Source organism: Trachypithecus francoisi, unplaced genomic scaffold (genome assembly GCF_009764315.1).
Source record: "Trachypithecus francoisi isolate TF-2019V2 unplaced genomic scaffold, Tfra_2.0 Lachesis_group21, whole genome shotgun sequence".
NCBI lineage: Eukaryota > Metazoa > Chordata > Mammalia > Primates > Cercopithecidae > Trachypithecus > Trachypithecus francoisi.
Window position 1 is genome coordinate 6,505,123 of NW_022681467.1, and position 1,023,911 is coordinate 7,529,033.

The 1,023,911-nt window shown below is 43.1% G+C and overlaps 3 protein-coding genes, 4 long non-coding RNA genes and 2 pseudogenes across 23 annotated transcripts in view; 4 read left to right on the forward strand and 5 right to left on the reverse strand.

Moving 5' to 3' along the window:
* The window catches only part of RIN2 (Ras and Rab interactor 2), a 250,681-nt gene extending 212,227 nt beyond the window's left edge, over positions 1–38,454 (reverse strand). For 2 of the 6 annotated variants that reach the window (XM_033185482.1, XM_033185484.1), the window contains exon 1: positions 37,935–38,046. The gene's annotated coding sequence lies outside the window, so the exon portion shown is untranslated. Of the gene's footprint in view, positions 1–21,975; positions 22,854–37,934; positions 38,049–38,322 lie in introns of those variants that run through there. The other 4 variants (XM_033185474.1, XM_033185472.1, XM_033185473.1 and 1 more) reach the window with 4 other exon arrangements.
* Positions 38,455–70,069: 31,615 nt separating this feature from the next.
* On the reverse strand, positions 70,070–584,877 carry SLC24A3 (solute carrier family 24 member 3). 6 transcript variants are annotated; one of them, XM_033185486.1, is made up of 18 exons: positions 583,986–584,877; positions 520,043–520,171; positions 279,767–279,843; positions 215,947–216,021; positions 210,960–211,044; positions 210,475–210,578; positions 141,613–141,687; positions 129,619–129,644; positions 121,691–121,744; positions 111,829–111,962; positions 109,840–109,887; positions 109,460–109,620; positions 108,421–108,682; positions 100,397–100,563; positions 96,968–97,082; positions 95,194–95,306; positions 75,272–75,337; positions 70,070–71,971 (listed from the first exon to the last, which is right to left on the reverse strand). In XM_033185486.1, exons 1-18 carry the CDS (start codon positions 584,425–584,427, stop codon positions 71,822–71,824), a joined length of 2,283 nt encoding a protein of 760 aa, XP_033041377.1. In that variant the 5' UTR covers positions 584,428–584,877; the 3' UTR covers positions 70,070–71,821. The 6 variants fall into 6 exon arrangements, with proteins under 6 accessions (XP_033041377.1, XP_033041376.1, XP_033041382.1 ...); XM_033185485.1 differs by having other exon boundaries at positions 109,840–109,890; XM_033185491.1 differs by lacking the exon at positions 583,986–584,877 and adding an exon at positions 583,881–583,974 and having other exon boundaries at positions 109,840–109,890.
* On the forward strand, positions 85,573–101,312 carry LOC117068396. The gene is made up of 3 exons (XR_004431101.1): positions 85,573–85,790; positions 89,663–89,722; positions 100,360–101,312. It is a non-coding gene; the product is annotated as an uncharacterized LOC117068396 (long non-coding RNA).
* On the reverse strand, positions 398,774–411,559 carry LOC117068398. The gene is made up of 3 exons (XR_004431108.1): positions 411,549–411,559; positions 399,880–399,884; positions 398,774–399,448 (listed from the first exon to the last, which is right to left on the reverse strand). It is a non-coding gene; the product is annotated as an uncharacterized LOC117068398 (long non-coding RNA).
* On the forward strand, positions 584,866–588,181 carry LOC117068397. Of its 6 annotated transcripts, XR_004431106.1 has the most exons (6): positions 584,866–585,346; positions 586,082–586,196; positions 586,561–586,681; positions 587,033–587,069; positions 587,148–587,404; positions 588,083–588,181. It is a non-coding gene; the product is annotated as an uncharacterized LOC117068397 (long non-coding RNA). The 6 variants fall into 6 exon arrangements; XR_004431102.1 differs by lacking the exon at positions 588,083–588,181 and having other exon boundaries at positions 587,148–588,010; XR_004431104.1 differs by lacking the exon at positions 588,083–588,181 and having other exon boundaries at positions 587,204–588,010.
* A 145,514-nt stretch (positions 588,182–733,695) lies between these two features.
* Positions 733,696–743,476, forward strand: LOC117068399. The gene is made up of 4 exons (XR_004431109.1): positions 733,696–733,922; positions 736,866–737,181; positions 740,780–740,866; positions 742,099–743,476. It is a non-coding gene; the product is annotated as an uncharacterized LOC117068399 (long non-coding RNA).
* Positions 743,477–946,025: 202,549 nt separating this feature from the next.
* Positions 946,026–948,513, reverse strand: LOC117068400 (annotated as a pseudogene). The gene has a single exon (XR_004431110.1). The product of XR_004431110.1 is annotated as an ATPase family AAA domain-containing protein 1-like (transcript).
* A 27,085-nt stretch (positions 948,514–975,598) lies between these two features.
* Positions 975,599–976,259, reverse strand: SCP2D1 (SCP2 sterol binding domain containing 1). The gene has a single exon (XM_033185493.1). The coding sequence runs from the start codon at positions 976,173–976,175 to the stop codon at positions 975,705–975,707; it is 471 nt and encodes a 156-aa protein (XP_033041384.1). The 5' UTR covers positions 976,176–976,259; the 3' UTR covers positions 975,599–975,704.
* Positions 976,260–999,128: 22,869 nt separating this feature from the next.
* LOC117069085 lies at positions 999,129–1,004,782 on the forward strand (annotated as a pseudogene).
* The last annotated feature ends 19,129 nt before the right edge of the window (positions 1,004,783–1,023,911 follow it).

Genomic DNA, 1,023,911 nt, shown 5'->3' on the forward strand with positions numbered 1-1,023,911 from the left:
CTCATTTGGTCTTATAGAGAAGGGGATTTGCTGTCACGTGCATCTCAATAGTTAGGCTGTTTTCCATACTAGAACCCCTTCTAACATCAGACTGTATTGTTTTAGATCTCTGACACCCTTATCTCATGGGCAAAATAGAGGGTAATAAAAGCTGATCATAATATCCAACTTTCATTAATATTGCTCAGTAGCATCCACTGGTATTTAAAACTAAGTTTTCTGAGGACCTGAGGGGGAAAAAACTCACCAGGCAAAATGCTATTGGTCAACTTCCAAAGGAGTTTTTACTTTGAAAACTACAATAAACAGTCAAACTCAAACAACCTAAAAAATAGACACAAAACTGAACTTGCACTGAATATGTATGATGTATAACATCTTACAGAAATTAAGATATCACTACACAAATTAAAACACTATAGCCACTTACAAACAGTGCTTTTCCATAAGAAGAAATATAATCACCTATTAAAAACAGAAACAGACTGACTGAGACTTCCCTGCGAGTCCGGGCTAAGCAGCTGGAACAACTTGGGATGCTGTCCTGACCTTCCTGGGCCAGTGTCACCACATGTGTACACAAGAGCATTTCGTCAGCAAAGTGCCTGTGCTTTAAATGGGTTATTGAACTTTAACAGGGTTGTGTTCCTAACAGAAATGCAAATTCATTTAAAACTTATATTGGCTTCTCAACAAACCAGAATTTCTCTAAAGACAACTAACGTGTTTCTACCTTTGAGAATTCTAAATTGTCTTAAATTTTAATTTAATTTTTCTATGGAGGAAAGCCAAATTTATGAAGGGGATTGTCTTGATCAGAATTATTCATGAATTAACCAATGTTGATCAAACACCTAGTAGGTGCGAGGCGTTGTGAGAAATTCTGAGTCGCCGTTCTCATCAGAAACCTTGAAGTCCTTATAAAGAAATTTATAAATTAAAACCTACAAGGTAATAACAGGTTGAAGAAAATGAAATACCAACTAGGTTTAATTTTTCTTAATCCAGTAGTCACAACTCTAGAAACTGAAGTAGTTGCTTATTTTTCCGCAAATTTTGATAGCATCATCTAGAAGGTTCATATGTACGTTATTCATCATTACCTAGTATCACTGAATCTTTTTTTTTTTTTTTTTTTGAGACAGGATCTCACTCTGTTGTTTAGGCTGGAGTGCAGTGGTGCGATTTTGGCTCACCGCAACCTCCACCTCCAGGGTCCAAGTGATTCTCCTGACTCAGCCTCCCAAGTACCTGGGACTACAGGCACCTGCCACCACGCCTAATTTTTGTATTTTTACTAGAGATGGGGTTTTGCTATGTTGGCCAGGCTGGGCTCTAACTCTTGACCTCCGGTGATCCACCCGCCTTGGCCTCCCAAAGTGCTGGGATTACAGACGTGAGGCACTGCACCCAGCCCACTGAATCTTTTTGAAGATTTGCACATGCAGGCCACTTGCTGGGTGTCATTTTGAAATGCTGCTATTGGTGGAGTTCATCTCTCACTAAAGCCTTTCTTTTCTATTCTGTACGTGTTGACTATAGATGCATTATTCTTTGGATCCTTAATTGTGATCCTGGGTATATTATTTTCCCTGATCTTCTCTTAAAGGAGGTAAAATTGGTTCAGTTCATCCTGCCTTAGTGTATCCAAGCTTCACAGATGAAAAGATTCAGTAACCAATTTGACTGATTTTCGTTAAGTACTTAATCCTGCCCGTGTTATCTTCATGACGGGACCCCATCTCTGGTGTTGGCTCAGGCTAAGAATTTACTCACCCAGCTATGAGCTTTCTCATTTCAATTCCCTGTACTTCCCTATCTAGCAACCCTAGCAATGCGTCAGTAGCTACCATGGGGAGCCCAAATCTAGGCTTGTCCAGTCTTTTCCCACAGCTTTTCCTATAAAACAATGAATTCCCAACCTTAGAAAGCGTTAAAACATTGTTCTGTAATCCTAATAACCTGGAAAATTTGGAGTTACTCAAAGTAAAATAAGCTTTTTTGTGCAAGATTTCTAGAGCATCTCTGCTAGTATAATCTAACAGGGTCAAAGAATGTCCCAGCATCTCCCTAAACCCTTTGAGCTTTCATTTGTGAAAACCTCAGGATTAGGCCAGCTGTGAAGATAGTGCCCTGGAGTACTTATTTTCTCCCTCCCTTTTTCCTTTCCTTTTTTATTTTCATTAAATTAATTGTATTAGAGAAAGGCATTGCCATCTCCCTCTCTGGGGTACGAGAGAGAGAAAGACTAACATTCAAGGAAAACGATGCTATTATCACAGGAAAGCCCCTCTATGGCTGAGCCATCCAACACAGCAGCCACGGGCCCTGCATGGCAATCGAGCACCTGAAATGTGGTAAGTCTGAATTGGGATGCTTTGTAAGTAGAATATATGCTCCAGGTTTTGAAGACTTAATACAAAAAAAAAAAAGTAAAATGCCTCAAAAATAAATTTTCATATTGATCATATGTTGAAATATTGAATTAAATACAATATCTTATCAAAATTAATGTTACCTATTGCTTTTAACTTGCTAAAATGTGACTACAAAAAAATTTTAAATTACATAAGCAGTTCTGTTGGACAGTGCTGCCTGATCGAATAATTCCCAAAGTCTTGCTGGTCATCAATACCTCTTGGCTGGGCTGGTGTATTTGCTGTATTCTGAACACAAAGACACACAAACACAAGGCTATATTCTGAACATCATACACACACATACACACACACACACACACACACACACACAGTGGCTGCTTAGCCTAAAATATCTTGCCCTCTGCAGTCATCTCCTGTTACCTTCCTGCCCAACCTTTAAGATCCATCTCAAAATGTAATAGGCAATTGCTAGCAGGTCTTCAGAAGAGATTCCATGCCAGGCACTATGCTGAGCCCCTCCTCCCTCAAATCACCCTGGCAGCCTATGAAGGTGTAATAGAATGTGCTCATTTTGTAGCTGGAAGAGGTGAGGTGACCTGCTTAATGCTACGTGCTGGTCAGTGGCAAAGCTGAGTCTTCTTTGGCTTGTCGGTCACCAAATCACCTTTAGCCCCCATGGTGGCTCTTGCCTCACCTCCCCATGTGTGCTCTAAGTACTCAATGGCAGGCACCCCTTGCTCCTGTGAGCTTCGCTTCCCTCAGTTTCCAGACCTTAGTTCAAGTGTCTTTCTCACAATACCCATCACTCATTGCATCCTATTACCACTGCTTTGACATTTTGTTTCAGGCACATGATACCCTCTGATGACCCCGGTGGATTCTGCTCTTGTTTAAATGTTCATGAGAAATGACACTATGAGGTCTCAGTCAATATTTGATTAAGGTAAACATGTTATATACTTGATTATCTTCCTTTCACCATCTTTTAAAACCATATATTTTTGCTGTTAAAAGTGGGAATTAAATGCATTGATGAGGGTGATCATTACAGACAGGTAGACCCTAAAAAGCCAAGCCAAACCACGCTGGCTGGAAGTGTAATTTCCCCTGTGGTAGAATTTGACGCTGAAGATCTTCACAGCCAGTTCCTCTGCCCACAAATAAGAATTTCTTTCTTTCAGCTCATACTGTCAACTTGACCTTGTCAACTGCTCTGGCCATGTCCCTGGAAGGAGTCCCACTTGTCCTTCCTCTTCCCCCAACCATGGAAAACCACCTGAGAAAAAGCTGGATGGGGGAGGGAAGGAAAAAAATTACATATGTCCTTTTCAACATTATTAAAGGAATGAAGATAATAATTACGGGTAATTCTAAAACATGAACATTTTAGGTAAGTTTAGATGACTTTATTCGTAAGGAATAAAGTCCACTGTTGCCTGAAGTGGACACAATACAGGCAAATAAAGCCTTGCTAGTTGCATTGCACTAAGACAATCCCAATGCTGATTTTGCATGAGAATATGAGCATTTTCTCAAAATGCCTCCTGTTAACAGTTATAGGAATACTTATTTCAAAGAATAATTTATCTTTGGAAAAAGAAAGTAAGGGTCCTATAAAAAATGAGGATTTATATGTGTTATATTTTTCATTCCCTTTCCAAAGACTTTTGTGTAATGAAGAAAATTTAGATTACTTTAAAATGAACTTCTTAGTTAACTTTCCTCAACTGATGGTCTCTGCTTTCCCTGGAGAAGTCATCTTATTGCAAGTTTATGAAGTTTTTCTCAGTTCCACGTAATAATATCTGAGGCAGGCGGCACATCTCCTCTTTGGCAGATCAGGTATTCTTTCAAAGATCAAGCTAAGAATTTTGTTGACCTTAAACTATCTAAGCCTTAGCACTATAACTCCCAAATTATATTCTTTGGTGTCTTCTTAAATATGTAAGAGTAAATTAAATAACATCCACAGAATTGTATTTTAGTTATTTTCTCAAATAAATTCATTCACTTTTTTGGAAAACTTATCTTTAGAAATGACCAAGAGTTTTAGAAATACATATATATCTGTGATAATTTTCCAATCATTTCTAATTTCTCTTTTCCCAATTAAAGAAATGGGACAAGTAATTCATTTGTTTATTCAATTTCAAAATCACTTGCTGATTTTGTTCAAGGTCTAAGCTATACACTACAGGAACGCACATGAAGTCCTGTTTTTCTATATGGGCCATCTGAAAGAGATGCCAAAGATGAGTGTAGTTTTGGCTGGGAAGTGTAGGGAAAGGCATTTTAGTTTAGACAGGACCACTTGGTTTAAAGCAGCTGTGCCAAGGTACAACCATTAGAACACTGGTTAGCCCTTGGGGCACTGAGGATTCATATGGAAAGGCAGGCCAGGTCACAGTCTGGACAAAGGGAAGGGTTTCCATTTTACAATGTAAACCAATGGAAGCTGGTGACCATCTCAGAGTAGGAGTGGAGTGCTAGAGGTGGAAGGACCACTTAGGGCAGGTTAGAGAGACCTGAACTAAGGAATATGGGCTTGAACTAACAACAAAGGTGACAGACATGAAGAAGCGCCAGATAAGGCCACCCAAAGGAAAAGGAAGTTGGGAGGGGGAACTGGTTTGGGCAAGTGGATGATTATTCTATTTTTATTAATTTTTTACTGCTGGGGTAAAAAGGCAGGCACTGAACTCCTCCTGGACTCAAGTCATCCTCCTACTTCAGCCTCCAGAGTAGATAGGAGCACAAGCACAAGCCACAGTGCCCAGCTTATCCTATATTTAGATAAGTTAAGTCCAACTTGAAAAGTCCAACATTAGTTGAAAAATTAACAGGAATAAATGGATATTTTGTATTGGGATAAAACCTCCCCTTCCCTAAACCCACATACACAAATAGAGAACGAAGGCTGAGTGGAGTAATAGCTGCCCCCTAAATAATAAGGCTAGAGATCAAGTTATCTGAGTGGGAAGTAGGCAACCTGACTTGCTGGCCTTGTAAGACTGGGGCAGTTGCTGGTGTCAGTGGATGTATGATTATTTCATTTTTGGATAAATTGAGTCCGAGGTTTCCAGGGAGATCCAGATTGAGAAATACAAAAAGCAGTTGAAGAATTACTAGAGACAAATAAATAAGTCTATATTCAGAAAACAACACATCTACAACGAGGGAAATCATGGTGTATAGAGGCCAGATCACCTTCAAGCCTTCTGTTTGATTCTGGGTGCCACATTTTGATAGAACTGTAATAAAAGTGGGGCCTGTCAAGAAGTAGATAGAAATGAAATATGTAGGCCGGGCACGGTGGCTCAAGCCTGTAATCCCAGCACTTTGGGAGGCCGAGACGGGCGGATCACGAGGTCAGGAGATCGAGACCATCCTGGCTAACACGGTGAAACCCCGTCTCTACTAAAAAATACAAAAAACTAGCCGGGCGAGGTGGCGGGCGCCTGTAGTCCCAGCTACTCGGGAGGCTGAGGCAGGAGAATGGCGTAAACCCGGGAGACGGAGCTTGCAGTGAGCTGAGATCCGGCCACTGCACTCCAGCCTGGGCGACAGAGCGAGACTCCATCTCAAAAAAAAAAAAAAAAAAAGAAATGAAATATGTGACCGTGTTTAGGAAAAAATGTTTGAAGGAGTCTTGGATGATTGACTTGGAGAAAAGAAAAAGCAGGGAAGGCTCTGTCATGTGAGTGGAATCAGACTTGATCAGTGACATACAAGAGGAGAACCAAAGGGCAGAAATTAGAGGAAGACAAACTATAACTAGAGATAAGGAATCTCTAGCTAGCACTTTGGGATTGGTTGATTTTCTCCTCATCAAAATATTAAAGCACAGACTGAACAACAACCCCTGGGGATGCAGGGAGGGGACTGAAGCACACGGCAGGGAACCAGGCAACAGGTGGATGTCCCTGAGAGCCCTATGACCCCATGGGAGAAGGCAGATTGGAACAACAGATACAAGACTAGAAGCCACCTACAGGGAGCAAGCAGTTAAAACTACAAATAGGTAAGATGCCCAAGATACCAACTGTAGCAAGAGAAAATAAGTAAACTGCAGAAAGAATCTTGTACGAAATAAAGCAAACTAGCCGAGATAGAGAAATCATAAAGGACTAGGAAGAAAATTAAGAGTGTCACACAACAAAAGACAAAGGAGAGGAAATTCTATTGAAGTATAATTAACATACAGTAAAGTGCAGACGTCTTAAGCAAAAAGTACTAATTTAAAAAATCTTTGCATATTCCAAGTTCATGAAGATATTTCTCTTATATCTTTTCTAGAAGGTTGTTTTAGTTTTAACATTTAAACCTATGATCCATCATAAAATCATTTTTGTGTATGGCATAGGAATCAAGTTTTATTTTTTTCCTCAGGAACATCAACTGACTAGCACCATCTGTGGAAAAGACTCTTCTCCCACCTCCATGCCTGCTTAATTGGAGTGTAGCCTCTGTTGTAAGCCAAGATACTGCATTATCTTGTAGATCTGTCTCTGAACTCTCACTTCTGTTCCATTTACCTATTTGTCTATCCTTGTTTTGATGCCACAGTCTTCATTATGTAGCTTTATAGCATGTCTTGATAATTGGTAATGTAAGAGCTACAGATTTGTTGTTGTTCTTAAATAAGGCTTTGAATTTTATAATTATTTTTCAGTCACCTACATTTTGGAATTAACTTACCAATTTAAACAGAAAATAACTCTGCTGGACTTATTTGAAATTTTGATGAATCTGTAGATCACTTTGGGGAGAATTGACATCTTTAAAATATTTCAATCCATGAACATGGTATGTCCTTCTATCTACTTAGATCTTCTTTAGTTTCTCTCAATGTTTTGTAGTTTTAGTGTGGTGTTCTTGCACATCTATTGTTAAGTTTATTTTTGTATGGTACTGTAAATCCTATTTTCTATTTAATTTTCTACTTGCTACTAGTATATTAACTCCTGAGTAATGGCAATTTTAATTTTTTTTTTTTTTGAGACAAAGTCTTGCTTTGTTGCCCAGGCTGGAGTGCAATGGTGCCATCCCAGCCTGCTGCAACCTCTGTCTACTGGGTTCAGGTGATTCTCCTGCCTCAACCTTCTAAGTAGCTGGGATTACAGGTGCCTGCCACCATGCCCAGCTAGTTTTTGTATTTTTGTTTTGTTTTGTTTTTAGCAGAGACAGGGTTTCACCATGTTGGCCAGGCTAGTCTTGAACTCCTGACTTTAAGTGATCGGCCTGCTTCTGCCCCTCAAAGTGCTGGGATTACAGGTATGAGGCAAAGCACCCAGCCAATTCTTATTTTCTAATTTTAATAAGATTTCTTTCTTTTTCTTGCCTTAGTGTCCTGGTAAGACTACCAGTACATTGTTGAACACAGGTGACAGAGTGATAGGTGCTATAAGGTGAGAGTGAATAAAAGTGATAGGGCACACTTGTGTTATTCCATACATCAGAATGAAAGCAGTAAGTATTTCACCATTCAATATGGCTTGCACATACCCTTTGTCAGATTCAAGTGGTTACCTTTCAATGGTAGTTTGCTGAGATCACACTAGGTATTTTTAATCTAAATGTTAAATTCTACAATAAAAACACAATAACTTATTCGGAAATTCAAGTTAGGGAGGGGTGTAGTTCTTCACACTACTGATAGAGGAAGTCTTCCTCTATTTGGAAAAGACTATCACCTTGGACAGATGGAGTAGATCTGAAATTGTCTTGTGTAATGCATAGGGTAGTAACACGGTCGCCAGTAACACATGCTTGAGTCAAGCAATTTAATCTCTGAACTGTCTATCTTCCCCTTATTAGATCTATGTTTCTGGATCTGGAGTTTAAAATACAAAATCCAGAGAGCATAACATAATGATAACACTAGCTACCACTTATTGAGCACTCAGTATATGCTTAACATTGTATTAAGCCATTCATGTCTATTATTTCATTCAATCCTTGCTATAACCATCATAACAATAGAAGAGGGAACAAAGGCATGAGAAATAAATTTAATTTACTTGCCCGTGGTCACACAGCCAGTAAGTAAGGGAGCTAGGATTCAAACCGTCTGACCGCATGACATTAATCACTACACTTTCACCATCAGGAATAAAACCTTCTCCCCCTAGCCCCCATTTGAGGTAATTTCTCTTTTTTAAATTTTTTTTAATTTTTTTTATGATGGAGTCTTGCTCTGTCGCCCAGGCTGGAGTGCACTGGCTTACTGCAATCTCTGCCTCCTGGGTTCAAGCAATTCTCCTGCTTCAGCCTCCTGAGTAGCTAGGATTACAGGCGCATACCACCATGCCCAGCGAATTTTTGTATTTTTTAGTAGAAATGGGGTTTCACCATGTTGGCCAGGCTGGTCTCAAACTCCTGATCTTGTGACCCACCTCGGCCTCCCAAAGTGCTGGGATTACAGGCATGAGCCAACGCGCCCGGCCAGTCTTTCTCTTTATTATGGCCTAGAATGTTAAATATGTTTGCTCACCACAGAATTAGCCTGAGAGCTACCCAATGTTGGGCTTTATTAGAAATCCTTGAGACCAGCAGCCACCTTCTTAGTCCCTATGTCCTTTTAGCTTTATCCCATCCAGAAACAAAATAAACAGCTCTCTCCAGTACCCTATCCTATCATTTACTTTCACCAAAAGCAATGGATACATAAAGCTTTGCAAGTACAAAAACAGAAAATCACTGGAAAATAACTCAATTCTTTTCCACTGGAAGGGTTAGCTTGTAAGCTAAATCTAGAGAGGAATATAATTCTTCCCAAAAGAGACATGTCTTGTCCTATCAACTTCCTCTATAAAAATTATCCAAAACAACACTACCGCAAAAGGTATTAGGCACAGTCACAATGCCTTCCCTAGAAATGATGGCTTCATGCATCTTTACGCTTCAGGCATCCTCATTATCTATTGCTATATAACAAGTCACCGCAAGACTCAATGGCTTAAAACAATAACCATTTTATTATTGCCATGGTTTCTGAGTGTCTGGAATCCAGGAAGGGCTTGGCTGGGTAGTTCTGGCTCAGAGTCTCAAATGTGGTTGCAGCCAGATGGTAACTGGAGCTGGAACAAAAGGCAGAGTGTGTGGGGGTGGGGAGCAGGAAGGCACTGCTGAAACAGCTGGAGACTGCTAGGGCATCTCTCTTTTTTCATGTAGCTTCAGGGCTTTGTCATATGATCTGTTTGCCTGGGCTGGTTTGGGTTTCCTCATAGTATGGTGGCCTCAGAACCTGCTTGCATGGCAGCTCAGCACTCCAGCAAGAATGCACCAGACAGCAAGGTGAAAATTGCATTATCTTCTTCTTTTCAAATTATCCTCAGAAGTAATGCGGTATTATTTTTGCTGCATTCTATTGGGTACAAGTGAGACACAAACCCACCCAGACTCAAGGGACAGGCATTCAACTTTACCTTTTGATAAGGAGGTGCCTAGGAGAAGGTGTGGGATGGGTGATGACATTGTGGTTATGTTTAGAAAAATACAATCTGTCCCACAGACTGAAGTTAGCAATGCACTGGAAATGTCACAGAGGGGAAAGCCATTCCCATTCTCATTTTTCACATGTATAAACCAAGGCAAAGCATTTCTAAGCTACTTATGGTCACACAGAGGCAGGGAAGAAACTATCATATGTGTTACTTTGACTTATCTACAACTTTAATGATGAATATAATGTATGAAAATTACTTTTTAAAGTATAAAATACAGCATGATTTATTATAGTCATTCATTATAATTTGGAAACATCTCTGAAAAGTTTATCTCTGAAAGTTCGACATATTACCGAGGAGAATGAAGCTCTCCTTGGAAAGTTTAATCCACTCAACTTGATTTTCCCTGGGAAAGTATTTGGGTATTTCCTACAGTCTCATATAATAGAGAACTTGGGAAGTAAAAATGATAGCCAACATTGGCTTTTCACAGTGTTCCCCACTGAAATAGCCAGTACGCTTATGGATAAGAAATGCTTGCCATGGGCTGGGGTTTAGAAAACATAGGCCCGTGGATCGGAAAAGGCAACAGAGAAAAGGTGCTAAGTTCTGATCCATTCACTTTCCGCTGGAAAGGATGTCCCGTCTGGCAGCACAAGTATCTGCAAACTGAATTTCTCCATGTCCTCTCCGGAGTTCAGTCAACTCTCATTTCACATCGTCCTAGGTTTTGCCCATTTTAGTTCTGGTTTTTTTAATTAAAGGTTGGGTTTTTTAACATATGAAAATTCTTATGTTAGGACATTTAATTAGTGTTGGAATGCCATTACAGTTTTCTTTTGCTCTGGTGTGTGTGTGTGGTGTGTGTGTGTAGGGGGGTGAGAACACTCACTAGCTGAAATGCTTAGATTCATAAACTCATTTCTTCTGATTGCAGCTCTGCTTGCACGTTGCCTGCCACTTTCTGCTCTTTTTGTCATCTGTTTTCTTTATTGGATTGTGGGTGAGAGTTGATGTAGGCAGGGGACAGTGTGTGGGTGGCTAACTAGGTTTCTTGATTCAGACGCGCCCTCTACCGTTAACAGAGTGAAGTGTAATTTCTTCATTGTGCTTACTCTAGAAGAGGGGGAGCATGTGTAATTTTCTGGTTTTCTTTGATCTGTAAAGCACCCTTTATTTTATTCTTTTTGTTTTCTTTCTGAATATCACCAAGTCTCCAAGGGGCAGTTCCCTTCCTAGTTTCCCTCGTCTCTCCCAGTAATCTCGCCTTTCCTACGGCTGTAGCCTCCAGTCTCACACTGTCTGGTATTCCCACTCAGGATGGGGCCTGTCTTTCCATGGGTGACGTGATCTGGGCTGCATCACCCCAGGCTCTGCACATTCCTGCCCATCTCCACTTGTCCTCTGTGGTCCCCGCCCGACGCTCTAGACGGGGTGGGCTCCGGAGCCTGCCTGACTGGACCTGGGTGCTTCTCTCACTACTTACAGGACATTTGAAGTCTGTAGAATTTTGTCTCCTAGTAATCCTGGGGGCTTGTGTAAACAATGGTTTTATTTGCTCTATTTGTTGATTTGGGTAAATTTTTTTAAGTTAAAGTAAGAGATTTGGATGTAGGCAACCACCATTATTCTACTGAAACTCAGAGTTCCCCATGCGTTTAAATAATAATGCCATTTACTGTGCTAAAACATCCATTTACCCAAATCTATTTGCTCTTCACAATACAAGCATTTCTTAGTACAACAGTATATATAGCTTTTTAAACAAGGAACCCTTTGTAATAACTAACATGCATACACACACATACACACACACACACACACACAATTGTTTAAATTCCTTTCTGACCGCTATAGCATACTTGAAGCTACAATTCTTACATATCAGCCATCACCAAAACAAGCAAACTTCCTACCTCAACTACATCAGCAAAGGGCACAGCGCCCTTGATAGCATCTGCTGTCCTGAATAAAACTACAGGTTGCAGGAGTTACTGGCAAAGCCACATCTGATTTTCAAGTTGCCTTGGGGTAGCAGGCAATTTGCCAATTTCAAGCAGCGCCATCCAGTGCCATGTGCCAGCCCTGCTCGGACACACTGTATCCGCCAGTGTCTCACTGTGCTAACCTGGCCTCCGCCCCGGATTAGACACTGCAGGTGCTGCTCGCATCCCCTCTTCCACGACAGCCTCCTGGACTCCACACTGCCAGCATCCCTGTCTCCTTGCCTGAGGGTTCCTCTGGCTCTTGGAATGAGCTTTTCCCAGGGAGAGGCCTGAAATGCTGGGAATCAGTTCCCAGACCCCAGTAGCCCTCAGCCTACAACTGATGAGAGTGAATGTGAACACCTGCCCTGCACCTCCCACACCTCCACCCCTAGTGGGACAGTCAGCTCCCCGGCACGGGTAAGCTCTAGCTGTCCATGGGGTAAATGATTGATAACACTCTTCATATTGTTGCCTCCCTCCCCTGCCTCCCCTCCCCTCTTCCCTAGGGGTTTCCTGGGACCACTCTCCCAATCAACTACTTGCATTCGAATCAAATCCTTGTTCAGAGCAGGCTTCAGGAGGAATTCAGATCAACATAGTCCCCCAGCTCAGGGCCTCACCTCCAGCCACCCAGAGCCTTTGCCTGGACAGGAATCACCCAGGTCAGAGACTGGAAGACAGTCTCAGCCGGGTCCCCATCCAAACAGGGCAGGAATGAGAGGGGGTTTTGGATGTGATGTCCACAAACCTGGGGGTCCAGGGAAGCCCATGAGAAGGCCTTGACGGGAGTGTGCAGAGAACCCTGGTGTGGCCATGGCTGAGACTCAAAGGGGCAGTGATGGGGAGGGCCATCTACAGTTCATGACAAAGGCCTGTGCACACAGGAACTTCTATGCCGATGTTTGTGGGATTAATAAATGAGCAGGAATTTAGTTTGAGAAAACCGTATGAAAATAAACTCTGTTAAACACGGAATGTTTTTCCAGTTACCACTCTAATGTAACACATATTTGTTGTGTTATGATCTGATACAGCAACACACGACCACCAGGATGAGCAACAGTTGGGATTTATAGACTCCCACCCACCACCACCGTGGGGCACTCAAGAGAACCCACCACTGACCACAGGCAGCCGCTTCTTTGAATTCCTGGGTGGGGTCACATACTAAAAGGAGAGATGGAAATGGTTTGAGCTTTTCTTCATACACTCACTGTCCAAAGCTGCTAGACATTCGGGCCCCCCCTGTTGCAGGCCTGAGCTGGGCAGCCAGCACACAGGTAGGCAGGAGATGCAGTCAAACGGTCAAACACCTGTTGAATGGCCGTGAAGTCAATACATCTGTGTACCAGGGGGAAAATAATTGTCTTAATAAATGTCTTAATAATTAAGACAAGGGACAGATCAACCTGGGTAATGCTTTAGAAGAGGAAGAGGCGAGACTGGCACATGAAGCTGATGAGTTTGGTTCATGCCAAGTAGGAGCAAGGGAGGCATTTAGAACACAGGAGAAGATGCACATTTACAGGCAGAATCAGGCTTTTTCCCATTCTTGGGGACATCAGTTAATTAAATCAGCAGTTATTTTTAAATTTTGTCATTCAATAATAACATTTTAATAGTTAACTGTTTTTTTTAAGACAGTCTCATTCTCTCACCCAGGCTGGAGTCCATCTCAACTCACTGCAAGCTCTGCCTCCCAGGTTCAACTGATTCTTGTTCCTCAGCCACCCAGGTAGCTGGGACTACAGGCGTGAGTCACCAGGCCTGGATGATTTTTGTATTTTTAGTAGAAGCGGGGTTTCACCATGTTGGCCAGGCTGGTCTCAAACCCCTGGCCTCATGTGATCCACCCGCCTTGGCCTCCCAAAGTGCTGGGATTACAGGCATGAGCCACCATGGCTGGCTAACATTTTAAAATACATATCTCATGCCTGACATTGGCTTAGGTGCTAGGCATATGGCAAGGAACATATAGACTTGATCTGGACCTTTCCTTCAAGAGTTTTAGTGGGAAAGACAGACCAATCTAGTGTGATCAATCCAGTGGATATTTCATGAATAATTCTCCATTCAACTTTGTCTGATATGTTCCTGTGGATCCCGGTCATGTGCAAGCCCAGATAAGGAAGGGTTAACCATCTTGGCATGAACACCTCAAACAATAAAACAGATTTTTAAATTGGGGCTTAATTTAAAATGTAAAGCCAAGTAACCTATCATGGGAAATGGAACCATTCTTTGATGACGCATGGTCATCAATAACCTTCAGTACATATGTTTTAGGTTTTGTATCCCCAGCTGTAGGGGGCACAGTAATTGCAAGCACAGAGTTAATGAAGATTGGCCACAGATGAATACCTGGAGATACTTTTCTTGAAAAAAACAAAAAACAAGATATGATCTTCCTTCATAGCTCTTTGCCTCACTTATAAAAAGCTTGGTAAATAGGCCTTGCGCTGTGGCTCAGGCCTTTAATCTCACCACTTTGGGAGGCCAAGGCAGGTGGATCACTTGAGGTCAGGAGTTCGAGACCAGCCCGGCCAACATGGGAAACCCCGTCTCTACAAAAAATACAAAAATTAGCCAGCTGTGGTGGTGGATGCCTGTTATTCCAGCTACTCCAGAGGCTGAGGCAGGAGAATCACTTGAACCCAGAAGACGGGGTTTATTTTCTTATTTTCTCTTTTAAGTTACTTGTAATTTCCTTATCACACTAACTCGAGCTTTGTAAGCAATACATGGTATACTTTTGAAAGCCAAGGCATGACTAGATTGTCTAACCACTGAAAGTCTTATTTTAGAAAATCTCAAAGTGTTCAAGTAAGAAAAATACTAATACTTGTTTTTCCAGTGCTTGGGTCTGGGGACATTTATCTGAGGCTCTCTGCTTGGCTGCAATTTGACAAGCATGGCCCAGAATGAATCAGTTTTTCATCCTGGGAGTCAACATGGATCCTGGAATTTGGACACATTTTCTTATTCAAATCCCAGCTTCCACATTCTCTTACTTCCTTACTTTCTTACTCAAATCTCAGCTTCCACATTGCTCATCCTAAGCAAGTTAGTTATACCCCACTGAGGTGCAGTTCTAGTGACCCGTGCCCTGAGGACTGTGCTGTAAGAATGAGTTGAGACGATCTCTCTGGAATACCCAGCCCAGGGCCTGGCCCAGAGAAGAGCACTTAGCTCAGCACCTGCGCATGGTAGCACTCAATAAATATTAACGACATTATCAATAATTAGGAGGATTTTTTTTCATCTGTGCTTTGAATGCCTGTTATCACCTTGACACACAGGATACAGCATTTGCTATGTAAAACTGGCAGGATTTAGGTTAGAATTGAGCCAGAAGTCAAACACCCTTCAATCCTCTCACTGAGACACCTTTCTGAGCTGGATCTGGAATTGCAAGAATATGGCTCAGTCTCCTTTTTACAGATTTGTGATGATCCAAGAGGATGAATCCTCCCGTCACTACCATTACTGCTCTCGCTGGATCACCCACATGGCCTTATTTTCTCTTTTAAGTTACTTGTAATTTCCTTATGGACATTTCTGCCTTTTGACTTAGTGGTGTTCTTAGTCCAAACTCTACTCTGTATCAGGACCCAGATGCTCCGATGCTGGTTTTCGGCTGTGAGGATATGGAGAAGGGGAACCCCAGGAGTTGTAGCAGTTGGAGGACTGGGAGTACAGTCCCAGGCACTAGCAAGGCAACTCAGGTGGTGGCTCTGGGACTCGGTTTCCTTCTTTGTACCCCACAGGGCCCTCCGAGGTCCCAGAAGTTCCCTAACTTCAGAAGAGATGACCTTCCTCCAACTGTCCCCAGCTCACCGTCCCATTACTTGGTACGGCCCAGTTCCTGGCCCCAAAGAAGCTCAGGGTTTTCACCACCCAGCGTCTGCTCCAAGCTAAGAATCAGCCCATGTTTGAGATGTGTCATGGAAAGTCTATGCTGGGCTTTGCAGTCAGCACTTCTAGTTCCAAACCCCGGCTCTGGCACTACTTATTAGGTTTGTGACTTGGGACCAGTTCACTTAACTTCTCAGGGCCTTTGTTTGCCCATCTGTAAAGTGGGGATCAAGGCATTCACCCCACAAAACTGTGAGTACCCTAAATAAAGTAGATAAAGTTCCCACCACAGTGCCTCACACACAACAGTCCCAAAATAATAAATGCTCTAAGTACAAGGACTTGGGCACATAATTTGACATTTCTAGGATTTAGCGTCTCCTTCTGTAAAAGTGGGTGACATGATTCAGTGATTTTTAGGGTCTTTTGTTATCGCAAATTCTGAGTCTATGTAAATGCTCATGCAACTGGAATTCGCCATCTTGTCTGAACCCTTAACACTACTTCCTCTGTGGCACCTGGCAGGGAGCCTTATGCATGCAGGCAATTTATAAATGCCCGGGGCAACGCCCTCTGCATTTCTAAAGTTACCGCTTCTGTATCAGAGGACTTTGTTTTTCCTTCCCAAGCAAATGAAGAATATATTCAGGTGGACCCCAAACAAAGGCATGCATTTTTCCTCCTTTGAAAATACAGCTTCTGTAGCATTGTTTGCCTTTTTAGGAATTTCTTTGGATTTGGAACACACCAGTAAGACTGTGGATTGTAGCATGTGTTGATTGTAATCACACATCCAAAGCCTCCCCAAATTCAATTACATTTTGGTGGCTCCTAAAAAAGTGACATTTGACTTTTTAAAACGGCAAAATTAAAAAACCAGGAAGGCCACAAAACAAGCCTTTGCTCCACACCAGTGTTTTGAGTGTTTATTCACAGCATTTCACAATTCGTCTGGAACGAACACTAAACCAGAGAAATTAAAAATTCCATTTGAATAGAAAATCCCCTGTTTATTATTGTAAGGAAGATCTCTTCTCAGCCAGAAATGAATACAAACTAATATAAGAAAAATCATGGTGAATGTCTCTGCTCTGCAGCAACACAGCCCCGATTTACTTGAGGAATTAGTTTTAAATGGTCATTTCCTGGAACCATGAGGCGGCGCAGAGGTCAGGTCTAATCAACAATTTATAAAAGCCTATTAAGTCCTATGGGTCAGTTTTATAGTAACTAGGAGTGCGGAATTTTAATCTCCTGGCATGGAGGGGAAATGTGGAAGAATGCAGAGCTGAAGCTCTGAAACAGCATCTTTCTTTGTAAGATACATGGGGCTCCCCCACCCTAGGCTTCTCAATAGGTGGGACCCTGCTCCAAAGGCCCTAGTGGGGCAGATGAGCATGAAGCAGAAGGGGCCTAGTGGGGTGAAGAGGGAAAGAGATTCGGGCACTTGGAGCCTCTTCCCCTGAGATTTCTATGGGTTCCACCTGTGCCCTTCCCTGTGTTCTCTGGCCCTGAGCACACAGTTCTTCTAAACCTCCTACATTTAAAAGGACCAACACTCTACCATGAATGATGGAGGGAGAAGCCAGGATAAAACAATTCCCTCCGGGATGGACCCACCCCGAACACCTCCTCCTTCCTCCCTCACTCCTTTTCCTATTTTATCTGTCAATGAAAAGAGTCCAACTCCGTAAAACATCTGAAGAGATTTATTCTGAGCCAAATATGAGTGATCAGTGGCCTGAGACAGAGCCCAAGGAGATCCTGAGAACATGTGCCCAAGGTGGTCAGGCTACAGCTTGGTTTTATACATTCTAGCGGGACATAAGACATCAATACATGTGAGACATAATTAATACATGTAAGATGTACATTGGTTTTGTCTGGAAAGGCAGGAAAATTGGAAGGGAGGGGGCTTTCAGGTTGTGGGCAGATTGGAAGATTCTTTCTTTCTTTCTTTTTTTTTTTTTTTTTTGAAGGGGTCTCACTCTGTCGCCCACGCTGGAGTGCGGTGGCTTGATCTCGGCTCACTGCAGCCTCTGCCTCCTGGGTTCAAGCAATTCTCCCACCTCAGCCTCCCGAGTAGTTGGGACTATAGGCACCCGCCACCATGCCCAGCTAATTTTTGCATTTTTAGCAGAGATGGGGTTTCACCATGTTGGCCAGGCTAGTCTCGAACTCCTGACCTCAGGTGATCCATCTGCCTTAGCCTCCCAAAGTGCTAGGATTACAGGTGAGAGCCACAGTGCCTGGCCACATTCAAAGATTTTCTGATTGGCAATTGGTTGCAAGAGTTATTATCTAAAGACCTGGAATCAATAAGGGGTTGTGGAAAATAACGTTTTGTCATGCAAATAAAACCTCCAGGTAGCAAGCTTCAGAGAGAAGAGATTGTAAATGTTTCTCATCAGACTTAAAGAATCTGTTCTAGGCCGGGCGCGGTGGCTCAAGCCTGTAATCCCAGCACTTTGGGAGGCCGAGACGGGCGGATCGCGAGGTCAGGAGATCGAGACCATCCTGGCTAACACGGTGAAACCCCGTCTCTACTAAAAATACAAAAACTAGCCGGGCGAGATGGCGGGCGCCTGTAGTCCCAGCTACTCGGGAGGCTGAGGCAGGAGAATGGCGTAAACCCGGGAGGCGGAGCTTGCAGTGAGCTGAGATCCGGCCACTGCACTCCAGTCCGGGCAACAGAGCGAGACTCCGCCTCAAAAAAAAAAAAAAAAAAAAAAAAAAGAATCTGTTCTATCAGTCTTAAGGTTTCTGTGTTGATGTTAATGTTGGTCAGCTGTGCCTGAATTCCAAAAGGGAGGAGAGTATAATGAGGCATGTCCGACTCCCACTTCCCATCATGGCCTGAGCTAGTTTTTCTGGTTAGCTTTGGAATGCCTTTGGCCAAGGGGAGGGGTCCATCAGTTGGTTGGGGGACTTAGAATTTTATTTTTGGTTTACATACCAAGGAAATGAGAAGAAGTTAATGGTTGACTTTAGGGTACATAAAAGATTGAGGCCAGAGAACCCCTGGGTAAGTCTTTAATAAGCTATACACGTCACAAAAATATTTGTTAGTATTAGTATTTCTATTTCAGAAGGAAACTGTAAAACCAGATTGCCTGGGTATTTTTCTGCAGTTTCAGTGGGAGCGAAGCTGGAGGCTCTGACCGCCTGTGGAGGGTGAGGCTTCTGACTGCAGTTGGGTCCTACACTCAGCTAAGCAATGGAGGGCCCCGGGGCGGACATGCTTCTTAGGCTGTTGGCTTCAGGAGAAGCAGTACAGCTTGGCACTTAGGAGTCTGGGCTCTGTCAATGGACAGAGCTGGTCCAAGACCTGTTCTACCACTGATTAACATGAACTTGAGCAAATGCTTGTGTTCTCTAAGCTTCTGTCTTTCCAGTGTAAAATGGGTAGGAATACTCATCTTCAAGACCGGTGTAAGTATACAATAAATAGCACATGGACTGTGGCAAGTATATGAGTGACACACATGTACTTAATAAATCTTCGGTTTCATGACGTTCATTACTGATCTCACCTCTCAGCAGTCTACCTACAGTCTCTTGTTGAAATCAGGTGGTGTCCTCAGCCCCAAATTGGAAGGGCAGGCATACCTCCATCAGTCAGAAACCCACTGCAATAGAGGGAGCCAAATGCTAACATCCAAAATACCCATTTCAATGGGGGCTCCATTTGCAGGGAAGATATGCAATTTAGCAAAATGAACCAGTAGTCAACCCTTGCATTGCCACGTTTTCACCGACTTTGGAGGCCATAGTTAGCAACATAAGATTTTGCACTTATTGCCATCCTGTTACACGAGTTAATCCTAGGATAACATTTCCATATCCTTTTCTTAGACAATTTTATCCTCTTTAGGCTTTCTATATACTGAAAACTACTGACAATGCATTTGTAGCCCAAAGCTCTCTTTCAAGCTCCAGACTCCCAGATCTTTAATACCTCCTTGGGTTTTCACAGGCTCATCAAACTTAACACATACAAAGTGGAACTCTGTATTGCTTTGGCTTCTTTTCCTCCCAGATTGATCATCTCCTTAAATAATGCCTCCATGAACGTGGGTGGTCAGTAATGGGCCATCCTTGCCTCTTCTGCTCTCCTCACATCTAATTCATCACAGCTTTGCTGGGTCATTCTCCAAATTTTGCCTCCAATTCTTTCCTGGAGCCCAGGACCAGTCTCGGAATGATCACAGCCTTCCGCCATCTGGTCTCACTGAGGCCACTCTTGCTCCACTGAAACGCTGTCTGTGATCATCAGTCAGCATGAACTTTGTAACACCAAATCCTATGACATCATCCTATTCACAAGAAAGAACAATGGCTTGGAATGGGACAATGGCCATGGAGATTCAGGGAAGTACAAAAGCGGGTACCCTGCCTGTTCGATGCCTGACAACATAATTAGTACTCAATAGTGATCTGATGAGCAAATGCATGGATCCCACTCCCTTGTGTCCTTTTTCTACAATATGAATGATTTTCTCAAGGCCTTTTCAATTCCTTTACATGCCACAGTGGCAGAAGACAAGAGAGACTCATGGCTTTTTCTGACTAAAGATTCTCTTGGAATTCCTCTCTGCAATCTCTGGCTCTTAATCTTTTTCCCGCTTCTTCTCTAGTTGCAAAGATATTGCTTTTATAATATGCTACTGTAAGAAAAATACAACGTACCCAGTCCACATTTCTATCTGACTTCCTTTGGAGAAATCAATCAGAGTTGGGTTGTGTTGAGTTCTTTATGCAACCTCATCATCCTGTCCTCTTCAGTAATCCTAGGGCTCTCTCCTGATTCAGTGAACTGGTACTTGGCTGCTTGGGGGTAAGAGGGGAGATACATTCATATTTATGTCATTTTAGATGCATTATGTAAATTGAGTTCAGAACCCTAAGCTCTGTCTTTAAAAATTCCCTGTGAGATAAAAGAGAGGAGCCTATAAAGGCCTCCACCCCCTGCCTATGGTAGCTGGTTGACAGCCCATAAACACAGTTGTTCCATGGGACAGAAGCTCCAAGGTCATGGAACTGGGTGCTGGTCAGGGGCAAATCAAGGGCATGATGGTGAATTTTATATGAAGCTAAACTTATTTCTTTTATCTTTATTATACGTATATAATATTTTATAATATTTATCATCTAGTGCATCGTATTACTTTATTTTTATTATCACAATCCATGGTGTGATTTTAATAGTGATTGTAACCAGAATCACTGTATTATCAGGCATTTTGAAATTGTACTGCACATCTCCCAAATACAGTCATTTGGCCTCTCATGCACCTCGGCCAGCAGGAAGGAGAAGTTGCAGTTCATTAAGCATCAACACCTCTAAAGAGGTGTACCTGGCACCCAGGAGTACCATCAAGAGATCACAGAAACCAGCCAGAAATCATAGACAGCACGCCACCAAACCAAAGTTCTGGAACCACCCACCTCACTTGGCCCTTTCTTTAAGCCTTCAGCTCCCATTCTCTGCTTTCACCCACCTCAGAAGGTGCTAAGGCCTCCCCAACAACAGCAGAACAAGGCAAGGAGGCAACTCATACCTGGCCCTTTGACCTGTAATAAATATTTACTGCTGAGAATGCCTGACTCTGTTTTCTGATTGCGTGCACTGGTCACACTTCCTGGATATTTGGTCAGTTTCTAATTTTACACCTAGTTATGGGTTGAATTGTGTCCCTGCAAAGAGATATGTTGGCGTTCTCACCCCAATAGCATTGGATATTACCTTGTTTGGAAATAGGGTCTACGCAGATTTAACTAAATTAGATGAGGTCATCAGATGAGACCCAATCCAACAGGAAAGGGGAAACCTGGAGGACCATGTGAGGTCCTCTGGGAGAATGTTGTGTGAGCATGGAGGACTGGCGGGATGCATCTACAAACTAAGGCATGCTTGAGGCTTCCAGAAGCCGGGAGAGAGGCCTAGAACAGCTCCTTCCCTACCACCGTCAGAGGGAGCACAGCCTTGTCAACACCTTGATTTCAGACTTCTGGCCTCCAGAACTGTGAGACAGTAAGTTTGTTGTTTCGAGCCATCTTGTTTGTGGTATTTTGTTACAGCAACCCTAGAATATTAATGCATGCCTGTATTTCTACACAGATACATTCTGAGGTTATTACAGTCATTGCTACAAGTATAGGTCCTGGTGTTTGACAGACCAGGAGTGAATTGTGGCTCCCCACTTTCAAGCTTTGTGACTACAGACAAATCACTCCATCTCTCCGTGCCTCAGTTTCTATAATTTGGAAAAAAAAAAAAGCACAAAACGACTTCATGCGTACCGCGGCGGTGACGCACGAAGTGATCATCTCACAGGCTGGTCAGGGTTCTGAGATGAGGCCAGCCCACGTGAAGTCCTGAACAGAGGTCTGGCTCAGGCGGTGCCGGGACCCTTGTAGCTGCTGGAATTATTCCTTGGGATCTTGGAGTGCTTGGCAGTGGAAGCTCGTGTCTCTTGTGACATGAAACCCAAGATCAGCATGGTTCCAGGGCTGGCTTCGTGACACCCAAACTGTTCAGTCACACAGGGCCCTGCATTCAGAAGGGCCCCACCCTTGGTTTAATGTCAGATGCTGCTAGAAAATCACATCATATGGGGATCAAAGACTGACCACTGGATTTAAAACCGAGGGGGTCATCGGTGACCTTGTGAAAATCAGTTCCGGGCCAGTATCCTGGCTAGAGTGGTACAACAGAAGAAGCGAAGGAAGGGACCTGGGGACAGTGAGCACTGACGCTCTCGTAAAGAGTTCTATGTAGAATGAAAGCTGAGAAAAGAGATGGGAGCTGGAAGTAAATGTGGAGTCAAGAGAAGGTTCTCTAAAGATGAGCCACACTACAGTATGAATGTACCTGGATGGAAATGACCCAGGAGACAGGGTGAGAAACTGGTGACCCAGCAAAGAGCGGGACAATTGCTGCTGTAATGCCCTTGAGTATCTCAGAGAAGCCTGGGTGGACTGCGTACCCAAGAGAGCGCATCTGTTCTATCCACGGAAGCCCGGGTGGACCGCATTACCCGAGAGAGCGCATCTGTTCCATCCACGGAAGCCCGGGTGGACCGCCTTACCCGAGAGCGCGCATCTGTTCCATCCACGGAAGCCCGGGTGGACCGCCTTACCCGAGAGCGCGCATCTGTTCCATCCACGGAAGCCCGGGTGGACCGCCTTACCCGAGAGCGCGCATCTATTCCATCCACGGAAGCCCGGTGGACCGCCTTACCCGAGAGCGCGCATCTGTTCCACCCACGGAAGCCCGGGTGGACCGCCTTACCCGAGAGCGCGCATCTGTTCCACCCACGGAAGCCCGGGTGGACCGCCTTACCCGAGAGCGCGCATCTGTTCCATCCACGGAAGCCCGGGTGGACCACATTACCCGAGAGCGCGCATCTGTTCCATCCACGGAAGCCCGGATGGACCGCATTACCCGAGAGCGCGCATCTGTTCCATCTTCGGAAGCCCGGGTGGACTGCCTTACCCAAGAGCGCGCATCTGTTCTATCCAGCAGGAAGCAGGAGGGAGCTGGAGCCTAGGGTCGGCCTGCAAGTGGCTTGGCAGTGTTTGGGAGGGGTTTGGGAGTTCTGGAAGTTCTGCGGATTAGTTCTAGTTTCTTTGCAACAGAGCAAGATCCTGTCTCAAAAAAACGAGGAGAGCAGGAGGAGGCAGGAGACTTGAGAAGGGAGGGACAGAGTGGAACAATCATCCAGGGCATGTTTTTTTCAAAGCCCATTTAGTGGGTTGTGAAAGCAATTTAGAAAAGCTGCTGTCAGAGCATTTTTAATGAAATGAAAGAGGATAGGATCAGAGAGAAGAAAAAAGGAAATACCAAAGTAGTAAGTGTTAGTTCCCCGAACTCTCCTTCACTCCTACACAAATAAAAATGTCATTTTAAAAAACAAGTATGTCGAAGATGGAGCTGAAGAGGTGTGTGGATGGACCAAGAAAAGGGAGCTGGACCCCCTGAGACCGACAGCTGTGAATCCCTTAAGGAGGCTGTGGTCTTCCTGGCCGTGTCCGTCTGCCTGGTGCAGGCACAGCCCAGGGCAAGTATGTTTCAGCAGGGGTTGGGGTTGAGCCCAGGGAGTGCCCTGAGAGAGACCAGGCAAGAGAATTGAGGAATACGCGAAGGAGGTGTTATGTGATATATTATGAAACATATACCTGGTCTTTAACCCTGTTTCCTGCCATACAACTCCAAAAATCCTTAGACTCTCCAAAGATGCTTCTGCATGTTAATGAGTGGATTGACGGATGGCAGTCCCTCGTTACAGGAAAGAGCAAGGCCGGATTAGGGGACTGGGACTTTGAGCCACTGTCTCACTTGCAGGGACAATAGAGGGGCTGAAGGTTAAGTTGATCACCAATGGCCAATGGTGTGACCAAGCAGACCTAAGTAATGAAGCTACCACAAACACGCCCAAGGCCTGTGTTCAGAAAGCTTCTTGGAAGCTGGCCTCCCCTGTGCTTCTCTTCATCTGTATCTTTTGCAATATCCTTTGCAATAATCCAGTAAATATTTGTGTTTCCCTGAGCTCTGTGAGCTGCTCTAGCAAATTAATCGAACTTGAAGAAGGGGCTGTGGGAACCCCGGCTCGATGCCGGTCGGTCAGCAGATCCGGAGGCCGGGATTTGTGGGAAGGTCGGGGCAGTGGGGCGGTCTTACGAGACTCAGCCCTAGCCCTGTGGGAATTGAGCTGGAGGATGCCCAGCTGATGTCCACTGCTTGGTGTGTGGGGAAAACCCCCACACATTTGGTCACAGAAGTCTTCCATGTTGATGATTGTTGCGAGAGTAGAGGAAAAACACGTTTTTGTTTTGTTTTCCACGTACAGGTTATACGTGAAAACATGGAATTCTTGCTGGGAAGGAGGCAGCAGGAGATGGAAGAGGGACAGAGGCCGGGGCAGAGCTATGGGTTGCAGGGCTTGGTGGTGACTGAGCGGAAGCAGCTCCGCAGGGAAAACAAAATTTAACATTTCCTCCTCCAGACGGAGGGCAGGGGAATTGTGTCCCCTTAGAAATGCTCATTTGCCAAGAGGTTCTGTTAAATGGCTGATGGGGAAATGCTCTAAGGGTCAGAGGCCTTTCTCCTTGCCTCTGCACTGGGCTTTTCACATGTCATGTAAACACTTTTGAAGTCAAATGGTATCTTAGCTGGGTCAGTTTCTCCAGCACTCACCCAGCATTGTTTTCCTCAAAGGAAATTAAATTAAATAATCCTTCCTTCAGCTCAGTCAACCTTCAACAGCTATTTTGCTAAATTTATTACTTTTTATCTTTGCTTCGGGAATGATATTTATTTTATAAAAGCATCATAATCCTTGTGAAATATGAAGTCTTGGTTCTTATGCCAGGCTCTTTTTGTCTCTCTAAAAAACTTGAGCATAGCTTTCTCTGGAGCCTTTTATACCTTCATTACACCATCTTCCATGAGAAATAGAAATAATTCCTCAGAATGTTAAAGACCAACTACAACCAAGAGATTTAAATGGGCTTATAGGAAAGTGTAGCTAAAATATTCACTTTTTCTTTTCTGCTGTTCATTTTCTTTCGCTCTAAGGGTTGATAACTTTTTCTCTTACAATGATTATTTTTATCGTTTATTGATTCTTTTTTTTTTTTTTGACAGAGAGTCTCACTCTGTCGCCCAGGCTGGAGTGCAGTGGCGTGATCTCGGCTCACTGTAAGCTCCTTCTCCTGGGTTCACGCCATTCTCCTGCTTCAGCCTCCCAAGCAGCTGGGACTCCAGGCACCTGCCACCATGCCCAGCTAATTTTTTGTACTTTTTAGTAGAGTGGGGGTTTCACCGTGTTGGCCAGGATGGTCTTGATCTCCTGATCTCATGATCCGCCCGCCTCCGTCTCCCAAAGTGCTGGGATTACAAGCATGAGCCACCGCACCCGGCCTATGGTTTATTGATTCTTAAGCTAAATGAAATATACCTTAGTAAAAAACTTTTAAAAGAGGTTGATTTCTACCTTATATCAGCAGTTCAAATTAGACCTTATCATGATCTACCTCCTGAGGTCTTGAAACATAGTATTTAAAGTATCTGATTCCATATGGCCCTGTCATGTTATTCTGCTTTCTCAGCCATTATTCCAGCTGCTGCATGCTCAGAATAGCAGACACATGGAATTCTTACTAGTGGTTTGTCACTGGTAGGACCTTCATGTTAAACTGCAGCCGCCTGGTAACAACAAAGTGCTTCATCTCTGAAATCTCTTGTGATTTGCTAGCTTGAAGTAATTTACATATCCAACCCTGTTACACTTCACTGGCAGGGCCTGTGCAACCTACCAGAGGTGGAGGGGTGATGATGATGACGACAGCACAAAAAGGATGTAGGTGGGAAGGTGCCTATGCATTCAGATACTCATGTGTATTTGAGCAAGGATTTGACAAACTACTAGCCTGGGTGGTGACGGTATGTGCTGCCATGCCCTGACCTGGTTAGGAGATTCTTCTTCGTATCTTCACATTCTCTGGTCTCCTAGACCCAAAGCTCTCAGTGTCCTCTGTCCTACTCATTACTTACCCTTTAAGGAACTCAGAGCCAATAATAACAGAAACAGAAAGCTGGCTGGGTGCAGTGGCTCATGCCTATAATCCCAGCACTTTGGGAGGCCAAGGCGCGTGGATCATCTGAGGTCAGGAGTTCGAGACCAGCCTGGCCAACATGGTGAAACCCTGTCTCTACTAAAAATACAAAAATTAGCTGGGCGTGTTGGCGGGTGCCTGTAATCCCAGCTACTCAGCAGGCTGAGGCAGGAGAATCACTTGAACCCAAGAGGCAGAGGTTGCTGTGAGCCGAGAGTGCACCACTGCACTCCAGCCTGAGTGACAGAGCAAGACTCAGTCTCAAAAAAAAAGAAAAAGAAAAAAAAAACAGAAACAGAAAGCAAACTATTTCCAAGAAGGATATATATACACACATACATATACACACACACATATATACACACACATACACACACACACACATATATATATGTATATTGTAATTATATTAAATATTTCCAATAAGGTCTAAAGGCATAAAAGTCAGCACCAGAAGTGTGAGAAATAAGCACGTATAGGACAGGTGGTTTCTGGTGGGTCAGCATAACTTCTGAGGGGCCAGTAAGCCACACTTGGCATCATGCTGTGTAATGTCAGTAAGACACTCCTGCTCCTCATATGATCAGGAGGTCACAAGAAATGACAATGAATTATTCATAACAATCCACCCTGTCTGCCTGTGTGAGGATGAGAACAGGTATCCCAGTCTGGCAAATGCTGCCAGCGCCCTGTCCCTGTGCCTTCAGAGTCCTAAACCATTTTCATTCACATTTGCACTCCACAGCCAGCACCTGGGTCTCTGTCAGAGGACAGCTCTCTATGGGACTTGCTTTGCCTGCCTGCAGAGAGAGCTGGAAGCACTTAGGGCAACCCTTAGTCTGACTGATGCAGGGGTATAGCGTCTCCAGTAAGCTGGCCTCCAATCTGGCTACTCTTTTTTTTTTTTTTTTTTTTTTGAGACGGAGTCTCGCTCTGTCGGCCAGGCTGGAGTGCAGTGGCGCGATCTCGGCTCACTGCAAGCTCCGCCTTCCAGGTTCATGCCATTCTTCTGCCTCAGCCTCCTGAGTAGCTGGGACTACAGGCGCCCGCCACCTTGCCCGGCTAGTTTTTTGTATTTTTTAGTAGAGATGGGGTTTCACCGTGTTAGCCAGGATGATCTCAATCTCCTGACCTCGTGATCCTCCCGTCTCGGCCTCCCACCAATCTGGCTACTCTTGTGGGGTCCACACTGTCTACAGAGCGTTCCCGTTTGCACCGCTGCTCAGCTTCCTTGCTTTCTGGCCCCGTTTCCCCTCTCTCCTGTTTTCCTGTGAATATTTCTTCATCCATTTTCCATGAATCCTCACCTCAGGGTCTGCTTCTAGGGAACCTGGTCTGAGACCTTCCGTCATCTCCTGTTATAGACAAGGAGCCTGAGATTCTATTTAGATCAAAACACAGGGAACACAACCAGGCAGAGCCTAAGCATTTGTTTGTGGACTATACTGTTTCCCTCACGGACTTTCTCCATCGTGACACACAGTCTGGATCATTGGGACGTGACGCTCTCCTAAGTTGTCCTCCACTTGTCCCGCAGTTACAGTTCTTGCCTGCCTCCCCGGACTGAAGCCCTCAGAGAGTCTGGGTCACATCCTCCTCTCTTTCCATCTTTCGCAGGAGGCTTGCATTGATTTTTTTTTTCTTTCTTTTTTTTGAGACAGAGTTTTGCTCTGTTGCCCGTGCTGGAGTGCAATGGCACGATCTCGGCTCACTGCAACCTCCGCCTCCCAGGTTCAAGTGATTCTCCTAACTCAGCCTCCTGAGTACCTGGGATTACAGGCGCCCACCACCACGCCCAGCTAATTTTTGTATTTTTAGTAGAGATGGGGTTTTACCATGTTGGCCAGGCTGGTCTTGAACTCCTGGTCTCAGGTGATCCACCCCCCCTTGGCCCCGCAGAGTGCTGGGATTACAGGTGTGAGCCACTGCATCCGGCCAGGAGCCTCGCATTCTAAGTGGTGCCATAATGAACTCGTGGGAGCTCAGAAAACAATACCCCAAAATGAGGGCCTCAGAAGCAAAAGTCATTCTCTGACCTTCTGCCCTCTGGTCGCAGCCACATCCTCCCTGAGGCTAGCCAGAGAAACTAGAATGCTCCTTCAAAGTGGGTCATAGGACCCATAACCTCTTTTCCCCAGAGCCAGCCACAAAACCTAAACGTACTGCTCTAACTTTCCCTCCACCATTCTGTGTAAAAACTGGCCATAAAGAAACTGTCTGACCTGCTGTGACTAACTGTAGGTTATGAGTGCATTGCAGAGAGGGTCTGGCTCCATACTTGGAAGAAAGGAATCTGCTCAGAGAGACCAGGAGGAATCTAGACAGACAGGCCTTGCTGGGTCTCCCCAAGCAGTCTGTTCGCACTCAATCAGACTCTCTTTGTCCAGTCACATTTCTACATGGCTGTCCATATTTGTTGAACCTAAACATAAACACAACTTCCCCTGTATTTTTGGGTCTTCATTCTGAAGGCTCCTCTGTATACACTTTAAGTAAATCTGTATGCCTTTTCACCAGTTAACCTGCCTTTTCTGAGTTGATTTTACAGCAAACCTTCAGCAGGTGAAGGAGAACTTTTCCCTTGGCCCCTACAAACTACACGTTCCTTCCCTAGGTGCTCCAAGCCTCTCTTGTTTCTCACTCTTTTTTTCTTTCTTTTTTTTTTTTTTTTTCTGAGATGGAGTCTCATGCTTTTGCCCAGGCTGGAGGGCAGTGGTGTGATCTCAGTTCATTGGAACCTCTGCCTCCTGGGTTCAAGCAATTCTCCTGCCTCAACCTCCCAAGTAGCAGGGATTACAGGTGTCTGCCATGACGCCCAGCTAATTTTTGCATTTTTAGTAGAGATAGGGTTTCACCATGTTGGCCAGGGTGGTTTCGAACTCATGACCTCAAGTGATTTGCCTGCCTCAGCCTCCCAAAGTGCTGGGATTACAGGTGTGAGCCACTACACCGAGCTTATTTCTCACTCTTTGCTCTTACCGCTCCTGCCTGGAACCCACGTGTTACTAGTTAACACTGATGATTCCATCCACCATAGCTTAGACATCCCTTCCATTGTGAATCCTTTTCTGATGCCCAGGAAAGGATGAAGTACCCCTTCTGTATGCAACCACATTGTCCTTGAATAGAAAGCGGCCTGGGAACCAACCTTGAATCTGCCCTTTCCTAGCCCCGTTCTTTGAAATTACTCTACCTCTGATCCCAAGGTCCCATGGAAGCACAGTTTAAAACAGGGAGATTGCCTGAACCAACACTAAAGTGTAGTAGGTTATTTGTATTATTTAGATCATATATGTAGTCTAAGGTCATCCTGTAAATGGTTTAGGGAAAGACATTAGCTACAAATATTAGGGAAAACTGGGGTATGAGATGTGCCCAGAGAAAGTGTTTGTCACAGGGAACACACACCATCTGTTAAGGCAGGAATCCCGGAAAACAGAGAGGATGGGTGGGTTCCCCATGACAGATGGCCAGGAGCGGACTCCCACCATGGGGGAGGGACAGGGAGCTGTCTGACTGTCACTTCATACATCAGACCTCCCCCGACGGAGGGGATAAGAAGCTTTGAAGAAGCCACCCTAATAAAGCACCTTCGTCAACCTAGGAGGACCATTCTCCCCATCTGTGCCTAGTCCGCCCCACTGGCTGTCCCTCCTTCCCTCCCTCCCTCTGTAGGCTCCTTTGCTCAAAAGCCATGAAACCTTCCAAAGGGTCTTGCCATCCATAAGGATGAAGTCTCCTTCCTTCAGCAACATTAGTCTAGCAGAGAGCCAGAGGAATCTCCTAAACCCACTCCATCCCACCCCCAAGGTCCCTGTGCTTACTTCATAAAAGGAAGAGGGATAAATACCTTTTCTTTTTTTTTGTTTTTGAGACGGAGTCTCGCTCTGTTGCCCAGGCTGGAGTGCAGTGGCCGGATCTCAGCTCACTGCAAGCTCCACCTCCCGGGTTTACGCCATTCTCCTGCCTCAGCCTCCCGAGTAGCTGGGACTATAGGCACCCGCCACCTCACCCGGCTAGTTTTTTGTATTTTTTAGTAGAGACGGGGTTTCACCATGTTCGCCAGGATGGTCTTGATCTCCTGACCTCATGATCCGCCCGTCTTGGCCTCCCAAAGTGCTGGGATTACAGGCTTGAACCACCACGCCCGGCCGATAAATACCTTTTCTAAAAAGACAAGAGCCTCCGACTTTGTGGGATCCCTAAATTGTCAAGGAGAAAAACCATTGCAAAGGACAGCAACAAAGCACTTGAATTAGGGGTTTTCCAATTCAAATTCAACACAAATATGTCTGTCTCTCGAGTCAAGCACTGACCACACTGTCCTACCCTTCCCAGTCTAAGTATCCCCTGCTAGGCTGCGAGGTCCTTTAGGCCTGGAATCTTAAAGGAGTGCCTGCACACATGAGTGCAAATGAATCTTTGGACCAGCCAGAATCCCACACCTCCCAGCAGAGCTGAAACCAGAAGCTGGTCTTGTCCAATCTGGGTTTGTGCCTTCCTCACCAGCCACCCCAGGGATCAGTGTGCACATGTGGCCTGAACACATACAATCAATGCCCACTGGCTCTAATTCAGTGTCATGGTTTCCCGGAAAAAGAGGATCCTAAACTTTCTTTCTGGTCTTCGCAAATTAGGCTTAATATAATTCCAAACAAATAGCCTGGAATACCATTTCACTGGAAGAATTAATGAGTGAATTTGCCAAAAAAATTTGGGGGTGGGGGAGAAGATAAAAGGATAGAAAGTGGCCGGGCACGGTGGCTCGCGCCTGTAATCCCAGCACTTTGGGAGGCTGAGGCAGGTGGATCACTTTAGGTCAGGAGTTCGAGACTAGCCTGGCCAACATGGTGAAACCCCGTCTCTACTAAAAATACAATCTGGTAGGCAGAGGTTGCAATGAGCTGAGATCATGCCACTGCACTTCTGCCTGGGCAACAGAGCAAGACTCTGTCAAAAAAAAAAAGAAAGAAAAGAAAAAGAAAAACAGAAAAGAAAGGGCAGAGAGTGAAGTGGGACTTGCCCTTCCTAGTATACTTTGTATGTATTATGGAGCTGGGGAAAGGCAGGTTTATTCACCAAATGATGCTAGACCTGGGGGAAAACTATGGGGAGAAAAGAATAAGCTTTTGTTCCTACTTTATAAACTGCTTACCAAATGATCCCAAATGAATTTAAATAGTAATCTAAAAAACTGAAAGCAGAAACATTGGAGGAAAATATAAAAGGCTAGGTAATTGACTGAGAAAGTGGAAAGGTTTTCTATGCAGAGGCGCCATTAAGGAAATTTTAAGAAAAATCACAAACATTTGATGAAGCAAAAGGTTAAAGATTTTGTATAACAAAATGTATATCACTGAAGCAATAAACATTCAGCACTTAAACAAGGAAAGTCTGGACAGCAAGACAATGAGCGTTTAGGTTCCACGTCCCTCATCCGGACACGGGTGTGCTGAAGTCAGACACACTGGGACTGCTAGGTCCTGCACAGACAAGGTGGCTGGTCTCAGCACTCAACTCCTGGTGTGGGATCCTGGCTGACTTTCCGAGACTCAAAGGTTTCCATGCAATCTGACTAGTGCAGCTGCCCTCAGTTACCTCAGTTACCACACAGGACAGACATCTACTTCCATTCATGTTTTAAAAGTATTCTTATAATCAAGCCATAGTTAAAATGCAATGGGGGAGTTCAGTATTTGGGAAAAATCTGTAACAATTTCTTAACAACTAAAGTTCATCTAAGCTAACTATTTAAACTAGCTATTTTTTAAATTTTGAATTCCTGATCTACCAAATAAAATCAGATACATAAAAAACAAAAAGTCTCTTTATCCAACTTACTGAATTAAATTACTTAAAAAAAAGACTTCACTCATTAAAAATACAAATGTTTCCAAATTTGCTTTTTAAAATGACTCAGATTTTGAGAATTTTCAGCAAGTGGGGAGTTATGTATTAATATTCCATGTACTATCACTTGGCCAGATGGCATCATCAAATAAAAATGAGATATACACTCCTAGTAGGAGTTAGAACACCTCCCAGATTCATTTCTCATTTGGGTACTATAAAACCCAGCAATGTCTTTTAAATCACTCTTAGGATGATTTTTAAAACAAATCAGCATACCTTTATAGCCTTTCCTACATCAAACTGAATCAGGGGCTCTAAAGCATGGACCATCAATTTTTGGGGTAATTCAAAGTTAGTAATGGAGGTTCTTACAACCAAAGATTTTTGACCAGAATAAGATATCTCACACAGGCTGGAATAAGATATCTCACACAGGCTGGAATGCCTACAGCCTTAAAAAAATCCAATTTTATTTTCTTAGACTCTTTTACAAAATGGGAGTGCTTAAACTTTCACCTAACCATTAGTGAGTTTAAAAACCATTTCTGCTACAAAAAAAAAGTGTCATTTAATCATTCATTCATTCACTCATTCATTATGTGATTATGCTATTGAGTGATTTTGCTAGTGGCTGTGTTAACTTGTGTGGTTCTAGTCACACTTTCAGCTGACATTCCACACTTCTCTGTGCTGATATACATATATATCTTTTTATTTTTATTTTTTATTTTTTGAGACAGAGTCTCTGTTGCCCAGGCTGGAGTGCAATGGAGTGATCTTGGCTCACTGCAACCTCTGCCTTCTGGGTTCAGGGGATTCTCCTGCTTTAGCCTCTGAAGTAGCGAGGACTACAGGGGCCTGCCACCAGGTCCAGCTAATTTTTTTGGTATTTTTAGTAGAGGCGGGGTTTCACCATGTTGGTCAGGCTGGCCCTGAACTCCTAACCTCAAGTGACCTGCCCACCTCAGTCTCCCATAATGCTAGGATTACAGGCATAAGCCACTGCACATGGCCAGGACTTTAAAACTCAACAGGTTAAAAATCACACTTAGGCCTGTGCACAGTGGCTCATGCCTGTAATCGCTGCATTTTGGGAGGCCGAGGTGGGTGGATCACCTGAGGTCAGGAGTTTGAGACCAGCCTGGCCAACATGATGAAACCCCGTCTCTACTAAAAATACAAAAAATTAGCCAGGTGTGGTGGCAGGCACCCGTAATCCCAGCTACTCAGGAGGCTAAGGCAGGAGACTCGCTTGAACCCGGGAGGCGGAGGTTGCAGTGAGCTGAGATCACACCACTGCATTCCAGCCTGGGCAATAAGAGCGAAACTCTGTCTCAAAATAAATAAATAAATAAATCACACTCAGTATTTCCTCCCTACCTTCTCCCTTGTTCACACAGCACAATGACATGTGCATGCTCACACACACACTTGAACTCCATGGCTTGCCTAATGACTCATCAGCCTTCTAGTCTCTTCTTCAACTCCCCTTGTCACTCCCCATCCCGCCCCATCTGATAGGCCCATTTTTCTCAAAACACTCCTTCCCTTGACTTCTGTGACACCACCCTGTTTAATACATATCTCCAAATGAGACTTTTTACTTTTTGTGCTTTGGAAAAATCTACGAAACAAATCTTGAGATATATTTGCTCAGCACTGGAGACCTAGAAATGTCTGCAGATGAATGTTAAATTTGCACAACCATGCCTCTTTGATCACTTTCCAAAGGCTCCTCCATTAGCCCACAATACTCCTTTGACTCCCTGAAATTCTAACTCCAACTTCCCCACTTCATCTCCTTAATTGCAATAACGCCTCAATAGCTGAGGTTATTGGTCTGTGGCAGGTGCTCTAACAGTAGATTGAAGGCAAACTCTAATTTAAAAATACCTCATTTCAAATTATGGGTGTTTGCGAACGGGGGCTGCAGCTCATATGAGGAGGGATTGCTATTAGCAGGCCTCTGTTCCGGGTCTGAGACACCAGAGAGTGACGGTTGCTACCTTTTCATAAGTAAATGTCCACACGCACTTAGACACCCTAGAGAATTCACTTGGCCAGCACCCAGGGAGACAGGAAGTGAGAGAACTGAAAATTCACTGAGCAGGAGTACTTTCTCACTCAATGGATGTAACTAGCCACGATGAAATAGTGATCTCAGGACAAGAACCCTGAAGTTAGCACCCCATCTACAGAGCTGTGTTTGACGACATTCTCAGAGTTGGGAAGGCTGGTTGAGATCTGAAGGCTTCTGGGCAGCAAAAAAGCAGTGCTCTCCAGGGGCTGGGGTTCCCTCAGATCATGTCTGATCAAACCCAAAGAACCTACTCATATTAATCGGATGCATGGAAGCTAGTTGAGTTAATTGGATACACAGATCAACAATCCACTCTAAATTTACAAGGGTGGATTATTATGCTTTTCTAGTGTCCAGAATACACATTTCTGCTATCCAAAATACCACATATTACTTGGAGTCAACATTCCTTGGAAGCTGACCCAGACATTAGAAGATTCTGGGAGAACTGAACAATTCCCAAGGTGAATTCCTTGGAACAATGGATCCAGAAGATGCTTCATGAGAAAGAGTGTTCTGTGGCCAAATAAAGTTGGCAAGCATCCCATACTATGGTGTCATTCTAGAGAGTCCCAATATATGGTATAATAATAAAGACTCCTTAAAGTCCTGCCATAAAAATCAGATTAACATTAGCATTTCCCTAACATATTTTATCACTGTAACTCATTAGTGATTGTTTAGCAAAACTGCATCCTAAAACACAACTCGGTGAATCCTGCTCTGTATACACACTGCATGGAGTGTGCCTCTGGGCAGGTTTGCTTTTAGCAAGTCCACTGTGCTGCGGCAGAATGACAGACTACTTTTAGGCCTCCATTTCCTCACCTACAAAATGCAATGAATACTACTGCGGTGGGAACGGCTGAGATACTATCTGTAAAGCCATTTTATAATGTGCTACGAAAATGTTATCTTCTTTCTTCAGAGGCATTTCAGTCCTGAGGGTGTACTTCTTGCTGTGCAACTCCTCAAAATGCCTTGACAAAGGGATACTTTTGCTCATTCATTCATTCATTCAACACCCCCTCCTTTACTGGTAGGTCTTAAGGGCTATGGCCTGGTTTTGAACCCTGGGAGGCTTACAGACAGTGGGCAAGTGAGGTCCACTGCATTGCTTTAAGTGATACACACACACACACACACAAAGAATTCTGGTGGTGGTGAGGGGGTGTCTTACCAGGGAAAGCAGGACGGGGTCAGGGAAATCTTTCTTGCTGAAACTATTAGGATTCTTGAAGGATCATTAGGAAGGTTGGATGTACAAGGGGAGTTGGGCACAAGGTCAAAACACTGTAACACGGAGAGTATGTGAAGAATGGGCCTCCCATTAATGGGTCACATGAGCATGGACCTCCCAGGGTACCATACCCTGTGTTTCATCTGTGATACCTGATTCATCTGTGTCCTCCAAGCAGAGGAAGAGGATTTAGCTAAGCGAGGAGGTTCTTCCTGGAAAGTGGAAGTCCTGAAGTGGGTAGTGGCCCTTGACTTTGGATAAGGTATGTGGCAGGGCACCTTGGGTGGGGATAAGAGTGCTGCTGTGAAGTTAACTTTAAATAAGCACGTGCCATAGCCATCCTGGGAGTCAAGCTCCCTCCCACCTGCCCTACACTAGAGGTCATGGGCTATTTCAGTTTCCTCCTCTGCTCTGATGAACTGTCTGAAGGAGAATGTTTCCAGACAAGAGAGGTCTTGATAGCAGATTGGTTTTCCCCATGTCTCCAGCCTCCAACTATTGAAAGCCTCCAAACCCAAAAGCTCCTGTCAACAGCCTTCTTCCCAGGTTCCAAAAGCAAGGGCCCTTCGCTGTCCCAGGACCCTACCAATCCCTAGCTTGTGATGCTCTCTCCAGAGGTGCCAAAGCATGGGAGTGCACACTTTGGGTATTCCAGAGGCAATATTAGAACCTGAGGCAAAAAGGAAAATTAGTACCTCTATATCCACTTATGACAACATCCTCCCATATTTGAATTAGGTAAAAAGTTAATAAAAGCTCTGCAGTCAGTGAACATGACTACATCTGAAGCCAGAGTTGCTCAATCTGTTGCATGCCACTGTCAACTCTCAAACCACCAGGCAAGGGAACAGACAAATGAGGAGGGTGGGGAAGGGAAACTGGATATGATTGTTCCCACTGAACAATAAAGCAGTGTTTTTTGTTTTGTTTTGTTTTGTTTTTTTAGAGAGAGAGTTTCACTCTGTCACCCAGGCTGAGTGGAGTGGCACAATGTCGGTTCACTGCAACCTCTGCCTCCTGGGTTCAAATGATTCTCCTACCTCAGCCTCCCGAGTAGCTGGGACCACAGGCACGTGTCACCATACCCAGCTAATTTTTGTATATTTAGTAGAGATGGAGTGTCACCATGTTGGCCAGGCTGGTCTTGAACTACTGACCTCAAGTGATTTGCCCACCTCAGCCTCCCTAAGTGCTGGGATTACAGGCGTGAGCCACTGCACTCGGCCTGTGAAGCAGAGTTCTAGTAACACCCACCTTTATTTAAAATGTTGGTTTTAGCTAATCATGAATTTTTTACATTCAATTTGGTTTTGTTAAAAAGATCGTATTAAAATACTATTTATCTTAATGATGGAGTGCTGCCCTGTGTGTTCCTTGTTTCCCAGTAAACCCTTTGCACTCCTAGCAAGTGTTTCTTTTTGCTTCGGTATTTACAGTCCTTTTGGTCGAAGAGTATTCTGATGTTTCCTTACTGATGACACCGTGTTCCTGAGAAACCCCAATGTGCCCAAAACCGCGCAAGGAAGGGCGGCTACGCTGCGGAATTAGGAAAACCCCAGGGATTTGAGAGCTGTGAGAAGAGAGGCGCCTCTCAGGGCCCAGGGGACCGATCTTGCCCTGTATTTCTTGGCAACATATCACAGGCTTTAAAGCTGAACTTCTGCAAATCCTGCTGTCCCCGCTCCGTCGAGGGGCGCGCCACCGCCGGTGGGTGGACGCGGAGCCGGTGGGAGCCCAGGCCAAGGGTGGAGGCCAAGCCCAGAAGGGGGCGGGGAGGCCTCAAAGTGGGAAAGTGGCCCCGTCCCTTCCCGGCAGGAATCCGGGGCTCCTCCTCCGCCCGCTGTGCAGCCATCAATCACCGCAACAGCCCAAGTGCCCCCTGCCCGGACACAACACAACAACCCTCCTGCTTTTCCACCCGAGGGAGGAAATCTCCGGTCGGAGCATCTGCCCTGCACACTGGCTGGACGCACCAGTGGGGTCCGCGCTGGAGATCAAAGCTGTGAGACACCGGGTCTGGCCCGCGCGCTCAGGCGCGGGGAGCACTTGATACACCACAGGCAGCCCTGCAGGTAGAACTCCACAAAGGACCCTACCAAACTCCGTCCCTTGCACACGCACGCACACCCGCACCTCGAGCCATAGTGCCCTCCAGCTGCCCCTCACCCCAGCCCCGCACAGGTCAGCTGAGGACACCCGGTGACCCTGCCGGGACCTGCGGCCACCTCGCGCTCCGGAATGTCACCCTGACCCTTGTCCCCACTCCCTGATCCCCCTCCCCGCTTCCGCCCCCACGATCCCCGAGGACGCGCTCTGGCTGTCTTCCCCAAGTCCCCTCCGGAGTGGGGAGAGAGTACGCGCGGCAGCACCCGCGTCTGGAACCCCAGAGAGCCCCGCCCGTACCCGGAGCCTCTCCGGGCTCTGGGTGCGGGCACAGGGGGTGGGGTCTCCGCTGCCACCGCCCCTTACCTCGCGCGGGCCCTCCCCGCAGGTCCCGGAGGCGGGGGCGACCGGTGGCCCCAAAGATGAGCGCGGGGCTGGGTTTCACCGCCCAGGAGGAGCAAGAGGAGGAGGAGGAAGAGGAGGAAGGGGGAGAAAGGAGGGGAGGAGAGGGGAGAGGAGAGGAAAGAGGAGGAGGGGAGGGAAGGGCTTTGTGTTTGCCTCGGGCCGTCCCTCGGCAGTAGGGAGCCATCCCCCTCCCCCAGCCACCTTCCAGAGCTCGCAGAGGGGATGGGGCGGGGGTGATCGGATCGGAGGCAGCGACCAAGGCGCCTGCGCGACCCCAGGTCCGGCCCATCCCTCCACTCCCTCGTACCGCAAGCCCCCGCCCCTCCTGACAACCACCCGCTACGCTTACCCGGTTACAAGGAACCCAGGCTGCAACCAGGAAAAACTGCCATCAAAAAGTTTATCTAAGCAGGAGCAAACTTGGCTGGACCGGCCCCTGACCCGCCTTGACGCCGCCGCCCCCGTCTTCTGCGCTCCCAGGCCAGGCGAGGACCAGAGTTTTGTTGTCGGAGATTCTTGCCTTTCTTGTTTTAGCACAAACGCGCACGCACCCCTTTCCCATAACGAGCCCCTCCGCCCAACTACAGATCCCGAGATCTGTCGCTGTGGCTGGAAGAGCCCCACTCCAGAAGCCTGAGCTGGCTGCGGCTCTTGGTCCCGGGGCAGGTTCTCCAGGGTTGGACACGCTCTGGACGCCTGGGCGGGTTGTTTTGCTTCGGCCTCGCTGGCCGGGGGCCCGCCCACCCCGCCTGGAACGCGGTTTGGATCGGTGCTGGGAGCCCTCTGTAACCCCACAGAAGGCCTCGCAGGCAGGCGGGGACGCGAGAGCCGCGGGGTCGGTTCCCCGCCAGCATCCAGCCTTTTCGGAATCAGGCGCGTCCCTGGTGATTCGCTGGGTTTTCCCACTTCCCACGAGGACCTCACCTTTGGGAATTAATTGCAGACAGTGTTAGAGTTACAAAGTAGTCGGTGTCACAGAGGGAACCTCAAGGAGACAAAGGGACACCTCAAAGGTGTCAGAGAGACCGTTGTTACGGGCAGAAACAGAACAGCGAAGCGGAAAGAAAGCAAACGTTATTTCTGTTCTTGTTCCACTTCAGACAGTAGCAGGGGAGACTTGGATTCATTGGTGTTGGTTTTCGTGATTCCTGCCTTCTAAAATCCCAAGACTTATTTATCATTTATCATCAGCTCACATCCCGAGAAAACAGCCCTCTGCACTTCTGTTTCTGCTCCAAGACACCCATTAAATAAATAATTGAACGCCTGCTGGTGCCAGGCGAAGTTCTAATGCTTGGGATGTGTCCTTAACAAAGCGAAAGTCTCCCTCACCTGGGGAAGCTAAAGTCCTGCGGGCAAGAGGTGGGAGAGAGAGGGTAAACCATGGCCATTCCTAAGTCAATTATTTGGGGTGTTGGAAGAGGTCGGTGACAGGCAAAACGAGAAAAAGGATATGGGGGCCCAGAGTGCTTGTGTCTGGAGCAGGTCACAGAATTAAACAGGTCACCGGTGTGGTCAGGGTCGTCCTCGGGGAAGGTGGGATTTGAGCCTTAAGGGTTTGAGCAGAGGATGACCTGATCTGTTATTGCTGAGAACTCAGTCTGATGCTGTTTGGAGAGCCCATTGTCCAGGTAGAGGTGGAAATAAGCCAGGAGGCGATTGAAATAGTTCAGGCTAGAGATGGTTGCTGGTAGCAGGCTCAGAGCAGGGGTAGTGGAGAGAGGTAGTAGGATTCTTATTTACTTTGAAGGTCGAGCTGACAGCAATTCCTAAGAGGTTGGATACATGGGCAAAAGGGAAAGGTGGACAGAAAGGTAGACCTGGCCCCATCTACCTTTCTCTTCTCTTCCTTTTTCAGCCTCAGAATAACCCAGTTTTATAGACAAAGGGTGCCAGGTAAATGCTGAAGACATCTGACCTCTGCTCCTTTCTTCCTGTCAAGTTTTCCTTTCTCCCCTTCCACCCACTCTCTTGAAAACATCCTTCCTCTGCCCACATTGCACCATAGATGGTCCCAGAGGCTCAGTCTCCTCCAGAACTTGGGGGCCATTTTGCTCTGCCCTTCCCCAGAAAAACATCTTTTACTGTAGAAATGAATTTGGGGGTTATTTATTCAAAACTACTTATTGAGTACCTACTATGTGCCAAGCACTGTCATAGGCACTGGAGCTACAGCAGTGTACTAAACAGAAAAATCCCCATGTTCTCTGCGAACTCACAATCTAATGTGGAGGGAGAGGCAATAAACCAGACAAACAAGGTGAATGTGTAGTACTCAAGCCGTAGAGAAAAGCTAAACCAGGAAAAGGAAGAGAGAGTGCTGGGGAGGCTGCACTTTAAAACAGCCACTCATCAAAGAAAACCGTGAGGCCACATGGACTTATCTCATTTTTGACAGACTTGACCTCCCATCCCAGGGTCCCAAGAGACTTGAGTGGCTGCTTCAGTCAGCTGTAGAGAGCACAAGTGCTCCTGGGGCACTTTTGCAAGCTTGGGGACCGGCTAGCCAATAAAATGTCATTTCTAATGAAGTTATTTGCCCTTTAAAGTAAACCAAGCTGTGTTGGTTCTGGAAGCATTGCCCAGAGCTGGCAACTCAGCAATTTCTTTCTCTCCTCTGTTGAGCAGGGCACGTAGAGGTGAGTGTCATGTGTAAATGATTTGAAAAGTGCAATTTTTTACTGTGGGGTCTGAGCTGTAAAATAATCATCATAATCATGATGGCAATTCTTGTTTATTGGTGGCTGCTGATAGTGGGTAACATCACCCTGCTCAAGCCCCATAGCATAGCCATCCCAGAAGATAGTAGAGAATATCAGTAGATACTTAACTATTTCCATGTATTAGAAATTACCTAAACAGTGTTTATATAACTCTGCATCTCCCTCTCCAAAGATTTGGTTCTCAAAAGAGAGGAGGTTCTAAAAAGGAAGGGACATTGAAAAGGATACATTCTTTCTACTTTTTAACTTACATCTTTGTTTCAGAATCTAAAAGAGTCAGTGATTATCCCTGGAGTGTGGGATTATTGGGGCCTTAACATTTTTTTTTTTTCTTTTTTCTTTTGGAGACAGTCTTTCTCAGTCACCCAGGCTGGAGTGGAGTGGTACAATTTTGGCTCATTGCAACGTCCACCACCCAGGCTTAAGCGATCCTCTTACCTCAGCCTCCCAAGTAGCTGGGACTACAGGTAAGCACCAACATGCCTGGCTAATTTTTGTATTTTTCATAGAGACAGGGTTTTATCGTACTGCCCAGGCTGGTCTCAAAATCCTGGACTCCAGTAATCCACCTCCTTTGACCTCCCACAGTGTTGGGATTACAGGCGTGAGCCACTGTGCATGGCCTGGGCCCTTAACTTTTCAAGTTCCATGTTTATGAATTATTTAAATATTTAAAATATTGTATGAATCCTTAGTTAATCTGAAGAAAAAGCATTACCGGAAAGGGATCCCAATCCAGGTCTCAAGAGAGGGCTCTTGGCTCTCACGCAAGAAAGAATTGGAGGCAAATCCATAGAGTAAAATGAAAGCAAAGTTTATTAGTAGCTGCCTGTGCTACTCAGCTGCTTATACTTATTGTTACTTCCTGATTATATGCTAAACAAGGGGTGGATTATTCATGAGTTTTCCTGGAAAGCAGTAGGCAATTCCTGGAAGTGAGGGTTTCTCCCCTTTTTAGTTCATATAGGATAGTTTCCAGATGTTGCCATGGCATCTGCAAACTTTAATGGGGCTAGTGAGAGTGTCTTTTACCATGCTAATGTATTATAATTAGCATATAATGAGCCATGAGGACAACCAGAGGTCACTTTCATCCCCATCTTAGTTTTGGTGGGATCTGGCCTGCTTCCTTACCACATGCTGTTTTATCAGCAAGGTCTTTGTGACCTGTATCTTCTGCTGACCTCCTGTCTCATCTTGTGACTAAGAATGCCTTAACCTCCTGGGCATGTCACCCAGTAGGTCTCAGCCTTATTTTACCCATCCCGTATTCAAGATGGAGTCGCTCTGGCGAGAGAATTGAAAGCACAAGTGTGAAGGCAATCTTATCTATAATTACTTAAGATTTTGGTAACCTCTTTGACTTTAGTATTTAAATCACTTTAAAAATTTCCAAGTGTTGAGATTTCTTTGTTGTTGCTCCTTAAATTTTTGTTATTAGTTTCCAGGTTTTTTGCATTGTGGTGAAGAAATGTAGCTTGTTCAATTTCTGGTTTTTTTTTGAAATTAATTGGGGCTTTCTTTGTGATCTAGTGTATGATCAATTTTGAAAAAAGATTTCCATAGTTATCTGAACAGAAGGCATATTAAGCAAGCCCCATAATCTAGTTCTAGGCTGAGCATATAGTAGTTGTTAAAAAATTGTTTATCAGTGAACATGAGCAATAGTTAAATGTTCATTCATCTTGCATATTTATTCTAAGTCTTTACGTCATTTACTTTATTATTTCATCTTCCAGTCTTCTAGACTATACTCTGCCTTCTCCCCTACCCATCTTTGTGAAGAAAATGGATTTAGGATGGGTGTATTTGAAAGAACACATTCCTCCCTATATCACAGCCTTGAGCCCGACACATCACATCCCCCCATATGCCTCCACTTCCTGGGCCCGACACAAACACATTCCTCCATATATCTCAAAGAAAAACAACACCTGGAGAATCTCCGATAAGGTTACAACCGTTTGTAAAAGCACAGGAACCAATAAGAAAGCTGCTAAAAGTATAACTTAATACGTTAACCAATTGTAATGCTGTAACCAGAAGAATTCCCTTGTAACCTTACATATCCTGTTTTCATCAGGCTATAAAAAGTGAGCACATGCATTGTTCGGGGCCCTCTTGTATGTTGTAGAACGGAGGGACCAAGTTCGAACTTGCATTAAAGATCCTTGCCGATTGGCTTTGACTCTGGACTCAGGTGGTCTTCTTCGGGGAATAAACGGTCTGGGCATAACATATTAACATCTTCCATTTCAATCACAATTCTGACATTTTTCTTTGACTTTCAGCTGCTCTTATTCCAGCATTTTCATGCTGTGTTACACAGTACAGAAATATGTATATGTACTATCACGTCACCATGGGCTACACAGTTATTGGTGTAATAAAACTCCTTTATCCCATTCAAAGTGTTTCCTTTAATCTTTTCCTTGACTGAAATTCATATCATGATCCCTGCTTTCTTTGCCTTTGCATCCACATAGTACATTTTTGTCCATCCTTTGTTTTAAGTCTCTCTGCAGCATTTTATTTTGGAGGAGTCCATTTAAAGCAACATATACCATGATTGGATTTTGTTTTTAAACCCAACTAATGAATTTGGTTTAATTTCTGCCATATTGTTTTATGCTTTTGGGTTTTATGAAACCCTGAGAATTCCTAAGTTCAATGTTTTTGGTTAAACTGACTGTGCTCTTATTTCTTTATATATTCTCCAGTCATTTGGAAAGTATTTGTTGTTTTAACCATAATGCTTCTTTTTTTTTGAGATGGAGTCTCGCTCTGTTACCAGGCTGGTGTGGAGTAGAGTGGTGCGATCTTGGCTCACTGCAACCTCCACCTTCTGGGTTCAACATTTCTCTAGCCTCAGCCTCCCGATTAGCTGGGAGTACAGGTGCTCACCACCATGCCCAGCTAATTTTTGTAATTTTAGTAGAGTCGGGGTTTCACCATGTTGGCCAGGCTGGTCTCAATCTCTTGACCTCCTGAGCCACCCGCCTCGGCCTCCCAAAGTGCTGGGATTACAGGTGTGAGCCACTGAGCCTGGCCTCATTTCTTTTTTCAATATAGAACTTTTGATTATCTCTGGGGTGGCAGGCACTGTCCTTGGTACTGTGGATATGTGATGAAACAGATCAAATCTTTCCTTTAATGTACTTATCATCTAACGGGTGGCATACAATAGACACATGAACAATTAAATATGAAGATATGCAGGGCATGATGCATACCATTAATAAAACAAAGAGAATAGTGTGAGGAAGAGTGGCTGGGGGCTGACTTAATTTGGCCTATCAGAGAAGACTTCCCTGAGAAGGTTATGCTTAAGCTGAGATAAATGACAACAAGGATGCAGAGAGTACCTGAGAAATTTTCCAGTCTAGGCAGAAGGAACAACCAGAGACGAGGCCTTAAGGTGGGTGTCAGGGAATACAAAGAAGCCCACTGGCGCTGGAGCTAGAGGCTTAGGAAGAGTCCTCGGGGACGGTTCCAGCAAGGAATGGCTCAGTCAGCTTTGTATGTTTAAAAATGGCCACAAAGAAGGCTGTTGGGGGAGAAAGGATAGCAGGGAGGAGATGAGCAATGAATGGCAGAAGGAGACAAAAGAGGTAGACTTGCAGTCCCCAGGCAAGGGATGGTAGATTGATTAGGTAGAGGGTTAGAGATGGAATAGAATGGGTGAATTCAAGGTAAGCTTTGAGGGTAGGACCCACTGGGCAAGTTATTTTACATATCCCTCCTGTAGTACATTTGAATACAATTTGGATTATACTTCAGTTGAATTTAGCTATCAAATTTAGCTATCAATAAATTTATTAAACTTGTAGGGTGACTTAAAGTACCAAGTATTTGTTTACATTAACTGAAAATACATTGTCTCCTTTGAGAATGTTTACAATAAGAAGTTATAATGAGATAGTGGCATTAAAAAATGTGTGCGTGCATGTATACATGCCTGTGGGTATGTGTTTACACCTTGTGATGGTTTGAATGTTTGTCCCCTCCAAACCTCATGTTGACATTTGATTGCTACTGCAACAGTATTAAAGGTGGAACCTTTAAGAGATAATTAGATCGTGAGGGCTCAAGGTGGGATCGAGGCCTTTATAAAAGGGTGAGTTTGCCCCATCTTGTTCTCTTTCGCCCTTCCACCTTCCGCCATGTGATGATGCAGCAAGAAGGCCCTTGCCAGATCCCAGCTTGACCTTGGGCTTCTCAGTCTCCAGAGCTGTAAAAAATAAATTTCTGTTCATTATAAATTACCCAATCTCAGGTATTCTGTTATAGCAACACAGAACAGACTAAGACATACATTAAACGTTTCCTGCAAACGTTCAAAGGATAAGGTTTCAGGGCATGTTCAGGGGAGGAAAAGAGAGATCACACATGGATTTAGACTTTCTGCTGAGTGCCTGGGTGAATCGTGGGTCCATTAATTGAGATGGGAGCAGTTTTAGGGGGTAGAAAATAGAGTTCCGGTTATCTTTAATTTATTTGAAAACTGCCTACCTTAACTACTAGGATAAAAAATACATGGCTTTGCCCATGTCAAGATGGAATCTATCATGCTTCCCAGTTCCCTACTCACAGCCTATGCCCAGCCTCTCTCTTCTTTCTTCAGTTTTTTTTTATACACTCTGAGCTTTAAAACAGATATTTGGATTAATGAATCATTATTTTTAGACTATATGACTCGTCTTTCAAGAATTATTTTGTATCTACAGATTTCAATTCTATTTATAACAATTACTTAGATTTAATTATTTATTTAAACTTGTTTCAATATCTACTCCCCCCTCTTTCATATCTTGTCTTTGCCATTCTTAATGATATACCTTTTCATCAGAATAGAAAGAATATAACAAAATACTTTTTCAAGAAGAACATAAAGATCATAAGTTTTCTAAGCATATGTGTTTCTGAAAAAGTTTTTCTTATCTCTTTACACATGAATGTGTATGGAATTCTTGTTTTCTGTGGTAGATTTTCTGTAAAAATGGTCCTGACAGTTTTTCCCATCCTGGTATATGCACATCTACCACTTTTCTCATTAAGAGGTTGGTTTATTTCCCCTCTATTTGAATCTAGTCTTATTTTCTGAATTGCTTTGACCAAGAGAATGTGGCAAAAATGATGCTGTGATACTTTTTTGCCTTGGGACTTTAAAGCTTTGGCTACTCCAATTTTTGTCATCATAGGATCCAAAACGAAGTAAAGAAACTTGGGAAAGACTACTGAATGATAAGATACCATGTAGGCAGAGAGAATGCTAGACAGCTTTCTCTGTCTAGCCATCTGGTTACCCTAGTTGAGGATCTAGACATCTTGGATGATCCAACCCTCAGATGGAAACCCTCAGCTGAGTTTCCAGCTGAATGCAGCCATGTCAGTGACTCCAACAGATAACACAGGATGCAGAAGAAGCACCAGCTGAGCTCGGCCAACCTGTATAATGATGAAAAATAAGTAATTGTTGTTTTAAGCCACTAAGTTTTGGGGTAGTTTGTTACACAGCAATAGATAACTGATACTATTTCCCTTCAAAACTCATTAGACGCTGCTTTATTACTTTGTAATGTTTCATCTCAGTGACAAGTTTGGGTTCAACCTGTCTTTCCTCATTATTATAGACACTAATTTTACATACTTTAAAAATTTGTTGGCCGGGCACGGTGGCTCAAGCCTGTAATCCCAGCACTTTGGGAGGCCGAGACGGGTGGATCACGAGGTCAGGAGATCGAGACCATCCTGGCTAACACGGTGAAACCCCGTCTCTACTAAAAAATACAAAAAACTAGCCGGGCGAGGTGGCGGGCGCCTGTAGTCCCAGCTACACGGGAGGCTAAGGCAGGAGAATGGCGTAAACCTAGGAGGCGGAGCTTGCAGTGAGCTGAGATCTGGCCACTGCACTCCAGCCTGGGCGACGGAGCCAGACTCCGTCTCAAAAAAAAAAAAAAAAAAAAAGAAGAAAAAAAAAGAATTTGTTTTATTTTCCTACTTTAACCTGTTTCCCAGTATGTGTTGGAGTATGAATACTTCTTCGTTGATTTGGTATAAAACAGAGTTAAATTTTTGATATTATTTCAAGGATTTCTTTTTCAGCTCTAAAACATTTTCTTTAGGGAAACCTTTGATTACTGCATCGGTTCTAATTGTAATGATTCTTTCATCTAGACATGGGTGAGCAACTGCAGCCTGCAAGAAACCTGGCCTGCCACCTGTTTTCATCAACACAATTTTACTGGGGCCCAGTCATACCCATTCATTTATATATTGTCTATGGCTGCTTTCACACTTCAACAGCAGAGTTAAGTAGCTGCAACAGAGAACATCTGTATTAAGCATGTTTTTCTTTTTTTTATTCTGAGGCTTTGACATACAGGGCTTTGCAGACACTGGAAGGGACTGCCTCTCTCAGAGTTAGCTAATTCCTAGAGATAGCAAACAACTCTGTCCAGGAATGCTGCTTTCTAATGCAAATCAACCCATCTGAAACCCATACCCACCACCTCTTTTGTTGGGCTCTCAGAGTTGGACCACTATCCACCCGCCCTAATCACCCCAGGGCCAGGCACCAGACAACTAGGGACAGTCACTGTGCCCCAGAGCCCACCAAAATTATTCAAACCAGCTTGTCCTGAGTCTGTTTACCTTGACTTGCCCATTCACTGAAATTATTCAAACCAGCTTGTCCTAAGCCTGTTTACCTTGACTTGCCCATTCCTATGAAACCACACACACACAAACACACACACACACACATACACAGAGGCTCCTGCCCACATTTTCCCCTCACGTCCTCGGCCTCCTGACCAACCCTGATACTTCACGGTGTGACCTCCCTCAATTGCATGATGTGCTCCTCCTCTTGGGAACTGTAACAAACTATCTTTTTAATGGCAATCATCTCATTCAATGACTTGTTGGCTTCACCATACATTAATAATAATTAAACCTACATTTAAAAAAAATCATCTGGGGCTGGGCGCGCTGGCTCATGCCTGTAATCGCAGCACTTTGGGAGGCCGAGGTAGGCAGATCACTTGAGTCCAGGAGTTCAAGACAAACCTGACCAACATGACAAAACTTATCTCTACTAAAAATACAAAAAATTAGCTAGGCGTGGTGGTATGCACCTGTAGTCCCAGCTACTCAGGAGGCTGAGGCAGGAGAACCGCTTGAATCTGGGAGGTGGAGGTTGCAGTGAGCCAAAATTGTGCCACTGCACTCCAACCTGGGCGACAGAGCAAGACTCCATTTCAGTAAAATAAAATAAAATCATCTGGCTCACAAAGGCTAAAATATACTATTTGGCTGTTTACAAAAAGTTTGTTCACTGCTGCTCTAGATCACCTATAATTCTTAGACTGTGTTACTCTTGTCTATGTTATTTGTCTTGGCTTCCTCATCTACCATTTGCTCTTCAGCCTGCTCCAGTCTGTCCCCAGTACTAGACTAAAATGGCTTTTGTTGAAGTCACTACTGTCCAAGATGCTGCTAATTCTGACTCCCAGGTGGAGGAGTTGGAAAACTTTATCCAGGAAGAAAGGGAAGGCTTCAGGTGGGCCTTGATAGAGGCTGTTGTGATGAGGAATCTGTAGGTGGGCTAAGGGAAGAAGGTTGTCCCATGTGGTTGGTTAGAAGTGCATATTTAGTTCTCTCTGGTGTGTCCTTAGTTGGAAATTAGCAATAAAATGAGGGAAGCTGTCTGTGACTAATCAAGTCCTGGCAGTGTGAGACTGACTGTTACAGGGGTTATCGTTTGGCTCCTTGGACCAGTTGTTAGATTTGGTGGTCTGACTTCCTACGTAAGATTGACTTGTAAGTAGCAGACTGGCTTCCTGGGCTGGCTCCTACAGATAATTGGTTGATTTCCTGGGCTAGCTGCTGCAGGTAGCTGGTTAGAGTTCTATTTTTACAGATGGTCTGGCCGTTGTCCCTTTATATGTTGAGACTTGCAGCTCCCTAGGAGACCTGCAGTCCCGTACCAGGTAGCTATCTACATGGGCGCTTCTTCAGGGTCAGCAGAAGAGCATCTCTCACTCTTATGCATTCTGGGAAGATGGCATTTTATGACATGCCATTACATAATCACGGGAGTGACATCCCATCACTGTTAACACATTCTGTTGGTTAGAAGCAAGTCACAAGTCCTGCCCACACTGAAGAGGGAGGATTCTTTGGAGTATAACTCTGGGTCTGGAGATCATCAGGCATTTTGCCTACTACTTAGGATAGTGCCTAACACGAGAGGAGAGAGAATGAACCCACAAGGAGAGTCCAGGTCCTGGAGAACAACTGTTGGTCACTGCCATTCATCGGTTTTCCACCAGATGACATCCGTGCTTGGGATTTCACCTTTAAACTTGTAGAAAAAGGAGCACTGGAAAGAAGCCAGTTCCACTAGTGCTGTGCCGGCTCTCATTTCAATGGTCCTCCAGCACAGAGGGTTGTGTGCTGCCCTGAGAGCCTCACTCTGACACCTGCAGCTCGGTGGCTATGGCTGATTTCTGTGTGAAAGAGGCCAGGAGCAGAAATTAGAAGATTCCTTTCAAACTCTTCTCTCAGTGCCCTACCTGGACCCGTCTATCCAGTTAGCAAGAATTAATCTCTAATTCACTCCCTGGTTCTCTAGCTCTCTAATACTCTAAGTGAAAAACTCACGCTCCCAAAAATGTCATTGTTTGCCTCCATGGCTTTCCATGTCTCTTCTACTATCTCCTAAGTGTGGGGTCCTTCAACCCCTGGTACAGAGCCCGTCCCCTTTAGTGCTCTGTTCTATTGTGGGGCAGTGGGCTCAACGCTGGCTGTATATTACAGTCACCTGGGGAGTCTTAAAATCCTGATGCCCAGGTCACACCCTAATTAGAGCCTCTAAAATGGGACCCAGGCATAAGAAATTTTGTAGCTTCCAGGTGGTTCTAATATGTATCTAAGGTTCTGGAAGTGTCACTATTTAAAAGCTGTAGCCTTGCTGGGCACGGTGGCTCACGCCTGTAATCCCAGCACTTTGGGAGGCTGAGGAGGACGGATCACAAGGTCAGGAGATCGAGACCATCCTGGCTACCACGGTGAAACCCGGTCTCTACTGAAAATAAAAAAATTAACCGGGCACGGTGGCGGGTGCCTGTGGTCCCAGCTACTTGGGAGGCTGAGGCAGGAGAATGGCGTGAACCCGGGAGGTGGAGCTTGCAGTGAGCCGAGATCGCGCCACTGCACTCCAGCCTGGGCAACAGAGCAAGACTCCGTGTCAGAAAATAATAATAAAAATAAAAGCTGTAGCCTTTAAGCAATTCTTGATCACTGGAATCACCCCAGAGGCTCTAAAAGACACTGGTGCCTGGGCCTCACCCGTGGAGGTTTTGATGTAATTGGTCTGGCGTGTGGCCTGGGTGTCAGGACATTTAAAAGCTGTCTAGGTGACGCTAGCACACCCTGGCTTGACATCCAGGTAGCAAAACGCTCACAGGGACTGAGTCTCATTTTTCTGCTCTGCTCAGTAAGGAAAGAGGCAGGTGTTCAAGTTTAAATGTCATTAATAAAATGGTGGTCAGAAAATAAGGCTCCGGATTGCTTTTGTTCTGAAAGTTGAAATCATCGAGAATATTAATTCAAGCATAGATCAGATTCCCTGCTTTCAGGAAAGTTTTCCAAACAAGCATTTGAAATTTCCCTTTGATACTAAATTTTGCATGTGTTTTGATTTTCATAAGCAGTATTAAGAGCACATTATTCAGATTCTCCATCTGGTATGTCAGTTTGAGTTTGTGAAGCAGTCCCAAAGCATCCTTTTGGTTTCAGCAATGAGATCACTGTAGACTAGGTTGTCAAAGGAGAGAGCATGGAGAAGCTGGCCCTCAGCTGGAGCCTGAGGGTAGGCTTGGCTAGGCTGGGGGAAGAGGCTGAAGTTCAAGGTCAAATGTGTGAAGGTGGGATTGGGCATGACTGTTGAACAAACAGTATAACTTAAAGGATACAAGAGAGGAGAAAATTTATGGAGAACAAATGTTTTCTGACTACCTTAATTGATATAACTCTTTCTTCCTATTCTCTCTGTCAGCTTCAGATTTACTATAACGGGCACAATCTGCCCTATAATCCCAATTCTGTTTTCTAGACCTTCTTTACAGGTTGATTCTGTTTTCTAGACTCTGTTTACAGATGGTGTTCAATAAGCCATCATATTAACATCATTGTAACTGGTGTTCACTATAAAGCCTTGTAGTGGGCTAAAATTCAATTTTTTGCTCTGTGAATTATACATTACTATTTCTGTAACATTTAAAGGGAAATGTTCCTAGCATCAAGGTCAAATAAATTCTCTTTTCTTGCCATCCTTCAATTCCTCAAAATCACAACCATGCTATATTTCAGCTTGCTTCATGTTTTAACCATCGTTTTCTTAAATGGGACCTCTGCTAAAGTCCCTCCTTCCCTCCCTCCTTCCCTCCTTCCTCCCCTCCTCCCTCCCTCCCTCCCTCCCTCCTTTCCTTCCTTCCTTCCTTCCTTCCATTTATATTGTCAACAGAGGACATTTATCATTACACATCTTCAAAAATATCCAGTTATTTAATCACACTAACTAAGGGATTTACTTGCTGTTTAAAGACATGTTCCCAGAGACTCCTGCATTTCTGCTCCAATCTAAATTGGCTGTTGTCTAGACCTGCTGGGAGCTATAACCCCAAGGCATTTTTTTCCCTTCGTACTTCTGGGGGTAAATCTGTTGTTTTCTAGAATCTCAAGTCTTCCTCTTTTGTTTTGTTTTCTCTCTCATTTTATTGCAGAAAAGGCTTTCAGAGGCTCTGTATATCCGAGAATATATATTATTCGTGTTCAGTAGTTATTTTGGCTAACAATGACATTTTAGTTCAAAATATTTTTCCCTCTTAATTTGAAGGCATTTCTCCACTGTGCTTTACTGACTGGTGTTGATGAAAGAAATCTAATCAATGTTAGTCTGAATCTCCTTCTCCTTAGAGCTGATCCGATTTTCTTTTCCTCTGGAGAATTTTTTTTTTTTTTAATACCCCCAAGTTGTAAAATTCACAAGAATCTGTCTAGACTTGATCTTTCATTCATTGCTTTGTTTTATCCATCATTATCCTCATATCTGCTTGTGTTGTCATTTAATTTACCGTAGTTTCACAGTTCTTGGGGAGCCGCATACAGATCCCATTATTGTTATGGATTTAATTCCTCTTGCAGCTCTTTACTTTCATTCTAAGGGATTTGGGGAGGGGAGGGAGGCAAATGCAGGTGATTAGTCTACCATTTTGAACTCTACTTCTTCAGACATTTTATTTGGATATTAAAGGAAAGGATGATCCCAGAAGACTGAAGGACTCAGAGATCCTTCAATGACCTCCTGGGGAAACTCTGGCTCTGTCAGTGGTGACCTGAAGAAGTGACATCAAGGGGACTTCCATGTGCTCTGCCCTTAAGCAAACTATGACATCACTTTTTAACTGAATAGAAAAGAATATTCCAATATCTTCTGGGCAATTTCCACTAGTCCTGTGCTTATATTTATGCAGAATGGAAATTATATGGGCAGCTTACTACCTAAACTCTACATGTCCAGTACTTCTGGAAGGCACCTGAAGCTGGTCCAGGCATGCATTTGAGTTCTTCCATTTCAGTGCAATTTGTACTTGGCACTTGAGTTGCATCCTAAACTTAAACATTATGTTACTTATTCAAGTGTGAAATAATAAAAAATTAACATGGGATGGTTTTGACCAGACACTGTGTAAGTTTAAGCCCTCTGGAGAAAAGCCTCGGGTGCCCTTTACCCTGGTAAGTCCTGATTGTGATCAGGAGGAATTACAGATTCCCTACAGAGAATGAGGAACTGAAACTAGCAGGGCATCTGCGTCTCCTTTCCAGGCTGGTGCCCAGTGATGTGGGAAGACTGTGGCGCTCTCTTTCATTTAGCATGGTGTGGGGTCAGAAGAACTATGGATGAGGGGTATTGAGGCACACAGGCCTAAGACAGTGCCATAGGATTGCCACTCCCTCTGGATGGCTGAAGAAACCTACATGAACCAATGAGGAAAGGGCGGAGGAAAAAAGGGCATCTCTACAGAGTGAATAAATAATGATAACCACCAGTAGGATGCCTCCCAGGATGTGGACTGGGGCCACTATGGGAGAAATGGAATTGACTGATATGTAGTCTTCTCCATGGGTCTCCTATGTGGGCGGGTCCAACACACTTGTGTTTTGGAGAATCATACCCTGGTCTCCAAAACTACGGCTCACTGGGCAAATGAATGCTGAGAACAATGGCTCTCTCAAGCTAGAAGCCCCCTTGGGGGAACATTTGATGCCTACATAGCAGAGTGGGAAATGGGCCACTGTCTGCCCCAGTTCCCACATGCTTTGCATCCTTACTTGCCTTCCAGATGTCCAAAGGCTGGAACCGTGATCGTCCTATCCATCTGGGTGTCTGTCCCTGTCTCACCCTGGCTCCGGTTCCTTCCAAAGGAGCTCAGTACCCCTTGGAGCTCATGTTTCCTAGAGACAGCCCACTCCCCTGTCTGTCTGCCTGCTGGCCAGTGCCCTTAGCTCTCTTACGTAAGAGTGCATGGCAGCAGAAGCTGCAGAAGCTTTCATCTCTCTTATGCATCCCATCCCCACTAGACGGTGATCCTGCCGCCTCGTCTCAGCCCCATCCCACAAACCCATGGCCAGCCTCAGCCTTTGGCAGAATCACAGAGGGATCTGATCCCATCCTAGGGGTTGGAGGGCATATGTGTGTGTAACGCCGGGCAGTAGTTTTGTGGTCCTGGCATCTCCAGGTGCTATCTAGTATGGATCTCCCACAGAAATGCTACTTCAATAGTAGCAAAAGCAGAGAGTTCTGTTTGTCCTGTTTATGCCATGGCCCTGCCCTGGAAATAGATACAGAGGGCTTAAACAGGATTGTAAAATATTCTCACCTTTATCGATAGTCACAACTCTTTCCTGTAAGTAGTCAAGCTCAAATTACAAAGACTTGGTGCATCCATCAACTTGGGATGGTTTCAGGGTAGGATCTGAATCACCACTGTGCTTGTTTTCCCAGGGCTGCTGTCACGAATTACCACAAACTTGATGGCTTCAAACAACAGAGCCATTTTTGCTTACAGCTCTGGAGGCCAGAAGTCCATAATCAGTCCATGTTGTTTTCTTCTTGGGGCTCACAGGGAGAACCTGTTCCATTCTCTCCTAGCTTCTGGTGATGGCTGGCAGTCCTTAGCATTCCTCAGCTTGTGGCAGCATTACTCCACTCTCGGCCTCTGAGGTCACCTGGCGTTCTCTCTCTGTGTCTGTGGCCACATTTCCCTCTTCTTTTTATTATTTACTTCTTTTTATTTATTTATTTATTTATTTTGAGACGGAGTTTCTCTCTTGTCGCCCAGGCTGGAGGATAATGACACAATCTTAGCTCACTGCAACCTCTGCCTCCCAGGTTCAAGCGCTGCCCTGCCTCAGCCTCTCGAGTAGCTGGGATTACAGGCACATGCCACCAGGCCCAGCCACCAGGTCCAGCTAGTTTTTGTATTTTTAGTAGAGATGGGGTTTCACCATGTTGGCCAGGCTGGTCTTGAACTTCTAACCTCAGCTGATCCACCTGTTCCAGCCTCCCAAAGTGCTGGGATTACAGGTGTGAGCCACCATGCCCGGCCCACGTTTCCCTCTTCTCGAAGGGGCATCAGTCATCCAATTAGCACTTACCCCAATCCCCTAAGACCTCATCTTAACTTGATCATATTTGCAAAGCCCTTATTTCCAAAGAAGGTCACATTCACAGGTTCTGAGGGATAGGACTTTAACATATATTTTTTTTTGGAGGGGGGACAATTCAACCCAGAATAATTATCAAAGTAAATTAAAAGATAATTAAACACTAAAATAAGATACATCTTATTCTTTCAACAACAGTGTTGTGAAATTTTCTTAGGCTCCCAAATAGCCACTTTTTCACATACACAAACACCGGTTTATAAATACTCAGATTACTGAAAAATGGAAAAATAAGTGCTTTCACCTCTCTTAAACTACTAATTAGTGCATATAAGAAGAAAAAGAGTTATAAAGGCAAATACTCCTCTATAATAAATGGCAAAACAAATATAGAGAAATCAGTTTCATATAAGCATGAAACAAATCAGTTTACATCGCTTTAAAAATAATAACTAAAGTTTGTCCTTGCTGCATCTACTTTAAAGATAAAAAATCTCATTAAGAAGAAAGATAATATTTGAAGATAACCTTTACTTTCAAAATTCTTTAATTTCTTTTTTTTTTAAACTGTAGAGTTCCAAAGAACAGAGATGGACAATATAGCATGTGAATTTTGTTTTTTTTTCTATTTTACATTGTTTTGTATATGCATGACACTTAGAGAAACATCAGAGAACTTTTAATTCTACTGATAAATGAAACAGAAAACTTTTAATTCAGCACAGGAAAACATGCCTGCTTCAGCCTGACCTATTTCCAGAACACACTCAGCTCATTTTTCCTGCTATGCTTTCCTGCAGCTTTGAGTGAAATGTAGCACCAAGGAGAAAGAGGAAAGGCATGTTTAGATGAAAGGAATTTAGCTGCTTGCATTAAGTTTCTTTGAATTAATATCTTATCCTGTACATAAGTATACAGTATAAGGCTGATACTTTGGAGTATAGGATTTCAAAAGGGGACATTTCAGGAAGGACAAAGGCTTGTAATGAAATTTCCAGGACACTAGAGGCATTTCAGGCCTGCTTAGCTGAAGCACTTATGAACATGCATGTATGAGGAATGATTTCAATTGAAACCAGTAGTAGTTTCACATAATTACCCAGCACTTGGAAATAAGGACAAGAGAGGGTTAAGGTTAGGGTTAAGGTTAGTTTCTCCTTTCAGTGGCATACTGAAACATTGCTCAACAGACACACCCAAGGGTTGTTGTGAGAACTAGGAGAGTGCACCTCTGACTCACTCTTTACTGTCGATCGAGGACTCACACTTTATGAAGTTACACTTCAACATGTGTATCTTGTCTGGGAAAGGCAAATCATTTCTATCAGGTAACGAAGATTGTGAGGGGTTATGAGTGTGGTTGCATTGGAGATCATTAATTAGTCTGAAATCTAGCACTCTTCACAGTCTTTGTATATACCTATACATCCTGACGTCCTCAACACGCTTTTTGAGCTACATTTACCACCTTACTGATTACTGTGTTAATAAACTAAGAAATCTCAAACCTTTACTTATTTTATTTTTCCGTGAGAGTAGTCTTGGAAAGATTTTTGAGTTTTGTGCTTTCACACAATTTTGGATTTTTAATCCGTATCCTTGTTTTGCTGGTGGACTACAAGAGGTTATTCTATTTTTTATTTCTTGTTCATTTCTTTTTTTAGAGATAGGGTCTCACACTGTCACCCAGGCTGGAATGCAGTGGTACAACCATAGCTCACTGCAACCTCGAACTCCTGAGCTTAAGTGATCCTTCTGCCTGAGTCTCCCAAGTAGCCAGAACTACACTACAGGTGCATGCCACCATGGCTGGCTAGTTTTTAAATTTTCTGTAGAGTGGGGTCTTGCTATGTTGCCCAGGCTGGTCTCCAACGCCTGATCTCAAATAATCCTCTGACTTTGGCCTCCCAGAGCACTGGGATTACAAAGGTGAGCCACCTAGAGAGTTAGTTTCTCCTCTGCCCCATCAGCTTAATAGATTAATTTAATAAGAGGTTATTAAGGCCAAGTGTGGCGTCTCACGCCTATAATCCCAGCACTTTGGGAGGATGAGGTGGGCAGATCACCTGAGGTCAGGAGTTCGAGACCATCCTGGCCAACATGGTGAAACTCTGTCTACTAAAAATACAAAAATTAGCTGGGCATGGTGGCAGGCACCTGTAATCCCAGCTACTCAGGAGGCTGAGGCAGGAGAATCACTTGAACCCGGGAGGCAGAGGTTGCAGTGAGCCGAGATCGAGCCACTGCACTTCAGCTTGGCGACAGAGCGAGACTCCATCTCAAAAAAAAAAAAAAAAGATTATTAATAAAAGCACCAAGGGTGCGTTTTCTTGTGTCAGGCCCTTGTTAGTCCTGGGAAGAGGCCACAGACCAAAACTCCTCACTGCCCTGTCGTTATCTGTATGTAGAATAAAAAGAAATGCCAGAATAAAATGCCTTATTTGTTTTCATCTTGAATTTTTTTTTGCAAATGAAATTCTGTAATGATGGCCTGAGTAGATGTGAAAGAGGCATTTAGAACCAATTCCCAGTTGTTTGGTTTTATATTTGGATTAGGGGTGCAAAATGGGCAAGAGAGGGTTGGGGTGTAGTAAAGGTAACAGGAGGTCCCAAGGAAAGGAAAATTTAACTTGAAGGAAAATTCAGGGATTGTCTGAGCTAAATATCCAAAATTTGTCATGCAGAGAGCTGTGATTAATTTCTTTCACAAGCTGCAGAAGAACAGATTTCCATTCTCGCTCACACAATTGAACTTGGTAATGCCTACACAACAGATGATTATTGCTACTCCCCTGGGCAAAGAAATTATCCCGCCTCTGGTGCCCTGTGGGCTGAGTCATCTGCTCCTCCACTTCCTGGCTGTGTTTGCTCCTGGCGTCAAACCTTGCTGTTATCCAGCTGGGTTCCAATGATCATTTCAAAATTAACAGCCTAATGTCGTCCCGATGGGACCTGTCCCCACACTTATTACAAAAAATTGCTGTTACATAAACCACTTTTTTCTTTGTCCTATTTTCTGCCCCCTTTTCTAAATGTGTTGAATTTCTGGGTTGAGGCTTTTTTGTTTTTTGTCCCCCCTCCCTAAGCCCCCAAAGAGAAATCTAGCTTGCTAGTGAAACACAGTGTCACAGGGCTACGGGCCTGTTTTGTTTGTCAGTACAGCTCAGGAACTTTCTATGCTAGCAAGATATCTGATGTGAGTCCCCTTCTAAAGAAACAACTGGAATGAATTTGAAAATCAAGTAGGAAACACCTTGAGTTAGATCTTTATCTTTCAACTGAGCTCTCTAGCGTGTTCTCTGCCCCATCAAAACAAAGGCTCATTGGAACTAAAAGATAACCCTTTTGCCCTTTAAACTGTACCAGTCTGTCCCCAATTTCAAATGTGTTGCTCTCCATAACTCTTGTCTGTCCACATTTGGCAAGTCTTGTAATACACACGGATACCCGTGACTTAATATAGAGTGACCTCCTGGACAAGGCTTCTGTGCAACCGGCTTCTTGTCTTCTGAAGAGCAGAGCAGACAGCTATTGGCAGCTCATCTCAGACTTGACTATTCTCAGAAATCACCTGGGGATCTTGTTAAAATGCAGGCTCTAATTCAGGCGGTCTGGATGGGGCCTGAGAGTCCGCATTTCTAACAAGTTCCCTGGTGATGTTGTTGCTCACGCTGCTGGCTCTGGGACTATCCTCTGAGAACCGTTGCTCTGAAGCATCCCGTCTGTTTCAGGGCAGATGGCCTCACGACCTTTGCCAAAGGCAGAAGCAATGTTCTCTGTACACCACGGAAGAAAGTCTAGGGCCTTTGTTGGCCAAGTCGGCCCCTCAGTACACTCTGTCTGCTCTGCGAATATCGGAGCCCCTAATTGCATATGGTTCTTTAAATGCAGATTTAAATTAAAGATAAACAAGGTTAAACATTTTGTTCCTCAGTTGCATGAGCCACATTGCAAGTGCTCAACGGCAACAAGCCTCTAGTGGCTATTGTACCAAGCAGCAGAAGTAAAGAATATTTCCATCATCATGGGAAGTCCTGCCGGATAGTGCTGTTCTCCTGGAACTCCAAAAATCATTTCTCCCTCTCTGTCTCTCTCTCTCATCAAAGCTGCTGGGTTAAGACCCACTCACACTGAGTAGCAAAGACCGGCAGGACACAGGGCGTTCCTTTTGGAATCTACACAATGAAAGATCCCAAATGGTGTGATTACGCTTCCTTAAGCCAGTGGTTCTGAACCGTGGATACATGTCAGAAATACCTGGGAGTCCCAAACAAAAGCTGAGGTCCTGTGGTATGTCAGACACCAAAGAACCCAAATCAGGATGGGCTGGGGGTTGGTGGCTGGGCCTTGGTATTCTTAAACGCATCCTAGGTGGTTCTGATGTGGACCCAAAGTGAGGAATCAGTGCTTTCCACCTGAATTTAGTGCCATGCCCAGAACTGACACATGGTGTGAGGAGGGCTAGGAGACATTTTCTGAGCTTCTCAAAATACTCCGCTTGTTTTTAGCACCTCATGGCTTTTTCAGTGCCTCCATTTTCAGGTGAAGTCTCCGAGAAACTGGACTGAAGCTTTTAAAAATAATAACAATTTTAAATTTCTAATAGAGACTAAGAAACGGAGACAGCTTCACTGTGACATTCTCACACGAGAAGAGGTGTTTGGCAGGCGTTGAAGGAACACTGAGATTCATTTTGATCTTTCTTTGCTTTCAAGCATCCCCGTATTGAAACCTGCCTCATTTATGAAAGTCAAGAAGGGAAAATAAAACATCTTTATGTTAACACATTTCTTACACCCATCAATATTCCCATTAATGCTCCAGTCACTGGGAAAAGAATAGTGCCTGGGCCAGGCAGGCCCACGAAAATCATGCAAATAGTTACAGGTGAGGAATTTCATCTTTGGTTGGATTTGAATCTCCATGTGATGAGTATCTGTGGATATAAGGGACACATTAAGGGTTTCTCCTGAGATTTTGAACTCTCTGTGCTAGATGCATACATTAAGAAAATACATTTTGGCTGGGCCTGGTGGCTCACGCCTGTAATCCCAGCACTTTGGGAGGCCAAGGTAAGTGGATCATGAGGTCAGGAGTTAGAGACCAGCTTGGTCAATGTAGTGAAACCCCATCTCTACTAAAAATACAAACATTAGCTGGGCGTGGTGGTGCGTGCCTGTAATCCCAGCTATTCAGGAGGCTGAGGCAGGAAGATCGCTTGAACCTGGGAGACGGAGGTTGCGGTGAGCCAAGATCGCACCACTGTACTCCAGCCTGGGCGACACAGTGAGAGACTCCATCTGAAAGAAAAATAAAAAATAAAAATAAAAATAAAGAAAGGAAAAGAATACATTTTATGAAGATTTAAAAGCAAAGTTTCCTGGTTTCTGCCTTATGCTCATGTAACTGCATTCAGAAAAATGGACAGGGAGGATAGAAAGACCTGTTTAGAAGCAGCACCAATTACAGCAAAGACAGTGCAGGCTTTTCAGCTGAACTGGCACTTGTACTGCAATAATGACATGGTCCAGATGATGGACCACATCACTGTGAGTACCTGAGCTGTCATAGGTCCACATACACTTGACATGCTTCCAAAGTGTCTTCTGTTTTGTTAGCAATCACTTAAGGTCTTTTCTTGGCAGTTGACCACAGAGATTCCTTTTGCTGGATTGAAAAATATACTGAGGACCAGGCCTATTTGACATTGTGCCTGTGTATAATCCACACATCAATTTAAAAATCAGGCCTATAAACAGGCATATGAAAACCTGCTCAACATCACTGACCATCAGGAAATGCAAATCAAAACTACAATGAGATATCATCTCAACTCCATTTAAAATGGTTTTTATCCAAAAGACAGGCTATAACAAATGCTGGTGAGGATGTGGAGAAAAGAGAGCCTTCATACACTGTTGATGGGAATGGAAATGAGTATTAATACAACTGCTATGGAGAACAGTTTGGAGGTTCCTCAAAAAACAACAAATAAAGCTACCAGCTATCCCACTGCTAGGTCAATACCAAAAAAAAAAAAGGAAATCAGGATATTGAGATATCTGCACTCCCATGTTTGTTGCAGCTCTGTTCACAATAGCCAGGATTTGGAAGCAACCGAAGTGTCCAACAACAGATGACTGGAAAAGGAAAATGTGGTACATAGACCGGGCATCGTGACTCATGCCTGTAATCCCAGCACTTTGGGAGGCCAAGGCGGTGGATCACGAGGTCAGGAGTTCAAGACCAGCCTGGCCAAGATGGTGAAACCCCGCCTCTACTAAAAATACAAAAATTAGCCAGGAGTGGTGGTGGGTGTCTGTAATCCCAGCTATTTGGGAGGCTGAGGCAAAGAATTGCTTGAACTTGGAAGGCGGAGTTTGCAGTGAGCCGAGATCACACCACTACACTCCAGCCTGGGCAACAGAGTGGGACTCCATCTCAAAAAAAGAAAGAAAAGAAAATGTGGTATATATACATCATGGAGTACTGTTCAGCCACAAAAAAAGAATGAGATCTTGTCATTTGCAACAACATGGATGAAGCTGGAGGTCATTATGTTAAGTGAAATATACCAGGCACACAAAGACTAACTTTACATGTTCTCACTTAATTGTGGGAGATAAAAATTAAAACAATTGAACTCATGGAGATGGAGAGTGGAAGAATTGTTTGTTACTAGAGGCTGGGAAGGGTAGTGTGGAGGTTGGGAAGGGAAGTGGGCATGGTTATTGGGTACAAAAAAATAGAAAGAATGAAAAAGACCTAGTATTTGCTAGCATAACACGGGGACTGTAGTCAATAATAATTTAATTGTACATTTTAAATAACTAAGAGTATAACTGAATTATTTGTAACACAAAGTGTAAATGCATGAGGTGACAGATACCTCATTTACCCTCATGAGATTATCACACTTTGTAGGCCTGTATCAAATATCTCAGGTACCTTATACATTTATATTTCTACTATGTGCCCATAAAAATAAAAAATAATAAAAATAGAAATAAAGGAAAGACAAAACCTAAGCCATGTCAAAGGACCCCTGGTCAAGGGTGACTTCCATGCCTGATAGGTGTGGATAGGTTTTCCAATTGCAGGCATCACTGCTGTTTATCCCTCGTCAGACCAGGCCATTCAGGCATGATGCATAGTTTACATTGAAAAAATGCACTGAGGTCTCCTGAGAAGCTGCTAGCACGATACTTTACTAATGTATTGTGCAGATTTTACCATTCGTGACTCTGATTTTCACTGGGGGAAAATTCCTCCCAATTTAGTAAGCGTTCAAGAAAACACTGTCTTTTTTTTCTCCCCCATGGCTGACATTGTCTAAATAGAAAGCATGGTGGACAGATAGCTATTTTCCACATCTCAAGCCCTGCAACTGTTATTTACAAATATTTATAACATTAAGCATATTTTGCCTTGAGGGACAAAATTGTCCCTCATTTTGTCATTGTACTACATGAAATATTAAATTTTAAGTGTAAGCAAAGAAAAAAGTAACTTAGCTTCTGGTGAGCCTAAGACACACAGAGCACTGTAGGAAAACAGGTGACCTGTCACCAGCAGGGACGGCAGCATTTTCTCTGCTTTATGCATTATCCATATTTGAAATACTTTTTGTCTGTCCCTAAAGTGACTTACATGCACAAAGGGAGTGAACTGAGAGGTTCTTGACCTTGCACGCGTGTCAACATGGCTTGCGGCGCGCATTTAGGCTGCCTGGCTTCCTGTCCACACCACCAGCTCTGCTGGAACATTCTGATGCCCCGTGCCAGCCCAGCTCCAGCCATCTCTGCCTCTTGGGAAGCTTCCTGTCCCCAAGATGACCAGTTCTTGGAGATTTTTTTTTTCCAGAGGCCCAGAACTCAAACTGTGTATGATGATGGAAAGGATACATGTAGCCATTGCCAGGCAACAAGCACACACTCTACATCTCCTTTAAAATAAATGCATGTTTGGTCTCCAGAACCCCAACAATGCTTCCCGAGAAGGACAAAGGGATGGGACTTTACAAACAGGTTGTTTTTCTTATAGATGATGTCCAAAATTATAGACATTACAAAACCCCAACTACAATAAAGATGGAATTTCAGTCACAGAGCAAATGACCAGAAGAACTTGTGAAGTATTTTATATCAAAACTCATGCCAGTCTTGCTGTATTTACATATCATATATATTATTATTTTTGATTTCTGGAGGGAAATCATCTTCTCTCTTCTAAGTTAATACACTGTTCAAGCTGGCAGGGACCTCGGTGACCATGTGTCCCGATGCATTCTTCCAGGACTGGCCAGGGTTCCTGCCCTTGAACCCAGAGCCTGCTGGCCCCCTGATTATGGCTTTCACGAGAAGCAGGATCATATCATGGCCACTGCGTATTTATCTAGAGTTCAAAAGTTGGGTTAGAAATATTCCCTGTTTTGGCCGGGCGCGGTGGCTCAAGCCTGTAATCCCAGCACTTTGGGAGGCCGAGACGGGCGGATCACGAGGTCAGGAGATCGAGACCATCCTGGCTAACACGGTGAAACCCCGTCTCTACTAAAAAAAAAACACAAAAAAATTAGCCGGGCGAGGTGGTGGGCGCCTGTAGTCCCAGCTACTCGGGAGGCTGAGGCAGGAGAATGGCGTAAACCCGGGAGGCGGAGCTTGCAGTGAGCTGAGATCCGGCCACAGCACTCCAGCCTGGGCGGCAGAGCGAGACTCCGTCTCAAAAAAAAAAAAAAAAAAAAAAAAAAGAAATATTCCCTGTTTTCATTTCATGCGTCACAGAACCTGGGTAAGCCATGACCCCAGCTCTCCCCATTTTGGGGTCTCTTGATGGTGGGAGTAAGCTTTGCAGTTCAGCTGATGATGAGAACCCTTGAGGATCCTACATCTGGCCACTGCCAGGCCAGCAAAAGTGAGAGAAGTCACATCAGACTGCCCGAGACCTGTGAAAAGGGGCCATGTGGGAACTCTCAGGATGGTGACGGAGGTAAAGCGAGCGAGAAATGAGCAAGCAAGCAGGATTTAGGACCTCCTGGCTTCCTACACCACTGAGTCACAGAGGGAGCTCTCAGAAGATACAGCAAAGCCAGCGTGGTTCCCCGATGAGGGCCAGCGAAGAGCTTGTCATTTACCTTCAAAGGCTACCTGGTCCCAGAATTCATACATATAAATTGTGAAACTTTCGGCCAGGCACAGTGGCTCATGCCTGTAATCCCAGCACTTTGGGAGGCCATGGCAGGCAGATCACCTGAGATCGGGAGTTCAAGACCAGCCTGACCAACATGGAGAAACCCTGTCGCTACTAGAAATACAAAATTAGCCAGGTGTGGTGGCACATGCCTGTAGTCCCAGCTACTCAGGAGGCTAAGGAAGGAGAATCGCTTGAATCCAGGAGGCAGAGGTTGCAGTGAGCTGAGATTGCACCATTGCACTCCAGCCTGGGCAACAAGAGCAAAACTCCATCTCAAAAATAAATAAATAAATAAATAAATAAAAGAATTGTGAAACTTTCTGTGTAGCCAGTCAACCCATGTTAAAATATTAAAAGGACTATATTAGTCCATTTTTACACTGCTGATAAAGACATACCCAAGACTGGGTAATTTATAAAGGAAAAGAGGTATAATGGACTCACAGTTCCAGGTGGCTGGGGAGGCCTCACAATCATGGCAGAAGGTGAAAGCCACGTCTTACCTTGGCAAAGAAGGAATCAGAGAGTCAAGTGAAAGGGGTTTCCCCTTATAAAACCACCAGATCTCGTGAGACTTAATAATTCCCTGAGAACAGTATAGGGGAAACTACTCCCATGATTCAATGATCTCCCACCGGGTCCCTCCCACAACACTTGGAATTGACCAGTGTTCAAGACGAGATTTGGGTGGGGATACAGTCAAAACATATCAGGGACATAATTCCTAATGAAACAAATAATAAAGTTAAAAATTTGGAACTGTATTAGATTCCCTTTGAGAGCAACACAAGTAACTCTGTTAATGCCCATTCAAGGCACAGTACGTACCAACACCTTCGAATAATTGATCTGCCTTATGTATGACAGACTTGCCTCATTTTTAACAGATGAGTGAATTTCTTGGCATGGATCTCTTCTGTGTTTTCAAACTTATTGGTTTCCTCCTAAGAAGTGCCAACAGTTAACATTTAGGTGACAGATTAGATTCTGTCTAGAAGTGTAAGCAGGCTGCCTCCATCACAGAGGGTTTTATTTATTTATTTATTTATTGAGACAAGGTCTTCCTTTGTCACCCAGACTGGAGTACAGTAGTGTGATCTCGGCTTACTGCAATTTCTGCCTCCTGGGCTCAAGTGATCCTCCCACCTCAGCCTCCCAAGTAGCTGGGACTGCAGGTGCAAGCCACCATGCCTGGCTAATTTTAGTACTGTTTTTTTTTTTTTTTGAAGAGACGGGGCTCTCGCCATGTTGCCCAGGCTGATCTCAAATTCCTGAGCTCAAGTGATCAGGCTGCCTAGGCCTCCCAAAGCGCTGGGATTATAGGCTTGAGCCACTGCACCTGGCCCACAGGGGGGTTTAGAAATAGGAAGAAATATCTTGCATTCCATTGTACAGTGGCAAAGGGGTCTCACAGTAACAATGCTACCACAGAAGAGTGGGCTTTTTTGTTTGTTTTGTTTTGGAGACAGGATCTTGCTCTGTTGCTCAGGCTGGAGTGCAGTGGTGCCATCATAGCTTACTGTAGCCTTGAGCTCCTTGGCTCAAGTGATCCCCTTGCCTCAGCCTCCAGAGTAGCTGAGACTACAGGTGCATACCACCACACCTTGCTAATTTTAAAAATTTTGTAGAGATGGGATCTTGCTATGTTGTCCAGGCTGGTCTTAAATTCCTGGGCTCAAGCAGTCCTCCCACCTTGGCTTCCCAAAGTGCTGGGACTCTAGGCATGATCTCCTACTGCTGGCCCACGTTTCTTGATTGGCGATACCACCACTAAGAAGAGAGCCACACTGGTTTTTCAGAGCATCCAGAGATTTGAGGGTGAGGTCTCACACCTCTTTGCCTTTGGGCTGATTACCCCTTTGCTGGCTCAGGCCAAGCGTGAAATGTTCTATTTCTAGAGAGAAACACTTTACCCATCCTCATTGCCTGGCCCACCCTGGGTTCCGCTTGCCAATATTTATACCACTTCCTGACTCAGAGCAAAACTTTTAGTGAACTCTATAAAAACTGTGGCTTTTACCAGGTCATTTTGAGCCCAGTGCATCCTCTGAGTTCTTGTGGATAATGCAAGAGCCCACGCCCAAGTTAAGGTCTGGCCATAGACACAAGCCTGCCTGTCTCTGTCTCTCAACTGGGAGTCTCAATCATTTTCCACTTGGGAGCTGACCCTTGGTCACAGCCTGTCCATAGAGGTTTCTGAGTCCTGGGCAAGAGACACGTGGCAGGGTGTGTGCTGCTCTCATTTCGTGTGATGATCTGAAGCACTTGGTGGCTCACTCTTGTGCAGGACTATTATTTGTTTTCTAAACCATGACATATTTCCTGGATTGATGTGCATCAAAATAACACATTTAGATGAGAAGGTTAGCTACACATAGTTGTAATATGCAATTATGAGTTCATGTGCAGAAAATTTCTCCTATATGCAGCATTACTTTTTCTCATAGTTTATAATGAAATCCTTTTTACCATAAATGAAATTGGTAGTCACCTGCTTCCATCTCTGCAGAGTGAATATCCCACACAGAATCTTGGCTTTCCTGTGTCTTTATCTTAAATCATTTACTTTCATCTGATTTGGTTTTAATTTAAAAGTTCTTTGGGGATGGGAACAGACTGCAGAATGGTAGAAAATGGAGATTATGAAGAATTAAACATACTATTTTCCCACTTTCAGCTATTCATAGCTCTCAGTGGAAGTAGAAGGAAAAAAAATTCTGAAAAATGAAATAAATAGTATCTGTGTGCATATGTGTATGCTTTTCATAAGTTGTAAACCTATGATACTGGTAGGGGCTGGTGTAAGAAAAGTGTGGGTTTATGGGCAAATGATTTGGACCAGTGGTTCTCAAAGTCAGTTCTAGACCCAATAGTGGTAATGTGTGGGCACTGGTGAGAAATGAAAATTCTTGAACTTATCCTTCAGTCTACTGAGTTAGAAACTCTGGGATGAGGCACAGAAGTCTCCAGATAATTCTGACGTATGCATCAGTTTGGGAAACATTGATTGAGATAATATGATGAATAAATGCAGGTAAACATGTTTTTCACATGTGACGTTGGATTGAATATTTAAGCAACTGTAAGAAACAGTTCCACCTGCTATGACATTACATTTTTAGAAAAGCTAGAACTGGTATATCAGAAATCTGTAACCAGCAGACAAAATCCATTCTCCTAAGAAAAAAGCACTAGTCATTTGGTGGTGACAGCAATGACGACCAAACACAGTACAGATTTAGTATGTAGTATTTCAAAAATTAATCATCATTCATTAATCATGGGAGAGGGATGAAACGTCTAACTTGGCATATAAAAATAAAGATGTAAAACTGAGTGGAGTATACTTTATTCTGCAAGAATTAAAAAGCATTAGTTTTGTACTGGAAGCACCTTCACACACAAGCATCTCTCTTTTAAGCAATGATTTATAAACACGGCTCAGAAGCACTGAAAAAAGCAATTGCAAGGATTCTGAAATTCCTCATCACATTTCATTCCAAGTTTTGTGTGTAGTTTTCTTGAATCAGTTACTGGATTGATTGTCCCAACAAACCAAAAGATGTGACATCACCAAATTCAGCTTTTGATAAATAGGGTAAGTTGGAAGTTATATAAAGAAGAAACATAATTTATGTATACATGCATATGTTTATGTAAATTCGTTCAAGTAGAAAAAGCCTTAAATGGCATCTGTGAAAGCCAAAATTGTAGTTTTAAATCTTCCCTTTCCTCCCTCTTATTGCAAAAACAAAGACCAAGGCCAAAATGAGTATTAACTGTGGCTACTCACTAGGTTTAAATCTCTGTAACATAGCAAGAATGTTTGCTACATTAAGGTTTAGTAAGAATTTCTTAAATTCATGGGACTACTGAGTACTCGTTTTTAAAGAAATAAATGGCCTGAGTGTAACAGTAAGCCATCTGAAAGACTTTGGTGGAGTTTTATTACTCTGCCCTGTGTTGTAAGCATAAAGTTCAATGTGAAATCAATTCTGGGGCCTGGCATTATCTATCTCATGTACATTGCTAATCTTCTCTGCTCTCCACAGCTCAGCTCCTCACTTTTCAGCATCTCAGCAGGGCCCACATCTCTGGATGAGGAGACAATGAACATAGAGCTTTTTCTTTATCAGAGAAAAGTTTGCTGAATCTGCCTCTATTATTCTTGCATAATAATAGACAGATGGAAGAACTTTTTTGAAAAAATTGCAATGATCCACTGGCTTGTCTTCATACAGAGTTTTGGTATCAGATAGATGGTGTGTGTGTGTATGTGTGTGCACACACGTGTGTGTGTATGGAGAGTCATTGCACAAGATAACAAAATAAATGAGACTCATTAATTAGTATGAGACTACAAAATCCAATATGAAAATACCTATTTCAAAACAGTTGATGGAAATGGGTCAGAATAACTGGATAATTATTCTGTTAAAATGGGATAATTATTCTGTATTTAAAAAGTGAAAATAAATCTTGGAAAAAGCACCATCGTCATTATCAGTTTCTCACTTCTAATTTTTCCCAACAATCTGAATATTTTTAAGAACAATTAGGTAAAATTCTAGGACACTCTTTTGTTACATTTATTCTAAGTTGGATATTCTTATTTTTATATACCACAGCTTAAAATGGTCTGGATTTTACAATGTTATCACTCCTTATCTTTTTCTGAACATTCATTTTTTTGAAGCTGGAATGGTTAAAATGAGTTCAAATTTGCTGCTTGAGTTACACGGCGTCTCGGATCCCTAGTATGCAAATCTATGACTGTAAACTATAAGGGTCTGCAGCAAAAGACCTAGGAAAATATCAATGGCTTCTATCCACTCACCCTGCATGCCAGATATCTTTTGGAGGTGAATACAAAACATGTGCCTACAAAAGTGAGCTATTACTAAAAAGGTAGGGCCAGCAGTTTTCTGTAGAAGGGGCAGATGCTATCTTTCCATTGTGCCTGGAAATATCCCCTCGTAGTGACCTCTCTGTGTATCTGAGGCCACTTGAGGGCCTCAATGACTCCTCCTGGTAGTGACTCTCAGCAAGGTGGGAAAAGAATCTCCAGGAACAGAGGGTCTTCTCCAGGTGCCAGCTGGTGGGGCCACTAGGATGCACTCAGGAGGAAGTGTGAGCCCCAGTGCCCATCTTCCCTTGGCCAAGACCAGGGAGACGTCCCACTTGTGCACAGCTGCAGCCTGGGGAGTTCAGCCTGCTCAGAAAATTGCCATGAGGGTTTCTCTAGTAGACATTGTCAGGTTTGGGGATATTGACCTATCCCAGCCCCATCTTAAGTCCCAGCTCAGCAGAAACTGTGAAAAGAGCAATCCGGCATCACTGAACAGCCGGCTCATGTCAAACCCCACTCTCAACTCACAACCCGAGACAGCTGTGCATGCCTCAGATCTAGGCAGAAATAGTCTAAATTCTCATTTCAGAAGGGAAACCCCCACAGTTTCTGGGCTGGCAATCATTATGCATGGAAACGTGAAAACTCTACGTAGTCCCAGAATTCTCACTTTGAGAAATTCAGCCATGAATTACAGTTTCTAAAGATTTCACAGAAAACGTATTTTTTTTTTTTTTTTATAAATCAAGCTTCTGACTAAATGTCTTTGCTTAATGTTAAAAGTAAAACTAATCAAGACTAGTCTAACAAGATACTTAACATGAAAGTATCTAATGCTTTGTGGGCACTGATCAGCATAATGAAAATACCCTGCCCTGTGTCCAAGGTATATTTGTAAAATACACAAATATAGTAACACAACATTTGAAGATAGAAACACTGAAAACATGCTAAGTACCTGGTATTCCTCCCACCCCAGGAATATGTAGTTTTCAACAGTTAAAAAAAGTTGGTGCTGTGGATTAGTGGTTATTTTTCTTCTGCCTCTTATAAACAAATTTGCTGCATTTCTGGTGGAAGCTTAGCTGTCTGTGTTTACTAATTTAGATCTGGGTAGTTATTTCTTGAGCATCACCTAGCATCAGAACACAGCTTATTACAACTATGTTATTGTCACTTTTAAGGAATCAGCTTTGGAGAAATCTTAATTTTCACAATTAAGAACTACTAAAATCAGACAGAATGGAGAACTTGGCCACTCCAGAATGTCATCGTCAGTCCTATGATGCTCCTTCTCTCATGTTCTACGGAAAGAATGAATTCCTAACTAATGTATTCTAGGACAGGTAGAGTTCTAGAATTCTATGACAGGATGATAGGCCTAAAGTCCCTTCAAGATTTAGAGGGGACCCACAGCTGGCCACTTCCTTCTCGTAATCTGCCACACATACGCCAGCTTTCCAGGTGAGGCAACGCAGAAACAGCAGGTGGCAAATACCTGGACACATAGTGACTGCAAACATTTTACCTTGCATCCATTTTCCTCAACGAAAAACACACAGCCTTCCAGGGGAGAAAGTAATGCACTCTGCTCTGGGAAGGATAGAGAACAGAGAAGTTTATTTTACACTATCCGTCCAAGAAAACAATTGCCATAAACCAGTGCAAAATGTGCAACAGAATCAATAAGTGTGTCTTAGCTCTGAGAGCCCAAATTGGTGATTTCTTCTCCTGTTCCTCAGTCGGGCACGTGCCCTGTTCGTTAATGCTGGCTCGCATCATAGACAGAAACATTCAACCAATTTGTAGCAGGTTATTTTTTACAAATTCATACCAGAATGTGTACAAGGGACAGGGAAAACCATACCGAATGAATGATAAGTGATCAGTGCTTAAAGTAAATACAAGGGACAGCACGGGCAAGAATCCACAGTTTCAATAAATACAAGTGAACAAGCATGGGTGTGTCTTGACTGGGTGGAATTAGTCTGCGTAATAATTCAGCATCATACAAAATCTAGCAGGGCTGTTGAGCAGTGATTGGCAAAAACGTTCACAATAACTTATGCCCTTGAGCAAGTCTGCATGTAACACATTCTGTGGTTTCAAAGGTGTCAGTTCTCTGTTTTCTTCTTCCCTGGCCATCCCTCCAGGAAGGGAGGGGTGCAGCTGGGCCGGCTTGGCGGAGGCGCCCCGTGAGGAAGGACGTTTGCCCAAGAGCCAGCGGTCAGGGTCCAGTGTACTCAATACCAAGTGGCAAACTGGGACTTAATTGACGATGTCTGTGCAAAGTGCGCTTCTCTCCATTTTCCAAGAAACCAGTGTCTGTAACTCCTGCATGAAAAGCAGTGGTGGCTTCTGGGTCACTCCCTGTCACCCCAAATGCCAAACAACAAGAGCGCATCTCAGGGACTCACAAGTCGGGGAAGCTTCTGTTGTTGACTGCCTGGCACCTCATGGATGGGTAGTTTAACTGGGGCCCCCTTGTCCAAGGCAGGCTAGAACTATTGCTTGAAAACTAGAAAGAACCTAGTGAGAAAGAGATGGTGATGATGGACATGAGGGAAGTTGTCTTCTTCCTCCAAAACCTTGTGACCCCCAACCCCAGGGGACGCCCATAAGACTTTAGCGAGGCATCCTTGGCTATAAAATGTCATGCATTTGTTCTCGGTGGCCTTGCCCAGTGGCTCCTCTAAAAAGCTCTACATCCATGCATACTCCAACACGTCTGGGACACAGGCCCAGACAACACGGCAGGTGCAACCTTTGGGTCATTGATTAATCCGGAGCCCAGTGGAAGAAGATGCAAGAGTAGTTCTTGATCTCTGGAAGAAAAGGAGTAAAAGGGGAAGGCCCCCAAAAGAAAACAATCCCCCCAAATCCAGTAACCTAGGCATCATCTCCAAACCAAACAAAATCCCGAACACTCTCTGTAATCAATGGACCCCCTCCTCTCTATTTCTTCAACAGTCTCAGGTCACAAATTAGGTGAGTCTTCCATCAAATAACTTAAAAAGGAGGAGGAATTGGAATCAGTGTTGCCTGGCTCGGGCCAGTTAGCAGCCAGTTTTTCTGGAATCTCAGTCACTGTTCCAAAATGGAGCTGGAAAAGTCACGTGGATGCTGGATGTCTTCACACGGAGGAGGCAGGAAAGGGTGGGTGGGCATGACCCTAGGATTGGGGAAGTGACGATGGGGCAGGGGACAGCCTGGGCCACCAAAACAGGAGTGGAGGCCTGAGGACAGCACAGGAGAGACGAGCGCCGTGGCCCCGGGGTCCTGTGTGACTCGGGGTGCGGCCAGGTCTCATATTGCACAGAAAAGGAGCTGAGCCTCTGCGGGCACCCAGCGGCTCAGTGGTCTCCGCACATGGGCAGGTTCACGAAGGTGAACACGTTGAACTCAGTCATGATGGAGAAGCACAGGAACACGCCATACAGCAGGAGGCACCCACAGCCCAGCTTCTTGTCCAGCTGCCACTTGTTCAGGTGGACGCCGAACACCTGCAGGGCACAGAACAGGTTCAGAGGGCACCAGGAGGAGGCAGCAGCCTCTGGGGGGTTGGTAGGGGAACCCAGGGGACCCAGGGAAGGACTGCTGACTGTGGGCCTCGGGCAAGGTTCTGATCCTCTTTGAGCCTGCAAAATCCACCTCTCGTCTTGGACTGTGGGAGGTGAGAACATCAACATCAGGAAGAAAGGAAGCCAGAAGCTGCTGGTTGTAGAAAAATAACTAAAACAAATGGCAGGACTCACAAGCACATCCCAGCAGCCAACCCTCTTCCATGGAGCTCCAACACCACACCCCTGTGGGCCCTTCATCTGTTCTGGGCCTTCCCCATCTTGCTGTAAGCAGACCCCTGCTCCCCTGGGCACACTGATCCCTCAGTCCTCAGGCGGTGGTGGCTGCATCTCTTCCCATGGCTGTTCTGGAGGTAAGGAAGTTGCTCCCTCCCCACAGCTCCTCATGGCTGCTTCCAGACCATTTTCCTTCTCTCCTCCCTAAAAACACTGAGCCTGGAATCTTGGTTCTTCCCACAGTTACTCTTGGTTCCTCCTGTCGTAGCCAACAATGTAACCCCGGCCACTGCCCATCCTTGAAGCTTTCTGCCCCAGCTCTTGCCCATCTCCTCTGTACTCCTGCTGACTTTCTCTGTGATTTCAATCCCCCGGAGGGGAGAGGGTCTTTCCAACACCCTGCCCCATCAAGTCCTGCTACAGCCAACCGTAGCCAGTGGTACTGTCCAGCCCAAGTGCAGGCCATTTCACTGCAGAAAGGTCTGCGGGGTGGCACTGGGGCCTAGATGTTGCTATTGGCACTGACAGAAGCATCTGTGTTATCTTAGTGTCACACATCCCACTTTCTGACTCCAATCTCTTCCTTTCTCGTTTACTCCTCCCGATTCCCCAGCTCCCACAACTCTGCAAATGCCCATAGTCCACACCTAATTGATACCATCACCACTTCTCTAGGCTTCACCCACTTTGCCCCTTTCCTTCTCTCCTTTCTCTGCTTCAATTCCACCCACACTTGCTAGAGTCACTCCGGGGCATCCACCCTGATTCCCTCGCCTCTCTCTTGCTCGGTTGTCCTTGCTTGGTCAAGCCACAGCCCTCCAGTTCAAGTCAGGTCCCAATCTGGTTCATGCCGCATCCATGCAGCTGACCATCAGGGCTGGAGGAAGTCAGCCAGCCATGCTGATGGGTCTTATTTTACAAATCGAGACCACTGACATTAAGTGGGTCATTCATGCTTTTCAGCAGGCATCTCATCCTTCCCTAGTCCCTTGTCTCTCCCTTCCCCAGATGGCTACTTCACACCTCTCCCCTCTCTTCCAATCTCCGACACTCGCTTCCCCGTCCTCACTTATCCCCATGGCACAGAGCTCCCAACCCCACCTCCCTGCCTTCTCTCCTGGCAGTGAGCTCAACTCCACCCTGCATGCCCCAGATCCCATCTTCCACCCTGCTTAAGGACCTGGTTCCAGCAACTCCGTCTCTTCTAGCCACATGCCCCAGCTCCATCCCTGGATTATTCTAATTGGCATACAAAGATTCTGTTATCTCACTCATCTTAAAATAACACTTTTTTCTGAATTTCCATTTTTCTCCTTTCTTTACAGTCAGATAACATGAAAGAGTTGTGAATGTCTGCTCACAGTCTCCAATGTCACTCCTTCCATTCTTTATTGACTTATTCCACTCAACTGCACAGCACTACCCTCTCATCAGCACCAACGGTTTTGCATTGCTAACTCCAATGACCAATCCTCAGGGCTCCTCTCCCTGACTCAGTCGATAGCTCCCTCCACCTGTAAAACCCTCCAGCAGGTGGCTTCCAGGACCCCGCATTCTCCTGGTTTTATTCCTGCATCTCCAAACTGTTCCTTCTCTGTTTCTTTCGGTGTTTCTTCCTTATCGACCTGACCTGTGAGTGTCAGACTGCCTCAACACTGAGATCTTGGGCCTCTTCTCTCTTTTGTGTGCACTCACTCCCTTGGTGATCTCTCCCAACTGTAGGGCTTTAAATACCATCTACACTATGGTGTCTCCAGACTGAACATCTCTTGTGAACTTAGGCTTATATTTCCAATGGCTTTCTTGACCTCTTCCCTTGGATGTCAAACAGGCATTGCAAACTTAAGATGTTTAAAATTGCTTTTCCTCCCCCAAACTTGCCTCTCTTCAGCATTTTGGCAACCTCATTTTGACAGCCCAGTTAGTGGTTAGCCAGGTCTCCTGTAGATGGTATAACTATAGCATAGCCTAAAAAGACACACGGTAGCTATGAGTGTGCACCTTGGTGTCAGCTGGCTTGTTCCTCCATTCACTCGGTGTCAATAAAAATGAGTCAGTTTCTCTAGGCCTCAGTCGCTCATCTGTATAATAGGCTGACATTAGTGACACCTCATGGGGGGTGTCACTCCAAATGGGAAAATATGTATACAAAACATTAAGTATATGGTGTGTGGCTACTACAGCTGTCACCACTCCAAGTCATAGAAGAACTGCAGGACCTCCTAAACCATAAGAGCACGAATGATGTCGATTTTCACTTTTGCATAAGGCAGTATTTGCTTTGGTGAAATCTTGGCATTCAATTCACACCCTGATCCTATAAACTACTTATTTTGCTTCCTGCCTGTCCTTCTGAATTCCCATTCTCTGGCATATTTATGCTAACAACATGCCAGGTGTAACTCAATGACTATTTCCTTGAAAAATTAAGGAAAAAACATATTGTGTCTCAATGCTTATTAATGCCAACAGCATATTTGTATGTTAATGGATGCTTCATGTGGATGAGTCTATGCATTGGTGTGAACTTGTTCCAAACACATCAGTTGAGTTGGGAATATTAAAGTGCACAAGTGGGCGTAATGGCTGAGACAGCAGTGGAATGGCCTCAAAATGTACTGTCAATAAAATATATTTTTAGTTTCCAAGTATTAGTCAAATTCATGGATTCATGTGGAAACCTGGAACAATCAACGAATTGGAATCTACCTTTCCAAGACTAATATTGCAGACAAAGTGGCATCTCCTCTTTGCATTTGGGAAAACAGTGTGTGTTCTACTTAAGATAGGGTCATGCCTCTGAGAGGAAGGCCGGCTTCTTTCAGAAAGGGAGAAGGTGTTCTAGTGGGTTACTAGGACTCACTTCTAGAAGAAAGAGCCAGGAGATGGGACATGGTGGTTGCTTGTCTCCAGTCACCAGGAGGCCAAGCTCATCTGGTCTCCAAAGAACCCAAGGGGAGGAAAGAACAGGCAAACACAAGTATGAGGAGACAGCTGCCAACTTACCGTGACAAAAACAGAGGCCAGGAGCAAGCCCACGGAGTAGATCAGCCCCCTGCTATTCAGCCGGATCTGTAAGAGAGGGTTAGAGTTAGACTTCTGACAAGCTAGGCTTCCAAAGCAGAGTTAGGCTTTGGAAAAGGCACCTGCCCACACGACTCTGAGTAGCAGTGGTTCCACGTCTCCCCTCTAGAATGAAAAACCAACAGAGAGCTTCAGCAATGAAAAACCAACAGACAGCTTCAGCAGCCAGCTCCGCAGCTTACACTTGAGACGTGTGCTCTTCTGGAAACCCAAGGCTTGTCTTTGTCTTGTCCACTCTCAGTTCCATCCTGGCCTTAGCCTCAACAGCAGGGCCCTGGCTGGAGTGCCCCACGGCCACCTGAACTCTCCATCTGGGACTGTGAGATTCTTGTGGCCCACAACATACCCCTGTCCACACATTCCTTTACCTCCAGGGAACTTTTGCTTTCTCAAACCCGTACTGCTTTTAGGATGAATTTCATGACATGGGCAATGGAAAAATATGAATAAACTTTTCATCTCTTTTGTACCAAAATGTCTCTGTCCTTACCCTAACTTGATGGGAAGAAGTGGAGGAGGGTTGCTGTTGTGGGCAAACAAAACAGAAGAAAAAGTTAAAATTCCATTTCTGATGTTAGTAAAGGGATTTTGGGAGGTTTGTTTTTCACAGAATGGGGAAAACAGCCAATGAAGGGAAAGAGAGAAACGTATTTGGAGTTCCTTCTTTTTTTTTTTTTTTGAGACAGGGTTTCACTTTGTTACCCAAGCTGGGGTGCAGAGGTGTGATCTTGGTTCACTACAGCCTCAACCTCCCAGCCACAAGTGATCCTCCCACCTCAGCCTCCCGAGGCCTATAGGCACACACCATCACACCTGGCTAATTTTTGATTTTTTTGTAGAGGCTAGGTCTCACTATGTTGCCCAGGCTGGTCTTGAACTCCTGGAAGCAAGTGATCCTCCCACCTTGGCCTCTCAAAGTGCTCATTAAAAGCATCCCAAAGTGCTCTCAAAATTTCCAGCCTTGGAGTTTCTACAGAATAGCACTGACCAGCAGCACTTTCTGTGGTGATGGAAAGGTTCTATATCTGTGCTCTCCAACATGGGAGCTATTAAGTACATGTGGCTGTTAGGCATTTGAAATGTGGCTCATGCAACTGAATAAAAAAAAGCAGTTTTAATCTCATCCTTAACCAAATTTACATTTAAAGAGCCACATGTGACTGTGGCTACAATATCAAGCAGAGCAGGTAGAGAGTACTGGAGTGCTGACTTGGCTGACAAAAGTCAAATAGTTTCTTTCATGACGTAGAGAAGACACTGCTTCTGCCTTTGACCAAAGTCACGAGGCCGGCTGCCCCAAAATAGAAGAGATTCCTTAGAGCAATGGTTCTCAGAGGGTGGTTTTGGGGCCAGCAGCAGCAGCAGCAGCATGCGGGAACTTGTTAGAAATGCAGGATCTCAGGCCCCACCCAGAACTCCTGAATCAGAAACCCTGGGGCAGGGCCCATGAATCTGTGCTTTAACTCCAGGTGGTTCTGATGCACAGGAAAGTTTAAGAACCACTGATTTAGAGAAAGTATAAAGCTCAGATCCACTTCTTCTGGTCTCCAAGGGTTCTGGGGAAGGGATCTTGATATTCATTTTTCACATGCTCTCTTGGAAACCCTTGTGTGCATTCAGGTTTGAGGACTACAGGCCCCAACCAATATACACTATCCTGCAGGGAGTGAAAAGCTTCTCTGTGTCCATGGGAAGGGAAAGTGAGGCTGGCTGACTTCTGCATTGTTTTCATTAAACACCTAAGTGGTGATTATCGAGTAAGAGTGGTTCTGGGCCCTTCTGACATGGTTTAAGGTACCTCTTGCCATGATAGCACCAGTTCACTACTGGAGTGTGCATATGGGACGGTGTCTCCATAGATGGGTGTGTCGGGTTTATTTTCTGACAGGACAGAAAATATGGACACCATATGCCTTAAACAGCCAACCCTTTCTGTGAAGATGTGACTTAGGGATGTCCTGTCACGGAGGGATTTAGCTGGACTCTTTCTCCAGTGATCTGCAATCCCTGCGAGTTAGCCATTGGCTGGCCCCCAGCTGGAACATGCTTCCCCGCCACCAAATGCCTTCCTGCGAGTAAGGAAAGACTCAAGTCCTATCTCTATGACACTAGAGCAATGGCTTAACCTGGTTAATTTGGTGTGGAAAAATGGCAGATTGACCCCATCGCAGTCCAGCTGGTGACTTCACTTCATGTACACACTCAACCTGACTGTGGGTAGACTGTCCTACTTTCATCAGCTGGGTTGGTGTAAAGAGGCCAACACACAGGACTGCATCACAAACGTGTTGTATTGAAGGAGTTTTTCTTCCTCCAAGTATTCTGTCCACACTGACTATGATAATCCCCTGTGTTCTGGTCACTGTTGAAGGGGAGAGGTGGGCTCCTCACAGCAAGATGGCAACCCCTAGGAGAGAGGAAGAGGCTCTTGGAGCTATCCTCAGTCACCCTTGGGTAGATGTGAAACTGTAGATAAACACTCAGGAATCCTTTTGAGCTCTTAACTTTCAGCACTGCACACACAGATGTCTTCTATGAGGGGCAAAGCATTTCCAGCACGGCTTGCCCTCTGAGCTCCAGGGTCAAATCCTTGTCAGCAACAAGAACTTAGTAAAGTGATTTCACGCCCTTAAGAAACCAAGAGACAGTGACAGCGAAGCTCCTAGCAGGAAAATTCTCTTTGGCCAAACATTTTCAAAAGGAATCCTGTTAAACCAAAGTTTTTCAACTTTACTCTTCCTGTGTTCACATGAAAACTTGAACAGTGTGGCTGAAATTCTAAATTTGGCTCCAGAGGCCAAAGGCAACTCACTATTTTGTGGAGTTTCTTTGTGTTTTTAACTTCTCACCTTTTTCTCTATAGCCTTCCTTTGGTCATGAACTGCTACACGCACCCAGGGGTGTATTTTTGTGTTTTCACTGTTAGAGACCTGGGCTCTCAAAGCCTGTATTTACTCCTTGCTGTCTGACCCTTGTACTTCCACAAGGATGTGACAGGCAGGAATGAGGGCTCCTTCAGCTGCCTTCTGGCCCAGCTCGAACATCTCCCAGCTGCTGCAGCTATGGATGGTTTGGGGCAGGAGTCACTGCCTCTTTTTGTTTTTTTTTTTAGAGACTGGGTCTCGTTGTGTTGTCCAGGCTGGAGTGCAGAGGTGAAATCACTGCTCACTGTAGCTTTGAACTCCTATGCCCAAGTGATCCTCCTGCCTCAGCCTCCCAAGTAGCTGGGACTATAGGCACACACCACTACGCCCAGCTTATTTGTTGTTGTTGTTGTTTGTAAAGATAGGATCTTGCTATGTTGCTCAGGCTGGTCTCAAACTCCTGGCCTCAAGCAATCCTCCAGCACTGGCCTCCCAAAGTGCTGGGATTACAAGCATGAGCCACTGCATCTGGCTGCAGCCTGTCTTTGTAAACACAATTTTATTGGAACTCAGTTCATTCATTTATGTATCATCAATGGCTATTTTCACATGACAGCAGCTGAGCTGAGTGGTTTTGATGGAGACAGTATGATCCACAGGGCTTAAAATATTTCCTCTCTGGCCTCTAATAGAAAATGTTTGCAACCCTCTGATTTAAGGCATGGACTCCAGAGCTAACTTCCTGGGTTTTGAATCTCTGCTTGGTCACTCACTTGCTGTATCATCGTGGACAGGTAACTGAACTTCCCTAAGCCCCAGTTTTTCAAAGTGTAAAATGGGGATAATACAGTTCCTGCTTTGTCGGTGCTTATGAGGTTGAACTGAATTGATCCATGTTAAAACGGTTGAAGAGGGCCTGGGGTGTAATACATTCTCGGTAACTGGGGACTGGGTCCACTTCCTTGCACCCGAGGCTGCTTCTTTTCTAAACCTATCACTGAACAATAGCTTACTAGATTGCAGACACTGCAAGGGTAGGAACCACATCTGACTTTACCCTCCACCTGGCACAGGGCTGGGCCCAGACCACATGCTTAAAATGTAATTGATGAATGAATAACACATGTCCATGAGATCGCATTTTGAATATGCATTATAAGGAGGCCAGTGTTCTGTGGGGCAGTGGGGACTGGTCAGAGTGAGGCTGGAAGCAGAGAGACCCCAGATGCCACTCCCTGGATAATGTTCCAGAAGCAATGTGGTCTCTGCCCAATGTTCTCTCTCTCCTTTCCCCACCTTACTTAATTTATTTTGAGTCTATGTCGTGTTTTTAAACCCAGAATGCTGCTATGAAAGTTTTCAAGCATTTAGGAAAGTTGCAAGTATTATACCATCTTTTTTTTTTTTTTTAAAGCAGGGCATGTCCACATGTGCTTGTGGGGACTTCAAAGTAAACTGCAGGGACCAGGCCATTTCACCCCTGAGCACTCCTGCCTGCATCTCATTAAGTAGAGTTCATTCACAGTTCATGGGTCTTTTATTCTTAGATGCCATTTTTATATGGTAAAATTCCCACAACAAAATTGTACCATTCAACAGGTTCTGAGAAACGCATACACCCATGCAACCCAAACTCTACCATGACACAGAACACTTCCGTCATTCCAGAAAGTTCTCGGGTGCCCTCCTGCAAACCTCGCCCGAGGCAGGCACTGCCCTGTTTCTTCACCACAGGGCAGTTCAGCCTGTCCTAGAGCTTCATAGCAACGGAATCCTGCAGCGTGTACTCTTTTATGTCTGCATCATTTTAAAAGACTCTTTCAATGTTTTCATTGCATCAACAGCTCATTTATTTTTACAACAGTGTAAATATGCCATGGTGTGTTTAATTATGCTCCTGTTGATGGACATCTGGGCTGCTTCCAATTTTGGGCTATTAATATATATTACTTTTATAACTCAAAAACAAAATGAAAAGAGGCCTGTAGGGCTCCTCCTTCCTGAGAGGCTAGCCATTAAGGAAGATGCGAGGGGGGCCAGGAGCTCTGTTAAGGACCTCATGTCACTATCTCACATCCTAGCACCCCTTCTCTGTAGTTGGCACCTTAAGCACACTCCTGAACCCTCTTTGAGACTTTCGGTCTAGCTAGGTGGGGTTCTCACCTCCTTCCCACCTCTACTCTGCTCATCCCGCCCTAAGTCCTTCTGTCTCTTCCAAGTTCACCATTGTCCATATGGTGCTGATGTCATCCTGCTTGTGCTTGGGTTGGGGCACGTTCTTACCAGACCAGCAGGTCCAAATGATCAGAAGGCAGATGCCTGGCTTGTGAGTTTTTCCTCACTCTAGCACCTAATTCCCTCACCCCTCCAGTCCCTGGCTCCACATACTGTATGTTTAAATGAGCATCTGGGCCAGGTGTGATAACTTATGCCTGTAATTCTAGCACTTTGGGAAGGTGTTGTGGGTGGATTGCCTGAATCTAGGAGTTAAAGACCAGCCTGGGCAACATGGTGAGATCCCATCTCTACAAAAAAATAAAAATAAAAATTAGCCAATTCTGTTGGCATGTGCCTGTAGTCCCAGCCACTTGAAAGACCGAGGGGGGAGGATCACTTGAGCTGGGGAGGTCGAGGCTACAGTGAGCTGTGATCCCACCACTGCACTCCAGCGTGGGTGACAGCAAAACCCTTTCCCAAACAAACAAAAAAATGAGCCTCTGCTGCCAGGTGCGGTGGCTCACACCTGCAACCCCAGCACTTTGGGAGGCCAAGGCGGGTGGATCATGAGGTCAAGAGATCGAGACCATCCTGGCCAACATGGTGAAAACCTGTCTCTACTCAAAATACAAAAATTAGCTGGGCATGGTGGTGCATACCTGTAGTTCCAGCTACTCGGGAGGCTGAGGCAGGAGAATTGCTTGAACCTCGGAGGCGGAGGTTGCAGTGAGCCGAGATCACGCCACTGCACTCCAGCCTGGCGACAGAGTGAAACTCTTGTCAAAAAAAAAAAAAAAGCATCTGCTGGTGATTCTTAGCATGCGTGTGTGTGTATGTGCATGTGTTTGCATGTGAGCATGCACGTGTGTGCGTTTCCCTGCATATGTTTGCATGTTTGCATGCATGTGTGTGCGTTTGCCTGTGTGTGTTCACATGTGTGGATGTGTGTGTTTTCTTGCATGTGTGCATGCATATGTGTGGCGTGTTTGCATGTATGCATGCATGTGTGCACATTTGCATGTGCTTGCATGTGTGTGTAGCACATTTGCCTGCATGTGTTTGCATGTGTGCATGTGTGCGTGTGTGCGCGTTTGCCTGTGTGTGTCTGCATGTGTGTGCGTTTGCCTGTGTGTGTCTGCATGTGGGTGTGTGTGTGTGCATTTGCCTGTGTGTTTGCATGTGTGGATGCATGTGTGTGTGTTTGCCAGCATGTGTTTGCACGTGTATGTGTGTGTGCCTTTGCCTGCGTGTGTCTGCATGTGTGCATGCATGTGCATACTGGGAGGCAATGAGGCTGCATAGCAAAGGGCAAGAGTGGAGAGTTGATTGGGAGACAGGCCATGGTGAGGGTTGGCTTTAAGCTGATCTCTGCAAGTAACAAAGCAAGAGGGCACCAAATTGTTTTTTAATTGAGGCATAATTTGCAGAGAGTAAAATGCACAGATCTTAAGTGTTCTTACTATTGGATGAGTTTTGACAAATGCATATACTCATGTAACCCACACTTCAACAAAAATATAAAACATTTTCATCATCCCAGTAACTTTTCCTGAAGGCAGCAAAATACTTTCTTGTGGTATGCTAAGCCAAATGATATCACCAAACCCTTCTCATCCGTGAATGACCTTTGGAAAGGCCTGCACAGTGTTGAACTAGATCATCTCCCTCCTCCCTGCCTCACAGACACAAGGAACATTAAGTGCCAGTGCAAAAATCTTCAAGGCAATACTGATCTGAGAGCATGTGAAGCACATCTTGGATTGTTCAGTCCTGACATTTAATGCTGTTTTCATTGCTTGCCTTAAGAAGCATGCATTTTCATTCTCTAATTCCCTCTTGGCAGTTGTTGTGCAGGAAACAGGAGGGTGGCTATTTCCAAAGTCAACAGGAATTTAGCCCACAGTGCATGTATATTTTTTAGTACGGATGCGGACATAGATACTCATTCATACCAAGTTTCATGCATACTTGCTGTTCATAAAATAGTTCTTTGAACCCTATTACCTTTGGAGAGCCAACACCCCCACCCTAAAAGATTCTGATTTCCCCAGTACTACAGTTTAAAATCTCTCTATGGCTTGTGGTCAGCTCGACTCAACCAACAAATTCTTTTAGGAAAAATAAGAAGCCCCGGGATTTTTCCTAATTTATTTCTAACTTGGAACATATGTGGCATGTGATTTCACATTTTCTTATTTGGGTAGTTTTACACTTGTTTGGGTGTAGTTTCCAAATGGACGTTCCCAGCTGTGGCTTTACATTGTATAATATCACTGGGTGGGAATCTCTTTGTTTGAACAATTAAATGAGGTAAGACAGTGACCAAGCCCACAGAAAAGAAGCAATTTCATGACAGTTGCATCCCTAAGTCCTTTAGTCATTTAGTACAACAGTGCGTTTAGTTCTAGTGGCCACTCATGAAATATGCAGAGTGGGTTTTGTTCTCCCCATTTGAAAGACGAGACAACTGAGGCTCAGAGAGGTTAAACCACTTTGTCAAGTTTATGAAGTTGGTGAGGGGTCAGGTCTGCACTTAGAGTTGGGCTTTGCACCCTAAATTCTCAATCCTGTTGTATTCTGCCAGGCACAGCAGAAAGCCAGGTTAAAGCCTTCCTTTACTCTCTAAGAGCCCTCAGAAGTGCATCTGGACCTTTTCTGCCTAGCAATTTTTTTTTTTTTTTTTTTTTGAGATGAAGTCTTGCTGTGTCACCCAGGTTGGAGTGCAGTGGCATGATCTCAGCTCACTGCGACCTCCGCCTCCTGGGTTCAAGTGATTCTCCTGCCTCAGCTCCCCAAGAAGCTGGGACTATAGGTGTGTGCCACCACACTTGGCTAATTTTTGTATTTTTAGTAGGGACAGGGTTTTACCATGTCTGCCTACCATGTTTGTAAGAGTCCTGAATGAACTTTAAGAATCACAGATGCCCCTGCAGCAGTTGCCATCAGTACTCACCCACGTCTCCCCATCTCCTGAGGTGTCATTTTGGTGGGTGCCAGCTGCCTCCCAATAGCCACTCCTGCCTCTGTGCCTTAGGACTTTCTCCTGAACCACAGAAGTGCCAAGAAATGAACAATCCTAGAAGCTGTTCTCCGTCAATGACTCTGAGGAGTGGGTGCAAGCTCCCTTGCCTCTCGGATGGAGTCATTCTGAGACAGAGGCTGTCCCCTGTTTCCCAGACTCTCATTGTGGGAGTCAGCCCTGGTTGCCCACTGTGGTAATAGTCTTGCTAGATAGAACAGCTGCTGTGGGCTGCCTTCCCTCCTTCTCCCTCTCCACTGTCATACTGCTCCCCCTCAATAAACTCTTTACCCTGGATCCTCATCTTAGAAATGAATAGTTTCTGAGGGACCTCAACTGTGATGAACAAAGAGACTGATTCGGCTTTCTAGGTAAGCCCTTCCACAGTAGGATCTGGAGGAACCCTTCCTTCCTCCGGGCATCACCTAATTTTCCTAACATAGAGCCTGAAACTCAGTGGTCAATATTAAGGGGATTGGGTGGTGATACTTTTGCTCCCAGGAGCTATGTTTGAATAACCTTGAGAGGCCTCATTCATTAAGACATCACCACACAATCCCCAAGTTACCTATCTGGTTCCTGTGGGGATAGTTTGTAGAAGACCCTAGCAGTGGCCTTCTGACATGGTCCTGTTTCTATGGTGTAAATACTGCCATCACGGCTGATTTCAGACTACCAACGTGGCATTACCAGAGGAACCTACGAAGAGCTGCACTTCGTATGATGGCTTCTCTGGAGGCTGTATGGGGTGGCTCCAGCACCCTACTGTCCCTGGGGGAGAGGGAAGGAATTTGCAGAAAAGGGAAGACTGGCTCTAGCAGAGAGAGCAGTGTCCTGGTGCTGGGAGCCTGAATTGGGAATGGTTGCCATACAAGGTGAGAATGAAAGACATGGGAGACATCAATAACTAATGGGTTCATTGATTCATTCCACAGAAAGCCCTCTGGTAGGTGTTAAGGAGCACGAGTTGAGTAAGATACAGTTCCTGCCCTCAGGGAGTTAAGGGGGAGGCACACACATCACAGAATATACCCCCATGCAGGGTACTAAATTTGGTGGAAGGTAGGCTTCTTGGAGGAGGTGATGGTTGGTTGAAAGTGCTGGCCTTAGAAGGAGGACCTTGGACAAGGTCTGATAAACTTGGCTGCTCCAACCTCCTTATAACTTTCTTCTGGCTCTGTGGCCCCCTTTCTTCTGATTCTCCACATCTCTGGCTGGCCCTTCCTCAGTCTCCTTCAGTGAATGTTTGTTTCTTCCCCCATCCAACATCACAACATGTTCTAGGCCCTCTCCTCTATCTACACTTACCTTCTTACTTTGTTACTTGCAATTAATGCTCTTGACTCCCAAGTTCATATCTGCAACCAAGACCTTGCCTCTGAACTTCAGACTCATCATTTCCACTACCTGCTTGACATCTCCATTCCGATGACCCGCAAACATATCAAACTTTATTTGTCCTAAATGGAACATTTGGTATTTCATCTTAAATGTGTTCCTCATCTCCCAGCTTGTCTCCCCATCTCCATGAATGGCACCACAATACACTTAGTTGCCCAAGCAAAGAATCATATGTTACTTAAGATTCTTCTCCTTCTTATCCTCTTCATACATCTGTCAGAAAACCTTATTAATTCTTCCTTAAAAAGAATCTATTTTTGTCATCAGCTCCTTGACCTGTCTCCCCTCATCCATTCTTGCCTCCTATGCATTTACAAACAGCATCAAATGGAATCTTAAAATGTAAAGTGAATCATGCCCTTGCCTTGCTAAAATCCTCAATTGTAGTTATAATAGCACCCGGAAATTTTGCAATAGTTTACAAAATCCTTGCCTCTCCTGACTCACCTCCGCATGAACAGCTGTTTAGGGGCTAAAGTTAAACCAATTACCAGGTCCTGTTATTTTTTTCTGTAGTCTCTTGCTTAGCTTTCCACTGATCTCCAGTTTTACAGCTACTGTGGAGGCAGAGCAAACTGCTGGTCTCACTTCCTCTCCCCATAATAGGTTTTACGTCCACACACTTTCCATAACCTCATGGTGGGTGGATGCATTTTTTCTGCTTCCTGATTTGGGGCTTGGCTGTATGATACTCTTTGGCCAATGGTGTTAGCTGACCTGATATGAGCCTGAATCCAAAATGTGTTTCTGAATCTGGGTGCGTCTTCTTGTGTTCTTGCTTTGAGAAGAGCAAAACAGGATGTGTGTCTTCTTTGAGACACATCATGAGAAGACTGTCTTGAGAAGCCAGTGGTCCAAAGAGAATGAGAGGCACATGGAGCAGACTCATATGAAGCCTGCAGCCAAGCCCAGATCAGCCACACACTTGTCAGCCACAAAGGTATGACTGAGAAATATATGCAAATGGATGCATGCCTTTTGTTACTTAGCATCAATGGTAACCATAGCTAACAGATACAACTATCCTAATCCAACCACCCTATTTTCTCTCTCTTGCAAATGCCTTATAACTGATCTTGTTGCCATCAGTCTCGTCAGGCTCCAATGCTTTCTCTATGGAATTGTCAGAATCTCCTTTCTAAAAGGCACACATGACCATACCTCTCCTTCTCATATACGCTTCATTCTTTCCATTACCATGGCCTTTACCATGCAGCTTCTCTCTGTCTCTGGTTTCATTTCTGCCACTTTGTTTCAGCTCCCCAACTCCTCACCCTTCCCATACTCCTCCCAGCCACAGAAGCAGCCCTTGGGTCCTTCAGCGCAACAAGTTTTCCCATATCTTGGTGTTCTACAAGCTCTTATTTCTATTTGGAAAAAAATTTTCTCTCTCCACCTGCTTGTTCTGATAATCTTGGATTCTTAGAATAACTGTCATTTCCTCCCCAGCATTCCAGATCCCCTGATCACTGCCACACATTGCCTAAACTTCTGTATAAGCAGCCCTTAGGAAAGCAGGCATCATATCTTGTTTTGGAATTGCTTGTGCAGTTCTCTCCTTCCATAGCTGTATGTCCAGGAGCACAGGCTTCTGCCTGTCTTGCTTGCTGCACCATCTCCAGTGGTTACTAGTGTAGTACACAGAAGGCACTCGATTAATGCTTGGTCAAATAAAGAATAAACCAGGCAGACAGTGTGGGGTGAGAATATTTCTGGACAGCTCTTCTCTTTGTGTCTGTTTTTTCTGGACTCTGGTGGTCTTGCTTGGAGAGAGAGAGACAGACACCCTCCCTCCATTGCGTCTCAGATTTATTTTACATTTCTAAGCCCTAGCTTAGAAGTATGTGCTTTGCCCTGGCTTCCTGGAGCCTGTATGAGACTTTCTCAGCTCTCTTAAAGCTTGTGGAACAGACGTTTATCACCATAATGGAACAAGAAGTGCTCATTTTCCAAGCTTTGACTTTTAGAAAGATGTCTTACTTTGGGCACTTAGGTAACTAGCTGCCTTCTGAGCAAGCCTCAAGGTGCTAAGAAATGTCAAAATCTGTAAAACTGCATTCATCCTTCCCTGCCAAATGCTTAAACCTAATGCCATGCACAAAACAGCTGTCGGATGGTAATTATCAGATAATTATGACTTGGAAATCCCATCTAGATGAGACGGAAAAATTGCTTCAAAATTGTTGGCAGGTCCCTTTTGAGGTTAGGAGAGGCCATTAAACCCACGGTGGCTGCTCAGTTCTGATGTCAGAGATGCAGAAAGATGTCATGTGGTTGCTAGCATGCTACATGAAAGGAGGCTTTCGAGTGTCTTTTTGGAAATTAAGCCTCTCCTAGGAAAAGCTTGTGGTGGAGAAGAGGGCAGATCAAAATGCTCTCAGCAACTAAGCCCTAGATTTGCTTTTCCATGAACCTGGGATTATTTTTCCAAATAACGTCTGCATTTCGGCATGAGCTTCATGGTGATGTCCCCCAACCCTGCCCAGTGTGGCTGAGCACGAGGAATTGGCCACTTGAAGGCACCCAAAGAGAGCCAGGGAGGGACCAGGGACTGAACAAAGGATCCAGAGCAGTTCCTCCAACCATTAGACAGAAACTCCCTGTAGAAATATCAGTTACCATGGCCCAGGGCAGCAATGAGGGCAGCCCCCATGATGCCTGTTGGTACTTTTGGGATAGAAAACAGGATCAGAATTTGCTCCCCTTCTAGCTCCTCGCTTCTTTATATGAAGTTGAAGAGGCCACCTAAGCACTAATAAGCAGATCCTGCCCTGTCTTTTAGCAAAGATACCAACTCAGGGATGGATCTGGTCTGAAATGTCTCCTCTGAGCCCAGAGTTACGCAAGGGTGACCGCTGTGGCATGATTTGCTTTGGCAGTAGTTGTCAGTGCTTTGAGGAAAGCACTCCTTTCTGCCTCTTTCTGGTTGTGTGATTTAACCTTTGCCACTTGGTTTCCTAATCTGCGAAATTGAGGTAAGAACTATATTGGATTTAGCATGAAACCTGAGCCCTGTGGCCAGTCTTGGTGGCCCAATATGACCCCTGCCCACCTTACTCCACACTACCCCTGCCCAGCATGCCTCTCGTTCTAGGACACATCCTGCCTCAATGCCTCTGCAAGTACAGTTCCTTTTCAGAATGTTCCCCTGCTCTCCACACACCCCTCTCTTCCTGTGGCTGGCTCTTGTCATTCATGACTCCACACAGAACTTAATCTCCTGTTCAATAAATACAGAGTGACACCTACACCTCACTCTCTAAAACATCACTTCATCTCATCATCTGCATAAGGCTTTTGTCCTCTGAAGTCAGTGCAATCAGGCATTTGTTCATGTATGTACTGTCTATCCTTTCCCACTCAATGTCTACTCTAAGAGGAAAGGTCCTGTCTACCTTGTTCACTTCTGAATCCCTATTGCCTTGACAAGTTCCTGGCATATAGCGGGTGCATAATAAGCCCTGGTTGAAAGAATAATCATTTCCTTATGTAGGCGTTGGAAGGATTAGATGAGACCATGCGAATAGTGTCCCTACAGTACCCTGTGCAGACTAGATGCTCAGCGAATTCTAGCTATTCTTTTTGCTATTGTGCTTGCCCCCTGCTCTCTTCTCAAGTCACCCTACTGCTTTGCTCTTCTTTGCTCACACATGTTCATCCATCCATCCATCCATCCATCTCTCCATCTCTCCATCCATCCATCCATCTGTCCATCCATCCCTCCATTCTTCTCTCCATCCATCCATCCATCCATCCACCCACCCATCTCTCCATCTATCCATCCATCCATCCATCTGTCCATCCATCCCTCCATTCTTCTCTCCATCCATCCATCCATCCATTCATCCATCTCTTCATCCATCCATCCATCCATCCATCCATCCATCCATCCGTCCATCCAATATTTTTGGAATATGTTACAAGTGCCAGGCACTGTGCTAGGCATAGAGGAAATAAAAAATGCATAAGATGAGCACAGTTCTTGTCTTCAGGGAGGTCACTTCTCCAGGGGGAGACTCAGCTCAAGGGGTAAAGGTAAACACTCTGATGAGAACTGCTGAACACAGGCATGACACCTAGTCCAGGCTTGGGAAATCCCAGTTCAACATCTGTATTGATACCTGAAGGACGAGCTAGAGAAAGAAAGAAGCCCCTGGTGGGGGCCCCTGTAACCAGGTAGTCTGAGTCCAGAGGGCCATTTTCTGGGACCGCCAGCTTCCAAGAAAACCAAAAGGCATAGTTTGGTTGGGCCAAATACTGTTACTATTTTGACCTAACATTATTAGTCAAAGAGGCATAGTCTGTACAAGCAAAAGCTTCTGGAAAATTTAAGTCTACCTCTCTATAGGCTAATTCCTTAACTATTTTTGATGAAATATTTCACTCTGAAATAGATCATACACTTGATGCTTATCCTAGAGGATATGAGATACAACTTAACTTTTGCTTGAATGACTCAGGATCACCACCATTAATATAAATTATTTATCTGGGCTGACACATGGCAAAGATCTCAGAAGCTATTGATGTACAAAGGGATTGCTTACTGTTGCAATTGAAAAATAAAATTTATTCTCTATTTAAACAAATAAAATGTCCATCTATGTGTGTGGGCGGCAAGCCACCCACGTGCCGAGGCAAGAGACCGAGGGCACGAGCTGTTCCAGTATAATAAAATATATAAAATAAGAATAGTTATACTAGATATAGATAACAGATATGATTATATATGAATATCATTCATCATTAGTTTGTAGCAATTACTCTTTATTCCAATATTATAATAATCCTCAATCTATAATCATAACCTAGGAAAAACCGGGCCATTACAGAGATAGGAGCTGAAGGGACATAGTGAGAAGTGACCAGAAGGTAAGAGTGCGAGCCTTGTGTTATGCCCGGCCACGGCCACCAGAGGGCTCCTTGGTCTAGCGGTAACACCAGCATCTGGGAAGATGCCCATTGCCAAGCGGACTGGGGTCTAGTGGTAGCGTCAGTGTCAAGGAAAAACACCCTCTACTTAGCAGACTGGGGAAGGGAGACTCCCTTTCCCCGGAGGAGTTTAGAGAAGACTCTACTCCTCCACCTCTCGTGGAGGGCCTGACATCATTCAGGCCCACTCGCAGTTATCCGGAGGCCTGTCTCCCTGTGATGCTGTGCTTCAGTGGTCACGCTCCTAGTCCACTTTCATGTTCCATCCTATACACCTGGTTCTGCCTTTTAGATAACAGTAGCAAAATGAGTGAAAGTACTAAAAGTCTCTGATATGCAGAAATAATGGTGTAAGCTGTCTCTCTCCCTCTGCCGCGGCTGCCAGGCAGGGAAGGGCCCCTTGTTGAGTGGACATGTGACCCACATGACCTTACCTATTACTGGAGATGGCTCACACTCCTTACCCTGCCCCTTTGTCTTGTATCCAATAAATATCAGTGCTGCTTGGCATTCGGGGCCACTACCAGTCTCTATGTCTTGGTGGTTGTGGTCCCCTGGGCCCAGCTGTTTTTTCTTTTATCTCTTTTTCTTGTGTCTTTATTTCTACAATCTCTCGTCTCTGCACATGGGGAGCAAAACCCACCGATCCTGTGGGGCTGGACCCTACATATGTGTAAGATGGATATTGGTGCAGTGTGGGTGGCAGACGAAGTGGATGAGGCCTTAAACTCAGACTCTAACAGCAGAGAGAGATGTGGTAAATAATTGTGAAACAAGGAGGAACGTGGATGGGTCAACAGGGATTTGGAAAGAGATTATGTGCAGTGTGAGGATGCATTTGGGGAGAGCTTAGAAGGATTAGAGGATTTAGGATGTGGGGAGCATTTGGGGTTCTTCTGTTCATAGGGATTCTTCCCTTATTAAATGCCCTCTCAAGGAAAGAAGCAAACTACTTGAATAGAAGAAGAAGAAAGCAAAATATTAAAGCATGCCACTAGGATCCGGGGCTGATTTTATGACTCTCACCTCCCTGATTCAGTTCACCAGGTTAATCTGTCCCTGTTTCCTGTTCATTTACATTTTAGTCTTGACTCAGGATAAAAACTTTTCCAATAGTGGAAGTTAGCATTACTTATGAAATGCAACATTCACAGCTTTAACCAAATCATGGCTTCCTAGTAGTTCCTAGGTTGTGATTATTACTGAAAAATAAGCTAACCAGAAATTTTTCCATTGAATTTTTAAAGCTCGAAATGAAATCTCTTTTTAAACAGAGGGTGCTGAAACAACTATATATCCATGTGCCAAATAATAAAATTGAATCCCTACCTCATACCATATATCAAATGGAATCTCCTTGACTTCCCTGGAGTTCATAAACAGTTTATTGATTATATTACTGATTTTCTACTTTCAAAAGAGTGGTCTACATTGGATGTTTGTATCCCCAGAATAAAACGATCTTTTTTGTTTGTTTGTTTTTTGCACTGATTACAGAAACAGCAGCATTTGGATGGAAACACAACACGACACACATTTCTCTAGAGTCTTCCTAACCAAGTCTCCCCCAAGAGGACTCTTGTGTGTGTCATGGCTATTGATCATAATAAGCCAGAGTGGTTTCTGCTCCTGCATTTCCCCCTTGACTCCAAGGATGAAGTAGATCTTCAATTTCAAGACTTAACATGGCTCTTGTACAATTCCAGCAGAATGACCACAGTGATCCAATTATGTCATCTTCAGATGAAAAACATGAATTTGGGCCAAACATCCACTAAAGCCTGAATTTTTGTTTTCATGATGTCACCGTGTCAGTAGACATTGAGATCTGGAAAGAGTATGCTTTCATAGCTCTGGGAATTACTGATAGAAGAGTAACGTTTAGTTTGTTCTCTAAAGAGTATTGGGGGAATGTCAGAAGGAGAGGAAAGGAGGAGAGATCATTAGGGGAATGATTTACGGTGTGCTGAATCGAGTTGGAATTTCAGGCCTGATATCCATGTCTACTCAGGAAGATTTCAAAGTTGGTAAGAGAAACTAGTTTGCTTCTGGGGTGAGTTTTCATTTTGTTTTGAAAGTTTTTGATTTCACCTTCTATGATTGTCCCCTTTAATCAAAGTAAAATAAGAAATAATATCATGGATCTGAAGGCCATTGAAAGTTTCTCATTCTCTGGTCCTGCCTGTCTCTCTCTCACTGGAGAGTCATCCTGGTAAAAATATATTATGCAGGGATGAATTTATCAGGTTGTTTAGAGCCCAGTTTTTTCTTCTTCTTTTTGATGTCATTTTTTAACCACTGTCTTCTAATCCTCAACAGAGGGACACAAAGCAGTTAAAATTGAGATAGGTCTGATTTTTAATTCCTCATAACTTTGATAAGAGGTAAATGGGGAAGTGAAACAAGCTGAGGAATAAACCAGATGGACTGCCAATGAGTTTATCAGACCCCTGTATGCAGCACTCTGAATTTGGCTAAGGAGCATCTTTATTGGCTTCCTTGTCAAGTATGACCAAGTAGGAACAGAAAGTCACTAAATGCTTTTAAGGAAGTTAGGTTGTGTTAACTGCAAAGTGTTTGTTCAGAGCATGATATGCAAGCTTGAGTTCAGAGCTGAACTGCTTGATAACAAGGGAAGACTGCATTACTGAAGAAACCAGTAATCTCCTATCTCCACCCTTTGCTCATGAAACATTTTATCACATCTTGAAAATAAATGCTGAAATATTTTTTTAAATAAAAATATGTTTTGGGGGGCACCAAGTTACAAGGTTATTCATGCCCTCATGTCTCAGCCTGGACCTGAAGTGTCCCTCTAATTCATGAAAGGTAACTTTCACTGCTGGTGAAAGTGAATGCAAAGGCCATGGAAGAGCTAAACATGGATTCCCATTTATTCAACAGGCTTTTCATGGCTTGAGTATGTGCCTGCCCCATACTCTGTGCCATGAAGAAGACAGACAAGTGAAAGGTTCAATGTCAGCCTTCGTGGAGCTTCCTGTGGTCAGGATACGAGGGTGTCATAAAGATGTTCCAAAACTTCAGGAATGAATCTGGACAAATAACCACGTAAAAAATATTGTCATTCTGGAATGTCAATCTGTCATTCTTTTATATAACTTTTCCAACACTGAGAAAAATCATCTAAAAAAACTTGAAACGTAAACTTGAAAAGTATAGATCTATGTACAACTCTAAAACCTATAGATTAATGTACAAAGATGTCTGTGGTGTCACTACTTGAAACAGTGAAAGATTTGAATCAACGTAAGTGTCCAAGATCAGCAGCATGATTATGTAAATTCTGGAATATACTGTAACAATAGGTCACCTTGAAGATGATGTTTCCCATGAGATTTTGAGGAAAACATGTTTGATATAACAGGAAGTATAAAAAGCAATGTATAAAATTGCCTTTATAGGATCATCTTAGCTATACAAAGTAACCTAGAGAAAGAAAAATATGCTGAAATGTTAACAATAGTTATCTATGGATTAGACTCTGGGGGATTGTCATTTAATCCTCTACAGCCACAGGGTCCAACAGTCAGCCACAAGCTACATGTGGCTATATGAATTTCAGGCACAACACTAAACTAATTACCTGGATCCTTCTTGCATCCAAGTGGGTACATGTAACTTATGTGGACAATGGGATGGGAACAGTTGGGACAGATACCACTTCTGGGCGTCATCAGAAAATGGTCTACATAATATTCCATGCCCTTGCCTTCTCTGCTTTCTGTGTAGCTGTGGGAGAAGGACTTTAAGATGGTAGAACCACTGGATAGACTGTGCCACAAACCCTGAGTTTCTGCTTGAAAGAGCCCATGGGAGCTGCCAGGATGGGAATATTTACAGTGGAATTTGAGTAAAAAACCAAACCCTTGTTGGGCTACTCCAGTGGAATTTTGGGGTTTTTGGTAACATAGTAGCTAGCAACATTTACTCTGAAAAATAAAACAATAATTTGATCTTCTGTGTGAAAGTTGTTGACACAGCAGGCCTGGTTAGCTAATCCTTGTATACCTCCAGGAGAGTCCAGAACCATGGTTGACCTTTGGCCAACCCCTCTGAATGTGACCCTTGGGATGTTACAATTGATGACACTGGTTTGTACCCCAGAAGCAATAGGCTATGCTGTACCAACTTGTCAGGATCATTTGGCAAACTTTATAATGTCTACCTGGTATCTATGCTGTGGTTCTGAGACTCAGGCATCATGGCTGCTCGTGCAGCAGAAATGCACCTACCAGACCAGCCCTCCCCAAAAGCCTCAGCCTCCAGTGGACTTCCCTGGACAGAGACATCTCATGCATGTTCCCTGCAAGGGAGAAAGCACGTTCTGTGTGACTCATTAGGGAAGGAATTAGAGACCTGCAGCTGACCACGGTGGGCTTCTCCTGATGCATTTCACTTTCCAGCTCCTTTTATCCCATATCCTGTGCTATAATAAACCTTAGCCATGAATGTAATCTGTGAGTACTCCTGAAACACTGAATTAGAGGATGGTCATAGGATGCCCAAAATAACTCCCACATTAGGTATTTCTCCAGGAATATAGAGAACATATCATCCAAAATAAGCATATGCTTTCTGCACAGCCCTTATATATCTTACCATCTGTTACTACCATCTGTTGACATTCTATCCTAGACATCAAACTCTTGTGAATTTGGCTGATGGGAGTCAATTCGTAAAAGCCTGATTGCAAAAGTCTCACCCTCTGGGCTGCAGAACTTAGAAGCGTTATTTGGAATTCTGTGACCCCCCGTAGTGGGCGATGCCCTTTCAGTGGCCAACCTGGATGGCATCTCTCCAATGTGTCTCTGACATGCATCACTTAGCCTGTAATAAGGTGAAGCAAGTCTAAATACACTAAAGTAGGAGTCGGCAAGTTATGACCCATGGGCCAAATTTGGCCCACCAATTGTTTCTGCATAGTCCATTAGTGAGGAATGGTTTTTACATATTTAAATGGCTGGAACAAAAATCAAAAGAAGTGTAATATATCATGACATATAAAAATGATATGAAATTCAAACTTCAGTTTCTATTAGGAAAGTTGTATTGAAACAGACATGCCCGTTTGGTTATTTGTTGTCTACGGCCATTTTTCTGCTACAGCAGCAAAGCTGAATAGCTGTATAAATATCCTCTGGCCCACAAAGCCTAAAATATTTAGTATTTGCCCCTTGACAGAAAAAGTTTGCTGGCCCCTGCTCTAAAGTCCTGAATGTCCCTGCAAGCCTGACTTAGGAAGGCCTTTGACAAGGAGAATTTGTTTTCCCCTCAATATTATGATTTCTACACCCACTTTGCCCCTAGACAAAGACCCTGTGGCCAAGGCTGTTAAAACAGAGTCCACGTAGCCCTGGATTTCAGGAGAAGTCCTAGAGAAAACCACTTACGTAGGATCCGTAATCCACAGCCAGTGTCTGTAGAGCCCAGGGGAGACCGAGGCCAATCAGAATGTCAAACACGTTGCTCCCAATCGAGTTGGACACGGCCATGTCTCCCATCCCTGCAGGGACAAGAGGTCACTTAAGTGAGGGAAGGGAACCCAGGAGAGTGCAGGGGCCCCACATAGGACTCTCCCAAACCTTTAATCTCACAGCCAGAATGTGGTTCTGCAAGCTCACATATGTGCTTCTCTTTCAAGGCCATCACGCATGTGAAAGGATGACACCACTTATCAAGCATAGAAACACACGTTTTATTGAATGGTTGACTTTTACTTCAAACATGATCACTGATTGAATATAAGTGATTCAAAAAACCAAATACAGTGATATGCTTTGTGTCTGTGTCCCCACAAAATCTCATGTGGATTGTAGTCCTCAGTGTTGGAGGTGAGGTTTGGCAGGAGGTGATTGGATGATGGGGGTGGTTTCTTATGAGTGGTTTAGCACCATCCCCCATTGCACCAGCTTTGTGACAGTGAGTGAGATCTCGTGAGATCTCGTTGTTTAAACGTGTGTAGCACCTCCCCCCACCCTCTTGCTCCTGCCATGTAAGGCATGCCTGCTCCCCGTTCACCTTCCACCATGACTGAAGTTTCCTGAGGCCTCCCCAGAAGCCGAGCAGATGCTGCCATGCTTCTTGTACAGCCTGCAGAACTGTCAGCCAGTTAGAGCTCTTTTTTGATAAATTACTCAGCCTCAGGTATTTCTTTACAGCAATGTGAGACACACTAATACAGATGATTTCAATGATTCTGGAGATTCTGAGACATCCTTATGGAAAGGAATAAACTCAACCATTCTAGAAAGTGACTCCCGAGATCACACCTGCACACTGGGTCATCTTCCAACTGCCCTGCACTGCCTCCAGGCCTTCCTCAGAATAATTGAACAATAGTGTAGACAACAGTAGAGCTTCGTGAGGATGTCTATGGGACACTGGGCTAAGTTTTGTAGCTCAACACACATTTGTTTGAAACAAATGCCCTCCAGCATAAATCAGGCAGATACATCAGAATGAGTGCTGCAGAAGGGTATGGCCATCTGGGGCATCTGTCTGGGAAGGTGAGCTGTGAGCCTGTGAGCTTGGCTTTGAAGGAGGGAAGGATCTGTCACACTCTGAAAACTGACCTCTGGGACCTGTCACTCAGAGGACACTGCAGGTAGGTCAGCCTTAGGAATGGGGTCTAAGCCTCAATTTTCTTGTCCATAAAGTGGGGGTATGATTGTGCTTACTTCACAGAGCTGTTGTTTAAATCAAATAAGATAGTGCATGCAATGCTTTGCTCAGCAAAGGTTAGCTGTCAGTACATTTCCCACTACTTTGAATAATAGAAGGATGGTGATACAGCCTCCAGAAGGGGCTACGGGTGCTACCTAGGAAATGTCTTTGCTTTCCTCAGGGGTGGGACCTTCTGGATCATTTCTCTGTTCTTCTGATCCCAGGAAACCTTTCAACCAACATGGCATCACCCTCCCTCCTTCCAAACCTTGTTAATTGCCAGGTGGGTACCCCAGGTAGAGAGGCCCGCCCTCCCTTCCTTCCTTCCTTCCTTCCTTCCTTCCCTCTTTCCTTCCTTCACTCCCTCCCTCCCTCTTTTCTTCTCTTCTCCCTCCTTCCTTTCTCTTCTCCCTCCTGCCTTCCTTCCTTCCCTCCCTCCCTCCCTTCCTCCCTCCCTCGTTTCCTCCCTCCCTCCTTCCCCATTGCCACTGGAAGTCACACCTTGTCTGGCCACAATGAGGCTGGCCATGCAGTCAGGCACGCTGGTCCCGGCAGCCAGGAAGGTGATCCCCATGATGACATCAGGAATCCCCAGGGTGTAACCAATGATTGTGACCTAGAAGGAGCAGGAGGAGATGGTGAGCTGAGGGTCACCTCAAGCCCCACCTGCCTATGGTTCTTCTGATGGAGACTCACAACAGGGTACTGTCTGGGCTATCTCTGTGGGGTGCAATGTCTGCTCTCTGTATCAATACTATGTGGATGCCAGCTGGGAGCTGCAGGTCAGGGGATGGTGCTATAATAGGACCCATGCTTTCTAACAAAACACTGGTCTTTTCACTTGTTCTTTTCAGGTGAGGTGGGTGGTTTGAGAAGAGAAAATAGAATTTCTTAATATTGGGACAGAATATTTGAACTACGGGTGGCCCTCAGGAATCCAGAATGGATGGATGCTTTGCTTGGAATTTGAGTGTCCATGTCAGGGGGGGATGCATAATGGGAATTTAGAAGAAGTGCAAAGGGGCTGGATTTGACAGTATCCATGCTTGTCAGAAAAGGCATAACTCTAAGGTTGGGCACAGTGGCTCATGCTTGTAATCCTATCACTTTGAGAAGCCAAGTTGAGAGGACTGCTTAAGTTCAAAAGTTCTAGACCAGCCTGAGCAACATAGTGAGACCTTGTCTCTACAAAATTTTAAAAATTAGCTGGGCATGGTGGTGTATGCCTGTGGTCCCAGCTCCTTGAGAGGCTGAGGCAGGAGGATGGCTTGAGCCCAGGAGGTTCAGGCTGCGATGAGCTGTGATAGTGCCATTGTACTCCAGCCTGGGCAACAGAGTGAGACCCTGTCTCAAAAAAAAAAAAAAAAAAAAAAAGGGAAAGCCGTAACTAGCATTTCCTTTTCTCTGTTCCTTGAAGCTTGGTAGCAATTCGCTGTCCTTGTCAACATCTTCATCATAATAGCTTCTGGGGACCATTATCTTAAGTGAAACAGCTCAGACACAGAAAGTCAAACTCCACATGTTCTCACTCATAAGTGGGTGTTACGTAATGTGTACACTTGGACATGGGTGTGGAATGATAGGCAATGGAGCCTCAGAAGGGTCAGGGGCAGAAATGTTGTGTTTCTGCATCTCATTTTCCTCCCTGGAGACTGAAAGTCAGGAAGACCAGAGGCCACCCCAGTTTAAATTCAGCACAGAATGAAGTGGGGTGGGTGATGACAAATTACTTAATGGGTACAATGCACATTATCTCAGTCATGGATACATTAAAGTCAGGACTTCGTCACTTCCGTCACACAATATGTCCATGTAACAAATTGCACTTGTACCGCTTAAACTTATGCAAATATAGAAAAGGCAAACGTAAGCATGCTTAAAAAAACAAAAGCAGTTGATGAGGCAGATGATGAGGGAGCTGGTGGCAAAAAAAGAGGTAAGTGGAAAAAGAGACACATTCCCTGCACGTGGGCCCAAGGAGAAGATAACTCACAAGAGTTGAAACGGTTAGATCATTTTAGGATGCCACTTTCCATAAAACTACAGGAAATGCAAACCACATGTTGTGAGGAGCACGTTCTTCTCACAGTTCCTCCTGGGTCAGCCCTTGAGAGACACCTACACCCGGAACCCTGACTTCACTCCAAAGGCCACAATCCCTCCTTCCCTGTTCAAAGACTGGGGGGATGTGAGTGAAATCCATAGAGATGCCTGCCTTGCCTCCTTTCAAACCAGAGAATGCAGCTCATTTCTGTTCAGTACTGAGCAGAACTGAACAGAATTAAACCTGGGGTGGCCACAGGGCTTTCTGACTTCCAGTCTCCAGGGAGGAAAGTGAGCTGCAGAAACACATGCTATTTCTATTTTGTTGCTTTGGAGCAAATGGAGCTACCAGCATCCTGGCCAAACCTTGTTTTTCCTTTTTAACCCTCAGCTCAGTCCCTGTAGGAATCTGGTTTGGCTCAGCCGGCCTTGGCCTCCGGCTCGTCATTTTCATGATCATATTTGTGGCTCGGTCTGGAGTTCAGGGGAGCAGACTGCTCAGGTGGCTGGGACCAGGTCTCCGGCTTCTCCTAGTTTTCTCCCTTAGTCCTGGGCATTGATTGGGACTTATTAGAACCTCCGCTGGAGGGAAAGAAAGCAAACAGAAGGAGGTTGAACCTCAGATGAGTCAGGTCAGTTACACTGCTGGTTATGGGACTGCACAGAAAATCACGTAGCACCTTAAGGTCAGAGACAGCCGACACTGTCCCCCAAACCCAGATAGGAGGCAGCACTTGGTGCGTATGTCAGATAAAAACATTAGTGAATGCAGGATGAGGTAGAAACCCCGGCTATAAACCTTGGGTTTTAAAAAAATGTTTGTGATATTGAGGAAAGAGATGATTATGAATTAGTTGTGTCAGGTCTACCAATTTGCAATCCATGTAACAAAATTTTTCTGGGTATTTTTGGTCCTACCAAAATACATTTTTCAGAATCTTCTTTTTAGCTCTTGAGTGTAATTTTCCAGATTTATATTGCATTTCTGTCCAACACTCAAGGCAAGATTAATTTGGATTTGCATCATTTTGCCATGCCTTTTAATTTCTGGCCAATTCTAATGATTTGGAATTGCTCCCCCGTTAAAAAGTATAGCCATAAATGGGCAATGCATTCTGGAAGGCTGGGTTTCCTAAAATGGCTTTGTTAATGTCAAAGCCACTGAATCAATGTCAATCAACTAATGTCAGTCAATGTCAATCAACCAATGTGAATCACTGACTCATTATTTTAGCCTCAGAAGGGACCCTTGAGTGATCACCTAATGCAATGCCTCATTGTCTGGTTGAAGAAACTAAGATGCTGATAGGGATTGATCACCATTTCCCAATTCTTCATGCCTTTCCTCCATGTCCTTTGCCCTGCGACATGGCTGTCCTTCCCACTGGAGCAGGTGGAGTACATTTCCCCTATGCCATTGATGTGGGGCTTGGCCAGTAAAATGTGAGTGGACGTGATGGTAAGTCAGGGCCAGGAGAAGACCAGGGAGGCATCTCGTGTTTTCATGTACTCTCTTGCATTCTAATGGTGCACTGTGAGAAGAGAATATCCCAGGTAGCTAACCTCTAGTACCAAGAAAATGAGCAGACACATGGAGTAGACATGGACCCCACCTGCTGCCTGAATCAAGCATGAGCACCCTGAAGCCTGAGAGAGAGCTGCATAGCAAGTCCCAGCTAAGATTAATAAATTTACAGTCAACCTGAAGAGGTGTGAGCAGGAGAATCGATGCCCGCAATTCTAAACTACTAAGTTTAGGAGTGGTTCATTGTGCAGCTTATTGTAGCAATAGCTGACTGGTACAGTTATAGGCTGAAACCCTGACTCATTCCCTTCATTTTCCTCTAAAGAGGTTTAACAGTGCCATGGGGTCCCGATTGCACTCACCATCCACACCATCATGTAGGAGAAGGCTGCGATCCACAGCGTGGAGGAAGCAAACGTCACCATGAACCATTTCTCCCAGCGCGGCTTGTTGCAGTTGGGTACAGTGAAGTATAAGACGAAACTCAGTGGCCAGGTGAACGCCCATTTCACTGTTTCCAGTTTACCCGCTGGAAAAATGAAAACGGCCAAAAAGAAATAAAAAGAAAAAAAAATAACAAAGAACCCCAGTTAGCTTTATTTCCCTGCGCTGCTAAGTGTCTGTACTGCTTTCCCCAGAATTAAACCTTATTATATTGCTCTTTTCCTAAAACATTCAAATGACTTTCCATCACCAGCGAAACCTGACATACAACACCAAGCAGAATTTAAAAAATATTATCCACTGCCCACCTGCTACTTAGGTCTCCGAAATGACAGGGTGAATCGCTTCTTAGTAACACCAGACTTGGGGGATGTTTGGCAGATGGCCAGGTGGGAAAAAAGAGGAGGATACTCAGGACAAAAAAGAGGCGGAATGTGTGTAGGTGTAGGGGGTCGAAATGGGGGTGGGGAGCTAGGAAGACCACCAGTGGGCTTCTGTTTTCCACGTTTTCTCCCCATAATACAGCGTCAGCAGACGCAGTGCCACCTGGTGGAATTTCTCAGCATGGTCTGTCAGCGCGCCGGAATCTTCAAAGAGGATTTGAAGGCTCTCCCTAGACTTGTATTACTGTTCTGATTAACCGCTAATTCACCTCTAGAAAGAAATACGCATACATATTTCCATGTACTCCTCAATGCAATCTAGATACACAGTGTCTCTACCTTCCAGAAAGTTTCCCGTGCCTCTTTCTAGTCAACTCCTCACCCTCTACCACCATAGATATTGTTTTAACTGTTCTCCAACTTCAAATAAATAAAACCATATAGGATGTTTCGTGCCTACCTTCTTCTGTTCAACCTAATATGACTGAGATTCATGTTGCATGATCCATTCCTTTTAACTGCTGTGTAGTATTCCATTCTATGAGTGTGCTACGATTTGTTATCCATATGGCAGTGGGTGAGCATTTGTTTGTTGCTAGTGTGAGGGTATTACAAGCCAGATGACTACGAACACTGTTGTACAAGTCTTTTTGTGGGGCATGTTTCATCTCTCTTGGATGAAGACCCAGGAGAACTGCTGAGTCATAGGGTGGGTATTTATTTAACTTTATAAGAAACTGCCAGTTTTCCAAAATGACTGAACTATTTTATATTCCCACCAGAGTTAAGGAGGAATTTTTATAACATTTAACAGTAATTAAATGTTTAATAAAATGTATCTTATAATTTTAGACCAGTATCCAGTATTTGTTTCATATATCCTACCGATCTCCCAATAGTTTCTAAAAACTGCATAGATAGAACAATGATCTAACATTATTTCGGGCACCCTCTGGCCTCTCTTAAATGGCCAAGGTACAGTGTCTATGGGAGGCAGAGGGGTTTCTCATCAGATGGTGCTGGGCTCTGGTCCCTGCTCTGTGGCTGATGAGCTGAATGACTCAGTTATTTAAATTCTCTACACCTCAGTTTCTTCATCTATGAAAACATGTATACAGCAGCACTGAGCTGACAGAGTTGCTTGGAGAATTAAATAAGATGATATTAGGACGATGGCTGGGACAACATGAGCTTGCAAATCGTTCCAGTCAAAATCCTGGGAGTCATTCTTGATTCTTCCCTTTCTTGTATCCCCCACAGCCAACCCTGGCAACCTGACAGGGTATTCCCACCATCTCATTATTCCCACAGCCTCCACTGGGGCCAGGTTCACCAAGCCTGGCTGACAACCTGGCTTCCTAAGGGGACTACTGCTCCAATGCCTGTCCTATCTCCATCTGTTTGCTACCAGTAGCCAGAGGAAAGAGCCTCAAAAAGCAAATTGTTCTAGAACCTTCCATTGGTCTCCACTGCCCTTACAGTAAAACCAGGTCTCCCCACCATGGTCTGTAAGGCACTGCCTGATTTTGCCCCAACTGCCACTCTCCCTGCTCACATACTCCCTGGTCTTGGCTTGCTTTCTGTCCTCAGACACTCCAAGCCTTTTCCTGCCTCAAGGCCTTTGCCCTCGCAGGTCTTCTGCCTGGATCTTCTCATGGCAGAGTCTGCCCTGTCACGCAGACCACTTCACTGCTCAAATGTCATCGGGCCCTCAGAGAAATCTAAATATAACCCTTATCATCTCAGTCCTGCTTTTCTATACCCATTTTTATTTGTTTCATCCAAATATTTCCTGTCTTAAACCATCAGGGTTGTTTGTTTCTTAATTTATTTTCAGTCTCCATCAAATTAGAATAAAGTCTATGAGAACAGGGGTCTTCTCACTTGTTTAGCACCTGATTTTGAAAGGCAGGAATAGTCCTGAGCCTATATCACATTTTCAGTAAATATCAATAACAGTTGTAGTAACAATGTTATTATGAACAATCTAATCAGACAGACCAAAGAAAATTACTTGTTTTTGAGAATCTAAGGCTATCCAAAATACAAGTACAGAGTAAAGCAAGCAAACAAAAAAGTACTAAGAAAGGAGAAGTATTTTCCTATGAGCTGCTATGAATCTTGTTAGATTTAAGATTTGGAGATGGTCAAGTGAATGATGAAAACACAGAGACTGTGCTTGCTTTGTAAACCAGGAAGCCTGGCGGAGAGTTGTTTGGAGGGGGGCTTCCAAATGTTGCAGAATCCAGGATATGGGCAGCTCTTTGGATCCCAAATGCATCCTGGAATTCTGCACATTCCTAAATCCTGCAATGTGCTGATAAGGCATTCACCCATGTGGAACTCTTAGAATCTCCTCAATGGCCTTCCATATGGCTGATGCCCTCACACGGACAGAGAGACTTGGTTTAGTTTAAAATGCACACCCAATCAAAGATTACAAAGAAACACATGAAGAGGAGGAGAAATAATCCCAACTTGGCTCTTTTACATTTTTCAGAAAATAAATAAATAGAGGGAAGAAAAAATGAAGTCAGAACTTACAAGTGCAAGAGCTTGGAAAATGATATTGATTAGACAAAGTTGCAAGAAGTGTGAGTACCAGTGAATGTTGAGTTCTTATCAACTGTTTTAAAAATTTCTGACTGGACACTGGGAGGGCATTATATCTGGAAAATGTCATTTTCAATGATATATATGCTTGCTTTAAGTTATTGTCCCTTTGTAACAACCACCACCTTAAAACTAGAAATTCAATGAACATTATCTGAATCATATATTTAAAAGTAACACGGCAAATATAACAAATACAAGGTACAAATATAAGGTGTCTTTTAAAAATGATTTTGAGGAACAAAGACAGTCAAATAAAGATTACCCACATTTTAGCTGGTCTTAATTTTCCTTCTTCTTTTTTTTTTTTGAGACAGAGTCTCACTCTTTAGCCCAGGCTGGAGTGCAGTGGCGCGATCTCAGCTCACTGCAACCTTTGCCTCCCAGGTTCAAGTGATTCTCCTGCCTCAGCCTCCCGAGTAGCTGGGATTACAGGCGTGCGCCACCATGCCTGGCTAATTTTTGTATTTTTAGTAGAGATGGGGTTTCGCCATGTTGGCCAGGCTGGTCTTGAACTCCTGAACTCAGGTGATCCGCATCCTCCGTTTGCCTCCCAAAGTTCTGGGATTACAGGCGTGAGCCACCGCGCCCAGCCCTTAATTTCCATTTCTGAATAAAGGGGTTAGAAACGTTTCCTTTCCTCTTTGAGTTAACAACATTTCTGGACATTTTTTCCACCTTCTGCTCTATTACCATTGGGTCAAAATAGAGCAGCAAGGGGGATAGGTTTACTGGTCATTCATTCATTTAATACATATTTGTTGAATGCCCTCTATGGCATTTTGTGCCGGGCACTGCTGCAGGTGCTGGGGGTACAGCAATGAATTAAGGGAAAAAATTTCCCTGCACGTGGACCTGATGTGCTGGTGATTACCTGATTTCACAAAAGTCAGCCAGCAACTGAGAGCTGAAGCCAGGGGCCTGAGCATGATAGTATCCCTTTGGGTTGGACTTGACTTTAGCAAGCAAAAAGACTTGTTTGTAAATTATGTTCCTCAGTCAGCTTTAAGAAAGCTGAATTCTATCAGAGAGAGAAAAAGTTATTGCACAGTATTTTAGACCTAGACCTAATTATATACATTTGTTCTGATAATATAGACAATAAAAATGTACACTGTTTTAAGGTAAAAAATACAGAAAAAATATAATTTTGCATTGGAAAAATCTACTTATATTTTGGTGTATTTCCTTCTAGTTTTTCTTTCCCGTGGAAATGTGTTTACCTATATACACAAGAAAAGGTTTCTTTTGCTGTCTGTCAACCATAAAGCCTTCTTCACCCAAGAGATAACAACAGCTGCACGTTTATATGCATGTATGTGCATATACCAAGTGTAGGAGTATATATGTATATTATGTGCATATAACCTATAATATAGTATATACATATATAAACATAAATATGTTAATATCTATGCATATATTATATATGTATACAATATATTAAGTGTATACAGTACACATGTGCATGTTAATATGTTATATCAATCTCAAATTGCACACTGTACATATATGTACATATATGAACTCACAAACACTATTCACATACTCCTAAATAATTACTTTCTTGGTAATCATCATACCTACTCTAGTCAAGTCCTGAGAGAAGAAAGCGCTGCGGCTGGGTGCGGGAAACACAGGGTACTCACGCCTTGCAGGGTGATTAGGAGAGTGAAAAATGTCCTCATCGTGTGGGCGGACCCTTTTCAGGCCACAGGAACTTGACTTGATAGGAACCCATCGTGGGGCTCCCAGAACTGACTCCCTGGCTTCTCGATGCCCTCTGCTGGCCAGAAGCACCCCTCAGGCTTCTCACCCATAAGCAGAGGCCTGTCTGCCCCCGCAAGGGGCCTGGCTGGGCATTCAGTCCCCTTGCCTTAAAATGGAGTTCCTAATTCTGGGCCTGGGATTCCTTAGCAGCTGGTAGAGGGGAAGAGACAGTCGTAATTGGGAGAGTTCACTCTTTTCAAACGCAGACTCGGGCTCTGAACAGGCTTTCCTGCATCTTAGAAGAACTGGGATGATCGCTGAGTGCCTCTAGGTCTCTAGCCCCTCGGTGCTCCAAGTGTGGCACACAGACCAGCAGCATCAGTGTCGCAGGATGCGGGGGGTTCTTGATTAGCAATGCAGACTCGGGCCTCACCCTAGACCTCCTGAATCAGAACGTGCATTTCATTAAGGAAGCCCAGGTGAGAAGGGCTGGTAGAGAAGAACTTGGAATTCCGCTTTCTATCTTGGCAGCTGGGGGTCCTTGAATGACATGGAGACCCCACAGGATGGTATGACCACCCAGAATATCATCTCCTCTCTCTTGCCTATGCTTCAAGAAGGACACGGGAGGGGATGTGGGGTTCCTGAGCCTCGGGTGCAGCATTTGTTGGGGTGAGATGCCTGCAGCCATGTCTCCTAATACACAGGAGCCCAGAAGGTGTGGCTGGAAGGTCTGAGGCCTCCATCATCTGCAACCTAATCACAGTGAGACTAACGGTTGGGAGCAGGAGTTTCAAAGACCTTGAAACCACACAGTGAACTCTCATCTAGAAGAGAAATATGGAACCAAGGATCTGAAGGGGGTTCTGGGTCCCAGTCGTAACGAGGCCCAGGCACTGGGCCAGACTTGGTCTCATCTCACACATGCATCTTTCATTGGGAGGGGTGCACTTGGGGATTCTGGGCTCCCAAGATGCTAACATAGAACTTGGCCACTTACAGACCTTCCACTGGCTCGACTGTTTCTTTAATTAGTGAAAGAGTTTAGCAAAATAAGCATTACTGGAGCTTGGTTATGGCTAGTCAATGGTGGACTCTGAAAACAGGGGCTGAGTAGGCGGAATTCTAGACATGGGTCCCTAAGATTCTCAGGGTCTGTGAGTGGGATGAGCTATCAGCCTTGTGACTCTGCTGTGCTGTATGGCACAGTTGACCTTTAGGTAGAGAGATTGTGCAGGTACCTGATCTAGTTGCAAAGAGTTCTCAAAAGCAAAAAGGGAGCCAGAGAGATTAGGAATGATGGTGGGAAGAGGTCCACACGTCCAGGTGAAGGTGGAGGGGCTCTGTGGCTTTTAGGAACAGTGGGACATCCCCAGGTGACAGCCATCAAGGAGCTATACAGCCACAGTGAACCGGTGCCTGGTAATGATTTCTCCCAGGGCCTCTGCAAAGGGATGTATCCCTGGCTACACCTTGATTATGGCCTGTGAGACTAAGAATCCAGCTGGACTTCTGACCTACAGAACTGTAAGCTAATCAGTGGGTCTTGTTTTGAGCTGCAAAATATGTGGCATTTTGTTAGGCGGCAACAGAAAATGAATGGAAGGGTTTAAAAGGGAGGAAAGGAGTGTTTTGTCATTTAATTCTTAAGATGTTTCTGTCTTGGTTGATGGGAAAGGTTGCCAAGAAATATATCCGATGGTGGCAAAATGGATAAATTACGAGTGTACATTTTTTCTATGAAGATAATGTACTAACAAGTGATGATTCAGCTTTGGGTGGGAGGTGAGGGAATGGGGGTGTATAGGAATGTGGATGAATATTTTCTGATTTGTTTTGGTAAGTTCTTGATGAGGTTGACATCTTGGGTGCCCTGAGTGGGCACAGGGCAGCTCTGATTCAAGTTTTACTTGCTGTCCTCTGGACAGAAAGGAGCTCCCCTGGAGCACAGCCAGACCCTGCATCTGAAATTAAGACAGGACTCTGACACTCGGCACCATGTCCTACCATTAAATGGGCTTTCAAGTGGATCAAACGTATCCTCAGATAATCCTGCACATTCAAACATCCCAAAGAGGTTGCTGCACATGTATACTGAGCCTCACACACTTGACAGTCAATGTGAATCAGACTAGTGTACTCTTCCCTGAAACACAGAAGCTTCTGGAAGGTCCAGCAAATAGGTAGAATTCTTTGGGCTTGGTCCACCTGCTCTGATAATGGGTGGGGTGGGGTGAAACAGTTTCTGGAACAACCAAGTGCTTGTTGGAGGCAGCAGTTGGGAGAGGAGGACACTGCCCTGGCGGCTGAGGTCCTGAAAGCTTCTTCAGGCCTTGGCGTCCACCAGGGCTGACCTTGGCAGGACAGCTCTCCTGGCGAGGTGCAATGGGATGGGTGGAGGTGAGTGATGTGCCTCTCCTTTTGTGTACCAAACTGCCTTGCCCACAAGGGTCATGGGCATTTCCTCCTTCATACCAAAAGTTCCTGCAGAACAGCTAAGTAAGATAAGACCATCTCCTGAAACCAGTCCAACTGTCCCATAGAACTGATGTTTATAGTTTCTTTTGAATTAATATAAAAACTGACTCTCAGCTTTAAAACTTGAGAAACGTTCATTTGTCTTCTCTGAGCTCTTTTCTCAGGAAACGGACCATTAGGCCTCCCAGATGGCATCAAGGAACTGAAACTCACCAGATCATTGTGTCTGGACAATGAGGAGTCAGATCTCTCCTTCATCGTGATGCCTGATGGACTGCCTACTTCCTGCGGAGCAACTCCTCTTCCTTACTTCTCCCTAATTCCTATTTGCCGGAAGTTGTCTACCTTCCTTCCCTGCTATATAAATCCACGAGATGGATTTGAGACTGATCTCCTATATCCTCAGCTGCAGCACCTGATTAAAGCCTTTTTCCCTGGCAATATTCGTTGTTTCAGTGACTGGCTTTCTATGCACTGATGAGCAGGACCTAGACCAAATCCCTGGCATTTCAGTAACACTTCCACAAAATACAGCTGATTAAAGAGCTCACATTTCAACCAAAGATCATGGACCCCCATCTTGGCCATCTTGGAACTTCTACAGCAAAGTCCTGCCCAAAGAAGACTTGATATACATATTCTCATGTTCATACAGAGATTTAAAAAAATTGAATGGTAAAAAGATCATTCAAGTCAGGGGCATCTACTCAGTGGCTCAAAATAGCTCCCAACCCCAGCCCAGACATAGAACCTCTTACAGGGGGGGTCGAATGGTGTGTATGGTCCTTCATCATCATCTTCGTCCTCCTCTTCCTCCTCATCATTCTCATTGTCCTCATTTTCATTCTCTGTTTCGTTGCCAGCCTCAGCCACAACATCGTCCCTCCGTGTCCCATTCACACCCCTGTCTGGGGCACTGCTGGGCCCTGTCCCATTCTCCACGGTGTGCTTAATTGGGATTTTGATGGCCACCTCAGATTCCCCGTTGGTATAAGCCCTGCTGTTTATCAATCTTTGTCTCTGGAAAGAGAAAGGCGCACTTTTACCACGGTCAGCGGGATTGCAAATACCTTACACTCAGAACACGAACTGTTGAGATTTTTTCCTGGCAGCTGATGAGATGCTTCCAGAAGACCCTGGAGTGAAGTTTTAAGGGGCCTCTCAATGTGATAACCAATCCCAGACAACTTCCTTCTGGGAGGAAAGATTAGTCTTTTATGACCCATTAGAATTTGCAAATCCCCTTAGAGGAAAATTCTTGTGTCTGGGATGTGCAGTTCCTTGATACTCTGTGTACTGTGGTGTCATCTTTCTTCCCCAGACTGCAGGAGTTCCTGGGTCCCTATGTGAGAAAGCTGAACAACTGTGTTTGGACTAGTGTATCAATAAGGCTACACTCCAGAAAACGAATGCACAGCAAACTTCAAGTTAGGGACTCTTTAAATACCTTAGTATTACTTTAAACTAAGGTAACCCTTAGTTAGTAACAATTTCTGTGCAAGTTCACATCAGGAAGCTTTATTAAAATGGAACAATAGAAGAAAAATATGGGTGAAAGGGAGAAAGAACAGAGGAGTTTTCTATATAAATGGGAATTAGTCCATGTCTCAACACGTGGAGGGAACAGCAAGGGCCAGATACACAGCTGGTCCGGGGAACTAAGATTGGGAAATGGCTGAGGGATGCTGTGGTGTTCAACTTTGAGTTAGGTGCTGCTTCTTTCAAACAAGAAACGTTCTCTCTTTCCCAGAGTTTCCCACCCCGTCCATTGTCAGTGGACAGTGCTTTCCAAGGTACCTCATTGATCAACATGCGACTGGCCATGGAGAGCCGGGTCTTGGGGGGAAAGTGGCTGGTGATCATGATTCGAAGGCCAGCCTCAGAGAAAGAAAGCTGATGTGGGTAGGCCGACAGCAGCTCGTCCACCATGATCACTGATGCTTTGCGGTGGAAATTTGCTAGGGAAATGGAAAACATAAGGTAAAATAACATTGAGGTCAGGAGCAGGAAAGAGGCATTCATTTATTCTTCCTTCCCTTCCTTTCTCTTCCTCCCTTCTTTCCTCCCATCCATTCACCCATCCATCCATCCATCCATTCATCCACTCTTCTTTCCTTATTTCTTCCTTCCTTCCACCGATCAATCCATTCATTCTTCTTTCCATCCATTCAACTCACCTATCCACCCATCCATCCACTCTTCTTTCCTTATTCCTTCTTTCCTTCCTTCTTTCCATTCATCCAGCCAGCCAGGAAGGGTTGCAGTGAGCAAATTTTGAACAAGAGTCAAAATCTCCTTTCCATGGGTGTTAACGTTAAATCTTTTGAAAGGACTTGAAACAATTTAAGCATCATTCATTGACATGGTAAGAATTAATGATACCATAAGAGAATTCCTCCTTGTCCACAAAGGATTCTTTTCCCACCACTCAGATCTGGGGCACAGAGAAGACTCTAAGAACTTTCTACCCCATACGCCCTTCAAATGTCAGCAATATTCATACTGAGCTGTTAAATGCTACTGGATTGACGTTAGTGCAGTTCTGCACTGGGGGACATGGTGGTGAAATGTACACATTCCCTCAGTGCAGTCTATGAGCAGAGCTGACAAGGGGTTGGTGAGTTGTTCATGTTACAGAGAAACGAGGTCAGAAGGGTGCTTGGGACAAATCCTGTGTGATAATTCACCAGAAGGCCTAAAAAAATGTTGCACGAAGGGTCCAGCTCCCTCTCTGTGAATGAGCAGTATATGCACACAGCTCAAGGGTACTTGGCTGCAGCCTCTTGTAGTACTAGCTCCTGTTTTCCAAGTCACTAAAGCATGAAGGGATCTCTGGAAACACTGGCTAATCCTAGGTAGCTCTCTTTGGCATATTCCTTTTATGATTATAAACTACCCAGAAGAAAATAAACTCAATAAAATCCTCATGTGAAATGGCACTAAATCACTTAAGTCATTTGTTAAACATATGTATAATCATTCACAAAAATATATCAAATATTTAATTTTGAAAATCTAATAATGATGCAGTGATGTCAGAGATATATTCGAAAATAACCCATAGATGTATTTGAAAATAACCTTTCTAATTTCTTTTTTTTTTCCTTCCTGCAAAGCAACCATATGGGAACAAGAAAAAATAAACTCTTACACTTCAAGAGAAAAGTTTAAAAAGTTAAATAAAAAACACACTCCAGGCAAAATTCAATGATAATTTTCTGAGTTCCTCTAAGAAAAAATATTATATATTTGAGAGCGCCATATTATTTCTCTTAGTATCTCAGCTGTTTTGTAAGACTCGATTGAACATAAGAATTACTTTGAAGGGGAAGGTACTTTTCTATTTCTATTTGCAGCTTGAAAACTGAGTTAGTGTAGCCTTAAAGTGAATTTGGATCTAGTAATACACTAATAACACCTGTCATTTATAGAGCATTGCATTAAACTCTTATACATATTTATCTGCTTTGCTTATTACAAAAATGATTCTCATATTTCAGAAGAGAAAATTGAGGCTTAAGAGGTTATATAACCCGCTTCATGGTCACACGGCCAAAATAGGACAGAACCGGTATCTCAGAACCTAGGATCCCCTTTCCTTTGCCGTCCTGTTCTCTGCAGCACTCCCAGCAAATGTGTTGCCTGGAAATTTCCAGGGGGCTTTTTGAGCTCCAAGGGGCTTACCAGGTATGAGATGGCTCCATGACATTGTAGTGAAAGGGAGGGTTGGAGGACTGGAAACTTCTGCTCCATCTTGGGGCAGGGAGTGTCCTCTCAAGGCCAGCTGGGACACCCCCTGTGTGGCTATGACAGTGGGCAGATGGCTCATATTCTAGCACTTTCTTCTCGCACACAGTATCCCCTTGGTTACCTTTCTTTTCTTTTCTTTTCTTTTCTTTTTTTGAGATAGGGTGTGGCTCTGTTGTCCTGACTGGACTGCAGTAGAGCAATCTCGGCTCCCTGCAACCTCTGTCTCCTGAGTTCAAGTGATTCTCATGCCTCGGCCTCTCATACAGCTTGGATTACAGGCTTGGGCCACCACTCCCGGTTAATTTTGTTGTATTTTTAGTAAATATGGGGTTTTGCCATGTTGGCCAGGCTGCTCTTAAACTCCTGGCCTCAAGTGATCCTGCTGCCTTGGCCCCCACAGTGCACTCCTTGGTTACCTTTCTTAAGTAGCACCACAGTTGCGTCACAGTTGCTGCTGTCATCAATTTCAGCATTGTTGGCCAATCCGTTGACCATGTTCCCGGCACCTTTTGTCCTCCTCTCAAAGCACTGATGTATGCAAGCGTTATATCTGAGCAAAGTAACAAGTGGGCAGAGTCCATCAGTGTTTGCCATTCTCCCATGTCTCAGCTCCCACCAAGTGCTCCTGGGAGCTCTCCCAGTCTGCATGTACAGTCCCCAGGGCTCAAGTTGTTATTGTTCTAATTTTCTCAACCCATTCCCCCTTAGAATATACAACCTGTCCCATTTCCCAATTTATGAACAAATGGTAGGTGAAAAGAAAACCACCATTATAGAAATAAACCAGATCACATTGCTTACTTTGCAACCTCTTTCATGCCAGTGGAGGCCTCTCTGGGATTGAGCTCCCCTTCTCAGTCTGCACATGGAAGGACTGTGCTAAGACTCAGTGGGATGGTCAAGGTCTACCTCCTCTGGGTCACATCTCCAGGGCCTTTGTAATCAGGGACCAGTTTTTGGAAGAAGGAGAAGCTGCCTCATCCACACCACTCCCCAGGAGCAGTGGCTGTGTGTCACGGTCTATGTGCTACAGGTCGGTTGGCCATCTAGGTCTCTATGTCTTCGGTTTCCTGAGGTCACGGATTGGGATTCTGTAAATTTCTATGACTATCGTGCCTAAGTTCCAGATCCATTGGGCCCTTGGCTTTATGAAAACTTCTAGGCTAGGATCCTCCAGATTGATCAAGTGAATACATTGTACAGTGTTCCTTACATGCCCCAGCAGGCTCAGGTGGGAAGGAAAGAAGTTTGCACAAGTTCCAAGGATGGTTTTTTGCGAGTAAATGTTCCAGTCTCCCTAGCTTTAGTATGAGAAGATTCCCACAGAGGAATTCTAGAAAACTCATAAAAACTCATGGGCAAAGACAGCCAGGGACAGTTTCCAGGTCACAGAAGGCTGCTATTGCTTTTTCCCACTCCATCGTTTACTGGCCATGGGACAGCTCACTGGGGGCCTCCAGTTTGACCTCCAGCCTCCCATAGGAATGGCAGCTAGGCATGGTGACCTTAAGTTGACAGCTGGAAGGCCACACAACCTGGCAGTGGGACAGCTCACTGGGGACCTCCAGTTTGACCTCCAGCCTCCCATAGGAATGGCAGCTAAGCATGGTGACCCTCAGTTACCAGCTGGAAGGTCACTCAACCTATGTTTCTCTTCCCCTCCTCATCTCTTTCGCTGCTACAGACATGAAGCTCTCTGAGTTCCCTCCCAGCTATCTCCCTTGCGCCTGATTCTTCAGTGGGGGCAGCTCTAGGGTGGCTGGCTTATGGCAACAAGACCTCAGAGAGACGAAGAGGCCCTCTGTAGCTGGACCGTCTCATCCATGAGTTCTTTCCTGTACTCTCTAGGAATATGCAGTTACTACATTGCATAAGAGAGAACAGAAAACTAGTCTAAGTGATGGGTGCCATTTGTAGTTTATAAGACACGAAGCATAGAATTAGAACAGCACTATTTTGCAACCCAGATGAAATAATGGATCCAGATACTGAGCACTGATGGCGGCCAACATTACAGAGAGAGAAAGGCAGACGTCGCCGTGCTTCCTGATGATGGAACTCGCCACCACTTGAGACATAGTCTAGCCCGAATCAGATCAATTACAGACATACAGGAAACACAGAGGCCAAGGGAACAGACTGCGCCACAGCATGGGCTGTAATCAACACTTTCCAACCCCGGGCAACTCTGCGGAGCAAACAGCCAAACTTCATCAAAGAACAAAGTGCAAGGAAAATGCACACAGACATGCACATACAGACACACAGAGACACACAGACACAGACACACACACACACAGACACACACAGATGCACAGAGACACACACACACACAGACACAGACACACACAGACACATACACAGACACAGAGGCCAAGGGAACAGACTGCACCACATCATGGCTGTAATCAACACTTTCCAACCCCGGGCAACTCTGCGGAGCAAACAGCCAAACTTCATCAAAGAACAAAGTGCAAGGAAAATGCACACAGACATGCACATACAGACACACAGAGACACACAGACACACACAGACACATACACAGACACAGAGGCCAAGGGAACAGACTGTGCCACATCATGGGCTGTAATCAACACTTTCCAACCCCGGGCAACTCTGCGGAGCAAACAGCCAAACTTCATCAAAGAACAAAGTGCAAGGAAAATGCACACAGACATGCACATACAGACAAACAGAGACACACAGACACAGACACACACACACACAGACACACACAGATGCACAGAGACACACACACACACAGACACAGACACACACAGACACATACACAGACACAGAGGCCAAGGGAACAGACTGCGCCACAGCATGGGCTGTAATCAACACTTTCCAACCCCGGGCAACTCTGCGGAGCAAACAGCCAAACTTCATCAAAGAACAAAGTGCAAGGAAAATGCACACAGACATGCACATACAGACACACAGAGACACACAGACACACACAGACACATACACAGACACAGAGGCCAAGGGAACAGACTGTGCCACATCATGGGATGTAATCAACACTTTCCAACCGTGGGCAACTCTGCGGAGCAAACAGCCAAACTTCATCAAAGAACAAAGTGCAAGGAAAATGCACACAGACATGCACATACAGACACACAGAGACACACAGACACAGACACACACACAGACACACACAGATGCACAGAGACACACACACACACAGACACAGACACACACAGACACATACACAGACACAGAGGCCAAGGGAACAGACTGTGCCACAGCATGGGCTGTAATCAACACTTTCCAACCGTGGGCAACTCTGCGGAGCAAACAGCCAAACTTCATCAAAGAACAAAGTGCAAGGAAAATGCACACAGACATGCACATACAGACACACAGAGACACACAGACACAGACACACACACCACAGACACACAAAGAGACACCACACAGACACACACACAGACACAGAGACACACACAGACACCACACACACACCCCAAACACACAGACACAGACACACACACAGACACACACAGATGCACAGAGACACACACACACACAGACACAGACACACACAGACACATACACAGACACAGAGGCCAAGGGAACAGACTGCACCACATCATGGGCTGTAATCAACACTTTCCAACCCTGGGCAACTCTGCGGAGCAAACAGCCAAACTTCATCAAAGAACAAAGTGCAAGGAAAATGCACACAGACATGCACATACAGACACACAGAGACACACAGACACAGACACACACACACACAGACACACAAAGAGACACACACACAGACACACACAGACACAGAGACACACACAGACACACACACACACACCCCAAACACACAGACACAGACACACACACAGACACACACAGATGCACAGAGACACACACACACACAGACACAGACACACACAGACACATACACAGACACAGAGGCCAAGGGAACAGACTGTGCCACATCATGGGATGTAATCAACACTTTCCAACCCTGGGCAACTCTGCGGAGCAAACAGCCAAACTTCATCAAAGAACAAAGTGCAAGGAAAATGCACACAGACATGCACATACAGACACACAGAGACACACAGACACAGACACACACACACACAGACACACAAAGAGACACACACACAGACACACACAGACACAGAGACACACACAGACACACACACACACACCCCAAACACACAGACACAGACACACACACAGACACACACAGATGCACAGAGACACACACACACACAGACACAGACACACACAGACACATACACAGACACAGAGGCCAAGGGAACAGACTGTGCCACATCATGGGATGTAATCAACACTTTCCAACCCTGGGCAACTCTGCGGAGCAAACAGCCAAACTTCATCAAAGAACAAAGTGCAAGGAAAATGCACACAGACATGCACATACAGACACACAGAGACACACAGACACAGACACACACACACACAGACACACAAAGAGACACACACACAGACACACACAGACACAGAGACACACACAGACACACACACACACCCCCCAAACACACAGACACAGACACACACACAGACACACACAGATGCACAGAGACACACACACACACAGACACAGACACACACAGACACATACACAGACACAGAGGCCAAGGGAACAGACTGTGCCACATCATGGGATGTAATCAACACTTTCCAACCCTGGGCAACTCTGCGGAGCAAACAGCCAAACTTCATCAAAGAACAAAGTGCAAGGAAAATGCACACAGACATGCACATACAGACACACAGAGACACACAGACACAGACACACACACACAGACACACAAAGAGACACACACACAGACACACACAGACACAGAGACACACACAGACACACACACACACACCCCAAACACACAGACACAGACACACACACAGACACACACAGATGCACAGAGACACACACACACACAGACACAGACACACACAGACACATACACAGACACAGAGGCCAAGGGAACAGACTGTGCCACATCATGGGCTGTAATCAACACTTTCCAACCGTGGGCAACTCTGCGGAGCAAACAGCCAAACTTCATCAAAGAACAAAGTGCAAGGAAAATGCACACAGACATGCACATGCAGACACACAGAGACACACAGACACAGACACACACACACACAGACACACAAAGAGACACACACACAGACACACACAGACACAGAGACACACACAGACACACACACACACACCCCAAACACACAGACACAGACACCACACACACAGACACACAGATGCACAGAGACACACACACACACAGACACAGACACACACAGACACACACAGACACAGAGGCCAAGGGAACAGACTGTGCCACATCATGGGATGTAATCAACACTTTCCAACCGTGGGCAACTCTGCGGAGCAAACAGCCAAACTTCATCAAAGAACAAAGTGCAAGGAAAATGCACACAGACATGCACATACAGACACACAGAGACACACAGACACAGACACACACACCACAGACACACAAAGAGACACACACACAGACACACACAGACACAGAGACACACACAGACACACACACACCCCCCAAACACACAGACACAGACACACACACAGACACACACAGATGCACAGAGACACACACACACACAGACACAGACACACACAGACACATACACAGACACAGAGGCCAAGGGAACAGACTGTGCCACATCATGGGATGTAATCAACACTTTCCAACCCTGGGCAACTCTGCGGAGCAAACAGCCAAACTTCATCAAAGAACAAAGTGCAAGGAAAATGCACACAGACATGCACATACAGACACACAGAGACACACAGACACAGACACACACACACACAGACACACAAAGAGACACACACACAGACACACACAGACACAGAGACACACACAGACACACACACACACACCCCAAACACACAGACACAGACACACACACAGACACACACAGACACACAGACACAGACACCACACAGACACAGACACACACAGACACATACACAGACACAGAGGCCAAGGGAACAGACTGTGCCACATCATGGGATGTAATCAACACTTTCCAACCCTGGGCAACTCTGCAAACAGCCAAACTTCATTAAAGAACAAAGTGCAAGGAAAATGCACACACACACACATATATGCACACACACACAGACACAGCAACCAGTCAAGGGCCACCAATTCTAATGAGTGGAATTTATTTGGATTCTCATCTTTTAAATATTTATGATATTCATGAAACTAAAAGAAAACAATCAAAAAGACATTTGTGAGACCACTGAAAATTTGAACACTGGGTATTTTATAACATTAAGGAATTAGTATTAATTTTAGGTGTGATGATAATGTTGTGGTTATGTTACAGAAAATAGTCCTTTTAGAATCCTAAAAGAGTATCCAGCTATGTCTAGAGAAGTCCAGATGTATACTGGAATTTTTGTAGATGAACTAGTATGATGTCTGGGACTTCAAAATTATAGAAGAAAAGGGAAATGAATATAGTGTGGATGGGGCAACTGTGGGTTGATGGTTTCTGCGGCTGGTGATGAGTGCATGGGGTTCATCATACTATTCTGTTGACTCTTGTGTGTATTCCAAATTCTCATTAGTGAAAAGACCTCCACACTTTATAGACTCAACAAGGATGCCTTGCCCCACAGAGCGACAGGGAAAGAGGCAGTGTTTCTGTCATCTTGACTTAGAATCCATTTCCCTGAAAGAAATATTGACTTGCATAAAGGTTTGCTTTTTTTTTTTTTTTTTTTTTGAAACAGGGTCTTGCTATGCTGCTGAGGTTAGTCTCAAACTCCTGGCCTTGAGCAATCCTCTCACTCTGGCTTCCTGAATAGTTGGGATCATAGGCATGCACCACAGTGCCCAGTGATTAGGTTTTGGTTTTAAAGTACAAAAGCAAACCCATGTATTATACATTTATCAGGGTTTAGAGAACAGGATGATAATACTATACAGTGAGGGCTTTCTTGAAACTGGATGCAGAGTTAAACTAAGCTTATCTTAGCTTGACAGCTTAACTAAGCTGTCGCATTCCGTTCTCATGGAATATATATAATAATAGTAGAAATCATTATTAATCTTTTTTTGCAGAAGAGGAAACTGAGATTCAAGATGGCTGAATAACTTGGCTGAGGTCCCACGGCTGTCAGTGGCGGGGGGCTCCGCTGTCAGAGCTGAATGTGAGGCACTGGTTCTTAACCACCAGCACACGTAACCCATCTAGGGAACAAATCCCAGAGCAGTGACCTGGGATGTACAGAAATCAATCCTTGCCAAGACCAGGCATGCTTCATGCTCCCTGAAGGTTTCTACCAACCTGGACAATCTGAAATTGCTTTCTGACCTTCAGACAGAACTTTTAAAGTCATTTAAAAACTCTCCACCTAGGAGGCAGCTGACGATTTTAATATATGCTGTTTTTTTTTAACTACTGTTGCTGTTTTATATTTTTAATTGAATGTTTTAAATTTTGTGCTTGCACCCTGAAGCTATTTTATTGTGAAGCATGCAATTTTATAAATCAGATTTGATAAAACCCAATGATTAAAGCCTCTGATTGCAGAGGGGGATGGCTAAAGAGCAGAGATTTCAATTTAGAACTTAGGACCAGAATTTATGCAGAAAATTTCATGAGCACAGTAGCTTCCATTCCCGGTTTTGTTTGTATCCTGCTGGTTTGAACAGCTGGAATGTTGGTAAAAGTGAGGCATCAGCAGAAACACACCTCATTAGCTTCCACATTTGGTATGGTTTGGGGAAGAGGAGAGGATGTGTTCGCTGTTCTATCTTATTGTCCACGTGTTCCGCCAGCAACTCATGGGCTTCAGGGTGGCTTAGAAAGGGGAGCAGGGGCCATAGGATGCATGACAGCAAAATTCCTCAACTCTCCTTCCCTCTGGTCACATCTGTTTTTGAAGAATAGTTAACTCTGTGAAGCCCCTAGTGAATTCATTTTGAAACATACTTTCATGAAAATTAAGATTCAAGACCCAAGATTAATGTTGGGCATAGAGCAGTCACTGTACAGTGATTCTTCCAGAATAATCAACTAATCCACTTTTGGGAGCTCAATCAGACCCTCAAAATGTTAAAAAATTGAAACAATGCACTAGGAAACAACAAAGGAAGATGTGTGAGTACACACACAGACAGCAGTTTGAGGCTTCCCCACTTGGCACTGATTTGCTATATAGCTTTGCTGTTTGAGGCAAAGAGGCATAAGATGGGTGCTCTGATCTTTAAAGGCTTTTCCTTCAGGGGCTGGAAACTTTGGAAAGGCTTTGGGTCAACTCTGGCTTTCACGAGAGCTCATCTGTCGGTATGTGACTTCATGATCACTAATGAAGAAACTTCTGGTTTCTTCATTAGTTACCTTATGGTACCAGGACATGTATGAGTAAGGTCCTACTCTAGGAATGCCCTTCTCCACTAAGCTCCAGATGTGCTTGCTCCTGTGATATTTGCCAATGTCCACACTGATTTCTCTCAACAAGTGTCCCAGTCACTGGTCACCAGAATTAACTTTTGTCAGGCCTCAACAATAAGAAACCTTAATGTGTCAGTTCCAGACTGCTACCTGATATGTCCAAACTGGCCATTGTTGATGGATTTCTACTTTCTTGCCCCTAGAGAAGGCAGTCACTCCTACAGCTACATATGCTGGGGAAACATGGGCTAATTTAGAGGAAAAGAAGCCGCTCCCACAGGGGTGGGCAGTTGTAGCACAGAACATCTCTGCATTATTTATAACCTCCTCATCCCAGTGGTGCCTGGCAAAAACATCAACCAGCAGGCTCACAACCATGGTGCTTACATGGTACTTACAACTTAGAGCATGGGAAACATTGGCCACATAATTTTTTTTTTTTCAACGAGATGGAGTCTCACTCTGTCACCCAGGCTGGCATGGTGGCGTGATCTCAGCTCACTGCAACCTCTGCCTCCTGGGTTCCAGAGATTCTCCTGCTTCCTCCCAAGTAGCTGGGATTACAGGCATACACCACCACACCTAGCTAATTTTTGTATTTTTAGTAAAGACGGGATTTCACCATGTTGGCCAGGTGGGTCACGAACTCCTGATTTCAAGTGATCTGCTCACCTTGGCCTCCCAAAGTGCTGAGATTACAGGCATGAGCCACTATGCCTGGCAAATTCTTGGTATAAATAAGCTACCCCAACTCCAGGAGGGAAAAGAACATATGACTTGGTGGTTTTAAAATATATCAACAGTTCTTTGACACTCTTACCTTCACTAGGTGATGCCAGCCCTTTGAGTGTGGACTGGACTTAGTGACTTGCTTCTAATAAACAGAATACGGTAGAAGTAATGGCATGTGACTTCTGGGATATTATAAAAGGTGTTGCAGGGCCCTTCTTGCTCTCTGCTTGAATCACTTGCTCTGGAGGAAGCCACTCAAGCAGCTCTAAGGAGGAGCCCACGTGGTGAGAAACTGAGCCTGCCAGTCAAGAGCCAGCATCACTTGAAGGCAGGTTCTCCCACACCTGTCCGGTACATGATGGCAGCTCTGGCTGACTTCTTACCTGCAACCTCATGAGAGACTCTGAGCTAGAACCTTGCAGTTAAGCTGCTCCCGGATTCCTAACTCTCAGATAATGTGTGAGGTAATACATGTTTGTGCTTTTAAGTCATTAAGTTTTGGGATAGTTAGTTATGCAGCAGTGGATGACTAATACCACACAAATAATGGAAGTCCACAGATATTTGATCCATGATTTCAGTTGTCTCTTAACTAACTCTTCATCAGTTACCTCACAATAATTCCGTGCCAGGATATGTTTGATGAAGGTCCTACCCTAGGAATTCCTTCCGTAAGCAAGCCCTAGATACTGGGTCTACACAGACCACCGGAGGCTGGCTCACGTTGGCTGCCACATTGAGTAGACTGGCAGCAGACTACCTTGCATCTTCCCTCACCCTCTATTGCCGTGTAACGTATTGAGTTGTATCTCCTTTGTGTTAAGAAAGAGAGTGAAGAAACCTCCCAGAGCTAGGCTGCCAGATCCTGAAGAGAGATTAGGGGTTCTAGAGAGTTCTCAAGCGAAACATTGAAGCTTTGAGTTTATCATTGTATATGGGCTGGAAGGGTCACTACAATTGATACTAATCAAAATTATAGTGACTCACAACAGTCTGGCAGGGAGCCAAGTGACTGTGATGATACACACTGAAAAACCAGTCAGATACCCACCCCAACCCTCTTCCCATGTCATCACATAATGTGGAATGCAAGAAAGAGTTTTGGGAAAGAAATGAAGAATTTTACTTACTTCATGATGACAATGTAGATAAGATACATCAGCACAAGGACTAAAGACTCCCACCTGCATGTAAACCAAGAACAGTTAAAGACAGTCATAGACATCTGTGAAACTCACCTGCCCCCTTTTTAAAGACACATTTGATGCAAACGGCCAGGATAGTAAGAAGGCAGACGTCGCCAGTGATGGATACTTCCTGGTCTAGAGACATTCTCTATGCTGCACGAGGCTGTCAACCATCTTTCTCTTCTCTCCTCATCTAAAGGGAAAATGCCCCTTCCTCTCTGTTATTTGTCACTCAAAAGAGCTCTTCGAAAGCAACAAGCCTGTCATACATGTTGCTGAATATAGGTCAATGTGTACACATCTGGCCTCAGCTTAATCATTCACTGAAACTATTCAGATATATTTACAAGGGGAAACTAAAATGAGAGGAATTGATGGGGGTGCTTGAGGGATTGTTGGATATACAGGAGCCAGGCCAAAAGGGTAGAAGGGGAGAGAGAGGCAGGCAGGCAGACAGATGGAACCTGGGCAGGGAAGGTACCAGCCGAAGAGTAAGAAGGAATAAGTGGGAAGACATTCCACAGGAAGGAAGAAAAGAAAAACCCACTGGAATGCGCCTTGAGCCTCTAATAGTCTGAATACTTCTGTTTTCTTTATCTTAGTGGCTAACAACTAAAAACCAGGAACTTGTTTTCCCGGTTTCACTTTAGCTACAGAATTAAATTGGCTCATTGAGGGAGTAATTTTGGCTTCAACGTAGGTTGAAGTAGGTTACTGGAGAATGGTTGGATGAGGAAACTCCAGGTTATATCCATCCTTCCTTTTCTCTTTTCAAATTCCATGTCTAGAAGCTGATTCTAGAGAAATATTTGGTCAAATGTGAAAAGGATACATACACAAGGGTTTTTCTTGCAGCAGTGTTTATAAAAAAGTGAAAAGCTGGAAAGAGGCCAGATGGTTATAAAATGGGGCACTGGGTACATAAATGATAAGTATGTTCATCTATTCATTAAGAATGATTATGCAGCCTGGGCATGGTGACCCGCTCCTGTAATATCAGCACTTTGGGAGGCCGAGGGGAAAGGATCACTTAAGTCCCCAAGTTCCAGAACAGTCTGAGCAACATAAAAAGATCCAGTCTCCAGAAAAATAATTTAAAAATTAGCCAGGTGTGGTGGTGTGCCCCAGGAGTCTCAGCTACTTGGGGAGGCTGAGGCGGGAGGATTGCTTGAGCTCAGGAGATGAAGGCTGCAGTGAGCTATGATCACACCACTGTACCGCAGCCTGGGTGACAGAGTAAAACCCTTTCTTCCTTGTCCCCTCCAAAACAAATTATGCAAAGACGTATGTATTTATTCTAGAAAGTGCTCAGGATGCACTATCGAGAGAGGAAATCAGGGTATCCAACCCCTTTCAATTTCCGCCACATTTCTCAGCTTCCTGCATAGCAAAACTTCTTAAAGGGCTGTGCACACTGCATTTCAGTGCCTCTCATTCAGCTGGCAAATTTCTGTAGCCTAACTTCCACACCCACCGATCTCTTGAATCGCCTGTCAAGGGCACCAGTGATTTCCATCCACACCAATCCAAGAATGAGTGGGTGGTTGTCCGTCATCCTGTTCCATTTCTTGGTAGCATCTGAAAGGAGATCATCTGCCCCACTTCATAAAACCCTCTCTTCTGACTTCTGAGAGGCCACACCCCTGGCTTCCTTCCTGCCCCCAGCTTCTCCTTCTCCATCTCCTTTGCCTCCTCCACTCCTTCAGTTCATCCTCTCATTATTAGGCCATCTTTATCGCCTATGCTTTCTCCCTAGGTGACCTCATCCTGACCGATTGCTATAAAAACCAAATACGTGATAATGACCCCCAATTTGCACATCCACGCCACACCTCTCTCCAGCCCCAGATTCATACATCTGGCCTCTGCACCTGGGAGTCTAAATGTCTGTCAGAACGGAATTCTTCATTCTTACTTCCTAGCCTCCTTAAAAAAAAAAAAAAAAAAACCTGGGCTTTGTCATTTCAGTCAACTGTACCACTCCCTGCCCAGTCAAGCCCAGAATCTGGAAATCAATAAGGAGCACTCCCTTTTCCTCACTCCCATATTCATCGGACTCTGTGACTCAAGTATTTCATCAGTCATCGATTCTTTCCTCTCTACTGCGCCCTCCCTAGGTCATTTTCACTTCAACCTCTGAACTGGTTTCCTTGATACTATGGGAGCATGTCACTGTACTTCTTAAAATCTTTACTTACTTCCCAAAACGCTTAAGAAAAAATGGAAAGTTTCCTTTTACCTTGCAAATCCTGGCCTTTTCTTGTGTTTCCAAGTTGTCTTGTGTCCTGTCTGTGCCCCACCTCACTGGCCTTTCATTTGCACACAGCCATCTCCTTCCCTCTCCCAGAGCCTTTGCACTGAATGTTCTTTGGACCAGGAACACCTTTCTCTTCACTCCTTTGCTGGCCCCTTTTATCCTGCAGATACCAACTTTTAAATATCACCTCCTTCAAGCAATCTTCCCTGCCTGCCCCTGCCCGACTTTCTCTCACATGACCCCGTTTATGTTCTTTAAACCTCTAAGCAGTCTGTGATTATCTTGTTTATATATTTATTACTCATTTATTATCTAACACAAACCTGTTTCTAGCAGTCACTTGACACCACTCCTCACACCTGACACCTTCCCTGGTATCTGGTGTCTCATTTTCCAGAGATTTAAAATGCCGACAGCTGATTTCTCCCCATGCAGACACCCTCGGGTCTTGCCCACTCGCCTCTTCTCCCCAGCACAAAGCAACCCTCAGCTCATCTGTGCAGGTGACACTCCCTCCAAACATCAATTTTCGGTTGCAAAACGCCTCCAGTGGCCTGAACATGGTTCTTATCTCATCGAAACCAATGTACACGTAGCATACACTTCATGGTGAAAAGTAAGATTCATTCACAGCCCATTCATTTGGAAGGAACAGACTCCCAGGATCTGAAGGGGTGTCATGTTATTGCTTAGATGCATTTTAATAGATTCAGTGAGAAGTCACCAGAAAATGAATCAACTTTAATGAAATATTGTAGTCAGACTGAATTAAGTTCAGCACTTTCTAAACATGTCTATGTATGCTGTTTCTAATTCTTTTAGATCTTTTCAATTTTTAACTCATCAAAAGCCCTTCTGTTGCAATATTCAAACCAGGTTCTCTTTGGCCATTTTGCAGAGATGCCTGTAGGATGAGATTCCTTGCTTTTGTTGACATTTCAAGTTTGCTCTGTTGGCATTCAGACACAGGACTCACCAGGCTTTCTCCCCAGTGAACCCAGTGGGCTCTAGGAGGCCTCTGTGCGCCCCACCTACTGTTCCTTGTGCATTTTTGACCTGACTGAGTTTGGATCATCAAGCCTTGGCCTAATGCTCTTCAGGACCCCTTCCCCCCACCCCCTCTCCCCAGTGTGGTGAGCCTCTCCATGTGGCCCCATAGTTACACGTCAAGGGTCTACATCCCTCCAGCCTGAGAGAGCTCCAGGTCAGGCCAGCTCTGGTTTTGTATGACATGTTTCCCTGGTGTAGAGGAGGTGCTTAGGAAGTCACTTAGCTTTCCTTGGTCCCCTTTCTCGCCCTTTCACCTAGGACGCTGTGCACCTTCTCCCCTTTCCTTCTGAGCACACCTCACCCGCTGTCCTCTGAGGATCCTGTTCTGTGGCTGATCTGGGTTTGTTTCTTCCCTCCCCAAGCTTCCATTTTGAATCATTTTCAACGGATCACTGATTCTCACCAAAGACGGTTCCTTCTCAGATGAGAGGACTGCTCCTCTCCTCACCTGGGTACACCATTTGCTCAGGTTTCCTGAGCACAGCCCTGAACAGCAAAAGCTGTTCTCCAGCCCCACTGGGAAGAGTTTCCAGGTTGCAATCCCACGGTCTCTTTTCTCTCCCAAAGTCACAGCTTTGGACTCAACAGAAGAAACCAAACCATCGCCCTGCATTCTTTAGTTTTCTTGTTGGGTCTTCAGACTCCCTGGAGGCACATTCCAAATTCCGTCCAGCAATATTATGGGCCTTGCTCTGTGAGTCGAGCATACATCCTAATAGGTGGGCCTCTGACACTATTTTTTCTTTTTTTTGAGATGGAGTCTTGCTCTGTCGCCCAGGCTGGAGTGCAATGGCACAATCGTGGCTCACAGCAACCTCCGCCTCCAGGGTTCAAGCTATTCTCCAGGCTCAGCCTCCCAAGCAGCTGGGACTACAGGCATGCATCACCACACCTGCCTAATTTTTGTATTTTTAGTAGAGACGGGTTTTCACCATATTGGCCAGACTGGTCTCAAACTCCTAACCTCAAGTGATCCGCCTGCCTCAGCCTCCCAAAGAGCTGGGATTACAGGCTTGAGCCACCATGCCTGGCCGATGCTTCCTATTTCAATGTCTTTTAGCGCATAGGCACCTAACCGAAAAGTACTCACCACTATTTCCCTGCCTTTTCCCTGCTAAGGGAACCCCAACCACTAGTTCGAGGCAGGATATGGAGCCCTTCTGACCTCAAAGAGGGTGCGCCTTGCCCCTAGGCCCTGAGGATGAATCATGATTGGTCTAAAGTGGTCATTCTAATCTCCCTGGCTGCTCAGTGGTCAAGGCAGACCCCGCAGTGACCAAAGACATGCAAGGTGGAAGTGTGCCAAAAAGAACAACGGTGCCCCCTTCTTCCTCCCTCCTGCCTTCAGGATGAACTTGGTGGCTGGGACTGCAGCAGCCATCTTGGGACCATTAAGCAAAGGTCAGGGGAAATGCAGAGCCATGGCACCACGTACATCCGGGGCACTGATATGTAAGAAAAATACACCACTATGTTTTCAATACGCTGTAGCTGGTTCTTCTAGTACCTGCTACTAAAATCATTCCTGACTAACTGTCAACTGCCATTTTTTGACTGAATGTGACTTCCTGCAGAAGGCTGCTTCAGGAATGGTGAAATAATCTGAACTGTATGACAGAGGTCCTTTGTCCTGGTGTATTTGTATTTGACAAAGCTCACTTCCTCCTAAGGAGTACTGTAGCTTCAAAATAAACACAACTGAAATTTGTTTCCTTTTGCGGATTTTGGGGGTTGAACTGGTTACCTGCCTTGAAATGGCCATGCTGGAATGTTTTATAACAAGGAATGGAACTCTCTGTTAAAGGTATTTTCAAAATGTTACTGTGCTTTAATTGCACAGACCGAAGACTCTGATTTTAAAGAGAGAAATCGGCACCTAGACGTACCATTTCAGCAAAATGAATGGTCATGATTGGCTTGGTAAGAAGATAGAAGAAGTGAAGAGTAAAAAATTCTTAAACTTCCATATATTTTTCATCTACTAAATGAGAAGTTGAAATCCCTGGGAGTCCGAAGGTAGATAAGGGCCAGTGGCACAGACTTTAATTTCTCAGCCTCACTCATGTGCAAAATGCTCTTCATCAGCCCATGCGTGTAATAACAAGTGACACGACAGGCCAGTGCTCTGGGAAGAATGGCGCTCTGGTGCCACCAAGGCCTCCCAGGCCAGTTCTTCCCTGGAATCCACAACTGTGCACGACTTATGATTCCAACACCCCCCAGATAGATCAAGACACTCCTGGGGATTCGCAACTCATGTATCCATGGCCCTCCCAGCCTCTCACTCCTAACTGGATGTGAGGGAGCCTCAATGCTCAGGGCAAGGGCTCTGATGACTTGTGGCTTCCAGAATCTAGACCCATCTGCTGCAAACTTGGGCACCTACCCTAGGATGGGGGTACCTAACATCACTGGAAAAGTCTTAGGAATGAAGATGAAATAGACACTCCTTTCCTTGCTCCAAACCATCTGAACTATCCCGAGGTGTTTTGAGGATATGGAGTGAAATGGGCTGATGGTGAAGCCTGCTTTCTTCACTTGCCACGGCTTTCATACAGCAATGCCACGGAGGTAGTAGAAAAGACAGCTCCCTCCAAGGCTGACAGCAAATCATCCTGGGTAGCCTTTCCTAACATGTTTCTGCACAACAGCAGCACACACATTTCTGAGATCAACTGTGATCACAACTTGTTTGTCTTTTGGGGAGTGTCATTAGCAAAGACTAGCAACACTGAGCAATGATGAAGCACCTACTGTTTGCTAAGGCAGAGCAGTGGTTGTGCTAACTATGCCATCGCCTTCTGGAAGTTTTCTTGTGCGGTGCTTTATCCCCAAGGACATGGGGGAAAAATACTCCACACTGCATTTGGCAGCCACCTCCAGGATGATATAACAAGGAGGCTCTCTGATCTGGGGTGCTCCTGGGGAGGTCAATTCCTTTCAGCCTATTGGTCACGATCATTCAAAGAAGATCTCCTTCTTATTTTCTCCTAGCTGTCTCTCCTCCTCTTCCTTCTTGCACAGAGGAGAGAGAGTTAGCAAAAGTATCTTAATACCCTGACATAGCACGTAACATGTATTATCAATGTGATGGGTTCTCCACCTCCCCCTAATCCTGAAAATCAGAGACGTCCTCAGACACAGAGAGGCTCACTCCAACAAAAGAGTTAGCAGTCATTTTGCAGAAAGTGAAGCCTGGTGGACTCTCTAGCTTTCAATAATAGGGAAATTTTCTACCTACGTGTATTCCTAAGATGTTATTTCACATTGGTTACCTCTGTAGATCAAATAGTAGAAAATATGCAACGAAAATGCACAATACACTCAACTTCCATTTCCATTTAAAACATGTTCGACTTGCTCAGAACCCATCTCAAAAACGGGGATTTGAACAGTTGGCCCAAATGAAAATGTCTTCTCATATATTTAATTTGGGCAACAGTTTCTATCTATCAAAATAAAAAATCCCCAACAACACCAATTTTCAGAGCTCTAAGATCTTTTGAAAGTCAGGAGGAACTTTAATGGGTTAATGGTCACTGAAGTGCCTGGGTCCTAATTCTTAAAATAAACATGGGATTGGAAACATGGAGCTTGGTTTGGACACAATTTTAAAAGATCAGTCAAATCTTTTTTTTATTTGAGACAGAGTCTTGCTCTGTTGCCCAGGCTGGAGTGCAGTGGCGTGATCTCGGCTCACTGCAAGCTCCACGTCCCCGGTTCACGCCATTCTCCTGCCTCAGCCTCCGGAGTAGCTGGGGCCACAGGCGCCCGCCACCATGCCCGGCTAATTTTTCTTGTATTTTTAGTAGAGATGGGGTTTTGCCGTGTAAGCCAGGAAGGTCTCGATCTCCTGACCTCGTGATCCGCCTGCCTGGGCCTCTTGAGTAGTGTTGGAATTATAGGCGTGAGCCACCGCACCAGGCCTTTCTTTTCTTTCTTTCTTTTTTTTTTTTTTGAGATGGAGTCTCGCTCTGTCCCCCAGGCTGGAGTGCAGTGGCACAATCTCGGCTCACTGCAAGCTCCGCCTCCCAGGTTCACGCCATTCTCCTGCCTCAGCCTCTTGAGTAGCTGGGGCTATAGGCACCCGCCAGCGCATCTGGCTAATTTTTTGTATTTTTGGTTTCACCGTGTTAGCCAGGATGATCTCGATCTCCTGACCTCATGATCCACCCGCCTGGGCCTCTCAAAGTGCTGGGATTACAGGCGTGAGCCACTGCACCGGGTCAAAAGATCAGTCAGATCTTCACTCCGCCCTAGCACATGGCTGACTGTAGAAAGACACAGCTAAGCCATGATGTCCAGACATAGGATGATAAAGACATTTAGATATTAGCATCTCAAATGGAACCCCGTCACTCTAGCCCAAGAGAAAAGGTCTTTACTCTGTGAAAATGAATTTAATTTCTCTCCTGGGGTGTGCAAAGGGTTCTCAGGAAATTCTCCTCATTATAAGCTGTCATGACGTTTCCCTTTCTTTCTTGAATCCTAACTCTGGTCTTCAATATATTTGGCTCTACAACACAACATTCGGAAATGAGAAGGGGGAAAAAGAGGTACTTACCAGGAAACTTTTTCATCATAAATGAACTGTGAAAAAATAAAAAGAATAGAAGATTAGAGACACACACACACACAACACACACACACACACCATACTCTTTAAGGCTGCACACAGTGTCCACCTTGTTCCTGGCATGGTATAATCAGGACTGGGTTGTCCTGAGACCTGGAGTCCCTGTGAGTAAACTCCTCTCTGTACTGGTTTTGCCTTTGGCCAGTGTTAGTGGAAGGAGGTGCTGGCAGATCAGGGTGGGCATGTGTGGAAAGGAGCAGCCTCAGGTAATTCCCTTCTTCCTGCAATTTCTGTACAACATCAGAGTGACAGGGAAGTGTGACTAACCTGCTTTGTAAAGCAAGACTCATTGTAGAATCTTAGATCTGCAAGGGGATGTAGGAGCTCAGCAGGTACTTCCAAATATTAGTCTGTAAGATTCCTGCATGTCTGTGCATCTTCAGTTTTTATGTAAGTGCTTGGACTTCTATGGGCTCAATTTTTTCTTTTAATAGATTTTTTTTGGTTTCCTTAAAATAATTTATTTTCAAAGGAAACTTCACATCACAACCAGAAGTAGGGGATGAACACCCCTTGCCATCACCCTGAAAAGTAAGTGCAATAACAACAAATGGTGTTTGCAAATCCCAGTTGGACACTGTTGGCTGCCCAAGCCCTGGGTATGGTCTGCCCTGTCAGTAAGGAAGACTGTTAGGGGTCAGAAGCAGTCCAAGGCACACTGGCATCCCACTGAGGTTTACTCATCAGTTGGGACTTGAAAGAGAATACAGAGAGAATACACGGCAGGATTTAATCTACTTAAGTCCTGGTCTACATGCCATCTAAAATCATTTCCCACCTTGTGGGGTGGAGGTGGGGGAATCTAGTGTAATCCTTTGATTATACAGGGAAACCGAGTCACAGAGAACATAAGTAATTTTCCTGGGGTTGCTCCATCTGCTGCAGAATTGGCTCGAAAACTCAGCCCCAGCTCTGAATTTGGTGTCCTTTTCAGGACACATATGGCTAATGACATGTTGCCGAAACCGAATGAGTACACCTGTATCTCATAGAAGCAGGAGGCTGAGGACATGGTTCGTAGCTCTTTCTTCCCACACTCCTGAAGGACGACTGCTTTGAGTATGGTCGTCTCAGAGTGGCCTTTCCTTTAGAGGCAGCAGCCCTCTGCAGACTGAAGCAGACACTTGCAGGACACTCTGGGTGTCAACCGCCATCACAGCTTGGAGATGAGAAACTCAGTTAACAAAGTGGGCATGGCATCAGCCCTCAGCCAGGGCAGTAACCATCAGCTGGGTAGAGATGTAGAGAACACCTTAGGGCACAGATCACGAAGCGCATAAAAGGAACTCTTTCCAATTATCTTGAAGGTCAAAATGAGGATGAGGAGGAAGGAGCTGTGCCCATTTGTAACTCATTCTTCCTAACAAGCCATTGGAAACGTGGGCTTCATCATTTTTGTTACTTTCATCTTTGTTATCAGATTCAACAAGTTGACATTGGGATGAAAACGTCAAACTAGAATGGGCAGAGAATTAAAGAAATATAGGCAACAATCTCATAATCCACGTTGAGTGGCATGGAAGCCATCTCCTAGAAGGCACTGACAGCTCTTTTGTATAACCCCCTTTCTTTTTATGAAAAAAGATTGTTGTCAAAAAATCATGGAGCAGATCAAATTATTTAAGATAGAAAACATTTTCTATTAATTGAAGTTAATTCAATATCAGTCCTTGCAGCAGGCTGGAACAATCAATTTGTAGCCACTTAAGAGAACAGAAGATATTGAGAAAGAGTTTATTAGACCAGGCCAGTTTAATTTTCTTCTATCGGGGAAGGCAGGCAATACTGTAGAATATGAAAGCAGCTTTCAGAAAGCCCTGATTCTGTGTGATCCTCCCCATAGCTGGGACACAGATTCTGCAAAGGAAAAGCTTGGAGATCACTCACCCTGGAAGAAAGTGATCTTCCTGTCTGCTAGCAGTCAGCCGTGAGATTCATAGGACTTTAGCTACTCATCATTTCAATGATCATAGCAAAGAAAAAATGAGATTGGGCTTAGTTGTATGAGGGACCCCAAATAGGCACACAACAATCAGAGAAACAGAGAAACAGTGGGTGAGATTGGACAAAACAGGTGAGACTGGACAAAATATGCTGTTAGGGCCAGAGCTTCATGACCCTGGAGTCAAGAGAATGGTTGTGGCTTGAGGAGCTGTGGTTGGGGATATGGTTCAGGGAGGCAGACAGGGAAAGAGAAATGCAGGTGATCTCACTACAAGTACTAACCAATGGTGGAGATCTGGAAACATGCAAATAACTGATACAGTTTCCCCTTTGATCTCTGCCTGGTGTGAAGATGCCCCATCACTCAGAATGCATAAGGGTAGAGGAGGAGAAAGAGGAGGAGGAGGAGGAGGAGGCGGAGGAGGAGGAGGAGGAGGAGGGGGAGGCCTCCACAAAGCCAGGTCTTCTTTACCCTGTGCCTGACGGCAAACATCATTCTGGTTTATCCCTCTCCTTTAAGAGGATTGTGCAGAGGAATGAGAGGACTTAGAAAAGAACAACGAAATGAACAAAAGGGACTAGAAGATCTAAATTGGCTTGTCACAGTGGCTCATGCCTGTAATCCTAGCACCTTGGGAGATCAAGGTGGGAGAATCACTTGAACCAGGAGTTTGAGGCTGCAGTGAGCTATGATCTGACCACTGCATTCCAGCCTTGGGGAGACAGCAAGACCCTGTCTCTAAAAACACTCTAAACAGAAGCAGGGCTTCCTCATCATGAGAAAGGAATTGGAGGTGAGCTATGAACTGCCTGTGAGTATTCCGTGCTGTTATTTGGAGAACAAATAGCTGGTCATCGCCTCTTTGGAAGACTGGAAATGAGGACTGGTACTGTTTGCAGAATGTTCCATCGGGAGGGTACCTTGCTGGACCATCTTGATGGAGCATTTGAATCGCTCTCTTGGAAAACTCTTCAAACAAGGATGAGGTTCCTTTCACTCGAGTTTGCTGAAGGTTAGGAAATGAATTTGTTATTCCTTAAAGATTTAATGTTATTCAATACTCTTAATACACGTGTTGTATATCCCTCTGTAGTTTATGCTCTACTGGCTGAGAGTAAAAGAAATCAAAGCAACATCCCCCATCCCTTAGATCAGTGTTACCAGTGTAGAAGAAAACTTGAAATCATTTTTTTCTAGACTAGAAGTTGCACCCACAGTTCCCCCCAATGACCACTAGGCGGTGCTCACGTTCCAGTCCTCCCTCCATATCCAGCCTGCCAAGGTAGTGAAGTTGAAATGAAGTCAGTTCAAGTCCATTTTCGCAGCTCTATTAAATTTCCTGGAAGGAAGGGAAGCACCTCAAGGCAGGCAGCCTACTGAAGGCGGCTTCAGCTGCTGCTGTCATGGGGCAAGGTGGTGTTCCGGGGCAGGTCCTGCCTGGTGCTCTGTCCTGCGGTCAACACTCAGTCCTCACGACGAGTTGCACTTGAGGGACCTCCTGTTGTGGGTTTTGGAACTGATTCAGCTTCTTCCCCATCAGATTTGTGAAAGCAAGCCACGGGTAAGCAGTTCTTCTCTCTGTGCCCTGTTGGTTCTGTTTGGGGGCCAGGCACTGTGATAGCCCAGAGACCACCAAGGGTGATACTGATAGCTGGGTCTCAGGTCTCAGATCTGCTGAGCACCAGCTGATCAGGGGGCCTCTGCCCTCTGACCCACATGTGGTTCATCCAAAGTCACCCTTGGCTTCACCCTAAGGTTTCCACGTGTTCTGCCGCTGAGCGAAATGTTAAACAGGAATGAATTTGAAAAAAGCACTCATTTCCTCCAGGCTTCAGAGAAACGGCTGGGTACCATGGAAACCGGCATTTCATTCCTGGTGTCTGCTCCAGAATTCTTCCAAGCAAAACGGGCTTACATCAGGCTGGCGAATCCCTGGATATCAGAATAACCCAGATAGCTGCCAAGGGAATGGAGTGCTCAACATGGAGAAGCAGGGGAGGAAGAGCCAGGAGCCCCTAGTATATGCAGGAGAAAAGAGCTGGCTGAGCTGGGAGGCAGGTGGCTGTCTCAACATCGCCATGTCAGCCCCTGGGTTTGCTTACTGTAAATTGTAACCATGAAGCAGGAGAGGCCGCACTGCTGAAGCCAAGACTTCATAGCATGTATTGTAATCACTGGCACCATGAGAATTTTAAGCAGTGAAAATAATAGGAGAAAATCAACATCATCATTTTCTTTCAAGAGACTGAAACCTGACACTCTTTCCTTCCTTGCTGTAAAGAAAACAGTCCCCCGTAGATTTTTCCCACTCAACATCACGGGAATTCCCTTGAGTGGGTGTAGTTCTCACTTCTTCAGCTCTCGGGTGGGGGTACAGACAGCTTAGCTAAGGCCATGGTGATTTCATCTGAGGAGAGGGATCCGATGGTATACGTTGGGAAGCTGGCTGTTAGGCACCAGTATCGCTTATATTTCAAAGTTAAGCGGGAATTCCTACTTCAGGATGTCTTGTAGGCTGGCTTGATTGATGAAGGCTGTGGTTGCAGGAGGACAGGGAATAAATGACCTAAGGGCAGGGCTTTAGCAGAGCTAATCATGTTGCATAAATACATAAAGGCAGGCTACAGGGAAGAAAAAAGGATAAGTACTGAGGATATAGGAGATGGGGGTAGTTAGACCAAAAAGACTATGTTTGCTAGGCAGGGAAAACCAAAATTAAACATGTAGCTAAAGTTTCCAAGTTGTTCTTGTTAGAGATGAGAGGCTTCCCTCTGGGGTCTCCAGGCCAGCGGATGCACTTCTCTGTTCAAGCAGCAATGAGAGTGTAACCGGTCTCCTAGTTTACCCAGTGTCATTAAAGCAGGCCTTTCCTTCCTCCTGTCTACAGCAGGCGACCTTTGTAAGACCATAGTTGATTTGTTTAAGGATCTTAAAATTCTGTCAAAGTCAGAATTCAAAGTGAGGATCTTCTAGCTACCACAGACATTTCGACTTTGCCAGAAAGAGAGCTGAAATGTAATGAAGGCACAATGAGCTGAAGGACCTCAAGTTTTCTAGTATGAGAATTTCTTAAAGAACTGAAAGTAGATCTACCCTTCGATCCAGCAATCCCACTGCTGGGTATCTACCCAGAAGAAAAGAAATCATTCTATCATAAAGACACCTGTGTGAGTATGTTTATCACAGCACAATTCACAGTTGCAAAGATATGAAACCAACCTGAGTGCTCATCAGCTGATGAGTGGATAAGGAAAATGTGGTTTATATACACCATGGAATACTACTGAGTCACATAAAGAAGCTAAATAATGTCTTTTGCAGCAACTTGGATGGAGCTGGAGGCCATTATTCTAAGTGAAGTAACCCAGGAATGGAAAATCAAATACCGTATGTTCTCACTTATAAGTGGGAGTTAAGCTTTGCGTATGCAAAGACATACGCAGTGGTATTACGGACTTTGGGGACTTAGAAGAGGGGGTGGGAGGAGGGACAAGGGATAAAAAAACTACATATTGAGTATACTGTACACTACTCGGGTGAAGGGCATGCTAAAATCTGAGACCTCACCACTATATAATTCATCCATGCAACCAAAAACCACACGTACCTCAAAAACCATTGAAATAAAAAAATGAGAACCCCAAGTTTTCTAAATTGGAGAGAGAAAAGCTTAACTCCCATGAAAAATGTGTGCAGGAGGGGAGGGTGATGGCTCAGAGGGGCAGGGCCTTGGAGGCCAGCCAGCTGCCGGTGAAGGACAGCCTTCCACACGACCTCTGAGATGTCTTTTCTCTCACAGAAAGGGCAAGATACAATCATTTCCAGATTATTTCAGATTGGTTATTTTAATGAAAAAATTCTAGCAGGGGGGTGGCTGAAGCCATTTCCTTCTGCCGAAAAGCTAGACCGCAAAGTTAGTGAAGGTGACGCTCATCTCTAACAGGGGGAGTGGACGGTGGGGTAAGGATGATTTTAAAGACTGTAAGAGGAGGATTTTACTGGAGGGAAAGTCCAAATTCTATATTGGGGCAGTAGAACTGCACCATGTCAGACACCTGCTCTGGCAAACTCGAGGTATTACCAGTCCCTGACCTTGGGTGAACCATTTAACCACCGGAGCCCTGGTGATGCCATCTCTAAGGTGGGACTCACAAAATAGCTTTCGTGCATAGTCACAAGTATTAAACTAAAAAGTCATTATCAGTAGATCCAACACAGTCCCCTCTTGAGGATCAAGTCTATGCTTGTTAAAAATTAAAATTAATAACATAAAAAGTGTAGTTCCTTGGTTCCACTAGTTGTCTGTCAGTAGCCACATGTGACTAGTGGCTACCACATTGGACAGCACAGATTGCAGGCCATTTCTATCACCATGTAAATTCTGCTAGAAGTGCTGGGCACCTGTGGCAGGTGAGTCAGCTGAGCTCTCTCATATCCCCCCTGGGTTCCATCCACTTGGGGCCATGATAATGAATGTTCCAAGGAGGGAAGGAGATGTGTTGGCATGAAGGAACCTTGCTGCTGTGCCAGTGCTCGGGCTGCCCTGAAGAGCCCCAAACTGCTGCCAAGGGCTCACCTGGCCCATCAGCAGATAGGCAACACTTGTGAATTTGGAGTTTCAAACCGGTCCACCTTACCTGGGATCTGTCCCATAGGCCTATCTGCTTCCCCTGGGGGCTGCCCTCCTCTCCACGTTCACAATCCCCATCCTCCGGAAGAGACGAAGGGTAAAAATAAAGTATTTCTTTTAGAGCAGCTGTTAGACTGCCTATGTAATGAATCATTTGCATTTATGTAAATTACCTGATTATGTAAATTACAGTAACATTTCAATACAAAAAACTGTCGGCCTGCTGGAATTTGGAGAAAAGAGAGGACTGGGAGGCCGGAGATACCCGTAGTTGAAGTGCTCACTGGGGGCAGAGGAAAAGCAGTGACGAATCTGCAATGACTTGCACTTGGCTGTTGGGTGGATGGGCACAAGAAAGGGCTCTAAAGAACCTAGAACTCTTTCAGGACTTAAAAGGTGATGCCTGTCTTGCAAAAAGAGACTGAAGGCATTGGGGGAGCCTCCTCAATGCTTTCAGCGCCACTGTCCAGCCTCTCCACGGCTGGCCAGGTGTTTCAAAGTATGAAATGTCACTGGGACTAAGGGAACATTGACTGGGGCCGGGGAAGGGCCCCGAGAAGCACACGCTTTATGTTTTTGAAATTATAATTGCTTTGGACACTGACAAAATTCATTTCTTTTGCTTCTCCTTCAAACAAACAGACTAGAAAATAGCACAGAGGAAAGTTTAGGTGAAACACCCGAATAGGGAAGTGGATGGCCCCGCATCTCCCTCTGAATGAACTGTGGTGAGCTCTGTTGGTTTTGGAATGCACGTGCGCTTCCTGCTCCTGTGGTTTTGCTTGTCTGCCCCCACCATGTCCCGCCTGCATCAGCTGACATTTCAGCCATTTTGAATCCAGGTCATAAGGACTCTATTAGCACTTTCCTGGCCTCCTCTGAACCCTCGGCCCCTCAGCAGCCATCAGCGTCTCTGGAGAAGTCGAGGTGCCTCTCTGTGGGTCTCCAGGCCCCAAGGTTTGTCTCCAGGGCTCCTCTGCTGAGGTCTGAAGAACCCCTTGGTGGGCATGTACACAGAACAGCATCTGGTCCTGCCTAATCCTGACTTGCCCTCTGGGTGAAGGAGATCTTTATTGCACAACCTCAGGACACTGACAGTTACGCCTTCTGAACATTTCAGTGCTGTATAGTAGGGAGGGGGGTTTGAAAAAGCCCGAATAGTTGAATGCATTGTTTGGGAAGGTTGGTAATTATTTGGTGGGTAGGAGAAAGGGCCTTTAAATAAAGGAATTTCAAGTGCTCATTGCAGAGTCCTATGGAGAAGCTTAGTATTACCTAAGGGAAACCAGAGGAAAAATGATTTTGTTACCATGATATTAGGGGAAATAGAAAGAGGAGAATAAGAAAAAAGACACAGAGTGTGTGTGAGCTGTAGCCTCTGGCTGGGGGCATGGAATAGATGTGGAGACATTGTGAGAGGTACTTTGTGAACTGCAGCACTTTTGGGCGTGAAACTCTGTTTTAACCCTCATGGACAGTTTCAAATCTCATGTAAAAATGACCCTGGGAGTCTGGCCACCACTTAACAAGAGTTAAGAGTCTACTCAGGGCCGGGCGCGGTGGCTCAAGCCTGTAATCCCAGCACTTTGGGAGGCCGAGACGGGTGGATCGCGAGGTCAGGAGATCGAGACCATCCTGGCTAACACGGCGAAACCCCGTCTCTACTAAAAAATAGAAAAAACTAGCCAGGCGAGTTGGCGGGCGCCTGTAGTCCCAGCTACTCGGGAGGCTGAGGCAGGAGAATGGCGTAAACCCGGGAGGCGGAGCTTGCAGTGAGCTGAGATCCGGCCACTGCACTCCAGCCTGGGCGACTGCGAGACTCCGTCTCAAAAAAAAAAAAAAAAAAGAGTCTACTCAGACTAGCAACAGTCAGAAATCCAGGCAACGAAAGTTACTTAGGCTGCTATGATTCCTTTCCTTTGGGAATCTCAAAACTGACTCTAGAAATTGTCATTTCTATGTCACAGATGAATACCCCAAGGAAACAGTTTCCAGCCATATTTACAGTTGTGTTTCTCAAGATGCAGTGTGGTGCTACTGGCATCAGAATCCCCTGCGGTTGAGGGAAGATGTTGGTTAAAATGCAATTTCCCAGGTCCTAACCAAGAGGCTGTTGAACTAAATAGGCATCCTGGGTGTTTCCAGTGCAGACTGAAGTTGGAGGAACATCAGTTAAAGTAAAAAGAACCAAGACCTAACCTTGAGGACTCAAACTTTATCTTTTCTATTTCTTCTTAACAGTGGAGAGATGCAGTTTTTCTCAAATCACAAAACTCTAGCCTTGACACCTGGTCTGTAAATGTACAGTCCACATCTTCAGGTAACAGCAAAGAATCATTTGCTTGTGTGGCTTGTTGCTGTCTGAATGAAATATGGAGCTGTCCTGGCAGCCTGTGTGTTCAGCTAGCTCAGCTCTGGGGTTTATATGCTGCACCCTGAGGACAGATGATTGCTTTGCCCAAAGACCAGACTCGGTGAGAGAGTTACTCAAAGCCCAAAGAAGAAAAACCTCTTTACTTCTTCACACGTCATTAACAACAATTATATTCATTTTATCTTGGATATATCCAGATACACTGAACAGAAGACAAGTGATTTCACACATAATCCAGTTAGTGTCTATGCGGAAAACAGGGAAAGAAGCCAATACCAGCAGAACTGCTGTTGGGAATGTGTGGTTAAGTCTGTGCTCCCAGGAGATCCGAATCTGCTCTGTTCCGTTCCACCACTTTGTTTTCATGAGCACAGTCATTTCCTTCTGGAATTCAGCAAAGTAGAGGGCTGTGTTCAGTGACACTGTTTCCTAACCATGTCTTTTTTTAAAAAATAATTTTCAAAAATCATCCCAACATTCCGTAATGGCAGAAGAGCAGAGGGCACACAGTCAGTGTGGGTTTGTGCATAGAAGGATAAAGCTCACTGGAAGGGGTATTAGAGAAGTCTGGGAAGAGTCTTTGGGTTCCAGGTGATCATACCCTTTTCATGGGTAATAACTGATAATAAGAACATAGTTCATGTATGTCCTTAAATCTCCTAACCAGAAGCTTAAAAGATGAAGCATGTCTTCAGTTCCAGCATGACATTCCGAACCTCTCTGCTCTGTGGGGTGGGTTCCAACCCTCCCAATGATAAAGGGCCCCTGGAATTAGGGGAGCATGGCAGGTCCAGTTCTCTTCCTGTTTTAATCTGTGGATGCTGGAGGACAAGGTTGAGAGCACATTTTAAGGGAACATTGACCAACTGGCAAACCTTGTGATGTTTTGTAAACTCAAGATTTTCAATGTCAGAAACTGCCGGTCACCGAAGTACCTGTCTGGTTCCTCAGGGAAAATCTCACATCAACCCTCGTGTTCATTTTATTTATATAAAGATTTACAATAAAATAATCTACTGTTAAGAGCTTTGTCAAACAAATGAGTAGGCCCTTTAGTTGATCTATCCCCATTGTGTAGGTAAGAAAACTGAAACCTAGAGAGATTGATTTCTCCAAGGTCATGAGAGCCAGTGAAGGCTGCATTAGTCAAGGCTCTTCAGAGACACCGAACCAACAGAAGACATATATATAATGGAGATTTGCTGTGAGGGATTGGCTCACAGTACCATGGATCTGAGATGTCTCATGATCTTCCATCTACAAAGCCTGTGGTGTGGTGCAAGTTTAAGCCCGAAGGCCTGAGAACCAGGGAAGCCAGTACGGTAGATCCCAGTTTGAATCCAAAGGCCCAAGAACCTGGAGCACTGATGTCACTGATGTCTGAGGACAGGAGAAGATTCATAGCCCAGCTCAAGCAGAAAGGGCAAATTCACCCTTCTTCTGCCTTTTTGTTCTATTCGGGCCCTCAGTGAATTGAATCATGCTCATCCACTGTGGGGAGGGTGATCTTTTAGGATTCAGACACTGATCTCTTCTGAAAAGCACTCTCACAGGCAGCCAGAAATACGTTCACCAGCCCATCTGGACACAACTTAGCCCAGTCAAGTTGACACATAAAATTAACCATGATGGTAAAGGGGAAAGCAGAACTAGGAGTCAGATCTCCCGACTCCTATTTCAATCTTCTTTCCAATTTTTCACCCTTTTTGTGGATAGCCCAGCTTGCCATGCTAAAGAGTATGAGTTTTTCCCCATAGATGACACAGAGCCACTAAGCAGTTGAACAAGGGATAGAAGCATTTGCAGGGGTTCTTTGTGGAGACGCCACTTGGATGGTTGTGAGGACTGGCTGGGGGTAGAGAGAAGCGGGGAGTAAGCAGTGGAGATGCACTGCACAGAAACACTGACCCGCCATGAACTGCAGCAGCTGCTGCGTCAGGCCCGCAATGCAGAGAGCCTCAGCTGAAGTGAGCTCTGGAGGAATGCACTGAGGAGATTGTGGTAAGCGGAAATCCACAGTACAATTAAGCCACATGGGTATGCTGGGAGTTGAGGGAAAGGTCAGTTTAATCTCATTCCCAGTTTGTGGCTAAGATAGGAATGGGGACTGAAATATATGGAAAGGCAAGTCCTGGGGAAAACATCAAAAGTCTATTTAGGGGCCGGGTGCGGTGGCTCACACCTGTAAATCCAGCAGTTTGGGAGGCTGAGGCAGGCAGATTGCTTGAGGTCAGGAGTTGGAGACCAGCCCAGCCAACATGGTGAAACCCTGTCTCTACTAAAATACAAAAATTAGCCACGCATGGTGGTGCATGCCTGTAGTCCCAGGTACTCAGGAGGCTGAGGCAGGAGAATCACTTGGACCTGGGAGGCAGAGCTGCAATGAGCCAAGATCATGCCACTGCACTCCAGCCTGGGCAACAGAGCAAGACTCCATCTCAAAAAAAAAAAAAAAAGGAAGGATTCTATTTAGGGACGTGTTGAGTTGGGGCATGGAGATGTTTAGTAGAGAGTTCTTTATCCACCACGGGACCTCAGGGAGGTGTCACTGCTAAGTAGCTAAGTATACGGGTGTTGATGTTGGCACAAAGCTGGCCACGGTAACTGGCTCTGTGGGAGGGCAGGGAGTCCTGGCAGAGCATACAGAGTGAGAAGGGGGAGAAGTGATGTCCAAAGCTAGGGACGCCAATGAAGTGACAGAAGAGTCATGCTCAGCAGGGTCTCAAGAGAACAGCCACGGACTCTCACAGACCCAGATAACCCAAGTCTAAATGCCGGTCCTGACCAGCAATTGGTCAGGCTGAGTTCTGGGTGATCAAAGTAGCTGAAAGAAAGAAATCTGTCTCCAAGCAAAGACACGTATCACGCACTCGCCACCGGTGACCTCTAGTGAATTCCACGCGGAGGAGCCGCACACCACCCCTGGTGCTTAAAAGAGCACTGATGGGAGCTGAAATGGCCAGAGCGACTCACCACGATGAGCGCGATCACAGACAGTGTGTAGTAAATCGAATCCCTCAGCAGGCACCAGGAGGAAAGAGCCACAACCTGCAGGAGAAGAGAAACAAAGTCAAACAGGATATAGACTGTACAAATGAGACGGCGGGACTCCTGCAGGCTCAGCCAGCTTCCTGTCTAGGCCTCCTGTCCTGCACCCAATCAATCTGCCAATCAGTAGGAATTTATTCAAGTATTTAGGCATATTAGTCTGGATCTTCTGAGAGGCAGACATGAAGATGGACTTAAACCTGCAACAATTTTGTTAGGGGGAAACAGCTGGTGATAGAAAGTGGGGCATTGGGGGAGCTGGGCATGCAGCCTGTCCAACGGTGATGCGTGTCTGACCCCCGCAAAGGAGACAGGGATGGTTGGGTGCACTGTCCCAGCTGCCAGCCAGTCTGAGGAAGGTGCAGTGAGGCCCAGGGAATCCTTAATGCAAAGTTGCCTATCAGAGGAGACTCACGTGCCCCAGGAACAGGCCTGCCTTGACATCCATCACGTCCAGGGGATAGGAGGAGCAATCCTAACCTGTGCCTTTGTCATGACTCTGCTGCAGCCTGTCCCGCCCCGTAGAGTGAGCAACCTGTGCTGGGCTGCCGCTGCCGTCCTTCAGAAGGGGTGTGGACAAGCCTGTCTCTGCCAGACCTTCTTCCCTCATCTCTATTATATGCCTGGTCTTGCTGGCATTTGACCCCTGGTTTAATCAGAAGCTTTGAAAGGTTGATTTGCACACTGATCCAGGGGAAAATGTTCTTCTTGGCATTTGGAGATGTCCCTTTTTAAAGAGATGCTGGCTCTGCTGAGACGAGGCTGATAGGCACATTGCTGGAGGCTAAATAGCCTTGCCCTGCAAGAGGAGGGGGCTGCCAGGTCCAAAGAAGGGCAGAGGAGCCAGGGCTAGAAATGGTGGGGAGAGTTTGAGGGGAGGGGAGAGAGCTCTGGATGTCAGGTTCAGGCTTCTGTTCTGGAGAAAGAATCATTTCTCCCTGGAAAGTTCTTCGAAGTCTCTTATTAAGGAATATTTAGTATTTTTCTGTCTTTACAGTGTAGGTTCACTTTGGCAGACCTTACAAAGAAGTCTGGGAGAGTTCACACACCTTGTCCCAAGGGTTGTCCCTGGCAAGTCCCTTTCCCTTCCCTAGAAGAGTACCGACTACCCCATGGGCACAGGATGTTTGCCTGGCTACCTTTGCCCTTGGCCTAGTAAGTGAAAAATGACACAGCACAAGTCAACACTCTCAGCAGGGGTATGACAGGCACATGCGACACCAAACACAGTGGGAAAAACGAACCCCAGGGACATGCAGTCCCGGAGCCTCTACCCTCCCTGACTGCTGTGCAAGTCTGTAAAGATCAGACCAAGTCAAACTGGAGGTTTTCTGGATTCAAATAACATGAAAGGCATGACTTACATAGGACCATAAATGAATAATGAGGCCAGTCTCTTTCCATTAACGCATTCCCCACTTCTTATATGAACACTTAGTTATTTCCTGTAGCTAATTTTGCCTTATTAGGTGAAGCATTTGCAGGTCTAAGTCACACATGACAAAGTTGTCAAGAAGAGAACTCACATCAGAAAAAACATGTTAGAATAAATATAAAGTATTCTTTATCCTTTTATCATTCTCTCTCAGTACTGTAAACTCTTAGTATCTGTGGCCATTACTCACCATTTATGCAATAGATTAAATTGGACTAAATTGTTCATTTTCCAGCAGGTCATAAAAGGTTGTATTTATCCACTTCATTATAATCAGACAAATGGGCTTAAAACGTGGCAAATATCCATTTTGAATTTCTTTAACACATTACTTGGGCTTTTAGTTAACAACAGCAGATTGAACACACACCATTACCGTTCTTGTTATACCATAACAAGATAATACTAAAGGGTTTTTTACAAACAGGTCATAAACCCACAATGCAAAAGGAACAGAAGAGCTGATCAGAACTACAAAATCTTGGAAGCTGGAAAGCAGAAGAAGAATTGGGAATGTTCTAAAAGTTAGAATACAGATGGGCCTGAAAACAGAACAATCAAAAGACTGTTTAAGAATTTATTCTCCAAACCTCCTTCCTTACTTCACACAGCCCAGTTAATGCTCATTCTCTACCTTAATAGAAAATAAGAGATCCAGTATTTGAAGAATTGGAGTTCCAGAAAACAGAGAACACAGAGGGAAGAAATGATCAAATAAATAAATTCAGAAACCATTCCAGAAGTTAAGGACATGCATTTTCATAGCAAAAGGGTTCTCTGAGTTTATCTCACTGAGTGCACAATAAACAAAACAAGACGTACATCAAGGCAGATAATCATAAATCTTCAGAACACTGGAACAAATAATAGACCCTAGAAATTACCAGACAGAGGAAAGCAGGTTTATATACAAAAAATAAAAACCAGAGTGACATTTTGTACTAACAAAGACATGGAAAGTTAGCAAAAAATGGAGTAATGCTCTCAAAATTAGAAAGGAAAACAACTGCATTTCTATGCCCAATCAAATTATTAATTAAAAATGAGAAAAGAATAAAAATAAAATTTTAGTTGTCTCAGAAAATTTGCCTCCTATGTGTCCTTTCTGAAAAAGCTACTGGAGAATGTACTCCACCAAAATAAGGGAGTAAAGCACTTGTTACATATAATTATGTTACAATAAAACATAATACCAAGCAACCAGAATCTATGATGATAATTAAAGGAGATTTCTAGAATGACAGTGAAGGGAGAATTTAGAAGGATGATAAAAGGAAATTCCAAAATGAAATTTTTACAGCAGGCTTAGAGAACAACCTAGCCAGATTTGAGTGACTCAGAAGACTACAGAAAAAATGTTGCCAGAAGGACAAAATTGATGGAACAGTTGATAATTTTGAACCTACGGAAAGAAGATTAGAGAGCTCTAAGAAGAGAACATAGAAAACTAAGCAAGCAAACAATAAAAAAGACAATTATAAGCCACAAGTTAAACATAGGACTGTGCCCCAAAGAAGATGAACCATTGTGTATTAATGGCTCAACTATGAAGAGTGGTCATAAAGTGATAATAAACTAAGCAGAATATTGTCTAACCAAACTTATAACTCTTTAGGGGAAGATGGGGGCTGGGTAGTGAGATGGGTGGGGCTAAAAGAGACGCAAACCCTCCTCTTCTATACTGTGAAATAAATGGAGAACACCTGTAACTGAAAAAATCAAGTAGCTGCCATCTAAGTAGGTTATTTAGAGATACTGAGCAAATATCAGGAAGAGGAAAACTAATGGAAAGTAGTTACCTTAGAAGAGTGGGGAAATGGTGGTGGTGGGAGTGGAGGATGGCTGTTTTCCATAATAAGCTTTCTAGAATGGGTTGCCTCTTTAAGCTCTGTGCCCATATAACTTTAATAAAAATAAAGATAGGAAAGCATATCATAAATTATCCACTTAGTTTTACTTCTGCAAGAAATATATCTTGCACTAGGTCTAGATGTCAAATGTGGGTGGATAGTGAGATCCTTTTTCTTCTTTATAAATAGAATAGTTTTCAATGTCTGGATTGTAATCAAGTTTCAGCCCCATATTCAGAGCCTACCCTTAGCAAAATCTTTTTTTTTTTTTTTTTTTTGCATAGAGGTGACAAACTGGAGCACAGGTAAGAAGGCATCAAACCAAAGAATTCTTTCCACACTCCAGAAGGAATTTAGAAAGGCACACACCCAAATAATTTACAATTCTATGTTACTTAACAGTGAGAACTGTGATCATGAACTCATGTCCACCTCTGACTTACCTTTCTGACACCATCACTCACCACAAAAGCAATATTTATCTGACCCTTCCTGCAAAGAAGAAGGTTTAGAAGGGTTCTGTATCCTTGCAGAGGCCAATACCATTTGACTTACTCTCATTTCCCAGCAACCTGGGCTTGATGAATTTGAGTACTAAGCCAGGTTGGTAATACTAGCAGTGGGAAAGAGTTTGGGATTTGAATCCAGGAAGCCTGGGCCTTGGGTCCCTGTTCCCAGACACTATACTATAATGCTTCACTACAGGCAAAGGTGAAAAGCAGGCACTCACTTGCGATTGTCTCCCATGGGGATTTTCCTTTCTCCCTCACTGTAGCCATTAAAACAAATATAATAGAAATTGTAGCCAAAAAAGAGAATAGTTCAAGCCTGAGAGACAAAAAAAAAAAGCAAAAAAACAAACAAACAAAAAAACAAACCAGTGACCACAGCTACATTTTAAAATAAACTGCTTTCAAGAGAATTGAGGTAAGTGATCAAAGCAAAAAAAGAGTTACTATAAAAACTGTAGATAGGAATGTAGATATGGAAGGCATATATTGTAGATATGGATATATTCTAGGAGGAAGAGAATCAGTTAAATAAACACTGAAACTACCTGTCCATTTGACCTGTTTAATTTACAAAAATAAAACGCCACTACAGCTCATTGTGGGTTGAGTGTTTCACTGTTTCACAAACATGAATACCCTGGTCTTCTGGACTCCATGTGGTTCCCTTTGCCTCTCAGTGAAGGATCACTTATCTCTAGATGAAGGCCGGAAGCCATGTGACTCAGCCTTGAACACATCTCCTGGCAGAGGGAGACATGTTAGCATCTCTGCATCAAATGGGAGTCTCTTTGCATCTGTTGGCAGGTGTCCCCCAAGCCACAGCAGGCTGATGAGAAGACAGGTTACCTTCTGTAGCCCTTTGCAAAATGATTGCATGGAAGAAAGACAAATCACTCTGGCAAAGAGACCAGATTAGAGGTCCCAGGAGAAAACCAACAGTGAGTAATTCTGTCCTTGACCTCACTGATCAATAATATAGATGGTGCAGATTACAGAAGTCCATCCACTCCTCCACAGATTCAGCCAGAGGCTCTGTTTTCCCCCTATAGTTCTAGGAATCCCACCCAGCTGGAATTTCATCCTGATATTTCTTTTTCTGTTTATGGAATGCATTTCACACATTCTCCATTGAATATGCAGCTTCAGTTTCCTTCTTATACTTTCATTTAGTTCCAGAGTGGCATAATGCAAAAAATAATTCACACTTTCAAAACAACACATTCTCTTCTGAAATTCTGGCTCCCTCTAGGAGGTTAAAAGTAATTGTTTATGATAAAACCATACACTTTCTGGGTACAGATATGCATTGTGAATCTATATACAACTATTTGTATATATGATAATACACATATAGTATATATGAAGATAGACTGTGTATCTGTAATATGATACAATATTTATGAGAACTTTTCCTGATGAACAATATCACCTGACACTGCAGGCACCTTTTAAAAGGCACAAATACTCTCAATTGGTGAGTACTTGCTTTTAAAAAAAACTGTTGAAGCAAACAAAACAACGTAATAGTTAACATAACATAAAACATAAAGCTGTTACTTTCTATGAGGAATGTTGTTATTTCACACAAATTTTATGGAAAAGGGATTTGAGAAATCATAACATGAGTTTTGTTCCAAGCTTTTGAGCTGACACAATTTCTACAGCCAATTCTCATCTCAGGAAACACAGCCACCTGATCTGCAGTGAGGATGGGGCTCTGGGGTGTCCCTGAAACCACCTGAGGACACCAAGTGCTGCTGAAGTTCAGACAGGCCTGATGGGGGTTTTTCCTCCCACAGGGAAACCTCAGTGCTACTGTCTGCTCATGAAGTACACTTTTAAAAAACTTCTATGCTGGGAAAAATCACTGAAATACAAATGACTCTTGTTTTCTAGAAGGTCACTATCGAAAATGGACAGTAAAATTGGGCTATGTAAAAAGACAATAACATACTTTTGCAAAATACAGTGAACTGCTGCTTACTAATCTTCCCAACCAGGCACACAAATAAATTCACATTTTTAATTTAATGTTTTAAAGAAAACTCATTTTGAGTTCTAGTTTTGTGTAAGAAAAACAAATGACAAATAAACAAGCTTCTAGTGGAGACAGATTTAAATAAAAATAAGGCCACATCAGGACAGTGCAGACATAGAATAATCTCTTGAGTGCTCTTCATTGATCTTGCTGAACAATAAACCATGGATGCTCATAATGACCTGGAGATGCCTCGGGACTCAGACATGCCTTCTCAATCATCCACAAAATTATGTGCAGTTTTCATGTTAAGTGTAAGTTATTGCCTGCTAGGCCTTCAAAATTTGGTAGCTCAGAGTGTTCCCCTACACATCAGAATTCACAGGGAGTCAGCTCTGCCGTAGGGAAGAAAATGCTGGACTTGAGGCCACAGGGCTGTTCCCTGCAGTGCCCCTGGCTCCCTTTGCCCATTCTGGGTACTGGGTGTAAGGACATCTGCATTCACTGCCAGGCATTGATGTGCCAGCACCCGGCACAGCATTTGGCAGTACTAGGTACTTGATACAAATTTGTTGAATAAATGTAGGGCATTTAGGGTAATTTAATTTAACCAAATATATTAGCTTGGATTCACCCAGAAATAGACCCAGATTTGAGTGCAAATAGTTTATCTGGGGAGGTGATTCTAGGATAATTGTTAGGAGAGTGGGAAGTGAGGCAGGTGGTGGAAGGAAGATAATAACCAAGTCATGGCAGTGGGCAACTGGGGCTCCATTTTAGTGGGGACCCTGGGAGACTATGTGGATGGAACATGCCTCTGAGCGGAGAGGGAGCCAGGGTATTGATCCACCCACTCCCATTGGTCATTGGTTGAGAGATGCACCTAGGAGTGTAAATTCTCTGGCACTTCCTATCCCAAGGGCAGAAAATATGGGCTTTTGTGACCAGGAGGAGCCCCCAGACAAAGAAATGCAGGTTTTGGCTATTGGAAGTCAGGCCAGTGGGAACTGAACTGGCAAGGGTGAGAGGCCACGGGTGGGGCATGAGCACTGTCTACTGTAGCCAAAAACATGGACTGACACAGTAATCCAATATTCAGAGAAAGCATAAACACAAACACACACACACACAGACACACACGCAGAGAATTTTGTAATTTTTAAAGTACAACCCAATCACGTTTGTATAAGACGCAAAAGCAGTCCACACTAATTCATGGTATTTTAAGTCAGGAGTAGTGTTCCCCTGGAGGCAAGGCTAGTATCTGAAAGAGGCCACGAGGGGCTCTCAGAGGCCATGACTGTTCTTCCTCTTGATCAGGGTGCTGGTTACCGGGTGTACCCACTTTGTGAAATGCCATGGAGCTGGATTAGGACAGGTGCACTTTCTTAAGTGTATGTGGTGCTTCAACAAAAATGCTATTCAAACAAAACACAAATGTAATTACAGTGTTAACTGTTATTGTTAATATTACACATTAATTTTAATAGTAATTACTCCATCACAACGTGGGGTTGGCTTATTAGAAAAGTTGCCAGGTAAAATACAGGAAGCCCAGCAAAATTAGAATTTCAGGAAAATACCAAGTCATTTTTAAATACAAATAAAAATATCTTGGATATTTGAGATAAGCATATCTCAAATATCACATGGAACATACAGTATACTAAAAATAGTATAGTTGCTTATCTAAAATGAAAATTTAATGTAATATACTGTATTCTGGTTTGCTAAATCTAGTAACCATACTTATTAGATTTTGGATGTTCATTAAAATAACTATTTTGACTTTCTTTGGATAAGTACAAGATTGGAAGTCTAGTGATTTTGAACTAAATATTCTTAGGACAAAGGGCAAGTTGAACCTGTTCTACTTTGCCTATTTATCTTATGCTGGATATTAACCACTATTTTTTTTTTTTTTTTTTTTTTGAGACAGGGTCTTACTCTCGTTGCCTAGGCTGGAGTGCAGTGATGCAATCTCGGCTCACTGCAGCCTCAACTTCCCAAGCTCAGGTAATCCCCCCATCTCAGTCTCCCAGGTAGCTGAACTACAGGCACATGTCACCATGCCCAGCTGATTTTTTGTATTTTTAGTAGAGATGGAGTTTTGCCACGTTGCCCAGGCTGATCTGGAACTCCTGGGCTCAAGCAATCCATCTGCTTTGGCCTCTCACAGTGCTGGGATTACAGGTGTGAGCCACTGTCCTCAGCCTTAGCCCCTATTTTATTTTGGTTGTTTGGCCTGATTAGAATTTTTTCTTTGTTTCTTGTTAGTTGAAATAGTTGCTAAAGTGCACATTGCATTTTTTTTTAAGGAGGGACGTCCACAACATCAAGACTTTTGGTTTCTCTTGGAAAAATCTGAAGACCAGGCAACTTGTGTCACTGTGGAGCTGCTCAGCGGTGCCCTCTTTAGATGGGATGTGCGTTCATCTGCTTGCATGGGTCACCCACCTCTTCATTGCCCCCAACTCCTAAGGCCAAGAGTCAGATGTCATATACTACTCTCTTTCTGCTATTATTGTCCTTAGACCCAACCACTCCACTTATATGTTCTATACAGCTGAGGCTTGCAGGAATATGCATTTGTGATCCCTGATCTAAAACAATTATATTAATTAGCATCAACAATGTTGAACACAATCAGTTGCCATCTCTTCCACATTTGACATGGTGCTCTGGGGTTCTTAAATATTTTCTGTGCTATGCACCCCTTGACACTCTGTGGATCCCTTTGCAGAATAGTGTGTTAAAAGGCATAAAATAAATAACAGAATTACTAGGAAACTGATTTATTGAAATCTAGTTATCAAAACATTGAAAAATAGAGATTCATAAATATATGTGTTTCCTTATTAATAAGAGCCAGTAAATTTCTTTATTTTTTTTCTTTCTTTATTTTTTTTTGGGGACGGAGTCTTGCTCTGTCGCCCAGGCTGGAGTGCAGTGGCCAGATCTCAGCTCACTGCAAGCTCCGCCTCCCGGGTTGACGCCATTCTCCTGCCTCAGCCTCCGAGTAGCTGGGACTACAGGCGCCCGCCACCTCGCCCGGCTAGTTTTGTTTTGTATTTTTTAGTAGAGACGGGGTTTCACCGTGTTAGCCAGGATGGTCTCGATCTCCTGACCTCGTGATCCGCCTGTCTCGGCCTCCCAAAGTGCTGGGATTACAGGCTTGAGCCACCGCGCCCGGCCCAAATTTCTTTATTATAAGAAGAGTTAGTCATTCACTCTGAAGTAGTGATGAATGAGAAGAGCTCTGAGATAACTGCAGTGACTGTAATCCAGCACGTGATTGCTCACATTTCTATCGGAGACAACATCACAGATACAGCTGATGTGACTATGGTTGTTGCCTCATGTATAATGAGACCAAATGCTAGATAAAAGTGCTTAGTGAAAATAAGGATGTATGTATTTTTTCTCATTCATGCTCACCCACCCCCTAATCTAGTTTTCAGAGATGGAAGCCCTGAGGTACTACTACTTTTTAGTTCCTGGCATTTGGTCATCTAATTGTCTTCTGGAGAAGGGGACAGGAGGAAATGGGCTCTCAGCCCATTCTGGCTATGTTGATAAAAATTCAGGTGGAGGAGGTTAAACTAATGGCAAAAACACTGTTTGGGGTTATCTGTAGATTTTGATTAAGAGTGCTCTCTGTTAAATTCATTATCATAGAGAGAAACCTGGTTATATTTACAGTTTTGCGGGAAGAATGAAAGTGGCTCACAATATTCATTCTGTTATCTCAGACTGGTGAGTGCAGAACTGGAGTCATTTCTGTGAGGACTGAATAGACACTCTCCCCACAGCTAAGTGTGTGCCTCCTGCTGTTTATCCCCAAACACATGGGCACAGTGGTGTCGGCATCGCCCGGAAGCTGGTTAGAAAAGCAACTCTCAGGCCTCCCTCCAGACCTGCTGCATCAGAACCTGCAGGCCACCGAGGTGCTCAGGTGGCTCAGGTGCTTATTGTAGTGTGAGTCCTGCTGCCTTAGAGAACAGAGAATTCAGGGTCTGAGTCACACCCATGAAACCGGAAATGCAGAGTGAGAGGCTGAGGAGGAGGTCCCCGGCCCTCCCCATGGGAAGTGGGATCTGGACGCGATGCAGCAGGCACAGAGAGTCATCTGGGACCTTTGGGACACCTTGCGACTCCTTGCACAGGCTGAAGTTGCAAGTTAGAAGCACCACTTGTATGGGGCTTCATACTTCATCTATTTTGAGCAGCAACCCTGTTGAAGATGCTGGGGGAAATCATCCTTTTGTACAATGGATAGAACCATGTTAGAAAATTCCTGCTCCCCCCAACCCTTCCTATTCTTTCCACTCAAAAGATGGTATAAAGAACTCCAAACCAGAGGGGTGCTGAATTTATCTTAAAATGTATACCTGTCAGATTAGTAGCTAGATCTATGTGGGGAGCAAATATTTATTTCCTTGTTTTATGAATTACAAAACCTAAGAGCAATGTCTAGCTTGAGGAATCCTTTTGGCGTGCTGATCTGAATCCACCATCATAGTACTTGATCTCCAAAATAGTGTGGAGTTCACTCAGCATTACATTTGAAGTGCTGACAAAAATGGAAGTGAATACATACCAGGTGAGTTCAGAAATCAGACAGTTAAGACTATGCATTTGAGTTTAAGCTTTTGGAAGTAAGACCCTGCCTAAAATTACATACATCATTACACTAGCATTTGATGTCTATAATATTATCGGAATGCAGAAGCTGATATTTTTCATGGTGTTAGGAGAGCCAGTAACAGAATCACATGGGACAGATGCTCCATTTTTCTCTCATCCCTCTAAAAATCAAAATGTTAAAAACAAAGAGAATAGAAAGACAGAAGAGCCAGCTATTTTTCAATTCACAGGCTTGGATGTGGATTTAGAAGTTTCTGGTTCATATCTGGAAGGATCCAAGGTTTTCTGGTTTCATCAATTAACAACCAAGAAGAAAAGTTGATTCTGCTTTTAAAATTAAGATTTCTACCTGGTGTTTGGCAGTGAAGGGGACTTTCACAGTATCAGGAGCTATTCTGGCTTAAAATGGAGCATGTGTTTTAAAATGTGGGTGACTCCTCCCAACCCCCCAAGTAAAACCCTTCCGCATATTTGGTGTGAGCTCTAGGTTGGAAGGGAAACACCTGTCCCCCTCAGATGCAGATGCCGGCCACCCTCTTCTCTTAGGGGCGAACACTGATATTTTTATACTAAAGGATATTGATTGCTAGGACTGTGTGGCTCATCTGGCCCCAGCTGATCTTCAGATGATCTATTTTAAGTAATTTCTATGACTCAGGGTAGGGAAAGCAGGTGACACTCATGAATCAATTCTGCAACCAGGGCAAATGGAACACAAGAACACTTCTTTAATGTGTGCTTGGAAGATATTTCCCCCCTGCATTAAAGAAATTGAGAATTAAAACAAAGTACCACATCAATAACACATCTAGGTTTGATCTGTGTTGGACAATAAAGAAGAGAGCTGAGGGAATTGGGTGACTAAGGCAGCCAATAAGTCAACCAGCCAACAAAGAACCCTTCCTTAAGGAGCTGAATATTTTTTAGCCAAAAACATAGGGGAAGATTGTGTTATCAGAGTATTTATGTGGATTTTCAGTTTGCAAATGCAGACCATCTGAGCAGAGTGTAGTTAGCACTTTAGCTGTTCATGGGATCAGAAAGGTAATCAATTTGCAGCCTGGGAAGTACAGTGATAAAAATATGTGCTTATATTGTGCAGAGAAGGCTGAGACAAGGGATAATGGGTTCCAGCTGCAGCCTCACCTCCTTCCTTTATTTTCCTCCACATTTTAGGGTGTGTGTGTGGGGCCTGGAGGCCTGAGCTTCTCTTCACCGTCACCCTTCATGTACTGTGTGATCAAGAGTGCTGCCTATGCACTTCCTCACTTCAGTTTTCCACCTGGAACGATAATATTTACCCATACCAGATGCTCAGCAATGTGTAAGAATCCATGCAAAAATGTATGAGAAGATTCTAAGATTTCAGAATGAAAGGATTACTGTGCATATACACATAAGGAACAGCAAACATTTGCAAATAGTGGCCTTGACTATAGCACCTTATCTCATTCCTAGGGAAGAAAAGACCTCCCTGAATGATTTGGGGCTGTCAGGAACCTCTTGTTTTCCAGGAGGTCATGGACTGTGCTGACGCCTCTCCCTGCAAGAGCCAACATTTAACAATTGGTTCTTAAGTGTCAAACACTGTGCTCAGCACTTTACATGCCTTTGTTTTTCTTGCAAACTTTTAATATTCCCATTTCGCAGATGAGAAAACTAAGACTTGGTGAGGTTCATAGTTTGAAAGTGATAGGACTACATTTTGAGCCAGGTCTGAATTACTGCAGAGTGTACATGGTTAGCCCCTTGTTGAGGTAAGACTCTAACTTACATCATTGTAAGAATGACCTGGGTCTCTTTGATAAGTACAGATTCCCAGGCCCACCTACCCCAGACCTTCTGAATCAAACTGTTTCAGGGAGGCCCTGGTTTTCAACTTTGGCTGTACATTGGAATCACCTAGAAGCTTTATGAAATACTCATGCCTGGGTCCTACTCCCGGAGATTCTGATTTAGCTGAGCTGTGCTGTGGCCCAGCCACTAGGGTTTTAAAATACCCCCAAGTAATTCTAACATGAGATAGAGACTGAGACCACTGCTCCCTACTGCTACACTCTGTGAGGCTAATAGATGTGAGACAATAAAAAAATGAGAAATACCCTAACACTCCCCAGTCCCACACAACAGTGAAGGAAGCCCCATCTATGTGGATGAGATTTCGAGAAGTCACAGTGCATTTTGTGCATGCTTCAGGATTATCTCAGAGTCCACACACCAGCAGCACTGCTATCCATCACTCTGCCTCTGAGGCAGATCTGTTTTAATATCCCTTTTATGTTTATAACAAAAATTTACTTTGAGAGTTCCATCAGCATAAAACAAGATGTGTGGAATTGCTGGGTTTAATTTTATAGCTGGGAAGACTCAGAGGCTTGGGGCTGAAATCGTCTGAAGGTTTGTATGCCAGAATGACGACGGGTGGCAGACACTGACTGTGGACAGGGATCTCAGATGGGTCTATCGGCCGAACTTGCGGCCAGAGTTTCCTTACAGTAGGGCAGCCTCAGGGTAGTCAGACAACTTAAATGGGGGCTCAGGCTCCAAATGCAAGTGTCCCAAGAGAACAGGCAGAAGCCATATAGTCTTTTATGGTGTGGCCTTAAGGGTCAGATAGTCTCACTTTGTACCTGATGCACAAGACTGGTAAAATCTAATTACTGGCCTTTAAAAACTGAATAGAAGTACTGGCAAGAAAATTTAAATATGTTTTCCTTCAAAAGAAACAAACACCTAACATAATAAAATATTTAAGTCAAATTTCCTAAGGGTGCATTTGGTTGCAAAAATCATGCACCCATACAAATTATATCTCCAATCTTAGGAGACAAAAGGGTCATAAACTGAGTTTTCATCAATTTCTTCCTATTTCTATCTGATTTTAATTTAAAAGTTCAGTGATAATTGTAAGTTTTGTATGACACAAAAATAAAAAAAAAATATATTTTCTGAAACAGATTCTTGCTGTGTCACCTAGGCTGGAGTGTAGTGGCGTGATCTCAGCTCACTGCAACCTTCGCCTCCTGGGTTGAAGTGATTCTCCTGCCTGAGACTCCCAAGTAGCTGGGATTACAGGCACCCGCCACCACACCTGGCTAATTTTTGTCTTTTTAGTAGAGATGGGGTTTCACCATGTTGGGCAGGCTGGCCTTGAACTCCTGACCTCAAGTGATCCGCCCTCCTTGGCCTCCCAAAGTGCTAGAATTACAGGTGTGACAAAAATATTTTTATTTAAAAATGATATTGATGTCCTTTGTAGGGACATAGATGAAGCTGGAAACCATCATTCTCAGCAAACTATCGCAAGGACAAAAACCCAAACACCGCATCTTCTCACTCATAGGTGGGAATTGAACAGTAAGAACACTTGGACACAGGAAGGGGAACATCACACACTGGGGCCTGTTGTGGGATGGGGGGAGGGATAGCATTAGGATTATACCTAATGTAAATGACAAGTTAATGGGTGCAGCACACCAATATGGCACATGTATACATATGTAACAAACCTGCACGTTGTGCACATGTACCCTAGAACTTAAAGTATAATAATAACAAAACAAAACAACAACAAAAAAAGAAAACAATACTACCTATACTGTACTTTCGATCCTCATCCTACTAGTACTTCCTATGACCAGCTTCTCTTCTTCCAACAGATCCTTAAGAAGAATCGTACAATGCCTAGTTGACTTAGTTGTGAGATCACTTGAAAGCTGAAAGACTGCTGTTACTCCAACCGAGGAAATTTACAGATCTTTGTGGATCCTGTCACAAAGGTTAGAATCTTTCCCTGAGGTCAGGAGTTGGAGACCAGCCTGGCCAACGCGGCGAAACTCCATATCCACTGAAACTATAAATATTAGCTGGGCATGGTGGTGGGCGCTTGTAGCCCCAGCTACTTGAGGGGCTGAAACAGGAGAATCACTTGAACCCTGGTAGTGGAGATGGCAGTGAGCAGAGATGGCACCACTGCACTCCAGCCTGGATGACAGAGTGAGATTCCATCTCATTAAAAAAAAAAAAAAAAAAAAAGATTGGAATCTTCAAGGACTGGTGAATTAAGTCCTGTTTTCTGCTTCATTTTTGCCACAGATCTGGACTCTGTTCAGATTATAAGAAAGCTTTCAAGTAATAAAACTCTGAATATCTTCAGGGAAAAAAATGATATTGATGATTATGGTTAAAAAAATCAAGCAGGACAACTGAGTATAAAATAAAAGTAAAAAATCTCTGGCCCCTCCTTCCCTCACCTCAGCCTTCCTCACTGGGGTCAGCATTCTTAAAATTTCTGCTTTTCCTTATTTCAGGTGCCAATAAACTAACCCTAGTATTTTGCTTCTACTTCTTATCTTGTTTTCTATTGATGTCTTGTTAGAAAAGACAAAAAAAATGACACACTTGTGCCTGCATTACTGCTACTACTTGTCTGGCCTTGAGCAAGCTATTAATTATGTCTCTGTGCCTCTGTTTCCTCATCTTCAAAATAGGGATAATAGCACCCCCTTAAGGTCTTTATGAGGATCAAATGCACTGACATATGTAACAGATTTAGAACACTGCCTGGCGTGTACTAAAGTTTATATGATAAGTGACAGCTGCTCTCATTGCTTCTCCTCTCCCTCACCCCACTCCTCCTTTCTTGGGTATTTGAAATTGACTTCCTCAAGTGGTTATCTTAAGGACTTTATTCCCATATTAAATCAAATTAAATTGCACATATTACAAAATTAAATAATACTTAAGGGTTGATAATGAAAAACAACTGTTCCTTATCTCATCCCTCCTATATCGCAGCAGTATGCACTTTTATTTATTTTCATTTTGGGGTCTTTGAGTTCTTATTTATATAATGCCAAATAAAAAGAATCATAATAGGCCTTTCTAGATTTATGTACTTTTAGTATCATCTATTGAATCCCACTATGAAAAATAAGCCATCGTCCTCAGCAAACTAACACAGGAACAGAAAACCAAACACTGCGTGTTCTCACTCCTAAGTGGGAGTTGAACAATGAGAACACATGGACACAGTGAGAGGTATATCACACACCGGGATGTCAGCGAGTGGGAGTCGAGGGGAGGGAACTTAGAGGAAGGGTCTATAGGTGCAGCAAACCACCACAGCACACTTATGCCTATGTAACAAACCTGCACGTTCTGCATATGTAAATAAAATAAAAAGAAAAATGAAGATTTAGCTAATTTATATTATGCACTACATTCTCTTATACTCCTAATCTATTTGATAGTTATAATTATTAGGGTTATATCTTTGAAGCTTTCTCCTCTGTATCACATACTATTAGCTTTCAGGAATATCTTTTGATTCTATATTAGGTAGAACAAAAATGTTCACATTCTTATCTTCCAGCCACCTCCTCTCTTCATCTTCGCTCTTAATCTTTTCTTAGATATAACTTGATTCTTACATTGTCAACATTGAAAACATTTACATTCCAGTCTGTCATCTTCTTTCAGTTGTCTATGCCTTATCTAAGGATTGGCTTTAAATGTGGATTAAACAATAAATAGCAGTTATATTATTGCTACTAGTAAGCGAATATGGCTCACAGTGGAGCCAAATAGTGTGCTAGTAACATAATTTTTTTGTATGGATTCAACATGCTGGCCTACTCCCTATTCAAAAGATTATGTTCTTATGTTAAGATAAAACAGAACCTGTTATCTGAAACATCATCTTTAAAAAAATATTCTGTATGTCTCTCAAGTCTCTATTTTGGTCATCACCATATCAATTCCACTATTTTGGTCCTTTTCGTGATATTTTACATTTTGGAAGTCACACTTAAACATTTTAAGAACAATTTTTTTTTTTTTTTGAGACAGAGTCTCACTCTGTTGCCCAGGCTGGAGTGCAGTGGCACGATCTCAGCTCACTGCAACCTTTGCCTAGTGGGTTCAAGTGATTCACCTGCCTCAGCCTCCCAAAAAGCTGGGATTACAGGCATGCGCTGCCACATCTGGCTAATTTTTGTGTTTTTTTAGTAGAGACAGGGTTTCGTCATGTTGGCTAGGCTGATCTTGAACTCCTGACCTCAGGTGATCCACAGTCTCGGCTTCCCAAAGTGCTGGGATTACAGGCGTGAGCCACCACGCCCGGCCAACAATTTCTTTTTTACTGCTTACTCCTTCTGCTGTCTTCTTCTTTTTTTTTAAATAGCAGCTTGTTCTTGTTTTATGGCTTCAATATCCCTGTGAAGCTCTGTGAGGATACTAATTAAAACTTTTAGGAAGTTGATTTCTATTACTGGAATTATCTTCGGTTACTTGGTAGACAGCTGCTCTGTTTACCCATTTTGGTCCTTCCTTTGGGAAGGATCCTTAGACGCCTGGTAGCCTGAGGAAGCAGCCTCGTACATATGGATTAGTGGCGAGGATGAGTGACGTGGCAGCTAGCATGAGTTTTCTTTGCAGGTGTATAGGTCTGTTTGCCCAAATTCCTCCAAACAGGAAGGCTGATTGCTGGCTCTGTGGAGGTAAATAGGATGTGTAGACTGGCAAGCTTCACTGTAGCGTGTGTGGTCAGTGTGGTAGGCTCAAAAGCCAAAATAAAGAAAAATGTAATACTTAAGTGTGCTCGGCTCCTGGTTAGACCCCTGCAATATTGAACATTGTGAAAGTTCAAAGATACCCCTTTTTTCTCTCTCAGTTACAAACCTCTTCAGACAGATCTTCATTTGCCTTAAAGAGCATCTTTCTGGTACTGTCTTGGGAAAGCCATTAGTCTGTTGATAGTGATGAGCAAGGACCAACTGATCCATTTCCTCCATGGATGGAGGTTTTCAAATATGGCACACATTCTTCGACACTCCTCTCATCAAGAGTTGGGGATCTATGTCTCCTCCTCTTGAATAAAGGTGGACTTGTGGCGTTTTGACCAATAGAGCATGACAGAAGTGGTGTTATGTCACTCTTGAGGCTAGATCATAAAAGGCCTTGGGAGATCTTTCTTATTTTCTGGAACATTCACTCTCAGAGCCCTAAGCTGCCATGAAAGTAATCTGATAACCTGAGGCTGCCATGATGTAAGGAGGCCCCAGCCACATAGAGTGAACATACAAAGGTGCTCCAGGTGACAGTCCTAGGGGAGCCCAGTCTTCAAGTCACCCCAATCCAGGTGCCAAACATGTAAGTGAAGAATCTTCCAGATGATTCCAGCTCCAGCCATTCATGTCACTTCCGGCTATTCCCATATTTCCGGTGGAACAGACGCAAGCCATCCCTGCTATGATTTGTCCAAAGTCTTGGACCACAGAGTCACTGAGAAGAATTATGTGGTGGTTGTTTTACATCACTAAGTTTGGGGTTGCTAGTTACACAGCAATAGATACCTGATGCACAAAGATTTGTTTAAATAATTAATTAACCTGATTACTCCTTGTCCATCAATCTACTGACACACCAAATCTTCTGATTCTGTGCTTTAAGTTCAGAGAGACCCTCTAGGATCCCCATTTCAGCTTTTTCCTGTGTGTGTTTTAGTTTAAGGATTTTCATACTCCAGATCAATACAACCACATCTTATTTCTGTTCTCTGGAAATTCATTAAAAAATTCTAGACTAGTCTTTCTATGCATTCTTGGTATTTGGGCAGTGATGAACTCATCTTTCCCCTTTGTGTATCAGGCTGTTATTTCAACGAGCTTGTAGACCAGGGAGGTAAGTGTCCGTTCTGAGAACCAGCAGTGAGATTCTTCGCAGAAAGAGATAGATCCTCTACTCAAGTTGGGTACATTTCACAGCCATCAGTGAGTTAGAAGTAGGCTGTGTCTATGACATAACATGCACAAATATGAAAAATGTAGTCAAATGTCTTTTTCCTAAACATACACACTGTGAAGATAATTAGATTGATTTTCTTCTATCTTGGTTGGATGGTGTTTTATTTGTTGATTGGTTTTTAAATAAAATTTTTGCAGTATCATTTATAAGCAACAAAATTTATGCATATAAGATATTGCATGCCCCTGTAACCACCACCTCAGTCAAGACATAGAACATTTCTACCATGCAGAAAAGTGTCCCCGAGTGGCTTCCAGTCAATCACCTCATTTATCCCCACCCAGCTAACCACAGATTGGATTTCTGTCACTGTAGATTAGTTTTCACTGTTCTAGAACTTCATATAAGTGGAATCATACGGTATTCTTTTGTGCTTGCTTCTTTCACTCAGCATATTTTTGAGCTTCATTTAAGTTGTGTGTATCAGCAATTTTTTCTTTTATTGTTGAGCACTATTAGATTTGTTCACTGATTTCTCTATTGATAGATATTTGGGATATTCTTGGTTTTGGGGTATTCTTTTTAAAGTTGATATAAACATTTTGGGATAAGCCTTTTGATGAACACTGTAGGAGAGCTTCAGATCTATATATTTTAAAGCCCTTTGTTTCCTCCTTAAATGAACTAGAGTCTCCCCAGCAGAATTTCTGGTGGCAGCTGGGCAACCAGTATCTGTAAGTGAGAAGATGCTGGCTCCCAGGAGTGGGAGAGAACGAGCTAATCATATCAAAAGCGGTCTGTGAAAATCAAAGCCAGCATTACTGCGCTGGAAAAGTTGACTCAGGCATGCTTTGATAATAAGCATTTCAAAGAGATAGGCAGCTTCCCTTTAAGTAGCACATCAACACCACCACTACGGAGCACAAGCTGACAGTGCTTCCCCTTTGACTGCTGATGTCTCAGTATTTAGGAATGGCCATGCCTATAAAAACAAATGCTGAGTAGGGAACTTGAAAAGAAACGGAAGGCATAAGAATTTTTTTTTCGGCCGGGCGCGGTGGCTCAAGCCTGTAATCCCAGCACTTTGGGAGGCCGAGACGGGCGGATCACGAGGTCAGGAGATCGAGACCATCCTGGCTAATACGGTGAAACCCTGTCTCTACTTAAAAATACAAAAAACTAGCCGGGCGACGAGGCGGGCGCCTGTAGTCCCAGCTACTCGGGAGGCTGAGGCAGGAGAATGGCGTAAACCCGGGAGGCGGAGCTTGCCGTGAGCTGAGATCCGGCCACTGCACTCCAGCCTGGGTGGCAGAGCAAGACTCCGTCTCAAAAAAAAAAAAAAAAAAAAAAAAAAAAAAGAATTTTTTTTTCTTAGAAACATGAGAACTATTTTATGGCAGATATAGAAAGAGGTGGGAGGGGGTGTTGGACAACTTCCTTTACAAACAATAACAGCAGCAGCATTTTTTTGAATATTTATGAATGCCAGGCATCATCCTTGGGACTTTCCTCTGCATGCTTTAATTAATTTAATTCTCACACAACTCCTTAAGACGTGTGCTTGTCATGGGGGCATCTGTGCCTTTCTCCCAGCCCAATTCATGAGTTGTAGTCCTAACCCTCACTACCTCAGAACGTGACTGTATTTGGAGACAGTCTTTAAAGAGGGAACTAACTTAAAATGAGGTCATTAGGTGGACCCTAATCCAATATGACTGGCATTCTTATAAGAATGAATTTGGACACAGATATGTACAAGGTGAAGAACATGTGAAGACACAGGGAGAAGACAGCTATCTACAAGGCAAGGAGGAAGTCTTCGGAAGAAATAAACTCTGCCAATACATTGAGCTTGAACTTCTAGCTTTTAGAAATGTGAAAAAATAAATTTTCGTTATTTAAACCACCCAGTTTGTGGTATTTTATTATGTCAGCCCTGGCTGACTAAGAATATGCTACATAAGGTTGTCTCCATTTTACAGATGTGGAAAGCCAAAGATCACGGTAAATTGATAAATCTGCATATGCCCAGGAATGGAGCCAGCTGAATGACTCAAAAGTCTATGCTTACATGCATTTTATAAAAAAACTATTTTTCTCAAGTAGTAAAAATAAAATGGAAGGTTGTCCGTATCTTGTAGGAGCTTACAACTTACTGCGAAGGCAAATTTCTGCATGGGAGGCAAAGTATACATGGTCCAGTTCTTGAATTCAAACAGCCCGAAGAGTTGCAGGACCAGGCCTAGCATTGTTTAAAAGACTCTCTAGGATGGGATGCCTAGAGCCTTTCAGCACGCCAGAGCTGTTGTCAGGGACACCTATCCTGTAGCAGAGTTGTTCCTTTTCCCTTGTGCTGAGCTCAGTGGTGATGTAAACAATCTCTTTGATGGTCTCCAATAAAAACAGAGTGCCTGGTATGACCAGTTGAATAAGGGGCCTGCAAAGATGTCTGTATCCTACTCCCTGGAATCTGAGGATATGTTAGCTTACCTTGTAAGTGAGACTTTGCAGAAGTGAGTAAGGATGTTGGGATAGAGAGGTTAGTCTGGATTATCTGGGTGAGCTTTATGTAATCACAAGGGTCCTTTACAAGAGGGAAGAAGGAGGATCAGAGGGATGATGAGTGAGAGATGTGATGATGGAAACAAGAGGGTGGAGTGATACAAGGAAGAGGTCGCAAGTCAAAGAAGGCAAGTGGCCGCTACAAGTTGAGAAAAGCAAAGAAATGAATTCTCTCCAAAAGCTTCCAGAAGAATTGCAGTCTTACTGACACCTCAGTTTTAGACTTATAACATCCAGAACTGTAAGAGAGTCAATCTGGGTTGTTTTAAGCCACCAAGTTTGTGGTAATTTGTGATAGAAGCAATAGGAAGCTAATACACCTACGCTGCAGTGGAACTTCGCATGCGAGTTACCAAGTGCTTCTGACTCCACCTACTCCACGCACAGCTAGGGTTCTAAAGGAGGCGTTCCAAATCTTTTCCTGAGAGAAGAAAGGCTTGCTTTCTTTAGGCCAGCTGGTGCCCCCAAACCCTGCACTTGAGGCTGTGCATGGGGAGTGAGTGTCTTTAACGAGCCTGACAAATTTAACTCTTCCAACAATCCTGTGTAGGTTCATGTGGTTACTCCCATTCTCTAGAGAAGGAAACAGAGGATTAGGACACCAGAAAGGCTTGCCCAAGGTCCCACAGTTGAGAACAGCGGAGTCAGAGCCAGACTCACATTTCCCAGAGTCTGAAGCCCACATTTTAGAAAAACTTTTAAAAAATTGTGGTTACACACACACGTGCACACACACACACACTCAAACACACAAATACAGAGATAGTTCCCAGCTTACGATGGTTTAAGATTGTTTTACTTTACTAGGGCGAGAAAGTGATATGCATTCAGTAGGAAAGATACCTCAAAATTTGAATTTTGATCTTTTCCTGGGCTAGCAACGTGCAGTACAATGCTCTCGTGATGCTGGGCAGTGGCAGTGAGCCACAACTCTCAGTCAGCCACGTGACCATGAGGGTAAACAACTGATAGGGTAAGTGTAGAATATGCATTTTTAACTTAAACTATTTTCAACTTACAGTAGATGTATTGGAATGTAATCTCATGATAAGTCAAGGAGCACCTATACTTAAAAATAACGGAGTTGATGTATTTTGGCTTTATTTTAGATATTCCATGATGGATACGTCCTTACAACACTTTGCAAAACATTCACAATGTCTTTTTAATTTTAGTTTTGAGACAGGGTCTGACTCTGTCACCCAGGCTGGAGCACAGTGGTGTGATCTAAGCTTCCTGCAACCTCCATCTCCATGACTTAACTGCAGTCTCCCAAGTAGCTGGGTCTATATATGGTACTATCATGCTTCACTAATTTGTTTATATATATATATATATATATATATATATATATTTATTTATTTATTTTTTGTAGAGAGTCAATTTCGCCATGTTGCCCAGGCTGGTCTCGAACTCCTGGGCTCAAGTGATCTGTCTACCTCAGCCTCCCAAAGTGCTGTGATTACAGGCATGAGCCACTGTGCCCAACACACAGTAACACAATACTTTTATAATAAAATACTTAAAATCCATATTCCACACACATATTGACATGGTCATGGTGATTATGTCTTACATAATGAGGGTGGTTTTTATTCTGAAGCAGCTAATGTGTTCCACCCACACAATTAGTTCAAGGGCCAGCACCTAAATTTCAAGAGGCTGTTTTCAGAGCACCATCCATTGAAAGCCATCCCTCCTTGCTGTTCTGGTCCTAGGGTATGTTTTCATCCTGGCCCGCACTAGGTACAAAGTCAGTCCTTTTCCACTGTAGTCTTTTCCAGTATAGACACTTTTAAAATCCTTTTGGATTAAATGGAGTTTAGCTTATGTCAGAGCTATGAAAATAAAGTTAAATAATAAAATGAGGCGATATATTGTTGAGTCAATTGGAAAAGAATGACTGCAATCCTGTTGTAGAAAAGGAAAACTTTTAGCTAAAGAATAATTGGGGTCAGTTATATGTTATGTCTGGGATCCCATTCTAGAACTAGAATTTGGATCCTTTTCTTTCTCAAATGGTCTCCTTGATCCTAGCTTGTTACTTAATTTCACCATCAGATCTTCTTTCAAAACAAAGCTAGAGTTACCTGATCAGTGTAAGTGGCAGATGACCTGAAGATTACAGAAATAGACTTGGCAAATTCATTTCGTATATCTCAAGTCATTTCAATCATTTAAGTCAAACATAGAGGGATCTCATGAGTATTTGGGTGGCTTCTTCTTGTCCCCAAACTTACTGTTACTAATGTGATTATTGAACAGAAATCTTCAAAATTACTAGCTATCTTAATCTTATTTTCCAACTTTGTATAACGTTTTAACCTTTGACAATCTCCCTCATCTCCATCTGGGCAACTACTCAAAATGGAATCTCTTATGAGAATAAACCATAGCGGCTTTTCACAGGATCTTTTGTGCCCTAAGCCGCTAAGATGATTTCTCTGTACTCATCAATAATTTATAGTTATTGCTTATACCCATGTCTTTATAATTCTATACCAGAATTAAGTGATTTTGCACTAACATCACAATACTATGGGACTCTATAATATATTTGTGTATGTATTTACCTCTACCAGAGAGCTTCCTATTTTTGTATACTTTTGTGTTGCTTTCTAGAATCCTTTTGTTTCTGTGCATGGGGAATGAGTGTCTTTAATGAGCCCGACAAATTTAACTCTTCCAACAATCCTGTGTAGGTTCATGTGGTTACTCCCATTCTCTAGAGAAGGAAATGGAGGCTTAGGACAGCAGAAAGGCTTGCCCAAGGTCCCACAGTTGAGAACAGTGGAGTCAGAGCCAGACTCACATTTCCCAGAGTCTGAAGCCCACATTTTAGAAAAACTTTTAGAAATACTTGAAGGTGTCTCTTCAAGTATTTCTTGTAGGGCAGGCCTACTGGTGATAACTCTCGCAGCTTTTATTTATATAAGAAAATCTTAATTAATGGCAGTTTTTCTGCACAGTGTTCTTGGTCGTTAGTTTTTTTTTTTTTTTTTAGCACTTTGAATATATCATCCCAATCCATTCTGGCCTGCAAGTCTTCTTCTGAGAAATCCATTGATAATCTTATGGATTTTCTCTTGTATGAGACAAGTCAGTTTTCTCTTGCTGCTTTCAAGATTCATGTCTTTACTTTTGACAGTTTGATGACAGTGTGTTTGATGGCAAGGTCTCTTTGGATTAATTATATTTGGAGTTATATGAGCTCCTTGAATTTGTATGTCCATTTCCTTCCTCAAATTTGGGGAGTTATTGGCTATTATTTCTTCAAATAGGCTCTCTGTTCTTTCTCTCATCTCCTTCTGAACTCCCATAATGTGTACATTGGTCCACTTGATGGTATCCTATATGTCTCTTAATAGCTCTTTGCTTTTCTTCATCTTTTAATTTTTTTCCCCTATGACTTGATAATTTCAAATAACCTGTCTTGAAGTTTGCTGATTCTTTCTTTTGCTTGACACAGTATACTGTTGATCCCTTCTGGTGAATTTTTCAATTCAGTTGTTATTCTTTAGCCCTAGAATTTCTGTTTAGTTCTTTTTTATAGTTTCTTTTTACTGATGCTCTCATTTTGTTTGTATATGGTTTTCCTGATTTCATTTAGTTGTCTGTGTGTGTGTGTGTTTTATAGCTCACTGGGCGTTTTTATGATAGTTATTCTTAATTCTTTTTCAGGTAATTCATAAATCTTTATTTCTTTTGGGTCATTTACTGGAGATTTATTAATTTATCTTTTCCTTTTATTGTGACGTGTTTTCTTTTGTTGTTGTTATTATATGTCTTATGATATTATTTTGTTGATATGTGGACATTTGAAAAAACAACCATTTCTCCCAGTCTCTATGGACTATCTTCAGACAGGGAACATCTTCTGCAATTAGCCCCACTAGAGATTCTGCAGGTCTCTCAAATCTTCCCTGGGGTTGCATCATCTCTGGACCTACCAGTATAATTTCCCAGGTGAAGTGGTGTGCCTGTTTCTACTCAGTAGCTCCCCCAGTGTCTGTCTGTGATGCTTTAATTTCTCCGGTAGTGATGTGGCAAGCAGAAGTGCTGCCTTGGATCTCAGTGGCCCCCAGGTGTTCAAAGCCTGCTGTTTCACCACCTGCATTCTAAGTCAGGCAAGAAAGAAACCAGTCCCCTGAGAAGCACCCCCAAAATCCAGACATTGGGTGCATGTTCTACCTTTTTCTTTTACTCCTGAAGGAGAAGCCATGAGTTGGGAGGATGGAATATAGTAGGTAAGTCCAACAAACTTTCTTCCCTCCTCCAATGTGTCTCTTCTCGGTGTTGTACTCACCTGGGGTCCTGTAACCTGTCAACTGGTTTCTGATGTTCTCACAAAGGCAATGTGGTTTATACATTGTTGTTAAGTTATGTCTCCATGGGGGAAGGATCTGGGGCTTCCTGTTCCACCACCTTTCTGAAATCACTGATGCTCTCTCTACTCATCAATGATATGAGTGCTCTCACTTCTGCAGGTTGAGGGTATTTTCCTTTCTCTTTTCCTTTTTTTTTTTTTTTGAGATGGAGTTTCGCTCTGTCACCAGGTTGGAGTGCAGTGGCGCGATATTGTCTCACTGCAACCTTCATCTCCTGGGTTCAAGTGATTCTCCTGCCTCAGCCTCCCAAGTAGCTGGGACTACAGGGGCGCACCACCATGCCCAGATACTTTTTAAAAAAAATTTTAGTAGAGACAGAATTTCATCATGTTGGCCAAGAGAGTCTTAATCTCTTGACCTCATGATCCGTCCGCCTTAGCCTCCCAAAGTCCTGGGATTACAGGAGAGAGCCACAACTCCCAGCAGAGGGTATTTTCTTAAGGTGATCTTCTTGGTGACTGATTTACATTTTCCTCAAAATTACTTCAAATTTGCTCCCACCTGTGCTAATATACATCTCTTTATAGAATCCTTGTCACTTATTACTACTTTGTGTTTATACTTGTTCAATGAATGTGATAGTTAAATGTTTCACAAATCATTCAACAGAACATTCTTCTCAAGGGTGGGCACCATGGTGTTCCTCCCTCCACTAATTCATGTAGTGGAACAATTAAAATAATGTTGATCGGGGTGACTTATTCTTTTCTTTTCTTCTTACAGCTTGTTGTTCCTTTATTTATTTTATCATAATCTCCCTGACTCCCCAGAATATTTACTTGTTTTCATTCTGTGCCTTTTTTCCCCCCATCCTCAGTCCATCTGCCAAGTAAGTATAAGAATCAAGGTTCCTTTGTGTCCATGGAAAGTGTAAGTGGACTTCCACGTAGAATGGTCAAGAATCATGTTAGGTTAATGAGTGCTGAAACAAATGAAAGGAATTCTCTTTTTTTCTCACAAAAGCCCACATCTTACATGTGGAAATACTATGGAGATAGTGGGAGAGTCAAGAAAATGGAGAATTTAGACATAACGGAATAACAATATTTTTACATGTTAAAATGAAGGAGATGGTGGTTGGGAAGAATGGCTCACGTGCAGTTGTACCACTTCTAAGAAACAACACAGACAGATACATTCATCTTAAGGGTAGGCACATATTTGAATAGAATGGGTCCCAAATAGATACTTTCAATTCGTCAGATCTTTCCTAAGTGCCTGTTGCATGCCGACAGCTCAATGAAATGACTCACTTCTACTTTGCAGATAACAAGAGAATCTGATATGCTCTAAGGGGCTTCACTCCTGATCAATCTGCAGATCTCCAGTAGGTCAGCCATTTCCTGCCACTTCGTATAACCTTGTAGGATGTTCTCAGTTAGAAGCAGGAATCCAGGTTCTTGTCCAAGGTCTCCTTTAAGACTTTCCACTGTGATCTTTTCACAGGATTCAACTGGCTGTACGTGACAGCCCATATTCATTTTGAAACGGATGAGGAATGATCAAATAGGCATACTGCCAGTAATCAAAATACCCAAGGCCTTCTCAGTAGAACTGGGGGACTAAGATCATGAAAACAAATGTTTTTTCTCCACATCTACACTGCTCATTCTTACTCCTGGTACTTGATGATTAGGATGCTTATGAGATGGAGTAAGGCCACTAGTGTTATTTTATATGTGTCAGGCTGTGGTATAAACAGAGTGCCAGCATTAAGGACTATATATTTACAAGGAAGCAGTAACTGCTTAAACTTAATCTCTCTTATGTTTTCCTGGGAAGAACTACTTAGAACCCAGGAGAATAGGACCAAGAAATATTCACCTATTCTTGAAATAAGTTGCATAGTTACTCCGAAGGTGGATTTTATTCTGTTCAACTCAACATCCTTTTTTGTCACCTTCTATAACAATGTACAAAAATAAGTGTCTTTTAGAAAAAATTGGAATTTCTTTCTCTATATGTAACTTACATCACAGTTTCATCATCAGGAAGCGATAAGAATATTCTTGCTGTGCTTCATGCCTATCCTGGAACATAGAAAAGGTACTTCCCTGATCTAAGCCTCAGATTTCTCAGCTGAAACATGGAAGTAATAATGCATTTCCTTCTGGACTGACATGAGGATGAACAGGATCGTGTCAAGTCTTACTGTAGAGCTTGGAATGTGGTTTCCTTTCTATCTGAATTCTGATGGATTTTGATTGGACTTATTGACTATTATAAGTTGAAAACTAATGTTTTATGAATCCAAATATATTAAAATATAATAATTATTACTAAAAAAAATTCACAAATAGGCTATAAAGCTATAGCCAGGTGGGCTAAACTCAGGAAAAATGAATAAACTATGGCCCTAGATAAATAGGAAGAAAAACAGAATTCAATAAAGGTGGAGAAAGGAACAACCCAAAAGAAACATGAACTAGACGAATAGATTTACAATGCCTGAAGTAAGAGAAAGTGTTGCATTAACACTCTTGATGGGATGAAATGGGAAACTGGGACTTCAGGAAGATATATATATATATATTTAGGGAGTTACTACTTGCATTCACTTGTGCCCAACTGTTTCCGAATAAATATACCTCAGTAGGAATAAATGACAGAATACATGCTTGCAGTCATTTTGGCTCCCAGAAGGAATGAAACTATAGAAACTTGGATTTAGGGTTATGATTGCAGCTGCTATTGACAGCTGTTATTAGCAGCTGCAACTCCATCCCTTAGAAAAGAACTGACAGGTGGTAATACTGACGATGAAGATACATGGGGATTTTCTTAGTAAATTTAGACCCAGTGAATTTCCCCAGTGAACTGCTGGTGTGACACTGAGTTGGTAATAACTGGCTGCCATTATAGTATATTATATAACTTCAACATACTTTTGACATTGTCTCATCAAGACAGCACATGCAAAGATGTCCCACTGTATAGGGAGCAACTGAGGAAAGAAATATATCTTCCAAACTCTATCTGCACTTAATATATGTCACTCAAGTTGCCTCTATATGGTAAATTCTGGATGGGGACCAAGCCTTATAATGTTATTTCCAGTAATGAAATATATATCCTGGATGCATCTAGTAGATTGCAAAACAAGAATCTGAGACTCTTTGATGATCATTCTAACAAGAGGTGGAGTCTATTCCCCAATTCCTCTTTTGAATCTGATCTCTTGCTTTAATTCATAAGATGCAGCAGACGCTTTGGGGCTTCAGTTCCAAGCCTAGGTTTTAACAGGGCTTGAGCATCCACTCTCATGACAAGAACTTTTCAACTACTATGTGAACAAGCCTGGGACAGCCTGCTGGGGAATGTGAGGTGCAGCCTTCCCAGGGTGAAACATTTAAACAAACCCAGCCAGGATCAGCCCAGATCATAGGAATCATTCCACTGGGTTGAGCTCAAATTGTTGACCCAAAAAATTATGAGCTGTATAAAATTTGTTGTTTTAAGTCAATAAATCTTGGGATAGTTTGTGACATAGCAATAGATAAATGATACTATGTAGAACTCATCCACAGAATCAGAACTCAATGAGTGGGAACTGTATGATTGACTGCCTGCTCATGTCCTCTTCCCAAGATCTAGATAAGTGGTCATGCACAATGTGAACTCACACCCTATTTCAGTAACTATGTAATTTTCTCCTGTGAAACGTAGAATGTGATTCCCAGCCCCTTGAATTTGTGCATGGTGATGTGACTTACTTTGGACACTGAATGAGCGTGGAAGTGATGGTTTGCCAGCTCTGAGCCTAGAATTAAGAGGCCTGGTATATTTTACTTTTCCTTTTGTATTTTTGCCATCACCATGAGAAGACTTCCCCCTGAGTACCTACTGCTATTTTGTCTTGGGCCCCAGAATGACAGATATGTGAGAAATAAATGTTTGTTCTTGTGTACAACTGAGATTTAGGTGCTTTTTGTTACACAGCAATAGCTGTTTCATACATACAATTTTATTTTGATACTGCCACTATGCATGCATTTCCTTCCCAGATAAGTGAGTGTCTCAGGTACTGTTCTAGGCCTGAGCTCCAGAATGCTGGGTTCCAGGATACTTGCCTACAGAGCTGTCACTGAGTCACTTTGGAAAAATGACCTTTAGAGGCCAAAGCAAGATCAAACCAAACACGGAGTCCAATCAAAATATCAGAGAGAAGGAACTGGGAAGAAATGCAGGTGACAGGTAAAATACTTGAAAACAATAGCTTAGAGGTACTTGGGCAAAGCAAGTAAGTTCTTGAAGCAAAGTATAATAATAGGAGTTGAGATCTGAAAAGATTTCTGGAGGCCTTGGCTCTTTTGAGAAAGGGGTGTGCTCTGGCTTGTGATAAGAGGGGGAGTTGTCAGGTAGTTCAGGAAAAAGAGGCTTTTGTGGAGAAGAAAGCATGCTCTTCAACTCTCCCTCTTCTTTCTGAATCACAGGGATGTGGCTGGCCACCAGGTGTTTGTGCTGTTGGTATGTAGCTTAGTCGACCTGGCATCATACTGGTGCAGTCTTTCTTCCTAAGGACACATATTTGCTCTTCTTCCATAAATGTTTTGCTCCTACCCTGGCAGGCCCATTTTCCACCCACCACTAGATATTAAGGCAATGTATGTGATTAGTTTCTAGAGCAGCTGCTCAATAGAACTTTCTGTGATGATGAAAATAGTCCTGTGCTGTCCAATATGGTAGCCACTAAGCAAATGTAGTTATTGAGCACTTGAAATATAACTGGTGTGACTGAGGAAATTAATTTTTAATTAAAAAATAATTAACTTAAGTTTGGGTGGCCATATGTGGCTAGTGGCTACCATTCTGGACAGCAGAATTCTAGATGGCATTGTGCTGGCCAACCCCAATACATTCTGAACCTCTAATAGACATTACTAATGTAAAATCTAAAGCTACTGGAAAGCTAAGCTTCTGCAAGCTAGTCACAGCCTTGATGGTCCTTTGCAGCTCCTGTTTCAGAGCTGAGCATGCTTGATGCTGGTGATGAGCACACAAAGTTCTCAACTGCCAAGAGCCGTTCATTTTGAGAAAGCATTTATGGCATTAGACTTGCCGCCATCTTGATAAATGGACAACAGAAACATGGGCCTGTGGTGCTGGCTTTTTCAGTGTCCAGAGCCCATGGGAACCACTTGTTCAATTAAAGACTCTGAATTCAAGTCACTGTATTTGATAGCTTTTCTTGCTTAAAAAATAAAACCAAACAAAAAACAGAACTTGTTATGGTTTGGATATTTGTCTCCTCTAAATCTCATGTTGAAATTTGATCTCCAGTGTTGGAGGTGGGACCAAGTGGGAGGTGTTTGGGTCATAGGGGCAGATGGCTTGGTGCCACCCCCAATAATGAGTGAGTCTCACTTTGTTAGTTCACACGATAGCCGACTGTTTAAAGAGCCTGGCATCTTCCTTCTTTCTCTCTTGTTCCTTCTCTCAACATGGGATATGCCTGCTCCTCCTTCTCCTTCCTCCATGAGTGGAAGTTCCTTGAAGCCCTCACCACAAGCAGATGCTAACGCCATGCTTCTTGTATAGCCTGCAGAACTGAGAGCCAAACAAATTTGTTTTCTTTGTAAATTACCCAGCCTTGGGTATTTCTTTTATAGCAACACAAATGGGCTAACACACAACTGAACTCATCTGAACTCACCTGTATGCTCCAGGGTTGGAAAATAATTTAGCATGGTTGGAATGTTAAGTTTATTTTCAGATACTCTATTCCCCAGTTTAGCCCAAAGCATGGTGTGTTGTGAATGACCTTCTCAAAAGTCAACACAGGCTCCAAGAATGAGAGTGGAAATGTGTTGAACCATGCTCCCTGAAAAAATTTTTCCTTTTTCGGCTCTTTCTGATCAGAAACCCAGCCTCAAAGGGTGTGAATTATAGCACTGTTTGATGACAAGCAGAGAACTATCATTAACCACTTTTACCAGCTCACTAAAGGACACTCTGGACATTACCTGGCCATAATATCTTGGTTTTTCTCCTTCTCCATAGACTTTGAGCTCTCTGCAGGTTAGCCCTTAATGGCCCCATGCTCATTCCTCCAGTGAGCCTGAGTTCACCCTGGTCTCCACATTGCTTCCTTCTGCATACATCTTAGAACCCAGCTCCAGTTTCTTTTTCTGCAGTAAGCCTCTGATTGTTCCATCTCCAGGCTCCTTTCAAGTTCCCGAAGGTTCGTGGCACTGGTTTAGTGCAATCATGCACTGAAGTCCTTTATTTCTTGCTCTCTCATCTGGTTTTCTTTCTGGGTCCCTGACTCTGCAAATGCACAGAAACTCCCTGAGGAGAACTCCTCAGAACCCATCACCTCCCTGCATGTTGCCTGATGTTGGCACAGGGGATGAGCTCAATCCACATTCAAAGTGGGGTGGACAGGGGCTGATGAGCATGACAGATCTGCATTGGCAACCAGGAGATTTGGCATTTCTGGACTTTAATGCCTCCTAGTAATGATTTTTCATAAACATACCAGCTAAGATGAGTGTTTCTGAAGAGAAGTGGGTGGAGCCAGTGGTTCCAGGGAAGATGGAAAGAGCAGAAGACCGGATATGTCCAACAGGCTGTTCTTTCTTGTAGTTCTGGGTATGGCAGCGGCAGCAGAACCCAGGAGCTGCCATACCTGGAACCATGCAGAATCTCAGGCCCCATCCCAGTCCTTTCGAATTAGAATCTGCATTTTAACCAGATCCCCAGTGATCCATGTGCATGATAAAATGGGAGAAACATTGGTCTAAAAGTAAATAGATATCAGGGACATACCTAAGGGACATGAATTCTACTAAGAAGGGACATCTACTGAATGTGTCTGGAAATTCCCGAGCAGACCAGAACCAACACACTCTGACCAAGAGGGTCAAGAGGGTACCTAGGCGAACAATATTAAGTATCTTTAGTTAAAAACAACTAAACAAACCAACCAACAACCCTCCTACTAATCTACTTCTGAGGCAGTTAGGTCTAAGGGCTAAGGGGTTACTGGTGAGGGGATGAGTCAGGGCAACCATCAAGGAGCTGAGAGACATAAGGAGAAATGAGCCTGCTTTGAGTCATTGATTCGATAATGTAAGTCTCTGGAGATCCACTCAAGCATCCTGCATGACTGCTGCACAAAGAGGAAGGCACAGATGGGGAGATGTCAATCAGGAAGAATCCTTAAGAACAGGAAGTTCAGCGGTTTACTTTTGTGCTTGCTGAAAATTATGCTATTGGCCTCCTTTTGTTACCTGCAAATGATGTGGGTGCAGAGTCTAGAAAATGAACTCTCCATGGCCGTTAAAGAGAGAACAGATGATCTTAAAGTCACCTTTCACATCAAACCCATTCCAAAAAGAATCTGGCAACTTGGAGAGTTTTACTTTTTTAGTAAGAAGCCTTTTCAGAGTAATATTTTCATTCTGCAGAAAATGAAGGTCCCTTGAAAAATGTCTGGGCTTTGCAAACATTTTCTCTGGCAAATGCAACGAGAGCTGGTGAGTCCCATCATTCTCTCCTTCTGTGTCTTTGCAAAGCAGACTGCAAACGAGGCCAGAGCTATTGCTTCCTCCAGCCCCACAAATATTCTCTCCTTTCTCATCTCTCTCCCAGGAGGGAAGCTCAAATTTCATTTCTCAGGTAAGCAACACATGCATTAGCTATCCAGCCGCTCTGTAAACACAAGATAAGACCTGATAATGTCCCAGCAGGTGGGGCCTTATCCGGGTTTCCCCAAGAATGTCCTAGTGTCCCAGTGACAGCAAGGACAACTGGTGTGAATATTCCAGCTGCTTGCTCCCTGATGAACTTCTGCTTTGTTGCCAAGCTTTAATGTCAAACTGCTGAGGGGCTGGCAAGGTCATGTTTCCCTCTTCCAGCTTCTTTCTCTTAATCATGCCTAATCTCTCACCCTCTGTAATGTTTCTCCTTGCAGAGCACTGCAGAATATACTGGTTTTGAAAGAGTCTTGAATTTGAGATGCTTGAGTGCAATTGTTACCTCTTCAAGGTTCCCCCACCAAAAAAGATTGACAACACACAGACACTTAAGACTCCCCAATCATCATTTCTTTTATTCCAAAGGGAAAAGAGTAATCGTTTAATCTTATTTCTAACATGCTGGACGCTGCCCTGATAAAAAGATCTGCCTAACTAGTAAAGGTGTCATGGGCGGATTTGCAGGATTATAGCCTCTTTGTGCTGGGAGACCCTCAGGCTAGATAGACTGATGGGATGTCCAGCTCCTAAATTAACATTGGAGACTGCGGAGTGAGTCAGCCAAGGAAAAAAGTGGTCCAGTTTCTCTGAAAATGCAAAATAGGGCTGAAGGACCAAGGGGGGTGGTCTTGTGACCCTTTTGGTGAGTCATAGGGGATTTTTTTTTCCTGCAGAATAAAGTATCCCAAAACCATGGGTATGTCCCAAACCTTTTTCTTGATAAACTTTCCCCTCAGCCAAGATTTTCCCTTGTCATAGTTTAATCTGTACCCATCGCTTTTTACCTGCACGGCTGTTATATAACTAGACTTGGTCTTCTTTTAAGACCCTATCAACTGTCATTCACCAGCAAACAAAAGTTCCTTCTGGAGGTTTTTAATAACATACACACAACACATACTAACAAAAAAGGATGTAGAGCTCATTAGCATAGATCCACAACTCAATGCACCAAAGGGAGGAGCTGGAGACACTTCCTTGTTTAGAGGCCTTGAGAAACACCCACAATGCCTTGTCTGAAAGTAGCTGGATTTTATCTATGTATCTATGCTCCAGTAATATCAGTTGCTTAAAAAGTTACTCCAAAATGCGGTAGCATAAAACAACCATTCTTGTGATCACAGATCCTATGGATCCATGGGAAAGCTCATCTCTGCGTTAGCTGGCATCGACTGGGGTGGCTTGAGGATTGTAGGCTGAAACCATACGCATATTACATATTATCAGTCTGGCTTCCCAGTTGGAAACATTCAAACAGTTGGGGAGAGAACATCTGAGGCTCCCTGAGCATCTCTCTCCATGTATGGTCTCCAGCATGGTCCCTTCAGGTAGCTGGTAGCTGGGTTTGCTTCATGGTGGCTACCAGCTCTGAAGATCAATGTCCCAAGAAAGGGAGAGAGAGAGAGCAAGTCAAAGGGAAAGCCATAATGCTTTTTCTGACCTAGCCTGGGAGCCATGCAAGGTCACTTCTGTCTCATATTTGCTGTAAGGGAATTGCTGGGCTGGCTCCTTATCAAGGCAAGGGTAATTAGATGCCACTTTTTGGTGGGAGGAGAATAAAATAAATTGCTGTCACATTTTAAGCCTCTGTAATTAGGCAGGGTGAGATGTGGGGCACTGGGGGAGCAAAGTGGGGTAGCTGACTGGAGCTCTGGGCTGTCCTGGTGGTTCACCCTGCTGTGGTTTTACAGTTTGGTTTGTGGGAATCTGAACAATTCAGCACTTTCCAACAGTAAAAATAACTGGTCACACAAGCTTTCTGGATCTGAGGACAAAGTTGGGCATGCCTCGACCCCATGGATCATAAGAATGAAAGGGCTATGCCTTGAGAATTTGCTCAACTTTCATCTGAAATAACAGTTCCCAACACTGTTTTAACTCCTACCTAACTCATGAGGTATTAACTCATTTAATCTTTACAACCCCACTAGGTAGGTACTATCACTGTGCCCATTTTTCATATGTGGGAACAGAGGCACAGAGGCTTGAAAAGCACTTCTTAAGATCACCTAGTTAGTACATGATTGTCATGGGCTGAGTTCTGTCTCCCCCAACATTCATATGTTGAAGTCTTACCCCCTAGTATGCCAGAAGGCAACTGTATTTGGAGCAAGGGTCTTTAAAGAGGTAATTAAAGTTAAAATGAGGTCATAGGGGTGGGCCCTAATCCCATCTGACTGGTGTCCTTACAAGAAGAGGAAATTAGGATACAGACATGCACAGAGGGAAGAGCCTGTGAAGACATAGGGAGGGGGAAGACGGCACCTGCAAGGTGAGGAGGGAAAGCCAGAAGAAAGCAACCCTCCTGACACCTTGATCTCAGACTTCCAGCCTCCGGAAGCGTGAGAAAATAAATTTCTGTTGGGTAAGCCACCCACTCTGCTGTGCTTTGCTATGGTAGCCCAAGTAGACTAACAAAGCAGTGATGTTGGAACCTACGTGTAGACAGCCTGACTCTTACCCATCCCACTGCTGGGGCTGGAAAGTGGGGTCCCCACTAGTGACCTTCTTCCCCATCTTTCCCCACCACTAGTACCAAACATGTTTTAGGACAGGCTGACACTCCTTTCCTTCAAATTTCCAGGTAGATGCTCCGTGGGAATGCTAGGAGGAGAAGTCAATTTAAAGCGAAGAAGGAAAACAAACAAACAAGCAAAAACACAACAGAACCTGATATGAGATCATTTAAAATAAGATGAGAGGCATTTTAAAGCTCCCTGGGATCCGGCTTGGAAGTTGGAGATCAAAAAGAAAGTCCCAGGGCCCTTCAGTCTTTTCATTATGTAACATGCTGCCTCATCTGAACCACAGACTGGAAATTCCTGCTGGGACACCACCATTCTTTTTTATTAAATCCCTCTTTTTATAATCGCTGCTGTGACAGGCAGAAAGCTTATGGGCTAGGGGTGGAATCTGGGAATATGTGGTTTGGGATAGAGATTGTGGGCAGCAAACTTCCCCACTGGGGACAGTCCCTGGCTCCAGACCTCAGAGAGGAAGCCCAAGCCGCCCTCCTGCAGGCAGTCTTGGTTTGCAACAGCAGAGGTTTCACGACTATTTGCCTCCCCAGATCTTCCCTGAAACAAAAGTTATGTACAGTGTCTCCTGAACCTGTGTGAGAAGAAAAGACTGTGCTATCAAGGCCAGCTCCACCAGGCACCTCTAAGCCCTCTAAGTCCCAGGGTGCTGCTCCCTTTCTCGCTGGCCAGTGCTAGAGGCAGCGGGAGAAGGGCCTGGATATATGTCTGTGGCTTCCACAGTCCTGGGAGCTTCGTGCCCAGCACCTCCAGGCGACACTCAGAGGTGCTTTAGGGGCATACTGTCCTTGTCCTTCTAACTACCGGCAGGGGTGGGTGGCACAGCACAGATGCGCTGGCTTGTAGGCCACCAGGCAGGCTCCATGGCCTTGTCTAGATTCTCATACTTCATCAGACTTGAGAGTCCAGGGAAGATGAATTCAAAGGATCTGCTCAAGAGGAGCCCTATGAAGTCAGATTCATTTTGAGCTTTGACTCCTAAGATTGTTTGCTTTCAAGGCTGGGGTCATTCCATTTGACTTTACATGTAATCTCCAGCATCGTGTCTGATGTACCACGTATTCCACGGAATGTAAAGCCCATGAAGGCAGGGACTTCATCTGCTTGGTTCACTACAAACAGGCACTCAGCAAACATTGAATGGATGAAAGAAAGAGTAGGTGTTTGGCCCATGGTTCTTCTGCCCAATGAGGAACTCGGGGCATCTGCAGGAAATGGTTTGCTTCTTTCCTTCCTCCTATTTATCAAACAGGCCCTAAGGGGGGTCCTCAGCTGCCTAAGTAGCACCTTGGACAGAAGCAGGTTAGGGCTCTTGGCTGAAGACATCTTTAGGGGGAATGAGAGGTGGGAGGCATACTAGGCATACTGACATCCCTAAGGGGGTGGCTCATCTTTTCCGGTCAAAACTCCTAAATGGCCCCTAGATCTTCCAATGTCCTCCAGATGATTCGACACTTTCTGGAACCCATTTTCTTGGAGATGATTTTGGCCATGGAAACTTCATTCATAGTCCAAGTGCCTACTGTTTGGGTGGCCCCAGCATTGGTGGGCAGACCTAGGTCAGCCATCTCAGATGGACAGTTGGCCTGAGAACTGGGAGGTCACAGCATTTGTTAAAAAACTGTCAAATGCTCACCCCACCTCCCTTAACATGCTGTCCCCTGCCTAAGTGTTTGTGAGTGTTCAGAGGTCCTGAATGACTCTGTCTAGAGGGCTGTAAAACACAGGTGGCAGGCATGGAGAAGTGACACACAAACTCCCTACAAGGAAGGGTCTGCTGTCCAGCTGCTGATGGATGTGGCCATCAGGTGGCTTCAAGCTGTTGGCTCCACTGGGCTGGGTCAACCTCAGCCGCAGAGAGCTACCTCACCCACATCACGCCCTTCCTGGAAGGCCCACCTCCACTGACACAGAGGCAGTGGCATACATTCCCGGCAATTTGGGCCCAGTATGAACCACATTTGTTCCAGAACTCTTTGTCAGCTTGGCTGGGACTCTGGTAAACCTGCATCACTGCTTGACTTCATTTTCCTCTCCTTTCCTTTCATAGGCATTGTATTAGTTAGGGGTCTCAGAGGGACAGCACCAATAGGATATATGTACCTATAGAAGGAGTTTACTAGGGAGAATTGGCTCAGGTAATTACAAGGCGAAGTCCCACCACAGGCTGTCTGCAAGCTGGGGAAGAGAGAAGCCAGTAGCAGCTCAGTCTGAGTCCAAAAGCCTCAAAAGCAGGAAGGCCAACAGTGTAGCCTTCAGTCTGTGGGCAAAGGTCCAAGAGGACCCAGGAAGCCACTAGTTCAAGTCCCAGAGTCCAAAGGCCAAAGAACCTGGAGTCTGATGTCCAAGGGCAGGAGGAACAGAAGCAAGGGTCCAGTGTGGGAAGAAGAAGAGAGCCAGAAGACTCACCAAGCAAAGCTATCCCCTCTTGTTCTGCCTGCTTTGTTCTGGTGTTGGTAGCTCAATGGATCATGGGGGTGGATTTCTCATGAATGGTTTAGCATCATCCCCTTGATGCTGTTCTCAGGATAGTGAGTGAATTCTTGAGAGATCTGATTGTTTGAAAGTGTGTAGCACCTCCTGCCTTGCTCTCTCTTGCTCCTGCTCTGGTCATGTGATATGCCTGTTCTCCCTTCACCTTCCGTCATGATTGTAAGCTTCCTGAGGCCTCTCCAGAAACCGAATGGATGCCAGCATTATGTTTCCTGTACAGTCTGCAAAATGTGAGCCAATTAAAACTATTTTCTTTGTAAATTACCCAGTCTCAGCTATTTCTTTATAGCAATTTGAGAATGGACTATAACATAGGTATTGATTTAAAAACTTCTTGCACTCAAAACTCCATCTTAGTGTCTGCTTCCAGACAACCCAACTGTTGACAGCATTTAATCAATTCATTTACAACTTCTGGACTCTGATTTGATCTTTCCATGACAGATTTTTTTTTTTTAAATGACTCTCCCCTTCCCCCACCAAAAACATAAGAAAGTCTGAACCAAATAACAACAAAACCAACTGGAGAAGGAATTAAACCACTTGGTGGTTAAGATGCTTTATCCCTTAGAGATCTGTTCAAGGATGAAGCTAAAGACGACATAGTCTGTAAAATTAAAGCTTAAAAGATTATGGCTTTAACAAAAAGATTATGGTTTTGATGATGAGCAAACAGAAGAGATTCACTAATCACAGTGCACACATACACACACACATGTCCCACCAGCAAATTTCAATTTGAGTTGTTAAACGCTAACCCAGTGGATCATTGATCTTCCTTCTAATTCAGTCTCATTATTCGTTACCAGTCTTAGTGTTCTTAGCAGAGTGATCCAGGTCAGGGATCTACCTAGGAAAAGAGGCAAAATCACAGCAGCTGCAGAGTCAGTGGCATTTTAACTTGAATCCACATGGCGCCAACAGAGGCCTCAGTGTCACCGAGTGCACTCTCCCAACTCTACAATTTGGGCTGCGTCTTTGGCTCATAAGAACCTGCTGTGCAATGGCACTTGCTCTCTCCGTGCCCACAGTCCATCTTCGTGGCCCAGAATAACATGTGCTAAGTGGGCAAGAAAGGCAGAATGGGATCTGAACAGATCTTTGCCAGGTTCTGGGGTAAAAACTAATGTCTGGAGAAAGGAGAATCAATGGGCCTGTGGCACTAAGGGACAGCTTCCAGGAGCGGATGGGCTTGGGCCCAGCCCTGCAGGAAGCACATTCTAGGAGAAAGATGTTGCATGTCCAAGAACAGTAACAGGTCCTTTTTACTGAGCACTTTGTATATACCTGGTGCCATTCTAAGTACTCTGAGTGTATTAACTCATTTAATTAATGCAATTACTCCATGTGGTATAGCTATTATTATTAATCCATCTTACAGTTGAGGAAACTGAGGCACAGAGAATTTAATTAATTTGCTCAATGTCATACAGATAGCAAATGGTAAAGATGGATTTTAGTCCCAACAGTCTGGCTGTAAATCTCAAGCTCTTAATCACACTCTCAACTGCAATCTCTTAAAGATTCCAGATGCAAACTGGCCCACCCTCATCACACTGTTGAAACTGCTCATCAGATCTGTGGATATACACAACTGGGAGGCAGAGCCAGCCCCCGCAGAAGAGAATCAAGATTTAAAAAGATGTCAACAGCCTGCGCCAGGACAAACAAGAGTGGTGTAAGTGGGTTGAACACAAAGAATCTCACATCTTAATATAGAACAGGGTGGTGCACGGGAAAAATACATGGAGACTGGAGCTGCTCAGACATTCCCATGAGTCAAGGGTGAGCATCAACAGCTACATAAACCAAGGCAGCCTTCATCTGGGTGAAAAGGTTTTTCATGTGATGGGGAAGAGGTGGGCATCTCTCCATGCTCAGTATTGTTCACTACACTTCTAGAGAATAATATCCTCCAGGTCTGGATCCCACTCTGCAAGGGAGACATTGGCCATGCGTGAACATCCCAAGGAGGAACAGATGTCTTGAGGCCAAGAGGCAGAGAACAGTTTCCATCATAGGTGGAAGTGATGCCCAGGAATTGATCTGAGATTATTGTGATTAAAACGGGGAATAGATGTATTTTGTTTTGGCACAGAATGCAGAAAGGGAACCAACTGCCACACATTCCAGGGAGAATTCAGCATGATATTCTAAAAAGGAACTCTTTTAAAAATTAATAGAAATGCCTTGTAACATGGTAGGCTCTTTATCCCTGAACAATAAGCCATTGGGGATAGGTACTTGATTATGGTGTTTGTTCAGCCATCAGTCAGCCACCAAGTGGATCTTGGGCACTGTTCAGATATTTAGGACACAGCAAGAAACAAAAGTGAGAAACCTGTCTGCTCCATAATACTCACATCCTATTGGAGGAAGGTGTATAATACACAAATAGATTGTAAATTATGCAGCATGTTCATGATGATACATAGGATGGAGAATTAAAGCTTAAAAGACAGAGAAGGGGAACTGGGGGTTCTGGGTGGGGACATGTGTGAACATGTGAGTAGGGTGACCACAAAAGACCTTACCAAGATGGTGACATTTGGAAAGGCATGAGGGAGCGAACATGTGGAAGTCTGGGGCACGGATATCCATGAACAAAGGCAGAGCAGGTGCCAAGGCAGGACCCTGTGGGAAACAGCAAGGTGGTCAGGGAGAATGGAGGGGCCTGAGAAGTGGTGGGCTGTAGGTGAGGAAGTCTGAGGGCTAATGGGGCCTCAGAGCCCTGGAGTTTGCCTTCTACTCTGAGTGCGACGGGGCCCTGGTAGAGGGTGTAAGTGGAGTGGCTCTACTGAGACCTTCCGACATGATTCTGACTGCTTGGTGGGGCACACAGCACCCACCAGGAGATGAGGAAAGAAACAGGGAGAGCCCTGAGGTTTGCCTCCTGCAGACATCCCAAGGAGGGATGACGGCAGCTCAGCCAGGTGGCAGCAGAGGGGTGATCACAGTGGTCAAATTCTGGATGTATTTTTAAAAACATTTATTTTACACACACACACACACACATGCACACATGCACACACACACATATACACACACACTTTTCTTAAGGGTTCTTGAGTTTTATGTTTTTCCTTTTACTTTTCATTGACATGTGATATTAAATAACTGTGCATATTTGTAGGATACAGAGTGATATTTCGATACATGTATACAATGCTTAACGATCACATCAGGGTAGACAGCAGATCCAGCACCTTGAACATTGATCATTTCTTTGTGTTGTGCACATTAAAAATCCTCTCTTCTAACTTCTTGAAAGTATACACTAAATCACTGTCAACCATATTTACCCTGCGGTGCTACAGAACGCCAGAGCTTCTTCCTCCCATCTAGCAGTAACTTTGCATCTGGATGTATTTTGAAGGTAGACCCGCAGGATTTCCTGTTAGCTTTGACATGGGATATGGGGCATAGGGTCAACCAAGGATGGCCCCAAGGTTTGTTGGAGCTGCTGGAAAGATGGAAACACCATTTACTTAGAAGATTTGATGTTGGGAGGAGGGCCAGGAGTGTAGGTCTGGACATATTTGAGAATGTCAAGTAGACAACTAGGGACAGGTGGCTAGCCTCATCAGCACACGGAAGATATTGAAAGCCATAAGACTAAAAGCGAGTGTGGAGAGAGAAAGAACATTGTCAGAAGACAGAACACCTCAGTAGGGAGGAGAGAAAAAGCAACCAAGGTGGGCAGGCAGGGGAGGTAAGAGGATGGCCAGGGCAACGGGGAGCCTGGAGACTGCGGGAAGCAATGTTTCCAGGAGGAGTCAACAAGTGCGCCAAAGGCTGCTTTATGTAAAGGAGGAAGAGGTCAAGGGTCAGTGTTAGACTCAGCCATGCAGGGACCTCTTGCTAAGGGCAGTGATTGTGAAGCAAAGGGACACAACCCGATGGGTGTGGGACCAAGAGCTCCTTCAAGGAGTACTGTACTGGGAGAAAATTTGAACTGAATAGTCCCTAATGTCCTCTTAGAACCCTGAGATTTTTCTGCACTCTTATGATTTCCATTCTGGTCTGGTTAGTGGAAGGGCAGGTGAAGGAACAAACCATCTCAATTCCTGAAAGTCAAAAAAGGCTTTGGAAAAGTTCTGGACTTGGTCAAAGGCTCTGCTGCAGTCAGGTATATTTTCTCATTTCCATCCATTTGTCCAGTGGCTTTATGGATGGAAATGAAGACAATCATGTATGGGCTACTCTGCTTAGAGAGTCCTGAGTGGGGATCAAGAATCTTGGTTGAGCTATCAGACTGACTCCTGTATTCAAAAAGTCTCTCAACGGGTTACAGCCACTTCTTTTCTTCTCTGTCCCAAGAACCACTTCAGTGATAGATTTGACCTTCACTCTAATGACTGAGAAAAAGACAGAGAAGTGAGGAATCTTGCAATGGAGGCGGGTGGAATGATATCCATCTTCTACTCTAAGCTGGATCCGCCCGCCTGTTGAATCTGCATCGTTGAGCGCGTTGATGAGACCTTCCCCACGGGGTCCCTTCTGGGAGGGAGTCACTTGGATCTAGGTCTGTCCTGGCCCTCTAGGACCCCTTCCTACCATCCTTGTTGAGAAGGGAATTTAGCACCCGTGAAGCCAGCATCTTCCTACCTGAGTGTAGAAGAGTCGACGCTCTGCCCTCTGCAGTGTGTTTCTGTGATGTGGTGTGTGGCAGATACAGCTGGTTCCTGCCTGTGTATCGTACCAGCCCTTTCCATGCATGGGAGCTGGACTTTCAGCTTCCAGTGCCCACAACTCTGTCCAAGTGCTCTGGTGGCCTGAGCCCACTCTGCTCTCACATGGGCAGGCTGGATGTGCTTAGGGGTGATACCCTCAAGGGGCAGCACTGACTAATGGGAGCTGGTGTACAAATGTCCCCTCTCTCTGATGCCTCAGGGTCACTCTGACATATGTGTCCCCCACCATCTTCCAGGATTTCCCCATGGGGTCGAACCTTGGTGTCCAGAGCAGTGACTTGCTTAATACACACCTTTGGTTGCCTTCATTCTCTCCTTTGTCTTTCTCTCTCACTCCCCACTCAGTGTTTCCTAGGATCCTATTCCAAATAAATTAACTGCTCTAGAATCTTTATCTGAGGCCCTACTTCTGGGGAATACAAAACTGGATGTGAATAAAAGGCTCCAAGATTTGATATCCCTAGATTCTTGTCAATTCTCTCTGTGGCTATCCCTCAAGAGGCAGGGCAGGCAGCTGCCTAAGGACGTGGCTTGGGGCTGTGCATTTGTAGGACCCCAGCCCAGCCCCACTGTTCTGTCTCTAGGCCAAAGTGGGGTAGACCACCTCATCTCTCGGGTTTATTTTAGCATTAATGTTGTACACATTGGAGAAGAGAAATTATATCTAGGAGATCCCAATGTTTTCCTTTGTAACTGAAACAACAATTTGGTACAAACCAGAATGAAAACCAAAAAGAAAAATAAAAGAAGGGGAGAATGAAGAGAATGATAAGAAGGAAGTGGAAGGAAAAGGAGAAGAAGAAAGCCAAGGAAGAGAAAAGAAACAGGAAAGAAAAATAAGAAAGAAGTACCAACCGTCACGAAAAGTTTTATTTTACTGGAATTGGGGTGATGGACTGTAGTTAGTTCATGAAAAAAAAAAAAAAAACTAAACAAATGAGCAGTTTTCCACCTGAGTTTCTTGGTCTGCGATTCAAGATGTATTGACTCAGTAAGTAGAAATGGAGGATTTGTGGTTAAGCCTAAGATGAATGAAAGCCTGTTCAATTTGTTGGCAAACACTACAAAGTTCCAGTTACTGCTATCACTTCTATCTGACCCACAGGCACACAGCTCCAAACCAAACTCTTTGTGGTCTCAAAGTCCTTTTTCAGAGAAAGACACTTCTCCCATTATTTAAACTTAATAAACATGAGGATAGCTGGTAAAAAAGACACGGTCACGTAAACTACCTGAAATGGGAATAAGCTGCATAAGTAAAGAATGGTTGCGTTGAGATATTATCTTGAAAAGCAAAACATGTGAACCTAACGTTTCCTTAAAAAATTTAGGTTGTAATGAAAACACATGGACACAGGGAGGGGAACAACACACACAGGGGGCTCTTGGAGGTTGGGGGCAAGGGGAGGGAGAGCATTAGGATAAATACCTAATGCATGCGGGACTTAAAACCTGGGTGACGGGTTGATAGGTGCAGCAAACCACCATGGCACATGTATACCTGTGTAACAAATCTGCACATTCTGCACATGTATCTCGAAAGTTAAAGTAAAATTAAAAAATAAATATATCCATACAAAAAATAAATCTAAAAAAATTAAGATTTCTCTATTGTGGTAGGACGGAAATAAAAGTCTTTATAACTGGGGGGGGGAAAAGAAACCAATCAGGTTATAATAGCAACCATGCCCTGCCACCAACTTCATTGTTCCTTAGTGTAATTTCCCCATAAAATGGTAGAAGAACATAAGATAATAACCTCCTCGTTCATATTTCATTTTTCCACATGGTCATAAAGAGAGTTTGGGGAAAAATATTCAAGAGTTTCATCAAGTTTTCCAAGTCTCGATCCTAATCCTTTAATATTAGAATCATTTTCTTTGGAGGAATATAGAACCTGGGTCATCATCCTTGACTTTTTTCTTCCTCGATTGCAGGAGGCTCTTTCATTAATGCCTTTGTACATGGGACGGGGCCATAATTCAACACGTCCGCTTCATGAAACCCTCTATCTCTGCCAGATTTTCAGTTTCAGTTTGCAGTCAGTTTGTATTTTTATGGGAATGTTATAATTTCCAACAGATGCCCAAAACTGGCCTACGTAATGATTAGGAAGAGATGCTATTATTAAGAAGGAAAAGAAGTAGGAGGGGGCCTAGGTTTTTAAAGTGGTTAGTTCATTAGTGAATATTGTGTGTTTTGACAAGTTCACTTTCCTATGCAACCTGCCAACAGCAGCGATTCAGATAATGAATGCTGAACTTAGATCAACGAAGAACCCCTGCCTCCGTTATACATCACACCCTCCTTTTTGACAACTTAAAAAACATATTGTTATTCTTTTTAAAAGGCTTATTGTGACATAGTCATTCTATAGAAACAACCAAAGCATACATGAAAAATGGAGCAAGTATTGCTAATCTGCAAAGAAAAGTTATTTACCTAGTTATGCTTCTTATAGAACTGTGTGTCCTAAATGAGAAGACACCAGCAAATGGCACAGATATTAAAGGACTGACTTTAACTCATGTTGTAGAATGATGCATTGGGATCTTGAAGTCTGTACAATCCATTTGATAATCATTGTAACTTCACATTTCTTGTGGTCTTTAATATGTATTTAAATCTTATGTTGCTAATTAACAGTCACCTGTGTATGTATTTTACTGTACACGCTTACTCCATATCATCATCACCAAAGAAAGCAAATACTAGAACAATCAATTCAGACAAACAAGTTTAGGAGTCTATTAAAGATTATCATAGGCCCACACCAATAACAAGATAAATCCGAAAGAATGCTATGGAAGTTCAAAGAAGAGAAGATTGTGTCCACCTGGGGAAATCAGGGAAGGCTTCTTGCAGGAGGTGACACAGACTATAGCTCTGAAGGACAAAAATGACTTGCACTTTTAACATTGGGAGATGGGTTGAAGTGAACAGAGATGAAAAAGGGCATTCTGGTTAGGAAGAACAACATAAGCACAAGCACACAGGTAAGACAATGAAGGTAAGACACAATAAGCAGTTCAGTTCTGCTATAGGTATGGACAGAGGAAAGCCAGCCAGACATGGGAAAGGGCTACTGGGATGTGACCATCAAAGGGGGACTTTCAGGCAAGAGGCAAGGTCAGAATAGAGGCTCAGGAAACCTTATCAGTATGAAAATGAATTTGATGGAGCAGAGGATAAAGGACAGACAGACAGGGGTGAGGGGACTTTGGTAGTCCAGGTGACCAAGAGTGGAGGTCTGGATTGGATGGTGCAGTGGACTTGGAAAGCAAGGGACAGGATGAGAAATGCTACGATGGAAGAATTGATTAGATTTGACAGCAGTCTGGATGTGGACAGTTGACGATGAGGCTGAGGCTTAAAGGCTGAGTGACAGAAACCACAAAAGTGCACCCAATGCACCAGAAGAACTCAGGTGAAATGGTACATTAATGAGCAAGTAATTTAGTTCATAGTTTAGGCCCTCAATTGGAGACTACCTCAGAAGGCCCAGGCTGGAAAGATCTGGCACCCATTTGCAAACTACATCCTGAGGATGGGAGAAAAATCAAGAATAAGGATGAGGAGTGGGGTGCCAGAGGAGGGGACTGATGTCATGACAGCAGATGAGATCATCCATTTTGAAGGAGGTGTGGCCAAGAGCAGCTCTGTTGGGGAAGGAATGCTACCATTTGGGGTGAGAAAAGAGGGGTTTAAGGAGGAAGAAAGCATTTTGTAGACTAGAGCAGGTGGAGAGGGTGCACAATGAGATTGTTCACTGGATTGGGGTCCAGGAAAAAGATCTATGGGGAGTCTAAAAAATCAGTTTAAATTGAGGATCAGACAGCAGGAGGCAAGTCCCATGTTATGGGATCTCAAAGGATATCTGTGAACTGACTCATATTTCTGGTGGCTTCCTTGAAGATAACCAACTGAACTCATTCACACGTCCAACCCTCTTTTAAGCCTACATTCTCTTCCTTAATTCACAGAGGAGCCTCAGGGGCTGCAGAGGGACAAGGGTTGATAGGTGTACCAAGTGCGAGGCATGGCTTGGTCGCACACTGTCCACATATACACTGGAAGGACCAAAGCAGAACAGTGGGGTTCAAGTCCTAGTTTGACAGTTCTTCACTGTGTGGACTTGCACAGGCCACACCCACTTCTGAACACCAGTTCATTCACCTGCAAAATGAGGGACTGGACCTCCTGGTTTCTGACATCCTTCTATGCCATGGGCATTCTCCTCTGGTTCATGACCTTTCCCGGCCTTCTTCCCTCTGCATCCTCAGTCCTATAAGTCCCTGCTTTTCTCATCTCCCTCCTACATATGAGGGATTCACAAATGCTTCCTATTTATATTTGTGCACAAAGAAGCGGTTACTTCTCTGAGTTTAAAAATTCACTCATCAAAGTCAGATGCAAAGCAGTCATCCAGATTCAAATTTAGTGAGAGAAGTTTTAGAGCTTTACTGGAGCTTAAAATCCCCTGCAAAAATTTTGTTTTTGCATTTCAGCACCAAACATTTTTAAACACCCCGAGCTATAAAATAAAAAATAAAATTAATACCAAATGCTATTATTTCTATGGGTACCGCCTGAGCCAATGTCAATCAGAATCATTCCTGCCATAAAAGGAGCTAATTTAAATATGTCATCCTTCCCCATATTGGAAGCCTCCAGCACTCAGGAAGCAGTAACTAGAACATGACAAGGCTATGCACACTGGCGAGTGGTGTGTTCAACAGGCAGGCAGGCAGGTCTGTCTCACCTGCACCCCTGGGTAATTTTCAGGGAGAGGAATCTATTGAGCACAGCTTAGGGCGTGCTGCCACAGACCCTGACAGAGAGGAAGACTGGGAAACTGGCAGTTTGGCCAACTTTCTTTTGCTCCGCCGCTCATGCTGGCCAAATAGCAAGTCCGGCTGGGGGATATCATGAGACCTAAGCTGAGGATGTTTCTAGGCTTTCAGAATATCTGTTCCCAGACTAGAAATTCAGGGCTGGGTGTCAGAATTGGCTTCAGAAGTGGGCACAGTCATTCAGAGTAGGGAAGACAAGAGAAGTGTAGCCTCTTTCCTTCCCATCTCCCCAAACCTCCTCAGTGGAGGAGTCAGGAAAAAAAAAAGCAGTCTGATAGGTATAATTTGTTTTTCTTTTCAATGCTATTAAATTTTATTAGTTTTCTTTTGGTTTGGCACATTCGATGGGTTGATTCAAGGGGCAAACTCAAGCTTAAAAATGCAGTGGTTGTAACTTTCTGGGGAAGATGTTGAAAAATCAGGTCACTAAACAGAGACTCGATGGGTAGATGTACGAAGGCCTATGCTGAATTAAAAAGAAGACAGCGTCACAGCTCTGAATGAACAAATACAGGGATAACTGATATGGCAGGCTTGTGGGGTTGACGTTAATCTCTTAGTGGCAGCCAATATAAATTCTAAGAATCCTAAGAATCAGTTGATTTTAGCTTCAGAAACTCATATGTTGCTATTAGGTTCTAATACCAAGGATGCGATTTATAAAGAAAAGAAAAGAAAAACCTCTTTCGTAGAGAAAGCTTAGTAGAAGTCTTAATTGGAAACAGATTATTTAGCCAGTAGATGTAAGTGATTTAAAAAAATCACAGGAGAAAGAACTGGAAATAAACACAGTGTAAAAGCCTTTAGACATCAGACAGCTGTGGTTAAACTGGGTGATGATGGAGCTTTAAGTAAATCTGATCAATCATACACTTTATACAAATGGTGAAAGTAATCTCTTTGCTTGATCTTTGACCATCCCACACTCTCCGGGAGTTCCCCAAATCTAGGACCATTCCAGGACTGAGATGAGGCCAGCATGTTTTTTTTCCTAATTTAACTCTTATACTTTAAAATAGCATAAACCATGCTCAGACCGAGTGTTCCAATACAAAAATGGGATGGAAGGGAAATGGTCCCCAGAGTGAGGGTGGCAAATGCTAAAGCCTGGGACCCATTAATCAAAATGGTCACCTGTAAGAGGGGAATGCTCACAGCCTGCGGAAAAAGAATGAGATTTAGAACAAGACAATGAGGAGAAGGCAGTTAAGCCTGACCACCTGCATAGTCTCTCAGGAATGGAACCAAGACTGAGGGAAGGTGAAGTGCTTTGAACTGGGGATGCAGAGCTCCTGAAAGAGGAGGATAGGCAGAGGGTAATGGTGGAAATTCCTCAGAGCCTGCAGTCGGAGGATTTGAGCCAACACTCAAAGGCATCCAGGACTCTGGTGGAGGCTCACACTTGGGGTCGTGTTATTAATGCTTGGTCCATGACAATAAGCTGGTTTAGAACCACTGAGCACCTTCAGAGATTTAGGTTAACACCTGGAGTTCTGACTCCTTTCCACTCTCTGTGATTTCTCATTGCTCCCAAGGACTGCAAGTTCCTAGATCACTGGTCTAATTGTAGCTAAACTCCTCACCGGGGCCCCAGGACCCCCCACCCAGCCCTGCCTAGCCCCTGGCTTCCCCCAGGACCCTGCTCTCCAGCAGCAGGGTCTTCTTTCTGTTCCTCTAACCGCGTCACTGTGTTCCTGCCTCATGGCTTTGGAGTGGGAGTTCACTCCTCCTGGAATGTTCTAGGTCTTCACATGGATCCTCCTTCACACCATGAGGGTCTCAGCCCCAAGATTCCCTCTTCATAGAGGCCTTCGTTCCCTTCCCATCTGTGGTGGCTCTTGCCAGCCCCTCACTCCTACTAGGCCCTGACGTCCCCCTATTTTACTCTCTTCAGACCATTCTTACCAGAGATTACCTTGTTGATTTATTTTTCCTTATTGATCATCTACCTTCCCTCTGGCAGCACAGAGAGCATGGGCCTTTCCTGTCTTGATCACCATCATATCCCCAAGCCCTAAAACTGTCACTCAAAAGATACTCACCTATGGAGTAAGTGACTGGATCACACTGTGCTGTCTGGGGATTGCAGACACCTCTGCTGCCTTTCATGATGTAGTAGCATGGGAACCTCGAGCTTCCTTTCGAACTCCTTACAGAGACATGTGAATGACAGGGCTCAGCACAGACCCAGGGGTAACAGATGCTACCATTGCTCAGTTGCTGTCATATGCACCACCTTGGTGTGCACCAGGATGCCAGGACTGCTGCAGGTGGCACCCCTGGAACTCATAGCCTTTTTTTTTTTTTTTTGAGTATGTGCATAATGTGGCTCCAAGGCCAGCAACAGACAGCACACTTAGTTCTAAAACGAACAATGAATTTAAGGAATAATAAAAAAGAACTGAAAGGAAAATATGTACCCGAACTCTGATAGTTATGGGAAACCTCTTCTTTCTTCTGATAGAGAAAAGACTTCCTGCTTTCAAACAACTGCCAAGTGGTTTGACAACAGCCAGCCTGCTGGGCAAACAGGTGTTCAGACTCAGGAGGGATTTGGTCACAAATAGGAAGTCATTCCGGACTATTTACGGAGTCCATTGATTCTTTCTCTGATGGGCCCACTTGATAGGTGAGCACCAAGAGCAGGCAAACAACCTCAGAAATATCCACCACCAGCCCCCATCCCACACGGAGCTCTTTTCTCTGGAAAAGGGGAGAAATTAGTGTACACAAAGTTGAAGATGCCAAAATTCAGCATATGCCATCACCCCCTGCTGGGCTGCCTGACTCCACAGCTGCGTCTGTTCAGCAGGCAGATGCTGTGGTGTGGCCAGGACTGCCCAGACCAAAACCCCCACAAAAGTTAAGCCAGGACCAGGGAATTCCTGAGTCAGGTCCAACTCTGGTCAAATCAGGGCCAGAGACTCAATTATGTGTGAGGATTTGTTTACTTCTAAATGCCACTTGGGGCTTTGGTAGATGAACTTTGGTTCCATGACTAGTGCCACGCTGTGTGATTTCAGGACTTTAAATGGAGTGACAATTCCAGAGAGACTGAAACCCTGACTTGTTTTACTAGGACTTAACTCCCCATGCACCGTGAACATGCCAGGCTGTTCCTAAGCAATCTTGCGCGGTTGAACCACGGTGTGGGTGTGATAAGCCCACCTCAGCTGGCTGATGCCTCCAGTGGTAGCAGAGAAGGGTCTGCTTGCAGGACATGTGGCTGAGTTTCAACTCCCCACACACCTGCCTGCTGATTCATTAGCACAGAGAGAGAACCAGGGACTCCCGTGCCTTCGCCATCTGGTTTGGACAGGCCTCCTCTGGACAGAGCCATAAGCAGGGATTTCGTGAATGTGATGAGAGACTCTTTTAGATATTGGTGCTTGTGAAGAGGGAGTTCTCAAGTCAAGCCATGCTTAGCATGGGGACTCTCTTGATAGATACATATGTCTTTTGGTAAATATATAATAGCATACAGTGTGGTACAGCTTGGATCCTAGAGTTGGCCAGACCTGAGTTGGAAGTGTGGATTGGACATTTCCTACCTGGATGAAACTGAAAACCAGCTGTGGTTTCAGAGTTTTAAAGAAGAGGCCCAGGGCATCTGTCTGGGTAAAGGAGAAGGTAGAGGGTTTTTTTTTTTTTTTTGAAGTCATATCTTTATAGCAAGGACAGTGTGGGGGCTTGTGTGTGGAGTAGGTGGGCAAAAGCCCTCCCGAGCCATCCACTGGCACCAACACTGATGAGCTACATCTTTGATTTTTCATCTGTAAAATGGGGACAATGATAGTACTTTTTTCAGGGGACTCTAGAAAGGATTAAATAAAATAATGTTTATAAAGACCAAAGCGTGGTGCCCAGGAGCCATCAATACGTGTTAGGTATAATAATAACAATAATAACTTATTTATTTATTTATTGAGACACAGTTTTGCTCTTGTCTCCTAGGCTGGAGTGCAGTAGTACAATCTTGGCTCACTGCAACTTCTGCCTCCCGTGTTCAAGCAATTCTCCTGCCTCAGCCTCCCAAGTAGTTGGGATTACAGGCACCCGCCAACCATGCCTGGTTAATTTTTGTATTTTCAGTAGAGACAGGGTTTCAACATGTTGTCCAGGCTGGTTTCGAACTCCTGACCTCAGGTGATCCACCTGCCTTAGCCTCCCAAAATGCTGGGATTACAGGTGTGAGCCACCACGCCTGGCCAATAATAATAACTTTAATGCTACTACTACTCCGATTACTATTTCAATTATTATTAGTAATAGGAGTCTTAAACATTAACTTGCACCCCTATTTTATGGAAAACACTAGCACCGCAGACCACAGCCAGCCGAGAGGCCATGCATGGAGGGACTGGAGAGATCAGACTTGCAGGACTGTCAGATTCACACTCGCAGCTTGTAGCATGGCCGCGAACATTCTCAAGTCTCAGGAGCCCTTGCATGAATCATGTGTCAACACCATTCTGAGAAAGGGCTACATCTAACCACAGCTCTCTGTGGAACAAGTAGGATGGTATTGGTGACTTCCCTGGTTTTGTCAATTGGGCAGGAGTCAGAAGGGGGAAGCATGGGTTTACCCTGCATCTGTGATCTCCACGAGTGGAGGAGGGATGATGCATATACAGAGGTTGTGGGTGCATGCTTTTTTATTCTTTTCGAAGTGTGGATCCCCACATAAAGGGAATTCCAACTCCTTGAGCTCTTGCTGGCCAGAACAGACCAGGAGACTGGGGCACCAAAGAAACAGAAGATTTCTGAGAGGGCAGCTACAGAGGCTGAAAATAGACCTGGAGCCTCTGGGCAAGAGGCCCCATAAAAAAGTGGATTGGGACCACTCCCCAGAGAAGCTTCTGTGCTGGGCAGAAAGCCCAAGCCACGGTCTTGCTGGCAACAGAGGTAGAGGAAAAGGCGAAAGGGTCTTCTGGGTGTTTGACATATATAAACATATATGAACACCACAACAACCCTTTTAGGTAGATATTATTATCACTTCCATTTAGTAGATGAGAAAACTTAGGCAAAGCAAGGTTAAGTAACTTCTGAAGTTCATGTATTCAAGATGTGGGGAGGCCAAGATTTGAATATGGGCAGTTAGCCTCCAGAAGCATATAAAAAACAGCCTTGGCCAGGTGCAGTGGCTCACACCTGCAATCTCAGTGCTTTGGAAGGCAGAAGTGGGAGGATCACTTGAGGCCAGGAGTTTGAGACCAGCCTAAGCAACATAGGGAGACCCTGTCACCACAAAAACATTTTAAAAAATTAGCCAGGTGTGGTGGTACCTGCCTGGAGTCCTAGCTATTCAGGAGGCTGAGGTGGGAGGATCACTGGAGCCCAGGAGTTTGAAGCTGCCGTGGGCTATGATTATGCCACTGCACTCCAGCCTGAGCGACAAGACAAGAACTCATTTCTAAAATATTTTTAAGAAAGCACACACACACAAAACCCACTTAGCTTAGTGCTTGTGCATAATAATACAATATGACTAATATTTACAATTATTCTCTCTGCCTAGGGCCAGAATTGGAGCTGCACATTTTATATTAAACATTTTTCTTCAGTTCAAACTTGTAGAGTAGCACTTCATTAAAATCCATTTTTATTTATGTGAGATGACAGATGTGCAAAATTCTCTTATTTTATTGTCATAGAAATTAAGGAGATATATTAGATCATGATATTCTTGTTTTTTTTTTATATGAAATTGCAGAGCTGACTTTTTTGATGGCATTTAAAATGGCTCTCAGAGGCCCTCCTGAAGGCTTCATATGAATATGCTGACTCATAGTAGGTGTTCTGGGCTTAACTGCTAGACAGAATTTATGAGTCCAGGGAGAAATGGTGCCTCCTAATGGGGTTTGTCTAGGCCAAGCTGGGAGGGTCTGGAGTTGGAGCTGGGGCCGAAGGGAGGCTGGGAGCGCTGGTTGGGCTCTCCCAACCCCTGCTTGGGAGATCAACCCCTGTTTGGCAGAAAGCCACATGTTTTCCACCCTGACCTGATTCTCAACTCTGTACCAAGGGCACTGAGGCCTTCCCTCAGAAAGACCCCCACAGACCTTCAACCTGGCCCCTGGACCTTCACAGGTAGAACAAGCCAAGCCAAGCCCTCCAAGGACCCCAACACCAACATGTTTCCAAAGCAGGGAAGCACACATTTATCAAGAACATGGCTGAGCTTTGACTCCGTGGGTCATAGAAGAATCTCTTGGCTGCTCCCCTCTCAAGTTTTCCTCCTCATCCCTGAAACAGAGTCAATTCTTCCCAAAGAGAGTAGATGCCAGGAAGAGAATGGGCTGAACAAACTCATCAGGATGAGAGAAGGTGACTCTTCCCATGCTTCGTTCTGCAGAGCGTCCCAGCACCAGAGCGTATTGGTATCAGGAAATGGTATCAGAAAGGCCTCAAATTCCATTTAGTCCCACACTACATTTCAACCCCCGCTAAACTCCATAATGAGCGCATGCATAAACGTAGCTCGGGATAGAGTCTCAGTGTCTAACAGGAGGCAGCATCTTGTGTTCCACTCAAAGACGAGCACCTGGGTAGCCGGGCTCAGCACTGTCTATCAGGTGTTCTAAATCAAAAAGGCCCAGGGACGCATCATACATGCAGTTCTCCAGATGCGCGGGAGGGTCTGCATCATACACGCAGGCCCCCAGGTGCGCAGGAGGGATCATACCATACACACAGTACCCCAGATGCGCGGGAGGGACCGCGTCATACACGCAATCCTCCAGATGCATGAGAGGGATCACATCATACACGCAGTTCTCCAGATGCGCGGGAGGGACCGCATCACACACGCAGTTCTCCAGACGCGCAGGAGGGACGGTATCACACACACAGTCCTCCAGAGGCGCGGGAGGGTATGTATCATACACGCAGTCCTCCAGACGCGCGACAGGGATCACAACACACATGCAGTTCTCCAGACGCGCGGGAGGGACCGCATCACACACGCAGTCCCCCAGATGCACGGGACGGGCCGCATCACACACACAGTGCTCCAGATGCGCGGGAAGGACCGTATCACACACACAGTCCCCCAGATGCGCAGGAGGGACACATCATACACACAGTCCTCCAGATGTGCGGAGGGATCGCATCACACATGCAGTCCTCCAGACACGCGGGAGAGACAGTAGCGCACACGCAGTCCTCCAGAGGCGCGGGAGGAATCGCATCACGCACGCAGTCCTCCAGACGCGCGGGAGGCACCAGATCACGCACGCAGTCCTTTAGATGCGCGGGAGGGACTGCATCACACACAGTCCTCCAGATGCGCGGGAGAGATCACATCGCACACACAGTCCTCCAGACGCGCGGGAGGGATCGCATCATACACGTAGTCCTCCAGATGCGCGGGAGGGACCGCATCACACACACAGTCCTCCAGACGTGAGGGAGGGACCACATCATACACGCAGTCCGCCAAGTGTGCAGGAGGGACCGCAAAATAATCTAGGACGCCCTCCTCCTCCATTTGTGAGACGTGTTCTACAACCCCCAGGACAGGAGCCCCTCTGTCCTGTTTTGCTCCACTGACTCATGTGTGCCCCACAGAGATCAAGAACACAAATTCTGGAACCAAAGTGCCTTGTTCTGTGTTGCTGCTCTTGGCTGTGTGGCCTGGAGTATGTTCCTCAACCTCCCTCTCAGGGCTCTATTTTCTCATCCCTACAATGAAGAAAGCAGAATCTACACCATGGGGTTGATACAAAGATTAAACGAGTTCATGCGTATAATTTTACATTGACTCAACCGAGTTCCCAGTAAAGATTAGCTATTCATATGAAAACTGTTTTTAATTTAAAAATAAAAATAGTAACTGGGAGTAGAAGGGGTGTGTGTGTATATATATATATATATATATATATATATATGTGTGTGTGTGTATATATTTATATATATATATAACACATTTTTATTTATTTTAAGAAAAAGGTCAAGCACAAAGATGCTATGGGGAGGCCAGGACACATGTATTTAGAAGCTGCATGTTGCAGTAATCAAAGACAGAGCAAGAGAGTGGAAAAAGTAAAGTTTCCTGTATAATGACCAAGATCTTAAATGAAAAAGGGTAGGGGTTTAATGTTATCTGACAGCTGTAGCCACGTCTTGAGTCTCCCAGCTGCTGGTACCTCACCAAGTGCCCTAATTCTAATTCTCCATGCCCCAACTGCAGCCACAATTTCATTGTGGGAAAAAGTCATAAGTAAATAAAGCACCCTGAGGCCAGTGTGCTTTACTCTTTCTCATCTCCCAAGGAATGGCAGCTCATGTATATTCACTATAGGGAAGGGAAGAAGGAACTCATCTTCCCTGTCACACACGAGATAAGTCACCCCCTTGGTCGGGTCGGGGAGGGAGAGCCCCCAGCCAACTGCAACACAATCTTACTTTGCCAGTGAAAGCCAGACACGTGGTGTGTGAGCCCTCCCATTGCCCTAGATGGTTTGCACACCATCTGGAAAGGTTAATGGCATTTGTTTCTTTCTCACTTGGAGATTCAGGCTCAGGTCCAGGCTCCAGGTTTCCATTCAAATGCAGGGTGAGATTTCCCCTGCAGGAAAGAGCAGCTGCAGCAGGAGGCCACAAATGTCTTACTTCACAAAAAATAAAAGGAGATTGGCCTAGAAAATAAAAGGATTTGACTAGAGAAGTGTTTTGTCGTATTAAAAAAACCCCAAAACACCCCTCAAACTTTCCTTTGGTTGTGTCCCTCACTTCTCGATTTTAAGACTGCAAACTCAATATTGAAGGAATACGCTGCACTGCCATTTGTTGCGGCTCTGTTCACAGTAGCAAAGGTATGGAATCAACCTAAGGGTCCACCAACGGATGAATGGGTAAAAATGTGGCATCTACATGCAAGGGAATATTATTTGGCCATAACTAAGAATGAAATCTTGTCATTTGCAGCAACGTGGATGGAACTGGACATCATCATGTTCAGTGAAAATAAGCCAGGCACAGAAAGATAAATATCTCATGTTCTCATTCATATGTAGGAGCTAAAAAAGTTAATCGCATGGAGGCAGAAAGTAGAATGATGGATACCAGCAACGAGGAAGGATGGATACCAGCAACTGGAGGGGAGATGAAGACAGGTTGGTTAATGGGTACAAACGTACCATTAGGTAAAAAGAATAAGTTGTAATATTTGATGGCAGAGTAGGGTGACCACAATGAACAACAACGTATTGTATATTTCCAAGTAGCTAGAAGAGAGGACTTGAAATGTTCTCAACATGTAGAAATGATAAATACTGATGATGACAGGCACTCTAAATACCCGGATTTGATTATTATATATTGCATGCATGTGGCAAAATATCACATGTACCTCATAAATATGCAAAATATGTATCCCATATGTGTTTTCTAAAATTACATGTATTTTATTTTATTTTTGGGGTTATTTTTATTTTTGGGTTATTTCACTCTGATGCCCAGGCTGGAGTGCAGTGGTGTGATAAAAGCTCACTGCAGCCTTGACCACCCAGGATCAAGGGATCCTCCCACCTTAGCCTCCCAAGTAGCGGGGAATATAGGTGTGAACCACCACACCTAGCTAATTCTTAAAATTTTTTTTAGAAATGGGGTTTCACTATGTTGCCCAGGCTGGTGTGGAACTCCTAGGCTCAAGCAATTATCCCGCCTCGGCCTTCCAAAGTGCTGGGGTTACAGGTGTGAGCCACTGTGCCTAGCAAAAATTATATTTATTAAAAAATAAAATAAAATTGCAAGCTGAGTCCTTCTTGCCTGATGGATTAATAAGTACAGATAAGGCTTGTCAAGAGCTCAGGGAACACAGAATAAAGACTGCAGCCTAGCAGAGTATGATAAAATATCCAAACTCTGGCTGGACCTAGGATGGGCAGGGAAAGGGGGTGTGAGAAAGCAGAGGACAGAGAAGAAGATGGGTCAATCCACACTGTAGCAAATGCTGTGTATTTCACCTGCTCACATCCTGCTCCACCATATGCAAAAGCATGGCCACCAGGGGTCTATGGAGCTCCTAGGTGCCAATTTCAAATTCATAAAGACTGAGGTTGACCTGGAGATGGGCAGTACTATCCAGGACGTAGGTGTCACTGTATCTGAAGTCCTAGAAGGAGCCAATCAGGGCTTTCGCTACAAGTGCCACCAAGGGAAGCTGTGACTGTAAGAGGGTTGGGCGGCTCAGCAGGTTGGGCAGGGTCAGTGAATAAGATCAACAACTTTTAATTAAAATCTCACCATTTACTCAGGGACCCTACCAACTTTCTGGATCTGACACACAATGGTCGACCTCAGAATGTGTTGGATAACAGGATGCCTACTTTCTGAACATAAGCTGCTAATTGCTCGTAGTGATTTGTACTCATTTGCACAGTCAACATATATTCCTTAACCCATTTATACTGCTTAGGACAAAAATCCTGGACTCTTCCATGATTTTCTCCATCTCATCACTCCTATTTCCAACTGACCTGCAAACCCTCTTGGCATCACCTTCAAAAAATATTCTAAAGACAGCAACCACTTCTTATCTTTACTCCTGACAACGCCACTCAAGTCTTACCACAGGCTTCCTACCTGGTCTCCTGGTCACCATCATGCCCATGTAGGATCCTTTCTCCACCAAGCAGTTGGGGTGATATTCCCAGAATATACATTGCATAATGGTAGTCAACAACTTAAAATTCTCCAGTAGCTTCCCAATGCACCCGCATCCTCAGCATGACCCAAGGCTGGACATGATCTGCCCCTGGCTACCACCTCTCTGAGCACTCCCAGCCATATTCCCCTTCTTCACCAGGCTCCAAACTGGCCTATTCCATGATCCTCAAACATGTCAAGCTTGCTTCTGTATGAACATTTACTCTTCTTCCCATCTGGAAGTTTCTTCTCCCAGATCTTGGTTGGAGTTGCTGTCATGATTTGGGGTTTCTTTGAGACACTTCCCTTGATCACCCTCGCTAAAGCTGTTCCTCCACCTTCTCCACTGTTCACCACCCATCCCATTGTCCAATACATTTCTATCAATAACTTTTGTCTTCTATTATCTGATCATCGATTGGTTCAGATGCTCCTTGCCTGTGTTCTCCCATGGGTCTGTGAGCTCTAGGAGGGAAGGAATCTTTCCTGTCTTGTTCACCTCAGTATTGTGCCTGCCCCTAATAAGCAGTGAATGGAAGTCCACATGAAACCAATAATTCTGTTTCGTGACTGTGTCTCAAATGCTACCCATAGAGTTTGTGCTGTTTCAACTCACCTTGTCTTTGGTGTATCTGGTGGCAACTTATGATATTCATTCATCTATGCACCCATCTGACTACCCAGGCACCCCTAGAATAGGCCCTGAGCACGTCTGTGCCAGCTGATGGGCTCTGTGAACTGATCATATACCTATCCTCCCCTGCCCTGTGTCAAGGGCAGGATATCAGTTAGCCAGACCTTTATCGAAGATGCTTGAGACCTTACCATGTACCACACTACTCTTGGTGCTGCAGATGCATGAGGAACAGGCAGAGATGGGCTCAGTTCTTGGGGAACTCATAGCCTAGCACAGTGATTCCCTCAGCAGAAAAAGTGCATGATGTGTCTAAGCAGGCACAACATCCATTTCACTGTTGTCAGGGATGGGGATGGTCGATGGATATGCCTCTTCCTATTGCCCTTGGCCTTGCTGTTTTCTTACTCTAGCTTGTGAGCCTAGAAGACCAGCATTTTACACTGTTCCTGGGGGCAATGGCTGGCAGTTTGCTGGGATGGCACATTCCTTCTGCTCAGAGAGTGACTCATGTTCAAAACTGCACCAAATCAGAGTCTACATTTTAAATGGTGCAATTTTCTTCACAGAGTGGAATGTCTTAATATTTTTTCATGGCATTATGCTATCAGTGCTTGCAGAGGTGTCTTCCCTGAAAACTCTTTATAACACAGTAACTTCTCTCTTATTGGTTTCATGTGGACTTCCATTCACTGCTTATTAGGGGCAGGCACAAAGCATACCTAGGTGAACAAGACAGAAAAGGTTCCTTCCCTCCTAGAGCTCACAGACCCATGGGAGAACACAGGCAAGGAGCATCTGAACCAATCGATGATCAGATAATAGAAGACAAAAGTTATTGATGGAAATGCACTGGACAATGGGATGGGTGGTGAACAGTGGAGAAGGTGGAGGAACAGCTTTAGCGAGGGTGAAGTACTTTCTTTAACTCTTACCATGCTGTATTGCTTTTTCATAGCATTGGCCACCACCTGACTCCATATATCTTCTCCCTATCTTACTATCCCACTATATTAATATCTTACTCTCTCTCTCTCTCCATCAATCGGTCCATCCATCCACTCACCCAACCACCCACTCACCTACCTACCAATCTATCATCTCTGTTGAGTATTTAACATTTCGAAGCCTGCTACTACAATGTAATTTTTTCTCTAGTGTCTCTTCAGTGCATGCAACTGTGCCTGGCACATAGTAAGCTCTCAGTAAATATTTGTTAAATCAGTGAATGAACTTACTGCCCAAAGAAGACTATAATACAAATTTCTCCCTAGAACACAATCAGTGGACTACGACCCTGGCTTTAAATTCACAAATAATTATGAAACAAACCACCTTTAATTCACATTATTGTGTAAAGACGGGCCTGCATTTTTAGATTTTTAGGTGGTCTCAGGCCTCAGGTGCTGGCGTGGTTCATGCCATAGTTACCTGGACTGTAGCTTCTTGGACCTAGGGCATGAAGTCTGGTCTGCTCTGTCACTGCCCACACAGTGTCCTATATAGGGGATTGATAGGAGGGAAGACCAGGGAGTCCTCAGTGGACACTGGCTGAAGGAACAGAGGTGGAAGCCTTCCCTGCCTGCTACACATACATTTTTGTGACTTGCTAATGTCCTGTGTGCCCTTTTATCAGTTGAAGCTTTCCAGTGCCTCTTTGCTCTGGGGTGGAGTTTGAAGGCCATGACTGGAATCCTTGGCCTCCCCTCACTTGGCGTGCAGGCTGGCTCTGCCTGTGCAGAAAGGACGGGTGTGGAGATGAGAGGTCTCTGTGCTAAGGCTGGGGATGCCTGGGCCCACCCGGCAGTTGTGGGGTTCAGGAGTGAATGGCTGGCGTCCAGCAGGAGAATGCAAGCTCAGCAGATGACACATGTTGCAGCAGTGGAGAAGGAGGCATTTGCTGTGCCGCCAGTCCCTTTGCACCCAAGTGTGCCCCTCTGATTACTCGCTGAGGTGGGTTTCATGGTGATAAGAGGGCACTGAGCTGTGAAGGAATATTGAGGACAGCCACACTGTGGAGGGAGGGTTAGGGCATGAGGCCCCTGGTCTAAGTTGACTCTGGGAGCCGGGCTTGAGGAAGCAGTTACCCTGTCTTGCCTATGTTGTTTAGCTGGACCCCTGTAGCCCTCAATGTCTCCCAACTCACTGGTTCTGTGGCTGACACATTACTCAGCCTCTCTGAGCCTTGGTTTCCTCTTTTCTCAACAGTGTCTTTCTCCAGGAGTTATTAAAAGGATCAGAATGAGTTCACACATGTAATGCTGCGAGACAGTGCCTGCCACAAAGTAAGTACTGTAGGTGTGCTTGTTAAAGGTAAGTATACATAAAACAAGCATCTGCCCCTCTGACTGGCTTTTGTCCTCACTATACTTAACCTTCAACTCAGGTTCAGCTACTTGCCAGGTTCAGCTACTTGCCTGGCTGCCCAGTCTCTACCTCTTTCTGTGATTTTGCTAACTGGTGACCTGGCTTTGGTTCAACTAGCCATGGGCTCACGTGGCAGATTCTTGCTAAGAGCCCCACTTGCCTGTGATAGGAGGCAGTGTGGGGAATATGGTGTCATGGAAAGAAATGACATTTGTGCCCCAAAGATGGACTCTCATCTTGGGACAGTGCTCAGCTGCGATGGTGGTAAGACTCTGGGCTCCTTGTACATTGGAAGTCTTTGCCAGCCAGGTGCGGTGGCTCACGCCTGTAAGTCCAGCACTTATAGGCAGGCGGATCATCTGAGGTCAGGAGTTGGAGACCAGCCTGACCAACATGGCGAAACCCCATCTCTACTAAAAGTCCAAAAATTAGCCAGGCATGGTGGCGGGCACCTGTAATCTCAGCTACTCAGGAGGCTGAGGCAGGAGAATCATTTGAACTCGGGAGGTGGAGGTTGTAGTGAGCCAAGATCGTGCCACTGCATTCCAGCGTGGGCAACAGAACGAGACTCTCTCTCTCAAAAAAAAAAAAAAAAAGAAAGTCTTTGCCAAGGATGTAGACAGTGAATTTCAGGAGGTGAATGTTCCTTCCAGTAATTTTCATGGTGCTCCTTGAAAGTGAGTTTCAAAAGAAACATGAACATTACTCACTTTCAAGGAGCATCATGAAAACTACATGGAAGGAGTCCTCAATGCTGGCTATGAGAGGTTCCTGCTTTTCTCTTCACATTTCTGGAATGATTCATCTCAGATACACCCAGGTGTGCCATACTAAAGGGAAATGATTGCTTCATTTTCTTTCCCCCATTGCACAGTGCTGATTATGAGTACCTCTCTTGCAAACCCAAATCCAAGCAACAGAACTAATAAAACATTGCCATAATCAGTCTAAATCATTTCCAATGGCTCTACCCACTATTGATTTGGCCATGGAAATAAATTAGATGGAAGGACTCAGAGGAGTGCTTAGTCGTGTGTGATGATTTAGAGACTGCCTGGACAATAGAATAAGAAGAGGACAAAACCCCTGACTAACAAATGGGCAATGATTTAAACAGACTTTTCACCAAAGAAGATGGCAAAGAAGTCTGTTAAAAAATGCCCAACATTATGACTCGTCAGGGCAAGGCAAATTAAAACCGTAGTGAGGTGCCACTCATGCTCAATAGAACGGCTAAAATGAAAACAAAACAGAACAGTACTGATAATACTAAGTGCTGGTGATGATGTGGGGCACCTGGAATCCCACATGTAGGTGGTGGAAATACAAATGGCTTAGCCACTTTGCAAAGCTGTTGGTGGTTTCTTACAAACATACTTAGCACACAACCCAGTAATCCCATTCCTAGGTTATTTACCTGAAAGAAATGAGACCATATGTCCACACCAAGACCTACAGTGGATCTATGTGCATTTTTTCCTTTGTGTTCTACCAGCCCAGGGCAAGCAGACGTTGAGGCAGCACATGATATTGCATAGGCTTTGTCCTGTAGTCATTTATGTCTGCTTTTTATAATAAACCAGAAACTGTGTATTTGGGGTGGAAGTGATTAGATTCTTAGCTCTGGAGGGAAGGGAGAAATGGGTATGTGGTTCTTGATTAACCTAAACCAATTGAGTAACTAGTTCCTTTGCCACAATGATTGGTTCAGGGATGGTCAGGTGACCTAAGTTGGCCCAATCAGATTTTTGTTTGATGATGCTATGGGGGGATGGGGAATGAGGTGTGGCGGCCAAGGAGACATCCTCTTTCTCTTTCCTTGCCAATGTGGTACGTGTATACGAGGCCTGAAAATGCTACAGTTATTTTCTGCCATACAAAAAACTAGTCTGAGGAAGAAAACAGAGGAGAGTAGAGATAAAAGAATCACAACAATGGGACTGGAAGTCCTGATCAAGCCATACTTGATGTTCATTTTCCTTTGTGCTTTTCAGAGACACCAATACATTTATTTCATTTAAGAAACCAATTAGAGTTGGGATTTTTTTGTTGTTGTTACCTGAGACTGAAAGCTTCTAATTAATGTAGATGTGGATCTGAGAATGAATCTGATTTCAGGAGATCATATCAAAGAAGTAGAACAAGCAAGACACAAATTTTGTGAGCCAAGGTCAAAGCTAACACAGAGATCTGGGGTGAAGTTGTAGAGGCAATGAAAACAGAGCAGCACAGAGCCAGCTGGGTGGCCTTGGTAGAACTCTCGGCCTCGAACCAACAGCATCTGTCAGGGGGAGATCAGGTGTGGGGCCCTGTCAGGACCTGGCCTTGAGGGGGTTGGAGTGGGGATGACCAAGAAAAGAAACTACGAGGGGATAGTGCAAGAGACAGCCTCAGGCAGATGGTCAGTCATAGGACTGGGGCCTCAGCAGGACTGTCTACCCTGCCTGGACCAACTGCTGGAGGCCGCCTCTCATCCAGGGCCACACTTTGTCTAGGACGAGCCTGCAGATGGAGCTGAAGCAGGTGAGCTGCTTTTCTGATTCAGTTGGCCCGGGGCTAGGGCCAGGGCTCTGTTTCTAACAGGAGTCTACCTCCTGATGCCACAGTCTGCAGAAGATGCCGGGAGAAACCGAGTTTTACTGGGTGTGATGGAATTCACTGGCTGCCTCAGCTGGACCTGACCTTGGCCTTGGTCTACTCCTGCACCACACATTCTGCTCTCTGCTACTCACAGGATCCTGTATAGAAGCACCCTGGCTCCTGGGTGAGGCCTTCTCCCACACCTGCCCCCTTGGTTTCTCGACAGATCACTCATTCTCTTCTTTGCAATTTCATCTCCCTCCTTGGAGTGGATGTTAGGCCTCCAGCCCCTATTTTTAGGTTTGGCAAAACTATTGGCGTGTGGTTTTTGGCCTCCTCTGTCCTCTGTCTCCAGCTTCTTGGAAAATCTGGATGTGTCTCAGGATTGGAACAGGGGAGATGATGTGCTGGGTTTTGTCTGGGGAACAATAAGTTAGAAATCAAGGCATATGGGTAAGCTGGGGTAGCCTGTGGGTCTCCTGCTGTGTTTATTAGCCTGAGTCCTCCATCTGTGGTGGAAGCAAAAGCCCAGCTGTGGGAGATGCCATCTGAGTATAAGAGAAACTTCTAGCTGCACATTGTTTGGGTTAAGTACAATATTAGGTTGGTGCAAAAGTAATGGAAAGTAATGGCAAAAACCGCAATTACTTTTGCACCAACCTAATACTTCCATTGTTGATCATGGGCTACCACCATTTTGCTAATGTGTCTGTTTTCTTGGCATTGACCCCAGCTCCTATGCCCCAAACTTCCAAAGAACACATAAAATCCAAGGCTAATCATAAGAATGCAAAGATAACATCTGGAGATTTTAAAATCATAGATCCCCCATTTGGAAGGAGAATGGAATTTATAACCAACTGATGTGAGCTCAAATTCAGTCTTAACTACCTCACAATAGACCCTTTGCCATCTGGGGGGTACTGAATTCCCCAGTATCAATTTTCTTGCCTGTAAAGAAGGATGATAAGTATCTTAAAACTCAGTGGGTGCATTTCTGCAAATATTTATACAGAATCTAGTGTGGTGCCTGAATGTTAGAGAAGCTTAATAAACAGTAGCTGTTATTTTTAACATTAGAGGAAATTCTTTAAATGCACCATGTCCTGGCCCTAGACACTTTATAGTCTGCCTAGTACTAAAGCTTCTGTTTCATCTAAGGGAGCTGAAGATGAGACCCACCAAGTGGATTGTTTTAAAGCCTTTGTCTTGAGTTCGCAGCAAATGCTTTATTATGAGCTCATTCATATTTCCCCACCTTTACTATTTCAGGCCCTTTCCATTGCTGTCCCTAGATCTCTTTGCCTGGGGGTTTCCCCTAGGCCCCAAAGTCCACTCTGCCTGGGCCCAGCAAGCTTGAATGCTGGGGAATTAATATCCCTTAAGAGCAGTCTTGAAGCAATGAATGATGGAAGCTGGTGGATAAATACTCTGGCTCCCCTGCCTCCTTACGTGAGATAACTTAGTGGCTCTTCCATTAAACTGTCTCCCAGTTCCCACAGAAGAATTAGATCTCAGTTGCCCATAGTGATAACTGGCTTGCTAACACACTTTCCTCCGCTCCTTTCTCTTCCCTGCCTTCCTTCCACACTGTCCCACAAGCACTTCCTGGGATCACCTTTCAAATCAACTGTTTGCACTTGAGTCCTTGCTTAGAGTCTCCCTGGGAAACCCAAACGCAGGCGGATTTCAATTCAGAGGTGCAACCTCTGGGTGCTGCTAGGGTTTGTTTAAACGAGTCAGTATTATTTGAAGAAAGGCAAATCCAGCCAAGATGAGACGGGCCTTGCCAAAGAACATCAGGCACATTTTGACGATGCCAGTAGGGCTGATGTTGGAGCTCTTTATTATAAACTGGAGCCATCTGCCGGCCTGTAATAACCTGAATATGAAAGTCCTAACCTGGGATGCAGTTAAACTGAATAATTTCTGTTTGTGGTTATGCATTTAAATCTTCACATGCTCTGAACGGCAGATTGAAATTCATAAGTACGTTGTTTTACAAAACTGGCATGAAGTCCTTTCAATACAATGCGCAAAATTCATTAGTATGTTGCATCAAGAGCTCAGTGTTTTCTCTTTCTTGTTATTATGCTTCGTTTTTAAATAAAGGAAACTTGTAGGACCACAGCCTTGTAAATGTCTTGCAGTGATGCCAAGAACCTCTCTGTAAGCCACTTTCTAAGCAGCAATTTCCTTTTTGTCCCATAAAACTCCCCAAAGCACCTTAGGCGAACACTGCAGCGAGGGCTATGTTTGCAAACTGCAAATACAGCAGACATTTAATTACACTGAATTCATCAAAACCCTAATTGAGACAGGAACTCAAACCTTATAGCTTAATTACTTTAATTTCAGATGGATAACAGACTTGGTCATGTGCAACCCTCCATGCTGAAATTCGTAGAGGGAGGCCCACGGGCACTTGCTGGTAATTCTCCCAGCCAAATGAAAGTGCAGATCAACATAAATAAAATGCTAAGTGAGACCCATGATTGGATTTATTAATCGCTTCAATTCCCAATATCCAGCCTTTGCCATAACATTCCACTGCACCAACTCCACCACTTGGGAGAGCTTCTCCCTGTGTGAGGCTGGGAAGCTGCCATTTCTTTTTTTTTCCCTCCTACTGATAGACAGCACAGAAGTAAGTAACAGTCTTTTGAGATTGTTTTTCTATGAACATCTCCTTACTTTGATTTCCACTTAGAAGATCTTCTCCCTGACTATCTCTTCCCTTCCCATTGAGTATCCTGTGTCTGTTAATTAAGCTGTAGACACCCTTGACCGTTAGATAAGTTCTATCAATGAGTTGGTCAAATTATCACAGTGACCTCGGTGGAATTTGGAGGTGAGAATCCCAGGGATGCATATTCTGAGCATTGCTAATGGTGTCTCACTGAGACTGACTTACCATGTAGAACAGGTGCTATATTTCATCCTGATGGCAACACTAGGAAGTAGGTATGCTTATACCCACTCTATAGATGAGAAAAATGAGGCTTTGAGAACATAAGTAACTTCTCCAAGGTCTCACAGCCAGAAAATGGCAGAATCAAGATTCAAACCCAGACCCGCCTAATTCCCCAGCCCATGTTCTTCCAAAACATAATTTTGCTTTCTCTGCAAAGACTTGAAGGATCCTACACAACCCTGAGCTGGATGGCCTTGAAAATCTCCGAGTGGCCACAGGACAGGAAAGTCAGAAGGAAAGGTTGGCATCCAGAGTCATCGCGTGGACTGCTTCTCCCAACAGTCATGGTTGTTACTTCTGTCCATGGCTATGGGGTTGTGAGGCGAGCCAGCAAAGACCTTCTGGAGTGAGTGAAGGGACAAACACCAGCATTTTTTGGAGTTCAGAGAGCCCTTTGCCTTTGATGCAGGTGTTCCAACCAAGCTGGGATGAGCCACGTTGCTAATGAGTGATGAGCCACACATGCATCCAAGCCATTTCATAAGTAATTAGTTGTGTGGCACTGACTAGATGCTCCCCAGTCATTTGTTTCATTTCTCTACATTATCTCTCCTCCTCTGGGCTTGCTTTTGAATCAAGCTTCAGGTACAAATGATGAATGAACTAATGACAACACTAATAACAGCTAGACTAATAACCATACAGCTGATGGTGACAATGCCAATTAGGAGAGTGCTAACAGCGACAGACTCTTCTGCTGTTCATCTCTGGAAGGCCACGGGCAGGTGTCCAAGGCAAAGGAGAGCCAGGGAAGTGCAAATAGCACCAAAGGCAAAGGCAGAGACACATTTTAAAAAAAATACTAACTACATTTATGGGAGATTTAGAAAGCACATATTGTGGGTCCACAAAATCTAAGACATGAGCTCACTGACCGAAAGGATGACAAGAGGGAAATCATTCAGTCTAGGGAGCTGAGCAGAGCTCAGTCACCATGTACTGGGAGCCCCTTCTCCTGAAAGAAGGAACCCGTCCACCTGTGGGCCCTGGAGCTGAGTCCCGATGAGATCCAGGTATCCCTCTGCGTGTCACCTGAAAGCAACTGACACACCAGGCAATCCAGACAAATCAACAGACATGAGGATGACGGAAGTAAAAATGGGCAGCGGAGAATGCAATGGTGGACCAGGGGTGTCCTGCATGGAGACCCTTGAGTCTACATCAGCGGAGCGGGCAGCATGGGGTGCCTCTTGCCGCTGTTGTGAGGTGAGGGGCCTGGCAAAGGGTGTGGGGAAGGCTGCCCCGGGCCTTTCTTTAGCCCCCTGACCCAATCAGCTGCTTCTAGTAGAACAGCGCACTGTTCATATCAAGGCTGCTGATCAAGTGATTACGATCAACAGTTTCCTTGATATTATAAGTGGAGTAACCTCCATGAGCTTTTAGAAGTGACTTTTACTGGAAGATACACAAAGTTGTGGGTATTTGGGAAGAGACCTCAAGGTTGTGTTGTCTCTGAGTAAAATTCCTATGGAGAAATTTAGGATATCAGAGTTGGCAAAGCAGTTGCAAACCCTGCAAACAAACCTCCAGGTGCTGCTGCAGTGTCCTGTAGTCTCAGTCGCCCAGAGCCTCCCATGCAGCGGCTTCTGAGCACCTTCCCCAAGCTTTCCAAAACAGACACTAGTATTCATAAAGAACACAGATACCAGGACACCACCTGGAAGTGGCATCAACTCCATAGGTAAACTGCAGGCTTGAAAAGCCCTTCATGACCCCAAAGGCACGCTAAAACAGAGAAATGAAATGCTCTACTATAGTCGAAAAAGGTTAGACTGTGTCCTAAACCATGATGACTGCACATTTTGTTTAGCAGATTCTCACGTATTTTACTTCCACTGGGCAAAAATCATACCTAAAAGTGTTCTAGGCTATTCTAGTTCAGATCAGTAGCATACCAAAATGAGCGTGGAACCCTTCAGATTGTAACCTACATCTTTCAGGCTGGTTAATTATTTATGTGGACCTGAGCATTCTATATTCCATCAACATGGAGACCAACTAATGGTGGCTTACCAGTTTCCACTTCCAGCTGGGCCAGCCTCCTGGGATGTGAGGTCCCAAATCACTGCTGCCCAAACCACTGGGCCCTGATACAAGTTGTGTTCCAGCAAGAAAATCTCCTGCCTAAACTCCAGGACTCCCCTTTCCCCAATATCACATTTGCCATCACAAAGAAGCCGCCAGTCTTACCTGCCCAGCAAAGAGCCCACAGACACCAATGATGCACAGGATGTTGAACACCGCTGAGCCCACGATGGTGCCAACTCCCACGTCGCCTTTGGTGATGAAGACCCCTGAAACACAGATCCCACATCAGCCTGGCTGCTGTGGCCCTGTTGCATTCCAAAGTGGGCATGGGGAACCTTTCATAAGCATTAGATTGTTCTCAGAATCTACAGGAAACAGCTGAGGGTGGAGAGAGCTTTCTAATCTACAGCGGGATGACTGCTGCACAGGAGTGTGGGGGGCTCAGGGTCTGGGACAAGTTCATGCACAGTAAAAGCATCACTTAAATAAAACAACAGCAGATGGGAGGCTGATGTTCTACTCATTGGGGCCCCTGGATTATCATTTTCTATGAGGGGCAGACAGTCTCTGTCTGGGGGCCATCTCTTCCCAGAGCCCCTTTCCTTCAGACAGTGAAGGGCTGAGATGTTCCTCAGTCTGTCACCTACCTATGACCGATGTGAACAGCTCTGGGGCCGAACTGCCCGCCGCCATGAATGTGGCCCCAGCCACATCTTCACTGAGGTGCAGGCGCTACAGAGGAGCAAAGAAAACCACAGGTGAGTTGGGATTCCATCTGGGAAGAGAGGTGACTGTGACAACAAGTTCAAGCCCTGAGAAGCAAAGCCTGGGGCTTCACCAAGAGCAGGAACAATGGAACCTGGGGCTGGTACTTAGTCCCTCTCAGCCCCCTTCTCCTTCTCACAGAGCCCAGCCACTGTTGCCGAACCCCTGCTGAGCCAGAGCTCCTCCTCAAGGGACAGGTTTGGGGAGGGGACTGCATGTCCTTATGAGCTAAAGCCTCTTGGGAAGATCTAGGATTCCCCCAGGGGCTGTGCAGATGACAGTCAGGAGTGGAGGTGGGCCCACGGGAGGCCACAGCAGATGGTATGTCTGAGGCTATGATGGGGGCATTCACCTCTTTTCTATGGGAGCATTGCCCAGTTCCCTCAGTGTGGCCAGATATTCTGATTTTTAAGAGATGCCAATAATCCAAACTTTTATACAAAACTTCCTGATTTTTGTGATACTATGCTGATCTCAGGCTAAATGAGGCTCATGGTAACCAGTTTGTGAGTCTTTAGGAGGTTATGGAGGCATGTTGGGGTATGGATGTGGGGATCACCCTCCTGAAACCCACTCCCCTTCCTTGAGGCAGTCTGGAAACCCCGGAATCAGAGAGTGGGAGGGGGGCTTAAAGCTAAGAAGAAGGTAATGAGGCATCAGCCCTGCCAAGATGGTTTATACAATGAGTTCTCCATGTTACCCTGTTTCTTAAACCAAAAGGTGATTTGCAAGAAGACAAGGCAATTATACATTAGAGGCTGGTTACCAGATTTTGCATTTCTGCATTCAGTCATGACCCAGAAAGTATGCTGCTGGCTGCCAGCATTCTTGGAGTATGACAGTTCCCTCCTGATAGTCAAGCCTGAGTGACATCCTCCTCTTCCAGTGGCACCAACAGCTGCACTTCCTTGCTCAGCCAGAGAGGGGCAGTGTGGCCCTGGTGTAGGTCACTGGCCTCCATTGACTGACTCACAATAGTTTGCAGGAGGAGTCCTATTTGAGGATTTTGATCTAGGATCCTGGGTCGCTTCGCTGTCGGCTGGACAGCGAAGCTTCACATGGGATGCTGAGCAGACCCTAAGATGGAGGCACAGATACTGCAAAGTTGCAAGGTGAGGCTGTGAGGGGTGCCCAAGCACTCCCGTCCCATGGAGCTAAGAGTTTGTGAGTGAGGTAGCCTGACCCACAGCTCGCAGCAACCTGTATGCTTTGCCAAGACCTGCCAGGAGGCGGGAGCCGTGAGTTGCTGTGGTTCTGTCCTGCTGGGGTATTAGTTGTAGTATCCAAACCTTGGGTTCATGTCCAGTTCCCCTCTCTCCTTCCTCCAGCCAGTTTGTTTCTTCCTCTGTATCTTCTCACACCCCTCCATCATCCTCAGTTCACTTCAGCCCTGGCAACATCTCACAGGACTCTAGTCTTCTTGACTCTGGACTCCTATCTACCATGACAGAGCCCTCAAAAGCCCTCCCCAGCTCCTTCCAGAGCTTGGAATAATTCCTAACGCCCAGCCTGGCGTGCAGGGCTGCCGGTATGCTGGTGCAAAACCCCATCTTGGTTTTGCGGCTCAGATGTTCTCTCACCAAATACCCTTCCTCAAAATACTTGGCCACTAACACCTTCCCTCTAAGGGCTGCTCTAATCCTGCCCCTTGCACGAGCTCTTTCTTGATCTCCTCCCAACTCTATCCCTCACAGCATCAATCTCTCCTTCCCCCACTCTCTCTCTGCACTTCTGCACTTGCCAACTCCCCGCCACTTCCTCCAGGCCCCTGTGGGTATTACCCTGGAGCTGCTCTGCAGCTAGGAGCCCTGGGATGGGATGGGACACACTGTGTGTGATCTAGTTTCCTCCCAGCCCCTGGTGTCGAGCTTGGTCCAGGCAGAGCCCAGCTTAGTGCTGGCATCAGAGGGGTGAGTAGTGAGTGTTCCAGACCTATTGTCACATCCTCCGCTGCTCAAATGCCCCACTGCTGTCCTGGAAGCCTCCACATGGGTCCCAAAGCCTCCCACCCTCCCCATCCGACTTCATCCTTCCTAGATGAGCCTCTGCTCCGCCCAGGGCTGCCACCTCATGGTCCTTGGGGATGCCAGGCCCTTCCCCTCACTGAGCTTTGGTTCATGTTCACTCTTCTTCTTGAAATGCCTCTCTCCCTTTCCACCTCAATGCAGCCGAGTCTATCTACTGTGGCTTATAGGATTTCTCTAAACTCTGGAGACCCTCTCTGCATGTCCTGCCATGATATCTCTTGGCTGTTCAAAATCTAGGCGCTGCCATTTCACACAAGCAGAAAGTGAGGTCCAGACACAAGGAGAAAGTGAGGTCCAGACAGGGGAAGGGGGTAGCATGGAGCAGGTGCTTTGCAAGCACCAGGGCTGGACCCCAGTTTCGGATCCTGGATCACTGCCTTTATCTCCTTCTCTTTCTCCCAGTTTCTCTTCTTTGCCTTTTCCAGAACTCCACATTTTTCTGCTTTTAACTTTAAAGTATTTGAGACTGAGTGAGAATCTGCCCTGACCTCCAAGCAATGATTTGTTGAATCGTGTGGATTTCTCTCCCTACTCATCTTTCACAAAAGCTGGAAACAACATCCTTCTGTGTTTTTCTGCCTTACTCCCAGTTTTAGTCTACGAGCAACCATGAAACCCACAATATCGAATCATTAAAAGGTGATTAGGGAAAGCACAGGCAGTAAACAGAGCCCAGGGCCGAGAGGCCCTCTAGGCCACTGCTGGTGGACCCACACCATGATCCTCTCGTCTTGTGAGAAAGTGTAACTGCAGGGAGAATTGATCCCACGACTCTTAGAAGATGTAAACATGTCAGGATCTCTATCTCTAAATACATGTAAACTCTGACCTCAGCCCACCCACCATTCACAGACATAACGTTTCCCCAGCAATTAAGGCTGTTTAAGGTCCATGGAGCCAACACTGTCTTTACAGGAGACAGGCACGGGGCACCTACTCTTGTTATATGAATCTTGCTTATAAGACCAGATTGGGGGTGGAAGCAGGGAAAGCCCAGGAAAAGGTGGTTGCTCTTCTGTGCCCACTCGTCCAGTATCGCTGTGGGTCCAGGCAGTGCAGCCGGTTCTAACAACACCATGACCTGATCCAGGTTCATCTCTGGATAGGGGAGCAGCAAAAAGTCTGAAGACTTGGGACTCAGGCTGACTTGGGCTCAAACAGTGACTCTATCCCTTGACCCAGGGCAAGTTGCTCAGCTTCTCTAAGCTCTGGTTTCCTTGTTTGTAAAGAGGGGATAATATCAGTCACCTGACAGAATTCTTGAGATGATTAAAGACAAGTAGACATAGTCACACACACTGTTTAGTGACTGAACCATATCAGGGACCTAGTAAAATAACACCCCCCATTTAAACATTTTCTTTCCTTTTCCTCTCCTTAAAAGTTTTTTTGTTAAAAGACTCACCCCGCCCTCTTTTTCTGCCATTTTCTGGCTCATTAATTGCCTCCCCCTACAAGGGCATGGGTATTCACAGGTTCTGTGGATTTCCTCAACTGAGTAGAACACATGCTAACAGCTGTACTGACATTTCCAGAATATAATTTTGATGTTCACACCAAAAAATTTGCACAGGAAAGAGAGAGAGTAGTTTTGCTCTGCATGAACAATAAACCACCCAATGGTGGTATTTCAGAGATCACAGAGGACCCCAGTTACAGGTGAGGAACACCTCCTCCCCTTCAACATAAGGTGACCCCACTCCCAGGTGGAAGTCCTTGGACAAAGGGCCTCCCCACCTGCCCACTGTGCATTTCAGATGCCACCTCACTTTTTCTGTGCTACCGTGGAACGGAGCCCCTCCTGTGGCTCTCTAAATATTCTTACTGTGGGACACTTTTTATTTATTTAAGTATCCAACACTAACTTCCAGGATGTAGAAGTAACTGTTTAGGGTATGTAGTTCGCTAAGTCTGTGGTTCCTGGACCAGGCAGCAGCCTCAGCATCACCTGAAAAACGTATTAGAAATGCAAGTTCTACCCCCTCCCACTCTCCCAAGACCTACTGGATCAGGTACTCACGGGAGAGAGAAGGAAAGGGAAGACACAACCAGTTTTGAGAACTACTGGCATACAGAAACCGAGTTCCGGACAGATGTGTCTGAGGGAGATGCCTTCTGGAAACAGGGATTCTGAATTTAAAAATAAATAAATAAATAAAATGGAAAGCTTTCAGATAAAGGAAACTACATTTCCAAACAGACAAAGAGTTGAAAGAGGCAAGAGAATGAAAGAGTTCTAGATCTGCTGAATATTTTTTGATGAAAGGGGTTTAACTTGCTGTTCAGCCTGGCATGCACCGTGATGATTTCTAACAGGGACACTTTCCTGATCTCTGTGGCCAATTCCTTCATGTCAGTGCTTCCACTTGGAGAATTTCTGTATATACACAGAGAGAGGAAGCATGGCAGAGGTATGCGGTTGGAGGTTTTTAATCCTGTGAAGACCCCAAGGATCATCAAAGGAGAGTTATAGAGGCAGAAGGAAACGCAGGAGACAAGGGTAGAGGAAATGACAGAGAGAAAGGAAGAGTGAGTTTAAAAAGAAAAGAAAATGGGGAAGGAAAATACAAATAGCACCATTAGTTAGGTCTAAATGGAGTTGGGGAGGTTGGTCCTGTGGGTTTTCGTCTGATTATTGATGGGTGTCATGAAATGCTCAGTGGACTGATGGCACTTTTGTGCTAATAATGACCATCACTCTCAAACATGCTGATGCCTGGTGTTTCCACCGCAGCTGCCCTGCAAGGGCTCCCCAGGACCTTGGTGAGGAGGCTGGAACAGTACAGGGCACAGGTTCAGTCCCCAGTCTGGCTCACACATACCAAGAATATGAGGCACGTACCTCACAGATCTTTTCCAAGGAAGGGACGAAGAAGTCATCACACACAATGGCCAGCGCATAGAACATGTATATGGCCTGGAAGAGAGGAGATAAAAGGGGTTAAAGTTAGAGCGAGGCAGAGCCAGGAAGATGAGGGTCCAGCCACCTTCTGCTTTGATAATGTCTTCTGTCATCGTGAATTCAACATCTTAAATACCAAGTCTTTGCAATGCCCACAACACTCCCCTGTGACCTGGTCCCAGCTTCCTCTCTGATGTTATCACCTGCCACTCTCCTTTTGCCCACCTCCGTTTCCATGAAACATGCCATGGATTCCTGTCTCAGGGTCTTTGCACTTGTTCTTGCCTCTGCCTGGAACACTCTCCCGCAAGATAGCCCACTGGACCATCACACCCTTCAGGTCCCTGCTCAGATGGCAACCTCTTTCGCCCACTCCCATTTCTCTCTATCTCATTTATCTCTTTGTTTTTTCCTGATATATTATATGTTAAATTAATTCACCTGTTGTCTGTCTCCTCCACCAGAAGTTCATGAGGATACGATGTCATATAATTAATTTCATGTAAGTATTGCCATATCCCCAGCAGTCAGCACAGGGCCTGGTATATAGTAGGTCCTCCATAAAGGTATGTGAAATGAGGGAATAAATAAATGGACACTTCCAACTGAACCTGTTTACTCACCAGATCCCTGCAGGAAAGCTTTGCAAACTTGCTTCTGCATCTTGGTCAGCTATGACCAGGGTATCACCTGGAATTCCACCTTCTGGCCAGAAATTGCCTCTCCACTCTATCCAACCCCTCGTTTCCTCTCTAACTAATGAAATCTTACTAGGATTTCAGTGTTGATTGACCACTCAACATCCTTTTCTCACTCTTTCCTAAGGAGACCCCAGTTTTGTCCAAATATCCACCATGCCGCATGTGGAAGGTGACCCTATCCTTTTCTCCAGGAGTGGATGCTGATTGATCAGTCAGTATGTAGTATTCCTTAGCTGTGGCTATTGGTTCAGAGGTGAGCACATGACCTAGGCTGGCCCAAGTAGAGAGCAGGAAAGGCTTTTAGTTTTTGCCAAAGGGAGCTATTTCTCACCCTCTGTTGCTGGTTGTGGAGGAGGAAGCTGGGAGCCCTCATTGCCGCTGACAGTCATATTGAAGGAATCTGACTTGAGAGGAAGTTGACCCTGAGTCAAAAAAAACCTAAGCCCTTGATAACATCCCTGAGTCCTTGATCAAGTGCCCACCCTACCTCTTGACTTCATAACATACCATGAGCACTGTTGAGGCCAGTTTGATTTAGAACATCTCTGTTACTTGCTTCTCAAAGCATCTAATAGGTGTGGTTCAAGTTCCAGCAACCTCAGCAGTGACATTGCGTTCATTTATTGACCTCCCAGTCTCTTTTCCTTTTGAGAAGTGCTCCTCAGGATGGGAGTCATACATCCTCTCCAACTCACACGGGACGCAGACACATGACCCAGGATAGCCATAGATCATCCATACCCTGTCACACAGTGGAGAGTCAGGGACAGGTTTGTAAGGGGCCAAGCAGAGATAAATGGAGAAGCTGAGGGAGAGACACCCTCTTTTTATGGATATAAACACCCCACATCTGGAGCTGCTAGAGGCAGCTATCATATAGAGAAAACTTGCCTGAGAAGAATGCTGCTCTCACAGTGAGAAGCCGACCCAAGAGATGGGACAGGCACACGCACACACACACACACAGGCACACACACATCCCAAATGACACCATGTGACCCCTGACCCCAGCTCCAGTCTAAAATCAAAGTGGACTTTCCAATTTCATGAGCCAATAATAGGCCTTTTACACTTAAGCACTTTTAAGTTTCTGTCACTTGCAACCGTCCTTTATGAAGCCTTCTGTGGCAGCCCAAGCATGAAATGATCTCTCCTGCCTTTGACTCTTGGCAGTTGCACTAATGTACCCCCAGGGTCCCTGCTTTGCATGAGCTTGTTTGCTTTTTCACATATATGTTTGGTCTCTTCCGTGAGATTGTAAGATTCTAAAGTATACCTTAATGCTAGATCCTGTGGAAATATCAGACAAATGCACAAAGACATATGCACTAGTATTTTCATTCCACAATTGCTGACTACAATGAGTTATCAAACCTAGCAAAATATACCTTGGGGAATGGGTTATATAAACTGTGGTTCCTCATTCAATAAGACGTCCTTAAAAGGGATTGTATAAATCCAATATGAAGTGACAAGGAAAGGCATTCACAATACATTGCTAAATGAAAAACAGCATTACAATCTCTTTTGTATTACATAATCTATGTATATGTGTACATACACACATTATATATTTGCATATAAGAATTTGTAAAGCCATTAATCAAAACGGCGGCTACATTTCTCTCTCGGTGTGACTCTATCTGTATTTTATAATCCCTATCAATATTTTCACTCTGAAATAGTATTTCTTCTGTAACTTTTGTAGGTGATGGGAAACTTTAGAGGTCAGAACTCTGTCTTATACTTCTTTAATTTCTGAGGAGCCTGGGATGCTTGGCATGGAGAAAAAATCTCAAAAATAACTCATTAATAGATCCATTCATAATCTGTACAAAATTATTTGCCAATGGGCTTTTTATTGAAAATGTCAATTAAGAATAATTCTTGCTGTATTTTGTAGCCTGGGAAAAATTGTAAAACACATTCCCAAATTGCAATGGACTCAAACCCTCTTTTGCTGTATGACTTGGCTGATTCAATGATATGCAAGTTTTAAGATTAGCTTTGAAAGGACACTCACATTTGGTAATCAGTTTACAGAATTGCACATCTGTAGATTAATCAAGATCTAAATAAGCTGTCCATAGCTGACATATTCAACTCCCTGAAACAGCCAACACTGCCTAGAAGTCCATAAACCATCTCACCAAGAATATGTTCCAGTATTACGTATTGATCTGGTTTTGTGGCAAGAAGTTCCATCTAAAACACTGTTATATCCATGCTTGGAGGGGGGTGAGAAATGAAATCTGCTAAGCACTCAGGACTTTTGAGGATAGTGACTGTCGAAAGCTGTGTGAGTTCTCATGAGCTGGGCAGCATGAGGCGGGGATGCTCACTGTTAACTGGATGCCCTTTGACATAGCACCTCTGGGCACCCAGAGAGGCCTGGAAGGCGATAAGCCCTTGCCAGCTGCAGAGCCCTTCCTGGCACCTGAGGGTGGGACTGCTACTCTGGCTACAAAACACTCTGCTCTAACTCTCTCTCATGTTATCCACTGGAAAACAGGTTCCTGCAGCACAAGCAAAGAGAACAAAGGAAGAAAACACAGGTTCAAAGTCAAATTTTAAGATGCAAAAAACCTACTGGGAGTGTGACGTTGATGATATTATCAATACAACTAGCACAAATAGCTTTAATAGAGTAAGGCATCTTTAGGTTACTTTGACCATTCTTTTATTTTCAAAGGATATATTAATATCATTGACAATAATAATAATAATCACATTTGCCACTGTTTGTTGAGACAGGAATTCCAGGCATGCTCCAGGTATATCACCTGGACTTTCTCAGTTCTTCTAAATCTTGTATGAGGCAGGGAGTTACTGGTCGCATTTCCCAAATGATGCAGAGCGTGTAGGAACTTGCCCAAGTACACATGGCCAGCAAACGGCAGGGCTTAAATTTGACCCCAGGACTCCCTCCAAGCCTTCCCGCAGAGCCCAGCTATTTCCCTGTATAAAGATCATTTTTGGTTCATCACCCCATCTCCACTTTTTCTGATGTTCAGCTCATCTACTAGTGAGCTGTCTTCTCCAACTGCAGACAGTGAGGGATATTTTTAGAATTCCAGCCATCCACTTTTTGGGGCTGTCTGTCAGAGCCATTGAAGTTCTTTACCAATATTATTATTTTTACCAGATGCACTACAAAATATGAGACAGATTTGAACTCTCGAAAATGCTTGGGCTGGCCCAACACACTGAGGCAGCCCAAACATGCTATAACTCACCCTGGAACCCAAGCCCATGGCTTAGCTACAGTAGCCGGTACAAGTGAATGTGGGGTGCCTTCTGGAAATGATGAATGATGGGCATCTAGAGAAGACAGGGGGTCTTTTGGAATTTCAGCTTTACTCTCATGACCACAAGGCTTCTCTTACCAGGGAATTTTTCAGAACCCTCTGAGTGGGAATCTGCTTTGGCATTGATCATGTGTAGCCTGGACTGTGAGCCATGTTTTATGTTCATGTCTCTGGCCTCCCTTTTGTTTTATGTTCATGTATCTGGCCTACCTTCTACTGAGGGCAGCATCTGTGTCCTCACATATTAATATCCACCCCACCCAAGCGTGGGCTCTCTATATACGAAGTGATGGATCCCAAGGAGGGTAGTGTTCATGGAGTAGCTGGTGTTGCCTTTTTTTTTTTTTTAGAGTGTCTCACTCTGTCACCCAGGCTGGAGTATAGTGATGCACTGCACTCATGGTTCACTGCAGCCTTGTTCCACCAGACTCAAGAAATCCTCCTACCTCAGCCGCCTGAGTAGCTGGGACTATAGGTGCATGCCACCATGCACGGCTTTTTTTTTTTTTTGTATTTTTTTTAAGAGTCAGAGTTTCACCATGTTGCCCAGGCTGGTCTCAAACTCCTGAACTCAAGTGATTCACCCACTTGGGCCTCCCAAAGTGCTGGGATTGCAGCTGTGAGCCACCACACCTGGCCTGGTGTAATCTAGCAAGGGAAATGCCCAAGTAGCATGGACAGGGTACAAGCAGTTGCTAAAAGCAACACAGCCTGGAGCCTTGGAGGAAGCCCGGGGCATGGTGTGGGATCTCCCATCATGTCCTAGACTTGAAATTTCCAAGCTCTGTGACTTCGTGTGACTCTTCTTACCTTGCTTACCCTTCAACATGGGCCTCATCACCGCATGCTCCCTGGTGCTTATAAGGCTGTTGTGAGAAGTAAATGAAAAGCAATGAGCAAAGGGGCTTAGACATAGCGCAGCCCCTCATGCACTGCCATTGTCGTGGCAACAAGAAGGATGCCATGAGAACATGCCCAGGCTAGCCTGCTGGAGGAAAAGAGACATGCAGGGTAGAGACAGGTCACCTCAGTTGTCCCGGCTAAGGCTGTCAGAGATTAGCTGGCAAGCAGCTAGTCCCTAGACGTGGGTGAGCCCAACTGAGACAGGCCCAGCCCAGCCCAAGTTCAACAGTTCAGCTGAACCAGAAAAACCCATGAACCAATGAATTGTTTATTGTATGTCATTGAAGTTGTGAGGCCATTTGTTACACAGCATTATTGAGGCAGTCAGTATGTTGATAGTGTCCTTTGACGTACAGGTAACAGATACAGCCCAGATAATTAAAAGAGCCACAGTGAAAAAAACAATATTGAGTAACTTCCAAGAAGCAGACTTGAAAAATTCCTAACAGACAAAATGACAAAGTAGAACTTTCAGGGATAGCTCCACTCAGCTGAAATAATATTTATATGTTTAAAGCATACACTATTCAGAGGCCACCAAGGAAAATGATGATTCTATTCTGAGGCAGGCCTGCCTTAGGATTTGAAGAGTTATTTACTTATTAATTCAACAACATTGTGTGCAGCACCAACTCAAAGCCAGATGCACTGTTTGGTGGGAAAGGTCTAAGACTTAATAAGTTACTGTCCTTCAACAAAGAAGAATGGCCTGAGGTCCAGTTGGAAGTACCCAACATAAGAAGTTCCCCTTAACTCAGTGTGGAGATCTTAGGATACAGTTCTGTAATGTCGCAGATGCTGTTGGTGACCTATTTGTTACTTATTAAACCTTTTATTTTGCAAACACAACTTCAGTTTTGTTCTGAGTAACGATATGATCAGCTCTTCTGGCCTTCTTGGATCTAGTCATGGCCATGTGACACAGTTTTGGCCAATGAGAAGAAAGCACACATTCAGCTAAAGTCACCTTATCTTCCAGCCTGCAACTTGGATGTGATGTCTGGAATGGCAGCAGCCATTTATGACTATGAGATAACAAGCCTGAGGATACACACCAACATGCTGAGGGCAGCAGGGCACTGAGGACATCATGCACCATCTGGACTCATGCCTGAAATCAGCTGCTTCTGTATTTCTAACTATGTGAGAAAATGACTTCCTTACTTGCTTCACTCACCATTAGCCGGGGGCCCTGTACTTGAAGCCATGTGCTTCCCTAACTGATGTGGGCCACAAAAGATATGCTGGGTAGAGGTAGTGCAAGGAGAAGAGAGAGGAAGTGGCTGTTGACCCAGGATTCTGAGAAATAATTAGTACCTCATCAGGTAATTTCAAAGGTTGATTGGGACTAATAAAACTAAAGAACTTTGTCTACAGTGGTTAAACGGAAAAACACCTAAGATAACAGGAAATCATCATGGCGCATGACATAATAGAGGTGAGCAGGCTCTAGCTGGAATGTTGATCTACATAAGGGCTTCTGAATACTGAGGGCAAATGTATTTGAAAAGCAGGACTTTAACCCTGCTGTTTTATGTTGCATCGACAGTCAGCGGTTTTCACAGACAATTTCTTTTTACTACATCATCTGCACTCCTGTCTCTCTGTCTTTAATTTCAGTGAAGGTATTGTGGAGAAGCAATTTTTAGGGAAGCACTACAGAACTGTGGCCTTGGTGGAAATTGTTCTAAATCTTAAATCTCCCAGGGAACATGGCTGGAATAATAATAATAATAAAACCTTCCTTTTCCTCCTCTTTTTCATAGTTTCAAGTGATTGCATATAATTAAGCTTCGAATAGAAAAGTTACTTTTTAAAATTTATTTTCCCTGATCTCAGGCTCCGTATCTAATAGCCCTATGAGGACAAGGTGGAACTGACCACGGGTCTACTGTAGGGTGCTGCTACCAGTGTGGATATCATTGTTCTGGAACCATTCATTGATTCTAGTCACTAGAGAGAAATGCTCAGTCTCACAGTCCAGGTTCTGAACAAGAGGATTTGAGGTGGGAGTTTGCAGGGAAGAGGAATGTAGCAGAAGGCTGTTGGTGCCCCTTCCCTTCAGCATATTCTTCAGGCCGCATTAATTTAGAGAGCTCCATTGACTTTCAAAGACCAGAGTATTCCTCAATTTGTTTGAAGACTTTTGATTTAACCACACAAAGAAGTCAATAAATGCTTGAAAATTAACACCCATGGGAGCCCTCAAATGTTGAGAGTTGGCATATCAGTACCCCTGACTGGGCTAACTCTATGCTGTCTCCAGAGTTTCCCAGCTGAATTAAGTTTCAGGTGCCCAGAATATTATGTTGCATTGCTGGCTTGGTTATGGACCTGTTTTTTTTTTTTTCTTTTTTTCTTTTTTTAGAGATGGGGTCATGCTCTCTTGCCCAGCCTGGAGTGCAGTGGCATGATCATAACTTACTGTAGCCTCAAATTCCTGGGCTCAAGGGATTCTCCCACTTCAGCCTCCTGAGTAGCTGGGGCTACAGGCATGCCTTGCTAATTTTTTTTTTACACAACATTTTTAGAGGTGGGGGGCTCCTCCCCATGTTGCCAAGGCTGGTCTTGAATTCCTGGGCTCAAGCGATCCTCCCCTCTAAGCCTTCTGAGTTGCTAGGATTAGAGGCGTGAGCCACTGCACCTGGTTCAGGTCATGTACCTTTTATTAGTAGCTTTTACTTTCCTGTCTCACTTCCTATTCCCCTACTGATGTTTTCTTCCTCTTTTCCAGTATCACTTACATTTAAATCCTTGTTTCAGGGTCTGCTTCTGAGAGAGCCCACATTAAAACAAGAGGGAAGTGAGTTAAGGAAGATTGTGAAGGGAATGAAATAAAATTTTAAATCACAGTGGGCCACTCTCAGAAACAACTGCCTTCCTAAGGTATATGGGACCCTCTCCTGAGTCCCACCCTACGGTTATTTAGTCATTTGGCATGGGGAAAGTCTTTGGGAGCCATTACCAGCTGAATTAGTTATCCTGCAGGGGCTCAAATTCCAAGGGAAACGAGCATATGTGAATGTACCTGCACCATTAACATAAATCCTTGGATTATTTTACTTTAAAGGAGTTTAAGGTGCCCAGATGTGTCCTTGGCCATTTAGTGTTCTTCAAGGTCACCATACTGGGGTCCCTGTTTTGGAGTCTTGGGAATGAGAGGTTTGCCATCTCTGGAGAAATGTTTCAGCAGGAAAAGATTCTTCCACTTTCCCCACTTGGTTCTCCTTCCTTTTCTCCTCTCTCTCCCTCTTCCTCATCGAAGATGCCTTTTTCACAGTGTCCGCTTGCTGAGACATTGACTCCTGTGTTACTGAGGAAGTCATTTATTTCTTTTGGTTGTCAGTTTCTTGGGTGATCATTGCTGCTTCCCCTCGAAACCCACTGAAGGAAGGCTCTGGGAACAAGGTTTGTGCAGCTGGGCTGATGCTGATGTACCCCCTACAGGGCTATACCGTGAGTCCAGTACACATCTTCTCCATTTACCTCCCCACCTGCAGCAGGGCACAATGGGCCTCATCTAGCCTCACAGGTGGGAATCTGGGGGCACAGAGAAGTCCAGCAGCTCAGGCCACATGACTAGTAAGTGATAGAGGCAGGATTTGAACCCAGGTGACCCACTGGGTTCAAATCCTGACCACCACACCACACCACACAGCATTCCAGGAAGAGGACAGCCTACTTTCTATTTGAGGAACGTCTACAGCTCTAACCTCCACCAGGCCTCAAATCCCCTTCTGTGGAGACTGAGGCTCTTATCCTGGGGTCCATAAGCCCCTCTATCCTCCAAAGAGCACTCAGAAAGAATTTGTGAGTTTGCTAAGGATGTGAACAAATTACATCTTTGTTCTCACTAACCTGTAATTGGAATTCAGCACTTCCTTCCACTATGAATACAGGTAATATGCCACAGTAATACTGGCAAAACCTGGGAATATGTCCCCAGCAGAAGTCACAGATCTTTCATATCACATTACTCATGTTTCAGAGACCTCAAACTATCATTTGTGTTCATCATTACTTCAAAAATAAGTAGCTATGAGACCTAATGCTACATCTTCATCTAATGTATTAACAAAGTATCCTATGTTTCCATATCACTTTATTTATCCCAGAGTCACCAGGAAATGCGGATAAAATGGGGGTCCCTAGCATCACTCCAGAAGATCTATTTAGTAATCTGGGTTGGGCCCAGGGATCTCCATTTCTAACCAGCACCAGGTGGTGCACGGATTCACACTGGGGACATTCTTGGACATTTCCTGGTCTGTTTCTATAAAACTTCTTGAGAAGGGGTCAGTGATATGGTTTGGCTCTGTGTCCCCACCCAAATCTCATGTTGAAGTGTGATCCTGAATGTTGGAGGAGGGGCCTGGTGGGAGATGACTGAATCATAGGTGCAGCTTCTCCAATGCTATTCTTCTGATAGAGTTCTCCCAAGATCTGCTTGTTAAAAATTGTGTAACACTTTCCCCTGCTCTCTCTCCTGCTGGCCATGTGAAGATGTGCCTGATTCCCCTTCACCTTCTGCCATGATTGTAAGGTTCCTGAGGTCTCCCCAGAAGCAGAAGCCTGTACAACCTGCAGAACTGTGAGCCAATTACATCTCCTTTCTTTATAAATTTCCCAGTGACAGGTAAGTCTTTACAGCAGTGTGAGAACAGACTAATGCATCCAGAATAGTGCGGAGGTCTAGTGTACCTGTCAGGGTCTGGGCAGAAAGCAGAAGACAATTCAAAAGTGTTTGACCAAAGAGAACTCTTTTCTGACTGAAGAGAATTTAATGAAGGACTTATTTGCAGCCGTGCAGTCAGGATTAGGGGAACCAGCAAAGATGGCAGAGACCCCCAGAGCCTAGCAACAATAGGAACCTTTGGCCTGAAGGTGCAAGAGGACATGGAGTTGCTACAGCATGGTAAGTGTGGGGAAGGGATTAAGAGCACGTAGATGATCACAGGAGTGGAGGGAAGCAGCTGCTGCCAGACCCTGGAGAGCCAGGAGGGAGCAAAAAGAAGTGCTCGGGCCTCTCATTCCTCCTGCCCTCCCCTCTCCTGTCGCAGCTTCCCATCAATTGAGGTGAAAGCTAGAGGTGTGGGAGCCCTGGGGCTAAGGTCCTTAGAGGCTGATCACCCTGTCCAGAGCAGGGCAGAGAAGAACGGAGAATGGGAGAGAGGTTGGAGCAGAGAATAACCACCCAGGAAGCTTGAGAAAGGATGGAAAGGAAACAGGAGGCACAGGTGGGACAGGAGGGTCACAGGAGTGGAAGGATGAGGAAAGGGACATGAACAAGTCCTTAAGTCTAACTCAACATAAAGACATCAGGCCTTTATCACTTCCTTGCCTTCACTGCCGATTTACTAAGGCCCTCAAATAAGTACATACATGATGAAATCATTGTACAAAACAAGTACGTGCAAAGCATCAGGACACAAAAAACATAAAAATACAAGTAGTGTGTCAAGAGGAAGAAACAGAAGAACACTGATATGACATCTTGCACTTCACATCCCATGTGGATTTTTGCCACCCAGAAGTGCTGGGGGCTGGCCAGGGAAGGGCAGATCCATTACAGCTGAGCAGGTCTGACCTCCCACAGGGGTTCCCTGACCCACTCTTTCTTGGGTTCCTGAGCTGGACTGCTTCTTGGGATTTGTGAACCATTTCCATTTCTAAGTCAGCCTATGTATTGGTTTTCTTAAGTAAGACAGAGGAGAGCAAACCTGGTTGGGGAATGGGAAGGACCAATATCTCTGGGAGGGGCTGCATCACTAAAAAAGCCTCTGTGTATCTCTCTGTCTATTTTAGTCACTGTTCATATATACGTAGTATATATTGGATGTATCAACATATACAAATATTGTACATATTCCCACATATCTATTACTTTGGATTAAATGTTTTAAACTATTTTTATTGTGGTAAAATAGGCATAACATAATTTACCATTTTAATAATTTTTAAATCTACAGTTCAGTGGTGCATTCATGAAACCATGAAACCATCATCACCATCCATCTTCAAAGCTTTTTTCATTTTCCCAGATTGAAACTCGGTCCTTATTAAACAATAACTCCCCATTTCCCCGTCTCCTTAGTCTCTGGTAACCATCATTTTCCCTTCTATGAATTTGACTGTGCTAGGTACTTCATACAAGTAAAATCACATGATATTTCCTCCTTTGGGATAGGTTTATTGCACCTAGCGTAATATATTCAGGGTTCATCCCTGTTGCAGCATGTGTTAGAATTTCCCTCCTTTATAAGGCTGAATAATATTTTATTATTTGTCTATACCAAATGTGCTTATCCATTTATCTGTCTACGGACGGTCTGTTTCCACCTTTTAGCTATTGTGAATGATGCAATATTCTTTGAGTCCCTGATTTCAATTCTTTTGGGTATAATCTCAGAAGTAGAATTGCTGGATCATATGGAATTCTGTTTTTAATCATTTGAGAAACTGCCATACTATTTTCCACAGCAGCTGCACCATTTTACATTCCTAACTATAGTGTCAGTGGGTTCCAATTTCTCCACATCCTTGACAACACCAATTATTTTCTGATATTTTGATAGTAGTCATCCTAATGGGTGTGAAGTGGTATCTCACTGTGGTTTTAATCTGCATTTCCCTAATGATTAGTGATTTTGAGCATCTTTTTATATATTTATTGGCTATTTATAGATCATTTTTGCAGAAAAGTCTACTCAAGTCTTTTGCCCATTTTGAAATCAAGTCGTTTGCTTTTTGGTTGTTGACTTGTAAGGGCTCTTTATATATTCTGGATATTAACCGCTTATCAGATACATGATTTGCAAATATTTTCTCCCATTCTGTGAGTTGCCTTTTCACTCTATCGACTGTGTACTTTGATGGACAAAAATTTTAATTTTTGATGTATTCCAATTTATTTTTTCAGCCACTCTAATGAGTGTGTGGTGATCCATATATCTATTTTTCTGCTGCAAAGAGAAGGTGATTGAGACATGGTTTTGGAGTTGGTTAAAAGTTTATTTTTTTCTTCTCAACTTTTAGGTTTCAGGGATAGATGTGTGGGTTGTTACATGGGTAAACTGCATGTTGCGGGAGTTTGCTGTATAGACCATTTAGTCACCAAGACGATAAGCATAGTACCTGATAGGTAGTTTTGCAATCCTCACCTTCCTCCCTCCCCCTACCCTCAAGCAGGCCTCAGTGTCTGTTGTTCCCAGCTTTGTGTCCAGGTGTACTCCATGTTTAACTCCCACTTATAAATGAGAATATGCAGTATTTGATTTTCTGTTTATTAATTTGCTCCAGCTCCATCCATGTTGCTACAAAGGACATGACCTCATTCTTTTTTATGGCTGTGTAGAATTCCATTGTGCATATGTACCACGTTTTAAAAAATCTAGTCTACTGTTGATGGACATTTAAGTTGATTCCATGTCTTTGCTTTTTGTGAACAGTGCTGCCTGCAATGTCTTTATGATAGGATGATTTATATTCTTTTGGATGATTTGTAAAATATTCTATATACTAGGTATATACTCAGTAATAGGATCGCTAGGTCAAATGATAAATTCTGTTTTGAGTTCTTGAGGAAACTCCAAATGGCTTTCCACAATGGCTGAACTAATTTACATTCCCAGCAGCAATGTATAAGCATTCTCTTTTCTCCTCAACCTTGTCAGCAACTACTATTTTTTGACTTTTTAATAATAGCCATTCTATCTGGTGTGAGATGGCATCTAATTGTGGTCTTAATTTGCATTTCTCTAACGATTAGTGATGTTGAACATTTTTCATGTGCTTGTTGGCTGTGTTTTTATGTCTTTAAGAAAGTTCATTTTTGAAAAAGTGAAATCCCCTCTCACTGTCGTCCTCCTGAAGCCCTGCTGCCAAGTATGATGGAGAAGCAGAAATGTTCTCTGGTTTTCCTGGCAACCCTCCCCTGGCAAGCGCACACATACTCTGTGAAGCATGATTCTAGAGGAAGATGCCTTCCTGGTTTGAGTCCATTAATTATTTTCCAAGGAAAGGCCTCTCTTGTAGCATAAGGAATGTTAATTCCTCCTACATCTATATGGGTTTCCTTCCTTTTCAAAGTATTACCCAGTAGAAGTCTTCATTTGGTTTATACAAGAACAGGCACAGATGATTGAGGTTCTTTATTCCCATTCTGTGGTTGAGGGAAAGAATGACAGGCACAGGGTGGAGGCAGTGAGCAATGAGAAGTATGGGAGTCCCTGGTGTTGTCAGAGGCTACTGCCTGGGCCATGACCTCAGCTGCCCACGGGAAACAGCAGGGTGTGGAAATGTAGAAATGAATGAGGTAGGGCCCACTGCTCACTAAACAGTGGAGGCCCATCTTTGACTCAGCCAGTTGTTGCAAGAGAATATGTGTTTGGTGTGGGCAAAGCTTCTGATTCTTCAAGAAAAGCTGCAAAACTGGGCTTCTAGATACAATCTCTTGATTTTGAGTAATGGACACTAAGTAGCCACTCTGTTCTCAGATCCTTATCCCTTGCTGCTGCTGCCTCTGTGCCAGGCACACTGGCCTCTTGGCTGTTGCTTGAATGATCTTGGGACAGTTTAGTTTACTTTTGTATCCTTAGTTCCAGAGCAGTACCTGGTACTCTTTCTGGAACTTGAATGATAAATGAATGAATGAGTGAATGAGCTTTCAGTGGACCAAGCCCTGGGCTCAGTGCTTGATGTGCATTAACTCATTTCATCTTCCCAATAACCAACGTGCAGAGGTTGGGCCTACTGAATCTGTGATTCACAAATGAGTAAACTTACATTTGGAGGAAATAAGAAAGATGCCAGATTTACAGAGTCAGCATTCATCCAAATTTAGTGCCACATGACTTCAAAGTCCCTCATCTGAATCACACAGCCTACACTCTCAGTAGACACCAGGCACTGAAGAGTAGAATTCCCTACCTGTCTGGTCACCATCCCATTCATTCATTTAAAGGTGCCATTTAGTGTGTGAGGGAAATTGGCTTTCAGTTGATAGGAATCAATACAAGGAAAAAGGCTCTGAGGTCTTGGTTGGGTTCCTTGGAAGTAGACTCTCAGATAAGAATCCATATGCAATGGGAGACCAATAAGGTAGTGACAAAGGCAAGACAAGGAAGCAGCCAATGAGGGGTGTGATGCCAGGTGACACCACAGCCTTAGTCTCACCCTGCACAGAATGTGGATTGCACCACAGAACTTGTCTCACCTTGAGGCAAAGCAGCTGGAGTTTCCTACTACTATAGCAATCAGTCATTGGTTATTGATCCCCCTGAGAATGCAAATTCCCAGGTGCTTCCCACCCTCAGTGCATCCAGGTGAAGTGGCTCCAGTAGCCTAAGGTAGTTCATTGAAGGTTGTAGGGGTGAAGCATTAGTAGCAAAGCACACAGAGCTGCTGGATAGACACACAAACAAGTAAAGAGAATTCATGTGGATCTACTGGAACCCCAACATGTCTTCTACATATGTAAGTGGAGCCTTTGAAATTAAAGCTAAATCTAGACTTACTCACTGGATTCCACATATGCACAGAGGAGGGACACCTAACCTAGGTTTTAGAGAGTGAGAGGATGGAGGCCGGGTGCGTTGGCACACGATGTAATCCCAGCACTTTGGAAGGCTGAGGAGGGTGGATCACCTGAGGTCAGGAGTTCAAGACTAGCCTGGCCAACATGGTGAAACCCCATCTCTACTAAAACACAAAAATTAGCCGGGCGGGGTGGCGCATGCCTGTAACACCAGCTACTTGGGAGGCTGAGACAGGAGAATTGCTTGAACCCAGGAGGTAAAGGTTGCAGTGAGCTGAGAGTGAGAGGATAATATGGTAGGATTATCTGGAAGAACTGATACTTACATAACATCCGAGAAGATGAACAGGCATTAGCCAAGCAAAGTAGTTAAGAAGGAAGTAGCAAGGGAACAGAATGAGTAATATCATGGTGTCAAAAATTAATGCGGTTTATCTTGAAAACTACAAATTATTCACTGTTGCTGGTATGTAGATTGTGAGTGAGGGAGCACAAACAGATGAGACTGGAGAAACAGGTAAAGTTCATTCTGGGAAGGACCACGCTATTTGGATGCATAAGTTCAGGTTGTCTGTCTTGAAAAGGAATCACTGCTGACTCCACTAGATGAATCTTATCTGATGGTGATAATGAATGAGATTTTGATAGTAGTGGTGATGATGATGGTGATGATAGTGATTGTGGTGTGATGATGGTTGGGACAATGATGATGATGATGATGATGATGATGATGATGGTAATGGTGATGAGGAGGAGATGGTGATGATAATGACAAAGATGCTGGTGATGATGATAGTGATGATGGTGGTATTGATGATGGGACTTCAATCCTGTTTGTGTGACCCCAATCCAAGCCAGAACCCATGGATCTAACCCTGATTGCTTTCTGCAATATGAGAGGAAGCTCAGAATGCCCCTGACCTCTCCTGGTTCATGGGATTCTTTCTTCCCTTTTATCCTCTTCCACTTTTCAATGATACTCCCTCCCCACTCCTCCTCTAAACCCCAGTGGCATACCCTGTGGGAGTTCTGATGATCCCAGGTAAAGACTGGCTGGCTAGAGGCCCTGTTTGCCAACACTGGGATCTTCCTCTTCAGGCTTACTTGAGAAGTGAGAACAATGACTTCTATCTAGGTATCTATTGTAAATATTAGATCATTTAAATTTTCTAGAGGCCTTTTAAATTTCAAAACTCATTCAACAGTTTACAAGATGACAGAGTTCTTTACTTCATGGTTGGTAAGAAACCTGCTTCTTGCCTAAAGGTTCTTATTAGTAACCTGAGCCTTTCTGAGGGTTATCACAATAAGGTAGGAATTTTCGTGCCAGAGTTAGAGCAATGTTTATTGCCCAACATTGTGCTTTTAAAAGATACAAGACTGGTTAAATTTATCAAGATTTTTGCATTCTTGCCTTTCTGTCACTTTCTTGTTCTCTCTGCAAACTCAGACTCGGGAGCTGATGGACATTGCCGCTACCAGATAACATCAGACAGTGGAACTGCTGGCCAATCAAGGGCAAGCAACCAGGACTTCCAAAAACAGAATAGGTCTGGGACACGGGACGCCAGCAGGCTCGTAATCTGGCGCCTCTTCAAGCCCATATTCTTTAAATATTTATTCAACATTTATTCTGTGTAGGAGGGAGGAGAAAACTAATCTTCTATTAATAAAAAAATGTGTATAGAAATAAAGCCTCTTACTAATTCATTTCCCCTGGCACAAGCATAGTCAATATTCTGCAAACAATTCTGCAAAATTTCTCCCATTTTCTTTTCATTGTTATTCTCTTTCAGTTTCTTTTGTATATTTCTCAAGCAGGCAACTTCTTGTGGGTGAATTTGAAGTTTTAATATTTAATATTTAGATAGTGAACACATTTTATGTAACATGGGTAGCTACCATACACTGCTCAATTTTAAAATCTCAGCTGGCGGGGACAATGTGAGCACCTATGAGATATACATAATATGTATATTTAAGCTAGTAACAGTAGAAGAAAAAACGATCCTTCAAGTGGAGGGGATGGGTTTTTGTCTTCAGTTGTGTGGATTAATTTGTCTTCAGTTGTGTAATGACTTCTGTGATGTGGCGATCCAAGTTAAGCAACACCATCTTTCCAGTTTATTATAACGATGTTTGAGTGCCCATTGTAGATCGGCACCCTGAGAAGGTGCTCAGGGGTCACCATGCAACCTAGCTTTGTGCACCCAGCAGCTAAAAGCCATGGTAAGATTCCCAGGTTGGGATCATTTCTTTAACCGCCTCTCTATACTGTATCTTACTGCCAGAACTGACCTAATCCCATAAGATGTGTTCCTGGGGTGGAATATGATTTCTCATTAGTGGTGATGGGCCAACTAGGTCATCCTAGGGTCTCTAGCCTGATCATTCTCATGATAGGTACAAAGAGCTAACAAGCTGGATGGCAGTGGGTAGGGGTCCAATCTGAGGCTGTGTGTGTAAATGAACAAAGCCAATAGACTTGTGTGGGGTTTAAACTCTGACCTTCGGTTTTATTGCTTAAGATTTAGTACAGCTAATGAAGCCAGACTGAACCTTCTTATTACAGCACTTTCAACTTCACACTTCAATGACAACCCATTAAAATAATTACCAGATGATTACGATGGACTTTTAACTAGGAAGTTCAAAACCTCTCTTGTTAGACAATTAGCTTAGTTAGGCACATGGGCTCCTTTGTCTCTGGCTGATATAGGCCAGCTTGAAATTCAGGGGTATTCCAGGGAAACCTTGGTACTTGGACATCAGTACAAATGACTCCTGGTCTCAGCAATCCATTCACCCAGTGTGCCCTTAGAGAGCAATCAGAACTCGAGAGAAAGATGTTCGCAGACAACATTTTGGTTCTACTGTTGTTAGAAGAACAATGTGAGATATTCTCATTGTTAATGAGAAGGATCTACACTTGCAGTTTGCAGATGCTAACACCAATGTTAGGAGCCATGGCTGCAAAGCAGAGAGCTAAAATTTAATCATGCTTCCAGTTACCTTCCCCAGGGCTCAGAAAAAGCAAGAAGCAGAGTCGCAAATGGGAATCCAGGAGATCGTGTAAAGGCACACTGGGGTAAGGCATGCTGAAGCATGAGATAAATAAATTCCCTTGAGGTCATAAAGAGACTGAAGTATAGTGGTAACTTTGAGTTTTTGCCATTCTCTTCTGCACCTTACAAAATAGGAATGGAAGAAATTTGCTAGCTGGTTACCCTTGCTCTCCCCAGATGTAAATAAGTCAGTGAAGGTAGTAACAATACTGTGGTTACGAAGCAGGAATCAGACAGCCTGGGTCCATATTTCAGCTGTGTGACTCGAGGTATTTTAACCTCACTAAGCCTTCAGTTTCCTTTGTGTGTAAAATGGGAAAAATAATAGTGCCAACCTCATATAGTTGTTTTGAAAGTGAATAATGCGTGCAAAATTCTTAGCACAATAGCTGGAATGCTCCAAGCATTCAGTAAGTGCTAGATAGTTTTATTGTTGCTGAGGTCATTATTATTTTAAACAACTTGTTCAAAAAGTGGGACCTACTGAGCAGAAGTGGACTTGGGGAAGTTTCGCATATGTTCTTTACAAAATCACCAGGAATGGTCAGCAGGCTTATTCTTTGACTGCATCTGTGGGGGCCACTTCCATAGAAACAGACACATAGGAATGGTGTGCTGAAGAGGTTGGTTTATTTTTCTTCCTTTGACTCCTAAGAGCTTTTACCCATCCAAAGAAACCCAACCCATATTTCATGTTCTAACAAACACATGATTTAGGATTCCCCAGCGGTCAAAAGGGATGACCAACGCAATGGTAAAAATCCAATCTTACCCTGGATCCGATGTTAATTACAACTGAAAAGCAGATGGTATCTAAATCTAGGCCCATCTGTTCCACATCTGTGGGACATTTCCCCAGCGGAGAAGACAGAGCCATAGCCAATTTCTTTTTGCCCCAAGAAAGACTGGGATTTTGCATTTAAGAAAATATCTTATTATTTGTCATGATAAGATTCTCTCTGATCTACATAACCACAGAAACATTAGGTCAGACATCCAAACAAGGAAAGGTCAGCGGAAATACTCCCGGAATGTAGACGGCTTACTGGAGCTCAAGATGCTACCACAGTGAGACAGTCTGGAGATAAAAAAAGTACTTGAATCTGACTTGCCTATCAGTTTGTGAGACAGCCCTCCTCCCCATCCACACATACTAATAATTCTAATTATTAAGTGGCCTGGATGGAGAAATTATTTCATTGGATTCCACTAATTATACTTACATATATTTTAAGGACTGACAAAGAACTACCCCTTCTTCGAAGAATACAAAATGTACTAATTGAACAGAAGGATGAAAGTCATGCTCCTGTAGGGAATGCCAGTGCCACTAGGGTCTGGTTAGGTGGGGACTTTGAATCCACTGACATCAGGCAATAAAGAAAGCAATATTTAATGGACACCAAAGGTCCATCTTCTTGGTTTTATTTTATCATCAACTTTGCACCAGACAGGGAATTATACTTCTGACTGTGGATCTAACGGGAGGTGTTGTGGAGTAGCAGTGATCCAGTGTTTAAAATGTCTGGTACATGGAGCAGATGTACCCTTCTGCCCACTTCTGACAATGGACAATGTAAGATACACTGGCAGCTTCCTACCCACGACAGCTTCCTACCCACACCTCACCCTGTGACTTTTTACTTTTCTGCCTGCAGCTCCTACCAGTGCTAGAGAACTTTTCTCAGTCCATGTGCAGAGCACCCTGAAAATGTCCAGGTTTTGACAACCCAAGAACAATGATCAACAACAGAGAGACAGGAGTAGGAATCGGTGCCTCAGTGACCTGGTCTTCTCTACCCTCCTTGGGACAATTTTGAGTTGTGGTCTGCACAGTTCATCTGAGACTCTTCCATAGGATCAAGCCCCAATTGTCCTCAGTGTTAGCAGCTCTTTAATTCCCCCTTTGTTGGCTTCCTCTTTTTCTGTCTCATTTCTCTCACTCCCTCACTTTTGGTTCCTGGGGATCACTCAAATAAATTGCCTGCACCTGGGGCTGTGCTGGAGTAGGCTTATATCTCATGAACTGTCGTGAGAGACAATTATTAAAAATTCAGGACTGTTGTAAATCAGTTGATGTAACACTAGTAGTTGAAAATTTGCCATGTGAGTATTTACACTACAGAAATCTGCAAATGCTACATGTCAGGGTATTTATTTATTTATTTATTTGAGGAGAGCCAGTTGTTAAATATTTATGAGCACACTGCTGTCTTCACCCAAGTCCTCAGCTAGGATTTGCTTTTGGGAGCACAGAAACCACAAGTGTGAGCAGCAAGTGCTCACAGAAGCCAACACATGAATATTTATGGTAACAAAAGAATCAAAATTTCTCATAATCATTACAAATATTTCTTCACTGAACAAAGGACTAATGATTCTCAGGGCACTTAACTGGTGGAAGAGAATCTGTTACTAGATTTAGAGTTAAGGGAATAGGTAGAGAAACTAAAAGGAAAATATAGCAGAAGCTGTTGTCACTTGAAAGTCCTCTAGAAGAAAATATAGGAGAAAATCTTTGTGACCTTGGGTTACACAATGATTTATTAGACAGAACACACAAAAGGAAAACGAAAAACTAGGAAAGAAAAAAGATCGATAAAATGAGCCACATCAAACGAAACCAAACAAACAAAACTTAACAATAAAAATACTTTGCTCTTCAAAAGATGCTGCTAAGAAAATGAAAATGCAGGCCATAGACTGGGAGAAAATAATCACAAACTAGATATCTTATGAAGTACATGTATTCAAGATGTATAAAGAATACATATAACACAAAAACAAAAGAAATAATCAAATTAAAAATGAAAAAAAATTTGAGTAAACACTTCATCCAAAAAGATAATGAACAAGAAGGTGATGAAAAGATGCTTATATTATTTGTCATTAAGGAAACAAATAGAAGCCACAATGAGATACCTCCACACACTCACTAGAATGACCAAAGTAAAGAAAGCTGACAATATCAAGTGCTAGTGAGAGCACAGAGCGGCTGGAACCTCAGATATTGCTGGTGGGAATGTGAAAGGTAAAGTCATGTTGTAAAACAGTTTGGTAGTTCCTTATAAAATTCAACCTATACTTACATACCACTCCCAGATATTTACCCAAGAGAAATGAAAAATCTGCACACACTAACTATTGTACATAAATGTTCATAGCATCTTTATTCGTAATACCCCCAAACCAGAAGCAACCCAGATGTTTATCAATTAGTGAATGGATGAATGAACTTTAGTACTTCCATACAATGGAGTTCTTCTTGTTAATAAAAAGGAATAAACTGCCTCTTTACACACAGTACATACATACAACTATACGGATGGATCTCAAAAGCATTATACTAAGTGGTGAAGGTTAACATTATTAGTAATAAGGCATATCAACACCATTTACTGATATGATATGCTGACAGCTGTACAACATTACTGTGGTATTCCTGCTGAAAATCTATAACTTCAATCAAATCATGAGGAAATAGATGACAAACCTAAACTGGCCCAAGCTCTTCAAAACTTTGAAGGTCCTAAAAATAAGCAAAGACCAAAGATCTGACATGGAGAGGAGGCCACTAAAGAGACAACAACTAAATGCACTGTGGGATCTTGGTTGGACCAGACAAAGAGCTCGGTGGGAAAACTGGTGATGTTTAAAAATGTCTGTAGATGTCAACTTTGTGATCTTGATAACTGTACTGTGATTACGTAAGATGTCAACATTAGGGGAAGCTGGGTGAAGGGTACAAGAGAATTCTCTGTGCTTTTTGCAGCTTTTCTTATATCTACAATTATTTCAAAATAAAAAATTACTTATGCCACTGCACCCCCAGCCTGGGTGACAGAGCAAGACTCTGTCTCAAAATAAATAAATAAATAAATAAATAAATAATAAATAAATAAATAAAAAGTTTATAAAAATGATTTTTTTTGCATAAAATTATATGTCAATAAAGCTGATTTAAAAGCTTAGTAAGCCCGTGTTTCTCAAACTGTGACTTAGAGAGCCTGATGTTTCTTCAAGGGCCCTGAAATGAGGACACAGTAAAGAGGGGAAGCCCCATCCTCATTTCCCTCCCCCATCCTCGATTGCAGGTTATAGTTCAACCCATTTAGTTCTATTTTAACATCATCCATCCATCCATCCATCCATCCATCCATCCATGCATGCACACACATACACACATAAATATATTTATTCTGTTATGACTCCATTAAAAATGGGGGATATTATTGCTAACAAATATTTGAAAATTTCAATAACTTTATATTTCAAAACATTCCATTTAGGTCTAACTTTCAGAAACTTGCCTTTGAGAAAAATGAAAGTGGTCAAGTTCAGCTTGGTGGCTCAAACAACACAGATTTAAGTCACTGGTACAATAGGTTTGTCATACTTGATTAGGACACATTTGGCCAAGATTCTCAAGTGATTAGTTTTGTACAGTTCTTCCACTAAGTGGTATTTTCTGTCTTAATGCACAGACAGAACTGTGCTGCATTCTTACTGACCTCAAAACCCAAAGTAATAGAGAAAAGAAGCCTAACTAGAAAACACCACCAGGCAATCATGAAGTCTGCAGACGGCTTATGGGAGCTGAATATTCCCCACACTTGGGGTGGTTTTGGAGACAGCTACTGAGTTTGAGGAAGTGATTTGTCAATAGATGGACACAGGGGTGAGCTTGCAAATGTTTAGTAACTGACCCTGGGGGACGAAACCTTGATTTGTAACATTTTCTGATGTTCATGGTGCAAATGCTACCACCATGGTTGATTGGAGGCTACCCCTGTGATGTCAAAGTCGGGAAGAGTTGTGCATAATTGCAGGTCAGCACAGGCCATCTCCAGCACACCACTGCACAGACATGCTGGGGGCAGGACTCAGTATACTGATAATTGGGAAAGGATCTCACAAGTGTTTGGAGGTGGAAAAGACCTCTTTATCTGGCTGATAAAAGCCATAGAAAAGTCAAGATATCACTAGGACAAAAGAACCAAGATGATAGGAGGAGTAAACAACCACAGTTTGTCCTGCTGAGTGTATGAGCTGCAGACTTCTAAATCCTGCAGGAACCTGAGCCCCACTGGGAAGGACCTCCAAAGGGCTGGGGCTGTGGACAAGCCCAGAGAACCTTGGGCATCTCATTGGCAGCACATAGCAGAGGCCCAAGGAGCAGTCAGACCATGGAGAAGACCTTACATTTTAGGCCACTGGAAATGAAGTGAAGACTTTTTTTAAAAAAATGGGTTTTGTTTTGAGAAGGGTAAGGAATATTCAGCTTCCACAAGCCATCTGCAGACCTCATGATTGCCTGGCGCTGTTTTCTAGTTAGACTTATTTTCTCTCTTACTTTGGGTTTTGAGGTCAGTAAGGATGTGGCACAGTCCTGTCTCTGCATTAAGAGAGAAAATACCACTTAGTGGAAGAATTACATGAAACTAATCACTTGAGAATCTTGGGCAAAGGTGTCCCAACCAGGTGTGACAAGTCGTTTGTAGCAGTGACTTAAATCCGAGTTGTTTGAGCCACCAAGCTAAAATTGCCTTTTCTTTTTTTTCACACACTGGCCACTACAGTGACATTTTTACACTCTAGCTAAAAACAACATCTTTTTCTTGATTCAACATAATTATTTAGGGTTTGCTGGAAGAAAACCCACACATATTAAATGACTTAACTCAATGGTGAAATTATTCAGCTGACTCTAAATTCTCTACTAATTTGGATGATAGGGGTGGGAGAGAGGACAATTTAATAAGACAAATAGATTATTAACACCATGACTGATTTTCCCACTAGAATACTTTGCTAGCAAGAAAATAATTGTATTTTTGGATTTTCCTTATGCCTAAGGCACATAGAGAAGGAGATGAGAAACAGGCAACTCTGGATATCGGTGGTGCTAATGGTCTGAATATGTGTGTCCCCCCCGCAATTTATATGTTGAAACCTAATAACCAATAGGAAGGCATTCGGAGGTGGGGCCTTTGGGAGGTGATTAGGTGATGAGGGAAGACTCCTCATGAACGGGATTAATATCCTTATAAAAGAGGCTCCAGAGAGCCGCCTTGCCCCTTCCACCATGTGAGGACATGGCAGAAAGGTGCTGTCTCTGAACCAGAAAGGCCTGACCAGACACCAAATCTCCTGGCTCCTTGATCTTAGAACTTCCAGCTTTCACAACTGTGAGAAATAAACTTCTGTTGTTTATAGGCACCAGTCTAAGCTATTTTGTTAATTATTACAGCCTGAATTGACTGAGACACATTCCATGTCCTTTTGCACATCTTTGTGACTACCAGCATTTACTTGACTTGGGTTTTTGAAACCCTCGGTGTGGTGTATTTGTCATAGAGAGGAGAGGGGTCCTTCAAAACTCAGAGTAATTTACAATACTCTTCAGTCATGTACAAAGAAGGGGCTTCTTTTGAATGCATAAAATAAGGGAACTGGTTTTACGATGCCCTGTTCTCTGTTAATGGTCTTCAAATCAAGAAACTGAGGTCCATAGAAGAGAGACTCAATTTTCTCAGTGGGGAAGGAACAAGTCACTGGTGCCATTACAGCAGAAGCAGATCTCTTTAAGTCTCTGTTGACCAGTGGTTTTTGTAATACTTCCTGGAGTAATTTGGTGATTAACTACCATTCTAGGATAGCCGTGCATCTATTTTTCTTTCCCATTGTCGAGACTAATGGAAGAAGAAATATGGCCATTCTTGAAGTATAAATCCAGTAGATTGGAACTGGATGAATTTCTCATTCATCAGCATTCCTTGGCCTCAGTATCGTTCCTTTAAGAAGTGTCAAATCATGACCTGGGGCCTCTGAAACAATCTGCTTTTGCTGCCATCACTGAGCCTCTTCAGGATCCTGGGACATTCACTGGTATCTGGTGTACCTTGGTGGGTGGCTTATTTATGAGTAGCAAGTACATAAGTTCTTCTCTTTGTGAGTCTCTTAGCTCAACGCTAAGCATGAGTTTTGGCATCTTTCTCAGGGTTGCTAAGTTCTATTTGAAGATGCATTATTGCTGCAAGTTGCTGAGGCTATGGCTAACTCAGAGTTGGCTTTACAAAACCACGAAGAATTAGGAAATCATACTCCTTTACCTAATAGGAAACCTATCTGCTTAATCCAATTGTATCTGACAGAAGCTTTTAGCAAAACCGGACAGGGCACTTCTTTTATTATTATTATTATACTTTAAGTTCTAGGGTACGTGTGCACAATGTGCAGGTTTGTTACATATGTATACATGTGTCATGTTGGTGTGCTGTGCCCATTAACTAATCATTTACATTAGTTATATCTCCTAATGCTGTCTCTCCCCCCCGTCCCCACCCCATGACAGGCCCCAGTGTGTGATGTTCCCCACCCTGTGTCCAAGTGTTCTCTTTGTTCAGTTCCCACCTACGAGTGAGAACATGTGGTGTTTGGTTTTTTGTCCTTGTGATAGTTTACTCAGAATGATGGTTTCCAGCTTCATCTATGTCCCTACAAAGGACGTGAACTCATCCTTTTTTATGGCTACATAGTATTCCATGGTGTATATGTGCCACATTTTCTTAATCCAGTCTATCATTGATGGACATTTGGGTTGGTTCCAAGTCTTTGCTATTGTGAAGAGTGCCACAATAAACATACGTGTGCATTTGTCTTTATAGCAGCATGATTTATAATCCTTTGGGTATATACCCGTAATGGGATGGCTGGGTCAAATGGTATTTCTAGTTCTATCTAGATCGTTGAGGAATCACCACACTGTCTTCCATAATGGTTGAACTAGTTTATAGTCCCACCAACAGTGTAAAAGTGTTCCTATTTCTCCACATCCTCTCCAGCACCTGGACAGGGCACTTCTAAGTCCTGCCTGCTACCCATCAGGGCTTGTTCTCTGTTGCCATTCTACGCTCCCTTTAAATTGGTGGGTGGCTTTGTCATTGCAGACTGGCTGCAGTCCTTGCTAAACTCTGACTTCTCCACTGAGCTTTCTACTCTCCTTTCACTTGTCCCATCTCCTGCAATCCAATGCATTTAGAAACCTGGCACATTCAGAACTAATTAAAGTTATTTCAGCTCTGCCTGCTGCCTCTGGAGCCCCTGATGTACTACTCTGGGTGGGGGAAAGGAAGGGAAGAAAAGAACTACTCTTTGAGGACCTTCTGCAACATGCAAGGTATCCCATTAGAGGCTTTGCATGGTTTCCTATTTAGGCTTAATGACAACTCCATCAAACAGACATTATTAGCAAGCACCATATTTTACAGATGAGGAAACTGAGGTTTTCTGAAATTATGTAACACTCAATAACCTATACCCAGGAAGTGAACTCTAAGCCCAGTGTAATTTCTACCATCACAATATTATCTCTCTTCCACCTTTTCTCTTCTCTCCACAAACTGTGTTAGAAGTACTTCCAGAGCAAGGCCATCAAAGAGAACTATCATGTGAGCTACATATGCAATGAAAAAACTTCTACTTCTTAAGTAAAATGTTTAGTTCAAAAAGGCTAAAAAAAGATGAAATTAATGTTAATAATGTTTTATTTAACTGAATGTATCCAAATATTATCATTCACTATGGAATCCATATAAAAATATTAATGTGACCTTTTACCTTCTTTATCCTCCTGTTTGCCATCTCATGTGTTCTACATTTACAGCGATTCTCAGTTTAAACTTGGCACTTTCACATGTGCCTGAGCCATCCATGCCTGCTGGCCACCATACTGGATAGAGGATACCCAATTTCCAGTCTCTGGGTTATTTCTTCTTAGACTGCATTGTTGCCATTGGATTCATTCTTCTTGATTTGCATTCAGTGCCTTAGAGTCACTTTCTGCCTTTCCTGAATCATTTTCCTCCTTTTCACAAACTCTGCCTACTACCCTCTTGGTATTCTCAGATTGTCTACTCTGCCAATGTAAGTTATCTACAACTTCACCCCAAAAATGCACAGGCTGGCCTATGTCTTTATATGCTTCCTCTTTTTTGCACTCAAATATATTATGTTTCCCTTGGGGTACATTTTGGAAACATTCTCAGGCACACCTGTACACTCCAATGCATGTCCTCTTGCTCCTCAGTCTTCGGAGTCACCTTCAACTTCATAATGGCATTTACAAGGTTTGTGGTTGCCATATCAGTCAGCTGACATGGACAGCATTGGTGCTACCAAGTGCTTTTGTCAGCATTAGTTTTACACACTTCGCCAGTCATTCTGCTATTATTTACTGAGTACCATGCTGGACCTTTCATCATATGAAAGACACGTTCTGAGGGAGAAAGAAGGATTATTCCAATTTGAACTGTGACCTTTTGAAGTGTACACAGTTGTGTTACAGAGAGGCCATTCTACCCTTCCATACATGAGATTTCTCATTTCCTGAATTGAGTGTATCCCACTCACCATGAAAGTCACCTTACTTCTTTGGTGACGCAGCAAGTCACATACAGAAACTGTGGTCTGTGTACTATTTCCCCATGGTTTTTAAGTGTACTGTGAATACTGGTCATCACCTACATTGATCACACACACAGAAGTGCACACACAAAAAGTGCACACACATACAGAGGTGTACACACAGGTGCACACATACCTAGAGATGTGCACACAGAGGTGTGCACATGGACATACAGGTGCACACAAAGGTGCGGACGCTGCCCTGTGTTCTGTAAGCTGCTTGTGATTTGTCAGAATAACTTTAGAAAGACAAGAAGGAAGGAAGGAAGGAAGGAAGGAGGGAAGGAGGGAAGGAGGGAAGGAGGGAAGGAGGGAGGGAGGGAAGGAAGGAAGGAAGGAAGGAAAAAAGAAAGAGGCTGGGTGCGGTAGCTCACACTTGTAATCCCAGCACTTTGGGAGGCTGAGGTGGGCGAATCATTTGAGTTCAGGAGTTCAAGACCAGCCTGGCAAACATGATGAAACCCCGTCTCCAGTAAAAATACAAAAATTAGCTGGGGTAGTGGTGCGTGCCTGTAGTCCCAGCTACTCAGGAGGCTGAGGCAGGAGAATTACTTGTACCTGGGAGGCAGAAGTTGCAGTGAGCCGAGATCGAGCCACTGCACTCCAGCCTGGGTGACAGGGTGAGACTCCACATCAAAAAAAAAAAAAAAAAAGAAGAAGAAAGAAAAAGAAAGAAGAAGAAAGACAGAAAAAAAGAAAAGAGAAAGAGAGAGAAAGAAGAAGAAAGAAAGAAGAAAGAAAACGACAAGAAGGAAGAAGGAGGGAGGGAGGGAAGGAAGGAAGGAAGGAAGGGAGGGAGGGAGGGAAAGGCAAGCCAGTCTGGGGACCTTGCAAGCCTTGACACTGGCAGGCCCGCACTGCCCAGGACAAATTCCTGCTGGTTGTGGTCTACAGATCGTGGCCCCCTCCCCTTTCCTCTGATGAAGCAAGATGACACAGACGTAGGCTGTCACCTAGTTCTGTCCATATTTGTCATAGAAACTGACACTGGAGGAGTCAAGGGAGGGAGCCTTTGTGTCTGTGAGATTACAGGCCAGGGAGAGTGCAGGCAGCTGAGAAACACCAAATAGGGAGTTTAAGAGGGGCCAGAAAGAACGAAAAAAAAAGAATCCTTTGAAGTGTTGTACCTCAAAGTGAAAAGTGAATGGGATCAGCTGAAATCAGGTGCTGTTTCATAATGAAATTAGATTCAGCCTCCTTGCTGGAGCCCAGAGAACCAGCTGGTAAACAGTAAAGGAATGGTTTCTGTTGTCAACCAAATAATGGCAAGAAATGTCTTAACTTGGGGAAATAGGAAGATTCATTTACTTTTCTGAACTTCTATGTAGATGGCCACACAGGAGCAGCTATATTCTAAAGACCTGGATAATTCAAAGCTGAGGTAAAGTCAGAGTCAGCAGAATGCATTTGCTGGTCTCTCCCCTAGCTGTTGGGCAGCTGTGTAGACAGCAATGTGAGAGGGAGGAGCTCTGCTTGCACAGGCAGGAGGCAGGCTGGGCTGTCCTTGGCGATTTGGGAATGTGGGAGGGGAGCTGTTCAGGGCCCTTTTGTCTCTGCTGGAGAGAGGCTTAGAAGAACCAGCTCACCTGCCCATTTCTGGCTGACGCCTGAGAACCAGAGGACCCTGCGCAATTTTTACATTTTGTAAGGGGACAGAAATACTTCTAGGAATGTACTAATAATGAAAGATTCAAAGAGGGGGGAAACGTTTTCCTAAAGGTAGGGAAACTAAACTCTTTTAGGTGGGAGGTAACTAAACTGAGAAAATAGCTTCCAGGCAAATAAAAGAGCAAGCAGTGGCGATGTGAGTAGCCCCACATATAATCAGTGAAAGAGAAGTTTTGGGTTTTTGGTTTTCTTTTCTTTTCTTTTTTTTTTTTTTTAATGTTTTGGCTTTTAAGAGAGTTTGATGTATTTTGAGCTCCGATAATGGATCAGGCAGCTGAGGGCAGCCTGTCTGGTCCTCTAGGCAGTGGAGGGAAGGAGGAGGAAGGTAATGAAGGAGATTCTTGTAGCCGATTCTAGGACTTGGGAGGAGAGCTGAGAGCATGTCCTATGGGAGGAAAGGAGGGAAGAGCCTTCTGCTGGAGTGTGTCAGTCGGCAGGAGCCAAGGAGCATGGCAGCCCAGGCTAAAGGGCGCACTCTCTCCAACACAGGACAATATACGGTCTGTAGAAGAGGCTAGGAGGAAACCGCACATGAAGAAAAACAAGCGACTCATGGCATGTTATAGCAACTCCACCAAGGCATTTATTTTTCTACACCCATCATGAAGACAATGGAAGGTTACAGGATGTGGGATGGGGAGGGGGGGAGTCATAATTCATTGAAAATACCACTTCTGTTTTAATACTTGGAGGTATCAGTGTACCTGTAGATGATCTTTTAAATACCTGCTTCTCCGTTTCTTGACTTCTTCTCCAAGGTTCTTGTGGTCCACCCAACCTCACTCTCCCCCATTATCATACCATATCATTACGAATACCTACGGTACATTCCTCAACTTCAAATTCATGCATTCCATTCTCATCTCCACTGCCTGCCTTCCTGGTTTATTCCATGTGAGGTCCTGACTCCCACAATCCTTTCACTTCCATCTTGAAACTATGACCAAAGAGAAGCTCTGTTAAGTGAAAAGATGGAAGGGGCTTGATGCATTAATGTAACTGCAAAGGCACTCCACTAGCTTTTGAAGTGGCTCCTCTCTCTGAATCCATTCCCTTCAGAGAAACAGGCCTCTAGGAGTTAGGCCACTCTTAGTTGGCTTTTCTTCTCCCTGTGGTCAAACAGCACTCTAAAGATGCAGAGTCCATGTGGTCCATGCCTTACTTTCTCATCCTCTTTCCTCACCATTCTCATTTGCTCTCAGATTTCACTGCCCACTTGGGTCTAATTTATTTACCATGCTCACCTCTGGCCTCATTTGCTCTTAATTACTGCCTGGCTTTACATTTTTTCAATATGGTTCCTTAATGGGTCACAGCCTTCAAGGCACTTTGCCTCTCAACTAGACTTAGAGGTTTCCTTTCTACACACGTACAATATAAGGGTTGAGCAGGTCACAGATATGCAAAGGCAAAAGAAAAATATATTGGCCAAAAACCTGGTTTCATTATGACACCAAGTAGAAATGCATTTTCCATTTTCCTTGTACACATGCACACCTTCTCTCTCTTTCTCTCTCTCTCTCTCTCACACACACACACACACATATATCTTTCTCTAATTGTGATTTAGTTGCTACACATAAGTCAAGAAGGTAGAATTATTCTTTTTAATTTCTGATTGTTCATTGGCCTCACCCCATGAAAGTCTCTTAACACTACTGTCTGCCTCTCTCATTGGATCTCCCCTTCTTTCTTTGTGAGAAGTGCTAAGTTCTATGGGCTACAACACATTTTAGCTCAATGATGCTATGTATTGCCTGGGATTCTCAAGTGACACATTAGTAGAACAAATGTTTTTCCTCTAATTTTTTAAATCTGTTGCCTTTTAAAGAGCCAAAAAGAAATACATAAAGTAGAAAAATTAAGAGTGCAGAAAAAAGGAAATTTCTGTAATTCTTGAGCTGCATCTAGAACAGCATACGGGACATACTTTTTTTTTTTTTTTTTTTTTGAGATGGAGTCTCGCTCTGTTGCCCAGGCTGGAGTGCAGTGGTGCGATCTTGGCTCACTGCAAGCTCTGCCTGCCGGGTTCATGCCATTATCCTGCCTCAGCCTCCTGAGTAGCTGGGACTACAGGCACCCGCCAGCACTCCCAGCTAATTTTTTGTATTTTTAGTAGAGACGGGGTTTCACTGTGTTAGCCAGGATGGTCTCAATATCCTGATCTTGTGATCCGCCCGCCTTGGCCTCCCAAAGTGCTAGGATTACAGGCGTGAGTCACCGCACCCGGCCCCAGAACATTTTTTAAGACCAAATTTAGTAAATGCTATCTTGGCAACTCAAAGCTTTTATTTGTATTTCTCCCAAACACACTTTTCTCTGATAGGAAGGACTGATAATGATGAAGTGTGACTCAACATAAGATCCTTTAAATAAAATGCCTGGAAGTTTTATTTTCAAATAAATGTCACAATTCAAAGTAATGGTTTTGGAAGGGTATGTAGTTTTTCTCATGTTTTCTATTGTTCAAAACATATTTGGAACTCAGATTTTGATGACGTGCGTTATGTTCTTTGGGACAATCTCAATTGTTTAACCACTCATCAGTTGGAAGTGGATACAACTTTTTCAAGAGTCAAAGGTTTTCTGTTTGTTTTGTTTTGTTTTGTTTTTGAGACAGAGTCTTGCATTGTTGCCCCAACTGGAGTGCAATGGCATGATCTTGGCTCAGTGCAACTTCCACTTCCCAGGTTCAAGCAATTCTCGTGCCTCAGCCTCCCAAGTAGCTGGGATTACAGGTGCCCACCACCACACCTGGCTAATTTTTGTATTTTCAGTAGGCACGGAGTTTCAGCATGTTGGCCAAGCTGATCTTGAACTCCTGACCTCAAGTAATCCGCCTGCCTTGGCCTCCCAAAATGCTGGGATTGCAGGCATGAGCCACTGCACCTGGCCAAGTCAAAGTTGTTTGAGGTTGAATCTAGTAAATACATTGAGCAATTAAATTATGAGTAATACAAATGTTGACATTTTTAAAATGATCTGTCTTTTGGTCAGACTTGAGATATTGATTCTCCAATATCAACTTTTAATCTTGGAGGACAATATACCTCATTTACATGTATTCCTTCCGGATTGTTTCCCTAAAATTCAGTCATGGTAGAGGTAATGTCTAGCTATCTACCAAAAACTGATGCTCTTTTAATCATGGTGTAAAGCCATCACAGAGAAGTGGCTACCCAGCTAAAGACAGCATGTCCCAGCACCCCTTGCAGTTAGGTGCCATCATGTGACTGAGTTCTATTTAATCCAATGTGAGCAGGCAAAGTGACAGGCACCACTCTCAGGCTTGGCCCATAAAGAACTTTTGTCTCATGTGCCTCTGTTTTATTCTTGCTGGCTGGCCGTTAAGGCTGAGAAAGATCTTGAAAGCCACTTGTTGAAAATAGCAGGGCCTTCACCAGTCTATGCCCTTGATTGACTCTATGGAAAGAGCTAACCCTATGCCCTGACCTGCAACTACTTTGGAATATTTGTGTGAGGAAGAAATAATCCCTTATTAGATTCATGCCATGATGCATTGAGGCGTTTGTGGTAGGCAGAACTCTAAGATAACCTTCGATATACTCACACCAAGATGTTGTTCAAATATGAATATAGGTGCTGCTGAAAACAGATATTGCAAGTGTAATCAAGGTCTCTCATCAGTTGACCTTAAAAGAGGAAGATTATTCTTGGTGGGTCCAACCTAGTCAGGGGAGTCCTCAAAAGAGGCTGCACTCTCTCTGTTGAAAGAGATTCCAAGGGTAAGAAGCATTTGCCTTGATGGATATTCTCCTTTGATGGCTGAAACCTTGGCGTTAGCCTTGTGAGACCCTCAGCAGAGAACCCCATCATGCTGTGTCTGACATCCGAGATGATAAATGGGTGCTGTTTTAAGCTTCTAAGTTTGTGGCAATCCATTCCATAGCAATAGAAAACTAACATAGGATTTATCTGTTACTGCAATTAACCTACCATACTAGTACACAGACCTATTTAGAGTCAAATGTCATGTAACATCTCATTGATAAATTTAAAAAACTGCTATAGTGAAAATTCCTAATTAATGACAGCTCTTCCAGGGCCATTATTTACAGTGTTAGCATATGGGAAAACAAAAAACTTACGTTGGAGGCCAAGTCTTCTGATTTTGACAAGTGTGCTACTTGTAAGCAGAGGGGTCATCCAAATACATAATACCAGGTAAGGTATGAGCACCAACACCTCAGGATAGATGCCGGCCCAATAAGAGCTGAGAAGCGCGGAACATCAGCCGTGCTTGCAAATTAGCCCCTTTTCATACCAGGCCCACATTCTTCATGCACTGGAACTGAACTATTCTGCATGCTGACTGAGAAGACTATGTTAATTCAGAGGAGAAAATAATGCAGTCAGAATAAGAACTCTAAAAATAACAAAACTTGGCGGGGCATTTTTGATCTGGGGGAAAAAAATCCTGGACTGTACCACAGTTCCCAATACTTGGTTATTTTGCTAAACTCTGCAGTGATAGCTGCGAAGATGTCCTGATTTCTGGGCTGTGCCCAAAGGAGATCTCTCTAATTAGAGAGAGGACAGAGCTGCAACCAGAGATGAGGGTTATTAGACATCATGAATCTTTCTCTTGCCCTGGCTCTGGAATACCATCAAAGGAACTGCAGTTTCAGCATCTGCATCTGAGCTGGGCTCAGGGCAAGGGGAGGGTGGGAAAGGCAGTTTTTTTTGGCTTGGCCATTCACTCAGCTTCTGCTGATAGTGCACATCTCTTTGCTGGACAAAGGAGAGAGGGAAACATGACAGCAGCCGAGTGAATGCAGTCACCTGTGAGATACGGCTTCATTTCATTTCATTTTCTGAACAGCTTTATTGAGGTATAATTTACATATCATGAAATCCACCCATTGTAGGTGTACAGTTATCATTTTGAGCAAATTTATGAAATCATGCAACTATCACCACAGCCCAGTTTTAGAACACTTCCATCACCCCACAATATTTCCCCATGTCCATTTGCAGCCAGTCCTTACTCCTATCCCCATCTTCAGGCCACCAGTGATTAGCATTTTGCCTCATTAATTTGCCTTTTCTAGAAATTTCATATCACTAAAATCATACAGCATCTAGATGTTTAGACCTAGCCTCTTGCACTTAGCTGAACGCTTATGGGACATTCATGGTGTGTCAGGCACTGAATTAGGCCCTATGGATGGAATGATGAGTGAAATTGACATGGTCCTACCCTTATGGAGATTAAGATTAAGAGGAAGAAAGATGCTAATCAAGTAATCCCACAGTGTATAACTACATGATGTGATAATAGCTACCACAGGAATGGTGCAGAGGGAGACTAGCTCATGCGGACAGGACACAGGATCTGACCTGGGTGGTCATAAACACCTTCAGAGAGGGAGACCTCTCAGCTGAGACCTCAGGGAGGAGCACTAGTTAATTTTCCAAAGAGATTAGTCTTCTGAAGAAATGGAAGCAGGTCAGAGTTGTTGGAGCACCCTGTGGGCATGCAGTGGGTGGGTGGAAAGGGAAGGCGTGGAGGATGCTGCCTCAGTCTGACCCCAGGGTGGACTCTGGAGTGTGAATGCACCAGAGCTGCCCCTCCTGGAGGCAGGGTGACTACAGTGGTCTAGGCAGAAACCAGGCTGTGAAGGCAAGGCCTGGGTTTACTCCCATGAGCAGATGGCTTGAGGGTATTATGTGACTACGCTGCAGGGAATCAGAGAAACTCCAAATTGGAAAGGACCTTAAAAATCACTAGTGTGCCTGCCACCCCCTTCCCCCTCAAAAAAAGGAGGCAGCATTTTCAAGCTGTGCTGTCCAGTTAACAACATTCTATGCAGCTGCCTTGCAGGGAGGAGGTGAAGAGGGGGACAGACATGAGAGCGATGGGGTTCAGGGAGCAGGGCTCCAGTCCTTCCAGCCCACTTTTGTCAAGCAGCTCTGTTTTAGGCATTGATGAAATTTGGTTTGTAATCTATTACTTTAAAAGATGGGAGAAGGCAGGAAAGTGTTTGGGTGTCACAGGAATGTGGCCTGCTTTCTGGCAGTCACTGCAAACCCTTCTCTCATCTTTTGGCTGCGGGTTCCCATACATGCTCAGGGGTGTAGGCAGGGACGATGAAGACTCATTACAGCATCAAGATGCTCCTCTCAGCCATGTCCTGGGGAAGGGAGTGCTAAGAAGGCTCAGGTCGATGACCTGTTTTATGGGTTCTTATAAGGAATGGTGTTTATGTCCAAAGAAATGAAAACACTATTCTAATCAATCCATTTACATCAGGAAAAGTAAAAACAAAACTTACACAGTTCTTTGACTCCAGGAACCTGAAAAGGTACATGCCTCCAAACCAGTCATTGCATTTTGTCCCAGTCCTGGGAAAATACTGCAGGATATGCTCCAGTGGGAGGCAGGTGGTCTCGTGATTAGAACAGAAGATAGGGGTGAGGGGCGGCAACACAGCAGGGCCCAGACCCCTCATGTCCCCATGCCTGTCTCAGAGGGACCTGCTAACATCACTCTCTTCCCGGGGCCAGAGGGTGTGGCTGACCTAGTTGTTTGATTTCTTTCAACTCCACATAGGAGCAAGAGTCAGAAAAAAACAGCCATTTGATCTGGTCTTAATTAAACCCAATCTGCATACAGGGAGCAACTCTGTCCAAGTGTGGACTGCCAGACCAGCTGACTCCAGGGGGAGCACCTCTGAAGAGGAGTCTTGCAAAAGCCAAGCCTTGGGAGATCCATATGGAAACAGGGAATTCCTCTCCTCCTGAGCTGCGTTTGTCCACACTTGCTGTCTGGACTGCTCACGAACTCATATCTGCTCTTGCAGAGCTGGCTAATTGCATGTAATTACGTGCTGCCTTCCCACCTACATTGTGAGCATCTTGAGTTAAGAGCCACTTCATGCATTTCCCATGTTTATTTCCCACTTCTCCTTCTCATCACTTGGAGCCTAGTAAACACTGGAAGCAAAACAATAGAGCTGCATTGTTTTTAAACCCCATGTGATCTATCTTCTTCTAGGTCTTTAAAAAAACTATGAATATGCCCATATAGCATATTCTTCCTTAATCCTTGGATCTGGTGCTAGGAGGAGGCCACATTTCCTTTCCATGCTTCTATTTCCCTGCTCATTTCCCTTACTGGCTCTGACAAGGAAGCTAATCTGAGGTCAGAGTTCAAGTTCATGGTGGCCATGCTTTACTATTGCTTAGGGTTGCTAAATTCAAGCTACCTTGGGTTCCTGTTCGCTCCCTTTCTTTCTGTCCCATCCGGGTTGTCAGGTCCATTTTGCCCACTGCCATCTTGGATCCAATGCAGAGAGAGAAAGAGGAATCACTTGAACCTCAGGCTTGAGTGTATAAATCCAGTTTTTATCGGAATTTTGCACTGGTGGCTATCAGATGCATATCAAATTTCTAATTTTCTATTGTCCTTTGCTAAGGAATTCCCCCAAGAGGAAGAGTGGGTGTTATGATTAACAATCTCCCTTCCCACAATCTTTAACCCTGTGAATTTTAGTCTGGTGCAAAAATGGTATCACTCAGTCAGGCTTCCCCTCCCACATCTGTACACAAGCACCAGAATTTCACATGTTCCTTATGTGCTTATTTTGTTTTTTCTTTCGATCTCTCTGTTGAGTCTGTTGCTGTGTAACATCTGGATAGCTGGAATCTCTCAGAACGAAGGCAGAGAATGAAAAGGGTGTATCTTTCACGCTGATCTATTTCTCACTTTTCAAGGGTTTCTACAGGGCCACGTGCACACTGGGCACCTCTCAGGGGTCCTTGAGGAAGGATTTCTGTAGTGTTGCTCCTGTTCTTGGGAATTGCTTTTACAGCCTGTGGCTTATCCTTTCTAACAACTTCAAATGTGGCAAACTAGGTCCTTAGAGGGTGTTTTGAATTTGGAAAATGGTCTAAAAACCCTGCGGAGGTAAAATATGTGAATCAAGTGGACAGCCAGGCTGGTGAATAATATTTTTGGTTAGAAATGAAGTACAACTGCAGTAACAAATTGAGTCCGACTTTCTGGTAGGACCTGTAAACATTAAAACTCTTCACCTGACGAAGAAGAAGAGTTCCAAAACCGTTTGGGAGAATGGCAAAATCACAGGAATAAATGTGTCGTCACTCAGGACTCTGTTCCAAAGCGGGCAGCACTCATTTCACGGCGTACCTTATGGAATGTCTGTTAAGATAAACCTCATTCTTTACAGCCATAAATTGTACCCGAGGCAGGACTGGATTCTGATGTTCAGAGTTTCGCTACCCTTTTTGCAGATAAGGGTACCACCACCTTTAGGAAACCTAGTTTATTCAGCAATTCAACCAGTATTTACTGGGGGTTGGCTATGCACACAGCATGGTGACTGTTTTCATCCCAGAGCCCAACATGCCGTGCTTCCTCTGTGGCCTACGTGAAGATTTCCCTCCCACCCAGTGGGAATGGGCCCCTCCCTCCCTCTGCTGCTGCAGGAGAACTCTCATGCACCACCACAGGTTGGCCTCCCTCCCCGGTCTGGCAGCTGCATTCTGCTTCAGTGTGGGAGTTTCACTCACTTTTGCATCACCAACACTAGCACCACCTTGGCACACCATAGGACGTCAGTAAGTACTCACTGAATAAATGCTACATAGTTCAGGCCCTCCGGAGGCTCAAATTTACAGCCTAACATCCTTAGCTTTGCCAACATTGTCCGTGACACATCGTTTCAAAACAAAGCTCGCTCTCTCTGCAAAAAGCCACTGGTATCCGGTTTTTTCTTTCCTTGCCATAGGCTCATCTCCAGGGGTAGTAACACCCACGTGAGGATTAGACACGCATGTGGCCACTTCCTGGTACTGTCATTCACTGGATGTATAACCTTGAAGAAGCGATTTCATCTCATGGAGCTTTCAATCTTTATAAAGTTCTTTTTGACTCTCCTGTATAATGGGGACAGTGAGATGAGCCTCCGTGGCTCATCTGAAGAATAAACAAGGCCATGATCATTATAATAAAAATCCCATGTGTACTGAGCACTAACTATGTGTTAGGCCTCCTCATTATCCCCATTGTACAGATGCTAAAACTGAACCTGTGGGACAGCAGTAACCTCCCCAGGTCACTCTGATAAGGAGAATTAGGTCAGCCTGAACTCCATAGACCATCCTGGAGATTCTGAATAAATGTCCAAACATGTCTGGTGTATGGTTGTCTTCTGAAGGAGGCTCCTCCTTCTCTCTCATGGGCTTATGACCTCAGGGGGCTTTTTGATCCCTCCCTCTCCATAGCCCCCCATCCATACTCAATCTCTTGGGTATATTCCTTTTATTTTTCCCTAGGCACAGCCTAAGTCTAGGCTGAACACTTACGAAATTACAGTAGCAAAGATGTGTCAGCTGGCATCTATATACTGAAACATTTCTTTCTCATTTTGGGAGGCAGCTCTCATTCTGGGGTGACTATCAGCCCTCAGACCCAGATTCTACCAATACTCTAATGTTCATCTTGCAGTCATAAGCAACAACAACAACAACACAGCAGGAAGAAAATAAACCTTGGCAACTTCAAAAACAAAGCACAGGTGATTTGACCTGCAAGTCCTGGGCCTGGTTTCCAGTCAATTTACCGCCCTGATGCGGCAGCTCTGCCCTGAGGTTTGCATTCTAATGAAGAGGAAGTCCAGAGACAAAGATTTCAAAATGATGACCAGCAGCTTATTTCAATCTCAAACACATTAATTACTCATCTATACAATTTCAGTACCTGGTAAACATATGCATGCACAGGCTCCCAACTTCACATTCTCTAGGTGAAGATTGGACTACATAAATTGAACTGCAATTTTCACCTTGACCTCAACATTCAACATCAACTCAAGGGTGTTTTCTTCTCTGGGCATTGCCTCTGAACACTGCTCCACCTGCTATCTCTCCCCTCTTAATGCCACCTTCCAGCCTGGCTGCAGGTCCCCCTTCATTTGATTTGATAATACTCTGTGGAGTGAGATATCTTGGATTCTCATTTGGTATTGCGTTGGTTTGGAAAACCTGGAAGGGCAGGAGCTGAGGCTATTTCCTCTCCCTGTTCCTTGCTTCCCTTACTCACAGGCTGACTGGTAGTGCACACAGTAGGAGCACCACAGTGTGTTCTGACTACTTACAGGTAAGGACGTGCAAACCTCGAGAAAGTGTGAGAGGAGAGATGGACCCACAGCCGCACACACCGCCCAACCCCAAAAGGGTGGCTAACTAAAATGCCAACTGGGAAGCACATTTCCCTGACTTTTTTCAAAATAGTGCAAAAATTTTTACAATCTCAGATAGAATTTTTATAGTTTATTAGGAGCATTCTGGAAACGGCAACTAAGTTCTCTAGCAATGGCTTTGATAGAAGTGAGACTATGAATCCTGAGACCCTTCCCAATTTTAAGATGGTAGGGATTTGGGATTCCAAGTGGATGGGGGTGGGGGGCGCGGGGGTGCCCCACATCCTCAGACTACATCAATCCTCTTCCTTCAGCACCTGTTCTAACCCAGGGACAGCACTTAATGGTACGTATAAATAGACATACACATGCTAATACAGAGGGCTTGCAGGAGGAAACAAAAGGGAGGGTGATCCGGGACACGGGCTTTCCTAAAAGTGAGAAAAAAGAGAAGAGAAGGGAGCCAGGCTTCAGGGATGAGCAGATCGCACTGAATGGGGATGGAGGGGTGTTAGGATAGCTCCAACATCTTCCAGAGACATCTCCCCGCTGCAGCTGCTGCCATTATTCTTATTATTCTTGTTATTACCATTACTATTAAGACTTCCATACAAGCCATTCTTTTCTGCCTGAAAGGTTTCCACATGGGTTTTATCCTGAAAGGTACATCTTGCTGTAAGGTTTAAGCTAAATACGTCCACTACAAAGGTAGACTAGAGTAAAAAGCTGCTTTTAAATCAGAAGAACACATGAGCTGTGGTATGGGGTTTTCTTAAAGCAGTTGCCTTTCAAGTCTTCATTTGACATTCCCATCAAGGATCGTTGTGCCGGGTTACCCACAAAAAGTAGGGCTGGGAGAGGGGGAGGATTATTAGTATCAAAATTGCTCCAACATTTAGACATTTCAAATACATCTAAAGTGACGTTGTTATCAAAACAGATTTTCTTTTCACTGACATTTGCAATGGATCTTTGGTGATGTAATGAGTGGGCTAACGCTGCCCTATATAAAGGGATGGAAGATGGGAGATGTTTTGGTTTTTTCCTCTCAACTTCCCTTTCCATTGCTGGAAATAATTTTGGAAATAAAGCAAATCAAATGCACACTTACCCATGAATGCAGCACTGACTAAAACGTAGAAGCAGAATGCCAGGAAATGGGCCTCCCCCGGGCTTCATGCAGTACTAACCGCCCACGTGTAGCGTGTGTGATGTTTACTCCTCACCGTGGCGCTGGCTCTGTCCCTCACACACTGTTTGGAATTTATGATGTGGGGGAGTGGGTGTTACTGGCCTCTGAGAGCCTGCTGGTTTCATCTTTGTGTGAAAGAACAGCTTTTGCGTTTCCAAGGCAGACTGAAGAATTAGTTTGCATTTAAAAATGGGTGCTCAGGCAGAGCCCTTGTGTGGAGGGCTTCTGGGGGCTTCTAGCTGTTCCAGCGGTGGCAGAGAGAGCAGGTCTGTCGTGAGGAGCACCACTCCCTAAATCCCTTTTCTCCCCTTCCTGGCCAAAGGGCTAAATCCTTCAGAACACAAGTTCTGGAGTCAAGGAGATGCTGGTCCAAGTTGCAGCTCTGCACTGAACGTGTTTTACTGCATGACTTGGGATGGGTCATGCTGGGACTCAGAGCATCATATCCCGAAGTGTGGCACCTTGGTATGCTGTGTACTTTGAGCTGAAGGATGCTGGAAGGGGCTCAGAAGCAAGTTCTCTCTGACCTTCTGTCCTCCTGTCTCCCATCCCTCTTCTCCCTCAGAGTGAATCACAGAAAACCAGAATTCCTTTTCCCCAAAACAGGTCTCTCCCAAAAGCAAGCCATACAACCTAGAAAGGTCACTTTCTCCCTTCTCCCATCTCCCTTGAAGACTTTCATTCCAGAAGAGTCTCGCCTCCTACCCAGGTGGAAAAAATCCCAGTCAGAGAGGCTAAGAAGAAGCTGAACAGACAGGCATGCTAGGTTTCCCCTTAATCTTTTGCCATTAGATTACATCCTTTTTGTCCAATCGCGTTTTTATATAGCTGTCCATTTTTCACCAAACGTAACTGTCAAAACAGACACTTTTCCCTGGGTCTTCGGGTCCTCATTTCTGAAGATTCCTGTGTCATATGAAACTTGATTAAATAAATTTGTTACGCTTTTCTCTTGTTAACCTGTAGTTTGTTGTACAAGTGTCAGCTGTGACCCTTATGATGGGGAGGAAAGGCATCTCCCCTTTCTTCCTCTAAAGTCACCTGTCCGGTCTGAATCTGAGTTTTTTAAATCTGTAAAATGGGGTAGAAAACAACGGCCAAAATGAATATGGCACTTACTGTGTCTCAGTGTTATGAGGACAGATGTTTATTAGTCAGAGAATTGCAGGCAGCCTGGCTCCAGAGACGAAGCTCACAACCCCACATAAGGCCACGAGGCTCACAGCTGTGTCCCTGCCGACTTGGAAGGTGTGAAGGAGCTCTGTCCCCAGCTGAAATCCAGCATGGGGTTTCACCCTGAGCTGCTGCCCAGAGGTGGGGAGAGCAGAGTGACCAGAGCTGCCGTGTCACCAGCAACACAAGGATTCTGATGTTATGTTGCCTTCTAATTGGAGTGGACATATTAGAAGTGAATAGCTTGAGTGAATTTTTACACAGTGAATATAACTTTGTAATCTGTAATTAGCCCAAGAAACAACAGAATGTGACTGGCACTCCAGAAACTCTTGCACATCCCCACAGTCTCTAACCATCATCCTCACTTCTATCACCACTGGCTAGTTATGCCTGTTTTTGTGACTTAATAGAAGTGGGATTCATACAGCTCATATTTTTTTGTGTCATGGTAGATTATTACCATTGTTGCATAGTATTCTGTTGTTTGAACACAGCATAATTTATTTATCCTTTCTGTTATTGAGAGACAGCTGGGTAGTTTCCAGTGCTTGGCATGAACAGTGCTGCCGTGGACATTCTAGTACCCTTGGTGCATGTATATACGCATTTCTGCTGATTTGGGGAGTGGCGGTGTTGGATCATGGAGCATGCATATGTTCAGCTCTACTACTTAGTACCAAGTAGTTTTACAGAATAAGTGCATCAATTTATGTTCCTCCAGAAGCAGATGAGAGTTCCAGTTGCTTTGTTTAGATCCTTGTCAACACTTGGTTTTGCTCATCTTTCTTTAGCGATGTTGGTGGGTGTATAGTGGTACTACACTGTGATTTTAATTTGAATTTCCCTAATGAATAATGAAGTCAAACAACTTTTCATGTTTATTGGCCATTTGAACATTCTCACCTATGAAGTTCAAGTCTTTTTGCTTTTTTCCTTAAATGGGGTTGTCTGTCATTTTCTTATTGATTTTTAACAGTTTTTAAAAATACATATTCTGGGTATGCATCCTATGTTGGATGTCTCTATCTCTATCTATAGTAAAGTCTCTTGCTGACCAACTTGCATCCTGGTCTGTGATGAAACAATAATCTACCCACTGACAATCAAATCACACTATTTCCAAGAGAATTTAGATGTTTCTATACAGGCCAGCGGATCCTGAGTAATGTGTCTAGCAGGATATAGACAAGGCTGAACCGCAACCCCGAAATGGCCAACATCTTGCTTTTGAGTGACTGTTGCCACCTTCTTATCAATGGAAACCACACCATGGCTTAACATGTACTGCATCTCGGATAGACACTATGGAGATATCCAATTACCAGACTACCCCCACTTTTTAGCAGCATCCAACCCAGACCTGCCCCACTCCATCATCTGTCCTTAGAGTCATGCATCCCAAAGCCAACCCTCCCCTTACAGAAACACTCCCAAAGTTCCTCTGGGCAGGTCTAACCTTGCTGCCACTTGCTAAAAAATCTAACTTTGTACTGTGTGTGACTACAAATATGTTCCCAGTCATCTTCAGTTGGTGGCCTTTGGGTATATTATTTATTGAGAGAGAGAAATTTAGACTCACTTCCAGCGAGAGTACTGAGGGATGGATTGAGGGGTTGTTTTAGCCCTACATAATCTCCATCAGCAGCATATCTCCCTGCTATGATTTGAGTTCATCCCCCAAAGTTCATGTGTTGGAAACTTGATCCTCAATGTGAAAAATTAAGAGGTGGTTAATGCCATTATTGTGAGGGTGGGCTCCTTAAAACAAACGAACAAGTTCAGCCTCCCTAGCTTCTCTCTCCCTTTCCCTCCCTTTCCCTCTCTTTGCCCTTCTGCCATGGGATGACACAGCAAGAAGGACCTTGCCAGACACCAGGCTCTTGATTTTGGACTTACCCAACTCTAGAACCATGAGTAATAAACCTATATTGTTTATAAATTCCTTAGTCTGTGATATTATGTTATAGCATCACAAAGTGGACTGAGACACCCCTCCCAGCACCCTAAAGAAACATACAATCTAGGTTCAAGATTCTTTTTGTTTATTATGCAGGCACTACTTCAAAAATAACCCCAGTCCTACTCTCTCAAGCAAATCACCTCCCCTAAGACTCTCTTATATAAAAATGTGGAAGCCCCTATTTCTCAAGTTAATTTCTCTTTGACTTGAAAATCATAGCAGCTGGTCTTTTGAATTGCTTTGATCAATAGAATGTACTGGAGGGCAAGTTGTATCAGTTTTAAGCCTAGGTCTCAGTATGACCTTCAGCTTCTAATTGATCTCTGGGAACTCTGTTTGTCTGCCATGTGAATAAACCTGGCTAACCTGGTGAAGGATAACAGAGCATGTGACTCAGTTACTCTCATTGACCAAGCTGACAGCCAACTAACTGTCCAAAATCAAATTGGTCTAACTGCTGACAGCTGACTATAGAAACATGAGAAAGGCAGCCAAGACCAGAAGAACCACCCAGTTGAGTCCAGCCCAAATTACTGACCAAGGGAATCATGAGTTAAATAAACAGCTATTGGTTTAAGCTACTAAATTGTAGCATCATTTGTTATACAGCAAAAGCTAACTGACACAGTATCTCTTCTTTGAGAGCTGAGTTGAGATCAATTAATGAGGCCTGAGGATGGTTAGTCATCATTATTCAAAGTAGAATTCTTTTCAAACTCCTGTAAAATACTCTATTAAAAAGAGTTCTGTGGTCAATTTTGACAGGCCAGCTATTATACTTCCTTTGTGCAGAGTCATGGCCCAAATTAGCATATTTAAAGTTTGTGAGAAACCCTGCATTTAGAAAATACATAGTAAGTTAGCATTTCCTAAACACTTGATTAAGAGATCCTCATTGTCTATACAATACCTATAAGTATCATTCTTTCACTAGTGTCCTAAGAAAACAATTTGGGAAATGCTGGTCTAGATCTACAAATGAGCCTTGGTTTCCAATCTGTACCTTGTACACCTGCTAAGGAGCCTCAACTTACCAAGGCGGTCAGGAGTTTTTACACATAGATGTAGGAATAGTCAAAAATACTTTTTGGGGCCAGGCATGGTGGCTCAGGCCTATAAATCCAGTACTTTGGGAGGTGGGCAGATCACAAGGTCAAGAGTTCAAGACCAGCCTGACCAACATGGTGAAACCTTGTCTCTACTAAAAATATGAAAAAATTAGCCAGGCATGGTGGCGCGTGCCTGTAATCCCAACTACTCGGAAGGCTGAGGCACCAGAATCGCTTGAGCCCTGGAGTCAGAAGCTGCAGTGAGCTGAGACTGTGCCACTGAATTCCAGCCTGGGCAACAGACCAAGATCCTGTCTCAAACAAACAAACAATCTAATTAGAAAATGGAAGGCTGAGGCAGGAGGATCACTTGACCTCCAGCCTGGGTGACAGAGTAAGACTCTGTCTCAAAAAAAAAAAAAAAAAGAAAAAAAACCCAAAACTTTTTGGATGTCAAACAGGACTCTCTACACTTAAAAGGGATTGCCTCTCTTAGTTTCAGATTGCCTGTTGCTTTTTGCAATTGTACCTGTGAGGCCAGTAGACTGGCCACAGGTAGGCAGGGTATAAAACCCTCCCTGGAAAGGGTTGTAATAAAACCAGTGCTGGCTCCAGAGAGTAGACAAGCCACATAGCAGTAACTGCCAACATTCTATATTTACAGAAAACTGGCACTTCACAAATACCAAGCTTTGCTATTTATGTAGCTGTTTCTCATCAATATATGTGGGGATTCTGTAATTATCACAAGTGCTATTCAAAGGCTTCTGGAATTTCAGACAAATGAGCATAACAGATAGAGTCAACTGAACCCTGCAAACACCACTGCCCCAGGGCTTCTGTTCTTTCATGCAGCCTCATTGCTCAGATAAGAACGAAGAACTAGGACAGGGCCAAGGCCAAAGCTACAACAAGGCTTTATCCTGGTAGCTCTTCTTTTAAGATGTGGGACAGCTGGGAAAGGCAGCTGGTCTACCTGTCTTCATCTACGCCATCTTATAGACAGCAAAATCTTTCCAAGATATAGATTGGTTGAGTCAACTCCTTACTTGATCAAATCCCCTTAATGGCCTTCAATGCTGCTGGGATAAAATCTAAACTCCTTAGGCATTGGAGACCCTCAACGATCTAGGCCACAGTGAGTGCCTTATATTTATAAGCACAGGTGCTCGGTGTTCTCTCTCCCCTTTGCCTCTGCATACACTGTCTCGCTGCCTGGAATACCCTTCCCTGTCCCCTTCACCTGGCTCCACATAGGTATTGCCTCTTCTTCTAAGGTTGCTGTGGCAGATGGTTTTCAAAGATGGCCATGGAATTATCACTGCATTCCACCGGCTCTTCTGCAGTGTGACCTTGCCACTCCTCACATCTGGGCAAGACAGGAGTGATGGTGGGCCAGTTTCAGGGGTAGCCACGAAGTACCCAGCAGCCCCTGCTTTCTGCCTCTTGGAGATCCAAGCTTCTGTGTAAACCATTCAGCCTCCTCTCTTAGAGAGAGAAGCCAACTGAAGCAACATAGAGACACTAGCTGTGTGAATGGGGCCATCACGGATGTTCAGCCCCATAGAGCATTCACATGACTTTAGCTCCAGCTGTCGTCTGACTGCAAGTGCATGAGAGACCTCAAGCAGGAGCCACCCAGCTGAGTGCAGTCAACCAATAGACCCAGGATTGATAACAAATTGTTTTAAGCCATTTGCGTGTTTTGTAATGCAGCAGTAGATATCCAGAAAGGTAGCTCACGCTGTGCCCAAGAAGAATCAGGCAGTTCTGAAATTCAGCTAATATGTGTTGGTTTGGCTGAACTGGCTATTGACAGCTGATATCTGTCTGCTTGATCAGCGTCTCTGTTGCCTCCAGTTATTAAATATCTTGAATGACACCCCAATCAGGGGGCTGCCAATGTGCTCTCTCAATAGTCTGTGCTGAACAATTAATATCCTACCTTTCAGCTGTGGCAAGTTACCCTACTTCTGAGACCTTCAGGTCTCTATGGTACCTAGCTCTGATGCTTGCCAGAGTGGAATAAGATGGTGTGTGGAACACCTAGCACAGTGTCTGCACCAAGTGCTCCATGGGTGGAACCTTTCAGCTCTGAACATGTCACCTACCACTGAGATCCCCATTCTGCAGACGCTCAGGAGTACTTGTCAAAGGTAGCAAAATGGATGCTTGGTTTTGGTCCTCTGTTGTCTGCCCTTTTTTCAGAAGATGAACTCAGGTGAATCGCTTGGTGGGAGGCTCTGCCATAGCTACCCCAGGAATTCTCCTCCAGGATAGACAGCTGGGCTTATTTCCAAGATGGGGCCCTAGTGTGGTGCTGACTCCATGAACCACAGTGGACTTGGGCACCAGAGGCTGGGATGGTCTTGGGGATGCAATGCCCCTTGAGGATGAGGGAGCAGTGAGGACAGACCCAGGCACTCAGGGGTCTAGACATGGAGGGCTATGGGGTCTGTCAACAAGTATGTGGCCCTGCTTTGTGCCTGATTTGAGGCTGGCTGATTGGGTGCTGAGAGCAGAGCCATAGTCTCTGTCTCTACCCCTGGCCTCCTGGGTCCCCTGGCTGCATATATGAATCAAAGAATGTTGTTCTTAGATCCATGGTCTAGATCAAAAGCTGAGAAAACTGATCAAACAACATGTTCACTGCTCAAGCCTGGACTTCCTTCTAAGCTGTTGCCATGGGAAGGGGGCTGCCCTCCCCACCACTGGAACATTGGAGCCCCATGGCCTGGAGTCAACCCCCAGTTCCACCATTCGTGAGTTGCATGCCCTGGGAAAGTTGCTTAATTTCTCTGTGCCTCAGTTTCCTCACCTCTAACATGGAGAAGATAATACTTCTGTCACAGGAGGGAAATGCATTTAACCTTTCTGAGCCTTAATTATCCATCTGCAAAATGGACGTGAGAACAGGCACATGTCGGGACACTCTGATCTCCATGCAGGGGCTTGCAAAGCTGCTTTCACTTTTTGCTGTGGTCTAATGTTTCCCAGTTCATACTTTGGGAGATACCAGGCTCCTTAGAGGTGGGGGCCATGTCTTATTTATCTCTCCCTGTCTCCATTCTGCATCACTCATTTACAAAGCTCTTCATAATACTTCTTCATTGATTGAACCTGAGGTATTTACACATACACTGGCTAACCACAATATAAAAAGTTTGTTTCCTTGGACTAATTCCTTCTCCAAGCCTTACTTTACCGATTTATAAAATAGGGAGGATTGTACATTCTTGGATGGATTTTAATCCACACTCTAGAGAGTATGGGGAAAGCCCCAGACACCTCTTGCCACACAGTGGGCCCCGGTCAATGCCGGTTCTCCTCCTCTTAATGGCCTGGGAGCAAAACAACTGAACTACTGTATTTGTACTTGACATATTTCTACGTGCCATGTTTCTTTTATCTCCCTCTTCCTTGTAAGCAACTTAGTAGGACAGAAGACTTCCTAATTACTTGATTGACTACTTTTTCACTTTGTTTTGTTTTTTGGAACTTCTAGGAAAACTTCTGATGCACTCAGTACCCACTTCTGGTTCCTTTTGTGACTGAAAAATAAACTGGGTGACCAGTGGCCTGTTAACCTGGTGGCTGGGCTTACAGCAGAACAGCAATAAACATCAGGGGGCCTTTCTGCTCAGCTCCCATCCTGATGCATGTGGACAGGTTCAGAATTGGCGTGACTACAGCACATGGACAGGCTGAACCACAGCCAACCTAAGTCAGGCACTGGCTAGCGTCTTGCCCTTACCTTTAAGATTATTATTTTGAGGACAATGGCTCTTATTTGTGATAGAGTCCTATTCCTTCTATGGAGCAGCTATGGGCCTTTGTTCCACCCGCACTGGTATATGACTCTGTCTAACCCCAGGGCATGGAGCCATACCTGTTTACTCAGGACAGGTAGGTATGGAGCCTTTTTCCCTGGAGTGCCTGATTAGACCCCAGTGCTCAAGCTAGCAGCTACTGTCTAGGGACTTTTCATCAGGCAGTATCAAGCCTTCTGTTGTTTCCTGGAACTTCAAGCTCATCAGAAGTGGTTGCATTCTGGGGAATCAGACAATGTCCCTGCTGTCTAGGGATGGATGCTTCAGGTCACCCAGGAGCTCCTTCCTCTTTCACTATATAAATCATAGATCTTGGACCTTGAGAACCTTTAGGCTGGACCTTAAGAAGCTTTTCCTCATTCTAAAGATGAAGAAGCCAAAACCCTGAAGGGCAAGTGACATATTCAAGGTCGTAGAGCTGGTCAGTGGTGGCTCTGTGACAGAATGACCCACCACCATTGAGCTATCATGGAAATCAACAAGTTGTTGCTACTGACATCCTCACCCATCCAGACTCTCCGTCTTTTAACCACTGAACCAGTTCCATCACCACCTTCCCACAAAAGACAAACAGAGAGAGGCCCTCGGCACTCAGTTCATTTCAAGACACTCAGAGTAGCACGGTGATTCTGTTGCTGCCCAGTGAGTATGGTTTCTCTATGTCGTGTTATTAGAGGGATCACAGTAGAAAACAAAAGTCTCTGCCCATGTCTTACAGTGCAGGAAACCCCTTTCCTTCCCCTTTCATGCTGTGTCTCCACGCCAACGCCATCACTGAATCAAGTATATATGAATACATTCACAGAGAAGCTTTTTACTTCCTTTTCAACAATCTTTTTAAAAAATAAATAAATAAATAAATAAAGGCCAGCTGGTTTTATAAGGAATGACATAGTCAGTCCATCTCTTTAGTCATGCTGAGCCCTTTTTAGTTTGAACAAATTCCTCTCTGAGCTGACTCAGTCTATCTACTCTACAGTCTATCTACTATAGGAAGGGAGACAAGAAGATTCAATTCTTGCCATTTTTGGTATAGAAAGGCCAGATTCATTTGCCAGCAGAGCAAAGAGTGGAATCAAATTTTCAGGTGGCAGGCTGTTGGTGAGGGTTCACACGCAAGCACAAACTGGGACGTGTATAACAAACGGCACAGGCAGCAGGGCGTAAGGTCAGAGTGATATCAAAAAAAGGGGCTGTACTCATCCAGGTACCTAGGATGAGATGAGCCTGGATTATCTGACAAATAGGAGGAACGTCTGAGGCCCAAGTGCCATGAGGGTAGAGGGGAGGAGGGGATGAACTTGGAAAGATAGTTGGGACCAGATTGTGCAGTCTTGATCCTCATGTATGTTTCTAAAGTATCACATGGAATATGAATGTGAGGGTGAATGTGAGGGTGAGATCCATGAGCTCTTGCCATGGGCAGTGGCCTGATCAAGGGCCATGCCTGTGGAGATGGAGAGAAGGAGATAGGATGGAGACCCAGGTTGAAAGTGGCCAGACCTCGCTGATGGGTGGGGTTACAGAAAGAGAAATCAAAGTTGATTTCTAGGATTCCAGCATGTGCAGTTCAATGCATGGTGGTGACAATTATTGACATGGCACAGCTAAGAGATGAACAGGTTTGCAAGGAGAATGAAACAATCTTGTCTTTTAAAACCTCATAGCTCCATTTGAAACTGCATTCAGACTCCATGTAAACCCAAGAAGTGTTGTATGGGTTGCCATGGGAGACACAAATTTATATGTGTGTGTGTGTATACACATATACACACACATATATACACACATACATGCATATGGCACGTGCATACAAATGTACATTTATTTATTCAGAATCACACTTTAAATAGCTGTGCCTAATATGTTAAAAAGTAGTGTCTATTGTATTTTACGAAAGAGTTGGAGTACCATAAATATATATTGTGTGTGTGTAATGCGTGCACTGAGATCTGAGCAAGGGTTAGATATAAGTATCCTCCAGGGTTGGCCCTCTATAAAGAAGAGTAATGGGTCTTGCCCCAAACTAACTCTGAAAAACCAAAGGCATGAAGTCAAATGAATTTAGGCTTGTGTCCAGGAGAGAATGAGAGGCCCACAAACAGTCAAACTACTGGTCCCATGAAAGCTTCCGATGGCAAAAAGCATTACGCTAACTGCCAAAAATACCCCTCTGCCTAATTTCTGTGGTCCACAGTACAGAGGAAAAGACAGCTGGAACAAGTTCAATAAGGGGAAAAAATAAATCCTCAGGCTTCTACCTTGGTGCATAAAACAGTAGCAATCACAGTGCTAATGAAATAGCTGAAAAGGCAGGTTTCATGACTGCCTTTGGAATCCACTCACGGGCAAGCAGCAGGGAATCTTTCAGTATTCTCAGAATACATCATGAGAATCAGTAAAAAGCATCCAAACCAGGCCAGGCGCGGTGGCTCAAGCCTGTAATCCCAGCACTTTGGGAGGCCGAGACGGGCGGATCACGAGGTCAGGAGATCTAGACCATCCTGGTTAACACGGTGAAACCCCGTCTCTACTAAAAAATACAAAAAACTAGCCGGGCGAAGTGGTGGGCGCCTGTAGTCCCAGCTACTTGGGAGGCTGAGGCAGGAGAATGGCGTAAACCCAGGAGGCGGAGCTTGCAGTGAGCTGAGATCCGGCTACTGTACTCCAGCCCGGGCGACAGAGCGAGACTCTGTCTCAAAAAAAAAAAAAAAAAAAAGCATCCAAACCAAAGTCCCAATAGTGAGGGCCACGTGTAGACCTAATTTTCCTACGTGCTTGGCGATTTCCAAGTAAAAGGACATGCCATCACAAAATCTATTTGCAAATAGCTTCTGGGATTCTTGGGAGAAATGGTGAAGCATCTTAGGAAATAAGGATGGGTTAAGGGCACCAAAGGTAAAGAGATGGGAAGGTAAAGAGATGGGAAAATGGGCACCAACCTGTGTCCCCAGCTTATGGCGAGTGGGAGGGTTGATGGCTGACAGTTTATTACAAATGTTCCCTAAACCAGCACTGTGAGATCTGGTTCCAAATTCCTCAATAAGTTGTTCAAACTGAAAGGGCAAGTTATCTTTGGGACCCTTGAGTTTCTTTAAACTATGAGAACAAAGAAGCACCAGAAATGGGAACAGCTTGGGAGAATTTTCAGGAGCCTTTAAAGAGGACAAAAAAGGATTTAGAATATCGGGGAAACAAAGGGGTCTTAAAGAGCTTGGACTCCTGGGTACTTACTAGGTGACATCTTGGAGCCGGGGACAAACAGGACTGCTTACTTTCTGGTAGCTGCCTCTCAGGCTGAATGGGGTTAGAAAACCAAAGTCACATTTACAAACCTCACTCCAGCCACCCTTAGTTGGTGACGTGTTTGGGTACCTTTTATATGTGGGACAGTGAATTTGACTGCTGAAATAATATCTCAGTAGATAGAGACCAATCCTTTAGGGAAAGAATTTAATTCAATAAAAGTTGGAGAACATTGTGATCCTCAGTAATGATGATGTTTGTTTAGACACTCTGTCTTTGTGCAAACGTTCAGAAAGGGCTCTGAGTCACTGTTAAACTGTGAAATGCACATGTCTTTGCAGGGCAGGGTCTCTGCTGTCCCTGGATCTTTGCAATGCCCAAGCTATCTGTACCTCTTGGAGAGAAAGGGCATGCCACTAGCATAAGAGACTTCTGTGTTCTTACTTCAACTTGCTCTCTCCTGCCTCATGAGCAGGGGTTTCCTGAGTATTTAACTTAGTCCACATCTCTTAAGGAAGGTCTGGCCCCCTAAAGTTCATCTTATTATACTTAGGACTGATGAAACCCCCAGACCCTTATGAAACCACAGCTAAATCATTCACTTACCAGCTTAGGGGACAGACCCTATACTCAGCCACCAAGATCTTAAGCACACTTCATTCATTCATTCACCCTCACACTACACATTCAGTGAGTACTTCTTCCATACAAGGTGCCATGCTGGGCATGATGAGGACATAAAGATGACTAAGGCATGGTCCCAGGTCTCCAACATCATTCTGGGAAGAGGGGAAGGACATGGCACAGGAAAGCAACAAAGGAAAGTGGGAATTTAGAGTAGAGGGAGATCTGTGCTAGTGTAAAATCCCACTCTTCCTTATAGGACGTAAAAGAAAGCTTCAAGGAGGCAATAACTTCTAGCTGGACTTTGTAGTTGAATTTCAGGGAGACCAAAGGTTTTGGAGGCCTAGACAGGAACTGGGAGCAGGAAGGCCCTCGGATTTCTTGGTGGGTGGTGAATAATCAATTTTTGCTAGACCATGATACATGGGGTTTATGAGAAGAGAAAAGCAAGACTGCAAAAATAGTCGTCACATGGATTATGGGCTTACTGAAATAACAATAACGACAATGGCCAACAATTACTGAGTCCTTACTAAATGCCCTGCTGTGCTCAAAGCATTTGGCATGGATTGATTAATTCTCATGCAGAGAGCCCTATGAAGTAGATACTGTCATTATCCTCATTTTATAGAAAAACCAAGATACAGAGAAAGAAAATAACTTATACTCTTACTTTAGGTAGTATGTACCTAAAAAGCGGCGAGGCTGGGGTTTGAACCCAGGAAGTCTAACTCTAAAAACCCACTCTCCTCACCGTGCCATGTGGACCCTCTGATAGTGGGGGAGAAGGAGGAAGGGTAGTTCCGAGCAAAGTTGCAACCTGGACGTCGCTCTCAAGAGGTTGATCTGGTGTTGGTAGAGCTAAATTTTGATTGGAAGAGAACAGATTGAATCCAGGCAGGTCAATTAGATGGCCCCTTTCTGGACAAAAAGTGACCATAGCCTGATCCAGCATAGAAGAGATGAAAATAATATAAGAGCTAACATTTCCTTGTGCTTACTGCGAGCGGGGCACTAGATTAAACATGTTACACACTTCATTGTCTTTATCTCCATGAGGTAGGTGCTAGCCTCATCCATATACACAGATGGAGACATTGAGGTCCAGAATATTAGAGGTCACACAGACAGTACGTGGCATAGCCAGGGCTTGCACTCTTGACCGCCACACTAATCCTGGGAAGTGGTGGGAGGGCCAACAGGACTTGTGAAGTCCAAAATCAGAGCCAGCACTGGCGGAAATGCACTGAAGAGAACAAGTGTGCTTTGGGACCAGTCAAGATGCTTGCTCTTCATGGCTCAGCAGGTAGGAAGGGAAACATGCGGGCTGAATAGAAAGAAAAGCTGTCGGGGAGAGGGGCAGCAGGGTGACACAGCACACCTACGGAGGGTGTGACCATTCCAGGTGGAATGTCGAAGCTGGGTAACTGGATGAGAGGCAGGGCATCCTCTCCCACTCCCCTACGTCCAAGTTCGTTCAGAAGAACTGCAGAAACTCAAGGAGAATCTGCCAGAGCCACCTGCCTCAGGAGACTCCCAGAGGACCCTCATGCGGCATCCGAATCCTCACTGCACAGCCGTGCCTGTGGGATGTGGAGTTGGGGAGAAGACTCAGGGGGAGTCTGCAGGCCGGGAGCTTCAGCTGAAGCCCAGAGGTGGGCACAGGTGCAAGTCTACCCCTCTTTTCGTGGCCCAGCTGGGTGGGACCTGGTGTGTGTTGTCACAGGCACTGTCGGTGCCCATCCTCGTCCTCGGCCACTCACTTTCTGAGTATGTTAACCCCACGACGTCCATTTGTGCAAGGGCTTTGGTGGGGCCAACTAGAAATGCTATGAGTCTGGGACCCGTAAGTAGCCCTGGACAGACGATAGACAGGAGCTGGTGGATAAATGCCCCTCCTCCTCTGCCCTGCTTGGGATCATCAGCTGTGGATGTTCTCCATGACCTGCCAGTTCCCCAGTGGGATGAAGCTCCAGCCTCCTTCTCCCCAGCGGTCGCTGGCTCTCCCACAGACCCTCGGGGCTGCCTTCCTTCTCTGCCTCACGCCCCATAGTGGGCTTCCTGGGACCATCCTCCAAACGAAGTCCCTGCCCTGGCCTCCTTGTCTGAGGGTTGGCTTGCGGGGGAGTCAGCCTGAGACAGTTGTCTTGGCTCCCATAGCTCTTCTGGTGTGGATCCTCAGGAGGAAGTGACTCCTCAAGACACTGACTACAGAACATACTGTACCAGGTTCCTGGGACAGGGCAACTTCTCTGCTGTAAGATCAGGGTTCTTGTTAAGCTTCAAACCCCTATCTGGAGTCTCTATTATATAAGGGGGGCTGGCTCGAGAGAGAAAGAGGAAGGATGGTATAAAAACAAAGCTCCCACTTTGTTTATGCTGAAGTCTCAAGTCATGATAAGCAGCAGGTCTTGTTCTGCAGTTTTCCCAGGTACAAAATTGTCAGAAAACTATTGACAAAGAGACAAAACCATTGAACACCAACATGGAGTCTGTTCTGATAAATTAGAGCAATTGGTTGGCTGTTTTATCCAGATCGATTTGCTGAATATTTGCTAAGACCAGTTCTTTAAGCTATGACATACGATCATTCCAAATAGTAGTACCTCATTATTTACTTAGCTTTTGTACTTATGTTTTTCAGAGGAAAAAATACTCCTGTAAATTGTAGACATAGTCAACACATAACTGTGTTATGCAGATCTGTGACTGCTGCAATGTCAGCCCAGAAGAACAAATAAATAAAGCTTATTTACTGTAAAAATAAATATATAAAAAGGAAATACATGAAGTGTGGGACAGGTGGATCAAGTAATAAACAAATAAGATGAAGAGGAGCATACAGCAGGCTGCAGGTATCTAATCTCCACATGTAAACATTGGTATCTAAGCAATGTGCATAAGCTCTCTATTGCAGGGCAGGGATGAGCTAAAACACAAAAATATGTCTCCCCTACCACCATTTGGTGCCACCATAAAATCAAATTGGAAACTGTCTACTTCAAAGCTCATTCCCCAAACATCTTTCTATCTTGCCCAGGCTCAAGACATTAACCAAACTGGTTGCAAATCAACCAGGATTGTTGATATCCTGATTCTGTATGTCCTGAAGTCTTCGTGGGTTTTGCATAATAATAATGGTAGTTGACATCTATGGAGGCTGTGCCTCAGAAGCAGCTCCATTTCAGTGCATGTCATTTAATTTGGATCCCAGGAAGTTCCAGGAGAGGAGCAGGGAAGTGAGTCAGGGCAGGAAGAGCAGCTAATAAAGGCATGTTACCAAGTGGGGCACTGGGGCAGGCAGAGAGGGCTTATTCCTTTGGGGGGCAGGCTAGAACATGCGCTTCCATTAGCCCAGCTGAAGCAAGAGGGAACAGGCATTAATCCACCACCAATCCCCTGTCTGTCTGAGGCCTTCTACTTGAGGATGCTGATTTCCTGGCACTTCTTGCCTGTCCAATATTCAGGTAGAATAGGATACGGGGGTCCAGAAAATGCCCAGAGTTGCAGGGGCTAGAACTTGAAAGTTGGGTGGGCATGCACAGGTAGCAAGATCTAAGAGGGGGGACAGGTAGGGTATGGTCTACTAAGTGCCAGACACTCTGCCAAGAGCTTCATCCACCTGTTTTCATGTGTTCCTCAAGGCAGCCTGATGAGGGGGGTGTTGTGTTTATCTCCAATGACAGATGAGGAAACTGAGGCTCAGGAAGGCAAAACAGCTTTCCCATGGCTACACGCTAAAGTGGAAAATTCAGGACTACAACTCAGATGGGTTTCACTGCAAGGGCATATGCTCTAAACCGTCACGCTTTATATCCAGCTCAGGTCCTAGGGTATCAACCCACCAGCAAGCCGTGGGGCCTGTGGGGCTGAATGATTAGACTCGGGCCTTCTGAATTAAGTCTCATGACCAAGGGGATGAGGCAGTGATTTAACTCACTGATGTATGGAAACATAATTTACTCTCTTTGTGCTAATCCTCTCTGGACACCAGTTTTAGCTTTGTGTTGACACTGACAAATTAAGGACATGCTCAGCACTTTTCCAAGAGTAAACAGCAAATTCCACAAGCTATTCTAATGATTTTTCTCTTCCAGAATAAAATCCCTTAACTAAACACGTCTGCCCTAAAAGTGAGTTGTTGCTGGGACCTTTCTGACCAGATCATGTAGGTCTCCTGAAATTTTAAACCCCCCTGGTTTAAATGTACTCCTATTTTATTTTTAATGCCATGGTAGATGAATTTGTTTTCTTAATTTCTTTTGAAGACAGTTTGTTTTTAGTGTACAGAAATGCTATCGATTTTTGTATGTTGATTTTGTACCCTGCAACTTTATACTGAATTTGTTCATCAGTTCTAACAGTCTTTTGGTAGCGTTTTTAAGGGTTTCCACATACAAGATCATGTCATTAGTAGACAATTTCACTTCCCCTTTCCTATTTTATAGTTAATAATAAAATGTTTTTCAAAATATTTAAAAGAGATTTTAAATGTTTTCATCACAAGTAAATAAGAATGTGAGATGATCAATATATTAATTAGCCTGATTTGCTTATTCTGCAATGTAATTGCAACATCACATTATACCCCAAAAATATATATGATTAGTGTTTTTCAGTAAAAAACAAAAACAAACAAACAAACAAAACAAAACCAAAAAAAAAAAAACACTGCAGGAGCAGCCTCTCCTGGAGCCCTGGGCACCGGTTGCAGAGAGGCCTCCTGCGCCACCACGTCCTGTTGCTCACAAGGAGGGCAACTGCATCTGAAAGGATTGGGCTCTGGCCCTGTGACAGGAGGTGCTTTGTGGTGGGGTTGGCAAGCACAGTTGAGCTGCGTTTGGTGGCATTTGCGGGGGAAGAGACGGTGAAGATCGAAAACCGAAACACTGACTGAGCACCTACCATGCCTTCCCACTTTACTGATGTGGATATTGAGGTCAGGAGAAGTTCTGGGACTTGTTCCAAAGCAGGAAGCTTGTTGGTCATATACATGTTTTTCTGACTCTTAACTTGGGTGTCCTTCCGCCTTACCAGAACATCTCATCCTGCCCTTGTTTTGGTAAGCCCGGTGGCCTGGCAGTGCCTTCTATACATCCTGCTTGTTTGGATGGCTAAAGCCAGGCCAGCCCTTGAGAGGACTGAGTAAAGCAGCAGTGTCTCTTTGCTGACAACCTTTTCTCCAGCCACCTTTGCTTCTTGATTTCAAGTTAATGACATAAACGAGGAAGGGAAGCTGCTGAATTAGAATTCATCGCTAGGCCTTCTAGGGTGATTCCTAGCCACATGTGGCTATCTACACTTATGTTAATTAAAAAAAAAAGTTAGCTCCTCATTCACACTAGTCACATTTCAAGTGCTCAACAGCTACTATGGCCAGTGGCTACCATGTTAGAAGCACAGATCTAGACTATTGGACAGCGGGGGAAGGTCTGATAGACAGCGATGGAAAAGTTGAGTCTTAGGGCCAAAAAAGTGAAAAGACATCCTTGAAAGACCAAAAAAAAAAAAAAAAAAAAAATACCCCTGGGAATGAGGTGGAAAGTGAGCTTAAATATGCAAAATGCTGGAGGAGATGGGGGCTGGGGATGGGGCCTTCTGCACCTCCTGCTGGGACCCTGGTCTTCTGTCCCCTAAGAACTGGCTACTGCATCATTATTCTCTGGCTCTGAACAAAAGCAATCTGGGCCTGGGAAAGTGCATCTAGGGAAATCATTCTTTCAGATATTAAAATTAAACAGCAGAAATAACTGGAAGGACCTCAGACCCCAGGAAACGACATCCATTTGGTGAGGCTCCTTCCAGAAAGAAGAGCTTCCTCCCCCTCTCCTCCCCCAGGCCTGAAAGAGGAGCAGTCAGCTGGGAGGAAGAGGCCCCTTTCCACTTGGCACCTGGACTCTCCCAGGAGGTGTCCCAGCCTCAGGCTCCTTCAAGAACACATCCACATCAGTCTCCACTCTTGCTGAGGAGGGGAGGGTGGAGTTGTGGAGCTGAGACTCCTCTCCCTCCAGGCCTCCTAAGGAAACCTGTATGATTCAGTCACACTGACTGGTTAAGACCTGAACCAGGGGGAGTCAACCCATAGGGGACGGTCACCCCATGGCCAGGCAGGAAAAGTATGAGCTGGGCCAATAATTAGAGATTTCTGGGGACTATAAATTAGGAAACTGACCAGTGCAGGGAGGTACTGAATAAGCAGGGCAGGTGCACAAAAGGTGACACCAGCTAGAGCCAGGGCCAGAGTGGAGGCTGAGACACACTTCTTCTGAGAGAATAGGGATTGTGTGGGGAGGGACAGAGGCAAAGAAGGAAGGAGGGAAGGAGAACACGGTCCAGGTCACCGAGGTACTCTGCTAGGCTAGGAATACCACAAAATCCAGAATAGACAATGGATCTGAAAACCACAAAGACAGAGGGAGGAGAAGATGTGACTAGCCTCCCTCCTTCCCCAGTACTCCAATCACTTTCATCACTTCTGTACCAAAGGCCGCCCTCCAATGTCAATCAGCTTCCTCTGCAGTTTTCGGGAGCAAGGAGGTCACCATGGGATTATGAGACAGAAAGCACATTCTTAAGTTTAAAAGCTGATCTAGGAATAAGAGAGAATTTGGATGTAAGTTCGTAAGTGAGGTTCCCCAATTCCCAGACCAGATAAAACTCCCTGGGTCCAGGGGCGGAAGAAAGAAGTGTGGACAGGTGTTGAGGTGGGGGACAGGGGAGACCACCAATCTTGAGATCATGCCCTGGACACCCTCACCATGGGGACATCAAAAGGAGTGATGTTAACGGTCCTCTTCCTCATTGTTGGAGAACCTCCACTTGTAGGGGGTGCCAGCTTGAGGGCTCAGCTCAGCACAAGAATCCTGCTTGGATTCTTGGATTCCAGAATGACCCGTGCTGTAGAGAGCCTATCTCCTTTAATACACATGAGCCCTTAATGGGCACTGGACACAGGAGTGTGAAGATGGAGATGTGCACAAGGGAGTCCCTACCACTAAACAGAAGGGGCCTAAGGCAGATGGCCAGGGACCTCCCACGTGGCCAGAACATCCCTTTTGCTGCTCTGAGCAGCCTGAGGATGTCCAGATGGCAGCAACCCCAACAGCTCAGTGGAGGGAAAAGTCCCCTCTGCCTGAATTCCCAAGTTTCCTACGGGACATCTCAGGGCATGCCTAGGGTTTAGAAACTGAAGATGCACATCAAAAATATTCTCCTTGATATGTCTTTCCCCAGCACATCTATTGACAGGTCTGGGTTGCTGGACTAATTAGCAGCCCTCCTACCAAACAGACTCACTTAACAAGAGCTTGCCTTGGTATGGGATACAGAATCATTTTCAAATGTGTGACACCTTCTACTCTCATACACACAGGCATATAGAAATATCTGCCTGCCAGAAGAGAGGAATTACATTAAAAATTGGAAAGCAAGGCTCAAAGCTTAGGAAGAATACTTCTGAAAGCTGGCAGAGCATGCAGAGAGTATTTATTCCTGCTGTGGAGTTTGATCTCTTAAAAGATAGACAGCCACCCACACCAACTTCAAGAAAGAATTCCAAATATTGATTATTTAAAACCTCTTACTGGAAGAGAAATGTGTAGCTTGGCTTATAATCTCCAAGATTCAGCTATTTGTGTCATGGGGATAATGAGCAAAATTTCACAAGATCTTGATAAATCACAAACAAACTACAATTCTAGAAAATTATTCACAGCCTTCTTCTTTTACTTGGGGCAGGCTCAATGAATCTATAGGGTGCAAATTTCCTCACAGACAGGAAATCCTGCTTTTAGTGTTTCACTGTTATAAAAGAACAGATATAAAGCGAGTTCTAAGACAAGTGTTTTCTTGGGGCTATCTTTTGTTGAAAAAGTTATCAAGATCATGAATTTCCCCACTAGTAAGGAAACCATACATGACAAACAGCCAGAAGGAACAGAAACCTTTTTAAAAAGTGCACTCTCAGGCTCAGGATTTTTGAAATACACGAAACATGAAAGATCCAAGGGAACATTCAGAAAGTTGAACGATTCGGGTGTTCGATTCTACAAAGCACACACAAAACAGGGAAGTATCTACGAGGAAAAAAAAAAAGAATGCAAGCTTTGTCATTCAAAGTTTAAAAGAGTGTATCAAGGGGTCAGAACCATCTGTGTCGCCAGAGCTCTACCCAAACTGAGGCTGAAGGCTGCAAGCCTCAGGAGCAAAGCAAACTCGTGGGACCCAGGTGAAAGGGGGCAGGTTGAGTGTAGGTGCCAATGCTGAGTGTGATCAGGTTTCAGATCAAACTGGAGCAGCAAGGACTAGGCCCTCTGGTCCAGATCCATGACTAAGAGCAGTGAACCCCAGGAAAAGACAGCCCTATGGCTTTCTTTCAGGGGAAGCCTGGGGTGGCAGGACACCCCGCGGGGACCCTCCAGCAGAAGGCCATCACTCCCCTGCCTGGATAAGGCAGTCCCAGCTCTTCAGGAGCCTAGAGACAATCTCCTGGGGATGTTCTGTCCTCCACATCCCCTCCTGGATATTCCCCAGGGCCCCTGGGACTCTGGGATCACCTGCCCAAACGGCCCTGAGCCTTTTTCTGTGTCCTGCCTGGGTCTTTCTCAACTGACTATAGGGCAGATGACTCTGGGTCACTTCTGGTGAAGCCTGAGCTAATGCAGCACTAACCCTAGGCAAGGAGGGACGGTGAGGTCAAGAATCTCCCACCACTTCAACGCAGCAGCTAAATCACGTGTGGTGCCTCCCATGTGAGATCCCACTGGTCTCTCCACGCTACATTCGCTCACTCTCCACCACCCACACCCTTGGTTTCTGCTCTCTCTAGACTCCCTGACTCTCACCTCTCTGTGTCTCTGACCATGAGGCTTCCCATTCCTGTGTGGAGTCCCTTTTCTCCATGCTCCTTTGGAATCTGCCTGCCCACTCTTCAAGAACAGCACCACCTGACCTTGCTGACACTGAGGTGCCTCCTCTAAGCTCCCACAGCATAGCAGGCTGTATAGACCCTCATCAGCATTTAGCGCATGGCAGGTGCTGATCATAAGTGGTTCTCTTCACAAGACAGCAGGTTCCTTCAGAGTGAGGCCATGTCCTGAGCATCTAGAAGGACTCAGCCCAGCACTACTCTGCAGGGGCTCAAGAAATGCTTTCTAGATGGCCAAGTGCAGGAAGTCTGTATTTTGCTTCTTGCAGCTTTGACCCATGCATTCATCTGTTTCCTGCTGGCCAGTCAAATGCCAGATGTTACTCTTCCAGCAGTTCTCACATCCAGTGATGTTTGTTTAACAATTTCTGAGCATCCTAATGTGCCGCACAACATGGAAGGTAAAGGGGATAGAAGGAATAATTTACTCTTGCCCTGAACAAAAAGTGACTGTGCGACTCCAGGCATTCAATGACTGGACACAGTATGAAGGGGCTTCTTTCTTGGGGCTTACATTCTGGTGGTGGGGGCTTGTATTCTAGTGGATAGGATAACAAGATTTGGTCTTGGGTCTTGGGGATGGCACCAGCAGGTCCACCCTAATATTTGTCTCTGCCCTGCTGCTCTGCCCACCTGGCCTCACACTGGACTACAGTCATGTATGTTGTGTGTTGAAGCTTGCCCCACTTGGGTCTCTTCCCTCCAAGAGGTGGAGCCAGGGAGGAGACGTGCACAGGCCTTGGCAGCAGGCTCACGGCTATTTGGGTGGAGAATTCTGAGCTTCTGTGTGCTTGGAACATAATCTTGAAGGGGTGGGCACTGGTCTTGGTCCATGAACTCCTTGCCCTGTGGATTCTAAAGTGTAGAGCCCCGGGCAGGGGCTAACAGTGGCACTGGATTCCAGTGATTACAAAGTGCTAACCTGTAGGCTCATGCCCACTCTTAGGGAAGTGTTTAAGGAGGATAGTATGCATTTGTGCCCAAGTTGCCTTTATGCCAGCCTGGAAATGCACTACCACAAACAGCAGAAACCTTCCTGGGTATCCTCGGCTCATGAAGAGCAAGAAAAATGAACCCCCTCCACCTCCAGTTGATGACTCAGTGAGTCCAGAGGGGAGATGGAGGTGGGGAGAAAGGGCCATGCAGCTGCAGGCGACAACATCTCTTCAGGAGGCCGAAAGCACGCAGTGTTTGGGACCAGAGTGGAAATCTCATATCTCAGATGTCAAAGCATCAGGATGCTAATGTCTGCCAGGGAATTCCGGATCCAACTCAGTGCCTGGGGCTCCTCAGCCTTGTGACAGGGTAGCCTCCTTGGTGCCGAAGGTGACATCCATATTAATGGCTCAGTGCACGCAACTTCCCTGAAAGGCAGGGAGGGCTGGGGAGTTGCAAAGCCTCTCCTTACTCATTTGGTATTTTTAGAGAATGTCCTTGTAGAAAAGAGACTTTTCATGCTCCCTTTTTGGGGAGTGGGAGACCAGTTGAAGAGTTGATTGATTTTACCCAGAAAAGGAGTCAAGATCGAGGTGGCCTGTGAGTCTTAAGAGGTCAAGTGTCCTCCCGGAAGTGACACATAAAGCAAGGCCAGCAGAAGTGGGCTTCAAGCCCATGTCTGCTCTGACTCCAGAGCCCAGGCTGTGCCTGCTGACCTGCTCCAGCTGTGGGTTGAAAGCAAGGTCTCTGACCCCTCTGTTGAATCACAGTGGGCTGTGACTGTAACGGTGGAAATTATACCGCGGGACTTCAAGGTTCAGTCACCCTCCCTTTCTGAGCTCTCTGGACTGCCTGAGGCTGCCACACTGTAGAGGTCACTGTAGGTGTTCTTCTCAATAGCCACAGCTGAGCCAGTCCCTCAGCCATCCCACTCCACATACCAGGCATGGGAGAGAGAAACCCTTTAGGACCAGTGGCCCAGCCACGGCCACGGGAGTCGGTCCATCTGAGGCCCTGGATTCCGGGGAGCAGCATTCCCACCCTGCTCCTTCTGAGCACTCACCACAAACAACCCAAAGCAAAACGACACAGTGACTTGGGCATGCCACTACACGTGGGGAGTTCGCGCCACAGCAGTAAATAACTAGAATGGAATTCAGGGGAGAGGGAATTCTGGGGGAGAGGGAATGCCACAGAGATGGGGGAGCAGTAATGTACCTAGTCCAGAACTTGGCTCAGAGATTTCTTGCTGGACAGCTGTCCACTCCTTAGACATTGTCACATGCATGCCTTCCCCCAAACCCTCCAAATGGGGACAAGGGACCACAGACTTTAGAGCCACTGGCTCTGTGGCAGAAGATGCTAGGGCAGTGGTGGAGAGTAAGAGGCCAGATGGGAAGAGAACAAGCTTTTCTTGTTCGCCCTCTATGTGTCAGACATGGTGCCAGATGACATTACATAGAATCCACTCAGTGAGCAAATGTTCTGTCCCTACCACATGCCAATAAGGGGTCTGGGAATGACGTCGTGTACAAAACCAAGTCCCTGTTCTCAGGGGCTTACGTGTGAGTGAGGGTGAAAAGTTGAAAAGCAAGTAACTATGCAATGGCAGGTAGCATGGAGGAAAACAAAGCAGGGTAAGAGGAAATACGGAGGCATTTCAGAAAGGCTGGTTAGGAAAGGGCTCCCCCAAGAGGGTGGTGTTTGAGCAGAGAGTAGGGTTAAGTCACGGAGTGTGGGGCTGTTTGACTTTAGAGCCCACACTCTGGGCACTAACGTGAAGGGAAAGTGCATAACAGATGGCTCCACCTTTGAAAGCTACAGTCTTTCGTCTCCATTTGGTGATGGCCCCCTATAGGGCTCGGGGGACCCCCACCAGGCGTGTGAAGAGGAGGGCAGAGAGACTCCACGGGGGCCTCAGGTGCCTCACCCCACACCCCTAGGCCTGGCCTATGGACCCTCCAGGCAGAGGCACAGAGGGGTACTTACACAGAGCACATGGAGGACCACCGCGCCTTGTCTTCTATCCTCGTTGGTGAAGATGTCATTGGGGAATTCGTGCAGGGCTAAAGAATAGAGAAAGAAAATCGTCTCAGCACAGGTGACCACATTTTCAATGCTGTAGGTCTGGGACAGCATTACCAGCCCCTTTTTAGAGTCTTGGTTTTAACATGGGGTCCATGAACTTGGATGAGGAAAAAACCCTACATCTTTAAGTTCACAAAACCAACCAGAATTGAGTGTTTCTTTCAGATAAGAACGTGGGCAACCAACCACAGTAGTGTTAGCAGAATCTGGGACTCGGCCCCACAGATATTTTCATAACACGTCATACCATCATACTTGTGCAGCTCTCACCCACTGCTTCAATCTTATGGTGGTTGTGAGGTCACCACCTGCGATTTAAAAGTGTTAATGAGGAAGCACGTGAACTACTATGTTGAAAATTTGTTTTCTAACATTTTGACAGCTTCATTTCCACACAGTCAGTTTCCATGTGTAACCTTATGTACTTTGCTGCATGCACGTGCTGTAAACTGCTTTTCTGAGCAGGGGCTGTAGGCTTCATTGGATCATCAAAGGGGTCTGTGGCTCAGACAGATTTGAGGCCCCTGCTCTAAGTGGGTCTCCATTTTGCTCCTTTTCCACTTTGCCTGACCTGGCTTAGCATGTGGGCCCCGTGTGCTATTAGAACAACCCCCTCCCTGCTCCCTCCCACTGCTCCCCTTTCTAAGTTGACCTCAATTTGTGGCTGGACTGGAATGCCAACCACAGGGATGTTCATACCTTCTCAATGTTCCAAAACCTCTCTGCCATGAGATGAAAACTGCAGTCCGTGAACTGACCAAGAAGGTCCTCCACCACTGACCGGGCCTCCTGTCTCTCATAAAATCCAATCAACTTTCTGGGCTAGGTTCTCACATCTCCTCTCCTTTATGAAGCCTCCTGTGGTCCCTCCGATAGGAATCCATGGCTCCTTTGCTGGAGGATGTGCCCATCAGGCGTGGTAGGAGCAGCACACACTACCCCCACCCACAGCCCCACATGGGCAGACATCACTGGCTGTTGAAAGAAGTCTTTTCCTCTGAGCTTGATGAGGTCTCCAAGTCTTTCTCTAGTGAGTTCTTAGAGAAACCGCCACCATTTGACGGGGGAGGATGTGCTAGATGTTAGTTGCTTGCCTCTTGTCTTATTTTGGATTCCCCTAAAAGCAGACCCTCCGACAAGCATGTGGAGGTATGTGGTTTATCTGGGAGGTGACTCCAGGATGCACTGTGCATGAGAGAGGCAGTGCAGCCAGGAAGGGGAGAAGAGACAAAGACAGTGGTGCTAAGGAGTGAGTGGAAAACCTCTGAGACACCCAGGCCCAATTCTGCTGGCGACCCCTGGCTTGCCCAGAGGATTTGTGCAAGACACAAGCCATTGGTCACTGCTCGAAAAGGCTCTGCGCTCTGCATCCAAGGCAGCATTGCTTAAGGCATTGTGCAGGTCTTGGGTTGGAGCCACATGAGGTGTTTGGGCCAAAGGGTACATTTAGTATATAAAGCAAGGCTCACCTTCCAATGTACAGCAAGTGGGGGAGAGTTAAAATTACATTACTAGTAATGTAGTAATAAAATTACTACATTATATACTTGAAATTTGCAAAGAGGGTGGATCTAAATCTTGTCACCACACACACACACACAAACACACACACACACACACATAAATGGTAACTATGTAGAGGTAATGGATACGTTAAGGAACTGAAATGCGGTTAACATTTCACAATGCATCTGCATATCAAAAGCTCGAGTTGTATACCTTAAGCATATACAATTTTTATATGTCAGTAATATCTCAATAAAGTTGTTTTTTGTTTTTAGAAAGCAAGATCCACCTGTATGTCCAGCTAATCACACTCTCTAGTTTTGTATGGTCCTTTAAACATAAAAAAGGAGACAAGAAAAGACGGGAATGTCAAGATTATGCAAGGATTTTTCTAAGCTGAAGTTGCTCTAAACAGGCTGCACGGCGCCCCATTGACCAATGAATAAATAAACTGGGAGAAGCCTGGAGGAGTTTCCCTTGGGGACCAAAATGAAGCCACAATCTGGAAATTAATGTGAGGGGCAGAGGGATGACAACAGCGAACACTTATTAAGCACCTGCTCCCGGCAAGCCCTGTACTTTGCACTTTGCCCCTGTGATCCCATCTTATCCTCACAAACAGGTTATTATTCCAATTCTGTACGTGAGGAACCCAAGGGGAAGACAGATGGGACAACATGCTTGGGTTCCATGGCTGGGAAGTGGGAATAGGGCTGCACACCCGGCAAACTCAGGGCTGGAGACGCCCCTCACACATGCCACCCCTCTCCTGCATGGATCTGCAATTTCATTCTGCCCTCTGACCTCTTCCTTCCGTGACCTCCTCCCAAAAGAGGATTTGATCTGATCTGCATTCAGCTGCCACACTCCTGGAGGGGAAGCAATGGGCTTTTTTTATCTTTGCATTTTTCAGTGTAGCTGCCACAGGGTGTTTTGGCACTCGCGGGTCCTAGGGTTCAAAGGTCACCTCTCTTATTGTTCTCTTAGTCCCAGAGCTGGAAGCTAGAGATGGGATGCTGAGTTAATTTATCAATCACAACAGCCATCACCCACGGGAAACAAGCCAGTCATATGCCCTGGGGCAGTGCCAAGCAAAAGAATCACACGTGGAAACCGCTTGAGGTCCCCAATCATCAATGAGGGGTAGAGGGGGTACAGGTATGTGGCATCCAGTTACCTCTTTACTTCCTGCCTCACAAGCTTCCTCCGCGATCAATAACAAGGGACGGAGGGAGCACAGGAAGGGAGTGAAAGGCACCCCATGAGCATCATCTGCGTCTGCACTGGGTTCTCTCCAGCCCAGCTCCATTCTCCTGCCTCACTGACGCCCCATGCATGAGGCCACCGAGGGCCAGGGAGCGCACCTGTTCCACCAAGGGCACCACGTCAGTAAGTGATAGGCTCGGGTTCTGAATCCAGGCATTCTGATTTTCAGTTCTCCATAACATGAACATCAATTGGCTAAATGAAGCAACGCAGATACACGGATCCCACTGGGCCTGGCTCTCTGGTGGAGGTGGTTTCTTGTCAGGGGTCTCCATGCCAGCCCACATGGTGGCCCCAGCTGGGCCCCTGGGGAAGACACACTGGAGGCTTAGCCCTGGATGGGGCAGGACCCAAAGGGCCCCGTGCTGGCTCAGGGCAGTCCATCTAGAAGCTGCCCAAAGTTCTGGCCAGGCAGGGGTGAGCCAAGGAGAAACCACAGGAGCTTCTTCAGGGTCCTCCTTCCTTGGAGGCTCAGCAACCCTCTCTTCCCTCCCTTCAGGTAGTGGGCAGCTTACCAGTGACCTGATCTTGGTCTGCTCTCCAGGGCCTGCTCTCTGATCCATGCCCAGTTGGGAGTTCCTCTATGAAAAGTGCGCCCCCTGTCAGCAGTCACAGCTGGCCATGAGGAAGTGTGTGAAAATTCTCCATGGGGCAATGAGAGCCTCCAGTTTGGCACAGTCAGTGGCAGAGCCTGTGAATGGAGCGGCCGGCACTGTGGGCGTCCTCACCGAGTTGAATGTGGGTGGAAGGTGGGAGCTCCAGGGTCAGGGTGGGGAAGGCAGAGGACAGTCAGTCTTAGGGTATTGAATCACCGTTCTTCAAGAACAATAAAAAGTCTTATTTGGTGGCCAATAGCAATGTGGAAAGAATGACCAGGTTAAATACTCACCTAACAAACTTCACCTGACATCCAACCACTCTGACCACTTTTTCATTACAGCTCCTCTCAGGAAACACGTATCAGGAAAATGACGAAATTGGAAAAATGGTTTCAAAGGACTCATTCACAACTTACAAAGAATACTACATGTATTTTATTTTCCCTTTTATACATGCATTATCATTTGAAAAAAAAAGTCACAAGGAGAGATTTCATCAAAAAATTGAGCTAAGCCCTCTTCTCCTGCCCTGCAAGAAGTGAGTCTTCCCTCATAGGTTCCAAATGCCCATGCCTTAGACCGGGGCCCTCAAGAGCAGACCCTGAGAGAAAGATTTGAATGACAGCAGTATGTTTGGGAGGTGATCCCAGGAAGCATCGGGAGCAGGGTGGAGAGATGAGGCAGGGAGGGGAAGGGGCTGGCAGAGTGGCCTCAAGCTTGCTGGGAGACAGAGGAAAGCAGGTCTCAGAGTTGTCTACTGCCAGGTCAGCAGTAGGGTGGGGGGCTCCGTTCACTGATGCCTGCCTGTCACTGTTTAGGGCTGTCCCAAAGGCACTAACTCTTCAGTACTTCTGCTGAGCCCTGCACTGGCCAAGCCAAGCATGCTTCCAGGGCTAGAGAAGGCCCTAGAAAGAGTCACAGGTGATATATCAAGAAACCATCCACATGTCTGGGTGTAGGAATGCCCGTGTCTGCCCTAGCCTGATACAACAGAATACCGTAGACTTGGGGGCTTAACCAACAGACATTTCTCTCTCACAGCTCTGGAGGCTAGAAGTCTGAGATAAAGGTGCCAGCATGGTTGGGTTCTGATGAGGGCTATCTTCCGGCTGGCAGAGGCCACCTTCTTCTTTGCAGTATCTACATGTCATGGTACGAATAAGCTCTGGTCTCTTCATTCTCTTATTTGGACACCAATCCCATCATCGGAGTCCCACTCTTACACCTTTATCTGACCCTAATGACCTCCCAAAGGTCCCATCTCCAAATACCATCATTTTGGGGGTTAGGGCTTCAACATATGAATCTGGGAAGTGGGAACAAACACTCAGTCCACAGCATCTCCCAAGCCTCCTTTGCTGAAGAGGAAAGAACTGAAGAGGAGATGCAAGGTATCTTATGTCCAGGAAAGGAGAAACCATAACTTATATACACATAATTAGCTTCAGCACACAGCAGTGGGGCATGGGGTGGAGGTGGCAGAAGGGAGTCCCTCTGCACAAGCATAAAATCAGGATAAACTGTCATTAAGACTTGCATTCTGAATCTAGCATGGTAGGACCCCAATGTTAAGACTTAGGGTTGTAACATGTTCTTATATTACACAACCAATTCCACCATGTTAGAAGCTTCTTTGACTAATCTGCAAAGGGCATTCATTGCCAGATGACCCTGTAGAACAGAATGTAAATCAGGAAGAATCCTATTCTAGAGACCCACTGGCAAAGCAGCTTCGTTTAGGGAGGCCATAAGACTTCTCATTGATCTCTGTCAGCTCCTATGTGTGTGTTATGTACACAGCCTACTATTAACATCGCTATTTCACTCAGTGTTGCCTTGCTGTGGTTCTAAAGTAATTTGGTGTTGCAGTGTTTAGTCTTCCTAAGGAAGGGATCAGCCTGGAGTCAAGAAAAGTGTCCTCAATTGGGAATCTGGAAATCTGAGGCTCAATGCCAACATGCCCAAAGTGTGGCTTTGGTCACCTGTCATTTCATCTCTCTGGGCCTCAATTTGCCTTTTGACCATCTGAAAAATGGCCTCTGAGGATCCTCTGAAAATTCCCATTCCCTGTGGTCCAAACACAGCACACTGCAGTGCACACAGCAGATGCCTGATAAGTCTCAGTAGGATGAAGAACTGAGAACAGACCTCAGGCATGGATGGGGTAAATCCACTCCGCCCAGTTGACCCAGTGGTTCAAGAAAAGAGCTGCAACAGCAGCTGTGCTTGCCTCCTGGAGACTGCAACAGCCCTCCAATTCGCGACCCACTCCAGTGCCTTGCAGGTGTGAGTGGGGCATGCGCTTTTCTGAATAGCTGCAGCTTTCCAAGAAAAGTATGCAGACAGTGTGGTGCACTGGACTGGAAGGCTCTGCCAAGTGCTTCTTGGCCTCAGTTGCTTCACTTCCAGAACAAGAGGTAAGACAATGTGGGACCTCTAGTGCCTCCCACAGCTGATGGCTGGTGCTGATGCCACCCTCTCCAGGTGTGTGTCCTTGCGCCAAATCCAAAAGTACTCAGCGCGCTTTTTAAAGATTGAGCTAGGATGCTTGTTGAATTTGGGAACTAACATTTTCCTTGGGTGATCAGTTAGATTTTGCATAAGATCCCACAGTGGGGAATCAGACTCAGGTCCAGATCTCCTTCTGTGCCACACGGGGCCTCATTTCCTTCATTTGTAGATGGGTGTGTTGATGTCATCCCTGCAGGGTTGTTATGAAGAGTGCAGATAGTGAATGTGAAATACCTACCGCCGTGCTTCTTGGGCTCACATATCAATATTCTAAATTATAACAACGACATGCTGGCCTGGTGTGGGTAGAGGGCACATTCCTCTCTGGCCTTGATGTTGAAATCCACATATTGCCAGTTCCTTCCTTCCTTGCATTGGCATCTGTTTCTCTGGATGGTGGTTAGTCCATGACAGCTGCATGTGCCTCTAGGTAGGTGCTTCCGGTACTCAGCCTGTTGGGGCCACGTGGCCCACGTGGCCTGTTAAGAGCAGCTACCTATGCAGGGAGAACGGAGCAGCCTCATCCAGCTGAGAGTCATTCCCCAAATACCTTCAAGGTCCTCAAAGTCTCTTTCTGCTCCTCTCTTTCATCCCCCAATTTTCCTTTCAGTGCATCCGGCCAGCCCTGGGGGCCTGCAGAAACAAGCAGTGCTGTTCCCATGGAAACCACAGGGACCTGAGTGGAGTGGATTCCCCTTACCAAGGCAACAGCAATCAGCTTCCCTGTTTCTCCCTCCTGGCTGCTTTCATGAGGCTCGAGTTTGATGAGTCTAAATGGAGGTTCGCAGAGGCAGAGTCTTTTCTCCTTTGCTTGAAAAAAATGCAGCAGGAACATTCATTCCATCTTTAGACATATTCATCACATGTTGATCAAATGGAGCAGCCCAAAATGAAGATGAACACATCCTAAAAAGCCTGGCTCCCTTAACATGTCTGAGCAAAAGGAACGTGGGCTGCTGCAGCCATCAGAACACCAGTCTGCCATCCCAGTGACCTTCTCTTGACAAAATACCCAGTGCAGCTTGATGGATTAGTCTGTCAGGAATTGCACCAAAAAATGGCGGTCTGGATGCTACCCAGCTTCCCCCTGCAGTGATGAGTCGCTTCAAGCTTCTGGTTCAGATGCTTTCATCTGTCTTACTTAGTAAAGCCTGTTGCTCCCACTTTTCCTGGGGCATTGTAAAAACTTTGTTTTCCGAGTGCGGTACCTCCTCTGCCTCTCACAAAACCTTCCCTGCCTCTCTTTCTGTGGCCCCATCACATTGTCCCAGTGCTCATCAAATTATTTTCCAACCACACTGTAGGCATTTGCTTGTCCATGTGTACCATGGACTCAGTGGCACCATGAGCTCCGTTCCCTGAGGACAGGAGCCCTGTTGTTTCTCTCTCTGTCATCAGCACCCACCAGGCTGGGATACATGAAAGAGGACAACAAATACTAAGTGTGACTGAAGCAGAGGGCCTTTCTCTCAGGAGGTGGTTTTGTATAAACACAAGACAGACTTATTGGCTGAGAAATGGCATTGGGAGGGACAGCTCAGTCAAACTCCCAACTACTAGATCCCAACTCTGGTGGCAATGAGGGCTGTTCACAAATACCCCATTTCTCATTGTTCCAGAGACCTAGGAGGAGTACTGCTACATCCCTTTCAAAGTTAGGTTAAGGCCATGCAGCTTGCTTTGATTAGTGAAATGTGAGCAAAATGATGTGGATTGCATGTGGCTTTCAAACCAGTGCCTGGCTCACCATTTTGCATTTTCTTGTCTCAGCATTTCTTGAAAAATACATCAGGATGGAATGTGCATCTCCCATCAGCCTGGATTCCTGAGTGACTGAAACCAGAATCCCCAACCCCCAATACACGCATTTTGTGCATGTAGCATGAGTAAAAATAACACTGTTGTATTTGGTAGCCACTGATCTTTGGGGGCTGTTTGTTACCCAGCATATCCTGACTCCTTGTGAGAAATGCATATGGTCCTTGCTCCTTGGCATCCCTACAGCCTTTTGCATGTCAGGTCTTGCCTTGCAGCAATTTTTGGTTGTTTTCTCTCTTCTCCAATAGACTGGGGGAGGGAGGTTAAGGTTGTAGGATGCTTATTCTTCTCTGTAGCCCTGGTATCTAACAAAATATCTGGCACACAAATCACTTAATAAGTGTTGGTTGAGGCAATTAACACATCTGTCATAACTAAAAGGCCACTGAACAAAATTATCCACAGAAGAATCTGTGTGAAAGTACATAAATGCATAACTTAATTTTCTAAATATTTAGTCTTTGGAAATGTTTTGGAGACATTCGATGCATGCTTACATTCAACGAGGTCAAGCAAACCTCAGGCAGGCATGGGAGAAGGCATCTGGCAACAGGAGGTGCTGGGTGTTCCAGGGAACCAATCTGTTCTAAGATCATCTTTTGAATTTTTGTCTGGTTCTAAAGACCATATCTTAATAACACTGGAAAATTTATTAAATCAATACTGTGCCAAAACATCACTACTTTCAGCCCTTACCATCTGCTGGATACCATACTCAACACTAGTTAAAGGTACAGAGCTCTTATCACTGGGGAGTTAACAGTTGAGGTTAGCTTGAGAGCAGGGGGACTCTCTTTGAAATCATCCTAATACCTTAAGTACTCTGAATTTAAGAATGGAAATAACCTTTATCAAGTATTACAAATATATTTATTACTTTTTCATTGCTTCTATATGATAGGAAGCATTATCCCAATTTACATAATGTACAGATAGGTAAGCTGAGGTCCAAAGAGGGCAAGTAACCAGCCCAAGTTTCAGACATTAGTGGAAGAACTGAGATCAAACTAGGGTCCAACTTTCTAATATGTTAATTCCACTGCCCTAGAAAGAACAAACTACCCCGTTTTTTCTTAGTTACTAAGGGCATAAGTCCTTCCCTTCAAAAACCAGAAACGTTCAGATTCAAATGGATTGATGTGTGAATGAAAACAAGGTCATGAGAAGCATCTCTGTGAAGGAAGATGCAACCACAAGTCATGGAAACAGATGGTCTAGAGGGATCATCAAACTGTCAATCAAAATGGTATTGCCAATCACATTTGCTAAGAAAAGCTGGATCAGCCAAATGCTTATGTGGTAACATTTGCTTACCACAGGCAACCAGCATTTTGCAAAAGCCTGAAGGCCTGGATTTGAATCCCTCCTTTACCACTCATAAGTTCTGTGGCTTTGGGAAAATTCTTTAACCTCTTTGAGTCTTAATTGCTAATGCGCAAAATGGGAGAATGAAAACAAGACTCATTTATGTGGTTATTATGAGGATTGATGGTGATGATGCTTATGAAATACGCAATATCTAAAATTGGGCAAGTACCTATCAAATGATAGCTCTGTTTGTTTCTAATTTATTAAAAAATGGAGAGGGAGAAATACGGATAGGGGCGTTTCCCAAGACATCAATACCAGGCCCACAGTCCTGGGGCTCTACCTCTTTTGTACTAAGCACCTGCATCTCTTTACCTGAAAGCTTTCTCCAGAGCTGAGAAAGGATCTCCTGCCCAGGCACTGCAGGCTGGATATGCTGGAGAATTAATACCACTCTTTCTCTCAGGAGAAGCTGTCAACCAAAGTCTGATGAAAGGTGGGTGTATAAATACCCCAGCTCCCTCACTACCTGGATGAGATAATGCTGAGGTGTGTTCTACACTGTTACCAGCAAAATTAAGCTCTGGTTGCTCACAGTGGTAACATGCCTTTGATTGGTTGTCTCTCTGTCATTGTCTCGCTGTCTCACTTCCCAACTCCCATACTTGGGATCATCTCAGAAACAAACAACTTGTACTTGCATCTGTTTCTGGGAGTACTTCTGGAAAACCCACATTTAGAAAAGGAGAGTTACGAATTTTGCACTTTTTCCTCTCTCTATTTCAACAAAGATTTGTTTTTCCAGAAAAGAACTTAAACACATTTGGATGAATTTTTCCCTAAATCATGGCAATAGTCTGTATGGACACTTTGTGGTGGAGTTGCAATCTAGATAGCATTATGGAACTGCTCACTCCTGAATGCAGGTTGGGGAACTGACTGCTCCTTGTTCATGATGCTGAAGTTGATCCCACATCATGAGAAGCCCCTTGGTTCCCACTTAAGAGCTCTTTTTCTCATGTCCGTATTGGCAGAAGATTTTAAACAATCAGCCCACAAACTTTTCTCCTGGAAGAGAACAGACATTCTTTGGAACTAAAGAACTCCAATCATTAGTTACATAGACTATTGGCCTAGCAGAGCACTGAAATGTAATTTGACAAACTAGAAACATATTTCTTTATCAATAATAAAAAGCCATGGCATCAGTGCTGCTCATGTCTTTCAGCCAGCAGCTACTGTAGAAAATACAGCAATCTCATGAATAATGTAGTTTTCTCAGGCCACAAACATGGCAGCAGATAGGAGGTCTGTTTGCAAGGGCAAGAGCCTACGGCATGCATTTGTTGCTCACATGTGATTATCAAGGCTGTGTCACTAATGAATGCTCATTAAAGAAAGTGAAATATTAATGGTAAATTCCCTGTGGTGTTCAGAACTTGATGCTCTTCTTGGACTCCTTTGTTTCTCAGAGTGTCCCTTGGTGCCAACGTCAGAGACAGAATGTTTGAATGGATGACCTAGGGTCTGACCCAAGTGATGCATCTCTCATGTTATGTCTGCTGTTGATCCAGACGAACAGGCTGATGTACCCAGAAACCCACTAAGTAGTTCCTCAATAGGACCCATGGAGGTTACAAGGAATGCCCATTCTTGTTCAATGCCCTCAGAAAGGATGAGATTGCATGAAAAACACTTCTAGAAAAAAATGCACTTGAAGTAGTGCTTTTGGAAAGTAGTAATTCCCTACAAGAATCTACATGGAATGTTTTTAATCTTTAAGCATTTATTTTATAGAAGGTGAAGTGTGTATGCTAAATGGCTGGAGGTTTCAAAACCAGTGACATTTTTTAATGTTAACTCATCAAATTTCAGAGCTGGAAATAACCTTTATGGTTCTGTTGGTCTATAGATGGGAGGATAATAACAGAATTTCACAAAAAGCACAAAAGTTTCCCTCTGCTTCCCCTCTTAAAAACTGCTCGTTTTCTTTTCTCCTGGTGTTGTTATTCCACGACTGCCAATTTTAAGGATAGAAGATTGGTCTCATTCATGTTCATTGCTTGACTGCTAATGATTGACTGATAGGCTGAGTCTTGGATGGGGCTCAGTGTGCCAGAGCATCTCCATCTATTAGCAATGTCTACGATGGTTAGGGGAATGGGAACAGGGACACGTGTGCTCCTTATCTCCCTATACTGAAGCTTTGCTAACCAGGTCCTAAAATGAAAGAATAACTGGCACTCCTTGGTCCTGGTAATAGTGATTCCTGACATCATTTTGTTTGATCTGCACCTATTTTAGAATATAATCCATTTAAAAGGGGGAGAATTACTACTAATCCATCTGCTTGAATGTATTTGGTATCCTCAGGGAATTTATTGAGACACCTTTAATCTTTAGCTTGAATTCTAGTTTATGATAATGAAATAAATATCTAAGAATATGCGTAGCCGTTGTAGGAAGATGTAAATATGCACACAAAATATTGATTAGCTCAGCTGGAAAAAATACAAGCTGTGTTTACTGCTCAGTTTTGGTCTCGGCCACCTCTGGCCCCTCCTTAAGGGGAAAATACAGATGTTAACTGCAGGAAATCATTTTTCCTTTTATGTTACCATATATTCAATATTTTTTGACCACTTACCTATAATTTTAGGTCAAAGCACTAAAGAATCTGCAAATTACACCTGAAACTCTTTTAAGGATAGATTTGAACTCGATAATTTTTTGTTAGATTGCTAAGTTTGTGCATCCAAAGTTTAGAATCCAAACATCAAGGCTCCATCTCTTGGACAACATCTGCCTCTGAATATGAACAGAAATTAAGAAAAGAGCATAATTAATTCAAACCAAAAAAGTAATCACTTTTCTCTATTTCCTTGAACTGTCACGGGGCTCTGGTGGTGGCACATTATAGCTCTGAATGAAACATACTAAGTGCCTTTTGCTTCAACAATGCGCTTTGGTGTCCAGCTAGGATTTTGGGTTACAGATCAAGAACAGGAACTGATGACACGAGAGGTATCTTAGGAAGGGCACTGTGCTGCTTTGTAGACAGCAGAAGAAGACCCGTCAGAGTTTAGAGCAAGCAAGATCAAAGCAAGAGAATTTAGAATCTACTTGATGTGTATCTAGTATTTTTTTTTTTTTTTTTTCTGAGACAGGGTATCACTCTGTTGCCAAGGCTGGAGAGCAGCAGCACTATCATGGCTCACTGCAGCCTCCAACTCCTGGGCTTAAGCAATCCTCCCACCTTAGCCTCCCAACAGGTGTGCATAAACATGCCCAGCTATTTTTCTTTTTCTTTTTGGTAGAGACAGGGTCTTGCTATGTCATGTAAGTTGGTCTCAAACTCCTAGCCTCAAGCTATCCTCCCACCTCAGCCTCCCAAAGTGCTGAGATTACAAGCATAAGCCACTGCACTCGGTCTTCTAAAAATATTTTTACTATATATTTGACTTCATGGATGATGGCTGAGGAGATTCTGGATTCTGTCATCTTCCTCTGAAAAGTGTCGAGTTTTGTTCTAATAGGAAGTTGAATTATTGGAGGATTGTAATTACTAGCCACAAAACCAGAGGTGGTTTTAGGTTTTAAGCTTTGATTGAATTACTGGAGGGTCATCATTTGTGGTAATTTTAGGCCTGTTTTAAGTGTGCCCTTAGTCCCGAGATGTGGTCCCTATAGGCTTTCAATGGAACATCTGAACTGTTTATCAAGCCCCTTTAACTTTAGAGGCTTGCACTTCTCAGTTTGTCTCCCCAGTGCCAGGCAGCAGCTGACATATCTGCTTTAAGCCTTTCAGCTGTTGTTTTCCCTGGGCCGCGTGGAGTCATCCCCAAGCATGTGAGGGTCAGCGGTCAGTCATGGACCTGAGGGAAATTTATATGTCTATTATAGGGCTCTCCCTCTTTGACTCCTTTCTTTCTGAGATTTCCCCCAATTTTCAGCTGCTCTGGGATCCAAGCTCTAATCTCTGATGCCTCAACTGAATAAGACTGCTGCTTCTGCCTGAGTTCTATCTCCCATATGCTGCACACCTGGGGGAGGTTTCAGAGGAGAAAAGCTAACTGCTACAGCCCACTGCCAGTGTAGTTTTCTTCTGAGGTTCATATCCTCTCCAGTCTCTGCTGGCTTTCTTCACTTTCCTCTGGAATATATTCTACATCATAAGCGGCTGCAAATCAAATCCACATTAAAGATTCCCCAAACTCACCCTTAGCCACATTAAGTCCTTCATGGAACTTATGCTGCCTGGAGTCACGGTGTGGCCTGGTGGTAAATAACAGCCTAGGGAAAGTAAAGGTCATTGGGATGGGCTGACAAGCTAGGATGGAAGGCCTGGGAGGTGACCTAATTGCATGCCAACTTACATGGATAAACCCAAAATCAGACAGAAAGAGCAATCAGAACAGTAGGAGATTACAGCAAGAGATGCTGCAGCCTTCCAAAGCTCTCAACTATAAATATTTCAAGGCCAAGTCATCCCAAACAAGCATCTGTGGTGGTTCTAATGTCTCTGACAGGTGATGCCCCAAGGCTCAGAGGCAAGAACGTGTGTTCAAGGCAAAATGATATTGGAAACCAGTTACAGCCAAGAAGGTGAAATTGTGTTCTACTTTCCTTTAGAATCTGTGGGATCTCTCAGATGTTTCCTGTAAGTGTCAGATTTTGATGTCCCATGTGAAGTTGCCAAATTGAAATTCATGGCAGCAGCAAGGTAGGTGTTTAATAAATGCTTTTTGAGTCTAGAGAAACTTGTGAAGCTTTATGAAGAGGAAAGAAAAGTGGGCAGAAAATAAAACTTTTGACCAAGTCTGGCCATTACATAAAGTACCTGAGTATCAACATTTACTTTCTTTATGGAGGAAAGTGAAAATTTTGCTTAGTTGTTGAGTTAGTTAAGACCAAAATGATAAATACCATAATTTATGTTCCAAGCAAGGAGTAAAAGTGGACATGAAGTAGGAGGAAAAGGCTTCACTTTGTTTTTATGTTAGAATGCCATCACGTCACCCATCGTAAGTCAATTACCCCTTGCTCCCCCTCAGAACCTACGAGTTTGTGTCATCGGCACAAAGACTGTCATCTTTGTCTTTCCGTGTACTTATATATGATTGCAGGGTTGGTTGGAGTTGAAAACAGATTAAAAGAGATCCATAAAATACAATTATTACAAGACAAAATAATGCAAGAGGTAGTGGTAGCAACATCCACTCTGTGATGTAATAACCTTGGTCATGATGTCACAGAGGCCTCATGCAAACGTATACATTTACAGTCGTGAGCTAGGACAAATTTCAGGCCCACTTGAGTCAAAGGCTGATCAAAGATACCAACACCCACTCTCCAGCCTTCCCAGCTGAGGAGTGGTTTACCAGGTACTTGAAGAAGCTGCGTTGCACCTCACTGGGCTGTTTGAGTTCTTATAACGATGTTTGAGTTCATGTAGTGGGTGGGATAAAATAACTTAGCAGAATTTTCAAGGATGGAAAGGAATTTAATATCATTACTTCCTTTGATCTTTTCTCCTGTATTATATAACTTTGAATTTCAGGGCATTTCATATAGATTTATGGAGGAAAATTTATTAAAATAAATTCTTTTAGAAAACGACCCTTTCAATGTTTGAGACAATTTTTTATCCAAATAATATTGTATTCGATGAGAGACTCCAATATTTAACTTTTCTTGCCTAGCTCACATAAATATGATCAGACTGTCAATCCTAACTCATAAAATCTCTGATCTCCTAGATAACGCTAAGATGAGGAGAGAAGGAAAAGAGCTGCTTTTGAATCTGAAGATGGAAGCGGCAAATCCCATGGGGATCCTGAACGAGGAGAGGAGGCCCAGCCTAATAACTTCCAAGGCGGTGGCCGAGTATCCACAGCTGGGAGACTGGTGAGAGAGGCATTTCCTTCCACCAAGTCTATGACACAAAAGCAAATCGAGTGACTTATTCTCAACAATTTCAGGTAAATGGTTCTTTCCAAGGATACAGGTTCCTTTGAGAAAGATTCAAGGACCAAAGTGACTCTGATCCCACTTGCATCATGTAGTGAGCTTTTCAGGGACACAGGTGTGCACCACACATTTCCCCATCAATATAACTCAAGGGTTCAGGGCAGAGTTGCTACATCCATCATGTCGTTCTTCAGCTGGCGGAGGGTAACAGGGACTATTCAGCACAGTCTTGATGTCAGGAGTTTACAGCCCAGCTGGGAAGCCAGCTTCCAGCACACACACACACAAATGCACAAACTGGAGGATGATTGAAGAAATCAAGCTATATCCCTAAACATTTATGTATGTATGTATACATCCATGTGTATACATGTATGTAAATATGGGTATGCATGCATCTATGTGTGTGTGCATACGTACAAACATACGCATATGTAAGCATATAGGTGTATATGTGTAGTGGACTGAATGCCCTCCTCCCCAAATTCGTATGTTGAAATCCTAATCCCCAGTGCGATGGGGTGTTTGGGAGGGTGGAGCCCTCACCAATAAGGTTAGTATCCTTATAAAAGTCATGAAACATTAGCTTGGCATAGTGGTATGCAACTGTACTCCCAGCTGCTCAGGAGGCTACGGTGGGAGGATAGAACCACTGCACTCCAGCCTGGGTGATGGAGCGAGACCTTGTCTCTAGAAGAGTCATGAGAGAGTTTGTTTCCCCTCTCTGCTCTCTGCCACGTGAGAATACAAGGAGAAGTCAGAGGTCCATCACCCAGAAGAAGGCTCTTGCCAGAACTTAACCATGCTGCCACCCAGGTTCTCAGACTCCCAGCTTCCAGAACTGTGTGAAATAAATTCCTGTGTTTATAAACCACCCAGTATGGTATTTTCTTAAAGCTGCCAGAACTAAGATAGTATGTATGTATATGTATCTGCATAATAACCATCCTAAGCATAGTGGCTTAAGACAACTGTGACATTTTATGTTATGTCTCACATTTTTAAGGGCTGACCAGCCTCAGGTAGGTGGTCCTTACAATTGCAATCATATGCTGGCTGGACCTGGAAACATGAACACTCAAACACTCACTGCCTGTCTGGCCTCTGGGCTAGGGGATCTCAAACACCTGGGAGCTGGAACAGCTGGGGCTCCATGGCCTCTCCAAGTCTGTGGTCTTGCCATGTGGTCTTCTCAGCTTGGAGACTTCTCACATAGTGGCTCAGAGCTGCACGTGCACATGTCAAGAGAGTGCCAGGAGGAAATCATACAGCCTTTTATAATCTGGCATAGGAAGTCACGCAGAACATTTCCACTGCCTTCTGCTGGTCACGGCAGTTACAAAGATCTAACCATTCTTAAAGGGAGGGGAAGTGGACCCTATCTCTTCATTTTTGGTGGGGGAGGACAAGATTCTAGAAGAGTATGTTGTCTTGGAGTTCTTGCTATGGTCATTTGGGAAGATGCAATCTGCCACTATTTCTCTCTACCTGAACTGATAACCATAGCTATAACCATATTGATAACAATTGATAGCTATTAATATGGATCAAATAGTGAGTGGGAAGTGAGGTCAGGAAGGAAGGTGTCAGCGTGAGCCAGCACAGTGAGTGAAGGCTGCATGGGGTAAGTCAGGCTTGAGTGGAACCTTAGAGAAGGACTGCAGGAGGCAGTCCAGGTGGACAGGGAAGCAGAGACAAGGTGTAGGGGTGGGGGAGGAGCAGAGCCACCCAGAGTTTGAACGAGGTGATGGCTCTTTAATGCTGCGGTCCCCAACCTTTTTAGCATAGGGACCTGTTTTGTGGAAGACAATTTTTCCATGAACTGGTGGGGAGGGAGGGGGTTGGGGATGATTCAAGCACTTACATTTATTGTGTACTTAATTTCTATTATTATTACATTGTACTATATGATGAAATAATTATACAACTCACCTCCATGTAGAATCAGTGGGAGCCCTGAGCTGTTTTTCCTGCAACTAGACTGTCCCATCTAGGGGTGATGAGAGACAGTGACAGATCATCAGGCATTAGAATTTCATGAGGAGTGTGCAAGCTAGATCCCTTGCATGTGCAGTTCACAATAGGGTTCACACTCCTATGAGACTCTAATGCCACCACTGATCTGACAGGAGGCACAGCTCAGGTGATAATGTGAGCCATGGGGAGCGGCTGTAAATACAGATGAAGCTTTGCTCGCTTCACCTGTCCACCACTCACCTCCTGCTGTGTGGCCCAGTTCCTAACAGGCTAAGGATTGGTACTGGTCCATGGCCTGGGGAATGGGGACCTCTGCTTTAATGCACTTCTGCTTGAACAAACAGCCAAGTTCTCCAGCAGAAACAGTAGCATCTCTTAATATGTTAATATTGTTGTTCCCATTGCATGCTCTTTCCCGATCCTCATGAGAACTCGAGAGCTCTGCGTTTCACAGAGTGGGAAACTGAGGCCCAGTTCACAAAGTAAGAAGATCCACTTGATCTTCTGAGGCAAGTGTCCTTCCTTCTACACCACAGCAGCCTCTTCAGAATCAACATTAGACATGGTTTAGCTCACATTTCTCCCCAGGCTCAAAGGGGAAAAAATGTGCCTATGCAAACCCTAACTTTGTTTTTATCCAAAAGAAATGACTGCACCTTGCAAGCATGTGCAAGACCATGTGGAATTGCATTAAATTTCACAGTACATTAGAACCCAAAATGGGACCCAAGACTAAAATTGGCCAACTTCCTAATTAGCCTTTTACTAAGCCTCGGGCTGGAGAAACATGACCCTGGAGGACGTAGCGTCTGGGATTCTGCTCCTCACTGCAGGCCTTGTGGTAAGTATCTTTCTCCAACTAGAGCTTCCTATTCAGATGAAATGGTCCTAGCCCCTTCTACCCAAAAAGGGACTGGTTTGGAGTTCTTGCCTTATTTAAGTGCCGGAAATGTCTACTTGTGTCCCAACATTTGTCATGGGCTAAGAATGAGCTAGGAGCTGACTCAGATTCTCCTGTTGCCTGAGATACATCCTGATGGAAAGCATGTTGGTACCTTTTGTAGGGACTCTTTCTATGCCCCAGGGCCCCTTTTTCACATGTGTACATTTTAAGGCCATGGGGTAAATGACTGTACCCCAATGTCTGCTTGGTGTGTTGGAACCCACAAGAAGGCAGAAAGAGTTGATACTGGGGCTTGCAAAAGAGCCCAACTTACAACAGAAAGCAGTTTAGACACTGGGGAAGAACAGGCCTGATGCTGTTATTGCTCCCATAAACTCCTCTGAAAGCTGCTATAATGGAACAGAAGCTGGCAGTCAGGGTTCTGTCCACCTCGCTGGAAAGCCCTTTCCCATTTTGCTAACTCCAGCTCCCAGACTGCTTCCACACCCAGGAACCAGCACCCAGGGCTCCGTTGTGCTGAAGTTCCCCTCTGCGGGATTCTGCTCGACACCATGCCCTTCTTGACCTCCTACCTTTTCCTGGTCACACTGTGTGCTCTCTCACCAGTTTTTCCAAGGAGCACTTCCAACACGGCTTTCACAGGAATGCTCATGCCAGGCTCAGCTTCTGGCAACCCAGGCTAACTCAGGAGCCACATAAATGCTGCTTCTTCCACAAACATTCTCTTGATCACTCCAAAGGAATCCTGCAATAAATTGCTGTAGAGATTGGGAATCCAACCATGTGAGTGCAGGCGGGAGGGTGGGCGATGGACGGCAACTTGTTCCCCACACCCCTGAGCTATGTGGGGATATGGCTTCATATGCTCCTTTAATGTGACAGGGTCCTGAGTGAACCACACATATAACTCCACAGACCGTCAGCTCCTGAGTGTCTGTTTTTGCTCGGTGGAAAAGCACATTTCCTGTTGAGACTCCAGCATGCCTATGGGGCCTTGCTGCATGGAGACCGGCTGGCTGGTGTTGAGGATGGATTGATGCTAGACTAGGCTTGCTCTGGGAAATCATCAGTGAGAAGCGGGTGAGGCCAGGAGTAGAGAAGCCGCAGAAACAACCACCCGTGGCCAAAGTTTCCATTCCCTGTGCCAGCCAAAGGGAGCCGGGGTGTCCCAGAGGCATGTCTGACTCGTCTGCACTGAGAGGCGGCAGGGAGAGCGTCTTCTCAGTGTTTTCACTGGCTTGAACACGTTCCAGACATTTCTATGTTCTTCTGTCACATCATTTTTTAAAATAATCTTGTTTTCACCGGAAGCTCAGATCCAAAGAACCAAACAGAATCCACTGTGTGGCTATGTATTGGTGTGTTGGAAGGAGGCACAGACTCAGGTGACAACAGAATGCCCAGCCCAAAATCTGGAGTGCTGTGGAGGATGTGGATATTAGAACCACATGGAATGGAAGAAAATGGCAAGTTGGGTTTGAGAATGGAAAAGAATGTACTTTTTTGTGACCATTTCCAAATAACAGAAAGGGAAGTTCTAGATAAAAGGCAAGAGGTGAAGTGAATGGTCAGGGCAAGATTGGGCACAGCTGAGGGAGTCAAGTCTTGCAAATATTATCCACTCGAAAGGTATGGACCACACACATTTTGGCCAGCCTTGCCTTTCCTGGGGGAAGCTGTACTGCCATAAAACGAATGAAATCAGCTCTTTTTATGCTCTCATATTTTAACAAGCCTGGATGAATAGCTCAGTGGCTACATCCACAGCTGGCGATGCTCTACAGAGTGAGGCGTTCATGTCTGACGAGCTACATTCGCTTATGTATCCACCCCTTCCCCTACTTTTACAAAACATGTCTACAAGCTGAGAGGGAAAGGGCTGGAAAGGAAAGTGAGTTCTCATAGACAGATGAATGATGTCTCCTTGTAAAGGTGACAAGAACTTGTACATCCAGCCCAATGTGAAGTACAGGCAGGATAACCACATGACTATATCTTGTAGATGCTGTTGGTGCCCACTCAGAAACCCTTTCTGGGGCTGATGCATCCGCCTCCTGATAAAGGCTAAGAGTAACTTCTCCAGAGTTACACTTGGCCGGTGCATGCAACCTCACCCAGAAATGCCTAGAAGATTAAGTCCTCACTCCAAGATGGGTGGTAGACACTAGGGTCCAAAGGCCAGCTCCTGCCTCAAGGCAGGACAGCTCTGTGGTGCCATTCACACTCCATGGTCTCCTGGGATCCGCCTAAGGCTGATCTGCAGCCAAGACCACTCCTTTGCTGCCTCCTTTCCTGCCTGATCCTGTTTCTCTCGCTCCCCTTCTCTGGAGATCTCTCCAGCGAGAAATGACTTGCACAAGAATCTCTGTCTCGGGGACCCAACCCGAGATAACCTCTTCAGTTGGCTATTGTTCTAAGTCTCCAAAGGAATGGGGCATCTCTTTGAATTGTAAAATGCATCAGAGGTGAGTCCTCTAGCCTTTTAGGGATGGCCAGAGCAAACTTTGCCTCTTAATCCCTGTAAGTCACTGCAGCCCAGAGCTGGATGACTGGGTCTAGCTCTTTCTGTCCCAAATTCCAGGTCCAGCAAAACCCTAGTCCAGGCTGTGCACCCTGGAAACTGACCTACAACACAGAACCAAATTTGGATTAGACACCAAAAAACAATATGCACCCCCAAACTCCCACCCCAAACATCCTTGCAATCGTTAAGATGGGGTAGTATTTCCTTCCCCAAAATCTCCCTTTGAAGCCTGAAGAGGGATTCTGGAAGGGTTTTATATTTTAATAAGTTTGTTTCCCAGATGATTTCATCATTTGGAAGGCAATGAGTCTGGACAGAACCAAGCATCCTCATTGAGATGCTCTAAAGATTCGTGTTTGCAAAGTTTCTCTCCACTAATTTTGTAGCTCTGCTAGATGGAGCCAGTTTACTGCAAGAGTACTTCTCTGTTGAAACATTTTCAATTCTGGAGAAAGATTTTGCTCTCCTTCATCACAAGGACTAAAACTGTCTAAAAAGTTTTCCACAGGCATGATTTATTTGGGTGGGTATGGGCTACAGATGGGCAAACCCATGGTCTAAGTACTCAGATAACACAGGCAGCATGTCTGCTGGGGACATGGGGGCCTGGGGCCGAGGCTGAGCCTCACAGAGAGATACCCATCAAAAGAAGGATCTCCAGTCACAGACCCTCTCACCCTCCATGCAGATCTATGCACCCCAGGCCCTGGGGAGCTGCCCGGAAAGAGCCTGAGCTATTTTGGCTTGGAATGCGGCAAGCTAGGCCAAGGAAGTTGGAGCCAAGAGATACAGTGTCTAGCAAGCACACCCGAGAGAGAGCATTTCCCTCCAAACCAGGTCTGTGAGGAGCCAAAGAGGCAAGCAGCATAGTGGACCATCTGCAGCACGACCCTAGAAAGTCTGCCTCATTGCAGTGTTTCTGGAGTGTGGAGGGCTCAGCCATTCTCTCAGGGCAGGGGATGAGCGGGCCATTGGCTTGAGAAGTGTTTCCCTGACTTGCCCTTAGCCTAACTGATCCCCCCAACTAAGATTCTTACCCACCAGCTCCAGTGTTCCCATTTTATGATCCATCCTCTTTCCCTAAGAAAGCACCCAGATTCTCTCCTCTTACCCACCCTCTGACATCCCATGATTGCTTCACATTTTCAGGCTGTTCTACCCTTTTATCCTCAGCCTGGTCCTAAGAATGAAGAAAATAGTCAATAAAAGGTGGTTGAAGAAGCATACATATGATTATTATATAGTACGGTGTTAGTACTTGGTTTATTCATTCACTTAATTAAAATTTTGGAGTACCAACTCTATAACAGGTGTTGTGTTCATCAGTAAATAAACAGACAATGTTCACCCAGTTTGCTTATCTTTCTTACTCTTTTAAAAACACATCACTGAATTGTGTGTATTTTCCAAGGTATGCATTCTAGACCAACTTCCAAGGTCTTCAGGCCCTCCCACCGGCTATGTCAGAGATAAGATCTGAGATGGTGACTGCTCATGTGACCAATTCAAGGGGATGGAAACGACAGTCAGTGAGATAATTGACAAAGAAATGGCCCACACCTGCGATGCTTCCCCATCCAGCTGGTCACCTGGTCGGCTTGTGCTGATTCCTGTCACCATAGCAACGAGGCCAGGCCAACCATTTAATTCAGACAGCTACACACCAGCCTCACCAGCAACCTCAGGGTCCAGAAATAATTCCATGCCCAGAGTCAGATATCGGCAGTCTGACATATAAAACATTATTGGAAAGGTTAGAAATACCATACTCTGAACTGCTTCTAAACCCCTAGGGCTGTTGAAATCCCATCGCTATGGCTGGATAGCTCTTAAGGTATGAGAAGTACACACAGGATGACTGGAAGCTGCTTGATGTGCTTCCAGGGATGTGTAGAAGAGGATAGGCCATATGAGAACAAACTTTGTAAATGTTAATAGTTATATAATGATCATTTTAATATTATTATAAAAATATCCATACTTATTTATGAAACAGATATAATAAAATTAGCTTTAAAAAGAAATATAGTTTTTGAAAGTGAGTTTAAGGAAAGCATAAAGGAAATAAAAATTCTCCAGGGAGTATGTGGATATGGTGAACATGTAAACATGAGATGCAGGCAACTAAAGCACCAGATCGCTGGCCTCAGGAGTAAAGGGCTAAAGGTCCATAGTGAGTGGGATCCTACCACAGTATTAACTTCCCAGAATCCTCTGCTTCTAGGATGGGAAAAATGAATAACTGTAAGAACTCCCACGAACTGAGCAGGTGTGGTGGGCTGGACGCTGGTGCCAATGCTATGCAAGCATTGTCCCAAATGGCCCTTGGAACACACTGGCAGCTAAGTGGAGTTGTCACCATTGTACAGATGTGGAGATTTGATTCAGAAAGGAAAATAATCTGCCCAAGGCCACAAGACTCAAGTGGCAGAGACAAATCTAAAACCCAGTTTTCTTGGACTCCAGAGCCCAGGCTTTTAACCACAATGTTGTCCTGATTACTATAAAGCAAGCATGTGGCGTAGAGGATAATGAAGAATATGCATGACCTTGTCAAAGCCAGAAGGCTCTGTTTGAAATACTTACAAAGTTTCCTGTCAAAAGGTAGATAACATTCAGATCTAGTGTGCAGTGAACAACCTGGGTATCTGCCCACACCACTGGTTTTCATCTGCACCCCGCTTCAGTGTGCCTCTAGTTTGTAACAGCCAGCACCTGTGCCTTATCTTTGAAGAGGGGTGAAGAGGAGTGCCCTTGAGCACTTCTGGAAGAGCCTGGGCAATAATGACACTGCTGCCCTGCCCAGGTCCCTTAACTAATCACTGATGGAGGAAGGTGTTTGCAAGCCCAGCTCCCTCGCCCAGTGTTGGGACATCCTGGAGGGAGAATTCACACTGAGTACCTGTGGCGTTAAGATGAAGCCTTCCTGGGCAGGGTTTTGACTGGTGTGACACCCTCAATTTGGTTCCTCCTCTTCCTCTTTCCTCTCCCACTCCTTTACCAGCATGTCCTTAGTGATTTGCACACAAGTCCTCCTCTTGAAAGCACTTTCGGAGAGCCCATCCTCACTGGGAACAGAGGAGGGGCAGGAGTGTCTGAAACATGAGCAGGAGGGTAGAGGAGGTGTGGGGGGTGCCAGAATGTGATGGCAGTGCCACTCAGTGCCTGGGGTGACAGGGTCTGGAAAGGCCTAAGCCAGGGTGACTGGAAGCTCAGGCCACCTTTGTCCGAGGACAAGGGTTGGTCATTTCTGCCCTGAGGTCATTGTGCTAAGGAGCATGGAAGACAGATGACACTTCTGTTCAATCAACTCAGGAACACAGCAGACAACACAGATGGGTACTGGGGAACCAAGCACGTTGAAAGAACCATCTTTGAAGAGGTTAGTTACAGACTAGACAGCTAACAAGGAAGAAGGATTCAATGTGCAGGAAACACAATGACCAGGAGGAACCGGAATGAGAAGCATACTCAGAGGACAGGGAGGCGTGCACAGTCCTTCCCCTCTCTGGACAACTCCTACGAGCTCAGGTGAGGGACCTGGGGAAAGAAGGTTGGTGCTGCTATCCCTGGCATCTAAATGCAAGGACGGCAGTGAGGACCCCTCCCCTCTAAGGAATGAAAGGTGGGAAAGGAGGAAAAGGCAAAGGTGAGTTTTGTGACTGTTCCATATTTTAAAATATGAATAAATTACTTTCTGCTCGCTGAGAAGAAACAGAGAAACAGTCAGGGATTAGAAAGTGGCAGTAGTACAGATTGCCATGACGGAGGAGCAGGGAGAAAGAATTGTTTGCTGCAAGCCAGTCATTCATTCCATGCAAGGGCTACAGATGCATATTTTTAAAACCTTCAATGGATGGCAAAGAGCAAGGATGGGGGGTATAAGTCCCCATTTTCCCCCTAGGCAGTTCTCTAGGATTTTGTATGTGTGTACCAAGAGCACATGAAATCCCACATCCCTCAGGAAGGTGGGTCTGAGGTGTGAAACTACCAAACTGAGGAGTGGTGTTCATTTTTAACACTAGAGTGTCTTTGGCAAAATCTTCACCCTAACATCCCAATCTTAATAAAGCTCTAACTATACCAATTACTGAGTCATAATTGTTGTCTTTTAGCAGACATCCAGGTCAGGATTTTTCAGTAGTTCAAATACCACTGCACCTAAAGCTGCTATTTAAGGTGGTTAATGATATACATGGTAACTTGGGAGACTCCTGGGCATCCCTCGCTCCAGAAAGTCAGGGGATTCGGTAACAAAGGAGGCCAGTGGGACTCTTGGGTGCCGACTGCCTCTCTCAGCTTTCTGGATGAAGCGTATGGCAGGAGACATTTTTCAACTGCCAGATTTCTCACGAGCCTGAGAGAATTTCTGTTTTGGGAAAGCAAACCAGGAGCCATTTTTTCAATTCCTTAGGGGCCATGGGCTGTGCATTGGAGGGATGCTACCCCTGGGCTCAAGATTGGTTTCCATCTCATTGCCATCCAGAGTGAGAGATGGGAGGACAAGCGGCCTTGGATCAAAAGGACAATCTGAATGAACTGGCAACAGTTCTGATGGCCAATCTGGCCAACAACGAGTGACAAGGAAGATCTGTGGGATCCAGGGGAGTATTTGGAAGTTTACAAACATAGAGACAGGTAAGCAGTTCAGGATCCCCCCAACCACATACACAAAGGACACAAACTTTCCACATTTCCAAAGACAGTTTCTATTTCCTCCTACCCAGAGCCTCTAAATCTAGTGCTGGATTCAGAAAGAAAATGCGGCAACATTCAACTCCATTCTTCAGAACAGTGAAGGACGGCACATTCCAGAGGGAGAGGCACCCACCATATGTTAACATATGGGCCATCAATTAAAAAGGCCACTTGCTATACTGTACACTTAGTGCTCACTTTTTCCTGAACATATATAATTTGTCTTTGATGTTCTAAAGACAATTCAGGACCCACAGATCCTCAGGGCCACTAGGAAGCTCTCAGCAATGGTTAAAATTCTCCTGATCAGCCCCTCTGTGCCCCCGAATTGTAGTTCCTGGCTGGTCATACACCGGAATGTCCCAAAGGCCCTTGAGCTCATTTGAGAAAGTAAATTGGGAAATAAATCCATAAAAGAGAGAAATATGAAAATGTTTAGAATAGTGTTTATCAAATTGCAGGCATTTAGTAAATGTAAATTGTGAACCAAGAACAAATGATTCATCAACTATAAACAAAGCCTACTTCAAGTATATTACTATGATGTTTGTATTTCTGAGTCATGTGCTGCTTTAACCTGCAATGTTAATTAAAATAAAATAACACACAATAAAATGAGATGCTTGCCATTAAAACCTGTGATCTGAACTCAGGATTCTAAGACATGAAAACCCACATACACTGAGAATATAAAAACCTCATATAGCCAATGAGTCAATCATACCTACAAAGGGTTTGAGATAATCCCTGTGGTAGGGATTGAGAGTCTAGTAATTCTCCGTATTATCGTGGGACAAAGCCCTCTTCTCTTGAGAAATTATAGGCAGTAGGAGTTTTGAATGCATAGACTGAATTAGGCTAGGTGACTTCCCCAGAAATTCCAAGGGCGGCTTTCCTTTCCTGAGTGCATTAAAGGAAAAAAGCAAAGAAGATGTATGCGGGTTTCTGCTCTGTGACTGATCTCAGTAAATACAATTTAAATAATCCACAGGTTGAACATCCCTAATCCGAAAATCCCAAATCCCAACTGCTCCAAAATCTGACTTTGGAACAGTGACATAATGCCACATTGGTGGGCTGAGATAGGGAAACTTTTGCTTGCTCATTGTTCAACGTACACTAACTTTATTTCATGTGCAAAATTATTAAAATATTGTATAAAATTACCCTCAGGGCCAGTGTATAAGGTGTATATAAAATGTAATTAAATGTTGTATTTAGATTGGGTCCCACCCCAAGACATCTCATTATGTATACGCAAATATTTCAAAATAAAAAAAAAATCTGAAACACTTCTGGTCCTGTGTATTTCAGATAAGGGATGCTCAACCTGTACTTGTGGCCACTGTTAACTAGGTTGAAATGTAATTTGGCTAATTTTCCAACTGAAGCATCTCCTGGTGGTAACAGCAACGGAGACTTGAGAGTCCCAGCGTGTTTTATCCTCCTCTAGAAGGTTGTTAGGCTGGATGGAGGTGGGCTCTCATTCTCATTTCTTTCTAGAAAGCAATTCCTAGATCTCAGTCTGAGGGAGAACAGAACCTCACACATAAGGCTCTATAATGAAGCATTGCCCTGATCTTGTTTTGTTTTCCAGTATGAAGGATTCCCATCCTAACTTGTCAGTCCAGGTTATGAAGTAGTAAGTCAGGCAGGAGGAGGTGCAATCCTCATGTGCTCAGCGGGCAAGCAGAGCTGGGATGAGAGGGCCAAGTCCCTTCCAAAGCACTTGCCCTCTGGTCTCTGCCTAGCACTGCTGAGGGGGCTGAGCACTGCCTGAGGTCCCATGATTACAGCTGCAATGGGGGGAAAATGCCAGAGTCAGTAACAACAGTCATGCTACCCAGTGCATGCCAATTCTCTTCTTGTTTGGTATGAGAAAGTCTCTCCTGACCAGCCCCATCAGTTTTCTGCGGAAGGAGGTCCATAAGGGTCTATCTGGGATGTGGTGACATCAACATGCAGAGATGGTCATTGATACATCTTTCAGTTTGGCCACACATTGAAGAAGAAAACAGCCCACATATATTGGTTCATCAGGACAAAACAAACAAAACAAAATTCTGTAGGAATTTTGACAATAAAATGGAAGCAGTAGCTAATCATAAAGAAGCCTCATTTTAAGAAGGCTTGGAACAAAGCTTCATGACCTCCAAGTGGCATCAGTATCTTGGGGATCAGCAAATATTTCTAGAATCAGGTAGCTATGTCTTGCTCTATAAATTCACTGGGATATTAGTATGGCATACAGACCTTTGTCTTCACCTCAGCTCACAGTGACTGACTAGGTGTAGTAGCTGTGATTGAGTCAAGATGGAATTTCTTGATATCATCTAGTACTGATATTATTGTGCAATAAGCTGGGATTCAGTTCTTCAGAGAGCTTTGGGTCCACCAAATATGTATTAGCTTGGGGACCACAGATGTGTCAGGTGCCTCCTCTGAACCCTGGTTTCCTACCAAATCAGGCAAAAGGCATTTTGCTATGGAAATCTGTATGGTGCTGTTGTTGTTGTTATTATTATTTAGAAGCACTGATCTGGTACAGGAAAAGGCAATCAGATTTAGTTAAGGTACAGGGAGGAAAATGGAATAGTAAATATGAAAACAATGAAATATGAAGGGAAAAAGAGAATGAAGGTGGTAAGAAAACAGAGAAGTCTCTTTGTGCTCCCGAAAGGAAACAAAGAGTCCTAATGCATGGGGTCTCCCGCCTCTGAGTCCTTCCTTATCATATTACAGGGCATTTAATTCAATTCAAGAGGCATCAATTTGGCATCTCATGTGTTCTGAGCACTCAGCTCTATGGGAGATGCTAAAGAAGGGTCATAAGTGTACAGTTGATGCTCCACATTCACCTAACAGATCTTTCAAACTCTCCCGTGAAGATATGATTATCCCCACTTTATAGACAAACAAACTGAGGTTTAGGACATTTAAATAACTATGTTCAAGGACTTGGAGCCAGAACTCAATCCCAGGTTTGATGGGCCCCAGTGTCTCTCTACCTCTAACTGTCCTCCAGAGAAGCGGGGCTCCATGGCAAACAGGGAACTTGACCACGGTTGTGTCCAAGCCCATGGGAGCAGTATCTGATGCATTTAATTCCCAGGCTTCCTATGCAGTAGCATGTCTTTATTGATTCTGCAGGGCCTGGGCGCCTGGCAGAAGATAAGTGGAATCCACTTCCTTCCACTTCAGCCACAACATGAGACATACCTCATCACCTCTTTCCTTAGATACTTATAGTCCCCATGATTAAGCCATTGGGTTGACGAGGCATACAAAGATAAAACAGGAGACAAGAATAACCCTCGTGAAGTGGGGGTCAGTGTTGTTGATGGAGTTGGGTATGCAGACAGGAGATAAATGAGAACCACAAACTTTTGTTCCTGAAGTTGAGCTTGTGGGTTGGGTGTGGGGCCATGGCCCCCAAATGGCGGGTTGTGACCCTGAGCTGACACTAGTCACATGACAACAGTTATTTTCCTTATTTATCTCACCAGCAGGCAGATACTTTCTTTTGGAAATTTTCATTTACTTTTTAAATACATACATTCAATAAATGTTACCACTTTTGGCGCACAGTTCTAGGAGTTTTGACAAAGGCTTTCATTTCTTCATTCAACCACCATCACCATCAAGATACAGAGCAGTTCCATCACCCCCTAATTCTCTGGTAGTCAACTCCTAATCCTTGGCAAACACTGATCAGTTTTTCTGTTCTTACAATTTAGGAACAGAATTTACTATGGTAATACTTATTTCTAGTCTTTACAAATTCTGCTTCCCTACTTAGTGCCATGGGCTAGAAGGGATACTTTTCTCCCCTGGGTCGGCAAGCACTTGCTAAGCTAAGTCTAGGGACGTGGTGGGGGCATGCATGGTGGCGAGTGAGCCTGAGGCAGGGCTGTGAGAAGGAGCTGCAACCCCCTCCACCTACCCTCCAGCCCACTTACCTCCCACACCCCCACACTGCAGCAGACCCTGCACCTGCTTACACCAGAGCCCCTGCAGGTAAAGTGCCCACTGATGGCCTCCTCCAAAACCCTCAATGGACCACCTAGGCTAACCCCAGAAATGGAAGGCAGTCAGGTTTTCAGAACAACAGAATGATAGACAACAGGTAATTGTTCCCACTGCCTAGAGGGGGATCTCTTTCTCCCATGGGGCGGCACTTTCTTTCTGCTGAGATTCTAGCAATGTGAGTTAGATCCTTGGAGTAGGTGGGTTTTGGGAGTGGGTGAATCTTGGTGGTTTGGTCCTTAGGAGCTGTGGATCAGAGGCCTTGCAAGAAGCTGTGAGGTCAGTACGACTGGGACCTTCATCATCACGGCCAACTCTAAAAAAGTGTACATATGTTTGAATAAATATATTACATATGCATGTGTTTATTACAAATAAGTAACACATGCTTTCAAAAAGTAGCCATCAAAGGGATAAGAAGGAACGAAGTCCCCAGTCACTCAGCTCCTGGCCCAGATACAACCAGTATACTCAGTCTCTCGAGGCCCTAGCAGGTGTTTTCCTATGAGAATTGTGCACTTAGGCATAAATACAGCCTCCTTTGTTTTTACACAAATGGTAGCTAATTACCCACAATGGTATGTATACTGCAATTTTCACTTAACATGTCTTGGAAATCTTTCCATGTGGACTCATCAGCCCAGCTGCCTCATTCACTGACTGGATGTCAAGGAATAACTCCCTTACCCGGGGCCCCGTGACAGACATCAAGGCCGCTGCCAGTGTTGGCAAACTGGGCTACAGCATCATCCTATGCACACTTCTTTGTGTATCTGGACAAGAATATTTAGAAGATAAATTCCTAGAAGGGAAATCGATGGGTAAAAGTGCTGCACATTTAAAAAAAATTTGACAGAAATAAAATACTATCCAAAGGGCTTACACCAGTTTCACACCCACCAGTCATGCATGAGAGTGAGTGCCTGAGTCCCATGCTATTGCCAACACATTTAATTACGTAACTTTTTGATCCTCTGCCACTATGGCCCAAGAAAAATGCTGTCCACGGTAGCTCTAATTTGCACTTTTGCTTATAACAGAGGAGACTGAGTATCTTTCAGTCTCCTGAAAAAAATACATACCTATTTTTAAAGTTAGTTTTAATTTTTTCTTTTTAATTGTGGTAAAAATGTACACAACATAAAATTTTTCATCATAACCCTTTTTAAATGAACAGCTCAGTAGTGTAAAGTATATTGATGTTTTTTGTGCAGCCACTAGGCAGAACATTTTCGTCCTGGAAGACTGAAACTCTTAACCTATTGATCAACAACTCTCCATTCCCACCACCCCCAAGACCCTGACAATCCTACTCTACTTTCTGTCTCTATGCATTTGACTACTCTAGAGACCTCACCCAAGTAGACTCTTATAGCATTTGCCTTTTTGTGACTGGCTTATTTCACTTAGCATAATGTCTTCAAGGCTCATCCGTTGTGTAACATACATCAGAATTTCCTTCCTTTTTAAGGCTGAGTAATACTCCTTGTACAGATATACAAGTTGAGCATCCTTAATCCAAAAATCTGAAATCTGAAATGCTTCCAAATCTGAAATATTTATGTCAACATGATGTCACAAGTGGAAAATCTCACACCTGACCTCCTGTGACAGGTCACAGTCAAAATGCAATCAAAACTTTGTTTCATGCTCAAAATTATTAAAAATTTGTATAAAATAATCTTTAGGCTACGTGTATAAGGTGCATATAAAACGTAAATGAATTTTGTGTTTAGCATCGGGACCCATCTCTAAGATATCTCATTATGCATATGCAAATATTCCCAAATTTGAAAAAATCCAAAATTCAGAACACTTCTGGTCCTAAGCATTTGGGAAAAGGGATACTCAACCCTTACCACATTTTATTTATCCATTTATCTTTCAGTGGACATTTGAGCCCACCTCTTAGCTAGTGTGACTAATGCTGCCATTCACATAGGTGTGCAAATATCTCTTCAAGATCCTGCTTTTGGATATATACATTCTTTTGGATATATACCTCAAAGTGGAATTGCTGGGTAATTCTATTTTGATTTTTTTCAATAAGTTTTAATGCCATTTTATTTCCAGCTAACCCTTAAACACCAGCCAGACCTCAGTTCCTGGAAGTCTCTTTCGTGGATACTCAAGCCCATCACAGAATTTGTTCGTAGGTTCCTCAGCTCTCTTTGGTACTCTGGGATTTTGACTTCCAGTGTGACCCATGAAGAAAGCCAGAAACCAGAAGCATGGACCCAACCTGGCCCCATAGTTGCAAGAAGCTGGGCTCCTAGCACAGTAACTCCACACAGGCTTAGTCCTCAGGACCCTTAGCTGAGCCTCCTTGGCCATGTAGATCCAGCAGGCTTTTTCCTGTTCACAGTTGCCCTGACTCTGTTATCCACAGCAAATGAGGCACCTCCATTTAGAACATCAGTAAACCTCAGGGCAAGAAAAACAGCTGACACAGCTGGTAAAAATGCCACCTACCCTTAAGAACTTGCCAAATATTCTAAACTCTGAATTTAGTTTTAGTTAACGCATACACACACAATTACTCCACAACCCCACAATCCACTGAAATGTGATAGCCAAATTCTGTGTCCAGTGTCCTGGGCTGGCTGCTGTCAAAATGTATTTTCCATTTATTTCAATTGCAGATAACTTTTCTCAAAAGGGATGCCACTTGTTTGGAAAGCCAAGCTCAGTAAAAAATCTGCCAAGAAGTTATTGTTTGTTAAATAGCAACTTCCCCAGGGATAGGGTGGGTAGGAGGAAAACTATTGGTGACCAAGTGCAGCTGCCTTCTGGAGTCCATGGACAGTGGGACAGTCTGATCAATGAATCAGGACTGATCATTGCCCCTGATGTGCCTGGCCTTAGCAGCCATTAATTACAAGCAAACAAGCTAATCATTAGTAGGTTACTTATTGCTGTCAAGCCTATATCCCTGCAGTGGAGCTAGAAAGTGTGTTGGCACGTAAGCAAAGCCAGCAAAACTACATCATGCACTGAGAGGGAAAGACCACAGCAGCACCATGGGCCATTTCTGTGATTCACCACCTTCCCATCTGCTAAGTTGGTCTTCACACTGAATCATAAACCCTGCAATTGATTCAGCGCACACAGGTGCAGAGCCTCCTATTGACTGAACCATGTGCTTGTGGTGTCCTCAAACTATCTCCAAGAGTTCTTCTCTGAGATCCCACCAAGTGAGGAGCTAAAGGAAAATCTCAGCAGAAGGGTTCTCACCGTCCAGAATATTTCAGCAAGGTATAGATTCCGTCCTCATAGAAGCAAGAACAATCCTCCAATGGGAAAGGAAATGAGGCTATCTCGGGCTTGCTCCATTTATTTAATCATTCACTCATTCATTCAAATAATATTTCCTGAGCACCTGTTACATGCCTGCCAATGGCTGGACACTGGGGACACAGAGAGATTACTATGCATTGGGAAAGCAAGTAGCGATTTAATTTCACTAGTGAATGCAAAGTTTCAACTTGATAAGCACCAGGAAGATGCCCCCAGAGAGTCTAAGACCTGTGCAAGGATGGCTGTAATTCCCCTGGCCTACGTGGCAGAGGGGCAAGAAGATTTGGAGTAAAGTAGGGAGATGTGGAGGACCACTGTTCCAGGAAGAGGAAAAGCCCAGAGAAGCCTGGGGGAGGGAGAACAACATGGTGCTGACACGGCTGAAGAAGGAGAATGAGGCTTGAGGAAAGAGAACAAGGAACGAGGGTGAGAAGCTGCAATGCAGAGGGTGCCAGACAATGCAGGCCAGGTGGGCCAGGTGGGCTGAGAGGGTCAGGTTGAAGTATTAGTCTTCACCCTTAGAGCAATGGGAAGCCATTTGCATTTCTAAAAAGGGGGTGCACAACCAGGTTGAATTTCTTGAAGGATCATTCTGGCTGTCATGTGTAGAGAGTATTGGAGGCAAATGAAGCAACATGGGCCATGGCGGAGTCCAGGTGAGAGGAAGAAGTGCTTGGCTCTACAGTGGAAGTGTGTGCACAGAGAGTGGGAACCTGGGAGGAAGACTGGGTCTGGGAGATGGGTCTAGAGGTCAGTTGGACATGTAGCGTTTGAAAAGCCTATGGCTTTTCCAGAAGGAGGTGTCCGCTGGTTCTAGAGCCTGAGATTATGGAGCTAGAGGTCAAAGGAGAACCCTAAGGGTAGGGGCCAAAGAGGGGAAGCCCTTGCACTCACTCCACAGAAAAGGGTCCTCTGTAGGAAGGTGACTCGGGGAGCACTCCCCGGGCTCCCTGTAGGGGAATGAAATGCTGATCTGGCTTTCCTGACCTCCTCAGGGAATCCCCCTGGACAATCTCCCAAGCTGTCCTGCCAACATCAAACTCTGCTTATTCCAAATCAGACTCACTCTGCTCTCCCCCAGCTTGGAGACCCACTACTCCTTTCGTAGACTTGTGGGACCACCCTTTCTCCAGGCACCAGCTGGAGTCAGAGTCATTGTGAATTTTCCTGAATCTCTGCCAGATTCTTCTGCTATTCATGGGATGGAATTTCTGTTGGGTCTAAAGCCAGCCTCCCAGATTTCCACTGTGACTCCACCACTTACCAGCTGGACAACCTTAGACCAAATATGCCTCAATTTCCTCTTCTAAGACGGTGGCTGTGGCCTCATACACTTCACAGGACCATGTAAACTAAGCACTAGTACATGTGAAGTGCTAAAATGGGTGTCCAGCACACAGTCACTGCTCAATACTTACTATTATTACCACTTTAATATTTTCTTCAACATACTTTGTGCACACTGACAACCAGGACGTAGCAATGTAGCACCTTCTCTTGAGAGTGTTGCCTATGCTATCTATTTCTTCCTCTGGACTGGAAACTTGTTGTGGGCAGAGGCTGTTTCTCATTACTGTTTGGTTCCCAAGTTCCTGTCACAATGCCCTGAATGTGCTCCATAATGACCACTACTTCCATGAACGTGGAGCCACAACAAATTTTATAAGTCCAAGCATGTAGTGGGCAGTGAGAAAAACAAGCATTAATAATGTTCCCGTCAAGAACCCAAAGTATTTTTAGAGGTTTTATATTAAATAGGGTAGTCGATATGCATTTGTTGAATGTTATTGGATTTTTCTTGGCTTACTAAACTCAGTTCTGCTGTTTCAGCCTTTCAGGAGGACAATAAAACCAGTAAGGGTCGGTGTCCCAGGACCTAAATATTCATGAACAATAAACCCAGCTCTTAGATTGAGTCCACTGGCCAAGGGAACTCAGATAAGCCAATTAGTCTTTGGGGGACTTCCCCCTTTCTGGAAGATCAGCACACAGAGTTGCTCTCCCAACCAGAGAAGAAGGGACATGGAGTCTACAGAACGCTCTGGTCTCCTCTGTGAGCAGGGTTCCAGGAACTGAATGGGCTAGTTGTCAGACAAAGGCATAGAACCAAGTCCAGGGCAGAGGATGCCACCGCGTGTCAGGTAGGCAACATGGTGGGCAAGACCCCAACCAGTTTCTGCAGTAGTGCACCTCAAATTGGACACAACTTTTTAACTCCCAATTCGGTCAGCTGTGTGTCTAATGATGTAATATAGTCCCAAAGGCAGGATGGCTCATCTGGGTAAGAGTGGGTTTGGGAAGCCAAGATAACAATGTAGAATATGATATTCATATGTAAGAGTGACCCTTTCACAGAATCATCAATGATCAGAGCCTCTCCTCTGGTCCAAAGGAGAAAACAGCACCAGGGAGGTGAAATTACTTCTCTTAGCTCACTCATCTTAAGACCAGACACCCAAGTGCTCTGTCTTCTAGGAACTGCAACTTTCTGCTGCATGTAGCAGACACCTCATCACACCACACTGAACACACTTCAGTCCAAAAAAGGTAGGAAAAAACGAGTATGATTATAACACTGTTAATGAATCTAATGTCTTTGTGCTTTCTTAGCCAGGCCAGCACTAAGCACCTCATATACATTTCCTGGATTTTGCAACCACTATATGAAATACGCATCATAACAGTCCCTTTTGATAGAGGGAAGGACTGAGTCTCACTGAGTTTCAGCAGCTTGTTCAAGTCCCTGGAATGAGCGGGTATTGAGGTCAAACCCCTTTAACATTTTCTTTCAAGGTTCTCAAAACCTGAGTGTAGCTGGGGCTGTCAGTGTCCCAACCACGTGCCTTGAGCATTGATGTTCCTCACGCAAGTGTCGAGGTCCTTTCCTCACCCAACATGTGGGACAATGGGACAGACCAGAGATAGGGGTTAATGCCCCTGATGCAGCTCCAGCCAATGACTGATGGGAGATGGAGGGTAAAACCCACAGCCTTCCCCTCCCCTACTGTCTCCCGGAGCTCTCCAGCTGGAGAGAGCTTTGGTTGCCCACAAAAGCAATCGCTCACTCACTCACACAACTAATCTTATTCCCTTCCCTCTCTTGTCTCTCTTCCCCACTCACACACCAAACTTCCAGGGATCATCTCCCAAGTAAACCACTGACACTTGAATCTTCACTCAGGGGTTTGCTCCTTGGGGAAGCCATTCCAAGCCAGCATAAGTAAAGAGGACAGTTTCCATTCTGTACCTGTGAGAAGGGAGAAGAGAAGATCTGTATGAAACACTTACAGGAGATGTCAGGAAAGCCAGTCTAGAGGTACAAGCTTCGCTCGTAAATACAGATGTGGAGCAATTACAAAGCCAAGAAGAACTGTGTGCAAAACAGGTAAAGTAGAAGATGGGCAATGAGTAATTAACCTGTGGCTTGCCCACAGTCAGATATTCCTGGTGAAGGTGCTGAAACTAAGTGGGCACTGGCAGGAAGGAAGCATATGGAGATGTCTTAGCCATGAAAGACTAAGACAACTGGTACTCTATGACTCTCTGGATGCACTGATCTTTCAACTTAGGGGTAGTCAGTCACCGAGCATGGCATGGGCCTGTCAGAAGCCTGGGAGAATCCCACACCATCCTCAGGGACCTGCAACATGCTAAGGGACAGCAGAGCAGCTTTTTGTGGAGAAGGAAAGAGAAAGTTCCACAGTCCATGCATGAACAATGCTTTGCTTTTGAAGGAGACCTGCCAATGACAAGCAAGACCATCTATTGGTTAGTTCTGTCAACAGGGGTTGATTGACACTGGGGTGACTGCCAGACATTTGGCTTTATTTTGGAGATGCAGATGAACTTGAGACAACTCCTGTCCTCAAAGTGCGCTTGGGTTGTAGTTCCTCATCATATAACATGAATGAGATAGGCAGAGTTTGAATGGCCTGGTGAGACTAGACTTATCTGTTGGACACAGAAGGCATGCAGGGTTCTTTTACAGCATAAAAGCTCTCGAGTAAGGCCGTGGGCCTAGACTCCTCCTGCTGGTGGAAATGTTCACCCTTCCCCCATAAGGGGCTGAGAAACACTGCTGGTGACTGGGAAGACAGCCACACATGGGCACACTGCAGCTTTGTAAGCTGGAGTAGTCAAGCCACAATGGATGGTGGGCTGTGGTTCTTTCATTCCACTTTTAACAACTGTCTTTGAGGTTATACCTCAGAAAAGCTCCCCTCAAAAGAAGGAGATGTACCTAAACCCCAAGGAGATACTCCATGTCAAACATAAGAAAAAACCATAGCATAAAAGATCATGCTGAGAACAACAGCAGCAAACATTTTATCAGCTCATTTACAGACCTGATCGGGTCAGATGGCCACTTTGGAAATAAAAATAGAGCCCTAAAGAGCCATCAGTTGTTATGGGAAATCAATAAGGCCCTGAGCCTGCACTTCATTTCTCCCAGAGAGTAGAGGGAGGGGGATGCCAGTTATCAATTTCAGGAAGGCTGAGACAGGACCAGAACCAGGGACACAAGGTCATCTCCTGGCTCCTGACTTTGATGAACAATCTCTGGATTCAGATCACTAAATGAAATCCCTGCAAATAACCAAGGTGACAGATGGCAATAAATGAGAATGACTGAGGACCTCTTGCTAGCAGCAAGGATGGGATTCCTGATGGCTTTCCAAAGGGGGAATTGATGTCCAGGGATCTGGTCATTCTACTTCTTGATAGTTTCCTATCCTCTGGTATAGACTATACTTTGTGAAAATGAGAACCACATTCTTTTATTCACTTCTAATACCTGCAAAACCCAACAGTAGTCATTTTGTTCCTTTTTGGATCAATTCTTAATGGTTTTATATCACACACAGTGGAAGCAGTAGGTACAGTGTATACTATATTCATGTGTAAGGCTGGCAAATTGGAGAAATTGTCAGAGAAGCAAGACCATAATCAAGCCATTTACCTTAATTGGGATGTCACTGACACTTTAGGTGCATGGCACGAGGCACCCTCATGCCAAGATAGCACTGCCAGGAGGAGCCAGAGTTGAACCAAAAGCCAAAAACACTCTGCCTGTCCAAGGACTGTGGTGTCTGTGATGCTTAACTCTGGAGGAAGCACTGATCTCTCTCTGTTGAGTTCCTTCCACGCACATATACTGTGGAAGAGAAATTTTGTAGCTCAAAAATACTTCTGGGTAATGACTTTATCTGCTATTAAAATCTCACCTTTTTTGGACTTAGCTTGCCTCCAAATAAATTGGTGATCTACTCCCTGCAGGATCTACCAGCTGCAAACACCTGCCTTTCTCCTGGATTTGTTATTCCTGTAAATGTTAGTGGCATCCACACAAGCTCAGAACAGAGGATCTGGAATCTCTTGGCCTCCTCAGCCTTGACCCAGCCCAGGGTCCAGCCAGTTTCCAAATTTGGAGGCCCATCTCCTGCTGGCTTCGGCAGCACCTCCACTCTTCCTCACCTCATTGCCATCTCCAGGTCCTAGGAAGTCCACCTGCTGGATCCATTATAAAGAAGGAGTATTTCCTTTCCTAGTCTCTTCTGCCTGGGTAACAGTCCTGTGTCAGCTCAGCTGTCAGCAGAGTGAGGACCACAGTCCTTACTATGGCTGGGCACCAGTTCTTATCTTGCCTTTATCCCACCCCAGCTCAGCTGACACCCTTAGGATTTATCCACAGGAAGGAAAATGAGCCCTTAGCTTCCTTGCATTATTATTTGTGTCTAAGTCGTTCAAATGCCCTTATAGTACCCAGAAGAGACAGGAAGGCAAAAGAGTCAGAGGAAGAGAGGATTAATGAGCAAGCAGACATTGCTATGCTATCATTCCTCCTCTGGTGGATGCCTCTGGAATTTTTTGTGCTTTGGGAGAGGAGCCCTCTCTGGGTTCCCATACTATGGACACTGACATCCTTGCTAGGGAAGGCCCCATACTTTCAACTGGGTTTCCCTCCTTTCTGAAGCAACCATCTTCAAGCATTCACCTAACTTTCTCCAACAATATCTTGTATAGTTTTACATATTTCGAATGCTAGTCCTTTATCAGATATGTACTTTGCAAAGACTTATTTCCTAGTCTGTGGCATGTCTTTTTATTTTCTGCATGGTATCTTTCACAGAGCAGAGGTTTTGAATTTCAATGAAAGCCAGCTTAATAAATTTTCCCTTCATGGATCATGTTTTTGCTATTGATCTAAAAAGTTATCACCAAACCCAAAGTCACCTAATTTTCTCCTATGTTATCTTCCAGAAATTTTATGGTTTTGCATTTTACATTGAGGCCTACATTTAATACTGCACAGCAGGAAGAAAAGTCATTTGCTAACCAGTAAGAACACCAGGGATGCCCTTCCTTCTGTTTTTCATCAAGTCCAGGATTTGCACCTGAGGCAAGCTCAGACTTATTACTTTTAACCACAACAGCTCAGATTAATATCAATTGCTCATCAAAATGAATCTCTGGAGGCATTTATATAACCAGCTGCAAGACCAGCAAGGAAGAGGGTGGGCAGGCAGAGGACTCAAGCTCTCCAGCCTGGGAGTGGATTGCATGGGTCTGACAGAGGAATGGGAGATCAAGGAGGATGTTACATACACGGTGAGTTTTCCGAAGTCATTTGCCTATTTTCCCACATGCTTTGCTAAACTGTCCTCCTGTCTGACTTGGCCGAGGTTATTTCCCTTGTTATAGATTAGGCTCAAGTCCTAATGTCAGTTCTGGGCTATCTCCTCCACACCACTCATTGGTCTGGTTTAATGCTGTAGTTTTAATAAAGCACAAAACACATTTCCCAGTATAGAGTTGGAAGAAAATATTTCTTTGTTGTTCTCCATCAAAATATTTTCAGGTCTTTAGGTAAATCTAAAAATAAATCTTTGGGATTTTTAAAATAAACTGAAAAAATCATTTAAAAATAAGTTTCCATCTTTCACCAAACCAAGAACATGTACTAATTAAAATAGTTTTCTTTATGTAGGTTATGCAAGATTAAAGTCAATTCCTATTTTATTATTTCTCTTCTTGTTGTTATAATCCAAATAAAAGATTTAGTGTATCTTTTAATGGTCACGTCCAGTCATTGGAAGAACTATTGGTTTCTGCATATTTATCTTGTGTTCAATCATTTAAAACTTGCTTATTAATTTTAAGAGATTATCACTAGATTCTCATGATTTTCTGTGTCTATCATATTATCTGCAAATAATAGCAGTTATCTTTGTATTTACAATAGCCATCTATTGGACCCTTAAAATGTTACATAGAAATGGGAATAGTGGCCATTCTCTGCCTTAGATGCGATTTTTTTTTTTTTTTTTTTTTGAGACAGAGTCTCGCTCTGTGGCCTAGGCTGGAGTGCAGTGGTGCGATCTCCACTCACTGCAAGCTCTGCCTCTGGGGTCCACGCCATTCTCCTGCCTCAGCCTCCCGAGTAGCTGGGACTACAAGCATCCATCACCATGCTCGGCTAATTTTTTTGTATTTTTAGTAGAGATGGGGTTTCACCGTGTTAGCCAGGATGGTCTTGATCTCCTGACCTTGTGATCCGCCTGCCTCGGCCTCCCAAAGTGCTGGGATTACAGGCATGAGCCATTGTGCCCGGCCTGGAAGTAATTTTTATGGGGTGTGTGTATTTCCTGGTCACCTCTATAGTGAACTGCTAGTGTCAGAGAGCCTTTTTCATATCAGGAGATACCCCTTCCTTCCACATCAAACAATTTTTCAAAAGTTGAATTCACAGAAGCAGAGACTAGAACAGTGGTTACTAGGGGTTGGGGGAGAGAGAAATGGGTAGCGCAATGTTGGTCAAAGGGTAGTTTCAGTAAGAGGACTATGTTCTAAAGATCTGTTGTAGAGCATGGTAGTAATGAGGTTCTGTACACTCGAAAATTGTTAAGAGAGTAGATTTTAAATGTTCTCACCACATACACACACAAATTCCAACATGAGGTGATGAATATGTTAATTAGCTTGATTTAATCATCCCCTAATATACACATATATCAAAACATCATGTTGCAACCCCTACATACATACAATACAGAAAAAATAAAAATGTTCCTAAAATATTTTTCTTTCATATAGTGTTTTTCTCCACGGAGACCCAGTTCTATGATAGATGGCACTGGTAGATATTCTATCATTAATCAGTCTTGGTTTCACCGGGATAAACCCCTAACTGCCCATGAGAGATGATTCTTTTAACGTACTGCCAAATGTAGCCAGTATTTTCCTTAACAATTCTGAATTTTTAATAATTTTCTTTTTGGGTGCTCGCTATCAGATTTTAAAATCTGGGTTGTGCAGTCTTCTTGTGTTGGGAATTAAAAGCCTCCCTCCACCATTCTCTGGATACCAGGCACAGGGAAGTGGGGGAGCCCCGGGGGACACAGGGCCTTCTTGATCACCTGAAACCATGTAACATGCACGCTGGCCTGCTGTGCCTTGCTTCAGGCTGGTGCCGCTGGAGACCAGACCGGGAATTTTAGAAGTAGCTGACACCAAATCCATCCTGACTTCAAAAGAAAAGCTAGACTGGAATTGCCACTGCGGCTGACAGCCTTTATGAAGCGAGCTCCCTCAGGGGCCCATGTTGAGTAAGACAAGTAGAAAATCTCCTCCGACAGTTTAATTAAGTTGAGTGACTTTCACTGTTCTGGAAAATAAACCAAACCATTTTCTCTATTAGCAAAAATGACAATTCAGCATCCAGACAGATTGCTGAATTAATAAAAGTTCATTAGAAAACCCATCTTTTAATTAGAAGTCTCTGCAGATCAAACCACAGAATTAAGGACTGATCTGATTGTAAAGGACAGTGAGAGGTCACTGGGGCAAGGGCCTGGGCCAGGCCAGTCTCACCTACACGGCCTTGAAGGGGTGCTTATCAGAGCCCTTCGTCAGCCTCTGCATAGCAGTGGCCAGACCCTCTGCAGACAGCATTGTCCCTAAGAGAGCCTGGCATGAACTACACAGACCATCCAAGGAGGTGGTTCATGAAGCCAGAGAGAGCTCAGAGGTTGGAATTCAGCTTCTGGGGTTCAGATCCTGGCTCCCCAATTCCCCAGTTACATGACCTCAGAAATGGTAATACAGTACTTAATTACGTCACAGATTGTTGTAGGATAAAAAAAAGAAAGTCACGGAAAGGGCTTAACATAATTCCAGTAAGTGCTCAAGGAGGGTTACCTGCCATTGCTGTTGTTATTACCACCGCCACCACCACTACTGCTATTTCATCATTGTTATTATCTCTCCTGGGCAGGCAGTGTGGTGGATTGTGAGTTAGAAATCTCGAGTTCTGATCTCAGCCAATTCCATAAACCCCAAGCCTCTGTTTTCTTACCTTTATAACGTAAATAAATAATCTCTATCTTGTTTTACAGAGTTCTAAAGAATATGGGCTTTAAAATCCTGAAGAGCCACACAGATACAAGCTTCACGTTCTGCTGAATGGATAACAACAGGAAACATGTAAAAGAACCCTAAGCCTCCAAGTCTCAGGAGCAAAGTCTTTGACTTTGAAAGTGGCAACGCTAGGGTTCTGCGGGTTCAGGAAGGAGGGGAGAGGCCAGAAATACTAACTCTGGTGTCAGATGCATAGCGGCCTCTGTATGTCTGATCCAGCTTTGATCAGTGGCCCCCAAACCCCAGCTAGCAACCACAGTGCCCAGTGGCCAACAAGTGTGCTGTTCAATGGGCTAAACGCCCCTTGCTCCCTTCCCAGCCTCGTTCTTACAAGCAGCTCCCACCACTGCTGATGCAGGCCCTGTACAGACATATGCAGCCACAGGGGAACCCAGGAAGGGGCCCAGGAAGTCTGCATGCCCAAGGGTGTGAACGTGGATGATTGAAAATGGGGTGGTTTTTCTTCCTACTCACTCACCATAGCACACCCCTATATTTCACGCAATGGTAGTGGGGACGTCCACAATCCCGTTCATCCAACAGAAAATCCTGTAGTTCCCAAGAAACCCAGTGTAGGAGGCCTTGGCTCCCCTAGTTAACCAGGAGATTTAGATAAACTATTCCAGAGTCCCCAGGAAGGTCTGGTAAAGGAAACAGGTATGACCCCAGAGATTCATAGATGAAAATGAGGCAGAGCGTCCTCTTGGCTGGAGGAGGGAAGTAACACAGATGGCTTCTGGGTGGGTTCCCTTCCCCACATGTGTGAAGCTGAAGTGTCCTCATCATTGGCACTGTCATCATCAAAAATCTGTGGCAGAGGCTTGCTAGCAAAGCCCACATCCTACCCGCCATCCCAGGGCAAGCCCAGTTTCTCTGGAATGTAAAGAAGGCCATTATATAGACTAAATCTGCACCAACTTTAAATGTGCCTTCAGTTTTAAAACATCTCACTGGACCCCTAGAGCTGGCCACCCATGCATTTTTTATGTGCATAACACAGGGCCCCAGGCAGGTGACATAAGTCATTACCTTTTAAGTGAGGGATCTATTTAAAAATATGTTGAAAGCTACCCACCGTTTCCATAGGGAAAGCACAAGTGCACCACTTCACAGCGTTCACTAGGTTCCTAAACTCCCATCCCAAGGAATCCTTCCAGGGATCCATGGACCTCAAATTAAGAACTTCTACTCTACACAAGAGGAATTTTAAAAGAAACAGTACATTAAATATTTGTAAAATTGAATAATTTTAAAACCCAGGAGAACTTGGGATTTAAAGAACTACATGGCAAATTCCTTTGTAAAGCAATAATCTCTCTGTCAGGCAGAGATTTGCAGACTATTCCTTTCATATTTTCGATTTTCAAATGTTGCTCTTTTTTAAAGGAACAGTTCGAAATTTGGGTGTAGGGAGATAAATTGGCTGCATCCATTCGGCTAAAACTTTTTCTTTTTAATTAAAAACGCAACTAATTATAGACAATGCTGCAGGGGACATCAGGGTATGGAGGGAAGGAAACTTTGGCACCTCTATCTACTGCACACTTTCCTTTCTTCATCCCCACTCTTCCCCCACACGGTGATGGGCTGAGCCATCCTGAACCAGCTTCTGAGGGCCAAGCAGAAACATGCAGGGATGTTACGGGCTAGTTGTTAAATGTCCTTGTCTTGACATTGGCCACTATGAGGGTATTTATACCACAGAAAAAGGGACTTCTCCCACCCAGCCATTTTATCTGGACACCCTGCCCCCACTCCCTTGAACACACACGCAGTCAATATTTAGAAACATTCACAGAGATGGCATCTGGCTTTCCAGCTTCCAGTTCCAAAAGAGAAATGCATTAGCAATGAACCCTAAGGAAGAAATCGGTGCCACGTTGATCTTGATAATATATTCATTAAGGTTGAAATCCTTCAGGACCATATTCATGGACTGACCAAAACAGCAGTTGAGAGTGAAGACTGGGCAAATCTGGGGATCTCTCATGGACAAGAGCTGCACAGCAACGCCAGACACTGAAGGGGCTCTTCCACTAGCTCATCACTCACAGCCCCAGCATGGGGGCTCCCCTCTTACTCCGCTTCTTCTTCAAGCCGTCAACACATCTCTACCCAGAAACATCAAAATACTACACAGCGACCTGAGAACCCCAGACGTGCTCTCCAAGCCCCTGACACCCCCTCTGCTGGGGACTTGTCCTTTCCCAGTCTCTGCTGGCTTGAATCTTAGATGCTCAACCTCGTGCCATCTCCCTCTGAGGCCCTCCCAATGCCTTCTAGGAGAAATCTATCCTGCTCTGAACCCCCACAGTGTTCTGTTGCCATCTCTCTTATGTCATTTACCACACTTGTGTTACAGCTATTGTGTGTGTTTGGCACCTCAGCTAGACTGCACCTCCCTAAATGTCTGGGTCTATGTGAGTTTCACATCATTAACGTGAGTGGGGATGAACTGACAGGTATGAACTGGCATGCATGCGTATGTGATCTACTTGGTGCCAAATCCTGTGTTATGCACAGACAACACAGAAATGAGCGGTCAAAGTCTTTTTCCGTGTCTAATTTCTGGCATTTTGCATTGTCAATGTCAGCACATTAGCCAATAGTAGTCATGTCTATGTGTGTATGTGCGTGTACATACATGTGTGCACATGTACCTGAGTGTATGTGCAAAGGAGGGGGAGAAGTTCAGTGTACAGACTTAATGCTGTGCATCTGAGTGACCATTCCCCAGACTCTGATGTCATCCATATCTTAAGGTCGGAGCAAACCATACTTGGGAGAGAGAAGAACACTCTCTTGATACTCAGGCAGCGCAGCCTGGCCTCCCAGTTTCAGCTCTCCCCCGTTTCAGAGAAAAAAAGTTCACCCTAAAATCCTACACCTGGAGTTGCTGAGATAACAGCCCTGCTCAGGGACCTGTGCAGCCTCCTGTCTCTAATTTGGGCATGGTCATCTCTGAGCCACATTTGAGGCTGTTTCACTGTTGGGAACCAGACACATTGGGTAGCTGTACAGCAGATAGAAAAGAAAGGATATTTGCACGAACATTTGTGGGTAGGACTTTGGTCTCTAGTGTGAATCTCTAACTGGCTGACAAGACAGGTAGAGCTGAACTGGCCAAGGAACTGATCAGGAACATTGGTGACAGGGCATCTTCACACACTCGTGTACAGTTCTAAAACTGGGAATGACCTGAGCTTGCCGGTGGTTCTCAAGCAAGGGTCCCTGGCTGGCCCTAGAGCACCTATAAGTTTGCAGGGAGGAGGTCTACGTGGGCAGACCCCCTACCTTAGTATGAACATGGGTGTCACTATTGCCTGGCAATAATTTTAGGCTTGAAGAGTCGAGGTTGGCAAGGTGACATGCTTGAATGGGCATGTGACCACAGCCATTTCCTTTGCCAAGATTCTTAAAGTGATGGTGTGCTTGCTAGTTTTTCCCAAGGCTTGATGGAGAGAGACCTCAGGCCACTCTTCCCCGACCCAGACATGAAACATCCTGGAAGACTAGCCCAAAGGGGCACCAGCAGAGCTGGACAATCAGATCACAATGTCTTAGTATGTTTGCTCCCTGCTCTTAGAGGTGACAGCTTCATGCTTTCTTCTCTCATCTTGAGTGTGCCATCTTCATCGACTCAGGATTATATCTGGAAGAAAACAGGAGTGACGAGACTTTCATCTTCTCCACCAAATCTCCTAGCCTCCTGGTCTCTATACCCATACTCTCTCCCGCTTGCCGTTAAAATGGAAATGTCCCTGCTGCTTTAGAAAACGGATTGGTGAACTCGAATTCTGAGGCCAGTCCCCGTTTGGATTTTTGACAGCTTTACTCTGACAGCTCCCTCATCCTTGCCACATCAACATCTCCCTTTCTACTCCATCATTTCCATCAGCAAACAAACATGCTCCGGAATCTCTATTCAAAAATATCACTTATCTTACAAACAGATCCCTTTCTTGTTCAGTATCCACTATCTAGCTACCATCCTGTATCTGTGCTCTAGTTTTCAAAGACAAAATTGAAAAAGCGTAACTCTACTTGCTCATTACAGTCACTCTTGACTCATCCAATCCATTTTCCACTCTAAAACTTCCCTCTAAGACTGCTCTGGTCTGCTCCATGGTGCTGAACATCGCAATGATGCTTCTCCAACCTCATGCTCCCTGGTGATCACTCCTTCCTATAGAAGCTCTCTCTCCTCCTGGTTTCTAGGACATACCTCACTGGCTGCTCCATCTTGGTTACCTCTGCTCCTGGATGCTGCAGGGTGAAGAATCAGACGGATTTTTCCTTTTTTTTTTTTTTTTTTTGAGACAGTCATCCAGGCTGGAGTGCAGTGGCATGATCTCGGCTCACTGCAACCTCCACCTCCCAGGTTCAAGCTATTCTCGTGTCTCAGCTTCCCAAGTAGCTGGGCTTACAGGCGTGCACCACCACACCCAGCTAATTTTTGTATTTTTAGTGGAGATGGGGTTTCACCATGTTGGCCAGGCTGGTCTCTAACTCACCTCAGGTGACCCATCCTCCTCGGGCTCCCAAAGTGCTGGGATTACAGGCATAAGCCACCACATCCGGGCTCAAAGGGGTCATTTTCTAACTGAGTTGTCTTTCCAGGTCAGCTCTAGCTTTCAGACAAGCTTATGTCTCCAAAGTGAGTATCTCTAGGCTTGACCTCTAGCCAGACTCTAGGCATATCTACACTTAGATAACAGCCATACTTGGATAATTTAGATAATTGTACACTTGAAATTTCCCCCAAACCTATTCCTTATACATACAACCCAGTCTTCTCTGTCTCAGGAAATGTTATCACAATCCACCAAGTGGTTAAGCCACCCATTTGGAGTTTTACTTGCTTCTTTTCTTTCTGCTATTCTGTCCCAATCACCAGTACGTTCTCTTTTACTCTCAAATACATGTAGAAACATCTGCTCTCTTCTCTCTGTCTCTATCACCACCACCATCTCTTCTTTGGGCCACTCAATGGCTTCTTAATTGGTGTCCTGGCTTTTGCTTTTGTCCGCCTACAATCCATTTTTCCCATCCAAGAGCTACAGTGATTTTTCAAAATGCAAATAAGCTCATGTCACTGCTGTGCTTAAACGATGTCCAATTGCCTTGCTTATTCTTTTCATAGCAATTACCCTGGACGGTCATTACCTTGATTATTTGTTTTCTTATTTAGTGCCTGTATCCAATAACTAGAATGCAAGCTCAGAGGTCAGGGACCCTGTCTTATTCCTCAGTGTGCCCAAAATAAGCCCTGATATGTAGGGGATGATCCAGACCATATTTTTAAATAAATTAATAAACACTTTCTGAGTGGGAGGTCTTTTCATCTAATTTCAGGCCCAAGAAAGTTTCTTGTTGTCAGCAGAATCTCTGTACATTCGAAAGACGAGAGGTGCTTTAAATAGACACCGGTCCTGGCAGAAGCCAGTGTGCTAGGAGAATAGCATCTCTGCAGACCTTTTATCACCCTCAGAAACTGAAAGCCCCTAAATATAGGCCAGCCATTAAAGATTCATGAGATCCTGCAGCGACTTATCAGAGCCATGGAAATTGGACACTTCCATCATGGTGGACGCTTTGACATTTGTTCCTAATCAGTGAATGCACATATTTTATTACCCTTTCAGGGAAGTATGGGGCACAATTCCAGAAGCATAAGAGGCTTCCCTTAGCACTGGGATTACGCTTTGTTCTCCAATCCAAACATGGAACACCCACGAGTCACTTCCACTGCACATTGGCTGCAAAAAGAGGTGGCTCAGACCTGACTCCCTTTCCAGCGTTGCTTCAGGCAACTTAGTTGCTCACTGTCCTCATTTCTTTGGTGCATTTCACTTAATCACCACTCAGGAGAGGTCTGCAGCATCCTTTCGTGTGGCAACCAGACGGTGTGGCTGAAAGAACTATTGCAGAGAATAGGTATGGGTGGAATCAACCTGAAATAATGACATTATTTGACACTTTACAGAAATTCTATTCAGATTTATTATTTAGACTCCTACATTCAAAAAAGGCCAAACTTTTATATATAGTGAAAATACATTTGTACTTTGTCTAATAAACACAATATAGAATTTTATTTAAGGTTTATCCCAGTCTACTTCTAAATGGACCTTTGGGGAATTCACAAGAAAATCAAATACAAAATAAGACAGCTGGGGAGACAAGGAGAAAGGCTACCTAAAGAGGATTGGCTCGCCCTGGATACACAGAAGAAGCTCCTGGAGAGCTTTAAAAGATGTCATTTCTCAGGCTGCATGCAGAGATTCTGGTTTAATTATCCTCGGATGAGGCCTGGGTTTCACTGTGTTATTTGGAAAGCTCTCCAGTGATTCTAATGTGCTTCCAGTGGTAGAAGCACAAGTCCAGAGAAAGTAGGGTGAGATTCTATTACATCACAGAGAGGAACTGCTGAGTGCAACTGGGCAGCGACTTTGCCTGTACATTTTCTGACATCTACGACAAAGGGGAACCTGCTGAGCCACATCAATTTCGTCTGCTAAGAGGAGACCACAGTTGGTCTGCAGAGATAAGATATCTTGTTTTCCTGGAAGCCCCTAGACTCATGCATGAATTGATCACATGGATCCTGTTCTATAGAATCAATAATATAATGGCACATCATCAACTCTGGTTTTTGCAGGAAGCATCTTAAATAAATTTCATTGTTCATTGGCTGGATTGCAGCAAACAAACGTGCATTCTAACAAACCATGTGAAAGAACATTAGTAAAAAGTCTCGTGTTTTTGTGTTTTGATTAAAAAAAAAAATTCCCCAACCCTGCTGGGGAGACGCTTCCAAATGGGAAGTTTCCGTCAGAGGACTGGGCACTGTGTCCACTTCCTTGGCTGTCAATGATGCCCTCAGACCCCCGGGCCTCCCAGGAGTTCCCAGCCCTCCACGCCCCCCAACTTGCTGCCCTGATGGCATCTCTAATGTAAACGAGCCGAGGAGAGCTGGCTATCGCTCCGTGAAATCTGCCCTGGTAAGGACTTTTTCCTTCTCATGTGCTCTGCCTGTGGTCTGTCCAACGTGGTAGCTACTGGCCACCTGCGGCTACCTAAATTTAAATGAGTTAAAGTAAAATTTAAACATAAAGACTTCAGTTGCACCAACCACATTGTGAGTGCTCCACAGCCACACACATGGCAAGTGCTACCACACTGGACGGTACAGGCACAGAGTGCTTTTATCATTCCAGAAAGAGCCACCGGACAGCGTGGCTCTCGGCCTGCAGTATCCTGCCAACTGATGCTAGACAATACTGACTAGGGCTGGAGACATGAAGGAAAATCAAATGTCTAAGTGTGCCCATGATCATACTCTGGGGAAAGGGGGAATCATGGTGCATTTATAGTTATACTATAGTTACGCAAGTATAGTTTATACTTAACCTATAAAGTTTATACTATAGTTTATACTATAGTTATGCAAGTATAGTTTATACTATAGTTATGCAAGTATAGTTTATACTTAACCTGTATAATGGGCATACTCACTCCTTTTTTCTCTTGACCTCAATATACTTAAAGGCTTGCTAAAAAGGGAGTTTAATTGCTGAGACAAATGTACTCTGTATGTAGGTTGTGCTATGACTGTTGCTAATTTCAACATTAAGTACTAACAAACAGCCCCCAGACACCAGGCCCAGGAAGAAAAAAATCACTGAAAACAAATGAGTGAGAATACGAAGAGTTCACTATTTGGTGATCTAAACCAGAGAGAGTTTTATGTGATCACTCCTTTCCCAACTGACTCTAGCTCTCTCTTCGGTCCTGGCTTTGTGAGCACGCACGTGAACGAGCTCAAATCCACAATCCCTCTTACTGGCTTTGTGTGTGTGTGTGCATGTATGTGTGTGTATGCACATGTGCACATGCATGTGTGTGGTATGAATGCATTAATATGCACACATGTGCTCTTGAACTGAGAGCCTCAGGAGTCCTGAAGGGCAGTCACAAAGGAAGGCAAGGAAGTCATGAACCAGAGCCCAGAAGTCAAAGAGCCGGAGCTGTGTGGCAGGAGTGGCCGAGCCAGACACTGGTCCAGCCCTAAGAAGACACAGGAAAGCCATTTCTGGCAGCCAGTGTTGGCCAGAAGGCTGGGCAGGGCCTGACAGCCCCTGTGATGAAGAGCCTTTCATGACACCTTTCTCCTGGTTCTACTGATCTTTTCACTGGTGAGGCAAAACTACTAACTTCCCAATGGCCTAGGTGGCAGTGCACTGCGATTTCGTTCCTGGTGTTTTACAAGTGTTCAGCGCTGGGCTGCTCTGTATGAAAGGCCTTTTATTTTCAACAGGGCTTTAAGAGTAGGCAGAGAAAGCACCAGGGCCACTTCCCACATACTACCAGGGCTGCCCCCCAGCAATCTTGGGAAAGCCCTGTAGGTGACAAGGAGAGTGCAACCTGTGCTGAACCCTTCCTAAGAGGCCTCAGTGTAGCCAGGGGGAGCCCCTTACATCCTGCCCCTGCTTTCCCAGCCCTGATCCCACTTTCTGGCCACCTTCACAAGTCAGGTTTCCCCCTGAATTTCTCAATCTGCACATGTGGCCTGGGAGAGTGCTCCTGTGTGCACATCCTGGCTCTTCAGCAGGGCGGTCAGGGCTGCAAGGACTCTCTGCCCTTGAGTCCTGGCCAGCCCACCACAGTTCCCAGTGTGACTGACCGATGGCCCAGGCTCCAACTCTATCCACATCCTGAGACAATCTCAAATTCATGCTCTGCATTCACTCGGGGACCTGTCTTGAAACAAGTCATGGAAAAGACGTCGAAAGCCCTCCTGTGCCTCGATACTTGCTAATAGAAAAACACAGTGGTGAGGAATAAGTGCTTCAGTGGAGGGATTCTGGGAACCTGTGACATTATTTCACCAAGACGGAAATGTTAACGGATCGAGAGACTGGTGGGCACCTGCGCCCTTGAGTACCTCTCTAGGGAAATACCGTCATTACTGGACCCACTGAATACACTCCCAGGAATCTGTTATAAGGAAAGATGAATGTACAAGGATGCAGTGTGTTTACGATACAGAGAAAACAGGAGTCACCTGAGCGCCTCATAAGAGAAGTCTAAGTAAACAAAGTTGAAGGGTCCACACAGGTAAATGTCACACCGTTACTGAAAGCTATGGAATATTTCTCTTTATTTACAAGAAAAGAGGTTAATAATATGTTGCTAACTGAACAAAGAAACTTACTTGGAAGTCCTTGGGAAACCTGAAAGAGGGAGCAGGACCAGACCCCGGGCAGTGAAGAGATGGGAGGTGGATAAGACACATTTTCTTAAGGCAGGGTGAGTCAGGCACTTAGAAACAGAATCTCAGACTATGACCTGTAAAAATGTGATACATTTGAATTCAAATTCCAAACTGCCAGGGATAGATAGTCCAGTGCCACCTTTTCTAAGTGGGAAAGCATTGCTAGGGATGTGGAAGGCAGGGCTGGGGTCTATGGTGCTCCCTCCAGGCTAATGCATTTCCATCTGCACTTACCATTTTCCAGCTCTGGTCTCATTGACTTCATGGTGATGGCAATGAGAAGCCTCAGTGGTGTCCTGGGCCTCTCTCTGGCTGGACGGAAGCCCAAAGCTCCACTCAGGATGGACTCCCAGGTGATCACCAAGCCAGCAGTGCACAAGCACATGTGACCAGAGACAAAGGGACGCCTCTCCCAGGCTCATCCCAGTGGGGACTCAAGTCTCACCATGTCTGTTAAGTTGCTCACTGAGTTTTGGGGCCTTCTCCCAAGTTTGGGTTGTGTCCAGGGCAGTGGTTCTCAAGTGTGTGTCCTGCCCCACCCCCATGCAGCAGCAGCCCCTGGGAGCCCGTTAGAAAGCCACCTGCCGTCCGCCTCCCCATACCCACTGAATCAGAAGCTCTGAGGACAGCAGTCCAGTCATCTGGGTTTTACAGTCCCTGCAGGGGGCTCTGAGGGGAACTACAGTTTGAGAACTACTGCTTTAATGATTAAGATTTAAGACACAAGATAATGTGTACACCAAACTCCTGCAACATGCACTTATCCATGTAACAAACCTGCACATGTACTGCCTGAACCTAGAATAAAAGTTGGAAAGAAAAAATGATTTAAGACTCTGGAGTCAGAACGCCTGAAATTAAATCCTTAACCAACCACTGAATATTTGTTTAACCTGAGATACTTTACTTAACCTCTTATAAATGGGGAAAAATGCTTGTACTTTCCCTTAAGATTGCTTCTAGGCATAAACAAAACAGGTAGATAAGGTACTTGGAGGCCAGGCACGATGACTCACTCCTGTAACTTCAGCACTTAGGGAGGCAGAAGCAGGCAGATGGCTTGAGGTCAGGAGTTTGAGACTAGCCTGGCCAACATGGTGAAACCCCGTGTCCACTAAAAATACGAAAATTAGCCAGGTGTGGTGGTGTGCACCTGTTATCCCAGCTACTTGGGAGGCTGTGGTAGAAGAATTACTTGGGCCCAGGGGTGAAGGGTGCAGTGCGGTGAGCACTCTAGCCTGGGTGACAGAGTAAGACCCTGTCTCAAAAAAAAAAAAAAAAAAAAAGGAAAGCAAGCAAGCAAGCAAAGGATGTAGAAGACAAGTATCTGGCAAATAATAAGTGCCCAGTGCATGCATATTATATACAGACTATACATAATATGTGTGAACATATATGTATATGTGTGTACATATATGTGTACATGTATATATGTTCACATATGTGTATGTATACTTGTGCGTATATGTATTTTTCTTTTTCTTTTCCCATTTTTCTTCTGGTAGAGGAAATAAGAATCAAATCTTTCTTGGGACAAAATCCAAACTTAAGGTGGAGGACAGGGACTTATCCAAGACCATCTAGAGAACATGCAGTGAACTCAGGCTTGGCATCTTACGCTCCTCCCTGGAGGCTTGTTTGGCTTTTTTAAAGCCAACAAACACAGGGTGAGCTGAGAAGCAGCCTCTGAAAAGGCAGATGATCAGGGGCGTTCTCCAGATATGGAAGTCCGTCAGACTCAACTTGATCTCTTCCGGAAACTGGAGACCCCAATGTGCTATGGGAAGATACCCCCCAAACGCTCTGCTGGCTAAGAAAAATGCTTAGCTTTAAAACAACCAAAGCCTGGTCTTCCCTAGGGCATGACTCTACCAGGAAAATTAAAACCCTTCCCCTCACTCATGGGGACCCTCCCAGAAAGTCCACAACTGGAGGAGGCCTGGTCAATTGTTGGCTAACAACTCTTTTTTTTTTTTCCTGTAACCTAATTTTACTAAATACCAACAGACTTACAAAGAGGAGAGGAAAAGTAGGTAAAAGAACAAGGGAAGGCCTGCAGTATGAGGCTTTGCAGTCTCTCCTTCCACACAGCTAGCATGCTGAAGAGAACATGATTATCCACCATAAACACCCTGGAGGGAAAAACATCCAAATAAAGCAGTTGAGTAGAGTGGTTAAGACACAGCCAGTCAGGGGACTGCCTGGGTTCAAGTCATGGCCCCACTGCTAATTCACTCTGCATCCTTTCTGCTTGCTGCCACAGGACACCATGCACATTGCACCACAAAGCATGCAGAATAAATCATGCTAAAAGTCTTTTTTTAAAAAACATTGCACTATCTGGGCAGCCACAGGGACCCAGCTGTGAGAGAATCCTGCCCACATCTGATTAGGCTGTGGGGGTCGTTTACATGAGCCCATGTCTTTGTCTACAGATGGCTCAGGGAGCAGGAAAGACTGGGTATAGTTGGTCAAACAGGCAGATGTTTCTACTGCACTGGCCTCCAGGGTAACTCAGATCAAACAGCACAACAGACTTCAAATCCCAGGACCAAAATCTTTCTTTCAGAGCCAGGACTAGTGAGAGGTGCCTGAGAGCTTGTTAGAAATGCAGGGCCTTGGGTTTAGCTCCAGACCTACTATGTCATAATCTGCAGAGTGACAAGACCTCCAGGCGATTTACAGTGGCACAGTTGATGTTTGAGAGGTAGCAGAGGCAAGGAAGGGCAGAAACCCCAGGCTCATCTGCCATTTGCCATCTCAGCCTTGGTCCAAATGGGGGAGGGAGGTGATCGAGTGATACCAGCAGAAGGAAGATTCCCCATGGGTTTCCCTGAGTCTCTCTCAGGCCACCTGGAGATCATAAACCTATATTCAGCTTCCAGAGAGACATTACACTGATTATATTAAAAGAAGTATTTATTGACCATTGATGAAATATTTAGCAAAGCTCACACACTATATTTGGATGGAGGAACAACCACCCCGTAAGGTTCCATAGTACGAAGATTCTATTTCATATTGCATTATGTCAATAGAGTCTGTGCAATGAAAATCAATAAACATTTAGATGATGTCTCAAAGACATCCAGAACTTGAAAGCAAAATGTGTCAGGCACATGTCCAAGTTCCTGTTCCTTCCACAACCGGAAGATGTGAAGAACAGTAGTGAGCCAGTTACTAACAAGGGAGGTCAAGAGACCACAGGCAATCCACATATACTGGATAGTTTTATCTGATGGAGGCTTAGATTTCAAGGGGGTTGGAGGCACGTGGTGGCAGGTGAAAAGTTAGGGAAGCACTAAATGGAGACCAGAAGATACTGGTGAATATAACAAGACCGGCCAAGATGTTTAGGGCTATGCTAAATATCTCTTTAAAATATATCTGTAAGTATATATTTTCAATTGAAAGCAACTCAGTAAACCGGGTATATCAACCAATTCAAGTCAACCAAGAAGGATGTATCACGCATATCAATCTTGCAGTCCCCACAGGTAGGTGCTGAGACTCAAGTCCTCCAAAATCTCAGAATATTTCAATGATCCCAGGGCTCATGCTGGAGCGGGGAAGTGAGTTCTAAGCAAATCTGATTATAACACTACTATCTTAACCACTCCAATGGGCCAAAACAAGTGTGTTAACCAGTCCTAAGTTCTCCAGTTTTACTGGTTATAATTCTTAAGTCCATCAAAGTAAGGGACTTGAGAATGCTCGCACAGTGAAAAAGAATAATCACTTTTTCTGCTGCTTCTACCGAATTAAATATAATTCTTATTTAAAAAATGGATGGCCATAGGGTATATATTAACAACAAAAAAGAGACTGCTCAGTCAACTGTGAAAAATACAGTCTGGGATAAAGAAAACGTGGGATATTTATAAAATAGAATATTCTTCTTTAGAAAGAAAGGACTTGCTGAGACATGCTACAATATGGATAAAACTTAAAGCCAGTCACAAAAAGACTAATACTGTATGATTCCACTTATATGAGGTACCTAGAGTAGTCAAATTCATACACACAGAAAATGGAATGGTGGTTGCCAGGGGCTAGGGAGGAGGGAGAAATGGAAAGTTATTGTTTAACGTTGTTTGATAAGTTTCAGTTTTGCAAGATGAAAAGGGTTCTGGAGATAGCTGATGCTGATGGCTGCACAGACAATGTGAATGTACTCAATGCAGCTGAACTGTACACTTAAAACTGTTAAGAAGGCAAATTTTGTATTTACGATCATTTTAAAAACCAGATCTGTTGAAACTTTTAAAAACACAATCTGCTAAAAAATAAGTTTTATATACCTAAACTTAAGGGCTTGGGTGCAAAGCCTGCCTCTGACACTATTCAAGTGAAACCAACAATAAAAAGAATACGGAAATACACATATGCACATAGACGTACGTGTGTGTGTGTGCGTGTGTGCATGTGAGGGAGGATCTTGAAGTCATCTTTTTTGCAGGATATAGAATAAGTCCAGAACACATTCTCGAGCAGAACTTCCAACTTACAAAGCACTCTAGCTCCCACCCCGCCCTGCCAACCTAGGCTTGCAGAAGTCATGGATGAAAGAGCCATTATGAAACGGCAGAGTAAGTTTAACCTGAAATTTCTGGAGGAAAAAGGTGGGGAAGGAATTCATCAACGGTCCTCCAGATGCTCTGTGATTCGCCTGGGGCCATCTAATCCCAAGGCTTTGCCACCTCTGAACCTCATAGCTGGAGCTGCCACTCTCGATTACCATAGGTTGAAGGTAATCCTGCAGAAGCCACGTGTCGTTCTTTCTCTGGGAACTGCTCAGTTCTCACAGCTGACTCCCTCAACCTCTTCCAGATGGGATTCACAGCAGGCCAGAACCACAGACCCAGGGAATGTGAGTCCTCAAATGGAACTTGAGGTTGGGGCGTTAGTCCCATGAGTGATTTGTGGCTGTCAGGACGTACAGGATTTACTTGGCTTCATAAGACAGCCCAGAGATCCAGTTTTAAGGCAGAACGTTAGAAAGCTTCCACCACCGTACCACTTCTCAAATATGCCCAGCTAATGAACACTTCAGAGGCTAAAAAGGAGTGTTGACTTTGTCACTGGCATTTTCCTGTTCAGTAGAGTAAACCATCTAAATAGTAAAAATACATATTTTCTTTTATGGAATTCAATAAAGCATTTTCATCTTGAGTGAAAATTAAGTAGGCTATAAATAATTTTTGTTTTAGTCTGAATTTGTTTCATGCAAAAAGAAAACATTGCTTGAAAATGACCCAACCTAATTCCTTCATTTTCAAGTTATAGCTCAGGGTGGTAACATGATTTGCCCCAGGTTATGCAGCAAATTAGATGCAGAGCTGAAAGCAAGACTCTGTCCTCCTCCATAGTCTCCCCTACCACGACTAGAAAGTCTGGTCATAAAATACGAGACTCCACAGTTGATGGATCTGGAATTATGCCATTAGGGTTTCCCTTTACATCCCAGGCCATAGGTCAGTAAGTACTACATTATTCATTTTTTTCTTGGGTCCAGGCATTTTTCTGGATGCCCTTTGCAGTTTTTCTTTTTATAGCATCAGATAGCTCATGGAGGAGCCATGTCTGGCACACGCCTCCTCTTATATTAATCCCAGGAGAAAGCTCAGGCTCTAATATTTAAGCTTCTAAGACATTAACAGAGGTTCTGGACAAAGTCACAGTATCATCTTTTATCTCTGTGAACACACTGTACACTGTGCCTGCCAGAATGAGTACTGGGGTGTATAATAAGCCCAGAGTGGTGACTGGTGTGTTGCACTGACTCCCAGGTCAAAGTTGCCCAAGTCAGGAAGTCACCACCCAAAGTCACTTCCTTGCCCTGTCAGCCTGTCTTGCCCAGTGACTAGGGTTTGGGATTCATGAGTTAACAGTGGATGTCTGAGCCATTGCTAGCTGCAGAGGGGCAGTGCAGTCACAGCCTGGTCACCGACATCCTGGCCATCTCATGGCAATGTGGAAGGATTTAAAGAATGGGTTGTGTATTAGTCCATTCTCACCCTGCCAATAAAGACATACCAGAGACTGGGCAATTTACAAAATGAAGAGGTTTAATTGGACTTACAGTTCCACATGACTGGGGAAGCCTCACAATCATGGTGGAAGGCAAGGAGAAGCAAGTCCTGTCTTACATGGATGGCAGCAGGCAAACAGAAAATGAGGAACACGCAAAACTGGAAACCCCTGATAAAACCATCAGATCTCATGAGACTTATTCACTACCACGAGAAGAGTATGGGGGAAACCACCACCATGATTCAATTCTCTCCCCCCAGGTCCCTCCCACAACACATGGGAATTATGGGAATACAATTAAAGATGAGATTTGGGTGGAGACATAGTCAAACCATATCTGGTTGTATGTCTCCTCCTGGAAGGAATAAAAGATCTTTCTCTTGCCATAAGTGTTCCTCCAAAGACTACTCTAACTGTGGGGCCCAAATCTCTTTTTCTAAAGGGTCTTTCCTTCAACTTTAAGAAACATGTTACAGATACAGATAAAAAAAAGGGGGGGGCAAACACGGGACTTGTGGAGATTTCACTGCCTGGCAGCACAGAGGACTTCCTGGGTGGGATGTACTTACTTTACCTTCCCCAGTACATTACAAATTCATAGCTCATTCATCTATGTAGAAATATCCAACACTGGGTGTAGTTCCTTGTACACAATAGTTGCCTAATAAATGTTACTTAAGGAACCAATTATATATTATAGCGACACTTACAATTTTAGCCCCTCAACCAAGTAGTTCTAATTATTTAGCTCCATCTTCATTTGACTTCCCCCAGAAGGTGACTGTGAAATTAAGGTAGTGATCACAGGAAGCACCATAATGGAGTGAGGAAGTGAGACAGAGCTCAGAAGGTGGCCCATACATTCATGAGCATGCTACCTCCATCAGCTAGGGCTTGATCCCCCTGGGGATGCTCTGAGAGAGGATGCTGAACTACCTTTTATTGCTCCATGAAGAGGTGAAGAGGCTGGGGTTTACCTGCTATACTCTTATCACTTGCTGATTAAAGATTGATCCTAGGGTATTGGTTTCCACACATTCTCGGCTCTGCCTATGTTTATGCTGAGCATACTTCTTTTTTTTTTTTTTTTTTTTGAGGCGGAGTCTCGCTCTGTCGCCTGGACTGGAGTGTAGTGGCCGGATCTCAGCTCCCTGCAAGCTCCGCCTCCTGGGTTTACGCCATTCTCCTGCCTCAGCCTCCCTAGTAGCTGGGACTACAGGCACCCGCCACCTCGCCCGGCTAGTTTTTGTATTTTTAGTAGAGACGGGGTTTCACCGTGTTAGCCAGGATGGTCTCGATCTCCTGACCTCATGATCCACCCGTCTCGGCCTCCCAAAGTGCTGGGATTACAGGCTTGACCCACTGCGCCCGGCCCATACTTCTATGATCAAAAGATAACATGAGGGAGACAGACGCAAGAATCCGTTTACATACATTTATGAAAAGTATCTACAGGTGACCTCTGGGGTAGGCTGAGGCAACATGGGAAGAGCACTGATAGCATCTAACACAACTTCACATCTCATCCATCTAACCATTAGGTTTATCTGGTTACCTAATAGTGATGATAAGAAATGAGTGTCATAAGATCAGTCAACCCACCAATGACTCAATACTATATCAGGGTCTATGGAAAAAGAAAACAAAAACCGTTCAGTTGCTGTAGAAGACCCATCTGTCCCCTTCCTCCTTTCTAACAGGGTTCCGCTTTTGCTCACAGGATCTGTTCTCCTCCGAGCCTGGTACTCATCAACCAATAATGGTGACTCCATTCTACTTGCAAATGTTTAGCTTGGGAATGGGCATGAAATACGAGGGTCAGGTATTGGGGGGCACTAAAAGTCTGCCTTGTTGATAAAAAAAAAAAGGCATAGAACAAGAGACAGGGAAGGAAGGGAGCGGGAAGGAGCTCTGAGAGTGACACTATCACCTAGACTCAGTGTCTATAATTCTCAGTGGCTGAGAATGTGTATTCAATTTCTAGAGGAACTGCTCTTTAGACAGAGTTCACCCATCCTGCACTTACATTGTTGGTTCCGGGAACTTACATGAGGGACTTTGCATTTAACCTGATTACATTTCATCTCATTCATCTGCAGGTTGTTCAGATAGCCTAAAATCCCGGTTCTTCATTATACTTTGTGGTTACTCCTACAACCCTTGGGTCTTTTGCAAATGTGATAATTACGCCTTTTATGTCTTCACTGAAGTTCTTTATGGCTTGACTTTTCTAATTCTCTATCATTTGTAAAAATGTCAAACTTGTTAGGATCAAGTTCAGACATGGCATTATAGAGAGTCCCCCAGAGCCTGGGCCAGGAACACATTTCTGAAGTGGTTTTCCACCAGTTGCTAACATAGCAGCTGTATACCATCCATAGCAGAGTCTGACCTAAAATGACAGCATAACAGATTCTGCAAGTCCTACCACGAAATCAAGACCAAATATCTATTTCATTGTCCTGAATTACTAGCTTGAAAAACCTATCAAAAATCAGGAAATAAATTATCAGTGCAAAGATGCCCTCAATGAATCTTAAATCCATTATGGATCAGAGGTTTAGAGGCTGGGGAACACAACATTCACGGGTCTTCCCCTCGCTACTCTGATGACAGTTTGACTCCTTAGATGGGCAGGAAGCAGGCAAGGCCAGCTGCCCAGCCTCTCCCCACACCATGGCCATAAATATTCAATTACATCAGACCCGCCTCAAAATCACTGGCTCTGAGCACTGCTTCTTAACCTCCAGCATGTCTGCCTCCTGAACTCTGAGACGGGAATATCTCTAGGCTGGTCAGGCTTCAAGGAATAATTCATTAGCATCTGAAGATAGCAGCTTGTAAAGTGGAAAAATGGCTCTGTCAGCGGTGTTGGTGCTCTTTAGCTCATACGCTTGCAGTCAATGAAGACTGCACATGTATTTTTAGTTATTTTTAAGGCAGTCTGGGAACACCCTAAGCCCCCAAAGCCCTCTCCTGTGCCTCTGTGTTTTGATGTCCTCGTTGTTCTCACAGTGGGCAGGCCCCGCAACAGATCTGGGGAGAGGGAGCCAGCTCCAATGGGGGTGAGGCCATGCTAGAGTGCTGCAGAAAAGAAAGGTGGGGCGGGCGCACAGGTCTGAGCAGAGCCTATGGCAATAGAAGGACATAGGGAGTATCTAAAGCAAATCTTGCGAATATGCCTCAAGCAGAACTTCAACATCGACCATCTGTCTCCAGGCTCCATCGGCCACTCCCGCCCCACTTCTCATGTGTCTTTGGAAAGTTGGCAAATATTCTCCCGAGGCCAGAAGTCAAGGACCTCCAGAGTTTCGTCAGGCTCCCAAGAGACTCTGGTGGTTAACAGCATGTTCCTTGTCTCCACCAATACATCAAAGAGCCTGATCAGGGTGTTGTTGGGGTCAAGTGCAGACATGCCATTACAGAGAGTCCCCCAACAAAGCCATAAATCACCCTTTTTTTGAGGAACAGGCTCTGACTCTGCCACCCAGGCTGGAGGCAGTGGCATGATCATGATCATAGCTTACTGTATCCTCAAACTCCTGGGCTCAAGCAATCCTCCTGTCTCAGTCACCTGAGTAGCTGGGAGTACAGGCCTGCACCATCATACCTGGGTATTTTTTCTTTTTTTTTTTTTGAGACAGAGTCTTGCTCTGTCACCCAGGCTGGAGTGCAGTGGTGCCATCTCGGCTCACTGAAACCTCTGTCTCCTGGGTTCAAGCAATTCTCTGCCTCAGTCTCCTGAGTAGCTGGGATTACAGGCGCCTACCACCATGCTGGCAAATTTTTGTATTTTTAGTACAGACAGTGTTTCACCATCTTGGCCACACTGGTCTTGAACTCCTGACCTTGTGATCCACCCACCTCGGCCTCCCAAAGTGCTGGGATTATAGGCGTAAGCCACTGCACCTGGCACACCTGGCTAATTTTTTATTTTTATTTATTTTATTATTATTATTATTATTATTATTATTATTTGTAGAGATGGGGTCTTGTTATGTTGCTCAGGCTGGGTTTAAACTCCTGGCCGCAACTGATCCTCCTGCCTTTGTCTCCCAAAGTGCTGAGATTACAGCACTTTGAGCCACTGTGCCCCACCACAAATCACCTTTCTGAAGCTGTTTTCAATCAGTTGCTAATATACCAGCTGTATCCCATCCCATCCACAGCATAATTACCTCTCTGGCCTAGAATGATTCACCCAGGACCCCTGTATGATGCTCTATGAAGGGTGGAACATAATGTCCCCACAGACCTCTTATAGAAGGGTCAATTCTTCCCTCTGACTATTTCCAACTCCACCAAGTGCCTCAGTCTTTCCCAGTTAAGGGCCCCAGCGTACCCCATCACTCTCACATTCTCCTTTCCTTTCTCTAAGGACACTCCTCCCCACCACCTTACTTCCCCCAGGCACGTACACATACACACACACACCCCCCACAGGATCCCACATGGGCCACTTACTGTTCATTTTCTAAATTCGCCACTAACAAGTTACAACAATTAGGACAGGAATACTGCTGGGAGCCCAATGGCTAGATAGTAGATTTTGATGTGAACCTAACCTCTCCCCCTTGGTAAATTCTAGCCCTGTTCTTTAAAAAGTACACCATGTCTTCCTCTTGGCTTCTCAAATGTTGGTCTGTGGTTGAAAAAGCACTACTGCACTTGTGGGATAAGCCTTAAGCGCCTCATCTATCACACGCAATGTTTCCCAGGAGTGGAGCTGGGCTTCTTTTGAATTATGTTCTCGCGCTGTAATGAGATGTGGTCTGAGCTTCTGAAAATAGCCACAGAGAGAATCCTGTCTTATAACATGTGGACAGACTGAAGCAAGTCAAGGAAAGTAAACGGGATGGGGAGGGAGGCTCTTGGTAAACATTTCCTTCTTTTGCTTTACTGGGGCTGAAAGCTCATTTCTAGCACTGCTAGGGGAAAAAAAAAACAGCGGAAAAAAAAAAACAGAGACCAAGTTTATTCGCTTTGGTTGGCCTGGGATCTGAGGTGCCAGTGCATGACATGACTGTGTGGTGCACTCCTAAGGCAGGTGTGCAGAGAAGAAGTGAGAGGAACACAGCACCAGAAAGGGACAGAGTCTATGAGAAACCACTTGAAGGTTATTTATCGGCAGCTGAAAATGTGAACTTTCTGATGACCTGAGGATCTTCCAGTCCTACCTCCCTTTGCAGCCAACATTCAAAACATCTCCACGACAGGGAGCTGCCAGCCAAACTTTCATTCATTCACTCTTGCAAAAGCAAAGGATTAGTTGAAGTAACAAAACTCTTGAGTTGGCACAAGTCACCTCTGCACTGTGCCACACAGCAGACTTATCATCAGCAATGAAGGAGATAAAGATTGGCTCCACTCAAAGGGCTACAGAGGCTCAACATGATGATGAACGAACCAAGTGGACAGCCACTGAGAAGAAAGCCCACCGAGGCCAAGAACTGTTACAAAAACCCCAACCCCAGAGACATAAGATGTTGATTCAGGCAAGAATAGTCATGCACAGTTGTGTAGGATGTGTAATGCACAAGGACCTTTGACTGAAGAGGCAACTGGGTGCTGATATCCTGCCACTAGCTCCTCTTGCCAAGCCAAGCTGGAGGAAGGAGTACTTCAAAAATATGTGTTTTCTTTTACCTTTGATCTTTTTGTAAATTTCACTGAAGTATTACATACATACAAAAAAAGCACATAAATCATAAGTTCCACAAATTTTCGCAAACTGAACACAACCATGTACTCAGCACCTGGGTCACGTAATGGAGCATTAACAAAACTCCAGAAGTAGTCTTACAAATTTGTTTTCTTCTTATTTTTTTTTTTTGGAACAGTGTCTCGCTCTGTCACCCAGGCTGAAGTGCAGTGGTGCCATCTCAGCTCACTGCAAACCTCCACCTCCTGGGTTCAAGTGATTCTTCTGCCTCAGCCTCCTTAGTAGCTGGGGCTACAGGCATGCGCCACCATGCCCGGCTAATTTTTGTATTTTTAGTAGAGATGGGGTTTCACCATGTTGGCTAAGCTAGTCTCAAGCTCCTGACCTTGTGATCCACCTGTCTCGGCTTCCCAAAGTGCTGGGATTACAGGTGTGAGCCATTGCACCTGGCCCATTGTTTTACAAATTTGAATAAAAGTATCATCTATTCACTAAGCCAGTGCCCACAAGGCTGTGATGATCATAAGGGGGCACTTTCTAAGTCTGCACAAAAGCACTCTATGAGCTGGTGATGTCTTGAGAAAGGCGGCCACTATCCTTAAGAAATTAGCATAAGGTGAGGGGGACTGGGCAGGTGCAAAGGTGACGAGTGTGTGATGAGAACATCACAAGTGACGTTGCACAGAGGGAAGGCTTCCTCCGCCCACAACCCCTTCAACCTCCCTCCCCTCTGCCACTTCCTCCTCCCCACAGTAAATATCGTAGTATCTCATGATCAGGGCTGGGGAGATGAAACCAGAAGGAGAATCTCACTGGCAATGAGAACAGAAAGAAAGTGTAACAAGTGCCAGGGATGCAACCCTGTCCTACATGAGAGCTGTCTGGAGTCTGAAAGTTGCTGGTTCGTCACTGTCTGACTGCTAGAAGCAAGTCCAGTTTACTGTTTGTGGAGAGGACTGCCATCATGTTGTCTGAAGCTTTCTCACCTAACTTGTTATGAGCCAAAGAAAAGAAGTATGCTATGACCACATTAACTTGTAGAGCCCCAACTCCTCTGAACCACCGTGCTCTCACTTGGCACCTATGGTTGATGTTTTGTGTTGACCCTTTCCAAAGTGGCACACATCTTCTTCTTCTCCTTCCCCAGACTGTCAATGCCTTGAGGTCTGGACACCACAGTTCTGTTTCTTGAAAAAAATGAGAATACTGAATGAATGAATGAATAAATGAGGGCAAAGGTCATTAAAAAAGAAAGGTATTTTATTTTGCCTTATTTTCTACTTAATGCTCCTTTCTAAAAAGTTTTAAGATAAAGTGCATCTGGAATGAACACTCTACTGGCAGCCCTTCAAGGGCTGGGGTTTGGACCCCTAGATACAGAACAGTGGGGAAGATGAGGTTCCTATCAGAGAACTTACTGTAGCAAGTTATTCCTCCCCTTCCCCTGAAACTCCAAGGCATGTGGTTTAAGTCCAAGACTTGCAAACATGACTGCCCAGGAAGAAGTTCTCATTCATTTCATCTGCCAGCCCCTTCTGAATTAGTGGTATGTTCAAACTCAAAGAGAGGAAACGATGGAGGAGACCAGCTGAAGAGCCATGGGCCTGGACAGCCCACAGGGCTGAGCACTGTGGCTGGCAAGACCTGACAACTTTTATTTTCCTGCCAGAGGTCAAGGCATTTTCCAAATTCCTGATTCAAGCCCCAGCCCAGAACTCTGTCAGGTTGATCTTCCTGGAAATGTGTGTCTTCGGCCCCAGAGCCTGGGCCCCATGTGGGGCAGGAAGACCCTTTATTCCACTGTGGCTGAGGCACATCCCACGTCTATGGCAGAATCCCACTGTCAGTGCTGGCAGCACCTCTCAGCTTTCCTGCCTCTGAGCTCTCTCCAAAGCCTGGCAAAGCTGCTCAGTCCCTGGAAATGCAGGGGAGCTGGCCCTCAGCCACCAAGGTTCGGGGGTGGTGGAGAACTCTGCCTGCAGCCACCTCTGCAGAGACATAACTCTGAGAGGCATTTCACCCAGTTCTACTGCCATGGAGGCCCTGGATGTTGGCCCTTGATGGGTCCTTCCCATTTCCCACTTCCCTCTCCCTCCCCACTCGCTTCTTTTTCTTGCCCACTTCATTAATAAATGACTCCTGAACAAAATAGGCAGGTCCCTCTATGTGTCCATCCCAGGGTGCACACCCAGGAGGGGCTGAGTGGCTGCTGTTCAATTGCGCTCTCCCTGCCCACGAAGTGTGGTTTTCTCTCCTTTATTAGTAGGAGAGGAGAAAACGGCTTTACAGCCTTCTGCTTTCTCTCAAATCCTAATAATTTATGGAGCGTTGAGTAGGCGCCAGGTCTGTGCTAAGTGGCTTTGCATGATTTCTCTCATTGACGCTTTGACCACTTTCTGGGAAGACTGGCACAAGTGTCATCCACACTGTACAAAGGGGACAACAGGGATTTCAGAACAATATGCTATTGAATGGTGTGGCCGAGGTTTGACCCAAAGGTAGCCTGAACCCAGTCTCACACCTCCAGCCACGACTGGGAGCCTCACCCTATTCACCATGGACACACACACTGGGATACAATGTTGACAAGGCAAACCACTCAAGACTGCTTCTGGGAGAAAAGGAAAATGGTAACTGTCGGACGCCGTGATTCGAGGATTCAGAGAAATCGTGTGACACCTGGGAAAACACGGTGTTGAAGTTAGGCGGATGAGGCTTGCATTTGGAATCAGCCATTGACCTTCTCTGAACCTCAAGGTTTTGTTTGCACATTGAAAAATGTGAATTATAAAGACTGTCTTACTATTGGTTACTGGAATTAAAAGACAGAGTATACAAAGTAACCACTTCCTTGTGTATGTAAATACTCGATATATAGTAGCTATTGATAATATCAACAATGTTCTTACTAATAATCGCAGATCATGGGGCCCAGCACTGTGTCTGGCTCTGAAGTACCGTTGAAGGTTTGTAGACCAGGTCTAGCAATCCTGGCATGTGCAAGAGGGGCAGTGAAAACCCTGGATCCTGCATTTTGGGAGGAAGGGATGACTGGAGTTCCCCCAGAACCTAGAACCAACTAAGGCTGGAAAAGCTAAATCCACAGGTCAGTTCTGGGAAGAGCGAGCTCATTTTGTTCAGGAAACGATGAAATGCTGGGGTCAGAGGGACCTAAGAAGTCATATGTACCTACCTCCCAACCCTACATTCATTCACGCATGTATGCATTCATTCATTAATTACAGCCTTCACTAAGTACCCACTCTGTGATAATCACTGGAGATCTGAAGGTGGATTAAGTCTACCCCAGAAATTAAGTTCACTAAGGTGTCCCAAGTGCAGAAACAGGGCTCTTCCAAGAGCATAGTGGGGCTAAAGGAGCAAGCGGACCATCTACCTATGGGGCATCCTGGTACAGCTTCACAGAGGAACAACCATCATTGCACCCCACCAAGATGTGCTTGAATTCTCTCAACACCACTGCCAGAAAACTGTGCCTGGCATAACCTAAATACTTCCACTGATGGTAAACCTGCCATCTTCCTGTCTCTATTTATTTACTTGTTTTATTTTACTTTACTTCATGTGTGTGTGTGTGTGTGTCTCCATTTTTTTAGGGCAAAAAAAGCACTTGATTCTATTGAACAAAACTTTGCCTCCCATAACTGCACCTGTTCAGGCTCTGAAACCCTGTCCATTCAGTCTTCCCTTCCTTCCAGTAGACGGACTAGCCACCTAAATGCTCATTCTCCAGAGCAAACAACACTAGGCACCCTTCTTTCCCTCCAGGACAGGAATTTGACACCATGCCCGTCCCTCACCACTGAGCCTGCTCCCTTCCCCATTTGCCGGAGGAGGGCATTGAGAACTGACAACATTGGTCCAAAGGATGTCTGTCTAGCAGGGAGGTGAGCAGCATCAGCTAACTCTGCCCTGGTTCAGAAAGTCATTCCTATAGAAAGAAATGGAACCTGGACAAACCCAAGATAGATTTGAATATCACCTGCCCCACACCAGCCTTGTGACCTTGACCAAATTCATTTGATCTCCTTGAGTGTCAGATTCTTTATCTGTGAAATGCAGAGCTGGGAATACTTACCTAGGAGGGCGGGTGTAAAAATGAAATGAGATAATGAATCCAAATGCAAGAAAATGCCCAGGACATGCCTGTCACATAGAAAGCACTTGGCAAACACTAACTACTGCTTCAGTACATTAAATGCAGACCCAAGCTCATAGTTACTGATAGGTGTGATATTCTTTTTTTTTTTTTTTTTTTTGAGACGGAGTCTCGCTCTGTCACCCAGGCTGGAGTGCAGTGGCCGGATCTCAGCTCACTGCAAGCTCCGCCTCCTGGGTTCCCGCCATTCTCCTGCCTCAGCCTCCCGAGTAGCTGGGGCTACAGGCGCCCGCCACCTCGCCCGGCTAGTTTTTTGTATTTTTTAGTAGAGACGGGGTTTCACCTTATTAGCCAGGATGGTCTCGATCTCCTGACCTCGTGATCCGCCCATCTCGGCCTCCCAAAGTGCTGGGATTACAGGCTTAAGCCACCGCGCCCGGCCAGGTGTGATATTCTTAAGCCACATCCTCCTTGTCCAATGCTTCTGCAAAAGGGCTTTCATCAAACCCAGAGCCCGATTTCATTTTTTTCCACCAAATTTTTTCTTTTAACATGTGTCCCCTCATACAGGCTGCCAGACCTCTGTGAATCCCATTTCTACTCTCATACAATTAAGGCAGAGTCAGCTCTGATTCCACCAAAACCCATGCACTCTACATCCGGGGAATATTGAGCGCTGGTCAATAATACATGGGCAGAAACGATACGTGCCACTTCTCAGCCTGGCCCTTTCAATTCTCCCTTGTGATCCTCCATTCTCTCTCTTCATCTTCTAAGCAGAAGGGAATGCTTGAAGTCTCAGCAGATAATGAGCAGAAAATTGTAGGCTCCTGGCTTCCACTACATGGAAGGCTGAATGCTGAATACAGCATCAGACTTTGCAAGAGTGAGAAATAAACTTCTTTGGTGGTCAGCCATTGAAATGTGGGGCCCTACCTATTACACCAGCTAGGGCTACCTTAAGTGATTCAACAAGGTACTTTCTGCTCATTGCTCCAGCTTTGTGGGATCCATAAAGTGGATGTGTATGCTTTTAGTGCCCTCATCCAAGTCATATGAGAGATGCTGGGGACCGCAGTGAAGTGTCAGGCCTAATGCCAAGGGGAAACCCCTTTAATGACACAAAGTGGGATAAGCTGGTGGCAGAAGTGGGCTGCAGCTGACAATGAGCACCGCAGGTGCATGCGAAAGCCTTTTGGCAAAGCCTCCATTGCCCACATGTTCACTGGCTGCCATGTACAATTAACCGAGCTGAACAGGAGCTCACCAAAAGTCACTCTAAATCTAGAGAAGTCTATAGACTTGTCCAAAGTCCCACAGCTGGCTAGTGGCAAAGCCGAGGTCTCTTTGTTTTCAGCCTAAGTGTTTTCCCTGTAGGCAGACATTCTGGAAGAATGAGTCAAGGTCACATAAAGAGCACTTTCCCTTTCTGACCCTCACTGCCCAAACATCTAATCCAAGTCACCTGAATACAGAGAATAAGAGTAACGCCATCCTTTGCAGAACAATTTCCCCGAACGCTTGCTTCCATTAAAAAGTGCAAAGATAAATCCCTTGACAACAGGCTTCAGCCAGTGGCCATATCCAAGACCTGCTTAAATGCAATCCATGGATGGAGAATTAACCTCTTTTTCCTTATTGCTAGGAAACGGAAATTCAGTAATTATATCACACCTAATGAGAGACCTGGATTTTCAGACTTTTACATGGTTTTTAAATCTGTAAATATTAGCTTTCCCATTTAAGCAGCTTGCTTTCAACCTCTCGTGCTTTTCCATGTTTAATTAAAAGGCTCCCAGAACTCATTATACACTGCCCTCTAAAAGTTGACTCAAAATAAGCTTTCTTTGCCATTACAGACTTTTCCTTCCTGAACGTTCTTAAGGGTTACTGAAGCCACTCTCTGAGCAGCAACTTGGGGTCCTGGGCAGATGAGTCAGAGTTCCAGTGCCGGCACTGGCTACTGGTAAGCACTGAACCCCTATGGGCCTCATTTGGACAATGAAGATAAAGGTAACAACAGTTTCCTGAAGGGTTATTGTAAGGATAGAATGAGATGCCAGGACCTGGTACACAGCACGTAGTCAGTAAGGGTAGTGTTCTTACTTTTTATTCTTTTTATATACCTACTAAATAAGCTAAACCTCAGAGAAAGAATTTTTAATAAGAGGTTTGGGCAGATGCTGTTGGTGGACTGTCCACATCTCCTCAATTTGACCATGTCAGCACCCATCTGTCTGATTTCTGCATGTGAGGACCTACATCTCCCCTCTCAAGGGCAATTTCTGGCTGTCAGAGTTGACTTTGTCTACGTCCAGAAGTACCAGGGGTTCAAACACCTGGGGGCTGCTCTTAACTAACGGCTGATGGGTGTTGTGGATGAATATCCCACTTCCCCAGCGTGCTCTACGTTGCCTCCCAGAGTTTCTAGAGGGATTAAACTCCAGTTTTCCAAAGTGATAACTTCCTTGATAATGTACTTTCTCTCAGAGTTCTTCCCTTCTTTGCCTTACATTCCAATTCCCTGTTCTGCACTGCCAAATAAACTATTTGCCTTTGAATCCTTGACCCTGAGTCTGCTTCTAAGAGATTTCAAACTAAGACAGATGCATTGTTCATAAATACATATCCCTGCATTCCAGACTAGATATTGATCAATTCTGCTGCTATTATCTTTTATTATACTGCTATCCTTTCCAGCTTCCTGAGGTCCACATTGTTGATGCAGGAGTAATCAAGGTTGTCACCCAAATTAGTAGAAGTAATTGGGTTGAAAAGAACACACTAACTTCAAGCCAGTGGTTATATTTAGAAATAAGGGGTGAGGAATGATGCAGACTAATGATGGTGAGAAGACAAGATCCATATTATGTGTAGCTCTGTACTGGATTTTATTGTAAAGAGATAAAGCAGATATAAGGTCATGAAAAAGGTCAGTTCTGGTTGGTGGTTATATAGAGTGTGTTAACTTATCTTTGTATTTCTAAAACTGTTTCAAATAAAATAAAAATAAAAGTAAAATGTATCAAAATGTGTGGGACACAGAAAGTAGTGCTTACAGTGAATGCAGGTATTAGGAAAAAGAGATCTAAAAATCAATAACCTAAGCATCTACCTTAGGAAAGTAAAAAAAAAAAAAAAAAAAGGCAGATTAGACCCAAAGTAAGCAGAAGAAAAGAAACAATAAAAATTAGAGCAGAAATCAATGAAACTAAAAAGGGGAAAAGTAGATAAAATCAGCAAAAATCAGCAAAAACAAAAAGGTGGTTCTTTTGAAAGGACGATAAAATTGATCAAGCCAGGTAAAAATAAAAATAAAAGAAGACACAAATTACTAACATCAGAAATGAAAGAGGGACCATCACTACCTATTGCATTGACATTGAAAGGATAATAAAGGAATATGATGACAACCCTATGCCCAGAAATTTGAGAACCTAGACGATATGGGAGAATTCTTTGACAGACGAAGTCTACCAAATTCAAATAAGGAGAAATATATAACCTGAATAAGCCTGTGTCATTAAATAAATTGAATTAGCAATTAGTAATTTACTGAAAGAAAACCAGGCCTAGATGAGTTCACTAGTAAATTATACTAAGCCTTTAAGGAAGAAATTATATCAGTTCTCTACAATGTCTTCCAGAAGATGAAGCAGGGGGAATACGTCCTAATTCATTCTATAAGGCCAACACTACTTCAATACCAATAAATTACATGAAAGGAAAACTAAAGACTAACATCTCTCATGAACATAGATGCAAAAAAATCCTCAATAAAATATCAGCAAATCAAATCCAATAAGGTATATAAAAAATTATATGCCATGACCAGGTGGTATTTTTCTAGTTATGCAAGGTAGGATTGACATTTGAAATCAATTAATGTAATTCATCACATCCACAGGCTAAAGAAGAAAAATCACATAAACTTATCAAAAGATGCAGAAAAAGCATTTAACAAAATCCAACACTGATTTATGATTTTAAAAAACTCTCAGAAAACTAAGGATAGAGGGGGAACCTGGCAGAAAACACCTATCAAAAGCCTACAGTAACATTAATGGTAAAGAACAAGATGCTTTATTAAGTCTCAAGCACTCCTGGCTTTCTCCACATTATGGGCTGGGCCTTATCCATGGCCAGAGAAAGGCCTTAAACAAGAAGAGTGGATGCCAAGGCAATTATGGCTAGAGCACTCCCCAATTATGGGGAGGGTTTGACAGTAAAAGGAAAGGTGAGAAACCAGGTATTATTCCCCTAAGATCAGGAATAAGGCAATGATATTTCCTCTCACTCCTCCTGTTCAACATCATAATAAAAGTCCTATCCAATGCAATAGGACAAGAAAAATAAATGAAAGGCATGGAGATTGGGGAAGAAAAAAATAAAACTCTCTTTTTACAGGTTTCAAAATTGTCTATATAGAAAATTCCAAACAATCCACAGCAACAACAAAAAACTCCTGAAAGTAATTACAGCAAGGTTGTAGGATACAAGGTTAATTTACGAAAGTCAATTGCTTTCCTACCTACCAGTAATGAGAGATTGAAATTTGAAAGTAAAATCATAATACCATTTATATTAGCACCAAATAATAAAAAATTAAGTTTAAATATAATAAACTATGTATAAGATCTATATAAAAATATAAAACTCAGATAAGACAGGCATTCCATGCTAATGAATAGGAAGACTCATATTATTAGGATATCAGTTTTTCCTGAATTGCTCTATGGATTCAATGCAATCTAAAATCAAAATCATGGCAAGTAATTTTGTGGATATGAACAAACTGATTCCAGAGTTTATATGGTAAGGCAAAAGACCCAGAATAGCCAACACATTATTGGAGAAAAATAATGTTAGAGGATTAAAACTACCTCACTGCACCTCTTCTTACAAAGCTGTAGTAATCAAGATAATGTGATATTTCTGAAAGCAAAGACAGATGAATGGAACACAACAGAAAACTTAAAAACAGACCCATGCAAACATAGTCAATTGATCTCTGACAAGGTATCAAAGGTAATGCAATAGAGAAAAGACACTCTTTAATAAATAGTACTGGGAAAGTTAGACATCCATATGCAAAAGAAAATGAACATAGACATTGACATTACACCTTTCCCAAAAATTAACTCAAAATGGATCATAGACTAAAAGTAAAATGCAAAACTATAAAACCTCTAGAAGACAACATAAGAGAAAATGTAGGTAACCATGGGTTTGGTGATTTTTGAGATGCAGCATACAAAATAAAACAAATTAAAAAATAGATAAATTGAGCTTCATTAAAATTAACCGTTTTGTGAAAGACACTGCTCTGAGAATGAAAAGACAAGCCACAGACTGGGAAAATATATTTGCAAAACAGATATGTGATAAAGAACTAGTAAGCAATCTATACAAATAATTCTTTAAACTCAACAATAAGCAAACAACCCAATTAAAAAGTGAGCAAAAGATCTGAACAGACACTTTGACAAAGAAGATGTACAGATGACAAATTAGCATATGAAAAGATGTTCCAAATCATATGTCATTAGGAAAATGCAAATTTAAAAAAACAACGAGATACAAGTATGTACCTATTACAGTGGCCAAAATCCAAAAGACTGACACCACCAAATGCTGGTAAAGATGTGGAGTAACAGAAACTCGTATTCATTACTGGTGGGAATGAAAAATGGTACAACCATATTGGAAGATAGCTTAGCAGATTTTCACAAAACTAGGCATACTTTTACCATATGATTGATCAGGCGATTGTGTTCCTTGATAATTACCTAAACGAGCTGAAAACTTATCTCCACATAACAACCTGCACATAAATGTTCACAGCAGCCTTATTCTTAATTGCCAAAACTTGGAAGCACCCAAGATGTTCTTCAGTAGGTGAATGAATAAACAAACTGTGGTACATTCAGACAATGGAATATTATTCAGCGATGAAAAGAAATGAGCTATCAAGCCTCAAAATGATATAGAGGAACTTTAAACACATATTCCTAAGTGAAAGAAGCCAACCTGAAAAGCTGCGTACTGTATAATGCCAACTATGTGACATTCTGGAAGAAATAAACTATGAGAGAGAAAAAAGATCAGTGGTTTCCAGGGGTTGGTGGGAGGAAGGGACGGATCAGCAGAGCACTGGGGATTTTTAGGGCAATTAAACAATTTTGTAGGATAGAGGAATGATGGATATAGGACATTACACATTTGGCAAGCTCCACAGAACTATACACCAAGAATAAACCCTAATATGAACTATAAAATTGAGTTAATAATAATGCATCATTATTTGTCATCAATCACAATAAATGTACCACACTAATATAAGACGTTTACAGGGTAAACGGGGGCAGATGGGTAAGTGATGGGGATACGAGACTTTTCGTAGTTTCCACTCACTTTTCTGTAACTCTAAAACTACTCTTAAAGTATATTAACTTAAAGTATCTCAAATAAACATTAAATATATTTCTGTTCCCTGGAGGTTTAAGAAGTGATGATCTGATTAGCAGAGTGGGGACTGTATGTTGAGTCCATGCTAACTGCAGCCCTAACCACACTTCCCTCCTTTGCTTTCAGATGCACAGGACCTGTGCCTAGCGAGTCAACAGCAGGCTGTGCTAGCCCTGTGCGTGACTGTGAGGTGTGAACTGTCATTACTTCCAACCCCTAGATGTGACGCCGGGGCCCAGGAAGATGAGAGATGAGATAACGTAACCAACATAACCGAGTTTGTCAGTGTCAGAATGTGAATTAGAAATGGGCTTCTACAGCCAGGCGCGGTGGCTCATGCCTGTAATCCCAGTGCCTTTGGAGGCCGAGGCAGGCGAATCATGAGGTCAGGCGGATCACGGATCATGAGGTCACCTGGCTAACACGGTGAAACCCCGTCTCTACTGAAAATACAAGACATTAGCCAGGCGTGGTGGTGGGCGCCTGTAGTCCCAGCTACTCGGGAGGCTGAGGCAGGAGAATGGTGTAAATCCGGGAGGCGGAGCTTGCAGTGAGCTGAGATCACACCACTGCACTCCAGCCTGGGGGACAGAGTGAGACATTGTCTCAAAAAAAAAAAAAAAAACAAAAAACACAGAAATGGGCTCCTACGGTGCAAGAAAGGGAAGGTCCCATACAGAGGTCAGCCCATCCTTGGCTTGATGAGACAGCAGGAAGGCTAAAGGGTTCCAGCTTGGTTTCCAAAGCTGCCTCACCCAGGAGTGGGTCCACAGTCTTGTCTGAAACGTGGCTGCAGGTATGCGATATGAAATCCCAATGATGTGAAATCCCAATGATTGTGGACTCTCAGAATCCAGCCTGCTTTCCACTCAGAGAACACATGGCTTTGCTTTTAACCCATCCATTTAAACCCCCCTGTCACTCATATGTGATGAAAACACAGTCCCTCGGTATCCAAACGCACCCTGAGGCTGCTGTCCGCCCAGTGCTGAGCCCTCACCCAGTGCCTTCCACCTGGGCCCTTAAGTTCATCTTCCATCCATCCCTCCAGATGCCTGGCAGAGCCCTGGACACTCTCATTGTTCTTCTTCCTCTGCTAACACAGTTCCTTGGACTGGACTTACCTCTAGTAGCTGAAATTCTACTAAATTCACTCATTCTACTAAATAAATTCATTCTTAAAAAAACAAAAACAAAAACAAAAAAAACCTCAGTGAGGCCTCTCCTCTGGCAACTATTTCTAGATGTTTTCCAAGTAATGAAATCTCTTCTAGTTAGAAAAGTAAGGAAATGTTCATTGTCGCCACCCTCTCTCTCTTACCTCGTGGTTTGGAAGCCAGGTTTACAGGTCAAACGTAGCTTGTCCCTTGCTGGGAAACACTGTAGGGGCTGGGGTGTCAGCCCAAGCTAAGCCATCATATCCCCTGTGACCTGCACGTATGCATCCAGATGGCCTAAAGCAACTGAAGATCCACAAAAGATGTGAAAACAGCTTAACTGATGAAATTCCACCATTGTGATTTGTTTCTGCCCCACCCTCACTGATCCATGTACTTTGTAATCTCCCCCACTCTTAAGAAACTTCTTTGTCATTCTCCCCACCCTTGAGAATGTACTTTGTGAGATCCACCCCCTGCCCGCAAAACATTGCTCCTAACTTCACTGCCTATCCTAAAACCTATAAGAAGTAATGATAATCCCATCACGCTTTGCTGACTCTTTTCGGACTCGGCCCGCCTGCACCCAGGTGAAATAGACAGCTTTGTGGCTCACACAAAGCCTGTTTGGTGGTCTCTTCACAGGGATGCGAGTGACATGGGTTATTACTTTTCTGCCTATCTCTGCAGCATTCAACTTGTAAGGCACTTACTACAGTCAGAGACAAAACAGATCTTTGGACACTCATCCCATTCTGTCTCTCCAGCTGTCTTGCCAGCTCCTTCTGAGATTACATATAGAACCTTCCTACCTAAACACCACACAGCACCTAACTTGACAACTAGGTGTTTGACAGATAAGGTGAGTGGATGCATGGTCAGGTGGGACTAACATGATCAAAGTGAAGTATAAGCTGTGGTGCTGCTCTTAAACTTACACTGGGTATCTCTGAGCTTCGAAATAAGTTAAATTCACCCAGATAAGAAAACGCAAATTCTAGAGTGATGTCTGTTTTCAGTGCTCGCGGATTCTCACGTCACTGTATTTCAGCAAAGACAAATTGTTAAGGGTAAGTTTGATTTCTTTCCCCATATTTGAAAAAGAGAAATATAATAAATCCATAGGAATATGTTTTTCTTGTGTTGAACTAAAACCCCAACACCCCTTCAGAAACCCAGTCACTAACATCCCCCTTCCACCCAAAGCTGGCCACATGCAAAACCAACAGCGCTCTCAGTTTAAGACTGAATTCAACCTCTTTCTCCCCTTCTTATCCTCAGCAAGAGTTAACAACGTCTACACGGAGAGACCATGTCATTGCCAAATCAATCACTCGGATCAGTGAGGCATTCCGTTGTTTTTCATCCACAGACCTCTGAACTTGCCCACTACACAGATCCAAACCATCAGTTGTTCTGACTTTATACAGACATGCTTTATGGATAAATGACCTGGAAGTCTCTTGCTTGGAAGGAAATAAGTTTTGCTTTGTTTTTGGTGAATCAGGCTATTATTAGTAATCATTTCGGTGGTGTGCTAAGAAGTTACTCACATGTGCCAACAAAATTTGTGTGGAGTTATATGTGTTTCACAAATATACTTCTGAGACAGGAACAGGCAAATCTATCTGGGGTTTTGTTTTGTTTTTTGGCAAGGAAGGGCAGGCTTATGTCCCAATATATAATTTTTGTTTACATGTGTGTTTGTTTTCCACAGAAGAAAAAAAAATTTAAACCCAAGCAAAAATACAAAGACAAAAATTTTGTGCCATGTTCCTACAAAGTTTTGAAAGTAAAGGAACATTTCTCAAGATGAGGGAGGCCCGATCCTTAGACCTGGGATAGCTGCCCAGAGCATCCCATGCTCCACTGAATGTGGGTCCTGGGTCACCAACAGGACAGCTGTCACAGAGGGCTAAGGGGGCAGCAGGCTGGTGGAGGGACAAGGAAGATGTGGCAGTGGAGACAAGCACAGCAGTGGAATGGAAACGTCTGTACAGGGTGTGGGGTGCCAGCCTGGAGGCAATCAGCCTTATTTCCTGGGAGGCCACTCTGCATCCCAGAAAGCCACAGCCAAAGGCTTCTTCCCCTAGGTTATGCACTCGTCTCACTGTGCGCTTGTTTCTGGGCATGATTTACCATGCCTCAGGCATCCACAAGTTGAGGACTGGAGAGGGAGGATGCAGAGGCCAAATGCAGCTTGTTGTCTACACTGCCTACCCTATGGGGGTGCCAGGTGCAGATGCCAATGAGTGGCTTAGTGTCTACACCACCTGCCATGTCGGGTGCCAGGTGCAGAGGCCAATGAGCAGCTTACTGTCCACATTACCTACCCTGTGGGGATGCTGGGTGCAGAGGCCAATGAGTGACTTGGTGTCTACACTACCTACCATGTGGGAGTGCCAGGTGGGGAGGCCAATGAGCAGCTTGCTGTTCATACTGCCTACCATGTAGGGGTGCTAGGTGCAGAGACCAATGAGTGACTTGGTGTCTACACTACCTACTGTATGGGGGTGCCAGGTGCAGAGGCCAATGGGCAGCTTGTTGTCCATACTACCTACCATGTAGGGATGTCTTGTATAGAGGCCAGCAAGCAGCTTGCTGTCTACACTACCTACCACCCCCTAAGCAGGTGACAGGCCAGGAGCTAGACATTGAAGATCTCCAAGACCATCTTTATATCACTCAGAAATGACGGCTGTCCAAATCAGTCCTCCCAGAATAAAAGGTGCCCTTTTCAAAGTTCAATTTACGGCCCTGAAGTGGTGAAAAACCCCTTCATTCTAATTCTGTCAGATGACTTTTGTGTGCTCAAAGGCCAGCATTTTCTTTTCACAGCTGAGTGCCTGGTGCCCAGACACCGAGGATGCCAAAACTTGATCCACTTCGTTTTCTCAATTATCATTTCATGTTTTCAAAAACACAGGGGACCTTGAGGCAGTGACAGTGCTTGGGCACTAATGCCAGAGCCTTTCAGGGAAAGCCATGGTGTTCTCCATCAGCTCACTTGGCAGTTAGACTCATGTGCAGAGTTCTGCTCCGAAAATGCAGCAGGCCTTACAATGACCTCATTAATGTCCCTTCACCAGCTTGTGGCAAAATCGTGGTGGAGAATTTTCTGGAATTTTGCTAGAGGGAAGCATGGCCAACCGCTGTGCCCCAAATAGCAGGAGGAACAGGGTGGAGGAGGATGAAGACAGGATCAGAACGCACTTGAGGAGCGCAGGAGCTCGCCGGCATTCCTACCAGCTGTCTTGAAAACCATCTCCCGTCAGGCACATGGGTTTGCTATAGAGAACTGTGGGGCAGGGCCAGGCTGTGGAAACCCAGATGCCCACTGGAATTATCCTGTCCTGGCTGTTTGGGTCAATTGTCCTGGATAAGCCTCATCCCAAAGGTGGGAAGCCCCAGCTTTCTTCCCACCTTCTCATGGGACTCTTGAGGGCGTGACGTTGGCTCCAGCACTTCTTGCTCTGTCTTCTGACTTCTACTAATTCTGACTATATTAGTCCATTCTCACATTGCTATAAGGAAGTACCCAAGGCTGGGTAATTTATAAAAGAGGTTTCAGTGACTCACAGTTCCACATGGCTGGGGAGGTCTCAGAAAACTTACAATCATGGTGGAAGGCATCACTTCACAGGGAATCGGGAGGAGAATGAGTGCCAGCAGGGGAAATGCCAGATGCTTATAAAACCATCGGATCTTGTGAGACTCACTCATTATCACGAGAACAGCATGGGGAAAACTGCCCCCATGATTCAATTACCTCCACCCGGTCCTGCCCTTGACACGTGGGGATTACGGGGATTACAATTCAAGGTGAGACTTGGGTGGGGATACAGAGCCAAACCGTATCACCAACTCTCATGTCGTTCCTCTTATGTATTCTCTCTCCCCTCTACACTGACACAATCCATTTGCTTTTGATGTCCCCACAAGGCCATTTCATTGCTCCTCCAACATTTACATGTCTCATCATGTTATTCTGTTCACTCATTTATCTGTTCTGTCTTTTGGAACCTGATCTCTCTTGTCATGGGTACACCTAGCCCCCACTGCCCTTCTAGCTCTCTCATCAATGGGGGCCGCTGTCCTCTGATGTGACCCCAATCCCCTGGCTGCAGAAATTTGTGAAAAGTGGAGACATGGCCTGTGTTGAACCAAAAATGGTCCTTCACTTTCTTGGCCATTGTGATTGGTCCAGGGAAGGACACGGGTGCCAGATGTAACCAATCAGAGCCCTTCTTTGGGGTTTTCCTAAGTAGAGATGGGGAAAGAGTCCCTTTCTCCCTAGAGGCTGAGATGTGAAGATTGGGTCCAGGTATAGTGGTGACCCTGGACCCGGCTACCTGTGAAAGCAGATACGTGAATACACACCTGGAAAGCAGTAAAAGAGAAGAAGACTGATATGATGAGAGAGGCAGCCAGAAGACCTCCTGGGCTCCTTTGCTCTAGTGCTGTCTACAAAGCTGCCACAAAGCTCCTGCCAGCATCCAGTCAGACACTAGGGTTGAGGTGGGGAAGACATCCCCTGAAGAGGCCCCTGAAAGTACTGGGGTCAGTAAATCTATATGAGCATCCTGGACCTTTTCAGCAGGTAGAGCAGGACTTCTTTCTCACATCTATCTGTGAAGTCCAAGAGACATGCATCTGAGCGTCATGCTAATAACACCAAGATCATGAGCTGAAATTCCACTTGGGTCCTTTTACATGGCTTTTTTAAAGGAAGTCAGAGGAGAGTACTCCCAACCTTTGAGAAAGGACGGGTCAATTAGAAGTTCCGTTAGTGGCTCAGTGCAAACCAATCTCTGCTGCTTCCTCTCCCTAGCCCTGTAACTCTGGGGCTAGGCAGAGAATTTCTCAGGGCCTCAGTTTCCCCAGCTAGGAAAGCATAAGTACTATTATATTAGTATAGGATATAAAAACAGCGGTCCTCACCTCAGGGTATAAGGACTGAATCAACTGATATGTACCAAGTTCTGGACACTATCTGATGCATGATAAATACTCAACAACTGTTAGCTATTAGTATCTCCACTATTTACATCTGAACTGAGGAAGATCTTTAACCAGTCCCCTTACCAAGCACAAGTCAGCACTTGTAGGAAGGACATGCCAGCAGGTCACTTGGTACAGAGAGTTTCAAGTGATTAAGCTGCAGACCCAAGAGACAAAAAAATGAGTGTCTGCATCATTACATCATTCATTGGAACCAGTTTGGGCATCTACTACAATGTGAGGTGTAGGCAGGTCAGTAGGGTAGACTTTTCTCTGTTCTATGTTTCTCCTCTAACCATGAACTGTTATAGGACTGTTCCAACTGGAAGAGACTTTAAATATAAGGAAAGCTATCACAGACTCTCACTAGACAGATGAGAAAACTGCAGTCACCTTTGGATTCTGAGTCTACAGGTCAGTGCTTGCCAGGGGTGGATGCTCCAGCTGGGTCACTCTTTGCCTGGGGAGAAAGCTCCAAAGGTGACCATGAGTACTTCAAGCACATACTAATTGCCCTGGGATACCCCTAACTGTCCAGTACCAAACTGGGAGCACATGATCTAGCCAAGTAGATCATTCTGGATTCCTAACATTTTAGTGGGCAGATGAATCTCCTTCCAAAACATTTCTCCTTGAAATTGTACTTAATGCTATGGTATAGACTATAAGTGGTGACAATGAATGTCTTTTTTACTAAAATCCTTTTCTATGTTGTTTGGTGTAGAAATGTAAAACATATACTGAAGATAAGTCCATTAGATGGCAGGTTCCTGCAAGGGCAGTACCATTTAATCATGTCAGTGAAGTGATGGGGTGGGTGCTGTTATGCTCATTTTACAGAGGAGAAAGCTCAAGTTCTAGAGAGTTAAGTTCCCAGCTTTCTGCAGCTGGTAATTGGCTCTGCCAGGATTTAAACCTGACCTTGCCTTACTTGGAAGCCTGTTCACTCTCCATTGTGCATTGTCTCAAAATAGAGAAGGCAGCATTTGTAAATAATTTTGGCAAAATCCAAAGCTGGAGTAATTGGATCAGTTGATCAACAAGTATCTGTCCAAAGACATGCAGAGCACCTTAAACTAGTGGGAAGGCTAAGGAAAGATAGCCCTTGGCTGTTGCCAAGATAATTCTCAATTGTTAAGTGGCTTACAAAAGTAAGAGACAGAATCTCTGTATGATGCCAGCAAGAGGAAAGAGTTCCTTCCCTTCAGGTTAGGAGTCACCATTCCCCTGGCCCTGCACATGTGACTCTCCCTAATTAGGCATTAAATGAGCCCCATTTCTTTCTAGAAAAAAAAAAAAAGAAAAACCATCCTATCTGTAAGTTCCCATCTGTAAGACTGTAAAATCCCTTTACTTTGTAATTAGCCAAGAATAAATAACCACCCAGAGGCAGCTGTGCTGCCTATTAGACGGATGTAGAGAAAAAAGGAGAATGGTAGATAGCACGCCTCACTGTAGGTATTATTTGTTTCCTTCTGAGCAAAAATGACAAATTCTCAAAAAAAAAAACAACAATCATTTGTCAACAATGCACCAATGGTAAAAGTGCAGACCAGGGTTCTATAAAGTCCTCCATTTTTTCCAGAATTGAAATGTTCTTCCTGCAGTGTACACTTTGTTGAGCTGAGGTCACCTGAAGAATGTTTTCCCATTTGTTCCCACCACGTGCTCAGACTCAAAGTGATGCTCCTTCTCTCTTGCACCTTGTTCAGCTGCCTGCTTCTCTCTAGAGAGCTTTCCCAAGCCCTCGCTGCAGAGTGATCAAAAGGGGCTGATAGATGCCAGGTTTAGGAAATTCCATGGGAGAATACAGCTCAGCGGTTCCTTGGTTTCACTGCCCATGAAAATTTCCCATATATGGGGGTTTCTGTGAGCACAAATGTAGTCCTAAATCTTTACTTATCTTGTTTGATAAACCACTGGCATTTCAGCTCAGTGATGTGTATTAATCATCTTTCATTTCCTGTATTCCGATGCTCTGATACTGCATCTTGCTGACCCTGAGGGACTGCCCCTCCCAGGGTTAACCAGTTCCTAGAGATAGGGAACCCAAGAATGTGCTTTTCAAATACAAACCAATCAATCCAGAGCTCACACCCCAACCATCTCCTTTATTAGACTCTCACTCTCCACTTTGGGACCACTATCCACTGTTCAGATCACCCCAGGGCCAGATGCCAAAAAACTAGTGAGAAAAGAAAAGAACCTTTATGTGAAGAATGTGAGCCCTTTTAAACTATGGGGCCCAGAGAGACATTAAAATGAGACAGTAGTCAGTCCTACTTCACCTTGGAGCTATGTACTCATCTTTTGAAATTGCTTGCTATTGCTACAAACTATTTTTTCAGTGGCAGTTGTCTTCTAATTTGTTGGCCTTACCATACTTCACATTTTCTATTAATACTTTATATTTTTTCAAAGTGAGAGTCTCCACTGAGTCACTTTTACCAAATTCCATGGCCCACCACAAGGCAGCAGAAGAATTTTGGTGGCCTTATCCTTATCTTGCTTTTCAAAGAGAAAAACTAACAACTGTGATTTTAAAAAGGAAGCAAAACAATCAAAGAGATGCAGATGCAAGTTTCATACTCTGCATCTTGGAGAAAACTTACCTGAAGTGACCTGAGTTTAAGCACTGCCTTATTCAAACAAAAAGTCTTGGTGCGTTTTCCCTGCGGAACATTCATTAAAACCACTGCATGATTTCTGAGGATCTGGATTTTGTAAGCTCATTAGTTTGTGTAAGAGCTCTCTGTGATTTGACCCAGTTTCAATCCCCAAACTCTAGAAATAAAATATAAATTTTTATGTACAACAATTTGGTCATCTATCATTAGTCTATTAATAAATAACAGGGTGATACTGCCCCACATATAACCTGAAATGCCTTGGATGATACATTGCAGAGAAAGGGCATATTCCATTAAATTCTGAGTGAGGAGAACTTCCTAGAGAGAGAGCTATTTGCACAAGATAAACATCTATATCATAATTGGAACTACCTGATTAATGAACTATAGTCCTTCTAATGTTATTTAACCTATTTATGCTTGAGGTTGCAATTTTTTGAATTTTTGCAATCAGACCGTGGCGATGACCTTGAGCAACAGGATATAAATAACTGCCACATGCTGATGTTCCAATAATGGAACACTAGGCATAAGTAAAAAGCAGAGAGTTACAACCACCATCATCCACTGAAAGTTCCTCAAAAAAACTGGAAGCATTCACATGAATTTCTACTTTTCATAATTACAGCACTAAGTCAGTGTTTTAAGATGCTTTGGTAAACACGAGGTACGTAATATATCTGGCTACAAAGAGCAAGCAAAGCATTCCCCTTATTAGCCGAGACAACACAGCTGAGCCAGTCTCTGCAGGGCAATATTGCCTGAGTCTCACCCAGGTGACAAGAGAGACCCCAAGCTTCTGACTGAAGACTTTCTTTAGCTGCTGACTTTGGTTGCTTCCCCCCGCCCACCCCCGTTTATGAATGTCCTGGGGCTTTAGATAGGCAGAGAGTGGTAGAATCAGACTTCAGCTTGGAATTCTCCATGGGGTCATCTGCCTTTAGGTGAATTATTGTGGACAGTGAGAGAAAGCTTAAGAGGCGAACTGAAAGATGGTCAGAGAAAAAGAGCAACCTAATACTCTCAAATCAATCAGGCAATTCTTCTTGTCTTCTTTGATTGATTCAACTTTTTAAATTTTAACTCTGAGTATTGTTTATTAGGATGAAAATTGTTTGTTAGGATGATTATGATTATATATAATCTCATATATATATATAAAATATATATATATCTCTTTGATTCTGTAAAAATGATAGTAGCGAACTATCTCCTCCTCTAGGATACCCGCCTTGGGGACTGGCTTTTGCTAAGTACTGTGTTTGCATCGACATTCTGCGTATTTTGTTGGCCTCAGAGCAAAGACCTCTCTCTGCTGTCACTTCATTGGTGCCTTTGATGACCTCAGCCAGATGCTGAGAGGATTCAGGTAGTTTGCAAAGCTAGGACTTCAAAGCATCTTCCCTCAGATAGAGTCACTCAACTTACCTTAAAACGGTACGATTTAAACCGGATTTTTAAGGATTCTAAAAAAAAATAATTCTATGACCCTTTGCAATGTTTAAAGCTCCCCTCACCATCCAGAAAGTCTTTCTTATTTTCAAGCTAAATGCTCCCTGTGGCAGCTCAAAACCCTGACATTTCTCAGTGCTGATAACAGCTGTGCCTCTGTGTTGCCCAGTTGGACGTGGAGAGAGAACTCCTCAAATTCAGATCCTTGTTAACAAGTTATTACTTGAATAAATTTACCTTTTTTTTTTCTTTTTTGAAGTGAATCTATTTCTTGAGTGAATTGTTGATTTTCTGTTTCAACTCAGTATGAAGTTGACTGGGGCTACTGCTTCTGACTCCGGGCTAAGTTTTCAATCTATCTCTTCCATTTGCTCAGTAGTAGTTTGGAAGGCAGCTGGGAGGAGAGGCTCTGGGTGCTCAACTGGCCGGTGACAGGCACCTCACCACTGACCAAAGAGTGACTGAGACCCACGGCCCCATGGACGGGCTGCTCCCAGCCTGTGACTGAGCACAGCAGGAACACCAAGGACTCAGTGATGCCCTGCTGGTCTTGCTGAACCTTGTCTGTACTGCACGGCTGTTCACACATGGACGCTTTCACACAATCTTGCTTCCCTCTCTCCCTCCTTCACTTGGGTCAGATGGCGCAGGGGTCCACCGCCCCTCCCAACCCTCCCGCAGCTCCCTTGCCCTTTTTATAGGCATTTCTCTAAAAAAACCCTTGCATGCTTCATTCTGTCTTGGCATCTGTTTCTCGGAGGACCCAGGCTTGCCCTAGGGATGACCTTGGGATGTCACATGGGGCTGGGTTGAGGGCAGAACCAAAGTCCTCACGGTACTGCTCATCAACATTCCCTTCCCATTGGCCAACCAGCCAGTTAGCATCTTCCCAGGGTGCATAAAAGCTGATTTACTGCCCTGACCCCAAAGCCTGGGTGCTCCTTTTGCCCCCAGCAGAGATATCTGTCTGTGCAGGGGTCCTGAGGGCAGGCAGAGGATGGAGGACATGACCTTGTGCAGACTCCACCACTGATCAGTCATCAACAACCTCAAAGGCCAAGATTCAAAACAGGCAGGATGGAGTAGGGTGTGACTGTGTCTGTGTGTGTGTGTGCATGTGTCCCTAGGTGACTGTGTACCTGCATGTTTGTGCATGTGTGTGTGTGTGTGTGTCTGTGAGTGCAAGTGCCTGTGTGTGTGTGTGTGCATGCATGCAAGTGTGTGAGTCTACCTAGCTGTGCTTGTGCATAGGCCTGTATGCATGTGTGAATTTGACTGTCAGTGTGCACATACACAAATGTGTATGTGTGTGAGAGTATATGGCTACAGGCTGGGGCAGGAGCATCTCAAGGGAGAAGGGCTGCTAGTGTGGATCAGCTGCATTTCTATGCACTATTTTCCCCATCAGCACTTTCCCCGAAGATTACAGAAATCCTATGGTCCACGTTCTGTTTTTAATTTCCACATGAATAAACTGGGAGAATGGCCTTTCCTTCCCCCTTGCTCTCCTTCCCTCCCTGGTCCTTTTCCTCCTTTTCCTCCCTCCCTGTTTTTTCTCTTTCACACCCAGCTTCCCTCCTTCCTTTATTTTCTTTCTTTTGGCATCAAGACCCTGGGTCAGGCTGGAGACTGCACCTGCCTGAGCGGTGAGCCAAGGGAAAACTCTCTTTTGATTATTGATCTTCTCTGCTTTAATCATCGTTTGTCTTCAGTGAGCCCAGAAAACACAAGAACAATGATGCCTTTGGCCATGTCAGTAAGATCAGTGCCAGCAGAGATGACGGCTCCAAGGAGTCAAACCCTAAAGGTTGGCTTTACCCCAGCAAGAGCCAAATCTTAACTCAAAGAAAGACATAGGATTAGGGTGGGGTCAGGGGCTGGGGAAGAAAGATCAAACCAAATCCCTTCCTCCTTCCTTCTCTTTCTCCCTTGGGACTCAGTTCCCAGGGGCTTCCCCAGAGATGCCTTTGTGCAGCCCCTAGGGTGGCTGCCTCCCTACCCTTCATCCTATTAAATCACAGCCCAGGCCTTCCTCTTTTTTTCTCAGCTGTGCAGACAGGCTTTCCCACTGAAGCTCTGGATTAAAAATGAGAGATTTATTGTGAGGAAATTCTCCTTGCTTTAGGGTGACATAACTCCAAATCAAATGACGAGAGCATAATCAGCAACACTGAAGATGCCTTTTATGGGTCAGTCAGAAATAAAAATGGAACAACTGAACTCCTGCTCCCCTAGGAGCACAGATTTATGGCCCTCTCGGATGACCATATATAGAGTCGGCCGGCCCAGAACATTATTTATTTAGCAGATCATCAGGGCTTTGAAGACAATCCTGGAAGAACCTCATTGTCAAGTAGATGAAGCAGTCTATTAAAATGACACAGTAAATTCAAGTCCAACTCCCTCATCTTCCACGTAAATACGTGTCCTTCCCGAGCTAAGCTCGACTCAAGAAAGAACAGTGTCTGCTGAATGAGCGGTAGACACAAAGTATTCGAGATAGTGTGTGTATTACTTCTGCATTTACTCACACCCTTTCCACAGGCTTCTTTCCAGATTTTGTACTATAAAAATGAGAGTTTCAGCATTATGCTGCAATGCTGCCTGGATAACCCTGAACCGAGGGTGTAATTTCTTTTCTCAGAAATAATTAGGTTAAGCATACAAAAATGACATGCCAGAAGTGATCAAATATCAGCAGCCTCCTCTGGGTCAACCCAATACATCAATTCTTTTCTCAATGATAAGAGACGTAAAGGTGAGAACAGTGGAGAATGGTTGAGTGATCTGTGAGGATAGTTGAGCTGCTTGCTTTTGTTTTGTTAAACACAGTTCATACCTCTTTTGCATTAGAACCTTCAAAGGAATGAAAGTTTCTGGCTGCTAATAGTGTATGGGGGGACATTATTTCTGATTTCTAAAAAATAGCATTATATTTCTGTTTTGAATTTCTGGGGGGAAACACTGGAGGGGAAGGGAAGAACCTGAAGATGGAAAGAAGGCATCCCATGCTTGCTGTAGCTGACAAAACCACAATTCACAACTTGTCTGTTACACATTTGCCATATCCCCAACTTGCAAATAAGGATTTCGATACTGATGAAGACAGTTTATGTTTGTAGATTGCATGGCTTGTATAAAGCCTCTTCACACCCACCTCCTGGGCAGGGCAGGTTAAACAGCTACAATTTTAGAGAAAAGGAAGGTGTAGATAAGGAAGCTACAACTTACCCAACACTACATGGCCAAGAAGTGATAGAATCTGGAGTGGGTAAGGACTCAGAACTACAATCTAGGGCTGCTTCTCATCTGTCTCCCAAATGAGGATTAAGGATGGCCCACGCCCACTCAAAGGAGAGAACTCACATGAGCAATGAAACTGTAGCATACTTTGGTCAGTGGCTCTGGCAGTTTTATCATTTGGGGGAAAATAATGTTTGTTGCAAGTGCCAGTGGTTAGACCCCGCCACGCAAACGTGGAACTTCCTCCACATTCCTGTTCTCACCTTAGAATTTCACAGCCCTTGCCGACAGTGCCCTGAACCCCAGTCAGATATTTATTTTTGGGAAGTCCCTCAGAGTCTAATGACTCCTACTTAACACACAGTATTAACACGGTATGGATTGAGTGCTGTGTCCAAGCTCAGTGAATGTTTAAGCCAGCAAACAAGAAGTACAGTGATTGAATTTTACCCATGTGAAATGAGCTGGCTGAGACAAACCAGAAGGTAGCAGAAGTAGAAGCTGAAAGCCACCTGTGAAAGGAACAAACAGCAACTGCAATACCCACAACGAGACCGGGCTCATGCTGCTGCTACTGCATGGAGAGACGGCTGAGGAATGTGCATGAGACACAGCGCAAGGTGGCAAGAATGTATTTTCAAAAGACTGCACTGAAATAAGTCCAAACCAAACGGGGCTGTGTTTTATCGTCATTAAACTGGTGTTTGAGGAAATTTTCCAATTATCTGAGTAATTCAAATAGGAGGAGCACAGCAATGCAAGATCCCCAGTGTGTTGCTGCGAATGTGCTGTTTTGTTATATGTGTGCAGAGAGCAGAATTACTGATAAGCTTCTAAAACTGTGGATTAATTCACTGATATTAAAGTTGTGCATGAATACACAGAGCGAAACATAAACTACCCTCTGGAAATGAAGAGCCTGTTCCCTGACGGGAGATAAAAAGCCCCTTTCCAGACAACCTCTACAGGTCCCACTGGTTCCCACTGCCTGGAGTCCCTCCTTCCAGCCTCCAGCAAATACTTTTTTCCAGGAGAGATCTTTATCCTCCCTGGATCAGCCCAGCACAGGCCTGGGAGGAGGACATGTCGGAGGGCGGGGCCTGTAACAGGCAGAGGCACCGCAGTGGGAATGGACTCGGGGTTCCCGACAGCAGCTTGTTTCACACCTCATTTTTGGGGCCAAGGCTGCATCCACCTGCCTTTTCCCCCAGCACCTAGCGGAACACTAAAGCGTCAATGGTATTTGAAAAGCCGAGAAACATAAAATCGATTTCTTTCTAAACAGTAGTTATTTACATTTTCACATAATAAGCTCAATATATTTTTCTTCAGCCTTCAGATGCCTCTTCAGATGAAATACCTTGAAATTTAAAGCAATGAGTTCACTTGTTCACCTGAGAAAAGTAAAGCAGATGCACCATTTTCCCTGTGTGTCCCAAGCCTGGGGACACTGTGACGTGTGTACTGATCTGATCCACGATCATGGCTTTTGTTGCCTTCTTCATGCCGGTGTCTCACTGCTGCCAGCCCCACCTCCCCTGGTGTTCCAGGCTTCCTGGGCATCTGCTTCCCAAACTCCATATGTTCAGATGGCATTCATTTCTGTGCATGCACGCACACACATCTACACATTTGCACACATATGCATACACATGCAGAGAGACACACGCACAGACACACACATGCATGCACACATGCACACACAGGCATATACACATACATGTATGTCTTCTTCACCCGTGTATTTCCTGTCCTGGTGTGGACACCAAACTGCCTGCTTCCCCTTCATCTAATCACCTGGCAATCTTTTTATCTGGGAATCTTTTTATTCCTTTGTTCTCTGTTCTTTTTATGCCCTTGCTGCCCATGTCCAATCAAGGGCCAAACCTCTAACCTGGCCTCTCCTCTCACTCCCCAGTCCCACTGCTGCAGTTCAGGTATTCATCATCACCCACCTGGATGTCCGCAGTAGCCTCCTGACCCATGCTCCTATGTCCAACCCCATTTCCTCTCAAATCCGTTCTCCAACAGAACCAATACAAACTCAAATGGTATAGCTGGTAGTGAGTGGAATGTGGCAACATCTCACAAAATGACACACATTTGCCCTTCAATGCAGCAATCTTATTTTCAGGAGTTTACCAAGAAAATACATCCATGAATCAAAATAACTGACCACAGCATTATTTGTGATAGCAAAGTGTTGGAAACAATCCAAGTGCCTATCCCTAGGACACTGGCTAAACAATTTTATATAGTGTTCACTTTCGAAATGTAAGCATTTCGCATATCCAAAAAATAAATTGAAAGGTAAACAAGCATAAAGTTGTATATAAACAATTGAATCTAACCACAAATAATATATTTAAGTAATTTTAAACACAGTCCTCTGAGTGTATGCCCATAATGGGACATGTTCTAAGCAGGAAAATATCTCCAAGAAATCTTATATTTTACCTGGTAAGTTTGCCATTGTTGGTGATGTTACCTATATAGTAACCTGGAAACAATGTTGTGCATATTGTAATATAGAGAACAAATAAGTAAATATATTCATATATTTGAGAACCAATGTAGGGATATGGAATGGCAGGAAGTGAGGAAGAATCTCATGTTGAATCGGTGTTATCGGCATAAGCTAGTAAGTTGGGAAAATAGATATTTCTAAGCACTTCCACTTGAAGGGCCTAGAAGCAGCGACATTTCTGTAGCAATAAAGCACAGTCAGCACACAGACCTCGGTTTCTAGTGATTATTCCTCACTAAAAGGAACTAGGGCTCCCTGGAGGAGTGATCATTCCAAGTTCAGGGCAAGAAAGTACAAAGTTAGGCAGGAAGCCTGGAAGTGCGCAAAATTGAGTAAGGACTATCAAGGCACACGAGCTGGCTTGAAGGAGCAACCACTGGCCCAATTTGGGACAATTTGAGCACCAACATGCATAATGAATGACACTAATGAATTATACTGCATTGAATAAAAAAATGAATCCCAGGAGTCTACAGTGATGAGTTAAAGCAGTGGGTGGTGGGAGTTTTTCTTCAGAGAAGAATGCCAAGCTGCAAACGGAGAATGAAAGATAGAACTGTAAAATCACCCTTAATTATGAGGAGTAAGATACATCTTTAAAATGGAAAAACTGTAGAGACACGAAGTGGACAACTTAGGACAGCAATACTGGGATAAGCTGGCACCATGAGCCTCTGGAATCGAGGCAATGGGAAGGCCACCACCTTTCCCATGTGGTACTTTTGCCAAAAGTGTTCGACCTTAATCTAATAATGAGAGAACAACTGCACAAACCTCACACTGAGGGACTTTCTACAAAGTGACTGGCCTGCACTCTTAAGGGATGATAATGAAAAACAAACAACTACAACAAAAAGGCCTGGGCTGGTCATTAAAAGAGACAAAAGAGTCAATGTCCCTAGTAATTCATTTTTTTTTTTTTTTTTTTTTTTTTTTTAGATAGGGTCTCACTCTATCACCTAGGCTGGAGTGCAGCGGCGCAATCTCGGCTCACTGCAACCTCCGCCTCCCAGGTTCAAGCAATTCTCCTGCCTCAGCCTCCTGAGTAGCTGGGATTACAGGCACCCGCCACCACGCCCGGCTAATTTTTGTGTTTTTAGTAGAGACGGGGTTTCACCATGTTGGTCAGGCTGGTCTCAAACTCCTGACCTCATGATCCGCCCACCTTGGCCTCCCAAAGTGCTGGGATTACAGGTGTGAGCCACGGTACCTGGCCCCCAAATTTTTATTAGCAGGTGTGTTTTGCAGGCATTGGCCATTAGTGTTCTTATGTCTTCCTTGATCAGACTCTCGATAAGGAACAGTAGACCTATCAAGTTCCTTTGTGGGATAATTCAGAAAATTTAACTATAGAATGAGTGTCAGATAATAAATTCAATATATTTTCAATGTTCAATTCCATAGTATAGCAGTGACATTGTGGTTATGTAACATAATGTCCTTTGCTCCTAGAGACCCGTGCTCAAGTTGTTGTTGTTGTTTTGTTGTTGAGAAAGGGTCTCACTCTGTCACCCAGGCTGGAGTGCGTCGCACAACCTTGGCTCACCACAACCTCTGCTTCCCAGGCTCAAGCGATTCTCCTGCCTCAGCCTCCCGAGTAGCTGGGATAACAGGCACACACCACTATCACTCAGCTAATTTTTGTATTTTTGGTAGAGATGGGGTTTCATCGTGTTGGCCAGGCTGGTCTTGAACTCCTGACCTCAAATGATCCACCCGCCTCTGCCTCCCAAAATGCTGGGATTACAGGCATGAGCCACTGCACCCAGCCCCATGCTCAATTATTTGGTCATCATGTCTATAACCTATTTTCAAAGTTTTGGCAAAAATATACAGAGAGGAAGAGAAGACCAATGTGGCACCTGTTAACAAGTTGGGAATCCATGGGTAGAATGTACAGTTATTTATGGTACTATTCTTGAAACTTTTCTGTAGGTTTGTAAGTTTCAAAATGAAAAGCTGGAAGGAGCTGGAGTCAAGTCTATGCTCCTGGACCCAGGAAATTGTCTTGGGTATTTGGTTTCTGCTTAATCTCTCAGCTTTGTATCTTGTCACCCCTGGCCTCCCTTGCACCAGCCACCCCCACTTGTCTACTGTTTCTAGATCACACCATGCCTTTCCTCTCTGCTCTGCTATGGCTCATGTGGTCCCTCCTACCACTAAGGGATTCCTTCCTTTTCATGCTATAACTTTGGAATTTCCCTTAAATGTATCTCAGACAAGACTCTTTATGAGAGAAATTCCTTTTCTGCACAGCCCTCCCTTATGCCTCCAGGCTTGGGTGTCTACCTCCATCATATCATGCACTCTGTTGTGGGACATGAACTGCTGACTGCTGACAAACCTGGCATCCTGCACTAAACAGTAAGCTCCCCAGGCAGACCTGGCTTCAAATCCTGAGTGCACTATCAGGACCTGGCACCCTCAGTGTCCACAGAACCGACCTACTGTGGGGGCTGGGTAGGGATGTCTCTAAACACGCAGCCCTCTCTAAATATCAGGATTCCTGCTTCCTTGCTGCCCGCCTTTGCTCAAGCTCTGGATGATGCTGTGTTATTAATAACAACAAATGGGGCTCTGGAAAACCAATAAGTTCAGTGCCTATACCAAAACAGAAACAGAACCCCTGGGAGCAGAGAAAACAATTCTGCAAACCCTCCTGCTGCTTAGCCCCATTAAAAACACCTCCCGGGGGCTCCTGCTTAGCTCATTCTTTGGGAAGGAAAGCATCCTGCAAAGATTTTAAATGGCCTAGCTACATTTTCTTTTGTCCTAATTACCACAGCCATCTTTTTCAGACTGAGCAAAGGCCCCTTATCACTTTGCACTCACCCTGCTGCTAGGGTTCAGTTTCTGCAGTTGGGGCTGAGTGGGCAAGCAGGAAAAGTTACAGGAAGGGAGACGGCCCCTCCTCAGTTCGGCCCCTCAAATGTCTCCCTCTCATGACATCTGGATGACCAGCAGGGCTGAGAAAATCGAACATTCCGTGTTCTGCTAAAGCAGTTTAGTTGTGGTCCAGAACACTGAACCACTCTTGGCCAGACCGGCTGGACGCAGGGCAAGAGCTGCCTGTGTGTCTACCCTGAGCATGCCAGGTGCCCAGCCATAGGAGTTTGCTCAGGTCACATGAATATGCTCATTTTATAAATGCGAAAACTGAAGTTTGGGAATTAAAGTAGCATCACTGATCAGCAGAGTTTTATGGCCAGGAGGTAACACTGAAAAGGGACTTCCTAACTTTATCAGTTACTAATCAATTACACTCATGTGTAACTCTCTTATTCCATCAGAGGCCTGCAGGCAAAAGGGCTCACTCACACATCCCTCTACGGGGCTCTTTCTTCCCCCAACTCAGTGGGTGGGGTTTTGTAAAGAGGTGAGAAATTCCTTCCTGATTGCTAAAATAATACTTTCTTGCAATAGAGACTTCCTGCTTAAGCTTTTAGAACTTTCTTATAAGCTGTGGCTGCTCATTGGAAACACCTGGGGAGATTTTTAAAGCTCCCCCTGCCAGGACTCACTGCAGACCAATTACTTACCTCACTCTGGGGAAGGAACAGAGGCATCAGTATTTTTTAAAATTCTCCAGGTGACCTTAATGTGCAGCCAGGGTTGAGAACTACCGTCAGCATTTTCAACAAAGCTACAGAAGATGTTGAGAGCAGGACAGCCCAGGTCAGAAGCCAGGTTCCTGACAGCCCACTGATCACAAGCGTCCTCAGTTCTTTCTGGGATGCATTATGCCAGAACCATGGAGGTGCAGCCCTACTCCCATAACTGCTTGCTCTCCCGACACACAATACCTGTGTCACTACCTGCTTGACATAGGCACGTCTAGCCAGTAGCAGCCTGCCCTCTCTCTCCAAGTAACAGATCTGAGCTTTATTTAAAAACCCCAAGACCTGTTTAGTGTGGTGGCTACAAGCACAGCACTGTGGCCAGGATAGTCTGGTTCTGCTCTGAGCTCTGCCATTTGCCAGCTGCGTGGGGGAGACTTAGATTCCCTCAGAGATTACCTGCAGACAGCTCTACCCAGTCTGTTCTCTGGCCAGAGAACACGCTCAGTAGGATCGACCAGAAGTGCCAGAGAGTCAGCACCCCAGGAGTGACCCTCAAGCACTGAGGGAAAGAGACTCCCACGTCTTTGTCCCCCGGATGAGACAACTCCGAGGCGTGTTCCTCACAGTCTCCAGGAGGTTCCCAGTGGGACTGAGCTCCAGCTGCCCGCAGTGATAACTCACTCCCTGACACATCCTGTATTGAGACAGTCAGGTGGGAAGGGCTCCCTGGCAAAACTCTAACCGAGCTGGGCCACTGGGGTGGAGCCTCCGGAAGTTCATGCATTTTGCAGAAAGGAGAAGCCTGGCCCCTTTTCTTGCTGTGTGGAACCTGGAATTCAAGCTGTGAGGCGCGAAGCCCATGGCCAAGAAGCACACTCTCTTGCTTCGCTAAGAGTCTCCATCCCCCCATTTTTTTTCCTTTTTGCCCAATAAATCCCATTTTTCTCACTCTTCACATCATCTGCAAGCCTAAATTTTCGTGGGCGTGTGATAAGGACCCCCATCTTTAGCTGAACTAAGGAAAAAGTCCTGCAACAATATTGGCTCTCCTGTCTCATTTCCTTACCTTGCTTCCCGTCTCCTCCTCCTAAACTGAAGCCCTTGTTCAGGCTCAGCTGTTGAAGCAACTCAAAACTCAAAACTTGGCTGTCGAAGACACGGCGAGACCTGGGATTAATGTCTCTGAGCCCATGTGGCCTCCATCTCTGAAAGCCCTCGGAAGTGAAAGGAGATGGTGTGCAGCTTCCAGCACTGCCTCCCAAGGGAAGGCAGGAAAGGGCAGCTGCTGCAAAGATCCTACCCAGGAGGCTGTACCCCCTTTTCCCAGCCCCTTCACATCCCTCCCCTCAGGATCTGCCTGAGGGACTGCAGAGACAGTCCATATGATAGATGGACAGCTGGGTTAAACCTCCAACATTCCTTCTGGGCAGAGATTCAGGAACTTTTGCTTAGAGGCTCTGTATCGGTCATTAAGTATTGAATCCATCACTTGCAAAAACCTTTAAACCAGATCCCTGGTCCTTGCATTCAGTGTAAACTGAGCCTCTGCAAAACATATTCTCTTCTGGCTTAAATGCCTGGGAAAAAGATAATGAGAAGCTAGCTGTTTACTGCCTGATTTGTGCCAGCAGGAGAGGGAGTTTGGCAACAGGGCCTCACAGGTGGTGGTGTGTACTTCCACTAGGAAGCACAAATGTCTGCTTGTCACTCCTTTTGGTGTTAGCAATAATCAGTGATCTTGGCCCAGATCCTTTATTTCACTGGGAGACGCAATGTGGTGAAGTTCACAATTGCTTTCATTCCTTCTTTGTTTATGAGTTGAAATACTTGCATAAAGAGAAACCTTCTCTCATCAACTGTTTGGTTACTTGAACTATAGTTTTACATGAAAGACAAAATAAATACTTGATTCTTTCTTGTTATTTATCAGCTTTCAAAATAATGAGTTGATTTCCTAGCATCTTTCAAAGGTGGCCAACGACTTCTTCTTTTTTTTAGGCATCATAATAGACTCGTGGTTTGAAACATATCTGATGCATTACAGTCATTATTCTAAGTGACGCTCAAATCATTACACCTCTGGCCAGTGGGAATCTCTCCAAATTGGCTCCTGAATCCCACTGACATGACCCAAACAGACTTATTTCCACGACTGTTTTGCTGTTTGGTTTGATATAATGTTCCATCTTGTGCATTTCCTGCCCCAGACTTAGAATTATCCACTTCTCCAAGAATCTCGTTCTTCTCAAGAGGAATGATATTTAGATTAGGGTCTTTTAAAATTCATGGTGGTGGGCACTCAATGAGCCCTTTCAAAGTAGTCAACTCATATCTATGAGCTGGATATTTTCTTGTATATTTTCTTTGATAATTTCATCTCCTCTTCCATTTACTGTTTTTTTGTTTTGTTTTGTTTCTGTAACTTTTATTTATCTGGGTTTTAGATTGCATAGATCAGACCACTAATTTTCTCATTTTTTCCCCCTACTTTATTCCATCCATTGTAGTTTTATTCTATTTTCTGGGAGATTTCCTCGGCTTTATGTTGGCACTATTTTTTTGGACTTTTTGTTTCTGCTATTACATGTTTTTATTTCCAAAAGCTCTATTGCGTTCTCTGAATGTTCTTTTTACATAGCATGCTGTTCTTGTTCCATGGGTGCAGTAGCTTCTCTTAGACTTGAGGCTATCACTTATCCTTTTCTTGATGTTTCATATGTGCTCCACGCTGTCTCTGTTTGTTTCATGTTCCTTTTTGTCCTGCTTTTCCACTTTGGTTTCTGCCATTCCCTTTCAAGTGTCTACTGATCCCTTGTCATTTTTTCATATTTGAGTGAGGAGCTAAAATGCTGTCCGAAAGCTCTGTTTCTGTAAAGGATGAGACTTTTTCCTTCAGGGTTTCACTGCAGAGTGGGCAGGCAGGAATCTAGCAATCTCTCAGGGGACCTCCAATGTCAACATTACGTAGGCCTTTTATTTTGAGCAGATCGGTTTCTCCCAAAAGGATTCTTCCACTCCTCCAACTTCCCACTTACAGAACAGGTCTGGCTTTCATTTCTGGGTGCCAGGCAGGGGTCTCACCATTCAGTATATAGAGTTTCACTTACTCCCACCATTGTAATGTGATGCCTCATCCAGCACCTTCACTCTCAGCTGATGCCTCAGTCAGAATGTTTCTAGTTCAACTCAGAAAATGTGCCTTCAGAGTCATGCTAGGTTTGGGGTGCAGGCCAGTTTCCTGACTGTGTGGTACGGGAAAAGAGCATATCTAGAAGTTTATGTAATTGTTCCTAATAAACAACCTATTCTTCTGTTTTCAGCCCTTCCCCGAGTCTGTACGTTTATGGATACCTGCCACCTTGATTTCTGAACCTTTCAAGGTTTCTCAATGTGAATCAGCTTGCTTCTAGTTGGTGTCTCACCTTTTCCATCCTGCAGAAGCAGGGATCCCACTGTCTCTAGTTCACTGATGAGGTATCACCCTTCCATCCACTTGACATTTTGTAGAACTGAGTTGACATCTCTCATCTGCCCGCTATTGTTCCATTCTGACTGTACTTGTAGAGCAATGCTTTTTTATTTATGTTATTATCATTTCCATGGGTTTTTGGAGAGAACAAAGATAATCACATATATAATGCACTGTGTTTAACCAATAGTTGTCTCCAATCTATTTTCTACACTGCTGCAAATCTGATCATGTTACTTCCTGTTGACCATTCCTTACTGTCTTCAGGATAAAATTAAATTTTTAATGCTAAAGGTTGTTCATGGGTCTTGTTTTTTTCCTACCTACCTCACTGGTCTAATACACCCCAAATTACTTGCATTTCCTCAAACACCTAACATTTATCCTGCCATCGGCCTTTGTGTATGTGGCCTCTGCAGTCTATCTTGTCCTTTCTGTCTCCCTTCATTTGTCTAATTCCTCTTTATTCTTAAAAAATTAAACTGAAGTGCCACCTGCTTCAAGAAGTTATCCAAGATTGTTCCTGTTGGTTCTAGGTTAACAGCTCCCCTTCTGTGCTCCCACAGTACTTTATGCGAGTTTTGCTATAGCACTGGTGGCATTTTATTGTATCTGCATGTTTCCCCCACAGACAGGAAGCTTCTTAAAAGACTCCTTATATCCATATCTCAAGTACTTAGCACAGAGCCCAGGAAGTGGTAAACACTCAGTCTTAATGAAATGACCAAGTAAGGGAATGAGTGAAGGTTCTTGGTTCCAAACCTAAAATTCCTACTCAACTCTCCTATTTAAGTTACAGGCTCTCTTTGGTGAACTGTTAAAACTCCATCTTTTCCTTGAATCTCTCTTGTACTATATCAATTTACTCCACACAAGGAAGTGTCAAGCAAAGAGCACTGATTGGGAACCAGCAGGACAGGGCACGAGCTTGCAGGTGTCCTTGGGCAGAGCCATTCTCCTCACTGGTGTCCTTGTCTGTGAGGGAGAAGGACCCTTATCAGTCAAAGGTCTTCGTTATAAGAGAAAGAAGCCCCTCTGCCTGAGCACAGCAGGACAATTTATTATAAAGATTTTATTTAGCTGGTGAGCCATAAAATAAAAATCTACTGCGAGGCTGGAGTTGTCTTCCCAAAGCTAATATGCTAGAGGCTTGACAACTCGGGAAAGGGCTTACATATGTGAGATTATGTAAAATAAGATCGAAAACTAGGACCTGAAATGGGATGATATGGAGGTCTTAAGAAAGTCTCAAAGCCAGGGTGTCTAAGGCAGAATCTCATTTGACCAGAGGATCAGTGAGGCAGCGTTCGGGTCCAGCCTCAGCTGTGTTAGTTTCTAGGGTCTCAAAGCAAGAACGGATCTCAGTAATCACTGAGCCCTCTGTGACCTATCATTTTACAGATAAGAATCTAAGGTCCTGGGAACTTTCCAGGAACCAATGGGGTATCTGTGGCTGAGCTGGGCCATGCGACAGGCTCTTGACTCTCTGGGACAGCTCTGCCCTCAGAGTCAAATCATCCGCTTTCCCTGAATTCCTTCAGCACTGGTGTTTGTTTCTCATTCTCAAGCACTTGTCTTGGAACATTATTCAAGTTACAACATTTCCTGCCCTAAGGGTGACTTCCTTGGGATGCCACTGTCTGGAGTTGAGAACATCATCATTCCCCTGATCCTTAGGTGATCCTTTGATGCAAATGTTACCAGCCAGGGTGGTTACGAACGTAGGCTCAAGGGGCAAGTTTCCTGAGTTGGAATCTGGGCTCTGCCACTTACAAGCTCACACAGAACTTTAGCAAATGATTGTGTTGTTTTTGTTGTTGTGTTTTGTGCCCTGGTTTCCCCATTTGCCATGGTAGTCCATGGAGCACCCACCTTGGTGAGGTGGTGGGGGACGGGATGAGTCAGTACATGCAAAGTACTCAGCCCAGTGCTTGGCACACAGTGAACATGTAACACATTAACTATCCTTACTAGGTTTATTTACAAATGAGAAAACTGAGGCTCGGTGGAGTTAAATATCACTGCCAAACTCACAGAGCTAATAAGCAGGAGAGAAGTAATTCAAAGCCAGGTGCGTCCGACCCCCTGGCCTTTGCTTAGCTACCATGATGTGCCTACCACCTTTCACATCGAGAGAAAAAGGTCTTTCAAGGACAAGAGAGCCTTGGTGGGTTTTCCTTTTAATTTAAGACATTATTTGGAAGTCTAAAATCATGACTTCAGGTTTATTGTATACCTTAGCTTTCCCTTCCTGGAATTGGGATATAATCAGATGAGATAATTCACCTGACAGAACAAATTCTCTGAAATGCGTGCAAATTTTGAACAATGCCTCACCCTAAGAGAAAGCTGAAATCCCTGACCAGGGACCTAGCTTAAGTTGTTTTTTTTTTGTTTTTTTTGTTTTTTTTTGCTTTATTGAGGTATAACTGATACACAAAATCTTGTACACATTTAAGGTATACATTCTGGTGAGCCCAGAGTTAGTTTGGAAACGTTGTTTTATCTCATTTTTTTTTAAACAGTGGAACTTAGAACACTAACTTAGGGTTTCTTTAGGAAAAATGAATGGTATGGCTGGAAGCAGTTGTTTCCACCTCAACTTTTGTATAGACATGCAGGAGACTGGACTTGAGGGTTTGTCATAAAGTTCTGCCTCACTTTGGTGAGGTGGCGTCTGTCATTCAGGTCACACCGTGCACTGCACAATCAAGACACAGGAGCCTACACAGTTCTGGAATAACATGCAGGCATGAAAAGGTGCAGCCCTGAGGCTTATATTCTACAAATGAACATGAAGGATGAGCAGGCATGTCAGCGGTGTGCACATACCTGTGTATCCATAAGCGTGTCCACTCTCAACACCACTAGGATCCTTATATCACTTCCCAAAGACCCCTGCTGCTGGACAACACATCAAAACTAAATATAGTCAATGCTTTTTACCGACTCTAAAGTTCAATATATACATTTGTAGGTATTATAATGAGAGAACCAACTACATTTAAAAGAAAAAGAATCTGAGGTGGTTTCTAACTAAAGATACACACTACAAGGCTATAAAAATAAATATAAAATTCATGAAGTGATATAAAAAGAGGTGGGAGAAAACTCAATGCAAAGTCAAGATAATTATTTATTTTGGTTGAACATTATAATTGGCCTTAGGTCCTTGACAGCCAACATAGAAAGGGAAACGTGATATGATGCATTATGTAATTTACAGGTTATTTGTCCACAGATTGAGTTCATACTCTAAGATGACACTAAACCATGAGGTCATTGATCTTGACTGAGGGCCTCTCTGAGAGAGTGCTATTCTTTCTTCTATTTTAAGAGGAAAAGATACCCTTTCTGGAAAATCTGGAGAAAAAAATGTTTAAAAAGAAAATAATAGTTCCTTGTAATTGCATTGTCCTGAGATAAACGATGTCAGGATTTAGAGTATTTTCTTCCAGTCTCTTTACAGTTTTAGAAATATATAAAATGATATATAGTGATATTTTCCTATTTTGTTCTACTAATGTTATATCTTAAAAGTTTTTCCATGCCACAAAAAACTCTTTACACACAAACCATATTTAACAGCTCTACATTCCATGGAATGGATAAGCCATATTCATTGAGCCAGTCTGACGATTTGGTGCACTTTGATTCTTTGATAATTAATATTTAAATAAACCAAATGTCTGTAATTAATATCTTTGTATATAAATGAGTTCCCATATTTCTGATGACCTCCTCACGATACATTTCTAGAAGCTGAATTCCTAGGTCAAAGCGTATCCACCTATTTCAAGGCTCTTGATTTATAATGGACTAGTTATTTTCCAGAAAATCTGTGCCCCTCCTGAGTAGCACATGACATTCTACTTCACTGCTCCCTTTCTTGGACCATCATTTTAGAATATTTCTTAATTTGATAGGGCAAATGAGGTCCTTCTGCTGTTTCAATTTGCATTTTGTTCAATACCAAGGAGGGCTGGACATTGTATCATATGCTGATTTGCCATTTGCAATTCCTCTTCAGAGATTTGTTTGTCCTTTACCTGGGTATCTATTTTGGGTCTTAATGTTTTTCTTATTGATTTGTATGCATTCTTTATATATTAGGAATATTAATATTTTTTCTCCAACATATTGATTTCAAACATTTCCCAGCCTGATGCTTGTCTGTTGATTTTGCTCATGAGATAACATTATAAAGAGAAATTTTAAAATGTTATCAAGTCTAACCTATTGATTGATTCCATCATGATTTCTTTCAATACATTTACTTTAAGCCATTCTAGCAAAGAGCTTGAATAAAATATTCCTGTCCTAGGGAACTATGGTAGAATGTCACAGAGACATTTGTTTTTCCTTCTGCTTACCTGTTTTAGAACAAGAAGTTGCAAATTAAAATGTAATCATCAGTCAGCTACAAAGGTGAGGTTGAGGGGAAAGTGAAAGGTCACTACTGGGTGTTCTTGATAGAAACCAAACAAGCAACCTGGAGGGTGGCGGGGGCAATCAATGCAGCTAGAACATTCAGCATGAGGCATCTTTCCAGGCAGGCTCCTTTAAAGAACTGGGCAGCTCAAAGGGCCCACCTGAAACAGTAATCCTTGCTTGAAGAGAAGTTAGAAAATTTTTCTAACTCTTCAGCATTTTCTCCAATTCCTCTGCTCTTTTCCACTGTCCTAGAGACCAAGGACCCAAGTGTCTGGTACCATTTATTTATTTATACAACAAATATTCATTGTATCTTGGTTTTGCTCAAGATACTCCATGAAGCATCATAAACCATGTAATGATGCAAGTTTTCATTTCTCCCTTTTCTTTCTGTTTTCAGAAAATGGTCTGCCTTATGAAAATGTAACTACCTATAGGTCCAGTCCAATTCTGGAAGACTTCTAGTCCTGGCCCTATACTTCTGGGTTTGGTCTTTCTCAATGACTAAGTAGGTAGCCCAAAGGCAAAAGGGCTGAAAATTACTTCAGGAGCTAATAGATCCTAGAAGTGTCCCAGCTGGGCATCAGAAATCTCCAATTAGAGCATTCATACCAAGATGATGCATTCTGATAGCAAGCATCAGTTAGGATGTTCTTCCCCATTTAAGTCACTCTTCCCACTTCAGACTATCTTTTATATTTAGCCCCAAAACATTGTGGTGTTTTTAATAGAGATACATCAAAGAGAAAGAGGCCTCCAAAATAAAATCAATTGGGTGGTTACCGGGAGTTTAGGGGCTGAATACAAGCTATTCAGCTGTTACTGCACATATGAAGAAGTCTAAGGGATTCAGGCCATGAGAAAACAGCCCATTTTCTCTTTTCTTAAAAGATATTCAGTCAAAGTGGCACCCAAAATACGCACCCTATACTATTCTATGGGAGATCTTGAAAGAATTTCATCAGGTTGTGCTGCTGTCTTCGGATGCTCCTCCTTCTCCTCCTGCTCTTCCTCCTCTTGCTCCTCCTTATCTTTGTCTTCTTGCCCTCCTTTCTCCTCCTCCTGCCCCCCCTCCTTCTCCCTCTTCCTCTTTTCCTCCTTCTCCTCCTGCTTCCTCGTGCCCTCTTCTTTTTCTTCTCTTCCTATTCTCCCTCCTCCTCCTCTCTTCCTCTTCTACCTCCCCATTTCCTCTTCCTCCTCCTCCTCCTTTTCTTTTCTCCTTCAATTTGATATTTCACTCATAGGGGAACCTGAATGGTCACAATCTTCTTCATGACTTTCCCATCTTTATCCTATCAAAAGGTTTTTTCCATGAATTTCCAGTTCTGTCTTGCCACCCCAACCAAGCCCGTCTTTCTTTGTCTGGGTCACTCCTGCCTGAATAATTTTATTAAGGCTTAATTTTACTAGGCTTGAAACAAAATGCACAGGATGGATTTGAAGAAAAATAGTAAGAGGTAAATTTGCTGGCCAAATGCACTGAATTCCTAGAATATTGGAGTTTGGAATTTGCCTAGTGGTATACTCAATAATACTGTAATTTCATATCTTCAAGAATTTTCCCTAGCTTGTTGTGGAAGAAGAGGCTGTGATCCTGACCCCATGTACTCACAATTAAAAATACAGTGAAGAAGAAGTAAGGGCTGGGGTTAGGGACTATCATGGAGCTTTTCTTTAGCTCACATTGTGAATTTCTGACACGCTGACAGTCCTGAGATGAACACAAAGGAAGTTCACCAAATATGTAAGAAAAAATCCTCAACTATTTTGGAAGTGTCAAGGGATATTCAGTGTCCTCATGCCCAAAGCTATAATGTGCTACTGGAGATTGACTGCATCAGAGGTTGCTCAAGTGGAACATTTGTGTTTCTGCTCTTCAAAAGCATAACCTACAATTACTCAAACTGACTGAAAGGTGGCCAAAGCTCTGAGGGGAAGCCAGTGAGACCCTCCTCCAAGTGATACCCTGTTGCTCCGTATTTGTTTCGCTCAAATCACTCAAGCTTACTTGACTCACTCATGCATCAGAGCAAGATTGTTTCAACAGTCGGAGTTTTCAGCTGCCTGGGAAATTCAACTCCCTTCTTGCTGCTGGCTTGGATGCACTTGGATCCAGGTCCTAGACTTGGGAGGAAGAAACATCAATCTGCTTGGTGATGTCCAAAGCAAAGTCCAAACATGTCTTGACATTTCCAAAATATTGACATTACTGTCTTGCCAACTAACAGGATATCATAGGTTTCTGAAGACTTGTGTTAGAAAAAGTAAAGTACATGTCACTGTCCCCCTAAAGAAAAACCCAACACTTTCTTTTTGAAGCAGAAATTCAAAGAAAGACCAATTCAGACCCAAGATGGGTAACACCTATTTGGGAACATGGGGAGATTCAGCCTCTAAGGAAGGGGTAATGGGAACCCTGATGCAAAAGTGTGCTCAGGGGGTCACAGATCACACCATTCAGACTGTGATCACCTTGGGTCCAAGCAGGCATCTTCCACAGCAGCCAGCCCATGGGCCATCGGTGTCCAAAATGGCAGAGGGGAACATGACCTGGAAAGCAGGGACCCAGAAACCAAATCGTAAATGCGTGGCCATTCTTAGGCACCAAGGAATGCAGAACAGCGTTATGTGGCCTCTCCCTAGACTTCTACTCAAAAGGCTGGGATGTTTCTAGAAAAAACTCCCACCATAGCTCCCTGTCACAATTGAGTGTGGGCCCACTGAGCTCATCAAATTTGTTGTGAGCCAGTTTTTATTTTAAAGACGGTGTATTTCACAGGAAAATGTTCAATACATGTTTGTAGAGAAAATGAATGAATTGGTAAATGAAGATGTTGCTAGTGTCACCACTTGAGATACCTTCAAATCATGGTTCATTGGATTCTTTCATTCACTTATTTTCAGGGTTTACTGAGCACCTATTATGTGCCAGGCAATGTTCTTGGTGCCGGGGCTATGACCAAAACCAAAATTAGATGTGGTTTCAGCTTTTTGGAATCCAGAGACCTCCCCGAGAGAACCACGCTTGTTTTTTAACCCAACCAGGGATGAAGAGGCATATTTCTTCCAGTTCTGCCATTTTGTTTTCTCATGATCTGATACATACTTATTGTTCCTGAGTGTTCTCTTTCTCTGACCACCTTTCTTGCAGTGAGATAGCCTGAGAGAGCCTAGCAACCCAGGCCAGAGCACAGCACCTTCTGTTTCTCCTCTAAATGTGTCCTCAGACGCATGACAATGAGGCTGCTTCCTTTTTTCTTTTCTTTCTCTTCTATTTTTTGGAGGCCATGACCGCACACTGGGTTCGCTTCCTCAAGGACACTGTCTAATGCCTTTTTTTGTTAAAATGATAATTTATTTTAACCTCTTATTTAATACCTTCTGGGTGCCACATTGCTTGCTTCTTTGTAGGTATTTTTTTCTAGGCCTCTAATGAGGAGTTGGATAAAGTCTCCTGCTTCTTGGGAGGAACTTGCTTCATTACATGGTTCCTTCCAACGTTTTTCTAGCTAATGCCTCTATTCTTCCTGCAGTTCCTTGTTCTGTAATTGAATAACTGTGCGATGAATTTCGTCTGAATTCTGGTATTCAAAAAACTGTTGACATACTTTATTTTTTAGATTTTAGATGTGATGCATGTATCATTAAAAATTTGAAAGATGCAAAAAAGGACAAACATAAAAATTAAAGATAACCACAATTCTACCACTCAAAGACGTCCACTAACAACATTTTGGACCACTCTATGCCAGGACATTTTTTGAATATATGTGTGTGTATATATATACATACACACACACACATACACACATTATATGTATGTTCAAACTATACATAATGGCACAGTTATATAATGGTATATAGTTTTATGTATAGTTTTAGATTTTTTAAAATTTAAGATAGTAGTGTTAGTATTTTCCTATGTTATTAAAATTCTCCACAAGCATGATTTTAAATAGTCACGTAATATTTTATACTTCAGGTCTATCATAATTTATTGCATCATTTTCCTAGCTTGACACTTGGGTTATTCTTCCTTGCTTGTTACAATCATATAAGAAATGTATCTCCCCTACTCCTTCTCCAATGAGACATTTGAGCATAATTGCGCTGCAATCTTTCTGACTCAGTGGCTCATCCACAAAGATGCTCAGAACCTTTTCTAACTCACTTGTCTGATCAGGCACAGAACATTCTCCTCCTTCTCAGGGCATGCATACTGTCCAAAAGCTGCACACCCTGGTCTTCACTTAATGGGAAACATCTTGCCTCTAGACCCTTCAGTGTCAACATCTGCACTCATGTGTTGCTTCCTGAACCCACCATCCCTGCAGCTGTTTCTACTTCCCCTTGTCCATGCACAGAGATCCCCTCCAGGGCCTCTGCTCCTGCTGCGCCTCTTCGTGGGAAAGGCTCCTCCTTCTCCCTGGTCTTCGTAGGGTGTCTCCTTGTGATTCAGTCCCAGCCTATGAATCATCTTCTCAGAGAGGCCTCCTGGATCTACAATCTGAAGAAGCTCTAAGTCTCCCTCCCCACCAATCACACTCAGTAACATAACCCAAGAACACTGAGCTCTTCACGGAACTCTCCCGGAAAATATCTGGTGCTTTGATGTGTTTTCGGGTCGTCTTCTCCCTTTAGCCAAACCCAGTTTCTCATGTGCATCCCTGTGTCTCTTGTGCCCAGAACAGTGAAAGCATAAAGCAGGAGCTCAATAAATGTTTCCTGAATGAACAAATGAATGAAAGAAAGCATGAAGGTAAATCTCATTTCTCTGGTGAAATGCTTTGTACATTATTTGCCACATTATATGGATGTCCCTTACTCCCAGAGGAGTTTTAAATTGTCCATAACCCCTTGACCAGTATTTTGCTTCTAGGAATCTCTCCTAATGACATAGACAAAAATGGAGATGCCAATTTTGGCACAAGGATGGTCATCAGAACAGAATTTTTAGGCTGGGTGCGTTGGCTGACACCTGTAATCCTAGCAGTTTGGGAGGCTGAGGTGGGCGGATCACTTTAGGCCAGAAGTTCAAGACCGGCTTGGCCAACATGGTGAAACCCTTTCTCTACCAAAAATATAAAAATTAGCCAGGAGTGGTGGTGTGCACCTGTAATCCCAGCTATTCGGGAGGCTGAGGCAGGAGAATCGCCTGAACCTGGGAATTGGAGGCTGCAGTGAGCCGAGATTGCGCCACTGCACTCCAGGCTGGGTGACAGAGCGAGACTGTCTCAAAAAAAAAAAAAAAAAAAGTATTTTTAATGTCAAAAATAAACCCTCACATAGAAAAAGGGGGAAATTATTATACAGGTTAATCTCTTAGGAATGGCAAAGCATTATGTAGACTTTAAAAAATGTTTATAGAATTTTTAATGACAGCAGATGTACTAAATGTTAATGGTATATCTGAATGATATAATTAGTATTTTTTACTTGGTACTTCAGTGTTTTATGACTTTTCTCCAGTGAACATGCATGTGTTTCACAGACAAAAGTAAAATATTACAAATTCTCCAGTTTCTGAGTTCAAAGGCATTTGTACTCAACATTTTATTCTCACATTTTATTGAGGTACAGGAAGGCTTCTTTTCTATTCTTAGAAGTGTTTTGCAAACTGTAGGTATTTTTTTAAGTGTTACAGAAAGAATGTTCAAAGAAGGAACCAGTTTTACAGGTTTACTCCCATAAAGCCACAAGGTTTCCTTAGAACTGTTAGCAGCCTTCATCCTTGGTATGTCCCAACCACCACGAATGCAGAAAGAAGTAGGACTTACTTCTATTTCAGTGACACCTTCTGCCAAATTCTTTTGTGGTGGTTTCATGGTTAGCGTGCAGACGCCATGATAGAAACCGACCATTGCCAATATGTCCTTGCTAAAATATAAAAGATTCAGCCATCAATATAATGGAGAAAGGGAATCTATATAACATGGAAAAGAAGAGCACGTTTAAATGACAACTATCATTACTATTGTTGTTCTTGGCTACTTGTTTTCCTTTCTTTTCTTTCTATGTCTGAGATTAGTCAAGAGTAAAGATTCCTAAAATAGACACTTCCGTGATTCATTTATTCTCCATGAAGAGCTTTCTCTGCTGCATCTTTCCTGCAGTTCTCTTCTAAAGCCAGGAAAACTTTGTTGTTATTTTCCCTCCTCTATGTCCAACATGAAAGGTAGCTCTGCTCTGCCAGGTGCCCCTTCATGCCGGAAGCAGCAGGAGTTGCAGCATCAGAGCACGACCTGCCCCGTTCTCAACTCCCAGGAGGAAGACAGGAATGAGGACACAGCACTGGGACACAGAAAAACTAAAGATGGTGAATGCTTTCCATCTGAAGGGCATTTCCAACTATCCAAAGGTCTCCTACCACCATCCTCTCAGTGCTGCTGCTGCCAAACACACTCCCAGAATGATAAACCACGCTGCTTGCGGACTCTGACAAGGAGGAGCTCCAGTCCTTGGATGCCTCCATCGTCTCTGGATTAATACATCCAACAAGCCCCCACCTTCTTACTCAGTTTCCAGAAACGGATCCTCTGGTAATTGTCCATCGATATCCTCTGGATCCCAAACTCATGGATTGGTAGAAACTGCCTGGTTCACCATGTTGTCAGAGATCAACAGAAAAGAGTACCATGATTGGTGAGTGATACATGTCTGTGCTAGTCACAGAGACCTGGCAGTACCACATGTCTGTCAACTGCCATCTCTTACTGGATCCCTCTCTTCACTTCACCAGGGATTGTACTTGTGTCTTGGAAACTTAGGACCTCATAAATGGGGTGCGATATTTCTCTAACTTACAATAGAAGAAACAAACAAATAATCTCACCATGCTTTGGGATGGCAAGGTCATGGCACTGTCTCATTCCAGTTAGGGTGCTGAACTGGCCACTGAGGGCATGGAGCATGCTGTGATGTCTACTGCATCTCCAGGTCCCCAAATATAATGATTTCCCCCTCTGTGCTACCTTTCACTCTTTCTGTCAGGCTCCTGTAGCTCACTCCACTTTTCTCACTGCATTCATCACTCTGTATTGCAATAAATGTGTCAACATGTGTCTTGAGCCCCAGCTAGACTGTAAATTCCTTTAAGGTAGAAATCACATCCTGTTTGTTCGGAGTGGACTGGCAATAAACATTTTTGAATTGAATTGGACTGACTCTCTGGATAAAGATCTAAAAGTCAATTATGTTAGTCTCTGCATGGACATTAAAGAAAAAAGAGGTAGAAAAGCTGTAAAATTGCACTCCAAACCCCTCAAATTCTAAATAAACTTTGCTAATTCTCTATAATTTCACAATTGCCTTCATATATAAGTACAAAAATTCTTACATGGAATTTCAGAAAATTGAATCTTTCCAATGGGGTATGATTTGGTACCAACATTTAGATATGCTTTCTCTCTCTCTCTCTCTCTCTCTCTCTCACACACACGCACACACACACACACCCACACACACACACACACACCATCTTTAAGAGCACTAGATGTTCTAATGTACTAAGCACTTCGGGATGGGCTGCTACAGTATTCTTGAAGGCAGTTAAGCCTCTTAGACTGCATTCTAAGGACTTTCTAAAGCAATTAAATAAGAAGGAAGGGCAGGCCCAAGACTCCAGCAAGTTTCATGAGGCAATTCAAAATCATATTTTCAGAAGCTCCTTTTAGAAATTCCATTTGCTAGCAGAATGTTTATTAACACAATCCTTCAGCAGAGAAAATCATTCATGAAATAAACACGAATACATTTCCAAATCCGTGTGTTAAAAGCATTTCATTATTTTACCCAAAGTTCCTTCTACACCTGCCAAAAATAAGACACCTTCATTTTATACTGTCCAGTGTGTGACCGTCAGCCCAAGAAGCTATACCTTTCAATAATTTTCCCTAGTAGAAATAAAATTTAAATTCTTCAAATTCTTCAAGGCTTGTGATTTTGTTTTAAACTGGTTGGAAACAGCACTGAAACCAAATGCACTATTGGGAATCAGGTTATTTAAGTCAGGATGGTTTTCAATGAAAATGTAGAGGGGCAGTGATTGTGAAGATAGATGTGGCTGAAATTACGCTTCTCCCTTGTGATCTAACCCAAGTTGCTATTCTGCCTTTGGCTTCCATACATGTGGCCAGGGTACTGAAGACATTTTGGTCGTTTATTCCCTGACTCAAAATGAAAAGAAATTTGAGGCAGCTAGAATGCCACTGACAGAAGGCACACCAACATGTTGTTTTTTTAAACACTAATCTTTTTTCCTAACAGTAACTTTTACTTTCCAGAAGAAATGGGAAGACAAACTTGAGACTGACGTGCTTGTAGTTCCTGGTTTTCTCAAAGAGCTAATGGAAGAAGCACCAACATGGGAATCCCAAGTCCTGGTTCAGTCACACCAACTAACCTCTCACTCAAGCCACTGTACAGAGGGGATGCTAGGAGTGGGCCCAGGCCCTCCGGAGTCCTGGGGACTAGGGACTATGGAAAAATGCACTGCACCTTGGAATTAAGATTCCAGAGAAGGTGGGGATTGGGGCAGGGGCAGTTGAAAAGATGTGATTTTTGTCTTTCAGAGAAAGTCGTGTTTAGCAAGAACCCACCCTGTGGACCCAGGACCTCCTGGCTAGTGGTCACTGGGGAAGGATGACTTTGGGGTGTGTCATACTGTCTGCTCTCTCTGTCCTAAGTACCCCGAGAGAGAGTGGAAAAAAACTGACTGGCCTCTTAAAAATAGAACCATTTCAATCCTAATACTCTTGAAAGAAACAAGAAATGCAAGACCATCTTGCTTGGGCACCAGGTGAAAGAACTGCCACTTACTTAAATAGGGAAAGAGCCAGCCTCCTGGGGAAGAGCCCGTTCAGTCCTTCAGCCATGGCCAAGCTCTTGTGAGGAGCTGCATGTATCACGCAGTTGCAAGGGGACATGCTTGCACTCTGAACAGACCACACCCGACAGAAGTGTCCAGCCCGACCTCTGCGCCCCATTAGCAACCACACTGTATCACATTGAAGAATGCATGGAACTGGATTAAAACTCATGCCCAAATCATCAGCTAGGTGCATGTGAACAAATACAGAGAAAGAAGAAAGGCTGATGGAAGGCCAGGGAAAACCCTGGGGTAAAACTAGACCCTTTCGGCTCCAGGGGATTTCTTGTTTCCTGATAATTCCTTTGCAAGCCCTACTTACAAAGTACCAACTGTGGCTCTCATTGCCTATTTGCTTTTCCACTTTTACCTACAGCCCCATGACAAGTGGGTAAGGGAATTTTTATTTGTCCACAGTGCTGTCATAAGAACCTAAGGATTTCTGCAACTAGAAAGGCTATTGGCTTATCCAGCCCCATAGTTCATTGTATTTCATTGTCTAAATACGAACTCCCCAAAATTTAGCTCCACCAGGTGCCATGGTCTGTTTTGTTAACCGAGATATTCCCAGCTCCCAGGAGAGTAGCTGGCACACATAGTAGGCACTCAAAAATACTTGCTGAGTAAAATTGAATTTTAAAGGAGTGACAAGAAATCCCTGGTAGCGGGTTCAGAATTACTGCTTTACAGTAAAGCAGAAGTATCCTTTGGCAGTGGGGCGAGATGACCACAATGCTGATTCCCCCTTGCTCTTATCAAGATATGTGACCTTCACCAAGTCCCAAAGCTTAGCGAAGGCACTTCCTGCAGGAGTACACAGGAGACCTGAGCACAGCTGCTTTTACCTGTTTTATCATGAGGTTACCCATTTTACTTTGTTTGACTAAAGGATTCCCCTGCTAATCATAAGTGGTTGGGAAAACCACTGGGCTCTATTGCCCCAAAAGGCTCTACCATTTGAGGATATTTCAAATTCCATTCTGGCTACACTGCATTCTTATGATTCCTGAAATATATCCAAGTCCTTCCTTCCCCCGGGCCAGTCCGCATGCTGTTCCCTCTACCTGGAATGCCCTTTCTCACCCAGCTGCTGCTACATACCTGCTGGACTAACTCCTGCTTAAGTGCTATTTCCCCCGAAGAGCCATCCCTTCTGTCTTCAGCTATGTCCGAGGCCCTTGTTATTTGTTCCCACAGCACTTTGTCCTCTTTAATGACAGTACCTTTTATAGTTATACTATAATGAAATACATCAATGTGATTACTGGTCAGAGGTCTGTTCTTTTTGCCAGAGGAACATTTCCATGAGATGAAGGCAGAGATGGGGTCTGTTTGTTCACCACGTGGCTCCCAGAGTTGACCTCATGTGTATTACTCAATAACTATTTCTTTAAAAAAAAAATCATTGACTTTTATTTGTGATCCTAGAATCAGGCAAAACTTCATTCTCCAGAACAGAATAAGCATTCTCCGATTTCCTGAAGGGATAATGAATCACAAGTTTAACAGGCATGAAGAAGATGCATAACAGTTCATTACTATGGGGTTACAATCTCATGTACCTTAAGATATTGGACAAACCTGTAGTTTCCAGTGGTCACATTTCTCTTAGAAAAGTACAACAATGACACTGGCCCTTCCCCAGTTCTCTGGCTCATTCTCTGTCCTAGGTGATGTCTCAAAATGGGAGGCCAGTGGCTCCTCCATGACATCTCCCATTACCTGGGGGAATATATTCCAGGCCTGGGATGTCTAATATGGAAGCCCTCACATACACATGGCTAATTATAATCACAGTGATTAAAAGTTAATAAAATTTAAAAATTCAGTTCTTTGGGTACAGTAGTAACATTTCCAGTGCTCAAGAGCCATCTGTGGCTAGTGGCCACTGTCCTGGACACCACTGGGGCAGGTCATGCTCACCCATGCAGAAAGTCCTTTTGGATAGCACTGTGTGGGCCCTGCTAAGCTCAATGCATCCCATATTTCTGGGTCATCTTGAACTACATCACTCCCTATCTAGTGTTTGCCTTCTTTCCTAATGTCATAACTAGAACTTGCTGCAGCCAAATGTTCACTGCTGATCTTTTCTGAAAGGACAGAAGTGAGAAAGATTTTTAAAACTTTCATCTGTCAAAAAAAACAACGTCTCTGATCTTTCCTTCTGCCCAATAGATTTTAAATGTTCTGTTTGTTTTCATTATTTTTACGCCCTTTGCTGGTAACAACTTCTTTCAATGTTGGCCCGCTTAATATTGCTGGACTGTCTCATTCTACTTCTCTTTGAGGACATGGCCTCATTTCCAATGTGCCCTAACTACATGGAGTCTGCAGTGAGGCCTTGGTTGGTTTCTCGTCATTTTTGCCCTTCTGAGACCCTGGTTAGTTTGCTAAATAATAGTTCCAATACCTCCATTCATCCTTCACTCACATTCCTGTAATAGTTAGGGGAAAAAGGTTGGAGAGAAAATCTAAGCAAATCTGTTTTCGTAAACTGAACTCTCTTCATTTTCTGGCTTATTCCTACTGAGATCATCAAGGATTTGATTATTTTGTGATCATTTCCTCCAGGGCTTCTATCTAATCTTTAGATTAGAGCTTCAGAGCAGTAATTCTTTCTTTCCTCTTTCATAACATTACATTAAAAAGGGATTTCTGCCTTAGTTGTTTCTTCCTTTCCTGAAACTTGTAAATTGTCCCCATGTAGCCCCTGCCTTATTTTGGGTTCTTCCGAGAAGCAGACAACAAGACAAGGATTCAAGGGCAAGGATTTTTGGGATGTGAGCCCAAGAAACACCAGTAGGAAGTAGAGAAATGAGACAATGAAGTGAAGGTGGTCAATAAAAGGTGTGTTATCAAACCAGCTACCACTGTAGACAACTGGAGCTCAATCCCACGAGTGAATTCCAGGAAGCAGTGTAAAGCATTTGCTCCTGAGGAATGAAGCTGGGGTACTTATACACCAATTCCTGCAGTCGTCATTTGAGAGTGGTTCTTGAACAAGGGCATTATTTCCCTACACTTTCACGCTTCCACTTGACAGGCAAAACATGCTTTATGAGTCAAAGAAAGCCCTTGGACAAAGAAGTGAAGTCAGAACTTGATGTGGTAAGGGTGAGAAGCTTCAGGCAGGGTCCTGACAGCAGCTGCTCCACTTGCCAGGCAGGTTCCTAATCAATCTCTATTGGGAAATCCTTTGAGACAAGTCACTTAACCTTTCCATTGTTCAGTATTCTCATCAGCCCAAGAATGGGTCCAAAGGAGATGATCCCCAAAGTTCCAGAAACATTTGTTGATTATTTGAGGCTACGAACTACTTTCCAATACATATCTGAGTGGATGCCTTTTATCATCCCCAAGACGGACAGCAGACTATCAGATGCAACAATCGTTTCTATCTAGAAGTCTTTCATCAGTTCCTCTGCCACTCATGCCAGTTTGATGCATGAGCTCTTCTTACTCTCCAAGAATACCCTTGAGAGATGAGAGAGGCTGGTCACTGGCAGCGCCATCCTACTTCTGTGGACTCGTGCTTCAGCCACTGTCTGACTTCAGAGGTTTGCCTAACATTCTAGAAACTGTCTCATTATTCTTTTGACAATCTCAGGAAGAGCAGTTGGCGCCATTGTCTCTTTTGGACCTCAGTCATTTTCCCTCCTGAAATGGAGGGGGGCTTACCAAATGCCAGGCATGCTCTAAGCACTTTACGTTGAACAGCTCACACACTTGATGACAGCCTTAGGAAACATGGGTGAAAATTGAGAAAATCGATGAACTGGGATTTAAACATTTCCCCCAGATTAAGCTTCTGATCAAGATGGAGTAATGGAATGGATTTACCCTCCTACATTAAACAACCAAAAATAAATAAATAAGCAAAATACATAAAACAGTTTTTAAGACAATAGATATCAGGCATAAAAGGGCAGTGATCCCCAAAAGATGGGAAATGAGTAGCATGAGCCCAAGAAATGCCTCCGCTTACTGCCTTGAGAGAGATTCCAAGATGCTACCGCATGGGGAGGAAAACACAGAAGCAGGCTGGCAGGATCCTTGAACTGAGGAAATGGAGTTGAGAGTCTAAGGAGACCAAGACAGCTAGAGTCCTCATGGAAGGGCACTAGTGAGAAGACAGCCGCTCAGACACAGAATTCTAGATGGTTGCAGAGGGTCCCACGGGAGCATTCAGCTGAGCACTGATCAGCACATACAGATGAAGAGCCTACCCGAGAAAGAATCACTCAAGGAGGTTAGAGTCACAGCACTCGGCACTCACGCAGGGCTAGGAATAGTGCCTGTTCTCAACAGCAAGACTGGAAAATGGAAAGATTCCTGGGGCAGTGGGTAGAGCAAATGGAAAGGTCTTGCCTCAGAATGGGTAATAATTAGCCCTGGTGAGCGCTGCTGTGATCCTGCCCAACAAGTTAAAAAAGTAAGATCCAAAAGAATCAAACTGTGTCCAAGTAACTTAACTGAATCTCAGAACAAAACTCAAGAATATTTACAAGAATACAAACATATCCAGCACATAATAAGGTAAAATCCACAATGTCTGTATATCCAATCAAAAATGACCAACTGTACAGAGAAGCAGAAAAACAGGAACCATAAAGAGGAGACAAATCAATCAATCAAAACTAACCAAGAACTGATACAGATGATAGAATTAGAGCAAAGACGTTGGAAAACTTGTTATAACGATCTGTTCTGTGTTCCAAAAGTTATGTAGAGACATGGAAGATATAAAAAAGATTTAAATTGAGCATCTCTAAGTGAAAACCACACTATCTGAGAAAAATATGCTGGACGAGATTAACAGCAGATGAGATATTTCATCTAATAAAAGATTAGTGACATCGAAGATATACCAATAGAAACTATCCAAAATAAAAGAGAACAAAAAGATATTTCAACATCTTCCTCTCAATCACTAATATAACAAGTAGATAGAAAGCCAGTAAGTAGATAGTAGATTTAAACAACTCTACCAACCAACTTGACCAAATTGACATTTATGAAACACTCCATCCAACAACAGCAGAAAGTATATTCTTTTCAGGTGCACACAGAACAGTTGTCAAAACAAACCATATTCTGGGCCATAAAAATTAGCCTCAATTATAATAACTTCAAAGGATTCAGGTGACACAAAGTTTGCTCCCTGTCCATAGTGGAATTATGCTAGAAATCAATCACAAAGGGATAATTGAAAAATCTCTCAAATATTTGGAAACAAAATAATATATTTCTAACTAATCAATATGTCAAAGAAGAATTCTGAGAGAAATTAGAAATATTTTTGAAATGAATGAAAACAAAAACATACCATATCAAACATTGCCAGATATCATCAAGTAAGGGGAAAAATACAGACCTTATCTATATTGAAAAAGAAAAAAGGTTTCAAATCAGTGATCTCAGCTCCCACCCTAAGAAACTAGAAAAAGAAGAGTGAATAAAACTCAAAGTAAGTGGAAGATAGAAAATAATAACGATCAGAGTGTGATCAACAAAATACAAAATAAACAAAGAACACAACAATTAAGAAAATCAATGAAACCAAAAGCTGATTCTTGAGATGGTCATAAAAAATGATAACTATTCAGACAGTTTAGGAATGAGGGAGGTGACATCAACATAGATTCTATATGTACATGTAAAGGATGCTAAGTAGATATTTGAACAACCTTATGTCAATAAATTTGACAACATGGATGAAATGAACAAATTCCTGAACAAACTACCAAAGAAACAGATAATTTGAATAGCTCTCATCTACTAAAGAAATTGAATTTATAGTTAAAAACGTTAATGCAAATAAAACTCTAGGCCCAGATGGCTTCACTGGTAAGTTCTACCAACTAAGAAATAAATAATACCAATTGCACACAAAACTTGTTTAGCTCCCATGTAACTTATTTTATGAAGCCAGAATTATTCTGAAGACTAAAACAGAATAATTAATCTAATAGTGAAAGATTAAATGCATTTTCCAGATATGGGGCAAAACAAGGATAGCTACTCTCCTCACTTCTGTTCAAAATTACAGAAGTTCTAGCCAGTGCAATAAGGCAAGAAAAATAAATAAAATGTCTTTCTTTACATTGGAAAAGACAAAAGTAAAACTGTCTTCATTTGCAAATGTTATGACCCTCTATGTGGAAAATTTAATGTTGTAGACTAAAAGGTATTAGAACAAATATGTGAGTTTCACAAGGTTGCAAGATACAAAATCAATATGCAAAAATCTATCATATTTTTAAATGTTAACAATGAACAATTGAAAGTTGAAATTAAAACAACATATCAAAAATTTAAAAAGCAACACACTTTTTAGCATCAAAAATGGGATAAATCTGACAAAAGATGTGTAAGACCTGCACAATGCAAATTACAAAACATTGCTGAGAGAAATTGAACACTGAAGTAAATGGAGCGATATACCATATTCATGTGTTGGAAGATTCATTATTATTAAGATATCAATTCTCCCCAGTTTGAGCTATAGATTCAACACAATCTCAGTCAAAATCCCAACAGTCTTTTTTAAAGAAGGAGAAAAAAGTTACAGAGCCTTTAAGTAAAGTAATAAAGGTATATCAATGGGGAGTTACACAAGTGAAATCATAAGTCAAAAGGAAATGATTACCAATAGAAGAGAGAAGACTTTAATTCCTGAGATGAGTAAAAAGTAATAATTAAAGAGAAAGAAGCCAAGATAGAAAAAAGAAGTAGAAAACATCCATAATCTCATAAGGTAGGTTATTATTCCTCTAGAGCAGTGTTTTAAGAAAATGGTGTTGGTTTTCTCCATAGAGCTTCTTCCTTGCTCAAGTGGCAGATGAATAGCCAGCTTTCTCATCTCTGTGAGCCTCTCACTTCCTACTGGAATCTCACTTCCTGTTGCCCAAGAGCTCCTCCTCCTTCAGACTCTCACACAACTGCATCAAGAACTAACAGCCCTTTCAACATCACAACAACAGTTCCAAATTATGTTATTTCCTGGAAGCTTCCAACTTATTTAATAGATGCAGACTCTGACTACTTTAACAGTCTCAAACTTTAGAATCTTTACCTTGTTCTCTTTATCTGTTTAATTACCACTCAAAAAAAAGAAAGAAAGAAAAGAAAAAAAAGGCACAACCTTTTCCTTTATAAGCACATTTTGAAAAAAGCTAACATTTTTAAGGCAAAATGAAATAAGAGATATGGAAAAACCATTTCTGCTTTTGAAGACAACAAATGTCTGTTATCCATAATAAGTTGTTTTTAGGATTATGTTTTCCTTCAAAGTTTGAAAACACTACTCAACTCCTGGGCTCAAGTCTTGTTTCCTTTCCAACTGTTGTGGTTTCCAACTACTTTCTTATCTTGATTGGAGGGCTTGGCGTCAAGAGAACGCCATCTCAAAAAATTATTTCATACCTTTGGCAAGAACCTAACTGGTTATGATGTAAAACAAATCACGTGTATATTGAGAGGAGAAAAAATATGGATTGTGGAAGAAATTTTGCTAATGAGAAAAAGATAATGTATGATTTAAGAGTTTCAAATCTGTATCTTAAAAATATGCAAGACATGGAATAAGGGGAAATTTGAAAAGTGGGTATGATATGCTTACATTGAGACCAAAAGAATGAATTCTATTGAGTTGGATTGAAATGCAAACGCATATACAAACACATTTATCAGTGTCTAGTGTATGCTCATGCGTTTTCTACCTCCAGTATTTAGCGATGTTAAAGATCACTTTCTCATTTACCCTTCAGGCCAAGTTCTGTTCTAAATTCAGTCCCACCTATACTAGCACAGGCCATGTGTACATATCCTGAAGCAGAATTCAGTACTGTTGACTGAGATGAAAATGCAAAAGAACATTCACACACAAGGTTGGCAAGTGGAGATGTTAGAGTCTGCATGCATGCTTTGACACATTTTTTTTTTCTGGCACTAATTACCGTGATTTGACATGACTGCATATTTTTTAGACACCATATGATCCTGGCAAATGAAAGTGTCAGTGAAAATTATACTCCATCAGCTTAAACCTTCCTAAATGCCAGAGAAGTAATTTGATCTGCACTATGAACAAAGTCTTAAAACAGTGCTGATACTGATCATGTTTCATTCCAATCAAAGGCTTTGAACAATGTGTGGCTATTATTTATTGCACTTAAACCACTGCATGTTCTAGACTTGTTGTATTCAATAGGATAGCCACTGACAACATGGCTGTTGAGCATTCAAAATGTGAATAGTCTGAATTGAGATGTTCTATAAGTGTAAAATGTACACCAGATTTTGAAGAATTACTATAAAAAGAGAATTTAAATAACTCATTAATAATTTGTATCCTGACTTCATGTTGATGATATTGTCTCAAAACTAAAATGGGTAAAATAAAATATATTATTCAAGTCAAGTTTGCCTGCTCATTTTTACTTTATTTAATGTAGCTATTAGAAAATTTAAAAGTTTATTATGTCTTGCTTTATTGTTACTGTAAACAGTAAAGATTAATAAACCTTGTATACTCATTGTTTGGTCTGTTTTAAAGTGCACCAATTTGAAAGGCAACAGCAAGAGCACATCAACCTTTGCGAGCCAACTCGTATACCCATTAGAAGTTTAAACATCTGGGAACCAGGATATTGGTAATTTCCTTTTGCAGAGCCATAAAAGATCATCTTTTCAAGGGTTATCATACAAATTCTACAATGACAAGTAATTCCTAGTAATCATTTTTGTGTCATGTTGTAGCCAAAATATCATTCTCGTTATTAAAATCAATCAAACAACCATCTCAGGGTTTGGAGGGTGTGGGACCTGTTGACTCAGAGCTAGAAGACCAAAGCCTCAAATAGCCCCTAACCGTCTTCTCCAGGCTCATGACCTGCCACTACCTACTCCACTCCAATTCTTTTTTTTTTTTTTTTTGAGACGGAGTCTTGCTCTGTCGCCCAGGCTGGAGTGCAGTGGCCGGATCTCAGCTCACTGCAAGCTCCGCCTCCCGGGTTCACGCCATTCTCCGGCCTCAGCCTCCGGAGTAGCTGGGACTACAGGCGCCCGCCACCTCGCCCGGCTAATTTTTTGTATTTTTAGTAGAGACGGGGTTTCACCATGTTGGCCAGGATGGTCTCGATCTCCTGACCTCGTGATCCGCCCGTCTCGGCCTCCCAAAGTGCTGGGATTACAGGCTTGAGCCACCGCGCCCGGCCAATCCACTCCAATTCTTGAAACACAGGCATGAACTCTTCATTATTCCCCAAATACACACAACCTTTTACAACTCCATGCCTTTTCACATGCTATTCTCCTTCCTGGAGTGCTATGATCCCATTTTTCCGCCTACAAAATTCCTACTCATACTTTAAAACCAACTGGGATGCCTCCTTCTTTGCAGGTCATCCCCCTCTGGCTCCCGCAGTGTTTCGACATTTTCAACATTTAGTTACTAGAGCACAACTAGGTTTCACCGTAATTATTTGAGTATCTCTCTGCTCATGTGAGCAGGAACCATCTTGTCTAATTTGTAGTTCTCTACATGCCTACAGAACTGTCAGAACAACAGACCTAATTTTGTGTTGGTATGTGTGTATGCACACACACATTTGCAAACACATACACCTAGGAAAGAAAAATCTACAAACTGGATAGAGTTATACACCAAAATGCTAACATTGGTCAGTTCTGATGTTGAGATCATGTGGATCATACGTGACTTTTAAAAATTGTGGTAAAATGCATATGACATAAAATTTACCATTTTAACCATTTCTAAGTGTACAGTCTGTAGTGTTAAGTATATGCACATTTTTGTGCAACCAGTCCCCTGAACTTTTTCATCTTGCAAACCTGAAACTCTATGACCATTACATAATAGTTCCCCTTATTTCTCCCTCCATTACCTGGCAACCACCATCCAACTTCTTGTTTCTGTGAGTCGGCCTGCCTCACATAAGTCGGTCTGCCTCACATAAGTAACACCATATTGTGTTTGTCTCTTAATAACTGACTTATTTCATCCATATTGTAACTTGGGTCAGAACTGTATTCCTTTTTAAGGTTAAATAATGTTGGATGTATACACCACATCTTGTTTATCCATTCATCAATCATTAGACATTTGGATTGCTCCTACATTTTGACTGCTGTAAATAATGCTGCTGTGAACATATGCTGTGAATAATTGCTGGCAATTCCATTTATATGAAATTCTACTTATGTGGCAATTCTACTTTAAATTTTTTGAGGAATCACCATACTGTTTTCCACTGTGGCTGCACCATTTTACATTCCCTCCAAGAGTACACAAAGGTTCCAATTTCTCCACAGACTTATCAACACTTGCTCTTTTCTGTTTTGTTTGTCTTTTATAGCAGCCATCTTAGTAGGTAGGAGGTGATATTTCATTGCAGTTTTGATGTGCATTTCCCTAGTGACTGGTGACATGGAGTATTTTTTCATACACTTGTGGGCCACTTGTACATCTTCTTTGAAGGAATATCTATTCAAGTCCTTTATTGATTTTTTTGGGTTATTTGGGTTTTTTTGTTTGCTTTGAGATATAGGACTTTCTTTATATATCCTGGATATTAACTTATTATCAGATATATAATTTGCAAGTATTTTCTCCCATTCTGTAGGTTGCCTTTTCACTGTGTTGACAGTGTTCTTTAATGGTGAAAGTTTTTCATTTGGATGTAGTCCAATTTATATATTTCTACTTTTGTTGCCTATGGTTTTGGTGTCATATCTGAGAAATCCCTGCAAAATCCAACAGCAGGAAGCTTTACTTATAGGTTTTCTTCTAAGAATTTTATATTTTTAGATATTATATTTAGATCTTTGATCCATTTGACTTAATTTTTGTCTATGGTGTAAGGTAAGAGCTCAGCTTCATCCTTTTGAATGTAGATAGCAAGTTAACCCAAAAACATGTGTTGAAGAGACTGTCCTTTCCCCATTGAATAGTCTTGGAACTCTTGTTGCAAATAATTTGACCATATATGTGAGGGTTAATGTATGGGCTACCTATTCTATTCCATTGATCTATGTCTGTCTTTACACAAGTACCACACTGTTTAGATCACTATAGCTTTGTAACATATTCTGAAGTCAGTAAGTGTGAGACTTCCAACTTCATTCTTTTTCAAGATTGTTTTGGCTATTTGAGGTCCCTTAAGATTCTATATGAATTTTAGGGTGGATTTTTCTAATTCTTCAAAAAACACTGTTACAATTTTGATGAGAATTATATTAAATATGTAGATCATTTTGTGTAATCTTGACATCTTAACAATATTGACTATTCTAATTACATAAACATGGGATGTCTTTTCATATATTTACATTTAAAAAAATTTATTTCATCAACATTTTGTAGTTTTGAATGTACAAATCTTTTGCCTCCCTCCTTGGTTAAGTTTATTCCGAAGTATTTTATTCTTTTTGACAACGTTATAAATAAAATTGTTTTCTTAGTTTCATTTTCAGCTTATTCATTGCTATTTTATAAAAATTCAACTGAGTTTTGTATGTTGATCCTGTATGCAGCAACTGGGCTACATTTCTTTGTTAGTTACAATAGTTTGTTTTCTACATATAAGATCATGTTATATGTAGAACAGAGCCTATGAACAGAGATAATTTTACTACTTCCTTTCCAATACCTTTTATTTATTTTTCTTGCCTAATTGCTCTGGTTAGGATTTCCAGTGATATGTTGAGCAAACCAGCAAAAGTGGGCATCCTCATTTCTAGGGGTTGGTGTGAGTGTGCTTTGTTTCTTTCAGTCTCGATCATACTCTCGAGTACCCTGAATGGCCATCCTGATTTTAGGAAAAACGCTTTCAGTCTTTCATCATAAAGAATGATATCAGGCTACGGGTATCAGTGATTTTTATGTTTTCTGTGTATATTTCTATATTTCATAAGTTATCTGTAAGAGATTATGCATATTTTTAATAATCAGGTTAAAAGTTATTTAACAATAATTTGTTGGCCAGATCATGATTGAACTACTTCACTGAAAAATGTACTCTTTGCTTGAGGATAACTAGGTGTGATCAGAGATAAGAGATAGACAGAAGGTGAGGTATATTTTTGTTCTGGCCATAAAGATGGACAAGATCAGAGGATCTTTCCCCTTTTGACTGCAAGCTCTCCTTTCCCTGCAAGAAGGGAAAGGCTCACTCAATTACTGTCAACAAACTAAACATGTGATCACCTGCCTTTGTTGTGGTCTTTTCTCTGGTAAAGATTTACCCACAAGTCATACTCATATTTGTCATTTGAAATGAAGAAGCATGACAGATCTGTATGTTACAGGGCAATAGTTGATACACTTTCACTCTGGCTTAATGAGGTCATCCAGCTAGGGTAACAGGAGGACCACTGCTTGGCAAATGGGAGATCATCAATCTCAATGGCACATAAAATCATCTTACAATATCATTACCATGGGAGCCAGGGCACATCCTCAGTTTTGTATTTGGTTCTAGTTCTTATTGAGAGAAATCTTGCTTGGTCAGCACCCCCCCACAAACAGCTGAAGAAGCCACAGTAAAGCTCACAGCCAACCCAGAAGTATCCAGGCCCAGCCCTGGGAGCTATGCTGGAACATTTCTCATCATTCCATAAGTCTTCTCTAAAACTTTAAATACTGAGAAGGCTCCTATATCCTCCATTCTCAAGAAACGCTAATAGAACATGCTGGAATCCAAGTGCTTTGGGGCATTTGAGGCAGACTAAGGCATTTTAATGAATTATGTCCCTCCATGACCTCCTTCTGCCCACCTGTACCCACAGGTGATCAGAGGGCTAAATACAAGGGACTTTCAGATGTAACTGTTGTTTGTTTACCCCTTAGAATTACAACTCAGGCTCAGGAAACTGTTAAGATAGAACTCTCAATTCCTCACCTGACCTCTAACATCTGTGCTCCAAGGACCTTTCTTTTTTTAAATCAACAGACATTAATTGCATACCTACTGTGTGCCTCTGACACCTAGGCAAACAGCAAGACTCTATCTTTGGTCTCATGAAGTTAGATTTCTGAAAGGAAGATGGACAATAAACGAAGGATCACTAGTACCCAGAACCTTTGTTCCCTTCTCCAGGCACAAGATTTGGAGACACTTCTTGCTACCCGCCTGCTGACACAAAGTCAATGTAGCAGGGACAGAAGCCAAATCCTCAGAATGTCTCTTTACAGACACAGACCTCAAGAGGCCAAAGGAGTGAGTCTTCTTAGCTAAGGGAAAACCTCTGCATTTTTCTGTGAGACTTTTCCAGATATAGAGGCCATGTAAACTCTCTTGGGGTCAGCCAAGGGCCCTCTCAAAGACTGAAGACTCCCAAAGACTATGCTCTCTCTGGCAACATAGCTAAAAATGCAGTGTTCTGGGCCAGTGGTTCTTGCACTTGAGAGTGCCTCCAAATTTCCTGGAGGCTAGTTATAGCATACACTGCATGGTCCCCTCCCAGCGGTTCTGATTCAGGAAGTCTAGATGGGCCCTGAGAATTTGCATTCCCAAGTTCCTAAGTGGTGTGGCCTGCTGGATGTGGGACACCAGTCTGAGATCCACTGGCTTAGATTTTGTATTTGTGCCCTCAAGAAAAACTGGGCTACAGGAAGCTTCACCTTGGAGATATGAAAAGCCTACCCTCAGACCAGATACTCCTCTACATTCTTCAGGAACACACATATAGACTCACACCTAAGGACTATGAGACACATTCATTAACCCACGGTTACTCAGTTATCAAGAAGTCATCAAGACGCTACTGGTGGTTCACTATGGCCCAGAGCTTGGCTAGTAGCCTTGGAAAATATGAAAAGAAGAAAATTCTCTTGAGGTCTAACCTAAGGCATCAAGAACCGGTTTAGTGGGGTTGGGGTAAAAAGGCTTCCTTGAATCAGTTAAACATCAGAACAAGACAGCTTGGGTTAAATGCCACATGAGTAGTGATGACAAGCCATTCTGGCTCCAGGATGGTCCTACAGCCCCTGATCTCAGACCTGCCCTAGCACCAGGGTGGCTTTGCAACTCAGGGCTTAGAGCTCACACTGGAGACAGGCCAGCCTCTAGAGCCCAAGGTTATAGTCTGGCTCCCAAAGACTCAGCCCTCAGACCTGCTACACTTCCAGGCAAGCCCCTGCAGCCTCAGAATTCAGGGCCACCCAGTGCAAGGCTGGCCTCTGCAGCCCCAAGCTACAACTCTGCATCTGCAGACCCAGTCTTCAGGCCTCCCCAGGCTCAATGTCAGTCCCTTTGGCCTAAGGTACCAGCCCAATACCTGCAGATGCAGCCTCCCTGCCAGGCCTATGCTGCAAATTCCCATGTTGGAAATCCAGCAATTATAGCTGATACAGGAAATTCAGCAAATGTAGGCTCCAGGTCTAGCCAGTCCCTGTGACTCCAAGCAACAGGTCATTCCCCACAGCTCCATGGTCCAGCAAACTCAGCGCTTAATTCTGCCCTGCAGATCCTCACACTGGGTCAACCTCTGTGGACCCAGCCTCTAGGCTTGCTCCAGTGCCAGGCCATTCCTCATGGTCCTATACTACAAGCCAGACACATGGACCTAACCTCCAAGCCAGTCCCTGTGAACCCAGGCACTAGGCCTGCTGAACTGATGAATGAGGCACCAGGCAAGCCTATCAAGGACTTTAGTGGCAAGCTCACCCATGGACCATACCAGGTGGTCCATTGAGCATCTCTGGATCGGCTGACTGGTGAAGGGCTTTTCCAAATGGGCAGATACCAACACGTGGCCACAAGGATCACAAATAATCAGGGAAACATGACACCAATAAAGGAACAAAATGAAAAACATTAACTGACCTCAAAATATAGAAATTAATAAACTGCCTGGCCAAAGAATTCAAAATAATAATCTTAAAGAAACTCAGTGAGCTGCAAGAGATAACAGACAACTAAATAAAAATCAGGAAACAAAAAACCAAAATGATAAGTTCAACAAAGAGCTAGAAACCATAAAAAGGAACCAACAAAAATTCTAGAGCTAAAGAACACGAGGACTGAACTGAAAGTTTTTTCACAACAAACTCAATCAAACATAAGAAAGAATAAGTGAGCTTAAAGAAAGGTCATTTGAGATTACCCAGTCAGAACAACAACAACAACAACAAAAATTTAAAGAGTGAAGAAAGGATATGGGAATTATGGAACACAATCAAGCATACCAATAAGAAAGTTCCAGAAGGAACAGAGAAAGAGAAAAGGGCTAAAAGCATATTAAACAAAAAATGACAGAAAATCTTCCAAATCTGGAAAGGGAAATTAATATTCAGGTATATGAATTCCAAAGAGCTCCAAATATATTAAAAATAAAGAGATCTTCACCAAGACACAACTGTAATAAAATTCTCAAAAGTCAAAGACAAAAAGTAGTAATTCTGAAAACAGTAAGAGAAAAGCAAATTGCCACTTACAAGGGAATGTCTGTTAGACTATCAGAAGATTTCTCACCAGAAACTTTGGAGGCCAGAAAAGAGTACAGTGATATAATCACAAGTGTTGGGGGGGGAAAAAAAAAAACCCAGCCAACCAAGAATATTATACCCAGCAAGACTGTCCTTCAGAAATTAAGGAGAGATAAGGACTTTCCCTGACAGACAAAAGGTATGAGAGTTAATCACCACTAGATTTGCATTATAAGAAATGCTAAAGGGAGTTCTTCAAGTTGAAACAAAAGAACACTAACACCATGAAAGCATATAAAAGTATAAAACTCAATTTAAAGATAAGAATATAGTCAAATTGAGAGTATTCTAATACTGTACTAATGGTGACTAAACCACTTTTAATTCCAGTATAACAGTTAAAAGACAAAAGTATAAAAATAACTATATATACAATAATTTAATAAAGATATAAAATATATAAATTATGACATTAATAACAGAGTTTTAGGGGAAGAGAAGTTAAAATGTAGAGGTAAGCTGTTATCAGATTAAAATATACTGTAATAACTATAAGATGTTTTATTTAAGCTTCATGGTAACAATAAAGATCAATACAAAAGATAAAGAGAAAAGAATCAAAGCATATCACTGCAAAAATAATCAAATCACAAAGGAAGACAGCAAGATTGGAAGAATTGAACAAAGGAACTGCAAAAGAGTCACAAAACAATTTTAAAATGATAGTATTTTAGATTTAAATGGCTTAAATTATCCAATTAAAAGAGAGAGGCTGAATGGATTAAAAAAACAAGAGCTGACCATATGCTAACTACAAAAGATTCACTTTAGTTTTAAGAACACGCATAGGCTGAAAGTGAAAAGATTGTAAAAGAAATTCCATGCAAATAGGAACTAAAAACAAGCAAGAGAGGATAGCTATATTTATATCAGACAAAATAGAATTTAAGTTAAAAACTGTCACAAGAGACAAAGAAGGTCATTATAATGATAAAGGGGGTAAATTCATGAAGAAGATACAGCAATTTTAAATACATTTGCATCCAACACCAAAACACCTAAATATATGAAGCAAATATTAACAGAAGTAAAGGGAGAAATAGAAAGCAATACAATAGTAGGGACAGTTAGAAAAAATAAAGAAAGCCTACTATTTTATAGTACAACAGGGTGACTACAGTCAATAATAACTCAATTGTACATTGTAAAATAACTAAGACCATAATTGGATTAAGAGTATACAAAGGATAAATGCTTGAGGGGATGGATACCTCATTCTCCATGATGAGATTATTATGCATTGCATGCCTGTATCAAAATATCTCTTGTACCCCATAGATATATATACCACTATGAGCACACAAAAGTTAAAAATTAAAAAAAATTAAAAACAATAATATTAGAGGACTTCAATACTCTACTTTCAACAAAAGATAGATTATCCAGACTGAAAATCAATAACGAAACAGCAGACTTGAATAATACCATAAACCAAATGGCCCTAACAGACATATACAGAACACTCCATCCAACAACAGCAGAATACACATTCTTTTCAAGCACACAAGAAATGTTCCCCAGGATAGATCATGTTAGGCCACAAAACAAGTCTTAACAAATTCAAGAAGACTGAAATCATATCAGGTGTCTTTTCCAACCACAATGGTATGAAACCAGAAATTCAAAAACAGGAAAAAATGGAAAATTCACAAATATGTGGAATTAAACAGCACACTTCTGAACAACCAACTGGTCAAAGAAGAAATCAAAAAGAAAATTAAAAAATAACTTGAGACAAATGAAAATGGAAACACAACATACCAAAAATTATGTGATGCAGTAAAAGCAGTTTTAAGAGGGATGTTTATAGTGATAAATGCCTACATAAGTGGAAAGAAAGATCTCAAATAGACTAACTTTACACACCAAGGAATTAGAAAAAAAGAATGAAGCCCAAAGTCAGCAGAAGAAAGGAAGAGTAAAATCAGAGCAGAAATAAATGAAATAGAGAAAAAAGCAATGAAAAGATAAATAAAGCTAAAAGCTGGCTTTTCAAAAAGATAAACGAAATTGACAAGCCACAATTAAAGAAAAAAGAAGGAAAATTCAAATAAACACAATTATAAATAAAAGAGGAAACAATACAATAGATTCTACAGAAATACTAAGGATCATAAGAGACTACGGTGAACAATTACACAACAACAAATGGGATGACCTAGAATAAATGGATAAATTCCTAGAAACATACAATCTACCAACACTAAATTATGAAGAAATAGAAAATCTCAACAGACCAATAATGAGTAAGGAGATTGAATCGGTAATCAAAAAATTCCCCAATAAAGAAAAGCCCAGATCCAGGTAGCTTCATGGGTGAACTTTAACAAACATTTAAAGAAGAATACACACCAATCTTTCTTAAATTCTTCCAAAGGCAAAGACATCACAAGAAAGAATACTACAGGCCAATATATCTGATGAAGATAGATGCAGAAATCCTAAATAAAATACTATCAAGCTGAATTCAACAACACATCAACAAGATTATGTAACATGACCAAGTGGGATTTATCTCTGCTATACAAGTTTGGTTAACCATACGCAAATCAATTAACATGACAAATCACATTGATAGAATGAATAATAAAAACCACATCATCATCTCAATAGATGCCAAAAAGCATTTGACAAAGTTTGACATCTTTTCAGAATAAAAACTTCCAGAAAATTAGGTATAGAGCAAAATTTCCTCAACATAACAAAGATCATTTATGAGAAACGCACAGCTAACCTCACAATCAATGGGGAAAATGGAAAGCTTATACTCTAAGAGCTAGTACAAGGCAAGGATGCCCACTCTCACTACTTCTATTCAATATAGAGGTGGGAGTTCTAGCTAGAGCAACCAGATAAGACACAAAAAGGCATACAGATTGAAAAAGAAGAAGTTAAATTGTCTCTGTTTGCAGATGCCATGATTTTAGGTACAGGAAACTCTAAACACTACACCAAAAAACCCTGTTAGAACTAATAAACAAATTCAGTAAAGTTTCAGAATACAAAATCAACGTACAAAAAATCAACAGTGTTTCTGTACACCAACAACAAACTATCTGAGAAAGAAACCAAGAAAACAATCCTATAATATTTAGAGTAGTATCAAACCAAAATACTTGGAATAAATTTAACCTAAGAGAGAAAAAATCCACACACTAGAAAGTATGAAGCATTGTTGAAAAAATGAAAAATACACACATAAATGGAAAGATATCCTGTGTTCATGCATTGGAAGAATGAATACTGTTAAAATGTCCATACTAGTCAAAGTGATCTACAGATTCAATGTAATCCCTATCAAGATTCCAATGTTATTTTTCACAGAAATAGAAAAATAGGCCAGTGGTTCCTGCCTATAATACCAACACTTTGGAAGGCTGAGGCAGAAGGATTGCTCGAGCTCAGGAGTTTGAGACCAGCCTGGGCAACAGAGTTTGAGACTTTGTCTCTACAAAAATAAGATCCTGGCATGATGGTGTGTGCCTTTAGTCTCAGCTACTTGGAAGGCTGAGGTAAGAGGATCGTTGGAGTCCAGAAGGTTGAGGCTGCAATGAGCTATGACTGCAACACTGCACTACAACCTGGGTGACATAGTGAGACCCTATCTCAGAAAAAAAGAAGCCAGTTCTAAAATTCATATGAAACCACAAAGACCTCGAATAGCCAAATCAATCTTGAGCAAAAAGAACAAAGCTGGAGGCATCATGCTACCTGACTTCAAAACATACTGGAAAGCTCCAATAAGCAAAAGAGCAAGGTACTGGCGTAAAAACAGACGTACAGGTCAATGGAACAGAACCGAAAGCCCAGAAATAAATCTGTTCATTTATAGTTGATTGATCTTCAACGAAGTACCAAGAACACACAATGGGGAAAGAACAGTCTCTTCAATAAGTGGTGTTAGGGAAACATGCTTAATAATGAAATTGGACCATTATCTCACACCATATGCAAAAATCAATTCTAAATTAATTAAAAACTTACCATAAGGGCTGAGACTATTTTACAACTACTAGAAGAAAATACAGAGTAAAAGCTTCTTGACATAGGTCTGGACAATGATTTTGGTTTTTTGGGTATGACCCCAAAATTATAGGTAACAGTAGTAAATATAGACACATGGGATTGCGAAGTAACTAAAAACCTTCTGCCCAGTAAAGGAAACAACCAACAGAGTGAAGATGCAACCTAACAAATGAGAAAAAATATTTGCAAGCCATACATCTGATAAGGCATTAATATCTAGAATGTATAAGGTATTCAAACAATTTCATAGCGAGAAAACAAATAACCTGATTAAAAAATGATCAAGGGACCTGATAAAAATGGCCAGCAGGTATACAAGAAAAATGCCTAATCATCAGAGAAATGCAAACTAAGAGGTATTACCTCACACCTGTCAGGATGATTATTCACAAAAAGACAAAAGAAAACAAGTGTTGGCAAGGACGTGGAGAAAAAGAAACTCTTGTACACTTTTGGTGGCAATATAATTAGTACAGCCATTATGGAAAAGAGTATGATGATTCTTCAAAGAATTAAAATGAGAACTGCTTTATGATTCCCACACCCCATTTTGGGGTATGCATCCAAAGGAAAGGAAATCAGTATGTTGAAGTGATTGCTGCACTCACATGTTCATTGCAGCAGTATTCACAATAGCCAAGATTCTGAATCAACCTAAGGGTCCATCTACCAACAGATGAATAGATAAAGAAAAGGTGGTATACATACACAATGGAACACTATTCAGCCTTAAAAAAGAAGGAAATTCTTTGTTTGCTAAAACATGGGTGAACCTACTGGGCACTATGCTAAGTGAAATAAGCCAAACTCAGAAAGACAAACCCAAATGATAGGACTTCTATATGGAATCTAAAAAAGTCAAGCTCCTCGAAGCAGAGAGTGGAATGGTGGTTGCCAGGGTCTGGGAGGCGGAGGAGATGTTGAGATGTTGTTCAGAGAGCACAAAGTTTCAGTTTTGCAGAATGAATAATTTCTGGAAATTTAACGTACAGCCTGATGACTATAGTTAATAATACTGTGTTGTGTAATTGAAATTTGACAAGAGAGTAGATGTTAAAGATTATTAACAAGAAACAAAAATGTTGACTATGTGAGGCAACGGATATGTTAATTGTCTTGACTGTGGTAATTATTTCACAACGTTTATGTAAGTGAAGACATCATACTGTACAACTTAAACATACATAATTTTATTTGCCAATAATACCTTGACAAAGCTAGAGAAATAAAATTATTTCAAAATAAAAAGAATAGCAAAAGATAAAACTAAAAGCTGCTTTGGACTGAATGTTTGTGTCCTCCCCAAATTCACAATGGAATCACTAATCCCCAGTGTGATGGTGTTAGGAGATGGGCGTTTGGGAGGTAATTAGCTTAAGAGGGTGGCATGCTCATGATGGAATCAGTGCCTTTATAAGCAGAGACAGAACAGAGTCTCCCTTGCCTCTCCCATCTGGGGACTCAGTGAGAAGAAGCCTGTCTACAAGCCTCACGGAAACTGAATCTGTCAGCACCTTGATCTCAGACTCCAGATTGAGAAAGAAATTTCTGTTGTTTGGAAGCCACCCAGTCTATGCTATTTGTTATAGCAGTCCCAATTGACCAAGACAAAAGTGGAACAGATAAATCACACACTATGGCAACTCAGAGGCTGGGCCCCCAAATCCACATTCCTCAGTCCTCTCACGGTGAAGCAGGACAGGCAGAAGGACAACCCAAGGCTTGATGGGTCTGACGGATGAACACAGAACATCGGCAGAAGAATGCAGATGATTACTATGCATATACTATACGTAGCTTCAGGACATTTCACAGGATAAATGGTCATTCAGTTTTGCCTGGGGGTAGTGGAAAAAAAAAATTAACTTCCACAGAAAAATGTTAAAGGAAACAGTTTGCCTCCCATGTCTTTTCTGGCAATTCTTCTGCATTCGAAAAGCCAACAGATTTCTCTTCTTGAAGTACGGGATTAAATAAAAAAATCCAAGACCAGTGATAGAACAGCAGCTGTCTTAAGTGATAATATCTATGGAAAATGGACTGGATGAGCCAAGCAGCATCCAAAGAAATATGCATATCATCGTGATGACCTCCCATTTGTAGTCCAGTCTCTTGGGAGGGTACAGATCAGGGCTGCCAAAGAGGATAAGTCAATTCATTCCAATTAGTCTTAGTGACTTTACCACTTGCACTTTGAGAATCAGACTGGAATCACTTTTAAAAGTGATCATCTCTCTTCTTCTCTCTATTTAGACAGAAGCCTCTGTCAAAAATGGATGGAAAACACGTTTTGGCAGCCGAGTCAGGGGTAATTGTACAGAGTTGAATGCTCACAATTTTGCAGGCTTTGCCATAGAGACATGGAGCGGCCAGACTCGACTGAATATATCGGAGCAAACTGCAACCCCATCATCTATCCTGGCCACAACTAAACAACCTCCCGCTTGAATCCTCTTCAAACCCCAATATGCTATTTTTGTTTACAAATTAATTTTGGGGTGGGAGAAGACAGGCAATGAAGGGAAACTGTAATTAAACCTCGTTCTCTCCTCTCAACATTTGTGCAGTTTGGTTATCCAGTCTTAATGCCCTCCGGAGGTTTTGGTGTTGCCTGGCAAGGCCGGAGAGACAGGAGCCAAGCAGAGAGACAGATGCTTGTTACACCCAGGGCTTGAGCAGCTCCCAAATCAGGAAGGACAAGTAAATTCACATTGCATGTCTGCCAGCCGCCAGGCCCCTGGAACAAAGATAACAGCATCTCTAGGTTGTCTTTTAAAAAGATGAGGAAGTTGCTTAATTTCAATCACTATGATTCTCACGACTATAAAAATAAATTTTTTTTTCTTCCTCCCACTGCAGTAAATTAGACTAATTCTGATATGGCTTCAATTACTCAGATCATCATCATCAACAGTAATCGAGTCTCCAAAATTTTTCACACACTCAGATCATGCATTGTGCACTATCACGCTGGTTTTTGCATTTCCACCCACAGATAAGAAGTGCGATTTTCCTCCACATTTGTAGGCCCTGGCATATGAATTGATCAGCCAAACTCCTAGCATTTATTCACGTGTAGTGAATCATACAAATTGGTGACATGTTTATCAAGACGCTGACACCCTGAAGAATGCTTCCGAGTCCCCAGCTGAGAACTGACACGTGGCAAACGTCTGCATAAATATCAGAAAGGATGCCGGCGGCAGAGAACATCATCTATCGAATGCAGAGCAGACATTTCAAATGCCATGTGAGTGGCTCCAGTTTATCCAAAGCTGTATTTCCTTCAATTGCTACTTCAGCACTTCAACTCCCACTGCTTATTTCTGTTCCGTGTCGAACAGAATGCCTGCCCCTCCAGTCACCACGTTGCTAGACAAATGCAGATTTTTGTCAATGTAGAAAGTTGTCAGAAGAGACACACGATAATACTATGCCTTACTTAAAATCTCAAGACATTTATTCTGGGAACCTTCACCTAGTAGATAAATAGCTGCCCACCTAACCTGTGCTGAAACTGTAGTTGGGAGGTGGGAATAAGAGCCTTAAGAAATAAAGCAAGAAAACTGACCGTGGATGCTACGGTGTCAGAACTGCTCATCTCCTCCCCCTGGAAGAGGGGCCACTCCTGTTACTAAGGGTTAGTAGTTATAGAATAACAGAAGCTCTGGGCACACAGTGGAGGGCACTTCGTCTCAAATCCTGCAAGCATCTTCTGCTGTGGGGCCTTTGCACCTGTTCCATCTTTCCAGTCATCTGCATAGTTCAATCCCTCTATTCAGAGCTTGGCTCACAGTGCCTCCTCAAAGAGGCCCTCTCAGATCATCTTATCCATCATTCTCCATCTCTTTATCCTGCTTTGTGTTTCTCTTCTCAGCTCTTATCACCATCTGCCAGATAATGCATTCATTTATTTAATTTTATTTGTTTATTCTCCTCTCCCAACCAGAACGTGAGCTCCATGGTGGCTGGAACTTAGTTTTTGACATCGTTGAGTCCCCACCTCCCGTAACAATGCATAGTATAGTGGGTGTTCAATAAACGTTCACTGAAACAATGAATTGAATGAATGAATAAATGAATCAATATTTTAAAAGATGAGAGAGCAATACAGTATATTTCTATTGGTAGTAGTGGTGTGTATATTAGTAATAGTCATTATGCTAATAGCTACCATCTATGTAGGACACTGAGTTAAGCATTTTTATACTTGTCCTACCACCCTTTGCCCCCTGACCCTTAGGCTGTTGGTCACCAGGTGTCTTACCTATGTATCCTGGCCTAGCTAATTATTATAAAGGGTCAGAAATCATTCCCCAAGGCTCCATCATTTAAGATTTGCAGCCAAGGAAAACTTCTTACATGTTATTCTGGATAAACTAGGTTTATACTCCCATTTATGAAAAAGGAACTTCACTCTCGTGGCCAAGGTTGGTGGATGGAATCATTTCGGACATCAGTTTACCTCTTAGCACCATAACTCCCATTTTGCCCATTGCTGCTGACATATGATACTCCCTCTCACTCCAGATTTCAAAGAATGTCCCTCCAAATAATCCATCATGCTTCCTTTAATAAATACTCCATGACCAGTGCTTTTCCTCAGAGGCTAGCAGAGACTAAATCAGCCAAGAGCCCCCAAACCCAGAAGAAAAGTGAAAGAAGGAAAACAAATCAGCAGAAAGCCATCGTCAGAGGTTGAATCTTCCCCCTTCTAGTCCACAGCAGCACAGCAGCCAGAGAGACCTTTCCAAAATGTAAATCCAAATGTGCGTCTTCCAAATGTAAATCCATCCTTATTAAAGCACTGCAGCAGCCTCCTGCTGTTCTTCAAATCAGACCCGGCCTCCTTAGCACAACCCACAAGGACTGGTATTGCCAGGTCTCTGCCAGTGTCTCCAGCCCTGTCTCACACCGCACTCTCCTTTTCTGCTTCTCTGCAGTCTTCCTTCAATTCCTCTACTGTGCCTGGCTTCTTTGCACCAACAGGCATTCCCCCGACCTTCACCTGGTCAATACGCTTCCTGTAGATTCCAGACCCAGTGTCAGTTTCTTCTCTGCAAAACTTCTCCTTATCCCCAGACCTGTTGTGCCATCTCATCATATTGCATCACTTACAGTCCTTTTCTAAACGTGCAAGCATAGATTTGAATATTATTTGATTGTTACCTGCCCCCATTATTAAGCTGTAAGTTCCCTGTAGACAGGAACTGGGTTCACTTTTGTTCACTACTTATTCCCAAGCACCAAGTAGGGTATTTGCCATACAGCAATGTGCTTCATATATAAGAGTTAATAAATGAATGAATGCATAGACAATGCTAGCCAGCCCATGTCTGGGTCATAGGTTTATTTTAGCAATTCTGTAAGAATACATATAGAACAAACACTTTACACTTGATGAAAGTATGGACAATCATGTTCTCCTTCAATCCCAAATCCATAGATGAAACAAGCTAGAAGGGGGAAAATCAGATAGTGGTGTGGTGTTTGTCATTGTTGTTGTTGTAAGATACAGTGGCCTGGAGGGAGGAGGGGAGGTTTGTACAGAGATTTAATCATTTTTGACACTATTATGCAGTGGAAACAGCCACTGGCTTAATTCTGCTAACCCCTGACTAACTTCTGGTTAACAAAGGTAACTGGGAGTATTCACCTGTGAGCACAGGTCGCCATGGTCCATGGAGAGCCCTTCCCCAGGACCACTGCCAGCACAAATAACAACATGTCCCAGCTCAGATTCACTACAAATCTAGTGAGACTTGGACTTATCAAACCCCCTCATTCCTAAAACAGTAAAAAATGGCACCCCACTGACCACAGGCTTAAATAACAAACTCAGCAAAACCCTGATCCCACGTGGCTGGCATCTTGGCCTTCCAGCCTTATCTCCAATTATTCTCCACCCCCACCATCCCACTCCAGACTGAAGATCCCTGAAGGCAGAAACACATGGGTGGTTCTCACAAGGGTGCCCCCAGCTCCTAGTACAGTGCCAGACTTAGGGGAGGCTCTGAACATATGTGACTGAGTAAATGAATGAATTCTCACCCAAGATGCCCAGGACATATGATGAAATCAGCAATAATCACATTCCGTAGAGCACATTTTTACCACTCACAGTTCATCTGCTTGTTTCAGAAATCCTCTTGGTTAAATGGTAATTTTCCATTTCTAACAATTATTCCTCATCTGCTCACAGTCACTGTAACCTGGGGTCATTAAGGAACAGTCCAATATAATACAAGCCACTGCCTTGACTTTTTAAGACTCCCCAATTAGGTGGACTCTTGGGGTCTATAATTACCCCCACTGCATCCTTTTGGTTTTTATTTTATTTATTTATTTATTTTTTAAAACAGTAGAGATCTACTTCTCAAGCCTTAGGTGACACCAATTGCATTTGTCTCCTTTCATTAAAAAAGCTATTGATCGCTCTTCCTCAAGATCTAACTCTTTAATTCCAGTAACTGCGGAATGGGAAAGCAGACAGATGAAGAAAATAAATACTTGAAAAATGAAGAAAGACTGAGCTTTGGGACCTATGTGTCTCGTTAGCAAATCCTCCAGAGACTTCCTGCTTGGTCACGTGCATTCATGTTGGGTGGAAGGTAAAGGAGAGAAGGGAAACTTAAACCTTACTGAAGAAACCAGCAGCACAGGGTATCTTCAACAAAATGGCTCATTTAACCCCAAATTCAAAACGAAATTGTTACATCAGTTCAATTTGTTCCTTCATTGACTTAACAAACATTGCCAACCATGTCGACCCAATTCAACCAGATCACATTTACTTTTATCAAAATCAATTAGCTTAGTTTTATTTTCCATGCAGGGCTAATTTATAGCCAGTGGCTCGGAGTTTAAAACAGGAGTCTAGCTTTGGCCACTGATAGCTTCCAGGCCTTATTTATTCCTCTTCTCTTTACAGTGGCTTGGATAATTTTTTAAACTTTAAAAAAAAAAAAAAAACTCTACAAAGGCCAAGCTCTGTGTGCTGTTGTAGATCCATGACAGCACGCATGCCCAGTGAACTCCACAAGATGAACGACAGCTTATCCAAATTGTGACCACGCTTAACCTCAGTACCTGGCTCTACAGGGCTCTCGCTCCCAGAGAACATTCTCTATCCAAAACCTCCACCCACACAGATCTGAAGGGAGAAGTTCCAAAAACAAAGATTATTTAGACCAAGGATCAGGAAACCTTTTCTGTAAAGGGATAGAGAGTAAACACTTTAGGTGGTGGATCAGTCTCTGTAGAAGCTCCTCGGCTGTCTCTGTGGCATGAAAGCAGCCACAGAAGACACATCAACGACTGGCCACATGGCTGTGTCCCAATACAACTTTACTTACAAAAATGTGATTGAGCAGATTTGGCCCAAAAGCTGTAGTGGGCCACCCTGTTTTCAATTCTGCTTCCTTGGAATGAAAGTCTTTTCTGAACAGGTCTGTGAACCGGAAAAGGCTGGGTGGTCAGGAAGGACCACAAACAGATTAATCCGTACCACCCTTTGAAATGAACTGACCAGGGTTCAAAATTCATGGAAGGTCAAAACATGGGAAGATCCTTTCACATTTATTTCACTGAGGGACAATTTCCATGCAAGAATTTGCACAGACTTTAAGTGTACATTCAACAGATTTTGAAAAATATTTACATTCATATGCCCTTTAGCCCAAGAAAGAAAACATTCCCGTTACCTCATAAAGTTCCCTCATGCAGTCACAGACCTGACATCCACCTCCATAGCTTAGTTTAACCTGTTCTAGAATGTCACCAAAATAAATTCATGCAGAATGGGTCTTGAGGTCTGGCTTCTTTCATTCATTCAACTGTGCTTGTAACGCAGTCATGCTGCTGTTGCACTACTGGGTCCTCTCCTTTTGATTACTGTGCTCTACTCCATTGTCTGAACACACAACCATTTATTCCCTCCATCTTCACAACAGGGACACATCGCCTCTGACCCCTAAAATCAAATTCATTTCAAATCAGAAAGAGAATAAATATTCCTAAGAGCCTAAATTGCAAGCAACACACTCAAACGTTCAAATTTTTATGTGGATCAAAGTTAATCCCCCACACACTAAATACCCACCAAATGCCCACCTTGGCTGAGTGGAAAATGGGGAAAATGTACACACTTCAACTAATAAATAATCTCTGCTTCACCAGAATCCCAAGTAGGCAGCCCTGGCAAATTCTCTAGAAACCATGAATGTGTCCTTCCCAAGCTTTTCAACAGCCACGTGATGGACAGGCCAGTGGCATTTCCTCCGCTAACACTGAACTGCATAATTAACACCCAGGGTTATTTTTCAATGCCTGCACCTGGCACTTTTAATTTAATTATCTCTCCATTTCTATAATCCACTGCACGCTGGTGACGGCTCCACCTGGCCATCCTTGCCCCGAATCTCCACTCGCCTGCAGGACTTTTCATCCAGAAATAATGAGGAACACAGGGTCCTCTGTCTCGTGGCCAACTCAGCCGTGAACGCTACTGGACCAAGAGGGAAGTTTTATCTCAGACAAATGGAGTCAGCTCACAGCAGCGTTAAAGGGACAGGGTTGACTTCCAAGTGTTTCTGCTTTGCTGGAAGCTACCGAAAAAAAAAAAGTGGCAATGACCTTTCAGAAAACTTGGAACACTCTGGTTCCGGGAATATCCTTTTCCCTTGGCTGGCTCATGCTGGGGAATGAAATAATGAATTGGAATCTGTCTCCCAGCAGGGCTAGAAAGACAGCCTGCCACAAGTATCCATGCTACGGTACAGATACAGCAGCGCACAAGGTAATCTGGAGATGACTCGAAAGTCTCACTTTGTTCAATAGGTTCCATTAATCCTTTCTTTTTTTTTTTTTTTTTTTTTTTTTGAGACGGAGTCTTGCTCTGTCACCCAGGCTGGAGTGCAGTGGCCGGCTCTCAGCTCACTGCAAGCTCCGCCTCCCGGGTTCACGCCATTCTCCTGTCTCAGCCTCCCGAGTAGCTGGGACTACAGGCGCCAGCCTCATCGCCCGGCTAGTTTTTTGTATTTTTTAGTAGAGACGGGGTTTCACCGTATTAGCCAGGATGGTCTCGATCTCCTGACCTCGTGATCCGCCCATCTCGGCCTCCCAAAGTGCTGGGATTACAGGCTTGAGCCACCGTGCCCGGCCCATTAATCCTTTCTTATCCTTTAGTTACTGTTCTTCACCAGGACGACCAGCAGGCAGCCATCTTGAACACTGAGAGCTCTCCATTTGTCCTTTCGCTCTTTGGGTTCTTGGTGAATGTGGTGCCTAGCACCTAAAACGTTATTTCCAAGTTGGCAGTTTCTTTAATAATAAATAAAATTACAAACAAAACAATAAACAAAAGTATAGGAAGCATTAGTTGAGGTACACAATGTATTCTATGAAACAGTTCTATTTTCCTCTTTCCTTCATCCTTATTTTCTTTCAATGTGTACCCCCACAAGCAAACACATGCTCACACAGTTGCACATATACTTCTCATATTGGTTTAGGACGATCTTATTTTCATAAGTAGTTTCAAAGAACAAAGCCTGGCTGTCCTTGACTTCTGTTTATTTCAGTCTCTCTCAAGACATGCAAGAGAACCTTCTAAGCAGCTGCGGGAATTGTGGAGCTCTTGCCTCATTAAAAAAAGTCCTCCTCACTCACATGGCAAATTCTAGTTCACCTTTGCCAAGTGCAGGAAAGAAACTAATCAGGAAATTTTGACGTGGTTTCTTCAGCTTCTCTGATTTTCGAGGGTGTTCAATAAAGTAGAAACACACTCCACCATGGATGCCTGGGGAGCTCACCTCAGCCATTGGCCAGAGGCACAGCCCAGGTGAGTAAGGGCTGGGCGCCTGGCCCCTGGTTTGACAGACTGCTTCATTTGCAAGCCACAGTGCAGAGATGGCTGCAGCACACTTCCCAAGATTTACAACATCTGTCATGGAGTTTGATATGGCACTTCCTCCTCTCACATAACATAAGGCAATGTGCAGAAGAAATGCAGTCACTCCATGAACCCTTTAACCTATCTGGGTCCAATCTGTCTTCCCAGGCCAGCAGCTCTGACACTGGGGTTTCCTCCTGGGTCACTGCCAGCCAAGTTCTCTTTATGATAAGAAACACAGTGCTGATCTGTGTGGTTCACGAGGGAGTGTATAAGGGAGGGCCAGTTTTCTTTCTCCCAGAGTAAAAGAAAGAAAGAAAAACCATCAACTTTAACTACACGCTATGTACCGCAGTATTGAGACAGGGTGTTCTGAGCATCGGGACACAGCCTGCCTTCTCCCTAAGGAGCCTGGTGAACCTTTATGCCCAGTGGGAAGATGAGAAAAGCCAGGATTTGGTGCCCAGGAATCTGGGGTATAGTGTAGGTTCTCCCAGAAGCAAACTCTGAGGCAAGGATTTCAATAAAAGTGATTGATCTATGAGGTGAAGCAGGGCCAGCTGGGGAGTGAGGAGGTCATACTGGGAAGAGACACCAGCCAGTGAGGCATGAGTGGTTGCATCAGTTATCCCTGGGAGTACCTGGGGCTTCCTACTAGCAGAAACTCTGGGGAAAAATAAAAACACAGACTCAGTATTACCCTGCCCAAGGGGTAAGGGAGCTGGGGTATTTATACACCAACTCCCATCATCAACCATGGGTGGCTCCAGAAAGCATTCATTCCTCTGACTTCTGGTCTACCACAAAGGCTGGCAAGCTACACTTAGGTGACCAGAGAAAGATCTTTGACAAAAGAATGCAGGTGTGCTGATAAGAATGGGTGAAGGGCGGATCACGAGGTCAGGAGATCGAGACCATCCTGGCTAACATGGTGAAACCCCGTCTCTACTAAAAAATACAAAAAACTAGCCGGGCGACGTGGCAGGCACCTGTAGTCCCAGCTGCTCGGGAGGCTGAGGCAGGAGAATGGCGTAAACCCAGGAGGCGGAGCTTGCAGTGAGCTGAGACCCGGCCACTGCACTCCAGCCTGGGCGGCAGAGCGAGACCCTGTCTCAAAAAAAAAAAAAAAAAAAGAATGGGTGAAGGATGCGATCACGGCCATGAGAGCCTATGAATCCATGTTCTGCTGCTGATCAGAGCTGTGACTCAGACATATCCTTTAACTTCTCTGATCCATACCTGAGCTTCACATTGAGAAAACAGTGTCATCATGCCTACCCCATAGGCTTGGGGTGAGAATTAAGTCAGGTAATACTGTGAAAGCACAGTGCAAATTACAAAGGGCAATTAAACCATAAACTCATGGGGATGGGTGGGAGCCCACCAGTGCCCAGAACTCCAGGAGAGACAGGAAAGGTGTGCAGGCTTAGTCTCCCCATGTTTTATAATTGAGTAGAAAAGGGGAGGCTCATTCAACAGTCAGGATTCTGCTCATCTGAGCGCTTAGCAGGCAGACACTCTGCCTAATTTTCAGGGCCACAAATCCAGCTTGCTTCACCAGTGTCCCAGCTCAGGGGAAACATTTGTCATTTTAACAGGGCTATGGTTACTCATGCAAGACCAGAAAGAAATGGCAACTTGAGCATGTGGAGGAGTGATGGCCCACCCTGTCACTGAGAGGGTGGTGATATTTGAGTTATATCTAAGGGTCAGGTAAGCAGAGGAACTGGGAAACTTTCTCACGTTTGAAGCATGATGGAAATTCCTTGCTTTGTCGTCAGACCACAAGATAAACCATTCCTCTACACTTCCCCGATCTGAGGCTCATTCTTTACCGGATCTCAAGCAAAGGCATTTGGCATTAAAGCACCTATGCTACATTACAAAATGATGCTGTGAAAAACTGACATTAGTGGCCAAGTGATAACTACTTGGATAAGGAATCCTTCATTCAGTTATTCAACCCATCCAAGGAAAACCTGAAAGAAACTGTGATTAACCCTACCAGGGATCTAGGGCTCGTAGATAGACACACACTCCTCCCTGCCCACCCTGCTCCCACCGCTGATCTCAGCTTCATTTTGTTTTGACTTAAAAACAGGTCATGCTCTTAGTAGACGCCTCCAAATTCAGAAGCCCACCCACTCTAGGAAGATGGTGCTTAGCAGCAGCTGAAGCTCCTCCTCCACTAAATTTCCTCTCCCACCTACATTGGTCTGGACAAAATCTCCTTAACCTAGGATCCAGGAACTAGGAATCTATAGGGTGGCCTAGACTGTCCTCAAAATCTGTGCAAAATCTAAGTCAGAATGAATAGCCACTATAAGCAGAGGCTCCATGGGCTCAGTGTCTCTCAAGAATTAGGAAAATCATCCCAGACAAAAACATCCTTGGAAAAGGCATGGAGATGGCAAGGATGTGCCTGCTGAGTGCTCAGGCAGCACGTGGGCTGCTCAGACCACCAAAGGGTAGAGAAAAGGGGTGGCTTCTCGAAAGTTCTACCAGGTCTCCCTGATTATTGGAACTTCCCACCCTGACCTCAGTACATTCCAAGGCTCTGCCTTTGCAGAGGTGGTGACCATGGGGCTGGTGCTGGTCAGAACGTGGGGGGGCCTCCGAGAGAGGCCTTGATTTCCCTTGGGGTCTGCTGAAGGAAAAATTAGTTTGCAGAAATCAGATCATCTCTCTCAGGAACTAAACACCAGCAACAAACACAAACCAGACATATAAGCTTCGGTGTGAATAGACAAAGTGAGACAGTCACAGGATTCCGCCTGCAGGCCCCGGCCAGAGCACATTGCCAGGATCTCTCTTTAATACAAATGGGCCCCAAAATCCCAAAGCTAAAGAAGTTCTTCCTTTATTTCTCTTTCGGTAACTAAGACAGGCATGTGTCTTTCTGTGCAATTCATTTCACTTTTGGTCCCATCCAGCCCTGGGGCCACCACAGGAAATTGTGGATCAGAAGAACTTTCCATAGACAGGTCCAAATATTTGCCTTCTGATGCCACCTGATTAAATCTGTAATTCTGGCAGCCACAGAGAAAGATGAAATGTGCTGGTTGTACCCGTGTTCTTTGCTCAGTGGTGCTGAGCTCGGGGAGGGAAAAGCCGGCATTTTCCTGTTTTCTGTTTCTCCCTGGGGACCCTTTCTTCGGGCTCCGTCATTCTTGATAACTAAGGTGACCAGCAGGGCTTGGATAAAGGAATCCCAGTTTTCTCACTCCAGCAGGATTTGATTCCTAGTAAACGGATAGGAAGCTTCTCCAAGGTTTGGTTAGTCTGTTTGTTGATGTGTTCCTTTTTCTGTTTCACCATTTTCCTAAGAAACAATTGAACAACACACTGAGCCTGCTCCCGGAGAGTGCTAATAACAAGGTCACGGCCTTTATTCCCACATAAACCATTTTTTCCTTGTTTTTCAATTTGCTCTTTGCCCTGCAAGAGCATCCCTTACCCTCAGAAAGTGGGTGTGCTGAGCCGGACGGTGAGTGAGAGCATCAGTGAGCTGTGGATGTTCCTGTCTTTCTTGTGTGCCTCATGAGGCTTCACTTGTCTTGAAATGATTCCTCTGTGGTCTCTTTACATTCATTCCTGCCTTCCCTCAACTTCTGCTTCTTTCCCTGAGTTAGAAGATTCCAAGCAAATACAGATATAGCACATGAGGAATTCTGGACACAAGGTATGGAAGCTAAAGCAACTCCACTTTGGATGAAAATCCACCATATTGACTTCTGAGCAACCATAGTTCTAAGGTTTCCAGTTTATTTACTGTCCCTTGTGCAAGAGCATGTCCTTATCATAAATCCTGCCCTTAAGCAATTGTCCTACACAACCCTTCCAAGGCATGTATACCTTTTCCCTATGATATAAAAGCCCTGGGTCTGGTCTGGGGGTGACGGCATGGGGATCTACCATCTTGCCTCACTACCACCTGAGACACAGAGAGCCTCCACAGAGAAGTCTGAGGAAGCTGATGGGCTGAAGAAAAGGCTGGCATACCCACCTAAGATACGGATCCACATCCGTATGCCAGTCTTTTTATTCAGCCTATTAGCTTCCTCAGACTCTGGGGTAGGTTTGCATAGACCTGTACACTGCAGAACACAGGGAGTCTACGGACTTTGCTCAGCTTCACATGGCCGGGGGGGTCCAGATATGAGATCAGAACTGGGTCTGGGGTCCCACCCCAAAAAAGGTGGGGAAATATATCACTAAAAAACATGGACAACCAAAAGCTTTCCCCCGTATGGAGAGTGTGGGGATGTTGTCCCTGTATGTGAGGGATGGTGGGGTTTATTACCAATGGTAGGAACCTGGGACATCCAAACCCCCTTTTCAGGAACTAGCTAGAAAACTACCTGTGTCTTCCCAGCACTGGTTCCCAGGCAGTGTGATTCTAGTCCAAGGCCAGGCTTGGGGTCTTGTCCATAATGCTCTGCTCATTTCCTTCTCTGCTCCCGGCTGTTCCACACACAGGGCCTACACCTAAACAGTGGCGGAGCAGACTCTGCTCGGTGATTTCCAGACCTCCTGGGCCTTTACCCTCCCAGGGCCTGCATTCTCATCTCTCACACAAAAACATTAGTATCTCTTTGCTGAAATGAGTGATGGACAGAAGTGCCTGGAATTAGCTTCCTCCCCTACCGCCCAGTAGTTGGTCTATATGTACCCTGCTCCTTCCCCAGTTGGGGAGGAAATGCTGAGATGCATGTTCTACAGTGCTTTCCAGATCCCATGGAGGACAAACTTCAGCCCAGTTGCCCCCAGAACTCCTGTCCTCATTCACCTCCCAGAGAGATGCACTGCACCCAAATCCTTGCTCAGGAGCTGCTTCTGGGAAGACCCACACCAAGATGGGCAAGAGCCCTGGAAAAGAGAGAAGAAAGCCCAGGTTCTAGTGAGTTAAAATCTCTGATCCTCCATTTCATCATCTTCCAATGAGGGTCCAAATACTGTACTAAAGGATGAGAACCACCACCGGGACCCACCAGGCTGCTGACAGCCCAGTGCCAGCCTAACCAGAGAGTTGCGTTTCTTTCCTTGAGCAACCAGAGCCACAATACTGTGAGAACTCCCATGATGAAGTCTTCAACCTGTTTCCTTGGCCTGAACTCTAGTCCTCAGTTGAAAGATCTGACAATGTGCTCAAACCTCCTATTTCTCTTGCTGGGATAGGTTGGCAGGAAATTTTCACTCTCTCTGATTTGGAGGCAGAGGGATTACAGTGTCTAGAAGCTTCCTGGCACAGGAGGGTGATATAAAAAGCAACAAATACATTCTCCAACCTTTTCAAAACAAGGCAGGGAGCCGGCTGGGGTCCATTAAATGGATACTCCAATCAATGGACTGTCCGACTTCAAGTCATAGGACTATGAGGCTTGCCACTTTCATGCATTAGATGGCAGGAACATTTCTTAGGGTGGAAAATGTTCCCATAGAGGCTGTGGGTGCCTGAAAGTTCTGACCTGGGTCATCTGCTTCTCCCTGAAAACATGAATGTCATTCCAGTCTGTCAGGTCTCAAAGAAGATGAAATGTACTTTACAGTCAATGACATCACTTATCAAACAACAGACAAACATTTATGTTCCACATGATGCAAAATGCTATGAAGGAAATGATGTGTGAGCAGAAAGTAGCGAATCATCAAAAAAAAAAAAACAAAAAACAAAAAACAAAACACAATATGCTTAGTTCAGGGATACTTTGGAATTTCAAAGTAGCTATTGTGGACAGATTTACACCCACTTCTATGGCTTTGCACACAGCGATTTTGGAATTATCTTTTTTTAAGAATTTAATTTGCTCTAATTTAACTTTTCATTGAGGTACAATTTATACATGGGAAAAAGCTTAGATATCTAGCACAGTTTAATGAGTTTTAACAAATGTGAATCCCCTTGTAATCCACATCCCAATCAAGATACAGAACACTTCTGTCAAGTGCAGGGGCTCCTGCTTGTAACCTCAGCACTTTGAGAGGTCGAGGTGGGAGGACTGCTTGAGCCCAGAGTAAAACTCTCAACTCTACAACAAATTTTTTAAAAAGACACGGAGCATTTCCAATATTTTGGACAGTTCCTTTGAGGCCCCAATCCAGGTATTGTGCCCCTGTATACCTAAGTATTTTAGTGTATTTCCTAAAAACAAGGACATTCTATCTCATAATCACTGTGAAATTATCAAAAAATGGAAATTCACAAGGATAACACTACTATTATCTAATCTATATTAGACTTTATTCATGTTGCTCATTATCATTAACATCTTTACAAGAAAAGTAAAAAAAATTGTGGTCCAGGATTCAACAAAGGGTCCCACACTGCATTTAATCATCCTATCTCCTTTGTCTCCCCTAATCTGGGACAATTCCTCCGTCTTGCCTTGTCTTTGATGCCCTTGGCATTTTGGAAGAGTACAGAGCAGTTATTTTGTAGAATACCCCTCAATTTGGGTTTGCCTGATGATTTCTCAAAATGATAGTCAAGCTCTGCATTTTTTTTTTTTTTTTTCCTTATTTTTATTTTTATTTTTTTTTTTTTTCTTTTTTTATTTTTTATTATACTTTAAGTTCTAGGGTACATGTGCATAACGTTTATATCATGTATAACTCCCCAATGCAATCCCTCCCTCCTCCCCCCTCCCCATGATAGGCCCCAGTGTGTGATGTTCCCCTTCCCGAGTCTGCATTTTTGACAGGACGCTGTGCTGCCCTCCAACAGGAGGCAGAATGCAGGTGCCTTCACTGGTGATGCTAACTGCAAGCACTTGGTTAGGGGAGGCGGCCAGGTTCCTCCACTGCAAAGTTACTACATTTTTCCTCTGTAATTTATAAGTATCCTATGGGGATACAGTTTGAAACTATGTAAACATCCTGTTTATCAAGCACTTATCCACTAGTTTTTGTGTTAGTTTAGAATTTTTGCTTGAAACAATTATTATTATGATGATTGGCAAATGGCAATTTTTCTAATTCCATCATGTCTCCTGCTCAAAGGAAGAAATTTTCTCATCTTGTTCATTCATTCATTCACATTGGACCTACAGATTCTTATTTTACTCTATGGATTATAACCTGTTATTGTCATTATTTATTTTGATGCCCAAATTGTCCCAGCTTTGGTCAGTGGGATCTTCTTCAAGCTGGCTCCTGTGTCCTTTTGATATGTCAGAACTGGAAAATTCTCCCGGATGCTGAGATACCACGGACCCCATTTTTGTTTCAGAATAGATGTAATGTTTGTTAAATGCTTGTCTAAATAATGCGTCATTTGGCTACACTGCTGGGTATTGGGGCCAATGGTTGTCATGGCTGCCTGCCCCAGGGAGAGAGGTGAAGCAGATGTACCAGAGACTGCAGATGGAATGGGGGTGGTGCCCCTGAGCACACAGGAAGGAGAACCAAGGCCCAGACCTCAGTTGAATGCAGTGGCCTGCTGCTGGAGGTGCCAGCCAAAAGTATGAATAGAGGGCACACACCAGCCTCTGAAGCCAAGCCAGGCTGGACAGTGCTGCTGGTGGAGATGCAGGGCTGATAGCATGTGCTAAGGAGGACCGTGACGTGACACCATCATCAAGCGGAGTAAAATGCAACTGATCAGGCCAGTAGGGGCACGAGGGACCCAGGGCAGTCTTGGGATCTTGGTTTGCTGCTTTTAACTCTGTCTGTCCCATGTTCTCTCTGGCTGTACTTTGCCTGTCTTAAAGTGTCAGTGTTACTCATTTCCAATTACTGGCCTGTCTTCAGTAGAGATACCAGCCATCCAGCCACGATAGTTCTAAGGTTAAAAGAAGCCCAATATCCCTCTAAATTCTGTCCCACTGACTGTCCCCAACATGTTAACTAAATGTGCATGCACATGGACACACACACACATACACACACTCACATTCATACACACCCTCAAAGCCCTATTCTCTACTTAAAAATTAACACTTCAATAACTACCTTTACTACCATCTATTCCAAGAAAGTGTATTTCATCTTTCCAACTCTATAGGTTATACTCTATGCTAATACATCATGTTTCTTTTGAATCTCATAGCATAAAACATGGAGCCTGTTACTCAGCAGATACCCAGTGATGGCTTCTGGTTGATCATCACTAAGGAACATTCCAGATCAGAACTAACTTTCTCAGACAAACACGGCCAATGCACCAATGCCAAGTGGAACTGGGCCCAGGGCTATCTGTGATCTTCCAGACTTTGTCTGTGGCATTTCATGAGCCTCCCCAACAGACCCTCTCATTAACCTGGCCAACAAGGAAGAAATTAACTAACGTTCATTCCCATCTTCTTCTATCTTCCCAACTAAGGTGTGGCTTAGCAGATGGTAAACAGAAGGCAGGGAGACCACAGCTAGTCTGAGAACCTGGGCATCTAATTAGACAACCGTGACTCCGCCTCTTTCCAAGGCAAGGGGAGCCCTTGAACACTCACAGGTTTCTGGGATTCACACCTATGCAGGGTTTTAAAGAAAAGGCAGGGCTTCTTCTTCTTTTTTTTTTTTTTAGCTCTCTGCTTTCATCCCAAGCCTGTCTGTTAATAATGAAGGCTCTGTTTCATGAACTCAGTGAAAATTTCAAGCCTTGGTTATCTTTGTTTCTTTGCCAAACAATTGTCTTTTCCTCCCTTAGCTTCCATATTTAAAACTGGTAAGGAACTCCTCTTTGGGGAGCCAGTCTGCTCCTGTGACCACTGTCCAGAGGAATTTTCTGGTAGCTGAGGAAGAGAGGACATTGCTCAGGCAACTCCACTTCCTTCTATCCACCTCTGTGCTGTCCAACTTGGGAGCTACTAGCTACATGTGGCCATTTAAATGTAAATGTGAATTAAAGTTAAATTAACTAAAATTCAAAATTTAGTTCTTCCATCATACTAGCCACTTGCCAACTGCTCAGTACACACATTGGCAAGTGGCTGTGGTACCAACAGGACAGAGAATATTTCCACCATCACAATAAGTTATTTTGGATATCAGGGCCGGCCAATTGGTGCATCTGTTTCAAAGTAGAAGGAGCTTGGGGTTGAGTCACTCAAGGACTTCCCAGAATGCTGTCTCCATGTGTACCCATGAATGGTGATCAGGTGCAGGGTATATAGATCTGGCGGTGGGGAGGAGGGAACGGAAGATCATTTGGCACTTATCCTTCTTTTACTGATCTCTTACCTTCCAAATATTTTCCATCCTACATTTCTCAGCAAGTTGAAACGTTCCCCTCAATATGGGGCCTAATTGCTAGCCCCTATTTTTTTTCTTAACTTTTAATAAAGTAAATTTGATTTTACCAAAGATCCCTCTGTGATCAAAGATTCCCACTCATCATTACTCGGGGTCCCATGAAGAGAGATGCATGGTGGTAGGAGGCCCCTTCAGGGGATGAAGAGTTTTGATTACTGCAGTGGTTTACAGGGACAGAAAAACATGTTAGGGTAAGGGCTGGTCATTAGGGATAGATGAGAAGCAGTGGGAGACGAGAGACCGGAACTCACAAATGTGCTCAAAAGCCCATTACGTGGAGGAACTACAAGAAAAGAACTCTTTAGAGGCCTCCTTTCAGTATAGAAGTAATTCACGCTGGAGATAATTATCAATGACATTTAAAGGTCGTTTTTTAAAATAGTCATAGTTGCTTTCACTTTCAGAAGGCTGGGATAACTTTTAGGAACAAGTAGATAAAGATGAACTCATTCAAGGTGTGAATATCCATGAGGGGCCGTAATGCCTGTTTTGCTTTTACAGAAGTGAATCTTCACCACTAAAAATCAAGACCCTTGGCAATGGAAGGAAAAGCAGGACCCCCCCCTCCCCTACCACCACCACCAAAAACAATGACCTTGTCAAATTGTAGCATAATACCTTGAAAAAGTAAGAAAAGATCATGGGGCAATTTAATCATGAGGGTTGGGCAGGTAGAAAGAGATGGATTTCCTGTTCCAGGGAAGCCCCTGCCAAACCTGGAAGGGGTTAGCAAAGGCAGAGTTATTTTTAAGACTTGTAAAGTTTGAATTGGCTTAAATATAGTCCTTGCCTGGAGGCAGAGAAAAAAAAAAAAAAAACAACAACGGATAATAAAGGACCCACATGTCAGGGAAAAATCAGAAATCAAATAAAAGGTTTTGGGCGGGGAGGCTTTATTTTCAGAGGGCAGTGTCCTGAACCAGAAAGCAGGAGAGTTTTGCAATTGGATATGTTAATTATGGAGCCTCAGGGAGGAGCTGGGGGTAATGAGGCTGGAGGTAGCTCTGCCCTCCACAGACAATAGTCATAGCCATTGAAATGAACCATGGACATTTACTCACTCTTACGTAAAGTGTGAACAAAGGCATCATTTAAAACATTTTAGCATTTTTTATTGATCTACAACATATCATTTAAGTAATAACCATGTGCTTTTCTGTATAGCAACTTCAAAAAAAAAAAAATCTCCTAGTGTCCCTTATCAGCCAGATCACTGCCTCAAATGTTCCTAATGCATTCCCATATAGAAACTCTGCTAAAGCCAACAGAAAGGGTGTAGAATGTGAAAGAGATTAAAGAAACGCCCCACAGTGGAATCCCCACCCCATCTGTTTTCTGCAGGAGCTATCATGGTTCCTCTACAGTTGTGCATCTAGAACCAGGTCCACCTGCAGGGCTCGGGAAAACTCAGATCCTAGGGTCCACCTCCAGAGTTCCTGATTCAGTGGGTGTGGGGCGGGGCCTGAGAACGTGCATTTTTCACAAGCTTCTCCCAGGGGAACCTCACTGTTGGTACTGGAAACTCTTTGAGAAACTCTGCTTTAAAGATTCCTACCAACCCCAGAAGCTGGCTTGAGGGAAAGTCAAGCTGAAGGGGCCGGTAGGGGAACATCATTCTCCTTGTATAATGGTACAAAGTGCAAGGCCTCATGGGAGAGCATCAGTCATCCTGGCACAGCTGCATGGCTCCATGGAGGAGGGACTCAACGGATGACGTGCACAAGGTTCTGGGAGACCCTCTCTGTGGTCCATATGGAGGTTGCCTGATGCAGCCCCGGGTGAACTTACTTAGTTCTTAGAACTTACTTTTCTGGCTTTCTTCCTTTCATTTCTCCTGCTGCTCCTCTGTGCCTGCTTTCCTGGTAGGGCCTAGTTTCTTGGCCCTGCAGATAATGGCACTGCCCAGAGAAAATCTGAGGTCTGGGTGGGTTTCCCAACCCAGCCTTGGGGACGCTGAGGCAAGGTGAGCTTTGAAAGTTAACCACTCTTGGCCAGGTACGGTGGCTCATGCCTGTAATCTCAGCACCTTGGGAGGTCAAGGCAAGAGGATAGCTTGAGTCCAGGAGTTTGAGACCAGTCTGGGCAACATGGCAAAACCCCGTCTCTACAAAAAATACAGAAATTAACCAGGCATGATGGTGCAAACTTGTATTCCTAGCTACTCGGGAGGCTAAAGTAGGAGGATCAACTGAGGGGAGTTTGGGGCTGCAGTGAAACATGACTGCACCACTGCCCTGAAGCCTGGGTGACAGAGTGAGACCCTGTCTCAAGAAAAAAAAAAGTTAACTGTTCTTGAGGAACCCAGAGCCGTATGTGGACACCTTATTCCTGAACTGGAATTTCCATTGATCTCAGGGCAACCTTATTTTTGCCCTGAGACCAACGGAGATTCCAGTTCAGGCCATATTTGTACCCCCCATTCTGTTTTCATGACTGTTCCATCAGAATCGGGGAAGGGGAGTGGCTGGCTGCAGTGGAAGCAGCAGGGGATGCAGAAACATGGCTTCAAGTCCTCCATCTACTTTGGGAGACCCACACGGTTGGTGGTCTGCAGGTAACTGAACTTCTCCAAACCCCAGCCATCTCCTTTTGGAAATGATAAAATCCACCACCCCAGGCTGTGGGACAGCTCAGTTCTGTTTCCCATTAGGTTTAAATCTGGAAATCAGTTTTTCAGGAGCCTACGTTCCTACTGGCCAGGGGCAAGGTCATTACTGTACCTGCAGTTCCCACCAAAGACCTGACTGGGCCCTCCCTAAAGACAGCCAATCATCTGACATCAAGCCCACCTGCCTGACCCAGTCTGTCTCCCTGCAGACACTCAGCCTCATTGCTTCAGAGAAAATGGCATCTTTGCAATTGGACCCAAAGGCCCCTCTCAAGTTGCAAACTGACCCTCATGTTGTTTTCATTCTGCAGGAACTATTTTTCCTGGCATACGTGTAACATACAAAGAAAAAAAATCCTTTGCTTTTTTAAAACATCCAATACAAAATAAGCGATTGTTAAGGCTCCAAACAGTCTGTTGTAGTTCTCTAGCATGCTCTAAAAACAATAAGCCACATGAGGGTGTGTGTTCCTTGGCCACAGCGTCTCTCCCAGGGTTGGTGTGAGTATATTGTGTTCCTCTCATGGCCTCTATCTTGCCATAGAGCACCCTGAATGGGCATCCCCCGCAGACACACGCTGGGCTCCAGGGCTCTCCCTTTCAGCATTGATAGAGCACTCAAACAGCAGACATGGTTTTCCAATGGATATGTGTTTTCTTCTTTTATTCTAAAACAAGCCTGGTGGCCAGTTCTGGATAATGAACTTAAGAAGATGGGAAAGTCTTCATTAGAACTTAGATATCTGCATAAAGCTGTCCAATGACCAGGTCTGGGGCAGATTTGATGTCCTGGGAGAATGGTCTGGCAAGTAATACAGCTACTCTTCCTTATTGTGTGTGGGAACTCCACAGCTTTGGCCAAAGAAGGGGAAGAAAAGGGCCCACAGCCCTTCAAAAGGCCATTGTTGCCCTACTGACCCATGCTTGTGCACTCAACCCATGCCCCAATCTTCCTCGCCAGTGCTTGGTGTCAGGTGGAAAGTGAGGGGCCTCGGGGGACGGAGTGACGAGCAGCAGGACGTGCAAACATGGAGCCTCTCCACCTGGGGAGTTCACAGGCCAGGAAAACATCTGTCAGTTCCTATACTGTGATTTCAAAGTTTTGGCAGTTGTAGTCCTAAGCCAAGCTTCCCCAGTGACATATGGGAAGCCCAAATGGACTTAACCATGTTTGAAAACGGCACAGCAAGTTTGCTGAGTGATTTCAGCTGCATTTTCATTGTTCAATCATGGATATTAATAATTTTCAACAAAACTCTCTGTGACATCCAACAGCATGAGGCAATCTTATTTTTGCCCCGAGACCAATGGAGATTCCAGCTCAATTATCTTTGTACCCCTCACTCTGTTTTTGTGACTGTCCCATCAGACTCAGGGGTGCAGGAAGGCTGGCTGAAACAGAAACAGCAGGGGACACAGAGATGTGGGTTCAAGTCCTCCATCTACTTTGGGAGACCCACATGGTTAGCGGTCTGCAGGTAAGTGAACTTCTCCAAGCACCAGCTATCTCATCTGTGAAATGATAAAACAATATTCATTCTCCTCCTTCACAGAAACTTCATGGCGACTGCATCAAAATAACTGAAGCCGAGAACACCATCTGATTAAGAACCTACGGCCGATCAGGCCCTTTAATGTGGTTTGCCTGAATTATTTATTTCCTATAAGAAGCCTGCAGTTTAGATATTACCGTTTCCACTTGTCACAAAAAAGCGATGAGCTCAAACAAATCAAGAAGTGACTTCACGGTCACACACCCAGCAAGTGGTCACACTAGAGTTCAAACTCAGGCAGCTGTAACTCAAAAACCCTTTCTCCAGAACTCTGAGGTGATACATGTAAAAATGCCCTGGAAATGATAAAGCCAGGATAAAGGTAAGCTGATGGGATCACCCACTAACTAGAAATGCTAATTAAAATAACATCTCCTGTGTCTGTGTTGTCAGGGAATGCGAGATTTCACTTAAGTGGGATTTTCCAAGTATCTAAGGTTTACCCCTAATTAAGAATCCACTTTTTTTTAATGCAGATATTTTTAATGGAAAATTTCCAGAAGTAATTATATGCATTTTTGCTGTCTCAACTACACATGAACCAGAATTTAAGATTTCTAAAAATAACCCAGCTCATTAATGAGTATGAGGCATGAAAATGAGATACGACTGAGAGGCATTTTCAAGAGTCTATGATGTGGGTAGAGCAGCCCCCAAAGGCTGGACTTGTTAGTTTTCCCAGCCTACTTTTTCTTTTGGAATATTGTATTAGGAAAATTTTAAGATATGCGTAAAAGTTGAAAAAATGTTACCCACCACCTAGATTCTATGATAACATTGTAAAATACTTGTTTTTTCACACATATATTTAACTACCTAGCCATCAGTCTTTTTAAAAATACATTTCAAAATACATTGCAAACATCAACACACTTTTCCCTGAATACTTCAGCAAGCATATCATATCAATATTTGTTTACAGTATTTTTCTACTAAGATACCATTTAAAAACATACAATAAAATGTACAAATCTGAGGTGAACATTCACCTAGTTTTGACAAGGAGGGCACCTGTGTAACCAAAAGCCCTATCAAAACAAAGAGTATCGCTGTGTCCCAGGAAGTTCCCTGGGGCTAATCCTAGTCAATCCCACTCTCACTCCCTTGGGATCCTACTTTCTACAGCTTTTCCTTTTCTTTCCTCTGCAGTCAACTGTCTCTTTACAAGTGTTGGAGGTTCTGTTTCTAATCTATAGCCTCATTTTATCTGCAACTATCTGGGTGGGATTGTGAGAGGGATTCTAAAGCCACCATCAGAAAAGGGGATGGGTCTCAGGGTGGCCTTTTCCCAGCAAGGATCTGGAAACATCTGAGATATCCAGCAACCTCACTTCCATATAAATGCAGTGCAGTGCTGATGGATTGTTGCAAAGCTTCAGCAGATATCTCTCCACATGTGAGATCCAGTGCTGATCTGCAAAAGGGCAGAATGTCTACAAAAGTTAACATTTCTGTGTGCTAGTATTTCAATAGGGTTTTGAGGAATTGGATTGAGAAGAAAGATAAGGACTCACTCAACCTTTTGGAGTTGTGGTGTTGTCACATATGCTGTGACGTCAAGACACTGTTGAGATGTTGACAATCACATGTTGAGACGTCAAGACATTTGCATGTTATTATGTGCAGACATTCACAGGTTCAGATGTTGTAATATCCACATGTTAAGATACCAAGACATTTACATATTGAAGCTTTGAGGTATCCATAGATTCAGATGCCATAACATTTCCATGTTGAGACATTTTCACGTTGAGAAGTTGACATATTATTCACAGGTGGCATCTGCATGTTGAAATGCTGAAGTATTCACATTCTGAGATATTGAGACATTCACAGATTCAGCTGTTGATGTGATATCCACATGTTAAGATGTAGAGACATTCTCACGTTGAGATATTGGGTCATTTGCATGTTAAAGTTTTGAGATATTCACAGGCCCAGATGTTGAGGCATTTGAAGATTTGGCTGTGGAGATTTTTGCATGTCGACATGTACAGACATCGACAGGATCAGCTGACTCATTCACATGTTGAGATGTTAAGACCTTCTCATTCATGTCTGACTTCAAACATAAGACGGTGTCAGCCAAACCCAAGACATAGATACTGATCATTTCTGGGCAATATCTGTCAAATTCTTCTTCCACACCTCTTTCCTGTTAGCACGGTGTTAGCACTGTTGGAGGTCTTCCCAGTTTCCATCCGTGCCTATGGCTTCCTGCACCTTTCTGCCTGAGGATGTTCTCTGACCCTAGGAGTGTGCTAAGCCTTTACGTGTGAAGACTGGAGTGACAGACCTCAGGAGTGACCCTCAACCAAGGTAGGATGAGATTTGGAGGATAAATACCCCACCTTCCTCACCTATCAGTGCCTCAACACCGAGGGTTCTACACTGTGTCCCAGAGGGTAGTCACTGAAACTGAGACCATGTTGTCCTCAGTGGTAACACTCCCTATGGGTGTCTCTTGGGATTACCTCCCAAACAATCTTGGACCCTAAGCCATCCCCAAAGGACCAGTCCTGTCTCCAAACAGTCAGAAAGCAGAGCCAGAATACCCATCCCTGCTAAAAGAGACATATTTCTCTCTGCAGGCTGTCGTATAACCGTCTACAATCCGTAAGGGTGGCTGAGGCACCTAGGGCTAGGATAGAAATCTATGGAGGTGCGTTAATCTCTATCAACATCCTTCTCAGATTGGGGACATGCTCATTTTCCCCTGACTTTACCCACCTCTCATCACACAGGGACCTGGAAGGGCTGCTTCTCACCCTCTGCACCCAGATGATGTGGGTGACAGGGGCTGGCAGCTCTCTGTTGGGGCAGCCTCCAGTATGGCTCTTCAGTGGGGAGAAAAGGTACTGAAAAGCTACACAGGTCATTCATAGAAAATGTTTCCTGGAATCTCTGGGTGGGAATAAATGAAGGATTCTTTTAGGAACAGAGGAATCTTAAACATGGGAAATTTGAAAGAACAAAAACTTTTTTTTTTTTTTAATTGGGGAAACAATGCATCAAGAAAAACACAAATGGTGCAGCTGTCATGGAAAACAGTTTGGCAGTTCCTCAACAAATCAAACATAAAATTACTATACTGCCCCACAGTTCCATTCCTGGGAATATACCTAAAATAAGTAAGTTCAGGTGTTCAAACCAAAACCTGTACACAAATGTTCACAGTAGCACTATTTACTACAGGCATAAGGTGGAAACACCCAAATGTCCACCAATGAATGAATAGATTAACAAAATGTGATATATCCACACAGTGGACTATTATTCAGTTATAAAAGTGAATGAAGTACTGACACATGCTACAAAATGGATGAACCCTGAAAACACGAGAAGCCAGACACAAAAGGCCATAAATTGTATGATTCCATTTATATGAAATATCCAATCTAGACTAATCCACAGAGAAAGAACACAGATTGGTGATTGCCGGGGGCCTGGTGGCTGGGGAAGTGGGGAGTGACTGCTAATGGATACAGGATATCCTTTGGGATGGTGAAAGTTCTATAACTAGATAGAGGTGATGGCTGTACAGCAACGTAAATGTACTAAATAATACTAAACTGTACACCTTAAAATGAGTAACACAGTAAATTTTATGTTATGTATACTTTACCATGTTTTTTTAAAAGGAAGATACAAGTCTGTGAAACTGGATACCTTTGGATTTCTTAAGTGTCACTGGACACTTTTTAGGAGCTGGAAGGGGCCTTCAAAATGTACTTGTAATCCCATTTGAAAGCTCAAGAAAGATGCAGGGCAGTTAATGACTTGGTCAGGGTTGCAAAAAGTATCAAGAGGGGTCATTTCCTCTGCTAGAGGCTCTAGTCTCCTTTTTCCCAAAATGAGATCAAAGTTTCCACAGTGGAGGTCTATAACAGGCCATCCAGCAAGGAGCCCAGGGCCCAGGTGTGGCGCAGGTGGATGTGTGAGTCCAATCTGAGACCTCAGGGGCTTGCCTTCCGCTGCTGTCCCTAAGGTCACTCATTCACCTCCTGGCTCTTGCATCACCTGCCTCAGCCCAAAGGCACCCCAGATCATGGCCTGCTATCTGGATTTTTGACAGGAAAATACTAAACAAAACTGTCAGGACTGGAATTTTAGGTGCTGCAAATAATAAACTACATGAAGATGACGACACCCTTGGAGCATGACGGAAAACCTGACAACCTATAGCTGAGCTGGAGGGCACATCTGCCTTCATTGGACCTATGGTGGTAGTAACTGAACTGAAAAGTGGTAAATGGTATAAGTGATGACTAAAAAGCACGTGTTAGCAACAGAGAAGTCAGTATCTACAAAAACTCAACATCAAAATCATTAGCATGGCCATTTGGCAAAATGAAGGTTTGAAAGAGCCAACACCTGCTTCCAGTCCAGCGTGCTCTGGCAGGCTATCCGGGATATCTGCATGGCTTTGCCCATTATCTGAAGGGCAAGGCAACCCCTTCCCAGCTGGGGTCTCTCACCCAAGAGGCAGGGACTGGCCACACCCTGACACAGCAGGAGATACTTAGCAGACAATAACAGGATATGTATGTATCTCCAATTTCAGGACAGTGAGGACTTTTCAGTCAACACATGACACAAATCAACAAGGAGAAGAAATGACACATTTGACTACGTTAAAGTTTAAAACTTCTGTATATAAAAAAAAACCACCACCAAAAACAGAAAAGACAAGCCATAGGCAAAACACAATAACAAAAAAGAATTAATATCCAGAATGCATCAAGTTCTTTTACAGTTAATAAGGAAAAATAGGCAATGTTGATGAATAATCAATCCATAGAAGAGGCCATCCCTATGCCCTATAGACTTGTGAACAGAAGCTGAACTTGATCCATGAATTTGCTTCCTAGGCTACTGGAACAAATTACCCCAAACTGTGTCCCTTAAAATATCAGAAATTTAGCCTCTCACAGTTCTGGAGGCCAGAAGTCCAAACTGAAGGTGTCAGCAGGGCCGTGCTCCCTCTAGAAGCTCTAAGAAGGAATCCATTCCTTGCCTTTCTCAGCTTCTGGGGGCTGCCAACATCCCTTGGCTTGTGACTACATCACCCCAATCTCTGCCTCCACCTTCATATCATCTTCTTCTCTGTGTGTCTAATCTCCCACTGCCTCTCTCTTATAAGGACGTTTGTGATCACATTTAGGGCCCACCCAGATAATCCAAGATAATCTCTTCATTTCAAGGTCCTTAACCGAACCACACCTGCAAAATAACTTACCAAAGTAATATTCACAGGTTCCAGGGATTAGGACCTTCTCTATTTGTGGGTACAATTTGTATTATTACTACTGGTAACCACGGAAGGCAAATTAAAACCACATTGAGATACCATCTCATATCATCAGACTGCAGGAATTATTATTATTATTAATACAAAGTCTGAGAATATGAAGTACTGATGACTATGTAGAGCATAGGAACTTACATTCCCTGCTAGTCAGAGTGTAAATCTATCAGAAGAACCATGCTGGAGAATCTGTAGCCACCAAGGATGCACATACCTTATTCCCCAGCCATTCCACTGACAGACAAATTCATCCCACCAGGAGACACCCAAAAGAATGTTCTGAGGAGCACTGTCATTTTGAAGAACTGGAAACAATCCAAATGTCAATCAACAGCAGAATAGCTAGCTTACCTGTGGTAGAGCCACACTATAGGACACCATGCAACATTGAGACTAAGTGAACTGGGGTCCCACACAGTGACACAGATAAACTTCACAAAAAGAATGTCAAGAGGCAAAAGCACATTGCAGGAGAATATACATAGCATGATCTCATTCACTCCAAGTTAAAAAATATGCAGCTGATACTTGGCATTGTTCATGGGTATGTACATTTGTGGAAAAAGCATAAGGATACATACAGGAATCACAAAAGACAATTCTAAATAGTGGTTGCCCTTGGGAGAAAGGAACAGATTGGAACTGTGAGCAGTGGCAAGTCTGCAGAGGATTTCAAAATATATTTGCAAACAGTTTATGTCTTAGGTGAATGATGAGTATATGGATATTCATTGTGTTACTCCCTATATGTTTTTATATCTGAAATGTTTTATCACTTTTTAAAAATAATTTAGGAGGTGGCGTATGCTGCTGGCAGGAGTGGTGACAGGTCACTCATCTCAGTGAGGATACCTGGCAGGTGGGAGAATTTGGTCCTAACCCCAAGGGTTCTTAATCTGGGGTCTATAGACCCCCTAGGTAACTATGGGTAGAATTTAGGGGGTCTCTAAAGTGAACTCAGCTACATATATAAATAACTCCTAACCCAAATGTAGCATTTCCTTCTGATATGAATGTAGGCAGCACACCACACAGTGTTAGCAATTTCTATGACTTTATCACCAATGGCAGTCAGGTATTTTACAGCCCATTACAATGTAGCAGGATCTCAAAATAGCATTTATGCTCATCAACAATTCAAACTGACAGGAGTTATTAGGCCCACTACCAGATCTTGCTACTAATGTGTGGATAAAGAAGCATATACATTCCTTCACCTCCAGGTTGTTTATTCACTATAGGATGGAAATACCTTCTGTTGTTCTATTTTAAGCTATGCTTTTAAAAACAAAATTCTTCACCAGAATGTCATGGAGTTAGAAACCCCTGCATATTCCAGAGGGGCTGCGGATTCTCGAAGGGTCCAGTGGTCAGGTCAGTGGCTAACTAAAGTCCCTGGGGGTCCCTACAGCTCCAGGTGGAGAGGCCAGAGAGAAGAATCAAATCATAAGGCAAGGAAGCAAAGGAAGTTGCACTTGTTCATCTTAGCAGATGGAGAATGCCAAGCCCAGGAATTAAGATCACTTATTTTCGAATGTGTCATCCTTCTTATCCTGTCTTCTTTCTGTCTCATTTTTTGGATTTTAATCAGTGGCTATCATGTGAAGTGTTCTGAACCCAGACATAAATTTAACACAAGAACTCAGCTAGTGGATAAAGTCTGTGAGGGGGCCTCCAAACCAAACAGAATGGAGGGCATAGAGGCTGAATCTGTAATGCAGTGATTGGAACCACATGTAGCTTCCTCCCTTCTGATGCCATGTGGAGGACAGGCATGGAGAGCCAGCTGAGTTCCTGACTCAGCCCAGTCTGAGGAGTGGCACACAGGCCTGATAAAGTCTGACTGGGGTCATAAGGAAGCCAAGATGAAACAGAGAACATGATTGCTTCTGCCAGGAAGCAGCCTTCTCTGATGCTAAGAGGCCACCAAGAAGGTGAGCTGAAGTTGGCATTTTTGCCTTACAGGCATGAGCTTGGAGTTTCTGTACCTTGCTGCTGCCCAAAGGAGGAGAAGGGACTTATCTGAGGGGAGAGGCTGGCAAGAACCTAGCATGCAGTGGGAAAACCCCAAACTGTTTTCCAAGGTGGCTGTACCATCGTACATTTCTATCAATATACTACAGCCCAGTTGCTCCACATCCTTGACAAGACTTGGTACTGTCAGCTTTTAAACTTAAGCCACTCTAGTGCAGTACTATCGCCTGATCAATTGTAGTTTTAATCTTCATTTCCTAATGGCTAATGATGTTGAACATCATTCTATGAGCTTCCTGGGTCATACATACACACAAACACACACACATACATTTTTTATGAAGTCCACCATTTATTGACCGTTTGCTATGTGTTAGGCATGTTTCTAGATGCTTTTTGAAAAAAATGAACTTTATTGAGGTATAATTTATATATAATAAACTGCAACCACTTAAAGTGTACAATTCTGCCACCCCTGGAAGTTTCTTGTCCTCCTCTGTAGGCCAAGCCCCCTGCACCTGACCCCCATACCATTACTGAGCTGCGTTCTGCTCCTATTGCCTCATTTGCATTTCCTAGACTCTTACACAACTAGAGTCACAAAGCATGTATTCTTTTGTGCCTGGTTCCTTTCATTTGGCATGTTTTTAAATTGTTTATTTTTTTCTGTTTTCGAATTGCTTATTTCTAGTTTTTTTTAGTTTAATTTTATTTTTACCTTGCAGCTTCAGCTCAAGAATAGTATGATGTCTGTGAGGTCCGTTCACGTGGTTGTGAGTTTCAGTGGTGCATTCTTTGAAACTGTTGAGTAGCTTTCCATTGCATGGACGTGCCTCTATCGGTTAATCTATTTACCAGTTGGAGGACATCCGGATTTTTCTGGTTTGGAGCTATTAGAATAAAACTGCTATAAACATTCATGTGCACATCTTTTTGGTGACCACACATTTTCATTTATCTTGGTTAAAAACCTGAGGGTGGAATGGCTGGTTCATACGTCTCATAAGAAACTCCAAAGTGTTTTCCAAGGTAGCTGCACCATCTTACATTTCTATCAACCATATATTAGAGTCCAGAGTCTCCACATCCTTGACAAGACTTGGTATTGTCAGCTTTTAAACTTCAGCCACTCTAGTGCAGTACTATCTCATGGCAATTTTAATTTTCATTTCCCAATGACTAATGATGTTGAACATCCTTTTATAAGCATATCAGGTCATGCATTTTTATTAGTCTGGCTAATGTGATAAAGAACCCTGCTCAGGGGAGGTGCTGACTCTGTCTCTTGCTTCCTCTGCAGCCTCCCTGTGTCCAAGAAGTTTTTAAGATGTAAACTTTTTATGCACAAGAATCGCGTCTTAATAGTTATCGCATCTCTAGCAGTTTCTGACACACTGAAGGTACTCAATAAGTCTATTGAAAAAAGATGAGCAAACAAATTCCAGTTAATTCTAGGATGTAATCTGATGACATACTTGGGACCTACTAAAGAGTGTGAAGCAGCAGCTTTCTCTAACTGAATGGCCCAAGGCTACTATTTTTTAAAATAGCTATGATTAAACTGTCTCTCCTTTCACATCAAATCCTCAGCTTCCCCTGCCTGTAGATGACCTACCTTCCAAACCAGTGATTTGAATCTACTGTGGGTTTGTTTGGGAAGCTGACAAAGAAGTTTGTTTTGACTTCTAAATTTACAACTGTATAAATACAGTCATGCATCACTTAATGATGAAGATATGTTCTGAAAAATGCATCTTTTGATGATTTCATGGTTGTCGAACATCATACAGCATACTTACACAAACCTAGATAGTATAGCCTACTACACACCTAGGCTATAAGGAATAGCCTATTGCCCCTAGGCTACAAACCTGTAGAGCACAACACTGCACTGAATACTCCAGGCAACTGGAACACCATGGCAAGTATTTTGTGTATCTAAGTGTATCTCAACATAGAAAAGACAATGCATTACACTATGACATTACAACAGCTGTGAGGTCACTAGGTGATAAGGTTTTCTCAGCTCCATTATAATCTTACGGGACCATCATTGCATAAGTGCTCCATCATTGACAAAATGTTGGTACACGACACATGACAATAAAAGCAAATAGGCCTGCGTGATGACCTTAAAGACTTTAAAAGATGATTGTACAGGAAATTCCTACAGAATGTCTCTTCCCCACCAACAGCTGAGGCTTCACATGTTGCAACAAGTGTCTCTGGTCCAGGCAGCAATTTAACCTTAAGGTTCAATGCAGACTCGTGCTTTGGGAAGAGACACCAAGAAAGAGGGATCTGAGTTCAAATTCCATCTCTTCTGCTTACAATTTAGACCTTAGGAAGTTCCTGAATCCCTGAGGCTCAGAGTCTTCATTTGAAAATCAGGAAAAAGAATAACATGTTTATGGATTGTTTCAATAATCAAATGAGGAGATGGGTGTAGAAGCTCTCCACACTGTACCTACTCACAGCAGCCGTTAATATTGTTAGTTTCCTTTGTTGTGAGACAAGAAGGCTTGGGCAGTTGCTGCCATTGGTGCTGGCCCAGGTCTCTCTTAGTGGTTGGTACCACAGTGCCAGCTGCTGTGAGTGCAGGGCTAAAGCTGGGACTCTCTGCAGAACTGCCCTTCATCAATAGGGCCCCTGGATAGGGCCTCATGGAAGACTGTACCCCCACTCTGCCCCTGGGGGTTTTCAACGACCAACCACTTTAAGTACAAATGCTAAGGACCTTGACTCAAGAAGGGCAACTCTGGGTGTGATTTAAGCCAGAGAACTACCCCCTCCCCACCTCTCCCACCGACAATGGTTCAGGCCAAGGCTGAGCTGCCCTGCTACCCCTTCATCCTCCCTTTGCAGCCCCTCCCCTGCCCTGCCCTGCTTTCCTCCCTTCTTCATAGATATCCCCTGAGAGCTCTCCCTCAACAAAACACAGGCTCCGGAGTCCTAATCTCAGGTTCTGCTTCTAGGAGCCCCACCTATGACACCCAGGAACTTGAGGGGCACCATTTCCTTCACCATGCATTAAAGGCACAAAGGATAACTTTTTTTTTTTTTTTTTGAAGCTGTGCTCTCTAACCACTGGAGTGTGAAAGCATCCCAGATGAAGGCATTTTCTACACATTCTGTGTTTGATTAAACCTATGGAGTCTCTCGATACTACTGTATTCAGCCTGCTTCAAACTAACCACCTGGTGGAAACTGAGGTGAAATCCATGAAGCTTTGGGGAGTGTTCAGAAGAGAGCTGACAAAGCCAAACCTCCAGTCCAACTATTGATAAAAGATGCTGACAGATACCCCAGTAAAGGAGTCCTAGGGGAGGCTGGGAGAGGAAAATGTTACTAACGCTGCTGTTGTACACACAAGGGCCCATGGGAAGCTTAATCACTTAGTTGAGGTTCCACAACAAAAATTGGAAGGGCTCTCCAAGTTGACTCGCAGGCCAGGACATAAGGACAAGAGGGAAGGAGAAGCTGGGGAGGGGATGGTCACAAAGTCAGAGGGAAGAGCTCCTGCTTCAACGCACATCCAGACCGAGAGAAAAGCAGCTAAGCCCACAGGTAGACGATGATACTGTCTGCTGATGATGTGAAGGTGAGATAGAGAGGAAATAATGAGCTTCAGCTTTGCAAAAGTATGCAGGAGTGGGAGATGATCCCCACATTTGGGTGTATGAGGAAATCCAACAGTCTGAAAGGCAAATGAGAACTTCAGACTGCACCAGTGACAAGGCCAAGGTTCTGGGGAGGACTGAGATAAGATGTTGTCATAGGGAACTGTCTCCTCTCTATCACCCTCCCAAGAGACCCTATGGAGGCCAGCCCTGGGTCTGGGCCATTGGCCACCATCACAAAGAGAGCCAAACATCAAAGCATCTAAGGACAGGCAATGTCAATAATGGAGGCTGGACCACGGGGAAAGCCAGTGGCACTAATATGTATAAAGTCCACAGGAGGAGAGAAAAGGTAAGCATCCCATCTGTCCATAATGAGAATTAAACTGCCACTGGGGCCTGGATAGAGGTGAGTGGAAAATCCAGCTTGTGGTTCTACTCTCTTTTGGAGTTCTCCAAGACGGATGGGAAACAGCACAGTCTGTACCCAAGACAGACTCACAACCCATGGAACTCAAGAAGTTGTCCAAGAATCTCTCTTCTTCTGAAGTAATCATTCAGCCTCCTTTCCCTAACAAAGGACAAATGAAAGAAAAAGAATATCAAGTATCTGCCTACATTGGTCTACCTAATCTAATCATTTCCATTAGATCATAGCAGTTTCCTCTCCTATGCTAATACCCATCAATTACCATGGTGCCCTGGAGCTCAAGATTGAGAATGACGCTACAATTGACTATTGATATCTGGCAGGCAAAGTGGCAAAGAGATAGCAACACATGTCTTTTTGTTTAGAATCTTCCAATAGATTCAAAAGCTAAATCAGTAAATGACATCATGTGTATATGCATTTCAAAAAGAAAATCTTATTTCCTAAATGCAATAGCACAAAAAATCATCATAAAAAAAGAGGCAGAAGGAAAAGGAAGGAGAATAATGACAAGAAAGAACAGGAGAGTCAGAATTAAGAAAAGTAGCAGCAAATTCAGACAGAAATAAATTTGTAAAAGTAATTTTTCAAGGTAACTTTGATCTCATCTACCAAATTCTATTTTAATAAAGTGCTCTTTTTACCAACTACAGAACAAAATAAATATCCCATAAAAAGTTATTCCCCATTTTTCATATATAAACTTCCTAGCTATGAATTCAGTCCTTGTAAATAGCAGAATGGGTAACTCTCAGTAATCCCTGGCTTAAGGTAGAGCTACTGCAGCCAAGCGCTTCTCTGTACCGTCTTCTCCAGAACTCCTGGAGGCCTTCAATGGTGCCCATGCTGTCAAGGTTTGCTTCTCACCCTGCCGGGTCCCTGGTTGGACACACCATTTACAGGGATTAGTCTTGTGACATGAGTGAGACAATAATTTCAGCCGAAGAAGTTTAGAAACATATGCCACGCAGGGGTAACCTGTGTAGGCAAAATACCAACCAGAGAATATCAAAGGATGACAAAATCCAAAGCAGCCAGAGAGTTGGAAAGGAAGACTGCTTGGGAGTCATTCAATCTGAATTTGGGTTCCCCAAAAGTAGAGCTCAAGACAAAGATATATGGCAAGTTGTTTCTTGTGAGGAGAAAGGGATAGGGAAGAAAGGAGCCCACAAAGGAGTCAGCAACATAATTTATCAAGCCAGTTACTGCTGTGGGCAACTGAAGCTTCATCCTGCTGGGGGCCTCCAGAAAACCACACAGAGCATGCACCTCAGAGTCATCCCACTGAATAGGCAAGGGAACTGGGATATTTACACACTGACTCATCAGTTCCTGGTCAAGGACTTTTCTCAGGGGTCTTTATTTTCCTGGAACTTCTGGTCTGCTTTGAGGGGCAGGTGGTGCGGTCCTCTTAGGAACTGGAGAATCTCCCAGGCAAAGAGATTCAGGTTCAGGCAATGGGAGGCTCGGGTAATACATACTAGGTAGCAAGGCCTGAGAGATACGAACTAGGTGTGGACAGTGTCTGCTACACAACCCAATCTTCCTAGTCTGCAGAAGGGGACACTCAGCTAGTATGGCTGAATGTTAGTCTGGAGGCACAGAGACAGGAGACTGATGCAAGGAGAGAGGATTGTTTGAGGGAGCGATTCTGTAGTCTCCCAATGTGGAGTCAATGCAAGAATGCTGGCTTGTTCCTATGGAAGTTTAGGAAAGAACTTCTTAGAGAAGAAATTTGGAAATTGTGTCTTGGAAAAGGGGTCTTACAATTTACCAAGTATGTATTGCTTGGCAAGGCACTGGGCTAGCCTACACAGAGGAAGGCCCAGAGAACCTGTTCCTAAGGGAACAAGTACTCCAGGCAGAAGCGAGGCTGGGGGATGCAGACAGACAAACTGTATATGAAGCAGGATGTGCTGGGTGTCATGTGGAAGGGAAACGTAAAGTGTTCAGGTGTTTACCTGAGGGAGAAATTGTCTCTGGTGATATATAAGAAGCATGATACACAATGGAGAAGAGTTTGACCAGGGCAGACGGCAAGTGGATTGTGAAACAGACCTAGCACAGACTGACAAGCTTACTCAATAAACAGCAAGCAGTCTGTGTGTGCACCCCATGCACTCCTGGGCATACCCTGGAGGATGGAGACTGTAAGGTGACACAGGCCGTCGGGGCCCCAGTGAGGCCTTAAGTACCAAGCAGAGGAGTAGCTCTGCCATTTGAGAGGCCGGAGATACAACATGATGTTAGACCTGCTAAAACACAACCCTATCGATCTATCAGGATGTTATTAGGCATTGGGGGCTGGAACTGGGGTGGGGGCGGCACAAACAGCAAGGAGGAATGCAAGCAGGAGATAAACACGGTGGCTAGGGGGAGAGGCCAAATATGCTTTAGATGCTCTGACCAACAGAACTTTCTATGATGACGGAAATGCCCTATGCCTGGACTGTCCGATTCAGCAACAGTTCACTGCCTGTTACCGACTGACAATGGACCTCCAGCTATGACTGTGTTTGCCACATGTGGGAGAATCTATTGGAGGTGCTAAAACGAGAGTACAGAACCTTCCAATCATCTGAGAATTCTCAATTCTCCTTGAAGAAAGCAAATCATCCTCCTGGGGCCCATCTGAAGTGTGAAACGCCTTTTGCCAGCCCATAAAGAATGTTCAGAGTGCCGCAGTGTAAAACCAAAACCCCACATCAGGGAGCCCTTGGCTTCTAGCAGAACCCGAACAGACATCCTCGGGGAGGAAGGTCAATTGCCACCTTGTTGTGACCTGCTTGGGGAACTGCCTGTCATCGGCTGGCAGCCCAGCCACAGAACACTAGCCAAAAATGGCTCAACTGTTGACTGAATCAGAGAAAAACATTCAGGTCAGCACCAGGAAAGGTTTGGAAGCAGGGCGAGGCACTGAGCTCCACGTGCTGGGTGTTGTCTAATTGCTTTGACAGACTTCCTCTCTCTTCACCTTCACAACAACCCCACCAGGTAGGTCTCCCTATCCTCACTTTGCAGATGTGAAGTCTGAAGCTTATTTGTAATTTGAAGTCCCAGTATTTCTCAGAAACAGGCCGGAGGGGACTCAAACACAGTGACCAAGCCCTGAACCGTGCCATGCATGACCTCAAACACAGTATTTTCCATTTCTATAATGTCACCCTTTTGTCTTTCAAACAGAACTCATTTTTTTAACAAGCAAACAATGGATTCTATTCCAATTTATTTTGTAAGTTAACTCACACATACTAATTTTTAAAACTCCAGTCTACGTAATTTTTTTGTCATTTGTCAATAGACCTTAAAATAAGGTCCTAACAAATTCAGAGTGGTTTTGGGAAAAGCTGAACAGAATGTACAGAGTTCCCAAATGCTCCCAGGATAACCAGTTTCCCCAATTACTAACATCTTGCATTGGTGAGGTACATTTGTAACAACTGATTAACCAATATTGATACATTATTATTGACTGAGGTGCAGGGCTAACATTAGGGTCAGTTTTTGATGTTTGACATTTTACGAGTTTTGAAAATATGTAATGTCATGTATCCATCATTACAGTATCATAAGAGAAAAGTTTTGCCACCTTAAAAACCCTCTACACTGCACCGTTATCCCTCCTTCCTCCCTCCCCCCGGAGCCCCAAGCAACTACTTTTCTACTGTCTCTACAGTTTTATCTTTTCCAAAATGTCACGTAGTTGGAATCATACAGTAAGTAACCCTTTCAAATTGGCTTCTTTTGCTGAGCAATATGCATTAAACGTTCCTAATTTTTTTTTTTTTTGTGGCTTGATGACTCATTTCTTCATATCACTGAATAACATTCCATTGGACGTCTGTACCATAGTTTACTTATGTACCTGTTGAAGGACATCTTGGTTGCTTCCAAATTTGGGGTTGTCTATCCTGTTCCATTAGCCTTATTTGTCTATTCTTTTATTGTCTGTGTGTTTAAACAGGGATCTTTATATAATTACTCCTTTTTTTTCTTTTTCTTTTCTTTTTTTTTTCTTACTTTTTATTTCAATAGGTTTTGGGAATCAGGTGGTGTTTGGTTACATGAATAAGTTCTTCAGTGGTGATTTCTGAGATTTCAGTGCACCCATCACGTGAGCAGTGTACACCATACCCCATGCGTAGTCTTTTATCCCTTGACAACCTCCACCCTTTCCCCTGAGTTCCCAAAGTCCAATGTATCATTCTTATGCCTTTGCATTCTCATAGCTTAGCTCCCACATATGAGTGAGAACATACGATGTTTGCTTTTCCATTCCTGAATTACTTCACTTTGAATAATAGTCTCTAATTCCACACAGGTTGCAGCAAATACCATTATGCCATTATTCATTCCTTTTTATTATGCCATTATTTCATTCCTTTTTATGGCTAAGTAGTATTCCATGGTATATAGTAGATACACATTGTTTTCTTTTTTTCTTTTTTTTTTTTGAGACAGAGTCTCACTCTGTTGCCCAGGCTGGAGTGCAGTGGCCGGATCTCAGCTCACTGCAACCTCCGCCTCCCGGGTTTACACCATTCTCCTGCCTCAGCCTCCCGAGTAGCTGGAACTACAGGCGCCCACCACCTCGCCCGGCTAGTTTTTTTTTTGTATGTTTTAGTAGAGACGGGGTTTCACCGTGTTAGCCAGGATGGTCTCGATCTCCTGACCTCGTGATCCACCCGTCTCGGCCTCCCAAAGTGCTGGGATTACAGGCTTGAGCCACTGCGCCCGGCCATATATCATTTTCTTTATCCACTCATTGATTGATGGGCATTTGGGCTGGGTCCATACTTTTGCAATTGCAAATTGTGCTGCTATAAACATGCACGTGCAAGTATCTTTTTTGTATAATGACTTCCTCTGGGTAGATAACCTAGTAGTGGGATTTCTGGATCAAACACCAGATCTACTTTTAGTTCTTTAAGGACTCTCCACACTGTTTTCCACAGTGGTGGTACTATTTATACTGCCACTATGGAAGAGTTATAATTATACTCTTCCAATTCTCCATTCCTGGTATACAGGAAAGCAATCAACTCTCGTGTCTTTGTATCCTGCAACCTTGTTATAATTACTTATTAGTTCCAACAGTGTAAACATGTTCCCTTTTCACTGCATCCATGCCAATGTCTACTATATATATATATATATATATTTTATTATTATTATGGTCATTCTTGCAGGAGTGAGGTGGTATTGCATTGTGGTTTTGATTTGCATTTCCCTGATAATTAGTGATGTTGAGCATTTTTCTAAATACTTGTTGGCCATTTGTATATCTTCTTTTGAGAACTGTCTATTCATGTCCTTAGCCCATTTTTTGATGGGATTGTTTGTTTTTTTTCTTGCTCATTTGTTTGAGTTCTTTGTAGAGTCTGGATATGAGTCCTTCTTTTACCAATACCACATTGTCTTGATTACTGTAGCTTTATAGTGAGTGTTGAAGTCTCATAGTGTCAGTCCTCTGATTTTGTTCTTCTTCAGTATTGTTTTGGTTATTCTGGGCCTTTTGCCTTTCAATATACACTTTAGAATCACCTTGTGGATATCCACAAACTAAACTGCTGCGATATTTATTACAATTGCATTGAAAGTATAGAACAAGTTGGGAAGAACTTGACTCCGACTCTTCCTATTCATGAACATGGAATATCCATTTAGATCTTTTTTTGATTTCTTTCATCAGAGTTTGGCAGCTTTTTCATATCAATCTTGTATATATTTTGTTATAATTATACTCTTCCAATTCTCCATTCCTGGCATATAGGAAAGCAATCAACTCTTGTGTCTTTGTATCCTGCAACCTTGTTATAATTACTTATCAGTTCCAGGAGATTTTTATCGATTCTTTGAGATGCTCTACAGGCAATCGTGTCAGCTGTGAACAAAACTAGTTTATTTCTTTCTTCCAAATCAGTGTGTCTTTTCTTTCCTTCTCTGGTCTCATTACATTGTCTAGGGCTTCCAGTATGTTGTCAAATAAGAATGATGAGAATGGACATTTTTGCCCTATTTCTGATCTTAGGGGTAAGGTACCCAGTTTCTTACCATTACTTTCACTGTTAAGCCCTCCATGTGAGGTGGAGTAGCAGGTGTTCTACCCATTTTCCCTTGGCATTCAATCTTCCTTGTCTGGGAGCTTTCTCTGGCCACAGATCAGGCCCCATCAATTATGTGGAGAAGCCAGGAGTGCCCGGGAGTTAATTTATCCGGAAGCAACCATCAACCAATAGCAGACAGGAGTTGGTAAGTAAATGCTCCACAGTATTCTCACCTGTTTTAGGAGACAAGCCTGTGGTATACCCAACCCAAGACCAAGCCATGTACATATGCAGTTATGGTTTCACTTTATCTACGGTGTAAAAGGTTAGGATTCAGAATTCTCTCAAGTACTGCTCTGAGACAGAGTATCATATCTACTGGAAACCCAGCTAGTCATGTATCTCAACCACATTATTAAACTTCAAAAATAACGTGGTAGTAAAAAATTAAGGAAAGTAAGAAGGCAAACACATTTTAAAAAATGAATTAGCAATACACTTTATTGTGGCTTCAACGTGTTCACTGCTCTTTCCATCATCCAACATTGTTCTCTTTATTCACTGAAGGAGGAGATGTTCACAGATAATCATCTGCTTTCCCCAAACCAGAAACCAATATTCAGAAGAAAAGTCTACCATGGTTCTTCCTAGGTGCAGAAACCAGGGTCTATTACTAAGGCTGTGGCGAGATGGAGGTCCGAAATAGTTCCAGATCATTACTGGCTACAGGTGAGGTCCACAGGAAATATCACCCAATGGCTTTAGAAAACAAGTCTGAGGCCAGGCCCTTTATGCTCTAACATTTCCACCAGGCATATATCACCTGTAAAAATCACGTGCTAATCCCCTTTTCCTTTTTGTGAGTGAGACACCTACCGACCGGTCCACAAGGTCCTCCATAATTTGGCTTCATTGAATGCATCCAACATTATTTCCTAACACTTGCCAGTCCCTCTTTCTGCTCCAATTAGAACTGGCTTTAAATCTTGAGCTCAGAAGAATTGCTCTCACTTGGTGCCACTCTCCCACGGCAATGCTCTCCAGTCTTCCCTCTGTCTGCACAATTCCAAACAGTCCCACAGAGACCCTGTCCTCCGTGAAGTATTACTTCCAACTCGCCATTATTTTTTCTCTTTCAACTCTCAGAGAAGTAAGGCTGTACATTTCTATTGGGTGCAAAACAATATCTGCCTTAATGATGAGATATGATAGACTAAATTATACCACTGTTGGCATTTGTTAAGCACTCACTATGCTCCAGGTGAGGGGTCTAATGGCTTCACGTGTGTTACCTCATTTAACCTTCCTCTATACCTTGGTCCTTTTATTATCCGCATATTACAGATGAAAACACGTAGAGTAGGTGATGTAAACTGACTTGCCCAAGGTCACACAATTGAAATGGTAAAGCCAAGACTCAAACTCAGGTTGTGTGGGTTAAGCATACTGCTCTCAATCTCAGTGGTACACAGCCTTGATAACCAGTCAGTCACCTGAATGTGGTCCAGCTGAAACAGCCAACCAGTTCCAGAACAAACTATGGGTTTTCACTATTCCATGCCTCCACAAATGCTACTCTCATTCCTCTGGATGAAGCTTCTGCCTTTTCTAATTTTTTTTTTTTTTTTTTCTGAAATGGAGTCTCGTTCTGTCGCCCAGGCTGGAGTGCAGTGGCGCAATCTCGGCTCACTGCAAGCTCCGCCTCCCAGGTTCATGCCATTCTCCTGCCTCAGCCTCCCGAGTAGCTGGAACTACAAGCACCCGCCAGCATGCCTGGCTACTTTTTTTGTATTTTAGTAGAGATGGGTTTCACCATGTTAGCCAGGACGGTCTCAATCTCCTGACCTTGTGATCCTCCTGCCTCAGCCTCCCAAAGGCGCTGGGATTACAGGCGTGAGCCACCGCGCCCGGCACTTCTGCCTTTCCAAACTCTTACACATCCATCAAGACCCACCTTCGATGTTATCTCTTCCGTCAAGACACTTCATCTGGCAGAATTAGCATTTCTTTAAAAAATGTCAAGAGATACAAAGATGAAAATAAAAAGACACTCCTTCTTCCACTAGAAACTCATTCTTAACATTTGGCACATACATTTCCATGTTGCAGCTTGCTTTTTGCACCTAAAACAGTTGTCATAAATAAATTCCCATGTCATTCAATATTCAACAACTTAATTTATAATGAGTTCCCCATATTCCAATGTATGATTACTGTATAATTGAATATGATCTTAAACATCTTATCTGTCCAAAGATTAACATGGCCAACTCAGCAGAAATTTGTCATGATGAACGCCTAAGACCTGATTTTTGGAACACTGGCAGAGTATAGGTCTCATAGTTCTGTTCCAGTTTCCCACAGTGCTTGGGCAAGACATAAAGATGGATTTATCAATGGATCCACTCTGGCCAATGGCCCAGTCATCTTTGCCACTGCCAGTATTTTCTGTCTTGGCTTTAAGCTCCAGAAGAACAGAGAGCTAATCAGCTTAACTCACTGTGTAGGCATTACATTAGGAAACTTTTAAATGACTGGCAAAAGGGAATCAGATCCACAAACAACATTGTTACATGACTATTCTTACAGGTACAAATCAAAATTGGTGCCCCATCTTAAGTTTCCATATCAACCTAATGCAAACTGACATTTCAACAGTAACAACAACTAGTATTCTATAAAGTGTTAAAGTGCTTTTAATGCTATCTCATTTACTCTTCCAAAACAAGTCAAAAATAGATATTGTATCTACAAGTGTGGCCAGTGAATTGCAGCCAGATGAGTCCAAGGTCAGAATCACATAGAGACAATGATAAGGACACAGCAGCTGGCACTAGGAGCTGCCCATTGTAGAGGGTATCCTAGATCTGCCAGTCACAGAGATTAGATGACCATACCTTCATTGGCTTCAACTTCTTCATTTGCAGAATGAAGAACTCAGACAGATGATATCAAAAAGGCTGTATTCTGTGGGTCTATGGAATGGGAAACTGCTGCTCTTTGGGGGACTTCTGCAAGTCTCTGTTTAGTTCCAAATGAGCATTCCTGGGTGGCTGGGAGTTGTACCCAGCTGCTGAGTGAAAAAGTGTTTACTCTGTCTTGAGTCCTGAGTCCTTCCCAATGTGACACTATATTTACCCCTGGAATCTTTGAAGTAAGCAGATGACCTTGTTTCCTGGGTAAGGTGTTAAAACACAGGCTTTAAGTGAAGACAACAGAGTGCTTTACTGCCTAGAATTCCTCCAGAACACACTCCACAGGCACAGTGGATGGACTACGTCCAGTTCCCAAACCGATGTGATCCTCAGATGACCTCTGGGCCTTTTGTAAAATACAGATCCCTATATTCCACTCCTGGAAATTCTGATCTGGTATGTCTGGGCAGGGCCCAGGAATCTGTATTTTAGGAATGGCTTCCCCAGGGATTGTCACAAGCCACTGAGAACTTCTGAATAAGCTAACTTCTCCAGGCTGCTGTCAACCTAAAATCCTTTGCTGGTTTGCCTACTGTTGTGGGTCTCCACCTGGAAGACTCAAAAACTCCCCCTACCCAGACCACATCCCAGACCAATTAGTTCAGCCCCTCTAGGGATGGTTCAGGCATTTGTACTTTCAGAACTCTCTGGGTCATCCCGGCCAGACCTTGGTGCACTCATCCTACAGGTAGGAGGCAAGAGCTTACATGCAAGCAAGTCAAGAGTCCTGAACTTGAACTGTGGTTCTATCATTCACCTTGTACAAGTCACTGCCTCCTGCACAAGTCAGCTGCTTCACAAAAGGGGCCCAATGAGACCCCCTTCATTCCGTGGTGGTGGGGATAACATGTGTTCTGCACACAAATTACCCTGTGCAACTGTGCCGCTCCCTCAACAAATCACATCATACAACTGTACTTTCCATATTACCATTGTTGTTATAAACAGAAAAACTAGATGACAAGATAAGAGGCAGAAATCTGAACTTGTCATGTTATTTCTGGATGTTTATTTGAAATACAGGAATCTAAGTTGCCAAGTGGTTCCCAAACTCATTTTGGAGGACCTGGGAATGCCTGGTCCTCAAATTTTGTCACTGACCTCTCTCCACCTCACTCTTCCTCCCTGCCCAGGCTGTGGGGATGGTGGAAACAGGAAAGTGGGGTGATGCAGTGAGAATATCCATGCCTTTTATCATGACACCATTTGTATTTGTTTGCTAGGAATGCTGTCAAAAACTACCACAGACTGATTGGCTTAAACCGTGGAAATGTGTTCTCTGACAGTTCTGGAGGCTAGAAGTCCTAGATCAAGGTGTTGGCAGAGCTGGTTCCTTCTGAGGTTGTTAGGCAGAATTTGTTTCATGCCTCTCTCCAGCTTCTCATGGTTTGCTGCTAAGCTTTGGTTTTCCTCATCTTGCAGGCAGAGCCTCCCAACATCTGCCTTTATCTTCACATGGAGTGCTTCCTGTGTGCATGTCTGTGTCCAAATGTCCTCATTTTATCAGGATGCCTGGCATGCTGAATTAATACGACACTAATAAACTCATTTTAACTTAATTACCTCTGTAAAAACCTTATCTCTAAATAAGGTCATATTGTGAATTACTGGGGGTTAGGACTAAGATGCCAAGATATCTTTTTTTAAGGGACACAATTCAATCCACAACACCATCCCAAACCTGAACACCTGAGCCCACCCCTTGGATCTCCCACATGCCCCAAGTCCCAGAGACAGAAGACAGGCTGCCAAGGTGCAATGTCCTGGTTAGAATGTTACTTCATCAAATATCTCGTTTCACAAACTGCCAGAAGGAACTCTTTTGCAGATTATATGGAACTCACTCAATTTCCCTCTAGAATTCCTCTGCCTTCCTCCCCTCTTCCCTCTACCCAATGTGCTGTTGGTTAAGCCTGATTAATCAAACATGCTTAATAAAATGTTACTGGATTGGAGAGGTGTCCATGTGCATTGGACGAGGGTTGTCTCCAGGTTACCTTGGTACCCCATCTCCTGGTTGGTTTCTGGCCCTCAGTCCCCAAGTCTTGGCAAACTTTGAAGCTCTGGGTTAAGGACAAACTTCTCCCCAGCAGGTAGATCAGGGTGGTAGCTCTCTAAAACACCATGTGGGATGCAACGTGAAATGCAACTCCAGCATTTACTTAACAATTTCTGTTTCTTTTAGCACTGTCATACTTCGGGTTTAGTTTTCCTAACCTGTTTCTTCTACTTTTTCTTATAAAATGAGAAATATTAGAACTCTTGAACAGCTAAATCAGTGAAATGACATTTTCCTCTTTTACAAATGGTTATATAGACTGAGTGATAACTTAGGAATTAATATTCTTATGGATTCTTCATCAAGTGCATTTATTTACATGCTTCCCTCTGCGGTACAAATACCCACAGATGCTGCACAAGGAAAAAAAAAAAAACCAGATACCTGGAGGCAAAAAATAACTGCCCTCTACTCAAATGTAGCCCAGATGGTAAGAATGAGGACTGAACGCAATGATCTGAACTGCAGCTCCGGCCCGAGGGACTCCCCATGGAATTACAACAGGGAGGGTATAAAAGGAAGCTCTGGAAGCATTCAAATTAATTACAAACAGAGTCAGCCTTGTTGGGAGCTGTGTGTCCAAGAATCCTTCTCCATGATTCAGTGAGTTCACAGCTCTTCCGAAGCTTGGCAGTGTCCCTTTGCTGAGGACCAGCTATCCCATTCAAAGTGTGGAACGTCCCTGTGTGAATCAAAAATGACATCTCTGTGACAACCCATGGATGTGCTAAAACTAAGCCTTCCCAGCCTTAAGAAAAGGTGGTGGAGACTCATTTGAAGAGGTGAAACTCGTCATATATGGTGGGGTCAGAATCATAAAAATAATCGTGATAATAACCGCTATCATCGAGTGAGTACTTATTCCACACACACAGGTAAGGTGCTTCTCAAGCCCATGCAATCTTTGCAGCCCCATATCACAAGCACTGTTATTACTCCCATTTTATTGATATAAAACCTGAAGTCCCTTGAGGTCAGCATCTTGCCCAAGGTCACACCTGCATGTAAAGGAGCCAGGTTTCCACGTTGCATTTGACTCCAGAGCCAAGCTCTTAAATGCCTCATACATCTCAACAGTTCATCCAAACAACTGGCTGAAATAGAACAGGCATTGTGATCATATGGGCAGGTTGGCTAGGAGGCCTTGATCCCAGAGGCCAGGACAGTACACTGAGCAGACACGATTCTCACTTCTCAAGTGGTCTCAGCGGCAATCTGCGGAGACAGCCTCAGGGAGTTCCACACATCTAAGAAGTGGAGGACTTGAGGGCTCCTTCATAAACCAATCCAAGGGCTGTGGAACTTGTGAGAATGTCAGAGGAAGAAATCCGATATGCAACCAGCCAACAGGCCCTGAGGTTTGCCGACCCTGTCACGTGAGAGACAAACCCTGGGAGGCAGGACCCAAATTAACCTCCTGCCATGTCAGGGGCTCCGCTGACCAAAGCCAGTGCAAGAGTGACAGGGCAGGGGAGAGCTTGAGTTTGCCATGCAAAACTTCCTAATGAAAAGCTTTATTTCATAGTTTCTTTCTATTAAAGGAAAAGAGTATATTTTCTATTATCTTGGTGAAGGGGTCAATGTGATAGGTAATTACAACATTTTTTTTTTCCCCCAGTTCTCCATTAATCCCTGTATCTACACCCTTTGCAATTGGATTTTTCTCCTCCCATCCTGTGGTGCCTCTATCCCCTGAAGACAGGCCATCTTTGTGACTTGATATGGGCAAGATAATTGAAGGAAGTGACGCTGTGCCATTTTCCAGCCTTGCCCTCAAGAGGCCTCACATACCTCCACACCCCTACCACCAGCCTGTGAACAAGTCTCAGCTGGCTACTGAGTGATGAGAGGCAAGTGCCAGCCAAAAGCCAGCCAACCACAAGACATGCAAGGCCATCCTAATCCAGCCAGCCCCAAGCTGACCACCAGATGATCACAGATGCATGAATAAGCTCAGCAACCATCAGCTGATCCTGGCCCAGAACAACATAATTGCCCTGCTGACCTATGGACTCATGAGCCATAGTAAATGCTTAGTGTTAGAAACAACCACGTTTTAGGGTAGTTTGTTACACAGCTGTGTAGCTAACTGATGTAATAGGGTTCTCAAGGCATAAACAGAGAATCTTTCCCCAAGACACATGGCAAATATGAGTTTGTTCTGAGTGCATAATAAGTCCATCATCTTATTTACTAAAACATGCTGCTTCAAGAAGAACTACCATGTGTGGACTTTTATTTTATTTTATTTTATTTATTTATCTTGAGATAGAGTTTCACTCTTGTTGCCCAGGCTGGAGTGCAAAAGTATGATTTCGGCTCACCACAACCTCCACCTCCCAGGTTCAAGCGATTCTCCTGTCTCAGCCTCCTGAGTACCTGGGATTACAGGCATGTGCCACCACACCTGGCTAATTTTGTATTTTTGGTAGAGATGAAGCTTCTCCATTTTGGTGAGGCTGGTCTCAAACTCCCAACCTCAGGTGATCTGCTCACCTCAGCCTCCCGAAGTGCTGGGATTACAAGCGTGAGCCACTGCGCCTGGCCGATGTGTGAACTGTTAATATGTATGAGGTACTAGGAAAAGCACTTTTAGTCCCTTTGTAATTTAATCTTCACAGCAACATTATCTCAGCAGCCACACACAACGAGTTGAGATTTAATATTCTCAGATGAAGAAACAGACTCAGAGAGGCTAACATGAACCCAAGGGCAACTTATCCCAAGCTCACATGCTTACAGAGTATGCTTGAGAAGTTCTCTCTCTGTAATCAATTAATATGATGGGCTGGGATTTAAAAGTTTCCATCATGGCCACATAGCAGCTTCATGTACATTTTACAAAGAGGAAGTTTTGTAAGTAGTAAGCCCTACCGGTTTTACCTAGTCTAGGAGAGGACAAGCATAGGCGAATCTAACGTGGCTCTCTGTGCCAACAGGAAAGAGTGCTTTTCTTTTCTCCCTGCATAAAAGTCAAAATAAGAGTCCAGGATGGGGCAGGTGGGGCGGAGTATGGCGGGGGGTGTGGCACAGTGGCTCATGCCTCTAATCCCAGCACTTTGGGATGCCAAGTGGGCGCAAATTGAGGTCAGGAGTTCAAGACCAGTCTGGCCAACATGGCGAAACCCGGCCTCTACCAAAAATACAAAAATTATCCAGGTGTGGTGGCAAGCACCTATAATTCCAGGTACTCGGGAAGCTGAGGCACGAGAATCGCTTGAACCTGGGAGGCAGAGTTTGCAGTGAGCCACCGCATTCCAGCTTGGGTGACAGAGTGAGACTCCATCTCAAAAAAAAAAAAAGTCCAGGGCAGGAGTCAGAAAACCTTTTCTCTAAATGGCAAGGTAGTAAATCTTTCAGCCTTGGCAGGTCAAACAGTCTTGAATGCACCATTCTACCACAAAAACAGCCACAGATAACACACAAACCAACAGGTGCGGCTATGTCCAGTAAACCTTTATTTACCAAGTTTCCTGAGCCCTGGCCTAAAGGACAGACAGAGAAGAGGGGAAATACACAGTAATGCTGGTGCCCTCACTCCCTGGAGTTAAGAAACAACAAGTAGTCTATTAAAGTCTCTTACTTCTAAGTGATATCTGAATCACCCATTGTTTTCTGTAAGTTATGACAGAAGTGACTAATTATTTCTTACTGAACATATTCATTTCGATGAACTTGCAGTTATGTACCAGGGATGCTGTGTTAAGAAAGACCCAGGGGCTATATGGTGGGTCCACATGAAAGGGCACTGTGATTGATTAGCAATGTCTGTATTGGGCAAAAGAAGGGAGAAAGATGGCATGAAATGAGTCAAACATCCCACACACTGGTCATGTATGTTCTAATCATCATTACCCATTTTCAATACAAATTAATTGACGCTAACTCAATTTAAAATGAATTGTTGATCATTCAGGCTGCTTTTCAGAAACAGGTGTGAATAATCTTCTGAATACCCTTGATCCAGTGATCTGGTTGCCAGCTTCAATCATTTCACCTTAAACGTCAAGAGCTGGTCAATACACTGAAGCTAGAAAGGACTAGGTAAAATTCCCTAACCACTACTATCTTCAAATATGGGCACCGAACTGGAGGCACAGTTCCAGTAACCCCCTCGCAACAATATTTACCTGAGCAGCCTTTATCTAGGCTAAGTCAAGCACTTGGGCAGTCCTGCAGGAATGGATTCCTTATCACTGAAGGCTCCAGCAATTACTCTTCTCTGCGTGCAGAGCTAGGATGCAGGGCCACAGCAATTTCCTACAGTGGTCCTTGAAAACCCTGTTGAATTTCATTAATTAGCAATTATCTTCAGCTGAGCACACAAAGTCCTATCTGTGGGCTAAGAGAAGCTGGAAACCCATCCAGCTAAAGTAGAAAAGACAAGATTTAAGGGGCAGTGGAAATATATCCGTGGACGCCACTCACTTCATTCTAGCCCTCTTAATTCCTAACTTTGAGACTATGAGACTTTGAGGGATTCATTTTCTAATATTCTATTTAGACTTGCACTATCCATGATGGTAGCTGATAACCATATGTAGCGATTTAAAATTAAACTAAAATTAAATAATATTAAAAATTTAGTTCTTCAGTCATATTCCAGTCCTATTTCAAGCTATATTACTGTACAGTGCAGAGGGAGAATATGTCCATCATCAAAGAAAGTTCTGATTCAGACTAAAGTACCAGGCGCTGCAGCGCTCTGTGCCTATCTCCTGCATATGGCACAGCAGAGGCTGTTCACTACTGACACGCTAACCTTGTGTCTGCATGCAGTTTCTGGCTGGGAGGGGACATTCAGCCCACATGCAGGGGAGGTCAAGCCAGCAGTGCCAACAAATACCCCTAGAAGCAGGGCTCAGCGAGTGGCAGGTGGGAATCTGCAGATGAGCCTCCCAGCGTCCATGTTCCCTGGCTTACAGAGCTCCGAGGCGTGTCCTACAGAGGCTCCCAGAGTTGCCAAATTGCAATGAGTCCCAGCTGCCCACAGCAATCACGTGCTTGCTGAAATTCCCTTAACTGGCTTGACTTGGGTTGCCTTCTATAGGAACCCACCTGAGACAATGAACTTCATTAGTAGTTCACAACTTGTAAGATAGTCACATTGATGTTGGCACTGAATCTTGGTGTTTGAAAACTAGCCAACTTTACCAGTGAAAAAGATGATCATTTATGGAATCAATATATGAGAGCTCAGAAAAAGATTAAGTCTGTTGCCTTACTTTACAGAACTCTTTTTTTTTACTGTGATGATTTACTTTATATACTTTTGTATGCTTTATAGCACTCTTTATTTTTTTTTACTGTGTTGGCATTTCTCAGTTTGATCATTTCATTTAATTACCAAACCCACTTTTGAATTATTTTAGCTATCTCCAAAAATCAAGCCACTCTCCAGGGACAACATTTGACCCCATTGAGAATACTGAAGGGAACACATCCCAGGCTCTGAAAGCTATTCCCACAGTCTGGCTCTCAGGACCGTTGGCCAATAACAAGTCATTAGGACAAGCAGACCATACTCATGGAAACAACGACCACACGTTTACATGTTTTGTTTCCTGTGTGACTTTTACAACCTGATTTCTTCATAGTCGCACTTGTCTATTTCTCTTTGCTGTCTTTTTTGTTCTTAACAGCTTTTCTTCCGATATAATTCGCCTGTCATACATTTTACCCATTGAAAATGTACAATTCCACCTTTTTTTTTTAGTATACTCACAGGATGTGCAGCCATGTTTTTTCTTGTCTTCTTTCACCATAAATGGAAACAGGCAGTTCGACCTCACACATTATTCCTGCTTAAGAACCTTATGGCTACATTCAAAAATCAAAACCCAAGCCATATGCAGTGGAGGACAATTTCCTGCCACTGAGGCTAGGCAACAGAATATGCAATAGTTATACCAATGTTGCTCCTTCCCCTCCATTTTTCAGAATTACCATTTCAGTCATCAGTTCACCTAATCCCCGGGGCAGTAATATCATCAGTTATACTGCACACACACACATGCACACACACACACACACACACACACACACTAGTAAGACTGGACTCACCAGTAACATATTGTTTGCTCAACAAAATACAAATTCCCACACAAAAATGTATTCTTTTAAAAAATTCCATTTCTCCCTAATTCTCTGATTCTTACTGATACCAAAAACCACTTTGGTGAAAGATTCCCTCCTCTTCCCACATCACTCTTGCAACAGGTCAAATCTGTCACTTCCCCCTGAGACTCCTGCATCTGTTGGGGCCACTTAAGCTCCCCCCAGAATCTGCTTCTCAGTTCCTAGTTTGAGCACCCTGGTTGTAGTGGACAGATGCATTAAAGCAGATAAATATTAAATCCGGGGGGAAGATAAAAGGGTACCACTCTTTATAACCAACTGAATGACCACAACTACTGATGTCAGGGATAAATTTCTTTCCAGGGATACCCACTGTCTCACTACATATCCCCTCACTCCTCAGACAGATGACAGATAGACAGACACATGGCTTGAAGTGTGAAGGGTTTACAACCGCTGCCCCTCTTTAAAGAATCACTCACAGTTTTGAAGGACATTTCCCTGGCCCTCCTGGTTTCTGGCAGGATGATGGCACAACAGAACAGCCCTCTATTAGCCACAAAAACCCAGCCACAGCCCCTTCAGCCTGCTAAAGAAAAACTTCAGTTCATCTGACCCTGGGAGGAGCCAAAACCAGAAAGCTATTTAGAGCATCCTCCCTAAATTGTCCTGGCTTCCCTAGACTTCAGAATTCCAAATTCTTGATGACAGTGGCTGGCAACACAGGATAGAGGCAGAGAACAGAATCCACCAACAGGCAGGAAAAGCCACAGCCTCTGTGCCCTCAGAGCATCCCATGTAGTGCTGGAGTATCCATGGGACCAGGGTCCTCTTGCCACCCTCCTATTTTAGAGAGCCCTGGTACCCCCCTCACCAAATGCCTCTCTGAAACCTCGAGGTGGTTTGCTCCCTGTAGAACTGGGTCTCCTCAGTCCTGTTCTGGGTTTCTATTTATTCTTCCCCAGTGCTTAAGACTGAAGGCAGCTCAACAGCAGAAAGAAGTCAGTTGGAGAGAGATGCATTTTTGTCATTCTTGGCATGTGTCAAAGTCATGTTGGAAAAAGAAACCTGGTCAATTTTTAGAGTTGCTGAAAGGCATTGAGTGACTGCACTAAAGACATGTGTTGTATAAAAGAAATAGAAAGAGATGGTGTGCCAGAATCATGCTGTACTCCTAAAGACATCAACCTCATGAAGGTGAGGGCTGGTGAGGGGAAACAAGACTAGGGGGCTCAGGGAGCTGCCCTGCTCCCTGTTGAAGGGTGGCTGTGTCCCCAGCGAGGCTACAGTGGTGGCCCACTGGGTTCTGTTCCTGCTCAATGTCCCACTACAATTCAAGCTCCACACAATAATCAGAGTGATATGTGGAGACATGAATTCATCAATGTCACTTCATTCTTCCAACTTTCCATGACTCCCTCTGCTACTCAGAATAAAATCCAAACTCCTTACCAAGGGAGACAAGACCTTAGATGGTCCAGCCCTGCAAGAAGCTCCAATTCTTCTCCCTCTCTCCCTAATCCCCAGCTGCAATGTCTTTCTCTGTTCCTCAAGAGACTCCGTCTCCCTCCTGCTTGGGTGCCTTTGCAGTTGCTGGTCTCTCTGCCTGGAATGTTCTTCCTTGGCTGGTTATAGGAATGACTCTTTCCCTCAATCAGATTCCTTTTTCCCATGGCTCCTGATCCAAAGGACCCCTCCCATTGATCCCCATCAGACCTATTCCTCGTTCCTTTTTTCCGTAACACTGATCAAAATCAGATGCTTTCGAATTGTTCTTTGTTTATTCCTTAATTCTGACACCTCCTCCTAGAATGGAAGCTTCACAAGAATCAGGAGCTTGTCTGTGTGTCTCACAGCATGAAAGATGGGGCCTGAGATGGACCAACGACCAATCAATCCTGCAAGAAGTCATCAATCAGTCAGTAAAAAAGGCGGTCTTATTTCTTCTATTTTTTTGCAGATAAGTAATTTCAAACTTGTGGAAAAATTACAACAATCTTACAAGGAACTCCCCATAAACCCTTTACCCTGATTCACCTATTGTCAATATTGTACTCATTTTTGTTAGCATTCTGTTTATCTATCTATATCGTTTCTATCTCTATCTATTTTCTCTATCTATCTATCTATCTATCTATCTATCTATGCATTCATCCATCTATCCTATCTATCCATCTATCAATCGTAGCTATTCTAATATATCTACCTACTTACCTATCCATCTGCCACTCCTCCATCCATCTATCTATACCATTTTTCCTCAACTGTTCTAGAGCATCATTGCCCCCACCCTTAAATACTTCAATGCTTATTTTCCAGGAATAAAGGAATTCCCTAACACAACCACAGCACACTCATCAATTCCAGTATATTTATCACTGATACAATTCTTTTATCTAAACTTCTGTCCATTTTCAAACTGTCAGTTGACCTGATAATGTGCACTAAAGCACTTCTCCCTCCAGTACAGGATCTGATCCAGGTGTGGTTAATTAGCTGTCCCACCTCCCTGGTCTCCTCTAATGTGGAACTATTCCTCAGCCTTCCTGTCTTTCACAACTTCAGCATTTTCGAAGAACACAGTCTCTTGCTTCAATAGAATGTTCCTCGTTGGGGGTTTTTCTGGTGCTTCCTCATTACTAGATTCAAGTCATGCCTTCCTTGCCAGAATACTGCAGGAGGGCAGGTGCATCACATGTGGCGGGCACCATGACCATCTGGTCTCCTTGGCGATGTTAACTTTAACAAGGAAGTTTCAGTCAAGGTGCTGTCATATTTCTCACTGTACACTTACGAGAGGCATTTGAAGACCATACAAATATCCTCTTCCTCATCCAAACTTTCCCATGGATTTTGCGTCTACTGATGACTTTTATCAGACCAATCTTTACTGTGATCGCTACAAAATTATGAGTTTCCAACTCAGCACCTTCTCCACATTTAGCAGTTAATAGTCAGTGTTCTACTGAAAGCAAGAGCCCTCCTCCTTCCACATTTGATTCTCCATTGCTTTATTTATTATAGGTAAGAAATTATGGATTCTTACTTCTCAAGATTTATATTTTATCTCCTCTCCTGAAATATCCCACATTTGGTCAGTGAGAGCCTTTTCAAATGGCTTCGGTATAAAAGGGGATAATTTTTAAGTATATCCATAAAATCCTGGTTGCTTCAAAGATGCCCTTTTTCCTCTTTAATGGGGAAATAAGCGTTTCTCCCACATCAAGGCTCTGGACAGCTGGGGGTCATTCAATTGGCTCAGCCACAGCTCTTCACTGTCCCTGACCACCTCCTTTGGGACAAAGAGAAACCAGCCCTGAAGAGTCTGAGTGAGTCCAGACCCAGTGCCTGGAGGCCCTCCTCAGCCCAACCCTGACCAGGGAAATCTTCGGCTAGGAGACAACAGCACCGCATCCCTGCAAGCAACTAAGATGGTTCCATCCTAAGGCATGATTTTGTTTCAGAAGATGAGTGTGTCATCTGGTTAGCCCCAAACTCTTGCTGCAATAAACATGGTGTGAAATGGTCTGTGATGTGTGCTAAGGAGCCCTTCTGAGTTAAAATCATGTGTAGAGACTGCAGATGATGAAAACTAATTCCAACTAGCTCGAGGGGTGTCCAGTGACATGGCAGGCCTCTAACCTGGAACAAGCAAAATTTCACATACATCAGATCACAGAGGGTACTCACATGCTGCCAAGGTCAAAGCCTTGACCTTCGAATAGCACAGGTAAGAGGCTAGCACTCACTGTGTATTAAGTAGATGAGACGAAGCAAACAGCAAACTCCGAACCAAGGAACATGTTTTCAACCACAAACTCACTCACTTGAGTCACTTAGCTATGAAGGGGAAAAAATATTTCTGGGGCAGAAGATTCAGAAGGAGGGATCTTATCTGTTCCCAGAAGAATAAATCCACAATATATCTCACTGCCCTGTAAGCTAGGCAACAAGTTCAATAATACTGCATACAAAATAGCCTTCATAGCTTTATGATAGAATATAACAATCAGATATTATAATGACCAAAGTAATGTGACAAACTTCTTTCTTGAGCATATGAAATGATTTATAAGTGCCCAAGGAATAGATGAACTAAAACTGGACTCGAGAGCATCTCATTGTGTTGCCTATAGGAATAATGAGTGGCTCTGCTGATGGGAGGGAAGGTACGCTCATGGAATGAAGGAGTGCAAGACATGAATTCAGATCAGTTCATACGAAAAGAAAAATGACTCTGTAAAGCCAGTACATTCAGGTAAACAGGACACCATTTCATTAGCATAAAAACAAGCTTTTTTTTCTAACCAGTAAAAAAAATCTTATTCCCATTTTTCGTACGAACTACCATACTACTTAACCTTTCTGTAGCAAAACTAAAAAGAGTTATCAATCTGCTTTGCTTCCAATCCTTCCCCTCCCATCCTCTTTTGGACCCATTACAATCAGAATTTTGTTCCCACCAGCACCACAACTCTTCCCGTCCATGTCACTATGGCCTTGGGGTTGCCTGATGCATCCACAGCCTGCAACCCATCACTCACTCCCGCCTCCCTGGTGCCCAACTTCCAGGCCACCTCTTCTGATCCTCCTCCCACCTTGATGGCTGCTCCTCCCAGCCTCCTCTGCGGGCTCCTCGCAGAGCTTGGGCTGGGCCCTTGGTCCCCTCTCTGCTCACGGTTGCTCCTGTGGGGAATCCCCTCCACCTCGTGGCTATCAGTACAAGCTTCTGTCTTCCTCCCAGTTCCCTCTTGGTATCTCCAGGCTTGACCTGCAGCCTGAACTCCAGATGCACACTCTCATTATCATCCTACTCATGATCTCAACTGGGATACCCAGGACACATCTCAAAATGAGCACTTCCAACACAGGACAGCCGGTCTCCTACAAAGCTCACTCCACCCACTCCTCACCTTCGCCTACAACTGCTCAGGCCAGGAATTGCAGTCTTCTATTGCTCTCTCTCATTCACATCCACTCCTTCAGGGTGTTGTCACTGATTCAAACCATGTCCAATCAATCCTGCAGGAAGGCAAACCATGCCCAGAATCAGATACCTTCTCACCCCGCCCCTGTTACTGCTCTGAACTGAGCCCCAATTATTTTAATACTCTCTGGAGTCTTTCACTTTCCACTCTTGCCCACTACATTTTACTATCAATCCAACACTCTGGTTGTTCCTTTAACAATGTACACCTGGTCACAGGGAGCAAGAGGCGGCTCTCCACTCCATAGTGAATAAAGAAGACCTCCATCAGCCCCCAAGACCCTAAGAGACCTAGTTCCCCACGACCTCTGACTTCCCTCCTACTCCTCTCCTCCTCCCTCATTCTGCTCCAGCCACACTGACCCTCCATGCCATCCTCTGGACACACCAAGTGTGCTTCCATCCCTGGCCTTTGCTGCCCTTCTGCCTGGATGCTGTTCCTCAGAACTCTCCAGGGCTCCCTCTCTCCCTCCTTCAGAGATTGCTCAAATGTCACCTTCACAAAGACCTCAACCTTGCCCTTAAATTGCAAGCCCTCCAAACTCCCGCAACTCATGGTCCCTCTCACCTTGTTCATTTTTTTCTGTATCACTTTCGAGCATACTTTACATTTATTTATGTATGTTTTTTGTTTGTCTTCACCTCCAGCCCCCGCCACCCCAATGGAAACTCCATGCATGTAAGGACTTTCCCTTCTTTGTTTCTTGTCCTTATGTCCCAGAACACATAATGAGCGACACACAGTGGGTATCCAATAAATATATATTGAATGAATGAATGCATTTCTACACAATCTTGTGGAAATGTAGACAAAACAAGAAGGATGCACCCATGCATCAGACCATGAAAGTCGGGGAAACCAAGAAAGCCACAGGCGTCCTGAGGCTGGGAGAAGACAAGCTCACATCAGTAACATCCAACAATGATATGATGACAAAGACCACATGCAAATGGAACAGAGAGTCATCAGAGCAGAACCATATGTTCTGGACCAGCTCCACTTGAGGGAAAGATATGGAGACCTTGCACAACCCTTGTCAGAAGGGTTGTAATGTGTGAAGTCTCATCCTGAGATTCCAGAGGGCGTTCTCGGTAGAGCACTCACTGCCACTTCTCTTGTTTATTCTGGCAGGAGTATGTGAAGTTAACAAATTATTTGTTGCTCATATGTTCCATCCGTTGGCATCTCTACCTGGGGGCGTCTTGCATGGGGAAATGAAAGAAGGATTTTTTCTTGACAACCCTGTGCCTTGACATTTGGGAACAAAGCAGTTGTGGCTGCCTGCTGCTCTGTCTACCCTGCCATGGAGTGAGGACACACGGGAGTCAACAGTGACCTTCTCAGTAGCTGGAGAAGCTCAAGGCATTTCCAATAATCTACCACTCCAGTAATCACCAGAGAAAAGAGCTTTAGAAATTACCTTCCTGGTGGATGAAACAGAACAGGACAAAATGATCCAATACTTTGTAGCTAAATATTAGTAAGATTTTTTAAATTAAAGAAATAAAAAAGTTACATTAAATGTAGAGAACAGTAAACCTTCCTAAAATGGGAAGGCCGCAACTCTTTCCTAGAGCAAAGTCTCCTTCTAATGAGTTTCTAAACAGGACCTAATTATTGGCAGGATTTACATTTCCTGGATTTCCAAATAATCTATTTCTGTAAAACAGAAACAAGCTTTATTCTGTATTCTAAAAAGGAAAACATACTTTAGGAGGCTGAGGCAGGAGGATCACTTGAGGCCAGGAGCTTGAGGGAAGCCTAGGCAACACAGTGAGACCTTGTTGCTACAAAAAATGAAAGTACAAACATTAGCTGCTGTGGTGGCATGTGCCTGTAGTCCCAGCTACTCCAGAGACTGAAGCAGGAGAATCCCTGGAGCCTGGAAGGTCGAGGGTACAGTGAGTTATGATCGTATCACTGCACTCCAGCCTGGGAGACCAAGGGAGACACTATCTCAAGAAAAAAAAAAAAGAAAAAGGAAAGAAACGAAAAGAAAGAAAGGGAAGAAAGGACTGAATGTGCTAGAAATTCTCCTTGTTACCCTGATCCAGCTCTACATACCCTCTGCCCCTAGTTTGTGCCCCAGGGGGCCGAACCTGGCTCCCTTCCCCTCTGGCTTCCAGGTGGATTTGGCCAATGGTAGGAAGTTAAAGAGTGAAAGAAGAGAATAGTCAGGATTCTCATTCTCATAGTTCTCTCCCAGCCCATAGTCCACATCAAGTTCCCAGCGTCCACAGCTCGTCCCTGTCCTCCTTTGCTCCCTTGGGCAGACAGTGGTGATGGCCCCTCACAGTGGCTCCTCTGGGTGCTTCACCATCTGCTCTTGGCTCCCTCGTCCTGCCCACATGAAGGGGGCCCTTCATGAAGTATTACTCCCTTTGCATATCCCATCTGTTGCTTACAGATCCTGGATGCCGAAGGAAGAATGTACGGTCCAGGCAGAACACCACACTCGGAGAGAAATATAGGCTCAAATATAGGTCCCTAATCCTAAAATACAATACCCAAAATGCTCCAGAATCCAAAACTTTCTTTTTTTTAAATTTATTTATTTATTTTATTTTTTTATTATACTTTAAGTTCTAGGGTACATGTGCATAACGTGCAGGTTTGTTACATATGTATACTTGTGCCATGTTGCTGTGCTGCACCCATCAACTCGTCAGCACCCATCAATTCATCATTTATATCAAGTATAACGCCCAATGCAATCCCTCCCCCTCCTTCCCCATGATAGGCCCCAGTGTGTGATGTTCCCCTTCCCGAGTCCAAGTGATCTCATTGTTCAGTTCCCACCTATGAGTGAGAATATGCGGTGTTTGGTTTTCTGTTCTTGTGATAGTTTGCTAAGAATGATGGTTTCCAGCTGCATCCATGTCCCTACAAAGGATGCAAACTCATCCTTTTTTATGGCTGCATAGTATTCCATGGTGTATATGTGCCACATTTTCTTAATCCAGTCTGTCACAGATGGACATTTGGGTTGATTCCAAGTCTTTGCTATTGTGAATAGTGCCACAATAAACATACATGTGCATGTGTCTTTGTAGAATAATTTATAATCCTTTGGGTATATACCCAGTAATGGGATGGCTGGGTCATATGGTACATCTAGTTCTAGATCCTTGAGGAATTGCCATACTGTTTTCCATAATGGTTGAACTAGTTTACAATCCCACCAACAGTGTAAAAGTGTTCCTATTTCTCCACATCCTCTCCAACACCTGTTGTTTCCTGACTTTTTAATGATTGCCGTTCTAACTGGTGTGAGATGGTATCTCATTGTGGTTTTGATTTGCATTTCTCTGATGGCAAGTGATGATGAGCATTTTTTCATGTGTCTGTTGGCTGTATGAATGTCTTCTTTTGAGAAATGTCTGTTCATATCCTTTGCCCACTTTTTGATGGGATTGTTTGTTTTTTTCTTGTATATTTGTTTGAGTTCTTTGTAGAGTCTGGATATTAGCCCATTGTCAGATGAGTAGATTGCAAAAATTTTCTCCCATTCTGTAGGTTGCCTGTTCACTCTGATGGTAGTTTCTTTTGCTGTGCAGAAGCTCTTTAGTTGAATTAGATCCCATTTGTCAATTTTGGCTTTTGCTGCCATTGCTTTTGGTGTTTTAGACATGAAGTCCTTGCCCATGCCTATGTCCTGAATGGTACTACCTAGGTTTTCTTCTAGGGTTTTTATGGTATTAGGTCTAACATTTAAGTCTCTAATCCATCTTGAATTAATCTTCGTATAAGGAGTAAGGAAAGGATCCAGTTTCAGCTTTCTACTTATGGCTAGCCAATTTTCCCAGCACCATTTATTAAATAGGGAATCCTTTCCCCATTTCTTGTTTCTCTCAGTTTGTCAAAGATCAGATGGCTGTAGATGTGTGGTATTATTTCTGAGGACTCTGTTCTGTTCCATTGGTCTATATCTCTGTTGTGGTACCAGTACCATGCTGTTTTGGTTACTGTAGCCTTGTAGTATAGTTTGAAGTCAGGTAGCGTGACGCCTCCAGCTTTGTCCTTTTGACTTAGGATTGTCTTGGCAATGCGGGCTCCTTTTTGGTTCCATATGAACTTTAAAGCAGTTTTTTGCAATTCTGTGAAGAAAGTCATTGGTAGCTTGATGGGGATGGCATTGAATCTATAAATAACCTTAGGCAGTATGGCCATTTTCACGATATTGATTCTTCCTATCCATGAGCATGGTATGTTCTTCCATTTGTTTGTGTCCTCTTTGATTTCACTGAGCAGTGGTTTGTAGTTCTCCTTGAAGAGGTCCTTTACATCCCTTGTAAGTTGGATTCCTAGGCATTTTATTCTCTTTGAAGCAATTGTGAATGGAAGTTCATTCATGATTTGGCTCTCTGTTTGTCTGTTACTGGTGTATAAGAATGCTTGTGACTTTTGCACATTAATTTTGTATCCTGAGACTTTGCTGAAGTTGCTTATCAGCTTAAGGAGATTTTGGGCTGAGACGATGGGGTTTTCTAAATATACAATCATGTCATCTGCAAACAGGGACAATTTGACTTCTTCTTTTCCTAACTGAATGCCCTCGATTTCTTTCTCTTGCCTGATTGCCCTAGCCAGAACTTCCAACACTATGTTGAATAGGAGTGGTGAGAGAGGGCATCCCTGTCTTGTGCCAGTTTTCAAAGGGAATTTTTCCAGTTTTTGCCCATTCAGTATGATATTAGCTGTGGGTTTGTCATAAATAGCTCTTATTATTTTGAGGTACGTTCCATCAATACCAAATTTATTGAGCGTTTTTAGCATGAAGGGCTGTTGAATTTTGTCAAAGGCCTTTTCTGCATCTATTGAGATAATCATGTGGTTCTTGTCTTTGGCTCTGTTTATATGCTGGGTTACGTTTATTGATTTGCGAATGTTGAACCAGCCTTGCATCCCAGGGATGAAGCCCACTTGATCATGGTGGATAAGCTTTTTGATGTGCTGCTGAATTCGGTTTGCCAGTATTTTATTGAGGATTTTTGCATCGATGTTCATCAGGGATATTGGTCTAAAATTCTTTTTTTTTGTTGTGTCTCTGCCAGGCTTTGGTATCAGGATGATGTTGGCCTCATAAAATGAGTTAGGGAGGATTCCTCTTTTTCTATTGATTGGAATAGTTTCAGAAGGAATGGTACCAGCTCCTCCTTGTACCTCTGGTAGAATTCAGCTGTGAATCCATCTGGTCCTGGACTTTTTTTGGTGGGTAGGCTATTAATTATTGCCTCAATTTCAGAGCCTGCTCTTGGTCTATTCCGGGATTCAACTTCTTCCTGGTTTAGTCTTGGAAGAGTGTAAGTGTCCAGGAAATTATCCATTTCTTCTAGATTTTCTAGTTGATTTGCATAGAGGTGTTTATAGTATTCTCTGATGGTAGTTTGTATTTCTGTGGGGTCGGTGGTGATATCCCCTTTATCATTTTTTATTGCGTCTATTTGATTCCTCTCTCTTTTCTTCTTTATTAGTCTTGCTAGCGGTCTGACAATTTTGTTGATCTTTTCAAAAAACCAACTCCTGGATTCATTGATTTTTTGGAGGGTTTTTTGTGTCTCTATCTCCTTCAGTTCTGCTCTGATCTTAGTTATTTCTTGCCTTCTGCTAGCTTTTGAATGTGTTTGCTCTTGCCTCTCTAGTTCTTTTAATTGTGATGTTAGAGTGTCAATTTTAGATCTTTCCTGCTTTCTCTTGTGGGCATTTCATGCTATAAATTTCCCTCTACACACTGCTTTAAATGTGTCCCAGAGATTCTGGTATGTTGTATCTTTGTTTTCATTGGTTTCAAAGAACGTCTTTATTTCTGCCTTCATTTTGTTATGTACCCAGTAGTCATTCAGGAGCAGGTTGTTCAGTTTCCATGTAGTTGAGCGGTTTTGGTTGAGTTTCTTAGTCCTGAGTTCTAGTTTGATTGCACTGTGGTCTGAGAGAGAGTTTGTTATAATTTCTGTTCTTTGACATTTGCTGAGGAGTGCTTTACTTCCAATTATGTGGTCAATTTTGGAATAAGTGCAATGTGGTGCTGAGAAGAATGTATATTCTGTTGATTTGGGGTGGAGAGTTCTATAGATGTCTGTTAGGTCCACTTGGTGCAGAGATGAGTTCAATTCCTGGATATCCTTGTTAACTTTCTGTCTTGTTGATCTGTCTAATGTTGACAGTGGAGTGTTGAAGTCTCCCATTATTATTGTATGGGAGTCTAAGTCTCTTTGTAAGTCTCTAAGGACTTGCTTTATGAATCTGGGTGCTCCTGTATTGGGTGCATATATATTTAGGAGAGTTAGCTCTTCCTGTTGAATTGATCCCTTACCATTATGTAATGGCCTTCTTTGTCTCTTTTGATCTTTGATGGTTTAAAGTCTGTTTTATCAGAGACTAGGATTGCAACCCCTGCTTTTTTTTTGTTCTCCATTTGCTTGGTAGATCTTCCTCCATCCCTTTATTTTGAGCCTATGTATGTCTCTGCATCGAGATGGGTCTCCTGAATACAGCAGACTGATGGGTCTTGACTCTTTATCCAGTTTGCCAGTCTGTGTCTTTTAATTGGAGCATTTAGTCGATTTACATTTAAGGTTAATATGGTTATGTGTGAACTTGATCCTGCCATTATGATATTAACTGGTTATTTTGCTCATTAGTTGATGCAGTTTCTTCCTAGCCTCGATGGTCTTTACATTTTGGCATGTTTTTGCAATGGCTGGTACCGGTTGTTCCTTTCCATGTTTAGGGCTTCCTTCAGGGTCTCTTGTAAGGCAGGCCTGGTGGTGACAAAATCTCTAAGCATTTGCTTATCTGTAAAGGATTTTATTTCTCCTTCACTTATGAAACTTAGTTTGGCTGGATAAGAAATTCTGGGTTTAAAATTCTTTTCTTTAAGAACGTTGAGGCCGGGCGCGGTGGCTCAAGCCTGTAATCCCAGCACTTTGGGAGGCCGAGACGGGCGGATCACGAGGTCAGGAGATCGAGACCATCCTGGGTAACATGGTGAAACCCCGTCTCTACTAAAGAAAATACAAAAAGCTAGCCGGGCGAGGTGGCGGGCGTCTGTAGTCCCAGCTACTCGGGAGGCTGAGGCAGGAGAATGGCGTAAACCCGGAAGGCGGAGCGTGCAGTGAGCTGAGATCCGGCCACTGCACTCCAGCCCGGGCGACAGAGCGAGACTCCGTCTCAAAAAAAAAAAAAAAAAAACGTTGAATATTGGCCCCCACTCTCTTCTGGCTTGTAGAGTTTCTGCTGTAGAGATCTGCTGTTAGTCTGATGGGCTTCCCTATGTGGGTAACCCGACCTTTCTCTCTGGCTGCCCTTAAAATTTTTTCCTTCATTTCAACTTTGGTGAATCTGGCAATTATGTGTCTTGGGGTTGCTCTTCTGGAGGAGTATCTTTGTGGTGTTCTCTGTATTTCCTGAATTTGAATGTTGGCCTGCCCTACTAGGTTGGGGAAGTTCTCCTGGATGATATCCTGAAGAGTGTTTTCCAACTTGGTTCCATTTTCCCCCTCACTTTCAGGCACCCCAATCAGATGTAGATTTGGTCTTTTTACATAATCCCATACTTCTTGCAGGCTTTGTTCATTTCTTTTTCTTCTTTTTTCTTTTGGTTTCTCTTCTCGCTTCATTTCATTCATTTGATCCTCAATCGCTGATAGTCTTTCTTCCAGTTGATTGAGTCGGTTACTGAAGCTTGTGCATTTGTCACGTATTTCTCGTGTCATGGTTTTCATCTCTGTCATTTCGTTTATGACCTTCTCTGCATTAATTAGTCTAGCTGTCAATTCTTCCACTCTTTTTTCAAGATTTTTAGTTTCTTTGCACTGGGTATGTAATTCCTCCTTTAGCTCTGAGAAGTTTGATTGACTGAAGCCTTCTCTCATCTCGTCAAAGTCGTTCCCTGACCAGCTTTGATCCATTGCTGGTGATGGGCTGCGCTCCTTTGCAGGGGGAGATGCGCTCTTATTTTTTGAATTTCCAGCTTTTCTGCCCTGCTTTTTCCCCATCTTTGTGGTTTTATCTGTCTCTGGTCTTTGACGATGGTGACGTACTGATGGGGTTTTGGTATAGGTGTCCTTCCGGTTTGATAGTTTTCCTTCTGACAGTCAGGACCCTCAGCTGTAGGTCTGTTGGAGATTGCTTGAGGTCCACTCCAGACCCTGTTTGCCTGGGTATCAGCAGCAGAGGTTGCAGAAGATAGAATATTGCTGAACAGCGAGTGTACCTGTCTGATTCTTACTTTGGAAGCTTCCTCTCAGGGGTGTACTCCACCCTGTGAGGTGTGGGGTGTCAGACTGCCCCTAGTGGGGGATGTCTCCCAGTTAGGCTACTCAGGGGTCAGGGACCCACCTGAGCAGGCAGTCTGTCCATTCTCAGATCTCAACCTCCGTGTTGGGAGATCCACTGCTCTCTTCAAAGCTGTCGGACAGAGTCGTTTGCGTCTGCAGAGGTTCTGCTGCTTTTTTGTTGTTGTTGTTGTTTAGCTGTGCCCTGTCCGCAGAGGTGGAGTCTACAGAGACAGGCAGGTTTCCTTGAGCTGCTGTGAGCTCCACCCAGTTTGAGCTTCCCAGCGGCTTTGTTTACCTACTTAAGCCTCAGCAATGGCGGGCGCCCCTCCCCCAGCCTCGCTGCTGCCTTGCAGTTAGATCACAGACTGCTGTGTTAGCAATGAGGGAGGCTCTGTGGGCGTGGGACCCTCCCGGCCAGGTGTGGGATATATTCTCCTGGTGTGCCCGTTTGCTTAGAGCGCAGTATTGGGGTGGGAGTTACCCGATTTTCCAGGTGTTGTGTGTCTCAGTTCCCCTGGCTAGGAAAAGGGATTCCCTTCCCCCTTGCGCTTCCCAGGTGAGGCGATGCCTCGCCCTGCTTCAGCTCTCGCTGGTCGGGCTGCAGCAGCTGACCAGCACCGATTGTCTGGCACTCCCTAGTGAGATGACCCCAGTACCTCAGTTGAAAATGCAGAAATCACCGGTCTTCTGTGTCGCTCGCACTGGGAGTTGGAGACTGGAGCTGTTCCTATTCGGCCATCTTGCTCCGCCCCCCAGAATCCAAAATTTTCTGAGCACCAGCATGAAGGCACCAGTGGAAAATACCACACCTGACCTCATGTGACCGGTTGCAGTCAAACTGTTGTTTTGTGTGTAAAATTCTTTGAAATATTGTACAAAATTACCCTCAGACTATGTGTATAAGGTGTATGAGATCCGGCCACTGCATTCTAGCCTGGGCGACAGAGCGAGACTCCATCTCAAATAAATAAATAAATAAATTTCATGTTTACATTTGGGTCCCCCTCCTCAAGATGTTTCTCTCTCTCTCTCTCTATACATATATATATATATATACACACACACACACACGCATATATATGTTATGCACACACATATACATATGTCTCTATCTATATAAACACACATGTATATATACATATATATGTATATTTGCAAATATTCCAAAATCCAAAAAAAACTCCAAATCCCAAACACTTCTGGTCTGAAATACTTCAGATAAAGAACACTCAACCTGGACATCACTAGGGCCCTGGTAGCTGCCTCCTCTTCCATGGAGGTGGTCAGGAAGGAGCATGGCACTGGAAGAAACTACCATCATTTCTAAGAACAGAAAGGACTATTTATCCAACGCAGCACTCAAGGCTGTGATCTGGATTCCCTTTTTAGTTTGTTTGTTTATTTTTGAGGCAGGGTCTCACTGTCATCACCTAGGCTGGAGTGCAGTGGTGCCATTACAGCACACTGCAGCTTTGAACTCCTGGGCTCAAGGGAACCTCCTGCCTCAGCTTCCCCAGTAGCTGGGACTACAGGGATGCACCACCATGCCCAGGTAATTATTATTAGTAGTAGTATTTTGTAGTACAGACAAGGTCTCACCATGTTGCCCAGGCTGGAACTTCTGGCCTCAAGTGATCCCCCTGTCTCAACCTCCCAAAGTATTGGGGTTACAGATGCCAGCCATTGTACCCAGCCTGGGTTCCTTCTCTCCTAAGGGGGTGACCCCACTCTGAAAAGCAACCTAAGGTATTTTAGGAGTGCAAGAGAATGACAAGCATGAGTAAGAACGAGATGGTGTCATCTCAAAAAAAAAAAAAAAAAAAAGGCTCTACCATCCATTCACCTTCCGAGGCTGTCATAACAGCAGAATTCTTGATGTCATGTTCAAGAAACAACAGCTTCTTGAATGTCAACTGCCAGGGTGACGATTGAAAAGTGAAGATAGCAAGAGGATTAACTCGCTAAACAAAAGTCTGAGACATTTCTTAGGAGGGCATGTGTCACAATATTAATCCAAATCTCAGATTGTGTTAAACTCTTTGGGAAAAATAAGATAATTGACTTATCCCAATTTCCAGCCATATAATTGGTATTCTATAGACACAGCCTAAGGGAACCTCAGTAATAAAGCAATAACTTGATTTCCTTTGATTATGCGGATGGGTAAAAATGTCAAACCCTCATGGTGCAGAGTCAGGAGAAGCAGTGAGAAGCGTGGCCAGAGAGCACAGTGAACCCCAAGGCCAGGACAATCCTGGAGGACATGGGATTGTGACACCACTTAGTGCCAACCTGTGAAAGATACGTTCTTAAAAGCAGAACTTCCCACTCATCTGTTAGAGCAGTGAAAATGTCTTGTGATAAATACCACAGGATATATAATTTAGACACGATAATATCTGTGTGACCCAATCTCACTGCGGTTAAGAAAAATATTCAAATAAAAAAAGGTTACAAACCAATCCAGTGAAGTTTTAGCACCAAGGAAAGCAGCATTCTGGCTAATTTCCCCTTCTCTAATGAGGGGAAAGGACAGTCAAATTTGCCTCCCAACATCCACTTGTGACTTATCATCCACCACAGTGAGCAGCCAGGAGATTTCACATGACTGAAACAGGAAGAATTATTTAATGGCTTGGGAAGAGCATTTTTAATTCTGAAGTGTTCCCAGGCCAGATCATGGCAGCAGCCAAGCTTGTTCAGTCATCACCAGCAGTGTTTTCTGGGCTTCCAGTGATGAACGCTCCCTGTGTGTGATCTCGTGTACCAATCAATGACCTTGCGAGGCAGGTATTCTTCTTACCTATGACAGACTAGAAAGCAAATATTCTTAATTTAGCGGACTTTTTTGAAATGCTAATGATGCTGCTGATGATAATAACATCAATTAAATGGTTTGCAGAGCTACCAAAAAAAAAATTTCTTAAAACTGAGTAGTGGAAAGGAGCAATTTTCCAGCTAAAGTTTATTCTTCTGCCATCTCAGCAAATGAAGTTCCAGCTTTCACTTTTCCTCATGGGTCAGTGTGGCTTCCAGCACCTCTCTGATGGAAGGTTCCATAAAATGTATAAATGGTAGCTAAAGTTCCCCTTAGGTCTCGGCTTCCCATATTAACCTCTGGTGAACTCGCTGGATGTGGAGTTCACAGGGGGAAAACTGACAGTGAGGACATCCCCGCAGCAGGCTAGGGATGCGCTGGATGGACAGCTGTCTGGATGTGAAGATTTCGTCCTGTTGGCTCCACAAGGCCTTATTCCATTGGTTCCCGAAGTACCATTACATTTTAAAATACCTTACATATAAAAGAAATGACCAATCTTGCCAGAAACAACCACTCTGGTTGAAACCTCTGTGTCCTAGGATAAATCTGGAACATTTTCAGGCTGGACCATCCAAAAGCTTATGTGGCATGGACCTGCTCGCACTCTAACTTCCGCTAGTCCATGCATAAACTTTGTTCCAGGTCATTCTGCTTATAATTATAAAGCTCTATTCTCAATGCTCTAATAGCTTGAAGAATAAAGAAGGTTGTATTTCTTCTTAATGGAAAATTTCTTTATCCAAAATGTGTTCCTTCCAGCCCCACTGTCTTTATGCCTACCATCTTTTTGCCAGCTCCAGCTGATAAGGAGAGTTCATCCTGACAAGCTCAGAGAAGGGCTTAACCACAGGCCCTGGGTTTGCTGCATTCCAGGAGTTTGTGGCAGTGGGCCAAGGTCTGATGTGCAAATTGCATCTCTTGTGTGTGCAGAGTGAACATGAGGGAGCACTCTGTGTTTAAGACCAGGGCTCAATAATTACAAGATAGATTGCTATAACCTAACTAAATTTCACAGAACAGGTACATGTAGGATAGAGGGAAATTCCAAGCCTTTGAAAGTCAAAAATGCCCCCGCAGGAAAGAACAAGGTGAGTTTTGGAAATTCTGTTAGGACCATGTCAGTTTAAATGGGCTTTTATGTCCAAAATTGGGACAATTTGAGAATCAAAAAGACCAATGAAGACAATGGGTTGAAAAGGGAAGGAAGGAAGGAAGGAAGGAAGGAAGGAAGGAGGGAGGGAGGGAGGGAGGGAGGGAGGGAGGGAGGAAGGAGGAAGGAAGGAAGGAAAGAAGGAAGGCAGGCAGGCAGGCAGGCTGGCTCAATTTGGGAACCCATAATGATACTAAAAGGGGAAGGGATATTTTTAGACAGGAATACCAGCTAAAGTAGAAAAAATTACTGAATAGGAAAATCACCATTTTGCACACCTTTCTATAATAACAGATCTAGGAGAGAATGATCCAAGGATCCTAAAGCCACAGGGGGAAAGGCTGTTGAGAAGCAGGAGCACCTTACATAGACAAAGCATCAACCTGGCGGACACTTCATAACCAAGCAGTCAGAGCTAACAAACATGAGAGACATTGGCATCGTGTGGCTCCTGATGTGACGCACTGGGAAGGGCACCACACCCCTGATGTCAAAGATGTTCATCCTGCATCTAATCAGAGAGAGGCAATCAGTTAATCAGACAAGTTCAGAGCATGGGGCATTCTGCAAGTCAACAGGCCTGGATGCATCCAAATCTCAGTGGCTAGAAGAAAAAGAAAAATGGCAGGAGATTTTCTAAAATGCAAAGTGGGAACCTTGACTAGATTCTAAATTTAAAAAGTAAAACTATAGACTTTTGGGGGCGATTGGGAGAAATAAGAATATAGGAATATATTAGATATTATTGACATTATTTTTGACCAGAAAATGGAACTGTATTTATTCAATGTCTTGGAAGGTAACTATACAAAACTTTACAGCACCTTCTATCCACTGTCCCTTAACAAATGGTTTTAATTATTTTAAGCCCATTTAAATATAACAAGTGTCTTAGAGACCTAAGACATAAGATAATCTTAAGATGATTTGTATTGATTTCTGGATGATCTGACAGTCTAGAGACAGAAGTGGCTTTTAATTTTCTAAGATTTTCCAAGATTGAAGTCATGTAGCATGAGCTTCTCTACATTTCCTTTTCTTTCCTTCACATATTTTCATTGTCTTCACCAATTCATGTTTTCCCTCTGCCTGTTGCCTCCTTAGTGCTAAGTGCAGTGTTCAGCCTATGCCAAGGACTCGGGAAACGCCTAGTCCATAATAAGCCATCGTTGTGCTCGCTCTACCACTCAAGTCCTTAATGTGACAAAAGCCTTATTTGTATTGTTTTCAAACTTCTTAAGGTTACTGCTCCAATGTCTTGAGTGTGATAATGACACCGTGGTTATGAATAGGAATATAATGGCCTTGTTTCTAGATCAGGCTGAAGTATTTAGAGCCAAAGGGTCATGATGTCTGTCTGCAGCTTACTTTCAGATGTTTTTACAAAAAAAAAGTAAATTATATACATAAATACATATATATACACACACAGTGAACCGTCTATATCTGTGGATTCCAAATTCACCATGGATACAGAGGACTAACTGTATATACACATAATACATGCATATGTATGTATACATATACATCCACATATTCAATACATATATGTGTGTACATGTATACACATTCTGTATACAGTCAGTCTTCTGTATTTATGCATTCCACATCTACAGAGTCAACTAACTTCAGATTGAAAATATCTTAAAAATTGCATTTGTACTGAACATGTAGACTTTTTTCTCGTAACTATTCCCTAAACAACATAGTAAAACAACTACTTAGATAGCATTTACATTGTAATAGGTATTATAATTAATCTGGAGATGAGTTAAAGTATATGGGAGGATTGTATCAGGGATTTGGGTACCCTCCCTCAGATTTTGGCAACTGTGAGGGGTCCTGGAACAAATCCCCTGAAGACTCCAAGAGACAACTGAATAGTAATAAAATATGTGCAACATAATGTAACACACATGTGTGTGTCCATAATGCATAAAAGAGAGAGACCAAGCAGATGTGATAAAGCTCCTGCATAGGATGTGGACATAAAGCCAGACACGAGCTGTGTTCATGAGGCCAGCACACTCCAAGCAGAATGACCATCCTATGAACAAAGCAAGGGACAACATCTGTCCCAGAAAAAATGAGCAGATGTCCAAATCCAAGAGCTCCAGAACAGCAATTCAGCATCAATCTCTTAAATAAGGTGGAAATAATATTTTAAGTTCCACTCAGGCATCTCCTCATGTTAATTTCATAACTCGACCTTTATGATGTTAGTAAATTACCATATTTTGAGTGAAACAAAAACACGCGCACACCACTTCCCCAAATGACAAAGCCTGGCCCGTCTGCGCCCGACAGAAAACAAAGCCACGAAGCAGCTACAGAGCAGGACTAGGGACATTGGCACATCTTCAGCTCAGCTTTTATTTAAACACACTGGGCTCCAGGCACAGCCTTGATCTGCCAACAGATTTAAGCAAACATAATTAGAGGTGAGCAAGCTACATGGACTCAGCTTTCCCAATCCATGCTGCAGCTGCCGAGAAGCAGAGCAGATCTAGAAGAGCTGCCCCAGGAGTTTTAGGAGGAAGCTCTGTGACCTCCCCGTGCCTGGCGGGGAGCCACCCACCCTTTGACAAACCCAGTGCACTGATTCCTTAGGTGTGCGTCCCATGACCCCTTGGTCAAATGGGCACAGGCCAGCTGGGGTACACATGTACAGGTGTACCAGCTGTTAAAATACCGAGATGCTCTGTACCAGTTGGTAAATAACTGCCCTCCAAATGCCTCCAGTGCCCCCCTCCTGTGCTTTCGTGCTGCCTTCTCCACCAGCACCTCTCATGATCGCCTCCCCCATGACCCATTAACTCCAAGAGCTAAAATCTCACTACATCCAACCTAGGGCCAAGTACTCTGTCATTGTTGAGTATTTTAAACAGCACTCTGCCTCCTAGACTCTGGTGCTTCCAGGGCAAGGAGTCTATTTTATTCATTTCTGCATCTCTAGCATGTCTTGAAGCCACACCCACAGAAGTACCAGTTCAATGCATCCACCAAGGACCCAAGAGGAGCTTGCCATGAGGCAGGGCTGCTTGTGAGTGAGAGAGAGTGAGCAGCAGCGAGTTGCTGTGGTGGGTATCACACTACTGCATTTGAGCCACATCTAAGTTTCAGGTGCAGGGCTTATGGACCACAATAGGTTTGAGGCACTGATTTATGTATAAGGCAGTTCTGCTGGAAAATGCTTGAGATACACTTCTTAAGTAATAAACACACACACATATTTATGGAGCAAAAATTAAGCCCAGCCAGTGACACCCCTACCAGTGTCATGCTCATGGGACAGTAGAGTCCATGGTTCCTTTAGATTCACTTTGATCTTCTATCTCTACTTCCTTAAACGAAACAGAGCCTCACCCTGGAAAACCAGTCATAAAGTCTAGAGTGGGAAGAGGCAAAGAACAGCAGTGCAGTGAACTCACTGGTAGGCAAAAAGAAACAGAGGCTCTAAAACGTGGCACAAGGGAGCTCTCACATCACCAAGACCAGGATCCTTCTCGAACTTTCTTCTGAGGTCTGGAAAATGCTGGTAACAAGGGCAAGAACTGTGTGGAAGTAAAGACGCTGTCTCAAAAGGAGAAAAAAAAAGGCATCATTTAGACCAAGGCAGCCATTCAGCATGGAACAAGACAGAATATTTATCTTCCCTTGCAGGGCAGGCTGTAACCCTGCAAGTGACAGGGCAGGAGTTCTGGGGACATGACTGCCCCGCCCCCATCAGCCTCTCTTCCAGCCCTGACGAGCATCCCACATGTCCCTGTGCTGTCTTTTCCCACTAAAACGAAGCGTCTCAGGTGCACAACAGTATTCCCTCCCTACACCTACCCTTCTACCTGTGGGATGAGCAAGAGACTAGGACTGGGGATTGCAAGGGGGCCTCTTCATGGCAAAGGAGCACACATGGTGTCTCCCACTCTTGATTTCATACCTGGTAATAAGAGCAGCTTAGTCTCAGGAAATGAGCATGAGGAGAGCTAACTTGGCTTTTCTGGAAAAGTCGTGAATATCAGTACTAGGGATGAGGAAGTAGCACAGCCTCCCCAGGCAGAGGTGCCAGTGTTTCCCCTGGCTCTGGTTTTTCTGGGGTCTTGTCTCTCAGCCCCCTCATCATGGCTAATTCTTCCCTAGGTCTACCATCACCCACCTACAAAAGGATCCAAGTAAATGTCTTGGCTTTCAATCCCACCGAACAGACACTGAAAGTAATGTATTTGGGAGGTGACGAAAGAGGAAGAAGGAATAAAGAAGAGGAAAGGCTGCTCATAAAGCTTGTGTTATCCAGCAGGCTACGGCTGCAGGCAGCTGGAGCATAATCCTATTGGACAACTCTAGGAGACAGTGCAGACTCACGTCTCAGAGCCAGCCCCCTGTAGGGATGAGGGAGCTGGGGTATTTATACACCACCTCCCATCAGCCATTGGTTGAGGGCTGCTCCAGAAGTTATTAAGTCTCTGACATTTCCAGCCTGCCATGCACAAAGCAGTGTGGACTCTGGCATCCAAAGAAAGCCTTTGGGCAAAGGAAAGCAGGTGTGAGCAGGTGGAATGTGGCCAGTGTGCACCAACATGGTAAGAGCAAGGAACCATGGGCAGGCAGGGTGGTGTCTGCTTCCTGAAAGACTCAGAGAATGCAGCTATTACTATACCAGCTGGGATGCCCAAGGGCACCTTTACGTAAAAGGCTTACACTCCTCATGCGAGAGGTGTCCTGTAAACACAAGGCATGCTTATCCACCCAGGCAAGCAATTCTATTTCCCTGGCAAGAAGGGGTGAGCTGGTGAAGGGCAGAACAAAAGAGACCCCTCCCCAAAGGTGAGTGTACTTGTCTACAGCAACTCAAAGGAAGAACAGATCTTCCTCATTAGCTTTCTAAACAGGTGTCCTGAGGGGGGATGGGAAGCTGTTTTACCCTTTGGGCTCACAGGAGTGAGGGGTGGCCTGAGAAGGCATGGCCCATGGGCCTTGCTGTGGCGGCTTTGTCCTGAAGTGATCTTTTTCCTTTTGTCTCTTTTCTGTGGATGCAGGAGGTCACAGGGGAGTCATCTTGCAGAGCAGAGTGGAAATAAAAGTAATACTTGGCAATTGAGGAGAAACAGAAATGAGATGATTCTAAGACCTTGAATGCATGTGTCTGCCCAGCCACCCGGCAGCTCACTTAGAAATCAAGGAGACTCAATTTTTGCTTTCCTTGCAATTGCTTTTGGCATTTTTGTCATGAAGTCTTTGCCCGTGCCTATGTCCTGAACGGTACTGCCTGGGTTTTCTGCTAGGGTTTTTTATAGTTTTGGGTTTTACATTTAAGTTTTTAATCCAACTGGAATTGACTTTTGTTTATGGTGTAAGGAAGGAGTGCGGTTTTTAATTTTCTGCATACAGCTAGCCAGTTCTTTCAGCACCATTTATTAAATAGGGGATCCTTTCCCCATTGCTTGTTTTTGTCAGGTTTGTCAAAGGTCAGATGGTTGTAGGTGTGTGGCCTTTTTTCAGGGGTGGGAGGAGGAAGAGCGCCAGGAAGAATAGCTAACGGATGTTGGGCTTAATACTTGGGTGATGGGATGATCTGTGCAGCAAACCACCATGGCACACGTTTACCTATGTCACAAACCTGCACAACCTGCACAGGTACCCCTGAACTTAAAAGTTGGAAATTAAAAAAAAAAAAATCAAGAGATTCTATTTTTAAAAAAATTTGCAAAGAGAGTTAATTGCGAACACTTAAAAAAGTCTGCCTCCTCAGCAAAGACACAGAGATCATTCTCATTTTCTCCTCAGCAAAGTCCACTTCAGGTCAGGTGACCTCTCTCCAGTCCCTAGGGCCAACCTGGCCTGGACCCCTGGCTCCTGCCCAGGGAGTGTCGCCATGACTTGGTGTCTGGCTGATTTACGGCTCCCATTGTCTTCGCTGAATCCCAGAGTTTTGGAAAACGCTAGACATTTTCAAGATTAGTTTTTTTTTTTTGTTTGACTGATTTACGAGCCATAGCTCGGATTAAACAGGGAAACCCTGTCGTGTCAAAGGAACCATTGTACTTGCTCCCCGCGCGGTGGAGCAAACCCTGATGTTTTCCAGCCCAGCCCCTGACCCAGTGGCCGTAGACACACTGCCTTCCTTGGCTTTTTACGTAAACCCTGGGGACTTGCTTACCTCCTCCGGGTGCTTCTGAGCCTTTATCTCACCCCTCTCACTCCAGCTCCACAGAAGCACCAAGAGGTTGGAACTGTGCAGCCTTGTCTTTGTTCAAACCCCCACTTAACTGGAGCTTCCTTAGTACAGGTGGTCCCTGATTTTCGATGGTTCATCTTGGGATTTCTCCACTTTTTTTTTTTTTTTTTTTTTTTTTTTGAGACAGAGTCTCGCAGTCGCTCAGGCTGGAGTGCAGTGGCCGGATCTCAGCTCACTGCAAGCTCCGCCTCCCGGGTTTACGCCATTCTCCTGCCTCAGCCTCCCGAGTAGCTGGGACTACAGGCGCCCGCCAACTCGCCCGGCTAGTTTTTTCTATTTTTTTAGTAGAGACGGGGTTTCGCCGTGTTAGCCAGGATGGTCTCGATCTCCTGACCTCGCGATCCACCCGTCTCGGCCTCCCAAAGTGCTGGGATTACAGGCTTGAGCCACCGCGCCCGGCCGGGATTTCTCCACTTTATGATGGTGAAAAGTGATGCACATTTAGTAGAAAGTGTATTTCAAATTTTGAATTGTGGTCTTTTCCTGAGCTAGCAATACGTAGTTCAATAGGCTTTGGTGATGCTGGGCAGCTGCAGTGAGCTGCCGCCCCCAGCCATGCCATCACCAGTGTACTCTGCAGCATATTGTACTCAATAGATCTGTGAGACATTCAAAACTCTGTAATAAAAAGCTTTGTGTTAGATGATTCTGCCCAACTGTAAGCTAATGTAAGTGTTCTGAGCATGTCTAATTTAGGTTAGGCTAAGTGACGATGCTCGCTAGGTTAGGTATATTAGATGCATTTTCAACTTCAGTTGGTATTTTCAGGTTTTTTGGCATATAATCCCATTTTAAATTGAGGATCACCTATATTTATGTACACGAGTGAACAAAAGAACTGTGAACTCTGGTTACAGTGCTGTAATGTTCCAGCAGGGTGATGACTCTCCTACCAGAAGAGCCACTGGATCCACAGTAATAGATCATGAAAGTCACCAGCACATGTGTTCTTGGTCATGACCTGAGCACAGCAGTGAGCCCTTCCATGTAATCTCTATGACCACAACCAGGAGGGAGGGACATCAGCATTTTGTTGAAATAATCCATAGCCCAGGGAGGTTGAGGAATCTGCCCCTAGCCATATGACCCACTTAGCTTTCTAAGACTTTCTAAGACCATGACCCCAGGATTTCAGCACAAATCTTGCCTTTTTCCAGAAAACTCCATCCCATTCCTATTTGGTGCTGGGTGGAAAATCCCTCAACCGTACACTTCCTTCTTTGCATCTGAGTGGGGTCTCTGGCACCCCAGCCCCAGTGATCTGGTCCTAACAGCATCATGTTCTGGAAAACCTGCCCTGGGGCCACTGCCAGGCTGTTGCCGCAGCCTCCTTTCCATTTCCCATTTAAAACATGCCTAGGTTGATGGAGAAGAGGGAAATCAGGTCTGCCCAGCACAGAGGAAACCAACCTACCCTGCGTGAACTGTAGAGACAGGTGTGGGTGCAAGGACGGGTGAATCTGAGCACAGTAACGCCAAGGACCCTTTCTTTGCAAAAATAGCAAAAACAGAGGAGATGGAACAGAATGGGGGTGTCCCAGAAGCAAGTGACTTGATTGCCAGCACACTGGCACTACCACCTAGAAAATCAAAGCAAATTTCTTCTTCAGCACTTTTATATGTGGCCTTCGACCAAATGCCAAAACATGCAGTTAATGATGTCAGATGACAGGGTGATACTGCAATTCTTTGCATTTCAGACACCATGTGTAAATTACACATCTGAAACATCAGACTTCCTCCCCGCAGTCAGTAACTCTTGTCCAGACACATTGACAGGCCAAGGCCTGATAACCACTAAGGTGTGTTATGACAAGCTTTGCTGACACTCCTTCTAGAAGACTGTGAGTACGGATGGGCAGTGTGCCGGCATGGCAGGAGTTATAGGCTGCCTGACAACAGAGAACCTTCCGCAGCAACTCCCTTCATACTGCAGACAAGGAATGAGAATGCTCAAGCATCTAGAACTCCAGTAAAGAGGATTTAAAGGTAGGGTGCAGTGGCTCACATCTGTAATCCTAGAGCTTTGGGAGGCAGAGGTGGGCAGATGGCACGAGCCCAAGAGTACAAGAACAGTCTGGGTAACATGGTGAAACCCCACCTCTATAAAAAATACAAAAATTAGCTGGGCATTGTGGTGCATGCCTATAGCCCCAGCTACTCAGGAGGCTGAGGTGGGAGGATCACTTGAGCCAGGGGAAGTCAAAGTTGCAGTGAGCCGGGATTGCGCCACTGCACTCCAGCCTGGGCGGCAGAGTGAGACCCTGTCTCAAAAAAACAAAAAGAGGGTTTAGAATAGAACCAGGGATCAGTGCATCTTTACTCCCACCTTCCTCAAAAAATACTGGCCCACGGAAGAACACCTGTCTTCAGGCCTGGGACCTTACAGCAAAACCACAGACGAAGTTGGGGACAGAATACGTTCACAGGTGAAGGCTTTTGTTGTTTATCAACGGTCCCTGGATTCTGTAAACATGAGCTGGATAAATGACCAGAGTGACCAGTCTGTGAATTTCATCAGGGGATGCCTATAGCATTAATTTTCTCCTTCCCACACCTCAAGACCTGAAGTTCTATAGTTCAGCTCATGTTTCTGGCATCACCTTCTCCCTCTGCCCATCCTTTGAAATGTATCATCTCTTCATGGGGTTGAAGTGGAGTTTCTAAACAAATTTCTAAAGCCTCAGAGAGATTAAACTTGTCAACGTGGTACCTCCCTGTTATTAGTTTGAAAAGGGTAGAAGAAAAGGTTCAAGCACAAGAGAAACTTGCCCTATATCACCGTCATCCCCAGGACCTGCTCTGAAAGCAGGAGCTGTTCCATGTCCACATGGAATCAGCAGCCAGATTACCGTAGCTGAGCTAGGTTTTAACGCCTCGTATTCTTAGTTAAATCTCAAAATCTGACTTGCTAAGTCAACTAAGAAAAGAAAGACCTAGGAGTGGCAGGAGAGGCAAGTTCAGACCTCAGAGCTGAAATGGGCCACTGACCCACAATGGGCTGGGTTCCAGCCTAGCTCAGGTTCCCTGGCCCTACTCAATGCCACTCAGGTACATAGCCTGGAGCAAACAGGGGAGGAACCAGACACCCCACTGCTTTTCCTTGGAAGGCTCTGATTTAATTCCACCTCTGGGTGGAGGGGCAGCTCTGAAATAACATGCTTCATTTCTTCTCCCTTGCCTATAAAGAAGAAGTCATAAAAAAACAAGAGAGGCCGGGTGTGTTGACTCATGGCTGTAATCCCAGCACTTTGGGAGGCCAAGGCGGGCGGATCACCTGAGGTCAGGAGTTCAAGACCCAGCCTGGCCAACACGGTGAAACCCTGTCTCCATAAAAATACAAAAATTAGCCAGGCATGGTGGCGGGGGTGCCTGTAATCCCAGCTACTCGGGAGACCGAGGAGGAAGAATCACTTGAACCTGGGAGGCGGAGGTTACAGAGAGCCGAGATCCTGCCATTGCACTCAAGCCTGGGCAACAGAGCAAGACTCCATCTCAAAAAAAAAAAAAAAAAAAGAACAATAGAAAAGGAAGAATACATGAAAACCCTGGAGAACATTTCTGTTTTCCCTCATCTTGTTGGTCCTGACACTGCTATAAAGTAAACAGGGGAACTGTGCGATACAATGGCCAGGGAAACCCAAGTGGTTAGGCTGTGCCAGCATCACCATTGCTACCAATATCCAGGCTGCTGCCACATAAAGCACACTAGGCCAGTGAAACTCTGAGCTTTGAGCAACCTCAGAAGCACAGGGGAACTTCCTGGTTCCATTTAAGTCCTGGGATAAAACTCACAACCCCAAGGCCCTTCTCCATCACACTTGTCAACATAAAGTCCAGACAAAAGGTATGTGGGCAACAAAACAAAACAACAAAACATCAAAGCAGCAGTTTAGCGAGTCTCAAAATAAAGTGTAAAGTGTATCTCACTGGTGTATTAATAACCTATATACATACTTATGAGTGAATAGGAAGAGGTCATGAAGAATCCCACCCTCTTGGCCTCCTTGTTCACAATGGTCAGTTACCCTTGTGCAGAGTGGCTGGAGGAGGTAAGCTGTAAGTGGAGAATGATTTTAACTGTATAGTTCAGTACTGTTTGGGTTCTCTACGATATGTATGCATTCTTAAATGATTCCCCAAGTTTAAAAAAAATCGACTATATAAATATAAAAACGACATAGACCTATACTGTTCTAACTTACAAATTCCTAGAGCTTTGACCAGTTCCCTGGAACATTGTCCCCTGCACCCTGGGCTACCCACCGATGAAGTCTGGCACACCTGTAAGAGTTTTCCTACATGCAAGAATGAAGTCCTTCACTAAAAGGAAACTGGAACCCTGTGTCTCACACCCCTGAAGAGCTCTTCCAATGCTGGGATCTCACTGAGGGACACCCACTACCACTTAAAAAAGTGTTTTCACCTTAATGAATTAATCAAGTGCCATTTTGGTTCACAAGGCAATTTTCAACCCAGGCAGTGATCTACCTCTGAGTTCATTGTTCTTATATTAGATGCTCATTTCCTGTGTTTGAAACATGAAGTAGAACAAGAGCAGCAAATGGATGCATACAACAGAGGAAAGAGGGAAGGAAACCCTCATGCTACACACAGAGTACTGGCAGCCGTGTTCCTCGGTAGGCCTCGATCCCATCGGGAGACTTCATCCCTGTTTCCTCCACGCCACCCTTTAGGAAAGTAAGTGTGGCAGATGAATTCCCTGCTGGCAATAGGGAAAAAAGACAGCTGCATACTATTGTTGCTAACAGGCTATCTTGATTTCATGGCTTCCACCTCCTCAAATGAGTACCATCATCCTCCCTGGTGAAATCTAATTTGACTGTTTTCCTTTGGAGACACTTGTTGACTCAAACACTGCCTCCTCCGGGAAGCCTTCCTTTACCCTACACTTTCCCATCCATCCTGGCCTTCCGCGGGGGCCAACATGCACACCTGTAGTAGAGCACTGATCACTCTGAGTGGATGTAGCTGGATTCCTCTCCCCGCTACCTTCCGCATGTGATCCCTGATGGCTGGGACTGCATCTCTTCTTTCTCCAAACCTTCCTACCACTAGCAGAATGCCTGGACCAGCATGAAAGCTCAAGGAGCACAGGTCTGTTGAGTGACCTCATCCTGATTTCCTGTGTGTGGCCCCAGAATGATCCACCGCATACAGAGAACCCACCAGCGGAACCTGCTGGCCAAAAGATGCTGACTGCAAGCCTGGGGTTCTCTTGAAGCTGTAAGCCCTTGAATACAGGATTTAGATTCATGCCCAAATTCCTCACTGATCGGAACTCAAGTCTCTACACATATATAAGTAACCAAAGCCCAGGCTCCAGTGGCCCAAATCTGTGCTTCTCCATTAGAGGAAGAAAGGAAGGAAAAAAAGAAAGGTAAGGCAAGGAAGGGAGGAAGGAAGGAAGGATGGAAGGATGGAAGGAAGGAGAGGGAAGGAGGGATGGAAACAAGGAAGGAGAGGGAAGGAGGGATGGAAACAAGGAAGGAAGAAAGGAAGGAAGGAAGATTACATAGAGGAAAAAAAAAAAAGAAATGAAAAACTTTCAGAAAGACTCCAGCAAAACAAATAAACACGATGTTTAATAAGCTCCAAAAAGGTTTTCAGATTTAAAGTACCCTGGCTGTCCTTGGAGCTTGTCTTTTGGCCTTTCCCCCAAAAGTTGAATGTGGCTAAAGAAACAGGTAGTGCAAGAAGGGAGCATGTCCATACATAACATCTGGAAAGTATGACTCCAAAGTGAGGTTATGTGACTGGAAGCTGAAGGCAGTATCAAGCTCTGTTTGCATGCTTGCTGCCCTGAATGACTGCAGCACAGAAAATGACTGTCCCAGCAAGACTTAAGAGGCTGAAGACATCTATAAGGAAGAACAGTGGCTGGAGCAGTAAGTTTCCTTCCCAGGTAGCTGCAGGTCAGTCTTGAAGCAACCCTGACCTTCCAGAGAACTGGCCTGGACTAGAGAAGAGACAGTCCTCATGGAATTCCTGCCCTGATATTGAGCTCCTCATTTCTCAAGCCCTCATGCAGAGCCGTACTGATTTTTATTTCATACACCAGGTTTAACAAAGGAAGAGAAAATTAATATTTACTGAACATACACTACTAGTTCAGCACTTCTCCAAGTCTTCTGTGCACACGACCACTTGGGAACTTTTGAAATTCACTGTCAGACTCAGTGCATTTTCCTGGTGGGGGCTGAGCTTCTGTGTGGCCAATAAGCTCCCAGTCATGCTGATGCCTCTGAGCCTGAGACCACACTCTGAGTAGCAAGGGTTTAGAATGTGGCAGAAACATGTTAGAAGTGGCAATGTGAAAGCAAGGGTCTGTTGGTTCAAGAAAATGAAAAATCAGTTATTGGATGTCATGACACCTAGATGAAGTACCCAGAAGAAGGAATGAACTCCACAAAGAGGCCAGGCACCATCTCCCAGGGCTGCCTCCAATGTCAAGCCCGGCTCTGCTCAGGCCCACTGTGCCTGCTGGACTTTTCACTATGCAGGATGGGGACTCAGGCTGGTCGGACACTGATAGCAGGAAGAATGTGATGCTCTGCCTCCCTGACCTGTCCCAATGACCCAGAGTCACTCCTGGGGCATGAAAGCATGGAGCACAGACTGGAAGCCCAGCTCTCCTAGGGTGTAATGAGAAGTCCCTCGTCTTCGCATCCCCCAAATGATGCTTCTGTGTCGGTATGTAAGAAACGAACAATAAAGGGTCATCTCAAATTAACCTGCCACACAGAGAAGCTTGCAAAAAGTTTCAGCTCTCTTTTCGAAGGCCACTTCTCATGATGCTTAGAACCCCTCATCCTTCCAGAAAATTGAAGCTTTGACAAACTAAAGTTAACATCTTGTTCTCTCTCCCAAAGAGGAGAAAAAACACAAGCTCCAGGCCAGCATTTTCCAAAATTCAGTGTGCATAGGAACCATGTGGGGAGCTAGTTAATATGCAGATTCTAATTCCATAGGTCTGGTAGGTTTGGGTGGAGTATGAGATTCTACATTTCTAACAAGCTTCCAAAAGGTGTTGACGCTTCCAGGCTGGTCCCTGGACCACACTGAGTAGCAGAAGGCAAGAGAACATGCTAACCACCTGGTTAGGCCCTTAATAAACATTAGCTAATTTAATGAACTGGTAATGTCGTCAGGTCAAGCACAGATCCTTTATCTGATAGATGAGGAAGCCCATATTCAGCGAAGTTAGGAAAGCTGATGAAGTTCTGCAGCAAGAAAATGAGAGGAACTGGATTTCAAGTCTGATCTGCCTAACACCAAAGTTTGTGTTCTATCCATAGATCTGCTGTCAGGATGAAACTGTAGAAGATCTGAGGGTGTGAAAATTTTTAAGGTAGACAAACCTAGGATGTAGTGGAAGTGACAGCAGACACAGTGGCAACAAAAAAGGAGGCCCTGGTCTGAATTACAAGATGGTAAAATAACATATGTCCTCTACGAATCCATGGCTTCAATTTTTCACTAGAATGTCCAATCCACATTCCGTGCACTGTGACTCACAGACAAGAACGTATTAAATTTACTTAGAAAGATATCAATCAAATGCTTATCACTTTTCAAAATGGCCTGGCATTTGCAGAGATGTTTCATTTAGTTCATTCAACCACATTCTGCAGACATTTGTCGAGTTCCTAGATGTGGAAGGAACTGCACCCTCAGCAGCAGCCACTTAGGCAGAAACGATTTCCCAACGATGCCAGATAAATGAGGTACTTAAGTCATAATACAGGCTCCTTAACAATGAAATAAAGCCCCTCCTGCAACCCTGTTTAGGATTTCTCCATCCCGAGTTGCAAATGACACAGCTGATTTCAGACACTTTAATAAAAAATCGCTCAATAAAGGTTTGCAAAGTGCATCAAGTATAGAATCTATCCTGATAAGCCCTCAGACAAATTCACAGTAAATGAATGGGGGACTTGGCATGATTCAGCTCTCCAATACCAGCTTTCAGAAGACATCGCAAATGTCCCCTCCCCTCAGCTGGTTGCCTGAGGACGGCGAAGGCAGACTCACACGTTTAATTTCTGCACCCTCCAAACAAAATGCATAACAAAATGAAAGTCATTTCAGTCTTTTGCAGTTTCAGAATGAAGCCACTCCCTGTCTAGCTAGAAGCTTTCCTTTTGCAAGGTCCATTTGAGCAACCTTTACAGCTGTAGAGTTGAAGAAACTAAAAGTCAAGAAGTTGGTGACACCAAAGTTGGTCAATATACCACTAGAGACCTTTTCCTTTCAACGCATTGCTTTATGAGTCCATTAGAAAACATCATAGCGGCCGGGCGCGGTGGCTCAAGCCTGTAATCCCAGCACTTTGGGAGGCCGAGACGGGCGGATCACGAGGTCAGGAGATCGAGATCATCCTGGCTAACACGGTGAAACCCTGTCTCTACTAAAAATACAAAAAAAAAAAAAAACTAGCCGGGCAAGGTGGCAGGCACCTGTAGTCCCAGCTACTCAGGAGGCTGAGGCAGGAGAATGGCGTAAACCCGGGAGGCGGAGCTTGCAGTGAGCTGAGATCCAGCCACTGCACTCCAGCCTGGGCGACAGAGTGAGACTCCGTCTCAAAAAAATAAAAAATAAATAAAATAAATAAAAAAAAAGAACACCTCATAGCACCGAATTAAAATATGATAAATAGGATACCTCCTTAAACAATGGCCAGGTTGAAGGGAAGAAGGATTTACCTGGTTCACCCTCCCACATCCATTTCCTAAGGGTCCTCTGTGTTCTGGTGGAGGGGACCTCTGTGTCATGTGTCATGTAGACATGAGGTCAAGTATGGTTAATAAAGATAACATTTCACTTTAAAAAATTCTTTGCTTCCGTAAATATCAGGCACAAGAAAAATGTAAATCTTCCTGTGCTAAGTTGGCTTATGCAAATCGCTGTCTGCTTAGTCACCACAGAGGCAGGGTTGGTCCCAAGGTGGACTCCTCAGTTTCCCTGCCATGTGTATTCCTGTGTAAAAGGCTTTACAAACAAGACATTTTTTTTTTTGGTTGGCAAAATTTTTCTTTATTTTTATTTTTATTTTACTTGCATTCTGGGATACACGTGCTGAACATGCAGGTTTGTTCCATAGGTATACATGTGCCATGATGGTTTGCCGCACCTACCAACCCATCATCGAGGTTTCAAGCCCCACACACATTAGGTATTTGTCCTAATGTTCTCCCTCCCCTTTCTACCCACCTCCCGACAGGCCCTGGTGTGTGATGTTCCTCTCCCCGTGTCCATGTGTTCTCACTGTTCAGCTCCCACTTAGGAGTGAGAACATGTGGTGTTTGGTTTTCTGTTCCTGTGTTAGTTTTCTGAGGATGAAAGACACTTTTTTAAAACGTTTTATCTTTTCTCATCTACATGAAGCTTTTCATCTACATCAAAACAGATTTTAAAAGATCCCTCTTAAAAGATAAAATCATTCTATTTTGGCGCCAGTAGGAGCCTTAAAGATAATCTAGTCAGTCTGTGCATTTGATATACAAAATCCAAGGATTTTGATATACATTCGACATACACAATCAAAAGGGGGTGACCATTGATTGATCATTGATCATACACCCGGTACTATAAATATTAGGCATGATTGCAAATATTATCTCATTTACTCTTCATGATAACATAGTAATGTAGTTCATATCACCATTTTGAGACGAGAAGATGGATGTTTTCATTCAACTGATCAATGGAAATGCAATGACCAAAATTTAGTCTACAGATTCCCAATTCATTGCTGTTTCAGTTTCACCTAGAACGCTGATCCCACTCCAACCAAAATCCTCACCAGGGAAGAGAACAGCCAGAGCCTTCAGAAGGCTCAGAAGACCTCAAGTCCTTGGGAGACCCAGATCTCACTCAGAGGAAAGGTCAGTGAAAGGTAAACTTCTACTGATAGAAAAGCTATGCAGTGTCAAGTGAGAGGTTTTTTTTTGTTTTTTTTTTTTTAATCTTTTAGTTTAGACTCTGCAGGTACATGTGCAGGTTTATTACATGGGTTAATTGTGTGTTGCTGAGGTTTGGTGTATGAATGATACTGTAACCAAGGTAGTGAACAGAGTACCTGACAGGCAGTTTTTCATCCCTCACCCCCTCCCCACCTTCCCCCTCTAGCAGTTTGCAGTGTCTATTGTTCCCATCTTTATGTCCATGTGTACTCAATATTTAGCTCCCACTTATAAGTGAGAACATGTAGCATTTGGTTTACTGTTCTTGCGATAATTCACTTAGGATCATGGCCTTCAGCTCCATTCATACTGCTGCAAAGAACATAATTTCATTCTTTTTTATGGCTGTGTATTATTCCGTGGTACATATGCACCACAATTTCTTTATCCAGTCCACTTTATCCAGACACCTAGGTTGATTTCATGTCATTACTACTGTGAATAGTGCTGCAATGAACATATGAGTACCTATGTCTTTTGAATATATACCTAGTAATGAGATTGCTGGATTGAATGGTAGCTCTGTATTAAGTTCTTTGAGAAATCTCCAAATTACTTTCTACAGTGGCTGAACTAATTTACATTCCCACAAACAGTAGATAAGCATTCTGTTTTCTCTACAACTTTGCCAACCTCTATTCTTTTCTGTCTTTTTATTAATAACCATTCTGACTGATGTGAGATGGTATCTCATTGTAGCTTTGATTTGCATTTCTCTAATCATTAGTGATGTTGAACACTTTTTCATATATTTGTTGGCCACATGTATGTCTTCTTTTGAGAAGTGTCTGTTTATGTCCTTTATCCGTTTTTAATGGGTTATTTGTTTTGTGCTTATTGAATTAAGTTCCTTGTAGATTCTAGATATTAGACCTCTGTCAGATGCATAGTTTGCAAATATTTTCTCCCGTTCTGTAGGCTGTCTGTTTACTCTGTTGATAGTTTATTTTGCTATGCAGAAAGTCTTTAGTTTAATTGGATCTCACTTGTCAACTTTTGTTTTTGTTGCCATTGCTTTTAAGGACTTAGTCATAAATTCTTTGCCAACTTCAATGTCCAGAATGATATTTCTGTTTCTAGGTTTTCTTCTAGGATTTTTATAGTTTGAGGTCTTCGTTAATTTTTGTAGATGGTGAAAGAATGGGGTCTAGTTTCATTCTTCTGCATGTGGCTGGCCACTTACCCCAGCACCGTTTATTATGTAAGGAGTCCTTTCCCCATTGCTTGTTAATGTTGACTTTTTTGAAGACCAGATGTAGCTTTATTTCTAGGTTCTCTATCCTGTTCCATTGGTCTATGTATCATGAGATCATTCTTAACCCCACAAGTCATACCTGGTGTAAACATCCTAAGTATAAACACTCAAGCAAGGCAAGAATGGAGGTCTAAGCAGAAGCAGCACCCTAACTCTACTCTCCGTCAGGGTGTGGTATTCACTCTTAGCATGTGATGCACCTTTGGCCAAATCCCTTACCCTCCTGGTGGTTCGGGTGCCTCAATTACAAACAGCCTGGGTCTCCAGGGCATGGTGAATGCTGAGAAGGCATTCAAAGAGGTTAGAAACTGCAAGAAGATCCCATAGATGGCTTTCAGAACTACACAGGAAACAACCATCCTCCCACACTTCCTCATGAAAGAGACAATGCTGGGGATTCCTGGGGAGGCTGAGGAATATAATGTCAAGGAAACTAACTCTGGGGAAAAAATGTCACTGCACAGAAAGAATGGCGACATCCAAGAGCCACTCATCCCTCAGGGCCCTTGAGACCATTTTTCCCCAGGGATGTGACAGCCCATGGCAGAGTTGATCCTTCATGGGGAGCCGCTCATATCCCACTTGGGCCTGACGTGAGCAAAAAGTCCAAGCAGCTAACAAGAAAAGTTAAATTTGGAAGCACAACTGTCACTTTGCATTCAAAAAAGAAAGGAAAAAACTCATCAGGTCTTAAAGTTCAGACAGGGCCAAAATAGTCCGGTTCAAGTTTTCAGGGTGAAGATTATTTAAGAAGCCAGGCATTGAGGATGCTCAAGAATAGACATTACGTGTCCTTTCCTCTCTTGTACAATTTCATCTTTTCTAGGAACAATTTTTTCTCTGCTTTTGTCGGTAATCAGCATTTTCTCATACGCTTTTCTCCCCCTTGTAAAATGTTTTACCATTGGCTTTTAGTTGAAAATTTTTCATACTCATGTTCTTTTAAGAAGGGGAAAAAATTAACCTAACCGCAGCTAACAATTACCGGGCATGAATGACGCCACAGGCACAGCGAGGGGTGCATCCTCCTTACAAAAACCCAAAGTACAAGGAGGTGGAGCCAGGGCTTAGGGAGCGGAGCCTATTAACTCAGGGGACCCTCTTTATAAAAAAAAGTCTACCAAATTAACAAATAGGAAATGAGATGAAACGTCTTGGAAGGGCCGTTGCGAGTAAGGACTCCCAGGCTCAGGCTTTCTGGTAAATGTGTTCTGGCAATGAGGCAGGTATCAACAACATCTGCTTTGAAAGATGAGGAAACTATGGGAAGTTACGCAAATTGCCCCTGAGCCTCTCAATAGCAAGGAACAGAGCCAGGTGGCTTAAAGACCACGATGCCATCCCATCCCTAGAAAAGGGAAAATAAGGTCTTTATTGTAGCAGAAATTAGACCATCTTTTGGTAAATTTGTAAAACTTGCCTAATGTTATTCAAAGTCTTATGTATTCAAGACAAGCTAGAAGAAGTTAACTTGTTTAAACTTGCTCTACGGGGACATTATATTCCATTGAAATTTAAGAAGGATGCTAACCAAAGACAGAAATGGCTGCATCCTCCAGGGATTTGTTAGTTTTGGATCCTTGAAGCTGGGAAGTAAGGTCACCCATGGCCTCCTGGTTTTTGTGAAACACGGGACGACCTCAAGGTGGTTGTAATACTTGGTCTGTCTCTTGCTCAGAAGCCATGGGTGAATAGTCAGCAGCCACACAGTAGGGTGACTTGGTAACAATGCTCTTCACACCTAATGGTGACAACAAAAATGGGAGATAGGAAGGCAAGGCCTAGCATCAGGGATAACCTCCTATCATACATGAGTTTTTTTCTCATCCTTGGAACACATCATGGTGACTTCCTTTTGCATAAAACATTTACAGTCTCCTCTAAAAATGATCATTTTCTTTCTGGAGCTTTTAGAAGATAAAGCAGTCCAACATTTCCTTCAATTCACTCCCTTTCCTGAAGGGAGACAACTAATACAGTGAGAAAGACCATTGGTGGAAAGTAGTACGGTGATTCCTCAAAGAAATTAACAGTGATCCAGTGATCCCATTATTGGGTATACACCAAAAGGAACATAAATCTTTCTACCATAAAGACACATGCACGCATAGGTTCACTGCAGCACTATTCACAATAGCAAGGACATGGAATCAACCTAAATGCCCATCAACAGTAGACTGGATAAAGAAAATGTGGCACATATACACTATGGAATACTATGCAGCCATAAGAAAAGAATGAGAGCATGTCCTTTGCGCAACATGGATGGAGCTGGAGACCATTTTCCAAAGCAGACTACCACAAGGACAAAAAACCAAATACTGCATATTCTCACTTATGAGTGAGAGCTATACAAGGAGAACACACAGATACTAAGACTGGGGCCTACTTGAGGTGGAGAGTGGGAGGAGAGGAAGGATCAGAAAAACTACCTGTTAGGTACTATGCTTATCACCTGGGTGATGAAATAATCTGTACACAAAACCCCCATGACACGCAGTTTACTCATGTAACAAACTCACACATGCACCACTGAAACTAAGATAAAAGTTAAAAAAAAAAAAGATCACTAAGTTCATTATCAGGTTCTACAACCTATTAAAACTGATACCTTAAATGGGTCATTTAACTGATGACTCTACGTTTCCTTGCTTGAAAACTTAGGGTGAGGATAATACTAACTACCCACAACAGGGAACTGAAAATAATCCATATATTGATTACTGAGGGGATGGATAAGGAAATGGCAATCAAGTGATAAGGTAGAATACTAGACAGCAGTTAAATGAAGTAGAGTGTACATAGATCTCAAAAATACATCAGTGGAATGAACATCACAAATACTAATACAGTAAAACAACATTTACTTAAATGTGAAAACACATACAATTATTTAGTACTTATGCATATTTATACATGAAGTAAAAATATTAAACACAGGCCAAACACTCCCCAAGTAAAGATGATGGTTGTTTCTGGAGTAGAAGACCTGACAAAGCAAATAAAAAGGATGTCAACTTGATGTGCAATGTTTTATTTCTTATAAATGGAAAAAGATTAGAAACAAATATAAAAATGTTAGCTAACCAAAGACAGAAATGGCTGCATCCTCTAGGGATCTGTTAGTTTTGGATCCTTGATCCTTGACTTTTAGTTGAGAAATTTTCATATTCACGTTCTTTTAAGAAGGTGAAAAATGTATTAATTTGGTGAATAAATACACTGGAGTTTGTAATATTTTCCTTTACAGTTTTCTGTATTAATTTTTGTTGTTTCAAGGTAAAATACTAAAAAATTGTCACAGAGAAGTTACATAGATTCATTCAATCAATCGTTCATTCATTCACCAAAGATTTAATGCCATTACCATTATAGATAGTATCAAGTATTCTCTACAGCCTGGCGATCTGATAGTGAGCAAAACAGCCCCAGCCCCTGCCCACACAGGGCTTAGTACATGCAGGGCAAAGACCACTCCTTATGGAAATATAGTCCATCAGCTTGAGAGTCTTCCTTGAAGTTCCGTTTAGGAAGGTGGTTCCACTTAGGTATAGCTGAGTTTTAACTCCTGTATGCCCTGCCCTTTCTGGGTGTTCCTGGAATGCCTGACTCATGGGCATGTTACTAGAATTAAGGTGATTCTGCAGCTAGAGCCCTTAGCCCCGCCCTGGCTCCAAGGAGGCATTCAACAAATGCCCGGTTCCTTTACTTCATCCCTTGAGAGAATGCAGGGCTTTAAGTGCTAGTTTAGGAATGCTGGGTTTGCATCTGAAATAATTATATCCAACAGCTAAACATGGGCTGAGTGAGGTCCAATTTTTTCACATCTTGTTCAAACATAATAACAGGAGGCTGATTTTTAAGAGCTGAAGAGGAGGTAAGCATTTGGCCCAGAAGGTAACTAGAAGGGAGACGGTGAGGGGGGTCATCAAAACACGTCACTTAAGGGGGCTGCTAAAAACTGAAGAGAGAGAAGCCTGAACAAGGAAGAACTTAATAGCTGGCCTCAAAAGTATGCCATGAGGAACAGAAATACAATTTACTTTATAGAACTCAAGATAGCTCAAAGGAAAATGAGTTTGGCTCGCTACAATGAAGACAATGTTAATAATTCCAGTTGCCCATGGAATAAAATACCTCTAAAAGGAGGTGGTAAGTGAGCTCCCCATCACTGAGGATAACCAAGGACATGACAGAAGAGCACTTTGCAGTGATGCTGCAAAGAAAATCCAAGCATTCTACTGATTTCTGGGCTGCATGCTTTTTTAAAATCTCTGAATGTTGAGAGTTTATGACTAACTCATGGTCTTAAGAGGAGCTGAAACAGCTGGATAGGTGTCCTGCTCCAGCCTGACACAGTAATTGCTCACTAATCCCTTAACAGTAGCTTCCATTTTTGCAACATATTTGGAGATTTTCAAAGTCCTTTCACATGCATTTTCACATTTCTCCCCAAGAGCCCATGAAGAAATGGCAGATCCAATCCTAGGCTGAACAGGGAGAGGTGCAGGGGAGAAAGTGAGAAGAAAGGCCTGTGATTGGGCATACAGGGACCTGCTTTCCACAGAACCAAAGCATTATAAAGGACACTGGGGCCAATTGCCATGCACCCTGAAACTGACTACTTCCTAAGGTCAGAGACTCCGTGTGGAGGTAACAACCTAAAAGCAAGTTAGGTATGCTATGTTGGCCAGAGGCCCAGCACATGGGGACAACATGGAGAACTGTTCCCTGCAGCTGCCAACACCGCTGTGATCTCATCTGGAGGAAGAAAGGCAGCAGCTGCCACCCCCACTTCTCACAGCCAGACAGTGAACAGTCCCTCAACTCCTAACCTGTTGAGGGCAAAACAGCTGGAAACCTCCTGCCTACCTTTAGGTCACAAAACTTGGCAGCAAGCTGAAGACTTCAGGAACCAGAGAGAGACACCCCTCCTCATCTCTTCTCCCCAGACACTGATTTCCTGAGAGTCAAGAAGCCAGTCAGTCATTGAACCAAAGGAAGGAAGTGAATGATGGACAGTGGAGATCCTTTATGAGCCCCAGAAGCTCTTTAGCTTTGTGACAATGAGTGTATGGGTGTATCAGTCACTGTGGCTGCATAACAAACCAGCCCGCACTGGCAGCACAAAACAGCAGCATTCTTTTCTTGTCATTACGTCTCCTGGTTCTGGGTGTGACTAGCCTCAGTTAGATAGTTCTCACTCAGAAATTCTCAAGTGGTTGCAGTCAGGTGGTGACTGAGGATAGGGTCACCTAGGAAGTATCTTCACTCACACCTCTGGTTGATGCTGCCTGTCAGCTAGGACCTTAGCTGAGGTCATCCATGATGCCTGAGCTTCCTCCCAACATGGCGGCTGGGTTCAAAGGGAGAGAGCTGGGTGAAAACTGTACTGTTTTTATGACCCAGTTTTGGAAGGCACAGGACTTCTGCTAAAATCTATCAGTTAGAGGGGACTCACAAAGGCCAGCCATATTCAAGGAAAGGGGAATCAGAGTTCGTTCATATCAAGAGAAATATCAAAGCACTTGTGAGTATGTTTTAGAAGACCACAGGTACAACCCTTCCTCTAGAAACTGTACTCCATCACCTTTGAGGAATCCACACATGACTTCCCAGGGCAGGAATTACCTCTTATTGTGCCTGGCTTTGGGCTAAGGAGCATCACTGAGTTGAATGTGCCCACATTTGGGAAACTCTGGAAATAAGAAATCATGGAAGACCTGAATGCCAGGGCCACAGCGTTCCTGGCTTTAAACATATTGAGTCACTTTCAAAGATTGTGTGTGAAATACAAATTCCATTTCACACAAGGTAGAGCCCAGTGAGGGATTACCCAGTTGCCTGTGGATATAGTTCCATTTTCTTTTGACTCTGAAGCCAGGAAAGCCAGTGTATGCCCCTAAAATAACACACAGGTCAAAGCCTCCAGAACAGACTGTGCTTCTGTGCTGATACCACATCTCCTAACTTCTACTCAGGGCTCAAATGGAGTCTCCTCTCTGCATTTACATAAGTTCCAGGCCCCAGGCCCCAGCAACACTTCTAGAAATAACTCTTTTACTTTTGTATTGCAGAATAAAAAGATCAGTCCAGGTGAAGGGAACCCTTGTGAGTAAAGCCTCTATTTTCTTGTAGAAGGAGTTCAGGCAAAATTTTCTTACTGGCTCTCTTTTTAAAAAAAAATTGACCTGTTTTGAGCTTCCCTGGAGTCCTCAGAAGTCTGACACACGGATGGAGGTGGTAAAAGATGAATGAGGAAAGAGGAAGAAATGTTTTTCCTCTAATTCTAGACCTAGGCCTGAAATGCCTCCTCAGATCACCCGTTCGGCTGAGCCCACTGGTGTGGCAGGATGGCTTGCCAGCAGTCAGCACTTGTACAAACACATGTTATGAGGCAGTGAAAAATAATGGGCTGAGGTTGAGTGCTGGGACTTAGCAAGATGAAAACACACACACACACACGCACACACACGAAGGGGAAGAACTGTTATGTGGTCTTCTTGGTCGGGATGAGCTTTCCACCCCATTCAACAACATTGAAATCATGTAGCTGGGGGAATGTGGGAGCTTAGCAATGACTGTCAGTGCTGGCTTTTCTCCTCTCACCCACAGTGACCCAACTTCCAACTGCCGGCAACTGCACTCTTTTACTTGAAGGCTGTCTTCAGCCATGGGGACTGCTTTTCCTGTGTGAGGGGCAGGCTGGACATGCCAAGTCATTGACACCTCTGGGAACAGCCCCTAGCCCATGACTGATGGAAGTGGTGTATAAATACCCCAGCTCTCTCACCCCTTGAAGGGAGAGCTCTGAGGTATGTGTTCTACATTGTATCCTGGGGCCCCCAGCCAGATTAAACTGAGTTGCTCACAGTGGTAATCGGGAATGATGCCAACTATTTCATCAATTTGCAAAATAAAAAGGTCTGCCCTGGCAAAGGGAACCCTTGTGAGTAAAGCTTCTATTTTCCTGCAGAAGGAGCTTAGGCAGAATTTTCTTTTCAGTTCCATTTTTTTTTTCTTTTTCTTTCTTTTTTGACCTGTTTTGAGCTTCACCTTTCCTTCCTGGTCTCACTTCCCCATCCCCTACTGTTGTTTCCTAGGATCAACTCCTAAATAAACTATACACACCCACATCTTTGTCTTAGAATCTGCTTCTGGGGAACAAGAACTTAGCAGGGCACTTGACGGGCAGAGCAATATATTAATGGTCACCAAGGGTGTGCCACTGCTGTACATGTCATTTATGCATCTCAAGTTACCCACCCCAAATCAACTTGTGTGTCAGGAACCAACACATAAAAAAGAATCACAAAGAAACAAATGAGGATCCACACCAATGAAGAGTTCTGCTGGGACAGAGTTTGTTGGAAAAAATGATGATTGCATTCCTTCCAAAGAGTCTGACACATGCAACTTCCGTGTTCATGCAGAGGGCCTCGTATCCCTACAACTATTCCAGGCATCCATTTCCCAATAAACGTCCTTGAAGAAGGAATTACTTTCTCTCTCTGATGCTGTGTTTGTAATGAGGACGTGGCTGGCCACTGGAAGCAGCTTCCACTACAGAATAACATGGCTGTTTACTCAACAAATCAGACCATTCCCCCACCCTCTTAGCTTCTCTCTTCCCACTTACTGTCACAGCTGAATGTGCAGTGTTTACACCTGAAAGATGTGACTGGTTATAAGACTCAAGGACTAGGGACACCTCCTCCTCCCTTCCTTCTTCCCTTCCCTTCCTAGCACAAGATTTCTGGGTTCAGTTCATGGTTCTGCTTTGGAGGGAAGTGAGAGGGATATTAGGGATAATTGGCCCTTGTTAAGTTACTTTCCGTGGTCAACCAAAGCTCTAAGTTTCCATTTATCACAAAAGTCTCTTTAAAAGTTGACTTGAATAAGTATCTCAGAAAAATGACTAAAATCTACAAGGCATTTCCTGAAGACAAATATATGCAACAAATTAACATTTACCTGGAAAGTCTGTCATGGTGTATATGTCATCAATATGTATAGATGTGTATCTACATGTATGTATATGAGGATGTGTTTGTGTCCAGAATATGACTACACACAAATACGTGGATGAATCTCAAAAACAGAGTGCCAGGAAGCCTTACATCCAAAAGCACATATAGTGGGAATCATGCACATAAAGTTCTAGAACAGGCACAAACTAATCTATGGTGATGGAATCAGAAGAGTAGTTGTATGGGGTATGCTGAGCTGGGGTTCCTGAGAAGGGGCAAGAGAGAACTTCCTGGGATGATGGCATGTCCTATACCTTGACAGAGGCAGGGTGCAAAGGTTTACTATATGTCAGAACTCATGGATGCAACTCAAAACTTGTGCACATCATGTGTATAAACATAACCCAAAGTAGAAGGGTAACGAGTAGTAAACTTTAGCTAATGATATACATGACCTAACAACACATGTGAGAGGGAATGGGTTGACTTCTGAAACTACTTTGAAGTCTACTAAAATAGCATGGATTGATGGATGGCCACAGGGTTGGGTAGAGGGATAAATGTGATAACAGCCAGTATAGTAAAATGTAAACTATAGAACCTAGGTGCTGGGTCTATATGCATTCACTATAAAATTCATTCTAGTTTTCTGTATGTTTCCAAATGTTCATAACAAAATGCTGGAGAAGAAAATAGAGTTGGTGCTCTGTATTCATGGGTTCTGCATCTGTGAATTCAACCAACTGTGGATTAAAAAATTTGAAAAATGTAAGCCATGGTCTGAGAGACTGTTTGTTACGTTTTCAGTTCTCTTGCATTTGCTGAGGAGTGTTTTACTTCCAATTATGTGATCAATTTTGCAAGAAGAAAGTATAATCTGTTGTTTTTAGGTGGCAAGCTCTGTAGGTATCTGTCAGGTCCACTTGATCCAGAGCTGAGTTCAGGTCCTGATTATCCTTGTTGATTTTCTGTCTCAATGGCCTAATATTGACAGTGGGGTATTAAAGTTTCCCACTATTATTGTGTGGGAGTCTAAGTCTCTTTGTAGGTCTCTTAGAACTTGTTTTATGAATCTGGGTGCTCCTGTATTGGGTGCGTATGTATTTAGGATAGTTAGTTCTTCTTGTTGAATTGATTCCTTAACTAAAGTAGTGTTAAGAGGGAAATATATAGCACTAAATGCCCATGTCAAAAGGCTAGAAAGGCCTCAAATCAACACCCCAACATCATAACTAAAAGAACTAGGGAACCAAGAGTAAACAAACCCCAAAGCTAGCAGAAGACAAGAAATAACCAAGATCACAGTGGAACTGAAGGAGACAGAGACATGAGAAATCCTTCAAAAAATCCATGAATCCAGGAGCTGTTTTTTTTTTTTGAAAAAATAAAAACAAAAAAGGCCACTAACTAGGCTAACAAAGAGAGAAGAATCAAATAGACACAATAAAAAATGGGGATATCACCACTAACCCCACAGAAATACAAACAACTGTCAGAGAATACTATAAACACTTCTATGTAAATAAACTAGAAAATCTAGAAGAAACTGATAAATTGTTGGACACATACACCATCCCAAGATTGAACCAGGAATAATTTGAAGCCCTGAATAGACCAATAACAAGTCCTGAAATTGAGACAGTAATGAATAGCCTACCAACCAAAAAAAGCCCAGGACCAGACAGATTTATAGCTGAATTCTACCAGAGGTACTAAGAGGAGCTGGTACCATTTCTTTGGAAACTATTCCAAACAATTGAGAAGGAGGGACTTCTCCCTAACTCATTCTATGAGGCCAGCATCATCCTGATACCAAAACCTGGCAAAGATACAACAACAACGAAAAAAACTTCAGGCCAATATCCCTGATGAACATCGATGCAAAAATCCTCAATAAAATACTGGCAAACTGAATCCAGCAGCACATCAAAAAGTTTATCCACCACGATCAATTCAGCTTCATCCCTGATGCAAGGCTGGTTCAACATATGCAAATCAATAAATGTAATTCATCACATAAACAGAAAAAAAGTCAGAAACCACATGATTACCTCAATAGACACAGAAAGACCTTCAATAAAATTCAACATCCCTTCATGTTAAAAACTCTCAATAAACTAGGTATTGATGGAACATACCTTAAAATAATAAGAGCCATTTATGACAAACCCACAGCCTGAATGGGCATTCATACTGAATGGGCAAAAACTGGAAGCATTCCCCTTAAAAACTGGCACAAGACAAGGATACCCTGTCTCACCACCCCTATTCAACATAGTATTGGAAGTTCTGGCCAGAGCAAAGAGGAAGAAATAGAGGGTATTCGAATAGGAGAAGAGGAAGTCAAATTGTCTCTGTTTGCAGATTACATGAACCTATATCTAGAAAACCCCATGGACTCAGCCCAAAAGCTTCTTAAGCTGACAAGCAACATCAGCAAAGTCTCAGGAAATGATTCTAACATCCAGAACCTACAAGGAACTTAAAAAATTTTACAAGAAAAAAACAACCCCATTAAAAATTGGGCAAGGGACACAGACACTTCTCAAAAGAAGACATTTGTGTAGCCAACAAACATATGAACAAAAGCTGAACATTACTGATCATTAGAGAAATGCAAATAAAAACTACAGTGAGATACAATGTCAAGTCAGTCAGAATGGCAATTATTAAAAAGTTCAGAAACAACAGCTATTTATTGTTAAAACAGATGCTGGCAAGGCTATGGAGAAATAGAAACACTTCCACATTGTTGGTGGGAATGTAAATTAGTTCAGCCATTGTGGAAGAGAGTGTGACGGTTCCACAAAGACCTAAAAACAGAAATACCATTTGATCCAGCAATCCCATTACTAGGTATATACCCAAAGGAATATACATCATTCTACAATAAAGACACATGCATGCATATGTTCATTGCAGCATTATTCACAATAGCAACGACATGGAATCAATCCAAATGCCAATCAGTGACAGGCTGGATAAAGAAAATGTGGTACATGTACACCATGGAATACTATGCAGTCATAAAAAGGAATGAGATCGTGTCCTTTGCATGGATATGAATGGAGCTGGAAGCCATTATCCTCAGCAAACTAATGCAAGAACAGAAAACCAAACACTGCATGTTCTCACATATAAGTGGGAGCTGAACAATGAGAACACATGAAACCGGGAAGGGAACACCACACACTGGGGCCTGTTGGTGGTAAGGAGGAGAAAAATCATCAGGATAAATAGCTAATGCATGGGACTTAATACCTAGGTGATGGGTTGACAGGTACAGCAAACCACTATGGCACAAACTTGCATATCCTACACATGTACTCCAGAACTTAAAATAAAATACAATTAAATTTCTTCTTTAAAGAAAAAGAAGTGTTTATTGACTAAAAGTAATTTTGGCTACAGTAATCAATTAAAATGGTTCAATTTCCATTTATAGATTTTATGAATAAATGCTAGAGCTTTCTGTTAAAAAAAATTGGAAAAAAAATTCCACAAAGTTCCAAAAAGCAAAACTTAAATTTGCCACTTCCCAAGTACTACACTGAATCCATGTAAATGAAGTGGTGTATAGGCATTGTATTAGGTATTAGGTATTATAAGCAACCTAGAGACGATTTAAAGTGTATAGGAGGATGTGCATACGTTATGTGCAAATGCTATGCCATTTTATATCAGGGACTTGAGGATCCATGCATTCTGATATCTGAGGTGGAGGGGTATCCTAGAACCAATCCCCTGTGGATACCAAGGGACCACTGGACCTAAAGGCAAGATTCTTGAGACTGAATGAGGAGACAGAGGAAGCAAAATTTTAAATAAACAGCACATCAAATTGTGGCACTGACGGGACGATAATTCTATATTTATAATGGGAATTACTGAGGAATTCTGTCCCCCTGAGAACCACTAAGCAGAGCCAGGCACCAAGTAATTTTGCTTGGGCATCCTTAAAGGAAATATCCTTTTTTTTTTTTTTTTTTGATGAAGTTTCGTTTTTGTCGCTCAGGCTGGAGTGCATGGCGCCATCTCAGCTCACTGCAATCTCCACCTCCAGGGTTCAAGCGATTCTCATACCTCAGCCTCCCAAGTAGCTGGGATTATAGGTACCCGCCACCACGCCCAGCTAATTTTTGTATTTTTAGTAGAGATGGGGTTTCACCATGTTGGCCAGGCTGGTCTTGAACTCCTGACCTCAGGTGATCCACCCGCCTCAGCCTCCCAAAGTGCTGGGATTTCAGACATGAGCCACTGTGCCTAGCCAGGAAACATCCTTTTCCGAGCCACAGACAGAAAATGATTCCACAAAGGGGTCAATGTCCTGCATGAAACCAGGGCAACTGGGTAAAAATGGCTGACAGTGGGGAGGTGCAGCTGCATTACAACTTTCCTTCCTTTAAAGTCAGTATCAAATAACTCAATTTAATAAATTGGCCTAGTATTTGTGGTTAAAATGGAGCAGGCAGTGGGGAAACTGTGTTGCTGGAATGTGGAAATACATTGTCCAAAGGGCAGCCTCCCACCTCAACAGTCCTACGGATGCAAGAGTGCTATGGTCTTTATGCTTATGTTCCCTCTAAATTCTCATGTTGAATTCCTAACCCCCAAGGCAGGGGGTAGGACCTTTGGCAAGGTGATTAGGAATAGGATTCCTAAGTCTATAAAAGAGACTCCAAAGGGCTCCCTTGCCCCTTCTTCAGTGTGAGGATAGAGTGAGACGGCACTAACTATGAACCAGGAAACAGGTCCTCACCAGACACTGAATCTGCCAGTGCCTTGGCTTTGGACTTCCAGCTACCAGAACTGTAAGAAATAAATTTCTGTTGTTTAGATGACATTCAGTCTATGGCATTTTGTTTTAGCAGCCCGAGTAGACTATGACAAAAAGGTCAGAATCAAGTGCAGATCAAGCCCTCCTTTTCCACCTGCTTCTGCCTCTCCACCTCATCCCTATGACCACTGCTATCCATTCTACACACCCAGCCTGCATACTCGGTCTAAAGATCAAAACCCCCATCATCCGTGATTTTTCTATAAATTTGTCCAGGGCAAGTCAACAAGATTTCAGCAGAAGTGGAATTCCCATTCCCCAGGAAAAGCTCCACAGGGAGGCTCATCTTGACACTGACAGGCTGTTCCTGTGACTGGCTCCTATGCTTTGACAACTAAGACTATTTTTACTTCCCGCCTGGGTTTTTGTAGTATTAGTGCCTGTCAGATTCATTTTACCTGCCTCCCATGGTAGAAAACTCCCATGTCCTAAAAACCAGAGAAAGAAATCAGCAGCATGAATAATAACCACAATCTCCTAAGTGTGACAAACTGAGACTCTGTTTGCAGGACTCCTCAGGACTGTCGCAAAGTGGGTGCTTGGAAAATGGACACCCACTCAGGGACCAAGCACTGGCTGTGTGTTAAAGACTTAACACGCTTTATTCCACCGACCCATGAATGATCCCCACTTCTCAGGGAAGGAAACCAAGGCTTTGAGAGATTACGTGGCCGGTCCAGGGTCCCATAGCCCATGGGTCCTTCCCAGGCCTGTGGTGCCCAGGCCCTACATCTCTCACTCTGCTCAGAAGTACCTACAATTGCAAAATGTGGCCTCTCCTTCTCTGTCTGGAAGGTTTCCTCACGACCCCAAGACAGGGTGGGTACTGTGAGTTCCCATTTATCAACTGAGGTCACAGTCCAGCCTGCTCTTTGGACCCAGTCCTTTGCTCCTTCCAGAATGACCTGTCCCAAGGGTCAGCAGCTTGTCGTCTTTTTTTTTTTCCATACCAGTGTCCCTGATCCCAACAACGTGGACACTGAGTGGGCCCTGAGGTCTCCTGCAGGCCCAGGGCTGGGGAGCCAGGCTGAGCTCCTGGCACAAAGGTTTTGACAGGGATGGATGAGCCACTGGGCTGGGCCCAAATCCATTTTGTTCTGAGTCAGCTTCTAAAAAAGACTGCTAATCTTTAATTCAAGAATTTTATTGTTCTATTACAGACATTTCAGCCAAGCAAAATGGGATTCACACTCTATCAGGAACCTCAGAAGCGCCCATAGCATAGCCTAGACATGTACCTATTTAAACTTACTCTCCAGGTGGCATGTGAACACAGTCCTAGGCCTCAGCGGGGCCTACCCCAAGGCACACAAACTGAGACATGGCGCTGGCCCACTAGCCAGGGATAGACTGTGCTCGGTGCCTCTGTCCAAACCAAAGCGCACCCACTGGAGTAGCTCAGACCATCCCTGACCTTCACAGCCCTTAGCCAGGCCACCCCCATCGTTCATGGAGCCTGCTAAGAAACGTGTCAGGCTGGGAGAGCCTTTGGGGAGAGACACCAGGCCTCCCTGGGCCTCCCTGGGCCTCATCCACCCCAAAGCACCAGAGTCCACCCAGACCTGGGAGTGTCAGAGAGCAGCCGGGAGATGCGCCCCAAGGCCCTGCCCTCAGTCTCATGGGCACCTTGCCCTGTACCTCGGCCAGCCCTGGCTTCTGAGTGGGTGGGAGTGGCAAATGCTGAGGGAACTGAGGACCAGACGGAAAGATTAGACCTACAAATAGGACAAGGCAGGAACATTCCCTCTCGACTTTGATACAAAGTGATTTTAAAATGCAGCTAGGGTGAAACATACCCTGGTGTTTCCCAGGGCAAGAAAGCTTAGAAACAAAACCTGTGGTCTCCAAGACAGAGTAAAAAAACAAATGTTCACAGGGCTTGGGAGGAGTGCTGAACATACATGGACCCTGCTGGAAGACAAGTTTGGTATCTTACATGTGGCTGGAGGTCTCCCTTTATTCATCTGTTTGCCAGCTTGTTGAAGACTCTAGGCCTTGCAAGCCCAGCTATTCTCCCCTGAGCCAGCTTGACAGAGACCACCCATGCACAGAGGTGGGTCGCAGGCCAGCATTCTCACCTGCTGTTCAGGCTGCTATAACAGAACACCATTGACCGGGTGGCTTATAAACAACAGAAATTTATTTCTCACAGCTCTGAAGGCTGGGAAGTCCAAGATCAAGATGCCGGCGGGCTTGGTGTCTGGTGGAGGGCCTGCATTCTGGTTCATAGATGACACTTTCTCGCTCTAGCTTCACACGGTGGAAGGGGTGAGGGCCTTCTCTCGGGTCTCCTTTATAAGAACACTAAATCCCATTCCTGAGGGGACTGATCTCATGACCTAATCGACCCCCCAAAAGCTCTACCTTCTAACACTATCACCTTGGGAGTTAGAATTTCAACAAATGAATACTGGGGGGACACAAACACTCAGACCATCACTCCCTGGAAGCTTGAAAACCTCTGACACCTGCCTCCCAGTTCTAGAGGCTGAGATTTTCCTGGCCTGGGGTGGACCTGGGTTTAAAATCCCCACAGGTGCCTCCAATGAGCTAAGCCAGGGGTCCTCACACTTGAGTGTGCCTCACAAGCCCCTGGAGGGCTTGTTACAACCCAGATGGCTGGGTCTGCCTTTCAGAGGTTCCAATCCAGTAGGGCTCAGGTGCAGCTCAAGGATGAGCATTTGTAACAGGCACCCAGGTGCTGCTGCTGCTGCTGGTCCTAAGACATCTGAGAGCACTTAGATGGGGGCAGAACAGAGCCCACATGGCAACCCAGATTATGTGACCTAAGGCTGACCACACACAAACGAGGCTTTGGGAGACAGGCAACCTCAGAGTCCTGGTCCTTGCTCCAGTGCCAACTAGCAGGGAACCCTGGAGATGCCTCTAGTGTCTCTAAACCTGAAGCTTCATCTGCAAAATGAGATTATCTGTGTAACAATCTCAGTAAGAGATTGAAGAAAAGAGCCCCAAGTCCCCCGGGCACACTGCTGCTCCAGAAATGACTGAGGAATGGGGAGCCAGGTGGGGCGGAGTGAACCCCAGAGGGCTTGAGACATGCAAGGCCACATGTGCTCCTAGGCCGGGAGGAAGCAGCACTATGTGGCTTAACACTGTCACAGGCCACAGTGCAGCCAAGAGGTGTATTGGGACCAGGAGGGGACTTCCCTTGCAGGCTCTCCACTGCCCCAAGGTGGGTGTTCCCAGCACCCCACTATAATACTGATGGCCTCTATACACAGTTGAGTGCATTGCTAACTGCTCCGGGGGTGCCTGTGAGATGAGCCCTGGGGAAAGTGTCCTCGTGCAGAACAAGCCAGGAGTACAGGTGTGCAGCCCTAAGTGGCTGCTTTACTGTGGAACCCCAGAGGAAAGCAATTCCAAGGTAGAATGAGTACTAGACATGTGGTCTGGAGACCCAGATGCTCTGGAGCAAGGGGTATTCCAGGCCCGTGGTTTCAAGCTCTTTTAGGAGGTAAAATTTTACTCCTCAAATAAAATTGTAAACAGGTCCCTAACATATGAAAGGAAAAATATTGGAGTTTTTTGATTGTGAGAAAGTGGGTAGGGGCAGGAGGAGGAGACAGTATCTGAATCACAGACCCCCCAGCCCAGGGATGACATTAAAAATATGCAATATGGCACAGGCACTACCCGGGGGAAGGATCAGGGAAAGCAGAGAGGACCTTGGAAATTTCATGCCTGCCTCAACCTCCCCTGCAGAGCACATGAGGCAACTGTCACAGAGCCTGGAACCAGGGGCAGCAGCAAACATTTCTGTAAACGACCAAGAATAAATATTTTATGCTTTTCAAGCCCTGTGGTCTGTGTTGCAACTACTCAACTCAGCCTTCATAGAGCAAAAGTTGCCACAGAGACACATAAATGGATGTGTGTGGCTGTGTTAAAATAAAACTTTATTCACAAAGACAGTTGACAGTCCCCCTGTGGCCAAGGGCTCTTGTTTGTTGAGCCCTGGCTTAGAGGAAAAGGGTTTAGAAGCCACCAGAAACAATAATCACTGTGCTTGTTTTTGCATGTATGACTGAATTCTCAATTCTTTAACTCAACTTGCTTTGGTCTCAGACTAACTAATCTATCAACTGGGCATCATAATACCGTTTTTCCTGACCTTGAGGTATTTGTTCCAAGGGCCAAATGTGTTCCAATGAGCTAACGAATGTGAAAATGCTTTGAAATGTCTACAGTACTTTACAAATAGATTCACAAAATCTCTGCATCTAAGGGCAGAGTTTTATCATCCTTTACCTGTGTATCAGATTCCAGACACCACTCACCAAATTAGGCTGCCTGGGCTGCTTTTAAAGAACAGTGTTTAAAAAAAATGCCCTAAAGGGATGTCAAAGCTAGAAAAAACAAATGGTGTCTGGCTCTTTCTCCTAGAGCCTGAGACTTTTAAACTCTTCATTAGTATAAAGTAGAAAATCCTCTACTCCCTATTTCATCCTGTTTGTTGACATAGTGGACTCTTAGGCCAGAAACTTATTAGTCAGAAGCCTTGTAGTTAATACCACTGGATGTCTCCTACACGCAGCCCAACCTGTAAGAATGTGGTATTGCTGCTGAATGACACTAAATAATCTCTTCATCATTAAAACAATCTTAATCCCACAGAGTTCTAACGTGCCTGAAGAGAGGTAAAGTCCCCATAAATGATCTCCATCAGTCTACCTTCCACTGTATTTCTGGTAGCAGAGATAATGTGGTTACAATTTGTTAAGCACATATTACGATTGAGGGCACAGCTGCTCTGCAAAGCTTACTTTGCTGAATGATTACCACAAGCCTGGCAAGAAGGCATCTTAATTTGCATTTTACCAGAGGGTGGAAATGAGGTCCAAAGAGCTTAGGAAGCCACTTGCCATCACATAGGTCTAAAGTGATGGAATTGGGATTTAGGATTTACTCCAGAACCCAAGCTCTTTCCACACAATTGCCAAATGACTTCATCTATACAAAAGCATTCATTATTTTCCCCAGGGTTCTTTCATTACCAAAGAAAAGATGCAATTTGCAAATGGCACCACTGGGACAATTTCTACCTCACTGATGACCCCCACAAGGTAAAAAGAGAATCAAATTGTTTCACTTGATGAGGCAAGAATTATGAAGATTAAAGCAAGAGCTATAGTCAGCCTTGGCAGACATAAATTTGGATTATGATTTTTCTATAATGGTGGTATTTGGCTTTTGAAAATGGTATAAGCATAAAGAAAAATTGGGAAATTTGCTTTTTCAAAAGAAACAAGTTTGGGGAAAATTAACGTAGCAGAGACTAGCTAGCAGTTCACCAAACCTGTTTCCTCTTCTGCTTTCTACATTCCACTAATGTACATGGCCCAGCCTCCCTTGAGGTCAGAAGTTGTCACGTGACTGAGCTCTGCCAATGGAATGTGAGCATCAGTGAGCATCTAGTCCCTAAAACCCTGCTACCCCAAATCCTCCATGCTCTTTCCTCTTAACGCAAAGAAGCCCAGCAACCTTGGAAGCCAAGCTGAGGAGGGAAAAGCCTAAAGATAGAAGGATCTGGAGTCCATAGACTCCTTCTTGCAACAGGTGCAACTATAGACTAGAACATTCCATGAGAAAGAAATAAACTTCCCTTGCGTTAACATAGAAATCTGGAGGACTTCTCTGTTACAGCAGCTATTATTACCCTATCTAAGTAATTCAGTAAACAATTTGATACAAATTAAAAAGCAGATTACATTAGTTCCAAATCTGTTACACTTAAGAATGTCAACAACTATGATTTGAATCATTATGAGAATTACAGCTTCAGAAAGAAGTTCCAGTTATGTGAGCTAGTGAAATAATGTCCAGATGAATATTAAGTCTTTAAACTTAGTTCTTTATTGGGTTCAAACCCAGCAATAACCACACTAACCTGATTGCAATTTGTCACTTCTAGTATTTTGGAAACATTTGGTTAAATAAAATATATTATTAAAATTAATTTCACCTGTTTCTTCGTACTTTTGTAATGTAGCCAATAGAAAATTTAAAATTACACTGTAGGTCACATTATGTTCCTATTGGACAGTGCTACTCTAGATAGTGCAGACCTCAGATTTTCTATTCAATTATTAACGGGTATTGAGCACTGCACGGGTGTTGGGTGGCCCTACTTCACTTCTGATAAGCCCTGTGACCTTGGGCAGGTTGTTTATCCCCTCTGGTTCTTGTTTTTTTCATGTAAAAGATGAGAATGTTGGCCCTATCATGCTTTGTAGACTGGTCATGTCCAGCCCTGTGATTTTAAACTAGCCCACTCAGATGCTACAGTTCAAACCCCAAACAGCAGGATCCTGACACTGTTCATGGCCAGTACCATGAACATATTTTCTGCTTGTTGGTCTGTGCCTGGGCTCCAATTCTTGTTTATGGACCACAAGCACCCTTTGAACCTCCCCTCCTGTTACTTCTCTCACATAGACTTCCTGGTTTCCCTCTTCGACTGAAGCTCACATTTAACTGCTAAATGTGGGCTTCTGGCCATTCCAGTCAACACCTGACCTGTAGGCACTCCTGACCATCCCCACAGGGCAGTGCCCAGCCAGCCTGACTTTCTTGGAACACAGGCCAAGCGTCCTCTTCACCTTCTGAGGCCTTAGGCCCAGCTAAGCCAGACAGAGTGGGATGATCCTTTATCAAGGTAAATCCAGTGATCTCGCAGTGAAGCCCACACCAAAGGCCATCATTTTAAATATTTTCCTTCTTCCAAAGTTTATTTGAAAAAAGCACACTGAGGAAAAGCTCATTTCCTTAAAATATCAAAGAACCAAAAACCAAAAGATGATATATTTTTCTGGAGACAGACTGCAAAGTGCAGAATAAATAAAATTCTGCGAAGTATACAAATAAATATTACAAAGAATTCATTTCTGCTACAGTTGTCTACCATCTTCAATACTACATTTAGCTAACTTAATTTTCGGTGGATCAAATTTATTCAAAGTTAAATTTCTCTTAATAGGTCATCTGAGTAAACAAGTTCAAGTGTTACTTGCCAAAAGGAAAAAAAAAAATGTTTCCAGGCTTCAGATGAAATCGGCAGTGTCAGGCTAAGAAAACAACCTTAAAAATTCACAGAGAGCTGGAACAATTGCAAAGAAAAGTTGGAGCCCGGAGGTCAGTCTTGTTCATGCAGTTCTGAAGGAAAAAAAAAAAAAATCACAAATTTCCACCAAAACTGGGTCTTCAAGGGGCAAAGGAAAAATGCCTTTTTTTTTTTTTTTTGAGACAGAGTCTCATTCTGTCACCTAGGCTGGAGTGTAGAGGTGTGATGTCAGCTCACTGCAACCTCCATCTCCCAAGCTCAATCGATCCTTCCATCTCAACCCCTCAAGTAGCTCAGACCACAGACTCATGCCACCACACTTGGCTAACTTTTGTATATTTTATAGAGACGGGGTTTCACCATGTTGCCAAGGCTGGTCTCGAACTCCTGACCTCAAGTAATCCACCCGCCTTGGGCTCTCAAAGTGCGGGATTATAGGCATGAGTCATAGCGCCCAGCGTCATTTTTTTGAAAGCAGAAAATGTATAAAGTAATATATCCTTAAAGTAGCAGCTGTCATAAGAAGATAGCACCCTGGGCTTTCTCTGGCACCAAAACTGGGCACTTTGTGCTCCTGGTTTTCAGACAGAGAGAAAGGGAGAAGGCAGGGGAGAGGGAAGGGGAGGAGGGGAGAGGGAGTAGAGGAAGGCTTGAGGTATGGCATGAAATTCTGCAAACACAGCAGTTATTAAGGGAAATGGGAGAGTGTCTAGGGGAAGAAGTTTTCTTGAATTTCTATTCTTGAAATTTCTTGGAATAAGTGGATTTGTGCAAGGGCAGGGATAAATGTAGCTGAAGATCTATTTTATAGGTGAGGAAATGGTCATCTGAGAGGCAAACCAGCCTTACGCCCCAACAGGGAATATAACCAGAATAGAGGTAACTCTGTCTCCAGTCTCCGAATCTACAGCCTTCCTCTAACAGCATCTAAAGCCAGGATTTCTGACAGCACAGTCCGAGAAGCCCCATGACATCACAAGTGGCAGCTGGGTGTACTTTATGACAAACGCTAAATTAACTCCTGCCTGTGACCTTGCCACCATAACTCAGACAGCCAGGACACACACTGCACCCCAAACACTCAAGTCCCTATGCACTCACTCACTCCTCCAAGCACAGAGGGAAGCCTGCTCCGCAGGCTCTGTTAAGCATACTGCTGCCGCTGACATCATCGCAAATAGAAAGGGAGAGAGTCCAGGAACCACAGGGATCACTTCCTAGCCTCTCTATTTAAGATTTTCGAGGACAGACAGCACTATGTTTAACCGGCACAAGTAATATTCATTGTGCCCAGGGCCTCTTAAGGAAAACTGAACAATGTTTTAGATTGAACCTGTCCTCACCTCACTCCTGCTCAATCATTTCACCTAACAACAAGTTAGAGGTAGAGAAGATGAATATTATTAAAATGATGCTTCTAAATCAGGACCTTATGGGTGCTTTCGCTCTCAACTTTTATCATAAAATATCTGTCCAGTCCAGACCGAGAAGCCATCTTCGACAGCATTCTGGTAAGGGCATGGAGGTAACCAGGGCTCACAGGTGTCTACGGCAATGTTCTGATCCTGTTGTTAGAAATAGTCGATGCAGCAGAGGTGATGGCACTCATTGCCATGCCTGAGGTCTTCAGGGCTTGCCTACGTGGGTAGATGGTACTGAAGCCTCCTGTCTAGATGACGATCTGTTCAGACCTGGGCTACCTGTGGTATGTCCTGCTGACAGACTTGCTCTTGCAGGGAGTAGCTGGAGAATATTGCTCTAGGAATCTTGCAGTGTGCCCCACCCATAATGATGCCCCAGGACAGAAGGTGGGAAATTCACGAATACACTCCTACTATGGTGCCATCAAACCCAGGACACTAAGCTGTTCACACTTTATTACTAATTCTCACAGCAATCATGAAAGGTCAGAATGATTATGTCAACTTCCAGAGAAGCACACAGAGACTCAGAGAACCCGGCTATTTGGTCAAAGTTCACAGCTTCAGGTGAGTGTGACTCTAAGACCCCGGTTAGAGATAAGGCCCTCAGATTTACATATTTACTCTACACCCTTGAGATGTTTGCAATTGGGCTGGAAAGACAGGAGATACGTCCAAAGACAACTGCAAGTTCTGACCACCCTGTCCAATAGCTCTTTCTGTGATGATGGAAATGTTCTGGGACCCGTGCTGTCATCTGTGATCCAACTATCGAGTATTTGACATGTAGTTGGTGCAATTGAGAATCTGAATATTTAATTTTAGTTGGTTTGAATTCATTTGAATTGAAATAGCCATTGAATGTCCACATTTAACAGCACATGTGGAGACATTTTATACCAGCAGTAGTCAGAAAAGAATGCTGCAGTCTGGGGTGGTCCAAGCGAGCTTCATGAAGCACATGGGCTCTGAGCCAGCCCTTGATGTGTTAGGATTTGAACAGAACTTCTGTTTCGGGCATGATCATCTTCCCTGTGGAATTTGGTTCTGAATCAAGGGCCCCAGAAATCAAGCCCAGTCCTTTTGGTCTGCAGGTGAGGAAATCAAGATTGTCCCTCCTGGTTCCATATTCCCTTTGGACCTGCTCTTTGCAACATGACTCAGCTTGCTTTTGCTTCCTTCCAAGTTTCTCCTGAAGCCTTTCCTCTCTTCCCTTTCCCTGTGTGCCCCCTGCCAACACGGGCAGGTCGTGGGTTTGCGTTCTTTTTATCTACCTAGACATTTCCTTTTCTGTCTGTGAGGCTGAGTCATTTCCTCTCTTGGAATGACTTTTAATGCGCTTTATGCTTCTACATCTGTCACTCTGAGAAAGGCATTTCCCAATAAAGAGAGCAATGCCACTCACAGAGAGACCAATCACCTGCCCCCAAAACACACCCCACCAACAGGGAACAGAATCCCCTCATCCTTGCTGGGTCTGCATATGGCTGAACCTAATGCTCAGAACTGGTCACCGTGTCCTGTCTGATTCCATTCTTTTCCATATCAGGAGTGACAACTGGGCTTTCTAATACTATTAGCTGATTAATACTAATCAGCTTATTAGTTGGACAAAGATGTTGAAAACTGACTACAGGACCAGATCTGTTCTTGGCACAGAACCTGTGCCTTCCCTGCCATGCCTTTTTAGGCTAGCCCTTGGAAATCTCTATTTTTTAGACTACACGTGGCTCAGTCCCTCAGTGGGGCATTTGACCCCTTCATATCCATTTTCATTTCTAGCTCACGTAGCTGCCCTTGTGCTGCTTCACTTTCAAGTGAAAAATGTTCCTTGTGAGCATGGAACAACAGCCACAGTAACTTTTGGATTCCCCAGCTTGAGGAACACAGACTATGCAGGATTTTTTTGGTGGTGGAGATGGAACAGATAACCTATTTTGAATTCTTTTCAGCTTTGCTTGAAAGCTGATTGTTAAGAGTCTGAGTATGGTGGGAAGGGCACTTCCACCCATCTTCCCAACAGATCACAGACCTGCAATTCTCTGACATGTCTTCTGTACTCAACAACCTGTAGCTCTTTGGGCTGCAGCGGAGATTGTTTATATCCTTCCATGCTGACACTAAAGATGAGACAGGCCTTTGGATGGAAGATCAGCATGTCACTGAGCTCCTGGGCCCTGGACAGTGGCACACATGAAGTCAATCCCCACCAGGTAAAGACAGAAAGCCCCAGAGGGCCTCGAGGTCCAAGTCAAAGTGGCAAAACATGGCTACAGATCTACTCCATCCCACCGCCTGTTTTGGTACAACCTGTGAGCTAAGAATGATTTTTAAATGGATAAAGCACTATAAAAAATTCGTTTAAGAATACACTACAGATGCAATATGTGGCCTGCAAAGCCTACAGTGTTTACCATCTGGCCCTTTCCAGAACAAGTTTACCAACTCCGGTCTAAACTTTCAGGGACCTCATTCATCCAGAGGGGTGCCTGTCATATCCCTGAGGCTTGGTGGGCTGGGTTCTCACAGCTCCTCGTTCCCTTTGATCTGCTTTGTGTTTGTTTTCTTTTTCAGTTCAGTAACCTCAGAGACAAAATGCTCCATATATCTTTCCGGGGAATGGTGCAATAGATATCAAATCTAACAAACAATAAATGAAAAATCCACCTCTTCCAAGAAGATCAACATCGTGGGTGAGGATCTGGCCCGATCCCGGTGTCTCTACTGTGATAGGACAAGGTTCCTGATTAAAAACCAGCCAGAAAGGACCCAAGCGACCAAAGCAAAGGTAACCACAAAACATCCTCACCCATCCTGCTCCTGCCTTAGTTTCTCACTTGGTAGCACCAGTCTCCACATTCGACCTCAGTACCACATCAGGTGTGTCACTGTCTCTGACTCAGCCCCAGCTCCAGTAGAAAACGAACACAGAGGTCAAAACACACCTTAATAGTCCCTCAGGATGTCACCTGAAAGTTTCTTAGGCTCCCGTCCTAAACATCCTTAGAAGCTCTCTGGATTAATATTCTAAGAAAACACACAGCAGCTGCCTCTTCCTTAGCCACAAGAGAAAATGACAGCTGCCGCCCGTGAGTAGCCAGCACTGTTACCTGGTTCGGTGCAGTTCTTGCCGTTCCGGAGTCCAGCATCTTCGGAAGTCAGAGTGTCGTTCACCTGCATCAGCTTCCTCCCCATCATCCACTTTCTGTCTTCCCCTATGAGGTCCATGAGGTCAAGCTCTGGGGAGACAAAGACAATAACCACAAGTCATTCACAGCTGGGTTTCAGCTTCTGCTGACTCTGCGTGCCCGGTGCCCCGACCAGCCATCACTTGCTCAACCCTGCCTGCACTCCCGGCCACCCTGCCTCTAGCTGCCTGATGGCTTCCTTGCCGCACCAGTGGGATGACTTTGAGGTGTGTGTTCTAAACTGGATTCTAGATTCTTCCCAGTGGGATCAAGCTCCAGTTGTCTACTGTGTAACTCTCTTGATAAAGCACACTTGATCAACTGCTCCCCCTTCCCTGTCTCAATTCCCTGCTCCCAGTGACATCCTGAGAAATGTTTAACAACCAACTCTCGAAGGGGAAGAAAAGCCCTGTTTTGTAGCCACTGGCCAATTTCTGTGGTGTCAATATTCCCACTGTAGCCAATGCCTAGCTACCCACATGACATCATTGAAAATGGGGTTCAGAAGAGATGGACACAATCAGCTCCACTGAGTCAATAACAGCTGGCTCCAGCCTATCGAGATCCAGCCCTTGCCAGTATCTCCTGAAACCAGCCCCCAAATGAACCACCCACCATTGAACATACTTCAGAATCTGCTTCTGGGGGTTATCAAGCGAAGACATAATTTGCCATTCCCAAAGCATAGATTCATGAGTGCCACACAGCATGTTTCCAATGAACAAGAGATGAAGGCATGAACTAGGAAACAGTAGGCTGGGAGAGCAGGTAACAGGGCTCAGGGCTGCAATGACTGTGGGGGTGGAGGTGCCAGAAGAAAGAACACAGGCTAAAGAGCACACTGAAGCGGCCAGTGCAGTACATTCTGTTTGGGGCACGCTGAGTTTGAAGAGTCTGCAGAGCACGGAAAGGGAGGTATGCCACCCGTACAAATGTGAGTGGAGGAACCTCAGGGTGAAAAGCAGAGCCACAGCAAACCTCAGGGAAATCATCAGCAACAGGGAAGGGCGAGAGGCACATGTATGGATGGAGTCTCCCGGTGGAGAAGAGGGGGCACTGGGGAGAAGGAATGGAAGAACACAATATCCTTCAGAGAGGAGACAGAGCAAAAGGATTCAGGAAGGGATCATGAATGGAAGGAAAAGAGCAAGGAAAGCAGGTGTCATGGGAGGTAAGCAGAAAGAGAATTTCAGGACGGAAGGAGTAGCCAACAGCCTTGAACTCCATGGACAGATCAGGTAAGATGAAGGCAGAAGCATGACAGGTGGGACCTGGCATCATGGGGCCATGGAGAGACACACACAGCAAGCCAAGCTGCCAAAGTGGCTCTTTCCAGGGGCTTGGCACTGAAGAAGGGACCTGAGGCAATGCTGCCTCTTGAGTGTCCAAAGTTGCCGCGGGCAGGAAATGGATCGAAACACAAGACGTGGGCCTAACCCACGGGCCCAGTGGCCTTCACAGAAGGCCAGATGGTGCACCCAACCACACCAACACAGTGGCTGAAGTGGTCACTGAAGAGCTGGAGGGCATCCTGCCCTCTCCTCTACTTCCACAGCGATTCTGTTTCCCAAATGATTTCTCCTTTGTTACTGAATTCAGACCTCACAACCCTGCTCAAGAAAGAAAGAGAGAGTGTGGACATTGCCTCTTCAGCACCTGCTCACTGCTGGCTCAGGGTAGGTGCTCAGTAGGTATGCGTTGAAATAATTATTCCCACTTTATAGGTGGAGAAAGTGAGACTCATGGAAGTGTCTGGAAATCACAATGCCTGTGGGCACCTCACCTAAGCTAACATGATGCACATAATATCAGTAGCTCATGAACTGAGGTCTTCCTCAAACACAGACCCTGCTTCCACATGTAAGTTTAGCAAGATATCAAATTACAGTTTATGCATACCATCCAGGAGAGCCCCCCAGGTTTTTTCCCCAAAAAATGGAGGAAAAATGTGGAGTCTAATGAAAAGAAACAATAATTTCAGACTCTTGAAATACAAAATTCTACATGGTGGCCACATGTATCAGCTTAGCCCAGATTATGAGGACAATATCGAAGATAATTCAGGGTTGAAGCAAGGCATTTGTGGAGTCTGGATAACCTGAATGGTGGATTCTCATGATTAAGAATAGTGATGAATAGAGGCAAAAAAATCTCAAAGCCTCATGAAGAAACGATAAGGTTAGTAGCCTTAAACTCCCATATTATCACAAACAATCTGAAAGTGTGGAGAAGGGCATCCCCTCTGTCTCAGGCTGGGTTTCCCTAGAAGCAGTCCCTGAGAGAAGGATTTGAGAGCAGATGGTTTGTACAGGAAGTGATCCCAAGAAGAATCAGTAGAAGAGCAGAGTAGGACAGGAAACGCTAATAGTAGGTGCATTTTAAGTCAGTTGCCAATATGAATAACTAGAAACTGACCTCTCTGGAAAGCTCTGGGGACCAGTGTAGACATGCATCTCGGACACCTAAGAGGTGAGGAAGCTTGGGTATTCATCCAGCTACTCCTGGTCTAACACTGGTTGAAGCTGATGAAAGAGGACATAATCCCCCAGCATTTCCAATCTGCCACATGGAGGTCCAAGGTGATGCCCAGAAAAAGGCCTTGGGCAATGAGAGGCAGGTGTTAGAAGCTGCACTGTGCCAGCTGGCACTGAAGAGGTCAGAACCGAGTAATATACGTTGAGCACCACGACATCTGCCCATCTACACAGTACCTAAAGAGAGAGTCATGCTGTGGCCAGCAGCGTGGCTATTCCACTGTTCTTATAATCTGGGTCAAGGAGACATGCTTTGTGGTACTGTAATCTTAATGTTCAGGAAGACCCCAAAGATTTAAAAAGAAGCAGGAGTATCCCTTCCAATGACTTCCAAGTTCCTTCATATGCCAAGTTTCCATGGTTCTGTAACTCTGAGAGAAAAGCTGATACCAATTAAGAGATGTAAAAATAAAGCCAGCTATTGTAGCAGAAAATTAGAGGATTTTTAAACATAATGATTCAATATCTTCAGGAATTAGACTCTTAAGGCAGCACCTCTGGATTCCAAAATGTGCAAACTTTTATCTCAATAAAAATGTATTTGACCACTGAGGGCTGACATAATAACACAGAGACCAGAGTCTGAGAAAAAAATGATGAAGCAATGCATTGCATCCGTTTCCTTCCCACAGAGAACCAAGTTTGACAATATTACAGCACAGTTCATCCATCCTCGCAAAACTCCTGCTGAGCTAGGAAGAGGCAGTCGGTTCTGGGGTCACTTTACCTTTAGAGTACATAAGTCAGAGGATAAGCGATTTGCTAAGATCAGAGTCAATCCATGGCTACATCAACTATCATTTCGTAGTTAGCATGGCTTCTATTCACTGAATGTCCGTGATGTGCAGAAACCTTTCCATTCTTCACCATGTTTCATCTTCATGGACGAAAGCCCTACATGGAAATACTAGTTCCTTTTTGTAAATAAGGAAATGGACGGACAGAGAGGTTAAATATCTTGCCCAAGGTCACACAGTGAGGAAGTAGCAGAATGAGGATTTGAACCCAGGCCTAGTGAGCTCAAAGGACAAATTCTTGGTAGATCCTGGGACAGGATGAAATCCATCCTGTTTTCATTATACAGCTATAGTAAAGTAGCTCAATAATGCAGCCTGCACCTTATAATAGGTTAGCAATGAAGAGGTAAATAAGTCTCACTGGACTTATTTCAAAGATGGTTGTTTCCCTAGAAGTTACAGTCATGCACTGCAAAATGACACTTCTGTCAGCGTTGGAAGGCATATATGATAGTGGGCAACTGTTTTTTTTTTTTTTTTGGTCTGGCTCTGTTGCCCAGGCTGGAGTGCAGTGGTGCACTGCAGCCTCAAACTCTGAGGCTCACGTGATCCTCCTGCCTCAGCCTCCTCAGTATCTAGGACTACAGGTGCATGCCACCACATTCAGCTAATTTTATTATTTTTTGTAGAGACAGAGTCTCCCTATGTTGCCCAGGCTGGTCTCAAACTCCTGGCCTCAAGTGATCCTCCCACCTTGACCTCCCAAAGTGCTGGGATTATACACATGAGCCACCACAGTCAGCCCCATAAGATTGTAACACCGTATTTTTCCTGTCCCTTTGCTGTATTTAGATATGTTTAAATATACAAATACTTACCCCTGTGTTACAATTGCCACAGTATTCAGTACAGTCAGTCAAGTGCTGTACAGGTTTGCAGCCTAGGAGCAATAGGCTATATCATCCAGGTTTATGTAAATACACTCTATGGTGTTGGTACAAGAACAAAATCACCTAACAATGCATTTCTCAGAACATATCCCCACTGTCAAGGGACATGTGATTGAATTAGGAACAGCAGTGAGGCAGGAGCCTACCCCACGAAAGGTTCACAAACGAAGGACTGAGACACTTCTAAAGTCCCATTGGATGCAACTCACTCTGCTCAGTGTGATTTCCTAGAGACCAGGCTGGTCGCACACATTATGACATGGAGGGCTATCTTCTTGCACTTAGGGAGGAGGGGCACAGGGTGGGCAGCTGGGAAGGCTTGGAGGGTGGGAAGGTGAAGGGGATACGGAGAGGCGCCCACACTGGCTGTCCTCCCTGCTCTCCCCTCGCTCACCTCCCCAGCTTCCTTGGACTTCTCCGCTACAGCAAAGAGGCCGCTCTGCAAAGCTACACTTGAGCAATGTCAACAAAAACACTTGGCCCCTGTCCATGGCATTCTTGGCTCCTCATCTGCCAGGCCCTGGAAGTTGCATGTTGGCCTAATTAGTCAGGGGAGGGGCAGGGGATGAAGAGGGGAGGCAGCAGGCTGACATGTCACATGTCACGAGTGGAGGCAGCCTGCAGGACTGCAGGCTCTGAGAAGAGGGGACAGGAGTGGGCTGTCGGGATAGCATGGGATGCTGGCTGGAAGGGGAGGAAATCAAGCTCTCAACTCAAGAAGCAAGCGCATGCACTAAGGAAGGACACAAAGTGAGGCTGGACGCCAAGTTTCCATTACAGAGCTATGTGCTCACCCTTTTGTGCTCTCTTCCCTCCCCTTCCCCTACCTCCCTCCTCCCCACAACTGGGGCTTAGAGAGCCCAAGGATTTCTGACACCAAGAATGGATCTCCCTGCGTGCCCCCTGACAAACAGCCTTGACTCGCAGCCTTCACCCTAACACTGTCTCTTATGTGAACCTTGTCCCATAGGGCTTGCAACCCTTCCAAACACCAGCCCCAGGCCTGGTGGAGAGGTAGGGCTGCCTGCTCTCTGATGGGAGAATTAACTCCTTCAGACACCTTGGCAGCAGCAGATGAGGAAGTTTGCTGCGTTACCAGCAATATTATCTTTTATGCCCCTCATTATGTGCCAAGCACCCTTCCTGTACCATCTCACTCCATCCTCTTGCAGGAATGCTGATGGGGGTAAGCAGCCAAGCCAGAACCCTAGGCCACAGTTGACTACAAAGCTCAGGTATGTGTTTCTCACCTGTCCCAGAGCTCCAGCAGCCTAGGGAAGTGGTCTTGGGGCATAGCAGCTCCTTTGGAGGGGAGGTATTAACTCTCCCCTCCCTGTGAACTGGAATACTGCTTTTCTTTTTGGAAAATGGGATGCAGAGAACCATCCAGCTGAAACACTCAGACAGCCATGGCAACAGCTTCTCATTTGCAGATGAAGAAACTGAGTCTTGTAAAGCCGCATACAACACTGGAGAAAGAATGTCTAGAACACTCAGTTAACGGCATAAGAAACCGCCAAGGGCGGCAGCACTAACTCAGGCTCTCTATGCTGGCTTGGTGCTCTTCACTAAGGTTATAAATACCCCACCCTACAGTTTACACAGCTGCCTCCACTCTGTACACCCCAGGTCTTCACCCCGGGGTTGGAGGTCAGGTTTGCATAAGCCCGCAGCAAGCGGACGCCTTCTGCAGACTCAAGTGAGCAGCACTGCTCTCCAAATGACCCCTTTCCTGCTCCTCCCCCTAAAGTCTCAGAAGGATGAGCCTGGTGTCCTCACCCTCTGTGGGTGAAGAGGGGAGCAGTAGAGGCCCTGGCTTCGTACAGGTGGATTTTTCTCATGGGTTTTCCAGCTGAAGCAAGAACTTCCCTGTGCTTTTTTGTTCATGGTCCTTGGAAAGGAGCAACAATTGTGGAGAGGTTGCAGTCCTCCAAACGAAGCTCTCCTAACCCAGCAGGACAGGAGGAAGCTGGAGGCTAAAAGGGCCATACATTCATTCCCCTCAATGGCCTCAAAGCTTCCAGAAAGTCAGAGAAGGGAAGATCCAGAGAAGGTGTCTGGGAGAAGATCTCCAAGCCATGGGAGGTGATAGGTTCTGTTTAAATTCTCTTCCATGAACTGTTTCCACAGCCTGTCCAATGGGCAAGAGGACGCTGAGAACACCCCCTTGGGCTGGGTCGAGGTCTCCCACTAATGTCCCCAACTCAGCGACGGCAATCACAGACACCAACTCTTACCTGGATGTAAATTTCTTGCCAGTGTCAAGGCGCTACACCTCCACTCCAAGAGGAAACTTAGGTTGAAAGTTGAGCCTTTTCAGTCCCTCCAATAGGACAGGCTTCCCTTTAACCCAGAGGAGAAGAGGGTAGAAGGCGACCATAGTCACCTGCTCACTTGAGGCAGGGCACTTCGTGCCTAAGGTCAGGGCACCAGCATGGTCAGGTTCTGGTGAGGGTCCTCTTCTGAATTGCATACTGATATATTCTTGTATCCTTACATGGCAGAAAAAGAACCACAGAGCTCACTAGGGTCCCTTTAGCAAGGGTACTAATCCCATTTTTGGGATGTGGTGGATGTATTCTGGTCTTATGAACTAATTACTTCTCAATTGGGAGTTAGGATTTCGATATATGAATTTGACACCAACATTCCATACTTTGTAATGAAAAAACCCATATTGGACATTATATATGTGTGAGCGTGGGAAAGAGATAGAGTTAGAGGGGAAGGGGGAGAAAAAGGGGTGGAAGAAGAGGGACATGATCATGCAATCTTTTTATACCATGCACGTGTCCATTGATTGTCTTTTGGCAAAGAAGTTTTTATTTTTTTTATTTTTTATTTTTTTAATTAATTAATTAACTAATTAATTTATTTATTATACTTTAAGTTCTAGGGTACATGTGCATAACGTTTATATCATGTATAACTCCCCAATGCAATCCCTCCCTCCTCCCCCCTCCCCCTGATAGGCCCCAGTGTGTGATGTTCCCCTTCCCGAGTCCAAGTGATCTCATTGGAAGTTTTTAAAACTGTTGAACTTAGAGATGAATTATGCATTTCTCTCTCATAAAAAGACAAGTGCTATAAATATGCTAACCTTTTCTGGGAAGACATGGTCACCAGCTAACTAAGTGTGCACCTAGCAGATATTTTCAGAAAACACACTGCCCCTCATGTCTACCTTTGCTCCACATCCCTCAAGGTGACTTTTAACAACCAGTGAAAGAGTAGAAGCTTTCCTAAAGAAATCTGCTCTATGGACAGAGCATTTTGAAAATAAATATCAAAACTTTGTATGTCTTCATATGATAAATTATATCAAGAAAACGATAAAAATCAGTACATTCTAAAAACATGTATATGTTCCACTTAAAAATTTGGAATCAAAATTATATAACCTGATTTTAAAATTCCAAAACAAAGAGTTTCAATGACTTTTATTAGAAATTTGAAATTAAAATTCAACGACTTTTATTTTAAAAATGGATTTTTATAAATCCTTTTATTAGAAATACGTAAATGCAACACCTTCTGAAAAGTTGCAAGATTAATCTACTGAAGTCAGAAAAGATGGGAAGATATTAACAACAGTCTGGGTAATTGGTGAATGAAATTGAAAATTTAGTATCTTGATTTAGTAGTTACAGCCCATAATGCTTTTCTTCCATTTGGATCTATATATCTTGGGGAGTTATCTATCACAAGTAGGACAGCCATTAAACTTCAAAATTAAAATAAACTGAACCTTAAATTAAAATAAGCAGACCTTCTGTTAGCTGTATCTCAAAGTGTGGAATTAATATTTTCAAAAATGGTTAAGTATATTCTATCATGTTTTCTCAATAAGATACTACTCATAAAGATAACAACATTAACATCATCATAGTTTAGAAAACTCCACGTTTTGTTCTGTTAAAATGTAAGTAATATATTTTAAATGGTTTATTTCATCGTTATTTTATTCCTATTACATTTATTTTTCATTGTATTTAAAAATCTGGGGCAGATCCAGGTTTTATGGAATCTGCAGTTTATGTAATATTGAGACCACTCTTTTAAATATAAAATTTTATGAATACAATGATAGGTATAAGGCTTAAAAATAATATCTCATTATACATATATATACATAATATATATTACAGTATTTCTTAAACATAATTTCTAAAAAAATATATACTTTCCTAAGGATCACAGTTTTAGATGACATAGTTCATTCCAGCTGTACATATGCCGCCTTGCCTCGGGCTCTGTTGATATACTCTGAACACTTGTATTTTTCACACATCTAATATACTTGCCCCTGCAAACCTGCCCGATGTGTTTCTTCAGTTCTCTTTAAAATTCACTTTTTTGTTTCCAATTGAGTACAACTTGACAACTCTACATCACTTGGCTCCTCAAAATCACTGACATTTCCATCCTTTGTGATTAGATAAACAGTCCAATTTATTCGTGAGTATGAGTATAAAATTGTCTACTGCTTTCTCTCAGGCTGTCTTGTCTCTGCCATTATAGAACAGGGCAGGAAACTAGTCTTTCCTTAATTCTGGGCTTTTCTTAATTCATGCCTAGAGTATAAATATCACCAGTGAGTCAGGCGGAGGGAAGAGAAATGCAGTGATTTCTTCTCCACAATCCTGACTGGAACACCTTTCTTCAAAGATACCAAGTATCAGGACTCTCTAGGAGGTGAGGAGAAGAAGGAGGAGCTACCATGTGAACAGTGAGAAAGCACATTTCATCTGCACACAGAGTAATAAGAAATGTGTCTCCAAACAATTATTACATTGCACTTATCCAAGTATGATTTTTATTTCCCCCATTAGACTATAAGCTTCCTGATGACATCATTTTTTTTTTTCTTATTGGCCCCAGTACTTGCACAGAGAGATTCAATAAAACTCCACTGGGAAATTTAAAGTGTTAACTACACTGCAAGTTTGGTGCTGGCACTTCTGCCTCCCAGCATCCCTTCTCCCTTAGTTAGAACCAACCTCAGATTTTCATTTTAGGAGAGACTCCTCCCTCCTGCCAAGTCTACCTGTTCTAGGAGGAAGCTCCACCCACCCACTGCACCACCAGCAAAGATGCTGCCTGAACTAAAGGCCCAAGTCCAATATCCTATAGGCCATAATGATTGGTTCTGAGAGGTGCCTGTAACTGAACCAGGCCAAAGCAGAGGCCCCAGAAAGAGACTCACCCACTCTGTCCCAGTGACCTTGAACCTGGAAGTAGGAGAACCTGCAGGCTGAGAGTCTGCAGACAGCACATAAAGGTGAGTACACCCAGACCAAAGGGCAGAGATAGGCAAGGTCCTGATGTCATCACATTTCAGCCCCTGATACCTGAAGCCAGACTAATCATAAACTTTTCGATTCCATGTTGCAATGTATTCCCTTTTTAGCCTGAGCCAGATTAGGTTGGCTTTTTTCTAAGAGCAACTGAGAAGCTCATAGCTGATACATGCTTCTACTTTTTTAAAAAATCCCATCCCATGTAAAGTCTGATGAAATCCCAGACAGAACCCCAGTAACGTCTTCCCCAGCCCTTCCTGGCTTCATCCTGTGTTCATCATAGTGCACTGCTGAGCAGAGAGCTATTTCTTTTCTTTGCATGAATGTCCCTCGCCATGCCATGAACACAGAGCCTCTCAAGTGGCTTCTATGAATCAGAGTAATAAAGCTCTAAGAGCCCTGGGGAAATTGTGAATTAAGATGGCTATGGGACAAAAAAGGTTCAAGTACAAGCTACAAGGGGAGAAGCCTGGCCACTGATGGTGGAGCAAGATAGTTGACACCTAGCCCCCCAAAATACCTGGCTAGCCTGGGCCAACTGACAGCACAGGTTGACTCAGCCACACAAACAAAAGCCTCAAATGCCATTGTAGTAGTGCAGTAATGCTTTACGTTGTAACATAGTGTTTGCAACCTTGAAAGGTGTCCTGGTTTGGGTTTTCCAAAAGCCAAGTCTGAGACAAAGACTTGGGTGCAAGTCGTTTATTCTGGAGAGAATCCCAGGAAACAATGAAAGAAAGTGGAAAGCAAGACAAGGAAAGGGGAAAATGCATTACAGAGGTTGCTGCCACTCGTAACAAGAGCAGGATCCCTCTGGAAGCTCAGACACACATTCGGAATGCTTCCCCAAATTGTCCACGTGAAGAATGAGGCTGTGGCTTCCATTCCTCACTAGATGAGGCTTGCTCCAGGAGAACAAACTCCCCAGAGTGCAGGCTGCATTTTTTTTTTTTAAGGTGGAGTCTCGCTCTGTCACCCAGGCTGGAGTCAGTGGCATGATCTCAGCTCACTGCAACCTCTGCCTCCCGGGTTCAAGCAATTCTCCCGCCTCAGCCTCTTGAGTAGCTGGGACTACAGGCACATGCCACCACACCTAACTAATTTTTCTTTTGTGTTTTAGTAGAGACAGGTTTTCACCATGTTGTCCAGGCTGGTCACGAACTCCTGAGCTCAGGCAATCCACCCGCCTCGGCTTCCCAAAGTGCTGGGCAGACTGCACTTTTGAGTGAGTCAGGCTGGCTCCCACCTCTCAGGAAGACCCTGAGCCAGGAAGCAGAGAGACACATAGCCTATGCTTGGGGCAATGCTGTATTGCAACGGGAGTCTAAGCTTACACTGAACTGCCCATGGCACCTGAGGCTGGCACCAGAGGAGAGCCGAGGGGCTGCCTTGAGGGACACCAAGTGATACCAGCCCTGAAGGTAACCTTGACCTCATCTTGGAAACAATGTCTCTTAAAACAAGTGGGAAGATGTGTTTGGTCTAGAGCCATAGAAGTAAGAATTTTTTTGGGGGGGGGTCTTGCTTTGTCACTCAGGCTGGAGTGTAGTGGTGGAAATTAGCTAGCTGGAACTACAGACATGCACCACCACACTAAGTTTTTTTTTTTTTTTTAAGAGATGGAATTTCACGATGTTGCCCAGGCTAGTCTTGAACTCCTGTCTTAACCTCCCAAGTCGCTGGGATTAACCACCATCCCTGGCCCATAGATTTTCTGCTAATGTTTCTCTCTTCTCCTTTCACCATTGGAACTTGACACCAGAACTAAAATATCCTCTCAGTGCCTCACAGTGAGAAAGACAGAACTGAGGGGAGGACAGGCAGTGAAGCTTTCATTTAAACACAAAGCCACTTTATTCTTCTCACTTTTTCCTATTCTTTGGCCCATTGCTTGCAACTTTCCAAGTTGGAAACTGAAACCAGCAATAGGAGAATAGCAAGGTTGAATGGAAAGAAAGAGAGATCCATGCTCTCTCAGTTTCAGCCCAGAGTCTGAGATCCACTGATAGGTAAGGGAAGGCAGGGAAAGGAGAGAGGATGTGGCTCAGTCAGACCAGGATAGGCTGATGCAAGCAGAACTTTCCTGGCCACCACCTGCTCCTGAGAAACAGGGAGACTTGCTTTGCATATTTCAGCCAGAGAGCAATGCCTCTCTCACTCTCATCCCTAGTGAACCCCTATATTTCTAATTGACTAGGCATTTGCCTAAATAATTAGGCTTTGTTTATTTTTCAGACTCCTGACAAGGAGCACTGGTAAACCTAAGTGCAGACTTCCAATAACTTTCCCCCTTGAAAACAAGCAATATTCAGCATGTAGGTTTGGCTGTGTGCCCCTAGCTGAGGGCTCCTGTCCCACTCTCCACAGTTTGCTCCTTGCATGGCTTTCTGTGTCCTTCTCTCCAGCCCATATTCTCTCTTCAAAGCCACATGAGACTGTTGCCTTCTCAATGCTGTGAGCTACCCTGCTCATCACAGCCACTACCAGCCAAGGTCAGCATGTCCTCTGATGGGAAACCAGAAAGAAAATCCTTTTCCATTGTTTCTAAAAGTGAAGGAAACAGGAACAAAGATGGGGGGATCAACAGAAGAACACACACACACACACACACACACACACACAGTATGGGGTGGGTGATGGAGCGAGGGATTCTAGGAACAAAGGAGTGTGTCCGTCTCTTCTGGAATCCCATATGGTCACTCCATGGCAGAAGGATGAGGGGGTGGTGAAAGGGCAAATGGCTCAGGGCAAATATTGTGACTATAAAGACTATAAAGACACACACAGCTTTGTCAGTGCCCAGTACACAATCTCACAAAGGGTAGACATCTCTGAAGTTAGAGCTGTATTACATTCAGAAATAATTGTAGTAGCAAGAGCAGTAGTTATTGTAAAGTGAGTGAGATTAGTAAATGTCCCCATCATAGATACCACAGACATTGTACTTTTCTCAAGATCCCTTCCACCAGTCCCCACTGAGTAGCAGCAGAAAGTTATGGAGAAAGGGGAGAAGGAGTGGCCTGACTTTACCTTCGTTCCAGGGATGGGCCATCATCATTGTAGCATAATTGGGGGTATTAGCATACGGCATCTCCCTGGCCAAAGGGACTGGTTCAGGAAGAGGTAAGTGGCCAGTGACATGGTAGGGGAGGTTTGCTGGTGGCTTCTGAGAATAAAGGCCTCTTACTCTTCAGAGGGAGCTACTGATGTCCTATTTCTCTTTCTCTTTCTGTGTATAGAGGCAATGCTTGCAACTGCTGCAGTCATTTTGCCACCATGGAGGAAGCTGCTTTGGGAATGATGCTAACATAAGGAAGGGAGGGAAAGGAGAAAACAACACTGGGTCCTTCACGACATCACTGTCCCATTGATCCTACCTGCCTTGACACCCACAATCCCTGCAGAAACAGCTGCTGATAAATCTCCCAATGTGTCAAGCATTTTGCATTGTTTTTTATTTTTGACAGCATGAAGTCTCATGACTTATATGTCAGATTAAGCCTTTTGTTAAGAAGATATAAGCACTGTCATGAGAAACACCAGACTTTGGTTGAAATTACTGCTCTGCAACTTTCTGACCCATGTGGCCTCATGAATGCATAAACTTCTTCCTGGAAGCAGGCTCTAGGAGTGGACTATTCCATAGACGAGCCTGCTTGGACACAAAGATTTTTATGAAGGTCAATGAGGCAGGGCACAATGCCTCACGCCTGTAATCCCAGCACTCTGGGAGGCTGAGGTGGAAGGATCACTTGAGGCCAGGAGTTCAAGACCAGCCTGGACAATACAGCAAAACACCATCTTTACAAAAAATAATAAAAAAAATAGCTGGACATGGTGGTGCACACCAGCTACTCAGGAGGCTGAAGGGGAAGGCCACTTGAGCCCAGGAGTTCAAAGCTACAGTGAGCCGTGATCACGTCACACCACTGCACTCTAGCCTGGATGAGAGTGACACCTTGTCTCTAAAAGTGAAGTAAAACATAAAACTGGGACAATGAATGCTCACCACAAAGTCCCCGTCCTCCTCAGGGGTCCACTGTCCATCACATCACATCATGTCTCCATCAGGGCAGCCTGTCAGCCAGGTCTAGTGCCCCTCAGCTCTAAACTGCAGTAGAGAGGGAGGACAGACCAGAATGAGGAGTCTCTGGAATAAATTCCCATCTTTCCAAGGGGATTCCTTGCCTCACAGAGGTTCAGTGAAGCCAGGAAAGGCACTGTGAATGGTGGTGTCTGGTTTGCGAGGCAGCTCGAAGCAAGGGTTGAGCCTCATGAGGAGGGGCTGGGACTTCTGAGGGGCTGTAGAAAGTCTTCATTGCCATCTTCCGCTTCCAAGGCCACCCTGATTTGGTTTCCAATTAGAAACACATTGAATCTGTGACTCGAGCTGATCCCATCCTCTCCAGTGACAGGCTGTCTACTGCCAGATGATAAACAGGAAGTCACTGAGTAAGAGGAGCGTGTCTGTCCATGCCGGAGGGGGTTACCTAACTTGGGCAGGCAAAGCTCCAGTAACCACATCTCATACTGCGAATGATGCTTACGGCAATGATGCCTCGCAGGCCTTCTGCAAAGGGTGGCAGAGGAGGACACCAGTCTCATAGCCTCAACCTTTTTTGGGAAACAGTAAACCAAAACATGCTCTTCTATAGAGACAAGTGCAGCAGCTCTTTTCATAAATTCATGCAGACGGTGCACACGTTGAGAATGGAGAAATTGTATCTCGAGTTCTTTCATTTTCAGTTCAGTTTTACTTTACAATAACTGCTGCTCTTGCTACTATTATTATTTCTAAATACAACACAGCTCTAACTTCAGCAGTGCTTACCCTCAGGGAGATTATGTGCTGGACACTGGCAAGGGAACATGTGTACTAGGAGTCATAATACTTGACATCCTGGGTATGCTGACCTCATACCAGACACGGTTTTGAGTACTTTTTTTTTTTTTCATCTCAACACTTTATTTACTTTTACAACAGGTTTGAGAGCTGGGTGTTGTTATCCTCACTTCTGAAATAAGAAATCAATAGCTCAGAACTGAGTCCAGCAACTTGCCAAAGGTCACAGGCTACTTGTCATCTCTGCATAGGACTACACTGCAGGCAACAATTAGCCCAATGTCAGCCTTAGGACCATCCTAGCAAAATAAAGGTGATCTTGAATATAATGCGGAAAAAAGAGAAAAGAAAAAATAACAATGATGAAGGTGATTATCTCAGGTTCACAGGCTGTGCAGCAGTAGAGCTGGGCCTGGCATCCACCTTCCAGCTCCCACTCCAGAGATCTTCCCTGAATATTTTGCTACCTTAATCTCAGGGCACACAGATTTTTTCCTTGGCTTCACTAACATGCTATTTATCTGGCATGATCTTCCCCTCAATGTTTCCATCTGAGACATGGGAGGGAGAGACCCACTTTGTTAAAAGGAAAACACAACAGGAACATCAAAAAGAGATTTTCCCATGGCAAAGGGGGGAAAAACTATAAATACAGTGAAATGTTAACGGTGAAATCCTGGTGCTGGGTATCTGAGTGTTCACCATCTAATTGTTTTGATGTTTCTGTATGGTTGAACATCTTCATATACAATGTTGGGGGAGAAACAGTGTTTCCAATATCTCAGTGGTACATTAATATTGATAACAACCTCTTGTAGTATCTGAGGGTGATAAGAAGAAAGATCAATGCAACAGCAAGGGCTATGGTCAAGCTCGATGTGTTCCAAGAACCTCTCCCGGGGTGGCCGTGACTGGCTGCCGTGTAGCCACTGTGTGGTCACATCACCTCGCCTGGTCACCAACCTCCAGGTGTTGCTGCCACTCAGCAGTGCTCCGCTTCTGAAACTGTTTCTACTGTGATTAAAGGCCTCTGGGCCTGAACTGTCACCAGCAGAGTGACATGGTGCCAACACAGTGGCCAAGCACATGACAAACATCCATTGTTGACGAGACAACGTCCTGGGGGTGTCAGGCGGGTGGAAACAGCCCATTCCAGAAGGAAGGCTCCTGTGTGCTGGCTCCTTTACTCCCGAGACATCTGTACAGCAGAGTCAGAGCATCCCAGCACCTCAGTGTCTCTCAAGCTGCACACTCGTTTCATTTCCTCTTCCAGAGCTGCAGTGTGACTTATCTTCTCATCAGAGGGGCTTGGAGGGCTTCTCCTACGTAGCAAAGCCATACCAGCAAGATGTCCTCCTGGGAGATCCATGAAATAACTTGGCTCAGGAGCAAATTATCTCTGAGCGGCTCTATTTTCAATCCTTCCTCGAGATATCGCTATTACTAGAAAACTTACCTGGCTCTAATTTAATTGTGAAACAAGGCTTGTCCCTGTGCTAATATTAAAATGGAAATCTTCTAGTGAAATGGCTCATTTCTCTGGTGAATTATTGCCAGAAGGAGATAGCGCCTGAATGCAATTTGCTTAAGTGTCTCACAAACCACTCTGATTCCTGAAGACACTGACCTTATCTTGTGCTTGATCAACCCTGCGCAAGCTCCCTGTCTGCTGCTTGTTCTCTGGAGTTCTCTGAAAAGTCAGTGCTTAGTGGAAAAGCCACAGGAAAACGTTCACTCTTATATCTGCTTCATCATTATAGTTTCTTTCTTCCTTTCTTTCTTTTTTGAGACAGAGTCTTACTCTGTCACCCAGGCTGGAGTGCAGTGGCACCATCTCAGCTCACTGCAACCTCCACCTCCTGGATTCAAGCAATTCTTCCACCTCAGCCTCCCAAGTAGCTGGGTAAAATGGGCGCTTGCACCACAACCAGCTAATTTTGTATTTTTAGTAGAGATAGGGTTTCACCATATTGGTCACGTTGGTCTTGAACTGCTGACCTCATGATTCGCCCACCTCGGCCTCCCAAAGTGCTAGGATTACAGGCGTGAGCCACCGCGCCCCACCATCATTATAGTTTCTATCACCATTCCTCTGCATTTCTAATTATCATCTAAAAAGATGCCCAGTACCCAAAGAAGTTTGCTTTTGCCCAGTTTTCTGGAAAAATGTTCAGGGTGGCTTTTTACCAAAAGCCCTCTTCCCCTTGCCTTTGCCCAAACCCTGAAATGGGGAAGAAGAGTTCATGGGATGGGAAGAAGAGCTGGGAGGGCAGAGGCAGCAAAGGCGCCAGCCTCCAGGAGCTTGCAGCTGGGCCTCCCCAGGACGGCAGTGCTTGTATCAGTTGTTTAAATGAAAACAGGTGAAAAGGGAGGTAAGCCAGTTTAGGAACAGCATTCCAAACAGGAAACTACCTAAGTGCAGGTGCTGCAGAATACAGAGGTGGATAACGGCTCACAGCCCCAGGCCTGAGACTCTTACCAGCCTTTAAGAAGCAGGTGAGCTGGACACAGTGGCACGTGTGCCTGTAGTTCCAGCTACTCAGGAGACTGAGGTGAGAGGATGGCTTGTGTGCAGGAGTTTGAGGCTGCTGTTAGCTATGATCTCCCCCACTGCATTTTACCCTGGACAACAGAAGGAGACCCTATCTCTGAAAATATAAAAATAAAAAGAAGCAGAAGAAGGAGTAAACAGGAAAGACTCAACCTCCCAAAGGAAATACACACCATATCCAGGAGTTTGGGAGATGTTTTGGTTGGATTTGATTTTTATGGACATGAACACACTCTGGTTCTTGCAGGGGTCAAGCTGCTCTGAAAAGAGATATAAGTGAGACTTCTGAATTTCCCTCCAGCACCCAGAAAAAGGAAGGAAACATAACAGGCATTCTTAATTAATTCCTGCAGGAGAACTAAGGTAAAAAGATGCTTCTTGACATCATCCTCAGCCCCGCTTGGAGGTACAACTGGAGGCCAAGATTTGTGCTTTGACATTGAGCATTTTGGTGATCCAAAGGCACCTCCCTGGTCTCCCATTGGACCATAAAGATATGAGAAACCCAAGCACCTGGTCTTGGCTGACCCCAACTGGGAATTTACTGCCCATTCTCCTGGGCCTGATGCTCAGCAGGGCCAGTCTCAGTGGAGTCAACCGTCCAAGAGGAGGATCGACTAAGGAAACCGCTGTTCAGGCTCAGACTATAAATTTTTTGAAACAGCCCCATCCACAGCTGTAGATGGCTCCAGGCTGCTCACGGAGGCAGGAGAAAGTGACGGTCCCAGCTCTTGGGCTTACCTTATGTGACTCTGTGCCTCCTTTCAGGATTTCTCTTTATAAACCTATTTTTGCAAATGGTTTTTTAAAAGACCCAAATGAACTTTTTTCAAGTTGGGTCATAGCCATGATACCAGATGAGTCATCAGAAGTCCAAACCTGGGGATCGTTTTGTGGAAGAATATAATTTTGGAACTAGGAAGGTCCTTAGAGAGGGTTCGGTGCAGCACTCCAACAGAAATATAATGCGAGCCATGCAGGCAATTCCAGATTTTCTAGCAGACGTATTAAAAAGTAAAACCAAACAGGTGACATTAATTTCAATAATATATTCTGCCTAACCTGATATATCCAAAATATTATCATTTCAACATGTAATAATTATAAAATTATTTTATCAGCTTTATCAATACATAGCTTAAGTACCATAAAATTCCTTTTTTTCTTTTTTTTTTTTTTTTGAGACAACATCTTGCTCTGTTACCTAGGCTGGAGTGCAGTGGCGCGATCTCAGCTCACTGCAACTTCTGCTTTCTGGGTTCAAGTGATTCTCATGCCTCAGCCTCCTAAGCAGCTGGGACTACAGGCGTGTGCCACCATGCCCAGCTAATTTTTGTATTTTTTGTAAAGATGAGGTTTCACCATGTTGCCCAGGCTGGTCTTGAACTCCTGGCCTCAAGTGATCTGCCCACCTCGGCCTCCCAAAGTGCTGGATTTACAAACAACAAGCTAGTACCATAAAAATTCACCCAGGTGGAGCGTACAATTAAATGGTTTTTCATGTATTTACAGAGTTGTGTAACCATCACCATCATCTAATTTTAGAATATATTCATCACCCCAAGAAGACACTTTGCATCCATTAGCAGCCACTCCCTGTTACCCTCTTGCCCAGCCCCAAGCAACCATGAAACTGCTTTCTGTCTCTATGGAGCTGCCTGTTCTGAACACATCATATGAATGGAATTATACAGTATGTGGTCTTTGCTGAATTGCTTATGAATTCAGCATAATGTTTTCAAGACTCATCCGTGTTATAGCAAGCATTGGTGCTCCATTCCTTTCCATTGCTATTGTGTAGGTAAAAAATTCTTCTTCTTCTTCTTCTTATTATTATTAGAGACAGGGTCTCATTCTATCCCCCAGGCTGGAGTGCAGTACCACCATCATAGGTCACTGCAGCCTGGAACTGCTGGGCTCAAGCGATCCTCCAGCCTTAGCCTCCCAAGTAGGTAGGACTACAGGCATGTGCCACCATGCCCAGCTAATTCTTATTTTTATTTTTTGTACAGATGGGGTCTCACTAGGTTGCTCAGGATGTCTCAAACTTCTGGCCTCAAGTAATCCTCCCTCGTTGGGCTCTTAAAGTGCTAGGATTATAGGCATGAACCACTGCACTTGGCCAATAAAAAATTACTAATGAGGTATTTTTCATTCTTTTTTGTACTAAGCCCTCAAAAGCCACTGTGCATTTTATACTCACAGCACATCTCATCTAGCAAGTGACACTTCAAGTGCTCGGTTGCCACTTGCGGCTCGTGGCTCCAGTACTGGACAGCATAGATCTAGTCCATCTCTTTTTAAGAAACTAAGTATGGCACTGGAAGGACAATGACTTGCCCAAGGCCACATGCCAGTCAATGGCTCCATCTGAGCTTGAACCCAAGCATTCCTGGGACCATCCAGGGGCACCATGCTTCCTTCTCACCCATCTTTGGGCCACCTAGAGAGGACAAAGATGGAAATCCATCTGGCTAAACAGACATCCATAGAAGTCTACGCTTCTCTCTCAAAACACTCCAAATCTTAATCATCTTTGATTTTCAACCAGGGCGCAGGCCCAGTGGGACAAGCATTGGGGCAGCCCAGCCACAATCATGCTAAAGAGAGCACCTTTCCATCCTATTGGGGAGGGAATTCTCAGCGGTAGCCACCATTGACAGGCAGCAAGAGTTAAACTGATGGGTCACCATGACAAGCCACTCAACTCCCCTGGGGCCCCTTGGCAGAGGAATAATACATACATCTCCTGCTATGCAGGGTTGCCCTGGAGATGACATACAAACACGCCTGTGTAGATGAGGTCTGTTGAGTAATGACAGTCAATGAACTTCTATCCCTTATAAATAACATTGCCACATGGATCCCCACCCAGTGGATCAAAAGCATTTACTACTTCTGGGAAAGGGCAAGGCAGATGCATGCTTCCTTTCGTATATAGTAATGGAAGTAGCTTTAGTCCTAACAACGCTGTGTGAGAGGTATTATTACCTGCATTTAAAGATGAAAGAAGTATGGCACAGAGTTTACATAACTTTCTCAAGGTCACAGAGCTAGTAAGTGGTGCAGCCAGCATTTCAACCCAGACAATCTGGCTCTAGGATGCAGGTTCCTGACCACCATGCTGCCCTGGAGAAACCTGGAACTCCAGGAAACCCTTCCCTGTGAAGTCTCCTCTTCCTCAGTGGAAGCAAAAGACCTCCCAGCCCATGCTGTGTGTCCTCTGGAATCTCGCCTTCCAGCTCCAGGGAACATGTGTGGCCACCCTGACCAGATTTCCCACACTACAGGCATGAGTCAGAAAGACAAAAAAAGTTTTCTTCCTTTGGTTCGTGAGTTATCATTACTTGTCATCATGCATGTTATACAAGCCACAAGGGTCTGGATTTATTAAATTGGAAGGAAAGCTGCTGAGTTTGTTGCTGAGGAATGGCAGACTCTACAACACGTGGACTCACTGCTTTTGTCACCAAAACGTGCCTACCCAACCTGAGCGCAGCCTCAGAAATCTGTGCCTGAAATGCAGCCTCAGAAATCTTCGCTTGAGGTGGCAAGCAACATAGTGAGCATGGGGAGGTTGCTTCCCGGCCGATGAGCTCCCCTCCCCAGCCTCTATTCACCGAACATTCAGTGGAGCCCGAGGCCTGTGAGGGAACCCCTGGACCGTGTGAGGTGACCTCACAAATGCAGCCAGACTCTGGGATCCAGCTGGCGGTAGATGGACATCAGGCTGCCTGGGCAATGTCACTCTGTGGGAGCACACTAGGATGGCACAGCCCAGAGGCTATAGTCTGGATGAAGATGGGCACAGGCATGCTTAGTTTGTTCATACAATGCTATAAAAGATCCCCGATTTCATATAAAAAGCCAAATGTACAGTTTCTCTTAAAAACCAGAAGACCTGGCAACATGGCCAGAGTTCATGCCATGTAAGCCCTGAGGGGAACGTCTATCCCATGTTGGACAGGAAAACCTCCTTTGTGCTCACCACGGGCTCCACTATTCCCTACTGTCTCCCACTGGGTCCTCTGATTCAGACATGGAACATGCACACTGGACTGGGCTATGGAAGAAGACGGTGTGGCCTGGCTCATCAGGCCTATCAAGCTTATCATGTCTTGCTATGGTGTTTTCATCTCACATGTGAATGCCTCCTTTCTCCATCTCCTCCAGAAGCTCTTTAAGGACAGGACTATTCCTTGCACTTCCCTTCTCTCCTTTTCCTGACAGACTGGGTTAGGCCCACAACAGGTTCTCATGCAACATGAGAAGAGTCTATGGGAAACCTGTGAGGACACAGGTAACAATGGGGTGACTTTACACAGCCCCTCACTGGTCAACCCATGCCAAGACCTCAGAAGACCACGGAGGGTGTACAGATGTGGATCCTACAGGCAAAGATGCTGATGATTCAGAATTAACCAGGAAACAATCCGAGAAGCAAATGTCAGAAGCAAATACAACATGGAAAGGGTTCAGGAAGTCTAGAGGATTCCAACTTGAAAGCTCAGAAGAGCTCAGCCCCTGAGAGGAACAGGGGTAACGCCTGGCAAGGGCAACATGAACCTGTGCTGCGCATACCTTCATCAGTCCCCAGAGTCTAAAACAATTTCATGCCTCTCTTGAAGCGAAAATGCCCTGAAAATGACAGACTCCTGCAACCAAGCATGGCAGGTCATTTGCACTCCCTTGTTGAAATTTCCAGGATGTGCCAGCACCCTGGCACATGTTAGGCTTTAAGTCTGTCCCCTCCTGTACCTACTCTTATAGGGATCAGCAGATGAGACCATGGGTCCAAAGCTGGATGCCTTCTATAAATGATACCATCCTGTCTGTTGCCTGGGGGCACTTAGGAGCAGCAGGATTGCCTAAGCCCGTGGGAAGCCCAAGCATCCAAGAATTGCTCCACAAGTTGCCACATGACCTTGCTTCACTCCAACAGGCGAAGCACCCATTGCATAATTACATAAATCTAAACGTACCCAAAGTTCTACCATGAGATTGTGAAATCAAGCACCACCTCTTCTGTGTGTCTCTTTAGAATTTAGTACAGGGCCAGTGACCCATTCACTCTAAACATGCTGACCCCTCCCCCATACTGGAGGCTCCACTGGAGGATCCCAACAAGTTTATATCACGGGAGTTGTTGAGTAAGATCTGCGGAGTTATTCTTTGCCTAGTTTACACAATCCAGTGAGACAAAGTCACACACAAATGAATATACCAAGACGACTGAAGGGCAATTGCAAGGGGTTTCTGGAACAGGCACCCCCCGTCCATTCCAATTTTAGGCTTTTTTTTTTAAGCTGAAAGAAGAGAGAAAAGAGAAAAAGCTTTGAATATTCACTTATTGGAAAAGATGAAACTGAACCCCTCTGTCAGCTAGCTGATTGCAACAGATGACAGCAATGATTAAAGTCATCTGTCTGTGTTAATTAGCGCCTATGACCACAAGTATATTGTTACTCTGTCACCACCATGATTTTTTCTCTTACTCCAAGCCTTGGTGGCAAAGATTTTGCTACCAGCAACTGCTTGGACCCTCACACAGCAAAGGGTCTCTTCAGCACAAAGGTTGTCTGAGTTCACCCTGCCTCCTATCTGCCCCTTCTGCTGTTGAAAGACTGTTTGGCTCCATTTCCAAGCTAGTTATTTTGGCCGCAACACCTCTTTCATCTTCAATTCACGGTTGTCTGGGGGTAACATTTGCTCTGGCTAACATGGCCCACTGTGTCAAGAGGAACAATATTTGCCTGAGATGGTTGTAAAAGATAACAAGGAATTTACTAGGAGCTACACATAACACTCTGTGTTGTCTGGTGGAATCAACCACCACCATAAATTTCAAATCCAGGCTGCTGGGCTGAAACCACTGAGAATGTAGCCGGGCCACAAAGAAAGGCCTTCTGTGGTCTATATATCCCATTAGATGGCATTCAGGATATACAGAATCTCAGCGACTTTCTAAAGTTACGATAGTGGGATCAACTTAACTCTGCTCACCATCAGAGAAAGTTACCCAACAGAGCCAGCTAGAGAGCACACAGACACTGCAGGAGCCCCCTTATGCCCCCTTGGGGACCCCTGCTGCCCTGGTGCAGCGTCCTGATGATAGCTCCTCAACTCTAGGGCTGGAGTCTCCCAGCTCCTCCTGGAGGGCTTTCTGCAGGACCAGCACAGACAAACTGAGAGGTAGATAAGATTTAATTCCAGGAGAGAGGAGGGATGTAGGCAACCCTCAACCTGCAGATCAATACCCTGGCTTTCTTGCCCCTCTTGTGGGACAATTCTGAGGCCTATTCCACAGACTCTCTGAGACCCCAGCTAGGGCTGGGCCCTCGTTGTCCCCTGCAGTGTTCTGCCTAAGAATGCACCTTTATCAGCCCTTCCCCTCACTCTGTTTCATTACCTCATTCTCTCTCTTGTGCTTCTCAGGGCACCTCCTTGCACCCAAGTCCTTGTCTGAATGTGTGCTTCTAGGGGAACCCAAACCAAGACACTGGCGAAACAGACAGAATTTAAATTAATAAGTTCTTACTTTTCTTCCCTGTCTGTGGCTTCTTCCACAGCGAATGCTTTAGTGCTCTCTTACTATCCCTAATATAGAAATAGAGGGCATAAGAAAATGCCAGTATGAAGGAGGGGCACCTTGAATCCAACGGCAGTGAATGGCTACACTGGCCTAAAAGCTGCCCACCAGCATCAGTCTACTCTAAAATCTCTTTGCTTACATTATCTTCCATTCAGAGGGTGAGCTGGGTTTTCCATTCTGAGCAGCGTTCATGGGCAGCAGCATGACAAAAGGCAGGGTGAATACTTAGGTTATCAATTAGTGATGTCTGTAACGGTACCAGGATAGAAGAGTGGTGATCGGCACGTCAGGCATTTTCAATCACTTATATATGGAAAAGTATAACGATTTTGGGATCGGACAAACTAAAAAGTCAAAATTCAGCTCTAACATCAAACAGAAGTAAGACCTTGGGCATCTTAATTTACCTGTGTAGGCCTCAGTTTCCTCAGCTGTGAAAATGCAGATAACAATTTCCATCCTATAAGGCCATTATGAGGACTGCAGATGATATGTGAAAGTCCCTGGCACACTCCCAGATCCATAAACGTTTGGTTCCCTTCACCAGTGGGAGCCAGGGAGCTGCCTTATAAAAAGTGTTTTGGATTTCTTAAGCAAACACATTATTTGCCAAAACTACTTAATACATTTAATGGCAAAGAATCTCAAAAGGATTAAAAAATTTTTTAAAAGCTCTAAGACTATGAACCTCTCTCTCTGGCCATACCTCTCTTCTGGTTGAAGTAGTTTTTCAGTGGAATTTAATGCTCCAGGCAAAGACATCTGATTCTAAATAAACTCTAACATACCCTTCAGAGTATGGTAATTCTCAGGTCAATTAAAAACACTGAAGAAAGAAGATGCTGAGAAATGGGACTGGCTTTACTGAAACATGCTTTGAATAATTAACCAGCAACTATGCAAGTTTAGACTCTGTCCATTAGCTGATTGTTCTGTTTAGAAAAGTGACTGTCCCATTTGGCATGCCAGGACGGAGACTGTATCCCAACCGGAGGAACCTGATGCTCCTGACAGTATGTGCATCCCAGCAATCAAGATAGTGGAAATTTGTGCAAGTAAGAAGTAACTCTAAAACCTTGTGCAAATTGTATAAGCAGTGGTTTAGAAAATATGCTGGAAAGTTAGCTGCCAAAAGCCAAAAATGACAGCAATTTAAGGCACTGGAAATTGCCAGCAAATATGCCAGCACCCAGCACTGAACTCAGCACAGCATGGACACTGTACACATGGCTGTTGAATGACTGAATGACTGCCGACCCCTGCACATCTCCTCTGCACACTTGGAATACTCAGAAGACAGCATGTGAGGACTGCAAATAGGAAAGATGGTCTTTCAGATCACTCAAAAGACAAGAGACAAAGATTCCTCCAAGGAACAACTTTCTGAACATGCTGAGCATAGGCAGTCTTCACTTGGCATAGTTCTGATAGGCATTAATTTAGTGCCCCAATAACACTGTCCAAGTTTCAGTCAGGACGGTATATTAACTGTGAGTAATTGCTAAAAGTGTAAATTTCGCCCCAATGCTTCAGTCCGCAAATCAGCATGCAATTAACATGTGCACCATGATCCATGACTAATACGCTGATTTTTTTTCAAAGTGAGTCACCAGGGGTCACTGTGCATCAGTTACTCAGTCTGCCAACAGATAGCAAATCGTGAAGTTGTGTTGCCTTCCTGTCTCCCGGGGATAAACCCATTTTACAAAGATAGATGACCAAAAGAAACAACTAGCCAACAAGATGAGATGAAAGTGAAGCAAAGAAGTGAAACATGTTCATGCTGGAAATGAAATGTGAATGGAACATAAATGGAGCTAGAGAAGAAGCAGCTGACCCTGGGGATGTTGACACTCCTGAGGTACAGACACTCTAGATTTGGAGTCACAGGAATTAGTCAAGACAAACTTAACACAAATGAAGAAAGTAGTCTTGAGGAAAAGGAGGATGTCTTAAAGAAATGCTTGAAGATATTTCATGACATGGAGAGCACAGAAGATAAGATGTTGGAAGCTGAGCCAAACTTAGAAAGGAGTATGGATGCTTGCCAGGGCTTAGGAAAGATACTCGCTCCACATCATAAGCACTGTTCAAACCACTCTTGGTAAGTTTGTTTCACAAATAAATAAAATACTTTGTTTCTCAAAACTATAATGGCTTTTCAACTGGACATTGACAAATTATAATTGGATCTATTTGTGAGATACAAAGTGATGCTGTGATCTACCTCTACAATGTGGAATGATTGGATCAAGCTAATTGACATATTCATTATCTCAAACACATCATTTATTCCTCCTGTCCAACTGAAGCTTCATATCCTTGGACCAACATCTGCCCATTCCTTCCACTCCCCAGCCTCTGGAAACCATTATTCTGTTCCCTGCTTCTACGTGTCTGGTTATTTTAGATTCCACATACGAGATCAAGCGGTATTTGTTTTTCTGTGCCTGGCTCATTTCACTTAGCACAGTATCCTCTAGGTTCATCCATGTTGTCACAACTGACATCGTCTTTCAAGTCTGAACAGTACTCCATTGTGTATACACACCACCTTCTCTTTATCCATTCATCTGTTGATGGATGCTTCGGTTGCTTCCATATCATGGCTATTGCGAATAGTGCTGCAACAGGCAGGGGAATGGGGATACATCCCTTCAACATACCAATTTCAAAGTCTTTGGATGTATACCCAGAAGTGGAGTTGCTGGATCATATAGTAACTCTACTTTTAGTTTTCTGAGGAACCTCCATACTGTTTTCCATAATGGTTGTATTAATTTACATTTCCACCAAAAGGGTACTAGGGTTTCCTTTTCTCCATGTCAACATTTCTAATGTTCTGTTAAATGTACTGACTAAATATTAGTTTTACTACTTTCCATTTTACTATGCTTCATAACCAATACGAAGAGTTTTTAATGATTTGAGAAAAAAATGCTAAAGTTTACAAAACCATCATAATTTTTTAAATAAATTATTTAGATCATATTGCATAGTTGCAGCTTACATGGTAATATTTACAATTCTGTACTACTGCAGCATGATGAACGGGACATGGGGCACACAGAATTCTCTTTGAAAGTAGAAGCTAGTAAGGAAGACAAATGGCAAAACCTTGCCTAGAGGTTGGTTCTGATGCCTGGCTCCAACAAAGAGGCAACGTGCCAGCAACGCGGTAGATTTTCTCTACTCCCCGCCAACCCCCCCTCCTCCTTTTTTTCTATTTCTGGAACTGTGTCATGCTGTGGAACAAAAATGGACTGAAAAATAAGAAACAACAAACCTATGTAGGTTTTATAAAACTTTACCATTTAGCAAGTTGTCTTTTAAAGGATGGGTTTCTCCATGGAATACTCTCAACCATCTAAGGTAGAGGACACACTTATCACACTTATTTACAAAGGAGAAAACTGAGGCTGAGAAAAAATTAAGCACTAACCCCAAACCACACAATTAGGAATTGGAGGACCTACAACAGTGTCATCAAGTAGAAATAAAATGTCTAAAAAGCAAACCACGTATGTAACTTTAAATTTTCTAGTGTTCACATGTTAGAAGTTTTCTAAAAGAAATTAAGTGTAGTAAATTTTAATTAACCCAATATATCAAAAATATCAATGCAGCACATTCTCAATATAAAATTAATAAGGAAATAGTCACATTCTTTTCTACTAAGTCTTCAAAATCTGATGAATATTTATACCTATAGCAAATGTCAGTTCCACATTTCAAGTTGCTCCATCAGCTACACGTGATTGTTGGCTACCAAACCGGAGAGAATTGGGAACTGTCTTCTCCCTCTAGAAATGAGCATTTCAGTGGCTATGAGCCTCATACTTTTATCCACAACATTATTACCTCAGGATTACACCCTTTCCTCCTAAAGAGTTTTCTGAGAAAGTCATAGATCACTAAAAAGAGCTGAAGACATTTCAGAAATTGGAGTTAAATTTTTTTCTCCATAATTTTCTTTTAGTCAAAAAAAAATTATGCAAAGCAACTGGGGTTGCAAGTAACTTTGGCGAAGGTAGGTAGGAGGGTGGGCATAAGGTGCACACAGAATTGTTTCTGTACCTAAAGAGGAAGGCTCACTCACCAGGCAATGCCCCACTGAGCCATCAGAGAGCCCAGAGGGGTCATTGGCCCTGCTTTCTAAATGCTATGTACTTTTCTATTCACGACTGATGTGGACATATGAAACTGATTTTTGTTTCTAACTCTACTAATTGAATTTATATTCTCTTTTTTATTTAAAAAACATATTTATAAACAAATATACTTCTTATGTTGAGATGCTTTTAACTTCCTTTTTTGACTTATTACACTGATTATAACCACAAATAAAATATTGATTAAAAGGGATGATAATGATCACTCTTGTCTATTCCTGATTTTAAAGGAAATGCTTTTATTACTTCTTAATTGATAATTATATTTACTTTCAGGTTTTGATAAATACTCTTTACTCCCTACTAACCCTGCTTTGCAGACAACAAGATACAGAGACAGAGATAGAGATAGAGATAGAGACAGAGACAGAGATAGAGATAGAGATAAACGAAGAGGCAAATAATAGGTTCAAATTTTAAAGATATTTTTCTGCATCTATTGAAATAATCCTGTTCTTTTTTCTTTAACTGTTTACGAGATAAATTACACTATAGATTTAAATAAACATATTTTAAACTACCGATCAAAATTTTTCGTGTTATACATCTCTCCATATTTTGGATTTCTTATTCAGTCATGTTGTTATATTTTTCTAGAAAAATTGTCAGTCTCATCTGAGTTGCCTAATATGTTGGTAAGAGTCACTTTATCTTTTTAATAATCTCTGCTATAGTTGTACCTATGTCCTCCTCCTTTTTGTGCCTAACATTAGTCATTTTTGCTGATCAAGCTTGTCAAAGACTCTGTGTATTTTATTGTTCTTCATAACGAACAAAACTTCAGTTTTGACCATTCTCCTGATAATAGCTGTTGTCTATTTCATTGATTCTACTCATATATATTATTTCCTTCCTTCCAATTTGTTTAGGTTTATTATTCTTCCTTCTAACTTATCACACTGAACAATTAGTGTATTTAATTTTAGTCTTCCTTTATTGTGATATAATAAAGCAGAAGATGATATATACAATATGCAACATAAGGCTATAAATGTCTCTCTGGACTCAAATAATTTAACTGGTGTGATGTGATGTTGATTCAGTGACTGCTTTTTTTTTTTTTTTTTTTTTGAGACTGTCGCCCAGGCTGGAGTGCAGTGGTGTGATCTCGGCTCACTGCAAGCTTCGCCTCCCAGGTTCACGCCATTCTCCTGCCTCAGCCTCCCAAGTAGCTGGGACTACTACAAGCACCCGCCACCAGTCCCGGTTAATTTTTTGTATTTTTTATAGAGACGGAGTTTCACTGTGATTAGCCAGGATGGTCTCGATCTCTTGACCTCGTGATCCACCCGCCTCGGCCTCCCAAAGTGTTGGGATAACAGGTGTGAGCCACTGCACCTGGCCAATTTAATGACATTTTTTGAGACTTGAGTTATGGCCAGGTACAAGGTGAATTCTTATACCTGTCTTACTGCTTATATATTTTGAAAAATATTATGCTATATTGCTGAGAGTAAAGTTCTATATATGTGCATCAAATCAAACCATTGTTCAAATCTTCTATACCTTAATATTTTTATTATTTGATCTTTTAGTTACCAAAAAATTGTATTAAAATCTCTCAGTCTGATTATAAATTTGTCATTTTTAAAAATTTCTTGTTTCTCCTTATATCTTCAGTTTCTGGTGAAGTTTTTTTTTATTTTAGCACATTGAGACTATGTTACTAAATGTTTAGAAGTTTTAAATTGTTTTATCTTCCCAGCAAACTATACCATTTACCATTAAAATTACCATTAGCATTAAAATTGTCTCAAATAATAATGTTTTGCTCTTAAATCTACTTTATTGGATAGTAATATCCAACCTAATCCAATGGTGTCTTTTAGTTAGTGTTTGCCTACTACATATTTTTCCATTCTTTTATTTTCAACCATTTGTGCCTTTGTGTTGTGAATGTATTATCTTAGTAACTCCCCATTAATTTTAACATACACATTTCATTTAATAAAATTAAATTTCACTCTATATGGACTCTCTTCTTCAAAAATACAAGGACTTAAAATGTTATAATTCTGATCACCAACTTAAATTGATCATACTTATGTAGTCATTATTGCTTTATACAGTCTGAAATACTTAAAATATCTTTTATATAAATATATATGAATATTACTATTTGAAGTTACTTAGAGTTTATTTCTACTGACAGTTTCAGAGAAAATTTCCATTCTTCTTTTAGGAATCCTATGGTGATGACCAGTGTGAAACCCATTACTATAATATGTTAATTTCTTGGTATGAGGTTTCCAGGACCATGAAAGCAGTGTAAAGAACTCCAAATCCACTTGGGGCAAGTCCACAATAACATATTTTTAAAGAAGACTCCCCCAGCCCCACCTAGAGCCCAGATCAAAAGAGACAAACTTTCTAGCATTTTATTTTGTGGGAAGTGGATTTACCGTACAGTCCCGTTTACTCATCAAAAGCCTCCTCTTTCTTGGCAGGGTCACAGATCCAATTCCCCAACCCACTTACACCCCCAGCCTTGTCTTCTGTCCCTGTGCAGTCATTAAAAGAGACATCTCTTGTTTACTGAGATGGGCAAATGCCACCAGGGGAGATGCAGTAGTGAGTGACAACATGATCCTTGGGTATTCAGCTTCCTCTTTATTTACATCTCCAAGGATATCTTTCACCTGCTTCTAAGTTCAGCTCTGCTGTGATATTATCCAGAATTTCCTGTTGCTTTGGATCAGGAGGATTTTCAGGTTATCTTGTCTATTGGACATCACAAAGCAGTCACAATGACCTTCAGAAAAGGCTTACCTGATGGTGTCATTCCCTTCCTGCTTAAACTCTTCAAAGACTCACCTCTGCCCTGAGGTAGACACCTGAATTCCTACTGCAACTTCACATTGCTGGCCTGCTGCCTCCTTCTCCTACCCCAACTCCTCCAGTGTTGCTCCGCCCCTCCTCACCTCACTCTAGCAACAGGCCTTTCATGCTCAGTCTCTCTGACGTGCCATGCCTCTAACCACCCCATAGACTTGACCACTGCTGGGCCTTTGCCTAGTAAATTCTCCCCTCCACCTCGCCTTGATGTATGTCACGCCTCTTCATTCCTCAGATGTTGCGGGAATTCAGGGACCCCGAACGAAGGGACCGGCTGAAGCCGCAGCAGAAGAACATAAATTGTGAAGATGTCATGGACATTTATTAGTTCCCCAAATTAATGCTTTTATAATTTCTTACACCTGTCTTTACTGTAATCTCTGAACATAAATTGTGAACATTTCACAGACACTTATCACTTCCCCAGTCAATACCCTTGTGATTTCCTATGCCTGTCTTTACTTTAATCTCTTAATCCCATCATCTTCTTCATAAGCTGAGGAGGATGAACGTCGCCTCAGGACCCTGTGAGGATTGCATGAACTGCACAAATTGTTTGTAGAGCATGTGTGTTTGAACAATATGAAATTTGGGCCTCTTGAAAAAAGAAGAGGATAACAGCAATGTTCAGGGGAACATCAGAGATAAGACTTCTGGCCACCGGTGAGCTGGACGGAACAGAGCCATATTTCTCCTCTTTCAAAAGCAAATAGGAGAAATATTGCTGAATTCTTTTTCTCAGCAAGGAACATCCCTGAGAAAGAGAATGCACCCTGAGGGTAGGTTTATAGATGGCCCCCTCAAGGCATGCCATCTTTTATGGTCACCCCAGTCTCCTGTAGCTCTCCCAGGCTTATTAGGATGAGGAAAATTCCCGCCTAATAAATTTTGGTCAGATAGGTTGGCTGCTCTCAAACCCTGTTTCCTGATAAGATGTTATCAATGACAGTGAGTGCCCAAAACTTCATTAGCAATTTTAATTTTGCCCCATCCTGTGGTCCTGTGATCTTGCCCTGCCTCCACTTGCTTTGTGATATTTTATTACCTTGTGAAGTATGTGATCTCTGTGACACACACCCTATTCATGCACTCCTTCCCCCTTTGAAAATCACTAATAAAAACTTCCTGGTTTTACAACTCTGGGAACATCACAGATCCTGCCAACATGTGATGTCTCCATCGGACACCCAGCTTTAAATTTCTCTCTCTTTTACTCTTTCCCTTTATTGCTCAAACCAGCCGAGACACCTAGGAAATAGAAAAGAACCCATGTAACCATCGGGAGTAGGTTCTCCCAATACTCAGATGTTGTGTCTGGCCCTAGAGGCTAATGTCCAGTTGCCCACTGCATGTTCTCACCACACCTTCTTTCTAACACTTATTGCAGTTTATGATTAGATGCTTAACAGTATGAGTATCTAATGGATATCTGTCTTCCCAGCATCTTCTTGGCACTGTAGCCCTACCAGGTGGGTCAGCGCCCGGCTCACAGCATCTACTCATAAGTCACTAAAGGAATGCTTATTGAATCAAGATGAATGCAGAAACTATTAGGATGACCCCTTGATGAAGGGATAAAGGCCTGGATTACGGCCTGACAATGGAACAAGTGGAAAGGTCAGATAGGAGAGAGATGGAGAAGAAAGAATTGACAATGTTTGGTAATGGTCAAACAGTTGGATGACAGAATACATTTAAAAGGGAGCTATATTTCATTGGAGGATATTTGATTATCTACATTTCAGCTTCTCTGAGTATTGAGTGTAAGAACATTCAGATGGGAACCTCCAGTGGTCATGGGGAATACTGGAATCAAGCTGGGGAGCAGAATGAAGGTCACAGTCATCTGAATCAAGGTGGGGACTAATTTTCCACATGGGGATTCAGTTCTTGGGGAAGGCTCTGGGGAAAGAGGAACGTGGTGCCTGGGGCTATGTCCTCGGAACCAAGGGGAGGAAACAAGAAAGAGCCAGAGAAAGACATAGGAAGCGGCCCTAGCAGATGAGAAACAGAGACTGTAAGAGGGGTTAAGGAAATGAGGCATAGGTTTCCAGCATGAGAGCTGAGTCTACAATGTCAAAGGCTGCAGAAAGGTCAAGAAGAACTATTTCCACATTACACCAGAAGAAGCTATGCAAGTTCAATTCTGTCACGAATTACCTACTCCTTTCCATGTTCTCCTGTACATCTTTTCAGGATAAACTTTAGAAAGGCAGACAAGATAGAGGTATCTACCCTTTGGGGTCCTTCTGAACTAGGAAAAATGTTAACTTCCATTAAATCACTCTAAAAGTTCTCAGAGATTCAAAAATGATGCATGAAGAAATTCGTTATTTTGAGGAAGTTGCAGTTCCGAAACTATCTAGATGTTTCTGAATGTGTCCTATTCCCTCACCTCCCACAGCCCACCCCATAACAGTTGTGCTTTGAAAACTTCTGTGTTGTTTGAGCTATTATATTCTGGTCACAGATTCATTATTCCAATGTTATTCATATCCCCAGTATCTTACAAATAATATACATCAATCTTATAAATCACACTTTCTAATCATTAATACAGGTCTCAGGAAATCATGTGGGAAAATTTCAGTAACTCTTAAAGTTATTTGGAGAGTAAAAGCCCTACCTAAAATTTAATATCATACAAACAGACATAAAGCACCACAAATAAAAAAGAAACTTTTACTATTGCTTACATATTTTAAAGAGACAGACACTTTCTGAGCAAGTTTAATGATAAAAAATATTGAACTTTACTAAGACTAGTAAAGGAAAAAAAATTGTGTATCAATAGGAAATTATGCATTGTATAGAGCACATCTTTCCAGATTATTCTTACTTTTCATTGCATTTGAGCTCTTTTATGACTATGTAAATTGACAGTGACGCAAAATAATTATCTATACATGCAAATTTTGTCTAGTAGGTTCAATTGACTTCTCTCCCCTACTATGAAAGAAACCAATTTTGCCTCCATTTGCACATTCATTTCAATATTCCTGATCTATATTTGTGTCTGTTCTTTGGATTCTCCTTTGAAATGTCTATAACATCTTACCAGTTTCCTCATTCATAATGAGTTAAAGAAAATCTTCAACACATGTTTATTTTATATCTGTAGGAAGGTCATGATTAACCATTTCTTTAAATGGTTACTTAACTAGGGATGCAAACTTGCCCCATGAATTTAGAGACAACTGACAACTGCCCTGTACTTTCAGATTACAGCCATGTGTGGAAAACATCAGCTGCAATCCCAGCTGCTTTCAGTACAGTCTTGGGAAAAGAGTAAAGAATTGCTTCCTCCCACAACCCAAACCTCTATCGTCCAAACCTTAATCCATGTGGGACATCTCAAATGCCATACAAGCAAAACTGACCTAATCCCATAGCTGCCCGTTGACTGAATGAATAAAGGAATGAGGTTGAAACACCTACAAAGCCTGGGGCTGCTATTTATTCCCATCAGGGCCCAAGCAGTCCGGCTCCAGCTTAAGCCAAGGCCCCTCCCTCTGAGCTGTAAACTAATCTTCCTCTTGGAGCTGGATCTCCAGTGTGCCTATTCACAATCCCACCCCTCACCTCACCTCTTCTGCCTTTTCCAGGAAATTCTTTGAGTTATTATTCTCAAAACTTAACATTCTATTGAAATGAGAGTCCACGATGGAGATCTGATAGCATTGAGGCACAGGGAGATGAGCTGGAGCCAATCTCTTTTTCCAAAGCACCAGTCCTGGGACCTTGAAGGTATAACTGGGTCAACCAAAGGGAACCATTCAGACTCACTGCCCGATGGGATCAAGTTCACTTATTATTCAGCATTTCTACAGCCCTCAACATTCATTTCTCAGCACCCTTTTCCCAGAGACACAAAGGGCAGCCATTTTGCAGTAAAATGACCCCCATTGTCAGGGGAAGCTGATTCATTATTCATCACGATTGCCCTCAATGACAGCTGAGTATGCCAGAGTTCTTGAATTCAGAGCCACCAGCCTGGAAGGAGCATCTCCAATTCAGCCAAGAAGAAATCGAGCCGAAGACACCGTTATCTGTCCACAAGCACCACTGACGCAGACTGAAGTGCTGGTTATAAATCATTCTTATCTACTTGTCAATGCTGGCTTTGGGAAAAGCCCCTGGGCATGCACGGTTAATCTACTTACAAGTACTTTTCAATTTTTGAAAATAATTCAGATGTGGTAGGGCTACCCCAGCCGAGAGACTGGGTGAGATTCTCCTAATCAATAGGCCCACCACAAGAATGGGGAAATGGAGAAATGGAGTAATGGAGTGGCCTGAAAAGGGCCAGGACATCCTAAGAAAAGCATCTTCGGCCTGAGAGGAAATGCCTGGGGAGTGGGGAGTGGACAGCTCTGAGCTACATGGGGAGCTCCCAAGCCCCGTGTATTGTGTGCACAAACCCTGGGGCCTCAAAGTACATGGACAAAGCAGGAACACATGGCTGAGCAGAAATGCCATCCAGAAAGAATCTTGGACAGGTCTGAGACAGGCACGCCTCCCCACACCTCTGGATCCTCCCATCCATGTCCTACCCTGACAGCCACATCTCTGCTTCCCCACTTTGCCCACTGGCATGGTCTTTTTGGACATGATTGGTTTGCTTTCCCCCAATCTACTACAAGATCCCTGCAGGGCTGCAGAGACTTATTCAAACAGTAGGATACAAATCTACACCAATCCTCTTCACAGGGACAGGCTGAGACAGGTGGTAGCCCGTGGCCAGCCAGGCTCACAGGTGGCAGGTGAGGCACTTGTTGCGGGTACCTGCAGATACCCTCGCCGGCCATGCACCCTGCTGCTGTGAGCTCTGGCTGCTCCCGGCTCTCAGCTGCCCCCATGTCCAGAGAAGCCGCTTGCTTAGGAGTCACACATTTCTCCTGCCCCATGCAAGGGGCAGCCAGGGGCTAGTGAATGGCTGACTGGGTCTACAAAAAGTGGTCCCTTTGACCCAAGATAAGATCAACTGTGTGATGTTGCTTGTGCTCCAGAGAACACTATGGGATCAGCCAAACCCAAGCAGGGACAACATCCCAACCTGACCTTCATCCCCAGCCTATCCTTCTTCCCTCCCTCAATTACTCACCTGCCCACAAATCAGGCTCGCTAACCAGAAATAGTGGGTGACCCACAGAAGGAGGTTTAGATTCCTTTTTCATTTCCACCTTCACAAAAGAGATCAGTTACTGCAGCAGCACCTCCTCCGGCTTCCCTGGCTTCCTGAGCCTGTCTGCACATACAGAGTTTGGTCCACTCTGAAGACAGTTTTACTATCCCTAGAGTTCCCTGTCACTTAGAATTTGGAAACTCCTGGAAGGAGAAAACTGCTTTAACAATGCAAACTCACATGCAGAACTACTTCTCCTTCTAGAAGTAGGACAGTGTGGTATTGACGGTCTGCATGTTATTTCAAAGCAACAGGAACCTCAGATGTACACCGCCGAGGCGGCAATGACTCACAAGAACATCACGCACCTCTAGTTTCAGACACCATTAGATAAACTCCAGTAGTCACAGCAGTTGTTGCAGTGTGACCCGAAGCCCCCACTGGCAGTCGTGTGCATCTGTGATGATTTTCAGGGGGGAAAGGAAAAAATGAATGCTTTATTAATAAAGCTTTACTGGTCAACAAGATTTTCCAAGACATTGGAAGAAACTAACAGAAGAAGGCATCAAAACCACCATGTTCAACCTGGTTAAACTGATCATCTCTGCTAGGCCCTTGGGGTTGGGCAGCCTGAAGGAAGACAGAAGAGACTTAGGACAACCACAGATTGTGCTTCTCCCACACCACAGACCATGGGACCCCATACAGTCCAATGAGGGCTATAGGACCTAGAGGGCAGCTTCCCAGCCTTGGACTAGTGCCAAGGCTGCTCACAGGGTCCCCAGGTTGTATCCAGGCAGTTTCCTCACCCATGCCTCCATTCTCCCCAGTTCCCAAAGGCAAAGCCATCGAGGGGGACCTTTGAGATCCCTCAGGCTGGCAGCCTGGACCCTTGGGGTGAAAACAATGTGACAGGGTTGTGTGGATCAAATCAGTTACCTGCTAACATGGCACACCTCTCCAGCCCGGCAGACACGCAACTGATGCGTATCCAAGCTCCTCGGCCACACCCGGCTGAACTGAATGGAGGAAGGAAGGGTCAGCCACCCTGGGGTCACCATCCTCTGATGGGCTAACAAATGTCCCGAGGAAGCGCCCTCTTCTCCAACAGCGCCCAGTGCCTCTTGAGTCCAGCTGGCCCCTTCCAGTTGTTCATGCAGGTCCTCAGGTGAGCAACGAGCTAGGAGTTACCCATCTCCTAGCCCAGCTGTGGGAGACAGCCTTGGGGGTGCTTGGAGAGGCTGCTGGCAGTGGGATCCCCAGTTGCAGGAGGTGGCACTAGAAAGGCAAGGTGCTATTTAGAAAACACACAACCTGTTGCTTTTATCTGAGGGTACTGGGGCTGTTTCTCCCGTTGTGCTTCATTTGGGTTTAGTGTATCTCAAACACTGTGCAAGGAGCATAAGAGACAGACAGGGCTATCTCCAGGTCTGACCCAGACACTGTAATTTTGGAAAGACTCATTCTTACTCTGTGTTTTTTTTTTTTTTTTTTTTTAAATAAGCTTTTCTCAAGCAGCTCCAGTGATTGCATCACACTTCCTCCGGTGTGATTAACACTTTTCCCCACACTGTGATTCCCAACTGCGTCCCAACCTCAGGAGTGGGTCCTCCCACGAATTTGGCGGCTGTGTGTGTGTGTGTGTGTGTGCGCGCGTGCGTGCGCGCATGCACCCGTGTGTGTGCTGGTTGAGGGATGGGAATAAAACTCCTTTTTTGGGTGAAGTGGAGGGGAGAAGGGAAAGAGAAGGAGAGAAGGAGGAGAAAGATCAATAATAATACTGATGATCATTGACGTCCTTGTTGAAACAATCAGCGTCCCAAGGACAGGAGGTGTGCCTTCCGTGTGTCTTGTCTGGCCACCCCCTTTGCATGCTGTAGAGACCCAATACCAGACCAGGGTGGGGACCAGGATACCAGGGCACTGGCGACTGCTCCCTCCCCATGGTTAGGATTCTCTCTTGGCCTCTTGGCTGTGGGTTGCCAATGAGCCCTTTCAATCCAATAAATCTGACTATGAAGTTCAAACCCAAGCATCCACTTTGCTTTAAAATCCAAGTTACATTTTAAATAGGTACCATCCATATTGGAAAACTGTTTATTGGGATCTGCTGCAGCCGAACATAGCATCCCCTCAGACCCTGCCATTCCACTCTGGAGTAAAAGCCAGATCAAAATGCATGCAAGTGATGGCGGAAAAGCACAAACAAGAACGTTCTGAGCTGCACAGCTCATTATAGATGAACACTGGAAATCACACAAATGTCCATCAGTTCTCACAATAAAACTGTGAACGGCAACAATAATGAATAACCTACAACTAGACATGACCACGTGGATGTATCTCACAAGCATAACACTCAGCCAGAGAACAGACACACAGATGACAAACGGCACAAGAACAGGCAGAGCTGCTCTCTGCTGTTAGAAGCTAGGACAGCGGTCACTCTTGCGGGGGGTGACTAGGAAGGACCACGTGCAGGTTTCAGGGATGCAGTTCCTGCTCTCTTTCTTAATCTGGTGGCTGCTGTCTAGTTAGTGAAAATTCATCAAGCTATATATACGTATGATAGATACCCTTTTCTGTACATATATTGAACTTTAAAAAAAGTTTTAAATAAAGTAACAAAATGAATCACATTCTCTCTGCACCAAAACCATCTTTGTCACTTCCTATTTGGGTTGAAAATAGAAAAGGCAGCAGGAAAATGTTACAGCCGCTCAGGCACCCATAAAATCGACTGAAAGCAAAACCGACAGACACGAAACTCGGGCCCAGGCTTAAATCAGAAGGTGAGGTGGAAGCTGCGAGGAAAGTGGGGGAGCAGGCTGCAATTTGGTGAGAAGGAGGCCAAACCAAGAGCCCCTCATGAGAGCTGCATATCTCTCCTGTTCAGTCTCCCTCTCACCAAGAACGAATCTCAATCCAGCTGAATTCAGCCACAGGTCAATGCCCATGCTGTTGTCCATTCAATGACAAGATGCAGGAGAAGAGACAGGTCCTACGCATGGAGAGCAGGGGAAGGATCAGCTTAGAGCCCAGATTCCAGCCTGGCCCTGCTGGTGTTTGGTTGTTTCAGAGAGACTGGACCCAAGTGGAGCTAGCACATGACGGGAACAGATGCTGAACCCAGAAAGCACAGATTCCCGTGACTTGAAAGGGACACCACACCAGGCCTTCTCAGAAGGTAATTCTCATGAAATCCCTTCTCAGGATGACTTACAGATGGCAAAGTGGGTGAAGATGGGCAGCTGAGGCAGGGGAAGAGCAGATGGCCAGCCGGCTAACCAAATCCAGTGCACAACCCCGCCATCCACACCAGACACTGATACCCGACTGCAGGCCCAGGAGCACCAGGTGCTGAAATTCCTCCCAACTTCTCTTTTCATGGCAGAAAGAACTCCAGAAGGAAAGTGAAATGGATGAATATCTGCAGCTCCTGAAACCTAGAGGATCTTTAAACTCAAAATGTGAAGAATCCTAATGAAACAGAGCTGACCAAATGTTTGTTGTGTTGCCATAATTTCTCATCATCATCATTTCAGGCCAAGTGCTATATAGTGTAATGAATATCACATTTTAAAGTTCGTCGCAAGGCTTGGAAGTGTCCAGAGCGTAGGTAGTTCCTTGGAGAATAACAGCCCAGAAAAGAAGAGGAAAACTCTACCGAAAAATAAAGAGTGAGGTTTATAAACATGAGCCACCATCCCCAAGGGACACTTCCTCTCTCCATCTCCACACTTGCATCCCTCTCTCTCCACGGGTCTCTGTCACAGCTGTTGACCTTTCAATATGCCCTTGGTGCTTATGCTAAGTTTGTTTGTTTTTTGTTTGTTTTGTTTTGTTTTTGAGACAGGGTCTCACTTTGTCACCCAGGCTGGAGTGAAGTGGCGCAATCATAGTTTACTGCAGCCTCAAACGCCTGGGCTCAAATGATGCCCCATCCTCAGCCTCCCCAGTGGCTGGGAATACAGGCATGCACCACCATGCCTGGCCAATTTTTGCATTTTTTTGTAGAGTTCGGGTCTTGCTATGTTGCCAAGGCTGGTCTCAAGCTCTTGGCCTCAAGCAATCCTCCCACCCCAGCCTTCCAAAGTGCTAGGATTACAGGCATGAGCCACCATGACAAGCCTGCTTATTTTTTCTCTAAAAGTAGTGTAGAATGGAGGATAGAAGCATACTATGACATATGGGCCAGTCTATCAACCCCCTGGGAGGGATGGAGGCTCCAAGCTTCTCCAGGAAAGCACTGCTGGCTTCCCCCTGAGCTCTCTTGTGGAATGAACCCATATCACTCACTATCGACAGCCCCTGCACACTCCCATGCTGTTTTTTAAGGACACTTTACAGGTGGCATGAGAAACTTTTGATTGTACATGCCTGTTCTCCCTACTGGACTCTAGGTGCCTTCAAAGCAAGGACTGTGTCCCATATGCTATTTAGAACCATATGCTACCAACAGAGCGTGGCTCCCCAATAAAAGTTGGTTGAATTATATCAAATTAAATTATGAATAAATTCAAAAAAAGAAAAGTTCGCCATGAGATAGAACAAGGGGTCAGGACATTGGAGTTAAATTAGGCCTTGAAATTTGACTCATATGTGAGCACTTCATAAGTGTTCAAAGAAAGAGTGAAACTATTTCTTCATTGGGTTTGTCACCCAGCGTTCATGCTGTTAAATGCATTTATGATCAATATGCACCTTGACCCTGAAGACTATGGGCTGGCTCTTCATCTTCAAGGTAGGCTGGAGCAGAAATCTGGAGGCTCCAGGTACAGGCTGCAGGGCTCAGTTGCACCTTGTAGGTAATGGAAAAACTGGGACATACGAATGGATGTTCTGCAGGGGATGCATCTGTTAGCATCTCAAAGCTACTGCAGGAAGCCCAGTCCACGAGATGTGCTGGAACAGTCAGGAGGAAGGGGTTGGGGTCTAGAGGGCCAGACAGGTAAGGAGCCAGAAGGTGCAAGTACAAGGTATCAAGAATCTGGACTTGAGGGGAGATGAGATGGCAGTCCAGATGAGGGGCCATGGGAGAGATGCTGTGAAGGAGCTGGTACACAGACCCAGCTTCCCAGACGCTGCTCTGATGAAGACACAGGAATTCAGGAGGCTCAGGTATTCAACCTAGGTGTGTAAATAGGAAGGGACCCTAGTGTAGGAGGTAAATCCATGAATTTTGCTTTAGATCAAGGCAGAGCACCTGAGTGAAAATAAATGTTTCTTCTTGCACCATACAGGGACCCAGAGCCGCAGCTAGTCCTTTTTACAAACCGGAGAGAGCACCACCCTACCTCACCTTACTCCCACAATGGGTAGGGGCATAGGCAGGGAAGATGAGTGGGTAGCACCTTCACGCACATTTGAAAAAGGCAGCTCAGGCCGGGTGCGGTGGCTCAAGCCTGTAATCCCAGCACTTTGGGAGGCCGAGATGGGCGGATCACGAGGTCAGGAGATCGAGACCATCCTGGCTAACATGGTGAAACCCCGTTTCTACTAAAAAATAACAAAAAACTAGCCCGGTGAGGTGGCGGGCGCCTGTAGTCCCAGCTACTGGGGAGGCTGAGGCAGGAGAATGGCGTGAACCTGGGAGGCGGAGCTTGCAGTGAGCTGAGATCCGGCCACTGCACTCCAGCCTGGGCGACAGAGCGAGACTTCGTCTCAAAAAAAAAAAAAAGAAAGAAAGAAAGAAAAAGGCAGCTCTTGCTCCAAGCAGCTACAGCTCCAGGCCAGGGTCTCAGTCCCACTCAAACAGAAGCAGACGTCCTATGCAGGGCATGCCTTGTGCCACCACATTAAATGGCCCCAATAGAGCACTATTGAGATTTAAAGGACAGTAGAGGATATAAGAAATGAGTCAAGTATTCTTGGGTAGAAAATAGCCGGAGTGGACACGTTAACTCGGCAGCATTTAACTCAGCGTGTGTGAGTTTACAAAGCGGAAACAATGCCAACAGCTTCTATACAGTCACACCGTATTCCAGGCCAGTGCCAGCTAAGGCTGGAGGAACGGAGAGACTTCATGACACCCTCTCCTGGGAACAGATGATTATAAGGAGTGTCTGTCACCACAGGGCTGGAAATCAAAGCCCAGGGCCAACCATCAAAATAATAAGTACTGTGCAACAGAAATGATATTCATTATCATAGGTGCTGTTCCTCTTCCCAGACCCTTTAGAAATACCTTCTGTTCACCTTCTGTTCATGGCCTCATTTCTTCAGAGCACGCCAATGACATCATGGTGCTCCTGTGCACCTGCAGCTCCCTCTGAAGTCAGCAAAGCCACCATCCGTGGGAGACTCAGGAGTTAAGTCTGGAGTAGTGAGGACGCTGGATCCCATCTCATAAAGAAAGGAAACCCATCCTCCTTTCTACCCCAAAAAGGTCTGCATTTTTCTCTCTCGATATTGCTAGGCTCTCAATAAAGTAGCCCGTGCTTCACTAACATAAAAGGGTCTCAATCTTGGCATTTCATCTGAAGTGCAGTCATGCAAGGAGCGAACCATATGCTTGAGTGTGTGACCATGTGCAGAAGGCAAAATCACAGCACCTGCTGGCTGCCCTGTTTCACAGCAGTGCTTCTCAAACTTCTCTTTCACAGGCAATACACGTCAACTGAGTTAAGTAAACTTTCCTGGGTCTCATCCTCAGAGGCTCCCATTCAGCAGGTTGGGGCGGGGCCCATGACTGCATTTCTAGCAAGCTCACAGGGGACCTAGGCGATGCTGAGGCTGCTATTTCAAGGCTCTCACTTTGAAAAACATGGGTTTATACTATTAGCAAAACTTATGACATGCAGAAGAAATCTGAGTTGTGCAATCTCAACGGCTCTGTGAAACCAATAGAAAATAACATTTACAAAAGTAACTCTCATGAAATAAGAACAAATAATGATACAGGGCATGCTCAGAGCAAAACCATATTACTCTGGCTATAAATTAGCCTTAGAAGGTAGCGTCTTTCAGGAGGCTAGAGGTTTAAAATCAATGATCAAATTGGAGAGAAATTAGTGTTACCAATATAAAGACAACTTAGCATAAATGCTCCCATTCTACAGATAAGGAAACTGAGAACAGAAGAGAACATGCAGAAAGTTAACAGCTGAAGTGAGATTAGAACCCCTGTCTCTAGACTCACTGTCCAGCACTCCTGTTGTAGACAATGCCCTTCACTCTTGTGAACCTAGTTTCCTGTCCCTGAATGATTTCATGACAGGAACTACAAAGATGCAGGAGCATCATGAAGTTATACTGTCCTTCATAGCAGAAAATACAGATTAGTCCTGCACAATATCAACATAAAAGATTTCATTCCTGGTGTCTTCTAAAATAAACCCTCACGGTGTGCTGACACTCAGAACATTAATCAGAAAAGTGCATGTGCAGGCAAGTATATTTCTTGTCCCCCCTTCCTCCTCCTTTCCTTCCTACACTACTTTCCAATGGACTTAGAAAACTTTGGAAAACAAACCCCAAGGTGAAAGAGCCATCATGGGACACTTATGGTACCCCAGAATCCTGCAGGAGGATGCCTTCCCATGCAGGACAAGATGTGTCCATGTATGGTTTCCTTGGCTCAAGATGCAAGGATGATGTTCTTGCCATCTTAGGCAAAACAACTGTCCTGAGTTGCCTGGAGCAGACGTCCTTCTCCTCCCAGGCTCGGAGCTGCTGCGTGCAATTCGGTTAACACTGCTGGCTTGTACAACCATGGGGAGCCTGGGGAGCCTGGGGAGATCCCCTCCCCACCCTGGACTACTCATCACTCTTGCGAAACTCGGTTGACAGTTAAAATTTTGTTTTTCCTTCTCAGTTTGTTATCAGAGGAACAGTCAGTATGTAGGAAAACCGAAGCAACTGTCAAGAAGAGAAGATAAGAAAAACAAGATGTCTGTTTAAAAAGTAAAGGTCATGATGTGACGCAGTTAAAGGAGATAATTTAATCTGATACTAATAACCTTCTTGGGGGTTGATTCATTTTCCAAATTGGTAGCTCCTCCTTTGCCATCACTGTCCCATTCATACTGTGCTTTTGCCTACACTTGTCATAGAGGTTCTGGGCTTTTCTGATGAGGAATGAGTTTCCGTAGAAGAAGCACAAGCTGAGGTTGAAGAGACAAGGTGAGGACACCTGATGCCAGGTGGAGAATTCCCTCTAAATAGATTTAGACAAAAATTATAAAAGCATGTAACAAGCCTAAAGGCAGGTAGCTTAGCTGACAGAGTTCTCTATCAACATGCAAAAGCTCTCTAGCTCCAGAGGCCTTGTCAGTGGCTTTCCCAGGTAGTGCAGGCTACTGGACCACCTCGGTGATGCCTGGAGAGTTAACATGACTAACAGCAAATTCATGCACAAAGTTGTTCAGTTAACAGTATTCAAATATCTCAAATAAACTATAATATTTTAAATAACCAACAAGAAATAAGTATGACCTATACAGTCAACAGAGTGCCAACCCGACTGTGAGATGATAATTATTAAAAAATTCAGTGACCTTTATTTCAAATATGTTGTCACAAAAGTGCAACATGAAACATTCTATTTAAAAGTCAAAAATACAACATACAACATTACATTTATTTTGTGATGACCATCTCTTATTTTATTCATAAAAATATTCATAGAATAAAGAGAGTTGAACATCACAAAATAACTAGAATGTCGTATGTTGCATGTTTGACCCTTAAATAGGAATATTTACTACCTACGTGAATAATATTTACACATATGACCAAATGCTAGAACACTGAAAATAAATATTTTGATTGTCAAGCACAGCATAATTTTAACTCAATTTCTTCTATTTCTTATTATTACTTATATAATCTTATTATTACTTATATAATCTGCAGTATTCCACCACAAGATATAAGTTAGCTTCCATTTAGTTGGTACAATGTCACCTTGGAAAAAGTAATCATCCAATAAACACTTGAGCCTCTCCTCTATACGAGGCACTGGGCATACAACCATGAATGCCCCAGACCAAGTTCCTGCTCTTAGAGAGCTGATATTCTAGCTAGGGGAGGGTGACAACAATAACATGAGCTAAAAAATATATAATCAAGTGATAATAAGTTACATGTTAATGTAAATGTCCACGTGGTGGGTGTGCACACACAGCCAATCACTCCAGGACTTCCTGTTCCTGCTCTGCAGAGAGTTAGACCATGGCCAGTATTCAACACACTGGGTGCATGGGTTTCCTATTGCTGCTGTAATAAATTACCACAAACTTAGTGGCTTTCAACAGCCCCATACAGTTCTGGAAGTCAGAATCCTAAAGAAGGCTTGCTAGGCTAAATTTAATGTGTCAGCAGGACTGCATTCCTACTGGAAGCTCTTGGGAAGAATCTGCAGCCTTGCCTTGTCCAGCTCCTGGAGGCATCCACCCCCCCATTCCTTGGCTCATGGCCTCTTCCATCTTCAAGCCAGTAATGACATCATTCTGACCTCGGCTTCTGTTGGCACATCACCTTCTCTGGCTGACTCTCCTGCCTCCCTGTTTCACAGGAACCATGTGATAGCACGGAGCCCACCCTGATAAGCCAGGATCATCTCACGATTCCAAAGTCAGCTAACTTGCAACCTGAATTCCATCAGCAACTTGAACTCCTCCTTACTGTGTAACATAACAAACTCACAGGTCCCAGGGATTCTGACATAAACATCTTTCAGGAGCACTATTCTGCCAACCACACTGGGGTAACTCTTTGTCCAACTTCCTGGCAGAAATATCCAGAAATGTCTTTCCTCAGAGATGTTTACCATGGGGAAAATAGTATGAGTGTTTTCTCAGAAAGTATAAGTTCAAAACTATCCTGTCTACCTGTTTTTCACTTTGGGCAAGTTACTTTAATTTAAATGAGGATAATAATACCGAATCCATGGTTCTGCAGAGATAATTATGTGGGGTAAACCATAGAAACAGGTGTGAGCCTAAAAAATGCTAACACAGAGTAGTTAATATCGGATAGCTTTAGTTGTTCCCAAATCCCAATTTCTTTTTCTTTGTAACAAACTAAACATTTCAAGCTAAAATCTGAACAGGTATTCTGGGATACATGGTAATTAGCCAATGGCATGTGATTCACCCTTTCCCACATTCCCATTGAAGGAAATGCAGAGATGCATAAAAGAAGCTGAGTGTGGATGAGTGCCTAACACACAAGGGATTGTGACACACGGAGTGTGGAAGGGCCCATGGGTCCCCAGGTGTGAATCCCAGCTCAGAAACATGAGGCATTTGCTGCAGAAAGGAACTGTTGTAAAGGGCACCCCCCATCAATATGTCTTTCTATAGCCATCCATTCAGAGACCCCAGTTCCTGGAAAGGCAACTCAACCAGGCAAAGAAGCAAAAGGAGGGTGCTATGCAGCCTTCTGGAGAGTAACAGAATAGAGGGGCGATGGAAAGAGCCACAAGAGGGACCAAACCAGGGGGGCAGACTTTCACCCACTGTCTCTAGATATAAGAATTAGGAAGAAGTATCACTGATCAAAATTATAATGAATAAGGCTCCATCTCGGTATTCTAATTACAAGGCAGCAGGAGCAGGAGATCCCCTCTCAGGCAAGCTGAGTCACCCTAGAAAAGTCAACATAAACACTGGAAGGTTGACCAGGGAGCATGCACATCAACCACCCCTTCAGCGTAAGTGATGCTCACAGCAACCTGACCCTCGTGGCCAGGTGAGAGTGGCGAGGGTGCTGAAGGGACAGGAGCGTCTGTTCACAGGCACACCCCTGGCCTGGACCTTCTCTTTCAAAGGTTAATAACTCAAGACAACTTTGAAAATTCTCTGCAACATCTGAAGTAAAACACTATTCTTCTAAAAAGAAAAAAATACATATTACGGGAAGAAGATGTAAATTTTAGAATCCATTTTTTTATCTTGATATCAAATAAACATACGCTATATGAAAGAAAAACCACTAAATGGAAAAGGTTAAGATTACAAGGGGAGTCAGCTAAGATGGACATGACAAGACATAAAATGGTTAAAAAAACCAGAAATGCAAGCTCAAAACATAAATGGGAATAAGATGCAGCAGACAGCAGACCCAATAGTGCTGAAAATCATATCACCAAGGGGAAAAAATTCATAGGCTCTTACAGAATGAAGAGGAAAAGACAACAAGATGAAGACACAGCCAAATAACTACCCAAATTACAAACAGTTCATGTTCCAAGGGAAACAACCAAAACCAGAACCAACAAGAAGCCACAATTAAAGGTCATATTCTCTGGGCAAAATGAAGTAAAATTAAAACTTGGTGTGTGTGTGTGTGTGTGTGTGTGTGTACACTTTGACAACTTAGAAGTTAAAATTCAGTCTCTCAAATAATTAATTGCAGAAAAAATAAAAACTATAATTACAAGACTATTTTAAATGTACCAATAATGACTGCATGACATTTTATAATTTATAGTGTGAGTCTAAAGCTACACTAAACATCAAATGCATTATAAAGCAAGAAATAACAAAAATGAAATAAAGCATTTAATGCAGGATATTTGAAAATAAATGCGGGTATTAAGAGGATATTTTGAATAAATATTAAAGCTTTATTGACTCAGGGAAAAGGGAAAAAAGAAAAATCAATGAAGAAATACAAGACACAAATTTTCACAAATAGATAAAATACACCAAATACAGTCAGATTTTATCAAGAAAAAAATAAATGAATAAGTTAGTACTGAGAAAAGGTTATATAATCACAACTACAGAACAAATTAAATCAAAAAAAGTACTTCATAATTTTGTTCATTTCTAAAATCTTAATGAAATTAACACTTCTCTAGGAAAACGTAAATTACCCACACAGAAAAGTATCAATGAAAGAAATTAAAGTTTGTTCAAAATTATCTTCATAGAAGACTGTAAGTCAGGCAGCACTGTAAGTGCTTTCGTCAAATTTTCAATATACAAAATTTCCATGCTTCATAAGATATTGCAGAACATGGAGGAACACAGAAATTATCTATTCATTTTGTAAAGTTAGTGTGATCCTGACACCAAAACCTGGCAAAGGAGCTATATGTCTATTTTCTTCATAAATATATATGCAAAAATTTCATAGAAAATGCAAACAAACAAAATCCAATATCATATTAAAAGTATATATCATGCCTTTGTAAGAATTACTTTCAGAAGTGCTTTAGTAAGGACTTATATATATATATTTTCTATATATATAGTGTCATATTAAACACTTTAATAAGTGTTAATAAGGCATTTGATCACATTCAACATCTACGGATAATTTTTTTTTTTTTGAGATGGAGTCTCACTCTGTCACCCAGCCTGAAGTGTAGTGGCACGATCTCAGCTCACTGCAGGCTCTGCCTCCCAGGATCACGCCATTCTCCTGCCTCAACCTCCCGAGTAGCTGGGACTACAGGCTCCCACCACCACACCCAGCTAATTTTTTGTATTTTTAGTAGAGATGGGGTTTCACCATGTTAGCCAGGATGGTCTCGATCTCCTCACCTTGTGATCCGCCCGCCTCAGCCTCCCAAAGTGCTGGGATTACAGGTGTGAGCCACCGCACCTGGCCTTGATTTTTTTCTAATGTAGAAAACCACAAATAAAAGGAAACCTCCACAGCATAATGAAAAATAACCGGTGTCACTAACAGCCAACAGGATCTATACCCCAATGGACAGCACATGGGCTTCCAACAGTAAAAAAACTCCTCAGCTACAGAATCAGTCTAAAGATATTGGTTGATAAAATAAGTTTATTTTCAGTATTGTATAATTTCACATTTTTAAGAAAAAAATAAAGAAGCAATATTTTAAAAGACTATTAAGGAATGAAACAAGAGCAACAACAAATAATAAATACCAGAGTAACCTTCATCAGTAAATGTAAGAAAGAAATAGAGAAATAATCACGAATCTTGACAAATTTTTTAAAAGCCTTTATCAAATGAAGAAGCACACTACGAATAAGAAGAATTAACATTATAAAATGCCATTTCCCATAAATTATTTATAGATTTATCAAAACCTAGAATGATTTGGAGAAAATGTAAAGGATTATAAATTCATCTGGAAAGATAAATGAGTGATAATAATAAATAGTTTTCTTCAAAACAAGAGGAAAGATGTCTTGACCTATCAGATAATTAACATGCTAATAAGTTACAATTAATTAATGAGTAAATATAACAAAATAAATATCATAAAATATTTGCCTCTGGTACATAAGAGAATAGGCATGAAATAAAAGTGATACCACAAATGTGGAGGTGGAGGAAACAGTAGTCAATAAACAATTCTGGAATTAACTATTAAATATGTTAATCCATTTAAACTAAATTTTAATCTTATGCTAAAATAAATTCCAAATGAAGTAAAGAGTTAAATTTTTAAAAAAGTAAACCATGCAAATGGGGGTGGGGTGACATAAAGAATTATGTGGAATAAATACATGACTGAGAGCCTGAATCTACGAATAGGAGGATGAAAAAATACAAGGGAAAGAGATACGGTGTGTGGGCCAGATAACATGAGAATCTTCTCTATGCCAAAAAAAAAAAAAAAGAAAAAGAATGAACAAGACTTTTAAATAGGGTAAAGTAAAATAAAATATATAAAAGCTCTTATAGGCCGGGCGCGGTGGCTCAAGCCTGTAATCCCAGCACTTTGGGAGGCCGAGACGGGCGGATCACGAGGTCAGGAGATCGAGACCATCCTGGCTAACACGGTGAAACCCCGTCTCTACTAAAAAAAAAAAAAAATACAAAAACTAGCCGGGCGAGATGGCGGGCGCCTGTAGTCCCAGCTACTCGGGAGGCTGAGGCAGGAGAATGGCGTAAACCCGGGAGGCGGAGCTTGCAGTGAGCTGAGATCCGGCCACTGCACTCCAGTCCGGGCAACAGAGCGAGACTCCGCCTCAAAAAAAAAAAAAAAAAAAAAAAAACAACAACAACAAAAAAAAGCTCTTATAAAACATTAAGAAAAAACGCTATTATCCCATTAGAAAAAAATGAAGACTGGATATGAACAAACCCTTCTCATAAGAAAATAAATATAAAAGTTCAATAAACATGTAAAATGTTGAAACTGATAGGTAAAGAAGGAAGGCAAATTAAACCAACAGGACACTATCTTTCTGCAATCAAACTGAATTAAAAATATATGAAAATAATTCTGGCAACAGAACATTGAATTGAGCACTCTTAAATACTGCTGTTGGGATTTCAAATTTGTTCCAGTTCATGGAAAGTTACATGGTAGTACGTGTTAGCCTTTACAATGGGCATGCCTTTTGACGCTGAAATACTACCTTTAGAAATCCAGCCTAAAGAAACTGGCAGAGATTGTCAAAGACTTCTGACAAGAACAGTCATCAAAGTGAAGGCATGGAAAATCTCAAAATATGGATCTCAAATAGAACCTGAATAAATAAGTTATGATATAATCAAAGGATACAATGTAATAGTTAAGATCACAGGATGTGGAATCAGACTGCCTGGATTCAAATTATACTTGACCACAAACTTTGTGACCTTGAGCAAGTTATTTAAACTGTTTGTGTCTTATTTTTCTTCGCATGTAAATTGGAGATAATAATGGTGTCTACTCTATAGACTTATTGTGGAGATTAAAGGAGTCAGTACAGGTAAAGCACTTAGAACAGTCCTCAGTCACACTAAATGCTCAATAAACATTACATGCTGCAACATGAAGAAAAATACTGTGATTATTATTACTATTAAGCAGACATTAAAACTAGTTTTTAAGATTAATTCCATGGAGGGATGCCAATGATAAGTTAAAAAGCATGATCCACCAATTGTACACAATGTCTTCCAGAAACTAAGAGGAAGCATCTCCTAATTCATTTTATGGGACCAATATTACCCTGGTAGCAAAACCAGACAGTGATAGTACAAATGAAGAAAATTACAGGTCCGTATCTTGTGTGATCCTAGACACAAAAGCCCTCGACCAACTATGATCAATCAAATCCAGGAAATACAAAATGAAGAACACAGCATGATCAAGTGGGTCTTATACAGGGTATGCAAGGCTGATTCTGTATTTGAAAATCAATCCATGCAATCCACCATATTAACTGTCTAAAGAATTAAAACCACCTCAGCATATCAATTGATACATGAAAAATATTTGTTAAACCAATATCTACCCTTGATAAAAACTTTCAGAAAACTAACATGAGACTTACTCAATTTGATAAAGGCAATCGATGAAAAACCTACAGCAAATAGCATACTTAACAGGGAAGGACTAAATGTTTTCCCCCTAAGATCAGGGACACAAGACAAGGATGTCCATTCAAACTCAATATTGTACTAGAAGTCTTAGCCATTGCAATAAGTCAAGAAAAAGGAATTACAAACCCTGGATCTGAGTGTTTTTAGCAACTCTGTTCATAAATTAACAAAACTAAAAACAACCCAAATATTCTTCAACATTAAATGGATAGACAAACTATTGTATATCTGTATAGTGGAATACTACTCAGCCATAAAAAGGAATGAACTACTGATGGGCAAAACAACTTAGATGAAGTTGAGAAGCATTGTACTGAGTGAAAGAACCCTGTCTCAAAAGATTACAAACTATAGAACTCCATGTATGATGTTCTCAAAAAGATAAAACTATAGTAACAGAGAACAAATTAGGGTTCAGAGATGGAAGAAGTGTATAAATACAAAGGGGTAGCTTGAGGGAGTTTTTGGAGCGTGATACATTGCTCTGCATTCTGTCAGTCAATTTTAAGGGTTTTTCATTTTAAAAGCCAGATCCAAAACATTATATGTAGTATGATATCAATTTAACATATGTAAGGGAAGAAATATTCCACAACACTTGGAAAATACTGGAATTGACCTGTCCTCATGCCCAGATTTACTCAAAGTAGGTACAATGAGTTTTCTTTCTGCACATGGCCCAACAACCACCTGTGATTTTAAACAACCAAACTGCAGAATGCCATTCAAAAGGCCCTTAATATCAACGCTTATGAAGCCTGGGTTCTGAAGGTCCTAGGAAAATTTTATTTCTTTGGAAGTATCTTCAAATCACAACCCAGAATTCCAACAACAAGGATGAAAAAAGTTGAAAACCCGAAAGCTCAAAGACCCCTAACAAAACGAATTAATGGCCACTCATTTTCAAAATGGTCAATCATCCTAATAGTCATATGAGGTTACAACCCAGGTAGAAGGTGGTGAACCAACGATGCAAACTCTCTCCTGAAGCAACCTAGGAGCATTCCAATAGCCAGTGTTTCTGATTAAGCAAATCTCTTTTTTGTCACAAGAAGTGGCTCACTCTGAAAATTCCTAATTTTTCCCATGTACTAACTACACTAAACGCCAAAACATTCCCAGAAAGATTCCAGCATTTCAGAAGAATTTCAGAATTTGAAAAAACTTTTACCAAGAGTTAGTTTGCATTAAATATTTTTTATAACCTTAAGTTTCTGGAGTTTTTAAAGAATTTACTAAGCAAGGAATCAGAAAGCCTGGGTTCTGGCTCCAATTCCAATTTCCTTTGACATTTTACTCAAAAGTAAAATAGGATGTTAAGATTGAATGGTCCCCAAGAGTTTCTCCATCTCTAATACTCTAGGAAACAGATAATGGTGAAAGTAATATTGCAAGGGCCATGGCTAAGCTGCTTGAATGAACAAACTACTCAAATAAGCTATTTTCATGAAGCATTCATTCAGAAATACTGTGCAAATGACAGAAAGAAATTCATTAATCAAAGAAACTGTTAACAAGCCATGCATGGCCTTTATCCAGCACGTAGCTCAGGTTACCGTACCTGACAGTCATAAAAGTACATCCATGGAGAAAATCCTTCATGGTTCAATTTTACTAATGTAGACTGACCTGCCCCAAATTGCAAGAAATCCTTTGTGTAGAGTGCAAAATTATTTGGGGTAGAATTTCCTTAATTCTTGATGTTATACTTTTTAATTGACTTTTTTGGGGAATAAGTGACATAAATTACTGGACTGCTCCTTTTGTACTAAAAGACACATGGGTGTGCAGCATAAGGGATCCTTGTGGTGTTGGATCTGCACAGTATCTTGACTGTGATAACGAATACACAAACCTACACAGGTGATAAAACTGTGTGTAACTCAATACACTCACACACACACACACACACACACACACAAACGTGGGTACAGTAGTCCCCTCATTCATCCTCAGTTTCACTTTCTGCTGTTTCAGTCACCTGCAGTCAACCATGGTCCAAAAATATTAAATGGAAAAATCCAGAAGTAAGCAATACCTAAGTTTTAAATTGCCACTGTTCTGAGTAATGTGATAAAATCTCAAGCTCTCCTGCTCTGTCCTGCCTGGGACATAAATCATCCCTTTGTCCAGCTGATCCAGTCTGCAGCCACTTAGTCACTCAGTAGCCAGCATGGTTATCAGATCGACTGTCACAGTGTGGCAGTGCCTGGGTTCAAGGTGAACAGTAGCCTAACGCTATGTCACAGGCCTACGTCATGCACCTGACTTCATCTCTTTATGTAGGCCCTGTATCATCTCACATCATCACCAGAAGGGTGAGCACAGTATAAGAAGACATTTTGAGAGAGAAGGAGAGACCATATTCTCATAATCTTTCTTACAGTATATTATAATTGTTCTATTTTATTGTTAGTTATTGTCAATCTCTTACTGTGCCTAATTTCTAAATTAAACTTTATCATAGTTATATAGGTATAGGACAAGGCATAGTGTATGTAGCATTCAGTACTATCCATAGTTTCAGGCATTCACTGGGAAGTCTTGAATCGTATCCTCCATGGATATTGAAGAACTACCACAAAAATAACACTGGAGCAATCTGAATAAAGTTAGTGGATTTTATCAATGTTATTATCCTGGTTATGATATTATACTATAGTTTTGCAAAATGTTACCATTAAAGGAAATGGGAAAATGTGTAAGAGATGTCTCTGTATTACTTCTCCCCCACCCTGCCAGGTGGAGTTTGGCTCTTGTTGCCCAGGCTGGAGTGCAGTGGCGCAATCTCAGCTCACTGCAACCTCCGCCTCCTGGGTTCAAGGCTCACCGAAACCTCTGCCTCCTGGGTTCAAGTGATCCTCCTGCTTCAGCCTCCTGAGTACCTGGGATTACAGGCATGCACCAGTTCGCCCGGCTAATTTTGTATTTTCAGTAGAGATGGGGTTTCACCACGTTGGACAGGCTGATCTCGAACTTCTGACCTCAGATGATCCACCCACCTCGGCCTCCCAAAGTGCTGAGATTACAGGCGTGAGCCACTGTGCCTGGCCCTCTGTATTACTTCTCACAACTGTGTGTGAATCTGAAATTCTCAAAAAAAAAATTTCAATTTATAAAAAGGGGGTATGGGAAAGATTAAGCCTTCTCTCTACTTCTTACCATTAGTTCTACCAAGAGGCAGTAGCTCTTCCCAGCTTCATGTGTACAGTAGTTAAAAGAGAAGGAAGGAAGGAAAGGAACGGAACGGAACAGAACGGAAAGGAACGGAAAGGAAAGGAAAGGAAAGGAGTTAAATAATTTGGGATGGCCCTGCTATATATCTAAATAAATAATTTAGCGCTTTCTTACTCATAGTTGTGAGGGCTGAATACATCTTGAGTCTAGGAGACTGTTTCTGTTGAAAAAACCTTCCCCATTCCCAGATTCCTCTCCTATTGGATTCTCAGAAGTAACCATGTCTTTTCCCTCAAGACGGGATACTGAGTGATCTTTCTCTGGGAAAACTGACTCCCCCCGATAGAGATCTAAAACTTGAGATACGAAGCATTGCCCAATAAAATAGCCCAGTTAGATAGCCTTACAGAGATATCACAATCAACGAGACCCTCTTTGCACAATTTCCAGTCATCTTTTCAACAGCACCACCTAAATATGAGTAGTTGCCAAAGATCCCCTGACATCTGAAGAAAGCATATACAACATGAAAAACAAGACAAAACAAAGGAACAACAGCAACTTGAAAAAACAGAGTCCATATGGGGAAAAGAAAACCTCAATACTACTATGAATCTACTTAGGGATATGGGAGATGATATTGTACCACTGAAGCGGAACAGGATGCTACTAAAAATAGCTTCCACAGGAAGAAGAGCTCTTGGAAATTAAAAATATGACAGCAGAAATTAAACACCCAGTATAAGAGTTGGAAGACACGGTTTAAAAAAATCTATAGAAATTAAAGCAAAAGGATGAGATAAATTGGAGAGAAAAGATAAGAAAATTAGAAGGTTAATCCAGGAAGTCAAACACCCAAATGACAGACAATCCAGAAAGAGAAAAGGGAGTACTTAGGATGGAGAATATTATGAAAGGGAAGTTCCCAGACAAGCTTCCAAAGAGAACCTGGTGAAAGATCCAAGAAAATGAATGAAAATAGATCCACCCCAATCATATAATTGTGACATGACTGAAGATGAGGAAAAAACAGACCATTAGGAGCAAAGCAAAGAATAGACATGTTCTTGGGTGGGGGATACAGGCTTCCAAAATGATTAACCAAAGACAGCATCAGATTTCTCAGAGGCAACAATGGAAGCTAGAAGACATTCAAGCAATGCCTTGAAAATTCCAAGGCAAATGAGTTTCAAGCTAAATTCTTGACCCAGCCTATCTTCTAAGTGTAGAGGTAGAAGGAATATATTTTAAAACACATACAGTCTTGAATCTTTACTTTCCACACTCCCTATTGTAGAGGCACCTGGAGGGTATGACCCTCAAAAAATGTACACTGAAAATTCAGGAATAAGCCAAGAAAGATGCATACCTGGGTTCCAGGGAGCAGGGCTTTCATCCCAAGGAAAAGTTAAAAGAAATATGCAGGATGAAACTGAAGGGTGATGGCAATATGACAGCTGGCAACAGACTTTACAAGTGACCTGTCCAGATTAGAGTAGGCCAGAGGAATCTGGTAAAGACTTCCTCCAAAGAAGATGTGCTGGAATACTTAGTGTCCCTGCACATATTGAGAGGAGATGGAAGAGCCAGGTGTGAGGGCTCACACCTGTAATCCCAGCAACTCAGGAGGCTGAGGCAGGAGGACTGCTTGAACCTAGGAGTTTGAGGCTGCAGTGAGCTATGTTCATGCTACTACACTCCAGCCTGGGCAACAGAGCAAGATCCTGTCTCTAAAAAGAAAAGGAAATCTAGGTAACTGGAGAGAAGTTTAAGTTTAAATTTGTGGTGAAGGCTTAGAAAATGAAGCTTTTTCTACACATATTCATTCACATTCAGGACAGGAAACTTAAGTACAGTGTATTCCGTAGCTCAATGATGAACAGCAAAATGTGCTTGTGATAAGGTAAATACTGATCTTCAACCCTTTGGTTCTTAGCTTTGGCTGCTGAGATACACTAGCACCAACTGTATCGCTTTTGTATAAAATCCCAATGCCCAGGCCACAACTGGGAGCATGACAATAGAATTTCTGGGAGGTGGGACTCGGATATGAGTAATTATTAAAGTTCCCTAAGTGATTACGATGTGCAGACGAGACTGAGAAGCACAGAGCTAACCATAGATGCAATATTTACCCTCATGCATACTATTCCAACATCTTTATCTGCAGCCGCAAATGCTTATCATCTTGACTTTCAACTGTCAGCTCTATATTCCACCTGGATGCTCTCAAAGTACAAATCTTCAGAAATAAATGTTTCATATTCTGTTTTAAACATGGCATTATTGACTTGCTGAGGTCGCCAATCCCTTCTCCCACTCCTTTTGTTCTATCGTCAAAGTCCTAACCCAGAAACCTGCTCCTTTCTCTGTCCTCTGAGGGTTCAATTCCATGGCAGACTGGCTGACTAAAGTGAAAATGACATTTGCTGAGATCAAACAATGCAGAAATGCAAAGTGAGAAAGGAAGAGAAATATTTGTTGCAAATATTGCAAATGTAAAAGTTGCAAATGTGAAAATCCCTAAACTAGGTCACAGATGAGCTGACTTTATTTGTTCACTTTCTCCTAAAAATAAATCGCTATTGACAAGCCAACGGTTGCTAGATTTCATGATTTAAATAAGTGATGTTTATTGGTTCAGACAGTTCCAAGAATGATGCAGGTCTTTCCTTGTTCCCTCGAGTTCCCACCTAAGCAACTAAACGTGAAAAAGTCATGACCAACATGCTCCATGGTCCATGGATGGGTCCAGCTAAGGTGAGTTTCTACCCAAGCCTCAAATATCTATGTATAGCCATTCTAATCCCACCCACCTCCCTTTCTACATGTCAATCACATTAAATGGCCAAGGCTTCATTTGGGGTCTATTCCTACAACCAGGTCCCCTGATGGTGGTCCCCCACAGTGTCTGGAGTGCCATCGGACATCCTCCTCTGAAGTGAACTAAAGCAGCTGTGTCTCCAGCACCTGCACAAACCCTTGATGTGAGCCCATGTTTTAACTGACTTTAATCTACCAATCTGATATTGAGAAATGGTATTTTATTATTTTTAATTTGATTTTCTTGTTAAAACTGAGATGAAGTTTGTTGTTTGTGTCTGTTGGTCATCTGCAATTGCTTTATTGTAAATTGCCCAACTGCATCTTTTGCCCATTTTTCTATGTTTGCCTTTGTATCCTCCATTATTCCTTAATCTTATTCCCTTTATTTTTCAGGTTCCAACTTTTCCTGACCACCACAGCCTCCTCCATGCCATGCTGTATTTCTCATCCCGATCTCTCATAATTCATGAAAATTACTTATTCAGCACCTCTCTTCTCAGTCAAGCTTGAACACCACGAGGATGAACATCAGGGTGTCTCTCAAAGACAACATGGCCACCCTAGCAACTAGCAAAGAGCCTGCCATTTGTTGAATGAACAAACGGGTGAAGGTCCCTGTGTCTTACGCAACTGGGGTCCAGGCAGGAACTCCCTCAAGGGATCCCACTGAAAGAGTTTCATGAAGGAACAGTCTACAAGGGTAAGTGTAGGTCTGGGAAACCAACAAGGGATAGTGTGGCCCATCCAGGACTAGCAACAGCAAGGAGCATTGCCTTTCCAGGTTGGAAGTGGAACAGGAAGAGAACAGCAGGGTGAATCTTAGGACACCTGGAGCCCATCACCACTTGGTTCATACAAAGCCTTCTTCCATTTGGGTCCTTAATACTTCACATTCTCAAATCCTACAGGATAATCCTGTTTGTGAAACCATTGCAAACAATAAATATAAATAATTGCCAAACAAGCTCTACAGAAAAAGCAGGCGAAAATGGGCCAGAAAAAAAATCCAAATTACCTTCCTGGCAGCACAACCCATTTGCTTTGCAACTTCGGGAACATTTTCTAACCACCCCATACCTCAGTTTCCCCATTATGAAAGTCCGTGTACTATTATGCCTCCAAAAAGTTCTTTTGCTCAAAGAAAAGAAACCTCCATACAGAAAAAGAAAATTGCCAAAATTTTGTCCTATCAGCCAACTTCCACCAGGCCTTGGAATTCTCAGCAAATAGCTAGTTTTGCAATTCTTTTAGCTTCGCCAACCCTCCAGGGTGAAGAAAAAAAAAAAAAACAACTTCCCACAAGGATTTGAGGCTTGCAAGTGGAGGAAATCTTTGAGAAAAATCTGGGTTGATGAGAAGCTAAGAAAAGCCAAGAGGAAAGAGACATATCTATATATGTTTATGCAAAAAATAGAAAAGGTTGAAAAGCAATGTGTTTCTAAAATACTGCTTCTATGAAACCAACCTTCTGTTACTCCTTACTCCTCAGTTAACTGAAAAAGGCAGGGTGATTCCCCGTCTTCTATTCATGTCCTTCTCCGCAGAGGCTGGAAAATGCAGCAGCACACAGCCCTGACGTAGGTGGACTTGGGTTCAAACCCCATCACTTAACAGACACTAGGCACTGTACTCCCCCTTTCTTCAGCTCAGTGCTATCCCATGAGAAATGGGTAATGATATTGAATCCACTGTACTGAGAGCAGAATTATGTTATCAATGGCAAAACCTTCAGTTACTTTTGCTCATGACAATAAAACCCATGTCAGCCAATGGGCTCCTAACACAAGATGACTAGTTTTTATCACAGGCACTGTAGTTCAGCGATCAAAAGAGCGTCTTTCTTTAACAAATACCTTTCACACTTGCCTCTATGTTTAAGATATTTATATATCTTCTGAGCTCCTACTATGGGGCCAGTGACTGGGGTACAGAGGTGAGGAAAATTCATAGGGTCCCTGACCTCCTGGAGCCTAGAATCTGGGGAAGAGGAGATATCAAGCAAATCATGACCAAATAAACACACAATTACTAATGGTGATAAATGCTATGAAGGGAACATATGGTGTATTCAGAGAGAGAAATGGAGGGACCCAGTCAGGAAGATCTCAAGCCAGGTAGTGAGGAATTCACTAGCGATGGTGGACAAAGCAGTCCAGACAGTGGGACCAGCATGCGCCAGGAATCTGAGATCAGAAGAATCATAGACCTTTTGAGGAGCAGAGGAAAAGCCAGAGTGGGGATGTGTGGCAATAGAAGGGGGAAACAAAGCTGGAGATTCCAGCAACCCTCACACCGGGCCATAAGAAGGATTAAACAGCTGTGGTCATCGCCATAGGAGAAAAGGGCAGCCACAAGGGCAAAGACGGGCTCTCAGCTCTGTAATTTAAATTTGCAGTTCAAATACCCACTGCAACCTCTTTTCCAAATACCACTTCTAGATCCCACACCAGCTAAAATAAGCAGCAATATTTTCATGAGTAGAAGGTATTTCAAAGATAATATACACATACATACATATGTCTGTGTGTATGTCTGTCTGTATATGTTTGTATGTATGCACGTACGTGATATTCACCTTCGCCACCTTGGGAAATGTCTACATTCACTGCTAAGTTACGATCCCTTCGAATCCTCGGGTTTTTAAAAAGGCAGCCACAACAGTATCTCCCACAGCAGAGGCTCTTATAATGTGACCCTACACTCCTCCACTGAATGACTGCTGGTATCTATGCCCTTCTCCTTCAACGTGGGCTGACATCTCACACTGCTTTGACTAACGGAAAATAGTGAAAATGACATTCTGTGACTGTCACTTCTGAGGCTAGGATATAAACATGCCACACACTTTCACCTTGTCCTTTTGGGGTACCTGCTCTCGCGACCCAGATGTCATGCTCTTGGGGAGTTCAAAGTGAGCCACGTAAAGAGATCACATGGAGAGGCCATGTGTGGGTATTGTGGTTGGCAGCCCAGCTCTGAGGGTCCAGCAAACAGCCACGTCGACCTCAGGTGTGGGAGAGGTGTTGCTTCAGATGACTCCAGATGCAGCTGTCAAGCCACCCAGCTTTGCAATCTTCCCAGCTGAGGTCCCAGATGTAATGGAGCAGAGACAAGCCATCCCCATTACCCCTAACCAATTCCTGATCCAAAGTATCCATAAGCAAAAAAATTAAATGGCTGTTTTACACCACTAAGTTTTGGGGTGATGTGGTATGCAGCAACTAGTATAGAAAGGATCTCAAAGTATATACATACATACATGCACATATGTATATGTACATATGTGTATATATATGTAGTGTATATGCATGTGTGTGTATTTTTTTCTTTTTTTCCTTTTTTTCTGTTTTTGAGACAGGGTCGCACTCTGTTGCTCAGGCTGGAGTACAGTGGCACAATGATGGCTCACTGCAGCCTCAATCTTCTGGGCTCAAACAACTCTGCCGCCTCAGATCCCGAGTAGCTGGATTATAGGAATGCACCACCACACCCAGCTAACTAAAAAAAAATTTTTTTAGAGACGGGGTCTCACTCTGTTGCCTAGGCTGGCGTATATTTTTTTCTTAATTACTAATGACCTCCCTGAGAACCTTCTAGAGAGAAAGTCTAGAATTACTCCTCAGTTAGAATCCCTGGGCTTTATCCACACTACTTCTGGAAAAAAAATGGCTGGGTAGTTTACGTCAAAGAAAAATATAACACTTTTAAACCACTCAAAATATCCAAAAGTAATCTATTCTCATTGCAAAAAGGAAAGAAAATCCTCCTCAGCAAATCTAACACCTTATTTTAATTGGCTTTGAAAAAAGAGATCAAAATGAGATCTTCATCCACAACAACTAAATAGGGCAACTAGAGCTCATTGCTTTCCACCACTGAAGGCTCATGTCTCTGAAAAGAGTGTCTGCAGATTAAATAAAATAATACCTATAAGGTGGGCATAGCGCACTGCCTGGCACATAAGAGCCCACCAAATTCCAGTTATTATTATTGCTTTTGTTGTTGTTAGAATTAACATTTTTCTTGATTCCAGCACTAATTCTTCCTGACCTAAATTAAGCAGACCTCATGTTACACCTCAGCAGAAAAGAATCAATGTAGATTCTTACTGCATTTAACCAAACACTGAATATATAGAAAGCGTTTTCAGTATATAACCAAAACTTTTCAGTACATAGCCAAATCTGAGTTTCGTTAGATGTCTAGAAAGGGATCTCAAATTCCATATGATTAGAAATGTTATGAAACATTATATAAGATAAGCATCACACATCTCTATTTTGCTTTGGTAAAAGAACTGTCCTTTAAAGAAGGAAAGAAGAAAGTAAGGAAGGGAGCAGGAAGGAAGAAAGAATGAAGGAAGGCGAGAGGGAGGAAGATCCAACAGAAGGAGGGAGGGAGGGAAAAGTCAGTATGTGTTAGAAAACAAGCTTCTGAAAAGTTACATTTGACAATCATTGCATGGCTTTCAAAGTGACTAAAAGAAAATATTACCTTTGACCATTATGAAGGTACCCCCTACGGGATTATGTAAATATTACAAAGCTACACCCAAATGGTGGTTTCAATACAAGAGGACAGAGTTGGGAACAAAGAACCAGGTTATCTCAGGTTGGTTTTTTCCTCTACTCTTCGAATCCTGTGTGACTTTAAGCTAATCACTCAGCCTCTCTAAGCCACAGGGTCTTCAAAACAATGCTTCACTCCAAACTTCAGTATCTGTACCCAAAGGACCGCTAGGTAGTGTGTGGCCCAAGTTTCCAGGCTAAAAGTCACCATTCAAATGCTTAGGTGTGCCAAATGACAATTCCCCATGCAAAATTGTCATTTGCAGATTCACTACTAATTAATATGTTAAAAATTATCTCGAAAAACCTGTGTCTTGCTGCAAAATACTACCGTGCATCACATACTGAAATCATCAATACCTAATGGAAGAAAAGTGATTGGAGACCATTTCAACTCACACGTCACTCGGGGGCAACACAGGGAAGCTGGCTGGCATCCTCCTTCACACTGTTGGCTTTTGCCTGTTAGATCTTCAGTTACTGGGGTGTGGAGGGGTCCTCAGACCAACAGAGATGAGAAGGGAGGAAGAGGAAGTGAGAGGAAAAAAGAATATGAAAGGTAGAAAGGAGAAAGGGACAGAGGGAGGGATGGGGAAAGGGCTGTGCTATAGAACTAAATCTGAGTCCATGGCACCTAAACAGAAATGTCACTGCCAGGGAAACCATTTCAAAATGACATTCCGGTCCCCAGGTTTCAAGCTTGCAGAGTGTCTGGCCCCCTCTCCCCCAGCCCCCAAATCCCAGCTTTTCGGGGCCCAGGCAGCCCCCTGTCATTGACTGACTTAAGGTCCACCCTTCACCCAGAAAAAAATGTCTTTTACGTTCTTGAAAGTGGTGGGAACTCCACGTCTTATAGAGCCCCAAAATACCAGAAAAAAATGGCCAGCGTGTAATCCACTTGGAATAGCCCTTTCCAAAGGTGGCATGAACTATAAACTGGTATTTCACTAGAAAAAAAAAAGGAAAATAAAAAGGGGATTAGCGAAAACCCCCTTGGTGAGACTCTCCGTGGACTGATGTCTGGCAGATGTGAATCTGCCCTGGGAGAGATTCTGCTTCCCTCACACCGGCACAGCCCCTTTCCTGATGTCAGAACCCAAGGCTACAGGATCTGAGATCCAGGAGAGCAATGGAGAGAGCCGTGGGGTCTTCAACAGCTTCACTGAAGACCAAGACGGACTCTCTGCTATTACCATATATGATGAAGTCCGTCAAGCGGTCTGCTAAGACCTGAACGAAGACTGACGCCTGTTCAGCTTCCCCATCAAGCAGGAGACCAGCCAAGCTGGGGGAGACCCCTTTTTAAATTCATGGCACCTTTGAAAATATTTTATGGTGACTATCAAAATGTCTTTATTCTGCACCTCATAACACCTTGCATTAGAGCTACGTCGACCTTAACACCACAGCACATACTTGACTGTTTTTTTGTTTTGTTTTGTTTTGTTTCTTTCCTCACAATCCTTTACATGGTTGTTTCCCCACGAATCGTGCCACTTCCACAGGCAGAATATAAAACCATTTTACAACAGTTAGTCTCTCATGTCTTTCCTTCGTTTTTTAGACAGCTGAATCACAGGGTAGAAACTGTTTCAGCAGACAACTGTTCTGAGCACACAAGATCTATTTCAACTCAAGAAAGGCCAAGGACAAAGACAAGACAAAAGTTGTGGGTTAAAGGGCAGACCCTGCGCAGAGAAGCGGGAGAGGAGCGGACAGTGAGATGCGTGGTCCACTGCAAGCCATTTCTTCCACAGCCGCAGCTCTGCAAAAGGGACTGCTGGGGAATAAGTCCCTGTCTTCCCAGTGAGTGGTCATTTTAGGGGAACAAGTCCTCTACTAGCCCGTAGCTGGAGGGCCAACACTTTTTCCCTCCCCGAAGTTCCTGGCACCTGTTCTGAAAGGGGGGTGAAGAGCTCTCTACTCGGGCCGTCCCGCCAGCTCTCTGTATGGAGAACATACGGACAACTGTATGTTAAGCAGTCACCTTGAATCCTTCAGCAAGCCGAGGAGTGTACAGGTGGTCACCTGCACAGGTGCCGGGTCTACCAGCACAACTTTATCCCTGGCCTTGGGGGCTGACGGAGGGTAAGACTCTCCACCACCGCCACCAGCAGTCCCTCCAGCTCGCGAGTAAGCAGCGCACAGGCGGGCACAGGTAAATGTTTCCAGGGCGGCCAGGTGGCCAAGCCTGCCGGCTGCTGGCGCTCAGGGTCCCCACCTCCCATGCCTCTGCGTGGAGCAGGGGGAGTCCTCGTGCCCGGCACCCCACTCCCCCCGCCAACCCAGCCCGCTTACCCCGGGGCTCCGGCCGGGCCGCCCGCAGCAGCCCCGCGCCCGGCCCCGGGAGCCCCGAGCCGCCGGAGCCGCAGCGCCCACTCGGGGCAGGCAGTGTGCACTCACCCTTCTGCTCTCGCAGGCTCGACAGCGACCAGAGCAGCAGCGCCACCGAAGCCAGGAAGCAGAGCTGGCTCAGCAGAAGGTCCCTCCGGCGGCGGCGGCGGCGGCGGCGACGCGCGCGGTCCTCGTCGCCGGGCGGCCGCATCCTCGGGCGGCCGGGCGGCGGCCTCGGCGGGCGGCGGCCGCTCCTATCGCGAGCGGCCGCGGCGGGGACGGCGGCAGGAGGCAGCCCTGCGCACAGCAGCCGCGCGTCCTCGCTGCGCTCCCACCCGGCCGCCGCCTCCGCCTCCTCTTCCTCCTCCTCGCCGCTGCCAGTCTCCTCGTCGTCGCCCTCGTCGTAGCTATCGCCCAGTCCCTCCTCCCCTCCCTCCTCCTCCTCCTCCTCGCCGCTCGCCCGCGCCGCCGCCTCCCGGCTCTCGGGGTCCCGCTCCTCCTCGCGCGCCATGGCTCCCACGCTCCGCGCCCGCGCTCGGCCTGGGGCGGCGGCGCGGCGGGGGCGGCGGGGGCGGCCGGGAGGCGGGGGCGGCGGGGGCAGAGGAGGAGGAGCGGGGGAGGACCGACGGGAGGAGGGCCCGCCGCTGGCCAACTCTGCCGGTTGGCGAAGCCACCCCGGGCTGGCTCTGGCCTCGCCGGCTGCAGGAGCGCCTCGCGGGGCCGTCCGCCTATTCCATGGTCCGCGTGCTTGGGACCGGGTCCGGGCCTGAGCGAACAGGGAGCACCGAGAGAGCTGGGAGCATGAGCTAGCGCAGCTCCCGGCAGCCTGCAGCGGCGAAGCTGGTCGGGCAGCGGTTGGCGGGGGGCAGTGCCTGGGACACAGCCCGGCGCTGGCCGGCACGGCGGGGAGGGGGCGCGCGGGGAGGAGACTGGGCTGGGGAGGGATCCCTGCGTGCAGTCCTTCAACCCTTCCGTGCCAGGGGAAGGGGGACGGCGCAGGGTCCCCCCTCTCGGGAAGCACACACGCTGCCTCCCAGAGGCCGATCTTCACCAAGAAGGATTCGCTGGAAACTTTCGGAAAAACCGAGGGGCTCTTCAGCCTCCTCTCTACTTGCTACCTGGAGTCGGGGCGCCGCGAGTGCACTTGGCTGCCCGAGCCCAGCCGCTGGCATCGCCTCTTCTCGCGGGCCTCCCGGGTTTCCCTCTGCCCCCTTGCGGGGATCCCCCTGTGCGCCCGACTTGGGATCTGGAACAGGCCTCCCCAGTGGCTGTTGGTTCCATAAGGGTGTCCGGGCTCCCCCCTCTGGCCTGGGCTCACACTTCGCTTTCTGTTCGTGCTGGACGAAGCCCAACACTGTGGCTGATCGAAGTGGGGACAGCGGGCACGGTCCCTGGAGATGCGGCCTGAAGAGGCTCCTGGCCTTGTGCAGGTAACACCAGCCTGCCCTATCTCCGACGTTAGAGCCTTAGTCCTCCCATTTTCCCCATTCCGGGTCTCCTGCCTCTCCTTGCTGAAGGTGTGGGCTGTCTTAGAGATGGCTGGGCTCGCAACCCTGCAGAAGGTGCCCATTTGAAGGGGACCCCTGGCCATCCCAGACACAGCCCACTCTCCCTCATTGGGCTTCCCTGGACTCTTCCCAGATGCTACCCTGGGGCTGCTGGCTGGGCTGAGGAGGAGATGCCCTTGTGGTAGGGCTGAAAACAAAAGTCCTTGTTGAGAAAGGGATCACCTGAAACCAGGTGTCTGTCTGGGTGACTATCTCCATGGAATGCATTCAGATCAGGAAATCTGGCTTCATACCCTAAGGAGGTGGGAAGGAAGCAGAGAACCTCTGTACAGGGCTCCCCAGTCTAGGTCCGGGAGGGCCTGCAGAGTTCAAAGGTGTCCCCACCTGTGACTGACCTTCTACCACCCCCCGCCACCCCGATCTCCTCCCAGACAATTCCTGACAGCATCTGGAGACAGCAAGGTCACAGCAAAAGGCAAAGGAAGTGGTCATAGGTGGCCTCCTTTCCACAGAAAGGCCATTTCACCCAGGAAGACCAGAGACTTTTCCTTTCTGGGTATATCATTTATTACTGCTGTTCTCAGCCTGGCATCTTCCAGACACTCAGGGTACCTCCCCCACAATGCCTGAGTGGTTTTCCCTTTGCTTTGGCTGCAGATACTAAGGAGGATGTAAAAATATGAGTTCATCCATGCTGGAGCGTGTGGGGAGAATTCTCTAGTTATGTTATCTCCATCAAGCTTTTGGAGACACAGAAAAGAAAGTTTAGTAGGTAAGAAGAATTCAGCTAACCAGGAAAGACACTCAAATAGTGTTTTCTAGTGAAAACGAGGGAAAATAAAAGGTGAGAGAGGGAATCTGGAATTAATTGAGTTAGAAAATGAACACTAGCTCCAGGGCAAAATACCACAGGCTCAAGGAATTGTGTAATCTGGTGATGGAGGGGGAGTTGGGAAGGGAGCCAGGAGGAAGGAGAATAACGAGGAATTGGCAATTTCTTGGAAATTATCTCAGCACCAGGAGAGAGAGAGAGAGAGAAAGAGTGTGTGTGTGTGTGTGTGGTGGGGTGGGGGGTGGAGGGAGAGCACTCCTGTGGCACATAGAAATGATGATTGGATTTCTATTCATTCTGACAGATTTTGGAGTGAAGGGCACCGTTAAAGTAAAGCACAAAGAGCAATTCCTTGGGCGACCAGGCACCACCTAGGGAAGAAAGGTGGGGATCCTGGTCCCTAGGCTGGCAGCAGCTGAGACCTGGTAGGTTCCTCAGTCCACCAGGTGATGGCCAAGTGAGACAGGCTTCAGGGGCTCCTCTCCAAAGAAAACAGTCATTTTTTTTCCTACCTGTCTCTTCCAGTGTTTGAAAGCTCCCCCCAGAAACTGAACTGTGAAAGGAGCAAGAGTGGGAATGAAGAATGTGCTCTGATACTTCAGTCTGAGAGTACTTCTTGCCTGGAAAGAGAGGCATCACTCCCAGATGTGTGGGGGTCTTCACCCTTTCAGGAATAAGACAGGTGTATTTACAGAGCACCTCCCCACCTTGGGCTGGGTGCCAGGGTCACTGTCTACTCCCCCTGATTTGACCTCCCATAAACATTCTATTTTCAGGTCCATGCAGAGACCTTGACTGAGGTGGTGAATAAAGGTGGGTAGCCTTTCTCACAGTTCTGCCTTTAGGACAAAGAATGGAAAGCCTCCCGTGACTATATTCGCTAACTCTCAGCCCAGTCCAGATCACCCACCAGCCAGTGAATGGGACCTCATCTGTGCCCTAACTAGGTGCAGCTCGGTGCCCTCCTGTGGTATTTCCAGCTCTCCAGCCTCCTCCTGCCCCCAGCGCCCAGACCTTGTGGAGCAGTTTCCAGGACAAAGCAAGGTTATGTCTCCATAACACCAAACATTCCCAGGTGTGGCAGGCAAGCCATTGATTTACAAGAGAGGAGGAGAGAGGAAGAGAAAATCAGAAAAGCCACTTTCTTGGTAAAGAGACATCAACTTTCTCACCATGGCTGTTCCATAACACAAGGAGACCTGGCCCATGCTCAGAAGGGAAAGACCCCTGGGTGTTCATGGAAAACCTTTAAGCACAGTGAGACCTAATGTTAGCAGATGGGGGGATGAAAGGGAGAAATTCCCCCATGGAGTATGCCTAGAACAGGCCTTGTATAAAGCATCCCCCTCTTGCCTAGAGACTTGAAGGGCCGGGCTTCCTGTCACTGCCTCACACAAACATAGCCCAGGAGGCCACTACACTGATAGCACTGATCACCTCCAGACAAATCCGCCTGCACCTGCACAGTCACATAGACTTGGACAAAACCCCATCCTTACTAAGGAAGACCTAACAACTTGTATCTTCTCACCCCCATTCTTGTCCACCGTCTTTATCAAAAAGCCAGGAAAGCTGCTTCTTCAGACACTTTCTGAGCTGGCTATATTTTGAAGGACAAAAAAATATATATATTACTCTTTTGAGAGTATTGTGTCTGCAAGGTGGGCTCACATTATTTTTGATGTTCCGTTTATGACTGGAGTTCAAATAGACTGCTTATTTTAGAAGAGTTTTCAATTTTGAATTTTCTTTTTTGCCCAACTGTGTGCATTTGTTTGGTTTTTAACTCACCACATGAATATGACAATAGATTTTTTTTTTCCTAGTGGACCATTGTCAGATTCACAGTTGCCTTTAAAAAAATATTTGTTGGCCAGGCACGGTGGCTCACGCCTGTAATCCCAACACTTTAGGAGGCTGAAGCAGGTGGATCACCTGAGGTCAGAAGTTCGAGACCACCCTGACCAACATGGTGAAACTCTGTCTCTACTAAAAATACAAAAAGTAGCCGGGCATGGTGGCACACGCCTGTAATCCCAGCTACCCAGGAGGCTGAGGCAGGAGAATCGCTTGAACCTGGAAGGTGGAGGTTGTAGTGAACCGAGATCACGCCACTGCATTCCAGCCTGGGTGACAGAGCGAGACTCCGTGTCAGGAAAAAAAAAAGAAAAAAGAAGAAGAAAATGTGTTGAGGTATAACATACATAAGGCAAAATGTACATAGCTTAAGCATTAACTCAATGACTCTGTATATGTGTATATATCCTCATAGGTTCCAGACCAAGACATGGAACATTTCCTGCTCTCCCTGGAAGTCTCCCTTGTGCCAGCCCCTCACCAGGCAGTAATTCCCCAGAGATAGCGCCTCTTCCCAACCCTGTACCCTAGATCATTGTTGCCTGTCCTTGAGCCTCAGATAAAGGGAGGCTGCTTTTGCCCATTTTTGTTTTTGTGATGTCTGTCCACTGCGGGGTGCGTGGCTGTGATTTGTTCTTTTTAATGCTGTGAAGGTGTATGTTGTTTTTACCTAATGCTTCAGTTCCCTTCCAAGTTTAGTATAAGCCAAGAATAATCAAACCACTGCATATGGATCAGAGACAAATAACCTCCCAGATTAGCTAGTTTTATAAGGAACTTCAGTTGAAATTGAAACAGTCATCAGCTGCTTCTCAAATCAGCTACACTACATCAGGAGGAGCCCAAGGGAAACTGCAGGACAACAGGTCCACTGGGAAACTTCAGGGGGCCCAAGCTGTCAGAGACAAGCACAGAAGAATTCCTGCAATGTACATTAGACTTTGAGGAAACTTTTAATGGCAAAAGTCAGTACAACCCATTTCCTTTTTCTTCCAAATCAGAGGAAAGTAGAATAGGTTCCATCAGGAAAGATTCACACCCGGCCATGACAAACTCATGGAGGATCCTGTCAATCAAATTCCTTTCTGCTGGGCAGAAAAAGTTCGTGGGAGCTTCTTAGTAATGTGCATTCCCAACCCTATCCTGAGGGTGTGGGACTCAGGAAGCTCAACAATCTGCACTATTTACAAGGTCCCAAGTATCTTTTCATATTAAGGTTTGAGACCTACTATTTCAGAGAAAGGGACAGCTTGGCATATATTTTTTGGTAAACTCTGTAGGGAAAGTCTAAAAAGCAAAAATATACCACCCAGCTCCTGTTTGTCGATATTTTTAATTGACTTGTTTGGGGTGTTTGGAAGAAATAAAGACAGAGTATGCAAACACACCCTGTAGCAATGTCTATATGTATTTCCTTTTTCACACGAGTACTATGTTTCTTAAAGACTCCTGTAAGAAATAATTCAGAACCCCATAAATAATAAAGAGATTAAAATGTTTAATCCACAGAGGACAAACATTAAGTATTCACAATATTTGTTCATTCTATCAGGATCATTCAGAAAGAAAACATATACATGCCACTAATTTAATTTTGCCCTTGTAAGCTTGGGCAGACAAGGTGCTGAGTGTGGCAGAGGAGCCTGGGGAGAGCCCTGAAGGGTTATTTTTGTGAACATACAATTATTAGGCTTAGGAATCCCATGTTTTTAATCAAGACAATAGATCTAAAAAATGTTTTAGCATTTTTAAATTTCAAAACTTCATCCTAGTAGACCATGATATACAGTATATCTTAAGTGAAAAAAAAATAAGCTACAGTAAGAATTGTATAATCCCATTTTTGTAAAGTTAAGCAAAATCATCTCTCTCTCTCACTCAACCTCTGATTACTTTGGGATGTGGGATTACAAGATCTGGGTTGGGGGTCAGTGAATGAAGAGGGACTTTCACTTTTTATTTTATACTCTTCTATAGCTTTAAAATTATTTTTCTTCCATCAGTATGTCCAATTTTTTTAATTAAAAAAATAAAGAAGAAAGAATCTGTTCATGTGTAAGCAGTTAAGACAAGTTGACTTAAATGAAAGAAATTGACATGGTTTGACTTTGGCAGAGTTGAGCATGAGGCTAGGCTGGGCCTCCAGGCCTGCCTTCCAAGGAGCCACTCCTCCCAGCCTTGGCTGGCAGCTCTATGCCCGAGGCTCATTCAGAGGAACCCTGAGATGGCAGGGGGAGGGCTGCCCACCGAGGTGGTCTGCTGTGGTTGGCTGGTGCAAGAAGCTGGAATTCTGATTCTGATTTGGCCACAGATCTAAAGTGTAGTCCATTCCTCCCCTGTGCCTCAGTTTCCTCAATGGTAAAAGATGATGCCAACCCTTCCACAGAAGGGTGCTTTGTGGCAATGTAGCATTTTGAAAATATAGAACATTCAGAGGAAAGAAATGCCAATGTCAGTTGGCTCTTTGTACTTTAGACAGCCCTGTGTTATTCTGATGGGGATAATCACAGCAAACCCCTCTTGCCCAAGGCCTCAAATCTGACTGCGGAATCCACTTCAAGCCCACCTCAGCTGTCCAGTGCAAAAACTTGAGTGGTAAATACACGACCCATCACCAAGCCGTCATCTCCAGAGAGACCTGAGGCTAATGGGATGGTCTCACATTATACAGTGCTGTGTCCATCTCCTTATCTCAGTTCATCGCCCAGGTTTCCAGCCCCAGAATTGCAGAATGACTGGGTCCAGACGCTCTTCCTGGGATCGCTGTGGCGGTGCGCCCCCTGGTGGCAGCGGTAAATCTCCTCCTGGGAGATTTCTGTGTGCCTGAAGGAGGTATTTCCTATTTGCCCTTGACTGGTTCAGCTTAATCTTTGACTTCACAGCCTCGTTTCTTTCCACATTTCCACTCAGGTGACATGTGACGTTAAGATGACTGGTGTGTCGCATGCAGCTCTTCCTGTCTCCCGAGTTTGTTTCACTGGCAAGAATTTCTCAAATTAAAGAGATCCTTTAGGTACTTAAATATTTCACTTTTAAGAAATTAAGTCCCTTTCTTTGAAAGTTTATGCCAGAAATAGACAGGACTCATGCATAGCATTTTCTTTCCGGTCATTTAAGTTCTTGGTACTCCAAATGTTTTCCCTCGACCAGCAGGCACTAAGAGTTGGTGGCATGACCTGGGAGTTGGTTAGAAAGGTAGACTACTAGGACCACTGCGTTAGAACTTGCATTTTAACAAAATCCACAGATTGAAAAGCATAGATTTGGTTGATATTTCCCCAAAAATGAGATGACTAGGAATTCATAACTACCCGTATTTACAGCTAACTATATGTTGCAGCACTCAAGATTACACATACCTTTTCATTTTTTCAACTTTCCATGTTTCATTTGCTTTTAAACACCTCTTAAATATGGAAAACCATTTAAAGTAATCTACAAGCAATAGCTTCTAAAGTCTCCAAGGAATAAGAATTCCAGCTACAGCATTAGTAATTCCAGCTTACATCATTTAGCTGTGAATAGCAAGACACCCTATTCCATAAAAAATAGAAAAGAAAAATTTCAAAGTTAAATCCCACATCATTGTAAACTATGTTAGTTCAACAACACCAGTGCATATAATGCATTTTAAACACAAAACAGGGTTTTAAACTTAAACTCTGATGAAAAAGTATCATGAGAATTTGAGAACACCTTGGTGAAATCATTTTTAATTTTTCAGAGTGTTCCTACCCGTAGTCAGCATTAGTCATGTTCTCATTAAAATACCAAGTCCAAAAATATCGAGTTTTTGAACAAGATGACAAAAATTATTAAAGGAATAAAAATTAGTCCTTTAAGATGCTAAAAACTGGGTACAACAATTTTTTTTTTTTTTTGAGATGGGGCCTCACTCTGTTGCCCAGGCTGGAGTGCAGTGGCACGATCTTGGCTCACTGCAACCTCTGCCTCCCAGGTTCAAGCCATTCTCCTGCCTCAGTCTCCCAAGTAGCTGAGACATACATGCCACCATGTCTGTCTAATTTTTGTATTTTAGTAGAGATGCAGTTTCACTATGTTGGTCAGGCTGGCCTGGAACTCCCGATCTCAAGTGATCCTCCCACCTTGAGTACAACAATTTTTGTTTAACTTTTATTTTGAGCTAATTTGGGCCTTACAGAAGTCATAAAAGTAGTACAGAGAATCCTAAGGGGCCCTTCATGGATCTCATCCTAATGTTATCACTTTGTGTATGTATGGTAAAATAATGAGAGCTACAAATTAACATAGCAACAATACTACTAACTAAACTACAGACCTTATTCAAGTTTCATAATTTTTTCCCCAGTCTTTCCTTAATGACTTTGACACTTTTGAGTACGGATGATTTATTTCACAAATGCCCCTCAATTTACTTTTGACTAATATGTTCTCATTATCTGGATGAGGTTATGCATCATGGCAATGGCATTATGCCATGTCCTCCTCATTGCCTCATACCATGGGATTTCTGACGTCAATATGTCTTATTACTCGTGTTAACCTTGATAACATGGAGTTAATATTTTGGGAAAGGTACTTTGAAGCTATGCAAATTTTATTTGTCTTCAAAATTTCACCCACTAATTTTAACATCCATTGATGAATCTTATCTGCAACAATGATTACCACGGTATTCAACTGTCATGTAAACAGTTATTTGCCATTTTTTCTGAAGCATTGAATGACAACTAGGAAAGAGAGCTGTGCTCAAACAATGAACAATGAGGAATGGCTAGAGGAAAACAGAAGGACCCCTCTACAAGTTGTATTTCCTTTTTTGTTCTTTGCAGAGACGGGATCTTGCTAGGCTGATCTTGCACTCCTGATCTCAAGCAGTACTCCTGCCTCAGCCTCCCAAAGTGCTGGGATTATAGGCATGAGCCACCATGCCTGGCCCAGGTTGTATTAATAGCAACAACAGCAAACCCTAAGGAAGAGGAAGAATATGATTTTCAGACTTGTCGTGTTATGTTATTGGAGATGTTCAGTTGTCAATGAAAAAATTTTTAGACATGTAAAGAAACAAGAAAGTATGACCCATAACAACAACCACCACCAGAAGTTAACATTCATTGTCTCTAAGGAAGCCCAGATATTGGACATACTAGACAAATACTTTACTTTTTTTTATTTCAGTAGGTTTTTGGGGAACAGGTAGTGTTTGGTTACATGAATAAGTTTTTAATTGGTGTTTTCTGAGATTTTGGTGGACCCATCATCACCTGAGCAGTGTACACTGTACCCAATGTGTAGTCTAGACAAAGATTTTAAGTCAACTATTTTAAATATGTTTGAATAATTAAGGAAACCATGTCTTTAAAAGTCTTACAAAATAGAAACTTTCAATAAAGAGATAGAAACTGCTTTTAAAAATAAGGAAAATAGAAATTCTGAAGTTGATGAGTGCAATAACTGAAATAAAAAATTCACTGGAGGTTTTCAGCAGCAGATCTGAGCAAGCAGAAGAAAGCATCAGCAAACTTGAAGACAGATCAATTGAGACTGTGTAGTTTGAAAAAGAAAAAGAAAAGAGAATGAATAAAAATGAATAGAGCCTCATACCTGTGGTGCAACATATGCATCATAGGAGTCCCAGATAGAGAACAGAGAAATAGCTTGAAAGAATGTTTAAAGAAGTAAAGCCCCAAAACGTTCCAACTTTGATTAAAACGTTATGCACCCAAGAAGTCCAGTAAACTTCAAGTAATATAATGCGATCCACATCTAGACACATTTAAATCAAAGTGTTGAAATACAGAGAGAATATTGAGAGCAGCAAGAAATAAGATATTCTTTATATACAGTGGAGGCTTAATAGTGTTAACAACTGACTTCTCATCACAAACCATGAAATTCAGAAGGCAGTGGAATGACATATTCACAGTGCTTAAAGAAAAGAACTGTCAACCAAGAATTCTACACCAGTAAAGCTATTCTTCAAAATTAAAGAAGAGGTTAGACATTTCCATATTTTTTAAAGCAGAACTAGCAGACTTGTCAACAGATGAAGAGATAAACAAACCTGTCTTGTCAACACAAAGACACACACACAGGAATATCATTCAGCATTAAAAAGAGAGCTCCTGCTGTTTGCCACAATGTAGATGAACCCAGAGGACATTTGGCTAAGTGAAATTAGCCAAACACAGAAAGAAACATATCACATGATCTCACTTATATATAGAATCTTCTTAAAAATTTTAAATATACAGAGATAGGGAGTTAAACAATGGTTTACTGGTCAAAGAGGGAAGGAAATGAGAAGGTATAGGTCAAAGGATACAAAGTAGCAGATATGTGGGATAAATGAGTCTAGATCTAATGTCCAACATGAGGGCTATCATTAATAAAATTGCATTGTATTTGGGATTTTTGTTAAATAAGTAGATATTTACCCACTCTTGTTACAATAAAAAGTAACTATATGAGTTGATATATATGTTAATTTGCTTCACTATAGTAAGCTTTCTACTATTTATATGTAACCCTTACCTCATATTGTAAACCTCAAATATAAACAATAAAATCCATTTTTTAAGCAAAGATATACTGAAGGGAGTCATTAAGCCTGAAATGAATGGACACTAGAGAGCAACTCAAATCTACATGAAGAAATAACACTGGTAAAGGTAACTACATGGATAAATATAAAAACAGTGTAACTATCGTTTTATTTGCAACTTTTTATACTATCTAATTTTAAAGACTATTGCATGAAGCTATAATTACAAATCTGTGTTGTGGGTATACTATGTATAAAGATGTAATCTTGATGACAATAACAGCATAAAAGAGGGGAAGGAAATGGAGTTATATCAGAGTAAAATTTGTATACACTCTTATTATTAAGGTGGTGTTAGTTGGAAACACAATGTTAAGATGTTCTTTGTGATCCCCAGTTTAAAGTAAGTTTAAACACTAGTAAAATAAATGACAATAGAATTAAAATGATATGCTATGAAAATTTCTACTTAACACAAAATAAACTAACAATGGAAAAATAGAGGACCAAAAATGACATAGAGCGTATAGAAAACAAATAACAAATGGCAAGTATAAATCCTACCTTATCAATACTTACATTATGTGGGAATTGATTTAAAACTTCAAGCCAAATGCAGAGATTTGCACAATGGATAGGCAAAAATGTAAGATTCAAGTATATATGATCTACAAGGGCCACACTTTAGGTTAAAAGACATAAATAAGCAGAGAGTGAAAAGATGGGAAACAATGAACCGCGCAAACAGTAACCAAGAGTGACCTGAGTGGGTTAAAAATATCAATCAAACAGACTTTAAGAGTTATTACTGAAGACAAATGACATTTTATAATGATAAAAGTGTCTGTCCATCAAGAAAATATAATTATTCCAAACATATATGTGCCTAACAACAGAGCTTCAAAATACATGATGCAAAAACTAATGTGATTGAATGGAGAAATTGTCAAAAACAATAGTTGGAGACCCCTATAGGCTACTTTCAATAACAGATAGAATAACTAGGATGAAGATCAACAAGGAAATAAATTACTTTAATACTTTAACAACACTATAAACAAACTGTACCTAATAGACATCTAAAGAGCAGTCTTCCCAAGAATGACAGAAAAAATATATTCTTCAAAAGTGTACATGAAACATTCCACAGGTCAGACCGTATATTAGACATCCCCCAGAAAAACAAAAAACAAAAAAAAAGGATTGAAATAATGCTAAATACATTCTCCAACCAGAATAGACTGACACTAGGAATCAATATCAGAAGGAAAATGAGGGAAATTCACAAATCCATGAAAATTAAGCACAGATAAATAAATGGGCCAAAGATGAAATCAGAAAAAAAATTTAAAAAAATATTTTGAGACAAAAATACAAAAAAATGCAACAAACCAAAATGTATGAGATGTAACTTAAACAGTGCTCAGACACAAACATACTCTAAGATCGATTACGTGGCTGGTCATAAAGCAAGTCTCTACAAATTAAAAAAAAAATTGTAATTATACCAGCTCAGACCACAGTGGAACAGAATTAGAAATCAATATCAAGAGGAACTCTCAAAACCATACAAATACATGGAAACTAAACAAATTGCTTCTGAATGACTTTTGGATAAACAAAAATATAAGACAGAAAATTATTTGAAACAAATTTAAATACAGGCAAAATGTACCAAAACCTCTGAGATGCAGCAAAAACAGTGTTAGGAGAAAAGTTTATAGCATATAGCGATAAACACCTATATCAAGAAGATATAAAGGTCTCAAGTTAACAACCTAATGTTACATTTAAGGAATTAAAAAAAACAAGAACTGAATCCAAACTTAGCAGAAGAAAATAAATTACTAAAATAACAGCAGAACTGAACAAAACTGAGCCCCCCAAAAACTTACAAAGGATCAGCAAAATGAAAAATTGTTTTTTGAAAGATAAACAAGATTGATAGACCACTAGCTAGACAGATAAAAAAAAATCTAAATAAGCACAATCAGAAATGACAAAGGTGACGTTACAATCAATCCCACAGAAATACAAAAGATCCTCAGTGACAAAAAAATCCTGTAACCATCTCTATGCACATAAACTGGAAAATTTAGAGAAAATGGACAAATTCCTGGAAACACAAAACCTCCCAAGATTGAACCAGAAGGAAATTGAAATCCTGAAAATACCAACAATAAACTATGAAATTGAATCACCAATATAAAAACTTACCAACCGGCCGGGCGCGGTGGCTCAAGCCTGTAATCCCAGCACTTTGGGAGGCCGAGACGGGTGGATCGCGAGGTCAGGAGATCGAGACCATCCTGGCTAACACGGCGAAACCCCGTCTCTACTAAAATATACAAAAAACTAGCCGGGCGAGTTGGCGGGCACCTGTAGTCCCAGCTACTTGGGAGGCTGAGGCAGGAGAATGGCGTAAACCCGGGAGGCGGAGCTTGCAGTGAGCTGAGATCCGGCCACTGCACTCCAGCCTGGGCGACAGAGCGAGACTCCGTCTCAAAAAAAAAAACAAAAAAAAAAACAAAAAAAAAAACTTACCAACCAAAAAAAGCCCTTGAACAGATGGATTCACAGCTGAATTCTACCAGACATACAAAGAAGAGATGGTACCAATCCTGCGGAAACTATTCTGAAAAATAGAGAAGAGATTCCTTCTTGACTCATTCTACAAGACCAGTATCATCCTGATATCAAAATCTAGCAAATACAACAACAAAATAAAACTATAAGCCAATATCCCCAATTAACATAGATGCAAAAATCCTCAACAAAATACTAGCAAGGCAAATCCAGTAGTACTTCAAAAATATAACCCATTACTATCAATTAGGTTTTATTAATGGGATGCAAGGATGGCTCAACATACACAAATCAATAAATTGAATAACCATATAAACAGAATTAAAAACAAAAAAAAATGATCATCTCAATAGACACAGAAAAAGCACTCAATAAAATCCCAAATCCCCACATGTTAAAAACTCTTAACAAACTGGGCATCAAAGGAACACAATTCAAAATAACAAGAGCCATCTATGTCAAATCCACAGCCAACATTATACTGAATGAGCAAAAGATGGAAACATTCCCCTAATAACTGGAACAAGACAAAGATGTTCACTTTCATCACTCCTATTCAACATAGTACTGGGAGCTTTAGCCAGAGCAATCAGACAAGAGAAAAAAAATAAAAGTTTGTCAAATAGGAAAAAGGAAGTCAGATTATCACTCTTGACTGACAATATGATTCTATATCTAGAAAACCTTAAACATTTCACCAAATAACTCCTAGTGCTGACAAACAACTTTGGTAAAGTATCAGGGTATACAATCAAGGTACAAAAATTAGTAGCATTTCTGTACACCAATAATGTTCAAGCTGAGAACCAAGTCAAGAATACAATCCCATTTACAATAGCCACAAAATAAACTAAAATACCTGAGAATACATCTAACCTAGCATATGAAAGATCTCTGCAAAGAGAACTACAAAACACTGCTGAAAGAAATTACAAACAAATGGAAAAATATTCCATGCTCATAAATTGAAAGAAGCAATATCATCAAAATGTCCATGCTGCCCAACATGATCTGCAGATTTAGGGCAATTCCTATCAAATTATCAACATCATTTTTCATGTAATTAGAAATAACTATTCTAAAATTCATATGGAACCAAAAAAGAGCCCAAATAGCCAAAGCAATCCTAAGAAAAAGAACAAAAACAGAAGCCAGATTACATTACCTGACTTCAAACTATACTACAAAGCCACAGTAACCAAAACAGCATGGTACTGGTAGAAAAATAGAACCTAAATATAAAGCTGTGTACCTACAACCAACTAATCTTTGACAGAGTTGACAAAAAGAAACTATAGGAAAAGGACACCTTTTGAATAAATGGTGCTAGGAAAACTGGCTAGCTATATGCAGAAGAGTGAAACTCCACCTCTATCTCTTACCACAAACAAAAACCTAGGAAATATTCTTCTGGATATTGGCCTAGACAAAGAATTAAGAATTATGTCTTCAAAAGCAATTGCAACAAAAACAAAAAGTGAAAACACATACAAGTGGCCAACAAACATTTAAAAAAGTGTTCAGTATCACTAAACATCAGAGAAATGCAAATCAAAATCATAATGAGATACCATCTCACACTAATCAGAATGACTGTTTTTAAAATGTCAAGACCAGGCGTGGTGGCTCACGCCTGTAATCCCAACACTTTGGGAGGCCAAGGTGGGTGGATCATGACTTCAGGAAATTGAGACCATCCTGGCCAACATGGTAAAACTCCATCTCTACTGAAAATACAAAAATTAGCGGGGTGCGGTGGTAGGCACTGGTAGTCCAAGCTACTCAGGAGGCTGAGGCAGGAGAATTGCTTGAACCAGAAGACGGAGGTTGCAGGGAGCTGAGATCACGCCACTGCACTCCAGCCTGGGTGACAGAGCAAGATTCCATCTCAAAAAAGAGAAAAAGAAAAAAAAAATGTCACAGACATTGGCAAGGTTGCAGAGAAAAGGAAATGCCTACATATTGTTGGTGGGATTGTAAATTAGTTCAGCCACTATGGAAAGCAGTTTGAAGATTTCTCAAAGAACTATAAATAGAATTAATATTCTATCCAGCAATTCCATTACTCAGTATATACCCAAAGGATAATAAATCATTCTATCAAAAACACACCTATACTTCCATGTTTATTATAGTGCTATATAATAGCAAAGACATGGAATCAACCTAGGTGCACATCAAGAGTGGATTGGATAAAGAAAATGAAGTACATACACAGCATGGAATACTATGCAGCCATAAAAAGACACCAAAATCCTGTCTTTTGCAGCAACATGAATAATACTGGAGGCCATTATCCTAAGTGAATTAATGTAGAAATGGAAAACCAAACACTGCATGTTCTGACTTACAGGAGCTAAACATTGGGTGCACATGGACGTAAGGATAGGAAGAACAGACACTCCAAATAGACAGTCCTTTGGGGTACTCCAAAAGGGGGACAGATAGAGGTGAGCAAGAGTTGAAAAACTACCAATTGAGTACTATGTTCACTACCTGGGTGACAGTTTCAGTTGAAACCCAAACCTCAGCATCACACAGTATATCCATGTAACAAACCTGTACATGTACCCCTTGAATCTAAAATTTTTTGAAAAATTTAAACCAGACTACATGTTTAGAAGAAAACCATCCCAAAGTCAGTAATCTTGCCAGGAATCAAAGTGCCTAAGAGTAAGACTTTAGAGTCAGAATGTCTGGGTACAGATCCAGGTACTGCTGCTTACTAACTTTGTGACTTTGGCCAAATAACTTAATCTCTATGTACTCAAGAATCTCCATTTGTAAAATGTAAATAAAATCTTTGTACATCTTATAGGGTGGTTATGAACATTAAGTGAGATAACACAAGTAGAGTGCTTGGCAAGATACCTAGCAAATAATTCTAAATACTCAGTAAACGTTAGCTGTGATTATAATACTGATTTACTGTCTCAGGGTTCGAGAACCTATGAAAAAAAGGGGAGCTTCAAAAAAATTTCAAAAGATGCTTCTAAAGACAATATACTAGAAAGAAGGTCCTTTAAAAAACACATTGCATTCCCAGAATTCACATGACCACCACCTACAGATTTGACCCTAAATCTTAGACAAAGGAGTCAGATGCATCTTTGTGAATAATATTTACAAATTGTCAATATTTGAACACACTATCTATTAGAAACATGCTATCATTTTCTTTTTAAACGTTTCATTATAGAATCAAATAAATGAAAAGTAAAGCAATGAGACACAATGTTTTTACCAAGTTAATAAGACTAAAAAAAAAAAAAAAGGTTATTCTAAATGGTGGCAAGAGTATAGTGAGAAAATTGATATGAGTGTGAAGCAGTACAGTCTTTCAGGAAAGTTGTATATTCAGAATGCAAAAATAACTGCACTCTTTGTGACTCAGTCATTCATAAAGCCTAAGGAAATATATAGGGGAAAAAATGACACAGGTTTATTTTTTTTAATGCTCACTACTATGGTATTATTTACTGCAGAGGCAGAAAACAATCTAAATGCCTAAAAGGAAGAGAATGATTTCATAAATTAAGGAATATCTGTTAGGAACTGAATGCTTGTGTTCCTCCCAAATTCTTATGTTGAAATCGTAATTTCCAATTCATAGTATTAGGAAGTAGAGTCTGAGATCTTGAGGATGGAGCCATCATGAATGGGATTAGAACCCTTGTAAAAAAAAATCCCAGAGAGCTCTCACCTCCTCTTTCTGCTATGTGAGGATACAAAAAGAAGTGTTTCCATCGTAATTAAAACAAAACAAAAAAAAAGAAAACAGCAATCTGCAACCTAGAAGAGGTCCTCACCAGAGCACAACCATGCATTGCACCCTGATCTTGGATGTTTAGCCTCCAGAACTGTAGAAATACATTTCTGTTTAAATAAATAAATAAATAAAATCCCACGTGACTTGCCTTCACAGAAAGCTACAAAGCCTTTCCCAACCAGTTAATGCAGCTATGAAACTGAGCCCACATTCTGCTATATATAGAAGCAAACTTCAGGCACTTTGCCCCCACAGAACTAAAAAAAAAAAGAAAAGAAAAGAAAAGAAAGAAAGAAAGGTAGTGCTTTGAGAAAAATGACAAAATAAATACTTATTTTTTAAAAAATCAAATAAACAACCTAATCTTCCGCTTTAGTAAGCTACAAAAAGAAGAGCAAAATACACCAAAACCTAGCACAGTGGGGGAAGAATAAAGATTGGAGTAAAAATAGTCAAATAGAGAATAGGGGAAAGAAATCAATGAGACCAAAAGTTGAGTCTTTGAAAAGATCAACAAAACTAACAAATCTTTAGTGAGACTGACCCAGAAAATAAGACGGAAGACTCAAATTAGAAATTTTAGTAATTCAAAAATAAGAATTATAAGAATATTATAAAAGTTATTTACAAAAAATTAGATAACCTAGATGAAATGGACAAATTCATGAAATGCACAAATTACCAAAACTGACTCAAGAAGAAAGATCATATCTGAACATACCTATAACAAGAGATTAAATTAGTAACCAAAAAAACTTCTCATAAAGAAAATCTCAGGACTAGATGGCTTATCCAATGAGTTATGTCAAATGTTTATGGAAGAATTAACACCAATCCTTCATAGACTCTTCTAAAATTAGAAGAGAAGGGAATACTTTCCTACTCATTCTGTAAGACCAGCATTTTTTTCTGATTCCAAAACCAATAACATCACAAGAAAACTATAAACTGACATTCCTTTAAATGTAGATAAAATGTCCTCAACAAAATATTTACAAACTGAATCCAGCAACACAAAAAAATAGTTTTTAACACCATGAGCAAGTGGAAATTATCACAGGTGTGCAAGGTTAGTTCAACATACAAAAATCAACCAATGAAACTGCATATCAATTGAGTAAAGGGCAAAAAACACATGATCACCTTTAAGTGGGGCCAAAAAAAGCAGTTGACTAAATTCAACATCCTACATGATAAAAAATACTCAACAGAGGTATAAATAGAAGAAAATATTCTCAATGAAAATAAAATTAAGAAAGTCATTCCAGTTATAATACTATCAAAAAGAATAAAACATTTACAAATACATTCAACAAAAAGTACACTGAAATCTATAAAACATCATTGAAAGAAACTAAGGGAAACCTAAAAAGTGAAAAGACATCCTGTATTTATGGATTGGAATTAAGATACAATATTCTTTAAATGCATTTACAGTTTAAATGTAATACTGATAAAATTCTAGTTGCCCTTTTGCATATACTAACAAGCTGATCTTCAAATTCATGTAGAAATGAACTTCCAGTTTGTGATCCAGCGTATAAAGAGCTTGGAAGTCATTGCTCTGTCTTAGCAAGTAAAAACCTGAACCAATTGAAAAATCAACAACTCTTCTTAGATGCATTAGAGCTAGGCAAACTACTGTGCTTAAAATTAGGGAAACAGGCAAATACAGAAAATCACAACTTATCAGAGTGGAAACCTCTGAGCAGACATTTACAAGGGAATCAATACCAGGATAGGAAACAACAAGTTTCTGGAACTGCTAGAGACTCAGAATGGACAAACCTGAGTGTTAATCACTTTTGGGACGGGGTAGTCATAGAAACCCACTCCACTACACTTTTGTAAATGCTCCTCTCAAATGCTCCACCAGATACTCTTGGTGAATATCAGAGAAAAATTCCTTCATACTTCTAATAGGAGAGGGTGAAAAATAACCATTCTGAAATATGCCAGGGGACTGTTTTTAACAAGTCCTGCTTTCAAAGGAAACTATTTTACCAGAGCCTGAAATAATGGAGTTTTTGTAACAGACTAACTGATCTGACAGAAGGGAACTATCAAACTCAAGTTAACTGTAAATATTTGGTCCCAGCAAAGGTGCAGAGGGTGGGGAGAACTGTGATGCTCTGTGAAGTTCACAGGGCAGAGGGATAGGCTCACTACAGTGCTGAGACCTAATCATAAAACCAGAGATTTCTTTCCTCCCACTTCACACCTCATCATCACGTCACAGAAGTGGAACATCACATCACGTTCCACTTAACCAGTACATCATGTCCAAGTATGAAAAAAGAGTTAGATGGCATACTAAAAGACAAAAAAAAACAACAACAAAGTTTGAAGAGACAGTGCAAGCACTGGACCCAGACATAGATATGGTAGAGATATTGGGATTATCAGACAGTGAATTTAAAACGACTGTAATTAATATGGTAAGGCTTCCAACAGATAAAGTAGACAACATGTAAGAACAGATGGGCAATGTAAGCAGAGAGATAGAAATTCTAATAAACAATCCAAAGTGAAAGGCTAGAGATAATTTGATAAGCCCATTAATAGACTGGACATAGCTCACAGATGAAGGAGTCTCTGAGCTTGAAGATATGTTGGTAGAAAATCACAAATGAAAAGCAAAAAGAAAAAACACTGAAAAAAGATAGAACAGAATATCCAAGAATTGTGGAACAACTAAAAAAGGTGTAAACAAGCTTAAAATGGCAATATCAGAAAAAGAGAAAGGAAGACAAAAATCTTGAGGAGAAAATAATGACTGGAAATTTCCCCCAAATTAATGTCAGACACCAAACCACAGATTTAGCAAGATCAAAGAACACTACCCAGGTTAAGTGCCAAAAACACTACACCTAGAATATATTCGAGAACAAATCTTGAAAAAAAAAAACAAAAAACAAAAAACAGGGAGTAGGGAGATGCCTATAAAGGAGCAAAGATAAGAATTACATCACGCTTCTCAGAAACTATGCAAGCAAGAAGAGAGTGGAGGGAAATAAGTGTTCGTTAAAAAAACATCAAACTAGACTTCTGCACCCTATGGAATTATCTTTTAAATGTGAAAGAGAAGTAAAGACTTTCTCAGACAAACAAAAACTGAAGAAATGTGTTGCAAGTAGACCTGCCTTGCAAGAAATGTTGAAATCCTGTAAAAGAGAAGGAAAATGATATACATCAGAAACTTGAATCTACATAAAGAAAGGGAAAGCAACAAAGAAGAATTGGTTAAGGTAAAATGAAAATTATTAATTTTTTTATTCTTAGTTGACATAATAGAAAATAATCTGTTCAAAATAACAGCAATCTTCCTTATATATATATACACTTATATATAAACACATATATAAAATGGACAAGTGAAATAAATGACATTAATGATAGCAGGAACAGGAGATAGAAATAGTAATGTTGTGTTATTATAGGGTACTTGCACTGCACATGAAGCAGTATCGTGTTATTTGAAAGTGGACTTGGATTCATTGTAAGTGTACAATGAATTTGCCTTTGTCTGAGGCAAAGTTTGCCTTTTTCTAAGGCAAACACTAAAATAAAAAGAAATATAATTGATAAGCTAAGGAGAAAATGTAATTACATAAAATCCTCAAACACAACCATAAAAAGCCAGAAAAAGAGTGGAAGAAAAAAATTAAAACAGATCACAAGAGTAATAAACAGAAAACAGTAACAAGTATGGTAGACATCAATCGAACTATATCAATAATCACTTCAAATGTCAATGGTCTGGATAAACCACTTAAAAGACAGATATTGTCAGAGTGGAACAAAAAACAAGACCTAGTGATATGGTGTCTACAGGAAATGTACTTTATTTTTTATTTTATTTATTATTATTATTATACTTTAAGTTCTAGGGTACATGTGCACAATGTGCAGGTTTGTTACGTATGTATACATGTGCCAAGTTGGTGTGCTGCACCCATTAACTCATCGTTTACATTAGGTATATCTCCTAATGCTATCCCTGCCACCTCCCCTCTCCCCACAACAGGCTCTGGTGTGTGATGCTCCCCTTCCTCTGTCCAAGTGATCGCATTGTTCAGTTCCCACCTATGAGTGAGAACATGCGGTGTTTGGTTTTCTGTTCTTGCGATAGTTTGCTGAGAATGATGGTTTCCAACTGCATCCATGTCCCTACAAAGGACATGAACTCATCCTTTTTTATGGCTGCATAGTATTCCATGGTGTATATGTGCCACATTTTCTTAATCCAGTCTGTCACTGATGGACATTTGGGTTGGTTCCAAGTCTTTGCTATTGTGAATAGTGCTGGAATAAACATACGTGTGCATGTGTCTTCATAGCAGCATGATTTGTAATCCTTTGGGTATATACCCTGTAATGGGATGGCTGGGTCAAATGGTATTTCTAGTTCTAGATCCTTGACAAACATTGTTTTCCACAATGGTTGAACTAGTTTACAGTCCCACCAACAGTGTAAAAGTGTTCCTATTTCTCCACATCCTCTCCAGCACCTGTTGTTTCCTGATATTTTAATGATCACCATTCTAACTGGTGTGAGATGGTATCTCATTGTGGTTTTGATTTGCATTTCTCTGATGGTGAGTGATGATGAGCATTTTTTCATGTGTCTATTGGCTGTATGAATGTCTTCTTTTGAGAAATGTCTGTTCATATCCTTTGCCCACTTTTTGATGGGGTTGTTTGTTTTTTTCTTGTAAATTTGTTTGAGTTCTTTGTAGGTTCTGGATATTAGCCCTTTGTCAGATGAGTAGATTGTAAAAATTTTCTCCCATTCTGTAGGTTGCCTATTCACTCTGATGGCAGTTTCTTTTGCTGTGCAGAAGCTCTTTAGTTTAGTTAGATCCCATTTGTCAATTTTGGCTTTTGTTGCCGTTGCTTTTGGTGTTTTAGACACGAAGTCCTTACCCATGCCTATGTCCTGAATGGTATTACCTAGGCTTTCTTCTAGGGTTTTTATGGTTTTAGGTCTAACATTTAAGTCTCTAATCCATCTTGAATTAATTTTCATAGAAGGAGTAAGGAAAGGATCCAGTTTCAGCTTTCTACTTATGGCTAGCCAATTTTCCCAGCACTGTTTATTAAATAGGGAATCCTTTCCCCATTTCTTGTTTTTGTCAGTATTGTCAAAGATCAGATGGCTGTAGATGTATGGTATTATTTCTGAGGACTCTGTTCTGTTCCATTGGTCCATATCTCTGTTTTGGTACCAGTACCATGCTGTTTTGATTACTGTAGCCTTGTATAGTATAGTTTGAAGTCAGGTAGCGTGACGCCTCCAGCTTTGTTCTTTTGGCTTAGGATTGTCTTGGCAATGTGGGGTCTTTTTTGGTTCCATATGAACTTTAAAGCAGCTTTTTCCAATTCTGTGAAGAAAGTCATTGGTAGCTTAATGGGGATGGCATTGAATCTATAAATTACCTTAGGCAGTATGGCCATTTTCACGATATTGATTCTTCCTATCCATAAGCATGGTATGTTCTTCCATTTATTTGTGTCCTCTTTTATTTCACTGAGCAGTGGTTTGTAGTTCTCCTCAAAGAGGTCCTTTACATCCCTTGTAAGTTGGATTCCTAGGTATTTTATTGTCTTTGAAGCTATTGTGAATGGGAGTTCATTCATGATTTGGCTCTCTGTTTGTCTGCTTTTGGTGTATAAGAATGCTTGTGACTTTTGCACATTGATTTTGTATCCTGAGACTTTGCTGAAGTTGCTTATCAGCTTAAGGAGATTTTGGGCAAAAATGATGGGGTTTTCTAAATATACAATCATGTCATCTGCAAACAGTGACAATTTGACTCTTCTTTTCCTAACTGAATACCCTTTATTTCTTTCTCTTGCCTGATTGCCCTAGCCAGAACTTCCCACACTATGTTGAATAGGAGTGGTGAGAGAGGGCATCCCTGTCTTGTGCCAGTTTTGCAAGGGAATGCTTCCAGTTTTTGCCCATTCAGTATGATATTGGCTGTGGGTTTGTCATAAACAGCTTTTATTATTTTGAGATACATTCCATCAATACCGAATTTATTGAGAGTTTTTAGCATGAAGGGCTGTTGAATTTTGTCAAAGGCCTTTTCTGCATCTATTGAGATAATCATGTGGTTCTTGTCTTTGGATCTGTTTATATGCTGGATTACATTTATTGATTCACATATGATGAACCAGCCTTGCATCTCAGGGATGAAGCCAACTTGATCATGGTGGATAAACTTTTTGATATGCTGCTGGATTCGGTTTGCCAGTATTTTATTGAGGATTTTTGCATCAATGTTCATCAGGGATATTAGTCTAAAATTCTCTTTTTTTGTTGTGTCTCTGCCAGGCTTTGGTATCAGGATGATGTTGGCCTCATAAAATGAGTTAGGGAGGACTCCCTCTTTTTCTATTCATTGGAATAGTTTCAGAAGAAATGGTACTAGCTCCTCCTTGTACCTCTGGTAGAATTCAGCTGTGAATCCATCTGGTCCTGGACTTTTTTTAGTTGGTAGGCTATTAATTATTGCCTCAATTTCAGAGCCTGCTATTGGTCTATTCAGGGATTCAGCTTCTTCCTGGTTTAGTCTTGGAAGAGTGTAAGTGTCCAGGAAATTATCCATTTCTTCTAGGTTTTCTAGTTTATTTGCGTAGAGGTGTTTACAGTATTCTCTGATAGTAGTTTGTATTTCTGTGGGGTTGGTGGTGATATCCCCTTTATCATTTTTTATTGCATCTATTTGATTCTTCTCTCTTTTCTTCTTTATTAGTCTTGCTAGCAGTCTATCAATTTTGTTGATCTTTTCAAAAAACCAACTCCTGGATTCATTGATTTTTTGGAGGGTTTTTTGTTTCTCTGTCTCCTTCAGTTCTGCTCTGACTTTAGTTATTTCTTGCCTTCTGCTTGCTTTTGAATGTATTTGCTCTTGCTTCTCTAGTTCTTTTAATTGTGATGTTAGAGTATCAAATTTAGATCTTTCCTTCTTTCTCTTGTGGGCATTTAGTGCTGTAAATTTCCCTCTGCACACTGCTTTAAATGTGTCCCAGAGATTCTGGTATGTTGTATCTTTGTTCTCATTGGTTTCAAAAAACATCTTTATTTCTGCCTTCTTTTCGTTATGTACCCAGTAGTCATTCAGGAGCAGGTTGTTCAGTTTCCATGTTGTTGAGTGGTTTTGATTGAGTTTCTTAGTCCTGAGTTCTAGTTTGATTGCACTGTGGTCTGAGAGACTGTTTGTTATAATTTCTGTTCTTTACATTTGCTGAGGAGTGCTTTACTTCCAACTATGTGGTCAATTTTGGAATAAGTGTGATGTGGTGCTGAGAAGAATGTACATTCTGTTGATTTGGGGTGAAGAGTTCTGTAGATATCTATTATGTCTGCTTGGTGCAGAGTTGAATTCAATTCCTGGACATCCTTGTTAACTTTCTGTCTCATTGATCTGTCTAATGGTGACAGTGGGGGTGTTAACGTCTCCCATTATTATTGTATGGGAGTCTAAGTCTCTTTGTAAGTCTCTAAGGACTTGCTTTATGAATCTGGGTGCTCCTGTATTGGGTGCATACATATTTAGGATAGTTAGTTCTTCCTGATTAATTGATCCCTTTACCATTATGTAATGGCCTTCTTTGTCTTTTGATCTTTGATAGTTTAAAGTCTGCTTTATCAGAGACTAGGATTGCAACTCCTGCTTTTTTGTGTTTTCCATTTGCTTGGTAGATCTTCCTCCATCCCTTTATTTTGAGCCTATGGGTGTCTCTGCATGTGAGATGGGTCTCCTGAACACAGCAAACTGATGGGTCTTGACTCTTTATCCAATTTGCCAGTCTGTGTCTTTTAATTGGACCATTTAGTCCATTTACATTTAAGGTTAATATTGTTATGTGTGAACTTGATCCTGTCATTATGATATTAGCTGGTTATTTTGCTCATTAGTTGATGCAGTTTCTTCCTAGCATCAATGGTCTTTACATTTTGGCATGTTTTTGCAAAGGCTGGTACAATTGTTACTTTCTATGTTTAGTGCTTCCTTCAAGATCTCTTGTAAGGCAGGCCTGGTGGTGACAAAATCTCTCAGCATTTGCTTGTCTGTAAAGGATTTTATTTCTCCTTCACTTACGAAACTTAATTTCGCTGGATATGAAATTCTGGGTTGAAAATTCTTTTCTTTAAGAATGTTGAATATTGGCCCCTACTCTCTTCTAGCTTGTAGCATTTCTGCTGAGAGATCTGCTGTTAGTCTGATGGGTTTCCCTTTCTCTCTGGCTACCCTTAAGATTTTTTCCTTCATTTCAACTTTGGTGAATCTGACAACTATGTGTCTTGGAGTTGCTCTTCTCGAGGAGTATCTTTGTGGCATTCTCTATATTTCCTGAATTTGAATGTTGGCCTGCCTTATTAGGTTGGGGAAGTTCTCCTGGATGATATCCTGCAGAGTGTTTTCCAACTTGGTTCCATTTTCCCCGTCACTTTCAGGCACACCAATCAGATGTAGATTTGGTCTTTTCACATAATCCCATATTTCTTGGAGGCTTTGTTCATTTCTTTTTATTCTTTTTTCTCTACACTTCTCTTCTCACTTCATTTCATTCATTTGATCTTCAATCATTGATACTCTTTCTTCCAGTTGCTTGAGTTGGTTACTGAAGCTTGTACATGTGTCACGTAGTTCTCATATCATGGTTTTCATCTCTATCAGTTCTTTTATGGTCTTCTCTGCATTGATTATATTAGTTATCCATTCATCCATTCTTTTTTCAAGGTTTTTAGTTTCTTTGCACTGGGTACATAGTTCCTCCTTTAGCTCTGAAAAGTTTGATTGACTGAAGACTTCTTCTCTCAACTCGTCAAAGTCATTCTCCATCCAGCTTTGTTCCATTGCTGGTAATGAGCTGCATTCCTCTGGAGGGGAAGATGTGCTCTGATTTTTTGAATTTCCAACTTTTCTGCACTGCTTTTTCCCCATATTTGTGGTTTTATCTGCCTTTGGTCTTTGATGATGGTGACATACTGATGGGGTTTTGGTGTGGGTGTCCTTCCTGTTTGTTGGTTTTCCTTTTAACAGTCAGGACCCTCAGTTGCAGCTCTGTTGGAGTTTGCTTGACGTCCACTCCAGACCCTGTTTGCCTGGGTATCAGCAGCGGAGGCTGCAGAAGATAGAATATTGCTGAACAGTGAGTGCTGCTGTCTGATTCTTGCTCTGGAAGCTTCGTCTCAGAGGTGTACCCAGCCATGTGAGGTGTGAGGTGTCAGTCTGCACCTAGTGGGGGATGTCTCCCAATTAGCCTACTCAGGGGTCAGGGACCCACTTGAGCAGGCAGTCTGTCCATGCTCAGATCTCAACCTCCATGCTGGGAGATCCACTGCTCTCTTCAAAGCTGTCAGACAGGGACATTTACATCTGCAGAGGCTTCTGCTGTTTTTTTTTTTAGCTATGTCCTGTTCCCAGAGGTGGAGTCTACAGAGGCAGGCAGGCCTACTTCAGCTGCGGTGGGCTCCACCCAATTCGAGCTTGGCAGCTTTGTTTACCTACTTAAGCCTCAGCAATGGTGGGTGTCCCTCCCCCAGTCCCACTGCTGCCTTGCTGTTAGATCTCAGACTGCTGTGCTAGCGATGAGGGAGGCTCCGTGGGCATGGGACCCTCTGGGCCAGGTATGGGATGTAATCTCCTGATGTGTCGTTTGCTAAGACCCTTGGTAAAGTGTAGTATTAGGATGGGAGTTACCCGATTTTCCAGGCGTTGTGTGTCTCAGTTTCCCTTGGCTAGGAAAAGGAATTCCCTTCCCCCTTGCACTTCCCAGGTGAGGCAATGCCTCGCCCTGCTTCAGCTCTTGCTGGTCAGGCTGCATCTGCTAACCAGCACTGACTGTCCAACATGCCCCTGTGAGATGAACCTGGTACCTCAGTTGAAAATGCAGAAATCACCCATCTTCTGTGTCACTCATGCTGGGAGCTGGAGGCTGGAGCTGTTCCTATTTGGTCATCTTTGGTGTCCCCCAGGGAATGCACTTTAAATATAAAGACAAATACAGGTTAAAAGTAATGTAGTTGGTAACTTCAACAACCCTCTATGAAAATGGACAGATATAGCAGGTAGAAATTCAGCAAAGGCACAATTAAACTCAACAGTGCCATCAGACAATGGGATATAATTGACATCTATATCAAATACTTCATTCAACAGCAAAAGAATACACATTAATTTCAAGTTCACATAAACATTCTCAAAACAAATCATATTCTTGGCCATAGAATATGTCCTAACAAATTCAAAAGAATGAAAATCATACAATGTCTGCTCTCAGACTGCAATAGAATTAAACTAGAATAAATAACAGAAAGATATGCGGAAAACCCCCAAATACTTGGAGATTAAATAACACACTTCCAAATACACACAAATCAAAGAAGATATCACCAGAGAAATTTTACAATATTTTGAACTAAATAAAAATAAAACATCAAAATTTATGAGACATAGCAAAAGCAGTGCTAAGAGGAAAATTTATAACATTGAGTGCATTTATTATAAAAGAAGAAAGATCTGAGATGAGTAGTGTGAGGTTCTTCCTTAGTAAACTGAAAAATAAGAGTAATTAATCCAAACCAAACAGAAGAAAGTAAATAATAAAAATTAATGTCAAAATTAATAAAATTAAAAATAGGAAATCTATAGAGATCAGAAACTCAAATTTGGTTCTTTTAAAAATGGGTGAAATTGATAAGATTCTAGCCTACCTAATTAAGCAAAAAGAGAAAACACAAATTATTAATATCAGATATTAAAGAGGGGACATCACTACAGATTCCATGAACAGTAAAAGAATAATAAATAAATAGTGTGAACAACTACATGCCTATGAATTAGACAACCTAGATAACATGGACCAATCTCTTTAAAGACACAGCTTATCACAATTCATACAGGAAAGGTAGATAATCTCAATATGCATATATGTATTGAAGAAATTGAATCAATTAGTAATAACCTTTCAACACACAAAGTACCAGACCTAGATGGGTTCATTGGTTAATTCTACCAAATATTTAAGTAATAAATTATACCAAGTCTCTACAATTTCATTGGTACAGTAGAAGCAGAGAAATTACTTTCTAATACGTTATATGAGGCAAACTGACAATTAAACCACAGACACTGCTAGGAAAGAAAAATACAGGCCAATGTCTCTCATGAACATGTATTCAAAAATTCTCAATAAAATATTAGCAGATTGAATGCAACAATGTTTAAAAAAAACTATACACCAAGACCAAGCAGAATTTATCACCACCTCAAGTGGGGGAATGCAAGGCTGATTCAACATTTGAAAATCAATTAATGTAAGCCATCACATTGACAGGCTAATGAAGAAAAATAACATGGTCATATAAACAGATACAGAAAAAGCATTTGACAAAATCTAACTTTTTTATGATAAAAACCCTCAGCAAACTATGTATAGAGATCTTCTTCAGCTTGATAAGGAGCATCTATAAGAAACCTACAGCTAAAATCATACCTATTGGTGAGAAACTAAAATCTTTTTTTTAAATAAAATCTGGAACATGATAAAGATGTCCTTTCTCATCATTTCAACCCCATGCTTGAAATCAAAGCAAATGCAATATGAAAAAGAAATAAAAAGTATACTGATTGAAAAATAAGACATAAAACATTTTTTCAGGGATGATATAATGGTCTATGTAGAAAATTCAAAAAATTGATAAAAAAAATAAACACAAACTCCCAGAACTTATAGATAATTATGGAAAAGTTACAGGATATGAGATAAATATTCAAAAGCCAATTGCTTTCCTCTTTACCATCAATGAGCAATTGGAATTTGAAATTTAAAACACAATACTATTTACATTAGTGTTAAAAATAAAATACTTACATAAAAACTTAAAATATGTATAACAACTTTATGAGGAAAACTACAAAACTTTGAAAAGGTCAAAGAAGTACTAAATAAATGGAGATATATTTCTTGTTTATGAATATAAAGACTCAACAGTTTCAAGACGTCAGCTCTTCCCAACTTCATCTATATTTCAATGCAATACAAATCTAAATCCCAGAAAGTTATTTGTGGATATAAATTATTTCTGTATTAGTCCATTTTCACGATGCTGATAAAGACATACCCAAGACTGGGCAATTCCAAAAGAAAGAGGTTTAATGGATTTATATTCCACATGGCTGGGGAGGCCTCACAATCATGGCAGAAGGCAAGGAGGAGCAAGTCATGTCTTACATGGATGACAGCAGGCAAAGAGAGAGAGGTTGTGGAAGAAAACTTCCATTTTTAAAAGCACCAGATCTTGTGAGACTTATTCAATAACGAGAACAGCATGGGAAACACCTGCCCCCATTTTTCAATTACCTCTCCAAGAATTCCTCCCACAATACTTGGAAATTGTGGGAGTTATGATTCAAGATGAGATTTGGGTCAGGACACAGCCAAACCATATCAAATTCTAAAATATTTTGGAGAGGCAAAAGACCCAGAATAACCAAAACATATTAAAGAACAACAAAGTCTAGGAATCCAACTTACAAGGATAGGAAGAATCAATATCATGAAAATGGCCATACTGCCCAACATAATTTATAGATTCACTGCCATCCCCATCAAGCTACCAATGACTTCCTTCAAAGAATTGGAAAAAACTACTTTAAAGTTCATATGGAACCAAAAAAGAGCCTGCATTGTCAAGACAATCCTAAGCAAAAAGAACAAAGCTGGAGGCATCACACTACCTGACTTCAAACTATACTACAAGGCTACAGTAACCAAAACAGCATGGTACTGGTACCAGAGATATAGACCAATGGAACAGAACAGAGCCCTCAGAAATAATACCATACATCTACAACCATCTGATCTTTGACAAACCAGACAAAAACAAGAAATAGGGAAAGGATTCCCTATTTAATAAGTGGTGCTGGGAAAACTGGCTAGCCATATGTAGAAAGCTGAAACTGGATCCCTTCCTTACTTACACCTTATACAAAAATTAATTCAAGATGGGTTAAAGACTTAAATGTTACACCTAAAACCATAAAAACCCTAGAAGAAAACCTAGGCAATACCATTCAGGACACAGGCATGGGTAAGGACTTCATGAGTAAAACACCAAAAGTAATGGCAACCAAAGCCAAAATTGACAAATGGGATCTAATTAAACTAAAGAGCTTCTGCACAGCAAAAGGGACTACCATCAGAGTGAACAGGCAACCTACAGAATGGGAGAAAATTTTTACAATCTACTCATCTGACAAAGGGCTAATATCCAGAATCTACAAAGAACTTAAACGAATTTACAAGAAAAAATCAAACAACCTCATCAAAAAGTGGGCAAAGGATATGAACAGACACTTCTCAAAAGATATTTATGCAGCCAACAGACACATGAAAAAATGCTTGTCATCACTGGCCATCAGAGAAATGCAAATCAAAACCACAGTGTAATACCATCTCACACCAGTTAGAATGGCGATCATTAAAAAGTCAGGAAACAACAGGTGCTGGAGAGGATGTGGAGAAATAAGAACACTTTTACACTGTTGGTGGGATTGTAAACTAGTTCAACCATTATGGAAGATAGTGTGGCAATTCCTCAAGGATCTAGAACTAGAAATACCATTTGACCCAGCCATCCCATTACTGGGTATATACCCAAAAGATTACAAATCATGCTACTACAAAGACACATGCACACGTATGTTTATTGAGGCACTATTCACAATAGCAAAGACTTGGAACCAACCCAAATGTCCATCAGTAACAGACTGGATTAAGAAAATGTGGCACATATACACCATGGAATACTATGCGGCCATAAAAAAAGGATGAGTTCATGTCCTTTGTAGGGACATGGATGCAGCTGGAAACCATTATTCTGAGCAAACTATCACAAAGACAGAAAACCAAACACCGCATGTTCTCACTCATAGGTAGGAATTGAACAATGAGAACACTTGGACACAGGATGGTGAACATCACACACCAGGGCCTGTCGTGGAGTAGGGGGAGCGGGGAGGGATAGCATTAGCAGATATACCTGATGTAAATGACGAGTTACTGGGTGCAGCACACCAACATGGCACATGTATACATATGTAACAAACCTGCAAGTTGTGCACATGTACCCTAGAACTTAAAGTATAATAATAAAAATATTAATAATAAAGAACAACAAGATCAGAGGATTGACAGTTTCCGACTTTAAAACAATATAAGCCTTGGCAAAGGATTTGCAAAAGAATAGGCAAGTAGCTCAATGGAGTGGAATAGAGGGCCCTGGAATAGACCCACATAAATATAGTCAATTGATCTTTGACAAAAATGCAAGGGCAATTCAATGGAGAAAGGATAGCATTTTCAACAAATGATGCTAGAATAACTGGACATCTAAATAAATAAATCTAGACAGACCTTACACAAAGATTAACTTACACCTTTCACAAAGATTAACTCAAACTTGATCATTACCTAAATGTAACAAACTATAAAACTCCTAGAAGATAATATAGGAGAAAATCTTGGTGACCTTGGGTATGATATATATTTTACAAATATTGCAAATTAGCATGATTAAACATTATGTTGCTTAGGGATACATTCATATATGATTATGGTTTTGAAAAAAGTAAAAAGTAACCACAAGATAGGGATGCTTGCTATTGGTAGGGTGAAGTCAGAGTGAGGTGAGGGTGAGATAGAAATGGAACTAAACATTAGTAGTATCCTTGTTAAGCGGTAGCTTATTGTTGCTCTTTTTTGACATTTTTTAAATTTCAATAGGTTTTGAGGGAACAGGTGGTGTTTGGTTAAACAAATAAGTTCTTTAGTGGTGATTTCTGTGATTTTGGTGCACCCATCACCTGAGCAGTGTACACTGTACACAATGTATAGCCTTTTATCCCTCACCCCCTCCCTCTCTTTCCTTTGAGTCCCCAAAGTCCATTGTATCATTCTTATGTCTTTGAACCTTCATAGCTTAGCTCCCACTTATGAGTGAGAACATGAGATGTTTGGTTTTCCATTCCTGAGTTACTTCACTTGGAAGAATGGTCTCCAATTCCATCCAGGCTCCTGCAAATGCCATTATTTTGTTCCTTTTTATGACTGGATAGTATTCTATGGTGTGTGTGTGTGTGTGTGTGTGTGTGTGTGTTTATATATATGTCACATTTTCTTTATCCACTCATTGATTGGTGGGCATTTGGGCTGGTTCCATATTTTTGCAGTTGTGAATTGTGTTGCTATAAACCTCCATGTGCAAGTGTCTTTTTCATATGACTTCTTTTCCTCTGGGTAGATACCCAGTAGTGGGATTGCTGGATCAAATGGTAGCTCTACTTTTAGTTCTTTAAGAAATATCCACACTGTTTTCCATAGTGATTGTACCAGTCTACATTCCCACCAGCAGTGTAAAAGTGTTCCCTTTTCACTACATCCATGCCATCTATTTTTTTATTTTTTAATTATGTCCATTCTTGCAGGAGTAAGGTGGTATCACATTGTGGCTTTGATTTGCATTTCCCTGATCATTAGGGGTGTTGAGCATTTTGAAAAAACTATATTCTGTGTGATTCCAGTTGTGGGCTGGGGGAGAGAGAAATGAGTAAGTGGAACACAGAGGATTTTTAGGGCAGATAAACTATTTTGTTTGATATTATAATAGTGAAATATTTATCATTTTACACTTGTCAAAACCCATAAAACCAATAACACCAACAGTGAAACCTCATCTATGCTGTGTACTTTGGGTGATAATAATGTGCCAGTGTAGATTCCTTGAATGTAATAAATGTACTGCTCTGGTGTAAAATTTGGATGGGGAAGGCTATGTGTGGTTGGGGATATGCGGGAATTCCGTGTACCTTCTGCCCAATTTTTCTGTGAGTGCACTAAATATATAAAGTATTTTTGTAATTGACATGGTAATGAAAGAGATAAAAATAGTAAAAACAAACTTTAAAAAAGAATAAAGTTAGAGAATTCACACTTCCAGTTTCAAAACTTACTACAAAGCTCCAGGAATCAATACTGTGTGGTATGGATGTAATAATGGTAGACACATAGATCAATGCAATATAATTGAAAGTCCAGAAATAAATTCATACTTTATGATGAATTAATTTTTGACAGGGGTGATAAAAAAATTTAATGGAGGAAAATATAGCCTTTGCAGCAAATGGTATTGGAACAACTATGTATCTACCTGAAAAAGAATGAATTTGGAGTCACATCTCTGAATATACAAGAATTAAGTTAAAATGAATCAAAGACCTAAATGTAAGAGTGAAAATGATAAAACTCTTAGAAGAAATCATAGTCGTAAGTCATTTGACCATGTATTAGCCAATAGTTTTTTTAGATATGATACCAACAACACAAGCAATGAAATATTGATTAATTGGACTTCATAAAAATCAAAAGTAATTATGCTTCAAAGGACACTATTAATAAAGTAAAATAAACCCTACATAATGGGAAAAATATCTGCAAATCATATAGCTGATAAAAGACTAATGTTTATAATGTATAAGGAACTTGTAATTCTACACTAAAAAGACAGATAACCCAATTTTAAAATCGGCAAAGGTTTGAATAGACATTACTTCAAAGAAAGTATACTAATGGCCAATAAGACCACATCATTAACCATAGGAAGGTGCAAATCACAACCAAAATGATGACCTATCACTTTACATCCACTGGAATAGTTATAATCAAAACACAGACAATAACGAGTGTTGGTGAGGATGTGGAAAAATTAGTCTTCTTACATTGTTGGCAGGAATGTTAGTTATTAGACAATGTAGTTGCTTTGGAAAAGAGCTTTGCAGTATATATATATATATACACACACACACACACACACACACGTGTGTATATATACTCCAGAAATTCTATTCCTAGATATACATAAACTTGTACCTGAAGTTTCATAGTAGCCTATTTATAATTGCCAAAATGTAGAAAAAGTCTAATTGTACAACAACTCATGAATGGATAAACAAAATATATAAAAAGTAATGAAGTTACTTTTATACGTGCTGCAACATGGAAAAACCTTGCAAATATTATGCTAAGTGAAGGAAACCAGACACAAAGACCACATATTGTGTGATCTAGTTTATATAAAATTTCCAGAAAAAGACAATCCATACAGACAAAAAGTAGATTTGTAGTTGGCAGGGTCTTGGGAGAGAGGAAAATGAGGAGTGAGTGCTAGTGAGTATGAGGTCTCTTTTTGGGGGCGATGAAAGATTCTAGAATTAGATAGTTGTGATGCCAGCATATCTTCATTAATATACTGGAAACCACTGAATTGTACATTTTACTAAAGTGAATTTTAAGGTATATAAATTATATCTAAATTGAAAATTTTTCTGAAAGAATATATATTGCCAGTTCAGCCATTTGCTAATTGTGTGACTTTTGGAGAGTTGCTCAGCCTATTTCATAGGATTGCTGTGAGAAAAAAAAGATTGATGTATGAAAAACACCTTAAACAGTGTCTTCCACATAATAAGCATTCAATAAACATTAGCTGTTACAGGTTGAGTATTCCTTATCTGAAATGATTGGGACCAGAAGTGTTTTGGATTTTTGATATTTCTAGATTTTCTGAATATTTGCATTATTAGATATCTTGGGGATAGGACTGAAACCTAAATATGACACTCACTCATGTTTCACATACATCTTATACACATAGCCAGAAGGTAATTTTATACAATATTGTTGGTAACTTTGTGCATGAAACAAAGTTTCTGTACACAACATCAATTGTGGAATTTTCCACTTGTGGCATCATGGTCAGTGCTCAAAAAGGTTTGAATTTTAGAGCATTTTGGGTTTGGGATTTTTGGATTAGGGATGCTCAAGCTATATTTTCAACTGTATTTATATCATGTTTCATTATCATAATAGGACAAAAAGAGGTTTTTAATAAACATATAACTTCTTCAGTTTTCTGAAAGCCCCATTTCATCCCTTGATATTAAAATCATCCTTTTCTGAGGCATGGCTTCTGTCATCCACCCGGTCAGTTTTCCGTTCCTCAGCCGTTAACCATGACCCACTCTGCCAGGTTTTCATTTGTCAATCGTCTTGTAGGTGCCCCCAGAAGTTCTCCAGTACTGTTTTCATTGACTTCTTAAAAGCATACATCTTTGGCTAGGTTTGCAGTTTCACTTAGCAATTGAATTGTGCTGTATCTGTCTCAAATTGTTGGGGGTTTACAAAAATGAGTCAATTGGCCAAAATGCAAACAGACTTAGAAATTAGTCAGATGGGCAAAGATAGATGATGAATTTTCAGTGGGGTGAGATGCTTAGGGGAAAACACAATTTTTAAACAGTTTATTCATGGATATTTTCATGTTGTGATGATTTTTGCTCTTTTAGTCAAACTCCTGCCTCCAAGGATGTTAATACTAAACACACAGAAAACTATGGCCCCTTATACCTCCTCACTTAATGCTTTACACTCTCAATGTATATGAAATGGAGGGGCATCAAATAACACATTGGGCCAAATGCAATATGGCTGGATGCTAAATCAGTATTTGGGTGAAACCAAGACAGAAAGCCAATATCACATCATTTAGAATGAAATTCTGGAATACCAAAGTAAATCTAAAATGTTATCAAAAAGAAATTCTACTGTCATTATAATCTTATTAATTAGAATTTTGAGTGGTCACATTTTAAAATTTTGATGACACAGTGCCAGAATATCACCTACCAGAGTACATTGTGCTTGCCATACATATGCCTTAGTGATATTAAATTGATGTTCACTGTTAATTGATGGGCAAAATGTTTTTGGCTGGATCTATCAGCCTAGGTGACATTTACACCAAATAATTAAGTTTTGTTTTTTCTTTTAACTCCTGAACTTAAAGATTTCAATGGTGATAAAAATTTTACTAAAACATGACACTTTTTCTGCTTTAAGAAGACACTTTTCAAATATTTTCAGAGCCAGAGTTAAGGTGATACCTATATCTAGATATAAATAAGGATACTTATACAAGCAGCAGTATTTTTTTTTTTTTTTTTTGAGACGGAGTCTCGCTTTGTAGCCCAGGCTGGAGGGAAGTGGCCGGATCTCAGCTCACTGCAAGCTCCGCCTCCTGGGTTCACGCCATTCTCCTGCCTCAGCCTCCTGAGTAGCTGGGACTACAGGCGCCCGCCACCTCCCCCTGCTAGTTTTTTGTATTTTTTAGTAGAGACGGGGTTTCACCGTGTTAGCCAGGATGGTCTCGATCTCCTGACCTCGTGATCGGCCCATCTCGGCCTCCCAAAGTGCTGGGATTACAGGCTTGAGCCACCGCGCCCGGCCAACAGTATTATTTTTATGTGGACTTGCTGTAACACACAATTACTTGAGAAAATTTTGTTCCTTAGTTCAAATGTAGAAAGATAGTAACAGTGATATAATTAACTTTCAGGATAACAAAATTATTTCCGACTTTCCATCAGCATCTTCCTTTTCAGGACATTGTCTGAACTAAATTAATATGAAGACCTCTATGACAGATAACATGTTTTTTTTTTTTTTTTTTTCAAATTGTAGTTTCGAGATATTGCATTTTGGTAACTTTTCAGTAGTTTCCAGCAAATGAACTATTTTCTCTGATAGTATGCATTCTTGTTAGTAATTCCTTTTGTAAGTTTTGCATACTGCACAATGCAGTGTTAAATATTTTTATTTATTTATTTATTTGTCCATGCAGTCCATTTAAACATGTAACAGCTGCTCTGTATCTGGTGTGTATGTCTGGTGCAAACACCTGGCAAGACAGCTCCAGAATCTCCTGGATTCTGTGAAGAATGTGGCTCACAATTTATCTACTTCTGGCCAGTAATTTTCTTTCATTACCTTCTGCTTTATTTTGAACACATGACTGGAAGATATACACAAAACATGGCATGCTTGTGAGCTCCTCATTCATTCCTGGCCTTCACAATGTATGTTTCATTGTCAATTGCATGGGTCTTTCCTTTACTGAATTTCCATGCCAAGAATGCTTCTTTAGCAGATTCATGTCTTACTAGCTAAGAGAAACCAAAGTAATTAATAGTAAGACATCCACCATGCTGTCAAAGATAAAAAAGACCTCTTCTTTTCCATGTCCAAAGGCCTGACTCAAGCTACAAAAACAGCACATTAAGTAAGATTATTACCCTTTTCGAGTATAGCATTGTAGAATTCAGTAAAATACCCTTGTAACACTTTTAGAACAAACTTTTCACATAGGATTCGTAACTTTATTTAAAACTGCTGAGATGATTGCAATCTAAAGCTATTATTTTGACATATTTTTATTTAAAAACCAAGTGCCTGTTAACACTATAAAGAAGTTTCTTATTAAAACACTTTGAATTCTTTCATTTTGAATTTATACTACTGAGAACAAAATGTTTATTTTTACATAGTTTTCAAATTTTTTTTTTCTTCATTCTTTTTTATCGTATTTGGACTGAAGATGTTTTATCACAGAATTTTAGGGTTTTTTTTTTCTTCTCCATGGAATCTTGAGGTAGCAAAGTTGAGGTCCTGGTTTTAATTTGTCCTTCTTCATAAGATATGAAAAAGTTTTCATAAGATGTTTTCTTAAAAGATTTAGAGATTAAATGGTGTTAAATAACTAAAAATTAATACAGTTCTTAAATGTTATTTAATGCTATAGATGCTGGTATACCAAATAATGGTATTATTATTACTGTTTTACCTTACGTTTTTGTTATGGATTGAATTGTATCCCACCCAAATTCATATGTTGAAGCCCAAAATCACAATATGACTGCATTTGGAGATAGAAGATAATAGGGGTTAAATGCCATCATGAGGTAGGACCCTAATCCAATAGGCTGCCTGCAAGTCAGTAAGAGGCTTCGCCAGAAGCCAACCATGCTAGATCCTTGATCTTGGACTTCCAGCTTCCAGAATTGTGAGAAAATAAATTTCCATTGTTTAAGCCATCCAGTCAGTGGTATTCTGTTATGCAGCTTAAGCAGACTAATACAATTATTATTCAATTTTTGATAAACATTTGTTTGTTCAGAAAGGATGAAATAGCTGGTCTTATTGAAGTTATTTAGGTAATGCTCTCAGTTTTAAAATTTATGTTATAACAATTATTGATCTCTTTGTTAAAATATTTGAAAATGCTACTTACTTTTATACATAAATTTAATGATTCACAATCATTATTAATTAGCACAACACTCTACTCTTACAATGATAAATATATATCTATACTTTGATATAATGTCAACATTTGCAGACTTGTTACCTCACGTTACCTCTAGAATGCTTGCCTGTAGAGTTGGTCTTTTGTATCCACTGGTTTTGCATCCATGGATTCACCCAACAGTGGATCAAAAATATTCAGAAGAAAAATTTCACAAAGCAAAACTTGAACTTGCTGTGCACTGAGTACTACATTGAATCCATGCTAATGAAGTGATGTGTGGCATTGTATTAGGTATTATAAGTAATAGAGATAATTTAAAATTTACAGGGGGATGTGCATGAGTTACATGCAAACACCATGCCATTTTATATAAGGGACTCCATGGGTATAGGGAGGAGGTCTCCATGGGGATAGGGAGGTGGCCTGGAAACAATCCCCCATGGACAAGGAGGGATGATTATATTTGAAGATAAATATTCAGATATTGAAATCTAAAGGCCATATTTTATTCTTGTTATTGGCATTGTCTCTCATTGGATATGTTACCTATGCAATCACTTGATCATTCATGAAATACAATATAGGGCTGTTGCAAAATAGAGTGGTGAAATAGGCAAATTAGGCTATTTCTACTGCTAAAGACTGAGGTCAGGCAAAGGCAAATGGCAGATCAGAGTGCAATATTGAGGCCAAAGCTAAACTTTGATACATCCCTAAATTTGGTGCCAGCACTTCCTATTAAACATGATTAAATTCAAAATGCCTAAGTGATCACTAACAGACCAGAGACTCAGATCTTGTTTGGGAATGCAAATGTTATTTTTTGAATAACTTTAATTTATGATGTGAAAACTTTTGCAGCTTTGTTGAGGTGTCTATAATCAAAACCAGACAGCATTTGAACATTCTGTACAGAATGAACTAAATGGATGAGTTCTTTCACTCTCCAACAGCTTATTCTCTGAAGCTTTCAATCACAGTGTGCCTGCCCCTCAGACCTAAGGAAGCCCATCTGAATGCCCCAGATGCCTCGGAGTGGAGCTAGTCATTTCAGCAATCGAAGCAGTTCCTTAGGTAATAGCTTCACTGAAGAAGGGCCCTTATTCCCAGAATAGCACAAGCAATTCTCTGGCAGTCTGACTTGATGGGTGTGTTGGTGAAGAGTATGTATTTAATAAGTTGTGTTTTCTTTTTCATTTAGTTCAAAATATTTGTACATTTCTCTTGAGACTTCTTCTTTGACCCATGTTTATTTTAAAGTGTGTTTTTAATACCCGAATATTTCAGAATTTTCTAGCTTTCTTTCTGTTATTGACTTCTAGTTTAATTCCATTGTGGTTTGAGAACATGCTTTACATAATTTATATTCTTTTAAATTCATTAAGGTGTATTTTATAATCCAGAATGTGGTCAATCTTAGTGAAAGTATCATGTGAGCTTGAGAAGAATGTTTATTCTGTTGTTGTTGGATGGAATAGTCTATAAATGTCAAGTTGACTGATAGTGCTGTTCAAATCAACTACATTCTTACTGATTTTCTGCCTGCTTCATCAATCATAAACTGAAAGTGGGTGTTGAATTCACCAATAATAATAGTGATGTTTTTCTGTTTCTCCTTGTGGTTTTATTAGTTTTTGCTTCATGTATTTGGATGCTCTGTTATTAGGTGCATATGCATTTAGGATTGTTATGCCTTCTTAGATAATTCACCCCTTAATCACTTTGTAATACCCTTTTGGTCTCTGATTTTTTTGTCCTGAAGTCAGCTTTGTCTGAAATTAATTTAGTCACTCCAGTTTTCTTGATTAGTGTTAGCATGGTATACTTTCTCTATCTCTTCACTTTTAACCTACCTGGATCTTTATATTCAAAGATGGTTTCTGATAGACACTGTAATTTGGGTTTTGTTTTTTAATCCACTCTGACAATTCTTGTCTTTTAATTGGTGGATTTAGACCATCTGCATGAGTTAATTATTGATACAATTAGATTGATATCTACTGATTTGGGGCAGGCAAGCCCCAAAGTTGGAGTTCAGCCTAGGAGGGTTCTTGGCTTACCGCCGGAAAGAATTCAAGGGTGAGCCAGTGGTGTTAGACAGCAACTTTTATCGAAGCGGCTGTGTACAGCAGTGACAGAGGAACTGCTCCTTGCAGAGCAGGGCTACCCCACAGGCAGTGTGCCCAGAGAAGTCACCCAGAAGCAGTTCTGTAGTCATATTTGTACCCACTCATAATTATATGCAAATTAAAAGGTCAATTATGCAGACATTTCTAGAAAAACAGTGGTAACTTCTGGGTTGTCAGGTTGTTGCCATGGAAAGGGGCAGTCACTTCTGGGTGTTGCCATGGCAATGGTAAGCTGACATGGCACACAGTGGGTGTGTCTTATGGAAAACTGCTTCTGCGCCATCCCTGTTTCTGCTAGTCCTCAATTTGGCCCAGTGTCCAAGCCCCACCCGCTCAATTGAGTACTACCTCCTACTTCGCTGCCATATTTCTTACTGTTTTCTATTAATTTCACTTGCTCTCTTTCCCTTCTTTTTTTTCTTCCTTTTCTAGTTTTAATTGAGCATTTTATATGATTTCATTTTTTCTCCTCTCTTAGCATAAAATCTATACTTCCTTTTAAAAATTACTTAGTGGTTGGCCTAGAATTTGTAATATACGTTTACAACTTATCTGAGTCCACTTTCAAATAACACGATACCACATCACATGTAATGTAGCTACCTGATAACAACAGAGTATTCTCAATTCTTCCTTCTCATCCCTTATGACATTGCTGTCATTCACTGCATTTATCCATATGCTATAATCACCCAGTACATTGTTATAGCACATAAAATACTACTGTAATTTTAAACAAAGTTATCTTTTAGATCAATAAAAATAAAAATAACAATTTTTATTTTACTTTCATTTATTTCTTTTCCAGTGGTCTTCCTTTATGTAGATCCAAGCTTCTGACCTATTTAATTGGTTTTTTCCATGAAGAACTTTTTTTTAGCATTTCTTGCAGGGCAGGTGTGGTAGCAATGGATTTCCTCAGTTTCTATTTTACTGAGAAAATCCTTTATTTCTCCTTTTGTTAGGATAATTTCACTGAACATGAAATTCCATATTTTTCTTTTTCACTGCTTTACATATTTCAGTCCACTCTCTGCTTGCTTTCATGGTTTCTGATGAGAAGTCCTCTGAAATTCTTATCCTGTTTCTCTATAGATACTCTTTTTTTTCTCCTTTGTCTTTTAAGAGTTTATCATTGGGCTGGCTGCAGTGGCTCCTGCCTGTAATTCCAGCACTTTGGGAGGCTGAGGTAGGTGGATCGCCTGAGGTCAGGAGTTCAAGACCAGCCTGGCCAACATGGTGAAATGCCATCTCTACTAAAAATACAAAAATCAGCCAGGCATGGTGCCGCAAGCCTGTATTCCCAGCTACTCTGGAGACTGAGACAGGAGAATCTCTTGAACCCGGGAGGCGGAGGTTGCAGTGAGCCAAGAGCATGTTATATTAAATAACAGCTTAAAATTAGCAAAAACGAAAATTAGATAAATGGGAGAAAGAAATGAAGAAATTACACAGATTGAAGCACAGAGAAAAAGAAAGTTCAAGTAGCCCATTAAATCCCAAACATGATCAATAAAAAGAAATGTAGCATAGATACATAGTAGTGGAAAGGCAAAACCCAAACATAGAAAATGTGAAACAGTCAGAGATGAAAGTCAGAAACTTCAAAATATCATTCCAATACTGGATAGAACATCTAGACAGAAGACCAATAACAAAATAGAGGACTCGAATAACACTAAAAAGCAACTAGACACAACAGACATACATGAAACACTCCACCAAACCATAGCAGAATATACATTCTTTTCAAGTGCACATAGAACAATCTCCAGGATAGAAAATACAAGGCCTCAAAAATAATCTCAAAAAATGTAAAAGATTAAAATAATACACAGTATATTCTATGAACACAATGGATTGAAGTTAGGCATCAATAGTGAAAAGAAAACTAGAAAATTCACAAATATGTGAAAATTAAACAGCACTCTTAAATGACCATAAAGAAAAAAAAACCACAAAGAAATCTAAAACCTACTTATAGAGGAAAGAAATGGAAGCACAACATGCCATAACTTACAGAATGCGGTGAAGTAAATGCTCAGAGGAAAATTTATAGCTGTAAATGCATACATTGTAAAGGAAGCCAAATCTCAAATCAATAAACTAACTTTGCACTTTGAGGAATTGTAAACACACACACACACACAAACTAAACCCAAAGCTAGGAGAAAGAATGAAGATTAAAGAGAAATAAAATAGAGAATAAAAAGAATAGAGAGTCAATAAAACCAAAAGTAGGTTCTTAAAAGGACGTAAAGAACTGATTGAAGGTTCCAAGATGGCCTAATAGGAACAGCTCCAGTCTACAGCTCCCAGCATGAACGATGTAGTAGATGGGTGATTTCTGCACTTCCAACTGAGGTACTGGGTTCATCTCACTGGAACTGGTTGTACAGTGGGTGCAGCCCACAGAATGTGAGCCAAAGCAGGGTGGGGCATCACCTCACCCGGGAAGCGCAAGGGGTAGGGGAATTCCCTTTTCTAGCCGAGGGAAGCCATGACAGATGGTACCTGGAAAATTGGGACACTCCTGCCCTAATACTGTGCTTTTCCAACAGTCTGAGCAAACAGCACACCAGGAGATTATATCCCACACCTGACTCAACTGGTCCCACACCCACAGGGCCTTGCTTACTGCTAGCACAGCAGTCTGAGATCAAACTGCAAGGTGGCAGCAAGTCTGGGGGAGGGGCATCCACCACTGCTAAGGCTTGACTAGGTAAACAAAGCAGCTGGGAAGCTCGAACTGAGTGGAGTCCACCGCAGCTCAATGAGGCCTGCCTGCCTCTGTAGACTCCAACTCTAGGGGCAGGGCATAGCTGAACAAAAGGCTGCAGAAACTTCTGCAGACTTAAACATCCCTGTCTGACAGCTTTGAAGAGAGCAGTGGTTCTCTCATCACAGAGTTTGAGATCTGAGAACAGACAGACTGCCTCCTCAAATGGGTCCCTGACCACTGAGTAGCCTAACTGGGTGACACCTCCCAGTAGGGGCCGACTGACACCTCATTTAGCTGGGTGCCCCTCTGAGACGAAGCTTCCAGAGGAAGGATCAGGCAGCAACATTTGCTGTTCTGCAATATTTGCGGTTCTGCAGCCTCTGCTGGTGATACCCAGGCAAACAGGGTCTGGATTGGACCTCCAGCAAACTCCAACAGGCATGCAGCTGAGGGTCCTGACTGTTAGAAGGAAAGCAAACAAACAGAAAGGACATCCACACCAAAACCCCATCTGTATGTCACCATCATCAAAGACCAAAGGTAGATAAAAACACAAAGATGGGGAGAAACCAGAGCAGACAAGCTGAAAATTCTAAAAATCAGAGCGCCTCTTCTCCTCCAAAGGAACACAGCTCCTCACCAGCAGTGGAACAAAGCTGGACGAAGAACGACTTTGACAAGTTGAGAGAAGATGGCTTCAGAAGATCAGTAATAACAAACTTCTCTGAGCTAAAGGAGGATGTTCGAACCCATCGCAAAGAAGTTAAAACCTTGAAAAAAGATTGGACGAATGGCTAACTGAATAAACAGCATAGAGAAGACCTTAAATGACCTGATGGAGCTGAAAACCATGGCATGAGAACTACGTGATGCATGCACTAGCTTCAGAGGCTGATTCAATCAACTGGATAAAAGGGTATCAGTGATTGAAAATCAAATGAATGAAACGAAGTGAGAAGAGAAGTTTAGAGAAAAAAGAGTAAAAAAATGAATAAAGCCTCCAAGAAATATGGGACTATGTGAAAAGACCAAATCTACGTCTGATTGGTGTAACTGAAAGTGACGGGGAGAATGGAATCAAGTTGGAAAACACTCTTCAGGATATTATCCAGGAGAACTTCCCCAACCTAGCAAGGCAGGCAAACATTCAAATTCAGGAAATACAGAGGACACCACAAAGATACTCCTCAAGAAGAGCAACTCCAAGACACGTAATTATCAGATTCACCAAAGTTGAAGTGAAGGAAAAAATGTTAAGGGTAGCCAGAGAGAAAGGTCAGGTTACCCACAAAGGGAAGTCCATCAGACTAACAGCAGATCTCTCAGCAGAAACTCTACAAGCCAGAAGAGAGTGGGGGCCAATATTCAACATTCTTAAAGAAAATAATTTTCAACCCAGAATTTCATATCCAGCCAAACTATGCTTCATAAGTGAAGGAGAAATAAAATCCTTTACAGACAAGCAAATGCTGAGAGATTTTGTCACCACCAGGCCTGCCTTACAAGAGCTCCTGAAAGAAGCATTAAACATGGAAAGGAATAACCAGTACCAGCCACTGCAGAAACATGCCAAATTGTAAAGACTATCGATGCTAGGAAGAAACTGCATCAACTAACGAGCAAAATAACCAGCTAGCATCATAATGACAGGATCAAATTCACACATAACAATATTAACCTTAAACGTAAATGGGCTAAATGCCCCAATAAAAAGACACAGAGTAGTAAATTGGATAAAAAGTCAAGACCCATCAGTTTGTTGTGTTCAGGAGACCCATCTCACTTGCAGAGACACATATAGGCTCAAAATAAAGGGATGGAGGAAGATCTACCAAGGAAATGGAAAACACAAGAAAGCAGAGGATGCATTCCTAGTCTCTGACAAAACAGACTTTAAACCAACAAAGATCAAAAGAGACAAAGAAGGCCATTACATAATGGTAAAGGGATCAATGTGACAAGAAGAGCTAACTATCCTAAATATATATGCAACCAATACAGGAGCACCCAGATTCATAAAGCAAGCCCTTAGAGACCTACAAAGAGACTTAGACTCCAACACAATAATAATGGGAGACTTTAACACCCCACTGTCAACATTAGACAGATCAACAAGACAGAAAGTTAACAAGGATATCCAGGACTTGAACTCAGCACTGCACCAAGCAGACCTAATAGACATCTACAGAACTCTCCACCCCAAATCAACAGAATATGCATTCTTCTCAGCACCACATCACACTTATTCCAAAATGACCACATAGTTGGAAGTAAAGCACTCCTCAGCAAATGTAAAAGAACATAAATCATAACAAACTGTCTCTCAGACCACAGTGCAATCAAATTAGAACTCAGGATCAGGAAACTCACTCAAAACTACACAACTACATGGAAACTGAACAACCTGCTCCTGAATGACTACTGGGTACATAGGAAATGAAGGCAGAAATAAAGATATTCTTTGAAACCAATGAGAACAAACACACAACATACCAGAATGTCTGGGACACATTTAAAGCAGTGTGTAGAGGGAAATTTATAGCACTAAATGCCTACTAGAGAAAGCAGGAAAGATCTAAAATTGACACCCTAACATCACAATTAAAAGAACTAGAGAAGCAAGTGCAAACACACTCAAAAGCTAGCAGAAGGCAAGAAATAACTAAGATCAGAGCAGAACTGAAGGAGATACAGACAAAAAAAAAAAAACACCTTCAAAAAATCAATGAATCCAGGAGCTGGTTTTTTGAAAAGATCAACAAAATTGATAGACCGCTAGCAAGACTAATAAAGAAGAAAAGAGAGAAGAATCAAATAGATGCAATAAAAAATGATAAAGGGAATATCAACACTGATCCCACAGAAATACAAACTACCATCAGAGAACACTATAAACACCTCTACGCAAATAAGTTAGAAAATCTAGAAGAAGTTTGTAAATTCCTGGACACATACACTCTCCCAAGACTAAATCAGGAAGAAGTTGAATCCCTGAATAGATCAATAACAGGCTCTGAAATTAAGACAATAATTAATAGCCTCCCAACCAAAAAAAGTCCAGGACCAGACAGATTCACAGCCGAATTCTACCAGAGGTACAAAGAGGAACTGATACTATTCCTTCTGAAACTATTCCAATCAATAGAAAAAGAGGGGATCCTCCCTAATTCATTTTATGAGGCCAGCATCATCCTGATACCAAAGCCTGGCAGAGGCCCAACAAAAAAAGAGAATTTTAGACCAATATCCCTGATGAACATTGATGCAAAAATCCTCAATAAGATACTGGCAAACTGAATCCAGCAGCACATCAAAAAGTTTATCCACCATGATCAAGTTGGCTTCATCCCTGGGATGCAAGGCTGATTCAACATACACAAATCAATAAACATAATCCATCACATAAACAGAACTAAAGACAAAATGACATGATTATCTCTATAGATGCAGAAAAGGCCTTTGATAAAATTCTACATTGCTTCATGTTAAAAACTCTCAATAAACTAGGTATTGATGGGACGTATCTCAAAATAATAAGAGCTATTTATGACAAACCCACAGCCAATATCATACTGAATGGGCAAAAACTGGAAATTCCCTTTGAAAACTGGCACAAGACAGGGATGCCTTCTCTCACCACTCCTATTCAGCATCGGGTTGGAAGTTCTGGCCAGGGCATTCAGGCAGGAGAAAGAAATAAAGGGTATTCAATTAGCAAAAGAGAAAGTCACGCAAATTCATGAAGCATTCCATATTAAAAAAAAACAAAAACAAAAACAAAGAAAGAAAAGAGGAAGTCAAATTGCCCCTGTTTGCAGAACATGATTTCATTTTTAGAAAACCCCATTGTCTCAGACCCAAATCCCCTTAAGTAACTTCAGCAAAGTCTCAGGATACAAAATCAATGTGTAAAAATCACAAGCATTCCTATATTTCAATAACACACAAACAGAGAGCCAAATCATGAGTGAACTCCCATTCACAATTGCTTAAAAGAGAATAAAATACCTAGGAATCCAACTTACAAGGGATGTGAAGGACCTCTACAAGGAGAACTACAAACCACTGCTCAACAAAATAAAAGAGGATACAAACAAATGGAAGAACATTCCTTGTTCATGGATAGGAAGAATGAATGGCCATACTGCCCAACATAATTTATAGATTCAATGCCATCTCCATCAAGCTACCAATGACTTCCTTCAAAGAATTGGAAAAAACTACTTTAAAGTTCTTATGGAACCAAAAAAGAGCCTGCATAGCCAATACAATCCTAAGCAAAAAGAACAAAGCTGGAGGCATCACACTACCTGACTTCAAACTACACTACAAGTCTACAGTAACCAAAACATCGTGGCACTGGTACCAAAACAGAGATACGGACCAATGGAACAGAACAGAGCCCTCAGAAATAATACCATACATCTACAACCATCTGATCTTTGACAAAGCTGACAAAAACAAGAAATGGGGAAACGATTCCCTATTTAATAAGTGGTGCTGGAAAAACTGGCTAGCCATATATAGAAAGCTGAAACTGGATCCCTTCCTTACACTTTACACAAAAATTAATTCAAGATGGATTAAACACTTAAATGTTAGACCTAAAACCATAAAAACCCTAGAAGAAAACCAAGGCAATACCATTCAAGATAGGCATAGGCAAGGACTTCATGAATAAAACACCAAAAGCAACGGCAACAAAAGCCAAAATAGACAAATGGGATCTAAGTAAACTAAAGAGCCTCTGCACAGCAAAAGAGACTACCATCAGAGTGAACAGACAACCTACAGAATGGGAGAAAAATTTTGCAATCTACCAATCTGACAAAGGGCTAATATCCAGAATCTACAAAGAACTTAAACAAATTTACAAGAAAAAATCAAACAACCTCCTCAAAAAGTGGGTGAAGGATATGAACAGACACTTCTCAAAAGAATACATTTATGCAGCCAACAGACACATGAAAAAATGCTTAGCATCACTGACCATCAGAGAAATGCAAATCAAAACCACAATGAGATACCATCTCACACCAGTTAGAATGGTGATCATTAAAAAGTCAGGAAACAACAGGTACTGGAGAGGATGTGGAGAAATAGGAACACTTTTACACTGTTGGTGGGAGTGTAAACTAGTTCAACCATTGTGGAAAACAATGTGGCGATTCCTCAAGGATCTAGAACTAGAAATACCATTTGATCCAGCGATCTCATTACTGGGCATATCCCCAAAGAATTATAAATCATGCTGCTCTAAAGACACATGTACATGTATGTTTATTGCAGCACTATTCACAATAGCAAAGACTTGGAACAAACCCAAATGTCCATCAATGATAGACTGGATTAAGAAAATGTGGCCATGGAATACTATGCAGCCATAAAAAAGGATGAGTTCACGTCCTTTGCAGGGACATGGGTGAAGCTGGAAACCATCATTCTGAGCAAACTATCACAAGGACAGAAAACCAAACACTGCATGTTCTCACTCATAGGTGGGAATTGAACAATGAGAACACTTGGACACAGGGTGGGGAACATCACTCGTAGGGTCTGTTGTGGGGTGGGGGGAGGGGGGAAGGATAGCAATAGAAGAAATACCTAATGTAAATGCCGAATTAATGGGTGCAGCACACCAACATGGCACATGTATACATATGTAACAAACCTGCACATTGTGCACATGTACCGTAGAACTTAAAGTATAATAAAAATAAATAAATAAATAAATGAGGATAAAAAGAGTTGACAAACTTCTGGATGAGCTGACAGACTAAAAAGGGAGAAGTCGTAGATAAAACTAAAAGGAGAAATGAAAGTGAGGTCATTACGGAGGGGTGGAGCAAGATGGCCGAATAGGAGCAGCTCCAGTCTCCAACTCCCAGCGCGAGCGACACAGAAGACCGGTGATTTCTGCGTTTTCAACTGAGGTACTGGGGTCATCTCGCTAGGGAGTGCCGGACAATCGGTGCTGGTCAGCTGCTGCAGCCTGACCAGCGTGAGCTGAAGCAGGGCGAGGCATCGCCTCACCTGGAAGCGCAAGGGGGAAAGGAATCCCTTTTTCCTAGCCAGGGGAACTGAGACACACAACACCTGGAAAATCGGGTAACTCCCACCCCAATACTGCGCTTTAAGGAAACAGGCACACCAGGAGAATATATCCCACACCTGGCCGGAGGGTCCCACGCCCACGGAGCCTCCCTCACTGCTAACACAGCCTCTGCGGCGATCTATCCGCAAGGCAGCAGCGAGGCTGGGGAGGGGCGCCCGCCATTGCTGAGGCTTAAGTAGGTAAACAAAGCCGCTGGGAAGCTCGAACTGGGTGGAGCTCACAGCAGCTCAAGGAAGCCTGCCTGTCTCTGTAGACTCTACCTCTGCGGACAGTGCACAGCTGCAGCCCATTAGGGGAAAGAGCGGGGGTGGTGCAGACGCGAACGACTCTGTCTGACAGCTTTGGGGAGAGCCGTGGATCTCCTAACGCGGAGGTTGAGATCCGAGAACGGACAGACTGCCTGCTCAGGTGGGTCCCTGACCCCTGAGTAGCCTAGCTGGGAGACATCCCCCACTAGGGGCAGTCTGACACCCCACACCTCACGGGTGGCGTCACCCCTGAGAGGAAACTTCCAAAGAAAGAATCAGACAGGTACACTCGCTGTTCAGCAATATTCTATCTTCGGCAACCTCTGCTGCTGATACCCAGGCAAACAGGGTCTGGAGTGGACCTCAAGCAATCTCCAACAGACCAACAGACAGTCCTTCTGACTGTCAGACGGAAAACTATCAAACAGGAAGGACACCTATACCAAAACCCCATCCGTACGTCACCATCATCAAAGTCCAGAGACAGATAAAACCACAAAGATGGGGAAGAAGCAGGGCAGAAAAGCTGGAAATTCAAAAAATAAGAGCGCATCTCCCCCTGCAAAGGAGCGCAGCCCATCGCCAGCAACGGATCAAAGCTGGTCAGAGAATGACTTTGACGAGATGAGAGAAGAAGGCTTCACTCCATCAAACCTCTCAGAGCTAAAGGAGGAATTACGTACCCAGCGCAAAGAAACTAAAAATCTTGAAAAAAAAGTGGAAGAATTGACAGCTAGATTATTAATGCAGAGAAGATCATAAACGAAATGACAGAGATGAAAACCATGACACGAGAAATACGTGACAAATGCACAAGCTTCAGTAACCGACTCGATCAACTGGAAGAAAGAGTATCAGCGATTGAGGATCAAATGAATGAAATGAAGCGAGAAGAGAAACCAAAAGAAAAAAGAAGAAAAAGAAATGAACAAAGCCTGCAAGAAGTATGGGATTATGTAAAAAGACCAAATCTACGTCTGATTGGGGTGCCTGAAAGTGAGGGGGAAAATGGAACCAAGTTGGAAAACACTCTTCAGGATATCATCCAGGAGAACTTCCCCAACCTAGTAGGGCAGGCCAACATTCAAATTCAGGAAATACAGAGAACGCCACAAAGATACTCCTCCAGAAGAGCAACTCCAAGACACATAATTGCCAGATTCACCAAAGTTGAAATGAAGGAAAAAATCTTAAGGGCAGCCAGAGAGAAAGGTCGGGTTACCCACAAAGGGAAGCCCATCAGAATAACAGCAGACCTCTCGGCAGAAACTCTACAAGCCAGAAGAGAGTGGGGGCCAATATTCAACGTTCTTAAAGAAAAGAATTCAACCCAGAATTTCATATCCAGCCAAACTAAGCTTCATCAGTGAAGGAGAAATAAAATCCTTTACAGATAAGCAAATGCTTAGAGATTTTGTCACCACCAGGCCTGCCTTACAAGAGACCCTGAAGGAAGCCCTAAACATGGAAAGGAACAAGCGGTACCAGCCATTGCAAAAACATGCCAAAATGTAAAGACCATCGAGGCTAGGAAGAAACTGCATCAACTAACGAGCAAAATAACCAGTTAATATCATAATGACAGGATCAAGTTCACACATAACAATATTAACCTTAAATGTCAATGGACTAAATGCTCCAATTAAAAGACACAGACTGGCAAACTGGATCAAGAGTCAAGACCCATCAGTCTGCTGTATTCAGGAGACCCATCTCACATGCAGAGACATACATAGGCTCAAAATAAAGGGATGGAGGAAGATCTACCAAGCAAATGGAGAACAAAAAAAAGCAGGGGTTGCAATCCTAGTCTCTGATAAAACAGACTTTAAACCATCAAAGATCAAAAGAGACAAAGAAGGCCATTACATCATGGTAAAGGGATCAATTCAACAGGAAGAGCTAACTCTCCTAAATATATATGCACCCAATACAGGAGCACCCAGATTCATAAAGCAAGTCCTTAGAGACCTACAAAGAGACTTAGACTCCCATACAATAATAATGGGAGACTTCAACACTCCACTGTCAACATTAGACAGATCAACGAGACAGAAAGTTAACAAGGATATCCAGGAATTGAACTCATCTCTGCACCAAGCGGACCTAATAGACATCTATAGAACTCTCCACCCCAAATCAACAGAATATACATTCTTCTCAGCACCACATCGCACTTATTCCAAAATTGACCACATAATTGGAAGTAAAGCACTCCTCAGCAAATGTACAAGAACAGAAATTATAACAAACTGTCTCTCAGACCACAGTGCAATCAAACTAGAACTCAGGACTAAGAAACTCAATCAAAACCGCTCAACTACATGGAAACTGAACAACCTGCTCCTGAATGACTACTGGGTACATAACGAAATGAAAGCAGAAATAAAGATGTTCTTTGAAACCAATGAGAACAAAGATACAACATACCAGAATCTCTGGGACACATTTAAAGCAGTGTGTAGAGGGAATTTATAGCACTAAATGCCCACAAGAGAAAGCAGGAGAGATCTAAAATTGACACTCTAACATCACAATTAAAAGAACTAGAGAGGCAAGAGCAAACACATTCAAAAGCTAGCAGAAGGCAAGAAATAACTAAGATCAGAGCAGAACTGAAGGAGATAGAGACACAAAAAACCCTCCAAAAAATCAATGAATCCAGGAGTTGGTTTTTTGAAAAGATCAACAAAATTGACAGACCGCTAGCTAGACTAATAAAGAAGAAAAGAGAGAGGAATCAAATAGACGCAATAAAAAATGATAAAGGGGATATCACCACCGACCCCACAGAAATACAAACTACCATCAGAGAATACTATAAACACCTCTACGCAAATCAACTAGAAAATCTAGAAGAAATGGATAATTTCCTGGACACTTACACTCTCCCAAGACTAAACCAGGAAGAAGTTGAATCCCTGAATAGACCAATAGCAGGCTCTGAAATTGAGGCAACAATTAATAGCCTACCCACCAAAAAAAGTCCAGGACCAGATGGATTCACAGCTGAATTCTACCAGAGGTACAAGGTGGAGCTGGTACCATTCCTTCTGAAACTATTTCAATCAATAGAAAAAGAGGGAATCCTCCCTAACTCTTTTTATGAGGCCAACATCATCCTGATACCAAAGCCTGGCAGAGACACAACAAAAAGAGAGAATTTTAGACCAATATCCTGATGAACATCGATGCAAAAATCCTCAATAAAATACTGGCAAACCGGATTCAGCAGCACATCAAAAAGCTTATCCACCATGATCAAGTGGGCTTCATCCCTGGGATGCAAGGCTGGTTCAACATTCGCAAATCAATAAACGTAATCCAGCATATAAACAGAACCAAAGACAAGAACCACATGATTATCTCAATAGATGCAGAAAAGGCTTTTGACAAAATTCAACAGCCCTTTATGCTAAAAACGCTCAATAAATTTGGTATTGATGGAACGTACCTCAAAATAATAAGAGCTATTTATGACAAACCCACAGCTAATATCATACTGAATGGGCAAAAACTGGAAAAATTCCCTTTGAAAACTGGCACAAGACAGGGATGCCCTCTCTCACCACTCCTATTCAACATAGTGTTGGAAGTTCTGGCTAGGGCAATCAGGCAAGAGAAAGAAATCAAGGGTATCCAGTTAGGAAAAGAAGAAGTCAAATTGTCCCTGTTTGCAGATGACATGATTGTATATTTAGAAAACCCCATTGTCTCAGCCCAAAATCTGCTTAAGCTGATAAGCAACTTCAGCAAAGTCTCAGGATACAAAATTAATGTGCAAAAATCACAAGCATTCTTATACACCAGTAACAGACAAGCAGAGAGCCAAATCAGGAATGAACTTCCATTCACAATTGCTTCAAAGAGAATAAAATACCTAGGAATCCAGCTTACAAGGGATGTAAAGGACCTCTTCAAGGAGAACTACAAACCACTGCTCAGTGAAATCAAAGAGGACACAAACAAATGGAAGAACATACCATGCTCATGGATAGGAAGAATCAATATCGTGAAAATGGCCATACTGCCCAAGGTGATTTATAGATTCAATGCCATCCCCATCAAGCTACCAATGACTTTCTTCACAGAATTGGAAAAAACGGCTTTAAAGTTCATATGGAACCAAAAAAGAGCCCGCATTGCCAAGACAATCCTAAGTCAAAAGGACAAAGCTGGAGGCGTCACGCTACCTGACTTCAAACTATACTACAAGGCTACAGTAACCAAAACAGCATGGTACTGGTACCACAACAGAGATATAGACCAATGGAACAGAACAGAGTCCTCAGAAATAATACCACACATCTACAGCCATCTGATCTTTGACAAACCTGAGAGAAACAAGAAATGGGGAAAGGATTCCCTATTTAATAAATGGTGCTGGGAAAATTGGCTAGCCATAAGTAGAAAGCTGAAACTGGATCCTTTCCTTACCCCTTATACGAAAATTAATTCAAGATGGATTAGAGACTTAAATGTTAGACCTAATACCATAAAAACCCTAGAAGAAAATCTAGGTAGTACCATTCAGGACATAGGCATGGGCAAGGACTTCATGTCTAAAACACCAAAAGCAATGGCAGCAAAAGCAAAAATTGACACATGGGATCTAATTAAACTAAAGAGCTTTTGCACAGCCAAAGAAACTACCATCAGAGTGAACAGGCAACCTACAGAATGGGAAAAAATTTTTGCAACCTACTCATCTGACAAAGGGCTAATATCCAGAATCTACCAAGAACTCAAACAAATATACAAGAAAAAAGCAAACAACCCCATCAAAAAGTGGGGAAAGGATATGAACAGACATTTCTCAAAAGAAGACATCCATACAGCCAACAGACACATGAAAAAATGCTCATCATCACTGGCCATCAGAGAAATGCAAATCAAAACCACAATGAGATACCATCTCACACCAGTTAGAATGGCAATCATTAAGAAGTCAGGAAACAACAGGTGTTGGAGAGGATGTGGAGAAATAGGAACACTTTTACACTGTTGGTGGGATTGTAAACTAGTTCAACCATTATGGAAAACAGTATGGCAATTCCTCAAGGATCTAGAACTAGATGTACCATATGACCCAGCCATCCCACTACTGGGTATATACCCAAAGGATTATAAATTACTCTACTACAAAGACACATGCACACGTTTGTTTATTGCGGCACTATTCACAATAGCAAAGACTTGGAATCAACCCAAATGTCCATCTGTGACAGACTGGATTAAGAAAATGTGGCACATATACACCATGGAATACTATGCAGCCATCAAAAAGGATGAGTTTGCGTCCTTTGTAGGGACATGGATGCAGCTGGAAACCATCATTCTTAGCAAACTATCACAAGAAGAGAAACCAAACACCGCATGTTCTCACTCATAGGTGGGAACTGAACAATGAGATCACTTGGACTCGGGAAGGGGAACATCACACACTGGGGCCTATCATGGGGAGGGGGGAGGAGGGAGGGATTGCATTGGGGAGTTATACATGATATAAACGTCATGTACATGTACCCTAGAACTTAAAGTATAAAAAAAAAAAAAAAAAAGTTAAAAAAAAAAAAAAAGAAAGTGAGGTCATTACTACCAACCTTACAAAAATACAAAAGGTCATAATAATATATTGCAAACAATTGTGCACCAACAAGTTAGACAACCTAGTTGAAATGGAACATTCCTAGAATCATACAAATTACCTGAACTGACTCAAGAAGAAATAGAAAATCTCAACAGACCTCTAACAAGCAACAAGCAAAGAGGTTGAATCATTAAAAAAAAAACTAACAACAACAACAACAACAACAAAAACACTTCCCAACAAAGAAAAGTCTAGGATCAGATAGCTTCACAACTAGTAAATTGTATCAAATATTTTAAAAAGAATTAACACCAATTTGTCTCATTCTCTTCCAAAAAATAGAAGAGGAAGTAACACTTCTCATTCATTGTATGAAGGTAACATTACAAAGCCAAGAAAAAAACATCATAAAAAAATTACATATGGTACTATATACCTTAGGAATATAGATGTAGAGAAATTCTCAACAAAATACTAGAAAACTGAATCTAACAGCATATCAAAAGGATAACACACTATGATCAAATGGGATTTATCTAAGGAATGCAAGGGTGATCCACCATATAAAAATCTATCAGTATAATATAAGACACAGAAAACTCAACATAAAATAAAACTTTCTCAACATGATGAAGCGCATTTGTGAAAATCTTACAGCTTCACACTCAATGATGAAAGACTGAAATATTTCTTCCTAAGATCAGGAATAAAGAAGGAATACCAACTTCTTGGTATCCTTGATACCAAGAAGGAATCACTACTTCTTTTCAACATTGTAAACATTGTATTGGAGTTTCTTCCAAAGAAATTTAAAAAGAAACAAAAGGCAACTAAATTAAAAAAGAAGTAAAGCTATATCTATTAGCAAATGGCATGATCCTATATATAGAAAATACCAAAGAATCTGCAAAAAAGCTACTAGAGCTAATAAATGAATTCATCAAAATTGCATGATATAAGCTAAACAAAAATAACATATGTCTGTAATAAACAATTCAAAAATAAAATTAAAAAAGGAATTCCAATTATAATAGCATCTAAAAAAATAAAATCCCAGGAATAAATTTATCCAAGGAAGTGAAATACTTGAAAATTTTAAAATATTACTGAAATAAATGAAGATCTAAATAGATGGAAAAACATCCTGCATTTATGAATAAGAGGACTTAATATTATTAAGCTATCAATACCTACAGATTCAACATAATTTCTGTCAAAATTCCAACAACTCTTTTTTCAGAAATAGATTTTAAGAGTCCACAGATAACTAAAAGAGTCTTTTAAAAAATAATTTTAAAAATGTTGGAGAACTTACACTTCTTGATTTCAAACTTACTACAAAGGTACAGTAATCAAAACAGTATGGTCCTAGCATGAGGATAGACATATAGACCAATGGAATAAAATTGAGAGTCCAAAAATAAACCCATACGTGGAGAAAGAATTGTCTTTTCAACAAATGGTGTTGGGAAAACTGGATATCTATATGCAAAAAAATAAAGATGGGCCTGTCCCTCATACCACATACAGAAAATAACTCAAAATAGATCAATAATAGAAATAGAATAGCTAAAACTATAAATACTCTTAGAAGAAAACATAGGGGCAAACCTGCATGACACTGGTTTTGGTCATGGTTTCTCATACATGTCACCAAAAGCACAGGCAACAAAAGAAACATAGATAAATTACACTTTGTCAACATTAAAAACTGTCGTGCATAAAAGGATATTATCAAGAGACTGAAAAACCACAGAATGGGAGAAAATAGAAATTTGAAGATGCACATAGAGGGAAAAATGAGGTTAAGGAATTTTTGGATCATTGTATTATCTGAGAAGATCATAAAGCTGCTGATTAATATTGGTTATTATTAGGTTAAATATGCTGGTTAAAATTTCCCGTGTATTCACTAAAAAAAAAAAAAACTGGCTGGACACATTGGCTCCCACCTGTAATCCCGGCACTTTGGGAGGCTGAAACGGGTGGATCACCTGAGGTCAGGAATTGGAGACCAGCCTGGCCAATATGGTGAAACCCTGTCTCTACTAAAAACACAAAAATTAACCATGTGAGGTGGCAGGCACCTGTAATCCCAGTTATTGGGGAGGCTGAGGCTGGAGAATTGCTTGAGCCAAGATGGTGCCACTGCACTCCAGCCTGGGCAACAAGAGTAAAATCCTGTCTCAAAAAAGCACACACACACACACACACACACACACACACATACACACAACTAATTATGTATCTTCTAGTCTAGTACAATAAAAAATGCTAGAAATTTTAAAAAGGGACAAAGAGAGAAAAGACTGAAAAATGAGACAGTAAAAACTAAGACGACTGAAAATAATCACGGTGATCATAACCGGTGTAAATGAACTACACAGAAAAAGTACTTTTTTACACCGTATTATGCTTTAGCCTAGTTTCTTACTGTGAAAATGACACACCTAAAACATGAAAACATGGAAAAATTGAAAGTAAAAAAAAAAAAAAGGAGAGGAAATATACCAGCAAATACTAACACAAAGAGAGCTGGTTAGGTGTATTACACTCCAGTAAAATAAATTCAAAGCTAAAGGCTCATGACATGTAGGTTAAAATATCAATGTCCCAGGAAGATATAACAATTTTAAACTTAGACCATCTAAAACATAACTTTACATTTAACATTTTTAATCCATTATCCAATCTAACACTGTTAGATTTTACTACACTTCTCCCAATAATCAATACATCAAGTGTACTAACAGCTGACAAAATCAGAGAAGGTTTGAACAGAGTAATTATCACACTTGATCTATGAATAACATGTGTTTACCAGATAACCCGTTCGTCAAGGGTAAATAAAAATTAAAAAATAGTTTTAACACTAATGAAATGTTGCTTATTAAAACTCTTGGGTCATTGCAAAAGTGGTACAGTGGCATTTCTAAAGCTACAGCCTTACCAAGAAAAACCCATATTTTATAAGAAACAATTGTGAAAAGAAATGAACATAGCATCCAATTCAAGAAGTTAGTAAAAGAACAATAAACTGAAGTGAAATAGAAGAAAATAAAAAGGATAAGAACAAAACGAGTGAAATGCAAAGATACAATCGAGACAATCAATTTCGCCAGAAGTAGGTTTTCTGAACAGACTAGTAAAATTCACAAACCTCTGGCAAGATTGATCAGAAAGAAAGAAAAATAAGAATGAGAGAGAGGGAAGTAAGGAGAGAGAGGTGGGGGAGGAGGGAGGGAGGAATGCAGAAGGCACCTGTGACTAAAGTCTAATGTCAGGAAAGAAAAAGGACATCTCACTACAAATGCTGTAAACATTAAGAGGAATGAGAGGATATTATGACCATGCCAATACATTTCGATGAAACGGATACATTCTTATAAATAGATAATTTACCAAAGCTGACTCAACAAATAAATAGAAACATCTGAATGCTGTTAAAAAAAAAAAAAACTAATAAAACTTAATCATTAATTTAAAATGTTCCGTAAATATAATATCAGGGCCAGACAGTTTAACAGTTGGATTCATTTATGCATTCAAGGAATAGGCGATGGCAGTCCTGTAAAACTCTTTCAGAGCCCCAAAGAAGCGTAACTTTGATAGAAAAGCCAGACAGGGACAGGGAAGGGGAAATTAGAAACAACCTCAGCGTGACCAGAAATGCACAAAGTGCTAAACAGAAGATTAGACACTGAATCCAGACAGGAAAATAATACGTATAATATGACTAAGGTGGATTTATTCCTGGAACGCAAGGTTAAATCAACAGTAGAAACTCTATCAATGAAATTACTGAAGGCCATCTAAGTTTATATAGAATTTCCCAACAGAAATAATACTGAATCAGAACTTGCGCTGATGGGATGTGATCTGGGGCACCAAAAGCATCTTCTATGGAACAAAAATTATTTAAACACAAACAGGCAAAAATCAGACAGTAAAAGACAGGAAATGTTATATGAAAATTGAGAACTTCTGTTCAATAAAATATTTTGATAAATGAAAAGGCAGGCCACAAATTAAGCGACACCTGCCATACATATACAATGTAAAGAATTTCAATCAAAAGTATATAAATACCTTTTATAAATCCATAAAAGATAAATAGCATTAATAGAAAAATTAGTAAACCTGAAGAGATACTTCAAAGAGGAATGCAATGGACTGAATATTTATGTTTCCCTAAAATTTCTGCATTGAAATCCTAACCCCCAAGGTGATGGTATTAGGAGGTGAAGACTTTGGGAGATAATTAGATCGTGAAGGTGGAGCCTTCATTCATGGGATCAATGTTGTTGTAAAAGGGCCCCTAGAGAGCACTCTCATCTTCCTCCTGCCATACCAGAGTACAGCCAAAGTCAGCAGTCTGCAGCCTGGCAGACGGCCCTCACCAGAACCCGACCACACTGGCACCTGGATCTCAGGCTTTGAGAAATAAATTACTTTTGTTTGTAAGCCACCCAGTCTATGATAGATTGCTATAAAAGCCCAAACTGATCAAGATAAGAAGTAAAAGCAAATGACCAATATACATACAAAAACATCCTCAAGCTGATTAGTAACCAGGGAAAAATGCAAATGAAAAACATAAAAGGTCTGATGATTCCAGGTGGCAGTGAGGACTTAGAGAAGTGGAAATGCTCATACCTAATTATGGTGTATAATTGGCTTAAAACTATTTTGGAAAATAATTTGTCTTTAAGCAGAAAACCCGACTCTCTCTCCCTTTCCCAATGTATATATACAGTCATGTGGTCCATGATGACATTTCAGTTACTGATGGGCCACATACATAATGGTGGTCCCATAAAATTATACTGAAACTGAAAAATGCTTATTGCCTAGTGATGTCATAGACTTCGTAACATAATAGTAGAATGCATTATTCATGTGTTTGTGGGGATGCTGGTATAAACAAACCTACTGTGCTGCCAGTCATATAAAAGTCTAGTACATACAATCATTGTATGTACAGTACCTATTTGATAATGACAATAAATTACTGTTACTGATTTATATATTTACTCTACTATAATTCCTATATTTGTCTAGAGTTTACTTCTATTTGTTTTTAAAAGTTAACTGTAAAACAGCCTCAGACAGGTCCTTTAGGAGGTACCATAACAGAAGGCATTGTTTTCACAGGCGATGACAGCTCCATGCCTGTTAGTGCCCCCTGAAAGACCTTGCAGTGGGACGAGATGTGGAGGCAGAAGACAGTGACATTGATGATTCTGACCCTGTGTAGGCCCTAGGCTAATGTGTGTGTTTGTGTCTTCATTTTTAACAAACAAACAAAAAAAACTTTTAAAAAGTGAAAAAAAGAATTTAATAGGAAAAAGTTTATAGAATAAGGATACAAATATTTTGTATAGCTGGACAATGTGTTTGTGTTGTAAGCTGAGTATTACAAAAGAGTTCAAGAGTTTAAAAAATGTAAAAGTTTATAAAGTAAAAAAGTTACAGTAAGCTAAGGTTAATTTAGTATTGAAGAAAGAAAACTATTTTTTAAGAAATTTACTGTAGCATACGTATACAGTGTTCATAAAGTCTACAGTAGTGTACAGTAATGTCCTAGGCCTTCACCTTCACTCACCACTCATCACTGACTCACCCAGAGCAACTTCCAGTCCTGTAAGCAACATTCACGGAAGTGCCCTATACAGGTGTGCCAATTTTTAGCTTTTTTACAGTATTTTACTGTAACTTTCATATGTTTAGATACACAAATACTCCCCGTTGTGTTATAGTTGCCTACAGTATTCAGTACAGCAACATGCTGTACCGGTTATAGCCTAGGACCAATAGGTTATACCATATAGCCAAGGTGTGTAGAACACTATCACATCTCGGTTTGTATAAGTACACTCTATAATGATTGCACAAAAATGAAATCACCTAATAACGCATGTCTCAGAACATATCCCTGGGGTTAAGTGACACAAGACTCTGTGTGTGTGTGCACAATGATTGAGCATTCCTACCCTAATGTATTTGCCTTATTGGCCCTAGAAAAACAATGGTGTGCACCAAGTGAAAGGCACAAAATTTTTCCATAGCATCATTGTGGTATCAAAAAAATCTAGAAATAATCTTATTGTCTATTGAAAGTAGACAGAATCAATAAGTTCAGTATATTTCACAATGGAGCAGGAAGAAGTGAAAAACATTACAGTTGAAAACATACATGTTTTTGAAGTTCAAGAAGATAATGCTGGATGGAAAAAGAAAATAACTTTTAGAAAGATGTCTGATATGTTTTGGCTGTGTCCCCACCCAAATCTCATCTTGAATTGTAGCTCTCATAATTCCCATGTGTTGTGCGAGGGACCTGGTGGGAGATAATTGACTCATGGGGGCAGTTCCCCCATACTCTTCTCATAGTAGTGAATAAGTCTCACGAGATCTGATGGTTTTATAAGGGGTTTCCCCTTTCACTTGGCTCTCATTCTCTCTTGCCTGCTGCCATGTAAAACATGCCTTTCACCTTCTGCCATGATTGTGAGGCCTCCCCAGCCACATGGAACAGTGAATCCATTAAACCTCTTTTTCTTTTGCTCACAAGCTCCTTACATGGCAGACTGGAAAGCAAAAGTCTCACTATGAGACTTTTAAAACTACACATCAGTCTTATCTCTTATCTGGATTAAAGCTCCATAATGACAGTGACCATATCTTATTAGTAGTATTATATAATAGTTTTGAGTGCTCATTACATACCAAACACTGCACTATACATCATTTTTAAACTAATAATAGCACTAGTTAGAAACTATGCTAAAAACTTTCTCAGATTTATTCCACTTAACCTTACTAAAAAAGAACAAAACCAAATTTAAAAATAATTTAAAAACAAGCAAAAAAATCAAAGCCTGGTAGGTAAGAACTATTGTTATAGATGAAGAACTGAGGTTCATGGAAGTAGTATAATTTGCTAAAGTCCCACAGCTGGTGAATGCTGGTCCAGGGACCCAAACCCAATCATGTCAGACTAAATCCCAAGCGTCTAACCACGAGACAATACTGCATGCAGGTGGATTTTGTTCTATGCTCCACACGGTGTCTTCTGTATGACAAGCAACCAAAAAGTGTCTTGAGAGAGTGACTCTGGAAAAAATACTTTCAGTTGTTCTACAATTTTTAAATAGCACTATTTAGTAAAAGAATATCTCTGATAGCTTCGTTAAACCCAGTAAATTCTCTGTCATAGGTCAATAGCATCTGAGTGTGATATGCTACATAAAATCATGAAAGGAAAAGAAACAAAAGAAAAGAAAGAAAAGAAAAGGAACAGATATGGTTTCTGCCTTCAAAAAGATCATGGTTATTATGAGTAGTTAGAATATCCAAAGAGAAGAATAGATTCTGTTTTCATAGAGCAACTCATGAACCCAGGAAAATGAAAATAAATAATACATTTACAGACTTGGGATTGGAAATTATTTCTGCTACAACTACTCGTAAAACTTGAGAGAACTTCTTAGCCTCTCTGAGCCTTGGTTTTCTAATCCATCTAATATATATAATTGATGTCTTCATCATAAGCCTCAAATGAAACACTATATGTAAAGAATCTGGGACACCGGAAACTGAATACATGTATGCACTCTTGCTTTTATATGCATGTACTATAATTTTGGGGCTTATACCTTGTAATGGAAAGTATATGACCTTTATTTAGATAGGTAGGTTTTGATTTAGAACCATATTGTCCCCTGATCCTGAGAAAGTTGTATAACCTCCTTGAACATCCTTTTCTTTATTTGATAAATCTTTATTGAGAATCTACCATGTTTTAGGCACTGGATTAGGCCATGGTATAGGCCAGCAGAGTTAAGGCCAATACAGTACCCCCCCCCTCCCCAAGGGTTTACAGTATTTGTTAGTGAGAGGTCTAATCATAGCCTGCTTCTGAGTGCTGAGGGATGAGACACCATATGTAGTACTATGTCCTGCACATAGTAGTTCAACTTGCATCACAATCTCAGGCCATGAATGATGAAAGGGTGCCAAATACAGGGATACTACTAGGTCTTTACTAGTTTCCTATTGCTGCTATAACAAATGACCATCAAGTCTGTGGCTAAATAACACAAACTTATTATCTTACAGTTCTGTAGGTCATTATTTTGACATGGGTCCCACTGAGATAAAATCAAGATGTTGGAGGGCTACGTTTCTTTCTGGAGACTCCGTGGGAGAATTCATTTTCTTTCCTTTTCTACCTTTTAGAGGCTGCCTGCATTTGTTGGGTCATGGCCCTTCCTCTGGAGCTTCAAAGCCAACAATGCTGCATCTCTCTGACCACAATTAGACAAGATTCCCTGCTTTCAAGGATTTGTGTGATTAGATTGGGCTGACTGGTATAATCAAAGATAATTTACCCATGTCAAGGTTATCAACCTTAATCACATCTAAAAGCCTGTTTTGTCATGTAAGGTAATATCCCCAGTCTCCAGGGATTAAGTTGTGGACATCTTTAGGGAAGGGAGTGTCATTATCCCGCCTGTTTGGAGTAGAGCACAGGCTCTCTGGCGGAACATCTGAGAAATGCACAGAAAAAGAGATGGAGAATGAGTGAGTCATGCCGTGTATTTTTGGTTCCGTTGTTGAATAGCTTCTCCTGTCCCACAGGAAACCCATTAAGCCAAACAGAAGGAATGGAGGCGGTTCAACCACACATTTCCTCCTGTGGACATGGTTGTGTAGTACGTGGTCCCAAAATATGTCAAGTTTGTAACTCCAATTTTCCAGATTTCTTTCTGTAGTATACACTTGATTCTGTTCATTGGAAAAAGATTGTACTATGCTTTTTAAAAATCCAACTTCTTTTCTCCCTCTTTTACCTCATTAACAAAAAAGCATTACTTTTATAATGGTGTTTTAATTTCCTTGACTTCTCCAGGGGAAAGTAAAATTTTCTAAACACATGTAATGAGACAGTCTCAAGCCCTGCATTTTTCTGGAGTCACACTGTCCTTTAGTGTCCCAGTAAAGTGGCTCTGATCCTAAATTGTGTGTAATGGGAATTCCAAGAATTTTCCTGGGATTGTCATCAGCTCCTACAAATTCTCCTCTGCCCGAATTCTCTCTCACCTTCCTCACTGAGTCAGCTGCCAAAGAAACTTTAAACATTTCTACTATACTGTAGACTATTATCCATAACTATAATTTTTAAAGACTATTTTTTAAAAATTAGAAATTTAAATTTAAATTAAATTAAATTTAAAATTAATTTAACAGGAAGTTAAATTTAAATTTAAAAATTATTTAAAAACTATTATCAAGGGTTTCTCATCGTTCAAAATCAAATGCACCATATTAGTTTTACAGGGCTGCTGCAACATATCACCAGAAACTGGTGGCATAAAACAAGATAAATTTATTTTCTCACAGCTCTGAAGGCTAGAAATCTGGTATCAAAGTACTGGCAGGGCCACGCTCCCTCTGGCTTATGGGGGAAGGATTCTTCCTTGCCTATTCTAGCTTCTGTGGGTGCCACAGTGATCTGCGGCATTCCTTGGTCGGTAGACACATCACTCCAATTGTCACATGATGTTCTTCCTGTGTGTCTCTGCTTTCTCTTCTCATAATGTCATCAGTTGTTAAAGTAAGATCCACTCTAATCTAAAATGACCTCATATTAATAAACTGTATCTGCAAAGACCCTATTTTCCAATAAGGTCACATTTTGAGGTTCTAAATGGACATGAGTTTGGGGAGGGATAATATTCAACCCAGTATACAACCATTATAATTACTTAACTAAATTACAGAACACCTGTCCCCCTAAAGGGGTTCTGCCTTTTTCCTAAGCTATGCGAGAATAACACTTTTCTTCTCCCCATGACCGTAAAAAGCGACTTAAAGGTCTTGGTCATTCTCTAACTCAAAAGAAGTAGGATCTGTTTTACTCTTAGGAGAAAATTAACACAATGACCTTTTATAAATCAAGGGCACACCCAGTGTTCTTTGAGGGAACCACTGTTAACTTCAGTGTTCTTTGTGAGGAATCATGTAATTGGGAGTGAGGCGTTGGATTTTTGGGGGGAATGTAAAGTTGTCGTGTGTTCTACCAGAGTTATGCCTAGAGGATTTGTTGCTTAAATGGGAAAAATGTATATAGTCCCAGTATGAATTTACACTGCCATGTTATTGCTTGTACTTAATGACTTATGCGTAAATTTCTGTGAGCAGACTAGAAGTTGAATGTAGTGATAGAGGCCGGTTTGTGCCTCATGTTGAGGACAAAATTGGAAATTAACTGAGCTGGAAGCCCAACACATTCTGGGTAGTCTTTCTATCCCTGGGTATTTCAAAGCCTGGATAATTCAATGTGTTCAGATCCTGGTCTCCTTTGTTCTGGAATAATTGACTTGTGAGAGCCAGACAGCAAACACACTCCCACAAGTAGAGAGAGAGTTTTATCTAAGCCACTGGGAAGACATCTACAGTGGTTGCAATATATTGCCTGGGAAAACAGGCCTTACACTGGGATGAGTAGAAGAATGTCTTCCCCTTCTGGAGCCATGTGGTTGCTTGTGCCTGAAGACTGAGCAGAGGCTAGAGGCATTCCCAAAAGGGAAAAATGAGCTGGCTCCTTAAGATTGGCAGCAGATGGGAAGCAAGGCAGGGAACACCCATCAGAGTCCCTAACGGTGGACATACACTGGACCCAGATGTCTCTAGGTGTAGACTCACATAGGAGTGTAAGTGCAAGCACCTTGCTCATCCCTCCTTTACCTCTGGATGCTCATCTTATCAATTATGACCCAGTCATAATTGATAGGAGATGGTTTTCATTACAAAGAGAACTTAGTGTAAAGAATTGTTACCTAGGGATTAGAGCCATGAAAAGGCAAAAAGAGAACACAAAGTCATCATGGACACAGCAACAGTAGGAAGTAGTGCCCACTTCTAGGACTGGAGGAGCACCAAGAAGAGGTAGAATTATTAAAACATAGATGCTTAGAGGAAGGGTCCCATGTAGGTAAAACTATCAGTATCACCACTGAGGAGGGGACATCAGGCAGCTTGTGTTGGTGCCTCTGAGCTCAGAGGCATGGCCCTGTGGGGCTGGATAAAGACATCTGAGGAGGCTGCACAGGCCAGCTGGTGCTGGTGTCTGGAATGGAGCACGAGAAAGCTAGTTTTGTTACTGCTGGGAAAATGGCAAACTAGATTCAACTGCTGCTGTAGGGGCAGTCACCACTTGTGTGGAGAAGCAAGGCATGAGAACTGCAGACAGGAACAAGGAGCAAATGAGAAAGAGCAGGTCCTTTTTCCCTCCTTGTGGTCTTCCTCTATGCCCCTACTGATGGGCACCTGCAGAGCAGGTGGCAGAGCATACATGAATCCCAGCCCCAGCCCATGAGGAAGAGTATAGAAGAATGAGTGGGGAGTGGAGAAACAACACGTTCCTGGCATGTTCAACTCTCCAGCTACTCATCACCCATATACATCCTCCTGCACACACTCCCTGAATCAATTCGATACCTCTATGTCTCCAGCTAAGAAGATGCAACTGCTCTTCACATAACCCAGATAGTCTAAACTTCTCTTTAAAGAGGAAGAGCCCAAAGTCTCAAGAGTCATTGTGTCCATCTCTGAGCAGTTTGAAACCTGGGTCTTGACAGCCCACAGAGCTCAAGGCAACCTTGGTGGGGGGAAAAAGCATTGTTGGTATTTGCCAGTTGGTCTCACTGATCTTGAGAGCCTTTTATACACAATTCTAATGTTTTTCTTGGTGATTATCTTTCTGCCTTTTATTGCATTCAGGAATCAACAGAGGAACACTGTAATTTAATACCTGTAAAAAAGTCTCATGGCCCACATTTCCTGGTAAATAAAAATGCTGGACTGAAATTTCAGGCTGTGAACTCTTCTCTCTTTTGAAGGGACTTTTAATATTGACTGATTCTTTCCTAAGATAATCTGAGGTTCTTATGGCCCCCAAGCCTCTTGGAGTTTCAAAATGGCTTATAAAAAAATACGAAAAGAAGTCATTCCCTAACAGCAAATAGTTTTAAAAATTGTTTCTATATTATATGCCTTTAAAATTCTAAACTATTAACAGTAAAAGTCAGGCTGCTTGCAGGTCTTACACAGCTGTGGCTCCCATGGCCTCCTTGGAGAGGCCCTCATCCATCTGTTCTCAAGGTGCCTGTTTTTTCAGAAGCTGCAGTTGTGGCTGGGAAACTTGTGGTCCAGATTCTTGGCCCCATCAGAACCTGGAATCCTCTCCTTTAACTTGGGCTCCCATCCCAACACTGTGGTGCAGAAATCTTGGTACTCACATCTAGCTCCAGCCTGGGTGCCATTCTCTGTAGCTTTTGGATGCACCAAGCTACTTTGCCCCAACACTGCAACCCCTCTGTCAGTCTCCCAGGCTTCACCTCTGGTTCTCCTTGCTCAGATCCCCAAGGTCTACCTGGATTCTGACCATGCCACATGGAAATCAACAGGCCATGGAAGTGCTAATTTAAATTTTCTTCCCCTTCTTTGCCTAATCAGAGGACTTAAAACTCCAAGTGGAACACAGGACCAGTGATATGGTTCAGCTCTGTGTCCCCACCCAAATCTCACCTTGGGAATTGTAATCCCCATAGTCCCCATGTGTTAAGGACAGGAACAGGTGGAGGTAATCAGATCATTAGGGTGATTTCCCCCATGCTGTTTCTGTAATAGTGAGTCTCACGAGATCTGATGGTTTTATAAGCACCTGGCATTTCTCCTGCTTGCACTCACTCCACCCTGCCACCCTGTAAAGAAGGTGCCTATTTCTCCTTTGCCTTCCAACATTCTTGTAAGTTTCCTGAGGCCTCCCCAGCAATGCAGAATGGTGAGTCAATTAAACCTCTTTCCTTTATAAATTATCCAGTTCCAGGTATTTCTTTACAGCAGTGTGAGAATGGACTATTACAGTAAATTGGTACCACAGAGAGTGGGATGATACCCAAAACTTTGGAAGCAACTTGGGAACTGGGTAGCAGGCAGAGGTTGGAACAGTTTAGAGGACTCAGAAGACGACAGGAAAATGTGGGAAAGTTTGGAACTTTCTAGAGACTTGTTGAATGGCTTTGACCAAAATGCTGATAGTGATACGGATAATGAAGTTCAGGCTGAGTGGTCTGAGATGGAGATGAGGAACTTGTTGAGAACTGGAGTAAAGGTCACTCTTGCTATGCAAAGAGACTGGCAGCCTTTTGCCCCTGTCCTAGAGATCTGTGGAACTTTAAACTTGAGAGAGATGATTCAGGGTATCTGGTGGAAGAAATTTCTAAGCAGCAAAGCATTCAAGAAGAAGCAGAGCATAAAAGTTTGAAAAATTTGCAGCCTGAGGATGTGATAGAAAAGAAAGTCCCATTTTTCCGGGGAGAAATTCAAGCCAGCTGCAGAAATTTGCACAAGTAACAAGGAGCCAAATGTTAATCGCCAAGACAATGAGAAAATATCTCCAGGGCATGTCAGAGACCTTCATGGCAGCCTCTCCCATCACAGGCCTGGAGGCCTAGGAAGGAAAAATGGTTTCCCCGGGCCAGACCCAGGGCCCCCCCCACTGCTCTATGCAGCCTGGAGACATTGTGCCCAGCATCCCAGCTGCTTCAGCTCCAGCCTTGGCTAAAAGGGGCCAAGGTATAGCTTAGGCCGTGACTTCAGAGGGTGTAAGCCACAAGCCTTGGCAACTTTCACGTGGTGTTGGGCCTGTGGGTACACAGAAGACAAGAACTGAGGTTTGGGAACCTCCCCCTAGATTTCAGAGGATATGTGGAAAGGTCTGAATGTTCAGGCAGAGTTTGCTGCAGGAGCAGAACCTTCATGGAGAACCTCTGCTAGGGCAGTATGGATGAGAAATGTGGGGTTAAAGTCCCCACACAGTGTCCCCACTGTGGCATTGCCGAGTGGAGCTGTGAGAAGAGCGCCACCATCCTCCAGACCTCAGAATGGCAGATCCACTTACAGTTTGGATGGTGAACCTGGTAAAGCCACAGACACTCAAGGCCAGCTGTGAAAGCATCCAGGAGGGGCACTGCACCCTGCAAAGCCACAGGAGCAAAGCTGCCCAAGGACATGGGAGCCTACCTCTTGCATCAGCATGACCTGGATGTGAGACATGGAGTCAAAGGAGATTATTTTGGAATTTTAAGGTTTAATGACTGCCCTATTGCAGTTTGGACTTGCATGCGGCCTGTAGCCCCTTTGTTTTGGTCAATTTCTCCCATTTAGAATGAGTGTACCTACCCAATTCCTGTATCCCCATTGTACATAGGAAGTAACTAACTTGCTTTTGATTTTACAGGCTCATAGGCAGAAGGGACTTACCTTGTCTCAGATGAGACTTTGGACTTGGACTTTTGGGTTAATGCTGGAATGAGTTAAGACTTTGTGGGACTATTGGAAAGGCTTGGTTGTGTTTTGAAATGTGAGGTCATGAGATTTGGGAGGTGTCAGGGGTGGAATGATATGGTTTGGCTCTGTGTCCCCACCCAAATCTCACCTTAAATTGTAATCCCCATAATCCCCATGTGTCAAGGGTGGGACCAGGTGGAGGGAACTGAATCATGGGGCCGGTTTTCCCCACGCTGTTCTCATGATAGTGGGTGAGTCTCATGAGATCTGGTGGTTTTATAAGTGTCTGGCATTTCCCTTGCTTGTACTTACTCTGTCTTGCCATGCTGTGAAGAAGGTGCCTGTTTCTCCTTTGCCTTCCACCATGATTGTAAGTTTCCTGAGGCGTCCCCAGCAATAAAGAACTGTGAGTCAATTAAACCTCTTTCCTTTATAAATTAGCCCGTCTTGGGTATTTCTTCATAGCAGCATGAGAACAGACTAATACAGCTGGTGTCCCTCTGCCTCTATGTTTCCCCTGACCCAGGTTGGAGAGGATCAGGATGTACATCTCACCATCTTCCCCATCACTACTCCACCTCCCCACAGTTCCCTGGGGCTTTCATTTCCACTTCCTGTCATCCAGGACTTCCTTTTCATCAAAGCCTCTTTCCTGAGAGGGCATCTCCACCTCCCCCTTCACCTGGCAATTTTTGCAAAATGGCTGCTGTGTAACATACAAGGGATAGAAATAAAAATCATGTGGATTTTCTTATACTTTCAAATTATTATTCTACCAAAAGCATGAAGATAACAATAAATCTTGGACAGAAGACCCTATTTTACTACAGAAAGAATTATTTATTCCTCTCAATACTTTACTTTGATAAATATAACATTTCTTAGCATGCCACCACAAATACACATTGACCCCTAACACATTCACCGCTGCCCTTGACCAGGCAGTGCTACAGGAGCTGCACCTGTGCAGCCACTTCAGGTGGTGCTGCAGTCCCAGCAGCTGGGCTGTCTCCACCTGCTCACCCCCTCCTCAGAGGACCCTGCTGTGCTGCCTTCAGGGTTGTAGGCACAGAGCCCAGTGGTGGTCAAGCCAGTCATGTTCTCAGAGTGATGGCTCATCTCCATGTTGGGGAAAGAGTAAACAAGAGAGCCTGCGGAGTAGTACACTGAAGTGTTTGCAGATATTTTCCAGGTGTCCCCAAAGCCCAGAGCATGTGATGGTTATAAAGGTCAGCGTTTCATGAGTACAATTAAATCAGTCTGATGTTCAACTATGCCTTCTTTCATTTTGTCAGTAGGTGGCACAGGAAAGGACCACCACCCCTCAATAGTTCTGAATTTTCAGCTGACCCATATTCCATTTTCCCAGAGTACAATTTTTTAATGTATTTTTCACAAGACTAAAACTGAATAAAACATTCATCCTCCCTTTCTCTCTCTAGCCATGTGTGTGTCTGTAGAATGTTCCCAGTGTCACCCTGCTGGGCATCACTGCCCTCTCCCATCATTCACCCTAAGAAGCATCCCCCTGTGGCATCAGGTTCAGTCATTTATATTTTCTCCCACAAGGGCCCCTGTGCCCTGAGCCTGCCTGCCTTTTACTGTAATTATACATAAAAAAATCACCTAGTCAAAGATTTTTTTTTGAGACAGTCTCACTCTGTTACCCAGGCTGGAGTGCAACGATCTCAGCTTACTGCAACTCTACTCTCGAGTTCAAGCAACTCTTGTGTCTCAGCTGTTGTGTAGCTGGGACCACAGGCATGTGCCACTATGCTCAGCTGATTTTTGTATGTTTTTAGTACAGACAGGGTTTTGCTATGTTGGCCAGGCTGATCTTGAACTCCTGGCCTCAAGCACTCCACCCACCTCAGCCTCCCAAAGTGCTGGAATTACAGGCTTAAGTCACCACACCTGGCCTCAAAGACTTTTGACCTGCAATTTCCTTCTTCTTAACTCCAGGTATTAATAGCTTATAACATAGGATACGGGGATGGGAAAAGTGTAGACTTTGGGATGAGGCAGACCTGAATTTAAATTCTGACTTCACTCTTTTCCAGATGTGCAACTTTGGGCAAGTGACTTAACTTGTCTCACTCTTAGGTTTCTCAGCTATAAACAGCAATGTGGGGAGATAGAACTCTTCTCTTCCTGTAGAGAGGCTGGAACCTCACTGAGGCTGGGAGTACAGATCCCACAGGAATGAGAGAGGGCCACTGTGGCCCAAATGAGCCTGATCCCAGTAAGGCTGGGGATGTTAGCAAGGAGGGAGGAGCTGACATCTCCCAAGAGAAGGAGATGTGACACAAGGACTGTGTGGTTTGACTGGTGGGACTGCAAGGTGGAAGGGAGGTTGAGAGAGGAGCAGCCATATGTGTAGCCTTGCCTAAAGGCTGGGTCTGCAAGGCTCTAGTGTAGGGTGAGGGAGAGGAGAAGCCCCCTCTCTTCTCCCAAACTGCCCTATTATAGCTTCTTTACAACCCTTCAGTTCGCAAAGTCAGACAACGGCAGCATGACCCACTGTGGGTTTCTCTGAGGAAATCATGCAAAGAGAGAAGTAGTAGGTAAAGAAATATCAACTCATGGAGCCTCCAGCAAAGACAGGGGTCTGTGATTCTCTGCCCCACCACACTAAGAGCTATGAGGTGGAGTTCCCCATCTTAGCAGCAGTGGAGAGACCTGTGGACCTGCAGAGATAGAAAACATCTCCCATGACGTGAGAAAATAAAACTGAATGATCATTGTCCCCAACAAATTGGTAATGGAACATTTTCACAGGCAGAAATATAGGCTCCTCCTATGCCTGAACTGTAGGATGAAAAATGTGGGGATTGGAAGGAGTGGAGAGCTCTGTGTGATCACAGGCCCAGCTCAGGATTAATTTTATCCAGTTCATTCCTCAAACCCTAGTGAACTAATGGATCTAAGCAATGACCATTAGTGACTCCTTAAATCACATAAATAGAGATTCCAAGTAGCAGGACTCCCCCAAGGGAGTGGATACCACCACATATGAAGTAATCCTGCCTAAACCAATTGAACATGAATCTGGTTGAGTCTTTAGAACCAGCTGCCAATTTACAAAGAAATACAGGGAACAGAGGAACATGTTAAAACACACCATGGGGAGGCCATCAGTGAAACCCAGATTGTGGAAAATTCTACAGATTAAGCAACCAGTTTATTTAATAAAATAAATGGCAGGGAAAAGGTATGAAGGGGGATCCTATAGAATAAGATATTCTAAATTTATGTCAACTAATCAACTAACATGCAAAGCTTATTTGGATTCCAAATCAAACAACAGAGAAACAGTTAACCATATGACACGAAATGAGTGGAAATTTGAACACTGACTAGATGCTTGATGACATTAAGAAATTATTGTAAATATTTTAGGTGTGATAATTGTATAGTAGTTATGCTTATTAAAATGGTTCTATTTATTCAGAGATATTGTGTAGTAGAGAACCTAACTTTGCCCTAAGAGAGGGTCTGGCTTTTGCCCCAAGCTTCTAGGAGGTAATCTAAACCCTTGGAATGTCATGCCTAATAGGAAGGTCTTAGTGTGAGGTTGATACTAACCACTCAGAAAGTCTAAAATTGTGGTTTATGGTTGGGGCCTTGAGTCATGTGATATCAATTTGATCTCTGGAGGGGCTGAGTCTGAGGTTAGTCACGTGGGCATTTGACCATGGAGCCCCAGTAAAGAAAGCGGACACCAAAGCTCAGGTGAGCTTCTCAGGTTGTCAATACTCTGTGCATATTGTTACATATTGTATTAGTGTGCTTGGGCTTCTGTATAAAATATCAGATTGGGTAGCATATACAATGGAAATTTGTTTCTCATGGTTCTGGAGGCTGGAAGTTTGACATCAGTGTGCCAGCATGATCTGGTTCTGGTGAGGGCTGTCTTCCCGACTTGCAGACAGCTGCTTTCTTGCTGAGTTTCACACTGTGGAGAAAGAGTGGCTCTGGTCTCTTCCTCTTCTTATGAAGACACTAATACCATCGAGGCTTCACCCTCATTAGCGCATCTAACTTAATTTTCTCCCAAAGGCTTTATCTCCTAATATCATCATTTTGGGGGTTAGGGCTTCAACATATGCACTGAGAAGGGGAACAAACATTCAGTCCACAGCACACACCAATACCAGGAAAGTAGTGCTGCCCATGGCTCCATGGGGAGAAGACAACAGAAGCTCTCCCACACCACGCCCTAGGCGCTCCTTCCCTTAGTTGAATTTAATCTGTATCCTTTGCATGTAATAAACCATAACCATTAGCATAATAGCCACCATTGAGTTATTTGAGTCCTTCTAATGAATTATCTAACCTGAGAGTGGTTTGTGGAGCACCCTTATCTCTAATTTTGCAGTAAGCGTCAGAAGTGAGAGTGATCGTGTGTGTATTGTGTGACCTCAAACACCACAGATACACACTGAAGTATTTATAAGTGAAATGAATTGACGGGATACCTGGGGTATATAGAAGTGGGTGTGGAAAGGGCACAATTATTCATGGATTGGAAGTCATTGTATGTTCAAGATTCTCTATAATAAAAAGTTAAAAGATTTTAGCTAGTCTGTTCAGGCAAATCTCCCTGATTCAGATGAAAGAGATTCACCTTCTCATTAGCACTTCTTCATTAGGACTTCTAGGCCCCACTGCCTTCTCTTGAGTTTAGAGGTGGAGACAGGGCCACGTGGCCTAAGTTATGTGGGCACTGAGAAGAACTTCAGCCATAGCAGTCATCAGTCCCTATCAACAGTGCTTGGCCAGCAGTTGCTGAAGGAAAGCCCTTGCTGGATACCTAAGGACAGATGACAAAGCCATGAGGCAGTTGATGGATGTTACCTGTTGAATGGAGTCAGGTATATGTAGTTACTGAGGTGACGGCACAATGAATCCTGGTGAACAAGCCCCCCTGTGGGTGACTGTGCTGGGCATCAGCGTGCTTCACTCTGGCCAGTATCTGCCCCTCCTCACGCTGCTTAGAAATTGCACGATGTGAGCCTTTCAAGGAGACAGCACTTGTCTTCACTAGATAAATTATAGAAGACCAGATCCCCACTGTCTCCAGCAAGTGGAATGTGGGCTTGGCCTCAGAAAAGCCTGTCCTAGAATCTGGAACTAGTGGATCAGGAGGCAGGGACTGTTTAGAATCTGTTCTGGAAGCGGGGGAGGGAATAGTGTTCAACATGATTATAATGCTAGTGGCAGTTCAAGATAAGAGCTACAGCATCCAGAGCCTCAGGGTGGTTGGCCAGGGTGGTACTAGCCTCAGTGTTCACGGTTTGGAGATGGCAGTCGACTTGACATCAGCTCCTGCATCCAGAGTCCTCAAGATGACAATGTGACAGTTTCAGCTTCTACATCCAATCTCTAGTGGCAAGAGTGGCAGTGTTGCCTAAAGCATTCAAGGTCTAGAGTGGCTATGGCTGTGGTGTCATCTGTAGCATTCGGGGTCTATGGTGGGTGCGGCTGTGGTATCATCTGCACATTCAAGGTCTAGGGTGACCTTGCTGTGGTGTCATCTGCTGCATTCATGACCCACATCTCATCCTAACCTGGCTACTCCTTCACCATGACCTTGTTTACTCTTCTAACTTGCTCAGTTCCTTAAACTTCTTCCTATTTTTTGATCATGGTTTCATAGCTTTTCTCTTGATTATATCAGCCACCTTTTACCCAGTCAATACATTCCTCCACCGCTTAATTTAACTGAACCTAGTTTCTGTTCGTAACCAAGACTCTGAGCCAGTTACATGGCCCTTTGCTCACATTTCTCTCATTCCTGGCCCTGAAGTCTTGTCTGTCTTCCCTGGGGTCCTCTGACCTCATGATTGTGTCTCTCACCCTCCATCTCTCTTCACCAAGTCTATCCAAGAGAGTCTTTGGTAGTCTGGACAGAAGTCCTGTCTCCTCTAAGCCTCAAACATTTCAAGATGCCACTTTGTAAAAACACGGACTATTGAAATTAATCATAAAACTCCCCGTTCTCTGCCTTAAAGTTGTCAAAAAATAGCTCCAAGTACAAAATAAAGTGGATGCCTAAATGCGGTGGATCAGAGAGGAGGAAAGAATATCTGCAAGAAAATATTTGTTCTGTAGAAAGACTTGTACATAAATGCTCATAGCAGTTTTATTCATAGTAGCTCCAAACTTAAACAACCTAAGTGTCCATTAACAGAGGAATGGATAAACAAACTGTATTCATAGGACAGAATACTATCCAGCAACAAGAATGATGGAATTATTGCTACACACAACATAATGCTGAAGGAAAAGTATACACAAAAGAGTACATAACTATGATTCTAGTTACATCAAGTTCTGAAATGGGCAAAATTAAATGATGTTAATATAAATCAGCAAGTGGTTGTTTGTGGTCTTGGAGGGGTCAGAATTAATTGGGAAGAGGTCCAAAGAAACTTCTGGTGATGGAAATGTTCATTATCTTGATAGGGGTGGGAGTTACACAGGTATATACATCAGCCAAAGCTCAAGGCTTGCAGGTTGCACTCAATATAAATTGCATAGGAGGCTGAGGCAGGAAAATCACTTGAACCCAGGAGGCAGAGGTTGCAGTGAGCCGAGGTCATACCACTGCACTTCAGCCTGGGCAACAGAGAGAGACTCCATGGCAAAAAATAGATAGATAGATAGATAGATAGATAGATAGATAGATAGATAGATATAGATATCTATACAGATATAGATATAGATATATATCTCAACAGCTTAAAAGCCAAGGGAGAGTGAAAGGAGTAGAAACCTCTTCCAAACTTGGCTTCTCACTGCACAGGCTTCTTGTCAAACCTACCCATTTATTGTTAGTTTGATTTCAAAATAAAATGCATTCTCCAAGGACTTCTAGGTCTCCAAGTGCAGACAGAGTGTGTCCCAGAGGCCTGAAGTCCATCCTCCAACAGAGATGCGAGGGCTGGCTGTTGGAGGCAAATGCACGCTGGGTATGCACAAAAATGGTGATAAAATCCTACCGGCCACGGTGAAGTACTGACAGCAGCGTCTGCTACAGTGACTCCTCAGATATCTCCTGCCACCAATGCCTGCTCTGTAGGTCTGCTGTGAAGATTCCAACCACTGATGTAAAGCTCCCAGCATGTGGCAGAGTCTCTGTAAGTAACTGTCAGCATAATTGTTTTTCAGGGGCCGACCTGAAACCCTTAAGGAGCAACAGAGAGGGAGGGAGGGAGAGCAAGAGAGAGAGAGATAGAAGGAGAGTAGGAGAAAATGAGAAAAAAGGAAAATAAACGAAACAAGAAGTCCCCAAACCTGAAAGACAGAACTACCACAGCTGAATGCCAATATTGAGTCCATGCAATCCCAAGCCAGGATGTCCCTGCAAAGCACAGAAGAGTCTTTCTGCCTCTGCACATGACTTGACTGAAACAAACACCATTTGGAGACAGGCACCATATGTGCACAGCTGCACACACACACGGACACACATACACACCACACACACATGTTCATTATCTGATAGCCTACTTTAAAACTAGTGCAGCCAGGTGAGGCCTTCCCTGGTGACCCTCTTGGAAGCACTTGCACATGCCCCAGTGCACAAGCAGCACGGTGAGAATCGAGGTAGGAGGATTCCCTGGGGTTGTTACTGCTACGTGTTCAATGGACAAGTTCTATTTTCAGAAGAAAGGGGAAGATGCTGGTTAAAGGCTATTACATACTGCAAATCGTGAGAATTGTCCCCACACTCCCCACGGAGACTGAGTTCTGTTCTTTAGCTTGATGAAAGCTTTAACCACTTTTGGGTGAACTACTACACATCACAAAATGAGTTTGGGAGAGGGAGTGGGGTCCCCTCATTGGCAGACTTTTAAAACAATAAAATCTCTCTGGAAGCATTTCAGTGTGATTGGGAAAGGGAAAATACATTGGGTAACCTCCCAAATGTCTTACTGTTCCTAAATGAATACCCTCTGAGATCCATTGCTCTGTGGACAATCCTACAATGCCCTACAGATAAGCCTAAGAGTTGCTTTTTCTGTGAAAGTGTTTTTGTACCTTAAATCACACAGTTTTAAGAATCTCAAGCTTGTATGTGCCCTATCCATAACCCCTCCTATAAGGATTCCTGCTCCCAGTCCCTGCGTGGGCCAGTAGACCTCCTAACACACCTTCCCTCCACCTCACTTGGATTGGTATGGACACACAAGGTGTGGGGATGATCTGTTAGAGTGGGGAAGCCTGGATGCCAGGTCAAGGTACGAGGAGGTGAATTAATTTTCTGGCTATAGAATGGATTCAATCTACACCTTAATCAAAGCAACTCTGCCAGTGCTCACCATCATCCTGGTCCACCGCAAGACTCCTGTGTGAATGTGTGAAATTCAACCTGGTGAGAATGCAGAGCCCTAGCTGGAGAGGGTAAGTGACACATGGCAAGGGAGTAGGGATGGGGGAGAATTAGACACTTTGGTGAAACAGTACCATTGGCCTCTCTCCAGTTATAACATGTGAGCTGCACCTGCAGCCAGGAGGGTGTGCTCAGGTCTAGTTCTCTATCTTCTAAGTTTGTTGAACAAAGGGTTTGGCACGCCACTCGGGGTCATATAAATGCTTCCATCAGCAGAAGATCAAAGGTCTCCATGTCCTTAACATAGCTTGCCATCTTAAATAAACAACACAGAAAAAAGTGGTTTTACTTTAGCTCTCATGACCACATGTCTTTGTCTTCAACTGAAAAGCTGGTACAAATAGTCTAAAACAAACAGACTTGTTAAAGAAAGGCAGACTCTTGTTGGCATTCACAGTGGAAAACTCCCTACAGGTCTTCCTGATGGCAGAGATGTCTGTGTGCCAGGTCAGCTGGTGCCCAGCTGGTGAGGGTACTGGCAGCGCCGGCAGGAGGCTGGCTGTCTGGCTCAGCAGGGTGTCTCATCTCCCTTCTCTGTCCCTAGGCCAGAGTGAATTTATCTTCTCTGAAAGATCAGTTCTCCCTAGTTCAAGTTCTGATTCTCTTCAAAAGAAGGGGATAAGGCAGGTTGCAGCTAAAGGGAAAAGAAAAAAGGAAAAGCAGGGATTTTTTTTTTCGTGGCCATAAATGTGAAACCTAAAATTCAAAGATATTTTAAAAAGGGAAACAATGGCAATGTACCATGCTAACAAAGGGGTAAGCTGGATAGCGAGGGACATGTGGGAACTTATCTCTATTGCATTTCTGCACATTTAAAATTGTTTCAAAGCAAGATGGCAGAATAGGAGATTTCAAAGTTCATCCCTTCATAGAAAATCAATTTGAAACACTAGCCACACACACAAACAATTTTCAGTAGAATTAAAGAATTCAGGTAAAAGATTATAGCACCTGTGGTGGGCGCCTGTAATCCCAGCTACTCGGGAGGCTGAGGCAGGAGAATGTCATGAACCCGGGAGGCGGAGCTTGCATTGAGCCAAGATCCCATCACTACACTCCAGCCTGGGCGACAGAGCGAAACTCCATCTCAAAAAAAAAAAAAAAAAAAAAAAAAAGATTATAGCACCTGGATAGCAGAAATAATAGAAAAAGATACACTGAAGAGGGTAGGATGGACAATTCCCATTAACTAAGCAACGCCTCCCCCACGCCTGCCCAGTGCTGACAGAGATACCTTCACTGAGCTCAGAGAAGCGATGAGCACCCAGTTTCACCAAGGACCCCAGCACCAGGCCTTTCCGAGTGAATCCAGCCCTGACAGACCCAGACTCCAGGCCCTCTCCTGAGGACCCAGGTTCCATGGACCCCAGCACAAGGCCAGCCCCTGTGACCCCTGCAACTCCACTCCTGAAAACACTCCTGAACAGTGAATGAGTCAAAGACGAATTCAAAAGGAAAATAAATAAATATCTTGAAAAAATGAAAATAAAAACACAACTTACCAAAATTTATGGGATACAGCAAAAGTAGTTCTAAGAGGGAATTTTACAGAAATAAACATCTACATTAAGAAAAAAAGATCTCAAATAAACAACCAAATTTTACACCACAACAAACTAGAAATAGCAGAACAAACTAAGCCCAAAGTTAGAGGAAGGAAGCAAACAATGAAAATAGGAGCAGAAATCATTGAAATAGAGACCAGAAAAACAATGAAAAAGACCAATAGAAATAAATGTTTTTTAAAAAACGATAAAGTTGACAAGCTTTTAGTTAGACTAAGAAAAACAGAGAAGACTCCAGTAAGTAAAATTATAAATGAAAGAGAAAACATTACAATTGCTACCATAGAAATACAAAGGGTCATAAGAAATTCCTATGAACAATTATATGCGACCAATAGTATGACCTAGAAGAAATGGATAATTTCCTAGAAACATACAACCTACCAATACTGAATCTTGAAGAAATAAATAACCTGAACCGACTATTAACACATAAGAAGATTAAGCCCGGGCGCGGTGGCTCAAGCCTGTAATCCCAGCACTTTGGGAGGCCGAGACGGACGGATCACGAGGTCAGGAGATCAAGACCATCCTGGCGAACCCGGTGAAACCCCGTCTCTACTAAAAAATACAAAAAAAAACTAGCCGGGCGAGGTGGCGAGCGCCTGTAGTCCCAGCTACTCAGGAGGCTGAGGCAGGAGAATGGCGTGAACCCGGGAGGCGGAGCTTGCAGTGAGCTGAGATCCGGCCACTGCACTCCAGCCTGGGAGACAGAGCAAGACTTCGTCTCAAAAAAAAAAAAAAAAAAAAGAAGATTAAATTGGTAATCAAAAGCCACCCAACAAAGAAAAGCTCAGGACCTGATGATTTTACTTGTAAATTCTATCAGGCCCTGAGCTGAAATAAAACTTAAGGCCGATTCTTCTCAAACTCTTTCAAAAACTTAAAGAGGAGAGAACACTTCCAATCTCATTTTACAAAGCCAGCGTTACCCAGATACCAAAGCCAGACAAGGATACTACAAGAAATCAAAATTACAGGCAAATACCCCTGATGAACATACATGCAAAAATCCTTAACAGAATGGTAGCAAACCAAATTCAGTAGCACATTAAAAGGATCATACACTATGATCAAGTGGGATTTATTCCCGGCACGCAGTGTTTGTTCAACATATACAAATCAGTAAATATGATCCATCACATTATAGAATGAAGACTAAAAATAATATCATCTCAATAGACACAGAAAAAGCACCTGACAAAATTAAACTCTCAATAAATTAGGTCCAAAAGGTACATACCTCAGTGTAACAAAGGTGATAAATCAATAGTCCGCAGCTAACATCATAGTCAACAACAACAACAAAAAAGCTGGAAGTTTTTTCTCCAAGATTAGGAACAAGGTAAGGATGCCCGGTCTCGCCTCTTCTATTCACCATAGTAATGGAAGTCCTAGCCAGAGTAATTAAGTAAGAAAGAGAAATAAAAAGCATCCAAATTGGAAAGGAAGAAGTAAAATTTTCTCTGGTTGTAGATGACAAGATCTTATATGTAGAAAACCCTAAAGACTGGTGAGAAACTATTAAAATTATTAAATAAATTCAGTAAAGTTGCAGAATACAGAAATCAACATTCAAAAATCAGTTGCATTTCTATACACTAATAACAAATTATCAGAAAAAGAAGTTAAGGAAGCAATCCCATTTACAATGGCATCAAAGAAAATAAAATATTTAGAAATAAATGTAATCAAGGAGATTAAAGATCTGTACCTTAAAGTCAGAACTTTTACTTTGGGTTATTACACTATTAAAGTATATTGTTTATTAATTGCCTCACTTACATATTAAAGATTTGACTTTATAAGAATATTGCTTTTTTTCAAAACTGAAAAAATAGGTCTCAGATTTGTTTTTTGGACTGTGAAAAAAAGGTGTGCTTTGGTAGATGTTACTACCATAACATCTTAAGATAACTCAAGGATGAATTATTATTTAAACTTTTCTTATTTTTGTATTTTATCACATATGCTTCTAGTAGCAACAGCACAGAGTTGTAACTGAAATAGATTCTGGGGAAATAGCATTAATATGTAGCTTTTACTGTTTCATATACCAAATTTTTAAAAATTTTGTATCTGATTACCTATAATGAGATACCATTACCAAAATAATAAAAATCTGTTTTTTTTAAGAAAGGAAATTGAAGAAAACACAAGTAAATGGAAAGATATTTCACACTCATGGGTTGGAAGAGTTAATATTGTCAAAATGTTCATACTACCCACAGCAATCTACGAACTCAATGCAATCCCTATGAAAATTCCAATGCTATTTTTCCTAGAAACAGAAAAAACAACTGTCAAATTCATATTGAACCAGAGAAGACCTTGAATAGCCAAAGCAATCTTGAGCAAGAACAAAACTGAAGGCATCACACTTCCTGATTTCATACTATAAAACAAACCTATGGTAATCAAGAGAGCATGGCATTTAAAAAAGACATATAGACCATTGGAACACATGGAAATAAGCCCATACATTTAGGGCCAATTGATCTTCAACAAAGATCAATTGTTGATCTTCAACAAAGGTGCCAAGAATATACAATGGAGAAAGGACAGTCTCTTCAATAAATAGTGTTAGGAAAACTGGATATCTTCATGCAGGAGAATAAAATTTGACTCTTATCTAATGCCATATGTGAAAACCAACTCAAAATTGATTAAAGATTTAAAGTAAGGTACGGTCCTGTAAAACTTCTAGAAGAACACACAGGGAAGAAGTTTCCTGACATTGGTCTGGGCAACGATTTTTTAGATATGACTCCAAAAGCACAGGCAACAAAAACAAAAGCAAACAAATGAGATTACATAAAACTAAAAATTTCTGTACAGCAAAGGAAACAATCAACAAAGAGAAGAGATAATCTATGAAACTGAAGAATATATTTGCAAGTCATCCAATCATCCATCTGATAAGGGGTTAATACCCAAAATATACAAGGAAATCATACAATCCAATAACAAAAACAAAAACAAAAAACAAAAAACATGAATAAACTGATTGAGAACTAGGAAAGACAAATTGTCATTTGTCCACATAAGACATGCAAATGGCTACATGAGGCATATGAAAAGGTATTCAATGTCATTAGTCATCGGAGAAATGCAAAGCAAAACCGTGATGAGGTATCACCTTGCACCTGCTAGAATGACTATTATCAAAAGTCTAAAGACAAGAAACTTTGGCAAAAACATGGAGAAAGAGGAATCCTTGTTCACTGTTGGTGGAAATGTAGATTGCTACAGCCATTATGGAAAATAGTATGGAGCTTAAAAATTAAAACTAGAATTACCATATGATCCAGCAATCCCACTTGTGAGTACACTTCCAAAGGTAATGAAATCAGTATCTCAAAGAGATATCTGTACACCCATGTTCATTGCAGCATTATTCACATGGCTAAAATGTGAAATCAACCCAAGCATCCAGGTGAAAGATTACAGCACCTGGGTAGTGCAAAGGAACAAGAAAAGACACATTGAAGAGGGTAGGATGGACAATTTTACATTAACTGAGTCACAACTTCCCTAAACCCACCCAGTGTTGACAGACACACCTTCACTGAGCTCAGTAAAGTGGTGAATAAATGAATGAATTTGTAAAAAGAAAACATAAGGTATATTCACATATATATACACACACACACACACATATATAGGCACAATGAAATATTATTCCGCTTTCAAAAGAAAGAAATCTCATTTGTGACAACATGGATCAACTTGAAGGCCATTATGCTAATTGAAATAAGCCAGGCACAGAAAGCTGAATACTGCCTGATCTCACTTACATGTGGAATCTAAAAAAAGTCTAGCTCCTGGAAGCACAGAGTGGAATGGTGGTTGCCAGGGCTGGGGAATAGGGAAGTGAGGAGGTGTTGTTCAAAGGGCACAAAGTTTCAGTTTTGCAGGATGAATAAGTCCTGGAGATTTAATGTACAGCATGATGACTACAGTTAATGATACTATACACTTAAAATTTGCTAAGAGAGTAGGTTTTAAGTGTTCTTAACATAAAACAAAAATGGTAACTATGTAAGTCAATAGATATGTCAATTAACTTGATTGTGGTAATTATATCACTAATATGTGTATTAAAACATCATGTTGTACACCTTAAATATATTTATAATTTTATTTGCCTTGATAAAGCTGGAGAAAATACATTCTTCCAAAATAAAATGATCATCAGTAAATAAAAGCTGCTATGGACTGAATGTGTCCTCCCAAAATTCACAGCTGAATCACCAATCCCCAATGTGATCGTATTAGAAGATGGGCGTTTGGGAGGTAATTAGGTCAAGAGTGGGGTATCTTCATGATGGAATCAGTGCCTTTATAAGAGGAGACAGAAGAGAGCCTCCGCCCCCCTACCTCTCCCATGTGGGGACTCAGTGAGAAGAAGCCTGTCCACAAGCCTCACCAGGAACTGAATCTGTCAGCACCTTGATCTTGGACTTCCCAGCCTCCAGAACTGTGAGAAAGAAGTTTCTGTTGTTTATAAGCCACCCAGTCTATGGCATTTTGTTATAGCAGCCCCTACGGACCAAGACAAAAGTGGAACAGGTAAGTCACACACCATGGCAATTAAGAGGCTTTGGAGTCAGACTCACTGGGTTGGGGTCCCTCCACCCATGGCTGGCTCCATGACCTGGGCGAGAGAACTTACCCTTTCTGGGATCCAAGCCCCTCAGCACAGAACAGTGCTTTCTGTGGGGGTGCTTATGCAGAGTCCCTGGGATCACAGTGCCTGGCACAGAGTAGGTGCTCAGGAAAAGTCAGCTATTATCACTATCACTAAAAGGCAGGGGCTGTGAGGCCATCAGCTTCAGGAGTCACACAGAGCCTGCCTTCCGACATCACCATGCCTGCAATGAGGACTCATCAACAAATAGAGTTAAAGCTGGTCCCATGGAGGGAGCAGAGCCCCTCAACCCCACATTCCTCAATACTCTCAGGATTCCTCTAATCCTGAAACCGGAGGTGTCTCCTACCATGCCTGTGCCCAGAAATTAGACTGGATTTTTTGAAGTGTAGAATTAGGAGAAGTAGATACATAATCCATAAAGAACTTATAAAACTGCAAATCTTCACTCTAAAAGAATCTCATACATTGATAACTCTGTAATTTACTATATGCAAAGTGAAAGCGGAGTTAAGTAATGTCCAAAGTTGTATGGACCCCTGCATGTGTTTCTCTTTCAAAACACAACAACTTTGGGAGGCCGAGGCGGGTGGATCACCTGAAGTCAGGAGTTTGAGCCCATCCTGGCCAACAAGGCCAAACCCCATCTCTACTAAAAATACAAAAATTAGCCGGGCGCAGTGGCCCCGCCTGTAATCTCAGCTACTCAGGAGGCTGAGGCAGGAGACTCACTTGACCCCAGGAGGCGGAGCCAGTTAGCCGAGATCGTGCCACTGCACTCCAACCTGGGCGACAGAGCCAGACTGTCTCAAATTAAACACACACACACACGCACACACACACACACACAATTATGAAGCTCTATTTAAGAAAATACTAGAAGCCGAGGCGGGCGGATCACGAGGTCAGGAGATCGAGACCATCCTGGCTAACACGGTGTCTCCACTAAAAATGAAAAAAAAAATTAGCTCCTGTTGGCGGGAGCCTGTAGTCCCAGCTACTCAGGAGGCTGAGGCAGGAGAATGGCGTGAACCTGCGCGGTGGAGCTTGCAGTGATCTGAGATCGTGCCACTGCACTCCAGCCTGGGTGACGAGAGAGACTCAGTCCCAAAAAAAAAGAAAAAAAAAAAAAAAAGAAAATACTGGTTTTTCTTTTTCTTTTAAGAACACCCTTTTGATTCCCTTCATAATTTATCAGAGCCAAGAACTGGAATGTCTCCCTACTTCCTTTCTTTGAATCCAAATTACCTTTCCCTCCATACACACTGAATAGCCAATCAGGGAGCAAATTCATTTAAAAATTTAAGTTCATTTAAAAATTTAAAATATGTGTCCAAAAAATTATCTTACTAGTTTATTTTAACATATATATACACACACACACATATATATAATTGTAGTAATATAACTTATATAATGTATACTGGATTTAAATCAATTCTCTCTTCTAAATAAGTGCCCTAATTCATGACAGGATGGCTCCTTTATGTTAAAACTGGGAAATAAAGATGCAAAAAGTGAGTGATGAAAGAATCTGTACAATAACCCCCCATGACATGACACAAGTTTACCTATACAACCAACCTGCACATACATCCCTGACCTAAAAATAAAAATTAAAAAAAGACAGATGAAACGCGAAAAAAAAGAGTGCTGACTTTCTCTAGAAGACAAAGTGTGAGGAAATTTTTGAGCAGTTGGTCAGGGGAGGGCTGGGCATAGAAGATAAGGAAAGTAGTTTGAAGCTGGACCCCACACCAGGAGAAATAGCCAGGGACTCGTGTAACAAAACATGAAATTGAATCTTCAGTTTTTGTTATCATTTTTCTGTCTTCATGGTAGGGCAGCATTTGACTCAGGCCTAAACAGATAGAGCATTTGTTTTTTCTCTCACCTGACAATAAATCCAAAATTGGCAATTCAGGCATGATCTGGCTGTTCTATAATGTAATGAAGAACAAAGAGTCTTTCTGTTTTCCTCAGCATGTGCCTTTTTTCATTATGGTCACGAGGTGACTGCTGTTTCTCCAAGCATCACATTTACCTTCCAGATAGCAATAAGACAACATAGCAAAGGAGAAAGGAGGTATTGTCTGTATTAGGAAAGAAAGGCTTACCCTGTTAGACAAAATCACGTCACACTTCTAGCTACAGGAAAGTCTTCAGGAGTGACTATTTTTAACTAAGCCTGTGGCCATCACAAACAAAATTGGGGTTCTGTAACTAACAAAAAAGAGGAAGTAGCAGTTGAATAGGAATAAAGTGAATCTGCCACAGTGCTGCTGTGGCATGGACCCCCTAAACCACTAAGAACCTTCAGTAAATTCTGCATCCAAAAACCTTGTATGAGTGGTAGAGTGTTGGAAACTGATATGAAAGGATTGAGCCCCATGTCTACGTTGATGTATAGCCAATGAAGGAAGGTAAGCTATAACTGGGCTCAAAATTCCTTCAGAAGCAAGAGCATAGAGGCAGATGCGAAGATAAAACCATAAAGCTTCAGGCAGGAAATGAACAGGAAGCCATGTTTGTTGGTCATGAATGCGTTGTTATCGTTGATGGAGATGATACATAGATAGATAGATAGATACATACATACATACATTAGATAGGATGTATAGATAGATGACAGATGAGATAGAGAGATAGATAGATAGATAAGATAGGATGGATGGATAGATAGATAAGATAGACAGGTAGAGAGATAAAGATGGGATGAAAGATAGATGACAGGATGGATGGATAGATGGATAAAGAGATAGATAGATGACAGATACACAGATAATATCTACTCAGCACATACTGCATTCTTGGCAGTGCTCTATGTGCTTTTTCTATTTTATCCTAATTAATCTTTCCAAACAATAAAAAAGAAATGAAAATTATTTCAATTTTACTAATAAATGCATGGCGGCAGAGAAAAGTTATTTCCTTGGCTTAATAACATTCAAGTTCTCCTCCCTGTCTGCATACGCACTGCCCAAGCACAAACTGTAATTATCTGCCTGTCTTGTCTGTCCTTGCCCTGTGGGAAAGCCATGCCTTCCTCCACCAGCCAGCAGGTAGCCCTAGCATGTTGTACTTTGACTTCAGCTTATGTTCTTTTTGAATCATCAAAGAAGCCAACTTCCCTTTCTCCCTCTGAGCATTTAATCTCTAATGAACTAAACCTCACCATAGGGTAGTTTGCTCACATACTTTATTTAATTTATCCTCAGAATTGCCTCCACCAAGATGGGAAGAGGACCAGGCCAGAGAATTTAAGCGTGCCAGCTCCCAGCCATCTCTTCTCTCTGTATCTGACATCCCAAAATATTATATTAGGATCCCATAACAATTCACTGTAGTTGATTGGCAATATTCTTAGGTAATTTATCAGTCTTTTCTGAAGTACACAGTCCTGACCAGTCTAAAATCTAGAAACTAAAAGACCCAGAAAAGCCATAATGGGTGAAATTACTACCAGGCACTCAGTGGCCAATAAGAGTAAGAGATCAAATCCCACCCCCAGGAGCCTGATCTGGCACTTAGAATAAATCGCTGAATTATAGAACCAGTGTCCTTCATCAGCCAACCAGAATGGGCCACCAAACAACCTTGTGCATAGGCGACTTCATGGGACGAGATGATGGAGTTTCACTCCAGCTCCACATCAAGTTGACCGGGAGACCTTGGGTCTCAATTTCCTCAACCATAAAATAAACAATTTGTGATTCTAGTTCTAAAAGTCTTTGTTTCTTCTCCAGCAACTAAGATCCAGAACTCTGTTGCTACCTGCTTGACACCAATAAATGAATATTTATGTGCCTGGTAGACTGATGTTGCTACCAAATAGTGGTCACAGGTCTCCAAGAAGTTAGCGATTCTATTTTGGGAAAGATAATCCCCAGCCAAGGTGTCAAAAATAAAGGACAAATTGTCAACAAATAACTCAGCCCGAGGTATTTCAAACACATCATAAAACGATTTGTGAGGGGTTTTATAGGCTTGTCGGGTTGATGGAATTTTGCCTTGTATGCAGAAGAACTCAAACGCGTCATAAAAAAAATTGTAAAAACCTTGCCAAACTCATGAACAAACATCTCTGAGTTCTGATATCATGTTTTCATGGTACATTCTTCAATTCCTTTCGCCGTACTGGGTTAATGTTGAAACCTGGATTTCACGTCTTTTGCTTTGAATATTCCCAGAGTCACCAGGCAGGGTCAGCATTTTAAATGAACACTCAAGCATTTGACAGGGGACAGGATAACACCAAGCCCAGTCACAGGATTTCCCTTATGGACCTTCTATATCCCTACCATTCCTGCTCCCTTCCCACCACAGTCCCAGCCCCACCAGGACAGAATCATTGGTAAGATTGGTGGGGTGGTGCTTAACAAGAAAAGCAGAATGCTATGGCAGTGGATGTTGTTGGTACCTGGCCCGTATCCCCTCAACCCTCATCACGCTTGTGTGTGTCAACCTGGTGCCTTCTGATGGCAAGAGCTGTGTGGTTCTGGCAAGGTAAAGAGCTTTTCAGGTACCTGGAGCCTGCTCGGCCTGGGCATGGAGGCTGGAAGTGCCAAAGAGTTGACACATTCTCTGATCATCCTTAAACCAATAGCAGATGGAAGTGGTGGAGAAATATCCCCAGCTTCCTTGCTTCTCAGGGAGAATAATGCTGCAGTGTGTCCCTCTTTCTCTCAGAGTTCCCAGTGGGATGAAGCCCCCATTGCCCAGTAGCAGCTTTCTTCCACTCTCTGTCTCATTTACCTGCTCTCAGATTGGTGCTTCCTGGGATCACTTCTCAAATAAAGAGAGCACAACCTAAGAAAGCCACTCAATGTAATGAGACAGGTATTCATGTCTCTCCATGGTCACATATGCAGGCAGGGACACCTGTGCATTTATACACATCCTCTCCACACAGGATTTAAGGGAGCCAAAAATTATTTCTTGAGCCTTTTATACATGCTTAGTGCAGCGGGATCTAAAAAAAGGAAATTACATCCTTGCATTACATTTTAGGGTTTTTTTCTAGTAAAATTTCTTTCTTTTGTTGTTATAAAAGTGATAGATGCTTATTGCAGAAAATTTAGAAGTTATCGCTTGAAAAACAGGATAACATTTACATCATCACTAACCTTGCCACCCAGGCTGTATCACTGCTGATATTTTGGTAAGATCTTTTGCAAATACAAGGATGAATATGTGTTTGTGTGCTCAAAAACAGAATCATAATGTGTATACTACTTGGAATTCACTTTTTCCATTTAGCAATGTCTTAAACATCTTGCCACATAAATATTCTGCTACAACTTCATTTAATGATGAAATAGTGTTCCCTTGCACAGTTATGTCATTATTGAATCAATTGCCCATCACTGGACACTCAAGCTAACATCTGGTTTTTAAAGCACCATCACAGACATCGGTTCTTTTGATCCTGCCAACAAGAAGTTGTTGGAGAAGTTGGTCAAACAGGAATTGTTTGACAGATGGGCCACCAGAGGCCCATCTCATAAAGGAGACAAGATTCAAACACCTGAAGCACCAAAAGGACAATTAAATATTAAACTCTGTGGGAATGAACATAAGTTGTATTAAAGATGCCAATTTTTTATTTGTTCTGCCAACATGCCTTTAACGAGGCCTCCATTCATACACTCCAGTGGAATGGGCATCATAGGATGTCACCCTACCTCATTCGTAAAAATACAAATCCTTTATTGTTACAATAAGATAATCAACTGAACCTCTTTCTTTAGCTCCATTAAATGGGTGTAATTCTGCTTTGTTTTTATAAATTCATAGATCTTTAGAGCAGGAAGAAAACTTCTGCTTCTAGGAAGAGGTTTTTGAACTCTCTCTATATTTTTGAAGTATATATATATATTCTATATATGTATTTTTATTTTATACATATAGAGAAAATTATATAAATATATAAATATATATATATATAAATATATATATATATATATATATATATAAATGGGGTTTTGCCATATTGTTAAGGCTGGTCTCGAACTCCTGAGTTCAAGAGATCTGCCTGCCCCAGTCTCTCAAAGTGCTGGGATTACAGGCATGAGCCACCATGCCCGGCCCGACCCTGTCTCATCTTTTCGATCACAGTTGGTTGGGCCATGGTGGACACGAGGCCCAAGGAAAGTTCACCCATTGGTTAGCTAGACCTATGGTTCATGTGTCATGGTTCAAAATGGTGAATGGGTCTACCAAAGTCTTCTTGGCACAGGAATTAGAACTAAGAGACAGAGAGGGAAGGTTTGGGTCAGCTGTGGGTACCAGTGGGCATAGAGAGTGGAGGACAGGAGAGCCATTTGGGGCCATTTTGAACACCAAAGGAAGAAAGGCTCAGAGGACGCAGGTTGGGAAAGAAAGATTGGATAAAAGTAACAGAGAAAAGCAAAGAAGGAGATAGATGGACAGCGACAAAGAGAATGATTATGCTAGCTCGAGATGCAGCAGAAGACAACTCCATTCTTGGAACTGACCAATTTATCCTATCCAGAAGCCTAGTTGTTCAGTCATTCTAGACCTTTCTCTGTTCTTGAGTAAATTTCCCATACATTACCTTCATTTGGTTTTCCTAACTTGAACTCCTCTGTCAGTCAATAATTTACAAATAAAAGATTCCCACCTTGGATTGGGAATCCGAGGCTACAATAATTGGTCAGTCCAATTAAAGGCTACAGAAACGTACAGATTCTGTACAGGTTATAGCAATGTATAGATTCTGTACAGGATATAGAAATGTAAAGGCTATAGAAATGTATAGATAAGAGGGCTTGCTATATGCCAAAATCGTCAGAGGAATAATCTCAGGAAGCAAGAAGTGTCCAGGCCTTAGAAGATGTGTGAGATTAGGATGATGGTGGTGAGAGGAGGATGATGGAAAATGGGGCAGTAAGCCTGGCAAGTCTGAGGGAAGATCCTGGTGAATTCCCATATCAAGTCCCTTTCTGAAGAGAAAGGAGAATCGAGGAGGAAAACTCAAGGAGGAAAACCTCAAGGAAGACCAAGAGAGCTTTCATGTCATCAGATAATTCCTAAAGAGTGGCCACAGAACATGAGGAAATGAAATGCCCAAGGAAGCACCCATTAGTACCACCACCAGCTCTCCTGGACCACTAGCTAAGGCCTGGAGGTCACTGGCCTCTCTGAAGTTAGGTAAGGAATAGCAGAGGAAGCGAGGTGGTGGGAGAAAAGAATAGGGGTACAGGCTAGGCACAGTGGCTCATGCATATAATCCCAGCACTTTGGGAGGCTGAGGTTGGTGGATCACTTGAGGTCGGGAGTTTGAGACCAGCCTGGTCAATATGGTGAAACCCCATTTCTACTAAAAGTACAAAAATTAGCCGGGTGTGGTGGTGCATGATTGTAGTCCCAGCTACTCGGGAGGCCAAGGCAGGAGAATCTCTTGAACCCAGGAGTCAGAGGTTGCCATGAGCCGAGATCACTCCACTGCACTCCAGCCTGGGCAACAGAGTAAGACTCTGTCTCAAAAAAAAAAAAAAAAAAAAAGAATATGGGTATAATACATTAAGTCTGAGCCATACGGGGAAACCTGAACTCTATTGTGCTACAGTGTACCCCTCCCCTGGCCTCAGTTTCCTTCTCTGTAGAATAGAGCCAGTGTTGTTTCTCTTACACCATGTGCAGGTCAACTGGAGTTCCTTCACTGCTTACGTATTAGCCCTGTTAAAACCTCATCCCGATACCAAGAAAAAGCTTCCCAGAATTGCTGAGGAGTCAAAGGGAGGTCAGAGAGGGCAGTACCATTTTGTCCTCAGAAGCATTCGAAAGTCAAGGACTCAAAAATTTCTGGGTAGCAATAATGTCGCAATAAAAAATTTCCAGTGTACACGCAAAGAAGTTCATGATGCTTGTGAACACATTGGTAGGAAAAATGATGAGTTCTTTAAATCCCTTCCGTGTAGGTATTGTTAAGTATCTAAGAACGTAAGGCATCTACTCCCCAAGAGATTGAAAACATGTGCTTTCATCTACTGCCAATCAATCAATCATATATTAGACTTTGTTTCCAGTCCCAGCTTTGCCACTGTGAACGTATTCCCATACAATACTATAACACGTCACAACACAACACAGCACTCCGCTCCAGGGTGAGGGGAGATGAGGAAGTGGTGAAGGTGCCTCCTAAGGCCATCCTCACGTTTCTCCTAGTCTGCCTCTGAGTGCTGTGCTGGACCCTGGTGCAACTTGAGAGAAGATGGGTTAAGTCGTTGGAGGAAACCCATTTCCCATCCTCGAGCTTCCCTGGGGCACTTCACTCACCGGACCACAGCAGGCAGTATAGGAGAGAACCGTGCCCTCTCCTTCTCCTCTGTTGCTCTTCTGCAATCCAACTCCACCATTAATGAAGCAATGCTGTATTTTACTCCCTCTATTGTGTTCCATTCAAACTGCTTACTGTTAGGCCCCAGGTGACCGAGCTTTCGTGGCTTTCTCTCCTCCCCACTTCTGGGACCTCTGCCACGTTCAGATGGTCACACAGTTTCTCAGACACATTATTTTAGTCTGTTTTCATGCTGCTGACAGAGACATACCTGAGATTGAAAAGAAAAAGAGGTTTAATAGACTCACAGTTCCACATGGCTGGGGAGGCCTCACAATCATGGAAGGTGGAAGCAGAGGTTGGAAAACAGGAGGCAGAAGGTAGAAGGTGAAAGGCATGTCTTACATCACAGCAGACAGGAGAGAATGTACCAGCAGGGGAAATCCCAGATGCTTATAAAATCATCATGTCTTGTGAAAACTCATTCACTATCACTAGAACAGTATGGGGGAAACCGCCCCTATGACTCAATTATCTCCACCTGGCCCTTGATATGTGGGGACCGTGTCAAGGTAATAATCTTACTTTATTACAATTCAAGGTGAGATTTGGGTGGGGACACACAACCAAACCGTATCACACATGGAGCTCATTTCTGCCTCTGAGACGGTACACTCGTTGTTCCAAGATCTTCATGGGATCATGCACAGTCTGTTGTATAACACGAGCTACATGTTTCTAAAAATCACCATGCTATGCAAAATCATGCAATAAAAATGACAGGGCTCATAAGGAAAATGGCGATACGGGCCCAGCATTCAAAAACGTACATGACACAATTAAAAAAAAAAAAAAAAAAAAAGATGAGAACCTAATAAAAATGGTAGCAGTATTTTATTCAGGTGAATGGATAAGCAATAGATAAATATGAAAATAAATGTGCCACTTGACCTTGAAAAAGGCCTTAAACTTACTTGTGGAAGTGGACATCTGAGGGGCTGCAGCTGTGAATTATTATGAATGCAACAGGAGGAGGTGATCTGAAGTTAGGCAAAAGCTGTGTCACTAGAGGCATAGGTGTGTCTCATAACACTTGTGGTGAACTGAGGTCACGGATAGATATTTAAGGCCCTGCATGTGTCTTTTGTGTATTTCTAAACAGCTCAGTTCAGCTGGGTGCAGTTTTCTGTTTACCTAGTGTTTTTACAGATAAAATCATGCATAAGCAAATGCAAAACTTGTTTCCTAACATAGCAATCTCCTTGGAACAAATTCACATTTTCAAAACAAGCATGAGAGCAGAACTGACTGTAATTCAGATTTCAGCTGCTACCTCTTTAGACAGGACTCACTTGGCACCAGTCAAGAGTAGCCTCTCTTCTACCATCACTGGGCTTGACCTCAATGCCCTGTTTTATTTTCCTCTTAAGAGTTATCTTTATCTAAAATGATTTTGCATATGTACATGTTTGGAATTCACTGTCTTTAGCCTCTAAGCTCCACAAAAGGAGAGATGTTATCCCCTTATTCGGCACCCATATCCCCAGCATTCAGCCTAGTGTTTTGCACAGGGTACGTAAAAATAATAAATGTTTTTAGAATTAGAATGTTTGGTTCCTGGTGTTTTTCATCACCTATTAGAACTCCTCGTGGGCAGGGGTGGTTAGCAGGCCCCACCATCTCACCTGTATCTGAGACCTTCAAAAAATAATGAGAAAATGTTCATTCTTTTTTACCTTCAAATTTGTCTCAGTTACTATTGCTCATAACAGATTATCTCCAAATGTAGAGGCCTAGACAATCATATTATTATATTCTCCAGTTCATGGGTTGGGAGTTTGAACAGGGAAGGCACAATGGGAATGGCTTATTTCCCATTCTGTGACTGGGCCTTCAGCTGGAAGACTTGAAGACTGGGAGTGACCCCACATCCGGGGCTAGAATCATCTAAGGCCAGTTCACTCCCAGGTCTGGAGTCTGGTCAGGGCTGGCTAAGAATGTAGGACTGACAACCAGAGTGCCTGTCTGTGGCTGCTATGTGCATCTGGGCTTCCTCACAGCATGGTGGCCTCAGAGTAGTTGACTTCTTCTATGGCATGATGGGGCTCCAAGCAGTAGTGTTCGTCCCAGTGCACAAACATGTGTCACCTGTTACGACCCAGCCTAAGAATCTCCAGAGTCATTCCTACCATATTCTATCAAACTGTCACAAGCCGTGGCATAGTTTCTAAAGTGCCACTCCAAGGTTCTCCACTCTAATCCACAGAACATGTGAGTGTCCATGATTATGTGCTGTTCTATAACACATGTGACCTTAAGATCTGAAGATTATCCAGGTGAGCATGATTTAATCACATAGGTCCTTCAAAGCAGAGAGCCTTCTCTGGCTGATGGAAAAAGAGGTAGCACGGAAATCTGAATAACAAGGGAGATTCAATGCACAATTGCTGGCTTGAAGATGGATGAAGCCACATGAAGAAAGGAATGCTGTGGTCTTTGGTATCTGAAAGAAGTCCCCAGCTCACAGCCAATATGGAGAGAGAAACCCCAGTCCTGCAACCACAAGGAACTGAATTCTACGAAAGCCTGAATTCAGTTCAGAAATTCAAACTGATTGGATTTCTTGGAAGCAGATTTCTCCCCAGAGCTTTCAAACAAGAATTCATTCTGGCCAACATCTTGATTTTAGTCCTGTGATACCCTGAGCAGAAAATCTAGCCAGGCAGTGCTGAACTTCAGACTAACAGATCTAAGACCTACCAAATGGTTATTGCTTTAAGTTGCTGAGTTGGTGGTAATTTGTTTCATACCAATAGAAAGGAAACTCACCCAGGAGCCTACCGAGATTCAAGGGCAGGAAACATAGATCCCCATCTCTCAATGGGAGGAGTGGCAATTAATTTTGTAGCCTTTGTGCAAAACTACCACAAGATAATTTTCAGAAGTCTCTGCCCCTTATCTTAATCAATCTATACCATAACAGCAGCCTAGTGACTTCAGAAAACCAGGCCTGAACTCAGCTATCTGTATCCCTAGAGGAGCACCCAGGCAATGGCACTCCTTTCCCCATCACCTCACATGCAGCACAGCTGAGGACTATAGCACCTGCTTGGCACCTAGTGCCAGCCCTGGACTTTCCTCTGCCAACTGGCAGGACTCACTGCAACTATTTATAAAAACCAAACACAGGGACTTGGAGAGTCATCCAACGTTATCTAAACTAACGGTAGAATATATTCTGTAAAAAAGAAAAATCTCGGAGATGCTACAGTTATGATTTTCACCAAAGCAGTATAAATGCCAAAGTCGCAGCAGATCTTCAGGTAATTTTGGGTGGCAGACGTAGAAGCAATAAAAGAAACAATAACTACTTCCTAAAAGAACATATAATATATAAAGTTATTATCATAGCTTTGTTAAATGAGGATACAGTAACAACTTTGTAAGAGCCCGAGGCCAGAAAATCAGAATTTCAGGAATATTGCTTCCACTGCCTGAAACAGGCAGAAATGCTATGTGCTCCAGAGACAAGCACTGCCCAATTGAACTTTATGTTATGATGATATGTTCCATATCTGCACTGTCCAATATGGTAGGCACCGGCCACAGGTGACTGCTGAGGACTTAAAAAGTGGCTAGTGCTACTCAGGAACTGAATGTTGAATTATACTTAAATTTAAATAGCTGTATGTCGCTAGTGACCACAGTATCAGAGAAGACATATCTAGACTTTTTTCAATGTAATATTTTAATTAGGCAACCCAGCTCTAGACCTGACAAGCACTAGGTAAGGTAGATTAAGAAATTCAAGTGGACCTGTTTTCAGTGTCGGGGTGAATAACATCCCTTACCATCCTATCATTTTGCTTGAAGAACTAATTGAAGAGACCTGGATATGAATTATAATCACTTAGAGCACATATCACTGGTAATTTCTCCCAACCACTTTCCCACTAGGAGCTACAGGTTAACTTTTCAAAGGGTAGCAGTCTAGAAATTATCTAAAGCAACTGCTACCTGAAACTGTGTTTCTCTTCTTAGTAAGGCAAAAAAGTTGAAGGGAAGTTTGTTTGCATATTTGTAGCTAACAATATAAAATCTTAGACTGTGGGAGCTTATTTGGAAGATCCAGAAGCAATAGGAGGGGTCCACTTGACCAAAACTCACAACAGTTTCTCTGAAACTTGGACCTGTGTCCAGAGATGGTATTCTCCTTCTGTGCAGTAGTACCTTCCTCTCTCCCCACCCACTGGCTTCTGAATTCCTAATGCATACAAAGCATCTCATAAACCATTAATCTCACAAGGAAAAAATAAAAGATAAAGTATTATCCTTGGTCTGGGGGTTGGTGGAACGTTCTTTCCGAGTCAGTAGTAAAATGGTGAGCCACTACCTAACTCTAGCAGTTTCTAGTCATCTGTGGTGCATACATCAGTGACCACAAAAGATATGGCTGAAGATTTCGTGTAAGCTGTGGTTCACATGACTTCCCAATATGGGAGGAATATTCCCACAGAACCAAGTGCCAAGAAGGCTAATAGTTGACTGTTTTGTACAAACATCCCTAAAGTCTTAAAACAGGGGGTATTGAAGATAATCTGTGCAAAGTTGACTGTCCCCCCCACACACATGAACCGATAAATTTGGTAACTGAGACATAATAGAGAGTTGTTCTTCTGAGACCACACGAAAGATTTTTATGGGAACGTAAACCTCGGGGATCACATTTCCACTCAAGCGGCCAGCAAAGCACTTTGCTTCTCATCAAAGAGTTACGCTGAAGGAGATACCTGGCAGTCAATTTCAAGCTAGGCCTCCGGGGAACTCCAGTTAGACTAGGCATACAGCTACTAAAACAAAATAATAGGACTCATAGAAAAAAGGGTAAATTAATGAGTACAATTATCTCAATTTTAGGGTTTTCTCTTAGAAATGTTTCTTAAATGGGTGATATATGTCATGTTTATTTAAACTGGAATCTAATATAAGATGGCATTGGATTCAGGACCAAAGGGTAAAGTAATAATACAACATGTTATAGTAAGCCACGAAGACTGGTAGTTTCCTAGTGCCATGCCCCGTGATAGCTCTGAGAACAAGTGACCTGATGTAAACACAGTTCCCACATGTCATATCCCTGCTCAACAGCTCAACACCCAGAAATAGCTCATTCACCCTGGTGGGCATGTCACTCCTCCAACATTTGCCTGGCCCAAGGGTCCTGATGTGGCCTCACCTCCTATAGAGATTTTGGTCATAAGATGAGAATATTGGTTTCAGTAAGTGAGATATAATTGGAAAAGGCTCTCCTAAGAAGAAAACATCAGAATTCTAGGCCTAACTCTGCCTATAACCAGCAGAACACATTTAAACAAATCTAACTATGCTTCATCTTCATCACATCATTACTACTATTTTAAAATGTAAACTTCTGCAATGGAAAATAACACTGAATAGAGAAAACACAATCTGGAAAGGAAAAATCTGCACCCATATACAGACTTTTATGTATTTTTTAATGGTTAATGGTCTTAATAGAAATATTTTTGATGAGTTTGCTTCTGTTAGAACTAGAAAAGAAAAAAATTCTGACTTTGGTATAAATGAAACATTTAAACTTAAAATAATGTCAAGTTTTAATATACCTACTTTCAATTTTTTATATTTTTCAAGTACTTTAATGTTCTAGAAAATCACCAAAGTTCTAGAAAAAAATCATAGGAGTGCAGATTTTCCTTTTGCCTCAGGCTCTAAATATCTCAACATGGCACGGCCAGATCCTATCTTTATTGAAAATTTTGATATTTTGTTGGCCACAAGTTTCTTTGCATTAGATTTTGTTTTAACAAATATTTAAAATACTGTATTAAAATATGATTTATCTCTATTACTGAGTTTTTTGGCTACTCCTCGATTCTGTGCCCAAAATAAGTGCTCATAGTCTCAGCCACGACAGCTTAATCTCAGCCCTGCTATGGGAGGACAGGGAAGACGTAATGGAACATTTCCAGAATCCATGAAGAAAACCAAGAATGGAGAATAAATTCCAAGCAGGATTAATAACAAGAAAATCACTGACCGGGTGTGGTGGCTCACGCCTGTATTCCCAGCACTTTGGGAGGCCGAGATGGGCGAATCATGAGGTCAGGAAATCAAAACCACCCTGGTCAACATGGTGAAACCCCATCTCTACTAAAAATACAAAAATTAGCTTGGTGTGGTGGCTCGTGCCTGTAATCCCATCTACTCGGGAGGCTGAGGCAGGAGAATCGCTTGAACCTGGGAGGCAGAGGTTGCAGTGAGCCAAGATCACACCACTGCACTCCAGCCTGGCAACAGAGCTAGACTCTGTCTCAAAAATAAAAGAAAAAAAAAAAGGGAAAGCTGCAGAAGCATCAAAGACATAAAAAGGAAAATAAACTATTCAGGAAGAAAAGACAAATCGCCTGTAAGTTTAACTTCACATCATCAACCACATGATTTAAAAAAAAAAAAAATACCTTTTACATATGCCTAGGAAAAAAAAACTTCTACCTAAAATTGTATGTATAGTGAAGCAATTGTTCAAGAATAAGTTCCAAATAAAGACATTTTCAGGACCACAGGCACACAGTAGTAAACATTCACTGAAACTCTGAAGGGTATACTTTATGCAGAAGATTCCAGAAGGAAGTTCTGGAGTATAAAAAGGAATAGTGGACAAATGTGATGAAAATGTGGGTAAATAAAATCAAACATTGCATGAAATAATGTTTTGTTTTCAAATCTCTAATTTTAGAGGACTAAAAATCAAGACTGAATTAAAATACTAGAAATTAAGTGCATCTAAGAGATAATGGGATAAGCAGGGTTAACATGTTTAAAATCTAGTGTTGCTCCAGAAGAAGTAAAGATATTGATTAATTTCAGACATTTTAAAGTTCATTAAGTATATTAATTAACATTTCTATGGTATGCACTGAAGTGAGAAGAAATAGAGTGCAAAACTTCCACAGCAATTGAAAGAATTTTTAAAAAGACAAAGAAAAGCAATCCAGGAAAAAATGCAAGAAAGATCAAGAAAGAAAGACTGGACAAACAGAATCCATAATGTTAGATGACATTTGGCATTGGCAACAACAGACAACTACACAGCCACACAAATGAATGAACTGTGGCCACTCAAACAAAATGGGAGAATCTCAAAACCAGTGCTGAGGGGGAAAAGTAAGACTCGAAGCATATGTAGAGTATGAGTCAAATGTTAAAGTTAGAAAGCTTGCCCCTCCTCTGTACACAGCAAGACCTCATAGATGATATTCTGCCTATTGTAGTCAGCCCTTCAGGGATACGGTTAGGATGCATTGGCACTGAACTGAACAGAACTGAATATACTAACAAGAAACCCAACATATGTAAACAAACTATAAATAAAAGCAAGATCATAATAAACACAAAGTCCAAGGCAGTAGTTAACTCTCGGTAGAAGTAGATCCTGGGATCACATCAAGGAGTGGAGGCCCACAGGGGCTGTCATGGAAATGGTAATATTCCAATTCTGAAACTGGGTGCTGCATATAGGATCTCATGCATTTGTCATTCTTCTTATTGTAAAAATTATTTTGCATTTATTTACACTTAAAATTTAAAAATTAAGAAAGACATGGGTATTGAACAACAGGTGCTCCCAAGCCCCTCCTTGTAACTAGGTTCAGAGGCCTAAATTTAGAAATTTGTTCTTCCCAAGGACACCCAGGGAATGAGACATCACCACAATCAGGACTCAGGGACCCCAGCTTCCAGAACATTGTGACGATGCACAGTGCTCCACGGCAGATCCTAAATGTCTGCCAAGTGTTTGTGTAGATGTGTGAGGCCAATTAAAATAAAAAGTGTTGAAATCGTATTTTTAATACCTAAAACTTTATTATATTTGTGTTAAAATAGTTGGGATTCCCTATTCAGGTTTTTAAACATCTCAGAGCTGCAAAATTCTCTGCATAAATATTGGTGGAATCATCTCACTCCTTACAATAATGAAGCCTGGTGTGCACGGGTGAGAAAGTAGCAGAGGAAGATAAAATGCGGAGAATATTGACCAGTGTGGGGAACATCTATGGCATTATGTGGACCAAGAGAGGGGATCGCCCCTCCTCTGTACACAGCACAACCTCATGGATGGCTGTCTGCTTGTTGCAGGATCAGCCCTCCCTGGGTATGATTAGGATGTGTTGGCATTAATGCCCCATGTTACAATGACTTCAGGCCCATGTTTGCTAGCTCTGCAGAAAATCCAACCTTTCTCCAGAATTTCCCTCTCCAAAACTTCTTAGAATTCTTAGTGGCATTCACACATCTCTCAGAATAGGCCCCCGTCCCCCACAAAATCTGATGCAGTGCAGAAGATGCTGCTGCTGCAGGCACCCCAGTTACTTCCCTTCAGCGTTCCCCATGCTCATGCACACCCAGCAGCAGCAGGTGACTCTGCCTGGGGGCCCTCTGGCCCCAGAGTCTGCTGAAGCCTGAGCATGCTACAAAACAACAGTCCTGACAACAGTGACAACACAAAAACTTCGATCTCATGGGTCATCTCATGTTAAACCTCACAATAACCAGATGAGGTGGGTTCTATTCTATTCCCAATTGACAGATGGAAAAACTGAGACTCATAAAGGTTAAGCAAATGGCTAAAGCCCATGAGGGGTGATGCTAGAACTGCAACCCAGACCCACTGAATCTGGAGGCCCAGCTCTTAAGCATGAGGCCAGAGAAAAGCATCCAGGTCTAAATGTGTGAGTCCTTTATAACTGCCATGTTAAACCACCAGCCAGGTGCTGCAACCCTGTGAAACTTGCAGAGGATTTGAACTAACTTCTGAGTAAACCAGCCCAAACTTGATCCAATCTTTTATATATTCTAGCACAACGAGAAGTTCTTCAGAACTCTCTTCTCGTTAAGGTAGAATGGGAAAAGATTAGGAATTGGGGTAAAGCACCAGTGTTTTGATTCTGGCTCTGCCACATCCCAGGTTCCCCCAAGTGTGCAAGAGGCACAACCTGCCTAAAGCTCAGTTTCCTCACCTGTACAACAGGGTCAGAGACACGTACACAACAGGGTGGTTGTGAGTATTCAAATGATTGATCAGATGATGACATATTAAACAATAAAGCACTCTGTGAACAACAATGTTTCATAGTGTGGTTCCTTAAGAACCATTTTGTAATATGAAAGTTTAAAATGAAGCAAGCTTTGGATTAAACCAAACATCACTGGGAGGTCTCAGGAGACCTTGGGAAATAACTTAATCTCTGATCCTGCATTTTTATCTGAGGAAATCCCCAGCCCCTATTAGGTGAGATGATGTGTGTAAAGGCGTGTGGCACAGTTGACATGTAGTTAGTCCCAAGTGGAAGGTAGTTTTAGTAGCAGTACCTGTAGGATGAGGATTTTCTTCACATTGGAATACCCAGGCCCATCCTGTGTACCTCTGTGGCTTTATACACATTCTATCTCCCCACCTTAATAATGCTTCATCCCAGAAGTGCTGTGAATAAATCAAGTCTCACTCTTTCATTGTCCAGGTGAATTAATTTAAAGCGGTACCTACTTTGATTACTGGCATTTAGAGGCATTATATAAGTACAATGTCTAGCATCCAGGCACCCAGAGTGATACTCTGGGTAAATGAGAAAAGTCAACTTTCTCCCTCCTGTGCGCTGCTGCACTGGGATTCTGTGTTCCCAACCCGAGTGGTGATGTCCATTCCTGTCCACCCCACCCTGCTATCCAGCCTGGTAATAGCACAATAACTTCATCATCGCACGTCTCAATAAATGCTTTTAAAAAATTATACCATGAAGAAATAATAATTCCCTCCAGCTTGCCCATGACTCCAAATCCCAAGAATGTAGCAACTTTAGCTCCAGCTGCCTGGCCCAAGCTGACACCTGCATCTGTATGTATACAGCCACTTGCAGAGCTCCATTAGCTGTTGGCACATTGCAAAGCATTGCATGTCATTCTATCTCCCCACCTAATAATGCTTCATCCCAGACGTGCTGTGAATAAATCAAGTCTCACTCTTTCATTGTCCAGGTGAATTAATTTAAAGCGGTGCCTACTGATGCATAAATCTGATCTGTAACAATTATTTATGCATAACCCTGCAGGCTTTAACCTGATGGAGGTGGGTAAAGAGCAGGTAATGCACAGTTATCATGCTGATGAGTGCTCAGCTGAATACGAGGGACTTCTGAAGAGCTCTGAAGTGTTCTGTCTGAGCAACTGTCTCTCCTCTGATACTCCGCTGTGATGCTATGGCCACTTTAGTCTCTCCAGACTTCCAGCCTCATCTCCTCAACTCTGGAAGTCTAACCGGACTCTCTGTCTGTCTCCCAACTTTCCAGCCATCCCCCATTCTTCAAAGTGATCCCCTCCTTTGTTTTGCTGCCTTGAAGCTTTCTCCAGGCAGTAAGCTGGGGTAAGAATGGATCTCACTTTATCTATCTTCAGTCTTTCCTGGTGTCCAATGACTTGAGAGCCATTTTTCACATTCTATCCTTTTTCCATTGTTTCAGGTGGCAGGGTAAATCTAGTTCATCTTGGCTGAAAGTGAAAGTTGCTTTCATTGATTTTTCTCTAACTCTTGTAGCCAGCCTGTGATTGCAGTTGACAAATGAGTATACTTCCCCCATGAATGTTACTTGGTATTTTTGTTTACATCAACAAGTGAGACAAAAGTGACACAAAGTTGAATATTGGCATATCCATTTGTTCATCACTGAGGGATTTCTTTGCTCAATTGAACCATAGTTTTAAAATATTGGAAATATGTTTATTTAAGTTTTGTGCTATTTACAACGTAACATATATGGACATGGCAGATGTCTAAGTTTGATATGCCTCACTGATATTTTCTTGTGTCTAGCCAGTCAACAAAACAATACACCAAAACCTGTTTTGCAGCATTTGCTGATTTTTGTGATATAAATAGTCCCACCATGATGATTTCAAACTTCTGATGTGATGGAGTCAGGAAGAGAAGCTCAGTGGCTACCATCACATAGATATTTCCACTATACAGATGCCATCGACATAAATAACCGCAAGAGCACAGATTATAGTAGAATAATTAGGAAGTAGTGAGTGGTGAGTATTTATGTCCTTTACTTTTTAATATGAGAGATTTAGTTTTAAGTTCTTATAATTTAATTTTTAATAATGACTTGCAAAATTCTTGAAGATGTTTTAAACAACTTTTAACCAGTAAAATCCGGGTTTGCGCACCACTGGATGGAGCCTCTGACTGGGGCACAGGTAAGTGGGACACAGCTGTGGGGACGGGGATGCTTGTTGCTGCATCTTGCAGAGGATTTATTTGCAAATGGAAAATGTGGATAAGAACAAACTATTCAGGGGAGCTGTTCATATGGGAGTGAGTAGGGATATCAGACCCAATTTTAAACTCCCCTGGTTCTGAGTGGGTATCAGGATAGCTTCATGACTTTGAAGTCATGGACTCTCAGCCAAAACATCTGGGTTCAAATCTCAGTCTCACTATTTAACTAGAGTAGCCCAAAGCTCACTATTTAACTATTCATGCCAATAGAGCCTATGTCATAGAGTTTTGGTAAGAAGTAATTATGTTAATGCATGTTAAATACTGAAAAAAGTCCCTGGTATGGAGTAACCATAGGGCAGGGAAAAGTAGCTAGTGCTATTATGACTTTTAAACAGCACCATCCCAGAGAAAGTCCTTTCCATAAGCACTTTGGGTTCATCCTGATTGATCCGGTGCTGACTTGAACTTCTAAGAAACTCCACATAGCACATAAATGCCATGTCCTGTTCCCTAGGAACAGCCAGCAAGTGACTCCATCTCAACAGGACAGCAGCATGAGCAGCAAGGTGGTAGAGCAGGCTCATACAAGTGCACTTCTTCTGAACCTTCATTTGGGACATCATCGCATTGGCAGCTTAAAGTCTACCACGTAGGAGTGCTTATACCATGGAAATTCTCAAATACTACAAATCAAGACATTTTCTTCCAGAGAGCTGGTTGTTGAACATTTATCAGCACACCACTGCTCCTTCTTGTAGCCTTCTCAACCTAAGTAGTTTAATTTGTTTAATAGAAGGGATGCATTGTACTTCACATGGAGAAAATCAATCTTACTCTAGCAAGGATTTAAAGGAAATGCCATAGCTTGTCGAATCCTATTACCAGAACATGTTCCTACAAAAGGAATGAACACAATTAGCCTAATGCAAACAGTTTCTCAGGGTGGTTTCGGGAACAAGTACACAAATTAGAGATAACCTCATTCCTAATGCATTGCCATTAATATTGGCTTCCCTGGAACTTAGAAATTTGCAGAGTGCAACTTGGAATGATATGGAGCCTTGCCTCCAGAGAGCTCATGAATAGAGCACATCATTAAGGTACCAACTCCAACTTTCTGGGCCCTTCCAAAGACAGATGGCCCCTGTCATGCACTCCATTTGAGGAAAGTGAGGTCCAGAGGGGAGAAAGCCGTGGTGAGATCCCCAAGTCTAGCTGAGCAACCCAAAACAGAAGTAGAAGTCATCTTTAAGATAGTGATTGCTTCTCGTGTTTAGCTAGAGTGGATTTCTAGAAGATGGATCTAAGGCCAATGCATGATGTAGAAGATTGCATTATTGACCCCGATTCTTCACTCCTCTTTGTATTCATGTCTTTTACTACATGACTTTGCAATCTCTCACAGTAAAGAGGCAATGGTTTCCCTGCCCCTTTGACTTTGGGCTTGTCCGTGTGACTTGCTTTAGCCAACAGAATGAGGTGGAAATGAGCCTGTGCCTTAGGAGACTTCACATATTTCCTTTTGCCTTGCTGCAACTCCACTATTAGTATGAGAAGAGCATGCCTGGCTAGCCCACTGGTAATAAGGAATGGAACAGATACTCCAGCATCGCAATCTGATGCTACCCCATCTCAGCCAACCTGCACACAGGGAGCAAGAAGCCAAGCCACCCAGCCATATCCAGTCCAGATCAGCCAAACCCCAGTCAACCCCAGACCCGACAGTGAGCCCAGCTGAGGCCCTCTGAGCCGCCCAGCCCAACTGCAAGCTCTTGTATGCCACAGAGACTTTTTAGTTGTTTGTTACATAGCATTATTATAACAAAAGCTGAGTGAAAGAAAAGCTAAGAAGAAAGTTATTTTTCCCCTGTTAAAAGGAATACTTTCTTTAAAGTTGAAAAGAATTTAAACCATGAAACCACTGAAGATTTAGACTGTCATATGCATTTGTAATCTCCAAAGCCCACTCAGTGCCTGAGCCACTGTTGGTGTTTAACGAATGTTTCTGTATGTCTGTGTGTCAGGAAAGTGTTTTAACAAAAGCTGTATTCTGTAAAGTGCTTCACTAGATGAAGAATTTTCTGTCATTGGAAATAAGGTGGCATCAGCTGTATTTCATTTCTAGAATGCAATAAAAGACTTTTTTATGGAACAAATAAGTTAATTAGAACTCGTTCACATGGAAGTGGCAAAAAGGTGACTCCAATTGGCTTGGTTTGCTAGCTCACAAATTTAGAATGTCTGAGGATAGAACAAGGTTGGACCAAGGGGTCAGGACTCAGACCCTGGCTCCCCATCCCCATCCTTTGCCCCTGGCTCTGGATTGCTCTGTGTTGGGATCAGAGGCTTGCAAGAATTTAACCCTGTATTTCCTCCAGGACAGTGGTCTAACATTAACTAATTCAGTGTTTGCAGTGACTTTATAGAGCATGAGGACCTTGAATAATAAGAATCAACTCTGTGTGTGTGTGTGTGTGTGTGTGTGTGGTATTTGTGTGTACATACTCAATTTCGGTTTTGATTTATTGATTTCTTGCCTATGCCAACATTGAAGACACAAATTAGAAAGCCATAAATTAAGCAAGCACTAATAAGAGCAAAACTTGACAACTTACAGCAACGCAAAGAAGGAAGCTGCTAAAAGTCCTATACACCAACTCAAAGACCCAGAACGTGCAGCATTAGAGGGAACACACTGTTGATCACACATTATTGACTTTCTACTGTGTGCAAGGCTCTTGGCTAAGTTTCCTAAGTGGTGTTACAGCACACACCTGTCCTTGGGAAGGGTATAGTCTAACAGGAAAGATAAGTCACCTGTTACAGATACTCACTGCTGCCAAGAGAGGTCAGTGCTGCAAGAATATCAACCCCAAATTAAGCATTACCAGAGAACAGAGAGATGGAGAGCAAGACCACTTTGCTAGTTCCCTGTGTGACCCTGGGAGAGTCACCCTTTATCTCTGGGCTTTGTTTACTCACTCACTCAATCATTCATTCATTTATTCATTCAAGTATTTATTGAGAACCTGCTGTGTGTCACATAGGCCATGTGGTTGGCACTGTGATTTTTAAAAATCTAGATTTGTTATTAAAATTTGAATTACAGTTGCATGAAAAGATCTCCAAGGTTGAGATTTAGGGGCCGGGTTTGCAAAAGGCGGCCTGAAGCTTGAGCTATTTAAGACCCAGGTGACAGCGTCTGTGTCACCAATGTACAATGCCAGTGATACCTCCATAGAGCTGTTCAGTGCGATGGTTCTGACCAGCTCCCCACAGTGTCCAACAACAATGACCTCTCCAACAGTAAGCGCCACACTCAGTGGGATTTTTTACTTGGAGAAGTTTAAAATATATCTAGGTTTTGCTGCTGGCTTTGTCAAAGAAACTGGACACTAAGAACTTAGGTGCCTTTTATTGGGAAAGGATAGAGAATGAGGCACGGGGATTGGGCTATAAATGATTTTTGTGCTCCTGAAAATACTCCCCTAGTGAGGAACACACCTCTGATCCGCCCAGTGGGATAACTCAGAAAATGCAATTCTGCCTTAAGCTGCTTTCTTTTACGCTCTGGGCTGGACCTTCTTTCCCTGCTCATGTCTGTGGGTTAGCGGGCTGATCTGGTGTCATCTGCTCTGCTTAGCTCAGTGTTTCTTAACACTGAGCTAATGGCACTGATGGCACTAATCAGGGCAGTGGCACTAATGACATTTGGAGCTGGATCATTCCCTGTGGTGGGGCTACTACGTGCATTGTAGGATGTTTCTTTATGTCAGTGTCTACCCACATGTAGGATGTCTCTTTGTGTCAGTGTCTACCCACAAAATGCTAGTAGCATCCCCAGAAAATGCCTCCAGACATTTTTAAATGTCCTCTTGGGGGTAAAATCATCCCAAGTTGAAAAAGACTAGCTTAAGATAACACAAAGAGGCCAGGGCAGTGTGCAGGGTCTTAACAAGTTAGGACCAGTCAAAGCATTCACAGAGCACACAGGCCCAGCTTACCGATGTTGGCCACATGGCATGGTCACTGACTCTTCTTGTGAACCTGTTCCCTAGTTTAGATAATTGCCTTCCTGCTGGATTTGCTGTGTGCAGAGTTGGTGGCTGTTTTCATCTTTCCCACAAGCCAGGGAAACTTTGAGCTGTTGGACATGCAGGCCTGGTTTGTGATTCAGGAGCCCCAGTTCTTCCTTAGCAAATGGCACCTCCTCCCTGTGTCTCTGTCCTCCCATCCCTATAGAGCCGCTGCCTTATCATTGTCATGGGAGATTACCCAGTGTCATCCCAAAAACCTAACTCATTGAAAACTCAGTTTCTTTTTCATCCAGTAAGCAAAATAAGAACCACTGTCAGTGGTTTTAGGTGAGGTGAGTGCTCAGAGATAGGATGTCCAGGCAGTTGCCTGGCAAAAACCCCAACATGTAAACTTCAGCCCACCATGGGAGCTGCAGGAGCAAGGACTCTGAAGAGACAGAGCTGAGTTAAAATACAAACTCTGCCATTTCCAAGCTGCCTGACCTTAACCTCTAAGCCTCAGCTTCCTCATCCATAAAACAGAGATTAAAATATTACTTACCTTCTTATCTCATTAACCAAGATGATTCAAATAAAGTGTGCAGGAACCCACCTGGCTCACAGTAAAGGCACACACCCCGCCCGAAAGTAGAAATGTTCTTGGGAAGTGAGTTGTAATCTGACTCTGTGCTTCCTCTCCTACCAAGCCCCACATTTCTGGATGCCCTCCCTAGGCCCCTGGTACCTCCCTTAGCAGTTGCTCTGGTGTCAGCAAAGATGGGCAAAGGAGCTAAGGCCAAACTCACTGAAAGATTGTGCCCACCAAGCACTGCCACTATGGACATTTCTGAAATTTGTGCCTGATTCTTCGTGAGAGATGAGGACTAACAATAGTCCTCAGTTAGCATATGAGAGAGGGTTCTGAAGTCTCAGGCCACAGCAGACAGCAGAGGATTCTGAAGTCACAGGCAATGTGGAATTTCTCTTAATTTGAGTGTAAGTCACTCTAAAGCCAGGAAATGCTGCCCCTGGAACCTCAGCCTTCAGGGAAGCTTTTGTTTTTGACATTCTGTGAGCACATGCTCCTCAGTCTTTCAGTCAGCATCTAATGCACACTTACCCTGAGCTAGGGCCCGTGCAGGGACAGAAGGTGAGCTGTGGCCCCTGCCCACAGTGAGCTCAGAGACCAGTTGGCAGAAGGCAGAATGCCTTCCATCTGTCTTGGCCTCAGCCAGCCTTTAGGAACTCGAAACATACAGCCACCTGCCCCAAAGGCAGCAGGCTGTGGCTGGTCAGAGACCTACTGTGTGCCACCTCTGAGAACTCCCTGTCTCTCAGAACTTGAAGGGTATGGAAAGGCTACTTGGGAAGGCCAAAGGTCAGGTTTGAGTTCTGTCTCTGCCACAGTCATCTGTGCAACACTAAGACGTTCAGTTTCCTTCTCTGCAACACTGAGAACTTCAGTTTCCTCCTCTGCAAAACGGAGGCCGCACCTGGCCTGCTCACTGCCAGGCTGTTATCAGGGTCAAAGGAGATGGTAGAAGAGCAGTGGCTTTGCAAACTGACGATCTGGGCCAATGTAGAAGCTTTAAAGATAGTATTTTTTTTTTTAACGCAAGTGGTTTAAAACTAAAAAAATTTAAAAAAAGAAATAAGCAAACAAATAATTGCCCAAAGCGTATTATAAAAAGTGCCAAGGTGCTTCCTTCCTGCCTACTTGCAAATTAGCAGACAGAAGTTTCACAGACCAGACCTTGAAGTTTGTTGAAATCCATGATATTTCACAGTGCCAGCTCCCCAGGGCTGGTGAAAGAGGATGTCTTCCATGCCGGGACATTGAGAAACCCTCAGAAGCTCCCTTTGTGACCCAAAATATCTCTTCTCACCTCCCTCACGCACTGCCTGCAAGCCTCGGATTCCATATTAAATAGCAGCTTATCTATTTTTTTAACTCAGTAGGTGATATAGTATATATGGAGGATTTGTCAATGTTTAACACAGTTAATCACTCATCACTGCATTAGGGAAATTTGTTAAGAGTCCCTCCCTCCCCAGGATAAATTCTGAATCCCATGTTCCAGCTTCCTTTGCAGCTAAGGTCTGTGATTGGGCCCCACAGACCAGACTTGCGCTCCTGGGACTTTGGGTTGAATGACAGTCACAGAGAGAATCAGACTGTGCTTGGTACTCATGCTTGCAAGAGCAAAGGCAAATATGTCCATTTCCAGGAGAGTCAGCAGCAGACATCTCGGGGTAGAGCCCAGGGCTGACACTCCCACAAAAGCGTGTCTGCATGGCAGTGGGGCCATGGTGCCACTTGGGTGTCCTCCTCAGGGAGGTGCCCCAAGCCTTGTTCTCCTCTGTGTGTAGCCTATGGGAACATCCACTTCGTCTAATAAATTCTTTTTCTGCTTAAGTCAGCTGGAGTGGGCTTTGATTTAATTGTAGCCAAGGACCACCACCCCCCAAATCAAGCATGGGATGCAGCTACCACCTTGGTGTGCAAGGATTATCAGAGTAACTTTCCTGACTGACAAGAGGAGTGGAAAAGACTACAAGCCTTCACAGGGCAAAGCAAACTGAAATAAAAGAGAAAATTGCAGAAGCAAAAGACCGGAAGCTGGTGGGGAGCAAAGAAAGGCAGGCATTTGTTGTTGTGTCCATGTGTAAAGAAAGTAGCTCATGCTGAGTAACTGCCAAATTTCTGCTGTACCCATCTTCTGCCCATGCTCTGATCCACTCTGTATTGCTGGGAACAGGTAGATTTTGCCAGTGAGAGCCCTGGTGGAAGATCAGAAGAGAGAAGGGAGACAAGATAAGGTGCCTTTCTCTCCTCTCCTTTTCTCCTCTCTCCCTCTTTTCACTCTGTCTCTGTCTCTGTCTCTCTCTCTCTCTCCCTCCCACCATCCTGGTATCTCCTTCATGGTCCCACCACCCATGGGCAGTCTCAGCTTCTGGGTTCTGACCTTCTCCTCCTCTCTCCTGCAGCATGGGGGGGCCCCACCTTCCTCCAGGCTGTCTCACAGGCCCCTCTGTTGTCTCTTGGCTTCTATCATATGTGCCACTAATTCCCTGTACTAAATATTCTTTCACTGAAAGACTTAGAATGATTTCTGATTTGAGGACTGACCCCTGACTTATATAAAAGTTTGGGGAATTTGCCAAGTGACGGTTCTGCTTCAGCCTGGCTCTGGTTACTTAAACACCATTATGATCATTACTATCAATGGTAGTGATGCTAAATTTATGTATATCCCAATATATCCAAAAATAATGTGTGCAAGAACACAGCACAAAAAGACAGCAACAACCTAACTGAAATCCATGAAAAGAAGAATCATAGAATAAGATTATGTATGGTAACACACACTGGGACATTATCTGAGTCACTATGCACATTCCCACTAGGCCACTGCTCAGCAAGTCAGCTTGGATTCTGCAGATGTGGAACTGAGCCAGGCACAACTCCATGGGAGAAACAGACACCCTGTTTATGGCAAAGGCAACAGTCCTCTGAGACACACTATTTATCACTAGTCCTTTCAATCAAATTTAAAAAATATATACATATATACATACACACATAAATACACACAAGTGTGTGTATATATAATACACTATATAATAGTATATATAAACATTGTATACTACATAATATAGATGCCATATATAATGCATATATAGATAGTATTATATATATTATACTATATATTATATACTGTACTATACTATACAATTATATATTATATATTATCCTATACTATACATGCCACATATACCATATATTACATACTATACATATAATATATAGTATATATTGTTATATAGTATGCAATATGTATATATGTACATATACATATATAATATATAAATATGTATATATGTACATACACGTGTATATATATATTTTATACATAAAAATTACATGCACATGTATATATACAAAATACATATATGTGTGTGTATTATATACACACATATATAATATATATATACACACACGTGTGTGTATATAAGAAGAAGATGAAGGCATAGTATCTCTGGGCCTGCATTTATCCATTTTCTGTTTAACAATTGAATTCTTGTGCCAATTAGCAGATCCTTAGTTTACAAAAACCTGGTGCCTCTGCAGGAGATAAACAGAACAATCAGATATTTTTGAAGTGCTGTTTCTCTAAATATACAGCCAGTCACCAGCAAGCAACACTGTGAACTGCTGAAACAGCCAAAGAATCAAATAACTGCACAGGTCTCTCAATTGGGGAGAGTGATTCTAGGTTAAGCAAACAAAGGAGTGGTGCCTTTACCTCCTGGTGAACTGCAAGTTTGCAATGGGCCAGGATTTCAGGATGGGCACCTCCCCCACTTACCAAGTGAAATGCCCCCTGCAGGGCTTGTGAGCGAGGCTTTTCCCAGAGCGTGGGACAGGGTGGCTCCACGTCTGCATCTGCTCATGCCTGCTCTCCCAACCATTGTCCCAGGGCACATCAGCAGACCTGCCCTGCATCTTCTAGCCAGCCGTGCCCTAGCCAGCCATGCCAGGAGGGACCCTGGCCTCAACAGGAGCAGGTAAGATTTTTCCTGGTCTTGCTAAGACAAAGATTTGAGTGCAAATGCTTTATTTGAAGTGTAAACCCAAAAAACACCAATAGGTGAGTGGGGAAGTGCAATAAGAAGAAGAAAACCAATCAAAAGTCTGTTAGTGAACAGGTTACAGGAATGGACAATGGGGCTCTGTCTTGCTGGATATATCAGATATTTTTGAAGTGCTGTTTCTCTAAATATACAGCCAGGGAACCCCGGGAAGATGGTGGAACTCATCTCAGACACCGCACCAAAGTGAGAGTGTTTATCCTCCAACTCTTGTCCATCACCAGCCAATACCAAGGACACTAACTTCCTGGCACTTCCAGGTGAAGGCTGCGGGTACTCATAGCAGGATGGGTCAGCACCTGTAGGACAGTGGGCATTGGGCAGACATGGGAGGGGTGCCCACAGCATCCCATCAGCCACAGTTGTCTTGGCTGGAGGCCTCCCAGGGGTGAGCGCTTTTGATTGGCTGTCCTTCTGACTGGTTTTTGATCTCCTTTTTTGCTTTGACCTAGACCCTCTGCAGACTTTCTGACTGCTTGGTTTCTGATCTTACGCCAGGCTTAGACATAATCTGCTGCCTGCTTCTGTAGTCTCCCACTGCTCATAAGGCCTGGCCACTGTGTCATACAGACCCCAGTCACGGGTATGTCCCAAGTGTGCACTTGGAACAACTAATCACCCCAACTCAGTTTAACAACCAGCACCCTGAAAGGACAAAAATACCTTGATTTGTAGCATTTCCCATTTTCATGTGTAAATTCTGCCACCATGGTGAATTTCAAGATGCAAAAGTGATGTCGCAGTTGGGAGGAGGAGTGTAGTGGCACACCATATACTGTGTGGTACTTCCACTCCATAGAGGCATAGACAATAAATAATCAGAGAAAACAGGAAAATGTAGCAAAATAACAAGGAAGTGATGAATCATGCTATTTACTTATTTATAGTACAATGTATTTAATTATAACTAACTTTATGTAATTTAATGAGTAATAATGACTGTGTTTAACAACTAGCTCACGATTCCTGAATATTTAACAGTTGGTTCTCACGAGCTGGTACATGCCCACTTCAGCAGTTAGAATCATGCCCAGCAACTGGGTCTTGAGAAGCTGAACATTGTGGGTAAGCCCTAAGTGGGCTATGCCAACCAGCTGGGAACTGCAAAACTGGGAAACAAGGCAAGTGTGAAAACTACAGGCTGTAACCCAGGGTAGCGTCCTAAGACGATTGGGGACTGAGCTTCATCAAGCATTAGCTGGGTTTGCCTTTAGGAGATCATATCCCCAGCTCTCTCTCTCTCTCTCTCTCTCTCTCTCTCTCTGTCTTACTTGAAGCAGGCAGTATTACCACCTTTCAGTCAGAGAGAACCGAGCCTAATCTTTAGGTTTTGTTAGAATCTTAGATCTTCTGTTCCCAGGGCCTGCCTTTCAAGAAATGGGATGAAGTATGAAATGAGGGTGGAATAGCAAAAATTTACAGTTCTCTGACAGCACTATCCTGATGGCCATGTCTTAAGGTAATATTATTTTAAAAATCCATTCTCAAACCAGAGTTAAAGATCAGTCATTTACATACTAGCAAAACTTAGAGCAACTAGATTTCTTCGTCTGGGGATATACATACGCTACCATTGCCTTGGTTTAATAAGTCCCCTGGTTGCTAATAATCTGGGTCACCATCACTCTTTGGTTAACTGCTTGGAGCTCTGTGGGAGGCCAGGGCAGAGTCTCTTCTGAAAACTGGGTCATTGTGAGCTTCTTTTCTATAAGTACAGGCCTCTGTGTGGCCAGCCAGAAGAGAATGGAAACTCTTAAGATTCCAGAAGTTCATCTGGTGGGAGAAGGGTTAGGGGGATGTGGTAGGCGCTCCTAGAAACTCAGGTCTAAACCATTTCTTCCAGGACAACTTTGACCACACATCTTGGCATTCAAGGGTCATCAGGGACTTGAAAGCCATTAACAAAGTGGTAATGGGATTCCAAGCTGCCTAAAGTCTCTCCCCACCTAAAGTTAAAAGCTGCCCTCAAAGCCATGTAGCACAGGAAGTCCCACTTCTTTCTTTTAAGATGTAGTCTCACTCTGTCTCCCAGTCTGGAGTGCAATGGCATGATCTCGGCTCACTGTAACCTCTGCCTCATGGTTCAAGCAATTCTCCCACCTCCTGAGCAGCTGGGATTATAGGCATGTGCCACCATGCCTGGTTAATTTTTGCATTTTCAGTAGAGACAGGGTTTCACTGTGTTGGCCAGGCTGGTCTCAAATTCCTGACCTCAAGTGATCTGCCCACTTCGGCCTCCCAAAGTGCTGGGATTACAGGCATGAGCCACCACACCCAGCCAAGCCTCACTTCTTAATAGTATCCCATGAGTTCTCCTTAAAATCTGAAAATTCCAAGCCCCTGGCCAACCCTAGACCATTCAAACCACAGTCTCTGGAGGTGGGACTCCACATTAGCACTTTCTGAAGGCCCTTGGGATGCCATTGTGCAGCCAAATATGGAACCACGGACTCAGCCATATTAGGGATTGTGAGAAATCCATGAATTCCCCACAGCCAGTAATTCTACCATGCAGAGATGAACATAAGGATTACATAAAAATATGGTCAGTTATGACCAGGTGGCTCACCCTGTAATCCCAGCATTTTGGGAGGCCAAGGCAGGTGGATTGCCTGAGGTCAGGAGTTCAAGACAAGCCTGGCCAACACAGTGGAACCCCGTCTCTACTAAAAAATTACCAAAAAGTAGCTGGATTTGTTGGTGGATGCTTGTAATCCCAACTACTCGGGAGGCTGAGGCAGAAGAATAGCTTGAACCCGGGAGGTGGAGGTTGCAGTGAGCAGAGATCGTGCCATTGCACTCCAGCCTGGGCAACGAGAGTAAAACTTCATATCAAAAAAAAAAAAAAAGTATGGTTAGTTATGTACTTGAAGAGTATTTTAGGGCAAGAGAAAATGTCCATGATATATAATATATAACCCCCATTTTGTAAAATATATTCATGAATAGCCATATACATTTTTAATGAATGTTAGCAGGTTCTATAGTGCTATTTTTGAGGTCTAGAATTATGTGAGGGTTGTTTCTTCATATTCTTCTTTGTACCAGTTGAGCTTTTTTAGGTCATAAGGAACACAGCCCTGTTAGTTGGGGAGAAGGGAGAGTTATGTGAAATGCACAAAGAAAAGAGGACAGAGAATGATTCCAGCTCCATGCAGCCAGCCTTCAGCATCTTGCAAGGACATGCAGGAACGAGGTTATTCAGGCTGAAATAAGCTCAAATGGTGTAAAGCTTGTCCATTCTCCACTGACCAATGGCTCCCTAGTCTAACGCTTCACCATTTTCATGAGACAGCTGTTCTCCATGGCTGTGTCTGCTTTTCCTGGGGTCACCAAATAATTGTGTAGCTCCAATTTCAATTGAGTAAGAGGCGATATGATTGGGGTAACCAGCTAACATCTAAGATCAGAACCATTAGGCAGACCTCAGTCAGTCATCTACTGTTGGCTGCTTTGAGTCTAACCCTCATCCTTGCTCTGATCAGCTGTGGCCAGAGCAGTAGAGTCTTGTGTTTCTGCCCATGAGAATGTTTCTCCACCCGTCCTCAGTGGTCTATGGGTTCACGTTTAAGTGATTTTCTAGGAAGTTGTAGTAGCCTGTTTTTACGCTGCTGATAAAGACATACCCAAGACTGCACTATTTACAGAAGAAAGAGGTTTAATGGACTCACAGATCCAAGTGGCTGAGGAGGCCTCACAATCAAGGTGGAAGGCGTAAGGCACATCTCACACGGAGACAGACAAGAGAACTTGTGCAGGGAAACACCCCTTTATAAAACCATCAGATCTCATGAGACTTTTTCACTATCATGAGAATAGCATGTGAAAGACCTACCCCCATGATTCAAGTATCTTCCACCAGGTCCCTGGTTTCCTCCCACAGCACATGAGAATTATAGGAGCTACAATTCAAGATGAGATTTGGGTGGGGACACAGTCAAACCATGTTAGAAGTGTCCTTGTAGAATCTGGTAGGGGAATAGAAAGTGGGATCAGGAAGCCACTGTGTGGTATCCAGCAAAATCCTATGGAGGGACTTTGGCTCAGTACCACTGGGGAGCTCAGGAGAGGCATCAGAGCTGTCTAAGTTGTACATGTTGCAGAGGCAGGAGTACAGCAAGGTAAGAGAGCTGGAACTATTTACACCACTACACACATCAGTCGTTGGTCAAGAAAGCCCCTGGAGCAGTTAAATCCCCAGGGCCTTCTGGGTCTTTTTGTGCCATTGACCAATGGCGGTAGCCTACCACGAGACAGGCACAGGTGCTGGCTGCTGGGAATGAAAGCCCATGAGGATGGGAGGGCATGCAGGGAAAGCACTGCATGGGTGCTGCAATGGGCACAGCCCAGCCCAACTGAACTTGAGCCAGTCGTAAAGGCCGTGGTGGTACCTTGCACAGAATTAAACTTAATTCTTTGCCATGGGATGCTGAATGCTTGCTGAGCTTGTCTCACTGTGTTGAAGCTTTTGACAGAAGATCACTCAGGACACCAATGCTAGTTCAGAGGGGAAAATGATGATGCAATTGTTCAATGATGTCCCATCACCAATGAATGGACAAGGGAGACCCCATGTGCCAGGCCATGCCTTTGGAGTCTCACTCACACAATAGCAACTCCCCCTCTCTCCTTCCTATCCTAAGGCAGTTCCAACACCACCTTCCCTTCCCTCCTCCCTAAATCCTCCCCTCAACTTTTGTTTCTGTTGGAACAACATTACTCACAATGCACAGGTGGCTGTTCATTGAACCCTCTCTTCCATTTTCTGTTCTAAGTACAGATAATTATGTACGTCAAGTTAACATGCAGAGGTAAACATTGTAATTTGGCTTCAGGGATATTACACATAATGTGATTTTTGTTTCTTCTGCCTCACCACCAAAACAGAGACCATAGTGTTTCCTCCTAAAGGGGCTGGATTGCTCTGGAGGACATATAAATAAGGTTTTTAATTTAAAAAATCACTTTTGAGCCCTGCTGCTAGCATCCCCCCTCTTTTGAAGAGAGGCAGGCAAAGGCAGCCTGTGAGCCATAAGCCAGAAGACACATGCTCCACTACCCTTACAAAGCAAGGGCCAGCCCCCATCAAACACAGAAAGCTTTATTTGCAGATTAAACAGGAAGCTTTCTCCTGAGGCTCCTACCTCTGTGCTGCAACTGCTTATTGCTGATTAGCGTTTTTACCTGAAAAATGCCGGCAGTCATTTCCACGTGAATTCTCACCTGGCCCCCCAGGGGAGATCGAAGGTCCAGATGGCAGCACACTGGCTTCTCCCTTTGCCATCGGACACCCTTCAGACCAAGAGAGTTAATGGAGTTAACTCATTAACTAATGTAACCCAGCAAGTGGCTTCCATAGACAGAATGCGAACTTGGAGCCAGCCCCGTGTTTCAGAACACCTCCTAAATGGTGATTTATATTTACCAGGATTGAACTCTGGTCCCTAAGGAATGGCTGCTGATTCTCTCTGACTCTGAGATGCAGCGTGGGTGTCTTCCTCACTCTTACTCTGAGAGTAACGTGAATAGAACCCTAGAACTGTGAATAATTCAAAAACTGGCTTCAGTTCCCTACCTGCCAAGGAACTAGGGCGAGGGTGACTGAGCCGCCAGGAACTGTGGATGAATGTAATGATAAATAAATATTCATCCACTGGAACATTGCGGGATGCCCAGGAGCTGTGCACACACGAGGGTTATCCACCCACACAGGACTGGAAATGGGAAATAAGAAGTGTACCCTTTCCTGTCAACCTTGAAGATTACTTTCCGGGGCACAGCAATGAGGAGATCCCGACAGGCGACCTGGGTTGGAGAATGTCTTTACTACTCCACTGCCGTGCGCTGGCACCCGTGACATCTCCTTCCATTCCCAAAGCCCTGCCTTTCCAGTTCCTAGAGAAAGGCAGCCTTGGCGTCATTCCCAAAGGCAGAATGAAGCCAAGGCTGCCTTTCTCTAGGAATTGGCTCCATAAAGAGCAGAGGACATTTACATTTGAGTTTAACAAAAACTATGATTGAAAAAGAAAAATTAGGGCACGTGGGAAGAGAAATAAACACATTATTTGAAAGTTAATTAAATATGTTTTATTTAGTACCTGCCAGGTGAAATGTATTGAAGGAAATATAAAGTTAATAAATGCTTAACTTCAGAGGATTTGTGATCCAGAGGGTAAAGAAGTTTGCAATGAAGCAGATAAAAGGTAGAATGTGGGGAGAACTGAGAGGCCAGACACAGCCTCAGTTACACAGTCACAGAGCATAGTCCCCCACGGTGGGACTGACAGGGGAAGCAGCATTTGAGAGAGAGCATCAAGTAGTTAGAACAAATTACAATTATAGCTAACTTACCGTGAACTCAAGTCATCTTGACTTCAGCCCCATAAGGAGGTACTATTATTCTTCCCATGTCACAGATGAATAAAGGGAGGCACAGCGAGGTAAAGCAGAACACTCACGTCCTCTGTGCACATCGCCTTCTTCAGAACGACTTCTCAGCTCTTTTTTATCTCTCCATTTTTATTCCTGCTGTGGCCCTTCATGTCAGACCTGGGCAGCGCACTGCAGCTCAACTCAACAAGAGTTCGTCAGATTCCAAGTGTGTACAAGGCAGGGGGTCAGGAAGAACCAAGACTCGGGCTCCACCATTAAGGAGTCCACATCCAGCACTGAAGAGGAATCCAGATGCAGGCTCAACTGTAACTCACAGTGGAATGCTCCGTGTGCCACAAGGAGAGAGGACAGTTTCAAAATGATGATCAGGGATTGTGCTGCTTTTTTCCTATTTTTTAAAATGTCTTTTTTTCCTGATCATGAAAGTAAAAGTTCATTGGAAAATACAGTAAGGATAAAAAACAGGCTGGGTATGGTGGCTCACACCTATAATCCTAGCACTTTGGGAGGACGAGCCAGATGGATCACCTGAGGTCAGGTGTTCGAGACCAACCTGGAGCCAGGCCAACATGGTGAAATCCCATCTCTCCTAAAAATATAAAAAATTAGCCAGGCATGGTGGTAGGTGCCTATAATCCTAGCTCCTCAGGAGGCTGAGGCAAGAGAATCGCTTGAACCCGGTAGGCGGAGGTTGCAGTGAGCTGGATCACACCATTGCACTCCAGCCTGGGCAACAAGAGTAAGACTCTGTCTCAAAACAAAACTAAACAAAACAAAACCCAATTTTTTGTAAAAGGACTTAGAAGAAAAGAGATTAGTATATGAAGGGTCAAGTTGATTCTTATATGATCCATTAGACAATCTCTTTCCAGATCTTTAGTAACACCTCACAGCATTTTGCTTGAAGATAACTTTTAAACTGAACTAGAGATTGAGTTTCTCATCTGGAAACACACATAGAGGAAAAATACTTTATGCAACAAAGCAATTGACCCCAGACCAGGGAGGTCATCAGCACTGAGCATGCCTGGAACTCACAGACATCTTAGGGTAGGCTTGTGACTTCAGCAAGCCATGGATTTGAGATTCAAGGAAATTTTACATCTGTTTGAAGGGTCGAAAGGCCCTAGCTGATATAAGGTTTATGTGTGATGAAGAGATGACCATTTACTTCAATAACTGCACACTCGCCCCACAAAAGACATTACATGTGAGCAGATAACCCATGTTACAGACGAATATTTCTATTTACTGAGTGACTTTTTTTTTTTTTTTTTTTTTCCTGAGATGGAGTCTCGCTTTGTCGTCCAGGCTGGAGTGCAGTGGCGCGATCTCGGCTCACTGTAAGCTCTGCCTCCCGGGTTCATGCCATTCTCCTGCCTTAGCCTCCCGAGTAGCTGGGACTACAGGCGCCCACCACCACGCCTGGCTAATTTTTTGTATTTTTAGTAGAGATGAGGTTTCACCACATTAGCCAGGATGATCTCGATCTCCTGACCTCGTGATCCACCCGCTTCAGCCTCCCAAAGTGCTGGGATTACAGGCGTGAGTCACCACACCCAGCCTACTGACTATCTTTATCAGATGTTCTCCAGTCTAAACAAAGAAGTGACAGACAACAAGATGGAAGTTACAAGAGAAACATTAAGGAACTTGTAGGACAAATGTAGGAGGAATAACATTGCTCTGATAGAATTTCCAAAAGGAAGGATCAGGAAAAATGGGAAGGCGGAAATAATCAAAGATATGTGAATTTATCTGTGCTGAAGAAAGTCATGTATCTTGAGATTAAAAAAACTAGTAAACATAACGTAAAATCACATACAGACCTATGTTGATAAATTTCTAAACTATAAGATAAAGAGGAAAAACTCCAAAAGCACTCAATTTCTAAAACATATTAAAAAATGGGAATATAAAGACTATAAGGATCTTCTTATGCAAGACACAAATCTCCAGTGCCATGAAGAAAATAATCAATATATTTGACTACATAAAGACTAAAAGTCCTGTAGTATGCCATTGATTAAGTCTAAAATGGAACAAAATTCATTTGTGACATATGTAATTAAATAAAAACTCTCAAAAATGGTAGCAAACTTAACAGAAAGTGCCTCTGGGAAAAGGATGGGGAGAGTATAAAAATAATCTTTGCTTTTTTGTTTGTTTTTGAAACCGAGTGTCACTCTGTTGCCCAGGCTGGAGTGCAGCAGTGCAATCATAGTTCACTGCAGTCTTGACCTCCTGAGTTCAAGAGATCCTCTCACCTCAGCCTCCCAAATAGCTCGACCACAGCTGTACATCACCGTGCCCAGTTATCCTTTTTGTATTATACTTTAATTTCTGGGATACATGTTCAGAACACGCACATTTTCTACATAGGTATTCACGTGCCATGGTGGTTTGCTGCACCCATTAACCCGTCATGTACACTAGGTGTTTCTCCTAATGCTCTCCCTCCTCCCTCCTCCCACTCCCCTGACAGGCCCCATTGTGTAACGTTCCCCTCCCTGTGTCCATGTGTTCTCGTTGTTCAGCTCCCACTTATGAGCAAGAACATACAGTATTTGGTTTTCTGTTCCTGTGTTAGTTTGCTGAGAATCATGGTTTCCAGCTTCATCTATGTCCCTGCAAAGAACACTAACTCATTCTTTTTTATGGCTGCCTAGTATTCCATAGTGTATATGTACCACATTTTCTTTATCCAGTCTATCACTACAATAAACATACATGTATTGTGCATTTTTCTGAATTGTTTTGAGTTTTAATTAGAATGTTCTACTCTATTACTTGAAGTTTTTAAAAGCATGAAAAATACATCATAAAAGTAGACCTTTATTTTCAAAGTAATAGAGAAGGGACTGTCTACTTCTTAGTTTTTATCGTTCATTTATTCCCCACATATTAATGAGCACCTACTAAGTAACAGGCATTATTTCAGGCATTAAGAATTCAGTAATGAACAAAACAGACAAAATTATCTGCCCTCATGAGAGTATTTTATACTCTAATGAGTAGGAATAGACCATACAGATATAATAATATTAATCAATACTTACATAACACTATTTACATCTACCAATTCACTATGAGGCAGGCACTACCAGTATCTCCGTTTTACAAATGAGGAAATTGAGACACAGATTGTTAAGCCACTTTCCCAAGGTCACTCAGCCACTACACTGGTTTACCTCCAGGGTCCATGCTGCTAATCAGTGCTCCCCAACATTTTGGGCACCAAGCACCAGTTCTGAGGAAGACAATTTCTCCACGGACTAGTGGGGTGGGGGATTATTTCAGGTTTCGGGATGATTCAAGTGCATTACATTTATTGTGCACTTTATTTCTATTATTATTACCTTGTAATATATAATGAAGTAATTATACAAGTCACCATAATGTAGACTCAGTGGGAGCCCTGAGCTTGTTTTCCTGCAACTAGACAGTCCCATCTGGGGGTGATGGAGACAGTGACACCCAAAGTGTGTTGCTTATGTCCAGTCTACTTTGTAATCTCATTTTGGTTGCAGTCACTGCAGAAAATCCTGCTTCACAAAGATAAGATGTTGGAAATGGAAGCAAGGTTTTCAGTGCTTTTGTGGCCATCTTGGAATATTTTGCCTTGACTTTAATCAAGAACGTATGGAAATCTGAAGTTTTCTCAAACATACTTTTAAGACCACCATCATTTGCAATCACAAGCAGATGACCCTCTTCCATCACAGACAAAGTCGATTCCCCTGGCTTATTCACAAATGGGTCATGGATCCATTCCTTCCCAGTTTGAGGGTCTTTTGTGGTTGAGTGCTAATGCTCTAGCTCTTTAGAAAGCTGAGATAGGTGATCATGCATCAGCTGGGAGAAAGAAGCCCTGTCTTACTCTCTTTCAAAATCTCTGCTAATGTTTGAAACATGTCAGAAATCACAATGTTCATTCGTCACCCGCATAATTCCAGTTTGGCTTTGAAGGCAGCCACTTTATCTGGTGACTGGAACACAGCTGTCATTCTCCCCTGAAGTGACAGATTGGGTTCACTGAGCAGGTCGAATACATACATCACACCACTAAGCAAGTTTTGTGACCCATTCTGTGTCAGTGAAATGTGCTGCCAGTGGTGATCGTTTTTGTAAAAGAAATCTCCGGAGCAGCTCCCGTAACTCAAAAACTTTGGGCAGTGATCTACCTTTAAAAAGCCATCTCACTTCTAGGTACAACAGAATACGTGTGTGCTCTGCGTCCATCTCCTCACAGAGCTGCTGAGTAGATGTGAGTTAAGGGCATGTATTTTAATATGGTTGATAATTTTAATCACATCCTGCAAAACTTTATTAAGTTCAGGTGACACTTTTTGGCTAGTGAGCTTTTCTCTATGGACGACACAGTGCATAGACTCACATTCAGAAGTGAACTCTTTGACTCGAGTAGTGAAACCAGAAAGCCATCCAGTCATGACCAATTCAGTTTTCCTCATATGGAATCATTCAAAGACTTCAATAGTTCTGCAGCTGTGGTGTTGGTTGGTGACAAAAGTGCACATAACATATCCTCATGCACAACCTCCTGAAAAACATATTGCACAAAAGCAAGCATTGTTGCCTTGCTGTCAGCATTGGTGGACTCATCAACCTGGATTGCATACCACAGTGACTCATTAATCCTCTTTTACAATTGTGCCTCAATATCTTCATCAATTCATCTAGTTTTAGTGCTAGCGGAAAGAGGAGCATGTGCCACTTTTGAACTGCAGCCTCTCCTAAAAGTTCACAACATGTCCTTAGCAGCAGGCAGGATAAACTCTTCACCGATAGTAAAGGGCTTCTTAGCTTTAGCAATGTGGTTGGCCACTACGAATCATGCTGCCAGTGCAGACACAGTGGATGAAGTGGTGGCCTTCAATAATTGCTTCTGTTCTTCATGTTCGAATTTTTTTAAATCCAAAGGCTTGTCTTTTAATGCAGGGTTCTTGGTCTCCACGTGGTGAAGCAGTTTTTAAAGTTTCATGACTTTGTTGGATAGCTGGTCACCACATATTATACAAAGTGAGCTTGGAGAATGTGAATCACCTGTTGCATTGAGCCCATAATTTAAGTAAGACTTGGTATTTTCTTTTAAATGCAGCTTTCTTTTTGTTGGCAGTCTTAGAGTCTTCTGCTGTCTCATCACTGGGTCTTTCACCCTTTGCAAAGAAGCTTTCCAATAACGTTTGTTTTTTACTCGTTTCTGCTAGAGTTAGCTTTGGGCTTACCAAAACTGTGACTGAGACAAGTGCACAGTGCAGGAAAGAGGCACAGATGGAAGTGGTAAGTAAAATAATGGGTGGGCCACATGCAGACTAAAATAAACATCGAATTCTGACTTAAAGCCTGCCACTAGATGCAACTGTACAATTGAAATATATTGATTCACCTGCCACTATAAAGCCTGCCACCAGATGCAGCTTAATTATCACTTGCCACTCATTGATAGGGTTTTGATATGAATCTGCAAACAATTGATTTATTATGGACTCTGTGCAGCCAAACCTCTCTGCTAATATTAATCTGTATTTGCAGCCACACCTAGCTCTAGCGTCACTGCCTCAGCTGCATCTCAGATCATCAGGCATTAGATTCTCATAAGGAGAACACAACCTAGATTCCTCACATGTGCAGTTCACAATAGGGTTTGTGTTCCTATGAGAATCTAATGCTACTGCTAATCCAGCAGGAGGTGGAGCTCAGGTGGTAATACAAGCAATGGGGAGCAGCATAAATACAGATGAAGGTTTGCTTGCTTGCCCACCTCTCACCTCCTGCTGTGCACCCTGTTTCCTAACAGGCCACGACTGGTACTGGTCCGTGGCCTGGTGGTTGGGGACCCCTGCTGTTAATGATTTTGCTCTATGCGACAGAATGTCAGATGAGTGTCAGTCCCATAGAGGAAAATAAAGCAAGGAGATGAAAGGAGTACAGGTGGTAAGGAGAAGGGGGCCAGGAGGCTAGATTTTACTGTGGGTAGTAAGGGAAGTCCTTACTGAGAAGATGGCACTGGAAGAAAGGGAGAGAGCCACTGGAATACTGGGGAAGAATTCCCCAGAAATGAGTGGCAGGAGCAGAGGTCCCAAGGCTGGATGTGCTTGACATTCTCCAAGAATATCAAAGAGGCCAGGGCAGCCAGGGAGGAAAGGGGAAGAGACCGAGGGTTAGGAGTAAGGGGGTCAGATGGTGCAGGGCCTTGAGGCCAGGCTGAGGACTTTGGATGCCGTCTGAGTGAGATGAGAGTTACCAGGGAGTTCTGAGCAGGGAATGGGTATGAACTGTTATATTGGGAGGACTCACTCCTGCTTCTGAAAATAGACTATGGCGGGCAGTGGGGGACAGTCACAAGGGTGAAAGGTAGGAGAGCAGTCATCATTCCACCAAAAGTTCCATCTGAGAGAGAAAGGCAGCCTAGACCCAGCAGTAAGAAGGGGTCTTGAGAAATGATTGGATTATGGATTTATTTTGTAAGGAGTCAAAATTTGACTCAAAGGTTTGGTGTATGAGCCAATGAAAAGATGACATTGCCGTTTACTGAGCCAGGGATTGCTGCAGAAAGAGAATTTTGGGGGTAGGGGAGATCATGAGTTTGGTTTCAGACAGTGTTATTGACTAAATGTTTACATCCCCTTCAAAATTTATATGTTGAAACATGATCCCCCATGTGATCATATTTGGAGGTGAGGCCTTTCAGAGGTGATTAGGCTATGAGGTCGGAGCTCTCATGAATGAGATCAGTGCCCTCATAAAAGAGGCTCTGGAGAGCTCCCTCAGCCATGTAAAGACACAGCAATAAGGCACTAGCTATGAACCAGGAATGGGTCCCTCACCAGACACTAAATTTGCTGGCACCTTGATTTTCAACTTCCCAGCCTCCAGAACAGTGAGAAATAAATTTCTGTTGCTTATAAGCCACCCAGTCTACGGTTTGTTTTTTAATAGAAGCCTGAACTTAGTAAGACAAACATGTCTCTGCTTTGAGATGATTATTTAACATCCAAGTTGGGATGTCTAGCAAGTATTTGGATATTAAGTGGCATTTAGTGAGAGGTCCAGGCATTTTGAAGATTCATTTTATGTGCAGGAGGCACATGTGAGCAGATAAACAACACAAAACTTCTCTTTGTTGCAACACTGGGTTCCAATCAGTCAATGTTTCTGTCCCTCTGTCTCAAATAACTAAGTTCTATCACAGCCAACTTTTAATTAGCCACGCAGCGTATGGTTCATCTCTGAGGGCTGTATTCAAGAGTCCAGGTGTCACATCTTCTTCCAGGCTATCCCAGGACTCCAGGTGAACATGAGCTATATCTGTCTTCTTTGTCCTCAGAGTGCACTAATGGAGATGCTGCCAAGCACAGGTGGTGGCTAGAACACTGGCTGGAGAGAACAGACAGAGTCAAGCAGGGAAGTGTGTAGTATTCAAAAGAAAACAGCAGTAATGTTAGGTCACACCCTCATACCATGGTTCTGCCTACTGCTCCAGACAGGTAGAAATAAGGGGCCATCGGCTGTCCATTCTCTGTACCTGTAGGTGTGAGGCATCAGGAGCAACTTCCACCAATGTAAACAAGGGACTTAGACCCTCAGAGGGGCATTGCAGCTGGAGTATTTGTGTGATATGCGTCATTGACACCTGGGTATTTTTTGTCAGGGTTACACATAGGGCTAAACTTTCTCCTCTCCCTTATTCCCCAGCTTTGTCAATATCCTCAAATAAATGAACTTATTCATCTAGCAGGAAAAATCAGAGCTGAGAGGATGTGGCTAAGGAAAAAAACAAAAATATAAGTGCACTTGGCAGTTTACCAAGGTGAGTGCGTCATCACTGCCTTCGTTACAAAACTAAAAGAGGGTGAGAATACGCTCACACGATGCCTTTACATAACAGTACATAAATGGGTTAAACAACAACATCCTAGAAAGGCAGAAAACAAGTTCTTTAAACATCAGCAGCTGCACTTAGAGTGGAGTGGGCTAGTGAGAGGGTGCAACATGAAACTGGAAATAATCACCACAAAGAAAAAAATCAAAATCCTTCTCTCCTGCTTAAAATGTAGAAAGATTTTTAATCAGCTGCCTGAGAGCCAGCAGCCCTCTGATATCCCAAGGCTTGTAAATAATAAGTAATATTTTCATATTGATAGTTATAACATTAATATTAAGAACAATAAAATAAATTAATCAATACTGGTGATGGTAGTGATTATTGCATTGAGTGCTCATGGGGCCAGGCCCTGTTCTAGGCGCACTAATGCCTTTCATCTACAGAAGTCCCTTGGCCAGTTCTCCACTGTATCTTTCCCAACTCGACAGCTCATACAGCACAGAGATCGCACCTTCCTCCCCATGAGGTACTTTCCTTCCTGGCTTCCAGGACTACACTTAGAAGCCGGGACTTCTCCTGGCTGCCCCTTCTAGGTTGCCGGATTGATTGGTTTCTCCCCACCTTCCTAATTCTCTAATGGGTAGTCTCCTTGTCTTAGTCTGCTTAGGCTGCTTTAACAAAGTGCCACAGAGTGGGGACCTAAACAACAGAAATGTATGTCTCACAGTACTGGAGTCTGGCAGTCTGAGGCCCGGGTGCCAGGTTGGCTGGGCTCTGGTGCGGGTCCTCTTGCAGGCTGAGACTCCTGGCTTTGTGTATCCTCACACAGCAGAAAGAGCTAGGGAGCTCTCTTGGGTGTCTTTTCTAAAGACATGAGGGCCCCACTCTCGTGACCTAATCACCTCCCAAGAGCCTTACTTCCTAATGCCATCCCGTCAGGGGTCAGGATTGTGACATAGGAATTGTGCTGTACACAAACACTCAGTCCATTCCACACTCCATCAAACCCCAGGCTCCTCATTCTTCTCATCACTTCCAAGATGACCTCAGCTGGTCTCAGGGTTTTAAATACAATGTACACACGGACAACTGCTGAATTCTTACCTTCCACCCAGATCTCTCCCTGCTGGGATGCCAATAGGCACTTCAAACCAGGTGCATCAAACTGAGCTTGCGATTTCTTTCTAAACCTGCTCCTCTCCAGCACTCCCCAGATGCCAACACAAAACTCTTACAGGTGGTCATCCTTAACCATTCATTCTGTCTCTCTGTCTCTGTCTTTCTCTCTCTCTCTCTCTCTCTCTCTCTCTCTCTCACACACACACACACACACACATATATATATATATATTTTTATATATTCCAGCAGCCCAGCTGACTCTCCCTGAATCTTACCACTTCTCCCACCTTCCTGATTAGTGCCTGGTCCAAGCCACCTCCATTTCTCACTTGGGTTGCTGACATGTTGCCAAGAATGCTCTCCCGTAGCTGCCCTTGCCTGCTCCCTATCCTACCATAAATCTATCTTTGATTCAGCAATCAGATTGATTCCACTAAGACATTTCAGAGCTTGTCCTTCCTCTGCTCAAATTGGAGCCCCCAATGAGTCCACATCATCCTTAGAGTAGCATTCAGCATCCCCACTGTGCCAGCAAGGCCCTGTCCTCCTGACCCATCCCTGTTCCTGACTCTCTGTCCTCCTCCCCTCTGCTTTCATCCTGGTCAAGACACATCAGCCTCTCCTCAGGGCTTCAGCCCTCTGCACCCTCAGCCTGGGCCTCTGTTTACCTGGAGGTCTGCTTGGCTCACTCCTCCACTTCCTCCAGGTCTCTGCTCGCAGGTCACTTTTTCAGGGAGGCCTTTCCTGACCATCCATATGACACTGTCCTCTCCACCTCTCTGTCCTCCCTAACCTGTATTATTAGTCTCCAGAGCACCTGTCACTCCCTGACATAGGACACAATTATTTGTTTATTTTCTTTTTTTTTTTTTTTTTTTTTTTTGAGGCGGAGTCTCGCTCTGTCGCCCGGACTGGAGTGCAGTGGCCAGATCTCAGCTCACTGCAAGCTCCGCCTCCTGGGTTTCCGCCATTCTCCTGCCTCAGCCTCCCAAGTAGCTGGGACTACAGGCGCCCGCCACCTCGCCCGGCTAGTTTTTTTGTATTTTTAGTAGAGACGGGGTTTCACCGTATTAGCCAGGATGGTCTCGATCTCCTGACCTCGTGATCCGCCCGTCTCGGCCTCCCAAAGTGCTGGGATTACAGGCTTGAGCCACCGCGCCCGGCCTATTTGTTTATTTTCTCTGCTCCCCTCCTTAGAACATAAGCTCCATGAGGTCAAACAGTCTGCTTTGTTCACTACCCCCCCGCCAGCTTCATTGTCGGGAGTGCTGCCTTACACATGGTTGCGCTTAGCAAGTATTTTTGAATGACTCCAGAGCAGCCCGAGGGAGGAGCAGAGTGGCAGGAAGAGGGAAGTGGAGCACTCCACCCGGAGTGCAGAAAGTCAGCAGATGCACTGTCAGTAAGAAAACCAATGAGAAGTTCACCTCCTTCTTCAATTATTACCAGGAACCAGAAATTTTAAACAACATCAGTGATAAAATACTCCTTACCAAACGTTGGACTATGTTAAAAATAATTACTTCATTTTAGCAATACACAAGTAAGCTTTAAATTGGTATGTTTTCCTTACTTCCCCACTAATAACCATTATATTCTACATGGAAGTTAATTTGGAGAATTCCCAATAACAGAGGTGGCCTCAGACACATGCAGAATGAGCAAGACAGGTTCACTCCGGGAGTTAGGTCATAATTACTCAGAATCCTTCCTCGTGCTTGGGCCTTGGAGCTCGGTGTGTGTCTCCCATGCCTGCACATAAACAAAGGATTTTAAATATATATGGATAGCACAGTGATTGTGAAGACCAAGACAGAATTTGAGTCACTTCAATCCCATGTGACCACTTGGAGGTTTTGTGTTTAAGAGTTAAAACAGCAAAACTGAATGCAAAGGACAGGACACACCGATTTTACTTAATAAGTGAAAGTTTTAATTCATGCATAAAGTGTTTCACTAAACTTGAATAACACCCTTAAAATTGCATTTTAAGTCTTCTTTTTGGCTGGGCGCGGTGGCTCACACCTGTAATCCCAGCACTTTGGGAAGCTGAGGCAGGCAGGTCACAAGGTCAGGAGATCGAGACCATCCTGGCTAACACAGTGAAACCCCGTCTCTACTAAAAATACAAAAAAATCAGCCAGACATGGTGGCGGGCACCTGTAGCCCCAGCTACTCGAGAGGCTGAGGCAGGAGAATGGCACGAACCCAGGACGCAGAGCTTGTAGTGAGCAGAGATTGTGCCCCAGCCTAGATGAAAGTGCGAGGCTCCATCTAAAAAAAAAAAAAAAGAAAGAAAGAAAGAAAAATTCTTCAAAATTAATGAACAAATAAAGTTGTTATTTTTTATTACTATGCAGTTAATATTGAATCATTTTGTCCTATAGAGGAGGACGTATTGAAATAATCTCTGGGTGTCAAATAGGCACACCTGCTGCTAGGAAATAGGTACTACCATAGTATCAGCATTTTACAGATGAGGAAACTGACGCATAGTGGGCTGATGTGGTCTTCCCCAGTGGCAGAGCAGGGAAGTGGCAGAGCAAAGATTCAAAGCCAGGCAATCAGTAGCCGTCACCTTTCCCTGACATGACATGAATACGCTTCCATTTGGTAGTGTGATTGATTGAAACCTGGGGCACTCGCTTATACTTTATTTATCACTACTTTTATTTATAGCTGTGTTATTTGTTGTGCTAACTCGCAAACGCTTAAGTTAACATAATCAAAATACATTATTCGGACCTATAACCCAGGGATTCTACTCTTAGCATGCACCCAAGAGAAAGAATTCATGCCATACAAAAGGATATACAAGAGTGTTCATAGTAGCACAGAAGCCAGACACAAAAGGGTATATGTGGCATGATTCCATTCATACGATGACAAAAACAGGAAAAACTAATTGATGAAAATAGAGGTCAGAATGATAGTTGCCTGTGGAGTTATTGACTGAAAGAGGAAAATAAGGAACCTTCTGAAATCTTGATCTGGGTGCTATTTATACAGGTGTAGTAGGACCGTACACTCCTAAGTTCATTTTAGGCATTTTATGCATGTTACATCTCAATAGAAAAAGTAAAGAATAAAATAAAAAAAAAATCCTTCCAGGCATTGCAAAGGAGAAATCCTGAACCAAGAAAACAGTTGACATTTCTGGTCCCTCTCTTATACCCGGACTTGATGTACCACATAAGCAACTCCCATGAAGACATGGCACCAGGCTCGCTGGGGCCTTTTTTCAACCTCCTAGAAGGACACTGGGCTGGGGAGGGTACCCAGGCAGGCAGGGAATCCCACTGCCAAGAGTCAACCAGCCCTTCCTTTGATCTTGGACAATGGAGAACAGAAGAAGTGCCCAGGCTTGAAGGGCACAGTAGGACAGGGCAGGAGATACTGTCTATACTCTTGGCCATGCCAGTTGTCACAGTCCAGCAGTTGGTGACACCACACCCAGTTCCCACACTGCAGGAAGGTGAGTCCTGCTCAAAAGGCAGCATTTGCCAACAGCTGGCAGGAAGAAACCCCTCAGGATCCAACCGCTGCAAGGTGCCACTCAGCGCTGAGGGCAACGTGGCTGACAGACACGGAGACCTGTCTGAGGGCTTCTGAGTTGGGCACCTGTGAGAGGGGACAGGAAGTGCAGGGGGATGTGGAGTTAACACAAAGGACAAAGTGACCACAGCAGGACACTTCCAGCACATCCTGTTGCTACAAAGAATCACAGCTCATCTTTCCTGTTCTGCTCACTTCAGAATCTTGGTGTATTTCATTTTTCTTGCCCCACCCTGACCACATAACACCATTTTCTACTTGAAATAGCTTTCCGGGGAAATTTTTTTAGCAATCATACTAAAATTTTCTATCTATACTTTCCACATCTCTCTCACTTCCTCTAAAAAGATGAAGTGATTTCCAATGAAGGAACACATTTCTGACTGCAGAAATAAACTTAAGGTTTTTCTCAAGTATTCCCATTGCCCTGCACCCTATACAGACCACACCCACATAGTCTAACTCCACACTGTTAACCAACACACATTCCGCTTCTCCCAGGATCTAGACAATGGGCAGCACTTGGTGACTAAACAACGAATGGTTGGAGATAAGCAGTTTTCAATGTTGTGCATTGCTTGAACATTTTTCTAAAATATCTAGGATATAATTCCAAAGTAATGTAGCAAGTCGTTCATGCCAATAATTCCATGGGAAGTTTAAAGAGTCACCTTAGTTGTGAGGTCTCACATAAATAAGACTACAGGACATTTAACCTTTTCTCTGACTCTTTGAAGCTCATTCTGAGAAGCCTCAGATCTCAACTTTCTCCTGACGCAAATGCCAGCAAGTCCCCCATAGCATGCAGGTGCTCCAGGAATCTCTGCCAGTTAATCCCTGGTGGTAAACTTGGCTCACTCCATGGCAGATAGAAATCCCCTCTCAAGAGGGAAAACCGAGACTCAGATTTTTCTTATTCATGAGGAACAACCATGCTTAGAGGTTAATCAATGTAAAAGGATGAGAAAATTGAGAAGGAGATAAAGGTATATGGCTATTTCTCAACACCCAAAGCTGTTCAATTAGCTACTCAACCACAATTGCCCAAGGGCGAAAAAACTGCCACAGTCTGAAGCTCTGGTTCATATGTGATGTAGATTTTCCTCACCATCTCCATTATCTAAGGAAAATCCAGTCGTTTTATAATTAGATCAAGTCGAGTGTAGAGCAGCCTACCCAGAGAAACCAACTATTCCATTTTCTTGGGAACCCCCTGGTGTGTTCTTATGCTGCTAAAAGATGTTCATTACTGTAAAAGAAGACATTTTACAGCTCAAAAGGCAATGTTCCCCAGAGCACAGGCACTGCAGTAATTTGACTGAGGTCTCACGCTGTCACAATTAGCATGACTGAATGATTTTCCAGTTTGCAGAATGCCTTAGGAAGAAAAAAAAACCACCCCCAAGAACACCACTCAGAAATAATCATAAGGAGCACTTTTCCCATCCCTGCCTCCCTCTTAGGTCTCAGGTCTCTAGAGCCTGGTCTCACGCTCCAGGTGCCAACCCTCTGGGGATGTTAAAGGCTCAGAAAAAGGGCCCCTTCTTCTGCCCTTTAGTGGTTGACACAGATCAGCAGAGAAGCATCCCCCTGGTACAACCCCAAGGGTTATGGGGTAGCTTACATCAACTCACACAAGCCTCCTTTAGGCAGACATCCATTGCTGTATCCCAGTGTCTGGCATGGTGCCTGAGGCACAGCATGATCTCAACATATATTTATTGAATTAAAATTAAAAATCAACTATTTGATGCTTGCACACAGGAACATCAGAGAAATGTAACAAACCATTGGTGCTTTCAAGGTGCTTAAAAACGATTACAAAAGCCGCAATAACTTTTGCACCAACCTAATAGCTGGTGAGATGGGGGTAAACATGAGCATCTATCATTTTCCCAAGCCACATCATCCTGATGGTACAATCCAGGGCTACGGAACTGGGTGATAAAACAGTCACTGACTTCCTTCACCAGCAAACTACTGAAATTTACCTGTATTTTCCCCTTCTACTTCCCAAAAGTAGCTGTATCCAGCTTTTTGTGGGGGCAACAGCTGCCTCCCCTCTCCTACCACTCATGATGCAGCCCCAGGTCTCTAGGTATCCAGGCCCCAGCCCTGGCTCTGCTGAAGCCCCTGTCTTCGTGGCTTGGTCACTCCAGGAGGGCAAGGTCCACAGCCCTAGATTTTCCCAACTGGGACATCTCCCCTTCCCTGTGCCACATCTCATGGCCAGATCACAGTCCCAGGCTGCCTGGGGATTCAGAGCCTTACAAAGCACTTAATCAAAGGACCAGTTCTCTCACTTGAGTGGATATTTTGGTCCAGTCCAATTCCCGCTTGCTCTCTAAAGACATGAGATGCAACCCCCCCTTTTTTTAGACTGGAAAATAAATCTGCATCACTCTTAAAACCTACCTCGGCCAACCCCTGCCAGGGCCCTGGGTCTAAGCTTGAACACTTCAAAATCCCTCTAACAGGAAAATGTCCACCCATGGCTAAAAATTAAATACTACTAAATGGCTCTTATTGAAAATCCCACATGCAAGTGCTTCAGGGATGAGCTCAAAGAAACATGCCTCCTCTATAGTTTTCTTTTCATCTTCTTCTGATCCTAAGAAAGCAGCCATGTACTCAGCAACTTGTCCTCATACGCTGTTTTCAAAGGGGAAGAGTCGGGCAGAACCTTTATTCTCACAAAGTTCTCTCTTATTAGGGCAGAAGAGTCTTTCCCACGGTCCTCCAGAGGGCTTCTCCTTACATCCCTGCATCCAGGATGGTTGGATAGTAGCATAAAGGCTGAGCCCATCTCCCTCAAGGGTAGAGGATCTCCTCCCAGACTAATTGAATTGGGATTCCTTTAGCACAGAATATGGAGGAATTTGTTTGCATAGATAAACAACGGTGTCTGCAACCATCACCTGAAAGTACCTGCGATAAAGGGCACTGATTATCTCATAAAACAGGAAGCTCAGAGGTGGGCAGCTTCAGGGCCCATTAGTTCACTAACTGAACTGGTGTGGTTTCTCTGGGATTCTCTCAGCTTTGCTCCCTTGGTCACTAGATTGTTGACATTGCATTCTCATATATGCTGTCCAAATACAGGTACAGTATGTTCCTCCTCTGTATTACTCTTTTAATATAGAAGAAAACGCTTTCCATGAGCCCTCAGCTGACTTCCCCTCTAGTTCTTTTCGTCAAGATTGGCCACGTGCTCGTTTCTTAGCTGAAAGGGTATCTGGGAAAGCTAGAATCCAGTCTGTTTCAGAGTAGGAGGTATCCTTCGGCCAGAAAGGAAGAAAGTCAAGGACGGCTGCTGAACGGGAATATAGCAATTATTAATCTACTATGTAAGTATTATAAATATTCAGATAAACAGCTCTCCATGTGGCTGTGCCAGTTGGAAAGAGGTTCATGAAAAAGCCAGTTTGCAATCATGTACCCCTTGGATGGGATACAAAACCAATCCTCTTGGTACATTATTAAACTCGGTGGGTGATGCACAAGGATGGCTCAGTTCAAGCCACCAGTCTTTATTCCTGAGGAACACCAGTTCCTTGCCTTTGATCTTCACCTTGGCCTGTTTTTCTTGCTGAAAGAGGCAAACCCATCCCTTAGCTATAAGCCAGGATGCCTATGATAGTAAATCACTAAACAATTCCCCTTGAAATGAATTTAGGAAACACATATACAGACTGAATATGCACGGCCAAGCTTGGGAGTGAGATGAATAGACACAAGCAGTGGGTGGTTTTCACCCTAGCCCTGAAAGCTTTATTAAGAATCATTGCTCACAAGCGCCTGCCAGGTCATTAAGACTAATTGCATCTTCCTGAGAATAATGAACCGCATCTTCACAGATGGATGTGGTGGGTTTTCCTGGTAAAAAGCTACAGCTTTATCCATGTAACATCTCAATTTTTGTAATGCTCAACTTCCTCTTTGAGGCTCAGAACTTGAGATCGCCTAGCAAAATACATGACTATTGACTCTGTGGATTGCTGAAGGGGCAAGGGATGATGCAGAGATTACTGGGGGCCTGGTGGATCACAGGCAATGTGTGGGACCAAATCCTCTTGGTACATTATTACCATTCCCTGGAACCTCATTCTGTTACAACCCGCACAGACATATTTAACTTCCTTAAAGCCCTGAGGGATAGTCACTCTGGTTCCTAGCTTACAGAAGAGGAAAGTTGAATCTCCCCAAGAGTTTGCAACATCCCCAAAGTTACCCTTTAGAACCTCTCAAAGCGAAGCCTTGACTTAAACCCAGTATTTTCTGACCCTGGAGTCATGCTCTTTCTCCTTTGTTCATTCTATGAAAATTAGCTGAGAATTGCTGTAAATCAATCTTCCCCAAAATGTCTCTGTGACCAGCAACCCCAGGTGTTTGTGGTTTTTAAGAGTCAAGATGTCAAATCAAATAACACTCTCTGCTCCCAAGGGTCCAACTTTGTGGCCACATAGGAATGAGCCAGACTTTAGGCAGTAGCACTTTAAGTGGTAAAGCTAAAATGCAAACTCTTCCAGAAACAGCATGGGGCTCCCTACATCCCACCAAGATGGAAGAGATCCTCAAGAGGGCTCCATTTTGACAGAGGGAGAAGAGGCAGCCACAAGGGCCTGAAAGTTCAAAAATGTCACAAACTTATGGAGGTCTCAAAGCAGGAGCCTTAAATTTGGGAATTTCCTGAACCAATGTGTGGCTCTCCACCTCTCTCCATTCGGCTCTCCACCAGAAGGTTGGCATGTGTGGGCAGCATCAACCAGCAACTTTACCCTCTGTCTTCTGCTCGGTTTCTGCCAGTGCTATAATAAATATGGCAGCAGTCAGCTATCTGGTGACAAATTGAATACATTGGCCCCTTCCATCATGGCAGGAACAGCACTTTGTCCTTACAGGGACACACACATATTGTGGCTAAGGATGTGCCCTCCCTGCCAGCAGCATATCTGCCAGAGTAACTGCTCTTGGACTTAGAAAACACACAATCCATTGCCATGGTTTCCCACACAATGTTGCTTCTGCTCAGGAAACATTTTTCTGCAAAGGGGCTGTGGCAATGGACCCACACATGTAGAATTCACTAATCTTTCCATGTGTCCCATCACCCAGAGGCTGGCTTGCTGTGTGCTGGAATGAGCTGCTGAAGGCTCAGGCATGGCACCAGCTGGAAGCCAACACTTTATGCGATTGGGGTGTTGCCCTAAACAACATGCTTTCAACCAGCATTCAAATGGAGTGTTCTCTTTACCATAACCAGTAAGCAAAAATCCAAGAATGGTCCCTCTTACTGTTGCTTCTAATATCCTACTTGAAGAACTTTTGCTTCCTGTTACCATGTTCTTGGGCAGGTTTAGAAACACTCAAAGGAGGAATGATTACTCTAGAAATTCAGTACTGTTTCTACTGAATTGGAAATCGAGACACCAGTAGTGGCTAACGTTTCAGATTTCTCCTGGAAATGTAACCTCATTGATATTATCTCATAATGATGTAGTTTCTGATGGGACTTGGTATATTCTGTGAATTTTTTCCCAGATGAAGGGAAGGGATGTGAGCGGCAAAAGAATGGACTCTGCAGATGCCTTCTGTTTGACGCCTTCTAGACCTTTCTTGTCTTAGTTGCTGCTGCAACAACAAAAATGCCATAGATTGGGTGGCTTAAACAACAGACATTTATTTCTCAGTTCTGGAGGCTGAGAAGAAAGAGATCAAGGCACTGGCAGATTTGGTGTCAGGCAAAGGCCTTCGTCCTGGTTCATAGATGGCAACTTCTCGTTGTTTGCACACGGCAGAAAGAGGGTGAGACTGCTCTCTGGGGTGCCCTTTTTTTGAGATGGAGTCTCGCTCTGTCTCGCTCAGGCTTCAGTGAAATGGCATGATCTTGGCTCACTATAACCTCCCCCTCCCAGGTTCAAGCAATTCTCCTGCCTCAGCCTCCCGAGTAGCTGGGACTGTAGGCCCACACCACCACTCCCAGTTAATTTTTGTATTTTTAGTAGAGCCAGGGTTTCGCCATGTTGGCCAGGATAGTCTCTATCACTTGACCTCGTGATCTGCCTGCCTTGGCCTCCCAAAGTTCTGGGATTACAGGCTTGAGCCACCGTGCCTGGCCTCTGGAGTCCCTTTTATAAGGGCTCTAATCCCATTTCTAACAGCTCCACCCTCGTGACCTAATTACTTCCCAAAGGCCCAATCTTCTAATGTCATCGCATTGGGGATGAGGATCTCAACATACAAATTTTGTGGGGACACAGTCAGTCCATATCACTTCTCCTCCATGATCTTTGCCTCAGGAGGTCAACCTGTGTGGACCACATCCAACAGTTCCCTTGGCTTCTGACTTCTTGTTGCATTTGAACAGCAGGTCTACTCAGCAACAGCTTAGAGGGAAGAAGAGGCAGGAGTTGGAGTAGTTACTCCTAGGCTCCCTCCCTGCAAGGTCTCTGCAGGCTGGTGATGTCTTTCTGTGGATAATCAAGGGTGTCCTTTAGGGTGGCCCTCTCCACAAGACTCTCTCCTTTCAATTTCCAGAAACTTCCCTTCCCTTTACCACTCAGGCCAAGTGTTGATAACAGGGCCCAGCTTTCTAGTGCCAGGGTACTATACTCTCTTGTGGCTTTTCCCACCCCTAGCATGTCTCTGTAAATAGTCTCTTTATTAAACCGTCCTCAAGTCATCCTAATTTGAGTGATTGATGTTATCAGTAAATTAAAAATAAATTGCAAAAATAGCTTAGAGTTGTAAACTAATATTTTACAAAACAGTTATTAAGGTAATTATTTCATTAAAAATAATTGAATATATTTTGTTTGATGTAAGACTCAGTGCATCCTCCTTTCTATCTCATTACTAAGGACCAGTCCCATGGATTGAACGTTTGTGTCCCTCTTCAAATTCATATGTTGGAAACCCTAATGCTCAATGTGATGGTATTTGGAGATGGAACCTTTGGGAGATAGTTAGATCATGAGGGTTGAGCCTTTGTGATGAGATTAGTGCCCTTGTAAGAACAGGAAAGAGCTTGCTTCCTCTCTCTCATATGAGAACACAGCCACTTGCAAACCAAGAAGAGAGCCCCATCCAGAATCCAACCACGCTGGCACCCTGAGCTCAGGCTTTTAGCCTCCAGAAAAGCGAGAAATAAATTTCTTTTGTTTAAGCCACCCAGTCTATGGTATTTTTGTTATAGCAGCCCAAACTAAGATAACAAATGGTATTGTCATCATGGACAGACACCCTTCTATGAACCAGCTTTTGCGAATCAACACCTTAGATGTCACCTAGTCCAACAGCTCACATGAAAAGAGAAAAAAAGGATGCTATGGACACAAATTTCTCCCCCCTTCACATTTATATCTCAGGTACTTCCTAATTCAGCTCTGTGAGACTGACCAACTCCTGCTTTTCTAGTTCTGCACAAAATCCATCATAACAGCTCCATTAAAAACTACTTTAAAAGAGGTATTTTATGAAATCTCAAAGTCCTTTTGGAAAATCCCAGAGATCCTGGCCCTGCCACATCTGAAGCTCTGTGTCAGAACATCCAAGGGAGTGAGCAAGCCCATCCAATGCTTGGGAATCAGCAACATGGTGCCACATGGCACATCCGTGTAGAGGACCTCTTCCTTTACACCAGGATGTGAACTCCTTCAGCTAAGTCCCAGCCATGCAGGGTGCTAGGGGCTGAGAATCAGTGAGGTGAGAAACCACACAAAGAGGTGGAAGAGAAAAAGATCTTCCCTCCTCTTCTGTCTCATCCCTCCTGAGCTAGAGTTGACTAGAATAGTGTGTCAGTTCACTCTGCAAGTGTAAAGAAACAAACTAATTTTAAGTAATTTAGTGGGAAAAGTAAGTATGTTTTTAGAAGAAGCATGGAGACCTCACTAACATGAAGGAATGGCTCAACAACAAAGGCTTCAATAAGGAGCCTTGGACAATCTGCTTGCAGACCTGCCCCAGGAATGATTCAGCTCAACTCACCTTCCCTGCCCTTCTCACTCAGTTCAAGACAAAAATTCTAAAGTGGTGGCTCATGTTGGTGCCACCCATGCCCCTCAGCCTACCTGCAGGTAACCTGAACTCAAGGAAGGCCTCAGGGTTACCAGCCTGAGCGCTCTCTCTAGTCACAGGAACAGGCTGGGCTTAAGCAGTCTGTTAGTCTATTTTTTACTGCTACAACAAAATACCACAGACTGGGTAATTTATAAAGAACAGAAATTTATTTCCTCACAGTTCCAGAGGCTGGAAAGTTTCCAAGATCAAGGTTCTGGCATCTGGTGAGGGCCCTCTTGCTGCATCCTCACATGGCAGAAGATCAGAAGACAGCAAATCCACTCCAGCAAGTCCTTTCTTGTCGAGGCATTAACCTATTCATGAGGGCAGAACCTTCATGACCTGAACACCTTCCATTTGGCCCCACCTTCCAACACTGTTGCATTGAGGAAAAAACTTCCAATACATGAATTTGCGGGGAACACATGAATTCAGACCATAGCAAGAAAGCAGGAAGTGTTGGAGCTGATACCCCAGCTGAGACCCTTACTCAGTGAGGGATATGAGCTAGTGCAGCAGTCTCCAACCTTTTTGACACCAGAGACAAGTTTCATAGAATCTAATTTTTCCACAGACCAGGGGTGGGGGAAGGGGGATGCTCAGACTTCAGTTAGATTCTCATAAGGAGCACACAACCTAAATCCCTTGCTTGCACAGTTCACAATAGGATTTGCAATTCTATGAGAATCGAATATTACTGCTGATCTGACAAGAAGTGGAGTTCAGGCAGTAAGGCTCACTCACCTGCTGTTCATCTCCTGCTCTGCGTCCCAGTTCCTAACAGGTCACAAACTGGTACTAGTCTATGCCTTGGGGTTTGGGGACCCCTAAGTTAGTGGGTGAACACCCAGTCCTTGAGCTAGTCCATGAGTTAGTGGATGAATATCCAGCAACTATGAAAGGCATGCTCTCCAGTTCTTAAGATAGCTTGTGTATTAGTCCATTTTCACACTGCTGAAAAAGACATACCTGAGACTGGGTAATTTATAAAGAAAAAGAAGTTTAATATATTTGCAGTTCCACGTGGCTAGGGAGGCCTCACAATCATGGCAGAAGGCGAAAGGCATGTCTTACATGGTGGCAAGCAAGAGAGAACCAAGCAAAAGGGGTTTCCCCTTATCAAACCATCAGCTCTCCTGAGACTTATTCACCACCATGAGAACAGTATGAGGAAAACTGTCCCCATGATTTAATTATCTCCCACTGGGTCCCTCCTACAACACATGGGAATTATGGGAACTATAATTCAAGATGAGATTTGGGTGGGGACACAGCCAAACCATATCATTCTACCCCCAGGCCCTCCCAAATCTCTTATTTTCACATTTCAAAATCAATCACGCCTTGCCAACAGTACCCCAAGTTTTAACTCATTTCAGCATTAACTCAGAAGTCCACAGTCCAAAGTCTCATCTGAGATAAGGTAAGTCCCTTCTGCCTATCAGCCTATAAAATCAAAAGCAAATTAGTTACTTCCTAAATACAATGGAGGTACAGGCATTGGATAAATATACCTATTTCAAATGGGAGAAATTGGCCAAAATGAAGGGACTACAGGCCCCATACAAATCTGAAATCCAGCGGGGCAGTCAAATCTTAAAGCTCCAGAATAATCTCTTTTTACTCCAGGTCTCACATCCAGGTCATGCTGATGCAAGAGGTGGTCTCCCATGGCCTTGTGTAGCCCTGCCCCTGTGGCTTTACTGAGTACAGCCTCCCTCCTGGCTGCTTTCATGGGCTGGTGTCAAGTGTCTGCAGCTTTTCCAGGCACATGGTGCAAGCTGTCAGTGGATCTATCATTCTGGGGTCTGGAGGATGGTGGCCTTCTTCTCATAGCTCCACTAGGCAGTGCCCCAGTGGGGACTCTGTGTGGAGGCTTCAACACCACTTTTTCCTTCCACACTGCTCTAGCAGAGTTTCCCCATGAGGGCCCCACCCCTGAGCAAATTTCTGTTTGAACATCCAGTCATTTTCAAACATTTTCTATAATCTAGGTAGTGGTTCCTAAACCTCAATTCTTGACTTCTGTGCACCCACAGGTTCAACACCATGTGGAAGCTGCCAAAGCTTGGGGCTTGCACCCTTTGAAGCCATGGCCTGAGCTATACCTTGGCCCCTTTTAGCCATGGCTGGAGTGGCTGGGATGCAGGGCACCGAATCCCTAGGCTGCATGCAGCAGGGGAACCCTGGTGGGTGGGCCAGGCCCATGATACCATTTCTTCCTCCTAGACCTCAGGGCCTGTGATGGGAGGGGCTGCTTTGAAGGTCTCTGACATGCCCTGGAGACATTTTCTCCATTGTCTTGGGAATTAACATTTGACTTCTCGTTACCTATGCAAATTTCTGCAGCGGGTTTGAATTTCTTCTCAGACAATGGGTTTTTCTTTTCTATCACATCATCAGGCTGCAAATTTTCCAAACTTTTATGCTCTGTATCCCTTTTAAAAGTGAATGCTCTTAACAGTACCCAAATCACCTCTTGAATGCTTTGCTGTTTAGAAATTTCTTCCACCAGACACCCTAAATCATCTCCCTCAAGTTCAAAGTTCCACAAATCTTTAGGGCAGGGGCAAAATGCCACCAGTCTTTTTGCTAAAACAGCAAGAGCCACCTTTGCTCCAGTTCCCAACAATTTATTCATCTCCATCTGAGACCACCTCAGCCTGGATTTTGTTGTCCATATCACTACCAGCATTTTGGTCAATGCCAGTCTACAAGTCTCTAGGAAGTTCCAAACATTCTCACATTTTCCTGACTTCTTCTAAGTCTTCCAAACTGTTTCAGCCTCTGCCTGTTACCCAGTTCCAAAGCCACTTCCACATTTTTTTGTATCTTTAAAGCAGCACACCACTATCTGATACCAATTTACTTTATTAGTCCGTTTTCACACTGCTGATAAAGACATACCCAAGACTGGGTAATTTATAAAGAAAAAGAGGTTTAATGGACTCACAGTTCCACATGGCTTAGTAGACTCACAGTTCTTACATGGTGGCAGACAAGAGAGAGAATCATAGCCAAGAAAAAGGGGTTTCCCCTTATCAAACCATCAGATCTTCTGAGATTTATTCACTACCACAAGAACAGTATGGGGGAAACTGCGTCCATGATTCAATTCTCCCCGTGGTCCCTCCCACAACACATGGGAGCTACAATTTAAGATGAGATTTGGGTGGGGACACAGCCAAACTGTTTCACCTTGATTGACTCTCTTCCTAATTCCCAAAAGACCCTGATTCACAAATATTTAACAAACACAGCTTGTAAAACTTCCTCAAGTATTTTTTCCTATTCACTCCTTGAGTCTTGCCTTGGTTAAACAAGGAGCATTCCACTTCTGTCTGATGAACCTCTGTACTCCTCCTCCTCTGTCCTGGGAGAGAGGTTTGTCTCCCCAACAACCATCAAACTCCTTTTCCACACACATGCCAGAACTGCAGGGGAGATTAAGTTTGTGCTAAAGACACTTATTGTAGGCAACATGCGTGTTAAGGCCTTCTGCTTTCAGGTACTAGCAGCTGTATAATTGATGGCCACAGTACCATGTTTCCATCACACTTCACATGTACAGTACAATAGGCAAGAGTTCACTGACTGGGTACTCTCAGCATGTCTAATTGATATGCCTGTACATCTTCTCACTGGGCTATTGGTGTAATATACGCCACAATCCCAGTGGCCTTCCAGCTCCAGTTCCTACCTTCACACAATCCAGTGATACTTCTCTGCACCCTCTCCATCCCACTTAATATGAGTTGCCTTACATGCTAGGATCCAGAAATGTGCCCAGCTACACCAGAATGGATAACTGGATTAGAAAATATAGCTAAAGCTGAACTGTTAATAACCCCAGGCAGCAAGATGATGTTCAAAGACAGACTTAGTAAGTCTGGGTGGGCCAAAGCAGAGGCAGCTGCCCTAAGAACCATCTAGAGAATGCCTTGAGCAGGTCACACACTCCACCTAAGGAATCGAGAGAGACTTCAATATCAAAATGGTTTTTTTAAATTTGTATATATTAAGGTTCATTCTCTGTGCTGTAATGTTCTATGGGTTTGACCAAATGGATAATGTCACTGTAATGTATCTGCCATTACATTACCATACAGAATAGTTTCTCTGCCCTAATAATTCCCTGTACTTTACATATTTATCCCTTTTCTGTCTCCCTGAAACTCTGAAAATCACTATGTCTCCATAGTTTTCTTTTTCAAATCATCGTATAGTTGGAATCATACAGTGTATAGTCTTTTCAGACTGGTTTCTTTCACTTAGTCAACACATTAAAGTTTCTCCATCATTTTTCATGGCTTGAATAATAATCCATTGTATGGGTGTACTAGTTTACTTATCCATACACCTATTGAAGGACATCTGTGTTGCTTCCAATTTAGGGCAATTGTGCATAAAGCGGCTGTCATCATTCATATGCAGGTTTTTGTGTGGACATAAGTTTTCAGCTCATTTGGGTAAATACTAAGTAGCATAATTTCAAAATTAATGGTAAGACTATGTTTAGCTTTGTAAGAAACTGACAAACTGTCTTTAAAGTAGCTGTAACATTTTGCATATCCACTAGCAATGAATGAGAGGTTTATTTTTTATTTTTTAATTTCAATAGGTTTTGGGAAAACAGGTGGTGCTTGGTTACATAAATGTTATTTAGTGGTGATTTCTGAGATTTTGGTTCACCCATCACCCAAGCAGTGTACACTGTATGCAGTGTGCAGTCTTGTATTCCTTACCATCCCCCACCCTTTCTCCCAAATCCCCAAAGTCCAATGTGTTATTCTTATGCCTTTGTGTCTCATAGCTTAGCTCCCACATATGAGTGAGAACATAAGATGTTTGGTTTTCCACTCCTGAGTTACTTCACTTAGAATCTAATTCTATCCAGGTTGCTGCAAATGTTCCTTTTTATGGCTGAGTAGTATTCCATGGTATACATATACCATATTTTCTTTATTCATTCATTGATCGATGGGCATTTGGGCTGATTCCATGTTTCTCCAATTGCAAATTGTGCTGCTATAAACATGTGTGTGCAAGTATATTTTTTGTATAGTGACTTTTTTTCCTCTTGGTAGATACCCAGTAGTAGGATTGCTGGATCAAAGAGTAGATCTACTTTAAGTTCTTTAAGGAATCTCCACACTGTTTTCCATAGTGGTTGTATTTGTTTACGTTCATACCAACAGTGTAAAAGTGTTCTCTTTTCACCACATCCATGCCAACATCTATTATTTTTTATTAAGGCCGTTCTTGCAGGAGTGAAGTGGCATCATATTGTGGTTTTAATTTGCAGTTCCCTGATAATTAGTGATGTTGAGCATTTTTCCATATGTTTGTTGGCCATTTGCATATCTTCTTTTGAGAATTTTCTGTTCATGTCCTTAGCCCACTTTTTGATGGGATTGTCTGTTTTCTCCTTGCTCATTTGTTTGAGTTCTTTGTAGATTCTGGTTTATTAGTCCTCTGTCAGATGTATAGATTGTGAAGATTTTCTCCCACTCTGTGGGTTGATTGTTTACTCTAATAATTATTTCTTTTGCTGTGCAGAAACTTTTTAGTTTAATTAAGTCCCATCTATTTATTTTTGGTTTTTACTGCATTTGCTTTTGGATTTTTGGTCATGAAGTCTTTGCCTAAGCCAACGACTAGAAGGGTTTTCAGATGTTATCTTCCAGAATCTTTATGATTTCAGGTCTTACATTTAAGTCTTTGATCCAACTTGAGTTGATTTTTGTATGAGGTGAGAGATGAGGATCAAGTTTCGTCTTCTACACGTGGCTTGCCAATTATTCCAGCACCTATTGTTGAATAGGGCGTCCTTTCCTCACTTTATGTTTTTGTTTGCTTTGTCAAATATCAGTTGGCTGTAAGCATTTGGCTTTATTTCTGGGTTCTCTTTTCTGTTCCATTGATCTATGTGCCTATTTTTTATACCAGTACCATACTGTTTTGGTGACTATGGCTTTATAGTATAGTTTGAAATTGGGTAATGTGATGCCACTAGATTTGTTCTTTTTGCTTAGTCTTGCTTTTGGTATGCAGGCTCTTTTTTTTTTTTTTTTTTTTTGGTTCACAAATTCATAAATAAATTCATAAAATTTGTGAATTTTAGGATAGTTTTTCTAGTTCTGTGAAGAATGATGGTGGTATTTTGGTGGGAATTGCATTGAATTTATAAATTGTTTTTGGCAGTATGGTCATTTCCACAATATTGATTATACCTATCCATGAACATGGGATATGTCTCCATTTGTTTGTGTTGTCTACGATTTTTTTTCAGTGGTGTTTTGTGGTTTTCCTTATAGAGGTATTTCAGGTCCTTGGTTAGGTATAGTCCTAAGTATTTTGATTTGCTTTTTTTGTTTGTATCTTTGTTTTACAGCTATTGCGAAAGGGGTTGAGTTCTTGATTTGATTCTCAGCTTGGCTGCTGTTGGTATATAGCAGAGCTACTAATTTGTGTGCATTAATTTTATATCCTGAAACTTTACTGAATTCATTTACCAGTTCTAGGAGCTTTTTGGATGAATCCTTAGGGTTTCTAGGCATAAAATCATGTCATCAACAAACAGCAACAGTTTGATTTCTCTTCATTGATTTTGATGCCGTTTATTTCTTTCTCTTGTCTGATTGCTCTGGCTAGGACTTCAAGTACTATGTTGAATAGAAGTGGTGAAAGTGGGCATCCTTGTCTTATTCTAGTTCTCAGGGGGAATGCTTTCAACTTTTCCCTGTTCAGTATAATGTTGGCTGTGGGCTTGTCATACATAGCTTTTATTACCTTAAGGTATGTCCCTACTATGCCAGTTTTCCTGAGGGTTTTAATCATAAAGAGATGCTGTACTTTGTCACATGCTTTTTCAGCACCTATTGAGATGATTATGTGATTGTTGTTTTTAATTCTGTTTATGTAGTGTATCACATATATTGACTTATATAGGTTAAACCATCCTTGCATCCCTGGTATGAAACCCACTTGATCATAGTGGATTATCTTTTTTATATGCTATTGGATTCAGTTTACTAATAATTTTGTTGAGGATGTTTGCATCTATGTTCATCAGGGATATTGGTCTGTAGTTTTATGTTTTGTATGTGTCTTTCCCTGATTTTGGTATCAGGGTAATACTGGCTTCATAGAATAATTTAGGGAGGAGTCCTTCTTTCTCTATCTTTTGGAATAATGTCAATAGGATTGGTACCAATTCTTCTTTGAATGTCTGGTAGAATTCAGCTGTGAATAGATCTGGTCCTGGACATTTTTTTCTTGGCAATTTTAAAAATTATCATTTTAATCTCTTTGCTTCTTATTGGTCTGTTCAGAGATTCTATATTTTCCTGGCTTAATCTAGGATGGTTGCATATTTCCAGGAATGTATCTATCTCCTCTATGTTTTCTAGTTCATGTGTATAAAGGTGTTCATAGTAGCCTTGAATAATCTTTTGTATTTCTGTGGTATCAGTTGTAATATCTCGTTTCATTTTTAATTGAGCTTATTTGGATCTTCTCTCTTCTTTTCTTGGTTAATCTCAATTTTGGTCTATCAGGTTTTTTTTTTTTTTTTAATCTTTTCAAAGAACCAGCATTTTGTCCCACTTATCTTTTGTATTTTGTTTGTTTGTTTGTTTCAATTTCATTTAGTTCTGCTCTGATCTTTGTTATTTCTTTTCTTCTTTTGGGTTTGGATTGTTCTTGTTTCTCTAGCTCTGTGAGGTGTGACCTTAGATTGTGTATTTGTGCTCTTCCAGACATTTTTGATGTAGGCATATAATGCTGTGAACTTTCCTCTTAGCACTGTTTTTGCTATATCCACGAGATTTTGATAGGTTGTGTCATTATTATAGCTCAACTCAAAGAATTTTTAAATTTCCATCTTGATTTCATTGTTGATCCAACAATCATTCAGGAGCAGGTTATTTAATTTCCATGTATTTCCATTATTTTGAGGGTTCCTTTTGGAGTTGATTTCTAATTTTATTCCTCTGCAGTCTGAGAGAGTACTTGATGTAATTTCAATTTTTCAAAATTTAATGAGACTTGTTTTCTGGCCTATCATACACTCTACCTTGGAGAATGTTCTGTATGCTGATGAATAGAATGTATATTCTGCAGTTGCTGGGTAGGATGTTCTGCAAATATCTCTTAAGTCCATTTGTTGTAGGGTATCATTTAAGTCCATTGTTTTTTTTTTTTACTTTCTGTCTCGATGACCTGTCTAGTGCTGCCAGTGGCATATTAAAGTCCCCCACTATTATTGTGTTGCCATCAATCTCATTTCTTAGGTCTAGTAGTAATTGTTTTATAAATTTGGGACCTCCAGTGTTAGATGCATATATATTTAGAATTGTGACATTTTCCTGTTGAAGTAGTCCTTTTATCATTATCTAATGTCCCTCTTTGTCTTTTTTAACTGTTGTTGCTTTAAAATTTGCTTTTTCTGATATAAGAATAGCTACTCCTTCTCACTTTTGGTGTCCGTTTGAATTGAATATCTTTTCCACCCTTTTACCTTAGTTTACGTGAGTCCTTATGTGTTAGGTGAGTCTCCTGAGGACAGGAGAAACTTGATTGGTGAATTCTTATCCACTCTGTATCTTTTAATTGGAGCATTTAGGCCATTTATATTCAATGTTTTGCTATTTGTTACCTGAATATCTTGTGTTTTTTTCATTGTTATTGTCATATAGCTCCTTGAGATTTATGCTTTCAGGAAGTTCTATTTTGGTGTATTTCAAGGCTTTGTTTTAAGATTTAGAGCTCCTTTTAGCGGTTCTTGTAGTGCTGGCTTGGTAGTGGTGAATTCTCTCAGCATTTGTCTGGAGAAGACTGTATCTTTCCTTCATTTATGAACTTTATTTTTGCTGGATACAAAATTATTGGCTGATAACTGTTTTAAGGAGGTTAAAAATAGAACCCCAATCCCTTCTAGTTTGTAGGGTTTCTGCTGATAAATCTGCTGTTAATCTGATAGGTTTTCCTTTATAGGATACCTGATGCTTTTGCCTTATAGCTCTTAAGATTCTTTTCTTCATCTTGACTTTAGATAATCTGATGACTATGTTCCTAGGTGATTATCTTTTTGCAGTGACTTTCCCAGGTGTCCTTTGAGTTTCTTGTATTTGGGTGTCTAGATCTTTAGCAAGGCTGATGAAGTTTTCCTTGATTATTCCCCCAAATATATTTTCCAAACTTTCAGATTTCTCTTCTTTCTCAGGAACAACAATTATTCTTAGGTTCGGACATTTACCATAATCCCAAACTTCTTGGAGGCTTTGTTCATTTTTTTATTTTTTTTTCTTTGTCTTTGTTGGATTGGGTTAATTCAAAAGCCTTGTCTTCAAGCTCTGAAGTTCTTTCTTCTGCTTATTTAGTTCTTTTGCTAAGACTTTCCAGTTCATTTTGCATTTCTCTAAGTGTGCCCTTGAGTTTCAGAAGTTGTGATTGTTTTTTATTTATGCTATTTCACTGAACTTTTTTTTTTTAATATCCTATATCCTGTTTTTGATTTTTTTAAGTTGGACTTCACCCTTCTCTGGTGCCTCCTGGATTAGCTTAATAGTTGATCTTCTGAATTCTTTTTCTTGCAATTCAGAGATTTTTGTCTTGGTTTGGGTTCATTGCTGGTGAGCTGGTATGATCTTTTGGATGTATTAAAGAACCTTGTTTTGTCATATTACCAGAATTGTTTTTCTGGGTCCTTCTCATTTGGGTAGACTATGTCACAGGGAAGACCTGGGATTCAAGAGCTGCTGTTCAGATTATTTTGTTCCATGGAATCCTCCCTTGATGTGGTATTCTCCTCCTTTCCCTGGGAATGCAGCTTCCTGGGAGCTGAACCAGTGATTGTTTTTGCCCTTTGGGGTCTAGCCACCCAGTGGGCTACCAGGCTCCAGGCTGGTACTGGGGAGTGTCTGTAAAGACTCCTGTGATGCGATCCATCTTCAGATATTTCAGCCATGGGTACCAGCATCTGGTCTGGTGGAGGCAGCAGGGGAGTGAAGTGGACTCTGTGATGGTTCTTGGTTATGCTTTTTAGTGCGCTAGTTTTATGTTGTTTGGCCTCCAGCCAGGAGGTGGCGCTTTCAAGTGCACATTAGCTGTGGTCCTCTGGGGAGGATGCAAACTTGCCCTAGGGACACTTCGCTAAGTATTCAGGATTCTCAGCCAGTGAGCAGGGCCATAGAGCTCCCAAGAGATTATGACCTTCGTCTTCAGCTACTAGGGCAGGTAAAGAAAGAACACCAGGTCAGGGTAGGTGCGTTTGAGCTCAGCCTCTCCTTAGGTGTGGCTTTCTGCGGTTATTGTTGGGGAATGGGGGTGTGGTTCTCAGTCCAATGGAATTATGTTCCCAGGGTGATTATGGCTGCCTCTGTTGAGTCACACACGTCACCAGGGACGTGAGGGAAAGCCAGCAGTCACTGGCCTCACCCAGCTCCCATGCAGCCGGCAGTCCTAAAGGCCAGTCTCACTTCCACTGTGCCCCCGCAACAGCACCGAGTCTGTTTCTGGTCAGCCAGTGACCAGGGCAGAAAACTTGTCCCAGACCACGAGCCACCCTGTTGAGAAAGCAAGCTGATTTGGCAGTTTTTCAGCATCTCAGGGAGCCTGCAGCAGTGATCCAGTGCCATCAAAGGGTCTGTGGATTCTCTTGGCTTTCCTGGTATGTTCCTGCAGCAGTTCTTAGATCAAAAGTTCACGATGCGTCTCCATGCGGTGCTCTGTTCATCCAAGCAGGAGCTGCAAGCTAGTTCTGCCTCCTATCTGCCATCTTACCCTGACCCTCTGAGAGTTGTTGCTCCACATCGACACTGGCATTTAGTATTGTCAGATTTCTGGACTTTGGCTATTCCAGTATGTATGTAGTGGTATCTCACTGTTGTTTTAATTTGCAATTCCCTAATGGCATATTATGTTGAACATTTTTTCATATGCTTATTTGCCATCTGTACATCTTCTTTGGTGACAGATCTATTCAGATCTTTTGCTCATTTAAATTGGACAAAAATCCCAATTTCCAGATGGGCCCACATGAGTTTTTCTTGTTGTTGTTGTTGAGTTTTAAGACTTCTTTTTATATTTTGGATATAAGTCCATTACCAAGTATTTGTCTGGCAAGTATTTTCTCCCAGTCTGTGACTTGTCTTTTCATTCTCTTAACAGTGTCTTCTGCAGTGCAAAAGATTTTTATTTTAATAAAGTCCAATTTAAACAAGTATTTTCTTTCATAGATTCATGCTTTTTGTATTTTGTCTAAAAACTCATCACGCCACCCAAGGTCACTTTGATTTCTCCTATGGTTTGTCCTGCATGTTTGTAGGTTTATGCTTTACATTGAGGTCTATGATCCATTTTGAGTTAATTTTTATGAAAGGTTGAGGATCTGTGTCCAGATATATATATATATATATATATATATATATATATATATATTTTGCTTCTGGGCATTCAATTGTTCCAGCATTATTTATGAAAAAGACTGTCTTTGCTCCATTGATTGCTTTTGCTCCATTGTCAAATATTAGTTGAGTATATTTGTGTGGGTCTATTTCTGGGCTTTCTATTCTGTTCCATTGGTCTATGTATCTGTTCCTTCACTAATAACACACTGTCTTGATCATTTAATTTCTGTCTTGATTACTATAAAGTTGGGTAATGTCAGTCCTCCAGCTTTGCTCTTCTTGTTTATTATTGTGTTGGCTGTACTGGTTTTTGCCTTTCCATGTAAACTTTAGAATCAATTTGTCAACAGCCACAAAATACCTTACTGGGATTTTCACTGGAATTGCATTAAACCTGTACATCAAGTTGAGAAATGCGCACATCTTAACAATATTGAATCTTGTAATACCTGAACACAGAACATCCTTCCATTATCAGTAGTAGATCTTCTTTGATTTCTTTCAGCAGTTTTGTAGTTTTCTGCATAGATTATGTATAGATCTTGTGCACATTTTATTCACTTTATACCTTACCTAAGAACTTTTTTTGGTGTTAATATAAATGGTGACACTTTGGTTTTCACAAAAAGGATTAAACGAATGCCTTTTTAAAAATTAAATTAGCTAAAATAATTAAAATAACTAAAATAGCTGATTTGTTTAGCTGTAGAATAATGCTGTTTGGTGCATTGTGCTTGGTTAACCAAAAGAAGGAGGTTTAGGCCAAAAAACAGTGATTCTGGGTGTGAGTGCTCAGCCTGAAGCTTTTAGAGGAGAGAGAAGGACCACTGGGTTGGACAGGTCGTAAGATGGCAAGTCTGAGGTGGCCTTGAGAATCCCTTAAGGAACCTAAATAAGCCCAAGACACTGGGAAACTTGGTAGGGAAAAGTGAAAACAGGGTTATTTCTACGAGTAATCCGTAACTTCTCAAAACCAACGAGAAAGTCACTTTGGTTTCCCAGCTAGCCAGTAAACTCCATTTCTTTCTGTGCCTGCTTCCTAATTCCAGAAACCCCAAGGCTGACACAGAGTACTTTGTAAAACTTCTTGCAGCAAATCAAAGCTAAGACCATTTTCCACAGACATCTTCAGCTTTGTCCATACTTTTGTTAGACAATGGAATAGCCCTAAAGGGCAACTCCCAGGTTCTGTCATAAGCCTGGAGACATGGTATCTTCAGGTCTCTTAGGGTCTGGGATTGGATAGGAAAACCCACAAAGAACCCAGGTGTGGGGGATACCCACAAGGTAGTCCCCCGTTGAGACCTGCAGCTTCTCACAGCCACTTGTCATGGCTTTTCATCCTCAGAGCAAGAAGATGGACTAAACAGCCTTAACTGTGAACTATGCTCCAAAGCGAGGCACGTACCTAGAGGACTACCTCCACACGTGTGTTAAGGGAAACCCTGCCATCCCACAGCAAGTGGTTCTCAACCTTGAGTAGCATCAGAACCCACACAGTGCTTCTTTTATTTTTTATTTGTTTTATTCTTTTATTTTTTTGAGATGGAGTCTCGCTCTGTCTCCCAGTCTGGAGTGCAGTAATGTGATCGCGGCTCACTGCAAGCTCCACCTTCCGGGTTCACACCATTCTCCTGCCTCAGCCTCCTGAGTACCTGGGACTACAGGCACATGCCACCACACCTGGCTAATTTTTTGTATTTGTATTTTTTATTTTATTTTGTATTTGTATTTTTAGTGGTGACAGGGTTTCACCGTGTTAGCCAGGATGATGTTGATCTCCTCATGATCAGCCCCCCTTGGCCTCCCAAAGTGCTGGGATTACAGGTGTGAGCCACCTCGCCTGTCCCTACACAGTGCTTCTTATAGCTCAGATTCCTGGGCTGCACTCCTGGAGTTTCTGATTCCTTAGGTCTCCAGTGAGGTCTGAGAGTTTGCATGTCTAACAAGCTCTAGCTGCTGGTCTGGAGACCATACTTTTAGAACACTGGTTTACAGCTCTCCTGTCTTGTCCTTTCTAGTCTAGAAATCACACTTGTTTACTCATGGGTTCTTAGTGACTGTCAATCACCACCTTCCTTCACCTTAGTGGGAAATGAAAGAGACAAATTTCTCCTTAACTCTTTAGCCAAAACTCTTCCAGAGGCTAATGGCTTCTCATCTCTTGCCCTCTGCTCATTTGCATCCTCTGTCACTGAGTACAGGTCTCATCTCCTCTCAGCACTTGGTGGGAAGAGTTCAGCCTCATCCCTCATGGCAGCTCCAGTCAATGCCCGACAGAGACCAACAAAAGCCAAGTTCCCTGGAAAAGGACTCTGAGTGGCCAGTTTGGGTCACGTGACTCCATTGCCCATAGGAGCTTCTTCTCTAAGAAGAAACAGAGTCAGAGCAGGTATATAAACAGCATTCCTGCCTGAGTCATAGGCCCCAGTGTTCTCCACTGTCCATCAATAAGCCAGGCTTGCTTGTCCTGCACATCTCACTGACACCAACAGTGGAAGGGCTGATTTCTTCCTGCTGGTAAGTTGCAATTGGCTTTGATGAAGTACTCATGTATGCAATCTCCCCAAGTACATTGACATTCAGTGACCATCTCTGGAGTATCTGCCAAGTACCAGGAAGCAGAGTACAACTGTCACAGCCGGGCTTAGGCATCAGAACACTCTGCCACAAATCCTGGCCACGTAATCCTAGTCCCTACCTCAGGATGGCTGCGGGGACCAACGGGATTAACCCACATGTGTGTTCATTGTGCTTATCATTTTGCATGCATACATCCATTCACTTCTCATGGTAGACATATATCATCGGTATTACCATCCCTATTTTATGCATGAGAAAATTGAAACTTAGATGAAGAAATCTACTAAGGGATTAGAACCCCAGATCTGTCTGATTCCAAAGCTACTAAACTCGATGCTACTAAACTTGATGTGAGATTTTCTCTCCAGATTGTATATGCCAGACACACGTTTGATACTTGCAAATACACTATATCATTTAGTAATATGTCCACATTGCACAACTATGAATATGGATATGGATATAATATAACTGTGAGTGTGTGTGGTTAACAAACAGCCATGACAGCTGACCTCAAACAGTAAACAGCCTGTAGTGCTGCCTACTGAGTTTAAACAACTTTCACAGAATGTAAGTATTCAGACAAGGACACTCAATGACCAGGATGAAACAAGACAGATAAAAGACCCCTCTATAATCATGTCTAAACCTAATTAGAGGCAAGGGCACACTGCAATCACAAAATTAACTAATAATTAGCTTCTGTTTCTTTACCAAGTGATAACTTTAGCCCCGTTTTAATCCTCCAGCTTCCTAGATAACAATTACGAAGATACTCAACAACAGAATTGTTTCTGCTTTTTAATAAGACCCAACTCAGAAGTAGCCTCCACTTCTCCAAACCCTCCTTAGAATCACCCAACAAGCCCACATCCTATCAGAAGCCCTGTCCCAGTGTCCTGTTTCTGAGATACCCAGTTCCCCCGGGGTGTGCTTTCCTCTTCTGCAGAAAGTTAAATGAAGCTAACCTTGCTTGACAAGTGTGTTCCTAGAGTCTTTGACTGGTGTGGCTTTGGCAATTCATATGCAACATACACACATGCACACCATTGTAAGGCATTAAATAGTGTGTTCAGTGTTTGATTGTGTCCACCAAATTCAACAACCTCATATGCAACTAATTCAGCAAATGGCCAGCTGAAGGACTCTTCCAGATTCCAAGCTCAGTTGGCCCTTGGTTGTCTCTCTGTGCAGAACCCACTCCATGCTCCCTTAACCTGGAAGCCAAGTCTCAGATTCCTTAGGGAAAGCCCAGGACCCAGACTCATTTTCCAGCAACTTCCACTAGCACAAACCTGCAGACTTAAATCAGGGATTATGTGTCTAAGATGGACTTTGAGTCTTGAGAATGCAAGCACACACCCCAGTCAAAATGTGTACAATGTGAGGAGAGATCTCATGAGGAAGCAGAGAAGGGAATGCTAATTGCAAAGTTGAAGTGAGATGGAAAGCCAGAATTCCTTTCTAGGACAGAGAGGAAAGAGCCCTGGTTTTGGAGGGAGAGTCTCCGCCTGGCTCTGGAGTGTGGCCAGGGTGACCTGCAGCGGACACTGTAAAATAAAGAGATTGGACAAGTTACCTGATGCTCTGACCTGAGGCCCTGCGGGCCCCCATACTGACCTGTGTGGGGACACTGGGAAGGAGCTGAGAGGGCCCTGGAAAGCCCCTCCCCTGCTGCCCAACAGCTTTGCTCTAATCTCTCTTAAGCGTCTATTCTCATTTAGACAGTGTTAAAAGAAGGGCTTTAGCAGATAACAAAAGTGGTTTTGGGATTAAAAATATCGTTGATAGCCACAACTTTATGTCAAGTAAGGACAGTATACAATTACTAAATACAAAAGGAAAACAGAATGTTGAGACCATTCTTCAAAACTTGAAGGTCAGAAGTCCGATGGCCACTTTCAAGCGGGTATTGACGGAAGGTTCTCTAGCTCACAGAGAACCTGAATGCGAAGTTGGACTGATGGATGGATTTGAAGATAGTATGAGCATGCTACTTCCATTTTAACATTTAAATGGGAATATATAATGTCATAATCTGAAAAAACTAAGCAATATGGAGGTTGCAGATACCGCAGAGAAACGGAGAGAAGGCAGTCTTGCTTTGAATCACTCAATATGCACCATGAGCTGCTGGAACAAAAGGCTAGCCCTGTTGAGGCCCTGCACTGCAGGGCACAGCAGTTAGAGCCATGGGTTGAGGCTTAGGGATGCTGGGAGGCAAGCAAAGTGGGAGAAGGGGCTGGTGGTGGGATTAGAGAGAAGAGAAAAGTCTGGGATTTGAGATTGGTATTGGGGACCGGGGAATGGGGTAGGACTCGCTAGGCTGTGGATCTTACCAAACACAGTGAGCAAGTAGGGTGCCCGTTAACAACCCCTCTGTCCACTCATCGCCAATATGCAAAAAAGATGCAGAGAACTATACTCTGCCATATGGGCTTTATATTTTTATTTTGCATATTTTTAATATGATCGAAGTATGACATCTTTACAGGCAATTGCACAAGTGCATACGAACTTACATGAAATGAACACACACATAGCCAGCCCCCAGAACCAGAAGTAAAACACTGCCACCACCCTGTACCCCCAAAACCTCCTCATGCCCCAACTACCTCCCCACACCCTGCCTTCCAACACCGTACATTAATGTTTCTTATTCTTGAACTTCATGTAATGGAGTCAGACACAAAAATATGCACTCTTTTGTGCCTGGCTTCTTATGTTCAACATTATACTTGTGAGGTCCATTCATGGTGCTGCAGGTTGTTCATTTTGTTCATTCTCATTGCTGTAGGAAATATAGCGCAAATTGTTCAGCAGTTCTACTGTGGATAGACATTTGTATTATTTCCAGTTTGGAGTTACTATGAATAATGCCACTAAGACCATCCTAGTGCATGCCTTTTGATGCACAATTGCATGCGTTTCTATTGGGTTTATTTCTAGGAGTGAGATTGCTGTGTCATAGTGTGTGTGTGTGTATATATATATATATTTGGCTTTATGAGATGTAACTAACAGTGTATCAAAGTGGTCATGCTAATCATATTCCCATCAGAGTCTGTGGACTTTTTAGTTTTTAATACATATGTCATGGAGAAAACAGAGGAAGAAGAGGAGAATGGAGAAGAGAAAAAGAGAACTAATAGAATGGGCCCCATGAAAATGACCTCTCTCCCTTTTCTAGGTCATCAGAGGATGCAAATGAGAGTAACACAAGCTTTGGCCTCTCTTGAGGGCCGTGAGAGAAAAGCACACGCACAGGCTTTTGCTGCAGGGGCCTGCACTCTGAGCAGGGTGTGGTGGGTGGGGTGGTATGCTGAAATGTCTGACCCTGCTGGGCTGCGCACCTCCCACTCCAGCAAGCGACGCCGCCCCTGATGCCCAAGGCAGATGCGCCCCTGCCCTCAGGGTTGCCAACAATTCTCCTGACATGTGCTTCAGGCAGAAGCCCAGATGCACCAGTGATGCGATTTGCAGAAATGATTTTTCCAATGACTGTGCCAATGTAACTGCTGCCAAACCACCCCAGGGACCAACGGGAGCTGGTGATGACTGTGCCATGTTCAGGAGGTCACATGAGGCCAGCAGAGGATGGAAGAGACCAGCAAAGAGTAAGGTTGTGCTTTTGATTTCTCCCTCCTGTAAACTTGTCATAGAATAGTTACCCCTGGTAGAGTCAGCAAACAGGGCTAGACCAGCAGCCCAGCTAATGACGACTGGGTGGCCTGGCTGGGCCCAGTGTCTACGGAGCAGGAAAACATTAGTGATCGTTCTGATCAACGGGACTTAACAGTCATGGGGATTCACAGTAGAGTCTCGGTAGCTGCTGCCGCACATAGGGGCGGTAGGAGCCAGAGCCAGCGTAAAACATCTCAGTTTGCCGGGTGTGTATACATTCTATTTCCTCCTCAAGATTAAACACGCTCACTCCCTGAGCGCCGCTGCTGGCAGCCTTCTGGGTGTAAATGTATGAGATGTCTGCATTCTATGTCCATTTCAAGTTGAAAAGAGAGCAAAAATAAGATTATATTTTTAGAAGCTGAGAGATACAGGCTGGCTGGGGTTGAGAGGGAAAGCAAATTCCAGCAACCAAGCTAACAGATGCTGTTCTGAAATGCAAATATATTTCATCCAGTCACTGGGAAGTTCTATGCTGTTTGAGAATGGACTGGTCTGGCTTCCCTTTTCTTCATATTCCTGAGCAAATTCAGGAGAGAGAGCAAAAAATCTTTAAATTAACTAAATAATTAGAAGGTAAATTAAATAAAAGATTATCTTCCATCTGATTGGAATGGAACCCTGGCTGGAGTCAAGGAGACAAAGCAGATAAAATCCTCTCAAGGAAATGGCTTTGGTGAGGATGGCGAGATTTCCTGTTTCAAAATATACTTAACCTAAATGACAAGAAGAAAGTACGTATTGGTGAGTACAATTTGGTGAGCATCTTCTTGGCTCTTTGTTTCTAGAGCTAAACACTTTAATTTTTAAAAATGTTATTAAATTCTGGCTGAGTGCAGTGGCTCACACCCATAATTCCAGCACTTTGGGAGGCTGAGGTGGGAGGATCACTTGAGGCCAGCAGTTCAAAACCAGCCTGGGAACATAGTGAGACCCCATCTCTAAAAAAAGAAAAAATTAAATTAGCCAGGCAGGGTGGCATACACCTGTAGGCCCAGCTACACAGGATGCTGAGGTGGGAGGATCCCTTGAGCCCGGGAGTTTGAGGCTGCAGTGAGCTGTGGTTGCACCACTACATTCCATCCAGCCTAGGCAACAGAATGAGACCTTGTCTATAAACAAAAAAAGAAAAAAGAAGCCGAAGAAGTATTGAATTCTTTTCATATGCAGATGCTATACTAAAGTGTACAAAAATTCTGCTTAATTGAAGAAACAAAGATGCATAAGAGAGATCCCCTCTCCAAGGAACCTGAAGTCTAGAGGAGAAAACAGATGGATAACCCTCAGCCACACGGTCAGGAAAGAACTAAGCAGGAAGACCATAGGCTTTAGAACTCCAGTCCTGTCTTGTCCACTTAGCAGCTGTGTACCTGGAGGAGCTTTTATTCCTCAACATTGTTGCAGGAATCAAACAGACTCAGGTACGTAAAGCCCTAGATTGGTAAACACACACAAATGTCAGTCCTTCTGCTGAGTCACCTGTTGTCAACGGGGCACCTCCAGGAGTCCCACCTGAGACTTGGAGCCACTTCCTAGCACTTCCTTCTCAGAGAGGTTCCAGGTTTGAATACGAATCTTATTACCAATGAGAAGCCTGTGGTGGAAAGGCAGGAGGAAAGCTCATGGGCGGTCATGTTGGCTCATGCAGCAGTTTTGTGGAGCATGTGGTTTAGCAAACCTCACTGGGCACTCCCACTCTGGCAGGCAGGCACAGCAGCTTCTCAGACACCCACAAGAGTTCCAGTCTTTCCAGTTCTGAGTTGTAGGTGACTGTTTCTCCCACCCTTTAACTGCAGCCTTCAGACCATGACTCTCCCAGCCCCTCCCATGTTTGGGTAAGCCCCAATCCTATATGAAACCCTTTATTTCTTTAATACATTTAGTGACTCTGTTCTTACCAACCAGGCTGATATATTTTTCATCCCAAAGACATAAATGACGAGAAATAATAAGGTGTATTTAGGGACTGGCTGATAGTCTGACATAGCTGCCAAACACCAACATATTTTGAGAATAAAGTCATAGCCAGGTAATTCTGAGCAGACCTGCTCAGAGAACGGCATGTGCATGTAACTGTCTCTGTGTGAAGAACTCTTCGCAGGACTTAGGATTGGAGACAGCAAAAGTCCTTGATGCTGGACTCAATACTGAGCACACTCACAGGTTTATGTGCAAAAGTCTGTCATGTACCATTATTTTGCTGTGATACTACTCCTGGATCTGCAGATCAGCCGTAGCTCTGTTGGATTCAGCTGAGCTTGGATCCACGCTACAGGGCAAGTTTCGTTCTGCTCTGTGTAACTTACATTCTGTAACCTAGGAAGACGAAGCTACCTGGGGCGTCCTCTGCAGGATAAGTAGGGTTCCGCTGCAATAGTGCTGCATAACAAAGAACATAATCTACCACGGACTCCTGGGATCCCGTGTACATCCAGCCTTTTTCTATTATAGAAACTGGACTTTATTTTTATCCCCCTTTCACTGTTTCTCAGTTCTCAATGCAAAAGTTTTACTGGCATGATTATTCAATAAACAAATAAATAAATAATAGATAAAGAACAGTGATGCCTTGTGCCCCTAAACTTGTGATCTCTGGAATGAGGTGTCCACATTCCAGGGAATAGGGCAGGTACTTCTTTGGGGGTACAGAAAGAAAATATGTATCGAATTAAATATTTAAGCTCATATTTATATTTTTTTAAACAAAAGCACCTTAGCCTTCTGAGAGTTAATGTATGGAATGACCTGGCATCACCAAAGGATCTGTGTGCTAGTCATGTCCCCAGGGATCCTGAAGGAAGGAAGAGAATTCTATGATGCAAAGGGATTGACAGTGATTTTTTTAAAATTTTAAATATTCCTTGATATGGCTTGGCTCTGTGTCCCCACCCAAATCTCACCTTGAACTGTAATCCCCATAATCCCCACATGTCAAGAACAGGACCACGTGGAGGTAATTGGATCATGGGGGTGGTTCCCCCATGCTCTTCTTATGATAATGAGTGAGTCTCAGGAGATCTGATGGTTTTATAAGTAGCTGGCATTTCCCCTGCTTGCACTCACTCCATCCTGCCCCACCACCTTGTGAAGAATGTGCCTGCTACCCCTTCACCTTCCGCCATGATTGTAAGTTTACTGAGGCCTCCCCAGCCATGTTGAACTGTGAGTCAATCAAACCTCTCTTTCCTTTGTAAGTTAGCCCATCTTAGGTAGTTCTCTATAGCAGTATGAAAATAGACTAATACAGTAGGTTTCTCAATTGAAATTCCAGGAAATTAAGTTCTAATGGCCTAAGACATCTACTGAATGTAAGAGAATAACTTCATCTTGTGCATCTAGAATAGTACTAGCTGGCCATACATCTTCCTCGGAGAAATACAGAGAAATTAAAATCGCTTTCTGTAAGTCATAATTCAGTTGAGAATGGCTGGATAAAACCATCATGTTCAGAGGCAATTTTTTGAAAAGCATCAAAAACAAGAAGGCAAACCTTGACTTTTCTCAGTGATGTTTAACTGAAACTACTTTACTACCTTACAAAATTTCAAAAACATTATTTATTGTTGGACAAAAGGCCACCTTACCTTTGAAAAAACACTTGTCTTTCTTCAGCAATAAAAGATGACTAAAAGAATCCACAGAAAACAATATGGCAACAAATGAAAACACATCCCTTCATCAGCAAACACTGTTGGAATACTCACAGAAAATGCCACTGAGGAAATAAGCATTTGAGCAAGCATTCAGTGCAGAAGACTGTAAACAGACCAAGTACAGATGTTTCTAACAAGTTTTAGCTTATGGAATTTGCCAGTTTGGTTCCAATAATCCACAAAGAAGTATTTTAGGAGATCACTATAGTAAAGACGTGCAAAGAAAGATATAATCTTAACAACTGATTTCCTTACATAAATGCAAGTTCTTAAAAGATTAAAAAGCCATTTTGGGGTAGGGCTGCTGAGATGGTATGACACATGCCATGTCACACATCATCTCATGCGTAGGCACACTCTTGTGGCAAATACATTACAGTCAGAAGTACCAAGGACACCAGGGTGTCAATGATGTTGGAAAACTTATACAATTAGGACCTTTAAGATCAGGTAGAATTTCTATATCACTTCATAATAGAAGGGGACTTAAAACTTTTTTGTGACATATTAAGGTTTGTATGTTATCTCACAGCAAAGTAGGTAAAAGATTTGTCAGACTTAAAGATGTGTTCTACACTTTTCTTTTACAAAAAGACAAGTGTTTCAAATGTGCCGATCTCTTCTGTGATGACAACTGGTTGTCACTGCTTTGCTATCTAACAAATGTTTTCTTTTTAAAAGAAGTGCCTCACTGTCCACTCAAGGTAAATATGACATTTAAACAAAGAGGAGAAAGACGCTGTTTTTCAAAGAAATGTGTATTATGAAGAGAACATTTTTGAAAGAGATGTTTGGGTATGTGACATAGATTTTTTTCCCCCAAAATCATGTGTGTTGCCTATAAAAATGCTGCTATTTTCACACTTTAAAAATTTAGGACCTTTTCTAGCCTGTTAGACAATCTTCCAAATGAAGGGGTTTCAAAATACTTTGCTCAAAATATGCAAGCACAAAACCTTCTGATTAGTTTGCAAAAACAACTAAAGGTTACCAAGGAAGAATAAAATATGCTAGAAGAATTCTAACAAAAACCTTTGCAGCTGGGCACGGTTGCTCACACCTGTGATCCCAGCACTTTGGGAGGCCGAGGCTGGCAGATCACTTAAGCTCAGGAGTTCAAGACCAGGCTGGGCAACATGGCCAAACTCCGTCTCTGCAAAAAATACAAAAATTAGCCAGGAGTGGTAGTGCAAGTCTGTGGTCTCAGCTAGTCGGGAAGCTGAGAGGTGAAAGGATCACTGGAGCCTGGGAGGACAAGGTTATAGTGAGCTGTGATGGAGCCATGGCATTACTGTAGCCTGGGTGACAGAGCAAGACCCTATCTCAAAAAAAAAAAAAAAACCCCTTTGCAAAGTTGAGGAACAGATTGAGGAATGTGTATCATAATTTGGTATGTATAGCTCACAATGTATAAAGTTGCTATTATTGAACCAGATCTAACAAAAAAAATTGACAATTTTATACGGTTCAACCTAATCTATATGTTTGTGTGGCATCTAGTAACCTAGACTCTCACAGCTGCCCTGAGAAAGGGACTTGTATCCCAAGCCCACCCATCTCCAACTCCAATAAAGTAGAAAGTTGGGGTAGTAACTGGAACTCCAGGGAACCAAGAACCTGCCACCTCACTGAAATCCTGAAATGAAAGAGAGAAAGTCTCCACCACTGAGGCAAATGCAAAGAGAAATCAGTTCTGTTAAGGACAAGTTGAGAAAGTGGCATTTCTTGCTCACCTGAGGGTGTGGCCTGAGATGGACATTTCTGTGGAGTTTGGTTATCAGGGGAGGTGAAGGCCCATTCTCTCAATGCAGGTGGTCTATCCTCCATCTTGAATGAGAATTCCCTGAAAGTATAGATTAAGAGAAATCTGGGGGCATTTCCCAACTACACTAAGAGCTTTCACAAGATGCCCTTGGCTTGGGATCTGTAGGAAAAGAAATGCAGTTCTGAATCAGAGGTGGATGTATGGCTCCTTTTTTGTTCAGATACAACAGCTTTACAACCAGTGCCTCAAAGTTATCATTTCTCTCCTCTTACCCTAAACCCCTGCCTTCAAAATTCTTCAAAATAAATGCAGCAATTGATTAGAACAGACAGATTCTTGAGAGCTAAAATATCAGGAGATATGGAGCTTCCATGTATCTTCCCATCTTCCCCAGCAATGTTTTCAGTGGGGAGAGATGAGCACAAAAGCAGCCGTAATCAGAAGTATTGATTCCAGTGCTGAAAACATCTTTCACCAGTCTCTGAAATTATATTGTCAAACAAGGAAAGCAAATAGGATGAGCATTCTTGTCGATTGCAGCTATAAAAATGGATGAGGCATTACGGACCGTGGATTTTCAGGGAACTCACTTCCATCTTCTCAAAATATCTTCCTCTAGGTACCCACCTCTCAGGCTTGTAAACCCAGTGGTGCCACAGGCAAGTATGTCTGCTCTAGTGCAAGGATTTTGCGAGTAATTTCTGGGATATTTCTTAATTTTTAGGAGCGTCCAGGGAGGTTTCTGAAAACAGAAAGTCCTGGTGGCTATGCTGGAGAGTAGCCACTTTACCCTTGCAAGTTACAGATTACGAGATACTTAGCAAGACTGAGGTAGGTGATAGGAGGAATACAATGATGATAAACAAGATGAAATCCCTACTTTTACTGATCCTACAGTCTAGCAGAGAACACAAACACAGACACACACCTCAACACCACACAAAGGGGGCTGGCATAGCAAAGAAACACCAAGAATAGTCGTGCAGAAAAACGGAAGGCTTCCCAGAGGACGTAGCATCTAATCCAAGTCCTAACGATTGAATGAAAATTTCTTGGCAGAGAAAATAGAGTAGACAAAGACTGACAAGTCTAAGAGAGATGTGGGGGGATCTGCAGAGAGTTCAGTATAATGGAGAAGACACGTGATTTTTTTTCCAAAAGGGTTTATTGAGGTATAATTTAAATGTAATACAACCCAGCATTTTTAATGCTCAGTTCTGTGAGTTTTGGCAGAAGCATATAATGATGTAACCAACACCACAATCAAGATATAGAAGAATTCGATCACACCCAATTCCCTCCAGTGCTCCTCTGTAGCCAGTTCCCTCCCCTGACTCTTTGCCCCTGGTCACCACCGATCTGTGTTCTATCCCTCTGGTTTGTGTTTTCCAGAATGACATATACGTGAGTCAAAGGGTGTCCAGCCTCATGCATCTGGCTTCTTTCACTTATCATGATGCATTTGAGATTCGTCCATGTTGTTGCGTGGATTATATGCAATTCTTGATGCACTTAATTGGAGGCTGTGGACATTTTACATTCACACTGATCATCTGATCATACAAATCTAAATGGTAATAAAGTTTTAATTATCAGGCGAAATCTTAGAGGGGATTCTGGAAATTCAGGTGTTTACATGCACAGCTGTTTACCTCCATCTGGAACTAGCAAGGCACAACCAACAATCACCTTTGAAGGGAAAGCTCTTGCTGGCCCCTGCTCCATTTTGCATGTGGTCCTTAGAAGGCCTGCCTAGTCCACAGACTTTTGTAAAGCTGGATATCTGCTGAATACTGAAGTGCACTGGCACCAGGTTCTGTAGATGAGGGAGTGCGGTCACTTGCCCCCAAAAAGACCTAATGACAGAGAGGCTCCTCCCATAATCCAGCAAAGTGAACCCAGTTTTCTGGGTTTTACCACCTAATGAGAGCAAAAACGTTTGTCCCTTATACCGTCTGCCAGTTGCAATACCAAAGCTATAACCTGTAAAAATTCTAAGGGAATATACACCCCGAGAAGATAAATAACATAAGGCCCATTTAAGAAAGTAATGCTTATTCTTAGCTGATTCACTGGAATCACCTGGGGAGCTTTAAAAGCTACTGATGCCTTTGTTCCACCATCAGAAAGTCTTTATTAATTGGTTTCACTGTGTCCTGAGCATTGGGACTTTTAAAACCTCCCTAGAGGGATTCTCATGTGTGGCCAGTGTTGAGAACTGCCAGATTAAGGAACTCCAGCAGCCGAGGGAGAACACTAAGTTTAAAAGGAGAGCAGATGACAATTGTTTAAATAAAGCTAACGGAAAACACAGATGAACTTAACAACAACAACAAAAAACAAATGAGAACTCCCAAAGGGCATTAACTTTAGCACAGAACAAAAGATTTTCTAGAACCAGAATACTTATTTTTGAAATCACAAGTTCAATAGATGGAGAAGACACTTTTCTTTGCTGAGGACCATATGACTGTTTTGGAAGCTCAACTGGAAGAAGTATTTTATAAGTGATGTGGAATTCATGAGGAATTAAGAAACTTGGAGGACAGATCCAGGATATCTGAATGTGACTAATAAAAGTTCACTAGAAAGGGAAAAGAGAACAGATGGAGAAGTAATAAATAGCGTAATCATAAGAGAAAATATGTCTTAGAAAAAAAAAAAGGTTTGAGTTTTCAGGTTACAAAAAGCAATTGAGTCCCAAGTAAAGTTAATTATAATTTTTTTAAAACCTAGACTTCCAGTAACATGTCCTGATAAAATTTTTGAATTCCAATTATGGAAAAGAAAATATTACATACTCATAGAAAGAAATGATAGATTACTTACAATGGAAAAAGAATGGGCTACCATCAGACAACTTGTGTGCAACACTAGAGGTAAGACTGGAAAAACATTTAAAAATGATTGAATGGGGACAGTATTCTAAGAATCCTATATATCCAGCCACAATATCAATCATCTGTCATAGCAAAAGATATATTTAGACATGCAGAGACTCCAAAAGTCTATAGAAAAACATAGATAATTCCTATATTAAACTATTTCAGACCGTAGGAAAAGATTAAACACTTTTCAAATCTGTTCAATGAAAGTTGTGTAACCATACTGGAAAAACTTTATATAGGATTTATTTTTTAAAAAAAGAGAAAGCAAAGAACAAACAAATGAAATAAAACCCACTACTCTAGACCAACTTTATTTATGACTATAGATGCAAAATATAAATGAAGCACTGGCAAACTGAATCCATCACTGTATTAAAAGGATGATATACTATGACTAGGGAGAGTTTATTCCGCAAATGTAGATGGCTCAATTCCCAGAAGAATACATTTTTTTTTTGATAAGTTGATGTCTTATGAAATTTAGGAAATGTAAATCATAATTCCAACAGAATTTTTCATAGATACAGTCAAGCTGATTCTAAAATATATATACATAGAATGGCAAAGGAATTAGAATAGCCAAGATGACTTTTTAAAAGAAGTGTGAAGTTAGAGAAATCACACTACTTGATGTTAAGACTTACGCTTAATAAAGCTGTAGTAATTAAGACAATAGACAAAAATGAGAGTCCAAAAATAGATCCACACAAATATGATCAACTGATTTTGTTTGTTTGTTTGAGACGGCGTCTCTCCCTGTCTCCCTGGCTGGAGTGCAGCAACACGATCTCGGCTCACCGCAACCTCCGCCTCCTGGGTTCAAGCTATTCTCCTGCCTCAGCCTCCTGAGTAGCTGGGACTACAGGCGCATGCCACCATGCCCGTCTAATTTTTTGTGTTTTTAATAGAGACGGGGTTTCACCATGTTAGCCAGGATGGTCTCCATCTCCTGACCTCGTAATCCATCCACCTCAGCCTTTCAAGACCAACTGATTTTTAAGAAAGGTACAAAATAAATTTATTGGATGAAGAGTAGTCTTTTCAAAAAATGACAATTTGGCATTCATATGCAAAACAACTAATCCGTCTAAGCACACACCTTATTAAAAAATAACTCAAAATGGATCAGAATTATAAATATACATGTAAAAACATGAAACTGTTAGAAAAAAATATTCATGACTTTTGAGTTAAAGCAAAGAGTTCATAGACATGGTGCCAAAAAATAAAAAATAAAAAAAAGTAATGAGAGTTCTCAAGGATATGCAATTCAACACAATAACTCATGAATTAAATGTATTAAATTATGGTACCTAGATATTATGTCACCATACACAGTTTTTTTTTTCTTTTTTAAATTATACTTTAAGTTCTAGGGTACATGTGCACAACCTGCAGGTTTGTTACATATGCATACATGTGCCATGTGGGTGTGCTGCACCCATTAACTCGTCATTTACATTAGGTATTTCTCCTCATGCTACCCCTCCCTCTTCCCCCCACCCACAACAGGCCTTGCTGTGTTTGTTGTTCCCCGCCCTGTGTCCAAGTGTTTTCATTCTTCAGTTCCCACTTATGAGGGAGAACATGCAGTGTTTAGTTTTCTGTCCTTGCAAATAGTTTGCTGAGAATGATGGTTTCCAGCTGCATCCATGTCCCTACAAAGGACATGAACTCATCCTTTTATATGGCTGCATAGTATTCCATGGTGTATATGTGCCACATTTTCTTAACCCAGTCTGTCATTGATGGACATTTGGGTTGGTTCCAAGTCTTTGCTATTGTGAATAGTGCCACAATAAAAATATGTGTGCGTGTGTCTTTATAGTAGCATGATTTATAATCCTTTGGGTGTATATCCGGTAATGGGATTGCTGGGTCAAATGGTATTTCTAGTTCTAGATCCTTGAGGAATCGCCACACTGTCTTCTACAATGGTTGAACGAGTTTACAGTCCCACCATACAGGGGATGTGGAGAAGCATTCCTATTTCTCTGTATCCCCTCCAGCATCTGTTATTTCCTGACTTTTTAACGATCAGCATTCTAACTGGTGTGAGATGGTATCTCATTGTGGTTTTGATTTGCATTTCTCTGATGACCAGTGATGATGAGCATTTTTTCATGTGTCTGTTGGCTGCATAAATGTCTTCTTTTGAGAAGTATCTGTTCATATCCTTTGCCCACGTTTTGATGGGGTTGTTTGTTTTTTTCTTGTAAATTTGTTTGAATTCTTTGTAGATTCTGGATATTAGCCCTTTGTCAGATGGGTAGATTGTAAAAAGTTTCTCCCATTCTGTAGGTTGCTTGTTCACACTGATTGTGGTTTCTTTTGCTGTGCAGAAGCTCTTTAGTTTAATTAGATCCCATTGGTCTATTTTGGCTTTTGATGACTATTTGAATATATTTTTGTAATGGTGTACAAAATAGGTATTTGTTAGTAGTTTGGGGGGGAAATGTTTCCTTTCATTTTTTATACCTCCTTATTTCAATTATGATTAGAACTTTCATAAAGATTGAATGTGGAATTTTTGTAAAATGCCTTTTTAGCATTTGCTAAGTGTTATTTGCTATAACAGTATTTTTTTCTCTTTTATGTTGTTCACATCATAAATTATGTTAAAGATTCTCTAATAGAAAAGGATTGTATTATATATCACTACTGCTATCACAACATTGTTTGGGAAGCATTTTCTGCTGCAAGACAAATCACTCAAGATTAATATTATAGAAGTCAAAGAAAGAGACTATAAAGAAAAAAGACTAACATTAAAGATGAAAGGGCAAAATTAACTTCATTTGAAGATTGTATGCTTGCATACTTAGAAAATCCAAAACACTGCTAAAAACAACCTACTAAAATGAATGAAGATTGAACAGTGTGGTAATATAAAAGATAAATATATGTTACTGGTAGAGTTGGGTTTTTTGTTTGTTTGTTTGGTTTGGTTTTTAGACAGAATCTGGCTCTGTTGCCCAGGCTGGAGTGCAGTGGCGCTATCTCGGCTCACTGCAGGCTCCGCCTCCTGGGTTCACGCCATTCTCGTGCCTCAGCCTCCCGAGTAGCTGGGACTACAGGCTTTCGCCACCACGCCCGGCTAATATTTTGTATTTTTTTGATAGAGATGGGGTTTCACCGTGTTAGCCAGCATGGTTTCAATCTCCTGACCTCGTGATCCGCCCACCTCGGCCTCCCAAAGTGCTTTGATTACAGGCGTGAGCCACCACGCCCGACCTGAGTTGGGCTTTTTTTAACATGCTAGGTGGAGTACAAATATAAAGTGTTTTCATTTTTATATCATGGTGGGCTTTAATAAATATTCTGTTAAAGCTTTCTTTCCTGTCCCTTTCATTTGGGTAGCATCCTTTTTGTTTCAGGAGCAAAAAGCATCTGGTCTAGCTAAGTGTTAAAATTACACAGCAAGAAAAGTGATCCATCATTATACTGTAAACATTTTTGTTTGCTCCTACATATATTTAAAATAATTATTTTAAATTGCCATATTGCATAACATAGTATTTATGTACCATGTTTAATGAAATGTTCTCTAGTTTTATTAGAGATAATCCTTTAATAATGACTTTTTTTTTTTAATGAGACAGCATCTCACTTTGTCACTCAGGCTGGAGTGCAGTGGCGTGATCTTGGCTCACTGCAGCCTTGACCTCCCAGATTCAAGTGATCCTCCTGCCTCAGCCTCCACAAGTAGCTGGCAAGACAACTGCACACCACCATGCCTAGCCAAGTTCTGTATTTTTTGTAGGGATGGAGTTTCACCATGTTGTCCAGACAGGTCTCGAACTCCTGAGCTCAAGCAATCTGCCCATGATGGCTTCCCAAAGTGCTAGGACCTATTACAGGTGTGAGCCACCGTGCCCAGACAATAATGACATTTTAATTACATGACTACATTCTTAGAATTATGTCCTTAGCATAAATTCCCAAGTATGTATAAATGATTTAATGTTTCTTGGGTTTTCATTTTCCAAGTTCTTTTCCAAGAAGGCTGTACCAATGTGCACTGTTATTAATTTCGCAAATATTGGTTGACTACTTCTCTCTTACCGTTGTGATTGGGCAGAATATTTAATTGTATTTTATCATCATCTTTATCCTGTTCCTATTATCTGTATTTTAGGTAGATATATCTTTTTAAGATACAAAAACGTCAGGTGATCAACAAGGGCTGCAACTTTAGTATCCTACCAATTATATAATTCTTGTTCAATACATGTTTGGTTTAGAATCTTGTCTGACAAGTGATCACAGGGGAAAGGGGCCTGGATCTTTTTTTCCATCCTAAGCAGAGGAGTTTCTATGGCTGACCATTGTTTCCATTGAACTTAACAATAGATTTTGTACTGGAATTTAACAGTTGTTGGAGGATGTTTTAGGAATACATAAAAGAGCAGTACAGAGGGAAGGAGTCAAGTGTACTTTTCAGTAATGAGGGAGGTATGAGAGTGACCCCAAAAAGGCCTAAAAAGGATCCAGGAGAGGTTCTGGATTGGGGTAAGATGCAGTAAGTACACTCAAGCCTGTTGCTTCCAAATCCCTGTAAAGGATGCACTGAGCAGCCATGTGAAGAGCTGAAAAACAAGGAGTGACAGGCAGATGAGCAAGGAGACTAGAATTCAAGTGCCATTGAACTGGCAGTGGTGCCGTTTCATTTCCCGCCAATACAACAGGTCCTTGAATTACCTTGCTTTGTTCAAAGTCATTTCATATAACCGCAATGAGGAAAAACATTGATTCCCAACTGGGACCACTGTCTGTGTGGAGTTTGCATGTTCTCTGTGTTTCTTTGGGTTGTGGGTTTTTTCTGGGTTCTCTGGTTTCCCAAAGCTGTGCACATTCAGTTAATTGCATGTTTGAATTGTCCCAACATAAGTTAGCATAGTATGAGCATCCCTGTGATGAGAGGGCGTCCTGTCCAGGGTTGGTGCCTGACTTGTTCTGAGTTCCTGGATAGGGAGGCTCTGATCACCCGTGACCCTGCTCTGGAATAAGTAGATAGGAAAATGAATGAAAGAAAGAGAGAAAAGAAAAGAAAGAGAAAGAAAGAAAAAGAGAGAGAGAAAGAGAGAAAGAGAGGAAAGAAAGAAAGAAAGAAAGAAAGAGAAAGAAAGAAAGAAGGAAAGAGAAAGAAAGGAAAAATAAAATTATTGTAAAATATTCATAAAGTCTACAATAATCATACCAATGCAGGACAATAAATGCATCATGAAAGTGCTCAGGGAGCCGCCACATTTGTTATTACTTGTTTTTGAACTGTGGGATGGTGAGAGGGGCTTCTTACTATTTTCACTTTGCAAACATTTATCCCTTGATTTAACCCACCACCGCTATGACTGCCATCACTCACTGATTCACCAAAAATTGGGTAAATAATGATCTTACTTGTTTTTATTCATCTTTCTTAAGTGTATATATAGCTCACATTTATTTCAATGTTTAATATTCGAGGTGTTTGGGGTCTTTATTTATAAGTTTAGTGATGCTTTTGTGACCAGAAATATTCCTTAGGAACTTCACTCTTGTTGATATCAAGTAACCTGTAGTAAAATTGGTTTCATCATACATTGTTTCATTTAAAGTCACAGTTTCCAAAAACCTATTGACAACATTCGGTGAGAACTTACTGTATTCCCTGGCCTGAACTCAGTGCAGCCCAAAACTTGGATGGATAGAGACCATTGGCATGGATAGAGGCAGCTCCAGGAGCAGCCCTCTAGTCTGACTTGTAGAGTGTGGAAGGGGTCTTCTCATACTCAGAGAGCAAGGTGTAGAAATCTTCACCCCCTTATTTTTGTTTTCCTATTCTCTCACACTCTGGCTTCCAAACAATCTACTGCCAGTGCTGGTACCAGCAAAAACAACAATGGGGCCCACAGGAGCTTAAAACTCTGATGAAGAAAACTTTTCTCACTTATTGGAGGAGCTGTAATCCCCCCTGGGAAGGATAGAATCCTGTTTTTTTTTCTCTTTCTTCCTGCTGCTTGGCCCTAGACATTGGTACACTTGGAAAGGTGTGTGGCAGATCAGAATCAATAGGCTGCCATGTTTCTGTCTGGAGGACTGAAAAGGGAAGTCTCTGAGGGAATCAGAAAGTACTAAGGAAGTCACAGACAGGATGGGGCTCAGGAAAGCAGCCACATAAGTTCATTAGGAATCTACAGCTCAGCAGCAAGCTGTGCATTCATGGATCTCCCCATGAGCAGCATGCCATAAACTTCAAGAACTGAACTATGGGACAGATCGCCGTCAAGATACCAGATGGAACTGGGTGAGACACATGGGACACATACTAATACCACTAAAACCACAAAGATTTGAAAACGTAACTAACATTGAAATCACAACCTAAAAAGACTAGTCAGAACTTGTGGTCTCAAAAGATTGATTGCCTTGTAAAACAAAAATATCAACATCCTACAGATGATTAAAATAAAATCCAGAGTTTTACAATGCAAGTATTTAAAATGGCCGGTATATAATCCCAAATTACTTGTCCTGTGAATAACCAAGAAAATGACAATTCTTAGTGGAAGAGACAGTCAGCATATCAATACCAAGATGACACAGAAGTTAGAATTATCTGACAAAGACTTTTAACAGCTGTTACAAAAATGCTCCAACAAGTTTGAACATCCTTGAAAACCACGGAAAGATAGAAAATGTCAGCAAAGAAATGAAAACCAGAAAGAAGAATAAAATGTAAATTTTATAATTAAAAAATACAATAAATGAAATTTTAAAAAAGGATAGGCTACATAGAAAAATGGAGATGATGGAGGAAAGAATCAATAACCTTGAAGATGGAGCAATAAAAATTATGAAAATGAAACATTAAAGATTATGAAATATATAAAAAGATTGGGGGAAAATGGAAAGAGTTTCAGGGACCTGTGGGACAATACCCCCAACAAAGCCCCCAGAAGAAAGCAGAAAGAGGGCAGTACAGAAAGAATACTTGAAGAAATATTGGCTGGAAACATTGTCAAATTTGATGGGAGACAAGAATCTACATAATCAAAAAACTCAACAAGCCCCAAATAAGTTAAATACGAAAAGATCCACACTGAGACACATTAAAATCAAACTGTGAAAAATCAGAGACAAAGAGAGCACCTTGAAAGCAGTAAGAAAGAAGCAACTCATCACATACTAAACATTCTCAATAAGATTAGCTGCCAATTTCTTATCAAAAACCATGGGCACCGTAAGACTCTGAAATGACATATTCAAAGTACTGAAAGAAAACTACTGTCAACTGAATATTCCATATCTATCAAAATTATCTTTCAAAGCTGAAGGAGAAATGTTTTAATTTAGTTAATAAAATTTAATTGAATTAATAAAACATTCCTAGATAGCAAAATCTGAAAGAGTTTATCTCTCAAAGACCTGCCTAACAAGAAATGCTTCAGGTCGAAATGAAAAGACACTAGATGGTAAATTAAAGCCAAAAGAAAGAAAGAGCAGTGGTAAAGTTTACCACATGGGTAAATATAAGTGTCCTACTGTTTTGGGATGCAGTGTTGTATTAGGTATTTTTGGAAAATAATAATTATAAATTTACATTAATGGGCAATGTATAAATATGTAATTTGTGACAATAACAACATGTTAAAGGAAGAAAAACACCATATGAATAGAGGATGTATATACTATTGAAGCTAAATTGGTATTGATTCAAATTAGTTTCTTATCAATTTAAGGTATCAGTTTTAATCCCCATAATAATCAATAAGAAAGTCGCTTTTAAAATACACAGAAAAATAAGTGAGAGGTAAATCAAAATGGTATACTATGAAAACTCAGTTGAACCAAAAAGAAGGCAATAATGGAGGAATAGAGGAACAAAGAATAATATATGGAGAGGCACAATAGCAAAATGGCGTAAGTCCTTCCTTACTAATTACTTTAAATGTAAATGAATTTAAATCTCCAATTAAAAGGCAGAGTTTGGAAGAACAGATTTTTTCTTATCTATTTTTTTGTTTTACTTTAAGTTCTGGGATACACGTGCAAAACATGCAGGTTTGTTACATAAGTATACATGTGCTATGGTGGTTTGCTGCACCTATCAACCTAGGTTTTAAGCTCTGCATGCATTAGGTATTTGTCCTAATGCTCTCCCTCCCATTTCCCTCCACCCCCTGACAGGCCCCAGTGTGTGATGTTCCCGGGATTTCTTGTGTCCGCGTGCTCTCATTGTTCAACTCCCACTTATAAGTGAGAACATGCAGTGTCTAGTTTTCTGCTCCTGTGTTAGTTTGCTGAGGATGATGGTTTCCAGCTTCATCCATGTCCCTGCAAAGGACATGAACTCCTGCTTTTTTATGGCTGCATAGTACTCCATGTTGTATATGTGCCGTATTTCTTTTAGCCAGTCTATCATTGATGATCATTTGGGTTGGTTCCAAGTCTTTGCTATTGTGAATAGTGCCACAATAAACATACATGTGCATGTGTCTTTATAGTAGAATGATTTATAATCCTTTGGGTATATATCCAGTAATGGGATTAATGGGTCAGATGGTATTTCTGGTTCTAGATCCTTGAGGAATCGCCACACTGTCTTCCACAATTGTTGAACTAATTTACACTCCCATTAACTGTGTAAAAGCATTCCTATTTCTCCACATCCTTGCCAGCATCTGTTGTTTCCAGACTTTTTCATGATCGCCATTCTAACTTGCGTGAGATGTTATCTCACTGTGGTTTTGATTTGCATATCTCTAATGACACATTCAGGTCCAAAGTGCAGGGGGCACCGATGTAATTTGTTTTCTTCAACAATACAACTGAATCACGATTTTGTACCCCCCCCCCCATTCCTCCTGATGGGGATGAGAAGGCTTAATCTATCTCAATGTCAGGATAACCTGAGTCATCTTGGATTTAATCTGATTTTCCCCTTGCCTTCCTTCTCCCTGATAAAAGCGGTGGCTGGCCGGTTGCCGTGCTCATGCCTGTAATCCCAGCACTTCAGGAGGCCGAGGCAGGCGGATCACGAGGTCAGGAGATGGAGACCATCCTGGCTAACACGGAGAAACCCCGTCTCTGCTAAAAACACAAAAAATTAGCCAGGCATGGTGATGGGCGCCTGTAGTCCCAGCTACTAGGGAGGCTGAGGCAGGAGAATGGTGTGAACCCGGGAGGCGGAGCTTGCAGCAAGCTGAGATTGCACCACTGCACTCCAGGTGACAGAATGAGACCCCATCTCAAAAAAAAAAAAGCAGTGGCTGAGGGAGTGGGGAGGTGGGCACGCATGAGATGCAGGCATCCACAGGAGCTCTCCACATCGGTGTCTGCTGAGCTGCATACCCCCTACCTGGTTCTCAGCATTGCCACACTACCATCAGGCTTGAGTTGATGACCCACATCTTCTGTGTCCTCCCTCATGAGGACGTCGTGAAATCTGAGTGCATCTCAGGACCCAGGAAAGCTCCAGGAGCCTGGGAGGGTCACATGGGAATCTTCCCAGAGCCTCCTTGCCTGCTCCAGGGTCTTGCAAGTGAGTGGGGAAGCCCCCACCCGGGCTGCCTGTTGGGGCTCTCTTGCCCTAGGATTCTCTAACTCTTCCTGGGCTTCAAAGTTTATTTAGAAACTTAAAACCTGAGTGTTAACCCGCTTATTCTTTCCGCATTTCTGGGTGAATATGTGCCAGGAAGGGGCATACCCTGTTGATCTTTCCATGCAAGCAGCCCGCCCCAAGGTCCAATACTGTAGACTCCGTCCTCTCTCTGTTTGAGGAAGTTCCTCAGCACACTGAGCCCTTGCCCGAGAAAAAAACACTGCTTATTAAGCACTTTGCCAACCACTGAGTCAAATTCTTTGTATAAGATGATTCACTTAGTACTCACAACAAAATATGTGCTAGTCATATTTCCATTTTACAGTGGAGGAAACTGAGTCACAGATGATCATGTAGTTCTCCAAACTCCCACAGGTAGTAAGCACCGAGGGGGATTCAAGCCCAGGTACTTCCTGCCTTGATCTTATCGGCCACGCTGGCTCTGCTGCTTTATTGCGACATGGCTGCTCAGCCCAACCCCACTCTCAGCTGGCCTGGACTGGCCTTGGCTAGTTGGCATGTGACCGTGGTGGGTGCCACATACCCTTCCAGACACCGATCGGGCCAGGGGATGTATTCCCCTCCGTGCCCCTCCCCAGCCCGGTCTACACCCTCAGCAGGGGAAGCCTCCGCCTAGTGGACACAGGACTGTGAAAGCCCGGCTGCCCTGCTTCCATTCACGGTAGCCCAGGGCCCCGGGGTCACTGTCCAAGGCTTCTGTTGACTATTGACTATGTGGAAGCTCAGCTCCCCTCTGACCAACTCCACGCCCAACAGGTGCTGTAACTGTGAGCACACCTCAGAGCCAGTGTCCTAGGTACAGCCCGGAGACAATGAGCACGCGAGCAGATGGCCGCTCTATCGGGGTGGCTGGAAAGCAAGCCATCTGAACAGACTGGGCCTGTGGAAGCCCTTGGCAAAGATCTGGACCTGGGGAAAGGACCTGTCTGCTGCCCACTGCCAGGAGCCTGGGCAGCCCACACGATGCTCCTGGGTGCCACATCCCCACGTCTCAAAACACGTTTTGCAAACATAGCTCCTGGCATCTTAGGGAGCAGCAGGGGCCTCCTATCACCTGGCAGTGTGTGTCTCCTCACCTTGAATCTGGAATAAATCCCTGCAGGTGGCAGACTGGTAGCCTGAAAGGGAGGACTGTGGAGAGGCTCAAGAGGCCTCCTCTCAAACACAGTGTGGGGGACAATGAGCCCGATGTACCCAGAGATTTTTATTTGAGACCTGGAGCTCTCCCGCATGAGCTGTGTGAGTTTGGGCCACTGGTTTGCCCTGTCTGGAGGCCACCCTGTCACATGGAATAACGGGCCATGAAGCTTACATGTTCCCAAGGAGACATTCCTGTCAGGGCAGGGGACACTCAAGGCCATTTCCTCTCTCTCTTCCCCAACCCCTGCACCCCATTAGGCCTCAACTAGGAGGGGAAGAAACAGACAAGAGATCTCTCCCATGGACTCGGGTCCCAGACAGTCCTAGATAAGCTGAGAAACCTGACCCTTGGCAGCCCCGAAGGACTCCAAAGTGAAGTCTGTGCCACATAATGGAAAATATTATTCAGTTGAGCTTTAAATAGCTGATGTGATGTGTCTGGGGCTGGAAGGTGGCCCGTGGAAGCTGCCAGAGCAGCCGGTCCCCACATGTGGGGCTTGAGAAGGACCCTGAGTCACTTCGAGGTTCAGAGCTTTGCAGGGTCCCAGGGGCCTCCCCAGGAGCACCTGGTTTTACTCAGGGTTCCCAGGAAACCACAGCTGTTCCCCACCGCCCACATGCCTCAGCGGTGGTCAGGAGGTTACAGACAAGCATTATGCACATCAGCGTCCTAAGAAAGCAGTTCTCAAACTCAAGGAGGGGGCGGGTCAGAATCATATAGAGCACTTGTGGGCTCACAGGCTGCTGGGCTCCAGCCCCGAGTTCCTGATTTAGGAAGCCTGGGGGCCTGAGAAGCTGCACTTCCAACGAGTTCCCAGATGCCACGCTGCTGCTGGTCTGAGGCACACTTTGAGACGCCCGGCTTGAGACCAGCTGTACTAGAATCACCTGGGAATCTCTAGCAATCCCAATACCCAGATGATACCGCAGATGATTAAATCCGGTTCTATGGGGTTGGGGCCCAGTCATTAGCATTTTCTAAAGCTCCTCAGGTGATTCTAAGGTGAACCCAAGTTTGCAAGCCTTTGCTCCAGGGAGTCAAGATACTACAGGGAGAAAACCAGAAACAGCTCCAGGCAGCATACCATCAGGGACGAACTGGGAAGCGGGATAACAGGTGCCTCTAATGCCTCCAGGAGCCACTGGAATCCCAGCTAGAAGGGGCCTACTGAGCCGCACAAGACTTTTGGGAAGAGCCTGATGCTGGTGGGCTGCTCACATGGACCACATTTGGGCTCCTCACTGCTTAAAATGGGCCTGGGGACCAACAGCATCGCTAGGAGCTTGTGAGCAGTGGAGAATCTCAGGCTCCACTCCAGAGCTAGCAAGTCTGAATCTGCACTTGAACAACATCCCTGGGCAATTATTGTGCACTTTAAAGTCTGAGAAGCACTGATGGGTGAGGTAGGTGAGATCTGCCAGCACCTGAGTAGGGGGTGGAGGCAAAGCTCAAGGGTGTCCCCAGGGCTATCTAGTCAGCTCCGCAAATCCAGATAACGCTGAAAAGCTGAGGTGCTCTTGTTTGTATGCTAATCGCCTGGAGAGCTGGGTTTGTGTATCTACATCTGTATCTTCAGAACTCCCAAAGAAACTCCCAATTTGCCAAGACTACAATTCTAAGAGGTCCTCTCCCCCTCTAATGATCTGACTGAACTCTTTAATCTGAGACCATCAAACCTGGATGGAGTTATAACCTATTCTAACCAGAACCTAGCGATCTTGAACATGGCCAACACGTTAGAATTACCCAGTTTGCTTTAAAATCTCTTCTGTGTCTGAGTACATCAGAAGCTGTGGGGGTGGGGCCCAAGTGGGAGGGCTTTGAAACTCCCCAGGTGACTCCAATTAGAACCAGGAAGTGCCCTACGGTAATCTTCAATGTTCTCTCCACTGACCTTCCTCCCACAGCCTTCACCTCTGCGTAGAGCATGCTGTTAACTTGGACACCAGATTCTCCTGATGGAAAGATACTGTGATCTTCCTTCCAGAGAGGGAATGACATTCTGCACACAAAGCAATTTTGCTTATCTTTTCTGAGCTTGCAAAACTGTGAGGGAGCTACAGTCCTTGGCTTGGTTTACTCATGTCTATCTGATTTCTCAGCAAAACATTCATCAGTTCAAGCAGCTGCCATCAGAGCATGCCTGTGGCACCGACAGAGGCTGCTGGACCAGCAACATCCAGGGAACTGAGGCCAGAACGAATTTCCCTTGTGCCATCCGTATTTCAGTGATGACACACAAGCATGCCCACTTGGCAGTGCAAGCACTCACTTTTGATTTTTATTTTATTTATTTATTTATTTGAGACAGGGTCTCACTCTGTCACCCAGGCTGGAGTGCAGTGGGGAGAGTATAGCTCACTGCAGTGCCAAACACCTGGGCTCAAGCAACTCTCTGCCTCAGCCTCCCAAGTAGCTGGGACTATAGCATGTGCCACCACACCCCATTACTTTTTTTTATTATTTTGTAGAGATGGAATTTTGTTACGTTTACCAGGCTGGTTTCAAACTCCTGACCTCAAGCAATCCTCCTGCCACAGCCTCCCTGAGTGCTGTTGCATGCTACTGTACCCAGCCAGAACTCACTTTTATGTTACCTTTTGCATTCTTCTAGAAGTCACTAAGAACGAAGATTGAGAGGAAATTGTTCCATTTCCGTACAGCATCCTGTTGCACACCTCCTTAGATCTTGTCAACAATTATTGCAATGAGCCAGGCAGATATTGTGCTTCCCAACTGTAGTGAGCTAAGTAGTGGGAATGCTGGCCCCAAAGATATGTCCCTCCAGATCCCTGGAACTTGTGGATATTATATGGAAAACAGTGTGATTAAGTGAAGGATCTTGAGAGGAGTTACTTCTTCTGGATTATCCTGGTGGATCCTAGAATGTAATCTTTGTAAGAAGAGACAGAGGGAGTTTTGAAACAGATCCACACCGAGAAGGTGACGTGTAGATGGAGGCAGAGATTGGAATGACGCAGGTCCAAGTCAAGGAACACTAGCAGCCATCAAGAGCTAGAAGATGCAAAGAACAGATTCTCCTCTAGAGTCCTTGGCAGGAGTGTGGTCCCTCACAGAGCACCTTTGTTCTACGCAGCAAATTTTGGGCTTCTGGACTCCAGAACTGAGAAAAGAGGCTTGTTTAAAGCCACCAAGTTTGTGCTTATTTATTGCAGCAGCCCCAGGAAACTAGTACACCAGCTTACAGATGTGAAAAATGAAGGATAAGCATTGAATGCTCCTTCCAAGATTGCCTAGCTCGTAGGAATATGGGTTTGTCATCGTTTCCCCAATTTGGAGTTTGCTGGTTTTCTAAGGAATTCAACAGATAGCAGGATATATGGATCGTGTGGAACTAGTCTGAGGTTGGGAGGCAGCACCTGAAAGCAAGCATCCCGCACACTCCTTCCCCATGTTCCCCTTGCTCTGTGTATTGTGAGGAATGAATGTGGGAATATTAAGCATTGCATGGCGCTTCTGATTTGGAAGAGCAGTCACCCCCTTCCTTGACACCTACCCCTAGGAGAAAAGGTGATTCCTAACTCGGTCCCCGGTTCCCTCACTCCCCGCCATGCCCCTGCTTAGGGTGAAGGTGGCAGCAGGAAAAAGTCTACTGGGGGTCCTGGAGAGGTCTCTGGAAACTGAAGCTCACCTACCCAAAGAGCACCCACACCGTGGGGCACAAAGAATGGCAGCTAGCACAGAGCATTGTATCTGCACCAGTCAGGGCTGAGTCTTCCAAGCCTTTTGTCTCCAGACTCAACATTTGTCCCACCCACAGTCACAGGGTGCCAGCCACAGGTGAGGTTGCTGGGACCCAGGTAGGAATCAGCCAAAATTAGTCGGGTGACATTTTATGGGGTCACGAGGACCCTCCCTGGGGAGATGACATTTGAACTCAGACCCAAATGAGACAAAGAGTCCAGGCATGGAAAGATGAGCACAACAACAACAGAGGGGGAGAGAATGGGAATGGCCACAGGGAGCCCTGAGTGGGAGGGGCTGGCATGCTGGAGACCTGTGGCCAGCAGGGAAATGAGCCCCTAAGCAGGGGCATGATGGGGAGTGAGGGAGCCGGGGACCGAGTTAGGAGTCACCTTTTCTCCTAGGAGTAGGTGGCAAGGAAGGGGGTGATTGCTCTTCCAAGGTGCCACAGGTGGCTGGTGCCATCCCCAGAGTGCCTGCGCCCATGGGTCTGGGAGGGACCTGAGAATGTGCATTTCGAACACACTCCCACATTTGGCTGATGCTGCTGGTCCAAGGACCACACAGTGAAAGCCACTGGAATAACAGAAGCTCAGAGAAGGAAGAGCTGGCCGTGCACTGGACCTGGCTGGAATATTAGGGAACTTTGATTCCTTCCTCGCTCCTGTTAAGTATAAAATCAGGGGCGTGCAGCTGGTGGGGGCTTCCTGGGAGTGGTTCTCTTGCTGGGTCCATGAAAAGCACGTGGTTTCTACTTCAGTGTTCCCTCTCTGTAGTGATGGACCCATTTTATTTTTGTTCCAATCCATTGTGGACTATTCTTCTGTAAAATACAGGATCAGCCGGGTGCGATGGCTCACGCCTGTAATCCTAACACTTTGGGAAGCTGAGGTGGGTGGATCACGTGAGGTCAGGAGTTCAAGACCAGCCTGGCCAACATGGTGAAACCCCGTCTCTGCTGAAAAAAAAAAAGGAAAAAAAATAGTAAAAATTAGCCAGGCGTGGTGGTGGGGACCTGTAATCCCAGCTACTCAGGAGGTTGAGGCAGGAGAATTGCTTGAACCTGGGAAGCGGAGGTTGCAGTGAGCTAAGATTGCACCATTGCACTCCAGCCTGGGCAATAAGAGTGAAACTCTGTTTCAAAAAAAAAAAAAAAAAAAGAATACGGTATCATAGGTGTGGGTGTTCCAGCTCTGTTGAAGCTCCACGAATGTTTCTAAATGTTCATCCTGTCACCAACTGGCAACAAGGAGCTCATGAACCAGTGCCAGCCAGGCCATGGGCCACTTTGAGGGACCCCACCATGAAGCCTCCGTGTCCCCTAGACATCTTCACACATGCACCCTGAAAGCAGCCCAGGGTCCAGCATGAGCCAAGCACAGGGATTGGCTGCCGTTCTCTCTGGGTCTGTGCCCTGAAATGGGGTGTGAGCCCACCGGAAAAGCATGAAGGAAACCGCAGGATGGCGACCACTCGCATGAAGGCAGGCTCACCCCTCCCTACTCGAAGCCCAGCCCCAGGGCACCCTTCCTCTGTAGCTAAGGAGAGATGGTTCTGGAGGCCACAGCAGGTGCTGGGGGTTGACAGAGGATCCCCTGAGAGGAACTAAAGCAGACATGGCCTCACCTCTCTCCAGCTCCAAGGCCTGTACCCCCAAACCGTACCCATGTCCCAAAAAAGGGTCAGGCCTGACTGGCCAGGAGCTGCTGCCCCCAAAGGCCTCTGTGACTGCAAAATCTGGCTGGGGACCCCAGGACATCCCCTGACCTCTCCTGCCAGCTCCCTTCCTGGGCTGCCTTGAAGTTCCAGGCCCCATCCTGGCATCTTTGGCAATGACAGGTGAGTCACAGAACCACAGGAACCCGAATCATCATAGGGACGGCCACGGGAAGTCAGGCTGTGCCCCCCAGTGCCTTGCTAGGAGTGGCCTGAAGCCATTTGCTGCCCACTGTCCACTGCTTCAAGTATTTGGGCTGTGCCTGGAAGCTGGAGCCATGGGGAGAGCAGAAAGTGGACGCAAGAAATGGCAGGCAGGGTCAGCGAGGCCAACACAAATCCAGGTGCTCCATCTTGGTATGGAGAGGAGCCCTTTCCATTTCGCTGTGGTCTTTGTTGAACATATTTCCGAACGATGGCTCTCCACTCCCTGCCTTCCATTGGCCTGGACAGCACTGCACTTTTCGCTTTGGCCTTTACCTGACATTTAGTATTTCTCCAACCTTCTCCACATTCCCACTGAAGTGTAGGGGTTGCAAAAGGGCACCAATACAGGTCCCACTCTCAAGGCAGTGAAAGAAGTCCTGTGGGTTGTATCAGCTAGCTATTGCTGCATAAGAAATCTCCCCAAGCTTCCTGACTTACAAACAACAACCATTTGGCCTAAACGTTACAATTCATGCTGCTGTGAGTCAGGGATTCAGGCAGTGCTGGGCAGGGACAGCTCACCTCTGCTCCACAGAGTGTTGGCTGGGGCAGTTGGCCAGGGGCTGGAGGGCCAAGATGGTCTCCCTCATGTGTGCCAGCTCTCAGCTGGCATGGCTCATGTCTGGGCCTCAGGTCACCTCCCAGTGGCCTCTCTTTCCACACAGCATCTCCTCCTCAGTCCAGCTCAGGTGGCACCTTGCCCTTGATGTCCCCTGACACAGGGACTTCGCTGCACGCCCCCTTCTGGCTTCCATAAAATCCCAGTGCTTGCCTCTACAACTGCATCATCCAATATGGATGCCACACTTCAAGTGTGGAACAGCTGCATGCTTGAAATGGACTAGTCCTAGTTGAGATGCGCTGAATGTAAAATGCACCAAATTTCAATGTTACATAAAAAAGAATATAAAATAATTCACTAATAATATTAATATTGATTTACACATTTCTGTGATAATATGTTGGATATAATGGGTTAAATAAAATACTTATTGAAATTAATTTCACTTTTTTCACTATTTTTAATGTAGCTGCTAGAAAATTTACAATATCTCATGTGGTTCAATTTATTTCTATTGGACTGTGCTGGTCTCATAGATTATTCTGCCAGAACCCCTCTTGACTTAGCTATAACCTAAAGCAAATTATTTAATTTTTCCAAAACTATTTCCTTCTCTATAAAATGAGAATAAGGTTTATCTTTTAAGGTAACAGTGAGGAAAAAAGAACATGCATCAGCATGTTGGAAAATCTCTGTTAGTATAACCGTTACATTCATTGTATCATATAGAATTAACTGTCACAATGACCTTAGTGGTCTGAAGGGTCGTATTCATTTGAGATACCTAGATTCTCAGACAGTACCTGACACAGAACAAATGTTTTAGGCACAGACTATAAAATGCAAGTGGGGGATGTGAGTAGCAGATGACAGGCTGGCTGATTTGCGAGAGCCCTAGCTCTAGTGGGTCCATTAGGGCAGGCATTCCTCCCTCCCTCCCTCCCTCCCTGCCCTGCAGCAGTCTGTGTCTGAAATCCATCACCATCCCCCTAGTGTCTACCTTCCTGGTCAGTGCACCTGCAGCCTTCAGCACCTCCAAGACCTTTACTCCCAAATTCCCTCTGCAACACTTCTTACTTCTAATTCCCAACCTTTTATAGACACCTGGACCCTGGCAAATGCTTTTGGAGAGGTGCTGCCCAGGCAGAATCCTGCAGGGAGCAGAGCTGTCTCTCCTCAGGAGCCATGAATCATTCCACTTGCTTCTATTGTTGCAGGAGAGCAAACAAACAGATTATTTTCTCCAGCTATTTCTGGGCCTTTTTCAGAAACATTCTTGTCCCTAAATATGAACTTCTAAACCAGCAGCAAATTATTCTGGATAAATGCTGGTCGATGTGATTCCTGAGAAAGAAAATCCTAGGGTTTGTCTGTAAAAAATTAAAGGCCACATTATTCTGATCCTCATGTGGGCATAGCAGAGGTGGGTATAAACCCTGGGAGCCAGTATCAGGGTCTGCTTCATTATCAAAGCCCCGTACCTTTACAGTTATCCTGAATTTGCCCTGGGAACATTGTTAGAATTTGATTTAATTTGACTTGAGTTTGCAACATGGCATTTATGTTCTAGAAATACCTTCTCCCACTCCAGCAAAGGTGAGCAGAATTGCAGGTGGGGCAATTCTGTCCAGGCATGGCCCAGTCCACGTTGAGCTCTCTACGAATAGACCTTCTGGAAAAAGCAGTCCCTAAGAAGTAGACTCCCTCTTTGTGGGAGTCTGGGAGTCAGTTTCTTTGGCAGAGAACAAGGATCGGAGGTTGGAAAGGTTTGAAGAGACAAGGACCAGAAAGCAGGACACATCCCACCAAGATCAACTGCTGGTCTCACTCAGGGACAGAGTGAGGACTCTGAACCACAGCATCTCAAAGGCATCAGAGGCATGGGAACCATCAACCTAACCACCTACTCTGCACCTGTTTAGCACACGAGAACACTGAAGCCCAGAGATGGGAAGAAGCTTGTCTAATGGTGATCCATGAAGAGCAGGTCCCCACCCCAAGTCTCCCGGCTCCTACACTACACCCCTAACAGGGCTCCTTCCAGCCAGCACACGTCACTCACAGGACTCACGTAGGAATCGTTCTTGGCCCCAGCTCCTGTTTATCAATACACAGGTAGGATAGATGGAGCCCCAAAAGAGCTGTCATGCTGCCTAAAATACCATCATTAAGGACTCCCTGATGTGCGTAAACAGGGTCCTGGTTTAGCCTGCAGTTATCTCAGATGGATTCACAGAGTTAATTCTCAGAGACTCGTACTTTAGGCAGTCCCTTCCTTGAAGCAGAGACGGAATGGTGATATTCTCAGGCAGTGTGGTGTTGAGGACAGGGAGGAAGAGCCCATTATGAACATAGGATGCTGTCCAAGCGGGAGAAACTTCAGGTGCAGATGGGGAGCCTCTGGGGCGCCAGAGGACCAACAGCTGAGCCTCTAAGAGAGGAGGGGGAAGGGGACTGAGAGTGGAATCCTAAACTTCGTCATCAGTGGTGGATTCAGTCATGGGCTCCAATGAAACACTGGAACCCTCCCTGAACCCATGCCCTTAGTCCTGTAACTTTGCAGTCCCTCCCGCTAAAGACAGAACGAACTCCTCCTCCTCCACCACCCCACCACCATGCTTTGCTTGGCCAGTGTGATGTGGGAAGAAGTGTCATGTGCCTGCTCCTAGTCACGCGATGTGGAACAGAGGCTGCAGCCAGTCACCTGACGGGGCAGGGCTGTGGGACAGGAGGTGCGGGGCCCACGCTGGTCAGGCCCAGGGGGCACCACCCTTTCCAGATGGCTGGTGAGATTTTGGGAGTGGACAGTCCGCTCAGGTGAAAGGAAGACCATGAACAAAGGTATAGAGGAAGGAAAAGAAAACAAATATTTCTAGAAGAAAGAACAGCTCCAAGCAGTGGGCGCAGCATTGTCCGAAAGAACTTGCTTTGATGATGGAAATGGCCGATGCCTGTGTTGTGCAGTGAGGGAGAAGCCAGCCTTGTGGGCATGAGCACTTGAAATGTGCCACTGCTACCCAGGAACAGAATTTGTCACTTTATTTAATTTTAAGCAATCAACATTTAAAGGGCTGCACGTGACCAGTAGCTCCTGACTGGACAGTACAGATCTAGAGTCCTGTGTCCTGGGAGTGCTGAAGTAAGGCTAGACTGGAGATCCCTTTTGCACTCAGTAGAATTTCTGAGCTAAAGGGGACCAGTAATTAAGACAACATTTGCCGCCTCTCCTGACCTGTGCACAGCACTTGTCATACATGGTCTCATTTAATCTTCCCAGCATCCTTGCAGGGTAGAACAGGTCATTATTGCCATTTTATAGACAGGTGGACTGAGGCACAAGAGGAGCTAAGTGCTGGTGGAAATCACCTGAGAGGCAGAGCTAGGTGCAAATCAGACTCTGACTGCCAGGCCCCTTCCACATCCTTAGGGGCCCAAACAGCCACTTACAAAGTCTGCAAAGTCGTTTTCTGGGTGTTTTCCTCTCTTAGGCACTGGCTTAATTTGCTCCATCCCCAATAAAAGGCAGAATCTGAGATAGGACTTGCATACGAGAAGCAATTTTTGCTACTTTTCATGCTATGGTTTGGGGAGGCAGTGCTGGTGATCTCATGGAACAGGATTGACATGGATGAGTGGGAAGAAAGTCAACCCAAAGAGGTTTGATTGAGCTGGTCCAGCAGCTCCTTCCCGATGGGCTCCTTGGAGAACCTGTGCACATTGCACCTGTGAATCGGCTACCTGAGATGGAGAGGAGAGGAGCACCATCCTCCCCAGCTCTGTCCTCCATTAGTCAAGGACTGTCCCATCTCTCAGAGGGACACAGATACAGCAAGGGGACCTGCAACCAGATTACCCCTGCCCTGAGATGGCTGTCACACCCACATAAGGAGCAAAAATGTGGCTGACACATATTGTATGATTCCACTTACAGGAAATGCTCAGAATAGGCAGGTCCAAAGAGCCAGCAGGTGGCCAGGGCTGACGGCCAGGAGGTGTGGAGAGTGAGTGTTAATGAGTACAGCGTTCCTTTATGGAGTAAGGAAAATGTTCTAGGATCAGATGACAGTAATGGTTAACGGTGAATTTTGTTACGTGAATTTTGTTCTAATTTTTTAAAAGTGGGCTGGCAGGAACCAGGATGACAGCAAAGAAATGCAGCCAAGTTCCAGGCTCTGAGCTTAATTGCAGGCCCAGTCCCATAAATCCATAAATGCAGCCTCATCACAGGAAAGGCCTGTCTCTGCACTCAGACCGGCCTCCACCCCTGGAGCTCTGACTCAGTGTCGGGCTGATATGGAGCCCGGGAAGCTAGGATTAGCTGTCCCAGCCCTTTCCAACTCCTCTTCTCAATGCTGCCTCTCTCTGATGGACTCAGACACAACGAGGTCACTGCGTTTGTCCAAGGCTATGATGTGAGCGACTGCCAAGATTGAGCATGAGCACAGAGCCCTCACCTGCCCCTCCCCAGCAGAGTCATGTAGGAGGCACACAGGCATCTGCCTCCAGCCCCCACTCCTGAGGTTGCAGCAGGATATGCAGCTGATGTCTTAGCACTGTCCTTCCCCATCCCCATCATGCAATCTCATCACTGTGAAAGGCTTTCTGTTCCTCCGCTGCACCCCACACCAGGCTTCTTCCCTTGCCTGAAGGCAGACAGAGCCTGAAGGGCACCCTGTCCTCTAGTGCCCGCAAGTCCCTCGTGGGGACACCTGGGCCTCCTTTCCTCCTGCTGGCCTGATGAGCCTCAGATGCTGCTCCAGGAACGGTCCTAATGGCACTCCATGGAACACAATTTAGATTCAGCTGAATTAATCTACTCCAATTTACCTGCCAGGGATGCTAGCACCATGGAAACCCCATCCCTCCATTTTGAGGTGGAGTCTACGTCTGGGTGGGCTTGTGACTCACTTATAGCCAGGGGAACATGGTACTGGTGACATCAGCTGACTTCTAAGGTAGGGTCCAAAAAGCCCATGCAGCTTCCATTATCAAGTCTGTAGGGGCCCTTGACTTTGAGGCCCTGAGCTGTCACCTGAGGAGCCTAATTACCCCAAGACCTTCATATTGTGAGGAAGCCCAAACCTCATGGGGAGGCCACATGCAGATGTTCTAGTTGACAGCCTGATATGGCTTGTCAGTGTCCCCACCCAAATCTCATCTTGAATTACAGCTCCCATAATTCCCACGTGTTATGGGAGGGATCTGGTGGGACATCATTGAATCGTAGGGGAGATTGCCCCCATACTGTTCTTGTGATAGTGAAAAGGTCTTACGAGATCTGATGATTTTGTAAGAGCGCTTCCCCTTTCACTTGGCTCTCATTTTCTCTTGTCTGCCACCATGCAAGATGTGCCTTTGACCTTCCACCATGATTATGAGGCTTCCCCGGCCACGTGGAACTGTGAGTCCATTAAACCTCTTTTTCCTTACGAATTACCCAGTCTTGAGTATGTCTTTATCAACAGTATGAAACTGGACTAACACACAGCCCTAGCTAAGCTCCCAGCCAACAGTCGGCATCAACAGCCACATGGGTGAAGGAAGACTCTCCAGATAATTCCAGTTCCCAGCCACTGAACCTTATCTAGACATGGATTCTTCTTTTCAGCCAAGGCCCTGAATATCACAAAGCAGACACATGCCACTCTTGCTAGGCACTGTCTGAATTCCTGAGCTCCAGGATCTGTGAGCATGACAAAACGGTTGTCTTAGGCTGCTAAGCTTTATAATGCAGCCATAATCCCTGAAACACCCTTCATTCATAATTATTTACTGCACATATATGATGTGCCTGGCCCTATTCTGGGCATTGGGGATGCAAAGATGAAGAAACACCTAGCCCTTTCTTTAAGGACAGAACGGGTTAGTGGTGCTGTGCATGTGCAGCATTCAGTGCAGAATTCTGCAGTGGGTCATTTTAGCAGGGAAATCCAGAGGGACTTCCTGGAAGAGGCTTCCAGAAGTATCAAAGGGTGGGCACAGAAGTGTTTTCTCCATAGATAGTCAGAAACTGCACAACATATTTAAGAAGTTATTGGGTTATGGACTACTGCACCCTTAAAACCTGACTAAGGTGCCACTCTGCCAGGAGCCCCCACTCTTGCCTATAATATCTGCCTCTCCCTAAAGCCTTGGCTCAATTTCTTAAACATGCCAAACTCTTATCACCATCACAGCCATCTCAAGTGCCTTTTCCTCTGAAAGAACGCTGTTCTCCCACCCCTCTGAGTTTTCCCCGGGAGAGAAGGCCTCCCCTGAGACACCCCTCCCATTTCTGTCTCATGCACATCGCATGTGCAATTGTATATGTATCTGTCAGCCTGTTTTCCCATGGCCTGTGCTACTAGACTTTACCACGAGGTGAAGAGCATGACTATTTGGCTCATCCCTGTATTCTCAAAGCCAGCACAATGTGGAGCACACTTTACACACTCAGCAAATATTGCTGGGAGAATAAGTCCACGAATGAACTAGTCTTGTCCTGGGACCTCAGATCTGTTTTAATCCCTGATCCTACGGTTAGCTTCTTCTAGTTCCTAACCTAATTGTGCCTCCAATCATTGGTTTTCTGGATCCCGCCCTCCACCTTAAAATATCTTTCTGCTACCTTCCACGAATTGTCTTTGCTAACCCAGCTATGACACTACCCCACTAAGCCATGATTTCCATCATCCACCTGGAATCACCCAGCTCTCCTTTGCCAAGCCCATTCGCCCAGAGTTCCAGTATCACCAACTGGAAACACCACTTCAAAGTCAGACCACACAGAAGGCTGCAGCATTGTAGTAAAGAATCCAGTGAGGGAAGGGTATCCCAGAGCTAGAGAGAAGGAGAAACAGATGACAAACTGCAGAGAACTTCTCCAACTGCCAGGATGTTGACACTCCCTCCTGAAGGAAATCACATGCACCCAAATACTCATGTTTTGAGGGAAAAGATCTCAAGGTAATATGAGGTCATTTCACTGAAGTGACTCCAGAGACAATAAAATAAAAGTGTCCAGGGAGGTTAGCTTCTCCTTGGAGATGCTGGGAAGCTTGACATTTGCAATGGGAGAAGAGGGGGCGGGGCGACAGAAAAGGTATGACTGCAGATGTCAAGTTCTGCCTGCATGGGGTGGCTTCAGAGACAGGTCCCCTGGGTTGTGCCGTCTCCTTAGCAAACATAGAGACCATGAATTGCTTCTAAATATAGCCAGGAGGACAGCACATAGAATTATTCAACAGGAATGCAGAAAGCTGATTTGCTGCTGATCCCCATTTGGCCTGGCTTGATTTCACAATCAAACGAAGAACCTTTTTTTACTTCCAAGAGTCCTATATTGTCTCTTGGTGCCATCAGCACTGAGAGAGAAGCAACGAGCTCACCCCTACTCGATCTTCCACAGCAATCCAACAATCCCACATTTGCTTTCTCCCTCCACATCGTTCTGGGGAAAAAAATAAAACGCAAAGCCAGTGTGTGAGATGAGTCATAAGTCATTTCAAGGGAGAACCATGGATCCAGGGCCAAGAAGAGGCCACAATCACAGGTTTTTGCTTGTTCTTTCCTCTGCTGAATTTGTTATTAGTTTGATCTATAAAACTACATCAGAGAGATCTGAGCTCAAATTCTGCCACTCACCAGCTATGTGACCGGGAACAAGTGATTTAACCTCTCTGTACCTCAGTTTCTTATCTGTAAAATGGAGATAATAAGCTTCCTCAAAGGGTAGTGAGAGGACTAAATGAAATTCATTCAACATCGGACAATTATTTATTGATCACCTACCGTGTTCTTTTTTTTTTTCTTCTTTAACTTTTATTTTAAGTTCAGGGGTACAGAAGCAGGATGTGCAGGTTTGTGACATAGGTAACTGTGTGCCATGGTGGTTTACTGCACAGATCATCCCATCACCCATGTATTAAGCCCAGCATACATTTGCTATTCTTCCTGGTGCTCTACCTCCCCCGACCCCCCATGACAGGTCCCAGTGTGTGCTGTTCCCCCATATGTCCATGTGTTCTCCTCACTCAGCTCTCACTTATAAGTGAGAACATGAGGTGTTTCGTTTTCTGCTCCTGCATTAGTTTGCTGAGGATGATGGCTTCCAGCTCCACCTATGTACCTGCAAGGGACATGACCTCATTCCTTTTTATGGCTGCATAGTATTCCATGGTGTATGTGTACCGCATTTTCTTTATCCAGTCTGTCATTGACGGGCATTTGGGTTGACTCCATGTCTTTGCTATTGTGAATAGTGCTGCAGTGAACATACACTTGCATACATATTTATAATAGAATGATTTATACTCCTTTGGGTATATACCCAGTAATGGGATTGCTGGGTCAAGTGGTATTTCTGCTTCTAGATCTTTAAGGAATTGCCACACTGCCAGATGCTATTTCTAGGTGTTTAAGATACAATAGTGAATAATATAGACACTGATCCTTGTCCTCATGTAGCTTATATTCAAATATGAACAGATTAACAATAAGCAGTAAATTTACAGTAAGTTGGGTTATACATGATACAGGAAAGAGAATATAAAACAAAGAGAATGTAAAGGTAGAGGATGGTGGCCACATATTATTTCCTCCTCATTTTACTCCTTCTGTTGGGACGTGGGACCTAATTCCCATCTCCTGATATCAAGGCTTCTTTTGTGACTTGCTTGAGCAAGAGAATGTGCCAGAGAAATGTGGGAATTTCCGGACCATGCCAGAGGACTCACAGTTTTCTTCTGCAGCTCTTGGAACATTCTTTCTGGGAGTCCAGAGCCCCCGAGGAAGAAGTCTGACTTCCCTGAGGCCACCTGTTGGAAAGACCGTGTGTAGGTTCTCTGGGTGACCATCCAGCTGTGCCCAGCCTTCCAGTCATCCCTGCCAAGGGACCAAGCGTGTGACAAAGCCATGTGGGCCCTCCACAGGAGTCCATCCACCAGCTGAGTGGGACCAAATGACACGGAGTGACAGGTGTGATGCAGAAGAATCACCAGCTGAGCCTGGTCTGAATTTCTGACCCACAAATAATGAGCTATAAGGCAGTAATCATTTTTAGCCACTAAGTCTTGGGATGGTTTGTTACACAGCAGTAGGTAACACAGCAGCTACACAGTAGGTTACACAGCAGTAGGACGGTAAGGGAGGCTCGGGTATAATGCATATAAAACCCCTAGGCCAGCCACCAAATGACATCAGATATTGTTATCCCCATTAATAGTTTTCACTTGCCTTCCCTCCTTTCAGCAGGAAGGATTTCAGAGCCACAGCTTTCTGCTTGGCACCACTCAAAAGATGTTTGTGCTTTCACGCATGGGGAGCAGATTCTGTTTCTGTGCTTGGAGATAATGTTCCAAGGAAGAAGCAAGTGTAGAGAGGCTCAGACGTCAGAACTCTAAGGATGACTGGGTGAGAAAATGGCCTCAGACGCCTCTGTGGGTAAACACAGACTTCTGCACTTACACTTTACCCACCCCCCTCACACATGTATTACACACACACCTCACCCCCAAAACTTGGAAGGCTGTATTTTGAAGGGCAGAGAGGTTTTCCTGGTAATCATAATCTTATATCACATTTTAGAAAATAATTACAATTGTATCTCATGAACCCACACAAAGCTGTCCTGAGAGCACTGTGAGGAAACCAGTGTCACACTCATTTTGAAGTTCTCTCTCCAGCTCCATTTTGCTCAGTGCCAATGTTAAGAAAGGTAAACAGCCTCCCAGTGGAGAATGGCTGTAGCTTTCAGACCAGCAAATTCTGCAGTTTTCTTGGGAAAAAAAAAAAAGAAAGACTGCTACTGGATTGATTAATTAAGCATTTATTCCACAGCAAGCAGAATCATAGTAAATGATTCATGAAACTAAAAGGAGAGGGGAAAGCCTCCCACCCTAAAAGGTAAGTGCACTCAGGTGAGCATTCTAACAAGAAAGTGAGAGTCATGGACTAGGAAGAGCTATTTGGATATGTGAGTAGAATGTAAATGAAGAAAAGGGTGCAGTGATGTCCTTTAAAATAACAAGCAGCGGGCAGAAAAAGACTGGGCAGAGAAATCAGAGAAGATGCAGTTAACTGATGATTAGCTAAATGTTTTACAAGGTAGTTTTGGTAAAGGGTCTTTTTCCTCTGTAGCGGGTCAAGTGGATAGTATTGTATCAGTCCCTATGCCTGATGAGGAGCCACACAAGTTCAGTGGCATTCCGCAGTACCACGCCGTCATCTAACGACAGCTATTCCATTTGCAGGCATAGGATCTGAGAGAACGTATTCCATTTCTAGGGGCATATACCTTGCATATTCAATCCTGTTTGAGGGGTTGTAGTTATCACTGGAAGAATAATTGAAATAGATTGTATTTATTGAGCAACTATCATGTGCCCAGAAGGATGCTTAGAAACTATGAGGTAATGCTGTCCCCACCCTCAAAAGAGCTTAGCCAAAAAAGCAGTAAATACATAAGGAGAAAAATAATGATACTTATGATGTGTTACTGGAGTTTACAGAAAGGAAGTATCCAAAGCAAGCAACAGGATCCATGGTTTACTGTGACAGGAAAGAGGAAGGAATGACCAAGCCGAGTGGAAACCCAAATAGTTCTTGATGTTCAGTCTCGTCTGCTGGACTCATCTTTCAACTTGGGGGAGGAAGGGAGAAAGGGGAGGGGAACCAATCACTGCTGAGTGCCTAAGAGATGCTGGGGGTATGCGAGCTGTTATTTCATTTATGCTTCACCCCCACCATACAAGGAGGTGCTACTGTCAAAGAACTGAGGATTTCTAGAGGTTAAGGATCCAGCCAGGGTTTCCTGAGCTTAGATCAGAATGCAGGCCTGAAAGGGTCAAAGACTCATGCCCTTTGCTCTCTGGCAGGTCACACTGCTTTATGCACCAAGCCGCTCCCCTGATTCCAAAACTACCGTGATTTTTGAGAGAGCTGCATGTAAGTTTGTGTTTTTCCAAACATCCTTCAAATAACTGCCCTGGACAGGGAAGGACATTCTCCTTCTCCAAGAGATCATGAGTTGGAGGTGGAACGGAAACTGGACCTGTAAGAAGTGTGCCTGGAAAGAACTTGTGTGTCCTGTCACGGGCAGCTTTCTGTAGAAGGCTGGCTGCGCGTATCAGGAGACATATCAACCTCCAGAGGAACTTCTTTAAATTGGCAGTTTCTGACCCAAGTCAGAGAATTTGATTCAGCTGTTTTGCAGTGACAGCCAGCAATTGCTTCCCAGGTGAGTTGGATGCAGGCAGGCCATGGTCCATCTATTAAAAGTTTTGTTCCAGGTCAGGCGCAGTGGCTCACGCCTGTAATCCCAGCACTTTGGGAGGCCGAGGTGGGTGGATCACAAGGTCAGAAGATCAAGACCATCCTGGCTAACACGGTGAAACTCCGTCTCTACTGAAAAATACAAAAAAAAAAAAATTAGCCAGGTGTGGTGGCGGGCACCTGTAGTCCCAGCTACGCGGAAGGCTGAGGCAGGAGAATGGCGTGAACCCAGGAGGCGGAGCTTGCAGTGAGCTGAGATTGTGCCACACCACGCCAGCCTGATCACAGAGCGAGACTCTGTCTCAAAAAAAAAAAAAAAAAAAAGTTCTGTTCTGGATGCTTCAGATGCAGGAAGTGAACATCCTTTTCCCAGCAACCTTGGTCTCTGCCTCCCTGTACACCACAGACACCATCTCACAAGAGATGGGGAAGTGCCGCTTTACAGAGGCCTTTCATTATGTTTCATGTTATATCAGTCAGGATCGCGTCAGGAAAACAGAAGTCACCCCAGACATTTCAAACAGAGGGAATTCATGAAAGAGGATTGTTTACACAGGTGATAGAACCACTGAGAAGCCACATAAAGATTAGTGATAGCTGGAGGCCACTCCACCTGCAGGGCTGGAAGGACAAAGAGAGGAAATGGTGTCACTGGTGGTGCAGAAGTTGAAGCCACAGCTGGCGTGAGCAGTGGGTCTCGGGCTATGAAGGAAGGAGCTGTCCAGCAGCAAGAGAGCCAGGGAGGAAATGTTGCCCAGAGCAAAGACGGAAAGTCAGCTATTTTTCCTGCCCCCACATCCGGGGGCTAGGGTGCAGTTCTGAAGACCCAAATAATACCAATGCTTAGAGAGTATTCTTTCTCAGTGGTTCCAGAGCCTGGAGGATTTAGCCTGAGAAAGCTAATTTTTAAAAAATTTAAAAATAAAGAAAAAATAAAGCCTAGAGGAGCCTCAGAATCTGCTGGATCCCCAGATCAGAGATTCTGATGCAATAAGTCAGAGACAAGGACTGGGCAGGGGGACTTTGAAGGGACTGTGATGTGCAGGTAGGGTTAAGAACTGGTGTATCAGAGCATAAGCCCCAAAAGAGCAGCAATGCTTCCTCAGTAGTACCACAGTGTCCGGCTCAACAGGGTTGTGTAGATACTTAATATATAGGTATTCAATGAATGAATGAGTAGATACTTAATCTATAGGTATTCAATGAATGAATGAATAAAAGAATGAATGCAGAACAGTGATGCCCCAGAACTCTTGGTGATCCAGGTAGACCAGAGGGACACCATAGCTGGGAAGGGGGAACATGAAGAGGGTCAAGGTCAGAAGTAAGGTGGTGCTAAAAAAAAGATGAATCTGGACACTAAGGCTAATCCCAAACAAAACATATTTTAACCTGAAATGAACCAAATGCCAAGAGACAGGCAGATTCCCAAAGGAGATGCAAACTACTGAATCCAAAAGATGAGAGGTTAGCTGCGGATCCACTTTGTCTATAGAGAGTTGCCATCCCCTGTGTTCATCAAGGCAGTGAGTCTGATTCTGGCTTTACCATGGTTTTACTTCAGCCCTTTTCCTGACACACAGGGTGCCCCACACCTCTCCTCCCATTTTGCCTCCTGACATCTAGGTATTGTATGTGGCAGGCAAGGTTCAAAGCAGTTTCCACAACAATCCAGCTCTTCAGTGGCACCGTTGGAACTGCATCTACCCCACGGGATGGAGGAAACTATCCCACCTGGATATGAAGTCTTGAGCAAGCCACAGGTGCCCTTTGCCTCTCGCTTTTCTAGCCTTTATGCTACTTCCCTTTCTGTCTTCTCCATTTCTCTCTCCCTCTCATTCTTCCACATCCCTTTCTTCTCATCACAGCTCTCTCCTTCCTTTTGCTCTCCCTTCCCAGTTCCCAATACTCTGGGAGCAAAGCCTTCCTCAGTCTACCTTTCTACTTTCTTCAGAATAAAATAGGACTAGTGTACTCATGTCCATAATACTAGGCTTTCTAGAAGAAAAGAGAACGGGTTGCCTTGATTAATCCCCCGACAAACTTGAAAACTTGGGACATTTCAAACTGCCATGAAAGAACTGCAGGCAAGGTCCCTGGTGGCTATTTAATCCAATCTGCACTTTAACCAGCTCTTCTGTCGCCATCTCTGGAAGTTTCTGTCAGAGAACACTGCCCTTTTCCCTGCATTGCTAGTACAAGTGTTGCTGTGTCTTCCAGCCCCAGGAGTTGCAGGGGGCACCACAGCTGGTTGTACCACAGCTTTCAAGATGTCAGAACTGGCCACAGGGGCTCTTGCTGTGAATGACCTACAAACAAGACCAACACACTCTAACATGTGATGATTCCCAAGTCTGGCTACATGTCAAAATAAGCTAAGGAGCATGTAAAAGGCATCCAGATGCCAAGACCCACCCCAGACATACTGAATTAGACTCTGCAGGGACAGAGTCCAGGCAGCCAGCTCAATACCTCTCCACTCATCTCTTAGAACCACCACGCTGGAGGAACTTCGGACCTAGAAAGGTGATGCTTTCACATAGAGGTCACTGGCCAGGTATTTTCAAATCCATTCACATTGTTTATGTTATGTAATCCCACACCACAAATAGATAACGAAGAGCTTCTGTGGTTGATCCCAGGGGTCTTCGTTGTCCACTCTCCTCCCTTACCCTACAGCAACTCTTCAACCCTTGCAAGGACCTCTGGGCTCCCACAAAACCCATGTGTGTATTTTTAGGCCTACTATGGGCATTTCAAAATAAGCAAAAACAACAACAACAACAACAACAATCCACCATGGCAAAGTATCAACCCTTTTCTGCCTTATGGGTTCAGACTTTTCCTAAATCCTAATTCAGACAGCATGGTGCATTTTTGTGACTTCTATCCCCCTTCTTTATTACCCCTGATGGAAGTTCTAACCTGGTTTCAGATGAACAAGAATGCTCCAGAGAGCATGTGATTCACTCTTGGCCTCACCCAACAGGGATAGCGGGCATGGAGTATGACCACCGTGGGGACCAGAGCCTTCTCTCCAGCTCCATCCCAGGGAATGGGAGAACATCTTGAAGCTAAGAGCCTCAACTTCCCATCCGTGCCCCCAGGATGGTGCATCCCACCTCCTCCTGCCAAAAAAGGCACAAACACAGAACAGACACATGGGAGAAGAGTGTTGCTTACATCCCTTTGTTGAAAAGCATTCAGTCCTGTTAAGACATGCATTAGGCCCTAACCCAGTGGCTCTGGGACATTTTTTAGCAGCAAAATCATGTGTTTCATAAAGCTTCTTTCTTAGGAATCCCACACCACAAATAGATAACAAAGAGCTTCTGTGGTTGATCCCAGGGGTCTTCGTTGTCCACTCTCCTCCCCAACCCTACAGCAGCTCTTCAACCCTTGCATGGACCTCTAGGCTCCCACAAAACCCAGTTCAAACTCTTGTCCTAATGTTTGGTGCCCTCTTCTCTCAATCAGTACTTTTTGTACGGTTCAGGGATACATCTGGAGATCTGCTGATGGCCCCACAGAATGGAGGGTCGTGGCGATTTGCCATCCTATGGTCACCCAGAAGAGACCAAGCAAATCATGTCACTCATCTCAGTTTGGGCTCTTCCAAAAGTAAGGACTTTTCAGATAAGGACTTGTGTACAGGTAATTTTTTTAGGAGAGTGATTGAAAAAAAAAAAACTGAGACGGGGAGAAGAGGCACTCCCCTGAAAGGGTGCATCACTGAGGTCTCTGCTGAGCAACAGAGGTTCAGCTCCACTGGGAAGTGTACACAGTACTCCCAGAAGTGTCTGCCTGAAGGAAGGACAGCTGGGTATTTATCACTAGCTCTGGATGTCCTTGAGAAAGAGTTGCCCCAGGGCATTCACTCCCCACACATAAGTGCACACATACACACATCTGGACTGCACTTACACTCTTGCTGCTTGCATGGACTGTCCCCCTCGGAGTGGCTGAAATCAGACATAAGCACTTATGGACCCATCAGTGTCCTTGGGGATGCCATGAGGCACTCTTTCAAAGGCAGGACATCTTAAAAATCGTATGCTTATTATCCAAAACCACACAGAAAATGGAGGTGCGACTCTTCCAGGACTTTCCTCATGCAGAAACACCCATCCCTTGTGGATGTACTTTGAAATCCAAGGAGGAGTTCCTTATAGTCACACCCACGTCTCTGTGCTTCTGCCTGAAGTTCGGCATGGAGGCTGCCCTCCAGCTCCTCCACCCTCCAAGAACAGGGGTTGTAGCATCCAGGCTGACCCTGCCCACCCAGACTGCAGAAGCGCTCCCTTGATGGGCATCTGCCAGCTGCATCTTGGGCCCTGGCTGTCCTTGTGAGTAGCTAAGCTCATCCACAGCAAGGCATTCAGCTGGAGCACATTCCAGCCATCAAGGGGGGCTGTGCCTTGTCCTGAGCTCAGCTGAGTGTCACCAGGATAAAGCAAGTGTAGCTTTTTCAGTTGAAACTCTTGGACCCACTTACCACAAATTCTTCCACTTTGTTCAGAGAAAGCAAAATCCTTTTTTTCCCATTAACACTGACCTCAAGTGAGATTTAGCTTTTTAGAGCTGGTCTGCACCTGGGCTTAGAGAATATTCACCACAGGGAAATATTCCCACGGGTCTGAGAGGTTAAACCAACAGAATACAAAACTGTGTGTGCAGCATGATGCCAATTCTACTAAAGAAAAAAAGGAAAGCGCGAGAAACACTAGAGGAATAAACCACAAGATGTCATTTGATCAAGGGTTCATGCTTGACTTAGGATCCTGGTTCTCAAAGTGTGACCCCCGGCCAACAGCATCAGCATCACCTGGGGAACCTATTAGAAATTCAAATTCTCAGTCCTCATCTCTGCCTAGACTTACCAAATCAGAAGTTCTTGGGCGTGGAGCCCAGCAACCCACCAGATTCCAGTGCATGTTAAAATAGGAAGACCACTGACCTAGGCTCATTAATTAGGCACCCCTTACTCCCAGTCCTAGGAGCTGGGAGGAAGCAGAGCTTCTGTCCTTCAGGAGTCCCTGATGTGGGAGAAAGGAGAAAGCAAGTGCTTGCAACAGTAAAACACCAGAGAGAACAGCCATATGGGCAATCCAGACAAAAGTAAGGGGTTGTAGGGAGGTGAGCACTAGAAGCATGCACGACAAAGACAAAACAAGGGAAGGGGGAAACAAAAGTGAAAAAGAAAGGCAACCGAAGAATAAAATAATCAAAACAAAGCAGGAAAAGGAAGAAAGAAATTGTGGTTGGGACAGAAGCCCAGCTCCTTAAAGCCCTTAGTGGTTCACTGGCTCATTTATCTGCTAGTCTGGCCAGCTTTCTAACAAGCACCAGGCATGTGGGCGGGTGCTAATTTGCAAGGCTGATTTAGCACGCAAGTGCCAGTGGTAGAAAGTTGGAACCTCCTGTGGTCCTTGAAGTCTCCACACAAATAAAAAAAATGAAAACCTCAATATTTCAGTTAAATGTCTCTGTCAGGAACAGGCAGCAAACAGCTTCTCAACACCTCTGCACCATCAGTAGAGAGGTTGCAATGCCTAGGAATGCTAGAATTTTGACTGCTTATAAATAGCAAAGCCTTGATTCAGATAGGCAGAGATTTCCTAAGCAGGCATCAGTTTAAAAGGTTATGAACCACTCCTTCACCCTGTTCAATGGCACATTTTACTGATGCTCATATATGGTGTATTTTTGTCAGGGTGGGTCATTTTTTTGTTTTTATCCATCACTTCAAGCATTTATACTTGTATTACAAACAATCCAATTATATTCTTTTAGTTATTTTTAAATGTATGATTAAATTATTTTTGACTATAGTTACCCTGTTGTGCTAGCAAACACTAGGTATTATATTCTTTCTATTTTTCCGTAGCCATTAACCATCCCCATTTGGTATAGTTTTTAATCCTCTACCAAGTTCCTCTCCGGGCTCCTCACTTTGCAGTATATTAGTTGCTATGGAAACAAGGAAGCCCCAGTGTGATGGGTATAGCTCAATGGCTGCAGAAAGTTATTTTGTACAATGATTGGATATTATATAAATATTCACATATATTACTTATATATGATATATGCATATATGTGTATAGTATATATAGTATATACATATGTATATACACATATATGTATATATGATATATGTTACATATATTATATAACATACACTTGTATATGTATATCTAATATATGTATATATTATATACATATATAATATACAACACACATAATATATATGTATATACTATACACACTTGTGTGTGTGTGCGTGTGTGTAGGTATATATGTAAAATCCAGGACTTTAGGAAAATGCTGATAAAGAACTTCCCAAAGGTAATAATACACACATTAAAGTTAAAATGCTATACGTGTGGGACCAGCCCCGCCCACCAGCTGGGCTACACATTATAACTTGGCATATAAGAAGGTGAGGAACCAGCAGGCCAGAGCAGGGGAAATTGTGGCATAGCAGATGGGAGAGCTGGATTCCTGCCCTGGGCCCCTTTCTAAGTCTGCACATTATCACCTGGGTGACCCAGGACAAGCTCTTTCATCTGTCCAAGACTATTTCCTCCTCGATGAGAGAACTGAACAAAGTGCTTCCTAAAGTGCCTTTCTGTGTGCACATTCTAAGAGTCTTACCATGCTTAATCAATGGTCTCCTCTGTTTACAAAGACTACCATCTCGTGGCAAGGATTAATTCATTCATTTATACACTCAATTATTCATCTAACAGCCATTCAATAAGTGTCTGTGTTCAGCCATGCTCTGACACTGATTGAATTCTATAGGAAGTTGAAGAGTTGGGACTTCCGTTGAACAAGATTTTTGGAATGAAGAGGCCTCATAGGATGGAAACATAGTGGGATGTAGTAGAAACGTAACTGTATTTCTCATGGTCAGCTCTCTTATCTCTTAGCCTGGAATGCAAACACAGACCCAACCCAAAAGACAGTTCCATAATTCCATCAACCAAGCACTGGGCCCCAGATGATCAATTCCTCATATCTATTTCAAAAAAACCTATTGAGGCAGTGGAATTTATCTTCCGAAACTATATTATTCTCCATCCCTGACTCACATGTCTTTGCTTAAGAGACAATCAACTGGTCCTGCCTGGGTATCCAAAAGTTCAGGATTAAAGAGACTAACTCAGTCTGGAAATGTCTCTAGATTTCTTTGGTCTCTACTTTATCCTCACTTCAATATGAAAAATGAAAACTAAGGCCAAAATTCAAATTCAAAGTTTATTTCTTGGCAGTAAAATTCATACTATTCTCCAAGCAGGACATCCCAGGACTTTCCCTCTGAGTGAGTTTATAATTGGGTCTCTGAAACCCAAAGACTTTGAACAAAAGGGTCTATAAAATCCACACTGGTGCAAACATCAGCTGCCTTACTCTCTCTGTTTGCTACCCATAAAGATGAAGGCAGGGCAATAGTAGCCTCTTTATTGAGGGGGCTATTTATTAATTGTCCAGTGATAATTAATATCTACTTGCTCAACAATCCTGCCTGATAGGAATTGTTTTCTTCATATTTCAGGTGGGGAAAGTGGCAATCAAAGGGATTAAGCGGCATGCTCCTTGTAGTATGATATGAAGCTAGGGTGAAGCTGGTCCATTTGATTTCAGAGCACAGGGCAGTGTACACAGCAATGTATCAGTTGTAAACGGCCACAATCATGCTCTGTAACAAAACACCCTGAAATTCAGGAGCTGACAACAGCTATTTCTCATTGCTCCTGAGTTTGTGGATCATCTGGGCCTTCTGCTGGTCTTGGTCAGTCCTCCCCATGCAGTTGGTTAGCCATAGGTTTGGGACTACTCTCAGTGGGGTGCTCATGTCTGTCAGCTGGTTCACGACGGCCTTGGCTGGGATCAGGGAAAATGGGACTCTGTTTCATGTGTAACACTCTAACAAGCTAGCTCAAGCATGTTCTTGTGGTTATTACAAGAGCAGCAGGAGAACGAGCCCCAACATAGAAGCATTGTTCACCCTTATATGTCACACATCACATGTGCTAACATCCCACTGCCAAATCAAACCACATGGCTGAGCCAGGAGTCAGCTGAGGCCATTGATGTAAGCAAATCTACCCTAGACACATGGATGTCATATGCCCAATGACCTTTCTTCCTCCATGGGTGCAGGAAACATCGGTGGCAAGACTTTCATTTTTTTTTAAGGGAAATATTTAACATTATGGCATCCATTTGCAAACAGCATTGAAAATAAACCCATATTCTAAAGAATATGAAAAATATTTTTTGGGTTAACATGTTAACCCAAAAAGATGAAAGAACTAAATAAGATCTAGCTTTAAAAAAACTAATCTTGAAAACAATTTATTTTCTTTTTTCTTTAAGGTAAATTCAGAATTTCCTTTGGAACAAGTTTGGTTGAAATAAGGAGCCAACATCCAAATCTGAATCCTTATAAAGTCATCTTTTTTTATAATTTATAAGAATCTTAGCCAGCCCCTGCAAATCAACTAATTTCAAAGCAATCTTCTTTTTAACCTCCTGGAGTGAGGATGAAAATTCAAATTTTCCTAAAGAAGAGGGAAAAAAATGAGTTAAACCACAACGCCAGGGTTATTTCTCTTGGGTAACTGGATTAAAGCCAAAGATCCCAATGGCAGGGCCAGTTGACTTTATGACACTCACATGCTTAGATGGCACCTTACTCTCCCAACACCAAATGTCTGAATGTTTTGAGTGTTTTATAGACCAAACATTTGGATGCTTGACCACATTTTTCCATTTTCCATCTGGAAAAGAATGAATACTGTCTGAGATGTGTCTCTTAGACTTCCTAAGAAGATGACCTTGAATGCCTTAGAACCGGCATCAGTTCAACCCAGCACAAACTGCAGTGACTGTCCTTACCATCAGCTGCCTAAAGGGCATCTGTGTTAGGTAATCCAGAGCATTTGAATGAAAATTAAGGTTGATGGAATTAAGATGGAATTGGGAGTTTATTATGTGCTCACTACATGCTGGGCCCTTTTCAACATATTAACATTACCTAGGATACCATTGGCCTTCACTTTGCACTTAAGAAATGAAGTTCCATGTGCTTAAATGATTCACTCAAAGTCACACGGATGGTCAAGAATCTAGCGCCCTGTCATGCCCTTGAGAAGCCTGCAAGCACAGTGTCTGCCACACAGATGTCCTTCAGGCAGCTGCTTAGACACACACACAAATCAAGTTTGAAGAGTTATGAAAAGGAAACCGCTCTCTGCCATGTCTGTGATGTGTGTGCCCGCACACGTACACATGCCTGCCTCTCCTCCCAGCCTGCTCGGTCTCATCCACCTAACAGTCCTCTAGGTAACAGTCCTCTAGGTAAGTCGGTGGCACCAGACACAATCCCTCTCCAGAGCAAGAGAGAGCTGAGTGTTGAGAGAATAAAAGAAAAGCCTTTGATCCAAACACCAGCTTTTATCCCTCACACCAGGGCAGAGACAGCTGCTATTTAGACTTTGAGGTCTGGTTCACAATGAAGATCCCAAGAGCAAAAACTCTCCCATCCAAAAGGAAAAGCAATCAACTTGAGCAAGTTCACTATTCCATTGCTGCTGGCAAAGCTGGGAAAACACGGAAAGAGGATCAAGTGAAGGGCCTTGAAAGGGAAGAACAAGTGTTTGCGCCCAGCCAGAGGAACTCACTGTATCCTTCAGCTCAGGAGTTGACTAAAAGTTGCATAAACCCAGGCCAAATAAAGTGCCAGGTCCACACCTTGAGTCAACCAAGGTAAAAAAAACTTGGCCTTTCTCAATCGGTTTTATTTTCAACGTAAGCATTTCACTTTCAACCTGATGCAACGAACCTTGACTACTGTGCTTTCTACACAGGACCTTCTCCTCGTGTTGGTGAGAGAATTCTTAGGAGTTGCTTTCCTTTTTACAGACAGTGTCTGACCTGAGCGATCACAGCTTGTCTGTCTGACCTCAGTGGAGCTTCTTAAACACAGTTGGCCTCTACCTGCCTGGATGTCAGAAAGGCGGCTGTGATGAAAACGGCTTCCACCTTCATCAAGGACATAACAAGCACCAGGCAACCGGCAGTGCCCAAGAGACAGAGGCGGCTCTGTGCTTCATCTCCACTGACTGGTCAAAAGAGCAGCTACATTCAAGGTGGAATCTGCACAGTGACTAAAACTGATGCTGCGCACATTCCTTGAGTCAAATGGACCGCTAACCATTGTGAGATGGCAGAAATGTCGCCTTTCCTCTCCAAACCCCAGTTTCCTGAATGGTTAAATGGAAAAGATACACCTAACTTACAGCAGCACAGGGAGAAATAAACTCAAAACTAACAAAATGTGAGTTATCTGCCATTTCATTATTTTTATTTTATTTATTTTATTAAGAGACGGGAATGGCCTTGCTCTGTCGCCCAGGCTGGAGTACAGTGGCGCAGCTGTGACTGGTGGTGAATCCCTGCAGGTCTGCAGCAGCCTCGATTCTTGCCTCCTCAGAAGGAAGAATTCAAATGAGGGGCATAAGGCAGAAGGAGAGAACAAGGCAAGTTTTAGAGCAGGAATGAAAGTTTATTAAAAAGTTTTAGGGCGGGAATGAAAAGAAATAAAGTACACTTGAAAGAGAGCCAAGTGGGTGACATGAGAGATCATGGTTTGACCTTTGGACTTGGGGTTTTATATGTTGGTGTGCTTCCAGCTCTTGCCTTACTTCTCCCCGATTCTTCTCTTGGGGTGAGTTGCCAGCATGCACCGTGGCCTTCCAGCACTTTGGAGGGGCCTCATGTGTAGTGTGTTTACTGAAGTTGTGTGTATGCTCACTTGAGGTGTTCCCTTAACAGTGTTTCTAGAGAAAGGTTATACCAGTTAAGCTCCGCCATTTTGCCTCTTAGTGTGCATGCGTGAGCTCACTCGCCCACCTCCTGAGATCTTAGCCAGAAGCTGCTGATCACCAGTTTTATGTTTTTCTATGTATTGGGAGACTGCCTTTCCCTGGTGCTGGGTGTGACCAATTATTACTTTAGAGAGACAATGTAACAACCACCCGATCATCACCTGATGGTCACTTGATATTCCTGGTGGTGACGGGAGCCCTCTCCTGCTGGGCTCATGCCTGACTAGCTACCTACTGTAACACAGTCAAGAATCACAATAGCCTTGATTTCCTGGGCTCAAGAGATCCTCCAACCTCAGCCTCCCAAGCAGCTAGGACCACAGGCATGCACGACCACATCTGCCAAGTTTTCTATTTTTTGTAGGTAGGGACAGGGTCTCCCTGTGTTGCCCAGATTGGTCTCAAACTCCTGGCCTCAAGCGATCCTCCTGAGTAGGCCTCCCAAATGCTGGGATTATAGGCATGAGCCACCACACGCAGCCTCATTTTATTCTTGAATGGATGAGACCAGGCAACACTGATGAGTGATGGACTTACTCACAGTAACAGGCACCATTTTTGAGGGGCAACTCTGTGCCAGGCACTGCACTAGTTGCCACCCACCCATTCTCTCCTTCAGTCTTCACAACACAGATTTTTAAAGCAATGTCCACAAGGTTGCTTGGTCTATTATCTGAAGACAACAAAGATTTACTCAGGTTGGGCCCACGCCAAGAGAAACTTATCAACAGAGGTTATTAGCATGGATGCTGTAGTAAATATTGGTGGACGATCCTCCAGAAAATATAACCCATTCTTGGGGCAACAGACTTCTTCTGGATTCAGATATTTTCAAGTCAACTATCCACTTTCTTAGATTAGAAAGTATTACTGACTTCCAAATGGCAATATAGCTGGATGAAAACCAACTTCCTGAGAGTATTAGCATTAGATACCTACTTTGTGCTTGGCAGTGTATCAGACATTAGAGGGTTTCAGATAAATAGAAACTCTGCCCTTGAGTTCTCCAATTCCACCCAGCCAGTCACCCAGCACGTCAATCATTCATTCATTCAAAGGTATGTATTGAGCTCCCGTTCATGTTATGTAAAGTCACAGAGAACTGCTGCCTTTCCGGAGCTAACATTCTGGGTGACTTACTCTCAGAATATTGTTACAATGCAAAGGAAGATAGTTTAGAATCAATAGGTGAGGAACTATACTCACAATGGGAGAAGCGTTAGTTAAGTTTTCTGTAAGACAGTCCAGCAATGAGTATTAAAAATTATAATATTTTATAATCCCTTTGGCTCAGTAAATCCACTTTAAGAAATGTATCCAAAGGAAGTCATTCTATACGTAAATCATCACACATGTGCATGAAGATTTTTTATAAGGTTATTCATCATTAGTATATTGCTTAGAATCATACCAAAAAAAGGACTGAAGAAAAAAGAAACAAGCCCAATCATCAATGAAAAATGAACTAAATAAATTATAGTACATTATTTTATGCACTGGAATGCTATGTGGCCATTAAAGGTTATGTTCTACGCATGTTGTTAAGTAAAAATGGCAGGTCAGAATACACAGAATAAGATCTTACTTTGATTTTTTAATAGTATTAAATTATACAGATGGATATAAATACACCAAATACAACTGGGTCGTCTTCAGGCTTTAATACAACTCCAATCATCAAGCCAGAACTGAAGAGTAATGTATGTTAATAAGTTTTCTGATGGTGTATGATAACAAATATTTATTTATTTATTTATTTTGAGATGGATTTTTTTGCTCTTGTGCCCAGACTGGTGTGCAATGGTGCAATCTTGGCTCACTGCAATCTCTGCCTCCCGGGTTCAAACGATTCTCCTGCCTCAGCCTCCCAAGTAGCTGGGATCACAGGCATGCACCACCAGGCTCAGCTAATTTTGCATTTTTAGTAGAGGGGGGTTTCACCATGTTGGTGAGGCTGGTCTCGAACTCCTGACCCTGTGATCTGCCCCCCTCAGCCTCCCCAGGTACTGCGATTACAGGCATGAGCCACCGCGCCTAGTCACAAATATTTCTTTAATAATTATATTTTGCCATATTTTCCTTAAAATTCTACTCAATACTACAGCTATTGGGATATCCTCCTATTCTCTTTCTTATCTCTCCCATCCCCCAAAACTCCCAGCTTTTCTACCTTTCTTCCTCACTACTCTCTCCTCTTCCTTCTCCTCTTCTCTCTCTCCCTGCACCCCTCCCCCTTCTCTTCCAAATTCCTCCCCTTCCCTATTTTTCCTCCTTCTGGTATCTCCATGCCCTTTCCTGTATAGATCAACTTAGTCTCTCTCAGTTTGTCCAGATTTCTTTTCCACCAGTCTCTACCCAGAATAATAAAGACATCCCTTCTCAGAAAAGGAGGAGAGAAATGCAAGCACTTTTGATTTATTATTTTGTGTCTTTTATGTATATATACTATTAATATTGGATATAGCTGAGTGTTAAGATGTAAAGGGGATTTTGTCTTATTTGCTTACTCAAATTTTTCTTTGATTTTTCAAAAGTCAACATGCATTTTGCTAAATGAGAAAAAAATGTTTTTTGAATGATAAAAATATATTGGACACAGTAGCATTTAGAAGTCTCATAATTTTCCCTGAAGGAATTATAAATTTCCTGTGAATGTTGTTAAAAGATCATGCCACGAAATGGTGAGCACCTTCTGGAGAGGTCCAGGAGTGCTACGATGTCCCCACGATGTCTCCAGGAGACATCTTCCTTATTGAAACACAGAAGCCATATGGCCAATTTTCAGTTAAAAATTCCCAACTCCTCTTCTCCTGCTGAGATTCAAATCCCAGCCACAGAAATGACAGGATTCTCAGTGTAGCAGACATGCCATGGAAGAGTGGTCTTTTTTTTTTTAATCAACAAGGCTGTGTGGTGGGCCACCTGCTTCAGAATGACTCAGGTACTTAGTGCAAATGTCAGTCTCACCCACTCACCCACTCAACTTTTGTCTTTCACTTTTTAGCCACACACACACACACAGACATGACTGCCACTGCAATTTACCAAAAATGGCTATGATTGTGACTGTATCTTTAACCTTCTATTACCCTCCCCAAACACCCATGACTATGAACACAATGAGGACATACTCACATCATATACCTGTGCCAACTCCGAGGATGCACCTGACGATACAGGGACACAGGTCCTCCCTCATTTCCTCCCACTATTTTGGAGTGTTCCCAGGTGGTGTTTTATAACTGTAAAGGCACCGATACTCCCATGTTCTGTTGCAGGCCCTTGTGATGGTCCTTGCCCTTCACTTTCAGTGCTCTCCATGAGCACATCCTTGTAAATCCCTGCTCCCAGAGCTGCCCAAACCCTGGTTCCCAAGGTGCTGGAACAGAACGGGATTCCTTGCTCTCCCATTCTGTGCTTCACATCTTTGCCTGGACCCTGAAGTATGGCTGTTTGTACTCAGCATCTCAAAAGCACCTTGTGTAAACAAGCTCTATTGCCTTTTGTCTCTGGCTCTCCCACTGGGAATTTCAAGCAGTCTCAGAGACTGGGCAGGGAACCACCCTTTGCCATCCCTCCCTTCATTTCATCTCTCTTCTCTTACTACCAAAAGTCTTCCTCTCTCTCAACAACAGCATCAGCAAGCCATGTGTATAACTCATGCAGACACTTGGCCTGGGAAATCGCCCGATCCCCTGGCAGAAGGAAGTGGGTCCCAGCTCAAACCCAGCCACGATCCCCTGCTACATTAGCTTCAGCTAATGCCTCTTTGGGTCTGCGTGGGTATTTTCACTGCAGACTAGATGCTTTGGGCCATGAGGAACATCACACCATCAGACTCCAAAGCAAAGACCCATGTGGCAGATTATATTTACCAAACATGGCCAAATAAGGATGAAGCTTTATAACTCCTTCCCACAGAATGTGCCAGAACTGATGCTGTTTAATTTTCTAGGCTAAATCATAAAAAGTCACACAGCTTCCACCAGGCTCTCTCTCACTCAGGACATGTAGCTTTGGAGCTCTGAGCTACTGTGTAAGAAGTCTGGCTGCTCTAAAGTCATCATGCTAAAGAGATCCCATGGAGAGACCACTGAGAGCAGAGAGAGATTCTTGTAGACCCCTGCTGTCCCAGCTCTGGCTGCTCACATTTTCCCAGCACCAGCTCCCAGACATATGGATGAGTGAAGATTTCAGCCCTTGACCTTTGAGGTGCTCCAGTTGATGCCATGGGTGCAGAGATGAACTACTGCCAAGCCCTGATCAAACTGCAGATTTACGAGCAAAATAAGTGTTGTCATTGTTTTAAGCCACTAGGTTTAAGGTGGTTTGCTTTACAGCCACAGTTACCAGGACAGTCTGAAAAAGCTGGGCTCTGAAGCTCCAAGGTCTCATAGGAACTAAGGTTGACTTTCCCTTCCACCTGGATGATCAAAGCTTAAATCACTAACACCAGCAATGATGGTCCATTGGCATGTGAGAGAGGAACAGAACAGGACTGCAGGAACATGCAGACACTTGGCCTGGAAATCGCCCAACCTCCTGGCAGAAGAAAGTAGGTCCCAGTTCAAGCCCAGCCGCGATCCCCTGCTACATCAACTTCAGCCAGCACCTCTTTGGGTCTGCATGGGTATTTTCACTGCAGACTAGATGCTTTGGGTCATGAGGAACACATGTGGAACCACAGCAGGACTGCTTTCTTGGCCTCCAAGATGTATCTGCTTTTATATTTTTGAGACCTACAGTCATTTGCCCATGTAGAAGTCATGAACAATAGCTGCTTTAGGAAAAAGGGACTTTGCACACTGAGCTTTGAGTCACAAGGAGATAGGGTCTTGGCTACTTGGTTGCCTCCCTAGATAGCTGTCACACCAGCAGAGGCTTGAAGCTCAAAAGCAGACTCTGAGATGAGTATTTGAAAGCAAGTAATTTATTTGGAAGATGATCCAAGTAAACACATAGGAAAGTGGGGAAGGGAAGGAAGCCAATAACACATGTGCTATCAGGTCAGTTAACACTATGGGCAGTGGAGATTCTGCTGGGGAACTCTGGGAGACCATGTTAAACGTGCTTCAGAATTGTCCCAACCAATGGACAAGGAAGGAATTGTAATTTCGAAATCCCACTTGGCCTGTGCCATGCAAGCCATGAGCACACTATGTAGAGAGTGGCAGGTGCTTCCAGAAGGATGCCATTGACACACATGAGAAAGACGAGCACTGAGGGCTATGGACAGGCATTAGCAGTGTCTATCTGAGCCACCTTAAAGATAGACAAAGTGCCAAGGCATCTACCGTAGTAGAGCTGGTGGAAGCCATCACCTGACTGCCCCGAAATATAATCACCCAATGGGTTCTTCCTGCCTGCTACACAGACAAAATCAATTCACTAAGACCATGTCACTGCCTTAAAAAAAAAAAGAAAAAAAATAAAAGCAAAAAGAGTTTATGTCCTGGTGTGGCAGGTTATGTCTGTAATCCCAGCATTTTGGGAGGCCAAGGTCGGGGAGGATTGCTTGAGCTCAGGAGTTCAAGACCCGCCTGGGCAGCATAGTAAGACCTCATCTCTACAAAAAAAAATTAGCCAGGTGTGGTGGTGCACATCTGTAGTCTCAGCTACTTGGGAGGCTGAGGTGGTAGGATCACTTGAGCCCAGGAGATGGAGGCTGCAGTGAGCCATGATCACAGCACTGCACTCCAACCTAGATGACAAAGTGAGACCCTTTCTCAAAAAAAAAAAAAGTTTAATTGGTGAGTAGGAGATGAAGTTCTCAATCAAATTAGTCTGGAAGGCTTGGAGGTTAGGGTTTTTCAAGGATAGTTTGTTGGGCAGGGGGCTAGGGAATGGGGAATGTTGATTGGTTGGGGATGAAATCATAGGAGTGTGGGAATTGTTCCTTGTGCATTCCTGGGTAGGGGTCACGGGACTCACTGAGTCATGGGTCATTGGTCTGGGTGGAGTCAGCCAGTTATCAGGAATGCAGAAGTCCAAAGAACATCTTAAGAGACCAATCTTAGGTTCTACAGTAGTGATGTTATCTATAGGAGCAATCTGGGACGTTGCAAGACTTGTGACCACCAAAACAATGGCTGGTTATTGGTTAACTAAGCCTATGTCTTAGAGAATTCAGGCTCTCCTCTCAAAATACTAACCTTGTGGCCTTTCATTAGTTTTTCGAAGGCAGTTTAGTTTTGGGAAGGGCTATCAGCATCTTTTTTTTTTTTTTTTAGATAGGGTCTAGCTTTGTTGCCCAGGCTGAAGTTCAGTGGCACAATCACTGTTCACTATAGTCTCAACCTGCCATGCTCAAGCAATCCCCTACCTCAGTCTCCCAAAAAGCTGGGACTACAAGGGCATGCCACCAATCCCAGCTATTATATTTTCATTTTCTTTTCTTTTCTTTTTTTTTTTTTTTTTTTAGAGAGATGGGATTTCCCTGTGTTGCTCAGGCTGATCTCAAACTCCTGGGCGCAAGTAATCCTCACACCTCAGCTTACCAAAGTGCTGGGATTAGAGGCATGAGCCACCATACCTGACCAAGCATCTTTGTTTTAAGATTAAACTGTAAACTAAATCTCTCCCAAAGTTAGCTTATGCCCAGGAGTGATCAAGGACAGCTTGGAGGTTAGAAGCAAGATGGAGGCAACTCTGTCAGATTTCTCTCACTATTACCATTTTGCAAAGGTGCTTTCAATGATGGCTAGCTCAACGAGAGGTGTGCAGCAAGCACAAAGGTCCTGAGGAAGGAATGAGGGAAGCAGATTGGGAAATGAGGTCAGAGAGAGGGTTGCAGCCCAGAGTATGCAGGCCTTCTAGGCCACAGTCAGAACTTTGGATTTTAGTCTGAGTACACTGCGAAGCAGAGCAGCATAATCCAACCTGTTTTTTTTTTTTTTTTTGAGACAGAGTCTTGCTCTGTCGCCCGAGCTGGAGTGCAGTGGCCAGATCTCAGCTCACTGCAAGCTCCGCCTCCCGGGTTTACGCCATTCTCCTGCCTCAGCCTCCCGAGTAGCTGGGACTACAGGCGCCCGCCACCTCGCCCAGCAGATTTTTGTATTTTTAGTAGAGACGGGGTTTCACCGTGTTAGCCAGGATGGTCTCGATCTCCTGACCTCGTGATCCGCCCGTCTCGGCCTCCCAAAGTGCTGGGATTACAGGTTTGAGCCACCGCGCCCGGCCTAATCCAACCTGTTTTTAAGAGAATTCCTCCAGCCGCTGTGCTGAGGAAGGATGGTAAGGGGTGACCAGATGGGAGACTGCCACAATACTGCACACAACAGGTAACAGTGTTCCGGACCAGGATGGGGACTGTGGAGGCTGTAAGAAATGGGCAGTTTCGGCATATTTTGAAGGTCAAGCCACCAGGAACATGTACAGTGTGAACAAAGGGAAGCATCAAGGGTGCTGGAAAATAGTTTGCCTACATTCCCGGAAGGGTAGACTTGCCATTAACTGAGATGAGAAAGACCAGGAAGAGGAGGTGTGGATGGGGAAGAGTCCGGAGCTTGCTTTGGACATGTGAAATGGGAGATGCCTGCTGGGCATCTGATTGGAGATGCCAAATAAGCAGTTGGATAGATAGATGTGAATTTCAGGGCAGAGATCTGGGCTAGACTGTTCTATGCAGACCTAACCCCTCAAAAGTTCAAGGAAGCTGAGAGGCTGAAGAAAGAGGCTGACATAAGCAGTTTCTCAGAAAGAGACATTTAACAGGGGCCTTATGAGCAGAAGCCATGTCTGTGTCTCGGGGACAGTGAGATAAGATGGTGGATCCCTGTGCCATCACCCCCAGATCCAGGGCTTGTATGCCATAGGGAAGTAATGTGTAGGACAATTAAAGCCAAGCCCCCCTTCCCCACCAGGGAAAGGCAAGAATGCTATGTGGACCTGCCTAAGGACAGGACCTATGGTCAAGCTTGATTTGACCTAAGGGTAGGATTTATGGTATTAGTAGATAAAGTGGAAATCTTAGAGGCATTCCCAGAACAGAGGTTCATCAGAAGTCAAGATGGCAGATTAGCACTCAAGATGGAGATGCTTTGGCTTCCACATGAACATATAAAGGCTTTGAGGTCAAAAATGAATAATAACCCCATTAAACTGGAGGGTACCTGTAACTTCTCTACTGATTATTGCTGGGCTCAGACAGTTGTTTTGGAAGTTGACAATGAATCCTTCTGACAACCCTGTAGGATTCCCTTCTTGGTCTTCAGACAACCCAGTAGACTCCCTTTAGTAGGGAAACATTTCCAACATTTATGTGGCTCCCAAATTCTCAGGGCATAGGGCTGGACTTTCACTCATGTCCAGGTCTCTCCTTTGCTCATCCCCATAGGCCTCTTCTCCCGAGGCTTGCCTCTTGGTAGCTGTCTCTTGGGTGATTGACAGCTCTGAGAGGTGTCTCTGAATCGCCGCTTTATGTCCTTCCACTGATACCATTGGAGAATCAGTGCCCCTTTGGCTTCAGGCACTGGCTGTTGACATGAAAGCCAAGGATGCTGGGGGAGGCAAGTTAAGCAGACACTGTCCTTGTGCAATACGGGCCCCAATGCACAGATCTGGTTACAAACTGGGATGCTCTGGCAGGGGTAGATTAGCCTCCCCTTCTGCTAGGTCCCTGGGAGGGAGGCTGAGGGGAAACCCACTGCCCCACAAATGAAATCCAGAGCATCGCCCGTGAAGGAGTGTTGTGTAGAGCTGAGCCCTTTTGGAGGTGCAGCCCCAGGCCGGTGGGGTGACATCACCAGCCCCGTGTGGACTGGACTAGGGAAGACCTCTGCAGGCCACCCTCCTAGCATTCGAAAGCAACACGCCTTTTCCAGCAGGTCGTCTGGACATGTTCTGAGGCATATTGGAAAAGGACCCAGATCTGCAACTTCTCTGATACTTGGAACTGCTGAACTTTCATGTTTTATGTGAGATGTTCTCATCCAAGAAGTCCCGAGTTTCCTAATAGGAACATGGTGTGTCTGCCTGAAACATTTGGCCCTTGGAAACGCTCCACATCTCCAGCCAATAAACCGTGATCTAAAACAGCCTGGGCTGCTCACGGCTGCTTCCAGCAAGATGGAAAACAAGCAGTTGGATGACGGTGTCTGAGAAATGACAGTACCAAATATGTGCTGTGGAAACATCGCCCCCAAACGCCACAGAGACTGAGTCCTGCCATGTTGCTTTCCTTGTCCTTTATATTGTAAACTGATTTATTAAAAGTCTATCTGGAGGGCTTTGGTTCTCCCTTAACCAATCTGACCCCATGCCTCCTGGCAGTTTTTGTCTTTATAAAATTGTAAAATCCTTTCCTCTTTTGCTAAAAGTGTTTTAGGGTCCACGTATATGCTTTGCTTCAGGAGTACTCAAGTTAATCCCTGCACTTTAGGAGGCCAAGGTAGGAGCATTGCTTGAGCCCAGGAGTTCAAGACCAGCCTGGGTAATACAGTAAGATTTGGTCTTTATTTTTAAAAATTAATTAATTAATTAAAATTTTGGCCGGGCGCGGTGGCTCAAGCCTGTAATCCCAGCACTTTGGGAGGCCGAGACGGGCGGATCACGAGGTCAGGAGATCGAGACCATCCTGGCTAACACGGTGAAACCCCGTCTCTACTAAAAAAAAAAAAATACAAAAACTAGCCGGGCGACGTGGCGGGCGCCTGTAGTCCCAGCTACTCGGGAGGCTGAGGCAGGAGAATGGCGTAAACCCGGGAGGCGGAGCTTGCAGTGAGCTGAGAACCGGCCACTGCACTCCAGCCTGGGTGACAGAGCGAGACTCCGCCTCAAAAAAAAAAAAAAATTTAATTTCAAAATAAAAAATAAAATATAATCAAATTGTGTTTGGTAAAGAAACTCCATCTCGCTCACCCTCTTAAGATATATGGGGACAGGATGGTATAGTGGGACAAGGTGGGAGGTGGGAGGTGGGGGTCTCACATTGGTTCTGGGGCCCTGGGCAAATTTCTAACATCTCTGCGGCTCCACTTCCTCACTTGTAAGACCTGGGGGTGCAAATTCAAATGCCCTAGGTAAGGGGTCTTTTGATTCCCTGAGTGGCAAGTCCCACACGGGACACTCACACAGCCTCCCCATCTCTGGTTCTCTGGCACAGATTACAGCTACTGACTTTCTAGTCCTAATGGTCTATGTTCCAGACCCAGGATGGGAGGAACACCAGAAGCCAAGGCCTCCAAACACCTTCCAACACTCAGGTCCCGCACCCACTCCCTCCTGCCTCTGCCTCCAGGTGAGGCCTGGCTCTGAGGGAAATGGGGATTTTATCATCTCTCTGAGACTCCTCAAGAGAAAATTCTTGCAATGTAAATGGACTTGGGGGAAGATGTGCCTTCATAGGAAGAGGCTCCATTCCATCAACACAGCTTCCATCCACAGAGCAAGCACAGGGGGCTGTGAACGGGGTGCAGGCCAGGCTGGCCAGCAAAGAGAAACAACCACAGCGAAAAATGCCAGTGAGGGGGCTTCATTCAGGGAAGAACTATTCATAAGGGCCCACTGTGCAGCAGGCCCTGAGGATCCCAAAGTGGACAGAACAGACAGGAGTCCATCCGTGGAGCTTACGTTCTTGTGGAAGAGAGCAGGGCAGTGAACAAATACACAGAGAAACTCTGCATCAGATGGTGGTAAGGAGGGAAAATAAAGCAGGCAAGTGGAGGGGATGACAGGGAGGATTTCAACAGGAGGCTGAACTGGAGTCAAAGATAAAAGGAAGGAGGAACCGCTGAATGCCTCTCCCTGCTTTCACCCGACGGTTGGGACAGCTGGGATGAAAATGGGGGTCTGCGTGGGGTGATGTGGACCCTCATTCTGGGACCACTGACCTTTCTTACAGTCTGTGAAAGAGTCACCATAGAGCTGCCCCCACCAGGGATGCCAGCTTACAGCCACATGCCACTCGGACCCAAGACTGGGCCTGGTCAGCACGTGGCAAAACTGAATTTGAGCTCCTTCCACTGTGGACTGCAAAGCTGAATTTGAGCTCCTTCCACTGTGGACTGCAAAGCTGAATTTGAGCTCCTTCCACTGTGGACTGCAAAACTGAATTTGAGCTCCTTCCACTGTGGACTGCAAAGCTGAATTTGAGCTCCTTCCACTGTGGACTGCCTGGGTTTACCAGGCTGAGCACTCCAGCTCACCTCGCACTGGACACTTCAGGCACCTACATTACTTGTAAGTTTTTGAGTTCTAACTCATGATGATGTTACAAATAAGAAGTGGGAACCCCAGCCAGTCACTGTTTGCAGTGGTCCCCAATTGACTTTCTGTGGTGCAGCTGTGTGAGAACCACCCAGGAAATGGGCTAAAAGTAGAGTCAAAGCATCCCCAGAGCCTGGCTCCGTTCTAGCCTGGAGTAGAGATCCAGTGAATGACAGCAGCCATGCTCCAATTTGTCCACACCTCTCTGTATTCATGGCCCTGGGTCCCATCCCACGTGACTCTGGGTCCCACCCCACGTGACTCTGGGCTTGTCCGAATGACAGGCTTTGACCTCCTGCAATAAACCCACAGAACTGTGAGCTAAATAAACGGCTGGTATTTTAAGCTATTAAGTGTTTTCTTCTAGTTGTGTATATTCAAGGTATACAACATAATGTTTTGACGTACATCTACATAGTGAAATGATTCCCACAGTCAAGCAAATTAACAGATCCATCTCCTCACATCCTTTTCTTTGGTGGAGGAAGTGGGTGGTAAGAGCATCTAAAATCTACTTTCTTGGCAAATTAAGTCATCCAGTTTTGAAAGAGTTTGTTATGCAGGAAAAGCTAACTGATGTAAGACCAAGGTTTGATCATTTATCTAAGCGCTCCAGGCACATGTGCTGATGCAGTCTGGTCTGGGACCCCATGCTGTGTTTACCTCCATCACCACCACCCCCCACTACCTTTCCTCCAGTGTCACTATGTGAACATGGCTGTGGCCTTGCTGAGGGAGTGGGACATGGAGAAGGAGGCCTCTGGGGGGCCTTCCACCCGAGACCCACTCCCTCTCAGTTCCCACAGAGAATGGGGCCTGCCTGACAATGTTGGACCCCACCCCAGAATCTGACGGAAAAGTTTGGCATTTTCTAGGTTAATTCTAGAGACAGGTGATATTGGGGAACAGTCATGATAAATAACCACAGCCTAGTTCCACGTTGGATGTGGACAAATAGAAGATATAGAAATGGAACACACGGGTTTTCTGTCTCTTGGAAACCTGGGCCTGAGGGAGGATGAGTTGGACAGGACAGAGATACAACATTCCAGGGCCTTGAAGGAGAAGGTTGACCCTGGGCCCTCCCAAGCCAACAGCAGAGAGGAGCGTGTGGGAGGGAGAGGGAGGCCTGGCAGAAGAGTGATGGTGACCCAGTGGGAAAAGCACTGCTCTCAGTTTTCACAACTGGAAATGAAACTCATCCAAAAATCCCAGGAAGAAACATGTCTTTTCAGCAACAGTCAAAATCATTCTCCTAGACAATGACCTGGTGTTGGAATAAGGATGTGGGGTTTTTGAATCCAGGGAAAGAGACAAAGCGGGCCTCTAAGGCCATTGCCCAGCCCTGCCCTTAGGCCCAATCCATCTCAGCCAGGCAGCTGAGGACACTTGAGGAGAGGGCTGCCTCAGTTTCCTTCGGTGTTTTTTCCCAAGGTTCAGCCCTTGCTCTGGTCACAAAGCTCTTCTTACTAGCCACAAGACTCTAGCCAAAAACTGGCCTTTTCTCCTAGACTAAACGTTGCATGACAATCCCATAAGTCATCCACTTACCCAGCAAAAAAAAAAAAAAAGTTATTCATCTGAGAAAATACAGCCCAGAAAATGGGCTACCTAAGCCAAATTATTTTAGAAACTGTCTTTGATCTGCAGGAGAGGGAGTGTGGAGGAATAACCACAGCTCTACCCATGGAGACCATAGAGGGGGCTGCTAGGCCAAGCTCTGTGACCTTGCAAAAGGCGTTTTCTGGCTGTGAAATGAGGGCCAAGCTCAATGAGAGCTGGAGTCCTGTCCACTTGTGCCCTCACATAGTGCAAGGATCCTGCTCAGAGTTCACCCCGGCATGACCAGCCTGGGTTTGGGAAAGGCTGTGCATTCACAGTACCAGGCAAGGAAGAGGTAAGTATCCTACATGCAGCTGGTTTCAGAGAAGAGGTCCAAGAGAAACTGAGTCCTTGGGCAAAAGTTTTCCTCATCTGTACGGTGGGGATACTTCCAGGACCTAGCTAGGAGGGTAATGGAGATGGAATGAGAGAATGTACGTGAGCATTAGAGCACCGTGCCTGCCGGGCAGAAAGCCCTCTGTGGTCAGCTGATGTTAAGATGGCCGCTGCGGCTCTTTACCGGGGGCTCACATGCGGTGGGCATTCCCACCTGGGATACAGGTCACTGATGGTGGCCTCAGGGCCTTCAAGTGAGCAGTTGGTCCCCTCTCCTCTCTGACCCTCCCCAGCTGGATTTTAGTTCTGTTCAACCAGTAGTTCCAAGGGATCATCTACGCAGCAGGCCCGGGGGACAGGGGTATGCAGAGGAGCCAGGTAGGGTCTCTCTGCACAAGTGACTCAGTCCAGGGGGAGTCCTGGCAGCCGCTGCCTGCAGAAGCAGCCACATGCAGAGCCATGAGGTGGAAGTGTGTTAGCAGCCTGCTCAAGTGCGCTCACAGCCTCACGACGACGTGTGGCTGCTCCAAACCAGCCTTCAGGTCTGATAATCCAGGGATGAGTGTTTACATTGAAGCTTGTAGCAGCTTAGCCCTCAGGCCTGATGAATCCAGTGCACACTAGCCCAGCCTCCCACTGCCAGCACCCCCATCTCTGTCTGAGGGTCTCCTCTGGTGCTAAAGTCACTTTAGAGAGAGAATAAGTCAATGTCTTTGGAGACCAGCTCTCAAAGAGTACCTGGTGGGACGTGGTGGGTAAATGCCCCAGCTCCCTCACTCCTCAGGTGGGGCAATCCTGATATGTTCCACCCTGGCTTCCTGAGCTCCCAGCAGGACAGAGCCCCAGCTACCCACAGTAGTCACTCATTCCATAACGCACCTCAGCGGCCTTCCCTTTCCTGGTCACTGCCTCACTCTCCTACCATTTCCTTCACCTCCCAAATAAGTCACTTGACCTGGAGTCCTTGTCACAGCGTCTGCTTCATGGAAAACCCAGCCTAATAAAAGCTTTTGCTTTTTTCCTCGCTGTCTCCACTTGGACCCTGGAACCCCTCTATTGGTATCGTCTCCCACCTCCAGGGCCTGGCTCCTGCACTCCACATCCCCAAGCCCCAGATAAATCCTGCTGTGAATTAAACTCGCCTGGTATGCAGTATCTCACCTGCCTGACTGTTGGAGCTTCTGTTTCCGAGCCACTCCCGGGTTTGCCACACTCTCTGGGTCAGTGCTGTGGAGGCCAGGCACACCTCAGGGTGGGCTTCTAGAACCAGCTTAAGACTCTTCATGCCCAGTGTTAAGCCTTTGGCCTATCCCAGCATCATGAAATCCCTGCCTGCCCCTCCTGATCCTCAGCCAGCAGCCCCGGAGTGAGTCCTGGGCACCCTGGCACAGTTCACTGCTGCCATCTGGAACTCCAGCCACCAGGAATTTTACTCCAAGGCCTGGTCTCCACCCCCGCAGCTCCTGCCTGCCTACCTCTCCTCACTGCACCCTCACTGTGCCACTGGCTTGAAGAGGACCCTTGCTTTTCTGACCCTTGAACTCTGGGAATCTGCTCTTTGAGTCTTGTGTCTTTGGCCATTTCAGAGCCAGCTCAGCTCTGTTCATCCTGGTCCAGGTTGTGAGGACAGCAACGCAGCAGCTATTTCTGATCTCGTGGAGGACTTAGATAAATGCATGGGCAATTACAACCCACTCTGATCAGTTCTCCGATGAGGAGAGTGCAGGGTGCTGCAGGAGCACGGGAGGAGCAGCTAGAGAGTGACGTCAAACCCCTGACTAAGGTCAGCCAGGAAGAGTGGGAGGGAGAAGCCAGCTCCTGGCTCAGGGAGCAGTGCACACAAAGGCCAGAGGGGGATAAAACACTCTCCGATGAACCCCATGTTACTGCTATGGGAATAAACACAGGAGCCTGACAATATTTAATGACACATTCTCCTCTCCACTGAAGCTATAATTTAAATACTTAAACTTGGGGATGGTTAGTTCACTGGTGAGCTTTGTTTACTCACGGAATCCTGCCTTTGAGTTCTTCCCTCTGTGTCACCCCATCTCTACAGGGGATAAACACCATTATCCACAGAACCATTTAGAATATGTCAGCCAAGGTGCACAAAGCTTAATTTAGCCCTCCATGTGTGGGTTACAGCAAACCCGAGCTCCGGGGGATCATGGGATTTCACTGCTGAGTTGTTTGCTCTAGGTAAAAGGCAGAATGCTTGAGTCAATAGATGACAAAACCAGCAGTGAGAAACCTCCACCTGATTGCCAGCCCTGCCAGCTAACCACCTCCACCCCTGTGTAGTCATCACTGCAAAGACGGATGGCATGTGTAGAGAGATTCGAAAAAGAAGGCCAGGGACCTCACCTGGTCCACCATCTCTGACAGTTCCAGCTCATCTTTTCAAGGGACCGCCTCGCAGAGCCATGGCATAAGCCCCATTCCGCAGGTGTGGGGCCTGGAACGGACTCCGGTGCATCCTGCGTGTTGAAGAATTTCAGTCAGTTGTGTCTCTTCCTTGTTGTCATGTCTTCTCTGATCTCTGCTGAACGAATGGGGCTGGGATAGGAGCAGGGAGTGTGCTTGTCAGAGGGAAATACAAAGACGGCTGTCCTAATCTGGAGAGGTGGGCAACAAGAAGCAAGCAGGGTGGTGGGAGAGGACAGTGGTAGCGCTGGACTCATCCACATGGGGTGGAATTGACAGAATTTAAGTGGGCACTGAGATTTGCAAGAGTATTTTCTTTTGTTTCCTTTTTTTTTTTTTTTTTGAGACAGAGTCTTGAACTGTCGCCAGGCTGGAGTGCAGTGGCATGATCTCGGCTCACTGCAACCTCCACCCTCTGGGGTCAAGCGATTCTCCTTCCTCAGCCTCCCAAGTAGCTGGGATTACAAGTGCGCGCCACCACACCCGGCTAATTTTTGTATTTTTAGTAGAGATGGGGTTTCACCGTGTTGGCAAGGATGGTCTTGATCTCCTGACCTCGTGATCCACCTACCTCGGCCTCCCAAAGTGCTGGGATTACAGGCGTGAGCCACTGTGCCGGCCTTGAAACAGTATTTTCTATGCCAGTTTGACATTTGTGAAAAGGGAAAGTTTCTCCATTCCCTCCACCACACACACACACACACATAGACACACACACACACACACACACACACAAGTGATTCGCTCTTTGCCTTTTCCTGTAATCCCTCCTACTCCCTGCAATGATGGGCCTTGTACCAGAGGAACTTACAGAGTCCTCAGGGCAGGCACCTCCTAAAGGGTACCTTCAAAGTTGCTGGAGAAAGAGATTGTACAGATGCCTTATGCAGAAATGGTAAAAAGTAGACTAGATGTCAGTAGTCATGGTGAATCTGAATGCAGTGCTATTGGAAGGACAGGAAATGGCCTAGGGCAAGGGTTTTACAAACAACTGTTTTTACCTGAGCCTTTTTAAAACTGTCATTTATTCCATTAATCCTACTTCCTCTAGTTATCTCAGGGAACAAGCTGGGTGGGTTCTTTTCACCCTATCAGCCTTGCCTATATCCCATTCCGGCCCCATCTTTGGGAAAAGGTCGAACCCTTTGACAGTCCCTGATTTCGTATTTTTCAAAACGGCCCATTTTTGTGACTCTGCCTTCCACTGTGCCTCCAAATGCCTCACAGCGTTTTGTCCTTGAGCCCACTGGAGGGACCCTGCCCAACACATACTTCACACTCCTTGTAAGAGAGTGTCATAGGGTGCTATAGGGTGAGGAAGATGGGCCTTTGGGTTTAGCACCCGCACCCACTGGAGACAGAGCATCAATGCTGTGTGTCCACTCACCAAGGAAGGGGCACCACACCTGCGGAGAGGGCAGAGAGGCAAGGGGCACCTTGGGATGAGAAGTGAGGCCAGTCTCAGGCCTTGCTGCCTCTGACAGCAAAGGGCAACAGCAGCCTTCTAGGAAATGGGACACTGTTTTCCCCGGGCTGGCCACAGCCCATGTGTGTGCCAACAACCCAACTTCTCACACTGCTCAAAAACCCTGTGTGTGTGTATCAACACATACACTGACCTATCTGTTAGTAAGTAAGTTCATATCAGAGCTAAAAGACCATGGAGAACACGGGTCAGTAAACTACAGTACATTAGCCAAATCCATCCAGTAGCTGCTTTTTCGCAGCCAGCAAACTAAGGATGATTTTCACATTTTTATTTTTATTTTAGTTTAGTTTTTATAATTTTTTTTTCTTTTAATGAGATGGGCGTCTCACTATGTCACCCAGGCTGGTCTCGTACTCCCGTGTTCAAGTGATCCTCCCACCTCAGCCTCCTAAAGTGCTGGGATTACAGGCATGAGCCACCACACCCAGCTTATTTTCACATTTCACATTTTTTAATAGTTACATTTTAAATATTCTCTATACATAATTTTCTCCATTTTAACTCTTGTCCAGCAAGGCCTGGGATATTTACTTTTTGGCTCTTTAAGAAAACATTTATCAACCCACAGTTACAATCCACATTCACCATCCATGGCCCACATTCCCAAGACAACATTCACAGTCCATAGCTGGGACTCTCAACTGAGCCAAAGTAACCGAAGGAGAAGATGCGAATATCACAATCTTCGGCCGAGAATTGGGATGTACTTGTGTAGTTGGGAAAGCGTATTCTAGCTCCATAAAACAGGAATTTCAGTTGTAAGTTTCACCTAGAGAAATGCTGCTGCATGTGCAGGGAAGGTCATAGCCACGGGGTACTGACAACAACAAGAAAAGGGAAATTGAAAACTAGGTTGTGATATATTAGTAGGATGGAAATCTACACAACAGTAAAAGGTTAAAAAAATTACCAAGACCTAGACACATACCATGATGAGTAGATCTCAAAAATGTTGATTAGAAAAAAGCAAATTGCAGAATGAGCTGTATACTCTGAGACTGATTGCATACATTTACAAACAAAAGTTCAAAATAAGACTTTGTTTTTAGGAGTGTTTGTGTCTGTGTGTGTGTGCACGTGTGTGTGTGTGTGTGTGTGAGAAAAAATGTCAACAAATAGACTGGAGGAATGAATGTACAGATACTTTTATATTGTTCCCTCCACGGGGAGAAAGGAGAGAGAAGGAAAGAAAGAGGGAAGAAAAAGGAGGGAGGACAAAATGAGACAGAGATGAAATGGTGGTAGCCAAAGAGAACTTCAAATATATCAATAATACTTTATCCTTACACAGAAACACACAGACACACACACACACACACACACACATAAATGAAAGTTTAAAAAGTGCAAATACAGGGAGGGGAAAATGACACACCAGGGTCTGTCAGGGGTGACAGGCGGTGCAGGGCAAGGGGAGGGAGAGCATTAGGACAAATACCTAATGCATGCAAAGCTTAAAACCTAGATGACGGGTTGATAGGTGGAGCAAACCACCATGGCATGCATATACCTATGTAACAAACCTGCACGTTCTGCACATGTATCCCAGAACTTAAAGTAAAATTAAAAAAATGAAAAATAAAAAAAAAAGTAAATAAACTAAAAGTTGCACAAAGATTCTACAGAGGAACCCTTGAAAGTTCAGACAACCAGGTCCCCTGTGTTGTTTTAAGTGTGGGATAGTACAGTAGAAATTAAAAGTAAAGATTCTGTATGTATCTGAGTTCAAATCCCAGTGCACCTACTTACCAACTGTGTGACTCTGGGCAAACTGCATAACCTCTCTGGGACTCAGTTGTTTCTTATCTGCCAAGTGGAGATTATAACAATAGTCTATCTGTTACCAGCATAAGATCAACTGAATTAATTTCTATAAACTGTTTAAAACTCAGAGTAGGCATCAATAAATGTTTATGATTAATACGATTATATAGTTATCAAAAAAGTTTTAGTTATCAAAGTTATCTGAAACTTCCCAGATTAGCACCTCCCAGAGTCCTGAAAACATCCTTCATACTAAAAAAAAAAAAAAAAAAGTGCAAATACAAATTATGAATAATTCAAAACTGGGTACCTGCTTTATTATTCTTGTCTCCAAATCAATAGAGCATATTCTAAAATTCCCATAGTTTTATTTAATCTTTCCCACTACAATTAATTCATTTCAAAATTCTCAGTAACTAAAAAAAAGTGAGGTTTTTAGTCTAATCTAAAGGAGCATGGATATTTAAAAGTTTGAGAAACACTGGTCTGAAACAGTGGCTTTCAATTTTCAAATCAACTTAAGTATGATTTACATAAAACACACTTAACCCATCTTAACATAGAGTTCAACGAGTTTTCACAAAAATTCATACTCCTGTAACAACCACCATATTCAAGATGCAGAATACCCCCGCCCCCCAAAAATCTCTCACCTCCTTGAAGCCCGTGCTCCTACTCCCTTCTCCCAGGCAACCACTGACCTGATTTCTGAGTGGATTTTTTTTTCACAAAATCTTTTCTTCAAACAGACATTTGAGGGGAACACAAGAAATAAGCTATGTGAAGTCTGCGCTTGTCCTGGATGAAATGGGGCAGATCTAGAAAGCCTGTTTGAAAACCATAGAAGCTCAGCAGGTATTTCCTTCTTCCCAAACCTGAGCACACAGAACATTTCTCCTAACCCCACATAACAGCAGTTCCCTTTCATTGCCTCTTGAGTGAGAAAATGCATATGTGCAGATAGAATCCACAACCCCAGGAACTACTGGCACACCATGGTCTGAGGGCCATCCATTCCAAGAGAATTTAGTACAACCTCTAATTCTACAGACAAGAAAACTGCTACCCGGGGTTCAGGAGACTTGCTTAAACTGGAGAAGAGGGATCTGCCACAAGCTGAAAGGTACATCTGTCCTGGTTCATGCCCTCATGGAGTTGATGGTTCTGACAACATCACTGATCTCCCCCTCTACCACACTGCCCTTAGATGGCAAATTAGATGTGTCCACTGTCTCTCCCAGGAAAGTGCTGCTGGGTTAAGGTGAGGGGTGGCAGTAGCCCAGAATGTCAGGCACAGAAGTGGAGTGGTACCTTGTTTTCCCCAAGACTGTGGTGCTTACAGTTGAGGGATAAATCCAGGTGGTGGCTTCTCCACAAATCAGAAAGGTGGCCAAAGAGTTGTCCAAATGATGGGGATTAGTCAAAAGGGACAAGTCATGGTGCAAACTCAACCACCAGGGCCTGTCCCAATTTCCTGTATTTCATAGACATTCAGGTAAGAGTTCCCCCACTTCTGCTTAGGATGTGGAAAGCCACAAGAGAATACTCCCCATGACACCAATGAGGAAAAACCAGGAAATCTCCAAAATCCAACTTTTTTGAGCCCATCAGCGTTGAGGTCACAAGGCAACCAAATGAACTAAATTCTAAACGGTGAAAAGCCCTTCTGAGGAGAGATGGGACACACCACGTGTTTCACCTTTGTCAGAGCACAGGAAGAAGAAGCACCCACCACAAAAGTAGACAAGAAGATATCATTTAAAATATTAATGAAACGTCATGTCTGGGCCAGCATATCAGTTTGCACTTATGGGATCCCTGGACACCAGGAGGGTTCACAGTCACTCACACATTCTTTGCCACGGGCCCTCACCAGGAACTCACGAGAAAAGAGACTGGAACAACATCTCCAGAGTGGTGCAGGGGTGCAGGTGGTGCCACTGAAATACAGGTACACATCCTGCCCTCTTCCCAGACCCTACGCATTCAGATGAAGCAACAGCTTTAAGTTGCTAGATTAGGGGAAGAAAACCCTCTTGAGCTCAGAATCCTGCACCCAGCACCAAGACAAAGCAGAGGTTTGCTACTGCTGGGTAAGGGGCAGGAAACTCTTTCCCAACCAAGACACAGCACAGAGACAAAACAGAGTTTGGTTTCCGTGGCTGGAGCGGGGATACACTGATAAAACTCTATCCTCAAGACTCAGGTACAGAATCCCTACCTAAGTCTGAGGCTAGACAAGGAAAGGTGAGACGCTTTCTACCCCCAGTCTCCATCATGAATACCAGGTAAAAAGCAACAGAGACTGTTAATGGGGAGGGTCAAAACCTTGGAGAAACTGGCCACACAGGTGCTGTTGTTAAGAGCTGTGTGTAAATTAGGAAAACTGAAACAACCCCTCCAACCCTCCAATCTCCACACTAACACAAGTCCACTGATAGTATGAAGACTGTGATGTACTGACGGAAGTGATAGCAACAACAAAATCAAAATCCAGCCTCATTGCTGACTAGATTGGTTGAACCATCCATGCTGACAGCCTGACAGAAGAGGCATGCTCATTTCTTGTGTAAATACTATTTATTTCAGTCTCTACTGTTTTTCTACAATCAATGTCTGGCATGCAATTAAAAATTTTAAGACACAAAAAAGCAAGAAAGAGCAACACACTGTAGAAAGATATAACAGTCAAAAGAACCAGACTTAGAGATAACTTACACGTTAGAACTACCAGACATAGACTTAAAATAACTATGATTAAGATGTTAAAAATCTAATGGAAAAAGTGAACAACATGCACCAGCAGACAGATAGGGAATTTCAGCAGAGTCAAATGTAAATGCGACACACAATTTCGGAGGTATATTCCTTCTATGGTCTTATTAGCAGACCAGACTCAACTAAGCAAGGATCCAGTGAATCTGAAGATAGGTCAATAAAAACCATAATACTGAAACACAAAAGGAAAAAAAAAAAAGGTATGCAACATCTGTGGGATAGTATCAAGTTGTCTTATATACATGTAATTTAAGTCTTAAGAGGAGAAAAGAGAGAGAATTAGAAGAAATACATTGAAGAGATCATAGCCAATAATTTTCTAAAATTAATGAAAGACTATAAACTACAGATGTGAGAGGCTCTGTGTACCCCAATCAGGATAAAGTTAGACAGACATAGACACACAGGCACACACACACACACACACAAACACAAACACACACACAAGTACAGAATAGTCAAACTGCTGAAATCCAAAGATAAAAATCTGAAGGCAGCTAGATAAAAAATAAACATTACATAAAGAGGAATAATGAGAATAATTATGGCAGAGTATTCATCGAAAGCCAGGTGAGCAGAAAGACAGTGGAGTGATGTCTTTAAAATACTAAACGAAAATAACTGTCAAATCAGATTGAAGGCAAAATGAAGACTTTTTCAAATACATGAAATTTGAAATAATTTACTGTAATTAGACTTTCACTACAAGAAATGTTAAAGAAAGTTCCTCAGGCAGAGGAAATATGTTACCAGGTGGAAATTTGAATCTAGTTTTAAAAATAGAGAGTAAAAAATGGTAAAAATGAGGAGAAATATAAAGCACATTGTTATTTTCAGTAACTTTAAAGATCATTGGCTATGTAAATCCAAAATAGTAACAACATATTTGAGGTTTATAAAATATGTATTAGTAAAATATATGGCAACAATACACAGAGGATGAGAGAGAACATGGAAATATACTGTTTTAACATTCTTATACTGTATTTGTAGTGCTATAATATTTTTTGAAGGTAGACTGTGATGAAATAAAGATGTGCATTGTAAAAACTAGAGCAACCACTGTATAAAAATAGATACACAAAATAAGCCAATAGTGGAGATACACTAGCATCATGAAAAATATCCAACACATCCAAAAGAAGGCAAGAAAATGAAGAAAATATCAAAACAAAACAAAGAACAAATAGGACAGATAGAAAATAACTAGAAAGGTGATAGATTTAAGTGAACGATACCAATAATTACATTAAATTTGTCTAAATTGTTTAAAACGTCCCAAGTGAAATACAGAGATTGTCAAATTGGCATGCTTTCAACAGGAAATCCACAAAATATAAAGACAAAATAGATCACCAATAAAAGCATGGGAAAAATGTACACCATACAAACACTAACCAAAAGAAAGCTAGAATGCTGTATCAGCATCAGACAAGGAATAAGACCTCCTAGACTTCAGAACAAGGACAATTGCCAGGGATAAAGGGTATCCCTACGTAATGATACAGAGAACAATTCACCAAGAAGATATAACAATACTAAGTGTGTAGGTGCCTAACAACATAACTTCAAAATGTATCAAACCGAAGTTGGTAAAAGGGAATGGAGAATAGACAAATCCACAATTATAGTTTCGGAGAAACTATCTCTCCTCTCTCAGTAATCAACAGAGCAAGTAAACAGAAAAGCAGTTAGGGATATGGGAGATACGTACAATACTTTGAACCAAGTTAACCTTATTTAACTTTAAAGAACCTCCACTATCCAGATTGAGACCATCCTGGCTAACACGGTGAAACCCCATCTCTACTAAAAATACAAAAAAATTAGCCGGGCATTGTGGGGGGCATCTGTAGTCCCAGCTACTCGGGAGGCTGAGGCAGGAGAATGGCGTGAACATGGGAGGCGGAGCTTGCAGTGAGCCGAGATCGCGCCACCGCACTCCAGCCTGGGTGACAGAGCAAGACTCCGTCCATCTCAAAAAAAAAAAAAAGAAAAGAAAAGAAAAACCTCTACTCTCCAACAACAGCAGAATACACATTATTTTCAAGTACAAATGAAACATTCACCAAAAGTAACCATATTCTGGGCCATAAACAAATCACAGCAAATTTAAAATCATTCAATTCATATAAAATATGCATATAAAATATGTACTCTACATACAAAATATACCCTCTATACAATGGAATTAAACTCGAAATTTATAACAAAGAAATCTTGAAAATCTTTAAGTATTTGAATATTAAAGAATAATTATTGAAATACAGGGAGAAAAAGAGGGAGAGGGAGGAAGGAAGGAGAGGGAAATTGAAGAAATGGAAGGACAGAGGGAGGACAAATGGAAGAGAAAGAGAAAGACAAGAGAGCAAACAAGTGTGTGTATGAAAGAAGGAAGTAGAGAGGGAGGGAAAAAAAAGAGTAGGCATGACCTGGAATATTTTTTAACCCAAAGAAGGGGCCATGGGTGGCCTTTTGGTCTCAGATGAGAAACTACCTTAAGTTGGTCAAAGAAGAGCCAGGAGGAAACAATAGTGATGGGTCTTCTGTGTGGTAACAATTCTGTCCTAAACATTGCAGAATTAATCAAGCCCAGCGCCTAACCCATTGTTCCTGTTCCCTTTCATAGAGTAGGTCCTAGGGACCTATGCCTCCTTATGGTTGAAGACATCATCAGAGGTTTTCCCCACTTGAAAGTAAAAGATGCTCTACACCCTCTCTGCTCAACCCACCTCTGACTCCAGCCAGAGTGGTGGACATTTCCTTAGGAGCTCAGACTCACTCAGCACTGATAGCTTCTCTCCTCAAGCACATGCACATGCCCCCTGTTCTTCTGCTCTCTCTCCCCAGGGTCTGCTTCTACAGTGCAGCAGACCCTTTCAGGTCCAGCAGCAGAGCAGCCAGATGAGAGGGAGGCCAGCATCTGGGGGGCTACCACAACCAGCTGGGGAGCCAGGCCCATGGATAAGTGTCCCAGCCTCTCATCCTGCTTCTCAGAGGTCTGAGCAAAATCAAGTCCAGCTGCTCAAAGCAACACATTCTCAACTTGATTCTTTTTTCTTCTCTGTCTCATTCTACCTGCTCTTCCCACCTGACTCCTGGGTTCACCTCCCAGAAAACTACTTGCACTCAACTTTCTATTCTCAGGTTCTACTTTTGGAGGGAAACTCAAACTAAGACAGATTCCATTACTGAAGGCTCAGGATCTCAGAATTGTCTGGCTTTGTTGACCCAGAAAGAGTCATTCTGATTGCTCCTGAGCCCCCATCATGGAACTACACACTGGGAAGAATCATTCAAGTCGGTCATTCTTAAAAGATGAACCAACCAGCTAGGCATGGTGGCCCACGCCTGTAATCCCAACACTTTGAGAGGCCAAGGCAGACAGATCACTTGAGACCAGGAGTTTGAGACCAGCTTGGCCAACATGGCAAAACCATCCGTACTGAAAATACAAAAATTAGCTGGACATGGTAGTGCACGCCTGTAGAGCCAGCTACTCAGGAGGCTGAGGTGGGAGAATATCTCGAATCTAGAAGGCCAAGGTTGTGGTGATCTGTGATCGCACCACTGCACTCCAGCCTGGGTGATAGAGTGAGACTCTGTCTCCAAAAAAAAAAAAAAAAAAAAGAGATGAACCAACCACTCACTCCAGGGAGAGGGAAGAGGCAGAGTGAAGACTGCCCTTACAGGGACCAGTTATTGCTTTTGCATTTTATCCAGTAACATTAATTCCAGAGGAGCCAAGAACATGTGGTCAGACAGCCAACTGTCCCTGAGTTATCTAATTCCCAGGCCTTCATCAAGCACCTATAAATATACATACACAGTGCAGGGCCTAAAAAGGGAAATCAAATCATGACAAATTTACGACATTTTGGACTTGGATTGTCCTCAGCCAATCTTTCTATGCTTCTACGAGGAGACAGTCAGAGCCATGTGCCACAGAGCCTAATGACCCCGATGACTAAAAGCAGGCAAGGAGTATGACAAGCCCAGACTTGGAGCAGTTCCCCAAGAAGCATGGCCAGCCAAGGCCTCCTTGCCTCCCTGTCCACCCTGACCTCTGCAGTGAGTAACCTCTTCTCCCTCCAGCTCAGCCACCAATCCATCAAAAGAGAAAAGGCATCCCTCTCCCTTTTAGGAGCAAAACATCCTCAAAGCAGTGAAGTTAGAGCCGTTCAGAGGCTCCTGGAGGGATTCCCAAGGAAACTGTCAGTGGGACAGTGTGGAGCTCTTTAACTCCTTCGACCCAGGTCTAAACTTTATGGAGAGCCTCTTGTGTGCAAATAAGACACCAAGCAGGACACAGAGCTGGAGAAAACCCCTTGCCCACCTGCAACAAGATTGTGGAGGGAAACGCAAACTAAGAGAGACTCCAGGTAGAATGGCAACAAACAGTCCAGAAAGATGAGACTCTCGGACTTTAACAAAAAGTACTTCCTGTTAGCAGCTCCTTTTACAGTTTGTGATACAGCAGAGGATAGAAATGTGACAAGTGCTCCAGTTTGTGTGTGTACACGCAATTTCCAAGTGGAAAACTGAGTTAACAAGATGCTGAGGGATTCATAGCCCAGTGAGAAATTTAACAAAGTTCCTAATAGGGAAAGGGAGTCCCCGGAGCTCTGCCTACTAAGGAAGTAGCTCCTATAAGGCCAGGCCAAGCCTGCATCTGTGTCTTCTGCTCTAGGCACTTACCTTGGCCTAGGGGCACCCAAGGAGAAACTCACTCAGCATACATTTGTTTGCTAAGGCTGTGTGTGCACACCTAACCCTAGTCATGACATCACCCTTAGAAGCCATGGAATTCTTCTTTTAATAGCATCTGAAGCTGAACCTCAGAGAGATGCTCTGATTCAAGATGGGATAAGACATAGAGCCTCTCCACCAGCCTTGAGGATAGACCTCAAAGCACCCGAAAATATTTAGAGCTATTCATCTGGCCTTTTTTTAGTCTTAATTTATTTCCAAATTCCAAGATTCTTAGCACATTTCCATGCTGAGGCAAGGAAAGATGGCTGCAAATTCTTCAGCATTCTCCCATCAGGAGGGGGAGTCTGAGTCCCCACCCTTAAATCTGGGCTAGCCTTAGTGACTTGCTTGTCCAAAACAATGTGGCAAAATTGTTCTGAGATTTCTGAGGCTAGGTCATCAGAAATCTTGCAAGAAGTGTCAACCCGGCTTCTGCCTAGGTCACTGGGAACCCTCAGCCTTAGGACACTCCCACTCAGAACACAGCCATCTCATTGTGAGAGGCCCAAGCCACACACAGAGGCCACACACAAGTGCTCTGGTGACAGCCCCAGCCAACAGCCCTTATTACTGCCAGCTGTGTAGATGAGACACCAGGTACTCAGCCCAGTCAGGCTCCCCAATAACTCCAGCCCTACAGCTGCATAGAAGACCGTGAGTGAAACCTACCCAGATAAGCCCATACAACCTACAAAAGCATGAAAAATAATTTTTTAAAATTACTGTTTTAAGCCATTAAGTTTGGGTGTCATTTCTGCCCAGCAAATAGATAACAAGAGCAATTGTGTGGGAGAGGTTGGTGAAAGCCAAGTCCCCCTCCCACAGTAAGGAGCAGGTTCCCCTAATCGCATTGTGAGAGGCCCTTTCCTTATGGCTCTTCACTTCTCCTGTTCCAAACTCCTACAGAATGCAACAACTGAACATCAGAGTCAACAGGAGCTGGGCTGACTCTCAAATCTACATGCTTCATCGTACAAAGAATGTGAAACTCAAAGAGATAAGGGTAAGTTGGGGACAGTGCCAGGGCTGCAGGCTGGTTCTCAACTTTCAGTCCCGTGCTCCCACTATGGCACTATGCCACTCACCATCTGCCCTGGAGCAGGGCAGGTAAGTCTTCAACACACCTAACTCGTTTCCTGGCAGAGTTACTCTAAGAACCACAGCAACACAGCTTGCAATGTGAACTCTGAATAATCTGCTCTCCACAAGCTCACTGCATTGCCTAGAAAGACAGGCTGCCAAATGATGCCCCTTAAAATTACTCATTTACCTGTTTTGAGCATCTGTTGTGTGCCAGGACGTGAGCTGGCCATAGATGTAAGGAATACACGCATGAATAATGTAGAATCACTTCCCTGAAGCTATTGAGCTAGGCCAGGTCATAGACGCAATCTGCTACAGTGCATTGAAATGAGTACTCTAACAGCATTATTATGGGGACAGCAAGGGGCCGCTTTTGGGAGAGCAAAGTAAGGCTTCAGAGTGGTGGCATTTGAGCAGGCTTTGAAGAATGAGCAGGAATTGATGAGGCAGGAAGCAGATATGAGGTAAGAGTCCAGGCAGAGAGAAAGAGAAGGCAAAGGTTTAGAGTGGTCAAAGACCAAAGCCTGCTTCAGTCCTTCAAGTATTCTGAATGTTAAATGAGTCAGAGTCATGACAGAATGAGACAGGAACGATAGACTGAGGTTGAGCAAGGTGGGCTTACATGCAGGGCAGGGTAAACATTTGGGAGTTAATCCTGTGGAATAAAGTGGACATCGTATACCAGTAACAGGATAGATCTGTTTCACAACGGTGACTCTGGCAGTGGAGAGAGTAAATTAGGACTGTATATTAGTCAGCTTTTGCTAAGTAACAAACACGTTAAAAACAATGATAAGCATTTATTTTTCATTCTTTCACCTGCATTTGGGCTAAGTATGGCTGACCTGGGCTGATACTGGGTGGGCTTGGCTCTGGACAACAAGTGGGGTGCAGGTCTGCTTCACATATCTCTCATGCTTCTTGCACCAAAAACTGTCTAGGGCATTTTCCTGCTTGCAGCCCTGTAAGAGGGCAAGCCCAACTGTGCGAGCACACTTCAAGCCTCTGCTCAGATCACACTGGTGAACATTTCAATCTGACAAATCAAGTCACATTACCAAGCACCAGGCCAAGGACCATCCATCATAAGGTCATGGCAACAGGATGGATGAACAATTCTCTTACAGAGGGGTGAAGAATTGGGACCAATAATCCAAACTACAAGCTAGGAAACACAGAAAGAAAGAAGACTCATGAGGAAGACCCTTGTACAGGTCCAGACAGGAGGTGATGAGCATCAGAAGAGAACAGTGGCAGGAGGAAAGACAACAGGAATGAGAATCTACAGAAGTAGGAGAGAAAGCAGGCAGGACCATCCCTGTGACTTCTAGCTCAGCAACCAGGCAGTACGGTAATCAGGTGGGTGAGGTTAGGAAGCCAGGAAAAGCTCAGCTTGGAATGTGGTTAATAAGGAGTTCTAGATGGAACCTAGTTGGTCATTGGAGTCGGCAAGTAAGTTCAAGAATTAGCTGAAAATTCACGTGGGGGCTTAACTGGGCTGGAGGCAGATCTCACAAGGCAACTAGACTTGCCGTGTAAAATGTGGTAATTTGAATCTGCATTTTAAAAAGTTTATCAGGTGATTCATGTGCACAATAAAGTTGATTTGAGAATAGGCATTGACTCCAGACTGCCTGGGTTCAAAGCCTGGCTCTGCAACTTGCTAGTTACAACCACAAGGAAATGAGTTACGGTAAGAACCAGTGAGCTTGGAAGAAGATCCCAAGCCTTAGGAGAGAAGGCAGTCCCAGTCACCTAGATTTCAGCCTGAAAGACCCAGAGCAGAAGACCCGGATTACCTATACCCAGACTCCTGAACCACAGAGACTGTGACACAATGAATGTATGTCATCCTAAACTGCTAAATGTGTAGTGATTTGTCACACAGCAATGAAGAACTATTACAGATCCTGATCCCAGAGGTTGGCAGTGTACTGCAGATACAAAGTTGTGATATACAGTTGTGGTATAAAGCCACTGAGAACCTAGGTTCCTTAGCTCTCTCTGTTCCTCCTGTCTTATCATATGACTTCCCTCTTCACACAGCTTACCCAAATAGGCCAAGATGGCTGCTGAATCTCCAGCCATTCCAGCTACATTCCAGGCACAGGAAAGATGAAGAAGGGAAAGGTCAGAGAGGCATACCCTGTCAGTCTTTCTCTCAATTTAAGAAAATATTCTAGAAGTCCTATTTCACAGTTACTGCTTATATCTTGTTAGCCAGAACTTATTCACATGGTCATACCTAGCTGATAGGAGACTAGAAAAAGTAGCTGCGTACAACTGCTGCTCTTAAAAAGAAACAACATACATGGAAGACTGAGGCAGGAGGACCACTGGAGCTCAGGAGGTCAAGGCTGCAGTGAGCCATTATTACACCACTGCACTCTAGACTGAATGATAGAGCAAGACTCAGTTTCATTATTCTGAGATATGTTCCATCAATACCTAGTTTACTGAGAGTTTTTAGCATGAGGCAATGTTGAATTTTGTCAAAGATGAGATAATCATGTGGGTTTTGTCATTGATTCTGTTTATGTGATGGATTATGTTTGTTACTTTGCATATGTTGAACCAGCCTTGCAACCCAGGGATGAAGTGGACTTGATGGTGGTGGATAAGTTTTTTGATGAACTGCTGGATTCGGTTTGCCAATATTTTATTAAGGGTTTTCGCATCAATGTTCATCAGGGATATCAGGGATATTGGCCTGCAGTTTTCTTTTTATGTTGTGTCTCTGCCAAGTTTTGGTATCAGGATGATGCGAGCCTCATAAAAGGAGTTAGGGAGGAGTACCTCCTTTTCAATTGTTTGGAATGGTTTCAATTGCTTGGAACTATTCCAAAGTTCCTTCTGGTAGAATTCAGCTGTGAATCTGTCTGGTCCTGGGCTTTTTTTGGTTGGTAGGCTATTAATTACTGCCTCAGTTCCAGAACTTGATGTGAGTCTATTCAGGGATTCGACTTCTTCCTGTTTTAGTCTTAGGAGGGTATATGTGTCCAGGAATTTATCCATTTTTTCTAGGTTTTCTAATTTATTTGCAAACAGGTGTTTATAGTATTCTCTGATGGTAGTTTGTATTTCTGTGGGATCAGGGTGATATCCCCTTTATCATTTTCTATTGTGTCTATTTGATGCTTCCCTCTTTTCTTCTTTATTAGTCTAGCTAGTGGTCTATTTTATTAATTTTTTCAAAAAATCAGCTCCTGGATTTATTGCTTTTGAAGGGTTTTTCATGTCTCCATCTCCTTCAGATCTGCTCTGATCTTAGTTATTTCTTGACTTCTGCTAGTTTTTGGATTTGTTTGCTCTTGCTTCTCTAGTTCTTTTAATTCTCATATCCAGGTGTCGATCTGAGATCTTTTTAGCTTTCTGATGTGGGCATTTAGTGCTATAAATTTTCTTCTTAATACTGCTTTAGCTGTGTCCCAGAGATTCTGCAATCCTTCCAGAGGCTTTAGAGCAAATCCATTTTCTTGCCTTTTAGCTTCTAAAGGCTGTCTTCATTCCTTGGATGACAGCCGCTTCCTCACATCACTCCAATATCTTGCTTCCATTACATCTCTAAATCCTAACTCTGTCTCCTTCTTGTAATTACATTGGGTCCACTCAGATAATCAAGGATAGTCTCTCCAACTCAAAATCCTTCACTTATCTGAAAAGTGAAATCCATCACATCTAAAAATGTCCTTTTCTCATGTAAAGTAATATATTCATAGGTCCCATGTAAAGTAATATATTTATAGGTTCATAGTAATATATTCATTAGGACATGCACATTTTTGGAGGAGTCATTCAGCCAACGAAAATATTGTAATGGTGAATACATGGCACTGTGCATTTGCCAAAACCCATAGAACTTTATGGCACAATGAATGACCCTCAATGTATGCAATGTAAAAAAAAATCATTTAGGATGTCAGGAGATCCCAGGATGGGATGCAAAATGTGATAAAACAATCTAACTGTATTAAAAATGTATGCAACAACCTGAATGAAGAAGTTGTAGAAAACAAGTGTTTACCTAAAGTAGCTTTGGAAATAAAGAGGAAACCAAGGAACCTTGGAAAAAAGACTGGGACACGAAAGATACGAGAGGAACCTAACCTGGAGTATCCTGTACCACCAGAAATAAGAAGTGCTCAAAAAACTTCCACCACGGTAGGCTTATGTCAAAGAGACACAAGAGCCCGCTGAAAGAGCTCCAAATGGCCAAAGCTGGAATAGTTTGAACAACAAAATAGACTAGCACAGAAATTATAACTAAAAGTATAAAATAGGCGGGGCACCACCAGTGGATCATGCCTGTAATCCCAGCACTTTGGTATGCCAAGATGGGAAGATCACTTGAGTCCAGGAATTGAAGACCGCCCTGGGCAACATAGGGAGACCCTATCTCTATAAAAAATCAAAAAAATAGCTGGGTGTGTTGGTGTGTGCCTGTATTTCCAGCTACTTGGGAGGCTGAGGTGGGAGAATTGCCCGAGCCCCAGAGGTCAAGGCTGCAGTGAGCTATGATCACACTACTGCACCCCAGTCTGGGAGACAGATCAAAACTCTGTCAAAAACAATACAAAGTATAAAATAAATATCTATGAGTCCGTAATAACACACATAAATGTTTGAATAACTCAAAATAAGGATAGAAGAGACAAAGCTTCATGCAGAAGGATTTCAAATGATTTGTGTAGATACTCCACCCTCAAGGAGACGGAGCAAAACTTGCCACTCCTTTAGTGGGTGCTGCTGATGATAAGTTCCTTTCTAAGAGGAAAGAGGAGTAACTTCACAGTGGAGAGAGCCAACAAAGACTACTTCAGCCAGGTAATGAAGGTTGATGTCAGCAGTGATAGGTAATTTTGATAGTGTGAACCCTTGATTTGAGAGTGAGGAAAATGTCACTTGATCTCTGTGGTCTTCCTCCAAAAAACACATCACTGCAGTCTAATCATGAGGGGTAAGAAATCGGACAAATCTCATTAGAGGGGCAGTCTACAAAATACTAATACTCCTCAACACTGCCAAGGTTGTTGAAAACAAGAAAAGTCTGGGAAACTATCTCAGCTGACAGAAGCTGATATGCCTGCTAAATTCAATGTAGTATCCTGGTGGGATCCTGGAACAGAACAAGGACTTTAGTTTTAGGTTAAAACTCAGAAAATCTTAATAATGCATAGACTTCAATTAACAACAATGCATAAGTATTGGTCCATTATCATAACAAATGTCTTACACTATATTGAATATTATTAAAGGGAAAACTGGGTTTGGAGTACATGGAAATGCTCTCCTATCTTTGCACTTTCCCTGTAAATTTAAAACCATTATAAAATAAAAATTTCATTTCAAAAAATACTAATAGGGAGATATTAAAGTGTTTAGCCTGGGGAAGACTATGACAGTCCTAGGGTTTGTGAAGACAGTGCTGTTGGGTTGAAAGAGGAAACGGCTGGAGTCCAAGATGGGGATGGCTTAGACAACGGTCTGTAAGAACAATCAGGAGATTCTAAATCCCTGGGTTTTACCAGTTTACCTCATTAAAAAACCACATTATCCGTGATGGCAGGCCCCTGTAATCCCAGCTACTCAGGAGGTTGAGGCAGGAGAATTGTTTGAACCTGGAAGGCAGAGGTCGCAGTGAGAGGAGATTGCACCACTGCATTCCAGCCTGGGCAACAGTGTGAGACTCCAACTCAAAAATAAGAACAAACAAACAAACAAACAAAAACACATTACTCCAGCACTACCAAGTGTTGTTATAAAGCCCATGGGGCCATACCTCACTTTGGATACCAGTGTCCTAAGTTAGATGAATTAAACGGGTATGAGATTCAAGCTAAAAACAAATGGCAAGGTGAACAGAAAGTCAAAAGACAAGATCTAATTGTTCAAAGGTACGTGGTTTTACGAATTTAGAAACTTGGTCTCGGCCAGGTGTGGTGGCACACACCTATAATCCCAGTTATTTGGGAGGCTGAGGCAGGAGAACTGCTTGAACCCGGGAGGTGGAGGTTGCAGTGAGCCGAGATCACACCATTGCACTCCAGCCTGAGTGACAGAGTGAGACTGTGTCTCAAAAAGAAAAAGAAAAGAAAAGAAAAGAAAAAAACCTGGTCTCAATAGGTGCTCTTCAAAGAAGACCAGAAGGTGAATAGCTAATAGCTTAGGACAAATAACCTGAGATTTCATCCAACTCTAAAACTCTCTTTACTGTGATTCTAGCTTGTACCATTCTTCTTAATAATACTCTCATCCCTCTTATAAAGCATGTCCGAGGCTGTTCCGAAGAAACTGAAGGAATTCTGCAAAGCAAGTTTTGGTCAAATTCATTTGGCTTTAGTGTTCTGCTCCCCAGCAGAAAACCAGGTCAGTCAATCAGAGTGCAATTTGCTGAAAGCCCGCTTTTTGGAAATGAGCATTAAGCCAACACCAGGAGAGAGGAAAAAATATGAGGCATGATAGCGGAGCCTTGCATTCGCAGAAGGGAGCGGCCATGCACTTGGCTAAGATGGGGTATTTTGAAGTAAACACCTGAAATTGAGCAGTTTTCTCGTTTCTGTCAACTGAAGATTGGGAGGCAGAAGTTAAATGCAGGCATTTTTCCTCTCCACAAACGAAATGCTGTGTTCAGAAAGCTCTTTGTAAAGTGTTTCCTGGATGGCTGTGATTTGTAGACTGTGTCCCTGAATCTAGAAAACAGAGAGCTGTTTTGGACACATTAATAGGGCATGAAGCTCTAATAATCTCCAGCTCAGGAAATCCACAGGTGGTCACCCCTCTGCCCCCAAAAACCTTCCATGTAAGAGAAATCAGTAACAAAATTACCTGCTTATATTGCAGGAGGGAGGAGGGAAGGAATGGGGGGGATGGTGGCTGTTTTTTTTTTTTTTTTTCTGTTTTCTTGGTTTTCTATTTTGGTTGGTTGGTTGGGGGGGTAGGTGGTTATGCTGTCTGGTTTTGCTTTTGTCTTGTTTGTTGTTGTTGTTGTTGTCTGGTTTTGGTTTTGTCTTGTTTTTTGTTGTTCTTGTTGTTGTTGTTTCAGGCATCACTCTTGTTTATCTAACCAAACTGTAAGCTCGCTGAAGGATGGTGCCATGGATGTTATGCATCTCAAGCCCAGCCCAAGAACAGGGTCTTACTTACAATGAGATGCACCATAGACTATATCAGTAATGGGAGTAAAGGTTCATGGACAGTTTACACGACACAGGCTTAGGCAACAGCCTCCGCTGCAGGACAGATGGAGTGCTTGTCCCTTGGGTCTAAGTGAAAAACAAAGAAAAAAAGAGAGTCTTTAGACCATAAATTTCCCTTCAAGTCAAAGCCACCAGCCCAAGACAGCTCTGCTTTTTTCCACATTTGGGAAAAGCATGCCTGGACCTGGCACAGATGGTCTCATTCTATTCAGTCCACGTCTGTTGTATTTGTAGCTCACGGAACCAATTACCACAGAAATACAGAGGAAGAGGCTGAAGCAGTTTCAGTTTGATGTGACACAGACAATCTTTGACCTTTCTCTTTAAAAAAGAAAAATTACCTGCATATGTGTATAAGTGGATACAAAATAATTATATATTTCCCCAAAGAAAGGACAAAACAGCAGGCAAACTGCAGACACTTTCTTGGTTCATCTCTCCTCTGTCTTGGTTCAAAAGGCAGCCCTGAACCTTCCCACCTACACTTTGGGTATCTGGCCTGTCGGCAGAAACTTGTCTGTGTGCCGCCTGCAATTTTACTGTTGCAGGATGAACTGCTGCGGAAGATAAGCATGTTCGTCACAGCACACTAGAAACAGCCCTCTGATTGCCAGGATCCAGGGACTGGAAGAAAGACACCATTTATTTTTTAATGTAAATGACTGCATCAAATGCTTCTTGTCACAAATTCTGGAGCAAGGGAGCCATTACACATCACAGGGAGGTAGCAAGACCTCTAGAAGATTCTATGATGTAACCTTTCCAAGAGCCAGGTCCATCTTAACACACAAACGGGCTCTAGGAGAACATTCAACACAGTACAGCTGTGCCTGTTTGCCCCAGAGCTCCCCATCAGCATCCACCTATTTACGATCACTTGCAGCATAGCCCCCATGGTGGGGACTGGTGACCCAGGTCTCACTGACACTATTTTACATACTAGGGAGACCCTGGTCTACTGCAGTCAAATTTCCTCCTTTGGCTTCTGCTTGGATAACCCAGAAGGCATCTCACCTTTCTCATTCTGACTCCTTTTCATTCTTTTGGCCGCCCAGATGTTAAGGATGCTTTTTATGGGTGAGGAGAAATACTAAGTTTTTGTATCGATAAGTAATACAGATGTGTAGGGGAGTCACATTCAGTGTACATGACTCAGATGAACAGAAAAACAGAGATATAGCTTCTGGAGACTCTGAGACTTCTATGTCCAGTAAACGCAGGCCAGAAAACTAACTGAACAACAACTAGGCAAAACCTCTCTCATGGAAGAACCATCTTCTTAAAAGCACCAGTTTTCTAACAAGAAACAGTGCCGTGGTAGGTGACCCTAGCTTGCTTGTACTTTGCCCCTGGGTGCCATTACTAGGTGTTAATGACGTAAAACACTCTAAGGGGGGCCTAGTTCTCCAAAGAGAAAACAAGGGAATGAGGAATTTGCACAATAGTCTATTCACAGAGCTTGAAGTCCCTGTGTCACTGCATTATAGCATGAAGTGGTAATTGACAATCATAATGATGAACAGGAGGTTTCAAGAAAAGTTTAAACCATGCAGATCCTCTGCTTCAGGGTCTCGCTTGCTATAGAAAGCCTTCTCTCCCAACTGCTCAAAATGTTTCATGACATAAAATTTGCCTTGACATTTAAAGGCTTACGTGAAAAATGCATTTACATGGAATGTTGTATTCTCAAAGAATACTGGATAAATAAGATGTTTTAGTGTGGTCATATTTTCTTTTAAGTCACCGAATAAAAATCATATGTTGAATAATTCACAAAATATGGACCACAGTAACAACCTCAGCATCGGACTGGAAATCCCTGTGAGTGAGTCTCCCTGTGGCAGCTCCTATTCTGTATGCATCAGAAGACATTATCAGTTATCCACAGGCTAAGCCACCTGCAGGCCAGAGTCCTTGGAAGGTTATTCTGCAAGCCCACTCCTGGCAAATGCACACACCAAGCCTGGGGAGATGGCATGGGAAAGGTGAATGTTTCCTGACCCATGCCACAGGTTTCATCACCCAATTCAAGCAGTGAGAATCCCACAGACACACACCAGTAATTGCTACTCACATCCACACACAGGAATGAGGAGGTAATGGGGTGATCTCCATTCTTACTCATGCTTGGCCCTTATCTTCCTAAGCTCATGGGGCTGCAGTCAGAGGATTATGCTTCATCTTCTTAGACTGTCTTGAGTGTTACCTCCTCAGCCACCCATCCAATTAAGGGGCCACCACTTATCTAGTGCATCCTATATACATAATTCTGAAACAGGCAGATCAACCAGTGTGATAAGACATGAGCAGACATAAATATAAAGGATTCTAGTCTACTTTGCTTAAAAATGGTAGAGTTAATGGTCTATTTTGTTGTTAGAATTTGCCATACTCTCTCAACCAGGACAATCTGCTATTCCTCCCCATACCTCCCAAATCTGGCCACTTCCATTCCAAGCCATGGTATCTGGTACCTGGGACTCTTTGAACATTTTCCCAGTGCATTTTCCTGCTTCCAGTCTCTATACAGCAGTGAGTGATCTTTTTAAAGCAGAAATTAGACCAGTCACTCCCTGCTTTAAGCCTCCAAAGGATTCCCATCACTCAGAATGAAATCCGAAATGTTTGCTTAGCCTAAAACTTGATCTGCCCCCTGCCTGTCTGCCTTTCAACACATATTCTCTCACTCTGGCCTCATTCACGTTGCTCCAGCCACATCAGCCCTCTTACCAGGCAGGCCTTCAACACCTCAAATCTGTTCCCAACTCAATATCTTTGCAATTGTTGTCCCCTCTGCCCAGGTAGTTACATGGCTGGGTTCACCATCCACCTTATTGATACCTTCTCAATGAGGCCCTCTCTAATCCCCCAGTCAGAAAGCAGTCCCTTCCCACCCAACACCCTCCACCCACATAATTTCCTTCTCAAAGAATTATCTTGCTTACCTGGCTGGGCATGGTGGCTCACGCCTGTAATCCCAGCACTTTGGAAGGCCGAGACGGGTGGATCACGAGGTTAAGAGATCGAGACCATTCCGGCTAACACGGTGAAACCCCGTCTCTACTAAAAATATTAAAAAATTAGCCAGGTGTGGTGGCAGGCGCCTGTAGTCCCAGCTACTTGGGAGGCTGAGGCAGGAGGATGGCGTGTACCCAGGAGGCGGAGCTTGCAGGTGAGCCGAAATCAAGCCACTGCACTCCAGCCTGGGCGACAGAGCGAGACTCTGTCTCAAAAAAAAAAAAAAAAGAATTATCTTGCTTACCTAAGGCATTAACTTGTGTTTTTCTATTTCTTCCTCCTAAAACATTGAGATCAGGGTCTTTATCTACCTTGTTCAATGCTGCACAACCAAAACCCGGCATAGTGCTTGGCACATCATAGGTACTTAGTATTTATTGAATGAACTAACCAGTTTTTTAGACTTCAGAAGATATGTCATTTGAGCAGTTGTATTGGTTGCCATTTTGTTTCAAGAGAAAAAACTAAGCCATAATTTAGTCCTAATTTGTTTGAATGTCTATGAACAGTTAACCAAAGCAGGCCAAATCCAGAAGAAAGAAAAAAATCAAAGATCTAAAATTAAAACCTTTTCTCATTCCTCTGTTCTCCTTTAGATACACTTCCTTCTTTCCCCACTGTCTTCAGTGTGAACTTGCTTAAACATTTGAGTATAGCATTTGGTTGGCCAGACATAGAGCATGTAGTACCAGTTAAGTGTAGCTACCTGCATTCCTTGTCCTCACCATCTGCTTAAGCAGTGGTTCAAAAAATTTCGCATCATCAGAATCACGTGGAAGGCTTGTTAAAACACAGATTTGTGGGCCCAATTCATACCAGCTTATGAGGGCCATTGTTAAATTTTCAGGAACTCTGCAAGCCAATTGTGAAACACAAGCCATCATTAAAAAAATAAATTATAAAAATGTGTAGATAAATAAATTATGTGAAAAACAAATTGCATTAGAAGCAACTTCCTAATTATTGTACTACATATTTCCATTATCCGTGGAGGATATTTACATCTACTATGTCTGTACAATGGACATAGTACATAATGGTGTGGGGCCACACATCTCTTTCTAATCCCTTGTTCAGTAGTGTCATGTTGTAGCTTGAAATTGGCCATGATAGAAATATTTACACCACAGGAATGAGCAAGTGGGCTTGATTTATTATTTTGTTGATTGTCTAGACTTAAGAAAGTAATGGAGAAAATTGTAAAAATGCAGATTAAGCTTCAAAATATGTTAGCCTGGAGCTATTACATTGTGAATAGAAAAAAAGTTGAGAAAATAGTCTTCCAACATTTAATTCAGCAAAGAAATTGTTCACATCACTGATAAACAGGTGACTTTGTGACATATGTCTTCATTTTGTTTCACTTTCATCTTACTCCTTAATATAAGCAAAAATATCAACATTCATGTTGGAACTACACTCATTCATCAGTTGCAACTCTCAGTTGTCTCTGATACAAGAGTTTGACAAAAAAGCAATGAATGAAAGCATTCTGCGAAAGTCAATTGGCTACATAACATTTATAGTAAAGAATATTGAATATTTTATTATTTGTAAATTATGTGCTACACATTCAAAGTATCAGCAAAATTTACATACATGAAGATCTGTATTTTTTTTCAAAGAGCCATTTGTTAAACATTTGCCAGCACACCACTGGTGGGGTTGGACCTCGCCCCAATCTCTTTGGATTCAGTAGGATGGAGGCAAGGCCCAGGAATTTGCATTTCTAAAAATTTCCCAAAGGATGTTAGTCCTACTGTTCTGGAAACTACTCTCTGAGAACCTCTGCCTTAAAGCAAAAGGAGGCCACCATGCTAGGTCTTGTTGATGGGTAGACTAGCCACCTCACCACACTTAGTCACCAGATGTCATCAAACAAATATTGACTTCTGTTGCAAGAGGCATTACAATTTCATTTAAGAAGTCAATATTTGCTTAATAGATGATAAATCTTGAGGCAAAACAGAAAAGGGCACTAACTCCATCTAGCCACAGCCAGATCACCAGCATGATACTAAAAGAGCTCAAAGACTCATGCAGTCAATAGATGGTCTCCCATCAGTCTGCCATGTCACCCAAAATCCCCACTATTAGAGTCAACCCAGTAAGGCCTTGCTAAAGTGTAAGTATTTTGCCTGGGAGGGTGGAGATGGTAACCAACCAACACATTAGTCTAAACAAAACCACCAGCTTTCCTCCTAGACTAAGGCCACACATCCTCCTTTCCTGCATGCTCTACTTGCTTCTTGTAGAAACCAGTTCCTTCAGGTAACTTGTTCCTCTTTTTTAATGAACCTTGGGTTCACAGAAGTACCTCATTCACAACATTGGTGGTTAAGAGAGTAGAACTCTGGAGACACGCAGCCAGGGTTAGGATTCCCACTCAGCTATGTGGAATTAGGCTAGTTACTTGATCTCTCTGTGCCTCCGTTTCCCCATGGAAATAGAAATAATAATTATCCCACCTTATAGGACTGTTTTAAGGATTCAGTGAGTCGATGGTATATATAAAGTGCTTAGAACACTACCTGGCATATGAATAAGTGCTAACTAGATCGATAACTCATTTTTGTAATTGGTCTGAACAATTTCATTTCTATCACTAGAATCTATATTATTTTAATAATCTAATATAATAAATATCTATGAATATATTATGAACACAAAACCCAAAATACTAGGAATAATTTATATCTACATACACACTTCTCTTCCACACTCTCCCCCACCTTTTCAAAACTAACTTAACCAAAAGTTTAACATTTTTTTTTCTTTTTTTTCCTCTCTTTTCTTTCTTCTTCTTTTTTTTTTTTTTTTTTTTTGACAGGCTCTTGCTGTTTTGCCCAGGCTAGCCTCAAACTCCTGGGCTCAAGTAATCCTCCTGCCTCAGCCTCCCAAGTAGCTGGGACTATAGGCCACGCCACCACACCTGGATTACCATTTTCTTTTTCATTTTGCGTATAGTCTTAACACATATTTTTCTAAAAATATGTTGTTTCATTTTAGTTGCTTTTAATTGTATTAAAAGTGTTTCATAGGGTATATCATTTTCTAAGACATTCTAAAACTCAGTGTTTCATCAAGTTGTATGTAACTGTAATTTAAATGAACTGTTTAGTACTTTTATGTAAATTACATATGCTTGACCCAATGAAGTGGGCGCCATCACTCTAAACCGATGCTCTAAAAATTCTAAATTTTTAAAACATGTCCAAATCAGGAAGACTCAGCTGGAAAATACAATCAAGATTCTGGTGCTCCCACCTTCCCCTCACAGAGAAGAGCTTCTGATACAAACACCATGGTCTGAGTGGGGCAGCCTCCTGCACTCTCACTTCAGTTGTCCTTCATGTCTTACTCTTCCGCTTAGATCGGAAATGATGTCCACTTCAGGGGTGGTCGCCCTGGGAGAGTTGCTGGACAAAAGCAGCCTAGACCCAGACCATGGCAGGCCTCATTCTCCCCATCCTCACATTGGCTCCCCCATCTGCTGTTCCTGGCTCAATGTCCTTGCACTGAGGCTGAGGTACCAGGGATCGATGCCAGTCAGGGGCAGAGGATGGACAGGGCATGGCAGGGGCATGCTTGGGGAGGACAGGGAGAGTGGTCACACTGGTCCTCAGGTCACACCGGTCGACAGCATGGAAGCCCGGGATGCTGGAGAAGAACTGGGTGTAGGACACGAGGTTGAGATGCTGCAAAGACACCCAGCTGCAATCACAGCCTTGCTTCCCAGTCATCCTGCGGTGGAGTCAGGGGGAAGGCAGGGGTTAGATTTATCCAATGACATCCCAAAATGTATTTGGAAATGTCTTTCATAACACCTCTAGAATCACAAACTGCCTAAAATTACTATATTTTCTCTCAAGCCAAGATGGTGTGGAAGATTCACAGAGAAAAAATTTGGGTCCTCAATAAGGGTCTTCAATAGAGAAGAAATCAATCAATAGAGAAGAAACAATTCCTGGGACTCCATGGGCTGGCAAAACAGCCCTGAATCTTGGATGCCTCCTTGGAAAGTAATTGATATGTCCTCCTCAATACGATAATCTCTCAGGAAATTGACCACAGGGAGCACAGTGACTCACCTGGTTCTGGACTTCAAGGCAAAACAGGCACCCACTCCTTCTTGTATTAAATTGGGTTTCGGAAGCACTGATCTGTTAATATTTTGAATGTCCTCTGAGCCTAGCATCAGAAGGAGACCCCCAAAAGACAAACGTTAGCATCACTGTTACTCAGAGAACAGAGGTTTTAAATGCCAAGGTGGGAAGTGAAAGTATAGAGAAGCAGAGAAGGGCAGGAGAGAAGCGTGGCACTAGGCTAGAGTAAAGGAAGAATAGCCGAATCTTCCAGTAGAGGAGCCTCCTCCCAGGACCACTTCCTCATTTCTTTGCTAAACATCTTCACTGGATTACACCCAAATTCAAGAAGGGAGGAGACGAGACCTGCCAGCAGTAGTGGGACCTTAGGTTGCTTGATGAAGCACTGACATCACTTTCTTCATCAACAAAATGAGCAATGGGACCACAGAGTCTGCAGGAGTCCTATCGGTTATTTTGCCAGATTCATTACCTACCGACATGCACACGTGCGTGAGCACACAGACACACAAAAATACACGCAATCAGATCTGTTTCTAGTCCTAGTATCAACAGGATTCACAATTTCTATGTTATTTTCACTGTCTCCCTATTAACCTCAGTATCAGTGGCATCAAATGGATTCTAATAAGAAAGACAATGATAATAATTCCTTTTATAGTAATCATATATACAGAATCTACACTAGCAGTACCTGCAATCATATAGTATTTGATATATAATAATACATATTACTAAACACATTATACATAATATACACTGTATTATATATCATATATTATTTTAATCATGTGTCACATTTAAATATATTATAAATATTACAAACATCTGCTAATATACTAATATATATTAGTAATATTTACTATAATAATAGCATATGTAACATATATAATAGAAGCAGATAGTACTTATTGTATGTTGTTAAAGACTGAATGTTTATATCTCCTCCAAAATTCATAATTTTGGAATCCTAACCCCCAATGTGATTGTATTAGGAGGTGGGACGTTTGGGGGTAATTATGTCATGAAGGTGGAGCCCTCATTATGGGATAAGATGAAGAGACAAAAGAAAGATCTCTCTCTCTCTCTCTCTTCTCTGCCAAGTGAGGATATGAGGAAAAGGTAGCTGAGTGCAAACTAGGTATCAAGCCCTCACCAGACACCTGATCTGCCTACACCTTGATCTTGGACTGCCCAGCCTCCAGAACTGTGAGAAATAACTGTCTGTTGTTTAAGCCTCCCAGTCTATCTTATTTTGTTTTAGCAGCCCAAACTGACTAACACATATACACACTATAGTATATGTACTATATATATATTTAGATACCATACGTACACTCTACAATAAAATACCATATGTAACGTAATAATAGCACTTTTGACACAGTACTTACCATGTATCGAGTCATAACTGACATTTACCAATTTGTTTTTTCCTCATTACAACCTTTAAGGTACATATTCCTTTTGCAGATGAGGAAACTGAGGCACAGAAAAGTTAAGTGATTTGCCCAAGGTCACACAGCCATCAAGTGGCAGAGCTAGGAACTGAACCCAGACACTGTGGCTCTAGAATTGTGGGCCCCTACCTCAAGTAGTGTACACTTGGGGCCCTTCTCTAGTCCCTGTGTTCAGACCACAACAGCCACTCCCACACCATTTCCCTCCAGCCATCCTCCCACCATGGCCAGACTGACAGTCCAGGCTCTGACCCCGTCGCTCCCCTGTAGTTTGGCACTGAAGCTCCTCCACACACTCCTCCAGCCCCTTGTTCCCTCTCCTTCCCTGGCCCAGGCCTCCACCCACTGCCCCTCGCCTAGGTCCCACCATGGGCACCTCTCCCACCACTCACCACAAGACTGTGAGTGTCCCAGAGTCCTGTCCTCACTCTCTCCCCGTTCTACACACTCCTGCCCTGTGCACTAGGATGTGGATGCTGTTTAGGCCCTCGGTCAATGTGCCCAAAGCCAAGACCAGATGCCCCACAAACCGCAGCCTAATCCTGCTTTCCCACCTGTACTGCAGACCCCACCATCTGCTCGTCTCCAGCTACAAACCTGAGAATCACCCTCGGCCCTTCCTGCCCTCTCACCTGCTACGTCCAAACTCTAACCCTTTGCCTTCCAAATTTCTTCTTGTTTCTGTCCTATACTTCTCTCCTCTTCTCCCCTTGCCCAGTGCATTCCCACGTGTCCCTGGGTAACTGTGTGGACAGGACAAGTCTACCTGTATCCCTTTCTGCTGAAACCCCCCTGAGATTCCCCACAGGCCACATTCTGAACTCCCTGGCATGACCATCAAGACTTTCCGTGGAAGCTTGTTTCTTCGGTCTATCTCCCATCACTCCTTTCTTTATATTTTATGCTCAAATAATACTTTCCTTGACCACCCCCTTTTTCCTACCTTTCCTCAGACCATTTTCCCTCTGCCCGGAAGAGGCTGTCAGCCCCTGGTTCCCTCAATAATGTCATACATCCAGCTCACCTCTGGCCTCACCCTCTCCCAGACAGTCTTCTTTAACTCCCATCGGCCCTTCTTCTGTCTCCTGAAATCTCCCAGTGCAAACCTCCGGACTGCCCTCACCCTACTGCTGTCAATGTTCCGTTACATGAGCCTAAAGGGTGTTGACTGCATCATGCATCTTTACAGCTTTGTTAAACTGCCCATGGCCATGCCTGGCCCCAATGGCCCTTCCAGCTCAGGAACCCATGAGTTTGGGATTCTAAGGTAACTTGCAGCTCCCCATCTCTTCTCTCTCCTTATGTCCTCCCTCTTTTCTCTATCGCTGACTCATCAGGGGGCATCTCCAATGCCAGCCTTTCCAGGGACAATTTCCTCATTGTCCACAAGCAGATGGGACCTCTCCCTTTCTTGATCCCTGGAGATTTGGAAGATGAATTATAGAGGAACATTCCTTGAGGGTTGGGAGGAAAAAAAGAGAGAAAGAAAAGAACAGAGGACTGGCATGACAGAGCATCAGGAGTTTGGAAAGCAATTGCAGGGCATGAAACAGTAAAAGGGGAGCAGAGGAGATTTTTAAAAATTACTCTGGCTAAGAATTAGTTCCCCTTTAATGTTCTTTGGGAGATATTTGCAAAGAGTATAATAGCATGTGCTATTTAGTCGCCTTTGTTGGCTAGACTGTTTCTTTGAATGTGACACAGTACTGAGACTGAGCCATTGAAGGGGCTGGATTTCATGTGAGTTATATAAAATTAAATGACTCCTATGTTGTCATGTATACCACATGTCTCTGCATGTATATGTGCACATGAGTGTGCATGTGTGTGCACCTGGTGTATGTGCATGTATGGGAACAGAGCCTTAGGATTCTTTACTATCCTTCTGTGCTTTGCAGGAGGTGGTGGGTGTGGAGGGTTCAAGTACAGGTCAGAGGAAGCAGGTCTGTGCATCTTGGACTGTGAGTTGTCCATGGTTGGTTGGCCTTCACCCAGGCACCCACACAGGATGGTTACGCTTATCAGATTATCAGCATTCAGGTTGTCTTCTCCCCGGCACAATCTCTTCTGTCTGCCACAAACCAGGCACAGAATTTTGACAGAAATCTACATTTTTCCTTTTTGCAGGTAGGCAGATGAGGAGACACACCTTTACTTAACTACCTGGAATCCTGTGTCACACAGGGGCCTCTGGAAGGAGCCCCTCAAGGGCACACCCTAACTTCCTAACTCTCTATCCTCCAACCTTCCTTGTGCTCTTCTCATAGGTCTCCCTCAAGACCTCGTCCATCTGCTGCTGGGCCACATCTTTTACCAAGGACCCCTCTCCACAGGGCAGTAGAGTCTCATCCCCTCTCCTTTTGTACCTACAGATTCTGCTGCTTCAAGCTTCAGCTGGACGTCCAAGGAGTCTTCTGCTTCTTCCACGGGAAAGCAGGATGGCTCGATTCTGTGGGTGGGTTCACTGGGGTGGGATGAAAAAGTGGGAGGAAACCATTGTCCTTGAATTTGGTTCTGTGTTTCTCTACCTGAAATGAGTGCAACTCAGTTGCCAAAACCAAAATTCTTTGCTGGTTTGAGAACTTCCTAGCAGGGCTTGTGCATTTACAGCTGCACGAGGAACACATGTTCCTCCTATAGCACAACTTGGCCCCTTCCATTTGTAAATTAATAATAATAACTGTGGACTTTTTTATGCAAAAGCCGCAGTCATCTTCCTTCCAGGCCTGCATTCCATTGTAAAGATCCTTCATGTTAACTGCAAGTCCCTCTGCTCGGGCTGTATGTGTTGAAGGGCACCATTCTCAAGCAGGTTCTTTTTGATCCCCATATTTTTCCCTAATAGACAGCAAAAGGTTTCAGTCCAATCTTGTGTATAATCCATATGGCAATTTAAGCCTATAAGACCCCTTGGAGACGTAGATGAACTCAGCTCCAAACTCTTAATTTACCACTTGATGAATCCAATATATTACCTGTGATCACCCTACTGTCTGCTCCTGTGTCATCAGAGCTCACTCTCCACCCTAACTCCACTCGCTCTTCTCTTCCCACCATCGCCAAGATGTCCCCTAATGGCGTCCCAGCATTCACACCCTTGTGCAGTGCCCGCCCACATTGTGTTAGGGTTAATCTCTCTGTCTAGTAGCATATGGCAGAAGAACAGGATGTCACTTCTGAAAGTAGCTCGTAAAGACTGTGGCTTTTGTCCTGTGTACCCAATCCCTCTCTCTCTCTCTCTTTCTCTCTCTCTCTCTGCTGTGGTGGGCATCATGCTATGAGCAGCCCAGTGGAGAGACCCCTATGGTAAGGAATGAAAGTCGCTTGGAAGCAGAACCTCCCACCCCAGTCAAGCCTGACGTTTGAGACCCTGAACCAGCACCATCAAGCTAAGTCAATCCCAGACTCCTAACCCTCAGAAACTGTGTAAGATAATAAATAATGTGAGATAAAACCTACTAACTTTGGAGATAATTTGTTACACGGCAATAAATAACTGACACTCTCCTCTGTCCACAGTGATAGTGCAAAATTCAGTCCCGTGCACCTTCCACAAGAAATCCAACCATGGGAAGTGTGTTCCACCAAAGACATGTGGAGCCACAGGGGAGAACTATGCACGTAAGTGTAGCTATCCTTTTCCCGGGCTCTGTCTCTATGTGTTTCCTCTCAGAACTGCCACCTTCTGAAGACCCACGTTGCAGACACATGGCCTCTATGCCGGATGACACCCCCGGAACACCTAGTCCAGTCTTTCTCCCAAATCTGGCCACTGTCACATCATGTCTGCTTTAAAATGAGGTCACTCTGTACCTACTACTGAGAAAACTGCTTTTTCATTTATCATATTATATAAGTCCTTCCAAACCAACAAATATCCTTGTAACAAGCATCTTTTCAATAATTGCAAACTATTCCATTGTGTATGAATAGAACAGAATTTATTTACCTTATCCATTTTGTGCTACATTTCAATTATTTCCTGGATTTATAAAAAAATACTCCAGTGCATATCCTTGGAACTAAGTCTTTGAAGAGATCTTTAGTAATTTTCATGGGATAAATTTCTTGACAGATAAAGGCAAGGAAATGAAGAGTTTTTAGGCTGTTATAGCATTTGGTACTCATTGCCTTACAGAGTTCCAAAAATGATTACACCACTTTTGTTATTATTGATATTAGTGTTCTGAGGGGGCCTGCACTCCCACTTACATTGTGGGTTATTTAAATGTATTTCTGAAATGTTTGCCCTCTGTCAAATGCTGTTATTTTCAAACATGATCCTATATACTATTTCTTTCAATCATGAATGAACTCATTTTCCGTCATATTTTATAACTGATTATTACTGTTATATAGAAAAATTACAGATTTTTTCTTATATTTTATTTCTAGCCATATTCCTGAACTCTCTTACTGTTTCAGCTGATTATTTGTCAAACAGAAAATTGTATAATTGGTAAATAATGATAATATCATCCTTTCCAAAGTCTTCCTTTCCAAAAAGTATGCTTTTGTATGTTCTAGCTAAGGCTGAGTTCACAATGTGAGTTCTAACTAAGGCTAGAACATATAAAACAATATTCAGTTGTAGAAAGAACCACAGCAATTTTTTCTTATTTCTGACCTCAATGAAAATGTCTCTGTTTCTCCATTAAATGTGGTGGAGTTAGTTTAAGGTCAATGTTTTAATCAGTTAGCAATCTCCCAGCTGGTTTCAGTAACAGAAAACTAAATGTAAACTGGCTTATAACGTGAAATATAAGTCCCACAGCAAGTCTAAGCAAAGCTCGATGTAGCCAACCAGCTCTCTGCTCAGCCTGTGTCTAAGACCACGTTCCCTCCTGGTTCCACAGTGGCTGCCAGAGACCACTCAATGCTGTGTATTTTCTAGTTCACATACAACAGAAGGAGACCATCCCTCTAGGGAGCTGTTTTCCCAGGAGCCAGAGGAAATAGCCTTGTGCCATACTGGCCCAACTCACAGTCACTTACCCATTCCTGAACAAATCATGATGACCAAGTTGAATATACGATGCTGCTCAGCTTCAGTCAATTTAAAAATAGATATAGAGAGGGCATCCTGGGAAGTTGGTGGATAGGAGGCAGGACTAGCTTGCAGCTCCCACTCAGACAAATAGAGCAGCATGTGGAGACCCACACTGTGAACTTTTGCTACGAAGAACTACCAGAGGAACACACCAGGAAAGCCAAGAGAATCCACAGAACCTTTGAAGAAACTGGATCACCGCTGCAGGATCCCTGAGATGCCAAAAAACTGTGAGTCAGCTTGCTTTCTCAAGAGGGAGGCTCGTAGTCAGGGACAAGTTCTCAGCCCTGGCCACTGGCTGCCTGGAAATAGAGTTGGTGCTATTGGCAGGGCACAGTGAGAGTGAGACCAGCCTTTAGGACTACCAGCTGCATTAGAGTAAGGTGAGGCTAGTGACCACCAGCTTTCCCCTACTTCCCTGGAAACCTGCATGACTCAGCAAAGGCAGCCATAATACCCCAGGGAATATAACTCTACTGGACTAGGAACCACACCCCCATCCCCCACAGCAGCCACAGCAAGCCACGCCCAAGGAGAGGCCTCACAACTACATGGAAACTGAACAACCTGCTCCTGAATGACTACTGGGTACATAATGAAATGAAGGCAGAAATAAAGATGTTCTTTGAAACCAATAAGAACAAAGACACAACATACCAGAAACTCTGAGATACAGCTGAAGCAGTGTTTAGAGGGAAATTTATAGCACTAAATGCCCACATCAGAAAGTGGGAAAGATGTAAAATTGACACCCTAACATCACAATTAAAAGAACTAGAGAAGCAAGAGCAAACAAATTCAAAAGCTAGCAGTAGACAAGAAATGACTAAGATCAGAGCAGAACTGAAGAAGATAAAGACACGAAAAATCCTTCAAAAAATTAACGAATCCAGGAGCTGGTTTTTTGAAAAGATTAACAAAAGAGATAGACCTCTAGCCAGACTAATAAATAAGAAAAGAGAGAAGAATCAAATAGACACAATAAAAAATGATAAAGGGGATATCACCACCGACCCCACAGAAATACAAACTACCATCAGAGAATACTATAAACACCTCTATGCAAATAAACCAGAAAATCTAGAAGAAGTGGATAAATTCCTGGACACATACACCCTCCCAAGACTAAACCAGGAAGATGTTGAATCCCTGAGTAGACCAATAACATGTTCTGAAACTGAAGCAATAATTAATAGTCTACCAACCAAAAAAGGCCCAGGACCAGACTGATTCACACCTGAATTCTACCAGAAGTACAAAGAGGAGCTGGTACCATTCCTTCTGAAACTATTCCAAACAATATAATAAGAGAGGCTTCTCCCTAACTCATTTTATGAGGCCAGCATCATCCTGACACCAAAACCGGGCACAGACACGACAAAAAAAGAAAATTTCCGGCTAATATCCCTGCTGAACATCGATGTGAAAATCCCCAATAAAATACTGGCAAGCTAAATCCAGCAGCACATCAAAAAGCTTATCCACCACGATCAAGTGGGCTTCATCCCTGGGATGCAAGGCTGGTTCAACATATGCAAATCAATAAATGTAATCCATTACATAAACAGAAACAATAACAAAAACCACATGATTGTCTCAATAGATGCAGAAAAGGCCTTTGATAAAATTCAACACCGCTTCATGCTAAAAACAATAAATTAGGTGTTGATGGAACATATATCAAAACAATAAGAGCTATTTATAACAAACCCATAGCCCATATCATATTGAACCGGCAAAAGCTAGAAGCATTCCCTTTGAAAACTGGCACAAGACTAGTATGCCCTCTCTCACCACTCCTATTTAACATAGTATTGGAAGTTCTAGTCAGGGCAATCAGGCAAGAGAAAGAAATAAGGGGCCGGGCGCGGTGGCTCAAGCCTGTAATCTCAGCACTTTGGGAGGCCGAGACGGGTGGATCACGAGGTCAGGAGATCCAGACCATCCTGGCTAACACGGTGAAACCCCGTCTCTAATAAAAAATACAAAAAACTAGCCGGGCGAGGTGGCGGGCGCCTGTAGTCCCAGCTACTCGGGAGGCTGAGGCAGGAGAATGGCGTAAACCCGGGAGGCGGAGCTTGCAGTGAGCCGAGATCCGGCCACTGCACTCCCGCCTGGGCGACGGAGCGAGACTCCGTCTCAAAAAAAAAAAAAAAAAAAAAAGAAATAAGGTGTATTCAAATAGGCAGAGAGGAAGTCAAATTGTTTCTGTTTGCAGATGACATTATTGTATATTTAGTAAACCCCATTGTCTCAGCCCAAAAACTCCTTAAGTTGATAAGCAACTTCAACAAAGTCTCAGGATACAAAAATCAACGTGCAAAAATGACAAGCACTCCTATACACCAATAATAGACAAACAGAGAGTCAAATCATGAGTGAACTCCCAATCACAATTGCAACAAAGAGAATAAAATACCTAGGAATACAACTTACAAGGGATGTGAATGACCTCTTCAAGGAGAACTACAAACACTGCTCAAAAAAATAAAAGAGGACACAAACAAATGGAAAAACATTCTATGCTCATGGATAGAAATAATCAATATCATGAAAATAGCCATAATGCCCAAAGTAATTTATAGATTCAGTGCTATTCCCGTCAAGTTACCACTGATTTTCCTCACAGAATTAGAAAAAAACTACTTTAAATTTTATATGGAACGAAAAAAGAGCCTGCATACCCAAGACAATCCTGAGCAAAAAGAACAAAGCTGGAGGCATCACGCTACCTGACTTCAAATTATACTACAAGACCACAGTAATCAAAACACCACAGTGCTGGTAACAAAACAGATATATAGACCAAGGGAACAGACCAGAGGCTGCAGAAGTAACACCACACATCTACAACCATCTGACCTTTGATAAACCTGACAAAAACAAGCAATGAGGAAAGGATTCCCTATTTAATAAATGATGTTGGGAAAACTGGCTAGCCATATGCAGAAAACTGAAACTGGACCCCTTCTTTTACCTTATACAAAAAATAACTCAAGATGGATTAAATATGTAAACATAAGAACTAAAACCATAAAAACCCTAGAAGAAAACCCAGGCAGTACCATTCAGGGCATAGGCATGGGCAAAGACTTCACGACTAAAACACCAAAAGCAATAGGAACAAAAGCCAACATTGACAAATGGGATCTAATTAAACTAAAGAGTTTTGGCACAGCAAAAGAAACTATCATCAGAATGAACAGGCAACCTACAGAATGGGAGAAAAATTTTACAATCTATCCATCTGATAAAGGGCCAGTATCCAGAATCTACAAAGAACTTAAACAAATTGATGAGAAAAAAAACAAACAACCCCATCCAAAAGTGGACAAAGGATATGAACAGACACTTCTCAAAAGAAGCCATTTATGTGGGCAACAAACATATGAAAAAAAGCTCATCATCACTGGTCATCAGAGAAATGGAAATCAAAATCACAGTGAGATACCATCTCACAACAGTTAGAATGGCAATCATTAAAAAATCAGGAAACAACATATGTTGGAGAGGATGTGGAGAAATAAGAACACTTTTACACTGTTGGTGAGAGTGTAAATTAGTTCAACCATTGTGGAAGACAGTGTGGTGATTCCTCAAGGATCTAGAACCAGAAATACCATTTGACCCAGCAATCCCTTTACTGAGTATATACCCAAAGGATTATAAATCATTCTACTGTAAAGACACACATACATGTATGTTTATTGCAGCACTATTCACAATAGCAAAGACATGGAACCAGCACAAATGCTCATCAATGATAGACCAGCTAAAAAAATGTGACACATATATATCATGGAATACTATGCAGCCATAAAAAAAATGAATTCATGTCCTTTGCAGGTACATGGATGAAGCTGGAAACCATCATTCTCAGGAAACTAACACAGGAACAGAAAACCAAACACCACATGTTCTCACTCATAAATGGGAATTGAACAATGAGAACACATGGACACAGGGAGGGTCTGTTGGGGGATGAGGAGCAAAGGGAGGTGTAGCATTAGGAGAAATACCTAATGTAGATGATGGGTTGATGGGTGCAGAAAACCACCATGGCATGTGTATACCTATGTAACAAACCTGCATGTTCTGCACATGTATACTAGAACTTAAAGTATAATTTAAAAACAAAAAGAAAACCTATCAGATTGACAGCAGATTTCTCAGCAGAAACCCTACGAGCTAGAGGGGATTGAGGTTCTATTTTTAGCCTCCATAAACAAAATGATTATCAGCCAAGAATTTTGTATCCAGTGAATCTAAGCTTCATAAATGAAAGCCGGGCGCGGTGGCTCACGCCTGTAATCCCAGCACTTTGGGAGGCCGAGGCGGCGGATCACAAGGTCAGGAGATCGAGACCATGGTGAAATCCCGTCTCTACTAAAAATACAAAAAAATTAGCCGGGCGCGGTTGCGGGCGCCTGTAGTCCCAGCTACTCAGGAGGCTGAGGCAGGAGAATGGCGTGAACCCGGGAGGCGGAGCTTGCAGTGAGCCGAGATCCGGCCACAGCACTTCAGCCTGGGCGGCAGAGCGAGACTCCGCCTCAAAAAATAATAATAATAAAATAAAATAAATGAAAGAAAGATACAGTCTTTTCCAGACAAACAAATGCTGAGAAAATTTGCCACTACCAAGCCAGCACTATAAGAACTACTAAAAGGACCTCTAAATCTTGAAACAAATCCTCAGAATACACCAAAACAGCATCTTCTTAAAGCATAAATCACACCTATATAACAACTACACAGTGAAAAAAAACAAGGTATTCAGACAACAAACAGCACAAAGAATAGAATAGTACCTCACATCTCAATTCTAACATTGAATGTAAATGGCCTAAATGCTCCCCTTAAAAGATACAGAATGGCAGAATCAATAAGAATTCATCAACCCAGTACTTGCTGTCTTCAGGAGACTCACCTAATACATGACGACTCACATAAACTTAAGGTAAGGGATGGAAAAAGATATTCCATGCAAATGGACACCAAAAGCGAGCAGGAGTATTCTTATATCAGACAAAACACACATTAAGCAACAGCAGTTTCAAAAGACAAAGAGGGACATTATATAATGATAAAAAGACTAGTCCAACAGGAAAATATCACAATTCTAAATATGTATGCATCTAACACTAGAGGTCCCAAATTTATAAAACAATTTCTACTAGAGATAGACAGCAAAACAATAATAGTGGGGGACTTAAAAACTCCACTGACAGCACTCAACAGGTAATCAAGACAGAAAGTTAATAAAGAAACAATGGACTTAAATGATACCCTACGACAAATGGAAATAACAGATATTTACAGAACATTCTACCCAACAACTACAGAATATACATTTTATTAATCAGCATAGGGAACATTCTTCAAGGTAGACCATATTATAGGCCACAAAACAATTCTCAGTAAATTTAAGAAAATCGAAATCACGTCAAGTACTCTGTCAGACCACAGTGGAATAAAATTGGAAATCAACTCCAAAAGGAATCCTCAAAACAATGCAAATATACGGAAATTAAATAACATACTCTTGAATGATTGTTGGGTCAAAAATGAAATCAAAATGGAAATTTAAAAATTATTTGAACTGAATGAAAATAATGACAGAACCTATCAAAACCTCTAGGATATGGCAAAAGCGGTGCTAATAGGAAATTTCATAGCATTAAATGCCTACATCAAAAAATCTGGAAGAGCACAAATATACAACCTAAAGTCACACCTCACAGAACTGGAGAAACAAGAACAACCCAACCCAAAAGAAGGAAAGAAATAACAAACATCAGAGCAGACCTAAATGAAATTGAGACAAAAAAAAAAAATACAAAAGATAAATGGAACAAGAAGCTGGCTCTTTGAAAAGATTTTTAAAAATTGATAGACCATTAGCAAGATTAGCCAAGAAAAGAAGAGAGAAAATCCAAATAAGCTCAATTAGAAATGAAACAATAGATATTACAACTGACACCACAGAAATACAAAGGATTATTCAAGGCTACTATGAACACCTTTATGCACATAAACTAGAAAACCTAGAGGAGATGGATAAATTCCCGGAAATATACAGCCATTTTATGGATAAATTCCCATAAATATACAACAATTCTAGATTAAATCAGGAAGATGTAGAATCTCTGAACAGACCAATAACAAGCAGCAAGATTGAAACAGTAATTTTTTAAAATGCCAAGGAAAAAAAAAAGTCCAGGACCAGAAATATTCACATCCTAATTCTATCAGACATTCAAAGAAGAATTGGTACCAATCCTACTGACATTATTCCAAAAGATAGAGAAAGAAGGAATCCTCCCTGAATTATTCTATGAAGCCAGTATCACCCTAATACCAAAACCGGGGAAGGGCACAATGAAAAAAGATACCTACGGACCAACATCTCTGGAGAACATAGATGCAAAAATCCTCAACAAAATTCTAGCAAACTGAATCCAACAGCGTATAAAAAAGATAATCTGCCATGATCAAGTGGGTTTCATACCAGGGATTCAGGGATGGTTTAACATATGTAAGTCAATAAATGTGATGCACGACATAAACAGAATTTAAAACAAAAATCACATGATCATCTCAATAAACACAGAAAAATCGTCTGACAAAATCTAGCATCCTTTATGATTAAAACCCTCGGTTTGGCATAGAAAGGACACACCTTAAGGTAATAGAAGCCATCTATGACAAAACCACAGCCAACCTTATACTGAGTGGGGAAAAGTTGAAAGCATTCCTCCTGAGAACTGGAACAAGATGAGGATGAACCACTTTCACCACTTGTATTCTACATAATACTGGAAGTCATAGCCAGAGCAATCAGATAAGAGAAAGAAATTGGTAAAGAGGAAGTTAAACTGTCACTGCAGATGATATGATCATGTATCTAGAAAACCCTAAAGACTCATCCGAAAAGTTCCTAGAACTGGTAAATGAATTCAGCAAAAGTTCAGGACACAAAATTAATGCAAACAAATCAGTAGCTCTGCTATACATCAACAGTCACCAAGCTGAAAATTGAAACAAGAACTTAACCCCTTTCACAATAGCTGCATTAAAAAATGGAATATTTAGGAATATACCTAAGAAAGGTTGTGAAGGGCCTCTACAAGGAAAACGATAAAACACTGCTGAAAGAAATCAGCAACAAATGGAAACACATCCCACGTTCATGGATGGGTGGAATCAGTATTGTGAAAATGACCATACTCCCTAAAGCAATCTACAAATTCAATGCAATTCCTCTCAAAATACCATGATCATTCTTCACAGAACCAGAAAAAAAAATCTTAAAATTAATATGGGACTGGGCACGGTGGCTTACGCCTGTAATCCCAGCACTTTGGGAGGCCAAGGCGGGTGGATCACAAGGTCAGGAGTTTGAGACCAGCCTGGCCAACATAGTGAAACCCCATCTCTAGTAAAAATACAAAAAAAAAAAAAAGCCAGGCATGGTGGCAGGTGCCTGTAATCCCAGCTACTCAGGAGGCTGAGGCAGGAGAAATGCTTGAACCTGGGAGGTGGAGGTTATAGTGAGCCAAGATACGCCATTGCACTCCAGCCCAGGTGACAGTGTGAGACTCTGTCTCAAAAAACAAAACAGTTAATATGGAACCACAAAAGAGCTCACATAGCCAAAGTAAGACTAATCAAATGGAACAAATCTGGAGGCATCACATTACCTGACTTCAAACTATACCATAAGACCACACTCACCAAAACAGCATAGTATTGGTGTGAAAATAGGCACATAGACCAGTGGTACAGAATAGAGAAATAAAGCCAAATACTTAAATGCCAAATACTTACAGCCAACTGATGTTTGACAAAGCAAATAAAAACATAAAGTTGGGAAAGGACACCCTATTCAACAAATGAAGCTGGGATAATTGGCTAGCCATATGTAGAAAGAATGAAACCATATCTTCATCTCTTACCTTATACAAAAATCAACTCAAGATGGATCAAAGACTTACATCTAAGACCTGAAACCACAAATATTCTAGAAGATAACATCTGAAAAATCCTTTTAGTTATTGGCTTAGGCAAAGACTTCATGACCAAAAACCCAAAAGCAAATGCAACAAAAACAAAGATAAATAGATGACACTTAATTAAACTAAAAACCTTCTGCACAGCAAAATAAATAATCAGCAGAGTTAACAGACAACCCACAGAGTGGGAGAACGTCTTCACAATCTATACATCTGGCAAAGGACTAATACCCAGAATCTACAAAAAACTCAAACAAATCAGCAAGTAAAAAACAAACAATCCCATCAAAAAATGCGCTAAGGACATGAATAAACCATTAACCATTCTCAAAAGAAGATATACAAATGTCCGAAAAGCATATGGAAAAACGCTCGACATCACTAATTATCAGGGAAATGCAAATCAAACCACAATGCAATACCACCTCACTCCTGCAAGAATGGTCATATTGAAAAAAATAAAAATAATAATAGATGTTGGTGTGGATGCAATGAAAATGGAACACTTTTACACTGTTGGTGGGAATGTAAACTAGTACAACCATTACAAAAAACATCGTGAATGTTTCTTAAAGGACTAAAAGTAGATCTACTGTTTGATCCAGCTATCCTACTACTAGGTATCTACCCAGAAAAAAAGAAGTCATTAAACAAAAAAATACTTGCACACACATGTTTATAGAAGCACAATTTACAATTGTAAAAATATGGAATCAGCCCAAATGCCCATCAATTGAGTGGATAAAATGTGATAGATAGATAGATAGATAGATACATAAATAGATAGATAGATAGATAGATAGATAGATAGATAGAAAGATAGATAGATAGATGGATGGATGGATGGATGGATGGATGGATGGATAGATAGATAGATAGATACATAGATACATAGATACATAGATACATAGATAGATACATAGATATACACCATGGAATACTACTCAGCCATAAAAAGGAATGAAATAATGGCATTCACAGCAATCTGGATGGATTGGAGACTATCATTCTAAGTGAAGTAACTCAGGAATGGAAAACCAAACATTGTATGTTCTCACTCATATGTGGGAGCTAAACTATGAGGACACAAAAGCATAAGAATGATATACTGGACTTTGGGGATTTGGAGGAAAAGGTAGGGGGTGGCAAGGGCTAAAAGGCTACACATTGGATATAGTGTATACTGCTTGGGTGATGGGTACCAAAATCTCAGAAATCACCACTAAAGAACTTATTCATGCAACCAAGCACCACCTGTTCCCCAAAACCCTATTGAAATAACAAGCTACAAAACAATTTTTAAATATATAGAATGATCCAAAATAGTGAATGCCCCCCATAATTATCCTTTATCAAATTAAAGACCCATCCTTCTCTTTCTAGTTCAAAGAGTTTTATTATAAAAGAAACAGATACTGACATTCACCAAATGCCCCTTTAGCATCTATTTTGTCTTTCCTTGGACCTCTGTTAAGATACTTATAATTGTTTCTACACTTCAAGATTCTCAAAAGTGATTCTTTTTAGCATCTTTTTTTAGGCCTTGTAGAATACTTTTACACAGGTGTTCAATAAGTATCTCAAAACTACTGAAAGACAATCCAGCTGGGATATGGCCTCCTGGGGACCTCCTGACTACCAGGGGCCTCCAACAGTCCAGAAGCGCTATATGATAGGTCGGCGTGTTCGCTTTCAAAAGGTTAATGTCATTCCAGCCAGTGGTAACAAAAGCATCGTGAACTGCTTCTGACTCCAGTTTATTCTTTCAACCCAGTTTCCAACCAAGCTAAGCTTACAGTTTCCTGTGCACATCTAGCATTTTCCACCATTGTTCCATGGCTCTATGCCGTGACCAGCTCAGCTGGGGAGACCCTAACCTAGGGGTGCTAGAGGAATTAAAGACACACACACACAGAAATACAGAGGTGTGAAGTGGGAAATCAGGGGTCTCACAGCCTTCAGAGCTGAAAGCCCTGAACAGAGATTTACCCACATGTTTATTAACAGCAAACCAGTCATTAGCATTGTTGCTATAGATACTAAATTAACTAAAAGTTTCCCTTATGGGAAACGTAAGGGATGGGCCGAATTAAATGACTAGGTTGGGCTAGTTAACTGCAGCAGGAACCCGCCCTTAAGACATAAATCGCTCATGCTATTGTTTGCGGTTTAAGAATGCCTTCAAGCGGTTTTCCACCCTGGGCGGGCCAGGTGTTCCTTGCCCTCATTCCTGTAAACCCACAACCTTCCAGCTTGGGCGTTAGGGCCATTATGGACATGTTACAGTGCTGCAGAGATTTTGTTTATGGCCAGTTTGGGGGCCAGTTTATGGTCAGATTTTGGGGGGCTTGCTCCAAACAGCTCTGGCTGTTTCCTCCCTCTCAAATAATCCTACCCATAGCACTACATGTTCTGGTTACTTATGAAATCATCTCCCCCTTAAGCTCATTTATGATAGAATATCTCTACCTGATTTGCATTTGTGTCCTGCTTAGTACAATGCTTATGTTTGACAATAATATTTACTGAAAATCATTTTACTCAGAAATATTTTGATGCACCACCTTTCTAGCCAAAAATTTCTCAGGTCACTGACTAGGTCTAAGCAAAACTTTCAATACATGAGGGATAAGATGACTGCATTTATTTTCAGTTGGATGTCTACTTATTGTTCTGTACTCTGCCCTCCTTAGTCCCATTGGTAAATACTTATAAATGGTGCCTTCTGTTGGATCACAGTTTGAATGGGGTCACTGTAAATTTTATCCATCAAAAATATTTCTGGGGCTCAAATCCGAGTTTGCTGGTAGACACTTCAAGTGAAGACACTCAGCTTTTGCTGAATCACCACTGAGCCAGGATTGCTTCAGGTTTTGGAAACAGTAAATTTTCAAGTTAGAGCTGGGAGGAACGTGCACATAATTGGCAAGACTGATGGAGGTTGCTTAAACTGCTGAGCAACATCTGCAAATGAAAATCACTCCACATGTCTGCCACTCAGGCTCTAACCTAGAGCCACTTAGAAAATAGTATTTCTCTAGCTTAGGACCTTGTGCCTTGTCCCTGAGGGCAGGAGTTGAGTGAATCTGAATCCTCCCAGGAAATATAAGCATAAAATTTACTTCATAGTTGTCCAAAGTACACCTGTTACTTCAGATCACTGCCATGAGTGAAGGAGACAGTGCCCTGGGGCCAACCAATGAAGGTAGAAGTCAAAATGTGATGCTAATTAATATATGTGTTTATGCTTCTTTCTTATTCTGGGGATCAATTCAAATTTGCTTGCCTGGTAGAGACAAAGATATGTGGGAAATTATACAATCATTTGATATATTCAGAAACGCCTACTTGAACATCTCAGATAGCGAATTAAGATCATCATTGTCCCAAAATTTTTAAAAATCAACCATTGTTTGAGACCTAAATAGGTACAACCCCCAACTCATAGTACAATTTTCTTGTCACTTGCTCTTTTTGCCAACATTTAAGGCCATTTGTTCTCTCCAAGACTTTTTCAGAGTCACTCAAATTTGTGCAGCCAATAGACTCATGGAAGTCAAAGCTGCTCTTAGGGAGACTCTTTCTACAGATAAGAACCCAGACAGGCATCCAGCCAGACCAGGTGACTTCTCTATGTTTACACACCTGATTGGTGCCCAATACAGCTCCAGAACCCTGGCCTCTCCATTCCAAGGGTAACATTCTTTCCAAAGGACATCAAAACTATCATTTTACTTTGCAATGACCCCATCAGTTACTATCAACATCTGATCAATCAAGCTGGAACCAGTGTTTTTGCCACTGATCCCCTAATAGCCCCAACATGGATTCTTTGGAGATTCATCTGTGTGATTTTGCCAATTACCCATGAGCCATATTCACTGGCAAAGACAATAAGCCATTCATTGGGGGAAATTAAGCTAATGTCTCATTTTATATTCACAGCTATCCCTGAGACTACATGCAGTATTGTTTCTACAATATTTATTGATCTAACCTTCTGAGAACGTACAACAGTTTAAAGTTCTCCCCACTGAGTGTCTATCAAGACAAAATTTGCTTAACATTCTAAAAACCCAATTCATTTGAGGTCCAGGAAGAAAAGATATGCAGGCTTTAAAGAAAATTGTTCCCTGTCTTAGAGCATAAGATGAAGAACTTTGATTTATATGGAATATTTTCCAGAGTGGGTAGAGGTTGGCTCTATAATAAAACATGATCCTAAATGTTGGGATGCTATTCCTATTGGAGTTGTGTTTTGAGTTGATTATCAGTGCAGGTTGATCCACCTTGAAAAAAAAGAATCATTCTTGGAGTAAATCACCCCAGGAAGGAAGCTGGAGAGAGTTTCCATCCACTGACTCTTGCTTTCTTGCTTTCTCTTTCTTGTCTTTGAATAGTGGAGATGACCAGGTACATGGGATTCAGTTACAGGGACTAAGATGCATATAACTAAATGTCTATAACTAAGATGCCTAAAATATCTTTGTATTTTGGGAATACAAAAGCATCTCTGAGAATATCATGAAGGCTATGAACTCTATTCCCCAAAAATAAATAGACACATAGGCATTCAGTTACAATCTCGGGGGATCCATTGACCTTGGTAAAATTCATCCATGGACTTCCCAACCTCTATCCAGGGTCCAATATAGCAGCAAGCCAGGGCCTAAGAAGAGTCCACCCTCTGTCAAACATCCCAAACCAAGAATTAAAAATGTTTAAAAAATTAAAAAGTGTTATACCTTACAGTCAGATTTTCTAATTTATGGTTCTTTTTGGTGTGTACTTCCATTTTGTAACTCAGAAACCTTTAGGAAGGTCTGTCTTTTCTCAATTACACTATTAAGACAAAGGGCTATATGCCCTTTTCAGCCAGAACGTAGGTGAGAAAGCTCCAAGAAGGTTAGTTTTGGGAGAACAAGACCTGGGCCATATGATCCAGCTACCCAACATGGGAAAGAGTCTCCTTAGATAATCTGTGTTTTGTTTTTCTATTTAGGAAGGTAGACAGTTTCACAGTTGACTATACAATCTCATGATATTGGTGAGGATATTTGGCAGTACCATCCCCATCATCAGAGGCTGTAAGACTACCCTTGTAATTTTATTTACTTTCCTGAATGATCTTCCTTTCATGCAAGGAGATCTATCTCTTCTTCTGAATCTTGTTGTTTCAATCTCACTCACACAGAGTGAACACAAGTTGGTGTCACTGGAAGCTGCCCGAGAAGGTGCACTTTTCAACTTGCACCAGGTTCTGGGTAGCAGTCACTTGAGTTAGTCAGTGTCATCTCCTGGATCTGAGGAGTGGAGCTGAGTCATCTAAAAGGCATCTTCTTAAGGAGGAGTATCTCTCTGCAGCTGTCCTCAGGATAGGCTGAATTTCATAAATGCAGCCATTTCATTCTGGGGCCCAGAATGAAAGAACACATGTGGTGACCATTCTATGCACCTTCCCACCAGAAAGGAATAGGAGGTGGGTTAGACTTAGAAGTGGTTGGCACCTCAAAGGCCTACCCTTGGGTTTCAGGGCAGGCTTAAATATCTGGCAGGGATCCTGAAAGGGCAGAGTAGGTTTCCAGGTTTAAGAGTGTGCAGGGGTACACATCAGGTCACCAGAGCAGAAAATTCATGACAGGAAACATGGCAGAACTTGTCATAATAACTTATAGACACAGGTTCTGGGCTTCAAATGAGAAAGGCAGTGCCTTAACCAGAACTGGTCAGACAGACAGCAAGGGGAATGTGAGAATGAGCCCAGGAAGGTAAGAGGAGCTGGTGAACCCCTTGTGAGTGCAGAGGAGGAGAGAGGCAAGGAAATGGCAGTCTTACCAAACCAAGTAAAAAGTGGTTGAGTCTCAAAGCTGAACTATCTCATATATAACATCCTACTTAGCAAACACTTCTGTTCCCAAAACAGTTCAAGGCCACATGATAAACACCAGCCCCACTTGATATATGGACTGACATCAGCTACTAATCAGAAAAGATCAGAAAGCAATAAAGGCTCCATCTGGAGATTTGCTTTGAGTGTGGATGTCTCTGAGATTGTTAGGGTCAGCAAACACCAAGAGGATTCACTGAGTCCACACCCCAAGCAAAACCAATATTTTATTTTGAGTTTTGAGACAATTTCTAGTAAAAGAAGTCTGCACTTGACTCATCTTCTGATGTAGAGTAAATATTTATAGGATGCCAGTTGTTAAGGGCTCTGCAAGGCCTCATAAAATATTGACGCTTAGAAATAAGCAATACCCTTGCCTTTGTTTCTGTCACAAATGGATACGTCGAATGGTATTTAATATACATCACACTTCATTGGCTTCTGCTCAGCAGTCACTCGGCATGTTATTTAACTTCAAGATGGCTTTGGGGATAGCCAGCATGAACAGATAAGCTAGACAAGATGATCCTGAAAACACGTCCCCCTATGGGCACTCCTCTTCTGATAAGGTTTGGAAGTCCTAGTTGTAAGTTGTTTTCATTGACTATCCTCCAAGCAAGAGCCTTGAAGGCTGCATTCACACAAGACTCCTCTGAGCCTTAACAGCAATTGTCAAGTTCTTTTTTTTTTTGTTTTGTTTTGAGACGGAGTCTTGCTCTGCCACCCAGGCTGGAGTGCAGTGACCGGATCTCAGCTCACTGCAAGCTCCGCCTCCCGGGTTTACGCCATTCTCCTGCCTCAGCCTCCCGAGTAGCTGGGACTACAGGCGCCAGCCACCTCGCCCGACTAGTCCCCTGTATTTTTTAGTAGAGGCTAGTTTTTTGTATTTTTAAGTAGAGACAGGGTTTCACCGTATTAGCCAGGATGGTCTCGATCTCCTGACCTCGTGATCCGCCCGTCTCGGCCTCCCAAAGTGCTGGGATTACAGGCTTGAGCCACCGCGCCCGGCCTGAACTCTCTATATTGATCTGATTCTTTGCAGCAGTTCATTTCTAAAAGGCTGCAGTTATAATTGGATTCATGATAAACGTTCGTTTTCTCTTACTCTTGTTTGCAAAAGACATGATTAGTATTATAAAAAACATTCAACTGTGCTCCCTAACCTGTGACTGAAGGTGGGAATTTAATATGAGAACCACTTACGTCTCAGTTCCTTTGAGGATTCCTTGGCACATGAAGTCTTAGTGAGTGGGTGGCTGCAGTTTTCTTGTATTTTGAATAGAATTTCACCTCGTTCTGAGAGCATCAGTGGCAACCTACGCATTTATAAGGAAAAGCAAATGAAACTAAATAGGTGAGACAAAGAGACTTAAGATAGGGAATGTCAGTTTGAGAGTGAGATTTGGGGGATTTTGAATTTTATATTCACCATTTTACGTTATTTGTTTTTTTTTTTTTTCTAATCTCGTTCCATGTAGAAACTTTTTAAGGTATGAGAAATCAGGGGACGGTAGGGGGAGGGAAACACACGGAAAAATAAGTCTGTTATAATTCTACCACCCAAAACTGATGCAGTTCATTTTGACCTATTTCTTCCCTGCCATTATTCTGTGCATTTTGAGCACAGTTGATATAAAACTGTGTGTAACTTTGCCTATCCTGTGAACCTTTACATAATAAACAGTTTTCTATAACATGTCACTGTATGAATGTTCCATGATTTACTCACCAATTACCTTAATGACAGACATTTAAATTTTTAATTTCCTACTTTTATAAATACCTCTGAAGAAACCATCTTCTAATATTTGGCCATAAACCTGGGCTGTGCTAAAGATTATGTGTTTAGGAAAGTTTCTTAGGAGGAAATGTACAGGGTCAAAGGAAGAGGATGCTGTTAAGGCCCTTGACACGGGTCGTGAAACTGATGAGCTACTTCATTTGGAAATAGGCAGATTAAGCAAGCAGCTTCACAACCTGGAATCTCACAGGCCTGCTCAGAGGTCTGTTATCCAAGTAGGAGGGCACAACCGTACCACCTGTCCATGAGGGAAAATCAGTTGGACATAGAAATTATTCAGTAAGCAGAAGTTACAATTATTATTTCTCATATTTTCCAAGATTTATACAGAAATTTTATAATCAGAGAAAAGGTAGTGGGAAGAGGTGTATAACGAAGGGATGGTTATGGCTGGGTTTGGTGACCAATGCTTGTAATTCCAGCATTTTGGGAGACTGAGGCAGGAGGATTGCTTGACCCCAGGGTTTCAAGAACAATCTGGGCAACAGAGAGAGAGACTCCTCTCTGGGGAAAAAAAAATAAAAAATAAAAAATAAAAAAATGCAGCTGAAAGCTCAGGATCCAGAATGAAATAATGGATGTGGTGACCATGCCATGGACCTCCCCAGCAGTAAGGAATAAGGAGGTGGGTTAGACTTAGAAGTGAGTTAGGCTGTCCAGCCGCAGTGGCTCACACCTGTAATTCCCCTGACACTTTGGGAGGCCAAAGCCGGCAGATAACTTGAGGCCAGGAGTTTGAGCCAGGCCAACATGGTGAAACCATGTCTCTACCAAAAATACAAAATTTAGCCAGGCGTGGTGACACATGCCTGTGGTCCCAGCTACTCCAGAGACTAAGGCAGGAGAATCACTTGAACCCAGGAGCTTGCAGTGAGCCAAGATCATGCCACTACATTCCAGACTTCATGCCACTACATTCCAGACTGGGTGACAGAGCAAGACTCCATCTCAAAAAAAAGAAAAAAAAAAGAAAAAAGCTGGGGGATGGAGGTTAGTCTTAGAAAGAAAAAAGAAAAATTAGCCAGGGGTGGTGGGGTATGCCTATAGTCCCAGCAACTTGGAAAAGCTAAGTTAGGAGGATCATTTGAGCATAAGAATTTGAGACCGCAGTGAATCATGATTGAGCCATTACACTCACCTCTGTTTAGGGCAGTTTATAAATTTTACAAAGCCCTTTGTAAGCATTCCCTTACCTGATCCTCTCCACAACTGTGTATGCTCAGCTACTCAGGTATCATTATCATCCCCATTTTACCAGTGAGAAGATTGAGATTTTCCAGAACTTAAATATTTTTACTAAGGGAATGGACAAGAAAGCCTGTGAACCACCAGATCCTAAGAGAACCACCAGTGTTTGCTCCCAGGTCCTTTTTAATCTTTTCTCTTGCTCTCATTCATCTGAAATGTATGTGCTGCCGTGGAAAGAGAGCCTGGGTAGCCATCAGTGTGGTACAAAGCTGGAGAGAAAAAGAACAAGTGTATCTCTGCTTAATGTCCCACTTGAACGTTGCCTGGTGAGGGGTCAGCTGTGTTCCTGTGAGTCTTGTCTCTGAGCCTGAATAGCATGTGGGTGGGCTGCTTTTGTAACCTGTTACTCTCTCCACCTGTAGGGGGAGAAGCATTGTTGGCATTGGCATTGGGGCAGTGGTTGCCAGTGGTTACAGTTAGGATAGCTCAGGGAAGGAGCAATGACCTATCATTGTTCATCATTTATGGGGCCCCTGGACTGTGGAGGAAAAGTGTCTCAGGCATCTTTTTCTGATGCGAAATACCATAATACCTAAAATGTGTATAGTCCATTCAACTTCATCAGAGATAAGACAACTTCCTATAATTTGATCTTCATAGCAAGCCTGGGGAGGTTGACATCATTATTATTCTCATCTAAAGAGAGGAAATTGAGGCATGGTGTGGCAGAAACTGGCCAGACACCCACCACTCTTGTGTCCTCTACCTGGGTACTCAAAAATACTACATTTCCCAGATTCCCTTGCAGTTGGGAGGGGGCCATATGTTTGTATCTGCCACACTGGATTGTGGGCAGAAGTGATGTAGTTCATATAAGGCCAAGCCATATTATTTCCCATGTGATTTTTTCATGCCCTCTTTTTCCACTCATAGGCCAGCCAAATGATGAGAATACAATAAAGGATTCCAAGGAAGTTCTCAAAGATAGAAGAGCCACCACATAGAAGGAAACTGGATCTCTAAGTTATGATAAGAAAGAGACGCCTGACTCTCATTGGATTGCAATGAGAGTGAGAAATAAACGTGTATGTTGTGAAGTTGGGAGATATGAAGATTTGTTTGCTCTTGCAGTGTTGCCTAGACTAGCTAAACTAACACATAGTGATTGGCTCAAGATCACCCATGAATGACACACAGGTTATACCATCCTCCTGTAACTCCTGCTGTGAGCCCTTAAATGGGATCAGGACATTCTATCTCCAATTCCTTTGCAGTTCATCTGTGCTCTATGGTGGACTGACCTTAAGGCTGGAGGCTGGAATCATCTCAAGTTTGTTCCTCACATTTCCCAAAGTTGATGCTGACTATTGTCTTGGACTTCATCTAGGGCTGTTGGCTAGAAAACCTAAACATGGCTTCTCCATGTGGTCTCTCTACATCCTCACAGCATGGCAGCTGGGCTCTTGAGCAAGAATGCCAAGAGGACCAGGTGGTAGTTGTATTACTTTTCATGATTTAACCTCAAAAGTCACGTAGTATCACTTCCAACATAGTTTAAAGCCCACCCAGATTCAATGTGAGGGGTGGCAGGGGCTTGGGAAATGGTAGATCTCAGGGTAAAAATACACTTTTCCATACGTGGCTAACCAAGACACATAGTAATAAGAAAAAACCTGGTACAAACAGTTTGGTCACATTTCCCCTACTTTTACAAAGAAAAAATACGTAGGTGTGTGTGTGTGTGTGTGTGTGTGTGTGTGTACCTAAAAATTTTCTGGAAATATTGATAAGACACTGTTAACAAAAATTTCCTCCAAAGAATGAGACTGGAAGTCCAAAATAGAAGAAAGGCTCACTTTTCATTGCATACCTTTTTACTGTTTGAATTGTTTTCTATATGCTTGTGCTGTTTTCATAATACTAAATAGAATTTTAAAGTGATTAATAGGGATATTCTGAAATGATTATACACATTTTCCTTTTTGTCTGTTGAAATCATTAAATTTTTGGAAGTCAACCAAATGATGCCAACAAGAAAAAGGACATTTTTTTATTTTCATTTGAGATGCCAATTTCCATTTTGTACTGACTAGATGACAATTTGGCCACAACTAGAATCAGATTTGCATATGTAAGAAAGTCTTTACTTGTCCATATCATTGGTTACCCATCCCAGCTGCACATCCAATTACCAGTGAACTTAAAAAAAAAAAAAAAAAAAAAGCAAGATTCCTAGAGCCCTCTTCTGACCTACTAAATCACAAACTCTGAGGTAGACACCCAGGAATCTGTAACTTAAAGCTCTCCCATGTGACTGATACCATCAACTCAGCCCTGGGTTTTTGAACTTGACTTTGGAAAGAAAACAACTGGTGGGGCCAGGTGTGGTGGCTCATGCCTGTAATCCCAGGACTTAGGGAGGCCAAGGCCAGCAGATGACTTGAGGTCAGGAGTTCAAGACCAGCCTGGCCCACATGGTGAAACCCTGTCTCTACTAAAAGTACAAAAATTAGCAAGGCATGGTGGCTCACGCCTATAATATCAGCTACTCAGGAAGCTGAGGCAGGAGAATTGTTTGAAGCTGGAAGGTGGAGGTTATAGTGAGCCAAGATTGTGCCACTGCACCCCAGCCTGAGTGACAGGGCAAGACTCCATCTCAAAAACAAAAAAAAAAGAAAAAAGAAAACAACTAGTGGTCCTGCCTCTGGGCTTGAAACCAAAAGGTCTTCAGCCTTGCTATTCCACATCACTGTGAGACACAGCAGGGACTCCTGTTAGAGGCCTAAGGGCCTTCCAAACATGGAAATAAAAGAAAATCTTGAGTTCTTTCAAGGGAAATTCCAGGCACCTGGCTAGCCCTGAGAGCAACTTGATATGCAAGAAGGTAATAATAGCTTGAAACAATAGCCAAGGACATTAGAGTCACTAGATGTTTGATTCCCTATAGAAACTAAAGATAACATCCTAACATGTGCGTATTACCTTGTTCTCACACTGCTATAAAGAAATATCTGAGAAGGGGTAATTTATAAAGAAAAGATGTTTAATTGACTCATGGTTCCATAGTCTGTACAAGAAAGATAATGCTGGCATCTGCTCAGCTTCTGGGGTGACCTCAGGAAACTTACAATCATGGCAGAAGGTGAAGGGGGGCTGGCACATCATATGGTTGGAGCAGGAGGAAGTGGGGAGAGGTGTCACACTCTTTGAAACAACCAGATTTCATGAGAACCCACTATCGTGACAACAGTACCAAGGGGGATGCTATTAAACCATGAGAAAAAACTGCCCCCATGATACAATCACCTCCCACAAGGCCCCATTTTCAGCATTGAGGATCACATTTCAACATGAGATTTGGGTGGGGGCACAGAGCCAAACCATATCATTCTGTCCCTGGCCCCTCCCAAAACTCGTGTCTTTCTCACATTTCAAAATAAAATCATGCCTTCCCAACAGTCCCCCAAAGTCTTAACTCATTTCAGCATTAACTCAAAAGTCCAAAGTCCAGTCTTATCTAGGACAAGGCTAGCCCCTTCCACCTATGAGCCTGTAAAACCAAAAACAAGTTAGTTACTCCCAAGATACAATGGGGGTATAGGCAATGGATAAATACTCCCATTCCAAAAGGGAGAAATCAGCTGAAAGAAAGGAGCTATAGGCCCCAAGCAAGTCTGAAACCCAGCAGCACAGTCATTAAACCTTAAAGCTCTAAAATAATATGCTTTGATTCCATGTCTCAAATCCAGGGCATACGGGTGCACAGGGTGGGCTCCCAAGGCATTGCGCAGCTCTGCCCCTCTGATTTTGCAGGGTTCAGTACCCACAGTTGATCTCAAGGGCTGCCATTGAGTGCCTGCAGCTTTTCCAAGTACACAATGCAAGCTGCTGGTGGTTCTACCATTCAAGGGTTTGGAGGATGGTGGCTGTCTTCTCACGCTCCACCAGGCAGTGCCCCAGTGAGGATTCTGTGAGGGGTGCCAACTTCACATTTCCCTTCCACATTGCCCTTGTAGAGGTTCTCTGTAAGGGCTCTGCCTCTGCAGCAGGCTTCTGCCCAGACATCCAGGCTTTTCCGTACATCCTCTGAAATCTTGGTTGGGGCTCCCAAACCTCAATTCTTGCATTCTGTGCACTCACAGGCCTAACACCACATGGAAGCCACCAAGACTTATGGCTTGCACCCTCTGAAGCAGTGACCCAAGTTGTACCTGGGTCCCTTTTAGCCATGGCTAGAGCTAGAGCAGCTGGGACCCAGGAAACAGTGTCCCAAGGCTGCACAGGGCATCAGGGCCCTGGACCTGGCCCAGGAAACCATTCTTCCCTCTTAGGCCTCCAGGCCTGTGATAAGAGGGGTTGCCATGAAGGTCTCTGAAATGCCTTCAAGACCTTTTCCCCATTGTCTTAGATGCCAGCAGTTTGCTCCTCTTTACTTATGCAAATTTCTGCAGCCTGCTTGAAGTTTTCCCCTGAAAATGGGCTTTTCTTTTTCTACCACATAGTCAGGCTGCAAATTTTCCAAACTTTTATTCTCTGTCTCCCTTTTAAATCTTAGTTCCAGTTTCAGGTCATTTTTTTGTTAACACATATAAACACAGGTTGTTAAAAGCAGCCAGGCCACATCTTGAATGCTGTGCTGCTTAGAAATTTCTTCTACCAGATACCCTAAATCATCACTTTCAAGTTCAAAGTTTCACAGATCTCTAAAGCAGGGACACAATGCAGCCAGGCTCTTTGCTAGAGCATAGCAAAAGTGACCTTTATCTAGTTCCCAGTGTAACCTCACAGTGTATGTCTTGCCCACTGCTTTGACAGAGCTGATTTATCAAGACAGGGAATTGCAATAAAGAAAGAGTTTTCATGCAGAGCCACCTCTGTGGGAGACCAGAGTTTTATAATTACTCAAACCAGTCTCCCTGAGAATTTAGGGATTGAAATTTTTAAGGATAATTTGGTACATAGGGGCCAGTGAGTTGAGAGTGCTGATTGGTTGGGTTGGAGATGGGTCAAAGGGAATCAAAGCTGTCCTCTTGTGCTGAGTCAGTTCCTAGGTGGGGACTACAAGATCAGATGAGCCAGTTTATCAATCTAGATAGTTCCAGCTGATCTATCAATATCTCAAGCACTGATCATAGGTTTTACAATAGTGATGTTATCCCCAGGAGCAATTTGGGGAGGGTCAGAATCTAGTAGCCTCCAGCTGTATGACTCTTAAACCATAGTTTCTAATCTTGTAGCTAATTTGTTAGTCCTACAAAGGCAGTCTAGTCCCCAGGCAGAAAGGGGGTTTGTTTGGGAAAGGGCTGTTATTATCTTTGCCTCAAAGTTAAACTATAAGTTCCTCCCATAATTAGCTTGGCCTATGCCCAGGAGTGAACAAGGACAGCTTGGAGGTTAGAAGCAAGATGAAGTTGGTTAGGTCAGATCTATTTTACTGTAATAATTTTCTCAGTTATAATTTTGCAATGGTTGCTTCAATCATAAGTTCCTCATTTCTGCCCGAGTCCTCCTCATCCTAGATTTTACTGCCCATATCACTATCAGCATTGTGGTCACAACTATTGAACAAGTGCCTAGAAAGTTCCAAACATTCCCTCAACTTCCTGTCTTCTTAGCCCTCCAAGCTGTTCCAACCTCTGCTGGCTACCCAGTTTCAAAGTTGCTTCCACATTTTCAGGCATCTTTATAATAATGCCCCCACTTCTTGGTACCAATTTCTGTATTAACCCATTCTTGTATTCCTATAAGGAAATATCTGAGACTGAGTAATTTATAAAGAAAAGATGTTTAATTGACTCATGGTTCTATAGACTGCACAGAAAGGATGATGCTGGCACCTGCTCAGCTTCTGGTTAGGCCTCAGAAAATCATGGCAGAAGGCAAAGTGAGAGCCAGCACTCCACATGGTCACAGCAGGAGGGAGAGAGAGGAGAGGAGAGGCCGCACACTTTTAAACAATCAGATCTCACGAGAACTCACTATCACTATGACAGCACCACGTGGAGATGGTGTTAAACAATGAGAAACCACCCCCATGATCCAATCACCTCCCACCAGGGTCCACCTCCAGCACTGGGGATTACATTTCAATACAAGATTTGGGTGGGGACACAGATCCAAACCATATCAGTATGTACCTGAGTTGTTTTTCAGAAAGGTGGACTTACACCAAACAGATTTACTGGCACACAGACCTCAGATAAGGAGAAACTGAGGACTGGAAACTGTCACTGTCGCTGCTGTCCTTTGTTCTAAATTTCTTCCTAAAAGGCCTGGAGGAGGTCACATCCATGAGCCAGAGCTAACATTCTTTTCTGCTGATCCTAAACTTTTTACACAAAGCTTCGCCTCCTTAACCAATTGCAAATCAGAAAATCTTTGACTCCACCTATGACCTCTGGGCCCCTGCTTCAAGATGTCCTGCCTTTTTAGGTCAAAGCAATGCGTAGCCTCCATGTATGGACTCGTGACTTTGCCTGTGACCTCTGCCTCCCCGCCTTTAGAAACCCTTATCTGTAAGCCATCAGGGAATTTGGGTCTTAAGCTTTCACAGTCCCATTCTCCTTGCTTAGCACCCTATCATAAATGCCCCATTTTCTCTCACTGCAATCCCGATATCAGTGTTTGAGTTTGCTGCATTGGGCGGGCAGATCCCAGATTCGTTCAATAACAAGTATCATCTGAGAGCTCGTTGGAGCTGCAAATTCTCAGTTCTCATCCCAAAGCTATCAATTAGAATCTACATTTTAAAAGGACCCCCAGGGGATTCCTGGGCACGTTAAAGTTGGAGAAGCCCTGACCTAAAGGATACAGTCCCAAAAGTAGGGAACAGAGATGGGGAAATTCCCATCTTCATGGGGCATATTTTCACTTGGGAGAGATAAACGGTAACTAATAACAATGATGTTCCATGTATTATTTATTTAGTTAACTAGAGATAGGAAACTGGTGCTTTTGGAAGTAACCAGTGGATTTTTTTTTGCTTCAAACTTTGAAAATTGCATGTAAGACATTGACAAGTGCTATGAAAAAGGAAAGAGAATGTGGGAGATAAGTTTGCATCTTCAGATAGGAAGACAGGAAAGATCCCCATTGAAAAGACAGTATTTGAATAATGGCCTAAGAAGGGGAGAGGGAGAGGCCTGCAGAAATCTGGTGAAGAATATTACGGGCAGAAGGAACAGCCAGAGCCAAGGCCCTTCCAGGTAATGTGGGCCAGGAGGGTGGACAGAAAAGTACCTGGGGCAGACTGCCTGAGCCCATTTGGCATTGGAAAGACTTTGTCTTCTACTCAGAGTGTGAGCTGAAGCTGGGTTACCTAGAACAGTGATGGAATCTAATATGTTTTTAAGAGATTCCTCTGGCTGCTGATTTCAAAATACACCATGGGGGCAGAAACAGGGAGAACTAGTCCCAAAGTCATTGCAATCATTCAGGGGAGAGGCGGTGGTGGCTCAGAGCAGGGTGGCAGCAGAGAAGGCCATGAGAACTGGTGAGATGTCCGCATCCTGCTCTAAACTGGCCATTTTTGACTGCCCCTCCCCCACCTCCAACAGGGAGGGACAAAGCTGGCATTGTCCGTGACTCTTAAAAGTGTCACCCGGGCCTCAGGGGCATAAGTTATATAAAGCAATCTGTACCAAAGCTGTGTCTCACTTCCCCATGTTTACATCAGAGCCCACTGCTGACGAAGGCACCTTCTGACTGTGTCATTCACAAAGGTTAATGTGCCATGTTGTTTTACTGTTCTATATAAAGCACTGTAATTGTCGCCGATGGGGGAAATTAGAGTCCCTGCAAAGCACAGAAGTCATAAAAAACCACAGCTTAGTTTCCAGTGAGGTTTGGAAGAAGACCATGGGTGACTCACATGAAATTTCTCTTTTCACTCATTCAGGAGCTGAATGATTGCCATTTATCAGCAAAGATAATTAAATAGCACAATTCTGGTGGGGAGTCAGCCTTGAGGGGAAGGGAGAAGGAAGGGGAGGGAGCAGGAAGCATTAAGTTCTACCTGTCATCACATGGATCATCTCACTGCCCACATTAAACTCATTAAAATGTTCTTTTCCTCAGGTTCGCTCTACCCCAAGCTCTGAATCTTCAACCACCATGGCCCATCCTGGTCATCACTAGTCTCTACTTTCTTAGGAGCCTGAGGTTGGAAGATGAGTCAACAGGAGGACCTCTGCCAGAAAGATCATGGGAGCTGAGAGAAGACAAGGGCCAGTTGCCATCTTGAAGGACTGCAAAGACACATACAGTCACCCAGGTGAAAGGGAGTGAGGCTGCCCCAGACAAGGGCAGAGCACAGATCTCCCTTCTCAACAACTCTAATTTTATAAACACATGGGGGCTTACAAATGGACCAATTCCATTCATTCATTTACCCACTGATAAGGAAAGTGAAGCCCAGAAATGCAACTGATTTGCTCAAGGCCACATGACTAACCAGAACCAGACCAATAAATTAAATGCAGAGACCCTTTTCTTATAACACGGAGTTCATCTTTTGTGTGTTCATAGTTAAAGACTAGCTTCTTTGGGGACTAATAAAGGGCTCTCCATTCTATCATGGGTCAAAATTGGTGCTTCCCTGGGGAAGCCCAAAGACTAATTCCAATACCTAATGCTATACCCTGATGTGGATTAGGACACACTATCCCAAAATATAGTACCTTGGCATTTAGCAAAACAGAAGGAGCAGGACGGGTCTCTAGCTTTCTCTCGCTGTTCTCCCTGAAGCAGGCCATAAAAGAATTCTCCGACCTTTATTTAAAGTAGGTTATAAAACCCTAATCCCAGAGGGGTCCTATGCCTGGAAGAAAGACACAGATATGCCAAGAAGAATCTGAACAAACAAGCCTTGCTCAGCTCCTCCTAGCTTGTTACCACTAGATCACACTCCCTTTGTCCAATTCTTCTTCTGCATAACTGTCTACTCACCATCAAATCCAAGCATAAAAATACACAGCGTCCCTGTTTCTTTGGGTCATCATTTCTGAAGCCTTCTATCATACACAAAACTTATATTACATAAATTTGTATGACTTTCTCTCATTAATCGGTTGTCATAGGGGTCTTGGTCATGAACATTGTGAGGAGTCAGGAAAAAGATATTACTTCCCCTACCTTCAACCTCATTTTTTTATCAAGAGGCACTATGAGGAAAGTACATATCACGTCCAGATTCCCACTCCTTTTCTCTGACTCAGCCTTCTTCTCCTACCCTCAAAACAAGTGGAGTATTTTTTTCTTCTGCTCAGCTTACTTTACCCTTTTCAAGACAACTGGCTTGCTAGTATCCTATTCTTGCTATTTTCTCTCTCTGTTTTCCAATTCTGCCTGGTGGGCTAGTGTGGAGAGAGATGGGAGGAGGAACCATGGTCCTTCATAAATATGTCATTTGTCCCCATTGCATTGTCCAGGACTCTCCTTGCCCAAACTTCAGGCAGGCTCCTCTGAGCGCTCTTCTCAATGAGGCCTCAGCCTTGGTCCCATCACCCTTGGTATCTGATCACACTCAATATCTGATCAAATTCCTCATTCTCCACCCATGATATTGGATCACCCTCGCCTGTCTTCAGCAAGGACCCTGTCAGCTTTGAATCCCCCATCCTTGATGTCTCCGCCTGTAATTTTCCATCCACTGACCACTTCATTTTGCTCATTGACCATTAAATACCCACTTGTCCTTGCTGTATTCAGAGTTGAGCTCCATCTCTTCTCTATTGTGAGTCTTGACACTGATCACAATAGGCCTGAATAAGGCTGTCCTTAGCATTTTAATGAATGCCAGAATAACATTTTCTTTAACAGCATGTACATAGGAGAGAGGTTGGAAGGAAATAAACCAAACATGAATGATAATTACCTCTGGATGATACTTGACTGTATACTTTATTGTATATCAGTACAACAAATTGATTTTTATAATCAAAAAATTAAATGAAAGTATTATAATTTGAAGTTTTCAAAAGCCATGCCTATCAAATATTTTTTAAGCTTATTCTTAGCTTCTTAAAATAAATTCCACTTTGTTTTAATGAAGCAAGAAATGCTTTACCCACCATGAGTCATCCTAAAGGGCATTGGTATGTGGAAGGGAGTGTCTAGTGGAAACACATTCACCTTCAGAATCATGCCCTGTCCAAACCTTCTTTTCAAACATCCAACCAGCCAGTGATTAGGGACTGGTAATCTGATCAGAGAGCTAAGGAGTGCACAAGGAGTGGCTGTAAGGAGACAGAAGAAATAGTCAGGAAGAGAGTGGCACAGTAGGTCTTTGGCTATTTGAATATGTGTAAGGGTTTATGTCAGAAAAACACTCTATCTCACCATGTTTTTCCTCTACTGTCGCATCACAACAATCATTAACAAACAGGAAGACTTGTGACTAAATGTAGGGGGTTTGTTCACAACAGACATCAGCTGTGTGTGTCCTCCAATATAGTGTCAGATCCCACAGGTTGGGGACTCAGACCACAATTCTGCCCCCCAGACACCAGTCATAAGTCCAGGCCACCAGAAGTTCTGACCAGCTGGCTGAATTCAAGCTGGGGTTCCTATGACCCCCTCTTTGGGTTTGATTAATTAGCTGGAGAAAATTCACAAATGTGCATTTACCAGTTTATTAAGAGAATATTACAAAGGGTGCAGATGAAGAGATGCACAGGGCGAGCCATGGGGGAAGGGGCCTGGAGCTTCCACGCCCTCCCGGGGTGCCACCCTCCAGGAACCTCCATGTGTTCAGCTATCTGGAAGCTCTCTGAACCCAGTCCTCTTGGGTCTTTATAAAAGCTTCATTAAGTAGGAATGATAGGTTAAACAATTGGCCATTGGTGATTAATTTAACTTTCAGCCCCCTCGCCACACCCCAGAGATGGGGGGAGGTGGCTGAAAGTCCAACCATCTAATCTTGCCTTGATCTTTCTGGTGACCAGCCCCCACTGTGCACCTGTCAGTCAAAAGTCATTTGGAGATCTTAAGGATTTTAGGAGTTATAAACCAGGAGACCATGGACAAAACTCATGTATATAAAATACCACAGGTTGGTCAACCACGTAAAGTAAAAAGAAAACATTTCCTGAGGAAGCCCCAAGGCTTCAACTATCCAGTCGTGAGACTACTGTCTGACTTGAACTTGACGGTGAACACCACACATGTCACTGTCTCCTTCTAAGAGACCACATTGACAGGTGCGAACTTTCTAGGCAGCCACTTGCTTTAAATCCTGTCTGAAATTCAACTGAAAGCCAATGTACATCCAAATTTTAGTCATACTTCAAAGCGATCCCCCAACTTTATAAGGGGGAAAAGCCAAATTCTGTCCTTCTCTGGTCACAACCAGGTATGAGTTTACAAAAAGAGTAAACACACCTTGGCTTCAAACCGAGAAGAATCCGGTTCACCTGATGTAACACAGCATAGATTCCTCAAGGCAGAAGGACCTTGCAGGCCACTTTATAGATGAGGACACCAGCCAAGATGAGACAAGGTTTTTTTTTATCATTCTCTTTTGTTTTCTATGCATTAAATTTAAATTTTATGAGCATTATCTAAAAGCTGATTATGTTAGAAATCTATGGAAGCTGAAAGTGTATCATTTCTGATACCTATCCACGTCGCTATGGATATAAAAGTCTACAGTTCTGTTGGTGTTGTCATTGGGGTGTGCAGATGAATGAGGTAGTATTGAACATTGTTTTTTCTGTAATGCTGTGCCTTGGAGATCTTCTGCTAGAGCCCAGAAACCAATACCCCAATAGACAGCACTTTGACGTGCTGAACTGAAGCAGAGGCTTCATGTCCTCTCTGACCTCCTGCCACCCTCAGTCCTCTGTTTCCCCTGAAGCACAGGATGGAGTCGTTTCCTGAAGTTCCCTGATCCGTCTAAAGTCTTGACCTGACAAAGAAGAAAACAATCACCTTCGGTTCCTTCCCTGAGTTTTCATTCATTGAATTCATGTCGCAGGAAGAAAGACTGAAATCTCTCAACTCACCCGGACAGACTTTTGTCTCAAATCATTGTCTACTCTGCAGGCCCAACAAACTTTGTCTCAGGCCACTATGTGTTCTTTAAGACCACTGAATTCGGCTAAAAATCATTTACTACCCCCACTTTCCCCTAAGAAGAAGGTATGCAGCCATTTCTACCCCATTGCACAAGGGGGAGATCACTCTGTGGCCCTGCCCCATGCGTGATAACACATTTGCATGCCCTTCCTCCTGTTAACCTGTCTTTTGTCAGTTCATCATCAGTGAACCTTCAGAGGGCAAAGGGGATGTTCTTCTTTGGCCCCTATACTGGCGATGCTGAAAAATGGACCTACTGTATTCTGTACAGCCTTAGTTTACATAATCATTGCCCTTTTGATGATCTCTTAAGTTGTTTTCGGTTTCTAGCTATTATCAAAAAAATACTTTATTTCTAACCTCTTTTCTATAAAACTCATCTCCTGATGATGTGCCCCCACCAACCAGAAAGGAGCCTTACTCCACCCTCAGCCTCCCAGAAGCTGACAGACAACTCCTTCCTTCCAGATTGTTCAGGTCAAAAACCCAGGAATTCGCCTTCATTCTCAATGATTCACATGGTGGAAAATCATGTGGGTTCTACCTTCGAAACACTTGCAGAAAGATACGGAAACAATCTAAGTGTCTGTTAACAGATAAGTGAATAAAGAAACTGTGGTGTGTATGTGTATATGTATATATTTTTATATGTGTGTATACACACGCACACACTATATATATATATATATAGAGAGAGAGAGAGAGAGAGAGAGAATGAAATATTATTCAGCCTTAAAAAAGAAGAAAATCAGCCAGGTGCAGTGGCTCATGCCTGTAATCCCAGCACTTTGGGAGGCCAAGGCAGGAAGATTGCTTAAGCCCGGGAGTTCAAGATCAGCCTAGTAAATCAACGTGGAGACAGGGTCAACAAAGTAAGAATTCATCTATACAAAAAATAAAAAATTAGCCAGATGTGGTGTTACACACCTGTAGTCCCAGCTACTTGGGGGACTGAGGCAAGAGGATCTCTTGAGCCCAGGAGATCAAGGCCACAGCAAGCCGTGATCATGCCACTGCACTCCAACCTGTATGATAGAGCAAGATCCTGTCTCAAAAAAAAAAAAAAAAAAAAAAAAATGGAGGAAATTCCTGCCATTTGCCATAACATGGATGAAACCAGAGGACATTAGGACATTATGCTAAATGAAATAATCCAAACACAGAGAGAAAAATATTGCAGTATCACTTATACATGGAATCTAAAAAAAGGAAAAAAAAAAGTCAAATATACAGAGAAAGAGAATAAAACAGTGGGTACAAGGGTAGTGGGGAGGAAATGAGGAGCTGTAAGTAGCAGATGTGTAGCATGAACAAGCCTCAAGATCTAATGTATAACATGAGGACTACAGGTTGTCCACAAAAAGAGTCAAACTCCATAAAATGCTTGAAGACATTTGTTCTGAGCCAAATATGAGTGACCATGGTCTGTGACACAGCTCCAGGAGATCCTGAGAACATGTGTCCAAGGTGCTCAGGCTACAGCTTGGTTTGATACATTTTAGGGAGACATAAGACATCAATCAATACATGTAAGATGTACGTTCAGTACAGAAAGGCAGGACAACTGGAAGCAGGAGCTTCCAGGTTGCAGGTGGATTCAAAGATTTTCTGACCAGCAATTGACTGAAAGAGTTTATTTAAAGACCTAAAATCAGTATGAGGGAGTGTCTGGGTTAAGATAAAGGGTTGTGGAGACCAAGGTTCTTATTATGCAAATGAAGCCTCCAGGTACCAGGCTTCAGAGAGAATACATTGTAAAGGTTTCTTATCAGATTTTAAAGGGTGCCAAATACTCAGTTAACTCTCTCCTGGATCAGGAAAAAGACCTGGAAAGGAAAGAGAATTCTCTACATAATGTAGATTTTCCCCACAAGAGACAACTTTGCAAGGCCATTTCAAAATATGTCAAAGAAATATATTTTGAGGTAAATACTTCGATTTCTTTCAGAGCCTGCTATCTCATGTTGCTATCTTATTGCTGCCAAGAGTCCGTTTCGCGAGTCTTAAGTTTTAGAGTTAGTGCTGGTCAGCTCTGCCTGAATTCCAAAGGAAGTGAGGCATGTCCGATCAGCCATTCCCAACATGGTGTGAACTAGTGTTTCAGGTTTACTTCAGAAAGCCCTTGGCAGAGAGGAGGATCCGGGGCTTAGAATTTTATTTTTGGTTTACAAGGTAATAAAATTTTACTTTATTTGAGATTCCTGCTAAATGAGAAGATTTAAGCTGCCCTCGTCACCAAAAAAAAGTGTGGGTAACTATGTGATATGTTAATGGTGAATGCATTAACTTGCTTTACTATAGCAATTATTCTATTTATATGTAGCCCATAACATCATGTTGTATATACACAATAAAATTTGTTTAAAACATACACACATACTTGCAGAAGCTGACCACGTTTAACTCCTCGACTGCTGCCCCATTAGGCTAGTCTAAGCCAGGAGCAACACTCCTGGACTGGTCCTGTGTCCACCCTCCTGCTCCTACCATATGTGTATTATCTACACAGCAACCTTGGGGGATTTGGGGAACATGACACTCAGATGGTGTAACTTCCCTGCTTAAAACCTTACCAACTCCCCACTTCATTGACAGAGATTGCTGAAGTCCTTACAAAGTCCAGTGAGGCCCCTCAAGGTGGGTGTCCTGTTATCCACACCGACTTCCTTTCCTGCTACCCTCCCCCGGATCCACAGACACTGGCTTCCCTGATTTTTCTGCAACATGCTAAGCACACTCCCACCTCAGGGTCCTTGCCTTTGCTCTTCCCTCAAACACCTACATGACTCACTCCCACACTCCTTTCAAGCCTTCTTTCAAATTTCACCTTCTCCACGAGGTCTACCCTGACTGCCATATTTAATACCCAAACCAGTGCCCCCACTCCCACCCCAACTCTCAGCGCTACAAATTCTTCCTTCCCCTAATCTACTTACTCTTTTTTTCTTTATTTATTTTCTTCCAAAAAACTAGGGGATTTACATATTCCTTATATTTTTTATTGTCTATCTGCACCTGTGAGAATACACATTCCAGCAAACAGGAGCTTTGGCTGGTTTGTTCACTGGTATGTCCCAAACATCTCTGAGCTTGACACAAAGTAGGTACTTAATGAATATTTGGTAAGTGAATTAGCGATGCTTTCACCATTATTCACTTGCATGCTTGTTACTATTTCTCTAGAAGATATATCTATAAGTGGAATTGCGTACAGATGCCCACATTTAAAATTTCAATAGACACTACCAAATCGTGCTCCAGAAAAGATGTAACCAATTTATACTTCCAACATCAATGCATTGAAGTCTCTGTCTTTCCATCCGGGATATTAACTGACAAAAACTCTTATGTTGTTTTAATATGTTTCCCATGAATAGGATGGTGAGGCTGAGCATTTAATCTTATATTTGTCAGCCACTTATAGTTCCTCTTCTTTGAATTTATTATCTTTTCGTATTGTAACAGGATAAAAAAATTTTTTTGAGATTATACTTTGTCAGGAAAAAATTATCCAAGATGTGGAAATGGGCAAAAGAGATTCCCTGAGGATTCTTTCAGTAGAGTTTTGGGCATTGCCTAGGGGACCTTTGGGATGATCTGAGTCTAGAGAGGCCTGTGCCTTTGGATTGACTTTCCATTATTAGTCTATTTTACATGCCTGTAGGGGCAGCAGTTAAAGTGAAGACAACTGGTAGCAATGTAAATGGTTCCTGTCCTTAACAATGCAAATGAATTTTGTCCCAAAGAGAATATAACTCTTTGTAACTCAAATTCTGATTTGAATCTCTTCTAACAACTGACTTGCCCCTTCAATAATTAATGAGCTAAATAAAATCTTTGACACCTGTTCACTTTATATTTGAATAAAAGTCATGTTTCCAACTTCTAGGAAATTATATTCTAGCAGCCTTTCCCCTAATCAGCCTAAGGAATTTGAGTGTCCTTGCAGTTGAGGACCAGGGAGGGATTTTAGAATTATCTATAGCAGTGATACCAAGAATTAATATTCAGCTACTGACAGTCAAAGTAGGGCTTGAATTCACAGCAAGATAATGGGCTCTAAATCCAGGCTTTGTGGAGAGAGAAGAGATTTTCTAAATTCCTTTATCTCCCTCCTTGAACATATTAAGAGCCTAGAGGACCTAAGGAAAGTCCGCACAGAGAGGAACATAGGGGGAAGTTCCAGTAGCCTGTGTAAAGAGACTGTCTTAGTTTAATTGCTCTGGATTGAAGGCATAGAGGAGATAAATTGAGGAAAAATAAAAAAGCAGCAGAACCTCAACCTCACTTTCTATCCAGACAGAGGAAGGAGGCAGCCTTATGCTCAGCACCCCAGCCTAACTGGAGTGGGCACAACCAAGTCAACCCAGTGTACCAGGTGGCCAGGCAAAAGAAGGAAGGCCGGCCAGGCACGGTGGCTCAAGCCTGTAATCCCAGCACTTTGGGAGGCCGAGACGGGCGGATCACGAGGTCAGGAGATCGAGACCATCCTGGCTAACACGGTGAAACCCCGTCTCTACTAAAAAATACAAAAAACTAGCCGGGCGAGGTGGCGGCGCCTGTAGTCCCAGCTACTCGGGAGGCTGAGGCAGGAGAATGGCGTGAACCCGGGAGGTGGAGCTTGCAGTGAGCCGAGATCTGGCCATTGCACTCCAGCCTGGGTGACAGAGCAAGACTCCGTCTCAAAAAAAAAAAAAAAAAAAAAAAAAAAGAAGGAAGGCCTCCAGTTCAACTCTTCCAAGCAGGCTTTGGCTCCCACATGGCTAGTGTTGACAGACTTCACAAAGAAAAATACAAGATGCCCAGTTAGATAAGAACTTTAGAAAAACAATCAATGTTCATTTTAGTATAACTAATATACTAATATAATGTAATATATGAGACCTGCAATATTTGGAATGCACTTATACTAAACTATTATTTGCTGTTTATCTGAAATTCTAATTTAACTGGGCATCCTGTATTTTATCTGACACTCCCTACATGAGGCTCTAAGGGAACCCAGAGTTCCCTGTAGCCCTGAGCAGGTACAGAGGTACCCAGATGGCTAGACAGGAGCACTCCAAACAGCCCGTGAGATGATGGGAAGCAGCTTCCAGGTGAGGGCTGCAGGACGGGCCACAGGGTCTGGGGACACACATAGACCTCAAGCAAGGTCATAGTGAGAGCAGTAGTGGGGCTGGCTCAGCCAGAAAGTATTACTGTAAAGGGGTCCTGATCCAGACCCCAAGAGAAGGTTCTTGGATCTCACACAAGATAGAATTCAGGGTGAGTCCACAGAGTAAAGTGAAAGCAAGTTGATTAAGAAAGTGTGGGAATAAAGCACGGCTACTCCACAGACAGAGCGGGGTGTTTCCAAAAGTAAGAGGAGGAACGTGTCCACCCTGGGTACAATACTCATTTATATAGAATAAAAAAAGATCATAGGAGATGTGCTCTACTACAAGGGTGTGTGATAAATGATTAATTTTCTTAATTACTATATTTTGCAAGAATCAATATTATCTTTAAAGCAAAATTAGGACTGCTTCTGTTCTCGAGATATTGGGATATTAGGACACTCTCAAGTCTGGGTCTGTTTAGTAAATGTTATCAGTCTGTTCCCTTAACCATAACATCTAGAGGCTAGGGATACACTTAACTTTCTGGGAATGCAGCCCAATAAGTCCCAGCCTCATTTTCCTAGCCCTCATTCAAGATGGAGTCACTCTGATTTGAATGCTTCTGACAAAAGGGCCATAGGCATTGGCCAAGCTAGGAACGGAACCGGAAACAAAGACATCAACGTGAACCTCAGCCCCAAGTGCCTCCAGAAATTAAGCAGCCAGGCTTGACACCAGTTGCACCTGGGCAGTCACTAATCCATGAACTGAAGTGGACATGAGGGGAAATCCAGAAGACAAGAAATGAATCCTCCGTTGTCCTTAGCATCGCAAGGCCCACACAAGCCACAGCCTCATTCCTACACTCCCTGCATCTTAAGGAGGAAGTCTGGGCATTTCATCCAAACGAGATCTGCATTGTCTAAAGAAACTTTTGGATGCATTGGTTCATATTACACTTACTAGAGTGGACAAAATTATGGAGGCCTTATAGAGGAGATGAAATCAAATGCAAGGAAATAGAGTAGAAGATACTTTATCTGCACTTTGGAGTGTATGGTAATTTTGTGATTCGGTCACACTCATTTTTATAATCCTTTAACTCCCATATGTGGCAAATATTTTCTGGTTATTTAAGTTGTCTTAATGTGTGGTTTTATACCATCATGTCTTACACAGAAGTTTTCATTTTGATGCAGTCTATCAAAATCTATCAATTATGCCTTCTGTATTTTGTGCCTTGCTTAAGAAAATTTCCCCTATCTCAAGATCACTAACAAGTGTTCCTGTATTTTCTTCTGATACTTTTATAGTTACAACTTACACATCTGACTGTTAATTTGTTGTATGTAGCTTCATGATATGTTTCATATCTTATAAGACAAGAACCCTGTCATGCTCTTCATAAATAGAAATTGGCTGACTTACTCTATGTATTATATGCTTTCTTAAAATTCCACTGGTATTTTATGGATTAATTTAGTGAGAATTGAGAATATACAATACAGAAACATAGTATAGGTTTTCACTTACTCAGATTTCTTTTTTTTTTTTTTTTTTTTGAGACGGATTCTAGCTCTGCCGCCCAGGCTGAAGTGCAGTGGCCGGATCTCAGCTCACTGCAAGCTCCGCCTCCCGGGTTCACGCCATTCTCCTGCCTCAGCCTCCCGAGTAGCTGGGACTACAGGCGCCCGCCACCATACCCAGCTAGTTTTTTGGTTTTTATTTTTAGTAGAGACGGAGTTTCACCGGGTTAGCCAGGATGGTCTCAATCTCCTGACCTCGTGATCCGCCCGCCTCGGCCTCCCAAAGTGCTGGGATTTCCAACTTGAGCCACCGGCCTACACTTACTCAGATTTCTATTGGTGATGCTTGATAAGGATTCACAATTTTTATGTAGATCTTTCACATTTGTCATCATGTTTGTTAGGTATTTTACAGTTTTGTGGTCATGGAATCCTATTTGGTATTACATTGTCTAATTTATTATTGCTGATGTTTAAGTCTTTTGACTTTTTAATGTTGATTTTATATTGGACTCCTTTGTAGAAATCTAAGTTCTAATAATTTGTCATTTGATTTTCTTAGATGTTCTAAATTATCATATCATCTTCAAATATCTCATTTTCACCTCTCTTATTGCACTGGCTTTTACCATAATGTTGAATGGCAGTGATGATTGTGCTATCTTTTTTCCAGGTTTGACAGAAATGCTATAGTGTTTGGTAGATACTTTGTATCGACATGTTATCTTAAACGTATGTGTCAGTAGTTTGTCAACTCCTAATATCAGCAGCTACCTGGTACCTGCCTCTCTTTCCCAAGTCCTCATGGTTTCTGCTCACATCTGGCAGAAAATGCCTCTGTCTGCTGCTGCTTGACACAGATAGGTGGCAAGCCACCAGGCTGCACCAGAGGCTCGTCATCAATCACCGGGACAGATGACCTCAGGCAACCCCCTCACCCTCTGCATCCACAAACTCAAGTCGGGAGCTCCCCTGGGGCTCTTGTGCAGCACCTCTGGACTACTTCAGCCTTTTTAAAAAACTCACCTCCATGTGTTTTGATCAGTGAACTCCACTTTCAACTTCATTTCCTCTCGCTTCTAGCTTACATAATTTCACATCCAAGAAAAGTAAGATCTAATTTTCTCCACTGTAATGGATGTGTTTTATGTCTTTTCTGTAATTTCTAGGGATCTAATGCAGAAGGGAGTACGATTCACAAGTATGCTCATTCTGGTACCTTTATCCAACTCCCTTCCTCTTCCAGATCAGTCTTTTTACACCTTCATCAAAGGTTCCCACCAGCCTAAGGAAAGTATCTTCATCTCCTCTGCATGTTACCGAGAACCGTTGGTGATGGATACCTTCTCTGATTCCTCCGGGCTCTCTAGGATGCAAAAGGCTGTCAGGACCCCCTGGACCCAGAGTGAAAGCTAATTACAGACGGAATGTTATTTATGTTGCTGCTGTAAATTTGTCCTCAAAATCACCTTTTCAATAGGCATAGTTCCAGAGGGAACATAAAAAGAAATAGAGAAGATTTCGTGATGTCTGTAGTCACAAAGGTCCACTTTAGACACTCAAGATGAAATTCGAGCTTGACTATGACCTTGCAAAGAGGCTTCAAAATATTATTGGCACTAAATTTGCCTAAGAAAAGTGCCCCTATGGGTCTTTCGGTCGTCGACTGTGTTTCCTGAATGATGACAATACTAATGCTTCTGGTTACTTAGAATTACTTTTTGATCTTCAAAATCCATATTTACATGTTGTCTGACTTCTCTGATACCCATTTAGTGTTTGACAGTTTCTCTGGCCCGGGCTACGTTGCCTACTTTGGGACCCGCTATTAGTAACCATTTCAGTCCCATTGACTTCCCTCTCCGAAGAACCATAGTTGAGTCAGGCTCAGAAAGGGGGTAAAAAAGAGACAAAGTGAGATAACAAATTACTTTTACGCACATGCACTAACAATTATTAGTCTCAGATGTGCGGATGAGTGGATTTATAAGACGTAAAAGTGCTCTTCAATTTGCTTTTATAGGAGTCATCCCCCTGCTGGCTTTTCATTTTCAAACTTAACTTTGAACAATTACGGAAACAATATGGTTATGAAAGGTGCTAGGTTCACGGGCAGGGATGTCAGTTTGTTGGAAAACTCAGTCAGGACTAGTAAAAGACTTTCAAACTCTGGAGTAGAGAGACTGAAATTCATCTCCAACACTTTGAGGAAATGATAACAAGTTCCAGCTGAGATGACCAGGACTTTGCTGCCACCTATCCTCCATCCCTAGATCTGGCCTTGCCTCCAAACGCCACACAGCAACCACGTACCCTCTTCCATCAACGGAGCTACCAAACAGTGCAAAGCTGATTCTCACAGCATGTCCCCGAATGTCCTGATTTACAGAAACCTGAAGACAGCACAACACTCAAAGGAAAGCGGTGGCCCAGAAGGGGTAGAGGACTTGTGAGACGTCATACAGCAAACCATCAGAAACCTGTATACATCTGGAAAAGTAAATCCAGAGAACTCCTCCCCTAAAAGGACAAAGAACTGAAGCTCACAGGTCAAAGAGCAGTGATGGTAATTTGTCTAATGTTAAAGGAGAATGTCTAGATGCAAAATACCAGCACGTCTGGTTTTCATCTGTCTTAGATTAGGATCCTCCAGAAACAGACCCTGAAATAAGAATTTGAATATAAGTAGCTTATTTGGGAGGTGATCCCAAAAACCACCACTGGCGGAGGGGAATGTGAGGCCAGGAAGGGAAGGCAGCCAATGCCTGGGATTGATTGGGTTACCACTGCGGGCCACTGACATCAATCATGCTGGGCACTGTGGGAGACAGTGTACAACACAGCTCAGAGCTGTCCCCACCTTGGGACAATGATGAGGAAGTGGGGGTATTTATCCATCAAACAGCATCATTATTGGGGTCCTATCTCCCAGCCTGCCCAGCTTTGACCAAGCACACCTTGGATGGAGATAAAGGGCAAGTGCTGGGTGCAAATGGACCAGGCAGCAACCACATCTGCAACACTGCTCTTTCCCCTTGGTGAGCTTGGACAGCTGGGTTTTCTGACCCTTGTCTCCTCTCTTGGGTGGTTATATCTCAACATCATTTCTTGGACACTGCAGGGACTCACTCAGGCTAGGGTCACTCTCTGTTCCACAGCCTCCTGAGTCATGCCCTTTCTCACTGGGATGTCCATAAATTCCAGTCTGCAGGGCTCTGCCCATTCTATCAACTCCTGAAGGAAAACACTTTCTGGAACAATGTTTTGTATGTGCCACTCCTTATTCCAAAACATTTCATGGCTTACCGTTCCCTGCAAGGCAATAGCCAGTCCTCTTAACCTTCTGGGTCTCCACAGGTCACACTCAGCCTGGCCTCTCAGTCTAGGGATCCAGCCAACCTAGCCCCTAAGACAGGAATGACTGGGTCACCTACACCTTTACTTTCCCTTTAGTCTTCTGCCATCCCCTCAGCCATCCACAGAACTGTTATAGAAGGGGAAACAGGGAACGGAGTATCCCTTAGGCTACAAGCAAGTCTACGGAGAAAATGGCTATAGAGAGGCAGAGGTGGTGACAGCCAGGAAACCAAACGCCTAGGCCTCCAGCTGAACTGTAAAGAAGAGGCAGCATGGTGAGCACAATTAATACAATGTACTTGATGTAGTTAGGCTTTGTATCCCCACCCAAATCTCACTTTGACTTGTAATCCCCAGGTGTTTAGGGCGAGACCTGGTAAGAAGTGATTGGATTAAGGGGGCCGTTTCCCCATGCTGTTCTCTCGATAGTGAGTGAGTTCTCACGAGATCTGATGGTTTTATAAGGCAGTTTTCCCCACTCATGCTAACACTGTCTCTCCTGCCGCCATGTGAAATGATCCAAGTTCCTTTCCCCTTTGCCGTCCACTCTAGTTGTAAGTTTCCTGAGGCCTTCCCAGCCATGTGGAACTGTGAGTCAATTAAATCTCTTTCCTTTATAAATTACCCATCTCAGGTAGTAACTTTATAGCAGTGTGAAAATGAACTAATACAATACTATGTATTTCCAAATTAATAAAACAGTAGATTTTAAATATTCTTATAAAAAATAAGTAGATGAGGTGATGGACAGATTAATTATCTTGATTTAATTATTTCATAAGTATACACATATCAAAACATCACACTGTACCTCAAATATATATATAATTATTATTTGTCAGTTAAAATTTTTAAAATAGGGTCTGCCAAGGTGTAATGGGCCTTCATTCCAACGAGATTTCTCTTCTTGGCCTAAAAATAGAGTGACCTACCAGACTGAGGGAACTTTCAGGATATAGAATTTTGACTTTTAAAACCAGAAGCATCCCAGGCAAACAAGGACCAGTTGGTTCCACAGGCCATTTGCTTTGGCCAGCTGGATCAAGGGAGATAAGATGACTCTGCTGAGATGAAATAGCTCCATGCCTACCAGACAGAGTCTACCATAAACCATAGCCAGATGCATATGTTGCTTATTGCACACATTGCTTCTTTGAAGAGGGTAGCTTGTGCCAAGCCCCAGGCTAAGTGTGAGCTGGCTGGGTAAGTAAACAGATTGCTCAAGAGAATTTCTTCAGGGTGGCCTGTGAGTGAGCTGCTGACCCTCTCCCATTTTCTGCAGGTGGCTCATTCAATTGCTAAATCTTCCCCCACCCACCATCCCAAAAACCTGACCGCCAGTGACCTCCCAGCTGAAAGACATTGTGTGAAAGAGGAAAACACATTCCAGCTTGGCCACTCAGCAATCTTAATTAAGATAAGCCTGCTTATAAATATTCAACCTGTCACAAAGCTCCATAAGCTCCTATTTGCTTATGGAACGTCTTAATTGCAAAGTCTGGGTCTTGAGCGCCTGTTGGTGTCTCAGACTGATGTAAATACCATTAACCCTGAGAAAAAGGTTGCACCCCTGGCAGCCAGAAGAGAATATGCAAATCTGATGGGGGAAAACAGCTACACGTTCCTTTGCACATAAAAAAGAAGCATCATCCAGTGAAAGCTAGGTCTTTCTCCCCTGCTCAGTCTGGAGGCCTGGACAGTGAGCCCAACTCTGCCATGAGGACACCAACTTCCAGGGAGGCATTTGACTTTCCCCAGCCTTATTTTCTTCCATCTGCAAAATGAAGCCATGGATTCAGCTCTTTCAGAGATCTTTTCAGCTCTAGGGGAGTGCTCCATCCCTGAAGATGGGTAAAGACCAAGAGCATGGCTATGGTCAACCGTATAGGTATAGGCTAGAGACAGCTCTGGGGTTGAGGATTTGGGTAACAGAACACTTACTATGAGCCCATAATGTGAAGGGGTCACTAAAGAAGGTTTTGTGAGGCCTCAGCTTAAAGTGTCTGCATAGATACTGTTGGGACTCCACCCAGATGACCTCAGAGCCTTCTCACCATTTGTCATGGACTGAATGTGTCCCATCAAATTCATAGGTTGAAGTTCTAACCCCCAATGTGGATGTATTTGGAGATAACTCCTTTAAAGAGGTAATTAAGGTTAAATAAAGCTGTCAGATTCTCAGGTAAAGGCAAAAGGAAAAAAAAAAAGAGGCTGTTAGGGTGGAACTCTAATCCAATGTGACTAATGTCCTCATAGGAACAGGAAGAGAACCAGGGATGTGCAGGCACAGAAGAAAGGCCAAACGAGGACACCATTTGGGAAGGTGGCCACCTGCAGGCCAAGGAGAGAAACCCTCACCAGAAATCAACCCAGTGGCACCTTGATATTGGATTTCCAGCCTCCAGGATGGTGAGAAAAATACGTTGCTCAAAGTACCCAATCTGTGGTATTTTGTCATAGCAGCCCAACAAGACTAAGGCACCCCTGGGTGCCCAGCCCTCTTCTGTGCACTTCACATTTTTTTATTTATGTTTTGAGTCAGGTTCTTGCTCTGTTGCCCAAGCTGGACAGCAATGGTGTGATCTCAGCTCACTGCCCTCTCAATCTCCTGGGCTCAAGCGATCCATCCACATCAGCCTCCTAAGTAGCTGGGACCACAGGCACACACCAAAATATCTGTATCCAACTAATTATTTATTTTTTGTAAAGAGGAGGTCTTTCTATGTTGCCCAGGATGGTCTCTAACTCCTGGCCTCGAGTGACTCTCCCACCTCAGCCTCCCAAAGTGTTGAAATTAGATGCAGGAGCCACCACACCCAGCCTTCACTCCTACCACTCACACCTGCAACCCACTTCAATGTCCTTGCACTGCTGAAACTATGACCCAGAACAAAGAAAGCAAGAAGTGCCTTGGAGCTGATGGCCCTGCCCTCCCTCATGCAGGGTATGAAAACCCCACTCCCTGGCCTTGAGGTGGAGTGAACTCTTGGTGCAATTCACACTCCAGAACTGCCCACACTATCACCTGAAATTACTCCCTTGCTTGCTGCTGCTTCTCTCTCCTACCTGCTATACTGCCTTTTCAATTTCTCTCCAGAGTCCTGCCTTAATGAAACACATGCACACAGATTGTCATCATAGGTCCTGCCTCAAGGAAGCCCCTCCTGAGATGCTAGCTCAAAAGATGTGTGCACCCCAACACTGTAGCTTCAAACCAACTTCATATTTCACACTCCTCTTATCACTTGCTCCTAAAGGGAGATGGGAAGGGCTACTGCTGGCTGCAGTGAGTGCAGGCCTCCAGTTCTGGCACATGCATGTTCTCAACCATGTCTCTGACTATACAATCAGATCCAGCCTCCGATTTGGAAGACTCCAGCTCGCTGGAGTTGAGCAAGGGAATATGTTCCTCTGATTACCCTTCAAGTGCCCTCCTGAGAACTCAACAGGCTCCAGCCTAGCCTGCTCAAACTCCACCTCGGGGCTGTGCTCATTTTGGGGCTTATGACTTTTGAGAGACACTGATAGGGAGCTCACAGAGGGGACCAGAATGGAGAGGAAACACAAAACTTCACAAAGAGCCTTAGTTTATATTTTCCTAGAGTCAAGTCTAAGAAAAGGATTCACATGCTTTAGTTAGGAGGTGATCCCAGAACTAATGGGGACGGGTGATATGGGGATGTGAAGGAAACCAATGAGAGTACATCACTCGAGCAGGTCCTGTGGTGGGCACTGCAGCTTCCTCCTTCCAGGACCCTCTGGGAAACCATGTACAGCACACACCTCAGAGCTTCCCACACGATGGGCAAGGTTGCTGAGGAATGTCTACAGCAACTCCGGATTGGTATGAGGGTTCACTGACTAGTCCAGGGCTGCTCCCAGGGGGTGCCACCTCTGATGGGCACAGGGTAGCAGAGCTGGGACTGTGACCATGCTAAGCCCTAGGATTCTGCCCCCATAAGCAAGGTTCAAATGTAAGGGTTAAGGGAATGTGAGGCATGGCAGATCTGCCACACAAAGAATGGTTTAGAAACTGACATTATTAAGCCAGGAATAGAGATCACTCACGGGTAAGTGAAGAGGTCTGACCTACAGTCACAAAATCCTAACTTGAGTTTTGCTTGCTGATCTTGTGAGCCTGGCAAGTTGCTTCACCTCTCTGAGCATCAGTTTCCTCACCTGTGAAGTATGGGTTAAGAGTAAGCACCTCAGGGTAGAAGTTTGAGGAATAATAGGTTATTTACCTAGTCTCAAAGTATCTCCCCATGAGGCACTTATAAATGGCAAAGGGAAAAATAGCGACTTTAAAACAAAAGAAATTGGCAGATACTGCCTTAACCAAGTGATCAAAGCTATCACCCTCATAATGGACATGTCAACACCACATACTTCCGCACATGCCCTAAGAAGACACAACACACCTCTATGTGTTTCTGCCAAAAATAATCACCTGAATCTAGTCATAGGAGACATGAGACAAACTCAAGTGGAGAGAGATTCTGCAACACAATGGGCCTGTGCACTTCAAATATATCAAAACGTATATATATGAAAAAAGTATATATGTATACAATAAATATATGAAAAAGTATATATACACACACACACACACACATACACACACACGCACACACACACACACACACGAGATGAAAGACAAAGAGTCTAGGTACTGTTCCTGATTGTAGGAGGCTAAAGAAACATAACAACTGAACTCAATGCGGCAGTCACGAATTTTGTTTCATTTCTTGGTTTATTTATTTATTTGTTTATTTATTTTTGCTATAAGGGACCAACATCTAAATCATGTCTATAGTTTATATAATAGTATTTTATAAATATTTAATTTCCTGATTTTTATAATTGTGCAATGGTTATATAAGAGAATTTATGTTTAAGGGAAAAACAATAACTAAAAATGCAAAGGGTTATTGTTTCAGTCTATTTTGGCTTCTATAACAAATATTATAGACCGGGTGGCTTATGAAAAACAGAAATTTGTTTCTCACAGTCCTGGAGGCTGAGATTCCAAGATCAAGGCACCAGCAGAGTTGGTCTTACGTTTGAGATGGTGCCTTCTTGCTGGCTGTGTCTTTGCATGGTGGACAGAGCAGGGGCACTCTCTGAGGCCTATTTTATAAGGGCACTAATCTCATTAATGAGGGCTCCGCTCTCTGACCTAATCACTTACCAAAGGCCCCACCTCCTAATCACAGTAGGGGTTAGCATTTAAACACATGGATTTGGGGGACACATTCGGTCTACAGTAGACATCACATCTGCAACTTATTTTCAAACAGGAAAAGAAAATCTCACACCTTTTCTGAAAGTCTGAAACTGCATCAAAATTTAAAAGTTAAGAGAAGTTAACAACCACCTCACAGCATTGCTGCTGTTGCTGAAATAGGAGTTAACACCATCTCAACTCCTCTCTCTCTGGAGCTCCTTTATCTCATGAATCCTGCATGTTCCCTCCCAGCGCTCCCTTATCACCCTCAGCTCTTCCCAGAGCCTTCTGCCACCTTTCTGCCTCTCTGCACACTCTACCCCAACCACCACCCCACCGTGGCCCTAAGTCACCTTCCACACTGGCCAAAATGGTCTTCTTTTTTTTTTTTTTTTTTTTTTTTTATTATACTTTAAGTTCTAGGGTACATGTGCATGATGTTTATATCATGTATAACTCCCCAATGCAATCCCTCCCTCCTCCCCCCTCCCCATGATAGGCCCCAGTGTGTGATGTTCCCCTTCCCGAGTCCAAGTGATCTCATTGTTCAGTTCCCACCTATGAGTGAGAACATGCGGTGTTTGGTTTTCTCTTCTTGTGATAGTTTGCTAAGAATGATGGTTTCCAGCTGCATCCATGTCCCTACAAAGGATGCAAACTCATCCTTTTTTATGGCTGCATAGTATTCCATGGTGTATATGTGCCACATTTTCTTAATCCAGTCTGTCACAGATGGACATTTGGGTTGATTCCAAGTCTTTGCTATTGTGAATAGTGCCGCAATAAACATACGTGTGCATGTGTCTTTGTAGTAGAGTAATTTATAATCCTTTGGGTATATACCCAGTAGTGGGATGGCTGGGTCATATGGTACATCTAGTTCTAGATCCTTGAGGAATCGCCATACTGTTTTCCATAATGGTTGAACTAGTTTACAATCCCACCAACAGTGTAAAAGTGTTCCTATTTCTCCACATCCTCTCCAACACCTGTTGTTTCCTGACTTCTTAATGATTGCCATTCTAACTGGTGTGAGATGGTATCTCATTGTGTTTTGATTTGCATTTCTCTGATGGCGAGTGATGATGAGCATTTTTTCATGTGTCTGTTGGCTGTATGGATGTCTTCTTTTGAGAAATGTCTGTTCATATCCTTTCCCCACTTTTTGATGGGGTTGTTTGTTTTTTTCTTGTATATTTGTTTGAGTTCTTTGTAGATTCTGGATATTAGCCCTTTGTCAGATGAGTAGGTTGCAAAAATTTTTTCCCATTCTGTAGGTTGCCTGTTCACTCTGATGGTAGTTTCTTTAGCTGTGCAAAAGCTCTTTAGTTTAATTAGATCCCATGTGTCAATTTTTGCTTTTGCTGCCGTTGCTTTTGGTGTTTTAGACATGAAGTCCTTGCCCATGCCTATGTCCTGAATGGTACTACCTAGATTTTCTTCTAGGGTTTTCATGGTATTAGGTCTAACATTTAAGTCTCTAATCCATCTTGAATTAATTTTCGTATAAGGGGTAAGGAAAGGATCCAGTTTCAGCTTTCTACTTATGGCTAGCCAATTTTCCCAGCACCATTTATTAAATAGGGAATCCTTTCCCCATTTCTTGTTTCTCTCAGGTTTGTCAAAGATCAGATGGCTGTAGATGTGTGGTATTATTTCTGAGGACTCTGTTCTGTTCCATTGGTCTATATCTCTGTTGTGGTACCAGTACCATGCTGTTTTGGTTACTGTAGCCTTGTAGTATAGTTTGAAGTCAGGTAGCGTGACGCCTCCAGCTTTGTCCTTTTGACTTAGGATTGTCTTGGCAATGCGGGCTCTTTTTTGGTTCCATATGAACTTTAAAGCAGTTTTTTCCAATTCTGTGAAGAAAGTCATTGGTAGCTTGATGGGGATGGCATTGAATCTGTAAATCACCTTGGGCAGTATGGCCATTTTCACGATATTGATTCTTCCTATCCATGAGCATGGTATGTTCTTCCATTTGTTTGTGTCCTCTTTGATTTCACTGAGCAGTGGTTTGTAGTTCTCCTTGAAGAGGTCCTTTACATCCCTTGTAAGCTGGATTCCTAGGTATTTTATTCTCTTTGAAGCAATGTGAATGGAAGTTCATTCCTGATTTGGCTCTCTGCTTGTCTGTTACTGGTGTATAAGAATGCTTGTGATTTTTGCACATTAATTTTGTATCCTGAGACTTTGCTGAAGTTGCTTATCAGCTTAAGGAGATTTTGGGCTGAGACGATGGGGTTTTCTAAATATACAATCATGTCATCTGCAAACAGGGACAATTTGACTTCTTCTTTTCCTAACTGGATACCCTTGATTTCTTTCTCTTGCCTGATTGCCCTAGCCAGAACTTCCAACACTATGTTGAATAGGAGTGGTGAGAGAGGGCATCCCTGTCTTGTGCCAGTTTTCAAAGGGAATTTTTCCAGTTTTTGCCCATTCAGTATGATATTAGCTGTGGGTTTGTCATAAATAGCTCTTATTATTTTGAGGTACGTTCCATCAATACCAAATTTATTGAGCGTTTTTAGCATAAAGGGCTGTTGAATTTTGTCAAAAGCCTTTTCTGCATCTATTGAGATAATCATGTGGTTCTTGTCTTTGGTTCTGTTTATATGCTGGATTACGTTTATTGATTTGCGAATGTTGAACCAGCCTTGCATCCCAGGGATGAAGCCCACTTGATCATGGTGGATAAGCTTTTTGATGTGCTGCTGAATCCGGTTTGCCAGTATTTTATTGAGGATTTTTGCATCGATGTTCATCAGGGATATTGGTCTAAAATTCTCTTTTTTTGTTGTGTCTCTGCCAGGCTTTGGTATCAGGATGATGTTGGCCTCATAAAAAGAGTTAGGGAGGATTCCCTCTTTTTCTATTGATTGAAATAGTTTCAGAAGGAATGGTACCAGCTCCTCCTTGTACCTCTGGTAGAATTCAGCTGTGAATCCATCTGGTCCTGGACTTTTTTTGGTGGGTAGGCTATTAATTGTTGCCTCAATTTCAGAGCCTGCTATTGGTCTATTCAGGGATTCAACTTCTTCCTGGTTTAGTCTTGGGAGAGTGTAAGTGTCCAGGAAATTATCCATTTCTTCTAGATTTTCTAGTTGATTTGCGTAGAGGCATTTATAGTATTCTCTGATGGTTGTTTGTATTTCTGTGGGGTCGGTGGTGATATCCCCTTTATCATTTTTTATTGCGTCTATTTGATTCTCTCTCTTTTCTTCTTTATTAGTCTAGCTAGCGGTCTGTCAATTTTGTTGATCTTTTCAAAAAACCAACTCCTGGATTCATTGATTTTTTGGAGGGTTTTTTGTGTCTCTATCTCCTTCAGTTCTGCTCTGATCTTAGTTATTTCTTGCCTTCTGCTAGCTTTTGAATGTGTTTGCTCTTGCCTCTCTAGTTCTTTTAATTGTGATGTTAGAGTGTCAATTTTAGATCTCTCCTGCTTTCTCTTGTGGGCATTTAGTGCTATAAATTTCCCTCTACACACTGCTTTAAATGTGTCCCAGAGATTCTGGTATGTTGTATCTTTGTTCTCATTGGTTTCAAAGAACATCTTTATTTCTGCTTTCATTTCGTTATGTACCCAGTAGTCATTCAGGAGCAGGTTGTTCAGTTTCCATGTAGTTGAGCGGCTTTGATTGAGTTTCTTAGTCCTGAGTTCTAGTTTGATTGCACTGTGGTCTGAGAGACAGTTTGTTATAATTTCTGTTCTTGTACATTTGCTGAGGAGTGCTTTACTTCCAATTATGTGGTCAATTTTGGAATAAGTGCGATGTGGTGCTGAGAAGAATGTATATTCTGTTGATTTGGGGTGGAGAGTTCTATAGATGTCTATTAGGTCCGCTTGGTGCAGAGATGAGTTCAATTCCTGGATATCCTTGTTAACTTTCTGTCTCGTTGATCTGTCTAATGTTGACAGTGGAGTGTTGAAGTCTCCCATTATTATTGTATGGGAGTCTAAGTCTCTTTGTAGGTCTCTAAGGACTTGCTTTATGAATCTGGGTGCTCCTGTATTGGGTGCATATATTTAGGAGAGTTAGCTCTTCCTGTTGAATTGATCCCTTTACCATGATGTAATGGCCTTCTTTGTCTCTTTTGATCTTTGATGGTTTAAAGTCTGTTTTATCAGAGACTAGGATTGCAACCCCTGCTTTTTTTGTTCTCCATTTGCTTGGTAGATCTTCCTCCATCCCTTTATTTTGAGCCTATGTATGTCTCTGCATGTGAGATGGGTCTCCTGAATACAGCAGACTGATGGGTCTTGACTCTTGATCCAGTTTGCCAGTCTGTGTCTTTTAATTGGAGCATTTAGTCCATTGACATTTAAGGTAATATTGTTATGTGTGAACTTGATCCTGTCATTATGATATTAACTGGTTATTTTGCTCGTTAGTTGATGCAGTTTCTTCCTAGCCTCGATGGTCTTTACATTTTGGCATGTTTTTGCAATGGCTGGTACCGGTTGTTCCTTTCCATGTTTAGGGCTTCCTTCAGGGTCTCTTGTAAGGCAGGCCTGGTGGTGACAAAATCTCTAAGCATTTGCTTATCTGTAAAGGATTTTATTTCTCCTTCACTGATGAAGCTTAGTTTGGCTGGATATGAAATTCTGGGTTGAAAATTCTTTTCTTTAAGAACGTTGAATATTGGCCCCCACTCTCTTCTGGCTTGTAGAGTTTCTGCCGAGAGGTCTGCTGTTATTCTGATGGGCTTCCCTTTGTGGGTACCCGACCTTTCTCTCTGGCTGCCCTTAAGATTTTTTCCTTCATTTCAACTTTGGTGAATCTGGCAATTATGTGTCTTGGAGTTGCTCTTCTGGAGGAGTATCTTTGTGGCGTTCTCTGTATTTCCTGAATTTGAATGTTGGCCTGCCCTACTAGGTTGGGGAAGTTCTCCTGGATGATATCCTGAAGAGTGTTTTCCAACTTGGTTCCATTTTCCCCCTCACTTTCAGGCACCCCAATCAGACGTAGATTTGGTCTTTTTACATAATCCCATACTTCTTGCAGGCTTTGTTCATTTCTTTTTCTTCTTTTTTCTTTTGGTTTCTCTTCTCGCTTCATTTCATTCATTTGATCCTCAATCGCTGATACTCTTTCTTCCAGTTGATCGAGTCGGTTACCGAAGCTTGTGCATTTGTCACGTATTTCTCGTGTCATGGTTTTCATCTCTGTCATTTCGTTTATGATCTTCTCTGCATTAATTAGTCTAGCTGTCAATTCTTCCACTTTTTTTCAAGATTTTTAGTTTCTTTGCGCTGGGTACGTAATTCCTCCTTTAGCTCTGAGAGGTTTGATGGACTGAAGCCTTCTTCTCTCAGCTCGTCAAAGTCATTCTCTGACCAGCTTTGATCCGTTGCTGGCGATGGGCTGTGCTCCTTTGCAGGGGGAGATGCGCTCTTATTTTTGAATTTCCAGCTTTTCTGCCCTGCTTCTTCCCCATCTTTGTGGTTTTATCTGTCTCTGGACTTTGATGATGGTGACGTACTGATGGGGTTTTGGTATAGGTGTCCTTCCTGTTTGATAGTTTTCCGTCTGACAGTCAGAAGGACTGTCTGTTGGTCTGTTAGAGATTGCTTGAGGTCCACTCCAGACCCTGTTTGCCTGGGTATCAGCAGCAGAGGTTGCCGAAGATAGAATATTGCTGAACAGCGAGTGTACCTGTCTGATTCTTTCTTTGGAAGTTTCCTCTCAGGGGTGACGCCACCCTGTGAGGTGTGGGGTATCAGACTGCCCCTAGTGGGGGATGTCTCCCAGCTAGGCTACTCGGGGTCAGGGACCCACCTGAGCAGGCAGTCTGTCCGTTCTCAGATCTCAACCTCCGCGTTAGGAGATCCACGGCTCTCCCCAAAGCTGTCAGACAGAGTCGTTCGGGTCTGCAGCGGCCCCGCTCTTTCCCCTAATGGACTGCAGCTGTGCGCTGTCCGCAGCGGTAGAGTCTACAGAGACAGGCAGGCTTCCTTGAGCTGCTGTGAGCTCCACCCAGTTCGAACTTCCCAGCGGCTTTGTTTACCTACTTAAGCCTCAGCAATGGCGCGCGCCCCTCCCCCAGCCTCGCTGCTGCCTTGCGGATAGATCGCCGCAGACGCTGTGTTAGCTGTGAGGGAGGCTCCGTGGCGTGGGACCCTCCCGGCCAGGTGTGGGATATATTCTCCTGGTGTGCCTGTTTCCTTAAAGCGCAGTATTGGGGTGGGAGTTACCCGATTTTCCAGGTGTTGTGTGTCTCAGTTCCCCTGGCTAGGAAAAGGGATTTCCTTCCCCCTTGCGCTTCCAGGTGAGGCGATGCCTCGCCCTGCTTCAGCTCACGCTGGTCAGGCTGCAGCAGCTGACCCGCACCGATTGTCCGGCACTCCCTAGAGAGATGACCCCAGTACCTCAGTTGAAAATGCAGAAATCACCGGTCTTCTGTGTCGCTCGCGCTGGGAGTTGGAGACTGGAGCTGTTCCTATTCGGCCATCTTGCTCCGCCTCCCAAAATGGTCTTCTTAAAATGCAAATCTGACCTTATTTGAAACACTTCCATGCCACCTCCTTGCTTATAGAACAAAATCCAGACAAATAAGATCCTCTGTGGTCTTATCTGGCTGTGGTCCGTCCCTCCATCCCTACCTCCCCACCGACTCCCTGACCCATCTCAAACCCAGGCTTCCACAGCACTAGAAGACCAGGTGATCAGAGGACCAGATGGGGTACTGTCCCCTTGACTCACTATGCTGTTTCCCACATCCATGTCTTTTCACATTCTACTTATTCTGTTTGGAATTCCCTTCCTCTCTTGACCCCAAAACTTTCACCACAACCCCTCTTCAATATCATCTCCTTTGTGAAGACTTCCATGACCTACCCTGCCATACCCCAGACAAAGCTAATTAATCATTCCTTCTTCCCTACAATCATTATGCCATTTCTATCTCCACAAACACACCTGAAGCAGGTAGGAATCTCAACCCCCAACTCAGACAAGTGTTAAAGGATAACTTTTTCTTTTATCCCAGCTCCCTTGCCCTTGTGAAAGCTGATCATACAAATTGAGTCATTCTTGTCATACCCAACTAAAACAGAATGAAGAGGCCAGGGGGAAAAGTACTCAGGGCACAAAACATTGCTTCAAAAATGTAATTCTCTGCAAGCCTGGCAGATGAACTACCTGCCATAACCTGAAACCAATTTTATCTAATGGCTGCTGATATGACCTGCTGCAACTAAGACTACTTTTTTTTTTTTGAGACAGAGTCTCGCTTTGTCGCCCAGGCTGGAGTGCAGTGGCGCGATATCGGCTCACTGCAAGCTCCGCTGCCGGGTTCATGCCATTCTCCTGCCTCAGCCTCCCCAGTAGCTGGGATTACAGGTGCCCGCCACCACGCCTGGCTAATTTTTTGTATTAGTAGTAGATACGCGGTTTCACCATGTTAGCCAGGATGGTCTCGAAACCAAACAGCTACTGTGGTGTGGCAGCAATGGAGGTAAGGAGATTGTACCCATGGCTGCCATGAGTCATAGACGGGCAGCCTCACCATCTGTCTGGTGAGAGGTCCCATCCAGCGGCAGTGAACTGCAAAGGGCACAGATACCAGAAACCAGGGGGTGTGAGCCCTGAAGCGCACACCTGTATCTGGAGAGGTCAATTTGTGACACTTTAAAGTTGGGGCCCTGACCAACATGAATTACAAAGGGAGCAAGATAGTGAGTTATCATCAACAGCAAGATGGGAACTAAAACTGAGGCACTGGAGCTCAAGCTTCGGCCGGCATCAGAACCACCTGGAAGGCTCACTGAACCACATCATACCGAGCGCACCCTCAGGAGTTTCTGATTCCGTAGGTCTGGGGTGTAGGGTGTAGGGTTACTAGATTTACAAATAAAAATACAGGATTCCCAGTCAAGTTTGAATTTCAGTTGAGCAACATTATTTTTGGTATTTAGTCCCAAATATTGCATAGGACATACTTTTTTAAAAAGTCATCATTGCTTATCTGAAGCTCAAGTTTCACTGAGCATCCTGTGTGTTTTCTGACAACCTTACCAGAGTGGATCCCAAACATTCCCATGTCTAACAAGTTCCCACTTAATGCTGATGCTGCTTGACCAGAAACCACACTTAGAGAACCACCGGCCAACTCAGACACCACTTCAGCAATTTCCAATTCAATTCTGAGTGCTAAAGGTTGGAGTTTTCCATCCTGGAAATAAATACCTAAGTACCTTCATAGAGTGCCTGAGGACCAGGTAAGCTGGGTGCCTTTGACAGCTCTGTCTGCCTTGGTAAAGGAGAAGCGGTTCTTAAAAACTCACCCCTTAAATTGAGTGATTATAATAATTTCAACAACAGAGCTAACCTTCTTGGGACAGTGGAAATTTGATTTTCTTGGCTAAATTTGTGCAGACTACCATAGAAGTTGGCCCTGCTAATTTTGTGAGTAGGAGATACTGATTTCCTGATGACAAGGAGCTGTTCCTTTGCATTTGGCGATCAATCATCACCTTTGTTTCCCATTGCAGTGTCTTTCTGATTACTACACAGACATATCCTCCCTCCCTTTGCTCAGAATCATAGGCGATGATGAATGTTCATCTGTCCGGTAGGTGATTCTTTCTGTTTACCAAGCCATTGTTTGTTCTTTATAATTAAGCCCAGGTCTGTGTGTAAGAGTTCCACCTTGGTATGAGGGTAGTTCCTGTCATTTATTTTCCAGGCAAGAGATTGCTTTTTCTATTGATTGTATGTTTTTATGTGCATGAACCATCCATAAAAAGAAGAGAGTAAAAGGCTGAATAAAAAGAAACCAAAGAGAGCATACTTAAGTAAAACTGATAATTTTTTATTGAGTGACAGCTTTATGCACAGGCTGCACTCTGTTGTGATTGCCCTGTCTTCTCTCCCTATATTTCGACCCATGATGGTCAACATCAGCTGTAGAGTGGGTCCACTTGAGCAGCTTGAAGGCTCCTACCCTGGGGTCCTCCAACAGAAATGCTAATTTAATTGGTCTAGGCGTAGCCTGACCAAGGGTAGTTTTTAAAGCTCCCTAGACTATACAATCAGGTTAGTAAACTGTTAGCCATTAAAATTGAACATATAGTATATTATTATTCGTAGCAGTATATGTTCTATAAAGTCACAGTGAATACTGAATTGGTGAATACTGAACCATTGCTCCTAGGGGAACTGCAGGATTAGATGCCTGCCAGCCCTTGATCACAAGATTTTGGTCAGCTAGCCAGGTGTGGTGGCTCATGGCTGTAATCCCAGTATTTTGGGAGGTTGATGTAGGAGAATTGCTCGAGTTCAGGAGTTCAAGACCAGCCTAGGCAACATACAGACCCCCATCTCTACCAAAAATTTTTTAGAAAATTAGTCAGATGCAGTTATATATGCCTCTAGTCCCAGCTACTCGGGAGGCTGAGATGGGAGGAGCTCTTGAGCTCGGGAGGCTGAGGCTGCAGTGAGTAATGATTTCAGAACTGCACTCTAGCAGCAACAGAGTGAGACACTGTCTAAAAAAAAAAAAAAGATTTTACTCAGCCAATCAATACATAACCTTATTTTATGTGTGTTTCTGTTTAAAGACCCCTTAATGTATGTTGTTGCTACATTCATATTAACCTCATGCCTGGAACAAAGTTTATCTAGCCCATGTATTTTCTCCAAAAGGCACATCCCAGCCTTCTTATGCTTAGGAGCACTACATAACACTTCAGCACTACAGTTGGTACTGGAATTTAAAACAGTGAAATCACTCTTCAAAAACATACAGAAGTGCAAAATACAGGGTACTAGCTACACAGCAGTTTGCAGTATGAGGACGGGGCCTTGCCACGTTCAGCCTTACTGGGAATGTGCATATCAGTTGACTCAAATTTTTCACCTCTCTGCACATGTCCGTCAATGACTGTGAAAGTGCCATGAGTATTGATTTTTGAGGCTACAAATATATTTTAGCAAATAGGCAAATTCACGAATACAGTATCCATGAATAATGAGGATTGACTGTACATGCACTCATAGACCCAGCAATTTCATTCTTAGAGAAGTGAGAACATAGGTCTACAAAATGATAAGTGTAAGAATGTTCAGAGAAGCTTTACTCGTAATAGTTCAAATCTGGGAGTGACTCAGTCATCCATCAACAGAGGAATGGATAAATTGTAACATATTCAAACAATGAAATACTAAGCAGCAATATAAAAGAACTATCAATGCACTCAACAACACACATGAATCTCAAAAACATTAGGTTGAGCCAAAGATGCCAGACACAAAAGACCACACGTGTTATACAGAACTGAAAATCAGGTGATATTAATCTGTGGTGACAGAAAACAGAACAATGGTTACCTTCAAGTGTTGATAGAAAGGAACATAAGGTCTCCTCCTGGAGTGCTGGAAATATTCTATATCTTGATTAAGGTAGTGGTTACGCAGATGTTATGTACGTAAAAATCTATCAAACTCTACACCTAAAATTAGAATGTTCCACTTTGTCATATGTATGATATCTTTTTACTTGAATTTCTGAAAAAACTGCCAATGTGACTCTGCTGTGCAGCCAAACTTAGGACAGCTAAGAAATTTTTAGAGAAATTTCTGAGCCCCATGAATGCTCCGGTCATTCCAAGTTATGTTGCCAGTTCCACCTTTGGGATCATCCTCAAGTAACAGCCTGCAAGATGAGATCCATGCAACCCAGCTTTTAAAACCAGAAAACCATAGAAGAGCAGAGCTGGAAGGAAACTTGAATGTCATCTAGTGCCAAGATGACTAATTAGTTTCATCTTGAGTGCTAATCCTGGCTAATTTATAATGGCTGCCTGGAATTCTGGATTCAGAAAGAGTCTAAGACTGTATCCAAATACAGTGAGAAGGACATTACATGACCAATTAGCAATGTCTGGCTTGTGCACGATGAGGAGAGATGTATGTGCTTTCCTTGTATTTGCCCACCAGTCTAGTCTAGCTCTCTCCTTTTTCATGCACAGATATTGAAACCCAGAGAAATGACTTGCTAAAGTTCACCTTGGTAGTCAGTGGCAAAAGCAATATTAAAACCAAGGGTTTTCTGAGTGGCCTTATCACTCCATGAGATGAGGTTGGTTGCTAGAAAGGATGGATGTGGGAGTGAGGAACTAAGGTATAATTTTATATGGACTGGAGATGCAGGCTACCCATGGGAAAAGACCATAAAACTGGTCCCCTGAATATTCAGGGAGTTCGAAAGGACACTAGCGCAAACACCCAAATTCTATTTCAAAACTGTATGTGTCCATTCATTTATTCATAATTTTTGCAAGCATTTTAATAGAAAAAGAGTGGACCTGAATGTTCTTTGTAAACCATAAGATACTTTACAAATACTTGCCATGTTTTATAAAATGCTTTTTATAAATTATAATAAATATCCACCGTATGCCCAGTCCTGTACTAGAAGTGGAAAATACCACAAAAGTTGGAGATGCAAGTACTTTGGTAACCTGTAGTAGTAGGACCTCGATTTGTGCATAAAGTCACTCAGCAATTTGTGAAGTTTATTCACTCACCTGAGTCTCAGTTTTCCCAATTGCAAAGTGAGTTTTACATGAGTCTTCACCTTATCGAATCATTATTGGGATCAAATAAAATGTGAAATAACTTTGAGTACCAGAGCCATGCTTTTATAGACAGAATGTTTCAAAGTTAAGTCAAAAGGGCAAATCATGTAGGGTCAAAACTGGCTAAAGGCTGATAAATGTTAGTTACTATTTTGCAATGCTCTTAAAGGGGTTGTCTTGCTTTTCTATCACACTGGTCCCCTGGTTAACCAGTCGGTTAAATTACAGCCACCTCTTGACCTGCAGGAAGATCCAAGTCCACATAAGGAAGATTATCTCTGAGTTCCCACAATACTAAAATTCTGACTCACATAGAGTGGTGGTTCTCAATCTTTAAACACTGGGGCAGCTTTAAAGGCCAAACATGTAATCCCAGCACTTTGGGAGGCCAAGGCAGGAGGACTGCTTGAGCCCAAGAGTTTGAGACCAGCCTGGACAACATAGTGAGACTCTTTCTCTACAAAAAATTTAAAAAATTAGCCTTATGTGGTGGTGCATACTCGTAGTCCAAGCTACTCTGGAGGCTGAGGTGGGAAGATCACTTGAGCCTGGGAGGTGGAAGCTGCAGTGAGCTATGATAGTGCCACTGCACTCCAGCCTGGGCAAAAAAGCAAGACCCTGTCTCAAAAAAAAAAAAAAAAAAAGACCCATATCAGACTTCTGGTTTCCAGCCCAGCATGTAAGAACCTGGAAGTCACCACTCCATCCTAATAACAAGTGAAAAGCTGGACAACTCTTTATGACATCCTTTCTTTTTCTAATTTTGGGCTTATTTTGTCCTTTTTCTAGTGTACAGTTAGGATGCTTGAAATCTTTCTTCTTTTTTAATGTAGGTATGTATTGTTTTATATTTCTCTCTTAGCACTGTTTTTGCTGCATCTCGTAAGTTTGGTATGTTGTATTTTCATTTCTCTTTCTCTCAAGATACTTTTTAAATTCCCTTTTGATTTCCTCTTTGACCCAATGGCTGTTCAAGAATGTACTGTTTAGTTTCATGTATTTGTGAATTTTTCTACTTCCTTACTGTCATTGATTTCTAGTTTCATTCTATTGTGATTAGAAAAGACACTTGGAATGATTTTAGCCCTCTTAAATTAGTTAAGATTTGTTTTGTGACCTAACATGTGACCTATCCTAAAGAATGTTCCATGTGTGCTTAAGAAGAATGTACATCTTCTGCTGGGTAGAAAGTTCTGTATATGTCTGTTAGGTTCACTTAGTCTAAAATGTTTAGTTCTTCTGTTTTCTTACTGATTTTTCTGTCTAGAATAGCCAAAACAATCTTGAGAAAAAACAAAGCCATAGGCATTTCACTTACTGATTTCAAAATACATTACAAAGATAAAGTAATCAAAACAACATGAGACTGGCATAAACCCTGACATATAGACCAATGGAACAAAAAAGAGAGACTAGAAATAAATTCATGCCACTGTGGTCAAATGATCTTTGACAAGAATGTCAAGAACTATGAGGATAGGATGGTCTCTTCAATAAATGGTGCTGGGGAAACTATATATCCACATGCAGATTAATGAAATTAGACCTTTCTCTCACACCATATACAAACTCAACCCAAAATTAATAAAGACTTAACTGTAAAATCTGAAGTCTTAAAACTACTGTAAGAAAATGTAAGGGAAAGTCTTCCTGACACTGGTCTGGGGAATAATTTTTTTGACATGACAACAAAAGCAGAGGCAACAAAAGCAAAAATAGACAAGTGAGACTGCATCAAACTAAGAGGATTCTGCACTACAAAGGAAATAATCAACAGGGCAAAAAGGCAGTCTACAGGATGAGAGAAAATATTTGTAAATCACATATATGATAAAGGCCTAATATTCAAAATATATAAAGAACTCAAAAAACTCAATAGCAAAAAGCAAATAACCTGATTTAAAAATAAATGAGCTAAAGATCTGAGTAGACATTTCTCAAAAGAAAACATGCAAATACCCAACAGATGTAGGAAAAGACAGTCAACATCACTAATCATCCTGAAAATGCAAAACAAAGCCACAATGAGATATATCATGTCACACCTGTTAGAATGTCTATTATCAAAAAGACAAAAGGTAACAAGTGTTGGTGAAGATATGGAGAAAAGGAACCCTTGTACACTGTCGGAGGGAATGTAAATTGGTACAACCGTTGTGGAAAACAGTATGGTGATTCCTCAAACAATTAAAAATAGAATTCTATATGATCTAGTTAATCTCACTTCTCAGTATGTATTCAAAGGAAATAAAGTCAGGACCTCATATCTGCAAACCATGTTCATTGCAGCATTATTCACAATAGCCAAGATAGTGAAAACAACTTAAGCGTTCCTTGATGGACAAACGGATAAAGAAACTGTGAGATACACACACACACAAATGAAATCAAGATGAAAATTTAAAAATTCTTCAAACTGAATGGCAATGATAACACAACCTATCGAAACCTCTGGGATGCAGCAAAGGTGGTGCTGAGAGGAAAGTTCATAACCCTAAATGTCTACATCAAAAAGACTGAAAAAACACAAACTGACATTCTAAGGTTACACCTCGAGGAACTAGAGAAACAAGAACAAACCAAACCCAAACCCAGTAGAAAAAAAGGAAATAACCAAGACCAGAGTAGAACTAAATGAAACTGAAAAAGTAACAACAACAAAATACAACAGATAAATTAAGAAATGAAACAGGAACTATTACAACTGACACCACTGAAATACAAAAGATCAAGGCTACTATGAACACTTTTACACACATAAACTAGAAAACCTAGAAAACATGGATAAACTTCTGGAAAAACACAACCTCCTCGCTTAAATCAGGAAGAATTAGATACCCTGAACAGACCAATAACAAGCAGTGAGATTAAAATGATAATTTTAAAATTACAGAAAAAAAAAAAAAAGTCCAGGACCAGACGGATTTACAGCAGAATTCTACCAGGCATTCAAAGAAGAATTTGTACCAATCTTTTTGACACTATTCCATAAGATACAGAAAGAAGGAACCCTCCCTAATTAGTTCTAGGAAGCCAGCATCACCCTAATACCAAAACCAGGAAAGGATATAACCAAAAAAGAAAACTACAGACCGATATCCTTGATGAACATAGATGCGAAAATCCTTAACAAAATATTAACTAACCAAATCTAACAACATATCAAAAAGATAATTCATCATGATCACTTGGGTTTCATACCAGGGATGCAGGGATAGATGAACACACATGAGTCAATAAATGTGATACACCACATAAACAGAATTAAAAATAAAAATTCACATGATTATCTCAGATGCAGGAAAAGCATTTGACAAAATCCAGCATCCCTTTATGATTAAAGCTCTCATCTAAATCGGCATACAAGGGACATACCTCAATGTAATAAAAGTCATCTATGACAAACCCACAGCCAATAGAATACTGAATGTGGAAAAGTTGAAAGCATTCCCTCTGAGAACTGGAACAAGACAAGGATGCCCACTCTCACCACTCCTCTTCAACATAGTGCTGGAAGTCCCAGCCAGAGGACTTGTCCCAATCAGACAAGAGAAAGAAATAAAGGGCATCCAAATTGCTAAAGAGGAAGTCAAACTGTCACTGTTTGCTGATGATGTAATCGTTTACTTTGAAAGCCCTAAACACTCCTCCAGAAAGCGCCAAGAACTGATAAAAGAATTCAGCAGTTTCTGGATACAAGATTTATGTACACAAATCAGTAGCTCTTCTATACACCAACAGTGACCAAGCTGAGAATCAAATCAAGACACTCAATCCCTTTTACAATAGCTGCAAAAAATAAAATAAAATACTTAGGAATACACCTAACCAAGGAGGCAAAAGACGGCTACAAGGAAAACTACAAAACACTGGTGAAAGAAATTATAGATGACAAAAATGAACGGAAATACATCCCATGATCATGGAAGGGTAGATTCAATATTGTGAAAATGACCATACTGTCAAAACCAATCTACAAATTCAATGCAGTCCCCATCAAAATACCATCATTCTTCACTGAATTAGAAAAAACAATTCTAAAATACATATGGAACCAAAAAAGAGCCCTCATAGCCAAAGCAATGCTAAGCAAAAAAAAAAAAAAAAAAAAAAAATCAAATATGGAGGCATCACATTACCTAATTTCACACTATACTATAAGGCCATAGTATAAAAATAGGCACATAGGCCAGTGGAATGGGATAGAGAACCCAGAAATAAACCCAAATGCTTACAGCCAAAGATCTTCAACAAAGCAAACAAAAAACATCAAGTGGGGAAAGGACACCTTTTTCAACAAATGGTGCTGGGATAATTGGCTAGCCACATGTAGGAGAATAAAACTGGATCCTCATCTCTCACCTTGTATAAAAATAAACTCAAGATGGATTAAGGACTTAAATCTAAGCCCTGAAACTATAAAAATTCTGAAGATAACATTGTAAAAACCCTTCTAGACATTGGCTTAGGCAAGGATTTCATGACCAGGAACCCAAAAGCAAATGCAATAAAAACAAAGATAAATAGTTGGGACTTAATTAAACTAAACAGCTTTTGCATAGCAAAAGGAAGAGTCAGCAGAGTAAACAGACAACACACAGAGTGGGAGAAAATCTTCAAAATCTATACATCTGACAAAGGACTAATATCCAGAATCTAAAATAAACTCAAACAAATCAGTAATAAAAAAAAATTCATCAAAAAGTGGGTTAAAGACATGAATAGAAAATTCTCAGAGGAAGATATACAAATGGCCAAGAAACATATGAAAAAATGCTCAACATCACTAATGATCAGGGAAATGCAAATCAAAACCACAGTGAGATACCACCTTACTCCTGCAAGAATTGCCATAATCAAAAAATCAAAAAAACAGTAGATGTTGGTGTGGATGTGGTGAACAGGGAACACACACACACTGCTGGTGGGAATGTAAACTAGTACAACCACTATGGAAAACAGTGTGGAGGCTTCTTTCTTTTTTTTTTTTTTTTTTTTTTTTTGAGACGGAGTCTCGCTCTGTCGCCCAGGCTGGAGTGCAGTGGCCAGATCTCAGCTCACTGCAAGCTCCGCCTCCCGGGCCCATGCCATTCTCCTGCCTCAGCCTCCGGAGCAGCTGGGACTACAGGCGCCAGCCACCTCGCCCGGCTAGTCCCCTGTATTTTTTAGTAGAGGCTTCTTAAAGAACTAAAAGTAGAACTGCCATTTGATCCAGCAATCCCACTACTCCCTATTTACCCAGAGGAAAAGAAGTCATTATATGAAAAAGATACTTGCACACACATGTTTATAGCAGCACAATTTGCAATTGCAAAATCGTGGAACTAACCCAAATGCCTATCAATCAGTGAGTTGATAAACGATATTGATACAATTGAATAATACTCAGCCATAAAAAATGAATTAATGGCATTTGCAGCAACCAGGGTGAGATTGGAGACTATTCTAAATAAAGTAATCCAGGAATGGAAAACCAAACACGGTATGTTCTTACTTATATGTGGAAGCTAAGCTATGAGAATTCAAAGGCATAAGAATGATATAATGGGGATTTGAAGAAAGATGGCCAAATAGGAACAGCTCCGGTCTTCAGCTCCCCATGAGATCAACACAGAAGGTGGGTGATTTCTGCATTTCCAACTGAGGTACCCAGCTCATCTCACTGGAACTGTTTAGACAGCAGATGCAGCCCACAGAGGGCAAGCCAAAGCAGGGTGGGGCATCATCTCACCCAGGAAGCACAGGGATCAGGGAACTCCCTCCTCTAGCCAAGGGAAGCTGAGAGGGACTGTGCCAAGAGGAATGGTGCATTCTGGCCCAGATACTATGTTTTTCCCATGGTCTTCACTAACCACAGACCAGGAGATTCCCTCAGGTGCCTACACCACAAGGGCCCTGGGTTTCAAGCACAAAACTGGGCGGCCCTTTGGACAGACACTGAGCTAGCTGCAGGAGTTTTTTTTCATACCCCAGTGGCACCTAGAATGCCAGTGAGAACTGTTCACTTCCCTGGAAAGGGGGCTGAAGCCAGGGAGCCAAGTGGTCTAGCTGAACTGATCACACCCCCACAGAGCCCAGCAAGCTAAAATCAACTGGCTTAAAATTCTCACTGACAGCACAGCAGTCTGAAGTCAACCTGGGACACTCAAGCTTGGTCAGAACAACCAGGGAGGGGTGTTCACCATTACTGACACTTGAGTAGGTGGTTTTCCCCTCATAGTGTAAACAAAGCCGCAGGGACGTTTGAACTGAGCAGAGTCCACCATAGCTCAGTAAAGCTGCTGTAGCCAGATTGCCTCTCTAGATTCCTCCTCTCTGGATAGGGCATCTCTGAAAGAAGGGCAGCAACCCTAGTCAGGGGCTTATAGGTAAAACTCCTATCACCCTGGGACAGAGCACCTGGGGAAAGGTGTGGCTGTGGGTGCACCTTCAGCAGAATTAAATGTTTCATAGCCTTATGAAGTAGAGCAGTGGATCACCTAGCATAGTGCTCGAGCTCTGCTAAGGGATAGGCTTCCTCCTTAAGTGGGTCCCTGACCCTGGTGCCTCCTGACTGGGAGACACCTCCCAGCAAGTGTCAACAGACACCTCACATAGGAGAGCTCCAGCTGATATCTGGTGGATGTCCCTCTGGGACAAAACTTCCAAAGGAAGGAACAGTCAACAACCTTTGCTGTTCTGCAGCCTTCCCTGGTGATACCCAGGCAAACAGTGTCTGTAGTGGACCTCTAGCAAACCCCAGCAGACCTGCAGAAGAGAGGCATGACTGTTAGAAGGAAAACTAACCAACAGAAAGTAATAGCATCATCAACGAAAAGGACGTCCACACAAAAACCCCATCTGAGGTCACCAACATCAAAGACCAAAGGTAGATAAATTCACGAAGATGAGGAAAATCCAGTGCAAAAAGGCTGAGAATTCCAAAAACCAGAATGCCTCTTCTCCTCAAAAGGATCACAACTCCTTGACAGCAAGGGAACACAACTGGATGGAGAATGAGTTTGACAAATTGAGACAGAAGTAGGCTTTAGAAGGTGGATAATAGCAAACTTCTCCAAGCTAAAGGAGCATGTTCTAACCCAATGCAAGGAAGCTAAGAACCTTGAAAAAAGGTTAAAGGAATTGCTAACTAGAATAACCAGTTTAGAGAAGAACATAAATGACCGGATGGAGCTGAAAAACACAGCACAAGAACTTCGTGAAGCGTGCACAAGTGTCAATAGCCGAATTGATCAAGCAGAAGAGAGTATATCAGAGATTGAAGATCAACTTAATGAAATAAAGCATGAAGACAAGATTAGAGAAAAAAGAATAAAAAGGAACGAACAAAGTCTCCAAGAAATATGGGATTATGTGAAAAGACCAAACCTACATTTGACTGGTGTACCAGACAGTGACTGGGAGAATGAAACCAAGTTGGAAAACACACTTCAGGATATTATCCAGGAGAACTTCCCCAACCTAGCAAGACAGGCCAACATTCAAATTCAGGAAATATGAGAACACCAGAAAGATACTCCTCAAGAAGAGAAACCTCAAGACACATAATCATCAGATTCACCAAGGTTGGAATGAAGAAAATAATGTTAAGGGCAACCAGAGAGAAAGGTTGGGTTACCCACAAATGGAAGTCCATTAGACTAACAGTGAATCTCTCTGCAGAAACCCTACAATCCAGAAGAGAGTGGGAGCCAATATTCAACATTCTTAAAGAAATAATTTTCAACCCAGAATTTCATATCCAACCAAACTAACTTTCATAAACGACAGAGAAACAAAATCCTTTACAGACAAGCAAATGCTGGGAGATTTTGTCATGACCAGGGCTGCCTTATGAGAGCTCCTGAAAGAAGCACTAAATATGGAAAGGAAAAACTGGTACCAGCCACTACAAAAACATACCAAATTGTAAAGACCATTGACACTATAAAGAAACTGCATCAACAGGCAAAATAACCAGCTAGCATCATATAATGACAGGATCAAATTCACACATAACAATATTAACCTTAAATGTAAATGGGCTAAGTGCTCCAATTAAATGACACAGACTGGCAAATTGGATAAAGAGTCAAGACCCCTCTGTCTTGTATTCAGGAGATCGATCGGTGTGCTGTATTCAGGAGATCCATCTCATGTGCAAAGACACACATAGGCTCAAAATAAAGAAATGTGGGAATATTTACCATGCAAATGAAAAGAAAAAAAAAGCAGGGGTTGCAATCCTAGTCTCTGATAAAACAGACTTTAAACCAACAAAGATCAAAAGAGACAAAGAAGGACATTACATAATGGCAAAGGGGTCAATGCAACAAGAAGAGCTAACTATCCTAAATATATATACACCCAGTACAGGAGCACCCAGATTCATAAATTAAGTTATTTGAGATGTACAAAGAAACTTAGACTCCCACACAATAATAGTGGGAGATTTTAACACCCCACTGTCAATATTAGACAGATCAACAAGACAGAAAATTAACAAGGATATTCAGGACTTGAACTCAGCTCTAGACCAAGCAGACCTAATAGACATCTACAGAACTCTCCACCCAAAATCAACAGAATATACATTCTTTTCACACCACATCACACTTTTTCTAAAATTGACCACATACTTTGAAGTAAAACACTCCTCAGCAAATGCAAAAGAACATAAATCATAACAGTCTCTCAGACCACACAGCAATCAAATTAGAAATCAAGATTAAGAAACTCACTCAAAACTGCACAATTATATGGAAACTAAGCAACCTGCTCCTGAATGACTACTGGGTAAATAATGAAATTAAGGCAGAAACAAAGAAGTTCTTTGAAACTAATGAGAACAAAGACACAATGTACTAGAATCTCTTTGACACAGCTAAAGCAGTGTTTAGAGGTAAATTTATAGTGCCAAATATCCACAGGAGAAAGCAGGAGAGATCTAAAATTGATACCCTGAAATCACAATTAAAAGAGCTAGAGAAACAAGAGCAAACAAATTCAAAAGCTAGCAGAAGACAATAAATAATTAACATCAGAGCAGAACTGAAAGAGAAAGAGACACGAAGAACATTTCAAAAAACCAATGAACCCAGAAGCTGGTTTTTGAAAAAAATTAGCAAAATAGATATACTGTTAGCCAGACTAATAAAGAAGAAAAGAGAGAAAAATCAAATAAACACCATAAAAATGATAAAGAAGATGTCACCACTAATCCCACAGAAATGCAAACTACCGTCAGAGAATACTATAAACACCTCTATGCAAATAAACTAGAAAATCTAGAAGTGGATAAATTCCTGGACTCATACACCCTCTCAAGACTAAACCAGGAAGAAGACAAGTCTCTGAATAGACCAATAACAAGTTCTGAAATTGAGGCTGTAATTAACAGCCTACCAACCAAAAAAGCCCAGGACCAGATGGATTCACAGCTGAATTCTCCCAGAGGTACAGAGAAGAGCTGATACCATTCCTTCTGAAACTACTCCAAACAATAGAAAAAGAGGGACTCCTCCATAACTCATTTTATGAGGCCGGCATCATCCTGATAGCAAAACCTGGCAGGCACACAACAAAAAAAGAAAATTTCAGGCCAATATCCCTGATGAACATCAATACGAAAATCCTCAATAAAATACTGGCAACCCAAATCCAGCAGCACATCAGAAAGCTTATCCACCACAATCGAGTTGGCTTCATCCCCAGGATACAAGGCTGGTTCAACATATGCAAATCAATAATCATAATCCATCACATAAACAGACTCAATGACAAAAAACACACGATTATCTCATCAGATGCAGAAAAGGCCTTCAATAAAAGTCAACACCCCTTCACCCTAAAAACTCTCAATAAACTAGGTATTGATAGAACATATCTCAAAATAATAAGAGCTATTTATGACAAACTCACAGCCAGTATCATACTGAATGGGCAAAAGATGGAAGCATTCCCTTTGAAAACCAAAACAAGACAAGGATGTCCTCTCTCAACACTCCTATTTAACATAGTATTGGAAGTTCTGGCCCAGGCAATCAGGTAACAGAAATCAACAAAGCATATTCAAATAGGAAGAGAGGAATTCACATTGTATCTGAATGAATGAAACAGAACAGAGGCCTCAGAAATAACACCACACATCTACAACCATCTGATCTTCGACAACCCTGTCAAAAACAAGCAATGGGGAAAGGATTCCCTATTTAATAAATGGTGTTGGGAAAACTGGCTAGCCATATGCAAGAAACTGAAACTGGACTGTTTCTTACATCTTATACAAAAAATTAACTCAAGATGGGCTAAAGACTTAAACCTAAGACCTAAAACCATAAAAACCCTAGAAGAAAACCTAGGCAATACCATTCAGGACATAGGCGTGGGCAAAGACTTCATGACTATAACACCAAAAACAATGGCAACAAAAGCCAAATTTGACAAATGGGATCTAATTAAACTAAAGAGCTTCTGCACAGCAAATGAAACTATCATCAGAGTGATGAACAGGCAACCTACAGAATGGGAGAAAATTTTTGCAATCTATCCATCAGACAAAGGGCTAATATCCAGAATCTACAAGAAACTTAAACAAATTTAAAGAAAAAAAGAACCCCATCAAAAAGTGGGCAAGGGATATGAACAGACACTTCTCAAAAGAAGACATTTATGTGGCCAACAAATGTATGAAAAAGAGCTCATCATCACTAGTCATTAGAGAAATGCAAATCAAAACCACAATGAGATACCATCTAACCCCCGTTAGAATGGCGATCATTAAAAAGTCAGGAAACAACAGATGCTAGAGAGGATGTGGAGAAATAGGAATACTTTTACACTGTTGGTGGGAGTGTAAATTAGTTCAACCATTGTGGAAGACAGTGTGGCAATTTCTCAAGGATCTAGAACCAGAAATACCATTTGATCCAGCAATCCCAGTACTGGGTATATACCCAAAGGATTATAAACAATTCTACTATAAAGACACATGCACATGTATGTTTATTGCAGCACTATTCATAATAGCAAAGACTTGGAACCAACCCAAATGCCCATCAATGATAGACTGGATAAAGAAAATGTAGCATATGTACACCATGGAATACTATGCACCCATAAAAAAAGGTGAGTTCATGTCCTTTGCAGGGACATGGATGAAGCTGGAAACCATCATTCTCAGCAAACTAATACAGGAGTAGAACACCAAACACTGAATGTTCTCACTCATAAGTGGGAGCTGAACAATGAGAACACATGGACACAGGGAGGGGAACATCACACACCGGGGCCTGTCAGGGGATGGGGGGCTGTGGGAGGGATAGCATTAGGATAAATACCTAATATAGATGATGGGTTGATGGGTGCAGCAAAGCACCATGGCACGTGTATACCCATGTAACAAACTTACACATTCTGCACATGTATCCCAGAACTTAAAGTATAATAATAATAAAAAAAGATACAATGGACTTTGGGGACTTGGAGGGAAGGGTGGGAGGGGGGTGAGGGATTAAAGACTACAAATATGTTGTACTGTATACTGGTGATGGGTGCACCAAAATCTCACAAATCACCACTAAAGAACTTACTCATGTAACCAAATACCACTTGTGCCCCAATAACTTTTGAAAAATTTTTTGTAAAAGATATATATTAAAATTTTTTTTAAGTTTAAGGGATATAGAAATAAATATTATGATAACTCTCATCAACAAAAAGCTGGAGTGGCTATATTAATTTCAGACAAAGTAGACCTCAGGCCAGGAAAAGTTATCAGAAATAAAGAGCAGCATTACATAATGACAAAGTGGCCAGTCCTCCAAGTGGACATAAAATTCTTTAACATATATGCACCTAACAACAGAGCATCAAAGTATGTGAGGCAAAACTGGACAGAACTGTAAAGAGAAACAAATTCGGGGGGCGGAGCAAGATGGCCGAATAGGAACAGCTCCAGTCTCCAACTCCCAGCGCGAGTGACACAGAAGACCGGTGATTTCTGCATTTTCAACTGAGGTACTGGGGTCATCTCTCTAGGGAGTGCCGGACAATCGGTGCTGGTCAGCTGCTGCAGCCTGACCAGCGTGAGCTGAAGCAGGGCGAGGCATCGCCTCACCTGGAAGCGCAAGGGGGAAGGAAATCCTTTTCCTAGCCAGGGGAACTGAGACACAAACACCTGGAAAATCGGGTAACTCCCACCCCAATACTGCGCTTTAAGGAAACAGGCACACCAGGAGAATATATCCCACACCTGGCCGGGAGGGTCCCACGCCCACGGAGCCTCCCTCACTGCTAACACAGCAGTCTGCGGCGATCTATCCGCAAGGCAGCAGCGAGGCTGGGGGAGGGGCGCCCGCCATTGCTGAGGCTTAAGTAGGTAAACAAAGCCGCTGGGAAGCTCGAACTGGGTGGAGCTCACAGCAGCTCAAGGAAACCTGCCTGTCTCTGTAGACTCCACCTCTGGGGACAGCCCACAGCTGAGGTCCAATAGGGAAAGAGCGGGGGCGTGCAGAGGCGAACGACTCTGTCTGACAGCTTTGGGGAGAGCCGTGGATCTCCCAACGCGGAGGTTGAGATCCGAGAACGGACAGACTGCCTGCTCAGGTGGGTCCCTGACCCCTGAGTAGCCTAGCTGGGAGACATCCCCCACTAGGGGCAGTCTGACACCCCACACCTCACAGGGTGGAGTCATCCCTGAGAGGAAACTTCCAAAGGAAGAATCAGACAGGTACACTCGCTGTTCAGCAATATTCTATCTTTGGCAACCTCTGCTGCTGATACCCAGGCAAACGGTCTGGAGTGGACCTCAAGCAATCTCCAACAGACCAACAGACAGTCCTTCTGACTGTCAGACGGAAAACTATCAAACAGGAAGGACACCTATACCAAAAACCCCATCAGTACGTCACCATCATCAAAGACCAGAGACAGATAAAACCACAAAGATGGGGAAGAAGCAGGGCAGAAAAGCTGGAAATTCAAAAAATAAGAGCGCATCTCCCCCTGCAAAGGAGCGCAGCCCATCGCCAGCAACGGATCAAAGCTGGTCAGAGAATGACTTTGACGAGATGAGAGAAGAAGGCTTCAGTCCATCAAACTTCTCAGAGCTAAAGGAGGAATTACGTACCCAGCGCAAAGAAACTAAAAATCTTGAAAAAAGAGTGGAAGAATTGACAGCTAGACTAATTAATGCAGAGAAGATCATAAACGAAATGACAGAGATGAAAACCATGACACGAGAATACGTGACAAATGCACAAGCTTCAGTAACCGACTCGATCAACTGGAAGAAAGAGTATCAGCGATTGAGGATCAAATGAATGAAATGAAGCGAGAAGAGAAACCAAAAGAAAAAAGAAGAAAAAGAAATGAACAAAGCCTGCAAGAAGTATGGATTATGTAAAAAGACAAATCTACGTCTGATTGGGGTGCCTGAAAGTGAGGGGGGGAAAATGGAACCAAGTTGGAAAACACTCTTCAGGATATCATCCAGGAGAACTTCCCCAACCTAGTAGGGCAGGCCAACATTCAAATTCAGGAAATACAGAGAACGCCACAAAGATACTCCTCCAGAAGAGCAACTCCAAGACACATAATTGCCAGATTCACCAAAGTTGAAATGAAGGAAAAAATCTTAGGGCAGCCAGAGAGAAAGGTCGGGTTACCCACAAAGGGAAGCCCATCAGACTAACAGCAGATCTCTCGGCAGAAACTCTACAAGCCAGAAGAGAGTGGGGGCCAATATTCAACGTTCTTAAAGAAAAGAATTTTAAACCCAGAATTTCATATCCAGCCAAACTAAGTTTCATCAGTGAAGGAGAAATAAAATCCTTTACAGATAAGCAAATGCTTAGAGATTTTGTCACCACCAGGCCTGCCTTACAAGAGACCCTGAAGGAAGCCCTAAACATGGAAAGGAACAAACGGTACCAGCCATTGCAAAAACATGCCAAAATGTAAAGACCATCGAGGCTAGGAAGAAACTGCATCAACTAATGAGCAAAATAACCAGTTAATATCATAATGACAGGATCAAGTTCACACATAACAATATTAACCTTAAATGTAATGGACTAAATGCCAATTAAAAGACACAGACTGGCAAACTGGATAAAGAGTCAAGACCCATCAGTCTGCTGTATTCAGGAGACCCATCTCACATGCAGAGACATACATAGGCTCAAAATAAAGGGATGGAGGAAGATCTACCAAGCAAATGGAGAACAAAAAAAAGCAGGGGTTGCAATCCTAGTCTCTGATAAAACAGACTTTAAACCATCAAAGATCAAAAGAGACAAAGAAGGCCATTACATAATGGTAAAGGGATCAATTCAACAGGAAGAGCTAACTCTCCTAAATATATATGCACCCAATACAGGAGCACCCAGATTCATAAAGCAAGTCCTTAGAGACCTACAAAGAGACTTAGACTCCCATACAATAATAATGGGAGATTTCAACACTCCACTGTCAACATTAGACAGATCAACGAGACAGAAAGTTAACAAGGATATCCAGGAATTGAACTCATCTCTGCACCAAGCGGACCTAATAGACATCTATAGAACTCTCCACCCCAAATCAACAGAATATACATTCTTCTCAGCACCACATCGCACTTATTCCAAAATTGACCACATAATTGGAAGTAAAGCACTCCTCAGCAAATGTACAAGAACAGAAATTATAACAAACTGTCTCTCAGACCACAGTGCAATCAAACTAGAACTCAGGACTAAGAAACTCAATCAAAACCGCTCAACTACATGGAAACTGAACAACCTGCTCCTGAATGACTACTGGGTACATAACGAAATGAAAGCAGAAATAAAGATGTTCTTTGAAACCAATGAGAACAAAGATACAACATACCAGAATCTCTGGGACACATTTAAAGCAGTGTGTAGAGGGAAATTTATAGCACTAAATGCCCACAGAGAAAGCAGGAAAGATCTAAAATTGACACTTAACATCACAATTAAAAGAACTAGAGAGGCAAGAGCAAACACATTCAAAAGCTAGCAGAAGGCAAGAAATAACTAAGATCAGAGCAGAACTGAAGGAGAGAGTCACAAAAAACCCTCCAAAAAATCAATGAATCCAGGAGTTGGTTTTTTGAAAAGATCAACAAAATTGACAGACCGCTAGCAAGACTAATAAAGAAGAAAAGAGAGGAATCAAATAGACGCAATAAAAAATGATAAAGGGGATATCACCACCGACCCCACAGAAATACAAACAACCATCAGAGAATACTATAAATGCCTCTACGCAAATCAACTAGAAAATCTAGAAGAAATGGATAATTTCCTGGACACTTACACTCTCCCAAGACTGAACCAGGAAGAAGTTGAATCCCTGAATAGACCAATAACAGGCTCTGAAATTGAGGCAACAATAATAGCCTACCCACCAAAAAAAGTCCAGGACCAGATGGATTCACAGCTGAATTCTACCAGAGGTACAAGGAGGAGCTGGTACCATTCCTTCTGAAACTATTCCAATCAATAGAAAAAGAGGGAATCCTCCCTAATCATTTTATGAGGCCAACATCATCCTGATACCAAAGCCTGGCAGAGACACAACAAAAAAAGAGAATTTTAGACCAATATCCCTGATGAACATCGATGCAAAAATTCTCAATAAAATACTGGCAAACCGGATTCAGCAGCACATCAAAAAGCTTATCCACCATGATCAAGTGGGCTTCATCCCTGGGATGCAAGGCTGGTTCAACATTCGCAAATCAATAAACGTAATCCAGCATATAAACAGAACCAAAGACAAGAACCACATGATTATCTCAATAGATGCAGAAAAGGCTTTTGACAAAATTCAACAGCCCTTATGCTAAAAACGCTCAATAAATTCGGTATTGATGGAACGTACCTCAAAATAATAAGAGCTATTTACGACAAACCCACAGCTAATATCATACTGAATGGGCAAAAACTGGAAAAATTCCCTTTGAAAACTGGCACAAGACAGGGATGCCCTCTCTCCCCACTCCTATTCAACATAGTGTTGGAAGTTCTGGCTAGGGCAATCAGGCAAGAGAAAGAAATCAAGGGTATCCAGTTAGGAAAAGAAGAAGTCAAATTGTCCCTGTTTGCAGATGACATGATTGTATATTTAGAAAACCCCATCGTCTCAGCCCAAAATCTCCTTAAGCTGATAAGCAACTTCAGCAAAGTCTCAGGATACAAAATTAATGTGCAAAAATCACAAGCATTCTTATACACCAGTAACAGACAAGCAGAGAGCCAAATCAGGAATGAACTTCCATTCACAATTGCTTCAAAGAGAATAAAATACCTAGGAATCCAGCTTACAAGGGATGAAGGACCTCTTCAAGGAGAACTACAAACCACTGCTCAGTGAAATCAAAGAGGACACAAACAAATGGAAGAACATACCATGCTCATGGATAGGAAGAATCAATATCGTGAAAATGGCCATACTGCCCAAGGTGATTTATAGATTCAATGCCATCCCCATCAAGCTACCAATGACTTTCTTCACAGAATTGGAAAAAACGGCTTTAAAGTTCATATGGAACCAAAAAAGAGCCCGCATTGCCAAGACAATCCTAGGTCAAAAGGACAAAGCTGGAGGCATCACGCTACCTGACTTCAAACTATACTACAAGGCTACAGTAACCAAAACAGCATGGTACTGGTACCAAACAGAGAAATAGACCAATGGAACAGAACAGAGTCCTCAGAAATAATACCACACATCTACAGCCATCTGATCTTTGACAAACTGACAAAAACAAGAAATGGGGAAAGGATTCCCTATTTAATAAATGGTGCTGGGAAAATTGGCTAGCCATAAGTAGAAAGCTGAAACTGGATCCTTTCCTTACCCCTTATACGAAAATTAATTCAAGATGGATTAGAGACTTAAATGTTAGACCTAATACCATAAAAACCCTAGAAGAAAATCTAGGTAGTACCATTCAGGACATAGGCATGGGCAAGGACTTCATGTCTAAAACACCAAAAGCAACGGCAGCAAAAGCCAAAATTGACAAATGGGATCTAATTAAACTAAAGAGCTTTTGCACAGCAAAAGAAACTACCATCAGAGTGAACAGGCAACCTACAGAATGGGAGAAAATTTTTGCAACCTACTCATCTGACAAAGGGCTAATATCCAGAATCTACAAAGAACTCAAACAAATATACAAGAAAAAAAAAAACAACCCCATCAAAATGGGGAAAGGATATGAACAGACATTTCTCAAAAGAAGACATCCATACAGCCAAAGACACATGAAAAAATGCTCATCATCACTGGCCATCAGAGAAATGCAAATCAAAACCACAATGAGATACCATCTCACACCAGTTAGAATGGCAATCATTAAGAAGTCAGGAAACAATAGATGTTGGAGAGGATGTGGAGAAATAGGAACACTTTTACACTGTTGGTGGATTGTAAACTAGTTCAACCATTATGGAAAACAGTATGGCGATTCCTCAAGGATCTAGAACTAGATGTACCATATGACCCAGCCATCCCACTACTGGGTATATACCCAAAGGATTATAAATTACTCTACTACAAAGACACATGCACACGTATGTTTATTGCGGCACTATTCACAATAGCAAAGACTTGGAATCAACCCAAATGTCCATCTGTGACAGACTGGATTAAGAAAATGTGGCACATATACACCATGGAATACTATGCAGCCATCAAAAAGGATGAGTTTGCGTCCTTTGTAGGGACATGGATGCAGCTGGAAACCATCATTCTTAGCAAACTATCACAAGAAGAGAAAACCAAACACCGCATGTTCTCACTCATAGGTGGGAACTGAACAATGAGATCACTTGGACTCGGGAAGGGGAACATCACACACTGGGGCTATCAGGGGGAGGGGGGAGGAGGGAGGGATTGCATTGGGGAGTTATACATGATATAAACGTTATGCACATGTACCCTAGAACTTAAAGTATAATAAATAAATAAATAAAGAGAAACAAATTCATTCACTAGTATAGTTGGAAATTAAACACTCCTTGTGTTAGTCTATTTGCACTGCTATAAAAAAAAATGTGAGAGGCCGGGTGCGGTGGCTCAAGCCTGTAATCCCAGCACTTTGGGAGGCCGAGACGGGCGGATCACGAGGTCAGGAGATCGAGACCATCCTGGCTAACATGGTGAAACCCCGTCTCTACTAAAAAATACAAAAAACTAGCTGGGTGAGGTGGCAGGTGCCTGTAGTCCCAGCTACTCAGAGGCTGAGGCAGGAGAATGGCATAAACCCGGGAGGTGGAGCTTGCAATGAGCTGAGAACTGGCCACTGCACTCCAGCCTGGGCGATAGAGCGAGACTCCATCTCAAAAAAAAAAAAAAATGTGAGTGGGTAATTCATAAAGAAAAGAGGTTTATTTTGATGTATGTTGCTGCAGGCTATACAGGAAATATGGTGCTGGTATCTGCTTCTGGTGATAGCCTCAGGGAGCACATTATAGCAGAAGACGAAGAAGGAGCTGGAATATCACATGGCAAGAGAGAAGAAATGGTGGGGGAAGGTGTCACTCTCTTTTAAACAACCACATCTCATGTGAACTCAGAGCAAAAATTCACTAATTACATTGAGGAGAGTATCAAGCCATTCATGAGGAATCTACCCCTATGATTTAAACACCTCCCACCTGGCCCCACCTCCAACATTGGGATTACATCTCTACACGAGATTTGGAGGGAACAAACATCCAAAGTATCTGAGTCAGCCCCTTTCCCCCCACCCCTCCACCAAATCTCATGTCCTTCTCTCATTGCAAAATACAGTCACCCCTCCAAGTAGTCCCCAAAAGTCTCTACTCATTCCAGCATCAACTCAAGGGTCCCAAAGTCCAAAGTCTCATCTGAGACTCAAGTAAAGCTGCTTCCACCTATAGGCCTTTAAGATAAGCAAACTATTTACTTCCAAGATACAATGGTTGTACAGGGATTGAGTCAACATTCCAATTTCAAAAGGGAGAAATCAAGCAAAAGCAAGGAGCAACAGGTCTCACACAAATTCAACACCCAGCAAGACAGACGTTAAATCTTAAAACTCCAGCATAATCCTTGACTCAGTGTCCCACATCCAGGGCACACTGTGCAAGTGGTCGGCTCCAAAGGCATTGGGCAGCTCCACCCCTGTGGTTTTGCAGATTCCAGCCCCCATGATTGCTCTCACGGATTGGAGTTGAGTGCCTGTGTCTTTTCCAGGTACAAGGTGGAAGTTGCCAGTGGCTCTACTATTCTTGAGTCTAGAGGACGGTGGACCCCTTCCCATAGCTCCATTATTCAGTTCCCTGGTGGGAACTCTGTGTGGGGTCTCCAGCCCTACATTTACCCTCAGCCCTGACCTAGTAGAGGTTCTCTGCAAGGGCTCTGCCCCTGCATTAGGCTTCTGCCTAGATACCCAGGCTTTCCCATACATCCTCTGAAATCTAAGTAAATGCTACCAAGCCTCGTTCACTTTTGCATTCTGTGCACCTGAAGGCTTAACACCACTTGGAAGCCACCTTGGCTTATGGTTTACACTCTCCAAAGCAGCAGCCCCAGGTATACCTGGGGCCCTTTGAGCTATGGCTGGAGCTGGAGCAACAGGGATCAGGGCAGTAGTCTCCCACTGTGACTGGTAGCGCAGGGCAGTGGTGCCCTGGGCCTGGTCCCAAAACCATTCTTTCCTCCTAGGCCTCAAGTTCTGTGATGGTAGGAGTTGCCCTAAAGGTTTCTAAAATGACTTTGAGACCTTGTTTTCATTGTCTTGGATATTAGCACCTGACTCCCTTTCAGTCATGTAAATCTCTCTAGCAAGTGGTTGTTTTGCAGCCACAGCCTGCTTGTATTCCTCTCCTGAAAATGCTCTTTCCTTCTCTACCATGTGACCAGGCTGTGAATTTTCCAAATTAATATACTATGCTTTCCTTTTAGCTATAAGTTTCAACTTTAAATCATTCATTTCCTCCCATATCTGACCATAGGTTGTTAGATGCAGCCAGGCAACTTCTTTTTTTTTCTGAGACAAGGTCTCACTGTCACCCAGGTTGGAGTGCAGTGGTTCTACCATGAGTCACTGCAGTCAGACCACTTCTGAAATGCTTTGCTGCTTAGAAATTTCTTCTGCCAGATACCTTAAATCACCACTCTTAAATTCAAACTTCCACTGATACCCTGGGCATGGATATAGTGCAGCCAAGTTCTTTGCATGGATATAATGCAGCCAAGTTCTTTGCTAGGGCTTAACATAGGTGATCTTTACTTTAATTCCCAATAACTACCTCGTTTCCATTTGAGACTTCATCAGCCTGGCTTTTACTGTCGCTATCACTATCAGTATTTTAATCACAACCAATTAACAAGTCCCTAAGAAGTTCTAAATTTTCCCTCATCTTTCTATCATCTTCTGAGCCCTCTAAACTCTTCCAACCTTCCAACCCTGTGACTGAGCCCTCTAAACTCTTTCAACTTCTGTCCATTACCCAGTCCCAAAGCCAATCCACATTTTCAAGTATCCTTATAGCAACGCTGCATTCCTTGGCACCAATTTTCTGTGTTAGTCTCTTTGCATTGCCATAAAGGAATACTTAAGAGTGGATAATTTATAAAGAAAAGAGGTTTAATTGGCTCACAGTTCTGCAGGATGTACAGGAAGCATGGTGCCAGCATCTCATTCTGGTAAGGGCCTCAGGAAACTTACAATTATGGTTTAGAAGTTGAAGGGAGAGCAGGCAAGAGTAAGCAAGAGAGCAAACAAGGAAACAACAGAGCAACGAGGAACAGCCAGACTTCTTTAAACTACCAGCTCTCACATGAACTACCAGAGCAAGAACTCACTCGTTACCATGGGGATGGCATCAAGCTATTCATGAGGGACCCACTCCCATGATTCTAACACCTCCTACTATGCCCACCTCTAACATTGGAGGTCACTTTTTAACATGAGATTTGGAGGGGACAAAACATCCAAGCCATATCGCCCCTCTATCAAAAATGAATAGATTCGGCAGTCAGAAAATCATAAGAACGTAGTTGATTTTAAGAACACCATCAATCAACTGGACGTAATGGACATTTATAGACTATTTAATCCGAAAAAAGCAAAGTATACATTCTTCTCAAGCTCACATAGAAAATTAAACATAGACAACATTCTGAGTCATAAAATACACCATAACAAATTTAAAAGGATATAAATTACACATGTCTGCTCTCAGACCAAAATGGAATTAAACTAGAAATCAGTAACAGAAAACTGGAAAATCCCAGAATGACTCATCTGGGTTCCAGTCTGGTATTTGTCAAAGAATCAGATATGATGGCCAATTTTATGTGTTCACTTGGCTACACTCTAGTGCCCAGTTGTTTGGTCAGACACCAATCTAAATGTTGCTTGCTGTGGAAGTATTTTTTAGATGTAATTAACCTTTGAACCAGTAAACAAGGATTAAGGCAAATTACCTTCCATAATGTGAGTGGGTTCCATCCAACCAGTTAAAGGCCTTAACGAAAAAGACTAAGGTTTCCAAAGGAAGAAAGAATTTGGTCTCAAGATTGCAATATATAAATTCTCCCTCAGTTTTCAGCTTGGTAGCCTGTTCTGTGAATTTGGGACTCAAGACTACATCAACTCTTACGTGAACTTCCAGCCTATTGGCATGTTCTTATAGAGTTTGGACTTGTTAGCCACCACAGCCACATGAACCAATTATTTAAATAAAACAACCTCTGTCTCTCATATATTTGTGTGTGTGTGTATGTGTGTGTGTGTGTGTGTGTGGTGTGTGTGTGTGTGTGTGTGTAATTCCACAGAAAGAGAACCATAAATATATATGAACTCTAACTAACACATCAAGTGATAGCCAATGTGCAGCTGAGGTTGAGAACAACTCGTACAATGGATCTGTAAGAAATTGTGATGAAACCTAACAATATCAACTACACAGATGAGAGGGTTCTTCCCCATCTCATGGTCAGCAGAATGATGTGAGTAGTGACAGTGGTGGAGCTCCACAGGGCCTAGGGGCCCCACATGGCCTAGCAGCCTTCCACATGGGCAATGAGACTGTAGAGGCACAACACCACAGCAGGCAGGCTATTCAGCCACTAAGGGGATAGGAACCACCAAAGGCATTCCAAGGGTCATTCTGGGGCCAGACTTAAAAGACAGTCAGGATCTATGGGAGGGACAAGGCAGGAAATGTAAGTTTCCCTGGTGGGTCTTAGAGCCAGTGGTCATTTCCAGCCCCATTGCTATGAGCTAAATGCAGATAATTTTCATGGATGTGCAGCCCAGCATGGTATAGAGATGGAACGTAAGTGTCCACTCATATTTACAAAATTCTTCCACTGTACAAATGGCTTTCACACATATGAGACCACCTTGTCCTTCCAACAATCCAGGGTGTAGCTAGGAACAATATTATTACCCTCAATTTACGGACAAGAAAACCAAAGCTCAGAGATTAGATGATTGGCCAAATTCACTAAGCCAGGGAGTACTTAAGTTGAAATTCGAACTCAGATTCCTTAACTCACAGTGCAGACTTCTCTTTAGTTACTACCATTAACATTAACAGATAATATTTATTGAACATTTACGTATTCCAGGTGCTTACCGCATTTTATATCAATTATAACATTTAATTCTCATAATTACACTAGAAAGTATTAGGATCCCCACTTTACAGATGAAGAAACTAGGATTAATGGTTTAAGAAACTTTTAAAACCTTGCATGATATTCATCTAAGAGTATTTATAGGGCAGCACTGCATTAGTAAACCACAAACACACAACATGGCAGCTGGAATGCCTAGTCTATGGTCAAAGAAGCTAAAACCTACATAGATAGGCATAGATCCCACTGGATTTGTTAACCCATGTCTCAATCAGAACTGGGTAAAACAGACTATGCTGGAGGGACATTACTGTCCCTATCCCATCTTCCCATTTCCCAACTTCCTCTGAATCCAAGGAGCTAGGCAGAAGAGCAGAATCCTCATCTTATACAATTTCTGAGGCCAGAGCTCAGGTCTGACATGTAGGTGTATCCATCACTTCTCACTTGCATAATCCTTCCCTCAAGGCACAAATAATGTAAACGGGGGATAGGAATGAAGAATGTCTAAGGGAAATCTGATTCCACCAGCCACATGAATCCTCATTTTTAAGAACAGAGCTCCTACTTGATGATTTCCTCTTAAGTTTTTCACTTAGAAAAAACAGTCGGTCTTAACATCACCAATTATAGAACAAGTAGGCATCATCTCCTTCCTGATCTGATATACTGAGAAAGATGTATGCACATCATTTCTGGGATATTACTGCCAAAAGTATATCAACTAAATCTAATCAGGAGGGATATCAGACAAAACAAAGTTGAGGGACATTCTACAAAATAACTGTCTTATGCTCTTCAAATATGTCAAAGTCATGAAAATCAAAGAAAGACTGAAAAATAAGTTCCAGATTAAAGGAGAAGAAAGAAATGGTAACTAATGCAATTCATAACCTTGGATGGACTCTTTGGATCAGGAAATGTTGTTTTGTTATAAAGGATTCTATTGACACTTGACACAATTTGAAGAAGGCCTGTAGATATGGTATTGTATCTATGCTAATTTCCTGATTTTGAAGATTGTACTGTGGTTATGCAAGAGGATGTCCTTGTCCTTTAAGAAACTGAAGCTTGGAGCATAGAGAAAAGAGAGAGAAAAAGTCAGATAGACAGAAAGAATAATAAAGCAAATATGATAAATGTTAATGTTTGAGGCATCTGGGAAAAGAGTAAAAGAATTCCATAGTACTATTCTCAAAACTTTTCTCTAAGTCTGAAACTATTTCAAAATAAAACCCATTATTATTTAGACACATTGAGCCTTTATGAGTAAACATGACAGAATCTTCAATCTTGGTGGGAAACCATGATCAAAGTCTGTACAAAACAAGTCTTAATATTGTATCATTGAGGCAGGAGGAAGCAGGGGCATTAATCCACCAACTCTTATTCCTCTTTGGTTGAGAATTGTCTCTGAGGCATTAAATCTCCAACACTTTCATGCTGCCCTGTTCACAGACAGAGCACATGCCTACCACCAGAACCTCTAAGGTAGAGAGATTCAAGAAGCCATGATGTGTACAAGAATGGCCTGCAGATGAACTCTGGTACAAGATTAGAGGATATGGACAGAGTAGCTGCAGTGTCTACCAAGTGACACAACCTAACTCCTATCCACTAGCATAGCATCCTCCATCCAGTCGTCTGTCACCCAAAGGGCTTTTAGGCAGAAAAACTTCAAAAAACATGTATGCCTGAAGTTGAGTTGATATCCATCTTCTGGAAAACAAAGACTCAGGTGCTGTGGAATGAACAATCAGAAAACCCTAAGTGAACACAAAGGAAGTATGTATTTTCTGTGTGGATTTTCTCAGGAACAGGTCAGTTTGGTTCTTTTCAGCTAAGGTAATTGGAATAAAGGTGTTCCATTTTGAGACAAGAGGGCAAGCCAGGGTCACTGCTTGCAGCCAGGAGCTAAGATGAGGCTTCAGTGGAGACTGGCAAAAAGGAAGTAAACTGCTGCTGCCTAAGATTATGACATTTATGGCCAAGGAATGTAGAAGGACTTTAATGAAGCTTGATTCCAGGAGCTGAATCAAGGCACCTGCTATCTTAAAAACAGAGTTTGCCAAAGAGAAAATACAAATGGCAAAAATATATATATACATGAAAAGATTTTCAACATCATTAGTCATCAGGAAATGCTAATTGAAACTACAGAGAGACATCACTACATATCTATCAAAATGTCTAAAATAAAAAGTAGTGATTAAACCAAATGCTGGTAATAATGTAGAGAAATGGGATTGTTCATTCATTGCTTGCAGGAATGTGAAATGACATATCCATGCGGGAAACCCATTTGAAAGTTTCTTATAAAACTAAATATGCAGAGTGACAACAGGAAGATTGGCAAAGTAGAAAGCACAGGAATCTATCTCCCCACCAATACAAAAAATACACTGGCAGGATCTGTCTGATGTAACTATTTTGAAACTCATCTATTTGAAGGCTTTCAACTTCCAGGGGAAAGCTTGAATGGAAAGTTGCAATTAATTTCAGTCCATTTAAACTCTTAACACCGTACAACAATTTTTTAAAAAAAAAGGAAACCACGTGGAAAGGGAAGAATCTGATTTTCTGAGTTACCAAATTATAAGATTCAAACATCAAAAATCAAAAAGCATACAAAGAAAGAGGGAAGCATGACCCAGTCAAATGAAAACAAATCAACAGAAACTCCCTAAGAAAGAACAGCTGGCAGATTTATTAGACAAAGACTTTAAAATGACTGTTTTAAAGATTCTCAAATACCTAAAAGAAAACATAGACAAATCATTACGTGAAGAAAATGATGTATGAACAAACAGAAATATAAAGACAGTATAACAGGAATATGATGTACAGAAAACATAAAACATTAGGATACAAAACAAAAAGGAACCAAAAATAAATTCTAGAGCTGAAAGGTACAATAACTTAAATGAAAAATTGACTACAATGATTCAAAGCAGATTTCACAGGCATAAGAAGAAATCAGCAAGCTTCAAGACAGGACAATTGAAATTACCGAATCTGAAAAACAGAAAGGAAAACTGAAGTGAACAGACTCTAAGGGACCTATAGAACACCATCAAGCTGACCAACATATGCATTGTGGGAGTACCAAAGGAGAAGAGAGAGAGGAAGGGGAAGAAAGATTATTTGAGGAAATATTGACTAAAAGTCTTCCAAATTTCACGAAAGACATGAGTAAAGACATCCAAGAAGCAATAAATTTCAAGCAGGATAAACTCAAAACACCACACACCAAGACAATATAATGAAATTTTCAAAAGACAAAGACAAAAAGAAAATCTTGAAAGCTGCAAGAGAGAAACAATTCATATTTACAAGAGGTCCCAATAAGATTGGTAACACATTTCTCACAGAAACTTTGGAGGGCAGAAGGCAGTGGACTGACAAATTCAAAATGTTGAAGGAAAAAACCATCAATCGAGAATTTTATATCTAGCAAAATTATCCTTCAAAAATGATGGAAAAATTAAGACATTGCCAGATAAACAAAAGCTGAGATGATTCTTTACCACTAGACTTACCGTGCAAGAAATGCTAAAGGGAATCCTTCAGGTTGAAACAAAAACCACTGGAGAGTAACTCATAGCTGTTCAAAGAAATAAATATCTCTGCTAAAGGCAAATGTATGAAAAATTATAAAAGCTAGTATTATTATAATTTTAACTAGTAACTCTACTTTTTGTTTTTTGTATGATTTAAGAGAGCAATGCATTAAAATATTATTAGTCTATGTTTGGACACAAATACATAAAGATGTAACATTGTGACATCAATAACTGAAAGAAGATATGGACAGAGCTGTAAAGAAATAGCATTTTGGTATGCTTCTGAACTTGCTATAAGTTCAAATTAGAGTGTTATAACTTTAGGATGTTAAATGTAATCTCCATGGTAGCCATAGAGAAAGTAGCTATAGAATATACAAATGAAAATGAGAATGAAACAAAAAAATGTCACTACAAAAAATCAACTAAATGCAAAAAAGACATATTCAAGAAATGAGGAACAAAAAGTTATAAATCATATACAAAACAAATAACAAAATAACAGAAGTAAGTTTCTCTTTATGAGTAATTACTTTAAATATAAATAGATTAAAGCCTACAAATTCTGATTTGGCAGAATAGATTTAAAAAACAACAACATCATCCAACTAGATGCTGCCTTCAAGAGACTCCTTTATCTCCAAAATTTGAAAGTGAAAGTAAAAGAATGAGAAAAGAAATTCCATGCAAATAGTAATCAAACAAGAGGAAAGGTAGCTATATTAATATCAGATAAAATAAACTTTAAGTAGAAAAACCTTATAATTGACAAAAGGGACATTATATACTAATAAAATGTTCAATATAGCAAGAAGATACAACAATTATAAACATTTATACATCTAACAGACTATCAAAGTTTATGAAGCAAAAATTGAAGAATTGAAGGGAGAAATACATATTCTACAATAATAGTCAGAGATGTAAATATCTCAGTCCCAATATGAATAGAACAACCAAATAAAAGATAAATAAGGAAATAGAGGTCTTGAACAACACAATAAACTAGCTAAATCTAACATACATACATATACAGAACACTCTCTCCAACAATAACAGAATACACATTGTTCTCAAGTACACATGAGACATTCTCCAGGATATGTTAGGCCACAAATTAAGCCTCAATAGATCTTACAAGACTAAGATATTAAGCAAACTATCTTTTCCAATCACAATAGAATAAAGTTAGAAATTAATAACAGAAGTTAAAAATCAATCAAATGAATGAAGTTAGAAATTTTAAAAAATCGCAAATGGGTGAAAATTAAACAATATACTTAAGCAACCAATTGATCAAAGAAGAAATCACAAGGGTAATTATAAAATATTTAGAGATGAATGAAAACAAAAACTTATAAGATTCAGCAAAAGCTGCGCCAAAGGGGAAATTTATAGCTATAAACACTTACATTCAAAAAGGATAATTATAGCTGTAACAGCTTTAAGCAAAAGAAATAAGAAATAAAATGAAGAAAGATCTCAAATAAACAACTTAACCTTACAAATTAAGTAGCTAGAAAAAGAATAAACTAAACTCAAAGCTAGTAGAAGAAATTAACTAATAAAAATAAGGGCAGAGATAAGTAAAATAAATCATAGGAAATAGAGAAAATTAACACAATCAAAAGTTGATTCTTCTAAATAACTAATGAAATTGACAAACCATTAGCTAGATCGACCACAAGAAAAGAAAGAAGATTCAAATAATTAAACCAGGAATGAAAGTGAAGACATTACTACCAATTTTACAGAAATAAAAGGATTATAAAAAAATACAATGAACAATTGTATGAAAAAATGAATAATTTAAATGAAATAAGCAAATATATAGAAATGCAAAATCCACCAAAACTGAATCACTAAAATTTGAATAGACCCATAGCTAGTAAGGAGATCGAATAAGTAATCAACAAAGAAAACAGCTGGACCAGGTGGCTTTACAGGTTAATTCTACCACACATTTTAGAAAGAATTAACATTAATCCTTCTCAAGCTCTTCCAAACAACTGAAGAAGAGGAACCATCCTAACACATTCTATGAGGTCAGCATTGTCCTGATACCAAACTAAACAAAGATGCTATAAGAAACTATAGGCTATTACCCTTATGAACATTAATGCAAAAATCCTCAACAAAATACTAGCAAACCAAATTCAGCAGCATATTAAAAGGATGATACACCATGACAACATGAGATTTAGTCCTGGAATGCAAGGATGGTTCAACATATGAGACTCTATCAATGTAATTAATACACTTGTAATTGTTAAAGTTATGTGTCTACTTGGCTGAATCATGCTGCTTAGGTATGTGGTCAAACATTATTCTGGATATTTCTGCAAGGGTGTTTTTGGATGAGATTAACATTTAAGTTGATGGGCTTTTAATAAAGCAGATTGTCTTTCATAATGTGTGTGAGTTTTACCCAACCAACTGAAGGCCTGAATAGAACAAAAAATAAACCTCCCCCAAACAAAAGGAAATTCTGTAGCAGACAGCCTTCAGACTTGAACTACAACATTAGTTCTTTCTTGAGTCCTGAGCCTGACAGCCTGCAGACTTGAACTGTAGTACTGGTTCTTCTCTCGGTCTCTAACTTACAAGCCCACCCCATAGATTTTGGACTTATTTGCCTTCATAATCACACCAGCCAGTTTCTTAAAATAAATCTTCTTCCATGTTTAGACATATCCTATCGATTCTGTTTTTCTGGAGAATCCCAACTATTGTAACACAACATTAACAGAATGAAGGAAAAAAACATATGATCATTTCAATTAATGCAGAAAAATATTTTAATAAAATATAATACCCTTGGGAGCAAGATGGCCGAATAGGAGCAGCTCCAGTCTCCAACTCCCAGCGCGAGCGACACAGAAGACCGGTGATTTCTGCGTTTTCAACTGAGGTACTGGGGTCATCTCGCTAGGGAGTGCCGGACAATCGGTGCGGGTCAGCTGCTGCAGCCTGACCAGCGTGAGCTGAAGCAGGGCGAGGCATCGCCTCACCTGGAAGCGCAAGGGGGAAAGGAATCCCTTTTTCCTAGCCAGGGGAACTGAGACACACAACACCTGGAAAATCGGGTAACTCCCACCCCAATACTGCGCTTTAAGGAAACAGGCACACCAGGAGAATATATCCCACACCTGGCCGGGAGGGTCCCACGCCCACGGAGCCTCCCTCACTGCTAACACAGCCGTCTGCGGCGATCTATCCGCAAGGCAGCAGCGAGGCTGGGGGAGGGGTGCCCGCCATTGCTGAGGCTTAAGTAGGTAAACAAAGCCGCTGGGAAGTTCGAACTGGGTGGAGCTCACAGCAGCTCAAGGAAGCCTGCCTGTCTCTGTACACTCTACCTCTGCGGACAGCGCACAGCTGCAGTCCATTAGGGGAAAGAGCGAGGGCGGGGCAGACGCGAACGACTCTGTCTGACAGCTTTGGGGAGAGCCGTGGATCTCCTAAGGCGGAGGTTGAGATCCGAGAACGGACAGACTGCCTGCTCAGGTGGGTCCCTGACCCCTGAGTAGCCTAGCTGGGAGACATCCCCCACTACGGGCAGTCTGACACCCCACACCTCACAGGGTGGCTTCACCCCTGAGAGGAAACTTCCAAAGAAAGAATCAGACAGGTACACTCGCTGTTCAGCAATATTCTATCTTCGGCAACCTCTGCTGCTGATACCCAGGCAAACAGGGTCTGGAGTGGACCTCAAGCAATCTCCAACAGACCAACAGACAGTCCTTCTGACTGTCAGACGGAAAACTATCAAACAGGAAGGACACCTATACCAAAACCCCATCCGTACGTCACCATCATCAAAGTCCAGAGACAGATAAAACCACAAAGATGGGGAAGAAGCAGGGCAGAAAAGCTGGAAATACAAAAAATAAGAGCGCATCTCCCCCTGCAAAGGAGCGCAGCCCATCGCCAGCAACGGATCAAAGCTGGTCAGAGAATGACTTTGACGAGATGAGAGAAGAAGGCTTCAGTCCATCAAACCTCTCAGAGCTAAAGGAGGAATTACGTACCCAGCGCAAAGAAACTAAAAATCTTGAAAAAAAGTGGAAGAATTGACAGCTAGATAATTAATGCAGAGAAGATCATAAACGAAATGACAGAGATGAAAACCATGACACGAGAAATACGTGACAAATGCACAAGCTTCAGTAACCGACTCGATCAACTGGAAGAAAGAGTATCAGCGATTGAGGATCAAATGAATGAAATGAAGCGAGAAGAGAAACCAAAAGAAAAAAGAAGAAAAAGAAATGAACAAAGCCTGCAAGAAGTATGGGATTATGTAAAAAGACCAAATCTACGTCTGATTGGGGTGCCGGAAAGTGAGGGGGAAAATGGATCCAAGTTGGAAAACACTCTTCAGGATATCATCCAGGAGAACTTCCCCAACCTAGTAGGGCAGGCCAACATTCAAATTCAGGAAATACAGAGAACGCCACAAAGATACTCCTCCAGAAGAGCAACTCCAAGACACATAATTGCCAGATTCACCAAAGTTGAAATGAAGGAAAAAATCTTAAGGGCAGCCAGAGAGAAAGGTCGGGTTACCCACAAAGGGAAGCCCATCAGAATAACAGCAGACCTCTCGGCAGAAACTCTACAAGCCAGAAGAGAGTGGGGGCCAATATTCAACGTTCTTAAAGAAAAGAATTTTCAAACCAGAATTTCATATCCAGCCAAACTAAGCTTCATCAGTGAAGGAGAAATAAAATCCTTTACAGATAAGCAAATGCTTAGAGATTTTGTCACCACCAGGCCTGCCTTACAAGAGACCCTGAAGGAAGCCCTAAACATGGAAAGGAACAAGCGGTACCAGCCATTGCAAAAACATGCCAAAATGTAAAGACCATCGAGGCTAGGAAGAAACTGCATCAACTAACGAGCAAAATAACCAGTTATATCATAATGACAGGATCAAGTTCACACATAACAATATTAACCTTAAATGTCAATGGACTAAATGCTCCAATTAAAAGACACAGACTGGCAAACTGGATCAAGAGTCAAGACCCATCAGTCTGCTGTATTCAGGAGACCCATCTCACATGCAGAGACATACATAGGCTCAAAATAAAGGGATGGAGGAAGATCTACCAAGCAAATGGAGAACAAAAAAAAGCAGGGGTTGCAATCCTAGTCTCTGATAAAACAGACTTTAAACCATCAAAGATCAAAAGAGACAAAGAAGGCCATTACATCATGGTAAAGGGATCAATTCAACAGGAAGAGCTAACTCTCCTAAATATATATGCACCCAATACAGGAGCACCCAGATTCATAAAGCAAGTCCTTAGAGACCTACAAAGAGACTTAGACTCCCATACAATAATAATGGGAGACTTCAACACTCCACTGTCAACATTAGACAGATCAACGAGACAGAAAGTTAACAAGGATATCCAGGAATTGAACTCATCTCTGCACCAAGCGGACCTAATAGACATCTATAGAACTCTCCACCCCAAATCAACAGAATATACATTCTTCTCAGCACCACATCGCACTTATTCCAAAATTGACCACATAATGGAAGTAAAGCACTCCTCAGCAAATGTACAAGAACAGAAATTATAACAAACTGTCTCTCAGACCACAGTGCAATCAAACTAGAACTCAGGACTAAGAAACTCAATCAAAACCGCTCAACTACATGGAAACTGAACAACCTGCTCCTGAATGACTACTGGGTACATAACGAAATGAAAGCAGAAATAAAGATGTTCTTTGAAACCAATGAGAACAAAGATACAACATACCAGAATCTCTGGGACACATTTAAAGCAGTGTGTAGAGGGAAATTTATAGCACTAAATGCCCACAAGAGAAAGCAGGAGAGATCTAAAATTGACACTCTAACATCACAATTAAAAGAACTAGAGAGGCAAGAGCAAACACATTCAAAAGCTAGCAGAAGGCAAGAAATAACTAAGATCAGAGCAGAACTGAAGGAGATAGAGACACAAAAAACCCTCCAAAAAATCAATGAATCCAGGAGTTGGTTTTTTGAAAAGATCAACAAAATTGACAGACCGCTAGCTAGACTAATAAAGAAGAAAAGAGAGAGGAATCAAATAGACGCAATAAAAAATGATAAAGGGGATATCACCACCGACCCCACAGAAATACAAACAACCATCAGAGAATACTATAAATGCCTCTACGCAAATCAACTAGAAAATCTAGAAGAAATGGATAATTTCCTGGACACTTACACTCTCCCAAGACTAAACCAGGAAGAAGTTGAATCCCTGAATAGACCAATAGCAGGCTCTGAAATTGAGGCAACAATTAATAGCCTACCCACCAAAAAAAGTCCAGGACCAGATGGATTCACAGCTGAATTCTACCAGAGGTACAAGGAGGAGCTGGTACCATTCCTTCTGAAACTATTCAATCAATAGAAAAAGAGGGAATCCTCCCTAACTCTTTTTATGAGGCCAACATCATCCTGATACCAAAGCCTGGCAGAGACACAACAAAAAGAGAGAATTTTAGACCAATATCCCTGATGAACATCGATGCAAAAATCCTCAATAAAATACTGGCAAACCGGATTCAGCAGCACATCAAAAAGCTTATCCACCATGATCAAGTGGGCTTCATCCCTGGGATGCAAGGCTGGTTCAACATTCGCAAATCAATAAACGTAATCCAGCATATAAACAGAACCAAAGACAAGAACCACATGATTATCTCAATAGATGCAGAAAAGGCTTTTGACAAAATTCAACAGCCCTTTATGCTAAAAACGCTCAATAAATTTGGTATTGATGGAACGTACCTCAAAATAATAAGAGCTATTTATGACAAACCACAGCTAATATCATACTGAATGGGCAAAAACTGGAAAAATTCCCTTTGAAAACTGGCACAAGACAGGGATGCCCTCTCTCACCACTCCTATTCAACATAGTGTTGGAAGTTCTGGCTAGGGCAATCAGGCAAGAGAAAGAAATCAAGGGTATCCAGTTAGGAAAAGAAGAAGTCAAATTGTCCCTGTTTGCAGATGACATGATTGTATATTTAGAAAACCCCATTGTCTCAGCCCAAAATCTCCTTAAGCTGATAAGCAACTTCAGCAAAGTCTCAGGATACAAAATTAATGTGCAAAAATCACAAGCATTCTTATACACCAGTAACAGACAAGCAGAGAGCCAAATCAGGAATCAACTTCCATTCACAATTGCTTCAAAGAGAATCAAATACCTAGGAATCCAGCTTACAAGGGATGTAAAGGACCTCTTCAAGGAGAACTACAAACCACTGCTCAGTGAAATCAAAGAGGACACAAACAAATGGAAGAACATACCATGCTCATGGATAGGAAGAATCAATATCGTGAAAATGGCCATACTGCCCAAGGTGATTTATAGATTCAATGCCATCCCCATCAAGCTACCAATGACTTTCTTCACAGAATTGGAAAAAACGGCTTTAAAGTTCATATGGAACCAAAAAAGAGCCCGCATTGCCAAGACAATCCTAAGTCAAAAGGACAAAGCTGGAGGCGTCACGCTACCTGACTTCAAACTATACTACAAGGCTACAGTAACCAAAACAGCATGGTACTGGTACCAAAACAGAGATATAGACCAATGGAACAGAACAGAGTCCTCAGAAATAATACCACACATCTACAGCCATCTGATCTTTGACAAACCTGAGAGAAACAAGAAATGGGGAAAAGATTCCTATTTAATAAATGGTGCTGGGAAAATTGGCTAGCCATAAGTAGAAAGCTGAAACTGGATCCTTTCCTTACCCCTTATACGAAGATTAATTCAAGATGGATTAGAGACTTAATTGTTAGACCTAATACCATAAAAACCCTAGAAGAAAATCTAGGTAGTACCATTCAGGACATAGGCATGGGCAAGGACTTCATGTCTAAAACACCAAAAGCAACGGCAGCAAAAGCAAAATTGACACATGGGATCTAATTAAACTAAAGAGCTTTTGCACAGCTAAAGAAACTACCATCAGAGTGAACAGGCAACCTACAGAATGGGAAAAAATTTTTGCAACCTACTCATCTGACAAAGGGCTAATATCCAGAATCTACCAAGAACTCAAACAAATATACAAGAAAAAAACAAACAACCCCATCAAAAAGTGGGGAAAGGATATGAACAGACATTTCTCAAAAGAAGACATCCATACAGCCAACAGACACATGAAAAAATGCTCATCATCACTGGCCATCAGAGAAATGCAAATCAAAACCACAATGAGATACCATCTCACACCAGTTAGAATGGCAATCATTAAGAAGTCAGGAAACAACAGGTGTTGGAGAGGATGTGGAGAAATAGGAACACTTTTACACTGTTGGTGGGATTGTAAACTAGTTCAACCATTATGGAAAACAGTATGGCGATTCCTCAAGGATCTAGAACTAGATGTACCATATGACCCAGCCATCCCACTACTGGGTATATACCCAAAGGATTATAAATTACTCTACTACAAAGATACATGCACACGTATGTTTATTGCGGCACTATTCACAATAGCAAAGACTTGGAATCAACCAAATGTCCATCTGTGACAGACTGGATTAAGAAAATGTGGCACATATACACCATGGAATACTATGCAGCCATCAAAAAGGATGAGTTTGCGTCCTTTGTAGGGACATGGATGCAGCTGGAAACCATCATTCTTAGCAAACTATCACAAGAAGAGAAACCAAACACCGCATGTTCTCACTCATAGGTGGGAACTGAACAATGAGATCACTTGGACTCGGGAAGGGGAACATCACACACTGGGGCCTATCATGGGGAGGGGGGAGGAGGGAGGGATTGCATTGGGGAGTTATACATGATATAAACGTCATGCACATGTACCCTAGAACTTAAAGTATAATTAAAAAAAATAAAATAAAATAAATAAAATAAAATAAAATAAAATAAAATAAAAAAATATAATACCCTTTTGATGATTCAAACACACTCAAAAAACAAGAAATAGAAGAAAGCTGCCTCAATATGATAAAAGTCATATATGAAAAATGTGGGCTGGATGCAGTGGCTCACTCCTGTAATCCCAGAAATTTGGGAAGCTGAGGTGGGTGGATCACGAGGTTAGGAAATCAAGACCATCCTGGCAAACATGGTGAAACCCCATCTCTACTAAAAAATACAAAAAAGTTAGCCAAGCGTAGTGGCGGGTGCCTGTAGTCTCAGCTACTCGGGAGGCTGAGGCAGGAGAATGGCGTGAACCCAGGAGGCGGAGCTTTCAGCTAGCCGAGATCACACCACTGCACTCCAGCTTGGGCAACAGAGCGAGACTCCGTCAAATAAAAAAAGAAAAGAAAAGAAAAGAAAAATGTGCAGCTATTATATTTAATAGTAGAAGACTTAAAGCTTTTCCTCTTATATCAGGAACAAGAGAAAGATGTCCACTTATAACATTTCTATTCAACATAGTACTTAAAGTCCTAGCCAGATCAATTAAGCAAAAATTAAAAAAAAAAAAAAGAAAAGGCAACCAAATTCAAAAGAAAGAAGTAAAATTGTCTCATAGATAATTTTAATTCTACATCTTATAGAAAAGACATAAATTATCTCATGGATAATATATTCTATGTCTCATAGAAAAGACATAAATAAATGGAAAAACAACCTATGTTCCTCTATTGGATGACTTAATATTGCTAAGGTGTCAATACTATCCAATGTGATCTACGTATTCAGTGCAATCCTGTCAATGCCAACAGTGTTTTTATGCAAAAATAGATAAACCTTAAAATTCATATGAAATCTCAAGGGACCATATGACTAGCCAAAATGACGTTAAAAAAGAAGGAAAGGAAAAATTGAAAGACACGCAATTCTTGGTGTCAAAATTTACTTCAAAGCTACAATAATCAAAACTGTGTTCCTGGCATAACAACAGACATAAAGAGCAGTGAAATAGAACAGATAGTGCAGAAATAAACAATCTCATTTATGGTCACATAATTTTCAACAAAAGTTCCAAGACCACCTGTGAGGAAAGGACAATCTTTTTAACAAATGCTGTTGCAAAAACTGGATATCCACATGCAAAAGACTGAAGTTGAACACATACCTTACACTATATAGAAAAATTAACTCAAAATGGATCAACAACCTAGACCTAAAACTATGAAACTCATAGAAGAAAACATCAGGGAAAGCTTCATGTCATTGGATTTGACAATGATTTTCTGGATGTGAACCCAAAGGCACAGGCCACCAAAGAAAAAATAGACATATTGGACTTTAACAAAATTTTAAATGTTTCTGTGCCAAAGGACACAACCAATAGGATAAAAAGTCATCCCAGAGATTAGGAGAAAATATTTGCAAGTTACTTAACTAATAAAGGATTAATGTCCAAAACATAAAGAGCACTCCTAAAACTCAACAACAACAACACAACCCAATAACAAAATGGGAAGAGATTTGAATAGACATCTTTCCACAGAAGATGCACTGTACTAAATGTTAAGTACAGTATTCATGATGCTCAACATCATGAATCATTAGGAAAATGCAAATCAAAACCACAATAAGATACCACTTCACATGTATTCAGATGGCCATTACTAACAAACAAACAAAAGAAAAATAACACGTGTTCATGACGATGTAGATAAATTGTACACTGCCGATAGAAATGTAAAATGGTGCAGCCAAAACAAAAAGTTAAAAAAATAGAATTTGCCAAAAATTTAAAAATAGAATTACTATATGATCCAGCAATTCTACTTCTGGATATATACCTCCAAAGAAATGAAAGCAGGAACTCAAACAGATATTTATACACCCATATGCAAAGCAGCATTATTCACAATAGTCAAAAGGTGGAAACAACTCAAGTGTCCATCAATACATGAACAGGTAATAATTTGTAAAAAGGAAGGAAATTCTGACATATACTACAACATGGATGAAGCTTGAAGACATTATGTTAACTGAAATAAGCCGATCACAAAAGGACAAATGCCGTATGTACAGTTTAATTTCTATTAGGTATTTAGAGTAGTCAAATTTGTAGAGACAGAAAGTAAAAATGGTGGTTGCTGGGGCTGGGGATAGGAAGAAAGAGGGAGTTACCGTTTAATGGGTAGAGTTTCAGTTTCGCAAGATGAAAAATGTTCTGGAGATATTAATAGATGTTGGCATTGGTTGCACAACAATGTGAATATACTTACTGCCATTGCAATATATAGTTAAAATAATTAAAATAGTAATGGCAAATTTTATGTGGCATACCTTACTACAATTAAAAACATAAAAAATAAACTAAATGCACAATTACCATATGACTGAGGAAGTGCACTCTTGGCCACTTATCCCAAAGAAATAAAAGTTTTTGTTTATACAAAAATCTGCACGGAAATGTTTATAGCAGCCTTATTCATAATAGCCAAACACTGGAAACAGCCCAAATGTCTTTCAACAGGTAAATGGTTAAATAAACTGTGGTCCATTCATACTACGGCATACTACTCCACACTATTGATACACACATCAACTTGGATGAATCTCCAGGGAATTATGCTGATTGAGAAAAGTCAATCCCAAGGTTACATATTATATGATTCTATTATAGAAATGGAAAACAGATTAGTGGTTGCCAGAGTAAGGATGGAGGGGAGAGGCAGAGCATAAGGAAAATGGGTGTGACTACAAAAGGGCAACAGAAGGCATTTTCATGGTGATGGAAATGTTCTGTATCATATCTGTGGTAGTGAATACACAAACCTAGACATGTGATAACAATGCATAGAACTAAACACACATACATGAACGGGTGTGTGCGCACACACACACACACACAAATGAACACAGGTAAAACTAGCGGAATCTAAACAAGAAGGGTTATATCAATGTATATATCCTGGTTGTAATATTGTACTATAATTTTGCAAAATGTTGTCATTAAGGGGAACTAAGATAAAGGTTACATGAGATCTCCCTATTATTTCTAATAACTGCATGTGAATCTACAGTTACCTCAAAATTAAAATTTTAATTAAAAATGATACAAGAAAAGAAGAGATGTATATGAAAAGACTCATACAAAATCTTGGAAATTAAAAAATACAGCCATGGGAAGAAGCACAATGGATGGGGTAACCTTGGCTGGATGGAGTCAAGAGAATACTCAGAATGGAAGCAGCCAGGAAAATAAAGATGGTCCAGGCCAGGATCTGAAGGTCAGATGTCTTCAGGAGTGAGAAGTCTCACAAATGAGTGAAGTGGGATGACCAGGGGACCAGAGAGGATGCATCCCATCTAAAGAGGAATCTACTACTCACCTCCAATGAAGCAGTCCCAGTGTCACTAATTTTTCAATTTTTCTAGAAAACTATTGACTTTGATAAGAAATCTTCCCATTTTTAAATGTTGCCAACTAACTTAACAATTCTAAAACACTGTGAAGGTCAAACAAAACACAACTGTGAATTATATTTTTAAAAAATTCAAGTCTCTAGTTCTTGCTCCTTAGTCTATCCCAACACCCCTTTCCTCCACCTCATCTGATTAAGTTCTACTCATCATTAGGACTTAGTGACAGCTTTGTGTTTTTCTTGACCCTTCCCCAAGCCCCAGACTGGGCTAAGTGCCTTTCTCTGTACTTAAATTGCCCACCTCCATCTCCCCACCACCCTCTGCTTACCTCTATCAGAGTATTCATCTCCCTGCATGGAAATGTCTGAGTGCCTGGGCACTCCCTGCAGCTAACTATGACCACAGTAATGTCACATACAAACAGGTCAGCCAGTAATTGGTTGATCTGGGCTGAGTGGCTCTGCTAATCTGAGCTTGACTTGTTTATGTGTCTATGAGTTGACTGGGGTCAGCAGATATAGGTTAGCCTCAACTGGCATGGCTCTGCTCCATGTGTCTCTCATCCTCCTGTGGAACCAGTGGGCTAACCTGGACATGTATTTTTCATGGCAGTAGCAGAGACACAAGCAGAAAATATGTCAAGGTTTCTTAAGGCATAGGCTCAGAATTGGCAGTTACTTCCACCTCATTTTATGACCCCAAGCAAGTAACGTCGTCTAACCCCAAGTCAAGGATTGGAGAAATAGACTCCACCTCTTTAGTAGGAGATGCTGAAAAATCAAATGCAAAGGGGATAGACTAGATACAGGGTGGAATAGAGAACTAGGGCAGTGATGCCATCTTCCCCAAGCTCCTGCGGTAGGAGTCCTATCTTACTCATTTGTATCCTAGAAGCTCATCATTGTGCCAGCCATGAAGTGGTTAATAGTCATTAACAGAGCTCGGAAGAGAATGAATGAATAAACAAACAACTTTTTCTTTTACAGATGAAGAAACAGTTCCATGAGATGCAGTAACTTGCCCAAAGTCACATAGCTAGTTCATAGCGGATTCATAAACAGAATTCAGATCTCTGTTTCTTTCCACCGTGGCTTGGTGATGAAACAGTCATGGCATGGCACCACCACTATGCACACTCTCTCTGCTGAGGACTGATGTCTGGGGTGAACACCTGCAGGCCAGCTCACAGCCCTTCACAACAGGGCCCTGTGGGTTGCAGCTGCCATGCTGCAAATCCATCTAAGGTGGGGTATGGCTAGTCCTTTGCTGACTTCTTGCATAGAATGAGGAGAGAGGCTTTCTCTGCCAACAGACAGAACACAGAGCCAAATGCCTCCCTGCATCACTGTCATCTTTCCCCCTTACATGCTAATATCCCCATCAGGGGGTTGGAGGAGGCTGCTATTTCTGGGCAGTTTCCTGCAGTTTGATGCTTGTGTTTCTAATCGCTATTGCCACTTGCTGGCATCCTCTCTGGTGTATTAACAGTTTAACCCATGGGAATTTTTTTTTTTTTTTTTTTTTTTTTTGAGACGGAGTCTCGCTCTATCGCCCAGGCTGGAGTGCAGTGGCCAGATCTCAGCTCACTGCAAGCTCCGCCTCCCGGGTTTACGCCATTCTCCTGCCTCAGCCTCCCGAGTAGCTGGGACTACAGGCGCCAGCCACCTCGCCCGGCTAGTTTTTTGTATTTTTTAGTAGAGACGGGGTTTCACCGTGTTAGCCAGGATGGTCTCGATCTCCTGACCTCGTGATCCACCCGTCTCGGCCTCCCAAAGTGCTGGGATTACAGGCTTGAGCCACCAGGCCCGGCCAACCCATGGGAATTTTGTGTGTGTTTGCATCCCAAGGCTGCTTAAAGTGAACGATGGAATTTTATTTGCCTGAAAAGCTAAAGACCCTTTCTTCCTTCTGGGGAACTGATGGCAATTGCTTCATCAGCAAGGGGCAAGGTTGAGGTCTAAAACAATACAAAACTCCCCTTGCCAAAGAAAAGGGCATTGGGCCAAATCTTTCGCTGTCCCCACCTGAGGATCAAGGAGGAGGTGGGAGTGCTGCTCTGTCTAATTTCCTTTTTCTTGGCTGCTGGTTAAGAGAATCAGGTTCTCAGTTGGGTACGGTGGCCCACACTTGTAATTCCAGACTTTAGGAAGCTGAGGTGGAAGGATTGCTTGAGGCCAAGAGTTTGAGACCAGCCTAGGCAACATAGTGAGACCACCATCTCTACAGAAAATGTAAAAATTGGCTGGGCATGTTGGTGCACGCCTGTAGTCCCAGCTACTTAGGAGGCTGAAGTGGGAGGATCACTTGAGCCCAGGAGTCTCAGGCTGCAGTGAGCTACGATTGCACCGCTGCACTCCAGCCTGGGTGACAGAGGAAGACTTTGTCTCTAAAATAGAGAAAGGAAAAAAAGAAAGAAAGAAAGCAAATTAGGTTGAAGTAATTGGCTTTCTCATTAGATAGCTGTGTGACCTTACAAAGGCCACTTCATTTCTCTGCATCTGAGTGGCAATCAGTAAAACAAAGTGGGTTACTAGATCTATGCTTCAGAAGAACAGGCTTAAATCCATCAGATGTACACCTCAGAAGAGAAGGGCTGTGTGGGCAGTTGGTGGAGGGGGATAACAGGGTTCAAAGCCATGGGATGAAGCTGTAGAATCTTTATGGGAACTCCAACTCCATGGTTAATACTTTTAAGTATATAGTGTATCTACACCACGGAGTAGAATGCAAGCTTCCATGAACCTTTAGTATAAACAATGATTAACTGCATCAGGCTACACTCTCCATTCCCAAACTATGCTTTTCTCCTCTTCTGACGTCAGAGGCACTTGGTAGAAAAACATGAGAAGCTCCAAGAGAGTTAATATTCTCTTCAGAAAATGGCTATTGGCATGGGTTCTTTCCAATTAAGACTTGAGTTGATGTGACTTCTACATCTAATTTGGGGAACGAAGGAGGGAACTTTCCACAGGTCTGTAAAAGTTAGGGCTGCCCTGGTTAACTTTTGTCTTCAACTGTGTGTAAATGTTGATCTTTCAAGCAGGGTGAAGTGCCAACTCTTCATAAAAATTTAGGTCAGGGAGAGTGGGGTTTGCGCTAAAAGAGATGAGAAAGTTATTGCTATAAGTTAATTTTGGAGACTGTGGTGGGCTTTGTGATTATGAGATGTATAGATCCACCTTATGAAAATCCAGCTTCTGAGAGTGCTGCTGGTAGACATCTGTCAGCCATTAGCCCATTTGGGAACTGGCTGGCTCAGGGTTATACCTCCTCCGGGGGCAGCCTGCATCCAGTGATCAGTTGACGTGGGGTAAGAAGGCATGATCCCTCCATGCTCAGGAGTCATTTCTTTTAACGCAAACCCCACTCTCCCATTACATGGCATGGGTGGCCAATCCACTTGCGATAAAGCCCCAATACAAGGTTTCCCCCCCATCTGAAGGATGACTGGCGATGACAATGTGGGTCTCTAACTGAAAAGGCGGATGGAATCCCTGTTGTGGCCAAAGCAAATAATAATCTCATTTCCCCCTGGCAATGGGTGTTGGCTGGTTGTTAGTCAAGTTACTTCTCTCAGTCTCTTCCTTTAGGAATTTGAGAAAACATCACTTATATGATGCATATCTGCTTCTTCCTTCTTTAGCCATGTTCTGCCAGGGACACCAATTCCTGAATTAGTCCTGAACAAGAGCATGTGTTTTTGTTTTCGTTTTCTTGAAAGCAGAGCCAGAGACAAGGACTTAGTTGCAGGTGGCTTATCTAGGAGGTGGTTCTGAAAAGCCAGGGAGAAAGAGTGAAGAGAGCAGGACAGGCAAGGACAAGCCAGAAAAAAAAATGCATTTTACTGAGTTGATCATTGCTGTGGACAATTGCAGCTCATTCTTGCTGGGAACCCTCTGAGAACTCTGCAGAACACACCTCAGGATTGTCCCTCCATTGGTTGAGGGCTGACCCCAGTAGAATCACAGACCCACAGCTGTGAGTGGCACCCACGGACAGGTTGGGCTATTTCCTGCAACTTCAGAGAAGGTCCTGACCTGCAGAAGACATGGGAGGACACTGCTAAGATCCCCTTCAAAATGGGACATGCTGTGAGGTACAAACAATGGTCAGCTGGCAGCCAGGGCTGGGATAGGTGAGATTCATGCAGTCTCACAGGGTCCCATAGTTAGAAGGGCCCCACACTTGGCTTAATAATCTGCTGGCATCATCTTGATTGACATCCTTAATATTTTTAACAAGAGACCCCCATTTTCATTTTTCCCTGGGCCTTGCAAATTATGTTGCTGGTCCTGCTGATATCCTCCAGCTGTGAACTCTTAGGATCCACCTTGATCATCAAACCAAGTTCAGGTTCTTCTCAGGGCAGTGCCCCACCAATGACTGAGCAAGGCAGCAACATAAAGAAGGGCCGAGACCTCTCCATCCAACACAGGACTCCTCTCTTGCACAATCTCGATGGGTACAGATTTGGTGAGGTCTGTATCAGGGACTGACAGCTCCCCCTGTGCAATCCTGCTTTCTCCTTTATCCTTTCTCAGTAAACCTTTTGCATTCCTAACACTGACCCCGCATTTGCTTTCCAGGAAACACAACCTACTACTGCAGCCGAAGTGAGAGGTGGAGCAAGCGAATATGATGGTAGGTAACAAGAACACCTCTGCTGCCGCCCAGCCTTGGAAAACTCCCATTCCCACAACCCAGCAGGTGAGAGCAGCAATTTGTCATGGTATTGCAGGCCTGGAATGTGTCCAATCGGGGCAGCCCTTCATCTTAATGTCCACCAACCTTCACCTAATTTTTACCACAAGCTTAGACAAGACAACTGGGCTTTCACCTCAGTTTTTCACATGGCACTTGCTATCGTGTGGGTATTTGATCCTCCAGACCTCAGGTTGAAACTTGATGCCCAGTGTCAAAGGTGAGGCCTAATGAGAGGTGTTTGGGTCATGGGGGGTGAATCTGTAATGAATGGCCTGTTGCCCTCTTGGGGGTACAAATGGAGTCTCATTCTATTAGTTCCTAAGAGTGCTGGTTGTTGAAAAGACCTTGACGCCTGCCTGCTCTCCTGCCTCCTCTTGCCAGGTGATCTCTGCACAAGTTGGCTCCCTTTCACCTTCCACCATGAGTGGAAGCAGCCTGAGGCCCTCACCAGAAGTAGATGCTGGTACCATGCTTCTTGTACAGCCTGCAGAACTGTGAGCCAAATAAACCTCTTTTCCTTATAAAGTGCCAAGCTTCAGGTATCTCTTTCTAGCAACAAAAATGGACTAAGACAGCACTTCAGTTCTACTGCAATGAGGGATATGCATTGTACCCCAGCTCTCTCAGCTGGGACCCTGTCTAGTTCTTGCCAGCCCCTTTTCCCATGTTACACTGGGAGAATCAATAAACACAATTAAGGACACAGGCCAGCAGACTTTGACATTTGGAAAAGCCATAGTCCAACACCTTCATGCCACCCAGCACCCCAAATTCCTCATAAAGGGGTCCATTGCCTATTGTTTCTCCAATAACATTTTTCTTTTAGCTAAGAATTTTTGCCTTCTCTCCACATATATGACTTAACCTGAACTGATGACTTTCTTGAATCACTTTTCACAGAAAAATCAATTTTGTGTCTCTCCATATAAGCTACAGTATGAGTGACAAGGCAAAATTATGTTATTACATACCACATGACTGGTAAATCCATGGATGTGAAAACAGTACCCTTGTGTTAGGTCGTTTTTGCATCACTATGAAGAAATACCTAAGGCTGGGTAATTTATAAAGAAAAGAGGTTTAATTGGCTCACAGTTCTACAGGCTGTACAAGCATAGCACTGGCATAAGCACAGCTTCTGGTGAGGCCTCAGGGAGCTTTTAAGCATGGCAGAAGGTGAAACAGGAGCAAGCACTTCACCTGGTAAGAGTGGGAGCAAGAGTGAGGGGGAGGGTCTTAGACTTTTAAACAAACAGATCTTGCATGAACTAACTGAGCAAGAACTCACTTATCAACAAGGGGACGATGCTAAGCCATTCATGATCCAATCATCTCCCATCAGGCCCCACCTCCAACATTGGGGATTACATTACAATATGAGATTTGGAGGGGACAATATCCAAACTATATCAACTCTGTACTGATTTAAATATGCAAAGGCCCTAAGTATCCCCTCCACATCTACCTTAGCCTTAACCATATGTTTAATGAATATATATGTACGCACCTCTACATATGCACCTCTATTTGCAAATATGGATCAATGTCCCCAAATTCTTAGCCTGTGTAGTAGATTCTGTTGCTTTCCCACCCAAGCCCCTCAGCTAACCTCTTGGATTCACCTGCAGCTGTGACGGAGAATTCCTGTGTACACCAGCGGTATCCACACTGAAGCACCTCCTCCTTTCAGCTTCTCTGCCTGAGAGCTTTCTCTAACACCAGGAAACCTTGCTCAGACCATGCACAGAGCAGCCCAGTGTGCTGAGGAATCCATGCTCCCAAGCAACCTCAGCCCACAAGGGAGGACAGTTGGCAGATTATCACTCCAGCTTCCTCATCCCTCAACTACTCAGTGGGACAATTCTGTGGCATGTTCTGTACCAGTGGTTTTCAAACTTTAGTATGCATCAGAATCACCAAGAAGGCTTGCATGACATGGATTGCTGAAGCTCATGATAGAGCTCCTGGGGAGGAGACTCAAGATTTTGCATTTCTAATAAGCTCCCAGATGATGCCACGTGTCTGATCTTGGAATTACCCTTTGAGAAGCAGTTCTTCAGGAAGACTCCAGCAGAACGGAGTCCCTACTGCCTGCAGAGGCCACCCTGACCACTAGTGCACACTTCCTTGGCTGCTTCTTTTTCCAATCTCATTTTCTCACCCCTTCATTTGGGTTACCTTGGAATCACCTCCCAAATAAACTCCCCCTACTCAAGCTTTCGTCTTGGGGTCTGCTTTTGGCAGAATACAAGTAGGAGGCCATGGCTTCTTATATGATCTCTGAATTACATTACACGTATATATTCTTTCAATTAAAAAAGATACAACTACGAGTGTGGGAGTCTTCAAGGAGGCCCCAAACTCTCTGAAAACCATTGATTTAGTCAAACTCTCATTTTACAAATGGTCTACAAATGTTTGGGGTCTTTAAAAAAGAGATTCAGACCAAAATCCAAAGCTCCTAGATTTTCACTCTCTCACACTGCCTATTTAGAAAGTAATCTCTTCCTGATGTCATATATTGAATAATGACTATGGGTCCACCTGCATGATCAAAAGGTGCCACATACGGGGTTGGGGGCCAGTTTTTCTGGTATTTCCTTCTTTTGGGCACCACATTGAGCCTTAATGTCCAAGGTCTTGGAGACTTACTTCCTATCCAAACCACTTCTCTTATTTTTTCTGTCCAGGCAGGGTTTGGAATTTCTTGTCTCATTCTGAAATATCAGGACTTCCAGGTTCTCTCCATTAAGGCAGACATCTGCCCTGTCCCTCCTCCTTGGTCATCCCCTGAGCCTGCAAGCATTGGTGGCATAGAAGGACTCAGCCTGCTGTCTTCCTCTATTCTGCTAACTGTAAACTAAACAGAGGCTACTGTGAAATTCTCACCTATATGACTTATACGAAACCTCCTACATATTTACAGACAGTGGAGCAAGTGATGAAATGCAAGAAGATACTCTGGTGCTCTAAGCTAGAGGAAAAAAACAACCACTCAGCACCTCTGAAAACCCCACTGTCTGTATCCTGCAAGAAGCAGCAAGTCTCCCTCAACCCTTGCCCTCCTTAGCTCTGTAAGCCTCCATCTGGTTGCCTTCTGTGACACTGTGTTTCATTTTTCCACTGCCTCCCCACGATCTGTAGTTGGTATGACATTTTGGAGTCTGCTTTTGGAAACATTCTTTCAAACATGTCACCCCATGATGCCATCTGCTGTGTACGTGCCCTCCACCTCCATCAATATGTCCCTTGGCATTTGAAAGTGCTTGGCATTTTAGAAGCTGGTGAGGAGCACTGCTTGGGGGATTTGCTGTCAAAATCAAACATGTCACCTCTGTCCTGGCAGAGGTGTTTCGTATGGAGCCATTGGCCTTGATTGAATTTAGAATTCATTTTCTGAAAGGCATCTCAAGTGACCCAGTGGTAGGCTGAACTCCCAGTATGTCCATATTTTAATCCCCGGAACCTGTGAGTTACCTTCCATAGGAAAGGGACTTCGCAGGTGTGATTGAGTTAAGGACCCTGCGATGGTGATATGGTTTGGATGCTGTCCCCTCTAAATCTCATGTTGAATTGTAATCCCCAGTGTTGGAAGTGGGGCCTGGAAGGAGGTGTTTGGGTCATGGGGGCAGATCCCTCACGGTTCAGTGCTGTCCTTATGATAATGAGTTCTCATGAGATCTGATTGTTTAAAGAGTGCGGCACCTCCTCCACTGTCTCTCTTGCTCTTACTCTCCCCATGTGAGTAAGAGCCCCGTTTTGCCTTCTGCCATTATTGAAAGCTCCCTGAGGCCTCCCCAGAAGCTGAGCAGATTCCAGTGCCATCCTTCCTGTGCAGCCTGCAGAACTGTGAGCCAGTTAAACCTCTTTTCTTTATAAATTACCCAGTCTCAAGTACTTCTTTATAACAATGCAAGAATGAACTAGCACAGATGGGGAGATTATCTTGGATTATCTGGTGGATTCAGATGTAATCACAGGGTCTATAAAGGAAGTCTATAAGGTGTTGCTTTTAGCCACTAAGGCTGTGATGATTTGTCACAGAAAGGTGTCTTTTAACTATCTCCTGATGAAGTGATTTGCTTTCAAAGCAGGAACCTGTTCCCAGAGCATGGTTCTGTTTTCAAGATACCCCAGTCATGGTGATAAGTTATCGCCACCACTTCTTCCCCTCATGAAGTAGTGGGGACACCATGACACATCCAAGGAATTGGTAGCAAACTTTCTGCAGAGCAAGTAAAATAGGCATGTTGCTCCTCAAGCCTGAAGGTCGGCAACAGACTGTGATATTGTTTGAATTTCCTTCAAGAGCCAATCCAATATCTACACTTGTGGCTGCTGTGCTCTAGCACTGAAAAGGGGAGAAAGGAGAAACAGGATCTTTGTGACTGTCATGTCTCTTTAGAAAACCATTCAGACCATCCTTTTCCTAGAAAATGAAGTCATTCTTGTTCCAGGAAATTAATTACTGTTCTCAGAACTAGCAGAGATCCATGGATATGCAAATTCTCCATTAAAGCCCATCAGTCTCCTATGTAACTGATGCCCAACCAGCATCCCTTCCAAAGGCAACGTGTTTTCAGTCCCTTCTTCTCTCAGGAATAATGCACATCCTAATGGAAACATGTTGATTTCTCTTCACTTCTTTCCTGTTCCTGTTTCCTCTCTGGAAAAAGACATACTATTTGTCCAAGGATCTGACTAGTCAACTTTTGCTCACCCAGAAGCTGGTCTCTAGTAATACGAGCTGCCATGAGGCAACTTTCCCTGCACAGAGAGATGTCAATCCTCAGTCCTTAGAGGAGGCAAAGTCAGTCTTCTGTAGGGTGGGATAACAAAATATTCCAGCTGGACTGCGGAAAACCCCAGTTTATGCCTGTAGTCCTTGTGTAATTATAAATGATGTCCTTTTCACTCTCAAAAGTGTCCTGGCTGGATGATAAATGTATGACCATCCTGCCTGGAGTTTTTCCTGAGGTCTTGGTCTGGGGAAATGGTCTAGGAAGGCAGCATGTTGTCAGTTAATAGCTGAATATCCATCTGGCTCCTAGCCCAGGGTATGCTCTGCCTCCACGCCACACAGAGTTTAATTTCATTCAAGATGCCAGCCGTGCATGGGGACTGCCTCTTCCTGATATCTACCCAGGAGGTTTTGAACTGTGGCATATTTAGATGCCCATCAAGGCATCTAAATACCATTTTCTAAAAGTAAGTTAGGTCTCTACCTTAGAGTAAACCCAAAAATAAAATTTGGATGCCTGAATGAGTTAGATGTAAGAGATAAAATGACAATAGAATTAGTAGAGACCCGTGTAATCTGGGTTGGAGAAGCTTTTTCTATGCACTAAAAGGAGGAAACTTTGAAAGAAAAGATTGATCTCATTACAACAAATTTAAGTTTTCTGAATGGCAAAAACACACCTATCCACTCAAACTTAAAAGTAAAATTCAATCTAGAAAAAAAAAAGTGTGCCATATAGGAAAGACAACTGCTTGATAAACTTAATAACTAGATGTAATTCACCTAACCAGAGTTTCCTATTATATTGGACTAGGAAATGTGGCAATGCCAATTAGATGTAGCCTGAAGTATAAAAATAATAGCTCATACATAATGAACTTTCAAAAATCAATTTGTAAAACTTCAAAGGAAAAAAAAACAAATAACTTGAGCAATTTACAAAAGAAATACAAATATCAAATTAAGCATATTTATTCTCTCTCTTTGGTAATAAAGCAACACAAATTAATATGGCATATTTTTCACCTACCATTTCCATGACAACTCCTGGTGCTGATGAAGAGATGGGCCAAAGCACTCTCACACACGCCTAGATGTCAAGTCAGCCTTTCTGGAGAACAGTTTGAGTATACATCAAAAGCCTTATGTGTTTACAAACCCCTTGACTGCTCATTTGAGTCCTGAGAGCAAAGTCAGATGATCATCCCAAAGTCAGTCAGACAAACCTCCAGGTTTCCAGGCCTCCCCTCAAAGTTACTATTAGCATATCAGTAATTGCCTCTTGGGAATCTAATTCTGTCTTTGAAAAGTCATTCAATTCAGGACTCCGCAAATACAGGAACTCACCAAAAAGATAACTCCTCACAGTCTGGTTTCCAGTTCCACTGCTTTCTGGTTGTAGACGCCCCTATTCCTCTCTTAGGGTTAAGGTTAAAAACAAGTTAACTAGTCACCAGTTTAATAGATGACAAGGGCTGAGAAACACTAACCTAAGTTATTCCCCTGCCCTTGAATCCACGCTAAGAATACCTTGTAGAGGCCAAGGGCAGTGGCTCATGCCTGTAATCCCAGCACTTTGGGAGGCCGACATGGGCGGATCACAAGGTCAGGAGTGGGAGACCAGCCTGGCCAACATGGTGAAACCCCATCTCTACTAAAAATACAAAAATTAGTCGGGCATGGTGGCAGGCATCTGTAATCCCAGCTGCTCGGGAGGCTGAGGCAGGAGAATCGCTTGAACCCGGGAGGCGGAGGTTGCAGTGAGCCGAGATCGTTCCATTGCACTCCAACCTGGGTGACAGAGCAAGACTCCATCTCAAAAAAAAAAAAAAAAAAAGGAATACCCTGTAGATCCAGGACATAGAATCAAAGAGCAGTCAAGTCCGCAGGAAGGAGGTGAGGCCAGGGAGGGGTCAGCCTGCATTTGCACTATCTTTTTATTGAGAAACACATGAGTCTGGGCAGCCCAGCGTGCAGGGCACAGATGTGCTCACCACACCCCGTGGCTGGGGACATGGTGCAAGGAAGCCAATGGCAAGGGTTTGGCAAACAAAAGCGGCTTCCAGGCTGGAGGAGAGGAATGGAGTGGGAAGGAACGTTGAGACGGGGCTTTGGGTGCCGCCAGGGCGTTCTCATTTCCCTCCATTCATCACCCGTCATTGTTCCTGATTACAGTTTTTGCTCCCGTCCATCTTACATCCTTACATTAATCTTTCCAATTTGGGGCAATTTACCATATTGTGTTTGCTAATTTCCCATTTAGAGCACTACGCAGGCAGGTTCCCACTGCTTCCTGAATGGCTCAGAAGCCAGCTGAACAGTCAAGACACAAGAATTCTTTGCTTCTGGAGTCTGCCTTTGTGAAACAGGATTAGCTTTGAAATACAGACATACCAGAAGCAGGGAGCAGCTGCTTCCATAGAAAAACAGGGGAGTCAGGACAGGGGAAGCGGTGCTGAGCGGAGTGGTACGTGGCAAACCACTAATTTCAGTTCTCAGCTCAGGGATTGACATGGAAGGCAGAAGTAACTGCTTTGCTTCTTTCCTCTTGCCCTTATCAGGCTCAGTAACAAAGGAGTTTTTCTTTGTGTCCTCTCTTGAGAAATGAAGTTAGCGATAGGGGAGTGTGAACAGCCTGGCATGACCAAAATGCCCACCTACCTACATGCCCTTGGAAGATATCTCTGAGTCACCAGGAAATGGGGATTATAGCCTAGGCCACCCAACAGACAGAATAAAAATTGTGTATAGCTCTGTAACACATTTATCTAAAACAATTTCTTTAGCTTGCAATTCTGTGAGTCAGAACTTTAGGCTAGGCTCAGCTGGCCATTCTACTGGTCTTAGCTGGCTTCACCCATGTCTGCAGCTGCAAATTGGCTGTGTTGGTCTTGTCTGGGCTTTCTCACAGGTATGGGCCTCAACTGGGACTAGTTGGCTCTGGTCCCCCAGCAGGGTACTCTGGATTATTTTCACAGTAGAGGCAGGAGTTCAAAGTAAACAAGCAGAAACATGCAAGCCCTCTTGAAGCGCAGTCCTAGAATTGACCTACCTTCTTTTCTACTACATTCTACTAGTTAAAGCAAGTAAAAAAGCCAGATTCAGGGGGCGTACAAATAGACTCCCTTCTCAACGGGAGGAGCTGCAAAGTCACATTGCAAGACAGATGCATACAGCAAGGAATGAACAAGTGTGGCCATTTTTGCAACCTTCTGCAGCCAGCCACAGGGATTCTTTGCCCAGTCATCTACTGTCCCATAGCTATGAAGACAGACTCAAAAGATCTTTTATAAAGCAATTTTGCTCAAAGAACACCCAAGGTCTATCCCCTCCAAAATTCAAGGAACTCCTTCATCATGACACATCAATCTCAACACCAACAACTGCAGAAGCAGAAATATTGCAAAACCCAAGTCTTGGCAAAGAAGGCTTCTAGGGGTTCAGCAAAAACAGCAAATGACCTTGGGTAGTTTTAGAAAGACGTTTACTAAAATGGAAAGTATTGTCAGTCACAGTAGCTCACACCTGTAAGTCTCAGCACTTTGGGAGGCTGAGGTGGAAGGATCACTTGAGCCTAGGTGTTCAAACTAGCCTGAGCAGCAAAGTGAGACCTCATCTCTACAAAAATAAGCAAAATTAGCTAGGTCTTGTGGTATGCACCTGAAGTCCCTGTTGCTTGGGAGGACTAGGTGGGAGGATCACTTGAGCCCAGGAGATCAAGGCTGCATTGAGCAGAGATCATACCACTACACTCCAGCCTGGGCAACAAAGTGAGACTCTGTCTCAAAAATAATAATAATAATAAAATGGAAAGGATTAAAAGATCAAAAAGAGGGGATGCTGATGCACCAAAGGACTAGAAATAGCTAATCATGAGACCTCTAAATTTGGAAAAGATTCTTTCTTTCTTTCTTTTTTCTTTCTTTCTTTCTTCTTCTTTTCTTTCTTCTTTCTTTCTTTCTTTTCTTTCTTTCTTTCTTCTTTCTTTCTTTCTTTCTTTCTTTCTTTTTTTCTTTTGAGATGAGATCCTGCTCTGTCGCCCAGGCTGGAGTGCAACAGTGATCATAGATCACTGGAGCCTTAAACTCCTGGGCTCAAGTGATTATCCTGCCTTATACAGGGTTATAGGCTGCAAGGTGGCCATCCTGACAGGCCAGGAAGCATAGCCTCCCACAAAGACCTTTAGCAGGCAATTTGAAGGAAGAAGGGGTAAGATAGGAATTTTTACTGAGCGGGTGGGCCAAATATAAATATTCAACAGGTTATAGGATGCTCCATGAATATTCATGAGAGGGGAATCTTAACACACGCATACTGAATAAACATGTATGTTACATAAGACCTGTGTTCATCTTGGGGTGGAGACTTAATATTAACTGTATTACAATTAGGCCCTGTACGTCAAAAGGTGAAGCAGGGATACAAAGGCACTTAAGTATGCAGCCTCTGTAAAACCAGCCAGAGCCAGTCCGTGGTCAATGGTCTTTAATTAGGGGTAAGTTACAGAAATCAGTCTCTTGTCCAATCAAAGCTATAGTGATGACTTGTGGAACAGTAGGTGGAGGTCAGCATCTGGTGGTGGGTGAGCTGCAACTGCTTCAATATTGCCTGTCTCAAGACCAGTACTTGTTTAGCTGATAGAGAAAAAGAAAAGCCTTGTGGCAGGTAGAACACAGTTTATTCTTTTAGTGTAGTTCTTTACTTGTATGACTTAACCCTTGCCTGGCACAGCCTTGGGTCCTATTTTGGTATCTTGTTGCCACAGAGAGTCTGTACTGTCAATGGTATGATCTCTGTTTTAGCATTAATGCTAGTAGTTGTGTCTAAACTGCAAAAGGGAGGGGGTAATAAGGTGTGTATGACCTCCCATCCTGTCATGGCCAGCAACTCAGTTTTTTAGGTTTCTCTAGGGTCCCCTTAGCCAAGAGGGAGTCCATTCAGTCAGTTGCACGGCTTAGGATTTTATTTTTAGTTCTCAGAAATCATTAACATACCTAGGTCTGAGCTGGAATCCAGTGAGTGCTAGAGCCTTGAGGAGTCAGGTGTGGGGTGGAGGGCAGGGATCAGACAGGAGCTACAGTCATGCAAAGACACAGCCACTTCCAACTATTTTTGCAGTTGGTAACTGAAATCATGGATAAGGAGAACTACCATATTGACAGTTGTGTGCCCAGACCTATTTAAGTTTTTGCCTGCCTAACCATATTAAGCTTTCACAACAACCCTATGTAATGGACACTATCACTATTTCCCTTTCACAGATGAGAAACTGAGGCTCAAGGCTCAGAGAGGTTAGGTAACTCACCCATGGCCATAAAACTGGTGAATGGCAGAGCCAGGATTTGAACCCAGGCAGTACATAAACTCCTGCCCAAAAGGCTTTACTGCGTATGGCAAAGCGTGGTCCCAGCAGATTTCCTGGGACTCTGCACAATTCCAAAGTGTCTTACATGTCACTCTATTTGCTTCAATTACATTTACCTGATGATAATCTGTTTTGAAAACTGGTCATTGACGTGTGCTAAAAAAAAAAAAAAACAGCCAGATTATTGTCTGGATTTTTATCAGGCAAGATTTGTTATTTACAATCTAGATTACCACCTGTGTAGAATTTTAACATTCGCTGCATTTCTTTTTTTTTTTTTTAAAGAGGGACCCCTTTATTACACATTTATAAAATAATAGTATAATACAGTTATTAAAAATGGGACACTTTTTTCATTTTTGGTATCTTGTATTCAATTTTTCCATCCTCTTCACAATCTTCCATAACTTGCTTTTTGTTATCCAGTGTTCAGCTGAAACTGCTACGCCAGCATTCAAAGTACAACCGAAGAATAAACGATCTAATAGATTGTTGTGAGAGACATTATCAGATAAATTAATCCAGTAACACATGAAAAAAGATTAAGAGTTTTAAAATAAATACAATAAAAGCAAAAACATGAAGCATAATTTAATCTGATGATTCAGAAAGCACCTCAAGATTGTGTTGTGCCGTTTTCCTCATGCTGCGTGTTTAGGTGCCTATAACAGAATTCTGGTTAGTAAAATATTGAAAAAAGAATTTACATATAATTCACATTAAATGACTACAGATAGATATGATATGGGCATTTTGATGTGTACATTTGTACTTGACCAGGGCACAATTTATAATATACTAAGAAAACTAAAATTAATTACAAAATGAGTATTTTTAGCACACTTAGTAACAACTACTTGTTTTAAACTATTATTTCATTTTTGGTGACCAAATTATATTTGACCATAATTAAAGAACACATAACCTTAAAATAATATTTAAGAAACATAGTTACAACAGACATATGTTACATTAAATGAAGAAAGGAAAGAAATGTACATGTATTAAAGGGCACTGAGGTTTTTCAAACCTTTTCTTTTGAAAAGTCTTTTAATCCACTTTCATGTAAATCAATTTAAACTTAAAAAGTTTATACTCAGTGTACTTACAGAAAGAGGTGAAATCAGTGTTGAGCACATGACTGCCTAACAGCCATTCAATGCTGATCATGAACTAGTATTTTTATTTGATTATCCTGACAAACATAATAATTGAGCCCATGTATATATGCAAGATGTGGAGGATCCAACTAACCAACTGCAGAAAGAAAAACACTCAACTTAAAAAAGGTTGAAAGAAATGACAAATGGAAATGGCTAGATTTACTATATATTATTTGGTACTCCTGGATTCAGTAGTTGGGGTAAAAAATGTTTCTGTATTCAAACATATCTACAGAATGTCAATATAAAATGTGTGGATACATACATTTAATATACACACACATACACGCACACACACAAACGCATACTCACGTGTCTAGGAACCAGCACCTAACCACATCCCTGTTTCTCACTAATGACCCAATGAATCATTTATGACTTTAAGACCAGCTTAGATTCTATAAGGCTGTACAATATATGGCTAAAGAGGTCAAACACGAGCACCCACGTTCAGGCTGGATTCAACTGTTCCTCCTTGTGATTTTTGACAAACTGTAATACCACTTACGTAACAACTATATCTCAATAACTTAGAATTCAGAGTATAAAACCATAAACACTGAGCTCCCTCATTGTTTAAAGAGCACTCTTTCCATTCTGTTTCCACTGACTGATAAGAGGACACACCAAACTAGATCCCTGAACTGCACAAATGATCTTTACTCTTAATCTAAACAAACATGTGTTAAAACATTCTGAAATGCTGCATCCTTTGATTTCTTCATCTTTTCAATTGCCCGATACAGGTCCTGCTGTTGAACAGGCCGAATTTCATCTTCATCATGGCTTTCTTCTGATGTAGAATTAACATATTCTCTAACACAGAGGAGGGCAGCATCTCGACACATCTCTTTTAGGTCACTTCCTGAAAAGCCATCAGTTTCCTGGGCAACTTCTAGCAGGTCTACATGCCTATCCACATTTTCATTTTTCAAGATGAGTTTCAGGTTGCTTCTCTCTGTTTTAAAGCAGGCTTGTTGATGTGAAATCTTGTAGGCATTCTTCTCATTATAGCAGAGTCAAGGTCCTGAGGATGATTGGTAGCTCCCATCACTATGACCTGGCAGCTGTGATCAGTATCCAATCCATCCCAGAGACTCATAAACTGAGCTTTCATCATGGCTGTAGCTTCATGGGCAGAACTTGAACGGTTTCGTAGAAAGGAGTCTATTTCATCTATAAAGATGATGGATGGTTGTAGCTTTATGGCAAGGGAGAAGACAGCAGCAGCCAATTTTTGAGATTCTCCATATCACTTGTCGGTCGGTGCCGAAGGCTGAAGGTTGATAAATCGACAGCCTGCTTCTTTGGCAGTGGCCTTGGCAATCAACGTTTTACCACAGCCTGGAGGCCCATAGACAAGAACAGCTTTTGGAGGCTGCAGAAGCCTGGAATTCTCAAGCAGATGTTTCTTTTTGATAGGTAAGATGACTGTGTCTTTCAGATCCATAATGACATCATCTAAACCTGCTATATCACTCCAAGTAACCTGTTTCTGAGCTTCTACTTTTTGCTTCCTGGTTGGATCAATTGCATCTACCATCCATTTGATAGTGAAGTATGTCACTGCACCAAATATTGTCAAACGGAAAATTAAACCAACAACTTCATTCTGACTCAAAGGATGAGAAAAGGCTTCAGCATGTACCATTTTGATTGTTAACCCAGAAGCAGAAACAGCGGGAGCAAATGCCCGCTGCATTTCTTAAGCACTTACCCTCTGGGTGCTGAGATAAAGACCTTGTATGTATCATCTGCACAAATCTTCATGATAACACAAGGAGGTAGATGTAGATCATCACCATTGCCATAATTAACATCATCCCATTTTGTAGAAGAAGCTCACAAGAACCCTTCAAGTGCATTATTTTGTGCTTTATAGCCAAAGTGGGAGCAATTCACGGAGGCCCTCTGAGGCCTTGACCAATCTCTATCAGCTGTAGTTTCCTCCCCTCTTCCACATCTTCCTGCCTTCCTGGCTGCTGCTGTCTCATTGCTTCTCTCTTCTCAGTCTTTCTCTCTCTCACTTCCCTGTCCTGCTCTCTCCTTTGTCCACATGATGGACCACTCAGCAGCTTCCCAGACATTGTTTGCCCTAAGAGTGATATCTAAGATCTCATTTCCAAGGGAACAGTTCTTACTAGGAGTACCCCAAACATTCCTCAACACCAGTGACAGGTACAAGAAATGTTTCCTTTTGGGAACTGTCCATCCTGAACATTTGATAAATTCAGACATGGAGAAGGTATAATATTTATTTCAAACCATTGACAGAATCAGGAATCACATTTAAGTTATCTTTAATTATCTAAGCTGACAGAGGCAACAATCAGCATGTACAATCCAAATACATAGGCAAAAGGAGAGAGATTGTGGCTGGGCATGATATTCAAATGTTGTGTTGTGGCCATTCTGACAAGCACATTTTTTCATATTTCATCAACCTGATATCAAGGCTATTATAAATGGTGTCTTCATAATTGCTGTTGGATGGGCAGCAACAATACTACAGTTGTCTTTGCCATGATCTCAGTCATGATTCATTATGTTATCACTTCAGTTGTGCGTTGCAGGTTCTGTGGCTGTTGGGTTTAATTTCCATTTAAAATACAAACCAAGGCATATAAAAGGGCAATTTAGCCTTGTCCCTTTACTCCATCAGGGTCTTTCCAAACTAATCTGATTTAGAGGGTAAGGCCTGTGGTGCATAGTTCATGAATGTTCTTAATCATGGAACACCTACTGGAAACTTCCTTGGACTGTGGCAATGATTGTTTCCAAAGACAAGGCCAAATTTAGACTTTGTGTGTGTTTTCACAAATTTGTTAAAGGGAAGTCAGAAAGAGGAATATAAGAAAGGGCTACTCCACAGTCGTGTAACACCAGGAGCCTCCCAGTCTACAAACTGTTGCTGTTGAAGTTCACATTCTTTGCAAGCCTACTTGGCCCTGGAGTTACAGAGTGAATAAATCCAAGTGCTGACCTAGTGTCTTTTCTAGAGATGACTAGGGCACCTCTGATCCGACCTCCCTCCCTCACAGGATCAAACCTCAGAGCACCACTCCATAAACAAGCCTATGACATGGCTTTTAACATTTTGTTCAAAAAAGAATACTAGAAAACTTTTTGGCAGTAACTACTGAAGTGGACCACAGATGGACTCTAAGGCACAGCAATTCCAATTCTAGGTACGTGCCCAATAGAAACATGTACTGACATTTACCAGAAGACATGTACTGGAATTTTTGGCCTTTATTAATAGCCCCAACTAGAAATATATGATGTCTGTCAGTAGCACAGTGAATATATAAACTGTATTTTATTCGTATAATCACATACTATAAAGCAAAAAGAATAAACAGTCTACGACTACATGCAACAACATGGAGACTCTCACAGACATAATGTGGAATGTCAGGAAAGTACACCTACTGGATGACACCATTTGTATAAAGTACATTCTAGCTATCTCTTGCTGTGCAACAAATGACCTGAAAAGTTAGTGGCTTTAAACCACAGCAACTTTTTTTATAAGTCTGCATTTGGGCAAGGCTTGGTAGAGGACAACTCATCTCTGTTCCATTCTGAGGTACATGGGAAGACGGGAATTCAGGGGGCTGGAATCATCTGAAAGCTTCTCCTCCTATGGGTGGTAGCCAATGCTGGCTGTCAGCTGAGACCTCAACTGGAGCTGTGGTTGGAACACATCAACTTGGCCTTGCATGTGGCTGGATTCCAAGGGTGATCACCCCAAAAGGATCAGGGAGTCATTGTCTTTTATAACTAAGTCCCAGAAGTCTCATGCTATTACTTCTGCTACAGTCCCAGGTCCACACATACTCAAAGAGAGGAAACAGAGATGGAGGAATGTCAGCAGCACATTCTCAAGAAAGGAAGGATGGGATATATTAGTGCAGCAGTCTTTGGAAAATACACCTGCCATAAGGTACACAGCAGCCAACGCTAATCTGTGGTTTTAAAAGGAAAGGTAATGGTTACCCTTAGGAAGAAGGTAGTGACTAGAACGGAATGTGAGAGGGGCTTGGGGGTGTTCATAATATTCTGTTTTTTGACCCAGTGCTAGTTCACTTTGTGAAAATTCATCAAGATGCACATTATGACTTGTGCACTCTGCTTATGTATGCTATAACCCAATAAAGACTTTTTAAAGAATCGTAGCAGTGATATTTGACAAAGCTTGGTGGATTCAGTAGTCCCAATAGAAAATTTTCTCAACAATAGCCACAAGTCACATCCTCTGGGATATGATTTGAGTTGGATGCTAGCTCTCTCCTTGGTAACTTATAACTTGCTAATATGGAGAAAATGGGTTTCTTTTTGTAGAGCTAGAGAAAGATTAAAGCCAACTGTGATGGTTGATTTCATGTGTCAAGTTGGCTGGGCCACATTGCCCAGATACATGCTCAAACATTATTTTGATGTTTCTGTGAGGGTGGTTTTGAATGAGATAAACATTTAAATTGGTGAAGTAAAGCATCATCCTGCATAATGTGAGCCTCGTCCAGTCAGTCGAAGACTTGAAATAGAACAGAATACTTACCTCCGTTGAGCAAGAAGCAATCAACCCTGAGAAGGCCTTCACACTTGTTCTACGGCATTGGCTCTTCCTGGCTCCATGGCAGACTACCTTCACGCTCAAACTACCACAATGACTCTTCCCTGGGTCTCCAGCTTGCCAGCCCACCCTGCAGAATTTGGACTTGTCAGCCTCCATAATCATTTGAGCCAATTCTTGTAAAACATAAATTTGAAAATATATATGCATAAATACACACACACAAGTCCTATTGGTTTTGTTTCTCTGGAAAACTTTGACTAATGGACCTGTATTCTTGGTGTCTGTCTTGTATCCTTTCTTATTCAAACGACTATCCACTGAGTGATCTATGTCTCTCAGAGAGCCAGTTTAACTCAGCCCAGCCCCAATTTCCACTGCTTTATGAAGCTCTAAAGCTGTCCCTACAGGCTCTCTCCATCTGGAACTTTCTTCCAAATGCTTCCTTCTCCTTCAATACGGCCTTACAATTCACACACAATCCCTCACTGGTTCCCATTTTTAAAACATCATTTATCCCAAGCATTTCATGAATGTATTGACTTTATTTATGATTTGAGAGAGTAAAGAAAGAGTTCTGTATTAGTCAGCTATTGCCACAATGTGCTGCATAGCAAATAATCCCAAAGCACAGTATTACACAACAATGAGAATTTATTCTCTGATCACATATCTGTGGGTTGGCTGGGGTTTGGCTAATAATCTGGACTTGGGTGGACTTGGCACAAGCTGTGGGTTGGGCCTCGGTCTGTTCCATGTGTTTCTTCTTGCCCCTGGTCCTACAAATACCCAAGGCATGTTCTTGCTATGGTAAAATTCTGGAGTGTAACAGAGCAAAATCCCTACCCAAGAGCCTTTCAAGCCTCTATCCATGTGATATCTGCTGACATCCCACTGACCAAAACAAGTCACACAGCCAAAGGTACAGTCAGAGGAAAATACCTCATCCCCTTCCCCCACGTCTGGGGCCATGGCAGGGGTGTGGGGGAATTAACATTAATGATCTGAGCTCCCACAGTGAGGCCTCCTGCCAGTCCCCAGCCTCCGTCTCCTTTCTCTCTTCCGCTTTGCCTCTCTCTAGAACATCAAGAAAAGCCTTCCCTGGCCTCTGCAGAACGGTGTCTCTTTCATCTGGCCTGAAGCATTGTTTTATTCTACAAAGCTCAGGGCATCTTCTCAATGAAAGTGAGTCTCTTCCCAGGAAGCTGGCTGAGAAAAGTAATCTGTTCAAAAACTCATGTAGAACAGACAGAGTCCCCTCACAGAGTCTGTGGCCGTTATCATGCTGAACCAAAAGAAAAGTAAGCCATCCCCTTTCAAGCCCCCAAACCCTTTCTCAGCAAGCTCTGAGGTAGAAAAAGATTAATATCTCCAGGCTCCTGAGCCACTAAAATAAAGAATAAAGTTCCTCTAGGGAGTTGCCTGGGCCTTTTTCTGAATGCACCTCTAGCCAAAAAACAAATAAAACAAACTCTTTCTAGGGATCTCAGGGACAGCACTTTAACAGAGGAGCAATGAAGAACAAAGCCTCCCATCTGCCACCGCTAAAGATGATCCCAGGGCAAACTGGGGAAAACAGAGCAGAAAATTAAGCCTTTGCTTGGTCTCCTCTCCCAGGCTCAGTTCTCACCAGTCCAGACCCGCAGTACACCCTGCAAAGAGGTAGGTGTGATGGAGATCAGGAGCAGAAGCAGAAGAGAGCCTGGACATTGACCTTCCCCAGGGCTGCTTTGATGCCGAGCTGTTCTATGCCTAGATAATGAACATACCCACAGCACTCCTGGGTCTGAACGCTGATATCACTCTCTCTCCTCTTGCTCCAGAAAAGCCACTGAATTGTGTTACTTGGTTTAGTTTGGAGGGAAGTGGGGAGTAGAGCAATGTGATCAGTTTACATACAGTCTTTCAAGAAAGATGAAGATAAATCGAGTGTTCAGACACAGGTTACAACTCCTCGACGAGGCTGCAGGCTTCTGGGAGGCCATGATTCTGGGGGATGGCAGAGCTGAGCAGCAGGCAGGGATGGGGCTGCGATTTTTGCATTGACTCTAACTTATACTTTTTTCTGTATCTTAGCAGTTCTGAAGTTGGGATGCATCTTATTACATATCAAAGCTTCCTTACAACCACTTCCTCTGAGAGGTAGTCATGCCACATAGTTGCCCTTGACTATTACACGCATGAATATCAAAAGCACCAGCATCAAACCCTGGAGAGTGGTATCCGCCATGTGCATGGAAATCCTGGAGTCTCTCCTAATTGGTCTGGGAGTGAGAAGGGAAAATATCCCTTCAGGAGCCCTCCCCAAAGCAGGAATCAGAAGCAGGCTGCAAAACCAGCTTCAGAACCCAGAGCCAATGCTTTTAGTTCATGCTTGGATGATAAAAGGCAAACTCATAGAAGGAGAGAGTAGGATGGTGTTTATCAAAGGCTCAGGGATGGGGGTGGATGGAGAAAAGAGAGATGTTGATTAAAATGTACAACGTTCAGCCAGGCAGAGGGTCAAAGCTTTAGTGATCTATTGTATAGCATGATGAGTATAGTTAATCATAGCATTGTATATTTCAAAATTGCTTAAAGATTGGGTTTTAAATATTCTTATCACAAAAATTCATAAGTACATAAGGTGATAGATATGTTAATTTACTTGATTTTATCATCCTACAATGTAAACACATACCAAAACATCACATTGTACCCCATTAATTTATGCAATCATTGTTTGTTAGTTAAAGATAAAATTAAAGAACAGAATTACTGTATTACCAAGACTCTTCATGGCACTCAGAATGGCATTGCCAGAGGAGTGAGGAGACCACAGGCAACAACAATTTGGGAGTCAAAAGTGAATCAGAAAAACCAGGTCAATGTTAAGAAATTTAGACTATATTAACCAATTTTCTTTTGCTTATATTTTTCTTTTTATATTCACCCAAGTACTACATTATAAAAATTTTTACCTAATTAAATGTAAAGCCCATTCAAATAAGTTAAAAATAAAATTCTAAAGAAAGAAGGATGCCGTGGTTTTCCATTGCAATGTTAGTTCTTCCCTAGTGAGACATAAAATAAAGGTGCATTTGGGATTAGCTTGAGTTAAAGGCCCCCAGTCTAATCTCCTGCTTCAATCGCAGTGCCCGGTAAAATGAACCAGTGACAGGCAGAATGCTGAGCCCCACTGAGTTTGTAGTCAAAGTCCCCACCTCGCTTTGGGGCACGTTCCTCTTCCTTCCCTCTTGAATGAAAAACTGCTTCCCTCAGACATCAAGTGCTGCTGCATTCCTGGCCCAGATCAGTTCTCAGGAAGTTTTGTTCTTTTCTTCTTTTTGGGGACAAGTGACCTAGAAGGCTCACTTTGGAGAACATGCCTTCCGGGTGGAGGGGGTGTTGTATTTTAACAGTGGGAAAGGAAGGGCCCTCCCAAGGTGGGATTTCGGGCACTGGTCGTTGGAACAGACAAGGGAGAGGGTTCTCACCCTCCACTCCTTGAAGTCTAGCCATGTGGGTGGCAGGCTGGAGCAGCCAGTGAGGACACTCAGCGCAATGTGAGCAACCGGACAAGATGGATTTGAATTTATAAAGAACCTGCCTTCCTTCCTTCATGTTCCAAGCAAATGTTCCAGGTATTTAAGCCACATGCTGGGGAGGTAAGAGATAAGCCTCATGCTGGGGAGATAGGAAGATGGGACACAAATCTAGAAACTACCCATCAACAGTAGAACAGATAAATAAATTATGGTATGTTCATAAAATAAAATATGATACAACTAAGAAGATGAATGAGCCAAAATATGTGCATGAAATGCATGAGTGTTACAGAGACAGTGTGGAGCCGAAGAATCCCGATACAAAATCAGAGTGCATGATTTTGTTTACAGGAAGAGCAAAAACTGGGGAAACTAAAGGATGTTATTTTTAAGTTGAATTGTGGTTTCCCTGGGTTGGGGGACTAAGTACTGATGAGAAAGGGGAGAAGGGACATCTGGGGTGCTGGAAGGGATTCTGTTTCTGGATCTGGAAGTTGGTTTATGAAAATACGGGTGCCTGTAGTTTACGAAACTTCATCAAGATGAACACAGGATGCATGCACCTTCTGCAGTATGGGTGCTGTCAAGAAGTTTGTTAAAAGGAAGATCCTTCCCGTGGATCATATGGGTCAAGAAAAGGAAGATCCTTCCGTTTGGGTTGCAGAGATGGGGAAGAAACCCAAACAGGCTGGCTACAGGATCTGAGGGAGGAGACTATATTAATTTTTTAGCTTCCACTTTTATCAGCCTGCTCAAAGCAACGCCCCAAACAAATTATATATTCTATGTCCCTGCAACTTCATGAAATAGGGATCTGCACATAAAAACGTATTCCCCTGAGAACTCCAGGAAATGGGTTTCACACACATCAATCAAGACTGCAAAAGGGGCTAGGCGTGGTGGCTCATACCTGTAATCCCAGCATTCGGGAGGCCAAGGCAGGCGGATCACCTGAGGCCAGGAGCTTGAGACCAGCCTGGCCATCTCTACTCAAAATACAAAAATTACCCGGGCGTGTAATTTTTGCCTATAATCCCAACTCGGGAGGCTGAGGCAGTAGAATTGCTTGAACCTGGGACACGGAAGTGGCAGTGAGCCAAGATGGCGCCACTGCACTCCAGCCTGAGCAACAGAGAAGAGACTCCATCTCAAAAAAAAAAAAAAGAAGCAAAAGGTCTCCACTTCCTTATTAAAGGAAGATTTAAAAGCATGCACGCGCACACACACACACACACACACACTCAACAACCTCTAACAGCCATAATTTGTAGCCTGGGCTGAACCACAGCACTGTTTCAGTCATTCCATCTGCCCATTTTGTGGCCTGCAAGCTCTACCCAGCCAGAATCCACCCTATGAGCCCCACTGAGCAGTAAGCAGTTATTTACTCTATCAATACTGACTGAGCACCTGCCTCCATCCAGGCCCTGTGCTAGGTGTTTAATCTGGCAGCAATCATAGGAGGCAGGGAACACGATCCCCATTTTTACAGATGAAAAAGCTGAGATTCAGGGACATCAGCGCACTTACCAAAGGTTGCAACCAGTGGCAAACAGGGGAGCTGCAGTTCACCCCATGCACCATTCCTTGCTAGAAATTGTAGCCTTGATTTTATTCCTTGCTAGAAATTGTAGCCTTGATGCAAAATTAGATAATTTTTCAGTTATCTAATATTGCATAATGAGCCACCCCAAAACAGTGGCATAAAACCGGAACAATGATTTGCTCGTGGATCTGGGGGTTAACTGGGTTCCACTGGGCAGTTCTTGCTCAGGGACTCCCATGTGTTTCCAGAGACATGCAGTGTCTGCGGCCCTCCCCAGAGATTTCTCTCTGGGAATCCAGGCATCGCCAAGCATCTCTGTCTGGTCTCCCCACATGGGGACCTCGGGGTGTCAGAACTTCTCACAAGGGGCAGAAATCTGCAAGAAACCAGCAGAAGCCTAGAAAGTCATGCAGTGTCACTTCTGCCACATTGTGTTCATCGAGGCGGCCAAAATGGCCCACCCCAGCTCAGGAGGGGACCTGGATCCTACCTCTTGATAAGAGGAGTAACAAAGAATTTGCAAATGTTTAAAACCACCACAACTGATAAGTTCGTCACAGAGGATATTGACCACGATGACTGTCTTCACATTTCCACTGTCTTCCTTCACTTCTGATGTGCACTTTAATGCCGTATTTCCTACTTCTGAGTTTGGCCATGTCACTTGCTCTGGCCTGTGGGATGTTAACCCAATGATGCATTTCCCCTCTGCCATCACCATGGGGAAAATGTGCCTGGACCATGCCACTGGTCTGAAGGGGAGTGTCTCAGTTCATTTTCTGTTGCTTATAACAGAATATCTGAAACAGGGTAATTTATAAGAAGTGAAATGTATGTCTTACAGTTCTGGAGGCTGGGAAGACAGGGATCACGTCTGGTGAAATCCTTCTTGCCAGTGGGGACTCTCTGAAGAGTCTCGAGACCGTACAGGACATTACATGGTGAGAGAGCTGAGCATGCTAGCTCAGGCCTGTCTTCCTCTGCTTTTAAAGCCACCAGTTTCACTTCTACAATAACCCATCAATTCATTAATTCATCAACCCATGAATGAGCTAATCTATTTGTAAAGAGAAGAGCTCCAATCACCTCTTAAAGGCCCCACCTCTCAATACTGCCACATTGGGGATTGAGTATCCAACACATGAAATTTGGGGGACACATTCAAACAATAGCAGGGAGGGAAAGGAGATGGGAGACTGGAGGGGCAGGGCCCAGCCAGCCTGAATTAGCAGATCCTCAGTCACACTGCAGGTCCATGAGTATAAATCAGTTAAGTTGCAGAGTTTTGAGATAGCTTGTGACTCAGTGCTTTTGTGGCTCTAAGTAATTTGGACACTGCCACTCAAAAAAGACATTGGAATCCAACTTCAGAGAAAATATTGGAAGATATGAGAAACCTTATAACTAATCATGTGTCACAGAGTTGTTCAAGATGAAGAAAATATAAACAGGAGACAATTTTAGATACTGGCCAAACTGGTCAGTGACATCTCAGAAAGTTTTTCAAGGTTCTGTGCCTATGCAACCCACCAAATGGACTTCTCCAAAGAGACTCCCACCAAAGCTATAACCAGGTCCTGCCCAGTGCTGTCTGCCTTAAACAATTCACTCATTCAGCTCATTGTGATGCTTCATTCCCAGGGCATGTTTGATGTGCATGTGTGTGCAAGTGTGTGTTGAGCTTTATGTGTTGTGTGGGTATGAAAATGGGAGAGCATCTCTAAATGATTCTTCATAATAAAGAAAAATGGAAATTCATCGTACACTGGTCAGTCATCTTGAACTCTGATACTGGCTATAAAATAAAATAAAGGGCCGGGCACGGTGGCTCAAGCCTGTAATCCCAGCACTTTGGGAGGCCGAGACGGGCGAATCACGAGGTCAGGAGATCGAGACCATCCTGGCTAACACGGTGAAACCCCGTCTCTACTAAAAATACAAAAACTAGCCGGGCGAGGTGGCGGGCGCCTGTAGTCCCAGCTACTCGGGAGGCTGAGGCAGGAGAATGGCGGGAACCCGGGAGGCGGAGCTTGCAGTGAGCTGAGATCCGGCCACTGCACTCCAGCCTGGGTGACAGAGCGAGACTCCGTCTCAAAAAAAAAAAAATAAAATAAAATAAAAAGGAGAGAAATTTTATTTTCTCTTTACTAAATATTTCTTTAAAATAAAAAGGAGAGAAATTTTATTTTCTCTTTACTAAATATTCCTTGGAAAAATTATTGCCTCTACATTCTTGGTTCATTTATTCCACCCCATTTCTTATGGGGCCTCCCCTTACCACCACCCCAATGTTATCCCCAAGAGACAATGGGAAGTAATCAATGAGAAGAGGCTGGAATCAGACATAGAGAGCTTTTAAGCTTGAAGGAATGTGAGAGGACACCTAATCCAACCCACCTGATTCCCTGAGAGGCGGGGCTTGAACCAAGAGAAGGCAAGTAGTCTCCTGGTGACAACACAGCAAGGCTAAGAACCAGCTTGAAGTAGAGCTCAGGCCTCTTTCAAGAGCTTCCCTGGAAAACTGGTGAAGCCAACCAAAGCACAGCAACCATGGCTTTGCGTCATTCAGTTTTTCTTCTCTGGATTTCAGTTCCTTCATCTCTAAAACGTATGCCCTGAACTAAATGAGTTTCAAAGCCCTGTCTAGCTCTTTGATTTTTTTTTTCTTTTTTTTTTAAAGTAATTTAAAGAGAAGGGCAGGAACACTAAATCTCTCTCAACAAGACACCTGGAACCAAGCAGACCCATTTCCAAACCTCAGCTCCACCATGACCTTGTGCTGTTATGCAAGTCACTTAACTTCTCTTCCCCTAAGTGACCCAGGAGGCAGAGAAAGTACCTACTGTGTCCACACATAATTCAAAGGCACCTAGGGATTTTTTTCCAACATAATTTGCTATATGGCAGTTATATTTATTAGAGAGATACTTTCCTGAAGACCTCATGTAAATCCCAGCTCAGTTAAGTCCAGGCCAACCTTTCCACAGTAACAACACAAAGCATGGTGGGTTTCCCTTTTACCAGCTGAGAGCAGCCCCATCTTGGACAAGTTTCAGCAAAGCTCACAGACCCGTCTATCTTAATGCCCTTGAAATGATGAGATTCCCAATTCTCTTTAATCTCTTGGTATTCTATTTCATATTTGGGTTGTAAAGTGAGACTTTATTTTTATTTTATATTAAACTATTTCAGAATCGCATAATTCGAATTTACATAAAAATAACCACAGTTATGTAGAATGATGTTTAAAAATACACATCAAACTAGTCCTTGTGGAGAAACACCCAGAACGTGATTCATCTGTCTTGCACTTGATTTACGGTTTAGCATAGTTTCACTTTTTAAATGTTTAATTACATGGGTTGGAAGTAGGAGGAAGCACCACCACCTTTCTTTTTTTTTTTTTTTTTTTTTTATTATACTTTAAGTTCTAGGGTACATGTGCATGACGTTTATATCATGTATAACTCCCCAATGCAATCCCTCCCTCCTCCCCCCTCCCCATGATAGGCCCCAGTGTGTGATGTTCCCCTTCCCGAGTCCAAGTGATCTCATTGTTCAGTTCCCACCTATGAGTGAGAACATGCGGTGTTTGCACCACCACCTTTCTAAGGCCAAAACCTCAGCAGGTTTTCACCCTCCCCATGGAAATGGAGCTAATTTCAGAAGTTGTAGTGACAAGAAATAAGATAATACATGTTAAGCCCTGAATGCCTTTGATTGTTGTCACTGAGCTCTTTCCTTTTCTTCGTTAACTTTTAAATACTGATCTGTTTTTAGGATTATAAATATCCAAGGGAAACAGAGACCATCTGGAGTCATCCCTACATTGCGGAGGTGTAGCCCAAGAACCCTTTGGAGAGGTAAGGATGGCATCACATTCTCTTATCCTCCAAACTACTTCCCATGGCACAACACCACAAGCCCACCCAAGCACACCATCCCTTATCCACATATGTGTGGCCTTGGGATAACTTTAGACTTGGAATAAAAGGTGGCACCACTGGGAAATGCAAATGGTGGCTTTCCTTCTTCCCTGGGCCGTTTCTCCCTTTGAGTCTGTTTAAGGACCTATTAGGCTGTGGCTTGGACAGACACTGAGATGAAGCCCTCAATTTCATGGATCAGGGTTTGTTCTTAGGTCCTTGTTCACTGTCCCTTCATTGATGTCATAGAGCCACCTCCATCTTGATGGTCACCATCAGGGTTTGGAGGAGTCTGGGGTTACACATTTCAAGATGGGGAGAAAACCTAAATCTTTCTGGCAACTCCAGCCTTAAGGGTGCCATTTTCCCCAACCTTCTTTTCCAGAATAAAATAGGGCCAGCATGGAGTCCACACCATAGCAGGTGGTTCCAGGTCTCAGATCATGTAAGGATGACCACCAGAGTTCTGGCTTCAGTCTACAAAGCCTGGCCCCAGTCTCCAGCCTTCTGCCACTGACCCCCTTTCTCCATCTTCACTGGTCTTGTTCTGTTCCTGGAACTCATCATGCTCTGTGAGCCACAGGGCATTTGCACATGCTGTTTCCTCTGCCTGGAACGGTCTCATCTCTGCCCTATCTCAGGGACCTCTCCCTCATTCCTCTGATCTTGTTCCTCAGGAAGTCTGTCCTAAGCCCCTACACATCTATGAAGAGTCCCTCAGCTTTCCCTCCTGAGCCCTCACTGTGTGTGTAGCTAGGCACTACACTGGGAGTTCCCTGAAGATGGGAGGTGTATTAATCCATTCTCACACTGCTAGAAAGAACTACCTGGGACTCAGTAGTTTAAAAAGGAAAGAGGTTTAATTGACTCAGTTCCGCAGGGCTGGCAAGGCCTCAGGAAACAAAACAATGGCAGAAGGGACAGCAAACACGTCCTTCTTCACATGGCGGCATGAAGGAGAAGAATGAGAGCCAAGTGAAGGGGGAAGCCCCTTATAAAACCATCAGATCTCATGAGAACTTACTCACTATCATGAAGATAGCGTGGGGGAACCCATCCCCATGATTCGGTTACCTCTCATGAGGTCCCTCCCACCACACGTGGGGATTATGGGAACTACAATTCAAGATGAGATTTGGGTGGGGACACAGCCAAACCATATCAGGAGGTGTCCATTTTGCTCAGTCTTTCATCCCTTACTCTCAGCACAGGGCCAAGAAGGTACATTAGGTAGCAGTTGCTTGGTAATTATCACAGAATGAACGAATAAAGGAATGCTCATGGGCTCAAAACATCAATGTGTTTTCCCTTTTCCTCATGCAAAGAGCAGAATTCCACAAAAAGGGGATGGCCAAAGCAGGAGGTACTGTCCCTGGACTGCCTTCCCAACTCCAGACTTCTCAAGCTCCCCAAAGACCCTTCTGAATCCCACCCCTAACCGCACTCTGGAGGCACCTCTGTAAAGGCCTGATGTTTTTATGTCATCTCAAGACTTCAGAGGAGACCCCACACCAGGCCCTGCCCACAGTAGGTTCCAGTCCTGCTTTGCAGGCCTCAGGGGGCTCCAGTGAGAAACTTGCCCAGCTGAAAAGCTATGGAGCCCCTTTGCCTAAAAACTATGCTTAGTACCTGGGGACGGGATCAGTCGTCCACAGCCTCAGCATCATGCAATATGCCCAGGTAACAAACCTGCACATCTGAATCTAAAATAAAAGTTGAATTTTTTTTTTCCAAAAAAGAAAAAACTTGCTTCAGCTTTGCTCTTTTCTTTATTGATGAGGAGAAAGAGAAAGCACAGGCTCTACTCCCTGCCAGCTGAGATCCCCACCAATACGAGCAGTTCTCCAGGAACAAGCATGAAACCCTCCAGAAAAACCCACCATTGTCCCACTTCATCTCCTCAGGCTGCAAAACAATGGCAAAGGCGCTTTGAGACAGGGCCCTTTCTGATTAGTCCTTTAAGGGAAAACCTTTCCTCAGCAGGAAATGACGTTCCAGAGGCTGCTGGACAGAAACATAGAAACAACTATAATCCTACTGCCCCTGAGTAAGCCACGCAGTCCCTCAACACAGCATGTTCCTCAGTTTCTCATGCCCCCCATCTCTGAGGCCACTCCAGGATACCCCACCAAGAGCCTGCGGGAACACCTCCCAGGGCCCCTTTCCAGCCCATTCCAGATCTCATCCTGGGCTTTGGGAGCCTTCAGCTGTTTCCAAGAGTTAACTAAACATCAATTTAATTACACTGCTGGGCTATATAAATATTATGCTCTACAAAATGATACCAAGCCGATATTTTTAGGAGGTCACAGATGTTTCTTGTGATTAGCCTAGTTACAGGTCTGGAAGAATTATTTTTTTTCCTTCAAAGAAAAGTCAGTGAGGATTCTCAGCTGTCATTTGGGGATAGTTCCCGACATGGTTAAGCGGCATGCTTGTTAATGGCACACCTGGGAGACTTCGTTTTTGTCTCCTCTGCCTTGTGGCTGTCAGTTTCCCTCTGAAACCCAGCAAGTGGGGCCCAAAGTCCAGGATCATGGAGCAGGTAAACCAGTCAACCAGACGCCAAATCCCAGCAAGGGTTGTTTATCTACCTCTGGACTTGCCCTGCCTCTTGATTCACGCCACAAACATTTATAAAGCACCAGCTGTGTGCAAGACAACACACTGTAGCTGCCACTGCAAACTTGGATAAGACACTAACTAATATTAAGTGACAAAATGAGACTTCTGTTCCCACAGGTATACAAGAGGGCTCACAGCAACACTATTTAAAATCACCCTAAACTGGAAACAATCAAATACAATGGAACACTGCTCAGCAATAAAACAAACGAACAGTAACTGTGCACACCAGTGTGGATGAATCTCAGACACTGAATTCTGAATGGAGGGCTCCAGACACAGCAGAGTGTGCACTGCATGGTCCCATTTATATAAAGCACAAAAGTAGGCAAAACTAAAGTCTATGGCATTAGAGTCAAAATAGTGGTTATCCTGGAGGCAATAGTAACAGAACGGCGTGTGAGTGAGGATTCCTGGGGTGCCAGTCACACCCTATTTCATGAACCAGATGTTGTGTTGGTTACACGGGTGTATTCCATCTGGGGAAGTTTGTGAGCTGCACACTTAGAATGTGTAGGCTTCTTCCTGTGTATGTTATTCTTCAATTTAAAAAATGTATTTAAAAATAAGTAAACAGGTCGGGTGCGGTGTCTCACACCTGTAATCCCAGCAGTTTGGGAGGCGAGGTGGGTGGCTCACCTGAGGTCAGGAGTTCGGGACCACCCTGGCCAACATGGCAAAACCCAGTCTCTACTAAAAATACAAAAATTAGCTGGGTGTGGTGGTGCACACCTGTAGTTCTTTAGAAGGCTAAGGCAGGAGAAGCTTGAACCCGGGAGGTGGAGGTGGCAGTGAGTCGAGATCATGCTACTGCACTCCAGCCTGGGTGACAGAGCAAGACTCCATCTCAAAATAAAATAAAAATAAATAAAACAATAAAGTAAATAAAAGCAACCTGCCCAATGGGGCAAGATCCAGCTCCAAGCAGTCTACTTCCAGAGTTTGAGTTCTAACTGCCGTGTCCTGGTGCCCCTTCAAATGCAAGCGCTGCTGGAGGTCGCCAGTACTCAGCACTTGCTCTGATCCTTCTCTGGACCTCATCAACAGAGTCTGCTACACCTGACTTCCAACTGCTGGAGAGCTTTCTCTCAAATGCCCAGACCCCACTCTGCTTGCATGAGAGGCAGACCAAAGAAGCCAGGGAATCAAAAACCCCTGTCCCAGGAGCAGCCCTGTATTCATGAGAGTTCTCTTAGGGGTACAAAACTATATATATATATATATTTATTTAGGAGTTTACTAAGTCTTAACTTACATGATTACAAGGTCCCACAATATGCTGTCTGCAAGCTGCAAAGCAAGGAGAGCCAGTCCGAGTCCCAAAACTGAAGAACTTGGAGTAAGATGTTTGAGGGCAGGAAGCATCCAACACGGGATAAAGATGTAGGCTGGGAGGCTAGGCCCATCTTGCCTTTTCACGTTTTTCTGTCTCCTTTATATTTGCTGGAAGCTGATTAGATTTTGCTCACCAGATTAAGAGTGGATCTGCCTTCCCCAGCCCACTGACTCAAATGGTAATCTCTTTTAGCAACACCCTCACAGACACACCCAGGATTAATTTTTTTGTATATATACTTTAAGTTCTAGGGTACATGTGCACAATGTGCAGGATTGTTACATATGTATACATGTGCCATGTTGGTGTGCTGCACCCATTAACTCGTCATTTACATTAGGTATATCTCCTCATGCTATCCCTCCCGTCTCCCCCCACCCACAACAGGCTCCAGTGTGTGATGTTCCCCTTCCTATGTCCAAGTGTTCTCATTGTTCAGTTCCCACCTATGAGTGACAACATTCGGTGTTTGATTTTCTGTTCTTGCATTAGTTTGCTAAGAATGATGGTTTCCAGCTGCATCCATGTCCCTACAAAGGACATGAACTCATCCTTTTACATGGTTGCATAGTATTCCATGGTGTATATGTGCCACATTTGCTTAATCCATTCTGTCATTGATGGACATTTGGGTTGGTTCCAAGTCTTTGCTATTGTGAATAGTGTCACAATAAACATACATATGCATGTGTCTTTATAGCAGCATGATTTATAATCCTTTGGGTATATACCCAGTAATGGGATGGCTGGGTCAAATGGTATGTCTAGTTCTAGGTCCTCAAGGAATTGCCACACTCTCTTCCATGATGGTTGAACTAGTTTACAGTCTCACCAACAGTGTAAAAGTGTTCCTATTTCCCCACATCCTCTCCAGCACCTGTTGTTTCCTGACTTTTTAATGATCGCCTTCTAACTGGTGTGAGATGGTATCTCATTGTGGTTTTGATTTGCATTTCTCTGATGGCCAGTGATGCTGAGCATTTTTTCATGTGTCTGTCGGCTGCATAAATGTCTTCTTTTGAGAAGTGTCTGTTCATATCCTTTGCCCACTTTTGGATGGGGTTGTTTTTTTCTTGTAAATTTGTTTGAGTTCTTTGTAGGTTCTGAATATTAGCCCTTTGTCAGATGAGTAGATTGCAAAAATTTTCTCCCATTCTGTAAGTTGCCTGTTCACTCTGATGGCAGTTTCTTTTGCTGTGCAGAAGCTCTTTAGTTTAATTAGATCCCAATTGTCAATTTTGGCTTTTGTTGCCATTACTTTTGGTGTTTTAGACATGAAGTCCTTGCCCATGCCTGTGTCCTGAGTGGTATTGCTTAGGTTTCCTTCTACGGTTTTTATGGTTTTAGGTCTAATATTTGAGTCTCTAATCCATCTTGAATTAATTTTTGTATAAGGTATAAGGAAGGGATCCAGTTTCAGCTTTCTACGTGTGGCTAGCCAGTTTCCCCAACACGATTTATTAAATAGGGAATCCTTTCCCCATTTCTTGTTTTTGTCAGGTTTGTCAAAGATCAGATGGTTGTAGATCTGTGGTATTATTTCTGAGGGCTCTGTTCTGTTCCATTGGTCTATATCTCTGTTTCGGTACCAGTACCATGCTGTTTTGGTTACTGTAGCCTTGTAGTATAGTTTGAAGTCAGGTAGTGTGATGCCTCCAGCTTTGTTCTTTTTGCTTAGGATTGTCTTGGCAATGTGGGTTCTGTTTTGGTTCCATATGAACTTTAAAGTAGTTTTTTCCAATTCTGTGAAGAAAGTCATTGGTAGTTTAATGGGGATGGCATTGAATCTATAAATTACCTTGGGCAGTATGGCCATTTTCATGTTATTGACTCTTCCTATCCATGAGCATGGAAAGTTCTTCCATTTGTTTGTGTCCTCTTTTATTTCATTGGGCAGTGGTTTGTAGTTCTCCTTGAAGAGGTCCTTCACATCCCTTGTAAATTGGATTCCTAGGTATTTTATTCTCTTTGAAGCAGTTGTGAATGGGAGTTCACTCATTGTTTGCTTCTCTGTCTGTTATTGGTGTATAAGAATGCTTGTGATTTTTGCACATTGATTTTGTATCCTGAGACTTTGCTGAAGCTGCTTATCAGCTTCAGGAGATTTGCGGCTGAGATGATGGGGTTTTCTGAATATGCAATCATGTCATCTGCAAACAGGGACAATTTGACTTCCTCCTTTCCTAACTGAATACCCTTTATTTCTTTCTTCTGCCTGATTGTCCTGGCCAGAACTTCCAACACTATGTTAAATAGGAGTGGTGAGAGAGGGCATCCCTGTCTTGTGCCTTTTCATGTGTCTGTTGGCTGCATAAGTTTTCAAAGGGAATGCTTCCAGTTTTTGCCCATTCAGTATGATATTGGCTGTGGATTTGTCATAAATAGCTCTTATTATTTTGAGACATGTCCCACCAATACCAAATTTATTGAGAGTTTTTAGCATGAAGGGCTGTTGAATTTTGTCAAAGGCCTTTTCTGCATCTATTGAGATAATCATGTGGATTTTGTCTTTGGTTCTGTTTATATGCTGGATTACATTTATTGATTTGCATATATTGAACCAGCCTTGCATCCCAGGGATGAAACCAACTTGATCATGGTGGATAAGCTTTTTGATGTGCTGCTGGATTCAGTTTGCCAGTATTTTACTGAGGAGTTTTGCATCAATGTTCATCAGGAATATTGATCTAAAATTCTCTTTTTTGTTGTTGTGTCTCTGCCAGGTTTTGGTATCAGGATGATGCTGGCCTCATAAAATGAGTTAGGGAAGATTCCCTCTTTTTCTATTGATTGGAATAGCTTCAGAAGGAATGGTACCAACTCCTCCTTGTACCTCTGGTAGAATTCTGCTGTGAATCCGTCTGGTCCTGGACTTTTTTGGGGGTAGGCTATTAATTATTGCTTCAATTTCAGAGCCTATTATTGATCTATTCAGGGATTCAACTTTTTCCTGGTTTAGTCTTGGGAGAGTGTATGTGTCCAGGAATTTACAGGATTAATACTTTTTATCCCTCAATCCAATCAAGTTGACACTCAGTATTTACCATCACAAGCACTCAACCAAAGACTGATGGGATTTAGTTTAAAAATTCTGCAACTCCCTCTTTGCTTGGACTGGATAACACTGAGTGGTGTTCTACCCTATCTCCCTGAACTGCTCTGTGGGTTTGAGCCCCTCAACAATGACATGCTCAATATTATGCCCTGTATCACCTTCCTTTCCCTCCCTGTCCCACTGCCCCACTCCCCAAGGGGTATTTCCTGGAATCACCTCACAAATCCACAGCTGGCAGTTGCATATTTGCCCCAGGGCCTGCCACTGGAGCGTGAGGTTCAGGAAGCCCCTTCTCAGAGAGGCCTTCGCTGGCCACCCAGGTCCCTTTAGCCACATTCTCTTCCTTTCTTAAGTGTCTTCTCTGGTTATTTGTTTGCTGTCTATTGCTTGTTTCCCCACAACCCACCCACAACCCTCATCTGGAAAGACAAGCTGCAGGAGAAGAGAAACCTCAGCTTGCTTGCCACCAGCTCCTCAAACCAGGAGTGATTTCCAGAATGTTTCATAACCATATGGCAACAGAAAAAAATTCATCAGAATGGGTCACTGAAAAACCGGAATGGTGTTTGACCAGTCGGAACCAATCCTGGCCTCATATATCCCAGCTTACTATCAGCCCTGCCAAAAGTAATTAACTCCTAAAACATCATGAGTGCTCAAAAAATATTTTTTAGACAAATAGATTAATTGATCAGTCAGTCAGTGAACAGATGAAACTAGCAATTCACGACTAAAAATCCAAGATGTTCCCTAACTTAAAACCTCCTGAATAAAAACCTTGCCCTCTTTGGTGGTGCTGTCCTGGATCTTGTGCCAAAACACACGTGAACAGATCCACCCATGGGAGCTGATACAGTCCTACTTCCCTGTTTCTTGTTTGGAGAATGGAAAAAATCACCTGCAAAATCGTGAGGTCCCTAAGAGTTGCCCTAGGATCCAGAATCTCAGTCTGGTCTCTATGCAGCCAGGCTCACCTCACTGAGACTCCCACAGGGGCCATGAGCCATTTGCTCCATCCTTCCTAGGGCACAGTGTGCATCTAACTCTGTTCAGAGACAAAAGAGGTGGGATCTCTGGGGGAGCTCTTTTAGCCCAACCTCTGCCAGTAACCCCTTCTAGTAGCCTTGCCTAGATGTGCCTTTAATCTCTGAATCTCAGATTCCTGCTGTCAGGATTATCTTCCAGTGGTCATCTCCTTGGGTGGAGGGAAAGGGCTCCATTCACCATTGCATCCCAATGCTTAGCACAGAGCCTGGCACATAGAAGATGCACAATCAACAGCTAAATGAATGAACTGTTCAACCAATGAAATGATAACATTTCAATTCTAGATGGCATTAGGTTCTTATGGTGCCCGGGTCTTGTGCTCAATGAGAGCTTCCCATGTATCATCCACTGACTCAGTGATGCAGGTCCCTTGGAAGGTGTGAAGCAGGTTGCAAACAGAGAATGAAGGGCTACTTTCCAAGGATGTCCAGCATATAAGCTGACACACTCTCACCTCCGAGCTGTCCCTGGAAGGAGCCCTTCACTTCAGCACCAGGTGTCCATGGTCATCACCCGGGCCTGATTTCCCTCCTCCCACCCTTTGGCAGAGAAACAGAAAGATAGGTAAGTGTTGGTTTTATGGGTTTTATTAACACCTACAGAAAACCAGCGAGGGGTCGGGGGTTGACAGTTTCCCAGAAAAGAGTTTCCTTAACCTCTAACAGAAAAGTGATACAAATCCTCCATCAGAGTAGGTTTTCTGTCTCCTTCAGGCAATGAACAGAATATTCCTGGTTGTAGATAAACTCAAGATTCTTGTTAGGAGACCTAGGACCCCACTGTGAGCCTTCCACTCTCCTATCCCAATTTCTGATGGTGGCAGAAAGAACTAATTTTGTAGTTCTCCCTGTTGAGTCCCAATTTAGAGCTAGGACTCTGTCCCAAATCAGGCAATTCTTAGGGTCCCAGAGGGAAAGAACCTCATGCCTGTCACGGTCTGGGGCCCCTCACATCATAGCACTCTCTGCCGGGCCATGGGCAGATAGAAGCCCGCAAGGACAGGGGAGTCAGAAGAAGCGATGGGCTCAGGCACTCCGACCCCCACCTTCTCCTGTCCTGTCAGTATCCCAGCTTAGCTCCTGGCTCCTGGAATACTGAAGACTGGCAGGACTGCTTGCTCACACAATGAGGAGGAATAAATCCTGCCTCCAAGGAAGAGGGGTTCATGTTGCATCCTTCAAGTGTAAAGTTGCCCCTTGTGAGATTTTTCCTACAGAGCATGGCCAAATGTGAGAAAAGTTTCAGTTGGGCAAGTCAAGTCAACCACTTACTCTTCAGGAGGGCATTACTTGAAGGAGAGATCTATGTTCGAAACACAGGATGGGGAATCACACCTGGGGTTGGCTTCCATCCCTGTGAAAAGCTAAAAAACCACAAAGGGAGGTAGGACATGTACAACATGTACAGTGATGCTTGTGTGCACATATCTGCAAGAAAACACAAGAAGCTGGTAGCTGTACATGCCTTTGGGGAAGAAAATTGGGGAAAGCGGTCAGGAGAAGTATGAAGAACTGATTTTTCTCTGTATACCCTTTTCTATTATTTTGATTTTTTTCCACGTGCATTTTTTTCTAATTTCAGGCTTTTGTCTATTCATTCAACAAACATTTTGAGAATCTAGTGTAGGTGCCAGGGATTGAGAGAATGAAACAAAGTGAAAACAGGCAACAGGCAAGGGTCCTGACTGATCTCTGCCCTCAAGACTCACAGGTCCTGAGAGGTCAGAGGGAGCCATGTCACCTGTCATCCAAACTGTGCCTCTTCTGAAGAAGGAGATTTCACTAACTGAGCATCAAGACTGCAGGGCAAACTGGGAATGTCTTAGACAAGCCAGGGCATTTGTGTGGTCCAAATAGAACCACACCCATACACAGGCAGAACACAGAGCTGGGAAAAGGAGGAGTATACAAATTGTGGGAGAGAAAGACAACAGCTCAATCAAGGCAGTTTCCTGGAGGACGACCTTGAGGACATGCATGGAATGTAGATGGTGGAGGTGGGGGAGTTGGTAGGATTGTGGCCTCCAAGAAAATCCTACACCTCAGTCTTCAGGACTGTGGCTAGGGTAAGATGTCACACCCATGAATACATTACTTGTCTTAGTGTGGCTCTATCACAAAGTATCATAGACAGGTGGTTTAAACAACCGACTTTTATTTCTCCTCATAGGAAGCTGGCAAGTCCAAGATCAGGGTGCCGGTCTGGTGAAGGCCCTCTTCCTGGTGTACAGAGAGCCACCTACTTGCTACATCCTCATATGGCAAAGAGAGTAAGAAAGCAGGGAGGGGATGGAGAGAGAGAAGAGAGAGAGAACGAGCACTCTGGTCTCTTCCTCTTGTAAAAACACTGATATGGTTTGGTTCTGTGTCCTCACCAAATCTCATGTCAAACTGGAATCCCCAGTGTTGGAGGTGGGGCCAGGTGGGAGGTGATTGGGTCATGGGAGTGGCTCCTTCATGAATGGCTTAGCGCCATCCCCTTGGTGCTGTTCTTTTGATGGGGTTCTCACAATATCTGGTTGTTTTAAAGTGTGTAAAACCTCCCCTGCCCAAGTCTTGCTCCTTCTTTGGCCATGTGAAGTGCTACTCCCTCTTTACCTTCTGCCGTGATTGTAAGTTTCCTGAGACCTCCTCAGAAGCGGAGCAGATGCCAGCGTCATGCTTCCTAGACAGCCTGCAGAACCATAAGCCAATTAAACCTCTTTCTTTATAAATTACCCAGTCTCAGGTGTTTCATATAGCAATGTGACAACAGACTAATATAGACGCTAATCTTGTCATGGAATAATCACTTTTGTGACTTCATCTAACCCAAATTACTTCCCAAAGGTGCCACCTCCAAATATCATCACATTGGGGTTCAAGGCTTTGACATATGAATCTGGGGTGACACATTCACTCCACAGCATTACCTTACATGGCAGAAGGAATTTTGCAGACAAAATTAAGGTTACTAATTCATTCATGTTAAAATAGGGAGCTTACCATGAATTATCTGAGTGGCCCAGTATAATCACATGAGTCCTTTCATGAAGAGGCAGAAGATGAAGACAGAAGAATTCAAAGAGATTCAAAGCCTGAGAAAGGCTCCACACACCGTTGCTGGCTTTGCAGATGGAGGAGCCATGTGGCCAGCCTCAAGTTGCTGAGAGCATTCTCGACGGATAGTAAACAGTCCTATCACCACAAGAAGGTGAATTCTGCTACAACCTGAATGATCTTGGAGAAGATTCTCCCTTCAAGCCCCCAGAGAAGAACCCAGAGTGGCCAACACCTAGAGGTCAACCATGGGAGCTGAGACTACAGCCCAGACTGCCTGGAATTCTGGCTTCCGGAAGCTGCGAGTTAATGAATGGGTGTTGTTTCAAGCCACTTAATGTGTGGTAACCTGTTACACAGCCATAGAACACTGACAGGTGAAGAGTAAGACCATGTATGGTAGGAAGCCTTGGTCATGAGCCCAAATACCCACAGGGGCCCTTCAAGACTGGCCCAGCCCAAGGAAACTGCAGCCACCAACTCTCAGCCTCAGAGCCAGGGAGGCCAAGCGAGGAGGAGTGGGGCCTGGGTCTGTCTGGAAAGCCCACTCGCTCCACACCCGCAGCTGTTGCCTGGCAGGAATACAGGTTCAGTGTATCCAGATGACCCAATTTTTAAAGAGAATACAGAAATCCAATTTTTTATATACATTGTCCTAATTCAAACTTTACTAACACTGTGTTGGTCCACCTTGTATAGACCAAACAAAACACAGATGTATGTTTTGAGACACATGTGACCTTCCAGAGCACCAGTCGAGTAGAGGAGAAAAAGCAGGAAAGTCCCTAGAGGCAGTGGGGAGCCAGTCTGAGTGCCTGCCCCTTCCTCTCAGCCAGTGGAGAAGGGACTCACATGCATGGGAAGCCGACTTCCAGCCAGGGGCTCTGTTGGGCCGCCCAAGTGAGGGCTCCCCAGCAATCCACTGTCAAGAGGGCTCCTAGTCCCATTTACAGATGAAGAAGCTTGGGCAAGAGGCGGTTCAGTACCCACCTGTGGTCAGACAGGTGTAAAATGGTGATGCTGGGCTCAAAATTCCGCTTCTGATTCCAGAATCTGAGTCCTTCCAGCAGCTTCACGTGGCATCCAGCATCGAGCGTTTTCTTGAGATTGAAAGGGGTTTGCGGTCACGTTTCTGAGGCCTGGGCTTCCCACTCCTCACTTGTTGACCACCTTTCCCTACTCCAGGCTCCTGCACCTCCATCTCTCCAGCCCCTGCCCCATGGCTGCCCTTCCCCACAGCCCTTCCTCACCCTCTGCATCCCAGCCTCTCCGATTCCATTCTCACTGCCTGCTTGTAGCTCAGGCTCTCACTTTCCCAGTTCCAAATTCTTGAGAAAGGAATTGAGTTAGTTCAGGTCACTTTTTTTGTCCCAAGTCAGAATAGGTCATAGGTCAGATGCCAGCCCAGGCATGAGCCTGCGTAACCCCTCTGCCCACTCTCCTGTCTCTAAGCAACCTCCATCTCAGGACCAAACAGCAGAGGCTACGATTAACACATGGTATGAGCAAGACTCTCAGGTAGTAGGGGCTTAGGTGAGCCATTTCTCTTAAAAAGGAATGTGGCACGGCCGGGCACGACGGCTCAAGCCTGTAATCCCAGCACTTTGGGAAGCTGAGGCGGGAGGATCACCTGAGGTCAGGAGTTCAAGACCAGCTTGGCCAACATGGTGAAACCGCATCTCTACTAAAAATACAAAAATTAGCTGAGTTTGGTGGCAGGCGCCTGTAATCCCAGTTACTAGGGAGGCTGAAGCAGGAGAATTGCTTGAACCTGGGAGGCGGAGGTTGCAGCGAGCAGAGGTCATGACATTGCGCTCCAGCCTGGGGCACAAGAGTGAGACTTTGTCACAAAAAACAAAAGAAGAAGAGAAAACGAATGTGGCACAATGGCACCCCAAACACCTGCCAGCCCCATGTCTGACCCTCAAACATGGTTGAATGGGAGAGGCCTGGGCCGGTGGAGCTGAGTGCTCACAACAGAGCTCAGAATCCACTGGAAGCCTCTGAGACATTCACAGGCTGGGGGCACTGACAGGAACAAGAGGCAGATCACCCCTTTAATGACGCACGTGAGAGAAGCCAGGATGTGCACTAAGTCCATGCTCATCCCCTTAGCAATGTCTAACCCTGGAGTAAAGCACTCTCAGGAAAAATGGTCTCTTCCTTTCCCACAGAGAGGATGATATTTGGTAAGCAACAAGTTCTCACTCTGCCTTTGTCTAATATGAAATGGAGGAAGGCCTCTGCAGAACTATCCAAATCAGTCAGGAGCTGAACACTAGACCAAGAAGAGGTGAGAGGGCTCATCTTGCTGAGAGAAGGGGATCTTCTGATCAGAAGGATCAGAAGGATCCTCCTGAGTTGAGGATCCTGCCTCTTCAGGAACATAGCCTCACAAAAGCCTTATTTCTAAGGGAGGGTGGCAGGTTCTTAAAAACAACGCAATTAGCTTATATGACACATAATAAACTGCATGTGTTTATATGCAGTGCACAAGGTGATGCTTTGACCTGGGAAAACATCACCACAATTAAGATAATGAATATACCCACTACCCCCAAGTTTCCTCATGACATTTGTCATAATCCTTCCCCATTTCCCCATGCTCTTGTCTCTTGGCCACCACTAATCTTTTTTTTTTTCTGTCACTACAGTTTACATTGTCTAGTATTTAATATAAATCGAATCATATAGTACGTGCTCAGTCTTCTCTAGCTTCTTTCACTCAGCGTAATTATTTTGTCATTTATCAACATTGTTGTTTGTGTGTATGCCAATCATTTCTTCCTTTTCATGGTTAAGTAATATTCCATGGTATGACGCCACACAATTTGTCCACCCATTCACCTGTTGATGAGCATGTGGCTTGTTTCCAGTTTAGGACTACTCCCAACACAGCTGCCATGAACAGTCACATGCATGCAAGTGTTTATTTTATGCTTGTACATATGCTTTCTTATCTCTTGACAAGATACCCAAGAACAGAATGGCGGGATCATTTGGTAGGCGTGTATTTGAGCATGGCAGTTGTGATGAAACTTCCACCCAGGTTTCAGAGCGTCCACACTGTGTATATTTAGCCCACAAGTTAAAAGTACACACAAACCATATGTGAGCCAAGAACACACACACACTCACCCACAATGAGTTACATCAGCTACATCGGACTTCATTCTGTTCTCCCAGACAACATGTGAAGGGAGCTTCCAGAAGGGAAATCTCCCAGGCTGCCCTCTGATTTTGTAAACTGTTCAACACACAAGCTCCTGACAGCATAGATACTTTAGAGATGGCTCACAGAGGACTGTGGAATCTGGCTCTGGGAGATCCTTTAACTAACGGCACCATCTCATTGGCCTAGAATAGAATACTTAGAGTCAATACTGAGAGCTTTGGCATGAAGTGAAGCAGAGCTGGAATTCTCTAAGGGTGGTGCCATCAGCGTCACCTGGGAACTTGTTAGAAATGTGCATTCTCTCCAGCCTAGATCTCCTGAGTAGCTCTGAGATGGAGCCCATCAATCCAGACTTTAACCAACCTTCCAGGTGATTCTGATGCATGCTCCAGTTAAGAACCACTGGCCTAGAACACCTCCCAAGCCCTTCAAGTCTCCTGGAATTGAAACCATCAGAAGTTATAATACACCAAGAGCACCATCCCCTCTATTGCCTGGGTTCCACCCACAGACCTGTGGTGCCCAATTTGCTTAGCTCCCCTCAATCTCATAGTAAAGTTTCCTCATGGAATTAAGTTACCATGCGGAATGCACACCTGCGCAACGATGGTTATCACTTCTTTCCCCAAAACATCAAACTTTTTTTAAAAAAGGGAAAATGTCTCAAGAACAGCATCATTGGAGCATTTAATTCCAATGATCGTAATCAGCCATTTCTCTACATGTGGCTCTCACCCTGGCATAAATGGAGCATAAAGGGTATAAATGAAGCTCAAAAAAATAAAAATAAAAAAAGAAAGAAAGAAAAAGACAAAGATTCTAATTGATGCACTGCAACACTTTTTACTACTTCAAAACCCTCCCTGAAAATTTACCCATCCGCAGGAAAATCAATTAAACTTGAATAGGAAGAATTTGAGTAACAATATTGGATACTTTTTACTTTAATCTTCAGATTAAGCATGATTTCCACTCGACATTATCATCGAAGAGAGGTTCTTCCTTGGTATTTTTGCATGCTTAAAATTTAGCCCAGTCTTTGAAAACCCTTTCCAGCTTCTGGCTAAGCAGAACCTTGCCGCTCACTTTGAACTTGCCAGCAAGGAAAGCCTTCTGTGGGTTCATTTTGCCCAAAGCCAGCTTCATAAAGACGGGCTCCGGGATTGTAAAGACAGTGTCTGCTGGGAGCCTGGCAGGTCCCAGATACATGTCCCCAGAACCATTCTTCAGATCAATGATCCACTGCAGAATGATCTTCCCATCTTTGGTGATGTCCAGCTGAAAGATGGCATTGACTTTCTTGACCAATTGAGCTCCCACTTCCATGATGTGAAGCCTAATGTCCTCAAACACCGAGAAGCTCTCGAGTTCTGACAGCTCTAGAGGATGTGGCATGGCAGGTTCTGGAACTGAACCCAGAACCTCGAATTGGCCAGCCAGAGGTCCATCCTCTGCTTTGATCTTGGGTTGATGGCCACTTCTCTTCCACATCTTCCTGTGCTAGTCCCCGGACCTTGCCATCTGGTCTGTGAGCAGCTGTGACCAGATTAATACCCACAGGTCAGATTGTGACGTCAAAGGTAAGGCCAAGTGGGGACTGAAGCTGGTGTGTGTGCTGGCGTCTTATTGGCCAAACAAATGCTAATGTGTGACATCAGAAAAGGGCTCAGATAGGCCATTGTGAGGCAGATCCACACACACACCCCTCCCAAACCAATCAGGGATGTTGGTCCTGCAAGCCCAAAAGGTCTGCCCCCTGCAATGGGGATAAGGGAAACTGGCCCCAGAAGCTGCTTTAGTGACATGAACTCTGTCTTTCCAATGCAGATATCTCCTCGGTGAAACCCTAAGTGAGACAGAAGTTATTCTTATTCCTCTAAAAGGGGGTAATACTTAAGTCCCATTAAATGGGTAATACTTAAGGTAATACTACAGATCCTGACACTGAATTTGGCTTTATCTGGCTGCTGGTAGAAAGGGAAATGCTTTTAGGCCAGAGTAATCAATTGGAGAAGGAATCAGCCCAGGGGCCTGCATCAGAAACTTTCCAGAAGCACAATGAGACACACACACACAGAGTAAACGTCCCTAAGATCAGAAGATGCTGCCAGTCTCCTCTGATAATTGCACATAATAGTATAGCCCTTACGCTGGGCCAAGGTGCAGAGTTCTAAGTACTGCACATGTATTAACACATTTAACTCTCATTACAACCCCCATGATAGGTAACTTTTTTTTTTTTTTTTTGAGACAAGGTCTCGCTCGGTCACCCAGGCTGGATTACAGTGGTGCGATCTCTGCTCACTGCAGCCTCCGCCTCCTGGGCTCATTAGATCCTCCCACCTCAGTCTCCCAAGTAGCTGGGAATACAGGCGTGTGCCACCACACCTGGCTAATTTTTGTACTTTTTGTAGAAACGGGGTTTCACCATGTTGCCCAGGTTGCTCTCAAACTCCTGGGCTAAAGTGATCCACCTGCCTCGGCCTCCCAGATGGTATTATTTTTATCCCCATTTTACAAATAAGGAAACTGAGGAGAGAAATGAAGTAACTTGCCCAATGTCATACAGTTAGCAAGTAGTGTAGCCAGATTTGAAGAAAGGCAGAATGACTCCAAAGTCCACCTGTTTATTTCTTTACCTTTTATTCTGAAATAATTTCAGCCTTATAAAAAGTTTGCAAAAATAGTACCTGTTTAACCTGCTCCCAGCTTTCCCAAAAACTAGTATCTTCTATAACCACAATATAGTGATCTAATCTGAGAAATTCACATTGGTTCACGACTGCTAACTAATCTACAGACCGTATGAGGCCGTATCCATCTGGTTTCAGGTCTCCCTAGTGCCTTGCAGTCCGGGACAGCTCTTCGGTCTTTGTTTATCGTTACCTTGCCACTTGAATACTGGCCAGTTATTCTCCAAAATGTCCCTTCTTTGAAGACTGCCTGATGCTTTCTCCTGGTTAGGTGGAGGTTATGCCTTTGGGACAAGAATACCACAGAGGTGACCTGTGCTCTTCCCACTGTGCCATAGCAGAGGTTCATGATGTTACGTATCTTTTCTGCCAATATTGTCCTTGATCACTTGGTTAAAGCGGCTCCTTCAGGCTTCTGTATTGCAGAGATGCTGTTTTTCCCTCTGTGATTAGCATCTTTGGGGGAGGTACCTCGAGACCTTGCAAATGACCTGTTTTGCATCATCCTCTGGCCCACTTCTGTCGCATCCATCCATGGCCCACCCCTGTGGCAATCAGTGTGATGTAGGCCTAGCAGTCATTTTCTATGCTTCTTACTCCCTTGAGGTTTAATAACTGGAATTCTGCTCTAAGGAAAAACACCCTCTTCTCTCCCATTTCTTTATTTGTTCAATGATTTATTTATCTCAGCATGAATTTGTGGGTATTTGTTTATTCTGCGGGTCCTAATCTATTATTATCATTGTTTATTTTCTTGCTAAATTGTCTCAGATTTGGCCATAGGGAGCTTCATCAAGTTGGAGCCCGTACCCTTTCCTACACCAAACTGCTCCTATGTGTAAGCAAAGCTCCATTATATGGAGTTGCTGAAAACTTTGTCCTTTCTGGGAATGATGCAGAAGAATGAAGAAGGCTTCAACGTACATTTGCAAAGATGGGTGAGCTGGTGTTATCAATGTCGAGCAGTTAAACAAAGCCCTGTGTCTTCCAAAACCATGTTCTTGCCATGAGGTCACCAGGTATGGACAACATCAGCACAGCGATTTTAAAATGAGGAGGGCAGGAGTTCCCCAGCAAGTTCACTATAAGCAGCCAACAGAGAACTGAGCCCCACCACTGCCCATATCTCGTTTTCCTCAAGGACAGCGTTGTCCCCTCTAAATTACTCAGGCAGGTCCCCAATGGGGCTTTCATTCTCCTGCCACAGCGTGTCAGAGGGGAACGCAGTTCTGCAGCTCATACATAAGAAATCCAAAACATGCCAGGAGTGGAGGGAGCACTTCCCCAATGACATTGTTTAGAATTGTCCTCCAATAGAAGTCACTTCGAGGTGAAAGTACTCACATTTATTTTATGGAAGAAAAGAAAAACAGGAAAGAAATGTAAAGTAAGTTGGAACAAAGCTTTGGCTGAGAAAAAAAAAAAAAAAAAAAAGAATTGTCCTCCAATAGAAATAATAAAAGTAGACACAATGTCTAGTCAGTTTTATTATTTAAATTCTCAACAGGTACCGCTGCCTTGTTATCTGCACCGTGGCAGGCTGCTTTTCCTACCTTGACTGCCACACCATTGGCATCTTGAAAACACGTCACCTCTAAGTGGACACATCTTCCTCTGCCCGGTTGAGATTCTTTCCCCTTCGGTTGCCATTCAGACCCAAGAATCTGGTCCTGGCAGATTTGTAGCTCTTCATTTCTGAATTCTTCAAATGCTTTAAAGGAATGTGAGAGGCGTAGAGATCTGTTTCCTAAAAAATACAAATAAATTAAAATTTAAAAATAAAAAATTGCAAAGCCATTTTATTAAATACACTGTTTTTAGCTTCAAGTAACAACCACTACCATAAAAATTAATAATGGTTCAATTCAGTGGTCCCAGAGTGGGGTCCCCAAGCCAGTGGCATCAACTCCACCTAGGGATTCTTTAGACATGCACATTCTCAGGCCCCACACCAGATCTGCTGAATCAAAAACTCTGGGGATGGGACCCTGCTGTATTCATCAGGATTCTCCAAAGAAAAAAGAACCAATATGACATAGAGAGAGAGAGAGAGATAAAAGGTGTTATTATAGGAACTGGGTCACATGGTTTTGGAGGTCAAGAAGTCCCACATGCGAACGAGGGACACAGCCAGGGGGTGTAATTCATTCCAGGTCTGAAGGCCTGGACTGGAGGACAATGGGGGTTGGTGTAAGTCCTGAAGACCAGGAGCCCAGATGTCCAAAGGCAAGAGAGAATCCACATCTCAGGCCTGGTAGAGAGGGTGAGTTCCACCTTCCCTGACTTTTCATCCTATTAAGACCCTCAGTAGATGGGATGATGCCTCCCACACTGGGGAGGGCCATCTGCCTTACTCAGTTCCCCAATTCAAATGCGGTCCCCTCCTTCTAGAAATGCTTCCACAGACACTCTCTGAAATAATGTTTTACCCCTGGTCTGGGGATCCCATGGCCCAGTCAAGTTGACACATAAAGTGAACCATCATGCCAGCAATTGGGGTTCTAACAAGCCCTCCAAGGTCTGGAAATTGGGTTTTTCAGTGGCTTGGAGAGGTCAGCCAAGATCTCTGTGCTGTGTCCACTGTTGCATTCTACCATCCTTAATGTGTTGCCTTTCGTCCCCAGCTGGTCACTTCACATCTGCTGGGCTGCCATGGCTCCTTCCATCATATCCTCACAAGACAGCATCCCAAGCCAAAGGGACAAAAAAGGCCTCTCCTTGGACCTATCGCTTACCAGAAAGAAAAGGTACCAAGGCCTCCACTGGTCTCATTGGCAAGGACAGAATCACATGGCCATCAAGATTCACACCCCTGGGCAGGGCTCCCCATCCCTTGGACAGAATTGGAGTTGGGGTAACAGGAAAGAAAAGGGTGTTACACAGTGACAAATGCCCACCACAGGTACCCACAGCCTCTTCCCTTGCTCCTCGGAAGGCCACAAGGAGAAACCCTCATTTTAGAGAGCTTTGGTGTCATTACATTTCAATAATCAAAAGTCATTTCCCCTTTTGCCAGCCTCCTCATTGGCAACAAAATGTGCCTGGAGGCTTTCTTTCTGAAAGTTTACAGATCCATCTCCCACCTGCCAACCCAGCACCTGGGCAGTTGTATTCACTCACAGGTGTCGGGCTGGCAGACGGGTCTAACAGAATGGGGAATGGGATTAAGAAGTGTCACCCAGCCCCAGCCCCCGAATGGGAACAAGTCTATGTTACCAAGTTTACCCTTGCCCTGGGGCCTCAGACAAGGTGCCTGCACCTGGTTGTCAGATGCAGTGAGGGGAGAAGGAAAGGACTTTCACCTTTTACTTTATGTATTCTGCTTTTGTGTGTAATGAGCATGCACTTACTCTGTGGTTTTTTAATTGAATACAATTTTTCCAACATCCTATTCTTAAAAGTTTTAGGCACGTTTTGCAAAGTTGAAAGATTTCTACAGGGAACACTCAAATATTCACCAATATCTTATCGTTGCATTATATTACACTTGTTTGAAGCTCTCCATCTTATTTTTATCTTATTTTTATGTTTCAAAGTAAATTAAAAGTATCAGTAGTCCCCAAACACTTGAGCATGCAAAACATTTACTACAGTTCAATATTTGTTTAGTTTTTAATATAAAATTTACACACAAAGCAATGCACAAATCTTAAGTGTACATTTGCTGAGAGTGGACCAATGCACACACCTGAATATAACACATTTTAGTACTAAGTATCTGAACGCCATGTGGCCCACAGCCCCCAGTTGCCTTGAGCATGGAGCCGTCTGCAGTGTGTGGAGAAGCATGAACAAGCAGGAGGTGGGGTTTCTTCTTCACTCATCAGGTGGAAGGCTGCTTCCTGGCAGCATGGGGCTGTCACCATGAGTCCCTGGAGGAAGGCCTGAAAGTGTCTCTGTCAAAGACCCAAAGACCAAAGGCATAAACCAGGATCTCCACATGGAGAAGACAACATACCTTCTGCGCCTCGACAAAGATGGGAAATCAACTTTTATGAACATCTCTGAAGGCTAAAATCTTTGTTCTGTGGGCCATCTGGTTTCCAGTAGGACCATCAGCCACTTCCCTGGCCCCTGCTGAGTCCAGCCACATTTTTAACAATGCTGGGGCCTGGCCTGGGTCCCAGAAATACTCACAGGATTGATGGTTCAATTGCGGTTTGGTAAGTACCAATCCTGCCCAACATAATGAGCTGGAGCCTGCATGGGATACAGAGAAGGGCAGATACATGATCCCTGCTCCCAGAAACTCAGAACATGGGCAAGAGAAGATGCATACAAGTTTAAAAATCCAACTATGAGAAGAGATGATACTAACTGCTTAGGGAAGAAGACAGTGAGGCAGCATGTCAGGATCCCCATTCTGCACACTCAACAGCCAGCAGCCTTCTGTCTGAAACTTACATCATTTCCTGGAATCTTTTTTGTCTGCCCCCAGACAGAGAACCTGAGATATGAATTCAAAGTAGTTTATTTGTGAGATGAAGTTGGGGGAATGCAGAAGTGAGATGGAGAAGGGAAACCAGCCAATGGAGGGTGTGTACTCAAGAAGTTACCCTGGGCCACTGGAGTTTAATCTTGCAGGAAAACTCTAAGAAACTCATGTAAGACAAGTTAACCCCACTCCCATGAGGGACAGAGAACTGGGACTTATCCACCCACTCCATCAGCCACTGCTCCCAGGACATTAATTCCAGCATGCAGAGATGGGAACAAGGCAGGTGTCAATGGCCAGAGAAAGCCCTGGGGCAAGTGCAGCCAGCTGGGAGCCAGGCTGTAGGCACCACTGTGTTGGGGGCAGGGTATGGGTGGTGCATCAGTAATGCCTGCCATACCCAAGGATCACCAAAATCTGCTTTGGGATGGCATTTCTCTGGCCCCATTACATCAGAAAATAAATGGACTCAAACAGCATATAGCAGGAAGACACAAAAGACTACACACCATTTGCTTCCGTTTATATGAAGTTCTAGAAGAAGCAAACCAATCTATAATGACAGAAGGCAGAAGGCAGATTCATGGTTGCCTGGAACGGAGGGTTGGGGGATTTTCAGGGACTTTCTAGTATAATGGGAATGTCTTATAGCTTGACTGCAGTAGTTACACAGGGTGTACCCTTATTAACCCACCTCCCAACTGTACACTTGAGACCTGTGCATTTTACTGTGTATAAAATTAAACATTTAAATTTTAAAATTTTAAAAACAACTCAAATAAATAAGTAAACTGGGTAACTATCTAGTCCTTTCAAGCTTTGGGAAAGGACTTCTAGACTGAACCTCCACTTGGGAGGCTCTCCAAAATAGTTTCCCAAAGTACCATTTTGTACTCCCACAAGCAAATGCATGAGGACTCTAGCTGCTCTGTGTCAGGGACTGAATATTTGTGTTTTCCCAAAATTCAAATATTAAATCCTAATCCCCAACATCATGGTATTAGGATGTGGGCACTTTGGGAGGCAATTAAGTTGGGTAGGCTATGATGGTATTAATACCCTTATAAGAAAAGAGGAGGCCAGGCACAGAGCTTCACACCTATAATAGCTTCACACCTTGGGAGGCCAAGGTGGGAGGATCACTTGTGTCCAGGAGTTTGAGATCAGCCTAGGCAACATAGTGAAAATTTGTCTCTACAAAAAAAAGAGAGAGAGAAGAAAGAAAGAAGAAACAGAAAGAAAGAAGAAAGAAAGAAAGAAAGAAAGAAAGAAAGAAGAAGAAGGAAGAAGAAGGAAGAAGAAGGAAGAAGAAGGAAGAAGAAGGAAGAAGAAGGAAGAAGAAGGAAGAAGAAGGAAGAAGAAGGAAGAAGAAGGAAGAAGGAAGAAGAAGAAGGAAGAAAGAAGAAGAAGGAAGAAGAAAGAAGGAAGAAGGAAGAAAGAAGAAGAGGAGGAGGAGGAGGTAGAAGAGGAGAAGGAGGAGAAGGAAATCAGAGAGAAGAAAGAAGAAACAAGAAGAGGAAGAGGAAGAGAGCCCCCCGCCCAGCCTGAACATGCTGTAAGCAAGAAGATGGCCATCTGCCAAACAGGAAGTGGGCCTTCAGGAGACACTGAATGTACGAGCACAGTGATCTTGGACTTCCTGGCCTCTAGAATTGTGAGAAATAAATTTCTGTCATCTAAGCCACCTAGTCTATAATATTTTGTTACAGCAGATCAACCTAAGACACTCTACACACTTGTCAGCACTTGTTGGTTGGTTGGTTGGTTGTTCCACCATTCGTCTTTGTCTGTTTTGTGTTGCTATAAAGGAATATCTGAGGCTGGGTAATTTATGAAAAAAAAAAGAGGTTTATTTGGCTTATAGTTCTGCAGGCTGTACAAGAAGCATCTGTTTCTGGTGAAGGCCTCAGGCCCCTTCCATTCATGGCAGAAGGCAAAGGGGAACCAGTGTGTACGGAGATCACATGGTGGCAGGGGAAGGTGCCAGGCTGTTTGTAACAACCAGTTTCTCGGGAATTCAGAGTAATAACTCACTCACCTCATCCCCAAAAAGGGAAGGCATTAATCTCTTTATGAGGTTATCTTCTCTTCATGAAGATCCATCCCCATGACTCAGCCACCTCTCATTAGGCCCACCTCTAACACTGGATATCAGATTTCAACATGAGATGTGGAGGAAACAGACATTCCAACTACAGCATCATTCTAGATGTATGCATATATGTGTGCAGCCCACATATCTTTGAGTTCTAAGACAGTGACAGCAGCAACAGGAAACCTGTTCAGAGGCAGTGGTGAACAATTTTTTTATATTCGATATGGCTTCAGGGAATGGCATGTATTACTGTGGGTGAGGCTCTTATCAACTAGAATTTCACTTCTTACTCTGCTGATGCAAAGACTGTGATAGGTCAAATTACAGGTCTTAATCCATCACACCTGTAGTAGGATTATTCATCCATAACCTTTCCATGGCTTCACTGTAAGTGGAGCAAAATTCCCCACCCTTGTGAAGGTGGCTGTGTCCATGGGGTTTGCTTTTGCCAGTGGGATGTTATCAGACATGATGTGAGCAGAGGCTTGAAATGTCCTTGTGCAGTGGGGCTTTCATGCTTGTGCTTCTGCCATGGCCATGACAAGATCATGCCCTAGGGAGCTGCTGGTCCAGGGAGGATGAGACATGTGTGGAGCTGACCTAAATTAGCCAAGCAGGAAATTACCATGTAGACCCATGAGAATAAATTCTGCTCATTTTAATCCTCTGAGTTTTTAAGTGGTTTGTTACTCAGTATTACTTGGCCCTAACTGACTGTGGTAAGGTCCAAACAAAGTAATAGCTGGGCTTGCAAACCAGTTCTTATGGGCAAAGTCTTCGGTACTTGGACAAATCTTACTGAAGTTACAGCCTGCAGTCTTTCCACAGAGCAGACAAACACATTCAGTGCTAGGGCTTGGCTGAGATGATGACATAACGTTCCCTACCTGAGTCAGGCTCCACACACTCAGTTGCTTTTGTCTACACACTTGCTACTTAAAATGTTTGTGGACCAGCATCAGTGGCATCCCTGAGAGCTCGTTAGAAATATGGAATCTCAGACCCCACCCAGACCTGCTTAATTGGTGTCCACATTTTAACAGGATGCCCAATGACTCCTCTGCTCATTAAAATGTGGGCTATACTGAACTACAACAAGAAGATAGAGAGATCAGAGATAGATGATAGATATAGATAGTTACAGGTGATATAGATATAGATAAATGTGATCACCCACATACCTGTTGCATTCTCACTGGTTTGAAAATAAAAACTATCTCATAATTTGTCTTTAGGTTAAAGTTTACAACACACACACACACATGGGAAAAACGTGATTCAAACTAAGAAGAAACATTTAAACATTTTCAAGTAAAAATGTTTTCTTTTCTTCACTTGCTTTTTTATTAATAGACTTTATTCTTTAGAGCAGTTTTAGGTTTATAGAACATTTGAGAAGTACAGAAAGCTCTGAAACACTTCATCTCCCTGCTTCCCTGCTTAGTTTGCCCTGTTTTTAATATCTTGCCTCAGTGTGGTACATTTGTTACAACTGATGAGCCCATATTGACACATTATTTTTAATTAAGGTCCACAGTTCACATTAAGGTTCACACTTAGTGAGGTGCATTACATGGGCTTTGCCAAATGCATAATGTCATGTATCCACCACTCCAGTATCATACAGAGCAGCTTCACTGCCCTACAAATCATCCGAGCTCTGTCTATTCATCCTTCCCTCCTCCCTAACCTCTGGCAATCACTTATCTTTTCACCGTCTAAAGATTTGCCCTTTTCAGGATGTCATATAGTGGAATCATACAGGATGTGGCGTTTTCAGATTGACTTCTTTCACTTAGCGATATGCATTTAAGGTTTCTCCGTGTCTTCTCATATCTTGATAGCTCATTTCTTTTCATTGCTAAATAATATCATATGGCTACAACACAGTTTATCTATTCACCTACAGAAGAACATCTTGGTAACTTCCAGCTTTTGTCAGCTATTTAAAAAGCTGCTATAAACACCTGTGTGCAAAATTTTGTGTGGACAGAAGCTTATGCTGTTTTATAGTTTTTTTAAATATTGAAGTATGTAACAACTGAGCCAGTTATGGATATTATTATTATTGTTGTTAACATTTACTGAGCAATAACAATCCTCCAAGCACTGTAGTAAAGTCCTTTAAACCTCATAATATTCTGGGGTAGTTACTAACATTGTTCTCACCTTAGAAATGAGGAAATTGAGAGGCTGGGTAGCTTGTCCATAGCTAATTACTTTGAACCCAAGAGTTTATGGGTTTTGACATTTCAAAACCATAATTTTTGTTTCACCTGATCCTTCTGGAATAATGTTTGTTGTTGAATTGTTATTATGTATTAAGACATAAAATATATCTTCAAAGAAAGAGGTTTCCACCCCCTTCGTGAGTGTCTCTGTTACAGGTAGGTATTTCTATAAGTAGAGGAATCCAATGCAACTGGCCAAGAAGCACATGGAAAGGTGCTCAACATCATTAGTCATTAGGGAAATTTGAATTAAAACTATAATAAAATTCCTCTTCACACCCACTAAAATGGCAAAAATTGGAAAAACTGGCAATGTCAGATGTTGGTGAGGAGATGGAGCAACTGGAACTCCGTGCTCTTTTAGTAAGAGTGCAAAATGATGCTGCTTCTGAAGCTGACGGCTTGGCATTGTTACATAATTAAATACGGACTTACCATACAAGCTGTTGTTTCCACTCTTAGTTATTTATGCAAGAGAAATATATATGTCTACAGAAAGACATATAATGAGTGTTCTCAGCAGCATTACTCATTAAAGCAAAACACTGGAGATGATCCAAATCTTTTGTTTTTTTTTTTTTTTTTTTTTTTTTGAGACAGGGTCTCACTCTGTCACTCAGGCTGGAGTGCAGTGGCACAATCTGGGGCTCACTGCAACCTCCGCCTCCCAGGTTCAAGCAATTCTCCTGCCTCAGACTCCCCAGTTGCTGGGATTACAGATGCGTGCCACCACACCCAGCTAGTTTTTTGTATTTTTAGTAAAGACAGGGTTTTACCATGTTGGCCGGGCTGGTCTCGAACTCCTGACCTCAGGTGATCCACCCACCTCAGCCTCCCAAAGTGCTGGGATTACAGGTGTGAGCTGCCACACCCAGCCCCAAATCTTCGGTTCTTTGTCTTCCATTCTTCAACAGGAAATTGTATCAACAAATTGTGGTGTAATCATGGAATAGAATAGTACATGGAAACAAACAGGAATGAGCAATTGATTCACTCAACGACAGGGGTGAATCTCAGATATATATGCTGAGTGAAAAAAGCCAGATTCTCCAACACACTATATGATTCCATTTAAGACAGTCTAAAAATGGCAAATTACAGAAACAAAAATAAGTGACCAGTAGTTTACAGGCATTGGGGGTAGACAGTGATTTTATTTGCAAAGGGGCACAGAGTTTCGTTGGAGTTTTTTTAAGCGGAGCTGGTGATGGGACTTTACTCTGTCCTGATTGTGGCAGTGGTTACACAACTGTTTTACATTTGTCAAAACTCAGAATTGCACTTGGAAAGATTTAATTAAATATGTAAAGTATACCTCAATAAACCTGACTTGAAAAGCAAAAAGATGTGTGGGCAGATTTGCATTGCTACTGGTCTGAGCTCTTTCTAAAGCAGAGGTCACAGCCAAATCTAGAATACTGGATTTTTATTTTTTTAATTAGTTTCTATATTAGTACCAATTGCTCTTATTGCATTATGATGCATAAATGTTAGCTTTTTAGTTCCTTCTTGTATCAGTTAACTCTTGCTACATTATGAAGTGAAACAAACCACCACAAAATTTCAGCAGCATGTAACATTCACTGTTTATTTCTCACAGGTCTGTCGGAAATACAGACCTGGGCTGAGACTGACTAGGCGGCTCTTCTAGGACACATGTGTCACTCGTCTATTCTCTGGGACAGCCAGGTGTGTTCTTCCCATGATGATGACAGCAGCATAAGAGCAGCAGCAGAAACACACATGACCTCTTAAGGCCCAGCACTGGCTCACAGCCATTTTGCCCATGCACCAATGGCAAAAGCAAAGCTCAGAGCCAGGCTTAAAGTCAAAGATTTGGGACACACTCTGTGTCCATGATGAAGCCATAACTAGGTGACAGGCAGCAAGGGGAACAAAACTGGGACTGAAAATGCAATCTGCCATAGCTACTGGCATGTAAAAAGGGAGAGACGTCAAATTTTAAGATCCATATTTCTGGCTTTTCTTACACTGGAAGGATCTGCACCTTTATCTGGTGACAATTAGCCAGCTTTGAAAATAAAGTTGCTGCTTGCTTCAGGCAGGCAGGGGTTCCCACTCCAACAACTCCTAGTCATAACCTGCCTGACCCCTGGTGACCCCTTTCCAAAAGTCTGGTATACAGAGGAAATGTTCCAGAATTCCCGATATCTTTTCTTCACTACATTCCACCAGAAATCCCACAAGAATTTGGACAATATGCAGTTTGCCTTCATATGCATCCATCTAACAAATCTTTACTAAGCACCTACTGTGTGGAAAGCACTGGGCTGGGAATACACACAAAAACAAAAGGCAGCTGGGCACTGTGGCTCACGTAATCCCAACACTTTGGGAGGCTGAGACGGAAGGACCACTTGAACCCAGGAGTTCAAGACCAGCTTGGACAACATAATGAGGCCCTGTCTATACAGAAAAAAATTGTTTTAATTAGTTGGGTATGGTGTCTCACTCCTGTAGTCCCCACTACTGGAGAGGCTGAAGTGGGAGGATTGCTTGAGCCTGGGCGGTCAAGGTTACAATGAGCAATGATGGCCACACTGCACTCCGGCGTGGGCAACAGACCAAGACTCTGTCTTAAAAAAGAAGAAGAAGAAGAAGAAGAAGAAGAAGGCAACAACTATTGGCAAACTATCATGTGCCTGCAGGAGTCTTTCAGTCCAACCCAGATGGCTTCACACTCCCCTTCTGAACACTCTTTGAGCTTCCTGCCTCCAGGTTTTTTGCATCCTGTCCTCTATCTTTACCCAAACTGTGTCCTTCCTTCAAACCTCAGTTAATGCCATCAGTCTTTATCAAGCCCTTCCACCGCCATGCAGCAGAATCCACAAGAACATAGACCTGGATACACTTAGACTACGAGGGTCAGAGACACAAGCTAAACTGGGAACAAATGCAGCCCAAGTCAAGCATATGGCAGCCTCAGAAAACGTTTTACCAAGACTTTGAGGTCTGCAGGAACATCCAACAAACAGCGTCTTTCTTCCCTACTTGAATTTCAAAGAAATCAAGGCAATAAGACCAAAAAAAAAATGGCAGATGGAAACCAAAATTTTGCCTTTATCCCTGACAGAAGCATTGTTGAAAGAAAAGACTCAACATGAGGGCCCAATGGGCCTGCAACTAAACCCCACAATACAAGGCTGAGTGCCCACCCACCCATCAGTCACCCTCCTTGGGAGGCCTCTGAACATAAGGCTGGTAGTGAAGGGTCCAATCAGGGAAAGTTCCAGACATGGAGGAGCTTAGTTTATACTCCCTAGATTCATCATCCAAAAAGGTCACCCCATCTGAGTAAGCTTGGAGAGAAACTGGAGGAAAATCCTTTGAGGAAACCAGAAAGCAGAGACAGGTCGTCCCCTCTAGTAAATCATAGCTAAAGTAGGGTGGACGTGGGAGGATAGATACAAGGAAATCTTGTCCAGTGATACCTGGGCATTTCCTGATTTTGCCCAAAATTCCTTTTCTGTGCCTTGGTTTCTTCTCCTTTTCTCCCCTCAGCTTTTGCTGGGGCTTTCACAACTCAAGCTGGGGGTTTCCTCAGGGGCCATCACTCCCTCCCACAGCCTCACTCTGCCCTGGCAGAATGGAAACCCCTCTGCAAAATAAAAACTCCACTTTAATGGCTAGCTCTGTGACCTGTAAACTAAGAGAACATTCAAAGGTGTAGGTGTCAAAACAGGCTAGCTTGAGTTTTATATAATAAACTAGGGAACAATAATATTGTTCCTGGGAGGTCCAGAGTGAGGATCTGTCATAAGCAACTGGTCAGCAGAAACCAGAAGTTTAGGCAAAAAAGAATCTGTAAATAAAAAATGTGAACACAAGCATTGAGACCAACACTGCTGGATAGAATTTCCTGAGGTAACAAAAGTGTTCTGTATCTGTGCTGGCCAAAGCAGTGGCCACTAGCTGTATGTGGCTACTGAGCACTTCACACATGGCTGGTGCAAATGATAAATGGAATTCTTAATTTTATTTAATTATAATTAATTTAAATGTAGTCATATATGATTTCCCATCAGAACTGTAGGAAACAACCCCAACATGGTCATAAACTACTGTAAGGAAGTTACACAGGAATCTGGTGGATGTAGTCTTTAGTCTTTAATCACTTAATTACACCAAACATAGAAAAACCCATTCCTAAAACCCCCAACAACTATTACACATGTGAAACAGAAACCAGCTCCCATTAGTGGGATGTGATCCATCTGAGGGCAGTTCCATTTTGGGGCAAGGCAAAAGGCCTCAAGACACACATATATACTTAAAATGGTACTGTTGCACTCATCTTTGAATAGGACACACACGTAAGTGGGTGATTATTGAGTAACTTCTGAGTTAAACTGTATAAGGTACAACTGCCTATAAAGCCAACATATATAACTCTTACAGTCCTTCCCAAAATGTCCCTAATGCTTAAAAATGTCTTGGTTATGAAATAACACAAAAATGCTACACAGCAAACCTCCCTGGAACTTAGTGGCTTAAAACAATAAGCATTTATTTAGCTCATAAGTTAATGTGTCAGCAATTTAGGCTGGGTTCAGCTGGGTGATTCTTCTGGTCTCCTCTGGGCCCACTTAAATATGGCAGTTATCTGACTTATCATCAGCTGTGGCAATAGTGGTGCTTGGACCACGCGACACTCATTCTCCCCAGGCTGAGGCACACTGTCATCACGAAAGCAGAGATATGAGCAAACAATCTCAACTCCCCAGTGCTCGTCAAGCCTTTGCTTGCACCTATTGGCCAAAGAACATCATATGGGAAATCCTAGTGTCATAGTGAGAGGCCACTAGCAGGCTGGCTACATGGCAAAGTGTAGGTGTAAAGAGTTGGGACCAATAATGCAATTAATCGACCACACCCACAGGACAGTGTCAAGCCCTGGAAACCTTCATTTCTTTCAAAAAAAAAAAATCACTGAACTGTACCAAACTCAAGTGCGAATATATTTTTTAAATCCCAGTAACTCATTTGAGACTTTTAAACATGTAGAACAAAGATCATGCCCTCCCTTCCTTCCCAGATGGCATCGCTGCAGGAATCTGGCCCATATAAAAGCACTCCTATTTTAGGACAAAACTAAACAAAGGCCCAAAGACATATGAATATCTAAAATTGAAAAAGTTTGTTTATCTTTGAATATATCACAGGGATCCTCAACTGGCAAGACTTTTTTTTAATTAGGTAAAATGTACGAGGTGTATCTTCCCATAAATTAGTGAAACTGATTTTGAACAAACAAAATTGACACACAGATACATTTTCTTTTTTTTCTTGTCTTTTTTCTATTTTTTTTTTTTTTAGCTTTTTCTTTTTTTATTATTATTATTATACTTTAAGTTCTAGGGTACATGTGTACAACGTGCAGGTTTGTTACATATGTATACATGTGCCATGTTGGTGTGCTGCACCTGTGAACTGTCATTTACATTAGGTACATCTCCTAATGCTATCCCTTCCCCCTCCCCCCACCCCACAACAAGCCCCGGGACACACAGACACATTTTCTAAGTGATGCACTTTTCCAGTGATTACTCAAAACATTTTTTAGAATATAACCATATAATTGATTTTATAATTGCTGTCAGAAACAAAGGCACATTCTTTTACTGTCCCAGAACATTCAGGATGCTTTCAATTACAAGTGCCAAAAGCAGCCAAAACTCAAATGGTTCAAGCAGTTAAGGGAATTATTCTTTCCCATAAAAGAGGTCCTGAGGTAGGGCTAGAGTGGCTGACCTTCTGGTATGACAAGTATTGAGGGGTTTCCCAGGACACAGGATCAATGCTAAAACTGGCAAAATCCCAATGGACTGATCCCTTCAATGGATGACAGGACCCTCTATGGCTGAAAGACTCTAAAGTTCTTAGCTCTCAGCTGTGACAGGACAGAGAACAGACATGTCCCACCTGCAGCCATCCCCATCCTCTTATTGTTACCAGATCTTATCAAAGCTGACTTCAAGAGGACAAAAGGCCAAAAGACTTCTCTTCATCTGACCGCTGATGCCCTCCTTTTGGTTTTATAGTTCCAACCTGACAGCTACTCTGGGCTACAAAGAGCCCCTTCTTGACAGATGACTGCGGGCTGCGGGCTAGATCAGACTAGTCTCCAGAGATGGCACAGATTGTGAACTTGTGCCCTATGTTTCACCTTTTTGCATTTATGGCCTATTTATAATACATCTAAATGTTAAATCTTCACCCCAAAGTGAACATAGGTCGTCCACTTTCAGATATTTCTCATACGTAAGCCCAGTGCATGTGTCTAACAAGTTTCCTCCACGAATTGTCATAGGCTTCTCCTGTATGCTACAGAATACGTATATCCTACCTCTCCACCTAGCATAAATACCTACCTTTTCTCCTTAAAAGTATGCTTTATAGCCTGCCTGCAAGTTGTAACCTCTTAGAAGTAAAGTTATATTTTGTTTATTTTGATTCTTTTCAGTCGACACATGCAAAGAGGAATGAGTTGGCTACTTCATTGTTGGTTCCTTGCGCATCTCAGTGAGTCTTCAAAAACCCCAGATCCGTCCTTCCTTCTTGCGGCATGTCATCCAAAGCCAGTGTCTGTCAGAAAGGCAAGGCAGCAACAGTACTTTTGGGAAACATCCAGAATAACATAAAAAAACCCTTTTTCCCCACACGTTTCTCTGCTTTATCCAGAGGGCCTGTTTTCCGCAAGTTCTTCAGTGATTTCTCGTCCGTCTCATTGGCTAGGATTGGCTTTCATGACTCTTAGCAGGATTGGCCATGGTTCATCAAGGGCCAACTTGAAAGCTGAACCCTGCCAGCTTTTCCTGAATCTCCTGACTATAGCAGAGGAGTGTAGATCCTGGAACCAAACTGAGATGAAAGGGAGGAAAAGAGATAAATCAACAGTAAACGGTAAACGCTGCACATCCTCTGTCTGGTAAATGTGCATCACTGATTATATCCATTCTAGATTCAACCAGAGACGGAAGCATTAAGAACGACATAGAATATGGACTTTGCTATAGGGATTTGAGCTTCTACCGTTGCGGGAAGGAGCGAGTTGAACACGTAGGGACAGCTGTTGCTTCCGTGTCTGGTGGGGGGCCTGACAGTGGCAGCACAGCCTGGCCCTGAAGTGGAAGAAGCCGAAGGTGGAGTTCTGAGATCTGAATCTGCCACAGGCACGCGGGCCGCCAGGCAGTTCGGAAAGTTAGAGAGGCTCCACGCCCACCAGGTGAGCCAGCAGACGGGGACAATTCCCTGCACTGCGTAAGTACCTAACCTCGGGCACCCACCTTTCAAGCCTACGAGACGACAACGCTGCATCACTTCCACCTCACAAAGCACGCATCAGGTCACGTGGCCTGTGCTAACCCCGGAAACCTACAGGCAAGGGAATTCTGGGAAACGTAGTTCCGGCTTAGCTAGGTTGCCATAGTACAAAGCCACATTACCACGCTAAGTGTGGCTTTGATTTTTAGAAACAACCGCGTCATGCTAAGTCTAGGGAATACAGTGGCTGAATGGGGTGAGCGCTGACCTTTAGCTATTCTGGAGGAATACGTCACTTTCACTTATTTTATTTCATGTTTTCCCACTCAGTGCTATGGACTCTGATCGCCCCACCAGAGCAAACCCAAAAGGACAACTCATCAAGCCTTTCAGTCACTCCCACTAACCTGTAGTGTGGACACATTATTGTGAGGCCTACGAAGGATGTACTGCTGATGACCTTTTGAAGGACAGTCAGATGCAGTTAATCCTAAGAGCTTGGTTAGCCCCCTACATCTTACTGAACACAGTAAATCAAAAGCTCTGTGCCCATGAGACAAATACGATAAATTTCCTCTGCAGTTTTGAAATATTTATCAATGCTAAACAAGGTAGGGGGATGTGGGGAGCATGAAAACAAAAAGACAAGGTCTGACAGACACATGAAAGAGATGTCTGTTTCAGAGGCTTAGTTCAAGTGGCTACTGTATGTAGGCTATTTAATTTAAAAGTGGTTACTATATATGTATGTATATATATTTTTTTTTTTTTGAGACGGAGTCTCGCTCTGTCGCCCAGGCTGGAGTGCAGTGGCCAGATCTCAGCTCACTGCAAGCTCCACCTCCCGGGTTTACGCCATTCTCCTGCCTCAGCCTCCCGAGTAGCTGGGACTACAGGCGCCCGCCACCTCGCCCGGCTAGTTTTTTGTATTTTTTAGTAGAGACGGGGTTTCACCGTGTTAGCCAGGATGGTCTCAATCTCCTGACCTCGTGATCCGCCCGTCTCAGCCTCCCAAAGTGCTTGGATTACAGGCTTGAGCCACCGCGCCCGGCCGGTTACTATATTTATATACACATCAGAGAAGTCCAAATTTTTAAGGTAAAGATCAGTTTGCAAAGATCTTGTCAAATTATTAGTTTTAAAATGAGGACCCTTATAACAACACAGGTGCTCTAAAATATTTTGCTAATGAAAGAAGCTGAACACAAAAGATTACACTGTGTACAATTTCATTTATATGAAGTTCTAAAACAGGCAAAACTAATCTATGGTGGGAAAAAATCAGAATAGTGTTCACCTTGGGGGTTGGGGGTAGACTTAACTGGGAAAGGGCCTAAGGACACCTTCAGGGATAATGATTGTACGCATTTGTCAAAATTCACCATAGGGGTGAAGAGTACTGATGCCTGCCACTTATTTGAAAAGCATCAAAAAATAAGATGGATCGATGGATGTATACAAGCGTAGATAGACATATACAAAAAACAAATACAGCAGAATATTAATTGCAGAATCTATGTGGTGAGTATATAGTTCAGCCCAGGACTGAGCCATAGATAGATGGATGTTACAGGCAGATAGTCATAGATAGATACCGAAATACTGATTGGGGAAGAGACAGTAAAGAAGTCGTGGGAAAAGGATACAAAAAAAGAGAGAAAAGTGGCCAGGTGCAGTGGCTCATGCTTGTAATCCCAGCACTTTGGGAGGCCAAGGCAGGCAGATCACAAGCTCAGGAGATCGATGCCATCCTGGCTAACACGGTGAAATCCCGTCTCTAATTTTAAAAAAACACAAAAAAATTAGCCTGGCGTGGTGACAGGTGCCTGTGGTCCCAGTCCCAGCTACTCGGGAGGCTGAGGCAGGAGAATGGTGTGAACCCGGGAGGCAGAGCTTGCAGTGAGCTGAGATCACGCCACTGCACTCCAGCCTGGGCAACAGAGTGAGACTCTGTCTCAAAAGAAAAAAAAAGAGAGAAAAGTTACTGTCAATTAATAGGAAGATATCAACAGACAGTCCAGACATTCAGAATATTTAATGTGATTCACTCTAATCTTTAAATTATATGATATAAAATCAACCTGTTGAGCTCCATTTCTCTCATAGTTACCAGGTGCTTGCTATGTGACTACCCTAAGCCAAGCACTTTTGCAAGCATTGTCCACAGCACACTAAGAATCCTCCTTTACTTACTCTACTCTTAATAGCCCTGTATTTGTCCATTATAACATAATGTGCTGCATAACAGACCACCACAGAACTCACAATAATAAACAATTATTTCTTGCTTACATGTTTTCAGAGTGGCTGTGGTTGGCCCGTGTAGGCTGGGCTCAGCTTGTCCATCCTCCTGGGACCCACAGACTCCCTGGGGCATGTTCTTCTCATGGTGATGACTGCAACACAAGAGGGCAAGACATCCTACACAAGCACATTTCAAGACTTTGCTCACATCATCTCTGCTAAAATTCCATTATCAAAGCAAGGAACACAACTGATCCAAATAAGCACAGGGCTCCATATATCCAGATCTAAAAATGGAGAGTTCGCCTCAAGCTCCTTATTTATCTCTGCAAGGCATTCTGGGGCTGTCAGCTAGTGACATGAGCTAGAATTCTCTTCCTGAAACTACTGTCTTCTTGGATGGGCTCTCCACATCTTCCACCATGAAGCAGAAACAATTCTTGTGTGTATAAGTAGACCAATTCAAGTGGACTATTTTGTTTTGCCTCTGAAAGAGGCTGAAAGCATCCCCCAAGGTAGAATCCCAAGGGAACAATTACAAACATCTGGCCAAGAGAAGGAATACAGATCACTTATTCTTCTGCTTTAGGAGAAGTCAATTAGAGTTTCCATTTCCTCAGTTAAATGTCACCTTTTTACAACATCCTGGAGGGAGAGTTGGCAGCCCTGTCATTAGGGGGGGAAATTCTTTCAGGGAAAGGCTCATTGTCTGAAAAGATACAGAAGTGTCCAGAGAGGAGAGGACGCTCTCCGGCTGTCTGAGTTTCCCAGAGCTCTTGGTTTCTATTTTGAGCTGAACATTCGGCTTCCCTGGAATCCTCGAGTGAGCTTTTTCAGCTCAGCCTCCCTGCATCACTTTTCTACCATTTGCAAAAAAAAGGATAATAAGACTTGCTGCTGGGTAATGCATATAAAATGCTCTAAGGAGCTCAGAGGAAAGGTAGGCTTCTCAAGGGGAAAGCTGTCAGCATGTTTTATCCTGATCTCCAGATATTTTCAGTGTCTGGTACCGCTCATTAGAGCATCTGGTCCTTTCTCAGAGAAGTTAGACGAAAGCCAAAATAAATGGTGCAGAGAGGATCCCTTCTCCTGCCTCTGCTGCAAAGGAGATATGTCAAGTTGAGTGATGAACAATTACTCTTCTTCACTTGCTAACACTTTGTACCATATTTTCAAATTAAGGAGCGCATTGTTGGTGCACCCAAAAGGTTAAACACTCCCACTTCTTTGCTGTAGTCACTAATTGGTGCTTTATCACAATTTCTGTGGAGGGAACATCTTGTCTGCAGAATCCTTCCTCCACAGAGCTGGATGAGACTTTGAGAGCATCTCAAGTTTCTAAAGTTAGATCATAAATCACCTTTCTGCTTGTAAGGAGGTATTGCACCTAAAAAGACCCTGTCTGTTATTAATAATTGTCTGCAACTTATTTTGAACTGCATCAGAAAATGAGATGGATTGATGCATTTTTTAAAATTCTTTTAAAAAATTATTTGGAAAATCCTTCCCTTTTCAATTATAGTGGGGCTTATTTTCTCTCTCTCTCTCTCGGTATTTTACTTATCTATAGAACAAGAACTTCTGCCCTTTTCAAAATATTGGGAGACAAGGAGGTGGGCACGTGGAATTTTCATAATGCTGCCAGTGGGAGGGCCACACGGTTCCACTTTGGAAAACAGTTTTTAGTGTCTAAAATTTCTAAGCATCTTTTATGAATATATCTCTGTAAGTGGAGCCTCTGGGTTCTAAAGGATAGTTCTAGGAATATGCCTAACAGAAATACCTGCATATTTTCACAAAAGTCACATAGAAGAATGTTTTAATCAGTCAAATCTAGAAATTAGACCCGGTTTCTAGATGTATTCACAGAGCACTCCACTCTACTGTGGATGCAGTTTACCCATCAACAGTAGAATGGGTAAATTGCAATGTATTCACAGAGTGAAATACTATACAGGAACGAGAATTAACGGTTCACATCTACACACAACATGGGTGAACCTCAATCATCATTTTGAGCCAAAGAAGTCAGACACAAAAAGAACCCACACAGCTTCCAGGGGGCTGGTAATGCCCCGTTGTTGATCCGGGTTCTGGTTACCCAAGTGTCCTCCATTTGTGAAAATGTGCTAAGTTGTCTGCTCTTGTTGAGTGCTCTCCTCTGTGTCCATCTTTTGCTTCAACAAGAAGTTAACACAATATGCCTATGGAAAAATTGCCCCAAAAGTCAAAATAGAAAGTATTTGGGGAAAACTTCCATCTTATTTTTCATTCTTTCACTCCTCACTCCTCCCCTGGAAAGGGCAGGGCTGTAGCTGACTGGTGATGAGGTGGGAGAAGGAGCCATACTCACACACAGCCTGGTGGCCCCTTTTCTCCCTGTTCCTGAGCCCTTCCCTGATCCCTCTGTCTTGACTGCCATAATCTGGAAGGTGAGAAGCAACAACTTTCCTTTTGTCTGGCCAGGGCAGTGGACCTGCTCTGGAGACCCAGGCTCTTCTCCCACGGAGCATCCCAAGTCTGTCCTTATGGGAAGAAGCAGGAGCCCTCTCTGGCTGTACCCCAAGCTGCATTCTCTGGACCAATGCTGTCAGCAATAGCGGTATCATTTTGATGTTTAATTCCCATTGCTTGTATCTATTTCTCAACTGATTCTAAAGATGGAAGGCAAAGAAGTACAATTAATTGTCACCCCTTAAACCTCAAAAACTTCTTGCTTAGCAGTTAAGAAATGCAGGCAAGAGTAAATGTATTGCTTTTATTTTATGGAACATTAAGACCAAAGGTTGTGAGCTCCTACAGCTGGGGATTTAGGGGATGATGACTGCCTCCTTCGAACAAGACCAATGGAATAAATAGAAAAGCAAAATTAATTAATCTCCTTTCTATAATATTTCCCTGTACTAACTAATGAAGCTGTTTTTATCTATTTTAATTTGTATTTGTATAAATTTATGGGATATAAGTGTAATTTTGTTACATGCATAGACTGCATAGCGGTGAAGTCAGGGTTGTCAGTGTACCCATCACTCAAGTATCATACGTTGTACCCACCAAGTAATCTCTAATGTTATGGGTCCCCCCTTAGATGGGGATTTAGAGTGATATGATGTAATGTCAGAGGTTTTCTCTGTGCTGAGTTAGACATCGCAGTCACCAATTGCTATAGAAGGGGAAAATAGAGCAAATCCTTCCATGAAGAAATAAAATTCAGCTCTTCTCCATCTCTTCAATTTGGGCCTAGACATGTGACTTGCATTTTTTTTTTTCATGTAGCAAACAAGCCAAACAGCAGCTTGAAAAATGCTTTCTACTTGGACATACCCTCTTGCTATAGGGAACCCTTCCACCATCATGTGAAGAAGCCTGGTCTAGCCTGCTGGAGGATAAGAGATCACATGGAGTGAGGCCCCAACCATTCCAGCCAAAGCCCCAGTATTAGAATTAAGATCATCCAAGACCATGGCATCCCACCTGAGAAATTCAGATGAGAAGGGCCACTTGAACAGCCCACAGAATCTTAAAAAGTAAAAAATGAGTGTTACCACTACACATCTATTAGAATGGCAGAAATCTAAGACACTGACAGCAACAAATGCTGGTGAGGATGTGGAGCAACAGGAACTCTCACTTACTGAAGATGGAAATGCAAAATAGTGCGGCTACTTTGGAAAACAGTTTGGCTGTTTCTTACAACACTAAATATACTATTATTATGAGATCCAGAAACTTTTCTCCGTAACACTTACCCAAAAGAGTTGAAAACTTATGTACACACAAAAAACCGCACATGGATATTTAGAGCAGCTTTTGATATGGTTTGGTTCTGTGTCCCTACAGAAATCTCATCTTGTAGCTCCCATAATTCCCACATGTTGTGGGAGGGACCTGGTGGGAGACGATTGAATCATGGGGGTGGGTCTTTCCCGTGCTGTTCTTGTGATAGTGAGTGGGTCTCACAAGATCTGATGGTTTTAAAGAACAGGAATTGTCTGCACAAGCTGTTTTATTTTGCCTGCTGCCATCCACATAAGATGTGACTTGCTCCTCCTTGCCTTCTACCATGATTGTGAGGCCTCCTCAGCCATGTGGAACTGTAAATCCAATTAAATCTCTTTATTTTGTAAATTTCCCAGTCCTGGATATGTCTTTATCAGCAGCATAAATATGGACTAATACAGTAAATTGGTACCAGTAGAGTGGGATGTTGCTGAAAATATCCTCAAAAATGTGGGATTAACTTTGGAACTGGGTAACAGGAAGAGGTTGGAACAGTCTGGAGGGCTCAGAAGAAGACAGGAAAATGTGGGAAAGTTTGGAACTTCATAGAGACTTGTTGAATGGCTTTGCCCAAACTGCTGATAGTGATATGAACAATAAGGACCAGGCTGAGGTGGTCCCAGATGGAGATGAGGAACTTCTTGGGAACTGGAGTAAAGGTGATTCTTGTTATGTTTTAGAAAAAGGAACTGGTAGCATTTTGCCCCTGCCCTAGAGATTTGTGGAACTTTGAACTTGAGAGAGATGATTTAGGGTATCTGGTGGGGGAAATTTCTAAGCAGCAAAGCATTCACAAGGTGACTTGGGTGCTGTTAAAGGCACTCAGTTTCAAAAGGGAAACAGCATAAAAGTTTGGGAAATTTGCAGTCTGGCAATGCAATAGAAAATAAAATCCCATTTTCTAAGGAGAAATTCAAGCCAGCAGCAGAAATTTGCCTAATAACGAGGAGCCAAACGTTAATCCCCAGGACAATGGGGAAAATGTTTCCAGGGCATGTCAGAGGTCTTCACAGCAGCTTCTTCCATCAAAGGCCGAGAGGTCTAGGAGGAAAAAATGGTTTCCTGGGTCAGGCCCAGGGTTCCCATTCTGTGTGCAGCCTAAGGACTTGGTGCCCTGCCTCTCAGTCGTTCCAGCCATAGTTTCAGAGGGTGCAAGCCCCAAGCCTTGGCAGCTTCCACATGGTGTTGAACCTGTGAGTGTAGAGAAGTCAAGAATTGAGGTTTGGGAACCTCCATCTAGGTTTCAGAAGATGTATGGAAATGCCTGGATGTCCAGTCAGGAGTCTGCTGCAGGGTGGGGCACCCGTGGAAAACCTCTGCTAGGGCAATGCAGAAGGGAAAGGTAGGGTGGGGGCTCCCACACAGAGTCCCCACTGGGGAACTGCCTAGTGGAACTGTGAGAAGAGGGCCACCATCCTCCAGATTCCGGAATGGTAAATCCACCAACAGCTTGCACCATGCACCTGGAAAAGTTGCAGACACTCAGCACCAGCCCATAAAAGCAACCAGGAGGGAAGCTGTACCCTGCAAAGCCACAGGGGCAAAGCTACCCCAAACCATGGGAACTCACCTCTTACTTCAGCATGACCTGGATGTGAGACATGGAGTCAAAGGAGATCATTTTGGAACTTTAAGATTTGACTGCCCTGCTGGATTTTGGACTTGCATGGGGCCTGTAGCCCCTTTGTTTTGGCCAATTTCTCCCATTTGGAATGGCTGTATTTACCTAATGCCTGTACCCCCATTGTATCTAGAGAGTAACTAACTTGCTTTTGATTTTACAGGCTCATAGGCAGAAGGGACTTGCCTTGTCTCAGATGAGACATTGGACTGTGGACTTTTGAGTTAATGCTGAAATGAGTTGAGACTTTCGGGGACTGTTGGGAAGGCATGATTGGTTTTGAAATGTGAAGATATGAGATTTGGGAGGGGCTGGGGTGGAATGATGTGGTTTGACTCTGTTTCCCCACCCAAATCTCATCTTGTTCACATGTGGGAGGGACCCAGGAGGAGATTATTGAGTCATGGGGATGGGTCTTTCCCATGCTGTTGTCATGATAGTGAATGCGTCTCATGAGATCTGATGGTTTTAAAAAGCAGGAGTGTCTCTGTGCAAGCTCTCTTATTTTGCTTGCCACCATTCATGTAACATGTGACTTGCTCCTCCTGCCTTCCACCATGATTGTGAGGCCTCTCCAGCCATGTGGAACTGTAAGCGCAATTAAACTTCTTTCTTTTGTAAATTGCCCAGTCTTGGGTATGTCTTTCTTTATCAGCAACATGAAAATGGACTAATACAGCTTTATTCATAATTGCCAAAACTGGAAGCAACCAAGATGTCCTTCAGTAGGTGGATAAATCATGGTACATCCAGATAATGGAATATTCAATGCTCAAAAAAAAATGAGCTGTCAAGCCATGGAAGAGCCTTAACTGCATATTACTAAGTGAAAGAAGCCAGTCCAAAAAGGCTACATACTGTAGGATTCCAAATATATGATATTTTGTAAGAGACAAAATTGGGGGACAGTAAAATCATCAGTGATCATCAGGGGTTAGGAGGAGGGAAGGATGAACAGGCAGAGCAGAGGATTTTTAGGGCAGTGAACCAATCTACATGATACTATAATGGTGAATACAAGGCATTGTACATTTACCGCAACCACATAGAATATAGGACACCAAGAGTGAGCCCTATGGTAAACTGTAGATTTTGGTTGATCTTGGTGTATCAACGTAGGTTTATCAATTGTAACAAATGTATGACTTTGGTGTTGGATGTTAGTCAGGGAGGCTGCATATGTGTTGGGGTAGAGGATGTGTAAGAGCTCTTTTTACTTTCTGCACTATTTTTCCATGAACTTAAAACTTCTCTAAAAAATAAAGTCTATTTTTAAAAATGTATGTCATTCTAAGCTACTGACTTTTGGAGTGGCTCATTACATAGCAGAAGCTAACTGATACACTGGGTCAAACCTTGGGTGGAGAGGAGAATCAAAGGGAAATTGAGTCTCTGTCACTTCAGAATTCAGATACACAAATGAGAAAACGTACAATAAAATGACCATGACGGAATTCAGGAATAAGTTATATCCACACCTATAGTTTGGCATATTAGTTAAAACCAGACAACAAACCGAGTCTAATATTTTACAAGGACACACTTCACCAGCCCCATTGCATGCTGTTTTAATTCCTTCCTGATTGTTAGGGAAAGGAATTACTTCCACTGAGGCTTGGCAACAAAATTCATATTTTTAGAAGCTTCAAAAATGGATTACAATAGAGTGAATGCAATTCCTAGGTTTACTTTTAAAGAGGCAGAGGGGATGAGATGTTTCAGCCTGAGCAGTTCAGCAGGTACTTGTCCTGCTCCCACCATCTGATCAGTACAGTCCCATACCATCTGCACCAAAGAGGGGAGAAAAGGCAATACTGAAACGGTGGATTATCCAGAATCATGTATTTGGTTCTTTGGAATGAGTGAGCTCACCACCGCTCTACTGCCTCCCCTCCACCCACCTTGCTCTCTGTCTTCTTCTCACACACCAGTGAGCACAAATTGGGCCCAGTCTCTTATTAAAAGACCCTGACACTGATAACAAGGATTTCTCTGGATGTCAGGGATCATGTGCTGAGATCATTGCCTTGGAAGGTAAGACAAGAAAAATTCCCTGTAGATGCAAAACTGAAGTTGGGGATCCTGAGATCAGATTCCAGCCCCAGCAAGTTGGGTCCTGATGGGCATGCAGGCTGAAATCCTTATCTAACTCTGCAGCAGACTCTGGGAGTCAGAGATGAGGGGGCACAGAGCACATCTTATCAGCACAACGTCCTGAATTGTTAAGAATTCCATCAAGGCCGTTAATTAGCTACTAACCATATGCCTCTTGTTTTTGAATGTGCTTCCTAATCCAACATGAAAATGACAACTAAATTACAGACTGATCCTGAAGCTGAACTGCTATACCTGATTCACTTTATTCGTAGTCTCCTTCCCATTCATAGGACAACCCAGGGAGATGAAGCAATTTACCCTGGACCAGTGGTGGGACAGCTCTGCCCACCATGCGCTCACACCCTGCAGAGAGGACAGGAACAATTGGAGAAGCTGTGTCTATACATTTTCAGACATTTCTCTGGTTTCAATGAAACAATATTTCAAGGGGTAGACGTCCCCAAATTCTCCACTTGTGACTATATGGGTCAACAATTGGGAGGCATTAGGCTGAAATTAAGTGTGCTTTTTTTTATAGTAAAAATAGTGACAGAGGAATAGAAAAGTGTGTTACTATTTTCTCCACACCCAAAGTCACACCATGATATTGAAACAGTTTTTTTTAATTGCATTGTTTCTTTCACTAACATCAATAACATGCTGACAAAGTAGCTGCTGGCAAGAACACAAAGCAGCTTGAACTCTCCTACAGTGCTGGTGGGAGTGCAAAATGGCTCAGGTCATTTTTCAGCACCTATATTAGAAGTCAGCACCTACGTTAAGAAATTGGCTACAGCTCAGACACAGAAGTGTTTGTGCCCATTATCAGTGGGAATGGTGACAGAAGGCTCACCCAGGTGCTCACGTGCCTTGGCTCAAGGGATAAAAAGTCACCTGTAAAGATGGCCATGCCTGTGGAACCTTACTGCTGGAAGCTCTGGATTGCATTCTACCACCAACTTGTTCAACTAACAAGCCCTTAAGCCTGCCCCTCAGGGATGTCCACAGTATTGGTGGTATCGATACTGCCCCTGTGGGCCAAATGGAGACTGGTGCTCTCAAGCCTAAAATGGGTACCGCACCTTTGCTCAAGTCAACATCACAACTGAAGTCTGCTGAAGTGCACCATTAAGCTTTGAGTGGAACTCTTCCTGGGGACAACGTGGGCTTCAATGTCGACAACATGTCTGTCAAAGATGCTTATTGTGGCAACCTGGTTGATGACAGCAAAAATGACCCATCAATGGAAGCAGCAGGCTTCACCGCTCAGGTGATTACCCTGAACCATCAAGGCCAAATCAATACTGGCTGTGCCTCTGTGCTGGATTGTCACATGGCTCATATTGCTTGCAAGTTTGCTGAGCTGATGGAGAAGGTTGGTCACCATTCTGGTGGGAAGGTGGAAGATGAACCCAGATTCTTCAAATCGGGTGATGCTGCCATTGTTGATATGGTTCTGGGTGTAGAAAGCTTCTCTGACCATCTTCTTCTGGGTCCCTTTGCTGTTGATAACGTGATACAGACAGTTGCTGTGGACGTCATTAAAGCAGTGGACAAGAAGCCTACAGGAGCTGGCTAGGCCACCAAGTCTGCCCAGAAATCTCAGAAGGCCAAATGAATATTAGCCCTAATACATGCCACCCAAGTCTTAATCAGTGGTGGAAACAGTCTTAGAACTGTTTGTTTCTATTCGACATTTAAGTTAACAGTAAAAGACTGGTGAACAATAAATGCATCCTAAAACCTCCAGAAGGAAAGGAGAATGTTTTGTGGAACATTTGTTTGTGTGTGTGTGACAGTTTTTTGAAGTTATTAGTTTTTAACATCGGTTCTTATTAATCAGAATCAGTTTGACCAAACGTCTGTCACAAGATTTTGAGACCCGTGAAAACAGTGTTGAATGAGGACAAAAAGGTCCAGGGTGACAAAATTAACCTAAAATTACATTTTGCATGTAGGAGGGAACAATGTTTTTTAGTGATTGTTTTCATTCATTGGGTGAAAGCAGAGGCGTTGAGTTAGATTTAAGTGATCACCCCTAAATCACTGTCAGACCCCAGAGAGCCAAGTGAGCTCCCCCAGGAACCAGTTGGACATCAGGGGACAGTGGGCATTGTTGCCTGCCTGGCACCTCCTCTGCTTTTTGCCACAGTGTCTGTCTTCTCCTTTGGGTGCTCCCTTCTCGCCACCCCCTGTGATCCTATCAATCAAGTTTCTGCCCACTTACCCACCGAAGCCCTGGGAACATGCCCCAAGTCAGGCCAGTGCTCCCCAAGAAATCTGAATCTTGAGCCAAATGACACAAAGAACAACAACAACAAAGTCAGTAAAAATAAAATGGTTCCCGTGGTAGTCCCCTTAAATGACTGTCCATCAATCCCTACTTCAGAGACTGCCCCCCACCCCTAGAGCTGCCCTGTTCCTGATGCTTTTGAGGTCTCATTGCAAAACTCCTCCACCAAGCCTGTGAGCTTTCTGACGCCCTTCTCATGGGTGGCTGTTCTGTTTAAGTTGGCTACAGTCTGTTTCTGTTGTTTGCCACCAAAGATCACTCGCTGGCATGCCAGTGCTGTAGTTGAGAGAGCCTTGCTTTTTTCCTATTGGGGCATGTTTTGGTTAATTCTTGCTCACCAGATCATGGGGTATGGTAGATCATTATAATAATGGCCCCTTATGAGTCCATGCCCACTTACAATATGGCATTGCTCTCCCTCCCATCAAGACTTCACCCTTGGAGTTTATTTCTGTACCTCCCTGCATATGAGCTGGCTTTGTCTATTATTTTTTTTTTTTTTTTTTTTTTTTTTTTTTTTTGAGACGGAGTCTCGCTCTGTCGCCCGGCTGGAGTGCAGTGGCCGGATCTCAGCTCACTGCAAGCTCCACCTCCCGGGTTCACGCCATTCTCCTGCCTCAGCCTCCTGAGTAGCTGGACTACAGGCGCCCGCCACCTCGCCCGCTAGTTTTTTGTATTTTTAGTAGAGACGGGGTTTCACCGTGTTAGCCAGTATGGTCTCGATCTCCTGACCTCGTGATCCACCCGTCTCGGCCTCCCAAAGTGCTGGGATTACAGGCTTGAGCCACCGCGCCCGGCCTCTTGTCTATTATTTTAACTAATAAAATATCGTGGAAGTGATGTGTGTGGTTTCATGAGTCTAGGCCTTAAGAGACCTTGTTGCAGCTTCCATCTTCAACTTCTTGGAACCCTGAGACCACCATGCTGTGGGGAAGCCCATCTGGCCTCCTGGACCATTAGAGGCCATTTAGAGAACTGAGGTGTCCTGCAAACAGCCAGATGTGTGAGTGAGGGCATCTTGGACTCTTCAGCCCAGCTTAATCATAAGATGATAACAGTCATGTGTGTGTACCCAGATGAGACCAGCAGAGAAACTACCAAGATTGCCAACCCACAGAAATGTGAGAAATAATTAATGGTTGTATTTTAAGCCACTAAATTAGCCAATCAATTGATGAGGAAAGAAATGGAGCACAGGACACAGCAGCTATGAAACACTGGTAGCGGTGGCAGCGGCGGCGGCAGCATCATGTGCAGGGCTGGGGTGTGTATATGCGTGTGTGCAGGGCAAACTAGAGTGGAAATGGACTCCAGCTGCAAGAAACAGTCAATATGTTAATGGTGGAGGATGTCCAGGTTCTTGGCGTCTTGAACAAGGAATCGGACACAATGCACAAACAAAGAAAGGAAAGAATGAAGGGTTTTATTAAAAATGAAAGTAGACTCCACAGTGTGGGGAGCAGGCCTGAGCGCAGGGGCTCAAGGGCCCTGTTACAGAGCTTTTGTGAGTTTAAATGCCCTCTACTTGGGGCACACCCTATGTAAATGAAGGGGATGAAGTAAGGTTACAAAGTCATATGCGGCATATGCCCTTTGGTTATTTCTGTGGTTTACAATAACTAACATAACTATAATTGTGATTGTTAACATATACTTAGATATTAGAATTTTAGAAATCCTATAAAATTTCAGAATATATATTAGTATTATTCACAAAAATGTAACCTAAAGAAGATTGAGCATCATTTTGGCAATCCCAGGTAGCTAAACATGTCAAATGATCCTGTTTACCTCTCTTTTCTGAACATTTCAGGGGCCTTCTGAAGTATTTGAAAAGTCAGGTGCCGGGGAAGACAATTTTGAAACTGAAGTTTGATTTTGAGAATTCCAGATGACCACAAGTTAATTTTTTTGGCAAAATCATGACTCAGAAATTTTAAAGAAGCAAAAACCTTATAACCCTTTTGAATTTAGTCAACATGTTCACACAGAGAACCTCTTCTGCAAATTTAATTTTCACTATTTTCCACAACTTTTTTGAACCTTCAGCTTTATCTAACTTAAAACAATCCTTTAAGCCTCAGCAAAAATTTACATTCCCATGCCTTCATATAACCTTTTACTAAAACACACACACACACACACACACACATTTTACTGTTCTTACACACCTTACAGACAATAAATTACAGAACAGAACTTCCTGAAGTTGACAATCATGCAGTAGTTAAGTAAAAAGAGGTCCCTAATCTTAGGAAATACACATTAAGGTATTTAGAGGTGAGTAACTATTAGATATGTAAATTACTCTCAAGTATGAAGGTAATTTATCCTTGGATGGGTTCAGGAAAAAATGTATATATGCAAAGAGGGTGGAAAGAAATAACAAATGGAGGAAAATGTTAGCAACAGGTAAATCTGAATAAAGTACATAGGATATATTTTGTACTATTCTTGAAACTTTTCTGCAAGTTTGAAATTGTTTTCAAATGAAAAGCTTTAAAGTAAACTTTTAAGTCATTTATCATAGTAGCTTGTAATCCTACATTCCTAGATATCCAGAGATTTTTCTCCTTATTTTTAATCTCTTCCATATTGTTGACCCCAAAATGCCAAAAGCCAGTCTGTTATTCTTGTTAATATAGACTGATTTTCAGAGTGGTGAGTTTACTAAAATGGGTGATCATCACCTTGAGGAGAGAGGGGCATCTGAAGCAGCCTGTGTAAGGAAATTGACCCCACTCTAGGTGGAGCCAAATGGGTGCCGGAGTTGGGGGGATCATGATTATGCCCGGGGTCGTCACTCTCCAATCAAAGCACAGCCACTGCTTGGCTCCCTCTGGGATCCACCTTTAGGCAGGGAGGGCTTCCTCTTTCCATGTCCTCATGCAGAAGCAGCCCTCTTCAGGGAATAGTAGGAAATGTGGGGAGAACATTATTTGCCACGAGAACATCATTTGGAAATGTGGGGAGCGCATTATTTGCCACGAGAACATTATTTGCCATGAGTTCTCCACGAGGTATTTCTGTTTCCTTGTTGAGCAGCAACACTTGCATCGATGTGTGCCAGAAAGAAAACCAAAAACTGAATAGAGTCGCATAGCCAGGGGGTCTCAGCAGGCCCCTCTCATGCTCTCTCACTCCTGATCTGACCTCAGCCCATGGCTAGTAAAACCCATATCTGGAGTCAAGGGTTTGGAGAGAACACAGCCATAGCGAACACAGTGCTCCACTTCCAGCCCTCTGCTTCCCTCCACTGCGACAGCATCAGCGAAGCAGCTGGTATCTCACTGTTCCTGTTCACAGGAATTATTGCCTTGAAGCCCCACAGCAACCTAATGAGGGAGGCATGGCCACCGTACAAATATGAGAGATGCAGAGGTCAAATGACTTGAAAGGTTCAGGCCTCTAGTAACTTGCACAGGATGGAAGCCAGACCTGGTTCTGGTAATGCTGAGCTCTGGGGCATAAAGTTTCCCACTTCATGTACCAAGCAACCCCCACTGATCATTTCCTTGAGTTCCACCCCATTTATTATATCACAGAGAAGGCAAAGCCTATCCCTGTGCGTGGCCCAGAAAAGGAAGACAAGACCCTTAGACCAAAGCCCATTTTCTCTGGAATACCACCAAAAATGGTGGAGGGCCTGGAGTGCTGGCATTGCCCTCAGATACTGCTCCAATGTAACTGAATAACCTGTTAACGGACAATAAGACTAAGATGAAAAAGGCTTGCAAGGTCTTGAATGGGGCATTACGTCTGCATACTAGGCCTTTCTTGAGATTCTCAGGATACTCTGCTTCTCCAGGTTTGTTCTCTAGGTACACCTTGATATAAGCTGTCTGCTGTTGCCTGGACATCTCCTACATGTCCCAGACCACCAACCAAGCTTCCCTGGAAACTCTCCTGAGCTATCCCTTCTACCAAAAGCTTGGGAATTCTTGCTGGATCACCTCAGGAGACCTTGTTGCCACCCGTACTGAAGTACTCTCCACATTGTTGTGGCTGCATGTCTGTCTGTCCGTCCATCTTCTCAGCCGACTATAAATCCTTTGGTCAGGGCTCAGTGACATTTGTCCTTATGTGTCCAGAAACTAGCACAGTAGCCAAAATAGACTGTTGAATAAATGAATGAACAAATTAGTGAGCCCCAGGATTCTTAGTTTTGAGCCATGGTCCAGTCACTTTCTTTGATCTTGAGCAAGTCAGTTGCCTTCTAGGTGGCCTCATCTGTGCAGTGGTGAAGAATCTTCTCTGGCACGTATCTGTTCCAGAAAAAAGGTAGCAACTGCTAGAGCATTTTCAAATTCAAGATACCATTGCCATGTGTATTATCCTTATGGTTTTAAGGAAGAAGGGCTTGATCGAAGAGCTTTGTAAGGTGGAAGGCACAATGTAAAAGCTAGTACACCTGTGGTTCTCAGCCTCAGCTGCTCATCAGAGACACCTAGGAAATCTCACTGGTTTTGGATGCAGCCTGGGCACCAGGATTTTCAAAACTTCCCCAGGTGACTGTAATATGCGGCTTAGAGTGAGACCTCTGGTAGACTCAGCCATGTGATGCTTGCCACTCTCCTGTTCGGAATAGACTAAAGCAGTGGCTCTCAAAATTTAGGCACATTACTATTAGCTGGAGGCTTGTTAAAACCGAGATTTCTGGAAGGAGGGGGCAGAACAAGATGGCTAAATAGAAGTCTCCAGCGATCGTCCCCCAACCTGTTTGAAATTCTTGTTCCCCAGTGCCGTAACGAAATTGCACTTGAACACAAATTTAATTTACTCATCAAGGCCATTTTTACTTTCTGCAGAAAGGGTACACTCACCAGCAGTTTTGCCACAAGAGTACACTGGAAAAAGGAGACAGGGCTATTTATAACTTAAAGTGTCCACCCTACTTCTGTGTCTGGTTTCCATTGGCTGGAACGGGACCTCACATTCTGTGTTTGTCCCAATTGGCTAGCAACTTAGAACTTTTTTAAAAAGGCAAAGTCAGAGGAGAATAAAGGAAGGCGGAAGTAATTTGTGGAATGCTGAGAAAGGTAAAAACACCTTCAAATAAGGAAGAGGAACAGACTATGACCTAATGCTTGCTTGGGCCAGTGTAAGTGTGCCAGGGCAAATATTTAGGCTAAATTGTGGGAGCTAAAAACATAAAGTACATTGATTTCTTTATCACGGCTAGCAGATGTTTAAGAATATTAGCACAGGTCTTTGAATGAATTTTGCTTCTAACAGAAGTTACCATTTACTCCTAATTAAATGGGGAGGCAAGTCTTTGAAGAGGACCCTCTATTTTACTTTTTACAATTCCCCCTCTTTTTACTTCATAATTCCTCTTCAAACTTGTTTAATATGTTTTGACTTAATTGCTTTTTTTGTCCTTCTAAGAGAAGTAATTTTTTGGCTAGCAGATATTTTAAAACGTTAGCACAGGTCTTTGAAGACATTTTGCTTCTAAGAGAAGTTCCTATTTATTCCTAGTTAAATGGGGAGGAAAGTCTTTGAAGAGGAACCTCTACTTTACTTTTTACACACACAACAGAGGAACACCAAATTGAACTATCAACACAAAAAGACATCTTCATAAAAACCAAAAATCAGGTAAATGATCACAATACCTGGTTTAAACATCATATTAAGGAAAGAGGCACTGAAGAGGGTAGGAAAGACAGTCTTGAGTTGCTTTTATCACCCCTCCCCTATCTCCTGGCAGTAGCCACATGGTGTGGAGAGAGAATCTGTGCACTAAGAGGAGGGACAGCGCAGTGATTATGGCACTTTGCATTGAAACTCAATGCTGCCCTGTCACAGTGCAAAGCAACACTGGGCAGAAATCAGCTAACATTCATGGAGAGAGCTTTTAGACCAGCCCTAGCCAGAGGAGAATTGCTCATCCCACCAGTTGGAACCTGAGTTCCAGTAAGCCTCACTGCTGTGGGCTAAAGTGCTCTGGGTTCTAAATAAACTTGAAAGGCAGTCTAAGCCACAAGGACTACAATTCCTGGGCAAGTCTTGATGCTGTGCTGGGCTTGGAGTCAGTGGACTTGATGTGCACATGACTTAGGGAGGCAACAGCTAAGGGAGTATTTGCATGTCCTCCCTCAACCCCCGGCAGAGAAGCTGATAACTCCAGGAGAGATTCCTTCTCTCTGCTTAAGGAGAGGAGAGGGGAGAGTGAGGAGGACTTTGTCTTGCAACTTGGACACCAGCTCAGCCACAGTAGACAGGGCAATAGGCATTCTAGGCCCTAGCTCCCAGATGACATTTCTAGACACAGCCCAGGCCTTAAAGGCCTTCAAGGGAAGGACCCAGTCCTGACAGGATTTATGACCTGCTGACTAAAGAGCCCTTGGACCCTGAATCATTGACAGTGGTAGCCAGGCGGTACTCACCACAGGCCTTGGGTGAGACTCAGAGCCATACTGGCTTCGGGTGTAAATCAGCATACTGCTGACTGTGGTGGCTATGAGCAAAGTCTATTTCAGCTTAGAAAAGGAGGGAAGAGCAAAGGGGATTTTCTCTTGCAGCTCCACCACAGTGGAGTAGAGAACCAAGCAGGCGGCCGGGCGCGGTGGCTCAAGCCTGTAATCCCAGCACTTTGGGAGGCCGAGACGGGCGGATCACGAGGACAGGAGATCGAGACCATCCTGGCTAACATGATGAAACCCCGTCTCTACTAAAAAATACAAAAAACTAGCCGGGCGACGTGGCGGGCGCCTGTAGTCCCAGCTGCTTGGGAGGCTGAGGCAGGAGAATGGCATAAACCCGGGAGGCGGAGCTTGCAGTGAGCTGAGATCCGGCCACCGCACTCCAGCCTGGGCGGCAGAGCGAGACTCCATCTCAAAAAAAAAAAAAAAAAAAAAAAAGAGAACCAAGCAGGCTCCTGGGGCTGCTGATTCCAGGCCTTTGCTCCTTGACAGAATTTCTGGACCTGCCTTGGGCCAGAGGGGAGCCCATTGCCCTGAAGGGAGAGTCTCAGGACTGGCAGCATTCACCACAGGCTGACTGGAGAACCCTTGGGCCTTGAGTGAACATCAGCAATAGCCAGGCACTATTTACCATGGGCTGTGGTAGTGATGGCCATAAGAAGGGACTCCTCTGCTTGAGGAAAGAAAAGAGAAAGGTGGGAAGGACTTTGTCTTGGGGCTTTGGTGCCAGCTCAGCCACAGAAGAATAGATCACCAGGTAGATTCCTAAGGTTCCCCACTCCAGGCCCCGGCTCCCAGTCAGCATCTCTGGGCTGGTCCCAGTCTTGGGGAACTCATTGCTCTGAAGTAAGAGACACATGCCTGGCTGGATTTGCCACCTGCTGATTGTGCAGCCCTTGGGCCCTACGTGAACATCGGTAGTAACCAGGCAGTGGTTACTGCAGGCCTTGGCAAGACCCAGTGCTGTGCTGGCTTTGGGTGTGACTCTGTTGTGGTGGTCATGGCGATCCTTGTGTCATCCCACTCCCAGCTCCAGGCAGCTCAGCACAGGGAGACAGACTTCATTTCTTCAGGGGAAAGTAAAAGAAAAGAACAAAAGTCTCTGCCTGATGATCCAAAGAATTCTGGATCTTACCCAAGATTACCACGGCAGGACTTCTATGAGTCTGTAAGAGCCACAGCATTACTGAGTTTGGGGTGCCCCTAAAGCAGATATGGTTGCAGTGACCCAAGACTTAGATCACAACACCTAAGCCCCTTTGAATACTTGGAAAGCGTTCTCAGGAAGATAGGGTAAAAGCAAGCCCAGACCACAAAAACTGTCATCAATACCTAACTCTTTAATGCCTAGGCACCAACAAACATCCACAAGCATCAAGACCATCCAGGAAAACATGACCTCACCAAATGAAATAAATAAGGCACCAACAATTAATCCTGGAGATACGGAGATATGTGACCTTTCAGAGAATTCAAACAGCTGTTCTGATGAAGCTCAGTGAAATCCAAGATAACACAGAAGAGGAATTCAGAATCCCATCAGATAAATTGAACAAATAAATTGAAATAATTGAAAGAATTAAGCAGAAATTCTGGAGCTGAAAAATGCAATTGACATATTGAAGAATGCATCAAAGCCACTTTCTCTTTCTGTCTCTCCCACCCTCCTTCCCTCTCTCCCCTTCTCCCTCTCTCTTTCTCTCTCTTTTGAGACAGGGTCTTGCTCTGTCACCCAGGCTCTCTCTATCTCTCTTTTGAGACAGGGTCTCGCTCTGTCACCCATGATTGCAGTGGTGCAATCATGGCTTACTGCAGCCTTGACCTCCTGGGCTCAAGTGATCCTCCCCACTCAGCCTCCTGAGTAGCTGGGACTACAGGTGTGCACCACAGTGGGCTAATTTTTTGTCGTTGTTTGTTTGTTTTGTAGAGGCAGGGTTTTCCCTTGTTGCCCAGGCTGGTCTCAAACTCCTGGCCTCAAGCAAACCACCTGCCCCAGCCTCCCAAAATGCTAGGATTACAGGCAGGAGCTGCCACGCCCAGCCCAGAGTCTATAAACAGCAGAACTGATCAAGCAGAAGAAAGAATTAGTGAGCTTGAAGTCAGGCTATTTGAAAATACACAGAGAAGACAAGCAGAAAGAATTTTTTTAAATGAAGCATGCCTACAAGATCTAGAAAATAGTCTCAAAAGGGCAAATCTAAGAGTTATTAACCTTAGAAAGGAAGTAGAGAGAGAGATTGGGGTAGAATGTTTATTCAAAGGGATAATAACAGAGAACTTCCCAAACCTAGAGAAAGACGCTAGTATTCAAGTACAAGAAGGTTATAGAACTCCAAGTCGGTTTAACCCAAATAAGACTACCCCAAGACATTGAACAATCAGACTTCCAAAGGTTAAGGATAAAGAAAGAATCCTAAAAGCAGCAAGAGAAAAGAAACAAATAATATACAGAAAAGCTCTAATACATCTGGCAGCAGACTTCTCAGTGGAAACCTTACAGGCCAGGAGAGTGGCATGACATATTTAAAGGGCTGAAAAAAAACTTTCATTCTAGAATAGTATATCCAGTTAAGATATCCTTCATACATAGAGAAAAAATAAAGACTTTCCCAGACCAAAAAAAAAAAGAAAAGAAAAAGCTGAGGGATTTCATCAACACCAGACATGTCCTACAAAAAATGCTAAAGGGAGTTTTTCATTCTGAAAGAAAAAACATTAATGGCCAATAAGAACTCATCTAAAGGTAAAACAAAACAAAACAAACCAACAAAAAAAAACTCCCTGGTAATACTAAGTACACAGAAACACAGAATATTATAATATTGTAATTGTGGTATATAAACTACTTCCATATCTTGAATACAAAGACTAAAAAGAGTCCTATCAAAAATAATAACTTTTCAAGACATAAACAGTATAATAAGATATAAATAGAAACAACAAAAAGTTAAAAAGTGAGGGGACGAAGTTAAAGTGTAGAGATTTTATTAGTTTTCTCTTTGCTAGTTTAGTTTATGCAATCAGTGTTGTCATCAGTTTAAAATAATGGGTTATAAGATATTATTTGTAAGACTCATGGTAACCTCAAATCAAAAACACATACAATAGATACACAAAAAAATAAAAATCAAGAAATTAAAACATCACCTGAGAAAATCACCTTCACTAAAACGACGACTGGAAAGAAGGAAAGAAGAAAGAGAAGACCACAAAACAATCAGAAAAACAAATAGCAAAATGGAATAAGTAAGTCCTTACTTATCAATAATAACATTTAATGTAAATGAACTAAAATACCCAGTAAAAAGACATAGAGTAGCTGAATGGATTAAAAAACAAGACCCAACAATCTATTACCTACAAGAAACACACTTCAGCTATAAAGACACACATAGACTAAAAATAAAGGGATGGAAAAATGTATTCCATGCCGATGGAAACTAAAAAGGAGCAGGAGTAGCTGTTCTCATGTGAGACAAAATAGATTTCAAGAGCAAAACTATAAAAAAAGACAAAGAACATTATTATATATTTATAAAGAGGTCAATTCAGCAAAAGAACATAACAATTCTAAATATACATGCACCCAACACTGAAGCACCCAGATATATAAAGCAAATATTATTAGAGCTAAAGAGATAGACAGATCCCATTGCATTAATAGCTGAAGATTTCAACACCCCACTCTCAGCATTGGACAGATCACCCACACAGAAAATCAGCAAAGATAAATTGAACTTAATCTGCACTGCAGACCAAATGGACCTAATAGATATTTACAGAACATTTCATCCAATGGCTGCAGAATACACATTTTTTTCCTCAGCACATGGATCATTCTCAAGGATAAACCATATGTTAGACCACAAAACAAATATTAAAACATTCAAAAACATTGAAATTATATCAAATATCTTCTCTGGCCACAATGTAATAAAACTAAAAATCAATAACAACAGTAATTTTGGAAATCATATAAACACATGGAAATTGAACAATGTGCTCCTCAGTGACCAGTGGGTCAACAAAGAAATTAAGCAAGGCCGGTCGCGGTGGGTCAAGCCTGTAATCCCAGCACTTTGGGAGGCGGAGACGGGTGGATCACGAGGTCAGGAGATCGAGACCATCCTGGCTAACACGGTGAAACCCCGTCTCTACTAAAAAAATACAAAAAAACTAGCCGAGCTAGGTGGCGGACGCCTGTAGTCCCAGCTACTCGGGAGGCTGAGGCAGGAGAATGGCGTAAACCCGGGAGGCGGAGCTTGCAGTGAGCTAAGATCCGGCCACTGCACTCCAGCCCGGGCGACAGAACGAGACTCTGTCTCAAAAAAAAAAAAAAAAAAGAAAGAAATTAAGCAGAAAATTTGGCCAGGCACAGTGGCTCAAACCTGTAATCCCAGCACTTTGGGAGGCTGAGGCCGGCGGATCACTAGGTCAGGCGATCAAGACCATCGTGGCTAACACAGTGAAACCCCATCTCTATTAAAAATACAAAATATTAGCTGGGTGTGGTGGTGGGCGCCTGTAGTTCCAGCTACTCAGGAGGCTGAGGCAGGAGAATGGCATGAACCTGGGAGGCGGAGCTTGCAGTGAGCGGAGATCGCGCCACTGCACTCCAGCCTGGGCGACAGAGCAAGACTCTGTCTAAAAAAAAAAAAAATGAAATTAAGCAGAAAATGTAAGAGTTTCTTGAAACACATGAGGATGGAAACACAACATGCCAAAAACTGTGGGATACAGTGAAAGCAGTACTAACTGGAAAGTTTACAGCAATAAGCATCTACATCAAAAAAGTAGAAAAACTTCAAATAAACAACCTAATGATGATTCTTAAAGAAATAGAAAAGCAAGAGTAAGCAAAATCAAAACTTAGAAGAAAAGAAATCATAAAGATCAGAGCAGAAATAAATGAAATTTAAATTTAAAAAATACAAAAGATCAACAAAAGGAAAAGTTGATTTTTTGAAAAGATAAACAAAATCAACAAACCCTTAACCCAACTAAGAAAAAAGAAGACTCAAATAAACAAAATCAGAGATGAAAAAGGAGACATTGCAACTGATACCACAGAAATTCAAAGGATTATTAGAGGCTACTATGAGCAACTATATATCAATAAACTGGAAAACCTGGAAGAAATGCATGAATTCCTAGACACATACAACCTACCAAGATTGAACCATAAAGAAATCCAAAACCTGGACAGATAAATAACAAGTAATGAAATAAAAGCCATAATAAAAAATATCCCAGCAAAGAAAAGCCTGGGACCCAATGACTTCACTACTGAATTTTACCAAACATTTAAAAAACTAATACCAATCCTACTCAAACTATTCCAAAAAATAGAGCAGGGAATACATTCAAAATTATTCTGTATTGCCCTGATACCAAAACCAGACAAAGACACATCAAAAAAATTAAACAACAGGCCAGTATTCATGATGAACACTAATGCAGAAAATCCTCAACCAAATACTAGCAAACCAAATTCAACAACACATTAAACAGATCATTCATCATGAGCAAGTGGGATTTAGACCAGGGATTCAAGGATGGTTCAATATACACAAATCAATCAATGTAATACATCAAAGAAACAGAATGAAGGACAAAAAATTCATATGATCATTTCAGCATCATTTCAATTGATGCTAAAAAAAAAAAAGTATTTGATAAAATTCAACATTCCTAAAAAAACCTGGGTATAGAAGGAACATATCTCAGCATCATTGATCATCCAAGATATGCAAATCAAAGCTACAATGAAATATCATCTCACCTCAGTTAATATGGTTTTTATCCAAAAGAAAGGCAATAACAAATGCTGGCAAGGATGTGGAGAAAAGAGGACCTTCACACTCTGTTGATGGGAATGTAGATAGTATAATCAGTATAGAGAACAGTTTCAAGGTTCCTCAAAAAACTAAAAATAGAACTACCACATGACCTAGCAATCCCACTGCTGAGTACATACCCAAAAGGAAGGAAATTGGTGTATCTAAGAGATATTAGCACTCCCATGTTTATTGAAGCACTATTCACAATACCCAAGATTTAGAAGCAACCTGTGTCTATCAACAGGTGAACGGACAAAGAATGTGTGGTACTTATACACAATGGAGTGCTGTTCAGCCATACAAAAGAACGAGATCCTGCCATCTGCAAAAACATGGAAGGAGTTGGACATCATTATGTTAAGTGAAATAAGTCAGGCACAGGAAGACAAACATTGCATGTTCTCACTTATTTGTGGAAGCTAAAAAAAATTAAAACAGTTGAACTTATAGAGGGATAGAGAGTACAATGATGGTTACCAGAGGCTAGGAAAGGTAATGGTGGGGAGGGCAGTGGGGATGGCTAATGGGTAAAAAAGTTAGTTAGAGAGAATGAATAAGATTTAGTATTTGATAGCACATCAGCGTGACTACAGTCAATAATAATTTAGTATGCATTTAAAAATAACTAAAAGAGTATAACTGGATTGTTTGTAACACAAAGAAAGGATAAATGGTGCAGGTGGTGAATACTCCATTTACCCCAATGTGGTTATTATGCATCGCATGCCTGTATCAAAATATCTCATGTACCCCATAAATATATATACCTACTATGCACCCACAAAAAATAAAGATAAATGAGTAAATACCTAGATTTCTTGGCTGCACCCTCAGTTTCTGATTCGGCAGGCTGGAGTGGGGAGAAGGGGAGGGATTCGAATGAGAGCAATGTCCAGTGCACAATCACAAGTAAAATAACCATTGTGTGAAGGTGCTGGTGACCAGTTAGACATGGTGCCACTGCTCAGCACCTCCTTCCTGCACTGGGTTGTGCTGGGGGCAGCATGGTGGGAGCAGAGCTATAAGGACAGGCTCTGGGACATGGTGGCCTGGCTTTGAATCCTGACACCACCACCTCCTAATGGAGTGATTTTGGTTAAGTTCCTTTTGGGAGACAATTCTCTGTGGGTCTCTGTTGTTTCTTCATAGCTTGTGAGCTGTGGTATTGGCCACCTCTGCTCTACGACTCTATTTCCAAGGATGTTTCTATATTCAGTAGCCTTGGAAGAGAGAAAGTGGCTCTCCCAGGGCAAAGACAGAAGATTTGGATTCTCTACACTTGGAATTCTTCTGTAGCACAACCCACTGTGTGTGAATGTGTCACCTGTTGGAATTAAGGTTAGGGAGCTGGCATAAACGCTGACACTAGATCCTGCTGTTGCTGTAATAAAGCTCAGCCCTGACCCTGACCCAGCGTCTCCTGTCTCCTGCCAGCACCCAGGACACTGCAGCAGACTAACTGTCTACTGGTTAGTAGAGTAAGATTCCAGACCCTTCACAGTTCCTGACAGTCACTTCATTTCTCTATCTCAACTTACTCAACTGTAAAATGGGAATAATGAAAGAGGTGTGGGGATTACAAGAGCTGACACAGGTACAGGTCTTAGACTAGCTTCTGGCCATGTGTATGGGTTCAAATTCAGTTAGTTATTTTATCTACTCTTGTAAGCAAAGGTTTCAAACTCAAAAAAGGCAAAACACACTTTGGGAGGCCGAGACGGGCGAATCACGAGGTCAGGAGATCGAGACCATCCTGGCTAATACGGTGAAACCCTGTCTCTACTTAAAAATACAAAAAACTAGCCGGGCGACGAGGCGGGCACCTGTAGTCCCAGCTACTCGGGAGGCTGAGGCAGGAGAATGGTGTAAACCCGGGAGGCGGAGCTTGCAGTGAGCTGAGATCCGGCCACTGCACTCCAGCTTGGGTGGCAGAGCAAGACTCTGTCTCAAAAAAAAAAAAAAAAAAAAAGGCAAAACAAACATCATAATAGGGGACTCGAAGCCCAGTAGGTGAGGAGATAGCCTTACGAGGGACTCTGAATGAACTGAAGTTTCAAAAGCTCTGAGAGAACTTGAAGATGTGCACATGGGACAGTTACCACTGACAACTTCTAAAAATATTCTGAAGAGGCCGGGCGAGTGGCTCACACCTGTAATCCCAGCACTTTGGGAGGCCAAGGCGGGTGGATCACCTGGGGTAGGAAGTTCGAGACCAGCCTGACCAACATGGAGAAACCCTGTCTCTACAAAAAATTAGCCAGGCATGGTGGTGCATGCCTATAATTCCAGCTAGTGGGGAGGCTGAGGTAGGAGAACTGCTTGAAGTTAGGAGGCAGAGGTTGCAGTGAGCTGAAATCGCACCACTGCACTCCAGCCTGGGCAACAAGATCAAAACTCCATCTAAAAAAATATAAATAAATAAATAAATAAATAAAAATTCTGAAGAGAGGGGACAGAAAACTGAACATGTGAAAAAATCCCAGTTTCGACAAGATAGATCCCAGACACTGTAGACAGCCCAGTTAGATGTGGGCTCTTAAAATCATTCTAGAAGAGATGATTAAACAGATGGCTCATGAGCCTGTGGAAAAGAACACAGTGATCATTGGAAACCAGAATGAATTCACAAATCACGCACTGTGCTGTACTAATAGTTTTTGACAGGATCATTGGATTAATCATCAAAATACTGTGAAAATAGCATGGCTTGATTTCAGCAAGAATGGGCAACATGGGAAGGAGGAATGCAGATTGGATGGGAATTGAAGTAATGCACCTATTGATCTGAAAGAGGATTCCAAATGGAGTGCCAGCTCTATCCTGTGAACTGTGTTTAGCCAAGACTTAGAGACAGAGAAAGCACGTCCAGGGTTGACTTAAAGCTGAGAAGAATCAGCAAAGTGACACTGGAAATATTTCAATAGACCAGACCACAGGCCCAGCCCAACAGGCATATGATCAGTTCTTCTTTTGGTTCTTCACTGGTGGAGGACAGTGGTTACCTGGAATAAACCTGGAGGTTCAGTGACCTGCAAATGCAGGCTCAGTGGGAGCCAGAGATATGATGCAGCCACAGAAATGGGGACTGTTCACACTGTGCTGAATTTGAGCCTCCTCTTCCTTTAACCCTTACGACCATGCTCCAAGTGGCAAGCCCTGCCTCCTTCTGACAGATGAGGGAACAGAAGCGCAGAAGGCTGAATAATTGAATAAACTGTCCTGAGGCCATGCAGCAGGTCAACAGCAAGGCCAGGATTAGACCCCAAGTCGTGCAACCCCATGGCCTGTTGAGACCACACCATCACTGCCCACTTCGCGGGCCTTCATCACACCACACTGATAGAGCTGCATCCCGTTCTCCAGGGTCGCTCTCCAGTCACATCACATGAGAAACTGCTGAAGAACTAGAACAAATCAGCCTGGAGAAGACAAGAAGTGGGGCATGATAGAGTCTAAACGCATTATCATGACTTACAAGACCTCTGCGCTCCAGGCCTTGCTCACCTATGAGGTCTTGTTTCTGTCCCTGTTCCTCTACGTGCTCCCTCTCTCCCCAAGTCCAGTCCTACCGACCTGCGAGCAGATGTCCAAACGCCCCTCCTCTCACACCTTGTGGCAGCTCCGCCGGTTGTTTCACCCTCCTCTCTGCCCTACTGTCACCTGGCCAACTCTTCCTACCAAACTCTGCTCCCTTGGGAGGCCACTGTTTCAGACCCCGGCCCGGGTCCAAGCCCGTCTCTCTGCTGCAGGGGACTGTCAGCTGTGGCGTCCTCCACAGACCACCCCTAATGTATTTCCTGCTCAGTGATGGAGCCTGTAACTCATCCACCCTCAGGGAACGTTCAAAAACAAGTTATTTTTAAGGCCCCTACAAATATTAAGCAAATTATCAAAACTAACTTAGTAATTGAGATTTAACAAACTTAAAATACCGTCATTGATAGATACTTTCCTAATGGGAATTGAAGGTTTTGTTTCCTAGAACCTCTAAAAATTCAACACGTTGGTGTCTGTACCCTAGGAGAGAATGAAAACGTCATCTGTGGAAGACACACTCCCCTCAGAATAGGGCTTTCCCTCTTCCTTTCGATGCAGCCAGTGGGGGGCTCTACTCTTGATTTATTCCATGTTTTCTGAGATGAGGTTCTTTCACTCTATTTTTAAAGGACCTAAATCAACGATGAACAAATTAAGAATTCTTAAAGTGCCTGGCTGAAAAACGGCAGAAAATCTGACAAACCTGAGACAGAAAATATTGCCTCTCTGGCTTTGGAGTTACTCAAATGATATCATATCAAAGGAAACAGGGTGTTTGTGGAACTGTTTGTTCCTTATGATCAAATCAGTGAAATGCCAAATTGTCCACATATATGTCAGCTGGCACCCATCTGAGCCAGGACACTGCTTGGTAGGGAAAATGCCCTCCCTGGGACCACTAACCATGAGGTGCTGCTATGGACGTCCAGCCCCCAAAGATGCCTTTATTTGGTCTGTTTTGTGTAGCCACAAGAGCTTGGTCTCCTATAAAGTAAACCACGAAAGGCAAGATTAAATGGGTCCTGCTATGCAGTGTTATCGGCAAGCACTCTGTTTAAAGTCCTGGGTCTGTGATCTGCCAAGGGTTCTCAGAAAAGCCATACATGGTATGATTCTCCTTTTCCATCCTCATTCAAATGATGTTTTAATGGACAATAAACAGTATGCTTTATAAATAAGCAGAAAGCAGGAGGCAGAGATGTTGGGAGAGATGTAAAGACTGAGAGATTTATTCTCCACAAGAACGCCACCCAAAATCTAATTTTAGTCATTGGTTCCAAAGGAACTAGGAAAGGACCTTCAGGAGAGTACATGGGGGTAGAAATTAACCACCTTTTTAAGGCAGCTGCAGATATTATGGGGTTTCTTCTTGAGCTGTCATTTTTCTCTATAACCTGACCCTGTGGTTAGATCTGACCCTCTTAGGCCAGACTTTGGTGTATTCTCTGCTATTTCTCTGATCGCAGGAGTTCAAAGTGATTTTCAGGATGATGGAAAAGCTCTCTTCAATCCAAAATGTTTACAAAAGTAGTAAACGTTTTCTTTTACTATGTTCCTGCGTACTGTGAGGGCGATGTTTTAATTAATCAAAGATGCCCCCTCACACACATAGGCTCAGAATTTCTGCTTTTGAATTTCCACTTTTGAATCATGTTGTTAGAAGGCCAGAATCTACGTTAATGCAACTTACACCCGTTGCTCCTATTTTTTTTCCTGACCCAGCTTCTCTTCCACATCTTTCAAACATTTAGAGTTCTCCTCCCAGATGAAACAGCCCCAGCTCCTTCAGCTCTTCCTTCCCAGATCCTTCAGCAACATGACCACATGGTGCTCACTCTCTGGTTTGTCTCTGTCCCTTTAGAATGGGAGCCAGGAACTGGGCTGGGACCAACAAAGGCCTTTAGCATTTTACCACCATCCAAATGTCATGATCTCCAGGACAAAGGTCGTATCTCTAGGCAATCTTCATTACCCCTTACTACAAGGACAGGCTGCAACTGTTCAATAAGCATTAATTGGTGGCAATAAAATGCTGTGGTGGGGAAACATGACAGCTATCCAGCAAGCCAAACCCTACAACTGAGTTTATCAAAGTGTAGGTTCAAGTAGCTTTAAAGTGAATTTGAATTCACTCTGTAAAACCCTGCTTAGATAACTCAAACAGCAGAGTTTCTGGGACCTCACTGCCCATACAGTTTAGGGAGCTGGCCAGGGTCTGCATCTGAGATGTAATGACTTCAAATCTAGAGTTTTAAACCATTGTGAATTATACTGGACCATCTGAATTGGTTTAGAACAAAGCAATCTGGCAGACCCTTTTCCAACTCTATATTCCAAGAGATGTGTTTTGAGCTTTTTTGTTTTCTACATTTTCTGATATAGTATCATTTGAAGTAGATGACTGGGTCAGACTAGACGGATTCAGAACTTATTATAAAGGTCACGGAAGAGTTTCAGCATTATAAAACTCACAAATAAGGATGTCTCTTCTATACACAAAAATATTTTTCAGAGAGGATATATGTGAGCATTATTAGAGATATAAAGCTATTAAATCATATGTCAAAAAATGACTACTCTGAGTGTGCCACCAGTAGACTGAAATTTAACTGAGAAATTACTTTGGCAGAATGTGATTCTTTCTTCCCA

Coding starts and splice junctions, on each gene's coding strand:
- SCP2D1 (XM_033185493.1), bottom strand. CDS start 976,175: ATGTGGAAGAGAAGTGGCCATCAACCCAAGATCAAAGCAGAGGATGGA.
- SLC24A3 (XM_033185485.1), bottom strand. CDS start 584,427: ATGGCGCGCGAGGAGGAGCGGGACCCCGAGAGCCGGGAGGCGGCGGCG. Junction 109,621..109,839: donor GTGGATGGATGGGTGGATAG/GTGAGTTGAATG, acceptor CCATTTCCCTAG/CAAATTTCCACCGCAAAGCA. Junction 108,683..109,459: donor GTCGCATGTTGATCAATGAG/GTACCTTGGAAA, acceptor TTCTCTTTCCAG/AGACAAAGATTGATAAACAG.